The 1111558-nt window shown below is 42.0% G+C and overlaps 3 protein-coding genes and 1 non-coding gene across 4 annotated transcripts; 1 reads left to right on the forward strand and 3 right to left on the reverse strand.

The window, feature by feature from the left end:
* Positions 1–94445: 94445 nt before the first annotated feature.
* Positions 94446–94981, forward strand: LOC130487664 (G-protein coupled receptor 39-like; the record flags this gene model as incomplete). Its single annotated transcript, XM_056861165.1, has 1 exon — positions 94446–94981. A coding segment is annotated over one exon (531 nt), but the record flags the coding sequence as incomplete, so codon positions are not given.
* Positions 94982–95310: 329 nt separating this feature from the next.
* On the reverse strand, positions 95311–125796 carry LYPD1 (LY6/PLAUR domain containing 1). The gene is made up of 3 exons (XM_056861542.1): positions 125734–125796; positions 122566–122703; positions 95311–95580 (listed from the first exon to the last, which is right to left on the reverse strand). The coding sequence occupies exons 1-3, from the start codon at positions 125783–125785 to the stop codon at positions 95342–95344; spliced, it is 429 nt and encodes a 142-aa protein (XP_056717520.1). The 5' UTR covers positions 125786–125796; the 3' UTR covers positions 95311–95341.
* An 8052-nt stretch (positions 125797–133848) lies between these two features.
* On the reverse strand, positions 133849–783756 carry NCKAP5 (NCK associated protein 5). Its single transcript, XM_056861323.1, has 19 exons — positions 783652–783756; positions 617272–617345; positions 532463–532526; positions 492804–492937; positions 396526–396616; positions 377623–377772; positions 327655–327723; positions 321278–321316; positions 303519–303638; positions 259253–259357; positions 253042–253233; positions 244765–248549; positions 243324–243501; positions 235550–235628; positions 207019–207336; positions 200536–200678; positions 197724–197856; positions 188629–188816; positions 133849–134173 (listed from the first exon to the last, which is right to left on the reverse strand). Exons 1-19 carry the CDS (start codon positions 783718–783720, stop codon positions 133892–133894), a joined length of 6213 nt encoding a protein of 2070 aa, XP_056717301.1. The 5' UTR covers positions 783721–783756; the 3' UTR covers positions 133849–133891.
* On the reverse strand, positions 431704–431775 carry TRNAA-AGC (transfer RNA alanine (anticodon AGC)). The gene has a single exon. It is a non-coding gene; the product is annotated as a tRNA-Ala (tRNA).
* Positions 783757–1111558: the final 327802 nt, after the last annotated feature.

Here is a 1111558-nt window from a genome sequence, read left to right on the forward strand (position 1 = left end):
AAGCGCGAGAGGTTGCGGTGGGGGGGTGCGAGCGCCGTATGACCGCCTGGCAGGGCAAAGTGGAGAGGAGATGGGGGCGCCTGCGGAGCAGGGCTGTGTAGTGTAATGAGGCCGAGACGGGCATCACGGAGTGCAAATGAGCCAGCCAGCAGTAGCTGTCCCCCCCGCCGCCGCCGCAGTTGAGTCAAGCCGTCCGCCATCGCACACGCTTGCTCCCCTTCACAGGCCCCCCTGAGCACGACACGCTTGAGTCCCCCTTGCAAGCCTTCATTACCTCCCCCTAGTCATTTACCATGCTTTTTGTTTTTTAAAAAAATGAACTAGGACACTACCAAAGGAACGTTGCTGGATGAGCTTGTTGGGGGGAGGGAAAGTGTTTGCCGTGCGGCAGCCAATCACACAAATTTATAATGCTGTCTCCTCAAGGAGAAGAGGTTGCAGCATGGGGCATGAGCGCCGTGTGATCTCCCGACAGGGCAAAGGGAAGAGGAGGCAGGGGGGGGCGCCTGCGGAGCAGGGCTGTGCATTGCAAAAAGGCCGAGACGGGTGGCAGGGAGTGCAAATGAGCCAGCCAGCAGTAGCTGTCACCTCCGCTGCCGCCGTTGTTGAGTCGAGCCATCCGCCATTGCACCCGCTCACTCCTTTTCACAGGGCCCCTAAGCACAATGCCCTTTAGTCAACTTTTGCACACATTTGTGCTGTTTTCAAAAATAAGATCCCCTGTTTTAGCAGTTAAACGTGACAGTTGTTTCAAGGTGTTGTCTGTCCCTTTAAGATTTGTCTCTTCTTGCAGCAGGGCAGCTATAACACACTTTGGAGCTTCACTTGACTCCCCCTCACAGCATCGCTGGTGCTCATGCACCAAAAAAGGGGGGGAAGACGGGGGAGCGTCCACCACATTTGTGACGCAAACGATGCAACGCTCTTCCAGGGGGACATATCATGTTTTTCGGGGAAGGTGCAGACAGGGTGAAAAGGAAAGAATAAAATGGCGAAAGAAGCTCCATACGGGCAAAAACATTGTATTCGATGCCAAATCTATAAGATCGAACATAAGGATACTCTGCAGTAAGTTAATGGTGCGTTGGCGGCCCTAAACAAAAGATTCCATGGAAGCTTTACTGTTAAGGGAGGTTTGGCAGTAGCACAAGGAAAGGAAAATTAGAGAGTCAAAAAGAAAAATCCATGTTCAGCACTAACGCGGGGGAAAAACCATCAAGAGGCAGCAGTAGTTAGAGATTAAAGGGGGGTGCTGATCAAGAAAACATTCAACATTTAGGTCTTGAAACCTGATTGAACATTGCTGAAAGAACTCATTGCCTTCTGAGAGATTTCAATCAGCAAGGTTTGTTTCTGTTTAGACTGATTAGCAGTAACTAATTATTCACTGATAAGGGTGAAATATTGATTCTTCATGTTTTGTAGGCTGATGTTTCTAATTCTTTGTTGCACAGGTTTAATCCAAAGGATATTATGAGAGAGGTTTAAAAAAAAAAATCTAACTTATTCAGCTCTCTTTGATTTATGCAAGCATGGGGAAAACACACTTTCCCCGCATCTTTAGAGTGAAAAATTTGCACCCTCATAAGTCAGAGCTGGCTGAAGCAGGTAATGTCAAATTAGCTTATTTATAGGCCTCGCTGGGGAGTTCCAGGTTGGGGGGGAGGAATCAGTTCACTGGTTTTTAAAAAGTTCTAACTGTTTATAAAGTCAGCATTTTCATGCACACTGGTGTTTGTTTTTTTTTAAGTGCTTTTAACCTAGTTCAGCTGAGAAGGTTTAAGGAGGTCTTGGTTAAGAATTTATTTGGTTGAGACTTCGGTTTTTGAAACGCATTCAAAACAGCACTAAACAAACTGTTCTAGGAATATTTAATAAACTCAGTGTGAGGCTTCATCGCTTAGGTTATTTTTTTATACAGAAACTAAGCAACATGCTCATTGCTGTAAGAGGCACCTACAAAAGGCAAGTAGACCCCATGCTGCAGTTCTACAGGTCTGTGAAGGATGTGGTTTCCTGCAAAATAGTTTGCAAAATATTAGTCCCTAAACATAGGAAGAGGAATGCCTTATTGTCTCCATGTGGCCTGTGGAGGTATCCTGAGAATAAAAAGGATGGCAAGTTGTGCTGTGATCCAGCACAAAGAACAGCTGATTGAGCGGTTCATGGAAAGATGTGTCATACACCCAATGATCAGAAAAGGAACTGCTGCTACCCCATGACCCCCTACATGGCATAAAATAGCTGCTGACTTTTTCACCTTGGGCAGGCACCTGCTTTTAGCTTAGGGTTGCCAGGCTGGTGGGATTGGCGGGCAATTGCCCACCAATCTACCCAGCCGAGCTGTGGCTGTGCGCACACACGTGTGCATGCAATGACAGCACTTCCGGTTTTACTTCCAGAAGCATCGCATCGACGCGGCTGCGTTTGCACTCAGACCCCCCAAATTTGGGGGTGGGGGTTTGAGTGTTAAATCAGCCACGGCGATGCGGCGCTTCCAGAAGTAAAACCGGAAGGGCCGTCATTGCACACGCCCGTACGCAGCCGCAGCCGCTTTTGCCCTGCCCCCTAAAACCTCCCGCCAATCAGTAGGGGGGACCTGACAACCCTAATTTAGCTAACCGTTTCTAAAATTTCCTGCTGGATTTGAGTCCAGTAGTGCCTTGGAGACCAACAAGCCTTTTGGGGCATAAGCTTCTAAGAATCAGAGCTCCCTTTTTTCAGATAAAAATGTCTTGAAGTGTCACGCTTACTACATAGGGTCTAATCCCTAGCATCAAGAAACAAGTCAAGTCTTTCCCTCATTTAGCTGGGTATTACAGCCTAGAGAAGCTTTTGTTTAAAATCAAGAATTGTAAGAATGACACTGGCAGTTTGCTGAGCCTTGATGCAGTCAAAATTGCACTGAAAAGGTTTTGTGCAGGCTTTTGAGATAAGCTGCTGTGTCACCGAACTTGGCCAGAAGCCTGTATTCAATCTCGCCCGCAGGATCGTGACTGCATCAGGGCCAAGCTAACTTCCCGACCCGTGTCCTCCTTAGAGAGCTTGATTTTAACAAAGTATTTTTGTGGTCAACACAGAGGCTTTGTTCAGTATTGCTTATGTGCATGCGAGGATACTGTTGCGCAGTTCAGTCACTGGGTGGCATTTCTAGCTGGCAGTGCAATAAATTATATTTGGGATGAAACTGGGAGTTTCCTAGTTGCCATTTTATTGCTGTTTTCTCTAAGGTTCATGTTCAGCATATTGAACCGTGTTCCTCATCTTTCTTAAGGCAGTGCTGGTCCAGATGGTAAGACACTGGTTAATATAATATTATTAAGGAACAACCCAGTCAAAACACAGTTTCCTTTCCTGCCAAATTTGCACTTGGTAATTAAGAACATAATAAGAAGGAAGTACTAAAGTTGTTGTTGTTTTAAAACCATGCTGGTGCCCAGGACTGAAATCTTTGATCTATTAAAGATTAAATGTCTTACTACCTGTAGGCCATGGGTAAACGGTTATGTGTAGAAAGCAATATTCTGTCTATAGGGAGGCTACTCATCCTTGTGTTGGTTATATCTACAGAAGCTTACAACAGAAAGTTAGTCTGGTGGAGAATTTGCCCGACGTTACCTTGATATCAAATGGAAGGCTTACCAGTGCCTTCCATGGGGAGTATCCTGAGAAGGTACACATCATATATTCTTTATGTCTTGGAAAAAACATAATTGACTGAAAGTGGGAAAGGAAGGAAGAAGAAAATATCTTTTTGTATGAGTGTAAGTCCCTTTGATAGGTCTTATGGTCAACGTGGAATAAAATTTCAAACTCAAGTCTTCACCCACTCATGGAAGATGAAAACAGAAAGGGACAGGCTGTGGAGAGAGTTCCAACGTTTTGGTGCTGCTACTGAGAAGACCCTCTCCTCGGCGGCCGTTCACCTAATCTCAGAAAGTGAAGCAAGGTCTTGAAAGTTGACTGTAGTGGTCAGTAAGGTTCATTAGGGAGTAGGTGGTCCTTTAGGTATGTTGGTCCCAAACCATCTAGGGCTTTAAAAGCCAGTACCAATACCTTGTATAGTGGCCAGAAACAAACTAGGAGCCAGACTGGAATGGTATGGTCCCTATGACCCACTTCAGTCAATATCCTGGCTGCAGCATTCTGCATCAACTGAAGTTTCTGAACATTTCTCATGGGCAGCCCCATGTAGGGTGCATTGCAATTAGGGTTGCCAGGTCTCTCTTGGCAATCAGCAGGGGGTGGGGGAACTTACCAGCAGTAAATTTAGACCAAGGCCTCTGGCATCCACTACGCAGCAGCGTCATTTCCGGCACGCACCAGAAGTGTCCTAACCACATCACTGATGACTGTGGGTGCTCTCTGCTATTTGGGCAAAACTCTATGGTAGAAGCCGTTCTTACTATTTTAAAGGTTTGTGTATATGTGCATGTAAAGGAGGAAGAGGCAGTGCAGAGTTTGAGAAAGCGAGGGAGCTTAGCAGGGATGGGATGCTGTAAAGTCCACCCTGTGAAGCTGCCACATTCCTCCAGTGATCTCTGTAATCGGGTTCAGCTGTAATTCCAGGAGAATCTCACAATCCACCTGGAGGTTGGCAGCCCTGTGTAGGCTGCCCACCAGTGCCTAAAGTCCTGGCTGGAGGAGATGCAGGGGGAAAATGGGGGTGCATGCTAGCATTGTGCCAGGGCACTGACATCATGGGACGCTCTGGGATTTGCAAAAACCTAGACCATCCCATTACGTCACTTTTGCCTTTCACCAGAAGGTAACGTCAGCGCCCTGGCATGATTCCAGCCCCCATCCCTACGCAAGAGTCAAGTAGCATCTTAAATTTATTTCAACATAAGCTGAAAGTGAGCCAGAGCTCACTCAAGAAAGCTTATCCTGCAATAAAATATTATTAAATTTTAAGGCACTCTTGTACTTTTCTGTAATTTTGACAGAGTAGACTAAAATAAAGTCCTGTTGTTTGTGTTCTCTTTCTCTGACCTCCTCCTCTTTACAACACTTAACAGAGAGAGTCTGAATCCAGGCTAGATGTTTTAAAAACTGCAGGAATAACTGGATTTTGAGGACAATTCAATACTCCTCTCTCTCTGAATGAGGCATTGACTCAAATCAGATGTCACAAGCAACTCTCTGTTCATGACGGGTGCAAACCTGGCCAGGGGCCACGTCTTCTCACTGCTGGTCTCCTCTCACGCGGTACGCTGAGGTTCAATTTGAGTCCAGTTTTTGTCGGAATGTGGGCACCTGCACTAGTTGAGGGCTGTTTTTATCCCAGTAACTTGGATTCTGAAATCTGGTCTACGAAATGGCTCACAATTGGCTTGCAGTAGCTTGGATGGCTCACAATGGGTCAACCTCTAATACAGCGTTAATCAGTAACTGTCTACAGTCAATCCAAATGAACAGGACAAGACTGGGCGTCTGGTGCCTTAAACTTTAAAAGGTTTGAAAACTTTAAAATGGCACACACACACACACCCCATATTGAACTGGATACAAGCAGCTGTGTCTGCAAAGTGGCTGGAATCTTATCACAGCATGTGCAATTGAAACATATCGTGCTTCTTAAGAAGTGGGCTCTGGCGCATGAAAACATATGATACAATAGATGTATTAGTCTCTGAACGTGCCACAAGATACTCCTTTGTTTTGACAGCATGAATGAGATTACTCAGTTTCTAAGTTGAGACCCTTTTTTATAAAACCTCTGCACAAAGCCCATCCACAATACATAGCTTAGTTTTAGATTTCCCCCCTCCCCCACTTACAAGGAAGCAAAAGCGCTTCTGGAGATCACCTGTTTCTATGCAAATGAATTTATGACCCCCTTTGTTCAAGCATTAATCATCGTTAACTAAATTACTTACATTTAATCATCTTAACCTTGATGTTACCCTAGACAACAGACCCAGGAGATATTTGCAAAGAAAAAGAGATCATTTGATGATAGCATGGAAGGGGGGAAATAGGTTAATGTCACTGTAATTTACCACTATTATTCTGTGGTACGGGGCTCTCTCTATGCATCTTGTATCTATGTCAGTTCTATATTTTGATAGAAATAATAATTTTATACCCTTCCTATCTAGTCTGCACTGAAACCCTGGGCACCTTTTGAAGGATCAAGATGAACAACAGCAACAGTCCTACAGAATCCAGTACTGGTGTATTAAATAGAAAATGCTTCATTACTGGTGAATCGTCATAAAACAAGAACTGCCATGGATATTTATCGTGACGTGGCTATCTTGTCCTTTTTTCCTTTAAAAGTAATGTAAGAGCTTCATGTTCTGTACAGCCTCCCTGAGCCAGCTATCATTCACCTTGTGAAGGTGTTTAGCTGTGATTATGACATAATCAATTTGGGTAAATGAATTATATGGCAAGAGACTTTTTAGAATGCCAGATGTCTTACATCTCAAAAAGCCCTATTAAAAAATTTTATGTACTACTTTCTAAATGATGAAGCATAAGCTCGCCTGCTCAGCTGGAATATCTACTCAGTTTGTATAACCTTAGAATCATGGGAAAGTAGAGATAAACATTCCCAGTTAGCAGTTTCCCCTGCTTTGTAAAACACTATACAGGTATAGTTTATTGGAACAGTCCATGACCAGTAAAATATCCATCACATAAACAGAATAAAAGGTATTATTTTTAAAAAAGGAAATCAAAATGATCCGAAACATGTAACGTATAAAACAAGTAAAACACTATAGGAAACTAGAAGGGCAAACAGTTTCTGTTCTGTGTACCACTTAAACTACATGCGTGGACTGTTGTTCAGGACTTGTTCACACACCTTTGGCCACGTGAATGCTCTTACAAATATAAGTGTTGGAGTTAATAATTGTGCGCACACACCCCTTCCTTTTGAGGGGGAAGGTTTATACAAATTAGGCCAATGGATGCACTTTTGCTGCTACTGCCGCCACATATCTCATATTGCATCTGCTGTGTGGGGGGGGGGGATTCTGTTTTTGAAAACCAGCAAGAAAGCCTGCTGGGTGACCTTGGGCTAGTCCCAGTTCTGTTACGAACTCTCTCAGCCCTATCTACCTCACAGGGTGTCTGTTGTGGGAAGGGCCGGCGTGCCTGCCTTCCCCCGTTTGGGGACCCCCTTAAGGGGTCTTTGGATGGAGTACATCATTGATGCCCAGCTCGGGGGCTGTTCATAGCTCCACTCCCAGGTGGCATAGGTTCCACCCAGAGATTTACGTCCTGTGGCGCCACTTATATGCCACTCCAGTTGCTACCCTAACAGGCGGGTTGGGGTCGGTTTATCGATCTATCAGTCTGTCAATCTATCGGATGAAAGGGTGGTCAGCTGATGTTGTGGATCCGCTCCCTATGCCTCGCCAATGCTCCATCTGTTGTAATCAATAAAGCGGTGTCATTGTCTGTGTATTTATTGACCTCCTTTCTGACAGGGCTGCTTTGCCCATGGGGCCACAAGGGAAGGGATCGTAAGCCGGTTTGATTCTGCCTTAAGTGGTAGAGAAAGTTGGCATATAAAAGCCAACTCTTCTTCTTCTTCTGCCTTGGGACCAGGGCAAAACATAGGCTTTGGCCCCTTCTTCTATAATCTCCCATGCTCCTAGTAGATAATATACCATATTTGAGTACATAGATATACCCATAATATGTTATACTCTGTGTGTGTTTGTGTGCCATCAAGTCACAGCTGACTTAAGGTGACCCCATAGGGTTTTCATGGCAAGAGGCATTCAGAGGTGGTTTGCCATTGCGTGCCTCTGCATGTTATACTATCTAGTATTTAATAATAATAATAAATTCATTAAAGCCATGAGTGCTCATTCACTAGATAGGAAATTAGCCTGTTTGCTGCTGTAAACCTAAAGGTCAAGGATACAACACTGGAAAGGAGCAACCTTGTCTACCAATTGTAGACTGCGTGAAAACTGACAACTATTCATCAGACATTGTAAGCACTGCTTTGGATCTTTTTGCTTTGTGCTAATGAAAAACAGACATGCTGTAACCTGCATGGGCATTGTTTCCCTACCGCAAGATATGCAGGGGTAGTTGTAGTTGCTCCTTGGTGAGCAAGAGACACACAGTCTTTGTGTTCCCAGAAGCACCTGCGACATTTTTCATCCAAGTAGGGTTGTCAGCTAATGGGTTGGGAAATACCTGGAGATTTTGCATGTGGAGTATGAGGAGGGTGGGGTTTGGAGAGGGGCGGGACTTCAGTGCCATAGAGCCCAATTGCCAAAGCTGCCATTTTCTCCAGGGAGACTGATTTCTATTTTCTATTGCCTGAAGATCAGTTGTAATAGTGGGAGATCTCCAGCCACCACCTGGAGGTTGGCAACCCTACCTCCAAACGATCAATGGCTTTCTGGAACAATCACCAGATTAGACACTCCTGACTTCTCTTGTGTTCCTTGACTGCATGATTCTTTTAATATCTCTGTTTGGAAAATCTCTTTTTTGGAATCATGTTTAGATACTCAGTGATGTTGGACTTTGGAATATCCTGGTTGTGTTACATCAAAAAGATAAAAGCATGGTAGATGTGTTTCTTTCCTTTTCAGATCTGTGGGTGATAACATAGTTCATGGGGTTAGTCTCTTACAGTGGATTTAACTTCATAGATTACATCTTGTTTTTCAAATATTGCAATGCTTCTTATGAAGTAAATCTACATAAAACACAGATAGAAGGGATTCTGTTGGTTAGAGCTGACTATGTTTTTTTTCTCCTTTCATCTACTGGAAATAATGAGTTTGTATGTTTCTGGGAGGGAGGAGGGGAAAGAACATCTTCACTGAAGAGCAGAGGTGGATGATCGGATAAACATAAAGCCTAATAACGCTTCCCTTCGAGAAAAAGAGATGATTGACAGAAACTTGCTAGTTGCCAGTAAGGTGCCAACTGACAGCAATTAATTCTCTTTGAATAAAGAGGCTAGTAAATTTACAGTCCTTAAGAAGTAGTTTAAAGATTTTGAAATGGGCTAAGACTGAATTAGTGGTTTTTTTTTTTTACTCAAACAAGATCAAAAGCCAGTAGTACAATTGTATGTATTTGGTTTTGCTTTGTTATATTAGAACCTCAGAGGACTACACAGATTTAGATTTTCTTTTAATGAGAACGAGTATGGTACTGGGAGCAGGGAGCTGACTGTCTTACCTGAAAGATAGGTATCGATTATCTTCACTGTAATGTGATATGTGCTGTGCTGTTGGCCATACAGGTTCTGCACCTGTGGGAGTCTCCTTACATGTCCTGAGGAGAAAGTTAGTACATATATTGGTACAACAAGAGAGTCTGCCTACCTTCCAAGAACATACGATTTTACAGTGTTCGTTATACTTTATTAATACTCCCATCATAAAGCATATCATGTTATGTCTTTTTCTTTCAAATTGCATTTAGTGTAACTGTATGAAGCTTGCACAAGATAGATGAAACCTGTGAATTCATGTCTGTATCCATATTCTTTCCATAGATAAACAGTTTGGAATACTTTTTAATGATGGGAACTCCCCGCCCCCCCCCCCCCGCAATTAATGATGGTGTCACAATGAATCCAGAAAGCTTTAGTTCAGGGGTCTCAAAACTGCGGCTCCAGAGCCGCATGCGAACCGCTTGGTTCGGAGCCCCTGCTCTTGTGCCTGCTCGCGCCTGCAGCCGGGCTGCGGAGCCGGCGCGCCTGAGAGAGAGAGAGAGCGGGCGAGTGGGCGCGCTGTCTCTCCCCCCGCCCCCGCCGTGGAGAATGGCCGGGTCCCCCTTTCCCTTGCCCTCAATGGTTGGGAGGCTAAAGCCTCCCCTCTAGCCACGTGATTGCTGGGCGGGCGGCTCGGCAGTTCCTGCCCCCCCCCACCTATCAGCTGTTGGGCGGGGCGGGCTTCCTTTGGTAGACCTGGCCTCCGGCTGAGTCCCATTGGGAGGCCATGTCTACCCACTGGCTTTCTTGGCGGTAGACCTGGACTCCGAGGAGGGGGAAAAGTCCCCCTTCAGAGGCCAGGTCTACCAATTGGCTTCTATGGGCCTCCGGAGGCCAGGTCTACTGCCAAGAAAGCCAATGGGTAGACCTGGCCTCCCAATGGGACTCAGCCGGAGGCCAGGTCTACCAATAGGCTTTTATGGCGGTAGACCAGGCCTCCAGACGAGGACTCCGGACGGGGAGGGGGAAATGGCAGGGACTTACAATTTAATTTTTATCAATAAATAAGATCACTATTAAGTATGATATCGAGTTTTATTCAGTGTACCTATAGTTTAATTAAGACTTAAAACTTTAATTAAAGTTTATTAAGTTAATAAACAGTGTACCTACCTATATAGTTTAAGTTTAAGAAATTTGGCTCTCAAAAGAAATCTCAATCGTTGTACTGTTGATATTTGGCTCTTTTGACTAATGAGTTTGCCGACCCCTGCTTTAGTTAATCACACACAATTCTTTGTAATATGGGTCCTTTGGATGGCTGGTTTCATATGACACTTTACTGACCATCGAGCCATTTCTTGCTGATGCTAGCTGTACGAAGCAATGTGGATCTTTAATGGACTTTTTTTGCCAGGATGGAGATATGGGCTTGGATCCAATAGAGCATTTTTATGGGTGGAAAGATTTTCACCCATGGAGTGTAAATGTGTTGCTTGCTGCAGCTTGCTGTAGCCCACAATGCCCTGCTGTTGGGATGGAACAGCATTTGAAGGGCATTGCAAGCTTGTCCCAGGAGGCAGAAAGTCACACTCCATTCTTCTGCCTGTAGAAATGCTCCATTGGATCCAAGCCATACATAGATAAATAATTTGTCCCTCAGTTTTTTCAGTGAGAATGGCATGCAAAAAGCCTTCTGAATCATGTATCTATGCTTGCAGGCTGCTTCCTTGGAGGATGAGCCCTAAGAAAATTTGGTTGGGAGCTTCTAGCTTTAGCTGAAGGATGACCAATGCCCTTCTAATCTCTGGTCATCTTTACCAGAATGATGCCTCATTTTTTTCCATTGTCCAAACTGCATATTCTTTTGCAGCCAGTATGAGCAAAAACAAATGGAAACACTAGCTCCTCCTGTTAAAATTCACAGTAGTTCATGAAGGGGCCTAAAAAATAATCTTCACATTTACTGATAGCTATGGCTGATGAAGTTCATTATTATGCTCAACTTTCAAATGAAGCAAAGGGACAGATTTGCCACAGGCACTGACCTGTGTGTTGGTGATAATTGAGTCCATTAGCCTTAATTTTATAATTTCTAAATTAACTTTGCTCACTTACAAATAGCTTTAATTGCTTGATGGGGAAGGGTTTAGAGAAAGAAAGAGGGCCATGTGCCGCATCCTATTTTTGTCAGTGTTGGTGGGTTCATTTGAATATAATGTAGCTCAAGTTTGATCTGGCAGTATCCATGTAGAATGCTCCTCTTTCATCATGGACATCAGATGTAGTTAGGCTCATGAATGTGCTTTTGTCTGTGTGCCATATAGACTTATGAGCTTCCCCCGCACACACATCTCTGATTCTTCCTGATTTTAAACCTCTGTTCAAGCCAGATGCTTTGCTGGGTGGGGTAAAGAGAAAAACGTCCTGAAGTTAGCAAGTTACCAAATTGGCTTCCCTTCAGTGCTCTTTCTGTTGCTTTGTAGTAAAGTCAGTAGAGTCCAGAAAACCCCAAGTGGCAAAGGTAGCAGTCTACAAATATGTTAGGTAAAGGTTCCCTATGCAAGCTCCGGGTCATTCCTGACCCGTGGGGTGACATCACATCCCGACATTTACTAGGCAGACTTTCTTTTTACTGGGTGGTTTGCCAGTGCCTTCCCCAGTCATCTTCCCTTTAACCCCAGCAAGCTGGGTACTCATTTGACTGACCTCGGAAGGATGGAAGGCTGAGTCAACCTTGAGCTGGCTACCTGAAACCAACTTCCGTTGGGATCGAACTCAGGTCATGAGCAGAGCTTGGATTGCAGTACTGCAGCTTACCACTCTGCGGCTCGGGGCTCCTACAGATATGTTAGCTGTCTAATATTCAGTCATTATTATAATTTCTGACCCTGTCATGGGACATTGTTTCTTAAAAGGGGTTACAGTGGGGGAAAAACAAAAAAATGAAAAACAAAAACAAAAAAATGATTGATTGATTGATTGATTGATTGGTTGAAAAAAGGGGGTTACAGTGATAAAAGACACCAGGTTACTAGTGCTACCAATGAATAACACTTGGTTATATTACCAATTTGAACCAGGTGGGCCAGGATCTTTTCAAGCAGGGTATACCAACAATGAATCCAATTGAAATTCAGCAGCTGCTTTGGGCTCCTCTAGAGGACTGAACAATAGGTTCTCTCAGTATAACATTGATGTAATATTACAACGGATTTAACAAATGAATAAGGGTACAGCCCTGATCTTTGTGAGGTCAACGGCAAAGCTTCATATGATTAAAGGAGCAGGATTGCAGCCTGAATGTTTGCAAGGAAGTTACCTTGGAATTAATCCTATTGAAGTAGACTTGAAGAGCATTCAGAAACTATGCAAGAAGCCTTTAGAAGCTTTCTTGTTTAGTTGCCTTTGTATTCAGCAATTGCTTCTATGTTCCCGTAGGCGCGTTTCATTTATTTTGCATTCCACAATATTTTAGTTTGTTTAATTAGCTAGCTATACTTCTTATAAAGACACAATAGGCTATGGTTTTAATCCTTGAGGGTGCACATTTGAAAGTTAAACATAAAATACCCTGTGCATACGTATACAGCAATAAGTCTTATTGAATGTGATACTTTTGAGTATACATACATAGAGTCAGCCTATAAGTTGAACTGTTTGCATAATACTGAGGAGGAAAGATTGCAAACAGACTGACCAAAAGAAGCAATAGATTTACTGCCTGGAACACTACTAAATTCCTGTTTGCATTTCTTGTTGTGGCATAAGAATCAATGGGTAAGGCTTGGGTTAAGGGAACATCAGAAGAGCCGAGCCGGAACAGACAAGCGGTCCAGTCTAGTCCAGAATCCTGTCTCAAACAGTGGCCAACCAATTACTCTGGAAGACCAACAACAGGGCATAGAGCAGTGGTTCCCAACGTGGGGCACATGCCCCACAGGGGGGCAATTTGATTTTTAAGGGGGGCAATTCGAGAATGAGTTTTTTTGCATTTCTTATGGTTCTAGGGGCCTCATATACAGTATATAAATATATATTGTGACATACACATTTTTAAAATTAAAATCACAATGTACATGGCTGTCAGCTGGTGACAATGTCACAGGGGAGGGGCATCAGGATTTTAGAGATTCTTAGGTGAGGCGTGGCCAAAAAAAGGTTGGGACCCACTGGCATAGAGGCTGAGGCCTTCCTCTGATGCTGCCTCCTGAAACTGGTATTCAGATGTTTACTGCCTCTGAATGTGGAGATTCTCTTTAGTCACCATGGCTAATAGCCACCGGTAGGCTTGTCCATCTGTCTAATTCCCTTTTAAAGTTGTCAAGGCCTGTGGCCATCGCTGCATGCTCCGGCAGCGAAGGGACTAATGAAGTCATTTACACTAGAATATTGGATACCTTCTCGGACAGGCCATCATGGGTTTTTCTGTTGTTGTCTTGGCACCTTGGAGCTTGGTAAAGTTATGACAGTCCACCCAGATGCACTTCAGCTGGTACATCCCAGCATGCACAGCTGACTTCTTGAACCGTAAAAGTACCAGTTAGTGTTCAGTGCTGCTGCATTCATTGGAGTTTCTGGTGCTGAGAACCAGTGCTTGGGCTTGTCTTTCTTTTCTTTTTCTTCCACTGTAGCAGCTAAGCTAGTAGTTTCCGAAGGAGGACAAGACCGGAACTAAACAGTGTGTTATCCTGTGTCTTGATCAGTATCTCTGACTCAGGCCCTGCTTGGCTGCTTCAAGAACATAAAGGCTGAAGGGTTAGGAAAAAGGTAAACTGACAGGATGCCTGGGGTTTTTGTTAAAGAGCTTTGCTGTGCAGAAGGGCAAATGTCTTCCTGTTTTATCTCTGCTATGAAGGAAATGGGCAATAAAGGGGGAAAGAACTCAGCTTCTTATAGTTGTGTTATCATTGCCATCTTAATGGTAGTGGTATAAGGCTTACATCTGTGCAAGGAGAACGAAACCTTTCTCATAGTGTGACTGTCTCTTCCTTAAGCAGAGCCTTTTCATGAAGTGTATTTCCCTCTGGTCACTTGGTACATGAACTCTTTCGGGAAGCCTTATGCAGACTTCGGTTTGGCTCTGTTGCTGGCTAACTATTTCAGGTCATAAGAACATAAGAAGACCAAGGCCCATCAAGCCCAGCAGTCTGTTCACACAGTGGCCAACCAGGTGCTTCTAAGAAGCCCACAAACAAGACAACTGCAGCAGCATTATCCTGCCTGTGTTTCAACAGCACCTAATATACTAGGCTTGCTCCTCTGATACTGTAGAGAATAGGTATGCATCTTGACTAGTATTCATTTTGACTAGTAGCCTAGTAGCCATGGATTGCCCTATTCTCCATGAACATGTCCACTCCCCTCTTAAAGCATTCCAAGTTGGCAGTCATCACCACATCCTGGGGCAGGGAGTTCCACAATTTAACCATGTTAAACCATGTGTTGTGTAACAAAATACTTCCTGTTATCTGTTTCGATTCTCTCACCCTCCAGCTTCAGCAGATGGCCATGTGTTCTGGTATTATGAGAAAAAGAGAAAAGCTTCTCCCTATCCACTATCTCCATACCATGCATAATTTTATAGGCTTCTATCGTATCCCCCCCTTAACCACCTTCTTTCTAAGCTAAACAGCCCTAAGCGTTTTAACTGCTCCTCATAGGGCAGTTGCTCTAGTCCCCTGATTATTTTGGTTGCTCTTTTCTGCAATATTTTTTTTTTAGGTGTGAGGTGTGGTGACCAGAATTATACACAGTATTCCAAGCATGGTCTCACCATAGATTTGTACAAGGGCAGTATGATAGCAGCAGTTATATTCTCTATTGTCTAATTATGGCCAGCATGGAATTTGCCTTTTTCATATGAGCCACACATTGGGTTGACATTTTCATTGAGTTATCACTACCACCCCAAGGTCCCTTCCTTGGTCTGTTGCTGCCAGCACAGATCTCATCAGTGTATATGTGAAGCTGGGATTTTTTGCCCCATTATGCATCACTTTACACTTGCTCATATTGAATCTCATTTGCCATTTTAATGCCCACGCCTCCAGTCTGGAAAGAACCTTTTGGAGCTCTTCACAGTCCATTTTTGTTTTAACCACCTTAAATAATTTGGTATTATCTGTAAACTTGGCCATCTCGCTGTTCACCCCCAGCTCTAGGTCATTTATGAACAGATTGAAAAGCACCGGTCCCAACACAGATCCCTGAGGGACCCTACTGCTCACATCCCTCAACTGTGAGAACTGACCATTGATTCCTACTCTCTGCTTCCTATTTTTCAGCCAGCTTTCAATCCATAAGAGGACTTGTCCTCTTATCTCATGACTATGATGTTTGCTTAGAAGTCGTTGCTGGGGGCTTTGTCAAAAGCTTTTTGGAAATCCAAATACACAATGTCCACAGGCTCATTCTTGGCCACATGCTTATTGCCACTTAAAAAAAAAAACTCTAAAAGTTAGTGAGACAGGATCTACCTTTGCAGAACCCATGTTGGTTTTTGCTCAGCAGGGCTTGCCCTTCTATATGCTTGACAATTCTATCTTTAATAATGTTTTCCAACTATTTACCTGGAACAGACATTAAGCTAACTGGCCTGTAATTTCCTGGGTCCCCCATGGAACCCTTTTTATAAATGGGTGTTACATTAGCCATTCTCTGGTACTCTGGTATAGAGGCTGATCTATGGTACATGTAACATGTCATCGTTAGATGTTCAGCAGTTTCCCATTTGAGTTCTTGAATAACTATAGGATGAATACCATCTGGTCCCAGTGACATGTTAGTTTTCAGTTTGTCTATAGGTTCTAGAATTTCCTGCCTTGTTACCACTATTTGCCCTAGCTGCCCATTCTACTCACCTCAAAAAATCTGTTCAGGAGAAGGAATCTGTTCTATATCTTCAATAGTGAAGACAGATGAGAAGAATTCATTTAGTTTCTCAGCAATCGCTTCATCCTCCCTTAGTGTTCCTTTACTCCCATTGTTATCCAATGCTTTCCTAGCTGATTTCCTCTTCCTAATGTACTTAAGGAATTTCTTATTGTTGGTCTTGATGTGTTTAGCGATATGTCCCTCAAAATCGTTTTTTGCATCTCTAATTGTTTGCTTTCATTTCCTTCATGCAAGTTTGTGTGTGCTTTTGTTTGCCTTGTCTGGGCAAGCCTTCCAGTTTCTGAAGGAAGCCCCCTTTTTTTCTCTCTACTAGCTTCCTTCACCTTACCCATTAGCCATGGTGTTACCTCTTGGACTTTATACTACCTTTCCTGGCCTGCGGTCTACAATCTATCTGAGCCTCTAGTTTTGAGGAGTTGAGTAACCCTCAAGCCTTTTCAGAGATTTAACCCTCCTAACTGCTCCATTCAAGTTCCTTTTTACCAGGTTCCTCATTTTAGAGAAGTTCCCTCTTTTAAAGTAAAATGTAATTGTGTGAGATTTCCCAGGGACTTTCCCACATACATAGAAATTAAATTTGATGCCATTGTGGTCACTGTTGCCAATTGACTCAACCACATCTACATCCCGCATGAAGTTGCTGGCAGCACCACTGAGTATTAAATCCAGGATCACCTCCCCTCTGGTTGAGTCCATGATCAACTGTTTGAGGACACAGTAATTGAGGATGTCTAGAAATATTATCTTTTTGGCTTGATTGGAACATGCATTTATACAATCAATATGAAGGTGGTTAAAATCTCCCATTATTACTACTTCATCACCTCTGTATGCTTCCCTGATTTCATTCTACATCTCTAGATCATCTGAGCCTTTTGGGCAGGGGGCCAATTGAACATCCCCAGTACTACAATACCTTTGGGGGCCAGTATTGTCACCCACAAGGATTCTTTGGATGAGTCAGCCCTTTTTATGGTTTCTAGTTTATTATTGCTAAGGCAAGTCTCCCCGATCCTATAATTATGCATTTGATTTTTCCTACCTAAATGCAGAACTTTATATTTATCGCTGTTGAAATGCAGTTTATTTGTTTTAGCCTAATTCTCCAGCCTATCAAGATCATTCTGTATCCTGGCTTTGTCTTCTACCATATTTGCTACCCCTCCCAATTTAGTATCATCTGCAAATTTGATAAGCACCCCCTCTATTCCTTCATCCAAATCATTTATAAATATGTTGAACAATACAGGGCCCAGGACAGATGCCTGAGGCACTCCACTAGTCACTCCTCTCCAAGTGGATGAAGAACCATTAACAAGCACTCTTTGGGTGCGATCTGTAAACTAGTTACAGATCCACCTAACAGTAATAGGATCTAAATAACATTTTCCCAATTAGTCAACAAGAATATTATGGTGATCCTTATCAAAAACCTTACTGAAATCAAGATAAATTATGTCTACTGCGTTCCCCTGATCCAGCAAGGTAGTAACTTTCTCAAAAAAAGGAGATAAGATTAGTCTGACATGACTTGTTCTTGAGAAACCTGTGCTGGCTCTTACTAATCACAGCCATCCTTTCTAAATGCTCAAGGACTAACTTATGATTTGTTCATAAACTTTTCCTGGTATAGATGTCAGTAGTTACCTGGGTCCTCCTTTTTTCCCTTCTTGAAGATGGGGACAACATTTGTCTGCCTCCAGTCTTCTGGCACCTCACCTGTTCTCCAGGAATTCTCAAAAATAATGGACAGAGGCTCAGAAATAATATCTGCAAGTTCTTTAAGTACCCTTGGATGCAATTCATGTGGCCCTGAGAACTTTGTTTCATTTAAAGAAACTAGGTGTTTGTGCACTACCCCAATGCCAATCCTAGGCTGCAACTCCCTTCCCTCATCATGTGTTCTGTTTATGCCATTTTGAGCACCATTTCCTTCACAAGCAAAGACTGAGGAAAAGTAGGAATTGAGCAGTTCTGCCCTCTCTTCATCTCACCTCTACATTGTCTCTCTCTTTCGGCTTGTCTAGCATGTGCCCTTGGGCATACTTATGTGGCTATTCCACTTTATCATCCCTTTCATATCTACTCCATCCCCATGTGGACAATCAGAAGCATTTTCCCTTTGTCCATTTGCAATGAGTGTGCACAAATGGGATGCTTCTCAGCTCCTGTTGGCTTTCCTCCCATATGTACATTATTTGGAAAGTCAGCATTCCTTGGTAATAGTTTTTTTAAAACCACATGTTTGCAACCACCATTGTGACTACTTTAACACAATTTGTGTGTTTATACAGCTGAAACCTTGATATCTATATATAAAGTGGATATTGTATGTGGTTGTAGGCTGCTTCTCATTTAGAAATTGAAAACAAAGTTCTTTTTCACTAGACTAAGTAAATCAAAGCAAGACATGGTCCTAAGTTTCAGAGCCTGCTTTGTGCTCAGTAGGGTTTCATCCAGTGCTGTTGGAAGAGTTGGGGTGATTTGTGTATGAAATGTTCAAGGAAGCAATAGACTCAAAACTGGGGAGTTGCATCCAGTGAATGTGATGGATAATGCATGCCCACCTTCTAAGTGACAAGGAGCCAATCAGGAGCGCTTGCCATTTCCCATAGTGGGAGACTCTTGAAGCAACTGAGAAAGCAATTTCTTTACCTATAAATTGTTTTTCTCCTTTTCTTTGAGCATGGAGATATAAGATCCCTCCCTTCTACTGGGTGATTGACATTTTCAATGGAAAAAGTAGTTGACCGCTTCAGAAATGCTCTGTTTTATATATCTGGAGGTGTAAGCTTTGTAAAAGGAATCCTGTGAGGCTAATTGAATAAGATTGGCATCTGCCACTGATACAGTGACCGAAGGAAAAGCATACATTTTGAACTGGTGAATGCCAGGTGCTAAGTAAAGGAGGAAAAAAGAATAAGTAGCAAGCAGCTAACCCTCTCTTTCATTCTTCATTGTTTGTTGTTCATGGTGATAGAAGGCAAAGGAGAATCAGAACTTACAGCTTGCTATCTGAAATTTAAGAAATACACAGAAATTATTTTCCAGGACAAGAGGTCCGAAGGCAACTGTTTAGTTCAATTTATATATCCTATAAACCTGCTATAACCCAGAATTCTTTGCAGCCCTCATTTTGTAGGCCTGTGAACCAATTTTATTGTTCATTTGCACTCGTTATTCAGTTTTTAAATTGAATGAGATTTCTAGCTGTATCGAAGGGACAGGTTTATGAAATCTATTTGGTTAAACTATAAATACAAAATCAGACTCTGCAGTATGTAGGTGAGGAAGGTTGAAAACTAATATCCTGGAAAAGTCTTCAGCATAAATAAAGCATACTACTACGCAGCTCGGATTACAGATTTATATTTAAAACTGCATTTGCTTTTAAGATTACAATTGTCTTTTTGTTTTCTAAATCAAAGGCACAATTTTTAATATTTCCCCCCTATAAATAGGAGGCTTGTGTAGAATCGTACAAGAACCATCAATGGAAGGGGCTGTGGCTTAGTAGCAGGGTGTTTGCTTTGCATTTAGAAGGTCCCAGGCTCAAGCCCTGAGATCACTTGTTGAAAGGATTAGGTAATAGTTGAAAGACCTCTGCCTGAAATTTGGAGAGGCGCTGCCAGTCATAGTAGACAACACTAATCTTTACAGACCAATGGTCTAACTTTATAATGGCAGCTTCATGTGTTCAGTATTGTAGTATAAAGACAACGAACTCGTTGAGCTCTGAAATACTGGGAACACTCAAGATTCACTGGAAATGTTTAATTTTCAGATTGCAGCATGCACAGTATGACGACATGGAACATGGTGATTTCGGGCCCTGCCTGTTTCTGGGTGCTTTCTTCCAATTAACTATGACAGTAGGGAGGATTGGTACCGTCTGTCTGCCACAAGGCTACCTTATGAGACTTTAGCCACCTCATAAGAGAGGAGCTGTCTTTGTGTTTTTCTTTTGCCATGCATGAGTATGGGCATCATGGCCTGCCTGCCATAAAGCAATAATTGACATGGGAGGAGGCTTGTGTTGTGTGTACTGGTAGATACTGCTACATGATGGTGGGCAGGGTGTTCCAAGTAGCAAAGATGCTCCATGGTCTGACCCTCCATCACAGGTGCGAACCGATTATCAGTTTGTGTTCAGGCTCTTAATTCAGAGCAACTGCAAAGGCCATCTGACACAGCCTGAATGTCTACTGTCACCGCAGCTGTCTTGCTGGATCCAACAGTTCAAAAAGTACAAATGTATACAATTTTGTATATGTTGGGTTTTAGCTTTGAAAGGTTGTATTTACTGAACAGGACAAAAGAAAGAAAAGATGGGAACAATACAATGAAGAACTCTACAGAAGAGATGAAAGGGTAACATATGCCTTTCAAGAAGAATCTTTTGAGGGAGAACCTACACTTTTAGAAAGTGAAGGGATAAGCTGAATTGAGAGCAACTGGGAGAACCAAATCACAAGGAGTAGACGGGATATCAGTAGTGCTATTCCAAGCCACAGAAACAGAGTCCAGAAACAAGAATATGCCAACAAATAAGGAAACCAAAACAATGGCCCACAGACTGGAACTGTCAATTTATATTCCAATTCCAAAAAAGGCGACATCAAAAATGCAGCAACTATTGGACCATCGCATTAATTTTTCACGCAAGTAAAGTGATGCTCAAAATCTTACAACAAAGACCGTTCCCATGTATGGAACAAGAAATGCCAAATGTACAAGCTAGATACAGAAAAGGAATAGGCAGTAGACATTATATTGCAGATTTACGATGGTTATTACTGGAGCATACGAGAGAATTTCAGCAGCTTGTGTTTCACAGATTACAGCAAAGCTTTTGACTGCTTGGATAATGAAAATCTATGTGTGTGTGTAAAGTGCCTTCAAGTCGCAGCTGACTTATGGCGACCCCTTTTTTGGGGTTTTCATGGCAAGAGACTAACAGAGGTGGTTTGCCATTGCCTTCCTCTGCACAGCAAGCCTGGTATTCCTTGGTGGTCTCCCATCCAAATACTAACCAGGGCTTACCCTGCTTAACTTCTGAGATCTGACGAGATCAGGCTAGCCTGGGCCATCCTATGGCTGGTTTTAAAAGAAATGGGTGTGCCACAGCTTCTGATTTTTTTGATGAGCAACCTGTACTCTGGACAAGAAGCTGCTGTTAGGACAGAATATGGAGAAACAGAATAGTTTCCAACTGGCAAAGGTGTTAGACAGGGATGTATTTTATCTCCCTTTCTATTCAATCTATATGCAGAACATATAAAGAAAACTGGATTAGATTTAGATGAAGGAGGAGAGAAAATTAGTGGAAGGAACATTAACAATTTAAGATATGCAGATGACACCACATTACTGGCAGAAAATAGTGAAGACTTGAAACAACTACTAATGAAGGTTATAACAGAAAGTGCCAAAACAGGATCACAGCTGAACATCAAGAAGACAAAAGTAATATCTACAGGAAAATTACTCAACTTTAAGGATGGGGATGAAGAAATTGACATTGTTCAAGATATTCTGTTCCTTGGCTCCATCATCAACCAAAAGGGAGACTGCAACCAAGAAATCAGAAGGAGACTGAGACTGAGAAGGGCAGCCATGAAGGAGCTGGAAAAGATTCTTAAGTGTAAGGATGTGTCACTGGCAACCAAGATCGAGTTCTATCATGCCATAGTTTCCCCATTACTATGTAGGGGTATGAAAGGTGGACAATGAAGAAAGCTGACAGGAAGCAAGTAGATTGCAGGGCTAGTGCCAATTGTGTGGCGTGTTCTGGCGAGACCTGGCCCATTAAGAGTGAGGACCTATGTATACCCCAGACCTGTGACCCAGTGACGACATACAACAAGTTTGGAGAAATGGCACGACTTTATTATTTGCAGCAACAAGGCATTGGCATGGCATGGGAGCGGTATCCTTCCATCGACCTGCCACCCTTGCAGGCCGATGCGAAACCCAGCCATGCTGGGCCACGTTAGAGATGGCAGTTCATGGGACCCACGAGGGTGGCGGCCTGCTGTGTGGTCCCCTGCCACTTGGGAGGAGGCCAATTTGACAGCACATGGCAAGGCCTGCCCCCTGACAACCCCCCGCCGGGGTTGTTCCTGGCAGCCTGCCACCTTGGCATGTCCCCTTCTGGCCTACCCAAAAATCCCTTATTGGGATCCTCCCTGTTGGGGAAAGGGGCACGCAGGCCAGTTTTCACCCGAATTGGAGGACTGCCCAGAGCGTGGCCTCTTTTATACTGAGGAGCCGGACCAGAGTGAAAACCTCTGGTCCAGCTGCTCGGCGGCCCACACCCCCCGGGGGGCTGAGCCTAATTGGCCTGTTTAAACTGGCCCCTGGCCAATAGGAAAGCGGCACGCGGCTGTGCACGCAGCATCGAGCAGACGCTGCATTTTCCCTGCCGCCGCTGCCCAGGAGAGCTGCGGAGGAGCCCGGTTCCAGCCAGAAGCCCCGGGCTCCTCGCGTATCGCGTATCGTGGGGGTGTGTGTGTTCCGGCTCGCCCCATGCTCGCCACAGCCCAGCCCAGCAACCTTGGGCTCTTCGGGGTAAGTCGGTGCCCCGTTTCTTTTGAAATGTGGTATTGGAGGAGAGTTTTACTTGATACCATGGACTGCCGAAAAGACAAATAAGTGGGTTTTAGATCAAACCAAGCCTGAACTATCCCAAGAAGCTAAAATGACTGAACTGAGGCTATCGTACCCTCGTCACATTATGAGAAGACAAGAGTCACTGGAAAAGACAATAATGCTCAGAAAAGCTGAAGGCAGCAGGAAAAGGAAGATCCAACATAAGATGGATTGACTCTATAAAGGAAGCTACAGCCTTCAGTCTGCAAGAGCTGAGCAAGGCTGTTAACGATAGGATGTTTTGGAAGCCATTGATTCATAGGGTCACCATAAGCCAGAAGTGACATGACGGCACTTAACACACACAAGGTTGGATGGTCAGAAATGAGCAGAGTGTTTCCTCAGATTTTGCAGAAAAGAAGAAGCAGTGGAATTGTAAATGACTTTTCATACATACTTGTGCTTCTTTCACCCTTCTACAGTAAGACACATTAATGATGTGCCTGCATATGGTGCTCATTTGCCTCTCTGTGGGGAAGAAGGTTGAGTTCTTGTGTTTTAATGTTGCCCTCAAAGCTTGAAAATCACATGTGTAGGTCACATGTGCTGCTTAAAGCATTGTTCAGCCCCTGTCCTCCTGCTATTGTTGCGCATATGTGAAAAACAAACCATTTAAAAGGCTGTTTGGCTGGCTACCTGATGAGTGAAAAACAGGCCATGTTAAATATGTGTATACCGTGTCTCTGGGTCATTTGATAGCTGTGTGATGGCAGATCTTTGGCAAAGAATTGGGGCACTAGAAGTAAGGGAAGGGGTGAACTAAGCAGGAGATATATTAGAGCAGGGGTGGGGATCCTTTTTTCCGCCAAGGGCCACTTGGATATTTATAACATCATTCGCGGGCCATACAAAATTATAAACTTAAAAATTAGCCGACCAAGCCCCAAGCAGGCAGCTGCCCCAGATGACACCCCACCCGGCGCGGATAAGCAGGCAGGCATCCAACCGGTGGTACACTCGCCCACCTGGTGGCACAGGATGGTCTGTTGCACCAGCTGGGCACCCCCCCCTCACATTCTCCCCCTCCCCTGCGCATTCTGGCCCTTCCCCCTTTAACTCCTCCATTGTCGCCACTTCCACCCCCAGCTCTCTTGTAGTACAGACGGAATACATTTCTCCACGGCCTGGGTGGGAAAGGGATAACACCGTTTCTTGGGCGGTCCTAGCAGCTCCATAGCTAATGACTCTTCTGCTTTTCTTGGCAAAACAAACTCACATCCGCCTTGAATAGAGGCTATTCCTGTCCATGGGAGGGGGCGGCTCGCCAGTCTTAGATCCTTCTGAGCTAGAGATCTGCCAGGACCCACGAAGGGCCAGACCAAATGATTTCATAGGCCTTAAACGGCCCCCGGGCCTGACGTTCCCCACCCCTGTATTAGAGGGTAGAGCATCAAAAGAGTAGAACACAGAAAGAGAAGCTTAGCTTATTGCAAGCAGTCCAGCAGCTAAGTGGAAGAATATATATATTGTGGCGAGTCAGGGAACCAGGAAATCTGTGTAGTTCATCTAGAGTTAAGAGAGAATGGGTGTGGAGGGACAGAATGGTTGGATTACCTCTGTGAGGTATCAGAAGCGGAGCGGTGGCTTTACAGACCCATGGGAAACTAAGATGAACTCTTGCGTATTCCATCGCCTGGTGCTGATTTGGAAAGCGTGCCTCTCATCTGGTTTGAAGCTGCAGTGCCACAAACCTGCACTAATAAAGCAGCGCCTGACTGCCATTTGACAATCAAAGCCAAATATGAACATGCTTTTCCCTTTATTTCAGTGTGTGTGTTTGTAACTGACCCCACAAGCTTCAGCGCTGACTGTGTTCTCTTTGAAGCTCGATTCTGTAATGATGGCAAATTGGACTGGTTGGAGAATCTAACATTAGAATTCCAGTGGTGTGCCTTCCCGAGAAATACTGAACTATTTCATCTTGGAGTTTGTGTTTCATTTCAGAAAATGGGTGGCGGGTTTGCAGTAGGATTGGAGAGAGACCAAAAAAGCAGCAGAACAGAATTTTATGAAATTACTTTGGGCTGTAATGCAGCTTGCACAGCTCACTGAAAGAAGCTATGTGCCTTTTAGGAACAGCCATAGGTGGGAAAGGGTGCTTTTGTTTCTATTTTGGGTTTCTATTTGGGGTACTATTTTCAGCTACTCTTGACAAAGTTGCAAAATTCTGTCCTTGTGGTAAGCCCTTTTCCCACCCCAGTTTCCTGGAATTTTGAGTAGCTGGTATGATAAAAATGAGCTTACTTTCGTGCCCAGAGGCTACAATGACTAATTTTTAAATGGGTTAAAATTTAGTATTGGGTCTTACTGACACAGAAGCTGAATATGATTTAAATATGATTTAGCTAAAATGGGCCTTACTGTTGTGTAAATGTTCACAGGTGAGCTGATTTACATGGGACTAACTAACTGCTTTAAGCCAGGGCTTGCTCCAAAGTAACTACAAAATCAGTGCAAATTCCAGGGAAGTTGTGGTGCAGCCATTTTATTGTATCATGAGGTTTGCAAAGTAAATGATCCAAAAGCTCAGAGAAGTGGCGTGAGAGCTGGTAAATGGACAACACTAGATAGTTAAGGCCAGACAGAATTAAAAGTAATAAACATTCTGCAGAGTCTTGTATCACATGGGACCAGCTTTGAATAAAAACAATACTGCATTCATTCAAAGTTTGTCCCATTCCCAGACACATACCTATGTCAATGCTCAAGAAAAACTCTGGAGATGCTGGCAGAGCCAGAGGTCATCTTTCTCCAGACTGGCTTCAGTATGGGAGGATGTGACAGCTGTAGGTTATAGACATTGATGATACTCCCAGATCAGTATCATCACTCCCAGGTCCAAAGATGAACACCAAAGCTTCTGCAGTGCTGATGGACCTAGTCCAGATTGGTACAGAGGAAGCAATGGACATCACCCCCCAGACGTAATTGCTGGAGCTCAGATGTGCCAGTCTTACAGGGACTCATCTTGCTCCTAGCTGCTGAAGGCAACAGGCATGGCTTGTGTCCATCATAACCTCCCAGACCAGCACTGTTTGAGGTAGCAAAATACCTTGATCAGGCCCTGCCGGCATCTTGCCTCAAATCATTGACACATTCTGCTATGTAAACATATACTGAAATTCCAGGGGGTATTTTTTAAAATGTGAAAATGCCCCAGTCGAATAGCATTAATATAAAAGTACATCGTAAGGAACTTTGAAAGAACACAGGCCAAGCAGCTAGTCAAATAGAAATATGAGTGTGTACATTTAATTCACTTTAAAAATTAATGGAAGTAATGTTGTGTGGTTACTCTGTCTTTAAATTCCCTTGCGGTTATCTTTTTTCACCACAACAAATGCTGATCTGAAATTAAAACCAGTTTTGAAATTAATAAATCTTTTTGGTTAGAAAGCTGGCTTTGTTTATTTGTAGTCTAGAGGTATATAATTGCTGTGTAAGTACTGAGGATGAGGGGTTGGGTTTTTCCCTTGGGAAGAAATTACTTTCAATAAAATAGTGTGTTTTTTACCTAGATGCCCTCATGCAAATCATATTGTTGGAGGAAATCAACAGGAAATGAAACATACACTGACTTTTCTCCCTACTGACCCTAGACTTCTATTCTAGTGAGATAATTTGGATGGGCTGCAAAGATTGCTGTTGACTTCAAGCATGTGCTGCCCCCTTCCTCAATAATATCATCACAGAATAGCTAACTGCATATACTTGTGGTCTGTGGGTTGCCACTGTTAAATGGACGCAGCTCTGTTTTTCTTCATGGATAGAGAAGAAATAGCTGAAAAGATCAATGCCTTCCCTGCTGGAGGTACGGTGTGTTGGGAAGAAGGAAATAACTGTCTATTGCCTGATTGCTGTTGAAAGGTTATGAGGCTTTTTAAAGTAGAGTTTCTTCAGTGAGTGTCGTTAGTTGTCATCTTTACGTGTGTTACTACAACTGATTCCTGATGTTGCTTATTTCATATTTTCCCCTTAAGCTACAACATGTTTGATTTTTGAAGGCTCCCTCTTGGTTTCTAGTAGCTGCAGCCGTGCGGAGAAGAAACAACACTTATAATAACCATCAGGATTTCAAATTTACTCAGCGGTGTTTCTTTATTCAGTGTGCCAAACATACTGAACCACTATCTTAAGGGCACCCCTGCCCCAAATCAATGAAGCTCCATGCATGTGTGTGTGTGTGTGTGTGTGTGTAGATATATATAAACTAAGTTTCCACCCACACTTAAGATGGGGCTCAGGAGTCTAGAGACTCTGCATCAGCACACAGATTTGATCAATATAGTTACTCCCTCCCATATGACATCAAAGCAGCACAAAGATGCCTCCACTATTCTTTGGGGACAAAGACTATGGATGGAGGCAGATTGACGCCTTGGCAGAGGAGGCCACTGATTGGAAAGGAGCTGCCCACCTACTATGGAAACTGTATATACCTTGCTTTGTGCAATTTTTATTTGTATGCTGTACAGACTAGAGGTCTTACTCAGTGGCTGTGGCAGTGTCTGGGATTCACCTGGATCTCTTTTCGGTGTTGTATGAGAGCTCATTTGCAGTCCCATGCTCAAGACTGAAGGGGAACTGTTTTAAGTGAGTGAAGATATATTTGTTTTTCTTTGGGAAAATGAATATTGTGGGGTATGCTATGAGTTCTTATGAGGGAAGAAAAGGAAACAAATCTGTAGAGGAAGTTTCTTTTGTACACATGGGGAACAGGAGTGGTAATTGGTTTAATTATTACTTACTAAATTATTTTGTATCAAGTCTTTCGAAAATGTACAATGTAGCTCACAACAATTTCATATATATAGCATTTGATCAAAAGTTGAATATAAATGATAAAGCACAGTTTAAAACAGAAGCTGGCCATGGGTTGACCATGTGTTGTTCACATCCGGGTTAAATTACTGTAAAGTGCTTTGGGGGTTAGGAAACTCAGTGTGGGTGGCTTGGTAGCATGGATGTGATTTGTGGCACTTTTTGGAGGAGCCCTTGAACATCTGCATCATTTTTCTCATTTCTTTTAGCAGCTCGAGAGAACATTGAACAAAAAAAGAAAGAAATGCTGTCTGATTTATGAAGGGCTTTGATTAATTAAAATGCAGAAACAGGATCTAGGCCACACTAATAACCAGGAGTCGATCCATTAATAAGGTAATAAAAGTGAGGGAGACAATTTGAGGGCAAACTAAAGGAAAACAGGATTAGAAGAGTTGTTGATGAAAGGCAAGCCAAGGTTTGGCAGCTTGATCCAGGCCAGACTGGAGCTGGCTGGGATCCACTTGGAATAGGTTTCCTAATTAACTCTAATTCTCAGCTCGCTTATGCATTTTTGGAATGGGTATCACTGCCTCTTTTCTCCTTCACCCACAGTCAGAGCCCTTTTGTTCACTGAGAATCTAACTCCAGAACTGGTAGAAAAACCAGGAAGCAAAGAAAGTAAATGAAGACCATTCTGAATTTTCAAGGGTATTGGATATACTTTCAATATCCCTTTCTGAACCACACATTCCACTGCAGGAACTTCATTAACTCACTCATTAGTGTTATCTGATTCACTGCTGCAACCTCTCATTGGAACGTGGAGCGGCAGCTGGAGAAGGAAATCAGCTTTAGCTAATGTATATGTTAATAACACTAATGTTTGTAGCATTTGGTGTTAGTAAGAGAGTAGCAGTAAAATTTCTACAGTATATCCTTCTGACGCATGGGGGAAAAAACAGAAAAAGAGATCATTGTAACATAAAAGTTATCAGCTCGGAACATTTATAGTTGGTATTTATAGATTAGCGGAGTATGCTAGAGAGTCCATCGGTAGAAAAACCAGATGAAGACCCATGCCATGAATAATTCAGCTAGATAGATTGTAATCCAGTCTGATGACAAACAAAACCAAACCGATGTTTTTCAAAGAGGAAATGATCCTGTCCCTATGACCCTGCCAATCCTGTATAGTCAATATACTTCTGCCAGCATAAAGTTACTACTCCCATCTGCTTTATGGTCCAGTGATCTGGTCTTTTAGTGGCTACCAGAATCCTTTGCTCTTTATATTGAAATCTCAGTGGAAGCCAAGGTGGAATCAAATAAATCAGCAGCTCTGCTTTTTTAAGGGCCAATATTACGGTAGTATATTTGTGTTAACTTAACAGCAGTGTTAACTGATTTGAGCACCACATATATTCAGGTGTAATTATTGTGGTTGCTGTTAATTTATGATAACCACTTTGAGCCTTCTGGGAGTGTGGGATAGAAAGGTTTTAAATAAATAAAAAATATGTGTCTCAGATGCACATTTAATGTTGAACTGTGCTCGAGCCCAGCTCCTGCCACCAGCTAATTAATTTCACAAAACTCCAAAGTGACTTAGCCACCTAACCATTAAATTTCTCACTCTGTTATGAACTACACTGACTAAATATTTGTGACAAAAATCTGTTCTTAAAAACCTCCAGGGAAGGAGAGCTTACCACCTCCCAAGGAAGCCTGTTCCACTGAGGAACCCCTCTAACTGTTAGAAAATTCTTCCTAATGTCTAGATGGAAACTCTTTTGATTTAATTTCAACCCATTGGTTCTGGTCCGACCTGGAGCAACAGAAAACAACTCGGCACCATCCTGTATATGACAGCCTTTCAAGTACTTGAAGATGGTTATCATATCATAGGTCAGGGCCTACGACATTACACCTTGCCAATAAAAAAGCTACTCTAAATTTATGGGTTTCTGTCCAGTGGAAATAGTCTGGCAAGGAAAAAGTAACATTAAAGGGTCTCTGAAAGAAGAGAGGCGAACATTTACGATTTGCATCCTTAAACACTAAGAGGATGACACATGTTATGCTGCTCCGCTGCACTGATTATGCATCTTCCCCAAAACAATAGCTATAAAAAGGATGTGTTGCTTTTGATGTAAAAAGCAGGCCTTCTTTCCTGTTCTAGATGCAAAACAGGTAAGCACAAGTGGCTGCCTTTGTCATGTCTAACCTGACCTTTAGACGCTTTTCCTCCAGTGAAATCTGACCCACATGCAAAAATGTCTTGGGGAAAGCGCACAATAGTTTCTCCTCCCAAGACTTAAAAGTTGAGTTTGTCATGAAGCATAATATTCATAAGAGAAGGTGGTGGAATTTAGCTCTCACTAATAGGACTGTGTGTGTGTGTGTGTCACACAAACACACGTCCATAGTGTCTGCTAAGCACCAGCACAGTTTCAATTAAATTTTGTATCTGATAAAAAGCCTTCAGCTAATTTCATGTGAATTAATAAGCCATTCTTTTTTCCCAAACTGTATTTTCACATGTCTTATCTGGAATTCTGATCTCTAGGAGAGACACTCTGCAGTCTGAACATCATTCCGAGTTCTGTGCATTGAACTGTTGCAGAGTATTATTGTATAGCAAGTCCTATTTGGAGATGTACAAAGAATGCTAGTCTGAGTCCTTTTTCTCCCTGCATTTCTGTGTGGTGGTGCCTTTAATTTTTCAGATGCTGTTGCCAAATGTACATATGTTTTCTCTCATAAACATAAATCATAAAAACATAGGACAAGGAAGTGAAGTATGAACAACATTTAGACAGGTTTTGTTAGAGTTGATTGGATACAGGATACAGGCAAAAAGAGCATAGCCCATAAATAAAAATGTACGGCATTTGCTGTAGCGGCAGTAGTCCTGAGCTCCATTGTGAACCGGAATGACTCATTAAAATATTTCTTGCAGGCGTCTTTAGTGCATCCTTGGTTACTCTGTATTTCTTGGTATCTTGGCCTTATTAATTTTATAACTTTTCTCCACATTCTGAATAATAAAAACCCATTTTGAAATTCATTCCAGTATTTGCACAAGCATCAAAACTTGGCTTTGAAACTAGGGTTGTCGTAAATCTTTGGCTAATACTTAAGTGGAGATATTAATAAATCAGCCAATTTAAATTTGCATACATTTGACTGCGTTTAACATAAATAGAATAGCAAGGTGTTTTTTAATTAACTGGAGCGATGACAACACAGATTCTTTAACAATGTCGTGACCTCCCAATCCTGTGCAAGCTTAGTAGGAAGCAAGACCGTCTATATTCAGTGGGACGTTCCCCAAGTGGGACACAGTGGGAAATCATTAAGGTAAAGGTCCCCTGTGCAAGCACCGGGTCATTCCTGACCCATGGGGTGATGTCACATCCCGACGTTTCCTAGGCAGACTTTGTTTGCGGGGTGGTTTGCCAGTGCCTTCCCCGGTCATCTTCCCTTTACCCCCAGCAAGCTGGTATTTGACCGACCTCGGAAGGATGGAAGGCTGAGTCAACCTTGAGCCGGCTACCTGAAACCGACTTCCGACAGGATCGAACTCAGGTCGGGACATAATTACTCTAGTCTTAATGAGATGCACTGAAATGTTAGTTTCTGTTGTACCTAATATTCATAATTATTAAGCACAGAAAGCAAATCTTCCCTTTAATCACCTGTCATGTTATGATTGCTGGCATTAAGGCTGCTCAAGTCCCTTTAACCCATAGAATGAATTTCCTGACCATTGTCTTCTCACGCCCACCTCCGTAACTCACATTTCCTTGCTGTTATTCTAAGTAAGAAAAAAAATCCCGAGGTTAAAAGCTGTGCAGTGAATGTAGCTGTACAGTGAATGGTGTTGTTGTTTAAATAATTGCTGCTAAGTATATACCTGCTCATCCAGGAAATCATATACTTCTCTGTGGTTTGATTCCCTTTCCTCTGTGAATGTTAATCTGGTTTCAAGGGTTTTTGTTATTATCACTTTGGTCTTGATGCGTTTCTGGCAAGCATCCTAACATATTTAATCTGAGGTTATGTGATCTAGTGTGAGATCATGGAGTGATTTCATGCCTATAAAGGACAGAGAACAAATAAGGCTGATCCAGGCTGCAACCCTGTACACACAATGGTCGCTTACAGACTGCAGTTCTGCTGTTTTCCTTGGTGCTGAAGCAACTCCCAAGATAGCATATTGGGAACAGAGGATCCTGCCCTAGACACTAGGTGTGTGTGGGGAGGGGGGAGGGGGGAGTCCCAATAACTACAGGGCCTGACAGCAGGGGTTTTCAGGTCACAGTCCAGGGGCCAATAGCACAATCCAAAGGCAAAGTCAGAAGGCAGTCCAAGATCTCAGTCCAGGGTTGTCAAGTATTCCAAAGGAAGAGTTCAAAAGCAGTCCAAGGATGGATACAAGGCAGGTCAAGCAACTGGTGGGGTAGTTAGCCAAACTGTAGACAAGGTGAGCCCATACTTGCTGCAGGTTCTCTCCATCCTTCTGTAGGGAAATTCCCTACAGGCTCCACTGGATCCCACATTAGGCTCTTCCTAACAAACTTTCAGCACCTCTACTCATGAGGAGTTCTGGGGCCCAAATCCTGTAATGACTTATTGGTCTCTCCTAGCATTTCCTTAACAGAGGGGAGGCCTCAGACTGCCAGGTATGCACTCCTGCACCTGGTCCATGCCTAAGCCCTAGGCCTTCACCTCCTCTGCTCCTGGGGTGATTCAGGAGACCTTGGTGGGTCTATGCTGGGCCCGCCAGGCCTGACACCCTGCTGGCTGAGGGGGTGGTGCTGGTGCTGGCTTAGGGTCTCATTGGGGAGGCCCTGAGACAGTGGCTTTACAGGAAGGGTCTGCTGAGGTGGGGCTTGGTGACCAGCTGACCTTCTCTCCCTTCAATGAGGATACATCCTCCCATGCTACAGTGGGGGTGGTCCATGACAGAGCCTGATCTTGCATATATTTTTCTGGATTTGCTGTCCGGTAGCAATTTTCCTGTATGTAGTGGTTCAGTGGTTAAGGGCAGTGGTTTGGAGCAGTGGACTCTAATCTGGAGAACCAGGTTTGATTCCCCGCTCCTCCACATGAGTGGCGGATGCTTATCTGGTGAACTGGACTGAAGGCTTTTTGTCCATGGAGATTACCTCCCCACTCTTGCTGTAGCTTGAAATGCCCTCCTGTAATGCTTCCTCCCAGCTCTGCAATACCCATTTTTAGGTGTGGTGACCAGAACTGGGCACCACAATTTAAGAAAGATGTAGACAAGCGGAACATGTCCAGAGAAGGGCAACAAAGGTGGTGAGGGGTCTGGAGACCAAGTCCTATGAGGAAAGGTTGAAGGAGCTGGGTATTTTTAGCCTGAAGAGGAAAAGATTGAGAGGGGATATGATAACCATGTTCAAGTGCTTGAAGAGCTGTCATATAGAGGAGGGTGCCGAGTTGTTTTCTGTTGCTCAAGAAGGTCGGACCAGAACCAGCGGGTTGAAATTAAATCAAAAGAGTTTCCATCTAGACATTAGGAAGAATTTTCTAACAGAGCGGTTCCTCAGTGGAACAGGCTTCCTTGGGAGGTGGTAAGCTCTCCTTCCCTGGAGGTTTTTAAGAAGAGGTTAGATGGCCATCTGTCAGCAATGCTGATTCTGTGACCTTAGGCAGATGATGAGAGGGAGGGCATCTTGGCCATCTTCTGGTCACTAGGGGTGTGGAGGGGGGAGGTAGTTGTGAATTTCCTGCATTGTGCAGAGGTTGGACTTGATGGCCCTGGTGGTCCCTTCCAACTCTATGATTCTATGATTCTAACTATACGCAGGATTCCAAGTATAGTCTCACCATAGATTTGTACAAGGGCAGTATGAGATCAGCAGTTTTATTCTCTATTCCTTGTCTAATTATGGCCAGCATGGAATTTGCCTTTTTCACAGCAGCCGCACACTGGGTTGTCATCTTCATTGAGTTATCCACTACCACCCCAAGATCCCTTCCTTGGTCTGTTGCTGCCAGCACAGATCCCATCAGTGTATAGGTGAAGTTGGGATTTTTTGCCCCAGTATTGCAACCAAACTGCCAGGCTACAGTAAACACAATGAGAAATGTGAAGTTGCTGTCAGAGAAGGAACAGGAGGGTGTGAGAGCCCACTGGACAATGAGATATACATTTTTACTTGCATACATCTAATATACGTTAGCCTTTAATAAAGACCCTAAGCCAGGGGTCTCCAACCTTTCTGGGCACATTTGGAATTCTGACACAGCATGGTGGGCGCAACAACATAATGGCTGCCACAAAATGGCTGCTGCAGGAGGCAGAGCCAGCCACAAAATTATTACTCACACTCCTCCAGTTTGGAGAGATCCTTTTGGAGCTCTTCACAGTCCATTTTTGTTTTAACCACCCTAAATAATTTGGGAACGAAATAATCAGGGGACTAAAGCAATGGCCCTATGAGGAGCGGTTAAAACTCTTAGGGTGTTTTGCTTGGAAAGAAGGATGTAGTGATGGCCACCAACTTGGAAGGCTTTAAGAGGGGAGTGGACATGTTCATGGAGGGGAGGGCTATTTGTGGCTATTAGTCAAAATGGATACTAGTCATGATGCATACCTATTTTCTCCAGGGTCAGAAGAGCATGCCCATTATATTAGGTGCTCTGAAACGCAGGCAGGACAATGCTGCTGCAGTCGTCTTGTTTGTGGGCTTCCCAGTGGTTGGCCACTGTTTGAACAGACTGCTAGACTTGATGGGCCTTGGTCTGATCCAGCATGGCCTTTCTTATGTATTTTCCTGCGGTCCATAATAAAACTAGCACAATTTCACAGGAAGTGTGAAAAGTATAAAATAAAGATTCCTTGTTTATCCTTGCTGAACAACACAAGAGAAAAATTATGCTTTTGATAGAAACACTTTTAGCCACTGAGATGGTTCAATCTGGTCACACTTTGCCAAACACTTCCATTGTTGCTAATTTGATTGGAATGTAGCTGGGTAAAATTATAAGTGCATATAGTACAGACTCAAATGCAAGCACTAAATTGTATTGGATTATGATGACTAGAGCCAAAGCTGTATCCTATGCATAGACAGTCCAAGGAAAGATAACCCTAGGTAATAAAATTATTCCCAATAGACAGTATTATGTGGATTTTGCTAGTACTTAAAGCCAAAAATACTTTTATTGCACCAATGCTGAAATGTTCAAGCTAGTAGGTTTCCTAGCTTGAAAGTTGTTGCAAATGCTAATTTGGAAGCTTATGATTATTTAAATGATTGAGTGAATGCACATGCTGCTATTTTAATAGTAACTCACAGTTTGAAGAATAGAAAAGTGCTGCCCTATATGTTGTTGCTTGTTATGTTCCTTTATTTAATTGCCTTTCTGCTATTGCGTGCTAAATAGGAGTTATGGTGACTGTTTAAAAGCGCCGATTGTGCAGATTCATTTTGCCCATTTTAGAAAAGGCTACGCAGTAAGACTCATGAGATGGGCAGCTGGAACACTTCTCCGAGTTCCCCTAGAAATGTTTCATGAGCTGCTGGAGGGCTACAGTTGGTCTGTGTATTCCAGTCGCATGCAATTAACATAGTTTACTTATCATTCTCTCAAATGTGGCAGGTTTCTAACCGTGCTTGGTAGAGGGGTTGCATTTGTTTTTTTGTCCTACTTAAAGGTCCATGAAATTTCATGGGCATAGCAGCTTAAGAGTGTGAACAAAGCAACAAATAGTGGCAAACTAGTTATTTTATGCTAACTAAACACCATCATTTAGGAGAGGGTTAGAAAGATCCCCCTATTTTCCTCCTCTTTTTACTTCCCTTCCACCTCTGACGTTTATTGCTGTGGGCAAAGAAAAAGATGGGGTTAGGCCTGCTTTTCCAAACCTGCCACAGCCAATGGCCTTTCATGCACATGGCACCTCTGAGCGTTAAAGGCAGTGAATTCTGAGAATCAGTTAGTCGGTATTACCTAAATGCCATAATTTGTGTGAGATCGAGGACCAGTAGGAGGCAATATGGTCCAGGATTTGTTTTGGTGGCATCATAGAGTAGGGTGGAGAGAAGTGTTGGAAAAGCTACTTGGGATCCAAATGGATATACGCAGTGTTACTCACACTCACACTGTAGCATTTGAGCCTCCATCTTGGTAGCTGAGACTCTTGTGCCCACAAAAGCCACCCGGGAAGGTCTGGAGGAGCATTCTTTGTGGTACCTGGGTTAGCATCTGGTGACGCTTACCTTGCACCCCCATGAGGTCCCCACTGCTTGTGGCTGAGCCAAGGAAGGAATGGTGCACATTTTCTTGCTCTGCAAAAGTCCTGACCACATCGGCATTATTTTCCCACCATCAGCCCCCTCTGCTGTGGTGACTTGTCATCTTTTTTGTGTCCTTCAAGCATGCATTATAGCAAGCTTGTGCTATACTAATAGTGTTCCATCACCTAAAGTGCTATTCGTTTCATTTTATTTACCTGGTATGCATGGAAATCACTCTGCGGTGGAGTTTCAATGGATTGGTTGCAGAGTGAGCTCCCACTCCCTCATTTTTGTGGTACATGCACTACAGTGCTGTAATGGCCATTGAGAACAGGGCCAGCCTATATCTATATGATATAGATACCACACCTTCACCTGCTCATTGCTGGATTTTTTTTTTTAAATGATGATGCTAGTTAATTCTTACTCAAATGTGAAAACGATATTTCACCCTTGGAAGAACAGATGCATTTGGAAAATGAAAAGTGGAAAGACAGCAAATCTGGCCGCCTTTTGTATTTTATCCCCTGTCAATCATTTTTGCTACTTTCTCAGCTCTTATCTTTGTAATTTTCAAGGCTTAGAAACCTTTCTCCCTTTCAAAAGAAAGTTGCTATTTACAAGATTATACCAGGATTCTACGCACAATATAGAAGTTGCTCACCCATGGTGTAAACAGCCTACTCAGGACATAATAATTACTATTGTTTCTGCAATACAAGGTGCTATCTAGTAATATCAAATTTTACAAAAATCTAGTTTTTGTTTCTGTTTTTGTTTGGTGTACATTTAGAAATATGAGCTGACAACAGGGTCACACAAATTCACAGCTGTCCTGAAGGGCATCTCTGGCAAGTGGGATGTTTGGTAAGACTGGGATGGGAGCCCTTGGCTTGCATCCCATCTACAGTTTCTGCAGATGGCAGGATTTCCATTTGCAGAAATGAGACTCCCCTACCCCACTTCGACTTGAAATGTCCTCCTGAAAGGCTGCTCCTGCGGCAAGGAGGAACCCCAGGACAGGGCCGTAACTGGTTGGGGGGGCAGCAGCCTCCACCCCTGTGGCATGCAGAGAGGGGGCGGCAGAACTGCTTGGAGGTGGCAGAACTGCCAGGAGGAGCGGGCACCTCTGTGCTGGGTAGTTCTGCCTCCCTCTCTGCATGATGCTCTCCTCCCCCCCCCCCAGTTACAGCCCTGCTCCAGGAATAGCTTGAGGAGAACAGAGGTCCTGCCACAGGACCTCAGAACCCCTCCCCTTTGTACAGGCACAAAGTTTAGGTGAGATTCAAACCCTTGCCTTCTCCAGAGCTCAGGGGAAGCCCTCTTTATGGTTTCTTTCTCAAGGCCATCCAAAGCTTACGGACCCTGATCCTAAAATATCATCTGATATCTAATTGAATCTTGATAGGGTGTGCCATCTTTATGTGCCTGTATCTAAGAGCCAGTTCACACGTTTGAACTCTGATACAAAAAATGTAAACTTCAGAATAACGGACTGAATTACCAGTGTCTGAGTGGTGTATATATGGTTTTACAATGGGTTACTTTACATTAAGCACCATTTCCATTTATTTACTAGCTCCTTTGACCAAAGGTCTTGAGCTTAACCATAACAATAATACATAATACAACAACACATAATCAATTTACAACACCCAACGTATACTTAAGGTTAAAACACAGTAGAAACAATTACTAAACATAGCATCACTAATACCATAACAATATATTCCCCCTGAACCAGTCTCATTGAAATCACAAAATCTGTTTCAACATTCAACTCGTAGTTTACGTGCTTGTTTTGTTTTGACGTTTGAGCGACATCACCTCCGCCAAAAATCTTGCAACAGAACTAGTGATATCAGGATGAATATCTCCCATTATGTGGGATATCACCCAGGACTCCAAGGGAAGTTTGTATTTAGACAATATTGGGGTTATCCAACGCAACCGAGGAGCTGACCAGTGCTGACAAAACAATAAGAGATGGTGTAAAGTACCAATATCTCCAGATTTACATTCACAAACTCGATCTGAGTATGGAGTTTTCACAAAATGACCTGACATCTCTGCAGTTGGGTAAGCATTTAATCTGGCAAGCATAAAGGCACGTCTATGGCTTGGGATTGTCAGCAAGCTCACATAAGAGGGCACAAACTCAGGAGGGGGAATCCCCAGTGCAAGGGTAGAACATACGCGCCTAGCGCGGAATGTAGTGCTAACACACTCAAGATTTCTCACCCTTGACCTTACTAATTTAAGTGCTTCAGAAAAGTTTAAGTTGTTAAGAACTAATGGTGGAAGGTCAAGCAGTACGAAGCAGCAGTTGGGAAAGAATCTTTGTTGCAGAGAATCCTTGTTATTTAATTTGGTGTGCTCCATTCACAACTGATGGTGTCATTTGTATGTGTTGCCGTACAACCTAGGTACCTTTTTGTACCTATGCTTTAAAAGTAAGTTTTTTTTGTGGGCTAGTCAGCTGTGTCAGCTAGTCAGAGTGTTACAGATTCTGTGGACTGCCAAAAAACCAAATCAGTGGGTTATAGATCAAATCAAGCCTGAACTGACCCTAGAAGCTAAAATGATTAAGCTGAGGCTATCGTATTTTGGTCACGTCATGAGACAACAAAAGTCACTGGAAAAGACAGTCATGATAGGAAAAGTTGAGGGCAGCAGGAAAAGAGGAAGAGATGGACTGACTCAATAAAGGAAGCCACAGCCTTCAATTTGCAAGATCTGAGCAAGGCTATCAAAGATAGGACGTTTTGGAAGAATTTCATTCATAGGGTCGCTATGAGTCGGAAGCGACTTGATGGCACTTAACACACACACACAGTCAGCTGTGTTTAACCAAGCGATTTTTATCTCTTGGTGAAAGATAGCAGGAGCTCAGGCTAAAAGCCCTGATTGCACTACACTTCAAGCAAACTGTTGCCTAGTGCAAAGGGTTTAAAATCAAAGCCGATTTTGACACCTACATACATCCCAAATGCTCAGTATTGGCACAAAAGGCTTTTTTTTTAACTGTTAGTGTTAAGCCCTCTCAGAAACTAGCTCTATAATGGAACTGATAATGAAAGTTTAATTACAACTGTTCTTGCAGACTCCCTTGGCAAGAGCATCCCATTAGACTGTTTCTGCCAGGTTGGTGCTGCCTTTCAACTTCGTTTCCAGGAAGTATTTGGTTTTACCTGAGACTAGCATTCACAGTTTATGGAGCTGGGGGAGGGGGGCAATTTTAAACAGAGAGTCGTTCAATTAAAAAAAAAAATCTGAAGCCTGACATGTAATCTCCCAAATGAACTACTACAGAATTTAGCGGATTGGTGGGCTCATCCTCTTGAGAACGTTTTCTCGATACTAAATCACTACGGAGTTTTGCCCGAGGCGTGGCTTAACTCAATAATCGTTCCCATATTCAAAAAAGGTGCACCAGACTTACCGGAAAACTTTTACCCGATCAGTTTATTATCAGTTATTGGGACGCTATATGGCAAACACCTTGAGAAGAAACTGAATCACTGGATAACTTCCCAAGCCGCCATCCTGGGCTGTGAGAAAATTGGCTTCAGACCTGGAAAAACTACTCTGGACCATTGTCTCATTCTAATGTCACTAGCTGAAAAATACATGAGAGCAGGAAGGGGGAAGCTTTTTGTGGCCTCTATTGACCTAAAAGGAGCCTTTGACACAATTCCCAAAGACTTCCTATGGCAGAAATTGGAAAAACTGAAAATAGACCAGCGACTCCTTGCACTAATACGCTGCCTGTACACCGAGACAACCTGTCAGGTTAAATTCAACAATAATGGTGACCTAACAACAAAAATTCCAGTCAAAAAAGGCATGAGGCAAGGGTGTGTCTTGGCCCCTCATCTCTTTAATTTGTTCATCGATGACCTAGCTGGCCTTCATTGCCTATTGTCAACAAAATGGGCTCACCATCAATGCAGAAAAATAAAAGATTATGGTCTTTGCCAAAACCTGGAGACGTGTAATCTAAGTGGAACATTTATTTGTATGAAAAACAAGCTAATACTTTAAAAAATGCCAAGAAGACAGCAAAGAACCATCCTCCTTAGCTCAGGAAGTAGCTATCTTTACACGATGCTCGCATTAAAGGCCGAGAAATAATCTTGTGTGTGCTGAGTGTATAATAAAGCAGCAATTTTCTTGTATCCCCAGATGACTTTTAAGAAGAGTCCTGCTGTATCAAACCAAAGGCCTATCAAGTTTAGCATTATGCTTCCCCAGGTAACCAACCAGATGCCCCTCCAAGGAAGTCATAAGCAGGATATGAAGGCCTTTATCCACATCTCTTTCCCTTCGGCAGATATTTAAAGCAAGTCTTATCCAGAATTATTTGGGCTTTGGGAACAGTTTGTATTTTCAGGTTGATCTCACTGCTATAGATAGCCATACAGTTCCATAACGTGCCATAATCACAGCTGATTTAGAACAATTCTCCCTCAACTCCTATGCCCAAACACATCTCCTCTGTTTGAGATCCCTCGATGTTTTCATCATCCGCCCCCGGTAAATGGAGCCACTTGAAAAATTCCATTGGAATTATAACAATATTGGAAGCCCACCAATTATTACTCATAGTGAAATTCATACAAGGTACAACACATAAGAAATTTGTACATAGACAACTTATAAGAACAGCAGATCCACGGATGTGGATCCCTGAAGAAGACTTACCGGCATTAGACGAAACAGAGTGACAACTGGATCTCTGTAAAGAAGAATCATACTTCACTACAATAAGTGAAGACTGGAACCACACAATTATATACGCTTAGCAGTAATATAGCTGTTTTTTGCATCATTGTAATACTGCACTCATATGCACAAAACGTCCATTTGTGGATCTGCTGTTCTTATAAGTTGTCTATGTACTAAAAGTTGCGTGTATGTATATATATATGTGTGTGTGTGTGTGATATGATAATATAATATCACTAATATTTCATTTTACAAAATTGTTATAGTAGAATTTTTCTTGGCAATTACTGCTGATTCTATTGCATAACTACCTGGAGGTTGGCAACCCTATTACTATAAGAAAGTCTAGAAGTCAGATTACTGCTTGTAGCCAACTGTAGTACTTAACTAAAACTACTCCAAACTAATAATCTGCAGCCCATTGCAGGCAATGGCACTTTTCTCTCATAAACCTTGGTGGTAGGCCTTACCTTGCCTCTAGATAGCCACCTAATCTAAAAGGAGCAGTAACGCACCACCTAACAGAGACATATGCCCAGGGATCAGGCCCTGCTAGGCTTACCAACTGCCCATCCCCAGTGGGCATTTGCCTGTGGCCATGCTCTCCTGCTGTCACTGATGGTTGCGGCAGGAGAAAAGGGGGCAGAAAAGGGTGTCCTTCACCTTTGGGCAATGCTGTAGGAATCCCCTGACATCTTTCTACCATACAGGTTTTTTTGGGGGGAGTTCCTAGAGTGTTGACCAGAAGTGACATCACTTCTAGGGGTGGCTGTAATCCCACTCCACAGATCTCCTGGGGGTTGTATGCACAGACCTGGCAACCCTACATTAAACCCAGATGTATCAATTCCCTATGTATCCTATTACTGAATTGAATATCATCACCTGTAACAGCAGGGGCTCATTTACCTACTCATCTTAGAATGTAATTTATGTGAACACATGGTAGTAATGCCTTTCTGCTCTGCAGTCTGTATAGGAAAAATAGGTCAATCTCTACATAAAAGAATAAAAGATACAAATCTGACTTTATTTTAATCGCAACACTCAGAAACAGCAGGAGATCATTTGTCCCTGCTTGCTGACCTGAAAGTTATCAGTATTCAACAAAAGAACATCAAAGGTAGACTCCAGTTTGAAATTGCTGAATGGGAGTTTATCAGGAAACCTGATACTGGCCAATTAGTCCTCAATTATGATTGTAGGTTCCTCTCACACAGTGGGTGTTAAATTAGTAGAGCAAGTCCGGCAAGATTGTAGTGTCAGCTATTACTGCTTTGGTGAGTGGTTGCTGATGCTGTGCTTGTCCTGTATGCTTTATAATTTTGATTAGAAATGTCACAGACATGCATTTCGTTACCTTTTTATCCTACTGTTTACAGTACATGCTTGTGTGTGTGCATGCGCTCAAGCATATCTCCCGCTAATGTAAGTGACAACCAAGAATATGTTTCATGTGTCTTGTTTTTTAAATGATACAAAACTCAGTTTGTTTAGACTAGTAAAGACATCAGATTATTCCATCGCAGATTTCGTACTGGACCTGTAGACAGGACACCTCTGGAGAAGAGCTGACAGTTAATACCAAAGTATTTTAATGTCTCTCTTTTCAGAGGTTTCATTTGATGCTTATATGCATCAGATGTATTTCTATTTTACTGCATGGTCAAAAAAAAGACCCCCACCCATATTATTTTTACTTAACACTCTACTTGTTTCAGCAGCATTCCTGCACCAGTGATATCCTGCCAATATGTAAAGGATGCTACCATTTGCAGCTCTTAAAAATACTTGTACCTGCTCAAGGAGCTCTTCTTTAGATGTATCTTCGGGTCTTAGAGAGATTTTTTTTTTAATCTGCATATACTCTGTACAAAAGAAGAGGTATTAAGAGCTTCCCAATCTCCTGAGAGTTAGAGGGATAAATCATGGAGCTACTCTAGTGCTGAGATTCTTCTGTGTGTAAATGTGGAAGCTGTACACAATCTAGCTTGTTGATAGCCTTCGCTAGCGGTGAGGTGAGAGAAACCTTTCTGCTAATGTAGCCAAAAGAGTCGGCAAACGTTCTTCAAGGCTGATTTAAAAATAACCCTGCTAGTGGGAGATTGTATAAAGACTTTGGCTCTTCTTTTAAAATAACCTCCAAATGTGTTTCTCAAGGGAAGTTCTGAATTCCTAAATGTTACTTAAACCTACCCAGTGGGAATAAAAGGGATAATGTCCTTTCCAAAACTAAACCTAAACCCCTACAGGGAGGATTGCACCTCTTCTCCTTCTTTTTTTTTCATTGGGCTTTATTGCATTAGCACCCTTTTGCCTCTGGGTAAAACTTTGAAGGCAAGAAAGTTGACTTGAAATGTCTTGTCTGATACTTCTGTCTATTTGGTGCTGAGAGGCATTTTTTATCTAGTAGTACCTTAGCCAAACTGTTTTGTGCAGTCTTGATACTTCTAATTCTGGAAATTTGCAGCCTGCTATGTTGCATTTTTATTAAAATAACCCAATAGGTGTTTAAAGTGAGGTTGCTGTATTTCATGCCTTTGATCATTTGCCGTATACTCCCCTTAACACAAGTCTAAGAATATATCCTGGATATACCTTCATGTAGTAACCCGATTAATTCATTTCCTTTAAATCCTTTCCTGGCAAGAAACCAGAAGAAGGAAATTCTATATAAGCCTGTAAACGTCTGATCATTTGGCAATCTTAGAAGATATTAATGTTCTGGGATTACTGGGCCTAATGACTTTTTTAAAAAATTAAGAGATAGCCTTCAACCTTTAAAATTATGACATAGGAATTTTTGGTCGCTAGGTTTATGATGCCTCTATGCTTGGGGCAGCAAATAAGTATTAACTGAGTTTGCATTCTGGCCTTTGACTCTGAGAATCAGCTTTTGAAAGGTAGTTATCACATTTTTATCCCTTCGTGGAAGTCCGGACAACATACACGGCTCTACACCACCATTTTAAACATTCAGAAACCCTGTGAGGTAGGTTAGATTGAGAGATAAGGATTTTACTGAGGATTTCCCATGACCTTCACAGATCAATTGGAATTTGAGAAGAGGTCAAAATATGTCACATATCTGCTATACCACATTGGGCTTTCTAGGGATGACTGAAGCAGGAATCACTCTTCAGATATACCTAAATGCTATAGCCACTTCTAGCCCTTTCTCCCTTCAATGAACAAAAGCATATAACTCTGTAGGCATTTTTAACAATCTGGGTTAATTTGCAGTGGATGCTGTCAAGAGGAGAGGATGAAGTGACACATAATTAACCGCAGCACAAAGTTTTGCATATTCCCCTAAAAAGTCAACCAACAACAGCCCCGTGCCCTTTTGAGGACAGGGGCAAAAATGAAAATCTATGAGAAACCAAAAATAAAATACTGGTTTATCTTTGCTTTCTGCCTGCAAAAATTACAGCTATATATTTGGCATTTGGAGGTAAATTCCATTGAGAAAAGTAAGATTATGCATTGGATTGAGGTATACTGTTGTTGTACACAAAGACCAGGACTTTGTATAAGACACCATTCCTCAGGAGTGTTTAAAAAACAAACAACCCTGTGGGATGTGATTTTTGGTACATAATTCATCATTGTGAGAATCATGCCTTTCATTTTTTAAAAAAGTTTCTGGTCTTTACTGGTATTCAAATATTTATTTATTTATTTCCCAGATATTAATTTGTCCTTCTGCAATTTATGTGGCACTTGCTTAAATATTTGCGGACAATGCTGACTGAAGGATTTTCAGAAGTCAAGGAGCTGAGCTTTAGTTCCTTGCACAAGTCCTGCCTCTATTCATAACTAACAGATGACTGCATAAACTATTCAGATTTGCATGTCCTTTGCATTATTTAGGCACATCACAGAATTTAGTTTATTCCCAGCACAGAATTTGAACTACCTTGGCACAAAATATCAGGGTTTTGTTCAGTGGCCTTCCATCCTCCCAAACTGGCTCACCAAAGTATTCCGATCCTCCTCTGTGCGGATGATATAGTGATTTTGTCGAGGACACCGGTTGGTATGAAAAGAGCATTGGCCAGCTTAGCTGATTACTGTGCCAAGAAATCGCTTACGATAAATGATAGAAAAACCAAGGTGGTGGCTTTTGGCAGACACAGAAGGAGCCTGGTTTATAGATGGCAGAAGAATTGAGCAAGTAAAGACCATCAGATACCTAGGGGTAACTTTTCAGGCGAACAGTTTACGATCGGCATACCATAAACAGGTGGCAAACCTTGCGGAAAGATCATCATACAATATATGAAACTTTTTTCGCACAAGGGGAGCCTGCTTTGTTCCCGCAGTCTTAGGACTGTTCCAGGCCAAGTCAGTGGTGCAGATGTTATTTTGGGGGGTTCACCTTCACCTAGTTATACATCGCTGGAGTGAGTTCAATGTAAGTTTCTTAGGGCAGTACTAAGAAGGAAGGGAGAACTAAGAGTCTCCTTTGGAAGGAAATGCTCAGATGGTAAAACAGGTAGCCAAATCCTGTACAGTCGCCGCTTAAAGTTGGGTCATGGCAACTAGATTAATTTTTTCAATATTTAGCGAATGTTAGTTTATTAAATATTAGTCAAGAATTTTAACCTGGTATTGTCTTTTTAAAATCTATGTAATCTTTTATCTCATGTATAGATGATACAAATATTTTACTGGTGTATGCCATTCTAATAAATCAGATTCTGATTCTATCAGGATTTGTTTTTTTTTAACTCTCTTGCTAAGAGAAGCCACAAATATATATTGCTGTGACACACCATACTGGTGCTGTCTAATTACACATAAGGAAAGTTCAGGATAAAGTTTCTCACCAGCGTAACAACAATGACCACATCAGAAACTGAACCCAGCAGATTACTTCCATTATCTTTAGCTGTGTGTATAAAGTGCTGCCAAGTCACAAGCAACTTCTGGTGACCCCGTAGGGTTTTCAAGGCAAGAGATGCTCAGAGGTGGCATTGCCTGCCTCCGGGTGGGCTGAGAGAGTTTGGACAGAACTGTGACTGGCCCAAGGTCACCTAGCAGGATTCATGTGGAGGAGTAGGGAACCCTGTTCTCCAGATTAGAGTCTGCCACTCTTAACCACTATACCACGCTGGCTCTCAATCCTTAGCTGCAGCTTCCAAAATATGAAATGACTAGTAAGTCTCTTGTAAGACTCCCCTGCCATTCCTGGCATGTTTCCAACCTGTGACAAAATCAAGCACAGGAAGAGGAAATTTCTGACTGTTATAGCAACAGCCCTAAGAAGGGTCTTTAAAGGAACTCAAATGGTCTGTTGGGTTGCAGCTTTAATATACATTGTACATCTTAATAAACTCTGCCCGGATGCCAAACAGTGTGGTTTATATAGAATAGGTTGTTCAATTGTTGTCAGTGCTTGGGGAATGTTTTAGTAGCAGCTTTTAAATTGATATTGTACACAGCTGCATTCATAATAAATGTAAAAGCTCTTTTCAGACCTTACCTGATTTGTGTGAGAGTACCGCTCATTTATACTTTGCCATGGGCAGTGAACTTATTTGGCTTGATTCATGGCACACTTAGAGATGATGGCTGAAAATTCTGCAAGAATTTCTATCCCTAACAGACCTTTCTACCTCTCTATTTCATGACAATGTAAAACCCCGCTTTTCTTTCTCTCTCTTTTGCTTCTTTCTTTTTTCCTCTTCTTTTTCAATGTATCATACTTAAGATAACCTCTTTCCTTTCATTGAACTGGGACTTAGTAAAAAAGTAAGGTATGGCAGTCTGAATATCCCTGGCTTGCCTGAGCTTTGTTAGAGCTCAGAAGCCAAGTAGGTTGTCCATGATTTGTACTTGCATGGGAGATCACCAAAGAAAGCTAGGGTTGAGAGCCAGCATGGTGTAGTGGTTAAGAGTGGTGGTCTAGAGAACCGGGTTTGATTCCCCACTCCTCCACATGAGCGGCGGAGGGTAATCTGGTGAACTGGATTTGTTTCCCCACTCCTACACATGAAGCCAGCTGGGTGACTTTGGGCTCGTCACGTTCTCTCAGTCCCACCTACCTCACAGGGTGTCTGTTGTGGGGAGGGGAAGGGGATTGTAAGACGGTTTGATTCTTCCTTGAGTGGTAGAGAAAATCGGCATATAAAAACCAACTCCTCCTCCTCCTGTTCATCCTCCTCCTGTTCCTCTTCTTCCTCTTCTTTGCAGAGGAAGGCAATGGCAATGCTCATCTTCTGCCTTAGAAACCCCATGATGGGCTGCCATGAAATCGGTTGTGACTTGATGGCACTTCATTATTATATTAAGACAAGTTGGAGGCCCATGAGACTAGTGTGTGTGTGGGGGGAAATCCCATTTCCCCCAATCGCAGCTTCAAGCCTCCATCACCTACCTTAAGCCCGCTGCCACAGCAACCAAGCCTGGAGCCTCTCTTGGCATTCACCACCATGACAGCTGAGCCCAGAGCTACTCCAGGTGTCTGCTGCCAGGCCTGGAGATGCTCCAGGCATCTGCTGCCATGGCAGCTGGGCCTGGATCCACTCCAGGCATCTGTTGCCACAGTAGCCAGGCCTGGAACAGACACCTGCGGCTGCAGCCACCACTATTTCAAAAGGTACGTGCGTTTTTTTTATTTGGGGGGAAATTCAACCCCCCCCCCAATGTTTTTTTTTAATGTCAGATTTTTCTGCAGACCTAGGGTGTTCCTCAAGTCTGCAGAAACATCTGTTTGGGATAAGTGTGGCCCCGATCCATGGATTTAGGTATCCACAGATGAGGGCCACACCTGGGAATTGGTTATATAGATATGGCAGTGGTGTCAGTTGGTACCAGTTTTAATAGCTAAATGTTTTTTTGTTGTTAAAGCTACCAAGAATTTGCATACATAAAATAAATAAAATATGAAATAAAATGTCTGTGACAAAATAATGTAAGGCCTTATAATTATTTCCTTCCATTTTTTAAAATAAAAAAATAATAAAGGAGGAAAGGACTAATCTCCCAAATGAATGATATATCCAATAATGATCAGAGATCTCAGTGTTTTGTATACCTCTAAAACTGAGATCAAACTTTTCCGAAGAATTCTTATTAAAATCGAGGCCAGATATAATATGTCTTTAAATCCCCTGTTATGCATACAGAAGTTAAGCATTTTTAATAGCTCACTTGATTATTTCTAATGACAGAGGTCTCCCCAGTTGCTTATAACATTATTTATGGAATCATCCACTTGGAGCTGGTAATTATTTTTTCACCTTTGCAGATGGCAATTTGGCTGTGAAGGATAGTGGCAGTCATCACTGGTCTGTGATTTAAATGTGGGTCTCTCTGTGGTCTGAGTCAAATGCTTTCACCAGTGACCCACAACAGAAGGGCTTTTTAAGTATAGCCTTGGCATCTATAAAGGCCATCTGTATCAAAATATTTAAATTACATGGGGTGGGAAATAAAAACTCTTGACTTCTAATTTTTAGATGACTAGAACGGATGGAGATGCTCAGGTCAGCTGCCCATACAGCATATATCAATGATTCATAATTGGGTCATACCCCCCCCCCCGCCCCGGAGTGACTGAAAAATCTTTGAAAATCTTTCTGAACTTTGGGAGTAAATGGGAGACATCTGGGATTATAGACAGTCCCCACACCATCACTTGCAATGTATCCCAGGTGCCAGCTGAGCAGAGGGTGTGTTTTTTGGTACTCAGCTCCACCCAAATGATAAAATCCCCAATTCTTGAAAAAGTGAAACAGCAAATAAAAATCAAACCTAACACAGCAAGTTGGATAGTGGCCATGATGCATAAGGGTCTCATTGAATATATGTTTGAGTGCGTGTGTGTATATATTGGATCCAGTCGCCTCTTTTTCTTCCCCAACCATGATCTATCATTCTTCCCTAACTCTTCCTCCTCCCTTCACCTCTTCTATGTCAGTTTTCCCTCTCTCTCCCACACCCCCTTTGCTAGCAATCTTCTCTTACCCTCCCTTCTCCCCTCATTCCTTTTATGTCAATCTCTCCCCTCTCTTACACCCAGCCCTTCTCAGACAATGTCTCCCCTCTTTCTCAACCTTTCTCAATCTGCTCCTCTCTTTCTCTCCCCTCTATTTCTTTGAGTCTGGCAGCAGTTGTTCCTGAGCATCTCCCAGCGGTGGCCTGGCTTGGAGCCTTTCTTGATGTCTACTGTGGTCCCTGGGCCCAGAGTGGTTCCTGGAGCCTACTGCCATTTCAGCTGGGCCTGAAGTGGCTACCTGAATCTGGTCCCAGAGTGGCTCCTTGCCAAAGCCGTGAACAGCTCTACAGCTGTCTGTGCATGTGCAGACAGTGCTGTGTTTTTTTTTTGGGGGGGATGCCTAGCAACAGTCATTGAGGGATTCAGTTGCTTAAAGTTACAGGTGCTCCTTTTATCATTTTTTGGTTTTTTAAATCCCCCCCTCTTTTTTTTTTTTTAGATTTCCCATTTTACTGCAAACCTGGGGCCTTATCAGGTTTTGTAGAAAGATCTGTCTTTCCCATTCACAGCTCCAGTCACCAGATTTAAGTATGCTCAGATTTGGCTGACTTTGCTATTAGTATATAGATAATTATTGATGCTTTGGGGAGGTATTCAATGATAACGTTGTAAAATTGGTGGGAGGTAGGATATTAAAAGTTAAGAATCACTGATCTATATGAAGAAGAAGAGTTGGTTTTTATATGCCGACTTTCTCTACCACTTAAGGAAGAATCAAAACGTCTTACATTCGCCTTCCCCTCCCCACAACAGACACTCTGTGATGTAGGTGGGGCTGACAGAGTGTGACTAACCCAAGGTCACCCAGCTGGCTTCATGTGGAGGAGTGGGGAATCAAACCCAGTTCTCCAGATTAGAGCCCACTGCTCCAAACCACCGCTCTTAACCACTACACCATGCTGGCTCTCTTGATATGATACTGCATATCATCATGCAGTAACCATTTTCATGCTGATGAAGCTTCTATGTACCGTGATATTTCAGGTAAAAGGAACTGACTACTGCTCTGTTCCTGATAGCAGCATGGACCTAGGGGGAAAGCGGGTAGAAGAAGCAAGGACACAAGAAACTAAAAGTTATGATTCTGTGTAGAGTAGCAAACAGGGTTGCCAGACACTCCCCATTTCCCCACTGGTGTTCTGTGGGGGGAGTATTTCATGATGCCAAAATGTCACTTCTTGCTAGGAACCCAGAAGGGATGTTGCCACATTGCACAATGCTCTAGGAACTTCATTGATCTCTATGGTTTTTACCACAGAGTTTTGGGGAAACCCTAGAGCATAGCACAATGCAGTGCCAACACTTCCAGTTACACTGCTGAATGTGGTGTTGTGCAATGCCATTCCCACCTGTCTCTGCCCTCACAAGCTTCCTGCTGAGAGTAGCAGGCCAAAGGAGGTTTGTGTGAGGGAACTGGGGTGCCAGAACCTGGGAATGGAAGTAGACCAAAGTAATAGGGAAGGGAGCAGCACATGGGGTTGGATCCAGTCATCTTTTCCTCTGGTGACAAAGGGGAATCAACTTGGACCACGCAAAAAGCATGAGATCATGGGTTCTGCATGGACATAAGCTATCAGGAATGGGGGCTACAATTAGGAGGGGAACTGGGCAAAGTTGAGCAGAAAAGGTGTGTACAATTGAGGAATCAAAATTTGCAGTCCCATCTTCACCACAGTCCTCTAGTTATAAAGAGAGAGACAAAGAGAAAGGAAAGGAAAGAGAGAAAGAATGCCTCAAATGTCAACTTTGTTTTTAACATCAAAAATTCAAGTATTTTTTCTCTCATGTCTTGCTTGATGTTTTTTTTTATTAAAGATCAATAGATGCGGTGTGATAATACCATGGTTATATGTACTATAAACTGTCCTGCACTTCGAGAAAATTTGCCCTTATGTAACAACTTGAAAATGGTATGAAAATCTTGCAACAACTGTTCATTGTTTACAAAAATTAGGCTGCTCATCTCTGTTCCTCTTGACCTAGAACTTTCAGGACTTTTATAGCCTTTGCCCCCAGGCTGGGGTGGGGGAGAGATTTGTGCTGCACAGACAGAACTACATTAAGTAGTGATTTCAGGAGGATGAAAAAATGCCCTAAATAGATGCATATATATTGCATATATTTTTATCCAGTTCATACCAAATTGGTTTTTACTGGCTGGGTGCAGTGGTTTTACTGCACAATATGTGCTGCCATCTGGCACCTTGCAGACTTTCCATTCTGTTGTTTGGCCATAACTGAGCCGCTGGATCCAGAGCCTGGCATTTGAGCCCCTCCTTGTTATTGGAAAATAACCGTTGTGCACAGATATAGAATTCCTGCCTGTCAACTTGTACTTTAGCCAGTCATCCCTTTGGGTGCATACAAAGGCACTTTTAAAAATAAGAGTGAGATCGGGGCAGCCTTTTTCACCCTGGTGTAACCTTAGTTTGGCCCAATGCCTGCGCCCCAACGTGAGTTCTATCTGCTGCTTCAGTCCCATTTGTGGGTTGAAAGCTGGAGCTGCATGCTTCTCCCACGCCAGAGAGCTGTTTTTCACAGGACCAGAGGAGTGTTTTACCTAGCAACTGATTGATATTGAATCCTTGAATTTCTATGGTGAGTGTGTCAGCCTGCTCATTTCCTACCTTTCATTGTTCAATGGGAGGTTTGTTCTTTTGAAAGCTCACATAATGCATGTTAATCTGCACCTGCATCCCTAATCTGTATGTTTACTTATTCATGCTTCAATATGCTCATCCATTATTCTTTGTGACTAGCAACTACACTGCCCTTCAATACTGGGAAAATGCTTTGGCAGATTACACACACACACACACACTTCACTTAGGAGAATCCATGACCACGAGAAGGGTGTACAATCTCTTTTAACGCCACAGGTGGAAAGTGAAAATATATTCTGGTCAATATGTTGTGCCATCGGTTCTGAACACCGTTACATCCCATGGATCAAGGGTCAGGGTATCATCAAGTTTTCATGTTACTCCATGCTTGCCAGTGTCCATTCAGAAAAGATGACGAGGGTACTGGCAAAGAAACAAACGGAACATAGATTTAAACATTGTTTTTGGGAGGGAAAAAACACCAAAAACAGTGTAGGTTCTGAGCTCCAACAAAAATATTGATTACAGGTGTAATGGAAAGTGGGATTTAGAGGAAGTGAAAGAACATGGAATGAACTGAGGAGGAACCTATGGAGAAAAGAAATGCTTTTTGGTAGTGTGGAAGAGGAAGCAGAGGAATTATAGCTTGGAGGCAACCCCTCAGTGCATAATGTCTATTATGACTCCATTTCAGATGAAACTGTTTTCTGTGGACTGTTACCCGGAGTCTTCTGTTGATGATATGGCACATCTATATGCATCCTTTGAAAACTACTGTTGTTTCTCTTTGAGTCCCAGAGAACAGGAGACAAGACTATCACTAGGGGTAATACAAAACTCAACTTTAAAACTCGCCTCAGGTGATAAATGCTTCTGTGAGTCCCAGAAGCGCTGTGTGAACTGAAGCAGACGTCTCTGTGAATCAGAATTTTGCAGTGCTTTCTGTATTGTATTGTGCTTGTGGCTGCAAAGCTTGACCGTGAACAGTGCGTACAAGGCGGGGGGACTGAAGAGACCTGGCACCCTCTCTTACATGAGGGTAAAAGTGTATGTGTGAGCAGTTCCACTTCTAAATCTTCCTCCTCTTATAAATCAGGAGCTGTTGCCATTGGCAATCTTCACTCAGGGAAGCAAAGTTTCTACTGAGCCAATCCTGGCCTTTGTCAGATGTCTTTGTTAGTTTGAGGAAGAATAAGGCTGTCGGTGGGAAAGGTGGGGAATGTGGGGTAAAGCTTTTCATTGAACAAAAATGATTGTGTTCTCTGGTATGGCTCTGTATTGAAAACAGCATCACGAGTTACATCCTGGTTGTGGGCAGAGACAGTAGAGCCTTCCTGGTGCATAAAAAGAAGAATGCATTGACAAAAAAGTGCAGCTATGCGAAGAGTTACCACAACATGGATGGGGGAAACAGTACAAAGGAAGAAGGGGAAGTGCTCACATTCTCAAAGGAGAGCTGCTGACTCTCAGGCCTATTTGACAACTATATGTCATGTAAATCTAGATCTGTCATTCTTAACATGAGGGGGGGAGGTAGATAAGCTCTAGTGGTCCAGTAGTGAGGAGAAGGCAGTTTGTCAATGATCATGTGAGTCTCTTTTTCAAATATTTCAGGACTAGACCATAGTATTGAAATGAGATGATAGGGTTACCTCTGTTGGTCCTTTTGCCACACATGGTCCTACATTGGACACAGTTTTCTTCCGGCCACGGGCTTTTAAACAAATCACTTCTTACATGCGAGATGTTAGTCGGCCCACATTGCGTCAATTTTCTCAGCAGCTGGAGTCAAGGCAAGCATACCACTTGAGGAAAAAAGGGTCATGCACATGTTATGTATGTCAGGAGGGTACTGTGCCTTGTAGCTGGGGTTGTTCAGACCTCCTCAACCCCTGTAGTTTTGGTGAGTGGCTGAAGTGGGTGGAGTTTCTGGATTTTTGGTGTTGGTTGTGTTCTGAAACAATAAACCAGTTATGTGTAAGGCCTTAGAGCCTTATTCTTACCACTGCCAGATATAGTGCTTTTTATGGCAATGAGAATGGGATTGATTGCTGAGTACTTAATACAACAGCAGTAAGTGTGGTTCAGTTCTGAAGTCCTACTGCTAGCAGGTTGAACAAGGCCAGTGCAGGAGCCAGAGTATATTTTGTGCTCAGAATGGCCACTCTCAGAAATATTGAAGAGTTCGATGTTAGCAAATATGCTTCATGGGTTTCATGCTCAGAAACCTATCTTGAAGCAAATCAGATAGACAACACGGATCAGAAGCGAGGTGTTCTCCTGACTGTCTGAGAGGCTCCGATAGTGCTGAAATAAGATCACTCACTGCACCTTTTTCTCCTAAGATGAAGGCATTTGATGAACCTGTGGAGTTACTGAAGGCCTATTTCTCACCAACGTCATCAGTAATTGTGCAGAAATTTAAATTTCACTCTCTCTACACTGTGACTTTGGGAAATTCTTAGAGGACATGTTGAGAGATCATCTGGTGTGTTGGTTTTATAATGAAGGGCTCCAATGATGCCTCTTGTCTGAGCCAAAGTTGACATTTGCAGTGGCACAGGAAAAAGCATTGGCTAGGTAGACTCTAACATAAATGCTAGAGGGGAAGACTGTAACGTAAATGCTACCCGTAGCAAGCAGGTAGAGGATTTTTGGCAATAGGATCAGCAGAGCTCAGGAAATGCACCTTCCATAATATGTACAAAAAATTTAAGCAAACCAATCCTTGTTCAGGGTGCAGAGGACTGCATCATCAATCCATTTCCAGGTTCAGAAATGCAGATTCTGCAAAAAATCTGAAGCCAAGGAAGCATAATAAAGAATTGCATCACTTGGCATCACACAATCTCTCCAGTGAACTCCAGGAGCTGTGTCACATTCAGAAGATAAATGGCAAGGAACCAGTATAAACTGCAGTGTTCGCAATGGTACTCATCAATGGTAATGAATGTGAGATGGCGCTCAACTCAAGATCAGGCTTTTCCCACAGGAAGTTTCTCCAAAGTTGTCATGGTCATCATGTATTCTTCATGATTACACTGAACAGAAAGTTGACCTGCTGGGGAGCAGCAATGTGGATGTACAGTACAGTACAGTTCCTTCTAAAAGAAGCTTCCACTCATTATTGTAAGAAGGCTGCAAAAGCCTGTTAAGAAGAAATTGGTACTTACCACTAGGAATCAGTATCTAAGAACTCCACCCCCAGCACAAGCCAGCTTCAGGAGGTTGTCAATAAATTCCCCAAGGTGGGTTCTGAAGTTTTGGGTGCTTGTGATGGGAACTCTCTGTCATTCCATCTGGATCCAGCTGTCACCCCAAATCTCATGAAAGCTACAAATGTGCGTTTTGCACTCCATAAAAAATTGGGGAAGAGCTTGAGCATCTCAGCTTGAACCATTTGCACCGATCGTAGTGCTACTGAATCCTAATGGCAAGGTGAGAAGTCGTGGTGGTCACAAGTCTGGTGTAAATAAGGCATGAAAACAGTATCCCTATCCAGTGGCTGCAGTAAATCAGCTGCTTGCTGTCCTTGCTGGTGGAAACCCTTTGCGAAACTTGATCTTGCCCAAGCGTATCAGCAGCTGATTGTTGATGATGCAGCAGGTGCCCAAACAGTCATCACACATCGAATTGGAGGTGTTCTGAGTGAAGAGCCTCCAATTTGGAATGTCTGTTGCTCCTGGAATTTTCCAACAATATATGGAAAGCCTTCTGTCTGGAGTTCCAGGGGTTATTCCATACTTTGATGATGTTCTGATTATAGGTTCAACAGTGGGGGGACTTGTTGAAGACTTCATGAAGTCCTACATTGTTTTGAAAAAGCAGTCTCTATATTAAAAAGAAAAATGTGAAATTGGAACTTCTAGTGTTACATTCTTGGGCTATTGCTTTCGGTATCCACCCCACTGAAGATAAGAGCCATGCAGTCCAGGATGCACTACCTCCAAAAACAAAGCCGGAACAAAAGCCTTCCTAGGGCTCCTCAATTTTTACCTTGTCTTCCTTCCACAAAAGGCAACCATTGCTGAGCCCTTGCAACTTGGATTTGGACTAGCCAGCACGAAAATGCATTCTAGAATGTTAAGGCATTGAATTCTGATACTGTGTTTATACATTGAAATCACTGATCCTCACCACTGATGCTTCGTCTTATAGTTTTGGAGCTGTGCCTTAGCCACAAACTGGCACCAATTGCTTACTATTCAAGAACTATGTCATCCCCTGAAAGGACGTATGCTCAGATTGATTGGGAAGACCTTGCTGTTATTGCAGGGGTCAAGAAATCCCACAACTACCTCTGTGGCCGTGCTTTTAGCATTCATGAAGGTCACAACCTTCTGTTAGGACTCTTCTCAGTTGACAAGCCTACACCCTTAATTCTCTCACCACGTATGCAGTGCTGGAGTATTTAGCTTAGCACTTAAGAGTACACCCTTTGTGCTTGGTAAAGTACAGGTACAAGGGTAAAACGAAATAGACTTCTTACTGATTTACTTATGAAAGATTTTTTGTGACATGAAAGTTTTGTGAACTAGAGCCTACTTCATCAGAAGTAGGAAGAAGTGTATCCTATATTGTTGTACATATAAGTGTATGTCCAAATATAAAATTACAAAGTTAGACACATGGTATGGATCAGGTTTATTGTGGGGGCGAGGTGGAATCAGAAATGTCTATCAGTTGTTTAAAGCTGCTTTTGCTCTGGGCTCTGAGAAGCTTTCTCATCCTATCATTCTTTTGACAACACTAAGACACATTGGCCATTTATACAGGGTCAATTTTGATGCTCACTCAAAGCTGGGTGTTTTTTTTTTTAATGCGGCCTTTAAAATGCTTATTCCCTGTCCTGATGCAAAAAAAAAAGAAATTCCACCCCTCCACACTCGCCTGCTTCTTTGTTCCCTCCATTAGCAACCTCCGTTTGCATAGCTAAGGCGCAGCTGTGAATTTTGCATGCTTCTTTGAGGGGATTCTTCACGGCGAGGGCGGAGCAAACACAAAAGGTCGCGTTAAAGGGGCTCTTAAGAAATGCGAAGTAGGTATGCGCTGGCTTCGCAGTCACTTCCTGAATGACGGTTCAGCGTGCAAAACTCAAAGAAAAGCTGCAGGGCGCTTCAGCCTGGAATGTGCTGCTAATTACCAAGCATAAATGGCCATTGTTTAAAAATCCAGGACACAGACCTAAAAAGTGAACACAAGCAGACTCTTATAGGAGAGGTTATATCACACCTTACCATCTGAAATATGTACATAGCAATATAGGCTGTGGCATCTGGATTCCTCTTTCCACGCTCATAGGACGGGTGAAAAAACAAGCAGCGGTCACTTTAGTTATTAGTATATCTCATTTTACAGATTGTGGGAGGTGCTGATCTAAATTCTGATGTCAGCCATCCAAAGCTGCCCAGGCAGTTGCCAGTGTCTGTGCTTGCTGAGAGAAAAACATCTGCTGGTGACAGAATTAAACATAACAGAAGCACTGGATGTGATGCTGTCTTACAGCTAGTTCCCTTTAAGTTTTGGCAGACATTGATAACAAAAACCTTCAACCTCCAGAGCTATCTCATTGATTGCATTGCAGAGACCCTTCCGGAATAACTGTCAAAGATCTTTCTCTGGTATCATTGTAAGTGCCTGCATTGTAGACCTCATAACTACTATTAGAGGAATCGTGAAATTGTGTGTGACTTTCTCTGAACTTACAATGGGCAATTTTTCATGAAATACCAGAGGAATACTAAAGGATTGATATAATTGCATGTACCATGAAAGAACTATTAAGGTATCTGAAAGGCACAAGAACGGCTGATGTCAACATTATTAGAGATGCTATGAGAAAATTCCTGGTAAAGTTTTCTAAATTTCGTAGCAATGGTGTCAATAAGCAATGGATGATTTTTATCAGAGTCAGTGTCTGGTTATACAAAGCTTCAACTATTCTGAAACTCTTATCTTCAACTGATGGTGTAACAACCTTATTTGAACCCTTTTGGGCAAACGAAAATAAGACGATTCAAAGATAATTTTGCATACTTCATCACTAGATATTCATCACACAGCCGGTTGTGTTGGCTTTAGTGACTTTTTACAAGTGCAAAACGTATCATTGGCCCTCCTAAATATACTGGAAAGAATGAGGATGTACAACCATCAGTACCAGTTTAGGAAATCCAAAGAAGGGGAAGCTAGAAATGCAGGAGAGTGAAACAGCCCTGACTGGTTCCCTGCCAATTCATCCACATTAGGCTGATGTGGTTGGTAGATTTGGAGCAGGAGCTATTCCCTAAACAAAACAGGGAAGTAAATTAATAGGATTAAGGGAAGCTGGATGAGCCCATATAGAAATGGAAAGGGGGGAAGTCTGAGGTCTTTTATTTCTGGCATAGCCTGTTGCCATATTTCAGGGAATATTGGGTGGAAATTCCAGCTGTGAGTCTTTTGTTTACAGTGGGCAAGTTGTAATGTAGCTCAGAACAAGACAATAAAAAAGGGAAATTAGAATGAAAATGTATTCATAGCAATCAATATTCTGCTTGAACCGACTTTTTATATGCCTGCTTCCCTCTCTTACCCCTGCCTTCACTTGCTGCTTCTTTGCATAGTTTGAGTGCTGCTTCTTTGCATAGTTTGAATGAAAGGGTCAGCCAAATTGTCACCTGTCCGACGGAAATCAAAGATTGAAGCTGGGAAAGCACGGAGGACGCATGCAGCATTTTTGACATACATGGAGTATAAATCAGAGTGTTAAACAAGAACTCTGCTCCCATCTGGGTCTGATTTCAAAGGAAAGCATTTCAAAACACTGGGGGGAGATTGTGCTGTTAAGCTGGTGATGCAATTACGAGGCTGTAAACTGGAGCAACGTTTTTCAATGTGGCTCATATTAAACCTTTCCGAGGTAGTGCTTTGATTTTTAATTTTACGCTCTTGGCAGGCAGTCAGGGTCTTTAATAGTATGAAGGCCAGAGGGGAAAATGTTTCCAAACAGTGAGGATCTTATCATAGTGTGCAATTAACGAATATTTATTAAAAAACTGAAGTAACTGGAAAAGCAACCAGGAGCTGCTAGTGCAATGCTCTGGTTTCCGGCCTATAATGAAACCTCAAGAGAATTACGATATGCTCTTTTATTCAATTAATTTTTCTCTCTTACTGAAGTTGAAAGATCAGTGATCTTAGTAAAATATACATCTGTCACTTCGGTTTGGCTTTCTTCTGTTTTACTGTCATATGGGAGATATTTTATATATTCGAATAGTTAAGAGATAGTCTACCATATTTCTTTAATTTTTTTTATTCTGAGGAAGCAGAAGAGAGGAGTCTAAATTGAGAAGGCATCCATTTTGGCAGGTCTATTTTGCAAGATTTAAACTTTTGATCAGATTCGTAAGTGTAACAAATTAAACCAATTAGCATGTCTCGACATCCTTGAAACAGTTCTTTCCCCTGTACTTGAATTGTATCTTGTGATGTGTGTAGCATAGGGCTATTGCTGAACAAGTGCCTAGAGCAGGGGTCGGCAAACTCATTAGTCAAAAGAGCCAAATATCAACAGTACAACGATTGAGATTTCTTTTGAGAGCCAAATTTCTTAAACTTAAACTATATAGGTAGGTACACTGTTTATTAACTTAATAAACTTTAATTAAAGTTTTAAGTCTTAATTAAATTATAGGTACACTGAATAAAACTCGATATCATACTTAATAGTGATCTTATTTATTGATAAAAATTAAATTGTAAGTCCCTGCCATTTCCCCCTCCCCGTCCGGAGTCCTCGTCTGGAGGCCTGGTCTACCGCCATAAAAGCCTATTGGTAGACCTGGCCTCCGGCTGAGTCCCATTGGGAGGCCAGGTCTACCCATTGGCTTTCTTGGCAGTAGACCTGGCCTCCGGAGGCCCATAGAAGCCAATTGGTAGACCTGGCCTCTGAAGGGGGACTTTTTCCCCTCCTCGGAGTCCAGGTCTACCGCCAAGAAAGCCAGTGGGTAGACATGGCCTCCCAATGGGACTCAGCTGGAGGCCAGGTCTACCAAAGGAAGCCCGCCCCGCCTAACAGCTGATAGGCAGGCAGGGGGGCCAGGAACTGCCGAGCCGCCCGCCCAGCAATCGCGCGGCTAGAGGGGAGGGCAGGCTTTAGCCTCCCAACCATTGAGGGCAAGAGAAAGGTGGACCGGCCATTCTCCACGGCGGGGGGGGGGAGAGACAGCATGCCCGCTCTCTCAGGCGCGCCGGCTCCGCAGCCCGGCGGCAGGCGCGAGCAGGCACAAGAGCAGGGGCTCCGAACCAAGTTTGGAGAGCCGCACTCAACGGGCCAAAGAGCCGCATGCGGCTCTGAAGCCGCAGTTTTGAGACCCCTGGCCTAGAGGGTTGGATTTCCCATAATGTCTAGTTCTAGCATCTAAAGCCGGTTCTAGACACAATGGAAAATGCAGTGGCTACTACTGAAAACAGCTGTCTTGTATCATAACCACATCTCTCGTAGGGCTATTCAAAGCATGTGACATGACATCACAGTCTGCATTTAGTCAGCAGCCAGTGAAGTGCAGTAGGAATGGAGCAGTTCTGTGCATCATGACATGTCACATACTTTATATTGTTAGGTGTTGTTACCAAGAAGAGAAGAGTGGATACAGTCCCCTAACTCCTGTAACATTTAAGTCTGCCCTGATAGACCTAGGTAAGTCCTGCCTCATTCATGGCCATGGCCTTGGGCAAATCATTATCTGTCATGGTCAATGCTCTATCTGTAAAAAAATCCCTCTAATTTTGTAACTAGGGTTGTCAGGTCCTTCTTTGCAATCGGCGGGAGGTTTTGGGGTGGAACCTGAGGAGGGGAGGGACTTCAATGCCATAGAGTCCAATTGCCAAAGCAGCCATTTTCTCCAGGTGAACTGATCTGTATCGGCTGGAGATCAGTTATAATAGCAGGAGATCTCCAGCTAGTATCTGGAGGTTGGCAACCCTATTTGTAACTGAATTAGGTAATTTTCAGCCCAGTTTATACATGTCGTTCAGAAGCAAGTCCCACTGAATGCACTGGTATTGTGGGGCAGCTCCACACTTTGTGGCAAATGTAATGGCTCCATGTGCATGGATACATGTGGCTGCCATCACAAATTCAAAATTTATCTAAATCTAATCTAGTTTTCCTAATTATATGTTCTGCATACAGATTGACGAGATAGGGACATAAAATACATCATTAATACATCATTGTCTAACACCTTTGCCAATTGGAAACCATTCTGTTTCTCCATATTCTGTCCTAATTGTGGCCTCTTGTCCAGAGTACAGGTTGCACATCAAAACAATCAGATGTTGTGGCACACCGATTTCCTTTAAAACCACCCATTGCTTTTCATGGTCTACACAGTCAAAAGCTTTGCTGTAATCTATGAAACACATGCAGATTTTCTTCTGAAATTCTCTCATATGCTCCAGTAAACAAAGTAAGTTTTCAATATGATCTCTAGTGCCTCTTACTTTTCTGAATCCAACTTGAATATCAGACATTTCTCGTTCTATATATGGTAACAGTCTTCGTTGTAAGATTTTGAGCATCACTTTACTTGCGTGAGAAATTAATGTGATGGTTTGACAGTTGCTGCAATCTTTGACAACTCCTTTCTTGGGAATTGGGATGTAAAATGATCATTTCCAGTTTGTGGGCCATTGTTTCGTTTTCCATATTTGTTGGCATATTCTTGTCCAGATTTTGATGGACACTGTTTCTGTGGCTTGGAATAGTTCTATTGATATCCCATCTGCTCCTGGTGTTTCTCCCAATTGCTCTCAGTGCCGCTTTCACTTCACTTTCTAAAACTGTAGGTTCTTCGTCAAAAGATTCTTCTTGGAAGGAATCTGTCAACCTTTCATCTCTTCTGTATAGTTCTTCAGTGTATTGTTCCCACCTATTCTTTATTTTGTCCTGTTCAGTTAATGTATTTCCATGTTAATCATTCAGCATGCCTAACTGTGCTTTAAATTTCTCTTTGATTTCTTGGATCTTGTGGAACAGATCTCTTGTTCTTGCTTTTTTGTTGTTCTCTTCTATTTCTTTACACTGATTATTATAATAGTTCTCTTTGTCTCTACATGTGAGTCACTGCAACGCTGCACTTAGACTTTTGATTCTGTTTCTGGCACTTTTCAATTTTGTTTCTTGTTTATCTTTAGCCATTTTAAGAGTTTCCTCAGTTATCCATCGAGGCTTTTCATTTCTTTTGGCTACAGGAATAGTTTTTGCACATTCTTCCTTGATAATATCTCTAGTTTACACCCATAGTTCTTCTGGTTTACATTCATTTGAACTTAGTAATGCAAATCTGTTCTTTACATGGTCTTTAAGCTCTTCAGGAATGTTGCTTAGATTGTATTTTGGCATTATGAATGTTCTGGTGTTTTTTCCCAGCTTTATCTTCATTTTTTATATTAACAATTCATGATCTGTACTACAGTCAGCTCCTGGTCTTGTTTTAGCAGAGAGAACTATCTTTTGACATGTAGGTTGTGTACATCTATCATGGCAAATAGACCTATTTTGTCTGTTTTTAAAGTCATCTAGACTAGTAGCCATTACCACACCTTGTAGTGGTGTATTCCATCAGTTTAGGCCTTGTGTATTTCTTTCTGTCTGTTGTGAACTTGGATGGCATGAATCCCACTGTACAAGAAAAAACGTTCTCTGTTAACCTCTAAGTTTCAGATGGCTTTCTCTCAGTGATTACTCCTTCTTCCCAAATGAGTTGTTTTTATGTCTTTGTATATATCTTAGCTCTGTTTTTAGTTGTTTTAATAATGCATATTTTTTGTGGGGGGTTGGTTTTAAATGATTTTAAGGTGATTTTATTTTGTATGTTTGCATTTATTAGCTACCTTGGTAGCCCTTGGGGGGGGAAATGCGGGGTATAAATGTTATAAATAAATAAGCATCAGAATATCTTTTTTTTTCTTCCTAAATTAAAGAGCCCCAAACTGCTTTGGGCGCATGTTCGTGTGTATTTTAAAAAAATAAACACCCATTTATATGGCTGAATAATGAGAAGGGAAAGCAGCTTCTTAGATACTTCTTTGTGCTGGAAAGGGAGTATGTGTATACGCACAAATCCTTACTTCTCTTACACACTGTGATTGCTATAAAGCATAGCAATTCTGAAAACCACTGCAAGCTGGAAAGCTGTTAAAGAAACAATTAGCTTTTCCAGTTTCATTGCTTTGGGGTGTGGGGAAGAAACACAATGCCACACAGTCAAAACACTTGGAAAGATTGACTGTAGGGAAATAGCTGACAGAATCGACTTACGCTCTATGTGGCATTTTCCCAGAACAGTTACTAGGAGTCAGTGTTCAATTTTCTCTGTTTTTGCGATCGCTTTCTCTTTTGGTTGGGTTTGTGTCTATGTGCATAGACATTTTTAACTATCTCATGGCCTAGCTGGTTCTCCAATACGCTCTTTTATTTAAAGTGGAAACAAGAGCAGCATATAAGCCATGACAAACAGCGTATAGAATGTACTTTCTTTTTGAACAATTTTTCTCTCCATCAACAATAATTATTTGGATATGAGAAAGAATGAGGTACTAACATGAACCTGGCCTTCTGTGTTGCCTGTTTCTTTTGAGATGGATTGTTAAGAGAGAACAAACGGAGAAATATAGCTTCCTAGATCCTACAATATAGTGAGAGGATATCTATATGGAGTTATCACTATATGTAATGACAAACTGGCTAGGATTTGTGTGGGCAACAAAATGAGTGCTGTAGCTAATTGGGGGGCTTTTCAGGAATGTAAAAAATATGGACTTTGTAAATTAATTGAACAGTAAAGAAAACCCCAAACATCGTCTGATGAGGATAATGCTCCAGAAGGGATAGCATTGGTATGAGAGCAATTGAAAGTAATTTAAGGAGGAAAATAGGGGAAATTTACCCTGGCCAAGCCCCAAGAAAGAATCTTAGAGAGGGAGAGCGGGAGGTGTTTTCCACATGGGGAAAGGGTTTTGTGGTTTCTCAATTGCTGGTTTGCTAGGCTGCAGCCGGCATCCCCAGAAAGAAATGAAGGGTGGATCACTTTTGGTGAAAAAACTATACCATAAATTTTCTGCAATGTGCTATAGTGTCTGCCATGCCCCTTCCAGTTCTCACCAGAAGTGATGTAATCGCATCGGTGCACATTCCTCTCCCACTTTCCTCCCACTGGAACCCATTTTTAAAAAAAAGAAAGCTGGGAATTCAGCAGTAACGGGGCTTCCACATGGCAGGTTTCCTCACAGTTTCCCTGCCCCAGTCCCCCATAAGTGGCCACTCCTTCCCCAAGGTCACCAGGGCTTTTGCATTGTTCAGAGATAAGGGTTGGGGTCAGGGAGACAACACACAAACCCCCTCCTCCAGACTCCTGCAGGCCTCATGAATGCCTCGCCGATGATTCACGGCAGGGAGAGACCACGGGAGACACTTACCAGGCAGGGAGAGAGGGGACTGAGTCAGCTGGACCAGGAGGAGCAGATGGATGGACGGAGCTACAACCCACAGAGGGAAGGCAGGTGATGTCATCAGTAGGGTTGCCAGGTCCCTCTTTGCCACTGGTGGGAGGTTTTTGGGGCGGCGCCTGAGGAGGGCAAGGTTTGGGGAGGGGAGGGACTTCATTGTCATAGAGTCCAATTGCCAAAGCGGCCATTTTCTCCAGGTGAACTGATCTCTATTAGCTGGAGATCAGCTGTGATAGCAGGAGATCTCTAGCTAGTACCTGGAGGCAACCCTAGTCAACAGCCTGCGCCCAGGTCCCAGTTGGCCGGTCAGGAATGCAGGGCAGCCCTGATGGATTCAGGGAAGGTGGGCCTGCCAGCAGCCACAAGAGCCCCGAGAGCAGCCCAGGCAGCATGGGCAGCCTGCCAGGCAGGATGTGACCCTCCCAGCAGCAAAGCAGATGGTGGGGACAGATCTAGGGGGCCAGACCAGAACAGGCTCCAGCCGCAGGTATGGGCCAATCAGGAAATGCCAGGAGGGTGAGTGGCAAAGCTGGTCACCAGGGGGTAAGTGGGGGGCGGGGGGCACTGGGTGTGTGATTGGGAGGGAGGCAGGGTAAGCAGCAGGAAAGACAGTATAAAAACCAACAAATAAGAGGCCAATGAGGAGGGTGTCAGCAGGACTAGGGTGGCGTCATCCTGGGTGGCTGGAGAAGAAAAGGGAACCTGGTGGTGCCACCCTCCTTTTTTCTCCCATTCTGAGGCCTCTTGGGCAAGGCTGCACGGTGGGCACCGTGACAGGCATCCCATGGCACGGGGGAACATAGCAGAGCCTCCCATGCATTATGAACAGTGGCACTAGAATATTGTTACAATGATATACTGTTGTAACTATAGGTCTAGCAGGTTCTCTGTATTCCCAGCTTTCCTTAAAAAAAAAAAAAGTCTCTAACCTCTTTGGTTGCAATTTGCAAATATATGCCTTTTTCCTTGTATCTCCATAAGGGAAGAGACTAGACATTTACTTTTTAAAAATATGAAACCTGAGAATTCAGAGAATCTGCTACACCTATTGTTACAACAGTATACTGATATAACACAATATTCTAGCTGTATGCCTCTACATACCGAGGGGGGGGGGAATCCTAGTTTCACTTGGCCTGGTAGCCACTTTGCTGGCCAGGTAACCACTTTGCTGTATCTTGTCTGGGTAAAGGAATATATGCCTCTGAGAGTGTTCACAATGCCTTTTACCTACCAAAGAATAACCGCTGTCATGGTCCTGCCTTCCCCTCTCCACCTTCCCAACCTGGGATTAGGAGTAAAGGGCTGAAGAGACCTAATGGTTAGGCTTGTTTAAACGCCAGAATTATTGCCCCACAACCCTAGGAAAAAAACTGGATTGGCTTTCCAGTATCACTAAACTCCTGTCCAGCCCATTCAGAGGCTATAGGTCATGGATTTGGGGGGGGGGATGGAATGAGGCAACCTACATGCCATTCTTCCTTCTCAACGTAAATCAAAGGATGGATTGGAATTCTGGAATATCCAAGCCGCAATCTAGCTATGTAGAAGCTTTGTAGCAGTTGCCCCATAATTAGGGTTGCCAGGCGGGAGGTTTTTGGGGCGGAGCCTGAGGAGAGTGTGGTTTGGGGATGCCATAGAGTCCAATTGCCAAAGCGGCCATTTTCTCCAGGGGAACTGATCTATATTGGCCGGAGATCAGTTGCAATAGCGGGAGATCTCCAGCTCGTACCTGGAGGTTGGCAACCCTACCCATAACACTGTAGTTGGTGGAAGGAAGATAAGAAATCTTCTTTTCCTCTTCCAAGTCTGCCACAGACAGTATGGGGCTATTGCCCTTGAGCACTGCAAAAGAAACAATCAGGGCTCTGAAGCTTCCAAGCCCCAATCCACAAGGGGTATAGTAGAACTGCTCTGTATCAGAATTCTTCCAAGTTGGTGGGAAGAAATATGAAATATTCCTAGACTCAGTTTAATGCAACAGTATAAACACTGCAACATTTTGTAGAGGCTTCTGAGTTATACATATAGCTTCCAGGCGGTGTCCAACTGGTTTTAACTCTAGTTCTGTGTGTGCTGAGGCAACATTATGGGCATTAGGAGAACAAAGCATGGCCTATGTCCACGGTGGTTGGGTGTTAACTGAGCAACCAGAAGTGTGGGATATCTTTTTTTAGGACACGTTTTGATAACCATTGAGAACTAACTATTGTACAGCCCAAATTTGTTCTGCACTCTTCCCTATCAGTTATTTTAGATGGACATTGTTTCACTACAGGCTGAAGCTACCCAAACTAGAATCTTGGACCAGCGTTGTATAAAAACATCCCTAATTCCTCAAATCAGTGCCATTCAGTACAAGCACTTTTAGATCCTATGAAACTGAAATGAGTTTATCTTCAGCAGTAACCCAAGTTCTCATTTAGCCTTTTGTATGTGCCCTTTTTCAACCCAACTCAGCTCTTTTCCTTGAGAGAATGGGAAGATGAAGCAGAGGCATACAGCTGTCCCATGGCTTTGCTGACACATGCAAAAACAGCTCACTTGGAAGCTGGAAGGAGATGGTGCCTTCAGTAGAACAATAAGGGGTTTATTTTGTTTAGATGTTCATTTTCAGCTCTTTGTAACTAAGATGTGGTGAGGCTTAATATTGCAGTTGTTCATCTTTGGCACAAAGGCTGCCATTTCTCTTTATTTTCTCCATCAGGGCAGTAAAATCATACAGACCTGCATTGATATTTGCACTTTTAAATGTTAACATTTTGTACTCTTAAAATTATTATATCCACCATTGTCTAGTGTGAGGAATGTGACAGCCATTGGCAGAGGAACCCAAAGCAGTGCTGAGAAATGGTAAACTATGGTAATTGTGTTGAAGACTGAGTCCAAGAAGAATTTAACCTGTGCCAGGTTTGCTAGTGCTCAATCCTAGAACAGTTGAAATGAAAATTCATTGAAAGGCTCTTCTGCATTTCCCTCTCCACTAAGTGACTCCAGAGAGGCCTATACATCAGTAGTCTCATAAAGGGATTCTCTTAAGGCAGATGTTTTTGGAGAGAGTTGAGCCTGGTCTCTTTTTTTCTTGACTTTCGTTTCATTTATCGGATTTCTAGATTTGGATTTATTGGACTTTCTAGAAGTGAAGCACTAAGTCCACTCCACTTGGCACCATCTGCCCATCCCTGTTAATACAAAGCTGAAGTTAGAACAGTATGTCAAGTAATAAGTACTAATGGGGGATATTTGTGTTGCATTTTCATGGTGCCACCTGCTCTGATCCTGCTAACTCTAGTCTACCATTTAGACTAGCAGCAATTAGTGTAGGCTTTGGCGTGCTGATTCAGCATTTCTGGCAGTTGCAAAATGCTTTGGCATACAGAAGTGCCCTAATAGCACATTTCTTAGAGCTTATGTTTATTCATGAAACCAAGAATGCATCATTCAAACAGCCATGTGTCTAGGTACTATCATTAAATAAAAACAGAGGTTTCCCATACCGCATGCCATTCCTAACCCAAAAAGGGGTATTGGAACTAAAAATGAAAAGGCGTTCCATTGTCCATCCTTTATTCTCTTGTATTCAAAACAGCGCTATCTGCTGCCATCCTTTCCACACAAAATGACTTGTGACATATATACATCCTTACAAAGCATAATACCTTTATTTGGTTATTGCTGTAACATATGCCAAACCAATAGGTTTGTGGGTGTCTCTTCTCCAAAAAGTGTAAGAGCAAATTGCTGCTGAGATTTGCATAGTTGTCTTGCCTGGCCTTCTTCTGTTGTCATTAATTCATAATCTTGCCAGATATGTTTTAATGTAGTGCTAACTCAGCAAGTAACTCATGGGTAAAAGTGCTTTACGTGTCAAGCCCACCGGTGGCAGTTCATCACTTGATTTACCTCTTATTTCTATGTGGAGCTAAATGTAAACTGCCACCATAAATCATTCATCTGAGTAGTGCCCTATTTGCATATTTCAGGTGTGTGGGATTTTTAAAAAAATGTGAATAGTTTCCTACTCTTTTCCTGTTTTAGCTATTTTAGATTTAGCTTTCGTTGGATATATCATTTTCATTTCACTTCAAAATCTAGAAATTGGGAATTAATTTTTATTTTGTGCTACTTGTTACTCAAAAAGTTGCTCTTGTAAGTAGGTTGCTACTTATAGAGGTCCAACTGAAGCATATGTTGTTTTCAGTTCCTGTTTATCACATTGGTCCAAGCTAATACGTACTACATAATGGTCCAGAGCTTTCTGGTACTTATTCCTTGTAAATTACTGTAAAGGGATATTTTGTTCTTTCTAGAGATTTGGGGGGATGATCTTTCTAGAGATTTGGAGGATGGTGGTTACAGCGTGCATGTGCATGCATGCACACACACATCCCTAGAATTCTTCAGGTTTCAGACTAGGGTTACCATCCTTGGATTATGAGAAAAAAGTTCACAAGCACAGTCTTTAGAAGAAGAAGATGATGGTCCAGGGGCCAGAGGGGCATAATGTTTTTTATGTGCATAAAATGTAGTAGGTACTCAATAAATTTAAAAAATCTAGAACATAATTTTTAATGACAATTTTAATTGACTGACAAGAACCTTCAATTAGTATCATCAGAAAAATCAAATTAAATCACAAATTAAAGTAGGCAACCATGTATATTGCATGTACTTTTGTAATAAACATACATTAAATAAATAAATAGAGCTTTAACAAAACCTATAATATAAATATAAAATATTAATGGAATGAATATTTTGCCCTACTTCAAACTTCAGCTAACAAAGAGATTAGCAGTTCCCTCAGTCATGTTCTGGGCCTTCTCTCTTCTGCTGCACGCCAGACTGACTCCCAGGTAGGGTTGCCAGCTTCAGACTTGGAAATACCTGGGGGTGGAGCCTGAGAAGGGCGGGGTTTGGGGAGAGGAAGGACTTCAATGGTGTACAATGCCATAGAGTCCACCTTCCAAATCAGCTGTTTTATCCAGGTAAACTGTTCTCTGTCGCCTGGAGATCAGTTGTAATAGTGGGAGATCTCTAGCCACCATCTGGAGGTTTTTTACAAAAAAGGTAGCGCTGATGGCTAAACCAAGGTTGTCAGTTACCAAAGTGGTATAAAAATCTGAATATTAAGTTCTATGGATATAGTTTTTATAATTTATGGATATAGCTTTTATAATTTAATGTAACAATTATCACAACACCTTGTCCAAAGAACACAAGAATACAAAAGGTCATACCGTTTCCAAACAGTTCAGAAATTGTGTGAAGGATACACAATGACAGTACAAGGGTATAGTATCAAAAAGTTCTTGCAGTCAGTATCACAGGCTTCCGGTATTCTACCCATTTCACCAAGGTCGGTTTCTTCAATCAAAAGGAAATCCTTGCATGGCTGCCAGGCAAATTGCCTTTCAAGACCTGAGAAGTGTGCCTCTCTTTTTCAAATGGATGGCATGATGAGTCAAAATACTCTACATCATTGGGTTGCATTTGGTTGATGGAAGAGAAAGGTAAGGTGATTTCACCCTCACTACATCTCCTGGATTCACATGACTGTTAGTGCACACAGGTCTTGCAGTCCTCAGAATCATTTTGGTGGGATCAAAAGAGGCTGTGAGGGGCAAGAGGAGAAGAACAAGGGGGAAAGTCTGCATTTTTACATTTTCTTTCCATTGCACACTATCATGGTCTACCCAAATAGTAAATGTTTCTGCATCTGGTTGCAGCAGCCATTGGATCAGATTGTGCATTATATTGCATATTCTTCAGGTGTTTTTAAATAAAACAAAACTGTTGCCAGTTTATTAACACAGCTTGCTTTGAGAGCCATTGGTAAACAAGGTATTACACAGAAAGTGAACAGAGCTGCAAGCAAAGAGTCTGCATCAGTAATGTGTAGAAACCTAGAGATTGCAGTTTTCTGTCTCCACTTAGTCATGAAGCTCACTGCGTGACCTTGGGCAAGTTCCTTTATCTCATCCTAGCTGAATTTATGGTGTTATGGTGAGAATAAAATGGGGATGATAGGGCTGCCAACCTCCAGATGAGGCCTGGAGATCTCACAGCATTACAGTTGATCTCCAGACTACAGCTATCAGTTCCCTAGAAGAAAATGGCTGCTTTGGAGGGTGGACTCTATGGCATTATACCCCACAGAGGTTCCTCCCCTATCCAAAACCCACCCTCCCCAGGCTTCACTGGAATGTTTTAATCTGGAGTTGGCAGCCCTAAAAAGGGAGAACAGTGTATCCTAAATTCTTGAGTAGGGGATTAAAAGTATAATAAATAAAGTAAGTGAATTACTACTTCGATTTTTACACATAACAGTTTCAAAATGGTAGTCTGGTATTAGTGGTTTTTCACACTTGCAACCTAAACAAACAATATAGAAATAGTTTTCCAGTTCCATATTATTGAAACTGTTATTTAAGTATATGAAACTCTTAATCAACCATCTGCTTTTCCATCAGATGAGGGAAGCTCTATGTGTTGTTTTAAACTAACTCTGTCTTTATGCCAAAGGGGAAAAAAGAGAGAATTGTGTTTGCTTAGTGTGTTATTAAACACCAGAGGTAAATCCCATTTCCATACAGTGCTGTTACATCCTGGATTCTAATGTCAGCTTTTTGACATGTTTGCCTTCTTAGGGCTTGTTTTGTGGGCTGACCCCCTAAAACGCTAGGATAGAAAAATGGTAAGCAAACACTGTGCTCTAAAAGTCGTATTGAGCAGTGTGTCAATTTCCGAACCAGCTAAACTAAAGTAATTCTGAACGTATGGCCTTTAGGATATTCTTGAGCTGGGCTTGCCAATCAACATCTTAAAACAAGTCAAGCTTGGGGACTATGGAGTCTGAACTATTATGTATTTCGTTAGTTCGTTCGTTTTGTATCCCACCCTCAATCCCCGGCCAAAGTCGGGCTCAGGGTGGCTCACAACATGATAATGGTATAAATACAATGTAATAAACTATAGGATATACATTATTTTGTATGGCAATGTGAAGTGTTCTGGTGCTTTGTATGGCCAAGATATATCACTCAAAATAAAGACTGCTTTGTGACTCGCTCTTGAACCCCACCAGAGTGAACAGTACACACTGCAGTGCCATAGGTTTGCAGGCTTATGTTGGCTGCTCCTGTTCCCCCTCCCCGTTGCTTCCTGAACCAAATGCCTGAAAATTGTCAATAAATACTGATAAATCTGTATGAAATCTGCCTTTTAGCAATCCCTTGTGTCAATGGCAGACCAAGGTGGGGGTTGGCATTTATTTTTATGGCTTTGAGCAAAACAATAAAAGTATTGTAATATTTGAGACAAATGTGTATATTGTGATACTTGATTTGTTACCAGTAATGCTTCAGTGGCTAGCTACAGGTAATAACTTTTCCCTTTATGGCTAGTAGATTGTATTGTTGTCCCTAAAATTTTCATGTTTGGACCAATTTACTAGACTTTCATTTCATTCTGAGGTGGTTCAATCTATGTCTGAAGGCCTATTTTGTTCAGTCTCATAACTCAAAGAGGCATCCTGTAGCTAAAAGAGATTGCTTTTGAAATTGTTATGTTGTTTAATCATAAATGGTTGTTTTGGTGTGTCTGAGTAAGTACAGGCATTTTGCTGATGATAAAACATGAGTTTTGAGCACAGTAGAACTGCTACCTTGACCAAATATAAAAGGGAGGGGGATTAAGTGTATAGCTTTCATAATCTAATCCAATGTTTCTGCATTGCTGAATGTGTAGAAGATTGCACTTTTGGAGACAGGGCCTCCCATAGTGCTTAGTAATAGGATTTGCTGTGGATAGAATGATGCAGTGTGCTGTTGCAAACTTGGACTGACATGGATAAAAAAGTTCATACTGCTTGCTTCTGTACATGACAATTCTGATCGTTGACCATCCCCATAAAATTATAATCTGTCCTTTGTTCAAATAAACATAGGATGTGACCCTAACATTCTGATCTTAATTAATATAATTAGCTTACTTTATTCATGGTACAAATGATATAAGAACCTGAATACAGCGCAAAGTATATTTTTATACTACAGAAGTCAGCAGTATATCACGTAGAACTTCCAATTTGCTAGCATTACTGATCATTGTGGAAAATGCTTTCTCGCTCTACTCTTTGCCCTCTGTTCCACTTTTAAATCTTCTGGAATATGAATTACATTTATCCAAATTAAAGGGCTTTCTATGAATGTGTTGTAATGCTTTTTGTCTGTGAAATTGGGGAATTTACTACAGCTGAATGAAACCAAGTGAAGATTTTTGACGTAAGTCAGAATTGAACAAACGGAACCTATGATTCTGTATAACAGAATATAAAGGTGAATTTGTAACACCCCAAAAAGCTATTTATTTGTTGTTTGCATTTACTTAGCACTACAGAAATAACAATGAGTTGCCTGCTGGGCACTGCTTAGTAGTTATAGCAATATATAAGGTTGCCAACCTCCTGGTACTATCTGGAGATCTCCTGCTATTACAACTGATCTCCAGCAGATATGGTGAGTAATGGTCTGCTCAGAGTGTTGATTAAATCATGTTAAGGTGACCCAATGAGGTATAGCTAGCCCCACTGTCAAGCCAGGCACACCTTTAGGCCAGGGGGAAAAGGCAGCTGCCAACCCCTTCCTGCCCAGGCTTGAAAATGACAAGATGGATCCCAAAAGTGTGAGGAGAATCCAGTTTGGGAGAGCAGTGCCCTGCTCTGGTCTTAAAGGCCCATTTGCCTCCACGAACCCTTTAAAGGGAAGAGGGGACCGACTGCTAATTCATGCTGGAATTGATGTTGCCGCATTACCAGTGGCGATGCTGAGGGCTTTCCCACTGTTGGTAAGTGCCGCCATGCCCCATTGGTTGTCAGAGTTTCCTGGCAACCCTACGTGTGGCTTGAAATCCTACTTGAGGGATTCAGAGGCCCTAACAAACAGCATGTGGGCAAAGTGCAGGGAGATAATCTGCAAAGCTGCCCTTCCATCCTTGTAACTGTTTTAAACTCATCATGAAACTTTTCAAGCCCTTTTTCAGTTTAATGCAAAATTAATGAAGTGATATTTTTATAGCCCCAGGTTTTCATTCATGTTTATGGTTGGCATGCCCTGAATGCTACAGCAAAACCCCACTTACCAAGGGCGGACCTACATTTTTGGAACCCTGAAGCTTGAACTGTTATGGGGGGCCCCTTTGCAACCAGCAACAATAGGGCAACATCCAACAAGGTCCTCGAGGCCCAAAGGGCGGAGAACAGGGTGGTGGAGTGGGGGCCTTGAACATGGGCCATACAGTGAGTCCCTTCCCACCAGCAACGAGGTCTGGGTAACAGCGGTTATCTTCTTCAGTTGGGTTGTTCTATGGCAGATGTATTGGTTCATTCTCTAATAGAGAGGCAGAAGGTCATCAGAGGGATAAAGTTAGGATAAAGAGGTGAGAATCTGATTTTTGGTGTTAAAATGCACAAACGAGATGAGTGCAGCCTGAATTGAGAATTCAGATGTATTTTTATGGTTCCGATTGGCTCTAGCCTAAGGGCTGAGCTATAGAACTACTAAGCAGTGCATCAATGAAGGATTCAAGGATCCAGCTGCCAAAATGTAGGCCATGAATAGATTCTGGTGAGCTCAGCGAGCCCATACAGCTGGAAGTTCACACGCTGCAAGCCCCTGAGGAAATTTTGAAATTTGACCAATTACAGGGACCTTTTGAGGCCATATGAAATGGGAATTAGAGCATATTCTAAGGTCAATATTAAGTACTTCAACCCATTGGCTTATGATTTTATCACTAAAATAGCCTTATTTTAATAACAAACACTCCATCGATTTAATAACAAACACATCCATCCAAAAAAACTCCATCGATTTTGATGAAAAATTCATTCATTCAAAAAATTTTTTTGCTTCAGGGCCCCTTTGGGATTAGGGGCCCTGAAGCTTAAACTTCATTTGTTTCATAGTAGATCAGACACTGCCACTTAACACCTGTTTTGTTATGCTACTGCTAAAGTTCCTGCATCTTGTTTTGGAAATTTCTGCCCTGTATCTATAATATACATTGTATCCATCTCAAGATGTTCTTTTTGACCATTTTCCTTACAATTGCATTGATCTCTTTAGATTGCAGTAATTTGTATGATCATGGCCAAGTTCTGCCCTATTGCTACTGAACTGAAAAAATTACCCCATTGTACCTGGCCTGTTTGTAGCGCACAAGTGGTGTGAATTAAGTGTAGATTGTGTCTTTTATATGAGTGAAAGACGATGCAAGGTCTTTTGCAGCAAGCAACTGCAGGGGATGGTAGAAACAGCAAAACTGCCAGGTCATATCCTCCTGTATGCTTTCCTCTTGTCTGTTCTGCTGCTTCCCCTTTATTGTCTACTAGTTCGCTAATCTCAGGGACTTCATTCCTGTCAGCCATTTTTCAAGTGGGCTTGGGCTGTCTGTCTCTTTTACGAGGAAAGGCTGAAGGACTTGGGAATGTTTCGTCTGGTGAAAAAGAGGTTGAGGGGGGACATGACTGCTCTCATTAAGTATTTAAAGGGTTGTGACTTAGAGGAGGTCAGGGAGCTGTTCCTCTTGGCAGCAGAGGATAGGACTTGCAATAATGAGTATAAATTACGGGATGAAAGGTACCAGCTGAATATTAGGGGAAATCTTTTTTACAGTAACAGTAGTTCAGCAGTGGAATTGGCTGCCTAGGGAGATGGTGAGCTCCCCCTCTCTGGCTGTCTTCAAGCAGCAGCTGGACGAACACTTGTCAAGGATGCTTTATGCTCATCCTGTATTGAGTAGAGGGTTAGACTAGATGGCCTGTATGGCCCAACTCTATGGTTCTGTGATTCCTCATCAGAAAACTAGTTAGAATGTCTGTCTTTCCTATCACATAATGGATTTATCAATAGAGAATATCTTTTTCTTTCGTACAGCCACAAGCCTTAGGTGGCCTTTATCTTGAGCCAGCCTCCCCTCCCCTTGTGTGTAGCCAGCTCAAACAAAGAAGACACAGGTTAGATGTGATCCAAAATGTCACAGTTTTATTTGTTTTTAGGTGACATCCTACTATTGCTCTTATGCCATATATACTCGGGTATAAGCCGACCCGAGTATAAGCCGACCCCCCCCCAAACTTGAGGCCAGAAAAGGGAATTTCTTATTGACCCGCGTATAAGCCGAGGGTCAATAAGAAATTCCCTTTTCTGGTAAAGCTGCGCTCTAAAATGGCGGCCGCCATTTTAGAGCGCAGGGAAGATCTTGCCCCTGCCCCAGGTCGCCCACCCACCGGCCTCCCGGGACCTCCCAACCCACCCCAACCCACTCCGACCCCAGTGCCATTCAAGGGCGGGAGGGGGAAGAGCCCCTGAACCCCCTACTCACCAGGAGAGTCGGCGGCGGCAGCAGCGGCACAGCCTTCCCGGCCCTGCAGGAGGCCGCTGCCAGCCGGAAGAACCCTCGCGGGGCCGGCGGCAGCGGCGGGGCGGCCTTGCTGGCCCTGCAGAGGCCCCTGCCGGCCAGAGGAACCCTCGCGGGGCCGCCGGCGGCGGCGGGGCGGCCTTGCCGGCTCTGCAGAAGGCCCCTGCCGACCAGAGGAACCCTTGCGGGGCCGGCGGCGGGGCAGCCTTGCCGGCCCTGCAGAAGGCCCCTGCCGGCCGCGGCCGGCCAGAGGAACCCTCGCGGGCCCAGCGGGGGCGGCGGCGGTGAGAATGGTAAGTTCCCCCCTCCCTCCTCTCCCTCCTCCCCCCTCCCCCCTCTCCTACCCTACCGTATTGACCCGCGTATAAGACGAGTTCGGCTTTTTCAGCCCTTTTTTTGGGCTGAAAAACTCGGCTTATACGCGAGTATATACGGTATATTACATTTCTGTCACTTCCAGCATGGACACTCCAGGAAAGGTCTTTATTGGGAGTGTTCAGTTTTTAAAAAAGTTGATCAGAAACCTGTTGAAGAACCTTTGTGTATCGGGCACATGTAAGCTAGGATGGATGATATAATTGAGCTCCTTCTGAATTTGAAACTGTGAAGGGACTTTATAGAAAGGATGCCTGATCTCATTTAGATAGCAGAAGTTCATGCTGTATAGCCGTGCTAATGCCAGGTTCCGCCATTTCAATTTGAAAACTGTAATGGGTTTATTTAATTAGAGTAGCTTTGCTGTTCTAATAGAATCTCTCTCTGGCTCTTAAATTTTACAGGTATAATTTGCCCAGAATTTTTTTCCTGTATAGTTCAGTCTTTTTCTGCACAAGGAATTGTGTAGTATCAATGCAAAGAAAGATAGTAGTGAAGTCCATGCTCTAATTACTTTTATCAGGTCTTCATTAATGTCACCCTGCATACAGTATTCATCATGGAAGTGTGACCAAAGCAAGGGGCCTCTGCAGGGGAACAGTTAAGTTGCATACCATAGCCGCCTCAATTGTACAACTGAGTAGAGCTAGAAATTTTTCACAGAGATGTCTGAACCTAGCAAGACTAATAATGAGGGCTATTGTAGATGCGACCACCTTACACTATCCTTCCAGTGTGAGAAAGAGATGACAAGAAAACATAATTATCACTCTAAGTTTGCAGCATATAGCTACCTTTGTGTTAGATCCAGGAGTCATTCATAAACTGTCTAAAACCTTTACCTTTGGATGAATGCAGCTATTACCAGAGAGCCAAATAACCTCTAGGACAAGTGTCATTTCTTAGATTTTATTTTATGCATTTATTTAATGAATGACTCACAGGAATGCTGAACAATGCTGTGCTGCGGCTCGTTGAAACAATTGACAGCATTACCTCCCCTGGGAATCCATTAAAAAAAAAACTACCCACTCTCTCTCCCCCTCCAAGTAGCATTTACTGGATTATGTCTGCTGGCACTGTGGTGGTAACAGCTGACCAAGCGGACAGATGGCTGCCAAGGCAGCCAACAAAGATATAAGAAGAGAATTTCTCTTCCATTGCCCTGAACACAGCATCAGAGGTACTATACCTCAGTGCAGTTTAAGAAGTATAATCCTTAAGGTGTCTTATATGAATGGACTACATTTCCTGAGACACTCTGAGGCATACCCCTAAATATACTAATGCTAGCTTTTGGAGATGGGGTGAAAAATCTCAGTAGTTTCTGCTTACTCAGTTGTAGCTTCCTACAACTGAATGCATATTTGGCATAACAGAAATAACTGTGGAAATCAATGTTCTTTCAACTCTTTATCATTCAAGAATGAGCTCCAGTTGCCTGATTTCATTTGATAGTCCAATGCACTGTAAAATATTAAATTCATTGTCTGTCTCTGTACTAACTTCAACTGATTTGCTCCGAAGCAGTATCTTCTTCTTTTGTTTCCATTGCTTCATCTGATGGTTGTCAACACAAGTCCATCTTTTCTATCCCCACAGCTTTTGAAAGAGTTTTTCTTAATTGATTTCCATGTGAAAATTAGTTTGGTATTAAAGGGAAATACTGCAAGCCTCTCTTTCTTGAAGGGTTCTTTATGAAAATTCATATTATGTTTTGTCTCATTGTGTATTTGTATTGAGCAATTGATTATTCATGGAGTTCTACAGCAGTTTCATGTGTCTTATGCTGTGTTGGCTAAAGTTTGTCTTTTAAGCATTTGCAGTTATGAGCATAGATTTATAGGAAAACCATGTGTTAATTAAGAGGAAAAAACAAGATAGTAATTGTAAAAATTAAAGGTAACATTTCAAAGAAGTTAATTTTCTTGAATCTTCTGGGTTTTCCTTATATTTTATGGCTTCATTCTTTTTTCTTTCATTTGTTAGGATGATAAAATATTTTTATTTGTATGGTACCATACTGTTATACAGGGAGTTTTAATTTTTGTTGGGCTGATGAGTGTTAAGAGCGTGGGGAAGAGGCTGGCTTTCCAAGTGTCTGAGTAAAAGAAAATAAAGTGTTAATAACTATTAAAAGAGCCCCATGGTGCAGAGTGGTAAGCTGCAGTACTGCAGTCAAAAGCTCTGCTCACGACCTGAGTTCGATCCCGACGGGAGTCAGTTTCAGGTAGCCAGCTCAAGGTTGACTCCGCCTTCCATCCTTCCGAAGTAGGTAAAATGAGTACCCAGCTTGCTGGGGGTAAAGTATAGATGACTGGGGAAGGCACTGGCAAACCACTCCGTAAACATAGTCTGTGATGTCACCCGATGGGTCAGGAATGACCTGGTGCTTGCACAGGGGTCTACCTTTACCTAACTATTAAAATCACTGTTCATTGATTTAAAAAACTGTAGATGTTAAATCTACTACTAAAATATCAATGATACAAGGAGTTCTAGAAGAATTCAAATTCTGAATGCTCCCATTTAAATGTTTTTTAAATTATAATAAAGACTGTGTGGGCAAGGAAGGTGACATGTGATAGTGAGGTTGCCTTTGCTATGCAAGATAAAACCAAACTTGGCAGAATCGTGGCAAAAATTGATTGTTACCAAGTTGATAACATGACATTATACCACACAGTTACTCTTACACATGGCAGGCTTTGAGACTGACTTCTTGTAGGCTTGTTTGGACCAATGAAGGATAGATACTAAAACTAAAACAAAAACTAGATACACAAGGAACAGACATATAGCAAGACCCATTCAGATCTTGTATGTTTTCTGACATTCTGTAATAATAATACACATAAGAATGACAACTATTTTCTTGAGTAAACTTGAGTGAACTTATTCAGTCAAACTGGCACAGTGTGAACAGAAAGGGTTTTGATGCTCCAAAAGTATTGCTAGCCAGTATGGTGTAGTGGTTAAGAGCAGTGGACACTAATCTGGAGAACTGGGTTTGATTCCCCACTCCTCCAAATGAGCGGCAGATGCTAACCTGGTTGAACCAGGTTGATTTCCCCACTCCTCCACATAAAGCCAGCTGGGTGACCTTGGGCAAGTCACAGCTCTCTTAGATCTCTCTCAGCCCCATTTACCTCATAGGCTGTCTGTTGTGGGGAGGGGAAGGTGATTGTAAGCCAGTTTGATTCTGCCTTAAGTGGTAGAGAAAGTGGGCATATAAAACCCAACTCCTCCTCCTCCTCTTCTTCCTCTTCTTCTTCTATATAAGCTGTTCTGCACTTCTATATAAGCTGTTCTGCAAACCTAAGAAAAAGCAATGAAAAATACCTGTTCCAGCTTAGGTTTGTGGATTCCTATTGACTTGATTGAGCACATCTTTGTAAAAGATGCAATGGAGTAGTGTTGCTAGGAAGCTAAATAACACTCTGTTCAATATCCGAAGGTTAAATATGTGACTCTGAAAAGATGTGTTCTAATCAAGAGTAGCCTTAAGCATAAAATAATGGTGATATACAAAACAGTGTTACAACTGAAGGAATCAATGTGGATGCCTGCTGGGAAGACATTCTGGAGAACTTGAGCAAAGAATTGAAACCTAAGGCAGGAATATCTGTAAAAGTTTTACAGAGTTGAGTACAGTTTGTCCATTTCACTTTTTTTTTTTTTTTTTTTTTTTTTTGCATTTGCAAGTTTGAAATAGCAAAAATTACACTTACTGTGAAGTTACTACAATATGCCATTTTCCTGCCTGGTTTTTAATCTTGGAAGGGTGGGGTATAAATCTAATAAGCTAAACTTTTGTCGTGTTAGTGGACTCTTCGGTTCGTTTGTGTCTTTGTAATGTGTTGCATTGTTAGCCATCTTGAGTCTGTAGAGATAAAGTGGGATATAAGTATTTAAATATTTAAGCAGGGATATAAGCACAGTCATTCGAGGAGGAATGGTCACAGCTGAGACACTAGACTAAGATGTGTCCACCCCCTTCAGGAATCAATGACCACATCAGCAGAAGAAAACGGACAGTTCCAACAGTGATGGGGGTGCAGGTATCCTTGAACAGTAGCTACTGGGCAGTACATTTAGTGGAAGGTGACACTGGTGGAGGATTTTTCATAGACAATGGATGTTACTGCACTTTGTATTCCCAGCGATATATTAAGAGTTTGAAAATGTTATAAAAAACATCACTTTAAAAGCGTTTTTGGATACAACGGCTAATAAATGGTTGGAAGACGTCTTCACAGCTAAAGGGGCCAAACAAAGTGCGAAAAGTATTTTTTATAACGTTTTCAAACTCTTAATACATCGATGGGAATACAAGTGTGGTAACCCCCATTGGCAGTGCAGCTTTAACTAACTCTGATTAATACTATGCAGAAGAAAGCAACGGTAAACCATTTCTGATCATCTCTTACCTTGAAAACCCTATGATGAGACAATCCAAAGCAACAAAAAGAAAGAAAGATATCGTGGTGGAAGACAGGACTCCCAAGTCAGATGGCACTGAATCAGCTACTGGGGAAGAACTGAGGACAAGTGCTAAGGACAAGTACAAGTAGTGCTATTCTTAATGATGCAACTGGACTAAAGTGGAAAGGATGTTTAGTTGTTGACATGAAAGAATGCAAAAAGAAAGTCCAAAGCTGTTTGACACGTATAATAATAGGAACATGGAATGCGAGAAGTATGAATCAAGGTAGAATCAAAATGGTAAAATGAGATATAGCATGTTTAAACATTGCAATCCTGGGAAGAGTGAGAGAAGTAAAGTGGACTGGATTAGGGCATTTTCAGTCAGAAAATTACCAAGTGTTTTACTCTGGAAATGACAAGCACAGAAAAAATGGGGTTGCTCTAATAGTGGGGAGAGATGTAGCACAAGCAATCAGGGGCCATAATGCGAAATCCTGACTGGATAATATCAATCAGACTTCATGGAAAGCCTATCAACATAACCATCATTCAAGTTTATGCCCCAACTACAGGTGCTGAAGAAGAAGAAATTGAAAGCTTTTATGCAAATGTCCAGGAAGAAATTGATCATACACCTGAACAAGATGTGTGGATAATCATGTGTGACTGGAACACAAAAGTAGGGGGGAAAGTAGAATCAAATATTGTTGGAAGAGTTGGACTAGGAACACGAAATGAAGTGGAAGAATGACTTATACAGTTCTGTGAAGACAACAGTACTCTAATGGTAGTACTTGGTGGGTAGCAGATGGTGCCGGAGTTTCAAATTGCCACCCTGAAAATGCAATTCTAAGCAGACTTACACCCTATTAAGCCCATTGAAGTTAAAAGACTTAGAAAGCTGTAAATCTGCTTAACGTTGTGTTGTGAGGCACTGAGAATGCCTCCTGAAAAACTGAGTCTCAGGTCCAAAGCCTGAGACCTGAGACCCCTACATGGCACCAGGCTTGCACAATGTGCATAGGCTTCCTGGAATGGAACCATAGGAGCGCATGTGCATGGTATTCAGAGGAGTGCAGATATGGTTACAATAATGGCAAAGGCTAGCAATTCTGGCATGAGAATTCTAAACAAAGAATTACGTAATTCAAATAAAATATCCAATAGTCATACAGGTAAAGGTAGTCCCCTGTGCAAGCACAGGGTCATTACTGGCCCATGGGGTGATTTACTAGGCAGACTATACTTATAGGGTGGTTTGTCATTGCCTTCCCCAGTCGTGCACACTTTACCCCCAGCAAGCTGAGTACTCGTTTTACCGACCTCGGAAGGATGGAAGGCTGAGTCAACCTTGAGCCGGCTACCTGAAACCGACTTCTGTTGGGACTGAACTCAGGTCATGAGCAGAGCTTTGGCCGCAGTACTGCAGCTTACCAGTCTGTGTCACGGGGCTCTTATCCAATTGTCATTTTTTCCATTTAATGGTTAATTTTTCACAAGTTTTGGCATACCTTTATGCTGAAGAAGCCACATCTGAGTCTGGCTGCCATGATTAAGTTTGCAAGTTGATGATATGGGCTTAAAGCATACACTTAACAGAGTACTCGCAAGCAGGCAATACAGAGCTGAAGGGAATATGAAGTGCAAATTTAAAATGTGGCTGATTTCATGGTAATTGTGCAGCATGTCATCAAATCCATTACTTTGAAACTCACTGCATTGTTCTAGCTCTAGGCTTGCTGGCAATCTGCCCCCCCCCCTCAAACCTCAAAGGCTGATGGGAAAAAATGGCAGCAAATGGGGGGGTGCACTGACATTGCAATGGTGTACAACATCACTTCCAGCAAAAAACAGAAGTGATGTCGTGATGGTGGGGTGGGGTTTGGCAAACCTTGACAGTAGTTCTTCTTATGCAGACAGCACATACATACTGGGAAAATCAGTTTCCTCCTCCTCCTGTTTACAGATTCCTTGACAGAATGTAATGTATGGAATGTTATTGAGAAATTGCTATCAGAATAAATTCGACCAAGTCTGTGACATCACACTTACACAATTCTTCAATCACACGAGTGCTTGTGTATCTCTTTCAGAAAGGGATAAACACCAACAAAGCTACCTTTTTCTCTCCCACCCCCCCAACTTATCATTTTGTCAACTTTTTTCTTTTCTTCGCCCCCAAAATTTAATTTTTAGACGCCTCTGAAAATGGCTGTATTTAAAAAGTATAAGGTTGTGATGAATGAATCCTGGCACAAGCTAAATTTATATAAAACAATTGGTTAGCTCAGTAACACGAACGACTTGGACTTTTATTTGGGCTACAGTCTTTGGACAGACTGAATGTATCTCAGTAATGTGCAATAATGTGTGCTAGGAACCATTGGCTAGTCAAGACTCCATACAAAACGCTGTTGCTTTATAGCCTATTTTGACTATCTTGTAAACATTGGTGTTAAATGGGCAATTTCTTAGTGAAAACATCTGTGCTTTATATACATTAAGTTAATTTACTATTAAGGAATTGACTCTGTATCTTTGCTGCTTATGCCCATAGGGTATCCAACCCCAGAGAGCAGGATCTTCATTTTGTTGTCACTTGCTTATCATCTACAGAGCAGTTAGTGATGGTGCAATAGCAGTTTCCTTCAGATTCATCTGTTCAGGCCTGTACATTGGCAACAGAATTGTTCTAACATGAAGGCAGTTGAGCTGCAGAGGTAAGCAGAATTTGCCTGCAATGGAAGTGAACAAAAATGGATACTATACCCTGCTTGCTTCTCAAAATCTTTGGTGAGTCTAAGGAATTGAAAGGCTTAAATGGAATTAATGTAATGAGGAAAAGGCTAGGGCTAATAATGTCACCAAGCAAGCATACACAACAGTGTGGGGATTTGAACCTGGGTCTCCCAGTTTCTAATCAGAAACTCTAACCATTACACCACATAATTTTTGTGGGTGGCTACTGTTGAACAGTAGCAATCAGCTGGCCCTGGGTGCATCATGCAAGTTGCATTGTATTGAGTCGCCTGGTAGTTGCTGGCAAGCCTAGCCCCGATGCATCAACCATCAAAGGCCAAAATAGCCCTTGAAAGGGCTCTGCCCCCTGCCTTTTCCTGACAGAAACCAAGTCACAATACTGTTGTCGTTGCCTAGTAAAGGTCACTGAGGACACTCATTTCTTTAAGCTATAGACAAAGCTTCTATCACTTTGCACGTTTTTAACCCAATGTGGTTGTTTTTAAGATTTTAGAATTTACTGCGAACCTGAAGCTTTTCTCAAGTTTGTAGAAAGATCTGTCTTGTCTGTCCAGGGCCCCAGTCTCTGGATTTAAGTATCCACTGTTGGGGCCATCTTGAGAATTAGATATAATTGAATGTGCTGCAGCAAAGTATTCTGTTTAAACACCACTGCAAAGCACTACAATGTGGTTTGCAGTGACATACAAAATGTATGACCAGTGCATTTCAAGGGAAATCTGTGTGAGTTCAACACTGATGATACTTTCTTGGCTGCCAGACTTCCTATGTATTCTGGAGAAACTGGGAGAACTAGCAGTGGAATACTTATCCCGCAAAGCCGTTAACTAGTGTTTTGGGCTTTTAAAATATAAAATCTAGATCGTCTCTTTCTCTTTAATGTCCTAATTTATTTTTATTTGTAAATATTAACAAAAGCAAAGCAGAGTCAATAATTATCTTTTTGATTAATAAATTGTGGATTTTACTTCACCATTAATACTATTTGTTTCTAACTAGTTATTACAAATGTGTGTTCTTTAGTAAATGAAACATAATCTATGGAATGAAAAAGGGAATGAAAATAGCCAACTCTCTTTTTATTACGTTCTTTGTTGCCACTAGGTGCTGCATAATGTAAATACAGGATGGTGACTATAGTCAACAAAAAAATATAACAATGTTTTTGATCTTTAGATTAACTTTATACTATCTTAAAACGTTCAAGACTGAATGAAAACTGAACGCACCAGAGTACACACACTAGAGTGGTGGTTCTCAAACTTTTTGAATTATACCCATGTAAATCTACTATACCTTTTACAAGGCACTTCTAAACTTACAGTAGTTTTGGGATCCACTTGCAAAGTAACTCCAACTTACCTACCTGATGTAAAATGTAGGACTCTCATATCAGTGAATGTTGAACAAGTTTACTTTTTTTTCATATTTACTATTTATAAATAAAATAGTATTGCTGAACCACAGACTGAGTTTCAAGGTCATTTTGCACTTTATTTATTTGGGTGCTGTTAAACTACTTCTTCAGTTTGGACTCAAAGCTGTGTGTGTGTGTGTGTGTGTGTAAAGTGCCGTCTAGTTGTAGTCAACCTACAGTGACCCGAGGTGGGGTTTTCAAGGCAAATTATTAAGTAGAGGTGGTTTGCCATTGCCTTCCTCTGCAGTCTTCCTTGGAGTAAGTACTGACCCTGCTTAGCTTCCGAGATCTGACAGGATTGGGCTATACCATGCTGCCTTCCCTCTCTTAAAGCTGCTTACAATGCCGAAAATAACACCAGAACACCATCAGATATCACAAATATTTAAACTCAGATTGCTTAACTACAGCAACTATATGCCATCAATAGACTAATCTACAGGGAGTTGATGGGGGCAGAGCAGGTGGTAACAGCTTGTGGTGCTGTTACTACCTGCGCTGCTCTTGATAGAAACAGGCACTTCCTTCCTTTCAACAGGCAGCTCCCTTTTAAGTCTCCTGTGGTGTTATACAGAGGGAAACATAAATTTGTCATCAATCCTTCTAGAGCTTTCTTTTCCAGCTCACCTTGTTCACCCTGCCCCCCTGACTTACCTGGAAAAGAATCACAACCCACTTTTGCGTCCCAACCCACAGTCTGGTAACCACTCCATTTAGAGAATAACTTTTGTAAGGCAGTCCCATATAGGCGGTATACTTCCAAGGTGACATACCTGTTGGGAACATAACATTTATGTGACTATATGAGGTTACCTTTGTGAGCTAGGAAAGAATGCTCTGGAAGGCCTGATGACAAATGTAGGCCTGCTACCTGAGGTTCTTTTCACTGAAGGTGTTAGGGACTGAACGTAGGACTTTTATGAACCGCATTCTTAACACTGGGCTATCCTTCGCGATACTAGACAATTGTTCAGTAGTACCTCCTAGAATGCCATTTCTTTCGGCGCTGTTTTATTATAGTGTACTTTCTGGGACACTGATGGTGTCCGGGACCACCACCCATCTGCACAGAGAAGAGAGATGTGGCTGCTTTTGCTGCACTCCTCCCAACTGCCCCTAAAGCACAGGGCTTTGTAACCAGTGTGAAAGGAGGTTTTACTGTATAGTATGCTTCTCAAGCAACACAACGGAACAGAAATGTAATTGTACTCAGGTAATCTTTTTATACCGTCTGGTGTCAAACAAATTTGACCCTTTGTCTGAATGGTGTCTTCCATTCAAATGTGTCCTTTCTTTCCAGCCCTTTCCTCTCCAGTTTTTTTTCTTCAACTTCCCTCCTATCTGCCCCTGCCTATTTCTTCTCCTAAGAAGAATTAATAGCTGCAAATTAAAAGTGGCCACACAGTTGGGAGTTATATAGCATTTTATAAACAGGTTAATCACTGCAGGTTTTATGACACTGGTTTTATAAGTGACTAAAGGGAACCATGAACAGGGCAGTAACATCACATCATATACCCAAATATAAATCCAGGTCAAAGTAAAAAATATATATGGAGAACTACATTTTCCTGACTGAACCACATATAAATATGTGTGTGTGATTCTATCTTTGATTCAGAACTCAACTAGCCATATGCTTAAGTTCCACTGACAATTACTGTTTAAATGTCAGTGTATAAGCAGATGTTGAGAACCCTCTTTGTGCCATTAATTTAATGACAAAAAAAATCCCTCTTTGGTATTTAACACTGTTTGTGCCAGTAGTGTTTCTGTAAAGGAGCAAAATTCTGGACCGATAAATCTTTCTGAATCATAGACACAGTTGGTATGTCTGGAAACTAAGAAATCAGTATCTTTAGATAAAAGCAACAATGGAAATGCTTAAAATGGCACAGTGTCAGAATACAAAAATGGATTTTCTGGAGTACCCTAGCAACAATGGCTCAGCTGATTCATCTAGTAATCACAGTTTCTGTGGGATAGTCTGTCAGTAGTAAGTAAAGGGTTGCTTAGACCTCAGAACCTAGAGAAAAAATTAAAAAAAACCCTGTAAGACCCTGGCAATGCTGTTCAATTTTGGAATAAGCAAGAATTAGAGAGATCCCTGTGCTCTCCATTGGGTTTTGGGTGATGCTAGGAAGAATACGTGTGAAACTCCTCAATAAAGATGCAGATAATAATTAATTGAGTTTGGTACCCTGTTGCCTGCAGGAATGCTTTTGAGTCATAAATAGGACCGTGAACGCACTAGCAACTTACCTCGCAATTTAAACGTGTCCAGTATTCAAGCATCCAACACGACTTAAAATTTCTGTTCCCAACGCGACGCCTTCCTCCGCTGTATTAGATAAAATCCGTATGTTTTCACTTCGCGGCAGCATTCACGAGCCAGCTCGAAGGGGCATTGTGATTGGCTGAAGTGGTAGCCTGCTGCGCATGCCCACTCAGTGCTTGAAACAAGGACGGCGATTGGTCCAGCGTGGGCAGTGAGGCGGGGGGAGTGGGGGGAACAAGGACGGCGATTGGTCCAGCATGGGCAGTGAGGCGGGGGGATTGGATGGTGGGCTGGCAGCAGGAAGTGGATTGAAGACAGATTTTATGTTCGCACGTCAGGCTCCGGGTGAGGAAAACGTTTAATTTCTATTAATTCGCCGTATAAGTGAATGCTCCTAACTCGGAGAAATTGTGCTCTGGAGACGTCTCCGGAATCCTTCGGAAGACATGAAGTGCGAACATGCAAGGAAACCCCGTAGAAATCGGGGCTGCAAACGCGAAGTGCGGATATGGTCTAGGAAGTATTGTTAAGGGAGGAGCGACTGCCAAGTTTTCTCTCTTTGGTGACAATGCAGCAGAGTTATGTTGTTGGCTCTTAATACTCTAGTTCGTTTTTCTGTGAAGCCCAGCCACTGTTAGGAAAATGCAGTGGTACCTTAACAAACTGATACCTTAATAAACTTTATTCATCCTATGAACACCCATGGACTTCCACATAAACCTATGCAGACATATGTGTGTACTTTGAGGAGGGTAGGTGTATGCTTGCTGTTGTTGTGTACCACACAAAGTATTCAAGTAATCATTTTTTGGGGGGATAAATGGGTATCTCCTACTAACATTTGCATTGAGAAATGCTTTTAAATGCTTGTTCAATGTTGATAATTAGATTATCTGACTCTTCCTAGTTTTGTTTGAAGTAATTGTAAAGTTTTAGAAAACAACAATGCTACTCTGAGTATGTACAATCTCTCTTCTTTGTTCCTAGCAAAGGTGTGTCAGTTGTAAATCGTGATTCTGTATAGTATGGGTCTCAAAGCTTTCTATGAACTGTTATATTCAAGGGAGGGATTGAAGCAAGGGTTTTACTCTTCCATTGACACTATTGATACTCAAAAGTGCTGCCATTTAGCGAGATCATACTTGTTCTTTTAGACTGGAGAAGTAGCAGCATCAAGTAGGCAAAAAAAGCTGTCCAAACTTCCAACTGTACAACTTCAAGGTGAATGAAAGCTCATTTGCTTTCAGCTGTGTTAAAAGTTCAAGCTAGAGATAGATGGACACTGACTCCAATGCTTATGCTTCTCTGCAGAGAATAAATTGGTGTCATCTAACTGGTGTCATCCTAGTGTACCAACTGGGAGGGAAAATGAAACAACTGCTCTCCTTTCTTCCTGATTAAATTTGTAGGTTTATAAAGCACAGTAAGTACCTGACCACTAAGTATGTTCTAGGGACTGAACAAGTGCCAAGTCACATGTAAAATATTGCTCCCTGTATTACAAGAGCATTTGCTTCACTGGTCACCATAAAAATTCACACTGCATTACTTAAATGCATTCTTTTCGTTTTATAAAGTAGCCTATTTGTGCCTTCTAAGTTTTTCATACTCAAGTTTATATTGGTTGTACCAGACTGTAAAAAAGGGTGGAAGTGTTTTATACTATCCTATTATGGTTTGAATGAGAATACAAGGCCTTCCTTATGAAGTTCCTGATGCACTTGAGACTAAGGGCAAAAACGCACGGTCGCTTTAGCCTCCTTTATTCCCTGTTTCAGCCAGGATTCAGCCAGGATCAAACGCATGCGTTTTCACCAAATGTGCGTTCGATCCTGGCTGAAACAGGGAATAAAGGAGGCTAAAGCGACCATGCATTTTCACCCTATATGTACTTGTGTGGTTCTTTTTGCCACTAGGTGTATTCACAGGTCACATGTTTACAAAAACAAAGAATGTTTTTCTCCAGTAGAAAGATGAGCAATTACTTGTCCTTATAAAAATGACACAGTTTACCAACATAGTCTTCTGTCCGGCCCTGCAAAAGACTAACCTCTGTAATACTGTGCAGTCACTAGCTGCTCATTTTTCACATGCTGTATGTAAACTAAGCAGTTGGCCACTTCTGAAGACTCCAGCAAAGAATTTTACATGTATAGCAGTTTGGTTTCAATAAAGGTCAATGTCAAGAATATGGATCATAAAAAATAACCATCTAAGCCTCATGCAGAGTTTCTTAAAAGTGTTTTACACTCCTGCCATTTTGTTCTACTGGACCCAAATTTTCCTCCAATATAGGGCTCCTCCCACCACTGCAAGAAGCTCTCATGTCTGTGTAGGAGCCTTCCACTGGAGGAACACCTGGGCACCAATGGCAGAAGGCATCATACTGGAGGAATGTATCGGTGCCTATGGGACAATATGGCAAGAAGTAGTCTGCAGAGAACTGAATTGAGGCAGGAAAAAATAAAAGCATGCAGACCGAACAGTTATGCTAATCATTTGTTGTTGGGCTGTACCGTTTCAGACTGCAGACTAGAGGTGTGTGAGTGGAGCCTGTGATTTTAAAAAAACCAAAGAGGCAGCTACACTTTATGTCATTATTCTGGACATACTTATTTTCTACGTTCAGGGTTTTTCTTTTCAGTATGTGGAGCGTTCAAACATGTTGGTGAGTGGCTGGTCCAATTATGTATTCTTCCAAAAAGAGAAGTAATTAAACAGATTATGCTTTCTCTCAATCTGCTCTTGCATAAGTGAACATAAATATAAAAAGATTAATCAGATCAATACGTCATCTCAACCAGCATCTCGTTTCTTCACAGTGGCCAATAAGATGTCCTGGATAACTCACAAGTAGCCAAAGTCCATCCCTGTTGCACACAGCATTTGGAGGAAGCAACCTCTGAGCACTGAGGTTATATTTACCTATCATGGCAAATAGCCATGGATGGATGTAACCTTTCTTAAATTGGGTGATCCCATTTTAAAGCCATCTAAACTAGTGGCCATCACTATACCCTCTAGAAGCAAGTTCCATACCAGTTTTGAGAACTTCGTTCTTTTGTCTGTCCTTAATCTACTGAACATAAGCTTCATTGGGTGCTCCACAGTTCTAATATTTGGGGAGGCAATAAATGCTCTAAATCTACTTTTACCACATTTTATAATTTTATAAACTTTTGACAGGTCTTGCCTTAAATTATCTCTTTTCTAAACTAAAAAGCACCTCAAAATTCAACCTTTGTTCAAAAGAAATGTGCTCCAGAACATGGATCGTTTTAGTTGTCTTTTTCCAATTTTACAATATCCTGTTTGGGTAACTAGGCTGAACGCAGTATTCAAAATACATACACACCATCAGTCTCTATAAGGGCACTGGGCCTTGTCTAATAACCCCTGGTACAGAATTTGCCTTATCCCCCACACTGTGTCACACTGAGTAAATGTTCATTTAACTATGTACCATGACTTCAAAATCTTTCCTAGTCATTCATTCACCAATTCAAAGCTTATTGGCATATGTGTTAATTATCATTTTTTTGCTGTGGTGCATAATATTACATTTACTTCCAGCAACCCTCATTTGCCATTCCATTGCTCACTCACCCAGTATTGAATGATCCTCTTTGAGCTTTTTTCAATCTGTTTGGGTTCTCACCATCCTGAATATTTTGTAGTTATCTGCTCACTGCTCCTAGCCTTTGTCCACGTACTTGTTATAACACTCTCAAAGAATGGAAAAAGTTTAATGAGGCAAGACTTCCCTTTGCTGAAGCCATAGCAGCTTCTCTTCAGTAGGGCTTGTTCCTCTCTATATGGTCAATTCTTTATCAATGAATTCCACTAGTTTATTTAAAACAGATGTTAACTAGCCTTTAACTTCCTGAATTCCTTAAAAAACACAATGATTATATTTGTTATTTTCAGTCTCGAGTAGGGATGCTGATTTTAGTGACAAACTGAATATTATTACTAAACAAACAATTTCACATGAGTTCTTGATGACTCGTTAATTTCTCTTCATCATCTTTTGACACCTCTATTTGACTTGGTCTTTCAGACACTCTCCCTCCCTGTGGACAACTGCCCTATGTTCATCCTAAGAGTTCTTCAAGAACTCAAATGGGAAATTGCTGAACTTCTAACAAATATATGTAATATGTCCCTTCGATCAGCCTCTGAACCAGAGGACTGGAGAATGGCCAATGTAATACCCATTTATAAAAAAGGTTCCAGGGGGGACCCAAGAAATTACAGGCCAGTTAGCTTAATGTCTGTTCCGGGTAAATTGGTGGAAAGCATTATTAAAGATAAAATTGTCAAGCATATAGAAGGGCAAGGTCTGCTGGGCAAAACCCAACATGGCTTCTGTAAGGGTAGGTCCTGTCTCACTAACCTATTAAGAGTTTTTTGAAAGCATCAATAAGCATGTGGACAGGAATGAGCCTGTGGATATTGTGTATTTGGATTTCCAAAAAGCTTTTGACAAAGTCCCCCACCAAAGACTGCTAAGAAAACTTCATAGTCACGGGATAAGAGGACAAGTCCTCTTATGGATTGAGAGCTGGCTGAAAAATAGGAAGCAGAGAGTAGGAATCAATGGTCAGTTCTCACAATGGTGGGGTGTGAGCAGTGGGGTCCCTCAGGGATATGTGTTGGGACCGGTGCTTTTCAACCTGTTCATCAATGACCTGGAGTTGGGTTTAAACAGTAAAGTAGCCAGGTTTGCAGATGACACCAAATTATTTAGGGTGGTTAAAACAAAATCGGACTGTGAAGAGCTCCAGAAGGATCTCTACATACTGGAAGAATGGGCATTAAAATGTCAAATGAGTTTCAATGTAAGTGTAAAGTGATGCATATTAGGGCAAAAAATCCCAACTTCACATATACACTGATGGGATCTGTGCTGGAAGCAACAGACCAAGAAAGGGATCTTGGGGTGGTAGTGGATAGTTCAATGAAGATATCAACCCAGTGTGCGGCTGCCGTAAAAAAGGCAAATTCCATGCTGGCCATAATTAGACAAGGAATAGAGAATAAAACTGCTGATATCATACCGCCCTTGTACAAATCTATGGTGAGACCACACTTGGAAAACTGTGTACAGTTCTGGTCACCACACCTAAAAAAGGATATTACAGAGCTTGAGAAGGTGCAGAAAAGAGCAACCAAAATGATTAAGGGACTAGAGCAACTGTACTATGGGGAGCGGTTAGGATGGTTAGGGCTGTTTAGCTTGGAAAGGCGGTGGCTAAGGGGAGGCATGATAGAGGTCTATAAAATTATGCATGGTTTGGAGATAGTGGACAGGGAGAAGTTTTTCTCCCTCTCCCATAATACTAGAACATGGGGTCATCTGCTAAAGCTGGAGGGTGAGAAATTCAAAACAGATAAAAGGAAGTATTTTTTCACACAATGCAGAGTTAAATTGTGGAACTCCCTGCCCCAGGATGTGGTGATGGCTGCAGGCTTGGAGGGCTTTAAGAGGGGAGTGGACAAGTTCATGGAGGAAAGGGGTATTCATGGCTATTAGTTGGAATGGATGCTGGTCATGCTGCATACCTGTTCTCTCTAGTATCAGAGGAGCATGCCTATTATTTTGGGTGTGGTGGAACATGGGCAGGATGTTGCTGCTGCAGTCGTCTTGTTTGTGGCTTCCTAGAGGCACCTGGTTGGCCACTGTGTGAACAGACTGCTGGACTTGATGGGCCTTGGTCTGATCCAGCAGGGCCGTTCTTATGTTCTTAGGTCTTCCGCTGTGAAGGACTGTGAAGGATCTTCAAAATTCATTCCGCAGTCTCTCCGTCTTCCTTTAGCAATCCTTTAAACTTCTTTGTTGTCCAAAATCCAACCATCTCCTTGTTTTCTTCACTCAGGCAAGACTTCAGATTTTTGCATTTTATGGAAGCTGACTTGACCTGTATGACAAATACAAACTTTCAGCCATCTCTTTATGTCTTACACCCTCTGTACTCTAATGAGATATTTGAAGTGAGGCAGTGCTCCTATGATACCTTTTGTTTGTGGCACTGATAGTGGTTACTGTGAGGATTACAGAAAATTCTGGCTACACAATGGGTAAGAATATCATTTGACGTCCTAAGAGCTCTTAGGCAGTGAGAAAAAAGGACTGTAAGGGCTTCACGCAGTAGGAAAATGTCTGGCACTTACCTTATTCACACCAGCAGTTGCTTTTGTTACTGTGAAAGCAGAGGTGCTAAGATGTTCACTTTTATTACAAAACCATTTCCTAGGCATAAAAGTAACATGCATTAAGGTGATTGTTTATATATGGTCCATATAGCGTAATGATAGCAGTGATTCCAGAAACACTGACATAAGAAAACATCTTATTGTTATGAAAATTAATCTTTTATTAACCAAAATTAAACATTCAAAACAAAGTTTCACAAAACTACTATCACACACAGTTGATGTTCAGTCCTGGCTCTTCCAAAGAGCTTCTGCATACTTTCCTGTCCTCTCCCCCTTTATATCCGTGGTTTTTTTCCCCACCTAATCAAACCCCCTAACATGCTTTTTGAGAGATATTTTCTGTCATTTTGTACTTCTGAATCTCTTATTCTTATTGTATTTTGCTTTGCTGATTTTATATTTTAGTTTTATATGTAATTGTGTTCAGAAACAATTCCAGTTTAATTTTGGCAAGGGTAAAAATAAGCATAATGTTTGCTCTTTTGCCAAGGAAGCAGGCTGGGGTGTAGAAGTAGTTTTAAAGCCAGTAAGAGTGTTTATAAACAGCATGATGCAAAATGTACAAACCATGTGAAATATTTTAATGATTGGGTAATACCTCTAGCAGAAAGTGTGGGTTTGAGACATAAGGCACATTTGCTGCACAAGGGACACCACTGTAGGGTGAATTAGTTGAAAACTTTGGGACTGTGTTATACAGTTTTTAATTATTAAATGGATAATTTTAACCCTTTCCCCAAACTATTAAACACTGCCTTTTTAAAAAATGAGCTTGCAACCTCCAAATATATTCTTTGTTATACTCTACAGCTTGAGGGCACGGATTCCGGCTAAACTTGATCAGAGAAACATTGGTGTAGCCCTTAGCTTTGATCCAGAGCATTATGTATACATCCCATTGTAGTGAGCTGGTGTAGCATGCTGTCTATGAAACTGTGTTACAAATCAGGAAGTCTCTAGTCTGTTATCTCATCACTTTCATGAACTGATTAGGGGACCTTTGGCAAGTCATTCTCTTCCTTTCTTCTCCCCGCCCCTCCACCTGCAATGTGGTTAATACTGACGTACCTTCCAAAGTTGTAAAGAATACAAGATGTGCTATAAAATGCTACAGATTGTTACTGTTGTCAGCAATGGAAGATAGAGTTCTGCAAGACAATGGGAATCCTTTTGCCCTACCAGATCCAACAGTAATGAAGCCACAGATCTGTACATGTGTATGGATGGCTGTATATTGGATCAAGGAGTACTCTTCTGATAATTTTAAACTTTAATCCCAATGAGGTATAGAAGGTCACATTTAGAAGTATACACAAAATGCTTGGATACCAAATATTTGAACATATTTCATGTTATCTTGAAACCATTCACATTTCTGTGGCAGGCTTAGATCCTGTTTCTGTGCCATTTTACTTTGTATTTGAATTCAACCAGAATTTCTTTCCTGAAAGCCCATTATATACTCTTTATCATAAAAAGAGCCACTCACACGGTACCTAAAAATATCTTCTGTAAGAGAAAATTTACCAAAAATAATGCCAAATATACAACTGTATATGCATATTTGTTTTGTAAAATATAAACATAATTTGATCTTCTTTTGGGTATTGCCCGCTCTAATATGGCTGTCTTTTTAATAATGAAAAAGAGCAAAATTAGAGGGAAAGCAGGAACACAGCATTGCTTTGTAGAATGCAGCTATCACTAAAAGAACGTCTTCAAATTTAACCAGTGACAAGGAATTAAAAAAAAAACTATCTCAAATTTTATGCAATACTTATCAAAGCACAGATTGTGGTGACTTTGAGACTGTGGCTTGCCTTTATTCCTCCCCCCCCCCCCCGAACAAATTTTGCTACTGGCTGAAGAAGCTGTCAAGCAAAACACTGAAAAATTAAGTAGCATTTCCTACCAGTGAGTGCAGAACTGATACTAAATATTTTATGATTTGTTTTCACATGCTTTCTCTCTCTCTCTCTCTCTCTCTTTGCAGGGTTGATTGTTGCAACTTTAGCAATATGCTGGCTGCCAAATCAAGTTCGAAGAATCATGGCTGCTGCTAGACCTAAGCAGGACTGGACTGTCTCCTACTTCAGAGCGTATATCACCCTCCTCCCCATAGCCGATGTCTTCTTCTACCTCAGCTCGGTAGTGAACCCACTCCTGTACAACATCTCCTCCCAGCAGTTCCGGGATGTCTTTCTTCAGGTCCTCCGTTGTCGTCTGACATTAGAACATGCCAACAAACAGAAGTTTTTAAGAGCCAATTTGAATTCTGTAGCTGGAAGCAGCCGCTCTCGCCGCCCACTGATCCTCATGTCATCTAGACGCAAGTCTTCTACCAAGAGTGCTAACAAGGTTTTGTTAAGTACTTTTCAGAGTGAGACCAAGCCTGACTGCAGTTTGCAAAAACCGAATCTTGAATCATTGGAGCTGAATGTGAAAACAATGTCACTGGAGAACAGCAGAGACCACAATCCTACCAACCAGAATGGCCTCTGTGAACTTGAACTGTGAATCCGCATAAAGCAAAGTCAGCCGATGTACTGCTGAACACGTGGGAAGTAAGAATAACAGCAAGTTTACAGCCTGCAGGCTGTATTATCGTCTTTCACATTTAAGTGCTTGTTTCAATAGGCTTGTTTCCAATGACACAAATGGATATGGGTTCTGTATGGTTGGTTGTTGATTTGTTCTCGTTTTCAAAGTACTCACTGGAAAGTCAATCAGGTATCGAGAGCTATTCTGCTGTTAGCAAAGTGAGGATAACATTTAAACTAAACTCTTCTTTTAACAGTTGCAAGCAAAAAGCAATGCTGACTGGGTGTCTGGAAAAAAATGATACGGACAAGCAAAACCAGCAAAGAAGTCCTCCTCAAAGTTCAGCAGTATCCTGGAGATAAAAAGGCCAAGCTAGAGAGGAGTATGGTTGTTAATATACCAGCCCTGGGCATCCTGCCAGAATTTCCCCTCTTCTTTGGCCTTGGCCCATTGCAGAGTGGAGTATTGCAGCAACTTATACAAACTGAGTTTATTTTCCCTGGAGTACAGAAAGTCTGGTATCCAGCAGAAGTCAGGAGGCAAGCACCGGAGGATGCACAAGACTTGCGATACAGGATCCCTGTGACACAGAACAAAAGTTTGTTTAGCCTTATATGAACAAACCCTGTTTTTTTGTTTTATTTTATGTTAGGTCTTTGTACTTGAAGACACTGCCCATTCTTCTAGGAATACCAATTCTGATTCTTGGGGCATTTCAAGATTTAGCCCTTCATCACCTGTTTTGAGGTTAATAGGAAATTTAGGGCTCAATATTTACTTTTTGCTTAAATTTAGCTTTGATTTACATAAGGCTTGGAAATTGCAAAATCAATACAGCGTGGCTGTGAGCACTTGAAGTTTTAATTTTTTTTACAAACAAAATAGTACCTATTTAAGATGTGATCACTTGAAATTCGATCATGCTCAAAAGGTGCTGCATGGAGTTCAGAAAAATCCATGTCTGTTTTATGTTTTAGGGTTTCAGCATTTTAGGGAAATTTCCTTTGCACGGTACCTTTGAATAACCCAAACAATGAAAAGCTCATGGGGGGATTCGGAACGTCCAGAGCACTCTTCCATGCACACAGAGAAAAAGATTACAACATCTGTCTTTTCATTCTAGAAATCTTAAGGTTTTGTAATAAAGTGGGTAAACAGAAAAACGATATGCCTCATTAGAATTGCTTCAGAGGCTTGTCCATATCTTTTTTATTTTTTAATTGAATGCAATTCGGAACATGCTGTCAAGACATTAAAAATGTTTTAACGTGTTTTGTAGAGGTTATAAAATAAAAAGTCATACTTTTTTTTTCTAAAAAAAAGAGTGGACTGTTTTTGTGGTTCTGAAGCCAGCTGTCAATAATATGAGTCTCTTCTTTCAAGCATTCTAATAGAAATTTGGCTTTGGGGTTGATGCATAAACAATATGGCAATCAAACACTAAATTTTGCCACTTCTCTTTTTATGCTTTGGGCTTACCTGGGAGTCAGGGCGCAAGTTTCATGGTTAATTTAAAACACATTCCTTTTCTGTTCACAGCGTTTTCTATTTTGACCTTTCTACTAAGAACTTGAATTAAAGCTGTGCAGAATGACTTTTTAAAAAATCTACCTAACCTTGTCCATTAATATTTTCAGTGAAAACAGTGTCTGAAAAACAAAATATTTGTCTTAGAAAAATGTGCAGAAGTGAAACTTAGGAGCCGACCTCACCATTTCCCCCCCTGAAATAGCATTCCTACAGTGATTAAAAAATAATGCCATGGTATCTTGAATAATCCACGGAACACTTTGGTATCGGGAGAAACAGTATTTTACGGACTACACAATGGAAACATTAAAAAGCAAAAGAATTTTCATCAAGACGGGCATTGCTTGTGATTAGAAGCTGCTGCTGGGAATCCAGTTAAAGAAAATTGTTTGTGAGTATCCTTCAGCATCTTTCAGTGCACTCCTAAACAGAGTTTATACCCTTCTAAGTCCATTGATTTAGAAATGGGCTTAGAAAGGTGTAACTCTTCTTAGTATTGCATTGTTAATCACCCACTAGGATATCTTAACAGGACCATGATTGTTGGCCATTACATAATTTTGTAATCAACCTTCATTATTGACATAGCATGTGGGGGATGAACAACCTAATGGAACTTAGTAGAAATGTTTTTTTTTCATATATGATGGTGGTTAAGGCAGACCATTAGATATTTATACATATGATTAAGCTTTGAGGGGGTATGAAATGGGACAGTGGACTGGCCTCCTGTTGAGTCACCAGAATTAGGTATGCTGGTGTGATTATAGCCTGTGAACTTGCACAGCTTGACTCTATTTTATTAATTTAAATCTCAGCAGTTTGTTTCTTGTCATAACTGCATTTTTAAAATATACTTCAGTTTACATTCTAGATGGTGTGTGTTTGTAGATAGACAGACAGATATAGATATCCAGTCACAGCTTATGGTGACCCTAAAGGGTTTTCGAGTCAAGGCACATTCAGAGGTGGTTTGCCACTGCCTGCCTCTGTTTAGCAATCCTGGTATTCCTTGGTGATCTCCCATCCAAATACTGACCAGGGCCAACCCTGCTTAGCTTCCAAGATCTGACAAGATTGGGCTAGCCTGGGGTATCCAGGTCTGGGCAAAATCAATATATACATATACAATAATTTCCTGATTCCTTTCATCTGTTCTGTGTGCTTAGTACAGTGCTCCCCTCCTCCTTTTCCCCAATGAATTGGTTAAGTCTGAGATACCTTAAGATAGTCTCCTACTCAAAAGGTCCCAATAGCTCCTGTAATTACTCCCCTGCTGGTGACAAGTTGGCTACAGATATCTGCCCACTTGGTTTGCTGTTATAACATACAGTGACAACAATGGACTCTGCCCAAGGGTGGTTTTGCCAGCATAGTAACTGATCACTTTGTCATAGCAAATGCTATGAGCTTGAAGTCTTTCAATTGGCACAAGGATGAGAGCAACTAAAGGGCTCCCATCACGCTGATAAGTAGAAGGCTGCATTAAGATGTTACTTTGAGAGCCAGCACGGTGTAGTGGTTAAGAGCGGTGGACTCTAATCTGGAGAACCGGGTTCGATTCCCCACTCCTCCACATGAAGCCTGCTGGGTGACCTTAGGCTAGTCACAGTTCTCTATGAACTCTCTCAGCCCCACCTACCTCACAAGGTGTCTGTTGTGGGAAAGGGAAAGAAAGGTGATTGTAAACTGGTTTGAGCCTCCTTAAAAGGTAGAGAAAACCGGAGTATAAAAACCAACTCTTCTTCTTCTTAACCAACATTAAACAGACATGGTCACAAACCCAGCTTGTTGCTGTGATTGTGTACACCTCCTTCCTTTCTTTATCACACTGAAAAACCAATGTTAGCAAATAATTATGACTACCTATGACATACAAAAGCAGACATATAGGTTAACTAGTTAGTCTCCTTCCCCCAAACTAGCATTCTAATTAACTCTGGCATGTGGGGAGAAACTCGTTACCCAATGTACCTGTTTTTATTTGTTGTAGGCAGCTCAGTAAGTTTCTAAACAGAATTCTCTCATTGTGTTCCCTGTGAGAACAAAGAAACAAGGTATGTACATGAAACCAGCAACAAGTTCCCATGGTATTCAAAGATACCTGGTTTGTATCTTGGTTATGGAACTGAAACTGCCTTGGTTGCCATGCTTAATGACCTGGGCTGGGCATTCCCATTGCATTTTTGGGATCTCTTGGTAGTTTCTGACACGGTTAATCAATGGTAGTGTTGAGAGACTACTGCCCTGTTCTCACCTGCAGGGTTTTGTGCCCTTTTCTTGCATGTTTTTGAGCATCTACATGCAAGTGCTGTGTAAGGTCACATAGAGAGGCAGAGTAAAGTTCCATCCATACTTTGATGACTGACAACTCTGTCCAAAGCTAGAGGGGCAGTGGGTACCCTGAACAGATGTCGGGAGGCAGTGATAAGTTTATTGTGGATAAACAAACCGAGGCTTAATCCAGGCATGACAGAAGGAGAGTTGGTTAGTGGAAAACCCAACTAGTTGTAGGGCCACAAACTGTTCTGGATACGATAACTACCTTTGAAGAAAGCATGCAGTTTATGGATGTTCCTCAACCTTGCCCTGCTCCTTGAAATATAGTGAAAACAGCATGCTCTCACACAACGGTAACACTGGGACTGGAGGACTACTGTATCGCACTTTACATGGGACTGCAAACTGCAGGGATCATATCCCACCTGCATTATAACTGCACTGACTTAGTTTGTTTCTGGGCCCAATTTAAAGTGACGTGTTGACCTTTAGAGCCCTAAATGGCATTGGAAATGGGTACATACAGCACAGCCGGTGTCCATGTGCATCTACTCATAACCTGAAATTGTTTGAAGTTAGCCTTCTCTATACAATGTGCACACAGGACAGGACCTTTTCCACTGTTACCTATAGGCCCTAGGATGCCCTCCCACAGTGTTCATCCAGAAGATGGTCATTGGGAGTTGCTATCAGTTAAGACAATTCTATTCCAGAGAGCTTCTGAGCAGGACTAACCAAGCTCCCCAAAGACGACTGTCTTCCGATTTACATTTTTGAGAAGTTTGGGGTTCCTGATGATGATGGCTGTGGTGGTGGGTTTTACATTAGATCTGGATGCACCTCAGAAATGGTTTAATTGGTGCTCTTGGTTCTGTTTATCTTGTGATTTAACTGGCATATTTATTTTATGTTGTTGTGTTCTGTATTGCGAACATGAAATACATACTCTCTCCCAACCTGTATGTAAAGTTCATACAGTAAGGAACCACTGAAGTTTCTGACAAATGTCTCCCTCCTCAGCTGTAGTGAAACAGAATTCCTCTTAATGTTGGAAAAAGTCACCTACAAATAACAGTGTAAAAATGATGCCACTGAATATGGCTCTCTGAGTGCAGCAAGTAAGTAGTTACAATTTCAAAAGTGAAATGTATCTTGCATACACATTTTACAGCTCCAACAATTAAGGGAGATGAAAGAGAGCTCCTCAGTCATTGAAAGCTGAATTTAAAATGTGGGGAAAAAACAGGTAAAGACTCTCTCTATATGTTTCAATTGTACCAAGGACATCAATCCTGCCATTACTTAGAAACCCCAGTCACAAGAAAAAAGAAAGCAAGATAAAATGCTCATTAAAAGCAGGTCAGTGTCACCATTTCATTTGTTTGTTTAAAATATTTATTGGTCACCTCTCCACCAAAAATGCTCAAGGTGACTTGCGGCACTAAAAATAAAGTTAAAATATAGCATCTAAACAATGATAAAAACTGCTGAATAAAAGCAACATTTAACTTTAAAACAACAGTAAGCAATAAGAGCAGCAAAGGAAACAGGATAATACAAACAGATGCATTAACCAAACACCTAGGTCTATAATGAGACCACACAACCTATGTGGGCTTTGTGACACAACAACAGAGTGCCCATGTTTGTCCAGCTCGTTTTCCACAACTGTGTTGTGGTAGCTCTGCAGCAATTGCAACAATAAGTCAACAAACTATGGGAGACCAGGGGCCAGATGTGGGATGTGTTGGATGTCATTTTCAAAAGTCAGAATCTTTAATATTTGAAATAAAGCTAAGCGTATTGAGAAGTCAATCCAGTAGACATTTCCAATTATTTCAATGGGAAACATGGGTGCAAATGTCCCCCTCAAAAAAACAAAAAAACCTGAGATGAATTTTTCAGCAGTTATACTGAAATTAGCCTTCTCGTTGGAATGTGACCAATGGATCCCCATTCCCGTTCTTCAGACAATTTTTTTTCTTCCATAAATTGGTATGTGAGCATCCAGGATCCTCAGATGACAAATGAGCACAAAGTAACTTTTATTTACTCCCCTGGAAAGGAGTGAAAGCTTAGAAAGCACCAGTGCTTGAAAATATATAAAAACGTAGATCTTAGATCCTGCTCAACACAAGATATAAGGAACAGTTACTAATAAGAGCCATTGTGGTGTAGTGGTAGGCTCTGGGAGACCCAGGTGCAAACCACCACTCTGCCATGGAATCTGATTGCTGGGTGACCTTGGGCCAGTCCCACCCGCTTACCCTACCCTACCTCACAGGGTCATCGTGAGGATAAAATGGAGAAGAGGAGAATATTGTAAGCCATGTTTGTCCCCACTTAGGGAAAAGTGGGGTATAAATGAAGTAAATGAATAAAAAAAATGTTTTCTGAAGATAGTGACCAAATAACAGCCCATTTACACTTTGAGAGGAAATTATTAATGACTGGTCCCTCGGTTGTTGAATCCTCAATTAGAGCTACCAGATTTCTTTAAAATAAGACCATGATCTGCCCCTTTAGCTTCCTTCAACCTTGGATGGCTAGAAAGGGATAATTAAAATACTGAGTGTGAGTCACTGATGGACACCATACTTTACCATTTGGCTTCCCCGAAGTTAGACTCTGAAACAAACCCTGTCTCCTAAGACAATTCCCTACCCTGCCTCACTGGCAACTAAACCCTCTCTGTAGAGAAAATGATGGGTTATCCTGCTCTTTGCTTCAACTCCTCCTTCCCATCTGCTCTTATGGTTCCAAGGGCCCTGCTTGGTTGTGCTGACTCACTGCCCATTCCAGCCACATTCAGAGGGGATCGGCAGGGATAAGGAAATGGGCAGGATTTTGACGTGTCCATCACAACTGGCAAGGGAACTTAAACTGTGCAGACAAACTGCAGGAGGTGCCACCTGGCTGGTGCTAACTACCTGTTGTGCATGGAAAAGGGGGTAGTCTTTGTGCCTCTATCTCTTCCCCCAGTCTATTGACATGGAAGCAAGTGGTTTAGGAGTTCCTCCAGGACATAACCACCAGCAGTCTTGCTTTATAAGAAACAGTGTCTTTTATTTACAGTGCACAGATAAAACATACCATCACGTACACTTCTCCACTACTACTTCCAGGCTGTAATTGATTTGTATTTGAGTGAGTTACAGAAGCAGTTACACAGCCTTATATACACCCACTGCACCTGATCTGCATTAAGGCCACCTGTGGACCTTCCCAAGCATTGCATCAGCAAACTGCCCAGATCCAGATTCCTGCAGTTCCCTTTGGTACCAGCAAGGCTATTGCTTCTGCTGACATCATCTTTGGCCTCTCAGATCTCCAAGATTTGACAGATCTCACACAGCTGTTACTTGTCAGATTATTACAATCAACTTGATACTCTGACATCTATTACTAGATACAAGAAGAGTCCTTGACCTGCCAATGTGGAAAGTGGAAATGCTTCCATGTGTCCCTGTATTTGTTCTCTTTTGAATGACCAAACCCCTCCTGCTATCCAAGGAAACAAAACTAGATAGTAAGGCACCAGATAAATACGGAGATTGGAAGGTTTTGATGGTTTCCAGGTATTGGAAATAATTTTGTTTAAATCGGAGCATTTCCAATATATATGAACTGGCATTCTTAAGGCTGAGCCTTTTAGTAAATTGCATATTCTTAGAAGACTGCTTAGAGTTTCTACCAATTCGCTCAAATGATTTATATAAATTCTAGATTGGGCTAAACCCCAAGCCAATGTGTTTTCATTACACATTCTTTTTCCTGTATCTTGTAGATACAGTGCTGGTTAAGTACAGAAGGGTCTACTGTTGTATTGTACCCTTAATACAGAATCCACATCCCAGTAAACTATAGGAATCAATCTTTTCAATGGCAAAATTTGAAATTATCAAGGCAGCATGAAATCATTAACAATAAAATCCAAATTCTTTTCATCCCTTGAATCAGCTACCTCCTGTGATTATTTCCATATGTCTCAGAATTCTTGCCTATGACATGAAATTAACTCCTACTCTTGCGACCAAGAAACAAGTTAACTATGTGGTGGATAAATCACCAAACTGGTGCAGGCATGTTTGCATTCCATTTTCCCAAGTTAATTAATGTTACATGACACCATTCCCTTTAATTCTATCCTTCCTACTATGTAAGGCTGATTTAAGGGTGAACTTATTGAAGAATATTTCCTCATGATATTCTGTGTTAGGCAAATAAAATCGTTGGATCAGTTCAGACATAATAAAGAGAGCGTGGTATTTTAAATGTGGTTAGTTTGTTAAACCAGGCCTTGCAGACCATTATTCAAATTGTTGTTTGCTTCAACAAATACTGATTTTGTTGCCTTCACCTTCCCCCAGTCCCTCCTGTAAAGAGGCAGCTGATCTATAGGGGGGTGAGGATGATGCTAAGGAACAAGGTCCAATGTCTGCATTTGTTTGCCACTCATCTGAAGCTGGTTAATATGTCCTGGTTTGATATACCCTGCCTACCCATAGTTACAGAGTAGCACATGTTCAGGTAACACACTAACCATAATTGGTTTCAATAAACCATAGGTTTCTCTGTCTGAATCAAGCCTTTGTGTTACGAGAACCTAAGATCATATATTATGTTTCTGCCAGGGAATGTGTAGTTTTTCATCATTCCATAACAAAACCCAATGAACCTCAAAGGATCCCAGCATATAGAGATATAGCATGAAAAATATTACTAAATTTTATTCTTTGCCGTCACTGGTTTCTTGGGACCTCTAATAAAGTCTTGCTGCTATTCGTTTCTGGTGGAGCTTGCAACACAGGAGGTATTTCAAGTCTCCTGGTCAAGAAAACAAATATACAAATATTCATTGTACCGCATGCCTGGAGGCTAATGATAATAAAGTCTTCAGTATATAAAGGTGCACCATCTGATATTGCTAAAACAGCCTGGCTTTCTCCACATACAAATTTCAGAGGATATAGTGATATCCAAAAGGTGCGCACGCAGATACACAAAACTTATCAGTGACAGCTAAAATGGAAAGGACTGGGTGAAAAATGAAAACTTCCTTATATTTTTGTGTTCATGTACTGTAGACATTAAATGGTAATTTTATTTCTTGAAAAAGTATTAGTTCCACTGCATTTTTTAAGGTCTGAAAAGCCAAGTTCAGTCATATGCTGTCCTTGTCTCTTCCAGTCTTTGCTAATTTGCAGTCTGTTGTACTGCAAGTCAATCCATGCTGTATCCGTTGCATTTAATTTTTCAGAACGTCATATGGATAGTCTAGTAATTAATAATTATCTTTTTCTTAATGATATACTTTTGTGATTTATGAGCGTTTTCCCCTTCAGTGTTATTCCCATTTGTTTGTTCATACAGAGAAGATTGAATACTTTGTGCATAAACTGATAAAGGCTTCTCAGCTCAGTCCTGATAACAGCCTTGCAAATGGGCCCATTTATCTCTTCCTTCTCCAACTTTCTCTTTTTTTTAATTCCTACAAAAGTCTGCAAGTTCATTCTTTTGAAGCTCTCAGCTTTGATGAGGTGTCTGTCTGAACTTCCAAATCACCTACTCTGTCTGTTGCAGATGGTGATCCTTTAACTTGCTTATTATTTGGCTATTGAATTGTTGAACAATCCAAAATTTTGCTCTCAGGGACTGCAGAATTACATGGTGATTATAGTGGGAGTGCACACAAGTCAGGGAAGCCCATAATAATTATGAAGTGTGGTCCCTATGAAATGTAAGTCTTGTATATTGGCATGTTTGGATAGACAAATATCTCTTTTATCCCAAAGAGCGCACTCTGAAAATGGCATCCATATTGGATCAGCTCCAGTACGTTTTTCATCTGATAAATCTGTTACATATTCTCTCTGATTAAGAGCCTTATTTTCCATCTCTTCTCTTTTAACAAATGTTAACCATACTGAACCAGTCGAAAGAATACCAAACAGCAGACAAAAGAGTAAGATAGGGCTATAGTATGGACTATATGACCTATAGTATGGACTACAAGGGCCTTTTAAACATGCTTGAATGGCTCCGGTATTCAGCCTTCCCATCTACCTCTCCCCAGCTGAATAGTAGGCATAATTTCCACATCTTTCTCTATAATATTTGATGAACTAAGGATCAAGCTCCCTTCCATTCTCAACAGGCTGATGGAACATAGTGTTTACAAATACATTGTCCAATGGAAATCAAAGCAAAGTTTCCATGCCAAAAGGCAGATCCATGTCTGCTTCTAATTTGAATACTATGGCACTAAAACTATAAAATTATTCCCCTTATTTGTGAAATGTTTCTAGTCACTTTTCTCATCTGTTGCTTTCTTCATGTAAACAAATGAATTGTCAAACATTCTGTTCTGGCAAAAGAGTTGATTCAAATGTAATCAGGAAAGTGAACACTTTATGTGTACACTGATTTTTGCAGAACTGAACACCCCAAAATGTGAAGGAAACAGAAACCTACAAACTATCCGAGATAAGCATTAATGAAGTACCAGGAAGTTGTGAGTCAATTGCAATTTCCCTCATATCCTGGAGCACTTGGAGACATCTATCTTCCAGGGTTGTACATATTGATATACCCGAACTGAAAATAAACCTGAAAGCCATTTCGGCAATATTCGGTTTTCTAGTAGACAGAATACCAAAACCTGTGAATCTTCCCGAAGCCGAATAGGCGATTCCCCAAAAAGCCATCTTTTTTTAAAAGATGGGGGCACACCAAGTCCTGTCCGGAGGGATATACCCTCCAAGTAAAAACAACCGGCTTCAACAGCTGCTGACCATCAAGCTTCCGAAGGAGACCCCCTCACCCAATCTCCTTCAGACAGCCCCCATGATTGAGACTTCGGCTGGCTCTGATATCACCCCCCCACACACAAAAAAAAAGGTGCTCTGAAACAGAAGGTTGCCCTGAGTAGAGGCTTTGTTTCCCCATACCATGACCATCTTTTGAAATCAAATTTTTGATGACTATAATAATGGACTGTTCATAGGATGTCATTTGCCACCAAAGTCAATGTTTTCCGTGCCTTATTTTTCTTGCATTATTTTTCTTGCATTCTTGCACTTTTCCCTCAATTTGGAAGCTAATTTGCATGGATATCATGCTATGCGCCCCAGATATGAAGGGATCCCCCTGACTTTGAGGTGCCAGCCTCCTAATCAGTTCTTGCCGCTAACCCTCGGCAACACTGAATTTCTGAACCTGAAAACCGATGGACAGCTCAGCTCGTAAATTCCTGGAGAATGGGGGTGACCCGTTTGCTGGCCCATAAAATTGGACCCCTGTCCCAAAGTTCCCTAAACTTCAGTGACCATCTAAGGAAGGGTCCCTTGCAGCCACACTGCAAAGTTGGTGACTCTACCTCCAAAACTGTCCCCAAGGGATCTTCGAGAAAAATTCCTATAGACTATAATGGACCTGAATTTTTTCGGTAAACCTGGAAATAAAGCCGAAATACTCCATTACTGGTATGGGTATTCGGCTTATTCCAGATTTACTGGAAAAATATTGGGCCCAATAAACACAAACCCAAAATTTACCTAATTTCTTTTTTGGCATGACCCTAGTATCTTCCGTTTAGTTTGCAGTGTTTAGTACTGTAAACAACGGCATTCACATACAGTAAAGGTACTTGCTACATCAGTCGAAGTTATAATATGTAGCCTGTGCCCTTCTGTCAATTATTCAACTAAAGTCCATTCTAATTTTTTATGCACCAATATGCCCTCCACTTCTTCAGACCTCGTAGCAAACTAATTTATAATAATGATCTTTACTTCAAGTGAACAGTGAGGACAAACATGTTCAAGATTGGAGGTATATGGCTTGTACAATGCCAAAGATCATCAGCTAGCCTCAGGGAAGGATTTTCTCTAGTTTTCCCAGTACACTTTTAGGTTTTGATTCTCTTCTTATCCCTAGTAGGAACTGAGGTGGATAAGAGCAGGAAAAGCCATTTCATCTTAAGAATGGCTGACATTTACGGAAATGAAGATGAACCAGTGGGATGGAGACAGGTAGGCTGGGGAAATCTCATAACCCCCCCCCCATCAATATGTACTCACATCCTGTGATGAAAATATCTAATCACTCTGATATGAGTAGCATCAGCTGACTGGCTGCTATGTTCTGGTGGGCTCTTGTAACCTGGATTCCAGAGCCCAGACTGGCCCAGCACCTCCGACACACCTGGGTAGGGGAAATTGAAAAGGAGTGGTTCTCTGTCTGCTTCTGTGTGTGTGGGTGCATGACAGTTGGATAGCTTTCTTCATGCATACACACATTTGATGAGAGAAAGCAAATGCCAGGTAACTGTAGCTTTCAAGTTAGTTAGAAATTATTCTGTTTTACTTTATTTCCTAGAACTTGCAAACCAGTCATGTAGGTTGTACATCTTCAAGAGATGTGGATAGTGGAATAAAGCTTTCTGTTGTTTAAGGAATAAAAAGATTGCATTGGGTCCTATTCACAGGCCTTGTCCTGCCCATGTTACCAAACAGCCCTGTGGGATGTTCCTCATGACAGTAAACTGGTGAGAGGAGTGTGACTGAGGAGATGTTGCTGGCTACAGGAGAAGAAGGCCCCTCCAAAGCTCTGACACTTTTATTCTTTCCTGTGGATTCATCGAAGCACAGCTAGGAATGCATTCTGTTAACGGTTTGAACACTTGTATGGAAAGATAAAGTTAAAGATGCATTTTATGTATGCATTTTATTATGTTTATTGCGAAGCATACCTATATAGGAGAATGACCCAAAGCAGGAAGTGAAATGCATGCAAATGAGGACTGCAGGAAAATGCGGAAGATGAGAAGGACTCGATGAGTAGTATTTGGCCAATTTTGAGAGCTACTATTTTCAAGGGAATGCTGTGTTCATTTATTTAACATACTCACATGCCTGCCAGTGTGGTGACAATAATATAAAATACAATAAAACTGTATACAAGCAATTGAAAACAAGAAAACGTTCAAACTATATAAATACTAACACCACCAATTGAAAAGCACCTTATGCATAGCTAAAAAGATATTCCCTTTTTGCTCAAATGACAGGAGCACATTTGTTTTTAAATAATGGGTATATTCTCAAGAATTAGCTTCAGTGACCTGCTGCAGAGGTAACAGTCTTGGGCTTTTATCCAAATTCCCACCTGTGCAAACCAAGGCATTTCCATGTGCAAGGGGACAGTCATTGTCATAGGTGCAGAAGATTCTCCAGAGGGTATGGGCATATTTTGGAGTCCATGATATAACATGCGGAAACTGAAGTTACTGGCAACTCTTCCTCAAAGCAGAAGTTGTGTATGTTCTGGTCTCTTTTCTGAGATTAGGAGCATGCCACAGGCATGCATGTTCTAATCTAGCCTTTATGCCAAACAAGTGCTCCCCTCTTTTCTATGGAGATATATCACAATGGACAGCCATAGTAGTCTGTCTGTAGCAGTAGAAAAGAGCAAGAGTCCAGTAGCATCTTAAAGACTAACAACAGTTAGTCTTTCTGGCCGGGTATGAGCTTTCATGAGTCACAGCTCACTTCTTCAGATACAGCTATGATTATTTTTAACCATGGGATAGTATTTTACAGTGCTTTTGTTGTGCAAGTGCTCATATGTGGAAGAGCCCCGTGGCGCAGAGTGGTAAGCTGTAGTACTGCAGTCCAAACTCTGCTCATGACCTGAGTTCGATCCCAACGGAAGTTGGTTTTCTGGTAGCCAGCTCAAGGTTGACTCAGCCTTCCATCCTTCTGAGGTCGGTATAATGAGTACCCAGCTTGCTGGGGGTAAAGGGATGATGACTGGGGAAGGCACTGGCTGACCACCCTGTAAACAAAGTCTGCCTAGTAAATGTCAGGATGTGACATCACCCCATGGGTCAGGAATGACCCAGTGCTTGCACAGGGGACCTTTACCTTTAGTGCTCATATGTAGCATCAATTTCCACCAATCCCCCCGCCCCCGCTGCTTCCCACTAGGCTGTTCTGGAAGGTCCACACTGTCTGCTTCTAACTGAGTGTGGCAGACTAGTGCATGAGGATCGGGACTTAATAGGAGAGCCCTGAAGAAAGATGCTAGAAATCAGTACCAGTGAATACCATCACAAAAAAGCCCTGGTATTACCTATGCATCAGCACTAACAATGGTAAACAGCAGCTAGGACTGTTCTTGTTGAAACCAGCAATTGGAGTGGCTTTGTAAATACCGGTTAATGCAAAAACCCAGTGAGCATTATTCTGGCTAGCTCTGTTGCAAATGTAATGCTTCCCTGGTTAAAGCAAACTATATATGAGACTGGGAAAATTCATACAAGAGAAAAGGGGAAGGAATACACGAGGCCACGACAACCTCATGATCGCCAGTTAGTCGATCAGGAATGGTGCATCTGTAAAGGGCCAGTTATATTAATGGCATAGTTCCCTGACCTCAAAATGATCACCGCAAATAGCACCCTGCCACTGACTTTATAAAATGCTTTTAGGGTTTGTTTCTTTCTTTTTTTTAATATAGCAATAATAGCACTATAGAATTTCCAGTCCTCAGGTGTTTTCGGCCTTTGCAATAGACGAGCATACTCAGATGTTTGCCCACAGAGATCCATGCAATAAAATGGAAAGGATTGCTGTCATTAAATCCACTTGTTTATGATAATAAACTTTGGTGGGAGAGGAGAGGCCAGTGTGTGAAAGAGAGCTGGTCAGGTCACAGGAAATTGTTCTGGAATGTATCCATTTATATGTTAAATTTGAGTCACATTGCAGTAGCCTGGAGAGCTCAAACTGTGAACTGTAAGATAGTAGCCTGTGGGCAACATATCCCATCATTGTATATACCTTTTGATCAAGTCTCAGAAATAGAAATACATAAAAAGCTATTGTCCATATCCTTGTGAAAAATTAAACTAACTGGACCAGAAATCGCAATTTCTTCTAAAATAATACATTACTTTTTTTTGCATTTTTGTTCTTTTTAAGTCATAAACTACTTCCAGACAACTTCTAGGCCCATCAATGCCTTACTGTATTTAAAAGCACTAAAAAAGCAATTTATTATAAGCTTTCCATGGTTTCACCTTATCTAATGCACTTAATTTAGTTCATCTCCTGCTTCCTTTGTAGTGTTACAGGCAACTGTAAGATTGGAAGCAATTTATTAATAAGAGAACATGCCCTACAGCTTTAGCATTTGAAAACATTTTCTGAATAGTAATATATCCAGAGCTCTGAATTTATAGCATACAGTGAAAGTTAATAACATATACCGTAATTCTTTTATTCACATTTACTTGTTTAATGGCAACAGAAAAGAGCCGGGTGCTTCAGATATGGGAAACTATAAAGTTATCCCAGACAATCCTAGCAATGGCACCCTCTAGGTTTTTTGCTGCTGCAGGGAGGAGCGTCACCTCTGACAATCTACTATAAGAGATTGCTTATCCTCTTTCTCTTTGAGCCAGTCCAATGTTAGTTTCCTATTCGTTTTTTTTAAAAAAAATAAATAACAGCATTTCCAAAGGAAACTAAATTTGCTCACAGACATGTTCCCGATACAGAACAACCAAAATAAACTAGGCAATTTAAATATACAAAACAAATGCATCTGGGGTGACGGAGTGTGCTGATTGACTAGGCTAGTTAACACAGGCCTCAAGTTGCAAACCACAGACTAAGAGCCAAGGGCCAAGTTGATCCCTTTGGGTACTGCCTGTAGGGCTGTGCTGAAGTATGGGCACCTCTGACTGAATCCAGTCTAAGTAACTAGAAGAAGAAAAAGCAATCTCAGCCCAGATGGTAGTCACTTGCTGCTAGCAAGTTTTTCCCAACTTCTCTTTCCAGGCAAATTCATTTAAAATATTTACCTATAAGTAGAATGGCATGGGTACAATTTTTAAAATACTATAGATGACAGAGGAACTTGGTTTCAATATAGTAAATTGCAGTTACAGCAGAAACTCCTTTGATTACTGAGTAGGAAAGAATCCTTGGATCCAATATTAAAACAGGAAAAAGTGTTTTTTTAAAAAACCTCTACTGGAATACATGGGACTTACTGAAAAGAAAATATGTACAGCACGTGTGGGAAGTTGAGGATCACATTTTCTTCCACCTTTTCAGTTCATTTCATCAGCATTAACTAAGAGCCAGCGTGGTGTAGCAGTTAAGGTGCTGGACTAAGGTAAAGGCCCCCTGTGCAAGCACCGGGTCCCCCTGTGCAAGCACCCATGGGGTGACGTCACATCCCGACGTTAATTAGGCAGACTTTTGTTTATGGGGTGCCTTCCCCAGTGAACTTCCCTTGACCCCCAGCAAGCTGGGTACTCATTTGACCGAATCGAAAGGATGGAAGGCTGAGTCAACCTTGAGCCGTCTACCTGAAACCGACTTCCGTTGGGATCAAACTCAGGTCTTGAGCAGAGCTTTGACTGCAGTACTGCAGCTTACCACTCTGCACCACAGGGCTCCTAAGGTGTTGGACTAGGACCTGGGAAACCCAGTTCAAAAAACCCCTCGCACCATGGAAGCTTGGTGGGTGACCTTGGCCCAGACCAAGGAATTTCCAAGGAATACCAGGGTTGTGTCACTGAGGCAGGCAACGGCAAACCACCTCCGAATGTCTCTTGCCTTGAAAACACTACACGGTTGCCATAAGTCATCTGTGACTTGATGGCCAAAAAAAATGAGTTAGAGTTTTAATCAAACACAACAGAACTCTTTAAAAATAATAAAAATAAATGATAATAGTTATTAAAATAATAAAATAATAAAATAAATAATAAAATGAATATGAACAAAATACAGATTTCAACTTTAAATTGTTATACAGCACAAATGAAAAGAACAGGGTGATGCTTCAGTTTAAGCTTGGATGAAAGAAGGTTGCTGATTTTTTCTTCCAAACACACACTTAAGTATATGTATTATACCCATGGTGGGTAAAAGTTTTTCCATAAGATTTTCTGCATCTAAGGGAGATAGTCATAAAAAACAGAATGTGACAGCAAAAAACAATTTAAGGTCTTAAGGTAAATTTCTGAGATTAGTTTCCGTCTGATAGTTAACTCTTTTGATAATGACTCTGCAAAATAAATCTTTGTAGTCCTAGACAGCTCTCACCAGGATGGCCCAGGCTAGCCCGATCTCAGAAGCAGGGTCGGCCCTGATTAGTATTTGAGTGGGAGACTACCAGGGAACACCAGAGTCGTTATGTAGAGGAAGGCAATGGCAAACCACCTCTGTTAGTCTCTTGCCTTGAAAACCCTACAGGGTCACGGTAAGTCAACTGCAACTTGATGGTACTTACACACACACACTTAGAAAGGACATTTATTATTCTGCACCCTATTTTGTAATGTTACCAGTTACAATGATTACTTTAATTGCACTGCACATTCAACACAACCTTGACTGCATGAGAAAAACTACTGAAAACTAAATAGATTACTGTATTTATTCAAATGCAAGGCTAGTTAAAAAAACAGGTGTGTGCATTTTGCTATTAAGTCACAGCTGAATAACGGCGACCCACTAGGGTTTTCAAGAGGTGGTTTGCCATTGCTTGCCTCCACATCATGCCCCTGGTATTCCTTGGAGGTCACACATTCAAATACTTGCCAGTTGTGCATATCAATAAACCCAAACAAAAAATAAACCCGAAATTACCGTATTTTTCGCTCCATAACACGCACTTTTTTCCTCCTCAAAAGTGAGGGGAAATGTCTGTGCGAGTTATGGAGCGAATGTGTGCACAGAGCCGGCTGGCTTGCACTGGAACGACGCGAGACGGTTTTCCCCGCCCGCCTCCCAGCTGGGAGGTGGGCAGGGAGCACAGAGCCGGCTTGCATCGTTCCAGTGCGAGCCAGCTTTCCCCGCCCCGACGGCCAGCTGGGAGGCGGGCGGGTCGCACAGAGCCGGCTCGCATCGTTCCAGCGCGAGCCGGCTTTCCTCGCCCCGGCGGCCAGCTGGGGGGGGGGGCGTGTTATGGTCAGGTGCGTGCTATGGAGCGAAAAATACGGTAGCCATTTCGGTAATTTTCGGACTTCGGGTTTACCGAACACCAAAACCTGGGGGTCTGCCCAAAGCCAAATACGCGATTCCTGGAAAAGCCAAATAATGCCTTTGCTCAGAGGTATGGCTCTGTCCTTTCTCCCCGTTTTCTATTTTTGACTGGTTTTGTTAGGGCCCCATAGTTGGGGCCCTTTTGAGGTCGGGATTGTGTAACCGGAGCCAACTTGGTCTGACCAACCATTCAGTGGGTTGATCTGGATCAAGCATAAGGGTTTTTTAAAAGATGGGGCTCACCAAGTCCCATCCGGAGGGATATACCCTGCAACAAAAAAGAACCAGCTTTAACAGCTGCTGACCACCAGGCTTCCGAAGAAGACTCCCTCACCCACGCAGATGAGCAATTTCCTTCAGACAGCCCCTGTGGTTGAGATTTCGGCTGACTCCGATATCCCCCTGCCCAAAAAAAAACCTGCTCTGAAACTGAAGGTCACTGAGTAGAGGCTTCGTTTCCCCACACTGTGAAATCAGATTTTTGATGACCATAATAAAGGAATGCTCACAGGATGTATTTTCCACCAAAATAAATATTTTCTGTGCCTTATTTTTCTTGCATTTAAGCCTTTTTCCTCAGTTTGAAGCTAATTTGCATGGACATCACGCCATGCGCCCCAGATATGAAGGGAGCCCCCAGACTTTGAGGCGCCAACCTGTCAATCGGCTTTTTCTGCCAGTCCTTGGCAATGCTGAACTTCTTACCCTAAAAACCAATGGACAGCTCGGCTCGCAAATGGGAGGATGGGGGCAACCCCTTTGCGAGCCCATAAAATTGGACCTCTGTCCCAAAGTTCACCAAACTTTGATGACCATCCAAGGAGAATCCCTTGCAGCCATACTGCAAATTTTGGGACCCTATGTCCAAAAATGCCCCCCAGGAGCTTCAAAAAAATATCCCCATACACTATAATGGGCCCAAATGTTTCAGTAAACTGGTAATAAGCCGAAAATCGAAATTTACCAGTATGTGTATTTGGCTTATTCTTGGTTTACCGGAAAAAAATTGGGCCCAATAAACCCAAACTCTACCGATTTATTTATTAATTAATTTTTTGCACAACCCTACTTGCTGAGTGTGTGTGACCTGGTCCAAGGTCACCCAGCAAGTTTCTATGGTAGAGTGAGGATTCAAATCTCGGTTTCCCCTATCCTAGTCCAACACCTTAACCACTAAAGAGGGGGGTGGTATTAAATTTGCAAGCAAGTTACAGTTATGTCCAATAATAAAAATCTTTTTGGGTATAATGTGGGAGGTCATTTTACATTCTGGGTTATCTTTCTTTCATAAATACAGTAACTTAAAAAAAAGGATGGATAACTTTGGTCATACTGATAGATCTTTTGCCATAGTACGGTTTGTATATTTGCTCTTTTTGAAAGATATTTTAAAGTTCCTATTGCTGAACTGCTATCACTTTTAGGTCTTTCCAAATAGCATTTTTTAAAAGATATTAGAAACTAGAACAGAAACCACGGAAAGCATACATTTAAAAAGCTGGAGGGGGGGAGTTTGTAATTACTAGAAAACTTCATTTAAGAAACAATCTCTGAAGTTTGAATGTTCACTGAACATTTGTACTTTTTCTTTCTTCCTACACATGGTTTCTTTCTGTATGTTCGTATGTTTATATAGGTCAATATATCTTAATCCACTACTGCAGCAGCTAAGTTCCATGAATCTTTAGTGAAGTTTCCACTCCACACTGCATTGAAGCAAAATAATGTATATTAATATGGGGCCACAATTTTTTGCAAGGTTTGTAGCTGTTTTGGGTTGCTAATTGGAGACTTCTAAAATTCTTTAATGTAGGCTCCTTTATTTCTTTTTTAACTTGTGTGTAACATGTAACAGTATTGCCGTTTCTTTACTTTAATGGCACTTGTTGGAGCTTTCTTCTTAAAACGGTTTTGAAATACAACTTTCAAGACAACATTTCAATTCTAAGTAAGTTTTCATTATAAATATTCAAGATTTTCAATAGTAGAAAAGGACAAGAGTCCAGTAGCACCTTAAAGACTAACAAAAATATTTTCTGGTAGGGTATGAGCTTTCGTGAGCCACAGCTCACTTCTTCAGATACAGTGAGCTGTGGCTCACGAAAGCTCATACCCTACCAGAAAATATTTTTGTTAAGTCTTTAAGGTGCTACTGGACTCTTGCCCTTTTCTACTACTGCAGACAGACTAACACGGCTACCCACTGTGAATTATCTTCAAGATTTTCAAGTATCACTGAACATGTGCACACTAATTTGAACAATACCTGCATGGCTCGTCTTTCTATTCTAATGTTGTACATTTTGCCCAGCTAATCAGATGCTTGTTCTTGGGAGTGCCTTAGTGTGATAACAAATACTTCACTTGTGGGTGCTGTTGCTCTGTTCTCCCCATAGCTCTTGCCCTCTCCTGGTGGTCTGCCCACAGCACCTGATTAAAAAAATAATAACTTACAACAGAAGTGCTTCGTTGGCTTGATCCTTGTATTCTAGGGCAAGGTCAATCTGCATGGCTGGTCGTTCATGTGTTACAATCTTGCCCATTTTGCCTTGCTCCCAGATTAATGAAGCAGAGTGTGCTCGTTTATTCTGATTATTTTGATTGTATTCTTGCACTGCTGCCTAAGAATTGTAAATTGATTCGTTAGCTTCTGAGCATACATTCAGCACAGCGAATGCCACCAACTGTGCCCATGCCAAGGCCCGTGCATTCTCACACAGCTGATTTTCAATTATGCATATGACCTTTTCAGTTTTAACAGCAGGTCATACACAATCCAAACAAGCCACGTGCCATATTGAATGCCACTATTGTCCCCAAAGCTACTTGAACAGCTCCTTGCTTTGAACGGTGAACCAGTCATCATGATGCTTAGAGGTGATGTTCAGCTGGAGTGTAAGAAGGCATTGCGAACACCTGTTTTGCAAACAAAGAATTATCCAGAAAGCATTTCTTTGATGCATTTGCTAGTTTTTAACATGCCACAAGTGCCCCTTTCTGTGTTTTGCTACAAAACTATTACTTTGCTTAAATTTCTGATGCTCTTCTGGTTTATAGTATTAACTCTTCTTGCCTGAAGAGTCATTAGAACTTATAAAAGCTGATATGATTATTTCAGTCAATTGAGTCTCTCATACTTTATAATGTTGGGATGATGGGTTGTCATTCTTTCTACAATTGCAATTAGTTCAAGGACCAAAGAATCACAGAGTTTGAAGTGATCCCTTAGTCTGCAATACACTTCATTATCTCCTTTCTATATCCCATGACTGGATCTATATAAATTAATCCTCAAACTTAAGATGTTCAGAAGTTTGAGTCAGTTTAAAAATAATAAGTCAGAAACCTAATTAGGCATATTCATGTATTAGTGGTGAAAGTCATGTATTAGTTCTGGAAGCCAGTGTGGTGTAACAGCTGCAGCACTATGCCCACTCCCAGAAGAACACCTTCTGCAGATGCCAGCATCTTAAAAGAGCAAGGTGATTCTAGATCTCCAGAGGGAGGAAGCTTTATGTCATAAGAATCAAAGGACCAGGAACCTCCCATTCGACCCAATATGTCTCATGAGTCCAGATGATTCCCCTGAAGAACAGCACAGAGGGAAGCCAAGGGGGAAAGTCATATCCATGAACCCTCATGAAACAGAAGATTCCTTAATTCAATTTGTCTGCCTTCTAATATCCAGCAATTGCCCAGGGGTCAATGAACCATGTGACTGAGAACTTACTTTGCAGCTCAAGATGTCCCACCACCACCAGCCAACTATAGCAAGACAAAGGACAACAGGAAGGGTTCCAGGGCAACATTCCCCCAGGACCTACCAGACCTGCCTGGAACACTCTGTCCATGTAACAGGGCCTGATCATGGTCCAACTTATAGACACCTACATAAATCCATGTTTTGTCTTCCAGGGATTAACTGATTGAGTTAGACTGTGCCTGCCCAACAGGGAATCTGACAGGATAAATGTGCCTACCACCCATCACTATTCAAATTTGCACACTGTGTCATTTTTTTCTTAAGCCTTTTTCTGTTATGGATCCTACATCCCACAGGCTTCTTCCTGTCCCCATCTATGTCTGCAGAATTCAGGAACTCGTGACCCTGTTTCTCTTTTACAAGTAATCACAGTGAGCCTGTGACTCACAGATGAGGAAATTCTGAGATTTAGTGAAGTATGTGAAGTTGCTTGTGTCCAATAACCCTACAGGAACATTATCCAGACTGTCGAATAGATATACTAAAAAAGGACAGAGAAGAACACTAATGGGTGGTTCATGTGTGTATGTACATCACTTGATGATTCAACATTTAATGCTTCAGCTGAATATGTGAATTAATTCAATTTAAGAAAAGCTATGTTTTAATTTGCATGGTCGCTTTAGCCTCCTTTATTCCTTGTTTCAGCCAGGATTCAGCCAGGATCGAACACGTGTGTTTTGCCGAACATGCGCTCGATCCTAGTTGAATCCTGGCTGAAACAGGGAATAAAGGAGGCTAAAGCGACCATGCACTTTCGCCCTAAGAGAGCAATCCAAAGCAGGTCCGCTCAGAAGTCAGTCCCATTTTAGCCAATGCAGCTTACTTTCGGGAAGTGTTCTTAGGATTATAGCCTCATTGTGTTTGAGGATGCACGTCTACATTTCTCAAGGAAATGCAGCAAGTCTCACACTGTAATCCTAAAAACAGTAATACGTTTCAGAGTCCATTTAAATCAGTGGGTTCAGAAGAGGGTAACTCTGTTTTGGACTGCACTGTCAGTGTGTGTGTGTGCGCGCCATCAAGTCACAGCTGACTTAGAGTTTTCAAGGCAAGAAACGTTCAGAGGTGGTTGGCCATTACCTGCCTCTGTGTGGGCTGAGAGAGTTCTGAGAGAACTGTGACTGGCCCAAAGTCACCAAGCAGGCTTCATGTGGAGGAGCAGGGAATCGAACCCAATTCCCCAGATTAGAGTCTAACACTCTTAACCGCTGCACCATGCTGCAGTAACAGCTTTCACCTGTTGCTAAACAACTCCAACCTCAAATTGTAATTTCTTTCCAAAAAATGGGAAACTGGTCTCAGTACCATGAGTGCTTTAACCTCAAAGCTCCAAATGTAGATAAACAACTTTCCAAAGTTTTAATTCTTAAATCATAGGATCTTCCCGCTAGCGTGTTCAGTACAGCCAGACTACAGCAAGCAGGGATACTGTACATGACCGAATTGTCTACATATAAAATTCTCAACATTTTGCACGGCATCCCATAAGCACTTCATTTTTATTTAAGCAGGATATAAACCTAATTTGCATCACTTGAAGAAATTTCAAGCTCAGGAGGTTATTTTTATATTTGGTAGACCCCTGGATTTATGAGTTGCCAGCTTGGTTTCTTCTTGCTTTTAGGATGCCCACATGACCAGGGCAACACCCACTCTGAGTTTCCAAATGAAAAATTGAGGATGGATGTTTGTAAAAGGCATCACTTGTAAAAGCATTGTGCCCAAAACAAATACTAATAGTGGGTAATTCTAATATTAGACTTTTACCCACGTGACATCTACAAGTAAATAAGTGAAAAAGCAAACTCAGCATTGGTCCAGAAAAGATGACTGCAAGTATCTATTTATCTTGAGGATTTTTATTCCACCCTTCTTTCAAGAAGCTCAGAATGCCTTTGTAGTTCTAGAGGAGCACCTGTGTTAGTCTACTGTTGAAAAACAAAACAGGAGTCTAGTGGCACCTTAAAGACTAACATTCATTTCAATGGGCTTAGAATGGAGTAACTATCCTTAGGAATGCACTGTGATGATGTTAACTTCAAAGTGAACTTTTGGGCATCAGAGCCCACTTCCTCAGATACAAGCTGACAGCTCATAAAGGATGGATGTTTGTAAAAGGCATCACTTGTAAAAGCATTGTGCCCAAAACTAATACTAATATTGGGTAATTAGACTTTTACCCACGCTGACATAATACTCCAGTTTGGAATACCACAGATAGTTCTAGCATCCCAACTCAAGAAATATGTTATAGAACTGTGAAAAAAAGGCTAAAGTGAGGGGAGGAAGACAACTTGGCTGGGAAAGGGGGTTAAAAATGAAAAATTATGAATGGGGTAGAGACACTACATGAGTTCTGTCAGTACCACAACTTGGAATCACTCTTGACTTGGTAGGTTTACAACAGACAATATACGAAGTTTATTACATAAGTTAATTATTCATTTTATAATTATCAGATGATATGATGATGCTTACTAGGTTTGACAAGCAATTTTTTTAAAAGGTTTGGACCATTTCATAGAAGATATGGATGCCCATAAATGATAGCTAAGCAATTAGAAATATCAGACTGTGGGACAGATAGATGGGTGCCACCACCTCCATTCCACACTGTTGATCATCTAGAGGCATTTGACTGGCCACTGATGAAAACAGAAACTTGGACTTGAAGGAGTTCAACTCAGTAATTTCTAATACGTTCAAGGACCAGATACTCAGGGTCACCAGTAAGAAGGTGCAGCATTCACACACTCTACAGATGACTAAGTTCAGTGATGCACTGAATTCAAACGAGAGAGATTCTGGCATTTAGGTAAGCAGGGCATTGCTTTAAAGAATAAATTTAAAAGGGGGCTTACATGTCTCTAGCTGTTTTTCTCTGTGGAATGTTTTAAGCACAGAAGGCTACGAAGTGTTCATTATTCAACGTAGGTAACAGTGCAGACAATACATATCAGCATTGGAATGTAAGCGCTATACCACAGGAAATAAGTACATCTGATTTAAGAACATAAGAACATAAGAAAGGCCCTGCTGGATCAGACCAAGGCCCATCAAGTCCAGCAGTCTGTTTATTTTATTTCAAAACAGATTACCAAGCACCATCTGCAGTGTCAAGGACCATGAACTTTGTCTCAATATACTGCTTTAAACTTTTAAATAAGGTTTAAGGCAACCTTGAACACATTGATCCGTGATAGAATTACATCTTTTTATTAAGTATAGAAATGTAGTCTAAAAAATTAGTTTTAGACATCAAATTTTTAAAAAAAGATCACAAGATTATGCTATCAAATGCATATTCACATTATTTTATGCACTGGCTTAAATTCTGTTACAATGGAAATCAATATTTGAAAATTATTTAGTGTTATTCTAGATTATAGAATGGTCTAGTAAACAACTGTTGAACTGTTAAAAAAACGAGAATGTGAAATTTTGTACATTTAAGTATCAATTAGCAAAACAAAAAAATTGCCTGAAACACAGTAATCCACATTGTTTCCTAGTGGGACTACTCTAGAGTAAGTACCTTTAGTCTTACATTGTTTCACTTTACTCTGTGATCCAAATTAATGGATTTAGAAATTCACAAAGCAATCCTAAACATATATGCATCAAAGTATTATTGATGTCAGTTAACTTTTCTTCCATGAAGACTACTTACAACCCTTATCTATTCATTACAATGAGACTAAAGAGATGAAGTCAGAGTGGTTTGGACTGACTGTCGGGTAATTGCAGACTAAGTTGCCTTCAGTCTGGATAAAGATATATACTTCCAATGGAAATGTCACCAACCATGGAATAGCCATTACTAAAAGGAAGAATTTGTTCCCACAAGTTGAAAGCCCCTAATCTAAAATGACAAATGCTTACACTTATTTACTTACTGGACTAAAAGATACTAGCACTGCATGACAGGCATGGAGAAAGTTCTGATATTAGCTTAGATAATGCTGTTGTGATAACCGTGTACAGAATTCACAGGTCAAGAAACCTAAAGAAAAATATTGTTAACAACATTTCTCGTTTACTGAAGCCATTACAAATCAATTTCTCAGAACCAGGGAAGACACATTTATGTCCCTCTAAAAGTTTTTAAGATCCAATTAGAACAGTTCTTGCTTTGAACTTAACATGGCTATGGTAGCTGAATCAATCATTTAAAAAATCCAGCCATAAATCTGATTTTTTAAATTAAAAAAAAAACCCTGAAGAACTAATCATTTAACAATCTAAGCATCCAAAAGGTTTAAGGAAGCCATTCATAGATAAAGAAGTTCTGCAGCACACATTTTTCTGCTTCGCTAACCTTCAGCTGAAAAGATTACCGATATGGGTACTAGGAGGCTGCTCAAGTTTCAAATTATAAATTGGAATAAAAATGTTGTGGACAGAGGAAGGAATGCTTGAGAAAGTAGCACTAGGGAGGCATTTTAATACTTCCACTGGGAGCTATTTGCAAAGATTTTTAATAGCCTTTCGGATTTCTCCATTTCATCCATTAAAGCCATTAGTTTTTAAAAAATTACAGAATAATCTGTTTTGTGTGTCTGAGTGAACCTTTAAATTGCATTTCAAACACCTGCCTAGAAGGGCTTATAGATTTGTAAATGCAACAGAAGATGTAATTATCTTAAACTCAACACCCAGCAGCAGGCAGCTTTCTAGATAGTGTAAAGATTAAGAGAAAACATTTTTTGCTCTAAAACACTGTATATTAAATGGAAGGTTTATTTTACTTGCATATTTCCCTCTGCTCTCCTCCCTCCCCATTCAGGACTGTGCAATATAGAACTTTAGTCTTCCCCTTGAATTCCTGCAAAGACTCAACACATTTTTACCACCTAGCCGATCAGATAGCTTTCCTTCATTTTCATGGGTTTTAAAAGAGGAAACGCATTATAATGCAACAATTACACGGACTGGTGACTTGTTATTGTCACACATCACAAGAAAACTTCACAGATCCTACAGCCAGTCACATTTGCCACACTCGATGCTCTGAAACTGATCGAATCGAATAATCCCGTAACTATAAGTCTTCCATGATGGCATAAGCGCTGGTACCACTGCACGCATGCTGAAGCATTTCTACAGCAACAACCATGATAACTTGTTGCTGTATATTCTGTTGATGTTGTCGTTGTGTATTCTGCCCTTCCACAACAGGTATTTTTCTCCAAGGTCAATCATCACAGTATTCTCAATGTCTAGTATTGGTTTCGTCTGCTATTGGCTTGGTTTGATATCCTTCAGCCTCTGAGAGTTCAAAGGTCAGATATCATTTCAGGAACACGGTGGTTCCCGTTATTCAAGTGGCATTTACTGGCATGATCATGAATGTTATACTTAAAAGAAATACCTGGTTGCCAAGGACATTCATACACACACGCCAGCTGCTATGGATCTTGGTATCTACAGTTTTTACTTTTTTGCAATGTGTTGCAATAATAATTGGGAACTCATGGCTAATTCGTACTGCACCATTTAGAAATAAATAAATACATGAGTCTATCTGTTCTATAATCCTTTCGCGACTCATACATAATTCTTAAGACAGACCTTCCGACCTCCAGTATATTTGATGTGATTCTATCGCGTTTGTCTAGCTGCTTTTAAGGTCTTTGTGTCTATTCTCCCTTGAGGGCATATAAATTGAGAGGGTAAATAAAGGGATCTACTAATTCAACAACATTTCCATCAAAACTGGTGCATTTGTAGTTTTACCTTCTATGTTAACTTCAGCATCTTCAACTTAGAGTGAAGTTACCATTTCTATATGCAGCATAGATGAAATGTACTCGAATAAAATTAAGAAAATTATAATTATATGCTTGAATTATCAAATCAGCTAAATGAGAAGGAAAACAGGCAAACAAGCATGACAAGATAGAATTACTATAATTTCCCATACCTGAACTTTGTTCCATTACTTCCTTCTGACACACGTCTTGGACATTCACCGTACAATTTACTATGAACTCTGGGGCTGAGCAATCATTATTTAGCTGAAATTCCTCACACTGGTAACACTGTATTTGCAGAGCAAATCCTAGAATAGAAAAAAAAAGGCTATTGAGTGCATGTGCTACACAATCTTTTAAGGCTGAAACCCTAGACACCGTTCTGTGGCTATAAACCTCCTTCAGTTTATGTGCGTTTACTCAGAAGGGTAAAATCCTAAGCACCTTACTGGAAAAGAAGTAGCATAAAGTCAACAGAATTCACAAGTAAACATACATGCAGTATGGGTTTTTTTTCCTCCACGTTTCTGTTTTCGTCTCTTCTATTTGTAAACTCTGGTTTCTGTACTTGGCCCCAGCCCATTTCGATGAGGCTCGTACTTATAACCAGCAGCAAGATCAGAACTCTTAAGAAAGAAAATACAAGGGAAACTGTTTGCTGTGAAGTTTTCCAACCCTTCTGCCTGCATAAGCCAAAACTGCATCCAGCAGGGGGCATAATGTTGAATAACGGACAGTCACAAAACTGGTCTGTTTTGCTCACTGGCTGGTCCTCGCCACTTTCTGTCTCTGGAGTTCCTTAAAAGCTGCAGGCTGTTAAAAAAGCAAACAAAATGCTGTTCGGGTGGGAAAGCGCCCCCCTAATAGATGCGCTTCACAGCCTATCTGCGCCGAAGGGTTTACTTAACTACTAATTAATTGCAAATGATTTAATTACTATTTTGCCACGCACAATTACAACAGCGGAGCATCCTCGGCGTCCCTCTTTTATCATGTAAACGAGGTCCTCCTGGAAGCGAAAGGCGAAGGCCGAGGAGCGGCAACTCGTCGCCCAGACCATTGATGCGCGGGCGGTTTGGCTGCTCTCTAGATGCCCATTTCCCCACCCGAATCCTCAAAACTCTGCACGGGGCGCTTATCGTTGAGTCTTGAGAATCCGGATGGGGAAAGGGTGCCTTTAAAGAGCGGCAAATCCAAGGCAAACCCTCCCATGCAGAAATGACCCCAGCGTTTGCCAGGCTGCGGGGAGCGACTATTTCCCATTCATCCATATGGGGGTGTGGGGTGGGGAGTGTGTGTGCGTGTGTGTGTTAAGCGCTCTCAAGTCGCTTCTGACTCATGGCGACCCTATGAATGAAAGTCCTCCCAAAATGTCCTGTCTTTGACAGCCTTGCTCCGATCTTGCAAACTGAAGGCTGTGGCTTCCTTTATGGAGTCCATCCGTCTCTGGTTGGGTCTTCCTCTTTTCCTGCTGCCCTCAGTGCGGGGTGGGGTGAGGTCAAGGCTTTTCAGTCCCTCCAGAGAACAGATCGGTTTTCTGTAAGGGTGTTGGGAGAAGATCATTGCCTGGTGAGCCATACCAGGCACCGGCATCCCTGCCAAAGAGAAGTGTCAGACCTGGCTGGCTCCCCACCGAGGAGTTTCCGCCAGGTAGCCGAGCACCTCCTCCTTTCTGCTCAGGGCGTTGAAGAGCGCGTAGGCGATTGTAGTCAATGGGCTGTCTGCAAGGCAGCTGCTGGAAGCCAGGCAAGAAAACTCGCTGGGGCCGCTCCCTGGGCTAGTTTGCGAGGTCCCCGCAAACTCTCCCCCCTCCCTCGCTGAAGGGACTCGGTGGCGATCAGAACCGCCCCCCTCCCCAAATTATCTGGCTGGTGCAGGAAGGGGGGGGCTGTGCGCTGCAATCTGGCTGCTGGAGGTAGCGGCGTTCAGTGGGGCTTCCAAGGGAAAACGGGAGCAGCGGGGGTTCTGCTGGGGGGCGGACCATAGAATCAGAGTTGGAAGGGACCACCAGGGTCATCTAGCCCAACCCCCTGCACAATGCAGGAAATTCATAACTACCTCCCCCCCCACACCCCCTGTGACCCAGAAGATGGCCCAAGTGCCCTCTCTCTCGCGATCTGCCTAAGGTCACAGAATCAGCCTTGCTGACAGATGGCCATCTAGCCTCTGCTTCAAAACCTCCAGGGAAGGCGAGCCTGTTGCACCGAGGAACCGCTCTGACGGTTAGAAAATTCTTCTTGTTTTCTAGATGGAAACCTTTTGGCTTTAATTTCATCCGCTGCTTCTGGTCCGACCTTCCTGGGCGACAGACAACAACTCGGCACCCTCCTCTCCACGACAGCCCTTCGAGGACTTGGAAGACGGTGATCGCTATTCGCCAGTATCAACTACAACAGCACCCACGCAGGGGGGAGAAAGGCGGGTGCCGTGGGGGGGGGGCAACATACACGAACACACGAAGCTGCCTTAGACCCTTGGTCCATCCGAGTCAGTATTGTCTACTCTGACCGGCAGCGGCTCTCCGGGGTCTCAGGCAGGGGTCTTTCCCATCACCTGCTTGCCTAGTTAGTCCCTTGAGCTGGAGATGCCGGGGATCGAACCAGGGACCTTCCGCATGCCAAGCAGAGGCTCTACCACTGAGCCACGGCCCCTCTCCAAGGCTCCCCAGGGTCTCAGGCAGGGGTCCTTCCCATCACCTGCTTCCCTGGTTTCCCATCACCTGCTTGCCTGGTCCCTTGGACTGGAGATGCCGGGGATCGAACCGGGGACCTTCCGCAAGCCAAACAGATGCTCTGCCACTGAGCCACGGCCCCTCTCCACGGCTCTCCAGGGTCTTTCACCGGCTTGCCTGGTCCCTTGAACTGGAGATGCCGGGGATCGAACCGGGGAACCTCCGCCTGCCAAGCAGAGGCTCTGCCATTGACCCACGGCCCCTCCCCACGGCTCTCAAGCAGGGGTCCTTCCCATCACCTGCTTCCTTGGACTGGAGATGCCGGGGATCGAACCGGGGACCCTCCCCACGCCAAGCAGACGCCCTGCCCCTGAGCCACGGCCCCTCCGCACGGCCCTCCAGGGTCTCAGGCAGAGGTCTTTCCCATCGCCCGCTCGCCTCGCCCCCTTCACGGGCGACGCCGGGGGTCGAACCGGGGACCCTCCGGGCGCCGAGCGGATGCTGTGCCCCTGAGCCACGGGCCACCCCGCGTCCCTCCCCGCGCAAAACTCAGACTTGGAGCGGCGGCGGCTGCCCCCCCCCTCCCCGGACCCGCAGAGTCGGCGGCAGCTGTTGCGCGGCGGGGGGCGCGAAGTGGGGCGAGGGTCTCCCCGCCGCGGCTCCTTACCCGGCGCCAGCCGCAGTCCCCAGAAAGTTGTCGCCACGGCGAAGAGCCACATCCTCCTGGAGCCGTCGGGGGGGGGGGGGCTCAGGCGCTGCGGAGAGGAGCTCCGGGGGTGGGGGGCGGCGGCGACCCCCGCCCCAGCCCGGCCCGGCCGGCCCCCTGCCTCCCTCCCTCCCTGCTCCAGCGCGCGCCGGAGCGGACTGCAACTGCAGCGGAGGACGCCGGACCCAGAAAAAGGGAGCGGGGAGGGGGGGGAGAGCCCGGCCGGATCGCCCCCTCCCCTCGCCACGTGACCACCCTCCCCTCCTCTCCTCCCTTGCGCTGGGGAGGGAGAAAGTTTAGGAATCCGGAGGAGGAGGAGGAGGCGGGGAGAGGGAGCCCCGCCCGGACCCCCTGACTCACCCCCGGGGGGCCTCGCGCTGTTGCCGGGGCGGACGCTGCTGCTCGGGGGGCTTTCGGACCCCCCCCACGCGGTCGCTCCCGATTCCGGCGGGGGGGGGAATGGACTGCCGACGGAGCAAAGCGAGGCAGCAAGGTAGACTTCCCCTGACCGTGGAAGGTCCACTGATTTAGCAGTTTGTAGTAATCCCTTTTCCTTCCTGTAAATGTATTGAAATGTATTAGGACAGCAAGGTAGACTTCCCCTGACTATGGAAAGTCCATTGATTTAGCAGTTTGTGATAATCTATTTTCCTTCCTGTAAATGTATTGAAATGTATTAGGACAGCAAGGTAGACTTCCCCTGACTATGGAAGATCCACTGATTTAGCAGTTTGTGATAATCTCTTTTCCTTCCTGTAAATGTATTGAAATGTATTAGGACAGCAAGGTAGACTTCCCCTGACTATGGAAGATCCACTGATTTAGCAGTTTGTAACCATCTCTTTTCCTTCCTGGAAATGTATTCGGACAGCAAGGGGATAGCTTGTTGCTGGGCGGGGTGTCTCTGTGGGCCTGTCATTCACCGTGGGCAGCCGTGTTTGGCCCTTTTCTACTACTGCAGACAGACTGAGTCCGGCAGCACCGTAAAGACGAACAACAATATTTTCTGGTAGGGTATTAGCTGTCGTGAGCCACAGGCTGTATCTGAAGAAGTGAGCTGTGACTTACAAAAGCTCCTACCCTGCCAGAAAATATTGTTGTTAGTCTTTAAGGTGCTACTGGACTCTTGCTCTTTTCTACAAATATTGTCTGCTCAGACTGGCAGAGGCCCTTCGCGTCACCTCCCTGCCTAGTCCCTTTAACTGCAGATGACGGGGATTGAACCTGGGACCTCCTGCGTGCCAAGCAGATGCTCTGCCTGGGGCCATTTAGGCACGGGAGGTTTTGCCTTGGATTTGCCGCTCTGTAGATGCACATTTTCCCCATCCGAGTTCTCAGAACTCAACAGTAAGCCCCCCCCCCTGCAGAGTTTTGAGAATCCGGATGGGGAAAATGCGCACCTAGAGAGCGGCAAATCCAAGGCTAAACCTTCCATGCGTAAATGGCCATTGAGTCCTCCAAAGGTTTTGCCTTGGATTTGCCGCTCTCTAGGCGCGCATTTTCCCCATCCGGATTCTCAGAGCTCTGCATGCGGGGCTTATTGTTGAGCTCTGAGAATTTGGATGGGGGAAATGTCCTCCAGTGTGACTCCTCTGAAGATGCCTGCCACAGCTGCGGGCGAAACGTCAGGAAAGAAAATACCAAGACCACGGTCACGCAGCCCGGATAACCTACAAGAACCAAAAATGTTTAACGTTTAAGAAGACCCGGGACTGGTGCTGGTTACGGCTAGGAGACACAGAGCAGCCCCCCACCCCCCGTTCCGGGAAGATCTGCTCTCAAGCAGTCTCCTATCCCACCTGTAAAATGATGTGCGGGGCTTTAAGAAGAAAGCTCCCCTCTTTCAGACTGTTTCTTCAGTCTTACCTCCCCCCCCCCCATCTACAAATATACACAAACAGTCAATGGCCATTGATGCACAGGAGGTTTTGCCTTGGATTTGCTGCTTTCTAGATGCACATTTTCCCCATCCGAATTCTCAAAACTCAAAAATAATCCCCCCCCCCCCGTGCAGGGTTTTGAGAATTCGGATGGGGAAAATGTGCATCTAGAAAGCAGCAAATCCAAGGCAAAACCTCCCGTGCATCAATGGCCAATGTCACTTACTGTGGATTAGTTCGTTACTCTGTAGTCAATCATCACCAGGTACTTTGCAGCTCAGGCTGATCACTCGCGAACCTCCCCCCCCCCTTATTCATGGACAATGCACAGTGGCATGAGTGCACGAAGCGAGCAGGGAAGTTATCTACTCTGAGGGAAAGGGAAGTAGTGATTCAATCAAAAGTTGCTAGCCCCCCCCCAGTCAGATCTAGGTTGGGAAACCCCTGGAGACTTTGGGATGGAGCCTGAGGACAAGGACCTCAGTGGGGTATAATGCCATTCAGTCCACCCTCCAAAGCATACATTTTCTCCAAGGGAGCTGATCTCTGTTGCCTGGAGATGAGCTGTATTGCGAGGGATTCCCAGGTCCCACCTGGAGGCTGGCATCCCTGTCTGCATATTGTTGAACCTGTCCCTACCATCTTTCGGGGTAAGCAATTCTGGAGTCTAGCTCCAGGGTAGATGCGCTCCCTCTCTTTTTCTCCCCCCCTCCCACACCCCTCGGGGTTCGTGTGCTTGCACCTAAGGAAAGGCAGGCTGTTCTACCCTGTTCGGTCCACTCTGGATCACTGGCCTTTATCGTCTGTTATGGATGCCTGTGAGGCCAAGACCTTCTTGGCATCTTCCTCTGAATCCAGTCCTGGGCTCTGTTGGAAAGAGCCGGGAACATTTTGCTGTGCGAGTATTTTAAAGGGCTCACAACACGGGCGCCGTTCCTTCGTCTGTTGTCAATGGAATAGACCTTAGCATTGTGTTAGGAGCTGTGGGATGATTACAAAAGAGAGAATCTCTATTGGGAGCAGAGCACCCCCCCCCCAGATGCATTCTGGAGGGATTATTATAGAGACACCATAGGAGACCTTATTTTTCAGCATACCAACAGTTCAGCATGCTAACAGCACACTAGCAGCCTGGTTTTTAAAAAAACCTTCTTGCTCCCTTCATACTCGTTTGAGTGATGGGACGATGTTTCTGTCCCTAATCGTCACATCCCAAGAAAAGCGCAGTCATCCCTGGCCCTTAAATAGGCTAGCATGGCCGTTTAATAATAATAATTTTTTTAAAGCCCGGAGAGAACAGTAAAATCTAAGGGAGGGAACATTAATAGTTAGAGAATCATTTCTAAAGGGTGTGTTCGATGACCATGTGGCCAGAGACCGCTCCTTTGCATTGCAAAGATTCAGCCCAGACAAGAGAGAGGATCCAGTCTCCTGCGGTGCTGCTTTACCAGTTCCTGTCCTGGAGGCAGCTTTGCTGAACTAGAGCCTAGCAGAAGTGGCTATTTGACTTGGGGCAGAGGGAGGGGACCGGCTGTTAGCCAGGCAGGGTAGGTAGGACAACAATCCTGAACCCTTCTAACCCCATCAGCTTTCCATGGATTTAGAAAAGTGTGACTGTGTTGAGGACGCCACTGTTATTTATTTAGTTTATTTATTTATTTACTTTATTTATATCTCACCTTTCTCCCCAATGGGGACCCGAAGTGGCTTGCGCTGTTCTCCTCTCCTCCGTCTTATCCTCACAACAACCCTGCGAGGCAGGTTAGATTGAGAGCGTGTGGCTGGCCCAAAGTCACTCAGCAAGCTTCCCTGGCTGAGTGGGGATTTGCACCTGGGTTTCCCAGCTCCTAGTCTGACACTTTAACCACTACACCACGCTACACCTCCCCTGCATCTGACGAGGTGAGTTGTAACCTACCAAAGCTCCCAACGGGACACATTTTGTTTTTAAGGGGCTGTTTTCTTTCTGTGCTTTGAAGCTCCCATCCTTCTAACTTTTCTTCCCGAAGAGGGCAGGCTAGACAGCCATCTGGCTCCCGTCTGCCAAATTGCTAACCTTGCTTGGTCTGGCTGGGTGGTGGGATGATTGCCGGCACAGGTTGAGCCCTAGAATCAGAGAGTTGGGAGGGACCACCAGGGTCATCTAGTCCAACCCCCTGCACGATGCAGGAAATTCACAACTACCTACCCCCAACACCCCCAGTGACCCCCTATTCCATGCCCAGAAGATGACCAAGATGCCCTCCCTCTCATGAACTGCCTACGGTATAGAAGGGCTGGATCTGGCTTGTTCCTCAGCTGTGCTGTGCATGGTGACGCTGAACCTCCGTAAACCTTATTTGCCTGGGTAAACCTCTGGCCCTTAGTAGAGAGTCAGAGCAGGCCCTCCAGCTTTTAAGAGAAGAAGAAGAGTTGGTTTTTATATGCCAACTTTCTCTACCACTTAAGGCAGAATCAAACCGGCTTCCAATCACCTTCCCCTCCCCACAACAGACACCCTGTGAGGTAGGTGGGGCGGAGAGAACGTGACTAGCCCAAGGTCACCCAGCTGGTTTCGTGTGTAGGAGGAGCAGGGAAACAAATCCAGTTCCCCAGATTGGCCTCTGCCGTTCACATGGAGGAGAGGAGGATTGAACCCGGTTCTGCAGATCAGAGCCCACCGCTCCAAACCACCGCTCTCAACCACTACACCAGCCGGGTCTCCGAAGCGCACTGGCCCTGCGCTGGAGCGGGGCTTGGAAAAATGTCTGCTTTAAGCAGGCGTCCGTGTAACAAAGTGTAACACTACCAGAAAATATTTTTGTTAGCCTTTAAGGTGCTACTGGACTCTTTGCCCTTTTCTACTGAAGTGTAACACTGTAACCCTGATAATACAATATCATACCGACCAACAAACAAAAAAAATGTGCTACAGATATTGCGAAGGGGGCTAGAAGTATCCCAAATATAGCTAGCTTACAGATTGCTGTACTAAAGTTGACATAAATACTCCACACCTAGAAAAAATACACTCCGGAGCAGAGGGCGGCCCCACCGTCCTCGGGGTCCCTGCGGCGCGCCTCCCTCGCGCCAAGCCGGGCCTCTGCCAACAGGCAATGCCCGGGCATCGAGACGGAGAGCTTTATTGATTCCAGCAACGAACAGAACTGAACTGGAAACAGAACGACCTGGCCCTGCTTATATGTCCCCCTGGTCACCCGCGGCCACGCCCCCCGATCCATGATAGGGGGGGAACAACCCGGAGTACCAATGGTGTGTCCTGGCTTAGGGGCAATAGCATTCGCCCGCGATGGCCGGCGGTGGCCAATAGGGTATGCAGGCTTGGGAGCCTTCGTCAGGGACTCAAGCTCCTAAGGTTCCTCCTGCGGATCCACCCAACCATGTACATACATAACAGCGAGGCTGCTCGCGCTCTTGGGTCCGGGAGGGCGCTGCTGCGCGGCCAGGCGCGACTGCGGGGCTTTTGCTTCCCGGCCGGAGAGCCCCTTCCCGCCCGCTCTCGCTGGGGAAGCAGGAGGGGCCTCGTGTAGGGTTGCCAACCTCCAGGCACGCTCAATTAACAACCAACCTATGCTGAAAATAAGGTCGCCAAATCAAATTCATGATTGAGTCCTGCAGGGGACATAGGCCATTTACTCATGGAAGGTTTTGCATTGGATTTGTCACTCTCTAGATGCACATTTTTCCCATCTGAATTCTCAAAACTCTGCAGGGCGGCTTATTGTTGAGTTTTGAGAATACGGATGGGGGAAAAGTGCATCTAAAGAGTGGCAAACCCAATGCAAAACCTCCCATGAATAAATGGCCATAATTTTAAAAAGAAAAAATTAGTTTCATTTCCCGTCTGTGCAAAATTGTTGCGATGTCCTGTTGGTGAGTGAAGATTGCAGTATCTTATATCACTGTATTTGAGTTATTTGTAATTTCAGAGCCACGTGCTTCTGTTTATTGGTAGCCTCCAGGCACTAGCAGGAGCTCTCCTGCTATTGCAATCGACTCCCCACCCAGCCAATGAGAATTCAGTTCAGCGGGAGAAAAGGGCCGCTTGGGCCATTGGACTCCACGGCATCGAAGTCCCGCCCCGAACCCCGCCCTCCTCAGGCTCCGCCCCCCCAAAACCTAATTAATTAGGTTCCGAGACCCTGAAGATACCTGAAGAAGTGAGCTGTGGCTCACGAAAGCTCATACCCTACCAGAAAATATTTTTGTTAGTCTTTAAGGTGCTACTGGACTCTTGCCCTTTTCTACTAAAAATATTCTTGTTAGTCTTTAAGGTGCTACTGGACTCTTTCCCTTTTCTACTACTGCAGAGAATAAAGTAATACAAATGGAAGAAAGAGGATTCAGGGCAAGAGGCAATGTGATTTGAAGGTAGATCTGGGCGCCAGTCCTTTCTCGAGGACTCCTAGGGGTGAAAACGCACGGTCGCTTTAGCCTCCTTTATTCCCTCTTTCAGCCAGGATTCAGCCAGGATCGAACTCATGCGTTTCGCCGGACGTGCCTTCGATCCTGGCTGAAACCGGGAATAAAGGAGGCTAAGGCCACCGTGCGTTCTCACCCCCTACCAGAGGAGTGGGCCGGGCAGAAGGGGTTCTGCCCCCCCTCTCTGTATGCCATGGGGGGCTGCTCTCCCCCCCCCCCAGTTATGGCTCTGCTGGGGCTGTTCCATTACAACTCAGCCCCACCTCCTTGGCGACTTCCTTCAGCTTCCTCTCCCAAGAGCTTACACTCTTGGCTTTTCATCACTCTTCATCTTGTCTCGCAGAAAGAGTGAGAGCTTTGAATTAAGCTGGAATTACTTTTTAGTTGCCATGTAGCACATTCATTTGACAGATTTGTATCCTATCTGTCCACATATAATTCATGACCCGTACAAGGCTACTCTATTGGAGAAGGGGAACAGCTTGAGTATTAGCTCAGGTGTAAACATTTCCACGTTTCTGCTTCCCTTTCTATAGAAACATTGCTAGATTTATTTCCTGCTACCTTTGTATTTTATACAGACCCGTGCATATTTCCTTGTGTTTCGCACAAATGAACCTCTTCCCCCTTTACCATGTATCGATGTGTATATATTTCATTTTTCGATATCCAGATGTGATATGACTTTTATTCAGAAACAAATTCCAAAACAAAGTACATAAAAGTCAAGGACAATGAAATTCCACCTCAACAGCATTATTTAAAACAACATGAAATGTAACATTGCACGAAAGTATTAACAAAGTAACACTGATAATACAATATCATACAGACAAAAAAAAATGTGCTACAGATATTGCGAAGGGGGCTAGAAGTATCCCAAATATAGCTAGCTTACAGATTGCTGTACAAAAGTTGATATAAATACTCCACATCTAGAAAAAATACACTCCGTCTTTGAAATAGACTTTTCCCTTACATATAAACACTTTGTAGAAAAAAGCCCACAAATTTGTTTGCTAGCACCAACCTTTTCTTAATTTTTAAGTGTGAATTACAAATCTAAATTGCATCTTTTTTTATGTTTCCCAGATCAACAGAGTTCAAATGAAATCAGATCAAAAGAAAATTAACACAACACATATTCATGGTAGATAAATGGGAAGCAGGACGTAGCTTGGGAGTTTTGTCCAAGTTATATTATCAGAAATATATGGGTCCATAAAGAAACTTGCTTTCAAAACTGCACTTATATTTATATTTTTTTTAAAAAAACTGTATGTTGTACAACATAGTGCCAGGAGAGTCATTATAGACAAATTTGGCAAGCTCAAGTTTGTGTTAAAGCAGTTTTTCTGCATACAGTTGTAAGACTAGAATGTTTATAAATTTTTATTTTACAAAAAAAAAATCACTAACTTTGTTAATATTAACATCAATATTTAAAGTTAGTAACCTGTCATTTCAATAGCATGGCACCAATGTTGCATTTATTGCTGTCATGTTTTTCTACAAATATAATTTTCTCCACCACCGTGTACTTTTTACAACTTCTGTACAAAGTATTCATAAAAGTGCAAAGTTAAGACTGGGGTTTTTTTTAAATAAAAAGGTAACTGCATTGTCCATGCGGAACTTTCAGTCCTTCAATTATAACTCAGGACTCTCTTTTTGTTATTGCTCTATATGAATACATCCAGATATATCCTATTGTGAGTCTTTGCAATTAATTTTTGAATATTTTCAACCACTCTTCCTTAGTTAGTTAGTTCTTCCGTTGCTTAAGTGCTCAACTCAAAGCTCATCGTAGAGAGTCTTTATACATCATTCGAGCCTTGGCTTGCACAGGATGAGAAGCTATCATATAAAGAATCACTCAAAGATTCTAAGTGGTCTATTCCATGACGGTCGGAACTATTTAGAGAAATGTCTTCATTCATGCCATTTTCTTCTTTTTGTCCTTCAACCTCGCTCAGACCGTTCTTCTCTTTTTCCAATAAAAAGCTGCTGCTGCGGTTAAATTTATTGAGCGACTCTAGGGAAATTTTAGCGAGCCTCTTCTCTGGATCTTCCTTTGTTTCCTCAGGTTGCTTCAATTTCTGAAACAGTTTAAGAGGGAGGGGGAGGAGAATTAGAGACACACTACTTCAAGAAACAAAAATAGTTATCTATACTTTAACTAGTCAATTACTGCCTGTCCAAGGTTCAAACTAGTAAAACAGTATATTGTTAACTGCTTTTGAGCTTATTCCTCCATTATAATTAAATGCAATAATAAAGTCCATTTTAGGATAAATCATAGCTTTAATGATTCTTCTGCTCAGGCAAAGAGGACTCAATTTGCAAAACAGTTAAGTGCCATTTACATTTTAAGCAGCTGATTTTGAAATTTGTATGTACAAAATATCTCCAGGCTCTGCAGAGTAATTTTTATTATTCAGTAAGTATTATTTAAGGAGAACTGATAATGATCAAGGAGGCTGACCATTATTTACTTGACTTGGTCTGCACCTCACCCTATCTTCAAGGCTTAGGGTGGTCATAATTACAGGAGTGGTATTTGATGAAATAAGAATCAAGTGAGCTATGTGTTAGTAATAATAGAATCAGTAGGATTTAAAACACCGACAAGTCTCATAGATTTCAATAACTATGCCGAACTTTCTCTGAACTGTACCCATTCCAGTTTGGTAGGATCAGTATTTAGCCAGTGAATTGTGAAATACCTTCCCTTCCCTATTTCTTTGTTTGCTGCAGTTACATGCAAACTGAAGAGGAAAACATACTATTGCATAGAGAAGGAAAGTCTAATGCAATCCTTGCCAGAGTTACACCCTTCTAAACTAACTGTCTTCAATGTAATAAAAAGGTGCACTTCTGTTTAGCATTGTTTATACAGAAGAAGAAGAAGAGTAATATATATATCTACAGAATATCTATGGAAATAACTTCTGCTATCCAGTTAAATGTATGAATTAATATAACATCAGTATGAACTAATATACCATCAGTATTTATAAGCTATGTATTTACAATCTTAGTAGGACCTGGCATAAGGAAGGAACCCAAACCATAGTGCATGGATTTAATGCAAACAACATTTATTCTATACAATGCCAACAGTTAAAAAAAAAACCCACCACCCCTCTCATTTTGCATGTGTAAGTCTATTGATTTTCAAGAACTAAAGCCTCTCTAATAGAAATGAAAGCAACAAGAGAGGAAATTACAGTGAGCTAGTCCAATCCCACAGAACAGAATCAATCAGATATTGGCTAGGTCTACTCTTAGAAGTGTTATAATCTGTGGAAATTACACAAAATGAAGCACTGGAACAATGTATTGGCATATTATATAAAAATGCATAGTTGGATTGTACAAGACCAATTTAATGTCTTTGTTTGCAGAATACTTTTTATCAGTTGTTTTTAGGGAGGAGTTCAACTAAACTGACCTGGTTTTCTCTGAGCTTTCTATTCTTTTTGTCTTACGATTCCATCTCATGTTCCAGATAATATCATCAAAGAAATATTTGATAACATCGACCATATTAAGAGCTTGAGAGATATCCCAAGGTTTTTGCAACATCCATTGTTAAACGAGGTGTGCTATTCACATGGTAAAAGTACACTCATTCCTCATTTTCAGTATTAGTGCCAGGCAGAAATGAACAGATCAATAAACTATTGGCAGTCCAAGAACAAACACTGTTACTTTGTGTTTAGATGGCAAGTGAAATGGCTGATTTAGGATCATCCAGAGTATAGCACTGAGAATGTAATACATAGCATATCAAAGAAGAAAAGATATTGCAATAAAGGAATGCTTTGAAGATTAGGATGCTCAAATCTGGAAGCTTTACACGTCTGTTTGGATCCATTAGTAAATCCAGACTCAACATACTTTTCAGGGCTTGTGCTACTATGTGTGCTACTTTCACAAAATTTCAATTGTTAGACATATTGCAATACTCAGAAAAAAATGATGCTCTTCTGTTCACAACTCAATACAACTCACCTAGATTTAATAGATCTAAAGCACTTTTACCCCAGTGAAGTCAAACATTGGCCAGCTCTACACTAATTTTTGTAGCGTTTAATGAAACATTGTATTTTGTGTGTGTCCGCACAACATAGGAGCATCCCTCCATGTTGATCAGCAGGGGTCCTGATTGCTGTGTTTCCTGTGTGTGCAGGGAACAGCGGGCAGTGCTTTGTGAAAACTGGAAACAGGGACAGCCCCTAAGGAACCCACAAATAAGCAGGCAGGCGGTGGGGGAAATCTCCAGGCAATCTCCAGGGGAAGTGCAGTAAGGGGGGGAAATATCCATGTCAGAGTATTGTGTCAGTTGGCGCCGCCATTTCACTCACAGATACCGACACAACCCTCCTGCTGCTTCGCCATTGTGGCTCTTGGCCATGATCGGCCCTTCAGAGGCAGCAGTGGCTGCGGGAAATGGGAGGATGCCGACCCGGTGCCACCTCCGCCTGCTAGGAGCCGCCTCAGCTGATGCGACTGGGCCACTTCTGCCTCACTGCTTTGGACACCCCCGTTGGTTGGGCAGATTCTCAGACCGGCCCCCTCTGTCCCTCTTGCTTTTTTTTGAGGGGGGGGGGAGTGCGGACAGAGTGAAACAGAATCATATATCTAACACTCTGTAACTGCATTGCTATGTAGAGGCCCTGCCTAGTTGCTGCTCCACTCTTTTCTTACTTAGTTTGCAAGTGGACTGAGAGATCACACACTTTTCAACTGTCAATGAACTCTGTTGCTTAGAGCTACCTTCATTGGACAGTTAGTTGGAAAAGTTACAGAAAAAAGTTAGATTGATTGCTTTTTAATACAGGTTAAGAGTTGAGATTGTCCTTATCTTCCTATATCAGATGTATCTGATATGCACATGCTGATTGGCTTATTTGCACGTATGTTGATTATCTCATATTTAGTTATAACTAATCCAATATCTAGATATCATCACGTGATTATAATAGATCAGACTTAGAGACATATAAGATTGACATTTTTTCTATAAATATGCATACCTGTGACAAGCAAATCATATTTATCTGGCTGGAAGTCTCAGAAGAAGAATATATGAGATTTTGGGGTAATTTGGACTTTTTTATAATCCCTAAAAGTATTGAGACAAAAGCTGCAAACTGATTTGCTTTTTAAAACTATTACTTGCTATAATATGATTAAGCAATGCTAGGAACTTTGGTAATTTTAGCATTTATCTTCATACTAATGGTAGGGTTAACTTTTTCATGCCTATTTTTTCCCTGTCTTGCTCAATTTAAAAAAATATCTTTTTTCAATAAAAGACAAAAATGTCTAGAGGTCTTCTGTCTGGTTTGCTGGTTAATAGTTCAAAGAACCAAACTCTACCCCCCTACTCTTTTGTATTATCAGAGTTAAAGGTTGTAAATCACCTTTAATAACATAAATCCTGGAGAACTCTTGTTGCCAATCAGTTTTGCATAGGCAAAGTCTTAAAAATTGTTTAGTACAGATCCTCTAATAGGATGTGGGAGGGAATCTCTCATTACACTTCTATCACGCTTGTGAACAGGAGCTCTGTTGTGATTTTGCGATTCTGAGCTAGAGTGCTCCAGGACTCCTTTGCTGCCCTTCCCCCTTACTACTCTTTAGATAGCAAGGCTGAATAGTTGTGGCGAGTTTACAGAGATCAGACTCTTTTTTTTGATGTCAAGTCACAGCTGACTTGTGGTGACCCCATAGGGTTTTCAAGGCAAGAGACGTTGGAGGTGGTTTGCCATGACCCTGGTATTCATTGGAGGTCTCCCATCCAAATACTAGCCAGGGTCAGGGAGATCAGACTTAGGAAGTTCAAAATATAAGAAAGAATACATATGTTCTGTTCAAAGTTTTTGGGCTGAGCAAAGAAGTAAAGAAAAGGTGAAAATGCTCAGTCCTTCTCCCTTCTCTAGGCACTTCCTAATTGATGTTTTATTTAGGCTAGCTTGAAGTTCTAGTAAGTTAGAGTTCATAATTACTTTAAATCTCCAGGCTGGACTCCTCTCTGTTGTCCCCTGCCTTGTGGACAAAGTTTAGGCCAAAGTTGAGTCTATCATGGCTTGTGCCACTCCAAGGAGCTGATCAAATGGAAGAGAGATTCTTTCCTCTTGTCCTGGGAATTTTATAATCTACTTTGGGGGAATCCATACCACCTGAGGGTCAGTTGGATCTTCCTGTCCCAAAAGAAAGAGTTTAATTTCTAGCCATTTGGCTGTTAGCAGTCTCTTTCCCCTTTTCATAGAATCATAGAGTTGGAAGGGACCACCAGGGTCATCTAGTCCAACCCCCTGCACAATGCAGGAAACCCACAACCACCTCCCCCCTACACCCCCAGTGACCCCCACTCCATGTCCAGAAGATGGCCAAGATGCCCTCCCTTTCATCATCTGCGTAAGATCATAGAATCAGCATTGTTGACAGATGGCCATCCAACCTCTTCTTAAAAACCTCCAGAGAAGGAGCGCTCCCCACCTCCTGAGGAAGCCCTTTTGGTGTAACTTGGCAACAGGGTGTGAATTAGTAGCCATTGTCCTGCTTTGGTCAGTTCCCTTAGCATAGCTAAGAGCTAGTGTGCTCCATGCTGGGAGCTTGAAGTCTCCTTTCCCCAACTCCCTTGTCAGCTGAGTTTGCTGCTGGGCTTCTGAACCTGGACAGAATGTAGTCACAATGAATGTAATATTGGGGTGAATGCCTGGGTGGAAGGCATTTCTCCACAATGGGAATACTCTGATAAATAAAGGGGAGAGAATGCCTGAGTGAGTAGAAGGGAGGAAGAAGAGAGCAATTGTCTTTATGGAGAAAACCTCATAAGACAATGAATCATGCTCAAAGTGCATAGGATCAAAGCGTTATGGTTGTAATCAAATAAAAATATACAGTTGATCATCTAGTTTGCTTGGAAAAGGTCTTAGTTCTTCTTGCAACAGTAACCTGTTGTGTTGATGTGTTGAAACGGAGCTATTCTGAGAAAAAATGATTTGAGAACTGCAGCCTTTTGCAAGCTTTACACAGAAAAAGTCATCCCTCAATATCATCAAAACAAGAAGGTTTTTTCCCCCTGACAGACAACTTGGGGGGTGACTTTTGCACTCAGCCAAAAGTTTCAGATTATTCTTTTTATCTTTCAAAGCCTGGATCTAAAGAGCCCAATGAACAACTTGAAACCACTTTTGCGTGTACGCACTTTGGTCTGCTGAGTTCCTTTCCCCTCTGCAACCCATGGCATGTTGATCTGGAATGGCTATTAAGCCCCAAGAGCTGCTTTTGAGGGTGCAGAGTGACTGCAGCAGAAACAGTACCCGGAAAGCTTCTTGTGCACTTGTAGCTATCTCAGACCTGGCATTAAAAAAAAATAGTTCAGCTTGTGAATATGTCACTGGCAACCCAGTTGTACATATCTAGCTAGCTGTCATCTGAAAAAGCAATCATGGTGAATTCTGGGCCTGCAGAGGCCCTAGCTTTGGTTCTGTTCTGCTGCCCTCCACCCACCATTGCCTGTTAGTATTTTTGTATGGCAAATTACTGTGTTTTCCCCCCAGGAGAAACATTGGACGAAAACGCATGGTCGCTTTAGCCTCCTTTATTCCCTGATTCAGCCAGGATTGAACACATGCGTTTCGCCAAACGTGCGTTCGATCCTGGCTGAATCCTGGCTGAAACTGGGAATAAAGGAGGCTAAAGCGACTGTGCATTTTCGCCCATTGACACAGTTGCTCCTCTAAAAACTGTTGCTGCAATGGCAATAATGCTGGGCCTCAGCTCAGCTGCATGGCCATCACATCAGTTTTGTGTCTTAATCCATATCCTATGGCCTGGTAACAGAACGCGAAACCATTTGAACAAGCCCTAATGATTGTCAGTGGTACATTAGTATTTGAATACATGGCATAGACATGAAAGGGTATATTGATGTAGTTTTTAATGTTTCCTGGAAGCTTCTGAATACTTTTTACATTATGTATGGTTGGCTGTTAATTTTTATAGTCCACCTTGACTATGAGAAAAGTGGACAGCAAATGAAGTAAATAAATGAATAGAAAGAAATAATTTAAAAATTATTACAGTGATTAATCATTCATATAAGGTGGCTTAGCACTGGTCTACAGTCTTTTTTCATAAGTGGCATGCCACTATTAATCCTATACTATAGACTAAGTGAGAATGATTTATTTCAAGGCCATCTGATTAGTCTATACCAGATTTATTATTGGAGCCAATGTCTCCCAGGCAGAAATCTAGTAACCTGACCTAATATTTTAAAAAGTTTATAGTGTGTTTAAAAAACCAAAAGAAAAGAAAAATCTTTGGGAACATCAAAAGCTGTCTTTGGATATGGCATTTGCAGATATTCTACTCTGGCATGGAAACTTGCTGGGAGACCTTGGGCCAGTCACACACTCCAAGCTTAACCTACTTCACTGGGTTAGTGTGAGGATAAAACAGAGGAGAGGGAAACTGTATGTTGCTTTAGGTCCCCTTTAGAGAGAAAGTCAGGGTGTAAATGAGGTAAGCAAATAAAATACTCTGAAGTTAAAAGCATTGGGTCATTACTGACCCATGGGGTGACATTACATCACTACATTTACTAAGCAGACTGTGTATATGGGGTGGTTTACTCTGAAAGGATTTAATAAATAAGTGTATATATCAGTGGTTCCCAACCTTTCTTTGGCCATGCCTCCCCTAACCATCTCTAAAATCCGGTTGCCCCCCCCCCCCGTGACATTGTCACCAGGTGACCGCCGTACATTCTGATTTTAATTTTTAAAATGTGTATGTCACAATATATATTTATATACTGTATATGAGGCCCCTAGAACCATAAGAAATGAAAAAAATTCACTGTTAATAACTCATTCTCAAATTTCCCCCCTTAAAAATCAAATTGCCCCCCTGTGGGGCATGTGCCCCACGTTGGGAACCACTGGTATATAAATAAATAAATATATGGACTGCAATCTTGTACCTGCCCTGACCTGGATGGCCCAGGCTAGCCTGATCTCATCAGATCTCAGAAGGGTCGGTCCTGGCTAGTATTTGGATGGGAGACCACCAAGGACTACCAAGGTCACTATGTGGAGGAAGACAACGGCAAACCACCTCTTTTAGTCTCTTGCCTTGAAAACCCTATTGGGTTGCCATAAATCTGCTGAGCGTTGACGGCACTTTACACATAATCTTGTACTTGCTTTTTTATGCTTTCTCCCCCAGACTTTTTTATGCTTTCTCCAATGACTTGCCATAGGACTATGGCGTTTACATATGCATCAATGGTACATATTCCCAAATGGAGAGTCAAAGGAATCGTATCTGTGGGATCCCAAAAACCTGATGACAGATCTTTGGAAAACAGCTGCAAAAAAGGCAGCCATGGCGCTTTCACCTTTAGCCTGAACTGAGCGGCAGTCTCCAATACAAAGGAAAAAGCCTGTTGATTTAAACATTTGTATATATTTCTGTAGTGACAGTACAACATTTCAATTAGCAATTAAATATTAGCAAATAAAATATAAATATGAAAATTATAAATGAGGTGAAATGTACAGGTCAAATTCTATGATGCTAATTCAATGAACCAAATTAAGCCAAAATGTCCAGTAGTGAAAACAATTAGCAAAGGATTAAATGTTTAATCCAAAGTCAATGGGAGTTTACTTGCTGCCTGTAATGGGTTTTGGATTAAGTCATACTGCCATCAACATTATTCTTTCTGTTAATGACAATACTCTTCCTGGTTGTTATTGGGATAAAAGTACTAAAGAAGAAGATTCTGAAAGGCACAGAAGTGATTTATATGACTCTGTATCTCATTTCCATCTAACTGTAGGGAGGTAAGTGGACATTCTGAACCAGTATCTAGAATAAGTGGAAGACTGGATGGAAACAAAGAAGCTGAAAGAATCCCGAGAAGATGGTGATGGGTGATAGTGATCAGCAAAATGTCTGATTTATGATAGGTGGTGTATATTTATTGGGCAGGGTTGCACCATTCAGAGAATCTGAATTTTCTCATTGCTGCAACACAAATAATGTTGGAATGGAAAATGTAAATATTTTGCTGTTCCTATTTGAAATGTTGTCCATGTACTATTTTTATCTTAGATAATACCTAATTTTTCAGTTCGTGAATTCTTTGACCTTGGAAAAATTTCCAATGATCATATACACTGGAAGGATTAAAAACAGGACCATGAAATATTGCTGCTGATATATTCACCTGACAATGTAGGAAGACCTCCCTTTGGCTTAATCTTCAAGACAAATTTATTTGTGGAATAGATTAACACATGAATCTCACTACCACCAGGTTAAGGTGTTATGCAATACAATTCTTAATATACATGTGCAAAACTTAACAGATGGTTATTAAAAGGATATTAATTATAAGTCTAAACAAACTCAATTACATCTCTGCCTCCTTGTAAAGATATATTCTGAATAAAGGCTACTGATAGTGAACTGTCCATGTCTGACGTTAATGGAATGAAGCAACAATTGCATTTTTATGGACCTCACAAGCACATACTTGCATAAGAATTTATTTCAATTGTTGCCTTGTATACTTTCACTTTTTTCTTACGCTTCCATCACATTTTCTTTTCTATATATTTTGAATCCTTCAAAAAAGATTTTTTCTCGAATCTTGCAGTATTTTTGTTTAATTAACTGAAAGACAAAGATTAGGAGTGCCTAAAATAAATTTGCCCATTATCATTGTAAAAGCTATGATTACCTCTTACAACTTTGGTATTAGTGGGAAGATTTCTATTGTTCGTAAAAGAGCAGCTAGCTACATGTATGGGACTACCCTGAATATAGAAATGTTTTCATAGATGGTGGTAACGGTGGGGTCCCTATATGAAAATAAAATAAAATAACTGACACCAGCAGGATACCATTATAAATTAGATACATAAATGTTTCCAATTGTCATAATGCATCCATGTTCACCACTGAGATCAGCTCCAAGGAAGCAGAGTTTGGCTCAGAACTTGTGCTCATGTTTAAATCATTTTACTAATGCCCTTTTAGTGTGAATAAGTATCTTTTCTTGCTGATAAGGGCCATTCTGCAGGATATCAGATGTATATCGTATCCTGGGGAATTGGATGGCTCAGGGATTTGGTAATGTTATATGGAGCCTTTAACCACTAGGTCATCGGTTCAGATCAAATCTGGCCTACACAAGTGACTGAAAATCATTACTATCAAATCTTGCCTGATAACACTCTGCCTAACTCTGGTTGCTTAGTTTATTTGCCAAGTATTCATATCAGCGTTGGAAAGGAAAGGTGAGTACATGTGGAAAGACCCACTACTGCTATAATGTACCTTCTTGTTAGCAGAGTTGGGGTGGATTTACTGCTGTGTCACAGCACAAGGATACTCCCTGCCCCTTATTCTGGCTGTATCCTTAAAGATTTAATTAAAGCCTCATCAACAACACTATGCAATTACACACAATTATATGTATTATGTAAACAAACAAAAAAGGCTATTGTTGATGTGCAAAGGTGTGTGTGTGTGTGTGTGTGTGTGTGTGTTTAATGGCAACACTCCCTTTACTTGGATGGTCCACTGAAAGGGTTCTTGCTGTGGTGGTTCTTAGTGTTAAAATTATCTTGAAGCTCTAGATGCTTGGAGAGATGGATAAATCGCCATGATGGTGGTTGTGTACTGCTCTCTCATGGTTGGCATGCTTCAATCCATGCATGAAAGTTTGAGAGCTATGAACGGAGCTAAAAAGAGAAAGGGGAAAAAAAGGGCTCCACTATGGTGGATTCTCCTCCATGGATACAGCAGCACCATCACCCATAAAAATGGATCATTCTCAATATATCCAAGTTAAATCAGAATAAAAAATATATATACATCAGATCACAACCAACTTATGGTGACCCCAGCAAGGGGCTTTCAAGGCAAGAGAAGCAGAGGTGGTTCGCCATTGCCTTCCTCTGCAGAGCCTTCCTTGGTGGTCCCCCATCCAAGTATTGACCCTGCTTAGCTTCCAAGGTCTTGCGAGATCAGGCTATACCGTGCCACCTTCCTTCTCTGAATAAATAAATCATGTGCTTAAATATCACACCCAACAAAGGGGTTAACAGTGCCATCCTAGGCAGAGTTATGGTACAGTTCTAAGTACACTGAAGTCAGTCGAACGGTGTAACACTGCTTAGGATGACACTATGGGTTTGATTTCCCAATGAAGCCAACACAAATTGAAAATTCCTGTAATTCTTCCAAAGCATCTCTGGCTTGGATAAATGTTCAAGAGGAGGAAATTCCATACCTGCCTCAAGCAGTTACCTACCACCTTGATATGTGAACCTGATACAGTGGAATAGTTGGAGAGTGTTCTTTTTAAATCTGTGACAAGTGATCAGAAAGGTGGTCTGTGTCAGGGGTGGGGAACCTTTTTTCTGCCAAGGGCCATTTGGATATTTATAACTTCATTCGCGGGGCATACAAAATTATCAACTTAAAAATTAGCCATCCAAGCCCCAAGCAGGCAGCTGACCCAGATGAACCCCCTCGGCACGGGCAAGCAGGCAGGCATCCAACTGGTGGTGCACTTGCCCACCTGGTGGCCCAGGATGGTCTGTTGCACCAGCCGAGTGTAGTTGTCCAGCCACATGCCGGAGTTGCTCCTGCTCCGCATGGTCGGGGCCGGATTCTACAGCTGGCTCCTGCTAGCTCCACCTGCAGGGATGAAATGAGGACACACTGGCTAAGAACTCGCCCCCCCCCCATGCATTCTGGCCCCAGCCCTCTTGTAGTACAGCGGGAATACGTTTCTCCATGGCCCGGGGAGGAAAGGGTTAACACAGTTTCTTGGGCAGTCCTAGCCGCTCCATAGCTAACGACCCTTCTGCAAGGGGGGGGGGGAAGGTTCCTTTTCTCGGCAAAACAAACTCACATCCTCCTTGAATAGAGGCTATTCCTGTCCGTGGGAGGGGGGTGGATCGCCAGTCTTAGATCCTTCTGAGCTAGAGATCTGCCAGGACCCATGAAGGACGAGACCAAATTATTGTGCAGGCCTTAAATGGCCCCCGGGCCTGACGTTTCCCACCCGTGGTCTATGTGATCACCAAATGTCTGTGTGATGATAGTGGATGGTGCATGGGATGATAATGGCAGCAGAATATTATGGGAGCCCTTTCTGCTTAAATAAACAATACAGCATCATAATTTGTTTGCTCTTGTAGATGTTTTTACTTGCTTTATATCTCTGCATCACTGCTCTATACAAAGGGTCCATCTCAATTCAGAATGTGCAAGAACTGATAGCTCAGTTCTAGGGTCAAAATACATCTTAATGGTCACTTTAGTTAAGCAGCACTTTAAGATGAAAAAAAATTCACATTTGCCCACAAGAAATTAAGCCTTTTTTTGTCTCATATGCCCAGAGCAATTGTTTCTTAGATTAAAACAGAAAAATGAAATGAGCTCTGTTATTAGCAAAATATATCTGCAAAAAGATACTTCGTAAAAAAGAAAAAAAAGCCCAGCCAAATTGCTGTGGGAATTAAATATAGATCAACAAAATCAATACTTAATTGTATAAGTCAAGGTCTTTCATTTCATTACTAATCCCTAATCAAAAGTACCAAGTATTCTTTGCTTTTGATTACAAAAAATAAAAATAATATGTCACTAAGAAATGGAACAATTTTAAAGTTTTTTAAATGCTCCAAGTGGCAGTTTACCCTATTTTTGCTTATCCAAGGTCATATTGATTTCATAATATATACCGTTTATCATCTTAAATTTAATATTTCATCAGTGCTAGATGTCTCCTAGTCATTACTGAAGCTACTTAGCATTTATGACTCAAAGTATCTAATGGGGCACTGTGTAAATTACTGAACTGCCTTACAGTATGTGTTACTGGGTGCAGAATTGAATATCCTTCTATATATTTTCATTAAAAAATGCAAATTTCATATTATTTAAAAAGTGCCTTGAGGATACTGAAGTGCAATCAAACAATAACACAAATAAAAATTAGTTCTGATAATATAACTGGTGCTAAAATATGGAATCAGTTCTCTATGGGTGATCTCAGACCTTTTGCTTGTGGCAAAGGGATCTGTTATAAAAAGGTTCATTTGGGCTTTGAGCTGGGATCAGCAGTTTTCTAAGTGCTGAAAGCTAAAGATGCAACTAACCCAGCACTTTTTCGTGAAACGTGCTACCAAAAATAATCACACATGCCATTTGTACTGTACCCTATGACCCTTTGTTACTCTTTAGCATTACCTTTGCAGGTTATTTTTGTACTTTCATGTGAAAGGCTTTACTTTACTAAATAACTGGAAAAAATTCCACAATTGGTTTGTCCAGAAGCTGTGTGCTGCTTTTCTTCCTGGAGATTGTTCTGCTTCCCCTTTCTTCATTATTAGCAGACATCTTTCTAATTTGTCTGTTGATTTCTTTCAGGAATTGGCTACTTCTCAGTTCCAAATTCATGTTATTTCCCAATCCTTCCTCTCTCTGAGTGAGATCCTGTGAAGCTAACATCAGATCCTTCCTCTGCTACATGGAATGTTGCTCTGGTGGACTATGCCTACATCTTCTATCAAAGCAAGGCTCCCTATAGGGTTCCCTGTACTAGAGAATGTTTGAGCCACGACAAAGCTCTGCCATAAGTGGAATGGATCCATAGGATTCATTCCAGAGTCCCTTCCCCCACCTTTCCCCCTAGTACTGCATCTAATACACAGGAAGGTATATAATTGCATGTATGTAATTGCACAAATTAAAAGTTATTTTGAGAGAGAGAGAAATTTGAAACTCCAGCCTATGATTTCTAGGGAGGGAAGTGCATGCAAATAGGAGACACATGACGATAAATACTGGGACGTGGTTTGAATCCACATCAGCCATTTAGTCTGGAATTAACATTATTGGTTCACTCAGTTTTTACAGAGAATCCACACAACACTGTTACCAATGTATTGAATTCTGGTGTTTTCCATGTTGTTTTCCTGTCTTTTTCAGGTATAATTTGAGGTGATTAAAAAAAAAAACCAATACAGTTGCAGTGTGACCTTGCCTAGTCTGAGGGCCAAGTTCGTATGCGGTTTCTTAAGGACAGTATTCCTTTAAATTCTACTCTTTTGTTTTACATCTGCTTCCGTTTTTCTGCTTAATTAGTAACTTCCTACTAATGTGCAGTTGCCATGGCAGTCCTTAAACAAGAACTGATAATTAACTATTGGTTTACAGCTGTTTTCTTTGCAGTCAAAGCCGCTGTTTTTTTTTTTTTAATTGTAATTGTTTAAATTAGAAAAAAGAAAAAAGAAAAGAAAATGAATGATCACTTTGTCTGCAATGACAAAAAGCACTAATTAAAGCCCCCCCACCCCAAGCTAGGGAACATGAAGTGATAATTATGGTTTGATTAAAGAATGGCATGACAACTAAATGTGGGTAGGAAGAAACTAAGAAGAGAAGTGGCTGTTTAAAATAAGGACACCTTTTTTAAAAGGGACCTGTCAAGGACATCTTAGGCCGGTGAATTCGCTCACAGAGTTCCGCTGTGAATCTGGTATGAGAGGGGGAACTCACCCTGCAAAGTGCCATGGATCCTGCCTAATGGTTGGTTGAGGTCAGGAGATTGTGGCCAGTGTTTTTCTGTAAGTATAGTTACCGAAAAGAATATTTATCCCTTTACCTTTTCCTTCCTGCCTCTTCTTGCTGCCAAAAAGATATTTGCACAAAGCTCTGGAAACTCTTTGTCTTAAAAACCAATTGCACTAGATTAGGACGCCAGTAAATAATATAGCTAGTCAGCTTTGTTATTTTTGTGCATTTCACAGCCATTGCTTTAATATCCTTTATTACATTTCTTCAATAAAGCCGTCTTTTGCTTTCCGGTGTGAGTTGCTAGGAGTTACTGAACCCAAACCCAGATAAACTTGGTTACATTACTGCACCAAGGCAGGGAAGCACCATTTTGGGAAGAAACTGAGCTTTTGCTGAATGTTATTTACTTCTAGTAAAACATAGGACCTCACTTGTGAGGACAAGAACTGCTCAATTTTATGGGCTGTGCAAAATCATGGCTTTAATTCTACTTACAGCTAGTGAGGAAGTAACCATGATGAAATAGTGAGTGGAATAAGATAACTTAAATGCACAAGGAGCGCTTGTCAGGACACAACCAGCAAGACAGACTCTTGCGAGATGTGCAGATCCCCCCCTCCCCGGAAAAGTTTTGCTTGTCTTCCTGAAATTCTTTTTTACTTTCCTTAAAATTCAGATGTTTTGCTCATGCAGGAACCTAAAGTCCCTCAAAATCTCACTTCAGGCAAAATCATATGGCAACTCTAAGTGATAGTTTTTCAACAGTACAGTTTCCAGATCTCATTTAACCAAATGAAAGAAAATGTACGGTGGATAAGTAAAGCTCCACAGTGAAAATAGTTGTAAAATCACCTCCTGGAAACTACAAAGGTGAACACAGTAACTGCATGACCCCTGTTATATTACAGCGGAGCTAAAAATGTAATGTTTGAACTTTCCCCTCCTTTAAAGCATAAGCTTAAATAATAAGTAAAGCCTTTCTCCCCCTTATATATTGTTAGAAGCCTTCATCTATTTTCTGGACTGACAGTAAAATAATTTTTGAAATAATGAATCATTTTTCTCTTTCCTGCTTGAACAGAAATCCCATGATTATTTTGCTGAAGCAGACAATGACCTTCTCAAAGGAACCCCATCACATTCTCAAGATAAATAATGAGAGGCCCTCTCTTCCATGCCTCAAGGAAAAGTTGCATTGATATCAAGTGCTTGTGAAATTATCGATCTGTTCATCATTTTTATAAGAAAACAATATACACTTAGCAGAAAGTAATCTACGTAGGCTGTCACACTTAACAAAAGTCTGACACGAGAACAACTCTCCTTAATTGCAATTCTAGCTGTAGAGGGTTTTTTTTGTTTAAAAAAAAACATTTGGAAAGGGTAAAGGAACACTTGCGGAGAACATTTTTTGGGTAAGTAAACTGCATGAGAAAAAAGAACAGTTCATTAGCATGAGCAGCGATTGGATCCTACCTGCAGACCTGGACAAAATGGTTATTGATGAACATCTAGCTGTGAAGTCGAGAACAACAATAGTATTTTTGAACAATGTGAAATTGAGAAGGTACTGAGTGAATGAGTCTTACTTTTTTAAAAACAAAATTGCCAAGATAAGATTAGATGGCTGATAAGCTTTGGAGAGAAAATAAGTTCACCTAAGGTAATAGGCATGAAAATATAATGACCAGAAATCTTTAAAACCTGTATTTAATACTCATAAGATTCCAGTAGGTATGCATCAACTAAAGTTAAGTCCTTCATTCTGGGTGCAACCCTGTACCACTGTTTCTTATCAACAAAGATTTCTGTCTTGCTTTCTCATTTACTTATGGGGACACTCAAGGAAGCTAACAAGAAAACATTAAAATAACAGTGGCAAAAAATTAAAAAAACAAAACAAGGGTAAGTCATTCCATGGCCAGCCTTAAAAGTACCAAAGACAAGCAAAACAATGAAGTGGTGGAAGAAAGTGCTGTCAAGTCAAGGCCAGCTTTTGGCGACCCCATGGGATTTTCATAGCAAGACTAGTGGATTGCTGTTGCCTGGATCTGCATAGTTCCTTTGGTGGTCTCCCATTAAAGTACTAACCAGGGCTGACCCTGTTTAGATTCTGAGCAGTGATGAGATTGTGTTAGCTTGGGCCATCCAGGTCAGGGCAAAAAAAAATAAAAAATCAACAAAGTAATGGTCCATTAAAGTAAATGAAAATCAGCATAGCAGCAAAACTAGCCATGGCACAAAATCGGGTCCATTGTGTGCTGAAACGGACATGTCTTGCCTAAAGGTATGCAGGGAGGGTGCTCCGTGGGCCTCCAGTCAAGGAATTCTAGAACCAGAGCACTACAGCTGAAAAGGCATTCTCCCTCGTGCCCACCGACCTTTCTTCCAATGGCATTGGGGCACAGATCAGGGCTTCCACCAAAGAACTGAGCATGTGGGTAAGTTAATGAATAATTAGTCTGTAAGCTTACTGGTGGTAAAGTGTGGACGACTGGGGAAGACAATGGCAAACCACTACGCAAACATAGTTTGCCTAGTAAACGTCTGGATGCGACATCACCCCATGGGTCAGTTATGAACCGATGCTTGCACAGGGGACTGCCTTTACCTTTAAAGGTTCCCAAAGTGTTTAAAAAGGTAAAGGTCCCCTGGGCAAGCACCGGGTCATTCCTGACCCATGGAGTGACATCACATCCCGACGTTTCCAAGGCAGATTTTGTTTGCGGGGTGGTTTGCCAGTGCCTTCCCCAGTCATCTTCCCTTTACCGCCAGCAAGCTGGGTACTCATTTCACCGACCTCAGAAGGATGGAAGGCTGAGTCAACCTTGAGCCGGCTACCTGAAACCGACTTCCATCGGGATCGAATTCAGGTCGTGAGCAGAGCTTTTGACTGCAGTACTGCAGCTTAACACTCTGTTTTTACAGCTTTAACAACCAAATCTAGGTCTTTGGATTGGCACAAAGGGTCAAACTAGACATGACAGCATGCTTGTGTCTGCCATGGCGTCATTTGAAATGCCTACAATGGGTGATTTAAAAATGATGCGAAGCCCCAATCCTGATTGGGCCTGCAGGAAAGAGGGACTAGGTTCCCCCCCCACACACACGTTTTCAAAGGCCAAAATGGCCATGTGCCCCACTGAACAGACTGCCGGGTGCCTCCTCTGTTGACATTTAGTTCATTTCTTCTAATAGATATTATGATCTATAATCGGCCTCATTTATGATGTGTTTTACGTTGTTTTTGTCTTTTGTTGATAGTTCTGTAGCTAGGGTTGCCAGAACCCTCTTCGCCATCGACAAGAGGTTTTGGGGGCAGATCCTGAGGAGGGTGGGGTTTGGGGAGGGGAGGGACTTCAATGCAAAGAGTCCAGTTGCCAAAGCGGCCATTTTCTCCAGGTGAAATGATCTCTATCGGCTGGAGATCTGTTGTAATAGCAGGAAATCTCCAGCTAGTACCGGGAGGTTGGCAACCCTATCTGTAGCTGATTTGGTTTGTTTTGGTTTTGTTGTGGTAAGTTTAATTGTTTTTATTCTAGGGCCTCCTTGAACAGTTTTCTGGGGAGGCAACATATAAATTGAAATTGAAAGTTAAAACAGAAAGTGCCAAAGCAAGACTGCAACTGAACATCAAGAAGACAAAAGTAATGACTACAGGTGAATTACACAACTTTAAGGTTGACAATGAGGAAACTGAAATTGTTGAAGACTTTCTATTCCTTGGTTCCATCATCAACCAAAAGGGAGACTGCAGCCAAGAAATCAGAAGGAGATTGAGACTGGGAAGGGCAGCCATGAAGGAGACAGAAAAGATTCTTAAGTGTAAGGATGTGTCACTGGCAACCAAGATCAGGTTAATTCATGCCATTGTATTCCCTATTACTATGTATGGGTGAGAGCTGGACAATGAAGAAAGTTGATAGGAAAAAAAGTAGATTCCTTTGAAATGTGGTGTTGGAGGAGAGTGTAACGGATACCCTGGACCGCCAAAAAAACAAATCAGTGGGTTTTAGATCAAATTAAGCCTGAACTGACCCTAGAAGCTAAAATGACTAAACTGAGGCTGTCATACTTTGGACATATTATGAGAAGACAAGAGTCACTGGAAAAGACAATCATGCTAGGAAAAGTTGAAGGCAGCAGGAAAAGAGGAAGACCCAACAAGAGATGGATTGACTCTATAAAGGAAGCCACAGCCCTCAATTTGCAAGATCTGAGCAAGGCTGTTAAGGATAGGATACTTTGGAGGACATTGATTCATAGGGTCGCCATGAGTTGGAAACGACTTGACGGCACTTAACACACACACAAAATATAAATACTTGAAATAAATAAATTTTAAAAAGACATGTGTGACAGTAACCACCTTTCCCAGGAAGGAATGCCTTTCCTCAGCGAGACTATTTAATCCAACATAAGGGACTTTCATCCCCTTCCTAATTTCTCTCTTTATATAGTATCCTACTATTGGTAACCTGCTGCACTAGTGGAAAATCGGATCTCCTCGAGTTTCTGGAGTTTAGAGTCCCTGGTAGTGGGTAATCACTTTCTGTGCTGGTAACCCTGTCTTCTGGAGACTGAACTAGATTTTGTTAGGATGTGAACACCAAGTGTACATTATTTGACCCAGATTTGGGAGGAGTGAGGTGGGGGTGGGCTAGAGACAGAGGTAGCAGATGTGGAAACAGCACCGTTCCAAGTAGCCGTTACCAGAAGCAATCAACAGCCTGAGCAATCTGTGCAGAAACTGCTGTTTTGCTATGAAAAGCAAGCTAGTTTTTACTGCATGAAGGGAAATACCCTTTCTTAATGCTTAGTTCAAGTAGCAGGCTTGTCTGCTGGGAGATGTGCATAAAGAAAGAGAAGAGAAACCTCTTTAACAAGGCTGCAGAGCTTACCCTCAAGAGATGCTCTACCTAAATGGCTTGAAAGCATTTGTACACACTTTCCATCTCAATATCTGAAAAGGCTTTGCACGTTGCTTCAAAATGGTATGATGAAAAGAAGCAAGATCTGTCTAAATCTACTAAATCACCTCCCAGGTCACAAACTAGACAGGCATATAAGCCATATATATTCTAACAGCCAGAGTTGTACATAATCATCCATATATATTCTGTTGGGCAGTGGGGGGGGGGGGGAGGGTGCGGGAGGGTCTTCTCATCAGCTATCTCTAGAGAGTTTCCAATTTGCATCTGAAAATCCCCTGAGTATCAAAGCAGTTTGGAGGCTTGGTACAGAAATTACACTTGGGGAAAAACAGCGCATATATACTAGTGGCAGCTTCTTAGGTAGGTGCAGCCATACGTATTGTGGCTCCTGTTCATAACAGTCTTGCACACTAATTCATAACATGCCACACACTATACACACTGAATTAACAATGTCCTTTCACCGGGGGAAAGGAAGAGACAGAAATACTACATATTACTGTTTTGTGGCTTCTGGAAAATCTGGATGCTGGATAAGGCAGCAAAGGAACAAGGCCTTTGTACAATTCAAAAAAGTTCCAGACTCCTTGCCACCAATACTTCCCACATCCTCTTCTCAAATGGACACTAGTGCTCGTTTTTCAACTGTATACTATCTCACAAGTTCTACAAGTGACACGAACCAGCACTTTCCCCAGGATTCTTAAAAGCTATTCAGGTAGAAGCAGAGTTTGACTATATCCCCTTGCCAAACCTATAATCCCCCCTTTTTTATTGCTTCCAGAGCATTTGCAGATGCTAAAATTAAATTTAGTCATGTCCAATTTATGGCAATCAAGTTCCCATACCATCTAGTAGGTCAATACTGTCCTGATGGCTACCTCAAACCCTAAAATAACAGCAAACTGCTGTGAATGGGGCCAAAACCACTACATGTGTATTTTGTAGAGCGTGCTCCAATCAGCGCAGTCACTCTGGATAAAAACGAAGAGTGAGGGATGAAATGCCTGTGTTATAATATTAATTTCGAATCAATATAACACAGTGGGAGGTTGATAGTTCAAAGCAGTTGTTTATTGAGCTCAATATACATTCCGGATGAAACTGCCCTAATGCGCAGGACAGTTTTCACACACAAACAAAGGATTGCAACCCCAATTATAACTTCTGGTTAGGGATGTTCCAATTACGTTGACTCACGAGACATTGGCTGTCTACCTTACTTTAATTAACATAGTATATAGAGATTGGTTGAAGCTGTCTCTAAGCAAGCACTTGGTCCTGTGATTCACATTCCTAACAGTGTAGGTAAGACACTGTTTTTTCTCTACAGGGGAAAGCCTGTACCAGGCAATGTGTTCTGTTAGCCTCTTATAGTTATGGATGCCAACGTTCCCAAAGTTTCCATGTGTGGGCAGAATATATCTGCCTGATGCTATGCTCTATTCTTGAGCATAGCACCTCATGAACCTATGAATGTTTATACATATGAAAGAATATATGTTTTCCCATAAATGAGGTTTATAGGCACTTCAGGGACTGAGGCCTAACTGGTGACTATGGTTGAGCAGCTCTTCTTCCAGGAGTGTTCAGTCAGTATTTTGCTCTGAGTAACATTTTTTAGAAGACTGAAAAGGCTGAGCCACTATTAAAATCTACACCTGCTTAAGTTTGATCAGCTGTCAAATCCTGTCTGGTTATCACAGAGTGCCAAAACATCTGGGAACTAGTTAGGAAATCCACTGTTGTCCTTGCCTTTGTATATTTGCTTTGCAGACAACTAATGCTAACCTAGCAAATTTTTGCATGCTACCTAGTAAACAGTTTTTATTTGTTTGCAGAATTACAGGATACACCTTACCTATTAATTGCAATACCTACTAGCATGTTCTAATCTGATCTGAACCATTTCTGGGCTACATTTGGTATCCATTACATAAGCACTGACCTTACCAAGATGCTAATGGTATACCTGGACTGCCATACCATTTTGATATTCTGTTCCTATCAGAGGTTGTCTTGCCGTTCCTTTTAGCTGGTTTTTAGAAATGCCATGAACTTTAGGGCAAACAGGTTTGTCAGGCAAACATGCCATGACCAATAGCTAGTATCACTCATAAGCCAAGCCTTGGAGCTCATCTCACCGAGGTTTACCTTGTACATTTGCTGAACAGCTTGGAGATTGCACAGGCACTGTGGTGGTTCGGTTCTATTTCATTTGGCCTTGGCCTTGCAAGTTGCTTTGCATCTGCACAGTAGGTGAGATCAATTCTCACCCCAGGCCTGTCAGTTCAGAATCAAATGATGTTTGTTTATGTGTGGGCAATGTCTTATAACTTATATACAGCTGTGCAAAAATGTGCAAAACAATCTTGGCAATAACACAGACTTAACCATGTAAATATTGTTGACTGGACTGCTAGAATACACAAAAAATAGCCCTATGACAGTCAAACTGCTTAGTGAAAAACTACATTCCTGCTTCCCACTGTTGAGCAGACTATGAGCTAAATTAGAGGACGTTCAAGCATCTCTACAGGATTTTCAATAGTTTGTATTGATAATGTGCATTCTATGCCTGCCTACACAGTGATCTTCACTAACCACACCTTTACACAATCTTATTATATTTTTATAAGGAAGAATGTGCCCACCTAGTTTTCTAGCCCTGCAGTGCTTCTTCCTCTTTCCATTTTTATATTTGGAGTATATTGATCACCAGTAAAGGTAAAGGTAGTGCAAGCACCGGGTCATTACTGATCTATGGGATGATGTCACATCCCAATGTTTACTAGGCAGACTATGTTTACGGGGTGGTTTGCCATTGCCTTCCCCAGTCTTCTACACTTTACCCCCAAGCAAGCTGGGTACTCATTTTACCGACCTTGGAAGGATGGAGTAAACCTTGAGCCAGTTACCTGAAACCGACTTTTGTCGGGATTGAACTCAGGTCGTGAGCAGAACTTTGACTGCAGTACTGCAGCTTACCACTCTGCACCATGGGGCTCTTTGATCTATTGATCAAGGGAGTGTTTAAATTCTTTGCCAGACTGTGTTTTTTGATGCCCACAATGCAAAGAATAACTACTGCATGGAGAGAAAGTATATCTGTAAACAAGGTAATTGTGTCAGAAAACCAAGTATTAAGGAATGCAACGGAGATGGACTAATGTACACAAAATATAATAATGCTGTTGGTGAATACTTTAGGCTAACCATAGGTGAATCTCTGCTCATTGAGCAGATCTTTCCCACTCCACCTTTCCTATGGAAGCTCCCTTCTTTCCTCTCAAAACCACTACAGCTGGAGAACCCATGTGAACAATGTGAGACACAAGGGTGAGACAGTATTCCCTAACTATTGTTCTCATCAGCAATCATTTTTAAATGTAGACTACCATCCGTTCAGATAAGCCAGAGACAAAAGTTGGACTCTGTAAAACCTTAATAAACCTTCTCAACCTTTTGGGAAATATTTTATTTTAAAAGTTAAATGCTTCAGCTGCACTAAACAGGCAACAAAATTAGTAAAAGAAGTTGGAGACCCATCCCACCTTCTATGATAAGATGTATCCATCATATTGGAAGAGCTATGCGTGGAGGTTGGCTGCATCTGCTAAAATTAATGGCTAACCCCTGAATGTCTTGAAAATGTGCAGATATGAATACATGGGTATCTGGCGGTACAAGCCTAAACTGATTTATATCCAAGTCCAGTGAAGTCTGTTTAGGATTGCACTGTAAATGGGCAAAGAAGGCTGCAACTAGCATATGGGGGGAAATTGCTTGCTTGCCATATTTTGTTAAAAATACTTTATTTCAGCCCATCTAGTTGTGTCAATGAAGAACTCATAGTAATAGCAAACTAGAGAATAAATGCCATAAAGGATGTTCCATTTTATGGGGTTTGAATTTGATTACTGATTAGTCTTGGCAGTTGAAACCACATGGGAACAGTAATCAACATTTCTTCACCGCAGTTCTGCAACAATTGGAAAACACTCTCTTGGCTCCTGTCCCATACTATGATAGGATATTAACCTAAAATCTAATTAATCTATGAATGAATTATGGCTCCTGAAATATAGTGCATTATAATCAATTTTAAGTGAGTTCCTAACAGAAGATAAGATGAAGAAAAAGCTGTAAAATTAGCAGAGGTTGATACATTCTGTTTACTATGACTGATGATTTTTAGGGGGATAATTTTACAATCCATCAAACTTTTGTCAGCTCAAACATCACGCTGCCAAACATATGCAGTAAATTAATTTTTAAATTTACATATTTATTAAAAATCTTATTGAAAACAGCAAGAAGTAAGCTGTGTTTGAATAATAAAAGAACTTGTTATTCTACTGGAAACAAAAAACCTCCAACCCTACTCCTATTAAAAAGATTTTATAGTCATGCAATAATCATATAAATTGCTATGTGAATTAACTAAGTAAACAATTTATTAAGTTGCCCACTAAAAATTACATTAATAATTAAGAGACTGATAGAAAAACAGCCAAGTCAAGAAAATTGGTAAATTACGATGGAATTTACAACATGCCTGGAGTTTTTCAATACATCTGTTTTTCTAAAGTACAAAATTAATGGCAAAGGACCATTAATATCCTCAAAAATATAAATATGAGAAGAAGCACACAATGATTAAAGGAAACATCTGATAGTAGAAAGATCCATTGACTTTTAATGGGCTTACTCCAGATTAAGTGGGTCGTAGGAGTGTTGCATTTAGCTGTAATTAAGCAATTAAGTGCAAAGAACAGGCCCATTAAGTTCATTGGAACTCCCCATAGATGAAGAGCCTTAAGGATCTATAACCATAGGAACTGTCTCCTACATAAGTAATATAGCTTAATAATGGGGGCTGAAATGTGCACACAGACACACTTTGCAAAACATGGTGTGATACTTTGGTGTGGCGGGCTCTACAATGAATAGTGCCTGGCTGAAATGATTCCCCCCCTCCCTTTCAGAAACTTTTCTGCAATTAACATTATGTTGCACGCCATGATGTCCGCAATGTAAAGTATAGTTAGCTTCTGGTATGGCTTGATTCTAAATAGGAAATCAAAATATTGAGAAAAGGATCTGCTTTTTAATCTTGAGACACTGTTTCTGTGCCGTTGGCGAGCTGGTATTCCTGATTTATGTTTCCTCTTTATCTCTTCAATTTTGTGTGTGCCGTCAAGTCATAGCTGACTCATGGCAACCCAGTAGGGCTTTCAAGGCAAGAGACTAACAGAGGTGGTTTGCCATTGCCTGCTGTCACGGTCTCTGACATAATTATGGTATTTTGTGTACATGTGCAGAATTAATTCCATGTAGAGCTTGAACACAACATACAAACTGAACCACAAACTGCAGAGGTTTGTGTAATGAAAAGCCTGGCAACAGCTTGCAAAATGCAAATATTCTTAGAACAGGCTGACTGAATTCTCTCAAGGTCTGAATTCTTTCAAGAGCTAACTAACTTACCCTGGTCTTGACCTTGAAGGGAGAAGAACAGAGTCATTCTTCACTATCTGCCAGAAAGGTGTATCTGAAATCTTTTTGATTCAGCTGCCAGCTGTCAGCTGCTCATATCTCAAGAGCAGAAAAGTCCTGCTATCCTCAAACCTTGAGAAGGTCTACTCAAAGACCTCAAGGCTATAAGTGCAGTAAGCTTCTTGCTTTCTATAACCTTGCTGCAGGCTATGTTTCCTACTGACCAGATGGTTACATGTTACAATGTGAGCAATAATTGTGTTTTACGATTTATATAGTTATATATTGTATTGTAGATTTCTAAATAGTCTCATTTAATGAAGATGAGAATGGTATGAAAATTGAGTATATGGAGTGATCATGGAGCTCAGAAATGATTTCATATACTTTAAGCAAAATAGACTGAAAGGAAAGGAAGCCCATATTTGGTCATCGGGAGATACTAATAATCTGAACAGCTGCAACTAAGACATTATTGCACTGCTCATGTTATCTGAAAGTAGGGAGGAAGATATCCCTCCTGATGGTAAAATCAACACTCTTAATGAGTCTGTAACAGTATAAATACAGCCACAGTAAGCCCAGAGAATCAGAACCTTCCAAAAGTTCTCAAGAAAAGGCTGACTGGTATGTATGGCTTAAATACATTACTCTAGACTTTATGAATTAGATACTTTGAACTGAATCAGAATAATTTGACTGTTATATTTTAGAAGTTGGATTTTGAAACTGAATAGTATGTAAGACTTGCTTGCTTTTACTTCATACATTGTACTTTGACAAGAGTTTTTATAGAAGTGTTAAAGACTTGATAATCTGCATTTACACATATTTTACTAGAAGTATATCAATAAAAAGACTTACTTTTTAAAAATAGGTAAAGTTGTTGAGTCCTGCTTACTCGATGACTGGCTGAATAAGATAACTTCACTTCTCAGTAAGTGATACATTCTAAGAGCCTGTCATCTGAACAGCATGACCCACTTCACTGCCTCTGCATAGCAACCGGGGAATTCCATGGTTCTCTCTCATTCAGGTCTGACCCTGCTTAGCTTCTGAGATCTGATGGGATCAGGCTAGCCTGGGCCATCCAGATCAGGGCCTCTTCAACTTTAGAGAAGTCTTAGTAGGCAACATAAGCCTCTAAGTAATTTCTCATTCAATATTAAACTAAATGCTATAGTACTGCCACTAGTACTTCTTACAACGTGCAGCTCTATAAGGGGTATTACAAAAAAATTGCTTAGATTATGTGGTGATTTGGGATGGGGTTGGTATACTTTTAACTTTACTGTTTTATTTTGCCTGCCCCTCAGCCACACTATCACTTTGAGGAGAACAGGGTCTGATATATTTGTGTATTTGACCTTGTCTTATGCTGAGCTGACATCATTTATCCCTAAAGGTCAAAGATTCTTTTTATTTATACTGGTAGCTTGAAGAACCCAACGTAAGAAATAGAGGGGATGCTTATTAAATTTGCAGATGATACTAAATTGGAAGGGAAAGCAAATCATGGTAGAAGACAGAGTCAGGATACATGGTGATCTTGACAGGCTGGAAAACTGGGCTTAAACTAATAAAATGAATTTTAATGTAGATAAATGTAAATTTTTGCATTTAGGCAGGAAAAATCAAATGCATAATTATAGGCTGGGGGAGACTTGTCTTGACAGTATGTGCAAAAAGGATCTAGGGGTCTCAGTGGATCATACACTGAACATGAATCAGCAGTGTGATGCGGTAGCTAAAAAGACAAATGCGATTTTAGGCTTTATCAACCGAAGTATAGTGTCCAGATCACGCAAAGTGATGGTATTGCTTTACTCTGCTCTAGTTAGACCTCACCTAGAGTACTGTGTTCAGTTTTGGGCACCACAATTTAAAAAGGATGTGGACAAGCTGGAACGTGTCCAGAGGAGGGCAATGAAGATGGTGAGGAGAGTCCTATGAGGAAAGGTTGAAGGAGCTTGGTATGTTTAGCCTGGGGAGGAGACGACTGAGAGGTGGCAACGAAGATGGTGAGGTGTCTGGAGACCAAGTCCTATGAGGAAAGGTTGACGGAGCTTGGTATGTTTAGCCTGGAGAGGACTGAGAGGTGATATGATAACCAATTTCAAGTACTTGAAGGGCTGTCATATAAAGGATGGCACAGAGTTGTTTTCTGTTGCCCCAGAAGGTTGGGCCAGAACCAATGGGTTGAAATTAAATCAAAAGTTTCCGGCTAAACATCAGGAAGAACTTTCTGACAGAGCCGTTCCTCAGTGGAATGGGCTTCCTCGGGAAGTGGTGGGTCTCTTTGGAGGTTTTTAAGCGGAGGCTAGATGGCCATCTGTCAGCATTGCTAATTCTGTGAACTTAGGCAGATCATGAGAGGGAGGGCAGGAAGGGTTGTGTCAGTGTTTGGCTCTTGTGGCCCTTTCTTACATGCCCAGGGTAATGCTGATCGCCACTTTGGGGTCAGGAAGCAATTACCCTATAGGCCAGATTGGCCAGGGATCCTGGAGGGTTTTTGTTGCCATCTGCTGGGCATGGAGTAGGGTCACTGCAGGGTCACTGGGTGTGTGTGTGTGTGTGTGGGGTGGTAGTTGTGAATTTCCTGCATTATGCAGGGAGTTGGATTAGATGACCCTGGTGGTCTCTTCCAGCTCTGTGATTCTATAACAATGCATATTCAATAATTAAACATTTAAAAGGATAAGATGAATATTTTTAACTGGACATGTGTTATGGAGGTACCCCTTACTGTATTATTTAGTGTTCGTGTGACTAAAGGAGGTAGCAAGATTATGTGAGTTCTCCCCCCAATAAATGTAAAATAGCCAATTTCCCTTCTCTAGCCTCCACTGAAAGGTAGCACTTGTTTACCCTTCTTGGCAGGCTCTGACGTCAGGTTCTTCCTTGATTTGTTCTGTCTCTTGAAGACACTGGCACACATATGAAGCTAGTGATTTCCCTCTGCTTAGGTCTGCTCACTGAATAGTATAAGGATGGTGCCATTTGTAGACATCTTCCAGTAGTCATACTGAAGTTCTGTTCCAGGGCAGCAGGATCTATTCAGCAACTAAATACTATTTCAGGGGTAGGCAACTTGATTGCCAAGCACCAAAACCTCCCACAACAAGCCCTACCTATGAACTTCCTATAGTCACAGTGCAATCCTAAGCAGAGTGAAGATATTGGGGGAGGGAGAAGCAACCATGATTGTACTAGGCCAGACATACTGTGAACCACCTAAGCCTTAGCCGTGCTGTTAGTACCTCAGGGGTTTTGTGCAGAGACCCAACCCTGTATGCCATACAATATGGTCTGGTGTGCCACTGTGTGGCAAGCAAACACAGGGTTGTTGACCTGAAACACAGGGTTGTTGACCAGACAATACATCAATTATGTATTGCCATGGCTGCCATCAGCCCATACAAATGTCCTCAGGCAGTATACCTCTGGGTCCAAAGAGCAGGGAATGTCTGTTGAGTCTCTTTATGCCCTGCTTGTGAGCTTCTTAAAGTCACAGTGCAATCCTAAACAGAGTTATACTCTTTAAGTCCACTGGCTTTGATGGGCATAAAGGCTGTAACTTTGCTTAGGATCGCACTGTCATTTAGTTTAGGTGCCATTGCTGGGAGTCTGAACTAAAGGGAGTTATAACCTGATACAGCAGGACAATTCTTGTGTACTTGAGTTCACGGATGTTTCTGACAGCTGCTGAAGGGCATCGTATAACAGTGACAGCTACTTGTTGGGAGAAGGGAGGGATATGGTAGAGAGAGATTATAACATTGTGTTAGGAGAAAATTGAATAGTGGTGGGGATGGGCAGACACTGGAGACACAGAAGACAGCAAAACTGAATGAAGCAAGGGTTTGTTTGGGACTTTAAAATGATTGTAACTCTGTCTTTCATATGGCGATATGAAAGCAGATGGGGGCAGGGATTTGCGTCTATGGGGTCTATGGACTACCAAATGTAAAGTGCAGTCCCAACCAGAGTTACATCCTTCTAAGTCCACTGAAGACAGTGGTCTTAGAAGTATGTAAGTATGTAACTATATCTTGGACAGCATTACTAGGCCAATCTCAATTTATGGGACAGATTAGGATATGTGTGGGTGTAAAGTGTCGTCAAGTCGCAGCCAATTTATGGAGACCCCTTTTGGGGTTTTCATGGCAAAAGACTAACAGAGGTGGTTTGCCAGTGCCTTCCTCTGCACAGCAACCCTGGTATTCCTTGGTGGAATCCCATCCAAATACTAACCAGGGCTGACCCTGCTTAGCTTCTGAGATCTGACGAGATCAGGCTAGCCTGGGCCATCCAGGTCAGGAGATTAGGATATACACCGAAATAAATACACACCTTTGTACACAAGTCTATTATACAGACAAATCTGTGGTGGTTGATTTGGCATGGAGACTTGGGTTTTGTACAGTGATTTTGACCCATAAATAGAATCCACTTCAAATAAACTTGGCATATTTTAATACACGTTGGACAATTTATGAATCACAATAGCAGACTAGCACAGTTGCACACTAGGGGTTTAATAAACCTCCAGTATAGTAAGCCATGGGTCTGGCTTAACCACAGAAAGGAACTAGATTTTAGTGCAGCTGAGCTTCCGATCCCAATTAGAGGTCAGTGCTCAAGCATGAAATATGATAATAATAAAGAAGACACTGTTTTTGAGCATGTGCATCATTCTCATGAGTGAAAAATACCCTCTGTACCCACATACCTGGTATAAAAGAGCAGGGCTTCTAGTTTCTAAGCTTAGCCCCATCCCTTTTCATTGTAGAAATTAACCAGTGGAACAGGATATGTGTTTCTTGCAGCAATACAAAACTGCAATGATAAAAAGGTAAGAAGCATTTCTTGCTTATTTGTAATGCCCCCATAGCATCACAGAGTAAGATTCAACTGATTAAATGTAGTCTGTAGTCTAAAATATATCTGGGTGGACACCAATATAGATCACAAACTAATTTAATATTTGCCAGACAATTCAAGGATACAGTCTTGGGACGTGACCCACCTGGCTTAATCTAGAAGGAAATGAGAGACACAAGACAAGGTGTGCAGGGAAGAGATAAGTCACGGCACACAGAAAATCAGACTGCAGGAGACACCCACCCCCTTCTAGAGCACTGCAAAGAAAGCAGCAAGTGCAAGGGGTGGAACGTGATGGATGGTGCGAAAGAAAACAGAAACAACACAGTTGCAACCAGGAAAGTTGCCAAGGCATTTGTTAGGAACAGTTATTTAAGCATTTTAATCAGATGTAATTCTTTATCACTGAACACATTTCACTGGCTTCAGTGTTTTACAGTTATATTTAAACTCAACTGACACTTAATTAAACATATGGATCTGTGAAAAAAACTGTTTTTGCAACTGCTTACTTTTGCCCTAGACCTATAAAATTCCATTGAAAGGCGACATAATATACAGATCCTGTTTATTCATTCAATGAAATCAAGCGATCAAGCTTTTGGTAGTGTGTGGGTTATAGAGGGAGGGTGGAGGGAGTAATGGTAAGCACTTTGAGGTGAAGAGAAATATCCTAAACCAACCCCTAATGGCTGACCTGCCCAAAAGGACTGGAGAGGGGACTCCACTGGGGCAGGGCAGCATCACGGAGCTTTAAGGGAGATGGCATGCTACCAGTTTCCTCTCAGCACCTACCTTGATGTGCAGGTGGTAGAAAGTAGGGCATTAGCAGAGGATGTGCAGAGGTACGAGCCAGGGTAAGATTGCCTGGCATCTAAAGCCATGGGACAGTAATCTTCAGAAGGATTCTGCATTGATAACTGAGAAAGAAGTTATTAACTAGTTGTTGTTTTTTTGCAGCAGATCAGTTCTTAATAAGGGGGCCCCTAATTGAACCCAACTTGATGTCTTACAACTGTGGACACAGTTGTTTTTGCGAGAGCTTACTTTTGTCCTACTACTACTAAGGCATTTTGCAAGGCTGCAGATTCTTCTGAGAGTAGACGGCTAACACGTTCAAGAAAATCAAATTGTAAAACTTTTGCTTGATTGTACCAGTTCAAATTGAAGGTAGTGATGAAGTTGTGGACGGTGGAGTTAAAATTGGTGGAAGGAAATTTATTACAGTAGAATAAAGCCTTCCCTGCTGGAAGGCACATTAACAATTTGAGATACACAGGTAACACCACATTACTGACAGAAAATAGTGAAGACTTGAAACAACAACAGATGAAGGTTGAAGCAGAAAGTGCCAAAGTAGGATTTCAGCTGAACATCAAGAAGACAAAAGTAATGACTGCTGAAGAATTACGCAACTCTAAGGTTGACAATGAAGAAACTGAAATGGTTCAAGACTTCCCCTTCCTCAGCTACATCCTCAACCAAAAGTGCACCCAAGAAATCAGAAGAAGATTGAGACTGGGAAGGGCAGCCATGAAGGAGCTAGAAAAGATTCCTAAGTGTAAGGATGTGTCGTTGGCAACTGAGATCAAGATAATTCATACTGCAATTGCTATTACTATGTATGTGTGTGAAAGTTGGACAGTGAATAAAGCTGACAGGAAGAAAGCTGATTCCTTTGAAATGTGGTTTGGAGAAGAGTTTTATGGATACTGTGGACCGCTCAAAAAACCAGTGGGTTCTACATCAAATCAACACACACACACACACACACACACACACACTGGTGTGTGTTTGAATAACCTCCCTGCAGTTTAGGATGAAAGCTACAGTGAAGCCGTCCTTGACACATTAGTTTTGTAATTGAAAATTTATTTTTGCTTTAGATTGGAGATTATGCAACTTAAAGTAGTACTGTTCAACAACCGCTGATACCACCGAACATTCTGGACAGCTCATACCAGTCTTCTCCACGGGTACATTCCTGTAGTGAGGGGGATGTTTGACTGACACAAACCTCCACTGATAGCTGTCAAGCCTCTTGAGATATTGGAAAGCTATTTACACTAGTGGAATGTGCCGTCACTGATAAATGAAACTGGTGGGATCCAACCCTTTGATTCTGTGTTTTGACATGCTTTTCATCAGAGCGCTAACTGCTATTGCCTGAGAGGTATCAAGCCCCAAATTTTAGGCAACGTCTCTCTCACTTTCATCATTTTTCTTTCCTAAAGTATTTGTGAACCACAGTTCAGCTTTCTATCTTTTATGGAATTATTGTAATGGTTCTGATAGTCAGTGCTGAGAGAGTAGGGCCCAAACTTCTTTATATAAATGAAATATCCACCTGTGAACTAAGGTGTACACTCTACAGTCAAAGGTCATTTGGAGGACTAAAATACACCTGGCATACATGTATGCCTAATGGAATACAAATGCTACATGTATACAATATATTAAAATATATTAAAATTTTTAGTGCCAAGATGATGAGCCTAGCTGAACCCCTACATAAATAATGAATTAGCCACACGGCTGGCATTCAGACAATCAAACTAATCATAATTAGTTTAATTAAACCACAAGAGGCTTCCTCACACATAATAGTGAAGAATCTTTTACTTTTAATTGGAGAAAAGATGTACAGTGACTTTGCCACAATTTATTTATTTATTTTAATCTACACTACCTTTCCACCCAACCAAGTTTCCCCATTAAAACATTTTAAACATTAAGCAGTGTTTAAAATAAATATATAAAATCTAAAACAAATAAAACACAAACACATATAAACACACCAACAGAGAGGAGGGACAATAAGCGTTAGAGAGGGAATGACAAAAAAAAAAAAAAAAGTATTCACCTACTGGCAGAAGATGGTGATAGAGGGAAACAGATGAATCTTCCAGGGGAAGGAGTTCCAAAGTTTTCGCGCCATGACCAAGAAGGCCCTTTCTTGGGCTGCCACCTGTCTAGCCTTGGATGGCAGGAGCACCCAAAGCAGGGTTTCTCCAGATGACTAGACATGGTCTGAGAAAGGAATGTTGTGGTTTCTCCAGGTGCTGGCCTTGGCCAGCTCTGTGTCCGGTAAACAGTGTGTTTAGACTGTTCTCTGTGGGAAGTCTCCCAGCACCCTGACAGCTCCTGGGAGGGGGGTTGCCATGGTATCCAGATCTACCCCGATTTGCCCTTTGCTCTTCCATATATGCCCTGTACTGTTCCCATAGTTTTCATTAGTGACCATTTGACTCCTGGCTTCTGTTAACCTGTGGATTTTCCAATAAATCAACTCTCTTTGGACTGCCTGTCTGTTGGTGTCTGTTTATGGGATTATCACGGGACTAGAGTTTACAAGTAGGTTTATAGGGGCAAAGGTGGTCACTGCCCCCAAGGCTTATACAGCTTTAAAGGTCAACACCAGCATCTTGAATTGGGCCTGGAAGCAAATTTGGAGACACTGTCGATGGAATGAGATTGAACTGATACGATCCCTACAATCCACTCCAATCAATGTTCTGGCCACAGAATTCTGTACTAACTATAACATCATAGGCAGTCCCTGCATACAGTGCATTGCAATAATATTATCTACATGTTACCAAGGTATGCACCAGAATGGCCAGATCTTTCATGACAGTTTTAGTTTGTAAGAGAAAGTATCCTTATTTAACCTTTTCTACCACATTTAGTTCCAGTATTTCAGGAATGTGGGTGTTACAACGCAAACAAAAAGGTTTCGCGAACCACTGATGAAGTTCTGTGGCCCTTCCTCTGGGCCACAAAACTTAAAATGTAAATGTCATCTGAACAATGCTAATCATGTATTAAGCACCTCGTAAAAAAAAATGCTTTCTCATCACTGAAAACTCTTTTTATTAATACCATTAACATTCCTTCTAATAGTCCTTGATTTAGCACTGCATAAATGGAATTTGGTTACATGATGAGCACACAATTGTCACATAGAATAACCACTGGGCCAACAGAACTATTCTTTCTTCTCCCCCCCCCCGCCCCCCTTTGGTGCTATAGATTCTGGGCCATGCAGACAGCACTCTGTTTTAGCCAAGACATTTTCTGGACATTATTATTATTTTAAGATTAGTCTCTGCTAGATTATTTTCTACAACAGCATTAGAAAGCACATATGGGGATTGGCTTGATAGCTGTCAAAGTCAGAGAAATCTTTCCAATAACTTCAGTGAATTCTGACCAGGCAGTTTATGGGTTACACAAACAGCAATGTAACTCACCCCTTTTCCCTTGAAACAAAATACCAAGCTGCAAACAAGCTAGCAAACGCCAAATGGGATGCCATCTGGCGCAATGAACAGAACACAACCAGTTCTCCATATCTGAGATCCTTCCAACATAAAATCTGAAATGGACTTTTATTAGAGCCTTGAGTGCCTCGCAAAATTGGCTCAGCACGAGCCAGTACTTACTTTTCCCACTACTTGCCTTACGACAAGTTTAGCTATATTATTTAGAACTGGCCAAAGCTTTGATTCCATAAGCCTTCCCTTTGTAAATTTACACAAATCAGAGCATTGCATGGTTTCTATCCCTGGCCCCAAAGAAATGAATTAAAATGTTAATAGGATTCATTCATTGATCTATGTATTTGCTTGCTGAGCAGGGACTGAACCTTAGTCTATGGGCTTATGGAGCACATGAACACATGAAGCTGCCTTATACTGAATTAGACCCTTGGTCCATCCAAGTCAGTATTGTCTACTCAGACTGGCAGGGGCTCTCCAGGGTCTCAGGCAGGGGTCTTTCACATCACCTACCTGCTTTGTCCCTTTAACTGGAGATGGTGGGGATTGAACCTGGGATCTTCTGCATGCCAAGCAGATTCTCTACCACTGAGCATGGCCCCACTGAGCACATGAGGAAACAGTAACAGAAAGGACAGGCGTCACCTGTGACAGGCCAGTGTTGGAATGTTGCTAATTTTAAAAAACACACAACTATGCTGCACTTGTGATATGAGTAACTCTACTTTGCTACTGCCGTTGAGTGCATCTAGGCAATCTGATGCTAGCTGTAATACATTTACAAGGTACTTACAGGTACAACTGCTCTATTTAGTTTAGCTTATGGTAAATTTACTTGCTACAGTAGAAAGCAGGTTCACAAATCTATGGTATATTTCTGTAACATATATGATATACGGTACATTTTATGACCTGTAACAGATGAAGTATACCATGTACACTTCAGGGAACCAGCTGGGTTGCTACACATGTTTCCAAAGTGGACAGGTAGAAGCTGTACCCGGACCAAAATGTGGTCCTTTTGATAGGGATTGAGACACTGGCCTCATAATAGACCATTTTCACTGACATCCCCTAGGAATTCAACATGCTGGTCTGAGCATCTTTCAGAGGCATTATAAGAACCTTTTAGTTGGGTTGCACTTCTAAGTAAGGGACAGAGAACTGAAGGTGTTTTTTAAATGTACCACCCCAGTGCTGGAAATGGTCTCCCACTTCCCTGCCTAGCCGCTTAATATGCCCTAGCTCTGGCAGATCCACCAGCATGGTTTTGTTTGTTGCTTAATCAAGGCTAGTACCTTGCCAAGAAAGGGGAATTGTTTGCCACTCTCCATTAAACTAACAAAAGCTGCAGTAGTTTGCATTCCCTGAAAAATGATTAGTTTACAATATTTTTATGCAGTTGTTTGCCTAAGCTTACATACAACATTCTGCATCCCACCTCTACCTCTTTTTTGACCAGAGTTTATGAATAACTGTATTGTTAGTCTTTCAAGTACATTAATCCTTGCAACTGGGAGCACATTCCATTTACTTTCTGCTTGTCCAGTGTTCTACCAACCTCTCTCCAGAAATTCTAATAAACATAACTCTTGTGTTGCTAATTCTATTTTGCAGCTTGGTGTATGCTCGATCCCCAACATGGGAGATATATCATCTCAGTGAAGTTTAAAGCCCTTCGGCTATAAAAAATGTCATGTACTATTAATGCAAGGCTACCATTTTAATTTTAAACTTCCCTCTCATATAATTTATTCCTCTTTAATTTCCTCATTCCCACCCACTTGTGTTTTATTTGACATTTACTGAAATCCATTCGAGGTCTTGTTTTACTGTATTTTTAACTCTGCGGTTCGTTTTCACAAGCATGATGGGTGCATATTTTTAAAGGATATCTGTCAGAGAAATCACTTTTAAATGTTTGAATGGCAATTATTCAAATAATTCTTTAAGTAACCACCTGGGTCTTTTATTTACAAAGAATAATCTCAGTTCTGTTAGAAGAAACCCTTAAGTCTGCAGGCATCTGATGGACATTTCAGGGGTCTGCTGGTGATTAAGTAAAGAATGGAGTAATCCAAGGCAGCTACTTACTGGAAATACAGCAGTCTTAAATGATTAATGGGAAGCAGTTCCAGCTGGGCGGACTCTGATATATGCCACCAAAGCTTACATCATTCTTGTGAACCTTTGTAAAATGTTATTAAAAGATGACTGAATTATATAGCTGCAACTTACAGACATCTCAAATAATATTTGTCATTCATTGCTCAATGCTATTAAGTCTACAGCATCCCCCAGTTGGTTTATCACAGCAGATATAGATATTGCTTTTCAATCAAAACAGTATGTGAATATTGCAAAGGGCGCTGAGAGCCAAGTTTCAAGGGAAGGTGGAAACGTCTGATGCAGGGAAGGAAGGAAAAGTCATGACAAGTGTTATAGCATGGGTTCTTATTGAACTCCTTATTTTGGGTTCTTAAACAAAATTAATGCTTCAACACTTATTTAGTGTGACTTTTTTCACTAACCCGAATCAGTTTGTTATTAACAGATAACTCTGCATTAACACAGAATCTGAAGCACTTTGCAGAAATAAAAGGCATATGTCTAGAAAAGAAGAGAAAACAGTCTTCTAAAAAAAGGATGAGAGTTTAAAAAATGTACTTATCATTCCAGTTAAGAAACTATTGTAAGATACTTGCCCATTCCACAATAGCTCAAGGTAGGTAATTCACATCCTCCTATTATAAAATAATAGAATAAATGGTACCTTAAAATAATGTGTTATCTAAAAATGCTGCATATGGAAACAAGTCCAGTGAAGTCATTCACGTTACTTTCAAGTTTGGGTTTTCTCCCATTAAAAACAACAGCATCAGATTTCAGTCTCTACTAATTTAAGAATAACTTCTTCTGACTTCAGTGGAACATAATTTCAACTACTGTTTTCTGGATCATGCTCACATAACAATTTAATTTTTAAAATCCATCAGTAGCATCTTATCTACAGCCAGATATAAAAAGCCAGCTCAAACAAGGAAGTCTTCCATTACCTCTGGAAAACCCTTAAATTTAGACTTTGGTGAACCCTCCAGTTATCTGGCTCAAGAACACTGTGGGATTGTTTGAGTACATCTGGAAATGTACTACAAACCTAATGGAAAGATGGCATAACTAAGATAGCAATTCTTAGTTTCCTAATCACCAGGAATATCAGACTTTGGACATCTCCAGTCCAGTTTCTAAAATAGATTTGTTTCAAATCTACTTTCTTGACTTTTCATTTCTTAAGAATGGTTTTTACTATCTGATATCAGCAGCAACTAAGCGGTTTCTGGGTGTGTGAATACAGTCTGGAGTATAATACCACAATGCTCACAATCCATTATATCCAATCATAAACCAAGCAAAAAGGTACAGTAGGATGCCCATAGCCTTTTAAAAGACTCCTTTCATTTGTCATGTTGTCAGATTATATACTGCATGAAGATCAAACTTCTGAAAGACAGAATGGATTAGGGAAAGAATTGGGTAAGGGAAAGGAAGAAAAATGTGTACAGAGGGAAAAAATGGTAAAGAAATAAGGGGACTCAAGAGACTGAAAAATAAAAGGGGATGAAAGAAAAGGCATAGGAAAAGAGTAGATGAATGCTGATGCTAATCCAACATGCTTGACTTAGCTAACCTGTCTAGTTAATCAAATCCTACATTTCCATACACCATATACCCCACTCCCACCCCTCCTATACTAACAAGCCCCCCCACCCCCGCTGCCAATCTGCATGTCTGTCACCCTGTTGCAAAGCTATGTACCTTGCAGTAAGACTGTTTCTATTTTCTGGAAACTCAACAATGTACAATGACACTGGAAAAGGGGACCTGTGGAAGATTGTGTGTGTAAAGTGCTCTCAAGTTGCAGCCGACTTATGGCAACTCCTTTGGGGGTTTGCATGGCAAGAGACTAACAGAGGTGGTTCTGTGGAAGATCAAACAAGGCTAAAATGCAGTCAGAGGGGGGGGGGGGACAGCAGCCACATAAGAGAGGTGCAATTCTGACCTAAGGTATGTTCAGCTCTTGAAGAACAACTGCTCGTTTGTTCCGCAAAAGTACAGCCCTATGAGAAAATAAGTTATGCGGAACTCAAGGATTCTATAGGTTGAACACTTTAAATGCTTTAAAAATGAAGCCAATACATAATCTCAGTGGCGAATGGGAAAGGGAATGATATGATACAAGGAGAAATACAAAAGGTGCAGAAGTTCATTTTTGATGCAATACACAATTCTCATTAACGCAAGCTATGTAACTTATTCCCCACTCATCATGCTGAGAATGTATCTCTCATATTAGTAGATCAGTAATTTCCTATTCCTTTCTTCATTATATTTAACTACATAATGCAGAGCATATCAATGTTATAAACGAAGAAGGTGCATTTTAGCTATAAAGGGGGGGGAAGCCAATTCCCTGAAATACGTTAGCATTATTCATGTAATTTAACTCAACTGATCAGATTCGCCTTTTGGAATCAAAACAGTTTTTTTCCAGTTCTGCATTTAAAAAGAGGGGAGGAAGAGATATTTTTTTTATCCCGCACTCTTTCCTGGTTTCTTATCTTGATTGAGTCAATGCTGTGTTTATTGTCTTCAATTTACTCTTTTATTGCTTTCTTTTATTAGTAATAACATTTGTGCCGTTATAACAATTACACTATCTTGCAAACTTCCTAAGTAATATTTGTCATTTGTGGCTTCCAATGACTATTCAATCCCATGTTGTGCTTATTGTATTAGATTATTATAATCCACTTCTTGGCACCAATATCAATATAATGAAATGAAATACCCTCCCCCCACACACACACAGCTTTCATTTTTGCAGTTTCAAGATTGAAGAGGTCAAGATGACAAATGGTAGAAACTTTATTGCACTCTAGGCCATGCTGCAATGACCGCATCTGTTTTTTTTTTTTTTGACAAATGGCTACAAATACTACCCAATTAAATGAACAAGGAATCCAAGTTTACTTTTAAATGATCTGTACTGCTAAATTTAGGCGCCCCATGGCACAGAGTGGTAAGCTGCAGTTCTGCAGTCCAAGCTCTGCTCACGACCTGAGTTCGATCCCGACGGAAGTTGGTTTCAGGTAGCTGGCTCAAGGTTGACTCAGCCTTCCATCCTTCTGAGGTCGGTCAAATGAGTACCCAGCTTGCTGGGGGTAAAGGGAAGATGACTGGGGAAGGCACTGGTAAACCACCCCATAAACAAAGTCTGCCTAGTAAACGTCGGGATGTGACGTCACCCCATGGGTCAGGAATGACTCAGTGCTTACACAAGGGACCTTTACCTTTACTGCTAAATTTAAGCCACATACTCAAACTAGGTGCATAGCTTCAGTTGCAGAGCACCTACCAAATTATCTGATATTTATATTACAAGTGAAGGAGAGTTTAAAGCCACTTGCCTTCACAACTCAAAAGCATTATGGGACTCAACATGTTTTTTGAGTTGGCTGAACCATGAACCGGTAAAATGCTAATGCCTTCATAAGACACATGTGTTTGCCCTTTGGGTACATCCTTTATCCTCGCATTCGGCGATTTCAAAAAAGGCAATTTAAGGCAAAGGGAAGCATAAGCTGCTGCATAAATCCAATAGTGAACATTGATTGCTTTGAGTATGTTTCAGGGACAGTATTTCACAGACCAGTAGGGGTGGGAGAAGCAAAAGAGATTTCAGTGGAAAAGGTAACTCTCAGCGAAGTGTAAAGGATTTCTTGGGGCGGGGGTTAAATAGTTTGAATCTTATATTCGAAATCAAATAGGAAAAAAAAAGGCAGCATTTGAAACTATTTATTATAATGATTTAAAAATATCCCTCTTGATAACTCTATCCTGCATAATAATTCTTGCTCTTGGAAAAAGAGGTTGTGTGTATGTGAAGTGCTGTCAAGTCGCAGCTGACTCATGGCAACCCAGTAGGGTTTTCAAGGCAAGGGACTAACAGAGGTGGTTTGCCATTCCCTGCCTCGGCACCATGACCCTAGTATTCCTTGGTGGTCTCCCATCCAAATACTAACCAGGGTCAACCATGTTTAGCTTCTGAGATCTGACAAAATCAGACCAGCCTGGGCCATCCAGGTTAGGGCAAAAAGAGATTTGACAGTGTTTTTTTTAAGGGAGATTTGTTTCTCTGACATATGACATGGGAAACAGGTCTCCTCAATTGTATGCCGTAACATTTGCACAGCACATACTAACAGTAAGTAGAACACTGTGTTGGGTTTGTCTCCAAAGAACTGTGTATGGTACCCATGATGGTTAGCCATCATGTCCTCTTCAAAGCTACTCCTGACTATGGAGAACATGACCCTTTAAACAGGGTGCAATATGGCTTGGGGCCTGCAGTTAGGGAAGAAAGCACCAGAAACTGGTGACCTCCTTTTTGGATAAGAAGGAGTGTTCTTTGCTTGCTTATGCAACACTTTGGGTCCAAGCCAATGGTGCTGCTGAGAAATAAATACGTGTGACTTAAAGTAAAGATGTGCACAGTTTCTTTCTCATTTTAGCTTTCAGCTTGCTTTCAGTTTTAAAGAGCGTTATTAATTTTCATTACGTTTGTTATTAAAGCTATTTGTTTTCATTATTCCGTTGAATTTTCCTTTCCATGGGAAAACACAATACTGGCTGTAACTTTTGAAGTTTTCTATCTAATCAGAATGAAATGCTCAGGGAATGTACCCTCCCCCATGAATGCAATCCTCCTGGCCAAATCTGAGGCATGCAGGGTACAACACCCAAGCTCTATAGGTAATTAAAGAAAGAAAAATCATATTTTCATAACGGGCAGAAGCCCAACAATATAACTGTCTGAATTCTTGACTTCTGTACTTCCTCTGTGAAAATAATTCTGTGTTAGCCATTTGTGGTTTCTGGGCCCTTTCTTTTTGGACCACTAAGCAATCCAACATACCCCAGTCTTAAAGCTGCTATTGCAGCAAACCACAAAGATTTACCATTGACTTTTCCTATCCTACAGGAGCAATGGATAGATAGCCCAACTTAGCCCAGTCTTGTTAGATCTTGGAAGCTGAACAAGGTCAGCCCTCATTAGTACTCAGAAGGGAGACCACCAAGTAAGTCTAGGGCTGCTACACACAGGCAGGCAATGGGAAACCACCACTGAGTGTCTTTTGCCTTACGGGATTGCCATAAGTCAGCTAAGACTTGACAGCATTTAAAAAAATAAGCAAACCCCTTCCACTAAGGAGAAAGATCCCTTTCCAGCTAATCAATTATAGCAACTGGTGACTCTGGATGTAAAGCTCCCATTTGCAGCAAGAGACACATCCAGACATTCAATGGGACTGAAAAATCACCATGAGGCAGTCAGTGATATTCATCCCAGTGCAGCTGCTCAACAGAAATGTGTATCTCTCATCCTGGACTGATTACTGACTAGATTTTAAAGAGTGGTCAGAAATGGAAGCTGAGGCTTCAGATCTGCACTCTCTCCCTCCCTAGTTTTGCTGACCTTACAATACGGTGTCAAAACTACTCTTCCCCTTTTGTGTGCGCAGACAGAAATAGACCAGGGCTGCTGCAGAATCTTGTATCACTCTTGGGGAAAAAGCATGTGAATGTCTCTTATCTCCTTTCTACACTTGTTATGATTGATTATTCTTATTCATCAAGAACTAGTGCCCTATGGATCCAAGAACAACCTCAACAGGTAATTAATATAGTGATTCAATGTAATCTCTTTCAATAATGTTGTGTTTGGGGTGGGGTGAGGGACATCAACAGCTTTTTCTTGATTTACTTTGATTTTTGCTACATTTGCACAACTGGTACAAAATCTGATTCTAGACAGGTAGACATGAGGGAGAAGCCAATCTGTGGTATTTCCAACTTTAAACTTTATTTTGGATCTTTCAGCCATTCATGCACTCTATCGATCTTTCTAACTGATTAAGCAATATTTTCTCTAAGTACTGTGTTTGTATTAGACTTTTTCCTCAGGATACCACACAACTTCTTTATTTTCTGTTCCAGTTTTATTCTGATTCTCTCCTTTTTAGCGATGTTAATCATGAAATATAATATGTGATTATTTGATTTCTTTATCAAAATGACCCTAATGTTATAGGAGGGGAGCAACCTGCAGAAATTGTGGCCCTCCTCTTTGCATGCATGGTATTTGTACAAAGGAACTTTAGGATTCTGCCAAGTTATTTTTTTACATCAACTCTCACTACAGCAGTGGCCCTAATCCTTTTGAGCTTGTGGGCACATTTGGAATACTGACACGGCATGGTGGGAGCAGCAACAAAATGGCTGTTACAAAATGGCTGCCGCAGGAGGTGGAGCCAGCCACAAAATGACTGCCACAGCTTAACTTTGGTATAAATTCCACGGTCTGGTAGCAGCTGCTGCCAAAGTAACATTAAAGAAATCTGCACAGTCAATCAAATCTCCAATAATCAATCAGAAGCCTTGTTGGGCCCCATCCATTGTCTAAAGACACTTGGTGGGTGCCATAAAAGGTGTTGGTGGGCGCCATGGCACCCATGGGCACCACATTGAGGACTCCTGCACTACAGCCTCCTATAACATTTCAAAAAAGCATTACGCCTGCCAACCAGGTTCAAGAACTGCATTGGTGGCTCATCATCGCTTGGTTGTTGTTCCTCTGTCCTTTTCAATAGATGAGTCAGTTCCCAACAGAAAATGTTTGTTATTGAACTACAAATTCAGAATTTAATTTTCCTTCCTTCACGAGGACATATGGTTTATTTACTCTAACTTTTCAATGTTTCTCTGTGTTAGCACCACTACCCAAAGCTGTATAATATGTAGATTTCATTAACATGCTTCTATAGATTCCATGTCTGATACTCGAGGCACTCCATTAGACAACTGATGTGGTGTGGCTGCTAAGGCTGTCAAAATTCCTATTTCAACATGGCCACGAATGAATTTAGTAGGCAGCCTTAGGCAATCGACTCTTCATTCTGTTGTGCCCTGCCCCTTCTGCAAGCAACAACAATAATACTGGCTTATTGTAGAACAATGTTGTAGGGATTACTGAGGCAACAGAAAGCTTTGTGAGTTCATGTTTGAGGTAAGATCTGAACCAGGGAATTTCTGGCTCACAGCACACATAGTTAGTCAGAATCCTATACCAACTCTTTAAAAAATGCTGTTTCATTACAAAGTAAACCAAAGAGAATAGTTTATTGATCTACACATCAGATATGAAACACCTTGGTTCATTAAACCAACACATTCTTTTAACAATTAATTCTTTATTGAACATTTTACTCTTTTTAATGGAGGCGGTGGGGGGGTCTGTATGGAACCTCGCTGGGTAGAGATGGAAGAATGAGTAGCTGAGTAATGGGCAGGGCTGACCAACATTTTCTTACAATATCATCCTCACTTCATCCCCTCAATGCTCTGAGGTTTACGGGCATGTCTCCCCAAGTCCTCCCAATATTACCACTCAACACAATCCTAAGAATTACATCCTTCTAAATCAATGGGCTTAGAACATTTAGGCCAAGAACAGATTAACAGAAAGAAAAGGTTCTGGAAGGCCTGATAACAGCTTTGGGTTTGCCTTTGCATAATGAGCAAAATGGCCATGGAATACAGCCTATTATTTAGAAATTCTATATATCTATAAATGTGTTCAGTGTTAACTAATGTGAGATTATTGCATTTTACATTGGGGTGGGAGAAAGTAGTATGGTGTAACATTGCAAGTAGTTCCCCAAAAGTATAGTAAGTTAAGAAGTTGGTCCCCTTTCAAAAAATTTCATCACCACTGTTTAAATTGTTATCCCAAAGGATGCTATGTGAGCCAGAACTGTAATTTTCTACACAAACGTGACTTAATTCCTAATTCTAAGATAAATGATTGCATAAGCAGCTTACATTGCAGCAAGGGATCACCGCAGCAGACTAACTGGAAATTATCCCTTTACACACTTTTGTTCACACCAACAGTTATTAGGAATTTGTTAAAAATCCCATCTTCCTTGGGTTATCGTATCTTATGCATTCACTTCAACTATACTGTGCAAGCTATGACCTGTGCTGTGGTCCAACTGTCAGAAAATCCTAGCATCCATGATTCCTATAGAAATGACAAAGAATCCCAGAATACAAGTGGAAGACTCTACCACAGTACTGCAGTTTCCCTTGCATAATGGCATTGTTTTAATGTAGCCAAACTACTGTCTTGTCACATCAGCAAGAAGCTGTTCTCAGTAGGCAAAATGCTGGCACATAAAATAGGGCCTTAAGCAGGGCCACTGAGAAGGGGGACTGGGGGGACAAAATTCCTGGGGCCCAAGTAAGCTGGAGGGCCCCTGAAGCCCAAGTCAATTAATTTTACTTCTACTGTAGTTCTGCACTGCAGCCACTAGGGGCAAAGGGAAGGTAGATCACAGAATACTGCAGTAGCTCACTTTCTGCTATCCGTGACTTTCTGCTAAGTTTACTACAAGAAGGCAAACACTTGTCTATCCTGCTAAACCCACCAACCAAGCCAGCACTAGAGCAAGGGAAGTAGGGATGTGCAAAAAAAAAAAAAAATGCGGCAAATTTCGGGTTCGGGTTTATTGGGCCCGATTTTTTTTGGGGGGGAAACCCAAAATAAGCCGAATTCTCATACCGGTAAATATGGGAATTTGGCTTTTTTCGGGTTTCCTGAAAAAAACAACACAGCTTATTAAAGCCTATGGGGACTTTTTGCAGCTTTTTGTGGCTCCTGGGGGGCATTTGTGCAGGTAGAGGTCCCAGTTTGAAGGGACTCCTTGCAAGAACCCCCAAGTTTGGTGTAGATTGGGTCAGGGGTTCCGAAGTTATGGGTTCTGGAAGGGGTTGCCCCCATCCTCCTCCATAGAGAAGAAAGTGGCCACAGTCAGATTCTCTATTGCGAACTTCGCGATGCTTCTCTATGGAGGAGCCCGGCAAAGTTTCCCTCCCATTACTTTCAAGGAGGGAAACTTAAAAACGGTACTAAATAGTAGTATAGCAGCAAACCCTTGTTGATATTATGAATAGAAGTGTGTGTGTGTGTGTGTGTGTATCAAAGTAGTAAAAGAATGCCTCCCCCCATATGCATAGTAATGGAATTTAAATCTATCTTACCGGTTACACATGTGGAACAGAAGTTAGAACTCCTTCCTACCTTCATTAGATTATATTACATTGTAAGCACTATTCGGGCTGTTGTTGTATTGGTGGGACATCTAATATCTAGCAAAATTAATCCCATTGATCCCAGTACTTCTCAACCAGCACCGCTGCATAATCAATTTGCCCCTGCATTTGTGCTATGTAAAGGTACAAGGGTAAATTGTGATACAAAGTTTTTGTGAACTACAGCTCATTTCATCACATGTAAGAAGTGTGTCATATGTTGATATGCATATGTATGTGTGTATAAATATAAAATTAGAAAATTGGACAAGAATCGTGGGGGAGGGGAGGTGAAATCTTTGCCTGGGGGCTCATGGTGGCTCTCAGCAGCTCTGGCCTGGAGTCCCATTTCCTTGGGAAGCACAGCTGTAGCTTCTGTCTTTCTAAATAGAAAGAGGTCAACATGATCAAAGCAACCTAACCCATGAACAGCAGCAAGGCTAAAGCAAATGGAAGGGTACTTCACCAAGCTGCAACTGTGTGGGAGAACTGCTCCTGAGTAAGATAAACAGTCCAAATGGAACAAGCCTCTTAGGACAGATCTCAAAAATTGCAACAACTTAGTCTCCATTCTAAACACCTCCAGTCAGATGTAAGCACTATTGAGCGTGTTCAGGATTACTGCCCAAGTTTGGTACTCCTTAGTTAAAATAGAGCTCTTTGAGATTGATGACCATGTTTGAAAGCTGCTGAATAAACATGAGTGGGAGGAGAGTCTTTCTCTAGCCTCGTTCCATAATACCCATATATTGGCTAAGATCTAAACATTCCCATAAATTATAGGGGTGAAGGTGTCATTGATGTTCCCCAGCACTTAGTGTCTCAAAAAACCCTGTGTCTTCAGAAGATCAGAGGACCCTCAGAGCAGTGTGTGATATGGTATGGGTATGGAAATCAGTCCTTGTTTGTTTGTAAAGTGCTTGGAATTTTTCAAGGTGGCAAACAATATAAGTTGTACCAAACATAATGATCATTTTGATAGGCCTAATGTGGACAACATTCTGTGATAATATGATACATCTAAAGGATCACAAGCCCAGTGAGACCAGTTTATGCCATTAATTCCAAATCAATTCGCTCACTTGAAAAAAAAATCCCTGAGTTTATCTGGGAATGAAGCCATTTTCATTCCATTCAAAAACGCAGCCAAATCAGCAGCATTTCCTATGTAAATATAGTATTTTTTTTAAAAAAAGTGTTCCTCTTTGCCAGCTATCTTTAAAACCCACTTGAATTGCAAGGCATGGTAACAGGAACATCAAATGTGTTTATTGAATCATCTGTACAATTTACACAGCTATTCTGCTAAACAAGGGGAAAATACACATACACACAAAAATTGAAGATGCATTTATGTAAGTCTCTTTAGCTAATTGGGCCTTGTATTGGATTTACTGACATAGTAAGTACTGTATCGTTAGTTGAGAAGTTACTAGGCATGTGTGTAGGGCTTTAAAAGGCAAAGTACACAGTTAAGGGGCAATACCTGCGAGGCAACCCCTCACTGGCACAGCCAGACAACTGGAACATCGTTATCTATTATTTTTTTGTATATTGAGTAGAGAAGAAATTGTTGCATGTTTTGCTGATTACCGTGAATGGCTCTGTGGTTTGGCCCGGAGCAATTCATTTGACTGCCTATGACAAAAGAAAGTTAATGTTCATTAACCGTAGATTATGCTTCAGTGGAAGTTGGCAGGAGACCTCTTAACAACAATCTTGTTTGAAGGCCCACTTGGAAAAGAAATGTCACTCCTCCAGTTGAGGGAACGGGGTGACATTTTGTGTAATTTGTGTGGAAACTCAGCAGTTTGAGTTTGGAAGGGAGAGAGAGAAAGAGAGAGAGAGAGTAAGAATTTAGGGTGCAGGGTCTCCCTCTTTTTGCCTTCACCTGTGCTCTACTGGTATACAGGGGTGTAAATTCGGAGACCGGATCATTATAGTCGGAGCCAAGCATACCCTTGTCACCCTTATTGCGATAACAAATCCAAATGAAATTTCCTCGGACTCTGGAACAAAATGGAGTAAGCCAGATATGGCCGTTTTCCTTACGGCACTGTAATGTCGGTGACTGCTTTCAAGTTCCATTTTCCTTAAGTTTCCGTTTCCCTGGGGTGGTGACTGGTAAAGGAGCAGCAGGAAGAGGGCCGAGTGGCTCAGCACTCCAGCCAGCCGGAACATTAAGCTCCTCTTTGTTCCGCATACCACTGTTTCTTGGTTTCTGTGAATGTTGTTTTCTCCAGTCGCCCATGTTGGCTCACTGGCTTTCATTCTATTTACTTAATTTGGACTTTCTCCAAAGACCTCAGGTTGTCGTACACACTTCTGCATCCCTTTATTCTATCTCACAGTAAGCTTGTGAGGCAGGTTAAGCAGAGAGAGTGCAGCTAGCTTAAGCTCACCAGTGAGCTTCGTGGCATTTAGAGTTGCCAGGTCCCTCTTCACCACCGGTGGAAGGTTTCTGGGGCAGAGCCTGAGGCGAGCGGGGTTTGGGGAGGGACTTCAATGCTATAGAGTCCAATTGCCAAAGCGGCCATTTTCTCCAGGTGAACTGATCTCTATCGGCTGGAGATCAGTTGTAATAGCAGATCTCCAGCTAGTATCTGGAGGTTGGCAACCCTAGTGCATTTGAGCTCTGGTCTCTGCTGGTTCGTTTATATTTCCAGAGCCCTTCAAGCTACAGTGTAAACCTGATGGTTGGAATGAGAAATGCCTTGCTTACAGCCAAGAGGAGTGAGGCAGAAAGCAGAATGGTGATGGTGGGGATACAGGCCGATGATTTGGGGTCTAAGCCTTATCTCAAGAATCTAACTGCTTGCCTGTCTTCTTTGTGAAAGGACGCAAATGCTTTGTCTCCCCTGTAAGGTAGAAAAGGCTGTTGTGTCCTGGTTTGTGTGAACCAAAGAATGAGAGGCTGGTTTTAGTGCTCTTCGTTCTCCCTCATCATGGCAGGGCAGATGTTTTTAGGTTCCCACCCTCTAACAAGAAAAAAAGAGACAGAGAAGCATACTCAAGGCCTGAGTCCCACATTACAAAGGTGTGTCACGTGTTACAAAGCTGTTTTGTGAACTTCTGTGCTTTCGAGAATGAGTAAATATTCTTCTATCTGGCCAAAATTTGGTTGAGAGAGGGAAACAAATTGCTAAGGATTTGGGTCAGGGGAAATTACAGATGGGAATCCGTTTTCCATTGAAACTATTGGAAAGGACTACCAAATCGATTTATGATTCTGCAGATGTGGCACAATTAACGAGATTAAAGAAGGAATGCTGTTTTTAAACAAAGAGAATGAGCTGAAGCTAAACCCAAACTAAGGTGCTTGTGCATACTGCTACTTGTCTATTTGTAAATCAAGCAAATATTATAAAGCCACTGCAACTGGAGGGCGAGATATAAATTGAATATACTAAACAAACAAACAAACAAACAAGTCTCCAGTGCTCTAGCATCCAAAAGAAACCAAACCCGGTAGTGCTATCCCTAGAATTTTTCACCACTCAGAAAAGAGGGATGTATGCAACAATAGACTTTAGACTGAACAGCAAATGCAAATATAAGCTCTACTTTGGGTTGCTCAATGTTCGTCATTATTATCAATTAATTGTAAAAGGCTTCATCAATGTCTCTATGAGTTCTATGCATTTCAAGCTTATTAAAACTAACACAAGTATTTTGGGGCTGAAGGTGCTTCTGGTCAAGCCCCATAAAAGCTGTTTAGTTCATACAGGAACTGACCAAATGCTGACTCAGCACTAGCCCAATGGAACATATTGATATCAGATAAGAATTGCTTATTACAGCATTTCTATTTTATGTGTGTACATGCATGCAATAAAGTAACAATTGTTGCTGGAAATACAGATGTCTTTTTTTTTCAAGGAAATGACTTTGCTAAACAGGAAAAAAAAAACCCTGTATTCCCCAACAATGACTATGCAACATGTTGTTTTTGAATAAATTAGAGTTACAAATTTTGGATCCTGTAGTTGTATATGCACCATTGCCAATTCACACGTTACAAAGTCCTTAATAGTCCTCACATGTTCCATTGACAGATGTGCTTTTGGAGTTGCATAATTGGAACTTAATTCCCAGGCAGTTGTGGGCCTCATTCGCACTGGGACCGCAGTGCAAAGAGAGAGGGGGCTTAAATCCCTCCCCCCACTTCACTTGACTAATCTTTAGGAATATGATTAGTCAGTTTCAATTTCAGTCACCTTTATTGGCATGATAAATACGATTAGTCAAATTACTTCTTTCTCCAAAAAAGGATATAAATATTAAGGTTATCTCAGCAAAGGGAAGACACATGCATCCTTCAATTAACATTAAAAGTCTTTTGTTTGAATTATGATTGTATTTTTAAAACCAATCATAGTATTTTAAACATTCTTGGAATATTTTAATTACTGCTCAACATACACAATGTCTCTGAAAGATTAACATTCTGTCTTTGAGAGACACCAAATAAAACTTCCCTCTTCTGAGAAAATACTGCACTAAAAAAGATAGTTTTTCTTCTTAACAGTACAGCTTTCAGGAATAATAAGTGAATTTGCAAACTACCTTGATAATTAATGTCAGTTTTAAATTTTAGAGCCCTTTAGTGCAAAAAACTAACTACTGATGATGTATCACTGCAGGAGAAGATATGGAACAGAGATATGGCTGATTAATGTACGAAACGGAAAAAGGCAGACTCAAGATGGAACAATTCAAGCCATAACAGATAACTCCAGAAAGTGAGCAAAGCCACAAACCATTTGTCAAATCATACATATTACAGCAGTCAGGGAACAAAGCATGTAGTATTCTAGGAAACATTTGCCCATTTTACAGATGGGGAACAATGAGGCTAAGGTAGTTGGTGAATTCATGGCCAACAATTCAAATACAAACACATTTCTGCCCATCCTTTTGTTCAGTAGATGGCATAATACAGATGTCCTCTATCTTCTTTCTATAAATAACACATACATACACCACAAAAAAGCAACATCACCGACACACAACTACCATTCTTGTAAACTCACATTCATACATTAACCTGATGTCAGGATGACTGAGTTGGGCATAGAATCATAGAGTTGGAAGGTACCACCAGGGTAATCTAGTCCAACCCCCTGCACAATGCAGGAGACTCACAACTACCTCCCGCCCCCACACCCCCAGTGACCAGAAGATGGCCAAGATGCCTTCCCTCTCATCATCTGCCTAAGGTCACAGAATCAGCATTGCTGACAGATGGCCATCTAACCTCCTCTTAAAAACCTCCAGGGAAGGAGAGCTCACCACCTCCTGAGGTAGCCTGTTCCACTGAGGAACTATTCTAACTGTTAGAAAATTCTTCCTAATGTCTAGATGGAAACTCTATTGATTTAATTTCAACCCGTTGGTTCTGGTCCGACCCTCTGGGGCAACAGAAAACAACTCGGCACCATCCTCTATGTGACAGCCCTTCAAGTACTTGAAGACGGTTATCATATCCCCTCTCAGTCTTCTCCTCTTCAGGCTAAACATACCCAGCTCCTTCAACCTTTCCTCATAGGACTTGGTCTCCAGATCCCTCACAGTTCATGACCTCCAACAACTAATCTCAGCTGGAGCAAAGGGAATTCTTTGTCCTACCTCTACTACTCCCTTGCTTTGGTGGGAGCTCTAGACACTCTCTTTCCTTCTGTAATGTGGAATCAGCTGGCTACTGCCATAGCAACAGATACAAGTGCCAGTCAACTTGAAGCTGTGAAAGAATGATCTTTCTTCATGGCTGATATCAAGCTACCCGTGGTTTATCCCATTTTCATATATCCTGCACTCCCAACCCATATGTGACCCCAATGAATTCAGCTGTACTTCCCTATCCATGGAATGGACTTCCCATTTCTCACTGACAATGGGGAAGATGGGTAATTCACTGCTGCTCTTTCTTCCAGGCCTGCGTTATTTCATCATCAGGGCAACAAAAGAGCTCACACCACTTGGGCTGCCCTGCCCATCCCACCATGGGGTACACGGATTATCTGCAGGGCAAAGGCAGACAAGCATTCTTAGGTGAGAAATCAAGGTGGGATATCTCTGGATCATGGGGTGACCCTAGTCTACACTGACACAACTCCACAGATTACTTCTGAGCAAGGAGGTGGTGGTGATTGTACTCTCTCTTCACCGCTGCCAGCTTGCTCTTCTCCTGGAGCTGCCCAGATGTAGGGATGAAAGTGCAGAGGCTGTGGGGTAAGTGGGGGGCATTGTTGGAGAGAAGGGGCCCTTGACTTCCATCTTTGGCATGACCCCTGCGGCTCACCTGTCCTGCAGTCCCTGTGGTGGCGGCTGTTTCATGGTGAGAACCAATTGGCAACCACAAGCTTTGCTCACTTTCTTGGGACACAGGGTGGCTGCCACATGGGGGAGCAGGGGTCAGAAGAGCCACAGGTGGCATGCCAAAGAGCCACGTGCATCTCCTGAGCCATTGAGTATCACTGCTCTGAGTCCTACGAGGCACAGACTGGCAAACTCAAAGTACACAGGGCCACCCCTATACAGTAGCTGCCTCCCCATCGGAGAACCACCTGGACATGTACAGGGACTTGCGTGATCCATGTACTGCCTGCCTTTTCAATAAATAATACTTTATATATAATCTTGACTCCAGTACATCAGTGTTAAGTCTTGTATATAATTCATTCTATATTCTAATATATTTTGTCACAGTACATTATTTGACAATCTTTCTTCTGTGGCAGGGATCTGGTGTTTTTAATAGCTGCATGGCAGGCAGCACTTCCATCAGCCACAGTGTTCCTTGACATAGATACGCACTGACAGACCGAACGACATCTGCTCTGCAGCGGTGCAGGAATCCTGCCCAAAGCGAAAAAATGGCCACCCTGACATAAGGGTCCTGTAAAGACATCTTATTAGAGTGCCTGTTTGGTAATCACTGTATTATCGGTGACTTAAAAGTCCAATTTAATTGAGCTACCCAGTGCCACGGCACACTGCTCTTTCGACAACTAGGATAAACTCATTCTGTCTATCACAACACTTGGGGTTTTCCTGAACCTTCACATGCTAGTTAGTGGTGGCACTCTAGTCACCCTGTGTTTTTTTGTGGGGTTTTTTTGGCTTTGTTTAAAACAGACCTCCTTATGGATCTAAACCATGACTTTTTGCCAACAGATTTACTCTTGACCGACAGTTTTCTAAGTTTTGTTTTGTTAAGCTGTATTACTTTGGGGCCATTAAAAAAAAAAAAGAGGACACAATGGATTTTAATTCTGCAATGGACAAATTGCAGCAGAGAATAAATTTGCTTCTGGTGCTTTAAACAAGAATTTCAGGGGCAACCTGCTTTTCACGGTCACTGCTTCTCATTTGTCATTCTGAAAAGTTTAATACTAATAGGCAAATCCTGTGTGTGTTATTGAACTCTCACTGTGTAACAAGAGGCCACAGTGCTTTCTGAGCATAGAGTAAAGCCTAGAAGTGGTAAATCTTTTAGGCATCCAATCCCCCATGCAAATATATAACAAAAATGCTAGTGTGGAAACAAAAGTCACCACAAGCAAATGATGGAAGTATTACTTGCTTTCTTCCCCAAACATGGCTCTTCTTACCATTTCATTCTGTCCAATGCTGGTTCTGCATATTCCAGAAATTTGCCTCTTTAACTACTGTGCCATTAAAAACCTTCAGCCGATCTGATCTAGTGAAACCCAATCAGATTAATCTATTTGTTTCTTCTGACCTTGGATTTAGGAATGTAGGACAGCCTATATTTGAAGTAAATTATTATGCTTGGGTAATTATATTACAGATTGCTAAACATTTGCACAGTGGAGTTCGGTGGAAAGTCTAGTCATTCCTTTTCTCATTTATCCTTATTTAATTTAGCTGTACGGACATTATTTTCTTTGTCTTTTGTACAATTGTGAAGACTTTCTAAAAAGACGTTTTTCCTGCATTTTTGTCTGTCTCAGCAAAACTGCCTTCAAAACTGTCAGTCCCTCCCTTGCTTATCCCTTGCCTTCTGACCAGTCTGATTACATGTGGCTATCTGAGTGATAAGTTGCTGTTTTACTTTGAGATTTGTTAGGCAGGCTACCCATGATCCCACATACATTAAAACATTGATGCACTTTTGTGACTTTGTACTTTAGCGTCTGCTTCATTTTATATCAGAACAATCAACCCTCTGTTTCACCTAGAAGAGTTCCTTCTCCAGCCTGCCCTCTCTCTACATATTACCATGACTACAAAACTAAATTTGCCAGATGTCAGTACAGCCAAGGTCTGACAGACAGTTCCAAATCAAAATGATCAGAGTTAAAAGAAAGGAACAGATCTGAACCATCTAGATTAAATCTTGATGTCTAGCGATCTGGTATGTACAGACAACCCAAGCAAGTGTACAATAAAAACATAGCGGTATAGGAACGACAGTAAGTATGCAAACTGCCTAATATTTCAATGATCATAAGATTTTAATTCAGTTTAATTAAAAACACAATTTATGATGAAAACAGTTAGTTTTGATCTATCATTATTTTCACATGGATGCGGAATTGAAGTCAGAAAGAGAAAAAACGAAAGGAAAAAAAGCAGCTGAGGGTCTTTGTTCAAACATTGTATTAAGGAGATTTATGGGATACTCTGTTCTATCAGTTAACAAGCGGATGTTCAGAGGATGTAGTTTATTTGCAGGTATTCTTGTAATGGAAAGACTGTGCCTTCTTGGAGTTTGTATTTTCAGTGAGCGCCTAATGGCAGCTGTGCCTAATTAACTGTGTGCTGGACAATCCTCTGAACGGAAGCAAGGACTTCTATAATGAACATCAACACATTGACTAATTAGCTAATCCAGATTACAGATTATGTGCAATGACCATAGTTGATAACAGCTTTCTTAGACAAGGCTAGAGATACTTAGTATCTGTGAGGCTTCGTCTGTCGCTGTTTTTCAAACAAGAACCTGCTATTTAGATTCATGGTTTACTGCAAAAATGGCTCAGAGCAGCAATAAGCAAAGTTAATTATTTTCCCTTGTAAGAGGACTCCAGTCTGTTGCTCAAATGTATCACCCAAACTACTGTTTTGTGCCGTGTGAATGAGCCTTGTGCTCCTGTGCTTCCCTCCTCTTTTTCCTCCTCCTCTCCTTGCATGCTCAGAGACTTGCTTCTACTTTAGGCAACCCTTGGCTGGCCATTACTGCCAAATCAACAAAAAAGATTTATGTTTCCCCTTCAACCCAGGATTGCAAACCCTGTTTGGAGGAGAAGGGTAAACCATAGATGGCTGGTTTAAATGTAATGGCAAACTATGATATGCACCAAATCAGAAGTCACGCCCAAAGGACAAGCAGATGGCTGTTATTTTCCCTTCCCAATGCAATTGCTGAAACACAGCTCCCAGGAATCAGGGATCATTGAGAATGGTGTGGTGTGTGACATAGGATTCTGCCATGGGAGGAGGTAAATAGTCAAACACTTCCCACTTTTCTTCAGGGAATGAAGGCTTTGGCTCCTAGGGTTGCCAACCTCCAGGTACTAGCTGGAGATCTATTGATATTACAACTGATCTCAAGCCAATAGAGATCAGTTCACCTGGAGAAAATGGCCGCTTTGGCAATTGGACTCTATGGCATTGAAGTCCCCCCCCTCCCCAAACCCTGCCCTTCTCAGGCTCCACCCTAAAAACCTCCCGCTGGTGGCAAAGAGGGACCTGGAAACCTTATTGGTTCCACACGTCTAAAAGTGCAAGGGAGGGGAGTAGTTGTAACGGGGAAGGAAGCAGAGTTTGAGACAGGGTTCATTCTTATGGTGCCAAACCAAAGTTTGGTGTTACATCTGAACCAACTCAATGAGTTCCAGCCCTTCTTTTATATTTGATAAACATGACTCCAAAAGTCAGTGCTTGTGTATCACTTGCCTTGAGGCAAAACAAAGCTACTTAAATGTTTCCTTTGTTCTTCCCTGCAGTCCATGTGACATTTTCAAGCTGGATATCAATAAACAGTAATGATGCGTGCAGAAAAAAAGAAAGCAAAGAAGACACGTCCCTAAAGGTAAAAAATAAGAGGTAATAGCATCCCCCCTCCCCCCAAAAAGCGAGAGAACTCACACTAGGGATCTTTTTGCTCTTGCCATCTTTAGTGGAAGCTCCATTCAGTTGCTCAATAAAACTGTAATGTGCTAATTGTTCAGGTTCATCCTCTCCGTAATGGCCACAGAGGCTGTGCTGGTATAAATCCAAGATTGACATAGGCCTTCCCATAAAGGACTTCCTCACACTATTTTCTTCTTGCTCAGCTAAGGACACATTTAAAAGAAAAGAAAAGCACACACACGTTGTATATTTATTCAAGAGAAAGCCCGTACACAGTTTAAGCATGCTGTGTAACCAGAAAAAAAAAATTATTCCAGACATTGGGAAGCATCAAGGGATGAGACCGTGACCTCTACTAAAAGACACCCTCCTATGATATGAAAGTTATGGTGAGTGACAGAAGCGCCATGCTAAGCACACCTTTCTAAGCACACGGACTTCAATGTACTCAGAAGGGTGAAACTCTGCTCAGGATTGCACTGTTAAACTCACACAGCAAGGAGATTCTGGGTTAGAATGCACGTGGATACTGCATGCTTTTAAAAAAGAAAGAAAAGGAAATTATATGAGATAAGCATTCCCATTTTTAGCAGTAGGTAATTTCCTTGCTTGAAATGAAATTGCTAATTTTACTTTAATATAGAGTTTTGAACATCAGTTTAGCTTAAATGTACATCTTAATCACAGTCGCTCATCTGCCCTACATACCTTGAGCACATGCCTAACTTCTAGTTTTAAACAGTCTTTCATTTCTGCTAATTACATTTTGAGCTTGTCATCTTGCAGACCTTAAATCCTTATGTAAGAGGCAGACTGATTGCTGAGGTGATGCTTTTTCACGGCCATCCTGGATTTCACAATGCCTTTCTTACCCGTTAGTGTGCTACAAAAATCCTCATTTGCTGAAAATAATTAAATCAGTCATGTTTAACACTTAGAAATCTAATGCAAACAGGTGATACAATTTGTATAATTTAAGCTGTGGTTATTTATCTGAATTTGAGTTTTCCTAATGGGCCAAGTTACATTTTTATAGTAATTAGTAGGCTTAATTTTGAAATCCTGTTTTTGTCAATGGTAAAAGTTAAGTACATTTGCAGATTACCTCTAACAATGCTTTATTTAGAAGTTGGTCCTGTAAAAATCAATGAAACATACAGTACAATCCTATGACTAGAGTGTAACTCTGATGAGGACTGTACTGTTAAGAAGCAATCCTGAGCAGCTCTACTCAGAAATAAGTCTCATTTTATTAAATGGGTTTTACTCCTAGAAGCCCCGTGGCTCAGAGTGGTAAGCTGCAGTACGGCAGTCTAAGCTCTGCTCACAACCTGAGTTCCATCCCAACAGAAGTTGGTTTCAGGTAGCCGGCTCAAGGTTGACTCAGCCTTCCATCCTTCCGAGATCGGTAAAATGAGTACCCAGCTTGCTGGGGGTAAAGGGAAGATGACAAAGTCTGCCTAGTAAACGTCGAGATGTGACGTCACCCCAAGGGGACGGGAATGACCTGGTGCTTGCACAGGGGACCTTTAACTTTACACTCCTAGGAAAGTATTCTTAGGATTGCAGCATTACTGGTAAGTACGGGCCTCCTGCTGCTTTATCATGCACTGTATCTCTCATAAAAATATGAGATATTAAGAAAGAACAGGATATCTTGTGCATTAATTAAAATGATGCGGTAGACTTGGGTCAGTCAGGCTCTATAATCTGATCCAACACAGAAGCCTTTAAGTGAGCCACCACATGTCCTGAAGCATCTGTGCACCTGTTGCAGCTATCAGTCTTGACAGCTGTTCCCTACACGCCTCATGTTCCCGACAAGGAGAAAACTGTGGCCACCGCTGCTCCTTCATCCTCTCCGTGGCTCACCACATTAACTTCAGCAGCTGGAGAAGGAAAAACAAGAAAGTGAGGCCACTGGGTTGTTCTCCTTCCATTTCCTCTCTGCCTCGGCTTCTTTTCCTTTGCTATTAATTGCAGAGACAAGCTGCTGGGCTAGAGGAGAAAAAAGAAACAGAACAGCACAGCAGCCTAATTTCCTTCTTCTGCTCTGGTTGATGGAACAGAAGTGAGGGGCTGCCAGGAGGCTAAGTGAGGGCCGGCATCAGTCGCTCTTTCCTTAAAGGGAGCCTGCTGCAAAGAACTATTACATTTGACTGGGAGCTATGAGGGCTATTGCCGAAAGACTAAAAGGTAGTTGGCGTGAGAGATGCCTACAAATATCCTCCCAGACTCTGGGTTTCTGAATTACACACTCTTGTTTCCAGACCAGCACAGAGGAGCTAGCTGTTCATCACCAGACTGATTAAAAAAAAAAATCCCGGACTACGCTCCAACTTTTGTACACGCTCAAGTTTGCTGCCATTTTCAGTTCACGATGTTCCTTTTCTTTGTTTTCTCATTACAGGTTACCAATTCACAAGCACCCCATGAGCATTGGTTAAACAACGGTACAAAAAGCAATATTTTTTGCACAGTGCTTCAGTCAATTCCTGTATGATAAGACCTGTATGGAGAACAAACAAAAAAAGGAGAAAATATTGTGAACGGTGTCCAACTGAATCTGAAGACAGGCAGAGTAGAACATAGGGGTAGAGATCCAGCCCCTAAATAATAATGGAATTGAAGGAGAGAAATTACTCATCCTTAGCTTGTGCTTGCTTTCACTTCAAAAAATCTGATCTGATACATACACACACAGGCTATGACTATTTGTGGAATAACAAAAATATTCAACCTGTTAAATTAAAAAAACGTTTCTGAATTGGTTTGAGAGAAGATGATGTGTAAGGGACTATGTGTAAGGTCAGTATTGTCTATCCTGATTGGCAGTGGTTCTCCACGGGATATATTGGACTGCCAGAAAAACAAATCAGTGGGTTATAGATCAAATCAAGCCTGAACTGACCCTAGAAGCTAAAATGACTAAGCTGAGGTTATCGTGTTTTGGTCACATTATGAGAAGACAAGGGTCATTAGAAAAGACAGTCATGCTAGGAAAAGTTGAGGGCAGCAGGAAAAGAGGAAGAGATGGATTGACTCAATAAAGGAAGCCACAGCCCACAATTTGCAATATCTGAGCAAGGCTGTCAAAGATAGGACATTTTGGAGGACACTGAATCATAGGGTCGCCATGAGTCAGAAGCGACTTAATGGCACTTAACACACACACACAAGGGACTAAAAAACTCATCTACCAACTAGGAAGTCCATGGTTCAAATACTGTCTCTACAATAAACTCTTTAAGGGTCCTTTAAAAAGCCACTGGCCTTGACCTGGATGGCCCAGGCTAGCCTGATCTCGTCAGATCTCAGAAGCTAAGCAGGGTCAGCCCTGGTTAGTATTTGGATGGGAGACCACCAAGGAATACCAGGGTTGCTGTGCAGAGGAAGGCAATGGCAAACCACCTCTGTTAGTCTCTTGCCATGAAAACCCCCATAAGGGGTCGCCATAAGTCGGCTGCGACTTGATGGCACTCTACACACACACACACACACACACACACACACACACACACACAAAGCCACTGATTCAACCTCAACACCCCACCCCATCTGTAAAATGGGTGCAATAATGCAGTGCCACCTGGAATTTTTTTTTGAAAGATTGTTAATGGTATTATATGCAACATACACCTGGAAAGCTCAAATAAATGTTGCCCTGACCTGGATGGGCCAAGCTAACGTGATCTCATCAGATCTCAGAAGCTAAGCAGAGTCGGCCCTGGCTAGTACTTGGGTGGGGGACCACCAAAGAATACTAGGGTCGCTATGCAGAGGAAGGCAATGGCAAACCACCTCTGTTAGTCTCTTGCCTTGAAAACCCTACTGGGTTGCCTTAAGTTGGCTGTAACTTAATGACACGTTACACACACACACATGATTATTATTATTTGTTACTATGATGAACCCTTGAAGCTGCTTTATATTGAGTCAGATAATTAGTCTATCAAGGTCAGTATTATCCATCCTGATTGGCAGTGGTTCTCCATGGGCTCAGCAAAAGGTTTTTCACATCACCTACTACCCAATCCTTTCTAACTGGAAAAGCCAGGGACGGAACCTGAGACCTTCTGCATACAAAGCAGATGATCTGACAATGAGCCCAGCTCCATTCCTAAGCTCCATGCGCACGCCAAGCATTTTTCTGAACCAAACACAAAGCAAACAGGATGCTATGGGAGAAATAAAACTGCATCCTGGGGAAAGGATTGGAAAACGCCAAAGAACAGTGTTTGCCTTGTTGAACAGACATCAAATATCACCTGTCTGAAGGGGTGGGGAGAATTAAAACAGGAACTGGCCTGTTACCACAGCAGATCAGCAGCTGCATCTACTGTGCATGAGAATATCAGGGTCTGGCAAATGAGTTTTGCTGTTCTCCAAATAATAAAGCTTTCCCATATCAGAACATTGATTTTGGAAACGTTCCAGGAGTCATCACTGAAGAATCTTTAAAAGGGGTTTCTATTTGATTGTGTTGGCTGCTGATTTTTTTCTCTCTCCTGAAGTTCAAACCCATTCCCTGCAGGCTAGTCAGCAATTGGTACATCTCTGAATTTCAAGCTATCTCCTTGGACTTGTCAAAGACCTTCTTAATCCAGGTACCTGCACGCATTAGAAAAGACATCACCCTCTCTTCTGCCCAGTCAAAGAGATCTGAGGACTGACTCGAGAACTTGTAAAAGCACTAAATGTACTGCAAGATGATGACTGGAAGAAAACACCCTGTGCTACCTGCTGTCAATACGCTGGTGTCCAGCTGGATCTCAAAAGCCTACTGTGATGGTATCTCCTTGCAAAGTAACAGAGCACCACGTTTTGTAAGGGGGCATTTAATAATGTTCTGTGTTACAGCCTCGGATGATTTTAATCCGTTGTTCCCTCCAGCAGCTTCCAGAATTAAGGTTACATTTTCACAGCTCTTGTAGCAACCAGCACTGATTTCCAACTGCCATGTGTGCTATGTCAATGTGCACATGATTCATGGTGCACTGTTCACTTGTGCAAACCACATCTGTACAGGGTACTGGTGTCTGGAAATTTGTATGATATCAGCTGCCACACTGGGGGGACAATGTATGCTTTAGGAGAAAGGTCACATTAATCTCTTGGAGTGTCTCTTCCAGAAACATCCCCAAAGCATGTTTACAGATTAACTGCAAAGCCGTTTCACGGCTGCCTCCAAAGCCGTTTCACAGCACCTCCAAAGCTATTTCATGGTCACCGAAAGATTAAAAAAAGCCTTTTACAGGCTTTTGTTGTTGTTGTAAAAATTGGGCTTTTTGCCCCATAAAGAATAGCAATGCTGCACGTGCTAAAAGCAGTCACAGCAACGCCATTCTTGATGCCAGCATTCTCCAGGCAGCTCCGCCCCCCTGGCATGCCCCAGAAATCCCCCCCTGGGATGCTGGCACACTCCTGGAATGCCAGCACGGGGATATGTGCCGGTGGGATGTTGGTGGAAGGCCCAGCTGGTATCCCTGGGCGGCGCTGCCATGGTAGCGCTGGGAGACCGGCGTCCAGGCCTCCCTGCTGGCGTTGGGGCCACTCATGGTGGCGTAGGTAGCCCGGGCCCTGGCACGGGGGGCCCCAACGCTGGGGCAGACCCTTCCTGGCCTCCTGAGGACTTTCATCCTCGGAGTTCAGGAATGGGCTGTGAGTCAACCTTGAGCTGGCTACCTGAAACTGACTTCCATCAGGATCGTACTCAGGTCATGAGCAGAGCTTGGACTGAAGTACTGCAGCTTACAGGGGACTCACAGATCTCTTCAGTCCTTATGGACTGGAGATTTTCACTGATGACCTGAACAGGTAAAGTATGTCAACTTACTTACTCTTATGATATTCTAGATATTTTTAACTAAGTCGGATTATTCATTGAACAAGGTATTTCTTTTCTTTTTTTATAATAATTTTATTGGTTTTTATAATACAAATTTTCCATGATAGTAAACAACAATAAAGGCAATATGAAATTCAAAATTCTAACTCTATGTTGTTATGGTTTCTTAAATTCATAACAAAAAAAAAACAATTAAAGGAAAATGTATGACTTCCCCATCGCCTCTCTCCGCCTCTTAATAAAGTATTCATCCCATCGTAATTGGTCTGATCTTAACTATCATAAATTCATTTAACTTTCATAAAACATCTTCTATTAATATAAATGATTATAACTCTTAATATTAATTGTGTCCTCTAGATCAGATTAATAAGTATTCTTCCATTTCCCCCAGTTTTAATTCATATTCACAATATTTCATCCAATCCTCCCATTCCCCTAAAAATCGAACATTGTCTTTTTCATTTAAAATGGCTGTAAGTTTTGCCATTTCCACCAATTCAAACATTTTCCCAATCCAGTCTTTTTTCTCGGGAATTTCTGCCCCTTTCCATTTTGCATTCATTGAACAAGGTATTTCTAACAATTTTTCAGATTTCTGTAACTATTGTGTTTTCTAAATGAAAGATTTTTATTGTTTCATTCTAAGGTTTGAAACTCTAATATAGAAACTTTAATATAGAGATTGCTTGTAACTTGAAATATGTTTAAGACTTATTATGTCTGAACGTGTGTAATATTCTTTGTACAGCTACATGCATATATACTTTATATGTTAAAAACTATACAAACATTTAAATAGATATTTTAATTGAAGCACCTCAATAAAAAGACTTACTTTCGTTAAGAAAATAAAGTTGTGTCCTGTGTATTAGGTGACTAACTGAATAAGATAACATACTTCTTCTCAGGAAGGGGTCAATTCTAAGAGCATAGTCACTGAAAGGCACTGACCCACTTCAGTGTGGTGGCTAGAATCTCAGAGTAGGACTGGGGACTCCTGGGTTCAGGTCAACACTGGGCACCCACTGAGTTTTTTGATCTATTGCAGCCTAGCCTACCTCGCAGGATTCTTGTGAGAACACAATGAAGAAAGAGCAAAACCATGTATGTCACTCTGAGCACTTTAGAGAAAAGTGAGATTAAAATATAACCGATTATAATATATAACCGATTGTGATATATTATTTTTAAAACAGAATACACAGATCAAGGAGCAAAACCTTTCTGCCTCTTCTCCCTTATTTTGTTATGCCTGATCATGTTTTTTTTGGCCCAGGCTGACTTTTGGTATTGGAACTGGGCTGGAAGAAAAAATAGTGGTCAGTCAATAGGGTTGCCAACTTCCAGGTTCTAGCTGGAGATCTCCTGCTATTATAACGGATCTCCAGTCGATAGAGATCTGTTCACCTGGAGAAAATGGCCGCTTTGGCAATTGGACTCTATGGCATTGAAGTATCTCCCCTCTCAAAACCTCGCCCTCCTCAGGCTCCACCCCAAAAACCTCTCACCGGTGGCAAAGAGGGACCTGGCAACCCTATCAGTCAAGCAAATTCAGACGGGTAAAGCACATCAAGACACATAATTTATTTTCCTTATCTTTATTTAAAAATAGACCCCTTTATTTAAAAACAGACTTGTAAACACGAAAATCACTTTATTTGGCCCTGCAATAAAAAATGTGCTTGTTTTCATTCCCCCAAACCCAGTACAGTGGAATGATAGAGTGTTGCTAATATAATTACAATGCTGAGAAGTCTCACAAATGTCATTCTAATCTCTGACCCCTCGCATAGAGAGGGTTCGAGTGCTTCATCGCTATCCCTCTTGTTTCATTTGATTCAGCTTTGTCATTTATAGAGGTAGTGAATTTGCCACTACTCCCCACAGACTGCAGCAGCGTCCCTGTCCTCCAGTGGATACAAACAACATGTCTGTCTCTTTCCCCTGCAGGGGAAAAATGGTGTCTCTGTGAGCTGCAGCACTTGACCCCTCCTGTGGTCTGCACCACCTGAAACCCAAATGATACATACAAAATGTTTGCATCTTCTGTCCTACAGCAGTGGATAGGATGCAGTCTCTCCTACTAGCTCTGCACCTATCCCCAGTCTGCAAAATCTGCATTCAGACAGTACAAGAAAAAAGCTTGCCCTAAGCAGGGAAGTAAATGTAATCCACAGCCCAAAAAATTAAATAAAAAAAGAAAAGCAAGAAATGAGGACCACTTCTGTTTAAATAGAATCAAGAAAGCTTTCCATAACCCAGTGGGGTCAGTGCAATGATCAGCAGAAAGTGGAAACAATGCACGCAGAAACATGTATTGGAGAAATTACTTTTAGCAGGAAGATCTGCTAACTTTTCTGGCTGGAAGACACTCATGTCAGCTTGATTATCTGCTGATTCACCTTCTGCCCTTGTGGCCGTTGTCTTGTAAAATTGTTATTTGTAGTGATCAGATTCAGTACATTAAATGTATTAAAGAACAGACTATTCAGTTTGGATTTTCTTAGAATCATAGAGTTGGAAGGGACCACCAGGGTCATCTAGTCCAACCCCCTGCACCATGCAGGAATTTCACAATTTTGAGCAACTAACTTCCAAATGCCCATTTCTAATGATTAGCCCTATGCTGGAATTGGATTAAAGGCTGTTCATGTTTTAAAATAGGTTGTATAGAGAAGCGGTACGGTCTACATTGGATAAAAAGTTTGTACCAAAAGAAACGACCTATCGGTCTCTGAAAATGCTGCTTCCTCATTCATGCTAGCACAGTTTTGGGGGCAGAAATCACCAAAATATTACATTTCTGCTCTTAATTTCATTTGCAACCAGCATGCGTGAACAATCTACAGACATGTAGGGAAGTGGCTGTGAAAACCTATCAAAGCTTAACTGTAGCAGTGCCATGGTAATATGGGCTTAGGAAACTGTATTCATGGCTCATTGGGTTATTTTGAACTACTAAAGCATGCAATTATATATAAAAAGTTATACATATATTTCTCCACTTTACTGATGCAATAATCCAATTGAAGAGTTCTTTAGGGATTTATGAGTAAAAGAAATGTTACATGTAGGGTTCTAGTGACGAGCTTGATGTAAGAGACAAAAATTGATGTACAGATACAATAACAAGCCCATAATGGAAAATGAGATTTGAAAAGTAATGAGAAAACAAGACAGACATAATCATAAGGACACAAAAGCAGCCGCCATAACAGAGGCACGAGTTATAAATTCCTGTACACAAATTCCGAATTACCTTGTTTGTTGTTCTTCATTAACTCGACCAACTTTTCCCCTCTGTTTCTAAAACTGTCTGTTTCATATTCCAGCTCCGTTTCCGTATCGCTGCTGCTGCTAGCGGAGTAAGTGCAGACTCTCAGTGCCCTGTCCTGTGAAAAACAACAAGTGCAACAACAAACCCAAAGCCATCACTCCAACGAGAAAACACTTCATTGAACACAATGGAGTTTAACACAAACATTAAGCCATTTTGCCTGTCCCTCTTTCTCCCCTAGGCAGCATCCAGACACCACAACAAGCTGTAATTAAACTGAGATTTGCCACAATGGGAACAAACACAGTTTGTTTGTTGTGTGCCCACGTGTTCAACCCTCTCTTCACCCCCGCATGTTTAAAAAGCATTAAATAAAGTTCCGGTTTGTTGTTATAAATACAAGCACCGGGTATCTGCCCCACACAAACTGGGTTTGTAAAACTGTAGTTTAATCCTAGTTCAGAATTTGGTTTTGAGGTAGGTAAATGAGGTCCAACTCACTCAGTCTCTTGCGTTCTGATGTCATGGGGAACTGGCATTTATCTCAAGGCTTGTCAAGTCCCAAAGCTTGAATTGTGATCCTTCTGCAAGGTGTGGTGGGTCAAGGAAGCAATAAGGGCACTGTAAGGAAACTGCATTTGTGCCCATGATGGCAAAGCTCAGTTTGATTGAATCTAACTGTGATGCCTGAATGCAGATTCCATTTGAACTAAGTGTTTAGCAGCCTCAATTTACTATTGATCATGTCATTAAATATCACAAATCTCTGAAAAATAGATTCATCCTCAAGCTAGTGTTGTTCAGGCATTGTCTATCAACTAGTTCCTATTCTGAAGAAATCCAGCCTGAGCACATGTAAATTCGAGACCATACCATAATTACAACACAGTATTTGAGTAGCTTTGTAATATCCTGAATACCTTTACTGGCATGTGTGATAGGGGGTCTTTGTGAAAAGTGTTACGCTTCAAACGGTGTTCATCCTGAATTTATATACTGTTCATCCTGTTGAACAGTAGCAAACAGCCAGGCCTAATTAAGTCACACAAGTAGGTGCTATCAAATCACCCAGAGGTTGCTTGCAGGCCTATGGTTGCCAACCTCCAGGTGGGACCTGGAGATCCCACAGAATTACCATTGAACTCCAGACAAAATAGATCCGACCACCTGGAGAAAATGGCTGCCTGTCCTCAGACTCCACCACAAAATCTCCAGGAATTCCCCAACCTGGAGCTGCAACCCTAGTCAAGCCTAGCCCCAGTGACTCAAAGGCCAAAACAGGCCTGGAAAGGGCCCTGCCCCCTTCCCCACCTTTTATTCACAGAAAATGAAGCCTGAAATGCTGTGGTTGCCTAGCAACAGCCACTGAGGTAATCTGTTGCTTAAGGCTACAGGTGCTCCTTTTATCGTTTTTGGGTGTTTTAATCCCTCAATGTATTTTTTTTTTAGATTTCACATTTTTCTGCAACATGGGGCCCTTTTCAGATGTGTAGAAAGATCTGTCTTGCCTGTTCACAGCTCCAGTCACTGGATTTAAGTACCCAAAGATTCGACTGACTTCCCTATTAGAATATAAGATGATAGTCATGCCTGGGTAGGAGCTACAGTTTTACTCTGTTCCTTTACAATTACAGCATATCTGATTTTAACCAGTTTATTTCACCTCAAATTGTAAGACTATGACCACTTTAAGATAAACACATCAGGCAGGTTCCCTGAAGAGACATTATAGACATTTTACCTAGAATGAATGAATGAATGAATGAATGAATGAAATTGAAGATATATGACATGTCTCTTAGGCTGCAATCCTAAAAGCACTTTCCTGGGAGTAAGCCCCACTGAATTATGAGCAGACCTGCTTAAGATTGCTTCTTTGACATTTTTTGGGTTTTATTTTTTTTAGGATAGTTTTTTATGATTGGAAATAATTACTGCTGAGCCCAAGATGAAATGGGGATCACTTTTGTAATCTTACCATTTGGCTGCCTTTAAAAATCTGTAATCTACAAACTTCCTGCCCCTTTTTACAAAGAATATTCCATTCCATATTCCTCTAAGCCTTTGATTGCAAAAAACACACTATAGCTGCATTCAAATAAAATATTGAGATGTTCCACATCCTTTCTCTGTTACTTTTAGCCCTGAGACTCGCTGGCATTCAGGTCAGTTTTCTTCAAAGTTACAGCATAAGGAAAGGTTTCAAAAGCAACGGACAAAAAAGAAAACAGGAAACAAATCTAGATCCCACAAAAGAAAATGTGGGTGGGAGAGTGGAAGAGAAAAGACTTCATATCTTAAAGAGACAGATCACATCATACTGTACTCACAAAATAATTGTGGGACTAATAACAATCATAATAAAAAATCAATTATTTGTAAAGCCTGAAAATTAAAGGGCAAAGTACATATAATTTTTTTATTAATAATGAACAGACATGACACATTTATTTGATGGAAAATGTTAACTGACTGCAAAGATTACTATCCAGTAATTAATTTGTCTCATGTAGTCTGGTTACTTTGCCACTCCCCAGTAGAACGTACAGTTTACTAATTGATTCAGTGTAGTATAGTGAAGAATTGGGCTCTAATCCTTATGTACTATGAAGATCACTTAGTGACCTTGGGCTAATCACACTCGCTCAGTCTAACCTACTTCACAGGGTTATATTGAGGATAAAATGGAAAACGGGAGATACAGGTACCCCAGTGTGACCTCCTTGATGGAAGGGGGGGTGTAACTATGGGAATTAAACAAATGCTACTGCCTGAAACACCTTTTCATTTATACCTTGGTCTTAATAGCTTTTTTGCTGGCCCAGTCTGGAAATATCTTCTTGTTGTTGCCAGCTTTTTCTTTTTCTGAATGCATTAATGGTGAAGAAGTCAGAGAGCTCTCCTCTTGTCTACCTTTTTTCACAGGATTCATTATTCCTGGATTTAAGAAAAAGGAAAATCTTTAGATTGAAAAAATACAGTGTTTCATTCCATTTCCATGTAGAGGTTTACACGCTGACTAAACTGGCTTGGATCCCATGGAGGATTTGCTTGGGAGGAAGGTGGCTCAATTTTCACTGATTCCCCTTCCCTCCACACACACTTCAAATCCTACCCCCCAGAGCAGCATTTGGAGGGGCATTCCACCCATTGTCTTCCTATAAGGGGTTAGCTTTACTCAATCGCTCGTAATATAATATTTAAATTGTTGCATGATGAATTGGGGGGAAGAAATCAGCTGAGGAGAGAATAGGCAGAAGAGGAAAAGTCAAAAGTGACCTAAAAAGATCAGAGAGGAACATTGAGCCATATCACTGGATATACTAGAAAAGGTTTCTAATGGTCAAACTCCATCTTGCGTAGAAGATCCATTATTCCTCCAACATTAAAAAGCAGCTGCCAGGAGAGGGGCTTTGGATCAAGGACATCCTTCTCTGTACCATGCTATGCAGAAATTGCCCTTCCTTGGAGCTGCTATTAGCTGTGATAGGGAAACAAAGGAAGGTACAATTCCAATTGCAGCAAACACCTCCAGGATGAGGGGGGAGATTTCTGTCATGGAAACTTCACGATGAGAGGGCTAAATCACTTCCTCGGCCAGCAGCTCAGTCCTCGTTCAACTCCCTCCACCTCTCCCCATACACCTGGTTTTTAATGTTAGAACAGAGTTGCGAAAGCCAATTACAAAGCTCACACATAATGGTTTAGACCCCATGGTTCTGGAGATAGAAGGGATTTCCATATGCTGACTCTACCTTCCTCTCTTTCCCCCACCCGCTGCAGCCCAAGTGTTCCCAGAAGCACTGCTTATGTGGAATAAGATGAACAGGGAATTGAGCATCTTCTGGGGGGGGGGGGTGATGGTGAAAATCACTTCTTCCATCCCTGGAAATTCTCTAAGGGATACAACTCAACATGTTGTTTGGGCCCTGAGCCTCCACCAATTTTTTTTAAATCACAGAGGCCAAACGCTGAATCATTTTACACTATATGGCAACACATAGGCCATTTATGCAGGGGAAATTTTCAGTTGGTTTGCCACTCTCTTGGTGCACAGTTTTCTAATGCAAGGTTTCAAATCCCTATGCATGGGGGCATTTTGCCCTGCAAAACTTCCTGGCATTCAGGAGTAATTTGCTGCAATGAAGAAATCATGGCAAAATGCAGATCGTCAGAGACCTTCCCCCCAAGAGACTCTCTTTCATTGGCGGTTTCCCCCCATGGAAAATAACGTCACCAGTCCTGCTAAGCTCTGCTAAGTGGCCAAATCAGCGTTTGGGGGTGTTTGGGAGTGGGGGGAGGGAAGCTGCTCTGTGCCCAGAGATATACAAAAGCTTCTTAAAGTGGGCAGATGGGTGTTTGGGGGGTGAGGGGAGACAGCTCCATGCCCAGACATATGCATACGTGTTTAAGCTGGGCAAGTACATTTACCTATACAACTCCAGCATTCTCTCCTTCCTGCACTCCACTCATGAAACAAAATGGCTTCCAGGGAGAGGGACTGCATGAATGAGGGACAAGCAAAATAGGGGTAGGGAGAGAAACCTGAAGCTTAAACCTATGCATGGAAATGGTGACGATTTGCCTTGCTTTGGGATCAAAGCAAACTTAAAATTTGTGCTAAAACATGTTCCTTAAAACACGAGTCAAGTGCGAGGTGGGGGCAAAGTTACTTCTGAAGGTAGGAAAAATCGTTAATAACTCCAACAAAGCCCTGAAGCAGTCCAGTGGGGATTCTGAGGCAAGTACCCAAGCATAAATGGCCCTCCAGGTTCAGTGTGCTGGTATTGTACAGCTTTACAGAATTTGTTGCACAGCAGTGTTGTCGACATGATCCTTCATGCCTGCAGGCAAAATGTCAGCCCAGGGCTATGCCACCCTTTGTTTTTAAGGCAGGAAGTCTTCTGGAGACCTTTGTCCGAGCTCTTCCCGCTAGTTCCAGATGTGTTGGGTTGGCAGGAACAGGAGTTACAGCTCGGCCTAGGTCTTCTGATTGAGAAGAAAAGGGCAAACGCTTAAAAATGGCAGTCAAGAAGAACAATATCTACCATAACTGTTCCTGACCAAATGATTTCTTTGTTTTCTGTGTGTGCAACAGAAGACAAGGAAATGCACAGTGTTTTGGAGGATTCAGTGAAAACTACAGGAGTGTATGTGTGTGTGAGGAAGAGATGGGTCAGATGATAAAACTGGAGAATGAGGAAGTTGACCTCCCAATCTGCTGTATACTACTTTTTTACAACCCTTCAAGACAATTTAATTAAGAAACAAACCCTTGAAGGCTGGTGCAGTGAATATTAGCATTAAGATCGGGACAATCTTACTGCTCCCGACTTCTTATGAAGCAATTCAGTGCTTGCAGTTTCTATTCAATTTGTTATAATGACAGTGTTTAATCATGGAGTCTACTCTATAGCACACTGCTGAATTGAGGTCACACATGTGGTTATCCAAGCATGTAGCATATAATCTATAACTAAGATTTCTCTTCTGAATCTCCCTTAGTTGTGCCATTAATTAACAATATACTTATTTCAAAATAATGTGAATTAAAAAAAAATCTTTTCTTTAGCTTTGATTTGAAATGAGCAGGGGAGTTTCCAATGAAGCGTACAATGAGTGTTTGCATTCCATTATAACAACTGCACAACTACACTGGGAATATTGCTAGATCAACTAAATTTCCAACAAGTTTAATTAGAAGACTTCTCATAAACTCTCAAGAATCTTTAATGCAGCCTATTTATTCCTGTACTCAATTTAAATATTGACACATTAGTAAAACATTATTTGTTAGCCTTGCAGTAGGCTTTAACTGAATATCTCACATGAATGTGGGAGGTGGGAGAGGATGGTGATTTTGCCATATAATTAGGCAGCCTTGACACATTTGTTCCCTTCTACAACACTTCTCCCTCCACCCCCCGCAGAACTTAAGAGGCCTGATTCACAACTCAGTTCCACTGAAGTAGCATCACATATGCAAATTACTTCCATCTTCACGATCTCCATCTCATTTTAGGAGCAGCCAAGTTTGTAGGCTAGAGAAACAGTTGACTGGCTTCCCAACTGGTGGATCAGATGATCTCAGCGATTTACGTGGCCAGTGGGAATGAGCTGAGTGGACAAAATCTTCAACTGCTTTTCAGGCTGTTCTCTGGACAAATGAGTTCAAGGTTTAACTACTTCACTGGGTGTGGGGGGGTGACTGTCAACCACGACAGTAAGTCTTCATGCTGTGGCACAACACATGGTAGAGAGAAGGGTGGAATGGTTACATTCAGGGACTGGGGTTTTTATTTTAATTGATTTATTACAGTATCCTACTTTTAATAAAGTTGTGGTCTCAAATACTGCACTGACATTTTCCGTTCAGATTGCCATAGATAGATTAAATTAGTTTAATTTGGAAGCCCTTCACCTTTAGGAATGGATAAAGGGAGTGCTGACCTTATCTTATTCATTTCCAGAGACAACTATTTCCATTAAATTGACAGGAAAATAAAGCATAAAATTGTGATCTGCTGGTGCAAGTCATGCCAATTGTTATTGGACAATGGAATTTTTACACATGACTCTCTATGCAAAGCCCAATCCTCTATCTATCAAACAACAACAACAACAACAACAAAAATGGGCTCTTAGGAGAGAGGTTAATAGATTAATAAATTAATTCTACAGAATAAAGCTGAGTGCTAGTAATCGTCGTTAATTTTTGGATGACTGAAGAGGAACATAATTAAGAGAGCTTGGAGTTATTCTCTGTGCTTTTTCTCCAACCAAATTCAGGATAAACATTTTCTGCTTTTTATGTAGAAAATATTAAGTTCCTTTTTGCCTACTCCTGCCTACCTGTTTTCTTCTGACCTGTTTCAGTTGTGACCTCTTTATGGATCTGGGTAAACTCCAACTATCATTAGTTGTCCCTCAGGATAGGGTGAAATCATTTTTTATCTATCTCTTTACCTAGCTAAGTGTCCACCCATCTTTCAAAAAGCTAATTTGGCACGATTGTCTCTTGAATATGCTAATATCTGGTGTAGCTAGGTACACCTTGATTGGTTAGAATGGAAGATTCATGCCAACAGCCACCTAGATCTGCCACTGTTTTGAGGAAGATAATGTGCAGTGTCGGACTCTAATCTGGAGAACTAGGTTTGATTCCCAGCTCCTCCACATGAAGCCTGCTGGGTGACATTGGGCCAGTCACAGTTCTTTCCAAACTCTCTTAGCCCACACGGAGGCAGGCAATGGCAAACCACCTCCGAACGTCTCTTGCCTTGAAAACCCTATGGGGGGCACCACAAGTCAGCTGTAACTTGAGAGTACTTTCCACCACCAAAAAGGATAGCCTTGATTTCACCCTTAAGCTCTTCAACCCATAAGCAGCACCTCCAGGCACTGGCTGAATGGGTTTGGCTTTCTACAACAGAAAACACTTTGACTCCTAGAAGAAATGAGATCAGCAGTGTGAAAAAAGTCCACAGAATGGTCTTGAGGCATATAATGCAGTTCTATACTGCTAAAGACTGAGTGTCTGGCCCTGAGCACAAGCCTTGGATAAAGCCCATGAACCACATGCATGCAAGTTTAGAGGAAGAACAGGGCAGAATAAACAAGCTGGAAAGCAACTCAATAAATGTATCTCTCCATCTCCCTAGCCCTCAGATTTTCACCCAAATTTTGCTACAATTTTTCTGCCAGTGATTTTGGCAAAGGGATTAAGGCTTGGGGAAAGATCTTTCCCCCTATCACATGAACACATGAAGCTGCCTTATACTGAATCAGACCCTTGGTCCATCAAAGTCAGTATTGTCTACTCAGACAAGCAGTGGCTCCCCAGGGTCTCAGGCTGAGGTCTTTCACATCACCTACTTGCCTAGTCCCTTTAACTGGAGATGCCAGGGATTGAACCTGGGACCTTCTGCATGCCAGGCAGATGGTCTACATCTGAGCCATGGATGCTCTATCTCTCAGCCAACCCACTGCTGTCTCTGAGGGAAGTGATGGATGACAAAGTGGGAGGGAGCTGCCAGGTTGGGCTGCACCCTCGCTGTTTAGCAGTCCCTCCATGGAAATGAGCATGGACAGAGCAAACAGGCAACAAGGCCACTCAAGTTACAATAAGCAACTGAACCCTATAATAATTCCCTATGGGAATAACTTGGTTCATTAGGATTTCTACAGAATTCACTTTTGCAAAAGTTTGCAAAACAGGAAGAACTGAGGCCTTTGTGCCCTACTTTTGTTTCAGGGTGACTTTTGATTGATATGTTTTATACATACTCTCCGGTTACTTGGAGCATTTTATGCTGCTGGGAACAGCGATGCTTTTCTTTGCAGTGCTCGTATTTATTAAAGTCTTACATTTATTGTTTGGTGTCTTTCAAGCTTTATGTTTTATTTCATAGTGTCAGCTATTGCTTCGAGTGGGAAAATATTGTTTGAATAGAGTAAGAACCATTCTGCTGTCATTGTATTTCACAGATACGCACTCTGGGTAAATGTCTAAATATTATACCGTACCTACTCTCAGCCCCAGTAGCAACCCGTACTGGTGGCCATCTATGTACACATGGTTTGCACTGCCTTTGCCATGCTGCTGGATTCTAGCCTTAATAAAATAAACGTATCCATGGCTGCCCTGACCTGGATGGCCCAGGCTAGCCTGATCTCGTCAGATCTCAGAAGCTAAGCAGGGTCAGCCCTGGTTAGTATTTGGATGGGAGATCACCAAGGAATACCAGGGTTGCTGTGCAGAGCAAGGCACTGGCAAACTACCTCTGTTACTCTCTTGCCATGAAAACCCCAAAAGGGGTCGCCATAAGTCGGCTGCGACTTGACAGCACTTTACACACACACATCCATGGCTGTAAAACATCCTAATTTTGCAATATCTTGAAATGCTATCCCTTAATCGTACTGAACAAGTGGTCCGTACTTTTGTCACAAGTGTGACCCATATCTACATATTTAAAGTTTATTCAAGATCCCAGTTATGAAATATCTGGACCCTCTTGTTTCGTGTTACAGAGTATACCCAGGCCTGTGCTGTTCTTTGTGGGCTGGGGCACATGTTGTATAGATTAGTATTTTATGTAACAAGATTTCAGTGCCAGTGTGATCATCAGCTTGTTAACCTTCTCCAGTGACATGAAGAATTTTTTTTTGGCTGTATGTTTCACATGCCTTTTATCCCGTGTCATTAGCTAATGGGAATGGACATCAGGCCACACACACAAAAAAAATCTAATTTCCAGCATAATTGTCATTTTACCTGCAGAAGATGGTTTTGGAAGGCGGCTCTGAAAAGGTCGTACACTTTTTGCAGTCATGGTAGGATCTGATGTTGAATGACTAATTATGCTTTCTGCAGATCCTTGGTTCTTATTAGCAGTTGAAGGCACTTCTCGCTCAAGGGTTTTGGCTTTCTCAGAAGGAGCCTGAGGAAAAGCTTGCTCAGGTGATATGAAAACTTCAGATTCTAAGTCCAGTTCTTGCTTTGAGACATGCCGTCCAGTTGAGCGGTTTCCTGAGTCTGGGAGAGGAAAGGTTCCTATTCCACTGTCGAGTGTCCTCATTTGGCAGCAGGATTCTAAGATACAGAAATACAGTGCATTTTAGTGAATTAAAGAAGTTCTAATACCTACCAATCAGTGGAAATCAAACATGGCGTCTTAAAGAAAGGGATTCAAGGAAAGAAAATGTTCATAGCTTAGTGACAGAGTACACAAAGAAGTTGTCAGGATCAATTTACTGTTGCATTCAGGAGACTGCTGGCATCTCTGTGATCTCGGGAAAAGGCAAGTGAACTGTTTTATTTATCAATTCAATTATACTCTCCTGTTTTCTCAAATGAAGACCAAAAGCAACTTACAAATAATTCTCCCCCTCCACTTTACCCTCACAACAAAATCCCTGGATTAAACTGAGAGTCTGTGACTCGCTCAAAATTATCTAAAAAGCTACCTTTCCAGAGTGGTATTCGAACCTGGGATTCCCAGATTCTGTTCTGACACACCACACCATACTGGCTATGTATAAACATATGGAGCTTCTATATTAACTTAGATCATTGGTCCATCTGGTTCAATATTTCCATTATGTCTACCAGAAACTTTCCAGGGTCTCAGGCAGAGAAAGGTCTTTCACAAACATGTTACCAGAGATCACTGGAAATAATTCAGCCAATGCTGAAAGTCATGAACTTGGATCCCACAGTAAATTTCCACTGATGTGGATTTCACATTTCCCCTTCTAATACTGACCCCCAGTTTGCCCCTCATGCTGTTCCTGAGAGTCCCATGTCACCCATGAGCATCATTTTGGGCTGCCGGGGGCGGGGAGGAAAGGAAATCCTTTTCTGATCATGGAAATGCCTTCAGTTAATAGCAATTTATTGAAGGATCCAAATCATTATGGCCTACATTGACACAAGGCAGTTTTATATTCTGAAAACAATTTGGAATTTGGAACTGTTTTTTATTCATAAGAAAAAAAACCTTGTTCAGCTAGAATTTATAGTCACCCCAGAATTAGAGCAATTAAAAGCAGTAGACTTAAATTCAATCTGTATGATTAAGTGTGTGTGTTAAGTGCCGTCAAGTCGCTTCTGACTCATGGTGACCCTATGAATGAAAGTCCTCCAAAATGTCCTATCTTTGACAGCCTTGCTCAGATCTTGCAAATTGAAGGCTGTGGCTTCCTTTATTGAGTCAATCCATCTCTTGTTGGGTCTTCCTCTTTTCCTGCTGCTCTCAACCTTTCCTAGCATGGCTGTCTTTTCCAGTGATTCTTGTCGCCTCATGGTGTGAGGATCCGTCCCGTGGGCCCGGCCTCTTCACCCCCGCGGCCTGGCCTGTTTGACTCTGGGGCGCTTCCCTGGCCTCAGGTTGGGTCAGATGAGGACTTCTCTCTCTCTCTCTCTCTCTCTCTCTCTCTCTCTCTCTCTCTCTCTCTCTCTCTCTCTCTCTCTCCTTCACACCCACGGCCAGTCCCTGCTCCACTGAGCCCAAAGCTCCACTGCCTCCTCTTCCTCCTCTTCCTCCACGTTCCTCCCCCGGTCATCTAGGCCAGGCCCCTCCCAGCTCTGCCCCTTCCTGAACCTCCCCACCTGCCCTGTTGAGGCTCCACCAATCGTCCCCAGCCCACCTCTCCGATCCGCCTTTGCTCTCAGAGGGGCCACAGCTCTGGCTCCGCTGTTCGGGGGCTCCTGCCCCACCTCTCTCGCTCCCGTCCGCCTGTCTCCCCGTCCCTTCCTCACCCGGCTCTTTCTCTACCGGGGAAGGCTGTCGCGGGGCAGGGGGTCCAGGCATGGCTTGTGGATGTGGCACCTCTGGGGACCTCCCGCTTCTGGGCCGCGTAGATGTCGCCCGGCTCTATCCCTCCCCACCAGGCCGTTTGTCCCTCCGTGGGCTTCGCGGTCGGCGGAACAGCCGGCTCCACCCCCCAACCACGGCCAGCTGGCCTTCCCGCCCGGTAAGTGCACCGCCAGGTAGTCCCGCTGCCGGGGCTTGCCCGGGCGCGGGACACATGGCGTGACCAAAATATGATAGCCGCAGTTTAGTCATTTTAGCTTCTAGGGTCAGTTCAGGCTTGATTTGATCTATAACCCACTGATTTGTTTTTTTGGCAGTCCACAGTATCCGTAACCCTCTCCTCCAACACCACATTTCAAAGGAATCTATTTTCTTCCTATTAGCTTTCTTCACTGTCCAGCTTTCACACCCATATGTAGTAATAGGGAATACAATGACATGAATTAATCTAGTCTTGGTGGCCAGTGACACATCCTTGCACTTCAGAATATTTTCTAGCTCCTTCATGGCTGCCCTTCCCAGTCTCAATCTCCTTCTGATTTCTTGGCTGCAGTCTCCCTTTTGGTTGATGGTGGAGCCAAGGAATAGAAAGTCTTGAACAATTTCAATTTCCTCATTGTCAACCTTAAAGTTGTGTAATTCTCCTGTAGTCATTACTTTTGTTTTCTTGATGTTCAGCTGTAGTCCTGCTTTGGCACCTTCTCTTTTTACTTTCAGCAGTAGTCGTTTCAAATCTTCACTATTTTCTGCCAATAATGTAGTGTCATCGGCATATCTCAAATTATTAATGCTCCTCCTCCAATTTTCACTCTATCTTCATCTAAATCTAATTCAGCTTTCCTAATTATATGTTCTGCATATAGATTGAAGAGATAGGTAGATAAAATACATCCTTGACTGACACCTTTTCCAATTGGAAACCATTCCGTTTCTCCATATTCTGTTCTAACTCTGGCCTCTTGTCCAGAGTACAGGTTGTGCATCAAAACGATCAGATGTAGTGGCACACCCATTTCCTTAAAAACCAGCCATAGCTTTTCATGATCCACACAGTCAAAAGCTTTGCTGTAATCTATGAAACACAAGCTGATTTTCTTCTGATTAAGACCATCACATTATAAAATGACCACATCATAATCCTCTTGAGAAAAATATTTAAGTATGTAGTAGATTTCAGTCTAATCTGGAATACCGTTGTTACAGAAGATCACAGAATGACACAGCTGATAAAATAATATCTTTTGTTACAGTCGTAGCCCTTTTATTTTTCTAAGGGGATGTCATAATAGCATTTTGCTGCTACAGTTGAGAGTCTACATACCGCCCTAGGGTGACTTTATCCACACCAGAATAGGATTAGGCTCATTGTCTTTATAGAAGACATCTCTATCCTAAAAGGGTTATATAGCTGCTACCAGTGATTGTTTCATTGTGCCCAGGCTGATAACTACCTGGGAATGTACCAATCTGGGATATTTGGGACTTTGGAAGAAAAGCTAGCCCTTGTTTAAAGGCTCAATGCTGGACATTCTAATTCACTTCAGCCCCACTAGCCTATAGCACAGAAACATATCTCAGGAGACTCTGAGGGGTGAAAGGTTATACAGAATAAATCCTAGAACAGAATGTGTATATTTTAAATCATACTACTACTTTATTTTGGGAGCCAGTGAAAGATATAGGAAAATAAAAAGCTATAATTGTATTATAGCTACTACACATACTTAAATTGAGTTGGAATTCTCTTAAGAAGGCACAGATTCTCTTGTGAAACTTGAGATTAACAATGTATGGTCTGTCAGGGAATAACAACTGCTCCTAGACAGTGTGTGAAAATGAATTTCAGCACCATGGACAGTTCACACCTCCTCCTACTCCTGCCTTGAAAACAGAGGATATGAGAGTTACTTTTATCAGTTCACTTCTATCCGGTATGTTAAAACTATTAGGATGTTCATGTTGTTTTACTGTATACTGCTTTATTGAAAACTGGCTCAAATAAATTTGAAGAGGCAGTATAGCAATATTTTAAATAATAAAAATGAAAAATCTTTCTCAGCTGCTTAGAAGACAGTTCTCCCCAACTGTTAAATATAGCAAAATCAAATGCAAAAGCAAGTTTGATCACCACTAGAGCTGATTTCCACTGAGAGTTTGGGAGTGAGAAGACAGAATCAAGTTTCACTTTTCATTGTTACTTTTTCATTCATTCATTCATTCATTCATTCGATTTCTATACTGCCCTTCCAAAGCTCAAGGCAGTTTACAGTACAATAAATATCACAACAATATTACAATTTTTTTTATTTTGACTTACTAATTATGTGTATGGGTGGTAATAGTAAGGTTCTTTAAAAATATTTTCTAAGATCTCCAGTATATAACCTTGCATCATTACAGTGTACTTCACATCACATGAAGCTGCCTTATACTGAATCAGACCCCTGGTCCATCAAAGTCAATATTGTCTACTCAGACCAGCAGCGGCTCTCCAGGGTTTCAGGCTGGGGTTGTTCACATCACCTACTCGCCTAGTCCCTTTAACTGGAGATGCTGGGGATTGAACCTGGAACCTTCTGCATGCCAAGCAGATGCTCCCCACTGAGCCACTACTTGTTTCAAGAGCTCAATATTATTAGTAATATTCATTATGATGTAGTTGATGACTTCCTCCTCTCAAATAACAAACATAATATGCATGGCAACCAACATTTTGGCTGAAGTTTGTCAGCTGATGAATCTTAGTATCTACCTCTTTCAACAGCCTGCGTGCAGTCTAGTAAAAACTATGCAATGGCCACCTTTGTCCTTCTCAAAGAGTCATCAGAGGATAAAACCTTTATCTTGGGCAGCCTGTTGCTGTAAAAAAACAAAATCTGTATTCTGAACACAGTCTCTTCTGGTATTAAATGTATACAGAGCTCCATAAAGCTAGTTTTAATATAATGCAGAATGTTTTTTCACTGGAATACAATGAAACAAAATTATGCTTGAAAGCACTGACAATAGAGAAGGTTTTGCAGAAGTGAATTGGAATGTTTAGTGGCAAAAGGGATTGATGTTCACAAAGGAATTGAGACTCCTGTAAAGAGTAACAAAGAAACAAAGCTCACTCTCCCCACAAACAACACTTGCCGTTCTTGAGAGATTATTCCAGAGCACAAGGAACAAAACACAATAGCCTTCTGGCTATTTCGCTGGATTCTTCTTTCTGAGCAAAGAGGTTGGTGCCAGAGAGTGCATGCAATCACCCGGAAACCAAGTATCCACTGAAATTTCTCTTCCGCCTCTCATTGTGAACAATCCCTACTCATGGCAAAGTGGCTATCTGGATGGTTTTCTGTGACTAGATCTTCAATTATGCACTGGATCAATGAAGCTACATTTAGGTGTTTGTAGTGGTATGGGAAATGGTGGCTTCTTCCTGTGGCAAATTATTCAGACAATCTGTACACAATGGGCTAGAAGCCACTATGTGCAGATGGCTGTTCAAAACTGTTTAGGACTTTGACAAAGGACTCATCAGGGCCAGGCCTAACTAGGGTTGCTAGTCCCAGGGTGGGAAATTCCTGGAGATTTTGGGGTCGAGTCTGGGGAGGGAAGAATTTGGGGAGGGGAGGGTCCTCAGCTGGATATAATGCCATGGTCCACCCTCCAAAGCAGCTCTTTTCTCCAGGGGGACAGATCTCTGTCAAGTGGAGATCAGTTGTAATTCCAGGAGGTCTCCAGGCTCCATTAGGAGGTTGGCACCCTAGGTCTGGCAACAACCATTCGGTGACTTGATACCACCTGGTTTGGATGAGTCATATAGGCCTAGCTGCTTACTACCGTTCAACAGCAGCCACCCTATGAAAGCCAGTGTGGAATAGCTAGCTGATACAGAGTAGGTTCTGAGAGAGCCAGGTTCGAATCCCCTCCTGGCTGTGGAAGCTCACTGGGTGATTTTGGACTAGTCACATACTTTCAGCCTAGCCTACCACACATGTTGTGAAGATAAAAAGGAGGAGAATAATGTAAACTGCTTTGGTCTCAAATGTGGAGAAGGTGGGGTATAAATGAAGTAAATAAATAATAAATATAGCTGAAGATGGGAGGCAGAAAAAAGGTAGGTTGGTAAATGGCTGAGAAGGAGAGAATGAGGCAGGGAAAGGGGATAGGATATTGGGGTGGCCAGGTGGAAGGAAAAAGGAAATACTGTGAGGAGGGAGATACAGGGGAAATGAGGTGCACCCCCACAAGTCCTTGATGGTTCCCTACCATGCAGTGTTCAGCACCACACAACTGGGCCTTAGTTTTTCTAGGTAGAGGCTTCTGGGCAAGATAAGGAAAGCTTAAGACAGAGGGGCAGATAAATGTAGGTTGGCTGTTGGGTGGGAATGATAGAACGAAGCAGGAAAAAGGGAAAGGCTATGGGGCTTTTCAGGGAAAGGAAAGATGATAGTGTGGGAGTGCGAAATGAGATGCAGGTTCCCACTCTACTACTGATTGTATTGATTATAGTCTTATAGTAGAATGCTATTGTTGGTATTTTATTCATCATATTGAATTAATTCTATCAGTTTATAGTTTTACTTTTGGGCAAGATTTTTTCATGGAGATAGGATAAAAACCATTTAAAATACATAAATACTAGTCCCATGCTTCCACTACAGTTTATAGGTTAGCAAGCTTATGACTAGGCTTTAAGTGTTCTGAATTATATACTTCAAAGCACTAGCAGTATGGATGGTAGATTTGTGCTCCACATTAAATAATGTCATAAATCACATTAAATAATGTCACAGATGATTCATAAATGCAATTCTTATGTCCCCAACTCTATGCTGAAAGGGCGTATACAAATCTTTGTTTCTATGATACTCCCCCAGGTGTGCTCAGAATCCAAAAACATTCAGTTTTTCCTGGAAGCACTCAACAAACCTTTTCCATGACATTTTATTTAGATACTAGAAATCTTCTGAGAACACTCCCATGATATAAACATAGCACAGGAAGATATCATAAGGACCATCATTTACGTGTTCTTTCCTTCAGATGTCTAGTTTGTCATTTTTCCAAGGAATCAAATAAAGAGATTTAGATTATAGCGTGCTATTGTAAGCGGCTAGTTGTAAAATCTGATTTGGAAATGCTTCTTAGCTTACCTGCAGCAGCTAAATGAAAAAAAGTGAAAACCACATTCTATAATGGATTGGTATCAGAAAACTTGGGAAACTGTGTTAATGACAAAACATTATGTGAGATCCAAGCACATGTTCTTTACTGTAGCTAATCAATGTGTAGAGAATGGGTCTAGGTTTATTACATTTAGAAATAGTAAACTCCAACATAGACTTCTGACTTATGTATCTTTTGATTGGATATAATCTTTAGGATTGCATGTTATAGTTTTTTATTCTATTAGTGTTTTGTATGAAAATAAAGAAGGGGTTTTCCTGAACGCACGCCTTACTGCATTGTTTTGATGACACACGTTCTCTGAAGAACACTATGATATGTTTTGGTGATACTCTCCTTTTTCTTCTTTCTTTTTTTGATGCATTAGAGAATGAAAAAAGAAGAAGTGAATATTACCCTTTGCCCACTACAGACCATCATGGGCCTGAGGAGAAAACATGGTTGAATTCAGCAGAGTATACCGCTTTGCTGCCCCAAAGCCAACAAAAAGAAAACGCCTGCTAACAGTGATCCAATTCTTGCACAAGGGGTTGTGTAAGAGTGTGCACAAGACTTCATGCACTGTTAGATAGACTATAGCAGTTCTTATGGCTTTCATTATGCAAGAAATTGCACAACCTTTTGCCCAAGCAGAAGACCATCTTTGGATGTAGTTTCAGAAGGTAGTCATGTTGGTCTGCAGTAGATCAGTGAGATTTGAGTCCAGTAGCCCTTAGATCTTAGGGATAAGTCCCCCCGCCCCCCAGATATCATACTCCCCTGCAGAACAGGCTATGGAGGGTATGAACTCCTGCTTCAAAATTACATCTGGCCACAGTTATAACTATTTTGGCTTTACAAACCTAAAAAAAAAAAAGTATTGGCTCCTACACTATTCTTGCTGATCGACAAAGTAAAGCAGATAGACAAAATAAAGAGAAAGCAGGAGGCATGCTCTCCCCTACCTCTGAATTGTTTGCTTATGCAAATGATGCCAGAATAGTGACTTTTCCAGCCTTTTCCAAGATGTATCTGTCCACTATAGAGACTATTTCTTTAATAATAGATAGAAACATCTTTGAAATGACATCAAGACATCAGAGTAGAAGAGAATCCTTGGGTATTATCACATAGCTTAAATGAATATCATTGTGTGGGGGAGGGAGGCTGAGAAGAAAAAAATATGTGTACACAAAGCATAAATGTTACAGAAGAAAGACACACACTTCAGAATAACATTGGCTTGATTAACATAATTCTGAGTGGAGAGGTGGATGTGAAATACCTGATGAAGAGCTAATGCTATTTGTCTTTGTTCCCATGAACACAGCCTCTGTCACATATATATTTCTCCTTGTGGCCTGGAGCTAGTCTCTCCATACGGTGGTTAAAGGATTGTAATGGGAATTTACATGTAGCTTGAAAAGTAAATACCCAAGAGACAGATTTAGGAGCGCTAGCTGAAATCTGAGCAAAATTTAGGCTAAATGTCTGATAACATCTCCTGACAGAAAGCTCTTTAAAGCTGTGGCAGATTCCCCCAAGGGAAAAAGGAAGAAGTTCCACGGCTTGGGCAATTTCCAATTAGACTAAATAAAGGACTTCAGAATATACTGCAGTGAGCTACCTTATATTGGCTGATAATACTTAATATGATCTACAAATCTTTTACTTTTCTATTTTATGTTTCTGTGTATTGACTTTTTTTTATAATAGTTCCCATTTATTATTTAATGCTGGCATAGCAAACAAGGATCTTTCAAGGTTCTCATCCCTTTCGTTCATATTATGAATTTTAGAGGCTTGTTAACATTTTAACCCCAAATCATTAGCTTATTTGCCTTTGAAATAATGTTAACACTGTGACATTACTTGTATTCACACACAACTGACTGGACTCTATAGACCTTTTCAGTCATTACAAGACTGTGTACTGGGAACCCAACAACTGTGTGCGCTATCCATGATCCTCCCAATATGCATGGCTGCCATGTGGTGTGGACAAGGACAACGTGCATATTTACTATGCACATGCCTTGGTAGATGTAAACTGACCGCTAGCTTTTTCAGGATTAATGTTTACGTGTACTGAAGCTGTATGTGCATAGTAGTATGTGAGAACTCCTGTTAACACAGCATGGGGACCACCCATATCACAAGGATTGGGGGTAGACTGTGCTCGTGATATGCATGGTTGGTGAGTTCTTGGTACAAGAGACTGTATGTCTGAGAAACCATGCATTGTTCGAATATTCAGACTTCACTGCAGTGTCATGGGATCTCTCATAGAGAAGCAATTCCCATGACATAAAACCCACTTATGCTTTCCAAGCTGAATCAGCACACTGCCAAAGATGGGATGGGGGACAGAGTAGGCTGATAGTTGTTCAGGATTTTAAAAAATGTCCCAGTTACCAAATATCAGGGTTTTGTTTTTTGTTTTTTTACACCATAGCCAACGTGAATAAGTCTTTTCCCTGCAGCTTTTTTTTTTTTTTTGCCTGTAATAAACATCTTTATGCTACATGTGTTGTTGGCAAGAAGCTCTTAAACTACAGATGGTGGAGCGGATCTCTTTATTTGTCTGTCCTTTCCTTTCTCAGAAATGCTAAAACAACTGAGCACATAAACAAATTAATATATTTCTGCCAAATCAAAGTCACTTTTAGAGTAGATGATATATGTTGGCCTGCACAATAATTTGATTTAATTAGTCACTGTTGATTGCACTAGTTGCTCCCCCCTTTTTTATTTGAAAGACGACGAAGAAGAAGAGTTGGTTTTTATATGCCGACTTTCCCTACCACTTAAGGAAGAATCAGACGGGCTTACAATCACCTTCCCTTCCCCTCCCCACAACAGACACCCTGTGAGGTAGGTGGGGCTGAGAGAGTGTGCCTAGCGCAAGGTCCCCCAGCTGGCTTCATGTGTAGGAGTGGGGAAACAAATCCAGTTCACCAGATTAGCCTCCGCTGCTCATGTGGAGGAGTGGGGAATCAAACTCGGTTCTCCAGACTCCACCGCTCTTCACCACTACACCACGCTGGCTCTCCAGACAGGAGAAACTACTTTCAGTGTGTGTGTGTGAGTGTGTGTGTGTGTGTGTGTGAATCACCAAAATCACAACAGCTGATTGTGAAGTGGGCCAACTCATGTTGATAATGAAAGCTGCAAAACCAGCTGGGGTATAAATACCTTAAATAGATAAACAAATACAATAATACCCTGTTCCCTTTATCAAAGGCCTGAATTCATGTAGGCTTGGACTTTCATTCCATTTGCACTGCATTGTCTTCCATGGCAGACAGCACTCTTCTGGTGATCACCCTTTTCTGCTCATGTGAAATGCAGGGTCTTGCGTGAGCAGAAAGCATCCACTGTTGGAGAACCACAGTCCACAGTACAGGATCGCAGTCTTCAGCAGAGAACCATATTACATAATTGGAAGGAAAGTATAGGATCCAAGACATAGCGGTTCATTCATTCCTTATGTCCATATCCCACCCTTCTCCTAAGGAACCTAAGGAGCCCAGGCTGGCATATACTCCAAAGAGCCCAGGGTTATCCATTGAGCGTTCTGGCCCCAAACAAGGATTCTCACCCACTGGCTCTCAATTCTCACATCATTAAACCCTTTCTAATTCCTTCTTTTACTGAATCCCACTGTAGCTTATTCACTACACAGTATCAAGAGACTACAGGCTCTTTAGATAACCGATTTATAACATATGTTGCTTAGCATCATGAAATATGGGTACTAGATAGTTTCACCTATTGCTTATATATTTCTTCTATTTTAAAATCTCTTACAGTGATTATTTAAACTGGGAACATAAAATCGAGGATCAAATAGGACACCCTTTAGCAAAGGTCAGCAACCTTTTCTAATTAAAGAGCTACTACGTCAAAATCCAGAGCAAGAGATCAACAAAGAGCTAGTATAAGAAACTTCATTTGCATAACATCAATTGCAAAACTTAATGTTGTTGATAATCGACCAAGTTTACCAAGTTCATCACCTCTTCATCACTAGCTAGCTCATCCGAGGGTAGCAACAACCCCCTCTTCAACCCTCTCCCTCCCTCTTGTAAGACTCCCTGCCCCTGCCTTGTTGGAACCTAGGGGAGGGGTTGTGGCTCAGTGGTAGAGCATCTGCTTGGCATGCAGAAGGTCCCAGGTTCAACCCTGGCATCTCCAGTTAAAGGGACTAGGCAAGTAGGTGATGTGAAAGACCTCTGCCTGAGACCCTGGAGAGCCGCTGCCGGTCTGAGTAGACAATACTGACTTTGATGAACCAAGGGTCTCCGTCAGTTCCAGCATCTTACTTATCCTGTCTTTTTTAGTCGGTATCTCATCTGTCTTCCATTTAGGGCCGAAATATATTTTTGAGGAAGACTTGAAAGACACAGACTAGGTTAAATATTTTGGTAAAATATTTTGATATCTCATTTTCACTTCACATAATGCTCCCATATTACATCATTATATGTTCAAATGAGCCCATTATTTAATGCTTAATTAGAATTTACCATTTGTTGACGTGTTATGACTAAGCTGCAGTTTTGATACAACTGAGAAATGAACAGAACCTCCAAGCACTATACATTACTCCTGTAATTTGTAAGTGGGAAAATAAGAATAGATTTGTTGGATGAACTGAAAGTAGTGGTGCTGAATCCATTGTACTTTGGCAGTGGCTTCAAATCCACAGGGTATTAGTCCTTTTTACCATGATGTGTGCACAAGCCTATGTGCATAAAATAGTTTCTAGTTAGGTTACCCTGAAGAAAGAAGGAAATGTACATGCCTTACAGCCCATTCCTGAAAGTTTTCGCCGAAAGTCTTCAGGAGGCAGCGTGACCTCGCTGCCAGCGTAAGTGCGTGCACTCGCACGATTACACGCACTTACACTGGTGGCAAGGCCAGTCCCACCGGTGGCCGAGCACCACAGGACTGCGCCTCGCCCCCCCTGTCGGCATGGCCTCTCCAGGGGCACAGGCCATGGTGTAAAGAGGCCGCGTTGGCGCAGGGGGGGGTCTTCCGGGGGGAGGAGCTGCCGGTTGGGCGGCTTCCTATCTCAGTTCGGCCCAGTATGCCGGTGCCGGGAATGGCAGTGCTGCGCCTGCTTTTTAGTAGGAACAGCCTCGCTGTTTCCTATGGGGCGAAAGGCCCCAGTAAAACAAAAACAAAACCCCCTGCGAAATGGCTTTTGTTTGTTTTACGGCATACAGGAATCGGCTTAGGAAGAGGCGCCACTGTGCCTCTTCCCCGCCGTCCCCGTACCCTGTCATTTCAGGAATGGGCTGTTAGTGCCTCTGAAATAAAATGCTAAGCATAATTTAATATACTTGCCCAAGAAGCTCGAGAACCATGCATTTTACCTATCCTGGCAATTAGAACATGGCCTCTTCTCTATCCTAATGACAACACTAGTGACAATACTGAGATACCATCTAAAATATAAAGAAGATAGAACTTTGCTGCACCGATTCAAGATGCTGGTGTTGCAGCCAGTTTACCTTAAGGACCACCTACTCCCATATGAACCTACCCAACCACTACAGTCATCTTATGAGGCCCTGATTGTGGGTGTCTCTGGCATGTGAAATCAGATGGGTAGCAACCCAAGAACATGCCTTCTCAGTCATGACACCAGAATTCTGGAACATTTGTCCACCACTATTGTCTTTGGTCAGTGGGTGAAGATTTTTGTTTACACTGGCATTTCCTCAGTGACCTTGCTTCCTGTATGTGTGTATGTTTATGTGTTTGTGTTTTGTTGGATTTTTTAAAAATATTATATTTCTAATCAGGAGATGGTGGTACATATGCATTTTAAAATTTGTTTTAATGTTATGACTGTTCACTGCCTTGGGGACTGTGAACTGGTTGGAAAGGCAGAACAAAAATGCTTTAAATAAATAAACCCTGTGGTAAGGTTGCCAGCACTCGGTCATACTGTGAAGCAGAATTTACTGTATTAGTGCGGGTTATTATCCAGGGAATTTTCAACAGCCTAATCCATGTCAATAACAGCTAAAGGTAGGAGATAGGGGAGTTCATTGAGGGATAATCTCAACTCGGTGTTGAGAGTCATGGTACAGTTCATGATACAAGATTTGCCATAGGTATGCCAATTCTATTGGCAATACTAACATCTAGACTGATTTAATTCTCACACATTTGTCATGTGATAGAGAAGCATGCTGGGCTATTAGCAGAAGCTCTCAGCTTGTGAATTCAGGGCTTGGAGGTGCTGAATATTCTAAAAAGAATGTTCTTCAGTGCAGAAACATCCTGAGATTGCACCAGCCCTTTGGAAACATAGAGCAATCTCATTTGCTCATAACTGTCTAATCTGCAGTGAGCTATTGGAATGGAGTGGACTCCATGGAATGATGCTTTTTGTAAATGCACTAATTAATTCATCCATCCATCCATCCATCCATCCAATTTCTAGCCTGCCCTTTCCTGACCAAGTCAGGCTCAGGGTGGCTTACAGCAGATTTCAGCAATTTAAAACATATCAATTACAGTTTAAAAATTCCACAGTATATATTAAAATTCTAATGTGGCCCTTAAAATCATATCACAATAGTAGGGAACCAGACAGAGAGGAAAACAGAGAAAAAGAAAGAGCAGGGTAAAAAGGTATGGGGGTTAGGAATAGGCAAAATATATATAAATAACAAATAAAAGGGAATGGAGGGAGTCCAGCTAAAATGGAAACCATTACCGTCTTCAACTCTAGGCCTGGTGGAACATCTCGGTCTTACAGGCCCTGGGGAATTGCATCAAGTCCCGCAGGGCCCAGGTCTCACTTGGTAGAGAGTTCCACCAGGCCAGGGCCAGACTAAAAAGGCTCTGGCTCTGGTTGAGGACAGCTAGATGTGCTCTGGGCCAGGGACCACCAGCATGTGGTGGTTGAACATAGCATTCTTTTGGAGGTGTATCAGGAGAGGTGGTCCTGCAGGTACAATTGTCCCAGACCGTTTAGGGCTTTGAATGTCAATAGCAGAACCTTGAACCTGATCCGGTACTTAACCTGGAGCTAGTGCAGCTGGCAGAGCACTGGTGATATATGCATTCTCCATGGGGTCCCTATAAGGACCCGCGCCACCACATTCTGGGCCAGGTAAGGTTTCCAGAGCAGCCTCAAGGGTAGCCCTGCATAGAGTGAGTTACAGTAGTCTAATCTAGAGATGACTGGTGCATGGATCACTGTGGCTAGGTCAGGGTGAGATAGGAAGGGCACCAGTTGCCTAACCTGGTGAAGATGGGAAAATGCCACTCTGGCAACATTTGTGACCTCTGCCTCCATTGAAAGATAGGCATCCAGAGTCACACCCAAACTTCTGACAGCTGATGCTGGTGTTAATGGCACACAGTCAAGAGTTGGGAGCTGGCATCCCAACCCTAGGTCTCCCTGGCCCAGCCACAGAACCTCCAACTTTGATGGATTTAGTTTCAGTCAACTCTCTTTCAGACACTTCACCACAGCCTCCAGACATCTGGCCAATACATCTGGGGTGGCATCCGGCTGGCCATCCACTACACACTCTGTCCCTGACTTTGGAGAAATGAAACTAGCCACTGCCCAGCTGTCTCACATATCCCAGTATTGGCAAAGTGGAGGGTCAGTAGATCGTGATCAACCTTGTCAAACGCTGCCGTCAGATCAAATAATAACAGCAACGCTGACCCACCTCGATTCAGCTGTCTCTAGAGATCATCCGTGAAGGTGACCAAAGCCATCTTTGTCCCATGGGCAGGTCGGAAGCCGGACTGAAATGGGTCCAGAGCCAATGTGTCCTCCAGAAAAGCTTGGACCTGTTCCACTGTCACACTCCCAACTACCTTACCCAGGAACAGAAGGTTTGACACTGGGAAGTAGTTGGCCAGATGAGTGGGATCCAGAGATGTTCTTTTAAAAAATGGCCTTCTGCCTCTTTCAATCCCACTGGGAAGTCCTCCGAACTCAGAGAGAGATTAATAATGTCCACCAGGAAATTACCACTGGCTTTCACCACCACAACATTGCTTTCACCAGTCATGATGGAAACAGGTCTAAGGGTCAAGTGGTAGGCTTCACAGCAACCAAGATCCTATCAACATCAGTCTGGGAGAGACAGCTGAATTGGTCCAGCACAGGACCAGAAGACAGCCAAGGGGCCTCCCGTTCACTCACTGTATCAAGATTGGTGGGGAGGTCCTGGCAGGGTGACAAAATTTTATCCACTTGCAAAAGCTTCACAGCTAATTGCCGAATCATTATCATTTTGGGAACCCTCCGAGAGGGAAGTTGAAGACTTAATTATTCTAAATGATTGTGCTGGGCGTGAGCTAGTAGATGCAATGGAGGCCGCATAATATTCCTTTTTAGTAGCCTTCACCATCTCATAGAATCTCATAAACATCCTATAAAATGCTCTTGTAGCTTTGTCATAAGTTTACCACCAAACCCACTCTTGTCATCTAAGCTCCCATTTCTTCCGCCAGAGCTCCATGGTATACCTTGGTGCTAATTTGGAAAGGGGACGAAGAAGATTTAGGGGAGCAATCTCATTGATGGCTTCAGAAAGAGGGCCATGCCAGTCACCTAACGAGTTGCCGGGAGGCATCAGATCCCACAGAGCATTCTGGAACCCAACTGGGTCCGTTAACATAAATCATCTGGCCGCCTATGTAAGGAGGGGCTGGGACACCCAAACGGGCTTTCAGGGCAAAGTGATCTGGCCACAGCACTCTATCAATAGAGATTAGGCCCACATCTACCCCCATGCCAAAAATCAAATCCACTGTGTGGCCTGCTTGATGCTGGAGACCTGATACAACCTGAAATAGTCCCAGTGTCATCATGGAAGACACTACGCCCATAGCTTGCCAAGAAGCAGCCACATCAGCATAGACATTGAAGTCCCCCAGAACTATCAGCCTAGGGAACTCCAAGGCCCAGCCGAAGGGTTGAGAGGGTATCTGCTGTTGAGCTACGCGGCCGGTACACCAGATAAATAGCCGAACTTTCTTCAGCATCCCACACAGCATCAACACCAGAGATCTTTGGGACGGGGAGTGTCCTGAAAGAGAAAGATTCCTGAATCAGTATTGCCACCCCCCTCCCTGGCCCTTTGTCAGGGACTGAAAAACCTGGGGGTGGGACAGTTCTTTTAAGGCAACTGTTTTGCCTTCCTTCAGTCAGGTCTTGGTCACACACACCAGGCCCGCTTCATGTGCTGCAAAATGATTTTGAAGCGGTCTTATTGTTAACGGACCTGGTGTTGTACAACATCAGTGTCGGAGAAGGATTTCTATTCCTAGCCCCACCACCATCATGTCTCAGGATGGGATGAAGGTTGGAAGGAGACTGAGCATATGCCTCTTTCCTTTATAATACCTTCTCCCACCACCATACCCCTTCCATACACCCCAATCACTGGCTTCTCCAACCCAGTGCTGGCCACCCCTATACAAATAATGTTCATTTCCAACCCTCTGTAACCCACTCACCCACATCAGTGCAGCATACAATAATATGACTTAGCCTATACCACAAAACAACACTTCCAAACAACAAGTCTATTCCACTCCCCCCCCATGAACTTTAACTAACACTAATACACTACTTTAAACCTTCCAGATGACAACTTAAAACTCTGGAAGGAGATAAATATCTTTCATAGAGTCTTCATGACCTTCTGAATGCCGATTTTAATTACCAGTTAATATTTTGAGGAGAAAATTAATTACGTCTCCTCATTTCCCTTTTCTAAAATTGAAAAGTTTCAGCTGAAACACAAGCTTGTTTTTTTTTTTTTTGTGCTTTTCAGGACACAAGTTCACCTCCTCCAAACCAGCTGATATACTAATCTCTGCAACTGAAGCTAAGTGTATCTAAGCAGGAGAAGCAGTTGGTAGCAAGTGGTAATGATTTAAAGCCAAAACGTGAATACGAATTTCCTTCAGGAAGTATGCCTTCCTTATAACAAATGCCTGCAGTATTGAAGCTACTTTGAGCTTTGGAAACAGAATTCTGCAACTTTATGCTGGCTAGAGACTGAATTTGGCATGCAATGAATATTAATGCACGCGATATGTCTTGCACTTGGCAGGGTTTTAAATTTTCTACCTCTTTTCAACATGTTATGGGTGATTAAAGGATATATTTCTATTGCTGTTATTCATTTCTATGAACCTGTCTTGCAAAGTGTATCAAATTTCTACACTCTCTCTCTCTGGATGAATGCTTATATTCTTAAGTTTATCAAAACTAAAACTGAGCTTCTGGTTTTTCTTCCTGCTTCTCAATGGTTTTCCCAGCACTATATTTTCTTCTTGATAATATTACTGTTTGTTCTTCTTTTGAAGTTGACAATCTTGGAGGACTTTTTAATCATTATTTTCTCTCTCTTGTTCTTTATGTCCAGGATCTTGCCGAGCCTAGTTATTTTCAGTTGATCAATATATCTAGGATTTGCTCTTTTTTGACAGTACCAAAATGTTGATTCATTTTCTTATTTTTGTAATATCCTTCTTGCAGGCCTCTGTGCTTATAATCTTAAACCACCATCTGTCTTAAATGTGCCACTGACTTGATATTTTCTGCTCATTGTTCTGATCATATTATATCTTTGTACTTTTCATTGACTTATTCCCATCTCCACTTTAAGCTTTTTGCACTTTCAATGTCTCCTTAGTCTTTTCTTTCTCTATATGTTCCTCCTTGTGCCCTTTGTTCTATATACAACCATGCATCTATTTTAAGTGGATATTTTATGAACCTGGTTTAAACATATCATACAAACAATGGATACAATATTATTATATGAAGAGAAATACATAGAGAAATAATAGGAGTTTTCTTACCGTAAATTCTGACTCTACAAGTAAGCTTGTTTAAAGATTGACTGACTGTTTAAAAGTATGGATGATGCAAGCAATATTTATTTATCAAAATGCTTATATCTTGCACTTTTCCACTTTTAATAGAAATTAATGAAAGCTACAATTCTAATTATACTTAGAAGGAAATAAGTTACACTGGATTTACACTGAACTTACTTCCACGACACCATGGTGCACTGAAAAAGCAGCTGGGTCTGCCCTGGCTAGTATTTGGATGGGAGACCTCCAAGGAATACCAGGGAGGCAGACAATGGCAAACCACCTCTGAACATCCCTTGCCTTGAAAACCCCACCAGGGGTCGCCATAAATCAGTTGTGATTTGATGGCAAAAGAAAGTGAGCTGCAGGCGCCATGGGAATACTGTGGGAGGCAGTATATGCATGGCAGTTGCAGCCAGAAGGGTTATTTAGCAGAAATCTTCCCCCTCTTGCATGAGCCCACTCTGTTCATGGACAAGGTTGCACAAGAGGGGAGGAGAAATTCCTGCCAATTTCCCCTTATTACAGCTCCCACGCAAGGTTGTGCACAGAAATCATTCAGGGAGGGGGACCCACAAGATCTATTAATTGTAACTGCAGATCACCTGATGCTGATCAGTAAATTCAGGATTCTGGGAGGGGAAGCACGCACCCCATAGACACCCATGGCCCTATGCCATTCCCAAGGGTCCTGTGGCCCCCAGAAGCAGCACAAGGGGCTGCAGCAAGAAGGGGAATGTGGCAAAGATCCTTTCTGTAAACATGCTCTATTCGCAGTGCTAAGGATGCAAGCCATTAGGAAAATATAGCATGCCACATGCTTACAACACTCGTCACAACTGCAGGAGCAGACTCTAGTTATCATAATAAAGCATTTGAATGGTACACAAATATAATGATTAAAAATAATAAAGAAAGTATTTTGTCTAACAATGAAGCTGACCTCTAAGCTTTTCTATTCTACAAAGAGAAGGGATCGCTAACTCTCTGCCTTACTAATGCTGCATAAGAATTGGCAATTAGACAAATGCTGTGAGCACTATCTTTTAGAAGCAGAAAGTAATTATTTGTCTTTGCCAGACTGTGACGACAGGTAACATGACATTATTTAGAAGATACTTATGCATGCTAGATATTTATTATTCAAGGAAGACAGAATTTTCTTTAATCCTCAAGTTACCTAATTATTACTGGGTGCATACCCCTCAAGTGCAGCTATTCCTACATACCATCATTTTTACCACCCCTGTTAACTATGTACACTCAAAGTATATTAGAGAATATCTAATCTCCACAAACCAAGATAATGACCAGACTGGACAACAGTTTGCCATGACCAAGGTTAATGTGGCTTTCCGATTAACAGCATTGAAGCTGTGTTCTAGTATCACTGGCAGAACCTGTCCCTGTACAAATGACCAACTCTCTACAGAGGATAAAAACAAAGGAGAATGTAGCAATAGGGCAATACAGCAGTAGGCAAATAATGAGCTGGTTGTAGTTGTGAAATGGTTAAAACAAGAAGTAGCTTCAAAACAGAGGAAAACAGCATTAGTGGCCGGGATGACGTGTCTTGCTACCTATGTATATAGTAGTGGTTTCTTAGGAATCCATGTATTTTATACTTTTTATACTTGTATTTAGGTATTTTATATTTTTATATTTGGAATTTCTGCTTTTAATATCGATAGGATTTTAATCAACTGTTGACGATTCTTTCTTCTGCATGTGTCAGGCTATGTGCCGTATTAATAAATGACTGACTAAGGCATTAGTGGTCTGTATTCCAATCAATGCTGGAGACAGATCTAAATTACTGCTAGATTTTAAATTTTCAAAGGAAAATACAATTTTTTCATCCTGGAAGCATTTGCTAAGATCTTTTTTGAACCTAGCACAATCTAATCTCATGTTTGCGTAACATCTACTCCACTCCATGTTTAAGACTAAAGAAAGCTGTGGATTTTGCATCATGTCCAAGAGCACCCCCTTCCTCTTTCTGCTTAACATTCCGCTTAGAGTTTGGGTGGACTCGAAAGCTTGCTCACTTACTTCTGGATGTGTTACTTTGGTTGCAAAAGTCTGACTCAGCTGCTCTTCTGGAATTCATCAAAAAGGCTTCAAAGTGAAGTACCAGCTGCATTCATTAGCAATTTTGAGATTGTCAAACCCAGGTTCCAAAGCACTTGGACCTCCCTACTACAGAGAGAAATCAACCATTTCAAGTATTTCTTGCTTGCTATTGGAAGTTCATCCCCAGTGATGCTTAGTTGGGAGTCACATATGCCCACTGACTAGATCTTGTACTCTGTGTAGTAGTTTACACACCAAATGTGTTCACTTGGCCACCTGGCTTATTTTTGTCTCTCTCATACATATAACAGGAAACCACTTAACCTAAAAACATGCATTTTAGTCCATGAAGTCTTAGGAATTAAATATATTTATTAGTCTATAATGTACCACAGGATTCCCTTTATGTATATATACACACACAGACACACACACAAACATTTTTTGAAACTTTAGGCTAGCTGGTTGAAGAAACAGCCTCACTAGCTAAAGACTAGTAGCTCAGTGAGCAAAAATTTACAAATCCATAAAATAACCAATTGTGGACCAACGTATTAAGCAAATGTTAGAAAAACCATGTTGAAAGTGGCAAAGGACAAGGTAATCCGCCCCAGTAATCCTGGCTCCATGAACATGTCATTTCTTAAATGCATCTTGTATTCAATTATTATTACCAAATATAGCTGAATACGAGTGGATACTACAGTGTCCCCCCACCAAATCTGACATTGCTATGTGGTGTTCCTCAGTGCTCTATGTTATTATGAACTATTCTTGCATTGCCTATAAAAGGACCATAAGGAGGGTTGATTCCTTAAAAGAACTGACATGCAGTAACATTTGTTCGAGTGTTCAGCTGCTTCCTTTGCAAAGAAAAGCAAGTTGTCGTCCCCCCCAATGTCAATGTGCCTGTTATATTTCAGATTTCCAGTCCTCTCTTTAAAAATCATAACGCTGCAACTACAAAGAAGGATGTCTGTGTATACACATTCTCTTGTTAGGTCTAATACATTTTCCCTACTTGCTTGTCCCTGGGGTGCCTTAGAAAACAAACCACCCTCTGGAAGTGCCAGAAAACGTGTGATTATACAGGTGGCATTGTGCTCACATAAACGATAGCTGAAAAACTTGATTCACTGCCATTCTTCTTATCAAACTGTAACACCTCAGAGTACAGATTTTTTTTAAAAAAACACCAGAAAGAAGTGGAAATTGATTCAATGCTGCTGGTTTTGTTCGCCGGTGTTTTCACAGCTGGCAACCTATGGTGTTTGCCTCCAAAGGCACTTAAGAATTCTATAGATTTCCTTGGTTGAGAAGTGAGGAGATAAAGAATATATAATTCCTTTATCTGATCATGTGTAAAATGAATGGCTCAAAACAGTGTCGATGATTGCTAAATGATTCTCTTTAATTTCTATCAATGGGCTGATTGAAGAAATTAAGACTGACATTGATAAACTGCATTCCAAGACCTGTAAGGCTGTATAATTTAAAAAGATTTAAAAAATTAAACACATTTATTCGTTGTAGTCAAAACTTGTCCCCAAAAAAGAATAATTTTGGGGATCATTCCCTTTTTCCTCTTCTTCGTCATACTGACAACCTTGCTGTTCTAAAAGCAAAGCTTGTAAGTGTGATCCATTTGTATTTCATCATTCCATTCATCATTTATTTTGTTGCATGATTCTTCTCTATCTCAATAATTCATTATAGCACTCACCTAGTCTGACACCAGTTTTGCAGCTTTCTAATGTAAATGTATTTACTCAAATATGTCAGGGCTTAATAGAGACATTACAGTGTGACACATGCCAGATTTAATGCACAGGCCTCATTAATCAACTCCCTCCGTTCTTCCCCCATGCAAGACATCTGACTATGTTTTTGAAGAGGATACTGCGAAGGGTATTTTGGTCCTTAAAAAGCTACGATCTGATTAAGAACAAAGTAGATTATAAAGTAACAAATGAACAAACATTAAATATTATACTGAAGTAAATGACTCTTCTCAAAACAAAGGCAAATTAATACACTTTTAGTACTGGGGGAAATTGATACCATTTTTAGGCGAAGGCTGAAGAATCTCCAATTGTCTATATTAGGTTTCATGGTTTCAGTGTCAGGAGAGACCTGGTGTAGAATAGTTAACAAGAATGTGATCTGTGAAGTCCCCAGTTCAAATCTCGCCCTGGCCACAAATTAACTCAAGAGCAAATATCTCTCAAAGTTATATGGAAACAACACTAATCTGCTTCAGAATATTCTTGTAAGGTTTAAGAGCACTGAATATTTCAAAAGGAATTATAAATGCTAACTATGATGATGATTAAAAGAAAGTTAGTTTCACTAAATTGTACTGGAATCAGCAGAACCAAAATTTATTGCACCTGACTTGTCCAAATCAGTTGGATCCAGTGAAAATGCTTGTGGAAGGAACTGGGGAGTAGACCTTCCTCTGCCTTCTCCTAGCAGCTTTCTCTTTGTCTTAAAAATCCTCTCTGAAAGTTGGGACAGCCTCACAAACAAATCTATGACAGTATCAGAAGTTCTACTGATGAGGGCGAATTGAGTCAGACCACTTTCCACTCTCTCCTCTGTTAACAGAAGCCATCAGCAGAAGAGGGAAAGGAGGCAATCTTACCCGATTCTCTCTCATCACTGCACTGTCTAGTATTGTGGTGAGGCTCCTCCAACTCCCAGAGAGGATTTCTGAGACAAACAGTGAACTGTTTGGGAAGGGAAAGGTGGGGAACTATCAGCTTCATCAATTTCTTCTGCAGGCTCTTTTGCTGGCTCCAAACCATTGATTTAAATAGGTCTCGGGCTTTAGCCTGGGTTATTCTGCGCTTTACCGTAATAATATAACTTCTGCTATGTAGAATTTCTGCCATTCATAGTATCACTAAGCTGGAATCAGAGGATCAGGGCAAAAGTTTTCAGTCAGCAACAGCTGGGATGGTATTATCCAAGATGATGCCAGTGGAGTAATAGACACAGAAACAGCTTTGGTTTCCCACTAGTCTTCCATTGCTTTTGTACTGGGCTGTTAATTTATTAGCAATGCCATCCTAAGGAGAGTCACATCCATGTAAGCCCACTGACTTCACTGAATGTCTTATCGCCACATCATACTTCTTTTCAGGTGACTGTAGCCCTTTTCATACATTACAGTCCACACATACCAGGAGGCCAGCAGCCGTACATAGACCCTCTTGAGGTGCAGAGTTGCCATGCTGTCTGAAAGGAGCAACAAATGGATTTTCAGCTTAGTACATGTGAACTAAGACTCTAAAAAACACACAGAGGCTGTGCATGCATGCAACATTCATGTGTTCCTCTTTCAGACAAAATGGCTACTGCACATATCAGGAGGACTGCGGATATAACAAACTCCTGATACATGGGGTTCTCAGGCACCTGGTATGTAGTTTTTATTTATTTTATATGTTTAAAACATTTCTGTGCTGCCTTTCCACCCACATAGTGTTCCCAAGGTGGCGAACATCAAACCACTAAAACATTTCAATAGCATTTGTAATATCTGAGAAGGGTAACTGGGTTTACAGAAACTTTCCAGGAAAATATGGACCCCATCAGAAGCACAGCCTCCTCAAAAATAAGCATCCTCTCATATACACTTAGAGTAGGATTATATCATAAAACATTTAAGCACACTAAGGTGTTTATTACTTAATAAACACCTGGGCGGGCAGATAAGGGCTGAAAAAGACTGCTACATTAATTTACAATACTACTCTTTCACCTTTAATGTTGCTGTTTAAATGAGAAAGCTAGGGAGGATTGAATCAGAGTAATGCTGTATTAATCAACAGTCCTGAATGAACTCTTTAAATGAGATTTTGATGCTGTAATCAAAGTACTTTAAATGTTAAAACTTCCTTCTAAAGTTACTGCTCACAGCTAACAACAATTTTTTTCTATTTCACATTCCATCAAGTTATATCTGAAACACTCTTACAGAGAAAATTTCAGTCCCTACTTGAAATATATTTTCCCATCACCTGTCTTGCTTTCTTTGTGTGAACCGAAATGTGTGGTCAGGAAAATACCATCACAAGTACACAATACCAACAACCCTCAATTTCAAGAACATTTGAAGAGCCACTGTATTCAGCTCAAAAGTTTTTACTAAATAAGGATGCCTACAATAAAAAGGCACATGAAAGACAGACCTTTCTTTTCTGATCAGATTGCTTTTAAATTAAACTGCAGAACCTTTTGAAGAGTTGTTCTTGGAAAGCGAAAAATAATGTTATAAGAAAGTGGTTGCTATAAGGTAGATGAGTATCAAGAACTTTAATGGACTCATGCACCCAGAGACACAAAGGCTATAAAAAAGAAAATCCTTCACCTGAGTGTATACTTTTTATTACAGCACAATGTTGATTTGGTTTGTTTGAAGCCTCTCTTGATTCAGTTTGGTTTCCTTTTATTTTTAGAGGAATATTAAAGTTCCCAAAGTCAATTAGCACTACTTAATCTGTGCTGAAAAAATCTCCCTATAATTATATTAAAGTTTCCGAATGGCTAGCTCTTCTAAAATCATACAATCATACATAGTACTAAACAGAGAATTTAATCTAACCTTCCCTATGGTTGGAACTTAAATAGTAAGCTCTTCAGTTAAAGGTTCCTTTATTTTTCTTATATATTATAGGTTGGATCCCACCAGTACATTCTGCTTGTGTGAGCATGCTCATGTGTCACTGTATTTTTATCCCGTGCCTTTCTCCAGGGACCAAATGGAAGCAGACATGATTCTTCCTTCCTCCAATCTGCCCTCACACCAACCCTGTGAGGAAGATCAAGCTGAAAGTGTGTCTGATCCAAGGTCTTCTAGTGAACTTCATGACTGAGTGAAGATCTGAACCTGGGCTCTCCCTGGTCCTGAGACTCTAAGGGCAGGAAGGCACTGCGTCGGCATTCGGGCCCCCTGCGCTGGCATCCGAGCAATTTATGCCAGCGTTAGTGGCCCGAACACCAGTGGGAAGGCCCAGATGCCGGTCACCAGTCACTGCCGTGGAAGCACCACCCTGGGACGCCGACAGGGCCTTCCACTGGTGTACCACTGTTATCAAAGCCAGCGCCAGCATCCCGGGAGGCATTCCTGGGACATTCCGGTGCTGGGCAGGAGGAGGAGCCACCTTTAGGTGGCCCCCAAAGCCCTTTTGGGCCATTAATGCCCCGTTTTTGGAGAGAGAGATACGCCACCTTTTTAGGTGGTGTATCTCCCATGCAACCCTATGAAGGGTTGCACAGATTTTTTACGCCGCAGGGAGGTTTCGGCGGGGCTGCTGCCTCCTATAACCGGCGCAGGCATTCCTCTCAGGAATGCGCTGTAAATCACTACCTCACACTGACTCTAGTCTAGAGTCACCCAACAATGCAAAAGGCTACTGCAGTGTGGTAGCAGGCTCTTGCATTGGCAGACTATTCATTGTATGGCGGAAACTTGCCTCGCTAATGGTACAGACTGGAAAGCGTCCGTTTTATATAACTGGATGCTTATCTATGTATGTTTACATATTGTAACCTACCATACAGTTTGGAAGATAGTCATTAATTGGATGCAGCAGAGGGAGGCCTTGATATTCGTCCATTGGCAATAAAGTGCAAGAAAACTGAAACCTGGATGGTTCCTTATGCTTTTATCACATATAAGACAGCATTCTTTGAATGTTCATGTTTGCATAGAGGTTTCAATATTGGAATCATGCATTTTGAGACAGAAAGAAAGAGGAGGGAGACTTTATGATGGGAAGCTTATGAGTTAACCAGTTCTGGGCTCATGCAATTTTTAGGTATGTAACTTCAGATGTGTTTCATGATAGCTATTCTATGACTCAAGGATCCCCTTGCCTTAAAGTCACCTTGTGAAGGTATGATGTATGGGAGAACAGTTCAGATCCATATTGGTATGTATTTTGCAACTCTTAAATAAAATTAAAAAGTGCCTGGGAAATGAATTTTTATGCATGCATTATTTTAAAGATAACCCTGTGCCTATCTGTTGAAGTGATGAAACTCCATTGTTTTGCAAATTTGTGCCATATTTGTGGGGTTTGGGACATTACTTTAACTTGCAAATTAGCTTAGTGTTTAGAAGAATTATCCATATGCAGAGTTTAAAATGACAATGTTAATAAGGAGAGTTATCCTCATACAGATAACTGTCTTTTCCCTCGCTATCTCAGCATATACATCCTCCACTTTGCATGGTTGAATCTTTAGTTTTTCTAGCTAAAAAGTAAAAAAAAAAAGTAGAATGTTTCATTAAAATGTGGCCACACGACAATTCATCACCATAATCTTTAAATTACAGTTTTGAAGCAGCTGCCATGATTGGGAAGAAGTCGGAAACAAAAGAACATAAAAAGCAGATTGTCTAGAGTGTGGCACCCTGGGAGCCTCAAGCTGTGAGCTGGCAGCAAAGACACCTTCAGCGGGATAGAAGCAGGATGAAGATGAATAATAGCCACAAAGCCCATCCCCAAATATTACAGCATTATTTAAACCTGGGCCCAGACTATGTTTGTAAGACTCAACCCCAGAATGCATAAGTGTATACATTAATAAATTTGAACTGACATGTCTTGATAACAAGAAATTCTACTAGAATTCTTTCCAGAATCTGCTACATTCATACTAGAGTATTATACACTGCATAATGATATACAGATATCCAAGAGTTATTCAAGAGTTATCCCCAGAACTGAAACATTTCATATGATCCAGTTATATTGATATGTCCAGGCTTCATTCATAGACCATAAAAAAGAGTTCTGCTGAATTAGATCAAAGCTGCATCTAGTCCAGCGCTGTTTTCTGCAGTGGTTAGACATAACCCCTTAGAAAGCCTATATGCAGGGTAGAGACTCCAAAGCTTCCCTCTGTTATCACTGTGCCAGCAATTCAGCGGAATACTTTCTTTAGACATGACAGTTTAATTTAGCCATCATGGCTAATATCCACTGATGGACCTGTCCTCCATAACTCTGAATAATCATCTTTCAAATTTATGCCAAAAGCCAATCTCTACATTTTAGGGTAGTGAATTCCATAAATATGTCTTGATTGTCCCACCCATCAGTTTAATTGGTGTCCCTGAGTTGCAGGAAACATAACTCGTAGCTCATCAGTACATGTACAGCCCCAAAAGATAGCAAGTAGCACCCCATCAGACCCATTTAAAGTCAGGAAAACAGTGCAAAGGGAAGGTCTAAGTTTCTTCTCTCTGTGTGCCACAGTCCCTGTTCGAGTTGGACCTGTACATGGGAAGTATACAACTTCAGAACATACCTCTCCAACCAAACCATGTCCCTGGGGAAAACATGGGCCTAGTTAAGTCACTGAAGAGTTGGGCCTAGTTAAGTCACTGAAGAGTAGGCTTCACACAAAAAGGTGCATTTTCCCTGTTACTCTCTTGGCGTGTTTTGCTTGTCCGTAGAGTATGGAAGAAATATAAAAAGAAGTAAGACTCTTGAAGCAAGCTGTCCTATCATCTGCACAACCTCTATATAATGCTCTGTAATTCAGATCACTTTGTCTTTTTGGAAATTACTTATTCTATAAACCTCACTGGAAACTGGATGTGATTGTGCCTAAGAACTGCAAAGATAGGCCTTACTATGCAAAACATTGCAGATCTCAAGTTTTTATTTGAAGAAGTGGGTCTATGCTTTAGCAAATTCAAGATAAATCACACAAAACTCTAAGTTAATGTGACTACTTGTGTTTCTAGTAACCAGCAGCCATGTATTTTCATCAAGTGTTAGGGTTGCCAAGTCTTGCCTAGCCTACCCACCAGTGGGAGACCTGGGGGAGAATGGGGGGACAGCCATCAGTGATGACATCCTATCACTTCTAAAGAAAACTCAGAAGTGACATCATGCCTCTCTAGAAATTGCTAGAAACTCTATGGTAAAACCACAGAGTTTGTGGTGATTCCTAGGGAGGACTGACATCACTTTCAGGTTCCCTGTCATAGGTCTGATGGCCAGTAAAAAAATTTTTTCCCACCACCACTCCAAGCAGCTGTGGGAAAGGGGAGCTGAGGTCAAAGGATTCCCTGTCCCCACCGGGGGGATGACATCCTCATCAAGTGTACAGAAACAAATCAGAATACCATCTCCCACAAACTGTGAGAATAAATACGAGTATATACATTTTTACATTTTTAAAAATCTAAAAATGAAAAATAAAACCTACTGAACAACCCAACAAGGAATTAAGCATGCTTTGTTCTCTGATTAAGCTGGGCTTAAGTATAATTAATTCTCTGTTGGACTGTTGCCTCTATAATGTAAAGAAAGAAAATGATCTGCATATTAATACTCAGTTTAATGCTGTTTTTACCTATTACGTGGCTTTGACATGTTGAATCAGTGATGGTGTGTTCATTATCTTCTTGGAAGCTTTCTGTTACCACGGTTGCCTGTATTGCGTACAAAAAAGTAATTAGAAACTTCCTCAAATATCTGTTCCAACAATATCATCAGAACGCCTGAGATCTTTTTTTTTTTTTAATTATTTTTATTATTTTCTACAATTCAACTAAAATAAACATATCTCAACAATATATTCAGTTGTAACTGCTTGTAACAAAAAAAGTTCATTGCTATTACTGAGAATATGTTATCTATAATATTCTATGCTATCTACTATATGTGACTTCCCCGCATCTTCTTCAGTCACTAATTCTACTGGTTAACACTTTTGCATTTCAAATTAATTTCTAATCCTTATTTTCTCTCATACAGACTTGCTTTAAGCTATCTATACTACTTCTATAAGCAATTTCAAGTCCTACCTAGTTATAATATTATCATCATTGTCTCTATATAACATTCTATTATTCTAAATTAAAGGGATTAGATCAATACATAAACAAATTTTCCCATTAAAAATTCATCAAAGTAAATCCACCGTGGCTCCCTTACACCCCAAAAATAAGCATCATTTTATCCATTATCTTGTTTTGGGAGGGGATCTGCCAGTCCTTCTTTATTTCCCAATCCCCACCCCCCGTTTTTCAATATAGTAGCTGCAATTCTGGCCTCTGAAGATGTAAAAGAAGATCCCGGTGATTGTATCCATTGGCTTCTTGTTAAAATTTCCAGCATCTTCTTGGTAAAATCCTTCATCATGTCTCCCTCCATCGCTGGCTGCCAGGAAGTGTTTTCTTGGGATAATAATGCTCCTCCTGTCAGCAGTGACTCAGACAAGTAAATTGTAGAGGTATTGAGTTCTCTCATGTTGCTCTCTCTCCTTGCCTGCTGGTCACTTGCAGCTACCTCTTTAAAATCTTGGGTCTTCATATTGTGGATCTCCTCAATAATTGTGTCCAGTTTTCCATTAATTGATTTAAATAGGATATTCATCACCTCAGCTAGTTGAAATGCTTGATGTGAGAGCACTTGTTGTTTTTCAAAGACTAAATCTTGTTGCACTGCAAACATGTCCATTTGTTTGAGTAACATCTCTTCCATCCTCTTGTTTGACATATCTGCTTGTATTCTTATATAGAAGCAGGCTTTGTAATTTTCAAGATATCCTCAATTATGCTTCAAAGCAGCACAGATAAAGAAAAGAAAGTAGACAGGAAACTGCAGTATCATAGACCCTGCGTCGTCTCCTCTCGGTGGTTAAGTAGTAGGAACGATTTGATGGTTACACCGGGGAGATTCACTTCAAGTCTTCCAATCTGCCCTGTCTTTTCGATGGTAACAAAGCCCTTCTTGTTATCTTCCGGTCTTAAGAGGCGACGTGGCTGGACATTGAATCAAAGAAGCCGGAAGTGGGGGGGGAAGGTTTTCGTCTCCCTCCCTCCCCTCAAAGCATTTAATTGGTAGTTGTAAAGTCATTCACAAGTCCCTTTTATTGTGTCTACTCACTGATCAAGTTGATAAGGTCTTAGTCAGTTCATTTAATGGCATTTGTTTATTTTAAAAGTCTCGTTACGCTGGGCAGGGAGTCGCCTGTTTTCGTAGGTGTTTTTATCGTCGTTCAGGTCTTCTCAATCAAGATAAAGGCAAAAAGTGTCTTTTTACTCACTCTGACTTCCAAAGGTGAGGCTTCTTGTTCTTTTCATAGATTATTTGATGTTAATGTATAGAGGAGGTCAAAGCCTATAATCCAAAGAGTCGTCCGTGGCAATGGTAGCCCCTATGCCGGCGGGGACAACTTCCAACTCTACGGGAGGCTTAAAAAAGCTCTCTCAGAGAATATGGGAGTCCAAACCGCTCTTGAAGGCTGCAGGGGAATTTCCTGCTTCCCGATCCACTATTTAGGACCGAGTTGGAGTGCTTTTTGCACTCCAAATCTAAACGACTCTTGGTGTTTCCTGGGAGCCCCCAGGAAACAATGGCGCTCGGACCAAACGCTCTACAGGAAGTCCAGAACGCCTGAGATCTTATAGTACCTCTCTTCTACATGTAGTTTCTATAGATAACCCTTAGGCAAATACCTTAACACAACATCCAAATTGTATATAATGGGTATTTTCTATGAATTACTTATAAATTGGTTCTAAACATTTTATTAAAAGCAAGAATATGCAACTGTCAAGAAAAAGTAAGTTTTGGAAAGGTACGATTCCTCAACAGGAAACATTTTATGCCATGATTTAATTTAATAAGAATTTAAAAACCACATGCAGGTCCCCTGTGCTTATCTCTCTACTAGAATATCATGTGTCATTCATTTCGCAGGAGGGAAACTGATTGTTTCATCCAGTGTTGCAGTCATTAATGATGGCATCTTCTTCATCTCTCTTAAAAGGCATTTCATTACCAAGATGGAAAGCACATCAAATTTAAAAATTCATGAAAGGCCAAAGGGCCAAAAAATACTTTACATACCGGCTACATGTTACTTTCATCTGTGCTCTATGTTAATCCAGAACCTACAAGGAAGGCTTTGAGTTGGGCAGTGCAATCCAAAGGGGGGGTAGTCTTGCCAGGGACGGAGCAGCCACGGTGCAGCCAGGCCACCTCCTGAGCAGTTTGCTGCGCCGAGGTGAGCAAGCCACACAGGCAAATTCCCCAAGCCCCCGTGGAACTGCGCAACACAGTTCCATGGGGCTACTCCACCATTTTGTTGAGTTCACGTCGGCAAAAAAAGGTGTTCCTGTGGTGAAAGGGCTTAGGCAGCTGACTCAAATCAGCCCCGCCCCTGGGAACGCCCCCTTTGGTGCCAGTGTGGGCCCCTGCACTTGAGGAACACTGCTGCCAAGGCTGCGCTGGTGCCTGTGCCTTTGCTGCTGCACCACTCCCCGGCGCCAGTGTAAGTTGCCCAGAGCCAGCGTTAATGCCCATTTGGATGGAGCAAGTGGTCATGCCACCTCTGAAGGACTTTTGGCCACCCCTCTCTTAGGACTGCACTGTGAGTGAAGTAATGTTTGGGGATTTCAGGTATTGATAAACCTGCAGCCCATTCCTGAGGTGGGGGGCTGAAAGTGCTCTGGAGACGGCGTGACCCCACCGCCAGGGTAAGTGGCCTCTTATCACGGAATAACAGGCACTTACGTTGGCGGCGGGGGCAGTTCCATTGGTGACTGGGTGCCATTCACCGCTCCTCCGATGCTGCAGCCTCTCCAGGACCTAAATCCCTGAAGAGAAATGCGGCGCCGGCATGGGACGGGTGTTCCCAGGGGCGGAGCTGATGGTAGTCAGCCTCCAAAGCCTTTCCAGCCCGGGTACGCCCCCTCTAGCAACAGCATTGCTGCGCCATGTTTTTCCTGGCGCAGCACCACTGTTTTCTATGGGGAAAAAACCTCATTTTCTTTTTTTAACTGTAAAAAAGGCTTTTTAATTCTTGCGGCAGCCGGGTAACCTCTTTGGAGGTGCCACGGCTGTGCCTCAGCGAAGCGTTCCTGGCCACCTGAAGGCTAAGGAAGGAGCTGTTTCTCTCCAATGTTTACAACAGAGGGTGGTAGGCCTGGCAACCAGGTCTGCCCCTGTTGATTCCAACAGGTAGCAGACCTCGTGTCTGACTCCAGAGGCCAGGTATATGTTTTCAATAGGACTTGGATGCCAGGTCTACTACTCATTAAAAACTGTGCTAAAATAACCTGAAAGAATCCCAAAATTTCAGGAGATAAATTTCAGAAATCCCAATATCTCAGCACTGCTTATGGAACAGGGAATTTCAGGCTCTGTTTTGTACTGGAAATATCCAAATACACACGCCTACTACTTGCCTCTGGCTTGACCATTTCTAGTTCCTGCCCAGGCATGTCAGTCTAGTTGAATTGGACCTGGCTGTCCCTGACATTAACATTCAGAAATAAATTCGGATTAGGAAAATTCGGACGCATACCCTAACTATATGGGTCAGAAAACAAGCTTATCATCCTAAGCAAATCCTTTGTGGTGACTTCTCAATGTAGATGCGTTCCATTGTTGCTAATGGAATGCGGGTTTAAAAAAATATGTGCAAGTGCCTGGTAATGGCACTCTCTTGTACAGACTACACACTACCAAGAGATAAGTGTTGTCTAAGTGATGGCATAATAGGCCCCTAAGCCTTTAATTAGTGCACTGAGAAAGAAAAGATTTAATTCTACAGCATATAAAAGAGACACTTTTGAAAATCCACTCTGAGGTGCATTAAAGTTAAAAAGCACATTTGATTTTGCCATTGAAATGAAATGAAATAGGTACATTCCATACCAAGTTTTGAAGTGCAAGTGTTAGTTACTGGTTTGACCCTCATCTCGAAATGTACTTCATATTGTTACAGAGGGGGAAGAAAAAAAGAAATCATCCCAGCACCGGGCTTTTGAAAAGGTTTATGCTGTTTTTCTCAAAAGACATTTTATTTCCCTTTTTAAGGAAAAAGAATGCACAATGGGAAATACTACCACATGCTAGTGTTTTCAATCACAGCTATCTCTCTTCTCTGAATTCTCTGCAATCTGATTCAAAGAAAGCAGCCCACAAAAAAAGAAGCAAAAAGAAGATTTTAACAGCACACTTCTAAACAGAGTTACACTTGCCAAATTCCATCTGAAGTCAATAAGCTTGGAAATTTATAGCTCTGCTTAGGACTGCACTGTAAGACAAGGAAATAACATGCAGGGGTTATGCATCCAAAGAGATTAAATTGCATGAATTTGGAGGACAGAGCTGAAATTCCCCACAATTTCTCGGTCTTAAAAAAAAGATTTAAGAACAAATTACAGGCATTCATCTTCTTTCATTCCAAATGGCCTCAATGTGTTAATGTTAGTTATTTCATTTCTAGAATAAAAGTCAAGAAAATCCATATTTCAAAAACCCACAAAGATGAAAAATATAATGTAATCCAATCTTCCAAAACAATGTCCTCATAACACTTTGATTTTCAGCTTAAGGAAGTACAGTTTTGAGAAGTAAAAGGTAATGCCTTCCAGCATGACTAATTTGCCCTTAGAAGATACAGAGAAAATTAGCATTTCTTCATTATTTATGTATATTCAGAACCATCTTTGTACTTTCCCCCGATAAAATGAAGTGTGTTCCTTGAAGATATACTTAAAGCCCTAAATGGCTATTATTGTTACATTTGCAAAGACTTCACAAAACGAGACAAAAAATTCTGCAAAGGACTGCACCATTAGATCACAATAAGAAAGTTAAAAAAGAAATTGTAAAAGCAGCATGTTTTTTATACTTCTGTACAGTGAAGATATACCCTAAGCTGTCAGCATCATATTAAATGGGGCATAGTTAAATTGAGTGGCTGTGATAAGGGGCTTCGCTTTGCTATCAAAGTTCTAGATCAGTTGGATTGAATTTCCTGCATATTGCACATTTCCAGACTTTCATTCTCTCTCATTCCTTTCAGTGACATTACAAGGGCAGACTTAGATATGCTTATAATTTGTGGTTTTATAATGCAGGGGACATCTACATTTTCAAAGAAAAGATGATACTATAGAAGCTACAGGCCCCCAAAAGGGGACTTTAAAAAATGAAAAAGTTTCCTAACGCATATACATTCAGAATACAGTTTTAAGTCATTTTTAAACAAACAACCTTGCATATCCTTTAGTGAAGAGTGTAAGACTTTATTTACCTATTTTTAAAAAAATCCCACACCTTTGCCTGAATTTTAAAGTAAGCCTATGATACTTTAACCTTAAACACCCAGACATCAATACTAAGCTAATAGGTTTTTCAGTTCTCATTATGAAGGCTTTTGAAATCTCGTTTTAGGTTTAGAATACGTCCCTGAAAATATTTAATTACTTTAAATTTCAAACCTTCGCACACGAAATAGTAGCAGGAATAGATGTTAGTCGAGAGTTCTTCATAACAAACATGTGTAACTATTTCCAGGGTAAACATTTCAGGCATTTGTATTTGTTGCTGCTGTCACTTCCTGCTCATTTTCAGATTGTTGTGTTCAATTATTTGTTTTACTGCTTTTTGTTTAGAATTGTTTTTAGGTATTGTGTTTTGGTGTATTTTCCCTGGAATTCTATATGCTGCCCTCAGTATAATTTTGATAGTTAGTATAGTGAGGGCAGCATATAGAAATTATACTGAGAGCAGCATATAGAAAGGTGGGATATTCTAAGTGCATTCCTGAGCGGAATGCCTGCGCCGGGCTTAGGAGGCAACCCAGTGGCGTTGCCTCCTAAGGAGGTTTCAGCACTGCCGAAACCTCCGCCCGGTGCAAAAAACCTGTGCAACCCACATAGGGTTGCATTGGAGATACACCAGCTAAAAGCTGGCGTATCTCGCAAAGAAAAGGGCGTTCCTGAGCCGAAATGGCTTAGGAGGTTGACTAGTGTCAGCTGCGCCCCCCAGCCAGTGCCGTTACGCCCCGGGAATGCCACTACGCCCCGGGAATGCCTCCTGGCTCACAGCTGTGGCCTGTGCCGGGGGTGGCCGGGAGACCGGCAGTTTGGGCTCCTGGCTGTCGGAGGCCTTAGTCGGCCTCCTATGGGCTTTCAGCCCAAATCTCAGGAATGGGCTGTTAATAAATAAAAAAATCCCAAATCCTGAAATGACTCAGATTACCGTACTAAAGTAGTTGTGCAGCCACAATTATTTTAAGAAAACTATGTTGTGACAAAGAGTTAATCTTTGAGAGAAGTTCAGATAAAAGAAACTAGCAGGAAGTGGGCAGAGCTCTTTTCTGAAAAAAGGGAGGGAGTCTGTTTTTGGCAACCTGCATGTTCAGTAGCTGTTTTTGACTCTGGGAACCTGAGGGTTCAGTTTCGCCTAAACGGTTGTGAAACAACTCCTGTGGAGTGACAGGCAGAGACTGGAAGGAAAGGGACCCTTTCTCAGGTCACTGAAAGGGAATAGGGCTCTGGGGAGGAGATATTTCAGATATGGCGTTTTGTTAAGGGATTATTGCTACATTATTGTTAAGGGATTATTGCCACAAAAGTGGGGTAGATCTACAGAAAGAACTGGAAGAGAGAACTGAGGAACAATCTCCATACTTCTTTGTTCTCTGGGGAGAGAGAGATTGTATAATCTCCATACTTTCCTGTTAGCTAGGTGGCGGAGTCTGCATAGGAACATCTATAGGAAGTTCTGTGAACTGAATCTGGGAACTTAATTTAAGAATTGTAATTCTGTACTAAGCCATCTAACATCTATGCCTTCTCTGTAGTAAAACTTATAAACTAGCTTTGGGTCTATGCCTTCCCTACCTACCGTTTTCCCTTCAAGTCCATCCCTTGTACAGTGTTTAACACAGGGGTGGGGAATCTTTTTCCTGCCAAGGGCCATTTGGATATTTTTAACATCATTCGCGGGCCATAAAAAATTATCAACTTAAAAATTAGCCGATTCCAGAGCACATCAGGTGTGTGGCGTAATATAAGGGCAGGTGGTGATCTAGAGACAGGCAAGTGGTGCAGTTGGTTAAAGAACAGCAGAATGTTTTCACATGCTGTGATTATAGGGATGATGGTGATGATGATTACTTTGATTTTCAGGATAACACACATTAACATAATTGGATAGCCAAACTAGATTCACCATCTCCTAACATTTATGCATCATCCCATAACTATAACAAATATGTTTCTACTATATGCAGGCATATGCCCAGTCATTGTACAATAAATGCATGGAATAACGTCAATGCCAAAGGCAATAATGCCTCAGCGCAGGGTAGAACTTACCAGTGTCTCATTTGGTATTTCCATATCGGCCTTTGTTTTGCTGTTTTTCTTCTGGTTTCCTTGAGTGCTGATAGAGTTGCTGGGGAGAGAAGAGACCTGGGAACTGCCCTTCGACACCCTCCTGTAGGAAACATTATTCGATCCACTTTCTGTCTGCTGGGCGGCTTTCTTATCAACTCTGCAGGTAGAAAGTGATTCCTCTGATAAATTACATTGCCCTCCTTCAATCACTCTCCTTCCCCCATTCCTTTAATGTTAAGCATAACCTCTTGGTATCTATCTCCCTGTAGACCTCTGAGTGATAAATGTTTCTAACTAGCCATGATCAAATCTGTCACTTGCAATTTCAGGTACTGTTTCAATTTAATCCTTCACACATAATGATTTGTTTTAATTTTTCAATGATTATGGGGGGAAATTGGAAAACACTGTCAAGCTGTTGCCAAGTGTCTTCATGGCTTAGGTTAAAGTAGCCATAAATGTAATTAATTCAGGCTAGTTATACAGTACGTATTTACTAACCCCGCCAATGGTACTGGGGTACATAAAAACCGAACACTGCATATTCTCTATTGCATTCTATTTGCCTACCACTTTTTAAAAAATCTGGTGTGGTTTAAAACATATAATAATATTTAATAATCTTTAATGTCAGGTATCTGACAAAGGAAGCGTTACCTCTTGAAAGCTTATACCCTGAAAATCTTGTGGGTCTCTTAGGTGCTACTGGACTCGAATCCAAATGTCAGGAGCAGGAACAGTTGACCAAAACACTCTTTTTGCGGGTGTATCATTTCTGACTGTGGGTAGTGCATTTCCGAATGCATTCCCATATTAAATATAACCAAAATAACGACTTCCTATCCGTACAAAATTAATATGCTAGAAAAAGGCCTATGATGTACTTAAAAAAAAAAAAATACCGGTGAGTATTGAAACACAATCCCCTTCCTGCAGTCAGAAATTGAACAGCCCTGGAAAATCTGCACAGTATGATTGCTCTGATTGCTTCTGCTCAAAGTAATATAAACCATATTATGGCTATTGTTTTCCCAGTTATCTCGATAATGAATAATGCTGCCAAGACTTTCTACTCTGGGGCCATAATCCATCGAAGTACAAGTGAGCTGGTCATGGAGAAGGCTGTGGCAAGAAAGCAAAGTGCGTCCATTTTTCCTGGAATAGCTGGCTCCCTATTGCTCATTTGTTGCAAATGGGTTTTTTTAACAAAGGGAAGCCACAGAGCTATGACAAAAGGTGTATGAAGAGATGCTGTCTAGACAGACAGAGAAAATCCCTGGTCCTATTGTCAACATGCAAGGAACCTGCTTGGTCAAAGCGTATAATGTAAATATATTATCAACTAAAACTGCAGTTAGACAGGAATGAAATCTTCTTAATATCTGTAATAGTCTGAATCTATACACCCAGAATGCCTTACCTGTGTAAAAGCTCTTTCATAAAATTGTCTTTTCCTGAGGTAGCTGAGCCATTCTTCTGTTCACAGCTAGACTGGCTGAAACTATTTTGTGAGGGTTTGGCCATTTTCTTCCCCTTTGGAATACTATCTAAAATACTGGTATTCAGGCTTTTCTTATTGAGCTCATTTTCTGCTTCACAGTGCAAGTCGGTTTTCTTTTTATCTTTTCTTTTTTCTGATTTTGTTTGCTTACTTCCAAACCCAGAACTTTTTGCTTCTTTCTTCTCTATCTTTACTTTGGAAATATCTGTTTTCCTACCACTCAGGGCTGGGAGTTTACTTTTACGAAAACCAAACCAGTTAGCGATAGAAGGTCCTCCACTCTTTTGCTTTGTCTCGGCGGTAAGAGATTTACTTTGTCCTTGCCCCTTTTGCATATTTTCTTGGATGCACAGCATAACTTTCTCTTCTATTGTAGGCTGTGAAACAGGTGATGTCAAAACCTTCTCAGAAGCCTCAGGCCCCTTTAAGCAGGCCTCTTGCAAAACCATCTTGCTTCCTTCACGTTTACGAGGACTTGAAATGCTGTTGAGATTTTTCTCAAGTGGCAGTATTTGTTCTGATGAAATACTGGTTGATGACTCCGGTGCCATTTCTGCTTGTGTGACACATTTTTTGCTTACTGGTTGACATTTAGAAATCTCACCCCCCTTTTCATCATCAGCACATCTATTCTGGACATTCCTCTGAGATGGTGATTTGTTGCCTTCGTTTGTTGAAATGCTGCAAAATAAATCCCCCTTTGGAGATGTCTGAAATGGTTGTTTGTTTGGGCTACCCACCAGGCTACTGCAACTACTCGTGCTTCCATAAGAACCCTGTCTAGAGTAGGTGGCGTGAGGGACTTTTGTTGTGTTTGAAACTGTATCTGACGCCACTGCTGATCCAGAAACAGCCTTCACTTGAAACCCCTCCACGCTAGAGGTCTGCCTGGTTAAAGAATTTCCTCGTTCAGATGTATTGGTAATAATTTGTGTCCGTACTTTTCCGAGCCCTTCTGCTGAAGGCATAGGCGATTTTTCTCCCGTGTGATTACTGAAACTTTGACTACGGGCCTTTGCTCCATTCATTCCAAGAGCCGGCTTCAGGTATGTTTTATTACTAGCAGAAACAGATTTTTTAACTGATTTGTTCTCCAGGCCATCTACTCTGTCCATTAAGTTGAAGGTCTCAGGTGAAACAAAAGAAACGATATCTGTACCAGGTTCTCTATCAGAACTTTCTTTTGTTTCACTCTCTATACAAGGACTCCTTAAGTTAGTATCTGCTGCGTCTAAGGTGGCTTGTGACACAGATTTACCCTGCCTGCATATACTAGAACTTACACAGCTTTTGGAGGCTGCATTCATACTATCTTTTTCCTGCTTCCCTGGTATGGTACAGCTCTTTCTGAGGAGATGAGGTGATTTTATGAGTAATTTAAGTCCAACAGGCAGATGGGGTTTCAGATCTTTGTCTGGCATGGTTCCAGCGTCACTGCCCTGAGACAACAATGATAATGGGGAGTGACTAATCTGAGGAAGAGAAGGCTCACCAATCATTACTGTGTGACAATCTGATGATACGGGGAAACTGCTTGCAATCTTATGTTTCTGAGGTGTTCCAACGTCCTTAGACAATGACCCATTTTTCAGTGGATTTATATCTTGTGACGTGCATGCTGAGAGGACATCCTTGGAATGATAAAGTTCTTGGTTACTGCAAGGTGCAGTCTGGTTTGACATTTTTGGAGAAATTTTCTTTGAGAAAACTTTCGGCGTGCCTTGGCTTATTCCAGGGGAGTGCTCAGCCAGGCCTTTGCTTTGTGTAATTATTTCCCCCCTCGCATAAAAGTGGTTTACTTCAGCACTGGCTGTTGCAGGGAGATTGCTGGTTTGCATTTCACGTGCAGTGATACTGTGAAATACACACTTTGACATTCCTTTCAGTGGTGACGACTTAACAATGTTTTTTGCAGTTCCGATAGGAGAATGTAGCCCTTTCTGTCTAGGTTTAGGTGGTGAATGTTCACAGTTTAGTCTTATCAGTAGTGACGCTGACCTGCCAGGAGGGTGAGGGGGAGATGTAGTTTCTGCAGGAGGCAAATCACAATTAACATCTCTAGTTGGAGGCTCTCCACAATCAATGGCCTCTATAAAATGCTGAGGCAACGTAGATTCTGGGAGCTGACTCTTGGGCAAATGTGTCCTGCTAAGGACTTTAGAATTTTCTGGCGGGTGGTTTAAGAGCTTTGGGATGTCCAAATCTCCTCGCGAATCAGAATTCTGAATTGGGCTTTGTGTCTTTCTAAATGTCAAAGATTTTACAGGGGACAGTGGAGATTTTTCCAGGTTTCCAGGGCAATGTGAAGGGTTTCCAGAAACGTCTTCACTCACGGTTCCTTTCATTTTATGTGGTGAAAACTTACTTCGGCTGGGTATTTTAGTCAACTTTGGTTTTTGATTAATACCTGCCTGTATACAAGAAGGCGAGCTGGCCTTGGAAGAAACACTGCAAACCGGAATCGCCAGCTTTCGCTGTGGAATATTCTGAAACATGGGTCTTTCAAAATGTACAAGAGATTCATTGCTGCAGGTGGTGGGAACCACAGCATGTTCACTTTGTATGTTACACCGGTGAATCTCTCTCTCAGTTTTATTGTCAGGTATTTGCAAAAGGCTGCAGTTCTGAGTGTCAGTTCTTTTCTGCAAATCTGCTGTTCCCTGAGGTAAACGTTCAGAGTATTCTCTGTTGGGCCCAGTGTATGGGTGGTTTATTGACAGTTCGTTTCTAGTTACAGTGACAACTCCAGTTTGATGCGAGCTGAATTCAATCGGTTTTCCATCTTCAGCATCAAAAATTACAGTAATGCATTCTTCCGAGGAAGTCTTCTTTATAACTTTTTGTCGCTTAATGAAACTGCATGCCTTGGGCCTAATGACTGAGGGAGGGAGGACCTGTTTTTCTTCCTTTTCAGAAGATACTAGCTGACAATTTTCTGTCTTTACCAGCCCATCAGGGTGTGCTGCATGCTTGACAACAAAGGGAATTAATGACAAATCTGATGGGCTTTTCTCATCACTACTTTCTATATGCAATTCATCCAGGATTTCATTGTCATCCGTATCTGAGAGGTGTAAATTAAGGTCCCTCCAGCCCACATTAGCAAGACTTTTATCTATCTCTAACACAGGCAGCTCCACATTTGTGCATGATTTTGCCTCTGACTGAAATTCATTGACAAAACTAGTCAGTTTTTCAGGCCTTTCCTTTGAATTAAAACAAGAGCCTCTTTCTGGTAAATGTCTTCTATCAGGCTCCCAACTAAATAGGCTGTCAGAAACACTGTGAGTTAATTTATTACAGTAGTGCCTACAGTCTTTGCTTGGTACTTCATACAGCTGTACTAAAGAGGGAGACTCGTCGTCAGCATCCTCATGTGAATCTGAATCATATGTGAAGGTTTTCTGGTGCTCCATGCAAATGGCGTCCATTTCATCTGGTGTGCAATCTGCCTCTTCTTTATGACTGCTGCGCTTAATTCCAGGGGAATAGATTCCTTCATTCGAATCCATGCAGTCTTTATATCCCCATTTGGATACGACAGAAGGTGGCTCAAGAAGTATTTTTCGCTTTTGTAGCTTTTTCAGCCCTTCCAAAATGTGGTTTTCCTTGATTCGGGTTGGAGGTAGATCTTCAGCGGGACTAGAAAGGTTTCTGGGGAGCGAGGAACCAATGCTTATCCTTTTATCCCAATTGACTGATGACTAATTTTAAGAAAAGAGACAGAAATTGTGATTATTACTGCATAATTAATAAACATGTATGAGAAAAAAATAACATTTTAGTAGATACAAAATAACTTAGTAGATACAAAAATGCCCTGACATGGATGGGCCAGACTAGTCTGATCTCCTCAAATCTCAGAAGCTAAGCAGGGTCAGCCCTGGTTAGTACTTGGATGGGAGACTACAAAGAAATATCAGGGTAACTATGCAGAGGAAGGCAATGGCAAACCACCTCGCTTAGGCTCTTGTCTTGAAAATCCTACTGAGTTGCCATATGTCGGCTGCGACTTGATGGCACTTTACACACACAGTACCAAAATATCCATGAATTTCTATCTCTCCCACCCTCCACTGGACAACATATTGACCACCAATCACCACCCACCCAATGCTACAGGAAAAAGGACTCTACATAGACACACACCCCGATGGTCGTAATGCCACACTAGATCTCTACATAGAATGTTTCGTCGCTGAGCCCAAACTGGCATGATCAAGAAATATATCTCACAGCACAACCTCACCCACACTGAAAGAAATGCAATGAACAGCCTCAGAAACAATCTAGACACCATTATTAAAGAAGCTGACAAAGGAGGAGCAGTTGTCATCATGGACAAATCCAACTACATTCAGGAAGATGAAGGACAACTCTCCAATATCATCTTCTACAAATGACTATCCTCAAACTCCACTCAAGAATACCAAGAAGAACTAAACAGGATTATGAAGGAATTGTGCACATATAGGAACAGGTCTATATGAGCACACCAGAAGTACTTGACTATGTATTCTTTATCTTCTGCCCAAAACACACAAGCCCAGCAACCCAGGATGTCCTATTGTCTCATTCATAGTCACCATCACTGTAGGGGTGTTTGGATACATAGACAGTATTCTCAGACCCTATGCCCTCAAAGCCACTAGTTGGTGCAAGACACCACAACCTTCCTGAGGAAAGTACAATCTGTTAACAACTTTCAGGATACACTGTTTTGGCCATCATGGATGTTGAGACTCTATACACCAACATCTGCCACAAAGATGGACTACAAGCTGTTAGGAACACCATCTCTGACAACACCACGGCTAACCATGCTACCAAGCTCTGCCAGTTTGTCCTCACCAGCAACTACTTCAGATTTGATGAAGATCTATTCCTTCAGATCAATGGCACAGCAATGAGCACCCCCAAGGCACCACAATATGCCAACATTTTCATGGCTAGCCTGGAGCAGCGCTTCCTCAGCTCCCATCCATTAACACCCCTCTTGTACCTGATATTTATTGATGACATTTTCAGCATTTGGACACATGGGAAAGCACACTGAGGCAATTTCACCAGGCCTTCATCAACTTCTATTCCACTATCAATCTGACCATGAATCACTAAAAACCACCTTATACTGGAAACCTACTGATTGCCAAACATATCTACATGACTCCAGTCACCATCCTGGAGTCACCAACACACCAAATGATCCACTGTTTACAGCCAAGCTCTATGCTACAGCTGCCTTTGTTCCGATTCCTCAAACAGAGATTCTCACCTGCAGGATCTACAACAGACATTCTTGGAATTAAAATACTCACCTGATGTAGTAAAGCCAGAATGAAATGAAGCCTGAATGAAATCCAAAGGATAATCAGCTACAAGATAGGCCCAAACAAAACAACAACAGAACACCACTGGTGGTCACATGCAGCTCTCAGCTCAAACCGGCTCAACGTACCATTAACGACCTACAACTTATGCTGGACAATGATACTCCTCTATCACAGGTGTTTGAAGGCAAACATTTTCTTCCACAAAAAAAGCCTCCTAAGCTTAAACAAGTCCTCACCCATAACAATAGCCTTCCAAACATGGACACAGACTCTGGGACCAGGGCCTGTAACAAACCATGATGCCAACTTTGTCTCCATATCCACTCTGACAAAACAATAATCGGCCCTAATAACACCTCCGATACCATCTCAGGTTCATTCACTTGTTCATCTTCCACTGTTATATATGCCAACAAATGTCAGAAATGCCCTTCCACTCTCAGCATCGGACAAACAGGTTAGTCTCCATGCATAAGAATAAATGGACATAAATCTGACATTAAAAACCACAACACTCAAAAAACAGTGGGATAATATTTTACTCTTCCAGGTCATTCCATTGCTGACCTAATAGTGGCAGTCCTCAAACAAAGAAATTGCAAGGCGAAATTACAACACAAGATTGCTGAATGTGAGTTAATTCTCGGATTCAGAACAATGGACGGCCCAGGACTGAATAGGAACACAGGATTCTTATCTCACTACAGATGCTAGTTTTCTGCCCACAAGCATTTCCCCTCTGCCCTAATCAAGCTGATTATAATATGCATGGTATCTTTGCATCCTTTATAAGCATTCTTTACAACATCTCTCCCACCTTCTGACTAGATTAAAAGGACTCAGAGAGATCTCCACTTCTACTTGTATCTGACGAAGGGAACTTTGACTATCAAACGCTTATATTCCAAAACTCTTGCTGGTGCTACTGGACTCGTATGTTTTATTGCAGATCAACACAGCTACCCTCTAAAAATATACACAATATTAAAGAAAGGTCATTTTTATCCTTTTCTCCCATGTTTGTCAAACAGCCTGTGGTGGTGGAAATTGCCATCAAGTCACAGCTGACTTATGGTGACCTTGTAGGGTTTTCAAGGCAAAAGACATTAGGAGGTGGTTTGCCATTGCCTGCCTCCGCGTGCGCTGAGAGAGTTCTGAGAGAACTGTGACTGGCCCAAGGGCACCCAGCAGGCTTCATGTGGAGGAGTGGGGAATCGAACCCAGTTCTCCAGATTAGAGTCCGCTGTTCTTAACCACTACACCATGCTGGCTTTGTACCTGTACCAGCTTTATATCCCCTTCACAAAATGTTTTTGGGTTGTTTTCTTCATTCCAATGTAGAATTATGACCCACCCTAAACAGACAGTTTTTGATATTTTAGAGCCCAAGAAGCCGAATCCCCACATTGCTATCCAAATTAATCAAAGAAATATGTCCTTTTATGTTTTATGGTGTGCCAGGATAATACTTCATCCTCACTGCTTGATTAGAACACTTTAATTCTGTTTGCATGATTTGCTACTGAGCATATCATGTAAAAAGAAGAAACACATTGGAAGAACTGTTTACCTTTGCTAATTGCATAAATCCAGAACTTCATACGTAATATAGGTAAACCACAAAGGTGTACACAGCAGAAATATCAAAGAAAGATAATAGAAAAGCATTTAATTTGAGCAAAAGAAATAGAAAACAATCCTGATGGCATTGCTGAGGTAGAGGGAATGAAGTATGCTTCTTTCATTATACTTCTGGCCATAAAGCTCCATAAAAATGGCCGCTTATACTGAAATCTGAGAAGGCCTATGGTTAGACTCATATTTTTTCTTTAGGTATATCCTAAAATAAATACAGGACTTTACTTACTTATATAAAATTCAACTACCACTGTCGTAAGAATGTAACTCTCTCACCTTGCAGCAACGCTGTCCCTTGCCCAGCTAACGCAACAGCTGCCACCAGAGGTGCTGTTATGATATTTCCCTGAGGAGCACAGCTGTACTGCCATTGCAGAATTCTGCTACTGGTGGAGAAGGCGTTAGGGGCAGAAAGGTAGCAATGCAGTGCAATACCAGCAGGTAATCAGCCAATTATTTTCTCTCCATGCCAAACTTTTATTATGCATGCAGGTCTGAAGAAGGTCATGAATTTGCGAATAAAGTCATCTGACACATGCTTTTCTTGCTTGAGGTGAACTGCTTATAGTAAATATAGTTGGCATAAGAACATATCACGTCTTGCCCTCCACTTCATCTATGAGGTCTCGAGGTCAGACATGTTGGTATGAATGACAAGTTTCACAGTATAGCATGTTCTTGTATGAGATGCTTCCATGCAAATCTAAGCTGTGGTCAGTATACAGCAATAGCCATCCACACTGGAGCTTAGAGGCTGGATCCAAAGGACTAAGAGCTGTATTCACTTATGGGGTTTCCATTTGCAGGAATGATCCTTTCCGCTTGCTCCTTCTACACCCCTCCCATGCCACTTTAAAAGCTGCTCCTGAGATTTGGGGGACCTTCAGAAACAGCCCTGGAGAGGAGCTGCTGCTGGAGTCCATATAAATTCCAGTTCTGGCCATGCACTCTAGGACAAGCTCTCCGCTTGCACAAGGATATCTCTGGATTAAACCCTAAATTGGGAAACAGTTTTTTCTTTACTTTGAGCATCTGTCAAGTGGAAAGCACTGAACCGCTTCACTGGTAGGATCCCAGTACAAAATGTTCCAGACCTTATCTTTCTTTTTCTCTCTCTCCACAGGTTCCACGGTCAACTTATTAAGCAATACATGCAGAAGAGAAATAGTTCAGAAACTGCAACCTACTCAACTAATCATCTTCCCAGCAAAAGACTGGCCCATACCCTTTTACTGCACGTCCTTCCATCGTTCCAAGTGCAGGAGGAGCCGCTGGAATATTCACTGCAGGCACTTGACAGAGAGAGTTCGCTGCTGCTGCAGCTGCTTCGAGGATAAACTCGGTTGGGCCCTGTCAGATTTAACGGACTCTGGCATTTCAGGGCAGGTACTCCAGATTTCATATTCTGCTGGCCTTCCTAAAACATGAGAAGCGAGGAAACTGTTTTAAGGGGTTAAGAAATAAAAGGACTGAAACCATCTTCATATGCAGCCAAACAAACAGAACCCACCTTCGTTGCTCATGCAGATACAAATCCAGTGTAATTGACGACTTAATATTAAAACCACGATGCTCATATTTCTCCCTCATTATAAGATTAAAACATCTAACTACCTTCCAGTTATTATCTTCTCTCTCTCTCTTTTTAAATTATGCACACCAAGCTGGCCTTTCAGTGACAGCCTGTGTGAAATATGTTGTGTTTATTAGCAATGTGCTCCAGAAAGATACTGAAAACAAAGTTAAACCAGTACAAGAACATCTTGACAACTGCATTATACCCCCACAATGTAACAGATGAGGCCCTACAAAGTGGACAAGGTAAATTAATTTAGTGTCCCAACCAGAATGTCTGTGGAGAATGGAATCTCTCCATTACAGTCTAATTTTGGTTTCCTATCTAGTACAAAGCTTTGTCTAAGAAACTCTCTGATGCAGGGCCATCCATCTTGGTGTCACCGTCCGACAGCTGAAGCCTCCCGCTTATGCTATTTATTGACACTTTATGGCTGCCTTTAGTACTTGTGGAGTTATCGGGCTTCTCCAAATGCAATCTCAGCTACTGTGACTAAATGCCAGCTTTGAGGAAAAGAATATTGGAGAACAGAGTGGTGCTTTAGTTAAAATATTAAACCTTTGCAGGAGGTGCAGGAGGGCTTAATTTCTTTCCAGATTAATACTTTATTTTAGCTAGACCAGACATTCCTGAAACGTTCAGAGTCGGCATGAATATGATGTTTCTATGAAACACTTTTGTCTAACAAACAGAAACCGACACAAATTGTCAATAACATTATATTTTGCTTTCATTGTTCCAGTGCATTTTATTTATCTCAAAACTAGTGTTCATAAACAGTAAACAAGCATTGCAGAGTTCTGATACAGTTTAATGTAGGTGGGTGTTTATACTTTTCTATCCCATTAAGATTCTACCAGCTCTTATTCGGAGCCTTGAACACAATCAAATGAATACATGCAGCTCTCCTGAAAGCAAGTTTCCCTATTCACTACCGTATAAAAGCTCCCAAGGCAGAATGTTCTCTTCCCCATAAAAGGAATGAGAAAGTCCTTATAAGTAGCAATGCTCCAGAAAGCCACCAAAGGGCCCCAGGCAAACATTTCCTCTGCCCCCTCCATATCAACCAGATACTATCCAGTTATTGTCTGAAAATGAATCACATGACTTGCATAACTCTGTGGAGTCCCAGGATGACCGGGGCCAGTGGAATGTGATCTTGCTAGTCCTACCTCCTGGTAAGCAGAGGATGTTCTGTGCACATTATCGGTGCTGCAAACATAAGGGACTAAGTAGATGGGATGAGCCCTGACCCAGATGGTCCAGACTAGCCTGATCTCAGCAGATCTCAGAAGCTATGCAGGGTCAGTCCTGGCTAGGACTTGGATGAGAGACCACCACCAAGGAATACTAGGGTCACTATGCAGAGGAAAAGGTAAAGGTCCCCTGTGCAAGCACCGGGTCATTCCTGACCCATGGGGTGACGTCACATCCCAAAGTTTACTAGGCAGACTTTGTTTACGGGGTGGTTTGCCAGTGCCTTCCCCAGTCTTTCAATGTATCTTCCCCTTTACCCCCAGCAAGCTGGGTCCTCATTTTACCGACCTCGGAAGGATGGAAGGCTGAGTCAACCTTGAGCCAGCTACCTGAAACCGACTTCTGTTGGGATTGAACTCCGGTCATGAGCAAAGCTAGGACTACAGTACTGCTGCTTAACACTCTGCGCCATGGGGCTCCTGCAGAGGAAGGCAATGACAAACCATCTCTGCTAGTCTCTTGCTTTGAAAACTGTACTACAGGGGTCCCCAAACTTTTTGGGCCTGTGAGCACCTTTGGAATCCTGACAAAGGGTGGTGAGCACAATCCCAAAATGGCTGCTGCAGGAGGTGGGGCCAACCACAAAATGTCAGGGATCAAGGTTATATACAACTGTAATAGTAACTCTTCAACATTTCAGGCAGAAGCTCTGCTTCACAGGATACCTTTAAATCTGCACAGCCAATCAGAAGCTCCACATTCTAAAACCACTTGGCGGGCACCTGGAAAGATGGTGATGGGTGTCACGGTGCCCATGGGCACCATGTTGGGAACCTCTGTCCTACTGGGTTGCCATAAGTCGGCTGCGACTTAATGGCATTTTATACACACAGATGGGATGAACAAATGCCCACAACCTCAAAGACCAGGCTTTGCATTATTGCATATAGGAAGGGAACACTCAGACTGTCCTTTGAATTTCCATTCTCAAAGGTAACCGTGGAGAAATTGTGCAGATATGAGCCTCTAGATTGCAGGTACCAGACTAGTATGTATAAATACACATCTGATCCAAGTAGGAGAGATGGCTGACAGACTGAAACCAGGCTACAATGATTGCCCCAGGAACTTGTTTCAAGTCAGTGGGATAATACAGAAGTCAAGGGATTAATAGATATATTGAAAGAGCCCCTGCACCCCGGATTGAAGGCATGTGACTAAACAGAACTACAACATTTTTGAATCGCTGAACTGGCACTAGTTATACACCCAACCTAAGTGCTATCACTCGGTGAGTCAGTACAGACATGGTCTGCCATTAACTCCTGTGTTTACCTTGGCTGGAATGTGTTGAGCAGTAAAAATACCATGATTAGCAGGCATAACTAAAGATGGGCTTTTTTTGGTCCTGACTCGGAATTGGGTTGGGTAAACCAATCTGGACTGGCCTGAATAGCCCAGGCTAGCTCAATCTCATCAAATCTCAGAAGCTAAGCAGAGTTGGTCTTGGTTAGTATTTGGATGGGAGACCACCTAGAAAGTCCAGGGTTGAAGGCAATGGCAAACCACCTCTGAACATCTCTTGCCTTGAAAACCCTATGGGGTTGACATACATTGGCTGTGACTTGAGGGCACTTTACACACACACACACACACACACACACACACCAATTTATGATACAAAAAAAGACAAACAGCTTCTTTTTCTTGGAGCCTAATTCCAGATCTTGCCCTGACCTGGATGGCCCAGGATAATTTCATCTTGGATGGGAGATAATGGAAGAGGAAGATAATGGCAAACCTCTCTGGATGGGAGAGGAAGATAATGGCAAACCTCACTTCGTCTCTTGGCTTGAAAACCCTGCAGGGTTGACATAAGTCAGCTGCAACTTGATGACACTTTACACACAGTACAAAAATATCCATGAGATTCTATCTCTCCCACCCACCACTGGACAACATATTGACAAATACACACAATTCCAGATCTTAGAATAGCTTCACACACAACTCTGCCCCAATACCTCCCTCAAAACACCTTCTCCCTTCCCACTCTCAATGTGAGTGACAGGCAGCATCTCTTTCCTGGACTCCATCCTGGCACCTAGGGTGATGTTTTGGCAGTGTCCCAATGTGCTAGGTAAGCCAGGCTGTAAGAAACGTTTCCTGGGATGTACCTCTTGCCTTGAACACTGTACCAAGGGGAGAAGAAAAAGGGAATAGAGGCAGAAAGAGAGCAAGAGAATTTCTGTCCACCCATCCATCAACTATCTGTTTGGCTAGCCAGATAGCACCGTTAGCATCAGCCCACCGAGAGGCAACCACCACTGATAGACAGGAAAGTTGGATTTGGGGAGAATTGGAGGAGGGAAAAGAAAAAGGAGTAAATGATGGGACAAATGGAACTTGGGACTGTATTAGAAGCCATTCAAACTTGTATTCTGATTCAAGCCAGTACAAACATACATAGACTCTCCAGTCAATGCACTTGCACCATAAAGGAGTTCCAAAGAAAGCATGCCAGCATCAGCAACACCTGAGCTGATGAACCCAGTGGTGCTGATTCTGCTGCCCCTATTGTTTCCCTTTAGATTCGCAACCTGTGAACATCTGGTTCTGGAAATGCATCCCCATCCCACGAATGCCTCTGTGTATTTTCTCTGTACTGGGCCTATCAGTTGTGAAATGAAATAACATAATCAAGCAGATTTAGAAACAAGGGACTGCCTACACGTTAAGTCTCTCCTGCAAAGTCCAAAGGCACGGGCAGTGTGGAATACCCATTTTAAAAGGGTGGGGTAAAAGTGGGATAAATAATAACATGCCTAGACTTTGGACTGTACCCTTACAGTTTCAGGTTGCCTGTTCTGGTCTGGAGTCATGCATAAACCATAGTTTGCTGGTTCAGATGAAAGAAAGGCCATGAAAGGAAAGGGGGGGGTCAAGGCACACAATGAGAGGAGAAAGCATCCAAGGTTTTCCAAATAATGTCAACCCATGGTTTGGTGTTACATCTGAAGTAGCCCCCATGCTGGCACTGAAAGCCTACTTCTTCACCTTTACTAAAGTCAGGCTGCACATTGAACTCAGTGAGATTTGCTTCTAAGCAAGTATGCCTAGGATGCATGCTTCTTTAAAATGAGGTTTAGATTCTCAAGAAGCCATACTCAGAACATCCCAAGTTCAAGCCTTTGAGTGACAAAACACATGTGTGTATATAAAGTGCTGTCAAGTCACAGCTGACTTATGGCGACCCCAGCTTTCAAGGTAAGTGAGAAGCAGAGTTGGTTTGCCATTGCCTTCATCAGCAGAGTCATCCTTGGAGGTCTTCCTTACAAGTACTGATTCTGTTTAGCTTCCAAGATCTGATGGGACTGGGCTATAGCATGCTGCCTTCCTTCCCGACATAACACATACATGCCTACAATGTGCATGGTCCTGAATAGAACCCCAGCTCCTGTAAATCCCGTTGTATGCATTTGGTCAGCAGAGTATATTTTGGTCCTTTAAACAGAGCATCTATATGAACAACTAAACAATAGAAGGTAATATGCAAATGTTAGGGACCAGTGAGGAAGGCCGCATCTATGTTCCATGCATCAGTGAACTTCTTCCTGAATTGTGGATTTTAAATGGCCTTAGTAGTTCTTCTGTTGTGGCTGATTTTTTCCCCTAACAGCATGGTTTCTTCAAATTTCCTTAAAAAGCTATCCAAGATTACCTTTGTGGTGCATTAATTACATACATTTAACTTGTTCATTGGCTTATTAATTTGCATTTCATGACTGGAATTTTTTTTCCTAATCACGGGTTTTAAACCATCAGCTTTAATAAAATCAGAGTGCAAAAGCTGGCTTGAAGATTATAATTTAAACACATAATTGTTAGTAGGGAGGGAAGACAATTGTCTGAATCAAACTATTGCCATGCTAAAAACTGCACAGTTACAATAATCTAACCTGAAGGCTAAATTACAGATTGCATGGTAGGACATTAACATCCTTTTGAACCTCTGAAACAATGGCTGTTTTTCACTTAGATATGTATTATCATACCATAGCAAATTACATTTTTGTTGACTCTCTTACAGCTTAACACAAAAGGTACAGAAGGGCTTCTAGGGTGTGTTTTTTGTTTCCGTTTGCTTTATTTCTATCTTTATACAACCTCTTTGTTTTTCAGAGCCACATTTTGCTTTTTCAATGAAACATGAAAGCCATACTAGTTAAAAGTTCTGCCAAATAAGCACAAAGCTAAGCCCATCTGAAAAGAAAAAAAAATTTTTTTTTGCAGAGCCCATGAATTTTTAAAAGTTCATACATAATATATCATAAAACTAGGATGAATAATACGGTGCACCGGCTTTAATAAAAAGCTCCTTGACCATTTCTCAGAAAGTTTGAGATGTAATCAATACCTAAAAAAGGTATCTTGGGGACACTGCCAAGATTTATGCCTTTTTGCAAAGAGTGGCACTTTTTTTACTTCCTATACCAGCCAGGGACATGATACTGAACTTCATGAAAGAGAAGAAGATGTTGTTATCTCTCCTTCCACTACCTTTCAGTTCAAGGGTGAGCTTTATTGGTCCTCCCATTAAATCATACTTCATGGAGAGATAACACTGCACTAAATGAAGAAATCAAGTACAAGGAAAACTCACATGAAGCTGAACATCAGCACTTCGCGATGGTATCAAATCTCTGTTCGTTTCTACCTCGGAAAGGAAATCCCCAGACGACCGATCTAAGATGCGTGAATGAAGTTTCTGGGGGGGAAATAATAGAATGACCAAAGCATAAACATTTGACAAGTACGCAGAAGATCAGCAAGTTTGAAAAAACCCAACCACTGCAGATAAATTGCAAGGGAGAAAAAGGACCCCTAAGGCAAAAGAATTTTTGCCCTAATTTCTCTGTTTATTGAGTCCAGGGCTTGCAGCTGATCATTTATGAAAGAGCAAGGGCAGGTTTTCTAGTTTATGCTAGTTTGTCACTGATCACTGCTCTAGATACAACGAGCACAAATTAATCCAAGTATGAATGCATTTGTCTACAGAGATTGGCACTTAGCTTTTAAAAAAGATATTAATGCTTAGTAAACTATCAACAGGTTGACTTTATTTTTATTTAGCACTTACTACAGCCTTTGTAAATGATGATAAAAAACAAGTCTGAGCAGCATTGATCTTGCAAAGTCCTCCACTGCACACATTTTAACTCAAAGTCATTAATGTCATCTGTTAGGAACAATTAATGTGAATAGAAAATAATTGCATCAGGGAGATAGGGACTCGGAGGATTTTATGCATTAATATTCACATGCTGTTCGATTACATACTCAATTCTTTCAGTTTTGCTTGGAAGGAGTGCTAAACTGGCGCTGTTTTCCCCCATATTAATCTGTATACTAATTATCAAGACTTTATGTGAGCGTTAAGCCTGGTCTATTTTAATTGTAAATACGATAACTTTCACAATTTATGTAAACATAGCTCTTTGATGGATAACTTCAAAAGATCCTAAACCACAGAATATATTCTGTCTACCGGGTCATTTAACTAGGGCTGTGTATAATCTATCCTTAGTAATTGAGTAAACATTCTGTGTGAAGAAAATCTCAATTGTGCAGTCTGAATAAATCATGCAAACTAAACACATTTGCATACCTGGCTCATTTTGTATAATTTATTCTGCTTATCCTGGTCATGAGACATAGGCAAAGAGATAAGTGAGGCAATGAAGCACCACTCCAGTAACAGGGCATCTTTCACAAGGCAAATTCCATATACCTTGAAGCCTACCCTTGCCACCCTAAGGGCTAAAAATTTGCTTTTTAAAACAAGAGTCTTGGGAAACTGGTACCATGTTCTATGGCTTTTCTGCACATAAGTATAATTAGCAAAATCCCATAGCCCTGCATGCAATCCACCTTTTCCTCAATATTCTCAATGTCTTAAAAACACAACTACGGTAGTTAAAAACCCAATAAAATTTAACTATCTAGGATGTGATCCATTGTGATAATTTCCTTGTGCAGTCACTAGCTGACGCTGAATCACAATGTCAGTCACAATGGCAGCCAAGACAGCCTCATCCCCAAACCACCTATCACTCCAAAACTATGTGCCAGGAACCTCAGTGAACACAGTCTTAAAGAATCATAGCCAAGGTTTTCATTGTGACAGGAAGGAAGACAAGGACTGTCACCATGCTGTAATGCACATCTGGACTCCTCAAGTACAGCACTACCTGAAGATGCCCGAGTAGGGCAGTTTTATTACCCACAGCAAAGGCAAACAAAGTGGATTGTACAAGATAGCCACTGAATCCATTGTTCAGCCACACACTCACAGTTATAGAATATGTTGCTCTGCATGCAGTTCTTTAGTATTCATATTCCAAGTTCCTAATTGCTAACTGGCTTCAGTTCAAGACCAATTAAAGATTTAAATACCACCAGTTATTAATTTGGAAGATTATTTCACAGGAGTTCACATTAATCCAGTTTCTATTAGGTGCTCTTTCAACTGCCACCACCCTGCTTCAGCAAAACTCTAAGAAGGTCTAATCATATTTTCCCTAGCATACTATTGAGTAACTATGAATGTCGTGGGAATTTTTCATTCAATATGTTTTTCACTGCACAACTATATCTATTCTCTAGTTATTTGGTAGACACTAAAGTCATACACTCAACCTTTCTGGCACACATTCAACCACAGATCATATTCCATATATGCTTTTGATGGACTGGTTAACCCCCCTTTTGCTTAACCTAAGACCAGGTTAAGAAAAACTTGCGTTTTTCTAAATAGGACGTTTTGGAGGAAATTGATTCATAGGCTTGCCATGAGTCGGAAGCGACTTGACGGCACTTCACACACACACTATGCATGGGGCTTCCTGTGGTAAGGCCCTTCCGTTCTTTTTTTTTTTTTTTTTTAACAGAACACAAGCATCAGAGAACTGGTTTTCTTACGAACACAGGCGTTCCTGCTGCTTCTAATTTATCTGCTGTCTCTGTCTACACAAATGTCCATTTTCCCCATAAGACACACCTACATATGCACTCTCTTCCCACCTTGCTTTGCCCCATTTTTGGAAGCTTCTGCAGTTGGGTCGGAGGGGAATGCAAGCGAATATCCTTCCATGCTTTGCCTCCAAAACTCAGAGAAGAATGTTCCCTTTAGTCAGAGGCTCTTGAATCTGAACAAAATTTTCACCAGGTTTCTCCATCCTGCTTTTTAAAAATCAAAGATCTATTGTATGATGTAACCACGTATGGCCTAGTTCCTTAATTTTGCAAATCCACAGAAAGGTCACAGTGAGAAATAGAACTGGACCTTTTATTTTTAAAAACACACCACTATTCATACTAAATCCATACAGAAAATGGATAAAGAAATTAAAGATAGACTATTATTTTCCATTTGTTGAATTTGGGTCCACTCGTGCTTAAGAGTTTATTCCAGCCTTCTGAAGGACCTTCTTTGAAGAAAAAAAAATAACTGGCAAACCTAAGATCATAACAATGCTGCTACTGGTCCCTTCTTGCCTACAGTTTAAATAAGCTGGGCAGAACAAAAAGTCAGTGGACATGACCTGAGGTAACAAGAATGAATAAGGTGGAACAATGAGAACAGAAGAGGTGAAGTGTTCTTTGAGGAGAGGAGGTTTGAAAATAGGAGATGATGTTGAGGTGTTCTAATCACGGGAACAGCCAGACAGAAAGACAGAAATTTAAGCAGAAGAAAAGATTACGAGGTTCAAGAGCAGGGGTATTGAGAGAGGTTGTATTTTCACACAGCAAAAAATATTTTAATTTACGCTTTCTTCATTTTTTTCCAAGCTATATATACTTTCCCGCCCCCGCCCCCCATTATAGAAATATAACCATCAACCACCAAGGTTTTAGAAGAAGGAAACAAGCCAAGTGGCATGCACCAAGTACACAGTTTGTTTTACTAATACAGGGCATCTTCTGATATACTTTTTAGCATTTAGGCCAGGGGTGGGGAACCTTTTTTCCGCCAAGGGCCATTTGGATATTTGTAACATTATTCGCGGGCCATTCGCCACTTCCGCCCCCAGCCCTCTTGTAGTACAGAGGGAATACGTTTCTCCATGGCCCGGGTGGGAAAAGGTTAACAGTTTCTTGGGCGGCCTTAGCAGCTCCATAGCTAACAACTATGCAAGGGGGGGGGGAAAAGGTTCCTTTTCTTGCCAAAACAAACTCACATCTGCCTTGAATAGAGGCTATTCCTGTCTGTGGGAGGGGGCGGATCGCCAGTCTTAAATCCTTCTGAGCTAGAGATCTGCCAGGACCCATGAAGGGCCAGACCAAATGACTTTGCGGGCCTTATACGGCCCCCGGGCCTGACGTTCCCCACCCCTGATTTAGGCGGTGACTTTTACAGCTCATTCCTGAGAGCTGCAGCAGACAGGGGCGGCATAGCCGTGGTGGCACCACGCCACCTCCAAAGAGGTGTGGCCACTATAGCAGGGAGAAAAAAGGCCATTTTAAAAAGAAAATTGAGAAAAGGGGGGAAAGCCACATTGAAAACTGCAATGCTGAGCCAACAAAAAGCTGGCACAACACTGCTGTTGCTAAAGGGGGCATTTCCAGGCTGAAAGGAGTTAAGAAGAAATGCCCCAGGAATGCCTCCAGGGACGCCGGCATGAGGACTTGTGCTGGCAGGATGCTGGCGGAAGGCTGAGCTGGTGTTCGAGGGCCATTCTGCAGCGGCAGTCCTGGGGTGCTGGCACAAGCGGCTCTATGCCGGTGTCCATGCCAGTTTGCACAGCGCAAGTGGCATGGACGCCGGCATAGGGATCACGGCGCCTCCTAAACCCATTCAGCCCCAAGCTCAGGAATGGGCTGTTAGAACGGATAATGTGATGGCATCGATGTGCAAATTAATGGTGTAGTTGGTCACCCACATAACATTTGCAAGGATGAATTTATGTGCAGGACCTGATATTGTGCTAGCTAGGTCAGTTCAAAGGTTTACTCACGTGTGTCAAATGTTACATCAGCAGCACAGAGTTGCATCTTTCTATGACGTTTCATTGAACTCTGATTAGGATTGCTCTGCAGAACAGTGACCAAAGTTCAGAAAGATCTCCAATACTTACCTATCCCACCCACCAAAGAACTCATGATGGTGTACATGGCCCAGATCCCTTCTTAAGCTCACAACGCAATCAACGTGTGAGGTGGATTATTGCTGCTGGTTACTGCACCAAGATTATCCATTGAGCTTTATGGCTCAGTGGGCATTTGAAAGCATGTCTTCATGGTTTAAGTCTAACACTCACCTATTATATCATAAACTTGTGCTTTAATGTAATTCTGTTTTCAAAATATCCCCTATGTATTTAATTCATTAAAAAAACACCTTGAATAGCTTTTTTAACTGATACTCTTCCTTTTTCTATCCTACAGGATCAACATTCATAAGTAATGTATGCCAGACGAAGGCTGCAGTCCTAAGAACACCTACCTGGGAGCAAGCCCAACTGAATAAAATGGGACTTACTTCTGAGTCAACATGCACATCCTTCTAAGTCAGTGGTCTTAGAAGGGTGCAGCTTTGTTTAGGATTGTACTATATTATATATATATATATATATATATATATATATATATATATATATATATATATATATATATATATATATATATATATATATATATATATATTAGTGTATTAGTATGGACTGTGAAAGTTTGTTTACCACAATCCTATGATTCTCAAGCATGGAGTCAGAAATGTGATTAATTAGTAATGGAAAAGATTACATATCTAGCACCTTCCATGCTAATATGTGTTTTTGACTTCATCGGACCATAAACATGGCACTTTTGTTCAGCATTAATAAGATGACAAAAAACTATTCATTTTTTACTTTGAGCGATAACAGGAAGAAATCTGCCTAGTTACTGTGAGGTATCTGGCCTATGGGAAATCACTCCTTCACAAACTTCTTTTCAAATGGCTAACAGGCTTAACAACTGGCAGCAGTGTCCAACTATTTATATATGCCAACTACACACACCTTTCCAATACTGATTGCATTAAGTGCAATTATATTAATTGGCTAGTCACTTCTTAAAAAAAAAACTGGCACAATTTAATTTACAGGGAAGGGAAATGCTATACCTGACATATTCAGAAGTAAAATGACTTCATGTCATGTAGGCGAGCAACTGGACATCTATCATGTCCTTTGGTATAGGAATTACCCAAACACATAATTTCAATCTGGACAACAGATAAGGAAAGCACAATGTATCAGCAGGGGTCTTTCCTATCCTCTTTGCTCTGAGCTTTTGAATAGTTTTCTTGTCTATCTGTTATATTTTTTCTCTTCTTAGCAATTCTTTAAAAAGGAACAGTGGTGGAACACTATGAAAAACAGGAACATATATTCCCATTGTTCTGCACCCAAACCCAAGGGAGAGGCCTAGGGGCAATAGGGGAAGGAAGACATGTATTTGTAGATAAACTGGAAGTCTCAAAGTGACCACTAGTGTCCTTTAAAAATTTGACTAATTTTAAGATAGAAGAAGAAGAGTTGGTTTTTATATGCCGACTTTCTCTACCACTTAAGGAAGAATCAGACAGGCTTACAATCACCTTCCCTTCCCCTCCCCAAAACAGACACCCTGTGAGGTAGGTGAGGCTGAGAGAGTGTGACCAGCCCAAGGTCACCAAGCTGGCTTCACATGTAGGAGTGGAGAAACAAATCCAGTTCACCAGATTAGCCTCCGCCGCTCATGTGGAGGAGTGGGGAATCAAACCCGGTTCTCCAGATCGGAGTCCACCGCTTCAAACCACCGCTCTTAACCACTACCATGCTGGCAATAACTAATTTAGCAATAACTAATTTTAAGATAACAATAACTATTACCCCGTATGATATACTAAATAAGCACTGTATGATCAGGAACATTTTTTTTAATGCAGTACAGTATGTATCTACAACACACCTTGAAATTTATGTATGGTATGCAATATAAATCTAAGACAATACAGACAGCCTGTTTTGTGGAATGGAGGATGGTTCTTGAGGCAGCTGATGCAGTTCTGCTTGTTATATTTGATCTACATGCCATGTTAATTTTCACAATACGTAAGCATGATTAGAGATTGCTCCCAGAGTTTGGTTCACCTCGAAATGTTTTCAACCTTTATATCGAGCTGTTCGCAGTTTCAGATTTTAGTGTCATGAAGATCTCAACATGTAGAGGTGGAAGTGCTGGGCAGCATGTGATGTGCCACATCAACTCAGATGAGGAGGAAACAAGCCTCAGCAGGACTGGGAGGTTTAGATTTCACGGCACAGTAGTGCCTGGTTTAAAGCACAGTTTGATCTGAGAATCCCAGTTGCTTACTGCCTACATTCTTCCTCTCTTTCACATGCATTGTTTACTGATGGAACACAATTCACATGTCTACAGGACAAAGTAAAAAGGTTTAGCATTTTAGAATGCTTTGTGAATCACTCCAAAAGGAACATGTGTCTCATCTGTTGCTCACATCAAACTTTCTTTGTAGAAATCCTTTGCACCTTGTCATGATGGGCTATGCTTGGTGGATGCAAAGAGTCTTCCTTTGCCCTTTTGGAGTTAGTCAACCTAAGGTACGTTCTCGCTATTTTAGTGCACTGCACCTTTATTGTTCTTTGCGATGGACTCCCTTCTGGGGGAGTCTCTATTAATATGCAGCCGGCTGCCGGCTGTACACTGGAGACTGGACCTTGTGGTTTTGCTCCCCAGCAACCGAGGAGCTCACCTGCTGGCAGCTTTGCCGCCAAAGATGGCCACCTCCCAACAGCTCCCTCCACAGATCATCTGAGGACACGGCCAGCATTCTTGCATGGACCGGAGCAGTGGGAAGTCTCTATTTACATCAAGCTGGAGTTACATTGCAATTTTGTAGGCTGTGTCCTCAGTCTTCACTGGTATTCCAACTGACTCTGCTCCAGATCAGACTGCCATTGATCTTCATCAAATCTGAACCAATTAAGGTCATGTACTACATCCTACTGAAGCTAAGTCATCTAGCTCTTAAAGCTTTCTGGATAAGAAATCTTCTAGGAAATATATGTTAATTAATATATGAGCTCATTAGATTAAGAAAAAATGGTAACAGTTAAGTAATAAGCAAAAAGCGTAACACCATACAACCAAGGACATAACCCCCCCCCCACACACACACACACACACTCACAAATCAAGAGCAGGAACTTAAGCTAATGGTCACATGCAATATGTTATTTTTACTTTCCAACACAACAGGTTCACCTCCTCTTGTCTTATTGAAACTGATAACATTTGCCTAGTCATACTAACAGAGGAGAGAGGCACAGAGATTAAGCCAACTCTTCAGCTCTACAAAACAGAAGTGGCCCTTTAAATGTACAGCATATATGAATTCCAGAAATTTCAGAAATAGGGTAAAACTTAACAAGAAAGTATTAGACTGGAGATGCCTAGGTGAAAACCTCAACGAGCCAAGAACATTTACTGGGTGACACTTTCTCGTAACCTAATGTATGCCATAGTACTGTGCAGATAGAGTGGAGAACCACGTATGTAACACGGAGCTCCTTAGAGGAAAGGTGGGATAAAAATGGTATACAGTAAACAGTAAAACTGATCTGAAGAAATGGAATTCCCTTCCAAAAACCTCCCTCACAATTAATGTTATATCACACCTCATTTATGTTCTCAGGGATCTTTATATACATATCACAGAGTTATCTCAACAAAAAATATACCTAGAGTAAAAGGTAAAGGTAAAGGTCCCCTGTGCAAGCACCAGGTCATTCCTGACCCATGGGGTGATGTCACATCCCCACGTTTCCTAGGCAGACTTTGTTTGTGGGGTGGTTTGCCAGTGCCTTCCCCAGTCATCTTCCCTTTACCCCCAACAAGCTGGGTACTCACTTGACCGACCTCGGAAGGATGGAAGGCTGAGTCAGCCTTGAGCTGGCTACCTGAAACCAACTTCCATAGGGATCGAACTCAGGTCGTGAGCAGAGTTTGGGCTGCAGTACTGCAGCTTACCACTCTGCGCCATGGGGCTATACCTACAGTAAAAAACCTAGAGCAAAAAACTTCTCACGAAGGGAGCCTTCCAGTTTCGATAGATTATCCCCTCCAGGAGCCATTTTCTCCAGGGGACCTGATCTCTGTTGCCTGGAGATCAGTTGTAATCCCAGGAGATCACTAACCACCACCTGGAGGTTGGCAATCCTAAATCCTAAGTAGGTCTGTTCAGTCAAAGTTAAAGAGATTTACTTCCAGGAAAAGATTCTAAGGATTGCAGCCTGTAGCAAGAAGGAGGAGATAGGGGTGTTTAGAAATTTTCTTTAGGAATCAAAAGTCACACCCTGAACACCTTATAAAAACCATGGTACTTTACTTAAAATGGAAACTTCCATTTACCTACTATCAACAAGGTCAATCCTGCAAAGTTTTCTTGACATTTTGTTCTGTGTACAGATCCCTGAGGCAACCAACCTTTAGCCCTAACTTAACTACAATCAGACCATAGAAGGGATTAGGTGCACATCTATTCTTTGCCATACTTTTCTATGTAGAGTTGATTCTGAGGAAGGACCTCACAAAATTAGTGGCAAAGTGATCCTACAAAAGATATGGGGAAATATATGAGTACATCACAGGAAATCTTCAACTAAGCTTAATATAGGGGGAAATATTCAGATTGCAGCAGCCAGTCAAAGCTTTCAAATGTGGAATCTCTGACAGGGATTTATCTGGGATATGCATTCTATCCGGTCTTCTTTTTTTCAATTGTTAATTGGGTACAGGGTCATGGTCGGCTTGGAATGGAGTGGATAATCAATGGAAAAGATAAGATGGATTGGATCTGAGTATTTAAGAGTTTACAATTGTGGTTTTTTCTAATTCCCATTTTGAAAACCAATACAAGCAGAAAAACAAAACAACACACAAAAATAGCAGGGTCAGACTTTGATGACTGAAAAGTCTACAGATGTGCTTAGTCAATAGCCTGCCCTGAACATTAATCACTCAAATAACCTTGCTCTGAAAGAAACTACATAGGAAATAAAAATGGTATTTGCAATAAAGATTTCAATCACTGAGAGTTACTCACAGACAGACCATTACAGATATTGGACTTCTGCCGTCACAAATACATTTGGCATAGGAAGAAGTTTTCCTTTTTGATTTTTGCTTACAATGCACTGAAAGTGACGGTGTGTAGATCCGCTTGTTTCCCTGACTTTTCCTTTCCCCCTCCCTTTCCCCTCACCCCTCCCTTCTATTCCCTTGTCCTACTCCTTCCTGTTTCTTCTCTATCCCTGTTACCTGGAGGTTACTGGGCCCACTGATTCCCATCTTTGCCAATCTCCCCAGTGAACACTTTTATAGGAGCTATCGAATTAGGGTGCCACCTACGTTTAAACTGAGTTTAGTTTTATAGTTTTAAGTGAATGTTTTAATATTGATATATTTATATCTTTGTATATATTTTGTTGGAAGTTGCCCTGAGCCTGGTGTGGTATGAATTAAATAAACAAATAAATAAAACACATGCACTATGGATAAGACTGTATAAAGATGTTTTAAATGAATTACTTAAATTCTCCTTTTGAGAACTTGTTTAACTGGCCTGTAACTCCCACTCCCAAACCCAATTCAAGGTGTTGGTTTTGACCCTTAAAGCCTTGCATGGCTTGGGACTGGGATATCTGAAGGACCATCTTCTCCGATATGATTCTGTACCACCAATTTAACTATGTGACTTGGAGGCAGCTATACTTTCGAAAGAGAACACCTCTTCTCTAGGCATATCTTCCCCGCAACCTCTCTTCACATCTGTGCAATGCTGACACTGTGTTATGCCGCACATGATGATAGCAGATGTCCTTGGTATGGCAACACCATCTGATATTGCTAGGCCACAGCATGATGATGACTTGCATGAAGTCATGACAGAATCCAACCCTATGCGTCATGGTGTTTTGCTGCTTCAGCAGCCATTACATTTCACACCATTCTAAACACTTGTTTACTGCACAGCGGATCACTGTAATTGGGCTGTTAGCCTTCCAGCATGATAGTTTTGATGCAATTAATTTACCTGATACACGGCCACAGCATTCTTCCATATCGCTTTTTATACCCATAAGGTGCTTTAAAAAATATCTATTGCAAGAGACTCTAAGGATATGAAATGCCTCTTGGAAGTAAAAAAAAAAAATCAGCAGGAAACTTATTTATTAGTGCTTCCTAAAGCTGCTTTAACTTTGGGGAGAGAAATTGAAAACATAGTGTTTCCTAGTGTTAACAGTAGGAGCATACATAAAACAAATGTTTAAGGATTAACTATACAAATATATTCAAGTAGGTTTCATTATTCCATAACAAAAAGACAAGCTTGCAGTTTTTATGCAGTATTTTAAGTCAACTCGATTCCTCCCCCCCCCCTTTATCACTACAGCAAAAATACTTTGAATAGCAAATTTTACTTTGACTATTTTCAGGCTTTTTTTCCCTTCCTCTTCTTTTGCCAGGGTAAACATTTTGTTTCAAAGGCCCAAACATGTGAGCTCCCTCTACCTCATGAGAAAAACAGAAAACCCCCAATTCAACCAACATTCCAGGATTCAAATGAAAAGCCCGCATTAAGAGAGGCTTGCCAGTTTTGCCGGCAAATCCTTCAGGCGGGTTTACTGAGACTTAACAGACAACATCCAAGACAAAGAACAAGGAGATGATATTACAAACATTTGTATGGAAGATTAGGGAGTTACAAGTACATCAGAAAATCCTGTTAACAAGGCAAATCCACCACCAAATATTAAACAATGACTTAGAGAGCTTGCTTCCGCTTCCACAGACTTGTTATATTTGGTATAATCAAGGCACTACTACATATGAACAAGCTGCGAATGAGAATTCAAAATACTTGGAGGGCTGCAATACGCAAATTCATAAATGTCCTAGGGTGCAAATTGTGCGGTTTTAAGCAGATATTCAATGCAGACCCATAAGGGCATAATCTCCCTCCATTCTTCAGATATTTGCCTGTGTACATTATAAGCCTAAAATTGTTCCTTTCCCCCATCTCTATTCCTCTCCAAAGTTTTATTAATGCTTATAAACTGCTTTAAATAAAAGACACACTGAAAGAGCAAAGTAATCCTCGCTGATCCTTGGATTTCATTTTATAACTCTATCAGTGGTTTTTAAGAAATGCAAAATGTTGGTTCTTATTTTAACAGTAGTAAATTTGGGACTGCTGTAAACCTGCCATCCAGATAAAACTTGCTTGTACAAATAAAATTTCCAAATAACATATACAAAATCATGAAGTTAAGAAGCTGGGACTGTGGGTAGCCATACCAGAGACTGATGCTCTTGGTAGAGGACCTCAGGATCAGAGCTCTGACCTAGAATGTAAAAGTATATGAGTGAACATACTGCTCTGTTGACCAGGCAAAGGCAGAAGACCAGGTTCACTTATCAGACTTGACAAATATAGAAGCTTTCTACCCCTAGCTAACTGCAGGGGCATATCCTAATTCACTTCTGCAATCTGCACCTCATGAATAGGGTTGCCAGGTCCCTCTTCGCAACCGGCGGGTGGTTTTTGGGGCAGAGCTTGAGGAGGGCGGGGTTTGGGGAGGAGAGGGACTTAAATACCATAGAGTCCAAAGCAGCCATTTTCTCCAGGGGAACAGATCTTTATCGGCTGGAGATCAGTTGTAATAGCAGATCTCCAGCTAGTACCTGGAGGTTGGCAACCCTACTCATGAAGGATGTAATGACTGAGCACACAGTCTGTGGTATCTCACCAGTTTCAGTCCTGGTCTCAGATCCAGAGGTTGTCAACTATCCAGAGCAAGATGTACATATCCCCATATGTGTACTCACTACGGTTGCCAGGTCCCTCTTTGCCACAGGAGGGAGGTTTTGGGGGCAGCGCCTGAGGAGGGCAGGGTTTGGGGAGGAGAGGGACTTAAATGCCATAGAGTCCAATGGCCAAAGCAGCCATTTTCTCCAGGTGAACTAATCTCTATTGGCTGGAGAACAGTTGTAATAGCAGGAGATCTCCAGCTAGTACCTGGAGGTTGGCAATCCTAGTACTCACTGACTGAAGTGGCCTATGTACACATTACATGCAAAATGCATGTGTCTTTGCCTGTTTTTTTTTTTTTTTTTAGCAACAGCAGAAAATTGGTGGTTCTATATTCTGCTGTTGCTAAAAAAAAGGTTACTTTTTTAGAAAAATTCTTGGTCTCCCTCGCTGTGTCTCTTATTATGCTATTACCTCTGAACTTGGTCAAAGCTTGTGTGAAACCAAGGCATGGCTGCTAACCATTCGTTATTGGCTTGAACAGTTTTTTAGAACAGAGCGTGGTTCTCTGATGTCTCTGCTGCTAAAAGAACTCCATAATACATCCTGGGATCGTCTAATTCTGTCTAAAATAAGATCATCTGGCGTCTCTGTGGAAGACCTGGCTTTAACTACTGAGGTCCATATTTTTAAAATTGTTAAACAGCGTTTCTTGGATATGGAGCGTCAGACGTTACTCCCCACTCAACCCCTGGTCTGCTCCCCAGCAATGTTGGGTCTCAAGAATTTAACCAACAATATTCCCCATTATTTTCACACTCTGGACATCCCACCCCTCTGCAGAGTCTTCTCTCTCACTAGGGTTAATGCCTTTCCTTCAAGGATGCTATATGGAAGGTATCAACAAATACCAATCCAGGAAAGGACTTGTCCCTGTGATACCTATTCTCTGGACTCAAATTGACCATATTATGTTGGTCTACCCTCTATATGAAACACCCCGTGGGAAATGGTTAAAAAATTGGCTTCTTTCCTAGGAGGGCTGGCAATGCCCAACTTCAAATTATACTACCATGCAGCCTGCCTATCTTGGATAACTGAATGGATAAAACAACCCAAAAGCCGGCATGTTATTTTAGAACGAGCGGACTTGGGACAGGGTTTTCATAAAGTTCTGTGGGACTCTAAATCAAAAATTCAAAAAGACAAAGCACAAGAAGATTGTGATGTTAAATTAGCGTTATTGAAAGTCTGGAAAAGATACAAAAAGAGAATAAGTCCCTCTCCACCTTCTATAATGTCACCAACTGAAGCTTACCACGACAATATAAAATTAAAACCGGGTGTTCATTTTACCTATAGAGATATGATTGAGCCTACGGGAGAAATCAAGGATATGAATAAACTTCAAGAAAAATTTCAAAAGTTGAATTGGTTAACTTTTTTACAACTGAGATCTAACTTGCAAAAAGACTGCTTATATCCACAACCATTTCGCGAACTGACTGAATTTGAGCAGCTAATATCCAAAAATGACTCACACATACTAGGAAAAATATACAAGCTTCTTCTGAAATACGACACAGAAGAAGAACAAGTGAAAACAAATATGATAAAATGGATGCAAAATTTCGGAGAAATGATCAATATGGACTTATGGGAGAAACTTTGCTCCTCTGAATTGAAATATACAGTCTCTCAGGAAGTGAAAGAAAACTGGTATAAGACCTTCTACAGATGGTACCTGACCCCAAACATGCTCTCTCAGATGACAACTCCAGGGAAAAAAGGTGCATGTTGGAAATGTCAAGAATCAGACTGTTCCTATTTCCATGTTTGGTGGACCTGTCCAAAGTTACAACTATACTGGAAAAGAGTTCATCGAGAACTACAATCGATGTTATATACGAAATTTACACTTGATCCAAAATTTTATCTACTCAGTATAGTACCGTCAAGTCTACCTCAAAAACTGCATGACGTTTTTAAATACACCACAACAGCTGCTAGAATAATCCTAGCAAGGACATGGAAACAAACCCGTATACCTGAAATCGACGACTGGAAAGAAAAACTTTTAGAATATGCAGCAATGGCAAAAATGACTGATGAACTAAATCCTAAATCTAGTGAATCCACCGAGCAATTTCAGGAAAAATGGACATCTTTTTATACATATATGAAGTCCAATTATCACGAATAATGGACGCCAAAATATTATAATTAATCCTGTTTTAAACTTTTTTATTTTAATTAACTGTTAAAAAAGAACAAGAATTTTTAAAATACTAGAGATTATTTAGATGCAAGAATAACAAACCAAAGTTATTTTGTAACTACACTTTATTCAGAAATTATTTTACAATATTGTTTTGTTTTTACAATGTTAACATTTATCCCCTTCCCTTTTTCCTTTCCTGTACCCTTAATGATAAAAAGAAAAAGAAAAAAATTGGCTTCTTTCCAAATATCACCTATCTACCCAAGCAAAACGTCAATTTTTATTAAATGATTCCGATCCGGAGGTTACTGTAGATGTTGCCAATTTTCTAGTGGATGTGATGAAAGTTCAAAAAGCCCAAAGTTTGTAATTTCTATTTTTTGAATTTACTGGCCTATGTTTTTATCTTAATGACTGCATATTTTATGTACCTTCTGTAACAATTGTAATATTACTTATGCCATTAAAGGTTTCATTCATTCATTCATTCATTCATTCATTCATTCATTCACCAGAAACATGCCTGCTTTAGCAACTGTCCTATTTAGGGTGTCTGCCAGGTCTCTCGCTATTGCAGGAGACTTATAGCTGGCAATCTGTTTTTCCTGCCCTAACTCCTTTGATTGGCGGAAGATTTTTAAAAAAATCACCACCATCACATGGGACATGACATTACTCCCACTCTAGGAAGTGGGACCACCTCTCCTACTATGCTATGCCACAGCAGCCTCAGCCATCTGAACAGAAGTTTTTGAAGATTCTTCCATGGAAACTGGTAAGATCAGCCTGCTCACGTGCATTCACTGCAGCGGCTCCTGCTTTGTGGAACGGCATGCCTGAGCAGGTCAGGAAGGCTTCCACAGTAGCTCCACACAATGTGGAAAACTGGCACGTTCAGGAGGGCATTCTTCAGTGGGGCAAAACGGACCAGAAAGCGCCTTTACATGGGATATTGCATTGCACTGTACCTCCGTAATCCTATATTCTGCACGGCTTGCACTATGCCAACCTGGGCAGTTTGCTGTTCACACTGTCATTTAATTTGGTTCTTTTGCATAATTCATATGCATTGTTCATTGTACATCTTATACTGCATGTTCTCTTTGTCACTTGCATTGTCATTCAATGTTGTTCTCCTAGTCCTATTGCATTGTTCATTCTATGTCTGATACTGTATGTTGACCTTTTTAATCTCTCTGTACTGTGTAATCTATAAGAGCCCCGTGGCGCAGAGTGGTAAACTGCAGTACTGCAGTCCAAGCTCTGCTCATGACCTGAGTTCGATCCCGACGGAAGTTGGTTTCAGGTAGCCAGCTCAAGGTTGACTCAGCCTTCCATCCTTCCAAGGTCGGTCAAATGAGTACCCAGCTTGCTGGGGGTAAAGGGAAGATGACCGGGGAAGGCACTGGCAAACCACCCCGTAAACAAAGTCTGCCCAGGAAATGTCGGGATGTGACATCACCCCATGGGTCAGTAATGACCCGGTGCTTGCACAGGGGACCTTTACCTTTTACTCTGTAATTTGCCTTGAGAACCTGTGAGAAAGGTGGGCTATAATAAGCTAAATCTATCAATCAGTTGTGAAAGGGAGGTTGCATGGCTGAGTGAGAGGACACCAGCTTTATATGCAGAAGGCTCCACATTTAAACCCCAGCATCTCCAGTTAAAAGGCCCAGGTAGTAGGTGACATGAAAGACTTGGCTGCTGCTCAGAACAGACAATACTGACCTTGCTAGGCCAATGGTCTGACTTTCTATAAGGCAGGCTTGTGCGTTCCTGTATGTTCATTGATTCTTGACATGTAGACCATTGCATAGCAGCACCTTACCACAGGCAGTTTTGTCTACTCTGGGGTGGTAAGAATTTACTGCTTTTCATTGCAGAAGCTTCCGTCCTTTGTAGACAGTGTCCTTTCTCAAAATAGCATTTAGATTCAAATTCAAAGTTCTTATTAAATACAAATATTTACCTGTGCTTGCTTTTTTCATACCAAGAGCAGGACCAGCATCCCAGTTTTATTGATCCAGAGATGGATGAAATAAAATCCCCCCTCTCCCTGAATTTCTGTGGAGGAGAGCCAGCACCATCTTAACTGAAGTGAACAGAATAGAGCTAGAAAGTAAAACTCAGATTCTACACATTATGGCACCTTATCTTTTCAGATTACTCACATGGTTTCACAGCCCTCACCTTTATATTTCAGAGTGGTCAGAATCATTCCAAAACACTATTTTATACTTCAAACTTTTGTGACAAAAAAGAGCTACATCATTAATCTTTTATGACCTGTCTCACACAAAATATTTGCACTTTAACACCATAAGGCATGGCTATCTTTTCTAATTCTGATGTGCCAACGGATGTAACCTCAAGGCTTCTGAAGGAATGCCATACTAATGTTTTGAGTGCCACCAGCAAAACCTGCTGCTCATTCTTTCTTTGATTATACACAATTTATGACAGACATAAAGCTGTGTGCTTAGTGTTGATACCAAGAAATGTATCACTCAGTATATACTACAACTTTGGTTTTCTTTGTGTATATTATAGTTTCAGACTTTTCACATCTGCTTTTTGAGGCTGTCACTACAACCCAGAATCATCTAAAGGCATTTGGTAGACCCCAGTACGATCCTGTTATTGACATTTATGTTGATCAATGTTGGCTCTTACAGAATTGGAATCTGCAGATCAATTCCCTTATTAGATTCTTTCTCACTGCTGCCATGATCATTTTATCACACAAGCTGTTGCTATCAAATGCTGCTTTATCACTTTATAGTGGGAGAAGTGAAAGGTTTCCACTAGCATCAAGACAGAAATGAAAATGGGCACAGATCAAAGAGAATTTCTTCAAATCCTGAAAAATAAACTAGTAATTATATATAATTGAAAAAAAGCCCATACTGCATAAATACTTTACAACTTTAACTGGTATTCTCTTAAATAAAACTATGACTTTTTCTGCCCGTATCAGACACAGTTCTTCTGTGAAGGGTAACATTCTTTTCATGACATCTTCAACAGGATACTATAGATCTCCAGAGCACAGTAAGTAGTTTTGGCTCAATTGAAGTTGTGCAAATACCCACATATACAATGATAACACTTGTATAATATGCATATGCATATATACACATACGTTTTGTGTATGTGCACAGGTTTCAACCATTTATCTTTCACTATATTATCACACCCATACAAGATGGCATATGAGGCTATCCTATTTTAGCCTTACAACAATCCTATAAAATGAGTTCAGTTGAGAGCCTATAATCCACTGTGGATGATTGCGGACCCAAGCTTGCCAAGCAGGGTCATGGCTAATATGAATCCAAATGTTCTAACCTTTCCATTTTCCTCTGTGGCTTTGGTATAATTTCTGCTCTACATCCTTCTGGTCTTTTTTCTCCTTCCTGCAACGTAGGGCAATAAATTACTTTTAACCCAGTCTGTGGGTAAATGTGTCACAGTGGTTTGAAAAGATCAACCACGCCAGGTCAAAAGGACAACAGAAGGCATACAACTGCTGAGAAGCAATGAAAGCCCTGCATTCTCCCCTCATGAAGATTCGGTAACCTTCTAGATAGGGCTGTTGAAAAAAAAATTCGGTAAAGTTCAGCTTTGGCAAAATTCGGCCCTTTTTAATTCGGGACATGCCGAAGTCCGAACTCCCCCGCTTTGGATCCGCAAAATTTGGCATGAGATCCGGAGTTCAGGGGAAAATTCGGTGGGGTCTTTGAAGTGCTGGGCGCCACCTGCACAGGCGGCGCCCACCACTTCAAACCGAGAGTCGGGAAGGGGGCGGGGGTCTTTAAAGAACCTCACTGCTGACCTTCACGGGGCTTCCTTGAAGGCGCATGGGGGGCTCTTTAAACAGATCTGTGCCTTCCAGCTGGAAGGCGCAGATCTGTTTAAAGCGCCCCTTGCACGCCTTCAGGGAAGCCCCGTGAAGGCGCGTGGGGGGGGAACAGATCTGTGCCTCCCAGCTGGAAGGCGCAGATATGTTTAAAGTGCCCCCCGCACACCTTCAGGGAAGCCCCGTGAAGGCGCGCGGGGGGGGCAGATCTGCGCCTCCCAGCTGGAAGGCGCAGATATGTTTAAAGCGCCCCCACGCGTGCCTTCAGGGAAGCCCCGTGAAGGTGCGGGGGGGGGAAACAGATCTGCGCCTCCCAGCTGGAAGGCGCAGATCTATTTAAAGAGCCCCCCCCCCGCGCCTTCAGGGAAGCCCCATGAAGGCGCGCGGGGGGGGGGGAACAGATCTGCGCCTCCCAGCTGGAAGGTGCAGATCTGTTTAAAGAGCCCCCCGCACGCCTTTAGGGAAACCCTGTGAAGGCACGCGGGGGGGGGACTGATAAAAGGCGGGAACGCTGAACCTGCCGAATTTATTCGGCGATCGCCCCGAATTTGCTGAATTCGAAGCGTCGTTTTCTTTCTTGAAGTACTATGAGACTTTTATTTGGACTAACTTTCAACCCTAGTGTATAGGGCTTTATTGTGTTAACACATATTTTATTTACACATTTTTATTTGTTTTAATATTGTTACCTTTCAGAAGGAGAAGGTGTTGGGATTCTTGCAATTAAAATTAACACAAACAAACCTTTATGCACACGCAGAGAGGTAATTTGAGTTGTGTTGCAGTTTTTATGTCTTACATAAGGAGAATATTGCATACGCTTATGCGATTTACTTTTGTGAGAATGGTACACAGGTTTCGGTTGAGAGAGAAGTTCATCACATTAATTTAAGCCTCCAATAAAATAAATTAGTTTTTTATTGCCAGGATGAACTATGTGGCTATGATTGTAATGTATTGCTACAGCCCAGGCCTTAACAGCATTTTAGCCCTGTGGTGGTCAAACAGAAACCATTTCAAGCCTTCTAAAGGCTATTAAAACATGTGCAGATGTCTGGAAAATTAATACTATTATCTGACTTTAACCTCTTGCCTGTAGGAGAGTCAGGGCTAGGAGAAGATGGATCAATATGTTACAATAGAAGAAAGTAACAAAGCACTCCCAGCAAGTTCGGTAGCAATAAACTAGTGTCCAAAGAACATGCTTTACTCAGTATTCTAAAGAGATTGCTTTTGCTTTTCTTTCGTGAAATCATTCATTTACTCTATTAAAAATCAAGGTAGATAAGCTCCTTTTTCTACAATCTTTGCTTATTGCTGTTTCTCAAGGTCCAGAATGCCAGACACTGGAAAGCTTCATTCATTTACATGACAAGAACATGAATTTGTCAAGGTTAATGTTGAACAAGCCATATTTCCTTTTTTCTCCTCTGATCTTCTGCATTTTGAAAGCCACTTTTTGTAGATCACTGAAATATCAGGTACGGGAAAAAGGAGAGGCACAGTAAGAGCAAGATTACAACAAAATGGCCTTATTACTAGTTTCAAAGCCAGCATAACTTTTTAATATATATGCCTTCTCAAAAAATGTAATGATTTCTGCACTAGTAAAACCGTGTTTACAATATTCGCTTTTTTTGTAAAGATTCTACAGCAAATCAGAATAGCAAATTGCTTTATTGAAAACAGATTCAAAACAACGCCTTTAGGAGAAAATAAAATCTTCCTAACTTAATCGGGGTTCTACAGAACTGGAGAAATTAGGCCTAATTTTTAAATAAATAATGAAAATGAAACGGATGTTATATTCAGCCTAACGTCTCAGGGCTTTTGCATTGAACAGTAAAAACAATACAAATGCCAGTAATGAGGCAGCACCATGTAAACATGCCAAATTTTCTTTAAAAGATTTCCAAACAGCCGGAGGGTTTACATGGCATGATAAACATATAAAGCTGCCGAATACTGAGTCAAACCACTGTCCTGTCGAGGTCACCACTGCATACTCCAGCAAACAGCAGTTCTCCAGGGGTCTCAGGCAGACGTTTGCTACCTGAGCAAATTTAAATGGAGATGCCAGGGACTGAAGCTGGAGATACCTTCATGAAATGCAGATGTTCTGCATTAAGCCATTCAGTCAGAACAGCAACATCCAATGGCCCTATTCATAAATTCATGGGCTAGTGTGGTTGCTTTATTCAATACTATTTAACTTTGATGATTATTTATACAGGGAAGGGAAAAGAAAAGGAAACTTTAGTGTCAGGCAAAACTAAGATGGAAGGGGAATAAAAAAACAGGAAAGGGCGATAGCCCAAGAATATGTCTGAAAGCAGTTCCATGTTACTTAAGCTTGGTTTTTGTAGAGGGTGTAGATGGGCAGCGCAATCCTAAGGGGGGGGTAGTTGCACCATGGCCAGGGATGGCATAGCCACGGCACAGCTGAGCTACCTTTTGAGCAGCTTGCTGAACCGGTTACAAGGTGAAAATAAAATCTCCCCCAAGCCCCATGAAACTGCTCTATGCAGTTCCACGGGGCTGCACCACCATTTGAGCAGGCACAATTCATGCTGGCAAAAGGGGGTGTTCCCGGGGCAAAAGAGCTAAAGTCAGCCCTGTCCCTGGTAATGCCCCCTTTGGTGCTGGTGTGAGCCCCTGTGCCAGAGGAATGCTGCCATTGGAGCTGCACCGGCGCCCGTGCATGCTCCGCAGCACCAGCATAAGTGGCCCTGTGCTGGTGTAAATGTCCATTTAGCTGGCAGAAGTGGCATTTGCGCCAAGGTCACACCGCCTCCTAAGGGCTTTCACACACACACACACACACACCCCTTAGGATTGCACTGTAAAGGATAAAACCAAATAATTGGTAGAAAACTTACTTGCACATATTGTATTCTGGGATATATTCATACCCCAAGCCAAATTCCAGTTCATCTTGGGGTACAAAAGTTTCCACAAAAACAAAAATGTTTATGATGCCAGAAGTCATTATGTTGCACAGTACCCAAACACACAGAGCCTGAAAACACATTTACACGGGACGCGGCCCCTCCCCTGGCCCTGCGCCGGAACGCCCTGGGAACGCAGAGTAGTATAAGAACAGACATTGATATTTTATCCCATACTATGAAACATCAAATAAATATAGAAAATGGTGACCCAATGGAATCTGAAGTGTACAGTTCTTATATTACACTGCTTGGAGCAGAGGTGGGAGAAAAATAAACCAAAAATTGCTGTTGGATCAACAGAATGATGTTAATCGCCAGAAACGCTGGCAATTCCTATACAGATGTGACATTACTTCCAGGTTTCCCCTGAAAGTGACATCACACCATCGCCAACAGCCCCCGACCCCATGTCCTTGCCCCCGACTCTCACCGGTTGTGTCGCAATCCTACTGCTACAGCAAACACAAAAATGCACTTTAAAAATAATGGAAGCACATTGTAATACTATGAGTTCTCACTGGCTACTGATGGCTGCAAGGAACTAGATGTAATAGTTATGGTTGCTATAGAGCCATAAACCAATCCTCCCTCCACCACAGATGTTAAATAATGTGGTAGCTCCAGTGGAATTCAGTTTTGATGGTGAAACAACAAACTTGCCCGTCAAAGAGAATATCTGTTTTCCTCTGCTTATGAAGTTTTGACAAAAAATCCAAATGCTTTAGAAACTCAGTTCTTGGAATCTGGAAGCAAAGTAAATTATGCAAACTGAAAACATGCAGATTGGAGGGGAGGATTCCTAGGATACAGAACATGGTCCCCCCTGCAGCTGCAATACAGTCACATCCATCATCATACTGCTTCGGTACATAGGGACTAAAAATTAAGCGGCTAAATATTAAGTTTACTTCAAAGGATACGTTTCTATATTAGTACATTATTCACAGACGCTTGAGAAGCAAGCAGCTTGATCTTAAACACGTTTACTTGAAAGTAAATCCCATTGTGTTCAAAGCATCCTACTCCCAAGTAAAGCTGGGATTCAATGCACACACATTTGGAAGTCAGTTGTACTGTAATCAGTGGAACTTATTTCTCAATAAACCTTCTGTGGATCAGGTTGTACTTGTGCATAGAACTTCAGCCTAACTTCATTTTTTGTTTTAAAGATTTAATTCAATATAATGCACTAAAAGATCAGAACTGAAGTAACCTTATAATAAAGGAAGGGCAAAGGAATGTGGAAATGTGTTTGTGACTCATTAAGTTCAATTGCTATTAATTTCAGACATTATTGTCCTGGCCCTCTGGTATCCTTAGTTCAAAATCTAGGGATGTGTAGTTTAATTCATAATGTTCACAATGCCCTTGTACTACCGTGCAAGACATAGACAAATCACCAGTTCTCCTTATGTCCTGACATAGGTGAGTGACTAATGAAACATGGCTCGCTCAAGTTCAGAGACAGAAATGAATATGAATGCCTAAACACTGCCCTGCTAAAAATACTCTCAGTTAAGCCTTTCAATATCATGTTGCCAAGGTTTAACAATGAAGGTTAATGTTGCCTTCCAGCTTGTTCTTATCAAGGCCCAATAGAAATTTGGTAGTTAAGGCTCTGATGGACTCTGGTTACATAGCACATTTACGTGTTGATTTTATCTTGCAGTACAGTATTTCACATCCTCAGCAAAGTCAGCAGAGATTTCAGTCTACAGTGTCAGAGCTTTTGGCTTAGGACCCAAACTCTATCCATTAACAAAACATAATCACAGATAAGTTCACATGGGAGTAAAGAAGCCCATTTGTAGAATTCAATACGAAAAGGCTAGTTTGGCTGAAACAAGATTTTAACGGTTCGCTATGGATCCCAGTGCTTTTGTACTGCTAGACATCTCCTATGGTTCAATACAGGTAATAATCATCATCATCCTAATGATAAGTGTGCAGTACACATGCCAAGAAAGTGATGGCCTTGGACCAGACACCAACTCAAAAATCCTCCCCAAAATCCTGCATATTAGAGCACTTAATGTAATTCATCTGCCAAAGGTGTACAAGAAGTTTAATTTATAACCCCAAGCAAATTACACAGAGTTGATAAAATCTAAATGCCTTAAAATGCCATCCACTACAGTCTTTATGGGCGTATTTAGATAATAGAGCCATAGTTTAACGCTGCTTTATGTTCCAAAATTCTATCACTGGCAGCCCATTCCTGGGGGGTAGGGTGGAGGTATTTCCAGAAAAAGGGAAAAGATGCCCCATTGAGAACAGCAAGGCTACGGCACCAAACAAGGTATGCAGCAATGTCGCTGTGCGAGGGGACATTCCCAGGGTGAGAAGAGTTAGGAGGCTGACTAGTGTCAGCTCCGCCCCTGGGAACTTCCCAGGAATGCCTCCCCCACACCGGCGCGGGTGTTCTCTTCCAGAATTTAGTTTCTGGAGTGGCTCCATTGGTGGTGGGTGGCGGCGGAGCTCCGTGGCTCCTGGCCGACAGCGTGTTTGCCCCCGCACTGGCATAGGTGCCACTTTATTCTGTGAAAAAGTGGCACCTACACCAGCACGGGTCACGCCAGCTCCAAAAGAGCTCCGTCCCTCCCCTTCAGGAATGGGCTCTTAGTGATATAAAAAGGTGCCCACAAGAGGAAGCTATGCTTAATTATAATCAAACTGTTCAGTGATTACCTTGTCTCATTTTCTGTAGTAATGCAACAAGCAATTTAATCTGCTACCACCATATACATACACATGTACAACAGAAATGCAAGATGGTCAGGTAGTATTTTGTTTAGTAAGTCCAACGTGTGGCCATGGATGAGATAGGATTGAAGAAAAGCTTGAAAACTTGTCTCATCTACCAACAGATGCTAGGCTCCATAAAACACATTACCTGACCCACCTTGTCTCTCTCTCATATCTCTGAACCAAGACAGCTGCAACTCCATGCAAATACAGTGGTCTCTAATTATATGAGCTGTCATCCAATATTTAAATTTTAAGCTCAATCAAGACAGTCAGGAAAAAATGCTTACATATCAGGCGATTTTAATAGCAATGGTGGCACTTTCCAGCCTGTCTCAGATTTCAGCTTTATCATAAAGTGCAGAAAACCTCTACATCTCTGAATCATTTAATTTTATGCATTCTTTTTGGTATTTCATTTGGGAGATATGGAGTGTGAAATATGCACCATGATGAGAAAACAATTATCTCGCACACCTGTTGTTTATGCGCATTGTATTTAAGAGAAGTCCTGCTGTGGCTATTACTTTACCTGCGGCATAATTTCAACTAAAGGGTTCTAAAAAGTCAATCCAAAGAGACAGAATTGCACAATTACATGTTACTCATAGCCAGCACTTCATCTACCATTATTATGGCAAAATGATACCTGTTTTCCAAACCAAATTCATTTTTTAATCTGCACCTGACAAAATAAGATTGCTCAATTTTATATAAAAATGGAATAAATCTACACCTAAATATAGAATACAGATGTTGCATGATAGAAAAAGGAATAATTATACTCAGACCAAGAAAAAAACATCAACAGCAATATATTTACTACTTCTATAAATTCTTTGATCCTGTCCTTGTCACAGAAACAATGATGATAAATCAAAGCACTTTCTACATTGCATTTATGAAACAGACAGATCATTCTTTGGACTTTACATAAACTTGAACAAAGCAAAAAAAGAGAGATAAAACCACAGACCACAAGTAAACCCATTTTCATTTTATTAAAAGCCTTTCTGCCTAGCTATGAAGAGCAAAATCAGCAGTATTTTCCCAAGAGTTGAAGGAATGGTTTGGAGATGGCTGTAGAAAGAAAAGGAAAACAAACAGAGCTCAAAGAATTTTTATGAAATTTAGAGCTGTAAATACAGGCTTCCTTTAAAAAAAACTTTAGCGTACTTTTTGACCATTTACGCAGGGATATACATGAGAAGATGACATCTTACTCGTGCGTTCTGCAAATACAATAGGGTGAAATGCCAACACCCCCATGCTCTTTAAATAAAAAGTAATATGAGAAGTCAATCACAGCATTCAAAAATAGCTTGCATATATCTCTTTTTCATGCTCCACTAAAAGTTGAAATGACATGACATCTGGAAAATGATTATTTTAAACAGTACTATGTGGAGTCTTTTGCCATAACTAATGAAATCTGCATGTATGTTAGCCTCTTTAAATATATGCCATTGCATAGCCAATTTCATCTGTTTACATTGTTTTCACTGAAATTCTTATTTACTGGAATTCTTATTCCAACCACTCAGACTACATTCTGCAACAACTCAAATGTAAATACTCATTAAAAGCACAGCTAGTACTGACTGAAGCATTTGGTTTTATCATCTTGCTAATGAGAGAGAGAGAGATGGCTATTTGGGACTCATGGGCATATCAGAACTGTTAAGAGTAATCCAACACAACCTACAGATCTGAAATTTGGTATGCTCATCATCTGGCTCAGATTAGAGTCCATGCAGTATTGTTAGTTTTTCCTGTTTCAGCTGCACAGGGTGCCAGTGGAGGTGATTGGATTTTGACTGGTCTAATTGTTAGAGTGTCTGATCATGATCTGGTCCACTGTATGATTGTGATCTGGTTGGGATCAGTAGTCACTAGTGGTTCTGTGGTTTCAGGGGGGGATACGCAATCATGGGATTTTTTTTAAAGTTTTTATTATATTTTAGGGAATACAGAAGGGAAAGAAGGGGAAAGGGGAAAGATTTGCATCCGTTTGCAGCAAACGATATTGTCTCAATCATTAATATACACACATAGTACCAAGATTATACTTATTACTGCTGATTCAGAATATTAGTTTCTATTCAATTTTTGCTCGATAAAAAAGTAGTCAGGTATAGTTTTATGCATATTAAACAGCCGGTCTAAATAAGATAGTATTAAAGATAAACCGTGGTCAATTTCTCTAAAGATAATCGTCGTTAAGGTATTTAAACATAAAGAGAACTTTTGCTCACATAAAAAGGAGAAAGATTAAGCTAGAGTTAAATATTTGAAGACATATAGATGTACCATGGTAACCATTTCTCATTAAATTGCTCAACATTTTGCGTGTCATCTAAGTTCATCAAGTAAGTCAACTTAGCCATATTTGCATATTCCAGCATCTTTCCTTTCCATTCATCTATTTCTGGTAGAGCCATTTGTTTCCATCTCCTTGCAAGAACTACTCTCGCAACCGTTGTGGCATATTTAACAAGTCTTTATATTTTGCTGGTAAATCTGATGGTACTATGCTCAATAGAAAAAATTTTGGGTCCAGGCTGAGTTTTAAATTGAGCATTGCCCACCATACATGGAAGAAGGAGCCATCTGTATCTCGAGATTTCCAACATGCCCCCTCTTTCTTATTCACTTGTTGCGTATGAGAGATCATGTTGGGGGTGATATACCATCTGTAATACATCTTGTACCAATTTTCTTTTACTTCTTGACTTGCAGTGTATTTTAGTTCTTGCATACATTGTTTTTCCCATGTTTCCATGGTTATCATTTCTCCAAAATTGTGCATCCATTTTATCATGTTAACTTTGACCTGTTCAGTTTCTGAATCATATTTCAGTAACAGCTTGTAAATTTTCCCCAAAAGATGTCGATCGTTCTTAGTTATGATTGTTTCAAACTCTGTTAAGTCTCTCATAACTCCAGTTTTTGAACTGTCCTGTTTAAGGCAATCATGGGATTGTGTTGTAACTAAACTGATGTTCAACTTCTTTCTGCAGGATGAGTCCTAAGAAAGCTCCGCAGAAACGGTGCTGCTTGGTGAAAAGATAGCCTATGAAGAAAATACCTGTGGGTGTGTCCTCTGATGAAGATGATGAAGTGAATGCAAGACTGTTGACGAGTATTGAGGAGTTGGAATGGGCAGTCTGGCAGCCCCAGCTTTCAACTGGGCAAGTGCCAAGTGGGGTGCCTTGACCCAAGATGCAGCCTAGGAAGGCAGCTAATTGATCACCTATTTCTTTGGCAGCTAGGGTAGAAGCATTGGAGGCAAGCATATTAGGTAGGGCACCTGGAACCATGGAGGCTGGGGTATTGGATTTTCCAGGACCAGTTGAGATCGAGGAGTTGGCATCCTCATTATCCACAGTGAGAGAGCCAGCTACACCTGGCATACAAGGAGGGCAGCGAGTCAAGGCGAGATTGCAGCCACTGCTGGACTTACTCGGACTGCGTGCCATGATGTTGCAATGCACACACATGCCACCTCCACAAAGGAAGGTACAGAGGAAGAGGTACAGTTGGTATGTGGCCCATGGGGGGTGAAAGACCCCTTCCTGGACCAAGCATATCCCCCTCAAACTAAGTTGGTAGAACAGGGAGGTGTCAGCGCAGAGCTGGTGAATGCCATCATTTGGGCTCTTGTGTCTAGTGCTCAAGGGCAATCTGAAAGGAAATTCTGTTTTGATAAAGCAAGGTCCATGGGATGTTCCATTTTGTGCTTGGGTTTTGAGAGCTTTAGTAGAATGTGCCAGGTTTCCTAAAGGGTCTCCTTTCCAAGTTAGGTCAACAGCAGGTACTGTCCAAACATTATCCACATGCTGAGCAGTTGTTGTCACCTCTTGCCAGCCACCTGGTTGGCCACTGTGTGAACAGACTGCTGCACTTGACGGGCCTTGATCTGATCCAGCATGGCTTTTCTTATGTTCTTACTAAGCTAAAGATATGGCAGCATGAATACATAGATGTGTTCTTGTTACTTTTCTGGGATCCTGAGGTGATGGAGGAAAGTAAGGATGGGATAAAGACAGAGAGTGTATGTATTAAGAAACATCTGGGTGAGAGGACATGGGGCAACTGGTTGAGGGACTAGAATATCTACATGGCAGTTGCCATCCAAGTTCAGACTGGCATTAAGTACTTAAGACATTATCCATAGGTGTATGCTGAACATGTGGGGCCAACTTGGTTGAAGTTCGATGGGAATTTTAGGATGCGGGCTGCTTTGGAGCTGGCTTGGGAAAAGGAGAACTAGCAACTTTGGTCACAGCATGTGGGCCAGGCATGGGCTGTGTCTGGGAGAGCCTCTGACAGTGGGCATCTGATTTTTAAAATGTAAGGTAATGCACCACAGGCAGGGGGCGGCAGACAGTCAATTCAATCCCGGCTGCAGTCGGTTCAACCCCACCTGCTCTGCTGGGACTTTAATAGCCCAGGCAAATGAACTGAAAAGCCACTCCTGCCTGTCCCGTGCTGACCTGGCCACAGTGATTCATGCAACCGTCACCTCTAGGTTGGACTACTGTAACTCGCTCTATGCAGGGTTGCCTTTAAATTGCTCTGGATACTATAAGGAGGAAATAATAAGTTCCTTTGGTTAGGCTGAAATCCTGAAGTGCCATTTAACAAAATTATTTCTAGGATACTACATTTAATAAGCTTATTGTATGAAATATGCTTATAAGACCTTTTTGCTTTACAGTTAATTTTCTGTATGAATATCCAATTGTGTACATATCCAAGATCTCTGCCCAATAGCAGAGCATACAAATAGGAACATACATTAAAGAGTTTCAATAAAATTCCAGGTACCTATATTGCCTCTCCAATCAATTATAATTCTACAATGCGCAGTTCATTAACAATTTTTGAAATGTATAAGCAAACTTCTGTCAGACTGGATGTAAATATGTGTTTCTGCTGATTAAAAAATACCAATGGATTCTACAGTTTACTTCAGTTTTAAGAGTATAAATTGTCTCTGCAAAAATGCAATCATGCTTCTGTCACTAAGGGCCTGGGACACATGCAGCTGTTCAGTTTCCCAGAATTTACTCTGAGCTACATCGATCTTCATTCTGAAGACAAAACTCATGTGCTTCTTTCTTCCAGCTGTCACAATAGATGGCTATTCCTATTTCAAAATTATTCATAAATGTTCCACTAAAGACCATTTACAGTTTGCCTCGAGACAATTTCTTTCTCTGATTGATCACTATTGGCCTTTTCCCCAGCTCATTATTGTCATGTGGATAGCAAACTAGAAGCATGTGGAAAAGTGACACCCTTAAAATATCACAGACTCATGGCAGTCTTGAGGAACAACTGTACCCCCTACTTCATTTTAGTGTAAAGGGGGCTCCTCTTTCCCTAGCACTGGGAACTAGCCCTTCTCTACTATAGAAGAACAGAAGCAATTGGCAGTAACTAATGACTCCAAGACCCTATTCTAAATTATTCTGCAAATTCTTGGATCAGTCCTTGAGATTTCAGTGCCAGTGCGGGCTGCTATCTGCTGGAAGTTTTAGAAAGGATAATGTTTTCTTTCCTTAATTTTATTTATTTATTCTAAAAATTATAGCAAGCCTATCTCCTCAATTGGTAATATGGCTAAAGGAGGATCCATGGCCCAGTGGTAGACATCTTGCATGCAGAAGGTTCTAGGTTCATGCCTAATTTAAAGAGGATGTGTATAAGGGGAGGGCGGCAAATCAGTCCGGCTCTGTTGCATCTGGCTGAAGTCTGAAACTGAGCAACACTGGCTGTGAAACTGACCAAATAAGCAGCCACATAGGTTGTTTGTAATTATTTAAGCATTCTCTCATTAGTCCTGCACTCTCAAACAAAAGAAACTGTTCGATCTGGCTGAGGTATGAAACTGACTAACACTCGTTTGAAACTGACAAAATAAGCAGCCTCATAGTATTTCAGCATTCTCTCGCTAGTCTTGCAGGCGCAAACAAACAAAAAGATGGGTTTGAGGGGAGGGGTTGGATGAGGGGGAAAGACAAGTGGGGAGGAAGAAGCAAGAATGGGCATGGGGAGAAAAACCCGAACTGACAAGTTTGCACAGGACCAGCTTTTGATTTGGGATCGAGGCAGACTTTAAACTCCAGCTAAAAAAGCATTCAGAAAACCTAGGGAAAACTTGAGGGGAGAGTGAGGTGACTTCTAAAGGTAAGAGAAAATGTGCAAAATGAAAACATGCATAATGAAAACAAAGCCCCGAAGTAGTCAGGTGATGGAAACAACCAAACAGCATAAAAGGCCAAACTCTGCTAAGCATCCAAAGTCACACAACTTCCTGATCTGCCCGGATGATAACTTCCTTTTTTAAACGGGTAAGGAAGCTATGAGGGGCTTGACCATACTTGACTTAATATTAACCAACAGGCAAGACTTGCTAGATGGAGCAAAGGTGGTGTGGACCACAGGGGGAAGTGACCATGTCCTCCTAGAATTCCTTTTGCTGTGGGGGGCGAAGGAAGTTTGTAGGCAGACGTGCATGTGTGATTTTAGTAGGGCTGACTTCAATGAACTCGGAGACACAATGAGAGTCATTCCATGGGCAAGAGTGCTGAAAGGGAAAGAAGCAAATGAAGGGTGGGCTCTCCTAAAACAAGAGCTCTTGCAATCCCAAGCAATCACTATTTCAGCAAGACAGAGGCATGACTGAGATCCAAGAAGGCAGTGTGGATCAACAGAGAACTCCATAATGAACTAAGGAAGAAAAAGGGCATGTTCAAGAAACGAAGGGAAAGATATGCCTCTAAAGAAATTATCTGCAGGTTGCTAGGTACTGTAAGTCAGCCATCATTGAGGCCAGTGCTGAAGGTGAGGCTGACCATGGAGGCTCGCTACAAGAAAAGCTTCTTCAGGTATGTGAGGAGCACACGCAAGGTAAAAGAGGCAATTTACTGTAAAAAAGGAGAAATTCTGACAGAGGACAGAGAGAAAGCAGAAAAGTTTAAGGCCTATTTTACCACCTTTCTTTCCCTGTAGAAGAGGACATACTCATCTAGAAATAGTAGCAGGCAAGACATGGTGTCTGGCTGCTGGTTGACATGGGCAAAGAGGTTGTTGAGAGGCACCTGGTTGTAGTGGATGAGGAGAAATCCCCTGGGCCAGATGGTGTGCACCTGAGAGTGCTCAAAGAATTTTCTTGAGAGCTTGCAGAGCCCTTGTCCATCATCTTCAGGGCCTCTTGAAGGACAGGAGATGTACCACAAGACTGGTGGAGGGCAAATGTTATCCTAACCTTCAAAAAAGGTAGGAAGAATGACCAAGGAAACTACAGGCCAGTCAGATTTTAAAGAGGTCGGAGCAGATTTTAAAGAGGTCAATCTGCGAGCATCTGAAGGATAACAGGTCCCCAACAGGTCATGCCAAACCAATCTCGTTCCATTCTTTGATCGAATGACAGACTTAGTGGATCGTGGGAACACTGTCAATGTTGTTTACCTGGATTTCAGTAAAGTGTTTGACAAGGTTCCTCATGATGCTCTGGTGGGTAAACTGGAGGACTGTGGATGGGATTCTAGGATAGTTAAGTGGATAGGGAACTGGTTGGAGAACCACACTGAAAAGTAGTTGTCTATGGCATCTGATTGGAGGGAGGTGACAAGTGGGGTTCTACAGGGCTTGGTTCTTCAAGCAGTGGCTGGGCGAACACTTATCAGGGATGCTTAAGGCTGATCCTGCATTGAGCAGGGAGTTGGATTAGATGGACTATATGGCCCCTTCCAACTCTATGATTCTATGATGAAATACTTTTTATTAAGACCAACCAAAATCCTTCCTCTTTTTTGTAAGATCCAGCCTGATGAAGAGTTTTGATGAATCTGGAAGCACATTTTTGTGCCATATACAGCCCATTCCTGAGCCGCACCGGTGGCCGTGCCCAAAGGCCTTTGGAGGTCGGCGAAGGCCAACGCCAACGCAAGGGCCCCCAGTGCCAGTGTCTGGGAAGCACATGCCAGCGTTTGTGGCCCCAGACACCGGCAACGGCCATGGCGGTGACCCAGGAGGTGTTCCCGGGGCATTACGGTGTCCTGGGAGGCATTCCCGGGGCCTTACGGCGCTGGCTAGGTGGCAGGGCCACCATTACGTGGCCTCCTGAGCTGTTTCGGCCCCTTCCCCCCCGGGATACACCACCTTTTTGTGCCGGGCGGAGGTTTCGGCTGGGTCGAGGCCTCCTAAGCCTGGCCCAGGCATTACAGTCAGGAATGGGCTGTTAATTTGGTCCTAGTAAAATGTGTTAGTGGATATGCTTTGTGCTCATGAAAATGCATGGAGAATAGCTGCCCTCCCCCACGAGTGACCCAGAAAACCTGTGAGGGAAGCCTCTTCTTATCTGATTACTGCTTCTTATCTGATTACTTCTGTGTAAAGTTTAGAGAGAGAGAGTGTGTATGTGGTTGGAACAGCTAAAGCAGAAAACTGACTGGTGAACTGACAGATATAAAGGATTTTAAAGACAAGCAAACATGGACAAAAAAACCCAGATAAAAAGACAAACAGTACAAGATTTAAAGTCTTATAGTTCAAGGGACTATAACAGTCATCATCTTCCTAAGGCTGCATAAAAAACCACACAGCAACTGCAAGACTGATCAGTCTGCAAGAGCTGATTCCTAGACTTTATCTGGTCAAAGTTATTAAAAATTGTTGCTTCTATATTAGAAAATGTAGCCATTTAATTCAATTGTACTAATTAAAGATTCCTAAAATTCCACTTTGTCCAGAATGTGAAAGACCTGTGTTAGTTGAAAGGGCCCATTCCATAATTCACTTTGAACCTACCATCCTTTCAGTTCTCTAGATTTTTGAAGTTTGAGGAAAGCAAAATAGCTGTGGAGCCCACTGAGTGATGGGACTTTTTCAGTGACATAATTTGTGAGGATGATATGACACACAAACCAGGGAAACCCACTGTGTACTGAGAAAAAACTAGGGCATAGGATTGTATCCTTAACTTTTCTTAAGTCCGTTGTAATTTGCTTTCTGCTACTGTAATGATTTATTTGTTTTACAGGTTAGGACATGGTTTGGTTCTTGCTTTCCCTCCTCCTTCTTGGGGCAGGCTACAGATGTTGGGAGACAGTTTCCATCATAATTAGTAACTATCTGCTAGCGGCTACAATCATGGAAATTGCTATTAAATACATCCATATCACATGCTGTGTTGTGTGGTGAAGGATGGCACTACTTGGGTTGGTTAAAATGTATTGTGAAAAGTGTGTGTATACCAATCTTTCAACTTGCGGTACAAGGACACTCTTAGCCTCTTGAATATTTAATTTCTCTGCAAAAACAAAATTGTTTGATTTTGATATATTTAAGCTGATGGAAGCCAGCATAATTCTTTATCTTCCAACTTTCTCGAATGTTTAATGACATCTGAAACTGAGGTCAGACTCTAGGGCCTCTTACTCCATCTTATTTTGTCATGTGTCGAACAATTAATTGTCCTAGCTGTGTTGCCATATATAATAATGTCATAGAAGTAATTTACCCCATCCTGCTAGGTTTGTTAACTGCTTCCATCCAAACACAGTTCTGTAGCACATGTCTCACAGTGCTACAAAAGATAATATAGAAGTACAAAACATTGATATTCATGCTATCTTTTTTTTAAAAAGCAATATGGCAGTAAAGAAGGAGAAGAAGAAGAAGAAGAGTTGGTCTTTATATGCCGACTTTCTCTACCACTTAAGGGAGACTCAAACCGGCTTACAATCACCTTCCCTTTCCCTCCTCACAACAGACACCCTGGTGAGGTGGGGCTGAGAGAGCTCTAACAGAGCTGTAACTTGTCCAAGGTCACCCAACTGGCTTCGTGTGTAGGAGTGAGGAAACAAATCCAGTTCACCAGACTAGCCTCTGCCGCTCACGTGGAGGAGACGGGAATCAAACCCGGTTCTCCAAACTACTGCTCCTAAGCACTACACCACGGCATATAAAAAAAATTATGTAGGAGTACAATTAGATATTCATACAGTACATTCCTAATAAGGTCTACTCAAAGTCCTACTGGAGTCACCTCAATGCAGCTTACTCCCAAGAAAGTGCAATCTCAGGATTGCACTGATAATTAATTAACTGAACTGCCTGGAAATATATAGCTGGAATAGCGCCTAGCTGGAATAGTGTCTTTAAAAATGTTTACAGATTTTATTGTGGAATCAAGTTATATGTTTCTATGGCAGAAATAAAATAGAAGATGATATTCACTAGGATCCGAAGAGTGGCTTTGGCTGATATCAGGAGCTCTGCTGGCTCCAAAGACATACTCTGAATAGCTAACCTTTATGCCACATCACAAACTGATTTTGCAACTTGCCTTAGTTTCAAAAGAAGCTCAGTATGTGGAGAGTTGGCTGCTGCTCGAAAAAAAGAGCAGTTCTAAGTAGGCTCACAGAACAAGTTCCAATGCACTTTGGATCCTGGCTACTATGTACCACACATTTCAGATGGGTCTCTGTGTTAGTTTGTAGTAGTAGAACAAAATGATAAAGACCAACAAAATTTCCCAAGTGTGTCAACTTTTTTGTGAATCAGATACAATTCATCAGATGCGTATCAAATGGAAAGCCAATTTCAATACTCTTACAGGCACAATGAACCCTCAGGCTACCCTGCAACTTCTCACATCCAAATACTGCAAAAGGTCTTTCAAATGTCAGTATTTGTGTGGGGAAAAGTACAAGGCCCTTTGGAAGCAATTCTGCTAAGAAATATATGCAGACAATCTGGTGAAGTTGTTCCTTTATACCTAATGGATTTTCATATCAGCAAGGAAAAGTTTAGGACAATAAATATTCTTGTCACTGGCAGAACTCACTTGGTGTTTGATTCATGCAACAGGCCCTATATGTGGGCCTACCTGAAAAATAAACATGTCTCATGATTCTTTGTTAACAAAGACAAAATGAGACCCCTGCTGTAGCTTTACAATATTGGATGATCCCACTATGGAGAGTAAGCTTCTCTTTGCTTCATCATAGTACAGAAACTTTTACCACTTAAGTAGCTAATACATTTCTTGACTTGTCAACTATATATGTCAACTATAACTATATCTTATGAGATTTTTGCATAATAATGCATTTAAAGACTAGGATATCTGCCTCTATTCATACCTGTATAAGACTTACATATAGAGATTAGGTTTTTATAGCTGGCATGAACTGTGTACAAACTCTGATCATCCAAGCAATTCATCCTGTCCATCCTCCTTGCTAATGGGCTTTTCTGGGGTGGTTCCTGTTCCTGTTCTGGGGTGGTTCCTGTTCTATGGAACAGTATTCTTAAGGTTGTTACGAAGATTCCCACCCTGTCAGCTATTAAGAAACACTGTAAAACTGAGTTGAACTTGAACTTGAAAAACCTTTAATGGCATAAGTAATATTACAATTGTTACAAAGGTACATAAAATATGCAGTCATTAAGATAAAAACATAGGCCAGTAAATTCCAAAAGTAGAAATTACAAACTTTGGGCTTTTTGAACTTTCATCACATCCACTAGAAAATTGGCAACATCTAAGGTAACCTCCGGATCGGAATCATTTAATAAAAATTGACGTTTTGCTTGGGTAGATAGGTGATATTTGGAAAGAAGCCAATTTTTTAACCATTTCCCACGGGGTGTTTCATATAAGGGGCAGACCAACAGAATATGATCAATTGAGTCCAGGGAATAGGTATCACAGGGACAAGTCCTATCCTGGATTGGTATTTGTTGATACCTTCCATATAACATCCTTGAAGGAAAGGCATTAACCCTAGCAAGAGAGAAGGCTCTGCGGAGGGGTGGGATGTCCAGCGTATGAAAATAATGGGGAATATTGTTGGTTAAATTCTTGAGGCCCAACATTGCTGGAGAGCAGACCAAGGGTTGAGTGGGGAGTAACGTCTGACGCTCCATATCCAAGAAACGCTGTTTAACAATTTTAAAAATGTGGGCCTCACTAGTTAAAGCCAGGTCTTCCACAGAGATTCCAGATGATCTTATTTTAGACAGAATTAAACAATCCCAGGAGGTATTATGAAGTTCTTTTAGCAGCAGAGACATCAGAGAACCACGCTCTGTTCTAAAAAACAGTTTAAGCCAATAACGAATGGTTAGCAGCCATGCCTTGGTTTCACACAAGCTTTGACCAAGTTCAGAGATAATAGCATAATAAGAGACACAGCGAGGGAGACCAAGCATTTTTCTAAAAAGGTTAGCTTGAATGGATTCTAAGTCCCAATTGAACGCATTTGCCCAGATAGGTACACCGTACAGGATCTGGGGTAAGATTTTGGAGTTGAATACCTTAACTGCGACGGGGACATACTGGTTACCCTTATAAAGAAAGAAGGACATCAGTTGGTTTGAAGAGATTCTCCCAAGTTTGGTAATCCTGGATCTATGAACAGCCCATTTAAGGTTATAATTAAAAGTAATGCCGAGATATTTAAAACTCTTCACCTGTTGGATTTTGGCCTGACCAATACGCCAGCTGGTGGGCGACCATTTTTTTGAAAAAACCACGACATTGGTCTTAGAGTAATTAATTTTAAGAAGATTTAGATGACAGTATTCCTCAAACGCACTTAAGTAGCGTTTGAGTCCGATTTTAGAGTAGGATAAAATAGCGGTGTCATCGGCATATAAAAGAATAGGAACGGCTTTGCCTCCCAATTTAGGAGGGTGTCCATTAATAGGCTCTAAAGAACAAGCCAGGTCTGACAGAAACAGATTAAAAAGAAGGGGAGCAAGTATACAACCTTGTTTCACACCCTTATTAAATGGGATCTTATCAGTAAGGCCACCATTTGAAGAATATTTTACTTGGCATGTTGTGGATGAGTGAAGTTTTTTTAAAAGGAATAAAAGGCGAGGGTCAATTCCTATACTAGACAGCTTAGACCAGAGTTTATCTCTGATAATGGAGTCGAAGGCAGATTTTAGGTCAATAAAAGCGACAAAGAGTTTCTTGCAACCCATTTTCATGTACTTTTCTGCAATTGTGGCCAGAACCAGGCAGTGGTCCAAGGTTGATTTGTTTTTGGAGAAGCCAATTTGCTCTGGGCCTATTATTGCGTTTTCCTTTACCCAGCTAAGGAGTCGCTGTTCTAGATGTTTCGCGTACAGTTTACCCAAGACTGGAAGAAGACTGATGGGACGAAAGTTATCAGGCAGAGTTGGATCACCCTTTTTAAAAATAGGAATTATTATTGAATTTAGCCAGGAGTTTGGCAATATGCCATACAGGTCAATAGATGTGAATAGTTTGGCAAGGAGTGGAGCCCACCAATCAGGAGATGCCTTAAACAATTCGGCCGGGAGACCATCAGGACCTGGGGCTTTGCCTGGCTTCAAATTACCTATTAATTCAAGAATTTCCTCAACATCTACAGCTGGCCATCTAGGGTAAGTTAAAGGCATAGATTCATCAGAACTAAACACATGGTTAGTGTGAGAATTGAAAAACTTGGAAAAATGTTCTACCCAAACATGGGGAGGGATACTGACATCGGGAAGAGAGTTGTAGGAAGCTGGGGTTGCAATAGCCTTCCAGAAGGTTTTACTGTTTCTAGACTTAAGAGATGAAAGCAAATGTGACCATCTATGTTGAAAGAAGAATTTCTTCTTTTTAGTAACTAGGTTTAAGTACAACCTTTTGTATGTAAAGCAATCTTCGTAGCTGACACAGGGATTCTTCATACTAGTTTCCTAAACAGGGTTCTTAGGGATCTTTTATGTGCTAGGCATTCTTTGTCGAACCATGATGCAGACTTGATAGAATTAGTCTGAAGTGGTTCGGCCAATGCAAAGCAGTGCTTTTCAATTTGGGAGAAAGCTGATAATATCTCCGTATGCGAGTCAGAGTTCAAGATTGATGATTTCTGGGCCAACAATTCTTTAGAATGGAGAAGAGTGGAAGAGGAAATTCTCATAGAGTCAGACCATTTAATTCTTTTCAAGTTCGTAATGGCCTGCAGTGCAGATAGAGGTTCTTGTGGGGAAGAATTTTCAGACGGGCATCGCCAGGAGAATAAGACCGGGAGGTGATCGCTTTCAGTACGGAAGTCTATGTAGACATTGTTGACTAAGGATAAATATCTAGAGGAAGTAAAACTGAGTTGTTCAGGAAAGTTTCGAAGGATGGACAGTAATGGTTTGTTATTGATCGGACTCTTATTTTGTTCTACTTTTGTATCGTTCATTGTTCTACTTTTTGGTTTTAATGTGCATGTTGCTTTGTGTTCCATTTGTGGGACAAAAATTGTATTGTATACTTATTTGAAATACATTTAATCCTAACTGATACTGTAGCTGTTGTGGAGCTGCTTTTCTGTTTTTTCGGTTACTGAATATCTGAAATATAAAGATTCAGACACATGGTAGGAAACGTTACCCTCTCTAGGAGAAAAAAGGCGACAATTCCATGAGAATAACCTACCTCATAAAAGTTAGCCTAACTGTGTAGGAGCTAGGGGTACACATAACAAAATTCTTGAACCAAAGATATAGCCAGAAATTGCTGGTTTGGCCATTTACCATGATTTTCTGAAACGGTAACACAAAAAAACCCTCCCGAAACAATTCATTCTGTTTTTCATCTTCAGGTGCTGCTAACTCGCTACGGCGTGTGCTCATGTTTTTTTTTGATACTACTGATTTTCTGAGCAATGGCTTTTCTCCCTTCCAATCAGATTCTTGCAAGGGAGGAGCACAGAGCACTTCCAGCCATTCATATTTGGAAACATCAGAGAGAGCCACAGTTCTCTTTACCTCCCTCCTTCATGTGGGCAGAGCCCTTTTTTTTTCTTTGCAAGTCCTATGTCTAGGGAAACAGAGAGCTGGGGATACTGTCCAGGGGCTCAAGAATTTGTCCCCTAGGCCCAATTTGCTTGAAACATGAAGGTTCTTTACAGGATAGGCCAGGGGTGTTGAACTCAATTGTTATGAGAGCTAGATAAGACATAAATGTCACTTGGTCGGGCCAGGCCAGGCCATGCCTCACCAACCCAGATCAAGATTGTGTGTGTGTGTGTGGCTGCCTTGGCTGGCTCACGGGCTACATAAGAGCTCTCAAGGGGCCAGATCCGGCCCACAGGCCTTATGTTTGACACCCTAGGATAGGCAGCACTCATTTCACTGCAATTTTGGTGTCATTTGGTTGATAAACAGCCACTCTAACCTCATAAAAAGTCCCCCATAGGAAATAATGGATGGATGGATGGATGGATGGATGGGGATGGGATAGAAAGGGATGGGGAGGGTCTCCAAAGGAATTCACTTCCCCTTTGTGAAAAGAAACAAACAGCTCATAACAAGGAAGGATGGCAAATGCAGATTTTTCATTCGAAAAGCAAGTAATTTTTATTGTCAGTCCATCACTGTTAGAGTAGGGTGCTTTTTAAAAACTCCATGGCCTGCCAGACCTCTCCTGCTAGGCTGCTGCTTGACCACCATCTTAGGAATCAATAGAGAGAAGTGAGGCTGCACAGATTCATCTACTTTGGGGGGGGGTCTGTACAAATCAAACACCTTTGTTCAATCTGCTTCAAAATTAGGAGATCTTTAAATTACAGAGACTGTGTTCTGTACAAGTTTGGTGCCATAATCTTTATAAACAGTTGCCACAGACCCCACTGAAAATAATGGTCCTGGACTCTGGAACACATAGAATCTGCACAGAATGCTGTGTCTTGAAGTCTCTTAAGGCCTATCCTCATGATCCCTTCCCTGCCTCCTAATTCTCACCAGTCTGAAGACTGAGGCCCACAAACCTGTGAGGGTCCTGTCTCTTCAGCCCTTCTGGATGAAAATGCATCAGCTTGCTTGCTAGGGAACTGAGCTATATCTAGATGGGCAAGAGGGTGGTCAAGAACCTGTAGGAACAGAGGGCTCCTGCTTAAGGGGACCAAATTAACAAAGGCAGTCTCAGTGGGGTATCTCTGAGTGCTAACAGCAACTTTCAATGTCCTTGACAGATAACTCAACTGAAGGAACTGAAATAAAAATGCATTCTACTGTGGACATATATATTCGGGTGGTGGCTTTTCATGGACTAAAGTACTCTTCTTTCAGAAAGCTTGGATCTTTTGGGTCAGGGTTTAGCTTACTTAATCTTCTCACGATGGGAATGAGATTTCCCTTGTGTGACATCTGTGCCAGAAATGGATGCATCACATTTTCTAGTGCCAAGGAATTAATGTACCAATCTGCATAATCAAATCCCCAAAACAAACATGAGCATTTATTTTTTCAATAACATCAAGCTCTAGGATATTGCAACCATATATATAGTTTGTCCAAAATTCATGAAACAGTAACTTTTAATAATGGTTTTATCACAAAACCTTTTGCACGTAGTTACAGAAAACATCCCCTGCATAAAGCTGAATAAATCTAGTGTAATCACTTTTCCTTTTGATCTGTATGTGTAACATGGGGGAAGCAAAGTATCTCTTTATAATACAAAAAGTAAGCTCTGCAATTAAATTGTTTGTGTCATGCTTAACCCCCCCACCAACAATGGAAATTATATTTTTGACTGCTTTAAAGTAGGATAACTAAGTGGTTAGGAAGTTTTGCTTTGAAGCTGAATGTGCCAAAAATGTGATGCATGAATGAATAATTCTGAAAGACTGCTTCTGTTCATAGACATGAGATTTCCCTTTTCTATACCACTGAAAACCAGAGTAAATCCATGCTTCAGTTCAAGTACATTGTCATGCCAAAATATTCTGTTAGTTTTAAAAGAAGGGATGGGACAAAGTGTCTAAAACTCTATAATCCATAATAACCACATACTCTTCTCCTTGGGGGTAGGGGAAAATAGCAGGGAAACAGGGAAGTGACCTAAGATATATTCGACCCAAACCCACCAATTAAAGAATTCACAATAAAATGGTTTAACATACAATTCCTCCTTTCTGGGCCATTTCATCAATACATTTGCATAAGGAAGGGTTGAATATGAGAGCATGAGGAAGCCTGCTCATAGTTACAAGAGCATTTTTCCCCAAGCAAATAAAACTTAAACCAACAGATGGTTACTGGCTACATGCAGTCTGAGAAATGACTTCATTTGGCCCACAAACCAAAAAGCTTAACAGTTATTCCAGCAAAGCAAAATATACAGCAAATGGTACAGAACAGAAACAGGCAATAAAGATTGGAGAGACGAGTGACAGAGCCGCAAGATGTCCTTACCACAGCCATCAGTGGAAAACCCTGACACTTCCCCCCACCATTACATCATCAATTTTAAAGGTCTGAATTTATGTTATCAAATAAAGAATCTATTAATTATCCAAGTTTTAATCAATGAATCAATTTAATCTGCACTGAGATTAAAGATCTGCACAAATTAAGATATGGAAAAAACAATAATTCCAAAAGAAAATTAAAAAATAGGTTTTAGATAATAACTGCAGATGACATCTGCAAAGAGCTATTCCATCCTCTGCTTGAGAGAAGAGGAAATCCTTCTGCGTTGACACAATTTATACTTCTTGTAAGTAACTGTATTTAAAATGATTTCATTTTTAAATAAAACCATTCAAATCAATTCACATTTTATCAGTTTTATTGAGTAATCTGCTAAACTTGTAATCCTAAGAACACTTTCCTGGGAGCAGAACCATTGGATAAAATGGGTCTTAGAGGCCCTGAAGATTCCAGGGGGTGGGGTTGCCAACCCTGGGTTGGGAAATTCCTGGAGATTTGAAGGCACAGCTTGGGAAAGGCATGGGTCCTTTTCTGAAGGGGCTGTCAAAGTGGAAAGAAATGCTGGAAAAAATGGTGCTCTTTCCATGCATGAATGGTAGAACACAGGCCAATCTATTCAGTTTATTGAATATTCTGAACTGGATCCAATCAGCTTTTCCACTGGTATAAAAGTGAGGAGAGAGTACCCTTTGATCACCAAAAATACTATGGTGGGAATCCTAGGACCTCCATAGAAAAAAGCCATTTGGGATAAGGCTGTAATAAGGAAGAGATTGGGTGAGCTCCTGTGAAAAAAGCGGCATTATGCAATGATACGTGCTTGGAATCAGGAGTGCACGACTGATCACTTTCCTGATCCAAATGTCATCAAGTTTCATACATTTAATTATTTTGGTCTTCCTCCCTCTATACTATTACTGATCCAAATGCATTACTGTCTCACACAGTTGAATTTTTTAATTAACAAAATGGCAGATAAATCTTGTTATTTGCTTTGCTTAACTATGACACAAAACAGACATATTTTACAGCAGGGGTGGGGAACCTCCAGCCCGCAGGCTGCATCCGGCCCCCGAGGCCATTTTGTCCGGCCCCCGGCCCGCCTGCCAAGGCCTGGAGCTCCATGGCCCACCTGCTGAGACCGGGAGCTAGCTATTGCTAGCCAGGCCCTTCTCCCGGCGCTTCGGGCTTTGCAGGGAGGCAGGAGAGCATGCTAACAAAACTAAAAGCTGATTAGGTGACTGTGGGGGTATTTCCCCCAAGTCTCCCTGCTTCCTGTTCCTGGAGAGAAAGTTGTTGGGGGCACCCGAATCTCCTGCTGCTCTCCCCGGCCTGCGCCCTGGCGGCGACGGTGCATTTTAAAGTTGTTGGGGGCATCCAAATCTCCTGCCCCTCTCCCCCACTCTCATTGCCCTGCCGATGGCCGCGCTGCACCCTCTGCTGCCTCGGTGGGCTCCTACGCAGCCTTCCCCTCACTCTCCCCCGAGGCCAAAATACATGTGTGTGCGTGTGCGCAAAGGCAGGAGAAGCCGCGGAGGTTTCTCCCCCATCGCTCCCAGCCACCCATGGAGCTGGGGGCTGGCTAGCTGGCTGGCTTTTGTGTGTGTGCGTGCACGCGCGCACACGAAGCAAGGGGAAGCCGCGGAGGCTTCTCTCTGATCTCTCCCGGCTGCTCACGCGGCTGGGGGCTGGTTGGCTTGCTTGCTTGTGTGTGCGTGTGTGCGTGCGCACAAAGACAGGGGAAGCCGTGGAGGTTTCTCCCCCTTCGCTCCCGGCCACCTGTGCAGCTGGGGGCTGGCTGGCTGGCTTTTGTGTGTATGTGTGTGCGCGCGAAGCAGGGGGAAGCCATAGAGGCTTCTCTCTGATAGCTCCCAGCCGCTCATGCGGTTGGGGGCTGGCTGGCTGGCTTGCATGTGTGTGTGTGCGCCTGCGAAGGCGGGGGAAGCCGCGGAGGCTTCTCCTCGATCGCTTCCGGCTGCTCGTGCCTGGGGGCGGGCAGGCTTGTGTGTGTATGCGCGTGCACGCACAAAGGCGAGAGAAGCCGCAGAGGAATCTTCCTGATGGCTCCTGGCCGCTTGCGCAGCCGGGGGCGTGCCTGTGTGTGTGTGAGGGGGGGAAGCTGGGAACCCCTCCCTTTCTCTCTCTTTCTCTCCCTCTTTTCTTCCTTTCCTTCCTTCTTTCCCTCCTTCCCCTTCCTTCTCTGCATAGTTTCTCCAGGTGGTGGCTGGAGACTTGGCAACCCTAGCCTCTCTCCCCCTCCCCCCGGATACCTACAACTGGTATGGCCCTCGAATGATGTTATAAATATGGAAATGGCCCTTGGCATGAAAAAGGTTCCCCACCCCTGTTTTACAGGGAGGGAATTTCACATGCCACACACAGTTTTCTTTCTCTTACCACCTCCATCTCTCTCTTTCATTGTAACTTAGTTTATGTCTCCAGAGTTTGTATATTTTTCAATTTCAACTCTATCAGATTTGAGATAATGGATAACTCAGAATACTGTATTTTCTGGCGTATAAGACTACTTTTTAACCCAGGAAAATCTTCTCAAAAGTCGGGGGTCGTCTTATACGCCGGGTGTCGTCTTATACGCCGGATGCTGAATTCCGAGCCGGACTGGAGAATCTCCCTGGGGAGCCGCCTCCGCTCTGTCCATGTCCCCGGGGGTTGAGCCGCCCCAGGAGGACCGGTGGTGGCCGCGGGGTTGGGGCGCAGTCCCGAGGGCTGGCCCCAGGCCGCGGACTCGGGTTGGGCCACTCCAGGAGGTCTGGGGGCGGCCGCGGGGTTGGGGCGCAGTCCTGAGGGCCGACCCTAGGCCGCGGACTCGGGACAATCCCAAACTCTAAATTTTAACTGTAAAAATGGGGGGTCGTCTTATACGCCCAGTCGTCTTGTACGCCGGAAAATACGGTATATCAAATGCCATTGTTTGCTTGTTGTCATTGCTGTAAGCCATATGATGTTATATAATTCTTACTCTGTGTGTAAAAATTAACATATTTTAATGGCAATAATGTATTCTTGTATGTGCGAGTCTACCTGAAGCAGTAAGCCAGATGCTGGTTTCACTCTTTGTTGGAATAGCACGCTGAGTGTTCGGTTCTGTTGTTCCAGGTCACAGACTCTTGTTTTTAACTTTAAGCATTCCTCCCTCAGATCCTAGATAAAGAAGTAAAAATTGAAAGATTAACAAAAACAAAATCTGGACTGAAAAGAAAGGCACATGAATATTACAGTATGTTTGACAGAACATCTATCTTTTAAAGTGAAGCAAGGTTTTTTTTTAAAAAATTCAGCTTCACTAATCTTTCCAATCATTTTTTAAAAGATAGCATTTTATATATGACATATATTTGTTTAGGCTAATGGATCATTTTAAAGAGTGTTTTATTAACTTAAGAAATATTTTTAACGACTTTCATTGCACAAAGCATGAAAATGATTACATATTTAGAAAACTGAATTATGACTTCCGCAGATCTGGAGGCAAAACCAACATAATTCTGGAAGTGCTCTTATGTTTTGCTGCGTGCAGGAGAAAGAGGAGTCAAGCCAGTTCATATTTCGTCGTGGTAACAAACAAATGTGGGAAAGGCAAACTAACCCAATGGTCGGTGGGGGGAAAAAGACAGAAGCCATACATACAGACAAGGACAGCTATATTTGACATTAGTAAAAAACATACACCTGTATACACAATCATACATCCTCCCAAGCTCTGCATTATAAATGAACTGGCATTGACAGCAGATACATCCCCATCCACTGATGTGCTCCTTTGAAACTTCAAGGCTGCAGTTGGGTGTGTTGATTCTGCTGATATTCCAATGAAAGTTGTGTGTGTGTATGTGTGTGTGAGGGGGGAATTACAGCACACAAAATTATATCTCATGCACCATCTGGATGCACAAATATACCAAGACACTAATCAGCTCACAAATATTTATGAGATACACAAGTAAGATATTGAGCCTGTTTTTTATAGCCGTTCTCTGTCTCCCTCCCTCTCTTGTCTGCAGTAGACAGGATTGATTTTGTGCACGTTGTACTAAGGCAGACAGAGTAAGCCAGGGATGGCTAACTTCTGCATTCTCAGGAGCCACCCTATACTCGAAACACTTGGGGCGAAAACGCATGGTCGCTTTAGCCTCCTTTATTCCCTGTTTCAGCCAGGATTCAGCCAGGATCCAATGCATGCGTTTCGCCAAACGTGTGTTCGATCCTGGCTGAATCCTGGCTGAAACAGAGAATAAAGGAGGCTAAAGCGACCAGGCATTTTGGCCCTTGGTCCAAGGGCAAGAACAACTGAATTCACTCATGGATAGTAAAAAGTTAGCATCTAATAGCAAGAGCTTCATTGATGCAAGCACAAGAGCAAGTGGTGTATTGGAAGGGGGTGGGGAGGAGATTAGAGGGGAAAATTAATTTCTTGAAAGGTCCCTTATGATGTAAATTAGCAGTAGCTCTTTGCCTTTCCTCTTATGAATGCAAGGTAAAGAAATAAAATATGTTTAAAAAGCTCATATAGGCACACATACACACAAAGGTATTTAATTCAGACATCTGTCCAAATCACAGTTTGGAGGATCATGAGTGAGCTGTGGACTCACATATTCTCTCCCTTCTCATACACAGTTTCTTTCTGGGTTCCCTGTTTAGCTAGAGGCAAAGACAGAGCGAGAGGAAGGAATGTGTGAGTCTGTAGTTCATTCATGACCCTCCAAACTATGTCTGGGCTAAGTAAGGGATTCATTGCTCCTCCTGCCAGTTCAATTGTAAGCAAGTGGTATTCTATGACCAAAATTAGGTAGAACCACTTATGGCCACTAGATAAAATTCATTTAGGGTCCAGATGTGGCCTGTAGGCCACCTGTTGGCCAACTGATACTGGGGTAGAAACATAATACAGCCATACATATGATTATGGGTCAATACCTGCACAAGTGGCTGTGCTGTCATATTTAACTGCATGGAAACCACACTGACATAGGTGCTTGATACACTATTCACACATGCTGATGTGTACAAGTGTCCACATATATTGTCCCTATGTAGGATTGTGGGTGGGGAAATGGTGTGTGTGTGTGATGCTGGCTGCAGTTTTACATCACTTCCAGTAAAAACCTAGAAGTAAGATAGGGTAGCTCTAACAATCACCAGACACTCTATGGTAATTCTTAATTCAGGAGTGACTCGGAGTATTTTATGCAGAGTCTTCTTTTGTCATTCTGCAAACTATGTAAAACAGAATTGTTAATTTTTATAAAAGTGTTTGGGCTATGTTACAAGGAGATATTTCAAGGAAGGGAACCAGTCTATGTATGTTATATGTTGCCCTGGCCAGGATAACCAGGCTAGCCCAATATTGTCAGATCTTAGAAGCTAAGCAGGGTTGGTCATGATCTGTATTTGGATGGGCGACCACCAAGGAATACCAGGGCGATGACACAGAGGCAGGCAATGGCAAACCACTCTGAACGACTCTTGCCTTGAAAACCCTTTGAGGTCGCCATAAATTGATCATGACTGGATGGCAAAAAAGTGTTATCTGTAGCTGTATGTATTTTCTTGTTCTTGGTGCATTGTATTTCTACTTATGTAATGCCATTTTCTGTTTGCTTAACATGTCATGTTTAATACTTATGCTTTGTGCAGATTTTTGCTTTGTTTCATATTTCTGCAATTCCAGTCCTGTTACATTGCATATTATATGTCTCATTCTATTGATTACATTGTATAATTTGCCTTGAGTCTCAGTGAGAAAGGTAGACAAAAAAATAACAGAAATAAATACACAAGTATATGCCTCAATTGTTAGTTTTGTTAGAGGATGTTAGTGGAGGCAAATGTTAGTGGATGCACAACTCAGATCTGCAATGTTCCTGCATTGTAATTGCAAAACTACCCACAGCCGCTATCATTTTGGGAAGCAGGTTCTTCCTGAAGCTTTGTTTAAAATAATAAACTATTCATAATTAGTGTGTAGAAAGAAGATTTGTGTAGGCAGATAATTCTGTGTTGTTGGAGAAAGAACTCTAAATATAAGCATATGAATTATCTGTGATGACATTTTAAAACATCAGAGATAGTGCACATAATGTAGTCAGAAGACGAATAGAGGTTATAATACTAAACACTTAAGAATACAGTAGATCAGGACAAAACATACAGCAATCTTGTGAAACGTTCCTGATCTGTGCAAAATCACTGTGCCTTGCAGGAAATGTAATCTATGTACTATAACTGGGATAACCCAGCAAAATGAGCAAGCACGGCAAGTGCAGCAAAATTTCTATAGAGAAATAAAATTATGGGACATTTATTCCTATGAAATGTGAGTGCTGGGAAGATTCAATTTGTTTCCCTTGAAATCTGTTATGGTGGCTATGGTCTCCCTGTACTTAAGCATGTTCAATGCAGAAGAATACTTTCTCTAGCTTCCCACATGTTTGTTCATTACCAGCACTGACAATACATCGAGGTGTTTGGGTCTGAAGAAGCAGTAGGTCAGAATGTGAAATTGTGGTCTCCAATAACCCAAATGCTGTTGTCTGCTTATAGTGCTGCTGTGAAGCCAGCATGGAGAATTCAGAAGTAGTAGTAACACAATAAGACACTTTTATCATGAGTTTCACTTACCTGTAACTGTTGCTCATCTGGTGGATCTTCTATGCAGTAACAGATTGGGGACTGTGCAGGCGCAGGCCAGCCACGGATAAGATTTGTCAGCTTCTAGCAAAATCTAAAAAAGAGAGTGCTCCCCCTCCCCTTGGGGCATGCAGCCTTCCCGCCCAGCGGTCACATGACCCAGGGGGAGGGAGCACTCCTCCAACCTGCCGCCACGGAACCAACAACCCCATGAATTGCGGAGAGGTCCCACAGCGGGGAAGGAGGGAGGGATGTGTTACTGCATAGAAGATCCACCAGATGAACAACAGTTACAGGTAAGTGAAACTCTGTTTTCATCTGCGTGGCTTCTATGCATTCCCACATTGGGAGAGTAGCAAGCTCGGTTGCCCAGATGGTGGGTGTGGGACAGTCACCGAAACAATGACTGCAAGACGGCACGTCCCACTGCTGCCTCTCTAGATGAATCCACGTCGACCGCATAGTACTTCATGAAAGTAGAAGGGGTCAACGACGACGCCTCTCGACAGATGTCTCGGAGGTCCATTTTAGACGAAAAGGCGACGGAGGCAGCGTAAGCTCTTGTGGAGTGCGCCTTGATCATGTCTGGGCAATCCACATGTGCTCTCTCATAAGACAGTCTAATGGCTGAGGTAATCCACCTGGACAGGGTCTGCTGGGAGGCTCGGTGACCCTTACGGTGGTCGCTACAGCAATAACATATTACTGTTTTCCCTGCACGCAAGGTTCTTTGTAATAAGAAGGGAGGGCCCTCCGTACATTTAAAAGTATAGAGCCCTCCCCGCATCGGAAGAAGGGGTCTGCAATAACACGGGTAAGACGATACCTTGTGTAGAAAGAAAGCTCGGGTTTCAACACCACTTAATCAGCGTGAAACTTAGTAAATGGTGAGGAATGACAAGAGCCATTAAATCTCTGACATGATTGGCCATGGTGATTGTGACCAGACAGGCAGTCTCATAGGTATAGCAAAGAGAGGCCCCCGGTGGCCAAAGGCTCAAATGGTGTTTCATGAGTTGGGACAACATGAAGGGAAAGCTCCACTGAGGAACAGGTGGAGATACCCTGGGATAGAGGTTGATATGTCCCCGTAAAAAAACTTCTGTGAGTCTGGGTGTGAAAAAAACACAGAAAAGAGAGTCCAACGCAGTGTGAAGGGCCGAGCAGTAGTCGAGGGATTGAACAGTCCAGCATCATTAAACATACGAGGTAGTCAAAAATTGACAACAGGAGAGAAGCAGCCCCGGACAAACCATTGTCAGCAGCTCACAGGGAAAAACGTTTCCACTTGGCATCAAGAAAAATGTCTCGTGGACAACTTAATGGGGTGCAGCAGCACCTGAGCCACCCAATCTGACCATAGATTACATAGAATTCTCCATGCTGCCAGCTTGATTCTGGAAGGAATGTGAGAAATATCTTGAGGAGGAATAGTACTACCTTGAGTCAGGGCATTAGAATCGTGAACTGAGATCTCCTGGGCTGGATGGTGCCACCAGGATGCCACTTGTCCTGTCTGTCCAGATCTTGGCCAGAACCTTGCCCAGCAAGGGGAAGGGGGGGATCAACCAAGTCATTTGGAATGCGTCCCCCATGGAGCCTGGGATCTCCCCCACTACGGAGCACAATTGAGGACACGCTGAATTGTGCTGAGTCACAAGAGATACATTTGCGGGGTGCCCCAGATGAGGAAGAGATAACAGAGACAACAAGAGTCTACAGTGAGTTTGTGACAATCGTCAGGATGATAACTTACGAAGTCTACAAGAATGTTACTCGTGCGATGTGAATGGCAGTGACAGTGGAGCCATGTGTTATGGCCAGTCCCAGACTGCATGGCTTCTGTGCACAGCAAATGGACCTTGTGCCACCCGGTTTGTGCTGGGCGGTGCTGTCCGTTGTGACCTGAACATGTCGATCCTCGAGGACCCCTGCAAAGGAACAGAGAGCAAGCCTAATAGAATGAAGCTCAAGAAAGTTAATGTGCAGGGTAGACTCTTGAGCAGGCCATACACCATGGGCCTTAAGAGCCGTAGAATGAGCTCCCCATCCTGATAAGGAGGTGTCAGGAACAAATGAGCCTGTGGAGCAGGTGTTTGAAAAGGCAACACCAGCCAAGAGGACCATCAGTCCAAAGAGGCAATAACCGATGTAGGGATAGACAGCTTTTTGTATTAAGGGTCAATGTTCAGCTGGAATGCTGTCAGAAAACCGAGTGTGCAAGGGGAACATCCGCAGACGAGCAAAGGCAACAACTGCAGTGGAGAAAGCCATAAGTCTCAAGTAGTGAATTTTAGGGGTCGTTTGGAACCTTGTCTAGAACAGGTTAACTAACTTTCAAATGGAGTGTATTCCCTGTATTAGAAGGTAAGCTCTAGCTGTGGCCAAATGCAAGTGGGTACCATGAATCTATGGCCTTAGAAGAGGTCAATGGAGACTTTTATAGTTGTCCAGGAGACCCAGATCAGTTAGGACGGAAAATAAAAAATTCTGCCTGACTAGCAAAGGCAAGCTCTGAGTAACTGACTATCGGCCAGTCGTCTAAGTATGGAAAATGACACATCCCTGCAGGGCCAGGTGTGTAACTCCCACAGATAAACACTTCATGAAGGTGCGAGGTGCCGTAGCACAACCAAGGGCGAACTGCATATCCATAGGGCTTGCCCTTGCAGAGAAAACGCAACAGAGTCCGCAGTCTTTGTGGATTGCAATGTGCAATATGCATCACGCAAGCCCAATGGCAAACCACATCTGCTCATCTGGGAGTGGCAGGACCTTGGGTATTTAACATATGATCAACATATGCATTTGTGGATCTTGACAGCGTCGTCAATTCCCCAGGTCTAGAGAGGGGCGCTCCCCCTCTTTTTGTCAACTAGGTAGAAACGGGAATAGTACCCGTAGTCCCAATTTTCAGAGGGGACCTCCCGGATGGCCCCTTTCCGTAGAAGTTCCCGAACCTCCTGTAGGAGTTGGGCGGGAGCCAGCGACATAGTGCAAGCCGGAAAGAGGAAGGGAAGCAGCGTCTCGAGCTCAATAAAGCATCCATGCTTTATCATTTTGAGAACCCAATTATCACCAGTGATGGATATCATATACTGTAACAACCAGACAACCGGTCTGTGAAACGCACTTGAGCGTCTAGCCACGCCTGCTTAGGTTTGTAGGGCGGTTGAGAGATTTGCTAGGACCCTTCCTGGGTCTAGGTGTGCCCAAAAACTCCCTATCCTGCTGGGCAGAAATGAGATAGGAGGTGGAAGGTACCTTGGTACCTATATAGGCGGGATGGTTGAGACTGGCTGCCAAAGTATCTTGGCTATAAGCTGGCACAGTGGAGGCGATGCCTAAGGACTTAGCGGTTATCATTCTTGAGACGATCAAGAAAGGCACCGTTTAATCACTGAAAAGCGAGGCGCCCTCAAAGGGTGGGTTCCCAATACGCGATGGAGGTGCCCTCAAGGGCAAGGTGCTAGATACACAACTGAGTGTCGTATGGAAGGTTGGACTGGTGAAGTCATGCATGCCTCCGAAGGACTATGGACGAGGCCATGACCTTGCTGGAAGGGTCTGCAACGTGACGCACCACAATAAACTGCTGTCTGTTGAGGGTCATGTTTATGCTCCAAGCAGTTTAGTCTGATGGGCGTTGATCCTCTGGTAGGATACTAATTTGGGATGAAATTCCATCCCAGAGGGCATATTAGAATCTGGCCATGATTGCCATGAAACAGAAATGTGAAAACCAGTGGCACTGGGAGTATAAACTTTCCTGGGTAAAGCATCCAGCCTGCGTCCCTCCCGGTTTAGGGGCAAGGAATGTGAACACGATCCATATTTGCCCGACAGGGCTTCGACCACCATAGAATTTGGGACAGGCTACTGGTATGGAAAATCACCGTCTTCATGGCGGATCTTATAAGGTTCTCAACTCTTCTGGTGAAGAGGGAGCCAAAAATTAGCTTGGTCCGATTAGAATCGACGACCTCCAAATGCTTGCAAGCACTGGAAGGGCCACCAGACCTGCCTCTGAGGAATGCAATATACCCATGATGGTCGTCACCCGAGGCGTCAGGGAGGGAATATATTTTAGAACCTTAGCCAGACGGATCAATTCTACATATAACCTCACATCCCCCAGAGGGGATGTGATTTAGTATCCCCCGCAATGTCCCCAGGTGAGGGTTGTGAGGTGCGGAATTCCAAGTCCGAGACCTGAGTAGCCATCGCATCGGACTCAGAATAGACCATATCCTTTAATGTAGAAGGAGACCTTGGTTGGGAGAGTCTCTAGGGGAGTCTTGCCTTGGCAATGCACAGTTCCGAGAAGGCTCTCGGCGACGAGAGTCATCGCGGTGTCGCTGGCAATGCCGATGCCAAGGATGATGGTGAGAGTCATCACAGTGCCTATGTCAGAGGCAGCAAGGCGACCGAGTTTGACGACTGTGGGATCGTGTAGAGGACGAGCTGCTATGACGGGTCACTCTACATTGCCTGGACCCAGAGTAAGTGGTCGACAAGTGACAACTGCATTAGTGGGAGCGTAGGCACCGAGAGGGTAGGCGCCGAGAGCATAGGCGCCGAGAACATAGTCGCCAAGAGCGTAGGCGCCGAGAGCATAGGCGCCGAGAATGTAGGCGTCGAGAGCTTAGGCGCTGAGAAAGTAGGCGTCGAGAGCTTAGGCGTCGAGAGCTTAGACGCCGAGAGCTTAGGCGTCGAGAGCTTAGGCGTCAAGAAACAGATCAGCTCCAGGATGCGGAGCAATTTCCAAGGGACTTTGACCAGTGCCAGCCCCGAGAAACAGATCCGCTCCGAGATGTGGAGCAACTTCCAAGGGATCTCGATCAGTGCTGAGGAATTGCTCAGTGCCGAGAGTGTGAACAGCTCTGGGCGTAATGGAGACAGCCCCATACCTAGACTCCACGCCGACTTTGACATTCGGAAGAGGCTTGTCCGGAGTCGGAATAGCAACACCCTTATGCGACTGCAAAAGGAATTGAGTGCGGAGCTGTTGCTCATCCTGGGACCCGCTCTGAACAGGAGCAGAGGGGCTAACCAGGGCATCCTGGGACCCGCTCTGAACATGCAGAGGGGTTAACCAGGGAATGATGAGAGGTATCCTCAAGATGCGTAGAAGTCGTTGTTTGGCGCCAAGAGACATTGACAACGATAGATGACAGATGCCGGGTTGAGTTAGATGCCAATCGGTACCGAGGCGGTGTTGGTGCGGCGTGGCGCTGAGGCGACTCCGCGTTCTCCAATGTCTTGCCGAGTGTCCCAACGGGGAATTTTCTTCAAGGTGGAAGCTTTTGAGGTAACCTCGCCGATGGCTCATGTAAAGGCGATCAGTCCGAGTCTTCAATGCCCTCTGAGTGATCTAGCACAGGTCTTATATGAGGAAGGCAGTTTTGTGACAATTGGACTTAGTTATTTCTGAAGAGAGGAGCCTTCATAGACTCCATAATGAAGAGAAGCTAAAGACATGTTCTCTCTCCGTGGCAGCAGAAAGAGAACTGGAGGGAAGAGTGCTCCCTCCCCCTGGGTCATGTGACTTCTGGGTGGGAAGGCTGCATGCCCCGAGGGGAGGGGGAGCACTCTCTTTTTTAGATTTTGCTAGAAGCTGACAAATCTTATCCGTGGCAGGCCTGCGCCTGCGCAGTCCCCAATGTGGGACTGCATAGAAGCCACGCAGATGAACTGGTAACTCAGATTAACTGTGGACCAAGCAATGCCTCCTTCTGCAACGTTCCTTTAAAAAGATAAACCTTGAACATTTCCGAACCCTTTTTTACTTTAAATAAAGGGGGAAAACATAAGTTGCTCTATTTCCTAATCGTTCAACGAAGTGCTTCAACACTAGAGTAGTTCACAGAAAGGTCAAGAAAAGCACGCCTGCAGGAGATTTGCTTAAAAATAGATATAAAATGGTGTTCTAAAATGGTTGGGCTTGTTCACAAATAGAAGAATGAGACTCACCATGAAAATTAATAGAAAATGTTGTCTATTGGGAAAAGACATCAAAAGAATCATGGTGACATTACATGATATACAGTACTGAACAACCGGGGACAGCCATTCTTAAATTCTTGTCAATTCCTGACTCTTCCCAGAAATATACTACCTTTCAAGACCACATAATCACTGGCTGTAGATGTTACCATTATAGTGTTGAGTCCTAATCATGCATAAATGGCAATCGTATGACAATGAGTGACATATGAATTGAGACTCTGGTTTAATTTGGTTGAAATTAGGGACTCCATATGAAGAAATACTTATCCTTCCTCCCATTTACTCTTGGCTAAGAAAACTTTTAAAATTTTCTCCTCTCCCCTTTGCCTCTACCTCTGAGAAAGACTTGATTCTTGTAATGAATCAATCATGAGTAAAAATACAGGAATAAAATATTGAGACAAAGGGAGTGTCTATTCATCACTTCCTTTGTCTCAGTACTTTATGCCTGCTTAGGGTTGCCAACTTCTAGGTAGTAGCTGGAGATCTCCTGCTATTACAACTGATCTCCAGCCGACAGAGATCAGTTAAACTGGAGAAAATGGCCGCTTCGACAATTGGACTCTGTGGCACTGAAGTCCCTCCCCTTCCCAAACCCCGCCCTCCTCAGGCTCCTCCCCAAAACCTCCTGCCAGTGGCGAAGAGGGACCAGGCAACCCGATGCCTGCTTCATTTGCATAACACATTAGCCCTTGGCACATGACCTTTCCATGAAATGACGGAACATACAGGGAGAGACAGCGGGCACAAACATGGTGGCCCTGCCCCCCCCCCTCCATGCAATTACCAGGTTGTCTACAGAGAGCAAACACACAGAGGCAGTGATTGCATGTACGCTCCCTCCCCATGACAAGGAACACTGCTTTTTGCATACTGCTGATAACAGGGAGAGAGCGTGTGAACAGCCATTGCTTCCTCACAAAGATGCTCACAAGCTGGGACTCGCATGGAGGCAGGGGCCTGGGACAGCATGCTTATGTCTGCTCTGCTCTCTGCATGTTCAGTCAATACACGGAGGGGTCATGTGTAGAAGGCTATTAACTCTTCTTTAGAAAAAAAAATCAGTGTGAAAACAACCTGACGTTATTTTTGTACAATTTAATATAGACTGATTAATTGTACTGCTTTATCCTTTGTTGATTCTGATCATTTTCATGTGGCTATTTTGATTTTACTTGAAAACTGCTTCAGGCACAAAAGAAGTATAGAAATGTTGTAAATAAATAAATATGCAATGTGGATCAGAGTTTTTACATCCCTACTAAAAATGAGGGACTTAGATTAATGAAAACAAGACTGTAGACTAGAGATCATAGAACAGAAATAATTTATTGCGGTAACTATGGGGGGCCAAAAACACAGATATTGCCCAGGTGTCACCTGCTAATTGCCCATGTGACTGACAGGGAGGGACAGTGTGGTGTAGTGTTGGAATAGGACCTGGGACAACCCATTTCGAACCTCCCCTCTACCATGGATGACTAGGATGACCTTGGGCCCATCTCATTCTCTCAGCCTAACCTACCTCGCAGGCCTATGGTTGAGATGATAAAGTAAAGGTATGAAGAGAAATGTGATAAGCTACTGGGAAGAAAAAACAGTATGCGCATGTGTGTGTGTGTGTGTGTATTCAGGGACAATTATGGGGTTAAAACTTGGGGATGAGGTTAAAATAGGCAGATATGAGGCTAGATCTATCAGCTAATTGGCCCTTCGATACGTAAGAGGCAGCCTCACCCTCCTGCAATAGCCAGTAAGCTGTGAAAGGACCTCCATCCTCTTCAAGCTGGCCGTTAAAATGAAGAGGGAGGCTGATGAGGACTGACTGGGCTGGACTCCAGGTAGTGAAAGAGGCAGCCAAGGGAAAGGACAGTACTGGCCATTCACCCCCGTTGACCGTTCACCCCCGTTCACCCTTGACCGTTCACCCCCGTTCAAAGGTGTGCGCAAGCAGCCTGTTAGAAAGAGAATCAGACTTGGGGAGGGGAGCCAGCCTACAGAATGTGACACAGTGGTGTTCACTTGCCACAGGATCCAACCGATCCATTTGGCTGCCAATGGTAGCAGCTGTTACTAAGGCATGAAGCACAAACAATATTCCATGAGAGCACCACACCTGAATCAAGCCTCAGAGGTCACCTGCTAGAATTAGATTTTGTTTAGCAGAAAGGTCATTACTGTTAAGCTTTAAACCTGACAAATGAAACTTCTGAATAAACTACCCAGCCTGCATGTGAGGAAACTGCGGCAAACAAATAGTAGAAATTCCTCTCACTTTCACAAACACACTGACATGTCAACAGCAAGGAGGCTGCAGCCATAGAGACTCCTGCGTTGTCCCAGTTATGATAGGAATGATCTATGTTACAGGTTAGCCTGTATTAAAACCTACCTACCGACACACAAAATACATTTTCTGGATATGTTTATGGTTGTCTGCTGGACTGTTATTCCCTGTCAGTTTTAGATGCCTCTTAAGTAAAACTTGTAACTTGTGGAAAGGAAGGGAAAAAAACAACAACAAAAAATGTTGTGCTTTGAGGCAAAGTTCCCAATTTAATATATTTTCCTTGTACAATTCCACCTAAAAGCTGGGGTCACTGGAGGAATTCCCTATGTATTATATGGATTGATATACTCCAAAAGAGCCCATTTCAAACTATAAATTTGATCTCAAGGATGCGGTGACATGGATAAATCACTCAAGGTTTGCTCTGTTGGTCGATGTTGCCGCAATCTCTTGGCAGAGATGCAGCCATGTCCTAGACTTGTGGGGTGTGCAGTACTTCATTCCTTTCATTATTATATGATGTACTTAATCTAAACAAGAAAATTACTCCTCGCGGGGCAATTCTGAATTTGCAGTATAATACATGCAGCTGATGTTACAGCACAGTATTACTCTTCAGCAGTCTTTTCAGAGCTCTTCAGATTCTCTCCGTATCTCATTATGCCCCTGAGGTGTGTTATCTCTTGGTGGCATTACTTGTTCTGTCTTAATGCAATGTGGTGGAAGACTTATCTGTTTACCAGTTATTACTTGGATTTGTATAGCAGTCGTTGGTGATTGACCCGAAGAGCCTAATTTCCCATTTACTGTACAGTATTGTCTTCCTGTCCTCTCTTATAAATGGTCTTGGTCCAAACAACATTAGGAGGGCTGTAACAGTTAACATTCATTAACATTTAGAGTGATGCCTCATGTCTCCCCTTCAAGATATTAAAATAGCTGATGGTACTCAGCATTTGTTAAATTCCTACAATACTAAGGCAATCACACAAATAAATATATTTTAATATATATTTTAGTCTGTTCATAGCACCTTTAGTCCCTGTGGGTCTCTGATATTGACAAATGTGTTGTCATGGAAAATATTAATCCCAAAGGATTTAGAAATAATCCACAAAAACGCTCTATTCTCAGTTGGTCTTTTTTTAAAAAAAGGCAAACCCAATGTTTTCTAAATAAGGTAATAATATATTGAAACCAATGCACCAGAAAATATGCTCTCATATATGGGCTTTTATATTGCAGAATGTTAATCTGGTTTATGTAGGCACTTGTATCCCATTGCCAGTTAAGCTGCATAACAACAGAAACTGAATATGTTTCTGCTTTGATCCTGGCATTGGATAGTTTGTTTTAATCCTTAGCTGAGAATTCAGAAAAGTAGCAATCCCAGCAAGAGAAGTAATTTGTTTAAACATATTGTGTAATACAGAGCAAAAGTTTCCTTTTGTATATGGCATGGACTTCCTGTTGAGCTAAATGTAGTCGTTCCAAGGCTGTTTGGGATTGCTCATCATACCTTATTAAGAAGAAGAGTTGGTTTTTATATGCTGACTTTCTCTCCCACTTAAGGAAGAATAAAACCGGCTTACAATCATCTTTCCTTCCTCCTCCCCCGACAACAGACACCCTGTGAGGTAGGTGCGGCTGAGAGAGCTCTAAGAGAGCTGTGACTAGCCCACGGTCAATCCAGCTGGCTGTGTAGGAGTGGGGAAACCAACCCAGTTCACCACATTAGTGTCTGCTGCTCATGTGGAGGAGTGGGGAAACAAACCCAGTTCTCCAGATCAGAGTTCACTGCTCCAAACCACCACTCTTAATCACTACACCACGCTGGCTCTCCAACATTAAGAAAAATGTATGAATATGGAAATGAATCAGCTACTAAGTTGTCACAGTTTGGGCCCTTCTGATGACTGAATACAATGCATATATCCCAGCAAATTAATATATGATATTCTACAGAAGTCTCTAAAGGGTCTCAAATGTTGCATGTAAAGAAGATAAAACAGCAAGGGATAGGCAACTTCTTCATAATCACCACTCAAGAGACATACAATAGATGGAATTACTCATGATCCAAATAACTATGAGTATCAATAGAAGGCCATGCATTTACCCATGCACTCTGCAATGAATTCACGAGATTCCACTGTTGGCATAACTAAGGGAAAGTGTTCTGTCAAGTAGCAAGCTACTCATGGTGACCCCATGAAGTTCCACCTTGTGGAGTTTCCACGGCAAGCGAGCAGAGGTGGTTTGCCATTGCCTTCCTCTGCATAGCATAACTTTTTTTGCCATGAAGTCACATCTGACTTATGGCGACCTCTGGTGGGCTTTTCAGGGCAAGAGACATTCAGAGGTGGTTTGCCATTTCCTGCCTTCGCATCACGCCCCTGGTATTCCTTAGAGGTCTCCCATCCAAATACTTGCAGGGTTGACCCTGCTTAGCTTCTGAGATCTGATGAGATCAGGCTAGCCTGTGGCTATCCAGGTCAGGGCTATAGCATAACTAGGATACACTTTATTCACTGCTGATCAAAACCTAATTAATAACTTGAATCCTTGTTCTCTTACAGTTTACAACTAATGTTGTGTGGATTAAACATCCTATAGGTTTGAGCAATCCGCAGTTCCATCTTGGCGAGACTCGGCATGCATTAAGTCAATGCTATGTATATAAATCACAACGGGTAGCGGTGTTAGTCTGTCTGTAGCAGTAGAAAAGAGCAAGAGTCCAATAGCAGCATCTTAAAGACTAACAAAATTTCTGGCAGGGTATGAGCTTTCGTGAGTCATGGCTCACTTTTTCAGATTCTCAATGCTATGCAGTTCACCATCTGTAGAACAATCTGACAAGTACTGCCCTCCTCTTAAAATGGGCAGTCTTAGGGCACTTTCACACATGCCGAATAATGCACTTTCAATATACTTTCAATGCATTTTAACGATCATTTGCAAGTGGATTTTTCCATTTTACACAGTAAAATCCAGTGGATTGAAAGTGAATTGAAAGTGCATTATTCAGCATGTGTGAAAGTGCCCTTAGAGTTCAGTGGTGCCGCACTGCCCCCAAGACAGTCCCCTGGGGTCTGTCAGCCATTAGAGGCTGATGAAAACAAACTGCCTGCCAGGTATGTCAAGGTGGTAACCTATGAAACTCAATGCTCTCCCTATAACCCATGCTTGCCCTGCTAACTATGACCTCTAGTCAGAGCCTTTACCAATCAAATTAATGATTAAATCAACTACATCCTCCCCAAAGGCAGTGTACAGCAAACAAAAAGAATTTCACCTAAAGCTAATCATAGTGGTCTTCTGAAAAATTCCTGCTTGGCCATTAACACCATACTATCTAATCTCATACTGCTGTATACCACAGGTGTGTGTGTGTGTTGCTGTGACAGTGGCTCTGAGCTGGGGCTCTCTTTCAAAGCCACTAGACTCCTTACATCATTGTCTGGCCACCCAAGGCAAGCCTCTGATGCCAGCTGTTGCTGGGATTGTGTTTCTTTCTTTTCAAAGGGCCTGTGCAAAACTCATCTGCACCATAGGCATGGGCAAGGAGTGCAATTTGCTACTGCACTTGCATTCTCCAGAACGATTGGAACTATGGAGAAAAATAATCAACACCACCTTCATCAACTGATAGGCAGAGAGCAGGCAGTGCCTTGAGAGGCTTTGGAGATTCCTTTGCTCATGCATGGCCCACTCAGAACCATCCCAAGTGCATCGATTTGTGACTGGGGAGAGCCTACAAAATGCATGTCTTAACTAAAGTGACAGGCACACAGGCTAGATTAATTCTCCCCTTCATAGCACCTGGGAAACTCAGTTGTAGCTAGCTGGAAGTGAATAAATATGTAAACACAACCCAAACATTAAGAAAATAACTGTGTCTAAAGAGAATAGGTTGGCATAAAAATATAGATATTTACAAATGAGCTTGTACTCATATAGGAAACATAGATATCCTTCACAAATGAGATTGGACTAGCCCCTCTCTCCTAGGGCACCCTACCTACAGAGTTCATGTGATGTTAAAATAAGGCCACCCTGAGGCCTTTGGAATAAGGGCAAAGATGATAAATTCATTTTTAAAAATATAAAAATAAGCACACATACTTAGAAAAGAGTATGGGCATTGAAATGATCCCGTGTTGAGGGCTACAATTTTTGTAACTTTGTTCAAGCTCACTAAAATACTCTTCATGATCCCCTCCCTACTGTCCAGGCCCATCATACAGCTTGTGTGGCTCAGTGTGATAGAATCTTGGCAGAAGGACATGGGCAGATGAATAAGTACACACAACAGACACACAATAAGACAGCCACAAAAGTCAGGGGGGAAGTAGAAGAATCACTGGCCAGACGACGAGTCTGAGAAACTCCTTTCCTCTGCTGCATCAATAATGAGAACTGGTGTGCTAGACAACTCCCTTAAGCACCCCAAGCAAATATGACTGACTGTAAAACCACATCAGTAGCCTGAAGCATTGGGGACCCACATTCCAAGTTAGGGTACTTAGAATAAGATCTTCTGGAGACATTTCACAAGTTCCAATTGCACTGAATAAACTCTCCTATAATTCATATGACTGTCGTGGAAGCTAACCATACCAAGTGAAAATTTTGAAGGCACAATGGAGCTAATGTCAGCTATGAAATGCTTCATGTCATCCCATGAGGGAGATGTTTCCTGTTTTGAAACTATAAGAAAGGGAAAAGATAGTAGTAAAACAATTTCTCAAGTCTAAAGCTGGCTCAGGCCTGAACTACACTGCATTTAGGAGATCCACAAATTGTCTTCCAACTTATTTTTATTACTGCATGAATATTCAGAAGGGGTTAACCTTTTCCACTGTGCTATTTTCCTGATTAACACTCACCCCTCACAAGAAGAAGAGTTGGTTTTTATATGCCGACTTTCTCTACCACTTAAGGGAGAATCAAACCAGCTTACAATCACTTTCCATTCTCCCCCCCACAACAGATGCCCTGTGTGGTAGGTGGGGTAGAGAGAGTGTGACTAGCCCAAGGTCACCCAGCTGGTGTTGTGTGTAGGAGTGGGGAAACAAATCCAGTTCACCAGATTAGCCTCTGCCACTCATGTGGAGGAGTGGGGAATCAAACAAGCTGCCCCACAGGAGGAAAAAGAAGCAAATGTTTTTCTTCTGTCAGGGTCACACCAACTGGGGAGGGTAGGAGGGAAACAACTCAAAATAGAAACTATGTTAGAGGAAAGGATCATCACATCCCTTTAATCTCAACTGACCTCCTTTCATGGCTGCATTTCAGTAAAAACTGAGTGGGAAAGCAATCATAGATGTCTTACGCAGTGTTCAGTTTGGCTATCATTGGCCATCAAATCAAAGATGGAAATTTGTCTTGACTCTGCAACGTGTTAGTTATTTGAGAACTATAATTATTGAGCCTGCACAACATGAGAAATAAGAATGATTGATCTGTGGATTCAGCAATTACAAATAAAAGTGGGATTTCATATCCCAGTTCTATGCATCTTCACAGAGAAGTCCTTCTAAAACATTCAGCGTATGCTACAGGAAATATTATTCTTTAGGTTGTATAGCAGTGCAGTGTTAACCAAATTTTAAGTCAGAGCAGCCTGTTGCTAAATGTGTCAATTGCTGATGGCACTGTGCTTATCTGGCTGTGCATTTAAGTTGATTTTATCAAAAAGAAGTTATGTCGTGTCTTAACTAAATTCCCATTGTTAATCATTATCAGATGTCCTCAAATATGCCTTTCCTATTATTTCTTGCATAGCTATATTGTAATAAGCGCATTTTAAATCCTTTAAGAGTATGCCACAAAAGAAGACCTGGCTTACCTTCTGAGTAAGCAGAGCTTGTACAACCTGGTTAGCCACCTGCAAGAAGAAATAAAGAATATTTGAGAAGTGTATTGTATTGATTTTGTTTGTGTGTATTGTAGATAATTTCTTCTCTCAAAGCGTTTTTTTTAATAATTCTCTTACCATCCATGGAACGTCAAATGCTACGACATTACAACTTTCCCTGGCAATGTCACTCTGCATTTTTTATCCCCTTTGGGTTAAGGCATAACAAATTTGAATCCAGGAACCAAACCCTGTGGAGGTGTAAATAACAGCACTGAAAATCAGTACCACTCAGCTGATTTTGAAGACGATATTGTCAATTTTGTACAAGCAGAAGAGTTGGCCCTGAATGTTTTCAAGAGGCTTAATTGTTTCTTGATTCAATATTGACAACACTGAACATCTATCATGACAGCTAGATACCATAAAGTGCCACAGAAATTAAAATACCTACAGCCATCAAAATGTCACTGGAAGGCATTCATCCCTCTTTGTAATTCACTTATATCAGATTACAAAACATTGATTACTAGAACTGTATATAAAACTAGTTTTTAAAAAAATGTACAGGTATTTGTTTCAGTATTTGCATTTGAAACAAAGATACAGGAACTATCTTTACTTTTTAAATTATATCATACACGTTGAGACATTTTTACAAAGTATATATTTTAAATCAGTATTTTGCTATGATACGTGATACATATTGATGAACCAATGAACCTTATTTCCTAAAGCGTACCACATCTATAGATGTAATGTCCATTAATACAAGCCCAAACGCAAAAATGTTCTTTGAAAATGCAAATTTTAAGTATTTCTCTATTACTCAACTTTTTAAAAAGTAATCCAGTCATGCAAAGTATGACATGAGTGAACAAAGCTCACTCTAATTCATTTCAGTTAATATTTCCATTCTTCTATGATCTAAGTTTTGATTTGATTCATATCCCCCATAAAATAGCACAATATTATTTTATCCCTCTTCAAAACTGGTATCTGACCCAAGGCAGCCAGGGAAGCGACATTCACATAAAACAGCTCTGTACATGATTTAACAGAAGACACAGAGACTAATAACACAGCCATAATAACCCACAGGAGTAAATACGTTATATCTCTGAAATCCACGTGTGTTGGCCTGCAGGCTTTTAGAATGTACATCCAACAGTGTTTCTTCAGGCATGTACTTTTAGTTTTAATGTCAGTTTGCTCTACCTGAAAATTGAACAAACTCCATCTAATACATTATTTCTTTACTCACTGACATGAGGTTACTTATTACAAATAAAAAAGTTAAGCACCAAAATGCTAAAGGGTTATCTAGATAATACCCTAGTCACTTGCAACAACGCTGCATTCATAGTCACCATGGGAATGCCTGTATTAACTATTCAAAAGAGCAACCCAACATGTTGATGTTGTTAATATACTTACTATAATAAAACCTTTTAAAAATTAATGACAATAACAGTCACTAATATTCACAATTCCCAAACTAAATGTGGCGGCGAACTCATGGCAGCTGTGAGTTCTCCATCACATTTAGTTTGGCCCTTCAAGGATATCAGAGAGGGGGCAGAGGAGATCATTTTCCAACATGCAAGTTTACTTGCTTTGCCTACTAGGGTGGGTGCCGCCCTGGGGAGGAGTGGTGGCTCAGTGGTAGATCATCTGCTTGTCAGGCAGAAGGTCCCAGGTTCAATCCCCGGCATCTCCAGTTAAAGGGACTAGGCAGGTAGGTGATGTAAAAGACCCCTGCCTTGAGACCCTGGAGAGCAGCTGCTGGTCTGAGGAGACAATACTGACTTTGAAGGACCGAGGGTCTGATTCAGTGTAAGGCAGCTTCATGTGTGTTCTTGTGACCCAACACACTGCTGTCAGGCAGGAGGCTAGTGTGGTAGGAGGTGGAGAATTTCTTCCCTCTACTTTCCTGACACCTTGAAAGTTCTTTCCAGCACATTTAAGATGCTAAACCATGGTAACCTTGGGAAATATAGTCTCAAATGCCTGATATTAATAATGTAATAATAAAATAATAACATCAGATATCGTGGAATTACATTTCCCAGGAGTCAGAGGGACAAATCATCTTGGATGCACAAGAAAGAGTATCCAACACACTGAGTGAGACAGGTGGAGGAGTCTTGGCTACTGTGGGCCTCTGCCTGGCTTGGCCAGGCTTATCTTAGTCAGTAGTAATAGCATTCCACAAAACTTTATAGAATGGGGTAGACTGGCACACTAAAGTATTAAGAAGGACCTTGTGAGATGCAACTGCTACTCTGTTGTGCCCCACTGTGGCTTCTTGACATCTGTATTTGAACTGTTTTTTAAATATTCAAGATCTCTGCTTCATGAGGCCATTTACTCTTCAAGGTATAGCATATCAGAACCTGCTACGCCATGGTGGGAATTCAAAAGCACAGTTCAGTTAGCTATATACCTATATTCAGTTCAAGGTTCCTTCTTTTCCTTATATCAGCAGCAAAATGGACAGGTAAAAAAGCAATGTTTACTCACCAGTTCTTAAAATGTAATTCACTTGCCTGTCCAATTATGTTAATGGGTCAAAAACACAAGCCACAGTTTGTGACTATAAATGTCTATTAGGATTGCAGGATACAGTGAATATAAACCAATCAGTCTTTTGGTATCTGCTCCCCTCTCCTCCCTGGTGTTAATTTCCTGAACCAGAGGTCTCTTTTCTGCCCTACAGAATCCATGCTCTTAACAAGGGTCAGGATTTCCCCTAGTCGAAGTACACTCTGAACATAAATTTCAAACATCAAGAGATTTGCAAAATTAAGATGTACAAGGTCCTAAATCTGACTTCATGTAAAAGCTTCAAATGAAATCTATTCAGCCCTTCTCTTAAATTAGGAGCTGCTGCTTTTCTGGTCATGACCGGAATCCAAAGCATTTTGCATGCTGTAAATACTGAACCATGGAAACCAGGGCTCCCTGGCCATGTCTATGGGGAGGAAAGTCAAAAAGTGAAGGCATAGGGAATGAAATTAATGAAGAAGGAAGGACAAGCAGCATTAACGTTTAGGCCAGGAATAACAAGCATATGAATAGCAAAAACCGAATCAAAGACTCTAGGTCTCAACCTTGGCTTTCGTTATTCTAAATGCAATAGAATATAGATGCTCAGCATATAGTTAGCAATCTAATCTTGGAAGGACACACATACCTGTAATGTCATACACAATTATATGCAGTTTATTCACAGCTTAAAAATGCAATTGGCTTTCTCTTGCTTTCCCAGTTCACTAGCAGTTATCACAGAATGGATACAGATGGGCAGCAAAATGGCTTATCAAAAACACCTAATCATTCATCATTACATATAAATTCACTGCATATGGTAAAACACACTGTCAATAGTATTTGAGCTGGCAGATATTTACTATCTTGCTCACTACTCCCCACACGCAGTCTGAATATAGTAAATGACTTGATAGACTGAACTACTGGGCCTGCAATAAAAGAGAGTCCTTAGTGTAAACAGGGTGGAACTCCAGGGCAAAATATTCCAGTCCTGGTAGTTTAGGGTTGCCAAGTGCCAGGTGGTGGCGGGTAAACTACCGCCAATCCACCGGGCTGCCCGTCAACCAGCTGAGGGCCGGTGGGCACCCCGTGCACGTGTGATGCGCCTACATCAATATAGGGTTTACCCTGAAGCGACATGGACGCTCTAGCAAATTCAGCCAAATTCAGCCAAGATTGAGAGAGCGTCCCCATCACTTACGAGTAAACCAGAAGTGATGTAGGCACGTCGAGCCAGGTGCGTGCCCGCACCGTGCGCCCCAGAAAACCTCCTGCCGATCGACGGGACCTGGTAATCCTATGGTAGTTGCTCAGCAGAACCCTTGCTTCCAAATCCAGAACTGGTTCACTTGAGAAGTCCAAAGCATAGTTCTCCTTCACCTACCACCAGAGCACAAATTCTGAAAGTACATTATGACAAAATGAGGCATTATGGCCCATCTAGTAACAGCATTTCTACAGAAAGGAATTACTTCTGGTGAGTTGATCATATTTTTGAAAACTGAGAATGGCAACAATGCTTCTATTTTCTGATTTGCATGAAATGTTAATGAGATCTTTTTGTTACTTTAGAAGACTAGCTGAACATTTCAGGCACCCTTCTATTTTGTGTGGATAATTGCAAAAGTCGACATGGTAATTATTAAAATGCTGTAGTGTAACGCATCACATTACCCTGAAAGAGTAAGGCTAAAACCTGACATAAATCCTTGCTGGCATAATAACATGAATAAATGTTACACCACCTCTTGACAATAAACTGACAGTCAAATTCTAGAACAGGAAACTAGGCTTAAGAATGTAAACGTCCAGCCCCTGAGGTACAAGAATGTAATCCTGTTTCTTGCATTAGTTTGCTAGAAACAAGGAGCTGGTTTTAGTTTTTTTTTTAAATTTAAATAAATAAAGCTCTTTTGTATATAAGTCTAGACCATTTCAGTGCTATTTACTTTCAAGTTTAATCTACTTCAAAGAAAACAGCAGAGACGGACAACTAATTTCAAAACAGTTTGTTTGGATTACTATTAGAACTGGATTACTATTAGAATTCCTAAATACATTTTCTCACATTTCATTTCCTTTTCTGTACACATTTTTACAATGTCTGAATTTCACTAGTAGAAATGTTCACAGATTGTCAATTTTATGTTACAGGGTAAACATGCCATATTAAAACATAGGCTCAGAATAAATGGAGAGAAGACTGCAGGTATATAAAGGAATAAGGAATGCTTTAGGAATACACAGGAGCTGTATTGAGCGTTCTGTACCTCAGCACAGCCCATCAAATGAACTGAAGAAGATCTGTGTCTGTAGGTAAGGTCCGTCAACTGTACAAGATGGATTATTACCTTTATGGTGTGCAATCCTGTGCCCTTACAATCAGTGAGAGCTTTATAATTGAGTTCACTGAGATGAGGTCTGCACTTTTAGTGATTACCTAAAATCGTGCAACTTCCCAATTGTCATTCGCATTTTCTGCACAGCAGCAAAAACTCATACTATAAATCTGTCTCAGAACTGGCATCTATTCAGAAAAATCAGTAGTCCTAAGGATTTTACTAGAGCAAAGGTGTGTGTAGGTGTATTGTAGTTAAGTTTTCACCTATATCTGATAGATCCTGGAATCCACAAAATAAGGAGGAGGAGTTCACTAAATAGGATTATAATCAAGCTCTCTGCGCCCCCTGCCTTCAGAGGTGAGATTGGTGCCGACTAGAGACAGGGCATTTTGTGGTGGCACCTTGCCATTGAGCACGGAGGGTCCATTTCTGTTGACCATCGGTTAGCCTCCAAGAGGCAGGCAGATAATTTAAAAGTACATAAGCATCCTCAAAAACAATGAATATTCTAATACAAAATTGATATGAGTAATAACTTTCTCCCAGAAAAACCGTGACTGGACTTGCTGAGGCATATGTTTAAGGGACGCATCCTGTGAGTTACAATGCCAACCATCAGGACTTCAATCCATCCTTTGTTAAAGAGTTGTTCTTTCATTTTTCGCTGAATGTCACAACTTAAGATCCATAGAGAGAGCAGGTATAAACGTTAAGGCCTTATCCCATTGCTCTGGCAAAACAGGGTAGTCTAGCTCCTTATTACATCTATTTTTGAGACTCTGCATATCACATTTATTAAGTGACATCAAACATTTATAAACAGTTAGCTCAAGAGCAGAATCCCACAAATGATGTTGTTTTTGGTGGTTCATATCAATGTTAACTCTACTAAGATTTTATTTTCATGTACATGTCTCTTTTTTAACACTGTGCTACTCTGTGGATGATGTTTTGTGAAGGCCTATGGCCACATACAAATAAAGTCTACTACTACATTTATAAACAAATATTGTACCAGCACTTTGAGTTGAGCCCGGTAACCAGTGCAGATCTTTCAACCCAGGAGTGATACAATCCCCATAACCAATCCATGCCAATAGCCTGGCTGCTGCATTTTGGATCGACTGAAACTTCCAAAGAAGGAACTTAGGACCACTGACGCATGCTGAGGGAATCAAGTACGGCTGTACCAAAGGATTTGGTGAGTGAAGGAAAATACAACACAATTTTCAGATGTGGGCATTTTCTTTCTTATGTCTTACTAAAGGGACCTATTTCACCATGAACAATACACGTCTGGAAATGTCCAATGGAATCATTAGAACTCTACGTTAAACAACATGAATTAGTTCACGACTGGCATATCTGGGCTAATATCTGAAGGCCGATAAATGAAAATGTAACTGCCTCAGGCTCTGCATGTGTGTTTATTTTCAAAGTACTCTGAGACAAACACTGTTGCATTTACCTTACCTCGTCAAGGCACCTTTCATACTGCTCCCTCTGATTTTCGTTTTCCATGGCCAGCGCAGAATTCTCTGCCTGCAAGGCACCAAAATAAATGCAAATTAATTATCAGGTTTAGGGTGAGCCGTGACAATCCAATCAAAGTATTTACCCATCTACCTGTTCAGAATCCAAAATAATTTTATAGAAAATAAAACAAAATAAAAATAAACCAACTGAATGTACTCTCATTTGATGTTATAAATAACACAGAGATTCCATTAGCATTATGAAATTACCCACAAAACGCATTACAATTTAGAGAAGGATTAGTGTTGCTATTCTATACATCTTTGCAATCTATTCTTGGCAGATTCAGAAAACAGCCTTTAGTAAAAACACTGCAGTGGATATTTTGCACATCAATTTTCTTTTATCCAAGCCTGTCAAACCTGAATGCTTGAAAATCATGAGTCAGGGACATTCTCCTCTCTAAAAAAGTCAGAAAGCTTAGCTTAATATTAAGAGATTTACAGATACAATAATAAAATGTGATTCATTTTTATCATTTGAACTTCACTGCCTTGATGGATAGCACAACTCTGTTTTCAAGACTTTTTCGACACTGTAAAATCTAGAAATTCAGTAAATTCATCCTACATGAAGTTCAAGGGCACAAACATATTTTGTTCAGTGTACACAGTAGCGGTCTCAGGATGAGGATCAAAACATCCACACAATGGGGTCATGATTTTTTGTTTTGTTTTTACAGCAGATGAAAAATTCAACTGTTGAAAGCACAATCACAACTTGCAAGGGGGGGGGGGAAGGAGATATATCATAATGCCACATTGTGAGACCTTTGTTGCAGCTGCCATTTTGGGGTTGCTAGCAACTCCAAAAACATTCCTGTGGCAGAGAAGAAGAGGCACCCAGTAGTGGAGATAATGTCAGCAGCGGCAGTTTGAGGAGCGATTGCAGTAGGGTCTGGGAGAATACAGCAGCAGGTGCGGGGGAGGCAGCTGTGGCAAATGGGTTTGGAAAAAATTAAGCACACAGAGAAGTTGGTAGGAGGCAAGGAAGGAGGAGGCAGTTGAAGGAAGGAAGAAGAACGAGGTGGAAGAAACCAAGGAGGCAGGAGAAAGGACACTGCTGAAAGTTGGGGAAGAAACCTGAAGGTGGGGCCAGTAGAAGCATGGGATTTACCCTCCCCCAATTCCTTGTTATTGTTATTTATAACAATACATTTGAGAGCGGAATCCATATCTGTGCAGCTTCCAGATGTCAGAACAGTCCTGTAGTGGCTGTCCATCAGTGTAACTGAGGAGTACACTCTGTGTTGGCTTTAGGACTGTGCATGCCAATATGCCAATTTTTTAAAACCCTTGAAAAATACCTTTTCAGTATTTGGGGGTGGGGGTGGGGGGTTACCAGCAAAAATAGCGGCAAAAAAATGGGGATGAAAAAATCAGACCCAAATAATGTTGAATTTGTTCTGCATTATTTGGGACATCTTGGCCCTGTAACCATTCCACCCTCCCTGCCTTTTCCCCCCTTCCCTCCACATGGAAGCCCGATCAAGCATTCAGCTTGGAGAGGGAGGCAGCAGCGTTCCTACTAGACCCCTGCCTGCTGGCTTTGACTCCATGGAACTGACAGACAGCAGGGCTAGGAATTCCCCCCCCCCCACGTTGAATTTTTTTCAGCATTTTTCAGATTTGGGTTTATTAAACCGCCAAAATACCAAAAGAAATTGGTGCACGCCCCTAATTGGCATAGCTGTGGGCAGTTCTGGGTGTGTGGCTGGAGTTAGTCTATAGACATCCATAGACACCAATTGTACTCAAAAATAAATTGCTCCCCCACTGCCATGGCCATGCCCATGAGGCTTGAAGCAGCTCATGATGCCGACTATGGGTGAGACCAATCATCTATTTCCCTTGCGGCAGCCAAGCCCCCTCTCCAACACTCAACAGTTGAGTATTGGAGAGTGTTCCAGACGCCAGAACAGTCATGTAGTGGCTGCCCGTCAGTGTGACTGAGGAGTACCCTCTGTATTGGCATTAGGACTGTACATATCAATATGCCAAATTTTAAAAAAAACACCCTCAAAAAATACACAACCTCCCCAGTCTTTCAAAAGCCCCCAGCTAGGACATCACACAAATCACGAGGTAAGATGCAGAGCACAGGATTCTGCCTGACAGTTCCTTGCCGTGCTGACTTAGAGCAAGCGGAAAGGCACTTTGGTGGTGGGAACAGCACAGAAAGGGCACTTAGTACTACTTGGTGAGCACTCACCTTGGGGTTATTTGTGTATGTAACTCGGGCGGGGGGACGAGAAAAAGCCACAATTTGGGCTAAAAAGAAAAACAAGATGAATTTTGCCGTGGCTATTAGGCTTCCTGCCGCAGCCCCAACATAAATGACGACCATAACGAAAAACATGGCTGCTGTAGGTGGATTACCAGGTTCTAGGCAGGTGCTGTTTAACCCAGGATCCCCTCACTGTTGTAAATTACAACTTCAGATAAGACCTACTTTCAGTTAGAGAGGAGTTATAAACAAGTGAAAAACTAGCATTCAACCAGTTATCAAAACAATTTAAGCCTCTATGTCTGCAGTGCTGGAGTCATAAATGTGCCCTCAACTTTTGCTTCTTCTTTAATTTAGCCATCTGTACAAACAGACAGGGTACTTTAATACCACAGATGGTGGCCGTTCCCTGATCTAGGGAATGTCATTATTTCCTATTATAAATGGATTATTTCCTGTTACTGTTATTTTAATCTGCTACACTGAAATAAATGTCACAGCGCACCAACTCCACAGCCCAAAGTATTCTAGATGCGCTGCTTAAATGAAATTTTGAATCCAAGCAATACACTTACAGCTATGTTTTATTTCTGCACGATTGTTCTTACATATTAGACAGCTCTTTGGAGAAGGGGAATATCTCAAATACAGATGGACAAAAAATCTCCAAATTTCCACCAAAAAAAAAAAAAAAGAGGAAGTCTAAATATCCATACTTCTTGAGGTGGAAACCAAATTAAAGAAATGTTAGCAAAAACAAAACAAAACATAACTTATCTTGGGAATTCAGATGGAAAACCCCGTCTCTGCTTATAACCTTCCTATTACATAAGCATAACAATCTACATTTTTAGATAATGATAGCATGACTACACAGTTTACATTGCTTGCCGCTCTTTTAATGCTCTGACAATCTATGAACATATAATGAATCAAGTTAATTCTTTGTCACCAAGGGTTTTTATTCATAGTGAATGAAAGTTACAATAGGATTGTGGTTAGAAATTTGAGCTGTCATCCAAAGAACTAATTTACTTGCAGTTAGGGGAACCCAGCTAGCTTTCAAGTTTCTTCTGTAACACCCCCCAAAAGTAAATTGATGTTTGTTACATTACATCATTTTTTTTGGAACACGTAACTGCTGACAAATAAAGGGTTAAGAAATATAGGATATGCTTTTCCAGAAACAAAATGTAATTGATGCAATTGTGCAGAATTTCTAAGGGCTGATTCTCATGATCAAAAAAATCAATCCTGGATGCCCAGCAAGTTAAATTCACATCAGCTGGCTATTTGATGAAGCAGTCATTTGACCCTTTTGCTGAGAAGCCAGATAGATTTTCAGCATGAGATAAGATGAGCTAGGGGTGGGGGAGATCTTTATCACATACTGAAAGTCACTCTGGAAAAAGCAGATGACGCCTTCAACATGAAGTCAATATGCACTGAAATTAGCCAGAGCCGGGGCTGAAACAAAGAGGCAAATAACGTAATTGAATTTAAAAAACAAACTTGAAGCACAGACATAGTTTGTAAAGTACCGAAAGTAAAGAACTGACAGACATTTGTAAACAATTGGTGTGTAATCACTGAATCGGGCTAGCTTCCTGAACTGGAGTTTTGAAGAAGAAGAAGAGTTGGTTTTTATATGCTGACTTTCTCTACCACTTAAGGGAGACTCAAACCAGCTTACAATCACCTTCCCTTCCCCTCCCCACAACAGACACCCTGTGAGGTAGGTGAGGCTGAGAGAGCTGTGACTAGCCCAAGGTCACCCAGCTGGCTTCGTGTGGAGGAGTGGGGAAACAAATCCAGTTCACCAGATTAGCCTCCACCGCTCATGTGGAGGAGCGGGGAATCAAACCCAGTTCTCCATATCAGAGTCCACAGCCCCAACCTACCGCTTTCAACCACTACACCACGCTGGCTCTTTGCATAGAGATGGGCCTTGGAGGAGCAAGCTGCTTAGGCAATGGTATGCAGGGTGGGGCTTGTTTGTTGTCATCATAGCCCCAGACTTCCTTGGTTGTCTCCTATCCAAATAGTAACCAGGGCCGACCCTGCTAAGCTTCTGATTTCTGATATCAGGCTACCCTGGGCTATCCATGTCAAGGCTATGCAGGTTATATAGCGAAAAATGTGTCATGAATGGGAGGATGTGTGGTGCAATCCTCATGCTGTTCATATACAGTGTATCTGACTCTCCCCATTCCATCAATTTTAGTCCAATGGTCATCTTACCTATTTTCATTTCAGCATTCAATAGATATTTATATATGGCTGGACTCACAATCAGGATGGTTTCACAAAAGTTTCTCAATGTATACTTAAAGATCAAATAGGATTCAAAGCTGCATTAGACTTGGTTCCAAGAAATATAGGCTTTGGTTAAACACAATAGTGTGATCATTCAATTATTACAATTAAAAGTAAAATAAAATTGGTATCCAGGTAACCTCTTACAGAGCAATCTTAAAACACAGTCACACCCTTTAAAGCCCAATGACTTCAACTGACATCAAAGGGTACAACTCTGTTTAGGATTGCACTGCAGATATTCTTCTCAGTAGTTAACAAAGTTTTAAATTGGTTTTATGATCATTTTATAATGTTCTTCTTTCAATTGCTAGCCACCTGATCAGGCAGAAAGGCGGAATGTAATTCTGTAAATCAATAAATAACGAGACACCAGTGGAGAGAGGGCAAAGGGTAGAATCAATGGCTGGCTACCTCTTTTGAGTAAAACAGCAGCAAAACAAAAACAATTCCAATTCAGAAGCTAAATGACATTAATGTAATTCAGCCACACCAACTTGCATTATTCAGTGCTTTGACAGGAAGCTGAAAGAGGAAATGACAATCTAAAGGTGTTTTTTTTTTCATTTTCAGATCAATAAGGGACACTAGACAATTCAGAGTACTTCATAAGCTATCGTGCAGCCGTCACCTTCATGTCATGGTTTCTCCATCAGGCTGTGCTGAAGCCTGTAAATGCTGCCATAGGATCATGAACAGTGAGACAGCAAAAAAACCTTTAAGAGCAACGGCTTGACTGCCTATATACAGTTTCAGACTCTGAAAGGACTCTTTGGTACAAGTTCTTAAATCAACTGTGAACTTTATATTTTACAAAAAGATTCTGAACATGACAGAAGCTCTAACTGGTGCCCAAGCTCAGTCTTGTTGCTTGAAAGGGATGCCAGTTTTTGTATTAAAACAAATTGCATTTTGCTGCTACAAATCCCAGATTTCTTTCTTCAGAATTTTAACAGACGTTGCTTCCTACATTAACCTTTTCCCCAAAGGAAAGCGAGATTCTGTGTGTGTCACCAGCATTTGCTCTACACGATGACATTCCATGCTTCATGGTACAGCTGCAATGAACATGAATGTCTAGATTCCTACTTTCACTATGCAAAATGTGAAGGAGCAAAGCTGATCTATCTGAATTTGGGGCTTTTAAGTCTGAAAATGGATTCTAAATTACACAGCTGGGGAACTTTTCTCCATTGTGCTACTGCAGTAATTTAGATCTTTACACGTTTCAGCTGATTTGAACTCCCCCATTAGAGCGACAATGCAAGCAGGGCTTCCTTGCATATTTGTGTGAAATTTGATATGCTCCCAAAATACAAAATTAGGAAATAAGCAAATGAGAGTCTGACAACTAATAGTACCATTATTTGCCTCTGCTAGTTATAGCAGAAACATACATTTGCATTCTTCTCCTTAAGGCTTTAAAATATCTCCTAAATGGATATCATCCCCATGTATGCTAGTTTGGCTCCTATGCTTCTCTTGATTGCTGAGCAAATCATATCCATTTATTTGACATTTTGTAATAGGGGTTGAAATAGGAAGGCAACGCTCCGGTGACTTCATTTAAGACCCTCCTGCTAGCCCCATAAGGATGAAAAAGCAACGTTAAATATATTTAGTTGGCCTATAACGTAATGGAGCATTGCAGAGAACAAAACAAAACAAAAATGTAAAAGGCAAAAAAGGTATATTTTCTGTTCTGCAAATTGAGGTAAATAATAGGATCGTCTGTCATTCTTAGCACTTGTGCTTCATTATGATTTTCTCTGCCTCTTCTGGATAGCTCTGCTTCTATTATGTGGGAAAGATTTACGAGGCTCCTCTAAGAACCAATATGTAAACGCTGCTAGTAAACAAAATCAGGCACTTTTCCTATACCTTCTCATGTACGATTGCATGTGCCAATGAGTCTTAAAAAAAGAGAGATCCAGAGAGAATGTGTACCAAGATTGTCCAGAGAACAAAATGTTAGATGGAACAGAATTCTTACTGCACATGCTCTTTCCTAAATTAGGCTATATTCATGTGCTGTCATGTGCCCAAGACTATGAACATGTCATAAAGTAGCATCTTAAGATGAATACATTGATCTATACTATGAGGAAACAGGTCCCCACGATTATATAGAAAAACAAATATTTGAAATCTCCATGTCATAGATATTGTGCAGCTACTGTCTAGATTGACAATATGTGTATCAAAAACTGCATTGTGAAAATGGAAGAATCTTTTTTGTGGAAGAGATATACAAATTACACGCACACATAGACATTCACATAAGAATTATTTTGGACATTAAGAGCTACAATTTTCTGGACTCAGTTCTTGTGCTAAGGCCACAAAAAGTAGAAACAATAACATGGAAGTTATGCAGCATACAGCTGAGAAATGAAATGAAGGACAGTTAAATAAATCTCCTATTGAATATAAAAACTGAAGCTATACCAAATGAAGCCACTGGTCCATCTAGCTTACCATTTTCTATTTTGACTGGTAAAACCTTTTAAGGGCCTCAGGTACTACTAAAAGTAGCAGTACGCTAACAAAATCATAGGATAAAAACAGTTGTACCTCATCTTCTTTATGTCAGATTTTTTGTGTGTGTTAAGTGCCATCAAGTCGCTTCCGACTCATGGCGACCCTATGAATGAAAGTCCTCCAAAATGTCCTGTCTTTGACAGCCTTGCTCAGATCTTGCAAATTGAAGGCTGTGGCTTCCTTTATTGAGTCAATCCATCTCTTGTTGGGTCTTCCTCTTTTCCTGCTGCCCTCAACTTTTCCTAGCATGACTGTCTTTTCCAGTGACTCTTGTCGTCTCATGACGTGACCAAAATACGATAGCCTCAGTGTAGTCATTTTAGCTCTCTAAAAATTATCATGACCACCCTCTACGCTTCTTCACTTGGTTAAACAGACGCAGTTTCTTGATGCTCCTTTACCATATATTACATTGTAAAAAAACAAGGAAGCTATCACAGAGAGCCAGACTCAAGTCCAGTAGCACCTTAGAGACCAACAAGATTTTCAGGGTATAAGCTTTTGAGGGTCAAAGCTCCCTTCATCAAATACAAGTAGGAATAGAGATCCCTGAGTCCTTATATCCCAGTCAGAAGATGGGAGGGGTGTTGCAAAGAAAGGAGCCAGGATGCAAGGGTACAATGCAGAATTAATCATCTTGATTAGAGCAGGGGAGAAATGGTTAGGGGCAGAAAATTAGCAACTGACATGAGATAAGAATCCTATGTCCCTATACAGCCCTGGTGGGGGGGGGGGGGGTCCATTGTTCTGAATTTGTGAATTAACTCAAGTTCAGCCATCTTACATTGTTATCTACCCTTGAAGCTTCTCTGTTTGAGGACTGCCACTCTTTGGGCAGCAATGGAATGTCCTAGAAGATTAAAATGTTCTCCCACTGATTTTTGAGTGTTGTGATTTTTGATGTAAGATTTATGCCCATTTATTCTCTGACACAGAGATTTCTCTCCTCTTCGGACATGAAATATGGTTGGGATGTGGGTGTCCATAAATAAAAGGACAGGAAGACAGAAAAGTTTCTACAAACACAAAGTAACAAAAATAACAACAACAAAAACACGAACTAGCTAGAGCATACAACACTTTCAGTTGCAGAAAATCAATTACAAAATGAAAACATGCAGATTATTTTGAATGAAATAGAGGTTGCCACTGGTAGGAAACAGTAATTGATTAAGGACCTGATTAAGGACTTGAACTGTTTCATTCAAAGCATTGGTGGTGCAGTGGAAATATGGCCACTTATCCATCCCTGCTCACTTGACTTCATGCTAACTTCCACTCAGCCTGGTCGTTCCTTGCTTATTGCCGGGTTGGGCATGATGAGTCATCCTTGGAAGATGAGGAGGTTGTGGCAGCAAGAAGCAAGAATCCAGAAGACCCAGCATTTGGGGCTCTCAGACAGCCGGGACTCAGACATGCCACCCACTGAGACCACAAGGCCAGAAAACCAAAGGGCTCATGAATAGGAGGGAGACATAGGGGCCACCGAAGAGCCCATCAGTGAAACCCATCCTTCACCAGCGATCCCACAGGCTCCCAAAGCCCCTGGCATTGAGGAGATGGAGAGCCCAAGCAGAGACTCAGCCCTGGAGATGGGGTGCCTGGTTGGCTGCTTGGAGTTCAACTTCACCCAAGAGTCTTGTGGCCATCAAGATCCGTCATGAGGTTTTGTGGGATTCTGGCCCTGGTGACTAACAACTTCATAAATATCCTCAGTCCTGCCTGGGCTATTGTGTAGTCAACAGCTCTACTAAAATTGCAATTGCAGTTGTTGTTCTATTAATGCTGTAGCTGTCCTTTGATGCAAGGAGCCTTCCTTACGTACAAGAAGCCCTGCTGCAGTGGAAAAGCATGTCCCAAGAGCTGAGGGTGCTTTAAACCATGAGCAAGTTCCTTGCATTGGTGGAAGCTCCAGCCCTGTTCACATGTTACAGTGAACACACATATATCCTGCATTTTCTTGCATGCATCTGTTTGTAAGAAAAAGGGAATGCATGCCCACTTTACAAATGAAACTGGGTATCAGTAGCTAGATAAATGTGGAGTTTAAATCACACATTCAGCTATACATGTATTGAATGTAACATGAAAATTTCTCAATGCACATATAAAGAAAAAGCAAATGTACATTTTATATGAATTGCATATGGGTTCACTGAACCTTGTGAACAGGGCTACCATCATTTGTGAAATGGAACCGTTCAATTCAGCCCTTATGACATTTCTCCTCGGTGACCTGTATTCATACATCACTTGGTACTGCGCTGTCATTATGCTATAGCAATCATTTGCAACTGGATTGTCTTGTCCACACAGGACAATCCAGATGTGAATGACTGCTATGGTGTAATGCTAGTGCAATATCCAATGACGTGTAAATGCAGACCTGATTGTGTGGATAATAATTACAGTTTAAAGGAGCTAGGCGTGATGTGCAAATAATGCTATGAATAATTTTGCAGGTAAGCCAGGTTTCTCAGCAGAAGTATGTCATGTTCCAGGTTCGGTCAGCCCAATGCATTACCACTGTAGTACGGTATGAAATGTATGATAATATATAAAGGACTTTAGAAGTGGACTTCCAGGTTCAAAGAAATGGAAAAAGGAAATGGGTAGGAAACAGTGCAGTCCTTTCCTGGGAGTAAAACCCATTTTGTAGACTTGATTCTGAGTAGATGGGCTAAGGATTGCACTGTGACTTTCCTACTTGCAGCTGTTTTCAATGTATGAATTAGCTTTACTTGCCCTGAACTCCTCAGTTACAACAATGCATTCCTAAGGAGAGTTACTCCAATCTAAGCCCATTCATTTCAATGGGCTTAGACTGGAGTAACTCTCCTTAGGAATGCACTGTTAGGCTACAAAAAGAAGCCTACAATCTGTTGCAAGTTGTCTTGAGTAAACTCAGTTAAGATTTTTTTTTTAAGATGCATGGTAAAAATTCTTGATCATTGAAAGCTTCCACTTCCAGTAAAAACAAAAATAAAAAAACCTTTGTTGAGCCCTCTTTTAAAATCTTGGCTTGGATGACTTTTGCCAAATGATTTTTTTTAATGTTCTTTCTGATAATAACACGACATAATTATAAGCCACATTTTGGTTCTCAGTCAACAGGAATATTGTCATGGTGAGAGAAGATTCATATACCAGATTCAAAGGGCACAGCAGACATAACACTGGGAAAGATAATTAATTAACACATGCTAAATGCTCTGAATCCTTCCGATGGAAGGCTCCAATATTTTCATAAACTTGCAGAGAGCAAAAACCTTGGATTGCTCCCATGAGGATAGGGAAAGGAAGCATGCAGAGCAAAACTCCACTTTGCACACTAATAACTGCAGAGGAAGGAAATGTAACAAGAAAGTGGGAGTGGGAGAGAAGGTGGGGGCAATATGGTAGATAGTGGTTCAGCACCAAGGGAAAAGGAAATGAGGGTTTAAAGGTCTTGTGTCAAGTTTCAACCTCAACTAGCAACTCAAAAATCTTTGAAGGTATCATTGATAAAGGTCAAGGGGAACAGAGTTATGACAGTGAACTTTAAAAACACTGACAGAATTCTAGAACACTAGTTACCATGTACATTTCCTTGTTATTCATACTAAACCATTAGCCTCTTTATAGAGAGCATTATTGATTTACACCGACACTCATTTATCATGCCCCATCCAATACATTAAAAGATGTCCACATTCTTCCATCGCATTGAGCATTTCCCTCCATCTTTTCCATTTGCAATTTCATATGTTCTGTGCTCAGAGATATAGATTCTCCACTATTGTAATCCTTTCCTTAACAGAATAGCAGGTTTCATTAAGCTGAAGGGATCCAGTTTCTCTGTAACTTGTTGAGTCCCTTAGGGGCTTCACTGCATCCTTTATACTAATTCTGTATACAGAGACAGCAGCCTTGTCCTCCTGTTTACTTTAAGACTGGGCAAACACTTGGCCTTCATTTTCCTCTGCCTGGATTGATGCATCAGTGACAAGGTGTACTCTGAGATGTCACCTTTTACTGCTTCTGATTTCAGCAGATAGAACTCAACCACCCATCCACATCTGATTGAGCTGCCCTCCTATCTTTATCTCAGGACAGCTGTTTATAGACACTACAAATCAGCCCAGATCACCCTCGGGCTGGAATATTAAACCAGTAAAGTACCCAGTACTTCTGGTACATGCAGCAAGTGGGGACACATAAGTTAAATGTGACACCTATTAGCAACTGCACAGAAAATAACACAACGTTCATTGAACAATATTTACCCTGCTATTACTGAAGGGCCTCCTGGATATTGTGTATAAGATTTTTTTTCTTTATGGGAAGGGAGATTAGTCTGTCCCCCGCTATCACAGACTTCCACCAGCAGGCGAAGACTGATCTATTTCGTTTGGAGTTGCCTCACTGACCCTGTTTCCTGTTTTTCAGTGTTTTATTTAATTGTTGTTTTTAACTTTTTTATCTATATTTGCGTGCATGTGTGTATTCTGAAATTTTTTAATGTACTTGATCATATGCTACCTTAGGAACCCTAAGTCAGGAGGAAAGATGACATACAAATGTTCTAAATTTAAAAAAAATGCACAGCTGATAATAGCTCCACAGACTTTTGTGACTAACCAAAAGATTGGATACTATGAACAGTAAATGCAAGGGTAAATGCCCTGTAACAGTAAATGTATTATTCTCCCAACAGCTTCTGTAACGCGCCCCCCCACAAAGGCACTGCCAGGGATCAGAGTCTCTGCTGGACAAAACCCCACATGGTGTGATGGGCTGAAGAAAAGAGAGAGAACTGGGCAAAATCTGTCTTCCTTTCCCCGCCCCTCTTCTGACAGTAGAACCTATTGTGCTACTAGAAGCACCAATGGTAGAGTAGGAAGGAGAAGTGACTTCACCCAGTTTCTCCTCTTCACCTACAAACCCTAATGTCACCTGGATTTTATTAGGAGGTTGCAAACCCTGGTGTCGGCTTTTTTGGGTGGTCACAGCAGATTACTGGGAGAATGGGAAGACATAGAAAATTTGTTTCCACAAATGAAGGAGGAGATCCAGCTTTAAGATTAGATGGACCACTTTCCCAGGCACACTACATGATCAGTGCTTTTCTGGAACAAATCGATGTGAGGAAAAAAATGCCTTGGAATTTCAGGAGCCATTTAAGGTCCCAAAATGAAGATAAAGTATGTTGACAGGCAGGATTCATGCAGTTGTTTGGATCCAGTGCTCAAGCAAAGCAGTTTAGTCATAAATATTCTTTACATTTTTACTCTGCTTCCTCAGAGCAGAGTGATGCACCACACCTTTTCAGTATCCTAACAACCTGTGAGTAAGTTACGCTGAAAGAACGTGGCTGGTAAGATGCACCATAATGATTTTCATAGCAAGGCAAAGATTCTGTCACTGAGCTATATCCAGCATACTAGTCACTGTGACACACTGACTTTGTAAGGAAAACAACATACAATTTGTCCATATTTTGCAAGGATAAAAGACAGCGATAACTTAAGAGGCAAAAAATAGGTGATTCTGGATGACTGGATCTTCCTTGCATGTTTGAAATGGTAGCTGTGTGGGGTCCGGATTCAGGACCATAGTGCTGAGGAATAGGAGGTTTAACCCTTCTCACACCACTTGAAACCAATCTGTCCTTCCAGGCTCTTATTCAGCTTCATGTCTAATTTGACCCAAAGGACAACACCCATAACTACATAGTCTTGTGCCTGCCAGATGGTAACCTCACAATAACACTGAAGCATATCCCAATCAAATACCAAATATTCATTATGCCATATAGGATTATGGATGCCATCCTCCTGGTGGGACCTTGAGATCGCCCAGAATTGCTTCTCATCTCCAGACTGCAGAGGTCAGTTCTCCTGGTTGCTTTGGAGGGTGGACTCTGTGGCATTGTACCCCACTGAGATCCCTGTCCTCCTCAGGCTCCATTTCCAAATCTCCAAGAGTTTCCCACCCTGGAGCTAGCAATCTTACCCCACACTGCCACCCCCTGCCAGGGCCAGGGTGGACCTGGCAACCCTACACAGGATTATATCAAGAAATAAAACTCTTCCTAACTATCAAATAAACACATAATTTGTAAATACAATTTAAAGCTAACTTGAAGTGAGGGCAAAAGACACGATGGCACTTAAACTGCCAAAAAAAGGCTCACAGGGATTATGTCTGTTTAGGCTAATACAAATTTTTGTATTAGCCTAAGCAGACATAATGTTTTTATATGATTTTTGTATGATTTTAAGGGGGTATGAATAAATGCAGGATCTATAGTCGGAAGCAGCCCTGGATATGCAAAGAATTATTCCTACAAATCCCATAGCAAATTTCCAAAGGAAATAAAGCACACAAGACCAATAAAAACAGAATGGGATTTCATTATATTATGTGTGTGCGTGCGTGTGTGCTGTCAAGTGACAGCTGACTTATGGTGACCCAGTAGGGTTTACTAGGAAAGAGACATTCAGAGGTGGTCTGCCATTGCTTGCCTCCTTGTCATGACCCTGGTATTTCTTAAGAGGTTGCCCATTCAAATACTAACCAGGGCTAAACCCTGCTTAGCTTCTGGCATATGATTTTTTTTGTATATTACTTTATTCCTGTACTTGAAAGTACTGTCTAATAGAAAACAGACATGGAAGATATACTTTAAAATGGGATTAAAAAATTCACACCTTTTCATTTTGCTTAGCAAATCCTGCTACAAAAACTTCCAAGCAATAAAACCATAGTGAATTATGTTTGATTTAAATTAGGAAATTGGAATAATCCATTGGTCACCAATTGCGAGTAAGAAATTAAAAGTAAATTACAATCGAAATGAAGCATGACTGTGCTAACTATAATCATGAGTCTTAAAATGCTCTGAGAAAAGTTGGGGACAATTTGCATGTTTTTGTTTTTTAGTATGTTTTCTTCATTTTGCTCCTTGGTGGTGAACAAATGCGATGACTTCTAAAAAATTTAAATACACATGTAATTACTATACACAAAGAAGACTGAAGATTGATATGATTGAAGTGAATGAAGATACAATGGCTAGAAGATCACACATAACTGATATAATGGGAAACGTTAAGTCTCAATTTTGCAAAAACACTGGAAGACATTTGTGCTATGCTTTTACAACAGAAAATCTGGCATGATTTTTTTTAACTGGTTCAAGAATCATGACGTCTTTTGTTGTCCTTCTGTTGACTGTCAGGTGGTTAAGACTGACAAGCCTTTAAAACCTTCAACATTTTCCTTCCTGGAATCGTTGAAATGTCTGGAACTGACATTTTGAGAGAAGGTTAGGAACAATCTCTAGCAAAATAGAATGTACCACACAATTAGATTCTCCTGCCAGAAAATAAGTGATCTTGGCTTCAATTTTTAAGCTGTTTTGCCAATGGGCTATTCAAATGTTGCTACCTGGTAGAATTGAACTGCTAGAGTAGCAACACATGTGCCATTTGAGAGCCCTTGGTTCAATTTTTTTCAAAGCTTTTAAGAAGTTTGCAAGTGGAAAATGTCAGCATTCATTTAAATTGTATAAAATAAATCACATAAAACCCCAACATGATGAGAATATACTACAAATAAACCTGCAATAACAAGGAACTTCATATGTATAACCAATTAATGGTGAACAAGCAGTGTGCTTGGAGAAAGGAAATGGGAAAGACTAAGGCAGTACACAATGATAAAGCTAAATGTATATATTGCATTGCTAGAATTGAAAGGCTATGCTGAAGTATTCTAGCTTACAAAGGCAATTCATTGGTTCTTGTATGGATGGGATTTCAAGTGCTTTCTCAACCACAGAATTCTCAGAAGGTCTTGGAGTCATTCTTAGCTTCTAGTCCTTTTATATAAAGCTAGAATAAATAGACCATGAAACAGGAATATAGTGAAGAAAAATGAGATAAGATTTTTAAGTCAGCATCTTGAACTAGACCCAGAATTGGACTGAAAACATAAAGCAACCTTCTACTGAGTCAGACCATTGGTCTCTCAAGATCAGTATTATCTACTCTGACAGCACCTTGCAAGTATATCACATAGAGGTCTTTTTCATCATCTACTACCTGTCCCCCTGACCTAGATGGCCCAGGCAAGCCTGATCCCGTCAGATCTCAGAAGCTAAGCAGGGTCAGTCCTGGTTAGTATTTGGATGGGAGACCACCAAGGAATACCAGGGTTGCTGTGCAGAGGAAGGCACTGGCAAACCACCTCTGTTAGTCTCTTGCCATGAAAACCCCAAAAGGGGTCGCCAAAAGTCGGCTGCGACTTGACGGTACTTTACACACACACACACACACACACACACACACACACACACTACCTGTCCTGTTAACTGGAGATGTTGGCAATTGAACCTGGGACCTTCTGCATGCAAAGCAGATGCTCTTCCATCAAGGCACAACCCACAATCTTGTTTTCAATTTGATTGCCAGCACAATTGTACCAGTACAGGAATAATACAGGGTTGTCTATCGAAGATAAATCTGGCAACAGCGATTTGTATTGTAGAGTTCCTAACAACTCGTTCCTGAAACCTGCAGTGGCCAGAGCACCAGGTCACCCAACAAGTTTCCATGGCACAGTAGGGATTCAAACCTGGTTCCCCAGATCCTAGTTCGACACGTTAACCACTATATCACACTGGCTTTCCAGAATACTTAATGAAAGCTTTATCTTAATTATTTCATTGGGTCCAATTGTGAGTAGGACTGCCAACCCTGGGTTAGGAAATTCCTGGTGATTTAGGGATACAGCCTGAAGAGGGCAGGGTTTTGAGTAAGGAGGGATCTCAGCCGGTTATAATGCCATACAGTCCACCCTCTGAAGCAGCCACTTTATTGAGGAGAAGTGGAGAACTGATCTCTACAGTCTGGAGATCAGTTGTAATTCTGGGAGATCTCCAGGCCCATAGGGTTGCCAGGTCCCTCTTCGCTATGAGCGGGAGATTTTTGGGGCAGAGCCTGAGGAGGGCAGGGAGTTAAATGCCATAGAGTTCAATTGCCGAAGTGGCCATTTTCTCCAGGTGAACTGATCTCTATCGGCTGGAGATCAGTTGTAATAGCAGAACATCTCAAGCCACCACCTGGAGGTTAGCAACGCTAAGGCCCCACCTGGAGGTTGGCAACCCTGTGAGTTGAAAGCATAAGACTAAAAATGAGCACTGTGCTGAGGGAGAACTTGGACATGGAGTCACATATCACATAATTATCATATTGTTTTATTCAAATCCTGATTTCCTTATCTATCCATTCCCTATTAGCATACTCATCTTGTTCTTAAATCTGCTGTTAAGTTTGAAGAGGATAAAGCTATTCTGATTTATTTATGGAAATTAATCTGTCACCAGCTTCACTCAGATAGGATCTTTTTTTTATATTTCACAGCTGGTCTTTTTGAGATTTTCAGAGTAAACATGCAGTTAATAATCTCTCCCATTTTATGGCACCCAGGAAGAATAGGGATGAGAAATATAATACCAATTTTTGAGGCACACATCGATTTCTGTAAATAGAACTAAAGTACTGTATAACAGCAGTAAGCCTAATTGCTTCCAAATAACATAGTTGAATGAAATATATCCGTCCTATCAGGGCAATTTAAGTTAGTCCCTGAAAGTTTGGGAAGCTGACTCAGACTTCAGACAATGCACTTCCTCTTCATTTAGAAACAAGAAATATCTTATACTGAAATAAGGGGATTTTTTAATATCATAAAATTATTTAATTAATGGGCTTTCTTATGATCCACCTGACAATATAGAAAGCAAAAATGTTCTGACATGTGTTTCAACAAGATATGGATCATATCCTTGGTCTTAAAAAAAACATGTATCTCTTTTTGGACAAAGTTGTCTCCTAGTAGGAGAAAAAGCAAAACAACCTACTCAATAAGTTAAATTCCACCATTTTCTCAGGGGGGGAAAATACCCCATAAATAAAAAAGATCTGGAACTTGAAAGGCTATGAGTTAGTTTTAGGAACTGACAACAACCTTGTGTAGTACATTGGGCCAATCACCTGTGTCAATGAGGTGTGGAAATGATAATAGAGACAGTCAGTCATTTTGAAACGATAGCTAACTCCCAACTGTGCCATGTAAAAGGGAACAAAATGCAGCCCCACTCTGCCTTTCAGCAATAAACTTCCCCATGTGTTTAGGGCAGAAAACAAGAAATTATACTCAAGAAATAACTTTTTGCTTAATGAGGAAGTGGCAAGTGATGCCCAGAAAACACTTCCAAGTTTCAAGTCAAGTTGTGGAAGTTATAAGGCAACAAGTGGGAACCCACAAACACTTGCAGAGAAATCTCATTTTCCCCCTCCCTCACTATTTCCTCTTTCCCTTTCCTGAAAGCCCCCAAATCCTCTCCCCTTTTCCTCCTTCCTTCTCTCCATATAGGGTTGCCAACCTCCAGGTGGGACTTGGAGATCTTCTGGAATGGCAACAGATCTCCCAACTACAGAGATCACTTTCCTTTACCAGCTTCAGGGTGGACAATTCCTGGAGATTTGGGAGGGTGAAGTTTGGAGAGGGAAATGACATCAGCTATAGAGTCTTCCCTCCAAAACAGCCATTTTCTCCAGGGAAACTGATCTCTCTCCTCTGGAGACCATTTGTTAAACCTATAGGTGCTCCTATTATCATGTTGGGGTGGAGGTTAACCCCTCCAAATGTTTTTTTTTTTTTAAGATTTCAGATTTTTGTGCAAACCTAGGGCCCTTTTCAGGTTTGTAGAAAGATCTGCCTTGTCTGTTCACAGCTGCAATCACCAGATCTAAGAATCCTCAGGTTTGGCCGACTTGGCTATTAGTATATAGACAAGTGGGGACCTGCAAGAGACTTGCAGGAGCAGCTATCCCATTCCCCCACCTTTGCTCCCTCCCCTCTCCCCCCCACCCCGATTCTCTCAGCCTCTCACTTTTTCTCCATCCTGCCACCCCTTTTCTTACTCTTGCTCTCCTCAATGCCTGTCACTTTTTCTCTCTTTCTGCCGCCCACTCCATCACTTTCACTCTTTTTTACCATCACGCCCCATTACTCTCGTTCTGCCCCATCACCCTCCTAACCTCTCACCTGCTCCCCCCCACCAGCAACAGAGGCTGCAGCTGCTGTCCTGGAATTACAACAGATCTCCCAACTACAGAGATTAGTTCCCCTGAGGGTTCCAACTCCAGGTTGGGACATTCCTGAAGACTTGGAGGTAGAGCCTTGAAAAGGAAAGTTTAGGGAGGGAAGCAACCTCAGCAGGGTATAATGCCATAAACGCCACCCTCCAAAGTAGTTATTTTCTCCAGGGGAACTGATCTCTGTCATTTGGAGATTAGTTTTGATTCTCTTTTCTACTCTGTATCTTGGTAGGGTCAATAAAAGTTATGTTCTGGATAAGCTCCTATTCTCTTCTTCTTTCTTACTTTCCTGGGAACTGTGTGTACACTGGAATCAAATAATCTCTACCCCAGAATCCATGTTCTAGACTTACACATCTAGAAGACACTCTTCACATGCCTGCCTTGACGTGGGAACCGATTTCAGTAACTCTCCCTCCCTGTACTTTAACTAGGGGCCTGATGGAGACTGATATTTGGAGAACTTTAGCACATGGGGAGGGAAGGAAGGAGGCATGGTATAGCCGGATCACGTCATATCTTGGTAACTAAGCAAGGTGAGTAGTTGGATGGCAATGGCAAACTGCCTCTGGTTCTCATTTGCCTTGAAAGCCCCTTGCTGGGGTCACCATAAGTCAGTTGCGAATTGACGGCACTTACATACGTAGTGTATAGGGATACACTAACAGAATTTGAAAATGGCATCTACAACATTTCCTCTAAATGCAAAACTAAGAAAAACAGGAACATCTATATGGTAGCAGAAAATAGGAACTGTCCCTGCTAAACAGGGATAACTGGACTCTTATGTATCCAGTGGAATTTAACCACAGCCCTCAATTTGCAAGATCTGAGTGAGGATGTTAAGAATAGGACACTTTGGAGGACATTGATTCATAGGGTCGCCATGTGTCGGAAACGACTTGATGGCACTTCACACACACACACACACACAAATTAGGACAAATTAAGCCTAAAAAACCCCAAACCTTATAGGAATGAACACTGGTTTTTGCCACAAGGAAATTATGCAAATACATTATTCCCCACAGCTTCTCTCAGGTGGTATTAGTGAGTAATTTATTGGCCGGAGGGAGAAACGTACACATGGGATGAAGGATAAATCAATGTGTGGAATGCTATGCAATGTAATATATACCTGGGATCGATCATATTACAGTTCATAGAGATAAGCTGGCAATTGGGAAATAACCCTGTTTACAAGAGGTCAGCATCAGGGCAAATAGGCTTCTTAATAACATACATTTCCAGAGCTTTATTTATACCCTTTATGTCAGGGGAAAGAACATTACGTACTAGGGCTAACAATTTCTAAAGGGACATAAATTGGTATGTTTGCTTTTCTCCTTCTAATTGGAAAATATTCACTCTTGAACAACTATTCCCTGAGCAAGGTAACAGGACAGAAACAACAACACTGAGAGAGAACTAGTTGGCTTGAAATACTGATGTCAGAGGAAAGCTTGAACTAACAGAGAACTATTATTTTGTCACAATACCTATCAAGTATTTGTTTTACAAAGACTAAAGCACATTTGACAGAAAACAACTTTCCAGGAGACGGCTTGGGTGAACAGTAAGATATCAAGGAAAGCCAATAAATAGTAATTTAAATACAATATGAAAAGAGAAAAATGGGGAATTCGTGAAACTTGTAAACCACAACAGAGGTAGAGACTATGAATCTGGCTAAATTGTTTTAGCATCTTCAGCTGGGAATGAAGTACAATCCTGTTCCAGAAAACAGAACCACACCAGTTTGGTTCTGCTCATCTGGAAAGCTTTTATCTCTCAGCCTTATCATATATTGCTATGATGGGAACAGTACTGTACTTAGGGTTGCCATGTTCCTGGGGATGCCGGGTCCTCCAGGATTCAAATAGTGGGGGGAAATGGCAGTGATACTCTATGATTCCTCTCCCCTAGTCACTATGATAAAACACCATAGAAATTAGAAGCAGTGAAAAGTGTCACCTGCATGCTGCAGCCATGTGGAATGCATGCAGAGGAGAGAGGTGGATTCCTTCCCTCATCTACTGTAGGGTCCAGCTCAGGCCAGACCTTGAGCTTGCTCTCGGCCAGTGTATGTAACATTTAACAAACAAGTTTTGTTTGGGTTGTGCAGAGGTGGACTCTTTGGGGTGAACGCTGAAGAACATAGAGTGAACCAATATCTCATCATGGCAGGCCAGCTGTGGTGTGGTAACGTAACCAACTTGGGTCCGGGTGTATATAAGTAGCAAATATAAATTTGAATTTTGAAAGGAGGCAGTAACTTCACTGAAAAAGAGTGTTTTGAGGACTCACCCTTTGACCTGCAAGTGACATTACAGGAAGGGGTGGGTTTGGGGAAGTGGCATCACAATGTGCCACCATTTGACCTTTGACCCAGAAGTGACATCACACACTTGCAATTGAGCATCAGCCTCAAAATCGCCAGATATTTCCCAAGCTGGACATGGGAACCCTACTTATACTATTTTGCTAATGTATAGTTACTGTTCGAGAGGGAAGGCAGCATGTTATAGCCCGATCTCATCAGATCTCAGAAGCTAAGTAGGATCAGTACTTGGAATAGAGACCTCCAAGGAAGACTCTGTAGAGGAAGGCTATGGCAAACCACCTCTGCTTGATCACTTGCCTTAAAAACTGCTTGCTGGGGTCACCATAAGTTAGCTGTGACTTGATGGCACTTTACACATACAGTTACCTTTTAGTATATTACCATCTTTTTGTCAGAGGATGTAGAAGTTCAACCATGTTTTAGTATATATGTTCTCAGGGTCACTAGCAATTTAACAAAGCATATATTTTTAAGAAAGTATTATAATACACTTGCGTTGTTTTCAACAGTTTTTATAGTCATCATAACCTATTAAATGATGTATAACAGAAAATCGAGACCTCAGTAATGTACAATTCTAGCATGACAACACTAAAGGTAGCTGCTGCTAGGGGTATGCATTTGGCTAAAGCCAAACCGAAACCCCCCGAAAAATACCTTATCTTCCAAAGTCTATGTGGACCTGGGAGGCGGCAGCAGCAAATTGTATGCTGGGCCCAACATTCAGTTCTGCGCTGCCTGCCCCCTCCAAAGTCCTCTCCATGTGGACTTTGGAGGTGGGAGGCAGCGCAGAACTGAACACTGGGCTCGGGATTGGGTTTAATAAACCTAAATATTTTTGATTATCCGAGGAAGTCGATATAAGGATTCCACTTTTTTGGGGGGATTTTTCTAAAATTTCTGGGTTTATGAAACCCAAACCCCCAAAATACTGAAAAAATGGGGCACAGCCCTAGCTGCTAAACTGGCAGAATGGTTGAAAGGGTTAAAAGAGAAATATTTGAAAACACCCATCAATTCTTTCACTTTGAGAAATAAAAGATGGCTGTAAGGTGAGGTTTCCTCTGTTTGGAAATAATCCAAAGCTTTCACTTTTGTCAGGGTTTCTTGTACATTATAATATATGGGGATATTTGACCGACAGTTGAACTGAGCACGCTGGATCAAAGCAAAGCAAACTGAGCTCAGTTTCCCTGCAAATGCCATAAAGTTTGCCGCTTATCTGCAAGTCAATAAAGATAAATTTACTAAGCCTGATTTGCTAGATAGCTATTGCAAAGTTCTCAGTAATATTTAGTAACAGTTATTAGCTTCTAATTTGATCCTTCACAAGGAAGTAAAGTAACACCATGACTAGAACAGCTTTTGTCAAGAGAAAGTTGCAAGGTGTAGAATCATTTTCAGCATTAAGGCTTCAAAGCATGAAGGATCTTGAATATTTTTCCCTTTAGAATATATTCATGAACCTGGTCTAAAATCACAACAACCAGATTTTCTTGCCTTGTTAAGATTAGTACTAATGTAGGAATAACAAGGTGGGAACTATATGGACAAGAGAAAGAACCTCAGGCTGCTATCCCGAGGACATTTTCATTAAATAACATGAGACTTTCTTCCAAATAGTCCTATTTAGGATTGCTCCTAAATCTCTTTCTTGGATCTTGCAAATTTGACAGCAAGTATAATTTGAGTAACATGTATTTCAGGGAAATAATCTTTGAACATTCTCATAATGCTTTTGCACTCTCCTATGTCTGCTTCCCCCTTTGCTTTCAGGTTGTTAACTGAATTGATGCCAAATGGTTGTTTCATATCTGAACTTGTATGTGTATTTTTCTTGCAGATTTCAATAAAACCTACAAAATGGGGGTGGGGTGGGAGGTGAAGAAATGCTATTGTGTATTTTAAATAGAAATTATCTATATTAACTGTCAAACCACATTACAGTTCTAGAAAGACAAGGGACTCCTTTTTGGTGGAGAATAATTTTGAGTAGCAACCTTCCAGTTCGACTCTCAGTAAAAGCCCAACATGGAAGATTAATAGTGTTGGTGATGCCAAGTGGGCTTGTCAGGAAAAGACCAGCATCTAACATATATCTCAGTAATGAATTCATTGAGAGGTCACAGACTTTTAGCCAACATTCACTAATAGTCAAATAAAAATAATGGGTTGGATCCAGTTCTGCCACAAACAGTACGAGTTCAAGGACATTGTTTTTATCTGCCTCTCCTTCCTGCAGTAGGCCCAGTCAGTGGCAGATCTACATTTTTGGGACCCTGAAGCCTGAACTGTTACGGGGCCCCCTTCACAACCAGCAACAATAGGGCAACTATCAACAAGGTCTAAAGAGCCTTGCTGCCCTTGCAAGGACCTCGAGGCCTTAATGGCAGAGAACAGGGTGGTGGGGTGGAGTCTTTGAAAATGGGCCAAAGTGAGCCCCTTCCCACCAGCAACGAGGTCTGGGTAACTGCTGTTACCTTCTTCAGTGGGATTGTTCTATGGCAGATGTATTGATTCATTCTCTAATAGCATTTTTTGCTGAAAAATCCACTTATATTTTTTAACAAAATTGCTTCAGTGCCCCTCCAGGATTAGGGGCCCTGAAGCTTAAGCTTCATTAGTTTCATAGTAGATCCGCCACTGGGCCTAGGTGCCACCCTTAGGGTCCATGGACACACTCCAGAAGAGGATATTATGCAGCACAGGAGGTGCAATGCGAAGAAGGAATTGGCAAGAATTCTTGTGCAAGATAAAGTGACCACAGTTTCAGCCCATTTCTCTTTCTTATCACAGCCCTCATACCGCTATTCTGCAGGGTGTTCTACCTTCAAGCAGCAGCTTTTCAGGAGTGCAGGAGGTAGCTTTAGGATGGGAAAGGCACTAAAAATTATTTCCCTGAATTGTTTCCATTCACAGAAGCAATAGAGCCAATGCCATGTTTTTTATTATATATACCAAATATACATTTTTCTCCAACCATGTCTGCAAAGAGAGTACACCAACTGCTTTTCATTTTATCTTCAGAACAATCCTCTGAAACACATTACACTGAGAGACAGCAAAAGGTGTCACATCTCCCAGTAAATTACACGTCTGAGATGGAATTTTAATCTGGGTCTCCCAATTTTAAATCTAACACTTTAGCCACAATACCTCACCAGACTGTTGTTGGGAATGAGATAATTGTAAAGTTTTGTAACATAAGTTTCTTTTAGCAAAAGTACATTTTAAAAAGACTGGATCCTTTAAGTCCTAATTCTAAAGAGTAGGTGAGAGTAATTAGGATTTACAGGGAACATCCTCAGAGATTTAAATTATACTTGAAGATGACTCCGCTGGCATAAGGATTAAGTTTATTTTGACAGTATGCAAGATATCAAAGCAGATGGTGCCTGAGAGAAACCATGGCGTTCCCGTCACTGAAAAATAGGCCATGGCAAAACTCAGAATATATTCCAAAATACTACACTTCAATTTTTGATTCAGATCTAATAAATCCATTTTCCTGTTAACGCCACAATGATATTTGAATTATTCTTTATCTTAAAACTCTGACAAAAAGAATGCCTTCACCAAAACAGCACTAGATTTTTTTCAAGTAAAAAAAAAGAGGAAGAAACAAAAGTAAGAGTTAAGCAAGTTTTAGATTGCATCCAGTTTAAGGACAAGGTTTGTGTATGATACACTAATTCAAATAATTTCAGAAATACAATTTTCTCTTTTGTCTTTCTTTCCTTTAATGTATGTTCAAATTAATATGAATTTAGTAAAAATTGGGAATGTTTTAAAGACATTTTAATATACATATTTGGTGAAGGTGTATCTAGTCAGTGTTTTATTATTTGTATAAAATAAGAAATAGCAAGATATTAGTAATATTTCAGGCTGCAAAATTAAAATGCAAACGCAAACACAATAATTTTAGATTAATGGGAGATTTGATCATTAGTAGATACACCAGTCATTAAACTGATAAAAAATCATGTTCATATTTGAGTTTAGCCAATATCTCTCCATTAAAAAGGTTATCTAATGTGCGCTTACACATCCATAAATGCAGATCTCTGATCAGTACAAATATGCAAACTCTATCTTGCTCAACAGGGGAATGTTAAAATTATCAGATGGCAACTGTTTGGGGAGTGCATATTCCATCATAAATCCCTCTAGGTGGCATGATACACTTGTGTATGTCAGATGTTCATAAGGGCTGACATCCAAGAAAATATGGGAAATGTATGCACCTAAGTCACAAAGATCAGATGGCAATTATTAGCCTCCAAGGGGGTAACAGGTGCACAGTTCCAGAATACAAAATGGGTACTGTACATAGACAGATACTCCTCTGTGAGTATCTGACCATTATTCAGCTTTTATACTCCAGGTGCGGTGGTGGAAGAAAACTTCAGAATGCAATACACAGCAGTGATTGCATGAGATACCATAAAGCTCTGTGTTTCAAAGGCAGAAAGCCAATCTCAGCTAAGGAATTTACATGAAAATGCACAATTTCACTCATTCTTTTAAAAAATGTTCACCAGCAAACTGATGTCAAAATCAAGCCTTATACAGAATATCGTTTCACTAATGCCTAATATTAAGGGATATTAAATAGAGGTGAGTGTGTGTGCAGTGGGGGGGTCAGTTCTCTTGAAATTTATGGTGCATTTCTAGGCAGGTATTTTCAGAAGTTCATTTTATTCATTAGGGCTTACTCCCAGGAAAATGTTCTTAGAATTGCAGCCCCTTTATAGCCAAACTCATAGCTACTTTTAGAAAAGTCGAAATCACACATAATCATTAGAGATTATTATTTCTATTGCTTTCTAATGTCATAATGATTTGTACTGACTCAGCTACTATACATTTGAGCAAGTTCTGTCTTTTTTGGTTTCGTATGAAAAGTTATATTGCAAGTAATTTAAAAACCTGTTCATATTGAATTATACTTTAAACCATTGAAAGTACTACTGCTTGCTAAATCATTTGGAGTCAACCAGCATTCTGCATACAGATAAGCTGGAATCCACAAGCAAAATAAGTTTGGTCACTATTTTTTTTTAATAAATCCATGCATAGGTCATGAAGCTTCCATGAATCTATTATCTATGCCAAAGTGATGCTATATTTGTCAAATGCATATTCTCTTATTCACATTCTAAAATGGACTAGAAAGAGAATTTGCATCAAAGGAACATTAGTGCGTCAACCATCTTCCAAAACCCATATGTGAGAGATGCAAGGTACATGATTCTAAGAACTCAAGTAAATTAAATGAGACTCCCTGGGCAGCTAGCAAAGCATTTAGAATAATAAAGCGCAATTTGAATTCTAACTACAGTATCTATTGGAGTCTCTGAACTATTTGTTATTTCTTCATCGGGTTATAAAGCTTACTTTTAATACAGAACATGGGTTTTATCCTGCAAAGCCTTTTATTAGTGAGTTTACTCTGAAGTAATACGACTGCTCATTGATGACTAGAGTTTGAAGGCTCAAATCTAGACTAATGAATACATCTAATATTTTCCCTATTTTAAAAGCAGAACAATGGAGTAAAATGCATTATGGCAATATATTAAGTGGGCAGCACAACCCAAAGTCATCTATAATAATAAAAGGATGTGGGGAGCAGGCACAACTGATCAGAAAATAAAGCTAGAAGCTTCAAAGTTGGCCACCCCTTTCAGGATCTATATGACAGTGTGGTGCCAAAAATAAAGAGAGTCTGAATATCCTGGCCCAGATTGTCTCTAGAACCTTCCTGGGCTATCAGCAATGGAAGAAACAGCTTACTTGCTAGATGCCAGGAAGGTGGAAGAAACACAGGAAGAGTGGAATACATCCCCTCTATTATAAAACAAAGGAGATTTAATAAACTCTCTGAGTTATGCTTCAAAAACCATTCCTTTCTCTGTGACTGTGGACTTCCTTAATCAATAGTTGTCATAGCAACCACTGAAGCTCTTTTAGGTGTCTGTTTTAGAGACATCAGCCAAAATCAAAGTCTTCCTTCAAGTCGAAGCGAAGCCTCAGCCACATCTACGCAGATGGAACAGGCAGGCTTTTTGAAAGGTTTGGAAAGGAAAGGAAAGAAGTACCGAATGCACACATATTTTCCTACAGCTGCAACTACTCTTAAACATGTCAACTGCTGATCAATCAGCTTGTAATATTGGTACTGCAAAAGCTAAACATTTACAAGAACGTAAACACATGTTATGGCATGAGTGTATGGCATGCCTCATAAGACAGCACTGCATTCCTAAAAAGAATTACACCAGCCTAAACCCATTGAAATGAATGGGCTTAGACTGGAATAACTCTCCTTAAGATTGCACTGATAGACTGTGCACTGCAGGACAATATGGCTACAAAAGGGGACATTTTAGCACCAAGGAATGATGCTGTACATGTGATTAATAGAGAACTCCTATTAAAATACAAAGAAACCAAGTTGGGAGGTAAAATGACGGATATAAATTATCCAGTTGAATTTTTGAACTCTTTGGAAGCATTACCACAACATATACTGAAGCTAAAAATTGGGCCACCAATTATGTTTGCAAAACCTGAATCCACCAAGAATATGCAATGAAGCTAGACAGGTGGTAAAGCAGCTTTTCAACTGTGTTATTGAAGCAACAATAATTAGCCATGGAGCACACCAGGATGAATTTATTCCAAGAATCCCTGTAACACCCAGGTAAAGTTGCCCATATGAAGTTTTACATTATCTCCCTCCATTGCTACTTCTGACGAGCTGACAGATAGGGAGGAATATCAGCTGAATATCAGCCAGCTCAGTATTTCCCTGTTTCTCCGTTTGTCAACTAAGCAGTAGGGTGGAGCTCTAAGGGCCAGCTCTCTAGCCCTACAGTGATTATGGCAGTTTCCAGCAACATTAGATAGCTGGTTCCTGGAGTTTCTGGTATTCTTTTTATTTAGCTAAAGTGTATTACAGATTTTTTAAAACAAGTTGCCAACCACAAAATACACAACCCCCATCCCAGTCCCCAACCATCCAACCTTTCACCTACTAACCACATACCGAGAGAAAATATGTTGGCTATCCCACCACTTAGGGTGGCCTGTCTGGCATGGACCAGAGCCTGTGCCTTTTCCATCATGGCACCAGCTCTGTGGAACGGGCTCCCTGAAGGAAGCCCCCTCCTTGGAGATCATCAGGAAGTGCTGCAAGACCTAATCGTTTGCTTTTGAGAAGCCTGAATGGCAGGCATCTTTTAAGGAAGGGAGGGAAGGAGAGATTTGGGGTTTGCTACTTTATTCTGGTTTTAACTGGAAATGTTTTCCCAGTATTATTGTTAGCTGTGTTGAATTACAAGGAAAGGTGTAGTATAAGGATTTTAATAAACAAACAAATAAATATAAAAAGAAGAAGAAAATGAGTCAAGCCATAAATGCAGAAGTAAATTATTGTATCAACTACATGGAGCATACGAGAGAATTTCAGAAGAAAATCAGCTTGTGTTCCATAGATTACAGCAAAGCTTTTGACTGTGTGGATCAAGAAAAACTATGTCTGGTTTTAAAGGAATTGGGTGCACCACAGCATCTGTTTTGATGCGCAACCTGTACTATGGATAAGAGGCTACTGTTAGGACAAAATACGGAGAAACAGAATGGTTTCCAATTGGCAAAGGATTAGACAAGGATGAATTTTATCTCCCCCTCTCTTCAATCTATATGCAGTACATATAATAAGGAAAACTGGATTAGATTTAGATGAAGGTGGAGTGAAAATTGGGGAGAGTAACATTAACAATTTGAGATATGCTAATACCACATTAGTAGTAAAAAAACAGCAAAGACTTGAAACGATTACTGATGAAAGTTAAAGCAGAAAGTGCCAAAGCAGGATGAACGTCAAGAAGACAAATGACTACTGGGGAATGACTCAACTTTAAGGTTGACAATGAGGAAATGGACATTGTTCAAGACTTTTCTATTCCTTGGCTCCATCATCAACCAAAAGGGAGACTGAAACAAAAAAATCAATAGGACACTGAGACTGGGGCAGCCAGGAAGGAGCTAGAAAGGTTTCTTAAGTGTAAGGATGTGTCACTGGCAATCAAGATCAAGTTAATTCATGCCATAGTATTCCCTATTACTATGAGCGGGAGTGCAAGGCTGTTAACGATAGGATGCTTTGGAGGACACTGATTCATAAGATCGCCATGAGTCAGAAGCAACTTGATGGCACTTAACACACACTCACAGTCAATATTAAGTTGGGTACATTTTAAAATACTTTGTACTCATCTCACATCTGTTAAAAACTATTGTTTCTTTCACTGTTAAATTCAGTATGCCTCTATGGGTGTGGGATATTATTCCATATTTGAACATGCCCAGTAATAATGCGTTCCCAGCTAGAAGTGTATCAACTTTACTTTGTCAAAAATTATTACCGATGGGGGGTATACCAAAACTTCTTAATCACTTTAAAATGTATTTTAAAACCAAAATGTATCCCCTTTTCAATGCTATAACTCAAAAAGAGCTCACTGGAAAATGTGCCAAGCTTTTGATGCGGCAGACAGCTCAAATATCTGAAAAGCTAAAGGTAATTTCCTGTGACTCCCTGTGGTCTGACCTTATCTTGTGTCCACTGACTAAACTATTAGCCAAGAACCCCTGACACCAAGCCATTATGATTGAAGCTTCTATACCCCGTACAAACTTAGTTCAGTGGAATTCAAAAGCTTTGGTTACCTGAACTAAGGAAAAAAGCAAATAAAAGAAGTCCTAGGAGTTGGTATATTGTTTTGCCTGCAAGGATATGAAAATACTGCCGAGGAAGGTCAGGGGATCTCAGGAAAAAAGGAGAGTCTTTGCACAGTTATGTTAAGTGTTTCTGAGAAACTGTCCATTTCAGTTCTTTGTGCTTTCCAATTGACTGGCTTTTCTATTGTTGAGAATGCATTCAGGTTCAAAAAATAGTTGATGCTGTTTGTATTTTTAATGTCTTTTTATGCACAATAATAGCAATGAAAATTCAGGTTCTACAACAAATCATTGAATGGATACAAGTAAGAAATAGTCACGGTATCTTACACCAATGTGCCCTGACTACAAACAAGAGACACTAGATGCGGTACGAATATGGAAGCAAAGAAAATATTTTAAATAAAGGTCCTCAGATTTTTTTGATCAACATGAAAGAAGAAAGATTTAACATACATTGTGTGAGAACTGTATAACAACAAGCAAGTGACCCACAAGGAGTTGTGAGAGGCCTCTCATTTCCTCCATCACCACTATTTTTTCTTTCCCTTCCCTGAAAGCCCCCATAGCCTATCCCCCTTTCCTGCTTCCTTCTCACCTTCCTACTTACCAGCCAACCTAACTTTATCTTCCCCGCTGACTTCAACTTTGCCTCCTCCTGGCAGCTTCCAGGAAAAACTCTGGCCCAGTTGCACGTTGCCATCTACAGACACTGCTTCCATTATTATGGGAGGGGTTTACCCCCATTTTATTTATTTTTTATTTAAGATTTCAGATTTTATTGCAAACCTGGGGTGTTTTTCAGTTTCACAGAAACATCTGTCTTGTCTGTTCATGGCTCCAGTCTCTGGATTTAAGTATCCACAAATTTGGCCATGTTGAGAACTGGATATATGGACTGGTATATGAAAAAAATAGAAAGTAAAAATATAGATTGTAAATACCTTAGGACAAGAGAGGCATTTTTATTTTATTTTGCTACCAAATGTTATGTGGAACTATATCATTTATATGTGTGTGTAAAGTGCCGTCAAGTCGCAGCCGACTTATGGCGACCCCTTTTTTGGGGTTTTCATGGCAAGAGACTACCAAATATGTCTGGACACAACCCAAAACAGAATCAGGCTCTTTTAAAGCCCATGAGTTCAGTGGAATTAAGGGATGGATTGTGTATGGAATTGTGATTTTTATCATATTTTTCTGAAGCTCATTAATTCGTCAACATTTATCTCATGTCCCCACAATGGATCAACTTTAATATAAAATCGACCTTAGGCAATATATTCTCCTGTCTACTATAAACTGGTAGATATTGATGTTTTAAGAAGTGAAGCACCTAATTACAATATTAAGCTTCTGTTTATTAATTTCCCTCCATACTGATTTTTGTAGATGTGAAGAACCCGTTCCTTTATTTCCCTAGAATTTTCTGAAGTTGCACCCCAGAGTGTAAGATATTCATGAAAGCTCCACAATGCTGGATCCGTACGTTATTGAACATTACATTATTGCAATCATTTACTTTCTGTAGTCAAAAAGGGTAAGAGTCCAGTAGCACCTTAAAGACTAACAAAAATATTTTCTGGTAGGGTATGAGCTTTCGTGAGCCACAGCTCACTTCTTCAGAAAGCTCATACCCTACCAGAAAATATTTTTGTTAGTCTTTAAGGTGCTACTGGACTCTTGCCCTTTTTGACTACTGCAAACACACTAACACGGATACCCACTGTGAATTTACTTTCTGGATCAGCACAATATCCATCCATGTGTATGGATGCAGCTAGTAGCTCAGATACCTGACGAGTTTCAAAGCAACTGCTGAAAATGCGTATATTTTACCCATGAAAAAGCTGTTTCCCCCCCACACACTCCTTGCTTGTTTGTGTAAACACTTTCATATCCAGCCAACAGTGTTGGAAATGGCAATGCTAATCACAAATTACTGTATTTACCCTAAAGGAAGAGGACTCCAAATGTAAGACGATCCCACTAAAAAAAGTCATACACAGGGGTTTTTAATGCAAATTTACAGTGACCCCCTCTTTCTCTTGATGGCACTTGCAGAAAAAATACCATGTCTTTCTTTCAAGTAAATAGGATATGTAGTCCTTATACAAAGAATGAAAAGATCAATGGTGTAAAAGCTCCTTCCACACTCTAAAGCCAGCCAGAAGTCTTTTCATTGTAGAAGTTAAATTGACAAGGGGTGTGAAATGAGATAATAATCTTGCAAAGAGAAGCAGTGAAACTGGAAACCTTGAGTTGGAATAAGACAGCCTCCTTGCCAATTTCACCTCTACTGTAAAGGGACTTCAGTCCTCTTTTTAGGGGAAATGACTGGTAATTTAATTGCAGCTTTTGCAAACAGTTCTTAGTAGCATATGAAACCATTTCTGCCTGTGAGTAGCCTGCAGAGGAATTTACAGATTAACTTGATGATATTTCTCATGATGGAAATTACATTGGATATAAAAATTTCTCTCTTTTCTGTATGCCCAATTAATAAATAAGATTTTATTCAGACCTTTCAGATACATGAGGCTGCATTCCAGTTATCTAGGGCATGACCAGGTAGCTATACTCTTCAGATGCTTCTAGAAATGTATAGGAGCATCTAGAAAGCTTTGTTCCTGGAGGCGCTTCAACAAGTACTGTCCACAACAATTTTACAAAATCTAGATTCAGTACTTTAAAATGGTTTCATGGTTCTATTCCTGTGCAGTCCAAAACTAATTTGCCTCTGTTTTGTTGTTTTGGTTTTATTTTAGACTATGCACATGCAAGGCTGTTGATTCCTACAAAAATATGTTTAAACTGTTCCAAGGAAAGAGAATTTAAGGATTTTTTTCCAGTAAAATAATGCGCTCTCCTTTTTAGGCAGAGGCTGAGAATTATTCTCTCTGTTATGCAATGGACTGCTGCTAATTATTGGGATTTGGACAGCAGTGGAATTGGAAGCTATGCTCTCATTATTGAAAGGCGAATTCCTCCAAACAGGTCAGAATCCCATAGATAAAATCTCCCTGGGAGTAGAAGAATTAAGAGCAAAGGGTTCAGATAATTAGGATTAAATATGTTGACCTAGGGCGGCTCAGCAGTATAATAAATCTAATCATGTGAGTAGTCCATAGACTAGGGTGACATAGATGAATCAGATTAATTGGTGTGGGTAGAGAAGTGCTGTAGATTCATGTGAGAAAATAGAATGGTTCAGCTGCAACTTGGCATAATTTTAGTCCAACCTTCTACTGGATGCAGTCCTTATTGCAAGTACTTCTGTCTCCATTCCTGAAACTATTCTTGGTGAATTCAGGAATTCACACTGCAAGGAATTATATTTTCTCCGCAAAAGAAAAAAAAACCTTACTGCAAACACTCAGAGAGACAAGTACTTCTGTCTCCATTCCTGAAACTATTCTTGGTGAATTCAGGAATTCACACTGCAAGGAATTATATTTTCTCCGCAAAAGAAAAAAAAACCTTACTGCAAACACTCAGAGAGACAAATAACTACCTGCTTCAATTTGCATAGTAATGTACTGGATAAAATATTTTAAAAAATAAAACCCATATTCCATAAATGACATTGCAAGGATTAAAATGAAAGTAATCTCTCTTTAACATTTTGGTTCATCCTTTGGAAGTAATCATCATTATGAATAGTTTTCTTCAAACTGATGCAGGTCAACAAATACATTTTTTCTAAAAGTGAAGCAACAGGACAATTTTACTTGCTGCTTGCTGGAGCTTATAGAAGATTTCAGAAACATTCTTTCTTAAACAGCTGGCATAGTATAGTGGACCAGAGAATGAGCTGAAACTTGGGAAATTCTCAGTTCAAAATGTTATCCATTGATCAGTGTAGGTATCCCCACAGGAACAAATTCAGTCCTAGACTTTGGAACATTCGGTCTTTGTTTACACAGATATGGATTGGAATTATATTCCACCAAGAAAGGAAAGTAGCCCTTGTACATAACTAAAAGGTAAAGGTCCCCAGTGCAAGCACTGGGTCATTCCTGACCCATGGGGTGACGTCACATCCCGACGTTTCCAAGGCAGACTTTGTTTGCAGGGTGGTTTGCCAGTGCCTTCCCCAGTCATCTTCCCTTTACCCCCAGCAAGCTGGGTACTCATTTCACCGACCTCTGAAGGATGGAAGGCTGAGTCAACCTTGAGCCAGCTACCTGAAACCAACTTCCATTGGGATCGAACTCAGGTCTTGAGCAGAGCTTTTGACTGCAGTACTGCAGCTTAACACTCTGCACCACAGGGCTCCTAGATACATAACTAGACTGACTTTATTTACCACAAAGCGATACATACCAGAAGAAAAGGCAATTTAAATGATAACTGACAGTAAAATACTTCAGCAAATTTGAACAATAACTGGCTGCAAAGTTCTTTGTGCTTCAAATCAAATGATCAAACAATTCCCAGAGTCTTGAGAAACTGTGATAGCCAATTAATGTGTTGCCCACAGCTAGCACGTGGGGAAACTTACCCAGACAGGAATAGCGAGACAACCCATAAAGTTGCTAAATACGCAAGGCTAAGTATTAAGCTCAGAAGTACTTGGCCTAACTCTCTGATAAGGGAAACGGAATGTGTAACTGAATTGGTACTATTAATGTAAATATTTAATTTTACTATCAACATTTTATTCTAACTGATATTTTTGTTTACAGATATTGTTATATTTTTATACCTTTTAATCAAATCTTAACTCTTTTGAATATCTAGATTTTACTTTTTTAATCAATGTTCATTTCTTGAACATTTGTTTTGCTGGTCAATCACCGTAATAAATTGAAATTGAATTGGGAAACTTACCAAAGGATAGGGATCCAAATGGGTTTATGTATTCAAGGAGACAGAAAGGGAGAAGACAGCACAATGGGGGAAGGCTGGAGGTCAGGAGAGCAGTTCCATCGGAACAAAAGCAGAAAGTGGAGGCTTCGAAAGGGGACAGGAGAAACTGGAGGACACAGAAAGAATGGGCTGAGGCTTAGAGAAGAAGACACTGGAGTGTTGAAGGAATGGGGAAGCAGCAGGAAGTTCCACAGGGGAGCTAGGCATTAGACTGGCCATCCAGCAGAGTATGGAACAAGCACAAGAGGGACAAAGAGTCAGATGAGGGAAGATCAAATAAGGGATCAAACCATACTCTGCCTCTTCCTGCATGAACATAGTCTCCATAGTGCTGGAGACAGTCCTGCAGCCTAGATGGACCTTGGGATTATTATCCCTTATTTCCACCTTTTTGGGGAGAGGGTCTCATGGGATAATACTAGGGGCTCCAAATACTGTTTTGAGGTAATGTTAATGTTAGTAGGAGATAGGTTTACCATTGTGATTGAATCAGAAAAGTGGCAACATTGCCCTATCTGATATGATAGGTATTATTTTGGAAATCCATTGAATTTCTCTGGGATGTTTGCTAAATTTCTCACAAGCATTGACCATTCTTATGTGGCCAGAATTTCAAATGATCTCACAGAGTCAGGAAATATGCCCTCAGGCCATATTGCATACTTCTACTAGGGCACCTGATTGCCTCACCTTGAGAAGGCATTTTTATTTGTGTCTAAGGAGATAAGGCAGGATATGAATGTCTTAAATAATTTATAGAAATCATGTATTTCTGCATAGAAGCAGACAAGCTGTGGGTTTGAATTTTGCTGCCCTCTGAGGCTGTGGATTTGACAGGAAAGTGGGGATGGAGGGTCCCCAGCGCTATTTTCTCATGTGTCCTATGGCTCAGGAGTTCTGGGGTTCTGCGATGCCAAGACCTTGCTTCTGCCACAAACTCAACAGATGGTATTAAGCATGCCTCTCTCTTGCAGCCTCAGCTTTCCTCTGCAATACTGGGGAAATTATACTGGCCTATTTTACAGGGCTGTTGTAAGAATATTGTCCATTAAAACAAAGTGCATAAAGTACCTGGAGCACAAAAAAAATGCTATATAAATGCTGAGTATTGTTATACTTAAAACCTTCAATGTGTGGCTTTACGAAAGTTGTTTTTATGATAGCAAACATGAAAATGATCTGCAACAGTGACAAAAGGCTGTTATGGTAGAATATCAGGAATGTTTTGAGATCATTGAGGGGGGAAAAGTAGTTCAACAAACTTTTGCTGTCTCCAAGTAAGCCACAAGTAATCCTTTCAATGAGAGGGAGGGCATCTTGGCCATCTTCTGGTCACTACGTGTGGGGGGGAGGTAGTTGTGAATTTCCTGCATTGTGCAGGGGGTTGGACTTGATGACCCTGGTGGTCCCTTCCAACTCTATGATTCTATGATTCTAATCGTCATTGTGAAAAAGCCAAGCCTTGCAAAGACAGTCTTTAGTCACTTCAGTATGAATACTTTTTCCTGTCATCCTTTACAATCATAGCATGTATATGTGTAAAATTGCCTTTCCAGTCCCTTATACAGTCTACTGCCTCAGCATGCCTTAATCCAGCAAATCTCGCTATAAAGTGGTGCAAGATATCATTTCAATTCTGAATGAGTTAACGGATGTAACAGTAGTAGAGATTTACATTGAACCAAGCAATGAAAAGCACATTTTATGTTACCCCATTCCTTCTGCTCTGGGAGCATGTACAGCTCAAGAATGATGCCGGGTTCATTGGACCAGGCTGAGTGTAAAAAGCTATTCCTGGATACTTAGTAAATAATTCTCTAGCACATAAAATCTTATTTTTTATTAAGAATAAATGACAAGACAAAAGAAGATTCATAGTAGTGTCATTTAACCATGGAATACAATACAAAAGTAGTTGCTTTATGAAGAACACCTATGTGAAATCCTTTTTACTGATTAACCATAGATTTCGCTGCTTCTCTATGTCAAACATGGCCAAGGCTCAAAAGTGAAGTTCATTAGGCATGTAGAGGAAAGGATTTTGGGATAATGGTCAAAACCTTTCCAAGGCCAAAGCAGGGTTACTTATGTCAGCAGCTGGACCCCACCCACTAAAGGGTGCCATGAAGGCACAGGGCCAAAGGCTGGCAAAGAGCAGAACACTGCTCCCCACAGGACGATGATGATGGTGGTGGTGATGGTGATGATGATGCAGTCAAATCAGACCAGTAAACAATTTTTTACAGCAATAAACCTCAGCAAAAACAATATAAAAGCGGCTTTAAAATATGGAACATATCTATATATAAATTTTAAGAACAGTTTACATAAAAAACTAGGTGGAGTGAGAAAAGGGCACAAGAGGTGCAAATAACTTCATTTAAGCAGATATTTATGAAGCTTCATAATAACAGCACAATATTTGGCAACCTTGACTGTGACCTGAGTCTCCACACAGGATGGAAATCTCTCAGAGAAGCTTGGGATCCATCTTGTGTGTCTAAATTGGGCAGGAAGATGGTTGGTAGCTGTGCATTTCTCCATAGCCCAAGGTGTGCCTGGCTAGACAATGCAGCTGGCTAATCGGCCATTGCTTCACCATAAGGTGATTTAATTAGCACTCTTGGCCGACCATTAATTCTCTTAACTACACCTATGCTGGGCAATTAATCAGTATTCAGGAGGATTGCACAAACATTCTTCTGCTTCCAGACAACTCATCAAGTCTCTCTTCGTTCAGACCCTGGAGAAGCAATCAATTTCTTTGTCTCTGGTGGGTTTCCACCACCAGTTACCTCATCATGCTTCAGGGCTCATTTTGGGGTGCAAATATTAGTCCTTTGGCATTCATAGTGTGTGTGTCTTGAATCAGAACATATGCCCCCACTTGCCTGTGGGCGTTCTTTTTTTTCACTCCCGGAAAAACTGGCCGTTTCCCACCTTAGCACTATTTTCCCTGGATGTCCTCTCTTCTTTAAAGGTAAATATCACCCATCCCTAATGCTATCCAACCTTCCACCTTTACTTTCTTAGTTCTTGACTGATTCGTGTGTGCATGCTTACTACTTGAAAGTATAATTTTTATCTTTTTAAAAAAATAAATACCTTTCAATGTACAACTGCCTGTTTATTTAACAGTTTTCCCCAGGATCAATCCTGATATATGCAGGTTACAGATCCCAGTTACCCACCTCTCACTCGGTCTCCTCAGCTAATTCCCCCAACTGGAGACTGCCTAATTTGGGTAATACTAAGAGGAACCATAGGTTCCAAGACAAAGATTCCTTCTGTCCCCCACCCATCACATCCAAATCCAACCTAAGCATTACATGAAGAAGGTAAATCAAAGGACTTGGATGAGCTCTCGAGGGGGATCAGGGCCACTGGAATTTTGCCCACCATGTCTCAGAAACTCTGGTCCAACTACACCCAAAAGCATTTTAATGCCATGTTATAGTGAAAACTCTATCATGGGAAAAGTACAAAGATCATAAGTAGATTTATGTAAGTTATTTTTAAAAGCACAAATTGTCTTTTAGTCAATGTACCACAGTGTAACATTTTATCTGCGTTGTCAACTGTTGCCAGAAACACCATAAGGTAAGAGTCAGAACATGGTCCCTTAAGAAGAAGGGGTTAAGCATATAGAAGGCAGAATGACTGAAAGAAAGGGAAGAGTGAATGAGAAGAGAAGCAATAGTGAAGGAAGAAATAGTGTATAAAGCTGAGAAGTAAGCAGATGGTACAGTAAGGCCAACACAAGATTGACCTTACAGAGGAAAAACTGCAGGGCTGCGAGGGAAATTCACAGCGATTTTTTGGATGGTGTACTAATGGAGGGAGATGAAGATGAAGATGTAAACAATTATATTTGTGAAAAGAACTGTGGAAGTTTCACCAGATCTAAACTTTACTTTTATTGCACTTTTTAGGAGATGCTTCAGAGATTTATATCTTTGCTGATAATGTAATTTGTTTGGTATTCTTATGGTATGTTTGCTATCACATAATTTGTTCCAGTAATTTTGGCATTTATGCCTAGCTTGAGCATGAATGAACACGACCTGCAATGACAGCCTAGCAGAAAACAAGGGTAGACGCATTCCTCTGTGCCTTCCTGTTTATACTTAGTAAACATGTACTGAATCAGCATTGACCAGGATGCATATAAAATGGAAGACACGATGGCCGGCAAGAAAAGCCGCTAGTACAAGACATTTTCTATACTTCCCCCACTATCCTCCAAGACTCCAGTGCTTTTTTGTTAAAATATGAAGAGAGAGAGAGAGAGAGAGAGGGCTCTACCAGTCGGTTACTTCATAAAAGTTTTATCATCTTCTAAAGGCCACATACACAGAGGAATTATTTTGAAGGAATTATAAGATTTGATCATAACTAGAGTGAAGTAAATTAAATGAGATTTCTTAAGCAATGGCACAAGGGAACTGTGTTATCCACAAGATCATAATTTGACACAAGTGAATGTGAACAATTTGTTAATTATCATCTGTTTCTTTTGATTACGATTGTGCAGTATTTATCAGTCACTACACTGGAAACAAAATTGGACAGGGACAGATAAAGACCAGAAAAAAAGGTGACTGACTAAATTGCTAAAAGGGGCTAAATGAGCAAACTCTAACCTTTGTGATATTTCACTTTTATGCCAATTCTCAGAAACCGGGGGGGGGGGGGGGGAAGAATGGCCATTTTTGAGTTGGCTATTAAAAGACATAAATGTTCACCTTTGAATGTTTAAAATGCTCATTTCTAGGCATCATCCTTCCTTTGGATAACAAAAGGAACAGTATCATGTAGATAGCTGTGGCCCTAAAGTGCAATAACCTAAAAGCAACAGATTTCTCCATGCCCAGGAAAAGCCTCAGCTGGAAAAAAAGGGGGAACCTGAGAAAATACAGAAAGAGCTAGGCATGCTCACTGCCCTCAGGCTGCCATGCTGTGGAATCCTGATACTATGAGGACAAGCAAGTCTTTCGCTTGCCTGTGGCTCAGAGCCAAATAGTCCTGGCGGCTGACGGAGGATTCCCCCAGGGATTGAGGCCCCAGAGTCTTGAGGGACTGATCGTAGTCCTTTACTGATAATAGGTCGTCCTCTCTAGGGACGTCCTTCGCCGCGTCCGGCATCTTGGATCGGGTCGGGCGATTTCTAACTAACTTTTTTTTTTTTTTTTGAGACAGACAAAAACTGAGACGGAGGAAGGAAGGAAGGAGCACAGCGGGAACGAAGAACAGACATGACTAACACGAATAAGACGAACCAAAAAGAAGAGGCATCAGAGCTCTGCGAGTTGCTTGCTCTCCCCGCAAAGGCAGGACGAAAAGTGGGAGCTAGAGGCTTTCCCGCCCAGGAGACAGGAAATGAGAAGATTTGGTCCTGCCTCCCTGAGCAAAGGGCGGGAAAACCCAAGCTTCAAGATGCCCCTTTTGCCTGGAGCGGGAAAGGGAGAAATAACCTCTTTGGTGCTGTTTCAGGTCAGGAAAACTGTTCATGTATTAAAATGGCCTTTTGGAATGATTAATTAGGGCCAGAAGAAACTTTCCTGCAGTCTTTTTAAAATATCTTCCAAACAGCTATTTAAGCTGTGCAGAATGTACCTACCCTCCAAACACTTCATACATGAAAACAGGGGTAAGCTAGTTCTATCCCTAAGTTCTACCCCAGTTCTATTCTTAAGGATACACTGGTTGAGAATCTATTTCCCCTTCTCAATATACTACTCCACATTGTTCTTACATGGCTTATGTTGTTCTTCTCTTCTCCATTTTATCTTCACCAAGACCTTGTGAGGTAAGTCAGGTGAGAGTATGTGACTGGCAGAAAATAGAGAAGACTTGAAACGACTACGGATGAAGGTTAAAATAGAAAGTGCCAAAGCAGGATTACAGCTGAACATCAATATGACAAAAGTAATGACTACTGGGGCATTACGCAACTGCAAGGTTGGCAATGAGGAAATTGAAATTGTTCAAGATTTTCTATTCCTTGGCTCCATCATCAACCAAAAGGGAGGCTGCAACCAAGAAATCAGAAGGAGATTGAGGCTGGGAAGGGCAGTCATGAAGGAGCTAGAAAAGTTTCTTATGCTTATGGATGTGACACTGGCAATCAAGATCAAGATAATTCATACTGTAGTATTCCCCATTACTGTAGTATTCCCCATTACTATGTATGAGTGTGAAAGTTGGACAATGAAGAAAGCTGACAAGAAGATTACTTTGAAATGTGGTATTGGAGGGGAGTTTTACAGATACCATGGACTATCAAAAAGACAGATCAGTGGGCTCTAGATGAAATCAAATTTCCCTAGAAGCTAGATGACTATACTGAGGCTATCATACTTTTGGTCATATTATGAGAAGACAAGAATCACTGGGAAAGACAATAATGCTAGGAAAAGTTGAAGGCAGCAGGAAAAGAGGAAGACTCAACATGAGATAGATTGACTCTATAAAGGAAGCCACGGACTTCAGTCTGCAAGGAGTGAGCAAGGCTGTTAGCGACAGGACATTTTGGAGGACATTAATTCATAGAGTCACCGTAAGTCGGAAGTGACTTCACGGCACTTAACACACACAACACATGTGACTGGGTCATTCTGCAAGCTTCCATGATAGTGTAGGGATTAGAGCAGGGATCCCCAACCTTTTTCAGCCTAAGAGCACCATTGAAATTCTGACACATTATGGTGGGCACAGCCACAGAAATGATGCCACAAAATGGTTGTTGCAGGAGGTGGAGGCAGCTCGCCTTCAGTCACACAGTGAAGATCCTTGTGCAGTGATGGCAGTTGTTGCCTAAGCAACATTTTAAAAATACGGCACATCTGTTTCTGCCAGGAAAGATGTTAGTGGATGCCATGGGATCCCTGGATTAGAGTCTCCCAGATCCTAGGCCGATGCTCTAACTTTTATACACACTGGCTCTCTTTTGCTGAAAAGTGTAGTCTGCTTCCGTACAAATTATCTCTGAAAGCCTGTCTTTCATCAGTTTAAAAACCAGGACAATATTTGTTCTTTTAGCTAAAGATCTACTAGAAAAACATAATTAGCCTACCATATGTTATCAACAGCCCATAATATCCTTCAACAGCTGCAGCATGGGAAAAGGCAGGCTGTTTGTGACTTAGTGTTCATGTGTATGCAATGACTCTAGAGAGAGTACATCTGCTTCTCACTCAGAGATTTAATTTCTAGAGACCCTTGGAAGAGAGGTGGACCCTGAAAATGACAATTCTAACATACACTAACATTAAAATAAACAAAACCAAGGCATTCCCAAAAGACAAAAGAGGGACAAAACAGAGAAAATGATTCACATTTGAGAACTGGATGTCCAGCGGTGCTCAGATTTAGAAATTAAACATCAATATACATCCTAACACTCTGTGCTGCAAAGTTTAAAGCCTTCTTCCAGCCTAAGGAGTCTCCCTCCCACATAACTGGTTCTAAGAGTGGCATGATGCATGCCAATAAGAGTTTATTATGCTTTTGCTAAAGTAACGTATGTGCTGCCAGAAACAGGAATTTAGCCTTCCTTGCAATTTCTCTGGAGACTGTAGGAAGATCTGCTCCTGCTGGCTATAGACAGTCCTTGTACAAATAAGGCCTGTTCTGCACATGCAATATGATGAAGTGATACAGGTGAGAGACATAAAAGGGCTGAGAGACACCTAGAATGGCACTGGCGGAAAAATCAAACGGAATCTGACAGAATGTGCTACAGAGCTCATTGTAAAAGCTATAAGGTGGCGGTGGTGACGACGAAGCAATTCTACTTTGCTGCTAACTACAGCATGAACTACTTCATACCCAGATCACTTGTTTGAAGTATTATGGCACTTATTGGCCTTTAAATTTCAACGCACTGATGATCACTTGTGATGCCTTTGCAAAGGTTTTAACTGAGAAAAATCTCTAAAGTAAACTCTAAAGAAGCTGGCTATAATATAGCTGCGACCCTAGCAATCTCTAGTACACTGTCTGTTTACGTATCATTTTGATCCAGTTGCTGCAATGGATGCTGACAGGATCATGGGATTTGTGAAGGACACCCCCTTGTACTTTGAATCCTTGTCTGTCCTGGTTATTGAACACATGCAAGGATCACATTAATGAGTTCCTAATGTATACGATAAATCAGTCAGTGACTCAGGGCACCCTCCCTCTAGGATCTAAAGCAGGCGATTATCTGCCTGCTACTTTAAAAAAAATTGCTAGAGAAGAACTATATGGACAATTACAGCCCTGTGTCTATTTGCCTTTCCTCAACAAGGTGATAGAAACAGTGGTGGTCAAGTAATTCCAAATCTTTCAGGAAAGCTCATCTGCCCTAGAGCCCTTTCAGCATGGTTTCAAGCTGGGCTATGGAACTGAGTTTATTATTATTTATTATATTTCTAGCCGGACCTCCACGGCCAAATCCAGACTCAGTTGATGTTGGTGGCCTTAGTCGATCAACTCTATCTGAATGCAGACAAGGGCTATGCCTAGGCTTGCCAGCTCTGGGATGGGAAATACCTGGAGATTGTGGGGGTGGAGCCTTAAGAGGGAGGGGTTTGAGGAGGGGAGGAGCTTTGATGGGGTATAATGCCATAGAGTCCACCTTCCAAAGTGGCCATTTTCTCCAGGTGAACTGATCTTTGTTGCCTGGAGATCAGTTGTAATAGCAGGAGATCTCCAACTAGCTATGCCTCTCAATTGCTCTAACTTGATTTAAAAGACCTTCGGGAGTAAAAGCAGGGATTAAGGAATGTGCTTTGGATTGGTTTACATCGGGGTCCCTAATGTGGTGCCTGTGAGCACAATGGTGCCTGGTGACAGCTTTTCTGGTGGCTGTCAAGTGTTTTTAGGAAGTGGGTGGGGCCAGGTAGGGCTTTTGCCCAGCAAGGCTTCTGATCGACTACTGGAGATTTGATTGGCTGTGCAGATTTTTTAAATATTGCTGTGGCAGCAGCTGCCACTACAGCACAATGAACTACACTGTGTTACTGAAGTTAAGCTGTGGCAATCTTTTTGTGGCCGGCTCCAGCAGCAGCCATTTTGTGGCAGCCACTTTGTAGCTGCACCCACCATGCCGTGTCAGAATTCGAAATGCTCAAAAGGCTTGGGATGCCTGGTTTACATCATTCCTTAAGTTAGGGGCATTACTCAGGTGGTTGCTGTTGGAGACTAGTCATCATTGGCGTGGGAACTGCCTTGTGAGGTTCCACAAGGCTCAGACCTGTCCCTCATGTCATTCAATCTTTTAGGGGAAACTATTTGTGGGCTTGGAGTAGGCTGCCATCAATATACTGGTGACACCCAGTTCTTTATCCAAATTGCCTGGTGATACTGTAGAAGTTCTTAACTGGCTGACTCAGTTAAGAGCCTAGAAGTTATCCTGGATCCAGCATTGTGTCTGGAGAAACAAGTTAAAGCAGATTTTTTAAATTTTATTTTTAAAGGGAATTTTTTTAGCTTTACTTAGCTTGGAAGATGGCCCTGTATCTTGATTCGACTTAGCTGACCATGTGGATCCACAGTATATGATTACCATAAGGCTAGACAATTATAATGAATTCTGCATGGATCTAGTCTGAAAGACTACCCAGAAACTCTTACTTGTTTTAGAACACCACAGCCCAGCTACGATTGGGTACAAAGCAGCATGTGCATGCTATACCCATTCTGTAAACACACCATTGGTTACTGATCAGTTATTGGGTTCAAGTCAAGTTTCTGGTTATCACCTTTAAATTTCTTTATGCCCTTAGACTCACATACATGCAGGACTGCCTCTCCTACTATGCCCTAGTGCAACAGTTTTGTTCATGTGAACAAAGCCTTCTTAAGATGCCACCTGAAAATGGGTAACATCAGTAACTGTCTGTTCATGCATAATCTTTGTGGTGCCACCATCTTGAGAAATAGCCTACCAAAGGTGGTTAGGAAGGATTAGGATATTCAGGTAGGCCCCATACACCATCATTTCACATAATGTGCAAAAGAACTATTCAGGAGGGCATTTTTACAAAGGGATTATAATGATAGTAAAATGGAACACCTCAGGAGATCACTTCTATAAGAAATAATACTGTAGTCTACTGCAACGTTTATTGTACATATTGACTCCCTTTCTTTTCTGCAGTGTCCTCTGCCTTTGTAAACTCTTTCTTCATTTTGGTATGTCGTGTATTAGACAGTTTTTGTTGCCTTCAGCACCTTTAATTTACATTTTCCCCAGTATCTGTAATCCTAGTCCTACTGCATTGTTCAATGGAGGTGTTTTCTGTCTGATTTTATTTATTTTTATATTTTGTAATCTGCCTTTAGTCTCAGTGAAAAAGGCAGACTATATATATATGATGATGATGATGATAATTATCTACTTTGAACAACAGAAGAGATGGCATTTTTCTTCTAACACACACACACACACACACACACACACACACACACACATACACACAGACACACCTTCCCTTCCAATAGAAAATGTTCTGGAAACCTAATCAGATACCTAGACAAGAGCATGTACCCGTCCCCTGGCCCACTGCTACCAGGCATTAGTTGTGATTCGAAGATGCAAGGTGCTTTGAAGTGCACCACGGAGTTCCTGGGATCCTGACAGCTATTTGTGTTCCCAGGGAAGAGAGCCATAAAATGCACCAAGAGGTCAGAAGAGCAGAGATGAGTTTCTGCAGAGATATAACCATTTGCTCTACCTGCCAGAAAAACAAGATGGATAGCTGTTGTAAAATATAATCTGGGTATTGGGATGTGTGGGAGGTGCACCCTAGGTTGGTTGGGAGATCAGGGTTCACCTTCCTATATGAGAGTTTCCTAAATCTGGACTAAGTGGTTTCCTGCCAGCAAAGGCAAAAAGGATTAAAAGGGTGGTGAGATCTGTTAGTCTTTGTGTAAATGCTGGGAGTCAGAATGTGCATTTGTTCCCCAGACATCTGGGGAATAGGGGTGCTGAAGGGCTGTCATATAGAGAATGGTGCTGAGTTGTTTTCTGTTGCCTCAGAAGGTTGAAATTAAATCAAAAGAGTTTCCGTCTAGACGTTAGCAACAATTTTCGAACAGAGCAGTTCCTCAGTGGAACAGGCTTCCTCGGGAGGTGGTAAGTGCTCCTTCCCTGGAGGTTTTTAAGCAGAGGCTAGATGGCCATCTGTCAGCTATGCTGATTCTATGACCTTAGGCAGATGATGAGAGGGAGGGCATCTTGGCCATCTTCTGGGCATGGAGTAGGGGTCACTGGGGGTATGTGGGGGAGGTAGCTGTGAATTTCCTGCATTGTGCAGGGGGTTGGATTAGATGACCCTGGTGGTCCCTTCCAACTCTATGATTATATGGAGATAACTCCATTGTTAAGTTTAATTTAATGTTATATTTTCCTGTTCTTTTCATTAGATCTGTAACCCAGTAGGCACGGTAGATTATTTTCACTGTCATGGGCTCTAGCTTAATCGGTAACAATAAAGTCTTTATAAGAGAGCAGACTGTGATTCAAATCCTCTTCATTCACCTGAACCACTTGCTCATGATCATACGCATGCACAATAGAGGGGCTGAAGTAACTGGGAAACTCTGCCCTTTGTACTTGTTTAGAGGCAGCCTTTACTAGTGTTCCCCAAGTCACTGGAAGCATGGGAGGCTGGAATTCTAACTTGGGGGGGGGGGATGGCATGAAGAAGAGGGATGCTTTACATGCACACACACAATATGCATGTAAACACAAACAGGCCCAGGGCAGCTTTATGACATTATTCATACCTGCTACACAGGCAATTCAATTATCTCAGTCAGGCACATCTTCCTTTCCCATTATATCACCTTCGGTATTAGTGTCTCCCACAAAGAAAAATACAATCTTCCAACCACAGGTCAGATCCTAGAATTTAGCCTAATGGCAGTGCAAATCCCACAAAAGACTCCAACTTAAACATGCACAAAAGGGATCCTTCAATCCCCATCATTTTGTCATTGGTTCTGTTCCCAAACCTTCTCCCACTGCTGACACAGGATCACAGGATTCCATCTTCAAAACAAGCAGAGCATGATCTCATTTCTTCTTTAGACCTTCCCTCCTGAAACCTGTTCTCCACATCCTTCTTCCCATCCCTGCTCCTTAGCTTTGTCCTCCCCAACTTCCAGCCAGTCAACTGCCATAGCTCCCCATACCTAGAAGGAATCATTCCTTCTGATCCCAAAAATCCCTTAATTTTTTCTGGTCCCTTTTAAGGTAACTCTACATCTATCTCTGCTACTTGGATTACCTGTTCTCTGGATTATCCATGTGGAGGAAATTCTGCTATTCCACTAACAAATACTGTAGCAATTTGTACTTGACAAGCCAATAAACTATTTACATTGAAATACTAGAACCTGAAATGAAAATAGTTTATTGGCTTACCAGTGCAAATTGCTACTATATTTATTAGTAGAACAGCACACTTTTCACTGCTTGATACTGCCGCCATTTTACTTTGCTTTGCTACCTTGTATAATGAAGTTATTTTCTAGTGAAGCACCTATCTCCTTTCTTCCTCATCTTCCCCTACAGGCTTATTTCCAGAAGAAGACTTACAGCTGTTCTGCATTCTCATGTTTCTTTGGGGAGGGGTTTTCAGTTCTGCATGTGTTTTTCTCCCTCTAGTGGCTGATTCAACATCACTCAGCTTTAAATAGAGTATTGAAAACTTCTGTTTAAATCTGCAGGGAGATATGCTTCATTTAAAGCTGTGTAATGTCAAATTGACTACTAGAGGGACCCCCCCCCCTGAAAAAACAGGAAGTTAGATGTAAGGAACATGAGAATGTGGAAAAGCCGTTAATTAGAGGTAGGCAATTGCCTTAAGCCCTAAGGCCACTAGGGGAGAACAAAGAGAAAGAAAGCACAGACCTTCTACACAGCAGTTCCATATTTGGAGAATTAAATGTATCTGTTATCATATTACACAGGCTAGCTTCTTTCTTTTGTGGCAGTACTTTACTAATCTTTTGATCAATGAATCTTCAGAGCTGTGCAGATGTTGAACAACCCATTCATGCATTTGTGCTAGAATATAATTATTTAACAAAACATGTCCGAGGAATCCAGTGCAATTTCCTGTTCTTCTATAATTCTTGATAGGCTTGTGCAGAAAACAAGCCCCCTTTCCCCTTAGGGTCAAGCCGTGAAATTGTATGGCCATTTATGCAGGGTCAATTTTGATGCTGGCTCAAAGCTCTTTTTAAAAATAAAACCTTTAAAATGCTTATTCACGGTCCAGACGTAAAAGGGGAAATTCCACACACACCCACTCGCCTGCTCCTTCATTCCTTCCATTAGCAACCTCCATCTGCATAGCTAACGTGCGGCTGTGAATTCTGCATGCTTCCTTGAGGGGATTCTTTGTGGCGGGGGCAGAGCAAACACAAAAGGTTGCGTTAAAGGGGCTTTTAAGAAATGCGAAGCAGGTACGCGCCAGCTTCGCAGTCACTTCCTAAATGATGGTTCAGCGTGAAAAATTCAAAAAAGCTGTGGGGCACTTCAGCTTGGAACGCGCTGCTAATTACCAAGCATAAATGGCCTATGACTTGGGTATATATGACCTCAAATACTGCACACACTGAGCGGAGTATACAAGGAGCTAAAAAAAAAAAAGCCAGCCAAAATATACAGTTGCATAAAACTTGATGGGCTTAGCACGTCATACCTGTAAACTTTTTAAAAAATGATACTGAGAATAAATGTGATCAAGGACTCTGGCATCTATACTAGAAGAATTAATGAATAACTATTTTTGTTCGTTTTGTTCATACACTAATGAAATACAAAGATTAATTATCCTCCGAATACCAAAGGATTAAAACCTCTAATTGCACAACTAAGAAAGTGTATGCCTCATGATTAATAAACCTTGGAACTTTCAGCACTTGACATAAAAATTTATATCTCCCAAGCACAAATACACAAGGGTATGGATATATAACATTAAACCAACATACAATTAGCAACACTTTATTTTAATTATCTTTGGGCACTATTAATGTTGGCCCTGTAGTTCATTTTTCTTCTCGGATTGCTCCTTAGACTGCCTGTGTAGATTAATTATAAAAGTATTGGCACACTCCCTTTTTTCTTTTTTTAGAACAAAACAACAAGCTACAGCACAAAACGAGAATCAATAGAGAAATCCTATTTGGTGACCTTCCTCAGCCAAGTCTGCCTATCCATAACGCAGTGTGGGGCTTTCCTGCTTCTTCCTTCAGGCAATTTACCATAATTGATAAAAAAAAGCTATGACTTCATTAAACAACTTTCTATCATCAGAAAGAAAACGAACAACGAAAAGAACTCTGCAGACCCAATACTGAAAACTAAGCTAATAGAGCTCACTGGAAATATATTTAAAAGTATATTGGAAACAATTATCTGCATGGAACATTAACCCTCACAACGACAATTGATTAAAGAAGAGAAAAAAAGGCAAATAAGAAAATTTATCCACATGTGGTGAACTTAGGTTAACTATCGATGCTATGAAATGATATATACACAACCCTGAAAATGCCTCCGTAACATAAACATGTGTAGCCCACTCAAAGAAAGAAAGATCTTTAAAAGTCTCCAAAAGGCGAAGGACACTGAGACCTGAAACCTGCCTGGTTTGTCAGAGGCTGTCACTCTAAGCCACAGACCCACTGGGATTCAGCCCACTACCTTGTCTGACAAACCACCCTCAGATATCGCGCAATGGCGACTGAGGGGAGACATGATAGAGATCTATAAAATTATGCATGGTTTGGAGAGATTGGACAGGGAGAAGCTTTTCTCCCTCTCTTATGATACTAGGACGCGGGGTCATCTGCGGAAGCTGGAGGGAGAGAGATTCAAAGCTGATAAAAGGAAGTCTTTCTTCACGCAACGCATAGTTAAATTGTGGAACTCCCCAGGATGTGGTGATGACTACCAACTCGGAAGGCTTTAAGAGGGGAGTGGGCATGTTCATGGAGGATAGGGCTAGCTATGGCTACTAGTTAAAATGGATACTAGTCATGATGCATACCTATTCTCTCCAGGATCAGAGGAGCATGCTGAATATATTAGGTGCTGTGGAACACAGGCAGGATGGTGCTGCTGCAGTCGTTTTGTTTGGGGGCTTCCTGGAGGCACCTGATTGGCCACTGTGTGAACAGACTGCTGGACTTGATGGGCCTGGGTCTGATCCAGCACAGCTTTTCTTATGTTCTTTTGTTCTAAAGGCCACCTGGGGACCTTCTAGTGTTACTCTGTGAAGCACCCCATACATTAAGGGCAAGCCCCAACCCAAGCTCAGCAGCACTATGTGGGCCTGGGAGGCACTGCTCTAACACTTCTTCTGGGCTCCTTCAGCCTCAGGGGATCCCAAATACAATGATAAGTTGTGTGTATTGAAATCTTGGCGGGTATGAGCCAAGCCTTCAGCTTGCAGTAAGTTAAATTTATTTATGAAGTTTCTTTTAAAGGATATATGATCCTTGACATTAGAGAAAGATCGTTTCAGTGGTTCTAAGACAGAGCGTTTCACTCATCCTGGTTAAATGAATCATGATAAAAAAAATACTTTGTAACAGGAGCCTAGGTGAACTGAGAACAATATGATTTATATACTGCACCACCATTCATTACCAGTAAAAGTGGAGATTCCTTATGTGCAAAGTTCCTTTTTATCTTACCTCAAGAGCCTTGAGCCGTTCTAGCAGTAATTTTGTCTTTTCTTTCTCTTCTTCAGTACTGCTGTTCTTGCTCCCTGAATCCTTATCTACTGCCATGCAAGTGTCTTCCATAGCTTTCTTGCATCTTTTGCCCTCCTGTGTCAATGTGTCCTGAAAAGATTAATGTATTTCCCATCAATCAGCAGTAACAACAGTGGGTAGAAAATGTGTAGGAAGTCTGTTCACATACCCATACATGAGCTTAAGGTATGTGGAAGTGTAACTTTTAGTTACTTCTCGCATTCTTCTCCCATCCTTCTTTCAAGGAGCTCGGCAGCATATTCTCCTCCCTCCTTTTATCCTCACAACCACCCGGGCTGGTGCAGTAAGCTTTGTGGAAGAATAGGGATTTGAATCCAGACCTAGTTCAACATGAAACGCTATAGTACATGGGCACTCTCAGGAATGAAGATTATGTACCTGCAATGGGGGGGGGGGTGAGTGCAGTGACTTATGGTGACCCTATAGGTTTTCAAGGCAAGAGAAATTCAAAGGTGGTTTGCCACTGCCTTCCTCTGCATAGCGACCCTGGCATTCCTTGGAGGTCTCCCAAGTACTAACCAGGGCTTACCCTGTTTAGCTTTCTAGATCTGACAGGATTGGCTGTTAACGCATGGCTGTATTCCAATTTATTTGTCCCTGTCCTATCTCACGCCTTCCAATCCCGCGTTCAAAAGATTGAATGCACAGGGAGAGGGGACAGGGAAAAACAAATGAGAAGGGGCAGCAGCAGTGGCTCCTTCCCCCCCCATCTGTGTCTCTCTCCCCCTCTCCCCCAGCACCTGCATGCAGCCTGGATCACAACAGTCAAGAGGTGAAGCGGCGGCAAAGCGGTGGCGAAGCGGTGGCGGCTCCTTCCAGTGCCAACGCCAGCTGGAAGTGCATGGCGTTGGCGCCGGAAGGAACCGCCACTTCACCACTTCGTCTCTTGACTGTGGGGCTTCGGGCTGCATGCAGCAGGCTGTGAGGTGGGCTAAAACCCCGGCTGGTGCTTGGGGAAGGCTGAGGAGGGTGCGGGGGACAGGGGGAGAGAGAGGTGTGGCGGGGGAAGGAGCCATTGCTGCTGCTGGGGCTACAGCAGGGAGCTGACCCGGGTGCTGAAACGCACCATTCAAACTCCCGCAGCTGTGGGGAATTGGCCATTGTAATCATGACAACACAGCATTTCATTAACCTGGGGAAGGTGCGGAATCGAGAGGGTTCATCCTGTGGGCAGGCAACGGCCATGTGTGTGGCCTTGTGGGATTTGCTGCAAGCGGGAGATACAGGGGACAAAATGGCCATGTGTTCTTGGCCCTAGTCTAGCTCAGGCACAATAAGGTGGACTTTGCATATTTATAAATTCTTATTAGGAATTACAGAATTTACTGTTAGCTGGTTGTTCTTTGCTAGGGGCAAGTACAACTGATTTGTTGGGGCGGGGGGTTTGCCTTTTTAGATTAAGGACTGAGGTATATGCCCCAATTATCACGTGCCTGATGCTAAAAGCAGCGTCCCTACTTTTGCAGCCATGCTACATAAATAATAAATAATTCTAACATAAACAAACCTCTTCCATGTTATATGGCAGACTAGTTTCCAAAGTCCACCTTTGCTCCAGTTTCTTCTTTTAAAAAACCAACTTGCCTTGCAGTGAAAAAATAAATGAAAAGTCCCTCCGGGCATGCAATACGAGTCAGACAATGTGTACAAACAGGTTCTGACCCCCCAACCAGGTTTTAACTGAGAAATGCAAATTCATTATCTCAGCTATCTATCAAAAAACAAAAAGAGAGAGTGACAAACAGCAATTTATCATGGGCTATTCAAACACGGCCTGTAGGTTTTCGTTCCAAAATAAGAGCCAAAGGAATGAATCTTAGTGGTGAGCAACAGTTTTCCTCTCCTATACAAAAGCATTTTAAAACCATATTCATATAGTTTTCAAATGACAGCAGGTGGCATGACCCCCGGATCTTTCAATGGATTTGGGATAAAAGCAGCCTCTTTTCAAAGTGCATTGCAAATATCTATGTCTTGTGGTTTTATGTATAGCCCTTTGCAATCCTCTTTTTTTAAAAAAGCATCCAGCTCCAAGTTAGCAGAGTCAAAAATTCACACTGTACGTCAACTAAACAAGAAACACATCGAGGGCGCTGATGGCAGCCAAGTAATGCTACAGCAACTTGATGCCCAGCAATGTCACTCTGGAACAACATGTGCAAGCTAAACAGAAGAGAACAGAATCCCATTATATCAGATGCCATTCTCAAAAGATACAGGCTTCAATCCAGACATCGGTTTCTGTTGGCAGCAGGGCACGACCAGTGGGGGAGGAGCAGGGAGTTTTTTGCTGACTCCCCCATTACACAGCAGCAACCCACTGCACCTCCTGAAGTTCTCAAGAGTGTCCTGACCCCTGGGAGCAGCATTTGGGGAAGGGCAACGGGCTGTAGCAGGGCGCTGGAGGCAGGAAAGTCTTGTTTCTGGAGCTCAGCTCCACTTGTGCTGCTTGGGATCCAAGCCAATCCCATTCCTCTGGTGAAATTAGAGCCATGCCACTTAGGCAACTGGATTCAACATGTAGCTAGATTCAAGTTCAGTAGCACCTTAGAACCCAAGCAGATTTTTTTGTGGGGAGGGGGAATGAGCTTTCGAGAGCCGCGGCTCCCTTTGTTAAGCATCTGACGAAGGGAGCTTTGACTCTCGGAAGCTCATACCCTGAAAATCCTGTTGGTCTCTAAGGCACCACTGGAGGTGAAACTAGCAGTTCTGCTGCAAAACGACACGGCTACCTTCTGGATCCAATCTATCTGTAGGGTAGCAGGGGATTGGGTGTACTGTGCCTCAGTCCCAGGCCCATCATTACTATAAACACCTTCAGTGATACTAAAAAGTACATGCAATTTACAAATTAGCCGTAAGTTCCACTGACTTTGGTGGGACTTATTTCAAGGGAATGTACACAGTGGTGGTCTTTTTAAAAATGACAAACCCTATGACTCAGGGCTGCCGAGAGGAGTGATCTTGCAGGACAAAATTCCAGTAGTTTGATTGCCGTGGGGGCCCATTAAGCTAGGCAAGTAACCTATATACCTAATAGTGATGTGGGTCCCTGTCTACAAATACCTAAATCTGCAGATGGGGATCACACTGAAGCGATGCAGATTTTTCTGCAAACTTGGGGTACTTTCCAGATTTGCAAAAAATAAATAAAAAAATTCTGAATTTAAAAAAAATGGGGGGGGGGATTATCCAGATTTTAAAAATAGCGTTGTCTGGGCAGTCACAGATAACACCTTTTGAACGGCTTGCAGCGGCCGCCACAGAGATTCTCTCTGGTCTCGGCTGCAATGTCACTGGATGGCAGGAGTGGCTCCGGGCCAGGCCACTGTGGCCGCCAGGAGCCACTCTGGGCTCAGAGTGGCTCTTAGACACTGACACTGTTGCGGAGCTCGAAGGAGAGTGCTGGAGCCTGGACTTCCGCTGGCACAGCAATGAGGGGGCTGTGAGTTATGTGGGGCCCCATTGTGTCATCTATTTCCAAATGTTAGTCTGGGTGGTGTCCACGGGACCGTAATCCAGAAACTTGTTGCACTCAGCAGCCCAGTGGGTACTTGCTACCAACTTCTACTGCACCCATCAAAACATCTTGCAAGACTGATCCAGCCTTGCATTTTGCATGGCTGAAATTATGTTATTAAATATGTAGACACACATACTTTATAATAATTCTGAATAAACTTCCATATGGAGCAATGTTTGCTCCAATGCACTTTATTATGTACTCAGCCAGCCAGCCGAAAGCCTGTAACATTCCTAGATAACAGCAGAACATGCCATGGACCTGTTTCATTTGTATCCCAACCCATCTTTCTTATACCATGAAATTCAAGAGGGTGGAACATAGGGCTCCAGAGGTACTTCGGCCTCCCATATAGACAATGGCTAAACCCAGACCTGTTTAGCTTCATTAGAGTTGCTGTATCATGTCTTGTGGCATAAAATCTGATGTCTTGAGGCTTTTTATACATTGTATTTCTGCCTGCTCCCCTGGATCTGTAATCTAAAAGAAAAATCATACCAAGGCATGGAGGGGATACGCAATATGCTGTAATGCTCTGCAGGGTGATATCTCTTACTTTGGACTCAACTTATGGCACACTCAGCCCACATCTAAACTATTCTAATTGTTAGCCTTTAGTCATCATCATACAAAAGACACTAATCTAAGCCCTATAGCATAAGCACAAACAGCTTTTTAGGCCGCTAATGTGGCTCTATTCAAGATCATATACTTGACAAGGCCACTAAATCACGCTCATTTAAAGTATTTTCTCTTCAAAAGGCTTGGCAAGACAGTTATGTCTAGTTCAAACTCCACTGTACTTATGTTCCTAATAACTCATATTGTTTTGGAACTCCATGCCATCAGGCTAAGCAATCTACCAGTCTGGCACAAACACATCTTACAATGTGTGGAGCTACAAATTATTGTAAATCAAGCCATAAATCCCAAATAATCTCTGAAGTGCCACCATGTTAGGCCTTGACTGAAATCTGTCAGCGAGCTGGGCTGATTGTGAAACAAGTGCTGCATCCCATAAATATTCATCCTCCTACTTAGTAAAAATGTGACTATGATTTTTATTATTTTTAATTACAGTCAATTGTTCGGGTAGTCAGAATGATAGGTCCTTTTAATGCATATCATCATTCTGATCTTCCAGCTCTCTAAACAAAAGGAAAGACTTAACACTTAAGGAACAATAAGCCCAAGTAAGGATATGTATATGTTACACAGTTTCACTGCAGCAAAGAATAATTTATATGTACACCCCAACTGCATGAATATTTTAATTTATGTGATTTTGTCAGGCTGCAGCACTTCGTTATGTTTCTTTCATAAGGAACTTCACGCCAGACGTACCGGTAGTCGCGAGTTTAAAAGTTTTATTAAGAAAGCCAGCGAGTTCAGTCAGTCCATAGAAACATAAGGCTAGAATACAGGCAACTGATTACTGAACGAAGCTGGAGAAAGAAATAAGAACTTTAGAAAGAAACTAGATTCGGAGTGGGAGTTTGTTATTTGTCGACGTAGCTTTTGAGCACCTGTAAAGGGCAACCCATGTCAGACAGACAACTGTGCTGTACAAACTCAGCAATCCTATTTTCTACTCTGCACAGATTTGCATATTTTAGAAGCTTGCCCTTCTTTATTAACTTGTAGCATTTCATTATTCAGCACCAGATGGCTATAATCTGAATCTTCCCTTTAGAACCACAGTGGAGTGACAACCAGTTGCTATGTACGATCAAAAAGGGTTTTAGGGGGAATGAAAAGAACAAGCATATCTGCTTTTGAATGGAATAGCTCAAAATTATGTTAGAAATATACTAGGGTGTTTGTAAGGTCTGGTCACCTCCTCCACTTACTGATGCAGACAGTACTTTATTTCCTAGTCCCATTAGCTTTTTAGCCACACTACACTTCCATGCAACATGGCTTAGAGTGTCTTTCAACTGTCTTTCGGTGACTGATAGAAGGGTCTGTCCACTGTTTCCATTCCTAATCTATAGTGTAGCCAACCTCCAGGTACTAGTTGGAGATCTCCTGCTATTACAACTGATCTCGGGCCGATAGAGATAAGTTCACCTGGAGAAAATGGCCACTTTGTCCATTGGACTCTATGGCATTGAAGTCCCTCCCCTCCCAAACCCCACCCCCCTCAGTCTCTACTCCAAAAACCTCCTGTCGATGGCAAAGAGGGACCTGGCAACCCTACTAATCTAGCCAGATCCTAGTAGGTGGCTTCTGTGAAAAGCTAAGGGGCTAGGCCATTGAAAGGGCTTGATGAGGACAACGGCTTGAGACATAACAAGAAACCAGGGTTTGGCTTGCAGGTATTCAATCTGCCTCAAAAAGTGCCTGTTTTATTGCCTTTATTCTTTCCAGCTCCTTTGCAAAGGCCCTGCTGGTATCCCAGCCTGCTCTGCAATGAAGGTGGTGCTGAGGACGAAGCCAGAATGTCCACATTCACACATTATGCGAAACCGTACTTAAGATTAACAGTTTAGATGTTGGACAAATACTAGTTTCAAAAATTAACCATAGACTCATTGAACCATGTATTTGTGTGATGTCTGAACTAAGCCTTACTGAGGTTACTAAATCAGCTTTAATCTCTAGATTCAGATTTTGGTTTGACATATACTTACTAGGGGCGCACACTTCAAAAAATGTTGTATTAAGTTCAGACCCAGATTTTGGGAAGGGCATGTTTTTCCTTATTCCAAATTTTCAGGATTCTCCTTAGCATTGCAGGATTTGGGCAGGGTTGCGGGGTGGTTCCTGAAAATTCAGGATCATTTTAAAAATCACCCCATACCCTCCTAGAAGCAGTAGGAGCAGGCACTGGGGTGCGGAGAGAAAGAAGAAGCTGGCATCACCATACAGCTGTTTGGATGCATCTCCTTCTCTTTAAATCTCAAAGGGCCACTATTTTCTATGGGAAATCTATGGCCTCTGAGATCTGAAGGCCAGGTCTACTCCTGTAGAAAATAATGGCTCTTTATATCTACAGTGACTAGAGATGCCGACTAACAACTAAATGCACAGACTTAATCTCAGAGCAAGTAAAGTCTACTGCCCATAGGAAATAATAGGGCCATTATTACCTATGGGTAGACTTGGCTTCTCTATTACCAGCTCTCTTCTTAAACCTAGATCACTCCCAAAAATTCAGGATTCAGTTTTTGTTACTCCTGGAATTTCAGGAGTGTTTGGGACATTTCAGATATCTCTGAGCCCCCCCGCCCCACACAACTAAAATTGGATTTATTTCTGGCTAGAGTACATTCAAATGTACCCCCAACTCTTATTAACCAAACAACCGATCATTAACCAAATACTAACCAATCACATGAACCATAGTTAGTTTAATTAAACCTTAGTCTTGCATCATGTCTCAACTGAGCAGGATCTGAGGTGATCCAGGAATTACTTCGCCCTAGGTTAATTTATAGTTAGGTTGGACATCATTTTGAATGGGCTAAGATGGGAGAGAGAATACGGAATGAAAAAGAGAAGGAGAAAGAATTGGTCTGGGCTTATAAAAAAAGTAAAGTGGAAGAGAAAAGGACAACGAGGAGAAAAAGGATGCCAAGACTTGAAGTGCTGGCACAATAACTGAATGAGATAAAAGGGGAAGATGAGGAATGTGTGATGCAAAGAAAGCATAATGAATGGATGGAGCAGAGAAAAATCAAAAAGGGAAGAGAAGAAAACTATAGGGAAGGGCACACTTTTAATAGCTTCTCTATGTCAGCCCTGGGGGATTGGTTGGCTGGCCGTTTTAACCCCCTCAAAATTGCTTTTGAAATTCTCATTATTATCTTGTTAAAAAATTCACATGTTCACTAAGCAGAAATCCTAGCAAATTATACAAAATTGCTTTATGGCAGCCAAACCTTGAGTATTGTGCCAAGTCTGGTATCCCTGTGAATTGCAAGTATACTATTTGGCTTTCAGTGCATGATATTTAGCATTATTCTTCACAGGGCACAAACAATGATTTATTCAGTGGACAGATGAAGATAAAGAACATGTGAGGTGAGGAGCCAGTGTATATGAAGCAAGGAGTTGGCTTATGTATGGTAACTAACAACTTTAATGTGAGGAATCTTTATGCTGCTAGCTTAAAAGGGGGAAGGGAATGAAAACCATGCTATGCACAAATGGCTTTAGCAATTTGCTGCTAATTCTTAAGTCTTCCCATATTCTCAGAGTCATCTATTTTGTTCCCAAGGTCTTATTGTCCTTAGACATTGTTTAGATTAGTTTGTTGTGGCCCAATTCAGAATTTTCAAGCTCAGCCACACTTTAACGTGCCCCCTGAATTTAGCATAGACCTTTAATCTCCTTTCTTACCTATTCCAACTCCGGGGCACTTGAAGTACAAAAAGGCATTTTATTTATTCAAATCCAAGCTATATGTCAGACTCTCAGGTGAATTTCAAGCTTGCCTTTCGTTCTATGTGGAGTGTATGATGATGAGGCTTCTAAAATCTCAGTGTTTCTGAGCGGATTTTAAAATATGCATCTTTCCCCCTTTACTAATGGAAAACCTCTCAGCCTATTAAGGCTATGACTAAATTGCTTGCTGTTACTAAAATCCTAAGCAAGCCACCTACGAAGAATGAAAGCTGGGACTGCATAAAATTATTTTTTGGATTTGAACCTTACATATTGAGGCTCCAGCCTTTTTATTGCCTTTGCATTCTGATGGCAACAGAGCAGAACAGAACATGCCTTTGGTTTAGACCTGCCATCAGCAAATGCAAGGATATTTTTTTATATAGCTAACAGTTTTTGATCATTGCAATCTGGCCAAATTTGAAGCAAAAGAAAAGAATTCAAATACACTGGAAAGTTTCAGAGAAACCCCCCTAAATTGTTCACAGTTTAATATTATGACTGTCAGGCCAAAACGTACTCTTGACTCAGCATTCGACTTACAAAATGAACACAAAGTAAGCAGTATAATTCTCTAGATTAAACGTCTGTGGTAGATAAGAGAACAAAGTGTTTTCTTTATGTCTCTAAAATGAACCCATGACCACTAGCATATCAATCTAAATCCACTTCACATTAGTCTTCACTCAAATCACTTCTAAATATTGCAGGCTATCATCCTTATTGAACAGCTCTGCAAAGCCACATTAATAAATTTTCTGATGATGCTTTTATTGCCTCTTCCATCTATCAGCAACATTTATTTCTGTTGAAAAACATTCAATTCTAAGAGGTATTCTGAGCAGAAGGAAGCTGCAGAGTAAAATGAAGAATCGAGAAAAGTTCAATACTAATGTTAATTAAATGTGTTAAACAGGGAGACGCTATTATTAAAGCTGCTAGTGAAAAAATACCCTTTTTATCTGTAGACTACCCTCTTCAAATGTAGTCTAATGAGAGTCTGGACGGCTACAAGAAGTGTCTGATAAAAACCTCTGTGAGTGTGGGAGACAACTATCCACATCTGACTAAGTGCTGTTGTCATATTTTATGCCTTTGAAACTAGTAAAGAAATATCAGAACACCCTTAAAATAAAAAAGGAACAAATACTGTAGTCTTCAAACATGGGCTCAGGCAATGCGGCAGGATTTGTGAACCAAACATGGTATGGCCTGTTGTATATAAGGGGGCCTCCTTTCAATGGAGTCAAAACCTTAATTAGCCATAAAGGACTCCAGCATTAAGAAATTGTCATGAGTCAGCCTGCTGAGACCTCCTAAGACCAAGAGGAAATAGAAGGAAGTAGTTCAAGAGCAGAGGAACAGCCAAAGGCAGAAGTCAGAACAGAGAGACAGCTGCAGCCAGAATACTGCTCACCTTCCAGCTCAAAGACTCCAGCTGGGCCTGAGACCTCCCAACAAGCAATGTCCCCAGAGGCCTCGCCAAAGCCACCGGATCAGAGGTGGAGACAAGTTTGACAGGAAATGCAACAGTGATGTCAGAGTGCGAGGTTGCAAGCCCAGCACAGAGCCCTTCCTGCCAGCGATGAGGCAGAGCAGGGCTGAAGCACATCACCTGACTGAGAATGTCAGAGCAGCCAAATTAGCAACAGCTGGCTCTGCTACAGCAGTGAGATAAGGGCCTATTTAAGCCATCAGTTAGCCTTGGCTGTTGTGGAAACAGCTTGTTACCACTCTCTTGTGTATCAGCCTTGTCTCAGATTCCTGGCATCCTGACTGACTTTGACTCACGACCATGGACTGCTCTCCAGGCTATACTTTGTGCCTCTGGCCATCGCTATCTGCCTGCTGGAGGACAGAACTATATCCCCCAATAACCTCTACTGACATTCTACCTTTACTCACCCATCAGAACCTAGTTAGATATACACTGTGCTTAATAAGCCTCTTGTTCCTTCATCCAGACCTTACCTATGCAATGTACAGTGCTTACTTCTACCAGCCACTTCTTCCTCACTTCTGCTTATTATTAAGAGCCACTTTCATTTCTACCTACATCCAGTTCACACCTGTAATGGCATTCTCATTTTGAATCCTAGCTCAGAGTTTGAACACTATGAAGTGCCCAACTCAACAGGTGAATGGTCTCTGCTTTCTTTGTTACCCAGTTTTAACTCCTAGCCTATTCTCACCTAGTTCCAGTTTCATGCCAGTGGCATTGTTTGTTACTTGCCTACTTGGAACAGGCTTTCAGTTATACAAAAACAGGACTGCACACAGACATACAGATTCTGTTGGACAATGATCAGCATAACCTTGGCATAATATAGGGCCAATGGGAGGCTGACAGACCCTTTCTGCCCTGATGCCAATAAACAAGTTGACATTCTGCATTTCATTTACCATCTTGGAAACCAATCTCCTTACTGCAAACTTTGAAAAATTTACATTATATTACAAAATTTAAGGTTAGTTATTGAAATCTCACTGTACCCCAGTCCAGCTTACACCCAGGTGTCAACCTTACACCTACTGAAGGCCGTACTGAAAACAATCTTCTCTCTCCTTCAAACATGTAACGTCTATACTGATAACACAAATTAGTGTATTAAATTGATTCCTTGAGACAATGTAGTTGCTATCAGTTAGTATCAGTTGAATTATTATGGACATCAGAATTACTTAGGAATAGCATTATTGCTCCTAATTCTTCTTTACCCAATTCTCCCTGAAATCCACCAATCCATTTCTTTCCCTCTCTTTAGGAATTTGGAGTCAGTTTCTAATCAATTCTGGTTTTTTGTTTTTGGGGTTTTCAAGAATTTTATCCAATTTATTATTAACAAAATTACAGAAAAGCGATAAACAAGGTAAAAAAAGAGAAGAAAAAGAATATAAAACTATAAACAGACAAAGGGATACTTCCGTTTTTGTTTGTATCAAATATAAATCCAATGAAAGAGTTGCTACCTGTTCTCTAGCTACAAATATAGAATTATTTTTAATTATTCTTACAACTAAACATCAACCTTTTCTCTATCATAAAGTCAGTAAAGGGTTTCAAATTTTCTGCAAACTTAGATAAGTTATTTTCTCTAATCAAAGCAGTCAATTTGGCAATTTCTGCTAATTCCAACATCTTGACAAGCCATTTTTCTATTGCAGGTATAGATGGATTTTTCCATTTTTGTGCATATAATATTCTTGCTGCTGAAATCATATATAAAAACAAACATCCATATTTTTTTTCTAAACTGGCTATCCATAAAAACCAAAAGATAAATTTCTGGTTTCATTTGTGTATTAACCTTTAAAATCTTCCGTATTATAGAATGTAATTGTGACCAACGTTTTTTAGCTTTTTTACAAGTCTGCCATAAGTGAAAGAAGGTCCCTTCATGCTAATCAATTCTGTTTTGATCAAAGAGAGGAAGGGAATTTCTGCAAAACTGCAGAATATCCCTCTGTAGATGTTCAGTGGCAGGCAATGTCTCCCCAAACCTTCCTACCCTTCTGCAAAAGCGCCACCCTCTTAAAGAGAAATCAATGGCTATATTTTAAAAAGTGAATTTCAGGGGAAAATTCCCCTCCCCACAACATTATGGGCAGTGCAATCCAAAGGGGGTAGGAGTTTGCTGAACTCAGGACAGCAGGTCGCCCAGGGAAATTCCTTGAAAGCCCATGAAACTGCTGTATCCAGTTTCACGGGCCGTGCCCCATTTTTGCTGGCATAAGTTCACACTGGCAAAAGGGGACGTTCCCAGGGCAAAAGGGCTCAGGGAGCTGACTATTGTCAGCCCAGCCCCCAGGAATGCCCCCTTTGGCACCGATGCGAACCCCTGCGCTGCAGGAGCACAGCCGCTGTGGCTGCACCAGTGTCCATTTGTGGCGCTACCGCACTGCTCCCCAGCACCAGCGCAAATGGCCCAGCACTGGCACAAGTGGCACTTACACTGGCGCAGGGATCACACTGCCTCCAAAGCCCTTTTGGACCCCCTCCTTAGGATTGCACTGATAGGAAGCAGTGTTTTTAATATTACAGATCAAATAATGCTTTTAAATATGTACCCACACCTAAGTGGAAGTATACTGAAATAGGCTGTAGCCTCCCAACTCTCTCTACAAACATATATTAGCTTGTGTAAAAATTTGTATTCCTTTCTGAACGTATACATCATAACTGCTAAGATAAAGCAATTATATTTTCCTGCATAGAAACTTACATTACAGATGAAATGCATCACAGGCTTTGAGTCTTCTGTAGGCATTTGGGAGTATTAAAATGTCTACACTTCAGCGAAGCTTTATGACCCAAATTGCATTCTCAATTACACCGAGAGAAATTCAGAATAATTCCAGTGAAATCAACAGAATTATTCCAGATTTATCTTGCTTTAGCTAACCAAAACTGGTTCCAGGTTAACATGGACATTATCCACACATATCTAAATACTTTGGGCTCCATTCATTACTCTGTGGGAGGAGTCATCATGCATGAAAGCATCCCAGTTCTCTTCCTCTTGATGGAGGATTCACACAGACACATGCACAGGCAACACCGCTCACAGAGCTACCTAATTATTTCAGAATATTATGGGAAAGTGTATTTATTTATTTAAATGTATTATCCCAACATTCCCTAAGGGCCCAAGGCAATTTACAGACTCTGAATATTCAATATCTCTACACAAATTTAAAAAAAACCCTATAAAACAATAAATACCATAAGCTACTAACAAACAGGAACCAGAGAAAGAATTTCTTAAAAAGACCCAATCCCTTCAATTGGAAACCACAAAACAGATCTTATCTTCCTCTCAGTGGCTACTGAATGCCAGTCAATTGAGATAAAACTGACCAAAAATAGCTCATTTGGGCTGGATGTCACCAAGGAAACAGATAGATGTTAGAAATTGCCCCTTCCCAGGGGCTGCTAATGCTCTGATTGCTCTAAACAAGCTGGAAATATAGCTGTATCTACCCCCAAGACATGCTAAGTCCCCTCGTCTACTCTATTTTCAGCCCACCACCCAGTGAGACCATGGTATTTAACACGAGCCTAAAAAATACTGGGTTGGATATACAACCCATGAGCAGAAGGTACTCTAGTCTCTTTCTGACCTCTTCCTTCTCAAACTGGCTTCCTGAGATGCTTGAAGTCATGGGAGACCTTTGAACAAAATGCCATGGGGCACAGAAAGCTGCTGTGGACAAGGAGAACCAAGTAACAATTCCCCACTTAGCCAAAAGGGGCTCTCATTTCAGCCAAAACTGCTGACAGAAAAGCAAGGAGGGCCTGTAAAACTGAGCTGTTCCACCAGGCATATGGTAGAGGACAGCAACGGTATTCCACTGGTATTCCATCTAGCAGGCCTCTTCTCCTCAGCTATGCGCCACAAAGGATGTAGTTTGTTATGCTACTATAGTATTGGTGTTTAGTGACATACTAAGGCGCCGGGTTTTATTGATAAATTTCTTATGTAATTGCATGAAATGTTTTAAACTGTTTTAGATGTCATTAGCCGCTCTGAGCCTGGCATCAGCTAGAAAAGGGCAGCCTATAAATCAAATAAATAATGATGATGATCTCATACCCATCATTACCCATGCACAATCATCTTTGTAAGGGGTATTTTTTCTTATTTTCTAGCTTTGTACATTTTTCATGTAATTTTCTGGGCAAAGATAAAACTATTGTTTTATCTTTCAAACAAAACTATTATTTTATCTTTGCACACACACACACACCGTCACCCTCAAGTGCTGCTGATGCATAGCACAAGCTGTAAATACAAGGAAAGGAGATGCCAAATGAACAGCTTTTTCTTTCTCTGTGTTTTGCCTTCTGAATGTTCATATTGATTTAATTCAGAACTGAAAGCAAGTTCGTTTACCTTTTTCATTTTCACTTGAAACTAGTTCATTTTTAATAAAAAAAATGTCCATGCCACATCAAACCTTCATAAAAACAAGCCTCTTTTCAAGTTTATAATGGAACATCAAAGCCCTTGAACTGAATATATTTTTGCAGACACCAAAAAAAGTACCTTGTTCTACTTCTCTGGAGAGGTGTAAAATAGTATTTCATTTTTCAGGTAGGAAAATGTGTTACAAAGAAAGAGATTGTATGGCTTGCTCAAGATCACAGAGAATACACATTGGAATCAAAAACCATTTCCAGGAAGAGCTTCCAAATTGAAGTCTCATGCTATAGCTATCAAATTATTCACGGAGGGGAACCGTGTGCTTGGGGAGACTAAAATTCAGCTGCTGCCTCCCCTGCAGCTTTAGCTGTCCTTGAGAAGAGCATTTGGGCACAAAATCTAATATGACTGCAAGTATATTACTAAAAAGTAATGGGCAATCTGGCATTCCTGCTTTTCCAAACTTGATCCATTAGCTTATCAGCAATGGCAGCTACAATAACAGACTGTACAGGACAGCACACTACTAGGATAATCCAAATACAAATGCGCCACCACTATGCAGATGGCATCATTGGTTATGTACTAATGCTGACCACTAGAGGCAAAGTAAGACCACCTCACCTCCTCTTCATTTGCCTGGTGATGTTGGATCCAAAGATGGGGTGACATCACATGCCGATGTTTACTAGGCAAACTTTTCTTTTACGAGGTGGTTTGCCAGTGCCTTCCCCAGTCATCTTCCCTTTACCCCCAGCAAGCTGGGTACTCATTTTACCAACCTCGGAAGGATGGAAAGCTGAGTCAACCTTGAGCCGGCTACCTGAAACCAATTTCCTATGTAGAAAATAAAATAAACCTTAATGGGGGGGGGACTAATGAAGGTGTTGTGAAAGGCATGACCCATACTTAAGGGACCATACAATAAGGTTTCAGTGTGTGTGTGTGTGTGTGTGTGTGTGTGTGTGTGTTAAGTGCCGTCAAGTCGCTTCCGACTCATGGCGACCCTAGGTTTCAATACAGGTACAAAATATTTAACTTTTTCTTTATGTTTACATTACGTTTGAAACGTCCCTCTTGGCTACAGAGCTATACAAAGTCGATTCACAAGGAACTAAGCAGAGTTCTATTTGTATCCCCTATCACAACAAAATCATTGACATAACAGAAATAGTGTCATCCTTCTCAAAATTCAGTTTACAACCTACCTTACACAATTACCGCTACTAAAAGGCCACAGAACTTCCCATTTTAAGAAGAAAGCCTGGTGAGACCTAACGGAATTTAATGAAAACGATGCATGCATGCTCTGGTGTTTATCTGATTACTATTCCAGTGACATGACTACTGTGCAACATTTAAAGTTCATTAGCAGCAATATTTATTCTGGAGTCAGGCGTATTGATATTGTAATAAGAACTCACTTTTATATATCCCTGAACAATAATTAGGTTTGGTGGGGGGGGGGAACAAATATGCAGCTAGTGGTCAGTAGATCAAAAGTGTTTATTGTAAAGAAGTACCTTTTATGAATACTCAAATATTAATTTGAACAGGCTACACACAGCAAAAATAACTTATCATGGTTCCAGAGAATATAGGGCATCAGCAGCCCTTGCTAAGAGGCATACTGGAAATATCATAATATTTTTTAAATTATTCTTATAATATTTGATAAAAATTCTGTTTTGTTTTTGAATGTCATCATTTAACTTGCTGGCAAGCTATAGTTTAAGATGCCCTCATCCTGGCAGTGACAAACAAACAAACTAAAGGTCTGTTACCCAATTAAAGACATTTTAGCTGATTTATACTGCAATATTATGCAGAGTTCCTCCAGTCTATGTCCATTGAAATCAGTGGACTTAAATTAAGGTAAGTTTACATACAATTGCACTGTAAATAGTTTTAACTGATTAATCACTCGATAAAAACTGCATATATTTGTATATGACATAAACAATAGTTCAGGAAGAAATTAAAAAGCAAACACATACTGGATAGGATTCAAAGTGTCATGAGTGGAATTGAGCTTGCAGAGTTGGACTTTTCTGCCTTCTCACCTTGCTGCAGCCCCACTGAGTCTCCTTAAATTCTGCTCCTGGGACCCATGGGATCCTCAGGACCATCATAGGAGTGACTTGTGGGGTGTGCCATCGAAGAGCGGATGGGCAAAAATACTTTCCTCCTCCAACGGAAGCCTCATTATGCTGGTGGAACAGCAAATTTGAACCCAACACAATTCGTGGTTACAAAATTTGCAACATGCAGTTTGGCCCAGAGGCACCCAATTAACAGAGCTATTATAAATGGAGTTGTGCCTTTCTAAATCCAAGGGTGTAACTCTGCTTAGAATTGCAATGCAATTGACTAAACACTGACTAAAAAGTAATAAGCAGGCACATGTACAAAGGGGCATACATATGAAGCTAACTTTTTTCTTGTATTTTTAGAAGTTTCCTCCCAATCCTAAAAAAACAGCAGGGTGGTTAGATTTATAAAAGTCAGCCATATATCCCTGAGGGTATCTAAATTTGAATGTAGCCAAATGTTTTTATAGGAGTTTGCTACTTTGGGCAATCACAGCCCAAGTAATTTATAAAAAGAGGAAATTTGGTTCACTTGCATTCATTAATCCTTCAATTAATGGATTCTGAATGTTGTAAATAAAAATAAAAAAATCCAGGGCATATTCTGCTTGTGTAAGAGTAAGCAGGGCAATTATGGCTAGTTCCCATTTTCTTGCTGCAGCCCAGGTTTGTGGCATACCATTCTGATACCCCCCCCCCCATTATCAGCTGCCACTTTCCAGTTGATGGAAGATGCTGTGGTGGAAGGTAAAGGCACTAAAGCCCACTGCTGCCTGCAGAAGCCTTGGATCCAAACCAACGACAGTGGAAACACAAGAGTTTGGTTCCCAAAATAATGTCCCCCCTTTTTCAAATGGCATTTTGCTGGTGTGCACGTTTCCTGCATTTAAAACAGCAGATTTCCCAAAAGCACACAGGGAACTTCTGCCAGGGTCCATCTGGGAATACAGAGGTTGCTTTCAGTGGTTTTTGTTAGAAAAATGTACACAATTCCTGGAAGCCTAAACCATTCTGACTGACATGGTTGAGTTTCAGTACAATCAAAGGATCCAGACTGCTGTAAGCAGAAAAAAGCATGCTGAAGGGACCTTTCTGCCTTCCCTTCTTTCCACAGTCCCCCTGTGAAGCTACTCTGACGATCAAGGGATCCTTGAGAACAGTGTGAGAAGTGGTATGAATGGATATATTGGGAAGGGGGAAATACACCTCCAGTATTACACAAACACATGCAAAACTGGAACTATAGTCTGCATTTGACACACATGACATTCACACACTTTTTGCACATGTACACATACCTCATTTCATCATACAAGGGTAGGCTTTGCACACACATGTGCATCACTTGTACATATGCTAGCACAAACATATTCTTTCTGAACACATGGTGAAAAAGTGCACGCCATTCCCTAGCTTACTCCACACATGCACATACAGTAAATGTATGCAAACCTTCAAAGAAAGCATGCACATGGAAATGTGCACCTCCTGTATACATGTGAACTGTACTCCTCATGTATGCTCATGCACGCATGTCCACACACACTCTTGAGTATATGCACACAAACAATGAGCATGGACACCTTCCCTATATGCATGCTTATACATAGATCCTGCACATAGGCATGATTCCCACATACGCTTGCATAAAATGAATGGAAGAAAACTGAATGAACGTTGTTACAGATGCTTTTACTCTTCATCTAGTTCCCTTCATCTAGTTCCTCTCCATGTTCTCTCTCTTTCTCTCTCCCCTCTCCCCTCTCCTCATGTCCCTAACCCATCTCCCCTTTTTACCATCTTTCAGATATGTAGGCTCAAAAAAGAATAAAAGTCTGGTAGGTCTGAGAGAGCCATTCAGGAACTTGAAGCCCTTAATGTCATTTTAACCACTACTTCCTGGCTGTTCTTGTAGTTGGCTACTTCCTTGACAGGGCTGGCACAGGTATTTTAGGTGCCCTGGTTGTGGGCACCCAAAGTGCCCCCTCTGCAGGCAGGGAGACAGCACCTGCCCTCCTTGCCCCCCGTATTGTGGGGAAAGGTAGGAGAATGGCATCTGTCCTCCTTGCGCTGCATGAAGGCTCTCCCATGGAGAGGAGAAAGAATCTGCTACCCTCCTCAACCCCGGCACCACACAGAAATGAGAAGCCTCCGCCTGCCTTCCCCCACCCAATACAAGGAGGCAGGGACAAGGGAAGGAATCCACCTGCCCTCCTCCTCTTCCCTAAACTGCATGGAGGCCATCCTCCCCCTTCCAACACTGTGTGGAGTTGGGAAGGAATTTTCCACACACACCCCCTCATGCTCCTGTCTGTACTGAATGAGGCAAGAAGCCTCTGCTCGCCACCCTTCTCCTCCACTGCTGCCCGTCCCTGTGCTCTGCCAAAGGGCCCTGCCTCCTGCCTCCATGCCTCTCTGACAGAGGGAGGCATAGAGAGGAGCAAGCTCCTCACAAGTTGCCAACTGGAGCCAGGGGCACCACACGGGGCTGCCTCTTGCTATGACAGATGACCCTGATTCAGTGGGTGAGGCGATGGCAGGCCCTATCGGCATGCCTTCACTGCTAGTGTCCTAAATGCGCCAGCCACCTGAGCTTTCCTAACAAGGCCACCCTAAACAGAGTTATGCCCTTCTAAGTCCATTGACGTCAATGGGCTTAGTAGGGTGTACCTTTGCTTAGGATGGCACTAACAGTTAGCGGTTAGACAGCTCTCTTTATCTCTCCCATTTTGGCGACTCTGTTTGGCTGTTGTGTCCGGAGCTATTGTTTACAAAAGTGTACTTTTGCTGGCAAGTCTCTGGTGCTGAAATCTTGTATTAAACCTTGAACCATCTGCCATCAGCAGGAAATATATAATCCAATTACCCCACCATTCCCTGGCTGATATTCTATTACCTGATATGCCTTTATTATGTTAACAGGTTCCTCTTCATTTGGCTCTGGTGATCCTTGGTTTTGTAGTAGATTCCTCACTGTCTCTTCCATTCTGAAAAACAACAAGGAAAGGAGTATTAAAAGAAAGATTTTTTTAACATGCTCCAAATATCATTATACTAAGATCATTTAAATCCCAACGAATAATGGAGCTGCTTCATATCAGTCCCAAATACAAGAAAAACATTAATGTATTTATCCTTTTTTTTTTTGCAGTGTAATGCTATGTTCATTAGCATTCAATGCTCATTAATCATACAAGAGCTGTTAGGTTATTGCATCCCATTTTTATTCCAAATGATTTTTTTAAAGAATTCAAACAAGAACATATGTTTCTTTGGCATCTTGTCCTTCCTCCAAGGAGTTTAAGACAGCATACCTGGATCCTTTTTCATTTTTACCACTACAATAAATCCATGAGCAAAGGTAGGTTGTGATTAGCTGAAGGTCATCCAATGAGCTTCAGTAATCTGAGCAGAGATTTGGGTTTCGTGATCCTAATCTGACCCACAATCCATTACACTAGATATATAGATGCAAAAAGAGACAGGAAGGATTTCAAGAGGTAGGAATGTATTGGAAGAAGATCCAACATGAACTTCAGAACGTAATTAAAATGAAAATAAGACTGGACCCCAAATACTTCTGACTAAGCATAATACCACCCGACTTGCCCATGAGATTTAGAGATATGTTTAAATATGCCATAACAGCTGCAAGAACCGTACTGGCAAGAACCTGGAAGCAAACGTCTATACCTGACACAGAAGAATGGAAAGACAAAATACTTGAATACGCAAACATGGCCAAAATGACTTTTATGATGAACCCTGTTATAAACGAGTCATTAGAACAGTTCAATGAGAAATGGCAACCATTTTATACCTATATGTTAGCGGATAAGTAGCTAATTATACCATAAGATTTTATATTTAGATAAAGGTAGTTAAATCAACTTCATGAAAATGTTTGATAACTAAAGGATGAATATGTTACTTGTTTTTGATTTTTTGAGAACTAAACCCTGCTGTTTATACCAGAAGGATTTCTTTCTATCCCTTTCCCTCGTTCCTTTCTGTATCCCCTATTTGACAAAAAAAAATTTTTTTTTAAAAAGGTAGGAATGTATGACTAGCCTGGCTGGATCAGCCCATAGTCCATCTACTCTGTCATTCTGTACCCTACAGTGGCCAGCCAGATGTCCCGGAAATTCACAATCACGGCAAAAGGGTGAAGACTTTCCCCTGCACGTGAAATTTTACTCACCGGTCTCGTCTATCAAACCATTTTACTTCTCTGATGACAACTTCCTGTCTCCTTAGTCTTGTAATGTTAAAAGTCATCATACATCCTGTTCCCAAGGAAAAGTCATTTGAAAAAGATGCATTTTTATCTATTAAGATGTCCAGTGATAGTTCAGTTATTTTTAGTATATTATTGATATGCATGAATTTACTTTGCCAGAACGCACCTAGTAAAATTACACCATCTGTTGACCAAATGTGAGCAAAAAATAAACTAAATGTAATCTTAAATTCAGACAGGGCCATCTTGTTTCTTAGTAACAGATGGGAACCACTTGCGCTCGCATCCTGACCTTAATCAGCACCCTTTCCTCCTCCCAATGCTCCCCCTCCTAGTATAACTCCACAAAGGAAAAATATAATATAAGATGCAAGAAGAGTTGGTTTTTAGACACTGCTTTTTAAGGAATCTCAAAGCGGCTTCCAATCGCTTTCCTTTCCTCGCCCAACAGACACCCTGTGAGGAGGCAGGTGGGGCTGAGAGAGTTCAGAGAGAACTATAACTAGCCCAAGGTCATCCAGCAGGCTGCATGTGGAGGAGTGGGGAAACAAACCCAGCTCACCAGCTTAGAGTCCGCTGCTCTTAACCACAACTCCACGCTGGCTCTCCCCCACCTAATTGTTTTAAAAAGTAACATCTGTCTTTTGTCTGCTGATTAGATGTTGCTTTCCACAAAAGCACAGTGAAAGCACTGTATAATTAAAAACCTGGAGGTTTTTAAGAAGAGGCTAGATGGCCACCTGTCAGCAATGCTGGTCCTATGACCTTAGGCAGATCATGAGAGGGAGGGCACCTTGGCCATCTTCTGGGCATGAAGTATGGGTCACTGGGGGGCGTGCAGGGGAGGTAGTTCGGAATTGCCTGCATTGTGAAGGGTTATATCTAGTTCATACAAACAACACCTTCATCTGAGCTCAGTTTGGCTGTTGATCCAGTCGTGGCCCCACAGAGTCACAAGGTAATTATTTGAGGACCCCAATCATATGAGAACAGCACTCCAAGAAAGCTGGATCTAATTCTTCCACATGTTCCTTTATTTCAATGCAACACTGACAGTATCTAAGAGGCTGCAGAGGCTTAGATCCATGGGCAAAGAATACATACACTTTTGAATGAACTCTCTAGACTGAAGCACTTACACCATTAGCTCCCAGAATAATCGCTCCCATTTTTTTCTGAACACAGAAAATGGTAAGGATTGTAAGCATCAAAAAATACCAGAAGTCTATTTTCTCTAATGCGTTTGTAGAAATTGATTGTAGACTCAGACTACACAGTTCCTTGTTAAATGTACAGGTCAGAGCCACCTTATAGCAAAACAACAATTTCAAGCGACAGACCAAAATACACAGCGTGACAAACTAATCCTGAAAACAGACAGAGTTGTTAGAATGGAAAACTAAATGTAGTCTTTGCTGCTATTATTTTTATTAAAGAAATTTGTAAAGGTTGGGTTATCTATAATGCTGATTCAGCCCTAACAGAAGGTTTTACTTTAGAAATTACAAGATGCTTTGCTTATTTAAGGCAGATACATATAGTGGAAAACTACAAAAATAGAATAAAAAGATTAGTATTTGCCAATATATTTAATTTTTTTAAATTGAAGAGCTACAGTGGAAATAAGCCATGGTATTCACCCAGTAGAGATATTCATTGCAGCAACAGAGCTGCTACTGGAGATAATATTTATGACATATGACTTGCTGTTCCTCTGAAGAACTTAAATATGTTTCCCATCTACCATCACATGCTGTCAGATTTTTCTCTAACCATCTTTGTTTAGAGATGCCCCAGACTATGAAGAGGTCAATGTTGGGCATGTGTGTGTGTGTGTGCATGGAGGGCAGGAATCTGTCCCCACCTGAAGGTTTTCACAAACGGCACTAAGGAAACCTGAGTATCCTGGTGAAACACGGATGATCGCCAAATCAGCACAAATACCACCACTGGAAAAAACAGCACACAAATAACAATGCAATATAAATATAAGTGCAATAGTGAAAAGTGAATAAATAAGGAACAAACAATACACACAAATATACAACAAAGTACAGACTAAGAAGAAGGACCTTTCAACTAAGGTAGGTAATATGTTAAACAGTCTTATAATGCATAAATATTTTTCGTTTCAGAGTATATGTTTCAAGGTAAGTAATATTTATAAAAATCAATAAAGACAGACTGGGAACAAAGTCCACAGCAAGAACAGCTGGAGAAGAATGGACGTGTTGTCTAGATTGGTGTCCACGTTTCGCCAGAGGCATCATCAGCTGATCATATTCTCAAAGGAAATAATAATGCACACAAGCCATAACCATATTAGGCACGGGTTTCCAGCAGCCTGACAGGCTCTTCAGTAAGACCAATGTCAAGATGTATTGACCAAGAAGGTTAAAATTATCAAGCTAATCACGACTGGGATTCTGTGTACGGGGTGGGTGGGGGGTTAATTCTAGGTCCAACTTCTGCTGTTCCCTCGATGTGCTAGCAAATGCCATGATGTGCTGCTTGCTTAGGTCAAGGTCTTCTGTATTTAATCAGAAGTCAATTTGGGGAAAGGCATCAGCGTAGGTTTTCCAATTAATTCCAATTATGCCCTGCCTCAGAAATTTACAGTTTAAGCATGGAAACACCTTAAAAAGGCTGGCAGCATACAGCGGTTGTCAGCCACCTCTCCGTGAGGAAGGTATGCTGATGGATAAATGATAATCAAAACTGTGACTTCCTCAGGGATAATCACATAGCAATGTTTGCCACACGGTATTACTAACTAGAGCCAGGTTCTTCCTCCCATGCCTGGGCCAGCAGAACACAATGATCACCAGTCATCAAGTCTTCAGTATCATTAGCAGACCGGTGGCAGGAGATTTGCCATTGTATAGTATCCAGGGAAAAATAATAATGCAGATAGAACCTTAAAACCAACTCAGACCGGTTACAGTGTTGCAAAAGAAAACATGATAAAGGAAAACAGCCAGTACAGAAGACACTAAGAAAACTAAATTGAGTGTGGGAGGGGGGGGGGAGTAGTAGCCAGGTGTGCAGCCTTACCCTCTGCCATGCTAGAGGGGAAATTTAAGAAGATACCCAGGGAGGAGAGATTCTGCCCCTGTAAATCAGGGGACTTAGAAACTATTGAGCACGCCCTCCTGAACTGTAATTTTTACACATTGCCCCGCTCTAAGCTTATTGAGCCCCTCTTATTGAGAATGGGACCTGACAAGGAGGAGAAAAGATTGAGTTGCTCCTACAAGGAGATAATCCTTCAATCACTTTACAGGTTGCAAAATTTTGCTCGGCAGCAATGAAAATTCAACGCCATAGAACAGTCTCTTAGCCCAATTGGCAGAAGTGTCTCGGCTGTTATTTCTCTTTTTAAGTGTTATAAGATTCGGATTGTAATTCTTTATTTGTAAGAATATTTTAGTCCATGTTTCTGGTTTTATCTGGCTAAGGGCCATAAATAAACAATCTAAGCAGTAGCGGAATGCAATTAGCACTCTTTAAAATGTGACATAAACATAATTGACATGATAGTTAAAAGAACACATACGACTCATTGAATTTCAGCGGGAACAGTATTTTCTTAGATCCACCCCCCACACACAATTCTATATAATGAGAGAGACCGAGCGGGAAAGAGAGAGAGAGTGAGTGAGTATAGGAGGTATTCATATCAATCCATTACACATCAAAACAGAGCAACCAAAAATACTGTGATCTTGCTCATATGCACATAATACTTTTTGTTTGTTTAATGTCGTACTCATATGTAAGGTTGCACTGATTTCCATCAATTCCCACATCAGGACTTGGGAGAGCCCCCCTTCTAAAGGTGCCAGTACTCAAGAGTGGTGAGTACCACCATAAAAAGAGCCCTGTATGTACAAACAGGCGAACCTAACTCTTTTTTTTAAAGATATTTTATTAACATTTTCAAGAAAAAACAAACAAATTATATACACATACATTCACACAGTTTGCACTCCTCCGGGGAGTCTATTTCATCTTACATTTCAAACATCTTATACATTGTTCTTATATTCTACATTTTAGATAATAAATTCCTTCTATACTATATAGTAAATTTTATAAGCGGATCCTTATATCTAACAATTTATCCTTTCCATTTAACATAATCAAAATAACATTCCCATTTCTTTTGGGATTCTTCAGTCGTCTTCTCTTTCATCAAGCTGGTCAGTCTGGCCATCACCGCAAATTCGTCCATCTTTTGTTGCCACTTTTCCAAATCTGGAATATCCTCCTGTTTCCAAGGTGCTGCCGGTACTAGTCTAGCTGCTGTTGTCAGATAGCCAAATATTTCTCTATGGTTTCTGCCCAAGTTATCTGGCTCAGTTCCTAGCAAGATAGTTTCTGGGTTCAAAGGAAATTTGATTCTTAAAACTTTCTGCATTTCTTGATGAATTTGTATCCGAAATTTCTTAACCTTCTTGCATGTCCACCACAAATGAAAATATGTTCCATCTTTGTCTTTACAATTCCAGCACCGGCAGTCATATGATTCATTCTTTTTTTAATGTCCATTGGTGTGATGTACCATCTAAAAAATTGTTTGTACCAGTTCTCACGTAGATTATTACTGACCATGAATTTAATTGACTTGGTCCAAAGTCTTTCCCATTGCTGCAATATTATCTCCTTTTTAAAATTTCCCATCCATTTTATCATACATGTCTTGACTTGTTTTGGTTCTGTTTCAAATTTAAGTAAAAGTTTATAAATTTCCCCCAAAATATGACCTGTATCTTTACTAATTAAATCTTCAAACTCAGTGTTCTTTCTTATCTTCCCCTGTTGGAAACAATCTTGTCGCATTTTCATAATCATTTGATTATAGGTCAGCCAGCCAATATTTCTATTCTTAATCTCATTCCACGGTTTTATTTCTTCTTGCTCATTTAACATATCTTGATATCTTACCATATCTACATTTTTCTTCTCTCCCTTGGTTAGATATGTATCTGTAGGGGACATTATCCGTGGAGGTACCGGGCTTAATCTGTTTTTGTTTCTAAGCCATGTCTTCATCAGTCCATCTTTAATGGCATGTTTCTTTCCAAAAATTTCTGAATTCTTTGCTTTCCATAAATAATAGTGAAATCCCTTATTCCATGTGCCCTTTTCAATATTCAAGTTTGTTTGATCTGGGTTCTTTATCCACTCCTCAATCCATGATAATCCTGCCTCTTGGTAATAAAGCATGATATTTGGTAGGGCAAGTCCGCCTCTTTTCTTTTCGTCTTGCATAAGGCGAACCTTACTCTTAAGGTACGCAAGGTTTTGTCTAAGATAAACAGATGGCCAGATCTTTCCCCCCAATTGCTACCACAACCCAAAGCCTGTTTCTTAAGTATTGCACTATTTCATCTAGAAGAAGAGTTGGTTTTTATATGCTGACTTTCTCTACCACTTAAGGGAGACTCCAACCGGCTTAAAATCAATTTCCCTTCCCCTCCCTACAACAGACACCCTGTGAGGTAGGTGAAGCTGAGAGAATGTGACTTGCCCAAGGTCACCCAGCTGGCTTCATGTGTAGGAGTGGGGAAACAAATCCAGTTCACCAGATTAGCGTCCGCCACTCATGTGGAGGGTGGGGAATCAAACCCGGTTCTCCAGATCAGACTCCAGCGCTCCAAACCACAGCTCTTAACCTCTACACCACACTGATATCTAAAAGATATCAAAGAGTTTGAGAAGGGAAGATTTTTCTTTGGTGACATTCAGACAACCAAATCCAACAGGACTAGTATGTGCAGCTGATGACAGATTTGCCCTCAATTAATCTCCTTGACACCCCTACGAATATTAGTACAGCAGAACCTCTTTAATTCACACAAATGACAGAGAAGTCTATTGTGAATTACTGAGTTTTGCAAATTAGTAAAGTGAACAAACACAATAAAAGAGGCAAGGATGATCCATCACAAATTGGGCTTTGTTCATTTATTTGACAAATGCAATTTGGCTGTAGTTAATTGCCATTTTGTTTTGGATACTAGGAAATGGAGTGCAGAATAGTCTGGAGAAACAATGGAATAATACAAGAACTCAAAGACTACAGGATCAGTTATTGAGTCTTGGAAGTGAAATGGTCAATCGTACAGTTTACAACTAGGGAAAGCAACTATTATAATATCTCTGTCAAATGAAGAAACCACAGCTCTAATAAATGTTAAGCAACTTCACAAAACCTGTGTGACAACAGTTTAGAAGAGGCAGATCGCTATTGTGCCTCATGGTTATCCAGTTGCAGAAAAATGTTCTGATCTTATGAGTGAAACAAGTGTCCATGGAACAAAATAAGCCCCTGGGTCACTATCACATGTGTTTGTTAACATGTTATTTTCCTGCCTGCAAGTACTTTCCATTCTTTTTCTATAACAAGGGCCTGAGAGGATTGACAGTGATAGCCTAACCAGAGTTTCACCCTTGAGCCCATTGATTTCAATACATTTAGAAATTTGCAACTCTGCTTAGGATCACTCTGTAAATTTTGAGACTGCAGTCTTAATAATGTCTAGAGTTAAACATGACACACAAATAATGATAGAAATTGGGCCAAGATCTCCCCTGTAGGACTAGAACAGTACTATAGAAAATATGCTTAATTTAATATTGTGCATGCAAAGAAGAAGAAATTTTTAATTTAGTTATGCTAACCTAACCTTTAGCAATTACATCAGGGGTCCCCAACATGGTGCCCATGGGTGCCAAGGCACCCGCTGACACTTTATCTGGCACCCACCAAGTGTTTTTAGAAAGTGGGTGGAGCCAGGTATGGCTTTTGCCCAGCAAGGCTTCTGATTGACTACTGGAGGTTTGATTGGCTGTGCATATTTTTTAAAAATGTTGCTTTGGCAGCAGCTGCCACCACAACACAAGGATCTACATTGCGTTACTGAAGTTAAGCTGTGGCAATCATTTTGTGGCTGGCTCCACCTCCTGCAGCAGCCATTTTGCTGCTGTGCCCACCATGCCATGTCAGAATACCAAATGTGCCCACAGGCTCAAAAAGGTTAGGGACCCCTGAACTAGATTTTGCTGAAGATACTCATAGAGAATGGAACAAACAAAGAAAGGCTTGGCAGAAAATTGCCTGTAAATATCTACGGAGATCTCTTCTTCTTGGGCCTCAGCAACAACCACCTGTTTTTTAAGGTCATGGCCCATTTATGCCTTGACAGATAACTTGTGTTGCAACTTGTGGCTGCTTTTGCGCTTACAGGTCCTCAAACAAAATCTTCTCGAGCACCAGAGAGTAACACATGAATCCTCCAGGGTCGTGGTTAGATCATTAAAGCATCATACAGGTAAAGTATAGGATCATTTGCAGTTTCTGTCCTGGTGCTTGGAATAGTTAGATGTACCCTTTCAATGACTTGAATACTTTGCTTGCTTTTTTTTTACAGCTGCACAGCAGCATCTATTGTGTTGTTATACTATGTGTAGAACTACTGTAAATCAGAACTCACTTGTACATGTTTTCGGTAGCTTAGGAGGAGGGATGTCGCACTCCTCCTGCCCAGTCCCGCCCAGCTGCCACTCTGCCTTCATGACACAGGCTGCGTGTCCTCCCTAGGACTCAGAACTGGAAGCAGAGGGGGTTGCTTCACCTTGTTCCTCCCTTCCCCAGGAAGCCGCTCTCACCACATCAAGCTGAGCCTGCTTCTCCTTGCAACCAGGCAGGATAGCCAGTGAGAAGGACCTACTAGGTCTCTGGGCCCTTCCTGCCCTGCAGCGGGACCATCCTCCCACTGCTTCCAGGAAGCTCGGCCTCCGAGCTGGCCTATCCCCCACTGGAGCCTGCCCCTGGACGTCATTCCTGCCCCTGCCAAACTGGAGCCTGCTATATCAGCCTCAGCCTCGCTGCTGGCCTTGTGGGGTGAGGCTGCTCTCGACAGCGTCAGCCTCTACCCCACTAGGGGCACTGGGAATAGGGTTGCCAGGTCCCACTTCGGCACTGGTGGGAGATTTTTGGGGCGGAGCCTGAAGAGGATGGGGTTTGGGGAGGGGAGGGGCTTCAATGCCATAGACTTCAACTGCCAAAGCGGCCATTTTTCTCCAAGTGATCTGATCTCTATCGGCTGGAGATCAGTTGAATTAGCAGGAGATCTCCTGCTACTACCTGGCAGTTGGCAACCCTAACTGGGAAGGACGTGGCCAGGTAAGGCTTAGTGGTGCGAGTGGGGGAGGCAGGCCTAGGGTGGCCAACCTCCAGGTACTAGCTGGAGATCTCCTGCTATGAAAACTGATCTCCAGCCGATAAAGACCAGTTCACTTGGAGAAAATGGCCACCTGGAGAAAATGGCCACTATGGCAGTAAAGTCCCTCCCTTCCCCAGACCCCACTCTCCTCAGGCTCTGCCCCAAAAACCTCTCGCCGGTAGTGAAGAGGGACCTGGCAACCCTAGGCAGTCCCCAGTCTGGAGCTATCTCCGGATAGGGGAGAAACCAGAATTCCCATGAAATGATATAAAGTGTGTGTGTGTGTGTGTGTGTGTGTGTGTGCTGATACCGATCCAGACAACTCACCAGCTATTGACAAACACTGATGATGCTTCTATAAGGCACACAGACTGGAGGTAGAAGCAGGACAGCTGCAGTAAAGCAGTATGTGATTTCACATGTACAATCTTTTTTTCTACAATTCAAAATGTTTGAGGTGGTTAATCGCAGATAAACAGGGTATCTAACATCTGGCACCAATGATCACTACCTCCAAGCATGACATGAGCCAAACCAGTAGGTGATCGCGCAGCCCTTCTTAAGAACAGTTTCTCGGTGCACAAGGACTGGAGAGGTGGCATAGATATGTTCTGCCAGCAAAGCTTCATTGACTCCAATCAGCAAAGAGCGAGAGAGAGCAGGCAAACAAGGGCTCATTAATGACCATGGCCTTTTACATTGTAGCAATAAAAGTACAGATCTCATAATGTCGTCTTCAACTCTTGAAAAGCAATAGACGGAAGAGACGAACATGGAGGCAATGGGAAATGGAAAATAAAATTAAGTTCCAACTTGCTCGTGGGCAGTGACACTGCTAATAGGTAAGGAAGGCATGTGAGAAGATGAAGGTTTGGGAAGATGTACTGGACATTTAGCCTTGGACATATTGAATTTAAGATGGTGATAAAAACTTCCAAGTACAAATATCAGACAGGAAGTTGATGTGCTATTTGTTGAGGAGGAGAGTTCTGAGGCTGAGAGGGAGATCTTGGAGTCACTAGAAGTGAGGTAGTCCCCAAAATCATAGGAGTCGGTAAGATCACCTGCAAACAGTGTGCAAACACAGGAGACCAGAACACATCGATTAACTTCTGATTTGCGCCAAATCTAACCATGTAGCAAAATGGGACAGATAGTAGTAATCATTCACAGCAATGGTCTCCAAGGGCTTAATTATCAGTGTCAAGTTAGGCAGTAATTCAAAGTGGTATTGACAGCTCTTCTACCATGCAGCAATTGAGAGTAAGACAATAAAAGTATGGTCACAATTAATTCAGCTATCATGACTGAATGTTTTCAGACTCCTCTCAAACAGGGATATACAGACTGTATAAGCCTGAAGGTCAAAGTACAGGAAATGATGTGATCAATACTTTTTGCTGTGCTCATTCACAGCAACATGTGAAGCAGAAGAAACATCTAAATGCAGTTTTGTATCCAACCACACAATTCTGAAAACCTAAGGAATGCAGAATGATGTTACATGGAGGGGAGATGCTGCAGCTGGAGGGAAAATGAGCAGAACTGGTTCAAGCATTCACATGTGTGCACAAATAGAGATGTATTCTATTTGCATAAGTAACTCTTTGGATTCAGTCCAATGACACCACTGATTAAACAGGATCCTAGCAACCTTTATTAGAAAAGTATCCTCGGAAGAATATAGATCCGTATCGCAATTTTCAGTTCTGTAAATCTATACATCTGTAATAAAGTAAAAAGCAAAAAAAGGGGGGGCACAAGCCAACTTTACTTAGCACAGTGCAATTCTTACTACAAGCATACTCAAATAGCTGCTGGCGTTTCCCAGAACAGCTTCATTCCATGCAATTATTATTTCATTTTGCTTTCTCCTATATTACATCATAAAATATTACTTTCTATGTCTAAGTGGTTACTTTATTACTATACAGCCATGGACATCTCAATAGCCGTTCCTAATTTCTGCAAGGCTTTGTTTTTAAACTTTGTAAGGCAGTCTTGGGGTTTTTTTGTTTGTTTGTTTTATTCCAAAAGTTAGACCTCTGACATATCTTCAATTTAGCATACATTCTTCTACAATGGGCAACTGAAAATATTTTCTTAGAGTTGTTTTCTTCATATTTCTTGGGCCTGAATGTATTTGGATTCCACTTACTCAAACGTACCCACCACCAAGGGTTGCTACATTCTGAATTGGCTGGAGAAAGGAAGTTTCCAAGACTAACAGCATCTAACTTGCATTTACCGCAAAATTTTTGGAAGTTCAAAGAGAATCCCACCAACATGAGTTTCTTTTCATGCCTCATTAACTTATACCTGCTTGTCTTTTCTTATCTTTTTTATGGTGAATCCCTCTGATAAGCTTTTGATGACCCTAGGATTCTTAGCAATGCATTTTGAAAACTACTGCCACAGCGTGAAAGACAGATGCATTCACAGTGATAAAATAAAAAAGTTAATAAGATAGAGGGAAGGTAAGATACAGGAACAAGGGATGACAATAGGGTTGAAGGAAAATAAAACATTTTTAAAAAATATGGTGTAAAAAAGGGCACAACTGCATAGTGGGACAGAATGAAATAAGACATTCATCGCTTATGCACCAAAACATGTTATTTATTCACAGCATGTTTCAGTGCATTTCCTCTTCAGAAAAGGTGAGAACAAAGGGCAGAGAATCCAACAGAGAGTGATTTGAAAGGCGAGTCAAGTTTAGGGAGGGGGCTAGTCTTAATGATAGCCCCATTGAAGGAGCCGCACTGTCCTTTATTTACCCATGCCTCAAGCACTTGAACTCCGTGTCTATCTTCAGCACAGTCAGGAGTCCTTTTTCAAACCGCTGTGTGGGTTTTTAGCTATGAAGCTCCTATTGAGCTTAATGGGAGTCTTGTGGCTAAAACCCCATGTAAACTTTTGAAAATGTATTCCAAAGTGTCTAAATAATGTACAATTTGAGCATTATCCTGTTAACGTGTTACATGATGTGATTGAAGTAAAAAGGTTTTTTTAAAAAACCATATTGTTCTACTAACTTGTACCTAGCAGGGGTCTTTAAAATGTTTAGCTGAATTATGACTTTCTTTCTGTATGCAAATATTTTGTACCCTACCAACAGCAAAAAGGGTTGATTTTTTGCCGGCATAGTTTTTAAATTTTTAAACATGTTGTTATATATAACCTATGCCACAAAGTTGCAGTCAGAAATCCTCTTTCGAGGCGGTTTTGTGTCCAAGGAACAGAGGGGCTACATGTGTATTGTCTTTGCACCTCCTGACCCCAAAGCAAGGGATCCTAGTCTGTATGTACACAGGCACAATTCCTGGGGACAACAGTTCAGGTGGAATTGTGAAAGGAACAGAGAGAAGACAACAGTCTTGAATTTAACTAGATTGGATCTTTGTTGAATGAACACAAGCAACATGAAAGAGGAAAAAGTGTAGCTGTAAAGGCACTATAGCAAAATCCGCTTAAGGTTGAGGAATATACTAGCGACAATCAGTCACTATATGCAAATTATGTATACTGTAGAATAAACAACAGCAAGCAATTTCAAGTTGGAGGAAAGACAACATGGTACTGCCTGATCATGTTAGATATCCGAAGCTAAGCAGGGTCAGTACTTGGAAGGAAGATTACCAAGGAAGACTCTGCAGAAGAAGGCAATGGCAAACCACATCTGCTTCTCAGTTGACTTGAAATCCCCTTGCTGGGGTCGCCATAAGTCAGCTGTGACTTGGGGGCACCTTACGCTCACACAAGCAATTTCAACAATTCCTAGTGGAAGCCATCAAGTTAAGTTAAATATATTCTCCCCACAGCTAGTCCAAACACTAGATCCCATTCATGACAGTATGCCTGTGTGGTGTCCCCAAAAGCTTCGGAATACATGGCCCTTGGCAACAAGGTCTGTGGGTAACAGTAAGCATTATTTGATAATCGCAACTGATTCACATGTGAAATAATCCAGTGAAGTAGGAATGAGCACTGTTCTTAAATAGCTGTAATTTTCCATGATCTTACACAATGACACATTTTATGGGCCTGTATTGTTCAGTGTGTGTAATATAGGTCTTCACTGGTAAGTCATGGACTACGTTGTAATTCTGCTTTCTTAATGGATATACACACTTGTGAAGAAATAATAACATGCCATGAGTGGGGGTGGAGGACTTTGACTGGCATCAGGGATGGGTGAGGGAGACAATCAGAGGGGTCAGCTCACTCTTTCTCCTTGGCTGTACTTATCCTAGTGGCAAGATTTTCACTACCTAGGGTGCACTGCTCTTCAGGAAGCTGCAAGCCTACCAACCATACAAGGTTTTTTAGCTCCTTAGTAAGCACAGATTGAATGGATAAGATGCCCTGCAACTCAATAGTGATTTCACAACTTTTGTACGGTGCCCCTATATGGATTTCTGCTGTAGACAATTTCATAAATAGAGTGCAGTCCTCATTCTTTCGAGCAATTGGAGGGCTCCCAGGTACCTTTCATCATCATCCTTTCATTATGAGTTTGGTCTTAGCTCAACAGAAACTTGTGCCTAGGTACGTGCCTTTAATTTTTGGTTTCATCTATTTTTTGAGGCCCCAGAGGGTAGCTTGGTAAGCTTATAAGGCTCTCTTGCTCCAGCATTTTGAACAGAAGCTATCAGTTGTAAATTTGAAGGTGGAAGACTTTTTCTTCTGTAGATCAATGTAAAAACCATGAGGCAAAATTGATCTATGCTAGAGATAAGAGTTATAGTCATTTTGATGCTCAGAGGACATGTTGTCCACATGTCCTGGGCCTGTTATCTAAGGGTAATCGTCTTTCCTATCTGGATTCTTTGGTTAGTCCAAAGTTATGTAGAATCTTTATTCCCCCTTTTCAATGGATAGATGCCCTGCAGACTAGAGTGGTGGATATCAGGTTGCTATGGGTTGGTGCCTCTAGGTCCCTAGTCAATGCACTCTTACAATGCAATCCTATACCTGTTAATATGTTTCAACTTTATGAATTATGTAAGTGTCAACCACATGTTACATCCTGAGTTTTGTTTACAGATGGCTCATATAATAACAAACCTTTGCTTTTCCACCTGTAACATATGACTATTAAGGAGATTTTCCCAATATACGACTATTAAGGAGATTTTCCCCATAGGGTTGTTTTGAGGATTAGTAAAGATTAGAAAATAACTTTGCATATGAAAGCCACTGATTAACAAGACATCATAATGTACAATCAGTTCAGAGAATTAGAATTTTTTTAAAGATTCAGAATTAATTCAGATGCTTTTATTACATGGAATAGTGCACCACTTTCATGTAAGTAGGTATTTTGTTTCTCTTATTTTAATGATTGAGATAATTCACAGTGAGATAATTGAGATAATTGAGATAATTCACCACCCCAACCATATCAGACAATCAATTGTCTATAGCCAAGCCCTACGCTATAGTCGCATCTGCTCCAATCCTTCAGACAGAGATACACACTTGAGAGACCTACAGCAAACATTTTTGCAACTACAATATCCTGCAGATATGGTGCGAAAGATGATTGAGAAGGCCAGAATGATACCCAGGCACAACTTACTACAAGATAAGCCCAGAGAGAATGACAACAGAACACCTCTGGTTGTCACTTATAGCTCCCAACTAAAACCAGTCCAACGTATTATTAAGGACCTACAACCAATGCTGGATTGTGACACTTCCCTCGCTGAAGCACTGGGGGGATGTCCCTTTCTTGCTTACAGACAGCCAGCTAACCTAAAACAACTTCTCACCCAAGATGATAAACTACTTAACAAGAACATGGACTCTGGCACCAAGGCCTGCAACAAACCAAGGTGCCAACTTTGCCCTCATATAGATTCTAGGAACACCATCTCTGGACCCACCAATGTCAGCCATTCTATCTCAGGTTCATATTCCTGCTCATCTTCTAATGTGATTTATGCCATCACATGCCAGCAATGCCCTTCCACAATCTACATTGGACAAACAGGTCAGTCTCTTAGACAAAGATTAAATGGACATAAGTCTGACATCAGAAACCACAATATTCAAAAACCAGTGGGTGAACATTTCAACCTTCCAGGACATTCTGTTGCAGATTTAAGAGTAGCAGTTCTCTTACAAAGGAATTTTAAAGGGAGATTGGAAAGAGAAACTGCTGAATTACAGTTGATATTCAAACTAAAGTCAATGCATTTACCTGGGCTGAATAAAGACCTTGCATTCATGGCCCATTACCAATGCTGATTTCTCCACACCCATCTCTCCCCTGGACATCACAGACTCTTTTGCATATCACACCTAATCCAATCAAGCCTGCTATTCACATTTACATTCTGTTCCTCTACTTCAAGACCGATGGATTCACATTCTAGCTGTATCTGAAGAAGTGAGCTGTGGCTCACAAAAGCTCATACCCTACCAGAAAATATTTTTGTTAGTCTTTAAGGTGCTACTGGACTCTTGCCCTTTTTAATGATTGAGAGTCACACAAAATCCCCCATGAAAATGTACAGACTCGAATCCAAATAACAATAATATGTAATATTCGTAAAGTGCTTTAGATCAGTGATTGTCAATCATTCCACACCCAGGACCCACTGAGATGCAAGACATTCAAAGAAGTCATATAAGGTCAAGGTCATGTGACAGGAAAAAGGGGGACTAGATTTATGATCTCACGTGTCAAGACCAGGACCATGGGCTGAGGAGAGGTAACACAAGCCAAGCAGCAGGAGGTATCTCATAGAGAGGAACAAGCCAAACTTTAGAACCAAGGAATCCTACTGACTCAGGGCCATCCCAAAGATTTTGGGTGCTCTAGGCTAGGGCACGCCGAGGCAAGAAGATGGTGGCCACTCTCCTTCTCCACCCCCCCTCAAGGCCATGGGATGACTGTGCTCAACTAGGTGGGCTTTTTGTCAAATCCAGCAACAGGATTTTGTTATTAATACTCTAAAGAATGCAAACATTATTCATTTGAGCTTTGATTATGTTTGTGGGATTTTCCAGCTCTCCCATTTTCTGATTCCAAGAAAAAGCTTGTCATGATTGATTTGTGAAATTCTGATGACTTGACTAGTTTAAAAGAAACCAGTCCCACACTACCTTTGTCTCTTAATGCTAAATAGTAATATGCCCAACGTTCATTTTATTTGAGAAAGAATCAAACTGTTGTAGCAGAATTTGAGCGCATATCTAAAGATTGGTTTAAAATGCATTTTCCTATACAACCTGGGAGCAGTACTTCAGTTTACTGCTTATGAAACTAATGCTCTTGGGGAAGCCATTAAACTAAGTATATAATGTAGACAGATGTTACAAACCTCCTACTCAGGTCTATTTAGTGGACAGGAAAGTGTTCTTAGAACTGTGCTGCAACTATCTAATTGCAAACGGAGCATACCGCACACATACATCCAACGTGTTACTATGTATGTAAAGTTCAATATTCTAAGAGCGCAGTGAGGTATTAAAAACAGGCTTATTTTAAAATTGTTCTTATTCATTCCACATTAGCATTCCCATTTTCTTTCCCCTGCCTTCTCTAAAGTTAAAATTAGCATTAGTAAAAAATAATAATGAGAAAAACAGTATATTATAATGTCAGGACTAGCAGGAAATAAAGGAGATACCTGTGGTTGCACAAATAGTGTGTGGGTGATATATATTAAGAACCTGTCTACCAGCAACTCGCTGCAAACCAAATATTCTTCCTTTCAGTTTAGCAACTGTCATAAATTTCCCTAATCCTAGCAACCTTAATTCTTAAAAAAAAAAAAAATACCGAATTCGTTCTACACTCCTCTAACATAGGATGCACTTCAAGTAATTCCTTGATATGTGGATTCCATATCTACCATTCTACATCTAAACACATGAGCTAAAATCTGTTCATGCCACATCCATATCTGCACCCAGATTATGCCCTTAATGCTTGCCACAGTACTTTGCACATCCAAAAGACATTTCCAGTGCAATCCTAAAGAGAGTTTACACCCTTCTAGACCATTGACCACAACTCTGAATTGATAATTATTTGGGGTTTGGTAATTTACAGACAAAGCTGCTCACCTTAAAACTAAAGTGGACATCCTGAATTGGTGCCTGGAGAAGGTAATGAGATAGATGAGGGTCTATAAATTGAAGCTCAGTCCAGAGAAGACTGTGGCGCTGTTGGTCAATAGAAAAGCTGCTCAGGGACTGCGGAGCCAGCCTGTCCCGGAGGGAGTTGCACTCCTTCTAAAGAAGCAGGTGGGGGGTGCTGCTGGATCCTGGCCTCCAATTGTAGGCTCTGGTCTTCCCCATGGCATATAGCACCTTTTGCCAGCTCCAGCTGGTTTGCCAGCTATGACTGTTCCTCAGAAAGCATGACCTCGCTACTGTGATCCATGCTTTGATCACATCCAAGCTGATTACCGTAATGTGCTCTACATGGGGCAGCCTTTGAAAACAATTCAAAAACTTCAATTGGTCCAAAATGAATGGCCAGGCTACTGTCAGAGATCCTATCATCCCTGTGCTGAAAGATCTGCACTCATTACCATCTGTTTTTGGGCACAATTCAAAGTGCTGGTTCTTACTTCTAAGGTCCTAAATGCCTTGGGGCCAGAATACCTAAGGAGTGTCTCCTCCCATAGCATCCAGTCTACCAGTTAAGATCAGCCTCTCAAGCCCTGCTCTCTGGGCCCCCAACTTCAGAGGGAGGTACAGATAAGGAATTGTCTGGGGTAGCAGAAAATGCCCTCCCCCTAGCGGCTCACTTTACTTTCTTTTAGGCACTAGGTTAAAAGACATCTTTTTACGCAGGCTCTTAATTAGGGGGGTTATTTTATCAGCCTTTTAATGGTCTGTATTTATGCTGCTTATTTCCAATGGCTCGTGTTTTTAATGGCTTGTATTTTAAAACTGTGTTTTTTAAATGTAAGCCACATCAGACAGGACACTGAAGAAGTGGCATAGAAATATTCCAAATTAATTAATTAATATTAAAGGGAAAGTGCAGAGGGCACACACATACACACATGGGGTGAATTGGCCATTAAGGCCAATATTCCCAGTCAGGGACAGACTGGGAATAAAAAATGCCCCTGGAAAAACCCTCAACAATGGCCCAAGGTCAAGAGGCAAAGCCTAGCAGGTCACAGGTCAAACAGTGCAGAACTCAACATGCCACTGTTGGCAGGAATTGGATAGAGCTGCATGTCCTTCTGTGTAGGATCCATGGTAGGACTTTATCTCACACTGTCTCCAAGGACTTCAGGACAGCATATGTGGTTCTCACTTCCCTTACTTTATTCTACAACAACCTTGTGAGCTACATTAGTTATACATGCAGCTGGCTTGATGTCACTCTGTAAACCATGCCTGTGTGGTGATTTCTTCCAGATCTCTTATATCCTAGCCCAACACTGTGAAAAATTTTAGATGGGGACAGAGAGAGAATGGTTTACCTAAGTCCACCCACTGTAAGTATGGGAAGATGGAAGGAGGCTGCCTTGCAAAACATGATGAGGTTCAAGAACAGGCGGTGGCATTTCTGTATAAAACTAAAATGCACCAACATAAGCACAGCAACCAATCACAACAGAAATGATCAGTAATAATATTTGAGTTTTGCATAGAAATGGTAGAGAGCCAGCACGGTGTAGTGGTTAAGAGCAGCAGTAATATGAAGAAAAACAGTGTTGCTTACCCATGACTGTTGTTCATCTAGTGGTCTTCTGTGCAGGCACACATGGGTACTGCGCACGCGCAGGCCAACCACGGAGAACTTTAGCTGGAAATCTCTAGAATATTCGGTCAACTCTTCCCCCTCCCCCGTCGGAGGATCTTCCCGCCCAAGTGGTCATGTGGCGGGGAGGGGCGAGCGGACTGAATATTCTAGAGCTTTCCAGCTAAAGTTCTCCGCGGTTGGCCTGTGCGTGCGCGTTACCCATGTGGGACTGCACAGAAGCCACGCCAATGAACTGGGTTTGATTCCCCACTCCTCCACATGAAGCCTGCTGGGTGACCTTGAGCCAGTTACAGTTCTCTCAGAATTCTCTCAGCCCACCCAGAGGAAGGCAATGGCAAACCACCTCTGAACCACCTCTCTTACCTTGAAAAGCCTACAGGGTTGCCATAAGTCAGCTGTGACTTTACGGTGCACACACATACAGAAATGGGTCACAGACTATACTACTTGCATTTCTTTTAACCCAGCTGCTTCCACTTGTTTAGTTTATTTAAACATTTGTTTTCTGGTTTTCTCCTCCAAGGAGCCCAAAAGGGTTCTCACCAGCAAGGAACTTAACATATGAAAGCAACGTTCTTTTTATATAGTATTATATTAGAGTTCCACCCATTAAAGAATATCATTTTTATTGAGTTGGATCCAAACAGCTTTTGCACTGGTGAAAAAGGGAGGGAGGGATCCACTTTGACCACCCAAAAGGCAATGCTGGGGAGCATGGAACCTGCATGGAATGTGGTATGTTGTGAATCCTGTCGGTAAATCCTTCATTTGTGATTCTCTGAAGCAAGGGACTGAACATAATGTATGATGAGAGAGGTCAGAGGTTCCAGCCTCCCTCTTACACAAACAAAAGTGTAATTTAGTAGCATAAACAACAACTGATTGAGGAAGAAGCAGTCTGAAGCATAAAGAAAATTAACAGACATCAATGAAGGACATAGTGTATACTACAGACAGGACTAAACCTTGCTTAGCAAGACAAGTATTTGCTATGAACCTTCCCAGAAATGAAACCAGAAGCTCTGCAATGTACATTAACTCCTGTTTCTCTGCTCTCCTAGCAGTTGTAATATAGAAGTGCACCAATCCTGCCCTTTCTGAGACAGGCATCTGAGACAAGGAAGCCTCCCCCTCCACTAGCCATCAAAGTCAGTTGCTCCCCAGGAGATTTCCTGGTGAGGTCAATGGCCAGTCCTGGGGGAAGGGTGTGTGTCTAGGAATCCATCCTGTCATATGTATGTAGACTCAGTTCCATGTTGATTCTACCTGCAGTGTCATTTCATCTTGTGAGGGCAGAGAGATGCTTTATAAAGGGCACTTGTGAAAGTTAACTATCTTGTTGACCACCCAGAGGCTACGCAAGGGCTAATTATTCTGTAGCTACACGTATTTGTGCAGGAGATTCTATTTTGGAGGTTAATTAATTCCTGCTCAAGCACATAAGGACACCACACACACCATCAGGTTATCACTCAACATATGTTAATTAATCTCCAGGTAGGGATGTTTTCATAATAAGCCAGAAATAGGGTTAAAAACTTTGAAGATGATCCACTGAATGCTAAGCATCTCATTTCAACGGGATATAGTTAAGAATCTGTTAATACAAAAACTTTAAACGTTGAGCTGCTTTACCACAGTATGGTTTTTTTCTTGACTCCTGTTTGACTGGTTAATGGCATGTGGCATATAAACATTTATTAATCCACAAAGTACTTGATGCTGTCAGTCCAAGCAGAGTGCTTTGAATAAATATAACTATTTGTAAAGAGTATATTAGCTATGGGTTCGACCCAAAGGATCTACTCCTCTAATGGTGGGAACTCCCTTAGATATAAGGATCATTTCCTGTTTCAAGAGCCTTACTTTGATGGGAAAGGTACGTTTTTCCAGTAAAAGGCTCCTTGTATCACCATTAGCAGAGCAGAACCTTTGGATCTAACTCCTTGCAACTACATGCATGGTTTTGTGTATTCACAAATACAGTTGCCATAACAACTATATGTGGATGTGGGACTCAATGTTTGTTCCATTGCTTTCACACATATGGAAAAGTCATAATTTATGCACGCATGGGATTGTCATAACTGCATGTTGTACATATTGCACATCCATTTTGTAATTGTAAATAAAAATCTGAGCATAAGAAACAGTCCAGACTTTCAAAGTCATTTCCAAGAATAGCAACCCTATCATAACTCAGTCTTGCGACAAAATCTTAACATCCATGTGGATAAGTTCATAAAAACGAGATGGAGATTCAAAAAGTCTTAGACAGTAGCTGAAAGTGTTCTCTGTGGAGAACATCTAATTTTGTAAGAACCTCACACTTGCCCTGATTTTAAGCCATTAATATCTCAAGCATTAGGAAGAGGTAAACAAAATGCTTAACCTGATTTAATGCACATTAATAATTTCATAACATCTAGCTAGTTTGAAATCTATAACTAGGCATATTTATCTGCTTTGTACCTGCACATACAAGATAATCCATTTTGTCTCATATTTCTTTTATTTATTCTTTTCCATTGTGAACTTCAAATATACCAGTGTTGATTATTTATTAACATAATATTTCAAGATCATTTCCCCAAAGTTTTCTGCTTTTATTCCACTATTGCCTCAGAGTCCAGACAGATGTTTTGTAGCTGCTCATAAAAAGGCACATCATAATACATGACAGATCAAGTGTACATCTTCCTGAAATGATATTATTTGACTACACTTCGCATAAAAATGATTGCAGGTAAGAAAAATAGCCACTTCTTGTTTTATTCTGACTTCTTTTTTGAGTAGGTTTCAGATTCTATATTATCATTATGATAAATTCTTTCAACAGGACATTCCTTTTGGATTAAAAAGGTTTTCAATATTACTTGATATTTTTGTCCCTATGTGACCTTTGATAAAGAAAAGTATGTTATGTTAGAGTGTCAGTTGGACTCTGCATTTGTTATCTTGTTTTTCATCCCCATTTTATACTTGGAAAAGCCCACATATTTAGGATTTTAGCTGTAATTTGTTAAGAGCAGTTAAATAAATCATGTCTCAATTTGGAGGCAACAGACACTGTGCCATATGTATAAGCAATGTGATCAGTTAATCTTTTTAAAAATGTTGTTCAATGTTAATGAAGAGCATGAGACAGGCTGGCCTGCAGAACCCCAAACCAGGTTCTTCTAGACTCACTCAGCCAGTTTAAGGAAGCTGCAAAATACCCCCAGGAGTGCACTGGATTAGTGTGTGTGTGTGTTCATGCGTGTGTAAAGCTTTTTCCGTCAAGTTGCATCTGATGGGGTTTTCAAGGAAAGGGATTAAGCAGAGGTGGTTTTCCATTGCCTTCCTCCGCAGAGTCTTCCTTAGAGGTCTCCTTCCAAGTACCAACCCTGTTTAGCTTCCGAGATCTGATGAGATCAGGCTATACTATTCTGCCTTCCCTCCCTCCATGGCTCTTAGGATCTCACAAAATAAACCTATTGGGTCAAATAATTTCCCATTAGGAAAGACTGAGTTAATCCATCCTTGTTGCCAGCTGAAAGCAGCACCCCAGCCCTACAGTCCTGTGAGACTAGCTATCAGGCTAGTGTTCTCCTCCTGTTGTTTTTCTTGCTTTGTACTTGCCTTTGACATTGACAATATTCCTGGGTTTAAACCCAACCCCCTGTGAAAACCCTTAGGCCATTTATGGAGGGTCAGTTTTGATGCTCGCTCAAAGCTCTTTTTTAAAATGCAACTTTTAAAATGCTTACTCATGATCCCGACACAAAAGGAGAAATTCCACACACACACCCACTTGCCTGCTCCTTCATTTCTTCCATTAGCCAACCGCCGTTTGCATAACTAATGCAGCTTTCATTTTGCATGGTTCCTTCAGCGGATTCTTTGGTGTGGGGGCAGAGCAAACATAAAAGGTCACGTTAAAGGGGCTCTTAAGAAATGCGAAGTAGGTACGTACCGGCTTCCCAGTCACTTCCTGAATGATGGTTCAGCGTGCAAAACTTAAAAAAATAAGCAGGGCACTTCAGCCTGGAACGCGCTGCTAATTACCAAGCATAAATGGCCTTAGAGATTGTCTTACTCCCTAAAATGGATGCTAACAGCTAATTTCATTCTGCTGCCAGCCTTAGAACCAAGACCAGATACATTACAGTCAGAAAATAATAAGCTTGTGCCCTACTGGGAAAAAAAACAGTGTTCCTTGTCTTTCTGCAGCTGCAACCACTTGCTTTCTCCTTTTTACATCCCTCAGTGGTACGACCACATCTGATTGTTCACAGTAAGGATGTTAGAAAACTCAGTGCTTCTGAATTTGCTGGTGAGATTTTGTTCTGGGATTTCTGACCCATTTCAGACAGTCAACAGAAATCACTGGGACTCTGAGATATGGCTGGGAAAAGTCTGCAACCAGCAGGTATGCCAAAAGAACACCCAGCTGATGATCCTGTGTCAGTTCCCAGAAGCCATTGTCTGTCATGCATGGATTTTGCAGTCTACTTCCAAAGAAAACTCCAACAGTAAAGTTTCAGTCCCTACTGGGAAAGTCTTTATGCTCTGATGCCTATGAAAATAGATCCTTACAGTGCAATACTAAACAAAGTTGTGTGTGTGTAAAGCGCCGTCAAGTCGCAGCCAACTTATGGTGACCCCTTTTTTGGGGGGTTTTCATGGCAAGAGACTAACTGAGGTGGTTTGCCAGTGCCTTCCTCTGCACAGCAACCCTGGACTTCCTTGGTGGTCTTCCATCCAAATACTAACCAGGGCTGACCCTGATTAGCTTCTGAGATCTGCCGAGATCAGGCTAGCCTGGGCCATCCAGGTCTGGGCAAACAAAGTTACCCCCTTCCAAATCTATTAGAATCAACCAGCTTAGAAAGGTGTGATTCTGTTTAGGAGAGCACTGTTAGTCTGAGACATCTTGTTTGATTTCTGAGCTGCAAAGAACATCCTGGTAATTAATCTTAATGATTGGACTGTAGAGTTTTTCTATATGCTAATCAGCAGGCAATATTTGCTATGGGGGGGGGGGAACCTGACCCCAAGCAATTTTCCCATTTTGACCAAGTATCCTGAACCAAGAGTGAAATGTCTGTTGTCTTACGCTGACTTAAGCCTTGCAATGGAGCCTACAACCCACCAAGGAGTTTGCAAAGGTGGAACTTTCTGCTTTCCCCTGCCCTTATTAAACCCCCAATCTCTCTCAACAGTTGATGCTAAGAGGCAGAACGCTCCCAGAGATAAAATCCCTTGTGAGCTTAAATTTTACATTCTTTCCCATCCAGTCCTCCATAGGTCATATGATATTTTCTCTCAAGCTTAAACACTTGTTTGTTTGTTTTTGAGGACTAATGGGGAGCTAGAGTAAGAGAGATCCATCTCAGTAAACTTCATATGCTGGGTATTTTATAGGATCCAGCCACTTCAGACTCAATCACAAAATTCAGGACCAATTCATATGAAGACATGGAGCTGCTCCATACTGAGTCAAACCACTGATCTATCAAGCTCAGTATTGTCTGTGCTAATTAGCGGCAGCTGCCCAGGGTATCAAGCAAAGGTCTTTCACATCCCCCTGCAACTTGGGCCCTTTTAACTGAAGAAGCCAGGGATTGAACCAGTACATTCCTACATGCAATGTGGATGGCTCTACCACTGAGCCACAGGCCCATTCTAAATTTGAATGGTTATAAAACCTAATCATACTTTAATAAAAAATAAACACTAGTTCTGATGGCCACAAAAGAAAAAAAAACAGCAACAAAACGCTGCATCAATACTTCATGCTTCAGTCGTAAGATTCCAAACTATGACATTCAGAACCACAATCAAAACTGCCTAAAGGCCTTTCCATGTGTCAAATAGCTACCTAAAGAAATTGTCAAACTAGTAATTGTATGAAACTTCTGCTCAATGATCCATCAGATGAGAAAATAAAAGATCAAGAATAAATGCTTTCTAGAACTATAAAGATTACCTGCAGCAGAAAGGCACAACTTGTTGCTAGTGATTTATGAGCTTAAAGATGATTTTGAGCAGGTGTCTTTTTGTTAAGGCCATGTTACTCTTCCCAAGGTACACAGCAACTATTCCTGCTTAAAACAGATTCACCCATTAAGATAAACAGACCAATGGACTGAATGCCAAATCGTAGCTGCATATTAGGATAAATCTGCACAAAAGTCAAAATATCTAAGGCATATTTCATTCATTAAATAATTCTTTAAATGTGATGGAAATATGTATAACCTGTAAATACAGTTCAATGTGAAATAGCCACTTATCCTTCTTATTAAAAGGATGCACTAAAGGTGCTATGGGAAACAGTCAATAGTGTTCTAATTAAAAGGATTACAGAGCTTTGTGGGTGGCCCCATAAATTATGCAAAGTTGGTTAAACAGTGGACTACCAATTTAATGCCTAAAAATTCTATTCCTCGGGAGGATTTGTCCCACCAGTCTGAAATATGACACAGAGAATCTATCCGGTGACAGATGTCTGAATTACAGAAGTTTTAAAAATTGCCGTTATCTTCAAACTGAAAGCCACTTTCCACAACACAAATTCCCACATGGTGGACACATGGCCACCACAAGGATTTGGAGTCAGAGGTGCACTTGCAGTTCCATGCTGGGGACCTGATTCAGGTTCATTCCTAGGTGTGCAGGGATCTGATTCAGTTCATGCAAGAAGGGACTTCAGCCTCTTCTCTAGTGCCACTTAACTGACATACCATGGTCCTGGGGAGCCACTGTGTTCCCCCACTGTGGATTTCCACAAAATGCAAATAGCAGCTCCCTAGGGCCAGGGGCAGGCAGGTAAGGCCAAAACCCTTCTCATTGCATGCCACAGTCCTGATGTGAATCAAGCCCATGCACACCTGGGAATTCCTAGAACACAACTGCCAGAAGTCCATATGGGGGACACGAGGACTTTGTATACTGTGGTAGGCTCTGAGAAAGTGTGCTACAGGCTTTTAAAATGCTTGCAAAACATTTGATATACAGAAGGTACAGAAAAGCATGCCCAAACTATTTCCCCTTCTCCAAGGATTATGAATGAAGACCTTTCCCAAAACACTCTACTTTCTTCTTGACAAAGGTTTATAAAGCAGTTTGTTGTAGTAGGCTGGGGGGCTTTTCTACATTATTGTTTTCCTCACTTGTTATTTCCCGTCTCTTGAGTGGGGGTCTTTTGCTCCCTCTAGTGCTCAAGTTGATATCACAAAGGTTTATGTCTTGGCATATAACCCTTCAGTTTAAATCTGCAGGGAGATATGCCCAACATAAACCTGTGTGATATCGGAACGAGAACTAGAGGAAGCAAACATGTACAGAATCCTTCTCCAGTAATGGATGGTCGCTAAAAGAAGCTTCCTTACTCTAATAATTATGTTTATGTCAGTTGGGGCAAACTGATTAATTGGAGCATTATCTTTTTGAATGTGTGTTTCACTCTGATATAACAGAATTCTGAATTTTGCCAATTGTTCAAGGGAGGGAAAATATACCTACTGGAGAGAAATTGAGAGTACTCTTAGCAAGCATGGAACTCAAGGCATTTTGCCTGTTGGGAAGTTTGTTTCCCAAGTTATAGTAAAATATAATAATCTGAATAAATAAACGAGTCTGAATTTGGAGACAGGCTACTAGGATTGTTTTAGCTTTATCAGTGTGATTCTGCTGAAGGCTATTGGGCCAAATGAGTACTTTCATTTAAGTAACATATACGGAAGTGCCCCCCATCCCGCCCTGAAAAAACAGGAACTTTCAAACAAGGAAAATGAGAATGTGGAAAAGCCCAGTGTTGGACGGAGCAAGCCAGACCTGGCCCAAATGCAAACTTAACTTAACTTAACTTAAATTAGAAAAAAAAAACAACCACCTAATAAGCAGTTTAGGCAAGCCACTATCTGGCAGTTTAGGCTACCTTAAAAGGTTGTTGTATGACACTTGAAGCTCCTTGGAAGAAGCAAAGTTTAACATGTGATAAGTAAATAAAACAAAAGCTCCTCTCTGCCCATGAGTAGTAAAGTGGTTTTCTTCACTCCTGATGTAGTGACCAATTCATCATGCCACACTCTTCTGCATACCAAGTGGGAATTTCTCCTCCATAAAGTCTTAGGTAAAGTAAACCTTTTGATAAATAGCAAGCATATATATATATAATTGCTTTTATATCTCTAGAATGCTATCACACATAGCCTGCATGAGCAGCACCTCTCTGACCTAGGCTGCCACGGACAAAAACACTAGGAGAGGAGCTGGTCTGTCAAAAGAAATCCTTTTCCAGTATCCAGTGCATTTGTATTAGTTCTGAGGCTAATTATTTTGGAATCTAATACAACAGAGCCCCAAACTGTAATTGGCTTGATAGATTATTTAACTAAAGTTTTAGCTGATTAATTGTCAGTAGCCAAATTTTGATCGATAAGGCTGCAGTGAGAGTCAAGGTCACGCTGATTTTTAAGCCTATTTTCTTACCTGGGCTGTACATTGATAGGAAAAGGAAAAGAAAGTGCTCTTTCCTTTAACTTTTGCTAATATGTTTCTACGTATCTCTCAGAATTGCAAAAAGATTTTGGTAACATGCAAATGTATTCAAATTTAATCATTTAATGAACTGTTTGCTCAGTTAAAAAGGCAAATTGATTCATCAACTAAAATGCCAGGAAGCAGCATTCTGCAAAAAGCAGCATGCCTGGCCTGCAAAGATTTCAAGGATTTTCAAGGTAAAACGGTGAGGAGAAGACCACGTATGCTGCCCTGAGGTTCTCGGAGGAAGGGCAGGAGGATATGCAGATTAAGTACTTTCATTGTGTTGTCACCTGGCCTATACATGATAAGTGTCAAGTATCATGGTCCTAACAAGGATTGCGCATTAAACGACTGTGATATACTTCCACAGCACACATTAAACTGTTTTCCCGGAAAGTGTCAATGCAAGCCAAAAACAAAAATACAGACTCATCTGCCCTTCGGGGTTATAAGAGCTGGAAGGATCCAACCACCCTGAAACAGATTACGTATATTAAAAGCAGCCCCGAAGTATACTGTGCAACCTCTTTTCTTGAAAACATCAGGGCTTTCACAACCACCCGAGTAATGTTTTTTAATTGCCAGACTGCTCTTTTAATTACAAATAAAAATATTACCAAACGAGTTGACAGAGGATTCTTTTAATGACATTAAAACCCAAATAAAACTATACCATAATTATACTGTGCACCTGACCCATCTCATGATAGTTCCAGTGGTAAACTTGCTTGCTGTGCAATCTAAACGGCAAGCAGGTGTTTAACAAGTCTATTATATGCTAAGGGATTCCCCACTGGTCAACTGCTCTGTAATAGAGAGATATTAACTATACAACAAGGCTGCATGAATCAATTTTACTTTACTATTGAGTCTGTTAAGTATACTGAAGTACATTACAGAATATATGTTATATTTTAAAGTTTTAAATATTTTTCTCCCACTTTCTTCCACTGCAACACACTTGTATTGTAACATGCACGCTGTAATAAACTCTGGTAGGCCAATTTGTGCACATTCCCAACTTTTTTAGGCAGAAGGAACTCTAAAGAAGTATTTTGACCAAAAAATATTTGTTTTAAAGAATGTCATTTGAATATCCACTGAAGGACTGTCTCTTCCTATACAAAACCACACCCATCTCTTTTCCATCTCTAGCTGCAAGGCCATGTTATTTGCCATGATTTTTAATGGAATATAAGTTCAGGTACATCTTAGGGGAAGGAGGGTTATTTGCAGGGATAGTCTGTTCCTTTTAAATTGTTACTTATGATTTGTAAGCCACTTTGAGCCACAAGGAAAGATGGTATATAAACATTTCAACAGACAAACGAACAACCCAGTCTGAGTTACTGCTTTGTCTTCCAGTTATTGGCCTGGTTACAGGAAAATTAATTTCTCCTTTGCTCAGGATGTATTTTATTTGCTGGCTGGAGAAAGCAGGACTAAAGATGTAAATTCTGTGGGATACCCACGTCCTTGTTTCAAATTGAAAACATAATGGGAAGGATCCCAGACACTCTTATGAAACCAGAAGTAACTTCTGCTTGTGCGAACCAACTCCCCTTGAGCAATATCCTACACCATTCTGGAGGGTGACTCGAAAGCAGCTTTTCAATTGGCACAGGCGGTTGGATAAGAGGTATGAGGCAGGAAGGATTTGTTCTGCAAGCAAAGTTCCACTTGTGGCTCTTTGGATCCAACATAATGTTGGGCACAGAGTTACCATACTCCAGTTGGGGCTTGGATGATTCCAACTGATCTCCAGACTACAGAGATGAGTTCCCTTGGAAGAAATGGCAGCTTTGGAGGGTGACTGTAGCAGTTGGGTAGCTTCATAATGGAATAGCAGTCCTTCAGGTATGCTATTCCCAAGCCACATAGGGCTTTAAATGTCAACAGCAGCATTTTGAATTGTGCCCAGAAACAGATTGGGAGCCACTGGATATTTGCAAAGAATGGAGTGATATGGTCCCAACGACCCACTCCAGTCAACATCCTGGCTAGATCATTTTAAACCAACTGAAGTTTCCAATCACTTTTCAAGGACAGCCCCATGTAGAGTTTATGGCAGTAATCTAATCTTGATGTAACCAGGGCACGCACCACAGCAGCCAGATCTTTTTGCACAGGAAAGGACACAGATGGCTAACCAGTCAATAAAAGGCACTCCTGGCTACAGCTACCACCTGCATATCCAGCAGTATGTCTGAATCCAAGAGCATTCACAAACCAAGGACTTGTTCCTTCAAGTAGTATCCTAAACCCATCTAGAATGGGTCCAAGGTCAGACTTTCTGCTCTCCATTAGCACTTTCACCTTGTTGGGATTAAGCTTCCGTTTATTAGCCCGCTTCCATCCCAACATTGCCTCTGGGCACTAGTTCAGGATTTCTACTGCCTCCCTGTGATGAGCAAGAAGTGTGAGATAAAGCTGAGTGTTATCCACATAGCCCAAATCTCTGGACGGCCTCCAGAGATTACCTGTTTGAATCTCAATGTAGCCACACAAACTCACTAGGTGGCCTTGGGCAAAGTAGTGCATCACACATCCTTAGGCACCATCTGTAATATAGGGATAATAATATTGTTCTACTCTCAGGGCTGTTGTAAGGATTATTTTGATCATATATGTGATGTCCTGAAAATGCGCTAGAGATGCTAAGCTTCCTTATTAATTATAAACTACATATGAAAGTTTACCCAATTATGTACAGTGAAAGACACATGGAAAGCTATAATTTGTCCTTTGGCCTAACATAGATTTAGCATAAGTTCCTCATGGGCAGAACTCTTTGGTGTTTCTCAAGGTTTATCTGAAACAGATTCTGCGTGTTTATATAAGTATGCTCAACAAATATTCAAACATTTATACTGAAAACCCCACAAACCAACCGGGCAAATGTTAATCAAATCTAAAGGATAAGGCAAAAAATGGCACAAAAGGTAATACGATGCAGGCAGGAAAAACAGTTGATGTAAGTTCAATACGCCATAATGGGCAAAAGGAAATTAAAATCTGTTCAGAGATACTGTTGATCATGAATTGAATGGAAAAGCATGGCTCTCTGTAAATGCATTATTTACAATTGGGACAGTCATAGGAGAAATAACATATTGAGGATACATTATAGGAAAATACAAAGTTCACAACATTCTGTAACACTCTAACAATAAGAAAAATAAACCCAGGAACATGGTAGTATAGGTAGATGTTTGCATGACTGTGTTCGTTTTTGCAACACCAACCCAGCTTATTCCAAACAGCTGAAATCAGTGTAATCACTCAGTTATACATGCATAAATAATTATTTGAAATTTAGCACTCTTACAGCACATTCCTGAAGAGGGAATAGATCCACGGTGGCCGGGAGTGGTGCAGCCACGCTGCCTCCCCAGAGGCTTCCTGGCCGCCGAAAAAACATTTTAAAAGTTAAAAAACAGAATTAAAGAAAATGGTCCCATTGAAAACAGCAAGGCTGCACCACCAAAAAAGGGGGCATTCCCTGGGGCAAAAGGAGTTAGGAAGCTGCATTCCCTGCTGCCAGAGGGGGCATTCCCAGGGCAAAAGGGGTTAGGAAGCTGCCTTTTGGGAAATCCCTGCCGGCATGGCTGCACTGGCAGCAGGGGCTGGCGTAACTCCACCGCTCCCTGATGCCAGTGTGTTTGTTCCCCCGCCAGCATAGATGCCACTTTATTCTGTGATAAGGTGGCACCTACGCCAACACAGGGTCACGCCGGCTCCGAAGGAGCTTCACCCCTCCTCCCCTTCAGGAATGCAGCCTTAAAGTCTGAAATCAATATGTCTCAAAATAAGTACAACTTATTTGCCAAAGTGTGACTTAAAAGATTTTCCGGGTACTAAATATAATCTTTTGCTAAAAAATGCAGGATTTCTGCTTGACCCTGTTATTAAATAATGTATAGGCCTGTATTCAAAGTAAACAGTATTAAAGATTTCCTAAGTGAATACTCAGTTAACAAAGCTGATTTCTCTTACTAATATTATGCTCCCAAGCCAGACATACATGCACCCAGCAATGGAATGGCCATGAGATGCACAGCTAGCTGCCAAAAGGATAAGTGGTGTCGGCGGTTTTGATGGGGGCTAATCACCTCTGGGAAGAAACGCTGAAAAAATCCACACACCCTTTCTCCGCTTTTACTTCCTCTGATGCAAATCCCCACTGCAAACAGGTGATCAGCATAGTTAAAAGTGACAGTACCAGTTATCTGCAAATATTCCCATGGTTCCTGTTGTCGGATTCCATGCACAGACCCACGTACTGGATGCCAACAGCACAGCAATCTGTTTGAAATATTGTTCCTCAATCCAAGAGGGATGTGTACTCAGAAAACCTTTTCTGTAAACAGCCTCCTAACACTAACTCTCAGGGTTGTGAAGAACAAAGCTAACCATTTTTTCAGATCAGGTTATTAAATGTGATAGGGGAACTTTAGCTCACTCCATCCTGCTTCTTGAGATATGTAAGATGAAATCATGGCGTAGCAAAACAGTTAGGCCATTTTTGCAAGGTAATTAGCAGCGCGTTCAAGGCTGAATTGCCCCACATATTTTTTTGAATTTTTCACACTGAACCATCATTCTGGAAGTGACTGCAAAGCCGGCGCACACCTGCTTTGCATTACTAAACAACCCACTTAATGCAACCTTTGGTGTTTGCCACGAAGAATCCCCCTCAAGGAAGCATGCAAAACAATAGCGGTGCATTAGTTATGCACATGCTAATGGCTATGCAAACAGGAACGAATGAGCAGGCAAGTGGGGGGTGGAATTTCTCCTGTTGTGCCAGGACTGTGAATAGGCATTTTTAAAGTCACATTTTTAAAAAGAGCTGTGAGCGAGCATCAAAACTGACCATGCAAAAACGGCCAAAATGTTATCCTACAACAGTTCTTGCTCCTATTGAAATCAATGGAACTCAAGTATTCAGGTATGCACTTTACTTCCATTGTTTCAGTGTGATTTAGGCATGTGTTCTGTCTCATCCTTACTGGGTTGTTCGTATTTTTTCCTAAATCAGGACTCTATTCCCGTGATATCAACAGACACAGTGTAAGCACAGCGATTTCAACAGCACTTTAAGTGCGCTTAAGTGTGTACAGTTTCTACCCTATTATGACATCCAGCTCAGAATGGATTTGTAGGCTGCTGCTAAATGTGGAAAGCAAAGGAAGCCCTAAACCAAGCCTGAACTGACCCTAGAAGATAAAGTGACTCAACGGAGGCTATCGTATTTTGGTCACATTATGAGAAGGCAGGAGTCACTAGAAAAGACAGTCATGCTAGGAAAAGTTGAGGGCAGGAGGAAAAGAGGAAGACCCAACAAGAGATGGATTGACTCAATAAAGGAAGCCACAGCCCTCAATTTGCAAGACCTGAGCAAGGCTGTCAAAGATAGGACGTTTTGGAGGACTTTGATTCATAGGGTCGCCATGAGTCAGGAGCGACTTGGCGACAGTTAACACACACAAACCAACTTCACTGGGTAGCCTGAAGGCCCAGTGCTTTCTAAAGGCCTGCTTTTTTTCCCCTCGGCTCCCTGTGTCGTCCTCAATGCCTATCTACTGCTGAAGGGTTTTTTAAAAAGCCTAGACAAGATTCTTGTTGGTTGTGTTTTCACTTACAGTTTCTTATTTCCTGTATCTAAATAGGTTTACCGGTCGCCATAAGTCGGCTGCGACTTGAAGGCACTTTACACACATACACATAAAAGAATGTAACTGTTAAAAGAGTAATCTTTTGTTTTGCATCTTGTGTATAAGTGTACGTGTTATATGTTCATACTCAATTTAAAAATCGAAACATATATTTCAGCAAAGTTAGGAATGAATAAATAATGTGTAAATATTTTGAAACATGAAAAACTCCTAAGGAATTGTATTAGGTTTCAGTCTGTTAAAGCACCTTTTAATCTGTAATCTATAACAGATACATTTTACCACATTCCTTATTTTTATCATATTCCAATATTTAAAGATCATTCTCAACATACTCTCTCTGCATATATATGTCTGTATATTTTTCATATTATAATATTAAGGCCTATAGAATTACTTTGGAAGAAAACTGTTACCATGACCTTAAAAAAAAACTAATAAAAATGTTAAGGAGATTGGTCACATTTCTAATTTAATTGGAATCTCAAATAAACTAGCTTTGAATCCAAATTCAGAAGAATAATGTCATTACTACACATGCTATAATTCATAGGGATGACTTATAACCAAAATTTTGATTGGCAGCTTGGGTACCCTTAAACATTAACATTCATCAACATTTATTGGCACTCTGCCAAATACTGCCCCCTGGGCACATGTCATTCATTGCAATGCAATTGAGTAATTATCAATAGAAATTAGAGGGTTTCTACTGTTTCATTCCTTCACTGGTTCAATCACTGCATACTGAGTTCCATGCCTCCTAAATTCTATTTCAGTTCGGAGATCTGCCAAAATTAATTCCAGGAATGCATCTTATACAATTTTCCACAGCTTTTAATATCTGTAGGTCATATCCATTTTCTTTTTATACACATACATGCATTGATGAAACACTGCAAGAAAGCAATTGTGATGTCATTATATGTATGATTGCATAAAGATTCACTTCTACAATTAGAAAAACATTACACAAAGAGAAACTTGGTACAATCATACACAGATTGCCTTTTTGTATCATTTTAACCATGTACACAAGTGCACATATGCTGAGGATTATGGGACCCTCATGGGGAAAAGGCCACACTGCATGGGGCACTGCAGGACTGAAAAGGCACTGAGTGAGATCATCCATCCTCCCTCTTGTAGTAGATGGCAGGATCCAATCCAATATGTGGACTCATGAATTATACATAAATATGTGTCGTGTTTCCAAGCTACAGCAAACAAAGCAGGGAATAACACAGGGCACAGTAACTGTGCCCATCCAGAAGGTTCTAGAAGAATAGTCCAATTACATTATAAATCAGCTGCAACTTGATGGCACTTTACACACACACACACACACACACACACACACTGTGCTAACTATGTAAGTGGACCAGGATACTGGGGATATTTGGTGCACACATTGTCAACAGTAACACAAAGTGGTACCTAGTAAATACAGGTGCATTCAACAGCAGCTAAGAAATACATCTCATCATAGCCTATATGGGTTGCCACGTAACACATGAACACATGATGCTGCCTTATACTGAGTCAGACCCTTGGTCCATAAAAGTCAGTATTGTCTACTCAGACCGGCAGCGGCTCTCCAGGGTCTCAGGCGGAGGTCTTTCACATCACCTAGTTGCCTAGTCCCTTTAGCTGGAGATGCCGGGGATTGAACCTGGGACCTTCTGCATGCTAAGCAGATGCTCTACCACTGAGCCACAGCCCCTCCCAACAGCCAAACTTCTGCCTGAAGCCTTTAAGTTTCACTAAGCTCCAAGGAAGAATAGTGCCAGACTGGGAGATCTTGTTTGTACAAGATGAGATACTTACATTGGTCATAGAGCTCAAAAGCATCGGATACAACAACCTTGCTAAAGCTAAGCAGATATTGGTTTGGCAAGTGCCTGGGTGGGAAAGCACCTGTGAAACCCTATACATGGCACTCAGTTTCAGAATGGAAGAAAGCCAACAAATGAGTAACTGTTTGTTAATGTACATGCTGCTAGAGAACAGTCTGAAATATGATTCATCCAATGTATCAAAAGCAATCACATTTATCTAACAACATCATCAAAGACATTATGTCTTCAACAGACATATATTTCGAATCCTTCTATCATTTCAGTATCAGTGAACTGAGTTGCCAAACATAATCTCTTATCTATCTACTGTATTATCCTGTTGATCCAAATGTATGCATGTAAATATTCAGTATCTTCTACTTTCAGACCAAATTTTTAGGGTGGGCAGGGAGTGGAGGGACAAAGGAAAGTACACTGTGAATAGGCTTTCCATAAAACTTGATTTTATATGCTAAGAACAAAACCTCAACATTTTAATCACATTTAAGGCTCAAGGTATTGTAAATGTAATACAGAAAAAGAGTGTTTGGTCTATAGTAATAAAATGGGATCAAAAAAACACATTATGCCCTCCAGCTAAGGTATTACTTGCAAATAAGTTAAAGAAATCCTTGGGCTGCATTTTTTCTAATGTTTCTGGCCAATAAGATCCAATGGTCAAACTACTGTAATCATTTATCTGCCGCCCAAATCATCACACATTATTCTCCACATAATTATTTAGCCTCAGGTTTCAAAAATTAGTTTTCCACAGAGAAATATTGCAACCTTGAAGGCACTTGATATAAGCCTGACAAAAGGTTAATTGTGCACTCTCGTGGGATCACTGGCATCATTTGTGAATGCTGTATGACTGGCAAATATCATCTTGGTTTTCTTTTCCATTTCAATCCTCCTTGGCTGAGCTGTTTTATTGTGGTTTTCACGGTGTATGCTGCCTGCAGGGTAAGATTTCAAAGCAAACTTCCTATTTCAGGTTATGCTTTGGTTTCAATTACAAAGAAAGCTTACTTGCTCAATATAATCTTTTAATTCTACATTCTCCTAATTCTAAATAAACCACACTTCTATTTAAACCACAAAAGCAAATAATGAGATGTTCTCTAAGAACCCAGAATGAATGAAGAACCGGTCTACTAGAAACTTAGCCACTGGTCCATAAAGAGTTCCATAAAAATTAAGAGACACTAAGAAAAGATAAATCTTGTAAAATATTTATGCTACATATAACTTTTGACAGACATCAGTTCATCATTCAAAAAGTTCTACTGACTTCAGTGGAATTGACCCATCACCATTATGGAATGACACAAGAACACCATAGAGAAAAGTAACATAAGATTACAGATTGAGACTATTTGTCCAAGTTGCAGTATGTGTGTGGCTTTGAGAATGCAAGTTTAATCTTGAAGTCAACACCCCACCCAGAGTTTGCACACCGATTTTAAGGAATTGAACTGGAGCATTAACTACATTGGCATTGGTGGTTGTATTGCCTAGTACTGTGGTTTTGGTGCAGATTTTTCTTGGAGCATTTTCCAATTTTGAATTTTAGTTCTTATTACATTTTACATATTTTGCTTATGTCATATATGTATTGCTGTATATTTCTTTTTGTTTAATAAAATTAGAAGAAGAAAAAACAATGTTTTTTGTGTTGGAACTGCTGCTGGAAGAGGAGGAGGCTCTTAGCTCTGCGTGGAGGTAAAAGAAGTCGTTGGATCCAACCTATTCTTACTTTCATGAAGTTGACATTTGTCCAGCCTTAACTTTTGTGTCATTAATGATTGAAGATCCAAAACTCAAATTAGGTTTCCCAAGGGAAGTATGGTAAAAGCAAAGTGGGAGCAAAGATCTTGGCAAATGATTCTGGAGTAGAACTGCTGGAGTAGAATTGGAACAGAACTACCTTCTCTGAAAAAGCATACCACTTGGTAACATTAATTAATTAATTAATTCAGTCATTAATTCATTCATTTATTCATTCATTCATTGATTTCTATCCCGCCCTGTATCCTCTGCTAGGCTGGGCTCAGGGCAGCTCATAACATTATATACAGTCAGATATTAATACAATAAAAGCATAAAATATAACTACCTAAGATCATTAAAATCATTTCATTTTTTATACCTTTTCAAAGGCAGCATCTATCTTTCTCAACCAATACAGAGACTAAAAAGCTGTTTTTCTCATACTGAGGGCAAAACAAAGATGACCAAAACTAGACTCTGTTTGTATGCAATACCAAACCACGGTATGACGTTCTATGACCAAGAGTGAACCTGAAGCTAGGGATACCAGCCTCCAGGTGGGGCCTGGGGATCCCCTGGAATTACACCTCATCTCCAGACTACAGAGATCAGTTTCCCTGGAGAAAATGGCTGCTGTGGAGGGTGGACTCTATGGCATTGTACCCCTCTGAGGATCTTGTGCTCCCCAGGATCCATCCCCAAATTGCCAGGGATTTCCCAACCTGGATCTGGCAACCCAACCAACCCATCCACCGCTCGTGGCCAGGGGGGACCTAGCGTCCCTACCTGAGGCTCATGTGCCCCTTCCTGTTTCTCCTTTATGCTGAAATTCCTTCCTTCCCTTCCTGAATGAAGGCAAAACCCTGGGTTGCTGTTATAGCTGAAGTGACAAACTGTAATTTGTGCTTGCCCTCCAAATTGGAGCTGAAAATCAGGGCTCTTTCATAGTTATAATTCTGATTTTGGGCACATGCACAAACCATAGGATTATCAGTTAAGATGCAAGAGCAAATGATAATTTACTTCCATAGCAGGGAGGGAGGGAGGGAGGCAATGATAACATGAGAAGAGAAAACATGAGCCCAAGGTTCTCTCATGCACATCTGAACCTCCAGTTCAATTAAGCTGCCATGTTTCAAGCTTGAATGCGCCTTTGGATTCCTTTATACAACAGGAGACACTGCAACCGTGACTCTTCCATTCCTTACCTGTTCCCATTACTTGTACATATCCCCACCTGCTGTCCATGACAGGAAAGGCAGGGACAGGAACAAAGAACAGGACTAAGGAGAGAATGGGCAGAGGAAGCCACAGTTGCCTTGTCTAGCCATACATCAGGGGATATGTCAATGTTGTTTAGCTTGTAACTCTGTCAACAACTACTTCCCAGTTGAGGCTGATACAGAATTAAACTCTTGCTGGCTGAAAAAGCACAGGGAATCATGGGCAATTCAAACGGCAGTTAGAGACATGATGAATTGCTATTGTGAATTATCACTACAGGTGGTTAGTGAAAGGCACAGAGGCGAGAAACTGGTTACTCTCAAACAGATGTCAGAGCACCAACTTTGTGAACATTACATAATAAAATCTGTAACATCTGTAGAAGTCTATAACATGGTATTAGATGGATTTCAATGAATGACAAATACTTGACTGAGTGAGACTGAATAAAACCGGAGTCCAGTGACACCTTGAAGACCATTTGAAGACCATTTATTCCAGATGAGCTTTCATGAGTCAGAGACCACTTCCTCTGATACGGTGGGAAGAAAGAAAATTATTCACCTAATTTTTAGGAAGTTGCAGAAGGGAGAGGAAAGGGTAAGAAACTGAGCAATGAGAAGCCTGCTGTCTAGAGTATAGCACCTGATTTGCTCCACTCCTTCCCCACTCCCCATCCCCTTCTGCAACTTTCTTAAAATGAGGTAAATTATTTTTTTCCCTTACCATTCTGTCTGGAGAGGTGAGCTCTGACTCACAAAAGCTCATACTAGAACAAATGTTAGTCTTTAAGGGGCCACTGAACTTCTGTTTTATTTTGCTACAATAAATTAAGATGGCTATCCCTTTGGAATTATCATGAATAAGACTGGATGTTCATTTTCTTCTCCTCCTGCTCTCATGGTCCAATTAATTCCGGAGGCAAATTTTCTACAGCAAATTGAGAGAGAGCAACGACAAGCAGATTGCTGCCCATGTGCCATGGCTGACACTAAGGGGCAGAGGAAACAAGCAACACAGAAAGGGGGAAAGATGAGGGAGAAATGGTGCAGCAAAGGGCATCCCGCTAGGTGATGTCCTGCCTGAGAAAAGGGATGACCTCAGTCAAAGAGTTTACTGACTCAGAACCTGAGCCACCTCCTGTCTTGCCATTTCCATTCCATTTAAAGTAAAGTTATCAAGCAGGGTAGAGGCATTGGCTTCATCCAGCAAGGCACAAGAATCATAAATTGACTTAGCACAGCTATGCAAGATCTTGTGCAGTACTTTGTGCTTTCCACCCTATATATTATATTTCATGATTGCACAAAAGCTTATTTAAGTGGAAACGTGGGGATGCAGTAAATCTAACTTATCACAAGCACAGACTTTTTCTTGCATTTCCACTAGCGCAAGAGATCTAGCACCAGTGAAAAGTTTGCACTGGATCCACACAGAGCATAATAGGCTATTTGTCAGTAATTACCACTACTTGTCAAATGGGCTGTGTAGATTTTTGCCAATGGAAAAGGAAAAATGGATGGCAGGAATTCTCAGGTTGGTAGGTTTGGTCGTTGGCAGCTGTTTGGGATTTAAAGATTCAGTAGTAGCCCAAGCCAAAGAGGCTTAGAGAGCAATTATGAGCAGGTCTATTTGATGGGGTTTACTCTCAGGAGAGTATTCTTAGGATTGCACTGCTAGAAAGTGAGCTACAGTAGATACCAAACCGGGATATAGAGTTAACAACTGTGGGCAATGCTGATGCTAATAAAGGGATTTCATCAGGCAATGTGTAGAAGAGTGGCATACTGCTAACTTCTACAGCTGACTCCATCCTCTGTCCAACCCAGTGGGGTAGTCAGAACACACACACACACCCCAATTATGGATTTGATCTCTGGACATTGGCTTAGTGGGAAGGACTAGACCTCAAGTTAATTTTAGTTTGTCATCCCCAGTCCCAATAATAAACAGAAATACTTTCCAAATATTGTTCAAAATAAATAGCTGAATATATTCATACCATACTTAACATTATCCTGTTTATTCTGCAACAGCCTGTCAAGAATAATAGCACTCTGAAATGCCTTCTTTTAATAGATGGTAATTATTCGATCACTTCTGATAAGCCCGAAAATGCATTCAATTCCCTGTTAACGTTTCTTTTTTTCTAGGTGAAGTATCAGTGGGAAAGAAACAAATAAGCGACAGGACTTCTGCAGCACAGCAACAGCGTATCAAGACAAGACATCCCTTCATACTCTACACAGAGTTGATATGGAGTACATAATAAGTCACCATTCGTTAAATGTGTGAGACATTTCTAATAAGCTTTTGGAAAGCGTGCAGCTCAATGAACCATTTCAAGTCTCATCACAACACATTAGGAATGCCAATTACTGTATTACACATATTAATGCAAGTACTTGTTACTCATCTTGAGGAAGCGCTTTATAAACGGGAAGAGAAAGCTTGCACTGGATTTCAATTTTTTATCTTAAACACCGGGAAGAATTAACCATCGTGCTCTGTATAACATGGCATCAGTCAAGGGGACTACTACTATGGCGGAAGCAAGTCAATCTACAGAAACATCCGCGCACACAGATGAACACGCTCCAGTCGAGTGAGCTTCCCCTGACATCACTGATCCCACCCCATTTGCCCACGCTCTTACCTAGCCCATGTGGCACAGCCCTTTGATATCAGTAGCAGAGTCCTGAGCTACCAAGAACCCAAGATAGCAACTGTAAGGGGAGAAAAGCATTGCCTGGCCCATCTCAGGAGGCAGGTCCTAAGAACAACCTCAAGAGACAATGCTTCCTCTGTTCCTTGCTTGTAAGAATGTTTCCCCCAGATTTCCTCAGCTCCAGGCAGCAGGACTCTGGAGCAACTGGAAACATGTTAGGTTTACAGGTTCACACGCAGCAGAGGCAGAGCACTGCTCCCCCCTCCCCCCCAATAAGTGACGACCGATCTATTCCAAGGAAGTAGGGTCTAGAACATGTAGCTCCTCCAGAAACGTGTTTCATTTCTCACAGGGCTTCAGACCAAAGCCGCAACACTCCAGCTTACATGTGCTCTGGCTGAGTTGTGACATGTAATTTTAGAATTGCCTCTCCTTGCCTGTAACTGTGGACTGTCAGTGTGCGCTCTTCACTTTCATCTGTTTACCAAGCCCTGCAAGCCACTCAGGGCTCAGACCACAAGTACTATGCCGTGTCACTCCATGTGCCCCTTCACTACTAGGCAGTAGATTCTCCACAGGAATAAGCCATGAACTAGAAACCACTAAACTCTTCCCACTGTTCATGTACACAAGCCCCTTTTTTCCTATCTGAGTTCATGCACTCAAACAGATGGCCTTATTCACCTATACAAACCCACACACATGAAGCCCATCACAAACTAACCCCTTTCCCTGTCCCATATACCCCTTGTTCCCTAGCGCAATGCATTCCTGAGCTGCATTTCATAGATTCATAGAGTTGGAAGGGACCACCAGGGTCATCTAGTCCAACCCCCTGCAGAATGCAGGACATTCCAAACTACCTCCCCCACCCACCCCGCCCATTCCACAGCTTCTCAACGGATGCATCATAGTGGCACAGCAGCTTTACTTCAACAACAACAAAAAGACAACCATGAGGAAAAATAATTGTAATCCAGTTTTCCTTCCATATTTCCTCTGTGTAACTGATGGGATCCATTTTGAATATTCCAAAAAGGGGAATCACCAACCTAACCCAAAATCTTGCTCAGTCCCTTGGATGTCCTCTTCTCTACCCCCTGACCTATTCCAGGCCTTGCTTCCAGCCCCAGTTTGCTCCACCCCAGCCTTTCTCATGTGCCCATTTTTGTTTAAAAGATTTATGAAATATCCCGTGGAATATTTAAAGCCAGACTCATCTGCTAAGAACACTCCATGCAGAAGAACACTCCATGCAGCCTGATCCAGCAGCGTTTCTCTTTAGTGTAGAACAAAGTGAAGGGCAGTTAATGTAGTCAATGCGAGAACATTAAACTGTTGCTGAACTGCTTAAATTGATCAATGATTTCAGGACTACTCCAAAACTCCCCCCCCCCATTTAAGTAATTGTATGCCTGCAAATGTGAAGCTGGGAACTATGTTAAATTCATGAATTATGTTCATGAATTTCAATCCTTTTTTTAATGAAAAAGTTAAGTGGCCATAATCTTAGCCAGTAGACTAACAAAAAGAAAATTTAGCAAATCCACATTTATATTCCTAATGATTTTTATCTATTTTTATCAGCCTTTGTGATGTCTAAGGCACAGGATGTTACCCAGACTTTTGATGTCTGGGGCACAGGATGCTTTTGGGATTAAAAGAGGAAAGAGAACTTCCCTTTTACGGTAAAAAGACATGAACAGGGCTCTATTTTATTTTATTTACAAAATTTATATCCCGCCTTTCTGCCCTAACAAGGGATGCTAAGGCAGCTAACCATTTAAAACATGCATACCTTATAAAACCGTGCCAATAAACCCCTCTCCCAAACATACCTCAATTAAAAACAACTTTAAAAAGAGTCAGAATACATATAAAGCATTAAAATACATACAAAACATACAACATAAAATGGTTAGGAAGGCAGAATCATTGAGGGAATGCCAAACCAAATCAAAATGTTTTCACCTGCTGGAAGAAGCCAGCAACAGAACGGGACAGATGAATCTCCCTGGGGAGAGAGTTCCAGAGCTTAGCTGCCACGACCAAGAAGGCACTCTCCCAAGTTAACACCTGCCTGATCTCAGAAGGCAGGGGCACCCAAAGCAGGGCCTCTGAAGAGGACTGTAATGGCTGGGCAAGTCCATAAGAGATTAGGCGGTCCTTCAGGTATGTTGGCCCTATACCATATAAGTTGTTGAAGGTCAAAAGTAGCACCTTGAATTGTGCCCAGAAACAAATTAGAAGCCAGTGTAGGTGGACAAAGACTGGAGTGATATGGTCCCTATGACCCACTCCGGTCAACATCCTGGCTGCAGTGTTCTGCGCCAACTGAAGTTTCTGAACACTTCTCAAGGGCAGCCCCACACAGAGTGCATTGAAGTAATCTAATCTAGATGTAATTGTGGCATGCACTACAGTGGCCATGTCTTTTCTGTCCAGGAAAGGCCACAGTCAAAGTAGGTAAAAGGTACCCTTGGCCACAGCTGCCACCTGTTAATGCAGCAGTAAGCCTGGGTCCAAGAGCACCCCCAGACTATGGACCTGTTCCTTCAAAGGGAATGCAGCCCCACTCAGAACAGGGGACACCTTAAATCCCAGGTCAGAGCTTCTGCCCACCAGTAAAACTTCCATCTTGTCGGAATTAATGTGCCATACGCCAGCAATCAGCACTGCTTCTCTGAGTGAGCTCTCTCAATTTTGCCTCCTATAGGAGGCAGGATAGAGCACCGACTGTCACCTTCTCCTACAGACTTAAAGGCTGGTGTCTTTCCTGCCCAGGCTGTGGAGCATTGCAGTTGGAGCTACAGAAAGCAAGTAGATGCCTCCCTCCTCATCCCCCCAAGACTCTAGTTGGGGGTGGTGGTGAAGAAAAAGCATGGCAATTCTGTACAGACATGTGATGGGCTGCCCTCCCACTGTGCTCGTTTGCCCCTCATAATAATAAAAAAAAAAATTCTGGCTACAGGCCTACAAACACCCAAATTTCAGTCAGGTCCCAAAACATCCTCTTTACTACTGCAGGATAAGAAGACAGTTGAAGAAGAGTTGGTTTTTTTTATATACCAACTTTCTCTACCACTTAAGGAAGAAACCAGCTTCCCTTCCCCACAACAGACACTCTGTGTGGTAGGTGAGGCTGAGAGAGCTCTAAGAGAACTGTGACTAGCCCAAGGTCACCCAGCTGCCTTCATGTGTAGGAGTGGGGAAACCAACCCAGTTCACCAGATTAGAGTCCGCTGTAGTTCAGCCAACAACGGGGATTCTCAGTGTCCTTATGCTATTCTTGGCAATGGTGTCTCTGTCCATATGTTGGCATAAGAAGGGTTTTTCAGTGCTTCATGGGACTGTTAGAATGGCCGTGAAGTGATAGATCACTGTTTAAAGGTAAACTTCACAGTAAACTGTTACGACTCAACATACTGCCTAGGAATAATTTATGTAGAGAATTTGGAAATGGATCAACATACCAATAACCACATTACATAGAAATTGCTGGGCCGCACTAACAAAACCAGACGCTAGCACGGTTAACAGAACCTCTAGAAGATTATTTACAGCAACATTATGTGATGGGATTACCTGAAGCATGATGAAAGTCTGCCTGGCTATTTTTCTGCTACACTGTTTGGTATGCAAAAAGCTCTCACACATCTTTCCAGCTTGACACTCTCTGGTGTAGTTATGGTTCCAAACTACAGACTCTGATGTATGACATCATTGAACAAGGGTAGCAAAAAAAAAAAAAAAAGCATCTGCTTCACATAGAAAACACCTCAGAAATCCTCAATGGTTCATTAGATCAATGAGGTGTTGAAAAATGTTTATACTAACAATAAAATAAAGGCAGTTCAGATAAAATATGTCTAAGCGAGTCTAGCTGTGGCATTATAAACGGCACTTGCAAAACAGGTAAGCGAAACCTAGAGTAATAACTTCTTGTTAAAGCCAATAGAAAGTGTTTCTAAAGAGAACAACAATTCAGAATAATTTAAGAAAGGAATGTAATAATGTCCAGAATATAGCTTGACATTTGCTTCTCCTGAAGTGAAGGCAGAAAATTTGACTTGTCCTGCGAAAGAAGGAAAAGGACATTTGGGCAAGGAAAAATAGGAACTAGATCTAATCCACAGGTGCCTTCACACACATTTTTTGTGTGTCTTTTTTAATTTCCTTGGGGTGAAAATAGCCAGCGTTGCTGATGGCAGGCGGTGTGAAAATGTCCATTGCTACATTTGACTAAATTAGAAGTTTGATTTTAACTTTGGTTAAAAGTTCTAACTTTTATTGACGTCATACATTTAAACTGACAACTTTCCACACATTTCAAGAAACGAGCCACATAGTGAGGACCAGGCAGGCTAAGAGAATCTGAAAGGACTATCATAAAGAGAACCCTATCCTATGTTCTACACAGCATCTTACATTCTAATAGCGAAGTCAGCCAATACTTAAATCCGGGGACTACAGCTGTGAACGGGCAAGACAGATCTTTCTACAAATCTGAAAAGGGCCCCAGGTTTGCAGAAAAATGTGAAATCTGAAAAAAAAATACATTGGAGATTTTGAAAAACCAAAAATTATAAAAGGGGCAATTGTAGCTTTAAGCAATGGATTCCCTAAGTGGCTGTTGCTAGGCAAGCAAGCCTTCCAGGCTTCAGTTTCTGTGAGTAAAAGGCAAAGGAGGGGGCAGGGCTCTTTCCAGGCCTACTTTGGCCTTTGAGGGAGGACTTGGCCAGGCCTGACTAGGGTTGCCAGCTGCAGGTTGGGAAACTCCTGGAGATTTTGTGGTGAAGTCTGAGAAGGGAAAGATTTGGGGAGTGAAGAGGCCTCCGCAGGGAATAATGTTAGAGTCCAACCTCCAAAGTAGTCATTTTCTCTAGGGGGACATATCTCTGCTTTCTAGAGTTCAGTAGTAATTCTGGGGGACCTGGAGGTTGGCAACCCTAGACCTGGCAGCAACCTCTGGGTGACTTGAGATCACTCATCTTGCATGACTCAACTAGGCCTGGCTGCTTGCTACTGTTCAACCCCAGCCATCCTATGAAAGTCAGTGTGGTGTAGCAGTTAGAGCTTCAGAGAAGGGTCTGCAAGACCCCAGGTTCAAATCCCCATCTTTCTGTAGAAGCTTACTGGGTGATTTTGGTTCAGTCACATACTTTAAGCCTAACCTACCTCACAGGGTTGTTCTGCAGATAAAAAGGAGAGGAGACTAACGTAAGCCGCTTTGGTCCCCATTGTGAAGAAAGTCCAGACATAAATGAAGCAAATAAATAATGAATATAGCTGAAGATGGAAGGCAGTTAAAAGGTAGGTTGGTGAATGTCTGAGGAGGTGAGAATGAGGCAGGGAAAGGAAAAAGGATATGGGGGTTGCCAGGGGAAGAGAAAGAGGTAATAGTGTTGGGACCCCCTCCAGGGAAAAATGAGGTGCTATCCCACAAGTCCTTGAGGGTTCCCTTCCATGAAAGTAGGCCTGCATCACACAACTGGGCCAGAGTTTTCTAACATGCTGGATGCCCGGGGGGGGGGCGTTTAAGACAAAGGAGCAGATAAAGGTAGGTGGCTGTTGGGTGAGAAGAAGACAGGGTTGCCAGCTGCAGGTTAGGAAATTCCTAGAGCTTTGAGGGTTGGAGTCTGGGGAGGGTAGCGTTTAAGGAGAAAAGGGATGTCCACCCTCCAAAGCAGCAATTTCCTCCAAGGAAATTAGCATTGCTAACCTCCATATGGGGGCTGGAGATCACCTGGAATTACAACTGCTATGCAGATTGCAGAGATCAGTTCCCCTGGAGAAAATGGCTGCTTTGGAGGGTTGACTCCATAGCATTATACCCTGCTGAGACTGCTTTGTTCCCCAACCTTGACCCTCCCAAGCCTCCACCCCCCAAATCTCCAGGAATTTTCCTATGTGCAGCTGGCAACCCTAAGGGGGAGCTGATCTCTGTAGTTGGGAGACCTGTTGTGATTGCAGGAGATCTCCAGGCCCCACCTGGAGGTTGGCAACTCTAGAGGGAGGCAAGGAAGCTGGACAAAGGGAGAGACTATAGGGGCTTTCAGGAAAGGGAAAGATGAACTAGTGGGGAAGGGGTAAATGAGATGCCTCCTGCAAATCCTTGCGGGTTCCCACTTGTTTATTTCTCTTTACAGATAGTGGCTGTCCCCCCTGCATCACTACTAGCCAAACTACTCATCCTAATTATGTAAAGAGAAGCTATGTTGTCATGCCTTTCTTATCTACAAGTTACAAAATTAACCTATTTGGCTTGGGTTTGCCAGTCACAGGTGCTGCCTAGGCAGATTTCCCTATTTTTTTTTATTTATTCAATATGTCACTTCCTCTTTTTATACAAGACTGTCTACTTTAAATGCCACTGGCACTTAATGATCTACTTTAAATGCCACTGGCATGTTCATATATTGCTTCATTTTTGCAAGTGACTCTGTGCAGCTATAACTATTTTGTTAAACAGAGCAAGTATTAAAAGGGTTAACTCACAGAGTTCAAAGACAAAATTTTCCAGATTTCTAAACGTTGTGATTTATAACTTAACTATATCAAATTGCAACATATTTAGTTTAACAGGAGTTTTAAATTGATACTTACATTATGATTCAGTAAACAACTAAAAGCTAAGAATAGAAATTTATATATAGCACCTTAGACTGGCAGTATGAGAGAAGTATATTATGAGCTACTTTCTATAGACCCTTCTTACATAACCCTTTACAGGAATGTTCATATTTTAGGGATAAAAAGACTTCATAGAAAATGCCAGATAGTGTTACATTAACGCACTCCTATTGAGAATTACTCCAGTCTAAGCCCACTACTTTTAGTGGGTTTAGTTTGGAAGTGCACATAGGATTGCACCAAAAACCCTCTATCCACTTCAGAGCTGTTTGTCATACTTACTAGAGAACAGAATCATTCCTACAGAGAGGAATGATATTTAGTAAATGCTGTCGTTCAAGATGGACCTGTGTAGAATCTACATGTTACGAAGGCTTACAGATCTAACTTTTAAAAATTAGAAAAACCAAACTCACCAGATTTAATTAGTTGGTTTGATAAAGCGAAGGTGACTGTCTTAATTAAATTGACTTACTACCAAAATGACAAAAACTCAGAGGATTTAGAGAAAGTATGGAGCCCTACAATTTCCAGAATGGAAAATATACTTTAAAGTCTAGAATCAGATGGCTGTGATTCATAAAGGGATTGCTTGTTCAGAAAAAAAATTATATGTTTTATGTGTTTTATACTTCTATAGGTTTTGGTTGATGTTTGGATTGGATTGTTCTCTTTTTAATTCTGTAATAAATTTTATTTTAAAAAAATAGAAAAACCATGGGAACTTCCCGACACAGTTCACAGTTATGAACACAACTCAAAATAATGATGTGTGTTAAATTGTATAGAACTTACAGTGCCATCCTAAGTAGAGTTACACTCTTCTAAGCCCATAGTCTGCAGGGACTTAGAAAGATGTAATGTTCCTTAGGGTGGCACTGTCAATAACCGCAGTGGGTTATGTAAAAATATACACTGGACTAAATGGAATTGAAATTCTGAATTGATTAGATGTCCTCATTGTTCTGAAATCTTTAAACATAGATTGTTCTGAAAACAGTTGCTCTTTTAAATTTAAAATGTGATAACATATACCGCATTACTGGACATTAACTTTGAGTCTTTTCCCCTTTCTTTCTGTTTTTTCTTTGTTTTTTTTAATAGTGTAAACCCACAGGCAGTATTTGTTCTTTTTATATTGATCGTTGTACGTAGTGCCTATTTCTTGAGGCACTTTATGAATAATAAATCTTGTTATCATATTGTCGAAGGCTTTCACGGTCAGAGTTCATTGGTTCTTGTAGGTTATCCGGGCTGTGTAACCGTGGTCTTGGAATTTTCTTTCCTGACGTTTCGCCAGCAACTGTGGCAGGCATCTTCAGAGTAGTAACACTGAAGGACAGTGTCTCTCAGTGTCAAGGGTGTAGGAAGAGTAATATATAGTCAGAAAGGGGTTGGGTTTGAGCTGAGTATTGTCCTGCAAAAGTATTGTCCTGTAAGTATCAAGATAATGTGCTAATGAGGGTATGGTATGTTAATATGGAACCATTGTATCCTGAAGTGATCTGTTAATGTGTGTAATCCAAAACTAATCTGTATGGCTATTGTTGAATGTTGTCTTTGTCTGGAGGTTTTTCAGGGCAGGAAGCCAAGCCTTATTCATTCTTAAACTCTCCTCTTTTCTGTTAAAGTTGTGCTGATGTTTATGAATTTCAATGGCTTCTCTGTGCAATCTGACAAAATAGTTGGTAGAATTGTCCAGTCTTTCAGTGTCTTGGAATAAGACCCTGTGTGTCCTGTTTGTGTCAGTCCATGTTCAGCCACTGCTGATTTCTCAGGTTGGCCAAGTCTGCAGTATCTTTCATGTTCTTTTATCCTTGTTTGTATGCTGTGTTTTGTGGTCCCGATGTAAACTTCTCCACAGCTGCAAGGTATACGATATACTCCTGCAGAGGTGAGGGGGTCTCTTTTGTCTTTTGCTGATCGTAGCATTTGTTGTATTTTCTTGGTGGGTTTAAACACTGTTTGTAGGTTATGTTTTTTCAAAAGTTTCTCCATCCTATCAGTGACTCCTTTAATAAATGGCAAGAATACCTTTCCTATGGGAGACTGTTTTTCTTGAGTTTTCTGATTTTTGTTTGGTTCAATGGCCCTTCTGATTTCATTCTTGGAGTAGCCATTTGCTAGCAGTGCGTGATTTAGATGGTTAGTTTCTTCCTTGTTATCATTATTAACTTTTCAATAGGCTGTACAACTGCTTCTTAATCAGCACACTTAGAAGTATACAGTTACGGCAGGGGTACCATCTGAAGAAAAAAGAAGAGTCTACAAAGGTCTTTGCCAGATTTGTTTTTATATTAAATTTTGGAGTGAGGTTTCTGCTCACAGCTCCCTATCACTACCTCATATACCACAACAGGATATCCAATACTCAAAAGATAAACTTGTATGTGGGTGCCCCTGAGGTTAATGGGACAGAATCTCAGGTACCCAGCGGCAGAATTTGAAATTAAGTATGCCACTATAATCAGTAAAATCTAAGCAAGCCACGCTAATACTCGAAACACCACGAAATATTAGATTTGCTTCAAAATTAATTACACTCAGCAGGATGACTTAATTTATCCAGATTAGTTGTGAAGATTCCTAGGGGAAAGAATCTAATCATACTATTTTCCTCAGGAATGGAATGAAGATGTAATTCTAAATGTCATGTCTTGGGCCTGCACGATCTACATTTTTATTAACAGCAACTTAAAGAGTATAAATGGGATCCAAATATTTTTATAAGTTTGTGTGTGTGTGTGTGTGAAGGCATTACAAATAAGATGATTTTATGTTTATATATATATATATATATAAACATAAAATATATAAACATTTTATATATATACACATACATACATACATACATATATATATACATACATATATACATACATACATATATATATATATATATATATATATATATATATATATATATATATATATATATATATGAGAACATGTAGGATTTCAATATATTTGTACAGAATCTGGCCTTTTCCAGTGCTGCACAAAAAAAGGCTTATACGATCCCAGCACTGCTTCTTTAGCTGTGTTCCTTTCAAGGGTGTTAGAACCTCAAAGGGAAAGAATGATATGGGGGGGGGGGAAATACTTCATTTTCTCCACACACACAGACACACTGCCATCAACTACATTCTGTTGAATTCTTATCTGCAAGTATATTCAAGATTATGGGTACATAAAAGTGCCCCCCCACACACACACACACAGATGAAACCTTTCACTCATGGAAGGATTCTTTCTGGTTCTGGAAGGACAAAGTCTGAAAATGAAAGACTCCATCCGTGAGCAGGATAGCAGTTTTTGACCGAATCCCATGTCTGGATCAAATCTGGTATTCTTCGATACCACCAAAGTTCTGAAAAGACATAGGAGGTGTAAAGACCAGGGCTGGGGGGGTGGGGAGGATGTATTCCCATGGGGAGACAGAAGAAGAGTTGGTTTTTATACCCCACTTTTCTCAAAGGATTCTCAAAGTGCTTACAATCACCTTCCCTTCCCCTTCCCACATCAGACACCTTGTGAGGTAGGTGGGGCTGAGAGAGTTCTGAGAGAACTGTGTCACCCAGCAGGCTTCATGTAGAGGAGTGGGGAACAAACACGGTTCACTAGATTAGAGTCTGCCACTCATGTGGAGGAGTGGGGAATCAAACCCAGTTCTCCAGATTAGAGTTCACCACTCTCAGCCACTACACCACACTGGCTCTCCAGGACATGAGAAAGAAGCTGTCTCTTATCTTATCTTATTCCAACCAGAGAGGCCCAAGACATGCAGGATTAATTTTTTACCTGAAAACTCCATCTTTCCCACATGGCAATGGAAAATGGGGGAAGTCTCAACTCTGAGAACTCAGGTAATGATAGACTGTTAACTACTGCGACTTCAAGAAATACTTGTCCTAATTAAATATCATTTAGTATAAGTACTGCGTGTAGCAAGACAGGATTGCAAACTTTCAGATTTCCTTTGTCAGATGCTTCGACACACCATGTGTACTTTTTGTTCATTAAAAAAAGGTAAAGGTCCCCTGTACAAGCACCGGGTCATTCCTGACCCATGGGGTGATGTCACATCCCGACGTTTCCAAGGCAGACTTTGTTTGCGGGGTGGTTTGCCAGTGCCTTCCCCAGTCATCTTCCCTTTACCCCCAGCAAGCCAGGTCCTCATTTTACCGACCTTGGAAGGATGGAAGGCTGAGTCAACCTTGAGCCGGCTACCTGAAACCGACTTCCGTCATGATCGAACTCAGGTGAATGCTCGAAGCCTGATCTTTGTCAGCACGCCACACCTTTTCATTCTGGCTATTTAAACTGTGTTAGCAGAGGGGGCAGTAGATAAGCACGATATTATTGCAAGCCATCTTGAGCCATGAGGAAAGGTGGAGTATAAATGTTTTAATAAATACATACATTGCCATTCTTTGAGCCTGATAGCTTAAAACTGTGCAAGTGCAACCAGCCATTCCCCATGATATCTTGTAGGAGTGAAGCAGAAAATGCAGCAACCTGATGGAGTGGGTGTAGGGTACAGGATGTGCAGATTCATCCAGTGGGAGTTGCTCTCTGATTTGCTGATGGCAATAGTTTGGTTTTGGCACTCCCTGGGCATGAGAGAAAGAGCATCACTAAGTGGAAACTTGGGGTGGCCATGGGGTTTGGCATCTCCAGGGACCCTGAAAGAAGTCCCAGTCCCTTCCTTCACACCATTTCAAAGCAACATTTAATCTTAGATTTGGTTTATAGGTTTTAAAAAAAACCTTAAGATGTTAATTTTTCAAAATATTTAATATTTGTATGGAGTTCATAATACATAGGAAGTGAAATAATCTGCAAGATTTGCTGTCTCTGATTTCTAGTAACCCTTTTACAGACTTGCAGTTTTCCTGCTTGTAAAAGATGCATGCTATGCTCAAATATTCTGCATTTCAGTAAAACCTTAGGGAAGCTAAAGAAAAACCTTTACAAAGACTACTCTTAGACATCAAGGCCCTTTGTAGAAATCAAAGCTAAATTCTACAGCAACTTGACAGAAAATGATTAATCCTCACTTTTCCTGTACACTTTCGATAAAACAAGTAACTGAGCCATTTAAAAGTATGTAAGGTATGCCTACTACGTCTAACCGCTCATTCCTCTTTCAACCACAGGCAGTGGTGGATGGCACCCACTGGGACTGGTGGAATGGAAGGCAAGGCGATGAATGGTAGGTGGAGCCAGAATCAATAGTAGGTAAATTAATCATTTTCCTCCCTTGCCAACAGTGCAGAAGGCAGTGGCATTCAGATGTTATTTTTCCAGTTGTATAAAAAGTGACCATTGATTCTTATGCCTGCCTAATGCAACCTCTCGTTTTGTTACTGTGTTTACAACAACAGTAGGCATGCAGGGGGGTGGGGAACCCTGCAGGGGGGTGGGGAACCCTGACACATGCCCACCCCAAACCTACCACTTACAAAGCTAGTTAGAAGTCACTACATTATGCAACAACATAGTACATGAGCATTACAGGTTTCAATTTGTTCCACTCTCCAAATCCTTCGCTCAAGAACTCATTTTCCAGACACAGAAATTAAAGGCATTACTCATTGCTGGTTAAGTAACTGCATACAACCAGCCCAAGACAGATTAAAGGTTGCTGTTTTTAGAAAAAGAATTTCAAGGGTCCCAACACCTTTCCTTTCAGGATGTAACATTTTTCAGAAGTTCTGATAATGAAGGGATTGACTGCATCCATAGAGTGCCTTTAATTTACTTCTAATGATGCAATCCTATGCATGTTTGGAGGTTCTAGCAGGGGAGCGCAGCTATCATATACCCTTAACCAAAGAATGATACACTCCTATCTGGGATGGTCGTCCTCTTCCATTGAGCACGCAGCTTCGGGAGGGACGCACATGGAGCGGTGAAGGAGGTAGGGGACACCCGCCTAGCTAGCCAGATCAGCCGAATCAACCCTGGCAATCAATGGGGTGACAGCTGTCGCAGCCAGATCGCCCTCATGTCCTTCCTATGCATGTCTAATCAGAAATAACTCCTTATATATGCAGTGAAATTCACTTTCAAAAAGTGTGTACAGGATTACAGCCTGGAAAAGGGTTGGTTTTCCTTGAGCAAGGAAGTTTACATTGGGAAGAGCCTTTTTCCTAAAGTACATCTTATGTTCAACAACTGAGTAACTGGAGAAGTTACCTTCCATCACCCTTCTTCAACTTGTCCGAGCCCTGTAAAAGGTTGAAGGACAATATTTCTTTCTCTCACATTGAGAGTGAAAGTTCTCTCTTAAGTTTTGCCTCAGGAAATTTTCACTGTGACCCTCCTCTTCAGGTTTTCACTTCTACCAAAAGAAAATGGCTTCCTTCTGCATTTGAAAGGGAGGGGGATAAATGTCCTGAGTGCAATGGGCATGTGTAAAAAACAAAACTGGAGTCATTCTATTGGCTAGAGCTGATTTAGATGGGGGGGGGGCTTTAAAGAGAAAATGAACTACTTCATTGGGGCCTTGGTAATCATAAAATTACACCACCTAAGAGAATCCCTGATTGGTTAATGTTTCCTCCCCTTCTTCCTCCCAGGGAAGATCAACATCAAGAACTCATAGGGAGCCATAAGGATGGCTGGCTACCTGCCCAATGAACTATTGTACTGATGTGGATGGTCCTGGCTTAAAGAAAGTAAAGCCCTAGAGAGGGACTTGCTTACTTATAATGCTGAGGTAAACAAAGGTAATTTACGCATGGTCGCTTTAGCCTCCTTTATTCCCCATTTCAGCAAGGATCAAAGGGGAAACTGTATGCATTGGCTGGAATGATCAGGGACGAAACTGTGTGCTAATGGAAACATGAATACAGAAAAGCAGTCTCCCAAGTTCAAATCAAGTCCCACCCCTTTAAATGCTGCTCTGTAATTGGCTTACCTCACGAGAGAAGATTTTCTTCCCCCCAAACCCAGCTGCCACATAAAAAAGCATTTTAAGAACAAAAAACAAAAAACGGAGCAATCCAAAAGAAGGGGGGGGAGAAATCCAAGCCGCGTTTTAAAAAAGCCTTTATTTTACTCAGAAAGAGCTCTGAGGTAGCAGGAAGCATTTGAATCCCTGCCTCTTTACACACTGCTTCGTGACTGGCTGTAAGAGAAGCCAATCTTCTGCGCTTCCCCTGTTTGGCTATCTGGATGCTGCCTTGAAGAGGGGTTTGGAAAAGGGTGGGGCGAAGCTCAACCCGAGAAAGTTGTGCGCTCGCTCAGTGATTCTGGAATGAGCCGAGAAGAACGGTTTAATTCGGGCCACAAGAGGAATGAGAAAAGCCGGGTTCATTTTGCATTCAGACAGGGTTGAGCCAACAAGGAATGAGGTAACGTGCGTTCACAAAAATCTGATCCTGGCTGGAACAGGGAATAAAGGAGGCTACAGCGACCATGCGTTAATGACCAAAGAGAAGACAAACACTGACTTAGCTGTCAGCTTGCCATTCCCTGAACTGTCTGCTGTGGATAGTAAGAGTGCTGGGGGCAGCCTGAGTTGGTTCAGCCTAATATACCAATCTCCAACGGCCACAGATTTAGCACACACAAAAACTGGTCAGTAAGGAACAATGCGAAAAGAAGATAGGTCAACTCAGGAACATAATGCTAGAGCTTTATGAATTCATTCATTGCCATTGCAATGACAATATTCCTAGTTTTTTTAATACCTAGAGAAATAAAAAGTCACATTCAAAAGAGCATTTATGAAATGCAAAAACAGGATTGCGCTTACCTTTAACTGATGTTCACTGTGTGTCTTCTGTGCAGGCACACATTGGGCCTGTACATGTGCAGGCCCAATGTGGGGCTACACAGAAGACAGAAGATGAACTTCTATTCCAGTTGGTCACATGCAATAATAGTTATGGAAACAGGAAGTGCTGTCAAAGAATTATGACATAGCAACAACTAAAATGATAAAGATGCTATGGAGGATCAAAAAAAACCCTTTCTGAAAGGATAATGATATTTCCACATAGTTGTGCAACTGGAAAAGTGGATTAAGAAAGGCTGTTAAGCGTTTTTGTTACAGCAGATCCAGCACAAATACCTGATAAAGGCATAAAACTATTATAATAAAAGCCTCTAAAACTGTGAAGTAATGATACTTAAACTGCTCCCGACGTAGGCTGCACCAGGTACTTCTGTATCAGGATTATGCCACACAAGAAAATTTTATTCCACATAAAATTCTTGAAGATGACATATGATTATACACACCAAATAGCGTTGTAAATTGCACTGCACCTCGTCTTCAAACTGATTGTTTACAAGGTATCCCTTTAAAATCTATAATCAATGTTATCCTTGTCTTCCATTTTTTTATCTTCAAATTCTTCCCAATTCAGCTGAGATAGGGCAGAACTTCTCTTCAAACAGCATCCTTTAAAACCTGTTTTTAAAGCATAAATCCTGCTAAACAGATTCTCCGAATGGTGCTCTTCTTGCAGTGATCTGGGATGTATTAGTTACCATTCCTCTTTCTGACTGGGATAAATGACTTCTCAAAAAGGATGCTCAAGAGCACAGCTGCTTGTTTAAAAAGCATTAGCTTGGCCCCACACTGTGCATCTAGAGGCTCTTCTGCATGAAGTCTTCATTACTTATATGTTTCTGTTGCACAGTGCATAATGCATCAAATTTTAACATTTCCCCTAGCCATATATCTATAACTTTCTTACTCGCTAGCCGAAAGAAAACGCTCTTGCTAATCACAAGTTTATGTCTGATTAAGAATGGACCGAAATCATGATCCAACCCTTATTAGTCAATCTTAGCCCTTAAAACCCCACAGAATTGTCATGTGACTACTGGATTTTTCTTATTTGTAGCTGGTAAGTCTGCTATGAATATTTCACCATAGCACATTTTCTCCCAAAAGGAAGGAAACTTAAAAGGAATACAATCTGAAAATTTAAAACACCTTTAGTTTCAGAGTGTTGAGGTACGTAATACTCATCTCACTAATTAATCTGAAGTCTTTTAAAACTGACACTGATAAGCCACTTTTTTAAAAAAAAAATTCTGTTAACAGGAAAATGAGGCAAAAAAGGGAGGGGAGAATCACTGATTAAAAAGTTTAAAAAAACACAAAAAGAGAAAAACCAGCATTCCACAACATAAACAAAGCATATCTTTCCATAAACTTATCAGCCCATATCTTCTCAATTTGTGATTATTGTTTGATGTCATTTTTGATATGAGACCAGTTTTTCATACTCTCATAACCCAGCCATTAATATTGGGGCCCACACAGGATTTCCAGCAGGACATTACACATTGCCTCGTAGCCATTAACAAGCGCATTATAAACTCTGAGGCAAGTATACAACATTTAAGTCCCTATTTAATACTGCCTTATCTGATTATGACACTCTACATTATAGCAGTTTATACCACAAGTCATAAAATACACAAACATAAGATTCAACTGAAGGTATTTCCCCTTTTGATTTCTAAACCAACAACACTTTTTTTAAAAAAAATGCCAAATCACAAGCAACATGAACCTAAGAAGACTTGTCTTAAGGTTTTGTTATAAATAACTGCAAAAAAACTTTCAGAATTTTTTTTTGTCTCTGTGAGGTAAAACATCTTTTATCAATACTATCAGATCCATACTTGCCTCCCATCGTTTATAAAAAGCTCTTTTCTTCTTTTTTCATTTTGTGTTTACATACTATTTTTACATCTCTATTTTGTGTTTACATCTCTATTTTTTTTTCATTTGAAATATGTTATATAATCTTCTTTAAAATGTTGGTTTGGAGCCTGCCGAGCATTTCCATTGACAGGAGATTTCGGTCAGTGTAGCATGACTTCCCCCCTCCCCACGGAAGCCCAAAATGTGTCCCAAATTTATGCTGCTTGCATATAAAGGACCCCCCAGGAATATTATGAAGGGTGAGTTGAAGATCTGCAGTGGGAAGGGGAAAAACTGATCTCTTTCACCAGCAGAAGTCATTTACAGGATCAAATCCAATCCAATATTATTATTGTAGAGTCCATAGTATTCACTTTGATTCTTGGTTCAATAAATCAAATTTAATAGGGAAAGGCCCAAAAACAAAATAACAGAAGTAGTTAAATTATATAACTTTAAGTACAAAAAGAAAGATTCCCCCATGGCAATACACTTCCTTGCACAAATCCCTCTTTTCAGACAGGACTGTGAGCACTTGTGTGTGCTGTGCACAGTAATAAAAAAATCAATATAACTTTTTGGGGAACACAAAACAGATCCAAGTATAATCACTAATTCATATTCCTATAGCTTAAAGAAAATGGAATAGACATAAGTCTTAATCAGAACACCAATTCATTCAGAATGTCTTTTGAGGATCATATAGCACTTTTGCCAGGAGGGATGTATAAATTTAAAGGAAACAGCACTTTAGGGCTAATTAAGAAGCAATCTTGTCAAAATCATTTGCCAGAAGACGCTTTAAGGTTACCAAGAAAGTGATCTTGAAGACAATTACCTACCACTTTGCCTTCCTGTCATATGAATGCAGGTGTTGTGCAATTGGACATCAAGTGTAACAACCATTTTTTTTAAAAAAAACACCTGTTGACATGCTTGAAAGAACACCTTGGTCCTTTCTCCTCGCTTCATTCTCATGCCAAGAAATGGGGTTTAAACATTTACTCTGGTTGTCTGTGATGTATGAATGTAGACTTGCAAGTTAACCAGATTTAGCTTCCCAGGGTTTACTCCATGTTTCAAATCACAGTTAGTGGAAGGAAAACTAAGTCAGGTTATTCATATGGTCTATTCATATGTCACAGGAACCAGAGTTAATATTTAACTGTTATTCTTGATGACAGAAGTGAGGTGGAGGAGCAAGGTGAGTGTGCAAGCTTGGCAATAACCCAGGTTCATACACAATTTTTGCTTAACCATGGTTGCATCAGAATGAAACCAAACTGGCAAATGCAACAATAAATATATAGGAAAATTAGAGACTTTTCCATTGCTGCTACAAAATGGTATAACATTCCATACAACTCTGGGAAAATAAGGAAAAATGAAATGTCCATACAACTACATTATGCGGGTTGAGTATCTGAAATGCTTGGGACAAGAAGCGTTTTGGATTTGGGATTTTTTTTTAAAAAAAAGTTGGAATATTTGCATATATATAATGAGATATCTTGGGGGTGGAACCCTATTTTCTTACACTTATTCACATATAAAAGTACTTGTGCAACGCATGAGCTTGTGCAACTCAAGAGGTAATTGTAGGGCTGTAAAGTGAGTAACTTTTAATGTATTTAAACCTGTTTTAGTGTCAATTTTATGGAGATGATTCTAAATTGTTTTTACCATGTTTATATAGACGTTGTATAATTAATGCCAATAAAGGCTTCGTATTCAATATAAAAGTACTTAACAGTATAAAATATGACATACCATTAATATGTGGAGCATCTTGAGGAACCTGCCGTTGGCATGACTGCCTTTTGTGGGAGTGCCTGCATAGGGGAATCTGGGCATGCATGGAAATATATATATTACAGCTGAAGGGGGCTGGGAGGGTCTTTTTTCCCTTAAAAGGTAAAGGTCACATGTACAAGCACAGGGTCATTCCTGACCCATGGGGTGACGTCACATCCCGATGTTTACTAGGCAGACTTTGTTTACGGAGTGGTTTCACAGTGCCTTCCCCGGTCATCTTCCCTTTACCCCCAGCAAGCTGGGTACTCATTTTACCAACCTCGGAAGGATGGAAGGCTGAGTCAACCTTGAGCCAGCTACCTGAAACCAACTTCCATTGGGATCGAACTCAGGTTGTGAGCTTGGACTTTTTCCCCTTGGGGACACTGAATAAACTGTTTGTTGTGCGCCTGTGTTTTGACTGCGACCTGTTACGTGAGGTCAGGTGTGGAATTTTCCACTTGTGGCTTCATATCAGCACTCAAAAGTTTCAGATTTTGGAGCTTTTTGGATTAGGGATGCTCAATTTGCATTAAAGAATGATTGGCAAATGCAGCAGTAGCAGCTATCATTTTCGTAACTGAATCTCTCTCTGAGCTGGCTCTGTGAATATATGTTTGTGGAGGGGGGCAAGGGACAGACTTTCATAAATGAGTGTACTTTTCAATACAAGTTGAATAAATATTAAATTGGGTGGTGTATGAATGTAAAATCTTCTACAAAACACTCAAACGATCTCACATTTATGGAACATAACTGTGTAAATGTAATCTAAAATACATAATGATAGTTTTATTTCTTGTACTTATTAGATCAAATCTATCCTACCTCTTCCTCCATAAAATGGTCCCCTAAAACAGATTACAACACAAAAATTACAATAAAAGTTCAAAAAGACAGCACAATAAAAAGAACAACATTAAAATCAACATTAATTTAAAATCTTCCTTTAAAACATTGCCAATTCAACAGCATAAATTATAAACAAGCAACAAGTGAACTTGGCATCAAAACAAGAAATATTTCAGATTGTACTCCAGTTCTGTCTTCCTTTTGATAACAACAATAACAACAAACCACCAATGATGTCTGCAAGGATGAAAAATTCAGCCTGTCCTAAAAATTATTTAATTAATACAAAAAGAGATTTAAAGGAACAAATTAATTATCTTTTCACATTTATATCTGCTACTTCCATTTTCTCTAACTCTGCACTTCCTTATCTTATAACAAACACATGCATCCCACTTCTACACTAATTCATTCATTCCCATCCACTACCACAGGACTTATTCCCAACTACCATATATAAGTCTGAACTGTCTGGGGGTGGGGGGAGATTAATGGATTTAATTTGTTAATTTGCTTGCTATTATTTTTTCCCCACTGAAAGTTTATTTTAACTCCCAAAATGAACTGCCTATAGAATGAGGAAAACGAAGGATACATATATTCATCTCCCTACCCCCACCCATATACAGTGAGGGGAAAAAGTATTTGATCACCTGCTGAATTTGCCTGTTTGCCCTCTGACGAAGAAATGACCAGTCCATAAATTTAATGGTAGGTTTATTGTAGCTGTGAGAGACAGAATAACAACAGGAAAACCCCTAGAAACCCAGAAGACAAAAGTCAGAGATTGATGTGCATTATAATGAGTGAAATAAGTATTTGATCCCTTTGCAAATGATGACTTAGTACTTGGTGGCAAAACCCTTGTTGGCAATTACAGAGGTCAGACGTTTCTTGTAGGTCGTCACCAGGTTTGCACACATCTCAGGAGGTATTTTGTCCCACTCCTCTTTGCAGATCCTCTCCAAGTCAGTAAGATTTCGAGGCTGATGTGTAGCTACTCGAACCTTCAGCTCCCTCCACAGATTTTCGATGGGATTAAGGTCTGGAGACTGGCTAGGCCACTCCAGGACCTTAATGTGCTTCTTCTTGAGCCACTCCTTTGTTGCCTTGGCTGTGTGTTTTGGGTCATTGTCATGCTGGAATACCCATCCTCGACCCATTTTCAATGCCCTGGCTGAGGGAAGGAGGTGCTCACCCAAGATTTGATGATACATGGTCCCGTCCATCGTCCCTTTGATGCGGTGAAGGTGTCCTGTCCCCTTAGCAGAAAAACACCCCCAAAGCATAATATGTCCCCTCCATGTTTGACAGTGGGGATGGTGTTCTTGGGGTCGTAGGCAGCATTCCTCCTCCTCCAAACACGGCGAGTTGAGTTGATGCCAAAGAGCTCGATTTTGGCCTTATCTGACCACAACACTTTCACCCAGTTCTCCTCTGGGTCATTCAGATGTGCATTGGCAAATTGCAGACGGGCCTGTACATGTGCTGTCTTGAGCAAGGGGACCTTGCGGACTCTGCAAGATCTCAGTCCTTCACGGCGTAGTGTGTTACCAACTGTTTTCATAGTGGCTATGGTCCCAGCTGCCCTGAGATCATTGAAAAGTTCCCCCCGTGTAGTTCTGGGCTGCTTCATCGCCGTTCTCATGATCATTGCAACTCCACGAGATGAGATCTTGCATGGAGCCCCAGACCGAGGGAGGCTGACAGTTAGGGTTAGGGTTGTCACCTTCTCACCAAGCTGCTTGGCAATAGTCTTGTAGCCCAGTCCAGCCTTGTGCAGGTCTACAATCTTGTCCCTGACATAGGGCTGTTGAATTAAAAAAAATTCGGTATAGTTCGGATTCGGCTGAATTCGGCCCGTTTAGATTCGGGATATGCCGAAGTCCGAACTCCCCCGCTTTGGGTCCATGCAATTCAGCCATTAAAAACACAACAGCGCCTTTCCGCGGCTCTGGGGGGGCATATTTGGGGGTAGAGGTCCCAAACTTTCAGCAGAGCTTCAAAGGACGTTTCTTGAAAGACCCCCCACGTTTTGTAAAGATTGGGTCAGGGGGGGCTGAGATATGGGCCCCGAAAGGGGTCCCCCACCCTTAATGTGCATCTTTGAGCAGAGCTTGCCACCCACGCACAAAGCTCTCAGCCCCGACAAACAGCTGAGAAGTTTGCAAAGCATTGCAACACAACTGCAAAGCAACACAACAGCAACACCTTTGCAACTGTGCAAAGCAACACCTGACACCTGGGAGTTTGCAAACCATGGAAAGGGACAGAGGTAGCTAGCTATGCATAATGAGCAGGAGGGGTGGAATTTCCCCTTTTGCATGGGACTCCAAATGCATTCTTTAAGTCACCATTTGAAAACCAGTTTTGAGCAAGCATCCAAATAGACCTAACCGCTCTTATGAATGAGGGAAAACCTGAAGACACACAACTGAAACCCCCCCTCAAACCAGGGAGAGAGAGACTCGAGGGGGAACTCACACCCCAGGCAGAAAAGCCCCCTTTGGCTTCCCCCCCACCCACAGAAACTGCTCCCTCCCCACACACACACAGACTCTGCTTCCCCTCACACACACACACACACAGGAGAAAAATTATAGATTAAAGCCCCCAAAGGAGTCTTACTGTGGCTGTCTTCTGTTCCATTAGGAAGGGCTGGGAGGAGGACTGGGTAATCCAACACGATTCCATTTAGGCATGGGACGTTTTGCTCTGGAGATGCATACAGGATCCCATTCATCCCAATAGGGAAAAGGGGAAAGGGGAAAGCCCATATCTCGGGGGGCCCTGACCCAATGTTTACAAAACTTGGGTGGTCTCTTAAGAAGGATTGTTTGAAGCTCCGCTCAAAGTTTGGGATCTGCACCCCCCAAAAATGCGCCCCCTGCAGCCACGGAAAGAGAAAAGGGGGGAGCCGATATTTCTGCCCCCACTGAACCCATCTTTACAAAACTTGGGTGGTCTCTTAAGAAGGATTGTCTGAAGTTATGCTGAAAGTTTGGGGGCTGTATCCCCAAAAAAGCGCCCCTTGCAGCCACAGAAATGGAAAAGGGGGGAGGGAAAAGGGGTGGAGCCCATATCTTGAGACCCCCTGACCCAATGTTTACAAACCTTGGGGGTATCTTAAGAAGGCTCATCTGAAGCTCCACTGAAAGTTTGGGGTCTGTACCCCCAAAAATGCGCCCCCTGCAGCCATGGAAAGAAAAAAGGGGGGAGCCCATATCTCGGGACCCCCTGACCCAATGTTTACAAAACTTGGGGGGTCTCTTAAGAAGGCTTGTCTGAATCTCTGCTGAAAGTTTGGGGTCTGTACCCCAAAAAATACGCCCCCTGCAGCCACAGAAAAGAGCGAATGTGCAGAAGCACCCCCCACACACACACACAAGGATTTCCCTCTCTCTCCCTCTCTCCCCGGCCGGGCCGCACATCAGCTGATTCCTCCAGTACTCAATCCTGACTGATTGGCCAGAAGAAGACCCAGCTTGGCCACCGATTGGCCGGGGAAGGAGAATGCTGCTTACTGACACCCCGAATTGGCCGGATTTATTTGTGAACTCCCGAACTCGCTGAATTCGGCCCCCCCTTTTCCTGCCATTTTGAGTTCGGTTCCTCCCGAACTAAAAACCACCGAATCAGGGGAAATTTGGCTGTTTTTCAGTTCGGGCCGAACCGAATCAACAGCCCTACCCTGACATCCTTGGACAGCTCTTTGGTCTTGGTCATGGTGGCTAGTTTGGAATCTGATGGATTGATTGCTTCTGTCGACAGCAGAAACCTAACCCTAACCCTAATCTGGCTGGTTGATAGGGGATCAAATACTTATTTCACTCATTATAATGCACATCAATCTCTGACTTTTGTCTTCTGGGTTTCTGGGGGTTTTCCTGTTGTTATTCTGTCTCTCACAGCTACAATAAACATACCATTAAAATTATGGACTGGTCATTTCTTCATCAGAGGGCAAACGGGCAAATTTAGCAGGGGATCAAATACTTTTCCCCCTCACTGTATGCCACAAGTGCACAGGTGTAGATCATCCTCTAGATTTACAACTTGCACATGCTGAAACCATGAAAGAAGATACAATATTCACAAACAAATGAGATTCTTAGATTTATTTATATACTTACTTTATATCCCACCTTTCACTCTAATGAGGACTCAAAGCAGCTTATATCATTAAATATTCAAATGAAGTTCACACAGACCAAGGATATGAACATTTGCATCCCAAATTAAATTTTTAAAAGTGGCTAGTGGATAACGTAAATATTTACCTGTATTTAACATGATGCTACTTGGATTTACTGTAAACCTGAAATTAATTATGAGGTCTGAATCAACATTCTGACACAGTGTCTATTTCTTAGCTTTATTCAGCTTGGCCTAGCCTATCACAGAAGGTGCAAGAAGCCTGCCACTTTTGTTCTTATCTCTACTTTGCTCAACAGAAAAGCCGCCTCATAAATATTTGTTATTATTATTACTCTCCACCTATCAGTATAACATGATTAGCCCTTGTATATTCTGCAATTACAAGGCAACAGAATACTAAACAGTTTGTAAATTAGGTTACTTACATCCTAAGCAGACTTCCATCCTGCTAAGTCTATTGAAGTCAACAGGCAATAAACTTAAAGCCACACACAGTGGAACCTATAACCAAAATCAGTCAGTTCACAAAAACAAGATAAAACCAATTAATAAAAGCATAAAATTAACCCTTTTCAAGTGTAAGATTAAGAAACTGGACCTACTATAGTAATTCGGTTAACAGACTCCACTGTATGCAAAGTAATGTCCATAAAATGGGCTAAATTTTAATGATCTAATCTGTATTCTTACTAAGGCTAGATAAAACAACACATTTTTCTTGTATTTTCCACATAGTTACACTGCAGTGCTTCAACTCCAATACTGACGGGGAAATAAACATATATGCACTGAAATGCACCACTTATTTATTTAAGCAGTTCCATAAATATGTATGGTGATTTACAGGAAGTGTATAATCTAACAATTCAAAGTGTGGAGAGAATGGAGGGTGGCAAGGATAACAAGAGATACGTTTGATCAAACACACCTGAGTATTCTCTTCCCATCCTTTCATTCCCTTTCCATAGTCAAATGCTACACTGTACATTTACTGTATTTATGTTGCTGTAAAGCTATGAAGATGTTTCCATTATGACAGTGCATGGTTGCCAGGAGAAACGTTTTAAAAAATTGCTGTTGAGCCAACAGCATGTCAGTCCTCTCTAGGAACAGTAGGAAACTCTGTGGTTTTACTATAGAATTTCTGCCAATTCCTTGAAAAGTGTGATGTCACTTCCAGGTTTCCCCAGAAGTGATGTCACACCATCACCAACAGTACCTCCGTCACCATCCCCCTGGCCTCCTGTTGGTTCCTGGCTGTGCCTGGCAACCCTTTGTCAGTGTGGAGTAGTGACAAAGGGACTAGGACTGGAAAGGCCAGCATCCCACATTTAACCCCTGCCATTCTCAGCTTGTAAAATCTTGCTGGAAAAAAAAGAGAGATTCCACTTATAGTAAATTCATCCTTTACAGACGGTATTTTTCTTTGTGCATTAGAGAATGCTGTTATTAAACTTCTGCTGGAAAAAAACTACCTTGCCTAATAGTTACAGGAAATATCTAATTTATTGTTATCAGATGACCACATGGGTGGTAGGAGAATAATTCCAAGTTTTGCATTTACCTGGGCTGAATATGTATTTACCTGGGCTGAATAAAGACCTTGCATTCATGGCCCATTACCAATGCTGATTTCTCCACACCCATCTCTCCCCTGGACATCACAGACTCTTCTGCATATCACACCTAATCCCATCAAGCCTGCTATTCACATTTACATACTGTTCCTCTACTTAAAGACCGATGGATTCACATTCTAGCTGTATCTGAAGAAGTGAGCTGTGGCTCACGAAAGCTCATACCCTACCAGAAAATATTTTTGTTAGTCTTTAAGGTGCTACTGGACTCTTGCTCTTTTTGACTACTCCAAGTTTTGTGTATGACACATCTTTCCTTTAAAATTTGGTGGTTTAAAAAGAAGATTAGATGGGATCATAGGTCCATCAGTGACTACTAGCCATCTACGTTCATGGCAATTCCCATGTGCATGGGCAATGAATCTATGGGGAGATTTTTCCCCACCCCGTGCATAATTTCATAAAGATTGAGATGTAAAGGAAACTGTAATACACAAGGCATTAGATGATCAGTGCATCAACTGAATTTTGGGCAAGGGAGAAAAAGTTAGGGATGGATTTCAGCAATGTTGTACATGGAGAACTGACATGACTTGATGTCAGACTGAATGTAGAGAAAACAGTATAGTAAAGAAAATGAAAGAAAAGGTTTCATTGTCTAAGAACTGAGCCTTTTACTGATTAGCCAAACAATTACTTAACCTGAAATAAGTTTATATACTGAAAAACATCAATGAAGATTCCTTTTAAAGACTCCCAAAAAAGGTAACTGTTTTTCTTTAGGGTAAAAATTTAAAATTCAATAAACAAATGGTACTACATTGTTACAAGAGAAAGCAATCTTTTCAACAAACTTGGAAATACTGAAGGCACAACTGAATTTCTTTCAAAAATATAGAAGCCTAGACAATAATACACCGAAACCATATAGCAATATTGATTTCAACTGAGAAATTCCAGCTTTAACTACTTATAATCCTCACTATTATAAGGAAATCTGCCGTGGTTACACTGAATTCATTCACATAGTTAAATATGGAAATCAATCCCTTTTTAAAAGCATTCTTTTCTCTTTTCACACAATGGCTATATGGATGTCAGGTGCGCATCTTAGATCAACCTCTTGCAAAGCTCTACTAGTCTCCGGCTAATCCCCCCCCCCCCAATAACAGGAGACCCCTCTGCTTGGTGTAACAGCCTCAGTAAACTCATTCTAGAGATAAACCAGGGCATTGACAAGAGCACTATCAACAGGAAAATCCTTTAGGACCATCAGAAAATCATTTGGATCCATATGGCTCTGGGAGACAGATCATTTTAATAGAGTCCTGAATAGTCTTGGTACCCCTGTAAGGCTAAACCTGAACAAACATTGATCGGTTTATGACAAATGAATCATCATTGATTCCTCCACCCTCAGGTCACATTCCTCCCACCCAGAACAAAATACCAGATCAAAAGTGTGACCTACACAATGAGTAGAACCAGTTTTTAACTCAGACAAGCCCATGGCTGGCATGGAGGCCATGAAATCCAGAGCCACTCCTGACAAGACAGCCTCAGTATGAACGGTTGAAATCTTCCAGGGCAACCAGCCTAATGGTCCTCAACACCACCCCCAAGACCACCTCTATCAGCTTAGGCAGGGAGACTGTTAGGCAGCAGGGTGGGTGGTACACCAGCAGAATCCCCATCCTGTCTCTCAGTCTCAACATTAGGCACACAGCTTCTAAACCAGAAGTGTCACTGTGCTAGGTGGACAGAGTCCTTATAGACTACATCAATGATAATGACAAGCAACAGCTAACTGATAAATAATGAGCCTAAAAAGTCTTCCAGCTCACACTTTAATCTTAGTTTGTAACTAAAATGGCTTCTTGTTTAGATATAATAAAAACTAAAAAACTATAGTTTGCTGCTGTTTTGGTAGTCTTCGAATTTCAAGTAATATGTGAAGTGAGGAAAAAGTATCAGGAAGCACATCAGTCCAACGGATTCCAACTAATTCTTATAACAAGCCCTTGCTTTTTTTTACTGCCTATGAATACAGCCACAGGCATCCTAAAATAAAAACAGAAGTATAAAGCTGCAAAGGGATCTCTCCTCATATATATTTTGCTACATTTCCCATGAAGAATTCAGAAACCAGCAAAACAAAATTTAGGAATCCCTGTTAGATGGACAATTGTAGCATTATTTATGTTTTTAAAATTAGGGCAAATGGATTAGAAGATGAACATCCCAATATTTACTGATGTACACAGACTGATCCCCAGTTTTAACATTAATACAATAAAGCTCCTTCAAGGATAATGTTTATCATATAAACTGCACACAAGAAACTGCTGGATAATATTTGTTCTGGAGCATATATATGACCTAATAGATGTTTTCCCAGGCAACCTGGATACTCTGTGCTATTCATGAGTCATGCTGAAAGAAACAGGCAGTTTCTATTTGTATCCTAACGATACCTCTCTGACTCCTACAGGGAAAAAAACACCATTGCTTTGGGCAATGTTACATACTGCTGGCATCCTTCAGGCAGTCTTTCCAGCCTAACCTATCAACAGTTATTATTATGCAGCATGATTGGTGGGGAACATCAGTTTCTCTAAATAATTAAATGTTTAATTAATGACATTGTTACCGGCAGGACTGCAGCACAGTATAAACTTTGGGATTGAATGGGGGGGGGGGGGAGAAATAGATAGAAAACCACAAATGGTACAAATTGAAATTATTTCCATTATAATATGGTTTTAATCACAAGCATCTATCTGCATTTTTGCAGCATCTGTAAATGGAAGTAACACTGCACACTATGACCAAAATTAATAACATTAGAGGGGCTTTTTCTGGCTACACATTATAATAAGTAGACAGTAATTGTAGCTAAATTGCAACAGAATCTCCATGGAATTAGATATTACATCCACATTAGGATCAAGTGACTTCAGCTTGATTAATAACTCTGCAAAACACTGCCAGGAGAATGTAAATGATTAGCTACTTAAGGACAGATTTGTATGTCTTACTGCAGCTACAGCTCTATGAAAAAGCTTGTCAACTCCTGACCCAAGAGTGTGTCTAGTCCTGTAATTGGTTTTAATTGCCAAGGAGAAGTTTTCTAGGTGTACCTTCCAGGATCAAAGCGACAAGAAAAGTCACAATTTTACAACACTTCCGTGCTTTGAAGTTGTTAAAGTTACAGCAGTGCTCTCCAAGTATGGGCACTCCTGCCATTCATACAACAATCGATATCTAAGGGGTTCTCTTAAAGCTGACTACATGTTACACTCACTGTATAAGAGCAGTTCCACTAAGTGAGAGCTCTGTCTAAGAAAGCTGAAGGTGATAGATTAACTGCTCAGTTGTACGGAAATGAAAATCAACACCCATGTGCTTTGAAGAGATTTCAATACTTGTAATTTAACTAATTCAATTCTGAGTTCAACTTAAGGTGCTGGTTATGATCTTTAAAGACCTAGGATCCAAATGTCTAAAGGACTATCACTTCCCATATGTCCCCATGAGCCAGCTGCAGTTAGGTAATTCTCTTCTAGTTGCCCCCCTGCTTAAGATAGCCTGCCTGGCATCAGCTAGAGCCTATGCCCTTTCTCCTGTAGCTCCCATTCTGTGTAACAGGCTCCCTGAGGAGGTGAGAGAGGTCTGTCTCTACAAATTTGTAGGAGGCACTGCATGGCCATTTTATTTGCCAGGGCTTTGAATAGGGAATCTTGGATGTTTTAAAATGTGATTTGCAAGCCAACTTTAGCTATGAGGAAAGGCAGGATATAAATATTTTAATTAATGAATAAATAACAAACAATAAGGAAAGACCAACTTTTGAAGGATAGCCATCAGCTACTTTTCTCCATTTGTTCTTTATCAGCCCTTTCCTGACCTCCGAGGACAGAAGTCCTCAGGAGGCCACAAAGGAGCTGTGCCAGCATTGCCCCCCCACCAGCGCCTTATGCCACTGTTAGTGGCCCCATTGCCAGTGTGGAGCCCAGACGCCGGTCTCTCAGTGCTGCTGTGGCAGCGCCGCCCAAGGACGCCAGGTGGGCTTTCCGCTGGTGTTTCACTGGCACAAATCCTTGTGGCAGCGTTCCAGGGGGCCTTCCCGAGGTGTGCCAGGGTGGAGGTGCCTGTAGGCAGCTTCCTGCCCCCATTTGGCCCAGAATGCCTGTGTCAAGAAGGGCATTGCTGTGACTGCTTGTTAGCAGCCGCAGCATCGTTGTTTTCGGTGGCCATGAAACATCTTGGGGGGTCCAAAGTAGAACTCTTGGGGTGGTAGTGACTAGCTCAATGAAGATGTCTACCCAGTGTGCGGATGCTGTGAAAAAGGCAAATTCCATGCTGGCCATAATTAGACACGGAATTGAGAATAAAACTCCTGCTGTCATACTGCCCTTGTACAAATCTATGATGAGATCACACTTGGAATACTGTGTACAGTTCTGGTCACCACACTTAAAATGATGTTGCAGAGATGGGGAAGATACAGAAAATAGCAACCAAAATGATCATTGGGCTACAGCAACTGCCCTATGAGGAGTGGTTAAAATGCTTAGGGCTGTTTAGCTTGGAAAGAAGGCGATTAAAAGGGAGACATGATAGAGGTCTATAACTATGCATACTATGGAGAGACTGGAGAGGAAGAAACTTTTCTCCTTCTCTCATAATACTAAAATGTGGGGTCCAATTTTATGGGCACGCAAAGGGGTCACCCCAACCCCCAGGCATTTGCGAGCTGAGCTATCCATCAGGTTCAAAAGTTCAACATTGCCGAGGACTGGTGGAAAGAGGCGATTCCAGGCTGGTACCTCAAAGTCTGGGCTCTGTTTCTGGGTCACTTTGAATGATGTCCATGCAAATGAGCTTCCAAACGGAGGAAAAAAGGCTTACATGCAAGAGAAATTAGGCACGGAAAATATTTCTTTTGGTGGCAAATGACATCCTGTGAGCAGTCCTTTATTGTGGTCATGAAAAATCAGATTCCAAGAGATAGTCACAGTATGGTGAAACGATATCCGAGCCAGCCGAAGTCATGACCAAGGCATCTCATGTTAAGGGTGAGGGAGTCTTCTTCAGAAGGGCCATGAGTAGCTGATGGAAACTAACATTCTCCGGACTGGGTGAGCCCTGTCTTTTAAAGGGCAGATCAGCTAGTTGTCAGTTGGTCAGACCAAGTTGGCTCCAATTACACGACCCCTACCTTAAAAGGGCCCCAACTATGGTGCCCTAACAAAACCAGTCAAAAAAGAAAGAAAGAAAAAGGGGAGGACACAGAGCTGTGCCTCTGAGCAAAGGCAAATAGTCGAACCTGCAAAAGCTGAATATCTATTCGGCTTTTTTGGGAATCGCCTATTCGGCTTTGGCTTTACCCCAGGTTTTGATGTTCAGTAAACCCAAATCCTGAAATTTACCGAAACGGCTAATTTTGGGTTTATTTTCGGTTCAGGTTTATCGATATGCACAACCCTACTCCTCTCTGATTCCACTTCAGTACACATAACTAATTGTGCTTTAAGTAACATTTGTTAGATATGACTGCATTAATATTAAGTATCTTTCAATGTATTTGAAGGCCTGGACAAATTTTAGACATGTTCTATAGATATTCTGTGAGTGAATCAAGAATTCAGGTTTCCATTATATTAGACAGCTCTCACAAAAAAGGAAAATTTAAATGTTTTCATACTGTAGCTTTGCTGCCTGCTGCAAATATTTCATTAAAATCTTTTAAATTATTTCTGACTTTACAAAAATATTATATTAAGGAAAAAGAAAAGGTTAACTACATTTTGTAAGTAGTACTGCCCAATTCTAAGTGCCAAGAAATGAGCTACTGTAAAGTCAGATACTATCTAGTACTAAAACAATACTATAAACTAATTACATGTTTCTCAGCAAAAAAAAATTAAATTACCATCATCATTCTTGTGTAAAACAATACAACATACAGAACCAGGAGAAACTGCTATTAGTTTGGGAAAAATGCATACAAAATTTGTTCTCAAGGCAAGCATTATAAATTATGCCATCTTTTATTAGTTATTGTAGCTTCTTAAAAGATTGCACAAAGCAAAATGATAAAGTGATCATTTTTTGTTGTTGAAATTATGAATTGGTTATATTTAGTGAGAACGGGGGGAAACTCAGGAAGAAATACAATTCTAAGGGGAAGTATTATAATGGGTACTAGGAACTGTCTCACAACTTACAGTACTCAAAGGCATTCTTAAACATATAAAAACTCCTATGAAAACGACAATACTTTTACATCCTTTAGCACACACTACTCAATACAATGAACAAACAATTCCTATTTAATTTTTAACACAGCACAGAATGACACCATGCATGGAGTCCCCATATAGTAAAATACTCTATGGTAATTCATCCTTTTTCCTTGGTTCTCTTCTGATTGCTTTTCTTTCTAAATATATATATATCCTTTTCTTTCTTATATATATATATATATATATATATATATATATATATATATATATATATATATATATATATATATATATATATATATATATTGTTATTTCATATTCCATGGAAGTACCACTTTATGACACTCCCATATATATATATATATAATATAGGAGTGTCATAAAGTGGTACTTCCATGGAATATGGAATAACAATAGCACTTATACAATTACAGAGCTGTTTTCCAAGCTTTAATTACATGAGCTGCAGAACAAAGACTGTATCAATTGGTTCAATATGCCATGCATTAGCCATGATATTTTCTGTGTACAACAGTTATAGATACCACATGGTTACTGATTCCATCTATTAAAAAGTTAATACTGAAGGAAAACAAGCAACAATAGGGCCATGTTTCATAACCTCCCTTGTCAAAGCTGGATACACCCAAGCTTTGAAGGAATTATAGCCAGCACCACTATGTCACCATTACAGAGTAGTAGATGAAAGGGATGCAGAAGAACGGGCAATCTTACATTGCCCTTATTCATGGGACCAGTGCAAGTTGAAACAGATGATACCATCAGTCTGTGCTGTTACCCAGATGACTCTCAGCAAATGTAACATTCCCACTCTTACTTGGCTTACTGTGTCTTCCTTTCTTCGGCCTGGCAATACAGACTCCTCCCATACAGACACCTCCAAACTAACACAGGCCCTCTCCTTATCACCCTGGCCAGTAACACAAACCCCGGACATATGAAATTATACCACTTCCAACAGCACAGAGGGTGAGGGGGGTGGCTAGCTTTGTAGATGGCTGAAAGGGATAGGGCAAAGGGCATTGGTACAGTGGAATCTACCTGGGTTTTTTTTTTAAGACAATCAGGCACTGCATATGAATTCATGGAGCTGATACTGAGCCAGACCATTGGTCTATCAAGGTTAGTATTGTCTACTCTGACTGGCAGCATTATTTTGATTGAGGTCTCCTACATCACTGCTATACAATCCTTTTTCATTGAAGATACCAGGGAGTCAACCTGAGACCATTTGCATGCATGGCAGATGCTCTACCACTAAGCCACAGTCCCTCCTCTAAAAACATGTACTCTAGGTTATCATAAAACCTCATTCATAAAATGCATGTCTACTTATCACAGTGACACACTCAATTTTTTTCAGACTCAACATTTCCGAGGCTGATAGCAGACAATTGTTTGACAGAGCTACAATGTCATAAGGCATTTTACCCCAACATGCAAAAGAATAATACTTTAAGTTAAATTGATGAGTAATTTTGGGGGGGAAAGTTTACAAACTTTATCGCATCACATAAGCTATTTAAATCTCATCTGTTCCTCCTTCCACATCTTTTCCTCTACTCTTTATCACTATTCTAATAAATTTAGCATGACATAATTTTTAATACAAAGGGCTTTGTGTTAAGAATTGAATGGATTCAAAGATGTAAATGACTTGTAGTCTCAGAGGTGACTGCCTGGAATGTGTTTCATTGGGGAAAGCTCAAGATCTTTATCACCACATTACCTTTATCTCTTAGGTATTCCTTCCAGATTTTTATAGCTCATTGTCACATGAATGTTATAAAACAAATGATAATGTTTTGGAAGTCCAAGGTGCTTGTTCCATTCCAAATTAGTAACTTGTTGCAGAAAAAAGTTATATTGTATCTATAAATTAATGGCTTTTGCAAATCATAAATGTTCACCTCGCTTCTTCCAGATACCCTTTAATAGAACTTTTTCCTTCCTAGACTATTTCCGCTGGTTAGAAATCCACAAATTTAGACAAGCTTTCTTATTGGTAAGGTGTAATGCTTTAGACTCAGCCAAGACGCAAGGGAGATACAATAACATTATTGCAGAAGAATGCAAATGCCCATTTTGTCCAGATCAAGTAGACTCCCTAGGCCACATTGTTTTAGCATGTTCACAAAACAATACTGCATGAAATAAATATATTACTCCTGAAGAAACTGTGTTATCTGAAGAAACTGTGTTATCTGATGTCAAGTAGATCAGTGAACTGCGCGAGAGACATGGCAACTTTTCTCTCTATAGTGTCAAGAAAAAATAATTTTCACCCCCGTCTATTTTAGTGTGAAATGGCAGCTGAACAGCCAATGGCTGTTAAATCTAGGGAAAGGAATGGGGGAAAAGAGATTGATGGCTTAAATATACTAAAATGGATATTCACATCCATGTGCATTGAAGGCATGCGAGAGCCCTTTTGGATTTTTTAACAACTAGCAAGTTCATAATCCAGGAGCCGTGACCGTTATTCATGTTCATTTCAGTTCAGAGGTGTTATTTATTTATATTAATAATTTGTATTCTACACCAGATTTGCTCAAAGTGGTATACACACTTTTAAAAACCTAAGCGGTAACCATGAATTAAATCACATTTTAAAACGATTAACAGAAAGCCTAGGTATCTGATACGTCTCTAGCTCTATTATGCATGGCCACATAGGTTCTGTCAGATAATCCTGGCACACAGACTTTAAATAATGCCTGCAGTAAACAGTGAGGTTCGTAAAAGACTAGGTTGTTCTTCAAATACCCTGGGGTCCCACATAGGGATTTATCAGCCTGATTTGATGCATGTCTACTCAGAACTAAGTCCCACTATGTTAAATGGGGCTTACTCCAATGACTGCAAGAATGACATCCTTCTAAGATTACTGATATTTTTTCCCTTACGATCATCATGCAAATTTCATAACTAGCACTTTGAATTGAACCTGGAAGCAAATTAGTAGCCAATGTAAATCCTTTAGTACAGGTAGCATTGCCAATCTTCAGGTGGGGCCCGAAGGTTTCCCAGAATTACAACTGATCTCCAGATTACAGAGATCAGTTCCCCTTAAGAAAATGGCAGCTTCAGAGGGTGGACTGTATAGCATTACACCCCTCTGAGGTTCCTCTTCTCCCCAAACACCATGCTCCCAAGTCTGTACCCCCAATCTCCAAGAATTTCCAAACCTGGAGTAAAAACAGTTGAAATTTGTGCTCTTTAATTAATAACAGCTAGTAACCTGTTACAGCATCGAAATCACTCTTTCTCAAGGAAGGGCCACAGCCTAAGAACAAACCAAAGGTGATCAAAAATCAACAGCATCTCTTGAAGAAGACCTGTTCTCTCAATCAGTGATATATTTATATGAACTGCTGAAGTACCACTTGAGGTATTTCTTCAGTAAAACAGAAACCGAAGAATTGTTAATAAGTACAGGAAAACATTGCTATAGTAATTTAGCAAACTTAAGTAGCCTTTCAGTTCAGTTGCTTTGATTATGACCAGAAAGGGCAGATACCCCTGATAGTAACCAAGCTGTGGCATTCTCTACCTACTGGAGTTCCTAAGGAGCTTATAATTGGCCATTCTTCTGCAGTGATTCTCTTAAAAACTAATGAATGGATAACCACCTCTTTAAGTAGCTAAGGAAAGGTGCCCTGCTTTAGTGATCAATTTCTGATGGACATTGATGTGATCCTTACATGATTTCAGCTACCAGGTTGGACAAGGGTCTAGAATGTGTCACATCTTTCACAGATTCCAAGATCCTGTCTACATCCATCATGAGAAATGGGTCAAAATGATCCATAAACAGATTCTAGCATTCTAGAATTTCCTGAATTAATCCTTTCACTGTCTTTTGAAAGACAGCAGACACAAATGATACTACAAAAGGTGCACAATGCTATTTAAAGGGTAATTTCTGTGTACTGATGGCAACATATTTCTTGGATTCCTCATCCAATGTGAGCTGTTGATAATCATGAGTCACCATCCAACTTTGTGAAGAGCTAATGGTACAAAAGAGAGAGCCAGCATGGTGTAGTAATTCTATGTCAGAGAACTGGGTTCAATTCCCCACTCCTCCACCTGAGGCCTGCTGGGTGACCTTGGGCCAGTCACAATTCTTTCAGAATGCTCTCAGCCCCTGCAGAGGAAGGCAATGGCAAACCACCTCTAAATGTTTTCTGTCTTGAAAACCCTATGGGGTTGCCATAAATCAGCTGTGACTTAATGGTGCGCTCACATGCGCGCAACGCACACACAATGACACAAAATGATCCTTATTTTGAAGATACAATTGATCCAACTACAGTACCCCCTTGCAAATAATTTATAATAACCACACATGTCCACAGAATCAGCGGATGTTAACATAGGTATGATTGTGGTGGCCCATTTCGCAAAATTCACAAGTTCAGTGATACTTGGTTCTACCATTTTTTTATTTCCCCCAACTCTTCTTAAATATTGCAAAAGATTCAGATGTGGGGTACACAAACACATCCATATTTTGCAGTAGTACCCTACTACTGTATTTTTTTTAATTATATGCTCTAAGTTTACAAAATCAGCATCATAAAAATATCAGTAATAAACAAGCCATAAAAACAGGATGGCATAAAAACATTCAGCACCATAAAATTATATTCCTAAAGTACTCTTCAAGCTAAAGCAGGCCTCCTTAAAAAGAAACAAGCTACATTTACTGTTTCAAGCTAAAGCAGGCCCCCTTAAAAAGAAACAAGCTAATTTTACTATTTTTTCCACCAAGCCTCATAGGAGCCATGACTGATAAGAGACAGCTTATATCCTGTGCCAATTCAAAGGTTACATTCTTAATGTTCACAATACAATGTTCTAGTACAATATAAACAGGATCATCTTTGGGATTTTTGTTTTATTCATATTGTAGATAGTAAAAGGCCACTTTATCATCTGTACTTTCTCTGACACACAAGTTCTATGATCATTAAATTGCTTTGTATAGTGGCACCCTTTCCTTTAACTCTACATATTCTTTTAATGTGAACTGTCACACCACAATTGTGGTATTTTTCATTTTTAAATCTGCAGTCCTTTTGGGGTGTGCTTTCTTCCACAAATGCAAAAACTTCCCTAAGGTACAGCCATTTCTTTTTAGTTACTTCAGTAAATTTAAATACATTTCTTCATGTCAGCTTTGTACAATTTTTCTCCTCCCCGTTTCCCAGGAGCAGTGCCTGTAAATCTGATATGAAGTGCCAGCTTTAAAAGTGTTGTCAAAGGTTAACTGTTATTCAGAAAGCAGTCTTCTGTAGATTTTTTTCATCCTTAATGCTATGTGCTTGCCTGTCCCTTAACATCTGTGTCAGAATTGCACCACAACTGTAATCTGAGAAACGTTCCTCTGTTCTGTCATAAACCCTCCTTACTGTCTCCCCAGACTGTTTTGATCATGAGATAAATTTAAATTGCTCAACTATTTTTGTGAGGCATTGGACTGAAATTATTCTTCAACAGATTATTCAACTCCTCAAAAATTCTCCTCCTGGCTTTTCAGGGGTTAAGAGATTTTTCATTAAAATGTTGAAGCAAGGGTGAGTTAGAATTTCACTGTACTGTATGACACCCCAATGTGATAGCCACTATCACTCAGCAACTATACGTAATGACAAAATAAAATTGCACCCCTTCTGTGTTCCCTTCTCTGAACAGGCCTGTAGGTTTAGGTCAGCTTCATCATGATACGGACCATATATCATATCACAGATGCAGGACACCTTGGTCTTCAACAAGTATGCTTTTCTAAGCCTAAGTCACAAGTAAACAACACTGCAGTATTTTGAGTTGTTTAATAAGGACTCAAAAGGTACACATGATGACATACAAACCAAAACCTACATGGCAAAAAACGCACCAGTACAGGCAGTTGTTGGAGGGTGGAACTTGTAGAAGGCCCTGTTCAGATAAGGTGTCATGGCAGGGGATAGGAGAGGAGGTCCTGGAGATATATGGGCTCAAAGCCATGACACACTTTATATGTGATGGCCTGTACCATGAACTAAACCCAGTAATTAATGGGCAACCTATGGAGTGACTGCAGAATGGGTCTGCACTGACTGCAGTTTCTGAGTTGGTTTTGAGGGAAGACCTATACAGAGTGCATTACAGTCGCAGTGTTAGTGTGGATCCAGGCGGCCACATCAGCCAAGCTAAGGTACGGGTCCATCTTCCATGCTAAACTAGGGGGAGGGGCTGTGGCTCAGTGGTACAGCATCTGCTTGGCATGCAGAATCCCTGGCATCTCTAGTTAAAGGGACTAGGCAAATAGGTGATGTGAAAGGCCTCTGCCTGAGACCCTGGAGAGCCACTGCCAGTCTGAGCAGACAATACTGACATGATAGACCAAGGGTCTGATTCACTATAAGGCAGCTTCATGTGTTCATGTGGAATAAACTGTTGTGGTGGTGGCTACATTAATTTGCTTCTCCAGTAGCAACACTGGGTGCAGTATATCCCCTAGGCTCTTGACCAAGGGTCAGCTGAGCTTCATAAAAAGTGGGAAGCATGATGTACTTCAAGACCTCAGTCTTCCCAATCAACATTACTTCCACCTTGTTAGGTTCAATTTCAATTTATTCTCTCTTAGCCATTTAACTACAACAGTCAGCCAGTGGCTCAAGTACCACATCCCCAGTAGCTTTGGCTAGAGAAATATAGAGCTGGGTTCATCAGCATAGTGATGGCATCCAATTGCAAAACTATGGATTATGTCTTTTAAGGCCTTTACATAGAGACTGAACAGCACTGGGAATAAGGCTGCATCCCGAGGAACCCCCACAGGACAAATCCCACACTGATGATAATTGGTCTTCTGTGGTAACTGTTAAATCAGTCCAAAGCACATCCCCTGATACCTGCTTCTGCGTCTAAATGTTTCAACAAGATTGCATAAACTACCGTATCAAAAAGGGCAAGAATCCAGTAGCACCTTAAAGACTAACAAAAATATTTTCTGGTAGGGTATGAGCTTTCGTGAGCCACAGCTCACTTCTTCAGATACCTGAAGATATCTGAAGAAGTGAGCTGTGGCTCACGAAAGCTCATACCCTACCAGAAAATATTTTTGTTAGTCTTTAAGGTGCTACTGGACTCTTGCCCTTTTTGACTACTACAAACAGACTAACATGGCTACCCACTTTGAATTACCATATCAAAAGGCAGCAGAAAAATCCAGTAGGAGCAACAAAGAGACTTGGCCTTTTTTGTGAAGATAAGGACTTTAATTTTTGGAATTTTCTTGTACGTTTTTCTTCTTTGCAGTATGAGGCGAAGGCACAAAGGGCTTTTCTAAGGCCCACTTGTGAGTGGGACAAGATGACTGTGTCATCCGTATACAATAAGGCAGGAATTGTTTTGTTAGCAAGCTTTTCTGGATGGAAGCTTGGGTTCCTTAGTTGTTGCGCCAAGTTGAAGAGTAAGGGAGCTAAAATACAGCCCTGCTTTATCAAGTGGGATCCTGTTAGAGAGATGACTTTGAGAGGTATATCTTACTTTTAGATAATTCCTTTCATGCAACAAACAAGTAAGAAGGTAAAGTATTGGGTCTACTGAAGAGTTCTCAAGTTTTGACCATAACCTGGTCCTAGAGATGCTGTCAAATGCTGCTTTAAAGTCCACAAAAGCTGCATAAAGGGCATAAAGGGTCTGGTTTGGAGCTATATTTCTCTGCGAGGTGGTAAAGTATTAAGCACTGAACTATTGTAGAATGTCTAGTTCTAAAGCCTGTTTGCTCATCAGTCAGTATGTTTTCTCTATCAAACCAGTTGAGATACCAGTATAGGTATCTTGAGTAGAGTTTGCTAACAATGCTGAGGAGACTGATTGGACGATAACTGGCGGGGTCTGATTTTTCTCCTTTTTGTATATTGGGACAATAATTGAAACTCCCCAATCTGGAGGGATGAGGGCTGACTGGTCAATGCGGGTAAAGAGGCCTGCAAGTATTTGGGCCCACCAATCTATATTGTACTTAATAATCTCTGGGTTATCATATCACTTCCAGGGGCTTTACCAGGTCTTAGTTGGTTTATTAGCTTTCTAACTTCTTTAGCCATTACCGGAGGCCATTCTGGAAGGCTTTGTAAGTGGGACTTCGGGTAAGTATGACAGTCTGTTTTGGATGGAAAAAATGCACAGAAATGAGATTCCCAGAGGCAAGGGGAGATGTAGCAGCCTAACTTTGGGGGCTGTATATGGAGGTCAGCCTTAATTAGGTGCTAAAAGGTCCTTTGATTTGGAAGCTTGGATCAACTGAGGGCAGCCAAAGAAATTATAAAACACTGGGCTAGTCCTGGCATGGTATCCTCAGAATGAATGTTGAAATCCCACAGAACGATTGGTCTAGGTGTTTCCAGTACCATGCCCAAGAGCACCTCTGCCAACTCAGACAAAGTGAGCACTAAAGAATTAGGTGGGATCCAATGAAGGCTTGATGACAGACTGCCCAACTAGGTGGAGTTTACTTTCAACCAGGTTTCAGTTAAACAAACCAGATCAATCTTCTCTTTCTCCATCAATCTAGACAGGACAGGAGGTTCAGTTTTGCCCTTCACCAATCTGGAATTGTACAATAATAAACAGGAGGTGGAAATAATAGGGACCCTTGTATCAGCATCTCTTGGGAGGCTATGGAGATTGGATAAGCAGCAAACACTCTTGTCTAGAGATGGCCATCTTTGAAAATTCCCAGTCCTGTATCTACCAGATCCCATCTGCACTGAAATAGCACATACATCAACCATCCTGACCCAGGTACAAATTGCTATCAGAACCACTAAGAAATCCCCCAAACTTGGCTTGGCGTTATATCGGAATCTACTCTAGGTTCAATAATAACAATACCAGTTTACCTGGGACGGAAATGAGATTTCATTACACTAGGCATAGGTTAACATTCTTTGTAGATTCCCTTTTAGAGATAATTCCTTTCTCAAAGATGCTACTTTGTATAACTGACTAACTGTAGTAAGAAATCAATACATTCTGTCATTGGTAGTAGAACTGTGATAATCTCATTTACAGCCTATTCCTGAAACAACAGCGTGCGAAGTTGGCGGGGAAGAGGCACAGCAGCACCTCCTCCTAAGCCGATTCGCGCACGCCATAGAACAACAACAACAAAAAAGCCATTTTGTGGCTTTTTTTGTTTTACCGGAGCTAAAAGCCCCATTGAAAACAGTGAGGCTGCGCCTGCTCAAAAGCAAGCGCAGCACCGCTGTTCCCAGCGCCGGTGTATCCGGCCGAACCGGAATAGGAAGCCGCCTAGCTGGCGGCTCCTCCTCCTGCCCCCAGCCTGGCCCCCTGCGCTGGCATAGCCTCTCTATGCCATGGCCGGAGCCATGGAGAGGCTGCGCTGGCAGAGGGGGGAGGCGCGGTCCCGCGGTGCTCTGCCGCCGACGGGCCTGGCCTCGCCACCAGCGTAAGTGCATGTAATCACGCGATTACATGCTCTTATGCTGGCAGCGAGGTCACGCCGCCTCCTATGGACTTTCAGCCCATTGTTTAGGAATGGGCTGTAAGGCTACAACTTGGAACCCCATTAGCAACCACTAAATGTTCTACCACCTTCAAATGAGATTCACAGTGCATTCCTAAGGAGAGTTACTCCAGTCTAAGCTCATTCATTTCAATGGGCTTAGACTGGAGTAACTCTCCTTAGGAATGCATTGTTAAGCAGCATGGGTTTGGTGCTGTCTTCAAATTACTGCTTGAAATGTCATCTTTTCAAAATAGGTTGCATTTAGGCCTTGTTAATGTTGCATTTGTACTCATTTTGCCTAATTTTTGTGTGATACTTTGGCTCCCAAGTGAATGGGAACATATTTTATTACAATTCTTCTATTGATAGTTACATAATTCCCTCTATATTTTCTTTCAACTGCTAATTTTCTTATAAAACTCTTTTTTATATTTAGGCCTAAATTATCCCCAATGCCCTTTTATGTACATGACTTATTCTTAATTAGCAATTACAGAGTCTTAGATTAATCTCACTGGCTTGGATAATGACTCTTGCTTTTTTTGCATTGTAAGTAGAGAAAATCTCCTGCTTCCTTTGAATATTCTTTACATTACTCACTGGCCTCTAATTATGATTCTGTTCAGTCATCTTGAATACAGACTAAACGTACCCAGTTGACTTATAATTTTTTTGCCTAAACTGTACTTTATTGTTCCTCAAATCAACAATTTGAAAGAGGAGAAATATAGTTTACTCCATACTATTCTCTGTAAGGTTCAATATGGTTGTTAAGAGAGCTGAACCTTTGGGTTGATTGTAATGGTTGCTAGGTCCCATTGGCCAATCTGGACACCACCACAATTTTTAGTTATTATTTCTCTGAACACATCGATTCTAGCATAGTTTTATTATGTATATTTTAGCATAGTTTTATTATATTTATTATCAATCCAGAATTTTATTAACCTTAGATTTCTTTTACTATGTATTCTTTTACTATGTGGTATCCTTGACATGTTTGTAATGGCCTATGGCTAAATACAAATAAAACCATTCATTCATTCCATACTATTCTCTGAGAACATTTAAAAAATACACAGAGGGTTACAACAACTACTTCGTTCAAGTTGTTTCAACTTGTATCTAATGGCCTGCTCAAGTTGGACCAGGCCTGCACATAGGGTTGCCAACCTCCAGGTGGTGGCTGGAGATCTCCTGGGATTGCAACTGATCTCCAGGCGACAGAGATCATTTCATCTGGAGAAAATGGCTGCTTTGGAAGGTGGACTCTATGACATTATACCCCTCTGAAGTCCCTCCCCTTCCCAAACCCTGCCCTCCTCAGGCTACACCCCCAAAATCTCCAGGTACTCCCCAACCTAAAGCTGGCAGCCCTACCTGCACACCAAGGCTGCAATCCGAATAACACTTGTCCTGGGTGTAAGCCAGGAATGGGAATAATTTCTTAGTACACGTTTAGGATTGCTCCTTCTGATTACCTACCCATCTGAATGCTTTTGTAATCATCAGGATATAATTTATTAATAAATAGCCAGTCATACACAACAACCTACCAAGAGCCAAATAAACCACATGGTTCTTCTGCAACTAAAAACACAAGTGGGGTTGTCAAGCACCTGGCAAGCTACAGTATATTACTGTCAGGATGTGTTTGGCTTTGTGGTTTCACAGGCTGCCTAGGCCTCTATGAAAATAATCTGGAATATGCAGTGTGCCTCTCCTCTACACTGGGAGGAGGAGACTCAATACAGCAGAAACCTCCTCCAGTGCTATTACTGTACATCATGCTCTTTGTCCCCTACAAGAACACATCCCCATCTATGGTTTAGCCTAAAACATAATACAACCTCAAAACCTAGTATATCAATGAAACACATTGAATGTGATATTTAAAACTAAAGATTTTACAAGGTATGGTGTGGTGCAGTGATTACAGTATTGGACTATGATCCTGGAGACCCAGGTTTAAATCCCCGCTCTGCCATGCATGGATGACTCAAGGCCAGTCTTTCCTCTCAGCATCACAGGGTTGGTTTGAAGATAAAATGGAGAAAAGAGAATCATGTGTACCATGTAGAATTATCTGGAGGAACTGTAGGGGATATGCACTAGATAGATGATAGGTGGGTCAAACTGGGTTTTAAGAACTTTCTGGGAAAAGAATATTCCACATTTTAAGGCCTGCACGAAGAACAACATCAACTAATTAAATATTTATATTTAATTCATTTATACCCTGCATTTCTTCCCTATGTTTACCCAAAGCCTCTTACAGCATTCTGCTCTCCTCCGTTTTATCCTCACACCAACCCTGTGAGGTGGGTTAGGCTGAGAGTGTGACTGGCCCAAGGTCTCCCAGGGAGCTTCCATGGCATGAGTGGGGATTTGAACCTGGATCTTCCAGAGACTAGCCAGATACTCAACCACTACATCACACTGGCGTGAAGACAATTTGAATTTGAGTGGGTTCTCTGAGTTCATCTTAAGGATCATTACAATGTGAAAAAAGGAAACCATGTGTCTTCAAGCCAATTAAGTGTTCTGTAGGTGATACCATGGAATTATGGACTGAGCCTAGGCCACAGGAAAGCAGCGCAGATAACAGATCTCTAGTAAACTGGGCAAATTGCCTTTCTAGAAATAGAACAAAATGTAACAATACTTATTCAAGCTTCTCCAAACTGATAGCAGTCTATTTGCCTTCTCATGAACACTGCTTCTTACTGAAAATGCTGAAAGTGAAGAATTTTATGCCAGGTTTGCAAAACCAATGAACAGAATGACCCATCTACCTTTCATACTGCCTTCATTAATTGCAACAATTTTTTGTTTTTAGTGATTCAAATCAAACCGAATCACAATCCAAACCAAAACCAGCTAGACTAGTGGATTCTAACAGGAACAATAGCCTCACAGTGTTATGCCTGCGGGCATTTGATTTGTACCTGTGTTTGCAGTAGATGAGAAAGCGAGAGAAATGAGATACTGGCCCGTGAGCATCCAGCACACAGTCATATCAGATTCCTACATAAAGTCAAGCTGTACTACGAATATTACATTTCCTTTATTCAGTAAACTCATTATAGAGTCAAAGAAAATAGATTAAGTTGGCTTGGCATGGCTTGTTGGAGACAAGTCCACATCTCCAGCTGCCATTCACCTTAATTTTCCTCTAGGAAATTGTAACAACCGCTGCTTTCACAATTTTGGCAACAATTTGCCAATTTGGATCCACATCCCTATACTTGGCAACTTCCCCAAACAGCTACAAGAGCTCCTGTTCTTCTGTTTTGAAATCTCTTTGGATGTCATTAATCTTTTACAAAGCTTTCAATTAGGAATGCCACAGTGAGCTACCAAGTTTGATTCTGGATAGAAATACTGCTATTCTGTTGGTGTGGACAATAATTCTGAACGTTCCTTATCAAATTTCTATCCGATTTACATTCTATTAGGGCGGGGGGGGGGGAACCCTTGCAACTAGATGAGCAAATTCTTGTGCTGACTGGGAGAGGAGGAAAACTGAGGCTTGAACGTGCACAGAATGCAAACAGCTGTTAGCTCTTCATTACCACTGATGGGGGTTGCATCACATTATGATGAACATCTCTATCTACAACTACCACAGCTAGTCAACACACATGTGCCAGCCCTCTGCTACAATGTGCTTCAATTTGCACAGCTGCTTTCAGAACCTAAATGAAAAAAGATACCCAAAGATACTCTGGAAGGCTTAGTGAACATCTGAGATCACAGAGAACCAAAACACAAAACTACATGGAAGTAAAAGAACAGGTTACACATACCCCACACTTGCAGCCTTTAACTCTGCTTCCTTGGTTACTTCAGGTATACCTTCCCAGCTTCAGAGGTGAATGGCTTATTGGATTTGAGTGCAGCAAAGCTGCAAACGCTGTATATGGCATTGCTTCCAGAAGGATCAGCCAAAGTTAAGCATATGTTTAACTCTCTCATGGAAGTCAAGGTATTTAACCTTAGCTGGATTATTCCCCCTCGTGAATTATTTCAACAATACATGTTATCATTATTTAGGAAAGAATGAAGCAAAGTAGAAATTAAGTGGTTGCAGCCTCCTTATCGAGGCTCTTTCACTCCGTTAACAGCAACCATGCATGGTTCTTTGTTCATCCTCTTTCATGGTTTCATGCATTTAAGTCTTTCTATACTAAAGTTTTGGATGTTGGACCATGCCTTACATTGCACTGTTAGAATACCATTACATTGTTCCAAGGTTTGTTCCCCCCCACCCCCCAATAATTTCAGATCACAAAAATGCACCCAACACTAAGCAGCATACAGATTAACAGTGCAATCCTAAGGGGGGGGGGTGAAATGGCTTTGAAGACGGCATGACCCCAGTACCAGTATAGATGCCACTTGTGCCATCCAAATGGACATTTACGCCAGAGCGTGGTGCATCAGTGCCATGAAGGGGTGCCTGCACAGCCACCATGGCAGTGTATCTCCGGTGGAGGGGCTTGCGCTGGCACCAAAGGGGCCGTTCTTGGGGGCAGAGCTGACATTAGTCCCTTCTGTCCCAGGGACACCCCCTTTTGCGGGAGCGAACTCTACGCCAGCAAAAATGGTGGCGCAGGCTTCAGAGATTTTTCCTGTGCGGTATTGCTGGCCGCGGCAACTTTAACTTACTTATAATAAATATAGAGTTAACAACTATGTCATTCCAGTCCCCCACAAGGAGATACAGATTGCTACCAATTTGGTTTCAGGCTACCCCAATCTTGTCAGATCTCAAATGCTAAGCAGGGTCAGCCCTAGTTAGTACTTGGATGGGAGACCACCAAGTAAGTCCAGGGATGCTACACAAAGGCAGGCAATGGGAAACCACCACTGAATGTCTTTTGCCTTGAAAAACCTATGGGGTTGCTATAAGACAGCTGTGGCTTGATGGCATTTTCAACCAATAACAACTTGCTTTCAGTTTGATCCACATAGAGATTGCCCAGGGGTCAGAAAACATTATACAACATAAAATGAACAATGTAAGAGCTACACATCTTACTGCTATGATTCCCAGGTGTCCCATCTCCCTACCACAATAGTTTTCTAAGTGAACATAAGAATAAAAAGTAGAAATAAATGGGAAAGAGTGAACACTTGAACTGTTATCCATCGTAAGTGTTTGTATTCATTTAAGTGGGGAGAAGGGATTTCTACATATGCAGAAGAAAGCCTCCCAAACTGGTACATCAATGCTGGGCACCCCCATGTTGAATAAGCACACTACCCACAGCCATAAGGCTGATTCTAACATCCAATTGCCTGTTAACTGACTATATGGGAAGGGCATGAGGGTGAGCCTCAGGATTGGGGTGGGGCTGTGGCTCAGTGGTACAGCATCTGCGTGGCATACAGAAGGTCCCAGGTTCAATCCCCGGTATCTCCAGCTAAAGGGGCTAGGCAAGTAGGTGATGTGAAAGACCTCGACCTGAGACCCTGGAGAGCTGCTGCCGGTCTGAGTAGACAATACTGACTTTGATGGACCAAAGGTCTGATTCAGTATAAGGTAGCTTCATGTGACTGTGCATGCATGTAACTGTTGGCAGAAGTCAAATATGACTTAGGGATTCTTGCATAGCAAAATGCATTATTACTTTTTTAGCAACATGCATTTTTGACAGGTGGAAGGCTTGCCGGAATAGGATAAGTCCCAGGTCACACACAACTTCCTATGCATAATGCAGGTCCAAATAATCCCAGTAGCCTGTTACCGGTTGAGTGTGTAAATGTGCACACAAACACAAAGATGTTACCTAGTCATTGCCATTTACCGTTACCAGTTTCTGAACAGTTCAAAGTTCACAGCTTCAAAAGAGGGGAAAAAACACTTGTTTTTTCAGTCAGTGTAAATACTGACATGATGCAGAGGCCGTGCCTACAGTTCTGAGGGTGACTTAGGAATCGGAAATGACAGGGGAAAGACTAGAAGATTTCCATGCCCGCAAAGGAAATCAATGCTAGACAGTACTTAATGAATACGAAGGAAATCTGGATTTGAAAAGCTATGGGAAACATGTCATTGTGTGTTTGTCTTATTGGTGTCTTGTGACTAAACTATCCATCAGTCTGGCGAAAGCATTTTTTTAAAAGTCATGTGACAACTTTGGAAACAAGCTGGACCATAATGCTGCAGGAATAAATGACAAAGGAACACATTTTGCACAAGATGCCCCTATTCCTGCACTGAAGCGATTATACAATTGTACAGAATGTTAAAGTACATTTTAGAACTAGGTCCACTGTATATCATGGAAATCCATTGGTTAAAGTAATTTTAAAAGCACTAGAGGGTGTTTCAGAAATAAACCACAAACACTTTATTACGGCCTTGCCAGAAAAATACATATGGTTAGTTCAACATTTCAGAAATAAAGAATACAATGTTTGCCAAAGCTGTACACAGGTATCAAAAATTCTGTCACTACAGGCTTGTATGAAACCACAGGCTTGGGCTTTATGCATACACTTACACACACACTTTTGTGCGTGTCTGTATGTGTGTATGAATAAAACCCAACCCTCTAGTTTCACAAAGCAACATATGTTTTAAGATACATCTATATGCGCCCTCCCGCCCAGCTTGTCAGGAGCTTCGGGCTGGATTGTCATCAGTATGCTGATAACACCCAGCTTTACCTGTTGATGGACGACCACCCGGACTCCAAGCTAGGTGCTTGGATGCCGTGACTGAATGGTTCAGAAAAAGCCGGTTGAAACCAAATTCATCGAAGCTGGAGGTCCTCTGGCTCAGCCGGGGCAGCTCTGGGGTGGGGTGCTGGCTCCCGGCTCTTGACAGTGTGCAACTAACATCTGCACCTGCTGTCAAGAGTCTGGGTGAGATCCTTGTTGCCTCCTTATCAATGGAAGCTTAGGTCACAGACGTGGCCAAGGTGGCCTTTTACCATCTCCCCTGGGTCAGGCAGCTACTGCCTTACTTCTCCCACCCCGACCTAGTCACAGTGATCCATGCAATGGTCACATCTAGGCTGGATTACTGCAACTTGCTCTACGTAGCTCTGGAAACACCAGCTGGTGCAGAATGCTGCAGTGAGGCTCCTCACAGGGTCCTTGCTGTGAGAACATATAACACCAGTGCTGAAACAGCTGCACTGGCTCCAGCTGGAGTATCGGATCAGGTTCAAGGTGCTGGTTTTGACCTTTAAAGCTTTACATGGTCTGGTACCATCGTAGCTACGGGACCGCCTCTCCTGGCATAACCCCCAGAGAGCCTTACGCTCTATGAATAACAATTTACTGATGGTCTCTGGCCCGAAGAATGTGCGGCTGTCCTTGATGAGGGCCAGGGCTTCCTGGCTTGAATAGAGGCTATTCCTGTCCACGGGAGGGGGTGGATCACCAGTCTTAGATCCTTCTGAGCAAGAGATCTGCCAGGACCAACAAAGGGCCAGACCAAATGATTTCGCGGGCCTTAAACAGCCCCCGGGCCTGATGTTCCCCACCCCTGCTTTATAGAGTCAATCCATCTCTTGTTGGGTCTTCCTCTTTTCCTGCTCCCTTCTTTTCCTAGCATGATTGTCTTTTCCAGTGACTCTTGTCTTCTCATAGTGTGACCAAAGTACGATAGCCTCTGTTTAGTCATTTTCACTTCTAGGGTCAGTTCAGGCTTGATTTGATCTATAACCCATTGATTTGTTTGTTTGTTTTTGGCAGTCCACATTATCCGTAACACTCTCCTCCAACCCAGCATTTCAGAGGAATCTATTTTCTTCCTATTGGCTTTCTTCTTTCTTGTGTAGAAGGGCATCTACACAGAATATATTGTACCCTTTCCAGTTGTCATCTGAACAAGCATATATGAGTAATGCTAAAGAAAGTTAACTGACGATATACGGGCAATCGGACCAATACTGAATTTCATGGACACTTCCAAAGGCTGAACTTGAAAGAAAATAAAGAGATGCAGAAGTCAAGCAAGTAAATTATTATCTGTTTGCCTATGGCAGACAAAAGTTTGTTTCCCGTCATCTCTTCAAAGCAGCTTTGACATGAAAATGGAATTTCAGCAGACTAGCAATGCATATTATTCTCTGTGTGAGAAAACTATTACTGCAACTGTATTTGCCTAAACGGCCTGGGGAAAGTATTCATGGCATGCATGCCCTATTATGTGACTCCTAAAGAATACTTGGTGAATAGGAACTATTCAGTGCTTCCTGAAAGCAATACATAAATCACAAAATGTCTTTTTAATTGGTCTTCTGATTTCTCATATATCGGAGCGCATAAGGTTTCTATGATCACTTCAGAACAGACCGAAGAAATGAGTGATGGGGCTGGTTTGTGAAGAAAAGTAGATATATATGTAAAATCTGAACCATCATATCAGTGGAGATAAAATACAAAGAAATTAATAATTCCTCAGAGCACAGAAGCAAGCATGCTGCTAGCAAAACTGGAACTCTTAAGGATGTTTCTTAAAGAACACTAAATCTTAAATTCTGTAAAAAAAAAATTCTAATTTAGGCTGGTTTGTAAGGCCTGGCCTGGCAAGCAATTATCCCAAGACAAAAGGTGAAGCTAAAACGTTGCCATGTGCTTGAGTAATACTGAATCACTGTCATTTACATCCTGGCTACTGCTAGTTGGATTCTACTGGGATGTACTGATGTACAACTGGTCTGGGGATGCCATGGGGACATGACATATCTTCAAGCTAGGGCAAATATCTTTGAAGATAAAAGAATGGAAGAATAAACAGAGCCTTGACTACTTACTGTGAGGGCTTCTTCTCTTCTGAGGTGAAGGGCACCTTGAGCTGTGGGTGGTTATACTGCTTACTATGGTCAAGTAAGCTATGTTGGACCCATAGTCTACAACCAGTAATCTCTCTAAATTTTCATATAATCCATTATTAACAGGTGCTCCCTTCACAAGCATATGAACGGTACAATTACACATTGCATTACTCATGGCTTGTCAAAATCAGCCTTCAGTACTTCTCTGGCCAGCAACAGAGTTTGAATAAGTGAAATGAGTACAGCAGTGCCTCAAAGTACATGCAGCCCTATAGTCCTGGCCCTCCTACCCAGTGCAGACATAACTAAACCTCTGGTTCTGTATGATTATGGAAGTGAGAAGTGACCTTTTTTTCCAAGCCACTTTCTAGACAATCATGTTACACATGCTGAGTTTCGTATTTAGAGCTGCTATAGGAATGAGATGGAAAGAGAGTAGAAGGACCCCTATAACACAGCCTCATCTTATTAAAACACCAGTAGGAATTCAAACCATTACTTTATCACTTCAGGCAATTAGTTCTCAATTCTGCATTGTTAAGCTGACTGGATGTCATCACCATCACCAAACCAAACTCAGCAGGGTGGGTCAAAATTACAAAGCAGGGGATTTGAAGAGGTCATGTTTGCATCCAGGAAGTGACACAAAGTGTCACATTACGTTATTGAATTTGCAGTGGTCAAGTTCACACCTGTTGGAAACGAAAGGCTTTAATATTTAGTGTGAGCAAGGAAAAGCTGGAGTATACTGCAGTTGGATTTATAATACATCATGTCTGACAGATTCTCTGTAGTCTCAACATAGGTAATAACTTATATTTCACTCAATATGCATTATTTTTTTAAAAAAAGCACAATTCTTTGAATGTTTATTTAGAAGCAACTCTGTCGCTATTTTCAGTGATGCTTGCTCCCAAGCAGTCTTAGGGCCAAACTAGACGTTATGGTGTCCAGAGGTCCAACCTGTGGATGCCACTGCCATTTTAGAACTGAACTTGGACCATTTAAAAATGTCACAAGGGTCTGATTCTGATTGGAACTTTAGAGCGGCGGGACCAGGAGCTCTGGTTTCTTCCCTGCTTTTTCAAGCACCAAAACAGGGGCAGTTCCGGCAACTGAAAAGGCACTGAGGGTCTGATCAGGCCCTTATAGCATTTTTAAATGGCCTGAGTTCAGCACTAAAATTGGCGGCAGAATCCATGGGACAGTCCTATAGCTGCCATAATGTCAAGTTTAGCCCTTAGGCTGCAATCATATGACCACTTACGTGGGAGTAAGCTCTACTGACCACAATGTGTATTACTTATAAGTATAGATAGGGTTTTATTTACCATAGAAGCAGCTGCAGATATTTATAAGCGAGACTATGTTCACTGAAGTGCTTTCTGAAGTTTGCACAAAAAAAGAAAAGTTTAAAGCACCATTACAAAAATCTTCAATAACTGTTTGCAGATGGACTATTAACCAATAATGTGTTTTACTGCTTCCCCTGGCCTAAAATAGTAAGTGAAATAATAAAAGCCAAAGTTAGTGCTGTAACATCTGATCATTAGCCTGGATCTTATTCAGTGTCTGTTCACTCAACAAGCACATGGTGCATTACGGCTGTACAGAAAACGGAGAGATGTAATCAATTTATATCCTCTGTACAACTTCATGTTCTCACTGGAATGACACTATAAATCACCCAGACGGTTTCTGATTCTTCTTTGGCAGTACTGTTCATATCACTCGACAGCAGGGTTGAAACAACACACAAAACAAAAACCCAGACAAGAATGGCTACACAAGACCTGACTGCTGAGTCCAAGAGTTGGTTTTCATTGTTCCGTTCTTTATAGGAAAACACAAACACAGGGAAGGAAGTCCTTGACCCACCCACCCTACTGAGGGTGAGATTAGGAAGTTAAAATACCCAATGAAGACAATGAACCATTTCATACAAAACAGAAAGAAATGGCAAAGGTAGGGGAAAAAAAGTTTTCTACACTCTATTCAGTGGGGATAGAAAGTACAGCTGACACATTTGCAAATAAAATGCGGAGAAAATAAGGCCGCACCAGTAGGCAGGAAGGACAAAAAGAACAAGGTGCAAGGTAAGAGAGTTTATTTATCCCTTCTTGCTGGAAAGCAAAAGTTCTACCAGGATGACACACATCTCAACTTCGTACCTTGCTGATGACAGGTATTGCAGGCATTTAAACTAGAGTCTTAAAATTATTTCCCTTAGGCCTCATACCTTATATTATATACAGACAAAATCTACTATTGTAATGTAAGTATGGTAATTAGAGTGTTTTAGCCCTTTAAAAGTACATTCTGAGAATGCAACGCATGTCATATCCATGGTAGCAGAACAGTGTAGAGTGTGTATGTGTGTAGTGCCATCAAGTCACTTCCATCAAGTCACTTCCCACGTATAGTGACCCTATAAATTAATGACCTTCAAAATGTCCTATCTTTGACCGCCTTGCTCAGGTCTTGCAAACTGAAGGCCATGGCTTCCTTTATTGAGTCAATCCATCTCATGTTGAGTCATTCTCTTTTCCTGCTGCCTTCAGCTTCTAGCATTATTGTATTTTCCAGTGATTTGTCTTTTTATCAGTTCACGGTATCCATAAAACTCTCCTCCAGGACATGGTTGCCAACCTTCAGGTGTTGGCTGGAGATCTCCTGGAAATATGACAGAGATCAGTTCCCCTGGAGGAAACAGCAGCTTTGGAAGGTGGAATTATATCCCCCTTGAGCTCCATTCGCTCCCCAAATTCTGCCTTTCCCCAAATTCTGCCTTCCAAATCTCCACAAATTTCACAAGCCAGGGCTGACAACCTTACTCCAGTGTGATGATATTTCGAATGAATCAACTTTCTTCCTGTCAGCTTTCTGCAGCTTTCACACCCAGACATAGTAATGAGGAATACCACAGTATGAAGTATCTTGTTCTTGAGCAATACCCTTAAGGATTCTTCATGGCCGCCCTTCCCAGTCTCAATCTCCTCCTGATTTTTGGTTGAAGTCTCCCTTTTGGTTGATGATTGAGCCAACAAATAGAAAATCTTTAATAATTTCAAATTTTTCATTGTCAACCTTTGTCTTATGCATGGGGATTTCACCTGGGCTGAGCTGAGAGGAGATGAAAGAATTGGGTTAACAGAGGAACGAGAAGTCCCAGGATTTATAAGGGCTGGCAGCGAGGTCATTTCTAATGGGTGGAAAACTCATGCATAACTCCAGGGAACAACCAAGACAGACTGGGAGCAAACATGAATGAAAGTACCCAAGCATAAACAACCACAGACAAACAGAAACACAGGAGGGAGAGTAGCATGGTACAGCCCGATCTCATCAGATCTCAGAAGCTAAGCAGGGTCAGTACTTGAAAGGGAGACCTTCAAGGAAGACTCTGCAGAGGAAAGCAATGGCAAACCACCTCTGCTTTTCACTTGCTTTGAAAGCCCATTACTGGGGTCACCATAAGTTGGCTGCGACTTGATGGCACTTTACACATACACACACATGTAGAAATAGACAATGACAACATCAGTTTTGAACTGATGTGTAAAGGTTCTACAGTGCCAAGAATAATGATGTAACACATATTATAATAGGGTAAGAAAACTTACCCGCCAAGAACAGCATAAATTCAGACAATGTGAGATTGTTTCACATTTTACATCTAAATTGTCAGGCATAAGATCGTAATCATTATGTCATTTTATGTAATTGGTAGATTTACATTTTTTAAAGGGCTATTGCAATTGATTTGAAATCTCAGCTAAAGATTTACTGACTTAGTAGAAGCTGGAACAATCAATCAATAAAAGAAAGGATAAAATCAATCAATAAAAGAAAGAATTTTAAAAAGCCGACTTTGACTTCAAGATTCATACCCTGGACCTATACATTCAAAGTGATAGTTTGTATGATAGGCTAACATTTTCTCACAATAAGCAATGAAAAGTCAGCTTTGTGCTGTCATTAACTAAACAACAAAGGCCAATTGACTGATTTTCATATGCTGTCATGTTTCATTGCTATTAACATGGAATCATTGGATTCTGATGGTGAAGGGAGGGGTCAATGTGCCCTAGGCCTCTATATCTAACTGTGTGTAATGGCTATGTAAAAATAAATACATCTTCAAAATGAAAATATACAAGGTCTGCAAAAATAAATGGGTTTGCATCTTTCTCTTTTCTTTTTACATTAGGTGTAGGGTACAGAAGGCTTCAGCTCCTGGGGCAGGTGGGAGGCGTTCCAAATGTCGATTTATTTCGGCTGCATAAATAAGTATGTACATCCAACCCTAACTAGGCTCACCTCTTGCTATCCTTTTCCTGCATATTAATTATCTGCTGGATTTAAATAGCTTTATAAATTCTCTGGGCTTTATAAATTTCCCAGCAAGATAAGAAGTGTCGTAGATAAGTGCTGCAAATATCATTTTTAAAAAAGAATAAAGACTACTGAAATTCCTGGAGGAAATGATTAGATTCTTGATTTCAAAAGCAGTTATATACATTGTTGACAAATAAAGCTGTAGTAAACTAATCACTCAAAGATTGAAATGCTAATAACAATATCCCCTAGATCAACTAGACTGAAGTAAATTTATTCTGCAGTTGAAACAGCCGAAGACTTTTCGCTTTCTCAACTTCGAGGTACGGATGTGCATTTTTTTTTTTTTTTAAATGTATTAAATTTGAATCCAGATTTCAGGTAGGGCAGTTTTTGTTATCCCAAGTTTTAAGGAGTGCTGTTACCAGTTCAGGATTTTTTCCAGGAATTTTTTTGGGGGCAGGGGGAGTTATTTTTGTAGCTCCTTCCCATTTCCCTCCTCCCAGGGGCAGCAGGAACAGAAAAGTAGGGAGGGAAAGACAGGCAGCTGGCCCAGAACTTACAATTCTGGTGGAGCTTCTTCCTGCCACCAGCATCACAGGAAGCACAGCCTACCCTACAGCTGGAAATTGGTAGGTGGGCAGGCTCTTGGACTACCACAAGGCTTGGGTGGTCCAGCACCTATTGACTACCCCTGCTACCAAATGGTGTTTTCACTTTTGTTTTAATCAGTAATCAATATGTGTATTAGATTCTCTGAATTTTGTTTCAAATGCACACCTCTACTGGAGGATAAAATTTACAGTTGTTCATAGGAAACATGGGAAGATTCCAGGGTTTTAGCACACCATCAACTGGGAAGAAGCATGCTCTCCCACAGGGAGAACCTACCAATGGGGACCTGTACAGTGCATAGTTTCCCATCAGGAGCCTGCTCTCGCAGCCTGAGACTACAAACACAAAAGAGAGTCAGGTAGGCCATAATACATGGCTGTTCAGCAGCATTCAGATTGGGGTAGTAACTGAAGGTTGCATCTCACATTACACGTTCATACTTGTTTCTGTTGTATGAGAAAGTCCACACTAGAATATTTACTTATTTGTTTACCTAATACATCTACCTGAAAGAGGAAGCAGAGGTCAGTTTCCAAATGCTAAGAGAAAAAGACAGTGGAAAGCCTGTTGTGAAAACTAATATATGGGAATCTTCATAAAGAAGTGTAAACCTGCACATATGGAATTTGCAATATGGGAAGTTGTCCTAGCACACGAATATCAACTAGCACAAAAATGCAAACATGTTAATTCACAATAGTTTAATTTATTTATCAATCAAGAACACAAGTTGGATTCTGCAATACTGAATTCCCCTTGTTGTTGTTCTTCCTTTATGATGCTACAACTGTTAATTTAGGCTGCAGTTCAAAATCCAATTAGACTGCTTCCAGTCCATTGACTTCTGTTGAGTTTAACTATGGATATATTGCACCATCAGTCTATTACTTGGAATTAAGTCTCACATTGTTCAATAGAACTTACTTTTAAGCAAGCAAGCATACCATTGCAGCCCTAGTGTTCTTGTTTGTAAATATACTTTCTTGAGTATTATGAAGAATTTGCATCTCACCTTAAAAACTGCTGTTGCAACCTGCGCAACTGAGCTCTGTTGCGCTCAGACTCCCGTGTTACCTCTCGTAATTTTTTTTCACTTTCAAGTCTCAAATGCTGCTCTTCCTCCAACTCATGTGTCAGCTTCTCAAGCTTAAACAAACAAACAAAAAACCAAAATAAAATATCACTCCATTTGAAATAATTGTATGTGTGAAACCTTTAAGGGTGATGTGGATTTTTTGTTAAAAGATAGAATAGTTCTTATTTTATTAATCAAAATACAAATGCAAAGGAAAAAAGCAAATTAGATCAGCCAACTATTTGAGTAATGTATTCCATAACATAGAACTTTAAAAATATTATTAGCATAAGTTAACCGCATGATTAACATAAAAGAGATTTGATTGAAGGAAATGAAAACTCCCAGACATTTTCATTGTTAATTAATAAGCATCATTAGTCATCACTAAATAAAGAAGTTCCAAATGCAATATGTGATATAAACATTACAAGAGGGCTAATGATAAATACTTCTAATATATATGTATAGTCTTTAAACCATGATCCCAGCAATGATCCCACTTGCTTCCTCCTTTTAACACCTCTCCCTCAAACAAAGAGCAATCCTGGTTATCCTCTACAGGAAGTGCTTCAGAAGAACCCAGGAGATATCACCTTTGGGTTGGCAAATTGTCCATTGAGATAGCTGCCCCCATCATAGGATGCCAGGCTTGGAAACTCCCAACATTTTGCAATTGCCCCAATGGCAGCCATTTTCCTGTGGTACACACTAACATTTCTTAAAACTCCAAAAGTGCCCACAGGCTCAACAACATTGAGAACCCCTGTCCTATAATGTAATTTTCACAAGAATACCTGGTGTGGGATCCAAAGAACGTTTTCAACTTTAGTTGAAATTCCACAGTGGAACAGAAATTTCCTGACAACCCACATCTACTACCTCAAGAACAGTGTTGGGGTGAATTAGGACTCTACAAAGGAAAAAGTATTGGTGAAAATTGCCCCTTTCCTGCTGCTGAAAATCTACCTTCGGACTCAATTCTTGCTCTTTCCATTTATGGACCTCAATATAAAAAGATTATCTATTTATCTAATTATGAAGTGTGCCCTCTGCCTGTGAATATTTAAATCTGCAGATAGGGGGGCATATTTCCCCCCACAGATTTTTCTGCAAACTCAGGGGACCCCCTGGGTCTGTAGAAAAATCCAAAATGTTTTTAAAAAACTAAATAAGGTGTTCTCTGAGCATACGCAGAGAATGCACCTACCATTAGCAGCCGCCTTCGACCCCTGCCAGCCCAGAGGGACTCTCCCACCACCGCCAGGATCGGGACTGGGGTGGCGGCCTCAGCGGTCTCAGCAATGAGGGGTGGCATTCCCCCCTATGAGTTTTGCAGTCTTCCCCTTGTTATATACAAAATATATAGGGGGAAAAAGAGAAATCAAAATTGCAGTTACTAGTAATATCAATGCATTTTCCAATTCCTGCTTCTTTTTTGCCTATCATATTACCGACCAAGAAGCAGACTGGGATAAAAAAAATGACAACTGGCAAAAAATACCACTGCATGCAGCAATATTCCCAATATTCCCATTGATCTCTGGATTATACATAATTGGATAGGAATAATGCAGGTCACTGAAGTAAAGTAATGAATGAAGCTTCTTCATGAAAATGTGATCAGGATGAATGTCAGTTCCTTAATCTGATGGGGCGTCTTCTGTAGCTGCCAGTATTACAAGGTAGTAAATATGCCTAGCCCAAGCATGAAGGGTTGTCAGCCTCCAAGTGGGGCCAGGAAATCCCCCCATATTACAACTGATCTCTAGATGACAGATATTAGCTGTCCTGGAGAAAACAGCTGCTTTGGAGGGTGGACTCTTTAGCTTTATACCCTACTGAGGTTCCTCCCCCTCCCCAAGCCTTTTCCGTCCCAGACCCCAGGCCCAAAGTTCCAGGAAATTCCCAACCCAGAGCTGGCAACCCTACTAACATATATTGTATATGTGGTGACTCTGCCTCTGTTTGTATAGAAATTCCATCTGACTAAGATTCAGAGAGGTGATCAGTCCTGACATTACCCTTTGGTAGACTTCATAAATACTATATATAGGCTCCTATCCTACGAGATCCGTGACAGGAGCAAAACTTATACAGTGGGACTTTCCTGCCACCCCTCCTGCCACAGTCAACTGACTCCCTCAAATGTTTGTTCCTAGCAGACCATTACGGATTACATGACCATTATGGATTGCAGACCATGGAATGTAAGTCAAACTTATTATGTTCAGTCAATGTTTTTATACTGACTAGGGTACTCTCATCTCATGGCTTCTGATTATTTTAAGGGTATCCGTCTCCCATTTTTGCCAGTCTACAACTAAATATAGCCAGTACAGACATGGGATTCTTCCATACCTTATTCCTTTTATTTATATTATTATTACTGTTATACTAATAAAGTAGTAATGATAGGGTGCCCCTGAACATACAAGCCCTCTGCAGCTGTGCCCTTAGCATCTCTTTATCAAGGAGCTCAGACATAAAGTGATCAGGAAAAGATTATAGCTTCAGAAAAATCACAGTAGGCATACCATTTATGTTTTTAAAAAACTTCTGTAAACACAGCATTGTGAGATTTGTAGCCTGTCAACTGTTTTGATGTATGTCTAGTGCTGACCTAAATTTTATGACATACCTGCAAAAATGTATCAGGAAATTATGCATATGGTTTCATTACAAAATAACAAAGCTTTCTTGGCCATTATTTGTACAAGTCTCAGAGCTATAAATCTTATTGGATAATAAATTTATAATAGTGGTAACCAAGAGACCAAAAATATTAGTATTACCAGGCTGAAAAGGGATCTTAAAGACAGTGATAAATAAGCAGATGACACACATGGAAGTTGTAAAGGATTAAATGAAATATCTACACACTTGTGATAAAATATGGGAAATTATGCAGAGAATACAGAACTTTGGTCTAGCTAGCTATACATAAAAGCTTGGAAGTGGGTTTTTCCAAAATGGGAAATAAATTTCCATAAAAGAAATTTAGTGTTCTAATTAAATTACCCAATTAATTCTTACTGCTGCATAACACAATTCTGTAAGATGCTGAAAACATTACTTACAGAGCGCTTTGAATAAGAACTGAGAATGTTCAGCATCTCAACACTAATTTAGTCCTACAACCTCTTGTGCATAGAAAGAGAATTCTCCTCGCAGATATTATAGTATGCCAGCCATAGCTTCATCTGAACTACTCTGTTAAACTAGTAAACACATGTTTCCTAAATATGTGACCGCTGATTAACACGAATGCAGAACAGATAGGGGGCATTTCTAAGAAAGAGTTGAAATATGGGGCACTTAAACCCTCTTGTATCCACCATTCCTTCCCTAAAAATTCCACACCATGCATTTTTTCCTGCACTCATTTTTTTTTTAAGTTTCAGAGCCAGCTTTGGAAAAATCAGTAATGGTCTGAGTCATGCACACACACACACACATGTACATATGAAGATGCCTTATACTGTTTGTGTATCTTGCTATTTAGAGTGGATGTCCAATGGCGAGGAGGTTCTTATCAAAGACCCAGTTTCCTGAATCATTTCTTGCCCCACCCCATGACCAGCAAAGCAGAATCAATGATGTGAAACTGTAATGCTGGAGATATGTATTTAGATTTGATTTATTTAACTATTTAAACCCCGGAAGGGACACGAAGTGGCTTGGCTTACAACATTGTTCTCTGTTCCTCCATTTTATCCGCAGTTGAGGTAAATCGTAAGCAGGTAAGGGGTTAGCTAAGCAACCCTTCTTGGGTTCCCAACTTCCATAGACATCCTTACTTTCTCCATCCTATCTTTCAAGGTAAACACAGGACTGGGAATTCATTCATACCACAACTAAAACTACCCAGTCTTGGGGAATTATGATACCATAATAATAAGTACAACCTGGATCACACTACTTTTCTCCTACAGTGTCGGAGCAGGAGAGGCTGAGATTTGTTTCTGGTAATTAGCTTCTCAGTAGGCCTTCTGTTCTCATGAGCCATATTCAATGATATTCGTGCATATATCGTTTTATTTAGAGCTCGCTTTTTTGGTTCAGGTTTTATAAACACATTCTTTGTTTTACGGCTGAATAGCCACATTTGCAAGTGCAGTTTTACAAATTCTGTGCCGCCGGTAAAATATAGGAAAGAAAAACACAAAATAGGTGGAAGGAGGCCAGCCTCACAAAATAGAAAAGGTGGGCTTGCCTCTTCAGCTTATTTGATGATATGCAATAAGAAGAAACAACTCACCTCAATGCACTGTAGCCTCTCCCTTTCCATTGGACTTTCACTATGTGGCAGGAGCCTGTGAGAAACCCAGTACCAATGACCCTTACTGCTCTGGTGTAAGACAGGCAGACAGTTCTATTTTTAATCTATATCAAGCTTTGGGGCTGCCCTATGAAAATATAGTTATAGACTGTACGATTTCATTTTGAAGACATTCCAGATATGCAAGATCTTTCACTGAAAAGTAGCCTTGAATTACTATATCACACAGTAGACACATTATGCATTGGATGAAATGTTGCACATGGGCATGAAGACAATTGCTTCCATTCTACATAAAGGCTATGTAATAATATGTGCCCACATAATAACACGTCTTTGCCTAACATGAGCACAAGATATTTGGGGGCTGTGCCTTTCAGCATACATTTTGAGCAACTCAAAACTTCAGTCAGCCCTTTGTCTGCTCCTCATTGACTGCTGTTAAACTAAATGTTTCTCATCCTCCAATCGATGCTTCTTTGCAAAAATAAACTCAAGCATTGACAAACAACTCTGCAGCATATTGCAGCTTTCCATGTAGTAGGCTTTCGACAGCATGAAAAACTATTACCCCGAAGTATGACTAGAGGGAAGGGGAAAATGTGCATGGGGTTTTGTGCTTATAACAATAGGCTGCTTACAGTTGAATTGTTCAGCCATAGCAAGATTGTATTACATGAGGCAACTACAGACCTCAGCTTTCTCAGATTAGTTAGTTAATACGCTTCTATCTCTCATTAATACTTCGAAGTAGATTGCAGATGCTGATGGTTATCTTTTTAAGTTTTTCTAGTGGTGATTGTTATAGATTAAACAGTGAAAAGCAAATGAATATAAATAATAATAGCTTGTCAGGAAAATGAACTTAGAAGCCACACCTTTAGTGCATGTTATGGTATATACAGGTAATGAGAGAAAAATGAGAATTTAAAAATTATTGTTATTAATATTATTATTGTTGTTATTGTTATTGTTATTATTGCTTGTATGCCACCTATTCCCGACTTTCATACATACTTACATCTTTGTACATAAAAAATACATGCTTCATTTAATATTGGCAAGTGAAAGGACACAAGACTTATTTCTCCTGTCTAGCTAGTCTTAGCTTTTTTATTCTAAACTCTCTCTCTCAAAAAGCTTTTTAAAAAATCAACTATAAACATAGTTTAAGCAGCACTGTCTTGATTGCAAACAGGATTTCTAAGGAGAGATTTTTAAGTGTATGCTAAATCCCTTCTTTCAAAAGATCTTACATAATAACTAGAAACTTGTAGCAAAAAAAGGGCTCTCCAATTCAAAAGTTCAGTTTAATGATTAATTTAGCCCGACCACCACTGCTTCTTGGCTTCTTGGCCACCGTAACCCCTTTAGGATAGTGTTGGCAGTAGAAGCCAAACTGGCCTAATTCCCATATCAGGGATTAAACTCTGCCCCTGGCACTTCTCTTATCTCTTTCATGATTGCTCTCTTCCATCTAGGGATACTCAAACACACGCTGGATATGTTCATGCCCTGTTCGTTGGTCACAGCCAGGAAGCTAATTTGCCCACACTGTTCATTGGCCCATTTGCATGTTTGGCCGGTTGCTTCAACATATGCCTTCCCAACACTACACTATAGCACACTTTTCATTTTTGGTTATTTATTTGTTTATTTTGTACACATGCATTCTCACACAGCCCAATGAAGGCCTAGTTCCTCCCTGTTGCAGCTATGCTCTACTGGCAATTGTTTACATACAGTTAAATCAGTTACAAATCAGTCGTAAAGAAATACTGTGCTTTTAAAAATTGATTGATTGATTGATTGATTGACTGATTGCATTTCTACCCGCTCTCCCCAACCTGAAGGTCCGGCTCAGAGTGGCTTACACAATCTAAAACATAATAAACACAATAACACATTAAAAATATATTTTGAAATACAATTTAAAATAGCCCAATAATGTCCCTCAATGGTGCTAAAAAAAAACCAAAAAACTATCTGCAGGCAGCAGATGAATCTAACCACCCCCCAAGGTTACCACCTTGTGGTGCTCAGCAGCGGGGAAGAGGGGGGGAAGACTAGGGAGGCCAGTAATTATAACGAGAACCGTCGCTGGCCTCAACCATAAGCCCAGCGGAATAGCTCCGTCTTGCGGGGGGTGGGGATTGCACCTTAGTGGCGTTAATGGCTGCCAATTTGCTTGAATCAGCAATATTTTGACATGTGCAGTTTTGCAAAAGCCCAATGCAATGCTATTCACCAAGCATTCAAGTTGTTCAGTGACAAACAGATGACTGGGCCCTGACTGATTGCCATAGCAGAACACAATATGTTTGACAGTCAATCACGTCTGTCGCAAAATTTGCAGCATCCCTACTTCCATTGTGCCAATTATGCACCACCTATCCTGACTAGGCCCTATGTGAAGGTTACTCTAATTCCACTTGTCCTTAGCTCTTTCTTCATTTTTCTACCCCCATTATTTCTCATATGCCTTATCTTCAGGGTACTGAATACGTCTTCTACCTCTTTTAGCTATCTTTACCAGCCTTTCCTTCTTCTAACATACCCCTATATCCCTCTAGTCTTAAGTGTTTTGAAGTTTCGCCACAGCACTTTCTCATACCGCTGCTTACTTTGCAACTTTCATTCATCCTTCATGCCTCTAAGCTTCCCTTACCTCTCCCTAGGGTTGTAAGCAAACAGGTTGCCAATCTCCCAGACTGGTCATGGCAACCCCAACAGATGCGTGCCACTACCATTGCAGACGTGTACAAAGCCCCAAACGCAATGGGGAAGGCTCTCGTACCATACAGTGAAACTGACAAGGAGAGATCACGGGCAAAGAAGCCTCTCAGGGAGAACCAGAGGGAATCCATTTTCTCTGACCCAGTCTCCAGCAAGCTGTCATTTTGCAAGAGCTGCCCAGGCACGCACGCAGTCCTTTCCCCCCCTCCCCACATCATCTGTATGATTGATGGCCTATTGGAAAGCATCGAGATAGCAGTAACGAAGGATCGCTCCTCCGGCTATGCAAGGCGACGCGCCCTAGATCCAGCTATACGCGTCTTTGTTCCAGCTCGTTAATCCCATCTACGAACGACTCCCGGTCCTCCCGGAATTGCACAAATCAATAGGAATAGAATAGTTTGTTTCAATTGCCCTGTTGCCTCACCCCGGCAGCCAACCATTAGTCTTTTTGTCACCTTTTGTTTCACACGGGAACCACGAAGGGGTAATCCAATCCAAGCCCCCGAAGAGAGATATAACTGGGGTCTCCTTTAATCCATACCTTACCTTAGGTCTTCCCCTTGCATACTTGCTGTCACTCTGTCAGTCTGGGTAGCAATGCCAGACCACCCAGCTCTCCAGCCTCACTGGGTAAGCCACGGGAATCCATACCCCTTCTGCCTCATTTTCTGGTTATGGTATGGACTCTGATATACAAAGGTTGCATCCCTGCTTAAGTTATGTTCAGTGCTGGTTACTGAATGCTAATTCCCCCATATAATAATTCGTAACCGGGCGTTTTGGCTAACAGGGTTGCCAACCTTCAGAAGTTTAGATATTTATTGCACAATATTGTAAGATATATTTATTGGTACAGGAACGGGACTGATGAAGAACTGTGAAACGATCGTCTCCCTAGGCATCGTCACTGTGCACCATCCTTCAAAGAAGATTGTATTTTTGGAATGAATGTGACTGTACTTTTCGTACTTTTTGTAGTACCAGTGTAATTTTCATGTAACATTGGCCTTGTAGCCTTTGTGGATCATTCAAATACACTTAACATAGAGTTATATATAGCCATAGTCTGTGCTTAGTTACTAACCTTAGGTATTGGTACAGAGGTGTCCTTTTGGATTGCTAACCTTCAGGTGGTGGCTGGAGATCTCCAGCTATTACAACAGATCTCCAGGCCACAGACAACAGTTCACCTGGAGAAAATGGCTACTTTGGAAGGTGGACTCTATGGCATATGCCACTGAAGTCCCTCCCCTCCCCAAACCCCGTCCCCCTCAGGCGCCACCCACAAAATCTCCAGGTATTTCCCAACCAAGATCTCTTCCACCTACCAGGGCCTTTTTTCAGGCCTCCTCCATTTCCTGAGTACAAGGTTCCAATCCCAGTTAAATTAACAGTAACAACTTTCTCTCAAAATGTGCAAATTGTTCTGTTTCCTGAAGAAATGAACATTACAGTCACTGTACCAGCTCATCCAGTAAGAGATTTCCACACTACTGGTGCAACCGGTAACATATTTTCTTTTAATCCTCCCCTCCACTAGTTCAAGCCACTTCCTAGTTGTATAATCAGTAAAACTTATTTTACCTTTTCAGTTTCAATTCAGAACACTTTCCAAATTATCCCAGCTGTTCTTATCAAATTTGCTAACAGACAGCATTTACAAATGCAGTATGTTATTTGCATTTGTCTTATAAATGTCATGATGTGACATCACACATGGGTTAGTAGTGACCCGGTGCTCGCACAGGGGACTACTTTTACCTTTACCTTTTATGACTGAGGCAAAAAGAAAACATTAACAATTTCAGTGTTCTTGGCTGATGCTTTTGAGACAGTGAACAGTCAGTCTTATTGTTTATATTTTTAGTTAAGGGTATTCTTTTTCACTGTTATGGTCCCAACCAATTTATCTAAATGAAAAAGGTTCTCTTGGAACTGTTACTCACTTTGTCAGAAAAGAGGATGCCAGCTCTCACTATGCAGTAGCTCAAAATTGCCACCAAGTGGCAGGACAGCAATTTAATTCAACTCCAGTTTGGCTACATAATTATCCAGCTCTAATTGCATCTATACAAGAGTATCGCCTGCCGCTAAAAAGTTCCTCTTCTATTGCAAGTGTAGGATTAATCTGTATTTTTAATAAAAACTAGAAGGTTATCATATGTCAAGTTACTGGAAATGCACTTTGTGCTTCCAGGGCCATTTATTCCAAAGTAATAAAGTATTTCAAATAACAGGGAGGTGGTAGACATTTAGCTTTGCTCTCACTCTCCTCCGTTTTACTACACTGCCAGCACTTGGAAAAAGAAAAGGTATCATTGCCAAAAAGCTGTTTAATTATGTGAAACAGGCAACCCAAGCCAATAAAACTGGAATCACTACTAAAAGCTCTCGTCATCTTCTAGAGACTAATAAACTCGAGGCTACTAGGTAGATGGACTTTTACAGTCATACTTGGAGATTCAGGGTCTCTAGACATCAAAAACACTAATAGGTATATAATCCACTACAGCGCTATAAACCACTCTGAGCTATGCCATATGAAGAAATGCCACCTGCATCAGTAGTACTCACATTCTCATTTCTACTTGCTGAACTTTCTGATCAACCTATTTATGGTACTTTCGACAGCAAATGAAGGGATGCAGTAAATATATTTGATAGCCTTTCTCCTATAATGAAACGTTTACTGTTTATTCAAATCTGAACCTCTGAGACCAGTTTTAAGGCTTGGAATTGATCTTTAGTTTCTATCCTAATTAATTTTTTACTCAAAGCAGTATTTCTTTTCTTTGATGCACGTGAACCAAGTGAAAAGCAAGAAAGGAGTACGTCACTCCAGTGAAACAAGGAAGCTTACGTACTCAGATCATGGAATTTTTTATCTTAAAACCATAAAGCTGCTCAAAAATGAATTTGCAAATGTAATTGAGCTTTTAATAGCTTCTGGAGGCAGTAATTAAAGAAATCTCATTTCCCTAAATTAAACATAATGAAATGTTTTTCAAGATCAAATAAAACCTGAAAATTATATTAGGCAAGAGATAATTTATATGAAAATCTAATACTCACAAGTGTGCAGGATAAACTTAAATCAATAGCAAAATAAATAACAGTTATAGTATGTTTTACCAGTCATGATCCAGGCTGCATTGGATGCCAGTGACTTGTCATTTCATCTAACAAAATATGTTTACTCCATGACTTGTCTCGTATTGATTTATTCAGACTCAAGACCAAGGGTCTTTTGTAAAAAATAAAATTTCAATATAAACAAAATGAAACAGATTTGAGGCAAATGACTCTTACAGTCTGGAATGGGCTTTCAGATGTCTGCCCCAGAAACAACTGAGAAAACATATTCTGGCTACCTGTCTCCATCTAAAATCATCTTCTGTAAGCTCTATATTGCTCTCACTCACTCCAGTATTGGCCCCTTAACAGCAGCCATTCTGCTTACACGTATTCATTTAGAGAATTTACAAGCGGGAACTCGCAAGGACTTGTGGGAGGCATTTCATTTCCCCCTCCCCTATTGTTTCCTCTTTCCCTTTCCTGAAAGCCCACATAGCCTCTCCCCTTTTCCTGATTCCTTCTCTCCTGCTATGGTCTTAGTTCTGCCTCGCTTTTCCACCAACTTGACAGGATCTGACCCACAGGCAGGGTGAGTAACGAATATACTCCATCTCCTCTAAAAAGGCATTGAGGAAACTGCAGTGTCTCAAACACAAATATACAGCATCTTAGTATCTGCAGGTATGAAAAACCTAACCCCTAATCCTCAAAAGACACGAAAATTCCTATTTCATTCTAATTCTTACCATTCCAGCTGAAACCTTTCTTCTATCCTTTTCCAGGGAAAGAAATTTGCATCCTTATTCCAAACTCCTTAATGACTTCTCCTTCCCTCTCCTCCTTTGTTACTCTACTAATCGTTTTGTTCATGGCACCTCCGTTTTGATGCCAAAACCTGCTGGCTGAACTGGGAGTAGGAGGCACTGTGCTTTGGAGGTTCTGCTCTTATTTAACTAACCAATTCCAGAAGGTAGTGTTAGGGGACTGCTTCTCAGCCCTATGCCATTTAAGCTGTGGGATCCTGCAGGGTTCCCTCTTCTCCTCCATGCTTTTTAACATCTAGATGAAAACACTGGGAGAAGTCGGTTCCGAGGCCTGAAATGAGGTGCCACCAGTATGTGGATGACACTGGGTTCTATTTTTCCCTAAGAGCTAAGACAAATGGGTCTTTGGAAGACCTGAACAGGAGCCTAGAAAAGGTAATGGCCAATAAACTGAAGCTCAGTCCAGACAAGAGTGAGATGCTGTTGGCTAATGGAGAAGCTGCTCAGGGACTGTGGAGCCAGCCTGTCCAGGAGGGGATTGTGCGCCCCCTGAAGGAGGAATTTTGTAGCTCGGTGGTGCTAATAAATCATGGTCTATAGTTGGAGGCTCAGTTCTCTTCTGTGGCATTTAACACCTTTTGTCAGCTCTGGCTGGTTTGCCAACTATTACTGTTCCTTGAAAAGTGTGATCTGGCTACAGTGACCCATGCGCTGATTGTTTCCAAGATACATTACTGTAATGTGCTCTATAAAGGACTGCTTTTGAAAATGATTCAGAAACTTCAATTGGTCCAAAATATGGCAGCCAGGATACCATCAGGGGTTGGTTACGAGGATTGAATCACCCCTGTGCTGAAAGATCTGCACTGATTGCCCATCTGTTTCTGGCACAATTAAAAGTTCTGGTTCTTATAAGGCTTGGGACCAGGGTATCTGAAGAACTGTCTCCTCCCATACTATCCAGCCCACCATTTAAGACCTGTCCTTCAAGCCCTGCTCTCTATTCCCCGCCTTCAGAGGTGAGGTGGGCGGTTACTAGAGACAGGGCATTTTCTGTGCATTTGGCTTGCCCTTCTCCTTGAGGCTCACCTTGTGCCTTTTCTACTTGCTTTCAGACACCAAGGCTAAACCATATTTGTATGTTTACCCAGGCTTGTAATTAGGGGGTTATTTTTAATGGTCTGCTCTATTTTCCAGACGTTTTTATGCTGCTTATGTCTAATAACTTGTTTTTAATAGTTTGTTTTTATACTGTGTTTTTTATTGTAAGCTGCCTCGTGCAAGACTCCGAAGAGGCAGCATAGAAATAGTATAAACAAATAGTACTGGAAGCCATCAAGGAAGGACTCTTCCAAACTAACCCTAGTTTTAGATCATATATTATGGATTGTATTTCTGAAGTGATCTTTCTTTCTTTCTTTCTTTCTTTCTTTCTTTCTTTCTTTCTTTCTTTCTTTCTTTCTTTCTTTCTTTCTTTCTTTCTTTCTTTCTTTCTTTCTAGGAGAAACTTTACAGAGTTTCTTTCTGCTAAAGTTCTTGTACTCCTCAAAATCACAGAAAAATGACTTAAACAGTAGTAATTTATAGCCACGAAAATTGGCAGCCCAAATGGTATTATAAGGCATTTCTTGGGCAATCCCTTTGGAATCCAGCTCTGGACTCTGGAGGTGAGGCATTTCATTTCAGGATGTCTTAAAGTATTTTAATTCCCTCTGTCCTGGTTCTCAGAAATTCAGAATTTCTTATTTAAATTAAAGTAACATCTGGGGACACGAATTACAAGAACAGCATTAAATGCAGCCCCTCTATTATACAGCACTCACATTCTAAATGTGAGTTATTCGTTGTTCTCTTTGAACCCTCTGTGCCATCTATGCCACATACAAGAAAGCTTTACTATTAGTAGTGATTAAATTAGATGAATACTTGCCTGTTCTGCTAAGAACAAAAAGTGTCCCTAATGCTAACTGACAAGCCCTTTTATTTAATACACAATGAATAAACATTAAATCCAGTCTTGTTTATGTTCATGCTGCTTGGGTAAACTAAGCCTGTAAGATTCAGCTCAGCAAGCCCATCTGGTGTGGCAACATTACTGGAAGATATATATGTATGTGAAATACTTCCATAAGCTACATGTGAATGACTGCTTACCATAGCCCATATTCTCTCACAATGCAAGGGTAGAGTATCACGTGGTGATTTGTAGGGTTGCCAGGTCCCTCTTCACCACCGGTGGGAGGTTTTGGGGTGGAGCCTGAGGAGGGCGGGGTTTGGGGAGGGGAGAGACTCCAATGCCATAGAGTCCAATTGCTAAAGTGGCCATTTTCTCCAGGTGAACTGATCTCTTATCGGCTGGAGATCAGTTGTAATACTAGGAGATCTCCAGCTAGTACCTGGAGGTTGGCAGCCCTAGTGATTTGACACTTCGTTTCCAGAACTGACGATACCATTTTGGAGTGGCTAATGGTCCAGTGTGGATCGTGTAATGACTGAAGGCAGATATAACATAAAAAGAGGGCTCGCAGCATGTTTGTACTGCTTCAAGCCTGACTTCAAACAGAATTGTCAGTTAAGCAAGAGTCCATCTATTTTGCCCAGCCGCTGCTGCTGCTCTGTTGTCCTCTTCCAGCTAGGGAAAGCAGATGAAGTGGCCAGAGCCAGGTGCCTCAGACAAGAGGACAGTGCCTCATTTTCATTTTAGGCACCTGCCCATGGAGAATTGGTTAACTTTCCTCGATGGATTGCAGATGTGGAATCAGCAACAGATTGAGAAGCCACTCGGGTAAGGCAAGTCTGCCTGCTGAAATCCGTGTCTGATTGGCTAAAAAGCTTGTCACTCCATTCCATGGTGTTCTCACAGCAACTGAAGAATGTGCTTTTAATGTGCACTGATGACTGTGCATTAGTCTCTCTCATTCATGAGAATGAAGACAGATATGAACTCGTTGGCCACTGTGTGCGACAGGGTGCTGGACTAGATGGACCACTAGTCTGATCCAGCAGGGCTTTTCTTACAAGATACAAAAAAATGTTTCTATCACATCTGTCTTCAGCCTCAAGAGAGAGACAGAATAATGAACTGTGGAAGTAATGCAGTCCCAATGTTGTGTCTCTAGCTATGTGCCCGTGACTAGCTATATGCTAAGTAACTACCTCACTTTTGATCCAGGGTTTGATATTGATTTGGATATGTCAAAATACTAATTTTGACAAAATGGAATAATTCAGGGAAATAATTATTTAATGAGGAAAATGCCAAAGAATCTTTCCAGAATGACCCTTGAAAGAGGAAGCACTTTCGAGGTTTCTGCATGTCATGTGTCACTGAGACATTTAGCAGTCAAAGCACTATCAATCAGGACCAATTAACTCAGCCATGAATAGTAATGCCTCGTCAGCCAAACATCTCAGCATACAAAAATACAGCAACATCTACCCATTACCCAATGATGTTTTCCATCACTCCAAGCATTTTACGTAGTTGTTCCAGAGTGTACAAGAGTCAAATATTAATTTGGAAGCTTTTTCAAGCTCTGTTTCAAGCTTCTCACAGGGTAGCTATGATTGAAAAACACTTGATAGTAAAAAAAGAAAGTAAAAAAAAAGAAAGGATGAATTTTAAAATTTGTTGCATCACGAATCCCCCTGTACTGTGGTTAAGTGCTTTTTAAAAAATCTCTGGAGGTCCAATCACTCCTTTAGTCTGGCATCCAGTATTAAGAAAATTACCAATTTGAGTATTGTTTGGCAGTTAGCACATGCCAAGATTCCATACATCCCATAAAGATTCTTGGATATGTCATGTCTACAGAGAAAATACCAAGATTGCTTATGTGTCTTTCAGAGCATAGAAATGTTGGTCTAACTATTCATCATGGTTTTAGCAATCACATTTCCATTCGGGTTAGCTAAATGATACTTTTTGATATAGGTACTTATTATGTTAGGCGTGCATCATTCCAGCATCTTCATTTCTTAAACTGTCAGGGCTCACGAGAATGCTACCGTTTTTCTTATACTTACTTAAATTACCCATTTATGGGCAAAAGTAGTATTTTTTTAAAAGGGCAATTTTATCCACTTTCTATACTTTGTGTGGCTGAGAGTCCTATCTACCCAATTTTCTAGCAAAACCCTTTTCCTCTTCTTCAGGTAAGAGCTGGCATCCTTTATGAGAAAGCAAGGTGAATCATATTCCACCTCATGAATTTTCAACAGAATTTTTGAACATGCTTCTATTGTGAAAACTTTCCACTGCTCAGTGATACAAAAAAAACAGGAAGAAAAAGGATTGACTTTTATTTTCCAAGTTCGATTTTCAAGCATAGTAGAGGAGGGGAAAATACTTTCTTCCACAAAGAAAATTTTGCATTGAATAATTGACATGTAATAAGTGTGCAATAAGATAGTGTTATTACCAAGTCATTTATAAGAGAAGAAGTGTATCCCACCTGAAATAAGACCCTACCCCCTACCTAGGCAAATTCATTTTAGCTGCATTTCTGCCATCTCATTAGTCCACAAGACCTATTTCTCTCCAGCAGTATCTATGCCATCTCCTGCTTTCTGGACAGATGAAATAACAGTGGGGGTAAAACAATGAAATGAATTTTTGTTCAACCATCATTTCCCCCCATCAAAGCAGTCAACCTGAATACATCTAAATGAAAAGCATTGCTCCTGCCATTGAAGGGGTGGGGTTATTTGGTATGGAGTGGCAGGACGGGAGAGTTATCATAGTTAAATATTGCATGGCTAGCACAAAGAAGTGCAATAGCCTTGGGTCTGCCTCTGGGATTCATGCATCTAAAACACAAGAGAAAAGCCTTAAGAACCAGATTCATGGGAGGTCAGTTATGAGAGCAGCCAAAGCATATAATTTTGTCTTGTGCTATTCCATCTCAACTCAGTTTACAGCAACCAGACTGGATCCTAGACCATTTGAGTTGCTGCCATGCACTTAACACATTAACATGAAATCATCATAATGTCCCTGTCTATTTCCATCCCAGATCTTTGGTTCCCACTACCCAAAGTGGGAGGGCAGCAAAGATCTGGTCTGTCTCTTTAAACCTTGACCTCAGTGAGTGTTGGATTACTGAATTCAAGCAGTTTATACCAAGTGCACACTTGAATTCCTGTGACTCCAAAGGGTCACTGTATTAAACTCAACTCACACATGATCAACCATATAACAGGCAAATTCAAATGCACCGGCCTCCCAGCCAGCTTATCATATGTCCATTCAGTCTCTTCCTCAGTTCAGTCTCTGACAGTATAGGCTAACATAAAGATCTTCATTATAATAAAAGTAACACTGTGTTCCATTATTAACAAACTCTCTCATAAACAGCTTGGGGCCCCCTTTAGTAAAGTAAACTCAGACAGAAATTTGAGCTATTTGGAGAATTCAAGTACCAGTAATTTACCAATTTGTGAAGTTTGCTTTTATTAAACTATTTTCAGTGAATAAAGCAGATATCAGAAACTGGTCTTGGTGACTTCAGTGAAGTCAAGGTATTTAACTGAACTTAGAAATTCCCCTCTATGATTTAACTGTTTGAGGTAGAAGAAGAGTTGGTTTTTAGACTCCGCTTTTCTGTACTGTAAGAAGTCTCAAAGTGGCTTACAATCGCCTTCCTCTCCCCACAACAGGCACCTTGTGAGTGGGTGGGGCTGAGAGCGTCCGGAGAGAATTGGGACTAGCCCAAGGTCACCCAGCAGCCTTCATGTGTAGGAGTGGGGAAACAAACCGAATTAGAGTCCACCGCTCCTAATCACTACAACCACGCTGGCAGGTATACTGCTAAATTCTGTTAAAAGATCATACCTATTTCCCTTCTTAGCTCTTTGATTCAAGATCTCCTTTACGGGATTTGTGATATCCTTACCTGCTTGCTTTTTTTTGTGAACAATCCTATCAAACCTAACAGGATTAGACTATACGATGCACTCTAGTAGGGATGTGCACTGAGATATTAACTAATCAAAACACAAACAGTAAGCATCCCTTTCTTCAATATCACTATTACTAATAAAACTTCAAAAAATAATGATCTTCAGAAACAATCGGAACAGTTGTTACTTCTCAGTGTATCACCTTGCTGATACTGTTGTCACAGTCCAGTATCAGGTAAACGGGGAGAAAGTCAGTCGGGAGAGAATAAATGACAGGAATACTGTCCAGCCAGCAAAGTGTATCAGTGTTACGACCAAAGAGAACTGTGCTGTAAGTGAACACAATTTCCTCAAATCACTATTACGGTCCAAGTAACCAGGGACAGGATTTTGGGGGGAGGGGGCAGGGGAGATTCTGGGAAACAGGAGCCGCTTTCCTCTGCTCATGTCATGGATTTGCTGAGAGACTGTATTTATCAGTTCTTCTGTAGCTTGCTTTGCTGCTGTTACCCTGTGACTGAGCTAAATGTGAAAAACAGTGTGATCTGCTGCAGAGAGAGGGTGTTGCTGTTTAGATAGACTGCGAAGTTTCCCCTTATCCTTTTACTAACATATTCTGTCTCTACGACAGAGGAAATGCTGAAAAAAAAATGCTCTGCACCAGTCAGTGTCTCTGCGTGTTGCTGTGATATTATTTTCAGTGCGCACAAACCAAACAGTAGTCAGTTTTTTGTGGTACTCAGGGAGCATGTGACTTATTGCACTGCATCTTAAATCTCTTTTCCACCAAGTAGTACATTGTTCCAGTGTTTCCTTTACATTAAGCGCTTACAGCTACAAACTGGACAATGCAAGCTGCTGAGCCCACTCTGCCAGGCTATCTGCCTTCACTGAGATGTCAGATGTTTCCTGGTGCTAACTCTGCCCTTCTGACTGCTGGGGTTAGAATCATAGAGTTGGAAGGGACCACCAGGGTCATCTAGTCCAACCCCCTGCACAATGCAGGAAATTCACAACTACCTTCCCCCACACCCCCAGTGACCCCCACTACATGCCCAGAAGATGACCAAGATGCGTTCCCTCTCATCATCTGCCCAAGGTTATAGAATCAGCATTGCTGACAGATGGCCATCTAACCTCTTCTTAAAAACCTCCAGGGAAACAGCGCTTACCACCTCCCGAGGAAGCCTGCTCCACTGAGGAACCGCTCTGTTAGAAAATTCTTCCTAATGTCTAGACGGAAACTCTTTTGATTTAATTTCAACCCGTTGATTCTGGTCCGACCTTCTGGGGCAACAGAAAACAACTCGGCGCCCTCCTCTATGTGACAGCCCTTCAAGTACTTGAAGATGGTTATCATATCCCCTCTCAGTCTTCTCCTCTTCAGGCTAAACATACCCAGCTCCTTCAGCTTTCCTGCGGCCGACAAATCAGGTCAGTGGCAGGCTTGGCTTGCAATTATTTCTGCAACAATGCAAAAATAATGATAGTAATAATAATCCCAAAATTGCATCCTTTGTATTGCATCCGTTGGGTTGCGTGGATGGGCGCATTGCTCTGCAAAGCAAGAGAATAAAGGGGGGGGTAATCCTGGCGTGCACGTGCAAGATCCAGCTGCAGTCCCGGGTGGGGCTGCGAGAGGAGGTGGGGAGGGGGCTTGCTCGCGCGCAGCATGCTGGTTGACGCCTGTTCCATGCGGTGGGCTCCATCTACTGTAGCGTGGAGGAGGTGGGGGGAAGCAGGGCGGGGAGGGGAGCCTGCAGAGAATCGCACAACTCTTCCCCCCCCAGCCCCCGCACGGGGACAGGCTGTGGCTCAATGGTAGAGCATCTGCTTGACATGCAGAAGGTCCCAGGATCAATACCCAGTATCTCCAATTAAAGGGACTGGGCAAGTAGGTGATGCAAAAGACATGAGACCCTGGAGAGCTGCTGCCAGTCTGAGCAGACGATACTGACTTTGATGGACCCATGGTCTGATTCAGTATAAGGCAGCTTCATGTGTTCATGTGTTCAACCTTTCCTCATATGATTTGGTCTCCAGACCCCTCATCATCTTTGTTGCCCTCCTCTGGACACGTTCCAGCTTGTCTACATCTTTCTTAAATTGTGGTGCCCAAAACTGAACACAGTACGCTAGGTGAGGTCTAACCAGAGCAGAGTAAAGCAATACCAGCACTTCGCATGATCTGGACACTATACTTCTGTTGATACAGCCCAAGATCACATTTGCCTTTATAGCTACCACATCACACTGCTGACTCATGTTCAGTGTTTGGTCTGCTAAGTCCCCAAGATCCTTTTTGCACACACTACTGCTCAGACAAGTCTCCCCCATTCTATAATTATGCATTTAATTTTTCCTACCTAAATGTAGAACTTTACATTTATCTGTGCTGAAGTGCATTTGCCTGTAAAAGTAGAGACAGTTGATTATCCCTGAGAAGTGTAAATGAACATAAGTAATGATGAAACAAACACGTTTACAGGAGAAAGCTAACTGACAGTGAACTGAAAAACAAAATGTTTGAGTATACCCGAAATCCTAATACATATGGGTGACAATGAAGCTGAATTTAGCCACAACTATGGTCACCCCATGAGTCAGGAATGACCCGGTGCTTGCACAGGGGACCTTTACCGTTACCTTTTAAAAGCATGTAGTTGAGCTCCAATGTTATTTTAAAAAAGGAAACCAGCTTCAAAAGAAGGGAATTTAGACTAGAATAACCCCTCCCCCAAACTGCTGGTTTACACTGCAGTATTCTGAAGCTGCTGTCCCCTTTTAAAATGACACTAAGGCTTTCAGCTAAGTGCTTTAGACAGACCCTTAATGGTAGAATGAAAGACCCTAACGACAGAATTAAAAACACAGGGCACCTTATAACATTAAACAAGATAAGTCAAAGATATTTGCAGTAGAATTGGCAGGTGCTAACCTTTTACCAGCCATCAGTTTTCCTTAAAAATGTATCTTCATGGTTGCTTTAAACCACCACCACCCCAAAAAAGGCCTGAGATCTGAGACTAGAAAATAAACCAACAGAAGGAAAACTTTTAGTCAGGGAAAGGATTAAATATCCCCCAATGTCCTTCAGTTCTCTCTTACAAATGCCCATCCCCCCCATTCCTATGTCCTCATTCTCTCCAAGCACAGTTTAGGAACGTGTGTTGGTCAAAGAAACGTGCTGTTATGCTCAAGTACCCTTGAAAGTAATTAGATTTCAGCTACTTGAAACCTGCTTGTTCCGCCAGTTTCAACAGGACTTAGTCATGACTAACTTTAGCTGGGCCAGATCCATTATTAGTAACTGAACAACAGCAGGGGGAAAAACAAGCTAACAAGAACATCTGATCTTCTTGTTCCACATGTCGAAATGAATCCTGGCCCATTTATTATCACTTTCATAAAATGGAAACTTACTTGAGTTAGTAAGGAAAATGTTGGTCAGAAGAAACTTATAGGATATGTTATTTTAACTACTACCACCATCTCAGCTTCCTATCAAGTAGCATAGATGAGAAATGCATATAATATGGTGGTGTATATATTTATTCAATTATTGAAAAATGCTACTTACAGAGATACAGGGAGATTTAGAGAGCAAGTGTGGTGTAGTGGCTAGGGTGTCAGACGATGATCTGAGAGACCCAGGTTCAAATCCCCACTTTTGCCATGGATGCCTGCTGGGCCAATCACACACTCTCAACCTAACCTACTTTACACTGTTGTTGGGAGGACAAAACGGAGGAGGGGAGAACGATGAAGGCCACTCTGGGACCCCATTGAGGAGAAAGGCACAATATAAATAAAGTAAATAAAATAAATAAATAATGGGTATGGCATTGGAGAGTCACACTTCGGAAGGAGGCATAAAGCTGTGTTGATCCTGGCTATCAATTGAAAATGTGACATTGAACACTGAATGTATAAGAAGGCTGAAGATCAAGCAACTACGGTAGCAGTGGAACGTATGAAGTTCATTTGCAACTAAGCAAAGAAGACATCAGAAAGGTCGACAAATCCTGTCTTTAAGATGCACATTTATCAAATGATTCGTATATAGCTTCTAAGTAATATAACCAAGTGTTGCGTTGTGTGTGTAAAGTGCGGTCAAGTCGCAGCCAGTAGGATTTTCAAGGCAAGAGACTAACAGAGGTGGTTTGCCATTGCCTGCCTCTGCATAGCGACCGTGGTACTTCTGGGTGGCCTCCCCTCCAAGTACAAACCAGGGCTGACCAAGTGATGCCTTCATTTGTAAAAAAATATAGTTCTGTTTTACCCATCTAGTTAATGTATTCTACCAATTAAACAAGTTTTCAAAAAGCTAATTATTTTGAATATCTGTAATAAGATGACCTTTACTATGATCATCATAACTTTGGCCAAAAAGCATTTGTTTCTCAGTGTACAATACAACAATTTTGCTCCTAATTATAAATATAAATTTTTCCACAACTCACTTTCATTGACAGATCTCTTTCTATGAATCCTATTGAAGTAGATGTTCTCATTTAGTTTTCTCTCTCAGGATTAACACACGCAAACAGCATTTCATTTCAGCCCAGCCCTTTAAAAATATTAACCTAGTAATGTAGATGTACCCTACCTCCCACACATATTACCGGCCTTGGGCGGGTGGGGAGAGCTTTGGATTGCTGAGCTTAACCTTTTAAAATTAAAGTAGTCACAATCCAGTATTATTAGTGTCTGTGTGCTTCATATCTATTAGCTACTGAGGTATTGCCTCAGGCCGTATAATCTGTTCCTAGCCATAAAATGGGATTTGTTCCACACTAGAGGGAACTGCTACTCTGATATTAAATATACCCAATGGATAGCATGGAACTCCCTTCAACTTTCCCTTGATAATCTTCTGCATGGGTTATCTAATGGATAAATGTCAAGTTTTACCTCCGGGCTATTTTTACTGTCTGTGCTGTACTTCATGAAAGTTATCTGTGTTGTACTTTGAGACCTGACAAATTTCATGTGATCTACGCATACTGATTCCGCCAATGGTGAGATGCGTACCATTTCGGCTTCATTTGTGCTGACTCAATATTTCCAAGAGAGTACAGCAAAAGGCAAGCTCCAATTTAGTAAATTTAAGCGCCTGAATCAAAACTGAATTCCTTTCCACAAACTTTTCCAAACAGTATTTGCTGCTAGCAAAAAAGACTTGTACGAGATGCCTTACAGCTCTTTATCCAACTAATCCCCCAGTTCAGCACCTCTAGGAAAATTAAGACTGGTTAACTTATTGCTATAGCCAAATTCTCCACGCCCAATCTTCCACACCTTTGAACTAAACTGGGTTGAAATTTCTTTCAGGGGATTTAAGCATGATAGCCACCAAAGCAGTTAGAAAGAAGTACATTCGGTACTTCAGCCTCAGTATCAAACTGTAAAGAGTTTTTTGTTTGTTTGTTTGTTTGGTATGGTGGAAATCAACACCTGTTAATGCTGCTAAACTGCTATAGAAAGTGAAAGTGGGCCTATCCTTTTTAAAAAATCAAATATATGTTTTGCTTATTTGCTCGAGAGACTCAAAAGAAAAATTTCAAAAAGTATTCTACACAACACTTGGAATGAAAATGCAAGTAATGTGCTGTACGAGATTCTTCTTGAACTGAGTTTAGAGTTATGAGAGCTGTTTTAAATGTATACAGCTCCCTCTTCTGGAAGAAAAGGAGTATCAGTTCATTAAGAACCAGCAGAGTTCTTATTACTTCCTAAATAGTGAGGCTTGGTAATTATACGATAACATACATGAATAGTAGGAAATTGACACATCTTTCATGAAGGTATTATGATTTATCTAAAATTCATTACCTTGGAATGAATACTGTGTGTGTGTGTGGGGGGGGGGGGAAATCCAGAGGCAACTGCAGATTAATGTGATTTCAGAAGTTGCAAAGGATTCCCTCTCACTCCCTTAAAAGCAATAAATTTTGGGCAACACCAAGAGAACTGACCTTCCTAAAACAAAACTGTTTACTGCGTTTTAGGACTAACAATTACAGTGACAAACTCAAACTGAAATTAAGGTAGCCGTCAAACAAGAGAGCATTGGACTAAGAAAGCAATCCTAAGCAGTCTACCCAGAATCCAGCTCCACAGGACTTACTCCCAGGAAAGTGTTCTTAGGATGGCACTATTATAGGACATGCCCAAAGAGCAAAGCTCTCCTAACGAATACATTATAGGACTAAAATGTGCAATTCCAATATTTAATAATTTAAAAAATCATACCTTCAAAACTGCCACTACATTGTTACTTAAATCAAAGACATTTATTTACTTACAATCACACCATGGGTTCATTTCTGATTTAAACATGTACAAGTGGGGGCCCTGAAAGACTCATGGGGGGGATCCCATCTTGCCTCCATCGCCAAGCCCGGTACAGCTCCAGGCCTTAGAGCCCTTATCACCTTAGAGCCCAGCTGCAGTGCCTGGGAGCCGCACCAAGTCCAGGGTGGCTCCTGATGTCCACTGCAGCCGTGGCCAGGCCCGAAGAAGCTCCCTGCATCTGCTGCCAGCTCTCCAGGATTGAGGTAAGTGTGTTATCTGCATGTGCATTGACAACCCTTTTTTGGGGGGGAAGGAGGGAATTTAAACCTCCCAATTTATATTTTTTAAAGATTTCAGATTCCCCCCCCCCGCAAACCTGGGGGGGTGTCCCCCCAAGTTTGCAGGAAAATCTGTTTAGTGTCCATGTGGCCCGTCCATGGATTTTTATATCCGCAGAGGGGCCCCACAATGCTGAGTCTATGACCTTAGGCAGTTCATGAGAGGGAAGGCATCTTGGCCATCTTCTGGGCATGGAGCAGGGGTCGCTGGGTGTGTGTGGGGGGCGGTAGTTGTGAATTTTCTGCATTGTGCAGGGGGTTGGACTAGATGACCCTGGTGGTCCCTTCCAACTCTATTATTCTAAGTCACTATTACATATACAGACTTACACTCTTTCCTCTCTCAAGAGATGCTGCAGGGCATGTAACTCTGTGGCCAGATTCAAAACTATCTCAGAAAAACATGGGGGTGGGTTGATTCCTTGGGGGTACATGGAGGATACTAAGGCACACCTGCCTGAAAATCACTTCTTCTACTCTAAAAATTATCCTGTCAGTTAGATATGTGTGTGTGGATAAGGGAAAAGCACTCTGCACAAATGCAGAGTATTTGCAGTCACAGCATTAAGAGGTCTGACTATTCTTGGCAGAGATTTATTTAGATTTTCTCAAGGACTTTAATTTTCGGAAGCAAGAGGTGAAGGGACTTCAGACAGCTTTGATATTATGCTCCCTCAATCCGTTGACTTTCTGTAGCAAGGTACTTCTTTTTCTGTTGTGAAAGTTTCTGGAGTTTAAATCTGCCAAAGCATTATCCTCTTCAGTCCTTTAGCCCCAATTCCAGTGTTTTTTTTTTTGGGGGGGGGGTGACTACAAGAGCTTGGCAATGGTTATTCCTTGATGAATAAAAGTCATTTCCCCCATGCTCAGAGACATGCATCCTTTTACACAGGCAAGTTACAACAAGGTGTTTCACAATTTACGATTAAAAGCAGATACCAGGCTGAGTGAACATGGGTATTCATTTTCTGCTTCTCTCCACCCCCTCCCATGACCTGAGGCAAATTTCCTGCTGCAAACAGCAGAGGCAAATCCCAAATAGTCTGCATCTCACTTCTAAATTCTTGTTCCTTTTGTGGGGGGAGGTCTGCTCAGCACGTTTTGCTCCCTCCAGTGGTCAATTTGATTTTACACTGGTTTGTGTCCAGCATATTTCCCTGCAGGTTTTTTATGCTGGTCATAAACCGGTATAATATCCAATCAACCACTAGAGGGAGGAAAACACATGATGAACAGGGGGAAAACCCCAAAGAAACAGGAACTTACAAGTGAAGAAAATGAGAATGTGGAAAAGCCCACAGTCTCAGAAGCCTGCCATCAAGTCCAGCTTTGGGGCTGGCAGTGCACTGAACCAGATGAGGGCCATTAAGATCTGCCTCACAAGCCCTGCTCTCTGAGCCCTCCTTTTCAGAGTTGAGTCAGGTGGCAATGAGAGACAGGAAATTGGTTGTTTAAACACTAACTGTAGCCTGGAAACTGTTGTTTTAAACTGCCTGTGATGTGTTTTTATTGTAAAGGTTTTTTACTAGGCTTGTGCATATTGATAAACCTGAACCAAAAATAAACCCGAAAAAAGCCATTTTGGTAAAATTCAGGTTTGGGTTTACTGAATGCCAAAACCTAGGGAGAAAGCCAAAGTTGAATTGGCAATTCCTGAAAAAAATGGGTAATTATTTTTTGGGTTCGGCTTTCCCAAGGCTTTGCAATGCTCCTGGGGGGGCATTTTTGAGGTAGAGCCCCCAAATTTGCCATGTGGCTGCACGGGACTCTCCTTGCATGAACCCCCATGTTTGGTGAAGATTGGTTCTGGGGGTCTGGTTTTATGGGGTATGTAAGGGGTCACCCCCATCTTCCTCCAGAGAGAAAAATAGTGAAAAATAGTGAAATGGTGTGGTCAGATTCTTTCAATGGCCCTTTGCTTTCAATGGTGGGAAAGTTTGCCAGGCTCCTCCATAGAGAAGCATAGTGAAGTTTGCAATAGGGTATCTGACTGCTACAACCAGGAGTTCAAGTACAACTGTGGTGATCTGGAGGGGCTGTGGCTCAGTGGTAGAGCATCTGCTTGGCATGCAGAAGGTCCCAGGTTCAGTCTCCGGCATCTCCAGTTAAAGTGACTAGGAAGTACGTGATGTGAAAGACCTCTGCCTGAGACCCCGGAGAGCCACTGCTGGTCTGAGTAGACAATACTGACTTTGATGAACCAAGGGTCTGATTCAGTATAAGGCAGCTTCATCTGTTCAAGATTAAAGGTGACTTGTAAAAAGAGCCAAAGAGTTGTAGTGGTTAGAGTGTCAGACTAGGATCTGGGAGACCCAGGGTTAAATCCCCACTCTTCCATGGAAGCTTGCTGGGTGACCTTGGGCTAATCTTAGCCTAACCTACCTCAGGGATTGTTGTGATGATAAAATGGAGAAGATAAATGTATGCTGCTTCAGGTCCCTATTGAGGAGAAAGGTGGGGTATAAATGAATAAAATAACATCATATCACATAAATTAAATTAAATTGCAGTAGACAGGAAAAAGCCAGTGTTCTAGCCACCAAAACGAAACTCAGCATGTCTCCTCAAATGCACTTCCCTCCTTTTGTGTGTTTTGTTAAAGACGAATTATTTGCTAATTTTAATTAAAAATAGCAATTAGTAGTGTTTATATGCCTGGAAAGAGGAAACAATTAATTAAAGGGTGAGTGGGAGCAAACAGGACATGACAAATGAAGATTTCAGTAGTGCTGGTAGCCAGGACAAGCAGAATCCATTTTACACCACACCAAACAGGAAGACATTTGCTGATTTGGAACTAATTGGGTTTACTTCTGAGTAAACAATTCATAGGCTCTTGCCAGTGGAGCAGACATTGCAGGACTCACATGGGGGAAACAGCGCTGCTATAGCCGTATGGACCACATCCAGCCAATAGCAGAATAGCTGTGCCTCAGCTCTGGCTAAAACACCTTGTTGGGAGAGTACCCAGTATGCACAGGTCCGTCTGATACAACCTCCTCCTCCTCCTCCCTCCAGAAATATTATCTAAAACTACAAAAAGAAATCTAAAGTTAGTTATACTATTGGAATGCAGATCTAAAACCCTTGTTTATCTTTTTGCAAAGTTTACCAGTTACTTTACTTTTTACCAGTTTTCCGTAGGGAACACATCAGCTGAAGCAAATGAATGCCAAATTAAAGTAGTGTGAAGGTAAGAATGTTTTGCATTGAAAAAAGAAAAGGGGTTGCTCAGAGAACATGCTAATACTGCAAACGATACCCTGCCTCAAAAAGGACAGAGATGTTCAGCAGAAGGCAGAAACACAGTATTAAACAAAGAAGGGCAAAGCAATAATGTAAGTAGCAGGTCAGAGGCTGGAATATTTTTTACACTCTATAATGGATTACATTCCAGATGCCCAATTAGCTGTAGGTATTTCTTCAAACTGGATTGCATGACCTGAAAATTTACAGCACCTTAGAAAACAGGATAACATAGCGTTGTTTTACCAAAAAACCTACGGAACAGTTCCTCTTTGAAAACGATGAGGTTGCTGGCCAGGGAGATTGAATATACAGCCCCGCAATTCAAGCTCACACACAGCGAAAGTTGCGCTTTCTAAGCAATAGCAGCTAGGCATAAAACACAATGATTTCTGCTTTGCTCAATGATAGCCGCACAGATCATATCTACTGGCTTATCCTGAACTTCCTTGTTTTTTATGAGCTTGGGTTTTGAAAGTAATCTGTATAGTAACCTAAACAAAACTGGGTTACATATACTTACACACCTAGACTCGCAGAAAGACACAGAGACAAGGGTTGTTGTGGTTAAGTTCGCAGAAATACAAGACCTTTGTGTTACAGCTTTTTTTAAAAAAGGCACAGAATCTAAAAATTAATTGTACATTAAATTTTGAATTCTCTTTCTCAAATAAGGATAATGTAGCCTTTTCTGTTTCATCTTTTAACACTTCATTTACTGCTAAACAACATCTATTTCCGAATGACCCCAACGCTTCTGCATCAACAGACTTTCCAGATGCCCTAGGCAATTGCACAGATTTATCACTTCTGTGATAGAAAAGCACTTCCAATCTGGAGGAGGGACATTGCGCTTCCATGTGTAAGGCAGCTATTTCAGAAGCAGGCTTGCGACTCCCTCTCCTGCAGTAAAGACCCAGCATGCCGCAGATAGGATGTGCTAGGTCTCTCATGGAGCCAACTGTGCAGAGTTCAGAGGCACTCCCTGCCAGCTGATTAATGGAGCAGTATTAATGCTTGAAGAGCTGGAAGTCACACAGGCAAGATGGAAAGAAAGCGCCACAATGGCAATGTGAAATCAGAAGATATAGATGCTTTGGGGGGGGTTAACAAACAATGCCCCTCCATTAACGTGTTGAGTGCTTTGCCCATGTTGCACCTCACCAGAATACGGAAGATCTAAATATGCAGGACCTTCTGCAAATACAACCATACTCAAGCTCCCTTCTGCAAATGAGCTTTTGATACATACCTCAGCGGCTTCTTTCTCCCCAAAGATCCACTAGAATCAGGCTTGCCAACCTCCAGGCGGTGGCTGGCTGGAGATCTCCAGGGATTACAACTCATATCCAGGCAACCCAGATCAGTTCCCCTAGCGAAAATGGCTGCTGTAGAAGGTGGACTCTATGGCATTATACCCCACTGAAATCTCTATGCCATTATACCCTTCCTAAACGCCGCCCTTCTCAGGCTCCACTCCTCAAATATCCACCTATTTCCCAACCCAGAGCTGGCAACCCTAACTAGAATCAGTATGGTCAACCAGATATCTCAAAAAAAGTTGTAATATATGCAATGTGGCTGGTCCCAGGTAGTTAGCTAGCTGCTACATTTTGTACCAGCTGAAGTTTTTAAATTGTCTTTTAGGACAGTCCACATGACAAGTGAAATCAACAGCTGTCCATACTCGAGCATTCTCTGTTGTGGATCCTCACATGGTGATAAGGTTGCTAGCTCTGGGTTGGGAAATTTCTGGAGATTACTGAATAAGGCGGGAGGAAAGGGACCTCATAGAGTCCACTCTCCACAACAGCCATTTTCTCAAGGGGAACTGAATGCTGTCATCTGGAGATCAGGTGTAATTCCTGGATATATCCAGCTCCCATCTAGAGGTTGGCAGCCCAACCTGTGTGAAACAACAGAAGGCTACTATCATTCCTGAAAATATGTAAAATGGATTGGGGGCATTTTGTATAGGGAATACTGTTGTGGTTTTAATGCCTGTGGAAAGTTAATAATTTAATTTTACTGTTTTGATTGCATTGCAATTTAATTTTTTTCTCTAACCCACCTTAAGTCTCTATGAAAAGGGAAAGAAAAAAATAAGAAACAAAATAATGATCAACCCTCAAGGTTACGGTTACATGAGTGAGCATGGCCACACAAAAGAAAGAAATAAGTGCAAAAACGAAAGAAATCCCAACTCCTCGTACAACACTGTACAGTATGAAGCTCATCTCTATTCTTTGACCCACTAGAGTTGCTTTGCTAAACTATTTTCTTACACTACAGGCATTTCTGATTAGTAGGGTTGCCAACCTCCAGGTGGTGGCTGGAGATCTGCTATTACAACTGATCTTCAGCCGATAGAGATCAGTTCACCTGGAGAAAATGGCCGCTTCGGTAACTGGATTCTATGGCATTGAAGTCCCTCCCCTCTCCAAACCCTGCCCTCCTCAGGTTCCGCCTCCAAAATCTCCAGGTATTTCCCAACCCGGAGCTGGCAACCCTACTGATTACTACATGTTGCTTCCACTAGCTGAAGGTTGGGTGATATGGCTGAACCTGTTAAAGATATTTTCATATAGGAAGAATCTTACCACAATGCAAAATGTTGAACTATCGAAACCAGTCTATGACGGTCTTCTTGCACTAAAAATCTAACATTTTTACAACTCCATGTTCCACCATTCTTTCCATAGTGTAAATTTCATCTTTTGCTCCACAGAATGCTTGAGCTGGAGTTTTGATTCCTTGGGAACAAGCTTTCAAAATGCGTGCTGCAACCCTGTTCACAGTTTTTTCAAGTTTTCCTTGAATCCTCTGCAATGTTAGAGGATTTGAACCTGATATAAATGTTATTGAAGCAAATCAAATGTGCACAGCATTCAGCCAGGACTCTTGTGTGAGTTAAGGAAGATAATTCAGATGTACTTCTCTACCAAGATACTGTTGTGAAAGAACCCCAAATCGAGATGATTGGCTGCTAGTCTGCATAATCCTTTTAGTAAGAGTAACCTCCAGTGTAATCCTAAATACAGTTTCCTGAGACTAAGCCTCATTGAATAAACCTGAATAGATTGGCTTAGGGTTGCTCCTTGGAAAGCCTTGCAATTGCAATACAATTAAATAATATAAAATAAAATAGTTTTAAAAATTCTGCCCAGCAGTTCAGTGTGGTTAGTTCACAGCCTATTGGCTAAGAGATGTACCATTCAAGGAAGGAAGGAAAGTCTTGCCGCTGCACAACACTGTGTGATATCTTCCTACATGAGCATACAGTGTGTTTTAGATTGGACATCAATGCATGGTGTTCCTGAATGTTTTTGTCAAAACTGAACAGGCTTTGCCAGAAATCTATGGCATTTTATGAATTGAATTAGTTAGAATTGACCCTTGTTTAATACTTCTTTGAATTGATATGCTTATTAGTTATGTATTTTATGTACTGTATAAATTATTAAATAGCAAATGGCATCTTGCTTTAGTCTTTTCATATTGGGCTTTTTCTTTGCCTTATTGGCACTAGTCTTTTTGTTTGGTTGTTTCGTTTTAGTTCTCCATCCATCTCAGGGTGGTGTAGTGGTTAAGAGCAGCGGACTCTAATCTGGAGAAGTGAGTTTGATTCCTTGCTCCTCCACATGAGTAGAGGACTCTTAACAGCTCATTCCTGAGCCTTGCAGCGGCCAGGGACAGCATGGCCATGGCGCTGCCGTGGCGCTTCCAAATAGGTTTCCCGGGCACTGCAAGCTAAAAAATGCCTTTTAAAAAAGAAAAATTAGAAAATGGGGGAAACAGACCCGTAGAAAACAGCGATGCTGCACCAACAAAAAGCTAGTGTGGCACTGCTGTTTCTGCAGGGGACAACCCTGAGCTAGAAGGGGTAAGGAAGCTGACTAAAGTCAGCTCCGCCCCTGGGAATGCCCCGGGAACGCCCCCCCCCCCACGCCGGCACCACAGTTCTCTTTCAGGATTTAGGTCCCTGAGAGCCTGCAGTGGCGGCGGAGCTCAGTGCAGCTCTGCAGCACCCTGGCACCAACGGAAATGCCCCCTGTGCCAGCGTAAGTGCCCCTTATTCCATGATAAGAGGGCGCTTATGCTGGCACAGGGTTCACGCCGCCTCCACACCACTTTCAGCCCCAAGCTCAGGAAAGGGCTGTAAACTGGAGAACCAGATTAGATTCCCCACTCCTCTACATGCAGCCTGCTGGGTGACCTTGGGCTAGTCACAGTTCTCTCAGAACTCTGCCCCACCTACCACTCACCCTCCCTGTTGTGGGGGGGGGGAGGGAAGTTGATTGTAAGCGGCTTTGGGAGTCCTTTTGGTAGAGAAAAATGTGGTATAAAAACCAACTCTTATTCTTCATCTGAAATCTGACATCAAATGTAGTAACTCGTTAAAGCAGGTTCACTCATGCAGATTTCTTGGTTGTCCCAGATCCCAGTCAACTTTGAATCCAAGTTTCCAATTAAAATGTTGCTTGGGGGTCTTTATAAAGTATAATGATAAAGAAGACTATGCTTGCACATATTTAATTAAGTTCAAGCATCTTTTTAATAAAGTCAGTAAGGCTAATAAGGAGCTCCAAAATAAGCACACATTACTTTCAGAACTGATACAAGACTAAATGTCTACTAAATATACTTTTATCAGCGCTGGTACAGGAACATGGACATTTTCCATAGATCAGGAAGGGGACACATAATCATAGTATCTCTCAGAAAGAGAATGGTAAAAGTTAACACTGAAAGGGGGAATCATTAATTTTTTTACCATCTATTTCATTTTGATCACTAAATTATTAGTTTCACTTTCAATAGTATGTTCTGGTTATTTCATTATGCCTCTTAAAACCTCAAGAAAATAGCATCCCAAATGGCAAAGCACAATGTGTTTTAGAGCTCCTCCTCCCTTTGCTCAATCCTTTTCTTTCTTTTTTATGAATCTCCAGATAGAAGGCTTCTTCTCAAAAATTATAGTACAGCAGTGATAGGGATGGTCATACTGAAACTCATTAATATAACTTGTTTTCCTATTATTAGCACCATCTGAGCCTGTTAAAAATCTTAACCAGGGCTTTAATTTTTCCCAGGAGAGCTTTAAATTAATTAGTGGTTTACATGCTAACAAAGAATCTGATACATTCATAAATCAATCTAACACCAGAGGATTACAAAAAGGGAGGGGATATATTCATCTGGGACCTCATATTCGGTTAACGTGGTGTGTTCCTACAAAAGGGTGCAGGTGTGAAATGGATACAGAGAGGAAGGCATGATAATCACTTTGTATCACTTAAAGCCACAGCAGGGAACCCAGCAAATAAGGGCCTCTGGCCCACCCTGAATGAAATCTATGCCAACATGAAAGACAATGTTACACAACTGATTCCACTTTAACCATCATAAATAAATAGCTTGAACACCATGAATTATGCTACAGGCCATGGAATACAAAGAACACACCAAAGTTACAAAAGTTAAAATTTTTATAGTATAGATTTTTTTATAGTGTGGTGTATCACTCTATAGGCTTCAAATCAGTAATGTAACAAGAACACTGAAAATCCGCTTTGTGCTTGAATGTGAATCATTACAAGTTCACGTTGCTGTTTCTATCTTTTAGATACATTCAAGGTTTTGTCTGTTTGTTTTAGTGAAACTTACTCTATCATGGTCAGCAATTCAGTGGTAAATTACAGTGTTTAAAAACACTATCAAAACCCCAACACATTCTTAAATGAATTAAATTCCTTTCAACAGAAATATAGTACATGTTACTGTCTGCTAAACTGTGGCCACTGAACTGGGCAAATCTAAGAATATATCCACAAGGCAGACAAAGTGGTCTAAAAGTTACTCCCTCTCCCAGAAAAAGAAGCCTTGAAACTGCAGTTATGTGAAAGTAGCAACTACTAAACTCTAATTCTGAGCGCTCAGCCAAATTAAAGTTTTCAAGATGTTTTGGGAGATGGAAGCTGTGACAGATAAAGCCCATTCCTGAAGGGAGGGGTGGCTCCATGGCAGCCGGGAGCAGAGCAGCCACGCCACCTCCTCAAAGTCTTCTCGACTGCCACAGGGACAAAAAAAGAATTTTAAAAAATTAAAAAATTAAAAGAGAGGAAAATGCCCCATTGCACAAAGTGGCTGTGCCACCAAAAAAGGTGGTGCAGCCACGCCGCAGCTCAGTGGGGCATTCCTGGGGCGAACGGGGTTAGGAAGCTGCCCAAAGGCAGCTCCACTACCGGGAAATCCCTGCCGGTATGGTGTAGTGGTTAAGAGCGGTGGTTTGGAGTGGTGGAGTCTGATCTGGAGAACCGGGTTTGATTCCCCACTCCTCCACATGAGCGGTGGAGGCTAATCTGGCGAACTGGATTTGTCTCCCCACTTCTACACACGAAGCCAGCTCTTCCTTAAGTAGTAGAGAAAGTCGGTATATAAAAACCAACTCTTCTTCTTCTACCTACACCAGTGTGGAGTCATGGCAGCTCCTAAGGAGCTTCACCACCCCCTTCAGGAATGAGCTGCCCAAGGTAGGCAACACCCGTCCCAATGCAGGCCCAGTCCCACACAAGCAACCCTGAAATATTAAGGTTGCGTCCGCTGGCCATCTCTGAAAAATTACAACTGATTTCTCTCTGTGTATTTGTATGTGTCTCTCTGTCTCTGACCAAGTTTAAACTACTTTTTTTTTTAGTTCTCTTGCACATACACTAATGTTGAAAGCTGGTTTCAGAGTACCTTCTGAAAGTGACATGTGAATTTCATTTCAATATACCTTGTAGGCAAAGATTTTAATTTCTGAGAAGCTGTATATTGCTGTTTCAACTGAGATAGTTTCATTATAAAAGAGGAGTGGTAAGGCCACTCCTAAGAAAACCTTCACTTGATCCATCTGATCTGGGCACTGATTTTGCCTGGATTTCTATAATGCACTCTTCATGACACAAGTCACACAAACCATGCTTTAGCATTCATTATTGTCAATTCTCAGGCTTGGGTGATCTTACTCCTTTGTTTCCCAGCTTGAAAATCAATCACTACGGCTTTTGCAGTTCACACTTGTTTGGCATGATACACAAGTCTCAAATTATGGTCTATACTCTTCTTTTCAAACCAGGATTCCCAACCACTGTGTGATCCTGGTTAGGAGGTTAAAAAATGTGGTTTTGATGTAAAACCAACTCATAATTTGTCACAAAAGCAGAAGTGACTGATCTCCAAGCTGCAGAGTGAGATTCCCCCCCACACACACACATACACACACATAGGAAGGAGAGAGACTATATGATCTGGAGGAGGAGGAGGAAGAAGAAGAAGCTTACAATTGCCTTCCCTTCCTCTCCCAACAACAGACATCTTGTGAGGTAGGTGGGGCTGAGAGAGTTCTGCGAGAACTGTGACTAGCCCAAGGTCACCCAGCAGGCTGCATGTGGAGGAGTGGGGAATCAAACCCAGTTCTCCATATTAGAATCCTCCCCTCTTAACCACTATACCATGCTGGCTCTCAATTGTGCCTATGGATTTACCTTTAAATATTGTTCAGAAATTACAGCTGGTCCAGAATAGAAATATAAAGGGCCAGGATAAAAAAAATTTTAAAAAAAAATAACGAAACAGGGTCGGAATTTTAATTTTAGGCATTTATTGTATGTATTATATGGTTCTACTGCATTTAAAAAAAATAGTAATCAATCTTCAGCCTCAGTGAAAAATGCTTTTTTAAAAATTACTCAAAATGCATAGCATCAAGACTGTACAACAGTCTATGACAGGAGTCCTCAACCTTTTTCAGGCTGCAGCACATTTAAATTGTGACACAAGGTGGTGGCTGCAACCACCAAAGGATTGCCACAGGAGGCACAGCCAACCACAAAATGGCTGCTGCAGGAGGAGGAGCCAACTAAAATATAGCCAGGAAGGAATGTTAAATATAACTCTAATATAACAGTAAGTTCTGTTAAACGGGATGCCTTTGTAAATAAACATATTGTTTTAAAATATTTTCTTGCATACACACAGCTTACCTTCAGCCACACAGTGGAGATCCTTGTGCTGCGGTAGCAGCTATTGTCAAATAAACATTTTTAAAGATCTGCAAAGCCGATCAGATCTTCAATAGCCCATCAGAAGGCCTGCTGGGTAAATGCACAGGCCATCCCAGCCTACTTCCTAAAAATACTTGGCAGGCACCTATGGGTGCCCATGGGCTCTATGTTTAGGGCTCTCGTCTATGGCATTAGATGATGATAACTCCCATGTATACTGTAGATATAAATGTGGTGTAGTGTTGGGCTAGAATCTAGGAAATCCAGTTTCGAATCCCCTCTCGCGCCATGGAAGCTTGCTGGATGACCTTGGCCCAGTCACACGCCTAACCCACCTCACAGGGTTGTTGTGAGGATAAAACGGAGGAGAAGAGAATGATGTAAGCTGCTTTGGGTTCTCACCGGGGTGAAAGGCAGGATATAAAGTAAATAAATTGTGTATGATAACACATTTTAATAGTCCACCGTTTTCCGTTGTTTTTTTAAATTCAGTTTCATGATGTGTTGCTTGTTCTGTTGCAACAGTAAAAGTGTTTCTATCAAAATATACACTGTTTGGTATTTACTACAAACGTTTTCTATTTTCAAACTTTTCAATAGTGCTCTTTTACTAGCAGTCTAGGGAGGTCCATCTGGCCACTTCATTGCTTTTTTTGGGGGGGGGGCATTAGTTTAAAACTATATTGTTAGAGGATTTTTTCCCTCAAGTGAAAATGCCTGGAACAGGAAATTACGCACTACCAATCATTATGATTCCATTGTTTTTTTACAATGTATTCAGATTGCTTTCTTTAAAAGAATTACTGATGGAATATTACGTATTTTGTGATTGCGTTTCATGATTAGTAGTTTCTGATCATAGGTTTTACAGATATGCAGTACCAGATACATCAAGTATTCCTGTCTTCAGTTAAAGTACAAACATCTACTTTTCAGCCCTTACTTTTCTCTCTTTGTTGTTAACCATTGCATTACTGCTTCCTGCGGCAGTGACTCCCGTACTACCTGGAATGGACAAGAGATTCCACCACCATCCCATCTTTCTTGCAAGTTCTGTTGCTGTAGACAAAATACAACAGCTGGGTGCAGTTAGAACAGAGATTAGCGGGGAACCCTTTGTGCAAAGAAACAAATCCAAAACAGTTTATTCTGAACACAACTCATGCTGAGAAGGTAGCCGTGTAAACTGGCCCTTGTTTTTGAAGAGGGAAGCCAAATGACAGGCAACTGGAAAGTGGGAGAAGTAGAGGTCAAAAAGTTCTCCTGCCATATGCTCTTGCTGCAGGGCCCATATGTGATACAACATTGCAGGTGGCAGATATTACCCTTAAATGTTGCTGGCACTGCTCTCAACATGTCCCCCTGCTACTTCTTCAATTTGGCTTAATGAGCAATACTAACCAGGAAATGATGTTAATGGGAAAGTTTCCACTTCCCATGTAAACTATAGCTTAAATTCCTACTACAGAATGACTACTGGAAATATATGGCACATGGTGGTAAGAATTATCAGGAGAAAACTTTATCGCAGCATAAATATTACAGTTACACCCAATTAGTTTTGAATAAGCCAGTGGAATTCTCTTTGGCATTCAAGAACTCTTCTGAGGCTAGCAGTACAAATCCAAAGCACAGCTGCACCATTCTAAACCCATTGATTTCAGTGGACCTAGAAGGGTGTAACTGTGTTCAGGATTGTACCATAAGCTCTTCCACCACTGCTGGTATTCATACAATGTTTTTGTTTTGTTTTTTAAATACAGAACAGTGGCCCAGAGCAGAGAAGACAAATCTACAATCATGTATCTGCACATGTAAGATGTCTTTGGAATTCAACTCATAACATTTACGTATTCACTGGTTGCACCATCAGTGGGCTAAGACTTACCACTGAGCATCAAGAAACAACAGGGTAAAGGGACAGGCAACAGCCTTCTAGGGTCTAGCCCTGATGCTGCTGAGGCAGGCCACACAAGCGGTGAGACCGTGAAAGATGCTGGTTGCAATTAGCATCCTGCTGCTGCTGCAGCTGCTGCTTACCCAGCCACTGGTAGAATCGTGGAAGTTGCCTACAGCACTGCCGCTATATCTGCACTGACCACATGTAAGCACAGTTAACAGAAGCATCTGCCCCAGAAAGTGGTGAATCCTTACAGCTGCCCCAGAAAGTGGTGAATCCTTACAGCTGCACCTAGCAGGTACTCTTGTAACCTCTGAGACAGACATATGGTACCGATTCTGTACTTTGGGGTTATGCTCGTAAACCCATTTCATACATACTAAGAGAAGTGTGCAGGAGAGAAGAAGCATTCACATATCCCCAGCATGAAAAGCAACATCCACTCTGAGCCAACTGGCAAGAGGGGAATAAAAACTTGGCACAGACATACCATTTTCTTTAACAACGCTGCAACAAACTTAATATGGGCTACTAATAGCACATTATGAATCACATGGCATTATTTCTGAATAATCTTTAAGCATTGTTCATTTGTTGCTGACTCCAACGTCTTACACGATGAACTCTGATGTCACCAATATTCAATATTCTGTAGCAGGTCCTCTACCAAAGATTGTGCTTTTTCATTAGATGGTGGGACAAGTATACCTCTCCATGAATATCTGTGGATAGTTTTTCACTACAACACACATCTTCTTTTGATTGCTTTCATCCACAATTAAGGATATGAAAGTATAAATGATTCATCAAATAGAGTAATTTGATAACATTTGCTCTAATCGTCACTTTTTAGAAGACTACAGTCACATTTACAGTGTGGCAGAGATGTGAGTTCTGAAAGTTAGATGACAACCAGGCAAGATCCACACTTCAATTTCCTTTTAAAAATAGGGAATTAGAAGTGTGAGTTGCTCACATGTCTGAAAGTTGCATAAATAGAACAACCTATGAACTAAAGTTAATGTTTGGCCACCTTATGTGCATCACTCTGTTTGTGTGAGGGGTGAAAGAAGTCTGAGACATAAAAAGATCTCTTATTTGCTCAAACTAAAAAGAAAATCTAACCTAGAAAGTTGCGTAAATGCTAAGCATCACCTGACCTGTTCTGGTATATTGCTATGTGGTATTGGGACACTATCTCCAGAAGTTTTTAGCAGGCACTGCAAGACCAGTTTTTTTATTAGTAGTTTTAATGGGGTGTAAAGGTAAAGGTTCCCTGTGCAAGCACCGGGTCATTCCTGACCCATGGGGTGACGTCACATCCAGATGTTTACTAGGCAGACTTTGTTTATGGGGTGGTTTGCCAGTGCCTTCCCCAGTCATCTTCCCTTTACCCCCAGCAAGCTAAATACTCATTTTACCAACCTCGGAAGGATGGACGGCTGAAACAACCTTAAGCCGGCTACCTGAAACCCACTCCCGTCGGGATCGGACTCAGGTCATGAGCAGAGCTTGGACTGCAGTACTGCAGCTTACCACTCTGTGCCACGGGGCTCAATGGGGTGTAGGCTGCAGGAAAACCACTTCTGCTTCTCACTTCTGCTTCTGCTTCTGTGAGGGCCTCCTGCGGCCTCTGGAAGGCTGTGTGGCCGCTGCCGCCGAGCGTGCCGCGCTCCCCCCGCCCTGGAAGGGTCGGGGGAAGCCTGCTGCGGCCCCCAGAAGTCCGCGCGGCCGGGGCCGCCCGGCGCGCCGCGCTCCCCCCGCCATGGAAGGGCCGGGGGAAGCCTGCTGCGGTCCTCAGAAGGCCGCGCAGTTGCGGCTGCCGGGCGCGCCGTGCTCCCCCCGCCCTGGAAAGGCCGGGGGAAGCCTGCTGCGGCCCCCAGAAGGCCCCGCGGCTGCGGGGCGCGCCGCGCTCCCCCCGCCCTGGAAGGGCCGGGGGAAGCCTGCTGCGGCCCTCAGAAGGCCGCGTGGCCGCAGCCGCCGATCGCATCGCGCTCCCCCCGCCCTGGAAGGGCCGGGGGAAGCCTGCTGCGGCCCCCATAAGGCCGCGCGGCTGGGGCCGCCGGGCGCGCCGCGCTCCCCCCACCCTGGAAGGGCCGGGGGAAGCCTGCTGCGGCCCCCAGAAGGCCCCGCGGCCGCCGGGCGCACCGCGCTCCAGCCGCCCTGGAAGGGCCGGGGGAAGCCTGCTGCGGCCCCCAGAAGGCCGCGCAGCCGCGGCTGCCGGGCGCGCCGCGCTCCCCCCGCCTTGGAAGCCTCCTGCGGGGGGCCCACCGCCGCCACAGCCGGGCCTGAAGGTAACCTGCGGGGGGGGAGGGGTTATAAACCGACCCCCGGCTTATACGCGGGTGCCTAATTTTTCCCCATTTTGGGGAGTAATTAGGCACCTCGGCTTATACGCGGGTCGGCTTATACATGGGTATATACGGTATCTAAAAATCTCAGCATCACACAGAAAGATCTCATAAGACACAAAGTTGGCGTACAAAAAATAGCTGGTCAAGTACAATAGGATTACTTTAAAACACTGTTACATGAAGACGGTAAATGCTAACTTGACACTGCAGCAGTGAAATCACTAATTTCAAAAATAAGTGAAAAAAGCTGATTAGAGAAAATAGTTAAGAATCACCACAATCAATCTTTCAAACATTTCAATGGTTTTCTTTGTCCAGTTTCCATAGACAGAAATGGGTGATTAATTACTAATCAAGTGTATCTAATCTCAATCTCAAATTGCCTATTTATGTGCCTAGTTAGCATGATTTTTCACATGGTCAACTGCAGTCCACGGGAGCCAGTATTATGACTGATAACATTTTCCCAGGGTTCTCCTACATCCCTCAGAAGAAGATATGCTATTCCTTCTATCTAATATTAGAATGGCATCATTGGTGAAATAGTCCATTTTATTATTTTGCTTATAGTCTTTAAAAAGGCATTCAGATTTGAAGCCTGCATGCAGACAGGGCAACTGGAAATACAAAAGAGATTATTGCCCAAACTTACCATTGTTCCGTCACTCTTACTTTGCGCAACTTCCTGCTGTAGCCGAGCCACAGACAGCTTCCCCCTGTGGAAAGAAAAGGACATGAATAGCAGCTCATTTTTCACTCACAGGGAAAATGCAACGCTTATGTGTCACTGTGGCATTCCTGCACATCACTGCAGTAACCCCCTTGACAGGCTTCAATTTTTCAGGCAAATTTTCTAATATATATTTTAAAGGCCTCGTATGCTATTATTGGGCTTCCTGACAGGGAATCTGTTTAATCTAAGCAACATTTATTCATGTAAAATACAAAAGAAAGTGGCCTGTGATAATGGCTGCTTGTGAATAGCTTGCTACTGTTCCATTATTGCATATACTGCCTAGTTCATTGTCTATAATCTCATGTAACAGTTTCATTGTACTCTGAGACAACCAGTTTCTCTCCCTTCATTGAATTAGAATAAGTGAGTTTACCAGGGGACTTTTATAAAGAAAATATTTTTTTCTTTTATAAAGACAAGTCAGCTCTTATCAAATAAATATTTCAATATTGATAATACAAATTTAAAAAGTCAAAGATTTAGTACTCATTCCAAAAGACAACCCAAATAATTATTTCCCATCCATTATCCCTTAAGAGAAAAGAACTATATCTAAGTACATCATGGACACTCAAATAAAATAGGATAGGTACATCATGAATAGGATAGGTACATCAAATAAAATAGGATAGTGTCCCCCCCCCAGCAAGAGATAAAATCTCTGTTTCATCTTAGTTTGATAAGTCCCAGCATCAATAAGGCTGCCGGCACAGGAGGCTGAGGTCAGGCATTTGCCAAGGCTCCAAAACTGGTCCCATGGCCCACTACCCAATTGCACCACCATTCTCACTTCGCACAGAACAATCCAGACGAAGAACTACCATTGGCATGCCCTGCCCCTTGCCATAAAACACGCCTCGTCCAAGAGCCCTCAAAATCCAGGCATCAGCACATGACTTTGAGTGTTTTTTTTCAAATGGATGCAGAGCCAATAGACACAATAATGAGCAAGGAAGTTCTCGGAAAGGTTCAGCAACACAGACAAAATGAATCCCCTAGATGTTATATTCTTTGCCAACAAGCCCTACTGAGAAAGGCTACATCAAGTACAAGTAAGAAGACTGTGCCAGCACTGTTCTTTTGTGAATCATTCTGTCAGGAGGGGTGGTATGCAAAAGCCTGTAGAGAGGGGCATAGAAAAGCCTGCTGTATAGAGATTTATGAGGATCCACAGGATGTCTTAAGATTGATAGCCATTGTGCTTAGAAAATTGTGTTTTCAGATGGCAAACTGGTCTCCTTCTCTTTTCCCATAATAGCTAGAAACTGGATGTATAAATTTTCTCCTACTTCCTTCCCTGACCATAACGTGATTGCCAACTTTCACTGAATACTAAAGGAAATTACCAATAAATTATGAAACAGTAAGCATTGCATTTCATTCTCTTCTACACGCACCACAGATCTTACTGTGATATTTGTGTCCTGATTTTTCCCCCCAGTTTTATTTCTTGCTTTGGGTATACAGTTCTCTCAAGTTGGATTACTCTTAACCTGAGCACTTCATACAGGTAAAGGCTATGAACCAACAGATGAGATGCTGAGTTGGTCTGGAAAACTTACGTTTCTTTCTTATGTACACTACTTGGAAATATATCCATCTATAAGAAGTTTTCAACTTTCTACAGCACCGTCTGTCGAAAGAAGACCTATGATGAGGCAAGTATTTAATTCACTTTGCAAGTTAACTTGCTTGTTAATATCCCGCCATATTTTGCTTTCTGAAATAAAAACTTCCATTGTTTCTCCAATTTTATTTCCGTACATTTATCAGTTCACTAGCAAAAATGCCTAATGAAGTATTGTTTAAAATCTCAAATGTCAAATACATTTCCTGTTCCAGCTACTAAAAGGTTAAAAACCTCTATTTGTTCAACTGAGTCCAATTTTTGATTCTTTTTAGATTTTTTAAATTCATCCCCTACATTTTGCCAGTTCAAAGAATTGATCTATATGGCGCATTGAAAACCGCACATTCAGCACTTTTATTTGGCTTTTTTAATGGCACTTTGTTTAAGATGCGAGCAAAAGGCAAAACTACTTAATCCTGTTTCACAGACGGAGTCCTATCAAATGGCCAAGTTGTGCTTTGAAACAACGACCACAAAAACTATTTAACTGAGAAATGTTTTCTGAACCAAACAGAAAGCAGTTGTTTATCCAAGAAGAAAATTGCAGGGGGCGGGGGAGCGTCAACATTATAGTTGGTAGGACAATATGGAACCCTACAGTTCCTTTCCTTTAACTTAGTTGTCTGTAAACAGAAGTCTATGCTTTCAAAAGTAATTCCTAGAACTACCTATGTCACTTCCATTTTTTCACCAGAAGTGACGTGCCACAACCAGCATTGCAGCCCACCCACAACCTGGCAGCCCTACCCTGGGATCATATTTTCTGGGTGTTTCACTCATATTTCATTGCCAGGCACTGCCTGACGACCTATGCCACTTTGGGTTTTTTACCGGAAGTAGCATGGCCCCACAATCAGCATTGCCCCCACCCCCAATATCCCTGGCCACAACCCTCCTGCCAGCTGCCAAGCACAGCCTGGTGGTAATCCTTTCCCTGGAATCATATTTCAAAAGGAACGGCTATGGGAGAGAAACATGAGGAAAATCCACATCTGCCCGCACATTCTACTGATGGTTCTTGAGATCCAAGCTGTAGAATCATAGAGTTGGAAGGGACCACCAGGGCCATCAAGTCCAACCCCCTGCACAATGCAGGAAATTCACAACTACCTCCACACCCCTAGTGACCAGAAGATGGCCAAGATGCCCTCCTGTACTCTATGCAGAAGGGTACATGCTGCTTAAATAAATATCATTTTTAAAGGCCTTAGATTTGTTAAACTAAAAATGCAATTCCAAAAGGCGGGGAAGCATTAGACAATAATATGCACTATTTCCTTTAAATGAGCATAATTGTATTTAATAGTTTAGGCAAAGTGTACTCAGATAAATGAGAAGCAACTTACATTTTTACTTGTCAAAGGCCATGGTATTGCTTCCCAGAATGGTCTATCCATTGGCTCACAATGAAGCACACATTAATAAATTGCACCATAGTAGCATTTGCAAAATTATGAACAATTATATCTATTGGATATCTTTCATCTTCCTAACGCTGGCAGGTATACCAAAGCACTTTAAAAACAGAAGTAGTTTCTGATTTTTTTTTCTAATGGTTCTTCTCATTATAACTTTAAAATCACCTAATCAGGAAACAGAAAATTATACCTTCTAGATACCACTCAGTTCAGAAGCGTATCAAATACAAGGTGCTACCTGCCAGAACCAAGTTACAGTGAACAAAAGCCCCTCAAAAAAGTGAATGGAGACTATACAGGAGTCAATTTCACTTAAGAGATAAATAGCAATTCAAGGAGATAAATGGGATACAATAAAGCAATTCTGAAGAATAAATCAGGAATTCTATAGTATACAATGTGATCTGTCCCCTACACTGCCAATGTACATCACAGGACTACATTCAATTAGTAAATTACTTTCACATTAAGAACTGGGTTCTACTTCTCCAGGATCTGATTCAATCATTTAGCTCATACTTTATAACACAGCTGTCAACCATAAGGCCTGCAGGACTTAGCCTCTAGAAATTGCCCTTGTTCAGATTACAATTTATACACAAATTGCAAACGGGGCCATTGAACAATCAAAAAATGTTTTACCCAAAAAAGTACAAAAATAAATAGAAAATGCTCTTGCATGACTGCCTCGCACTGGTTCCTCCCATCCATCACTCATATTTCATGTTTGTGCTAAAAACAACAACAATGAAATTTAAAAATAAAATAAAATGGATGTTTAAATCTTACCCTGATTGTACAGATGTTTCTATGTTCCAGCAATACTATTTTTGCCTGACTGTTGCCTGTTCATTGGGTCCATACTAAAATATGGCCTGTTCATCAGGCCCATACTCCAAGTACTTTTCCATACATGTTCTCCTCTCCAATCCATTCACCCAACTGACCCAAAAGGAAAAATAGCAGATTATTAAAGAACCTGGTTGTCTTAAGCCATCTGAGGTGGAGGAGGGGCAGACCCTGACAAATGTTCTAGGATTGCCCATTTTGTCTCCTTTCCTTACTCACTGAACTTGTGCAGCATCTGTATTAATTACATTTACATGGTCTCACACTACCATTGGGGAACTGTAGTTCAATCAAGTCAATGAATGTTGATTACCGATGAATGCTACCAACTGACCAGGTGCAAACACAGCATGTACTCATGGTGGTGGAAAGTACCATCAAATAGCAGCCAACTTATGGAGACCCCTCATGGGGTTTTCAAGGAAAGAAGGAGTGCTTCACTCATCTGGTGTAAATCTCCTTGTGATCCCTGGCCCAAAAAGTATCTGGGTGTCCTCGACCAGGGCCAGGGTCTTCTCGGCTCTGGCCCCAGCCTGGTGGAATGCTATGCCCAGTGAGGTCCAGGCCCTGCAGGACGTAAAAGAGTTCCACAGGGCCTGTATAACTGAGTTGTTCCACCAGGCATACAGTTGAGGGCAGCAACGGTCTTCTATCTAGCTAGCCTTTCCTTCTCCTTCCCCTTTCCTCTTCTGCCTCTGCTACCTCCCGACAAATAGTAAAGTTAGGGGTATTCTTCACGGTGGATTTTGCTTCGGTTTCGAACCGGAGCAAATAATAAACTGATTTAAATAGCTTCTTCATGGCAGTGCAGATTCTCCCCCCATCCCAATTTTTCACGGGAGAAACAGCGCACTTCTCTGCGCTGCTTACGTCTGCTGCCGCTCATGACTCACCGCTCCAAATCCGCCTAATCCCGCCCACTCTTCCCATGATCCTGTGTGTGTGTGTTGGGCGGGGGGGCATCCCAAGAGCAGCAAATCCAAGCCAAAACTCCCGTCACCCTTCTGAAGAGAGGCAGCCAGTCTGCTTTGGGTCTCCCTCCAGCCGGTGTGATCCTATGTGTGTGTGTGTGGGGGGGACCATGAGAGCAGCAAATCCAAGCCAAAACTCCCGTCACCCTTCTGAAGAGAGGCAGCCAGTCTGCTTTGGGTCTCCCTCCTGCCGGTGTGATCCTATGTGTGTGTGTGGGGGGGGGACCATGAGAGCAGCAAATCCAAGCCAAAACTCCCGTCACCCTTCTGAAGAGAGGCAGCCAGTCTGCTCTGGGTCTCCCTCCAGCCGGTGTGATCCTATGTGTGTGTGTGGGGGGGGGGGGACCATGAGAGCAGCAAATCCAAGCCAAAACTCCCGTCACCCTTCTGAAGAGAGGCAGCCAGTCTGCTTTGGGTCTCCCTCCTGCCGGTGTGATCCTATGTGTGTGTGTGTGTTTGGGGGGGGGGGTCCATGAGAGCGGCAAACCCAAGCCAAAACTCCCGTCACCCTTCTGAAGAGGGGCAGCCAGTCTGCTTTGGGTCTCCCTCCTGCCGGTGCGATCCTATGTGTGTGTGTGTTGGGGAGGGGAATCCTGAGAGCGGCAAAACCCCCATCACCCTTCTGAAGAGGGGCAGCCAGTCTGCTCTGGGTCTCCCTCCTGCCGGTGCGATGCTGTTAGAGTGGCAACTCCCCCAGCCAATCACCGTTCTTGGGGGAGGAGAAAGGAGACGTCCCGGGGAGCGAAGCAAACATTTCTTCATGGGCATCCGAGCAAAAAAACGCTCTTTTACTGGAAAGTACGGCTCAGAAGTGGTTTGGATTGCCTCTCTTTTAAACCGGCTTATTTTGCTCAGTGAGTGAAAACACGGCTCTGCAGTGAATAACCAAAATTTGCCTCCGACGCAAAACAGCGTCGAAGCAGCAGCAAATATCCGTGAAGAATACCCCTTAGTGTTTTTGCTGCTTTGGGACTATTTATTGTGCTGCTGTGACAGAAATAGGCATCTGGGTTTTATAGGTTTTATTATTACTTGTATGAATTTGTAATGATTTTAGTGTGTTTTAACACATTGTGAGCCACTCTGAACCTGGCCTGGCCAGGAAAGAGCAGCCTAAAATTCAAATAAATACGAGATGTTCAGAGGCGGTTTACCATTGCCTGCCTTTGTGTAGCAACCCTGGATGTCCTTGGCCTCCCATCCAAGTACTAATCAGGGCCGACCCTGCTTAGCTTCCAAGACCTGACAAGATCAGGCCATGCACTTACCCATATATGTAGCTAATTTTAGGTGACACACGTCATGCTATGGTGACAGTCCTGGGTCATGTGTAATCCAAACAAGACAGTTATTGTGAGTGCTCATCAACAGTGGCTACCAGACCAGATGCTAAACTGAACTCTGTTACTTCACAGATGCACAACAACTTGAAATCCTGTTTGTTTTGAACTGCACACAAATCATAAGGGTCAAATGATCAAATGAAGTGTTTGATTCAGCATAAATTCGGCATTGCAAGCAAGGTATGTTCAAATGCTGATTACTGTTTTGCATAAATCAGTCTCCCGCTCTTCTACATTAATGGTTCAGGTACCAATAAGTGTGACAAGCATAAGGGAGTGGGGTACAGTGCCGTATGTTTTATAGTGCAGAATTTACAATTTGTACCCAAGACAGACTGCAGTTGAGTAGATTTACATGGTTTCATATCACCACCTGGGAACTGTAGCTCACTCCAGTCACGCTGAAGTCCTTTGGACAATGAAGGAGGACTTTGGTGACTAAGGAATTTAGACTGGTATCTGTTTTAACCAGAATGATAGGTTTTGTAGGGCAAACAATGGCAGGTGTGATGAAGCTGGTGAGCTCAGAGTTGCAGTGGTTGTTTAGGAGGTTAGCTAGTGATTGGAAATACTAGTGCCGCAACTGAAAGGATGCTAGCATGTAAGATTAGGATGGCACATTGAAATTGTCAGAGTGTTCAGGGTAACTTGTGGTAGGACTAGTGCTTAAGTTCAAAAAAGCAAAGTGTTGGAAAGTTATGAAAAGTTACAGGTATGTTCCCTGGATGTCATCCTGATAGGATGAAGAATTGGTCCTCTTTGAGTCTAATAACCTTGCTTAACATTATGCCTAGTCCTAACAATGTCCTTGGTGTCCAAAACATTTTAAGTTCATTCCTGCTAAGAACCTGGAATTTGCCTTAACCATTTTACAGATAAGAAGTTATTACAGATAGTTTGAGTTACCATATATACTCGGGTATAAGCCGACCCGAGTATAAGCAGACCCCCTCAAATTTGAGGCCAGAAAAGGGAATTTCTTATTGACCGCGTATAAGCCGAGGGTCAATAAGAAATTCCCTTTACTGGTAATGCTGCGCTCTAAAATGGCAGCCGCCATTTTAGAGCGCAGGGATGATCTCGCCCCTGCCCCAGGTCACCCTCCTGCCGGCCTCCCAGGCCCTCCCGACCCACCCTGACCCCAGTGCCATCCCAGGGGGGGAGGGGAAGAGCCCCTGAACCCCCTACTCACCAGGAGAGGCGACGAATCGGCGGCAGCGGCGCGGCCTTCCCAGCCCTTTTTTTGGGCTGAAAACCTCGGCTTATACACGAGTATATACGGTATACGTCCAACCTGTCTCTAACAGAAAGTCATTCTGTATTCAGACTGGGTTTTGACAGATGCTGTTATTAGAACACTACTTTGAATATATCTCTTGATAAATAAAAATGTTCAAAATGTTTTATGGTTAATGTCACTTGGTAATTCAGAGTTTTCAAATAATGGAAGATTATAAGCTTACTCTGTGCTAAATTGATATCTGCCCTGTCATTGTGTCTATGGGTAGCTCTGGGCATGCGCACTGAGGCAAAGAATGACCCCGAGGCAGCTTCTGCCTGTCACTCAGTCACAGTGGGCAACACAGCCTTTGCCTGAGAACTGCTCACCACTCAATTCCATAATAACTCTCCTTCTCACGGCTCTACAAAATACCGCACAATAGTTTTATCATCTGCAGTGTGTAACAAATTAGTCTCTCAAGGTGCCTTCCCACTTAGCATTTTGTACTCGGCAACACCAATTATGAAGACATACACAAGTATAAATAGCTATAGACAAAAGGAAGATGCCAAGCCTGTCTCAGCCACAGTCTTCTATGTCTTTTAACAATCAAAGAGGCTTATATCTATAACAAAGAAGAAGAAGGTGAGAAGCTGCGGTTAACTATTTGGATAAATAATGTTCACAAAGTTATGCATGGATTAGATAAGTACAAGGCATCCTTTAATGTTACAAAATGGCTGCATAAAATAAATGAGAATAGAATTTTGCCCTCTTTTCTGTCCTCCCCCATCCACACCAAATTTTCTTTAATGACTAAAATAATTTAGGATCTAGTTTTTTTCTGTATCAATTGACAGGCAGCACCTCTAAACCCAACAAATCAATGCATCTGCCTAGTGCTAATTCTAACCTAAATGACTATATATAAAAATAAGAAACACACAAGATGCTTGTGTGTGTGTATTTTGGTGTAGGTTTATCTAGCAAACAGTGATTAGCATTGCCCCCATTTCATTTACAAGATCTGGCCAGAATTTGCCCCTGGGAGATATAGTTTAATTCATTAATTCATCACAAGTTTAACTAGAATCGTAGTTAGCTGTCATTGTTGAATATGCACTTTCTTCTATATGAGGCTAACAAGGATTTAATGCCCTCCAAAAGGATTTTTAAACTTTTAGACTGAGCGTGGCAATGGAACTTGTCACTTGTATGCAAGCAATCATTGCTAATTCTTCAATAGGAAAGAATATCAGAGGTGTTAGGAAATCAGCAACATTTATCCATATAGAAGAAGTCGAACTAATACCCCACTGGCTAAATCCAGTTCACAGACAACCAACCACTGACCCACTGTTCAATTATACCCTCCACCCAAAAAGCCCTTTAAAGCTAGTATCCTCCTAAATAGCTTCATGAGAGATCAAAAACACGCAAAGATTTAATGTACTAGACTTATTTCTTGCCATCTAAAGACAGGCAGTCTACTGCTCTGACACTTTCAGCATTGCCCAGCCATGAATACACAGGGCATCTGAGAAGGATCTTCCCTCTGTGTTCTGCCCTATAATGTTCCTCTGGCCAGTCCATCTACTGATATACAGTGACCAGAGAATTGTAACTATTAATACAAACTCAGTATTGTGCCTACTGTATGAAGTCTCTGACATCTCAATGCCATCTAAGACCCAAGTAAGGCTGTGCGCCTCAGGAAAAAATCAGTATTTTTTGCATCCTGATATTAGGGAGCCAAAACGTATTGATATTCCCAGTTATCTGGATTCCAAATACTGACTTAGCATTCGGATCCAGGTTTTGTGAGGAGAACCAGATATTATTCGGTGCCATTATTCCCTATGAGGAATCTTTCCAGTGGGCTGAAGGAGCTGTTTGTTGAGCTAATGGCACCCAAATTGCAGTGGAGCTGCTAGTGCCGGTCCACTAAATAACCCCCATGTTTCAAGTGAATTAGACCAAGAGGGTATCCTATGAGGGTATCTCAAGCTTCCTCCAGGTCAAACAGTAACAAAACACTCAAGAGCAAGCAATGCAACCACTGGCCAAAGCCTCCCAATATTAACAGAACCAATAAGCCCAAAGAACCAACGTAGAAGCAGGGAATCCCAGCAGTAGCATGGTATAATGTACCAAGCCTACCACAACAAATGTCAAACCAGAGAATCCTCCAAACAAAACTAATCTAACAAGAAATGCTGTTGTAAACCCAATGAGTGTCAAATCAGAGAATCCACAACGCAGAACCCAAAAATCCAAGCCTATGCTGAACCAAAAAAGCCAACACAAACCCAACACAAACCAACTTGAACCAAGAACATAATGTTGCAAGACCAACAAAACCAATTTCAAAGGACAAAATCCAAGCCAAACCAAACTGGCAATTTGATACTAAGCCCTTGCAAGAAGACAGTGACACAGACACACAGTAAAATGAAGAAACACAGTCCTGGGAACCTTAAAATGCTGGATTGCAATACTCTTGGTTACCCCCAAATATTTCCAGGATTTTTCAGGGCCCATTTCCTGGTATCCCAGAAAATTCCAGATACCATCCAGACACCCAAATATATCCGGAAAATACTGATAAGATATTTTTCTGAGCAGAAAGATCTGATTGCACATCCCTAGACACAGCATCAGCTGTTTCCATTCCTGGGTCAGTCAGATCTAGCCACAGTGATCCATGCCTTTCTTGCATCTAGACTGTACTACTGCAATGCACTCTACATGGGGCTACCCTTTAAGAGTGCTTGGAAGCTGCAACTAGTGCAGAACACAGTGGCTAGACTGCTGGTCAGGGGAAACTATCAGCAGCATATGTCCCCCGATACTACAGCAATCACACTGGCTATCAATCCACTCCTGAGACCAATTCAAGATGCTTGTTTTCAGCTTTCAAGCCTTACATGGCTTTGCATCGGGGTATCTGAAGTACTATCTTCTCCGATACATTCCTTCTTGGGAATTAAGATCACAGGCAGATGCCCTACTGACTGTCCCATCAATTAAAGACATTCATTTGGTGGGTACATGAGAGAGGGCCTTTTCAGTGGCAGCCCCACAATTATGGTATAACCCTCCCAGGGAGTTGTGCCAGTCCCCCTCATTGGTGATCTTCAGGAGGCAGTTGAAGACAGTTTTATTTAGGACTGCATTTGATTGAAGCAGACCTAAATTGTGATTTTAAATTTTATTTTATTTTAATTTCACTTTATTCAATCTGTACCTTGCCCTTTCCCGACCCAAGTTGGGAAATACATAAAATTTTGGTTTTATGTAGTTTATGTACTCTATTTTATTTATATTGGAAGCTGCCTTGAGCTCTCTAAGGAAGACAACTAATAAATGTTTCAAATAAATAAAATAAATACACTCATTGCAGTAGTCCAGCCTTGGGGTAACCAGATCATAGATCCACATGGCCAGGTCAGCAGGGTCAAGACAGGGGGCCATCGTTGGTAGAATGCCTATTTTGCAGCTGCATTAGCTTGTTTATCCAGCAAGTATCCTTTCACTAAATCCATGAAACTGTAATCTCTGAAACAAAACTTTTACATCCCCCCCTTTTCTCTCTTGCACTTATTTCTAAAACTGCACTTGAAACAAAATGTATCTTTTACAGTCCTTTAAGCCTTTTCTCTCTAGCCATTTCACTGCCTTTTAAATCTCCCTTCTGGAAAGACCAGCATCTCGGAGGTAGATTCCTGCCTATTGAGTAATTGCTAGCTGGGAGGGAGTGTGAAGAGAGATCAAAGAGGAGAAGGCCAGGTGCATCTTTGGAAAGCACTATCAACAGATGAATGCAGATAGAACAGAAGGTTTACGCTGGTCTGTGCTTCCCTCTCTGTATGCAGGAAGCTAAGAGATGCCTTTTTGCATTCAGATATCAAAACAAATCACAGGTAATAACCCATAGGCAAACTATGGTTTAGAATTCTTGGATAAAGCCACTGTTTGTTATAACGAATTGGAGTTTAACCAAACATGATTTACGAACTGTGGTTTACAGTGATGTTTGAATGTATCCAGATATAACTCAAAGTTATTCCCTCCCTAGCCCTTCTAAAAACAGATTACAAAACTCATGGGCCTCTGTAGTCTACCCTAGACCAATCTGCATAAACTAAGAACAAGGGGAAGATAAGGGAACAGTAAAAGGGGAAACAATAAAGACAGAAGAAAAAGAAAAGGTTGAATTGTTGTCTCCCACTTTATAAATATAATCAAGTATATTCTTTTAAAAAACACATTTGATTTTAATCATTTTTAAACTTACATACATATCAGAATAGTTTTTAAAATACATTTTAGATCCCACTGTCCTTAAAATCCTATTAATTCACACCAATGCTAGTTTTAACAATAATATAGAACGATGCTGCTGATTTATTTAATCTACAAAAGGCAATGGGCTGAGCCCTCAATTATTTATTTATTATTTATTGGTTCATTTATGCCCTGCCTTTATTCCCAACGGGCACCCAACGAGGCTTACTGCATTCTCCTCCCCTCCATTTTATCATCTCAACAACCCTGTGAGGTAGGTTAGGCTGAGAGTGTGTGACTGGTCCAAGGACACCAGGACAGCTTCCCTGATATAGTGGGGATTCGAACTTGGGTCTCCCAGGACCTAATCCGACGCTCTAAACTCTACACTGCATATGACAGCCAATGCAGGAAACACACCAGAGTTGGCAGATAGAATCTGATGTTTTCCAAGTATTTGAAGTATTTACTTTTTTGTGATTCAACCTCATTAGTGAGCAGCATGGATTGAGAGCCTTATATGGTATACAGCAGGGGTTTCGAACTCAATTGTTACAAGGGCCAGAAATGATATGTCACCTGGTTGGGCTGGGCCATGCCTCGCCAGCCCAGATTGAGAGTGGGGGAGGGGGTGGCTGCCTCAACTGGGTTGTGGGCCAGGTAAGAGCTCTCAAGGGACCGGATCCAGCCTTCAGGCCTTATGTTTTACACCCCTGCTATAGAGAGCAAATCATTGCTCAGTTGTATTATTGCAAGATAAGAAATATTTACAGGTAAACAGGTGCAGAGAGCCAGTGTGGTATAGTGGTTAAGAGTGATGGACTCTAATCTGGAGAATCAGGTTGGATTTCCCACTCCCCCACATGGAGCCTGCTGGGTGACCTTGGGCCAGTCATAGTTCTCTCAGAACTCTCTCAGCCCACATGGAGGAAGGCAATGGCAAACCACCTCTGAAGTCTCTTGCCTTGAAAACCCTACTGGGTTGCCATAAAGCAGCTTGCTTAGCAGATGTCAAATTCCTCACATTTAATTAGTAGACTTCTTGCTTTTACGGAACACATACCTACTTCATGAACTTTCCCCACAAGATCAGTATTTTTTTTAATGTGCAAGGGAGGAAAGCTAAATGTTGTTAAGCTGAGAGTGACTATTACACTGTTATATTCAGTATTTAGGTAAGATTTTAGCTTCCCAAAAATCCAACTCAACCACTTTGTGTTAACTGTTACAAAGCAACTTGGAAACAGTTTTGCTTCATTTCAATATTAAAAACAACCTGAACTCTGGTAGCATTAAGGGACACTGAGAATAATTGCCTTGCTAATAAGGAAGAAGATGGCTGGCACAGCGGTTCATATAGAGTGGTGTAACCTATAATCCACACTTACAGGAGGGAAAGGGTGTGCCCTTTTCAGATCACTGCTTACATAGGCAAACCAGCAGGACCAGCATCAGGAACAGAGTTACTGGTATGCAGAGAGAGCAGTGAAAGCTCTAACCCCACATAACAGGAAAACCCTTTTCTAGAAGATATTAATTGGGATAGTGATTACTATCCCATTGGGATAGTGATTACTGAGAAAGTGGAAGTATCCCAAAAACTTTGTGAATGCACTCAGTCTTTCTCCCTTAGCAAGGAAACAATAATTTACAATCCAGTCATATGACCCTGTCACTCCATTACCACATAATCTGTGATAGGTTAGTGTGACATTGTAGGCTCCCTGTCCTGATAACATTTTTTTTAATTGTCCTCACACTCACCAACCCTCACTATCTCTGTTGAGACTTCTCACTTGTTATGACACAGGTGCCAGTAATCATGGCGGATCTCTTATTTTCTGCAGAAGGTCAGAAATATATGGCACTCGAGAGGCTTTTTTAAATAAAACTTTAAAATTGTTCTATTTGTCTCTTTTTAGGGATTTAAAAGTCAGGTTAGCAAAGCTTCATAACAGGAATGTGGTTTGTAACAGAATTATAGAATTGAAGAACTTGAGATGGTGACGTCCAAGTAATATGCTATAATTCCAAATGTGTCAGGGTGGTTCACATGCAACTTTTTAAACATTCTGGTTTCTCTTGGCAGCCACTGGTTTGTTTCTTAAACTTAGGCTTCTTTTAAGTAGTGGCTCGGGAGTTGGAGGTGTTAGGAACATTAATACATTACCCCATTTTCTCCGTGAAACGGCCTGGCAGCCTGGGATCACTTCTTTCACCAGAGTTATTTCCTGTTAAACTCTTAGGGATCACTCTATCTTAGAACTATTTCCCTAGATCACTGGTTATGGATCCTTCCTAATCCAAAACCCAGATGTGTTCCTTTTCACTCGAAAGGAAAATCCTCCACTAGACAGCATGCAGCTCACAACACTGTCTCCAAGCTGTTAACGTTTCTCCCAGCCAACTGTCAGAACTCTCCCAACTGTCATTCTCAAAATTCTATTAAAGAACCCTGTCATTCATGGGGTTCTGAGACCGGGACAACTCCTTACAATGCAGCTGTCCATCACAGGCCCTGTCATTCCATTGCCAAAGAATCTGTGCTATCTTAGTGTGACATTATAGACTCCCTGTCCTGATAACAATATTTAAATTGTTTGGCCATAGTTACCAAAATCAGTGTGCTAGGAGCCCCGTGGCGCAGAGTGGTAAGCTGCGGTACTGCAATCCAAGCTCTTATCATGACCTAAGTTCGCTCCCGGCGGAAGTCGGTTTCAGGTAGCCGGCTCAAGGTTGACTCCGCCTTCCATCCTTCCGAGGTCGGTAAAATGAGTACCCAGCTTGCTGGGGGTAAAGGGAAGACGACTGGGGAAGGCACTGGCAAACCACCCCGCAAACTAAGTCTGCCTAGTAAACGTGGGGATGTGACGTCACCCCATGGGTCAGGAATGACCCAGTGCTTGCACAGGGGACCTTTACCTTTTTAAAAACCATGTAGGTAGTTAGTACAAGTAAGCCAAGCAGCCATTGCTGTTTGTGCACTATTCTGTAAGTTATTTAACCAAGTTGACTCTGCAGAGCCAACCCTTTGCCAGAAAAATACCGGTAAGTTAGGATTGTTGTTTATAAATACAGGCTTCCCACTTTTGATTTTCCAATACAAACACCATTAAAAATTGCTTTTCGATTATAGTACTTATTTAAAGTTTCATAAGTAATAACAAGCTTCAAAGGTTCAATAAAGAAAAAGCTACACATATTGGAAGAAACTGATGTTAGAATTATAGTAAAAGAAAGTGCCCTACAAAACACAATCTTACAGTCCAGGGGGAAAAAATGGTGGTGACAATTGCCATCAAGTTGCAGCCAAACTATGGCGATGCTGTAGGGTTTTCAAGGCAAGAGACTAACAGAAATGGTTTGCCATTGCCTTCCTCTGCATAGTGACCCTGGAATTCCTGGGTGGTCTCCCATTCAAGTACTAACAAGGATCAACCCTGCTTAGCTTTCAAGATCTGACTATTGGGCTAGCCTAGGCCACCCCAGTCAGAGCATAAAAAACCCTACCCAGACTGAAAGAAAATCTATAATCATGCTTAACTTGCAAACTTTTATTCTATTATTTCCACTAATGGACAGAGGTCTCACAAAGATTCCAAGGCTTCACCAGCAGAAGATGGAGAAGGGAGAGATTTTACCAGGTTCTTCCTCACTTGGACCTCCTGACCTGCATGGCTGTTTGTCCACATAGGAGCAAAAGAAAATGCCAGCTTTAGCTTTTGCAGGGATGGGAAATGAAGAGAACATCTGCATCAAGAGAACATCTGTATCAACTAGTGCAATGTTTGGCAAGATACAACCTATAAACAGGCAATAGGTGACTTATGAAAACACAATACCATCACATCCTTCATCTCTATTTATTTTGAGAGGGAACTCTCGGCAACCAGACCCAGCACAGGAAGGTCTAAGAAGCAGGTCTCTGAATGTGTAAATGTATAATTTGATGTGCATCTTAATGCTCAGCTTTATTCACATCATAATGCTCATATTAGTCCCACTGAACTGTTGGGATGTATCCTTTGATGCATAAAGAGATGCATTCACAGCTGGGGCCATGAATTGTGTGTGACTAGCTGTACCTTACAAAGCTCGACTGAGGTGCAGAAGTTCAACTAGCTGCTTACCTAAACCTGTAATTTTATACTGTTACTGGGCACCATAGACTCCATACACAGAACTGACATAAACTAAATATAAAGCCAGCACAGAAGTTGACAGATAAATGTTGCAGCCATATATTCCCATCAATACTGTACATAAATGTGTCCTTGTTACGCTAAGATGTCTGTTTCTGTAAGTTAAATGTGTACAGTGAAATCTGCAGAAAAGGCAATTTTGCAGGCTTCAAACTTTCCACAAGAACCTGTAGAATTTTCTTGATTTAGCAAACACAAGATTGATATATCAATCCTAAAGCTGCTTTTAAATTAGTATTTGCATTCAGCAGTGTGCTGTACGTGCCAATAAAATGCAGCCCAAAAGGCATATGGAGGGAATATGTACAATTAGGCAAGCTGCCAAGTGCTTAGAGTACTACTTTATGATCATCAGCAGCATGGGACCCCTTGGCTTTTCAATTGGCTTGAATAGAAGGACTAATAGAAGTCATTCTGAAATGCCATGTGAGTCCAGGAATTTTCTAATTCCCACAATAGTTAGAGATAACTTTGTTATGCCAAAACCACAGATGCCAAGGAGGACAAAAATAATACCACATTACTCATTTGTGGAATTCTATTTTATCTTCCCTTTGCACCTCTCATCATCTATGATTTCAGTGGGGACTCTGTATTTCCTTTTACACGCGAATAAAGTTGCTACAGAATTTCATGTAACAAAATTCGATAAAATTAATTTGGAGAGTCCTGATCTAACTCAACATTTATATGAATTTTGAGGTAAGGTCAAATAATAATAAGGACAGCAAAACTTTGGAGGTTCTGACTTTGTTAAGTATAGATAAATACTCCCAGGAGCAAGCACAGAACTCCTTCCCCTGAAGCTTGCTCCAATGGAGTTGCTCCAATGGAGTACAGAGGTGCCTACCTTGGTACACACAGATTACTTATTTGGTATATTTTTATCCTGCTGTTCCTGCAAGGAGCTCAGCATACCCCAATTCTCCCTTCTCTGCTTTAACTTTATAATCACCTATGAAGTAGGCTAGGCTGAGAGTTAGTGACTGGCCCAAGGTCACCAAGCAAGTTGCATGGGTGAGGATTTGAACCTAGGTTTCCTAGATCCTAATCAGACACTCTAACCATTACACTACACTACATTTGCAGATCTGTTTCCCTACACACACTGAATGAGTACTCAGACCACATGCACAGAGTGCGCACCGAACTCTGCCATAGATTAATTGTTATTTCCTTAGGATTGGCACTTAGAAAACAGGCCACATACCTAACTGCAACTCTAGTCTTTCTTCAGTGGATCATAACTGCTGTTCAATTAATAGGTAGACCTTGCTATAAAAATCTAATCTTGGAAGTACACTTACTGACTCATTTATGTAACTGAGTTACATAAATAAGCTCCCAGCATCACAAGAAACAAAACATTCTTAACAAGCACTATAATACTATGTGGAATGGTGCAATCTGTGGAATACTATTTAATCTTCCCTATGCACCTCTCGCACTGACCTGGATGGCCCAGGATAGCCCGTTCTCATCAGATCTCAGAAGCTAAGCAGGGTCGGCCTTGGTAAGTATTTGGATGGGAGACCACCAAGGAATTCCAGGTACGCTACGCAGAGGAAAGCAATGGCAAACCACCTCTATAAGTCTCTTGCTGTGAAAACTCTACAGGGTCACCATAAGTCAGTTGTGACTTGATGACACTTTCCATCCCCACCATGTACCTCTCACCATCTGGGATTTCAGCAGGGACTTTGTATTTGTTTATGCTCCTAGAGTTGGTACTGAATATCACATTAACAAAATTCAAGATGCAAGCAAGCGGAGAATGGTGGGATAAGACCCTTCCTTGTTGAGAATAATATAATGAACACTTTGACCTTTTCTAAGACCACACAGTGCTATATACGCACACTTCTAACCCTCCTCAGCTTTCTATTATATGCTAAAAAGCACTTTATGGGCCTTTAGTTCTAGGTCTCCTAAAAATACATCTATTACACCAGAAGCAGTTTATGAATTCACAGCACAACTACTGTGTGGTGTAGTGGTTAAGAGCGGTGGTTTGGAACGGAGGACTCTGATCTGGAGAACCGGGTTTGATTCCCCACTCCTCCACATGAACAGTGGATGCTAATCTGGTGAACTGGATGTTTCCCCACTCCTACACATGAAGCCAGCTGAGTGACCTTGGGCTAGTCACACACTCTCAGCCCCGCCCCACTTACTTCACAGGGTGTCTGTGGTGGGGAGAGGAAGGGAAGGTGATTGTAAGCCGGTTTGAGTCTTCCTTAAGTGGTAGAGAAGGTTGGCATATAAAAACCAACTCTTCTTCTTCTTTTACACCCCCACCCAATGTTAATGTTAATATAAATAACATTTCATAAGTTTTTAATCGTATGGCACAGGATTCTCTATCCATATCCATATCAACCCATATCCATAGCAACACTACTGGATGTTTTTTATGTCCCCTAATATTCTTTTTCCTCAATGAAGAAAATGCATAGTGATAGGTCTGTATTTCAGATTGACTTGATTTGTAACTAACATGTAACTAATATGTCTATCACTTACTACAATTAGATTCTGATCCAATGCGCATTTATGTTTTATGGATCTCACATGTCCTTCAACAAGCTTTCCTATCTGCAAGACTTTGTATTCTCTTTCCTAGAAGGAACAGTAATCTGAGGTTAATGTCCTAAACTAAGCTTCTTTCTAGAATCATCTTACATAACAAGCTAAGAAATGGCTCAGGTAATGACATCGCCACCATACGGTTCCAGGAGAAGGATGAAGAGTTTGATCTTTCATAAATGACTGAGACAAACCAAATGTATCAACACAATATAAGAGAAACAATGAACCTGACCAAAGATCCTTAGTCTGAGCTCTCAGGAACTAAAGCTAATCCCAGTGATTGATGAACCACTAAGGCTGGTTTAAATCCATATGGGCACAGCAGTACCAGATGAGAGGTTTCACTCACCCATAGACACACCATAGAGGCGAGAGCAAAGTCCTGTAAAATCCCAAGGAAGCGTTATTTGGAGAACAAGAGCAAATGCCCCAACCCTTTCTGAACTAAATGAGGGAGAAAATGGGGTTACTGTTGCTAGCCATTCATTTTAACAGACATCCAAACCACACTTTTCTCATCAGTCCTTCCTCTGCAGCCAAATAGGAATTGGATTCTGGAGTGGTTTCATGCTACTGTCTGTATTTGCAATGCAATTGCTTATCAAAACTGAAAGGCAATTAATAATGTATTAGTTCTGTGCATAGCCAAGGCTGAAAATTATATTTTTCCCATAAACATATCAAAAAACAAGGCTTGCAAACAGAATATTGTCACTACCAAGGGCACTTGTAGGTGTTTTGCTTCATCTAGTAATGAGATTGCTTCTTCAGAATCTTTTATCTTTTGAACAGAACCTTCTGCTCGGTTATGCTTATGTGTGTGTTTGCTTTTAAATTCCATTTGCAGCTGTTTATAGCATCCTTTTTCATGATCCTGTGACAGTGGCACTTAAGTGGGGTTTGTTAGTGGCACTGAGGTTTATTGAAGGGGCTTTGGGTGGATCATTGTCGCTGTTGAGCAGCTGCTTCAGGTTGGGGGAGGGGACACTGGGAAGCAAGGACCAGCTCACATCAAGGACTGTGATAAGGAAGGGTCATCTTCCAGGAGTATTTTAAGATCCTCAATGGGTTGGTGGGGTTTTACCTAGAAGCTGTAGGTGTTTTGGTGTTCTACTTTTTCTCCAGCTAGGTACCGGTCTAGTCTTGTCAATGCCTTTCCCTATTAACTTAGTTGGCTACTTCACTTTTAATGACTGGTGTAAACCCCACAGGTGTTTGTCATGGGGAAAAGAACTGATCCAGCTCAATGCTCGGCTACAGACCATCAGTCATGAGGTATGTTCTGGATTCCAGAAAGAAGTGTGTAGGCAAATAAGCAGACTTCCAGTGCCAAGTGGTATTTAAATGTTCACCGTGTAGTTGTACAGTAGTGTCCAACACAAAATCTTCCCATGATTTTTGGGCAAAATTAGCTAGGCACCGAACTAATGTTTAGTCATATACACTTGCAAGCCATGCTGGAATTTTTTTTTAAGGTAGTGAACCTTCCTGAAGCATGGTGAGAGGTACAAGACGGAGGAGTCAATCAGCATTCAATTAGCTCGTAAGTATACCTTTCAAGATCATGATGAAGCCCGGAGGAGGAAACCTATAGTGAATCTCTGTATATCTGTACATTAGCTAAATTTAAATTTGTATCAGTAAACCCATAGCTATTTCTTACAATCACTCCCTTCTGCATGTATTATCATAATTGTAAAAACCACAGTTGCTAAGAAAACAGGTGAGCTGGACTTAAGCTACCGGTAATGGATTTTTTTTTGTCATTTTCTTTATGGAAGACAGAACGTTTCATATAAAAATATGTTACAATTTGGTTCTACTAAACTTTTTCCTCTGAATGGAGAGCTAGCTGGTGGCTCCTTCTGAACCGGGTGCTTTGGGAAATGAGATGACTGAGTATAGTCATCAAGTACAAAATCACTATGTCTCTAAGAAGATACAAAAAGGCAGAAATGAAACGGCTGTTATTTAAATGAGTCTACATGACCATAGGGTACTTGCCCACAAGCTACCAAGACAAGCTTCTTGAGAAAGAAAACCTTTGATTTCAAATTAGGCAGTGGCGGATATGCAAAAAGCCCCGTTTTCATATAAAAAACATGCTGTCACTCCTAATAAATGGCATGTGGAAATACCATATAAGAAAAGGGGTAAAACACTTTTGACCATATCTAGTTAAAACCAGGCAACACACCAAGGAATTCAACAGAAGCCTAGTTCACACAAGCAAAAGATTAGGTGACAAACTTGTATCTCAATTGAAAGACGTCAGACTGAAAGGGGGGAATGTTCTTTTATATATATATATATATATATATATATATATATATATATATATATATATATATATATATATATATATATATATAGCATATGTTACAAATCCCTAGCATTTATTCTTTGGGCAGCCCATTGCTGAAGGGGGGAACAGTTAGGCAGCGGACGGGAGTAGACCAGCCGTGCCACCTCCACAGAGGTTTCCCAGCCAGAAAAAATAAAAATAAACGAACTTTAAAAAGTTTACAAATGCCCCATAGACTTTAGGGAGGCTATGCCAGCTATTTTGCTGGTGTAGCCCCGCTGCAGAGTGAAGGGGCATTCCCAGGGAGAAAGGGGTTAGGAAGTTGCCTAAACGCAGCTCTGCCCCCAGGAACGCCACGGGAACGCATCCCAGGATACCAGCACGGGGAGTTACGCCAAAGAAATGCTAGCGAGAGGCCGCACCAGCGTCCAAGTGCTGGCATAAGTCATTCTAAGCCAGCGTCCATGCCAGTTTGCACAGCTCAAGTGGCACGAATGCCAGAGTAGGGGCCACGCTGGCTCCTACAGGCATTCACACCCCCATTCAGGATTGCACGGTAAGTGAGGAGTCTGGTTTCTTCATTTTGGTATGGAGGAATATGCAATCTGGCCTGCCATTTAATCAAATAAAAGTTTCCTTATCTGCCTTAAAAAATTAATTTAAAAAAATTAAAATTAATTTTAAAAAATTAAAAAAATAATTTAAAAAAATGAGGGATTTGTATTACAGAGGTATAGAGATAGAAGACAGGAGGAAAAAATGAACATGCAAAGATTCATAAAAAGGTGAGACTAATGAACTGCTTTCACCTCTAGTGTCCTGTTTGTTAACTGTTTACTTTTAATCGCCTTCTCATTTTGCACCTGCCCACATGGTTAGCGATTTCTAGATTTCAGTACATATTAGCCCACAATAGTATAGCCTCCAATTGTCCCATTTCAGCAGAGCAAGCTCTGACTTAGAGAAAGGGCATCTGCCAGCTCCCAAATGCCCCAATTTTGTAGCAACAGCTTCACTTATTTCTATTATTATGAATTTCCTATACATTCCTACAGCAGTCAAAGGTGAACCTTAGATTCTTTTCCAGACTTAGCACCCACTGAGCCTGGTACCAAACACATAGTAGGAGTAATGTGACAATGAGAAGAAATGAGAGTTAGGATCTCAGCAGAGGCAAATCTAGGACTGTGAGCAGCAGACTATGGGGATACAAAACACAAGGTTACCACAAACAGGTTTACCATAGTGAGGAACAAGCCAAATTTCACGGCCACGAAAGAATCCTCTCCACCATTAAGTGACCTCACCACCCTGCCCTGTTGGTCTTTTCACCATGCATGCAAAGAGGCAGGAAGCAAGGCATCTGACCAGGTATGCACACTAGAAGCAGGTCTAGGGTTGTCAAGTGGGGATGGGTGTTCTCCCAGAATTACAACTGATCTCCAGACTACAGAGATCAGTTCCTCTGCAGAAAAATGGCAGCTTCAGAGGGTGGACTATGTCATCACATCCCTGCTGAGGTCCCTCCCCTCCCTGAACTCTGTCCTCCCCAGGTTCTGCCCACAAATCTAGAGGAATTACCCAGCCTGGAGTTGGCAACCCTAAGTAGGCCCTTCCAAAAGGCAGCAAAAGAAATGGTGGTGCTATATGCAACTGGAACCCAGCAGAGGCACCTCTGTAGCCCAGCAAAGGGTACCACCATTGATTGAGATCCACTGAAATTAATTGAGAACCATTACAAGCAAACAGGGCTGAATTCTTCCTCGGCCCCATCCCCGGCTGCTGCTCCTCTTTACATATTGCCTTGTGATGTTAAACTGTAACTTTTTTAATGAGGGCGGCTTTGCAGGACAAAAATGGGATAAAAATAGTTAAATTAATAAATAAATAAAGCAGCCTTTCAAAACTGTGTATCTATATATATCTGCTTTTGATGCCACATAAATAATGGTGTATACCAACAAAACTATAACTGTTGCTCAAATAATATAACTATATTGATTTTTATTAAGGTAAACAAAGAGTTGTCCATATAATGTGTTTTAATGTATTTGCTGATCTGTTTCCCCTCTGAGCTTTCATAAGAACCATAAGAGCACATTATTTTCTAAGCCTCTCACTATTGTTGCCCCTTAGCAACAGGTGTCCAAGGTATACTGCCTCTGAAAATGGGGGATCCATTTATTGGCTATTATGCATTTTCCAGAGACCAGTGGTATGATATGGAAGACACTAACTCAGTGAAGAACCCAACAGTACATAGAAGAGAAGAAGAAGAGTTGGTTTTTATATGCCGACTTTCTCTACCACTTAAGGAAGAATCAAACCGGCTTACAATCGCCTTCCCTTTCCCTCCCCACAACAGACACCCTGGGAGGTAGGTGGGGCTAAGAGAGTGTGACTTGCCCAAGGCCACCCAGCTTCCTTCGTGTGTAGGAGTGGGGAAACAAATCTAGTTCACCAGATTAGCCTCCGCTGCTCATACGGAGGAGAGGGGAATCAAACCCGGTTCTTCAGATCAGACTCCACCGCTCCAAACCACCGCTCTTAACCACTACACCACGCTGGCTCTCATAGAGACACATACAGATTTAAAATAGATTCCCACATGTTTTTCTATTGCCGTTTTATTTGGGGCAGGCAGAATGCATACATTTCAAGGGAAGTGGGCAATTTGCTGCTTCATTCAAGAAGTACCCACTCACTCCAGCATTGATCAGAACGTATGAACATTCATAAATTATCAACCACACAGTCTATTACACCAATATATAACAATTTCTCAAAAGGACATGGAATAATTTACTCTTCATATAGAATTCATTACCAAGAAAGGCCACATCATTTGGTGGCATGCTATATTATAGGAATAGAGGAGGAGAAAACTATTAATTTCTAAAATGTATTCCAACGCTCTTTGAGTAACATATATTAGTACTGACTTTAAATGTCATGAGATTATACAGTATCCTGGCACTTTACCAAATTCAAACAGAAAAATACCTAAGGGATTTTCACTCTGAAGGCATTTTATTTAGCTTGCTTCCTGCACCCCAATTCTATCTAAATTGCAATAATATGCTTTATTTGAATATAAAGAAAATGTATTTTAATATCACAATATTCTCAGTAAATTTTTCATCTGATTTATCACTGCAACAGTAGACAACAAAGAATCAAAACATGACACTGAAATACAAACTGCTGTTTTAAGATTCATATTGCTTCTTTTACTGTGCAGAATAAAAAAAAAACAACCCAAACTTTCCAAAATCATGTTGAAAGCTATTACTATATAATTCCATGTGAAAATGAAATGATGGCATTGTATTCTACTTAAGATGCATCCACTCAGAAATACCACCTACATCTTTCATGAATATTATAGGTGAATACATGACTGGAATGCAAAAATATTTCATTTGCTATCTAGTACGAAAACTTGGGAATGCTTCGTCCATCTTCAACCACCTGCTTCCCTCATTGTGAAAGATGCATTAACTTAGCTAGTATAAACTGAAGAACATGTAGCTTGTTTTGTATTTAGTACTGTCATCCACTAAAAAGCACTCCAACTGTCCCACTTTCTGATATTTTTCCCTGGTACAAATGGCTGAGTTCTAGGGGTATGCATTTGGATACATCTGAGCCAAAAATACACCCAAAAATACCTTATTGTATTTTTTTAGTATATTCAGAGTCCCAACTTGGAGCTGGCAACTGTATTAAACACACATACATGCAAATCCCAATTCTGTTGGTCAGCTAGCTGTAATTTTAACATGAACAATTATGAAATACGATCCTAACGTTCCCTCCTAGTGTGGGAGGCACTACTGAAAAAGGTATTAAATAACTTCATTATCTGTCAGGGCCCCACACAGAGAAAATCTCCCAATTTACTTATAATGGGGGGAAATGTTAAACTGCTTGGGCTGGTTGACAGCAGCCCTTTACAAAAAGGAATTATGCACTTATTTACTTTTCGGGTACAAATTCATTCACAAACATACGTTTGTCAAAGGTGTGTCCTGCAGTAAGTAAAAGCATTCTAAAGAAAATACACTGATTTTAAAATGAGGTCTGAGTTGACATCTTATGGAGTTGTGCCATTCATACAGAGATCTTCACATAGTATAACAATGCTTTAAGAATATCTAGGTCAGGGGTGTCAAGCATAAGGCCCGAGGGCCAGATCCGGCCCCTTAAGAGCTCTTATCTGGCCGATGAGCCAGCCACACACACACATACCCTCGATCCGGGCTGGTGAGGCATGGCATTTATGTCACAAGTGGCATTTATGTCACATCCGGCCTTTGTAACAATTGAGTTCAACACTCCTGATCTAGGTCTTTTCTAATTTGGCATGATCCAATTGAAAGAAAGAAGAAAGCCCCAACAATGGAGATCAATAGTACTATGAAATAATATCATGCCAATAACTTAAACTGTTAATGTTCAAATAAATATGGCCCTATAGGTGACTGTGTGTTCTGCAGGTGTTTTTCATACCCAAACATTGGTTCTTCTCAACTTCAATGTCTAGCTTCAGTTGTTATGTCTGAATGACACATCAAGTCTTACATTGTGATAATCTTAGATGGTTTAATCCAAACAAAAAGCATTCAGAAATTAGGTCCATGAGTCTGCATGCAAAGCACATGTGCATATCATCAATTCTGGGGAGTATTAGCATATAGGATGATGTGCATCTCTTTTTCAAAAATCTCAGAAACAGCAGACTGATCTTTTCCTAGCCTCTGCAGAATAGATTTGTAAAAATGACACACATCTAATTCTATATACACACACACTGTACCTTGATCACATACTTACTTGTTAGGTTACAGGTGTAATGCAAACAAAAATATGTACCATGAATGCAGATGAATGCAATTCAGATACCAGAAATAGCACCAGCCATGACACAAAGCTCACCTAAATGGTGTGAAAAAGGCTTAACTATTTTAACTTAACTCTACCAAACATTTTTTTGGGGGGGAAACAAGTTTCCACAAGGAGAGAAGCCCTAAAGCTGATGGAAATCAATTGTCACGACAGCAGGATTAAAAAAATAATAATAATCCTGTAAGGTACGGGGAGAAATGCTGTGGCAGCATTTTCTTCCTGAGCAGGACAGTAGCTATGGAAACTTATCTTTAGAGGCCAACTGGCTTCCATCCCAGCACAACATATAAATTAAAAAAAAACTACAAATGCTTACCAAACCAACAGCACTGATATTAATTTTAAACTCATCCAACATTCTTGCTTTTAACTATCGCTGAAACTCACTTGATAAAATGAAATCACATATAAGGAAAAAATTAAACATTTGACTTTGTACTCGTTTACAGTGCAATTCCAAGGCGCCTTCCCTTGGAGTAATCCCCATTGAGTAGGATTCTGAGTACACCAGCTTAGGAAGGCACTGTTAATAATTTATGCACCAGTACTAGGCCTCTTTGGCCAAGGGCAGAGCACAGCAACCAGGGTCCTAAGAAGTAACTAGGGCTGCCAAGTCCTTCTTCGCCACTGGGTCGGGGCCTAAGAAGGGCAGGGTTTGGGGAGGGGTGGGATTTCATTGCCATAGAGTCCAATGGCCAAAGCAGCCCTTCGCTCCTGGGGAACTGATCTCTATCAGATGGAGATCAGTTGTAATAGTAGGAGATCTCTAAGTTAGCACTTGGAGGTTGGCAACTCTAGAAGTGACGCTGAACTAGACAGTCATTTTGTCTGATCCAATGAGGCTTAGCTGACCTTGTTCTTAACTGCTTCCTCAGCCTCTTATCATGAAACATGGACAGTACAGTGGTAATGCACATGTTGCAACAGCTAACAATGATTTAATTAGATCAGGGAGATGGGACGGGAGCAATATGAAAACAATAAGCAACAAATTTATGATTTGTGAGTTAAACTGCACAGAGAGCACCTACAAAATATTTCCCACATTTAAAATTTAGGAGACATGATCTCTATGAATTTTATTTCAGTTCTTAAATGTGTGTTCTTAAATTAATACATGTAATTAGATTTTTTCATGATGGTAACCAACAAATCTTTCTACTCCATTGCCACTGCATCTGTGAAATCATGTCCAGATGAGCTGCTTTGTGCCCAAGGGAAAATTTAAACAGTGAGGCATGTGTTGTCTCCTGTTTCAATTTTATTCATTTTTTTAGCTGATAAAGTCACTTAGATCTGCCTGATTTGTTCTCAGTAGGTTTAAGGATGTCAGAAGTAACTAGTTGTTGGAACAGCTTGGGTCTTTAAAGTCTTATTTCACTGAAGGACATTGATAGAAGGCCCGTGAAAGCTACCACATGTTGCTTCATCCATGCCTATCTTGGCTGGTCAAAGCTGGCTGGTTCGCTAGATAGAATTCTAAGACCTGCTAGCTGAAATAAAATAATATTTCAGGAAATAGGATTGCCATGCTCCGTGGGGGGGGGGGGAGGCTGGAGAATACCCAGAATTACAACTGATTTCCAGACTAAAGAGGCCAGTTCCCCTGGAGGAAATGGTAGCTTTGGAGGCCAGACTTTATGGCATTAAAGCCCAGGTCCCTCCCATCCCTTGTCCTCCCCAGGCAACACCCCAAATCACCAGGGATTTGCCAAAACAGAGTTGCCAACCCTATGACGAGAGGGACCCTTATTTATTAAGAGGGACAGCTAGCTACTTGACTTTTCTTGACCCTCTTTAGAGAGGGATGATTTAGTCAGCTTCAGACCATTTGTAAACTTTTTTAAAGGCAAGATAATATAGGGAGGCCAGAGAAACTGAAATGGGTTAGATAAATATACATCATCCAGTTACGCCTACAAACTGGGCTTCTCAATTATGGATGAAGACGTTTAGTGATCCCAGTTAATCTGTGTCTAGAACTGCAGGAGGGGGGATTCTTCCAATTTGCCCCTTTTGGGTCCCTCAATGGCAAAGTGGTTCTATTCGTTTCTATCATAGTGTACTCAATAGCTCAACTCTGGTGAGGCTAGCTTGTAGGATTTTACAAGGCTCTGTTTTAACATCTGTATGAAGATACAGGAAGAGATAATCAATTTTGGAATTGTTTATCATCAATATAATGGTAATGCCTAGCTACCGTATGTATTTCATTAACAAAAGAACTAGGATCAGCTGTCTTAGTTCTAAATGAGCACCTGGACACTAATATCAAATGAGTGATGATAGACTAAAACTGAATCCAGAGAAGACACATTGGAGGTATTCCAGTGCTCTGAAAGGGGAGGCACTTCCTATCTTACGAGGGTTGGTAATATCCAAGTGTTTTAGTGGACCCCACCACACTCCAAGATAGAAAAGTGCCAGCACTGGCCAGGAAGTCTCTCATCTCCATCTGCCTTTTCCTAGAGAAAGAATCTTAGCATACCAACTAGTACTTTTGAAACCTCTGGTATTGACTACTATGACGTGCTTTATGTGATGCTGACCTTGAAGACAATATAAAAATTCACTACCCATCATGCACTACTCCTGCTTGATGTGGGAAAGCAAGAACTATTCGACCTTTTTTGCAACCGTTATATTGTTCACTAGTTAGTCTCTCCTTTTAAATTCAGTGGGGGACTGAAATTGGCATGCCTCAGAGATAGTCATTCCCAATACGAATCCAACTATTGTTTACATTTTTTTCAGACAGGCCCTACTTCATGTGCTCATATCAGCTGTGAGGGTCCCTGACATAAGAATCAAGGCCTTTACTGTGACTGTTTTGGGTTTCAAGAACACCTTCTCCAAAGAGGTTGAGAGCCAGCATGGTATAGTAGTTAAGAGCAGGCATCGCTAACCTTATTGATCCTGTGCACAGTTCTGGAATTTTGATAACAGTGAGGCAGTTTGACCACAAAATAGGTGCCATGGAGTCTGGGGCGAATTACAACATTTTGGGAGATTACAAGCCAAGCATCTTCCTAGGATGCAATGTGAATGGATGCTCCCTATAGACGCAACAGTGATGCTTCCTGGGCTCTTCTGAAGAAACCCTGCTCCAGTGAGGTGGAGGAAAGACATGATTACATCTTTGCTTGGAGAAGAGATACTCTGGGGAAGAAGTGAGCACCAGGTAACACATTAATGGACATCATGGAGCCCAGTGGCACTGCATTGGGAATCACTGGATTAGACCTTTGGACTAGGATCTGGGAGAGCCAAGTTCAAACTAGGGTTGCCAGCCTCCTGGCAGAACCTGGGGATCCCCCAGAATTACAGCTCATCTCCAGACTACAGAGATCAGTTTCTCTGGAAAAAACGGATGCTTTGGAGGGTGGACTCTATGGCATTGTGCCCCACTGAGGTCCTTGTCCTCCCCAGGCTCCAGGAGTTTCCGAACCTGGATCAGGTAACCCTACTCCCCATCCCCTGCTGGTGGCAAGGGGGACCTGGCAGCCCTAGCTCATACCCTCACACTACCAGGAAGCTGACTGGGTAACCTTGGGCCAGTCACTCGCTCTCTCAACCTAAACTAATTTACAATATTGTTGGAAGAATATAATGAAGGAGAGGAGAATGAAATATGGTGCCCTGAACTCCCTAGAAGAAGGGCAGTATAAAAATGTACCAAATAAAGGTTAGAAGCGGCACTATTCTTGTAGCTTTTCAAAGATGATGTAAAACCTATCTATTCCGAAAGGCCTACAGCTATTTAAAGGATATGTGGGTCAGGATACAGTGAAAAAATTCAGGACAGCCCCCCGCCCAAAAAAAGTTGGCAATTCAATACAAAACTAATTCTGTTTTTTTAAAAAACTTGCTGAAATCATACCAGCTTTTCCACTTGCACACATGAGAAGATCTAATCTGATTCACCTCCTCACTGCAGGCATATCCTGGGCTTTGGGGTTTTGTTTGTTTGTCTGTTTTTAAGTAGGCCCCAAAATCTTGAGTGTTGTCCTTTAGGGAATAAAGGGCTTTCTGCTCCCTCTTGTGTAAGCAGAAAAAACGGTACAGTCCACCCCACTATGTTTATAAGTGTATGCATGGAGTGCCATCCTAAACACCTTTCTAAGCTTTCAATGAGTTACAAGACTGTATCTGTGCGTACAATTGCACTGTAAAAACCTCAAATCCACTCTCTCTGCACAAGGCACACTGCCAAACAGGCACAAAGGATGGCACAAAGACAGAGCAGATATGGTGCAGTACAGAGTCTGAAGAGAAAATAATGACAGATAACTCTGAGCCAAGCTATACATTACATGGTGTTCTACAGGCCACTAAGGATGACCAGAAATCACCATTAGGAAAATTCCAAAGAAAATGTTGAATATTAGATCATGTTTCCCCAGATTCTTCCTTTATCTCTAGATTTTCCAATGACCTTCTTGAAAGTAATTCATGTATTAGAAAGAATCTCATGTTGGTAAATAAGGAGAAAAGTCATCTCTGACTCCTATGATATATAACTGAAGAATATGAGAAGATAGATAGAAATATGGTAGATGCTATATGATTTATCTTTTCTTGAAACCAAATATTCTCTGCTTACATAGCTCCAACAGAAAACAAAATGAAATCCTGCATTCTAAAAATTCAAACTTATTTATTTATTAGGATATTTCTATGCCTACTCTTCAGAGTCCTGCTTTAGGCAGCTTACACTTAAAACCATGTCACAATATTCAGAACAAGTCAACAAGACTCTAAAAAACCAGCTATTGTACATAATTAGCATACATCTATCCATAAAAAAGAAGAAGACCATTAAAAAGTTGACATGATAAAACCCTAAAAGCCTGGGTAAAAAGATGTGTGTTTGCCTGGCACTTAAAAGACAATAAAATAGGTGCAAGGTAAGCCTGAAAAGGGAGGGCATTCCAAAGGCCAAGTGCCACCTTAGAAAATGCCCTGTTTCTAGTCACCTCCGTGGCAGCAGCACAAAGAACAAGCCTTGAAAAGGAGGCTTTAACTGCCAGGCTGCATACTATGGAAGGAGATGGCCCTTCAGATGATTTGGGTATGTATCCCAGTAGCTGATATAATATCATAGAAGTATGTTAAATTATTTATTTGTTTAATTTATACCCCGCACCCTCTCCCCAGAGCATAAAAATTAACTGCCACCTTGATGTAGAGTTGTTACAAATGTAGATGTCCTATACTTCAAACGAAACAGAACCGACAGAGGGAGGCGGCAGTACTTGCCTGTTGCAGCGAAGCCCAAAAAGGTTTGTGGCACCCTAAAAGACTAACATTTATTGAAGTTTAGTAGGTTAAAACAGTGGCTCGCAACCAGTGGAAAGCATATTGCTGGTGGGACGTGAGGTATGGTTGCCAACTGCTGGTTGGGAAATTCTTTGAGATCTGAGGGCGGAGCCTGTGGAGGGATCCCAGAGGGGCATCATGCCATACAGTCTACTCTACAAAGCATCTATTTTACCCAATGGAGCTGATTTCTGAAGTCTGGAAATGTAATTCCAGAGGATCACCAGGCCTCATCTGGAGGTTGGCAAATAGGGATGCCAGCTCCCAGTTAAGAAATACCTAAAGGTTTTGGGGGTGGAGCCTGGGGAGGGCGGGATTTAGGGAGGGACTTCAATGGGGTATCATGCCACGGAGTCCACCTTTCAAAGCGGCCGTTTTCTCCAGGTGAACTGATCTCTGTCGCCTGGGGATCAGCTGTAATAGCAGGATAACTCCAGCCACTACGTGGAGGTTGGCAACCCTACTGGTAACCCTACGGTGAGGTACAGGGTTTTTAATAAAAATTAGTAAGAATTTGTTCTTCCTCAATCCCCACGTCTACCTGGAATAGGGTTACCAAGTGCCCGGTGGTGGCGGGTAAAATCCCACCAATCCACCGGGCTGCCCGCCGACCAGCTGAGGGCCAGCAGGCACTGCTAGCACACGCATGCGCACACAGTGCGCGCACATCACTTTCGGGTTTACCCGGAAGCAACGCAGACGCTCTGGCAACCTCGGTTAAAACTATGGGAACTCTATGAAAACCACAGAGTTTCGGCCAAGATTGCTAGAGCGTCCACGTCACGTCCGGGTAAACCCGGAAGTGACGTAGGCGCATCGCGCACCTCGGCTGCAGCCCCACAAAGCTCCCGCCGGTGGAGCTATGGGGCCTGGCAAGCCTAACCTGGAAGTGTGACATGCCATCTCCTGCCAATTGTCCATCTGTGGCATGTCAGTAGTAATAACAGAATGCCTGTAAACATATAAATATTTTTTGTAAAACATGAACTTTTTGTTTCTATCAGGGTGGGACCCAGATTCTTTGACAGAGTGCCTGGTGAGACATCATCTACAAAAGGTTGAGAACGACTGGGCTAGAGTATGCTTCATCATGTTTACGAAGAGAAATCTCAGTCAGTAGAATTTAAATTTCTGAACTACCTGCTTCTGCAAAGATTTGTGAGGTTCCAAACCAGCTATACAAAATGGCTACTATGAGATAATAATTGTAAATGGTTAATGAACTACTTCACGTTTTGGAGAAAGTTGTTTTCCTTTGCAAAATGCTTTCCTGAAAGCAGTGAAAGATTTCATTCATTAAGAAGCCTAGAAACCTGGAAATTGGTAGGAAAGGAATATTTCCAATGCGCACACATTTCCTTCTTTGCATAGGTTAATATTTCACCATCATAATGCAGTCTTGTGACACTGTGGCATTTAAATGCTATTTTCCACTACAATCCCGCTGCAAACACTTGCTAAATGTTTATTTTTAATATTTTTATGTAAGCCTGCAAATCTTGCTCAGGTGACATCACTGGCACAGTTTATGTAAGGATTAATCCTGTAAGGAAGCAGGGTTTAATACACACAGTATTACTAGTCCAGTCTTGAGAGCCACTAATTGCTCTTCACTAGCTGTGGAGCCTACAAACCTCCTCCCGTCCCAAATCATTTGTCAGCTCAGTAACAGACAAACAAACTTGGACCTTAAATAAATAACGCTTTTAGTGAAATACAGCCTCAAGAGAAAGCTGATAAAGTTGCTACGTGCCAAAGAGGCGACTTGCCAATCGACTAATCATGCAACTGCAGAGGCATGCAAGAAGAGCTTCGGGTTTTAGATCCAAGGAAAACACATGGCTATTTGGCAGACCCTAATGGAAAAGCAAAATGTATACTTGTGTGGAGACTGCCACCATGGCTAACCCAAGCAGCTTAAAATGAAGGGCCTTCAGACAGGACGTGGTTTTCTAAAGATGAGCTTAAAAAAATGGATGCTTCTTCAATCTACTGTATTCCATTATATAATGGAATCTACTGTTATCATATTCCCAGAGTTCATTGCTTTAAATAGGTGAAAAAGAACACACACAAAAGAACAAAACCATTTTGAAAAGGCTTCTTTAGATCCTTTGCTACACAAGTGCACCTTTGCTATTACAACTGGTGATTGGGTATAAATATCAAACTGACCACACATACCTTCAAAGGAAGGTATAAAAAGCCATAATTGTTCCAATCTCAAATATTCTCCCCTTGCATAATGGCTGCTAGTCTGTATCATGAGCCAGGACACCTAACTGGAGGGGGGGGGGAAACCTTGATAGCTTTGAGTATCCTGAACAAAATCAGGTATACCTGATTGATTTACATGCAGAACAGACACAGGCAGCTGACCCACCCAGGCCTTGTGGAGATATCAGACCAAATGTAAATCGGCTTACTGCAAGTGAAGGCTGAAACGTGCCAACTGCTATGCCCTTAAATCTTCAGTACAGCCACAACAGCGTCATCAGAACTCTGGTTAACATTTTGTTACTGCCATAATAGCCTCAAGACCTTGAATTGTGTACTATCAGACTCAGTGGAAACTATTTCTGAGCAAACATGCTTAGGTTAGACTATTAGATGAAAATGGAGAGCAGTTTCCCTCGTTTAGCGTGGTCCTGCACAACTTGCTACTTACAGAGTCAAGTACAACCTACCAGCAATGCATGACAGCTCAACAAGGGCTCAAAATGCCTTAAGCTTGGACTGCTTCCCTGAGACCCAAAACAGGAGGATTGTCAAGCACCTGACAGGCAGTGATGATGGTAAGTGAGCTGCATTCAGTTTGATGGAGCATCCTGTGTGGGGCAAGGGTTGCCAACAGACCTGGAAGAAAATGTCCTGGCCCTTTACCAGAAGGCTTAACATGTGGAAAGGGGCAACTGAAGCTTTTCATGGCATAGGAATAAAATAAATAGTATCACCTGGTAAGTAACATTCCATTAAGCTGTTGGCAACCCTATGTAGGTTGCATTTAAAGCTTCCAGTGAGTTCACTTTCTATTAAAATTTAGCAGACTAATGTTTATGCTTCTACCAGCATGGACTGAGTGAAAATTTTGCAGAACCAGTTGTTTGACAATACATTTTCTTTTGCAGGAAAAAATAAGTCTAAATGACTAGTTTAAAATGCATCAATCCAGGGATTTCTGGCCATATATGAACAGCTGCTAGGAAACTGCTGATCTGAGAATGGGAAGTAACCTCTGTACTGATCCCTAGCTATTGCCAAGTACAACAAGTGAAATCATAATAAAAGTCAACAGTAGCCTTGTCTGGCCCCACCAGTCTGTTCAGTCACAGCATTATCTGAGTCCTTCAGTGAACCTCCGGATTGATTTCCTACACTGCATCATTATTTTATCCAAGCAGAGAGCATTCTGGGAGACATTTCCCTACAAGAAGTGTCACTTTGCCACAAACATACTAAAGTTGTTATATGACAAATTAAGTTTTCCACGCCTGTAACTGCAGTGTGGCTTCACACAACTGGGTAGAAGAACCTCCTGCACTGTAGCATTTGCCCACTGCTCTTTCTGAAATGGAAAAGGTATTGAGAATGAGGGCTCTTGACATTACTCAGTGGCACAGAAAGATGCCACACTACAATCAGCCCCACTCTGCTGGCTTAACAAATAAAGGAGCTAAACATTATGCTGGGATGGGAAGTTTTTTCCCAAGTTGGTTAGAAAAACCAAGAATCGATACAGCACAGAGAATAGAGAATAAAACTGCTGCTATCATACCGCCCTTGTACAAATCTATGGTGAGACCACATTTGGAATACTGTGTACAGTTCTGGTCACCTCACCTAAAAAAGGATATTACAGAGCTTGAGAAGGTGCAGAAAAGAGCAAAAAATAATGATTAGGGGACTAGAGCAACTGTCCTATGGGGAGCAGTTAAGAAGCATAGGGCTGTTTAGCTTGGAAAGAAGGCGGCTAAGGGGAGACATGATAGAGGTCTATAAAATTATGGTTTGGAGAGAGTGGACAGGGAGACGTTTTTCTCCCTCACCCATAATACTAGAACACAAGGTCATCTGTTGAAGCTGGAGGGTGATTCAAAACAGATAAAAGGAAGTATTTTTCACACAACGCATAGTTAAATTGTAGAACTCCCTGCCCCAGGATGTGGTGATGGCTGCCAACTTGGAAGGCTTTAAAAGAGGAGTGGACATGTTCATGGAGGAAAGGGGTATTCAAGGCTATTAGTTAAAATGGATACTAGTCATGCTGCATACCTATTCTCTCTAGTATCAGAGGAGCATGCCTATTATATTAGGTGCTGTGGAACACAGGAAGGATGGTGCTGCTGCAGTCGTCTTGTTTGGGGGCTTCCTAGAGGCAACTGGTTGGCCACTGTGTGAACAGACTGCTGGACTAGATGGACCTTGGTCTGATCCAGCAGGGCCTTTCTTATGTTCTTACAGCATTCTTGCTTCACAAGTATGGAAGCTTGCCTGAGCTATGCTTTATATACAGGACCAGCCCAAGTATTTTGGGTGCCCTAGGCTATGGAAGCCAAGCCACCCCCTCCACTTAGAGGAGAGGGGCACGTAGCACCCACCCTCATTGTCCCCCCTTGTTGGACACCAGAAAGAAGCCATTGCCTGCTCTCCTCGTCCCACAATGGAGCGAAGAGGCAAAGAGTGGGGCACAACCAATCCTACCCTCCTCGGCCCATGCAGAATGGCATAGCAGGAAGCTGCCACCTTCCTCATCACCCCTATACTATGGTTAAGGCAAGGCAGTAAGACATGGTGGAGGGAAGAAAAAAGAGGAAGGAGGGAGCAAGCTCCCTGCCAGCTACCTACTGGGGCCAGGCATGTCTCCCAGGGAAGACCCCAATGCCGCAGGAGGGCAGCCAAGCACAGTCAGTTGAGTGTGGAGTGTGGAGTCAGCTGAGTTTCACTTCCAAGTATTGTACTATTTGTTACAATTTTCTAAATATAAAAATACATCATACTATGGCATATATATACAGTGAGGGGAAAAAAGTATTTGATCCCCTGCTGAATTTGTCCGTTTGCCCTCTGACGAAGAAATGACCAGTCCATAATTTTAATGATAGGTTTATTGTAGCTGTGAGAGACAGAATAACAACAGGAAAACCGCCAGAAACCCAGAAAACAAAAGTCAGAGATTGATGTTCATTATAATGAGTGACATAAATATTTGATCCCTTTGCAAAAGATGACTTAGTACTTGGTGGCAAAACCCTTGTTGGCAATTACAGAGGTCAGACGTTTCTTGTAGGTGGCCACCAGGTTTGCACACATCTCAGGAGGTATTTTGTCCCACTCCTCTTTGCAGATGCTCTCCAAGTCAGTAAGATTTCGAGGCTGATGTGTAGCTACTCGAACCTTCAGCTCCCTCCACAGATTTTCGATGGGATCAAGGTCTGGAGACTGGCTAGGCCACTCTAGGACCTTAATGTGCTTCTTCTTGAGCCACTCCTTTGTTGCCTTGGCCGTGTGTTTTGGGTCATTGTCATGCTGGAATACCCATCCTCTACCCATTTTCAATGCCCTGGCTGAGGGAAGGAGGTGCTCACCCAAGATTTGACGATACATGGTCCCGTCCATCGTCCCTTCGATGTGGTGAAGGTGTCCTGTCCCCTTAGCAGAAAAACACCCCCAAAGCATAATATGTCCCCCTCCATGTTGGACGGTGGGGATGGTGTTCTTGGGGTCGTAGGCAGCATTCCTCCTCCTCCAAACACGGTGAGTTGAGTTGATGCCAAAGAGCTCGATTTTGGTCTCATCTGACCACAACACTTTCACCCAGTTCTCCTCTGGGTCATTCAGATGTGCATTGGCAAACTGCAGACAGGCCTGTACATGTGCTGTTTTGAGCAAGGGGACCTTGCGGGCTCTGCAAGATCTCAGTCCTTCACGGCGTAGTGTGTTACCAACTGTTTTCATAGTGACTATGGTCCCAGCTGCCCTGAGATCATTGAAAAGTTCCCCCCGTGTAGTTCTGGGCTGCTTCATCACCGTTCTCGTGATCATTGCAACTCCACGAGATGAGATCTTGCATGGAGCCCCAGACCGAGGGAGGTTGACGGTTAGGGTTAGGGTTGTCACCTCACCAAGCTGCTTGGCAATAGTCTTGTAGCCCAGTCCAGCCTTGTGCAGGTCTACAATCTTGTCCCTGACATCCTTGGACAGCTCTTTGGTCTTGGTCATAGTGGCTAGTTTGGAATCTGATGGATTGATTGCTTCTGTCGACAGCAGAACCCGAACCTGAACCCGAACCCTAAACTAGCTGGTTGATAAGGGATCAAATACTTATTTCATTCATTATAATGCACATCAATCTCTGACTTTTGTCTTCTGGGTTTCTGGGGGTTTTCCTGTTGTTATTCTGTCTCTCACAGCTACAATAAACCTACCATTAAATTTATGGACTGGTCATTTCTTGTCAGAGGGCAAACGGGCAAATTTAGCAGGGGATCAAATACTTTTTTCCCTCACTGTACAAATGTATTCCTATTTCCCTCACTTTGCAGATACGATAAAAATAATAATGCCATGTAATACTGGACATACTGAAATAAAATTAAGGATGGTATTCCATTTACGCAAACTACATGGTAGCACTAATTGTTCTTTGAGCTATCTGATTTGACGTTAAACCTAAGTCCTAACCCCAAACCTAACTAAAGACCATTTGTTCAGTTGTCCAGTCTGCCACTGGGAAAGCAGGTAAAGTCCACTTTGATTTTACTTGCTCATACACACACACACACACACAACACTTTGCACCAACAAGAGCTATATGACAATAAGAAACATAAGTTGTAAATGTATGTGCTATAAACTGCACCTGTGGAATTTCATGTCATACAGCTGTTAAAGGCATAAGACCCAGGGCTTTTTTGGTTGCTGTTATGGTACTCACTGGTACTGAATACTGGCACCTTTTTAGGGCGTTGTCCCAAGTCCTGAAGGAGGAATTGGTGGAAATTTGTGCAAGCGTATATATGAGTACCAGCACTTAAAAAAAAGGCTCTGACAGGAGTGATACCAGACAAAAAGCTGCAAGCTTAATTTTAGGTGGTCTTGTAATAAAATTAAGTAATCACAGATGTACAGAAGTAAGTCCCATCGAAACAATACTTGAGCTGTTTGGAATCTAAAGCCACTGGAGATACAGAAACAGTGTCCCTAAATTGCAATGCAATTTTTCAACTATATTTCAACTGAACTATATTTCAAATTTTCCTTAAATACTGGGGATAAAATTGCATTGCTTTCAGTGGCACTACATTTTCCTTCTGTTTGGAAATCATTTTAGAGTACTACTGAGAGATTGCTAGGATTCCCAACCACCAGGTGGGGTCTAGAGTTCTCTCTGAATTAAAACTGATTTTGAGACTACAGTGATCAGTTCAAATGGAGAAGATGGCATCTTCAGAGGGTGGATTCTAGGGCATCACATTGTGCTGAGCTCCCTCCCTTCCCCAAACTCCATTCTTCCTGTGCTGTACCCCAAATCTCCAGAAATGTCTAACCCAGAGTTGGCAACCGTACAGACTACTAGGGTAACCACTTACCCAGTAATGGCAGGAGACCTCCCAGCGATGCTCCCTGACCCCCACTCTTGCTTAATGGAGCAGCGTGGTGGGAATTTGGGGAAACAGCACGTGGAAGCAACCTCCTGTTTCATAACAGGAAGTGACATTATGTGCTCTAGGAATTTCAAAAATCACTCCAGTTTGACCAAAGACTGTCATGATGTCACTTCCTATTTCAAAATAGGAATGTACTTGCAAGAAGTATTCTCCCCACAATGCCTCTGGAGGATTGCCAGCCCAAAGCTAGCATCCTTAGAGACCACCTAAAAACAATGAAGATTTGGGGGACATTGTTCTACTATATACTGTATTTAATGTTTCAAAGTGAGGGAAACTGAGCCTCAAGCTTCAACATAGTTATGACTGTGAGGCCCTGGAGCCACCCAGTTCTAGAAGTTTGGGATCTAAGGCTTGTTACCCAGCATCTGCCCAGAGGGTTTTTGTTATTCCAGTCTGAGCCAAGGCATGGAAAACAATTATGAGAATAGGCTTAACTTTATGCAATGCAAATTACTTTTTAAAAATTCTTCGCCCTTTCCTCAAATAATTACTGAATATACAGTACAACAGAGCTACTGGTAGCTTCTTGGCTGCTGCACAATAGCTCATGCAGCCTCTAGAGAAGCCAGGAAAAGATCTTTTAAAAGATCTACAGCCCATTCGTGAGGCCACGGTGCCTCCTAAGAAGTTCCCCCCACGCCAAAAACACAAAAAAAGCCTTTAACCGGCTTTTTTTCATGTAAAATGGGGTAAAAAGCCCCATAGAGAATAGCGAAGGACAGTAGTTGGGAGTATTTTTCATTACTCAGAAACAGCTCTTAAAGCCAAGACTGACAACCTGTACATTAGAAAATACCAAAATACTCTCTTTTATATTGTAGAATCTTTTCAAAAACCTAAAACGGTGTGGGCTTTGTGCTCCAGTCTGACATATTTGAAGGCTAGCATGCTAATGTGACATACAAAGATGGGAAAACCCAGATTGCATGAGTAGCTGTTAATGTGCGCTGATATAGCCACAGGGTAATGTTAATATAGACATCTCAGTCTCTCACCCTTTGCAAAAGAGCTATTAATAGCAAATGAAGTAAAAAATCGACTTCACATTAGAGAAAGCTGCCTAGAAGAACATCTAATAGGTTGGGGTTTGAAGTTCTGGGTCCAGCAGCCGCTGACTCCTCAAAATATGTGGCCTGATGACTGACACCAGGCTTGGTCAACCATCAGGTACAGGTTTACTGTACACAGCCACAGGCCTTTACAATCTAAAACATTATTACAAAAAGTTAAACTTGGCCATATATTAGGAAATACATTTCTCCACCTTTCTGGCTCCTATAAAACAATGTTGCCTCCTAGGTTTTGTACACTCACACGCACAAAACATCTCTACAAGTAGAATTCCCAAATAACTTATCTGGTCAAGAAATTTTGTATATTTTCAGAGACAGCACTTTAAACTACTATAAACCACCAACTGACCCTTTTTTTTTTTTGTTAAACTTCAGCTCTGAAGAGGGACTCCAGCTACTTATTTCCCATTTTAAACCTTTTCAAGGGCAGAGATTCCTCTGACAGAGAAGGGAAAATATCAACCCTCCCCAGGGGTTTCTTCTACACTATGGGAGAATCAGGAACTACTGTGGGGAATAAATTAGGAGCAGAAATCTCATTAGCCTAGTTTTAGATCAGATGTGGAGAAAGATTAAATCAATTCTGAGACCTATTTCTCGAATTATTTTTAAGAGATTCAAGCACATCCCTAATATTGGTTAGATAACAGTGTGAGAGCTAATAGGGGACAGTAAATAGAAGATTCAAATCCCTGCTCATTGGGTGACCTTGGATCAGCCACTCTCTCTCAGTCTAAGGAATCTCCCAAGTGTTTTATCAAGGCAAAATATCCCATGAGCTCTCTGTAATAAATTGAAAATAATTCATAAAAATTATACTCATTAAATTCAAAGGAGAGACCACAAACAGGGCAATATTCAAGAAGCAGCTTAAAAGGTCAGATGCCATCTTGCAGGAGTTACTGTGCATGTTATTGTTCAGACAGTAATTTTCACATACATTTTAAGCTTGTAAAAAAGGATTGGGTTTTAAAAATAATGAATTTATCCCAGCGATTTCAGAGAATGAACTGACAATAGACCATAGCAACAAGCACAGACTCACCAGCTCCTCTTTTCACTTTCATACAGCATGTGTATTTTTTTCTGAATTAATCACCTTTGAAAATTAAAATAGTAGGATATTTAGAGGAAAGTTGATTGATGCCAATCTGCAACACTGCTTGGCCAGCCCATTTTTTCTACATTAATCACAAATTTATCTCCTCCCCTTGGGGAGAGCTGTTCAGAACACTGATGGATACAAGAGTGCAATGGTGGGAAGAATAACTTCCTTTTGGCAAAAACTGGCATCTGTTCCTGTTCTCAAGAACTTCTGTTTGAATCTGTACTGTGCTTTCTCATTTTACCTTCATGAGTTGGAGTTGTATGGTACTGCAATTCCATGAACTCTGCTCTCATGACAGGAACCCATAAAAGCAGCTTGTTCCCAGACAAGTGATACCCTATTGGAAAGTGGAATCAAGAGGTGCTGTAAAGTCCTTGGCCTGGAAAGGAATTATGCTGCAGCACTTCCCATGCTGTGAAGGTGCCTATGCAAGCTATTTTCATAAAATATCTATTGAGATCAGGCCCGTGAACGCACTAGCAACTTACCTCGCAATTTAAACGTGTCCAGTACACAAGCATCCAACACGACTTAAAATTTATGTTCTTACCGCGGCGCCTTCCTCCACTGTATTAGATACAATTCGTATGTTTTCCCCTTGCACTCCCCGATTTAGAAAGTATATTTTGGAAGAGAAACGGGGGCGGCGCTTCCGTCATCACAGTTATGACCGCCGTCAAATTCCCACGCATGCGCGGCAGCATTCACGCACCAGCTCGAAGGAGCATTGTGATTGGCTGTGGTAACCTGCCGCGCATGCCCACCTAGTGCTCAAAACAAGGACGGCGATTGGTCCAACGTCAGCGCCAGGGGAAATTAAGGAAAATTCATGGGGCACTTCATAATGATTGCGGGAAAGCCAGTTTAAAAAATGGCGGCGAAAAACAAAACCTGTGATTGTAATGCAGGGAAGGAGTTTTACTTTGTCAAAGAGAAAGTTGCCGCCATCCCACCCCTCACATCTGCCTTTGCCTAAGCCGTCAAAAATAAAGATATGTTGCACATCGCCTCCAACAAACCCTCCTGATCAAACGACATGATGTGGGCATAAGCGCAAACTGCAGACGTTCCATTTTATTTTTAAGCATTACGGACTTCCTTCTCATTAGATACTTGCAGAAGTCCAAACCTAGCACTTTCTAAAAAAAAACGATTTTTTTTTTTTACTTCTTGTTTTTGACTGATTTGTTTGGGCTCAATTTCAGGAATCAGAGGTATCCAGAGATATTGGGTTTTAATGCAACATGATTATTTTGTGGTCGGGGTTGTCGGGGTTATTTGTCTTTAGTTCTCAGCTCCACATTTTTGGGATAGGATGAATTATAAACTTAGTCTAACGAATGCCACCAATATTATCAAATAATACTCAACAGTTGGAAGACACTGCAGACTGTCCTTGACTTGTACTACTTCGTTTTGCTGATGCGGCTGTGCGCACAGAGAAGCAGCAATGATTTTGTGTCCAAATTCCTCAACAGGACTTCTGAGCAATTATCAATGTAGTCCTAAACAGAGTTACATCCCTCTCAGTCCATTGAAGTAAATGAGATTAGAAGAATGTTTAGCTTCTCTTCCTCAGGGGAAAATGAGTATAACTTATACTGGGGACTAGCAGTCTAATGGGCCCCATAAGTAGGTGTCTTATAAGTCCATTAACTAAAAACACTTTATTAATGCTTTATTTAATCAAGGTATGTACCACTTTCTTGACAAAGGTTCTGAGACATAATTCATTGATATAAAGATTTTGAAAAAAACTAAAAGGAAAAGTAATAAGGCCCATCTATATATCAATACAATTACTTTGCTACACATTCCATCACATTCCTGTGATTATGAATAATGCAAGGGAAAATATTCCTATCATTTTGAAGGACGATATAATAAAAAGTGCACTCTGGGATACTTCAGTCATAGATTTATATAAGTTAAAAAAAAAAAACCATGCTTTCTTCCATATCTTAGTGCAAGGGTCCTCAACGTGGTCCCATGAGTCCCATGGCACCCGCCAACACCTTTCCTGGTGCCCACCAAGTGTTTTTAGAAAGTGAAGCCAGGTGGGGCTTTTGCCATGCAAGACTTCTGATTGGCCATTAGAGAATTTTTTTGGGTTGTGCATTTTTTAAAAAATGTTGGTTTGGCAGCAGCTGCCACCATATCACAAGGATATGTACTGTGTGGCTGAAGGTAAGCTGCCGTGTTCTGGCTGGCTTCTCTTCCTGTGGCATCTATTTTGTGGCTGCACCCGCCACACTATATCAAACTTCTATTGGTGTCAGCATGCTGAAAATGGTTGAGGACCTCTGTCTTAGCATGTGACTGTATGAGAAGGCATGGAATGGTGAGAGTTTGTCCTCAGACTGAAGCATATTCCACCTAAACATCATTTCTACCCCATCTTTCCTTCAAAAAATTAGGCCACCAGACATGGGATTTCCACCCTTTTATTCGCCTAACCACTTATTTATACTAGACCATGGGTTCTCAACAAGAGGAGAATTCCCCCCTGGGGGGAATTTTAGGGTTCGGGGGGACCACTATTCAAATTGGGAGCAAATTGGAACCACTATTCAGCAAAGTGTGCTGTCCTGTAGATTATGGACATACTGTAAAATTGTAATTTGTTTTTAATAACCATGACTATCTTGGAAAGGTAGGAATTATATTCTGGTGAAGGGGGGGAATGGAGCAAAAAAGGTTGAGAACCACTGTACTAGACCAAACACAGAGGCTGGTCCAAGGTCATTCAACGACATTCAAGGAAGGATTTGAAACTAAGCCTTTTTTAGTTCAAACTCAGCACCCTACCCAGAAGGCAATTTGCTGTTACATGAAAAATAATAATGCCCTACCTCATAGAAATATTGTTAGGACAAACAAAAACTGAGAAAACTATTTTCACAGCTGTTGCCCTAACAATTATGAATAAATGAAACCAAAAGGTAAACATCTGAATATTTGGCCAGTCCAATTCTGCTCAAAGGCCAGTTATCAATTTAATTACATCACCACCACCATTACCGCCAAAACAGTTTAAACAACACTACCTGGACCTCTCATTTGAAGTGGCCAGTACTTACTTTCTCTTTTTTCAGGCAAGGCTGCCTTGAACATTTAAAGCTAAAATGATATTTGGAAAATCACCTGAAACATCTCTCCATACAAAGCTGCAGCAGCATCACAGAGGAAGAGAGGCAAGTGTAGCTAGTAAGCCTATTAAAATGTTCAAGATTGTTTTAGACAAAAAGCATACACTCATGCCTCCAGGGCATGGATTCTCAAACATGATCACAGCGAGCTTTCATAAATCAAGAAAATGATGGTCTGAGGCTTCCACCCCAAGCATCACTAAAAGATTATAAAGGCAAGTGGTTCATCCAGACTAAAGTTATCCTCATCTTCATCCAAAAACAAGCAGGTCAAAGGATGAAGTGGGATTATGCAGGAGCACAGCTTGCCTTAAGGTCCTTTCAGGAATGCAATCTTATGGAATAAAAGACTGTTTTATCGACTGACAAACAGCTCCAGGGTGAGCACTGAGGAACAAGGTTCCTATCTTGCACTACAATGTATTTATCTTGCATTTATCCCAGTGGGTATTTTGTACAGAGTGATGACCAACCGCCATGTCATAACTTGCCATGGTGATAACCAACTGTCTGTATCATCCTTCCCAGTGAGAAGAATGCCACAATTCCAAAATAAAAAGCACAGAAATAGAGAGAATGCTCTTCACCACTAGGCAATGCAATACAGATGGTCAGTTTACCAAGTAGGTACACGCACATTGGGATAACCTGTCCTTTGGAACAAGATTTCTTCTATTTACCCTCCGTTTGTTAATGTGAAGAGGCGGCTTGTTTTCATATATTCTTAGACTTCGCTCAAACATGTGAGATAAAGAAGTAGCAGAAACCTGAGGGAGGTAGGATGGACCACATCACATTAAATTGCAAGTGAAGGATCAAATTTTGGAGTGCTCCCCTATGTTAAAACTCTCCCCAAATAGAAAGTCCACCTAGCAAGTGAGGGGAAAAGATCAACCTTTCTCCCAGCAATGCTAATTTGCTGTTTATCAGGAAATTTTTTGCAACAACACTTTGCATGTATAATGTTATGACGTATTCAAAGCATATGTTCTCTCATATTCACTTCATTCCTGTGTTTAAAATTAAGCTGCAGCCAGTTAGAAATTGCTAGCCATTGGAACTCACAGGGAGTCTCATAACTGGAAGAGTAAAACTGTAGTTTTGTTTGGACACGATCCAGCACCCACCAGTTGTGCTCACATCTCACAACCATGGAGCTCAACCATGGACTGTTTGGCTTGCATGTGAAAAAGCTGAGTTATCCACCAGGGAACTGCAGTGTCCACAAGAGCCCACAAATGCAATAATTGCCCATCCACCCAAACCGCTATGCACATCTCCAACTGTTTCAATAAAGAATTGGAAAAATGACAATGAAAAGCATATATTTCATGGGGGGAAATGGCTTGTACCCTTATAGTGTGGGTGTGGGGTCCACCTGAGTCTTACAACTTGAATGTTAACGATGGCTTATTTGTCCAGGTCCTGTGCAGTTCATGCAGATGTCTACTCACATAGTACCATGGCAGTTATAGTTTATTTCCACCCACTCCTACATCAGTTTTTTAGGCTTTTAACACTTTTTAAACTGTCAAAATAATAAAGGGTTGCCTTGTACATGGAACCATATTGTACGCCACCTTGAGTTCCTCCAGGGAGAACAGTGACTACAAACGTTTTAAATAAATAAGCCATACTGTCAATTGTAGTAAAAGCACCCTAACTGCTCCTACTGGGTACATTCTTCTGCAACTACTACATCCTTGGAGTACTTTGCCCTAGTGTTCCCTGCCTTATTTGCTTAAGCAATTTTACAAAGCAAACTCACAGTCCTAATCACCAATACTTCAATTTGTTCTTATATTCAGGAAACACACCACCAACTGCACAGGTGGAAAAAGTAATCAGTGTGCCCATTTCAGACCATTAAAATGACAATGCATCCTACTGTATGAGAGCAAAGACAAGGCAAACTGAATTGCACTTCAAAAACTATGCTGCTTTTTATTATCCAGCCATGGACATGGGTGGCCATGACTTACTCAACTCAGTATTCAAGCTAGGGTTGCCAAGTGCCCAGTGGTGGTGGGTAAAATTCCGCCAATCCACCGGGCTGCCCACTGACCAGCTGAGGGCCAGCGGGCGCTGTGGAAGCAACGCGGACGCTCTGGCAACATCGGCTAAAACTCTATGGAAACCATAGAGTTTCGGCAGAGATCACTAGAGCGTCCGCATCGCTTCCGGGTAAACCCGGAAGCGATGTAGGCGCATCGCGCGAGGTGCATCCACGTGCTGCAACACGGCCGCGGCTCCACAAAGCTCCCGCCGGTGGAGCTATGGGGCCTGGCAAGCCTAGTTCAAGCCCACTGAATGACTTTGGGAATGAAGAGGAGCCAATGCAATGTAATCATTCGACAATCAGAGGACTGAACCCAGGTTCCAAATCACCACATAGTCAGAAAGATGACTTTGGGCCTGGAACTCTTGTTTAGCCCAGCTTACCCAACAGGATGCTGTGAAAATGATAAGGAGGGAAAACCATGTACACCACCGTAGGATTCCCTGGGGACAGGTGGGATGAAAATATAATAGATGAAGATGCCTAGTTTTTTACATACTAAATAGCCCAAGTTTGCACACTGGTTCCCCCCCCCCCAAAAAAAATCAGAATCACTTCAATGGCGCCTCCTGTAATGAACGATTATGACTGAAGCCTTCTGTAGCTGATGGGACTGCTTACTGAGCATAAGCCTACACATGTAGGCATTTTAAAATAAAGCTACAACTTTATACGGTAGTAACTGTGGTTTCCTGCATGGGAAGAATAATACTCTGTACTATGCATTCCTTCTGTTACTAAAGGCAAAACTATGAAGATTATTGGTTACCTGAACAAGTTAATTATGATTTGGGAAAACAACAGCTATAAATGCATTCTAAAGAGCATTGAGACAATATTGTGTAGTTTATTTATAACACAGAGAAAGGCCATTTTTCATGGAGCGAAAACACACAGTAAAAGCTTCAGTAAGGAGCTCTCTGCTTGCAAAGACATTTCTATATAATAGACTTTAACACTCATGTATTCCAGTACTGGGATCCAGTTTACAAGAAAGCCTAAAAGGAAGGCCTAATGCAGGCTATATGGGGACTGTCTGCTGTAAGAGTCAAATCAAACATGATGGCTGATCCATGTATATTTGTACTTGTTCACGCCTTAACATGGAATGAGGTGGAGGGTCTAGTTAACAAAACTAAGAATTCTTTAATCTGTTATGACCTCCCATGGCAAACCCACATGAGCAAAGAAATTAATCAGTTCCCATTCCACTCTCTCAGGGTACAATGTACAGAGAATGGCTTCCAGATAGTGGATGGCATAATCCATAATTACCAGAAGGTACAGTAAGCCCCTTGGTGTTCAAGGAAGGGGCCCTACAAAGTGCACAGTGATGTGCTCAAAGGACCTTTGTATTACAGGTAATGGGCTGAGGGGGGCCTGAGGGCCTGGGGAGCCAGAAGCCTTTTGACAAATGGGGCACGTCTGGCAAAAACGCTTGACATCCCTGGGCCAAAATAAATGATCTTGTAGGAAGGCCAGGATATTTTTGACCCCCCACCCCGATGCCATGCCTGTGATTATGGCTGTAAGTCAGAACTTTCCCCCTATACTGCCATGGTACCAACAACTGCCTCAAATCCGTCCCCTTCCCTAGGACCAGCCTGTAACAAAACCCCTTTCATAATACAATCTGAAGTATCCTGGCTGCCTGCCTTGCATCCTGAATGACCCGTCACTCGTCGCTAGCATCTTCCTCAGTGCCACCAGCATATCGTCCTGAGACTGAGCCTGCACTACCTCTCTGTCAGCAGAGTTGGGGCGGGTCCTTCCAGAGACTCTTCTTCATCCAGGCCAGGAGAGGTCGCCGAACTGGACCCCCTCTGGAGACTTCGTCAATTCCCAAACTCCTGGCTGGGTAGGAGATGGAGCAAACCAATTGCAGAAAATTGGGGGGTGTCTCATCCCAGCAACATGGGGTAAGGCAGGGTCCGCACCCTAGCCAATTCTAACTCCCATGTTTGTCCTTGTAAGGTCACTTTGATATGAACCACTGGACAGGCCTCCACATGGTGATGGAAATGTGCCGCCACCACAGTCCTCACCACCAGCATATGATAGGGCAAAAATGTGTCCTAATAATAGAAATAGCACTTCTGCTGTCATGAACAGCTGTTAATTTCTGTCCCAGCACCCGTACCGGAAGCAATAATGGTAAGAGGATGGAGTCCATGCCATCACTTGTATAGTCTCATCCCACCTTAAGTCGCACTCCATCAATGGGCACTCCCTTCTGAAGTGCCCACTTGCCTCAGGTATGACACAGACTGGGACCAAGTGGATCCTTCTTTTCTGTGGAATCCTGTTCTCTAAGAGCTTTGGAACTGGACCACAGGGTCTCTTGTCCAGCAGGGCCAGCACAAATTTGGGCCTCAAATGGAGGTATCTGGGGTTGGAACCAAGTCTGATCACCTATTTGCATCACCGCTCCACCTTGACTCTTCTCCTCAGCCTTCACCATTTCTCTGTTGCCCTCCCAAGCCTCTGCCTCCATGACATTATCCAGCAACTTGGGGGCTTCCTTCAAATTGGTTGACTTGCTACATAGAATCCAAGACCAGGCCATAAGCGTACAACTTGAAAAAAGTTGCTCGAGCACTACCTGCTCTACTATCTTCTTTTCCCCATCTATGGTGGGCTTGGGCCAGAGGAAAGCAGCATCCCTTAATGATGTCACAAAAGCATGAAGACAATATGTCTTCTTAAGGGAAAGTGCTCAAAATCACTATTGATAAGTCTCAGAGGATAGAGTCATTATGAACATGCTGCTGGATTTAATTCTTTATCCAAGGAGCATACATTACTGACAACACATTAACCTTTGCTTTGTTTTTAATGTCCCTGCAACCCAAAAAATAGCCTGAACATCATGGATGGGGTCAAAAGAAGAACTAACTCTGTTAAGATCACCCATGTCATAAGTCCTATTTTAAAACCAGTTCAAATTGTTGTCATATAAGTGCTTTATAAATAAATCTAGTCTGGCACATCTGAAGTCACACAGTAGTTTCTGATGACCTGCTAACCTATAACTCTGGGAAGCCTGGATCTAAAAATGCAATAATGATTGGCAAATATCAGTCCCCAAACAAAGGGCAATAATCTTAAGTAAACTACTGTCGAGCAAATGTCCCACAGATCAAACAGTTCCCACGATGCTTTGTGCTATTAGCTAGTGAAACGAGTCCCATGACAATTATATAACCATGCACTGCTCTTCTGTTTACTTTCACAGGTTATCTTTAGTCCAGTGATATGTACAGCCAAATCTTTTGGATGTAAATCATTTGTGTATGCAATGCAATCTTGATAGTTATAGTTCAGCAAATTGGACAATATTAAACGAGACAATTATCTCCTAATTCAGATTTTTACCATACCATTTCAACAATTAGCTTGTAAACTGCAAATACATGCGGGGGGGGGGGGGACAATCATACAAAACACATACAGAAATAAGGCTAAAACTTGGCTATATATTGTTTCTAATAGATGTACCTTTAAGGAGGACATAGAGCCCAAAGACATATCTTATTTAGATATATGTAGATCTGCCATTGGAGTGATGCTTTTTCTTATTATTTTTAAGCAGTTGTTACATACACATGTATATATATAAAGGGAAGATGACTGGGGAAGGCACTGGCAAACCACCCCATGAACCAAGTCTGCCTCGTAAACGTCGAGATGTGACATCACCCCATGGGTCAGGAATGACCCAGTGCTTGCACCAGGGACCTTTACTTCTTTTTTTTTTACATACACATACAACATAAACCCTTCCTTATTCGTATTTTATACAAGTTACTATAATAAAACCATAAATACACATCCATATCTTTCCAAATTCAGAAATTCCTTGAAGCTGAGCATGGATATCCATTTCTTCTCGCGTAGCACTTCACTTCTAACTTCTTATTTAATGCTAACCATAGCTTCCCATCACTTTTGAATCAGCAAACAATTGTTAGTGCTTTCACTCTAAGGCAGGAGTCCCCAACCTTTTTCAGCCTGCAGCCACCTTTAAAATTCTAACATAGGGAGGTGGGTGCAATCACAAAATGAATGCCATGGATGGAGGATCCAACCACATAATGTCAGGGATGGAGGTTATGCTTAACTCTGATAGTAGGTCTTCAACGTATCAGGCAGAAGCTCAGTTTAACAAGATGCCTTTTAAAATTAAAATATAGTTAGAAATATTCTTGCATACACACAAAATGAGTATACTTATTGAGCTAGCTAAGGCATCCTCATCTGGCAGTATCCATCTTCATTTTGGTTCCATGTAACCGGCTCAAGGTTGACTCAGCCATCCATCCTTCCGAGGTCGGTAAAATGAGTACCCAGCTTGCTGGGGGTAAAGGGAAGATGACTGGGGAAGGCACTGGCAAACCACCCCGTAAACAAAGTCTGCCTAGTAAATGTCAGGATGTCACATCACCCCATGGGTCAGGAATGACCCAGTGCTTGCACAGGGGACCTTTACCTTTATAACACAATTGTGCAAAAGAAAAGGGAAAAATCAAAAGCCTTCGACAATATTTTGGAAAAATCATTATTTACATAACATACTTTATATAAAGCCACTTTCTCTGTAATACCATAAACATCAAAAACTCAAAAAGTCCCATGTAGTCCACTTTCTAAAAACACTTGGTGGGCACTAGAAAAGGTGCCAGTAGACGCCAGGGAGCCCATGGGCACTACACTGGGGAACCTTGCTCTAAGGAAACAATCCTAAGCAAGACTACTCATAAACGTTCTTAGGTCTATTCACTGGGGCTTATTCACAGGAAAGTATTCTTTGCACCATAAAGGTCCTATTTTTGACTGAGAAGTGCTAATATGATACAATTTGGACAAATCAGAAAATTGTACAAAAACTGAAGTTTAAAAGGAAGCTATTTACAAGAGTGGAATAAGAGAACGAGGCAACATGAAAGCCTGTTGCCCATGTCTAATAATCCAAAACCATGATCTGCAGGAGCACCTGGAAGAGAAGATGTCCCTTCCAATATTTACAGTGCAACCCCAGGCACAGTTACACCCCTCCAAACCCACAAGTCAGTGGGCTTAGAAGGGTATAACTCTCTTTAGGATTTTACTGCTAAGCCTCATTTGTGGGGGAGTGAGCAGAATATTTTATTCAGCAAATCAAAATTTTACAACATATTCTTCTTAGAAACTTCAGCTTTATAAGCTGCAGAAAAAGAACCAGTTGCTAATATTGTTCCCCAAACTAACTCTTAGAAATGGAAAAATACTGAAAACTTCACCAATAAAGTTCAAACCCAAAAGGAGATACCATTGTACACATCCTACATGTGAGCAAAGTCAGCTTCCTGACAGCCTCATAGGGATGCCAGCCTCCAGGTAGGACCTGGGGATCCCCCAGAATTCCACCTCATCTCCAGAGTACACAGATCCCTAACCCTCGAGAAAAAGAATGCTTTGGAGGGTAAACTCTATGGCATTGTATCCCCACTGAGGTCCCTCTCCTCCCCAGGCTCCATGCCCAAATCTTCAGGAGTTTCCCAACCTGGATCTGACAACCCTACCACCCCATCCCCCACTAGTGGCCAGGGGGGATCTGGCAACCCTACAACCTCAGCAAACCCAAGAGGCCAAGAGAACTTGAACAACAACAACAAAAATTAAGTATTTATAATGCCTTTGGTAGGCCCTATAAAGAGTTTGATTAATCAACTATCCAACATTACAGGTGGAAAATGAATGCCAAAATCAAGTTCTGTCATTCAGTGTTCAAATAAATACATATTTCGCTATTCAAAGAAACCCATACATAATATGAGAAAGTGGAACACATGTTAAGAATTTAATACAGTTGTTGAACAGGTTGAAATGAGGTATCACGCATCTCCAAAACAATCTTAGGCAGCGCTGAAATGGTCAGGACCAAATAATAAGCCAAATTAATACATGGAAAAATTGCATATATTGCCAGTTTTCTTATGGAGGAAGTAGCATCATGCACACATTGAAATGGAAGGAGCAGAACTGGGTCTTGTCGATGAAGACACAGAGTTGCTGCCACTCTGCATTTCTCAGCCTTCTTTTCAACTAGCATGTTCTATTTCACATGTGGTGTGATATCACTGCACTGCAAATCTTCCCAATCCAGCCCGGGGCAGTCATACAACCAAAACATTTAGTTATTTGGATTTTGTGATTAATGTATTCCATATTCTCTCTTCTTCAATACAGTTAAAACAACAATGACATGATGCTTTGCCATAATCATGCTTAAAAAAACAATAATCTTTTGCAGTAATGCTGAAGTTTTAATCTAGAAGACGTACAAAGCAAGGAATACGTCATGACGCTTATCACATTGCATCTCCCCAAACAAGAACTATCCTGTTTCAAAAACAAAGTTTACATCTTGTATGAATACATTACTGCTTATGGCTGTAGTAATAAATCTGAAACGAACCAGCGAAACCTTTTTTATTTTAATCAGACAACTAAGGTTTCAGATTCTAAGGACCTCATGATAGTGGCCTGAAGAAATGAGATCACTAGATGCCCCCCACTCCCTCATAAAACTGTTCCGTTCATTAAGATTCACCTGTCCATCCAAGAGCTGAACGTACAAAGAGCACAGGGGGAAAATCTACCCTTATGGGGTGAAACCAGGTGTGACTCTGGGACTTGAATGAGGTGTACTTTTTTCCCTTTTAAAAACCAGTACGCAGGGTCCCAATTCAGATCAGAACCATGGCATAAGGAGAGTGCAGGATTAACCCTTCCCCTCCACACCAATTTTCTGACCAGAAACAGCCCCGCAAAGCTGATATTTGCTCCAGTGGATCAAAATGTCCTCCCGTGATGCTTTTGGTCAGGGTGTGTGTGGATGGGACGACATTCATAATGTGCCAATAATTTCCCCTACTGGGACTAAAACCACCTCATGGGTGTTGTTTTCAATCAAGGAAACAGCAGGAGGAGGAAAGTTCATGCCTCCCCTTCTTAGTGTCACATATGGTCCCCCAGATGCTTTCCAAAAACACTTTAGAAGATCCAGTCACAGAAGCACTATGTCAAATGCAGTCTGGCTCTCAGAAACTGGTGAAAAAGAAGAGCTTAGTAGATCTTAGGGTATGTCATGGCACATTTTAACTTAAATTGGGGGTTGGGAAGACTAGGAAAATGTCCAAATTCAAAATTAACAAACTTTACTTTCCTATATAAGACAAGAGCTGCTTTACACAATATGTGTATTTGGTGTACCCTCAAGACATGTTTAAATGTTAAGGTTAAAACGTAACCATAATGTGACACACATACATCTTCTCCCCATTTGTCATTTATTTGTCAGGGACCTGTGACCAGCTGTGGATCTCTGCTGCGCTCAGTAGCACTCGGTGTGGTGGACTTCATGACCCTAGGAAAGGATCTAAAGTTGGAGTCTGTGAAACGTTGATTCTGCATCATTCTAAATCTTTGGAAATCTCAAAGAACAAGCGGAGGATTGTGGAAAACAGGCAGAAAACAATAACCATTCCACTTTCACTATCCAGCCAATAATGACAAGTGTTATAAAAAAAATAAGCTACACAATGGGGTGTGTGTGTGTGTGTGGGGTCAATAACCAATTCAGTTAAATAAACAGGGGTTCTAAAAAGTGTGCTGTAGCAGGACCCTTCAGGACAGTTTCCTTTCTACCGTTCTACACATCTTCCGTCTCTTATTAGTTTTACCTCTCCGAGGTTACAATACAACAGTGGTTCCCAAAGTGGGCGGTACCACCCCCTGAGGGGTGGTGGGATTACCTAAGGGGCCGCTAAGAGGCAAGGGGGCAGCAGGGGGCACTGGAGGTGGGCTCCTTCAACCACGCTGTTCAATTATTTACAGTTGTCCAGGCTATGGCACCATGCTGGCAAATGGCACTCCATGTTTCTGCCTCTGCATAGGGCTGAAATGTGGTGGAAACCATGGGAATGTTTAGTAAATAGGTCACCAGCGTTCTTGGCAGACCAGTATACTGCATTTTGAGGAACTATCATCACCATGTGTGTTTTTTGTCATTTTTCAATTTTTTTGTCATTTTTAAAGTAATTTGCTGGAAAGTCCTTAACATACTAGTACTGAGTATGGTGTTTATTTTCCTGTGTTCTCTGTTACTGAACCTCTTGATTATGAAGTTTGGTTTTTAGCTATATGTTATTTATGACTCAGCTCATCCAATATTAATATTTCTAGGTTATATAAGGATTTAAAAATTTCTCACTGCTTATTTATCAGAACTATTTGCAAAGCTCAATGAAACTGAATTTGCAGTTGCAAGGAAATGAGATTGATGGAAATTCCAGATTGGATGATAAACCCATTTTCATATATAGAAGAAGTTGGGGTAGTGAAAGAAGACTAAAACTGAACCACCAAATGACACTGAGCTGAAGCCAAATTTAAGAAATTGCACCAAGAGTTTTGGTTACTCCTCTCGGGAGATAACCATTCAAGTAGCCAAATTCTGCCTCCAGTCTAGTAGGATTTGTAAACGGCTAACTGAAAACCTTTCCCAGTAGATTATTCCTCCTCTTCTTCAAATCATCCTTCCAGAATCATCAACTTTTATTATATTATTTTAACCTAACTTTGACTTTTACCTAGAGCTGATATTGTATCGAAATAAAACTTGACTTGGTTATAGAAGGAAATTTCTGATTGCTATCCTGAACTATGGACAGTGGTTAAAAAGCTCCTTGTTCCATTTCCAACGTCATATTTGATGGAATGGAATTTTAGTCAATTTCAATACCTTAATTGGCATACCATCAAGCAGTCGGGAACGGAGTTTCAGTGTGGTCACTGAACTTCTCTCCAAACAAAGAAATCGATCACTAAACGTGGTGATTAAAGACTCTAAGTGACTCCTGCTAAGTGACTTTAAACCAGACACTGGGAAATGGGAATAACTTTATCAGGCCCATCCATCGCATTAAGAATTTACTGAACAGTGAAGTAGTAACTAACTGTGCAATCCCGGGGGGGGGGGGGCGAAGCTCCATAGGAGCCTGTGTGACCCCTACTCTGGCGTCTGTACCACTTGCACCATACAAACTGGCATGGATGCCGGTGTAGGGCAACTTATGCCAGCAATGGGAGGACGCCGGCACAGCCTCCCTGCCGCCGTATCTCCCCACACCGGCATCCTGGGAGGCATTCCCAGGGCATTCCTGGGGGCGGAACCTCCTTTAGGCAGCTTCCTAACTCCTTTTGCCCTGGGAACATCCCTTTACGCTGCAGCTGGACTCCAACAGCAAAATAGCTGGTATAGCCTTGCTATTCTCTATGGGCCATTTTTCAATTTTCTAATTTTTTCAATTTTCCTTTTTTCTGGTTGGGAAGCCTGTGCTTCGGCAACTTGGCTGCGCAGCTCCCAGCCACCATCTATCTACCCTCCCCCTTTGGACTGGGCTGCCCACATGGTATCTAAGATGCTGGCTAAATCACTGTGAGACTTTGAAAAGCTGGTATACCTGGATCAAATTAATCAATTTTGTTGAATAAATTAAACCAAAAGGTTTAATTGAATTTTGAATAACTGTGTAATTACTGTTTTGAGTTTGATTGTTATCCCCTTTACTAGGTTGTACAAACCACTATTCAGACTAATGCTTTTTAAAGGGTAGGGTAGGGGGCACTGGGGATGAGTTTATGGAACCAAGTGGGTGATGGCCTGAGAAAGTTTGGGAACCACTGCAATACACTAAGAACCAAGAATGAGTTGAGGACACTTAGCTCCATCTCAATAGATGGTGCTAGCAAATGGATGAAGCAAGGATGGAAACAGTGCAGGTACATAGAGTAGGAAGGCCAGCACCAGCATGGCCAAGATGTTACCTGCTTGCTTCTCTGACAGAAAGGAAGGAAATTATTTCAAGACAGGCACTCTAACCGTGCATTCCTGAGCGGAATGCCTGCGCCACTGTTTGGAGGCAATGCAGTGCCAAAAATCCATGCAACCCGCATAGGGCCGGGAAAAAAAGGGCGTTCCCAAGTCGTAATGGCTTAGGAGGCTGCCTAACAGCAGCCCCGCCCCCCCGGCCAGTGCTGGGACACCCTGGGAACGCCTCCCGGGACGCCGCTGTGGCCTTTGCCGGCGTCCGAACGCCAATGGAAGACTCCGTCGGCAGCAAGGCCTGCACACCAGCGCTGGGGCCACAAAAGTCGGCGTACGCTGCCCGGACGCCGGTGCTGTGGGCCCTTACACCAGCGCAGGCCTTCACCAGCCTCCTGAAGGCTTTTGTCCTGGCCGCCAGCACAGCTCAGGAATACGCTGTAAACAACTTTTCATTCATGGAATACTGTTGTCTTCAACTTCACTATTTGAAAGGTATCCATAAAAAGTTGGGGTTAGGTTAGGAAAGGATTTTTTTAAAGTCAAAACACTGTGCGATTAATATGGATTATACAACATTATATTGATTATAATCATGGAAGAACCAACCACCCAACTGAAACTTTCTATCTCTAGCGTGTTTGCTATCAGTAAAATGCTGCATCTACTATTAAACAATTTGTTTTCTTGTCTTTTTTCATTTACGTCAATGTTTCTTCCATAGGAAACGCACAGCAGCTCCAAAGTACAGAACAGTGAAATGTTAAGCTGTTGTGCCACTAACAAAAGTTGCCTGTCAGAAAGCTTACGCGTGTAGGCTTGCAATGCAACATCATGCAAAGTTACAGTTGCGCCTTCAGCTCTCCAGCCAATAGAATCACCCATACAACAAGTGATGCTTGTAAGGCATGATGATTATTGTGCAATCAAAGAGCATTTGTTTGCTTGGTTTTGACTTGCCTTCCCTAGCTGTTGTGAATTTGCGTTTGGAAAATCAATCTGTACAGCAATAACAAGACACTGAAGTCTTTGTTATTTCTAAAATACTAAGTCTCTGTACATGGCCAGAAATAACTGTTAAGCCAAAAATAAAAATGTAGGGATGCAACAGACCAGTTCATTGTCCTATCAACCACAACAGCTTGGGGATGGGGGGAATTCTTCTTTTCCAGTTTTATCCATATCATTTCCTGTATATGGGAAGAACTTGAAAGTCACCACTTTCAAAAGAAAGGTGCACAGAGTTGGGGGGGGGGAAACAGAGGAACTGAAAGAAAAGGGAATATTTCTATTATTGGCAGTGAACAGGTTTCTTTACAAATTGCTTCCGGGGAGCTTCCAAGAATCCTTCTGGGTCAGTAGGACAGGTCAGTTTCAATGCTCAAGCACAGAAGTAAATTTACTTGAATAGCTTTATTTATCTGAACCAACAGAAGCATAGATAATGAAGGGCAGAAAGAACGGTCTGCTGCAACCACACCAAAAGCTTAAATAAACCAGCCAGATCACAAGGAGGAAGCCTCTGGGATTAACCCCCCCCCAGATTAAAAATCTAAATCACTGGAAACTGTACACAAATGCGCACACAGAGAATGGGCTGCAGACAGCCTTTATTTCCACTCTCTCTGTGTCGCTGGTCATCGTAAAAAGATCATATTTCTCTGCCATCAATCAGAATTAAGCTGCTTATGGATGCGTAGCAATTCGGTGCATGCAGTTGCCAGTAGCAACAGGGCATACAATTGTACAGCCTTCCCCTCTTCAGCAACAGCAGCAAAAGGAGGAGGGGGAGTGACCAAAGAGGGGCAGCAGCAGATGGGACAGGCAGAGCAGGGACAGCAGAAGGAAGAGGGAAATGAGCGGAGGCAAGGGAAAAGGGCACGGGGAGCAGCAGGAAGCGATGGAAACAGTAACAGGCACAGAAGGGGCAGGAAGGGTGGGCCGGGAGGAGCAAGACTCCCACTGCCAGGCAGGGCAGGAGCTTAAAAGGGAAAAGAAAAGGCAAAAGAAAAGACTAACAGGCGCTGCACAAAGCCAGAGAGCCGTGACAGCAGCAGGAAGTTCAAGCAACAGGATCAACAGAAGCCAGGCTGACAGTTGAAAAGTGTCTATTTGCAGGCTTAGGGCGCTTTCACACATGCCGAATAATGCACTTGCAATCCACTTTCCATGCCCTTTGCAGCTGGATTTTACTGTGTGAAATGGCAAAATCCACTTGCAAACGACAATTAAAGTGCACTGAAAGTGCACTGTGCAGCATGTGCGAAAGCACTTTGATGCCATTTACGCACGGGAGCTTTTGGCCCGGATTTGCTGCTTTGTAGATACACATTTTCCCCAGTCGAATTCTCAAAACTCTGCATGGGGGCTTTTGTTGTTGTTGTTGAGAACTCAGATGGGGGAAATGTGCACCTACAGAGCAGCCAACCCAGGGCAAAACCTCCCGGGCATCAATGGCCTTGGGCTGCAAGCCCCGAAAGCACTTTCCTGGGGGAAAGCCCCAAATCCACAGACCTGAACAGGCGTCAAAGCAGACCATAGGTAGAACTCAGGGTTGCCTCTGGAACAGCCTCAGACCCAAGGAGGCCACAGCGCTCAATCCTGAGCCCCCAAAGCGCAGCGCAGCAGCTGCCTGCCGGCCCTTCCCTGCACGCCAGTCTGGCTAATGACAAGCAAGGCCGGCGCAGGCGGAGAACTTGGCAGCCGCCGCCGCTCAGACCCGTGCGCCCTAGCAAGAGCAGGGGAGCTGAGCAGTGGTCCGGCCCCCGGTGGCTGCAGGGGCACGGGGGATCCAACAAGTCCATAGGCGCACGCATCTTGGCCCCCGCAGCCCCCCACCGGGAGGGGCGTCTCAGCCACGCCACCTCCCAGCCGGCCCGGGGCTCCACCCGGGCACAGGTGCAGGGAGGCCGGCAAGTTCGCCAGCGAGCATCCCTTGGAGTTGCTGCTCTGCGGACGCACCTTCCCCCCATCCGAATCCTCAAAGCGCAACAAGAAGCCCCCCCCTCCCCCCATGCAAAGTTTTGAGCATTGGACGGGGGGGAAATGTGCATCTACAGAGCAGCAACTCCAAAGGAAAACCTCCCGGGCAGAAATGGCCTTTGCCTTGGAGTTGCTGCTCTGCAGATGCCCCTTCCCCCCCCCTCCGAATCCTAAAACGCAACAAGAAGCCCCCATGCAAAGTTTTGAGAATTGGATGGGGGGAAAGGGGGCATCGAGAGAGCGACAAATCCATTGACGCCCGGGAGGTTTTGCTGCTCTGCAGATGCACAGTTTCCCATCCGAATTCGCAAAACTCTGCTTGGGGTGTGTGTGTGTGTGTTGTGTTTGAATTCTGAGGATTGGGATGGGGGGGGGGGAACGTGCATCTGGAAAACTGCAAACCCAGGCCGAAAACCCCCGTGCGTACAATAACCCCCCCCCCGGGGCAGAGTTTTGAGAATCCGGATGGGGGAAGACGCGACTCCAAGCCCCCCCCGAAAACAAAACCCCCGTGCGTAAAGGGCCGTGCGTAAAGGCGGCGCGCACCCCCGCGCGGGAGGCGCCCCACGAGCCGGCCGCCGACCCCCCCCTCCCCTCCCCGGCGAGCGCCCTCGCGCCGAGGGGGAGGAGACGGGGGCCGCGAGCCGGAGGGCGGGGTCCCCGCCTGGGCGAGGCCGGCGGGCAGGTGAAGGGCGCGCGGGCCCGGCCAGGTTCGGCCCCTCTCGGGATGCGCTCCCTCCCCCCCCCCCCATCCCGACGCTCAAAACGCAACGACAAGCCTCCAGTGCAGAGTTTGGAGAATGCAGATTGGGGGGGGGGGGGAGAAATGCATTTGGAGAGCGGCGAGCCCTGGAGGGAGGGAGGGAGGGCCGCGCGCGCCCCCCTTCCCCCGGCCCAGCGCCTTACCTGGTGCGCGGAGGGGCATGCTGCGGCGGGCGCGCGGCCGGGGCGGGGCCTGGCTAACCCCGGGGTGGCGGCGGGCGGCCCCCGTGTTGCAAAACTTCCCCCGGCCGGCGCGCGGGGGCCGCCCCGGCCATCGGCGGCCGCCTCTCCCCGGCCGCGCGGTCGCCTCTGCTGCTTGGCCGCCGCCGCCGCCGCCGCTCCCTGCCGGGCTTCTGCGTGGGCTCGGGGAGGGCCGGGGGGGTGGCCCGCTTTGCGGGAGGGGGGCTGCTGCTGCGGCTCGTCCGCGGCCTGGGGAGCCGCTCAGGATCGGGGCTGCCCGATCCAGCCCATCTGCTGCGATCATAATCAGTCTCGGCTGAGCGGCTCTGACAAATCTTGTGCCTGCGGTGGGGGGGTTAGGGGAGGGAGGGCGGGCGATGCGGGGAGGGAGCCAAAGGCGGGGGGGGGGGAGAGAGGGAGAGGAGCCGAAGGGGGGCTGCGAAAGGCGGCTATTGTGTGCCTCCGAAGCGGGATCCTGGAGAGAGCGGCAACATCGTGGAAAGAGTGGGGTTTTTTTTTAGGGGGGGGGGTTAGAAAGCTGAATTTCTCCTCTCCCCCCCCCACCCTTCACTTTCATGGGGAAACCTCTTTCTGCTCCCAGGTCCCTTTTGGCCTGCGAATGAACTCCGCCTGTCCCTTCTGCAAGATTGCACTACGTTCTCCCCATGTTGGCATCCCTTCCTAGGAGATCGGAAGAAGCTAAAGTTCCCCTTAGCGGACTCGTCTTGGGAGATGACCATTCAAGTGGCCGCATTTTTTGCCTCCGGTCTAGTGGGATCCTTTCCTTTTATCCCTTAAAAGCTCCTTGATCAATTGATCTTGAGCAGCATATATCTAGTATATCTAAACAGCTGACTGAAAACCTTCCCCCATAGAAGATCTTTCCTCCTCTTCTTCAAATCGTCCCTCCCAGAATCCTCAACTTTTATTATTTTATTATTTTAACCTAACTACGTTCTCCCCATGTTGGCATCCCTTCCTAGGAGATCGGAAGAAGCTAAAGTTCCCCTTAGCGGACTCGTCTTGGGAGATGACCATTCAAGTGGCCACATTTTTTGCCTCCGGTCTAGTGGGATCCTTTCCTTTCCTTTTATCCCTTAGAAGCTCCTTGATCAATTGATCTTGAGCAGCATATATCTAGTATATCTAAACGGCTGACTGAAAACCTTCCCCCATAGAAGATCTTTCCTCCTCTTCTTCAAATCGTCCCTCCCAGAATCCTCCACTTTTATTATTTTATTATTTTAACCTAACTTTGGTTTTTATTCGGAGCTGATGTTGTGTTGAAATAAACTCGATGGCTTGATTGAACTAATTCACAGTGGTTGATTGAACTAATTCACAGTTCTGAAGAAGTGAGCTGTGGCTCACAAAAGCTCCTACCCTACCAGAAAATATTTTTGTTAGTCTTTAAGGTGCTACTGGACTCTGGCCCTTTTTGATTGAACTAAACCAACAATTGCAGTGCCTTAATCTGATTATCAGTTTGTCCTGAACAACCCAGCTGTTATGAAAGAGGCCGGCTCCTTTTTTCTCTCTCTTCCCCCTCTCCCCCCCCCCCCAAAAAAAGATAAAATCGGGGAGAGAAGAAACCCCAGACCACAAAGCATTCTGAAAGCTGGCGTGGGTTATAAGTTAATGTTGCAAGTTTGGCTCGGAAATAGCCTGACAAGTATGCCTAGCATGTGTGCAGTTTGAAGAAGCAAACTTTTTGGTTGTTGTAAAGAGTTATTTTTAATTAGGATGGGGAAATAGGCAATCCTTTTACTTCTGTACATTCAGTAAAGTTTGGAAATGTTAAGGCAATTAAAACAAGTTTGGCCTTTTGTGAGAAAATCAGACTGTGTTCCAGTTATATTGGGCAAAAAATAAGTTCCACTGAAATAAATATCCCTTTCATCCAATCAATGCACCAATATATGTTCCTGGCATAAATTGCATTTTATGAAGTTAATATGAAACAATAACTGTTTCTCTTATATCTAACAATCCATTAAGTTTCTTTAAAATATTTTGTCCTGCCTTTCTCCCTTTAAAAGGGTCCATGGCAACTTTCAGCATGTACATGCTGCATGTCAATAAAACTCACAAGCGCTTGCAGAGGTAAGCAGTTGATGCTGTGTTTCCCATCCTGTTTTCTGTGTAGCAGTCACAAGTGAGTGACAGGTTTTCCTCTGTTCCCCCATGTAGGGTATCTGCTTTGGATCATGACTGCGGCATGCATGGAAAAGGGGCTGCAGCCTACTCCCTACACCACTTTCCTTACTGAAATGGCCCAAGGAGGTGCTGTTTGTTCCACTGGGTAAACTCATAAGTGAACATCTGGATTTCCCCAACAGGCCAAATACCACACCCACATTGGGGGGAGGGGGGGTTGAGGAGAACCTGCAACTTACATGTGACCATTACACAGGATGGGGACCCCAGGCCAACCCTGTGTTTTCCACAATGTAAGAACTGTCAATTTAGATGGGAAGCACATGTTTCAGTTGGCATGTAGAGGCAACCCCAAATCATTCCCCATGACAGGTCATCTGTGTAGAGAGAATAAGATCATGTTCTCTATGCTACCCACCCTTTGCTTTGGCTGTTTTAGGTTTTTTACCATGCAAAAACCTGGGTAGTCTGTATGGTGATCACACTTGCCCTTATAAACCTTTGGATGCTGCAAAGTCTTGATGAAAAGTGAGTTCCACCATTTAGGGAAATCTCAGGACTGTCACATTACAAGGTTTTGCTTTTTAAATTACGGTGCAGAGGCAGTATTTTGTAGGGGCTATCCCAATAATTGAAGCTTTATAACTAAAAAGTAAGCTCCTGTGGGTTGCCTGGGAGCCTCAGAAGAAAATGAGGCGCTTTGGTTTAGTGCATACACAGCCACAATATCCTAAATGAGCTACAGTTTTGGAATAATGACTGTCCTAAACAGAAGAGATTTTATTAGCCAGCATTGCACTGGTAAACCACCTCTGTTAGTCTCTTGCCATGAAAACCCCAAAAGGGGTCGCCATAAGTTGGCTGCGACTTGACGGCACTTTACACACACACAAGATTACAAAGTCATAAAGTGTGTGTTCCAATACCATGTAAGATAGCAGTGTTCATCAAGCGGAGCCAAGCTCAAGAATGTATGTGTGGTGTCTGAATAACATGTTAGATCTGGATCAAAAGAAAAAGAATAATTATAGCAGGTACCATCAACATATTAGTGAACTATATTCCCCACTTCTGCACAATCTGGCCTATTTCCTGAGGTACCCACTGAAAAGGAGGAGAGTTAAGAGGGAAATCCGGGATACCCTTAGAGGAAGTGGGGGGAAGATAAACAGTTGCTGATCATTCTCTATGACCTTCTTAGAGAAACACCTCATGATCCAAATCTGAATGGATAAACATATATGAATTCTGTGCACAACTTCGTACAAGCTTTGTATGCATTTCCACAAGCAGTTGTGAATATTCTGGCAGGAAGGAATTGGGGAAGAACCTGCTAATTAGCATTAGTTAAACAGTATCTCACTAACTTTGTTCTCTGCACACAGGTATATATAAGGCCTGGGTACACCCAGAGGAGTGAGACAAAAGGCGCTTGTCCTTTGCTGACTAGCCATAGGGTTGGGCCCAAGGCTGGGCAGAAGATCAGCCAGGGGAGAAAGAAGACCTGCTTGATCATTAGCAACCTCCCCTCCCTTCCCTTCCTTTTTTTGTTTAGTTTGGGTTGTTGTTTTTTCCTCTCTGTATTGTTAGCCGCAATGGGTCTCTCCAGGGAGAAAAGTGGAATATAAATATGCTAAATAAATAAGTAAAATATGAATATAGCAGTGTTTTACTGTTAAGAAATTCCAAGGGCCTATAGCAGTGTTTTACTGTTAAGAAATTCCAAGGGCCTATGGGCTTGTAAACACATAGCATATTATATTTTCTTATACAGCAGATGTGGAAGAGGCCTCCTAGAGTTTCGCAAGCTCTACCCCACAAATGTGTGTGTGTGCACAGGCACAACAGTCTGTTGTTCATGTTAAGAGTACCCAAATTCATTTTCCTAAAGCCTTCAGGTCTGAGTAATTTTAAAGACCTTTACTCTTTAAAGGGGAAGGAGAGGCAGCACGATATAGCCTGATCTTATCAGATCTCAGAAGCTAAGCATGGTACTTGGAAGGGAAACCACCAAGGAAGACTGCAGAGAAAGGCAATGGCAAACCCCCCTCTGCTTCACCATAAGTTGTGTGCACTTGCCTTGAAAGCCCCTTACTGGGGTCACCATAAGTTGTGTGCAACTTGATGGCGCTTTACACACACACTCACACTTTGAACGCCATTCAGCACACAGATATTTTCCCAAAAACAAATGAAGCACTCAACTTTCATACAGAAAGGAGGGTAGTTTCAGGTGATATTACAGGTGGTTTGGTGGTTTCCTATTCCTCTCAATGATTTGTTGTAGAATGAGAAAAACAGCATCCATGGGAGTTCTATGGAACTCAATGCATGGTCACTATGCCTGAACAAGGGTGGTTCACAATCATATTATTTAATACTGTCTACCAATAGCTTCTTTGCTTACATATGGATAGCTGCAAGTTATTAGGAATTAATTACCAGTAATTGAAAAACTTTTAGGAAATAGCTATGGCTGATTACAATGTTGGTACAATGCAATATGTGCAAAAAAATCCCAAGAAAACTGGAAAATATTTTGCATCTATTCATTGTATAGAGATTGGAAGCTGCCTGGAAGTAAGATAGGACTTCTCTCCAGGTTCATATATATACATGATGAAGGAACTTGGCAGTTATAGCATTTTGGTAAGAGACTTCTTATTCTTGCCAATTAAGAGAATCCTTCCTACTGGAGAAATATGTGTTGCAGGTAAGAATAATGAACTGCAAGTAGCAAAGGAATATGAGATAAGGAAACTAATCCAAATTAGCTTGCAGAAAAAGGTTTTCTGAACCGCCAGAAAGTAGCATAATTCAGGCCCCAGTTCAACAAAGCACTTAAGCCTGCATCTACATTTCAACATATATAGAGTCCCCCCTTGTAAAGATTCTGCATATACACAGGGAAATCACACACATTTGTGTGACCTGGCTCATTACTACAGTGTACAGTTTCCCATAAACATTAATGTTTGCAATTGAATTCACAGTTCATTAAACTTCAACATAAAAAATGATACCAACACCATTACAATAAAGTGTTATCATAGCATCAACAGCCCTTCCTTCAAAAGTGACCCTGCTAATTACCACCCAGTTACTCTAACACTGGGGTGCAATACTGGAAAATCTGATGTTGGACTCAGTATCAGTTTATGTTATAAGAGAAAAATGCAGTCACATCCCAGGCAGTGATGGTTTATGAAAACAGATTTTGCCTACTTCCCCCTTCCAAATGCCAATACTTTTATCCAACCAGCAAAGGAAATGCCAGCCATAACAATTGTCAAAGAGGATACACTTGCAGTGACATCCTAAACAGAGCTACACCCTTAAAAAGTCCACTGAGGTCTAGGAAACCAGACACAGGGCATTTTCTCCAGTGGCAGCTTGCCTTTGGAATTCCCTCCCCCTTGAGGCTGGCCTGGTGCTGATTTTACTGTCTTTCAGGCACCAAGCAAAAGCATATCTTTTTAACCTTGGATTTTAATTGGAGTTTTTTTATCCTTCTAAGTTTTTTAATGGTCTCTTTCTGGCCTGAGGTCTCTTCCATAGATAGTTTCATGCTGTTTATGTCTCTGGCCTTGTTTTGCTGGCTTGTGGTTTGGCAATGATAACTTATAACTATCATTGTAAGCCACCTCAAGCTGGACTCTGATGAAGTGTAATACAAATTTCTAAAATAACCAACTCTTCTTAGGATGGAGAGGGTTTTTTTTGGGGGGGGGGTTTGGTGTGTTTTTTTTTTGGCCAGCTTCATTATTCCTCAGGGAAGGGAAAGGTGAAGTTAGTGTAGAAAAGGACCAGATATTTGCTTATCCGTGCAGTGCTTTATAATTGATGTTGTCCATCCAGAGGGAATCCATCCAGTGGGAAACATCCCTATTCTTTAACACATGTATTGGACTCAAATTAGAAAACTTCCATTTCTTTTAATCTAATTGAAAATGATAGAATGGTAAATATGTCTTCATGCAAGCTAGATGTCGAACAGGGAATATCCCTGGATCCTTAGGCACATCACTTTGGGGCAATGGTAGATGTAGGCTACCATCCTAAAGACATTTACCAGTACATAGAATCCAGTTCCTTTTATATCAGTGGAGCATGCTACTAAGCAAATAATTTAGAATTGCTGGAGCCAAGCAATGATTTCATAATAAGCCACTGACATCCATCTGATAAGGTTTTCTGAAACCTTTGCACGATAAACACCTCTTTCAACATTTGAACATTTTACACTAATCGTAACCACTAAGATTACTCCTGTCCAATAACCTGAGATTATAGAAAGGACTGGAAATTTGGGAACATCTGTAAAATCTAGATATATTGTGATCTGTATGGAGGACCTGGCAAGCCATATGTCATTAGACTCAGATACCTTAAGACTAAGACCCTAATACCTTCTAAACAGATTTATATTGACTCATTAGTGAGACAATCACAAATTGTCTATAAATCTATAGACCTAAGGACAGGAGTACAAACTGATTAAGCTTAGCCAGGGCCATGGTTTCCCCATAAAGAGATGCAGTCAGTTACTAGGTTTGATGTTCCACAACACCTTCTCTTATTCACCCACTTTAGTCCAGGTATATTTATGTTATCATAGATACTGTTGCAAACTTCAAATTTTATTATATTTAGGGCCCATCCATCTATGTGCCCTCTCCAAGTCAGTGTGGTAGATCCAATCTCACATCCATTCAGTAGGGATCATAGCAATAGTGTAATCTGTTCATGGTCACAGTGCAACAAAATAATTTTCTGTTAATAGTGGTTCACAAAATATGGTGGTTTTAGATGCCCTACTTCAAGACCAGGCATTTCTTCATTTAATCCATACTCTGAGATAAAACATGCAACAAAACTCCAATTTGGCGGGGTGGGGGGAGTATAGGGATGTGCACCTGAAAAAATGGAATTTGATTTTGGTAAGGGTATTAATACTAGTATTCTTGATTATTAGAACCCCAGGACCATTTTGGAATTTGGATTTGAGGCTTGCTTGTTGGTTTTGAGAATTCTGAAAAAAAAGTCCATTATTCCCTATGGTGGACTCTTTGTAGGGGGCTGGAGTGATTATTTTTCAAGTAAATTACACCAACATTGCAGGGACCCTTATACTACATATCCACTAAACACACACCAAGTTTCAAGAGCACTTGATCAAAAGGTCAAGTTCTATTGGCCCCAGAACAAGGTGTCCCGGCCATCCTACTTGTCTCAATTGTTTCCTAAGAGGGGAAAAAACTCCATGCTTTCTTCAAGGCAAAGAAGCCAATAGCCAAACAAAAACGCCTCCACATGAAAACAGAACCAACAAGCCTAACAGAACCAATGTCAAGCCAGAGAATCCCAGCAAAAACAGCCATCTGGCAAGCCTAACACAAGCAATGTCAAATCTGAGAATCCAACAGTCATGATTGGACAGACAGTTCTAGTGCTTGCTCTAACATCTGATCCCATTACTTGGGAGAGCTACTTTCTTCCTTTCCCCCCACCCCCAATTGATTGCTAATCCTATAAAAGTGGTGAAGCAAGCCTGGGACCCTTAAAATGCCAACCCGATTATTCCTGAATAGTTTTGGAATATTTTGGTACCCAATTACCAGTATTCCAGAAACCCTGAGTATTGCTCCAGATATCCAAATATATCCCAAAATACCAATATCTGTTCAGGGTGGAAATATCTGAATGTACACTCCTAGGGTTTTGCATTTAACATATTTTTTAAAACTCTTTTTTGTTCAACCTGTGCACAAGATCTAACACTACACAGAGAGAGAGAGATTCCATGTGAAATATTCTCCTTAGCAAGGAAAACATGAAATCACAAAATTATAAATATACTTCCTTAGCAGAGATCTTCCTTGGATAAAAAGTGTATTGGTGGTTTTAACTTGTAATACAGCCTAATTTTTTTTTCCGGTTAGCCAAGGAAACATGCAGCATTACTGAATGCAAATTAAAATAAATAAGCTGGCCATCTATGCCCCAACACAAACAGTGCTATCCTAAGCAGAGTTACACCCTTCTCTGTCCATTGAAGTCAATGGGCTTGGAACGGTACACCTCTGCTTAGCATGGCACTGTGAATTGCACCCAAATATAGTGGATTTTGGAATTTGTTCAGTTGGATCCCATCAAAAAGATCCATGCACACAAGGGGGGGCAACTTTTGCCAACTGCCCCTTGCCATGGCAGCCTTACAGCTCTCCTCTCATGTACCTCCTCAGTGTTCTCCATTCCCCCACAGAAGCATTGCAGGGGATATTTCAGGCTACAGCAGGAGGAGGAGGAGGGAAATTACATTTCTACGCACAAAAGCCCTTCTGTGCAAGGAAATTTTTGATGGGATTCAACCCAATTATGCCAAATAAACAAGATTGAATAAGATATCAACAGTACTGAATTAGGCCAAATGAATTACTGTGCATTAGTAATGAGTTCCAGTATGGTATAAACTTGGTAGAGAGAAGTGTGGGGGAAAATGTAATTCAATCAAGAGATAATATTGTGCTTTAAAAAAAAGGATAGGAAGTTTCCCTGAAGAACTCGTTTTGAAAAGGCTTATTTTTAGCATACCACAGCCCCATTGTGCCATTTCTTTCCTTCTCTCTCTCACAATCTTGGCTCAGTCTTCAAACCATTACTCTTATAGAAACTAACAGTGAAATTTTAAACAAAGTTACCCCCTCCTGTTGGAATCAATGGACTTAGAAGAGTGTGACTATGTTTAGGATTGCACTGAATTTCAAATTTCAAAAGGATTTGTAATTTTATCTACCTATATTTTACACTGTCACTCATGGCTTTAGCTTTTCATCTTCCCCTCCCCCTCCCCTTTCTTTTACTACTTTGTCAATATTTGAATTTTGAATTCAGTATTCAAATTTTGATCAGGGAACGGTCTATTTACTTATTCCTTAAAGTGCCATGTATGTTGTCGATGCATACAAATTGACAGTATTAATTACACTTATGGGTCTGTTTTTGAATGTGTGGCATGTATCAATTAGTTGATTTGCCTTAACCTAGTGCCAGGTAGCTGTCTGTATTTTAAATATGTTGTTGGCTCTGTGGATGTCAGAAAACAGACTGCACATTAATCCATTATAGAACTGCAGTGAGCCAAACTGTAATGAAATTAGAAAAAGCTGTCAGAACCTACTAGCTTCTAGAATGAACACAAGTAATAACATAACCAGTGTTTTTAAATGCGCTCTGGCCCAGCTAAAGTCAGTTGCAACTAAGACCTACCAAAAAAATGAATCTTATGTTAGTTGCTGCTATATTTTCCCACTAGTTTCCGTCAGTCTTAATCACTCATCACTTTAGCTGGATCAGTTCAATATCTTAATTGATGCAATGATGCTGAGAAGGGGTCCATTTGCACATCTGGATTTTTAAAAAATCAGCACTAAATTTCAAACAATTAATCTTTAGCATGGTGAAAAAGTGTTGATTCTGCTTGAGTGCCATGTTAAAATGTTGCTTTCAAACATAATGATGTACTTTCTGCCAAATGAATCAGCTGGCAAGAACGCTCTTATTCATCTTGAAAATCCTTGATGAAACAATTTACATGACTGAAGAGTCTGCAGGACAAGAATCAAATGGAACATTATAGACAAAACAAAAATTCAGTTTTTAAAATGGTTTTTAAACACAGTATTTTCTAAAACAGAATCAGCTCTAAAGAAATCTCTTTCAATAATGTTTACATAGTCCTCCAGTGTAAATGCATGGAGTACTCCCCTTGAGCAAGGATTTTCAAATGTATTCCTGATTTCATTTTCAGATGTTCAAGGAATAAATCATCTCTAAGGGTTGCAACACAAATATTTACACAATGTTAATATCAACATGCATTTTTAATTAGAGCGGGAGTCATGAAGCCAAAACAAAACACACTAAATCTAACACAATTGCCTAAAAGCCCTCTTTCATTTTACTTCCTGCTTACCAATTTATGAAATTTCCACTGAAGTTTCTATGTTATAATGTGCATCTGTCTTATATATCTATTGCAGTAAAATAGACTTTGTGTAGAGTTCCAAGTGGTAATGTTTTGGGTGCTCCCACCATCTGAGACTAGATGGGTGTCAACCTGAGAAAGGGTCTTGTCAGTCATGGAACCAATACTTTAGAATTCCTTCCCCAGGGAGATTCATCTCTCTCCCTCTATCATTTACCTGCCAGTGGGTGAAGACTTTGGGGGGGTATCCCCTCACTACAGCGCATTCCTGAGCTTGGGGTCCGAATCGCCTTAGGAGGCACAGTGACCCCTACACTGGCATCCATGCCACTTGTGCCATGCAAACTGGTACAGACGCCGAAGCAGTGCCACTTGCGTTGCCCTCCTGGACGGCCATGGCAGAGAGGCTCTAGGATGCTGGTGTGGCTTCCCGCTGGTGTCATCTTGGTGCCAGCATCCCAGGAGGTGTTCTCGCACTGGCATCCCGGGAGGCGTTCCTGGGGCGTTCTGGGGGTCGGAGCTGCTATTAGGCAGCTTCCTAACCCCTTTCAGGCCAGGAATGCCCCCTTACGCTGCAGCATTGCTGCACCACCTTTTCGGTGGCACAGCCTCGCTGTTTCTTAAGGGGCATTTTTCACCATTTTCGGTTTTACACTGGAAAAAAAACCCTTTTTTAGGCTAGTTGTGTATGCAAAACCTCCTTGGAGGCGCCGCGGCAGCACCATGGCCATGTCTTCCCTGGTCACTGCAGGGCTCAGGAATGAGCTGTAACTCTCTTATTAATCCTCCTCCATGCTTGTGTGTGTATATGCATTGATAATTTTTATTGACTTGTTTTAAATATTATACATATGTATATATGAGTGTGTGTGTATGTGTGTGTGTGTGTGTGTTAAGTGCCGTCAAGTCGCTTCCGACTCATGGTGATCCTATGTATCAATGTCCTCCAAAATGTCCTGTCTTTGACACCCTTGCTCAGATCTTGCAAATTGAGTGCTGTGGCTTCCTTTATTGAGTCAATCCATCTCTTGTTGGGTCTTCCTCTTTTCCTGCTGCCCTCAACTTTTCCTAGCATGACTGTCTTTTCTAGTGACTCTTGCCTTCTCATAATGTGACCAAAATACGATAGCCTCAGTTGAGTAATTTTAGCTTCTAGGGTCAGTTCAGGCTTGATTTGATCTATAGCCCACTAATTTGTTTTTTTGGGGGGGGCTGTCCATGGTATCCGTAACACTCTCCTCCAACACCACATTTCAAAGGAGTCTACTTTCTTCCTGTCAGCATGTGTGTGAGTGTGTGTGTGTGTGTGTGTGTATAGAGAGAGAGAGGGAGAGAGAGAGGGAGAATGCATATATATACATTATGCATAAAATGTATGTATGCATTTTAAACACGATTTTAATGTTTGCCACCCTGGGGACTCTAAATTGGGTGGGAAAGCAGCATAGACATTTTTTACATAAATTAAATAAATAACATTTAAGTCAATGGAATGAAAACTTGTATCCAAAGAAGGGACTGCCATCTTTAAATGCTCCTTAGCCAATGCTACCAACTCTGGCCTTGGACCCAACAATTCCCTTCCACTAAGTAAAGAGTCTTCCCCTGTCAGCAGAAGCCTCCTTCTAGCAGAGCAGCTTTCTCATAGGCAGTGCAATCCTATGCATGTTTACACAGAGGTAAGTCTCACTAAGTGAGATTTACTCTGCAGTAAAAGTCGGGATGTGACATCACCCCATTGGTCAGGAATGACCCGGTGTTTGCACAGGGGACCTTTACCTTTTACCTTTAAGAATGTTTAGGATTACAGCTTTAGTGGAAGAGAATCAGTACATCCAATGCATGGCTACTGCATTCGAAGTCAATATGATCTCATCATATAATTTCCTTTTTGTTTTGGTTTAGGTTTTTAAGCTCCACTGCAAGGTTTTCTCCAAAAATTATAAAAAATGTGTTAATTTCAGATAAATTTTTCCTGCCTCTGCATCATGATTTTGTTGCCTATACACATGCAGTGTGACAAAGAAATGCCCATTTTGAAACATGCAACAGGAGCAAATGACAAATCTGTGACTGACTGCAGCCCTCAGCATATGTCCACTATATATTCTGGAGTGTCTGGTGATGGATCTCTTCCTTCACAGTCTACATCCGGTGTGGTGTATTGGCTAGAGTGCTGGTCTATGTAGGAATGGAAGAATCACAATTAAATCCACACATTGCCACCAAGCTTACGGGGAGACATTATACCTGTCACCATCAGCCTAACCTACCTCATAGGGTAATTGTGAAGATAAAAGGCAGAAGACAGAATCATGTAAACCTCTCGGGAGGAATAACAGGATGAAAATATAGGAGGTAAATAGAAAAAGGCAGAACAATTGTATAGCTGAACACAACTACAGCACAGATTCTGAATCAATGCTTAGATCTTTTTTATGTTTGGGGCATGTGCAAATCTTATAAGTTGTATTTAACCATAACAACTATGGATGATGCATCTATTTTCCAAAGAAAATGTGCTCTCTAACACTCTAGAAAGTGGTTTAGAATACAGGTGTGAATGAGTGTCATGTGTATGTAAGAAAGGCACAAAACACATGCATGCCTACTAAGGTGTCTTTTAAAAAACTTCCACACACAGGATTTTTAAAGTTATTTCAGCTACTACAGATTCTGAAATTTCCCTCCCTTGTTTCCTATGCACTTAATATTGAGACTGGAAGCCACTTTTAATAAACTGATTGCAAATTATAGTAACCAAAGAGAAAGAAACCTGGTAGATATTAACAGCATTAGCCATATTGTGCATGATCTTATAGTGCTATGCATATTTGCTCCAGTCTACGCTCACTGATTAGACAGAAGTAAGTCTGCACAGGAAAGCACTATGTATCACACTAAAATCCTAAGCAAGTTACCCCCTTCTAAGTCAGTTTAGGTCAATGGTCTTAGAGGGTTTAGGATTGTGAACCCAGGAACATAGATAGCTGAAAACAGTATAGACACATTACTTTAATCTGCTTGCTTTAACTTTCAAAAGTACTTAGCAATGCAGCCTTAAACATTTTCATTGACATTACATTGGGCTACCAACATAATGCTCCTGTACATCATGAGAGCTAGTGTGGTTAAAGTGTGATGTAGTTGTTAAAGCAAGGGTGTCAAAGATAAGGCCTGTGTGCCGGATCTGGCCCTTTGAGCGCTGTTCTCTGGCTTGCAAGATGAGGCAGCCATCCCCTGCTCCCAGCCAGTGTGGTGTAGTGGTTAAGAGCGGAGGTTTGGAGCAGTGGACTCTAATCTGGAGAGCTGGGTTTGATTCCCCTCTCTTCCACATGAGTGGCGGATGCTAATCTGGTGAACTGGGTTGGTTTCCCCACTCCTACGCATGAAGCCAGCTGGGTGACCTTGGGCTAGTCACAGCTCTCTTAGAGCTCTCTCAGCCCCACCTACCTCACAGGGTGTCTGTTGTGGGGAGGGGAAGGGAAGGTGATTGTAAGCCAGTTTGATTCTTCCTTAAGTGGTAGAGTAAGTCAGCATATAAAAACCAACTCTTCTTCTTCTTCTGGCAGTGGGGATCAGAAAGCGGGGGCTCCAGCCCAATGCATAGATCGCCCTTCCTCACCACCCCCAAAGTCAGGGGCTGCAGGAGGGGTGATGTACACGCTGGGCTCGCCAGCTGAGGCAGCCACCCCCTGCTCCCAATCTGGGCTGGTACACATGGCCCGGCCTTACCAGATGGCATTTATTTCATTTCTGGCCCTCATAACAAATAACCCCCCTGGGTTAAAGTGTTGAACTAGGATCTGGGAGACCAAAGTTCAAATCCACACTCTGCCATGGAAGCTCACTGGGTGACCTTGGGGCAGTCACATACCTAACCTACCTCAAAGGGTTGTTGTGAGGATAAAATGGAGCAGAGAATGATATGTGCCTCTCCATTCCACATACCTCACCTCTCCTCTATCAAAGATCCTAGGAAAGTCTGGACAATTCTACACATATCTCCTCTTTCTAGACCGCTCCAATGAGACCACTTCTAAAGTGGCCAAATTCTGGGCTGAGACTATGTCCATAAGAAAGCAGATTTTCCAGATGTTTTAATAACTTTATGTATAATTAATTACAGCAGAATAAAGTTACGAATTTTAATCTCTATATTAATTTTATATTTGTATGTAAAGTGTGCTGTTAAACTGATGTTGACTGATCTTTCCATCGTAATAAATGCTGGTTGGTTGGATATGTGACTTTTTGGGTTCCCACTGAGGAGCAAAGTGAGGTATAAATAAAGTAAATAAAAATAAATATTGTTATGCGACATAGGCAACAGTCCTAATTAGGTTTACACAGAAGTAAATCCCATTGAGTTAATACGGATTTGCTCCCAGGTAAGAGCCCTGTGGTTCAGAGTGGTAAGCTGCAGTACAGCAGTCAAAGCGCTGCTCACTACCAGAGTTCGGTCCTGACAGAAGTCAGTTTCAGGTAGCCAACTCAAAGTTGACTCAGCCTTCCATCCTTCCAAGGTTGGTAAAATGAGTGCCCAGCTTGCTGGGGATAAAGTGTCAATGAATGGGGAAGGCAATGGCAAAACATCTCGTAAATGTAATCTGCCTAGTAAACGTTGTGATGTGACATCACCCCATGGGTCAGTAACGACCTGGTGCTTCCACAGGGGTCTACCTTTACCTTTAAGTGTACTTAGAATTGTTGCCACTGGGTTGAATCCAAAGGTGTCTCTCCCCTAGTGTGACCGCAGTTACTTCCACATAATGGCACTTCTGTTGGCAGCGAGGAGGCAAGTTATGCTGATGCTAACTTCCTAGAACAGACTCCAACACTGTCTCCCATACTGTTCTTGAGAGATCCCTGGCCCCCAGGAGTAGAATTTTAGGGGACTTCAGTGGCCTATAGCAGGGGGCAGAGGGAACCCCCATTCTACCATCTTTATCATGTTGTGGAGGGCCTTGGGATCCAACCTATTATGTTTTCTTATGATACACAATGCAGAGTTTATGTGCTCACCCTAAACTCATCTTTACTGTCTTCAGCAGAAAGCCTTAGGATCAAGACATTTTTTTTTGCATACTTCAGAAGGAGCTTCAATAAATTCAGTAAGAAGTAACATCTTAAGATGGCATGGCAAAAACAGATTCTGAAGAAGGGGGAAATATTTTTCTGTTAAATTTTCAAGACCTGACTTTTTTTTGAAAATCTAATTCCTTTTTTTAAACTTAATCGCAGCTAATGGTTTCAGGGTTCAGCAAAGCAAACATGTATTACAAACCTATTTGCATATTTGTTTGATATTTTGATTAGTAACGAATCCTTAAACTAGATTTCATTTTTTAATTTGCACTTAATCCAATATTCCCGACCCCAACCGATGGTCTTTTCTGTAGGCCTGTGTTTCACTCATGCAATGATGCAGTCATGTATACGTGGGGGGCCTTCTGCCCTCCAACTGAACCATAGTTCAAGAGATACAGACAATAACCATCTGCCTTACACAGATGGGATCAGGTAAAATCAAATCCTGACATTTGTCTAACCCTTAATTTTTTTTCCAAGTTAGAATCACTTCTGAGAACAAAACGATTCATTTTTAAGAATTAGTACAGAAGAAAATCTTTCCAATACTTTTTTTCTAACTATACTAATGGAGTACTAATTTACTCCAGTCCATTCATGCATCTTAGTTTGAACAAACATCCATATGTCTAGTAGATTATAGGCCCTCTTCCCTGCTGAAATTTGCACCTTTCAACATAGTAGGGGACATTTATGATCTTTATTCCATGAAACAAATCTAAAGAATATACTTTTGCTCAAGGCCCCTAATTTGGAGAAAAAAAATCTGAGAAATAAATCAATTGTATTTCAGCGCTTTTGTTATTAAGTCTGCCATGCATCTGCTCAGTAAGGCCACTAATTTATTATACCACTGTAATGAAACATTTGTAGTTTAAACATTTGAGAAACTGAATTTTCCAGATTTATAAGCATGAATATAATAGATTTTTCCTTGTGATCTTTTTAATGAAAAAGAGGTTTTAAAGAAGATTTAAAATGTGATATACATTTTACTATCATCTGATGCTGGAAATAAATTTATGAAATTATCAAAAAATAGTTCATGTTAAGACTTCAGATTCTGAAATTTCCCTCCCTTGCTCCCAGCAGTCTTAAATTAGTAACAGTAATGGGAATTGCAATGGCAAGAAGAGTGCACAGTAAAGTCCCAGTATTTAATAACCTCCTGGTTGTTTCCCATATTGTCAGAAACTTGAAATAAAATCAAGTTGAGCTTTATGAAAATAGTTGGAACACATTACTACTGTAATGCTATGGGTACTTACTGTGGGATTACCCCAGGGCAATCACTTCTGAGTACTTATATCTGACCATATATGCAATGAAACTTGTTGCATGTTGGGAATGGATTCATATGGATTGCATGAATCAATTTATTGGAATGTAAGAACCAGTTTATTGGTTCAAGGGTTGTATTTTTTTTTTCACAGCAGCCTTGCTAAGTGTGACTCCACCTTTGGAGTTGACCAGAAGCAAGGGGTTGCATCTCAAGGTGTTCTTGCAAAGTTCTACCACCTTTCAACGGCAGGTTTTTAGTGATGCAATAGGCTGCTAATGTCAGGTGAAGGTAGGCAAGATCTATGCTGAACATGGTCCTTTGGATCCAACTTTGTCAAGGTTGCGTGCTCTTTGACTTTCAATGTCCTTCCCCACTCTGGTTTTTCTGACATCAGGATTATTAACCTTCACGTGCCAGATGAAATCCTGCTATTTTTCCAAGCATTTGGTTGTCTTGTTTCCTTCTTCCTCCTAACTGCTGACTTTTAAAATGTATTTTCCTTTATTAGATCTGTGGATATCATCATTTATTGTGGTCAAAAGACCAATTCAGCACAGACTTTAAAACTCTACAACATTCGGTTTCCCCACCCCCACATAAAATGTACAAATCCAGCAATGTTTAAAATTCACACACTACGTAACAAACAAGCAGATATGAGTCCTAAAAGTAAAGTAACTAATAATCTCATATGTCCCCATCCTGCTTCGGGGTAAACGTATGGCTCAGTTTGGCCTTCCTAGTGATACACACCAGTCTGCAAAACCTGGCCACCTGCTTTGTTATCTCTGGTGAAGCATCATTGAGAAAAAAAATTTACTCTATCTACTTCATTAAAACCTGTGCTTTTCTCTAGAAGAGGGCCTAATATCTTTCCAAGCACCACTGTGGATGAATACAGGGTGACATTTACCAAGTAATACCCTACCCTGATATGCACATTAGATACTTGGTACGCCAGGCATCTGTATCTTTCTAAACAGTGTTAAGAGGCATTGTTACCACTAACTACATCCAGAGAAACAAGAAGAAGCAAAATCTTCCTTATCACTTGGCAGGATAATACGAATGACCACCTGATCAAACAGTTACATGACCACCAAAGGTAGGTGCCCCTTGGGGCCTCCATATTCAGCCTATATCTATCTTGACGGTTCTATTTTTATTATATATTCCTTCACAGGGGAATAAATGATTTACCTGAAATCAGTGTAGTGCACGCACTTACAGTTATATTCAGAATAGCTTTTCCCCACCCCCCAGAGGACGCATAGCTCGAATGGCAAAAAGTATGTAGGTTTCACCATTTGTTTGCTATGCTTCGTACTCCCAGGAGATTAGTCCTTTACTCAGCAAGCAGTTTGAAACTAATCACCGTTGTTATTTTAATCTCTTTCTACCATGAAGTATTCTTACAAAGTAATTTTGCTTGTGACCAATTAAGTTCTCCCAGTGGAAGTTAACAATTACAGGACAAAGCAACCTGTTTAAAGCTTGACAATCCTTTCTTTGCAAGCTGTAAACTCTGGGGGATAGAGACATGCTAATAATTTCAACAGATACATATCTCATTTTATTTTAGAAACTTGAGTCGATGGCGCTGTTTTTTTAAAAAATGCCTTAGTTTATTCCCCTTCCACATTGATTTATTGAGATATTTATCCACTGGTTTTCTTCCCAATGGGGACCCAAAGTGGCTTGCAACATCATTCTGCCCCTCCTTCTATTTTTAACATCACAACAAACTTGTGAAGAAAGGTTGAGTTTATATGACTGGCTCAATGTCACCCAGTGATAGGGTTGCCAGGTCCCTCTTTGCCACCGGCGGGAGGTTTTTGGAGAGGAGCCTGGGGAGGGCGGGGTTCAGGGAGGGACTTCAATGCCGCAAAGTCCAATTGCCAAGGCGGCCATTTTCTCCAGGTGAATTGATCTCTATCGGCTGGAGATCAGTTGTAAAAGCAGGAGATCTCCAGCTAGTACTTGGAGGTTGGCAACCCTACCCAGTGAGCTCCCAGGGTAGAGTGGGGATTTGAAACTGAGTTATCAAGATCATAGTCCAGTCTACTACATGAGTAGGGTTGCCAGGTCCCCCTGGCCACTGGCGGAGGATGGGGGGGGGCATGTCTTACCTTATATATTTAACTTTCATATAATATTCTGAAGTCTGCCCTGACCTGGATGGCCCAGGCTAGCCTGATCTCGTCAGATCTCAGAAGCTAAGCAGGGTCAGCCCTGGTTAGTATTTGGATGGGAGGCCACGAATACCAGGATTGCTGTACAGAGGAAGGCACTGGCAAACCACCTCTGTTAAGTCTCTTGCCAGCCATGAAAACCCCAAAAGGGGTCGCCATAAGTCGGCTGCAACTTGACGACACTTTACACACACACACATTCTGAAGTCTAGAATAGATGTGATGGTGGCTGGCAGAGAGGCCTCTACAATCTAAACCCTTACAATCTAAACCCCATGGTAAGGCTGATGATATGCATTTCTGTATTTTTATAATGCTGGTCAAATGACCGTAATAAATTGAATTGTCAATTGTGGCCACTCTCCACGTCTTTATCAAGAATTCATGTCTTGCTGCTCTTGTGAACATTGTTCTCTCTTCAGTTACTTGCAGTCATCTCCTTTATCACCAGGAAGTTTTCTACTATGCCTAAGTTAAACTTTACTTTTGGTCCTTCTTAGTGCTGGACGCCCCCCCCCCTTAACTTCCTGATCCTTACTTCCTTGACTGGTTTCATCTGTAGCCTTCAGGTATTTCATTTCATTCATTCATTCATTCATTCATTCATTTTCCGATTTCTATCTCACTCCTCCCTGGAAACAACTTTTCTTGTTCAACAACATTATCCAAATGTTTTTATTGGATGTTACTGTAAGAATGAACAATAACGGAAATTTACTGTTGTCTGGAGAAACATTTACTGTTGTCAGAAGAAAGATCAGGTTTACTATAGGGATTGGTGCTACGCTTGAACAGAAAATTACAAGTTTACAATTAATGTGGAGGCAAAATAATAACCTGCCCATGGACATACAAGAATTAAAATATGGTAATATCTGAATTATTTCTACCTCAAGAATCAACTAGATTTGACAAAAGATTCCTCCAGAGAAAAGTAATATTTTATATCCAATATTTGTTGTGTGTGTGTGTTAAGTGCTGTCAAGTCGCTTCCGACTCGTGGCGACCCTATGAATGAAAGTCCTCCAAAATGTCCTATCTTTGACAGCCTTGCTCAGATCTTGCAAATTGAGGGCTGTGGCTTCCTTTATTGATACTTGTTGTAGCTGCAGTATATACCAACCCTGTCATATGCAGCCGCAGCTCAGCTGAGAGGGAGGGGCTTGCCCCGGGTGCAAGGAGAGGGAGGGCGCCAGCGCAGGCTTGGGGAGAAGGAGCACCGCCCTCAGTGCCCTCACCACGGCAACACGGCACAGCCCTAGGCAGATGCGACAGGTCCACGCATGCCTACAGAGAGGGCTCCGTGTGCCGGCTGCCGCACACGTGCCATAGGTTCGCCAACACGGTTTTATGATGATACCACTGACCATGCTGTTTGGGAGAATAGCTCTTAAAGAGTACCTGCAAAGAGTACCTGCATCTCCCCCCACCCCCAACTTTTGAATACTGTCATTCTGAAATCATGTTTGTTCTTCCAAACAGTCCTTACGGTGGGCGGGGGGGGGGGACAAATCAACCTCAAATAAGGGTCTTTTGGAATTGTAGATGATGGGAATGGATCCATCACAAAAATGACAGGATTTTCCCATGCATAATATTTACTATTCAAAGAAGCTGAGCTTGCAGAAATTCCCATGCTGATAAAACTCAAGTCGTACCACAACAGAAAATAGATGCTGAGGATGTGGTATAGACAATGAACATCAGTGTAACCTCCAGAATCCAGTTTGTCTGACTTTGCAGAGACATTGGTCAGTTGCCAAAGGTAAATACATTGTCAAAATATGTAAGCCTTTGCCATATGTAGAACTTTTTGGGTGAAAACGCATGGTCGCTTTAGCCTCCTTTATTCCCTGTTTCAGCCAGGATTCAGCCAGGATCAAATGCATGCGTTTAGCTGAACGTGCGTTCGATCCTGGCTGAATCCTGGCTGAAACAGGGAATAAAGGAGGCTAAAGTAACCATGCGTTTTGACCCTTTGTCTAGACCTTGCCTGGTATTAGAACTACTTACACCACATGTACAGTCCCTAAGTCCCCCCCCCAAAAAAGGATGCCATTAGGCAGAAAGCTCAAATAATCCTGTCTCATTGTCTCTCATTATAGAGACAGAAAGATGGAGATGCCTGTTCCTATAATATCAATTATGTATAGTGGAGCTAAACCAGGATTAAACTGACGTCTGTCTGATTGCAAGAATGTTTTCCAAGTTGCCAAGCAGAGAGAATCAAAATATCCAATGCATGATGTATTAAAAACAAAAATCATCAAATCGAGAATAGATCTTGTATCAAAATCATCCAGACTTGAGGATTACAAACTCCTATTTTAATGCTAGCCTCATGCATTCCATAGTCCGTATCCTGATAAAGTATCATGGAAAATAGAGAAGAATTGGCAGTAGTTGGATTTGTACAGATTGCTGAGAGATGGCTCTGCTCTGCCTTTATGAAATCTTGGGAGGTGGGCTTGAAGTACAGTCTCTTTACTTCCTTATTTTTATTTTTTTGCAAAATGTTATGAAACATGAGCGAACCATAACCAGTCCTCCAGGGAGCATGATGGTAGCAATAAATTTTCATGTTCCAGAACAGATGGCTCTGCCACATGAAGAAAGCAAAATCTATCAAACTCTGTAAAACGAGAAGGGGGGGGGGAGAGAAGTTTCCTTCTCCCACGTCTAACTAAGCCCCTTCTAGCATGCTGTTCTACATGTGGTAACATAGACATTCTGCATGAGCACCATGACATCGCTTTTAGTCTTCTCAGTCTCAGCCTGGTTGTTATAAATCAGTCCAGGCTGTGAGTAATGCTGAAGGAGCTAAATGTTCAGAATTTGTGTCTGTCTGTTTTATTAGCTGGCCTAGAGTAAAGTGGGGGGCTATCGTTCAATGTCAGGTTCAATACCCAATGACCCAATAGGTTAAAATTGTGGCAGCCACAAATCATGGGTATAATGAAGTCTGAGAAGTGGTCCACGCTGATTTATTAGGACATCTGTCTGAGTGTAGACGATCTAGTGTTGCCCTTGGACAGCGCCAGCTATTCCCATGGTCCTCCACAGATCTCAGACCTCTCTAAAATCTCGATGCTGAAGGATTAACAAAAATAGATTCACAACATTTTCCTCAAAAATCTGGATAGAGCTATTTGAAATAAACCTTATGAGTCAGTATGGAGGTTATGTACTGAGATAAAAAACGAAGCAAGAAAATGGTGTGAACACATTCCTCCAAAACTGAAGGGATAACTAAGACTGGCTGACAAAACTGACTGAATGTGTGTGTTTAAATGATGGAAAACAATAAACAAATAAATTGGAAATATATACCCCCTGTACAGATTTAATGAACACAAGGTATAATCTAGATCTTACACATATATTTTTTTCTGTTTTATAATTTGTATGTTTTTCTCTTTCTTTCTGTAAAGTTCAGAATTACAAATGATAAAACTGAAATTCAAATATTTAATATAGTCACAAGCAATAAAAAAATGAGAATTTTTGCCCTTTTTAGCTGCTGTTTCATCAAAATGTATTTGATTTTATTCTTTTACAGATTTTAATTAAATTGTAAACTCAAAGAGACACACACACATAACGTAAGGAAAAGCTGCTAAGAAATAAATACATCATCCTGCAAGTGTGTACATTCAGCCAAGTATTATCATAGAAGTTAATAAAATATATCAGTTTTAACTACTCTGTCATTCTCACTGAGTCACACTGAGTTAAGTGAATTACAAGTATATTGTAAACCAACTTAGACTTCTCTGAACAATCCAACTATGAAATATTTACATTTATGTTTTTGAGCAGTATGCATTTTAAAATAGAAACAATCTCCCACAGCAAATCTAAATTATTTAGTCACCTTAGTGGCCCTTGTGTGGGCAGAAAGGCAAGATATACATTTGTAAATTAAAAAAATAAATATAAAATAAATTATGGACTGTGATGCTCCACTGGATTTTTTAGTCCTGATGTAAATTGCTGGCCTCAGATAAAGTTACTTGAGGTTTTTTTTGTTTTGCTTTTATAGCTACAGCAAATTAGATAGCAGGTGCCCTAGACATATGAAAAACTGAACTTTCTGGCAGCAAATTATGAGAAACCAAAGAGTTTAATGTAAACTAGATCAGTCCTCATTTAAATTAATGGAACAAGTAATCTTAAATCTAAAGCAGAATAATTTCGTTAATGGATTGCAGCATCAGCTGTTACCATGTGTGCATGGTATTTCATGAGAACAGTTTTTGTGCCCCTAAAAATATAATTGATTTCATACACTGTTTAAGGCTGCTGTCGCCAACTCACCTTTGATAGTAAGCATCACAAGTTAATGTGCAAATTAGATGCTCAATGCAGGGGGGGGGAATATTTTCGGAATCTTCCCACAAATGTACAGCAACTGGACACTTCGCAAATCCGGCCAAACTGGGAGAACTGTCACATTTTCTTGTTGGTTTATAGTGTAATTTACACAAGGGAATTAGCAGGAGATAGATGCAGAAGCTGTTTGATATCTGAACCTTGGGTCTCTTTGAGCCCAAAAGTTCTATTCTCTCTCTCTCTCTCACACACACACACACACACACACGGGGGTGGGGGGGAGGCAGGAGGAAGAATCAGTTTTCTGCTGCCAATAAGGTGGCAAGTCATTTATACTTGCTTTTATTCTGCTTCATTGTTATGTATGAATCTACCAATTTTTATCTATTTATGGATGACAGCTGAATAACAGGCAGAGGATGCAAAATTATTTACACAACAGAGATAGAATGTGTGTAGTAACTCCTTATATAACATGGCATAAAGTAGATTTACCCTATTTATTCTCCTACTATGTAATGCTTACACATATGCATAAGGATCTCTGGCATTAAATGTCTGCTATCTGGAAAAGACACAAGCAAACTAGCTATATGTTTTCACAGAACACCATCCTAGCAAATAAAAGTGCCATCCTAAGCCAATGAAGTCAAAGGGTTTAGAAGGGTGTAACTTCGCTTGGGATGCCACTATGTTTTAAGAGATCACCTATCACAATTGAATCCAAATGATAATGTGAACTTTGTTTTTTGTGAAACCACAAGATTCGGTTTGGATCCTGAACAAAGACTAGATGCTATCGGTGCATTATTATATTAAAAGCTTTGGAAATGCTGACATATATATTACATATATGGCTTCAAACATGCACACATTAAATGCCAGATTCAGTACTGTGAAAGATGCAACACATTCATAGTACACAGAAGTGTAATTCTCAAGCTCTGAAAACCTAAGGATCCCCACTTTGATAAAAACACTTTGATAAAAACATTTTCAAGGATCCCCCAAGCCCTTTCCTTCTCAGAGGCACACTGGCACATACCACTGGCAGCCGTCCTTTTATAGCCTGCAAGCCATAAAATGCTTATTATTCATGTCTTGAAAGCAAATTTAAGAAAAATGTTTTTATTGTTTTTTATTGTTAATAATCAGTTGTGATAGCAGGAGATCTCCAGCTAGTACCTGGAGGTTGGCAACCCTAGCAAAGGATACTCTCTTAACTGAATGCCAGGACTACACACATGTACACATGGAAAGTGTTTTTCCCTCACTACACAGCAACCACTCACAACTGCCTACCTGGTATATTAGGGTATGCATTTCTAGGTTGGAGGGAGTTATTTGCAGGCAGGTGTAATTCAGGAATCTTCCCTCTTAATACTGAAATCACTAATTAATTCCCATCTCCTACAGCTCAATCTTTCCCAGCACAGACCCTGCAGTCATGTGCTCCACAACATCTCTTGAGAGAGGACTGTAGGTACATTAATTAAATCAACAAACGACTCATCATATGATTATAAGCAAATTGCTTTTCCCTGGATAGTATGCCATATTAGCTTTGTACTCTCTCTGACTTCACAGTTCTACGTTTTCAGTTGTAAGCTTTTATCTGAGACTTAAATGTTAAAATATATAAAGTACTCTGTAAGGCCTACACAGATATGCATTAGGTGGCATTTCAATACTTGCCATATATCTGAGCTAAGAAGAAATTATATTAGTGTATATTAGTTTTCATATAATACTGTATATTAGTTTTCATATACAGTATATATGACACTTACTTCCATATATTCCAGCGTTGTTCTTCCAGCTGAATCAGCAAATGGTCAATGTATTTATTTAAGTCCATATATTCCTGTGAACCAAAAGAATAGATCCATAAACACCTGTGAATGTTAACTGACACAACAAGCTTATAGTGTGTGTGTGTGTGTATACACATTTCCTATTTGTAGAAATTTAGTTGATAATCTGAAGACCCAGAGAATGATCTGAAAGAAATATTTTGCAGAAGCTATGCAAATTAAACTGCCATGAAAGAAAACCTGGGAACCATTTCTAAGTCACTCTGAGCATCTTAGAAAAGGAATGGGATACAAATATAAATGATTAATAAATTGTAGACACACAAGTCCTAAGTGATAATCGAATGGTTATGATAGAAGAGAAGTTTTTACAATGGCAACCATACCAGAATGGACAACTTAACAAATTCAGCTTACCGAATATCAGAGCTGGACTTTGATAACCCTAACTAGAGATGTAAAATTCTCCAGAAATTTTGAAACCATGGAGGGAATCTCCCTTTTTGGCAAGAAAATGAAAATTTATAGGAAAACTAAATCTATACAATACATACTTTGGCCATGAAAAGCATAATTGAAATCAAAACATCATATAATTGCTTTTAAAGAGAACAAGAGCTTACTAAAGTCTGTCTGACCAAATCATAACTTCTACTAATAACTCAAAAACTTCTTGCGTGTCATTTTTGAAGTTACATTTAAAACACATATAAAATGTCAGTCATAAATAAATGACAAATTCATTATTATTATTAATTTAAAGTTTGAAGAATAGCTAAGGGAGAACAATGCTATAAAATAAAGTTCCTTTTAGTCAATGGTTGTCAATGGTTCTTCTGTGTTGTCACTGGTTCTTCTGTTTATCCCTTAGATTATCCCTCTTTATCCATTGATCTTGAGCAGCATAGTTTTCAATCTAATGTTTGGGGGATATAAGGACTGAAACAAATTTTGTCACTGACCATGTAGCCTTGGGATCCCTGTCACTTAGTAAAAAAAGGCATTACGTCAGACACAGAGGCATTAGATTTATATGTTAAAAGGGGAGAGATATAATGTGATCGAAGTTCCTCATAAAAGCGGCATTCCAAGAGGGCATGAGCTAATGAATCGATAGAGCCAGAAGAGCAAGGACAGGTCCTGTCTGGGTGTGGTATGTTCAAAATTCTTCCCTGCATAATCATAGAGGGGTTAGCATTCAGTCTAGCTAAACAGAAGGCTCTAGAAAGACAGGGGGTTGTCAAATAATAAGTATAAGCGGGCAAACCACGTGGTGGTGGTATTCCGAAGAACTGGTATGTGAGTTTTGTCAATGGTTCTGTGATGTGTCATGTGCTCACCAAAAGACAAAAGACGCACACCCTTGACAGCAATATCTTCTTGCACACACTGGGCGTTTGTCACGTTTTTATTATTGATACAAAGAGTGTGGTGAATGTAATTGAACAGTACAAGGTGAAAGTGTATGAATGATGCAGTAATACCACATTCTTTTTAACATGAAGGTATATATTACAAGAGCACAGTTATCATATTTCATCAACTGTGGGGGCCTTTTATTTTCCCAGCAGCAATTTTCAAGGGTTCTTTGGTGAAATCTCAACTTAAAGCAGATTCTGAAATGAGCTACAAAAGTAGAGACAACAATCAAAAGTGACTGCAGAGAAGTAAGTCTATGAATGCCCAGCAATTCTTGTTTAGATGTGCAAACCCAAAAACACTTCCCTGGAAGTATAATTCATTGAGTATACTGAGTAGGATTTGGGGTAGACCTACTTAGGACTGATCTCTGAGTACTGCAATAATAATCGATTGAGTTATGAATCAGCCTGTGCTACCTTTACATTCTGTCATTGCTCATTTGGGTGATAACATGGCATAGGTTGAACCAGATATTCCAAGTCAAATGGAATAGTATGATGATGAAGTTTTCTGTCATTTGAAAAATAAGGAATTGCAGCACATGCTTAACCCTCGAGAGCCAGCGTGGTATAGTGGTTAAGAGTGGTGGACTCTAATCTGGAGAACTGGGTTTGATTCACAACTTCTCCACATGAGCAGCGGACTCCAATCCGGGTTGGCTTCCCCACCCCTACAGATGAAGCCGGCTGGGTGACCTTAGGCTAGTCACAATTCTCTCCAAGGTGTCAGACTAGGATGTGGGAAATCCAGGTTTAAATAGCCACTTGTGCCATGGATGCTTGCTGGGAGGACCTTGGGCCAGTCACACACTCTCAGCTTAGTCACCCTCACAGGATTTTCATGAGGATAAAATGGAGGAACGAAGAATGATGTAAGCTGCTTTGGGTCCCCAATGGGGTGAAAGGTGGGATATAAATAAAGTAAATATATAAATAAATGTTAACTGTCCTACTGAAATTGGTACAGTGAGTTCTACGACGTATGAATATGGCAATTAAAAGTTTTTCAATAAATTTAATTCTATCATTATATTTATGGGGGGAAACATTATCATGTATACCAGGCTTATAAAACTCATTGAAAATTATAATGGTTTTAATATGATTCTGCTTCCATTAGGAAATACTAACAGAAATCTTTGTTGAAAGAATGGCTAGATGCCAAACTGAGGTAACTGCAATTTTATAGACACTATTGCTAATGTAAACACTGATCCAGGAAAGAAACCCAGGTATTCAAACCCATTAAGCTCCACAATGAGATGCAACTATGACTGATAATATAACTTCGTCTTCAAGAAAAAAGATGAGATGAATAAGAAAAAATAATAAAATAAGAATAACTAGTGACTGAGTTTAGTGTTATCTAAAAGGTTATCAGAATTTATATTTTATATGTTATAACTTACAATTTTTGCAAAGGGTATCTCAAAATGGAATGCCCCCCCCATTCTTTTTAAAAGTATTAACAATCACACAAACGCAGGGATCAGATCCTGCAACAAACCAGATAGGCTCAGGCCATACTATCATAGGAACTAATAACATTAGCTCACATTAGTTCATCCACTTGCTTAACAGCCCATTCCTTACCTTTTGGCGGCCAGGGGCGGTGTGGCCGAGGCAGTGTGGCCCCCAAACCAGTTTCCAGGCCACCGAAAGGCTTTAAAAAGCCTTTCACCGGCTTTTAAAATTTTAAATGGGACATTTTGCCCCATTGAGAATGGCGAGGCTGCGCCTGCAAAAAAGCAGTCACAGCAATGCCATTCTCCCTGCCAGCATGCAGGGCCGAAAGGGAACAGGAAGCTGCCTACTGGCAGCTCCGCCCCTGGCACACACAGGAAAGGCCCCTCGGGATGCCAGCGCAGGCTTTTGCGCCGGTGGGATGCCAGCTGAAGGCCCAGCCAGCATCCCTGGGTAGCGCTGCTGCGGCAGTGCCAGGAGACTGGCGTCCGGGCTTCCCCACTGGCTTCCAGCCCACCCTGGGTGGTGTAAATAATGCAGGCACCGGTGCACGGGCCCGAACACCGGTGCAACCCCTTCCTGGCCTCCAAAGGACTTTTGTCCTTTAGGCTCAGGAATAGGCTGCAATAGGCCAACAGGTGTCAACAATGATCTTCTGTTCTTTATACAGGATGAAAAGGTCAATCCCTATATCAAAGGTTAAATGGACACAAATCTGACATTAAAACTGCAATATTCAGAAACCAGCTGGAGAACATCTCCATCTACCAGGATACTTAATGACAGAAAACAGCATGCCACAACCCCAGTCTAAAACAAAGGGCACAGCTTCTATTTATCAATAAAAAATTCTTAGAAGATTTAGTTCATTTATACCCCACTTTTCTCCCCAATGGTAAACCAAAACCGCTGACATTTCTCCTCCATTTTTCTTCACAACCACCCAGTGAGGTAGATTGGGCGGAGAATGTACAACTGGCCCAAGGCCACCCATAGGGTTGGCAGGTCCCCACCCCCAGCAACTAGCAGGGGGTGGAAGGGACTTACCAGCAGTAAATATTGGCCTAGTTCTCTGTCATCAGCAATTCGGCAACATCACTTCCAGTGTCCATCAGAAGTGATGTCATCACATCGCCGATGCTCAGGGACGCTCAGATATTTGGGCAAAACTCTATGGTAGAAGCTGTTTTTACCATAGAGGTTTGCCCAAATACCAGAGCATCCACACAGTCTTCAGCGATGTGATGACATCACTTCTGGTACATGCCGAAAGACACATCACCATCTTTCTGACGACAGAGAGATAGGTCTAAGTTTACTGCCCCTGACAGCTGGCTGAATGGTGCTGGGGGGAGGGGCTGCAAAGCAGGGGATCCCCCACTCCCGGCAGGAGATTGGGAACCATAGACACCCAGCAAGCATCCATGGCAGAGTGGGGGTTCAAATCTGAGTGTCCCAGATCCTAGTCCAACACTCTGGATGCCACTGGATCCATTAATAAATCCCCCAATGTCTAGTTTAGCTATGGGTTCTAGGTAGTGCTGTGCTGATTGTTGCTCATCTGTGTAGGTTAGGGTAGCGAGGTCCCTCTTCACCACCAGCGGGAGATTTTTGGGGTGGAGCCTGAGGAGAGCGGGGTTTGGGGAGGGGAGGGACTTCAATGGCATAGAGTCCCAATTGCCAACGCGGCCATTTTCTCCAGGTGAACTGACCTCTATTGGCTGGAGATCAGGTGTAATAGCAGGAGATCTCCAGCTAGTACCTGGAGGTTTGCAACCCTAGTGTAGGTCCGCATTCATTCCCACAGTCTTATGGTTGGCTACCACTGCTTCTAACTCAGGATCCTTCCAAGAATGGATTCCCTGTCTCTTATCCCTATTAACAATTATTTATTACCTTTGCTACCATTACAACTGTGACCCCGTAGTAGGCAGTGGATGTAAAGTTTGAGAGCGGAACACTTTGTAAGGGATGTATGACTCCTGTACGCCGCTCCCTTTTGTGTTAAAGCGCTGACTTCATTCTGGTTTACTTTCTAAGGAAGAGGTGCAGGATCAAATACTGCCTTGGAAGCCTGTAGGTCGAACAGCAAGGTATACATTTTTTAAAGAAAGAAAACAAGTAAATACATGTGGCCCATTGTTGTGATCTAATAAGAATGCTCTTGTGATGCAGTCAGTATGGCTCCATATTTTCATGAAGTTATGGGAAATGATTTGTGATAGAAAGAAGAAACACCATCAGAGAGAAACAAAGTATGATCTCATGTGTGGAATGAGTTATACCTTTGTGAAGGCCTTGGAGAGTCTGACCCGAGGTAAAGTTTTAGATTAAGAAAACTTTGCTCCCCCCACCCCCTGCCCAAATTCTTTTAAAATACTGCCATTTATTTCATCATCGTGCTGTTGGATAACCTCTCAAGGCTTTTCAACAACCTCAAAGGGTATTTTTAAAATATATATATATACCCCTGACTGGAATGTATATTTTTCATGTCTTAAGGGAAAAGGAGCATTAGGGACTTGAATGAACTGTCAAATACACAACATTGCTCAGCCATGAACTATAAATAAATCACAAGGAAGGGGATGCATACGAACTCATATTCAAAATTTCCTCTCTGCCTTCAATGCTGCACTTACGGCCTCATATTTGGTCGACAAAAGTTTCAGATAATCATGAACAACAAATTATCGTGAGAAAGCTATGCGTCCGACTTAAATTAGAGGCTCACCGTATAACTGTCTATGACATCCACAGTAAAAAGCCAGGCTGATCTCTTGACTTGTTAATTATTCCTCTCCTTCTCTTCCTTTTTGGAGTTTTGTCAGCGATTATATGAACAGCCAAAAACTAATGACAGATTCTGAACCAAATCCCGGAAGAGAATGGCCTTGATGGCATGGGGGAGGTGTTCCCGGGAGTGGAGCAGCTTCCACGGCCCTTTTGGCCCGGGAACACCCCCTAGAGTGGCAGCAGAGCTGTGCCACCTTTTTTGGTGGGGCAGCCTCGTTTTTTTTTCAATGGGGACTTTCCCCCCTTTTTCTTTATTTTTATTTTTAAATCCCCTTTTTTTCCTTTGTGGCAGCCAGGAAGCTTCAGAGAAGGTGGTGCGGCTCCACTGCTCCTGGCCACCATGGATCTACCCCCTCCCATTAGGAATGGGCGGTAAGTAACTTTTACATGAGCTAGGTACCGCTGGCTACAATGCAAGTGTGGTATTCTCAACTAATGTGGCAACTACAAAGATCTTTGGGTTTCATACATGGGACTGGATCCTGCAGAAAATTTCCACTAATGAAAGGGAGGGTGATTTTTTCAGACCGATAGGTCTCCCTCATACTATTCCTGAGAGTCCCCTAATCCCAAGGGCAACCTTTCAGCCACAGCCCGCACCCCAGCGTAACTCTCCCCATGTGACTCACGGATTTGATAGATCAAATGAATCAGGACATATAATAGAGAAGAATGTATGTTCTTGGCTGTTGGATATTATGAGTTGGGCTGACTTTAGCTGTAACCCACAAAGTACAACCCCACATACAGTTGTGCATATGCATCTTATTAAAGTCAGCTGGACTTAACCATATTTAATTTATGTTAGAACTACACTTCATAGTTGCTTGAATAATAGTCGCTTCCCATCAATACAGATGGATACAAGAAGCATCTCTGGTTTGTTAGCTTCCTGATCACACTGTAAAACATGGTTTTCCCCACAGTTCTGGCAGTTCAAACTATGGTTTCCACCATTTTAACGAACACAATGGCCATTCCTGGGGGAAACACACAGACACTCATCTCATTCCTGTAGTGAGACACACATATTCCAAATAGTAAATGTAATTCACGCATATCACCATTGCAGAAATGGGCACGTTCCCATATTGTACCAGAAAGGTGAAGAGAAAATTATTCATGCATATTTTCTCCTTTTACACATAATCTATAATACTGCCCAAAGATTTAGGGAATGGGTTACTAAAACAGGATCTTGCTGCATGTGTGGAAAACAAATGTATTTTAGAAAAAAGATATATTTAATAAGGTTTAACAGGGTTGTCAACTGTCACTGGCAACCTAGTGGGAGAATTTGGGGTACAGGAACAATCTCTTTGGAATTGTGCTTACATACACAATTCATAAAACCAGAAGAGGTGCCATCACATCTAAGCAATGCTGTAAGGTTCACCCAGAACTCTATGGTTAATGTGATGTCACTTCCTTTCCTTTATCCCTTAGAAGCGCCTTGATCCATTGATCTTGAGGAGCATATATCTAGTGTTTGAGGGATATAAGGACTGAAACAAATCTTGCCACTGACAATGTAGCCTTGGGATCCCTATCACTTAGTAGAAAAGTCAGACACAGAGTCATTAGATTTGTAAGTTAAAAGGGGGGAGATATAATGTGATCGAAGTTCCTCGTAAAAGCGGCATTCCAAAAGGGCATGAGCTAGTGAATCGATAGAGCCAGAAGAGCAAGAACAGGTCCTGTCTGGATACGGTATATTCAAAATTCTACCCTGCATAACCATAGAGGGGTTAGCATTCAATCGAGCTAAACAGAAGGCTCTAGAAAGACAAAGAGTTGTCAAATAATATGTATAAGCAGGCAAAGATGTCACTTCTAGTTTTGCACTAGAGTCAATTTTTTCATATCTGTGATACTTGCACAATATATTCTGATTGGGGACTGGAAGGCCCAGATTCATCCCTTGGTATTGCCAATGAAATGTTCTCAAGTAGCCAGACCTTTCTCTACTTGACACCTTGGAGAATCAATGCCAGTCACAGGAGATAGTACTGAGTCTGATGGACCAACAGTCTGACTTTGTTCTTATGAGAATGTTGATTCTCTGGCTCCAATCTGCAGCTTAACCATTAGCTAAGTAAGAAGTTCTTAACACAAGCTGGTAAAAATAATACCACTGCTGGATCCCTGTTACAAGAATACAAATCAAACAAAATACTTTGAATCTAAGTGATGGTTGGAAGTAAAGTATCCTCTGCAGCATATGGTACTTGCATGTGACTCATGAATCTGATTGATCAAATAAGACAGGAGAAGTTAAGGGGAATTATTTATGTGAAGTGCTAGATAAAACTAGTGTATGGCTTTTTTGATGCTTTTCATGTTGGCATTTAGACAACAGAGGACATTTTACCCCCGTTTTTGTAAAATACTCCTTATCCCAACAATTTGTGCCCCCTCCATATCGGGGAAAGGGGCTTGCGAAAGTTTAGTTGAAATTAATTATTGTATTATGCTAGGCTAGAATATAGACCAGGGTCATCCCAAACTGTTTCAATCAGGTGGCAAAGACTCCTTCAGCCTGAAGTAGGCTCTTTTCTTTTCTGAAAGATCATGCCAGAGCAGGAGTCTGCAGCCTACGGCTCCAGAGCCAAATGTGTCTCAGTATGGAACCATATATGGTTCTCCAAAAACAAAATCAGACGTTAAGTTAAATTATATTAGAGAGGTAGGTGGGATGCTAGAATAGCTTGCAGGTGAAGGGGATGCCATGCAAATAATTTGATGGGACTGAAGTGCTGCATAGAGATGCTTTTCAGATAGGGAAATGATAGAGGTGATTAGTTGCCAGTAATCCAAGCGTGAACCCAGGCATGGATTTATGCCAGTGCCCTATACAACCAGGCAGGGTGTTCCTGTGTATATTTATTACTTACTTCAGACTGCTTATGTACTACTTCATAATAAAGGACTCACAACCATCAGGGTCTAAGCTGTGGAACCATTATGTATTGCATCAACATGTAAATTATCCATGGAATCATAGAGTTGGAAGGGACCACCAGGGTCATCTAGTTCAATCCCCTGCACAATGCAGGAAATTCACAACTACCTCCCCCACCCCACCCCACACACCCAGTAACCCCTATTCCATGCCCAGAAGATGGCCAAGATGCCCTCCCTCTCATGATCTGCCTAAGATCATGACATTAAGTTGTGTAGTTTCAGGTAGGCCAATGGGCTCTTTGTTGATCTCTTGCTCTTTAGTTGTAAAAGACTGCAGACTCCTGTGTCACAGTCAATACATTCACCTTTAAGATCTTTGTTGTCTAAAATCTTTTTTCTTTGTTTCCCAGGACAGATTCTAGGTTCATAATCAGCTGTTATTGCACAATGGTATATTGGGATAAAGGAGAAACAAAAGAAAGACAGATATTTTAGACCATGCTGCTTCTCCTCTACATCTCCACCATCGTTCTCAGGCACATGTGGGTACTTTTTATTATATAAAAAGTAACATGGGGAGCTATCAGAGCCCGCAAGTCCCTAGTGCAGATGGACATTAAATCATCATGAAGATGGTGGCCATCAGTGCAGGTCCCCATTTCAATAACAAGTTGTTTACTCTTCTTATAAATATTAGGTAGAACATTCCAACTCTAAACACCATCCAGTGGCTGGGCTAGCGCGGAGGAAAAACCCATAAAAATTCCTCACTCCCAGGTCTCCTGTTCAGTTGCCTAGACTCTCTTTATAAAAACATTGCTGACTTAGAAAATCATTCCCCAGAGCTACACACAGTAGCTCCTGTACGTTGTGACCTGTCATAAAGACACAGACGTGAAAGATTAGCAACGAGAGGCCAACAGGAGAACAGGGGCTGGGGCGTCCTTGTCTGCAGACATGACAACACATTCTTCATCCCTTGAGTGAGACAGCTGAAAGGCATCTTGCTTTCATTGTTTCCTGCCATCACTTTGTCTTTCTTTCCCTTGCCTGACAGTACACCCCACTCAAGCCACAAACATTTTCTGCTGGAGAACGGGACTTGTTAAGGCAGGTTTCAAAGTAACATCTGCATTGCAGTAGCAAGCAGAGCTTGTCAATGCACATTTATTTTCTAAACGCCAGTGCTGCACAATTTCGGTTAGATTGGGAGAGTACACACGTGTGTTTAGATATGCGGTAAGCATGCACGCATGGAGAAACAAAGATAACTCTAAATCATATATGAGTTTATCCGCAGTGTACGCTAGCACTAAATGCTTTTTATACATGTTTTGGGTGAACTTGCACTAAATCTGGGAGAACAAGCAATGTCAATCTTCTAGACCAGATTTATGATAGCATGCTGCAAATCTGTTTCAAGATATGAGTGTGAATCTCAGTGTTGAAGAAAGTAAAAAGCTGGCAAAAATATGAATTTATTTCTATACTGTGTTATATAGATCTAATACACACTGAGTAATGGGATGGGAAACATGTAGTATGGTACAAGGGTGGTGCCCCGTAATCACTGCCATCCCTCCACCAGGGCCAAGCAAGGGGTGTCCCTCATCCTGTGCAAGGAGGGAGCCAGAATTGCCACAGGATGCCAGCTGCTCAAGCCCCAGATGGGGCTGGTATAACCAACACCAGGAGCCTGGTCTTCTTCCCCCCTCTTTTGGGGATATGAGCTGTGGGTGGTTCCTCCCCCCCCCCCCAAGTACGGGAGCTAGAGCAACTGCCCCATTGCCTGTTGGCTAAGACCACCACTGGTATGGTACTGCAACGAATGGACTGGCACTGGCTGTTAGAAGACACTACTGAGAAGATATTAGATGGAGAACATGTTTCCACCACAGATTTAAGCTGGTTTTGCAGTGATTTTCTCTCCATTGGGACTTGCACATCCTTAAGCATAGGCCCCCAAATTAAGTCCCTGGCAATTTCTGACTCCCCCATCATATGCTGCCTGCTCGTCTATCTGTTGTGCTCTCGCTTTCTCTCTCCCACAGACTCACATCTTGGAAGCTCCTTTCTCTTGATTCCTAGCAGGACCCAGCATACACAGAACCTCCACCTCCACCCCCCAGCTGTGTTCCTCCAAAAAAGGGAATCAGAAAAGGGTGGAACTCTACTGTAAAATAGAGGAATAATCACACAAGGATTGAGATTGTCATTACTGCATTTATGAACTGCCACTGATTAATTGATGTCTTTACTTTCCTTCTTTGATCTGTCCACTTTTTAGGTAAAAAGGTTAGCTTTGCTTATGAGAGGTTTCTCTTTCCAGCTCATCTGGGGAAGAGGCACACCAGAGCAAGCCAGTGTATACACAGTCCTAAAGCATTCCCTGGGAGGCAAGGCAGCATGGTATAGACTGCTGTTGTCAGATCTTGGAAGCTATGTAGGGTCAGTACTTGGATGGGAGATCACCAAGGAAGACTGCAGAGGAAGGCAATGGCAAACCACCTCTGCTTCTCTCTTGCCTTGAAAACCCGCTGCTGTGGTTGCGATGAGTTGGTTGCGACTTGGCAGTACTTTTGTATGTAAAGGGATCCCACTACTGTTGGGGTACACATTTGTGGGGCCTCCTACGTGTGTCAACCTTAGGTAGGGCTGCCAGGTCCCCCCTCTCCTCCAGCGGGAGGCTTTTGGGCCAGAGCTCGGGTGATTGTGTGTGCGCGTCACTTCCAGTTTGCAACCAGAAGTGCCACCTCCCAAGGGGCCTTATACTACTCAGACTCTTAGTTTGAGTGATAAAGGGCAGTTTGCTATGCGGCACTTCTGGGTGTAAATGCATTGCAAGTGGCTGCGTTGTGCACGCATGCGTGCACGTTTGCCTGCCGACCCTCAGCTAGTCGACTGGCAGAGGGGTGAATTGCCGGGGTTTGCCCGCCACCACCGGGCACCTGGCAACCCTAACCTTAGGTTTTGCATAGCATAACAGTGTTTCAAACTGCCACTTACTACTACAGAGAACTACTGAAATGAAGTAGGAATAAACAGCAAAAACATGCCCCATTTTTACCAATCCTGCTCTTGGTTTGATTACAGGCCTGTGTGCTGGTATGTGCCTTTGTCATTCCCTTCCTTTATCAAGACAGTAACAGCTGCATTGCATGTTAAAGCCATCTGTGTGTCTGACATTTCATTTCCCGGCATTCCCTGATCAAAGAGTCTTATGTGGCCAAGGTGCTGAGCGCATGCAAATCTCATTGAGCTCTCAGGCTTATACTTGCAGGGAAGGGAATTAAGAAGAAAACATTAGCTGAACTATTTAATCATTTCTTTTTAAAGGCATTTGCTTAACAGTATCAGCTTAACAGTAGTTAAATGAAAGGATTCTGAAAAATCAACAATTATTCTCAGATCCAGGAAATCACTTTCCAAAGGGTGCCATTTAACATTGCATGTGGTAAAATGTACAGTAATCATATCCTCCTGATGACAATGCTAAGGAGGATTTCTCTCTAACCAGTGTGATCTAATTTATTTCTGCTATAATAATATCCATTCCAGGGGTTATTGTGAACATTTCATTATCATAGAAATTAAAGACAACACAAAGAAATTAATGTTTTAAGAGAAACTACCACGGTCCATTAAACTCTCCCTTTTATTGTCTGTGTAATTTAACAAGATACTGTTCTTCCTTTGTATGTATATTCCTGAATGATAAGAATAATGCTTTTCATAAATTATATACATAAGCATTGAGGGCAATCCACTAGCTCGGTACATCCCTCTTCATATTTCCATATAAACCTGCACTATATATTTTTCTCCCTATTGGAACACACCCCATAAAACACTACAATTTATACCAGTAGCTCTTAACTCTTGCTAACATAGAATGATCACAAATCATGGCTGAGTTGAATTAAGCGGAAATTTCTGCCACTAATTTCAGCAAAGGACAGTAGGATTCAGCCCTTAAAAAGGGACAGCTGTCGCACATGAAAAATCATCAACTTTATTATTACTGACATTTTTATCCTACCCTTTCTTTGCGAAGCATACACAAGTTGTAGTTTAATAAACCACCACCTTCGGAATTCTGCACTTTGGAGAAAAAGTTTGAAATGCTATCTTTTTATCTATTCTTGTTGGCTCAAGTCTGTCTTGTAAGAATCAAATCTGCGAATCTTTACTTTCCTGCCATTTTCTGTTTCCTTGCGCCAGCCCCCCATGTGTACATTTTCCACTGTTATGTATGTACTAATTGCATATAAATGACATGTATCATGTAAGTAGTGTACAAATGACATAAAAGAACCAAACTCATTAGGAATTTGAGCAACGACAGTAGCTGGATTGAAAGAAGTTCACAATTACAACATATGAAAAGCAATAGGGTATCTCCTATAGGACATCTCCTATTTCCCTAGTGGGGGGAAATGGCTGGAAAAATTCCAATTCCTCTTTTTGCTGTCAAAATCAGACCCCACATACATCGCCCATGTTGATGTGATCAGACTAAATCCAGATGATCACCTCTTGATATCTTGATTGGACAGGGAGAAGCTTTTCTCCCTCTCTCATAATACTAGAACACGGACGGGGTCATCTGCTGAAGTTGGAGGGTGAGAGATTCAAACCAGATAAAAGGAAGTATTTCTTCACACAACGCATATTGTGGAACTCCCTGCCCCAGGATGTGTTGATGGCTGACAAATTGGAAGGCTTTAAGAGGGGAGTGGACATGTTCATGGAGGAGAGGGGTATTCATGGCTACTAGTAAAAATGGATACTAGTCATGATGGATACCTATTCTCTCCAGGATCAGAGGAGCATGCCTATTATATTAGGTGCTTTGGAACACAGGTAAGTCAATGCTGCTGCAGTTGTCTTGTTTGTGGGCTTCCTAGAGGCACCTGGTTGGCAACTGTGTGAACAGACTGTGTGAACAGACTGAATGGACTTGGGTCTGATCCAGCACAGCCTTTCTTATATTCTTATGTTCTTAAAACTTAGTGAGCAAAGTGCCCAGGAGAAGCTGCAAGGCAACAATTCATGGGCATGGTGGTGGTGGGGTTATCATGCATCAACTATGAACCAGATCCCACCTCCTCTCTTTCTACATCACTGAGAAAGCTGTGTTTAGACACACTAGAACTGCCATCTAATTTAGCTCTAAATACTAGTTATGCTGGAGCTGTTGATAGTGTAACATTCTTGAGGATCTGCATGAGGATGCAGTTCACATTGTACTATGCTGCATGACTGAAGCATATGAAAAGCAAGAGGTCAAAAGGAAAAACAAGTCAGATAAGAGCATTCTTGTCCATTTGTGTTTTCAACACACTAGATATGTAGATAATTTAAGAAAGAAAGATAATAGTAAGGGTACCACAACACAACAAAGGTGAATTATAGCAGCCACTGAGGCTGGAATCCTGTGCTCAGTTACCTCGGGGTAAACTTAATTGAATATAGTTGGTCCTATTTCAAAGTAAACCCTCAAAAGACTTAACTGCTGCACGTGTGTGTGTGTGTGTGTGTGTGTGTGTGTGTGTGTGTGTGTGTGTTAAGGCCCGTCACGTCGTTTCCAACTAGGGTTGCCAGCCTCCAGGTGGTGGCTGGAAATTTCCTGGAATTACAAGTGAACTCCGGGTGATAGAGATCAGTTCACCTGGAGAAAATGGCTACATTGGAAGGTGGACCCTATGGCATTATGCTCCACTGAAGTCCCTCCTCTCCCCAAACTCTGCCCTCCTCATGCTCCAATCCCAAAATCTCCATGTATTTCCCAACCCGGAGCTGGCAACCCTACTTCCGACTCATGGTGACCCTATGAATTAATGTCCTCCATAGCGTCCAATCGTTAACAGGCTTGCTTCCTTCTTCCAGCAGCAAAGTGGCCTGATAAACTTAGTAACTATTATCATTATTGTTTCATTGATGCAAGGCCTTAGGCCGAGACAGGAAAATTTGCCCAAGGTTACCTCAAGTGCACATGGCATGCCTACATTTGAACCTTGGGATTCCAAAGTCCAACATCCACAGGCTAATTCTGCAACAAAAAAGTTATGCTTTAAAGGGTACAACAAAATGAGTTCAACAAAATGAGCAACAACAGAGAAGAGAAAATTTCTTATTACCAATGACTGCGCAAACATTGGGAAGCTGAACAAATGTAATGACTCAGCGAGCAACTCCTAGACAACAAATTATAACTCAACTTGTCAATTAAGAGTTCTTTCCTCTATATTGATATGTCTAAATAATGTCCATTGGTAAATGGAATTTTCAGTCCACTGCACTGTGACATTTCCCATTTTCTCACACATTTTGCTCTTGTTGTTCTTGATATGACAGAAAGCAGCAAGACGATATTCTCCTCAGTGGGAAGTGAAACACCTACTGTGGAGAGGCATGACTGCATCCACTAAATCTTGGATGTACTCATGCTCATTGGACCACTGAGGTGCATTAACAGTGAACTCCGTGCCAGGTTAAGTAGTTAAATACTCAGCTGGGATACTGGTAGATGTCACACCGTCAGTGCCTGTTAGGGGCAAAAGAGGTGGAACTACCAGACTGCCCTTTCTAGTCCCTATGACAAACCATGCTCAAAAGAAAATCATGCCCTTTCAGTCACAGTGTTTTGTGCTCTCCTGGATCATAAAAAGGAAATAGAGTATAAACTTTAATGAAACATTGCTGATTTCTACAGGGGGCAAAAAGAACTTTCTCACAACTTTTTAATAAATTTGATGAGCTAACTTTTAAAGCAACCCTCCCATATTTATCCAACCATTATTAATAATTTCCTTGGTCATAATTGTTAAGAACTGGCTTTCTTAGACATTCGAACTCTCTTAGAACTGGCTCTCTTAACATTAGATCTAATGTTATTGGTGCTTTACTTGCTGTATATATAACATTAGGGCTTTGAGCAATCAAGTCTGAGAAAATGGTTAATAATAGTTTATATAGTCTTTTCCTCATTCATATTGTTTTGCATGTTTGACAACTTGCTACACAGAATGAAAATTCATCATCAATGCATTTACAACATATAACATTGCTCCCCTTCTCTTCAAATGATTTTTTTTTAAATTCTCTGTCATAAGATCTGCAGTGCTTGGATTTTAAGGTTCCTCCAACTGAAAGCTTTCTGACTAAAGGACAGGTATTCCATTTATTGCTGTCAGGAGATATTAACTCTTAATGTGGCCTGCTGTTGCCAAAGAGAACAATTCTTATAATCAGCAGGCAAATGAAAGAAACATGAAAAGCTGGTTGTGACAAGTTCCCTCAAGCTGAAGCAATAAACCAGTTGTGTGTTCGGTAATGCATCATAAGCATGAAAACATACATACCTATGTGCTATACACAAGTATGAAACATGCCTGAATACTGCAAGTCCCTTAATTTCATTAGTCTGATTTTGCTTATTGCCTACTTTCACTGTATAGGCATGTCAGTGTAACCTTATGTAAATAGCAGTCTTGTGTAGTCGAGCTTTCATCTATTAGAGGATTTAACATGACCCCTGCAATGTGGATCATGAGGCTTAATTGTACATAAATACATTTTTCTGGTGTTAGTCATAGCCACACACACTGAGATAGTTTGCAATGCCCATAATGCCCCATTTTCTCATCCCCTGCTGAGTTCTTAGTGTGTTTGATGCAATGGTCCCATGTTAGTTTAGGGTCCGATAAGATTGTGAAGCAATGGCACACCACTAGAAGCTCTGATGTGCTTTTAAAGCATGTTTGTGTCAGACTAATGTCATAATTAGGGCTGTACATATGCCGAATTTTTTTTTTAAAACCCCAAAATACCTTTTCTGTATTTTTCAGATTTTTTTTTTTTTTACTGGCAAAAATGGGGGCAAAAAAAATGGGGGCCGAGAAAAGCGGATCCAAATAATGCCGAATTTATTATAAATTATTGGCACCACTTCGGCCCCGCTGTCATTCCCCCCCTCCCTTCCCTTCCCTGCCCCCTTCCCTGCCATTTTCCCCCTGACTTACCTGTTTGTAGACTCAGATCCATGCCTCCCGCCTTCTCTGGACTCTGGAGAAGGCGGGCAGCATGGATAGGAATGCTCCGCCTCCCTCTCTAAGCTGCACGCCAGATCGGGCTTCCACGTGGGAGCCTGATCTGGCATGCAACTTAGAGAGGGAGGCAGGAGCATTCCTACTAGCCCCACACTGCCGGCACACTCTGACTTCACCGACTGTGCAGACAGTGGGGCTAGGAACACTCTCTCTTCAAGCTGCATGCCAGACCAGGCTTCCACGTGGAAGCAGTTTGGAGAGGGAGGCAGGAGTGTTCCTAGCCCTGCAGTCTTTGGGCTCCATGGAGTCAGAGCGCTCAGGCAGTGGGGCTAGGAACACCACCATTTGCAGATTTTTTTTGGTTTGGGTTTATTACAATTTTCAGGTTTAATAAACTCAAGCCTGAAAAACACCCCCCAAAAAATCAGTTCACAACCATAGGCATAATAATTATTATTACTAGCTTTGGGATGCCTCCAGCCTTTTTTGTTCCTACGTTCAAGTTGACACTCAATTTGCCCTCTAATGCTGTGTTGTGTTTCCAACTAGTAAGTGAACTGGAGGCCCCTTGGCCATCTTCTGGTGTTGGACCAATTTAGTCTCCCAAACTGATGTTGACAGAATCCTAGCTGCTGTGAAGCCAACTACATGCCTCTTAGATCTGTGCCTGTCATGGTTGGTTAAGGCCAGTGGTGATCGGTTGCAGGCTCCCCTGGTAGACATGATAAATCTGTCCCTGAGTTCAGGGGTCTTTCTAGGGAAGCTGAAAGAGGCAGTCGTAAGACTGCTCTTGAAGAAACCATCTTTGGATCCTTTGGATCCATCCAACTACTGCCCAGTATTGAACCTTCCATTCCTGGGTAAGGTAGTTGAGACAGTGGCAGCAGAACAACTTTAGGCCTTTCTGGAGGAGACATTAGTTCTAGATCTGTTTCAGTCTGGCTTCTGGCCTGGCCATGAGATGGAGACTGAACTGGTCACCCTCACAGATGATCTCCATAGACAGCTGGATCATGGTGGGTCAGCGCTACTGTTATTACCGGTTACGTGGGATACAGGTAGTGTTGCCAACTGCCAGGTAGTGACTGGAGAAAATAAGCACCGATGCTGTAAGATAAGTAGTCATAAGAAAAAACAACAAGGAGCTCAAAATATGAGTGCAAGAATTGTATTAAGCTAATAAAAATGACAAAACATTTATCACAGTGTATAAGTGAAAAACACCACCAAAGTGCACAAACACAATACATACGATAGACTCATACAATCTAACACAATAAATTTATACAAAAGGTTCTGTGTAAATCATCCTTCTTTCATGCGCATGGCATTGCTAAAGTTCATGCACGATACAAACAACACAGATAGTTATTGCCTGGTAGGCTAATGATAGAAGCATTGGCTTATGAGGAAATCTTCAACGCCAGAAAGGGAAATGGAATGCCTTCCGGATTGTTTTAGCACGTTTTCACCTGTAGGGGGCTTTGTCAAAATAAACAAGGCTGTCATATTAGTGGTCAGTGGTCAGACTGACAGCAGCCAAGATGAGAAGCATCTAGCTGATGCAAGGGGTTTGGAAAGTCCCTGGGAGCTAGCATGAACTAGCACAAACCAATTGGGGCCAGAAACTGATGCAATGTCTTGCAACAGGTGGAGTGACCTGGCATGTGATCTCATTGGTCCCTAGTGGTAACAATATGTATAAATGTTCCCAGCTGTGTAACATCAGTGTGGGATGCTATCGTGGAGTGTGTGTGTGTATCTATGCACTGTAAATAAATAAATCACTGCTTTTCTAGTAGCGAGTATCTCTGGTGGTTTGTTCTGGATCATCTGCCCAATCCACAGGCTCCCGCAATAGGCTTCTGTAGTTGAGTCTGGAGTTGGCAACCCTATAAACAGCAGGGAGAGGAAGTAAAGAGAAAGGCAATATGACAAGGCAAGTAGAGTCATGACCTGTAGTTATACAGAGAGGCAAGATAGTTCCTTCTTGGAAAATGTTTCTACTGCAAGGCTGAAGAAGCCCCCTATGGGCGAAAACGTGCTAAAACTATCTGGAAGGCGTTCCATTTCCCTTTCTGGCGTTGAAGATTTCCTCACAAGCCATTGCTTCTATCATTAGCCTACCAGGCAATAATTATCCATGTCGTTTGTATCGTGCATGAAATTTAGCAATGCCATGTGAATGAAAGAAGAATGATTTACACAGAACCTTTTGTATATATTTATTGTGTTACATTGTATGAGTCTATCATTGTATGTATTGTGTTTGTGCTCTTTGGTGGTGTTTTTCACTTATACACTGTGATTAATGTTTTGTCATTTTTATTAGCTTAATACAATTCTTGCACTCATGTTTTGAGCTCCTTGCTGTTTTTTCCTACAACTGCCAGGTAGTAGCAGGAGATCTCCTGCTAATTCAACTGATCTCCAGCCGATAGAGATCAGATCACCTGGAGAAAAACGGCCGCTTTGGCAATTGAACTCTATGGCATTGAAGTCCCTCCCCTCCCCAAACTCCGCCCTCTTCAGGCTCTGCCCCCAAAATCTTCCGCTGGTTGCGAAGAGGGACCTGGCAACCCTAGATACAGGTGATGCATATGGGTGGGGAGTTACAAAAATAAAAGACATGGAATGAGTTTTCCAAGGAGATAAGTGGGTCAATGTCAAAATGGAAAGAGAGAAAGTAAGACCTTACAAAGTCAGGTAGAATAAATGGCTTTTACGTATTTTTATTGTTTAATAAATTCAAGCCCGTGCATTTTGACATAAAATCACAGTTCTGCAGCTTACTGCATAAAACGTTTATTAACTATGACTTGAAAAATAAATAGAGCATATGGTGTTTGTGGAAACATACCCAGAGCTTTATCAGCAATGTAAGCATGATTACTCTGGACATGTCTACCATTTTTACATAACAACAGTTGACTAGGGCTGGAATCCTGTGCATGCTTTCTTGGGAGTAAGCCCTAGTGACCTCAAAAGGACTTACGTCTGAATAAACATGTATTAGATTGTTTTCTGCAGTGCATTAGTTATGCTATTCCTATCTTTTAGCAGAAAACAGAATACTCCGTCTCTCACTTTGTATTGCTATTTCACTTCCCCTGGAATTGGTATTGTAAGCACTGTGACAAAAGGAAATGTTAGCTTAATGAGTTCCTTGCTAATAAAAGGCATTCAGATCCACTCAAGCTTTAAATCCAATTTTATTACAGCATCTATGCTGAGTATACTTGGATGATTGCTATGTGGAGATGTCAACATGCTGCTACGAAGGCCACTGCAAGCTGGACCGTTGGTGGTGGTTGATGTCTTAGGGTTTTTGGTTTGTTTGTTAAAGATTTTAGTTCATTATGCATTTCTGGTTTATTATTCTTGTTTTTATTTCACTGGTTGTACTGCAAGGTGTTAACTGATTTTTGTTTGGTTTGTATTTTATTGGGCATGTGTAAAAATTTAAGCATGTTCCTGAAATGCAGGGTATATTTAAAAAACAACAACAAAGAAATAAATGAAATAATTTTAGACTGGGTTGAGCCATCTGCTAGTGAAAATCAGTGCCTGCATTTTTGGGACTGTCATGCTGATGGCAGGATAGGGTTGCCAGATCCCTCTTCACCTCAGGCAGGAGGTTTTGGGGGCAGAGCCTGAGGAGGGTGGGGTTTGGGGAAGGAAGGGACCTCAATGCCATAGAGTCCAATGGCCAACGTGGCCATTTTCTCCAGGTGAACTGATTTCTATTGGCTGGAGATCAGTTGTAATAGCACGAGATCTCCAGCTAGTACCTGGGGGTTGGCACCCCTGTGGAAGGAGTGGCAGTCTCTTTCCTGAATCAACACCTAGAAATGAGAAGGATGAAAGGTAACAAATGGAGGCTGAACCAGATACGTTGAAAATGAGGTTGGATGGAAGACTGGAAACCTAGGAGTGGGATATTTTTCATTTGTGTTTACTTTTTAAAAACTACATATCTTTATTGTTCCTTTCTGGATCAGTGTTCCAGCACTCTAGCTGCTGCCCATTGTTGCCACTCACCTGCCCACACAATAAGTGGTAGAGGAGATATGAATGAATGGCACCTGACAACCAGTGGGAGACAGGAGGAGGCAGGTACTTACTACAGGGGAGCAGCGATCTTCATCCCTGCACGATGACACCACTGGGCCAGCATCACACTGCGGGAGCTCTCTAGCACTCAATAGAGTTTCTGGATGAGTGCTAGAGCATCACCTGGGTTGTGCCGGAAATGATGTCATCACACAGTGATGAAGATCACCACCACCCCCGTTTTGCCAGCCTGCTTCCTCCCACTGACTGGATGAGCAATAGTTGGTATCAGCAACAATTACCAGGAGTCAAGTCAAGTCAAGTTTATTAATATCATCGACTGACCAATCACGTGCCAACACATCAAAATTTCCAGACACAATTGTTTTGCACAGCAGAATCACCGACCGCCCATACATATAAAGGTGTAAGGTCAATAAAAGCAAGTGTAGTATCAATTACCAGGAGTTTGCCCGCCATTAGGGGGCACCTGGTAAGCTAGCCTCACTTAATTGCCTGCCTGAGAAAATGGGGAAATAATAAAATTGCCAACTTCCCGTTGGGGCCTGGAGATCTCTCAGAATCACAATTGATCTCTAGACTCCACCGATCAGTTCCCCTGGAGAAAATGGCTGCTTTGGAGGGTGGAAGCTATGCCATTATATCCAACTAAGGTTTCTCCTCTTCCGAACCCCCCTCCCCCAGCCTCCACCCCCCAAATCTCTAGGACTTTCCCAACCTGGAGTTGCCAACTCTAGGAAACAATGACAGCAGCAAGGGGCAAAATGGCCTACTGCCATACAGGCTGTGTGCCTCTAAAAAATCTAATCTGTGATTACATTAGAGAGCCAGGATGGGCAGACACTCCTTTCAAGATGCCAAGATGCGTAGCATTTTTAAATGGCCACATTCTTCTCTAAAATGTCATTGGCAGCAATGAGACAGATCTATTGCCGCTACGATGTCTAGTTTGGCCCTAAGAAAGAGCAGAGTACACTGCAGTATGGACTTCTAAACATTAAAGGAAGAGAACTGGGGAAACCCACTCATCCCTAAATCCCAGTTTGTTTGAACATGCCACTGAATTGCAATTTAATAAACATGCTCTACAGGGTTGCCAGCTCCAGGTTGAGGAATTCCTGGAGATTTTGGAGGTAGAGTCACGGAAGGACAGGGTTTGGGGAAAGGGGGACTTTAATGGTGTATAATGGTCTACCTTCCAAAGCAGCCATTTTCTCCAAGGGAACTGATCTCTGTCACCTGGAGATAGGGTTGCCAGGTCCCTCTTTGCCGGGAGGTTTCTGGGGCGGAGCCTGAGGAGGGCGGGGTTTGGAGAGGGGAGGGACTTCAATGTCATAGAGCTGCTGCCTGTTACAGGAGACAGTGCTGATGACCTCGATAAGCCAATAACGTACTCCGTATAAGGCAGCTTCATAGGTTCAATTTATCATTTTCATGGGATCTCCAAAGGGGTAAAAATTACTCTCAGAGCCTCCCAACACACTGATTCAGCCACTTCCCCAGCAACAGCAGTTCCCCCCCCCCAAGAAAAATAGTCTCTTTCCACTAGCATTTTGGCAGGAGTGGTGATGGAATGATCCAGGATTCCCAGGTGGTGGTGGTATCCTCAAAATGTTGCTTAGCAGCAGTGATCAGATGCTTCATTGGTGCCATCCCCCCGATCTCTTTCTAGATGTTCTCAGCTCAAGAATACCATTAAAAATGGCTGTAATGTCACTGGGGGCAAACCAAGGTAATTCAAAATGAAGACAACGCTGTTTCTGTTTCTCTAAATTAGTTTCATCTGTCCTCAGTAGCAGGCTTGCCAGCTTCCAGGTAGAGGTTGGAGTTCTCCAGGATTTACTACTTATCTCCAGACTACAGAGATCAGTTCCCCCGGAGAAAATGGCATCTTCCAAGGATGCATTCTATGGTATTACATCCCTGCTGAGCTCCTTCCTTCCCCTCCTCAACTCTACCGTCCCCAGGATCTGCCCCCAAATCTCTAGGAATTTCCCAACTTGGAGTTAACAACCCTATGTGGCCTGACTATGTGACAATGTCACAATTTATGAAAATGATAATTATAATGCAGCATCTGTGAACATCAGCAAACAGGTACAAATAGGTAAGCATTGCTATAGAGGGGGGATTCAGGGGTGTGTGCCCAAATTCTTTTATGCCAAAGAAGACCATCCATTAAACTCAGCCCTTAATCCACTCCATATTTCTGCCACACACACCTCGAATTCTGAAGCTTGTATAGATTATGATTATAATTTATGAATTTGCCTATTTTGCATAACTTTTTTCTGGTTTTGCCACTCATAGGAAGAGGCAAGTAACACTGAATCCCCATGCACTTAAAATTCTTCTTGATCTCCCTGGAGTATCGGAGATTTATCTTCTAATCACATATGGAAACTTCTAATCTTAGGAAGACCACTCCTCCAAAACATAAATGAAGTTACATCGCTGAGTACAAGTATGAGTACAAACCTTTTCTGGGAATGAAGCACAACCCTATGGATGAAAGAACAGGCATAGTAGCAAAAATCAGGTTATATATTTGCACAATCAATAGCTCAAAATCCTAATGCACACGCAGATACCAGCTCTTCATGAGATGTTTTAAAAGTAACCTAATATTGCAGTTTATCATTATAATGGTGATAGAACTTGCATTAGATTATTATTGACAGGAGTAAGGATAAAAGTCATTAAACAGATTTACCTTAACATCATTAGTATCTAACAACCACAGTGCAACATACTAACTAGCATTCACTTCTACTGCTTAATAGTCAAATCATTTATTGATGCTTTGCCATTACAGCAGAACACAATCAAGATTTTAAAACTCCTGCATCTGTTTCATAAACTTATGTTTCAGAACTGCTCCCATGAGCCTCCTGCTAATAAAAATTAAAATGTTGCTCTACTTGTGAATCATAAATAATACTGGACCATAACTGTAGGGACTCTGGGAACTGGAATTCTGAGGCCAACATGAAAACTATCCGTAACATTTGACATTTGTGAATTTCTGTGTGTGACTGTGTGGTAAGCAGCTGAACAAATTTCATTGTGAGCCTTCAGAACCACACAAGAAGGTAATAAAGAACGAGTTCTGTGATACAGAGCTAGAGGGAAAATAATTTAAATTTCAGGGAGAGCTTTTCATTATTTCAAGGGTCAAGGAAACGGAAGCAAATTCCACCCTACCTTTTCTCTTGTGGGCCCATTCAACTTGTTGCTAAATTTTATATTTTGCAGTTTCTTAACCGGAAAACTAATCCACTTTTTAGCTCCACAGGAATGGTCTTTGTTTCTCCTTTTTATTTGGGAGAGGAGAAATTGAGGTTTGCTGAAGGCCTCCAGCCACCATGAATGAGTGCAACAACAAACGGAAGTTCTGCTGACAGTAATATTAAAGGAGTACCAAAAGGACAGCTTGAGGAACATGAATTTGCTTTGGTAGGTTGCAGCAAAATTAGACATATCAAACCTATTTCAAGAGGCAAGCAAAAGCTAAGCCATCTTGATATTTCATTTCAAGCTAATGGGTTTGTACTCAGAGCAGGATGCTCCCAGTAATATTCAAACTAGCTGGCAGTTTTTTTTAAAAGGCCTGTTTAGCATTGATCCCTTTTTAGAGAGCGCATTCCATCATTACAGTGCACTGACAAAGAGACTCTAGAGATTCAGGTAGATCACTAAATCTACAGAAGTTACACGGGAGATAAGGTTTCTTGACTTAAAAAAAAATAAAAATCAGCAATACCCATAGTGTAATCAACCTCCAGGTACTAGCTGGAGATCTCCTGTTATTACGACTGATCTCCAGCCAATAGAGATCAGTTCCCCTAGAGAAAATGGCCGCTTTGGGAATTGGACTCTATGGCATTGAATTCCCCCCCTCCCCAAACCCTGCCCTCCTCAGGCTCCTCCCACAAAACCTTCGCTGGTGGCAAAGAGGGACATGGCAACCCTATATACCTATGAGATAATTTTATTTATTTATTTATTTATTTGCTTCATTTATACCCTTCCTTTCTTCCCAATGAAGACCCAGGGAGATAACTTTGTTCAACTTTTATATTAAAAAATAACAAGCAACTGGAGGCTGACAGTTTGAGCAGAAGAATGGTGAAAGGGATCGGGTTTTTAACCCTTCCAGATAGGGTTGCCAACCTCCAGGTTCTAGCTGGAGATCTCCTGCTATTACAACTGATCTCCACCCGATAGAGATCAGTTCACCTGGAGAAAAAGGCTGCTTTGGGAATTCGACTCTATGAATTCCCTCACCTCCCCAAACCCTGCCCTCCTCAGGTGCCGCCCCCCAAAACCTCCCACCGGTGGCAAAGAGGGACCTGGCAACTCTACTTCCAGAAGTTTTTAGTGTTCCATGTTAGAGCTCCAAACAAGTTTTTCTATTCATGGGGGCAAAGGTAATTGGTAAAGGCATTTCCAGCCTAGCCCACCATGGTTCCTTATTCAGAACACTTCCAATTTTTTTCCCGTACTCTGACAGTTCCTGTTAAACTGGTATATCCAAACCATCATATAAAAAGGTATTCAAGAATGCATCTGACTGAACTGGGGAATAACTAGGGTTGCCAGGTCTTCTGCTTCGGTGGGGGACCTCCCACCAGCAACCTTTGTGGCCTGCTGCTGTGGCAGAGGGAGAAATATTAAAAAACAGCAACGTTGGTGGTGTGTACAGCATGATCTCACTTCTGGGAACCCAGAAGTGATACAACTAGGCTTACCAATTACCTGGTGGGGGCGGGCAAAAGCCTGCCAATCCACTGGGCTGCCCGCCAACCAGCTGAGAGTCAGTGGGCAAAAGAGGGGGAGGCGACCCATGTACAGGAGGGGGATGTGCGACCCATGTACAGCCCTGACCCGGAAGCGATGCAGATGCTCTATCAGCCTCTGGCAAAACTCTATGAAAACCATAGAGTTTCGGTGAAGATTGCTAAAGTGTCCGCATCACTTCTGGATAAACCCAGAAGTGACATCGGTGTGTCGTGCAGGACATGCTTGCGGGTTGTGCAGGGTGCTTGTGCGTATCATGAGCCCCCAGCCACGCCTCCGCAAAGCTCCCGCCAGTGTAGCAAAGGGACCTGGCAACCCTAGATACAACATCTAGGAATTGACAGAAACTATATGGATTGACCAGAGAGTTTCAGATGATTCCTAGAGCTATGTGGAGTCTCTTATGGTTTCCTCCAGAAGAGACATCATAGTGCATGCAACGCTGCTGCATCCTCCATGTCCCCTCCTCCCATATTCCCACCAGTTGCCAGGCATGGCTTGGCCTGGCCTGGCAACCCTAGGAATAACTCATAGAAAGTGCCAAGGAAGTTTCATAGTATGCCACAAGACAATTTCAACATGTTGAACTGTCTAGAGAACCTGAAGGCAAAGTAGGCATTTACAGTCTCTCTTAAAGTGTCAGGCACATATATGGCAATATGTTACATTAAGGGCCTAGTCACTTTATCAGCTTGTGACTTGCTAGATAAGAATAATTTTATCTTTCACAAATCCTACCACAAAAATTAATTTTACGAAGATTTTGATTCTTTCAAAATTATTTGCTAAGTATTTGGGCAGTGGCTAGTAACAAACTTCATTATTACTCCGATAATACAATCCTGGGAGACAGTTTTCTGAGGCGTGAATGCAACTGCTCTGATTATCTGACTGGGATATCGATAAGTTTGCACTTAACAAAAGCACCTTGGTGATCGCAATCGCCAAGCCATTGATTTTTCCTTACTGTTCCTGCATTACTTTTGCTGCCTTTCCTTGATAAATAGAAAGTCCCGCAGTGAAAGAGCATTAGAGGAGCAGGGACGATAGATGCCATTGTTGATGAAACTCTCCATTTGAAAGTTTCCACTGGGATGGAGATGGCACTTACTCATTGCTCTGTACACCTCTAATAATCTTACCCATTGAATACCATCTATTTCCCTGCACAGGAAGATCCAGGACTTGATCCAAACAAAGGTAAAATGCTATTCCAGCCAACTTGGGACACAAAAGAGGCTGTAATTGCAAGAGCTTTAACATTCAGGCTCCAAGACTTAATCTACAGTATTGTGGCTGTGTCCATTGTTCAGCAATACACATTGAATATTTATCACTCAGGGATTTTACCAGGGAGTCTTTAAAAACTCAGAGGAATAAGATCATACTGGAAAACTAAACGTCAAATGTTTTGTTTCAGTTTGAGCACATTCAGTTTCAACACATTCAAACTAAAATATATATTATCAAACACCTTACATCTTTCAAATAATGTTTTTAAAGTAAAAGGATAAAATGACAGCAGAAAGCTTTCCCTCTATAATTTTAAGAAATATAGTGTCATTACATTCTTTTGCATAGTCTAGAGATTTACTCAGTCAAGATTCAGAGAGTTATTTTAGTATCGTTAACTCTGAGGTGATTAATTCCTTCCTTTCCTTTCCTTTTATCCCTTAGAAGCTCCTTGATCCATTGATCTTGAGCAGCATATATCTAGTGTTTGAGGGATATAAGGACTGAAACAAATCTTGCCACTGACAATGTAGCCTTGGGATCCCTATCGCTTAGTAGAAAAGGTATTAAGTCAGACACAGAGGCATTAGATTTGTTTGTTAAAAGGGGGAGAGATATAATGTGATCGAAGTTCCTCATAAAAACGGCATTCCAAAAGGGCATGAGCTAGTGAATCGATAGAGCCAGAAGAGCAAGGACTGGTCCTATCTGAAAATGGCATATTAAAAATTCTGCCCTGCATAACCATAGAGGGGTTAGCATTCAATCTAGGTAAATGGAAGGCTCTAGAAAGATGAAGAGTTGGCAGATAATAAGTATAAGCAGGCAAACCACGTGGTGGTGGTATTCCAAAGAAGTGGGATGAACAAACGGGGCGAGCACGAAAAGTAGTGCTGTTATAATCAAGCTCTTTAATGAGCTTTTTAATTTTGGTGAAAGCTTCAGTTTTCCCAAGATCTAATAACATATCCTGCGAGAAGCCAAACAATGACAGTTTCTCATGTAAGATTTTTTGCCATGAGGATTTAAATGGGTCGTGCTTCAGAGAAGCTAGGAACCCCTCAGTGCTAAAGCACAGTTTAAGGTGTAATTTAAAGGCGGCCAACCATGCCCTAGCTTTGAGTGCCATTTGGCCAAACTCAGAATGAAAAGTAACACCAGCAACCCATCAATGGGCATTTAGGAGTTTTCGTAAGAACTGAAGCAATGGACGATCTATAGATTCATTGACAACTGTTATCCAGATGGCAACACCAAAAAGAATAATTGGGGTGATTTATAGATTAAAAACCTGAATAGCCCCTGGAATATAATTGCCACCTTTGGTGTGGAAAAAGTTGACAATAGCACCAACCCCAGGTTTAATTTTGTTGGACACTGCTTTTTGTTGGGCATTCCAATTTAGGTTATAGGAAAAAAAGAATGCCAAGGTAAACAAACTCCTTGACTTGGTCAACCTTAAAGCCATCTAATACCCAGCGAAAAAGAGGCATTTTTCTCCTCTTAGTGAAGATCATAATCTTAGATTTATGATGGTTTATTTTAAGATCTTCCCTAGAGCAGTACTCAGAGGGTGATTAATTCCAGGCTTGCAGAAAACTGCAAGATGAAGTGACAATATGCATATGTGAATTGTCCATCAGAGAACAAGTACTATAGGCAGAACATCCAAGTTAGCTTAGCTGCAATTAGAGATGCAGTGGTGTAAAACATCATAGTTGCCAATAGTCATTCTTGAATTTGCTTTAGAAAAATGCTTTCTGGTGGAGGCTGGCCACACACTCAGTTGTGAAATAGGTGTATAATAAGCAAGTGAAATGATTAAAATGTATATGCGGATCAGTCTGCTAAAAAGAAGGAATTTCAGAGTGTTTCAGCCACACACTCTTCTGGGCTATCCAGAGGCATAGATTCTCTAATTGAAAAGAGAACAATCATGTGGTAGCAACATCAATGATAGCCAAACAGTGGAACACTAGCACCTTCCAGCCCTCTCCAGACTTTGACACAGTGCCTCCTTCTTGCCATCATATTTTACTTTATTTATTTTAGAATATTTATACCCAACGTTCAGTACTTTTGCCCTACTCAGCAGCCAAAATATAATTTACAACAATAAACATTACATTAAAATCCAGTTAAAAATTAAACAAAATAATTAAAATACAGCAGGCATACATTTAAGTGTCCATCTCTCAATTTAGCTCAAAGGACTTCAGGAAAAAAACAACACATTCAACTTTCCTTTGAAAGCTTGTAGAGAGCTCCAAAGATTGGGGACAGCAGTTGAAAAAGCCTCCTCTGGGCCTCAGTTAACCTTCTTCCAATAAGGTCAGTTCCCACAGAAAGCCCCCATTCATTGACCTCAACATCGGGGAAGAGTAGTACAGATTCAGGTGGTCCTTCAGATACTCTAAGCCCATGTAGGATTTTAAAAGTCAGTATCGCACTTTCAACTAAGACAATAAACAATTTGGTAGCCAAATGTAGTTGGGATAATTGCTGCCACATTCAGTAGTTTCCAAATCACCTTCAGAGACATCCCCGTGTAGAACATATTACATATACTACACGTTATGTAGAACATAATCTACAGTGCCACCCTAAGTATCCTTCTAAGTGAAAGATCCTAAGCAGGTCTACTCAGAAGTCTCATTTTATTCTGTGGGGTTCACTTACAGGAAACTGCTTTTAGGATTGCAACGAGGGCTGCTAGTTAGCTGCAACTGGCAGGAGTCTTGGGGAGTTGTCAACCGATGGCTCTATGTCACTTCTGTGTAAAACCTGTATGGTTACCTCTATGGTTTTACCACAGAATTGCTGGCAATTCCTGGAGTGGACTGGTGTTCACCAGAGCAGCAGCAGGAATTGGGATCTGGGGATCCCGCATCCCCTGTGGGAACCTGACAGTCCTAATTGCATCATAAGTCACTTGAGGTCAATGAGCTTAGAAGAGTGTAACTTTGCTTGAGATAGCACAAGTCTACTTTCTGTAGGAACTGTTTCAGCAGTTGTACCAGCCTAAATTAGTAAATGGAGCTCCTGGCAGCCTTAGTACTGGTTTATCCAAGGACAAAGAGGGATCCAGACAAACCTTTAGACTGTATTTTTTTGCCATCAAGTCACAGCTGATTTATGGCAATCCCATAAAGCAAGAGATGTTCAGAGGTGGTATGCCATTGCCTGCCTCTGAGCAGCAACCCTGGACTTCCTTGGTGGTCTCCCATCCAATTACTAACCAGGGTCGACCCTGCTTATCTTCTGAGATCTGTTGAGATTGGGCTAGCCCAGGGGTCTCAAAACTGCGGCTCCAGAGCCGCATGCGGCTCTTTGGCCCATTGAGTGCGGCTCTCCTGCTCTTGTGCCTGCTCGTGCCTGCAGCCGGGCTGCAGAGCCGGTGCGCCTGAGAGAGAGAGCGGGCATGCTGTCTCTCCCCCCCCCCCCCGCCGTGGAGAATGGCCGGTCCCCCTTTCCCTTGACCTCAATGGTTGGGAGGCTAAAGCCTGCCCTCCCCTCTAGCCACGCGATTGCTGGGCGGGCGGCTCGGCAGTTCCTGGCCCCCCTGCCCGCCTATCAGCTGTTAGGCGGGGCGGGCTTCCTTTGGTAGACCTGGCCTCTGGCTGAGTCCCATTGGGAGGCCATGTCTACCCACTGGCTTTCTTGGCGGTAGACCTGGACTCCGAGGAGGGGAAAGTCCCCCTTCAGAGGCCAGGTCTACCAATTGGCTTCTAAGGGCCTCCGGAGGCCAGGTCTACTGCCAAGAAAGCCAATGGGTAGACCTGGCCTCCCAATGGGACTCAGCCGGAGGCCAGGTCTACCAATAGGCTTTTATGGCGGTAGACCAGGCCTCCAGACGAGGACTCCGGACGGGGAGGGGGAAATGGCAGGGACTTACAATTTAATTTTTATCAATAAATAAGATCACTATTAAGTATGATATCAAGTTTTATTCAGTGTACCTATAGTTTAATTAAGACTTAAAACTTTAATTAAAGTTTATTAAGTTAATAAACAGTGTACCTACCTATATAGTTTAAGTTTAAGAAATTTGGCTCTCAAAAGAAATCTCAATCGTTGTACTGTTGATATTTGGCTCTTTTGACTAATGAGTTTGCCGACCCCTGGGCTAGCCTGAGCTATACAGGTCAGGGCATATCTCATTCTTTCGGAGGAGCATGACTCTGACCATCTATTACTGGATCAGTTTTACTTCCAACTTGTTTAGGATTGCATTGTTGATTGTTTAAAGCCATTCTTTCTTGCAGGGCATCTTACAGTCCAATCTGAGTATAATAGGTTTAGGCTGGAGTCACTCTGCATAGGATTGCATTGTTATTCTGGCATATTCTGACATTGTTATTCTGGAATATCATATTAAATATCAAGTCATCTTTAGAGACTGTAGTTTCATTACACACACACAATACTCTTTTCAGAAGTACCAATTAGCTCTTCCTCTCTTCTTTTCAGATACTCAAGCTTCAACTTAACCCAGCTTCTTGAAAGCCAAGTACGTAGATAATAGTAGCATGACAAATTGATCTTCTTCTGCAGGAACTCTATTGGCTTCCCTACACACAGCCATTTCAATTTACTGGGGGAGTGAGATTAAACGAAATCCACAAGTGTAAAGATCAAAGTTTGCATCTGTGACAAGTGGCTTGTTGCAACTGAAAGCCTGAGAATAATTCTCATTTTTCATGGGAAAAAGCATACAACAGCTCTAAAGTATGCTTCGTTTCCTTCAAGTACTTATTTTTAAAAGCACTCTAAACACTTCTCTAATGTTCCTGTAAAAATACACTGCAGTTCTGGAGTCTATAGACAACACGGGGAAAGGTTACAGCCAAGGGACTCATATGAGACACACAATGTGGAGAAAATCCAAGGGCCCCAAAAGTTCTCTTGAAATCACTGAAGCAATATTGTGCAGAACAATGTCCAAATCCCTTGGCTGCTAACTCGGCCTGATCTGTATCACAGGGTCCTTGGGAGGATAAAGAAGCAGTTCCCTAAAAAACTTCCATGAAAATGTTCCACTTGTTTCTGTGAAACTTGCAACCAAGGACTAGGAGCATAGTCTAAATAAGATAAAAACTATAAAGCATTTTGCACAATGAAAAGTGCTGCAGAAAACATTAATAATGAGGCTACTTCAGTGTTGTCCTGCATGCTTACATTTCAATGATAATGGAAGTGGATTACGCATTTCTATTGACCTTGTATTCCCATAATGCTTTGTTAGTACTCAGAGAGAAAAATATAGGTAGAATGTTCTGCAGGTACTCCAGATGTTTTCATTTTAACCCACACAATTGCATCTAAGGGGGAAAACACATGGTCGCTTTAGCCTCCTTTATTCCCTGTTTCAGCCAGGATTCAGCCAGGATCGAACGCACATTTAGCAAAAATGCATGTGTTTGATCCTGGCTGAATCCTGGCTGAAACAGGGAATAAAGGAGGCTAAAGCGACCATGCATTTTCGCCCTAAGTGTGCTTATCTTGTGATTGTGCTGATTGGTAATGTCTTCAAACACTTTGTCATCTTTTTGACAGAGACTATTGATAATTAAAAAGTCTATGTGTGCTAGGAAAGTGCAGGCAAGAGATCAAATGCATTGAAGTTGCAATCCTAAGAAGACGTTCCCGAGAGTAAGCCCCATTGAATATAACCAGATTTGGCTTAGATTGGTATAGGATTGTCCTCTGCATCTATTCAGAAACGAAATTACAAATAAAAGCATAAGATCAAGTATGAACACAAATTTAATACAAGTCTTCCATATATCTTGTATTTATATGGTACACTTGGAGCTGGTTCTCACATGGCCCCAACACATAGGATATAACTCAGTGAAGCACCTGAGTGGGACTTAATATGCAGTCAATTGATTTAGGCTGGAGTAATTCTGTATAGCCCTGACCTGGATGGCCCAGGCTAGCCTGATCTCAGAAGCTAAGCAGGATCAGCCCTGGTTAGTACTTGGATGGGAGACCACCAAGGAACACCAGGGTCGCTATGCAGAGGGAGGCAGTGGCAAACCACCTCTGTTAATCTCCTGTCTTGAAAACCCTTCTGGGTCACCATAAATTGGCTGCAATCTGAGGCACTTCACATACAGAGAGACACACATAACTCTGTATAAGATTGCACTGGAGTTCTCATGGTTCTTCCCTACTAACAGTTCGATCCTGTGCAGGTTTACACAAAAGTAAGTAACAATGTATACCGTGGGACTTAATCCCAGGTAACTGCATATGTTTTCATTGATACTTTAATTCTTTCTATGTTTACCAAAGCATGGACTAGCATAATATCTTCTTATATGAGTTATCTTTTAAGACAATATGTTCAAGGTATAGGTCAGTGAAAGTTAGTCATGATTTATCCTTGATTCAGTCCCACAGATATTTATTAAACAAAAACTATGACATGTCATTCACTTTTTTTTAGTGGGATTTGGACTTTGTAGGATAGGTAGGGGAGTTACCAAACATAGTAATATCTTGTGGTAACATATTACATGATGTGGTAACACAGGACATGATGCCATAAAACTAAACATGTGATATGATAACATTTACCAGTTCCCCCTCCCTTGAAAGCAGAAGCAAATGATTTGGAATTGGAGAAAATGTGATGGACAACGGTAGTGATTTTTGCCAATTTCCCCACCACTGCCCCTATAGTAAATCTCTCCTTCCTCATGCTGTTCTTGGGGCTCTGCTATTCAACTATGTATTTAGTATGATAAGTTTCTGTGCATATAACACCTTCCTAAAATAAAATTCACTCTTGGGAACAATTTCATAAATAAGTAATGCAATATGGCACTTGGAGTTCCAGGTGAGTTGGCTGAAATACAGTTAATAGCACTTTTAGTAAGCAGAATTATTTGAAATAATCAGGTCACTCAAAGAGGCAATACAATAACATCACCACTCAGAATTTCTTTTAAAAACCTATTGATATCCACAGACCTTGAGTAGGCCTTTCTGCATCTAATTCTGTAGGATATATACATAAATTCCAGAACATTTGAGTCAAGTAGCACCTTAAAGACATACCAATTTTTCCAGTGTATAAGTGTAGAAGCTTTCATGAGTCAAAGCTCACTTCCTCAGATACCTATTTACCTTTGATTGTGCTGGGAAGTCCAAAGTTGCTATACAGGAACATGCAGGGAGAACCTGTCCTTCATGTTATCGAAGGCTTTCATGGTCAGAGTTCATTGGTTCTTGTAGGTTATCCAGGCTGTGTGACCATGGTCTTGGTATTTTCTTTCCTGATGTTTCGCCAGCAGCTATGGCAGGCAACTTCAGAGGAGTAACACTGAAGAACAGTGTCTCTCAGTGTCAAATGTGTAGGAAGAGTAATATATAGTCAGAAAGGGGTTGGGTTTGAGCTGAGTCATTGTCCTGCAAAAAGTATCAAAGGTAATGTGCTAATCATTGTCCTGTAAGTATCAAGATAATGTGCTAATGAGGGTGTGGTATGTTAATATGGAACCATGGTATCCTGAAGTGATCTGTTAACATGTGGAATCCAAAGCTAATCTGCATGGCTATTGTGGACTGTAGTCTTTGTTAGTCTGGAGGTTTTCAGGACAGGAAGCCAAGCCTTATTCATTCTATAATAATTTATTATTAGGTCTATGACCGCAGTCTTAGACCAAGGGAGGAGGAAAGGAAGGGAAGGGAAGATGAGGGAGGGTAGGAAGCATAATACATAGTAAACATAATAAGGATAATACAATCTTAAATTCACAGTGCTAAAAATTAGGCGTCAGCCCAATAAGTAAAATTCCTAGCTAAAATAAACTGGGGGTGGAGCGAACTGATTACAAGTTGCCAGAGGAAGGCTTTGGAAGTTCTTTCTTCTTAAGAGCAGCCACTCTGGCCAAAAAGCGGGCAACATTCAATGTGGCTGCACCATTGGTTGAGTTGCCAAGCAAAAAAGGCAACACCCAGGCATGTGAAGGGAGGTTCAAGCTGGTGAGGATAGGAGCAATAAGAGCATCTCTATCTTGAGACCAGCGAGGACAGCGGAGCATCAGATGGTCCATCATTTCAATTTCGCCCGTGTTACATGGGCAGAGATGGTCCGGAAAAGGTATCCAGGGGGCCAAATCTTTGGTATGATGCTGATTGCCATTTGGCCAAGAGATCCATCCAAGCTAAACTACGGTGCTACAGGTGCCTGGGGAAGCGAGAAGACCTGATGGAATTCTTCCACCGTAAAAAAGCCTACAAAGACCTAATTAAGAGGAAAAAGGAGGTTGAGATCACCCAGAACTGGGAAAAGCTTGCGGCCATTGTGAAGGCTGGAGACGTGAACGCCTTTTGGAAACTTGTTAGACCAGTTCGCCAATTTGATTTATCTATGGCTATCCCCCCAATGAGATGGATGGAACATTTTTCAGCCCTGTACTGGACCTCTGAGTGCCCAGCGGAGGAGAAGGAAACTAAGGAATTGTTGGCCTTAACACCAGACTGGCCACGCGTCTCCCCAAAGACCGTGTTGGAGCAACTTAACCGAATAAAGTGAGGAAAAGCAGCGGGCCCAGATCTGATTTCCTTGGAGCTTTTTCTAGTAAACCCTGAATGGTGGGCTGCTCGTTTGGCCTCCTTCTTCTCGGATATTAACCAAACAGCTATCATTCCGGAGATTTGGAGGACAGCTACAATCGTGCCAATACACAAAAGTGGTGATGCCAGCAACCGTGGGAATTATAGGCCGATTAGTCTTATTGCCATCCCGTGTAAGATCTATTCTGCACTCCTCTTGGAGAGGCTACAGGATTGGCTTGACGAAGAGGCCTATCTCCACCCTGAACAGTGTGGTTTTCGTCGAGGTACCTCTACCACAGACCATTGTCTGACCCTCCTTCAGTTGGCCTCCAAGTATTTGAGTTGCCCGAGGGGATGTTTATATGCGGCCTTTATGGACCTAAGGGCTGAATTTGATTCTGTCTCCCAACATAGACTTTGGAAAAAACTGATGAACACCAGTATAGACCGCAGACTCCTGGTTTTGATTAAGGCCTTTTACTCTAGAACAACTGCCTCAGTGCGGGTCGATCCCAGTGGTACACTGACATATTCTTTCCCAGTTCAAAAGGGGGTAAGACAGGGATGCCTGCTTGCTCCCTCTCTGTTTAACATCTTTATCAACGATTTGGTGCCGCATATCAAAGAGGGAGAAAAACATCCCCCGTATCTGCCTGGTCAGCCCATACCACTTTTATTATATGCGGACGATGCGGTTTTGTTGGCGACATCAGAAGTGAGGCTGAGGTCCACTATAAATCTCTTCTTGGAATATTGTGACCAAGAAGCACTCACTGTGAATTACGCCAAATCAAAGGTGCTTCGCTTTTCTGCCACCAAGAGAAGAGGCTCCCAGTTTTTCAAGGTCAAAAACGGACAACTCGAATGGGTTTTCACCTTCTGCTACTTGGGTATTGTCTTCAGTTACAACCTATCTTGGTCTGCCCATCTGGACCATGTGAAGAAGACAGCAAGATCCACCACTGTAATGGTAGAGAGGTTTTTTCGAACCAAGGGGGCCAAGCACATCCCATCTGCCATTGATGTCTTCAACGCGAAGGTGGTTTCCCAGATTCTGTATGGAGCAGACATTTGGATTTCCGGCGTGGATGAGAAGCTAGATTGCCTTTTGAACAATTTTCTCAGGAGAATTACTAGAACTCCAAGGTGTGTTGCTGGGCCTGCCCTCCATATGGAATTGGCCCAACCCTCGCTTGAGGCACGTGTGTGGAGGAGAGCAATTAAGCTTAGGTTTAAGTTGCCTGATGACAATCTCCCGTCCCAGGCAGGGTTTCTCCATCTTACTCTTAAGGACCCGCCCCCCAACTCCTTATTCATTCTTAAACTCTCTTCTTTTCTGTTAAAGTTGTGCTGATGTTTATGAATTTCAATGGCTTCTCTGTGCAATCTGACAAAATAGTTGGTAGAATTGTCCAGTAATTCAGTGTCTTGGAATAAGACCCTGTGTCCTGTTTGGGTCAGTCCATGTTCAGCCACTGCTGATTTCTCAGGTTGGCCAAGTCTGCAGTATCTTTCATGTTCTCTTATCCTTGTTTGTATGCTGCGTTGTGTGGTCCCGATGTAAACTTGTCGAAAACACAAGTTAATCCATGCAATGCAACAAGAAAACCTTAGGGGATAATGGTAATTCTTCCCTTACACCTTGAGAGATCACCGTAGCAATCATATTTCAGTATTCTACTGCTTGCTGCATTCCCACCATAAATCTATAAAATTTGCATTAGCTGCTCCACATATCCAACAATCCCTTTTAGCCCCTTGATAAATTTTTGCCAATTTAGAGGGTGACGTTATTCAGGTAGGGTTGCCACTCTCCAGGTGGTGGCTGGAGATCTCCTGTTATTACAATTGAGTGTATTTTATTCCCCTCAATGAAAACTCTCTGTTTTCAGTATATCCAGGTCTCAGTGTTATTTTCAAACCTGTCTGGAAGTCTCATTGCTTTGCCAAATAATCCCTTAGTTGTTTGCGTAGGTGTGCCATTCCCTCAAGCCAGGCACTAGAATAGGAGTAAGAGGTGGAAGAAGAAAAAGTACTTCTTAATGCTTAGGCCAGGGGTGTTGAACTCAATTGTTACAAGGGCCAGATATGACATAAATGCCACTTGGTCGGACCAGGTTATGCCTTGCCAGCCCAGATCAAGAGTGGTGTGTGTGTGTGGCTGCCTTAGCTGGCTCGCGGGTCGGATAAGAGCTCTCAAGGGGCCGGATTCCAGCCCATGGGCCGTATGTTTGACACCCCTGGCTTAGGCTTTCCTAGAGTGCATTTGGACCAGTCTAGAAAATTGTCCTTGTTCACAAAGATACATGAATGAGTGCATATGCGTCTTCTGGCATCTGGTTTAGCAATACCTTAGGCTATTGTCTATAACCGAAGAAGAGAGAATATTGTTAGACAGTTGTCAGAACTCTGACATTTTCCAAACTGTACCAATACAACTCTTGATTCCAATGTGATTCACTGTCATGTTTCCACTAAGGTTGCAAGCTATTTTTTAAAATTTTATTCCTGTCACCGCTATGACCAGTGGGAGGAAACAAGAGGCAGGGCCAAGGGATCCCCCACGGAGGACTGGAAACCCTAGCTTCTTCTCTGCCTCTCTCACCTCCTGCTACTCACTTCAGTTAATTTGGTGCCACTACTAGACAGTAGATTCTGGGAAAATATCTCTATAATAAATTTTTGACATAAAATCATGCCACAATGTCATAACAAAATAAGTAACTGCCACAAAAGCATGCTAGTCTATTCAGGCAGTTTTGCAAAGACCTTTAGAAAACATTAGAAGCATGATTAGGTTCCTTACAAGCCATTTTTTAATGTAGCAGAATCATAATATTTATTTTAAAACATAGCAATTCCTGCTTGGTACATACATTACAGCTACCTCAGATATAATACATGTGAGTTGCAAAGTCATCTCACACAATGGAAGCTTAAAGGATTGTAAGACACTTAAGGTAGAGAGCTTGTTGACCTTTATGAGTATAGCTGCTAAGCAGTTGAGAAGAAAAAGATAAATGTTTCATTAAAACTGAATTGTGGCAAAAAAATTGAGCTTAAATCTTTACTAGTTCCATTTTGTAATATTCAAGTCATTTACATGAATGATTATGTCTTGTCCTTAAATGGTTGCTCATTGCCCTAAAGAAAATGTTTATGACCTGAGCAGAATAATTATGTTCTCTTATTAAATATCACTCCTTCAGGCCTAGTTATTGTTGAGTATAAATGTGCCACTTTATATGCAAATAAAATGCACTGAGAGTCAAATAAAAAGTTCGGCATACATCTACTGACAGATCATCTTATTACATTTTACATTAACTGACAGAACATCTTGTGGGATGAAATGTTAATAGAGTTCAACGGGATATTCCGTATTGCTTTGCACACACAAAACTGTGGTGTCTGTTTTTATTGTAGTGCTGGATGGGGAAAAATGCAGTTCTCTGGGGTCTCAAAATCACCAGCCTCTATTGCTCCATAATGATGCCTGTAGGCTTATTGATTATTTATTTAAAACATTTGCACTCATTCTGTCCATAGACCATGCTCGAGGAAGCCTACAAAAGATGCATTAGAATACCCAAAACATGCAATAGCAAAGATAAACCGGACAAATTGTTTAAAATTAGTAAAACCAGATGGAAGCAGCTGGAAGATACAACTATAAAGGCAAACAGACAGATATAAAAGCAAGAGCAGTTAGCTGATTTTGTTTTGCTTTGTTTGGAGCAATAATAAAATAGTACCTGGCACCGAAAAGAGGGTAAATTTGGTGCTAGGAAAGCCTGTGTGGCGATCGAGTTCCAAAATTTCAGTGCCATGACAATGGAATGTCTCTGGTGCACACCCACCTTGCCTCTGATTGATGCTCAGGCTAACCTTCCTCACAAGGTTGTTGTTGTGAAGGTGGAGGAGGGGTGAATGATGTCATAAGTGGCCTTGGACTCCCATTGGGGAGAAAAGCAGAGTATGTCTAAATAAATAAATAAATAAGCAGATTTAAGAAAACAAAGCAAAATACCACTACTTTTTCTTCTTCTCTGCAATTGCTAAAAAAGGACCAGATTTTCACAAAATTTTGGAACATCCAAGGAAAATTCCATGCCTTCAGAATACTGTGAAAATGGGCTGCAGAACACGAGTGATGCTGATGTGCTTCTTTTTAGTGTGGTGCTTGCAAGATTACTATTTTTCAATCCCCGATTTTCTGATAATGTGTAGACTTAATCACCTCTTTCCAAAACACAAAGCCTGCCATGGATTGTCCCTCTTCTTTTGTTCATTTTTTCTCATTTTAGAAGAGTCGCTTTTCATTCAATCTATCAGCTCACCATCTTCCGCCCACATCTGTCTCGCTCTAGATGGCTATTCTTCCCCATTCTTGCCAAGCTTAGTTTTGCTACTACACTGAAATCTTATGCATAATGATGGAAGGTTGCTATGGAGATTATGTGTGATTTGTCATGAGGAAAATTCATTGTGTTTGAAATCATTCTCCACATTAATGACCTGAGAATCTCCCCACCCTTTGGCATTCTTCCTTAAGAGATTAGAAGAAAACTACCTGGCTAAATATATACGCACACCAACAACACCGGATTTATAAAACAGCAAAGTAGATTTTGATTGGATTTCCACACAGACGCCATCAATGAACCTTCTGCTTATGTATGTAGGATATAAACATAAATGAGATCATTAAGTGCAGCCAAGATTCCAAGTTCTCATGGATGCCGTATGAGAAAATTTTAGAAGTACCTGCACAGCTAATTCTCCCACCACTGAAATGTCCTGGAACATTTTTGTTATTGCAGCTACTTAAGAATTATAACCAAAGCTTATCTCAGTTTACACATGTTCGAGAACCACAAAGAAAAAGTTAGAAAGCTCTCTGATTTGTAGCTTTCCAAACTAATCATGTACTATTTTGTGCTGTTGAATTTACCCCCCCCCCTTTTAAAAAAGAACTGGCCAAGCTTAGAAGTTGATTGATTACCGCATGCCACTCAGTACCCATTCAGGCCATCCATTTTGGGCCAAACAATAGCCAAGAGCTTAGCTTCCGATCCCAACAAGGTCATGGCTTCATCCCTCCTTCATCCCACCTAGCAACCTCTGCCTGGACTGAAGGAAGTCAGAGGAAAGGCACATTAGGTGTCTAGCAGCACAACAGAATAGGGAGCAAGCTCTAATATTTTGGACGAAAGCAAAAAGCACGAGGGATTTGTGGTTCCCGACCGAAACGGGGAGCAGAGACTCTTGACATGTAAAATTAAATCATAAGGGAAGCTTACAGACACTTCTCACAAGTTAGTTAAGAACTCCAGAGTCTAGGGTCCATCTTATGTTTAGCAACACAATTAATGAATCTAGCCATACAAAAGCAATGTACAAGTCAAAACAGATAATATTTTCCCAATTATTGTGGCATTTTAAAGCTAAACCAGTGCATTGTCATATATATTTCATAATCTTCTTGGTCAGATAAACAAATACATTGAGTTTGTATGTGTATTTTTGTATAAGGGATATCCTATGTCCATTCCATAAGACAATAAAAACACCAGAAGTGTAGCTGTTTTAGCCCTTTGCAGCTTGGTTGCTTTTTAATCTTTGTTCAACTGTCCTCTTGATTTTTTTAAATACATTTTGCATTAAGCAATTAAATAATTTGTATAATACAGATTCTTATCATGGGGAACTCAGCCCTTATAATAGTGCCTTGTATATTGCAGATATTGCAGTATATTGAGTTTGTATGTGTATTTTTGTATAAGGGATATCTCTATGTCCATTCCATAAGACAATAAAAACACCAGAAGTGTAGCTGAGGAAGCTTTCTGTGAAACACATAGAATTTTTTTTTACTTGTATGATAAAAGATCCTTTGTTTGGTCCACCAGCTCTTTTGCCTGTTTTCCATCAGTATCAGGCATATGCCGAGGCCAGCCAAGCACTGGCAACCAGTGGTAGACTCTGGGGAACGTAAGCCAATGAAATCAGAATTGTGCCAACATCACCATGTCACCTTTGGTGCAAACTGAGCCATGATGTGGTGCTATATGGGGTGGTGCTATAGGATACCATAGAGTTTCAGGTAAATCCTATAATATTGCCCCAACATGATGACATCACTTCCAGAAGTAGGATTGCCAACCTCCAGGTAGTAGCTGGAGATCTCCTGCTATTACAACTGATATAGATCAGTTCACCTGGAGAAAATTGCCGCTTTGGCAACTGGACTCTATGGCATGGAAGTTCCTCCCCTCCCCAAACCCCTCCTCGTGCTCTGCCCCTAAAACCTCCCGCCAGTTGCCTAGAGGGACCTGGCAACCCTATCCAGAAGTGACAATGCAGCTTGTTGCAATGCTAATTTCCCCCACCCCATTCAGCTTCCACTGCTCCACAGAGCAGCATCAGGAACCTGAGGGTGTTGACTGAGATTCTGTTGGCTTCCTAAGCTCTAGGGCTGTTAAAAAAAAAATTCGATAAAGTTCGGCTTCGGCAAAATTCGGCCCTTTTAAATTCGGGCCGTGCCGAAGTCCAAACTCCCCCCGTTTCGGATCCCCGAAATTTGGCGGGATATCCGGAGTTCGGGGAAAAATTCGGCCGGGTCTTTGAAGTGCTGGGAGCCGCCTGGGCAGGCAGCGCCCACCACTTCAAAGAGTCGGGAAGGGGGCGGGGGTCCTTAAAGAGCCCCCCCACGGGCCTTCACGGAGCTTCCCTGAAGGTGCGCGGGGGGCTGTTTAAACAGATCTGCGCCTTCCAGCTGGAAGGTGCGGATCTGTTTAAAGGGCCCCCCCCACGCCTTCAGGGAAGCTCTGTGAAGGCGCGCGGGGGGGCAGAGGGGTTTAAAGACCCCCACGCCCCTCTTCCCAGGACTCCCGGGAAGAGGGGGGGTGGGTTGTCAAGCCCCTCTGCGCTGTCTGCACAGGCAGGGCAGAGGGGTTTAAAGACCCCCCGCCCCTCTTCCCAGGACTCCCAGGAAGAGGGGCGGTGGGTTGTCAAGCCCCTCTGCGCTGTCTGCGCAGGCAGGGCAGAGGGGTTTAAAGACCCCCCACCCCTCTTCCCGGGACAGCCCTACTAAGCTCCTCTTCCTCCAAAATTAGTGTTGAGATAGGATTGTTGGGGGATCCCTATTGCTCTGTGGCATGTGTTCAGGTGAGTGAGGGGTTAGATGATCAGATGGCCTTGGCAGTAATCTGGCTTTTGCTTCCTGTTTTGCTGCTGCTAGCCTGTTGCCAGGCAAAAAGTGAGCTTTGCTTTCTGACCATCAGCCCCTTTCTTGGAAATGGGCCCCTTACTTCGTTCTCTGTAACATCTTCAGTGACAACTTTGAGCAAAAAAATGGAGGAGATTTATACCATTTGGGTGTGGTGCTTCTCTTGGGGACCCCAGCCCTGGTGGCGGGTCCATCCTTCCCTTGTAATTCCTTCTGTTCCCTTGAGAAGGTGAGTCTCGGGGGCTGTAGAATTGCAGCATGGGTCTGTCGGGGCTGGTGCTGTAGGCTGGTGGAAGGCCTGAGGTGGCGGGAGCCTCCTGGGTCTTGGGACATTGGGGTTTGCCTCCTCTGTTTGTACTTTGCAGTGGGAAATTTTCTTCAGGAGAAGGTGTGGCTATGGAATGGGAAGAGGGCTGGGGCAGAAATCAGCCTGGTTCCTGATTTTTAATCAATAATTGAAAGCCACTTTCCTGTAGAAAAAGAATGAATGCATCTGTGTGACAAATGCCTTTTACTTACCAATGTGAAACCACTGTCAAACTGTTATTATCCCCCTCCCCAGGCAATCTGGGGATAAGGACTAAAAAACTGAAGAGGCGTAATGCTCAGTCAGGTTTAAACTCCAGAACATCTAAAGGTAGAAAAAGAAGTACTTTGGCTGAAGGCCACAGGGTTGATGAGGCCCAAAAACTGAGCAGTTTAAGGACCATCACCTCTCAGAACCCCCAAAGATACTGGAAAATATCTAAATAAATTTGAGTCAAGGGTTTCCAGATTTGGGTTGAGAGGTTCCTAGATATAGGGTTGCCAATCTCCAGGTACTAGCTGGAGATCTCCTGCTATTACAACTGATCTCCAGCCGATAGAGATCTGTTCACCTGGAGAAAATGGCCGCTTTGGCAATTGGACTCTATAGCATTGAAGTCCCTCCCCTCCCCAAACCCCGCCCTCTACAGGCTCCACCCCAAAAATCTCCAGGTATTTCTGAACCTGGAGCTGGCAACCCTGCCTGGATATCTGGGGGCAAAGCCTGGGAAGGGCAGAGTTTGAGGAGGGGAGGGAGCTCAGGAAGGATGTGTTGCCATAGAGTCTACCCCCCCCCAAAGCAGCCATTTTCTCCAGGGGAACTGATCGCTGTAGTCTGGAGATATGCTGTAATTCTGGGAGATCTCCAAGCCCCACCTGGGGGTTGGCCACCATAACCAAGAATAATGTCCTGGAACTATGAAAATAATGCACACGTGGAAGGCTCTTTTCCCTCACTGCACAATAACCAAACACATCTACCTGCCTGGTATTAGGGGATAATTTCTAGGTTACACAAAGTAATTTGCAGGCAGCTATAATTTAAGAATACCCCACATTAGTAATTAAAGAACTGATTAATTGCTCTCTCCCTCTCACCCATCAGCTTTCTCTTCCCAGTTTTGAATCAACTCCCACACTCCCCCACATTATGGTCTGCAAAATCTTTTGAGAAAAGAAAATAGAGGTATATGGCATCTTCTAAGACTTCTATGTATGCTTGCTTGTGGTAATTACTGCACATGTAAATTGGAGATGGGAGGCAATAATCTGGCACTAACAGCTCAACTACAGTTTACATTTAACACAGTTAATTTCATTTTTTTTTTAGTTTGCTAAATAGCCCATCTTTTTAAAACCTCACAATTTGGCTACACACAGATATGATGGAGTACACCATCACTGTGGAAGTATTACTATTAATAATCAGTGTGGCATCACCACATGTCATCCAATAACATCGCTGTACCCTACCCGTGACATCACCAGGCCCTACCTAACGAATCTCAAGGCATGCCTACTCGCCCTCAGCATACTCACGCCTCCTCATCATAAAATTTCTGGCTAGGAACCCTGGTCAATTGGAAGCCAGCTGCCATCAAAGCCCTTACACTGTAGCTACTATTCCACACTGGATCACACATAATAAGAAATACAGACATTACAGGAAGCTAGTAAAATGTGCATTCCACTTGCTATGCTATATTAAGCTGCACATTCCTATTAAGCATCTTATTAATTAGGGTTGCCAGGCAACTAGAGGGAGATGGAGGAGGCAGGGACTTACAGTTGGGGGGAGTGACTGGCATCCCCAGTGCAAAGATGTCACTTCTGGTTGAGAGCTGGAGGTTATCACGCTGGGGGTGACATTCTAGCATTCACTCCAAACACTGTGGTTGATCCATAGGGTTAGGGACAAATGCTAGAGCATCACTCTATGTGATGATGTCACTTATGAGTCCTACCAGAAGTGGCATCATTGTCCTAGGGATGTCAGTCAGGCACCCAGTTTTGCCAGATAAATTTCCTCTTGCTGCCCAGCTATGTAGTCGCAAGGAACTGTAGTGGGTGGGCCGTTGGAAGGTCTCCTGCTTGCCTTGCAACCCTATCAAAGATGCACTCCTAACAGCTGATAATTCTGAATATAAGATAAAAATTAAGGACCAGTAAACTGATGTGAAAATAAGCAACTTCAAATCCAGAATTCTGTGCTGATACAAACTCACTCAAGTGCAAGGGAGTGTCATGGGCACAATACTTGTGTCCATAATTAAGGCCATAAGCCACAAAGACTCCAGTATATTTCTTGTCTCCATCTAATCATCTGTCTTGGTCCTTAAGAGCATGCCTCATTATTTCAGAGCACTTCTTAATTTTACCCTTTATAGATTTTTTTTTGCCTGTGTTGCTGCTTGTTTGAATATCCTTCAAAGCACCATGAATTGTGAAAGATTCATTAAAATATACAGTGGAACAGATGGACAAGTGTAGCTGGGGGTGAATAATGAATTTCACATTCAGAGCAGACATCATAACAACGTTCACAAACATATGTTCACCTACGGTATAATGCTCATCTTTTGGACCTGTAACCTTTAAATAGCACATTTAAGGGTAGTAAATTTTAGAGAATGCTTCTAAAGGAAAAGCTTACTTGCCTCTTTCACCACCGTATCCCAGTGGATCTAACTTACACACTTCATTCTCAATGTGTTATCTGTGATGTCGTAAAGAATAGCTCAGGCCCACATATCTACAGAAGCACTGTGTGTGCCATGAGCAGTTATGCCTGTCAGGGTATGCCACACTTGAGTTAAAATCCCATTATAATATGTTACAACTACACACCAGAACTGCAGAGTTATGCTGACATTATCAACTGCAGGCAACCAAAGTTCATTTAGGCTAACATGAAGTAGAACTTCCCTTGTTCTCCACACACATACAACAGAGACTTCTTTTTTACATCATTTACAGTGCAATCCTATACAGGGTTACCCCATAAACCAATAGCCTTGGACTGGAGTAACGCCGCAAAGGATAGCACTGTTAGAGCACAATGGATACTCCAAATTCACTGTGTGTGTAAAACAGGGGTGGGGAACCTTTTTTTCTGCCAAGGGCCATTTTGATATTTATAACATCATTTGCAGGCCATACAAAATTATCAGCTTAAAAATTAGCCTGCTATATTTGGTTAAACATTTAGCCAAGAGGCAAGACTAGAGATAGCTCTGAGGGTCTGCCACGTAGAGCAACTTGCTTTTGAGCTCTGCCATCCCCAGCTGGGCCCAAGAGATTCAGGCAGGGCAGCAAACACAAGACAGAGTGAGCGACAAGCCACTCGGGGCTTGTAGGCGAAGGAGCCTGGTCCAGTAAAGCCCCGATCCGGCACTTTCCCGCCCTACGCATCATTTGCAGGACTTAGAGGGGGGGAAACCAGAAGGGAGAGGGGGTACTAACCAAGCCCCAAGCAGGCAGCTGCCCCAGATAACCCCATCCCCACGCAGGCAAGCAGGCAGGCATCCAACCAGTTGCGCACTCGCCCACCTGGTGGCACAGGATGGTCTGTTGCACCATCCGGGTGTAGCAGTCCAGTTGCACGCTGGAGTTGCTCCTGCTCCGCATGGTTGGGGCCGGATTCTACAGCCGGCTCCTACCTCCGCCTGCAGTGATGAAATGAGGACACACTGGCTAAGAACTTGCCCCTGCGCATTCTGGCCCTGCCCCCTTTAACCCCTCCATTGTCACCACTTATGGGGTTTTCAAGGCAAGAGACTAATAGAGGTGGTTTACCAGTGCTTTCCTCTGCATAGCAACCCTGGTATTCCTTGGTGGTCTCCCATCCAAATACTAACCAGGGCTGACCCTGCTTAGCTTCCAAGATCTGACGAGCTTGGGCTATACTATGCTGCCTTCCCCCTCCCAGCTTACTGCAGCTCCCCAATTGCATTGTGCTTGTCATCTGTTTTGTTCCATATGCCTAGAGGCCCATAGCAAAAGCAGAAGGTTATTGAGAACCTGGTAAGCAACCATAACTAGCTGGTGGGATGCATTCATCTGAGTAGGTCAGAGGTTGTGCCGACTTGTTGCCAACACACTCCCATTCATCTTGGGGCAGGACTAGTATCTGCCCTCTCTGTCTTTGCACCAGTTTATCTGAAGAAACAAAAGACAAGAACACTGGCATAGTGGGCCATCAGATCACTAGCCATAATTATCTAATTCTTTTATCCCAAGCTTTAGTTACAAAAATAACAAAAGAAAACAATATGTGCAAATATATTATAAAAAATGGATACAAAGTGTCTCTATACACATAAGAGTAACAAAACAAATCAGAAATGCACAACAAAAAGGATACAAATTATCTCTGTATAAGACAAACCGAAATAACATAACCAGATAAGTTTTGACCATGCCTTCTTTAGTGGTAATCAAATATAAACAATATACCCCATTAAAACATTGCTAGAATACAGAAAACATATACTAAATAAAGAGCCAAGGCTGCTCTGTATAGCAATAGGAAAACCTAGGGTTGTGCATATCAATAAACCCAAACCAAAAATAAACCCTAAATTAGCTGTTTCGGTAATTTTCAGGCTTTAGGTTTACTGAACATCAAAACCTGGGGGTCTCCCCGAACCCAATAAGCTATTACCAAAAAAGCTGAATAATTCTTCGGCTTTTTCGGGTTTGGCTATTCACCTGTGCTCAGAAGCAGGGCTCTGTGCTCCCCCCCCCCCATTTTCTTCCTTTTTTGACTGGTTTTGTTAGGGCCCCAACTCTTTTGAGGTCAGGGTTGTGTATTCGGAGCCAACTTTGTCTGACCAACATCCAACCACATAGTCCATCACAATTCAGTGGGTTAAAATAGATAAAGCACAAGGATGTTTTTAAAAAACAGGGCTCACCCAGTCCCATCCGGAGGGATATACCATCCAACTAAAAAGTGCCAGCTTCAACTGCTGCTACCACCAGGCTTTCGAAGGAGACTTCTCAGCCACACAGATGAGCATTCTCCTTCAGACAGCCCCCTTGGTCAAGACTTTGGCTGGCTCCAATATCACCCTAGAGCATCACCCTAATGCAATAGCGCCACTTTTGGCTTTGTGCCGAAAGTGATGTTGTGCATTGGCACAACACTGAAGAAATTGTCCCTGCACATCTCCCCATAAATTCTGGCAAGCCAGGAAACTGGAGAGTCTCCTGCATCAGTGGAAAGCTCCTTGCTCAGAGGAAAGGGCTGTCATTAGCAGAATGGATCAATAGGATCCAAACCTCTGTGTGACAATCATGTTTTTTTGCTTTATACCTAATAAAACATATTTGTCAGTTCTTGTTTCTTTATGAAATACCACACAGGAGACATCCCACCACCCACTGTCCATTCCCTCCACCATTCAGCTGGGCAGCAGGAGAAAAATTAGAGGACGGTGTCCATCACTGAGGATGTGATAACATCACTTACAAGGTGACTAGAAGTGACATCACCACATCATCTGGGGTACTATAGCACACTGTGGTTACCATAGAGTTTTGGCTGAACATGGCAACAGGGTGGTGTCAGTTACAGAAGTGACATCATCATGTTGCTGGTGACATCACCATGTCACGTATGACCTCCCCCCCCCCATGAATTTGGCAAGTCTTCCACTGGTTGCCAACCTCATGCTCGCAACCCTACATGCACATGTTGTTCTGGAATAATGCTACATACAATGTCATAGTGCTAACATAGTCTCTGTTTGGGATGCTACATTTTTATTCAAGAGTTTTGATGATACCAGTAAGAAAAGTCTAACTTTTGTTCGCCTTCAGATTCAGGACAGTTGAAAGAACTTAACGTTTCTTACAGCGTAGGGAATTCAATGTTCTTTGCACAGCTAATATTAAATTTACAGTGACAAAAGTACATTTAGAGTTCATAAAGTGTCTGTCTAGCACTTGTGCATATGGCTGATTAAAAAAAGTATCAGTAAAGCCAGTTAGTACCCTCATCAGTACTATTATCTTACATTACACCTTTTATAAATATCTTTTCACTGTAAGAATTAAGTCCCCTCAGAGGCCTTACAAATCTCACTTCAGCAGAAATGAATAAATTATTGTTAAATAGCTAAGGCATGTGAGGGCAGCTGTATAAGTTTTGCATAGTGCTTTCAGTACCTTCTCAAAGGCTCCAAGAATTATCTGTTGCTTTTAAACTGCCCAATACACATTCACCCCTACTCCAAACATACAATCTCCTTAGTCATTAATGAAAAAATATCTCTCACTTGACATAAATACAATCTACTTTGAAGTTCATAACCCCCTCCTATTCCCCCTGGCCCTGGAAATGTATGTGGTATAGAAAAGTATAGAAAAGCATTTTCCCCCAATTCATGCCTGGGCCCTTACCTGTTCACACTACATTTTATTCTCAGGTACCAAAGTGCTCAGTAATACATGCCACAACAATTATGACGAGCACATTAGTATATAATTATGAAGAGTTTATCAGTATATAAATCACCATTTTAAAAAAAAAGACTTAGAAATGAGTACCAAATCATTTCCCTTTACCCTGACACCATCATCCTGTATTTTGCCCTGTGATGAAAGCTGAATCCAAATGCAAAAGACAATACAAGCTTTGTACAAGCTTTGTTAACAAGTTACACCCAGCACACTTTTCAAATGAAATTGGGGACCAGTACCTAGATAAGTGCGGGATTTAAGAAGAAGAGTTGGTTTTTATATGCTGACTTTCTCTACCACTTAAGGGAGACTCAAACTGGCTTACAATCACCTTCCCCTCCGTACAACAGAGGTAGTAGGTGAGGTAGGTGAGGCTGAGAGAGCTGTGACTAGCCCAAGGTCACCCAGCTGACTTCGTGTGTAGGAGTGGGGAAACAAATCCAATTCACCAGATTAGCCTCCGCTGCTCATGTGGAGGAGCGGGGAATCGAACCTGGCTCTCCAGATCAGACTCCACCGCTCCAAACCACCGCTCTTAACCACTACACCACATAAGACTCATGTTCAGCTGTATACACCTTGAATGTAACCAGAGAATTATCGAGCACATGTATAAAGAAAAATCAAGCGTATCCTGTACAAAGACTGTAGGTGCCTTCACTGTAATTTGTGAACTGGGCTGTGAGATTTATGGTGCAATCCTAAACAGAGTTGGTGGTGGGAAGTGCTGTCAAGTCGCAACCGACTTATGGAGACGTCATAGAGTTTTCAAGGCAAGCAACGTCAGAGGTGATTTGCTATTACCTGCCTCTGTGTAGTGACCCTGGACTTCCTTGGTGGTTCCCCACCATCCAAATATTAACCAGGGCCGACCCTGTTAGCTTCCAAGATCTGATGAGATCAGGCTAGTCTGGGCCACCCAGGTCAAGGCTAAACAGAGTTACAGCCTTCTAAATTCACTGGAGTCAAGGGGCTCAGAAGGGTTTCACTCTGTTTAGGAATATACAGTTGGCCTTGAGCTATGGCTTTGTAGAGAGAGCATAGAATCACGCTCCTGCCCTTGATTTATTTCAACAATATTCTCGAAACACAAATACGGTAAGTGGAAGGGTGTTTTCAATCTGTGAAAAGTGCTTTTAATCTGTGTGATAAACTGCTAGACTCCATTAGGTTTAATGAGTCTCATCAATGCATTCCTAGAATAGTTTTTAAAATCCTATCAAAGACCAATATAAACAAATTAAGCAAATTAATAATAAGGCTCCTATCCTTTACATAATGTAAGGGATATAATATAATAAAAGTCACTGTGGAAATTCTATTAATATACATTTGGGGGTTTCTTAAAAAAAACTTTTCATATATTCTAAATGGATATTTTAAATTTCTAGCATACCTGTGCAAAGAATTAAACTTTATAGCATAGCCCCTTAACATCAAGATAGTCATGTTTTCCCCAACTATAGCTTTCATCTTTAAATCATTTTAAGTATCCTGTAAGTTGTGACAGGCAGGTGTCAGGCAGGGTGAGGTTGGCACCATCTCTTTGCCAGCTGAATGAGAACAGGGTCAAGCTTCTGTTTAGGGTTGCCAGGTGGGTGGTATTGGTGGGCAATTGCCCGCCAATCCATCCAGCTTCTCTGGAGCAGCAGATGCGTGAGCACTTACACGAAGACAGCACTTTCAGTTTTACTTCAGCATCATTTTGGCGTTTGAGTGTTAAATCGGCCATGGCAATGCGGCGCTTCCAGAAGTACACATTGAACAGATGAAACTGCCTCATACTGAATCAGACCTTCGGTCCATCAAAATCAGTATTGTCTACTCAGACAGGCAGTGGCTCTCAAGGGTCTCAGGCAGAGAGATTTTTTACATCACTTGCCTGGTCCCTTTAACTGGAGATGCCGGGGATTGAACCTGGGACCTCCTGCATGCCAAGCAGATGCTCTACCACTGAGCCACAGCCTGCGCACACACGCAGCTGCCCCAGCCATGCCCCCTAAAACCTCCCACTGATCAGGAGGGGGGACCTGGCAACCCTATTTCTGTTCCTCCTCCGTGGCAGATATTTAGCGTGAGCCCAGCCAGAGGCACACCCCAAAGAATAAAAGTCAAAAGGCTCTTAGATAGGGTTGCCAGGTCCCTCTTCACCATTGGCAGGAGGTTTTTGGGGCGGAGCTTGAGGAGGGCAGGATTTGGGGGAGGGGAGGGACTTCAATGCCATTGAGTCCAATTGCCCAAGTGGCCATTTTATCCAGGTGAACTGATCTCTATTGGCTGGAGAACAGTTGTAATAGCAGGAGATCTTCAGCTAGTACCTGGAGGTTGGCAACCCTACTCTTAAGACTGTCTTGTTGCTGATGGTCCCAAGTGAGCTGGGTCAGTGGATCACAGACTCGCCCAGATTGTAGGTACTATACTCTTTGTTGGCTTTCCCCCCTCTTTGTGTATTTGCTTAAATTGTATTGTTGTGTTATTTATTTATTTACTTCATTTATACCCCACCTTCCTCCTCAATGGAGACCCAAGATGGCTTACATAATTCTCTTCTCCTCCATTTTGTCCTCACAACAACCTTGTGAGGTAGGACAGGCTGAGAGTGTGTGACTGGCCCAAGGTCACCCAGCAAGCTTTCCTTAGCATTGTGGGGAATCTAACCTGGCTCTCCCAAATCCCAGTCTGACACTCTAACCGCTACACCATGCTGGCTCCCTATGTATTATGTAAGCTACTTTAGGTTTAGTGAAAATACTTACATATATAAACAAATCTACAGTTCAGTAGGCTAGAATCAGAACTCATCAATGGATCAGTACTTTTTCCAGTTTCATTCCAAAAGGAAAGAGGACCCTGTGCAACGTATAACAACACCACTTTCAGTGGGTAAGTATTCTGATAAGGCATCTTAGCATATGAGAAAGTTACAGGATGAAATCAACTGTGTTTTAAGTCCTAGAACAATCCCACTGCCCTATTTCACCTCCTGAATTTCAGCACTTGTACTCAGTCCTTTAGTACGCATTTCAAATCATTGTAGACATGTATTTTTCTTTGGTGAACTGGGATTTTCAAAATATTGTTGAAGGCTTTCACGGTCAGAGTTCATTGGTTCTTGTAGGTTATCCGGGCTGTGTGACCGTGGTCTTGGTATTTTGTTTCCTGACGTTTCGCCAGCAGCTGTGGCAGGCATCTTCAGAGGAGTAACAAACTTGTCCTTTCCCCCGTCTGCTGCTTTTCAATAGCACCACTTTGAAGTAACTTCTAAAAATAAGACATGGTTACTTTCATGTAAGGAAGCTCTTGTCTGTGACATGGGCCATCCTTTTCTTTGCAGATTGTTCCAAAAGGACAGCATCATTCGAATAGGAAAAGCAGAACTTTCCAATATTTGCAACCTTTCCTCAGAGGGAGGGTAGTGATGAATGAAAAACTCAGCATGCTGCTTGCAAGTTGCCAAGCTCAAGGAGATGACTAAACAGGATGTACATGGCATTTAAAGACTACTAGTGAAGTTTGTTTACTTCACAAGTTACAGTGTAATTGGAAAAGATGTCAACAGCTGGCATCAGTCACAAATCTCAACCAAAATGCCAAGGATCTCCAGAGCTCCTCTTGAGAGCGGAAACTGCTACATATGTGAACCCAACAACCTTTGAGTGGTGGTATTAACCTGTATTTGAAACAGCCACCCTCACTTGTCATAACTCTTCTTTCCGGTGGGGCAGCCTTATCGTTATCATTGAGTCTAACAATTTGACTAAATGCCCACTGTTGAGCTGCTGAATATTCCTTTTCATGTCATTCTAGTAGCATTGTGTATAATTCTCAAAAGCACAAGAAGTCAGAGCACAGGCTAAACTGGGTTTGCCCAAGCTAAATAGTTTTTGCTCACGTATGAATTGGCTAAATGGCATAAATTTCCCTCTACTGACACATTTAATCCAGAAATATAAATATGCCATCATTCAGGCACCCACCTAAGGCCTTAATCTGAGCTTTTCCCCGTCAGCGGCATCTGGAAGCTGCAGTAGTTAAGCTTATTACACACTGTCCAATCCTCATCGGAAGATTATCGTGTATTAAATATAAAAAGCCCTTATATTGCATTTCTTCTTCCTGATGAAGTTTTTAGAGCCTGAATGACTGTAGAGTGGCAATTTGTAAAGGAGATTATTCTGGCACAGTGAATCTGAGTAAATGGCCTCTAATTATTTCAGTAAATGAGCTTTACGGGAAACTCAGCAATCAAGAAATGTCCACCAAACGATAACTGGTGTTCTCAAGATACATGATTGGTAATCAAGCTCTTAGGACTTATGATACTTTGTGCATAAGGCCCATGCTACATCATAGACTGTCTGGATGACTTGATTTGGTTGTAAAGCATATGACTTATTGAAGCACACATACACTACGATATGGTGGTACTGTTTTGTTCCATTCCAAATGCAATGGGTTGCATCCAACCAGCTTTTCTGATGGTGAAAAAGGAGAGGGTCCCCTTTGACAACAACAAAAAGGCTCTGCCAGGGATCGTGGGACCTGAATGGATAAAAGCTATGTAGTAGGGAAGGGAACTGTGCATAAGAGAATGAAAAAGCTGTCTGCATCCAACCCTTTTACTGCATTAGGTTGAACTCTTTTTCTGCATCTTTCATTTTTAAATGCTTCTTATATATCATCTTAAACCATCAAACCATACTAAAAGTAAAGGTAGTCCCCTGTGCACGCATCGGGTCATTATTGACCCATGGGGTGACGTCACATCATGATGTTTACTAGGCAGTAAAAGAGGTGAAGAAAGAGCAGGGAAGGGCCAGAGGCACTGTGACATCACCAGCCCTGCAAAAGAGAGGATCCAGCCATGGCGTTCTACTTTCCATCATCAGTGGATTTCTCCTGGTGAGTGGCAACTAGGTCTGGATAGCCTAACTTTGGGTGAGTGTGAAATATGAATGTTGTTAGCTTCTTCCTTTTTTTGCCATCAAGTCACAGCTGATTTATGGCGACTCCATAGGGTTTTCAAGGCAAGAGACATTCAGAGGTGGTTTGCCATTGCCTGCCTCTGCATCATGCCCCTGGTATTCCTTGGAGGGTCGAGGTTGAGTGTGTGTGACTTGCCAAATACCACCCAGCAAGGTTCCATGGCAGATTGGGGATTCAAACCTGAGTTTCCCAGATCCTATTCCAACACCATAACCACTACACCACACTGGCTTTTAATGTTAGCTTAGGATGCATAAATGTTTTCAATAAAATCTTATTTCATTTAAATGATCTTTCTCTGGGACACTCTGTTCACTGCTGGATACAAAGCCCCCAGGGCCATATCCCTGCCCTAGGGCAGTGATGGTGAACCTTTTAGAGACCGAGTGCCCAAACTGCAACCCAAAACCTACTTATTTATCGCCAAGTGCCAACACAGCAATTTAACCTGAATACTGAGGTTTTAGTTTAGAAAAAACAACTCATAACACCTGGTCTCCCGAAGCAGGGATCACTTGCTTCTCTCTCTCTCTCTCTCTCTCTCTCTCTCTCTCTCCTGGGGGCCAGGTCTACCAGCTCGGATGACCTGGCCTCCAGCGGATGGCTTTTCCCAGGGGCCAGATCTACCAGCTCGGATGACCTGGCCTCCCAGAGCAGGACGGGGGGGGGGGGGCTTTGAACAGAGCAGTTTAGGGAAGGGGGAAGCGGTTCAAAGCCCCCGCTGCCCAGCTGGGCGGCGGGGAGTCCAGGGAAGGGGAGGGCTTTGAACCACTCCGGTTCAGGGAAGGGGGGGAGCTGGGCGTTGGGGAATCCAGGGAAGGGGAGGGCTTTGAACCACTCTGGTTCAGGGAAGGGGGGAAGCTGGGCGGCGGGGAATCCAGGGAAGGGGAGGGCTTTGAACTGCTCCAGTTCGGGGAAGGGGGGAGCTGGGTGGCGGGGAGTCCAGGGAAGGGGAGGGCAGGCAGCGCGGAGCGGTTCAAAGCCCCCGCCACCCAGCTGTTCAACTTACCCACACGTGCCGGCAGAGAGGGCTCGGCGTGCTGGAAGTGGCACGTGTGCCATGGGTTCGCCAACACGGCCCTAGGGTCTGATCAGCTCCTGAGGTACAAGGTCAAGGGGCTAGAGGTACAATGTTGTACCTGACACATGCTCTTTGGAATAGATATGGGGAGGGGAATGATAGGGAAATATGGTGATAGATCATGATGGGTAGCCATGTTAGTCTGTCTGTAGCAGTGGAAAAGAGCAAATATCCAGTAGCACCTTAAAGACTAATAACATTTCTGGCAGGGTATGAGCTTTCATGAGTCACAACTCACTTCTTCAGATATCGTTAGAATGTGAGTCCATCTGTCCTTAAGCAGAGAAGAGTGAATTCAGACACCCAATGGCAATAGCATGTAAATGTCAATAGCTGGTAAATGACAATAGCAGGTGTGATTGGATTAGGTATGATATGCCGTGGGGTAGTTAGTGTAGGGAAATCAGCATTGGTAACAAGACAGGAATCCTAGGTCTCTATTCAGTCCAGGAGAATGCATTATCTTGAGCTTCATTATTAGTTGTAATTCAGCAGTCTCTTTTTCTAATCTCCCTTTGAAATCCCTTTGTAAGAGAAATGCTATGGTATTCATGGCCCATTACTCCTATTATTTTTATTTGCTTCATTTATTCTGCACTTTTATCTCCAATGGGGTCCCAATGTGGCATCCTGCCCTTCTCCATTTTATCACCTCAACAGCCCTGTGAAGTAGATTAGGCTATGAATGAGTGACTGACCAAAGTCACCCAGCAAGTTTCCATAGTAGAGTGGGTATTCAAGCCTGGGTCTCCTGGTCTCTGACCCAGTGATCCCCAGCTGGGCTTGCCAAGGTGTTTCCTGGCACTCACTTCCTTCTTTCCCAAAGTAAAGAGCTAATTCTGGCTTTCCTCCACCTCTTTGGAGCAGTAGGTGCTTCAGAAGATTCCAGGTGGCATCACTTTTTTGGTCTGCTTGGAGGACCCATGGGGAAACAGCTATTTTCATCTCAGGAAGACACTTGGCTGAGATTCTCCAAATATTTGGTGATTGGACCCAGACTTCATGGCAGCCCTCATGGCAGACTTCATGGCAGACTTCATGGCAGCCCTCTAATCCCTTCTGCTGCACAGATGTAAGGGAAAAGGCATATCTCCACAATGGATGGGGCAAGAGAATGTCAAGTGTACCATGTTAAATATAGCATGTCTCTGGGGTGAGCCTAGACAGATGCTCAAGCATGGATTCAAATCATCGTTTTTAAATTTTATACAACAACTTTCAATAGTGCCATCATGGAGCAGATCCACCTAGCATGTAACCTCAAAGATTTGGTTATCCTGGCATCATGTTGTATAGCATAGACTGAAAACATTAGGTTCTTGCCACTGGAAGTAAGAAAAAATAAACACTTCCATAAAACTCCATAATTTTCCTCACAATATTTAATGCTAATATGCCAGGTATTCATATACTTCCCAAAATACAGTGGCTAAATCAGCTCCTGGTACATAAAAGCTAGAGGCATCATTTTACCTAAGCATCTCCAGAAGATGTCTGTTCATTAAGCACTGTAAGCTTAATGCCATCAGAAAGGAAAATATTGCCATCTTTTAGTGAAAGCACTAACACCACAGGGTAATTTCCATTACAGAAAGCCCCTGTTCATTTTTCATATTAAGTATTTCTCTGTATCTATTAACTAATGCATTACAAGACCAGTAAACGATTAAAGAAATTGAACTGCATTGTTAAACATTATCGAAATATCCATAACTTAACTTTTCCTCCAAGAGTAAAAGGCTTGGCTGCTTTTTTCAAGTTAATATCATTCAGCCCTAACACCCACAACCTAGCTTGCTCTATATCTCAAGTTATGTGTGTTAAGTGCCATCAAGTCGCTTCCGACTCATGGCGACCCTATGAATCAATGTCCTTTAAAATGTCCTATCATTGACAGCCTTGCTCAGATCTTTCAAACTGAGGATTGTGGCTTCCTTTATAGAGTCAATCCATCTCATATTGGGTCTTCCTATTTTCCTGTGGCCTTCAACTTTTCTTGACATTATTGTCCTTTCCAGTGAATCCAGTCTTCTCATAATGTGACCAATGATAGCCCCAGTTTAGTCATTTAAGCTTCTAGGGACAGTTCAGGCTTGATGTGATCCAGCACCCACTTATTTGTTTTTTTGGCAGACCATGGTATCCGTAAAACTCTTCTCCAACACAACATTTCAAACGAATGCTTTCTTCCCGTCAGTTTCCTATATTTTTTTCCAGAATGGATGTCACCCTTCTGTGAATCCAGCCTATCCTTTCTTTCTCTGACTCTGACTTCTAATGATTGACTTTGGCCTTACAGATTGCCAGAAATCAATGAGGAAGGAAAAAGCACTGCCTGTTTAGTCAGCTTTCTAGATGGTCTCTGTTCTTAGTGAAACAATGCCATTGCCATAGGCAAGAAATGCAATTCATTTTATTTAATACTCTTTATATATATTTTTACATATCTGATTCCAGCACAGCCCTGTGTCTCAAACACAGTGCATGAAACTATAATGGAGATGGCTAAGGACTTAGGGAGCTATTCATATCACAACTGATTTAGACTACACAAGGTTAGCTTCACTTCAGCAATTCATTTACAGAGCAGACTAATCTAATTTGTTGGCTCCAGAGATAATCTGCACTGACTGACCCAATAACCCAAAACTACACGCTATTCAAGAATGTTTTGAGAAATGTACATAAAGTAAAATAGGCCAGAATGTTGTTGTCTCCAGCTATTAATTATGGCAAATGGCACAGTTTCTAAAAGCACGAATAATTACTCTTCACTACTTTGATCAGGCTAAGAAGATTCTCAGTTTCTTCTCCTTGTCTTTAAAGATGAGCCTAACATGCATTGTAAAGTGCAGGATGGTTGGAATGGGTTATAAATCCACTTCCTTGTATGGACATCAAATGCTTCTTAAATGCACGTACATTTAAAACGTTGTGTTTTTCATACATGTGCACCAACATGGATTGAGGAGGAGGAGGAGGAGAAGAAGAAGAATTGGTTTTTATATGCTGACTTTCTCTGCCACTTAAGGGAGAATCAAGCCGGCTTACAATCACTTTCCCTTCCCCTCCCCACAACAGACACCCTGTGAGGTAGGTGAGGCTGACAGAGTGTGACTTGCCCAAGGCCACCCAGCTGGCTTTGAGTGTAGGAGTGGGGAAACAAATCCAGTTCACCAGATTAGCCTCCGCCACTCATGTAGAGGAGTGGGGAATCAAACCCGGTTCTCCAGACCACAGACCACCACTCCAAACCACTGCTCTTAATCACTACACCACGCTGGCTCTCCAGCACTTTAAGAGCACATCTGAATTCAGGCTGCAATCCAAACACTGTTACTAGGAAGTAAACTACATAAATTCAAAGGGATTTGGTTCCAAGTGGAATTTGAATCCAAGTATAGGACTGGACAGTTATTCTACGCACATAAGTGGAAGCCAATTTTACAGAACAAAGTGAGACATATGTCTCAGTAAACATATTTGGGATCATGATGAAAATATCTACAAATATCATTCCTTTTGCAGCAGCATCCATTTGTTATGCTGTTGACTAACTGAAAAAAGACTTACACATGGGGTTCCCAGGTCCCCCCTGGCCACTTGTGGGGGGTGGGGGCATAGAGTTGCCAGCTCCAGTTTGGGAAACTCCTGGAGATTTGGGGATGGAGCCTGAGGAGGATGGGGACTTCAGTGGGGTACAATGCCATAGAGTCCACCTTCCAAAAGCATTTATTTTATCCAAGGGAACTGATCTCTGCAGTCTGGAGATGAACTGTAATTCCAGGAGATTCCCAGGCTCCACCTAATGGCTGACATCCCTAACACTGAATAATTCTATTGAGTTCAACAGGATTCTTATTAATCTAAACTTTTTAACTATCATATTGGTTAGCTAGTTTTCTGAGGGATTTGTTTAGTTTCATCTTTGGATTCTGAGATTACACTAGTCATCCATTATGCTGAGCAAGCGTGTTGGCCAGAGATATGGATGTTGCTGAAGAATAAGAAGTTTCAAAAGAAAAATCAAGCAAGAACAGCCCCCAGTTTCTTTGCTAACTACTACCAGGCACACTCCCTACTTTCCCACCAAAGTGAGCTTACAGTATTGCTACCAGTATCGCTTAAGCTGGTAGGGGAAAGGCCATTGCACAATATTTGCTCCAGGAGAAGCACACAGGACTAATGTCTAGGGCTGCCAGGTCCCCCCTCTCCTCCAGCAGGAGGCTTTTGGGGCAGAGCTGAGTGGATTGTGCGTGCGCACTGACGCGCGTGCGCGTCACTTCCGGTTTACAACCAGAAGTGCCGCCTCGCGATGGGACTTCTACCACTCAAACTCCCATTTGAGTGGTAAAAGGCCCCTTGCAATGTGTTTACACCTGGAAGTGCCGCATCGCAAGCGGGAGTTTGAGTGGGAGTTTGAGTGATAAAGGGCCGCTTGTGATGCGGCACTTCTGGGTGTAAATGCCTTGCAAGGGGCCTTTTACCACTCAAATGGGAGTTTGAGTGGTATAAGGCCCATCCCGAGGTGGCACTTCCAGTTGTAAACCGGAAGTGATGTGCCACAATGTGCATGCGCGTACACGTTTGCCCGCCAATCCTTAGCTGGTCGGCGGGCAGAGGGGTGAATTGCCGGGGGTTTGCCCACCACCACCGGGCACCTGGCAACCCTACTAATGTCACATGTGCCAACCAAAAGACTGGCCTTTTCCAGAGTCTAGTCATTGTGTCTTCTTCAGTGGGTGCCCTCCATGATTATAACTGCAGTTTGAAACATCAATAGCTGTCCAAACATTATCGATTTCTCTGTTTAAATATTGCTTGTTTTATGATTTCTTGCTGTGGTATTTCTTTCTCCATATTCTTCTTGTTTAAGCTCCCACATTATTGCCACCTATTGCAGGTTTTATTGAGATAGTTTTGCTGTCAGATTTTATGAGGTTATAATGTTGACTTTATATTAGCTATCTTACTTTCTGTATAGTAGAAAATTTTACTATAATTGCAAAGCATACAAATAAATTAATAAAAACACTAGACACCTTCAGTTTCTACTGAATAGTTTGCTCCATACACATGAAAGAACGGCAGGCTGCTATTTACATGTGAGACAAACATTCATGGCTGCTATCTTCATGATACAAATTTCCAATATGCCTTTCTGTCAAGCATATTTACCTATTCCACTGAATTTAAAATGTTACTGCATTCAAGTGTCACAATAAATTGTGGTTTATAAACCATGATTAGATCAGACCCCAGTTAGTTGTGAATCAGAGAACCCAATGCTGCTGGCACTTTTATATCATGAAAAACAGACTGAGGCAATGATTCAGCATACTTAATGCAACCCAATATTAAGAACAAAGGTGAGAAAATCCCAACTACAATAGACTGCATTTGTTCTTTTTAAAAATTATTTTACCTCCAATTATCTTAAAAAGTTCAGACCCATAAAAATTAATGAGTCAATGAATAATGAACATTATCTTTATACTATGGAGAAAGCCCCCTTTGCTTTTACCCAAATTCTGTTGCTACTAAATCTTTTCATAGTACAAAGCAATTGGGTAACAGCTCTCTCTCTCTTTATGTGTGTGTGAAAAGTGCTGTCAAGAGGCAGCCAACTTAAAGCAACCCTAAAGGGTTTTCAAGGCAAGTGATCAAGCAGAGGTGGCTTGCCATTGCCTTCCTCTGCAAATTCTTCCTTGGGGCGTCTCCCATCCAACTACCGACTTTTATTCCTTTATTCCATTCTTTATGCTCATGGACCAACAGGTCATGAGCAAAACAAGTTCAATACATTCCATAATACATAAATAACCAAACATACAAAAATATATCTAAACAGTACAGTTAAAAGCAGGTATAATTAAAAAACATAGATAATTTTTTTGCCGCGGCAAGAGTTACATTTGGATCGGTATCAGCCAATAACTTTGCAACTATATCTTGCTTTAGGGCAGGTCTGAACTAAGTACCAACTCTGCTTAGCTTCTGAGATCTGATGAGATCGGGCTATACTATATCATTCCACATCCTGAGTAAGATCTACCAAGGCACAAATCTGACAAAAGGAACGATTTTTCCCACCTATAATCTACAGTTATATCTGTCCTATAAAAGCAAGAACACATAATAAATGGTTCAATATTAGCTGCACCTCAATGCACCCAATAGAGGTCCACCTGCTCTTCTCTACCTCTGCTAACCCAATTCCATTTTTCTCTTTCTTAAAGTAATCTATTTTTATTAGAAGGGTTTTCGCACCAAAGCCATTACTCATATTTCTCTTCCACTGAACGGAATTAGACAATTCACTAGAGCAATAAAGTACAAGGATAAACCCAGCAGACATTCGAAGTGGTATCCAGTTGAGAGCTCTGTATCAGAAGTTTCCCCAACACAAATATAAAGGATATTCCCTCCATTCATAGAAAGTATGTGGAACTTGCTAATAGTCTGAGTTATTGAAAGTTAATTTCTACTAAAATGAGAGCGGTTTTGTTCAATTTTATTTTACCATGTTCCTAAATTATTCTTGTTGAAAAAGAATACAAATCTTCAAGGCCATAGAAAGAAGAAAGAGGAGGAAAAACAAAACTCCAAACTTATTCAGCATAGACTTACATTATAAGTTACTTTTAAACAAGTGTTACTTTTAAATACTTTGTAAACCAGTGGGAGTCAGTTTCAGGTAGCCGGCTCAAGGTTGACTCAGCCTTCCATCCTTCCGAGGTCGGTAAAATGAGTACCCAGCTTGCTGGGGGTATAGGGAAGATGACTGGGGAAGGCACTGGCAAAGCACCCCGTAAACATAGTCTGCCTAGTAAACGTTGGGATGTAACGTCACCCCATGGATCAGGAATGACCCGGTGCTTGCACAGGGGACCTTTACCTTTTTTTAAACCAGCATGGTGTAATGGTTCAAGTGTCCAACTAAGAGCTGGGAGACCCAAGTTTGAATCCTCCCTCTGCCATGGAAGTTTGCTGGGTGACCTTGGGTCGGTCACATAATCTCAGCCTAGCCTATGTAACAGGGTTGTTGTGTGGATAAAATGGTTAAGAGGAGAATGATGTAAGCGGCTTTGGACTTCCCGCTGGGGAGAAAGGTGGGGTATACATGAAGTAAACAAATAAATAAACCAAATTGTTCCAAAACATATGGCTACTCTGAAAGCTCACATAAAGGGGGAAGACGTTTTTTAAAAGTTACAATGAGTTCCATGTGCAAACTCCTTTTTCGGTGAACCTCTTCTACTGATTTCAGACCTAATCCACGCATGCATTTCTTTGCATGTAAGAAGTAAGCACCTCCATGGAAATGACAAAGGGGAGGGCAGCAATCATTTGAGTGTGCATCCATAAAAATATTCCCTGCTCAGAATGGCTGACTTTGACAAGGATGAGATTTGCTGGTCAATGACAGTAATAAATTGAATTGAATTGATGAGGATGAGAGTTATGGGTAACCAGTGTTCAGGTTATACCAGGGCTGTTGTTATATCAAAACAGCCAGGGAGAAAGAGTCTTCAGCATCACAGGAAAGATCTGTGGTCTTTGGTCAGAAAAAGCCATAACGTGCTGTTACACCACTGGAACCATCATGAACCATTTCCATTATACATATGTTTCTGAGGGACTGATGTCCCTTTGCAGTGCAGTTAGTGCAGTAACTTCTGAATGTCACTGCTACTACAAGGTGAGCATCAATGAATGATAGTTTTATGAAAGCTCCCTCAATTCTTTGACCTTATCTGTTTTAATTACATAATATTGTAATTGGTCATCACAGTAACAGTCAAAACCAACTTCCTTTCTGTCATTGTACAAATCCCACTGAAAAGGCAGAATGATTTGTGAATAATTGAGCTGATGTGTGATTAACAAATGTTATTGCCACACAAAAGTGTATGGAACAGAAGTATTGTACAAGTGCTGGAAGAAATTATCACTCATGGGGCATACCTGAATAAATATGCAAATTGGGTTTTGGAGGACTAAGTTAAGTACAATTACTGAGCCTGAACAGGAAAGAGAAAAAATGCTGATAAAAAAGTTCCTAATCAAGTTGAGTTTAACTACATCTGAGCACCAAAGTATTCTAGCACATGGAAAACTCGGATTCAGTTCCATTATTTCATTAGGAACTTGCTGGGATGTACTCTAAACTTCATTCTCCTTGGAGCAGGGGTTTGGTACAGGGAGCTGCTGTAGAGATGAGGAAAATTAAAGTGTGAGAATATATGGGATCTTGTAGACTGCAGCAGTGGTAAGACCAGCAATTGTATCTTGTTCAGTCTTGCACCCTGAAGGCATCAGGGGGATCAACGCAGCCAGGCTTACCTCTTACATCACTGGTATTTTCATGGTATAAGCCTGGAAGACTGAGGGCCAAAATACACAATATGAAATCCATGTGTCGGGACGGGATTCAAGACCCGACTCATGATTATATGTTCAAGTGGGAACTCACCTTTAAAAAGCTCTCCATTTGTTTGGCTGCAAGCAGGGGAGGGAGGGGCTTTTGGCTTCCCTCCCATGGCATTTTTGCCACTGGAAACATCACCACATCGGCTTTGTTTGCCCCTTCCTCTGGCTTTGTGTGCCCTGGGATGGAGACATGGTGCCAGAGGAAAGGGCAAACAGCCCCCCAGTGCTATTTCCACTGGTGAAACTGCCACAGGAAAGAAGCTTGACACCCATTCTTCCCCTGTGACATGTCTGCAGCTGAACAGAGAAGTGTAGAGCTTTTTAAAGGTGATTCGCTGGTTGAATTTATAATGTATGTGAGTTGTGTCAGGACGCCATGTCCTGAAACATGGATTTTGTATCATGTATTTTGGCCCTGAGATACAAGCTTGAAGGGCATTGTCTATAAAGATGAATTCCAGCACCTTTGAAGCTGTTGGGAACAAAAACAAGGTTCCCCACCCGCTACCCCAAAAGCAAGTAGGAATTCTGGGGGAAACTGAAATATATCCAGAACTGACTTATCAAATCTAAACTTATATTACCACACTGAAGAGCATAAGATTCATAACTCTGTAAGCATTTAACACTGTGCTATTTGTCTTTATTTATGATATTTAAAATAATTTTGGTTTTGTTCAAACAAAACTGCAAATACAACCAATTTTCTAGAAAGGGGGAGAGAAAAGTGCTGAGTAAAATGTTGTCATTAAAAATTAACTCATTCCAAATGAGACAGTATTTCCTCAATGCTCAACAAATTTCTGATTTTTCCACTGTAGGAATTGAAAAGGTCCTCTGAACCCCTTCCAAAAATGTCCTTTGACCCCTCCCCCCAATTTCTGGTATTTCTCTACCATGTTTTTCACATCTCTGTGCAATCGAGTACCAACTCTGCCTATATAGCCAGCCAGCTGACATCCCAATGTCTAGGCTTAGTGCTTGCTCCTTGGTCTAAGCCTTCTGGTTCTCCTGCTCAGAGACTTGTTTGGATCTGACCTGCCTTTGGCTCAACTGTGCTTGTACATCATGTCCTTTGCATTGTGCTTCTTGATTTAGACTTGACCACTGCCTGGTCTCAATGATACCTCTGATTTATCTAGGTCTTCAATATTGCATTCAATTGTGCATCTGTTCTTGATAGGGTTGCTAGCTCCGGGTCGGGAAATACCTGGAGATTTTTGGGGTGGAAGCTGAGGAGGGTGGGCCTTGAGGAGGGGAGGGACTTCAATGCCATAGAGTCCAATTGCCATTTTCTCCAGTTGAACTAATCTCTATTGGCTGGAGATCAGTTGTAATAGTGGGAGATCTCCAGCTACTACCTGGCAGTTGGCAACCCTAGTTCTTGTGTTGATGAGTTGTTAGCCCTTGATTTTGTAATCTGGCCACCTAAAGCCTGACCTTCACTGAGGCCTAACTCATCAACTCTTTTCAGTTCCTTTTTCTTTGTTTTAACCAATGGCAGATTGAGCCAGAGAAATAAAAGGATTGCCTCAGATCTCCCTGCACCAATTATTTCATAGCTAATCTGGGATTTGAATTTAGGCCCAAATCCAGCATCCTTTCTATTAGCCACAGTTCCCAACCCAACATCATCCAGGACTAAAGAAATTCCTACCTAGGAAAGTTGTCCTGTCCAATATTATGTATATGAACAAAATCCTGCCAGCATTAGATTAAATACTGAGACTCTATTGTGTGAATGTGTTTGTATAATAATTCCTGGCAGCATCTGGCAGAGACACCATAAGTGAAGCTTGCCCTAAGGTAAAAAAATCAAATAGTGGCCATAAATATTTCATGGATTCCCATGCCACAACTAGATCATCAGGAAATGTAATAAATCAATTATTATGCATGAAAGGGAAAAAAGTATAACCCCTCCCTCCAAATCTTTGATTCTGGAGGATGCTCTAGCTTTGGCTGCTGCCTCTTTATTTTACTCTGGAGAACATGTTTGTACCTTAGCGGTTTTTTGCTTTGAATTATTTCATTTAAAAAACCAAAACAAGGTGTTTCAATCCATATGCATTCACCATGCAAGTAGAAAGGCATCTCTACTTGCACAATTTCAATTCTACTTACACATTTCTACTTGCACAGTGGTGGGCTGATATTTTCCAAATCCCTCTTACCCACAGCAGTCCTCATGCCATATCCCATGTTGTTTTAAGTGTTTTAAAAACACTTAGATGCATCTAAACTAAACAAAAAAAATAGTGACGTTTTGTTCTGACCTAACACATCCGAGCACGAAACAAAGAAGAGTGACCCAGCTTTCTGCCCTTGCGAACCCAACTGGACACAACTGCTAATGCATCTGGTGACTCTAGTGGGGCTGCCATTGTGAGCCTGCTTCCACGTCAGTCTCTTCCATATGTCTGGCAGCCAGCTGGTAGTCCAGATGGAGTCACAGCTAAGGATGATAGCCAGATGACCATTACTACCTTGGATGATGCATTGAAAAGGTCAAAAGGGCTTTAGCTGCCATTTATAACAAGAGAAGTTTATCTACAGGGGGTCCATTGGCTGCTTGCAATAAAACATGCAAATAATTTACAAACCTATTGTCTACCTTTTTGTGCAACATCAAGAACAGAACCTCAAAAGCATACATTTGATTTATTCACTGCCAAAATCATTTGTTCAAATCTTCTATTCATTGTATTGTTGGATGGTAAATTACCAGAGGTAGCCCTGATGTCACAACCTAAAGCCTAATTTTTGTTCTTTCAAAGGGGTTATTATGGGATTTCCGCCCCCCCCCCCCATAATCTTTTTCTCTCTTAAACCTTTCAGAGATACCGGGTTCACCAAAGCATATGTAGGAAGTCCTTTTTTTCACAGTTTCAGGGTTTGAATTGTAACATTTTATTTAATTTAAAATATTTGATACTATATTTTAAAAGGGGGTGGTCTTCATTTTAAAATTAAAATAATCACCCTGGATGTTTGGTTCAAAACGTGGAATCTATTATTTCTTTTCATTCCACAAAAGAGCTAAGGTACAAGTATTGATGTATTTTGTTATTGTTTTTGTATGTTTTTAATTAAAGGAGGGAGAATAGAATTTGGCAATTCGTAATAGACCAAGGTTGTTAAACTCACACGTTTGATTAAGTATATATCACATTGCATATACTTTTCGGGTATTCATATTAATGTGGCTCAGAACTACCATATAAATGGTATAAAAGAACAATCAGTGATAGCAACAAACATTTAAGTGGATCAAGACTGAATGCAATGACAATACTCGGATTTAAAAAGACATGGAAACAACAGTGTTGGTGCATATCAAATGAAAAAGAAGAAAGTGATGAAGATTTATATCAGCTCCCCATACTCACTACTTCATTTGGGCTTTTCAACCCCTTTACCTCCTGTCCAGGAACAATATTTTAACTTTATCTTACAGTCCCAATATATCGTAAGCCTGGATAAATGCACAATCTTTGGCAGAAACAGTGGGCTGTTGTTCTGGAGTCCTTCTAGCACAGAGTTCCTGTCCATGTGGAAGAACAGACATTGAATCATTAACTCATTTTCTCTTTAATTAAAGTTTATATTCCACTTAGGGTTGTGCAAAAAAAAAAAAAAAGGTAAATTTCGGGTTTGGGTTTATTGGGCCCGGATTTTTTTCCAATAAACCTGAAAATAAGCTGAACACCCATACCGGTAAAGGGGTATTTAGATTATTTCTGGGTTTACAAAAAAAAATTGGGCCCATTTTTGACTATGGGGATTTTTTTCGAAGCTCCTGTGGGGGCATTTTTGGAGGTACAGTAGAGTTCCCTAATTTTCAGGGTAGCTTCAAGGGACTCACTTTGCATGAACCCCGGAGTTTGGTGAAGATTGGGACAGGGGGTCCAATTTCATGGGGCCCCTAAGGGGTCGCCCCCCTCCTCCGTAAAGAAGCTTTGTAACAACTTTAAACTAAGATAATCCACCAATGCAATTGTGGCAATTGGTTCCAAATCCAGACCTGAAGCCAGATTGAAATGGCTCAGGGGCAAATGTGTCATCCAGGAACCCCTGGAGCTGCTATGCCACCACACCCTCTGTCACCTTATCCAGAAAAGGTAAATTGTAGATGGTTCTATAATTGGCCACCTCATCTCTAGCCAATGAAGGTTTTTAAAGTAAAGGTCAAATACCTGCTTCCTTCAAAGATCTAGGGAGAGCCCCCTCAGTTAATGTGGTGTTAATGATTTTCACCAACATCTTCAATACTTTCTAGTTATGAAATGTGCTCCACCACAGGGTATTTTCCTGCCAAAAATAAACAAAGCCATGCTTTGACATGACCATCTTTTCAACTTTGAGAAGCCTGTTGTCCCCTACCACATTTGCTTACATTTGCTGCTGAAATTAGCTCACAAACTTTGCCTGTGTTAAGAAAAAGGAATGCTATATCTGATGACAAGTGATGGAGAGGTGTGTGTGTGTGTGTATAAAGAATTACTTTCAAAACTTATTTTCCACTCTGAGTCATTAACATGTGCTTCTTGGAAAAAACTGTATTCAATACAACCCTTCACTTACTCAGATTATTTAATGCAGCTGAACAAGTAAATATTTGATGTGACTAGAGTGGTGCAAACAGAAGGATCAAATCAATTTGATTTGATTTTTTTTTTGTTTTATACTGTATGAGCCAGATTCAATAAAACTCTCTCCAATTCTTTTCCACAGTAGCTAGTTCAAGGTCACACAGGACATAAAGGGTTTATTTAATTTAGTTCCAGATGACTTGTGAAAAGGAAATGCTAATTTTTCTTTAACTCTTGCTTTCCACAGTCTTATACTGTTGGTATCATACACCAAATAGGTTTGAACATGAACAGTGTCTCTCCTTATTCAATGACAATCAGGTGAGAATTCAAATAGAATAGACTAGATTTAGATTTTGGAATTCTTGCCAAATATTCATGCTTAAACTCATTTCATCAGTTTTAGCTGATTAATATATCCTACTATGGATAAAATCTTCTCTGATGCTGCATATTGAAAATTAACTATTTGCTTACTGTTTGCAGAGTTCCTGATCATATGTAAAAAGACTTAATGTGTAAAGTTTGTACACATCTTGGTCTTTTATGCATGAGTACTTTGACTCACATTCACCTCGGTTGTTCCTTGGAGTTATGCATAAGTTTTCCGTCCCTCCAAGTTGACCTTGTACCCACCCCACACTCTCTCTGAGTCTTCCTAATGCTGTTTTCATGCAATTCTTAGTTCTTCTCTCTCATCAACCCACGTCAAATTGTCGCCATTAATGTGCATAAGCCAAAGTGCGGGTCTCTCTACCCATGCGCCCACATGCCCACGTTCTTGTGTTTCCTCCTCCACTCCTCCTCCAGCCAGTTTTCAGCCATCCCACCCACAAAGCCTTAGGAAGCCATTAATACTGAAGAAGGAAGCAGCCACATGGCTGTTTACCTCTCCAGTCCCTGTTGATTGTAGGTGATGGGTAGCTGAGCCCAGCACTTCCCCATGATCTCCAATCAAGGAGGAGGGGAAGCCAACTGCCGAGCTGCCGTCCAGGGCTTAGCTTAGCTTCCTCTCCTCTGCGTGCTCCGTGATCACAGGGGATGGGTAGCTGAGCCCCTGGATAGGTAGTGAGCCCCTGGATTGGTGGCTTTTGTTGTTGTTGTTGATTTCTCGTGGCACTTGGTTTGTAAAATGGCCACTTGCTGAGCAGGGTGGTCATGGTGGTGAAGTTTTTCTAGCAATAAATACTACTGCCAATTAGAAAGCAGGATTTTCAAGGGGAAGGGACAGAGACGCTCCGGATTTCTGCTGGTGATTCTGCAGTACTCCTGATACTCCAGGAATTTCTTCGGGGCAAACAACCACCAAGCATAGGATTTTGAGAATTCGGAACAGAAATGTGTGGGTCAAGAGAATGTTGAGCCCAAGGTTAAATTCCCATGCATTAAAGACCCTTGTCTTTTCTCACAGCAGACAGAATACATGAAGTTACTCCAATTCTGCTTTAACTTTGTGTGTGTACATCCAGATGTGGATGCAGACTAGCATTTGCACGAGCACAAGGTTTTCTGCTTACAGGTTGTGGATTTCCCACCTTGCCTACAGCAAGGTTTTGGGAGGGCATTTCAGGCTGCCACAAGGGGGCACTCTTCACAGGTGGAAATCCTTGCACCCGTAGAAGTGCTAGTCTGGAACCAAGCCATAGCCTGAAAAAGGCTGAAATGTGATGGCAAACATGTTTATTAATGGGTATAAACACTGTGAGAAGCTTCAACCACTCCTGGCTCCTTGAAGTATATACATGTCACATATAATGCTTACATGTTTACAGGAATTTAGTATATGTGCATGCACACGGGTTAAAAATCCATAAATGTAAAGCACCTCTGAAGACTCTACGTGGAATGAAATGCTGATTTGAAACTCAAGTAGACCTTGCGTTTTCCCCATGGTTTAAACTGCTAAAACAGGATCACACCAGAGCTTCTTATTTGTCCAGCGTCACCTTCCACAAACTTAGAGAAGCCTTTACAGCCCTCAGATTTCAAACTATGACAACTGCCATGTTAGTGGGCATTTGTCAGCATATGCCAGTTGATCGACCAGTATGTATCTGTGGAGCCCTGGAATTGGAGGGCCTTCCTCATTATGACCTGTCCTGTGACCTTTACTTCCCAGGGACAAGTTTCTTGCAGCCATTTTAGCAAGGCTATCTCTTCCTTCAGCGGCAGACAAAGTCATTTATCTTTTATCTGATGAGGATCATTATGTCATGGTATGCATTAGCAGCGAAAAAAATTCATGCCAAACTCTCATCCTGTTGTTTAATGTGCTGCAATCTACGTTATGCCCTGGTCCCGACAATTTTAAAACTGTTTTTTAACCTTGCTGTGTTTTAGTGTTATTTTTATTATTGCTTGGCCAGTCACTTTTGTTATATTGTTATGGCCTTTGGCCTTACACAATACATTTTACCTACCTACCTAAAATAGACTTTTGGAAGCTATTTAAAATAATGATTATGTTGAGCATCCTTTGTCATGCTATTCCACATGAAACTGTAAGTAGGGGGGAAAACAACTAGAAAGAAAGTTCCTCTGTAAAGTTAAAAAGACTCATGCCAGTCTACTTTCCAAGAGGGATTCGATTACTCTTTCACTTTCTGCCATTGATTTATGGTAAGGAGAAGCACATGGGCCATTATAGTCATGATCTCTCTCAATAGGGCAGATGTGATCCAATGCTGGATATCTGCCCCAAAGGGATAAGATTAAATCTAATATATTTGACATTCAATTAGCATAACACTGTCATCAGCTCCCCCTAGACAAATAGTAGTTAAGACTTCAGGCTGTTTCACGGTGAAGCATATTTTATAATCTGGATAGTATTTTCATAGAGGAAATGCATGTTAATCACCATATATATACACACACAGTGAAGCAAAGGTGTACAAAATTATGCTAACTAATCCTCAGCTTTTTCTATATGGAATTTCTCTCCTAATAGGAAATGTTTCCATGTTTGAAGTGGTCCAGAGACTCACTCCTGTCAGCAGAAAAATAATCTACTTGTATTCTTAAATACAAAGTAAAAAATTCAAAGTCTTTCCCCCCTAATTCCTCCATTTTTAGAGAAAACAGGTTTACCAAACTTCCTGTCTGTATATAACTTGTCTTACTTTTTCTGTATAATGATGGTGGGTGTAGGATATGGTAAACAAGAAACTGTGACAGAAATCATGGATAAGCTGTGAAATGTTGAAAAGTTTGTCTTTCAGCCTCTTGTGCCTTTTGTTCTACATGTGTATTAAAATGCCTTTTTGCAGTTCTCGCTTATTCTAATTCAACTAAAGCTGAATCTCTATCAATAAATCTGAGACAATATCCACGGCTATTTTTGCTAACAAAACCCACAGCTTATCTAGTGCAGTCCTAAGCATGTTTACTCAGAAGTAAGTCCCATTGAGTTCACTAGAACTTAAAGGTAAAGGTCCCCTGTGCAAGCACCAGGTCATTCCTGACCCATGGGGTGACGTCACATCCCGACGTTTACTGGGCAGACCTTTGTTTATGGGGTGGTTTGCCAGTGCCTTTCCCAGTCATCTTCCCTTTACCCCCAGCAAGCTGGGTACTCATTTTACCCACCTCAGAAGGATGGAAGGCTGAGTCAACCTTGAGCCGGCTACCTGAAACCAACTTCTGTTGGGATCGAACTCAGGTCATGAGCAGAGCTTGGACTACAGTACTGCAGATTACCACTCTGTGCCACGGGGCTCCTTTACTAGAACTTACACCCTAGTAAACTTGTTTCAGAATGCAGCCATCATTTCCTTTTCCAGCATGGTGTAGAAGTTGGACAAGGATCTGGGACACCCAGATTCAAATCTCCACACGCAGTCTCAGACTAAGCTACCGCACAGGGTTGTTGTGATGATAAAATGGAGGAAAGGAGAACAATGTAAGCTGCTTGGGGTCCCCGTTGGGGAGAAAGGTAGAGTATAAATGAAGTAAATTATTTTTAAAAAAATGTTGAACTTGAAAGGCCAATGTGGGAGCGATATACTAATGTTTCAACCCCAAAAGGGGTCGCCATAAGTCGGCTGCAACTTGATGGCACTTTACACACACACACAATATTATTGTAGAGCTACTGACCCCAAATGAATAACATTCCCTATTAAAGAGAAGAAAAATTAGTTCTGCCTGAAGAAAGAAGTCATGAGTGGATCCAATAAATAATTAGCAGTGTTTTCCTATTAGTCATTAACTAATACTGGCTTCAGAAAAATGCCGGACACCAACACAGGCCTCTGCAGTGCCTCTCTGGGCATTCCCAGGACCCAAAAAACCAATCAAAAGAGCAAAGTTATCAAATAAGCCTACAGCAAAACAAATGACAATTGAGCACATAGCTTGCTTCATGCTAATGACAAATAAGAATGTTCAGTCAGAATTATACAGAGTCAAGAAGCTTAACAAAGGTCTGCTTTGTTCTGCTAGCTGGCTCCTTTGCTCCCACATTGACTGCTACACAATGAAGACTGTACATTTACCTCAAACAATGCCACATTGGATATTCATTATCCACATCAGATGAATGCACAGTATACATCCGTTACAAGCAGAAGTCTCTCCGTGTATGTTTGACTGGTTCATACATATACAGGACTTGTGACAGATACCACCCATGCTTGAAGAAGTCTGTAAATCAAATCCTGAGATTTTGGGTCTCCACATCTGGATATTATTCATGTGGCAATGACCCGTTTGTGGGTGTCTCAATACTGACAACCAGATCAGGGCTTTAAAGGTCAATACCAAAACCTTAAACTCCCCACCCCCCCTCAAGCAGAGGACAAACCAACATGGCTGATAAAAAAAAAAAGCAGAGATTAGCCAACAGAGGAAACAAAGTGAAGTGGGGGGAACCCAACCATTGGGTAGGTTGTAGAGGTGGGATGAAATCCAGTGATGCGAAAGGTTGGCCGGGGAGAAACTAGTAAATTGGTCAGGTGGGCAATGGAGGAGAATAACTACCATCCAGCTACTGCCAGTGTCAAATCTTCCTTTCCTGGGTAAGGTAGTTGAGGGGGCGGCAGCAGAGCAGCTCCAGGTTTTCCTGGAGGACACGCCGGCTCTGGAACCATTCCAGTTCGGCTTCCAGCCCGGCTACGGGATGGAGAGAGCACTGGCCACCCTCACAGACGATCTCTGGAGACAGCTGGATCAAGGCGGCTCAGGGATGAATTTGATGTGGTCAGCCATGATCTACTGACCCACTGCCTCATCAATATTGATATATGTGGGACTGCCTTGAAGTAGCTGATCTCATTTCTCCAAGATAGGGGACAGAGGGTGGCACAGGGGGAGAGGGTGTCACTACAGTACCCCTTAGTATGTGGGGTTCCTCAGAGGGCAATCCTCTCCTCAATGTTATTTAACATCTATATGCGTCCCTTTGCCCAACTGGTCCGCAGCTTCAGTCTGGGCTGTCACCATTATACTGATGACATCCATCCAGCTATATCTGTTGATGGGGGGGCCATCCTGACTCCGCCCTGGAGGTATTGGCCAGGTGTCTGGAGGCAGTGGTGGGATGGCTAAAACAGAGCTGGCTGAAATTGAATCCACTGACGACAGAGGTCCTGTGGCTGGGCTGGGGCGGGGGAGGATGCCAGCTCCCAGCTCTTGACGGTGTGCAGTTAACACCGGTGGCATCCATCAAGAGCTTAGGTGTGATTCTAGATGCCTCCCTTTCAGTGGAGGTGCAGGTCACTAACGTAGCCAGAGTGGCATGTTACCATCTTTGCCAGATTAGGCTACTGGTGCCCTACCTCTCTCAGCCACAGTGATCCATGCAATGGTCACCTCCAGGTTAGACTACTGTAACTTGCTCTACACAGGGCTTCCCTTAAGGCTACTCTGGAAACTTCCACTGGTCTAGAACATGGCGGAGTAGGTCCTTATGGGGACCCATGAAGGTCACATGTACAACCGGTGCTCCGCCAGTTGCACTGGCTCCAGATTGAGTACTGGAACAGATTTAAGGTTTTGGTATTGACCTTTAAGCCCTAAACAGTCTGGGACCATCGTACCTGCGGGACCACCTCTCCCAATATTCCCTCAAAGAGCATTCGCTTAGCAAGAGGGAACTTACTGGTGATCATTGGTTCTTGTAGGTTATCTGGGCTGTGTTACTGTGGTCTTGGTATTTTCTTTCCTGGCGTTTCGCCAGCAGCTGTGGCAGGCATCTTCAGAGGAGTAACACTGAAGGACAGTGTCTCTCAGTGTCAAGTGTGTAGGAAGAGTAATATATAGTCAGAAAGGGGTTGGGTTTGAGCTGAATCATTGTCCTGCAAAAGGTAACAAAGGTAATGTGCTAACCATTGTCCTGTAAGTATCAAGATAATGTGCTAATGAGGGTGTGGTATGTTAATATGGAACCATTGTATCCTGAAGTGATCTGTTAATGTGTGAAATCCAAAGCTAATCTGCATGGCTATTGTTGACTGTAGTCTTTGTTAGTCTGGAGGTTTTCTCTTTGCACTACTAGCAAACGACTATTCCAAGAATGAAATCAGAAGGGCCATTAAACCAAACAAAAATCAGAAAACTCAGGAAAAACAGTCTCCCATAGGAAAGATATTCTTGCCATTTATTAAAGGAGTCACTGATAGGATGGAGAAACTTTTGAAAAAACATAACTTACAAACAGTGTTTAAACCCACCAAGAAAATACAACAAATGCTACGATCAGCCAAAGACAAAAGAGACCCCCTCACCTCTGCAGGAGTATATCATATACCTTGCAGCTGTGGACAACTTTACATCGGGACCACAAAATGCAGCATACAAACAAGGATAAAAGAACATGAAAGATATACTGCAGACTGGGCCAACCTGAGAAATCAGCAGTGGCTGAACATGGACTGACACAAACAGGACACAGGGTCTTATTCCAAGACACTGAAAGACTGGACAATTCTACCAACTATTTTGTCAGATTGCACAGAGAAGCCATTGAAATTCATAAACAGCAGCACAACTTTAACAGAAAAGAAGAGAGTTTAAGAATGAATAAGGCTTGGCTTCCTGTCCTAAAAACCTCCAGACTAACAAAGACTACAGTCAACAATAGCCATGCAGATTAGCTTTGGATTTCACACATTAACAGATCACTTCAGGATACAATGGTTCCATATTAACATACCACACCCTCATTAGCACATTATCTTGATACTTACAGGACAATGGTTAGCATATTACCTTTGTTACTTTTTGAAGGACAATGATTCAGCTCAAACCCAACCCCTTTCTGACTATATATTACTCTTCCTACACACTTGACACTGAGAGACACTGTCCTTCAGTGTTACTCCTCTGAAGATGCCTGCCACAGCTGCTGGCGAAACGTCAGGAAAGAAAATACCAAGACCATGGTAACACAGCCCAGATAACCTACAAGAACCAATGAACTCTGACCGTGAAAGCCTTCGACAATATTACTGGTGATCCCTGGCTCGAAAAGTATCCGTCTGTCCTCAACCAGAGCCAGGGCCTTTTCAGCTCTGGCTTTGGCCTGGTGGAACACCATGCCAAGCGAGATCAGGGCCCTGTGGGACTTGAAACAGTGCTGCAGGGCCAGGAAAACTGAGCTGTTCTGCCAGGCATACGGTTAAGGACAGTGATGGTTTTCATCTTGCTGGCCTCCCTTCCCCTTCCCTGCTCTTTCCTTTTTGCTGGTTATTTATTCTGCTGGATTATATTACTCCCTTTCTCTCTGTATGCTTTTCCGTTGAGTTTTTATGCTGCTTATAGTTGAGGGTGCCTGGTTTTAAGTCTTAAATTATGGAATTAGTTTTAATGGTAAATTATGATTATTTTAATTGCATCTGAAGTGTTGTGAGCTGCTCAAAACCTGACCTAGTTGGGAATGGGTGGCATAAAAATCTAACAAACAAATATATAAACAGAGGCAGAAAAAGGCAGAGTAAGTATGGGCCAATGATAAGAAAATGGTCTTCCTTCCCTTGCACGGATGAAATGTTTTTTATATGCCCAGTTTTTTAAAAGCCCATTCTTATACTGCACTGCAGCAGTGCAATGTCAGTAGGACTTAGGGTGGCCAGGTTGCCCATTATAGAGGGCAGTCCTCCCTCCAGCTCCTACTGTCGCTCAATGGAGGAGTGGGAGCAAAAACAAAGCTGGGAAAATTGCCACCTTGCAGTGTTGATTTCTGCAGTAAAAGTTTCAGCAGAATGTTTCTAAGAATTATTATTCATGTATCAATATCTTTAAGCACACAGTGCAAAATTTAAGGTCCCCCACCTTAAAGGTCCCCCACCCCAGTATGGATCAGAATTTCCTTAAAATAAACATAATTAAAGCAAAAGCAGAAGACTGGCCTATTTTACTCTTATTCTCTGATGTTTCTCTCCAAGAGGCAGCACACGAGTTCCAAGCACTCATTCGTCTATGGATGTATGCATGTTAAAGAAGCCATGATGCTCTTCTGCCTGTTCCTAGGGCTTAACCCCTGTAACCAGTTAATTGGATAAATCGCCATTGATTCTAGGCATTACAGGATTATTATTATTAAATGGCTGTGACCAAGAGATGTACATGCAAGAGATAATGCACACTGCCAGACAGCCCCCCCCCCACTCCAACAGTCCATCAACAAGCAGTGCTTTAAATATCAGAATGTGGGCAGGCACAAAAGGTTGACTTTAAAACGTTGCAGCATTTTGTACTTTGTTGTCCTGCACAGCTAGTTGTGCAGAGATGAGAAAGGCTTCATTTGCCCAAATTCTCTTTTCAACACTATGATTAAAGAGACAGAAGCACTGCTCTCCTTGGCCTGAGGTCATCCTCATATGTAGAATCTAAGCCTTGGCCTCCTAGCATTTCAGATAAGTATTCCTTCCATCATCCTCCCTTCCAGTCTGTGGCAAAGAGGTTGATATGATACACATTTAAAAAAAAAAAAAACCAAAAGATCAATGGTAACCTCTATCTACACATTATTTGAAATGGAGCCATAATCTCATAATGCTCTTGATGTTGTGGGCTTTCCATTAGCAAATAGCCCATTCCAACAGCAATTTTGTTGGTTAAATAAATCTTTTTAAATGAACACAAACACATAATCATCCCTCCCAAAGGTCAGCTTGTGGGATATAAAATGCACAATAAAAAGGTTTGTGGATGTTTTACTAAAGGACCTGGCTTGTTTTCATTCATTAAAATTTCAACAGTAGAAACCTGTGTGCATTTGCGCACTTAAGAATACAAAAGCAAGCCAGCTTCAAGGCAACAGCATCATTCACACGTAATGTATTGTACTAACAAGAAAAATTTATGTGGCGGGGGCCAACCAACCATTAACAACTAAAGAAAAAAAGTCCATAAAGGACTATACCCAGGTGCATCGTTGGAACAACAGAACATTGATTTTGGTTTGGAAATATTCTGAACAACATCAAGTTTACTTTCCTTCTCTAGGCTGCAAGAGATAATGCACACAGCCAGATTGCTGCTTTTCTATTTTCTATTAGTATTTAACTATTTACTAAATTTCATTATAAGAAAAAGAGTTTGGTTTTATATGCTGACTTTCTCTACCTTTTAAGGAGAATCAAACCGGCTTACAATCGCCTTCCCTTCCTCTCCCCACAACAAACACCTTGTGAAGTAAGTGGGGCTGAGAGAGTTCTGAAAGAACTGTGACTAGCCCAAGGTCACCCAGCCGGCTTCATGTGTAGGAGTGAGGAAACCAACCCAGTTCAGCAGATTAGAGTCTGCTGCTCATGTGGAGGAGTGGGGAATCAAACTCAGTTCTCCAGATTAGAGGCCACCACTCCTAACCCCTACACCATGCTGGCTCGCTTATATCATGTGTTCCAAATATTTTGTTTCCAGCACACCTGAAGAAGTATTTTACTTGTATTGGTAACTATGTACACACAACATGCATGTGTAGGGGCAATGGGGGTAGTGGGGGAATCAAGACTTGACACACTGTGACCATCCTCCACATACCCAAGTTTTGTGGTACAATGCTGGTTGGTGTCATGAGTCAATGGGCACTTCGTATTTCTTACAGAGAACTTCAGAGTTCTCACCTATGTCCACCAACAGAAACTGAATGCATGTTTAAGTACATCAATCGTTATATAAAGACTGTAGTTAGTTATTGCTCACCATTTTGTTTTCATCTAAAGGACTCTCTCCCTGTGTCCTCATGTGCCGGATGCAGTGCCCAAACTGCTCATCTGCATCACTTAGGCATTGGTTAGAGCCTGTGCCTTCTCCGCTGTAGCTCCAACTCTGTGGAATAGGCTTCCTGAGGAGGTAGAGGGGTCACTCTAGACATTTTTAGGAGACGCTGAAATGCCTTTTTATTTGCCGAGGCTTTTAATGAGAAAGAGACTGTATGTATCTTTTGAGGGGAGGAGGAAATTTGGCGGGGGGGTTATTCTGTATACTTTAGATTGTGATTTGATAGCTGCTTCAAGCCATGAGGAATGGCAGGATACAAACATTTTAATGAATAAATTATGGCAAAAAAAAAAAAAACCCGCACAGAAAACAAAAGCATTACCCTATAGCAGTTTTTGAATACTTATATCAATAATCATCTAAATACCAAAGGGACCACCTTACTGTCGTGAAGAGGCACATTTCTAGTACCCTGTTTTTGGGGTCAGATTTATGATCTATGATGGATTCTTTGTTCCTGATACCATCTATCCATTAGGATTACAGACCACCACATGTCACTTTGTCTGGCAGGCATGTTTGAGTGAATTTCATTTCATATTTTCAAATGGCATTAATGAATATAAAACATCAGTGTTAACAATCCATGGTTTAATTCCTGTAAAATCCTCAAATAAGAACTTTAAACAATATTTTGCAATTAATCACAAAAGGGGATACTGCCAAATAGTAACATTAATATAAAGATGTGTACTTGTAAAGAATAAAATAACCCCTCTATACTCTGCCCCATCCACCCACATCAGGGAAAATAGCCCTGAGAACCAGAATGTTCTTTCTCTAATAGACATTTCACACAGCCCATAGATTATTTCATAAAGAATGAATTACATACCTTGTATTTCTAAATCTGCTTTTTAAAAAAAAGAACCAACAATCAGGAGGTGATATAGTATACATTTTTGCGACTAACATAAGCATGCTTTTCATGTTGCTTTTTTCTATGTTCCTACATATGTTCTCCTAAGTAACCTTGAAGAGGGCTGCCTCAAACAGCTAGAAGATTCATTTCATTGTTTATGGTTATGAATAGTTGTACTGATGTGAACACTCACGAGGGAAGTGTTTTGGAGCTCTGGGTGTTGGCAGTGGGCAACTGGGAAAATTGGCTTAGGACCAAAGTATAAGCAAAAGGATCAAATCTCCCAATATGTAATTTAGTTGCAAAAAGCTGCTATAGAAAAGAGGAGGCAGTATGGATTAGGGCATGGTGCTGACCCTTCCTCCCATTAGTTCCCCTGATTCATAATTTCCAAATTGCTTTAAGGCCAATCAGGGGAAACAAACAGATGCCCCTATTGTGCTTGTTTCCCCCAATAAGGCAGCCCAGGGAGGGGAGATTTTCAAACTGTGGAAGGTATAGTGGGACGAGTAAAAACGTGTACTTGTTTGCAGTTAAATTACTCATTGGGGAGCTCTGATTGTGAATCCCCATGTGGTGTGCAGTTTTTACTTCTAGATGGATAGGATGGCCTGAGTAGAGAAAAATTAAAGGCATCTGAGAGGGTGGAGGTTAGGGGAAACTGCTGTGGTACAACCCAGACCTCTTTGGATCTAGAAAAGATTCCACATTTTATCTGCCTGCTGCCGTGGCTGTGTGATCAGGGAGGTGCTCTTTTGAAGAAGAGATGTAGATATTATTCCTGATTCTTCATTCATTTATTTCCAGATTCACTGTTACATTTCATCTCCTGAGCCGACTAGTTTCTCCCCTGCTGCCTCTCCTTTTTTATATTTAAAATTATTGTATCTGGAAGACAAATAACCAGATTATAGTTTGACTTATATGGGACTCCATTCTGGTTAGATTGGAGCTGGGGTGGGGGAGCACTGTAAAACATCAGGATTTATACTCCTGCTCTCTATTCAACACATCATTTCTCTTGTACTAGTGACTAAGCCACCTTGTCCATGCTCCTCCATGGCTTTCAATTACAAAACAGTGTTTTCTCAGAGATAAATTGCCACATGTCAGATTTGCATAGTACTGGAATTATTGGTTATGGAGGGAGAGCAGAGGGGCTTGACTTTCACTTACAGAAGCAAGGCATAAATAAGATTTATGGCACCTCAGGAGCCTGATGTACACATGCAAAAAATGAGGTTTTAGATTTCTAAGTGGTCAAATGGGCTGTGAGAGCCAGCATGGTGTAGTGTTTAAGAGTGGTGGACTCTAATCTGGAAACCCGGGTTCAATTCCTCATTCCCCACATGAAGTCTGCTGGGTGACCTTGGGCTAGTCACAGTTCTCTCAGAGCTCTCTCAGCCCACAGGGAGGCAGGCAATGGCAAACCACCTCCGAATGTCTGTTGCCTTGAAAACCCTACAGGATTGCCATAAGTCAGCTGTGACTTGATGGCGCGCGCACACACACACACACACACACAATGGGCTGTACCACCTCACACTTAAGGGGGGGGGAGTCATATTTTAATGCTTCCTTGTGTAAGAATTCCGTGACAACAACAAAATTAGCATAGGGACAAATGTTCTAAATTAGAAGTTTGTATGGGTAATTCTTGATATAAGAGAACTTTAAAACAAAGCTATCTCTGGCTTGGGCCCCTACAATAGCTACAGATATCACTGGCACAAGCCATCCTTTGTGCCTACAAGAAGCTCCCATATTTCTCAGCTGATTCAGAGAGAGAAAAACTGTGCCTGACACAGATAGTCTTTCCATAACAGGGAGCCCACAAGGCAAATTATAAACATATAATTAGCAAAACATATAGCTTTTGCTTATTTTTGGAGTAAATGCCATAATTTGCATATCATTCACATGGGCGTGGTAGATTCCACACCGCTGGCAAATGTGTTCTCGTTCATTGACATTAAATGTGCAATCCATCAATTATGCAGAAATTATTACACCAGCTTAGAAATCATGAAATTAGAAGTGCACAATGAATTTGGACTTCTTTTTATATTATTCTTTGTTGTATTTAGCATTAAGGGTTATCTTTAGAATAATGAGGGATAGAGCCTTTCTTTCTTTGGGCTGGAAATACTAAGGCTTATGCTAGAACAAACCACTGGCCTAACTGACTTTTAATACTCTTGAGTAACATCATTCAAACTCATTGTGTTTTCGACCAAGTTCTATCATCATGAGAATAACTGAATTTAAATCTTCCATTTAGATACAGTTCCATGTTTTCACAACTAATACTTTTGAATCTTGATGTATAATGTTAAAAGGTCTTCTACAAATTTGATCATTACATACTTTTGGTCAGGCATTTATGATGGAGATGCTTAAATGTACTCTGGGGCTTTCTACATTATTATGAGTGAAGTATGCTTTTTTAAAAAACTATTAAACTCAGAATATTTTCCTTTGGCCTAAAGTGAGTTCATTAAACTTTGAAAACTGCACGTCACATAATATGCAGTATAATTGCAATACTAACCCTTTCTATGTATTCAATATCATGCAACAAACTGAACGTCATGTTTTTTTCATGAGAAAAGACTGAAAATCCTTATTAAATATTAAACCCACATTTTGCAGCACAGGACCAAAAAATGCAAAAAATGAAAGGAAATACCTCTTCTGTCCTACACCTCACCCACACATGCTAAATCATTCATTGTTTAACAACAGACAAAGTAAAACTACATAACCCTCAGATAGGTACTGGGCTTGCACCATTCATATTTGACTCACTAAGGAAAAACAACCAGTCAGCCACCAGCCATACATTGCCATTTATAGAATTTCACCTATTAAGGTTAAAAATGACAGTGTGCTCATTGCTGAAACCAATAAAATCATGGTGACTAGAAATAATAAGGATTTGCATAAATTTGTTTCATTTACAATAAATACTTGCTGATGTAAAGGTATCCTCTGAAGTTTTCATTTTTTTAAAAAAGGACCTGGACTATTTGGGGGCAGCCCAAATCATTAGGGATATTTAGTCAGATGTCAACCTCATTGAGTCCAGTGGGGTTTAATTTAAGGCAAAAGGGTTTAGGAATGCAACAAGAATGAAAAGGGTAATATCATGCAAGTGAACAAAAATATCAACTGTCCATCCTTAGTCAGCAACTAGTTCAACAGAAGAAGGAAATGGAGAGCAAAAGCTCTCCCAGTCACCCAAATGAACTAACAACAAATCTAATTGCAACAGCTACCACTCCCTTTACAGAGTCCTCTTGACTGTTGGTTGGTGACTGGGATTGCCCAAAGGAGTATACCCAGTATTTCTCAGAATTCCAGATTTCTAGAGGTGCCAACTCCAGGTTGGGAAAAACCCAGAGATTTGGGGGTGGGGCCAGGGGATGGCAGAGTTTGGGAAGGGGAGGGACTTCAGCAAGGTATAATGCCATACAGCCCACCTAACAAAGTGGTCATTGTCTCCAGGGGAACTGATCTCTGTAGTCTGGAGATCAGTTGTGATTCTAGGAGATCTCCAGGCCCTACTTGGAGGTTGAGAATCCTAGATTTGGCTACCTGAGTCCAATGTACTGTGTTTATGAAGAGTTCGCTGGATGTGGATGTCTTTTGGAACCTTCAGGTTAGTGATTTCATTTAATATTTTAGTGGTAAGAAACAACACGGTGAGGAGTGTTGCCCTCCCCCCTACAATTAAACAGCACTCTTGCTTCGGGCATGGAATATAAAGCAAACCATATGTGTATTGTATTTACAACACAGTGTTCAGTCTTCTGGAATGGCTTCCAAAAGAAATGAGATGGTGCTCCAATCTGGTGGGGACCGCATAAAGGGCTCTCTGGTAATACAATAATGTTTACAGCCTGTACTTTTGACATGCCCTCTAGCCTTGAAGTCAGTTGACCTGAAATCAGTGGTTAGCATCTGTAAAACTCTTTGAGGCTGACAATGTAAGCAAAGAAATGCCTAGCCTTAGGGAATGAATATGCATCCAGGAAAAAATCTGTTAAATCATGGATTCTCCTTGATGATATCAATTGGAATCATTGTATTACTAATATATACCATCCTACTCTTTTCAGAATTTTGAATCACAATGACCTCCCATCTGGCTCCTTCAGCCTCGTCATAAATTAATTAGGATCCCTGTGTATACCAGATGTACTGTTCCCTAGTGTCCTATTCTAAAGCCTGGACCAGGAGCAGAAATTGGTCAGAGAGCACAATATTTTTAATGTTTCTATTATTCCAATGCCTCATACCCATTTGAAGCTCCTTCACTGTGGCCCACTTGTGTGTGACTGAACACTGAATGTCTCAACCTTTTCTGAATATTAATTTGTACACCTAAATATTCTCTGTCTGCCTGTCTGCCTGTCTGCCTGTCTATATCTATCTATCTATCTATCTATCTATCTATCTATCTATCTATCTATCTATCTATCTATCTATCTATCTATCTACCTATCTCTGTGTGTCTTTGTCTCAGATAGAGAGGCTGGGATGTGAAGTCAAAACTCTGCTAATCAAGATCCAACCCAAAACATGTCCCTTTGTAAATACTCTAAATGTGGCCAGAATTGTTTTAGATATTTGGGAGCACTTGCAAACCCTCTGATCTTACAGCTATTCTGGCACCTTATATCTGGTATAATTCCCCTATACAGGTGGGTGTGGTAGTGAAGGCAAAAGGGGAGAATCAATCACACATGTGCCTGATAGGACTACCTTGAACCAGAACAGCAAGCTAATTTTCGAGCAGAACAGGATCATCTTGGACAGGGAATCTGTGTACAACATTTTCCACTTTCTACTTTTCTATTCATATTCTAATTTTAATAAAAATATAGACACCCAATATATACACTCCTATTTGAGGATCCCAGGAAGGGAAGTTTCCTTTCTCGCCAATTAACTCCTGCATGCAGGGCAAAAATTCCACCTGGAAATGTATATATTGTTGAAATCAAATAAAATGTTAATTCCACTTATATTACTAATTTCAGTTCTAATATTAAAGAACCTGAATACAGTTTTTGAAATTACAAAATAGCCTAAAATATGACTCTTTTTATAAACATCTCTAGAGGCTTAATCACACAGGCAACTTGCCAAAGTGATCAGGAGAAGCTTTATTTTATTTCCTAGACGGTCTTTCATACCATCTGCCCAGCAGATAAATAATCCCCTGTGAGCTTGATCATCCACTACAATCAAGTTATGCTGAGTAACTGGCTTCTTGAGGGCAGTGTCAATTACAACCTTGCTGTGCAATCTCCCCACACTACAAGTTCCTCCACAATAATGTCATATCTGGAACTAGTATTGCCAACTCTGTGTTGGGAAATTCCTGGAGATTTAGGGGTAGAGCCTGGGAAGAGCAAGGTTTGTGGAGGGGAGGGACCTCAGTGGGATGCAATGCTATAGAGTCCACCCTCCAAAGCAGCCTTTTTCTCCAAGAGAACTGATCTCTGGAGTCTAGAGATCAATTGTAAGTCTGGGAGATCTTCAAACCCTACCTGGAGGCTGGCAACACTATCTGAAACACAATTTTCACATGCCCCTTACTTAGTAAGCAAGTTTCCAACATAGACATAGCTTGGTCATCTCTTGTGTGGGAGATATGTGAAAGCTGTACGTGAAATATGGTGTTTTTTTTGTAAAATATCAGGAAGTGTGGGGAACTTGAACATCCTTCAACTACCCTGCAACTTAATGTCTGAATCTGCTCCAACTCAGCTGTTGCCCATTTCTTCATCGAGGATAATTTCAATCCCTTTCTAAGCAGAGTTACACCCTTCTAAATCCATTGACTTCAATGGATTTAGGAGGGTATAACTATGCATAGCATACTACTGTTTCGGGTAGGGGTGTGCAAAAACACACACACACACACGTAAATGTCAGGTTTGGGTTTATTGGGTCACATTATTTCACTAAACCCAAAATAAGCTGAATACCCATACTGGTATTTCGGCTTTATTTCCAGGTTTCCCGAAAAATTCAGGTCCATTATAGTCCATGGGGATTTTTTTCCCAAAGCTCCTGTGGGGACATTTTTGGAGGTAGAGTCACCAAATTAGCAACATAGCTGCAAGGGACTCTCCATACATGGAAAACAACGTTTGTTAAAGTTTGAGGCAGGGGGCCCAATTTTATGGGCCTGCAAAGGGGTCACCCCCATCCTCCAGGCATTTACAAGCCAAGATGTCAGTCAGTTTTAGGTTCAGAAGGTAAGCGTTGCCAAGGACTGGTGGCAAGAGCCAATTGGCAGGCTGGCGCCAAAGAGTCTGGGGGCTCCGTTCGTATTTGGGTTGCTTTTAACTTCCACGTTGAGGAAAATGGCTTAAATGCAAGAAAAATAAGGCACGGAAAAAAATCTTCTTGTTGGCAAATGTCTCCCCGTGAACTGTCCTTTAATATAGTAATCAAAAATCTGATTTCAAGAGATGGTCACGGTGCAGGGAAACAAAGCCACTACTCAGGGCAACCTTCAGTTTGAGAGCAAGTTTTCATGGGGGGGGGGGATGATATCAGAGCCAGCAAAAGTCATGACCAAGGTGGATCTTCTGAAGGAGATTGCTAATCCGTGTCATCTTCAGAAGTTGGATCAGCAGCTGTTGAAGCTGGTGCTTTTAGTTGAAGGGTACTGGGTGAGCCCCGTCTTTTAAAATCACCCTTCTGTCATCCAGATTAATCCACTGAAGGGTGACGGATAGTTTGGTCTGACCAAGTTGGCTCTGATTTCATGACCTCGACCTCAAAAGGGCCCCAACTATGAAGCCCTAACAAAACCAGTTATCATATCCCTCCCCTGTCCCATGGATACTGAGGGGGAGAGAGAGACTGCTTGTTTTCCAGAATGTTTATCTGGAGTTTTAATTTTTCTCCTTAGTCCCCTTTACTATTTTACCTCAGAAGAAATGGAACACCAGAGGCTTTTTTAAAAGTTAGCAACCAAATAACAGAGATTTATTAAACACTGTACAAGGGATGGATTTGGAGGGAAAACGGTGATTAAGAAAAGCACAGAAAAAGAACTATTTTATGTTTCACTTTACAGAAGGCATAGATTATAGATGGCTTAATTGGTACAGAATTGCAATTCTTAACTTCAGTTCTCAAATTCGGGTCAGTTCCCAGAACGTCTTATAGATGTTCCCATTTCAGACTCTGCTGCCCAACTATCAGGGAAGTTAGAGATTAGACAATCTCTCTCCCCAGAGAAACACAGAAGTATGGAGATTTCTCCTCAAATCTCTCTTCCAGTTCTTACTATAGATCTACCCCACTTTTGTGGCAGTGATCCCTTAACACAACCCTATATCTGGAATATCTCCTTCCCAGAGCCCATTCCCTTTTAGTGACCTGAGAAAGGGTCCCTTTTGTCCCACTCTCTGCCTGTCATTCCACAGGATTTGTTTCACAACAGTTTAGGCAAAACTGAACCCTCAGATTCCCAGAGTTGAACACAGCTACTGAACACACAGGTTACCAAAATCAGATTCAATTCCTTTCTTCAGAACAGAGAGAGTTCCTTAGCTCCGCCTACTCCCTTTCTCTGAGCTTCTCTCAAAGATTAACACTTTGTTCGTCACACCTGTCAATGATAGAAAAATGGGAGAAAGCACAGAGCCATGCATCTGGGCAAAGGCAAACAGCTAAAACCCAAAAAAGCCGAATATCTATTTGGCTTTTCAGGAATAATGTATTTGGCTTTGGGTAGATTCACAGGTTTGGGTACTCAGCTGAAACAAAACCTGAATATTGCCAAAACGCCTAATTTTGGGTTTATTTTTGGTTTATCGATAAGCAGAGACCTAGTTTCAGGTTTTCAAATATGGCATCAAAATCTGCTGACGTATTTCTGGGCACTGTGTGAACAAAAGCTAGTCCAAAATTAGGAACATGGGGAGTCAGTCTAGGGTTGGGTAAGAGAGACACAAGATATTGCACTTTAACTACATGGGCTTCACTTGCAGATTTCTGTACTAAAGCACAGACAAGGGCCAAGCCCTACTTATAAAAATAAAAGTGATTGTAGCCCAAGGCTTTATGGCTGCAAAGCAAAATATAAATATAAATATCTGTAGAAATTAGAAGTTACATCCATAACATTCAAACAACTCTATAGGTACAGTGAAAGGTCATCCACTGGATTTATTGGATCCATTATAATAAAAAATATTGTTCAGGTTAGGGATAGAAAGAATGTGATATTAGGAGAATATGAAAAGCAAAATAAACTGGATGTTGTTTATTGTAGTATTGGGGGATTTCTATTGAATCAGTGCCCAAAATGAGCTTTTGCCTGCCCAAGACTACTCCTGTCTTATGAGCTGCAGAGTGCCCATTCTGCACACACTAACCATATCTAACTTTTTCTTTAGATTATTTTGCTATTCAGATACTCTGACCCTTGCCTTGGAAATGGAATTTTTACCTGGACTGCACAGATAGATAGCTATAGCCATCTTTACTTTCTCTATTTCTTTACATCCATCATCTCTTGCATCTCCCTTCGCCCAGAGTTTGATTGAAGTATGTTGCACAATGGGTTAGGGGCCGGGGGGAAGCGTAGGGCTGTGTATGGGACCCCATAAGGGGAATGAGGGTGGAAGGGATTGGGAGCGTATGGGTTTACTCCTGTTTGGGGGATGTTGGGGGAATGTTGGGGGGACCAGGGGCGGGGAGGATTGGGGTTCTGTGGATGGATGGGTTAGAGGGCTGGGGAAGCATGGGGCTGTGTATGGGACCCCATAAGGGGAATGAGGGTGGAAGGGATTGGTAGCATATGGGTTTACTCCTGTTTGGGGGATGTTGGGGGAATGTTGAGGGGAATGTTGGAGGGACCAGGGGCAGGGAGGATTGGGGTTCTGGGGATGGATGGGTTAGGGGGCTGGGGAAGCGTGGGGCTGTGTATGGGACCCCATAAGGGGAATGAGGGTGGAAGAAGTTGGACATGTATGGGGTTACTCCTGTCTGGGGCTGAATGTTGGGAGAAGAAGGTGGGGAAGATTGTGGTTCTGGAGATGTGTGGGGTGGGTTATGGGGCTGGGGAAATGTGGGGCAGTATATGGGACCCCATAAGGGGAATGAGGGTGGCAGAGGTTGGGAGGGTATGGGGTTACTCCTGTTTGGGGCTGAATGTTGGGGGAAGCAGGGGCAGGAAAGATGGTAAAGCCCCCCTGCGGTTAAATGGGAGGCTGTTTCCAAGGCTGCATGTAGGGGGATGGGAGGCAAGAAAGAGAGGGTTTGTTTGGTGCTCTGGCGATAAGAAGGGCAGAAATGGGGGGGTGTCCCTCCCCACAAGGAGGCATGTGGGGTTATGGAAGGGAATTTGGGGAGGGTGTATAAGGAGAAGTGAAAGGGGTGTCTGGTAATGGGGTGGGAAGGCTTTGGGGTGCTGGAATGCAAATGTGGGTTGGGGGCTGCAAAGGAGAAGCTGGGTTTTCCTAGATCTTTGGAGGAATGTAAACATGGATCTCTGGGGGCAGGAAAGGTCAGTCAGAATTCAAGTTCAGGGAAAGGAATATGAAGATTCCCAGCAGAATAAAAAAAAATAGGGAAGGGTGAAGTATGTTGTGGCTACTCCTTGACTGGATTGCTGAACCGTTCCGTTTCTGTTCTCTAGCACTGATTTCAACTCTCGATCCAGCTCAAGGGCCTCAGGAAGCTGAGGGGCAAACCCTTTTCCGCCAGGCACCATGTCCACCTTCCGCCAGGAAAATGTGGAAGACCATTACGAGATGGGGGAAGAGCTGGGAAGGTGAGCCAACTTGGGCCCCTCTGTGGCCTTCATCTGCAAACACCAGTTAACCGTCAGTTCGTCTCTGGAGCTCAGGGCTTTCTCTTCCTTTGGTGTACCTGCAACAACCCTGTGAGGTAGTTTAGGCTGAGAAAGAGTGTGGCCCAAGGTTAGTGACTGAGTGGAGATTTGAATCTGAGTCTCCCTGTCGCCCCAGTTACCATGTAGGGGAGGGGCTGTGGCTCAGTGATAGAGCATCTGCTTGGCAGGCAGAAAGTCCCAGGTTCAATCCCCGGCATCTCCAGTTAAAGGGACTGGGCAAGTAGGTGATGGGAAAGACCGCTGCCTGAGACCCTGGAGAGCTGCTGCTGGTCTGAGTAGACAATACTGACTTTGATGGACCAAGGGTCTGATTCGGTATAAGGCAGCTTCATGTGTTCATGTGTTCATGAGTGTATGTGTGTTTGAAAAGTCTTGTTTTGTTTAGTGGGCTTTCTAGTATTTGGCATTGTATTGAATGCTCAGATTATTTTGACTGCTTGAGTTTGCAAATTCTCCTGCCCAGGTATTTGTATTATTCCCGTCAATAATACTGTATCTATATTCTCAGCTTTCCCACCCACCCCCCAGGCTTGGACAGGTGCCTTGCCCCTTTGTTAAGAGATTTTTTCATAGCCATTATTAAATCTCTGCCTAGATTGGGGGATGTTATTTGAAACTGGGTATAGAACCTAAACCAGTAATTCTTTTAGCCTTGGAGCGAGAAGTGGCTGGGGAAAGTTTTCTTCTTTACATTCAGGCTAGTTTAGTATGGTTTTGGGGTTCAAATTGGAAAGTGGGCCACATTCACAGTGACATGTGTAATATGCAGGTGTCTTTGGATCATACACACCAATGAAAGTGGTATATATTCATAAATGCTTTAGAAAACAGTTTTGTCCAATTTAAAGTCAATTTTGGTAGTAGTTATGATTGTGGAAAAATACTCCAAACCCATGAAAGAGGATGAAGCATTTAGCTGTGGCCATAGTTCCATATCTACTAGATCATTACTGCAAATTTTTGCTTTTCCAAATACTCAAATGTGGCTGTTTCAACTATACCATAAGATAGAACTTCCTTAAAGAGTAGGAGAGACCTTACATCATTAGGACTGCAAGCTGAAAGTAAATCCTATTGAGTCAAGTTGAGCTTAATTTTGAGTAAACATGTGTAGGATCAGGCTTTCATGGATTTTAGCATTACCCCTCTCATGTATCAATGTGCTGGGAAGTCCTAAAGATTTTTCTTGTTTCTGGTCTCCACAAAAGTGATCTCTGCTGAGCAGCAAACTGAATTATCTAGGATTATAAATCTCTCTAAACTAAATACCTTATCTTGCTTCTCTCTCTTTTATTTCATATACAGTGTGCGGTGGTAAAGCCAGGAAAGAATCATGGTGGTCATCTTGACTCACATTTTACAAGAAAGCAGATAAGCGGAGATCTATTAGACTACAAAGGAACCCGCAAGGACTTGTGGGGTAAATTTCCCTCCCCTACACTAGTTCCTTCTTTCCCTTCCATGAAAGCCCCCAAATCTCTCCCATTTTCCAGACTCCTCTCCTTCCCATCCACAACCCTACCTTTGTCTTCAATATTTCACTCTACCCAACTCCTGACACCCAGGAAAACTATGGTCCAGTTATGTATTGCTCATTGCCAGGGTGAGCCCAATTGCACAGTAGGGAACCTGCAAAGACCCATTTCCCCCTGTCTCAACTTCCCCGCACTTTCCCCCTCTTTCCCTTCACCCGATAACTCCCACATCCTCAACCTTTTCTACTTCCTTATCTCCTTTCCGCCCACCTTTTATCGGCCCCTCCATCTTCAGTTATATTTATTATTTATTTACTTCATTTATCGCTCACCTTTCTCCACAATGGGGACTCAAAGCAGATTACTTCACTCTCCTACTTTGTTTTATTATATTTTATTTTATTGACACAACAATCCTGTGTGCAGTTGTGAACTGGGAAAAGCCCCCAGCCCACCAAAGGAGGGAGGGAGACAGGAAGAAGTCTATCTGACCCTGACCCTCCCTTCCAAAGGGGGGAGCCTGCCTATCCAATTGCCTGGGTACTGCTTTCCTCGCCTCAAGCAGGCCTTGAGGACCAAGACACTACTTCCCTCATCTTGTGTAGGCTGGGCACTCCATCTAGGGTTGCCAGGTCCCTCTTCACCGCTGGTGGGAGGTTTTTGGGGTGGAGCCTGAGGAGGGGGCGGTTTGGGGAGGGGAGTTACTTCAATGCCATAGAGTCCAATTGCCAAAGCGGCCATTTTCTCCAGGTGATCAGTTGTAATAGCAGGAGATCTCCAGCTAGTACCTGGAGGTTGGCAACCATCCTTCAACTTGACTGAGCTGGGCGGGTGGCTACCTCACCAAACGTGGGGCTCAGCTTGGCTGGGCATCACCCTCTGCCTTCCCACCCATGGGCTCAGTTGGGTAATGCCCTATGCCCTGCCTTGCCGTGCCTAGCCTTGTGTGGGGCTTTGCCAGGTGCCACCCTCTGTCTTCAATTTTCTCACATGGGACTCAGCCTGGCATGCCTCACATAGAACTTGGTTGTGTTCATCAAGCCTACAGTGTGGTTCCTTCCTTCAAGCCTCTAATCTCTTCTTAACATGCCAAGTGAATACCAGGTGGCACCCTGAGTCCAGGCATTGCCTTCACGGAGGACCAGAAGACCAAATGCCTCCATTATAAAAAAAAAAATGCATTCGTTTGTAGGGTATGAGGTTTAAATCCCTAGTTTCTAGGTGTGGAGATGCAGTGTTGTGACATTTTATAGTTTTTAAACTGTTTTTGATGGGATGAAAGCAATTCTTGGGGGGATATTTCTTAAATGAAACACCCTCTTGTGGTGAGAATATTTGCCTTTTTCACTGGGTTGTTCATCCAACCTGCTGCAGGTTTTGTGCCATATTTTTCTTTTGTTTGTGTTTGTCTCTTCTTCATAGTGTGATTCCTGCCAATCAGAGTATATAGTGCATACAGTTATGTCACAGTGCTACTTAGCCGATCAGATCTGGGTATATACTAATATTACTAATAGGAGTGTTCAACATTTTTTCATGGTAATTTTCAGATTTGAGTATATTGGACCGGAATATTTTCTGAAAAGCTGAAAAAAGCCAAATGCCCATATTGGTAAATGTGGTGTTTTTTTTGTTTTGCTTTTTTTTAGATGTTTTAAAATTTTCAGCTCCATTAAAGTCTATGGGGAATATTTTCAGGGTTCTTGAGGGGCTGTTTTTCAAGGTAGATGCACCAAATTTGCAGCATAGCTGCAGGTGACTCTCCTTAGAAGAACCCCCAAGTTTGGTGAAGTTTGGGTCAGGGGATCCAATTCTATGGGCACCCAAAGGGCGTGCCCCCATGTATCCAAAGGAGTTTCCTGCCCTCACTCACATGCACACCGAGTTGATTCAGCCTTACTGAGATCTACTAGGCCACAGCATATGCTAGATGAGCTAAAAGGCTTCTTCATTTTTCATTCTAATGAATATTCACAGCAAAGTTTTCAGATGGGCCAGATTGGCACGGGTCCACCAAAAGTCATCTGTTCCACCATTTAAAAATTAGCCGCTGTCCCTTGAATAGTGCCTTCTGTCTTCAAGATGCAGTCTTGCATCTTGAATACCATCTGAGCCCAATGATCCAGGGTGCCTCATCCCATTATTTAGTAAGGTTTCAAAGGCCTGAAGTTTTCATCACAAATAACATAGCACTTGAAGAATGTAACTGAGAAGCAAGACAGGCAAGTTGTGTGCTCTAACAATATTCTTTTATATTAGAATAAAAAACAAGAACATTTTAAGCCCTACTTAGATCATTTACAGCGTAAAGACAGACAAAATAGTTCCTTTGTTCTGCAGATAATTTATAAAAAACATCCTTGGGGGATATTTATGTTAAATGCTGCATCTTCGATGTCACAGTGAACGTTTTCAAGTTTAATCATCTTCCTTCTCTTTTTTAAAAAAAATAGCTGTGCAGCAATTTTATTACATTTCTCTCCTTGATAAACAAAACGCAGGCTTGTTCTTTACTCTTAAAAGATCTCTACTTCCTAGCAATGGCAAATTGCAATCGCTTCAAATTATTCCAAGTTCAAGACTGTTCTCCTATGAGTCTCCTTTGGAAGGGTGCTGAATTCTGATCTGTAATAAAAGAGACCAAAAAAACCTCCACGGTGCTCTAAATCCTTTGCCATGAATGAAATTTTGTCCCTTGTTATCTGCTTTTACAGCAGTTGTGAATCTGGGTTCCAGCCTCTACAGTCTCCTTACGAAGGACCCCATTGTGAATTCTTTTCGCGGCAGCCGAAGTGGGAGTTTGGGGTGCAAATGAAATAAAGAATGGGATGACTAAAGGTCAAGCGTTGTAATGCTGCCGTGAGCTACAGTACTCATGTGATTACGTGCCCTTCTCAGATGCCATTTTGATTAGTTCTTGAGTAATATATAAACTGCTTTTCTGTGACAGGAGCCTGCTCTCGAAAAACGCTATCTCACTTCTCTGCTGGCAGCCTTTGGGGCTGAAGTGCACCATCCTAGTCTATATCTTAATGTCAGATATTTTCTTCTGATGACCAAGGCCTGCACAGTAGGGAATTGTATTGGAGAGACAGGGAGTGCGAGGATCTGTTCATTGCCCTGAAGGGCAGCTGAGAGGAAACTGGAGCTGACACATTAGCCAGTGATACAATTGTAAGGTTCGAGGAGTACTGAAATCCCTTCTGAAAATCCCCTATTGAAAAGTCCTTGGGGCTATATATCCACCTAAAGCCACAAATGCAGGCAAAGGACAGAACATTCTCAGGGCTCAGAAGAGGGAGCAAAGTCTTTTCATCTCTATCCCTTTGTTGTTGCTGTTTTTACCGACTGGCCTGACACAAATGGCTCTTATAAACCCAGCTTGGTTTCTTCATCCCCTCTGTGACATTTCCTTCGTGACAAAGGGCAGAAAGCTGCATTATCCTTTATGTTGTTTCAGAACCAGCCAACTGCATTGCTGTGCAGCTGGCAGCCATTAATTTCTCTCCAGCGGTGTGTGTAAAATTTATTTAATTATTTAGTGTGTAAAAAAGTGCACAGTGAAATTTATTTATTTATTTAGTACATCTTCTGCCCTTCCTCCAAGGAGTTCAGGATGGCAAGCACAGCTTTCCCCTCCTCCATTTCGTCAAACAACCCTGTGAGGTAGGCTAGGCTGAGAGACAGTAACTGGCCCAAGGTCACTTAGGAAGCTTCCATGGCAGAGTGGAGATTCAAATCTGGTCTCTCTGACCCTAGCTCAACACATCCTTTGCATATCAGATACTGACACTTGCCTGTAAGTGATAAATGAGTCCGTATCTGACAATAAAAATACTAATTTATTGGAATCAGGAAATGAGTTTAACCTAGTTGATATGGTATGAAGGAATTTTCCCCTAGGTATTGCATAAAGAGGACAAGCTAAAATATAATGGGATAAATCCTCTATAGCAGAACCACAAATGCAAATACATTGACCTAGTGGTACTTTAATATATCATCCATCCAATATTGCAGTTTGGTTGAAAGTGTAGAGATGTGAAAGCCATTCTGAGCTTTTGGACTGAGATGTTAACTAGATATTTGGTTCTAGCAGCTAGAAAGATAAGAGTCAAACTGGTGCCAAAGAATGTAACTAGCCAGAACTGATGGCCAGCTAGGATATATTTTAATTATATTGTATTTTATCATAATTTATATGGCATTTTGTATTTTATCTTTATTGTATACTTTTCTTGTTTTATGGTTTAATTTACCTTGTAATGGCCTTTGGCGATCTACAAATAAAAACATTTACTTACTTACTGAAGCTTGCCTTTCGCTAATGATGTTGCATGGCCGAGCTATGAAATGTTACACAACAACTATGAGCTCAGCTCATTTAAGGTACGAAAGACTCCTCTTGTCACAAAAATTTCATACATTATAATAAACAATCTTATTTTAGGCTTGTAACTTGGTGTCGGGCTCCAATTTGTGAGGAGTGGTGCCTGGGGCATGCCCTCCATCATCCTTTATCAACATATTGCAGACAAAGCTTCAGTTATTGCCTTTGTTATACCATGTTTTTTGTTTGTTTGTTTGTTTTACTTGTGTTTTGAAGAAGAAGAAGAAGAAGAAGAAGAGTTGGTTTTTATATGCTGACTTTCTCTACCATTTAAGGAAGATTCGAACCGGCTTACAATCACCTTCCCTTCCCCTTCCCACAACAGACACCCTGTGAGATAGGTGGGGCTGAGAGTGTGTGATTAGCCCAAGGTCACCCAGCTGGCTTCATGTGTAGGAGTGGGGAAACAAATCCAGTTCACCAGATTAGCATCCGCCAGACCGCCACTCATGTCGAGGAGTGGGGGAATCAAACCCAGTTCTCCAGATCAGAATCCACCTATCCAAACCACTGCTCTTAACCACTAAATCACATTGGCTCTCAATCAACTAGGCTTGCCAACTAGCTAAACAACTAGGTTTGCCAACTCCAGCCTGGGAAATTCCTGGAGATTGGGCAGTGGTGCCTGTGGAGGGGAGAATTTGGGGAGGGATTTCAACTAGAATTTCTTGGTATACCATAGAGTCTGCCCCCCGAAGCTGCCATTTTATCCAGAGAACTGATCTCTGTAGTCTGGAGATCAAATCTAATTCTGGGAGAACTCCAGGACCAGCTGGAGGTTGGCAAACCTTTTTAAAACAACTGAAATTTCATGAACAGGGTTGGGAGGTTTCTGTGCAGGGAGGAACTGAGGAGAGTACAACCCTCCACTACACAAGCTACTTAGCTGGAAAAGCACATGAGGAAGATAAGCTGAAGAGATGAGTGGAAGAGAAAATGGAAGATCCCTCTCTTCACATTCTCACCCAAACCAAGTGAACTCAATAGTGGCTCTATGGCCCCTCTCCCAGATGTTCATTCCTTCTCAGTCCTTTAACCAAGTATCAGTTACTTAGAAAGGGGACTATGAAAAATGCAAGTTTGAAAATATCTGACCTAGAACCCAATTCTATGCTACCATGGCAATCTGTGACCACTGGGGTCAGTTTAAGAGGCCTTGACACCAGTGCAGCTCCTGCAGCTGCCTCCTTTCCAGCTGCAGTTGCCAGGTCTGGGAAGGTAAGTTCCTTGAGATTTGGTGTGTGGAGCCTGAAGAGTTTGGGGAGGGGACCTTACAGGAGTATAATGCCATACGGTCCATCTTCCAAAGTAGCCAATTTCTCAAGGAGAATTGATCTCTGACAATCAGTTCCAATTCTGGGAGATCTCCACACCCCCATCTGGAGATAAACTACCATATTCCCTGCCCCTCCATGCTGTAATTATGCCATCTAAGAGGTAGGCAAGGTCACTGGCAACCTAACTGGCTATTCCTTAGCAATTTGCAGTACTAAAGAAACATATAGGGTCTGACATCCCATCTAGAGCTTCCTATGGCAGCCCAAAACACTGTGCAAAATGCTAATGCTGTGGGACAGGGAACTCCCAGGAATATTTTTGGGGCAATTACAGGCCTCCTGTTGGAGAACAAATCACCACCCTTGCACAGAAATTCTAGGCAGGATATAAACCTAGGCCTGGCCTGGAACCAGCAGAAGATAGGAGGTGGGTTGGTAGTGTTGCCATCTCTGGGTTGGGAAATACCTGAAGATTTTGGGGTGGAGCCTGAGGAAGGTGGGGTTTGGAGACAGGAGAGACTTCAATGGGGTATATTATAGAGTTCCAAAGCAGCCATTTTTTCCAGGTGAACTGATCGCTGTCTCCTGGAGATCATCTGTAACAGCAGGAGATCTCCAACTACCACCTGGAGGCTGGCAACCCTAGGGGGTGGAGACATGGGGGGAATTAGGTGATGGAGTGATTTCACTTCTGGAAAAACCTAGAAATGACATCCCACCCCTCTAGGAATTGGCCAAAACTCTACTGTTGTGGGTCAGCCTGCTGACACTTCCTCAGATGAAGAGGAATTAGGGGGAGACAGCGGGGTGAGAACTAGGGCTGTCGATTTGGTTTGTCCCAAACCGAAAAACAGCTGAATTTCCCCTGATTTGGCGGTTTTTAGTTCGGATGGAACCGAACTCAAAAAAGGCGGGAAAACGGGGAGCCGAATTCAGCGAGTTCGGGGTGTTCGGTGAATAAATTCGGCAAATTCGGGGTTCAGCGCAGCAGCATAACCGTCAGTTAGTAAGCAGCATTCTCCCCCGGCCAATAGGTGGCCAAGCTGGGTCTTCTTCTGGCCAATCAGTTGCGATTGAGTGCATGAGCCCAGCTGCTGCGCGGCCCAGCCGAGGAGAGAAAGAGAGAGTATCTGTTTGTGTGAGAGAGAAATCCCCGTGGAGGGGTGCTTGTGCACATTCGTTCCTTTCCGTGGCTGCAGGGGGCGCATTTTTGGGGGTACAGCCCCCAAACTTTCAGCGTAGCTTCAGAGGAGCCTTCTTACAAGAATCCCCAAGTTTTGTAAAGATTGGATCGGGGGGGCTGAGATATGGGCCCCGAAAAAGGTCCCCCCTTAATGTGAATTTTTATTCCATTTACAGCACACATTCGCTCCTTTCCGTGGCTGCAGGGGGCTCATTTTTTGGGGTACAGCCCCCAAACTTTCAGTGTAGCTTCAGAGGAGCCTTCTTGAAAGAATCCCCAAGTTTTGTAAAAATTGGATCAGCGGGGGCTGAGATATGCCCCCCCCTTTTCCCTATTGGGATGAATGGGATCAGCCGATCCTATGTGCATCTCGACAGCGGCAAATCCAAGGCAAAACCTCCCGTGCTTAAATGGAACCGTATTGGATTACCCAGTCCTCCAAGTCCCTCCTGATGGAACAGAAGACATCCACAGTAAGACCCCTTTTGGGGCTTTAATCTATAATTTTTCTCCTGTGTATTTGTGGGGGGGGGGGAAGCAGAGTCTGTGTGTGTGTGGGAAGGGAGCAGTTTCTGTGGGTGGGGGGAAGTCAAAGGGGGCTTTCGCCCGTTCTGTCTGAGGGGTGTGTGCCCCCTCGAGTCTCTCTCTCCCTGGTTTGAGGGGGGGCTTCAGTTGTGTGTCCTCAGGTTTTCCCTCATTCATAAGATCGGTTAGGTCTATTTTGATGCTTGCTCAAAACTGGTTTTCAAATTGTGACTTAAAGAATGCATTTGCCTGGTCCCGAGTCCGATGCAAAAGGGGAAATTCCACCCCCTCCTGCTCCTGACGCATAGCCAGCATGCCTCTGTCCCTTTCCATGGTTTGCAAACACCCAGGTGTCAGGTGTTGCTTTGCATGGTTGTGTTGCTTTGCATGGTTTGCAAACTTCTTCTGTACCTTTCCATGGTTTGCAAACTCCCAGGCGTCAGGTGTTGCTTTGCATGGTTGCAAACGTGATGGTTTGCATGGTTGTGTTGCTTTGCATGGTTTGCAAACTTCTTCACACCTGCCCCGCCCTTGCTCTCCACAGCTAAGCTGTTTGTTGGGGCTGGGAGCTTCGAGTGGGCGGCAAGCTCTGCTAATTGCAAATGCACATTAAGGAGGGGGACCCCTTTCGGGGCCCATATCTCAGCCCCCGCTGATCCAATCTTTACAAAACTTGGGGGTTATTGCAAGAAGGGTCCTTTGAAGCTATGCTGAAAGTTTGGGACCTCTACCCCCAAAAATGCCCCCCCCCGGAGCTGCGGAAAGGTGCAGTTGTGATTTTAATGGCTTTATTCAGCCGAATTTCCCCCCGAACTCTGGACGTCATGCCAAATTGCACGGACCCGAAGCGGGGGAGTTCGGACTTCGGCATTTCGGGCCAAATTTTGCTGAATCCGAATTTTACTGATTTTTTTTCCAACAGCCTTAGTGAGAACAGAGGAACAGCCCCAGCAGACAGAAGACAGTGAAAGGAGTGAAGACCAGGAAGTCTCACCGGTCTTCAGCCTGGCAGTTCCGGAGAACTGGCTGTGTCTGGGGTTTGGCCACAGGTGGCCTCATCTAGAGGGTCACCGAGACCACTCATGCAGAGATGCCGGAAGATCAGAGCCATGATAGAAAGCTGTTGAAAAAGTGCAAGGCTACAGTCTCTGCAAAGACCACTGATGATGAAACCGAGAATGCCTGAATGCCTAATGAGTGACAGCTGGTCTGCATTAAGATAAGGTCTATTTAGACAGGCAACGAGCTCAGCATTATGTGGAAGCAACTCGTTTGCTTGCAGCCACCTCATGTCTCTGATAATCTCTGGACTCCTGGACCTCTGTTACCCCGACCTTGGAACTGAACTTGATATTGAATTCAGATTGCCCCTCTGCTTAGAAGTTGGACTTGAACAACACGGTACCTGACCTCGGACTATTTTCATGATTATGCTACCTGCCTCTGGCCCTTGTCTATGCCAGCATTCCGAACATCTATGATAAAACCATAGAATTTCCAGTGAGTTCTAGAGAGGACAGAAATTGCTTCTAGCTTTCTCCCAGAAATGACACCAGTTCTCTTTAGGAATCATCAAAAGCTCTATGGTATCCCATAGACTTTCAACCAATTCCTAGACAGGCTGTCAGTCAACAGCCATTTTTTAAATTTTATTTTTCTTCCCCCACTGCTCAGAGCAACAGAGAGGTTACCACTGGGGGCAGGGGGATCCACCGAAGTCTGGCAACCCTATCCAAACCAGGTTATTCCACCACTGTAAATGAGAACCTCCACTCCCGCATTCCATCAGAATGTAGGGTACTCTTTCTATTTATATAAATTATCTCCTTTCTTGACTAACTTTGCACTGAGTTTGGTTCACCAATTTCAAAAGCATTTTTTTTTCATTCAAAGTCTAGGGTGCAAACAAAAAGATTAGTCTGAAAAATATGGAAAATGTGAATAAATAAAAAGGACAGATTTAAAACAAGAAGGTATGCAGCTTTTAAAGGAAAAGAAACTATTATTTTTAATGGGGACTTTTTGTTGTTGTTCTTTTAAAATTCAGAATCAGTTTAGCACCCGTGAAAGCAATTTGATTATCTTGGTGGTTTCAATAACTTATTATTTTAAAAAATGTTATTTCATTTTTTCAGAGAGAAATCTTTTCACTCCAGTGAAGCAAGAACGTTCAAGAATGAGCTTTAAAAATCTCAGGAGATGGGGGAAATATTGACTTTCATTCACTTTCAGTTCATTCCTTTGTCAGCTTTATGTGAAGACTGTATTCTAATTCCCAAGATGCTGCAAACCATTTATCTTAAATGACAGGCATCATATTGGATAGTATCATACATCATTGCATGTCAAGATAGTTGGCTAAAGGCATATATTTAGTAACTCTATAGACAATATTAATGTTTACAATTTACTAATTTAAATATAAATTTTAATTTTTATCTATTTTGGACATATTCTGTTAACTGGAATATCTGGGGTGTTTATAATCTCACTCACAGACTTTGAACAGCTTTCATTACATGTCTAAGAAGGAAAAAGTTGTACACACTAAAATGATTCAATATGATTAGTATGTTCTCTCGAATGATGGTTACTAGTTCATGGCTACTAGTTAAAATGGATACTACTCATGATGCATATGTATTCTCTCCAGGATCAGAGGAGCATGCCGAATATATTAGTGCTGTGGAACACAGGCAGGATGGTGCTGCTGCAGTCGTCTTGTTCATGGGCTTCCTGGAGGCACCTGGTTGGCCACTGTGTGAACAGACTTGATGGGTCTTGGTCTGATCCAGCATGGCTTTTCTTATGTTCTTAACGATACAGCTGTCCTTAAAACTCTTTTTTGGGGATCAAAGGTTCATGTAGCTATAAGAACATTTGAGCTTTCTTTCCTCATAGTTCTTATGTATTCTTATTCATAGTTCTTATGTATGCACCTATCAGTACTGTCATGGTTTTGTGCAAGCTGAGACAGTATAATGCCTTACAGTAGTATTCTAAGCAGAGTTACACTCTCTAAGCTCATTGATTTAAATAGAAGGGCATGTCTGCTTTAGATAGTATTGTGAAAATGTGAGCTGTGAACTGTCCCAGGTCAAAACTCATCTCTGCTATAAACAGCCAGGGCCATAGGGGGAGGGCTTGGGGGGGGGGAGAATTGCTGGGACCCAAGTCAGGTGGAGGGCCCCTGAAGCCAGCACTGGAGCAAGGCAAGACCAGCATGGACAAACTACCGTCATTGTCGGGATGCAGCCTCCTAACAAGGACATTATCTCCAGCATTCGATGGTTTCCCTCTTCCTTTAGTTCCACCCAGCTCTTACACAGTGTGCTGTCTTTCTGTCGGTTCCTCAGATTTCTTGCAACGTTCTGTCAGATGATGAGCTACAAGCAACTATAGACTGAATATGATCTGTAACTTTTTGTTCTAGTATACCATTCCCACATTCTGCCAATGGCTGTCTCAAAAGAGCATCAGCAACTGTTAGATCTTTCCCTGCTACATGAGTGATATCAAATCGATGACACATCATCCTCATTCAAAAGAGCTCCAGCTGAGGTGTGAGGTCATCCGGTCTTTGGGTCGTGAAAATAGGGACCAAGGGTTAATTGTCTGTTTCTATCATAAAATGTAAACCAGTAATAAAATCTTGGAGATTATAACTTGCACATTTGAAACAAAATATCCCCAAGGGAGTAATTAATGCTGTTGGCCTCATGGAGCTTTCTGTCAAAAGAATTTGCCAAAACTCGCTGTTAGCATCCAATCTGGAGAAGAATTTGGCTTTGCCCAGCTGCCCCAGTGTGTGTTTCACTACTAGCACTGTCTGTCATTTTCTTTCCACAGTTCTATTCAGCTGGGTCATATCAACACAGATCCTTATGTCTCCATTTGGCTTACTGGCTATAACCATAGGGGTACCAATTTGTGGGCTCACCAACTGGCTTAATTATCCCCATTTCAATAATTTCTTCCAGCTTTTTCTTGACTTTGCTTATGAGGGGGATAGGCACATATCTGGGAACACTGATGGAGAAAACCTGGTTTTAACATTCTCATAGGGAGTCTCCCGTCTGTTCTAAGCCATGGAAGAGAGTGGGGTATTCTGTCTGTGGATTATCTGTTGACTTGTTGACTAATGTCATTGTCCCAAGTATTTAATCAACTCCAGGTCTTCACATGCTCTGAGTCCCAACAGGGATCTTTCCAGTCCCTTTACCAGCATGGTGTAGTGGTTAAGAGCAGATGATTTAATCTGGTGAACTGGGTTTGTTTCCCCACACCTCCACATGAAGCCTGCTGGGTGACCTCAAGGCTAGTCACAGTTCTCTTGGAATTCTCTCAGACCCACCTACTTCACAAGGTGTCTGTTGTAGGGAGGGAAAGGCAAGGTGATTGTAAGCTGCTTGTAAGCCAGGATATAAAAACAAACTCTTCTTTCTCCTCCTCTTCTTCTTCCTCTTTTTCTTCTTCTAAACAGTTGTATTGTTTTCTTACCCATTACACTGCATGTTTGCATTGAACCTTCCAACTGTACATAAGTGTTCCTCTGAAGGTCCCTTAAGGTTTTTTGTCAGATTCTAGCAGGCACTGTTTTAGATACCTTTTTGATAACAGACAATGGAATAGCTGTAACATCTGCCCCAGGGTCCAGGTTGAATTCCACTGGTAGCCCATTCATCTTGATTTCTGCTGTACACACCCTTGTTTTACTTGATCAGACCTCTGTCATAAAGCCCAAGAAACTAGTTGGGTTAGTTGCAATTTGCCTTACTGCTACACCAACAAGCAAGCCTTTGCCAAGTGGCCTTTTCCCTTACAGTTATAGAATCCATATTCTTTTGCTGGGCATCTTTCCATTACACCACTGACATTTTTCCTCATTGTGCTACGTGTTCACATTCTGGGCTGCCTCTCTAGCTCTTATTTGCTGGGGCCTCACCCTCTCTATCTGAGCATGAACACTGTCCAATGGAGGGCTTCTGCCACTGCCATGGAGGTATAATTGTTGCTTCTTGATGCTCTCGTGCTGCCTCACTGTGGTGACTGCCTTTTCTAGGGTAAGCCCATCATCTAGCTGTAGTTTTTCAGATAAATGGAGGTCCCTGACTACCACTACAATTCTGTCTCCGGTCATTTCTTCATGTAGGGGCCAGTATTCATAATACTTAGCTAAGAAGTATAATGAAGTAATTCCCAGGCTCACTTTCTTTTTTGTACACATGAATTAAATTTTGCCCATTCAGAAATCATATTGCACCTCACAATAAAATGTTTTTCAAAGCTTTCCATCACCTTCAGACTCTACATATTCAGTTGACTGTTTTATAGCCCCTTCTTGTACACAGACTACATGTGTAGTCTTGTCCACATGATTTAGAGCTCTACAGATATACTTTTGTATGCATATAGAGTCAATGCAATGCAAACAGTCTTGTGAATGTCGGTTGGGATGGGAATGGGCCCTAAAATCCTCCATCCTCTCAGGCACATTCATGGTACCTACAGAAGTCATCTGAACAGAGATTTAGAGCTTGGGTTGCCAACACTGGACTGGGAAATTCTTGGAGGTTTGGGGGCACAGCCTGGGGAGGGCTGGTTTTGGGGAGGGAAGATATTGTGTCATAGAGTGCACCATCCCAAGCATCCATGTTCTCCAGAAGAACATATCTATGTTATCTGGAGATCAGTTGTAATTCCGGGAGATCTCTAGGCCCCAGGTGGAAGTTTGCAACTCTAGTCAGCAATTCTAAATAGGTCTCCTCAGAACTAAGTCCCAATTTATTTAATGTGGCTTACTCCCAGGAAAGTGTTCTTAAAATTGCAGCCTCAATCTAAACACAGTGAAAACATTTGACCTTTTGTACAGAAATGTATGTCAATTTAGAAGGCATACTGATTCTGACTCTAATACAATCGTTCTAGTTAGCAGATAGGAAGAAATGGTGCTTTAAGGACAGAATCACTATGTTTTTTTATAGCAGTCCTATAATCACTTAGACGTAGATGGCTCCCAGCTGCAAGAAAAACATCTTTTAGTCCTTTGGTGACAGACAGTTTGGCCCCTGGAGTTTCAGCTGTGTTGTCAACCCCCTCATCAGTACTGCAACAACATTCATTTGAAAAGCAAATATGCTCCTCAAAACCAGCAAAATTTTGGCACAAATGCTACAATATGTTAAGTACAAGGCAATCTTTTTGAAACACTTCCTGTATTCTAATTAACAAAAGTTGTTCTCATGTTACTAGAACAAACAAACAAACAGAAAACAACCGGCAAAACAAAGGTGTGAAATGCAGCCTAATCAAATAATCTGTAAGAATTTAAAGGGTTAAAAAGTCAGTCTTTTGAAGGTACCTAACAGATGAAAGGAAAGGCTGCATTTAGTGGAAAGGAAATAGTAATTTCCCAAAAGCTGAAAAGTATTCAGGGACTTACAAGAAAGGAAATCTCAAAACGCCATAGGTTGCTTGTTAGATTAGCATTCTTTTTGTCATATAAATCATATTTTGCAATCTGAACAGGTGCGCTAAGTCCTTCTGGGAAAGATTCCCATACACCATTGAACAAGTCTATGTGTTTGTCTTGCTACTTCTGAGCTTTTTAAAATGTTGTTTTTTATTTAGATACTAAATGCATCTTTGCATTTAAGGTAAAGTGATATATGGATTTTTAAGTACTGTGTAAACCCCTGGATTTTTAAAGAAAAGGCAGGTGACAACTTTTCAGTTAAATAACTACTGTCTGTCTGCTGCAAAAAGAAAAACAGCCCTGCATTTTAATAGTATTACAAAGATTTCTTTGGCAGACGCGGTAAAGTAAAAAGGGATGTATTCGGACAATGAGGAAACATTTTGAATTCTCAATGGAGTATCATGCTAGTTTAGTGATAACTTTTTAAAAAATCAGCATGTTGTTAAGTATTACACTCCAGGAAATATATTCCAAGCTGCTTACTATTTCAGTGCCCACCTCATCACACCTATCCTTTTCATCACGTAATTGCTAACTTGCTTAGTTGACCAAGTGCTCATTAGAAAACTGCTGGAGAAGCAAAATATGGTAATTACACTGCATAAGCCTAAAAGGAGAAAAAAAAGTTCGCATACCACATTCTTCCATGTTAAAGGTGGAATGCAACTGATGCTACTCTTTCATGAGAGTCCCTCCAAGGAGATCAGAGTGAAATGTTAGCCTCATAATAACTCTGAGTTTAAAACAGTGATTTGCCTAAGGCCACTCAGTAAACCTCAGGGCAGAACCGAAATGTGAACCTGGGTTTCCCATGTTCAAGCCCTCCATTCTGGCCACAGTCTCAGTGAGGACAGCTAACAGCAGGTCATAAAGAAGTTACATGGTGTTGCAGAATTAAATCTCCACATTTCCACTTGAGACCTTCTAAAATAAATTTTAAGATATGGAAAATCAGTGATTTCCTCACAACCAACAGAAACTTCTATTACTTTGTTGCTGGGGTTGCCAACTTCCAGGTAGTAGCTGGAGATCTCCTACTATTACAACTGATCTCCAGCCGATAGAGATCAGATCACCTGGAGAAAATGGCCGCTTTGGAAATTGAACTCTATGGCATTGAAGTCCAAACCCCGCCCTCCTCAGGCTCTGCCCCCAAAACCTCCCGCTGGTAGCGAAGAGGGACCTGGCAACCCTATCTGTTGCTAGGTCCAGGAATCCCTATCTGATGTTCTGAAGCTTTCGTTTACTTAAAATTAGTAGCAAGGGAACTCTGTGTTGTTTGGATTGCAACTGGATCATACCAGTTATGAGTGACACCTGCAAATGCCATGAAAGAGCATTGGTACAGAATATTTTTTGTGCTTGTGAGTTCCTGCACCACTACTTGGGAGTTGTACTTTAGTGAAAGCAGGGAGTTGGAGCATTCGGAATTTCTAAAAAAATGATTTCTCTCCCAAGGTTAGTTGTTGCCTTGGACAGCATGTTGGAATCTGAAAATGATTGCTTTATTTGGTAATATTTTGTTTGTTCAGGAGAAGAAAAGGTCCTCCTTTCCTTCAAACAGCCATTAGATTGCCAGGACTCTTCTGTCAAGGCAGCACAAGATTATTAGTATGGAATTTTTTTTATCAACTGCCAAGGTTGTCTGCAGGCAGAATTGGAAAACCGCAGCCTTAAAACAGGCAACAAATGGGTAATTAAAGTAGCAGAGTTTGCTGAGATGGTCAAACTTTCAGGTAAAATCCATTTTTTAAAAAGGATTTATACCTTTGACTTTCTCTTTAAAAAATAGGTTCCTTTGTTTTTACTGGAATTATAATCTCATAAATGTAGAAAACAATATTTTAATGTAACTGTATGAATTTTGTTTATTGTTGACTTCTGTCACATGGTTTTATTTATAAAATAACTAATAAACTAAAAATCTCCCTCCAAAAGAAATCTTACACATTTTCTGTTGTAATAGTTACATTTGCACAATGATATATGTCCTGCCACTGCCCATTGGGCATATATGATTTCCTGGCCCCGATGATGATGATGATTTGGTATCATCTCTGGTTTTGAGTTCCTGAAGCCCCATCCCAAATCCAATTTACATCCTGCTTTAAGGCGTCAGTAACAGCAGAGAGATGCCAAACCAGCCAGCTGTAAGCCACTTTGAAAACGTTACATTGATGGGGTGGGATATATTTTACATTTAAAAAATGAAATTCAGTTACCACTGATTGACATTGCCTATATGTCAACACTTCCCAAACTATATTGAATAGCCTTTGACTAAAGTATTCCTTATTAGGATTCTGTCCTTGTAGAAACCGATTATCAAACATTTTAAAATATCTGTAATATCTGTAATTTCCTGCTATTTTATCTTTTAAAATATAATATTGATTTTACACCCCATCAAGCAAACTATTACCATTATTGATGTATTTATCCTGCTTTTACTCCATGGAACTGAGGGCAGTGTTCATCGTTTCCCCTCCTTCATGCTGAGAACAACCCTGAGTAAGACAGGTTAGTAGGTTTCTCATTTGACTGCCAATTAACTGGGCTGGCCACCAACCCTCAGCTGGTTGGCGGGTGGAAGCAGGCCAGCTGACCGGGGGGGGGAAGCGATCTGTGCACATGGCATGATGACATCACTACTGGGTTTACCCCGGAAGCGCTAGCATCATGATGGGGATGCTCTAGCATTCTCCTCCCAAAACTCTATAGTTTCCATAGAATTCTTGAAGGACAGTGCTAGAGTGTTCTGCACGATGACGGTGCTTCCATGGTAAACCCAGAAGTGACATCATTGCACCACATGCAGGGATCACCACCCCCAACTCCGCCTCCATGAAGCTCCCGCCGATGGCTGGGGGTGGCTGGCAACCTTATCGGTCAGACTGAGACTGAGTGGCTGGTCCTGGTCATACAGCAAGCTTTATGGCAGAGTAAGGATTTGAACCTGGGTCTCCCAGATCATATTCTTACATCCAAGCACTATATCACACTAGCCAAATGCTAACATTCTTTCACATTACTCCTGGAAAACACAAGTCTCACAGATTTCCCTTCTATTGCTTTGCAACCACATTCACCACACTGCACATATTTGGTTCTAACAGACCAATAGTCATAACCTTTGTGTTGCCTTACATGAATACTCAGGTTGCTGAAATTTCACAGGAGTACATACTATGGTTTTGCCACAATATAAATCTGAAGGAAACTGCTGACGCTTAATCAACAGAGTTCCCTTGTACAAGCCTGTTTTTATGTTTGCCCATAGAAGATAGACCAGATCAGTTATTCAAGACAGGATATACCTTGTTTGTTCACTCAGTGTTGCTTCAGTTGCCTCTTGATTAACTTAAATGGGCCTGAAACCTCATTTGCTTTAAACTGTGTTCTTTACCTCCAAAAAATGGACATTTCAAAAGTGATAATCCAATCAGTGCATATCTAGTGTGAAACTCAGTTGTAAGAAAAAATAATTTCAAGGATTCCAGAACAATAATATTCTAATGCTGGTCAAATGACCGTAATAAATGAAATGAATGAATGAACAATAATATCCTGTAATCAGACCTTAGTTATAGGCTTCCCTGGATCACAAACAACAGTTCAGAAAGGAAAAGGCAAACAGCGACGATATTTACAAAGGAAAAAATTAGTAAAAACTAAAACATCTCCATTTATTATTTATGCTATATTTATGGAACAAATATTGTTTTACAATACATGCTTAACAGGTCATAAATTATCTTTCTGCAAACTCTTCTTGAGTTTAGTAGCAGACAATTTCTTTCCCGTCCCACACAATTTGATATCTGTATACACGCATTGTCATGAATGCAAATACAGTTCCGTATTTCATCACTGTCTTTTACTAACTTAATTGTTATTACTTGGTTCGTGCATGTGTGTATCAGAGGTAAAATACAAAACAAGCTGACCTCCCACTATGCTGGGCGACACACAAAAATACATTGGTATCTGGGAGATTCCTAATAAAATGTTTCGGCTGTGAATGCAATTATGTGCCCATCATTTAAAAACAATATAGGGACCCGTCTATTCATCGGACCTCACTGCAAAGAGCATATATTTTCCAAACTGTTTCATCCTTCCTTATTAGTTATGCAATAACCTGCCTGTTTGTCCCTCTTTAACTTTCTTAACTACAACTCTAAGAAAAAAGGGTGAAAGTTTGACAAATATTATGAGATCTTTTTCCTGATGAAGGGACACAGGAGACTCTGAACACATCTACTGTCAGAATCTTCCCCTATTCCTGCTCAAGGCCATTTTGCATTCTAAGGTAGACACCAAGTTTTTCCTCTAAATGACATCTACACTGTATTCCATGAACTTGAAAATTTTGCATCTCGTGTGTAGTACCTCCCTTAACCATTCACTAGAGGTCTATTGTATATAATACATACAATTCATTACTTTTGTTTTCAAATTTGCCTTTAAATTAGGGCTGCCAAATTAGGGTTGGGAAATACCTGGAGATTTTGGAAGTGGAGTGTGGGGAGGGGAGGGTTTGGAGAGAGGAAAGACCTTGGTGGCGTATAATGCCATACAGTCTACCGTCCAAAGCAGCCATTTTATCCAGGGAACTGATGTTGATCATCTGGAGGTCAATTGTAATAGCAGGAGAACTCCAGGTGCCACCTGGAGGTTGGCAACCCTACTTCAAATAGTCTTCTATATGCAGACAGGACTCAGTCCTGTATAGCACCATTTTTTAGTTTGAAGCCAGATTTTGGCTGCCTCTACCACTGCCAGTAGTGGGTGTAACCACAGTTATATTCTACCAATCATACCATTGCAATGTACAATATAAGAAAATCTCTATAGCAGAAATTTAGAGGATCTAGTCTTGTGTTTGAGACATTCCTCAGCAACCATATAAGTCCTGCCCCCCCAAAGATTGTGTATTACTATAAAGACTGTGTATAGTAATATTATATAGTGTCCTAGCCTGTATGGCCCAGGCTAGCCTGTTCTTGTCAAATCTTGGAAGCTAAGCAGCGCTGGCTATGGTTAGTATTTGGATGGGAGACCACCAAAGAATACCAGGGTTACTACGCAAAGGCTGGCAATGACATACCACCTCTGAACATCTCTTACCTTGAAAACCCTGTTTTGTCCTCACAAAATAGAAAATAAAGGACCCAAGATGATCCCGTTAACTTCACAGATACGCAGGAATTGAGCCAGGTTTCCTTGTTTTAGGCTAAGCATTAAACCATACTGTTAATATTTATGTTTTATGCAAAGCTCAATATCATTAATTTCCAGGATGTTGGCATCTTATTTTCCTTGCTTAAATATTAATTGTATTCATACTATAAATTGTTTTAAGAATAAACTTCTGTGCATACTTGACAAATCTTTTTGGGGGAGGCCAATAGCTCTGGATATGGGAACATGTTTTCTTATGCACAGTAGTGAGATTATGCCATAGCTAAACAGATTATCTTGCCTCACCCTCACTACCCCTTGATTAATTCTGTCACTTCCTCCCACCCCATCTTTGTCTACGACAGGTGATAAGCAATGAAAATGTGTCATCAGGTCTGTTTTGCACATTAAAAGTGTGCAACAATACAGGATGTGTGAGCAAAGCAAGCAACTCATGTTAATGTGTTAATTTATAATCTTCGTCTTGCATTTTCACATATTCCATAAAGGAGGTGTTCACTCAGTGGGACATGCATAACATGTTCCTGCAGTGGGAACACACAGCTCTCCTTTGGAAAGATATGTAGGGTGTGCCATTCTGCAAACTGTCTCTATAACTGTATCCTTATAACATGAAAATTAGTTCCCATGGTTCTGAACTATACTAGTATACATCCAACAATTAATAAATAATGCTGCAGCAATAGTAGCAATAGTAATTGTAGTTTACTGGAAGAACTAAGTGATAGCCAACAGCCAATCCCAATGAGTGAGTTTGGAAGATTCAGGCTCAGTGAAAACTTCAGTATTCTTTACGTCAGTATCAAGCTTGTCACTATGGCAGGCCCTCAAAGTGAATACTTTATTGGTATGAGCACCTTGAGTCAGTCTAGAGAGGTGTTATAGAAATTTTCTAAAGAAGTAAATATTCTATAGAAAGCTTTTTCCTTTGCTCCTTGAGAATTATGTTGAGAACTCCTAGGGGATTTCAACATACATGCTGAGGCTACCTTGTCAGGAGTGGCTCAAAATTTTAAGATTTCCATGACAACCATGGGCCGGTCTCAAGTAGGGTTGCCAACCTCCAGGTACTAGCTGGACATCTTCTGCTATGACAACTGATCCCCAGCTGATAGAAAACAGTTCACCTGGAGAAAATTGCCGCTTTGGCAATTAAACTCTATGGCATTGAAGTTACTCCCCTCCCCAAACACCGCCCTCCTCAGACTCCACCCCAAAAACCTCTGGCCGGTGGTGAAGAGGGAGCTGGCAACCCTAGTCTCAAGTAACAGCATGCCCAACACTGTGCAGGTTACACTCGTGATCTGACATTTTGTCCTGGCCAGGAGGAAGGTGATCTGAAGATGGAAGAAGTGAGGACAGTACATTTGTTATGGACAGATCCTTATTTATTGGGGTTTAGACTTACAGTGATGCCAAGAATCTGGGTGACAGATGAAGATGTTGGCTTTATGGGAATTTTTCCTGTTGATACAGTTAGAAGTTCTGTCTATGCTCTGGTTGACCTCTAGAATGAGGAAATGACCTGGGCTATTGACCTAAGCACTCTTGCATCCATACCAATTTGGACTCTACATTAGCAGTAATAGGGTCAGATGGTCCCAGGGTGCTGGCTTGTCCAGTTATGTGGGATACTTTCAAGTTTATTCAGTCTGAGGATGTGTATTCTTGGAAGTCTGGGAACTACCACCTGAGTATATGACCCTTGCCCCTCAAATTTGCTTAAATCTCCTGGGGAGGGGCTAGTTGACCAGGTCCAGGAGATAGTAAATGCCACCTGAGAAAGAGACTAGTCACTCCAGCCTTGAAACCTGCAGTAGTGTCCAGCCTTGAAAACTCCAGCCTTGAAACCTGCAACCTTGAAACCTGCTCCTAAAAAAATCTACTCTGGACCCAGGAGATTTGAATAACTATCATTCAGTTTCAAATGTAAAAATAAAATAAAATTCCCCAATAAGTAAAGAAAAGGAAAATGCAATAATATTCACAATAATTTAACGTTAGTAGGAAATTAGGGGAAGTGGGGGGGAAACCCTGAAAAACACTTTCCAAACTGACTGTCTTTCAAAATTAACAAAGAGCCGTGATTTTTTCAGTAAGCTGCTCAATGAAACAGGCTGCATCTTCATTTGGCCCCATAAATTATTTCGCAAGTCAATATCCTCCGTCGTGGTGCCTCTCTTCCATGTGCCTGCGACAAAACAGCAAGTGTCCATTTTCTGATAAACATATTGAATATGGTAATGCCCCTTTGACTGCTGTTAAGCATTGCATTCTTCTGTAAGTCACAGTGAGTGAGTTTAATTATGGTTCATTAACCCCAAGCTCCACTTCTCATCCACAGGCCCTGATGGTGCTCTATTAAGTCATGTGTCATAAGCCTCCCAGGAATTTCCTATATCACTGCAGATGTTTTGCGTGCATGCAGGAGTGCATATTCCATGACATTTGTAAATGGAAACAAATCACAATTAATCATCTCCAAACCTTTTTTATGTTATTTTTATTTTTTTGGAAGCAAACAAAACTGAGATCATCCAATCTTTCCCCCTTAGGATAAATAGTTTGTGACTCAGGCCTCAGCACAATTCTTTCCTTGATGTCTTATACAGAAACTACCCCCTGCTGGGTTTGCCCTCTGGTTATTGGTTTCACCTGTAAACAGTTCACTGCCACTGCTGACTCCACTACACATCTTTGTTCTTCAATCTGCATTTTATGTGAACTCTGGAGCTATTAGCCACTAATATCAACAGTGCTACACTGCCTAGGAACATTTATGGCTCCCCTGCTTCGTTTAATGTTCCTGCCTTAGTACCATAATATTATTAATAGTCACAAAGCACAATAAAAGAAAATTAAGTGTTTATTTGGTCTAAGGCTCTAGCCTCCATACCTGCAGCCTTTCCCCATTACATTTGCACATAAATGAACGTGTGCTACAGTTTTTGGATGCAACTCAGTTTTAAAACTTCTTCAGTCATATTTTTTTATTTCTCAGTCATATTCCAAAGCTTATTTTTTTTCTCTATAATTGCAAACTCTGGAATAATACAGTAAATTGAAAAAAAGGCAAGTGTTCACACTTATGACATTTCTTAAGCTCCATAATGATACATAGTGCCCCACAAAAAAAATATATCTCTGGCTCACAACCATCTATTTACTTCTTAAATGGTTCTGAATTTTGTAGCTGACAATACAAATTCTCATGCAAAAAAAAAAACAGGTTAATGTCTCTTTGTATCAAGGTGGGCAGGAACTCCTCTTTCAAGCCCATTGGAAATGAACCTGGAAAAAATATTTGCATCTGAATACATGTGGGCAATTTGAAAGGCTATTTACAAAAAGAGGAGAAATCCCCACCATGGACTTTCTTTTGTTAATGAACAGTCAAAATGCACCTTCCACAACATGGGAGGCAAATATGCTGTAAATGAGCACTGCTGAATGCCCACATTCTCAACAAAAAGCCAATAGCCTTTATGCCATTGTGCAGGGAAGGAAACAGAACTCTCCCATTTGGTCTTCTCATGTGATTGTATTGCTACTATTCTGAAAATGGTTGCTTCGTAAGTATTGGATTGTAGCTGGCTGAATGTCTTTCCTTTCCTTTGTAATGAAAGCGCAGGAGCTCTAACACGGCTACTAAAGACTGGCTCCAGCCCATCCACATGCAATATTTCTTCCTTGTGCCAGTCGTTCAGCCATCTGTGCAATCCATTTAGATCTCTTAACAGTCCCAGAATGAGCAATTTTGTTTTTCCTATGGGAATGGCGAAAACTCAGTAAAGATTTTGTTTTGAAGAAGCAAATCCAGTTGTCCATCTGGCCTCTCAAAACACAGACATTATTTTAAGTAATCATGTTTTGCATGCACTTTCATGGGACCTTCTGTTTGCATGTTCAAGTTAGAACAATTACCTGACTTGCATACAGAACTTGAGAGTTCCTATTTCCCTATATTTTGTTTTCCCCCCGCCCCCCCCACACCTCCCCAAGCACAATGTACAGACCCCAAAGCAAATTTCATTATTCAAGAAACAGAACTCCCAAGATTGGTCCTGCTCCAGCGATTCCTTGTGGTTTAGCAGCACTGAGGAGTATACCAAGCTCTTATTTCAGTGGAAGATAGCTCCATAGGTTCTTTATCATATCGCTTCACAATCCCTCTTTGCCAGAGACTGTCCAGCTTTATTGATATGTGTACACTGCCACTGGATGTGTAGTGGATTACACTACTCCAGCTATTTCAGTATCATGGGTCAGGCACAGCTGCACATCTTCCAAATGGTGAAATACACACACTCTTTTCCCATTTTCAACTCATTCGTTTTTTTACAACTTCAAAAGTGTATAAAAAGAAAGTATAATTCTTCCTCCGACCTCCCCTTTCCCGCCCTGCTTTCTGTACCATCACTTGTGTCTCAAGCATTCGTTCTGGCCCCACACATCTTAAGAGCAAAACAACCACTCATAAGATCAGTTTGTAACTACACACTAGTATATATACTGGCTGCTGGACTGAGGTTGATAACTCCAGGTTGAGAAATTCCTGGAGATTTGGTGGTTGGGGAAGGCAGGATTTGGGGAGGGGATGCACCTCAGCAGGGTATAAGACCATTCAGTCCACCCTATAAAGCAGCCATTTTCTCCAGGAGAACTGATCTCTGCCATCTGGAGGTCATTTGTAATTCCAAAATGGGTGTGGGGAGAGAAACCTGAAGTTAAGAGATATGCATGGAAATGAGGCCAATTTGTGGTGCTCTTGCCTCGAAGCAGTATTTAAATTCGTTCTAAAACAGGATCCTAGAATTGCATGGGAAGAACGAGGCCACAGTGAAGTCAGGTCTGAAGGTCAGTAAAATCATGAATAATGCAAAGGAAGCCTGGAAGAAGTCAGCAGGGACTGCGAAGTAAATGCCCCTGCATAAATGTCCAGGGTGCCGGTTGTGGGGAGGGGAAGGTAAGGTGATTGTAAGCCAGTTTGAGACTCCTTAAAGGCAGAGAAAATCAGGGTATATAAACCAACTCTTCCTCTTTTTTGTTGTGTAGTACTTTTGTTTTTATCTAATTACTAATGTTCATTATCTTTACACATCTTAGAAAGGCAGAGAAGGCAGAACGAATTAGAACAAGACACAGTAAGCATTCTCTTATCTTACATTACAGCCAATCTCTCATTCATTAAAGTCTCTGTAATTAATTAACATGTTTAATATTCAAAGATAATAATGCCCTGCCTGTGTCTGGATAAGAAAAAGGTGCAGGTAAGTTTTTAAAGCCACTTACATGCAAGCCATTTTGACTGTGGTGCTTACTGCTGAGTGAATGTATGGTTTCCTTACAGGAATAAGTGGAGTTGTGCCATTTATATGGGGTCATATTTCAACAGAATATTTCTAGAGGTGAAAACATAAACAGACGTTTTGCATCGGTTCAGTCAGAATAACAATCAAAGATCAAGGTTGGGTACATTCTGGAATGAGTTTCAGTGAAGCATTTGGTAAGCGCTGGCTTCAGTTTACTGAGGTACCACATGCAAGACAGAAGAGGTTCTCAGCCGTCTGAGTACACTCTGTTCTTTGCCTTTGCTTGCGCGCCCTGCCTTTCAAAGATAAGCAAATATAGGCAGCCACTGCTTCTATAGCTCCTATGGATCTTATATCTCCTATGGCTCACTAACCACCGGGTGTTAGGAGTGGGAGGCGTGGATTGTTTATTGCAAAAATGAACTTAATGTGCAAAATGTTAAAGGTTACAACTTAGACTAGGTTAATTTTCTTGTTTCTATTTTTCTTTCTTTTTTAATAACTGTAGAAGGTTTTACAAAAAATTTTTTTTATAAAGAATTAGAAAATAATTGCTAAGAGGATTACGAAGATAAGTTAGAGATAGAAGAAGGAAGAGGGGAAGTCAAAGCAGGGGAAGATAATTGTTATATATATGTCAGTTTTAATTGAAAATTAGAAAAGATTGAAAGGTAATGTAATTAACATTGTATTGTATTGAATGTATGAAAAAACATTGTATTGTATTGAATGTATGAAAAAACAATAAAAAAATTATATATATATATAAAAAAACTAACCACCGGGTGATAATGGTGGGGAAACCATCTAGGGATGCCACAGACTTCATGGTGATCTTGCTTAACAGGTCAATATGTCATGTTCATGCCATCGTATTCCCTATTACTATGTATGGGTGTGAAAGCTGGACAGTGAAGAAAGCTGATAGGAAGAAAATAGATTCCTTTGAAATGGGGTGTTGGAGGAGAGTGTTACGGATTCCGTGGACTGCCAAAAAAAAAATCAGTGGGTTATAGATCAAATCAAGCCTGAACTGACCCTAGAAGCTAAAATGACTAAACTGAGGCTATTGTATTTTGGTCACGTCATGAGATGACAAGAGTTACTGGAAAAGACAGTCATGCTAGGAAAAGTTGAGGGCAGCAGGAAAAGAGGAAGACCCAACAAGAGATGGATTGACTCAATGGACTTCCTGCTGGGGCAGCTGGGCTGAGCGCCATGTTTCCTGGACTCTCCAGGAAAAATCCCAGAAATGTTCAAATTGGGGTGCTAAACAGCACCTCAACCTGGTCCTAAACAGTGGACTTGGGAAGCAGGAATTCCCTGCAGCCACTTATGCGGTTTGACCTCCAGAACTCTCCGAGGGAGGCTTTCAAGCCCCTCTGAAGTTTTGATGCCGGTCCCGAGGGCAAGAGGGAAAGTCATCGCCGGAACATTTCATGGGTAATCAAGGTTCAGTCCTCCCCCTTCAATCACCATCTAAGAAAATTATCATCACCGTAACCTTATCATCCAACATCTGAGTAAGTTGCAAGAATTCTTTTGTCTTTACCTTGAAATTGAAGCTCTGGAAGATCGTAATCATCATCAATGGAATCTGCATCTCTCTGTCCAGAATATAAGTGACTTTGTTTGTTTAAAAAGAGTATAGTTGAATGGCAGGAGCCTTATCTACTCGATCTCCACTTTGGCATAACAAACGGGACGGTTGACAGACACTCTAGCTACCAATTAGAAGCCGAGGTGTTAAAAGGGGTGGGAGCGAATGGGCTAAATTCCTCTGGAGATGACGTCTTTCCGATTCATCATAGAAAACCACCGAGATTGAAAGGGAAAGATCACACAGGAAACTAAATCGCAGGGCTTGAAGTGCGCCTTTATTGTGCAACATGCAACATATTCCTACTACTGGAAAACAAGACGGCCGAAGGTCCGCTATTTAAATAATGCCCAGCCCACCCCCTTCTTTTACAATCAAGCAGAGTGTCAATAAAACTTGATGGCCTTTTACAACAGCACTAATTGTTTTACAGCGGAGAGAAGAATTTGCAGCCATTTAATCCCAGGACCTGTATAATTGATGAATAGAACCACTACAAGGTTTTGGACCCTGCCAACATATTTAAAACAGCATTTCTTGGTATTGGTGAATTGTCAGAACTATTTTCAGAAATAAACATGGGAAAGGCTGATGAGAAAATACAGGAAATGTTAACAAAACACATGAATGCCTTTACTAAACAATATGAGCAACAATCTCAACGTCTGGCTCAGTTAACCAACATATTGACTAGTCTAACTCAAACTACCAACCAGACTAGTCAGAAATGGGACATTTTGGCAAGCGAATTACAAATATGAAATCTCAAATATCTACAATGAAAACTGATATGGGAAAAATGGATACTTCAATTAAAAAGGCAATTGAAGAACAGAAAGATATTAAAAATAAACAGATACTTCAAGGTAATCAAATTCAAGCTATACATTTCCAACAACAAAATGTTATGGACCTACTGGCTATTATGGAGTTAAAATTAAGACAATCGAACGTACGTCTTCGCAATTTTCCAGAAGCAATGGGATGTACCAGAATAACTATCATAAAATCATTGGCTGACCTGATTCATATAAGTGAACAAGATCTGGATTATGCAATAAACAAAGTATATAGAATTCCTTTACCCACCAGTTTGGAGAAGACAAAGGCAAGAGATATTATGATTTCCTTTTATGATATAAGGATGAAAGATTATATTATGCAAACCCTCTATGATAATCCTTTGTCAGTGAATGGAAATCCTCTTATCATTCTTAAGGATATCCCACGACACTTGATGATGAAAAGAAATATGTACAAAGAATTTACTGGGACATTGAAGAAGAATGGAATAAGATTCTCCTGGATTTTCCCACAGGGACTCACTTTTACCTACAAAGAGGTCAGATTTACTATCTCTTCACAGGAGGAGGTAAAAAACTTTTTGAAGAATTATGAAAAAGATCTAGCTGGCCTTAACCAGGAGCCACAACATCAACAAGAAGAGGAGAAAAAGGAGTTGGCCTCGACATCTGGACAAAAAAGACAGGACATCAAAAATAACAGAAGTGTTGGAAAAACAAAAATTCACAGCAAGAACAAAACTAAAAGGAAACATGCAGTTTATGGGTGATAGAGAGAAACAGAGGGCTAAACAGGGATTTAAATGATGACTAGGGAATTTTGTATTTACTGATCTAATCCTTTTACCTTAAGAACGGTTTTGAAATAAAATCTGTTACTATATATGAAATCAATAATAAACACGTACTAATTGTAAATGAATAATTTAGAATTAACTTAGTAATCAAGCTTGATGTATTTTTCTGGATTAGAACTTCTTTGCAAAAGAATAGATAAATTTATAGCAAGATGGAGGAAGGTGAGGGGGAAGTCTCTTATTTGAATATCTTTTCATTAATAGATGAATATGCTTTTCGATGACGCTGTTAAAGTTTTTTATTGTATGATTTATGAAATGAATGTGTTGTTGAAAAGTACCAGACAGTAAAATATTTTAAAAATAATAAAAATTTTATGAAAAAAAAAAGAGATGGATTGACTCAATAAAGGAAGCCACAGCCTTCAATTTGCAAGATCTGAGCAAGGCTGTCAAAGATAGGACATTTTGGAGGACTTTCATTCATAGGGTCGCCATGAGTCGGAAGTGACTTGATGGCACTTAACACACACAAACACACACACACACACACACACGTCATGTTCAACAGCCACAATCACCCATGAGCCGAGCCTTCTATCTTTGTAGCTAAATGGCGGTAGCATTTCATTTCCTTGTGGTGATAAAGTTTTATTTCCTTGCCTGGGGAGGGGGGAAGCTTTTGCTTCTGCTCAATGGCTGAGATAATTCTACTTAAGAATATAGGTGGTTGGGTCAGGTAATTAAATGATGTTGGGGTGGGGGTTGGGTTGCCAAGTCCCCACTCACCTTCAGCAGGAGGTTTCTTCCCCAATCTTCTGTCCGCGCTTGTTCGTGCAAGTGCTCCGACACACCACTTCCAGTTTACTAAGAGTTTAAGTGATCTAAGGATCCTCACAAGGCAGCACTTCTGGAAGTTGTAAACCAGAAGTGCCGTGTTGGCGCGTGTGTGTACGATTGCCCACCGGCCCTCAGCTGGTTGGCAGGCAGAAGGGCACATTACTGGGGGTTTGCCGCCACCAGCGGGCACCTGGCAATCCTAGGTGGGGACAATGCCTCCAATAAGGCTGTGTGAAAATGCACATCCATGGAAGAACCTCAGTGTCTGGGGTTGGGGAGCCTACCCCCACACTTACCAAGACCAGGAAATGGGAGGAGCAACTACCTGCCACCGGGGGGGGGGGGTCCAGGGACATAGTTCCACCCCTGCAGGTCTCCAAGGAGAAGCTGGCAGGATCTGGAACAGCAACAGAGCTTCAAAGGCCAGCAGTGCTGATAGAGCTACACCTAGTAGCTCACGTTCAGCAGGCCCAAAAGATGACATGGGAAATTCCTCTGGGAGGTATGAAGCCACACCCCCATCTCAAATCTCACTCCCACAGGATTTTCTTGAGAATTCCTGGATGGCTGGGGCTCCAGTAACTCCTTTAAAAGTAGAGTGAGCTAAAGGCCAAGGAGGAAATGCTAGAGCTCTCTCTGCTATGCTGTGTAGAGGCCTGGCATGGGAGAGGAAGGATACAGGATATGTTTTTCCCCCTTGTCCCCAGTACTGAGGGCCACAAGGACCTCCTGCAAAGGGCACTGGAGGGTGCCTAAGTTCAGGTGTCCAACTAGAGTTGCCAACCTCCAGGTACTTAGTACAGGAGCGAAAAGATACTTGGAGTGCAAAATATATTTATAAGCTACTGTGTCTAAACAAATACGCACAGGCAATCATTCACAAATCTGAACAAAATTATCATACATCAACAGTACATACCATCTCAAGGACGGCAATAAACAAGGAAAGTATATCTATACAAGAGTGCAATGTCTCTCACTGTATGTACATCATTTTCTGTATAAGTATCATACAGGTAAGTAATCAGTTTTGTAAATGTTATTGTATAGTTCAAGAAGGATTTGCTTCAAGGAAGATTGCTTCAAGGAAGATACGGCCGTTTCAAATTCTTTAGATTCTTCATCAGTCTTTCCTATGCAATAATAAATTAATTTAAAATTCCAAAATCCCTTTATAAATATTTTAACAATAAATATAAGCATAAAAAATAAGAATTACTTACAAGCATATTCCTCTATATTGCACATCTCCAATAAGTTAATTTCAAAGTGCTGCATGCATTTCAAATCCCATAAAGGGTAATGTTGGTAAGTATAATCTTGTATGCAATGTGAAACTAATTTCCTAAATACCCTTCAGTAGGAGAGAGTCTCTGAGTTAATCGCGTACATCTGTGCTGTGCGCGAGAGCTGCAAGTTCAACCCCTCTTAAAGATACACAGACCTATTTTCTACAGAAAGCAAGACAAATCGTTCTCCAAATTTAAACCGTGCGGGGTTACAGTATTTAGAATATGAATGAAATATGATTCTTTCTGCCTAAGTAATCTTTCATTGTCATCTCTGTTGAATCTTTTGGGATTTAGTCGCCATAGTACAAAAAAACGGAGATCGTTTTCGCTATGGCGAAAACGGAGAAAGTGGTCTACAACTGGGGCTGTAACCACTTGTGCTCTAATCCTGGATCTGTGCTCAAGTACACGAGTCTTGACAGCTCGAATACTCGATCCAACGTAAATTTTGCCACACGGGCAAAGTAAACAATAGACACAATATTTAGTAAGACAATTGGTGAAGGATTGTAACCGGAAGGTGAAGCTGCAATCTGTTCTTTTAAATTCCTTCACTTCTAAGGCAAAGTTACACGTGAGGAATATAGAGGAATATGCTTGTAAGTAATTCTTATTTTTTATGCTTATATTTATTGTTAAAATATTTATAAAGGGATTTTGGAATTTTAAATTAATTTATTATTGCATAGGAAAGACTGATGAAGAATCTAAAGAATTTGAAACGGCCGTATCTTCCTTGAAGCAATCTTCCTTGAAGCAAATCCTTCTTGAACTATACAATAACATTTACAAAACTGATTACTTACCTGTATGATACTTATACAGAAAATGATGTACATACAGTGAGAGACATTGCACTCTTGTATAGATATACTTTCCTTGTTTATTGCCGTCCTTGAGATGGTATGTACTGTTGATGTATGATAATTTTGTTCAGATTTGTGTATGATTGCCTGTGCGTATTTGTTTAGACACAGTAGTTTATAAATATATTTTGCACTCCAAGTATCTTTTCGCTCCTGTACTAATTTCCTTATCTGTTGATACTAGTACAGTGGTGTCTAATTTCTCCCTCACTTCTGAGTGGCACGATGGCGAATATGACTAATACGTTTGCCTTCAGTGTAGCTGAACGTGATTTGATTTTGAAAGATTTACCTAGTGTATGTGATGTTGAGTTTGAGAAAGATGAAATTGATATGTCAGCATTGAGTTATCGTTTGAAAAAACTTACTCGTACTGAATTACATGCTACTGTGCTATCAGATTATGTAAGAACTAACATTATCCCGAGAGGCCTTAGAATAAACAAAATTCCCACCCTGTTTAGAGAAAATGTTGAATTTAAGGATAAATGGGTGGCCATTCTGAATCGTTGCTCAATTGACTTGATGTTGCTTATTATAGATCAGGCAAAAAAAGAAACAGTTACTATAAAAATGGATATACAGAAAACCCGGCAAACTTTAGAAGAAAATATGAGTGCTGATAATTTCAAAATACAAATTGATAAATTGAAGTCAGATATTAAGAAATTCTCTGATGACATCAGAGAATTCAAAGCAAAAAAATTCAAGAGGGACAAAGATGATTATTCTTTTAAAAAAGTGTATTTATGGTATTATTCCGAGGAGCATAGAAATGACAAATGATACCACCAGAACAAGATGAGGGACAACCAACCCAACAAACGTCAGGCCTTAGGAAGAACTATAATCAATTTAGTGATGTGGATTCATTTAGTGATTCCAATGCTAGCTCGAGCTCCAACCAGAGCTATGGACTCTGCCCTCGAGATGACAATGTGAATTTTTCCGACAAGCGCCCCTACAAGAAGAAGACAACCTGATTGTGAACTTGTCATCCAGGACTTTGACTCCTGTGGAAGAAAAAGTTTTGAATTATGGTTTGGGTTTTGTTCCGACTCCAACATACTCCTCTTTCCAGACCCGTGTCGATCTATTTAAGCTATTTAGTTTAATAAAATTAAAAGATCACTTTAAAACAGCATCCGGTCCATCTACTCCATTTCGACCGAAATCCAAATTTAATCCTAACAGCACGAACCCTATGATTAATGCATTTCAAACACCGTTATGAGAGATATATGTAAATTAGAAAGTACTAAGGTGCCTAAACATTACAATTTGACTATATTAGAAAAGACTGCTCTTGATAATTTAGCTTCAGATAAGAACATAGTTATTCACCCTGCTGACAAAGGCGGAGCTATAGTTTTACAGGATAAGCAGGACTACGTTGAAGAAATCATGCAACAATTAAGTCAAACTGATTACTATCAGAAAATTTCTAAGGACCCCACCATTACCATCTCATCCCTTATTAATAACATCCTACAGGAAGAGCTACAAAATGGGGAGATTGATAATTCAACTGCAGATTTTTTGTTTAACAAGCATCCTAGGATGCCTGTGCTTTATACTTTACCTAAGATCCACAAACCCGGAAGAATTCCTCCCGGACGTCCCATTGTGTCTGCATCACAGAGTATATTGGAGCCAATAGCACAATTTTTAGATTTCCATCTTAGACAGTTCGCTGTAGACACGGAATCATATCTGAAAGATACTGGCGATTTTATTCGCTATATTGAGAATATTAAGATACCACCTGGCTGCATTTTGGCCACTGTAGATGTAGTAGCATTATATACTAATGTCCCGTTAAATCATACCCGCAGAATTATAGAAAAGTTACTTTCATCCCGTGTTGATCCAGTTCCTACTTCCAAATTTTTGCTATGCCTTTTAGATGTTGTTTTCAAGCATAATTTTTTTCGTTTTGACAGTCAATTATATTTACAAGTTAGTGGCATTGCCATGGGTTCAGCTGTGGCCCCCACTATTGCCAACATATTTATGGCAGACTTTGAACGAAGATTTATTTACAGTGATAATCCTTTTAAGAACCATATATGGGGCTTCAGACGTTTCATTGATGACCTCATATTTTTGCTTTCTTCAGATACAAATTTTGATGAATTTTTGCAGTGGCTCAACAGTTGTGCTACTATTAAATTTACTGGGAAATACAGCACACAGCAAATAGCCTTTTTAGACACCATGGTCTATAAGAAAAATGACAATCAACTGGCTGTCACCCTCTTCAAAAAGAGGACTGATAGAAATGCACTGTTACACTTTAATTCACATCATCCAGCACATTTGAGACAAAATCTACCCTATGGGCAATTCATAAGAACAAAACGGAACAACACTACCCAAAGGGATTATGAACAAGCAGCTATGCATTTAACATCCGCTTTAGTGAATAGGGGATATCCTATCAATGTTGTTAATAAAGCCAGGCATAGAGCAGACAGTCAGGATAGATTACAGTTACTTTATAAATCTAGATCCATTGCACATAAAAACCAATCCCTTACTTTTTCTATACAGTATACTCATCTATCTCCTTTAATTACTCAAGCTATAAAAAGACACTGGCACTTATTGGCCGATATCCCGGGATGCAATAATCCACCCAAAATTGGGTATAGAAAAACTTCTTCCATCAAAGACAGATTGGTGCATTCTGATATCTATAATCATACACACACACCATCTTCAGTAGGACACTTCAAATGCAACGGATGCCTCGCGGGGGTGGATGGGAGACCACCAAGGAATACCAGGGTTGCTGTGCAGAGGAAGGCACTGGCAAACCATCTCTGTTAATCTCTTGCCATGAAAACCTCCCAAAAGGGGTCGCCATACATCGGCTGTGACTTGACGGCACTTCACATGCACACAGGAGGGGACATGTTCCCTGGAGAGGCATCATAGACATTTCCTAAAGAATAAGTAACATTTATTTAACTGATGGTGTGCTATGTGCAGCAAGTTTAAGTTTTTCTTATGAATGTCCCTACATCTGACCTTACCACCCAAAGTTCAGATGATATGCTGACAGCCAAACTGAGCAAAAATCCTGCTTTTTTGAAAAATCCTCTTTTTGGGAAATGGGAGATCACAACTTAGACAGACAGGAGATGGTATACAGTAGATTTTGTCTCTGGAGTAGAAATTTTGCTGGATTATACTCCTATCCAGATTTTGAAGAGCCTAAAATTCAAGAGGGTACATTTATTGCAAAGTACAAACTGATACCTGAATCAATAAAAATCTATTGTGCATTCTCCTGAATCCACTGCTGATATCTAAATAAGCTTTCTAATGGAATACATTAGAAAGTAAGATAAGATTTCCCTTTTATCTTTAGCTACTGACACGTATTCCCCCACACCCTCTTACTTCTTAAATAACCATATAAAACTTATGAGATAATTAAGATTCTCTTTAATTCTGTAGTACAACATTCTAACCTCCAAGTCTTTTTCATTAATCAAGGTTTGTCAGTTCTAATCAGGATGCACTCATAAGCTCACAATGGGCGTGCCAAAGTAATTAAAGCTGCCAATTTTGCTGACAGGATTCTTAAATTACAACAGCAGTTATCAAAGTTACATAAGTTATCTGAGTACCACATTGATTCCTCAGATCCAAGACAGTTGCATTAATAGGCTAATTGGCTTTAGCTGGAGAATTAATCTTCCGATGTTCACTCATTCTTTCAGGTTTTAGGATGGAATTAAAAAGCAGCAGCCAGTTCAAACCTCTTTATGTCTACCATCCCAGTAAAAAATATGGGCTGCAGTCCTTAAGCCACATATTCTGGTGTAGTCCCCACTGGATAATGGAACTACTTTGGAATAAGTAGCATGAAAATTTGAACTGCTATAATATAAAAGCCGTATAAGACTTTAACTACTTTAATTAAACTCTGTAGTAATTAAAGTTTAAATATTCCAAGGGTAATTTGTTTGACCTCCCCCACCCAAGTCATATTCTTATTTGCTAGGGTTCATGGTATAAATTGCTGTGAATGTAGGGAAGCTTCAGATAGAATAAGTTTATTGATTGATTCAGCACATCCTTTTGACCACATGAATTACCTTACACATGTCATGAAGCCAAAGCAATACATGATCTTGATTTGCTTTCATTGTACAAGAAAGACCAGAATATTATTTCAAAATATGTCCCATATTTTATTCACAAATAAAAACATATTTTCCTACTGGTATAAAATCCACTTGTTAGATCATTCAGTTCTTCTCATTTTCAACCAGATTGCAAAGGCTAATATGACCATCACCAACGACCATTTGGAATTCTATCATGAAAAGAACTACAAAAATGCATATCCATTTGTGGTAGCCAGAAAAAAACCGCACATAAAATTGTGCACAGAAAAAAACCCACTGTCATAAATGCCCCCATGGATAACTGCCCCCACAGATAACTGCCCACACAAAGATACTCACATATAGTAATTTTCATGTACAACTGAAGATATCTGCACAACTTCGATATTCATAATCGTAAATAACCAAAATTCTTCAAATACTAAATATTATTTATTTTGTTATTAAAAATTAAAACCATAAAAGTACTGTTAAACTATCAATGTTAAAAATTATGTAATAATAATATTTTTTTACCCATAATATGAGAGGAGCCTCACAGAGAGGAGAGCCAAATGAACTACACCAAACAACAACTGACAACGAATGTCTCTATCACATCTCTTCTTGATATTCTTCTCACTGGAAGACACCACAATATGTAGTTTCTTGTAACAGATGTAATTTTATTTAAAAAAAGATGTAAATGTTATATATGTGAGCATATATGTGGGCATTTGTACGTGTGGGCATTTTTCTTGTGCGCATTTATGATGGTGCGGTTTTTTTCTGTGCACAATTTTCATGTGGGCTTTTTATGTGCGTTTTTTTAATAGAACCTCTATTTGCATGTTATCTGATGTAATCTACATAAATATTGTATATTTCATACCACTGATTATAGGAAAGCCCTGTCTTGGCCACTGAATATTCCAGAACCATTGTATCACTAGCCTCAAAGGGAAAAGAAGCAAAAATGCACATGCTGTTCCCCCCTGCTCTCCATATTTTCAACTGTAAGTCAGAAAAGAGTATAAGCATGTTAGTCATTCACTATTATGTGGAGAGAGCATTATCCACATACTCAGTTTTATTCCTAAAGGCACTGCTCTGATTTTTAACATGTGGCAGTCAGAAGAGGTGACTGTCATGAAATCCTGCTCCCCAGTGCATGCAAAGAACATTTGGAACAGTCTGATAATTCATTCCCCTGAAAATCATGTGATGGGCTTAGAAATCATGAGATCTGAAACCATTATATGTGTAGGAGTAATTAAGGATGTTTAGCAAACATACTCTGTCTACCACACATTGAGTATACTGTTGCTGTGGGGGCAGGCTGTGATTATTTAAACCCAGTTTGTGAGATCTCACTTTTTTTACTACAATTTGTGCCTTGATCTTGCATTTTTGCTCCCATGAGGCTTTGCTGATTCCCCCCTCCCAATGCCAATAATCTGCAAGCATATGCCTGAGAGTACACTAGTCCCCTGGAGCAGGCTGCAGGCCTGCAGTGGGCCAGGGGACATAGGAAATTTCTGTTCCCACATATACATTTCACTTAATGAGTGTAAACATTACACTTTGAAAGAGCTGGATGAGAAAAATCACAACTCTGCCTGATAGACAGTAGGAAGATTAACTCAAGATAACAGATTAGCCTGGTATGATGGTGCTAGTTACTGAAGCTGCTCTCCTCTAAAGGGGTTAATAGAGGTGATATAATAGTGTTGTCGCTTTGTATATCTGATGTTTTTCCCTTATCAAGAAAGCATTAAAATTACTTTATGCATCCCAATATTTAATTCCATATGTTTTCACAAAGACATTGCTACTAAGAATTAATTCTGCTAGTAAAGTACTGATTACTGTTACATGGGTCAATTAAATCACTGGTTGGTTCAACATAGGAGGGTGCCTTTTCCTGGGGAAGCAGCAGCAACTGGGACAGAGGCATGCAGGGAAAGCACCTAAACGCCGCATCCTGCCACCCCTCCCCATGGCTCAGAAGTGCTGGCCTGACAAGGATCTTGTCCACACACCCCTCAGCCAAGCAATATTTCGCCCCCCAAAAAAACAGCTGACATGCAGCTTAATAGTTAACAGGCAAAAAAATGCCCGTTAAAGAGCTAAAATGAGCAGGGCAACGCCAGAGCATGTGCTCCAGCTTAAAAGTGAAATCTTTGTGTGGAAGCTCCCCAGAACAGCAGGGTCATGCTATGTTCTACCCAGGGAAAAAATCCCCATGGCGAAGTAGCCATGCATATATGGTAATAATGAACTTTTAAATGCTGCAGCTTCAAGAATTGCTAGCCTGTCCTAGCAACCATTAGGATAACAACTGAGTTTAGGATTTAGAGGACTGTGTGTTTTCACTGTTTCTTTTTATCCTTGCTCAGTCTGATGCATTACAGACTATGTGTACTCCTATTGTTTATTAAACTTTCTTGTATTTTGAATGCTCACAGCCTGATTTCTGTAAACGCACCACACCTATACAGTCCAGTTTTCCAAAGAGTGGTAAACAGGAGGGGTAGTGGGTGAGCTTTCCATCTCTAAAGTTCAAAAGTGCAATAGGTAATCCCTGCTCTAGCTAATACAAGCAAGGGGGAGATGTGACAACCAGCCGGAGCCTTTAAACAGTGACTACACCACACAAGCACTAATAGAGCTAAACTGCCTATTTACTAAAATGATCTACGACATCTATGAGGCATATCTGCCGTGTTAGATAACAAACCTGAGCTAGAGACCTTCCTGGTGATTATGAATATTGTTTGAGCATCCCAGATAGATTAAAATTGTGGTCTGGGTTAGGGCTCATCAAACCTGTCTTAAGTTTAGCTGTACTGGAGCTGATGGGAATTTGTTTTGCAATAAGATTAAGACTGTCAAGGTCTGGCCCAGAGACAGCTGGAAACTGGCCACATGCTGGATGCAATTCAGTCCCTCCAGCGACACTTTTAAGTTCCCTTAATGTAAGCACAGAATTTAGGTTTTAATTAGTCTTGCTCAACTTGATTTATACTAATTGCTGAAATCTATGATTTGGAATAGTTACATTTTTCAACATGATCACAGGGAGTTAGATACTTTTCTTAATGACTAGAGGGAGAGGGAAGCTGTAGTGATTCCAAGAAATATTTTATGCATCTTGATTACATTTGGTTTTCCTGAAGACAAAGTTCTGATCAGGAATTGTCTTAGGGCCACTACACAACACAAAATGCATATGCTTCATGTAAGTGTGAGAGATGTGTTTGTGCAGAAATGATTTATATGCTGAATATCACAATATATGTATTGAATATCACAAAAAGGCATGTCTGGGACCTTATTGGAATAGCTGGAACTACACCAAGCTGAGGCAGAGCAAATCAGTTTGGGGTTATAAAAATCTGCTCTAGGCTCTGTGCGTGCAACTCTGGCAGCTGGACTGAGGAGGGGAATGACATGCAACATTTGTTTGGGTGCATGCTTTTCCATGCAGGTGGGGTACTATGTGGAGGACTCCCTCTAAGTGCATCTAGCCCTCAGACAGAGAATGACCCAAAATGTACATATTCAGGTTTAACCTCATAATATAAATATAGTTCACAAGCCAGAAACTATGCACTACAAATGAATCCAGATTTTCATAATACCTCCCCAAATATCCATTTCTTTTTGCTGTTGACGTTGCACCTATATTACTACCCAGTATTAAAAAGTCAAAGCAATTTGCCTCAGGCCTTTCTTTTTGCATGTTATTTTTAAACCCTATAACAGTGACCACCCAGTCTATTCCCAACCGCTGCTTCCAAGTTTATGAAATAGAAATATGTATCTAATTTTACACATGTTTGATTTTCATATTTGATGGAGCGCATACAAGTTTTGTACTCTGGTGAATGTCTTGTACTCCATGCTCACTGGCCCTGGTCCCACATAATGTGTGGAGAGTATGTGGGTCTGTACTTAGAGCCTTTTAAAACAGATGCATCCCATTAATTAGCTGTTTGATCCAGTTTCTCTTTGCTTTGTCATGCCTTTAAACATGCTCAATAAAACCATCTTGACTACTGAACTTAAAAGAGCTGATTCATGGAATTTTAGAAATGTTAAATTGTGATGCATGAACATGTACTCTTCTGGTGCTTTCAGGGTATGCTAATGTTTCAAAAGGTCAAATTCCTCACACCAAATTATGTTTTTAAACATTCTGTATTCATTATGGCCTTTTAAAATATGTCACTTTTTACTGTCATTTTTAGCATTTAGCATACATGACATCATTGTTCCATTGCTAATCACCAAATCCTCAGGAAAATGCATGAGTGTACACCACTCAATTCTTAGACAAGCGGATGTAGTACATCGGCAACAGGGCAAACTGTCAAAACTACCCCAAAACTTTAGTAACATCACATTAACCTCCACTGAGGAAACATCAGGCAGCCATTCTGGATAAGAATTGCGATGTCAGATCAGACGGAGCGCTACCAACTCCACCTCTTGGTTTTCCAACTGGGGCTGGCCAGACGCCTTAGTACTTTGGCAGAGATACAAGCCTTGATGCTCCCAAGACAATAATTCTTTAAGAGGAGTTATGCACTGGTTGAGAAATATTCATGAGAGTAACAAGATGAAACGTTTAACCAGCAGTACACAAGCGGCTGTTCTGTTGAAGCCCAACATTCAACTGAGAAACTAGACTCCAAGCCCAGTCTTGGCACATACTTTCCAAACAAACAAGTCATATTGCATCAGCACCCACTGTAACTGACCTGACATCATCTGAAATGATGGCACCCCGCTGTGCATATTTACAAAAAGAACAGTGCATATAATTGCACTTGGGGTTTAAAATACAGAGCAGCTGAGCACATGCAGCTCTAAAAAACTGACTGAAAGGAAATTGTGGTGAAAATAGAAACAGATGCCGCAAGTCATTCAAGATCTTCAAATTATAAAAATACTTTATTCTGACTTGTAGAAAATGGGGTACCAGAAACCACACATTGTTGCTTTAGGACAAAGTGTGGGCTAAGAAGACATGCAAGGAACATGATACGTTCAGCTAAGAGGAAAGAATCTATATCCCCTCTTCAGAGAGGCATTAATGCTTTATATTTTGATTTTATGTACAAAGTGCTTTAGATTCTGGGATGAAGGGACTAACTTACAACAGAATGAGAAACACTACAATTTTTGTTTCCTTTCTTTCTCTGTCCACTTTTTGGTAATTTAATAAAAATCAAGTTTCTTTACTTGAAAAGATCTCCCTTACTTCATAAAAAAAAAACATAGCAGCAAGTGCACACACATTTAAAAGATCCCTCCAACAGAACTGGGGTGGGTTAGGTGCTAGAACGGGTACCTGTCACTTTTATCCCCTGGTTAACAGTACCATTCTGATGTTACTATTACACTCATATTTGTCTTGAAGCTTTCAGAGAGAGTCTGGTTAAATTTCTGTTGGAAGGCAATTCTGCATCAGAGGAGCACCTTGACCTCCATGGTCATCAAGTCCACTATTACACACTACAGAATAATTATACATTGACAGGCAAATGTAAGGGATAACACGGCCAAACTAGGTGTTATATTTTTAAAGAGGCCAGTGCAGGTTCCTCAGACTTGACCTTCTCTTTCTCCACAGCACTTCCACAGAATTATGTGGATTTACTTTTTAGTTGTGTTCTAGTTGATAAGGCTGTTCCACCCTCCCCTCCCACTTTCAAGTTTGTATTATCAATTTTACCTTAGCCAGTAGATTACTATAGCAGCACCCGAGACCTAGTCTGGATTGGTATATATTCAGAAGTCATACAACACTCCATGTTACTTGGATCTAGTCCATATATTTAAGGTCCTTCAATCTCTCAGTTGTGGACTGGAATTGCATGGAGGCATGGAATTGCATGGAGACTGGGTGAATCATTTCCTCCCAGTGGAGTCTTTCTATGCAATTTGTGTTATGGCAACTGCCTGAGAAAAAGGTCATTCTTGACGGTACAAATAGTTCATTTAAACTATTTATATGTCCACCTTTCTTCTGAGCATCTCAGGACCCCGCCTGTAAACAGAGTCAATGTGAAGGTGCTGGTTCATAAATCATCCTCATTCAATCACTACCTGGATGACTGATTACAGAGAAGCTTCAGAACATGCAAACGAGGGTGTGGTATTGTATCTCTGAGAGCAGGTACAGCTTACATTTCTTCCTGGAATCTTTTCCCCTAACAAAATACCTACCACTGTCTGTACAGTATAAGCAAAGATCAATATTGTCCAGTCAAATGCAGAACAGTTTTGATGGCACAGTAGGATCTCTTTCTAGTAAATGCACAGTGAAATTTGTCATAAGTGGCAGTTTGAAGAAAAACAAATAAATGAGTTCCTTGAAAAGGGGTCACTAAATAACCAATATTCCTTGTGTACAGCTGACTTTACTGTAAGTTTTTTCCCCAGCTGATATACAGTTTCTGAGGGGGTTAACAATCAATATTTATATATTTTCTGTCAAAAGGAAGTCTTGTGCTTTATACTTCAGGAGTCACTTAGAGTAAAAGAATTAATTTTTGTATGGATTGAATTCAAGAAAGAATCCATCTGGGGTCTTTCAATAAATATCTTCATACCAACTTTCATCAGTAAATCTTTCATCCAAAAGATAAATATCAGTTCTGAAAATAAAATCTTCTCCCTTCATGGCTCTGCTTATCAATGTGTGTTTGAAGAATCCATATATGGACTTATTCTAAACAAGTTTTTCCCCAATGAAGTCTGACTGCACATACAGTAAGGGCTTCAGTATTCAGGGCCTCAGTTTAAAAGTAGGTAAACTAGCCAAAGTGCCTTAAAGTGAGATTCTGAACAAACCAGATGGCTTTTTCCCCCCATTCTGCTCATTAAATTAGCAAAATGTGCTTTCTCCATGTGTTGACAAAGTAGTTAATTTACTGCACCTCACTTATGTAATAGCAATAGCATGAAAATGTTACTCCATATGGAGTATAGCTTTATTTATGTAAATAGCCTGAAGGACATCTAAAACAATCCTAACAGAAGTTCTTCTGTATAAACATAGGGGCACTAGTATTTACTTAAGATTCCCAGCATATTCACATTGAATATAGATAATTGGGATCAACATGTTATATATTCATAATAAAATACCTATGGATATATTTTATAAATGCATCTAGGTGGTGTTTTCATATATGTAAACTGTGTATTTTCTGATGTAACTAAATGCAAATGAAGCTAAGGTTCTCCTGCCTTCATTAGGAGAGTAAAAATTAGAATCTTCACAGTTTATGATGGATGCAAATCCCCTCTACTACACAATAACTATGGCATCATTCACAGCCCTCTCCCAGTGTTTGAACAACTCCTTTTGGAGAAGACCTTTAATAGTGTACAATTATGGGGTGGGGAGAATGTTAATGCAGTAGCGTGCTTTGTTCTGACTCATACATATTCAATTGCAGGTCACAAAGAGCTTACACATTCTTGTGGTCAGAAATTCTGGAAAGTAGGGTTGCCAGGTCCCTCTTCGCCACCGGAGGGAGATTTTTGGGACGGAGCCTGAGGAGGGCGGGGTTTGGGGAGGGGAGGGACTTCAATGCCATAGAGTCAAAGCAGCCATTTTTCTCCAGGTGATCTGATCTCTATCGGCTGGAGATCAGCTGAATTAGCAGATCTCCTGCTACTACCTGGCAGTTGGCAACCCTACTGGAAAGCCAGGGTTCTTGATGACAGGAAGAGAACCCCATGCATATGCTCCATTCCAGTTCTTAGCTGACCATATCTAGATTGGGGGTAGACAGTATGTATACTCCTGCCTTCCTCTGCCATACATTGTATGTAGGGTTGTGAGGTCTCTCTTCGTCTCCGGCGGGAGATTTTTAGGGTGGAGCCTGAGGAGGGCGGGGTTTGGGGAGGGGAGGGACTTCAATGCTATAGAGTTCAATTGCCAAAGCGGCCATTTTTCTCCAGGTGATCTGATCTCTATCGGCTGGAGATCAGTTGAATTAGCAGGAGATCTGCTACTACCTCGCAGTTGGCAACCTTAATTGTATGCAAGAATGACAGTCTGAAAAAGGTCTGTTACGGTACAAATAGCAAAATGGGGGTCTTCCAAAGATCCCACTTGTTCCCATAGAATTCTCTAAAAACTCAGTCTGAATTCAAAACAGCAGGCTTGCAATGTTATTCACTTTTAGGCATGCAGAAACTGGTGGTCATATAAGCACTTAGCTCTATATAGGATCAGACTGAACCAATTTTTCTAGGCCTCATGATGATCTGGAGAAAACCCTTGGCTAAAATGAGAATGAATCCAACAGCAATCTAAATTGGGACTCCAGTTGTCTGGAGAGAATTAAACATAGTCATATCTCCCTTCTTCTTTCTCCTCTCCTTCCTGTACAATCCTTTGCCTGTTCACTCAAAACAAACTTTTGTTTTATTCAGTGGGGCTTACTCACAAACAAGTGTGAAAAGGATTGCAGCCTTAGTTCTTAACTTTGGCTGGATTGTGCTCAACATTTTAACAAATTCACTTCAGCCACTAAACTGTTCCTGCAGAACTTGGATAGGTTTCTTGTTATTCATTACTGTAAGGAACCATATGGCTAGGGGAAACGAAATCCTAGGGTTCCTGGGGTTTCTTGGAGGTTTCTTTTTCATTGTAGTCCAGTTTAAAACAGTGAAATTATGCAACCGTTGAATGAGCACTGTGATACTAAAAAAAAAAAATTCAATATATCTCCTGGGCAATAGTTTCATTTTTAAAAGGCCAGAAGCACAGCATGTAAATAAAATAAAATGTCAAGCCTCAAACTCACCAAAGCTTTACTATTAAATGTGTAACAATCTGTGGAGACATCTCCTCAGAAGCTCTCTCCTAGCGCTGCAGTTTCTGACCCAGATTTAAGCTCCGAGGGAGTTTGCAGTATGTAGCAGGCAGTTGACATCTGAACAGCCCCAGGAGTGGGTTTAAACTCTGGCGCTTCTTTTGAGAGCTCTCAGAGACCTTTTATTTTTCATGTGTTTAGTGCCAATTCCCCAAGCAGTGGAAGAATCAGCCTATTTCTGTGCTCATTTGCCCCACATGGATTAACAGCAGAAGCTTCTCCTCAAGTTGTGCAGGCTAAAAACAGATGGGATTGCAACAAAATCCTCTCTGCTGCTGTGATTTCAAGTTTCAGGCATAATTCTGCCATTTCAGCTCTCTCTCTCTCTCTCTCTCTGTGTGTGTGTGTCTGTTAAGTGCCGTCAAGTCATTTCTGACTCATGGAGACCCTATGAATCAATGTCCTCCAAAATGTCCTATCTGTGACAGCCTTGCTCAGATCTTGCAAATTGAGGGCCATGGCTTCCTTTATAGAGTCAATCCATCTCTTGTTGGGTCTTCTTCTTTTCTTGTTGCCTTCAACTTTTCCTATCATTATTGTCTTTTCCAGTGACTCTTGTCTTCTCCTAATATGTCCAAAGTACGACAGCCTCAGTTTAGTCATTTTAGCTTCTAGGGTCAGTTCAGGCTTGATTTGTTCTAAAACCCACTGATTTGTTTTTTTGGCGGTCCAGGGTATCTGTAACATTCTCCTCCAACACCACATTTCAAACAAATCTACTTTCTTCCTATCAGCTTTCTTTATTGTCCAGCTCTCACACCCATACATAGTAATAGGGAATACGATGGCATGAATTAACCCGATCTTGGTTGCCAGTGACACATCCTTACACTTAAGAATCTTTTCTAGCTCCTTCATGGCTGCCCTTCCCAGTCTCAATCTCCTTCTGATTTCTTGGCTGCAGTCTCCCTTTTGGTTGATGATGGAACCAAGAAACAGAAAGTCTTCAACAATTTCAATTTCCTCATTGTCAACCTTAAAGTTGTGTAATTATCTTGTTGTCATTACTTTTGTCTTCCTGATGTTCAGCTGCAGTCCTGCTTTGGCACTTTCTCTTTTAACTTTCATCAGTAGTCGTTTCAAGTCTTCGCTATTTTCTGCCAGTAATGTAGTATCATCGGCATATCTCAAATTGTTAATGTTCCTCCCCACAATTTTCACTCCACCTTCCTCTAAATCTAATCCAGCTTTCCTAATGATAGGTTCTGCATACAGATTGAAGATGCCAGCATAATTGATAGATCTTTGTAACTACAATGGAGAAATAAAGGGACAGAAGACAACAATGTAGTCAGACACCTAATCTCCCACCCCCACCCCACTCTCCAGGACTGGATCCTGGTGTAAAATTCTGGCCTCCTTTCCCCTTTAACTGTCACCTGCTCTGAACATTGTCCCTTTGGTGTCATATTTAGTGACTAGCTCTTTGGGAGCAGTATTGTTTGAGCCAAGAGGAAAGGCAGGATATAAATATTTTAATAATTTTCTTTTAGTTAATTGCCTTTTTTTTTTTTTTTTTTTTTTTTTGCTTATTGGGTAATCCTTTTAGTAGGCAGAGAATTCTATCTTGTTGATGGCTGGTCTGGTTTTGTTGCTGTCATTAACAGCAAAGGGACCAGCCTGTCTACTATTAGATATAGGCATGATGCTAAGAAAGGATAGACAAACAGTTAAGCACTTGCTCTTCGAAACTGTAGAGCGTGACTGTATCCTACTTCTGTAACCTCCCAATCCCATTCACTATTTTGAATCTTGTTAGCATCTGAACTCTAAATTACATTTTTTTTCTAGTTCAGCCAGAGGATTTGTTTTACATACATAAATGTCAACAACCGCCTCTGAAATAAAATATAAAGGAGAAAGTCAAGATCTCCTGATCAGAAAATAGACTGAGGAACTGATTATCTTGAGGGTTTCTTCCTTAAGGGAGATTTGAATAGGGGGGAAAACAAAAAATAATAACCCAAGATACTTGTTAATCTTCCACAGATGTGATTTACTGCTATTGAACTGTATCTGGACATGAACAGACAATATAACAATTTGATTATTATGGAAGTTAGAGAGACAGAGAGTGCACATGGCTCCCATGTTAAAATCAGCACTTTGGGACAACCATTAAAAGTAGGAAAATGCATTTGGAACTGATTTTAATTAATTAAAATCTGAGTAAATCATGTCTTATTCATTAACTTTGGAAGGATATCTAGTCTGAATGAAATTTCTTTTAAGTTGTAAACCAAAACTCAGTCTCTGGCAGAATGAGTAACAATGTGAAGAGGGCTCATAGCACATTCACAATGCTCTGAGCATGCCCTTCATAACTGAACTGACAAGTGAATGTAGAAACAATGAAAGAGGGTTTGTAGCCCAGCAATCCCTTTGTCCTGTTTGCTCCCTTGCTGCTACATCTGCATGTTCCTCTGATCACTCCTGGGGAAATATAACAATGCTTGCCTGTCGGTTCAGTGTTAAAGATGGACCACTTAGAAGACCAGAATGGGAAATGAATAAATAGAAGCAACTGGTTATCATTAGGTCCCAGAGGGTAAGACAAAATATGATAAGGATGCACAGATAATGCCCTGAAATACACAGAGCAATGCAACTTGTTACCACAATGGGGAAAAATGTTCTATAGATGGTGGAGTTACTGCACAGGAAACACCATGTCCAAAACTGATCTGAGAGTGACAGAGATAATTCAGCTATAAGCCTGAGGCCCCCGAGACCCGGTTTGTGGGCCAACAGGGGTGGGGTGGGGAGGTGACACTTTGGCGCAGCTAGTCAATGGCTGGGGAGGCTTCTGCTTGAGTGCGGGTGTTCCAGCCTTCTTGGCTTCTAGGGTTGCCAGGTCCCCCTCTCCTCTGGCAGGAGGTTTAGGGCACGGATCGTGTGCCCCACCGACGCGATTGTGTCACTTCCAGTTCATACCTGGAAGTGCCACACTGCTAGGGGGCCTTTTACCAGTCAAACTGGGAGACTGAGTGGTAAAAGAACCGTTGCGATGTGTAAACGCATCGCAAGGGGCCTTTTACCACTCAAACTCCCAGACAAGTAGGTCTATAGGTCGCACGTTGTACATTTCAGAGGTTTCAGGAATCACAAGCAATTTTTCCTCCATTATACATTATGCTCCCCAAATCTCCAAATATGGATATGTAGATTCTTTTTACAGGCTATGTTCAATGAGTTATTGACATGAGAAATCTGCATCATTCCATTTCTGAATACTGATCAGAAAGAAACGTTACAAATATACTAATAATAAATATTTAAAATACTTATAAGATCAATTAGTTTAAAATACAGTTCTGTTGCTACAAGGATAGCACAGGAGAACTCATAGCATGTTGCATTATTTAGTTTAAGCTGAGACTCCTAATGCAGACACCGTTATAAAGCATGATGTGTCAACCAAGGAAGAATCAAAATAGACATAGTCAAATGCAAAGTGGTCCAGCTAGGATTAATGAAGCAGATTTTTTTTTCTTCTGTTGGGGAGTAAGACTGACTAACTAGGTGCTATTTTTACGTCCCCAGATAACTCTTGGTTTTAAATTAGTTTTAAAAGCTGAGCTCTTTTTCTCCTTCTAGCCATTAGGTCAGAGATTCTATATCTGGCATATTTCTATTTAAAGCTGTTGTGTGCGCTCACGTTCTGCCTCCCTCTTTTCCTTTCTCAGATGTTGCTTCCAGAATGTCAGTGGCAGAACAAAAGCTCAGGGCAATTGGTCTGCTGCAAATTCTGAGCATTAGGAAGAAGGGTTTTTAAAAAGAAAGTCCCAGGCCACAGCTGCAACCATAACTCTCCAGTGGCAACCCTCACGGTGGAGGTGATGAGAGGCTGTCCATTTTCTAAGTCCCTGGATGTTAATTTCTTCCCATGTAGAATTGAGATAACATAACAATAATGCTATGCATAGAAATGTCCTAGCAGAAAGCTAATTAATTAGTATTACTTTAATGCAGCAAGTGGCACATCCAAACCGGTCCACAAAGAAATTCATGTCACACTCCCACCCACCCACCCCCCGATATCATTAGGGGCTAGCATGCACATTAACAGCCCATTCCTGAGAATTGAGCCGAAAGTTCTTTGGAGGCGGCGTGACCTCGCCACCAGTGTAAGTGCGTGTAATCGCACGATTACATGCACTTACGCTGACGGCAAGGCCAGTCCCGAGTGCCACAGGACCATGCCTCGCCCCTCTGCCAGCACGGCCTCTCCACGGCGCAGACCACAGCATAGAGAGGCTGTGCCGGTGCAGGGGGGCATTCCAGGGGTGGGGCAGGGGGAGGAGCTTCCTATCCCAGTTTGCCGCAGTACGCGGGTGCCAGGAACGGCGATGCTGCGCCTGCTTTTTAGCAGGCACAGCCTCGCTGTTTTCAATGGGGCTTTTTTCGTTCCCCTGGCGTGCGCGAATCGGCCGACGCCGACGCCGCACGCCGTTGTTTCAGGAATGGGCTGTTAGTTTCCCCAGTTGAAGAAGCCATATGTATGAAGTCCTGGAACCACCTCCGTATCTAGGAATTTCCAAGATTACAGCTGCTGCTTCAGTATATACTGAGAAGAGAGGTTACACTGATCTATTTATGTTTATCCTGCCTATTCCAAAATGCTCAAGACGATTTCTGTTAAAAGTATCAACACCAAACAGCAAAGTTAAATTTTTGAGTTGGTCCTGCAATCTCTCAACGGAAGGTGATGATGGTCACAGATCTTCATGGGTTTCCCTTTCCTGCAGAAATCCTTATTAATCTGGAAAGTTATTCCTGGACTCATGTGGAGGAATAGCCATGTAGGTCAGGAAGCGACAATGGAGAAGAGGGGGTGGCAAAACATCTCTCTCCTGCCTCTCCTGTGAATGGACCTTTGCTGACAGAAGGGGAAGAAGGAATAGATTTGGTCCTCTCTCCCACTGCAGCCTAACAACCCATTTGGCCATTACTCCCTGTGGGTCTCCGCAATCCCAAAAATAAACTTCCATGGTGTTTTAAAGGCCTACTAGGTTGAGGGAAAAACAGGGAAGACTGGCAGTGCTTATGTTGAATCCAGTCTATCCTATTTAGAATGTAAGCTTTTGGAGGGCAAGAACCTGTCTCTTGCTTATGCTGCTCAAAAGTATTATGGTTTGTATTGTATAAATAATCAACAGCAACAAAAAATATGTAGATATAAAGTAACATATAAAATAATAGATGTAAGAAAAAGACAAAGGGCACAATGGCCATAAAGAATTCATTTCTAAAACTGCCAACGCCAACCAACCATAATAGTCCATTAAAACCCTGTTGAAAAAGTTCAGCCAGGCACTGTATGTAAAACACCATTCCAGATGTTCTTGCAAAACTACCTCTGGGTGTTGTGCATTCCATAACAGAAACAACTATTCTGAAGGCCCACTCCATGCTGTATTAGTTTTGATTTAATACTGTGATTGGGTCAGGGGCCTGCCCAGTTGTTCTTAAAATGTGGGTGAAGGGATTGTTAAGGGAGAAGGGTTCCAAGATGTGCAGGTCACCTTAAATTGAGACCAGAAACTGAAATAGGGCCGAACTAGGCATGACTGCATCCGTGTGGCTGCCATGAGGATGTTATTGCCATTTTAAAGTGATTTTAAAATGCAAGGGCCCAGTCCTGATCAGGCCCTCAGTGGGGGAACTCTTGTTCCCTCCATGCCATTTCCAGTGCTGAAACAGCCTGGAGGTAGGGCATGAAGCCATTTTGACACTTGATGAGGCAGGAAGGGAACAAGAGGCCCTCATGTGGGGACTCATGTGTTTCACTACAATCCTGTTAAAATGTTCTACCACCGTTTTCTGAATATTCCCACTTTTTTATCAAACGTGAATCTGTGGTGAAACGATGCCTCTCCATTCATTAGATTTGAAAGGGAAATGTGTAATCTGTACTCTGCTATCAGAGTGGAATACCCAGACCCAAAGGGACTAGAGGCACACTGAATATGGCCATTGTCTGGGAGGGGTGCACAAATTTTTAAAGCAAATTTTCAGTCTACCAGAGTGGGAAGGACACCAGTAGAGATGCTACAGAAAAGTAACTAACAAGAAAGCAAGGCTCTTCTTATTACAGGCAATAATAAAAGTCATAATCAGGAGACCACAAACTTCCACTAGGTAGGAGGTAAATTCTGATAGGAAGAAGTCTTTCATACAGGGTGCTTAGCTTGGGATTCAAATAACTCCTGGATAGCATTCTCCAAATTTTAGAGAAGGATTTCTGGGGAAAGGACTGACTGAAGGAAAGCTGGCTTTAAGAATGTGACCTAGACAAAACAAGTGACACAAAAAACAGTCCTGATGAAATTTCTTAAGGGTTTCCCTTCCATGTTATTAATGTAATGTCACTAGAGGAGAAGAACTTGAGATCGCGAGCTGCGGATAGGGTTGCCAGCTCCAGGTTGGAAAATACCTGGAGATTTTGGGGATGGAGTCTGAGGAGGGCTGGGTTTTGAGAAGGGAGGGCCTTCAATGCCATTGAGTCCGATTGTCAAAGCAGCCATTTTCTCCAGGGGAACTGATTTCTATCCCCTGGAGATCAGTTGTAATAGTGGGAGATCTCCAGCCATCAACCCTAGCTGGGGACCTGCTGCTCTGAGTCAACTATGAACCTGTTGGCATATTATGGAGCCATGCAGGTACCCACTGTAGTGTCCTTAACCTGAAGATACATGTTGTTTGCAAATCTGTAATACATATGGGGGAGTACAAAGTGGCAAAGCTTGGTGGATGGGTGTGCTGTAATATCACAGGGAATGAAGTAATATTCCTGTGCCACTATAGCGGATATTGGACTATATATGGTAGCCAGGATGGTGTTCTTTGGAATGCAGGCAATAGATAGTTATTCCTTCATGAAGTCTCTAGTGTCCTGCAAGTAACTTAAGTCCGTGTTCCCTGGCATTCCTACTTTGATATTTGCCAATGCCCATGTGTCACTAAAGATTGCTTAGTGTGTGAATTTTGGGAAGTGGATTGAAGGTGCCTACATACTCAAGGCTCCTGATGTGCATCAGTGAAAATTTGGTATTATTAAATCATATTTCACAATTTAGTATAAGTCTTTTTACCCATTCTTTTAACAAAGGTATTTGTTTTTAAACTGTTTTTATGACCTGCTACTAGCCCAGGGAATATTCCATGAATATCCTTTTTAAGCTGTTGCTTTATTCTATTTTATGATCTGGCTAGTTTTTATGGCAACCACTGATAATGTTAATGCTATTTTTATGAATGTATTATATTGTTTTACTTTGTAAGCCTTCTCAAGCAAGTCTGATCCGTTTATGACTGATCCGTTTTCACCATGGATAGAGTATTGCTTTGAAGAACAGAAATAAAAAGATCCATTCTACAAAACATGGTGTAGAAGACAGTGTCATAGGTAGCAACTGAAAGGGAACCAAAACATAAATTTCAAAACAGTATTTACATGGAATGTTGGAACTCCCTGCCCCAGGATGTGGTGATGGCTGCCAAATTTTAAGAGGGAAGTGGGTGTGTTCATGGAGGATAGGGCTATCCATGGCTACTAGTCAAAATGAATACTAGTCATGATGCATACCTATTCTCTCTAGTATCAAAGAAGCATGCCTATTATATGAGGTGCTGTAGAACACAGGCAGGATGCTGCCGCAGTCGTCTTGTTTGGTGGCTTCCTAGAGGCACCTGGTTGGCCATTGTGTGAACAGACTGCTGGACTTGATGGGTCTTGGTCTTATCCAGCGTGGCCTTTCTTATGTTCTCATATAGCAATAGCATCCAAATTGCGATGTCAGGGCTCCCTAAAAGAATGCTAGCAAATGCATAGTTGACTTCTCCGGTAGTACTGCTGTTGATTAATGAAAGAACTGAGTTTTCTTGACATTGTCTTTTTATCCAGCACTCACTGTGCTGAATAATCCTTGGCACTTTGATATTCCATGTGTTTATTTGAGAGTTTTTGGAAGCAAAGACAGGGCTGTAACTCTGACTATACCAAAGAGTATTAGAAATGTATTCACCAATGCATGCTCTTGAAGATAAGGGAACAAGGTGAAACTGCTGACATTATTTATAGTCAAGTCACTCTGATTACATCGAGAGAAAGAGAGAGAGACTGACTTACCCACAACCACTATTCAGGTATGAGGGAAGCAGATGGTGAAAAAATAAGAGTGGTCCCAGAAGGAGAAAGGAATGAAATGTAAAATTATGAGCAGTGAATGGCAAGATCACAGCCTGAAGACATCTGCACATGGATGACTGCTGCTCTTTTGCCTGACTACAGAACAAAAATAGCTGCTCTACGAAGTCTCTATTTAGTAGTAATAAGCACCAGCGAATGCCCCAAATGCCCGTGGGAATTCCACCAGTCTTATCAAAACATCTTGGATACTTCATTTAGGTAAGAACCTCCAAACTCTCCTTTACTTTAGACAAACTGGCTGGCAGTTAGAGGAATGATGAAATACAGTTTTCACTCCAACTCCTGGGGGTTGGAGATAGGGTTGCCAGCTCCAAATTGGGAAATACCTGAAGATTTTGGGGGTGGGGCCTGTGGAAGGCGGGGTTTTGGGAAGGGACTTCAGAGGGGTATAATGCCTTCCAAAGTGGCCATTTTCACCAGGTGAACTGATCTCTGTCTCTTGTAATAGCAGAAGATCTCCAGCCACCACCTGGAGGTTGACAACCCTAGTTGGATACCAGGGTTGTCACAGCCTCCAGGGCCCTTTTGGGGGCAGGAACTGCAGTTCAGATTGCAGGAACTTCATCAGTCATTGGGAGGAGGGAGTAGTAGTAGTAGTTTTATTGTTACGGTCATAGACCAGCACATATATAAAACACAATCTTAAGCCGACGCTTGTATGAAATACAATCAACAATGCACATTTTAAAAATTACATAAACCATCATAAAATTAAAAATTGTGTACATCCATAGCCAGACATGTATCTGGTTAAATATAAAAAAACCTCTGCAGCAAACCTGCTATAAATAAATTATGTAAACCATCACTTCGGCACATGGTTTTACTACGTATTAAAAGTTATTAGCCGTCCTTCTTTCTTACTATGTTATTTCTTTTCTTGATGGCCAGGTGACAGAATTTTGCCACAGAGTGAGACACATGAGCCACCTTATCTTCCAGTAGGTATCTAATTTTATCTAGCTCTGTTAACCTCGAGTAGGGCTGTCAATTCGGTTCGGTCCAGCGGAGCCCGCTGAAGGGGGGCGGGCTGCCCTTTAAACTGATCTGTGCCTCCCGGCCAGGAGGCACAGATCAGTTTAAAGGACAGCCCGAGCCTCTCCAGCGGAGCCCGCTGAAGGGGGGCGGGCTGCCCTTTAAACTGATTTGTGCCTCCCGGCCGGGAGGCGCAGATCAGTTTAAATGACAGCCCGAGCCTCTCCAGCGGAGCCCGCTGAAGGGGGGCGGGCTGCCCTTTAAACTGATCTGCGCCTCCCAGCTGGGAGGCTCAGATCAGTTTAAAGGGCCCCCGCGCGCCTTCAGGGAATCCCTCTGAAGGCGTGCTGGGGCCAAATTTCCCCCCGAACTCCAGATCCCCCCGAATTACCGGGGATCCGAAGCGGGGGAGTTCGGACTTCGGCACGTACCGAACCCACAAGGGTCAAATTCGGCCAAATCCGAACTGTACCGAATTTTTTTTTTTTTGACAGCCCTAACCTCGAGTAATAACTTGATTGCTCAAGACGGGCTAACAGTGGGGAAATTATATTAGTTCTAGCATCAGTGTAAAATTCACACTGCAAAATTGTATGTGATATTGTTTTGACCACGTTGGCTTGAACATGGGCAACGCCGTTGCTCCAGAGATATATGTCGGAACCTTCCTTCAAATACGGCAGACAGCATAGCATCAAAACGTGCTCTCGAAAAAGCACATCTATATTTAAAATAGGAGATAGTTGACAGGTATGGGGCCGCTGTGGATCTAACACAGGGTTTCAATTAAGATTTTGGCAATAGTGGAAAATCGGATTGACTTCCACAAGGCGTTGATGGACCAATGATTTTGCTTGCCTCAAGCCTAACTCCAGGAGATGTTCAGGATCTAACCCAATCATGTGTAGCTTATTGATTATTCTGGATGACCATCTTGGATATGGTATCACTGCTAGAAGGAGAGGGAGTAATCCATTGTGATTTAAATGGACTCTCAGCCAGTAATAGATGGAGATTTGCCAAATCTTTGTTTCGACCTTAAGCAAACCAGGCTTCTGTCTTAGTACCACATTAGACGTACATTTGGGTACTTTAAATAGTGCTCTGAGGAAGTCTGATTGGACCCTTTCCAATGCCACATAGTTGGTAGCAAATCCTAGTTGAAACCCATAACTGAGCTGAGCTAAGGATTTGGCTGAGTAAAGTTTTAAAGCTGAGGGAATGTGCCCTGCCCCTTTGGTCCTAAAGAATCTGAGGATAGCGTTGACACTTCTCTGAGCATTAAGAGTGTTAGATCGAATATGTGCAGTAGCTTTTCCATTGTATTGGAAAAACACTCCCAAATACTTAAAAGTTTTTAACCTGTTCAATATGATTCCTGCCAATTTTCCAGATAAATTATTTGTATTTATTACTGAAACACATTATTTTTGTTTTTGCATAACTGATTACCAGGTGTTCATCATGACATTGTTGGTTCAATACATCCACAGCCCAAATTAGACCCACTCTGGTCTGTGACAAGAGGACTGCATCATCGGCATACATTAGGATTGGGATTTTTTTTCCCTCGGCCAATTTTGGGGCGTGTACATCTACCTTTTGCAGACATTTTGTAAGGGAATTTATATAGATGTTAAAAAGGAAAGGGGCAAGGAGACAACCCTGTCTGACGCCTTTATGAGATGGAATAGAGTCAGACACCTTTCTTTCATGGCTGAATCTTATTTGGAGCTTTGTATTTTCATGCAATTTGATAGTCAGATGCAAAAGCTGCTTATCTATTGTTGAGCTCACCGATTTCGCCCACAGACGATCTCTAGGGACCGAATCAAAAGCGGACTTTAAGTCTATGAATTCTGTGTAAAGCGAGCCTTTTGTTGAACGAACGTGCTTTTCAATAAAGAAGTCCAAAATTAGGTAATGATCGATTGTTGAACAACCTTGTCTGAAACCTGCTTGTTTCTCTTCGAGATAGCCCTCTTGGTCAAGCCATTTACATAGTTTCAGACAGAGATGTTTTGTATAGATCTTACTGATTGCATTAAGCAAACTAATCGGTCTGTAATTATTTGGATCGGCTTTGCATCCTTTCTTGTATAAAGGGATTATGATCGCTAGGCCCCAGTCTCTTGGAATATGTGCTGTTTGATCTATATGTGTGAATAGGTTAGCCAAGATTGGTGCCCACCATTCTATATTAGTTTTTAACATCTCTGCAGGAATAAAATTGCTACCTGGGGCTTTCCCGTTTATTTGCTGAAGGATCAGTTCTTTAACTTTCCCTGTTGTTACTGGTTTCCCTTGCATTGACCTGTCCAGGTCAATTTTTGGGTAACTCAAGGGGTGATGATTGCTATATGAGAAAGCAAAATGCTGCTCCCACATCTCTACAGAGATAGTATTAGCCATCGGTTTGTTTACCTGCTCCATTGTAGCCATGATTAAGTTCCAAAATCCTACACTATCATTAGTTTCTACCGCTTTTAAGATTGCCTGCCAGTTCTCTAGGACCTCTTCTCTTTTTTGGGTCCTCAATAGAGCTTTATATTCTCTTTTACAGGCCATTACATTTGTCTTTGTGATTGAGTTTGGGTTATTTTGGAAATTCCTATAAATATCAATGAGTTTTTTCTTAGCTTTTACACAATCTTGATCAAACCACTTTTTAGATTGGGGCCCTGAGATAACAGGGTCCATGCTGGGTCTTGAGGGTTTAAGGCTTTGGTTTAAGTTCATCATAAAGGTTTAGATATGTCACCTCCTCGTCAGGCTTATTTAAAAATTTAAGGTGAATTGCCCTTCCATGGTCTGAGTCTGCCCATAAGGCAAACCTATTGTTAAGTTGACATCCCCATTTAACTTCCCTTCTTCCCCCTTCTATAGCGTCATTTAGGTGTTTCTGGTGATATCTTAATTGAGCGGCTGCGATGTCATACTGAAGAATGAGGGGTAGGTGGTCGCTCTCTGGTCTCACCTCAACTGATAGGTTCGATATATTTGGAAGTAACTCCTGAGACACTAAAATGTAATCAATTGTCGAGAGTTTTAAACCAGACCAAAAAGTGAACTGTCCAGGTCGATCCCCTGTCACAGACCCGTTTAATATAGATAAGTCTAGTTTGTATGCTGCTAGTGCTAGGCATGCTCCAGCGTAATTCGCCACTGAATCTAGTGAGATGCGGATGTTGGTATGCAGATCCCTTTCTCCCTCAGCAAGGCAAATTCCAAATTTGTTAGAATATCATCATTATGACCCACTCTGGCATTTAAATCCCCACCCACAATCATTAGGGAGGTGGGGTATTTTTGTGTTAAATATAATATGCTGGTTTCTACCTCTTCCCAGATTGCTCTTGATTGCGCTTGGGAACACTGGGGAGGTAGGTAGAGGTTAATGCATATTACTGAAAGTTGTTTGAACGCCAGCAATATAGCAGTGTCCCAATGTTTCCCAAGATTCAAATTCTTAACAGATGCCCTTAGGCTAGTGGAGACGAAAATCCCCAGCCCTCCTGAGGGTCTCCCCCCCCCACATCACTTGACTGGGAGGAGGGAGGTTGTCACTCACCCATGCCCCTCTCTCCCTCACCACCTGCCTCTCCCTCAGTGGTGTGAGAGAGGCCTAGCCCGTTCCTCCCCAGGTACCTGAGGCTATGCCTCTTAAAGGAGCCCTTGGCGGTAGGTCCTCCCCAGACTCTGCAAAAGACAAGAAAGGACCCGCTCTGGTGGCTCTCGCAGCTGTGGTAAGTTCAGGGCTAGGGTCTCCAACACCAGACAACACTTTAAAAAAATTACAGTTTCTTTAAAGCCACCTTGATGCAGTGGTTAGAGTGTGAGACTAGGTTCTGGGGGACCCAGATTTGAATCCCCACTCTGCTATGGAAGCTTGATGGGTGACACTGGACCAGTCATACACTCTTAGCCTAACTTTCTTCACAGGGTTGTTGTGAGAATAAAATGGAGGAGAGGAGAATGATGTAAGCTGCTTTGGGTCCCCACTGGAGAAAAACGTGGTGTTCAAATGAAGCAAGCAAGCAAATAAATAAATAGTACAGCAACAGTGGTTTCAGAAACAATTTCTAATATTTGGGAGGGAAGAGAGGTTGAGATATGTTATTTAATTCAATAAATGCTCTTCGGCATGAATTCCTTGTTTAATAATTGATTAAAGCCCCTTTTTACTTATATGTTCAAAAACACATTTTCATTTAACAGGTTTCCAGTAGCACTTATTTTTATGGGTTCACTTTTCAAATGAATCACACTGAGAAGTCTCTTTGATGACAGTAAACCTACCTGGTCTATATTTGGCTTGAAGATTGTTAGTAACTACATGCATAATTGAAATTGCAAACTTTGCTCCTAGGGATGCCAGCCTCCAGGTGGGACCTGGGAATCCCCCAGAATTACACTTCATCTTCAGACTACAGAGATCAGTTCCCCTGGAGAACATGGAGGGTGGACTCTATGGCATTGTATCCCACTGAGGTCCCTGTCCTCCCCAGGCTCCACTCCCAAATCTCCAGGAGTTTCCCCGCTTGGAGTTGGCAACCCTCCCCTCCCCCACAACCAGTGGCCAGAGAGGATCTGGCAACCCTAGCAGTAATTCCAGGGTGAATGAGGCAATAGCATACCTAATAAAATACTAAACACTTTATTCAGTAAGCTGGTTCTCTCATTCTTCTACCCTGACTTCCTTTACCTTGAACCTCCACATGGGAATATATCTCAGAGCCAAAAATACCGCACAGCTGGGAGATCCATGAACAGATCTTGTTATCACAGGGTGTTTAACCTTTCTGTCTTCATACATTAATTAAAAGCCACATTCATGGCAGTTGTTACTTCTGGAAGAGAAAAACAAAAAACACCTTTGCTTTGGCTGTCCTTCCCCCCCTTTCCAGGGCTAACGTGTGTGTGGGTCATTTTCATTCATTAAAACTTCTCAGAAGGAGAAGGATTAAACTTCCTTTTCTCTCACACTGCTGACCCATCTGAACATAAGACCTTGCTGGATTATACCCAGGGCACCTTGTTAAGCATCATCTCAATAATACAAAGCCGTCATCCAGATGCCTCTGAAAAGGCAAGAGAACGTGGAGACCAAAGCCCCCCATTACTGTTGCCCCCCTCAGCACTGATATTCGAAGGGTTACTGCTCTGAACGTGATGGTTCCATTTAACCATCAGGGATGACACCTATTAATGGACCGTCCTACACCATCCCCTGCTAAAAGCCAACTGAACTAGTGGGCACCACTATATTTTGTGGCAGCAAACCCCACAAGTTAATTACTTTGAGTAAATGAGTATTTTCTGTTGTCTGTCCTGAATCTACAGCTTATCGACTTCATTGAGCAAGTTCTGATATTACAGGAGAGGAGAAAATATTCTCTCTAACTACCTTCTCTACTGCTGCATAACTTTACAAGCCTCTATCATGTTTCAACGGTAGTAAGCTTTTATTTAAACCAAGGAGACCCAAATTAGTCTTTCCTCATGTGGAAGAGATCTATGCATTGACCACTTTGGTTGCTCTTTTTGGTATCCTTCCAGTGATACAATACCCCTTTTGAGATATGGTGACCAAAACTGAATGCAAATGCAGCCACAACTTATAGACTTATACAGGGACATTCCAATGTTGGCTGTTTTGTTTCCTAGTAACCTTCATCATATATTTGCCTTTTACACAACTACTACACCTTGAGGAATCATTTTCTCTTACCTATTCATTCAAATAGCATGGCTTTCTCTCTCTTTTTTTCCATCATGTCACAGCTGACTTATGGTGACCCTGTAGGGTTTTCAAGGCAAGAGGCTTTTGAGGGTGGTTTGCCTGCCTCCGCGTCAGTACCCTGGTATTCCTTGGAGATCTCCCATCCAAATACTAGTCAGGGTTGAGAGTGTGACTGTTCCAAGGTCACTCAGCAGGCTTCCATGGCACGAGTGGGGATTTGAACCTGGGTTTCCCAGGCCCTACAGTTACCTTAACCACAAAACCACACTGGCTCTATCTTGGCTATTATTATCCTTTTAAAAACAGTGATAAGACCTGTTCACAGATCTCCAAGTATTATGCCTTTAGTTTACTCTGTTATTTATTACTAGACACATTCCTACTTCCTATAACTATGCCTATAACCTAATCCTTGATCCCAGCAACACTGCTTAGAAATATTCCTGTTGTGAAGCACTTCAGAGATGGAAGCTTAATTTGTTATTGAACATGAAAAAGTTACCGCTTTGAATTCAACACCTAGCTGTAGCAAATCCATATGAGGACAGAGCCAATACACAGATTTATGGGTAAAAAGGACTCAGAAGGGGACAATTAATGCGCTTTCTTCAAAGTCACATAAAATAAAGACTGTAATAGTATCTACTTGTAAGGGTTGCCTGTCAGAAGTGTTTGGGGAGAGGTTGTGGCTCAGTAGAGGAGCATCTGCTTGGCTTATAGAAAGTCCCCAGTCCAATCCCTTATGCTGGCACCAGGGAACAGCACGGCAGCACCACGTATGGGTGCTGGTGCAGCTGCAGCAGCAGTATACTTCAGGACACCTCCAGCACAGGGGTTTGCGCCAGCACCGAATGAGGCATGTCCAGGGGTGCTGCTGATATTAGTCAGCTCCCTGAGCCCTGCTGGGGTCCAGGAACATCCATATTTGCCGGCACTAACTTACACTGGCACAAACGTCGGCGCAGCCTATGGAGCTGCATACAGCAGTTCCATTGGTTTGGGGGAGCATCTGTCAGGTTGCTAGCCGCGGTGCAGCAAGCTGCTTGGGATGCGGCTCAGATGCCCCTTGGCTGTGCCTTCTCCAGCTGCAGCACAGCTATCCCCCACCTGGATTGTGCTGTAAGATTATGAAACAAGCCTATTCCAACTGGGAATTTCAGTTTAGCCTTTATCATCCTTACGAATCCAATCTGGGTGTACATTTTGGCAACAACAGTAGAAGCTAAAGCTAGAGGCACTTGTTATTTTCTCAGCAGAAGTAAAAATATTTCTGCCACCCACATCTCTTCTGATTCTTTAGGCAAGTTTCAGGTTCCCACCTTTTCCACAAAACAGAGAGATTTCCAGTTTCACCACTAATTTGCTTCATCTCTCCTGTTTTTTAATTTTTTGTTGTTGTTGTTGTTTTACATTTCTGCATACTTCCCCAGGGGTTATGATCATAATGAAGCACAATTTTCATGTTATAAAGTACACTGTCCAAGTATAAGAACAGCCCAGAAGGCTATGTTCATGGTGGGGGAGGGGACTGGAACCAGACTTCCCCATTTAATTATACTATATCACGAGAGAAGGAATACTCCACGCATACAAGTTTTAATTCATTTCGGAAAAGCGAAACAGTGACATTGTAGGAACCTGGGGCTGTTGTGAAAGATGACTAATGAGACAAAAATGAGACTACCGTGAGCTGAAATCTCTGACTCCCGGCAAAGGATATTTGAGAGTTCTTTGAAAAAAGATACTAACTTCATTGAAACTTTTCTTTTAGCTTCCCTCAAAATTCCTATTTTTGTCCCCAAGCAATAATTTCTAACTTCACAACAAATTCCTCTTATGCATCTGATGAAGCTTCCTCTGTAATAAATTTTCTTGGGCTCTAAGGTGCTACTGGACTTCTGGTTTAGTTTGCTGCAACCAGCTAACATGGCTACCCCTCCAGAATGCTTTTGGGTGGTGTCTTTCTTCATGTTCATAGGTAAAAGCAAACAAATAAGATATTTATCACCTAAACTGTATGAGATTGTGCACTAACTGGATTGGGAATAATCTCTGACCCTGTTGGAAACTATCCATTAAAAGGCTGGGCTTGAAATACTATTAGTGATATCTGTCCACTGTGATGGTCTATGCTGAGTGCAGAAGGATATCAGCACAGTCTGCCTTTGTTCTCTCCTTTGGCTTAGATCCTAAATCGAGGAAGGGGAGTCATGCTAGATGAAAGCAATGTTCTTGCCTCCTCTGGGCTACATGGTGGCAGATATGTTATTTATTTTATTTATTAAGCAAAACACAAGTCAGCACATGCTCAGAATACTCCATGTGCAGCTCCAAAGTTATGCAAATAATTCCCTGCCAGGGCTGTTTTGGCTCAGGAAAATAGCACAGAGGGGAAGGCAAGAGCTCCCCCACCATGCTGCAATTCCAAGCAGAATCAGGCTCCTGGGAATTTTGGAAATGCCTTCCCCCACAGCTGCTACGTGATTGTAGGGAAAGCAAATCAGGTTAGAGGAACTCAAACCCAACTCACCAAACATCATAACATATATTTATTTATTATCTTTGTTGTTTATAGTCCACCTTTCTAACTGAGACTCAGGGTGAGTTATACAATGTAAGTTAGTGCAATCAATAGGATGAGATACCTAATAAGCAATGTAATGGCACTGGGCTTACAGAAAACTGAAACAAAGCAGAAATCTGAACATGCATAAGGGAGGGGCTGTGACTCGGTGGAAGAGCCTCTGCTTTGCATGCATAAGGTCCCATATTCAATCCCAAACATCTCTAGTTAAGGACCAGCATCTCCAGTTAAGGACCAGGCAGTAGGTGATGTGAAAGACCTCTGCCTGAGACCCTGCAGTGCTGTTCCCAGTCTGAGTACATATACTGATATTGATGGATCTGATACAGTCTAAGGCAGCTTCATGTGTGTTCAACATGACATTTTAAACAAAGGGTAAATGAAATCGAAGCCCCAAAGTAGTCGGGGGGGAGGGGTGATCTCCATGGAAACAACCCATGCATAGAAGACCTAAGTTGGAATAAAGCATTTTTTGTGACTGCAACAACTTGCTTCTCCAGCAGTAATACTGGGTACACTATAACCCCTAGATTCTTAACTGAGACAGTTGAAAGTGAGAAGCATGATGTCCTTCATTATCTTGGGCAGCCCAGCCAGCATTACCTCCCTCTTGTCAGGGATCAGTTTCAACTTATTCACTTTTAGCCATTATGACTGACAGGCAGGAAGATTATAAACGTGACCACCTATTTTAATATATTTTTAATGATTTTAGTGCCCCCGCCCCCAGTCATGTTTTTGAATTCAGCGCTGAGTTCCAAACCAGTTTGACATCTGCATTGGTAGTGGTGATCTGGCTTGTTAGCACCTTTACAGCAAGCATGAGTTACATAGCAAAGAGTGTGACGTAAGCAACAACAAAAAGGTTACTTTTGCCAACGTGAAGCTATGGCCAGAGTTCTGAAGAGAGTTAGGCATCCTCACAGTATTGGATTGGGGCCTGATTCTTGGATCTCCTCCTGCTGCTTGGAAGCCGCAGGATGGAAAATGTGGGAAGATGAACCCTTTTGCTCTCACTTTATAATATGGAAAGGTCCCATGACCCTGCTGGTTTGGATTGTGCAGATTTCATGCAGCAATCACGCTGATTGCAGTTAGGATCCCTTCCACAGCCGCTCGCTGGCTCACTGTCAAGGCTTCCATGACCTATGCACAGCCAGTTCAGCACCAGACACAGTACAGGCAAGTCCTTAAATGGGATCAGCAATCGCTGCTCAGTCTCTGTTTGCCTTGATCGAATGTATCATAGAAAACAACCACCTTAAACAAACAAGAACTGGTTCAGACAGCATCGTTTCTCTTACAACTGCTTCTGGGTGTTCAAATCCCATATTATAGGGATTTAAAGTTTGTTGTTCATAGTCTTGCCTCTGGGCACCTTTACTCTGTGAAGATATTCTTTTCTTTTTTTTACTTTATTGTGTATAAATTAAAATCAGAAGTGGAAGTTCAAAGCTGTAGGACTTAAAATATAAAAGAACATGTCAGGCAGCTTATCAGCTTGCAAACCTGGCTGAAAAAGGAAAATGAAATTAAAAACCAAAGTATCTCTCATGGTACAGATTCAATTTAATTTTTCCTTCTCTCCCTCAACTTGAGTTTCATTTCCTATGTCATATTCATATTTATAGCATACAACATATTATTTATATGGCCCACAGATTAATCTTGAGACTTCTGACAATTATGTAAGGATATTTTTAGCTTTATAGCTATTTAGGATGAAATAAAAGAGCATAGGATTGCCAGGTCCCCCTTCCTCCTCATCGGCGGGATGTTTTAGGGGGTGGAGCTGAAGCGCACGTGATGACGGCACTTCCGCTGCTTATTTAACATTCAAACCCCCACATTTTTTGGGTTTGAGCGCAAAAGCAGCTGCAGCGATGTGGTGCTTCCAGAAGTAAAACTGGAAGTGCTGTCATTGCATGTGTGTGCACCTGCGCGCACACAAAGCCACAGCCCAGGAGCAGCTAGGGTGGTATTTGCAGGAATACCACTTACCTGGCAACCCTATCTATATATGGGGGGGGGGTTTAGAAGTATAACTCATCATGGGCTCACATGGCACTAGGCTTGCTAGTTCTTGGAGGTTGGCAACCCTATACTCTGAAGAGATCATTCTTACCTCCTTACTCCCTCAAGCCTCTTTAAATTTAGCACAGCAACTTCACATGCCAGTTCTTGAAGCTCTTGTGAGCATTTGGCCAGTGTTTCTGGCTGCCTGTTGCCTGGGAAACCAAAACACTGGCCAATAGTTGCAAGAGAAATAATCTTGCAAGAGTTCATGAAGCCATATTGGTCATGTGCTTCTTGTAGGCTTACCAATTGCCTGGCAATTGACTGGGCTGCCCACTGACCCTCAGATGGTCAGGAGGTGGAAGAGGGCCAGTGGAGGTCTGTGTGATCCGCGTGTGCATGATGTGTGTGACACACTGACGTCACTTCTGTGTTTAGCCAAAAGTGATGCGGCCACTCCAGCGCTCTGCCCCAAAACTCTATGGAAACCATAGTTTTTGTAGGAGATTGCTAGAGTGTCCGTGTCACTTTCATGTGAACGTGGAAGTGACATCGGACATCAGCCTGTCAATGTGCGTGCTGTGCGTACGCCGATCACTACCTCCAGCCATGCTCCTGCAAAGCTCCCACCAATGGTGATGGTCGACCTGGCAACCCTAGCTACTTGATGCACTATTTTGAAAGAGGGCTGAGGCAGTAAAAAGGTAAGATTAACTCCTCCAAAAATAGCAACAACAGTGGTAAGGTAGATGAACACACCGGAGTTAGCAACCTCTAAGAGGGGCCTGGAGATTGCCCAGAATTACAACTGATCTCCAGATGACAGAGATCAGTTCCCCTGGAGAAATGGTGGATTTGGAGGGTGGACTCCCTCCAATCCCCAAATCCTGCCCTCCCCAAGCTCCACCCCCAGAAATTTCCCAATCCAAAATTGCAACCCTAGGAAAGACACATTGGCTACTGCAGCAGTGGTCAAGTGGTCCATTAATGATCGTAGCTACTGACACTGCTGCTTCAGATGATGGAAGCTCTTCAGCTGTCCCTAGCAACTGTTGGAAAAGAACGTATTATTTCCCATCTTTATGATGGAAAACAGAATCAAATTTCATCATTACCTCAGTTTGCAGAGCTATAAGCATGGTTTGTAAAACGGAGTCATAAAATGTCTCTGAAAAATGCAAGCAATGTAATACAAGTCTAAAGGATTTTTCACAATTCTAAATACCATGGCTGTCTTTTACAGTGCCTCTCATGACTCAAAAGAAATTTACAGACATTGGAAGCAATGTTTTACTTCCTCTCATCATTAGGTTCAGGCCCTGATCCAGCAAGCCTCTTTGTGTATGTATGCCAGAACTCGTACACATGTGCATAGTTTTCTCAACAGCAGTTTCCCCATGCTACGTGAGAAGCTTCTCGGATGTGCTCATAGCAGAGTGGCTCTTTCCAAAATGTTCTGTAGCTCAATGCTCTTTCAGCAGGTCCACTAGTCCTCTACAGACAGAATCGTGCACCTTGAAATCAACATGTGCAGAGGGGGAAGTGCTGGAGTGGGCAAAAGTGTGTTGGCCCTGCCCCATCTATGGAATCACCAGCATGTGAGCATTGAGGGAATGTACATAATCTCCCTCCCAAGATCAAAAGTGCTGCTTCTTCAAACATTTGCAATCATGGGCAGGGATCCTAAACGTTTACAATCGGTAATCATGAGCTGTAGGGTTACCAACCTCCAGGTACCAACTGGAGATCTCCTGCTATTACAACTGATCTCCAGCCGATAGAGATCAGTTCACCTGGAGAAAATGGCTGCTTTGGCAATTGGACTCGATGGCATTGAAGTTCTTCCCCTCCCCAAACCCAGCCCTCCTCAGGCTCTGCCCCAAACCCTCCCCCCCCCCCGGTGGCAAAGAGGGACCTGGCAACAGGGACGTCTTAACAGCATTATAGACCCCCGGGCCCCTAGGCAAAGCAGTGCACTGAGGCCCCTACCTACACAACCACTCACAGGAATAAAAATGTAAATGATTGTTAAAATTAAAGATATTTTTATTGATGCTTCCATGGATGACTTTGCAGAGGAAGGCAATGGCAAACCACCAGCATTGTGCAGTGGTTAAGAACGGTGGTTTGGAGCAGCAGACTCTGATCTGGAGAACCGGGTTTGATTCCCCACTCCTCCGCATGTGCGGCGGAGGCTAATCTGGTGAACCGGGTTGGTTTCCCCATTCCTACACATGAAGCCAGCTGGGTGACCTTGGGCTAGTCACAGCTCTCTCAGTCCCACCTACCTCACAGGGTATCTGTTGTGGGGAGGAGAAGGGAAGGTGATTGTAAACCGGTTTGATTCTCCCTTAAATGGTAGAGAAAGTCGGCATATAAAAACCAACTCTGCTTCTTATTCTTCTTCATAATGAATAAGCCCTTTCTTACATTAATATTGTTCATTATCTTTAGTGAAACACATGCTAAATATGCATTTTCCAATGACAAATATTTATAGTTGAGTATAGTTATTTACTTATTTATTTATTTATTCATAAATAAACATACATAGATTATCACGGGGGCCCTATGCTTGTGAGGCCCCTGGGCAACTGCCCAGCGTGCCCATGCATTAAGATGGCCCTGCCTGGCAACCCTAATGAGCCAGCAATCATATATAGGGGTAGGGTGAGGTCAGCATATTCGTACCTATTCCCCTTCCATGGGCATTGGTTTCAGTGCACGTCATGTTATGTGCACGGGTTTGTGAGGCAGTCTTCAAACAGACTCCTGACAACCTAGATAAACATACTCATACTGGCAGATTCTAACAATAATCTTAACAACAAACTCAAACAATGAAGAATTGTAAGACGATGGCTGCCACCCTTTTCTATTTATAAACGATAACTTTGCTTCTTCAATTGTTCCTTTCAACGTTCTTACTTAAAGCATGGGCACAGCCAGAGGTGTGAGCTGAAGGGCAAGAGTCAAAAAGAGCTCTTGGCCCCTAGCTCACAGCCTGTGGCCTTGATGGACCACCCCAGGATGTTCAGTGTGCCTTTTGTTCTCTTTCCCATTTGTTTAAATATGCATTGGTATTTTTGCTACAGGCTTGCATTGGAAAGAAAAGTGGGATAAGCAATGTCCACATAAATTAACTTCAGACTTCAAAATTATCCTGCAGATAAATAGGTTACCAATTGGTTAAAACGCTGTGTACCTTACAGTGACTTTGGTCTCATCCTCAAAGTGGTATTATGGCAACAGTGCTACCATTTTGGATACCTGTGTCCTTCTTGGGTAAATATTTGAAACAATTTCTACATCCCCTGTTCAGATTCTAATACTGTTGACTACTGTGAAAATTGTATAGTTTTAACCACTCTCATTTCAAGAAATCATAGAACCAGAGTAGAGACATTCTATAAGCTTATTTGTCAAGAAAAGTACACCTTATTTTCTCTATCACTTTCCTTCTACCATTGCTAACATCCAGATGGGAGCTGGAGATCTCCCAGAATTACACTTGATCCTCAGACTAAACGGGTTGCTTATTCATTTATTATTTATTTATCTAAAATATTTATCCCACTTCTCCTGGAGAAAATGGCTGCTTTGGAAAGTGGACGATATGGCCATTATACCCTATCGAGGTCCCTCCCCTCCTTAAACCCCACCCTCTCACTTTCCACCCTCAAATCTCCAGGTATTTCCAAATCCGGAGTTGGCAACTCCACTTCTGACATAATATATTCTTCATGCTATGACATGAAGGAACAAATAAAAAAATATATTTCAGAGCATGACCAGACATTATTCGTGAAAAAGAGCATGTAAGTGATGTGCATTCTCTGCTTCCATTTCAGGTGTAAGATAAAAGGGACAAACTTTGCAAAGCTTTGTGAAGCTCACACAGAGCGGGGGGAGGAGGAATGCCTGTGACTTCTCTCCCAAAGCAGCTGCTGGTGCTATTTATTATTATTAGTTTATTTTAAGCAACATACAAAGAAATAAATGTTTTACTCTGAATTCTAAAAAGGCATGCCCTGCCACAAAGGCTCACAAAGAATACAAGAGACACACTAGGAAGGGTGGGGGGGGAGTCATGGAGAACAGAAAGGAACAACTGAAGAAGCAAACTGAACATTTATAAACCACACCACCTCCATAAAGTCTGTAGTCCTTGCAAGTTAATGAACACTTCTGGCTTTTTGCAGGAGGGAGGTTAAAGTTGCACATGGACTAAGGTTCTGGTGGACAACAGTAGTGCAGGCAGAGGACATGTGGGTCACTGATGGACCTTCTTGTGGCACATGTGAGGAATCAAACAAATGCAATCCACTGCATCAAGTTATAAAGCTTTGCTTTATACGTGGAAGGAGATTTTCTGGCAGGCGAATCAGAAATACGCAAACATGGATTCCTCTCCCAACCTTAGGGTTGCCAGGTCCCTCTTCGCCACTGGCAGGAGGTTTTTGGGGTGGAACCTGAGGAGGGCGGGGTTTGGGAGGGAAGGGACTTCAACGCCATAGAGTCCAATCGACAAAGTGGCCATTTTCCCCAGGTGAATGGATCTCTATCGGTTGGAGATCAGTCGTAATAGCAGGAGATCTCCAGCTAGTACATGGAAATTGGCAACCCTACCCAACCTGTAGTCCAGGGAAAACTTTAATAGTTTGATTCACTTGATTGGATAAAGTTCCCAAGAGAAGCTGCTACAACAGCCACACTTCAGGAACTCTTAAAAATCTCAAGTGTAAAAGGCAGTGGGGAAATTTGACATAAAAGCTGTGCAAAAGAGAAAATAATGGCTAAACACTGGCACTACCTTGACCTTAAATAAATCTTGCACGATGTGACCAACCTCTAAAGTTACTTAAGACTCATTTACTAAGTGGTAACTCCAGCATGCATCTAATCATATAGCAAGCCAGGCATCTGTATGGTTTTAAGAGGTGCTGAGGAGACTGTTACCTCCTGGATGCAGGGATCAAGAGTGTGGGAAGAAGTGTAAGAACTATATGCACACTACAGGAGGCCACCGCTTGGTAAATGGTCATCTGTATTTACTTTCAGAATCGAGCTGATATGGGGTCGAGACAGACTGAATAAAGGCAATGGCAGAAAGCGACAGAGGAGGCCCTTTTGCTAGACACACAGGGCCTCTGACTGTGACTATGAAATTTCACAGGTACATTGCTTGTTCAGACTAATCCAATTGCAAATCACAGTGGTATTGGACTAATCTTTTGGAAGGTGAGAACACAGGCAATCTGCCACCTAAGAAATCATTCCCTGCACTCTTGAAAATTGAAAACTTTCCCTTTGAAAAAAAAATACTGTTAAAACTTTTAGCTACTTGTAAAAAGATGTAATGTTCTCAAGAAGGGCTGTTCCACTAAATGCCATCACAGCTCCAAGTGTCAATCCAGCACAATTCCCCAGCCTGGGAATTATTCTTGTAAATATAGAGCACAGCTTGAAGCACCGACTTTTTCTGATCAAAAAGAGTCCTGGAGTCAGCCGAATAGGTTTAGGTCAGGCAGTCTTTCTTTTCGGGTGGGCCTTTTATTTTCATAGAGAGCCAAGCACTTAAGGGTGTGCACAGACCAAAGTTCCCTCATGGTGTTCACGATTCCTCCTAATGGCTTTTCTTCTTTGTCCATGGTTACAGAAGGATTTACAGAGTACTGGAAATACTTTTTGGTTGCAGTTTTAATACCACAATGGAAGCCCAATTTCCCACACGAACACATTAAATAAAGAAACTGTAATTGCTATTTAAGTAGATGACAGCCTTTAAAAAAGAAAAAAAGAAGGAGCCAAACTCTGTACATGATGCCAAATTATACCAGGCAACTAAAAAATAGAAACATATTAAAATTAATGTTTATGACATTATACATTAAACTTTATAAAAGAGTAAACCTTAGCTATGATTAATATAAAGCACATAGAGATATACATTGCCTTTCATACAAACAAGATTAATTTTCAAGTACTAATTCAGGCAGTAAAAAAGAAACCCCATGCAAGCAAGTAAGCTATTTTTACCAAACTGCATTCTGGTTTGGGGTCTAGACTCCTATTCTAAAATAATATATGGAGCCAGACTTCCAAGTTGTAGCAAAAGGGATAACATCATACAGCCAGAAATACACCCCTGTGCATTCTGCATACCCATTTTGTTGTCCTTATTTTAAAGTACAGTGTGTGCCTTATAACACAGACATCCTAGCAAAAGCGTTATGTTCAATATAGAAGGTTGATGACATAAAAAGTAGCTGGGCCAAGAACTGAGTTGAATTGCACAAGAATATCAGGGCAATTAACATTGAAAACATAATGGGAGTGGGCAGGCAGCCAGAACAGGAATGGCAGCAGGTTAAGGAGTAATAGGCAGTTTCTTGCCAACAGAAATCCTTCTCCTAAACTTTGGTCTTGAGGGACTTGGGGGGGGGGAGATATTTGCTTCTATGCACAGCCTTAGTAGCCTTTTGACCCCCAACTTGTTCCCTTCTTTCTGACTCAGGGATTATTCTCCAGACAAGCACAACTAAGTCTAAACAGAAAGTACAAGCCACATAGAAATAAATATGCATTCATCCTCTACATCAGCAGTCCCCAACATGGTGCCTGTGGCCGCCACGGCACCCGTCGTCACCTTTTCTGGTGCCTACCAAGTGTTTTTAGGAAGTGGGTGGGGCAGGGTTGGCAACTTCCAGGTACCAGCTGGAGATCTCCTGCTATTACAACTGATCTCCAGCTGATAGAGGTCAGTTCACCTGGAGAAAATGGCCGCTTTGGCAATTGGACTCTATGGCAATGAAGTAGGGTTGCCAACTGCCAGGTAGCGGCAGGAGATCTCCTGCTAATTCAACTGATCTCCAGCCGATAGAGATCAGATCACCTGGAGAAAAATGGCTGCTTTGGCAATTGAGCTCTATGGCATTGAAGTCCCTCCCCTCCCCAAATCTCGCCCTCCTCAGGCCCCGCCCCCCAAAATCTCCCACCAGTTGCGAAGAGGGACCTGGCAACCCTACAATGAAGGCCCTCCTCTCCCCAAACCCCGCCGTCCGCAGGCTCTGCCCCAAAGAGGGACCTGGCAACCCTAGGGTGGGGCCAGGTAGGGCTTTTGCCTATCAAGGTTTCTGATTGAATACTGCAGATTTTTTTAAATGATGCTTTGGCAGCAGCGGCCACCTAGCGCAAGGATCTGTACAGTGTTACTGAAGTTAAGCTGTGGGAATCATTTTGTGGCTGGCTCTGCATACTGAGGCAGCCATTTTGTGGCAGGCATTTTGTTGCTGCGCCCACTATGCCATGTCAGAATTCCAAATGTGCCCGCAGGCTCAAAAAGGTTGGGGACCCCTGCTCTACATACCCAAAATGATACCTATGGCTGTTGCGATAACACCTTTTTCTTAGAAATATTTCCATAATTTCCCTCCAAATTTCCCCATATTATATTATACACTTTTGTTTCTCAAGTGGAACTGATTTAATGGGAGTGCTCTTAGGTTTCTTTTTATATTTCCAAATGTTGTATAGAAAATTGTGCTTGCATGGTTTGTGGCAGCTTTCTTTTGCCTTAGTGTTGATGTATGCATGTTCATTGATTAGACCGTGCCAAAAAACAACAACAAAAAACCCAGGGTAATTGTCCATGCGATTGTGTCAAGATGTTTTTGGTGCAGGGTGTTACTGTTTTGCACGTGCACTGATGAAACACTACAAACAGCAATCTCAGTATGATTGTAAATAAGGTTAGGATACTTTAGTGTAGTGTTTTACCAATGCACAATAAAACAGCACAAAATAGAAGCTCATATATGATCAGGTAAGAGTGCTTTTTAAACTGTTTGCAGAGTTTACGCATGATACTAGTAACATTGGGCAGACCAAAATCACAGGAATAGAAACTTTAGCAAACTGTGCATCATCTAGTCCTGGAATTAATTTTACAAAATTTTCTATTTAAACTAAAACTCAGGAATGAAATGCAGTTTAGAGCATCATTTTAGTACAAAACTGGGAATGCATACTAGTCATGACTTTGCCTGTCCTGTGTCTTTCAAAGAGCTGTATGATAAGTGGGACTGCCAATCTCCAGATGGGTCCTGGAGATCTCCCAAAGTTACAGCTGGTCTCCAGAGTATACAAACCAGTTCCCTTGGAGAAAATGGCTGCTTTGGATAGTACCCTCAATGGCAGGGGTGGGGAACCATTTTTCTGCCAAGGGCCATTTGGATATTTATAACAATTTGTGGGCCATACAAAATTATCAAAAATTAGCCGACCAAGCCCCAAGCAGGCAGCTACCCCAGATGACCACCCCCCCTGCAAAGGCAAGCAGACAGGCATCAACCGGTGGCACACTCGCCCACCTGGTGGCACAGGATGGTCTGTTGCACCAGCCGGGTGTAGCCAGCCGCACGCCGGAGTTGCTCCTGCACTGCATGGTCGGGGCTCTGCATGGTCGGGGCCGGAGGAAATGAGGACACACTGGCTAAGAACTTGCTCCCCCTGCCCCCTTTAACCCCTCCATTTTCGACCCCAGCCCTTTTGTATTACAGAGGGAATACATTTCTCCATGGCCCGGGTGGGAAAGAGTTAACACAGTTTCTTGGGCGGTCCTAGCAGCTCCATGGCTAACAACTCTTCTGCAAGGGGGGAAAAGGTTCCTTTTCTCAGCAAAACAAACTCACATCCACCTTGAATAGAGGCTATTCCTGTCCGTGGGAGGGGGCGGATCACCAATCTTAGATCCTTCTGAGCTAGAGATCTGCCAGGACCCACAAAGGGCCAGACCAAATGATTTCGCAGGCCTTAAACAGCTCCCGGGCCTGACCTTCCCCACCCCTGCTCTATGGAATAATACCCCACTGAGGTCTCTCCCCTCTGCAAATCCTGTCCTCCCCAAGCCCCACCCCCAGTCTCCAGGAATTTCCCAACCCAGAGTTGGCAAACCTAATTGATAGGCAAAAATTCAGAGAGTCTTATTTCTCGCATGGGAAAATATGGCTGAATGTCACCCATGAATTTCTACCTGTCACGCACCTATTCTGCTTTAACAAAAGATGGCAACAGCCCTATGAATCTCCCACATTGTCTATGTTTTTGAGACTCTCATAACTTGCTATGCTGGTGCCAATAAATTCTGTAGCTGGAGCCAAAACGAAGCTGTTGGAGAGGGAAAGGAAGATGGGAGTGCTCCTTGATTTATTTTATAAGGCAGAAGGTTCTGCTTTCATCTCTCTTACAAACTCCTTTATTATTGACCCAGAAAGGGGAGGCAACTTTGATTTCCATATCTACTTTCCATTCTTTCCTAGGTCAGTTGATTTGATAGAAATCGCATACCAGCCTTCCTACATGTGGCCTCTGAAACTTGGTACCCACTAAGCATGTCAGCAGCCTCCTGAATCCTCAAGCCTGGGAGCCTCATTTCTTTGAAAAAAGAGCTGCTCTTCTGTCATTGCTTGGGAGAAAACACATTCCTCATGCTGAAAGCAAAGCCAGCAGCAGCAACTCAGATGTGAATTTGACCTGACTGAGGCTACTCGGGCTTCTTTAAACTTTTCCCCTTCCCCCGCACACACACAATTAGCTTCCTTGCAAGTACAGCCCAGTGACTTCAGCGGAGGTTCACTCCACTGAGTAAATGTTGTTTAAAGTCATGCAAAAGCACATGTTCTGGCCACTGGATGTATCAGCAAGGAGAGTTTTAGAGCATGCCGTAATTCTCAAGAGCACGGATGTGATTATTCAGCCACACCTCTCCTCTCTGTGAAACCTCTTCCAAAGAACACTGCCATGACATGACTGAAAAAGAATTTCATATTTCTCTCAACCATTTGTTTTAAGATACATCCATAAATTTAAACGACGTGTTGCAAGGAACTGGGTGGGTCTTGACATTCTCCCACCAACCCAAAAAGGAGGAAGAGTTTACAGAAACTCCTTTAAAACTGAATGCAACTCTTGCCCCCGTTCACTTCAGTGTTTGATGGGGTGGGGTAATATTAGTGGAAGATTTTGTGCAAGTTGATGCTTTTGAGGTGATGTTATAGGAACATGTCTACACTTGTCAAGGCATACCTTTAAAATTTTCACTTTAGATAATGAAACAAGGACAGTTCAGTGTTTCAGAATCATTGTCATAGTAATGGAATCGGCTTGTCATGCAATCCTTAGTCAAATTACACCTTTCTAAGCCCACTGAAGTCATTGGGCTTAAAAGGGTGTGACTCTGTTTAGCACTTCACTGTAGGAGGCCATCAAGTCCAGCATTCCAACAGAACCTGAGAAGCCTTTCACATATCAGGAGGGTTGATGACCAGGTAGATATTGAACCAAGAAGTTGTATCCAGCCATGGCACCCCACACCTTGTATTCAAATTCATATTTAGAATCATAGAGTTGGAAGGGACCACCAGGGTCATCTAGTCCAACCCCCTGCACAATGCAGGAAATTCACAACTACCTCCCTAACACACCCCCAGCAACAGCTACTCCATGCCCAGAAGATGCCCAAGATGCCCTCCCTCTCATGAACTGCCTAGAATCAGCATTGATGACAGATGGCCATCTAGCCTCTGCTTAAAAACCTCCAGGGATGGAGCACTTACCACCTCCCAAGCAAGCCTGTCCCACTAAGCACATCATTCCAATTTAGCACATCACTCCAATCTGCTTTTAAATCTTCTGGTGAAAATGGCCAGTGGAGGTACAAGCAACTTGGGAGTTTCTCTCTCTTTTTTTTAAGTGAAAAGGTCAAGGGAAAAAAGGGTTAAAAGTTTCCCTCTCCCCATTCTGTTCTCTTTGAAAATAAAAGTCCTGGCAGTGCGTATGAAGAAGGGGAAGAGAGTCTTTTCAAATGCAGTGCAGAAGAAATGCAGTGTACAATTTGACCTGCTGGCTTGATTCAGGCATAATGCAAAACGATGGTTTGATTCAACTGGCTATGGTTAGCGGGATTCTCTGAATGCAGGTCAATCCACTAACTAACCACTAATAGTTAGTTTGCATCCAACATGCCAGAATCTGAATTTAGGTTATTAACCACAGTTTGTCTTAATTATGGTTCTGTGTGATTTGAATACAGTCATCCTGGCCTGATGCTAGTTTGATCCCAGCTTGTTGTTGGGTGATGCCCTTTCAGGCTAGAGAGAGGAGGCAGTGAATTCAGCATTGCAGTGAATGGATAGACACAACATGAAACTATGGCTTATTTTAGCAGTGGTTTAGCTAGTCAAATTGGAATTGGGTCCACAGACAATCAGTGTATCCTGGTTTGTTTGAGGAAATCCTGGCTTCAGCATTGCCACTCTTTCCCCCTCCACCCCAAAAGAACGTTGGTTGCTTCATCAACCTGCCTCCCAGCACCCAACTGATGGCCACTAACCATTCTCTGATAGCAATAGGAGGCTAGGAAAGTTCTCTTGGAAAGTTTTGGTTGTTGTCAGAATGAAAATTGTTTGGTGAGACACAAATACATCCTCCTGCGCAGAAGCTAGCAACTTTCACATGAACCCTTTCTTCACAGGAACCTCAAGAACACAACTTTCTGGCACCAGTTTCAGTGCACATACCCTCAACCAAATGCAAGCATGACACTTGCATAATCCAGGGGTGGATCCCGCTCCTATTCTACCACTCTACTGCTCAAGGTTTGAAGCTTTCCTCTGTTGGAGTAAGAGCCACTTGAAGGAAGGCTTCAAACTTTGCTGAGTGGAGTGGTAGGACCACTGCACTGTAGCCTTCTCCCACCACCTTTGACTCATACACACCAGCAGGTTTTTGACTTCCCACAAACATTACCTGCCAATCTGATATGTAGAGACCAAAACCCCAACAAAGCCCTTGAAAGATCCTTCTTACTCCTCACCATTGAGGAATAGAACTCCCAGACCATAGTCCAACACTCTAACCACTGTACCAAACTTACTCACATTTTCTATAAGGTGAATCTTGATTTCATTAAACTAACCATAGTTTAAATAAACTAGTCTATGAAGTGCCCAGAAGAGCACAGCCATAGATTTGTCAGCAACATGATTTAAAACAACAGCCAATAAAGCAGTGTTCCAGAGAAACACAACACACCTTCCCAATAGACACCCCAAATTTCAGAGTAGCTCCAGCCCATAAACTCCCTTGGACAAGACATTCAGCCGGCACTCTGAACCAAATGTGTCATGTAGCTGCTGTAACATTCGGTTGAGCATTTATTTACATTTAGACAATGATAAAGTCTCTTGCAATTTTGCCAATGAGATGTCTTCAGTGTATTCTTAAATATGTACACATTATAGGGCACAACAATAAGCACCAAGGGCAGCAACCAAAACCAGGTATGTGAAAGGTATAGAAACACTTTTGTACTCACCATGAGTCTACTATCCAAAGAGAATCTTTTTCCAAACGGTTTTTTCACCAGTCTCTGCTTTCGATCCATCACTGTGAGGGTCCTTGTTTATGGTATGTACTTATTAGAAATGTTCAGCATTTGCTGTTTCACTGGGAAAAAATTAAATGCACATTTTCAAAACATACTTCCTAATTGATTTAATAAAATATGCAGAGCCATGCCAATTGAACTAAAGATGTTAGTAAGACATTTGTCTCCCAGCCAACTTGAGTTTCTTGTGTTTGTCTTTCTTGAAAATATGATAGCATATATCCAGATTGCAGGATGGCCTAATCAAGCATGTATATCCTCCTCCACAAGTAAGAAACAAAAGAGAGAATTTGCAAGTCCTCAGGGAGAAACAGCTGCTGAATCCCAGTTATTTCAGTCATCCTCCTAAGACCTGATTTGGTAGACAGAAGATGCAGTGGGGTTCCTGTTTGTCCCCTTGTTTACTGGGCTGTATTAGTTCCTCAGTCAACTTACAGTGTCTCATATTTCTTTCAGAGCCAGTTCATACATAGGGTTGCCAACTTCCAGGTAGTAGCAGGAGATGTCCTGCTATTGTAACTGATCTCCAGCTGATAGAGATCAGTTCACCTGGAGAAAATGGCCGCTTTAGCAATTGGACTCTATGGCATAGAGGTCCCTCCCCAAACCCCGCCCTCCTCAGGCTCCACCCCAAAAACCTCCCACCGGTTGTGAAGAGGGACCTGACAATCCTATTCATACATAACCTGCACCAGCTACTATGTGTACCTGAGTACTTGTATGGCCTACCTACTTGACTCAGGGTTGCTAACTCCAGGTTGGAAACTCCTGGAGATTTGGGGTTGGAGCCTGGGGAGGACAGGGTTAGAGGAGAGGTGAAAGCTCAGAGGATATGTGATGCCATAGAGTCTGCCCTCTGAAGCTGCCATTTTCTTCAGGGGAACTGATTTCTGTAGTCTGGAGAAAGAGTGTCCAGACCCCTGCAGGGGGGCAGGGGATCCCCCACTTTGGGAGTCCCTGGCATTGTTCAGATGGCCACCGGGGGTCTTACCAGGCACAAATTGAGGCTTAGGCCTCGCCGCCATTGGAGCACTGATGTCATCACATCGCTGAAGATGTGGGAGAAGTTCCGGTATTTGGGCAAAAACTCTATGGTAGAAGCTGTTTTTGCCCAAATACCTGATCTGCGACTCAGTAGTGAGAGGCTGTAGCTCAGCGGCAGAGCACATACTTTGCACAAGAAGGTCTTTGGGTGGGTTCAGTCCCTATCATCTCCATCAATGTATTCCAGGTGTTGAGAAAGACCTGGCTCTTCCTGAAACCTTGAAGAACTGCTGCCAGTTTTTGCAGACAAAACTGAGTTAGATGAACTAATGGTCTGACTTTGTATAAGGCATATATTCATAACAAGTATGATTAAAAAGAAATGGATTTCAGTTCCTAAATGCTATTTCTAAACTCCTTCAGCTATTCATTTCTTTGGAATCCAGTGTCGAGGATAACATACATATTGGTGTGTATTTTTATAAGGTAACACTGTTTATAAAGGTAATACTTTTATGGGGAAATAGTGACGATCACTTGACATTTTAGTGTGACTACTTCCAAAAAGTTAAAAAAGCCAAACTCAATATTCCACAAAGGTTATTATAACTGTGAAAAGCATCTTAGCAAGACTCACATTCTGTTCCACTAACTGGTATTGGCTTGCTAGAAATTATCATTGTGACATACTTAGTGCTCTTGGACAACAAAAGAGGAAGTATGACCTTCTAACAGCATTGACAGATTATTGCATTTTTACAGTGCAATCCTAAACAAAAATACATGCTTCTAAGCCCACTGTGTAACTGTGCTCAGGATTACACTGTAAAACAGCTCTATTAGCCATTGTCTTCTCATGTCCACTCGTATACAATCTAACACACATTTATCTAACCCATCAAACCATCTGTATACCACAGTAACTATTATGTTGTGGTAAGAACCTGACAAAAAGGACATATTATTGCTTAACAGAGAGCTATTTATTTACAAAACCATCTGGAAGACCTGCAAGCTAATTACAAAACCTCTCTTATATTTCCAATGTGTTGCCTTCAAATAAAGGACTGAAGAGGAACTTGGCCTGAGGTGAACAATCTGTCTCTTGCAATCATAGTGCAATCCCAAGCAAAGTTACAACTTTCACTGACTTCAATGGACTTAGAAGGGTGTGGCTCTGTTTAGGACTACACTGTCAGAGCACTGCAAAACTTGGGTGAAGCTTCCCTAACTATCCTCAATCCAGCTGTTTATGGAAGAGCTATGTGGCAGGATCAGCCTTAGATATGGTGTGTTTCCATATTGCGGTGAATGATTCTGGGGATGGCTTATTTTTTGGCCTACCACCACTGACAGGGCAGGGTAAAAAGGTCCTGTGGAATTGTCCTCTGGCCTGGCCATCAGGTGTAGGGCAAAAAAGTCATTGGGTTGGTTCTAGGGTAGAAGACTACATATAGAAGCGCATCCCCACTTAGACTGAAATGTTTATTTAAAAGATTTATAGGCCATTTTTAGGTCTTCAAGTTTGCTTACATATATATTTGAACAAAATACACTGCTGGTAAATGAAGTAAAACACAACATTATATGTCTGTATAAATGAAACTTCTGTGTTCAGAGGCAATATCAGATGCCGGGTATTCAAGTGTGGAAATGCTGTACTTGGAGCATCCACAAATATAATTCTGAATGATGGGCCTCACAAGACAAGTCTGATTTTTTCAAAATATGGTTCCAGTATAGATTTCACTATGCTCATTATGATATATATATTGCTATTTCTGCCATACTACAAGTGAAGACATGACAGTTTTTATCATTCAGAAACACAAATATGGCAAAATTATCCACCAGTTGATGGGTTAACTCAACTGAGTTGAGCACTAAGCAATGGTAGATGATGGTGGTGTGTCTCTTAAGGCTTTTTTTAAAGGAAAGAGATAAAAAATTAAATATCAATTTGTATGGTTAAAACATTTAAAAGCAGGTTCCATGTAGCAGTTGGGGTTAAAGGCTTGCTTTGTGTCTCTGGAGATTGCAACTACTAGTTTAGTTTATCTGAACTTTATGTGGATATTACATTGTGTATATTAGGCTTGGATCACACATAGAATTTTCACAGACACAAGGGAGGCACAATTTTCAATTATTTCAGAAACCTCTTATTTCCTCCTTCCTCCCCCCTCCCCGGTTCCCTAGGAATAGCATTTGGGGGCATTTTGAGAAGCTGCAGGAGGGGTGATCAGTAGGGTTGCCGACCTCCAAGTACTAGCTGGAGATCTCCTGCTATTAGAACTGATCTCCAGCCGATAGAGATTAATTCACCTGGAAAAAATGGACGCTTTGGCAATTGGAATCTATGGCATTGATGTGTCCCTCCCCTCCCCAAACCCCACCCAACTCAAGCTCCACCCCCAAAACCTCCCACCGGTGGTGAAGATGCACCTGGCAACCCTTGCAATCAGCAAAAATTGGCCTCCTTTCTTGCACCCATGGAATTCTAGGTGGCGTCCAAGCTTTAACTTTGAATGTTTATCCATGCAAAGAGACTTCTGTGCATGGCCAGTCATCTCAGGGTGCAATGAAGTAAGGGATAAGCACGTCAGCTGAGATTAGGCGTTATGAGAAAATGATGCAATTTCTGTAAAACTTCCCTTTGCAATTGATGCATGAATGGTATTTGTGTCTGCCTCTGTTTCGGTGGTGCAGCATTCTGCTGTCAACATTTCTTTCTCGTTGTATAATGTATTGTGTAGTAAACCACTTCGTTGCGCAACAAAATATTACTGTGTAGCATCGCAGTATATACAGGACCACAGAGGGATGTGCAATGTAAATTAACAGTGCTCAAAGATCTCCCCAACTTTTCATAAGCCAAAACATATTTCTACCCACAAACTATTCCAAAAAGTCAAATGTTCAAAACAGTATTATAACATGGAAACACTCTACCACCACAGACACATGGGAACACTCTACAAGAGGACTAAAATCAGGACATTAAAATGTTATATTAGATACCTTCTATTTACCCTTTACTGGTATTCAGCAAGCTGATGTTGATTATTGAGTGTTAAACAAGGACAAAATAAGTTCTCCTAAGCATATTGGGCATCTTGTAAAGCCAAATGAAGAGAGAGAAACTCCATTATGCAAAGCCAAAAATTCAGTACATTCCCAAAGCGGCATTGTTTCAGTGTAGTTCTACAGCTCATATGAAGCTTCCTAATGCTGAATCATAAAATGTATCCCTTTAGCTAGCTGCCCAGCATTGGCTCTACAAAGACTTTCCCTGCTGTTCTACTCAAGACCATGTCAGCTGAAGATGCCAAGGCATGGTGTCAAGACTGAGGCCCCTGCCAAGCTCCAGCCTTGCTTGTAGAGAAACCGAGCCAGGTCAGTAAACTCAAACCACTTCAAAAGCTAAAGGCTTTATTGAAAATTTAAAAGGTTCAAAATGGTTACAATACCGTTACACAGTTTTAAGGCACACTGGCATAGAAAAGAACAAAAGTAATTGCTGACTAAATATACCCACTACACCAGTGATGGCGAACCTTTTAGAGACGGAGTGCCCAAACTGCAACCCAAAACCCACTTATTTATCGCCAAGTGCCAACACGGAAATTTAACCTGAATACTGAGGCTTTAATTAGCTTAAATGATTAACAATTTCCTGGTTGTTCTCCAGCATGATATAGTGGTTAAGGTGTCAGACTAGGATCTGAGAAACCCAGGTTCAAATCCCTACTCTACCATGGAAACCACACTTACACACACACACACACACACACACACGGTGTCTCTTGCTATCTCTGAGGAGTGCTGTAAGGATAAAACTAAGGCTAAATAAATGAGCCACCCTTAGCTTCATGGAGAAAGAGTAGCAAAAACAATGTGGAATGGATTTTCCAGTAAGGTTTCTGAGCCTAGCTACATTATTCTGGGACTGGAATGACAGCCCCCAGAGTGCAATGACAGCCTCTGGGACTACCAGAAGTGTTCTGGGACTGGAATGACCGGGCTGTCGTTCCACTCTGGGGGCTGTCATTCCAGTCCCAGAACACTTCTGCTAGTCCCAGGGGCTGTCATTCCACTCCTGGGGCTGTCACTGCAGTTGCAGAATCATTCTCCTAATCTCAGGGGCTGTCATTCCACTCCAAGGCTAGTCATTCCAGTCACAGAACACTTCTACTAGTCCTGGCAGCTGTCATTCCAGTCGCAGAGTAATGTAGCTAGGCCCAGAGACCTTAATGGAATATCCATGCCACATTTTCTTTGCAATTTTTTGTGCTGTAAACTATTTCAAAGGAGCGCATGCAAGTCAATGGGCAATCCTGGCCCCCATTATCTTCAGTGGGCTGTGCAGCCTCTTCCACTGTTTCAAATGGGCAATCCTCTCATTCATTTTAATACATCGCTTTTCCCAAGCCAGCCAAGGCCAGTGCCTGCCTCTCCTGCGGGTGAGTAAAGGGCAGCTCCTGCCTCTTGCCCAGCCCAGGCTGGGTGGAAAGAAAAGGGAGAACTCTCCTCTCCTTCCCCCCTGCCGCCAGACTGGAGGGTGAGAGACTCAAAACGGATAAAAGGAAGTATTTCTTTATACAACACATAGTTAAATTGTGGAACTCCCTTCCCCAGGGTGTGGTGATGGCTGCCAACTTGGAAGGCTTTAAGAGGGGAGTGGACATGTTCATGGAGGAGAAGGGTATTCATGACTACTAGTCAAAATGGATACTAGTCATGATGCATCCCTATTCTCTCCAGGATCAGAGGAGAGAATTCCAGCCCAGGCTGGGAGGAAAGAAAATCGGGGGTGGGGGAGAGAAGAGATGCACTTGGAAACACAGCAGGCTCCAGGTCGGGAAAACTACCCTCTCCCTCCAACTAAGGAAAGTAGCTTCTTCTTTCCAGCCCAGGCTGGGAGGAAAGAAACGGGGGGGGGGAGGAAAGAAACGGGGGGGAGAAGAGATGCACTTGGACATACCGCAGGCTCCAGGTCGGGAGAAAAACCCTCCCCCTCCAACTAAGGAAAGTTGCTGCTTCATTTCCAGCCCAGGCTGGGAGGAAAGGAAACTGGGGCGGGGGAAGAGATGCACTTGGAAACCCAGCAGGCTCCAGTCCAGGTTGGGAGAACTACTCCGGGGACTCGGGGAGGGAGGCGGACTCGGGTTAGGAGGAGCGATTTACCAACCTACCATCTCCTCTAGCGACTAGCAAGCCAACAGTGGAGGCCAGCCATGTGCTTTTAAGGAGGCGCTGCCGCTCTGTGTTGGCCTCCTTAGTCTGCAAAGGGATTTTTGGCCGGGGAGGGGGGGGAGGGAGAAGGGGGCTGGAGGGTGGCGGCTGCCTCGTGCGCCCGCAAAGGGATTTTTGGCCAGGGGGGGGGAGAGAGAGGGAGGGAGAGGGAGAAAGGGGCTGGAGGGCGGCAGCCGCCTCGTGCGCCCTGCAAAGGGTTTTTTGGCCGGGGAGGGGGGGAGAGGGGAAAGGCTTGGTGGCGGAGAGTCCAGGGAAGGGGGCGGGGCCTTTGAACTGCTCCGCGCTGCCTGCAGGCAGCTGAGCCGTGCGTGCCAGCAGAGAGGGCGACGCGTGCCGGAGTCGGCACGCGTGCCATAGGTTCGCCAACACGGCACTACACTGTTACATAGCTGCTGATATTGCTATAGATACTTATGCTGGTTCAGGCCCCTCTACAACTTGCTGGCATTGAGATATTGTGAGGAAAGTTACATAGATGTTGAAGGTAAGGCAGAGTAAACAAGAATAAAATGAGAAGGTATCCACTATGAGGCATAGCTTAACTTATGGCAAAGTGAGCTCAGATCAGATGACCCATGACTCCCAATCAGAGTTATTACCAGTTAGAAGTCTCTGGATGGTTCAAACTGGTTTGGGCCGAGACAATGTTCCCAAGAAAAAGAGTGATCTCATTCCCCCTTTCATCTTCCCACAGATGAGTTGAACCACCCCGTGTTATCTGCTGGGGTAACAAGCTGCAGGTTTTGCCTGTTAGCCGAGGATACCGCTAGGCCTCTGGGAACTGCAAAAGCAAAACTTAACACACAAAAAGGAGACTAAACTGATGTCAAGAACAAAATGGCTCTTCTGTCTCCACAACTGGAAACTTGGACATTATGCATACAAAGCATGTGCTTTGTGACGTAGAGCCCTCCCCCAAACTAAAGCTCTTTCTACAGTCTGTCATATTTTTGGCATTTCTGGTCAGCAATATTCTAAACTTATGCGCAAGCAATGCTACTGGAAGAATGCTGAGATAAGCAAGAGTTTTCTCTTGCAATAAACCCACAAAAATCACCAATTTGAGATTTTGTATGATACAAATATTAATGATTTAAGCTACCCTATACCATTGAGTAAAATGTTGAAGAAAGGATGCCAATACAGAGTAAAAGTTCTAGCATTCTGGCTACATAGTTTTTGAATTCAATAGTCAAAATTAATTTGAACATTATTTATTAATAAATAGTTTCTTCTAAAAACTAAGGGTAAAATCTTGCACATGGCTAGTTGCCTTAACTTTGAACCAGAGAAGACTTTAAACAATCTAGTTGGCTAAAGATTGAAGCCTTGATGGACAAAGTACCTTTGCAGTGTGATTATCACTTTCTAAAATTCGTGCTACAGTACCACTCAGGTATAATTTGAAACCAATCTTCAATGTACTACAGAGTTATCTTTGCATGTATTCAATTAACATTTGCACCTTACCGACAAAGTGCTCAAGTAGCTGCAAATCAATCCAGTTATCTTCACAACAGCCCTAGGAAGTAGATTACTTTATCATTGTCCAGACAACGGCCTCAGTCATATAATGAAAAGATGTGATCTCCTCAATAGAGACTGAACAGTGCACCAGAAACGGTATCTAGCTATGGGGCATCAGCAAGGTAAGATCATATCAATTTAGGGAAATAGCTGCAGTAAACAGACACTACTTTGCACATGTCATCATACCTATTTAATTCCTATAACAAAAAAAAACTTTTAAAACCTCCCAGATTAGGACACTGGGTATGAAAATTGCCAATATGGGGTAGTGGCTAAGAGTGCCTGACTAGGATCTGCGAGACCTAGTTTCAAATCCCCACTCTGCCATAGAAGCTCACTGGGTCAGCTTTGGTCAGTCACACACTCTTAGACTAAACTACCTCACAGGGTTGTTGTTGTGAGGATAAAATGGAGGCAAGGAAAAATGAGGTTGTAAGCTGTTTTGGAGAAAATAAGAACAAGCGGAGAAAACTAAGAACACTGTGAAGAAAATAAGAACAAGAAGTGAGTTGGGTTTTTATACCCTGCTTTTCTCTACCTTAAAGAGTCTCAAAGTGGCTAACAATTGCCTTCCCCTCCCCACAACAGACACCCTATGAGGTTGGTGGGGCTGAGAGAGTTCTGAGAAAACTGTGACTGACCCAAGGTCACCCAGCAGGCTTCATGTGGAGGAGTAAAGAAACAAACCCAGTTCACCAGATTAGAGTCTGCTGCTATTAACCACTATACCACTCTGGTATTAAAAAACGGGATAAAAACTTTTATTTAGATGGTTATTCCAAAAGTATGAATGACTAATTTCTGTTGTTGGGAGAAGATTAATCCCTCAAGGGTAACAACTATTCCTCCGCACCCCTCATTAACTGTAAAAGTAGTATCTGAGGCCAGCATTTTTACCATTTTTTAATGAACATGCCATTGGAGTCAAGGAATATGATACTTGGCTAGCAAAGATGACATCTGGAGAACCCACCCACTGCACTGTCTCAAATCTTAATACGCTTTCTTAACAAAACTAGCTTATTTATTTATTTATCACATTGGATCACCACTGTGCAACTGAAAATTAAACTGCACGGATGCAATCTCATTCACCAACTAACTGGTAGGCTGAGACTGTGATATGTCTTAGGTGATGCAGGTTTATGGCTGAACAGGAGACTTGAGCAGAGGTCCCTGACTACCAGATTGGCCCCAGAACCTTCAAAGACCAGTTCCCAACCACTAAGACCAGCACCATACCTGGAATTTTTGATCTCTAAATGAGAACCATCGTTTTTTTCAGGACTTTCATAGAATACTTGACTCACTTTGGGTTGCTTAAAGCCTAGGTTTTCAAGTGGGTGGGAGGTTTACAAGTTACACATGATTCTAATTCATTGTTATTCATTGCAGGTGTCAGTAAACTTTTCATTTGGGTTTCCCCCACTTTTAATTAGCCTGATGGGCAACCAGGCATCTCCCCACCAACCTGCTATGTAGCACATTTGTTAGGGCTTTGGTGCTTTCTGTTGTACGGCTATTCAAAATCTAGCAGGGAAATGAAATTTAGGAGCCAGTAGAATGCATTAAGCAGACCAGATTCCTTCTTTGTTGCAATAAGTACATAAGAAAAGCCACGCTGGATCAGACCAAGGCCCATCAAGTCCAGCAGTCAGTTCACACAGTGGCCAACCAGGTGCCTCTAGGAAGCCCCCACAAGATGACTGCAGCAGCATCCTGCTTGTGTTCCGCAGCACATAATATAATAGGCATGCTCCTCTGATACTGGAGAGAATATGCATCATGACTAGCATTCATTTTGACTAGTAGCCATGGAAGATAGCCCTATTCCCCATGAACATATCCACTCCCCTCTTTAAAAGCCTTCCAAGTTGGCAGTCATCACCATATCCTGGGGCAAGGAGTTCCACAATTTAACTATGCATTGTGTGAAAAAACAATTATTTATCTGTTTTGAATCTCTTACCCTCCAGCTTCAACAGATGACCCCGCATTCTAGTATCATGAAGGAGAAAAGCTTGTCCCTGTCCACTCTCTCCATACCATGCATAATTTTATAGACCTCTATTATGTCTCCCCTTAACCGCCTTCTTTCCAAGCTAAACAGCCCTAAGCATTTTAACCGCTCCTCATTTTGGTTGCTCTTTCCTGCACCTTCTCAAGCTCTGCAATATCCTTTTTTGTGTGTGGTGAACAGAACTGTACACAGTATTCCAAGTGTGGTCTCACCGATAGATTTGTATAAGGGCAGTATGATAGCAGCAGATTTATTCTCTATTCCTTGTCTAATTATGGCCAGAATGGAATTTGCCTTTTTCACAGGAGCCGCATGCTGGGTTGACATCTTGATTGAGCTATCCACTACCACTCCAAGATCCCTTTATTGGTCTGTCGCTGCCAGCACAGATCCCATCAGTGTATGTGTGAAGTTGTTCTTATGTTCTTAAGTTCTAACTGGGGGTAGGAGTATTGGGAACTGGACAGAAGGAAGAAACTGCCATTACTACAGGTAACCAGATGTAACAGTAATGTTTTCAGGAAAGGAACAGTCACGCAATGATTCTTTTTTGCAATAGGGCTTCAAAAGCATCATTGGCTAGTCCATTTGTAAACCTCAGTGTGTTCTTTACAATGAACTCCTTAATACAGAGAGCATAAAACTCCACAAGGATCACTTAAAGTGAAGTCACGTAGAGTTTGCAGGAAAATACTGAATTATTTAAAAAGAAGGTGCACATTCTGAAAACTTCCTATGTGGGTTCGACTGGACGCTTTGCTCAGACAAAGGAAGCTGCTCTTGAATTCTCCTAATTCTTTCCATAGTGTGGAAAGTAACAAGTTCTGTGTTGGAGAGGATCTTGGCAAGCCATATCTAGTAGAAGCAATGAGGCTTGCCTTTGAGGAGCATCAAGCAAGAAAGATTAATCTGATCTCATTTTCAAATGACCCATTGAGAATCCAATTCCTTGAGATGAGCAAAGATGTCATGGATCAAGTAGTTTCATAAATGAAAGCAAGTTTCTACTTTGCACTTCAGTTGGATGAAGCAATGGAAACTGCCTCTTGTTGATAATTGGGTATGCTCAGTACCTGAAAGGCAAAGATGATTCTTTGTTCTTTGAACTGTTGAACAACTACCCATGGAGAAGACAGCAGAGAATTGTATTATCCACAAGGAGATGGAGTGGGTGAAGTTATATTGAATGGAGTGGGTGAAGTAAACAGCACCTGGAGATCTCCCACTGTTACAGTTGCTCCAGATGACCAAGATTAATTCCCCTGGCGAAAATGGCTGCTTTGGAGGGTGGACTCTAAGGCATTATACCCTGCTGAGGTCCCTCGCCTCCCCAACCTCTTCCTTTCCCAGGATCCACCCCCAAGGTCTCCAGGTGTTTTCCAACCCAGAGCTGGCAACACTAGGCATAGTTGAAGGCATTTGTTCTGAGTTCAGAGTATTTATGATGCAGGTGGTGTTTTATGCCATGCTCAACTACTGTATGATTTGGCCAAGAAATCACTTCTCCCTGGTTTGGATGATGTCTGCCCTGAAGTTGTTAAAAGTCTGGGTTATATTCAAGGCAGTACAACAAGCTCCACAATTTCCAAAAGAGTGTGTGAAGAGGTTGGAGCCAAATTCAGTGTACATCTATTTCTGGTTATTGGGATAAAGGTGAGTCTTAAACCATGTATTGACATGTGACGCAAATGGACTATACATTTATTCTAAAGCTGTTCTGTCTCATGGAGATCCATCTCAACATCTCACTGCAAGGGAATATCTCATAACTCAAGACTAGGTTGCAATAATCCTTTGTAATTCCAGCTTTACTAACAGAGATGAAGCTAATGATGCCTCCTCCACCTAAGAAAACCCAGGAGTGGTATTTTGCGACTATAGCAATCAGAGTTTACTTTCCATGACACAGTTCATCAATAGATACGCCCCTGATATGGAAAACTATGAGGCTGAATAAATGGACCGTGAGGCCTTTTTCAGCTGCCCAAGAAGTCATCAAAGATGAGGATGTTAAGTCAAAATGAGAGTTCTTTGGTTTGCAAGAAGATTGGCAAATATACAAGATAATGTATGGAATAAAAAACAGGTTATCTGTCCCTCTACAGAAAGAGAAGATACCCAATTCAATCAACATAGAACAAAATGAAAATTAAAAGAAACCCCTTTAGCTATGCAGTGCCCAATTAATATGCACAGCTCTCTCAGAGCCATTGTAAGAACACTTTCCTGGGAGTAAGCTCCATTGAATAAACATGAGTAGGATTCTTTGTAGCCCAGCTTAAGATTGCTCTCTCTCTGCCAGCAGAAACTGTGGTGTCAAGTGGTTTAATGGAGTTCTAGAAAAATAATGAGTATATTAGTACCACTATATCTGGGCACTGGCAAGAAAGTGTCACATCAAATAGCAGACAAACAATTTTATACAAGCGTCAGAACACAAGCAAGGAAATGTAAACATTAAAATCTAGCAAATATGTTCAATAAAATCATGTTAAGAAATATAAAATATTATAAGTACCTAGCAAATAATTGTTGGCAAATTAAAATACATGAGAGGAACTGAGAAGATTTGCAGCTCATGACCTTAATGAGGACTCTGAAAGGCCCACACTATTCACTTAAAAGAAAACAGAATGGAATGACACAAAAGAACAGGACACATAGATCTGAACTGGCAATGAAATTGGCTTACATTGATATCATTTCTGAATTCTGCAAGAAATGGGATTTGTCTAATGGCATTTTCTGCTCTTGTTATATTTCTCAGTAACAAAGCCCTGAACATTGAACAGACATAGCAAAACTAAAGAAGGTAACCTTTACAACATTCCATATTTTCATTGGTTGTCCATTTTTATCATGAGGTTTTTTGCAGGGGGGTGGGTGGGATGCTCTAGGTGAAGGGCAAAGAGCCTGTAAATTATACCAAGGAAGACTGAAAAGGTCAATGGAGTATTTTGCTATTCATTTGTATGAAAGAGATGAGGCATTCAGGTTGTGAAACCAAACTCTTGGGACAGAGATCGTAACTGATATGATCTGATAAAGAGGGTATCTCGTCCTGGGGCAGCACAGAGGGGATTCACATCAAGGCAATGTCAGGTGAAGTTAGAAACTGAGATGCATTGTCTTTAAGCTGCTGATGATGTGTCAAATGCTGGAGGAGTGCCCTCCGCTCCCCAGAGCAAGGTCACTGGGGTTTGATTCAGGGACTGCAAACCAGAAAACTAACTGTGGAGATTTTGCACTAGGACAGAAGGTGCCACGGTGAATTCGTATAGCAATTGCATAGCCATGCTACCTGCTATGTTCACCTCCTGAACAGGCAAATGCTTTGGGTTCCAAGTAATCTTTACCTGCTTGAGTATTTATAAGAGTTGTGTAGACTCTGGTTAAAATTTTTGATTAGCCTAGCCTCACTTGCAAGGTTTCCCCAGATAGTTTTTCGTATGACGACCATGTCAGGTTTCCCAAGTATTCTCAGTATCGATGACAGATGTTGCAAAGGAAACTTATTTTCCATTGCAAATGCAGGCACAAAGTTGTAAGCGGTTTTTTAAAGGTTAAACTATGTCTATTGGTAAAGATGCTTCCATATCTCATGAAACGAACCCCAGATCAGCCCAATGTAGGTGTGGATTGAGGGGGGGGGAAGCTTTTTGCAAATGAGAAAATGTGGCTGCAAAAGGTTACTGGGTGAAAGAATTGTTCATGGATTTGATCACTGCCATTTGTTTCTGACAGAAGAGAAAAAGGATGCTGACCATGGGACTTTCAGTAAAATCTTATCCACAGTTACTCCAATCTAAGTCCATTTATTTCAATGAGCAACTGGAGCAATTATACATTGTGCTTTACTCTGCTCTGGTTAGACCTCACCTAGAGTATTGTGTTCAGTTTCGGGCACCACAATTTAAGAAAGATGTAGACAAGCTGGAACGTGTCCAGAGGAGGGCAACAAAGATGGTGAGGGGTCTGGAGACCAAGTCCTATGAGGAAAGGCTGAAGGAGCTGGGTATGTTTAGCCTGAAAAGGAGAAGACTAAGAGGGGATATGATAACCATGTTCAAGTATTTGAGGAGCTGTCATATAGAGGATGGTGCCGAGTTGTTTTCTGTTGCCCAAGGTCGGACCAGAAACAACTGGTTGAAATTAAATCAAAAGAGTTTCCATCTAGACATTAGGAAGGATTTTCTAACACTCAGAGCGGTTCCTCAGTGGAACAGGCTTCCTCAGGAGAAGATAAGCTCTCCTTCCATGGAGGTTTTTAAGAAGAGGTTAGATGACCATCTGACAGCAATGCTGATTCTGTGACCTTAGGCAGATGATGAGAGGGAGGGCATCTTGACCATCTTCTGGTCACTAGGGATGTGGAGGGGAAGGTAGTTGTGAATTTCCTGCATTGTGCAGGGGGTTGGACTTGATGTCCCTGGTGGTTCCTTCCAACTCTATGATTCTACATAAATTTTAACTGTCTCCCTTAAATATGTTAAGATTATCAGCAAGACTCTGTCTATTTCTTTTCCCCCTCAGAACTAACGTAACCACCTGCAGGCCAAATCTTTTAAATCTGGTTGCTCTCCACTGAATTCTTTCCATTCTGTCCATGTAATAGGTTTAAGCCACAATTCTAAATTAATTTTATTCACCTAAATCTCAAAACACATTCCAGAGGGTGAGGTCTCAACTTAGCTGGATAGACGCCGGAGGAATGAATAGGAAGGGTTCAGTAGTTCATACATTTACTTTTTGTCTACTGTTCACATTTTTCATTTTCAAATAGGCACCAGGATACTTCCTTCCCAGCATGTAGGTATTCTTACAAAACGGGTTAATTGCATTTATTTCAGGTATCATGTCTAAAAGGCCAAGACAAGCCTGACAAAGATGCCAGCCTGCAAATTGTTACACATCACAATTAGGAGTGAAAGGATTTAACCCTTCAAACTTACTGACAGTGGTGACCCTGCACTTTTATTATTATTTTAAAGGATACATTTTTAAAAGTCGTGTCTTTTTCTTTTTTTCTGAGGATCCCAATTTCAGTCATCTAAACAAGAGTGGGAGTTGAGGGTTAAACCTCCTCTGTTGTCTCTATGTGATCCCAATCTACAATGAGGCTACACACAGTGCAATCCTCAGGAGAGTTACTCCAGTCTAAGCCCACTGAAATGAATGGGCTCAGACTGGAGTAACTCTCCTGAGGATTACACTGACACATACTTCACCTTTCAGAGAGATAGAGATTTGCGACTTACATCGTGACTGTTTGGTCCATAATATATATATCACCTACATCCCAAAAACTTTCTGCAGGTTGCTTCCTGCATGGTTTTTACTGTTATGTATACAACAAAAAGAAGTTTCCAGCTAGCTGCATACATTTAAAGCGTGCCTCAGAGCTGAACTTGTTGGCTAGGCATGGCTACATTCAATGGACATGTCTTAAGAACACCTCCAGTCATCTTAAAGACTCTGTAACAATAACAGCTATTCCAGAAGTATTAGACGACAGCAATAACACTAGCCTTGTGAGCAAACTCTGACAAAGTTTTATGTAATCATTTTAAACAATGAAGAGTGCCCCTCAGGAGAAGAGGATAATCAATTTATACATTTTTGAAGGATGTAAACCGTTACCAAAAAGCTTTAAGAGTTTATTGCAATGATGTGAAGGGGAGACTGATTAGGAGAAGCTCTCTGCGATGAAATTTAATATAAACTGTGGTACCATTTTCCCAGGTGGGAGAGTTGTGATATTAAAGACTACAGTGGCTAAAGCACTATAAAATATACCACAGGGAACAATGTTTCAAAGGCACCGATGGAATAATAGGTTTCCTTTCTCTTTAATCTCTTCAAGGTTCTTTTCTCCTCCTACACTGAAGTGCCTGGTCCAAATTATACAGATATTGGGTTGAGAGATTTGCTTTAGAAAAATATAAACAGCAATGGCTTCTTTCCCATGATACAGTCGGTTGCTAATAGAAAGGCGTTTACTTTCTCTGACGAGATAGTGGTATTTGCAGATGGATTCTCACCATTTGCCCGAATGTGAATAAAAATGCAAATTTTAAAAAGTGTTCATGAACTACCACTTACAGTCCATAACTCTTCTGAATTTGTGCCATTTAACTCATTTCTTTTGCCTCATCTGCATTCAGTTATTTCAAGTGAAACAGAATAGAAATAGGTATATGTGAGAAGAACATTAACAATAACATTAGGATTATGGGTGGTAAATGTTATCAGAGAAGAAGGGAGTAAGGGAGGATGCATTATTTATATTTTTCTCCTAGAAAGATTCTTATTTTAGTTTGGCTACAAAATCAGCATATTATGAAGACAGCAGAGCAGCCACTATCTGGACACTATGTTTTGAAAAATTATAGAAGTCGCTTGCTAACGAAAACTTGGTTACTTTTTCCGTTTTGCAGGAGGGCTACTCTACACAGGTAGAATCATGTCCTTTGTTATGGAAGTCAATGCTGAATAATAGCAAGACAGCAAATAGCACTAAGGGAAGTCCGTGAAGTAAGTACTGAAATCCAAGAATATTTTTACAGTTGGGAGGATTGCATCGGTGTAACATTTATGTTCTCACATTACCCTGATGAACCCTGTCTCATCTGCACCAGAACGTTCCGTTCATCTGCGCAAAGGGATGGTCAAGACACCCACACATATAATGCATGTGGTAGCTTATCACATCTTTTTTTTAATCTTTCATGATTCTGCTCGAATGACCAACAGGTCTTAACCAGGACGACACTAAAGCACAATGGCCAAAATATTTAATATATTCCCCTTATCCTTTAAAACAGGCAGCCAATATACATCTATATACATTTTGCAATCTTTACCATCTCCGATTTGTTCGTTATTTTAAAAAATTCAGGAAGGGTGAGTGCCTTCTTTCCATTATCAAATGACTTAACCGGTCTCTGTATCAACCTCAAATAACGGACAATGAATAAACAAATGACTTGATGTACCTATACTGCCAGACACACAAGGGCAGATCCTATTGGAAAACTGAAATTTATAAAGCTGCCCTTCAACTCAGGTGATGGCAGAGCATTCAATCCGGCCATCACATAGGCTCTCCTTTACCTGGGAAAGGTTGACAGATTTAAGAACTCCAGCATACTTTGTGGGAAAATACCCCAAAAGAGGGTGGAGCAAACTCTCCGTGCTCTATTGTGCGCGCTATTGCGATATAATAAAATCAAGCTTTTAAAAATCTGAGTCACTGCCCTCCTTTCCCCAAGTTGTTTTATAGTATCCATCGAGAATCCTAGCTGATTAGCCTTTTTATCTACCATTTGTTTCCAGGGTGACTTGTAATTATCATTCCCAAGACATTGCACATAGAAGCTGGGCTTGTATTTAGCACCAACCTTACCCAACAGTTAAAAGTAGAGTGCCAGGCTCTCATTTCGAGAGAATTCATTGCCAATTTAGCTTGTATGGCTATATTGGCAACACATTTGGGTAAACCCGTGACCCGTCTTAAGAACTTATACAGAGGAGTTGTAGCTTATCATATGGGGGAGGAGGAAACTGGGAGCCCAGGCAGATGTTAAACATAGCCTCTTCATTCAGTTGGTGGTAGAAGTAGCTTTTCCAGAGAAAAGGCAAGTGATGATGCCCCTCACCATGTCAGGTATGAAAATAACTGGGTAAATTGACCAGATGGACCAAATGGTATTTTGACCACCTCTAATATTGATTGTTCCCTCCATCTTCCTCCACCACCACCACCAGCACCATCCATAACTAAATGGCACGTGATTGCCACATTCTAGGGGGTGGCGTTTGTATGGGGATGAGCCAACCAAAACAGACAAGACCAAGACAAGCCACTGCTTTCGTCAGCACCCCCAGGCTGGAATGGGCTTTGGCTTAAAAGCCATTCACTTGCAAGGTTTCAGTGAGACATAGCTGAGCTTTTCCTCTCAGTAGAGAGGCTGCATGCATGTAGCTCCTTCCTACAGTTGTGAAAGCTTCAGTAGAAGAACTTCTAGCCCATGAAGTCTTGTGCTGGGATAAAATCTTGCTAGTCTTTTGAGCATGACAAGACTTCTGTCTATTTTTGCTGCAACAGACTAACACGGTTCGTCCTCTGAAGTAGAACTATTTTTGATAGAAAGCCAACCAAATATGTATTGGAGTACAGATGTGAGTGAGTGTCATTTTTAGGATTTTCTTCTTGCTTTCTCACATCTGCAGTATCAGAATTTGTGGGTGAGCCACTTTATTTTCTTACTCCTATTCTTAGCGGGCTCCTGCTTTTCTTCTCTTTATGCACAGCTAGTTATTTATTTATGTATTCCCCATATTTATAGCCCACCCTCATTCCCAGCAAGCTAGACTCAGAGTGGGCTACAAAATGCATAATAAAACATCAATTAAAACATATCTTAAAACCTCATAAAAATCCTGTACTCTGTATAATTAAGAAACAAGATGGCATCCAATACTAATAAATAGCGACCACTAGAAAAACCTGGCCAAGGAGTTAGCTGCCATAAGCCAGTTGGGGGAAGGATGGGGAGGCCAGCAACAATGACAAGGGGCGGGGGGGATAAACCTGCGGCTGCCCTCAGTTATAAGCCTGGCAGTTATGTGCTGTGTGCTCTTCCTCATACATTCAGGCTTCAAAGAGGGTGGCTTCCCCTGCCCACGCACTTGGAATCAGCCCTGCCTTTACTTGCTCAGGGGGGTTGTAAAATGTAGTTAAGCAATTAGTTAATCCTTTATTGCTCTTTTGTAACTGCTTTCTTTCCCTACGTCAGTTACATTCATACATGCGCACACACACACATACTATCTTCTCTCACCCCACCTCAAGTAAACTCACACGGTTTCACACAACCCAAGTATCCTGTACAATCAACAAGAGAATAGGAAACATGGACTTTCATAGGTGTACAAACCAACCGCTGAAGCCATTCGCACAGCTGACCAACATACTTTTACGTTATTCACTTTTCCAAGAGAACACGAAAAGAAATATGTAGTGACTAGAAATGACAGAACTTCCTACAGAAATCCCAAAGCCTAGGAAACTGCTGGAATTGTAACAGAATGTCTGGCTCTTGGGAAAAGCAGGATTTATTGTTTTTACTCAGTCTAATGTACAGACATTTTGTGAAAGGCTTCCTGTGTTCTGTTGCTCTAGTGTTTTTCACTTCATCTTCACCTGCGCAACGATACTAAGGGGCTTTCTCAGATCCCTCCAAGCCTCAGCACTGCAACATGAACAAGAAACATATCAGGAGACGGTGCTGTATCAGACTTTCTTTTGCTATTACTTATTAAGTGATACTAAAGGATTTAACTAATATTTTAATAAGTCACAATTTATACATGATCCTGTGCACCTGAAAACATAGAGAGTGCTCGGGCTTGCTTTAGCAGTGTGGTAATGCAAGAAATTGGATAGCTCGTACTTCTGGTAATTGGAATTTTAGCCTTTCAACCTGAGAATGGCATTTCAAATTCAGACCAGGTTGCCACTGGGTGAAAGCCATTACTATGAGAGGGCTGCACAGTGACCTACGTGAAATACTATAAGTTGGTGGGGAACAGGTGTCTCCATAATTAAAATGCCCTGCATATCACAGTCACTATGCCAGAATTTCATTCTTAGCTGCTCCTAGCCTTCCAGCTCATACATTTTGAACATCTCAATTTCAGGTTTTAACACACAGAAAAGCAGCTACATAACATTTTAGATGCTGTCAATCTAAAAGAAAGCCACCATCGAATGGCACATATTTTTTAACCCTGTTGATACATGTGATATACACACAATAGTGGTTTGCCAAAACACAGATCTGTATTAGTAAAAAGCCAGCAGGGTTGAACACAGTGGCTGCTTAAAAAATGAAGACACATGGATTGCTCAGTACTGAAATTGTTTCCAGAATCTTACACTAAAATTTCGTCATTGCTATACAATGTCAGGCAACAACACATATCTTCAGAGGCACTGTTGTGCATTCTGTGAACTCATTTTTTTTTGGGAGGGGGGGTTACCATCAAGTCGCAGCCAACTGATGGCAATCCCATAGGGTTTTCAAGGCAAGAGACATTCAGATGTGGTGTGCCATTGGGCTGCCTCTGTACGGTGACAGAAGCCTTGATTTTTAGGACTCGTGGTTTAGAAATAGGCTATGGTTTGTTTGTTTGTTTGTTTGTTTATTCGCTTTATTTTATAGACTACCTTTCTCGTTGAGACTCAAGGTGGATGACACAGTTAAAGCCAAATACAAGCAACAGGATGGAACATCTAATAAACAAAGCAAAGGTTTGAATTGCAGAAATCTGAAAATGTAGCTGAAACAAATGGCATATTAAACTATACAGAAATTACACCGTAGGATCAGACATACAGCGACAGTACGTACTATGTACTGTAGTATAGTCCACAGTCCTTTTCCCTTTACCAAAGCATCTTACGCAAACATTTTGTTATAGTACAGCCCTAAATATCTATGTGGAAAGGCCCTCTAGAATAATAGTTTTTCATAGTTTGCAGAAAGCTAGGAGGGTGAGAAATCAGAAGGAGATTTAGACTGGGAAGGGCAGCCATGAAGGAGGTAGAAAAGATTCTTAAATGTAAAGATGTGACACTGGCCACCAAGATCAAGTTAATTCATGCCATCATATTCCCTATTACTATGTATGGGTGTGAAAGCTGGACAATGAAGAAAGCTGATAGGAAGAAAATCAATTCCTTTGAAATGTGGTGTTGGAGGAGAGTGTTACAGACCGTGGACTGCCCAAAAAAACTAATCAGTGGGTTATAGTTCAAAGGAACTGAACTGACCCTAGAAGCTAAAATGACGAAACTGAGGCTATCATATTTTGATCACATTATGAGAAGACAAGGGTCACTGGAAAAGACAATCATGCTAGGAAAAGTTGAGGGCAGCAGAAAAAGAGGAAGACCCAACAAGAGCTGGACTGATTCAATAAAGGAATCCACAGCCCTCAATTTGCAAGATCTGAGCAAGGTTGTTAAAGATAGGACGTTTTGGAGGACATTGATTCATAGGGTCGCCATGAGTTGGAAGCCATGAGACGGCACTTAACAAACACACAGGAGGGTGAGAGCCTTCCTTGCCTCTTCAGGCAGGCTATTCCATAAGGTGGCCACAACAGAGAATGTACAAGTATCGGCAGGTGTTGATTTTCCAAATTCCAGTATGGCACCTGCAGAAGGCCCAGCTCAGATTAGTTAAACTGTCATGGCAGAGCATAAGCCTGCAAATATGAGGGACCAGGGCCCTGAAGACCTTAATATGTGATAGTCACTACCTTGAACTATGAATATACAGAAGAGAACACCTGTTACAGTCAGACTTTTGCTTTTTGTTTTATACGTATACTTATAGATTCATTTATTTTAAGACATCCAGGTAGCTTCTTTGGTATAGAGAAGTTGGGTTTTTTAAAACAGGGGGATGTACTGCAAAAGTCAGCAGCAGGACTGCATGTATGATCATCTCATGTGGGTAATAAATCCCAGGCAATAATCTCCTCTGTACCTTCTCTCCTCACTATGTAAGGCATGAAACTAGATCTCAGGGAGAGTTTTCCTGCCAGCAACGAAGGCTTCATGAAATATCACAGGGAGGGTTGATGTGGCATGCCAAATCAGTTATTACAGTCATGCAAGGTTTCACCAGGTAGAAACGGCTTGCTATGCAATAAGGTAATGTGTAAACTGGCTGTAAATTGCTGAAACATGCAGCAAAGCTTCATTGCAAAATGAGAAATGAAAGAGAAGATAGAATTATTACAGTTCCAAGCCCAAAATAAATCCTAGTTGTTGCTGCTGTTTTTTTGAATAGTGGAGATGAAAGAAAAAAGTGGTTACATATAGGGCTGTCAAAAAAAAAAATTCGGTACAGTTCGGATTCGGCCGAATTTGACCCTTGTGGGTTCGGTACGTGCCGAAGTCCGAACACCCCCGCTTCGGATCCCCAGTAATTCGGGGGGATCCGGAGTTCGGGGGAAAATTCGGCCCCAGCGCGCCTTCAGAGGGATTCCCTGAAGGCGCACGGGGGCCCTTTAAACTGATCTGCGCCTCCCAGCTGGGAGGCGCAGATCAGTTTAAAGGGCAGCCCGCCCCCCTTCAGCGGGCTCCGCTGGAGAGGCGCGGGCTGTCCTTTAAAGTCATCTGTGCCTCCCGGCCGGGAGGCACAGATGAGTTTAAAGGGCAGCCCACCCCCCTTCAGCGGGCTCCGCTGGAGAGGCGCGGGCTGTCATTTAAACTCATCTGCGCCTCCCAGCTGGGAGGCTCAGATGAGTTTAAAGGGCAGCCTGCCCCCCTTCAGCGGGCTCCGCTGGAGAGGCTCGGGCTGCCCTTTAAACTCATCTGCGCCTCCCAGCCGGGAGGCACAGATGAGTTTAAAGGGCAGCCCGCCCCCCTTCAGCAGGCTCCGCTGGAGAGGCTCGGGCTGCCCTTTAAACTCATCTGTGCCTCCCGGCCGGGAGGCGCAGATGAGTTTAAAGGGCAGCCCGCCCCCCTTCAGCGGGCTCCGCTGGAGAGGCGCGGGCTGTCATTTAAACTGACCTGCACCTCCCAGCTGGGAGGCTCAGATGAGTTTAAAGGGCAGCCCGCCCCCCTTCAGCGGGCTCCGCTGGAGAGGCTCGGGCTGCCCTTTAAACTGATCTGAGCCTCCCAGCTGGGAGGCGCAGGTCAGTTTAAAGGGCAGCCCGCGCCTTTCAGCGGGCTCCCCTGAAGGGAGGCCGAATTTGCCGAATTTATTCGCGAGCTCACGAACTCGCTGAATTCGGGCCCCCCGGTTGCCCTCCAGTTTTGAGTTCGGATCCGTCCGAACAGAAAATCACCGAATCAGGGGAAATTCGGTTGATTTTCAGTTCAGACCGAACCGAATTGACAGCCCTAGTTACATACGTTAGATAGGTCTGCAGCCTGAGCTGCTGCATTATTTACTCAGAAGTACGCCCATTGAGTACAGTGCAAACTTACACCCAGCTAAGTAATCATTGGGTTGTATTCTAACAATATAATCCTAAACAGAATTAAAACCTTCTTCACCTATGGATTTGGAAGGCTGTAATTCTGTTTAGGATTGCATTGTTAATCATCACATGCAGATTCCACATGGTCAAGATACACCAGCTGATTTCATAAATTGAAACAATTCCAGAATGTTTTAATCAAGACAGCCTTGGGAAATTGAAACACATTTCAATACTCATTTGGTCCAGGAAATTTCTAACAGTTTGGGCTAATATTAATAAGTGAACTAGCATTAAGGAACATGATCCACTACCAACTGTGCCCCTCCAGGAGTTCACAATCTTTGGATGGGCAGAGGACAGAGTGGGTTCTGCAAAATCATGAAGAGTTTCATGAAACACTCTGATCCCAATACCAAAAATTACACCAAAAGAGACAGATGATGAAAATACAAGCCCATCCTTTGTTTTATCCTTGATTCTTTTCTTTTCACTCCCATTTCAAAGTAAGTAATATAATTAGTGTGCAAAGGAACTGAAGTCCTGTTCTGGATGGCCCAGATTAGCCTGATCTCGTCAGATCTTGGCAGCTTCACAGGGTCAGCCCTGGTTAGTACATGGATGACAGACAACGAAGGATGTCCAGGGTTGCAACACAGAGGCAGACAAAGGAAAGCAACCACTGTTCCTCTCTTTCCTTGAAAAACCTATGGGGTCACTATATGTTGGCTGTGACCTGACAGCACTTTCTACCACCACAAAGAAACTATATATCATGTCTCATGAGCCAGCGTGGTGTAGTGGTTAAGAGCGGCGGACTCTAATTCTGGGGGACTCTAATTCTGGAGTTCTGGAGAACTGGGTTCGATTCCCCACTCCTCCACATAAAGCCTGCTGGGTGACCTTGGACCAATCAGTTCTCTCAGAACTCTCCCAGCCCACACAAAGACAGGCAATAGCAAACCACCTCTGAATGTCTCTTGCCTTAAAAACCATAAGTCAGCTGTGACTTGACGGCACACACACACATGTGATAATGTGTCCCAGAAGCCATCAGCTCTTTAAGTGCAGGAAGGAGAAAATTCAGAAAAAACTACCAGACATATGCTTTATAATTGTGATGTGTTCTCTGCCTGACCAGAGCTGCCAAGAAGGGGGGACTTGGGGGAGAAAATTTGGGGGCCAAGTCCGGCGCAGGGCCCCTGAAGCCATGCTGTATTCACAGAACACCTGTTACAGTCAGACTTGGAAAGTCTGTAGTAGCAGACTACAGTCAGCTACTAGAGGCACAGGGAAGGCAGAGCATTGCAAAGAGCTGTATCTGACACTGCTGTCTGGGCCTTTCTGCAGTTTACTAGGGTCTTTTATGCATAGGTGTTTCACTCGTAGGGTTGCCAAGTCCCTTTTCACCATCAGCGGGAGGTTTTTGGGACAGAGCCTGAGGAGAGCAGGGTTTGCGGAGGAGAGGGACTTCAATGACATAGAGTCCAATTGCCAAAGCAGCCATTTTCTCCAGGTGAACTGATCTCTATTGGCTGGAGATCAGTTGTAATAGCAGGAGATCTCCAGCTAGTACCTGGAAGATGGTAACCCTATTCACTCGCTGTCACCCCTGACAACTTTGGGTCTTTGTGTTGATTATGCATGCCATTTCCAACCATCAGAGGTCACCTTGCTCTCCCCCTGCACTTTGCTCGTGTTTTCAGAGACCTGTTTTATCTCAAATTTGAAAAAGACCTAGGAGGCTGGGGAAAATGCTTGCTTCTCAGATCCAGCTAAACCTATCAGCAAAGTGATCACTGGAACAAGGCAAAACCAGCCATTACAAGCGACAGTCGTTGCCAGGATGCAGCCTTTTAGCAAGGTCATTCATTATCTATGGCTTCCCTCTTCCTTTAGATCCACCCAGCTCCTGCACAGCCAGATCTTGCAAAGGGGCAGCCCGGTTAGTATTTAATGCATTTGCATTTTCACAGCACCTGATGGCTGCTTCCTGCCTTGCCCCCAGACTTGTTGCTGCATGCTGCTCAACAACCAGTGATATTAAAAACAAAAAAACAAAAACAGGGAGCAAATCAGTCAACCAGCCAGCCATTATAAAACACTTGTTTTTTTAAGAGTCTTTATCATTTGGTGCTTTATGCTAGTTGTTTTGACTGTTGTTCACTGAGAAATGTACAACATCTAAAGTTACAATCCCTACTCTGGACTGAGATGTGCACAAACCTGGCTTGTCACTGAACTTCCATGCATCTCTCAATACTCCCCTCCCTTCTCACATAGAGAATCACTGTGAAAAATTACCTGCGATCTATGAATGCAGGCAAGTGGGTTAACTGGATTTAGTCCCCCACCTCCGGGAATTCTAAACCTGGATTAAATTCTAGTTTAGAACCCCTGCTTGTGGAGAGTAAGAACTGAAACCAGTTAATGCATGTGCCTGCGTTCATATATCACGGATTGCAAGAGTTAATTTCTGAGTTAGAAAGTAGGAAGAAGCGAAATGTGCATATACATGTTGTTCTAATGTAGTGCTTAATGTAACTTCTGCTTGCAGCCAAAGTAAAGTGTAAATCTGTAAAATAGGCAGTATAATCAAACTGTCCATGCAAGCTTAAAAACCAATACAGGTTGAGTATCCCTTATCTAAAATGCTTGAAACCAGAAGTGTTTTGGATTTCAGATTATTTCAGATTTTGGAATATTTGCATATACATAATGCGATATCTTGGGGATGGGACCCGAGTCTGAACATGAAATTCATTTATTTTATATACACCTTATACACATAGCCTGAAGGTAATTTTATACAATATTTTAAATAATTTTGTGCATGAAACAAAGTTTTCATACATGGAACTATCAGAAAGCAAAGGTGTTACTATTTTACCAGAAGTTTTGGATTTTGGAGCATTTTGGATATCAGATTTTGGATAAGTGATACTCAACCTGTAATAACATTATGAGATTAGAGAAAGGGAAGCGAATAAGGAAGAAAATCATATGAGAGTGTAAAGATATAACATCTGTTAACCTTCTCTGCCAGTTATAATTAGATGCTATGGAGGAGTAATTTTTAAAGGGTCAGTTCAAAGATGGCCGAAGTAAATGACCCTCCAAACACAACCATAAAATGTGAGAAGCACAACGTTTGTAGCTCCTTTATTCATATTATAGAGTTTTGGAAGGTGTAGTTTTTGTGAAGAATTAATTTTCACTTAGAAACACTGGAATTTGGGTTCAACACTTTGGCTGTCCACGATGGCCTCTGATCAACCCTCAGGAAAGTATCCTTTATCTTTTTATTTGTACATTCTGACTATTTTACCATATCCTATTGTTACCTGCTATCTATTTTATTATGTCTTAACTGATGATTGAAGCTGTTATTTACGACTGGATTACATTTGAAAAATTCCTTTGTTGCATACTTGTTTAAAAATTACAAATTTCAGTCTAATTAATTCAGTCCATTAAAAATCTATACATCCATGCATTGTACTTTCAATAGCATTAATATTCTTTTGAAAAATTAACACATTCAAAAACACCAGGTTACAAATTTTCTATTTTAAAATATTCATGAGGAATAGTTTCATGAAAAAGTCCATTCCAGATGATAGCTTATTCAGTTTAACATGGCCCTCTACTGGCAAAACTCACCCCCAAATCACATCAGCATAAGCCATCTGTTCATAAATTTTACAACTGTGCTTACAGAGAGGATTATGACTTATATCAAAATTTGTTCATTGAGTATGTCTTGGCACCTCCAGGATTTTAGCAAAAGTGGTAAACACACAAAGAAGAGGATCTAAAAGTTTTTTAAGAACAAGATTCACTTCGATGTGATTTTGCGAGGTGCACCTCTGAAATCATGTTTGATGCACTTGAACTGTTCTATGATGCCCAACCCATGGATGCCTTTAACGATACATAGAGGAACACCATTGGTTTCACCACTGTTTCACATTTTGCACAACAATCATGTTTGCTTCTCCTGTACCAGTGCTATCCCACAGGAAACAACTGCAGTAGACAGACTCATGTTGAAATATTCTGGGATCCAGCTCTCTTGGTACATGTCCCCCACTGGTTGTTTAAGAATGTCCACCTGCCCCTTTATACCTGGGGTGCCAATGAGTCAAGGAAATGCACTTATCTAACACCCCAAGCAACTCTTGTTGTAAATAATTTGGTCCTTATACATAATGCACATAAATACATAAAAGTAACCATACTGCTTGTTTTTGCAACTCGTTTTTGAATACATCCCAGAGCAATCACTTAAACAACAATGAAAATCACTGTGTCTTACACACAAACATATTTGTGCGTGTACATACTGCAATGGCATCCCTACTTTACACCTGATGGGCTGGATCCAGTAAGGAATAGGGGAAAATTTTTTCACCGATCTCCTCTCTTACTATACTCACTCCTCATGCTGTTCTGGGGAGGGGGGGCTGTCTCCAAAGAGCAGCATTTCAGGGGGCATTTTGGGCTGCAGCAGGAGTAGAGAAGTGAGAAAATCATGCTTTGGGAATGGAAATCCCTTCTGTCTGCAGAAGTCACCACTGGATGCAAGCTAACATGCTTGCTGTGGGACAACAAATTTAGCCATAGCGAACAGAACTGCTGTTCAATGCATAAAGCAAATTGCAGAATGACAAACATATATATCTCTTTTGGTGTCATAAAGTAGTTTTTGTGGGATACCAATACCAGATACGCACTTACCCATTATTAAAAGATACAACATACTATTAATTTCTCAGAAAAATAATCAGTTATTCAGAATTTTCTGGCTTCCCATCTCTGTTCTCATTGCCAATGCTAACATTGCCACAGCTTCAATTTACAGCCCTACGTATAATTTCTTCTCAAGGCAGACAATGAAACTTCCCTCTGTTGCTTCATGTAGTAATTAACTCTTATTTTGTATTTTGTCTGTGCGACAAAAAAGCATAGAAACTGTTGAATTTAGCAATTTAGATAAGGATGAAACCTTGTAATCAATTAGCACTGTCAAAGAAAATAATTTGCGACGCAGATTTCCAGCTGCACAGTCCTATTATGTCTCAGTGCTATCCAGGCCTTGTTTGACTCTGGGAAAACAAACAGGATCTTTCTGTGAAGAGCTTATCAAATGAGGGACTCAACAGAAGCATTTGTTCTGCAAATGTCTCACTACAAACGCCCATCTTTGAGCAACATTATGTATATCCACTGTTTATTATCCAAGCTGCTTGGTCACAGAATTCACATCTTTCATAGTTCACAGACAATTTCCATGACAATTTTCAGCAACTTCTGCCATGATACACACTATATTGGATCTGTACATCTGACTGGCAATCAAAAGAAACCATCCCAGCAAGATATTTTAAATAACAACCCTCAAACATCCCACTGCCGAAAGCATGTTGATGAATTTATGTTACTGCCAGAAAGCAGCAAAAGTAATTTAGGTTTCCGAAGACTATATGAAACACCATTGCTAGGCAAGGAGAGGCCAGTGCTAAGGAAATGTTCTAAAATTTTATGTTCATCCATCACATAGACTAAGATTAGGGTTACTAACTTCTAGGTGGGGACTGGAGATCTCCCATGATTACAACTGATTCTATGGTCTAACAAAATTACAATACAGAGGGGCTGGGAATAGTGTTGCCAACCTCCAATTGGGGCCTGGCAATCTCCCAGAATTACAATTGATTGCCAGACTACAAAGATCATCTCCCCTGGAGAAAATGTCTTTCTTTGGAGGGTTGAATCTATGGTATTACATCCTTGCAGAAGTCTCTCCACTCCTTCCCCAGGCTCCACCCCTAAATCTCCAGGAATTTTTCAACCCAGAGTTGGCAACCCTAACTAAGAAACTAAGCTTGAGGCTTTTCATTTCAAATTAGTATTTTCCAAAGATTTTGCACTAAAAAATTTTCAAAACTAAAATTAGTTCAGATTACAGGTCTGGAATTGGAGGCTGGCATTTGCCCAGAATCAACATCTAACAAGCAGTATTTGGAACCAGGAAGTAGTTTCTACCAAGTCCAATCTACAGATTTCCCAAGGGTAGTATTCTTGTTCTCCTGCAGCAGTGGATTTCAAACTTCCTATCTTCAGGGAAAGAATCACTCATCGACTTGCTCAGTGTAGAACCCTTGAACACTGAAGATGATTTTGAGGCATGTTCTAGAGCACACAGGCCTCTAGAGCACACACTTCATTCACGGTGGGCACTTCATTTAAGCTGGTAGGCATTAGAGTTCTTACTGTTGTCAACCCAACTGAGTGTGCTTTGGAACATACTCCTAATGCTCCTTATCTAAATGTTGCAGGAAAAGATTGATAGTGAATGTGAAGTATCATCAGGACACTTATCCGCTGTGACTGATATTCTCAATGACAAACCTCTGGCAAGGCTCCAATGAACCTGGGGTTTCTTGGAACATTCTTCGAAACCCACTGTTCTATGACTTAGCTTGTTTCATTGCATGGCATAAAACTCTGCAGACAGTTTACAGGGCTAATTGGTTCTATGCTTGTGGCAAGGTAACTAATGTTAAGAATTTTGTTGCTTTGCCTGGAGAATGGATAGATAGTCCTGCCTGGCAGCAGCAGACTGAACTGCATCAACTAGGGGTTTTGTCTCTCACAATAAATGCACACTTACATACCAACCAGTCAAGATGCAGTAACAGAGTACTGAGGAAGGATTATTTCATTTCCATATACAAGACAGAAGTTCTAATTCATAATCAATTTCAATTTCTTTAATGGCATAAAAACAAATTCATAATCTCACATCAATCCATGTCGAAACTTCATGTAAAAACACTGTGCAACTATATGATTTCCCTACACAATCTCTACCCCACCAACTCATATTAGTCCCAGTAAGTGAGAAAACCCAGTTTCTCATATCATGCAGTTATATGTTCCTGCATTGAGCAGGGGATTGGACTGGATGACTTCAAAGGTCATTTTCGCTTTGCAATTTTATATGACTTTGAAAGGAAACTAGAAGAGTTCACGAGAGACAAGTCCTTCAGTGTTTATTAGCCCTGTTGGCTAATTATAATCTCCATGTTCAGAGGGAGGATACCATTGCTGGGGGGAAGGGAATGGAAAGCATCTGCATCCCTGCATTACAGGCTTCTGCAATATCTACTGGGCTACCTGGATAGCCCAGGCTAGCCTGATCTCGTCAGATCCCAGAAGCTAAGCAGGGTTGACCCTGGCAAGTATTTGGATGGGAGACCTCCAAGGAATACCAGGGTTGCGACATGGAAGCAGGCAGTGGCAAACCACCTCTGAACATCTCTTACCTTGAAAACCACACCAGAGTTTGCCATAAATCAGATGTGCCTTGACAGCAAAAATAAAAATAGAAATGGAAATATCAAGTATTTTTCAGTTGAGTGTTTTTTGAGAGACTAATATCTCACATCTTTCAATGGGGCTTCTTCCAAGGTAATTTGTGTCTCACCTGTATTTAATTTATAGTACATGTCAATATTCGGGTTAGGTTCCTTAGCTGGGGAGTCTTTCTGATTCTATATGCCATTGGTTTTGGGACTTTTTTGCACCACATCCTAGTGCAATCTGCACAGTGTAAATCATAAGGTAAGAGACATTCAGTGGTGGTTTGCCGATTGCCTGCCTCTGCCTCATAACCCTGGTTTTCTTTGGAGGTCTCCCATCCAAATACTTGCCAGGGTCAACCTTGCTTAACTTCTGAGATCTGATTAGTTCAGGCTAGCCTAGACTATCCAAGTCAGGGTGAAATTTCTACTTACTAGAAACAAAAACGCAAGCTTACAACAATGTACAGTCAGCTGTATCCTCCACAGGAAGGAGGCCCATTAGCAGAGTCCCATGGATTTTACCCGAGAGTGTCCCCACAGCAGCCATTTCCTCCCTCCACCATAGGAGTCTTTAATTTTGTTTTTCATTGGCACTAGAATATCATTATATTGGTATAATGCTATAACAAATTTACGTACCAGGTTCTCTTAATTCCCGACATTCATTAAAAAAATAAGTCTCTGTTCCCTTCGGTTGCAGAGAAATAATGGGGAAAGCATATTTACGAAACAGAAAGGGCTGGAGACTTACTTTAAAAAAAAGAACGCTGGAAATTCAGAGAACCTGATAAACATGGGCACCTGGAATTTTGTCTCCCTGTCCCCCTTTCTTGGTAGCCCTGGCTGTGGGGCATTCCCAGCCAGTGATAGCAGTCATCTGCTGCACTGCTGGTACATGGGAGTCAGCAAAGTCAGCAAAGCCCTGGTGGTTCATCAGCCCCGTCTTTATTGTGCCCCATCTAAGTGCCCCCCCACCTTTCAAGTAGTTGCTTGGGAACTGGCCTTGTTCAGAATTCAGTAGAGACAGGAATGTAAAACCTTTCAGGGAGAGGGAGGCAAAGAGCAGCAAAGTTTAGGGTTTTTGATGGGTGGGGGATTCTTTTTGTGCAGGTAACTGGAATATACAGAATTGATCTTCCAAGTGCATCCTACAATTACATTCATCAAAGAAGATACAACTGGTGGTTCAAGAGCTATTCATCCATTATTATATCCCACTTTTTGATTACAAGGTCCTTTGATCATCTACCACAGGACATTTAGGGGAAAGGATGGTGAGAATCTGTCATTCATTATTTTAAAGGACACTTCTAGTATGTAAAGTAATCAGACTCATAGAAGTTTATTACAAGTGACAATAATAATAATAATAATACATACCCCGCCACACACACACATGCCTTCCTTCTCACTGTACAGAATTTGCTGCTCTGATACAACTTCAGGTACTGAAATCAGAAGAGATAAGCTTTCCTGCAGAGGCTTATGCAATGAAACACAGATATCTCAACCTTCATGTTTCTAACTTTTCCAAAATTTGTGCAGTACCAGGACTGGTTCATGCAATCTTTGTCATTTATAAGCCTCATTATAAATTATAATATGATCTGGGCTTTAACACAGAAACCACAAGGACAGGAATGGTAAAGTTCTTCACATGGTTGTCAAAATACTCAGAATGATATTAAAGACTGTACACAGACCAAACTATTACGCTGAAAAAGGAAAGAGCTTAACATCACCGTAAAAACACAAGCAGAAAAGTCAGAATCTTCAGCATTCCTATTTTATGAGAAAAGGCATAAAGCATATTGAAATGTCTGGCTATAATTCTGCCTAATGGCAGCACACTTGCCGCTGCTGTAATTAAAAGCAAACCCCAACTTGTGATGCTGAAACAGAAATAAATACAGAAGTATTAAAAGAAAGAAAGCTGTGCAAATCTGATTGTAGTGTTAGTAGAGGGGGAAAAGCAAGCATAATAGCCCCTTACTTGTCGTTGCTCTGTGTGTGTTTTTTTTAAAAAATGCTCCAGTACTAGACAAATCCAAACCATAAGAAAGTTTGCTGCAGTCCAGAAGTCTCTCGAGTGTATGCTGTTTATTTACCAAGCCTTTAAAAAGCTGTGCCGAGGAGTACAGAGTTAGCTTTCAAGTTCATCAAGAGCACTGCTGAAAGTCCTACTGTAACTGCAGACATGAAGTTTGCTGCCAGTTCCCTTTTCTCCTGCTCTCTACTTGTAAATACAAGCTCTGTGGACAAAGTCCCAAATGACATCACAAGCAGCTGCTTATTGTTGAGTCTTTATTAACTGGCTGTCAAAAAAAGGGGGGGAGAGGGACTGCCGAGGGGTGGGGAGGCACAACTGTCTCCCCCCAAGCACAATCAGCAAGCTAAGTAGGAATTTCGCTTATACATATGTAAATACTTGTGATTATCTAAACTATGCTTTCCTTTTGGACCAATAAGCCAAGTTTCCATGAGAAGTAGAATCCTTGCCAGTTTGCAAAACGAGAGGAATAAAGGATCCTAGCAAAATATATTATATATTTTTAAAGAATTTGAAATGCAGCATTTACCACTGCATGCTTTGAGTATGACTATGTGTATATAAATATTATATAGATGCTTATGTGAACTTAGAGCAGATGTCAGTATTGGTCTGAAATTTAATATAGCCCTCGATCCTGCTGTGGAAGGAGAGAAAAAAAGCTTTCAGGATTTTGTAGGTATCATGTACACAGCAGAACTTTTTAAGTGGCTCAAACAAACACTTGCAGGCTAAATGTCTAATAGCCAGGGTTATTGTTTTTAATAAAATAATTTGACGCCTCTTTAAGAAGATGACTATAAAGAAAAACAAATTTATACAGCAAGACTAAGCACACCAACATGGAAGGGAGACCTGTTGAAAACCAATGAGACAACTTCTTAGTGAAAAGGATAAAGTAAAAAGGATCTGGCCCCAAGTGATAAAGATGGCATTCAGCTTGCAGTAGCCCACAGAACAAGGGAAGTACTGACCTTTCACTCAGGGCTGTGACGGGAGACTAAATAGCTACATAAATGTGAAACAAGTAAGACAGTTTCAACTGAGTCTTCAAGGAAACTGCAGCGTGTGTTGGGAAATGAGCATTGTCCCATGTGTGCCCTCTGCTCCCTTGACTTTGGGACCTTCACCTGATGAAGAGGTCTTGGACTGATGTCACATGAAGTCTGCAGTTATCTCATCAGGAGCTGATCCTTTCAATAAAAGTTCTCAGATCAATGCAAGGGGGGAAGTGAAGAAACCACTGCTGTGTAATATCACCATTGTTGATATCATAACATGGAGGAACTCCAGTACTGAGAAACTCCAACCAGATATTCTCCAAACAAAACATTCAGGCTCCACCAGGATAGAAAAACAAGAGGATGACATTTCAAATTCAACTTCTGAAATGATTTTAGAAGTTGACACTTCTGTGGTTCTGCTTGAAATACTGGAAAGCTTTTAATTTAGCCAATGGACCTAAACCAGGGAAACATTATGAGTACCCTCAAAACGTGTGCTGCTGTCCTGATATTTATAGTAGTGAAAGCTGTTTCATAGTCTGTTAATAGGGTGAAAAGCAATAGCCATATATTTCTGTCACATTTTGAAGTGTATGCACAGTGGGGAGAGAAAATTTCTGATCATAATAGATACTTCAGCTGGGCAAAAAAGTTGAGGTGCTAGTTGGTATAGCTTTTTAACAGCGGGGTGCACCTGTCTACTGGAGGCAGGGTTATCCCACTCCTCTTGTACTGCCCTTAGGAAAAACTCGGGAAATGGCACTAAATTATTATGTGGTTGTTTTCTGGGGAAGCATTCAGCAACCCCTTCTTTCAATTTGAGTTGGGGAACCTCCGTGGAGGCTACTTTCTCGTTTAAATCTAAAGCCAGAATGGCTTTGGCCAGCAACTCGCCTTCCTCTCTTTCCTCGCCTGAATCGAGGGAGGAGGTATGGGAACCCACAGTAGATGCCTGTTGTGTCTCAACATTGGCTTTTAGGGCCACCTTGGTAGGCCATTGGGTGCTGGTAGAGGGCCCTTGATCTGATGGCAGACCCTCTCCCATCCGGTTATTATTGGAAAGGGTCGATGAGGATGTTGACTCACAAGGACCCGGCCAGGGAAAAGGGGGGAGTCTCATTTGAAAGGTCTGAAAGGCCTGCCATTGCCTTTGGAGGGCAAGGTTTGCCCATGCATCTGCCTCCTCCTGGGTTAGAATGTTCCCGCTCACCGCTGTGGATGCAGAGGGAAGGGGGAAATTACCACCCCCCGCCGCCAATGGAGGGGGGGAAATGACCGTCTCCCGACTGGAGGAGTGATCCTGCCACCAAGGGGATAGCCGAGGGGGCCATGGATGCCGCGGCGTGTGATTGAGGCGAGGAGGCAGGTGTCCTTTTCCCAGCTCTCATCCTGGCTCCGCTCCTACTGCCGCGTTTTCTCTTTTTAACTCGTAGCAGCGGCGCTGCTTGCAGCAGCGGTGCTGCTTTTCGCGCCTTTTTCACTTTCGCTGCTGTGGTCAGGACACTGCTCTGACCGCCACTCTGCTTGGTACCCTCCTGAGCCATGCACCCTAAGGGATCCTCCTTTTGGGAGGATTGGACCAGCCCCACCTGGTAATCGGATACCGACAGCAGATCATCTTCCCTAACTAAAATGGTGTCCGCCATTTTGGATCCCCCAGAGAAAAAACCCCGGGGAGACAGACACACCAGACAAGTGGAGGGAAGGAGGGAAAAGAAGCAAATTACAAAGGAAGGTGGACTTACTGTACGAAACAGATTTGTAAGCAAACGGAAGGTATGAACACGAAAAACTATCTAATGCCTAGGCAGTCACAAGCACGGAGCTGTTTCTGCGACCTGCTACCCTTTCTGAGGCAGGACGGAACTGGGGTCTGCAGGTTATTTCCCACCAAAGGGGAGACAGGAAGTTCAAAATTGGTCCTGCCTACCCTGATGATGCAAGGAAATAACCCACAGCTCAAGGCGCCTGAGTCTCAACGGAGAATAACTTAGTGTTGTAACTTCCCCATCTTCCTCCACCAAAACTGCTCTAAGCTCATGCGAGAACAACTGTTTACATGCACTGCACTGTCTTGTGATACTAGCAGCTCTTAGGAGGCAGTTGTACCATCTACTTACAACATTACATTGGCCAAAGAGTCCTTGAACTGATCTTCTCCACTTTTTTGCTTGGCATGGTGTATCATATGATTGGACTGGTGGTTTGTTTTTTTAATCTAGCCAATATTTAAAACGTTAAAGCATCTTAAAATATCTATAAACTACTCTGGGGAAAAGCAGACATGTTTCAGTAAGTCGATATTGTGTTCCTTATTTCCAGGAATCATCATTGTATCCCTGTAACTGTGCTACTGTTGTACATTTGTCCTTGTGTAACTGAAGTTCACTCAGTATGTGATGAAGAAGTCTAGTGTTGGTTCTTAATAATGTTCATGGAACACTTTCAAGATGAAGTGTGCCATAAAGGTGATAAGTTATCTTACAGGTATAAATGGATTTCCAATTATACCACTACTTTAGTTCCCAATCCGGCCATCAGAACTGTGAGCTTCACTGAACTGAAACATTATTGCTCTGCCTGGTCTTAGGTTTCTTTGCTTGAAAAGTAAGACGTTATATGATACTAACAAGACCTCATCTATAATCACAGTTAGTTGTTTTCAGGCAGTTTGGAAAGAGTAGCAAAGCCATCCCAACCTACAACCTAGTTGTAGTAAACCTGAAGCTGATCTAGTATTGAACTTTGCATTTTCTGAAATCTACTGACAACGTAATTCAATGCAAGGCTGTGCCCAAAGAAAATATTTCCCTAGTCATTTTGCCATTAAATTGGAAGCAAGGGAAAAGATACCTCTGGGAAGAGTTACTCCAGTTTAAGCCCATTGAAGTCAATGGGCTTAAACTGGAGTAATTCACCATAGGATTGCACTGTTAGACTGGTCCATCTCTGATAATGCTGCTGGCATATTTCATCCAGCATCAAGCAGTACAATGGGATCCACATGCCTGGTGCCCAGACGACGTAGAGTCTGGATTTAACCCTCCTACCTCTAGCCTTCTTGTGTAATGCTACCTTGCTACGCCAACTGGTTTTTATGGCCCACACCACATTCTTCTTTCTGAGGGAGAAGGATGACAACACAAATGCAATGAACAAGAATATTTTCCCCACACTGAGTATTGTAACATAGATTCTATGAGCCTTCAGATTCGTCCGAGATTATTCTGTCCTGTTTAACTGCTAGCACTTTCGATCTTGTAGACCTCCAAATGTTATATAATCTCTCAGGAATGCAGAATGCTGGTGATAGTTTTTCACTATCTGGAAATCTCCTCCTGAGGAGGGGAGGAGCCTGATCCTCTGTCAAAGGCATCTCATGTGTTTTATTATTCATAATCTGTGTTGCCAAGCATGTTGACGAGGAGGTGGGAGACTCCCCTGTCTCTATGAGGTGTGCTCATGAAACCAAGCAGAACCCTTGCCTCATAAATCCCTCTCCTAAATTTTTCCAAGTGGGGAATTGGGGAAGGTTCAAGCGAAGAAACAACTGTGTCCCTTGTGACTTGTCAGGCAACAATTAAATTGCTTCAAGGAAAGAAAAATATCCAAGAGAGTGTATTTTTTCCAAAGTAACACAGTTTATCATAAATTTGATATATAATAGTTAACAACCACATGCATATTTGAGACACCCAATATACTTGGTGACCTTCAGCACTCTTCAGAAAGACTAAAGGCAAATCCTAACTGGTTCTGCCTCATAAAGCAAAGAAAACAGAGTCCAAAGTGTTCACTTAAGGACATGCAGAACCTCTTCTTACCATTTATGTTATTCAGGGACCCCTGCGTCTGCTCACTAAGCATTCAGTGCTTTCTCTTTGACTTGGGCTACAAAGACATTAGTAGCTCCCTCAAATCAAGCGCAAGGCTCTCTTATGAAAGGGAAAATTCTTGCTGAAAGGGAAAATTCTAATTTGCAACATCTTTCTATTTGGGGCCCTCCATATACCTGCAAAGAAATTAGCAGTTCCCTTGAATTAAGCTCCTTCAAAGCAAGGCCTTCTCTCTCTCCTGCTGCTGGTCAGATTGACTGAGGGGTGTGTCCATATAGTAAGGTTGCCAGATCCCTCTTTGCCAATGGTGGGAGGTTTTTGGAGTGGAGCCTGAGGAGGGCGGGGTTTGGGGAGGGGAGGGACTTCAGTGCCATAACATCCGATTGACAAAGCAGCCATTTTCTCCAGGTGAACTGATCTATATTGGCAGTTGTAATAGCAGGAGATCTCCAGATAGTACCTGGAGGTTGGCAACTCTACCATATAGCCATTGAAACATCTTTATTAACTGCTTTTGTTCCATGAACTTTTTCTTCCTGAGTGGAGACTGAATGAAGGGACTTCCCAATTTCAGCTTCTTAAAACAGAAATAAAACATCTGGAAGGGAAGGTTGGGCTACTTTTCATTGTGACTGATAGGACTGAGGGCCGAGGGGTAAAGATGGTGTCCTTCCACCATCCCCCTTTCACCCAAATATTTTACCCAGATAAGATCACTCAGTTTCAGCATAAAAATTAGGCTCTATGAAATGTATCAGAGATTTCCTTTTGGATAGCCCAGGCTAGCATGATCTTGTCAGATCTCAAAAGCTAAGCAGGGGCAACCCTGGCTGGTATTTGGATGGGCAACCTCCAAGGAATATCAGGGTCACGAGGCAGAGGCAGGCAATTGACAAACCACCTCTGAATGTCTCTTACCTTAGGATTTACACTGTGCAGATTGCACTAGGAGGTGGTGCAAAAAAGTCCCAAAACCAATGGCATATAGAATCAGAAAGACTCCCCAGCTAAGGAACCTAACCCGAACATTGAAGTGCATTATAAATTAAATACAGGTGAGACACAAATTACCTTGGAAGAAGCCCTGGCTAGTATTTGGATGGGCAACCTCCAAGGAATATCAGGGTTTTGACCCAGAGGCAGGCAATGGCATACCACCTCCGAAAGTCTCTTCCCTTGAAAACCCTACAGGGTTACCTCAAGTCAGCTGTGACTTGATGGCAAAAAACCCAAACTAATATGAAATATTCCATTATCACTATGGGAATTAGGCAACAACTGGGAAGTAGGGCTGTTGAAAAAAATTTTTTTTGTATAGTTCGGATTCGGCCGAATTCAGCCCATCTGGATTCGGGATATGCCGAAGTCCGAACTCCCCACTTCGGCGCGAATTCAAAGTTCGGGGAAAAAATTCGGCCGAATAAAGCCATTAAAAACACAACCGCGCCTTTCCGCGGCTTCGGGGGGGGCATTTTTGGGGGTAGAGGTCCCAAACTTTCAGCGGAGCTTCAAAGGACCCTTCTTGCAAGACCCCCCAAGTTTTGTAAAGATTGGGTCAGGGGGGGCTGAGATATGGATCCCGAAAGGGGTCCCCCACCCTTAATGTGCATCTCTGAGCAGAGCTTGCCGCCCCGCACAAAGCTCCCAGCCCCGACAAACAGCTGAGCTGTGGGAAGCAAGGGCGGGGCAGGTGCAAAGAAGTTTGCAAAGCAACAGAACTGCAAAGCACAGGAACTGCAAAGCAACACACCCATGCAAAGCAACACCTGACACCTGGGAGTTTGCAAACCATGGAAAGGGACAGAGGCAGCTAGCTATGCATAATGAGCAGGAGGGGATGGAATTTCCCCTTTTGCATCGGACTCAGGACCAGACAAATACTTTCTTTAAGTCACCATTTGAAAACCAGTTTTGAGCAAGCATCCAAATAGACCTAACCGATCTTATGAATGAGGGAAAACCTGAGGACACACAACTGAAGCCCCCCCTCAAACCAGGGAGAGAGAGACTCGAGGGGGCACACACACCGCAGGCAGAACGGGCGAAAGCCCCCCTTTGGCTTCCCCCACCCACCCACAGAAACTGCTCCCTCCCCACACACACACACAGGAGAAAAATTATAGATTAAAGCTCCCAAAGGGGTCTTACTGTGGCTGTCTTCTGTTCCATCAGGAGGGGCTGGGAGGACTGGGTAATCCAATACGATTCTATTTAAGCACGGGAGGTTTTGCCTTGGATTTGCCGCTCTGGAGATGCATACAGTATCGGGTGATCCATTCATCCCAATAGGGAAAAGGGGAAAGCCCATATCTCGGGACCCCCTGACCCAATGTTTACAAAACTTGGGGGGTCTCTTAAGAAGGCTCGTCTGAAGCTATGCTGAATGTTTGGGGGCTGCACCCCAAAAAATGCGCCCCCTGCAGCCACGGAAAGAGAAAAGGGGGGAGCCCATATTTCTGCCCCCACTGAACCCATCTTTACAAAACTTGGGGGGTCTCTATTTTATGATTTATATTTAAAGAGGACTTCAGGGCTGTTTTAAATCTGCTTTAAATTTGGTTGTTATTGGACTGTGATATGTTTTGTTTTAACTGTTTTTATGTGTATTTATGTTATTGAATGATTTTGAGACAGGCCTTGCTGGGAAGGATGGATTATAAACATGATTAAATAAATAAATATTGTACTGGACAGCTCAGCTACTTCAATACATGTTGAAAAAGAAATCACATTTCATCCAGGTCCAACATTTTTCCAAGGTCAGTTTAGAACAAAAGAGGGCATAAGTGGCTCTGGTGGTTTTATTTGAATATTGGGACAGATATCACATTGTCTGACTAACTGGTGGAGCTGTTTGCTCGGTCTTGGCCATCACAGAATATTTTGCATGCTCTGTGTCCCTCCCTCTGCATTTTGTGATGCCTTGATGTCCTTCATTTAATTTTTCAAGTATGTCATGCTGTAATGAAGCAGGGATAACCAGTCCAGGCCTGTTCAGTGGCAGGACTATTCAGTGTAGCAATGACTATTTGACTATTTCTTTGATGTGAGATCCCCAGAAAGAGTCCATTGTGGGAGTTATGATGTGTCTGGTTTTAGCTATAATGTCCAACCTTCCTTGCAGTAGAGCATGATAAGCTCTCGTTTGCCTCTTGCATCGGTTTTAATCTCAGCAGGCTGTTGTCTATAGTTAGGGTTAAATCTAGAAATGCTTTTATCAAAAACTCATCCTGTGCACAGTTATCCATGGTAGGGTGTCTGGGATTGGGGCCGTGGAAAGTGTATCTATTATAGCAAGAATATTCCCTGCTACACCAGGCCAATCAGAGGGAGGGCCAGGAAGACAATTTGGGCCTAGGCCTCAAGCTCAAAGGTAGACTCAATCTTAGACACTTGTTGAGTTTTGGGCATTTTATAAGTTTCACCACTTGTTTTTAAGCGATTCTACTGGCTCCCTTCTGATTATAATAAGTGAATTCCCCACATTTATCTCCCTCTATGGAACCATTTAATATTACAAAGTTGAGCTGGTTGATCAATTGGTTGAAAATTACCCCACGTTTATAACCTTTAGCCTTTTGACTAAGATCAAGCATGTATTTTTAAGCAGATCCCTGTTGGACCTAAATTTGACACACCCTCCTGGAGCTGCAAAACCGAGCAAAGAAGAAATCCGATGTGATGAAACATATTTGTTGACTGATATAGATTTGGTCTCTCTCCCTCTTTGTGCCTTACTTTGTTTTCATGTGCCATCATTTTTTATTCTTGTTATGGCTAGCTAGGGACCTGCTGGTACATTTGAGACTGTGAAGTGAAACCTTATTAGTTTCATCCAGAATTGCATTCTTCGAGGTAGTTCATCCAGAGTCTTGGGATGCAGCCAAGCAAGTAAGGATTGGTGGTCAGTTTTTACGTGGAATGTCTTTCATGAAAGAAAATCACTGAAATGCTCACAAGCCACCAGGGTGTTGTTGTTTTTCTATTTTGTCATATAGCTGTTCAGTAGGACTCAGTGTCTATAAGAGATAAGCTATAGTGTGCCAGCATGATGGAGATTATACCTGGATAATGGCTGTCCCTATTCCATATGATGAAACATTTGCTGGAACTCTTGATAGTTTTATTTAGGTTATACAGAGCTAAAAGTGGATCTATGCTTAGGTCTCTTTTTATGTGACTGAAAGCTTCTTTTGGTTCGTCTCCTGTGGATTTAAAGATCTCTTAGTGGTTTTGACTCTTCTGACTAATAGGGTAGGAAATTTCCTAGGTGTGTTATCATGCCTACATTGCTGACAGTGTGAACCATCTGAGAGATGTCTTCCACTTTCCCTGGATATGATCTGACCCCCGACTCATCAATAATTTGGCCAAGAACATTTATTTCCTTTTTAGAAAATGAACATTTATCATTTTATGTGATGCCAGACTTTCATTCCTACAGGTGTTGCCCCGGTTGGTTTCTGAGTTTGTTTACTGGAGCCCAGGAATGTAGCATCTTTGTCATTCTTAGGACGTCATTCTCCCACATTCAATAGCTTCAGATGAGAAAGAATGAGAACTTGATGTTGCAGTAGATAGCTTGATCAAAATGTCAACTAGGTGTGCGGAAGTGGTGAAAAAGGAAATTGCCAAGCTAGGAATTGTTAGGAAAGGGACTGAAAATAAAGGTGAATATTGTAATGCCCTTCTTTATAGCTATGGTGCAGAGTAATTTGGAATAATGCATACAATTCTGGTTGTTGTGTCTCAAAAAAAAAAAAAGAGCTAGAAGAAGAGCAGAAGACATCAACCAAGGAGTTGGAGCACCTATCCTCTGAGGAAAAGCTAAAGTCTCTGGGGCTTTTCAGTTTTGAAAAAGATGACTGTGGAGACATGATAAAATTATGCATGGCATAGAGGAAATACAGAGAACTTTGTCTCTCACTACCATAATAGTATAAATTGCAGCACTCAATTAAGTGGATGGGCAATAGATTCTGAACAGACAGAAGGAATTCTTTGTTCAATGAGTAATTAAATTTACTGGCTAAAACTCATATTTGACCCCATGAGCCTAGCTCCTTTAATCCTTGTTGACAGCCACCGTTCAACTTGGCAAAGTGAAATTGAGAGGAAACTCCAGAAACCCAGTCTCTCCCCCCCAAGCCTTATTGCCCTATAGTGTCTTCAGATAGGTTTCACTTATAGGGCTGTTTAATATACTCTAGTACAGGAGTGGGGAACCTTTTTTCCGCCAAGGGCCATTTGGATATTTATAACACCATTCGCTGGCCATACAAAATAATCAACTTAAAAATTAGCCGACCAATATGTTTCTCCACGGCCCGGGTGGGAAAGGATTAACACAGTTTCTTGGGTGGTCCTAGCAGCTCCATAGCTCATGACTCTTCTGCAAGGGGGGGGGGAAAGGTTCCTTTTCTTGGCAAAACAAACACACATCTGCCTTGAATAGAGGCTATTCCTGTCCATTGGTGTGGATCACCAGTCTTAGATCCTTATGAGCTAGAGATCTGCCAGGACCCACGAAGGGCCAGACCAAATGATTTTGCGGGCCTTAAATGGCCCCTGGGCCTGACATTCCCCACCCCTGCTCTAGTACTACCTTCCAGCACTAAACTAGTCTTTACGATTGAAAGAACCTTTTAAATGGCTCGATGCAAATCAAGACTACGTTATTTTAACTGAAATGTGTTTCAAATTGATTAAACTCAGATCTGTTGTACTAAATACACAAAAATCGACTGTGCCATCCAATAGTATTCTGGATGGCAGCCTGTTTCCTTTGTTAGGTAGTCAGGACTAGCCTATCAATAGAAGCTCTTATAGCCTAAAACCACCAGAAGGTGTGATATCCAAAGCACGTGAATGTGAGGATCTGCAAACTAAGTTTGGTTTTGCGCCTTCAGCCCCCTAAACAATGTTGTTAGTTTGGTTTTGAACCAATTCACACAGCCCAGAACACATTTCCTCAGGAGGTACCTTTTATTCCATTCATTCAGAGGGGCTGTCAGTGAGGACTGCATTGCAGTAGCCATGAATATCATTGCCTATATTACAGCACTGTTTTTACAGAACAATGCCACCAAGCAACAGCTATATTTTGGAAGCATTACACATAGTTCCTATACAGAGGTGTTGGTTCTCACAACTACACTCTCCCCATGCATATTAATGGGGTTGATTTTGCTTCACAAAAGAAAACGAGAACTTTAAACTTTCAGGCATCAAGGCACTGCCTTACATAGGCAGGCAGCCAGTCAATCAGGGAAGAATAAGCAAAGCCTATGAGCTCCATCAAGCTGCAGGCAAACCCCTCCCTTTTATAAGACAGTGCTGGTCATCTATGGTGCTGAACTGAAGTTTTTGAGAGGTCATTAATAGGTAATGGCATAACATCTTTTACCTGCTTTGCATCAGCTTAGACAAAGGCAGTTGATGGACAGGTCATTAATTTGGCTGATAAGACCCTAGCTAGACTTCAGGGTTGGCAGGGCCAGTATGAGCTGTGGACAAAGCAAGCTAAGGCTTCTGGGGTTGAAGATTTGCTCAAACCAAACCCTGACAGCTCACCTGCCCAAGAGGATCAGTGGGGGAGGGGGGTTGCATGCTGCCAGGTCCCTCATACACCATCTGCTCATGTGCAGATGGCAAAAGGTAAGGCATTGAGATAGGATGTGCTCAGCTTTAAGCCAGGATGGAATTGCCTGACACTCAAGCCATGGAAGAGTAAATTCCAGAACAACAGATGAGGATGCCCACAATGAGAATTAGGGTAGAAATTAATTCACGTTATTTGCTGCATATCAGCTCGTAATAGAGTTAACTTAGTTTAATTCAGTATGATACCTCATGATCTCATTCTGGGATATGTGGATCAACACATAAGTTCTGGCTACCTACTGACAGTCTCCAGTCATGACACCTGATAAAATCTGCTTGAGGCAAGTTAGATGTAAAACACCAATAGATAACATTAGTTAAAAATAACAATTAACACATCATTAAAATCAGCATTAATAAATAAGACAGACAGTAAGAGCAACATGAAATGTCTAGTAGCTTAAAATGAGTCCCATAAAACAGGCTAGGGAAGATCGTATAACCATTTGAAAGGTCAGCCCCTAATTATAAAGGCAAGTTTTAGCCTGGCACCTAAGAGATAACACTGTTGGCATCAGACAAGCCTCAAAGTGAAAAGCATTTCACAGATAAGATGCCACCACTAAAAAAGAACCATCTCTAGTTGCCCCACCCCACCTCACCTCTGCAGGCAGGGTCAGAGAACAGAGCTTGTGAGGAGGATCTGCAAGACAGTACAAGAGGAGGTAGCCCTTCAGCTTCCCTGGTTCCAAGTCATTTAGGGCCTCCTGGGTAACAGAAAATGCCTGGAAACAAATGGGCAGCCAGTGCAGATTTTTCAGCAAATTGATAAATTGATCCCCATCCCCCACCCAACAGTAGTTTGGCTGCTGCATTTTGGACCTGCTGAATTTTCTGAATGATTTTCAAAGGCAGCCCCATGTAGAGTTCATTATAGTAATCTAAGCTAGATGTGATCAGAGCATGGATCACTTATAGCCCTTCTCAAGGAAGGACCACAGATGGAACATCAGCTGAAGCTGACAAAAGGAGCTATGTGCCATAAAGGACATCTGCACCTCCAACTGCAAGTCAGATCCAGCAGCACTCCCAAGCTATGAATTGGCTCCTTCAAAGGGAGCACAACCCCTCCGAGAAAGACTGACTCCTTATTCCTTGAGCAGCTTGGTTATTGACCAACAGGTCCTTAGTGTTGTCTGGAATGAGCTTCAGCTTATTGGCCTCATCCATTCCATTACCTTCTCCTTGTATCTGTTCAGGACTTCCACATGCCCTCCTGACTCAGATGTTAAGGAGACATAGAGCTGGGTGTCGTCTACATATTAGTGGCACCTTACTCCAAATCCTATGATCATCTCTCCCAGAAGTTTCATGAAGATGTTGCCCAGCATGGTGACAAACAGGAGCCCAGAGCATAAATGCCACGGAGCTTAACAACAGTCTCCCAGCACCACCTTCTGAAACTGGCTGTTCAACTACAAGTGGAACTACTGAAGCATGGTGCCCCCTACTTCTAACCCAGCCAGCTTTTCCAGAAGGATACCATGGTCCATGGTATCAAAAGCTGCTGAGAAGTCCAGGAAAATCAACAGGGATGCACTCCCCCTGTTATCTCTCCACAAAGATCACCAGTCCAGTGATCAAAGCCACTCGGTTACAAGCCCAGGCCTGAATCCAAATAGAAACATCAATCTCTTGACTGTATCAAGGCTGATCTACTGGAGATGTACTTGTGAAACCAAATCAATAAGAAGTGACCCCGCATATGCTGGGTGTGATTGTTGTACCTGTCCATGTACATGAGAAACAATCCAGCAAGGATATCACTTGCCATTTTCTATTGTTTTAAAAGCATTTCCCCCAAACGAGACATTATTTTAGTGTTTTTTGTCCATCACATGCACATTTTTGTCATTGTCATTGTCAGTTGTCTAACAGTAGCTTTGCTACTGGATTCTATTTAGGACATATGGACCATCTGAAAGCACTCTGGTGGTCTGCAGAGTATAACGTAAGTATTACTGCTCTATAAAATTTAGCTCAGGAGCTCTCATATAGGGAGAAGAAAACTGGGTCCATGTTAATAGATACATTTATTGTGGTTAGCATAGAAAAAGGGAAAGCATATTCATTATCTTTTCTCAAAGGCACAAGATAGCTTTCCTTTTTGCCTACGGATGTCAAAAAGAAAAAGCAGGTTCTTTTTTTTCTGTTCTTTTGTCCAGATTGTTTTCTCTGTTGCAGACCTTGAACATTTTTCCATGAACTTTAAGAGGGAGGCATTCTTTGCGGTCTGATATAAATAAAATACATAGCAGAGACTAGAGTACTAGTTATCTCTCAAACGCTATTGCAACTTTCCTTGATAATCGGAGCCCAGAGGTACAGTTTCATACCATTTGATAAAGTCTTTAGTGAGATTAGAAGCTTCAAAAGAAAGCTCCAATTCAAAACAAGCAAACACAGACTTTGTTGCATGTGTCACAATAAATTTTCTAAATTGGCAGATTTCTTACTCAGGCTGTTGTCAAGCTACTTCTGCAGGTGAAGTGAGCAAAGAAAATGGAGGGGACAGTCTGCCAACCTTAAATAAGACATAGACTGAAAGCAAAAAAATAGTCCCAAGAGATGATCAACAGGGGTCTATTTAAAGTTTCAGAACTGGTGGTGAGCACAAAACCCTATTTAAGTTGGGGCGAACGTAACATTATCAGCAACAATTAAAAACCGATTCCTGAAAGCATTAATGATTAACGTGCACAAAGCACTAAATTAGTTAAGAGCTCTAGTAATAATTCATAATAACTAAAGCAGGGTTATCAACATATGTCAAACAAACCATCCTTTCATAAGGTGAATGACTGCTTTCGAGAAATAATGATCTGAAACACTGGGGGAGAAAGGGAGGAGGGAAAGATCCCCTTGGTCTTACCCTAAATGGCCCTAAAGGAGGAACAATTACATTGCAACAATGTTAAAGGCTGCAACTTGACAGCACTTTACACACACACATGTACCTCTATATACCAGATACTAGGAAAAAGAAGAACTGTAGTTTTCGTGTTATATTTTGGGGATTCCAGAAACCCCAGGCTAGCCACTCATACAAACAGGAAGCTGGTCTAGACAGGGACTTGCCATGCAATCTTAAGCAGAATTCAGTGACTATAGTGGGCTTGCATCCAGGGTTTTTACCTGCCCAGTGCCCAAAGACTTGCCCAGAATACTTGGGCCATAACAATTAGAAGACTTCCCTTAGAAATCACCAATATCTGGATTATGCCCTGCAGGCTTTTTGATTTGTGTTCCCCTGAAAAATACCCACCCACAATTTCACATCTTACAGTGATTTTAAACTTCCTTGACAAGCAAGGCTACAGTCCTCATAACAGTTCCCAGGGGGTAAGCCCCACTGGGCAACATTGTTCCCCAAATGTGATTTGTCATGAGGGTTCAATTAAGGCCCACAACCAAACAAACAAACAAAAAAAGCTATTGTGGGCAGACACCATTCCTATTGCATTGCTGGTTTTCATTATGCTGAAAATCACTTTTTGAAGTAAGATAGTCTTGTGGCATAAAATCCAAACAAAATTTTCATCTGGAAAACCTGAAGTAAAATAAACATGAACAGACTTGGATAGATGCCCGTACACCCATATGCCCACACCCCACTGTTAAAAGCCAATGCCAGGGAAGGGCCAGTTATCTTCAATAATGAGGACACGTCCTGTGGAATGCATCCCCAAAGCCAGAAAACCATATCTAACCTTAATGCCAGACCTATATGCCCAAATGCCACAAAGGAAGGCTGGACAGATTTAGAAGATTTATACCCTGCCTTTCTTTACATGTATATACAGACTGAACAATTGGTGATGATTGACAAGCAGTATTCAATCCTGTGAAAACAGATATAAGACGAGTACGGTCTTGGCAAGTGTTAGTAACTTTAGCCTCATTCAATTTGTGTGCTGGCGTAGGCCAAGGGCTGGGCGGTGCCCGCAGTCCTCAGACGTGCGGGTGGTATCTAGCCCCTTTCGGAGCAGGCAACAAAGATTATGCTATCTACCAAGGTCAGAAGTCAGAGGCGTCGTCAAAGCAGGCAGGAGTCCACAGCCGGAAAGATCAATCATGAGCGGTAGCAGGAACACAGAGAAACTGCACGGTTGCTTCTGCAAAGTGAAAGCATGCCTGCACTGCCTTTATCAGTCAGTGCACTTCCAAGCTAGGCTTCATCCTGAAACGACTCAGCCCAGTTCTCTGTCTGCTTAGCCTCTCCAAGCGAGCACTTCTCCTTTTACCCTGCAAAATCACACGCTGCCGAGTCCTGATATGCGTATCAGGTCCAGGTGAGCTTGGAGGGCTGCCATTCTCAGCTTCCGCTGCAGGGGTTGGGGGAAGAGTAGCGTCTGTCTGCCCTTGTTCCATCTCTCTGCCTAGCTGTGGTTCCTGCTGAGTTGTTTCAGGCTCCTGTGCTACTGGCTGCAATGGAGGTACTGAAGGCCCAGAGGCAACCTGTTCCTCCACTTCAGCTTCAGAGTCCTCCGAGTCCTCAGCTCCCAAGGCAGGGCCCATGACAATTTGAGACCTGTTAATGAAACTTCTAATCATTACGCCGTCACTTCATTAGATCTTTGACCATGATACATTCAGCAATAATGGCAGAGCTTGCCAGGGAACAGAAGGTGCCTTCTCTTTGAAGTATTTCAGAATACCTGTATGAATGATTAATTTCTAGTATATGTCTGAATTGCTATAGGTGAATTAGCTGCTTCTAGGTACAATAGGAGCCCTGTGGTGCAGTGGTAAGCTGCAGTACTACAGTCAAAAGCTCTGCTCACGACCTGAGTTCGATCCCAAAGGAAGTTGGTCTCAGGTAGCCAGCTCAAGGTTGACTCAGCCTTCCATCTTTCCGAGGTTGGTAAAATGAGTACCTACCCAGCTTGCTGGGGGTAAAGGGAAGGCGACTGGGGAAGGCACTGGCAAACCACCCCGTAAACAAAGTCTGTCTAGTAAATGTCAGGATGTGAAGTCACCCCATGGGTCAGGAATGACCCGGTGCTTGCCCAGGGGACCTTTACCTTTAGGTACAATAGACCCACAGCTTTTGTTTGTATGCTACCGGTATATTTTATGGATCTAGTCTTTCGGAGACATGGTTTTATGTAACTGGCATATAACTATACAAATAAACTTTGATAATTTCATTATGCAGGATATATAAATTCAGGACTATTTCTCTCTTCTTGGAAAAGGATAAAGACTACCACTCTTCAGATTTCAGAAAAAAACAGGACTGAAGCCAGAAAATGCAATGGTAATTAGTTCCTTTATTGACCTAATCGGAATATAACTGTCATGTACAGATGTAACACACACTAAGCAAAATTTAGAGCAGCTGAGTTGTTCCCATGTCTTAAGCAGGAGTTTCTATTTTGGGTAGCATAACATAACATTTTGTACATTAGCATAATCTCGATTTGCCCTTTGGGTGAATAGCACCTACACAGTTATGCATTCTTGAAGTGATATAACAGTGACACTGCAGGAAATGTTACAGGTGCTCAGCATTGTTATAAAAACAAACATATTTTAAGCAAGTTTAAAAACTCATTTTGGAGTGTGAGCTTCAGCACCGATTCTTTGTTCTTGTTTGGTACTTCAGTGCACCCAAGAAAACACATAGAGGACAGCATGCAAAACAATCTGAGAACCATTCTATATGTGAAGCTCCCCCCCACAAGACATCTACTGACCCACCACCAAAGAGGGCAACTGGCCCACTGGCTTCAGAATTGGGAAGAAGAGGGGGTTCTAGCACCTGGGGCCTCTTTCTTCTCCCAGATTGGCTCTGTCCAAGCAGCCCTCAGGGCTTGGAATTTGTGTCTTTCTATGCATAAAAGCAGCAGTTTTATATTCTTGAAGAGTGAGGAGAGGGAGAGTGCTGTGAGTAGACTGAAACACTTGGGTGTGTGTGACCTTTTATAGGATTCCCTGGCCCCACTTGGCCTGTCTTCAATCTCCTTCCACCTAGGACAGTGGTCGGCAAACAACTGCTCGCGAGCCGCATGCGGCTCTTTGGGCCCTTGAGTGCGGCTCTGGAAACCCAAATGTTTCTGAGGAGGCAGAAGAGGCGTGCACCCCCCCCAAAAGTCGACCACGAAACCTCTCCTCACTGCCCCATTTCGGGTTTCCCCCCCCCCCACGAGAGGGGTGGTGTGTGAGGTAAAGCACCCTCCTCCCCCTCCCCCCTTTCCCTCCCCTCACAGTGCGGCCGGGTTTTGCACGCGGCGCTCGAGGGCTGGCGGCGCCAAATCAGCGGGCAGGATTTTTCATGCTGGTTTTGGCTGGCAGAGGAGGCCGAGGCCGAGGCGCTGAGGAGGAGCGGATGGGCGGACGGCAGGCCGGACGGCCAGGGAGGGAAGGAAGGAGCCCAGGCGGTGGCAAGGAGGAGGAGGAGGTCGGGGCCTGGGGGGGGAAGCCATGTTTGATTCATGCACATTTTCCCCATCCAGATTCTCAAAACTCTGCATGGGGGGTTATTGGCTATTTATGAATGGGAGGTTTTGCCTTGGATTGGCCACTCAGATGCACATTTCCCCCATCCAGATTCTCAAAACTCTGCATGGGGGGTTATTGGCTATTTATGAATGGGAGGTTTTGCCTTGGATTTGCCACTCAGATGCACATTTTCCCCATCCAGATTCTCAAAACTCAACAATAAGCCCCCCTGCAGAGTTTTGAGAATGCAATGGGGAAAATGTACAGTGTTTGTCAGTCATTGTCATGATTTAATTTTATGGATACCTTACTTACAATTTAATTTTTATCAATAAATAAGATCGCTATTAAGTATGATATCAAGTTTTATTCAGTGTACCTATAGTTTAATTAAGACTTAAAACTTTAATTAAAGTTTATTAAGTTAATAAACAGTGTACCTACCTATATAGTTTAAGAAATTTGGCTCTCAAAAGAAATCTCAATCGTTGTACTGTTGATATTTGGCTCTGTTGACTAATGAGTTTGCCGACCACTGACCTAGGAGACTATAAAAGGAAAGGGAAGCCTTTTCTGCTTCTTCTCCCTGCTGCCTGTCTCCCTGCCCTGCTCTTTCTTCTTGCTACTCAGGGCTGCCTCTTAAGTCTCTCCCATTCTGGCCTTCCCCAAGTCTGAGCTTGGCCTTGCTTTCTGACCCCCCCCCCCCACCCCCACTTCTGCCTGGCTCCCTGCCTTGTTGTCCACTGTGTCAGAGAGATCTATCTGGGTCTCAGCCACCTCCATCTCCCAGCCTTCCTCGCATGGGTGAGTCCGGGCCCTGGTTGTCATCAGCTCAGGCAGCCATGGTGGGGTCAAGTTGGGACTGGGCATTGGCTCCCAACAGTATAGAAGATCATATTGCATATAGACAGCATCAGCCATCTGTTGATTTTAACTGAAAACTTCCAAAACTGATTTGTATCAGCAATGTGTCATTCAAAAGCCCATGGGGTATACATATTTCATTTTGCAACAGTTGCTCATGGGCCTTAGAATTCAAGTACTTTGCTAGTACTGTGTGATCTACTCTTATATCTCAGTGAGACCAGACTTCTTCAGCACTCATCTTCTAGAGCCAGGGTTGTCTAGACTTTTTTTTTTTACAGTATTTATAGTCTGCCTTTCTCACTTGGACTCAAGGTGGATTACATAGACCAATGGCTTGTCAAAGAGCCATGATACTTCTAGATGCAAAGACCCAGAAATGAGCAGAGGTTGAGGAACAAAGGACATATCAATGGAAGAAATAAAATGCATCCTATAGTATTAGTAAAATGTGTGTGCGTGTTAAGTAACGTCAAGTCGCTTTTGCCTTATGGTGACCCTATGAATTAATGACCTCCAAAATGTCCTATTGTTAACAGTTTTGCTCAAATCTTGCAAACTGAGGGCCGTGGCTTCCTTTATAGAGTCAATCCATCTCATGTTGGGTCTTCCTCTTTTCCTGCTGCCTTCAACTTTTCCTAACATTATTGTGTTTTCCAGTCAGTCTTGTCTTTTCATAATGTGACCAAAGTACAATAGCTTAAAAGCCTCCTGCTCTCTGACCTTCACGTTCAACCTTTCTATAAGATTTGCTTTTGAAATGATAAATTATATGCTGCTTTGGAGGTTGACATTGTCAATACAAAGGTGAATTATAAATGTTCTGTAATAGGAGGGAGCTCTATACTTGAAATGTGTAGATGGCAACAGGGATGCCAGCTCAATGCTGTCAATTAGTGAGAAGCTTTGGTCAGCAGGAAGCAAAGTTGCATGATTTTATTTATTTAATTCATTTATACCTGGCTTTCTCCCAATGGGCTTACATCATTCTCCTCTCTTCCATTTTTTCCTCACAACAACCCTGTGAAGTAGGTTAGGTTGAGAGAGTATGACTGGCCCATGCTCACCCAGTGAGCTTCGATGGCACATGTGGGGATTCGAACCTGAATCTCCCAGATACTAGTCCGACACTCTTAACCACAACATCACACTGGCTCCTAGAGAGGACTGACATCACTGGCAGGGTCTCCCTAGAAGTGACATCATGCCATTGGCCCAATGATGTTGTGACATCACTTCCAGTTTGTCGTGATGCCATTTCTGGGTAAAAATCTAAAATGATGTCATGGCATCACACACCATCGCTCCCTGGCCTGACTCCTCATTACAAATGTTGATTACAGTAGTGCAAAGTTAGAGGAAGTTGTAGAAAATGGCATTCAAAACGATGAGAACTAGTCTACACATGATGCTGATATAGGGTTACCACATCCGGCTTAGGAAATTCCTGGATATTTGAGGTAGTGCCTGAGTAAGGCGAATCTGGGGAAGGGCTCAGTGGGGATGAAATTCCATAAAGTCCACCCTCCGAAGCTGCCACTTCCTCTAGGGAAACATCTCTGTAGCCTGGAGATCAGTTATAATTGTAGAAGAACTCCAGGCCCCATCTGGAGTTTGGCAATCCTAATGCCAAATGAGGTGGCAGCCTGAATTGAAGAGACTCTGGACTCCCCCATGATAGCAGCACTGTCTTTTGTTAATGTTCCCACATTACAAAAAGTCTGGTTTTAGGATTAAGCTAGTCTAGCCTCACGGAAGCCATCACTGATTTTATACCTATAACTACCTTAACTGTGTTCCTAATCCTGCTTCACTCCTCACTTCCAGATAGTGCTTTGATCGACTGCCCAGACAATAACAACGGATTCTGAAGAAGAATATTCTGTCAGTAGCTACTGAAGTATACTAAAGACAGCACTGCCTAAGGTACTTACCCTTTCTTTGAGAAGATTTGGTGAATCACAGTAGATTGCAAGATGAACAGTAAATATAAGTGTAATTTGAACTGTAATTATTAAGTGCTGTTTATCATGCCAGAAACTGGGTTATGTTTAAGAGGCACTTTTAAGACAGTGAACTTAATACTAATTAAATGAAAGGCAATTTGGATTTCTTTTGAACGATGGATGACTGCAAAGACATATTTGGTTACTTGGAACTGTATTAAGTTGTTTCCTTCCATCTCAGCACGTATCACACATCATAAAAGAGTCTTGTAGCAATATATTTAGGAGGAGACTATAGATGCTATAGACAGGGAATGCTAAAATCAAAGCCTGATGTAATCATATGGCAGGTACATGCATGTGCCGTAAGCAGCCTGTAACTTTTCCCTGCCAAAATCGAGGTGGGGGGGAGAAAGAGGACTCTGGTCTAAAATTAGCAAAAATGTTCTCATGGCTGCATTATTTTCCCCAAGGCAACGAACAACCTGATTTTAGGTGTAGACGTCCCTGTTCATCTTTTATCTGTCAAGAAGGATAAACTTACTTGGACAGGAAAGTTGGTGGGGTTCTTTTTTAACTTAAACCTAATAAATTTGTGTGAGGATGTAGCAAGAGAACCTGACTGAGCTAGTAATATGAACTCTTATCAGATGAACCAGGCCTTGGAGAGCTGATGCTGTCACTCATGTCCTTTAACCTGCCCAATTGTCAAGGGTTAGAAGAAGCTGAAAAGTGATTTGTAGCATTAGGCTTAAGTGACAGGTTTTTGTTTTCATGTTAGAAAGGTATAAAGTTCAGGTCTAGATGTGGGCTGGGCTGATGGTAGAACAGTAATTCTAAAACTTTAGCGAGCTGAGGACCTCATTTTTTATTTGTTCATTTACAGACACCTCCCCTCCAAGCCCCCCGAAGGTATCTACAGGTTAGAAACTTTCTGCAGATTTGGGGTAGAGTCTGGGGAGGGTGTGGTTTGGTGAGGGGAGGAACCTCAGCAAGTATAATATCATAGAGTCCACCCTTCAAATCAGCCATTTTCTCCAGGGAAACTGTCTTCTGTAGTTTGGAGATCAGTTGTAATTCTGGGAGATTACCGGGTCCCACCTGGAGGTTGGCAAGCCTACCCCTCATTCTTCACTTACTACAGCCTGCCACAGAGGCCTCCATCCTCTAGTGTCTTCAGTGCAATACAGTGACAACCAAATCAGCTACAGTTTAAAAGCAAGTTGAAGTAAAAAAAAAATATTGTCTGTACCATGGCCTACACAGCCAAGTTTCAGAGGGCAACAGATTCTATCAGGCCACAACTCAAAAAGCCCTGATCCAATCTCAACTAGAAGGGACAACCAGAAAGCTCCTTATTGGTCACAGGAACAGGGATAGAAAGGGGCAAAAGAACATTTAGAGCTGCTAATAGAAAAAGATCACCATCACACAAAACCTGAACCTGGCTATTATTTTCTACAGAAGTTAGGGATGCCAGCCTCCAGGTGGGACCTGGGAATCCCCCGGAATTACAACTCATCTCCAAACTACGGAGATCAGTTCCCCTGGAGAAAATGGATGGTTGGGAGGTTGACTCCATGGCATTGTACCCCACTGAGGTCCCTGTCCTCCCCAGACTCCATCCCCAAATCTCCAGGCGTTTCCCAGCCTGGATCTGGCAATCCTACCTTCATCCCTTGCTGGTGGCCAGGGTGGGCCTGGCACCCCTAACAAGTGATATCTTCCTATCTTTATGGGTTGGAGCACATGATTCATCAGTGGAAAATGCTGATCGCTGCTGGTCTTCCTGGCTCTCTCCTGCCCCCAGTAGTCATTCTCCAATCTCAGGTAAGCATATTCCTGGAGTCACAGAACCCATGTGAAGTAGTAGCTATGCAGGTTAGGACACTGAAGTGGGGAGGGGGAATCTGAGAAATTTATCCCTTCTGTCTCTTGCACAAATAGAGCTCTGATGTCAGAAGAGACAGAAGGCAGCAGTTTCACCCCTTGCCCCTCCCCACCCCTTGCTCCTCTGCAAGGGCTGCAGCAAGAAGTCTCGCTCTTATGCAAGTAGGAGTCAGCCGTGTCAGATGCCAAGTCAGAAAAACCAAGCATGGTACTTCTTATGCAGTTCAGCAGCCTAACATGGCCTGCAATATCCTTTGGCAGCACTGCATGACCACTGCTTGATATTGTTAGAAGAAGAAGAGTTGGCTTTTATATGCCGACTTTCTCTACTACTTAAGGGAGACTCAAACCGGCTTACAATCACCTTCCCTTCCCCTCCCCACAACAGACACCCTGTGAGGTAGATGAAGCTGAGAGAGCTCTAACAGAGCTGTAACTTGCCCAAGGTCACCCAGCTGGCTTCGTGTGTAGGAGTGGGGAAACAAATCCAGTTCCAAGTACCAAGTTGCAAGGAGATGACATCTACAAGGATGACTGTAGGTCACAGTGGTTACAATTTTGTCTTCGAAAAATTGTGACTTCTTGTGCCTTCCATAGTGTGTCTGGTTTTCCAGGAGGCAGAGAGCTTTTCTGTCTGAGGCACAGCTGCATGACATGGATTAGCCTTAAGCAGGACCCAACATGTGCTTGTGGTCTCTGATCTTGTTTTTGGAACACTTGATGTTTAAGCACTCTTCTGAAAATATTTGACACATGGACCCCCTCTCACTACACTGGATGTGGATTCCCTGCACAAAATAAACCCCACTGTTTCCTACTAATTATATTGCATGCTCCTATAAGCAAGGGTTGGTGTCAGTGCTTAAAATCGGCTGTGAAATCTGCAGTAAGAACCTACAATATAAGTGGGTGTTAAAAAGGAAGAATCTTGAAATAACTTTAATGAATTATTTATGCAAGTATACATTGTGTTATGAACACATTCTTCAGTTTGATAGGAACTATACAAATCTTATCATTTTTGTTCTGCAACAGGTGTTGACAACTGTTACTATGAAAACCCAAGACATTCTGCTCAAGTGCTTTTATCAGCCAGCCAGACAAGAGCTATGTAGAAAATGAAGTTACATGGGGGTACCAATCAGAAGTATTTTTAAAAAACATGGCTTCTAAACAGAAACCAAGACAAAAGTGGAATTCTGCTTCCTAGGCACTACTCACTAGGAACATTTTCAAACATTTTCATAATACTTCAAACTTCAAATATTTCATAATAATTTTAATAACTGCTTTAGTGATCCTTTTGGGGCGTTATTATTAGTTTGGGTATTTCCCCATGCCCATGTACTTTTTGGTTCCCAAAATTTTAGGGCCATTATTTTTGTCATTCTTCCTTTCCTTTCCCTTTCCTCCCCACCCCCACCCCCTAGGCAGCAGGAGCCACACCTGCCTCACAGCTGGGAAATGCCAGGCAAGCTGGTGGGTTCCCAGACTCGAGCAAAGCTTGGCTGTTGCAGCAGCTGTTTCCTGCCCACCATTGGGCCTTTTTCTGTTTTTAAAAATTGGCAACAGAATAGCATTAGATCGATATAATAGTATAGCAATATGTGCACCTGGCTTTCTGATAGGGTTGCCAAGTGCCTCTTCACCACTGGCAGGAGGTTTTAGGGGTGGAGCCTGAGAAGGGTGGGGTTTGGGGAGGGGAGGGACTTCAATGCCATAGAGTCCAACTGCCAAAGAGGCCATTTTCTCCAGGTGAACTGATCTCTATTGGCTAGAGATCAGTTGTAATAGCGGGAAATCTCCAGCTAGTACTTGGCAACTCTGATCTTCCAGTCAAGTCTCTAGCTCCATCTGTTGTAGAGATAAATGGCATATCTCCACAATGGAAGTAACTAGAAACTTACTTTGAAAATGAAAGTTGGGGATTCAGATCATCTGGTAAATATATTGCTCTTCTGTTATACTGAGTTGCAGATGAAAAAAAGAATAGTGTCCCCCACGGCATGGAAGAAAATGGCTGCAGCAACAGCCAAGCCTCACAGAAGTCCAGGATCCCACTAGCCCGCCCACCATTTTCCAGCTGAGGGGGTGGGTTCTGTTGCCTCCAATGCCAGCAGTAGGGAGAAGCCTCCAGCAGTGACAATGCTGGCATGGTAAGCATGGACTAGTTTGGTCCTTTTGTTTTTTAAAATGTAAAGGGCCCTGGGTGGAGACCAAAGGAAGAGAGATGCCAACTAACAACTGTTTCCTAGCCTAGCTTCCTCTCTTCCCTCCCTAGTCCTGCACCTCCATAAAACACTCCCAGAATTCTGGGAGATAATTTTCATCACTCCTGGAATTTCAGGAGTGTTTTGTGTCATTCTGGATATCCTCAAGCCAACCCAAAACAGTTATGGCTGGGCATAATTTCAGTTTGGGTATATTCAAATGCACACCCAGGAACAGATGACACATCAGCTGTCTTTGTCCCTAACGTTTGCATGATTCCCCTCCTTCTCCACATATTCATTGTACATAGTTGGAATATGGGGTGAAAAAAGCCCAAGTCTGCAAAAGACAAGACAAAAACAACAACCACTGTGTAAAAAGAAAGATGTATGTACATTAGTGGGCTACAGCACATGTTCCCATGACAGGCTGGTTTAAAATGATTCTTATTCAGGAACAAAACAATTAGGTTTAACAGGAAATAAATAATATTCAAAGAATCATAAAAGGGTCTGTTTTCATGATGTACACTAGTGAATGCAAAATGCCTTGAGGGACTAAAGAGTTAATAAGGATATAGAAAATGTACTATTCTATAAAACACAACCTGTCAATTAGGTATTGGTAATGGTATTGGAAGTAGCCAGCCTAAGTGCAGGCACTTTTATCTTAAGACCACTGGAGAGTGCTTAGAAAAGACAAACATGATTTATACAGTACTGGTCTCACTGCACATCCTCATTTCAGATGTTCAAAAGCTGGAATGGGCTGCCATTTAAACAAATTCCTGATTATTTGCTATTTTGGAGATCTGTAAATCACATAAATGCTCATATTACTGCTATGTGCTCTGGTGGTGTGCATCAACAGGTCATCTCAAAAGAACTCAGGTGGTGAATTATTGATACTGCTGTTCATAGCCAGCAAACATTAATTTGAAAAAAATAATCAGAGCCTCCTGTGATATGGGGCATGTTTCTTTCCAACCATCAGATTCAATCTAATGTAATGTACAGTATGATAAAGATTATATATATATATATATATATACACACACACACACACACACACACACACATTACAGTCCTTGAATCATGTTTTTAGTTTTTATTACCTAAGGATTCCCATGGATTATTTGTTATGTATGTTGACAGTGAAATATACAAAAGATGTTAACGTACATCTTTTAAAATAAGACAGCTTGCCTCAGTTGGCTTCTCTTCCATGAACATTTTTTTAATTCAGTACACAAAACAACCCTATTCTGTGATAGCAATCTCAGCAAAGGGGTTACCTGTCTTGTTTTGACAGATGTTGTGGGAAAGTTATAAAATCTTGAATACCTAAAGTTTGATGGTGGGAAAGATGACAAAAGGGATTGGCAGAGGGAGAAGGGGAGGGTACAGGTAACAAATGTGATGAACCACTGTTATTAGAGGTGGGCATACATGAGCGTGCACATGACATGTACTTGGGGCACAGAGGCAGCTTGCTTGGAGCATTAAGCTAATTAGTATAAAATATTCCTTATTGTAATTAAAGTAGCTCATGGAGGATCAAATTCTCAGTTTGCTTAGGCTTAAGTACTAGAGGACAGTTTTTTAAAAAACAAACATTCAGATTCCAGCACTGAAACCAAGGTCCTCAGATGCAAGTCCCCAAAAGATTAGACCACATTATTCAACTGATTATCAGGAAGGGCCTGGCAGCACAGCACACTGCTAGAGATGCCTGTGATGAAGCAAAATGCATGGATGAAGCAAGATGCACTTTAATTGTAAAGTGCATGGAGGGATGCCAACTCAGGGTTGGGAAATTCCTGGAGATTGGAGGATGGTGGAGTCTGGGGAGGGTGGGGTTTGGGGAGGGGAAGGATCGCAGCAGGGTATAATGTCATAGAATCCACCCTTCAAAGCAGCTGTCTTTTCCAGGGGGATGGATCTCTATCATCTGAAGATACATTGTAATTCTGGGTGATCTCCAGGTCCCACCTGGAGGATGGCAACCCTAAGTGCATGCTTTACATGTTTGAGGCACCCGATGCAATTCTCAGCATTGCTGCTCATAATGAACTGGGAAAGCACTCTTACTGAAACCAGCTCAATTGTTGTAACATTTACAATCGACAGTATTGAGCTAAATAGGCTTTTGGTCTCAGTCTAAGGCATTAACATGACAATCCCAGAGGATCATTGGCTAGTCTGACCTACACAGAGACTGCTTTTCAAACCTCCTCCCAAAGCAATTGATTTGACCTTGGCATACAAGTCGAGTAGATCTACTAAGCTGTCCAACAGAAAAATGTTTTTTGACTTCCTAGCACAAATCTAACCTGCACAATAGATACATCTTGCTTTTAGCTATGTTCACAACTGTTGGGTCAGAAGAAACTGAGGGGTTCCAGGTTATGAAAGGAATAAAGTCAATTCTTCTCAATTCTAGGGTTGTCAGATCCATCGTCAATGCCGGCGGAGGCAGAGCCTGATGGGGGTGGGGTTTGGGGAGTGGAGGGACTTCAATGCCATGAGTCCAATTGCCAAAGCGGCCTTTTTCTCCAGGTGAACTGATCTCTGCTAAGAATTTGAAACGGCCGTATCCTCCACAAATTGATGATCTCATGCTTTTCACCTGATTTTTATCGTCAACAAAGATTTTGTACTCACAATTGAGACAATTATGTTAGACAATTTCTGTACATATGTATATATGGAATTTTTTGTGGGGTTTGATGTATAATTTGTCATGTATTGTCTTGAACTATATGCGGTAGCTTATAAAGTACCTGGAGGTTGGCAACCTTACTGATTGCTAAAACAAGTTTTTAAACTCATCCTAATAATCTCAATTCTATATGGCTAATTTCTGCATTTAACGTTCTCACTATGGTCCTAGAAATAGGAATGGTCAGTCTAAAGCACACATTGCATGGACTTGCTAAGAAACAGCAGTTGCCATTTTGCCAAAATAGTCACAGGCACTCAAGGAAGGGCAAAAACAGTAAAGTATGCATGAGATCTCATTTGTAAACTTATGCTGACAGCTGGGTTGCTACTAATGTCACACAAACCTGAAGGCAGAGTTGAAAAGTGAGGGAAGAAAATTGAGGACTGGGTTGGGAAGGGCCTGAAAGTGGATTATGGAAAATGAGGATGGTGTCATTTAGAATAAACTACACTTTTTAAAATGTTGAAGTGTAAGCACCTTAAGTTTATGCTCAAAACGATCTTGTTCACTATCAAAACTGTGCATTTATGTAGATTACTTTCTGACAGACTGATCTGGGAATCAGCAAAAAATGAGATATTTATCAGCCAAGGGAGACATCAGTTACTGTGTCAAGATGAGACTGGTATGGTAGGAACATATCCCAGTGACATTCACTTTATCTTTGAATGCAATATTGAATCAGAAATATCAATGCTGTCAGTTTTGAAAATACACAAAGCCATTTCAAGAAGCCAATTTCTAATTATTAATAGTCTCAAAGAAAACAGTTTTACAAGTAGCACACAATGCTGTCTGAAATACATCATTTTAGAAGAAATATGTTAAGATTCTTAAAGAGATTCATGGATAGAACCATTTAAACTTTGATTGGAGTATTTGACAAGTTGCCGTGGCTCAAGTGGGTACTAATAAAAGCCTTCAAACAATACAGTGCCACTGTCCTCTTGATGGTAGCTTATATAATTGTTAGGAATACTTGAGAACACCAACCACTGCATACAGAGAGGCCAGAGAAATATTTATGTATTAGCTAGTGCTTGGCAATCAATCTTTACCAATTACTAGTAACCACTCCAGAGGTAAGTTGTGACTGAACTTTTGAGATGCTCACTCTACACTTCCTTTGGTTAACTTATCCACCATAGATCTACTAAGAAGGAAAACCGAATTTAAAAAACAACAACAAACAGGTTTCTTTTATTGGAAGGAAAAGTAAACTATGGATGGTTAAGATCAACTTTATATAACTGCAATGCTATGAGAAAATGAGATATGGAGATACAGTTTCTTTACAGATTATGTATATTGTTTCAGAATTGAAAGAACACCAGTTTCCTAATCTTTTAGAATCACACTATAGTATTTTAAGTGTAGACCCATAGCTTTCAAATATACCAGAATGACTACACAGGAGAATCTTAAACCAGTGTGGGCTACTGCACTAAACACTCATCTTCCCCTGGAAGAGACTAGAGTTAAAAGCAAGATCCCTTTAAACCCTATCTGAACAAAAATCAGTCAAGCAGCTCTTTTTTCCTCCACCCTCTTTTTTCCTCCTCCTCCCATTTCTCATTTCCCTCTGAATGTTTCAATTGCCCCCACTGGCTCTTGCTGGCTTTCTCTACAAGACAAGAGCACAAAGGTTATTGGCAGATATGAAAAAAGGATGGACTTAACTTTATCCATCACAGATTACTTCAAAAGTAATGAGCTTCATTATATGCCTTGCCAGCAGAAAGCACTGGGAGTGATAGCTTTTTTCTGCTTTACCCAGAAGCCACTTGTGAGCCTCAAAAAGGTGATACCAAAGGTGTGTGTTTGGGGGGGGGGCATGAATTAAAAGCAACACAACATGGGCAGGTACATTTGGTGGCACCAAGACTTTGGAGGTTCATCTGTCTCCCTCTTATCATGGGCTTTTGTCAGCAGGTGAAGCCTCTTTTGTTTTGTTTGGCATTTCCTCACTTGCTCTTATTAGCCTTCCTCCTGTTTGTGTGTATTTTATGTATTTTGTTTATTTAAAATTATACACACACACACTGCTGCTGCTTTTAATGTTTGATGTTTAAATATTTGCTGCCTTTGGATCTCCCAGGTGGGTCAATAGATAGCATCAAAACCCTTTAAATTTACAAAAAAAAAATGTGCAAACAGAACTTGTAATGTGCTATTAAATGTACAACTTGGAGATCAATTTTTCAAAAGCTGTTATGCTTCTATTTAAATACTCCTATTTCAACTGAGTTTCTCCTTTGTGAGAAACAAACCTGCAGGTGTGGGAAGAATTTTAATGATAGAAAACTAAAGCAAAAATGAACAAAATTTCAATTGTTGTTCATCAGGTTTTGGTGCCTCCCCAGTCTTGGCTTGTGAAGTTTGAATTTTAGAGTGGAAGGACAAATCTTGATTCTCACATTTCTCACTGTGTAGCAGGTACAGTTTATTTTGACAGGCTATCGATGATAACAGACTATAGCTGTTTATATCTTTCTGGTGCATGTGCAGCTGAAGAAAAGCATCCTTTTTGCTTTTGAACTGTATGACACAGCTACACTAATTCTTCCTTGGCTGACTAAGTAAAAATGCCTGGGCATTACTTCCCTTCTGAAGGCTACCCCCCCCCCCCCCGCAATACACACACACAATTGTCTAAATGGATGGTAGATGTTGCTGGGTATGCTTGAATTGCAGCTAAAAAGTCCATTGTGAGGTTGCAGTTTTATTCTACCCCGCCCTGCCCAACACGAGATTCTACACCTGAGAACTGTACTGGCCAGTTTACTCATGTATACTGCTTCAGAGGCTAAGGGCACAACTAGTTGTTATGGCATCCTAAAACATCACCACCATTTTAGAAATGAATGTGGGCCATTAAAAATGCCATGAGGGCCTGTTCCTACTGAGGCCCACAGCATGGTGGGACCAAGAACTCTTATTTCCCCCTCCCCATAACTGATTGGGCACTTGAAAAGCCATAGGAGTGCCTAGTCCAGTGGCATTTTTAAATGGCTCATATTCAGCTCTAAAATGGAATTGTTGTCCCTGGGAATGTGGGAATGTCTAGTTGTGCCCTATGAAAGGCAATTGCAAAGCAAGTGATTACAACAAATACAGCATGTTCAACTGTGAAGTAATGAGAGGTGGGGGCTTAGCCAGTGACCCTTAGTTGTAAGAACTAGAAATTACATGGGGTTGGATCCAGACTAAATTTTCTGCTCACGCTGGGCTCTTCTGTCAGTGGAACAGACTATCCCTCCCCTGTTGAAGCCTGCTGATCTTCTCAAAATGCTATTCCTGGGTGGCAGGAATGGTATGGTAGGTAAATAAGGGGTCTGCATCAGGAAAAGGGAACTGGTAGAATTGCCCCATCCCTTCCTTCCATTAGTGAAAACTTAGTCTGGATCCAACCCATGGATATTACAGAGTTTCTGTTCCATTTGTGAAATGTTACAAGGGGTAGCACTACTGAGGGAGTCCACTGGAGCCTGAAGGAAGGAGCCGTTACGGCCCTATACATGCAGGCAAACACTTCCTACGGATTCCTGTCCGATGCTAATTTTGCCGAACGGCTTGGTACAGACTTGAGGGCAAACCCCGGTTGGTGGCTTCAGGAATGAACCAGGGAGAAGAAACTGGGGTTGGACTGAGAAGTTAAAATGGCCTGAGTCTATAGCAAACCCAAACCAGCACTACAAGGTCCCCTCAGTTCAGACTTGGCTCAGGAGGAGCTAACAGATAAACTGACACTATTGTCGTTGCAGCTGAAGGGTCCGAGCAAGGCACCCGCTGTAGTGCTGGCAGAGCTTCTTGGTTGTGCTTGCTCCTGGTCATCAGCCGTCTTCCAGGACAACTGCCTTTCAAGAGCTTTCTCAGTAAATTTAATAACTAGTCTGCCCCCAGGAGGAATCCTTGAGTTGCCTTGTCTCTGCCCTCTACCTCTCTCCTCCATTCATTCACAGCCAGATCATTAACATTAGCCATTATGTCATAACTGGCAAACTGTGGTTTAAGCCTTCCCTGCAAAGTTTGGGATCCTCACTTGCAGGGCAAGTGCAAGCCATAACTTGCTGGTTTCGGTACGACTGCAGCCTATGTCCTGCCACAATCCTCGCAATAAATAATTAGATGGCCACCCAGGATAGGAAAACAGGCAGCATCCTTGCTCAAGTAAATCATATTTTGCCATCAGTTAAGAAGCCAGGATCTTTACAAGGACTTTGTGTTCTGCAGCTTATGTGCAATAGAAAGAAAACAGGATCAAGTTTGTGTTTTCTTTTCTTTAAAAAAAAGGGCAGTTCCATATCATTCCAAAAATAACCTGACTTGAAAAAAAGATAAAACTGTGAGTCACACGATGTATAGAACAATAATCAAAAGAAAAGTTTGTTTCAGTAGCAAAAGAACTCACTAGGAGAGGAACTCAAATTCTTTCAACAAAATAAATTCTGTTCTCAAAGAATATGAAAGCTGATGTCACTTCTAATTCTCCTGTGGTGGGAGGGGGATGGCTACAATTTGCAGTACATCAATGCACCCATTTATTGCTCAGTCCAGTCTATAAAAAGACATTGTGTACAAGTTTTTGCTTTCTGTGCCAGAAATGCATTCCTGGAACCTAACAGCAGCTTCCCCCCCCCCCGAATGTAGTAATTTAGATAATAGTTTCTCCATGAACTTTCATAACATTTTATTTACTACCCTAAATTATTAGAATGAGTGCTTTTGGAATCCTTCAGCAGTTAGTTTTTCATTACGTTATTGGACTGTGTAAACATTATGTGGAAAATAATGGTAGTAAGCAGGTTTTCAGGATTCCCTGGCAAACACTGAGGAGATGAGGGCGAACTAGGGATGCTAACAAGGGGAAACTTACTGGCCATCTACAGATGTCAGCCTCCAGGTGGGACCTGGGGATCCCCAGAATTACAGTGTGGTGTAGTGGTTAAGAGCGGCGGTTTGGAGTGGTGGACTGATCTGAAGAACCAGGTTTGATTCCCCACTCCTCCACATGAGCGGTGGAGGCTAATCTGGTGAACTGGATTTGTTTCCCTACTCACACAAAGCCAGTTGAGTGACCTTGGCCAAGTTACAGCTCTGTTAGAGCTCTCTCAGCCCCACCTACCTCACAGGGTGTCTGTTGTGGGGAGGGGAAGGGAAGGTGATTGTAAGCCGGTTTGAGTCTCCCTTAAGTGGTAGAGAAAGTCGGCATATAAAAACCAACTCTTCTTCTTCTTCTCATCTCCAGAGTACAGAGATCAGTTCCCCTGGAGAAAATGGATGCTTTGGAGGGTGGAATCTGTGGCATTGTACCCCACTGAGGTCCCTGCCTCCCCAGACTCCATCCCCAAATCTCCAGGAGTTTCCCAACCTGGTCCTAGCAACCCTACCCCCCCATCCCCTGTAGGTGGCCAGGGGGACCTGGCAACCCTATGGCCATCACATTGCTGGGAATGCAGGGATGGTGAAGGATACTAACAAGTAATGGTAAATTACTGGATCAGGCAGGAATCTAAGGCTGCACTCCTAAGAACACTTTCCCTGGAGCAAACCTCATTGAATAAAATTGGGGTTACTTCTGAGTAGAGCTGCATAGGGTTGCTTGCTAAGTACTCCTAAGCGGGTCTACTTAAAGGTAAGTACAATTTTATTCAGTGAGGCTTAGTCACAGGGAAGTGTCCTTAGTATTGCATTCCAATGTCCTGTTTAACAGGACAACCAGTCTATCAAAACTGTGAGCAGGAAAAAAGTGGTAAATGTAGCCTCTTGCTTGTTTTCTCATTCCTGCTCCATCTAAGGTCCGCCCCCCTTTTTTGCTTTTCATGTAGCATGTTCACAAGTACCTGAGAAAAACAATGAAAATGTTAGGATGTTTGCTCCACTCACCCCATTTAAGATGAGATGGCTAACAACCTTTATGGTTGTCAACAGCCTGGAAAAAGTTATGTTCTTTAAAACAGGCGTAATAGGATGCTATCTACCTGTAGGGTTGCTATCTACCTGTAGGGTTGCCAACCTCTAGGTGAGACCTGGAGCGCTCCTGCTATTACAGTTGATCTCCAGACGACCAAGATCAGTTCCTCTGGAGAAAATGGCTGCTTTGGAGGATGGATTCTATGGCATTATATCCTGCTGAGTTCCCTCCCCTTCCCAAACCCTCCCCTCCTCAGACTCCACCCTCCCCAAATCTCCAGGTATTTCCCAACCCAGAGCTGGCAACCCTATTTACCTCCCTGACATAAAAAGCTTAAACTGCCCATTTCCAGACATTAATCCTCCATTGAAGGGACAGGACATTTTTCTCCTCCAGATTGTTGGCAACCCTAGCAACTGTACATATCCACAAACCTTTCTCATTTGGAATTATGATTGCTCAGATGATTAAGTCTCCTGCCAACATTTAAAATGAAATTTCCAAGCTCTGTATGTAGCATATGAAGTGCTAAAATGTATACAATTTTCTTCTCAATGTTTTCAATTTACTCCCCCCCCACCGATGAACATAATTTCAGTATTTGTTGGGGATAAAAATCTGAATTAATTGGGATGGATCCAACCAGCTTTTCCACTGTTGGAAAAGGGAGGAGGGGGTCCTTCTTGACCTCCAAAAGAGCTATGCTGAGAATCATGGGACTTGCAAGGACAAAAGCAGTGTGAAAAGAAGGCTGACAGTAGCCATAAATTGGCTGTGACTCGATAGCGCTTCATAGACATACAGTAAAGAAAGGAATTAAATGAGCTGGAGTGGAAAAACTGTCTGGATCCAACCCACTGCGATAGTAATATTTTGAAACTAACTTTCTATAATTTCGCAATAACTTGCTTTATGCTGTTGTCATTCCAAAACAACATAAAATTGTATTCTCTCCCCCAGCCCCCAGCAGTGTTATTACTACTGTTGTTGTCATGAAAGGATATGGATAATCAGTTCATAACAGCATGTCATCAGCATAGAGGTCCCAGGGTATGGTTGTAGGGTGTATGGATCAACAATCTTGCTGATACCAATCACATCTATATCTGGTCAGTGCTAGGGATGAGAGATTCCTCAAGTTCCATGCAGGAAGAAACATGAAATATAAATATAATAAATTGGATTACTTAAGAACATTAGTAATAAAAATGGCAGCTGTTTAATATAAAGTAAGGATAAGCAGATGTAGTTTCAATTTGCCTCACTTCTTTTTTATGTTCAAGAGTTTTAATTCTGGTTTTAAAAGAGGACATTCATGTCCATGTGAACAGACTCCAGAATAAAACAATTTATTTTGGAGTCTGTTCATATGGACATGAATGTCGTATAGTTCCTTACTCAGCAGAAGGAGGAGATGGCACGCGGTCATCTTCATAATGTGGAACCGGATACATTAACAGCGGGAGTGGAAAGTGGTACGGCAGACCAGGAGCAAGTAGTGGGTAGGGAGGATGTAGTGGGGGCTGGTACAATGGGCAGGGGGAGCCGGATTGCAACTCAGAGTTTGGTAGAAAAGGTGGTGCAATTTGTCGAGGATACATGGAAAAGTCCTGGAAAAAGCTGGGTGGGGTCCTGGGACCATACGGCGAGAAGGGGACTGGAGGCAGGAAACTGCCACTGGTCTTGGAGCTCCTGCTTAAATTTCAACCTGCGGTTCTGGAACTTGCCTCACTTCTGTTGCAGATGGTTCGTGTTTCTTTTACTACATTGACACATACACACTATCTGTATGCAATTTTATACATTTGTGTTATATACCTCTTGTATACAAGAGACACAAAAATAATAGTGCAGAGCACACAAACCAACAAAACTGTAAAAGGAAAAAATAAGGAGTGTGAGTCAGCAAGGACAAGAACAAGATAAGTTAGGATTGTGCCTTCTATATAGGTTCATTGGACCATATGGAGCACTTAGATTTACATAATTCCATAGAGGGGAACCAGCCTTAGAGAAGGTAGAGCCATGCTATAGTGAAGCCACCTTGAACAGACTACACTACCATCTGGCATGGTAGTGGTATTTTGCTCTGAATAATTTTTTAAAACAACCCTGGACTGCCTCTCCCCCCTGGCACATTTAAGATGCAGGCAGGATATTTTAGTGGTAGTATCATGTACCTTATTAAAAGAAAAATAAGGAGGAGGAGGAAGAGGAGCTCACAATAAAGACCACCTCCACAAAAGCATGCACTATCTAGAATCCTCTTCCAGTAGAGATTAGGAAGGCTAGTTCTCTTCTGCAAAGCTGGGGTGATAGCTGTTGTTTTGCCATCAAACTACAGCTGACGTATGGCAACCCCGTAAGGTTTTCAAGGCAAGAGATGTTCAGAGGTAGTTTGCCATTGCCTGCCTCTGCATAGCATGGATGTGAATGTGGGGTGGATACAGAAATCTTTTATTTAGATCAGCCAACAGTTACTGAGATGGCTGGAGGCTGTTTGTTGACCTTTGCTGTTGTTATTGTTTGTATTAGGGTGGTTGCAGTACATTTTTATATTTCGAAATCTGCAGGAGAATCTTTGGAGCATCACTGTAACCAACCTTGAGCGGCTGGAGGTGCTGTCTAGAAATGTTTAAGAACAAATGCATACAAAGCTAATATTGAGGTATCGTTGCCCTTTGCAGTTTGGTGTGGCCTACTGCTTGTTAACCTTTGGTCCGTCGGCCACACTACTTATTACTCTCACTACTGGTTCTTTATTTCAAGGAGTGGTTTCTCATTTTTACTTCAGAAATACTCATGGGAAAGAAAAGGAACACCATATTTACAAAAAGCATTTTTACGTTGAAGACTGTATTTTCTATATGGTGGTACATATTTTAGAGCTGTTCAGGTAGCAATCCTATTGCTCAATGCCCTTTCACCAGGTGTTACTAATGTGATTTTTGTCACATGAAAGAGAAGGCAACAGTGGGGTTGATGAAAGAGGAATAACAGTCCAAAAGTAGAAAATATTGGATGGGAGCCACAGAGCTTTTCTGTGGGCAGACGGATTTCCTACACAGCACAACTTTCTTGCCTTCCTGCTTCCCACTGCAGACCCAGATGCTACTTCTGGAGGTAGGGTACCCCTCTGGTATAGTACTTCAAGCATTTTTTTGAGCTGCAGCAATAGGGGGGGAGGTGAGAAAGTCGTGGTCCATGTGTGGACATTCTTCTGCCTATAGAAAAGCTCTGGTGGACCCAAACCACTGAAATGTCTGAATTCTTGAAAAAAAAATTAGAATAGCCTATTTGCCACAGCAGTGTAATGTTAGAGGATGTTATGTCTTTGTGTTGTAGTTTTTATAGCCATAGGGGGAAGTTATAATGTTATGCAAGTTTTTTCTCTGTGACGCCACCTAATTAGGGTTGCCAACCTCCTGGTACTAGCTGGAGATCTCCTGCTATTACAACTGCTCTCCAGCTGATAGAGATTAGTTCACCTGGAGAAAATGGCCACCTTGGCAATTGTACTCTATGACACTGAATCCCTCCCCTCCCCAAACCCCACCCTCCTCAGGCTCCACCCCCAAAACATCCCGCCAATGGCCAAGAGGGACCTGGCAACCCTACACATAATCATGAGACAGCCTGTATGAAAAGTGCCAAAGGAACCAGTGCGGTTCCCCATTTGCAACATGTGGAAACAAGTAAAACAATGGCCTTACTCACTAATTACTATGGGATTGCTTCAGCAATTCCTGTCTCACATTCACAGATTATCAGGGGACAGAAGGTGCTATCCCTCCTCTCCCCTACCACCCTTCACTGATTTTAATGGCTTCTGTTTTAATTCCAATGAATGTATGCATCTTCTCTCACTATCTCAATAAATGTGTTCAATAGCAATACAGCTCCTCCATGATTTTATCTTCTGCAAACGGTTAAGAGCACAGTGCTGGAATTAACAAATATTCAGAAAGTTTGCTAGCTTTCAGAGAACTATGATGCATATCAATGCAAAACACAGAAATGCCTGATGTTTAAGAGGCAGGGTGTTTGCTACATGATGAATATTTCACAAGGTATTTTTGTTACAGTCCCTTTTTAAAAAACAGAGTTAAATCAACAGAGCACATTACCAGCCCTGCTTGTTTCCCAATTCTGTAGGGATTTCATGATCCATCGTGTTCATCTTGATAGACTGAACTATGTGCAATCAGCATTCCTATGCTCGAATCCCTATTTTGCAAACCAAAGGTCATCATCTAAACACTCTTTAAAGATTCCGATCTGAACAGAGAGCAGCACAGGGCTAGGAGATTATACTACTTTCAAGAGCCAAAATCACACTCCTATTTCTTAAAAAGATGCAGAGCAATGTTTGTCCAACTTAATGCAAAAAATTAGTTGAAAAGCACTGCAAGCTTTGAGGTTAAAAAAAGAAAGATAACCATCTTAAAGGCATTAGAGTTTGATTGAGTTCCTGATACAGGCATTCTGTGTGATTTTGGGTGAGTCACTTATGGCCACCTAGCCAATTTCAGGATTATGTCTAAAGTACCATTTAAAGTCCTTCAGTCTTTTAAGTGAAGGGTGAGACATTATTTCAGGATCTCCTACCTTAATTCTATGGCTCAGGTTCTCAAGCAGTTATAAGAAGACTGGAAATTGGGGGTGGAGGGGCGAGCATGCCCAGAATGGGACTCACCCGTGGGCAATGATTTTAAAAAATCCTGTATTAAAACAAAAAAGATTGCCTTCAAGGCAAAGCACTGTCAGTGTTAAGCTGAAGCAACAACATGCTCCTTCCCAGCTGGCTTATCACAGGCCATGATAAATGTCGGTCTAGTCTTCAGCTGAGATACAGCAACTTCATCGCCGAAGCAAACAAGTGCTAATTCCCATTTCTAGCATTGCAACTAAGGGCAGGGCTTTTCCATATTTTCATTTTCCTCATTTGTAAGTTAATGTTTCTTTATGGGGGTGGGGGTTCTGTTCTGCATGTGTTTTGCTCCCTCTAGTGGTTGATTCAATATTGCACCGGTTTATGTACAATATATCTTCCTGCAGATTTAAATTGCAGGTTTTTATGGACATAAACTGGTGTAATATTGAATCGACCACTAGAGGGAGGATAACACAGGAGGAACAGAACCCCCTCCCCCAAGAAACAAGAACTTACAAGCAAGGAAAGTGAGAATGCAGAAAAAACCCAGTCTATGGAAAAAAGAGCAGTCACACTTGGGGAATATCATAAGACTTTACCCTCAAATTTAGGAAAGTTTCCCTTTCTGATCTCTGGAACTCTGCCCTAAGGTGGTAAGCACAAATCAATATATGCTCTGAAAACACATCAGGGAAAGCTTACAAGCCAAAACACTAAAAGATGGGGAAATGCTAAGACTGCTTTCAGAAAACGTTCCTCTTCTGCTTGTCAGAAGCTTAAGGAATGGAGAGACTAGGAATAAGAAGGAATCCATTGGTTGCATAAACACATGTCTGCTGCCAACCCTAATTTCTTAACGTTTCTCCCTTTAGAATCCTGAATCTATACATGGATTCCTTTGTACTAGAACTGCTTATATTTGGTTCATTTGATACTTTGCTGGGAGAGCTAAATGTGTCCAAGGGGACTGGCTAATATTTTTTATTCCCCCTGCCTTATGTCTTAGAATCTTATTTTTTAAAAGTACAATTATTAATACCAGTTTCTGGTGTTTATATTGTAGGTGCCATGCCCATGAATCACAAAGCATCTGTGCAATGTACGTTTTTAAAAAAACTGATATTGTTTATAGAAACAAAGCACTGATTTAACAGGACAAGAACATCCTCTTGAGACAGACAACACAAGATCCTGCGCTCCTAGGTGACCCTACCCATCTCTACCTCCCTCATGAAGTGAGATCAGATTAAAGCAAACACCAAATTAACATCATTGCAATAGACTTGGTGACAGGGCTGCCAGCCCTTAACTAGCAATCCCCAGGAGCATTGGTGGGGCAGAGACTGCTAAGATGTTACTTCCTGTTTTGGAACAGGAAGGGGCATCATGAAGCAGTAGGAATTTTCAAATCTCTATGGTAAAAACTATACAGATTAGGAAACTCCTAGAGTGCCTTGATGTCACTTTCTGTTTCAAAACATGAAATGACATATCAGTGCTGTCTCCCCCATTTCCCCTACCACTCCATTAAACAAGAGCAGGGGAGGGTCACCAGGAGGTCTCCTCCACAGCCTAATAAGTATCAGTCCTACTTGGTGAAGCCTTGGAAAAATACATTCAGAACTTCTGTTTACTTTACTACAAATATGCATTTTAGTTCTCAAGTAAATCAGGGTAAACCTACTCAGCCATGTTTTCCTCCTGCTGTTTCAGCAAACAGGATATGAAACAGAATCTTGCCAGGGTCTGATACAATGAGTAAGGGTATGCACCAGGAGAAATATCTATTTTTAATTTTGGATCGGGAGATAATTCTTTTCACTGTCCTGGATTTTTAAGTGTCTTGTAACCATTCTGGGATTTTTTTTTAAATTCTGGAATTTTAGGACCTCCCTCTAGCCCCCCCTCCCGAGTTTGAAGGTAATTGGACAAAGTAGACCAGTTTTATGAACATCCTAGTCTCCACTGTTTCTTATAGAAGATATCATGCTATGCTTCCTATGCTAATTTAAAGCTAAAAAGGTAAAGATGGACCCAGCTGGCCCCTAGTCTTACCTGACCAGCATTGGCTCCACTGGTGGCTCTAGGGCCACATTGCAGTCCTCCATCCCAGTTAACATCCCCACTGCCAGCATCAGAGGTAATAGAGCCTACAGCAAAAAATGGAGATCAGGATGGCATAGCAAGTGGGTTCTTGGGAATCCCATGAGAGTTGGTTGCCCAGACTAAATAACAGGATGCACTAAAACAAATGATTATGACAGCTCTCTGAGTGCCCATTGTGTATAATGGGAGTTATGAATACCTATCGACTTACGTAGGCTCCACTGAAATACTGCAAAGTTGCAAATAAAATGCTGATTAGAAAAAGATGAGAAACATGTTAAACACAGTTGCTGGAAGTAGAATGAGGTGAGAATACTCTTTCCTAGAAGTAAGCCTTATTGAATAAAATGTGACTTTTCTGAGTCGACTGGATTAGGATTTGCAGAGCCCCTCAACTCCAAGAATTTCCTTAGGTGAAGCCCCCTCCCATATCTTGGTACACCTGCACAGAATAATTGAAGCAATTCTCGTCCCCTCCATTTTATCCTAACAACCACCTTGTGAAGTAGGTTATGTGAAAGCATGTGACTGGCCCAAGGTTGCGCAGCAAGTTTCCATGGCGAATAAAATGGGTCTTACTTCTGAGTCAACTGGATTATGATTTGGAGAGCTCGTCAGCTCCAAGAATCTCCTTAGGTGAAGCCCCCTCCCATATCCTGGTGCACCTGTACAGAACAGTTGAAGCAATCCTCATCCTAACTACCACCTTGTGAGGTAGGTTGTGTGAAAGTATTTGACGGGCCCAAGGTCGCTCAGCAAGTTTCCATGGCAAAGTGAGGATTCGCACCTGGGTCTCTGGTTCCAAGTCTGAAACTCTACCCATTATACCATGCCTAGAATATCCTGGTTGGACATCAAGTATCTCTTGTGTATGTGTAATGTGCCATCAAATCACTTCTTACTTATGGCGACCCTATGAGTTAATGACCTCCAAAATGTCCTGTAGACAGCCTTGCTCAAGTCTTCCAAATTGAAGGCCATGGATTCCTTCATTGAGTCAATCTATCTCATGTTGGGTATCTTATCTGGTAGATTTAACTCTATTTAAAGAGAGTTAACCTTCCAGCTAAGGAGATTCAGGCATGTATTTCTCTTGATGGGAAATGCAGGGGAATGCACGTAGCTGAAGTTTACTCTTGATCTCTCCCCAGGAAAAAATCCTGGATGGAAAATACCAATGAAATTGATCCAGGGTTTCCCACATCCACCAGTACAGCACATGGACATTTACTTTAATATGAGCCTGCACCGACCATTTGGTTTATCACTATGGAGTAGAGAGAAGGTTTCTGTGGATGTTGAACCACTACTAACTCCGGCTGGTGAAATAGGAAATCTATGTAGCAGATCAGTTCTAAAAGAAAATCTCTAGCCAGTTATGTGGTATGAGCGCAAGATCTAATGTGATAGTGTGACAAAACATGGCATTCATGTGGTTTACCAAAGCAGTAGTAGTTCTAAAAGTTATTCTCTAATTTAGTGGTTTGCACCACACAGAAATGGGGAGGGGGAGCTCTTTGGCTTTGGAAGATGACTGTGGTTGTTTGGAAAAAGCAATCGTATTTTAAAAAGCAATAATTCCATCAAGGCAGCATGAGTAGCATTTAGCAAACCACAGCTATGTGCCTCACTTGCCAAGCCCTTTCAAAGATATGCCCTCTCGTTTATCAACGTTAATTACCACGTGTGTGAAAAGGAGTTAAATTCTAGCTTCTCAGACTGCACTGCTCAACCTCGTAATTGGGGGGGGGGAGTTCTCAGGAGAAACAGAATTGTAAAGACTAAGTAAATTGTACTCAAGATAAACAGGCTGTAGCTTAGATAGTGCAATTATGTGATTAAAACTCATTACTGAAAGGTAGGGTAGGAGGGCAGTATCCTGTAGAAGTGGACTGTTATATTGGCGCAATCCTAAACCTTCACACGCTTCCAAGTCTATTGAAATCACTGGGCTTAGAATAGTCCCCAATTTGTCCCCCATTCATGGTACCCAAGGCAGTGAACATTAAAATATTTTAGACATTAAAAAGCATTTAAAATACAAATGTATATCTATATATATAATATTTAACACAGTTACATAAAACATAATAAATACATAATATAAATATATAATAACAAGCAAACAGGGGGAACGCTAATAAAAAATTAGTGAGGGAATGCCAAACAAAACTTTTAGAAGTCGTTACCCACTGGCAGAAGACTACAACAGTGGGAGATACGAATCTCCCTGGGGAGGGAATTCCATCATTTCAGCACTATGAATATGAAGGCCCTTTCTTGGGTTGCTACCTGTCATTCATGAGATGGAAGGGGCACTCAAAGCAGGGCCTCTGAAGACCACCACAGTGGTTGGAAAGGTTGATATCTGAGTAGGTGGTCCTTCATGTATGCTGGCCCAAGCCGTATAAAGCTTTAAAGGTCAAAACTAGCACTTTGAATTGTGTCCAAAAAAAGATTTGGAGCCAGTATAGATAGAAGACTGGAGTGATATGGTCCCGACAACCTACTCCAGTCAGCATTCTGGCCACGGCATACTGTACCAACTGTAGTTTCCAGACAGTCTTCAAGGGCAGCCCCACATAGAGCACACTGTGGTAATCTAACCTAGATGTTTACCAGAGCATGCACCACAGTGGCAAGATCTTTCCTACTGAGGAAGGGTTGTAGTTGGCTCCCTGGGATCTGCTCAGTACTGCCCTGCCAGATGCTTTAATACTGGATGTAAAACTAGGTGTATCAGGTAGTCAATCCAAGTCATTTTCATAGGTGTCTATTAGAAACCCAATTAATCATGCAACTGCCCCTCCACTTGTGTGTGTAAGATGCTGTCAAGTTGCAGCCAACCTATGGCAACCCTAGCAAGGGGCTTTCAAGGCAAGTGACAAGCAGAGGTGGTTTGCCAATGCCTTCCTCTGCAGAGTTTTCTTGGGTGGTCTCCCAAGCAACAACTCTGCTTAGTTTCCAAGATCTGATGAGAGTGGGCTATACCATGGCTCTTTCCCTCCCTATGTCCCTCCACTCACCTGTGATAAAATACTCAGAAATTGCATAGCTCAGCCAAGGGATGCTGCAGGATAACTTTGCTTCTTTTTGGTGTATTTCAACCCTACTTTGTTTGGAGGTGCCTCCAAAGCAGCAATTCATGTTGGCAAATGTTTGGTGTATAACAAAGGCACTCTTCCATTCATTGTTCATTGATAAACTTTAACTTTCTCCTTGATAAGGTACATTTCAGATCTCACAGCTGAAGGGGAGGGGGGTCACACATTCAAAAGAGAATGTTCATCCTGCTGACAACATTATATGAAAAACTAAGGTGAGAACCTGTCTTCAGTCTCCACTTACTTCAATGGTGGACATGCAAAAAAAGTCAACAATTTTGGAGGACAATACATAAAGAAATCCAAGATATGTTACAGGTGAACTTTGAGCTACATCCCAAATACATGTTATTGGGAATAATATCCCTCCACCCCCAAGTGCATTCAACTCACAGAGAACTTTTTCAATATGTGACGATTGCCGCCAGAATTTTATTTGCAACTTATTGGAAAACCAGCACAATTCCAGACAAGGCTGAATGGATAAATAAATTATTTTATTTTGCTTTGATGTCAAAATTAACACATCTGCTGAAAAAGAATTCAATAGATGATTTTAAATTAAAGTGGCAGCCATTATATGACCAGTACTCCTCTGCTACAAGCTCTTCTGCTTTTTAGTTTGCAAAGAGAAAGGATGTCAAATTAGTTTTTAGCATTTGAAGCTTGTAGTCTTAGGGCGAAAACGCATGGTCGCTTTAGCCTCCTTTATTCGGTTTCAGCCGGGATTCAGCCAGGATCCAACGAATGCGTTTCGCCGAACATGTGTTCGATCCTGGCTGAATCCTGGCTGAAACGGAATAAAGGAGGCTAAAGCGACAATGCGTTTTTGCCCTTAGTAGTAGTAGTACATTTATTGCGGCATTGCGCCAATAAAGATTAAGAACATAGCAGCAATGTTACCACGGTTTTGCCCTTAGTATAATTGATATAGAATAGTATTGATTTATTTTGAAACAGGCATGATATTGAAACAGTCATTAATTGATTATCAATTAAGTGTTTTAAACCTTTTTGTTTTTTTAGTGTGATATTAAGAAGATTGTTAAATTACTACGTTTAATGCGGATGAAAGGTTCACATATGAATCATTATATTGAAGCTCGGACACAGATATATTTTTCTTTTGATTTCCCACCCCCTTTGTTTTTTCCCCTTTTTCTTCTTTCTGTACCCTTTTACATAAAAATAAAATATATTTAAAAAATGAACTTAGAAGTGTGTAACTCTGATTAGTATTGCACTGTTAGTGGACTCATTTAGCAAATATACTCATTTCCATCCCATTATTTATTGTCCAATCCACTGACTTCAGCTGCATCCAATTCCACACTCATTAGACAGTGTGAGGTAACAGTCATTTAGAACTGGATCCTCATGTGCAGACAACCCGATCCAATTGGCAAATTACTGCTGCAGTGCAAAATCCAATGATGTGAGGATGCAGCCTTGCTCTTCAACGGGCCCTTCAGACCCTTTCTTCTACTGATTCTCTCTTCTCAACCCTTTGCACTTCAGAGCATGCAAAGGGGAAACACTTGATTTGTTTCATCGTAATTTATTATTTATATGAGAACCCACTATATTTTAAGTGCAGTAAAAAGAATGAACTGGTCTCCTCTGTTCATGAAGATAGAAGGAAGACAAAAGAAAAGACACTGGGCTGGAAAAATGCATTAAAATATGCATCCGCTGGTAAAACTTTAAAAGGGGACATTAAAAAGTTGAAGTAAAACCCATACAATTATTAAATTACAAGAAGGAACATAATCAAAATGGTTAAACAGAACATCAAGAAGGAAATGTAAGAGAGAAAATGTTCATTTAATAATAACATAGAGGAAGCTAGCTGAATAAGTAAAGGACAGAGGGCCACAGCTAAGGGGCTATGAGATAGAAAACACAGCTATGAGAAATAGCACATGGGAGTGAAGGCATAATGAGAAAATCAGTGTTTGATGAGCAGAGGGACTGAGGAGGAGGTGAAAGAGGAAACAATGAAGATAGATGCAAGGGGGCAAGACCATGCAGAGACTAAAAGGTTAAAAGAAATTTAAGCATAATATAAAACAATAGTGGAAACTAGTGAAGAGAAACAGATAAAAGATACTTAGAGTGCAAATCAAGATAAACTATGGAAGCAGAAGAGCTGAGAACAGAGATAACAGGTTTAAGCTGAGAGCAAATCTGAGACACTATGAATCCCTACAGCATAAGGAACATTACTTTTACAAAAGACAGCTTCAAATTTCCCTTGCACTCTTTTATGTAAGCACATACAATATAGGGACGGCCCAATGATTTGGGGCACATCAGGCTGGGATGCCCAAGCCACCCCCTGGCAAGAAGCTGCCCATTCTCCCCCCACCCGGGGTCATGGGAAGACAGTGCCTACACTTGTTGTCCCCCACTGGCAAGACAAGCTGGGGTGCAGCATCTTCCCACCAGGCCACAGGGAGGCAGGAAAATGGTACCTACCCTCCTTGTCTCCCAGCATCTGTGCATGGCATCTTACCACCCTCCTCGCCCTACCAGGCCTCAAGGTGGCAGGAAAACGGTACCCACCTTCCTTGTCCACCAGCAGCTGGGCAAGGTAGGGCATCATGTCTTTCCACCTTCCTCTTTCTCTCACCATGGTAATAAGTCACTGCCAGGCCGGTCCTCCTCACCCCCATCAGGTGAGGTAAGGATGAAGAGGGCTAGGCTTGCCCTATTCCCAAAAGAGGAAGGAAAGGAGGGAGAAGCCTGCCAACTTGGGCCTGATGCCTTCCAGGGCAGACCCAGATGCTAGGGTTGCCAAGCCTGGCAACCAAGGAAAAAACCCAGAAGTGATACTACGCCTCTCTAGGAATCACCAGAAGTTATATAGTAAGCCCACTCTCACCAGGAGACTGGTAATCCTACCTGGTGCAGCAGGCAGCTGGGGAGGATGGATACAGAGCTGGCAGGAACCCCTCCATCACTGGTGCCCTCAGCAATCACCAAGGGGCACTTAATGATAGGCCCTTCTTGACACAACATGCCAGCATTGTTCATCAAACACATCCACAAACCTTTATGCTGCTTAAAGTGCTTTGCAGTGGGCTGGATAGCCTAGGCTAGCCCAAACATGTCAGATCTCAGCAGCTAAGCAGGGGTGTCCCTTGTTAGTCCTTGGATGGGAGACCACCAAGGAAGTCTAGGGTTGCTATGCAAAGGAAAGCAACCACTTCTGTTCATTTTTTGCCTTGAAAAGTCAGCTGTGACTTGACAGCACTTTCTACCACCAAAGTGCTTTAGGCTTCTCATTCCACATTTCTCAGCAGTCTGATGAGGCATGTATGTTATGCAGAGACATAGGTTCAACGGAAAGATCATTTTCTGCAAACAGAAGGGGCAACTGACAAAAGTTTCCCTTCCCATGGTAAATCCCCACTTCATTCTTCAGACTGTCCCTCAGGCACACCATTTGGGGGGCCTCAGTTGACTTCAGATGGAGGAAGAGAGGAGAACTTCTCATTCTGCTGGCATTCCATTCGTGAAAAACTACCTTTAGATGCAACCCATGCACTTAGGTCCAGTGCAGTGTCTCTGTGGGTGGACGGATTCCTGCCTACGCAGAATGACTTCCTCCCCTCCCCCTCCCACAGCCGCCCCAAATGCCCTCCAAAATTCTGTTCTTGGAGGTCCCTCTTTCTTCAGAAGCAGCATTTTGAAGGGAATTTCAGGGTGCAGCATCAGGGGGAAGGTGAGAAACTTGTGTTCCGCAGGCAGAAATCGTTCCAGTCCACAGAACCCTTGAGCTGGATCCAACCCATAGGTTTGAGAGTCTACATTTTATAATAACAGCAGGGAAAATTAATTTCTATCAATTCCCCATTCCTGCTGCAAACCCCCAATGGGTTCCCCATGCCATTCCTGAGGGTTCCCTGTCACCCAAGAGCAGCATTTCAAGGAGATCACTGGGCTGCTGTTATACTGACAGAAGTGCCTTCTGTTAGCAGAAAACTTAGTCTGGATCCAACCCTGTGTTGTCTTCCCAAAGATCACTTAGTGCAGTGATAGAACAGTTTAGAGACGTGCCTTTACATTTTACAGTGTTGAGGAATTATTCATCTTTAGGCTTGCCCTAAAAATCACTTTACCTTAGTTGGCTGTCCAACAAGGTTTAGAGACTACGACACAAGATGTTTTAGTTGCTGTTCACATTAAGGCTGTTTTAAATCATTCCTGCCTCTGATAGTCTTATCTGTGGACCCAGAAATATCACATCTAATGATGCTACAAGCTAAGAATGAGGGCTTAACTTGGAACTCCCACATCCAGTGTCATATTCTGTCCACTGGGTCTTTGGAACATTTGTTCTTTGAACAGAATGTTTCCCTAGCTTTTGACAAATGCATGGCTCGCTGTCAACCTTTGGCCTTCTGAAGAATTTACATATGCTCAGAACTGCCTGGTCATAAATAGGTATACCAGTTCAACAAGCTTTTCTATTGATTCCAGGAAAGCAAAACAAAGGTCATAGTCTCAGAGGAGCCTTCTCCAATCCCATTCAAAGAAAAGTGTGCAGTACAGCTTTACACATCTATACAAGCACTCCATTCATGCAGTACATGTGTCAAGTCGCAGCTGACGTATGGCGACCCCTTTTGGGGTGTTCATGGCAAGAGACTAACAGAGGTGGTTTTCCAGTGCCTTCCTCTGTATAGCAACCCTGGACTTCCTTGGTGGTCTCCCATCCAAATACCAACCAGGGCTCACCCTGCTTAGCTTCTGAGATCTGACAAGATCAGGCTAGCCTAGGCCATCCAGGTCAGGGCCATGCAGTACATAGATTTTGATAATCCATGCAATCACCTCATCTGCCAAATGTTTTCAAAAATTGGGTGAATAAATTCAGGCTCAAACTCATATTCAGAAACACTATGCAACATGTTATAGTTTCTCCATTCTGTTTAAAAGTACTTTTTTTCCCTTTCAGGAATATTATTCATACGGTTGCCAGGTCCCTCTTCGCTACCGGCAGGAGGTTTTTGGGGCAGAGCCTGAGGGGGGTTGGGGAGGGAAGGGACTTCAATGCCATAGAGTGCAAATGCCAAAGCGGCCATTTTCTCCAGGGGAAGTGATCTCTATTGGCTGGAGATCAGTTGTAAAGCAGGAGATCTCCAGCTAGTACCTGGAGGTTGGCAACCCTAATTATTCAAGAAGCTCCTCTCACAAGTTTCAAAATATTTATAGGGTAGGTAAGAAGTGTGCCCTGACCTGGATGGCCCAGGCTAGCCTGATCTCATCAGATCTCAGAAGCTAAGCAGGGTCAGCCCTGGATAGTATTTGGATGGGAGACCACCAAGGAAGTCCAGGGTTGCTGTGCAGAGGAAGGCACTGGCAAACCACCTCTGTTAGTCTCTTGCCATGAAAACCCCAAAAAGGGGTCGCCATAAGTCGGCTGCGACTTGACAGCACTTTACTCACACAGGTAAGAAGTGTACCTCATCATCAGTTGGTCCATAGAGTTCTAAAGGCCTTCCCCAGACCATTTTTGTAACAAGCATAAAGGTATTTTTAAAGTAACTAAATACTTTATGTTCAGGGTTTTGTCTACCTTTTGATTGGGAGTGTCCAAGTATAAAGCAACAGAAGACAGCTATTGCATATCTTGCCGATGATTATAAACTATTGGAAATAGAGACCTGAGTTCACCCCCCTCACACAATTATTATTTTCTTCAATTATTAATAATACGTGTGCAGACTCAATTTTAGCTCAGCTGTGAAAACAACATTGCTATGGAAATGCATGACTGTGTTACACTATGGCTAAAGACAACTTCTCTGTTGCTTACACAACATTGAAAACAGTGTTGTTTCTTGAGAAGCGCTGTAGAACATGCTGGAAGAAAAAATAGTATGCCTTCACAATGCATCATGAAATTTCCCAACTCCCATTTTTTTCAAGGCTGCTCACAGCCAATTCTGCTGATATTATGTGCCTTTTTAACAGGGCTTCTCAGGCCTTCACTACTGTATCTAACAAATTAGAACATAGTAAATGCGATATTGTCCTAGATCTATGGAGAGATTCACTTTACCCTCACGCTGAAGCCCTGATCAAGTTCTAGTCATGCCAGAATGCACATTTTATTTGCACCAGAATGCGCATTCAAGCACACATTCCAGGGGGGATGGTCCCATATGTAGATAAACCACATCTGCGGACCATCCAAACCCATTTCTTGGCCAACTCTTCTCATTCTGCCAAGCTTCACTACAGAGATTTCATTGCTATAGTGCTGCAAAATAGCAAAAATCCAGTTGCCAAGCCAATTCAGACACAGGTGCTCTCTGTCTCCCAAGACACTGTTGTACCATTCAGGCATCCCCCTCAAGTTGCTAAAAATTGGAAAGGGGCACTTGGAGGGGGGAAAATGTTTGCTAAACTTGGCCTCTTCAATCAGCACAATGCTAGCTGTTGCTGTACAGCAGTTTAAAACAAAATAAAAATATGATACCACTGCCAGTGTGGAAGTGTTTGTAAAGGAATGTTTTACAAACACTTAACAAGGCCACTTGGAAACATAGCTTGTATGTTTTTTGTCTGCCAAAGTCTTGAAGGGAGAGTGGCTGTACTGAGGGGCCCAAGAAGAAAAGAGCAAGAGTCCAGTAGCACCTTAAAGACTAACAAAATTTCTAGAAAAGGGCAAGAGTCCAGTAGCACCTTAAAGACTAACAAAAATATTTTCTGGTAGGTTATGAGCTTTCGTGAGCCACAGCTCACTTCTTCAGATACAGCTAGAATGTGAATCCATCTGTGTTTAAGTAGAAGAGAGTGAATTCAGACAAGCATTAGTATGTAAATGTTAACAGTATGTAAATGTGAATAGTAGGCGTGATGGAATTAGGTGTGGTATGCAGAAGAGTCTGTGATGTCCAGGGGAGAGATGGGTGTGGAGAAATCAGCATTGGTAATGAGCCATGAATGCAAGGTCTTTATTCAGCCCAGGTAAATGCATTGACTTTAGTTTGAATATCAACTGGGTTATGAGCTTTTGTGAGCCACAGCTCACTTTTTCAGATGGGGACCCCAAATAAATGAAACAGTACACAGGGGGGGGGGAGGAAAAAATTAAGAAAGGTAGAGAATGGGCTCCAAACGTGCAAGTAAACATCTGTTTGTTGTTACAAATAACAGATCCTGTAGTCCCACCTCAGGTGAAATTCCCATTAAAGTCTACCCTGGATCTCAGATCAATATAAAAAATGCCAAATATTACAGTTGTTTGTGTTCATTTTGATAATCAGAGTAATGTGCTGTATTTAGCTTTCTTCTTAACACTGAAAGGCTGACGAGTATATAACAAGAATATCAAGAATATTTGCTATATGGGTAGAATATGGTCTTGTGTTAGTATTATATTAGTGATGTATTAAGTATGTGTGTTGTGTATTTTGTTATGTGCAGTGCTGAAAATAAAAATATTATTATTTAAAAAAAAGAATATTTGCCATCTGATACCAAACCCAACTGGTGTGTTTTGGTGAAAAGTATCCAGCTTCCATATCACAATCTTGCATCTGAATAGTTTACAGGTAATATTAAACAACTCATAATATAGAACAAGAAAAAGTTGAGTAGAATAGGCTGCGGAGACAAGGGGTCAGTAATAATGTACCCGCGGCATAGTTGTCCCACTTCCCAGACTATTGAAAATCTAGTTCAGGCAAGTTTTAGCTACTATATCCTTTGCAGACATTTCCTGCATGTTATGTAAGCCCCATGCTTGAGACTACAAGGACCAGATCTTTTTGAAAGGGCTGGTTCACACATTACGAAGATGCGTTTTGGAGTTCTGTGATTCAGAGATGTACATGGGCCCAATTCAGACTGGGACCCCAGCACATGGAGGGAGGGTGCTTCATTCTTCCCTTTTGTACCATTTTCCTGACCTGAAATAGCCCCAGAAAGTTCATATTGGTCTACCTAGCATAACTTACATATAGTTATGACTACACATACGTTTTCCATGTGGGGCGAACCTATCCATTTGTGCACTCATTGTTATTTGGTCTTCAGTCTCATAAAGAATGGTCAAGATGATATCAACATCAGTCAGACATCTAATGCTGCTATGTATAAAGAGGACTTGACTCAAGAATTATGGGTGATAGCCTTATCAACGTTCTAAGGTTCTTGCTTCAGGTAAAGACCATACAGCCATGATGGATAGTACTATAAACTGAGAAAGCCATTATTTTGAGAGGGTTTTGCTACAGTCTCCCTCACGTCAGGACTAAAAAGAGGACTAAATTTGAGAGCTAACTGTAGCTACTGTTATTGGCTTGTCCCAAGGAGACCTGTAGCTAGTATAACTGTCCACCAGAAACATATTGTGGGGCCAGACACCTCCACCACTATCTCACAAGGTTATTTGCGAGAATAGAGTGGGGATGATCTATAGACTTGTGATCTTACCGTACACTCATTCTCTCTGGAGTAGGTTCCATACTGCCTTTCCTTCAGGGCACTAAACAAAATAGTCTTCCATGGTTAACAGAGAGAGTTTCTTCCACACAGCAATATGTTAATAATCAAACATATACACATCATGTGCCCATAAACATATACTATGGGCCTAATTCTATTTAAACTCTAATGATGCGTGGTACTGATTCAAACAAGCTGTTCTATTGAGTTCAGCTGAATAAGAGCCATTCAATGGGAGGGAAGCTTGCAAAATTCCAGCCCCCAACTGTAGGATTTTAATAGGTATTTCTTAGCATTTGCATGTTTTTCATGATGCATCAAAGGAACATGGAATGTTTGAACTCACATGTTGAAGTTTGTTGCAAAATTCTTTTAATAATATTATTTTGAAGGCTGCCAGCATTTATTTTGGCAATGGATATGTGGGGCGTTTCTTAAAATGTTTCCATTTTGGCATATGCTCAGTGCTACTTACACATTAACGATTAACAAGGCACATTTAACCAAATCCCTCCTACTGCAACATGAGATCCCATAGCATGAAAGATTCTTTGCTTGCTTACCAGTAACAAAGGTAAAGCCCAAGGACTGATAAGTGTTTTAACGTGGAAAAGAATCATCACTTTTCTGCAGATGCTGAATGCCAAAGAGGGAGCAGATGAAAGAAACGTTACTTGCCAGGCTTCTGTGGATAATCAGATCTGAAGCCTATTCTAAATTGGGGGGATACTGTGTGTCCCCTACAAAAGGCCAGTTATGGGATCATAGTAACTCTACAGAAAGCTGGAGTCACTCAGACTGAAACGAAACCATAGGTCAAACACAGTTTTCAGGACCCTTTAGTTTCCACTAGAAAACAAGCATGGCAGTGATTAACTACCTGGAAGAGACAATCACTTTCACACAGCCCAAATAATACCCTTTCAATCCACTTTCAGTGCACCTTAACAATGGTTTGCAAGTAGATTTTGCCAGTTCACACAAGAGAATCCACCTTCAAAGTGCTCTGAAAGTGGACTGAAAGTGGATTATTTGGGCTGTGCGAAAGTGCAGAATGACATTTGGTAGGTACAACCCAGGCAGGCAGCTTCAAACTCTCAGATGAGCGCCAGCAGGTGGCATTCCAAAGTGAATCTCACAGATCCCCCCAAATCCCACCGCCAGGCCGTTTATTCATGGAAGGTTTTGCATTGGATTGGTCACTCTGTGTGTGTGTGTGTGTGTGTGTGTGTGTGTGTGTGTGTGTGTGTGTGTGTTAAGTGCCTTCAAGTCGCTTCCGACTCATGGCGACCCTATGAATGAACGTCCTCCGAAATGCCCTATCTTTTACAGCCTTGCTCAGATCTTGCAAATTGAGGGCTGTGGCTTCCTTTATAGAGTCCATCCATTTCTTGTCGGGTCTTCCTCTTTTCCTGCTGCCCACAACTTTTCCTAGCATGACTGTCTTTTCCAGTGACTCTTGCCTTCTCATAATATGACCAAAATACGATAGCCTCAGTTTAGTCATTTTAGCTTCTAGGGTCAGTTCAGGCTTGATTTGATCTATAACCCACTGATTTGTTTTCTTTTGGCAGTCCACGGTATCCGTAACACTCTCCTCCAACACATTTCAAAGGAATCTATTTTCTTCCTACCAGCTTTCTTCACCGTCCAGCTTTCACGCCCATACTTAGGTGCATATACATACATATGTGTGTGTGTTAAGTGCCGTCAAGTCACTTCCGACTCATGGCGACCCTATAAATGAAAGTCCTCCAAAATGTCCTATCTTTGACAGCCTTGCTCAGACCTTGCAAATTGAAGGCTGTGGCTTCCTTTATTGAGTTAATAAATACATACCTATAGGTGATTCACAGTGGGTAGCCGTGTTAGTCTGTCTGCAGTAGTAGAAAAGAGCAAGAGTCCAGTAGCACCTTGTGTGTGTGTTAAGTGCCGTCAAGTCGCTTCCGACTCATGGCGACCCTATGAATGCAAGTCCTCCAAAATGTCCTATCTTTGACAGCCTTGTTCAGATCTTGCAAATTGAAGGCTGTGGCTTCCTTTATTGAGTCAATCCATCTCTTGTTGGGTCTTCCTCTTTTCCTACTAAGTAGCACCTTAAAGACTAACAAAAATATTTTCTGGCAGGGTATGAGCTTTTGTGAGCCACAGCTCACTTCTTCAGATACAGCTAGAATGTGAATCCATCTGTCTTTAAGTAGAGGAGAGTGAATTCAGACAAGCATTAGTATGTAAATGTGAACAGTATGTAGATGTGAATAGCAGGCATGATGGGATTAGGTGTGGTATGCAGAAGAGTCTGTGATGTCCAGGGGAGAGATGGGTGTGGAGAAATCAGCATTGGTAAGGAGCCATGCTCGGAATGAGCCATACCTAGAGGTGCACATTTTCCCCAACCGAATTCTCAAAACTCTGCATGGGGGGCTTACTGTTGAGCTTTGAGAATATGAATGGGGGGGGGAAGCGTATCTAAGGTAAAGGTAAATGACCTGTGCAAGCACCGGGTCATTCCGGACCCATGGGGTGACGTCACATCCCGACGTTTCCTAGGCAGACTGTGTTTTACGGGGTAGTTTGCCAGTGCCTTCCCCAGTCATCTTCCCTTTACCCCCAGCGAGCTGGGTCCTCATTTGACCGACCTCGGAAGGATGGAAGGCTGAGTCAACCTTGAGCCGGCTACCTGAAACCGACTTCCGTCGGGATCGAACTCAGGTCGTGAGCAGAGCTTGGGACTGCAGTACTGCAGCTTGCCACTCTGCGCCACGGGGCTCCTGGCAGCGCATCGAAAGAGAGGCAAACCGGAGGCAAAGCCTCCCGTGCCTAAACGGCCAGCGCGTCTTCAAAGCGTCCGCGCAGGTTCACGCGCCCATTCGACCTGGCAATGGAAACCGTGAGAAAGGCCGCATTCCACACCGGCGGCCTCATCACCTGTACACATTTAAGGTGGGTAGTTGGGCACTGTTTATTCTATAATATTATAACAGATGATGTAAAACTATAGTATAAGTGCTCTTTTTGTATTTTTTTTATGTGATTATAATTGGTTATGGGTTTTTTTTAAAATTAAAAAATAATAAAAATTTATAAAATAAATAAATAAAAATAAAATAAACCTTCCACCCAACTCGCAGGCTTAAAAAAATAATCAGGGAAAGGGGCATCCCGCCTCGCCTTCAGAGCCGCACAGCGCACCGCGAGCCCCTCCGCGAGAGAAAAGAGGACCGGAAACGAGCGGCGGAAGAAGAAGGAGGAGGTGAAAAGGCGGCGGCGGGGGGGTCGCTCCTTACCTGAGGCAGCGCGGAGGGAGAAGTAGGGCGGCGCTCTCGTCTCGCCCAGCTCAGCGTTTTCACTTTCGCTCTGGGAAGGCTGAGGGGATAACTGACGGGGAGGGGGAGGGGACGGGCGGGAGACGAGGCGAGGGGCCGAACTTCCCGCCTCTTCCCCTCAGGAGTTTTGAATCCCCCCCCTTCCCAAGAGGCAGCGCCGCAAACGCCGGCGGGTGGGGGGGTGGGGAGTGGCCAAGCGCACGCGCGGCGGGGGGAGGGGGCACGAGGCGGGAAAAAGTCACACTAGAACGCGGGGTCACGTGCTGAAGCTGGAGGGCGGGAGATTCAAAACAGATCGAAGGAAGTGTTTCCCCCCCCACACACACAACAGCGTCGTTCAACGGTGGAACTCCCTGCCCCAGGATGTGGGGGATGGCTGCCCACTTGGAAGGCTTGAAGAGGAGTGGGCATATTCATGGAGGAGAGGGGTATTCATGGAATGGATACTGGTCATGCTGCACACCTATTCTCTCTAGTATCAGAGGAGCATGCCTATTATGTTGGGTAATTCACAGTGGGTAGCCGTGTTAGTCTGTCTGCAGTAGTAGAAAACGGCAAGAGTCCAGTAGCACCTTAAAGACTAGCAAAAATATTTTCTGGTAGGGTATGAGCTTTCGGAAGCCACAGCTCACTTCTTCAGATACCTGGTATCTGAAGAAGTGAGCTGTGGCTCACGAAAGCTCATACCCTACCAGAAAATATTTTTGTTAGTCTTTAAGGTGCTACTGGACTCTTGCCCTTTTCTACTATTAGCTGATAAGGATCCTGAGATAACCAAAAATGTTGCAAAACCTTTGACGACAGTAGTCAACCGGCGGGAATCTAGTCGGCAGTCGAATCACAACATTAAGGAAGGGTTTCCTTTAATTTTATTTTACTCTTAACTTTTATCCTTTTTTATATACTGCAGATTGCACTGTGCCAATAAAGAATTCACAGTGGGTAGGCGTGTTAGTCTGTCTGCAGTAGTAGAAAACGGCAAGAGTCCAGTAGCACCTTCAAGACTAACAAAAATATTTTCTGGTAGGGTATGAGCTTTCGTGAGCCCCAGGCTGTATCTGAAGAAGTGTGCTGTGGCTCACGAAAGCTCATACCCTACCAGAAAATATTTTTGTTAGTCTTTAAGGTGCTACTGGACTCTTGCCCTTTTCTACGATTATTTTGGGTGCGGTGGAACCAGGGCCGGATTTAGGTCTGATGAAGCCCTAAGCTATTGAAGGTAATGGGGCCCTTTATATGTCCAGCTGTCCTTTGTCAACAACAAATTGTCGCTGTTTTTTGTGTTGAATATATGCTATATGGTAATTTACGGACCTAATAGGTATCTAAAGTCATTTGCACATAACAAAATATGTATTTTATCAAAGTAATTGTTGATTTTGGAAATGTACATCCAGTTTTTTTTCCTTTTTATTTTTTGGGGGGGCCCCAAGAGAGTGGGGCCCTAAGCTATAGCTTGTTTAGCTTATATCCGGCACTGGGTGGAACACCGGCAGGATGGTGCTGCTGCAGTCGTCTTGTTTGTGGGCTTCCTAGAGGCACCTGGTTGGCCACCGTGTGAACAGACTGCTGGACTTGATGGGCCTTGGTCTGATCCAGCAGGGCCTTTCTTATGTTCTAAAGCGGCAACCCGAACACGACCCTCTCAGCTTTGTCACTTTCAAGGGGGTCATTGCGGCGGCCCCAAAGAGAAGGAGCCGCAGAGTTGGTTTTTCTCTGCCACTTAAGGGAGACTCAAGCCAGCTTACAACCACCGTCCCCCCTCCACGCAACAGACACCCTGACCATTTTTGCGTGGTGATGAGCCGCGTGTGCCAGGCTGAAGTGCCCCGCATATTTTAAATTTTGCACACTGAACCGTCCTTCTGGAAGTGACCGCAAAGCCGCCGCAGACCTGCTCTGCATTGCTAAAGAGGCCATGGCCATTTAAAAAGGTCAAGGTCCCCTGTGCAAGCACCGGGTCATTCCTGGCCCATGGGGTGACGTCACATCCCGACGTTTCCTAGGCAGACTTTTGTTTACGGGGTGGTTTGCAAGTGCCTTTCCCAGTTGTCTTCCCTTTACCCCCAGCAAGCCATTTATGCATGGTCAATTTTGATGCTTGCTCAAAGCTCTTCTTTAAAATGCAACTTTAAAAATGCCTATTCATGGTCTCGACGCAAAAGGAGAAATTCCACTCACCCCCCACTCACCTGCTCCTTCGTTCGTTTGCATCGCCATTAGCATGTGCATAGCTAACGCGCTGCTGTTGTTTTCCATGGTTCCCTCTGGTTATTCTTCGCAGCAGCGGTGGAGCAAAGACAAAAGGTCTTTTTTAATGTGAAGCACGTCTGCTTCGCAGTCACTTCCGGATTGACGGTTCAGTGTGCAAAATTCAAAAAAATCTGCGGGGCAATTCAGCCTGGAACGTGCTGCTAATTACCATGCAAAAATGGTCTTGGTTTTTATATGCTGACTTTCTCTGCCACTTAAGGGAGACTCAAACCGGCTTACAATCACCTTCCCCTCCACACAATAGACACCCTGGCCATTTATGCTTGGTAATTAGCAGCATGTTGCAGGTGGAATTGCCGCGCAGATTTTTTTTGAATTTTGCACGCTGAACCATCGTTCCGGAAGTGACTGTAAAGCCGGCACATACCTGCTTTGCATTACTAAAGAGGCCATTTAATGCGCCCTTTGGTGTTTGCCGCGAAGAATCTTCCTCAAGGAATAATGCAAAACAACAGAGGCGCGTTAGATATGCATATGCTAATGGCTATGCAAAAAGTAACAAAGGAGCAGGAGAGTGGGTGGAGTGGAAAGGCATTTTTAAAGTCACATTTTAAAAAGCTTTGAGCGAGCATCAAAATTGACCATGCAAAAATGGCCCTTGTGAGGTAGATGAGGCTGAGAGAGCTCTAAGAGAGCTGTGACTAGTCCCAAGATCACCCACCTGGCTTCATGGGGAGGAGTGCGGAAACCAACCCAGTTCACCAGATTAGCCTCCACCGCTCATGTGGGAGGAGTGGGGAATCAAACCCGGTTCTCCACATCAGACTCCACCGCTCCAAATCACCGCTCTTAACCACCACACCATGCCGTCCGCAGGTCCTGCCAGTTTCACAACAGCCATGCCTCCAGGGAGTGAGTTTATTTGACGCACTTGGAGACTTCTGGCCTCGTGCTTAGAGGAAAGTTTCGCAGGCAGTTGGAGAGGGGTGGTGGTGTTGGGTGATTCGGGTCTGATGTTTTTGTTTTGCTTTTTCTCCCCCCGCCCACCCCTTCAAGCAGCTGCCCTTTAAATGTATTTTAATTGGCTGGAATGTTGAAAGAATCTCATTTTGGCAGTCATTTGCATTTGAAGCACGCCCCTCGGCAGCTGAATTGGGCCCCAGAAGCATCCCGATCACTTCATCAAAAGAGGTTGCTGAATGGTGGACGCTCAAATATGGAGGCAAAATGATGCCTTTGACAATTGTTGCACCCTAGCTATGTACAAGAGTGCGGCGGTACAATTAACTTTTTTTTAAACTCCCCAAACAGATCTATTTTTCCTTGGGTCCAGAAATTAATCTTTCCCCATTTCTCCTCTGAAAGTACTGATTTATGATAAACTTTTTCAAAAATGAACAAAATGTCCTTTGAAGCATTATAAGATTATAAACAAACCAATTATTTTACTTTTAAAGTCACTACAGCTTCTATAAATCAGAAGAAGGTTTTTATACCTTGCTTTTCTCTACCTTTAGGAGTCTTAAAGCAGCTTACAATCACCTCAACTGAAGTATAGTGTCCAGATCACGTGAAGTAATGGGATCGCTTTACTCTGCTCTGGTTAGACATCACCTAGAGAATTTGTTCAGTTTTGGGCACCACAATTTAAGAAGGATGTAGACAAGCTGGAACGTGTTCAGAGGAGGGCAACAAAGGTGGTGAGGGGTCCGGAGACCAAGTCCTATGAGGAAAGGTTGAAGGAGCTGGGTATGTTTAGCCTGAAGAGGAGAAGACTGAGAGGTGATACAATAATCGTCTTCAAGTACTTGAAGGGCTGTCATATAGGGGAGGGTGCCGAGTTGTTTTCTGTTGCCCCAGAAAGTCAGACCAGAACCAACAGGTTGAAATTAAATCAAAAGAGTATCTGTCTTCACATTAGAAAGAAATTTCTAACAGAGCGGAACAGACTTCCTCGAGAGGTGGTAAGCTCTCCTTCCCTGGAGGTTTTAAAGCAGAGGCTAGATGGCCATCTGTCAGCAATGCTGATTCTATGACCTTGGGCAGTTCATGGGAGGGAGGGCATCTTGGCCATCTTATAGGCATGGAGTAGGGGTCACTGGGGGTGTGTGGGGGAGGTACTTGTGAGTTTCCTGCATTATGCAGGGGGTTGGACTAGATGACCCTGGTGGTCCCTTCCAACTCTATAATTCTATGACCTTCCCTTCCCTTCCCTACAACAGACACCTTGTGAGGTAGGTGGGGTTGAGAGAGTTGAGATAGAACTGTGATTAGCCCAAGGTCACCCAGCAGGATTTAATACTTTTTCATAGGTGTGACTATCATGTTTCTTGTTGCTTTGTAAGGCTACAATCATAGCATGTTTACAGTCGGATTTACTTCTGAATATATTTGCATAAACTGCACAACACTTTTGTGAAGCAAGTAGTTTACCTCCCGTTATAACAACTATGTAATAAATATTGAAAATGTATACTAAATGCAAGAAATTGAGAAAACATATACCAGATTACATTTTGAAGAAAATAATATAATCCTGAAATAAATATTTTGAGTAGTATCTAGTCAAGGTTAAACTCTTTTAAAGTCCTGCTAGATTTTGTGCAATTTATAGCACAATCCTAAACAGAATTATTCCTTTCTAAGCCCATTGACTTCAGTTGACTTAGAAGGGTGTAACTCTTCTTAGGATGGGACCTGTCAATCCTAAAAACACTCCCATGAGTAAATCCTGTTGAATAAAATGGGATTTACTTCTGAGTAGATCTGTTTAGTTTTGCATTCTGGAATTTAGTGAAATTAACATTTAAAACAATACATTATAAAAGTGCCTCTGATTAAAGTCATAACATCCTGAGCGAAACAACATCCTATGGAACTGCAATGGCTTAAAAGGTCGCTTGTCGTCATCATTTCACTAACAAGAATGAAGGGACTTTTAAAAAGGGAGATTGTTCCCAGGCTGGAGTACAAAGAACACTGTTTTCTACAAATATATGGTGCAGGCCTCATGCAGAAATTCTAACAACACTTGCCAGATACAGAAGAATGCACCTCTTAAGGGTTTGTTGTGTTAAAAGAGAAACACTAACATGATATAGCCTCAACCCCTACTTGCATTATTGCAGAGTTGCATAATTTAACAAGTTTGCTGTATAAACTGTGTAAAATGCAGGCTCTAGAGTCTCGAAAGCATTTGTTACATAACACCTCTTTGTGCCGACCACCTAGAAAAGGGGTCCCGAACCTTTTGGAGCATGAGAGCACCTTTAGAATTCTGATACAGGGTTGTAGATGCAACCACAAATTGGCTGCAGTAGAAATTGTAGTCAACCACAAAATATCAGGGAGTGAGTCTAATAATAATTCTTCAACATTTCAGACCAAAAACTGAGTGACACAATGCCTTTTAAAATGAACACATTGTTTAAAAATATTTTCTTGCATACTCTGCGATGGAAGCTTGCTGGGTGACCTTGGGCCAGTCACACGGTCTCAGCCTAACCCACCTCACAGGGTTGTTGTGAGGATAAAATGGAGGAAAGGAAAATGATGTAAGCCTCTTTGGGTCCCCACTGGGGAGAGAGGTAGGGGATAAATGAAGAGCCAGAGTAGTATAGTGGTTAAGAGTGGCTGACTCTAATTTGGTGAACCAGGTTTGTTTCCCACCTCCACCACATAAAGCCTGCTGGGTTTCCTTGAGCCAGTCACAGTTCTCTCAGACGTCTATCAGCCCCCCCCCCACCTCACAAAGCATCTGTTGTGGAGAGGGGAAGGGAAGGCAATAGTAAGCCGCTTTGAGAATCCTTAAAAAGGTAGAGAAAAAGCGGGTATATAAACCAACTCTTCTTCAAATAAATAAATAAATAAATAAATACAATCCGGGTAGCCACAAATGTAAGAAGTTTAAACAAAGGGGATTCCAAGGGCTAAATGACACCAGTCACCTCTTCAGTTTTTCAAAATGGGTTTGATCCAGTGAAAAAGTTAATGGAAGGAGTTGATGAAGAGGACTGATCTTTGCTTTCCTCTAGTTCAAGTAGCCTGCTTGGGGAAGGTTAGAAAAGATCCATTCCACCACCTTCTGTGAACTTTCCCACAGGATCCAACCCAAGGGTTTACTGTAGTCTGGCTCATGCAATACTCTCAACAGGGAAGAAAATGAACAAACCAAGATGAAAATGAAAAGAAAAATAGAGATGGGGTCTGAGGTAATTAATGATGAAGAAAGTCTGCCAAATTCATCTTGCAACTCCAGTCCAATGGTTTCAAAAGATAATCTGGTTGATAGCCAGGAGTTTCAAGTATCTCCCACTTATTTATTAAATGAGATTTACAAACAACAACTGCAACTAATTTTCAGTGAAGTGTTCATAGCCATATGGACTTTAGCACACTACTAGAGGCTGGAAGAAGTTCCAACAAGTTAGTACTAATCAAAAACTGCAGGGATTCTGTTATTGAACAGGAACAGTTATGCCATCAAGCTGTTTTGTCTATCAAGTGTAAACTTTGGGGAGATAATTCATGACTATGCAGTGAAAAGAGGCTGGCAAATTTGGTGGAAACTATCAGAATTTTCTCCCAGACTTTGAAGAGCTGGTACCATTAAAAAGTTTTAATTTGATTCTGAATAGATGTGCAATTAATTGTTACGGTTTTGAAATGTTATTGATATTATCTTCTTTAGTGAATCATGCAAACCCTATTTTGAATAATGCTTTTTATAGGATAGAGTAGGGGGGCGCTGGGGTTGAGTTTGTGGAACCAAGGGGCCATGGCCTGAAAGGTTTGGGAACCACTGCTTTAGAGTAAAGAAAGTCAAACACACCAAACTTAAGAGCAATCAAAAAGTTACAAAATTATCAGCAAGCTTTGTAGGTCTCTTCTTCAGCCTGGAGCACTGGATGTTATGCTAAACAAAAATAGCAAAAGGAAAGGGGTGTGGTAGGAAAGCCCCAGTGTAAGCTACAGTGTAATTTCAGAAATTTAGAAGATATAATTCATGATATTATATTACAGATGGGATCAAATTAGTGTTGCCAACAACTTGAAGAATGTCCTGCCCACTTAATAGGGGCTTAATGTAGGGTTGCCAACCTCCAAGTACTAGCTGGAGATCTCGTGCTATTACAATTGATCTCCACCCGATAGAGATCAGTTCACCTGGAGAAAATGGACACTTTGGCTATTGGACTCTATGGCATTGAAGTTCCTCCCCTCCCCAAACCTTGCCCTCCTCAGGCACCGCCCAAAAAATCTCCTGGTATTTCCCAACCCAGAGCTGGCAACCCTAGTTAATGGGATGTTATTGAACTAATGATGCCATTTATCTGGATGCTACACAAAATTCTACCTGCCTATTTCCTTTATTAAAGGGGCTAGACATTTTTCTTCAGGTTGCTGGCAACCCTAGATGGGACTGTACTTTGTTTAGGGGAAGGGTCCATGTTACATGTTCCTCTTGGCCTCCTGAAACAGATGCTTGTGCTTTCAAATTTTTGTCTCTAATGCTACGAATGTATAAATAACAACTGTCAAGATGATGCAGTATATGATCTTCTAGAATGATCAACAATAAACTATAGGGTTGCCTACAACCTGGATAAAAAAACGGCCTGCTCCTTCAACAGAGGCTTAATGTATGGAAATAGATTAAGTTTTTCATAGCATAGAGCCTAGGGCCCAGCATACAGACATTTACCAGCCCCCATGTATTAATTTTACACTGAGTGGCTTTGGGATGTCAGACAACCACCTGGTCCTCACCTCTCACAGCCTATCAAACCTTGTCATATAATTAATCTTTAAAGCCCTACATGGCTTGGGACCACAGTATCTGAAAGACCGTCTTCTCCAATAAATTCCTGCCTGCGAACTAAGATCACAAAGAGAGGCCCTCATGACTGTCCCATCAACCATAGATAATCGTCAGGTGAGTACAAGAGAGAGGGCCTTTTCAGTGGTAGCCCTAGGGTAGTTGTGAATTTCCTGCATTGTGCAGGGGGTTTGACTAGATGACCCTGGTGGCCCCTTCCAACTCTACGATTCTGGTTACGGAAAAACCTCCCTTGGGAGGTGCACCTGGCCAGCCTCACTCTTGATCATTAGGAGGCAGCTGAAAACACCAGCGTGGTGTAGTGGTTAAGAGAGGTGGACTCTTAATCTGGTGAACCAGGTTTGTTTCCCCATTCCGCCACATGAAGCCTGCTGGGTGACCTTGGGCTAGTCACAGTTCTCCTAGGGCTCTCTCAGCCTTACCTACCCCACAAGCTGTCTGTTGTGGGGAGAGGAAGGGAAGTAGATTGTAAACCATTTTGATACTCCTTAAAAGGTAGAGAAAATCGGCATATAAAAATCAACTCTTCTTCAAAACATTTGATTCGTTCTTCCGCTTATCGGCAGTTTTAAATTATTAAATTATTATCGGCAGTTTTAAATTATTTAGCTAGTGGGGTTTTTTAGTGTGCCTATATTTTATTATTTACACTGTAAGCCACCTTGCTGTAAGGTAGAAAGGTGGCTAATAAATGTTTTAAATACCCACCCAAGGGAGTTTGGGGTACTCTCCATCCTGAGATGACACTATTTTATAAGCTGTTCCAGCATGGGAAGGGTACCACCGAAATACTAATATACACTGCCTTCGACAATATTTTTTACAAATATACACTGTTTGTCTCACACACACATACAAGGACTGATATGGCTCCAGTCAAATAGCATTTTTAAATAGAAATTGCAATTGTCAGAATATCTGTCTTTTGGTTGTCCCACTGGACCACTCAGAGGAATACGTTTGCATGTACATGATCACAACTGTAACTCCCCAGCAACTGGCTCATAAGAATCTTAGGGCACTTTCACACAGTCCAAATAATGCACTTTCAATCCACTTTCACTGCACCTTAACGATCGTTTGCAAGTGGATTTTGCCAGTTCACACAGTAAAATCCACCTTCAAAGTGCATTGAAAGTGGATTGAAAGTGCATTATTTGGGCTGTGTGAAAGTGCCCTAAACGTTAGAGACATATGTCTAAAAGCTTGCCAAACCAGGGCTTTAATCTAATGATAGTAAAGCCATGTTTTTTCCATACACAATTTAACATTTTTTCCACTATTTTATGGAAGCTAAGGCCTTTTGAGAGTTATGTATTTTATTAGGTATTATCATGAACTACAACATCTGAAAGTGATTCCAGATATGAATTCGATTTAAAGTTGGGTGTATAGGGAAAGACAGATCCTGCATGTCATCGATATTTTAAGTCTGACACTTCAAAGTTTAACCCATAAATTAATTCTGGAACCCTAGAATTGCTACGCACTTACGAGTCATCCAGTTCATCTACTTTTAGAATTGTCTTCTGGCTGATTTAGTTCACTTACCGTTATGGTTCATCCCAGTCACACTGGGGCAGACTCTGCAGAGTCCCTTTCAGGCCCTGATATCTCCAAGGCACAGGCCCTTCTGAGTGATGTTTAGGAACCAGGTGTGGGACCCCCCAGTGAGGAAAGAGACTGGGAACCACCTGGAAGCCCTACACCCCATCGACACCTTCTGAGCACATGGATCCACTGCAGGATCCCCTACCAAAGTCCTGCACCCACAAAGGTTTCCCCAGAACATTGGGTTCAGAGCAAAGGAGGACCAGGGCAGAGACAGGGGCCCAACAAATGAGTACGCCAGGGTCTGTCTGAGAAAGGAGATGAGGTGAAGTAGTTCTTGACAGCAGCTGGGACTTTAACCAGGTCATTAGAAAGGGTGGGGTTCCCAGCTTCTATAAGCCTGGAGAAGTTTGGAAGCTTTGTTGGTTCAACAGCTCCCAAGATGAAAAAGTACAACTTTGGTTTACTGAAGTGGACTTCCTAAGCCATTGCATCAGACCCCAGGGAATCCTCATGGATCTGCACACAGTTGATGTAATTTTGTCTTGGCAGGCCCTAAAGGTAAGGTTCCCAACCTCCAGTCATCAGGGTCTCCTCCACCACCTTGGCCAAATGTATAAAACCCCAGGAGTGGGGGGCCTGCCTGCAGAACTAATGCATTTATGCCATGACCCCAAACTAGCAGGTCATTTGGGGCATTAAAGATGCTGCATCGGCTCATCCACAGATTCTGGTGGCCTCAAATTCAGACTGACACCTTCTGTTGTGTAGATGCACGTGAAGAACATTGGCATGCAAAGGATCTGCCAGGGAAACCCTCAGATCTGCTAATGCCCCTCTCTAGTGCAGCAGGTCTCTGGAAGATCATATCCCTGGACTTTATTAATGAACTTCCTGCCTCTGGGGGTACCATCATCATATTGGTGGTGGGAGACATATTTACCAACATGTCTCTTTTCGTTCCTTGTGCCAGATTTCCATATGCCAAAGAAACAGCCTGGCTGTTCATGCAGCATATATTCCAACTATACAAGTTGCCAGAACCCTTGATTTTGGATCAGGGCCTCCAATTCACTCTCGTTTTTGGCATGTTCTGCAAAAATTCATGGGAATGCAAGTTTACCTTTCTTATTCCCAGACCACATGTACTAATGCCTTCCTGGAACAGTACCTTCCACAGTTGCATGAATTACTAAGAGGATGAATGTGTGATCTTGCTTCCTCTAGCAGAGTTTGGTACAATAACACCCTCCACACCTTGGACCAGCAGACCCCATTTCAAGCCAGTTTTGTCTATCACCCATGGTGGCAGTTTCCTCATTGTTCCCCGCAGTGCAGGAAATACTCCAAGAACTATAAGCCAAACACTCACAGAACAGCTAGACCAAGCCAAATGGGCAGAGGCAGATAGTCAGAAGAAGCAATCAGGTGGGATATCAGGCATGGCTTTCCACCAGGTACATATGGAGGCCATTTCTGTAATCAGTGTGAACTATTGCTGATTATACAGTTTGCAGGGTATCAAACGGAAGAAATAAGAAAATGTGGAGAAATGGAAGGGGGCATAAAGAAAAAGAAGATGGCCCAAAGAGGGAAAACCCATCTAGAGCCTTAGTCCAATATTTTATTCCCCACTCAGCTAGAAGCTTATGTTCCAAAAAAAATCCTGCATATTTGTCACAATGAATTGCCATTCTGCAATAGCAACCAATGTTGCCTTACTATTATATGCTATTAACGCCATAAAGACTTCTAATATGGTGCAGTGATTCACATGGTGGAGTATGCTCAGGAAATACCAGTTCCCACTCAGCCATGAAGTTTACTGTAGGTGTTCTTGGCCCAAACTTCTCGCTGTACCTAACCTACTCAGGGTTGTGGTGAGGAGAAAATGGAGGATAAGAAAACCATTTACATCAACATGAGCTCCTTGGAGGAATGACAGGATAAATAGTTTATAGGTGGAGTACCTGAAAACAGAAGTGAGAGAAAGTGTGGTGTAGTGGTTAAGAGTGGCAGACTCTAATCTGGAGAACTGGGTTCAATTCCCCACTCCTCCACATGAAGCCTGCTGGGTGACCTTGGGCCAGTCACGGTTCTCTCAGAACTCTCTCAGCCCACCTATGAATGTCTCTTGCCTTGAAAACCCACCGGGGTCGCAATAAATCAGCTGTGACTTGACTGCACTATACACACACGCAATTGATTAGTGATTGGTTAGTTATTCTGCTTCATGGATCTGTGATTCTGATATCCCAGTAGCAAAATCAAGCAGGGATTTAAGACAAGGGGTTTCCCTTTACTTGCCCGTGCAAATAGGTGCAGATTACCTTTCGCAACAGATGGATATCCACAATCTTTTCCACAACTTTTGGTGAAGTTTGAAATAGAAACTTATGAAACTGCTTTACAATGAGTCACATCAATGGTCTATCATGGTCAGTATTGTCTACTCTGATTGACAGCAGCTTTGTGGGGGTCTCGGGCAGAGTGGTTTTGCATCACCTACTACCTGATTCTTTTAACTGGAGATTCCAGTGATTGAACCTGGGATTTTCTACATATGAAGCAGATGTTGTGCCACTGAGCCACAGCTCCACCCTAACAGCATCCCTAAACAGTATACTGAGAATTGCTCTTGCTGGTAAAATGGCCGTCAGCAAGGTGGGGCCAGCAATGTGCAGGCTGCAATGAGTTTTTAAAGGGGTGAGTCACAGCTTGCAAGATTTCTGACCTTTCAGCCTAGTGTACATTTGATATCCACGTTTAAAACTGGGTTAATGCATGGATGGCCACATTCAGTAGTTTCTCAAGGACGACAACAACAACAAGAAGCCAAAAAATTTACAAGGAGAATGTTAAATGAAGTTTATTTCTGACCCTCTTGCAAGATTTATACCTCCAACAAGTTCAGCAAAGCTGTAATCCAACAGCGTTTCTTGTGGCTGTTACACAAAACCCCAAAAACCTTTTGCAACTGAAAAAACACTAACTATATGAAACATTTATTATTGAGCCATTTAGTAGCCCCCAGGAGAATGAAAGGGTGAAGGTGCTGCTTTGAAATTTTAAACATTCTCTTTCTCTATATGCTTAAAAGTGCAGCTATCACAGGAAAGATAATCATTTCTTAAAAGCAAAGACATAAACAAGCACGGACGGTTTTCACCGTTTCAAATGGCAATTCTCCACTGTCTTCCTTTCCTTCCTGAGGCTGCCAATGCGCTGTTAGTTAAGGGAAGGAAAAGAGTTATACAGTATTTGGGAAAGAGGCAGAAGAAGTTATAGCAAAAGGAGGAACCCCACAGAGAATGGGAAGCTAATTTATGGCAAGCAGTAACCCCACAGAGAATGGAAAGCTAATTTTCTGCTACACAAATTCTATGCATTTATGAATCATAGTCACAGGCCTCTCATTTTGATATAGAAGGTTGTGAGAATAATTGCATGCTTGATAGAAGCTCTCCTAAGGTAGTGATCGTGCTACTAAACTCTTTACCAAGTTGAGGTATGATACCTCTGCTCTTCAATGAAGAGAGGCAATTTTGAGCAGCTATGCTACACTGCCTAGCATCTGTTTCAGGACTTGCAAAGAGCATGTTTCCAAATTCACATCAGCACTGGAGGAGTATTTTGGGGATTTGTTCTGCCTCATCTCTACTAGGACCAGTTCAGCGGTTTCCTGTATTCCTGTGAGACCAACAGTACACAAGACCATAGTCTACTGGGTCAGACAAATAGTCCATCTAGTCCAGCATCCCATTTCACTCTGTGTCCAGTCAGTTGCCCCTGAAGGTCAACAGAGCATCGAGACCAAGGGCTTCCCCTTGGAAGCCTTCTCGCACTGGTATTTCAAAATTTTCCGCCTTTGTATTTGGAGTTTCCTTTTATTCACTGTGGCTAGTGGACATTGACGGACCTATCCTCCATGAATATTTCTAACTCCTTTTTAAAGCCATCTGTGCTCAATGTCATCACTCCTGTGGTCATTGGGCAACACTTATTGACAGGTAAACTGTCATCACAATTCTTTGTGTGTGCGCAAGGGAGCACATGCACTGATACACAACATGGGACTTTCAGTCCTGCTGTGTTTACTTGTAGTTGCAATAGGGATAATGTAATATGCAGACTGGTTCAGGCCACCATGTCTCATTGCAATAATAAGTATTATTATGACCTCAATACTGATCCTTCAGCCAGAACCATCCACCTTTTATCTGTCCTTTTCTGGGAAAGACTACTGAATGCATAATTCTTCTACAGGTTAATCATACACTTAGCACCATCCATTTTCTGTACTTTTGCCAACCTTACTTTCTAGTGACTGAATTTATTGCCCTGTTTAATTACCTTTGGCCATAGATTGATAAGTGAAATTGTAATCCTTTTAATCTTATTGATCTTAAGCTTTGGTGACATAGATGCAGGATTTACAAAGCATTTTAAAGATTGCTCTGAAACTTTTTTTTGCCATAAGGATTGGGGTGGGTAGACTACTCATCATATTCCCAGCATACCTTGTGAGATTTCACAGGGTTCAGTTCAATATGCGTTCCTGACACTATTGGGCAAGATCGCACAAAGACTGGGGGCATGGCTGGTGTAAATCCAATTACAAATAAAGTTTTAGAGTTACACGTCCTAATACTTCACAGTTAGCACTAAAATAATTATTGACATTTTCCTCTAATGATCTGTGGTAACTAGATTCTCTATCTCTGCATAACCCAGAAGAGATTTGAGCTGGATGGTTGGTGGCTAAAGATCTTATACCTCCTGAAGACGCCATCATTACTTCCATCTTCACAGACTTAGGGCTCCATTTTCCCCTCACCTTGTCCAACGCTACAGTAAGGACATGTCTGCTATCACTCACCCTCAGCAGGACTAGCCAAGAACAAATACAGCTGAAGTGGAGAATTGCTAGCTGTTTCTGTCAAGGGTGAGTGAGGAGTGGTGGTTCTCTCCTTGCTGAGGTGTCAGAGAAACTGAAGTGAGAGTGGCAAGTGAGTGCTTAAGAGGCCTCCCCATCTGGTTCTGCCAGTGATTTCTGCTGGGATACAGGCGGCTGCAGTTAGAGGCCGGCTGGATTAGAGGAAAGATGGGGCTAGATGTCTTTTCTTACCTCACCTAGAAAATAATATATGAATCAGCTCTAACTGATCCCCATAATGGAAGTGCATAATGGGAGGACATTTCCTCATATCAGATCTGCTAAGGAATTTTGCACCTTCTTTACTGTGTGTGTGTTGTCGTCAAGTTGCTTCCGACTCATGGCAACCCTATGAATGAAAGTCCTCCAAAATGTCCTATCTGTGACAGCCTTGTTCAGATCTTGCAAATTGAGTGCTGTGGCTTCCTTTATTGAGTCAGTCCACCTCTTGTTGGGTCTTCCTCTTTTCCTGCTGCCCTCAACTTTTCCTAGCATGACTGTCTTTTCCAGTGACTCTTGTCGTCTCATGATGTGACCAAAATACGATAGCCTCAGTTTAGTCATTTTAGCTTCTAGGGTCAGTTCAGGCTTGATTTGATCTATAACCCACTGATTTGTTTTCTTTTGGAAGTCCACGATATCCATAACACTCTCCTCCTTCTCTTCTGGTTTATAATTTATGGCTCCACCTCTGTGCTATTAGTCAATGCTAGTTCCTCCTGCTGGCAATTTGTGGCACTATAACAGAATGATCCTAATTTTCATTCAGCAAATGTTAATATTTGTATTTTTATCAGTCGTTTCATCATACCTCATGGCTATTTCATATTAATACAAAAATGATTGTGTTAATGTTTATTTTATCGAGTGTTGTATCATTTCCACACTTTTCTCTGTTATTTCCTGCTGCGCAAATACTGACGTGTAGATTTGTGTTTTTCAGAGATAACTAAAAAGGGTGGGAATCTATATAAACAAGAGGAGGACTTTCCAAAGCAGATCATGAAGGCTGCTTACGGTGGGATGAAAGCCAAACTGTCTAAGGTACAGGTTCAGACAACCAAAGAGCTGAAGTGCAAAAAGAAAGGAAGGGTGGAACCAAATTAATCCAAATTATCCTCCCACACAAAAAAGCCCATGAGTCCTGAGGTAACTTAGGTTTTGCTGCCCTAAGGTGATTATGTCAGCTTCAAATGAATAATGTTTATTTTGGTGCTCTTTGTAAAAAATGTCATTTTTGGTTTGTAGAATACGTTCTTTCATTATGTAAAAGGAAGACCATCAGAACTAGATGGAACATGATTCACATGTAAATAGCTCTAAAGTAATTTTTCTTTTAAAGACTTTGGCAAAAAGCAGCTAGCAGACCTAAGGCCTGTCATCTAATGAAAGAAGTACTCAAACATTTCATAATATCCTTGTACCATTCATAAAATCTTTCCTACAATGGAAAAAACAGGAGTGAGTAGCTAGAATTTTAATGAAAAGTAAGATTGCATTCATTCAGCAGATTATAAAATCTGTATTTTCCTTGTCACAAACTGTGTACAGGGGGAAATGAAAAAGGGATAGGAAATAAACCCACAAAGTGCAATAAATCCAAATGTTTACAAACAAAAAGTAGACATGGAGCCATTTAGTGTATTTTGTTAACTTTTGCTATTGTAATTGACCCATCATTCTACAGTCTTATGTGGTCACATCCCCACGGATGTCAGTGAGTTCAGACATGGGTAATTGGTTGCAGGTTAAGCATTTAAGAAAGCCATCTAGGAAAATGTCATGTTCAAGAACAGTATTAAAAAAAAGAGAGAGAGAGATGATATAGTCTCCAGAGCCACTGGTACAATTAATCTAGAATAAGAAAGAAGCTGTGGTTCACTGTTAGGATACATCCTTTGTGTGCACAGAGTTACCCTGGCATCTCCTGTTGAAAAGGTTTCAGGTATCAGATATTGGGAAAGACTTTTCACTGCCTGACATGCTAGAAAGTCAAAATAGCCAATGCTGAACTGGATGGAACAATAGCTGGACTCTGGTATAAATCAGTTTCCTGTGTTAATCTTCATGTTTCCTGGGCCTGAGATGTATAATGGATTCTCTACTTGCACTGTTACCCTGAAATGTTCCAAGCTCTTCAGTTACATTGTTTTGAGATCTCACTACCAGTAGCATTGTGGTAGGGGACAACAGCATTGCCCTGCCCAACTGGTGGGTACTATGGCAGGGAGCAACAGACACCCAAGAGTGTCCCTTGCAAGGTGGGTGGGACTTTTAAGAGCAGAGAAGCCCAGGTAGAGTCAGGCCCTGGGGCAAGACTACTAGTGAAAGATGTGAGGCCAGTCCCAAGGTCTCATAGGAAGGCTAGTGGAAGGATGGACCTGCACTGAGTGCCAGGTCAGGTTTAAAAGACTTGGGGGAGAAGGCCAGTGAAGAGGTCTTGGCCTTTGTCTCCTGAGCACAATGAGCAAGGCTGAGTAGGGAAGAGAAATGTTTGAGTACTGCCAAACCTACTCCCTCCCCATTCTGAGGCCCACAGAGGATGGACAAGGGACATTAACCTACAGAAAGAAATGGAGCAGCCCCACCCTCTCACACCCATTCCCTCTCGTATCTATAACCTACCGCCAGGTCCCAATCATAACTGGAAACCAAGCAACCATCTACTTTTAGAGAATTCTTTACATCATTGTTTCCTAGGCAGGGTTCCCATCCCTGTCCCTTGAAAGATACAGGATAGCAACAGAGGGGGAATGTTACAAGAAGTGATTGTGATCCCACAAAGCATACTAAAACGGAAGGAATAAATCATTTTGGCTATTGAGTGAGAAAATGGGATGGTGGAGAAAGGGTGCAGGATAATGTAAGAGCTCTACCACGGGTGAAGTAGCACAGAAGGGAGAAAAAGGGGTACAGATCTGGCAGCTGTGCCCAATCATGTTTCTAACTGGGCAGAGAGATGGATAATTTCATGTATTCTGAGGGGGGGGGACTGTCATGGAAGCCAAATGCTTGACTGCTATTCTTCCCCCATCCACTATTCACTGGAATTATTACATAGAATATATGCATAACGTTGTCCACATATTGTTTTAATACCAGTTCTCAAGAATCTTCTACAGACATCAGCATATTTAGCCTCTAACCACTCCAATGAAGCTGCTATTATGATAATTAGGAAATGGCATCATGTCATCAATATGCATTTTAGGTAGCGTGTGGGTAAGACATAATTAACTGGAAATTTAATTAAAGCTTCTTTCCCTGCTAAGAAGACAGGTAAATATAATCACAACTGGGGCATAAATTAATAAAACAACTGTCTTTTGCTCAAGATTACTCAACTGTGGACATGCGCCCAAAGCACAGCATAGGAAAGGATCGGAGTGGGGGGGATCTAATAGAGTCTTCTGAAAGAACGGCGTATGTGAATCTATGTTTTTGTACATTTATATTAATTCAGGCGCTAAAGATTGCTGTCACCTGAATCCATGTTAATTGACAATAATTTATTTAACTCGTTTAAATAAATAAGTATTTGGTGTGGTCTGATCAGGTCTATTGTGGGTGTGCATGATATGGGGAAATGAGGTACTGAAGCCTGGAACATTGTTTTAGAATTCAGAACTGAAACTGAAGAGTGTTGTGCTGTGCTACCTTCACTTTCGCCCCATGACACATTTACAAGATACTCTGCTCACTGAACATTCCTTTAATTGATATCCCGTGGCTTTAGGAGTACTCTCTCAGCACATTTGTGTTCTCTCGCCATTAGCAGTATTTATTTCTTAAAGAATAAGAATGATATAAAGAATAAGAATGATATAACATGAATAAGGTACAAGATTGTAAATGAGGATTCATTGGCATTGTTTCTATACCCATGTTTGGTGTGCAGAAAAGTGCTTTAAAAAGTCCATTTTATTATTGTAATGGAGTAGGGATTTGTAGCTTGCTTTACCATAACAAGTACCAAAAACCACTTCATAGCCAACACACCACAGTTACCGATGATTCTATGGACTTGCTCACTGAAACGCCTTTGCATACTTTTAAAGAACCATCACTGCGTCTTGCTGTGTCACTCCAATTTTTTTAATTCCTCTGAACATATTTGAACCCCTTTGATGTCAAAACAATGTATTGCCGTATGGAATATTTTTATTCTTTGGATGTTTGGAACAGTTCCATCACCAAAAAATCATAATACATGCTGTAACGGCTGGGTCAGTGTTTGGGTCTGTAAGCTGTAAACAGCCAAATTGGTCCATGTAAAATCCAGAAACAACAAAATCCATGTAATACCATTACTGGGACTAACAAATTCGACAAAAAATTGTGGGAAGTAATGCTTACCAAAAAACAGTATAAAGAATAGTGGCAAATCTGCATTTGTTGGAATTAAACTGAATTTCTGAGAAAAGTGATACTCATGCAAATAACCATAGGCAGGTATTTTTTTAAGTGCACACAATATTTTAACAGGATTTTCTTTTTGGTAATATACCTGCAGGAATACCTGGCGAAGGCCACTTTCCAACTGTTAAAGTAAGTTGCTTTAAGGTAATGAAGTAAATTAGGCCACAGTTAGACATTTGCAGAAGGTGTGGAAACTGGTAAATTTCAAGCAGATTGAAGAGAGCTGCATGGTCAATTAGAATTCAATTCAGTGCATGAGCCATTCGTGTGTCTGAATGTTTAAACAAGCTACCAACATAGTTTGGATACAGTGGGAAGACCAGGAAAAAGCACAGCACAGGTATAAACTGTTTTAATAGTCATTCCCCTTTCCCAAGCGATTCATAATGAGTACATGTTTATCTGTCTTCACAGTTGAGAAAAGTAGAGTGGAACATCCAAAATTAAAGAATTGGGCAGTTTGGGTCAGCTCAAGAAACAAGCCAGTGCCAAACAGCTGCCATCTTCCCAGTACAGCAACAACCAGTTTCCATAATCCCAACGCTACAGAAAGAAGAACTCAATTTTAAGCCCTCCTGGTGCTGCACTGGGTTGTTGTTTTTAATATAGATTTTAAAATTTTATTTATTTTATTCACAGCCCGCCTTCCTCACTGACGATTCAAGGTGGATTATAGAACATCAAACATTGCAATCAGATACCATAAAATAAACAATGAACGATGCAATAAATCTAGGATTAAAAAACAATGCAAATAACAAAATGTGTAAGGCAAGGTTATACTATAAACAGCGTAGCAAGTGGAATTGAAAAGTTGGAATGCTATAAAAGCAAGATGATACCTACAATATGAGACTACAAACCTATTCCATTTAAAGGCACCCTTCTGACCTGTTCCATCAAACTACAGTTCTAATCCCTTTATGAAAGTGCCCTCCTAAACGTTTCAGTTTTGCACATCCAGTGGAATGATAGAAGAATGCACAGGAATGGACAGTTGCTAATCTTGCCTATTTACAAGATGGCACCTTCAGAAAGTTTTGCTTGGATGAGCAAAGCTGTCACAGTGGAGCAGAGCACAAGAGGCTTTGTAGGCAATAACCATTACCTTGGAGTGAATGCTTTCATTACTGTGCCCAGGCTGAAGAACAGCCTTAAAAACAATTCTGACAATCAAAGAGTGAAAAAGAAGGGTCTATTGATATTATGAATGAGCCTGACTACACATAGGAGACTGGGAGAAAGCTCTGCAACACCACACTTTACAGGCCATGATCTTCAGACTTCACTTAGGAATATTAAGGGCACTTTCACACAGTCCAAATAATGCACTTTGATTCACTTTCATTTCACCTTAACGATAGTTTGCAAGTCGATTTACCAGTTCACACAATAAAATCCACCTTCAAAGTGCATTGAAAGTGGATTGAAAGTGCATTATTTGGGCTGTGTGAAAGTGCCCCATGAAACAAATTTATGTAGATATACACCAGAAGCTTCAACTAGGACTACCTGCAATACACAAACATAAAAACATGCAAGCTTCAGGTCTAGTAGCAATTTAAAGACCAACACAATGTCTAGGGTATATGCTTTCAAGAGTCAAAGCCTTCTTCATCAGATACTGATGGAAAGAACTTTTACTCTCGAAAGCTTATTCCCTGGGCATCTTGTTGATCTTTAAGGTGCTAATGGTCTTGAATCTTGTTGTTGGACTGCAGACCAACACGGCCACCCAGCTGAAACTATAAAAACCTGGAGCACCCCATTGTTGTAGCCATCAGCACAATCATGGTAGGAATTTCTGCAGACATGTATATTTTAGGCCCTAGTATTCATAGCAGCATGCAAAACACTATAGGTTTCCTGAGGAAAATACACTGTCAACCAGCTTCCAGAAGTACCATCCTGGCCACAATGGATGTTGAGGCACTGTATACCGACATCCCTCACAAAGACAGATCACAAGCCATCAGGGTCCCTGTCCCTGTTAAAGCTACAACGCTCCTTGGCCCTTTCTCTGCACCCATAATTAATTCACATTTGGACGCAGCTTGCCAATATCCATGACTCACTTGGAGCAGCACTTCTTCAACTCTGACCTCAAACACCTTTACTGTATTTGAGATTCATCATAAGAAAAAGTCAATGGAAACCTTAAAAGGATGATTGGAAGGCAATAAAAGCATGATGAAAGCTAAGGACAGTTTGACAATGGCAAGACATTTTACCTGGCCCATTCATAGGGGAACTATGTCCTCTGCTTAAGGCTTTAAGAATGCAAACGTAAGACACTGTTTTTTTATGATAATGTCACAGCAGGCACACCAACACTGTGTGTGGTTAATAAATGCAAATAGATTCTAGACTTACCACTGCAGGCTGTACATTTATCCTATGTCTCAGGCCAAGTTGAGTCATCTTTTTTGCTTCAACAAATCCACCCACGCCACAAGCAACAAAGAGAAGACATACATAGTCAAGAATGAACTTGTATCATTGGATGGGAAGGAAATGCACCGTGTTTTTAAAGACTGGCCTATGAAAGATTTCATTAAACAGTTCACACACCCACACACTACCACCTTCGCTCTCGGCCTTTAAAGAAGGAATATGTAAGCAAGCAGGAGGAATAGTTTACTTTTGCTAAACAATAGCCTTTTTATTAATAAATGTCATAAGATTATTTTATTTTATTTTTAATATCCTACTTTATTTCATAAGAACATAAGAAAGGCCCTGCTAGATCAGACCAAGGCCCATCAAGTCCAGCAGTCTGTTCACACAGTGGCCAACCAGGTGCCTCCAGGAAGCCACAAACAAGACGACTGCAGCAGCACCATCCTGCCTGTGTTCCACTGCACCCAAAATAATAGGCATGCTCCTCTGATACTAGAGAGAATAGGTATGCAGCATGACTAGTATCCATTCTAACTAATAATCCATTCTAATTTCCTTAAACTCAAGGCAGCTAAGAAAGCAAAAAAAGTTGCCAGGGCACAAAGATATAAGCATTCCTACTAATTAAAATAAATAAAAACACACAGATTAAAAAGTAGCGAAATCTGCCCTAATGGTTTACCTACCACCACCACATGCCCTTGAAATAGAACTGCCTTGCAAGCCTACATACAGTAAATGCAGCCAGTGAAGGCACCTTGTGCACCCACTCTGGTAGGTCATTCCTGAGGGCTAAACCTACCATAGAGGAAGCTAGCTGTTGCCCAGGGTTGCCAGCTGACAACCTTGAGGGAGATGCTGGGTGGCAAGGACAGTCACACCAGCGTCGGCATAGTATGTGATGTCCCTTCTGGTGCAAAAATGGTACTGATGTCATAGCAACACTCCGATATTCTAGGATTCACCCAAAACTGTATGGTAAAACCATAGTATTTGGGGAGAGTGTTGGCCTGACACAATGATGTTACATCCAGTTTTGTGTCAGAAGTTACATTGCATGTTGGGCCAATGCTGGAGAGCCCCCTGTTTTCCCCCTGCCCACTTATTAAGCAGTGGGGAACAGGATGGTGGTGATGCTGGGAGGTCTCCTGCTATAGCCATAAGAACATAAGAAAGGCCCTGCTGGATAAGACCAAAGCCCATCAAGTCCAGCAGTCTGTTCACACAGTGGCCAGCCAGGTGCCTTTAGGAAGCCACAAACAAGACGACTGCAGCAGCACCATCCTGCCTGTGTTCCACCGCACCCAAAATAATAGGCATGCTCCTCTGATACTAGAGAGAATAGGTATGCAGCATGACCAGTATCCATTCTAGCTAATAGCCATGAATAGCCAGACAATCCTAAGAGAGAGCACCACATGGAGAAAGCTGTCTGAGAAACTTAACTGCTACATTGGAGTAATCCAAGACATGCAGTTTGATAAGCTTCCCAAGGTTTCATCAGCACTTAAAAATCATTTTGAAATATTTGTCTTCAGAAACTTTTTGAAGTAGTCCCATTGATTTCAATGGTCTGTATTTTGGTGTTTCTGTGCTTAGGATCACAGCAGTCTCACAACTTGGAAATCCTTTGTGAAATCCTAGACTCTTGTGCTTATTTATTTGTTTATTTAAAACATTTAAATGCTTGTGTGAAACCTGAGGGACTGGGCCCCATTCTGCAGGGATGGGCCATGTTCTTCTCTCAGTGACACCAGAAATGGAACTGTTGCAGTTAAATTGCTTGGCTCCTTTGTAGTGCAAGTTCCAGTGGTTAACCACCTTCTCATCATCTTCACCTGTTCACACCTAGGTGTTAGGGCTGCTTTCGCAGACTAAGTCCTTTTCCCAGCGGACCAGGAATGTTGCCTTCCGAGTCTCCAGGAGACTTGGTATTCGCTAGCCTGCAAAGACTCCAAGCCTGACTGCCCCCAGCTCTTTCCCAGCTGTCCCCTTCCCTCCTTCACCTGGGGCCCTTTGTCCCTCTTTCCTGGTCACTCCCAATTCCAGCTTCCCTCCTCCTCCTACTGAGCAGGTACTTTCCTTCAAGGAGTCCTTTACCCTAGATGAGAACTTTACTCCACAGGGAGTTACTACTGGTTGACCTTCCTCCAGTCTGCTACTCCCTGGCTCTTGTTGGCCCAAATGGCTCTTCCCTTGTCTCTGCAACCCAGCTGTTACCCTCTTGCGAACTGTGGTCTGACCCCATCACTTCTCCCCACAAGTTCCAGTGTCCAGAAGTGTGACAGCCTGCCTTTCTCCTGAGCAACTCATGCACAGAAGCATTAGCAGCTCTTCTTCTTTCCTACCTCTCTGCCATCCGCTCTGTTTTTCTGATTCACTGATCAGCTTCCTCACTTAGAAGCCTCTTCATTTTTTTCAGTAAACACTAACCTTTTCATGAAATTATTATCTGAAGTCTATATTACACTGTGTTCCAAATTCAGACTTTTTAATGTTTGCAGAGTATTACCTGTAAACTTGAATGGGCAGAGAGAAAAGGTGCTCATGAGGAGCTGCAGAGTGAATTATTTATAATAATTTAAAATAATCACGCAGAGTATACACTCTTGGGCTATATGAACCAATAGTCTGACTCATTATAAAACAGCTTCATGTCCCACATTTGGATCAAGCAGATTTATCATTTGGAGAATTGCAAACTCCCATTCAAACCCGCTGACATTTGCTAACTTGTAGGGAAGCTAAACACGTATTATGGTCATTTCCACATTCATATATAGTTGAAAAAATCAAGTAGCAAGTTCTATATTGAAATGAAATATACAGCACTGCCCTGAAGGAAATATACAGCACTGCCCTGAAGGGAATCAGGAGTGCCCCATGAATCCGTAACTTGCTCAGAGATTTGCAGAACATGCACCGCCTCTTATTGGCTACAATATGCATTTTTTTGTGATGTGCATGGCAGCCAAGCTATGCTGCAGATCCAGCTCCATTTTTTGCCAGATCTGATCCAGAATTCCAGTGATTTGTTATATCTTTCAGTCCCCCTCCTCTTAGCACAAGGGTGTAGCCACAAAGCAGGAAAAGCTTTAGGCTGCTTCTGATCAAGCCTTGTTTATTTCTCTAGCTATTATCTCAGCTAGAGCATTCCAGCCTATTAGTAATCAGACTGATTAAAACAACATTTTTTCAACGGCACTCTTATTTAGATTTGAAGGGCCCAGAGCATTCAAGTGCCTTCTATTATATTCACCACCAAGAAAAATGAAACAAAATTCCATTTTTAAAAGTTTAATCCTTTTTTTTTTAATTTTACTGCCTTTGGTCTTTTGGTAAGAGTAAAAGCAGAGCAAAGAGAATGGAGTGTCAGAATGTGGTTGGACGCAAAGAGATGCAGTTATACAAATGGAATCTTTCTTTAAATGCTTAGAAACCCCTGATATAAATCTAAGTATATGGCATGGTCTCTTTTCACAAGCTGTGTGGCAGCTTTGGAGTGAAGTTTGTGCTTGGAACCATCACAATGCTCTAGGGTTGCCAACCTTCAGGTACTAGCTGGAAATCACCTACTATTACAACTGATCTCCAGCCAATAGAGATCCGATCCGAAGCCTTTATTGGCATTAAAAAATAGAGCATACAAAAGCAAATACATAGGACCAGACTATACAAGGTACCTCAGATCTCCATGGTTTTTACAGTAAAATCGATTTAAGTGGATTACTTAGTTTCACAGTTCTTAGCCAGCCTTATCTGATACACAATAGCTCACATTCTTGGATTGCACACTGTAGAAACCTTGCCACCAGTTCAATTTTTATTGGGTCCTGAGTGGTCAGCCAATAGAGACCAGTTAACCTGGAGAAAATGGCTGCTTTGGCAACTGGACTCTATGGCATTGAAGTCCCTCCCCTCCCCAAACCCCACCCTCTTCAGGCTCCACCCCAAAAACCTCCCGCCGGTAGCGAAGAGGGACCCGGCAACCCTACGATGCTCCCTGGACTATTTATTTATTAATTTAAATATGTATATTCTGTCTTTCCCTTTGGTTCAAGGAGACTTAAAATTCCAAAATGTACAACATACAATAAAATCCTATTAATTCCTATCCCGAAGAAAAAGCCTACAGTGCAAATCACATACTAATGATGTCTTCCCAGGTACCAGAGTGCCCCTGACAGGCTGCACAGTTGTTGTTCCTTGTCTTAGTTTGGCCATAAAAGGTTGTAGGTCAGACATGTGACTTTTGCCTGGCTTATATACCTATCAATTATATGAGGATTTGCATCATTTTCTGCCGGCCCACCTTCCCTCTTGTTGGATTCTCCTCAAGTCCCAGTCCTTTAGACTCATTCCTTCTATGGTCCAGAACAGAGTTATGCAAGAAATACATCTGGCTTTGCCTAGTGTTCTGTCTATATCAGGCAAGATCCAAAATTCTGCACCATGGATTATCACTTTGTGATGAGGATTATTTAAGCGAACTAGTCTAGAGGAAGATGCCTTACAAGTGCTCCCTTGCCAATGCTGACCTAAGCAGAGTTACACCATTCTAAGTCATAAGAATATAAGAACATAAAGGCCATGCTGGATCAGACCAAGGTCCATCAAGTCCAATAGTCTGTTCACACAGCGGCCAACCAGGTGCCTCTAGGCAAGACGACTGCAGCAGCACCATCCTGCCTGTGTTCCAAAGCACCTAAATCCATGGAAGTTAATGGTCTTAGAAGGGTATAACTCTTTTTAGGAATTCACTACACTCAACTTCGCTTATTTTTTATAATTAATATCTTGCTTTTCTCCCTGACTGGGACCCAAAGCACATTTTCACATCATTCTCCCCTCCTCTACTCTAGCTTCTCAACAACAATCTTGTGAGGTAGGTTAGGCATAGAGATTGTGATAGGCCCATGGTCATTCAATGGGGTTCCATGGCAGAGTGAGGATTCAAGCCTGGTGGTCCCAGGTCCTAGTCTAACTACTATGCCATGTCACTGTGCCACTAGGTGCTAGACTTTATCAATGTTGTCCAGCTCTTCTTACTACCGGATGGGCCTGGAGCTTCAGACAAGCAAAGTATTCACTTAAGCCTTGGCATACATGCAGTGACTCCTTTTGATCCACACTGAGCTCATCGTTTGCTATACCGCTGTCCAATCTATTGAAAAAACAGCTAAAAGAAAAAGTTATGCTGCAACTTTAAAAACATAATTGAGACTGAAAATAGGCATGAGATTGATAGTTGCAACAATGTCATCTAAGACAATGTTTTCAAACTTTTTTACTAAATAAGATGCACTAAAAAAGGTAAAGGTCCCCTGTGGAAGCACTGGGTCATTCCTGACCCATGGGGTGATGTCACATCCCTACATTTTCTAGGCAGACTTTGTTTATGGGGTGGTTTGCCAGTGCTTTCCCCAGTCATCTTCCCTTTACCCCCAGCAAGCTGGGTACTCATTTGACTGACCTCGGAAGGATGGAAGGCTGAGTCAACCTTGAGCCGGCTACCTGAAACCAACTTTCGTTGGGATCGAACTCAGGTTGTGAGCAGAGCTTTTGACTGCAGTACTGCAGCTTACCACTCTGAGCCACGGGGCTCCCTAAGATGCACTAAGTACCCTCTTTATCCTCAATACCATAAGCACCAGTACACATAACCTGTATTTCAGGAACTCATCCACAATAACTCATAATGAATGGGACAGTTCTGACTACATTTGGATACTACTACCAATGAACACAGTTGCAAAAGAAGGGACAATCTTCATTAAAATTAAATAACAACTCTCTGTCCTCTGGATGTATTGCCTGAAATTGAAATAGACTCTATATCTAGCATTTATGGTAAGCAAATCGTTTGCTTGGCTACATGTAATGATATTTATGTTTTCTCTGTTGATTGCAAATAAAAATGCTCCTTGAAGCTCAAAGGAAATAAAGGCAAGTCTGTTTTAGCAATAAACACTGTAAATCAAGAAGAACAAGAAGAAGCAGAGCATTGTTCTTGAAGAGCAGGTGTGTGTATGCGTGTATGTACCTACTTGTATGTAAGCCCCTCTGATTACCAAAAAGAGTGCATGTGAAAGGAAACGGAATTGACTTTCTTTCCTTATAGGAATGGGATGTGTTATGAATTCATCTCTGCTGTGCATATATTAACATAGCCCATTTTGATCAATGCTTCAAGACCAATGAGAGCTTTACAAGATATAACTGTTGGTCTAAGAGTTCGCAGCTGTGTATTGCCTAGTGGAAGCAAAGACTCAGAGCTTGATCCACCAGTGTGTTTCCATGGATGGATTTCCATCTGTAGAGCATGGCTTTTTTTATCTCCCTTTTCCCACTATAGCCTAAATGCCCTGTGAAATGCTGTTTCTGGGGTCCCAGGGGATCCAGGACAGACAACCTCTGTAGTGATTTCCTTTTCCCATGATGTACCAAAAGTGATTAGAAAGTGAGACAGTCAACACTGAAAGTTGAAAAATTGCATGCCATACATAGTTGGACTCTGTCACTAGAGTAGAGTAGATATTTGTGTGCTGGGAGGGGGGAGAGGATGTAACAAATGTATGCTTTGGGAATCTCAATTCAGCAGGGCTGTAGCTGAAATATTCTACATTTCCCCCCAAATTTGCAGTTTCCGTGGTCTATGTATCATCTCCAGATAACGTTTAAAACTGGAGGATCATTCTCGAACAACCTGCTTCTGTTAAGCTTAAGTCTGTAAAGATTTTCAAAGACTCTTAAAAATGACAGCCAGGAGACTAATGAAATCGCTATATGTTGCCTTTGGACATCGCAGCAGCAGTAATCCTTAAGAACAAACTATTAAGGATGCTGCATTTCACACTTTAATATCTATTGCTTTTAAAGCACAACAATCCTGCCCCTGCCATTTTCTAGAAGCCCAGTGATCTCCCGTCCTTCAGAATGAAAAGACCATCTGTGCGCTTTATGTGCTGAACTCTCCCAGTTGCTAATTGCGTAGCCTGGCATGTGGCATTGCACCCACATCCACTGAGCTGGGTCATTGCAATTAATTGCCTTCGCAAAGTTGTTTCCAGAATGCTGTTATAAATAATGAATGTGTAAAACTGGAGTAGGTTAGCAAACTCTGGGGATGCCGGTGTTGTTACCTTCCAACAGCTGTGCTAAATCTTCCAGATTGTGTAGCAGAAATGAGGCCATTTCTATACAGTACCTAATGCACTGTTGGCAACAAATTGCTAAGTAGTAGTCACAGGCGCTGTTGTATTAATTGATATTCGCTGGATGCTCTTAAAAACATACATGGTGGCTCACTTGGTTCTGCCTATATGCAATCATTTTTATGACTTGTCAAAGTCCATTGTAGCTTACAGTTCGGATGTCTTCTGTACCATATTTCTACAACTACTGTTAAGCATTCACAATTAACCAACCCATGATCTTCACATCAGAAAACAGAAACAGCAGTGCCATCCTACACAGAGTTATACCCTTCTAAACTGATTGACTTAAATGGACTTAAAGGCTGCTTAGGATGGCACTGTTCATGACTTCCGGGTCGGAGCGGATCCATCACGGGAAATGCGACGCGTCGCACACCGGCTTGAAGCTGCCGGGGGGCAAGAAATTTGCCCCCTACCACCTGGCAAGCAGCACTCCTCGGCGTAAGAGGAGATGCTGAATCGGGCACGGGCAGGCGGCTCATCATTGCAGCGATAGCCGCCGAGAAATCGGCGGCGGTCGCTCTGACGGGCTCAGCCACTGAGCGGGCGCCATCTTTAAAACGGCAGCCGGGAGACGCAGTGGAGAGACTCCGATTATAAAACAGCAAGTTTTACTTTACATTTGTTTCTACCTTCACTAAAGCCAAAACTGAGGTGTTTGACAGTCTTATTTTCATAGAAGAAAGCACTCGAGCTGACTATAATTTCATTACGTGACTCTGAAACGAAACCTGGCTTTTCGCCAGCCTTCTGTGACGCAGTTTAAAAATCTTTCTGTCAGTTGCTGAAGATCAGTTTAAAATCTAAGACGGAAAAACTACTGGCATGAAATATTAACAGTAATGAAGCTGATGTGAGAGTCTTCTCTCTAAGCTCAGACTTTAAACTGAATTGTTTTCTATCTTCTATTCTATCTTCTAATATTCCCAAGCTGATGGTTTAAGCAAAAAATGTTACCCCCCCTCTCTGTGGATTACAAATTTGTTGTTATTCAGCCTCCTAGGATCAATGGGAGAGAAAAACGAGAAACATTCCAGGGAATTCCTCAAAGACTCAAACCAGCTCCAGGTACAGCAAATCTCTCAGCAATGCCTCTAACATAACGATAGCACCAGCCATTTCACCCTCTTCAGGCATACCTGTTGCTGCAAAGATGACTCCTAAACCAAAGCCAGAAGTGACACTCAATTCCTTGCATGAACTCTTAACTAAAACATACCAGGAGGTCACAGAAATGAAGCAAGAATTGAGTCAAAACACTGCTGCCATCTCTCAAAACTCAATGACTATCTCACAAAATACAGCTGCAATATCAGCCTTGCAAGATTCAATCATGTCCTTGACTGTGCGACAGGGTAAGGTGGAGACCAAGCTTTTAAACAATGCACAGGAGAATAAGGATATTAAAAAGAGGGTGGACACCTCGGAAATGTCACTGGAAGCATCCCAGGAGAGAGATGAAAAACGAGATGACCAAATGGCAATGATTGAACTGAAGATCAAGGAAAATTCCATTCGCATTCGTGGTTTTAAGGAAAAATTAGAAGGAAGAGATTTAAAAGGATATCTAAAAGTACTTTTAGCAGATTTTTTGCAAGAAGAGGAAGAAGTTGTTGAAGGGATGATTATAATGGCCTACAGCAGTGGTCGGCAAACTCATTAGTCAACAGAGCCAAATATCAACAGTACAATGATTGAGATTTCTTTTGAGAGCCAAATTTATTAAACTTAAACTATATAGGTAGGTACGCTGTTTATTAACTTAATAAACTTTAATTAAAGTTTTAAGTCTTAATTAAACTATAGGTACACTGAATAAAACTTGATATCATACTTAATAATGATCTTATTTATTGATAAAAATTAAATTGTAAGTAAGGTATCCATAAAATTAAATCATGACAATGACTGACAAACACTTAATGTGAACAATGGCCTTTCATCTCCCCGACCCCCACTGACCTCTCAGCGGCCGCTCTGGTGCATCCCGGCCGCCTCGGCCTCCTGCGCTCGCCTCTCAGCCTCCTCCTCCTCCTCCTCGCCGCCGCCGCCTGGGCTCTTTCCTTCCTTCCCTCCCCGGCCGGCCTGCCATCCGCCCACCCACCCGGCGCCCCTCTTCAGCGCCTCGGCCTCTGAGGAGGAGGAGGAAGAAGAGGAGGAGGAAGGCAGAGGGGTGTCCTCCCCCCTCCCCTCTCGCTGGCATTCTCCAGCGGCAAAAGAGAAGGGCAGGCCACAAGGGTGACGCGCTGGAGCTTGCAGGTGAGGAAGGTGGGGGAGGGTGTGTGTGTGCTGGATTGGGGCCTCCCTCCCTCTCCCCAGTGCTTGGGCCAGCACGTTGCAAAGATCCGCCCCCCCCAGGTGTGGCTGCAGCGGTGGCTCTGGTCTGGCGGAAAGGCGGAGAACTTTTGCGGGACTTCTGCGTGTGCGCAGAGCCCGGCCGGGGCAGGGAACGGATGCCAGGCTCTCCTCCGCTGCGACGTGCAGCCCCGATCCTCCGCTGAAAGAAGCCAGCCCCCCCGCACCCTCCGCACCCGGGGAAGGTGGCTTCTCTCGGGTGGGCGGCTGCAATCCTGCAGCCCAGAGCCACACTCAAAGGGCCAAAGAGCCGCATGCAGCTCTCAAGCCACAGTTTGCCTACCCCTGGCCTACAGGATTAATTCTTCTTTTGCAACCAAAAATAAAGTACCAAGAGACTGTCTAGTTCAGCTTTTTTCCAGGAGTCATCGTGACCTTATTCTCAGTAACCACTACAAAACTCCACTCACAATAGAGGGTACCCCTCTGAGATTGATGAAGGAAGTTCCAGAAAGATTGCTTAGAAAAAGAAAAGATTTCTCAGAGATTGTAAAGCGACTGAAGTTCAACGGGATTCAATTCAGATGGGAATTCCCACAAGGCATCTCTTTTCTTTTCAAGGCTAAAAGATTTAAAATTACAGATACCAGCAAGGCTGAACAATTCTTAAGAAGATATGAGTCAGAGCTTTTTAAACCAGCTAAACAGTCTCCTGCCAAAGAACTTACTGAAGAGAAAAAGGCCTCAGAAGCAAGCGGTGGGGTTCTGCCAACTGAGGCAGCAGAGGATTCCCTGTCAGATGATAAGGATGGCTGAGCAGATATGAACTGAACTTAATGGGAACAGGGGGGGAGGGAGGGGGTATGGGATAGAAGATGAATAAATAAATAAATAAATATGGATAACATCTTTGTGATTAAAAAATGTAAAATTTAAAATGGGTCTAATTGAATTTCAATAAGTTACAGGTATTGTCATGGAACATCAATGGTTTGAATTCTCCTAGTAAGAGGAAGAAAGTATTTTATCACCTACAAAAATCTAAAGCTAACATTGTTTGTTTACAGGAAATGCACATCTCACAGAAGGATATTTTTAGATTGGAAAAACCAAGGTTAGGTAAACTCTTCACATCTTGTAACAAGAAGAAAAAAACTAATGGTATAGCTATGTATCTACCTGTGATATTAGAACCTAAAATTATTTTTCAAGCTAAAGAAGGAAGAATTTTGATGGTAGAAATAACTTGTGGTTTTCAAAAGATTCTGTTGGTGGGAATTTACGCACCTAATACAAATCAAAAAATGTTTTATAATACAATTTTGGCTGAACATGCTTTAGAAAAAATGATTTGGATGGGGGACTTTAATGGGGTAATAGAACCCAAGATAGATAGGTCTGCAAAGAAAAAAAAAGGGAAAATGTGAGGGTAAGCTACCGGGTATTTTTAATGCTCTTACAGATCGATGGGATATGTTTGATGTTTGGAGATTGGTTTATGGCAACAAAAAGGGATATACATTTTTTTCATCTAGACATCTTACATATTCTAGAATAGATATGTTATGGCTCTCTAAAGGGTTGATAAATGTCTCAGAGAAACCAGAGATTTTACCCAGGGAATTGTCAGACCATAATGCTGTATCAATAAGTGTTAAAATAGGAGACAGGAGAAACAAGCCTTGGGTATTAAATGAATTTTTATTAAAAAAATAAAAAGATAGTGGATAAATTAAAGGTAGATATACAAAATTATTTTGCTGAAAACACAGATAAGGGTACTCGGGAAGATGTAGTATGGGATGCCGGTAAAGCAGTAATTAGAGGATTGCTAATACAACAAAATACAAGATGGTTCAAAGAGAGAGAGGCACAGAAGAAAAATATTTTAGAGGAAATTAGACAAGGAGAAAGACAGCTTAGAACATTACAAGATAAATCACTGAAACAGGAACAGCTTAACAATGTGAAAACATGTCAACATCAATATGAATTAATATCTGATTAAATTGAAAAGAAAATTATTTTTAATAGACAAAGATTCTTTCAACACGCCAATAAACCAGGCAAAATGTTAGCATGGCAGCTTAAATTTAAAGAGAAAAAATTACCAATATTAAAAATTAAAAGGAAGGGTAAGATAACAAGTGATAAACAAAAAATTATGGAAACATTTGTTGAATATTATACAAATGTATACAGGAAGAATTTAGTATCAGAGAAAGAAATGGATGTATATCTCAGTCAATTTGACTGGGAAAATTGTCACAAGAAAATAGGGATTCATTGTATTCTCTAATAACTAGGGAAGAACTAAAGGAGGCTAAAGGGAAAAGTAAATTAAACAAATCACCTGGGGCGGATGGGCTCCCAGCATTTTATTATAAAACATTTCAAGAACAATTAGCCCCTTATATTGTCGAAGGCTTTCACGGTCAGAGTTCATTGGTTCTTGTAGGTTATCCGGGCTGTGTAACCGTGGTCTTGGAATTTTCTTTCCTGACGTTTCGCCAGCAACTGTGGCAGGCATCTTCAGAGGATTAACACTGAAGGACAGTGTCTCTCAGTGTCAAGGGTGTAGGAAGAGTAATATATAGTCAGAAAGGGGTTGGGTTTGAGCTGAGTATTGTCCTGCAAAAGTAATGTGCTAATCATTGTCCTGTAAGTATCAAGATAATGTGCTAATGATGGTATGGTATGTTAATATGGAACCATTATATCTTGAAGTGATCTGTTAAAGTGTGTAATCCAAAACTAATCTGCATGGCTATTGTTGAATGTTGTCTTTGTTAGTCTGGAGGTTTTTTAGAACAGGAAGCCAAGCCTTATTCATTCTTAAACTCTCCTCTTTTAAAAGAACATGAAAGATACTGCAGACTTGGCCAACCTGAGAAATCAGCAGTGGCTGAACATGGACTGACACAAACAGGACACAGGGTCTTATTCCAAGACACTGAAAGACTGGACAATTCTACCAACTATTTTGTCAGATTGCACAGAGAAGCCATTGAAATTCATAAACATAAGCACAACTTTAACAGAAAAGAGGAGAGTTTAAGAATGAATAAGGCTTGGCTTCCTGTTCTAAAAAACCTCCAGACTAACAAAGACAACATTCAACAATAGCCATGCAGATTAGCTTTGGATTACACACATTAACAGATCACTTCAAGATACAATGGTTCCATATTAACATACAATACCATCATTAGCACATTATCTTGATACTTACAGGACAATGATTAGCACATTACTTTTGCAGGACAATACTCAGCTCAAACCCAACCCCTTTCTGACTATATATTACTCTTCCTACACCCTTGACACTGAGAGACACTGTCCTTCAGTGTTAATCCTCTGAAGATGCCTGCCACAGTTGCTGGCGAAACGTCAGGAAAGAAAATTCCAAGACCACAGTTACACAGCCCGGATAACCTACAAGAACCAATTAGCCCCTTATTTATTAGGTGTGATAAATTCCTGTTTGCAAAATGGACCTATCCCTCAAACCTGGAAACAAGCGAATATAGTATTAATACCAAAAGCGAATTCAGATTTATTGGAAGTAAAAAACTTTAGACCTATTTCATTATTGAATAATGATTATAAATTATTTATTGCAATCTTAGCAACTAGATTAAAAAGGGTATTAAACCAAACTATACATAAAGATCAAGTAGGATTTCTACCAGGAAGATTGATTAGCCAAAATGTAAGAGTGGTAATAGATCTTTTAGAATATGCTGAACAGACTACAACCCCGGTAGCATTTGACAATGTGAATTCGAAGTTTATGAAAAAAATATTAGAATGTATGGGTTTTGGAGTGAATTTTAAGACAGCTAGAGAAAATGTATATACTTATCAGACGGCTAGTTTGTTGATAAATGGAATATTATCATCACAATTTGAAATTCAAAAGGGAACGAGACAAGGTTGTCCTCTTTCCCCTTTGTTGTTTATTTTAGTATTAGAAGTGCTATTAAAAAAGATTAGACAATCTACTGAATTAATTGGATTTCGAATTGGCTGAAATCACTATAAAATTAAAGCATATGCAGATGACCTTGTATGTTTTTTGACGGATCCTACTGAGCAAATTGATAATTGGAATAGAATTTTGGAGGTTTATGGAAAGCTTGCAGGCTTTAAAATAAATAAAAATAAAACTAAGCTATTGGTTAAAAATATGACTCTCTCACAACAAGTATTAACCAAAAAGACAGGGTTTAATATTGAACATAAAGTAAAATATTTGGGTATATGGTTATCACCGAATAATCTTAATTTATTTCAGAATAATTATATTAAACAATGGCAACAGATAGTAATAGATCTCAAAAACTGGGGAAAAATACCATTATCACTATGGGGTAGAATTTCAGTTATTAAAATGATGGTATTGCCTAAGATGCTTTTTTTTTATTTCAGAGCCTTATTTCAGAACCTACCAATTTTGAAAGGAGCACAGATATTTAAAAGTTGGAAGAAAGATATTTTAATTTTTTTATGGGGTAAGGAAAGACACAGGATAGCATATAATAACTTAGTTGAATTAAAAGAAACAGGAGGCCTGGGATTACCAGATTTGAGAATGTATTATCAAGCAGCTTGTTTTACCTGGCTAAAAAATTGGATTCTATTAGAGAATCCTAAAATATTAGAATTAGAGGGGTTTAATTTACGCTTCGGGTGGCATGCATATTTATGGTATGAAAAGGAGAAAGTAAACAAATAATTTAATTCCCATATTATTAGAGTTGGTCTACTTCAAACTTGGAAGAAATATAAAGGATTTTTGGAATGTAAAACCCCTGGCTGGATTAACCCTGTAGAAGCTTTTATGAAGAGAGGTGTACAACTAAATCTGGATATTGATATTTATAGAGAAATTACGGAATGTAAAGAAGGGGTTTGGATGTTGAAGAGTAGAGAAGAGCTTAAAATTAAAGACTGGTTTATGTATTATAAATTAAAGGATATATTTAATAAAGATAAGTTGAGAGGATTTAATCAAAATAAATCTAAACTAGAAATTATATTAACTAAGGGAAATAAAGGACTGATAGGAAGAATTTATAAGTTATTAATTGAAGTGAATTTAGAACAAGAAAGGATTAAACCAGTGATGGTGAAATGGATGAAGGAGTTAGGCTATAATATTGATTTGGAAATATGGGAAAACTTGTGGAAGAGGGAATACAAATTTACAATCACTAATGAAATAAGAGAAAACTTATATAAGATGTTTTATAGATGGTACATAACCCCGGCACTGCTAAGTAAAATGAAGAAAGACGATATGGGTTTATGTTGGAAGTGTGGAACTGAAAAAGGCACGTTTATGCATGTATGGTGGTTTTGTAAAAAAAAAATTAAGAGATTTTGGAGACTAATATTAAAGGAAAGTAATAATTTTATTAATATAAAAGTAAAAAAAGATCCTGCTTTTTGTTTATTGGGAATCCCTAAAGACAATATGGATAGATGTGACAGAGTTATATGTCAATACAGTTTTGCGGCAGCAAGAATTATAATAGCAAAAAACTGGAAGCAAGTAAATAAATCTTCAATTAAGGACTGGAGAGAGAAATTGTGGATGTATATGCGGATGACCAAACTTACAGATTCTTTACACGGTAAAGATATGGAAGAGTTTAAAAAAACATGGTTAAAGGCCGTCGCATTTTGGGATAAACTGGCGAAAATGAATTTTACAATATAGTTAATGAATTATAGATAAAATGTAATGTTTTTAAAATAATAGTAGTATAAGGTAATTTTAAATACTGTCAAAACACTTGTCCGGAAGTCTATTGGTGATGGGACACACTGTTAAGGTGGGTGGTGGGTATTAGAGCACCGTGTATTTTACAATTTATATTATATGGTGTAATTTTGACTGTTGTATAAGTGCTCTTTTTGTATTTTTGTATCTTTTATGTTTTTTTCTGTTTTCTTTTTTATGATTTTTATAATTTGTTTTGTTTTGTTTTTCTTATTATAAAAATAATAAAAAATTCTCTCTCTCTCTCTCTCTCTCTCTCTCTCTCTCTCTCTCTCTCTCTCTCTCTCTCTATATATATATATATATATATATATATATATATATATATATATATAAAGGATGGCACTGTTCACCAGCCTCCTTAACAACAACAACAACAAAACCTGGCCACAATGTTTATCTTTCTAATCCACCATTACCATCAATTCAGGTCTACGCAATGTTTTCAAAATATATGATACACTTTAAAAAACTGTATCTGCAAGAAAAATGCATATAAGAATTTCAGCTTAAAAATAAATTCCCATGCTTATCTCTGACCATGAAATGGCTACTTACATTTTGGAAAATAGTCTTACACCCCATCCACAAAATGCTGAGATTCTGAAAATCTTTCCAGACACTTAAGCTCAAGAACTGGGGAGTGCCAGTTCATGTTTCTCCACAGTTCTTATCTGAAGTATAGAATGTTCTATACATTCTCAGCTAAATGCAGTGTGTACACATATATATGACTCAAGCTATTTAGAGCTTCATACCTCAAAAGGCACAATCTTGAATTGTTCCCAAAGACAATAGAGAGCCAATGCGGACTCTGGAACAAAGTCCACGCAGTGAGTACTTTTGTAATTAAAGCTTATTGCTTTACCACTGCAATGAGTTCAAAACGCATGACTTAAGATACGTATGGAGCACATCTCTCTAGTATCATGACACGAGAGGTGGGGAGCCTCAAATTTCATTGTGGAAACACAAATACTGTTTTTCACATATAGTCGCCTAAGCAATTAAACAAAGCCCAAGGGCTCTATGATTCGGCTTGTGCAGGACATTAGTCAGGTGTATATGTGTATGTTCATGTACCCAAAAGCTGTGTTACAAGTTTCATTGAAGGGCCTATAAGCAAATAATCATGTTTGGGGAGTCTTCAAAGGACATGACCTACAAATATCACAGAGGTAGAGGAAAGTGTTGCTGGGTTCCTGGACTTCCACAGAGAGACACAGTACATTTAGATTGAAATAGTGGCCTTCGTAATGTTTGAGAAATAGCACCTTAGGCAACAGGACAAAAAAAAGTTCAGATTTCGAAATCAGGTTCACGTTTATTGCATATGACCAAAGGCCATTACAAGAACGCGTGTGTACATGCACTTAACGCTGGCGGCCGGTCCCACTGGCCGCAGAGTGCCACAGGACCGCACCTCCCCCCTCCGCCGGCGTGGCCTCTCCGTGGCGCTGGCAACGGCGTGGAGAGGCCACGCTGGCGCAGGGGGGCGTTCCAGGGGTGGGGCAGGGGAGGAGTAGCCGGCTCCCTATCCCCTTTTGGCCACTTCCACTGGCGCCGGGAATGGCGGTGCTGCACCTGCTTTTTAGCAGGCGCACCCTCACTATTCCCTATGGGGCGAAAGGCCCTGGTTAAACAAAAAAGCCGCGAAAGGGCTTTTTTTTTTTTGTTTAACGGCGTACGGGGATCTGCTTAGGAAGAGGTGCCGCTGCGCCTCTGATATTCTTCCTCACTCTAGGATTCCGAATGCGCTGGCATTTACAAAGGACAATCATGCAACGTAAAGTGAACATGAAATGCTAGTAAACCTGCCAGGAATATAATGCAAAGTAAGGCATTAGCATAAACACTCTTTAAAAATGTGATAGTTGTATCATGACTTCAGAGTGTGTACAGTCGAATGAGAATTGATTTTCCATTTACAATGTTTTATAGTACAATAAACAAAATGCAGCCAGAATGTGTTTTGTTAACCTTACTTTGACTAGTATATTAAAAACAATTTCTGAGTGCTTTAAAATGAGCTCACTCAAGAAGAAATAGTATCTACTTTATAGATGTCCATTGACAGAGGTGCAGAAATTCTGTATGGACTGGCATTTCAACTGCCCAATAAACATGATAAATGAGACCAGATCCAAGGAGCAACTGGGGGTAAACTAGCATGAAAAATTGCAGTCCACCAGTGGAATCTACCCTCTTTGTATATTGTTCTTATGCACAGTTGCAGACATTTAAGATTCTGAACTTCAATATATACAAACATGACGAAGAGTTTTAAAATGTATACTAAAATATTTCTAGGCCTGAATCACCATGTCCTATAATTCTAGAATGACACTGCTTAAACCCAGTTATATTTAGCACCAATCCAGGGTCCTTAAGATTAGTTGCAATGAAAGTACTGACAGTAGGCTGTAGTTTTCTGTATAATTAGTAAACCCTGTGGCGTAGAGTGGTAAGCTGCAGTACTGCTGTCAAAGCTCTACTCCCAACCTGAGTTCCATCCTGATGGAAGTCGGTTTCAGGTAGCCGGCTCAAGGTTGACTCATCCTTCCAAGGTCAGTAAAATGAGTACCCAGATTGCTGGGGGTAAAGTGTAGACAACTGGGGAACGCAATGGCAAACCACCCCATAAAGATAGGCCATTTATGCAGGACTGTTTCCCCGCGGCCACCTTGCTAAATGCTTTGGGGCTTCCTTTTTATTATACATGCTTTTCCCGACTATCGGAGTTCACCCCGCACTCCCTGCACATTTCCATGAGTTTTGCCTGCATTTTCTGGATTCTGATTAAAACAGCATCCAGAAAACACGGGCAAAACCCATGGAAATGCACGGGGAGAGCGAGGTGACCTCTGACAGTCGGGAAAGGCATGCTTAATCACAAGGAAGCCCCAAAGCATTTGGCAGGGTAACTGCAAGGGGGAAAGCCCGGCATAAATGGTCTTCCTAGTAAACGTTGTGATGGGATGTCACCCTATGGGTCAGTAATTGGGTTGCCAGCTCTGGGTAGGGAAATACCTGGATATTTTTAGGGCGGAGCCTGAGAAGAGCGGGGTTTTGGGAGGGGACTTCAGTGCCATAGAGTCCAATTGCCAAAGTGGCCATTTTCTCAAGGTGAATTGATCTCTATCGGCTGGGGATCAGTTTCTTCCCTGTGGGCACGTGCTCAAGCAGAGTGGGTCAGAGTGGGGGATTCCCTGCCCCTTGCCGCTCATAGCAATGCTAACTGCAAGACTGAGCAAAAAGCTGAAGCAACCTTCCTTCCATTATATCTAGGAGAGGCAGTGGCTTTCTTTCTCTTTGCCCTTCCTGACCAATTACAGTCAGGCCCATCTTTGCCGTTTCTACGTGTGCCTGTAGCCCCAGCTCTAATGAGGTTTGGACCCAATGGCCCTCATCACACAGTCCCATCAAGAATTTTTCATACATGGGGCACAGAACCAAGAAAGGACAAATCAATAAAAATTGTCCCCTCCCACCAGTGGTGAAGAGGGACCTGGCAACCCTAAAAATAACTAGGGTTACAAACCTCAAGGTGGGGCCAGGAGTTTTCCTAGAATTCCAACTGATCTCCAGACTACAGAGATCAGTTCCCTGGAGGAAATGGCAGCTGTGGAGAGCCAGTCTCACAGACATACGGCATCACACCCCTGCTGAGCTCTCTCTTCCAGACACTCTTCTATCCCCAGGTACTTCTCTCCCCAAGCCAGCGTTGGCAACCATACACGTGACATATTGTTCTGGAAGTTCCTGCAGACCTCAGCAACACGTTTGTGAAGGAAGGTGTAGGAAATTTCTGGAATGAAGAGATGGTACAAAAGAAGAGAAGGTACAAAAGGTACCAAAACTGTGAAAACAATTCTGTGTAATAGTAATATGCTGTGTAATATGCTGCCAGCAAAAGACTCACAGGATGACAGATGATAAATACATTTACTTGAAGTCTTTTTTAAAAAAAATTTGCCTGAACAGCACATGTGCATATTGCTTCTTTCATGTTACTGGCTATAAAGTAATTTAAATTTTTTAACAATATAAATAATTCGCATTTTTGTGGCACCAGGCATCCAAACGTATGCATGTCACACCGCCTCCACAAAACTTTTGGCCCAATTCTCAGGAATGGGCTTTCAGTATACCAAAGTTTGCCTTTCTGGAATAACAGCGTAAAAAGCTATATCACCAAATCTTCCAGCTCCATGGTTTTTTCCTAGATTTTTATGTGGCAGGACTTGAAGATCAAAACAAAGATGGAGTTACTATGCCAATGCCACTGGATACCAAAATAACTGCATAATAGAAGTTGAGGGACAATTAAAAAAAAACCTTGGTTTTTAACATACATATCGTTGCTTATGCATAAATATTATGAATATGATCCAAATTAAAGTTAGGAAGGCCTTAATGTTAGATATATCCACAAGAGAATGTTCATTTAAATGAAATCTAGAATTCTACCCTTCAGAGACAGAACTTTTCTATCATTGTACATCACCTCATATTCAATGCTTTTCAACAGAATGAGTTCACATTCATTTGCCTGCCTTGAAGTGTTCAGCAACCAAATGAGAAGCAGGAGCATGTGATCTTGAGTCTAGTATTTTACTATTAATTTGCAAGAATAGAAGGTGTTATTGGGTGCAGTCTCCTTATCCACCAACATTACTCATCTTAAATCCAGGCCTATTGTTGAAAAAGGCCTCTTCAATGAACTTGGACTTGAAGATCATGTTGAACAGCTCCCCAAACAAGTTAGAGATGGTTACACTGTAGGTGTAACTGTCAAATGCCATTGGAAAGAGGTTACGATGAACATTCCTGGTGGTGGGCGATACAAAAATGGTTTGTGCAGCCTAGATAGGGTTGCCAAGTCCCTCATCTCAACCAGCGGGAGATTTTGGGGTGGAGCCTGAAGAGGGCGGGGTTTAGGGAGGGGAGGGACTTCAATGCCATAGAGTTGAATTGCCAAAATGGCCATTTTTCTCCAGGTGATCTGATCTCTATCGGCTGGAGATCAGTTGAATTAGCAGGAGATCTCCTGCTACTACCTGGCAGTTGGCAACCCTAAGCATAGAAGAAATGCATTTGGACCTGTGCTATGCACTACAGTAACAATGTACAGCAGACTTCATTAAGAGGTCATTTTAAGAAGCCCCCAAGTTTGCAGTATACACATTCAACAAACCAACTCTCAATGGAGTAAGCCAAGTAATCCGTCCTGCAGCCTACTGGAAATTAAAAAACTCATAGCATTAGCAACCAATCGGTATATTTGTCTGCCTTATGCTGAGTCAGACCATTGGTCCATCTACTCTGGAAAGCTCCATTCCCATTGATGGCTCTATGATGATAATGATCCAGTGGGGTTTGGTTCAAACAAAAGCAGCTGTGTTCGGTCTCTCTGACAGAAGTCTTTTTTCGCAGTTCTGATACCTGAACTCCTTTTGTCTGGAGCTGCAGGACTGAGCTTGAGATGTCCTGCAAGCAAAGCAGATTTACTAGAAGTGAGTTCTGTGATCTGAGCAGGAAATCTTTCCTGACTGAACTGTAACAATCACTTGGCCTCTGAGTATGAAACCAAATCCTCCTATGCACACAAGTCTAGACCCAAGGCTGGTAACAAAGATAAAAAATACTATAGCATTATACATTTTTAAAAAGAGCAAAAAATCTAAACAAATTCAGCAAATCAGTGAATAAAGTAATCATCACTTTAATCACTTAAAACAAAGCAAACGTTTTAATCATAAACGGGTCTAATATAAAAGTGAGAACCAAATTCCAGACCTTTTGAGGGAACTGACGTTTGGTTTGGGGTTCATCTAAAAACATGGCAAAGCTGCCTAGTGTAATAAAGGTCACGCACTTTGGAGCTGCCTCTAAAATAGTTCCTTCTTAAGACCTAACATGCAGTATCACCCTTAGGAATGCATTTGGTTCATTTCACACAGTTAGCCTTAGTTGTGATTTCCCATATGAATGTGAATATTATGGTTTGATCCCAACTTGGTCTCTGACAGACCTCTTGTTGCAATGCAGGCTGGGGTATCAGCTGTGTCTCTTCTGGAGAGATGGAGGAAAGAGTAATGCTGATGAAACTAGCATTTGTCCAAGAAAATCAGGATTTGAATGCTTGACTGTGAGTTGAATCTTGGCTTCACATTCAAGCCACACAAATGATATATCTGAACTGAGAAACTCTGACTCCAGAAGTCTTCCTCTAAGGCTTTTATAAGTCCCGAGCAGTGGAGTAGAACAAACGACCAACGTATGCAAAGTATGCAACCCTAGAGCAGATGCTGGAGCTGAAATGACTGACTGGCACACCCATGCAACACAAGTTCTATAATGAGGCTATCTGAGGCAGCAGATTTTGGGTGGTGGCATCCCGCCTACTGTCAGTCAGCCATCAGCCCTCTTGCCAGTGCCACCCCTGCCCTGGTGCCAGGAGGAGGGCTGGGGTGGGGACATGAGGGCTGGGCATGATGCCGCTAACCCGGAAGTGACAAAGGGTAGATTCCAGGACATCGCTATGTCCCTTCCAGATGCAGCCCAGAAGTGACAAAGGGTAGCTTCCAGGGCGTTGCTATATCCCTTCTGGGTACAACCCGGAAATGACAAAGGGTAGCACTAGAAATCTCCTGAAACTGTATGGTTGTACCTGGAAGTGATGTAGTGATGTCAGTTATGTCTGTTTTTTTTTTTTTCCCCGCTGATCTGAGCAGTGGTGGGAGGACTAGCCAGAGGTGATAACCCTCCTCATCTCCTTATATACCCAGTCTTCTTTAAAAGCAGCATAACAAAATGTCCACCCCAGTTCCCAAACTTGTGTGCCTTCCTTCTTCTCATGAGAGTTCAGCCAAGTTTCTGGTTGTTTATTTCCAGGGCAGCCAATGAGGTGGTCAGACTCTGATGAGAGGTAGTGATCTTGAGATAATTCAGAAGGCTGTGTGGTATGCTCACTTCCTTAACTATTTTTAAAGAGACCTGAGACAATGAAGAGGTAAGGAACGTTATCTCCTCTAACTCCTAAGAAGGCAATGGCAGAAGTGGTAAAACACAGGGAGGAGTGGGTGGCTACTGCTTCAGCTACCACTTCAGGTGGCAAAACACCTTGAGCCACAACAGCATTACCTGTTGACAATTCATTTACATGGAAACAGTTCACACATTATGCACCTGTAAGTGATCCATTTCTTTGGAGAGACCTGTACATGTCTCAGAGAGTACTGCTTATGCAGTCACCCTAATTGTGCCAGCACTATTCTTAAGAACATAAGAACATAGAAAAGTCCATGCTGGATCAGACCAAGGCCCATCAAGTCCAGCAGTCTGTTCACACAGCGGCCAACCAAGTGCCTCTAGGAAGCCCACAAACAAGATGATGGCAGCAGCATTATCCTGCCTGTGTTCCACAGCACCCAAGATAATAGGAATGCATGCTCCTTTGGTACTGGAGAGAATAGGTATGCATTCTTGACTGGGCATTGTAGGTTTTAATCACCACCTATAAAAATAGTGCTTTCCAGCACAATGCCTCATCAGTATTGATGTGATACTAATTTGCTACCGAAGGGCGAACAAAAAAAGATAGCGAGCTCTGGTTAAGATCCATGATAATTATACTAAAATCATTGCAGTAATGCTTAGGTGAGTTCTTGTGCCTGGAAGGGAACAATTAATTTAGTAAAACATTCAATTTCCCAGTGATTGTGAGACAGGCTTGGCTAGATTATATGGGTGGCAACCCTAATAGCGTTACAGAGCTTTTTACACCATCGGTCTTCCTAAGTAAGCAATTCTTTGGTGTATTTCAGTGCATAATTCAAGACTATCAGTCACCACAGCCAGGGGTTATTTGGCGTTGAAAGCAAGAGAAGGGATTTAAGGCTCACATGTGTTTTATCTCCAGAGAAAAAATGGCAATGGCTATAAAATTACTAATATGGTTGATGTAGAGTGAAGTTCATGGACAACTACTTCCCTCCCATATTACCAAGGCAGGATCAGTCCCTTACCTTTATACAGTATTAAATGTACAGCTGCCACCCAACAGAAATCTTAATTCTTACAAATAAATATTAGAATCATAGAGTTGGAAGGGACCACCAGGGCCATCAAGTCCAACCCCCTGCACAATGCAGGAAATTCACAACTACCTCCCCCCCACACCCCCAGTGACCAGAAGATGGCCAAGATGCCCTCCATCTCATCATCTGCCTAAGGTCACAGAATCAGCATTGCTGACAGATGGTCGTCTAACCTCTTCTTAAAAACCTCCAGGGAAGGAGAGCTTACCACCTCCCGAGGAAGCTTGTTCCACTGAGGAACCGCTCTAACTGTTAGAAAATTCTTCCTAATGTCTAGACGGAAACTCTTTTGATTTAATTTCAACCCGTTGGTTCTGGTCCGGCCTTCTTGGGCAACAGAAAACAACTCAGCACCATCCTCTACATGACAGCCCTTCCAGTTCTTGAAGATGGTTATCATATCCCCTCTCAGTCTTCTCCTCTTCAGGCTAAACATACCCAGCTCCTTCAACCTTTCCTCATAGGACTTGGTCTCCAGACCCCTCACCATCTTAGTTGATTAATCATATTAGTTGATTAATCAAATACATTTTAATCAACCATCAAATGAATGTATATAAAATTGTATATGAATAAAAGTAGTGTTTCAGAAAACACTCATACAGTAACCTCTCACCATTCTCAGGGGATGCATTCTTAGGATAACCATGAATGGCAAAATCCATTAATACTGGGAAGAAGAGGTCAGCTGCCTCCAAGTAGCAACACTACCAAATTTCCTGCATTTTGTTTCCTTTTTACAATTATTTAAATAATTACAAAAATCAAGAAATGCCACCAATTAAGTCCTTGTTTCCTGCAAAATTTAACGATGTAATGATGATGATGATGATGATGGCATGATGGAAGTAAAAACAAGCTGGAGACCTCAGCACAGTGAATGGCAAATTTTTGAAAGAGAGAGTCAGGAATCCACAAATGGTAAAGGTCTACTGGACATTCTTCGCTTTTAAGTATATATATGTGTGTGTTAAGGATCAACTGAGAAAAGGCTTTTCATTTGTGACAGCAGAAAATGCCTCTTCTAAGATGTCCATATGTATTTGTATTAAGATAAATTTTAATGTATTGCTTGTTGGAATGTTTTGATAGTTTTGGCAGGCATTAAATATACACTTGATGTCAAATGATAAATATAATATGTGTTGCCTACTAGATAGTGTTACGTACAAATTCCTCATAATTGTTATACTAAATACCACTGTGTATCAGCTACTAAAATATTACTTATAATTGCCTCAGTAAAAAAAGAACTGTAAAAAAAGAAATTAGCATTACAAGTCAGTTTTTCAATACTTCAACTTTAAAAATGTGAAAATGAAATGTCAAAAATAAAAATGTTAAAGGTTCCATTTTGAAAATATTCAGATTTCCTGAAAATATTGGGCAAATATTTGACATTAAAACTCACAAAGGGAGATTTTGAATAAAATTGCAGGGAATAAATTCATTTGTGCTCTAGAAAATCCTGGCCCAGAGAACAGGTGGGCTCTTAAAAACCGAAGAGGTACAGAATATTGGCCAGTGTTGGGTATATGTGCATAGGGTGTAAATTGTTTCACAAAACCTTGAAGATTGGCTTGCAGTAGCTCTACTGTATTCTTCAGAGACCATATCGAGGTGGCCTGAAGCAACCAAAATGATCAGAGGACTAGAGCAACTGCCCTGTGAGGAGCGGTTAAAATGCTCAGGGCTGTTTAGCTTGGAAAGAAGGTAGTTAAGGGGAGACATGATAGAGGCCTAGATAGAGAGAAGCTTTTCTCTCTATCTCAGAATACTAAAATGCGGGGTCATCTGCTGAAGCTGGAGGGTGAGCAATTCAAAAAGATAAAAGGAACACGATGCATAGTTAAATTATGGAATTCCCTGCTCCGGGATGTGGTGATGGCTACATATACAAAATTATTTTTCCAATTATTCTTTCAACTAAAAACATCAAACGTTTCTCCACCATGCCTTCATTCTTATTCTTCTACCCTTCAAACCCACAAATCATTAATTCATTTTTTCTGTATTACGCAAAAAATCAATAAATGGTTTCAATTTTTTTTACAAACTTAGATAAGTTATTTTCTCTAATCAGAGCAGTCAGTTTGGCCATTTCTGCTAATTCCTACATCTTGACAAGCCATTCTTCTATATTTTTTCCTAGTTAGTTCAGAAGGGTGTGGCATGCATACTTTTGGGGACTGATCTCTGTAGTTTGGAGATCAGTTGGAATTCTAGGAAAACTCCTGGCCCCACCTTGAGGTTTGTAACCCTAGTTATTTTTAGGGTTGCCAGGTCCCTCTTCACCACTGGCGGGAGGTTTTGGGGTGGAGCCTGAGGAGTGCGGGGGTTGGGGAGGGGAGGGACTTCAACGCCATAGAGTCCAATTGCCAAAACAGCCATCAGGTGAACTGATCTCTATCTGCTGGAGATCAGTTGTAATGGCAGCTCTCCCGCTAGTACCTGGAGGTTGGCAACCCTAGTTATGTTGCATGGGGGCTGCAGCAAGAGCAGCCAACATTGTATATAGGAATGAGGGGACAATTTTTATTGATTTGTCCTTTCTTGGTTCTGTGCCCCATGTATGAAAAATTCTTGATGGGACTGTGTGATGAGGGCCGTTGGGTCCAAACCTCATTAGAGCTGGGGCTACAGGCACACGTAGAAACGGCAAAGATGGGCCTGACTGTAATTGGTCAGGAAGGGCAAAGAGAAAGAAAGCCACTGCCTCTCCTAGTTATAATGGAAGGAAGGTTGCTTCAGCTTTTTGCTCAGTCTTGCAGTTAGCATTGCTATGAGCGGCAAGGGGCAGGGAATCCCCCACTCTGACACACACACCCCACTCTGACCGGGGGCTTGGACAGCCCTACATGTGAACTATTGCGTACATCAACTCACCAAACAGATTGAACCTCTCCCCATGGCGAGTGTCCACACGGTCACAACACTTTTATGGGGGTAGCTGGCAGGGGCATGGAGACGAGGGGTTGGCAATAAGCAGCCTAGTGAAATGTTAATCATAAAATAGCTACGAGCTATTTTATTTTATGTGAGGCAGCCACATTTTGCAAAGGAGGCAATTCCAAGCAACTTTCAGTTACTGACTTTGCCATGACATGAAATCTTAAAATGATGCTTGGGGGAAGGGGAATGCAAGAAAGTACAATCACCAGGGAAATTTCCTTTCCACTAAATCCAGAGCTCGCTGTCTTCACTCCATTTCTAATTGTATATTTTCACTTCTATGAGTCCCTTAGGAAGTTATCATCAGACTGGGCCTTTATATTTCACTGGGGCGAATCATAATACAGTAGCCAACTTGAAATATTGCACATTAATAGGAGAATAATAATTTCTAGTGCCAGTATTTGAGTGATATTATTTAATCATCCTTTTTTTTTTTTGCAATCTGTTCTCTAACCTTAAGCACAAGGATCAAATAGTGTTCTGAATTATCAATAGCTAGGACCGCTGCTTCGTTACTTTCCTCTTTCCTTTCTGCATTACCTTTTCCTACAAAATACTACTTGGGTTTGTCAAACAAGATTTACTCTTCGTACAGCCATGATGACTAGGCTTCTGTCAGCTCATATTTCTCCAGATGTTTCGTGATCTCATGCCTTATTAATGTCTCAGGGAACTTGCCTACCACTAAGGCCAAGGCTAACTGGCCTATAATTTGTTGTCTCTTGCCACTCTAAATGGCTCCCTGGCTGACAAGCTGGCCCCAGCAGCAAGTTCAGCTAGAGTGAACTATTCATATATAAGTAAATATTCCAATAGCTGCTCACAAGTTGCATTCAGGGGGATCTGTTTTCCTGCAACAGCCGAAACGGTCTATGTGGTCCAATGGTCCTGTGCAAACTGCACCCAAGCATCAGCTCTGAAGAACTGGCATAAATACTCAAACTCTGGTGCAAGGAAACCTCCTTTCTCGGGCACTGGGCCTCAACTCTGTGTGTGCGGGTAACGTGCCGTCAAGTCGCAGCCGACTTATGGCGACCCCTTTTGGGGGGGTTTCATGGCAAGAGACTAACAGAGAGGTGGTTTGCCAGTGCCTTCCACTGCACAGCAACCCTGGTATTCCTTGGTGGTCTTCCATCCAAATACTAACCAGGGCTGACCCTGCTTAGCTTCTGAGATCTGACGACGAGATCAGGCTAGCCTGGGCAATCCAGGTCAGGGCGGGCCTCAACTCTACAGCTGGCATAAGAGCTGATCCTTGCAGAGCTCAACTGAACGTTTGCCTTGGCTAGTCAATCTCTGTTGTACCATGACAACAGGGACCAAGACAGGACAAGCATCCCGTGGGTTTGACTGGCACATGTCCATAATAAAGGCTGAAGAAAAAGGAGGGGGCACACCAATGCAAGACGAAGGCGAAGAACCCATTGGTGCAAGGGAAATGATTCTTTAATGTTTTATAATCACAACGTGTTTCGCATAAAGCTTCTTCAGGGGGAACCTTTTAGATTCTACTTCAAATCGTCCTGTGCAAGCAGTAAAACAAATAAAGCATAATAAAGGCTGGCCAGTAAACGTATAGTCTGGTGCAGGGGTGGGGAACGTCAGGCCCGGGAGCCGTTTAAGGCCCGCAAAATCATTTGGTCTGGCCCTTCATGGGTCCTGGCAGATCTCTAGCTCAGAAGGATCAAAGACTGGTGATCTGCCCCTTCTCGCAGATAGAAATAGCCTCTATTCAAGGTGGTTGTGAGTTTGTTTTACCAAGAAAGGAACCTTTCCCCCCCCTTGCAGAAGAGTCGTTAGCTATGGAGCTGCTAGGACTGCCCAAGAAACTGTATTAACCCTTTCCCACCCAGGCCTGCACCGGGGGGGGAGGTCATCTGGGGCAGCTGTCTGCTTGGGGCTTGTTCAGCTAATTTTTAAGTTGATAATTTTGTATGGCCCGTGAATGATGTTATAAATATCCAAATGGCCCTGGCAGAAAAAAGGTTCCCCACCCCTGGTCTAGTGAGTATAGAGTCACAATGCAGGCACAGTGGCACATGCTTGCTGGTGCTTCTTCCTTTTATATTGCCACATAGGATCTGTGGCTAAGCACACCGCCCTGAAGTACATTCCATTGAAACAAATGGAGCTTGTGCGTATGTATGTATGTAAAGTGCCATCAAATCACAGCTGACTTATGGCGACCCAGTAGGGTTTTCAAGGCAAGAGACTAGAGGCCTTTTGCCATTGCCTTTCTCTGCATAGCAGCCCTGGTATTCCTTGGAGGTCCCCCATCGAAACACTAATCAGGGCTGACCCTGCTTAGCTTCCAAGATCTGACCAGATCAGGCTATACCATGTTGCCTTCTGTCCCCAAACGGAGCTTACTTGTACAATAATCTGTTTAGTCAGACAGGACAGTGCTGCATTAAGTACAAAGCCCACGTCAGAGGAATAAACAATAATTGTCCTGCAGCAATAATTTTTATCCTAAATTTTAATAATATTGAAAAAAATGCTTTTCAAAATCTATTTAACATTTCTAAATGGGTATTTAGTATATTTGCTAATGTTTGCTTTTATAAAGTAAGTTCAGCAAGTCCGAGTCTTGCTACATCTTAGCTGCAGGCTAAGCAAGCCTGCAATTTATATATGCAGAAGCAGAGATCTATGTATCCAGCTTTCAATCTTGTATTCAGTTTTAAACCATGAAGTATGAAGTGTGTTAATATGTTTGCTTTTAACTTTCACTTAGTAATATTTGCACAATGAATGAAATAATCAAAACAACAAAAGTAATTGTATTCGGCTTTTAACCCATAAGCTGTCTTTTTAAAGTCACTTGGAAGATATCTGCACAAATCTCTGGCAAGTTCTACTGACGTGAATGGAAACCATGCAAAGATACAGTTGCATTCTTCCAGTTTCCCTTCTTTTTGTTAGGCCTACGCATGAGAAGTTAACAAAAGATCCATCCAGACAATTTATTTAATTTATTTAAAATATTAATTTTTCCCATTGATTTACATGCCCTGACCTGGATGGCCCAGGCTAGCCTGATTTCAGCAAATCTTAGAAACTGAGCAGGGTTGGCCCTGGTTAGTACTTGGATGGAAGACCACCAAGGTTGCTCCGTAGAGGCAGACAATGGCAAACCACATCTGTAAATCTCTTGCCTTGAAAACCCTATGGGGTAGCCATAAGTCGGCTGCAGCTTGACATCTCCTCCATTTTATCCTCCCAACAACCCTGTGATGTGGGTCAGGCTGAGAGAGTGTGACTAGCCATGTGCCTCTAAAGGTGAAGAAGGGAGTGCACGAGGATAGTGCTGGAGAATAAACCAGGATTCAGCCAGGATGTCTGCATTTGTAGTTCCAACAACATCGTACTTATGGTTAATAAACCAAGTTCAACGCAGCTTCTTATTCTGGTTTGGTGGACCCTACCTAATCATAGTTAGTGCAAGGGGCTGTGTTTAGATAATCATGCTAAGCATATGACATGACCCCCACTGACCAGCTCAGTGACTCAGACTTGAAGTTCTCAGAGGAAGAGCTAGAGGAGCCAAGGCCACCAGTCAAGGAGGATCAGCAAGACTAGAGGGAGCCTAACATGGCTGAGGCACCTGCTGACAGGGGTCGAGCAGCACCAGAAGCCATCCTGGGCTGACCTGCAGAGCACAGGACAGCAGAGTTAGTTTAATTAAACTATGGTTTTGCATTATGTTGAAATGAAGTTTCCATGTTGGAATCTTGGGAGAAACAATATTATAACATTTACATAGCATTTGGAAATCCATAATGAAATACATAAGACTTTGCTCCCAGACCACAGAAACTAACTATGCCTGTTAATAATTTTGCCTATCATCATATAAAATCTCGACCCTTGCCCCTACAGATGCACGTAATAATGCCAATATCTACTGCTCACTAAAAAAAATCATATCAAATCTGGCCTTTATTAGCTAACAAATATGCTGTCTGGAAAAATGCACTGTCAAATATTTCACTTGGATGAACAATGGGTGATTTTAAAAAAGATTTTTGTGTCACCCAAAAGAAATATTAATTTAGGACCTACATTTTATAAAGCTGCTATTCTGAACTCTGGACTTTGAGACGAAAGGTCACCACTAGTTCAGAATATCTTATGGAATGAGGAATCTGTTTTCTGACCAGCTCTGCACTATATTCTTTGGAATGAGCTGCAATTTGAACACAACAAAATTAATATAAAATCACAGGTATCCAGAAAGTAAGTGGGAAACCAATCCTTCTTGTAACAGTGATCAGTAAAACCAGATGTAGCATTATTGAAAGCTCAGAGTTGGCAACACTGTTAGAAAATTAAGCCACATCTTTTCCTCCAATCTTGTATTAATCAGTGGACGCAATCCAGTTCCCACTTAAGTAATGCAAGAGAGCTGTCTACAATAAGCCTGGAGAATCGCTATGGCTGGCCTGCAGTTCTCAGGCTAACTTGGAAATGCATCTCATTGAATTTGGTGGAATTTAATAGAGTAATTATACATAGAATCAGTCTTAAAGTCTACTGTACTCTTTTAAATATGCAGCAACCATCCAAACATATAATGGGGCAATCAGAAAACTTCTTGTTCATTCCACTGCCAGTAATAAACTCTTTGAATGTCCGTAAAACTGCTTGGAGAGATAATCTAGAGATTTGAGGAGAGCTGTCATCAATATACTGGTTAACACTAATTTTGTCACGTCTCTCCATCTAATTCCAGGAAAACAATGGAAGTGCTAAACCAGTGACTAGCACTGGTTAAAAAAATGGATGAAAGTGAGCAAACTGAAACTTAACCAAGGCAAAATGGAAGCACTGTGGATTAGGAGTAAAGTTTACACAACATGTAACACTACTTCTAGGGGACGGCCTGTGGCTCCGTGCTAGAGCATCTGCTTGGCATGCAGAAGGTCCCAGGTTCAATCCCTGGCATCTCCAGTTAAAGAGACTAGGCAGGTAGGTGATGTGAAAGACCCCTGCCTGAGACCCTGGAGAGCTGCTGCTGGTCTGAGTAGACAATACTGACTTTGATGGACCAAGGGTCTGATTCAGTATAAGGCAGCTTCATGCGTACCTCTGAAAGAGGAAGTTTTACAGTTTGAGGGTACTTTGATTCATTTCTGTCCCTAGCTAACAGGTGATGGATATAACTAGTAAGGATTTTCACCATCCTAGGCTGGCTTATCAGATGCAGCCATTCCTGGAAAAATCAGACCTGGCCCCCAAACTGTGGCACTCCCTCACTTGCAAGTAGGGATGCCAGCCTCCAGGTGAGACCTGGGGATCCCCCCCCCCCAAATTACAGCTCATCTCCAAACTACAGAGACCAGTTCCCCTGGAGAAAATCGATGCTTTGGAGGGTGGACTCTATGGCATTGTGCCCCACTGAGGTCTTTGTCCTCCCCGGCACCACCCCAAATCTTACCCCTTTCCCCCTACTACACCTAATCAAATCCAACCATATTAATATAAACTTAGACACCAAGAATGAATAGAAGTTGGTGCACATCCCTGTGTTAGATCGGCTTTCTGTACACAAATATAAATTTTTGATAGCTTATACTGTTAAAGAACAAACATTATGGAAATATTTTCTAAGTATAGAAATGTTATTTAAGTAACTGTTCCTGAATGTATCGTATCACCTGCATGTATTTTAATGTTTTGTAGCTTATAGAGATATTTACCTGCCTCCAGTTCATACAGTTTTCAGGAGAGTAATAAGAGCCAGCATGAAAACAGCGCTGCTGTTTTGCACATGCCTTCATGCGCTGGTTGCATTTTTAATTTAACACAACGCACTGCTCTCCTTTTGATAATCCATTACCACTATGTTATCTATTCCTTACACAGAGTAAGAGTTTAATAGATTTGTTTTTGTTATTCTGCTTATACTTTGAATTTTTATTAGTAATACAGAGCGCATAAAATGTGCTATAGGAAGCAGTCTGAGACATTGGATGTCCTTGATACAAAGCGTATCAGTACTCACAGCTTTAAAAATGTTTCCTATCCACAAGGCCAGATGAATTGAAAGTGAGTGGCTGCAATAACTTAATTTAAATTATTTACTTCTTATGCCCTTTAACCAGACCATTATACTCAAAAACCAACGATCAACACATGCTTAAAGTCTAGATTCTACTCAACTTTAGTACTGAATATAGAGCCAAGGGGTAGTAATTATTTCAGATATTTTTCATGATTATTCTATATAAAGCAAATGTAAACAACTGTTGCAAACAATAATAATAACAGGATTAATTCCATGACTTCTACCTATCATTAACACAGTGACCCTTTCTTAAAGATGAAAATCAATTCTCATTGGGTCAGATGCTATAAAACTAGTAATGGAGTAAGAAGAGATTTTTGCTGCCTTCCCATATTGTTGAAGTCCTTTATGCTACCTAAAAGTTTACTGCAGAGAGTTCGCAGACACTCAACAATTAACACACATTCTAGGATACCTTATGGAGGGCTCTAGTTGGAAGGGGGAAATTGTTAGAAACTTCTTATTTATTTATTTTCTAACCCGCCTTTCTCCCCAGTGGGGACCTGAAGCGGCTATACATTGTTCCCCTAGTCTCCATTTTATTCTCCCAACAACCCTGCGATGTGGGGCAGGCTGACTGGCCCAAGGTCACCCAGCAAGCTTGATCTGTTCTGCCATGGGCATATATACCCATGGGGGTGTGGAGGGGGGAGGTAGTTGTGAATTCCCTGCATTGTGCAGGGGGTTGGACTTGATGGCCCTGGTGGTCCCTTCCAACTCTATGATTCTATGATTCTATATATACCATTTATACATGATTTTTGAGAATAGGAGCTCTTGGTTCTTGACAGAAAAGAAAGTTGTAAGGTTAGGTTACACGTAAACCCTGTTTAAATCAGTTGATAATTTCGTAGCAGCAGAAAACTGCACAATAGGTATGCTGCATACCCTCTTTTTAAAAATACCCGAAAGTTCAGCAACGTAAATGATAGGTGAAAGTTTTTTAATTAACCTAATACTATTATTGGGAGGGAAGGCAGCATGGTATAGCCCGATCTCATCACATCTTGGAAGCTAAGAATGGTTGGTACTTGGATGGGAGACCACCAAGGAAGACTCTGCAGAGAAAGGCAATGGCAAACCCCCCCTGCTTCTTACTTGCCTTGAAAGCCCCTTGCTGGGGGCACCATAAGATGGTTGTGAGTTCGCAGCACTGACTTACATAATATTGTTATTGTTAAATATTTTCTTATTACCAATCACAATAGTTATTTCAAGTTACTTTTTAAGGGATATTCACTAAAATGTATTTTTAAATAATCACAGTCAAGGACAGATCACAGTCTTATGTCCAATAAATCGCAAAAAAAGATTTTGATCAGGAAGACCTGCTCAAAATGTAGAATCCAGTGATAAGCAAATATGAGGAACGATGCACTCGCCTACTGCCCTTAAGTAATCAGAGGATCCTCTCACTAAACCATCCACTACCAGTACATTCATCTATGTTCAAGTGGTTGGTAGACTGTGGAAAGGAAGTCTGGATGCCGACTCACTAAAAGCCCATCTGGGGGCCTGAGGGTATGAGGCATAAGGGCCCATTCAAGTCCACCTGCGTCTTGGGGGATAACCACCCCCCCAAGAGTCATTTGCCCAGGGAACTGAGGGAGCAGATTTGAGACGATTATTATATAGACATCTTTTCCCTCATAAAACCGGAAGCTTCAGAAGGTAGACGGGCTAAGTCTAGTAAGCAGGAACCCAAGAAAGCTAGATCGGATCCCAGAGACAGGACTTTTGACAACTGGATGCTGGGGTATGATGTGTATGTGGGGGGGGGGGTGGCATCAGCATATCCCAAGCGAGCCTGGCACGTACTTAATTATCACAGTTGCATGCTTCAGGCTTGGGCCTTAGTGGGGGACGCGACAGCCCTAGAATATGATTAAGAATTTTGCAAGTGGGTGTCCCATAACTTACGGTGGCGTTGGGATCTAATCGATAACCACTTATGGTCGATGCTAGTAAACCCGCATGTTAAAGGGCAGGCCCAACCTTAACAAGTCAGGCAAGTGGGGGCACCACCGTGACCCTTTATGGAGAGTATGCTGGGAATTTGGGCAGGGACAATGTAATCACTCGCAGTGCAAGTTCGAGCATATATGCGAAATTTGTTCCAGGGGTCACCCCAAATCTAATTGCAATGAGAACGTCAATACTCAGTAGGCCTTTTGGCAGCAAGGATGGAGGTGCCGGGAGCACAACAACAAGCAGCAAACGATGCATGGTTTGTCTGGGTCCAGGATCAGGGCTATTGGGCAGTGGCGGTCAAGCTTATAAAACTTACATCAGGCCATGGGATGCCCCCCAGTAACTGTTATTTAAGTTACAGCATGGCGGAAATCTCTCGTCTGGATTCGCGGGCACAGCATCGTGCATTGAGCTGGGGTTTACGCAGTGAGTTCCGGTTGGGGGAAGAACCTGGGGTTGGACGACTGGATGCTGATCTCCTGGTTTGGCATACGTGGTGTAGCACAGAGTGCCTTGGTGGCACAGCTGGGTGAGAACGACCTGGGCGTAATGAAGGACTGCAAATTGCAGGCAGCGGTGGCAGACCTGGGGGGCTTTGGCGGAGGGTTCCTGGCTGTCTCTTATGGCAGTTTTTGGCATGGGGCCTGATCCAGTTCAGGGAAAAGGCTGGCCTATGCACCCCCTTTCCCCCACACTGGGGACCCTAATAAGGGGTTTGGGGGGAAGCCTTGTCTGGTGCAAGCCCAGCTCAGGGGCTGCGGGGGGTTGGCCTCCTCCCAAAGTGGCAACGAACCACACAGTAGGCTTCTGTCCAAGTGAGTCCCTCACACTGTGATCCCAGGCTATACCCAGCAGGCAGGCTGGGTTGTAGGAGGTCTTCAGTTGACAGGCGGATCAGCTGATGCCTGGATCCTTCCCCATGTTATGCCAATGCCTAATGATGTAATCAATAAAGCTATGGCCAGTTTTCCTCCAACAAGAGACTCTGTGTTTTTTGCTTTGCTGCTGACAGACCATGGACTTGGAGGGAGGGGAGGGAGGCAAGCAGGAGCATTTTTAGGGGTGGGGTCAACTTTTGCTGAACCCAGCTACCTATTTAGCACTGGTCCCTCAATAACCATATGTCAGAGGAATAGCCTGTCCATTACTTGTAAAGTCAGAACTTTCTGCACATTAAACATTTCACCAGCAAATTCTAACATTCTTCACCTTGATTTATAACTGACAGACTCAGCTGGTAATCTTGGCTAATTCAAACCATTCTGCAATCAGAAGCTCAGTGTAAATAATGGCTTTACAATTGTTTAAACTAATAATTTCAAAGCATGAAAAATAGTTTCTGGTCTTGCTTCACCAATATAACTTTTTAAGCAGAGCAGAGCAGGGTCAGCCGCCACAAGTATGTTTGCTTTAAAGGAGGAAATTCCAGATTAGAGCTACATAACTCACAGGACCATATTTCATGTGATAGGATTCATCAATTAGCACATTCCCGTATGCGCAAATACATTAGTTGGCTAATATAATAGTATGCACATTTTGTAAAATATGATCGACAATTCAAACATGTGGTTTCATAATTGTTGCTGCATGGAAATAAAGGTAGCATTTTAACTAATAAGCAAAGCTGCTGGTGGTATTCAGTTTGCATCTAGGGAGTGGAAGCTATTGCAAAGCCCTAGTTCTTATGTAACATAGAGCCTTCTTGTGATCATGGAAAAGTGCACCCTCTCTCCTCTGTCATGAACAGCAGTTATGATCCAGGTGTTTCTTGAGATCCAGGGCCCAGGCACAACTTCTTGATAACTGAAGGAGCAGGAAGATGCAACAACAGGGCATTATGTGATTGGTTATTAACATGGAGGCTCCAATTAGATGTTATGCTATCTTCATGGGTAAGGCAAGAGCCATACCACTTCCCCACCTGGGAATGCCTCAGGTGATGAATAAACTAGTGTTAAAACAGTAATTTAGGAATGGGCTGGATTCACACAAGAATCACATTTCCATGAAAAATACTGTAATTTCAAACCTTCCCAACCAGGGCTAAATTAAAGGACAAAGCGTTCTTACGCTGGGCTAAATTCCTACAATTCTCTAACTTATAAATTATGCCTTTCCCTTTGCAGTATTCATACATAAAGGCATATCTTCTGTTAAACTTATTCTCCTAATCCTCTCCTGTCTCTTAAATCCTCTTCTCAACAACATTCTGTTCCGCCTGCTAGTCAGGGTACAGTTATTCTTATTTTCTCACCAGCTCTCTTCTCTCTAGCATAAGCATAGATTCTTCCCATAGTCTCAAGTGGAGATGACCTACTAAAGGCCAAGATGCAGGATGGGTAGAATCTTCATTCTGTGAGGAATACTTACACCGTGGCAATTGCCCTTTTTCCTATGTATGCAATACTCTGAAGCTTATTCTATAGGATTTATCTGGGATCACAAAGGTTTTCCTGTCATGGTATGAGACATTGCCAGATCCAAACAAGAAGGCCTTGGCCACCACCGGCTACCATTACTAATTAGATACCCTGCCTTTATTGCAACGTCTATGAGCATGCATAGCCATTTTCCTGTGGGTCTCTCTGTGTGTAAATTGGGTTGTTCCAACCAGCTTTTCTACTCAGTCTTACCCAGTTCCCCTCCTTACTGCAGCCCCTGCACCTCACGACGTTTTCCCGATGCAGGTCCCATGATCCCCAGCATCGTCTCTTTTTTTTCTTTTTTCTTTTTCCTCCTTTTTTTCTTTTTTTCCTGATCAAAGGAGACCCTTTTTTCCTATTTCGGCAGTAGAAAAGCTCTTTGGAGTCAACTCATTATGAAAGAAGAATGTGACAATAAATTCAGTTATGTGTCAATAAGGAAACAAATATTACTTAACCCCAATATTAGTATTCTTAGGAGGCTAAATCCCACAATAACAGCAGACTACAAGTATTTGCAAGTCTTAACTTGTTAAAGGTTCTTTATAAATATCCACTTGTCTGACCAGCATGGTGTAGTGGGTATGATTGGCGGACTCTAATGTGGAGAACTGGGTTTGATTCCCCACTCCTTCACATGAAGCCTGCTGGGTGACCTTGAGCCAGTCACAGTTCTCTCAGAACTCTCTCAGCCTCACCTACCTAACAAGGTGTCTGTTGTGGAGAGGAGAAGGGAAGGTGATTATAAGCCACTTTGAGACTCCTTAAAGGTAGAGAAGAGTGGGGTGTAAAAACCAACTCTTCTTCTGATCACCTATGGTATATATGTTTTACCTCTAGTCAACCAGGCAGGATAACTTTCTAGATTGGGGGGGGGGGCTTTTAGATCACAAATGACTGACAAGACATGTGTGGCATGCAAACTAGGGACAACACTGGTGTCCTAGTGAGCCTTGTAGCGTAATGGACAAAAGCTTTGATTTTATGACCCTGACAATGCAGTCCAGTGTCTAGCAGCATTGCCGGGAAGTGATGTAACCCATTCTGTTACTAAATGTGAATCCAAAGTTGATGATTGCGCCTATATTAATCTGTTGCTCTAAGAGAAAATTAGCTACCATCACATATTCTGCAATTCCATTTAGATGATTTATGTGGCTAATGTCCTGGCATCCACCCCAAGCATAAATCAGCCAATGTATAAAAATCCTTGGCAAGAGGAAATGTAAGATTTATGTACAGCTCTGCTCACTAGTCACACAGCCTTTTAACAGTAGAAGATGTTCTCTAATCCATTTCAGAGACATCAGCTTTCTCCTTTCGGGGTTTTAAAAATATAGCTCCATATATTAAAACTCTATTCTCATTAATCTTCTAAGTGTGCCTCAGAAATGCTCCACAACGTACGCGTTGCCAAACAATGCTAAAACAACAGCACCATTCAAATACAGCCAAACATAAATGTGGTTTTCAAAGCATAAAAAGTAGTTAACACATATTTGTTTGATGATATCTGCTTCAGGCCAGTAACGAATTCTGAAAAGAGAATATGGATCAATTGCACAAGGATAACTGTTGCTAATTTTATATCTGTGTTTATATACTGGGGCCATTAACGCATGGCTGTGTGCGAATTTATTTATACCTGTAATGTTGCACAATTTCCCCCAAAATCTGAACGCATGGGGAAAAGGAGCACCTGGCAAGAGCTGCCGTAGCTCCGCTGTCCTCCACCCCTCCATCCCATCAGAGGTGAGGGGGAGCTGGTGGCAGGGAGGCGGGTGGGGGCGGCAGCATGGCTCCGCGTGCCTCCAATGCGCCATCCCACCATCGGGCAGCAGGACTGTAAAGCAACAGTGGCTCCTTCCTGGGAGAGGTGGGGGAAGCCGGCGCCGGTTGGAGGGGGGGAGTCGGGGCGTTGACCCGTAAGCTTACGCTCCGGCAAGCTCTCATGTTTGAGCAAGACTTGCCTTAAAGTCGGAATAACAGAGCAACTTGCAAACTCGGGGAAGCTTCGGGATGGGCCGGGCTGAACACGCAGGCCATGCGTGTTTACAGGGTTAATTCGCACCATGCCTGGGAGATTTCCGGACTAAATGGCCATGCGTTAATGGCCATTGTCTTCTTGTGAATGGTGAGGATAAAGACCTACTGCTGCAGTCCTGAGCACTCTTACTTGAGAGTAACTCTGAAGCCTCAAAATTGGGAGCAAACATTCACAGGACCAATTTGTAAGACATGTCATAAAGCTATGCAACGTGGGCATTGGACTACTTGTTTTGTGGTGTTTCCTGCTTTTGAACAAGATGTACTGTTTTGATTTTATACTTTGCTCTCTTCTGTCAGTTTGAAAGCACAAAATCCCTGCCTGGTGATAGAAAGGGCAGGTCTCATGAACGTGGATTATGCATTGGATTTCCGCTCACAGGGGATGTGGCAGGAACTGGAGTTATTTGAAATTGGGTACTGTCGTGTGAAATGGCCCGCCATTTTGCCCCCAGGGTACAGGATAATGTGCTCCTTGCTCTTGTGTTCAAGAGTTGCAGGATTAACTTCAGCCCACTTGTATGCTTGTCTTAATGTAGATCAAAAACCCACACAGAGTTGCGCATATATATTTTTTCTTAGGTGGATTCTGCTAGTCTCACTGTGTGTAAATGTCATTGTGCTTTTTATAATAAGAGACGGTTTCATGGCCCTAGCTGGTGGTTTTATCTTTCACAAGGGAAATAACACAAGAATGATGATAAATTGTGTAATAATTGCTCTTGTAGAAGTTCACAAGCTGAGCAGAATGGACATTTTTAAATTGGAAAATGGAGTTGGGGATTAATGGGCAGAGGGGCTGTATTTTTGGAAGAGACTGTCTGGAATGTTAATACTAGTTTCCTCCTTTCAAGCAAGTTACCAAATGGTGAGAATATTTACAGTGTAACCATATTGCACTGTGAAGACTTTTGCTGCAGCTAAGATCTGCAATTACTTTTGTTATAATATAGGGTAGTGCTAAGCTCTCTGTAGATGCTACGCTCATGCAAAGTGAGAGCTTGCCAACAATGCATATCACGAGCACACAGTCCTCATGATGCACCTGATACATGCAATAGGTATATCGTGTGTATTGGGCAATGCATGGATTTTCCATTCAGGTACTGCCTGCATTCACACAAACCAGTACCCTAGAAAATCAGTGCAATCCTCTACAGTGGAACCAGCAATCTAAGCCTACTGAAGTCAATGTTAAAAAGTTAGCCGTTCAAAAATGTTCTTTGCATTCCAGTCTTCCTTTGCTACTGGATACAGTTGCTAGGACTGAGAAGCTGAGCAGAAAAGGAGCTGTCGTCATGAACCAGAACACAGACTTGTTCTCATCAGACAAAGAGATGAGATGAGGTGGTGACAGAGAACCTGACACCACCACAGAACCACAAAAGGAGACAGCAGAGACATCTCCAGAAACTCTTTCTGATTTGCAAGTGGAGCTCCAGGAGGCTGAGTCAACTCTCTCACCATGGGATACAGCCCTGCCTTTTGACTCAGACTAGGACCCTGAACCCTATACCCCAGAGCTGACTCCAGCACCTGAACTGTCTCCCCAGTAGACCCCTCAGGCCTCAGAAAGCCAAGAACCATCCCTACCCTGTCAGAGTACTCACTGCTGTAACCAGAATTGCACCACTTACGAAATACTAGCCTATTCCTTTCATCTCCACCTCCTTGCAGGAGTATTTAAGGCCCAAGTTCACAGTCAACCTTTGCTTGAAGAACATTTAAGCAATAGTACCCTGGGTTCCAGCGCCTCGACCAGGACAGATGTGTGAAAAGGAGATGTTTCTCTAAAATTGGAAGAACAAGAATACATCCATGAAAACTCACTATCTTAAAGCAGTAGTCAGTCATCTCGTCCTTTAAGGGCATAAAATCACTGTACATATGGTAGCATGTAAAAATATAAATATTTGAGATATAACCTTACAAAATGGTTAAAAGGCACTTGCATAAGATAGTGTTGTGAGCTAACTCATCCATGTATTTAAATAATTTGCGGCATTCTATAGCAATCTTTAAAAGTTGTGCTACCTTCTTCAGAACATAGGGTGAACAATTATTCAATAGAAAGGGAGCATCACAGGAATCGGAGGCATTCAGTCTACATGTCTGCAAAGGGCTTAGTAGTTCATTACGAATTTCTGAATAGAAACTACAATAAAATAAAACATGGACAACTGTTTCAACACACTGACTGCCACAGGGACAAATTCTGTCTGACTGAGCTGCTTACAGTAATCAGAAGACCAAGGGAACACACAGAAACCCAAAATGGAGCCCGCATACTGTTTCAGCCTTGCATTCAGCAAACGCACATGACCTGCATATAAACACTTGAAAGATTTGGAAGAATGTGAAAGCACTGTGGTGTCCCCTGGCTGGTATTATTTTGTAATTAAAACATTTTATTAAATTTGTAGAGGACTCCATTTGTAGAGAGCCTTTCTGCTTGCTCTCCTCAAGCTCCTCTGCCTGATAACCACAAACCTCCCCTTTGTCTCTGTTTGGTCATTCCTTCTCTCCCATCTCTTAGGAACCTTATCCTCACATCTTCCCTGTTTCCCACCATACCTAACAATAACAAATCATGGGAAGAAAATGATGTACAAATTAAGCATGATTTTTTTTAAAGGTATTTCAACAGTGTTTTATCACTGCCTTGTTGATCTTCTTTGGACTTGTTCACTCCATGAGTGACTTTTAAGCTTTTGCTTACAGGAGCATCTTGTTCCACTTGTGGAGCCCGTGCATTTTGAACAAGTTGGTGTGGCCTAGCATCACATTCTTCCTTGTTTCTTTGGGAAGAATTGCAGGTGCTATCCATTCCTTCTGTACAGTTGCCTTTCCAATGTTGCTACAAGGTATGATCTTGGAGATTCTTCCTTAACAACTGTTGCTGCCTTTGTCTGTGCTACAACATCATGAATGAACACTAAGTCATCTGGCTGTAAGTCCTTTGAACTCTTTTCATAATAGTATTTTTGCTTCCTTTTCCTCTGTTCTTTCCATTTATGTATTTCTGAGTGTCCGGCGTCTTCAGTTTATAGTAAACAGGGTGTTCTTGTTCAAAATGCCCTTCCAAATAACAGCTCAGCTGGAGCTTTTCCATGCACCAATGGAGATGCCCTATAATTTAACAAAGCCAAATGTGGATCAGTACCAGTATCCTGTGCTTTATTGAGTAATGTCTTAACAATTTATACTCCATTTTCAAATATACTTTGGATATCTGAGGCTTGAGGTGATGTGTTGAAACTCATACATTCTGCAAAGTTCTTGAAGTCATGACATGCACATTGGGGGGCATGATCAGTCCTAACAATATTAGGTATGCCATATAAGGCAAACATGGACTTCACTATTCCCAGTGACATGGGAGGCTGTGGTATCTGTATCAGGAGTCCCCAACTTTTTTGAGCCTGTGGGCACCTTTGGAACACTGACATAGTGTAGTGGGCGCAACCACAAAATGGCCACTTTGGTACTGAATGGAGTACATTCTTTTGATTAGACCCAATGCTTCATATGTTTTAAGACCTAATATAGGTCTTTATTATCAGGTACAATAGCAAACTAAACATTTTCAATCTTTTCCCATTTGACCTGCAATTCATAAGTTCCCTAGTTGGAATTGTGTGTCATTGTGTCCCCCCCCCCCCACAATATGTTCTCGGTTTTGCTTTCCTTTCATCTCTATAACTAGGTTAACTTATTGAAATGGGAGAATACCGGATCCCTGTCCCAGTGAAGGGTTCACAGGAACCACGTTAGTCCATCAGAAGTTCTTTTGAGTCCAGTGACAAGAGACACAGCTCTGGGGAGATCGGGACAAACGATTTCTACTGATCTCGATGAGTTATTTATTGTGCTACCTGGACTCTATTTTGGACACTTTTGGAAGCACTGTTGGCTCATTGCATATAACGTATGCTGTATGCTATGTATTTACACTTATGTAATAGAATATTTTGAAACGTATGTACAGTGACTTTTTTGTAATTACCTTAGTATTTACTGTGAGCCCTTTAGTCAAAACTGCTGCTCCTTGGTGTGCCTGTAATACAGCCACCACACTTTCAATAATAATATTTGTTTGTGCTCCAGAGGCCAATTTAAAATTCACTGCACTGCTATTTGTTTCTAATGTTATATTACAGTCCTTTGATGTGACTGATTGCTGAAGTGTATTGATGTAGAATTCGCCTTCACTGGAAGTAGAGATGACTAATCCCTGTAACACAGCATGCACATTGCATAGCTTTCTCTTTGCACTCTGCTTCTGTCTGCAAACTCTAGCAAAGTAGCCCATCTTTCGACATTTGTTTTTCTAAACGGCCTATATTGCTGTGGTGCATGCACACACCCACACTTCCTGCAGATTTTTTTTCTTGCAGATTTTTGTTTTCAGAGCAAAGTTGGATTTTGACAGGGTTCCCCCTTGCATTTTGCTATGGCTTACTGAAGACACAGTTCCGTCTATAGACTCAGCAGACCTTTTTTTCCTTCTGGCAAATCTACTCTTTTCTGAGTGACTTCTGCAGCTAGGCATGCTTCAATTGCCTTTGCTAATGTAAGACCTTTCATTTCTCGAAATATTTCTCTCCTTTTTAGAGTTGTGCATATCAATATACCCAAACCAAAAATAAACCCAAAATTTGCTGTTTCAGTAATTTTCGGGTTTTGGGTTTACCCAACGGCAAAACCTGGGGGGGGGGGGTGTCTGCCTGAAGCCAAATAGGCGATTCCCAAAAAAGCTGAATAAATATTTTTTCTGATTTGGCTATTCACCTTTGCTCGGATGAACAGCTCTGTGCTTTCTCCCATTTTTCTATCTCTTTTTTTTTTACTGGTATTGTTAGGGGCCCATAGTTGGAGCCCTTTTGAGGTAGGGGTCGTGTAATTGGTGCCAACTTGGTCTGACCAACCATCCAACCACACAACTATCCATCCATCACCATTCAGTGGGTTAATTTGGATAAAGCATAAGGGTTATTTAAAAGACAGTGCTCACCAGTCCCAGCTTCAACCAGTCCCAGCTTCACCAAATGCCAACTTCAACAGCTGCTCATACCACCAGGCTTCTGAAGAAGACTTCCTCATCCACGTGGATGAGCAATCTTCTTCAGACAGCCCCCGTGGTTGAGACTTTGGCTGGCACCACCATCCCATGAAAACCTGCTGTCAAACTGAAGGTCGCACCGAGTAGAGGCTTCATTTCTCTACACCATGACCATCTCTTAAAATCAGATTTTTCATTACCATAATAAAGGATTATTCACAGGATGCCATTTGCCACCAAAAGAAATGTTGTCTATGCCTTATTTTTCTTGCATTTAAGCTTTTTTCTTCAGTTTGGAAGCTAATTTGCATGGATATCATGCTATGTGCCCCAGATACGAAGGGAGCCCCCAGACTTTGAGGCACCAGCCTGCCAATTGCAAATGCCTAGAGGATGAGGCAACCTCTTTGTGGGCCCATTAAAATGGATCCCCTGTCCCAAAGTTCACCAAACTTTGGAGACTGTCTAAGGAGAGTCCCTTGCAGCCTACTTTTAAAAATGCTTTTAAAAATGCCCCCACAGGAGCTTCGACTATAGACTATAATGGACCCAAATAATGGACTATTATGGACTATAGACTTTAATGGACCCAATTTTTTCAGTAAATAAGCCAAATACTGATATTTACCGGTATGGGTATTTGGCTTATTCCGTGTTTACAAAGAAAATTGGGGCCCATAAACCCAAAATTTACCAAAAAAATTTTTTGCGCAACCCTACTCCTTTTGCAAACAAGTACACTTACAACAATTTGATCCCTTATCAATGAGTCAGCAAGCTCTCCAAAGTTACATGTTGGACTACATTTTCTCAAATTAACCACAAAGCTCTGAAAGGTCTATGCCATGCTTTGCTTTCTTGTATAAAAAATCTCCCTCTCAAAAGCCTCGTTAGTTGGCATCCGATTCTCCTCCAATTTATTTATCACAGTATCATGTTTACACTTCTCATGTGCAGTTAGTGAAAAGGTATTAAACAAGTCAACAACTTGTGGCCCAGCAAAGTTCAGAAATAGGGCTCCCTTCCTCTTATCTGGCTTCTCTAGAGCGCTGCCGGCTTCCATGAACAAGTCAAACTGCTGGTTGAATCTTCTACAGTTGTCTGGCACCATGACTTAGAGATCCAGCATATCTGGAACTCAGCTCTATCCTGATTTTAGTTCACTCTTTCCAACTTCACAACCATTTTGTAAATATGCGCCCCACTCCTCGTGCCATGCGGTGTTTTCCAGCGGGTAAACGATGCAGGATTCTTTATTCTCTGATTAACAATTCTTTATTAACATTACCGAGAGGACTCGATTTGGGGAAAGCCTTTCCGCTTGCTCTTCCGACCATCTCTTAAAGGAACCTTATCCTCATAAGCACCAGTGTAGTTTATTGAAATATTAACCCACAGACAAAGCAGGAGGAAAACTGTAAACCCAGATTGTCACAGATGACTGAAATGATTGATATTCTAGAGGCCAATCCACGAAGATGAATTACAATAAACAGTGACGAATCAAGGAATCCATTTAGAATGGGTAAAAAAGCTCCAAAATGCATCTGCAGAGCTGAAGATTACTTCTTTCCTCTTTCATACTTTGCCGCTTTAACCAGCCTTTGTCATCTAGCTAATTATAAGACAGACTTTTTTAAAAAAAATTAAAGCTGAAATTTCTCCGTTTGTAATCAGGATGGAATGCCAGGTGTTCAGAATGGCGAGATTTACTACAGAAAAGGGAGAAGAATGGACAGCGATGATTTAGTTTACTTTAACACCTTTGTGCTGCCCAGGAATATATTTCCTCTCACGTACTTTTACGAGTAGAAGGAAGGAGCCCCCAACACCCCCCTGCTCTTTCCCACCACTCTCATCTTCCGTTGCCTAAAAATCAGAGCCACAGTAATGGTTCACACAGGTGGCAAGATTGTATTTCAAGATTTTTTAAATAAGGAGAGAATAGGCATCACCACACAGAATTTCCATTTGTGCTATAGAAGACTTGATTTATTTTTATTTATTTTTTTGAAAAAAAAAGTATTCGGTTTTGGGGGTACAGAATAAAACAGGAAGAGGGAAGGGAGGGGAAAGTAAAAATGAACATGTATTTCTGTGACATACCACCACATCTAATACCTGACGCATTAATACATTGTGTTTCTAAATCTAAACTATAATTAGAATGTTCATTACAATTCTGTTCTAAAATCAGTATTCTTATTAACTTCCACAATTTCTGTTTATCTCTATTAATCTTTGTGTTGATCCTTATCTCTATTACAAAATTTTATGATACTATGTTTTATACTATATTCAGATTTCATTAAATTTCATTATTAACCATTAGATATCTTATTCATTCAGTATAGTTAACTCATTTTTTTAAAAAAAGCTCTATGTTATATCACAAAGTATGATGTTAAATTGACTACAGATTGTTTCTCTATCCGGGTTTATCATAAAAGGGTTGCCACTTGTTCCAAAAATCTTCCAAGGGTCGTTTTTTAATTAAACAAGTTAGTTTTGACATTGTAGCAAAAGTTTCTGAATAGCAGACTTGATTTATCACTGAAAAGTATGTAGGCCTCTACTGCACTCCCATATATTGTACAGTAACCCCTAGTGCATTTGCATCTAGAAATATTTTTACCGTATTTCCATTTTTAATTTCCCATGAAAAACATGCTGTGTGCCATGGGGCAGTCCCTGGGGAATGGGTCCTCCTCAGAGGAGGAACTCTACCAGGAAGGTTCAGCCTCACTGGAGCTGCCTCTGACCTCGCAGCCTGAAGCGGGGTCTGACTCAGCGGCACAGCCTTGCGAGAAGGTTGACAGCCCTGAAGCTGGTGGCTCTCCAGAGCAGGCACAGGACTTGCAGTCAGAAGTTGTGGCAGAATCACCCCCGCCATGCTCAGAGCCTGGAGCCAGTGGTCCAGCTGTGAGCCCTCAAGCTACTGAGGCAGCATCAAGAGCTGACAGGTGGAGGCAACAGCAGAGAAAGGCACTGGTGGCTAAAAGACATAGTGCCCGGCTGCAAGCCGGCAGGTGTTGGCTGGAACAGCAGCAGAACAGTGAGTTCTCGCAGGAGGAGGATTGACATGGAATCAGTATGCCAGAAAAGCAGCAGCTGAACAACCCAGAGACAAGGAAGCAACGCGTACCTGAACAACTCTCCATGCCTTTAGACCTTGGACTGGCTGTTTGGACCTCTGACTCTCTGTGACCCTTGACTGGCTACCTGGACTATGAACTGTAACTCTGATTTGGCAAGTACTGGACTCTGATTTCTGGCTTTGAGAAATGAACTTGTTCTTTGGATGCTGCTTTACCCTCTTCCTGCTGTTGCCAACTACCTGGAGCAGTATCTCAGAGACACTGTAAGCGGAGACTTGAACATTGGCAGCTAGCCAGCACACTGTGTTTACCTCAGTGTACAGCCATGGGTGGGATTGTGCCTCTCACCTAGGGTTGCCAGGTCCCTCTTTGCCACCAGTGGGAGGTTTTTGGGGTGGAGCCTGAGGAGGGCGGGGTTTGGGGAGGGGAGACTTCAGTGTCATAGAGTCCAATTACCGAAGTGGCCATTTTCTCCAGGTGAACTGATCTCTATCGGCTGGAGATCCATTGTAATAGCAGGAGATCTCCCGCTAGTACCTGGAGGTTGGCAACCCTACTCATACCCTAAATGGCAGGGCTGTAACTGGGGAGGAAGGAGGGTAGTTACCCTCCGTGTGGCATGCAGAGAGGGCGGCAGAACTGCCTCTCCCGTAAGCACCTCTGTGCCGGGTAGGAGAGGTGGTTCTGCTACCCTCTCTGCATGCCATAGGGGCAGCGGCAGCAGCTCCCCCCCCCCCATTTATGGCCCTGCTAAATGGCTCAGGGCATGTCACTTAAGGAACTGCCTGTTCCCCTATGCCTGTCCTGCCAACTGAGATAATCTATTAGGTTCCTGTTCAAAATGCTGCTGCTATCAAAAGTTAAATAGATTTTTATAAAAAAGTAACAATTTTTGCTGTTGTGCTGCTCTGGCTCTAGAAAGCTCTCCTCCCAGCTATCTGCCTGGGGATGAATCTGGTAAGCTGAGTCACCCGGGAAATAGAAACACTTTTTTCATTCTTTAATGATGGGACTCTTGCTCTGTCCTGTTGTAATGTACTGATCCTTTATTAATGTTTTAGATAATCTATTTACTTGTTTTAATTACCTTGCTGCAAAGTAGTGATTTTACTGATTTGTGCTGCTCTAGGGCTTTTAAAAATTGGTTTTAGGTAAATATTGTTAATTGGCTTTTGAGATCAGCTTGCTTGCTTTGTTATTTCTGTATTGATGAAGTAGGGTAGAACCTGGAGAGCTCCTGAAATTACAACTGATCTCCAGACAACAGAGATCAGTTCCCTTGGAGAAAATGGCTAGTTGGGAGGGTGGATTCTATGACATGATACCCCACTGAGGTCCCTTCCCTCTCTAAACCCCACCCTCACAAGGCTCTGCCCAGATTTCTAGGAATTTCCTTACCTGGGCCTAGCAACCCTATGTTTAATAAATTCTGTTAGCCACCTCATGAATTGACAAGACTGAGTACAAGGGGGAAAACTTTGAAACAAAGAAAGTTGTGACTGAGTCCAGGAATGTAGACAAGGTGGGGTGGGGGCTAGCCGCCAAGACAGGGAACAGGAATTTGTAGCATGTCACAATTTCAGGAAAAGAATCATAGAGGGGCATAGCGAAAAAACAGCAAAGTCCCATGGACAAGGTCTAGGGCTGTCAACTTTTAGGTACTAGCTGGAGATCTCCTGCTATTATATCTGATCTCCAGCAGATAGAGATCAGTTCCCCTGGAGAAAATGGCCGCTTTGGCAATTGGACACTATGGCATCGAAGGGCGAAAACGCACGGTCGCTTCAGCCTCCTTTATTCCCTGTTTCAGCCAGGATTTAGCCAGGATCGAATGCAGTTCAGCGAAAACGCATGCGTTCGATCCTGGCTGAATCCTGGCTGAAACCGGGAGTAAAGGAGGTTAAAGTGACCGTGCATTTTCGCCCGAAGTCTCTCCCTTCCCCAAACCCTGCCCTCCTCAGGCTCCGCAACAAAACCTCCCGCTGGTGGCGAAGAGGGACCTGGCAACCCTAACAAGGCCAGGTGCAGAGAGACTGGGCTCTGTGTATTGTTCTGAGGCCAGGTTGCCCCAAAGCCTACCAGCAGTCTGTTGAAGCTACCTTTTGCGAGGAGGATATGTGTCCCCCAGGAGGAAAAAGTAACTTTAGTTGCTTCCACCTTTACTTTGCTGGAAGATCAGCACTGTGGGGGCTACAGTCATAAGCAGGCTTACTAGAGTGCACTGAACTCAATAAGATTTGCTTTTGAATATACATGTCTTATCTTCTAGTCCCATTGCTTTATTTGTACAATTAGGGTTGCAAATGTCTATGGAACAGATACCAGGTGCCTTAAACAGCTGCACAGCAATCAGAAACCAAGTGTTTCCTTGCACAGAAATACAATACATTGATTTATGCCCTAATGAGGGTATTAAAGAAACAAAGCATTTGTCCACCCTAGAGGTTGTACCCCTTTATCCAGACTATAATTCTTTTCTTTGCTTTTGTAAAATTGGCTATTTTGTTGGAAGGTAGTGATGGACCTTAGTCACAACTGACAGTGGTGAAAATCTGTGCTTCGTGCTGCTATTAAATTATAACTGTCAGAAATATCATGCTACGCACAGGTGCTAGACATTGCAACTCTATTACCGGATAATGTTTCCATGGTATGTGCTGATAGCCATTTGCACTGAAAAAGCTTTATACTGAGATTCTGAAACAAAGAAGAATTCAGAAGCTGTAAATGTTCTTCAAACTCTGGGAAATGTGGGGCCAAGTTCATTGTGAACAAATGGGTATTGTTGTGGTAATTGTAACTCACTGACTGACACAACTTGGCAAGGGTCACAGCAAGGGAAACAGAAGAAAACTCTTCGCCTGTCTTATGATGGACCAATAAAATATTGATTCATACTCATTCATAATCTTTGAAATCACTTTAAATGAATAGGCCTACTCATTTCTTAGAAAGTAATTTGCTGGTTTAAAAAATGTGCTAATTTTTTAAGTTGCTATTTTTCTTAGTATGTTATAAGTAAACATGTTTCCATATCATTATGAAAAGAGTAATTACATTTGGATGTTTGTGTATGATATAGGAAAGGTTTCTTCGCTGATGACATTCCTTGTGGTATCTGCATAAAGTGGTCTCTAAGGATTAGGAGCCCCGTGGGGCAGAGTGGTAAACTGCAGTACTGCAGTCCAAGCTCTGCTCACAACCTGAGTTCGAGCCTAACGGAAGTTGGTTTCAGGTAGCCAGCTCAAGGTTGACTCAGCCTTCCATCCTTCCGGGGAAGGCACTGGCAAACCAACCCATAAACAAAGTCTGCCTAGTAAACGTTGGGATGTGACATCACCCCATTGGTCAGGAATGACCCGGTGTTTGTACAGGGTTTACCTTTTTAAGGATTATCATGCATTGAGATTTCTGACCATCATCTCTTATCTCAGCTTTTGGAGCCATTTAACACCTGTTCCTCCCCATACATAAACTCACAATACGAGGCAGTTTAGGAGATGTCGACAGAAGATACTATGACACGCTTGAATGGACTTCTCCAGTGTAAATTATAATCTGGATTAAAATTTAGCCATGAAAAAACACACATAGGTAGCACTTTTTAATTTAGAGTGTTATTTGAAGATTGTTGTTAAAGTGCAACAATTGAACTTTAAGGCTGCTCAATACAACCAGTGCTATCTGGTCAGTAACTATGAAGGATATTTATCGTCAGTGTGACATTGAAAATATATTTATGGCATCCATTCCCTGTTTTGTTGACATTACTACACTGGTTTATGTCAAATCCCCATCACAGACGTGGAAGTTTTTCTAGCACACATACACTTCCAGTAATTTCATTGAGTTTCTATTCCCTTCATACATCAATGAATGTTTTCTTGCAAGTGAACCCAACCTTGGATACTTTTTCATTTTCTTTCCAATTTCTAACCTGCTTCCTCAATGAAATCTGAGGTATAATGATAGAAGTTCACTTCCCTCTTCTCTAAGAAGTTCTGTACAGTATTGCTTTGATGTCTTCCAATTACAAATGCTTCTCGGTTTCTTTCCACACACTGATCTTCAAACTACTCTGATACGAAAGAGTGAACATGTGCATGCAGGTAAAATAATTACTGTAGAGGCTGACATCAATAATACCTGTAATTGGTCTCTTTTTTTTTTTAAGTCTTCTGGAATTGACATAATTAAATTCGTAACCTGGAATTAATAATAAGGGAAATGATATCTCAAATGGAACCCCTCGTATCTGATAATTGACAAGATGCAAGTGGACTTCTGGACTTTTTCCCTTGCTTCCCAGATGTATAACTTTCGAACTGGGGGGAAAAAATCAACCATTTTAAAAAGAAAGAAAACATAAAATTCAGGGATGCATACTCTCTGATAAACTTTCAGCACAGTGTCTCTAGTTTAGCGATTGGTCCTCTCTAGTCTTTTAATTGAGAACTTCTATTTCACAATGTCAAAATTTTAAAGAGATACATGATGTCTGTAAGAATCTATGGCCGAAGGTCAGTGTAAAACTGTTTCCATGGCAATGGTTCAGATAACAGTAATAGTCTATCTAGCCTGGGGCAGAGGTGAATGAAACTAAGATGTGTGTGTACAAAATAAATGCCTTTACAGACTTTTTTTAAAAAAAAGTTGGGGTATGCACATATAAATTTAGGTGCTGCCTCAATATTGCAGATATTATAAATTATAATACTCAGTGGGGAATAGCATTCAACAGTGTAGAAGGGAAATTAGGAGTGGGGAAACAGTTAACAGAACAAACCTTGGATAATGGTTTGTTGGGAGGTCACACGTTTCAAGCAAGAAAGCTTCTTCAGCTGTTCAAGTAAATTCATCCATGGAAGCAGTCATTCGGAGCAAATAATCTGTTGTACTCTTTGTTCAGAATCCCATTTTACAGATGAAACAAATAACATATTTATATTTCGTAAAGATTACGCATTTGAAAAATTGCTAGAAAAAGCCACAACCGCCCCCCCCTATGATGATAGGGGGGCTTCAAAGGCATGGAAATGTTTCCTTTGAAATGCTACGAGGGAAAAAATTTCATTGACCACCTTCAGTGTTGTCAACTCCAGTTTGGGGTGAAGATTAGGGATTGGTGCCTGGGGTAAAATTCACCATATAGCTAACTAAAGCCAGCACATGATAATACATAATTTTCTGTCTCATGAGTGGTGTGTATCCAACCATCCTCAGAGTTTGCAGAATGGGACTTTCCCACTCCCCTCTGCTGCTGCAGCCCATTGAGCTTTCCAAAATGTTGTTCTGGTGGGTCAATGGACTCTCAGAAACAACGTGGAGCTCTAACATGGAAGGGGGGGGGGATGAGTGGCAATTGCCCTCCATTATTCCCCGAATGGAAATACTGTCCTGTCAGATGAAATGTGAGTTGGACACATACCAGTGTCTAGAACAGGCATTGAGCTGCAGCCTGCATCAGCATGGATTGAGGTGGAGCAGTTGCTGGGGCCTGGGCTTCTGGCAGGGCCTACTGTCACTGATTCCTCAATCATGCACCTCCCTGTCACCTGTCCACGTACCCTTCCCTATCTATTCACTTGCAAGTGCCCATGGTCCCAGATTCCCATTGATGACTCCTGGTAGCCACAGCAGCAGCACTACCTGATGCTCTCCCCTGCCAGTGCTCTCAGGGAAAAGGCATGAATGTGGTACAGGCAACTGTGAGCACAGGCAATGGGAGGGCTTGTGAGAGAGGGAAGGATGCTAAGTCGTGGGGGGGGGCACATGAGTGGGTAGAAAGGGAGGCATGAGGGACACCTGGTGGTCAGCAAAAGGGGCCCCCTAGGTACTGTGTGCCCAGGACCCTCCAAAACCTGGAACCAGCACTCCAGGAAACGTATCAGTGGGGGAACCATTGTGCCCGTGAGCTCCACAATGGGTGTAATGGGTCGAGTACACTGTAAGCAGTCAATATAATTATTATTAAAAGAGGTTAGATATTTATTTGCGAAATCTAATCTAATGTATCTTGAGAAACTTGAAAAGTAGAAGCCAGACAAACATGAGTATAAAATGCTCTATTTATGAAGCCATTGTAAATTATCTGTCTTTGGCCTTAAGCTTTTAGCCCTCCTACCTGCCTCCTGCCCAGGATATTCACCCGCCCTCAGGCCTGAGTTCCTGATACATCCAAGCATGAGAACAAAGTCTGTAAAATGTTTAGTAGTATTGCATAGGAAAAATTCAAGGCGTTGGCAGAGACTAAATAATTATAAAAGTTTGTGTTGTGAGTTATTCTTCTTATGTGCATACCTAAACATTTTGTATTCTTTTCACCACCTCCTGTCACTGACTTCTTGTTATGATACCGAAGGAATGGCCACCAGCCGCACTTTCCTCTACAGGCATCTCAGAAAAATGCTTTGAGGCAGTCATCATATACTTCTGGGACATCTGACAGAGCAGTAGCACAACAAAATAATGTAGCAAAAGGCAAACTAGCTGAAATTGTAATGAAATAAAACCAGAAAGGAACAGAAAAGGGTCACGGTAATAATGTGGAAACAATAGACCAGGCTCATTTTGGCCTAGTCTAAAGATGGTAGGATTCCCCCCCCCCCCCGAACTGTGCCACTTTAGGCTACAAGTGGAGAATTGCATAATGAAATCCTTTCCATGGGAAAAAATACTGAATGTACAAAACTAACACATCAGTGAGAAACCCAGCTTTTCTCTTATCAGTATATCTAATTCTTAACATGGCCCCATCTGTAGGGTTGCCAACCTCCAGGTACTAACTGGAGATCTCCTGCTATTACAACTGATCTCTAGCCGATAAGAGATCAGTCCACCTGGAGAAAATGGCCTCTTTGGCAATTGGACTTTATGGCATTGAAGTCCCTCCCCTCCCCAAACCCCGGCCTCCTCAGGCTCTGCCCCCAAAACCTCCCGCCGGTAGTGAAGAGGGACCTGGCAACCCTATCCATCTGTGGATACTTAAATCCAGAGACTGGGGCCATGTACAGTCAAGACAGATCTTTCTACAAACCTCAGAAAAACTCCAGATTTGCAGAAAAATCTGAAATCTAAAAATTTAAAAAAACAGAGATAAAAACTGAATGAAAGACAAAGACGTTGGTTTTCTGCCAATTTCACTGACTAGAGATATCCATTTGGTATATATTTGCATAGTAAGGCAAGTACAGTTTGAGGAGTAACAAGGCAGTGAGCTGGTGGCCAGAACAAAGAACAAAAACCACCTCAGTGGCCTTTTCTGGGCAGTGGAGAAAAGCTGCCTATTATGGACTGAAGTGGAGGAAGAGTAGAGTGGAATACAGGAAAGTGGACTATGTGGTTCAGACCTGTCCTTCGCAGCACCTGTATAAGGGGGGTGAAGTGTGCTGAGAGAGAGAGAGAGTTTTGTGTGTATATGCATTAGAGAACATACGGATGCCTCTACATTAGGGCTGTCCAGCCCACAGTGGTGGAAGAGGTTCCTCCATCCCCAGTTGCTGTTGCCTGCCGCTGCTGGCAGGATAATTTTTTTTTTTAATGGCAGCATTGCATATGTCACTGGAGGTCTCCTTTTGTTGGGGGAAATAGAGAGGTCTCCTTTTGTTGGGGGAAATTAGCTAGGAGACCGGTAGAGCTTTGAGAGAGGGTTAGCATCAGGAATCTTTCAGACCTATTTTTACAGGGATGAGCACATCAGTGGAAATGTTCCCAATAACAAAGCTTTTATTAATTTTAAGGGTTTTATTGAAAATAATCAAATTTGTATACACACTCACAGGAAAAACACAAATCCCGATACATTCAAGAACTAGGATATAAAAGGCAAGAGAGGGTAGATACAAGGATGAGAGGTTCCCAGGGGAAATTATAGTTACCAATCAGAGGTGCGACTTCCAGAGAGGAAGCTGCGGGAAACAAGGAAAGGCCAGAGTTTCTCGTAAGGAAAGCGATAGGAATTGTACATGCAAGTACAGGGTGCACATGTTTTGGATCCAAGAAAATGGTCACAATTTGCCATGGCAAAAGGGAAGATATTTATACCTGAAATGTATCCTGGGTCAGTATGAAGTCACCAGTACCCAAGCATTACTGCTGGACAAAGGCTTGATTGCTCTTTTATTAGCTTAGGAGTTTTCGTGAGAAAAGACAGATGGGAACAATACCTAGGTTCTTCTTGATTAAGTTCTGCTATAGATGATGTGTTGGAGATGTGCTATAGATGGTGTTGGAGGAGAGTGTTACGGATACCCTGGACTGCCAAAAAAACAAATCAGTGGGTTATAGATCAAATCAAGCCTGAACTGACCCTAGAAGCTAAAATGACTAAACTGAGGCTATCGTATTTTGGTCACGTCATGAGACGACAAGAGTCACTGGAAAAGACAGTCATGCTAGGAAAAGTTGAGGGCAGCAAGAAAAGAGGAAGACCCAACAAGAGATGGATTGACTCAATAAAGGAAGCCACAGCCTTCAATTTGCAAGATCTGAGCAAGGCTGTCAAAGATAGGACATTTTGGAGGACTTTCATTCATAGGGTCGCCATGAGTCGGAAGCGACTTGACGGCACTTAACACACACACACATAGATGATTCAGAGGGGTTTGGTTCCTGGCTATTTGGCAACTTGATGGGTTTATTTTGGACATCTGGTTATGCTGAGTAAGGAATCTAGGTTCCCTGAATGGGGTTTAATTATTGAGGAGATTACTGGGGGTTTCCTTATCGGCTGCAGGAGAAAGCTAAACATATGCTGAAGAAGGTGTGTTTCTGTCTTATTGGTCCACGTTGCACCTGGTTTAAGCCTGAGGGGAGGCAGACAGAAAAGCCTGGGATTGGCCAGTTGGCTCTGGAGTCTGTCACAAAGATGGACGCCCAAAAAGTTCCATTTTGTCTCTGGCTACACAGCAGTGCCCTCTCCTTGTGTGTTCACTCCAGTCCTGTACACCTCACTGGGCATACCTGGTAGCCTAGGACGCCTTGGTAGGGTAACAACGTAACACCACAGCCAGCATCACATATGCCTGTTTCCATGCCCACAACCTCCCACTGGTTGCCTGACCACCCTACTGTGCATGGCAAAGGAGACAATATGGTAGCTTCTGCCACTAGCTACAGCCCAATGGGGATAGCCAGGCAGAGGGTTGAGTGGGCAAACGCTGGAGTCTGAGTTTCACTCTGGCAGCCTGCTCTGCCTAAATAAAGGGGCTTACCTGATGGGAGATTCAGTTGTCTCCAGCTTTGTTCAGTTGTCTCCCTCCCTTTTCTTGGGTTTGTTCATCATTTTTTGTCATGATTTAGGCAGCGTAAGCATGAGGCTGGATTGGTTTTGGGGGAAAGCGGCCTGTGTCCCCCTTTCCCTCCCATGGTGGACCCCACTCAAATATTATGGGAGAGGCTTTGGGATGGCCATTCCTAGCTCGGGGGGATGTCCAGGCAGCCTCCTCTCAAGTGGTGGAGGAACACGAAGTGGCTCATGCCGAGGAGAATTCCCAGTACTGCCATTCCTGCTACTCACAGCGGGCTCACTGAGGGTACGATGTGCACATCGGCCGCATGGGATCGGGCGATGTTCCTGATCCAGCCCGCATGCTGCGCCAATGCAATTTCAGCAATTGCCAATTTAAGTTGTGGCCATTTAATTCCAATAAAATGTTTTATCTTATTATGTTGGCAAGTAGCATGGCTATTGTTGAGTTCTCTGCCTCATCCTACAATTTAGCCCTGGGTCAGCAATCCTATACACGTTTCTTGGGAATAAGCACTAATAAACACAATGGGATTTACTCATGAGGCATTATAGACAGGATCAGATTACACCATATTTCTTTTTCTATGTTGTAAAATGGGAAAAGATAGTCGAATGTTAATTCTATGGCAAACGATGGAGGTTACTGAAGTAATGGAAGAAGCTGTTAAGTCATTAAGTTCAGAGTCTAAAATTACCTAACTGGACTACTAGTTTATGTCCTCACAGGAGAGCCATGATTGAATCTGGTTAGCTTTATGCTTGACCATAGGAAGATCTTTATGCAGTAAAGGACACAAGAATCAACCCTCTGATGTACAAGATGAAACAGGTATAGTAAGGCCTAATCAGCTTTGCCAGTTCTTACAGTAGCTGCCTTAGATGTTTATTTTTTCCCCTTTTTTCCCCAATCGAAAGATCAACCAGATCCTGAATCAGGAAAACTTTAGTTTTCTGTTCTCTTGCAAAAACCACAGGGGGTTGAAAAAACATCACCTGGCACAATTTGTTCACTGTAATCCCAAGCCAGGAGGAAGCAGAGCCTACATAAGCATCATGTAAGGACATTGCTGATGCTGCTTAATAACTGCAAAGGGAATCTGGTGGCAGGGGTCTTGCGCTCCGCCATGCTACTAAAGTTATACCCATGCTTAGAGAAACAAAGTCTTTTTTTCTTTTTGGTCTTTTTCTTTGTCTGGCCACAACTGAAGTTACAACTCAGAAAAGCAGATTTTATTCAAATAAATGCAGACGTCTTTGGTGCCCTACTCCACTGGAAGTTTTATTCACTTTAATGACAAAAGTATATATTCATCCATTGCTTCCTTTTCCAAATTAATTTCTTTATAGTCATGACTTCAGATTCAGGCTGAAATGTCCTCAGGGTAAGGAATGTCTGTCATTCTCCCTCCCTTTCCTTGAACTGTGCTGGACACATTGTTCTGTCCGCACCTTGCAGCAATTACTGTATTGCTAATAAAGGAATGTTCTATGACAGAAATATAATATTACATTAAAGCTCACTTCTATCTATCATTCCCAGTAGCTAACTGAAATGAGCAAAGAAAGACATAATGTTAAATGTATGTCAGAAAACAGCATCTACCTGTTAACAATTCTAATAGCCTGGAGTGCTCTTTTAATGGACAAGGTGTGCCAGCAAACCATTTAGGCAACAATCCTGCCAAGAGTTACATTGCTTCAATTCCACTGAAGTCAACAGGAGTCTGTGCATTGCAGCAGTCTTTATATAACTTCCTTGTGGTGTTTCCAGGTCTTTCTTAAGGACCCAATTAAGGAGATTTTGCTATTATATCCATCTTAGAGTTGCCAACTTGTTGCCACCAAAATTTAAGTGAAAAATATAAAGATTTGAGCTATATGAGTGATGGAGGTGGATGAAGGAACGGATATTGAGTTATGCAGCTTGAATTTTCACTGCGGTAATCAACAACGGAAATTGAGGGAAGAATTACAATAGAATGGGAGGGAGGCAAAGGACTCTTCGGTCTTTTATGCACGGCCACTTTGACTTGCTTTCTCCGCTGGTGTGACTTGGATTTTCGTTGGGGTTATGCATGAGTTTTCCGTCCTTAGAGATGACCTCGCAATGTCTGGGTCTTCCCAATCCTGTTGTAATGCAATTCTTCAGTCACCCCTGAGATCGGCCCCGGTCAAATCATCCTGATTTCCATGCATAAGCCAAGACCTATATTGCTTTGGCATTCTTCCTTCCCTGACAAATTCTCACTTTTGTCTGCCCGTTTTTTATTGGCAAGGGACATTCCCCTTCATTGTGGAAAGGTTCCTTGGAGAGGACTGGGACCACAGTACACATGTCTTTAGATCTGTCAAGGAGTGTCAAGATCCCAGTTTCACCTCCCCTCAGAGGGTGACCTTTTTTGGGTGCTAATCTTAGATTAAAAGCAAACAAACAATGGCTTTATCTTGCAATTTTATTTGCACTGAGCACATGATATTGACCTGTGTGTGGGTAAAGTGCCGTCAAGTCGCAGCTGACTTATGGCGACCCCTTTTTGGGGTTTTCATGGCAAGAGACTAACAGAGGTGGTTTGCCAGTGCCTTTCTCTGCACAACAACCCTGGTATTCCTTGGTGGTCTCCCATCCAAATACTAACCAGGGCTGACACTGCTTAGCTTCTGAGATCTGACGAGATCAGGCTAGCCTGGGCCAACCAGGTCAGGGCTGATATTGACCTAGGATGAGCCAAATATAGGGGTCAATAAAATGACAATGGCACAATTGGATAATCCATTGATAATTAATCCAGAAAAATAAACCAGTCTAAGAACAGTAATTGCCACTGTGGTGTAGAAGTTAAGGGCAGCGGACTCTAATCTGGAGAACCAGGTTTGTTTCCCCACATGAAGCCTGCTGGGTGACCTTGGGCCAGTCACAGTTCTCTCTGAACTCTCTCAGCCCCACCTACCTCACAAGGTGCCTGTTGTCAGGAGAAGAAGGGATTGTGATCGTAAACTGCTTTGAGACTCCTTAAAAGTAGAGAAAAGCGGGGTAAAAGACCCTACTCTTCTTCTTTCATTTTAAGTTTTTTAAATTATATTTATTTTGAGATTTGCTTAATCAACCCTTTTTGGCAATTTGAATTGTTTTCAGGGTTGAGTTCCCACCACCACCACTACCACCCTTTTCTTTTTGATCCTATTTCATTGTCTGGCTTTCCCAATCTCTTACCTTGAGCAGAACTAATGATGCCATATTATACTTCCAATGTGTTTGCTGCATATATTTCAGTACAGTGGTGAAGCTGAGCTCATACACAGAATGCTGTTCATGCAAATTCTCTCTTTCTCTCTTCTTATCACACCCCATGATACAGGGCCATGCATTAAAAAGTGAAGGGCTCCTATGGAGGGGGGATGGATTCCCCTCGACTCTGCCATGTAATTAAATCATAAATGGGATTAAATGAAATTCCATGGGAAACTCACACACTCTCTGTGGGAGCATTTCGTTTTCTTGCAGCCCGCACTGTATGCATGTCGCTCTTTATTAGTAAATGCTGCTCCATTCCAGACACCATGCATACATATCCCTTGTCACTGTTTTTATGTGTCACTTTTCTAATCTGGTGCCATGCTTTTATGCATTCAGACTTCACAGTGCATTTATTTTGGACAAATTGTTGCCAGATGCCTATGCAAATGAAACTGCAAAGTACAACGTTTGTGTGTGTTTGAAATAGGTTTTAAGAAAACAATTGATAGGCATTAACATTAACGTACCTTTTTATAAACAGGATGACACTTAAGACTCAGCGTGCCATGGCTTCCTGCGGTTATCAGACTGGATGTTATGAAGTTATATTGGCTGCCAACAAGAACTGTGATCTTGGCCAATTTAGTACATGTTCTCTCTCTCCCTCTCTCTTAGGGTTGCCAACCTCCAGGTATTAGCTGGAGATCTCCTGCTATTACAACTGATCTCCAGCCAATAGAGATCAGTTCACCTGGAGAAAATGGCCTCTTTGGCAATTGGACTCTATGGCCTTGAAGTCCCTCCCCTCCCCAAAATCTGCCCTCCTCAGGCTCCGCCCCTAAAACCTCCCGCCGGTGACCAAGAGGGACCTGGCAACGCATCTCTCTCTGTCTCTCTTCTCTCTCTCTCTCTTCTCTCTCATTACACAAGGAATGTAGTAGTAGGATGTGTGTGTGTTTTCTTCTGAGGGTCAGATATCATTGCACCATTTGTGTGTGCGTTTTGTATCAGGGAAGTTGCACAGGGGAAAGGATTAAATTATCCTCCCTTCCATGTCACAACCTCAATAAAAACTGGGGTAACCCGTAGCTGCTGGTAACGAACAAGCACCCTGTGTGACATAATTTGACCTTCAGAAGAACCATTATTACTATTTATACAGTGCTCTTAATATATATAAGAGCCCCGTGGCGCAGAGTGGTAAGCTGCAGGACTGCAGTCCAAGTTCTGCTCACGACCTGAGTTCGATCCCGACAGAAGACGGTTTCAGGTAGCCGGCTCAAGGTTGACTCAGCCTTCCATCCTTCCGAGGTCGGTCAAATGAGTACCCAGCTTGCTGGGGGTAAAGGGAAGACGACTGGGGAAGGCACTGGCAAACCACCTTGTAAACGAAGTCTGCCTAGTAAATGTTGAGGTGTGACGTCACCCCATGGGTCAGGAATGACCCGGTGCTTGCACAGGGGACCTTTACCTTTACCTTAAATAAGGTGCTTTACTGTGTCATAGACAGAAAAGATAGATAAAATATGCAATAAATGTGTTCTAGTCATGTCATTCCATGCGGATTGGAAGGCTTCAGTGCATACATTAAGCTCCCCCCATTTGCAAGGGGTTTCCCACTCGCTATAGCAGAGGTAGCAACTCCTGATGAAAAAATGGATAGAACTGTGATAATTTTCCTATTCTGTAGTGATCAAAAAACCCTGCGGATGCAGAAACCCCATATGATCCTCACAGCACACAGGGATCTCTTGAATGGGGAGGGAGATATTTTATTTGTCCCTGAGGCTGGAAATATGGTAAACCTAGATCTTCTGTTGGGCTGGTATCCTGATATTAGAAAGTCTTCCTAAATGTTGTAAAGGCGAAGAACTCAACATGGGGCTTCCATTCAGTTTCTTGTAATATATGTACGGTAAGTCCGCCATCATAAGCAATTAAACTATATGTATCTATAGATTCAGATTCATTTATTAATACGGCAAATGCCATTAAAATTCATATCAGTTACAGAATTAAAACTAGAGAATATACAGTAACTAAAACTATAGGGTAAACAATTCATAGTCGGTTTATATATCTATATACCTCTTTGGGACTGATTAGGATTTATGTTTGTTTTTGTAAAGGAGAGACTTGTGGCTATTTGAAGTAACTGTTGGGAAAGACAGTGGCACTGTCATTCAAAAGTCTTTGAGCTTTCCATATTTAGGACAGTCTGTACACTCTGTTCCAACACACATTATTGGGGGCAGTGGAAGCATTTCAAAGAGATTTAGGGCTATATAATGTTCTTTGATTTTGGTCTGCAGCCCATGATCTAGAACAATTAAAACTTTTTATTTCAGTAGGCTTTGACTGCCCACATGCCTGTGCACCAACAAACAATGTGTTTGCTCAGGTACAAATAAAATATCATGGCAAGTGCTAGGCTTTTGAGTAGTTGTTTCAATTCTGAATCCATACTTTGAATGTATATTCTTTAACCCAGGGTTCTAGAGGTCAGTTGTTAGACTTGGCATTTGGTTAAGTATTAAAGCTTGGGAGTTTGTGCAGAAACAAAGGTAAAGCTTGAGCCTGACTTTACTTGCACAAGCTAATGTACCATTGGCCAGAGAAGGCCAAGCTCCAAGCCTACTATGGAAGGGTCATAGTGACCTAGGGTTGCCAACCTCCAGGTAATAGCTGGAGATCGCATGCTATTACAACTGATCCCCAGCCAATAAAAATCAGATCGCCTGGAGAAAATGGCCGCTTTGGCAATTCGACTTTATGGCATTGAAGTCCCTCCCCTCCCCAAACCCTGTCCTCCTCAGGCTCCACCCCAAAAACCTCCCTTTGATGGCAAAGAGGGAACTGGCAACCCTATAGTGACTGTCACCTTTGTTCCCCTCTGTTCCTAGACTGAGGCCCAGCGTACACCATCTCAAGTAGTTTTCAGGCCGTCAGAATCCTATAGTTTCTTTCAAAGACTGTATCTCCCATTGCCTACTTGATATCTAGAATGGACCATCTATTATTTATATTGTAATATAACTGACAGAGCTGACATCCTGGCAACTCTTCAGTGCTAGGACATCAACGTAAGGGTATAGAAAGAAAGCTTTCTTAAGGGAGAAGCTGAATGATCCAGTTAATATAATACTGAAGGCAATGGATGGAAAGGATACACAGGAATATATTTTTCTGGATGATACTGAAGAATTGATAGACTGGGGAAGGGTTTGCAGAGGCAACAGAGGATAGGAGGCAAAGATGAGTATGAGGCTGTCATGTTTGAGAGTAAAGAAACATGGAAGCTTATCTTCTGAGAAGATGGTAGTAATGTCTAACTTCCTGCAAAAGGAATATCAGAGACTCCCTTCTAATAAGTGTATCCATTTCATTTTTCCGCAGCTTCTACATGCAGACAATGAAGCCACAAAAGTGAAGGAGAGGTCTCTGTGTACTCACAGGGGAAAACTGAAATAACCTCCCACCTTCAACATTTCCCTCATACCACCAGAGAAGGCAGTGTGCAGTCATTGTACTCTCAGCCTACCAAGAAAGAGAGTTGGGCTTGGACAAAGCAAACCCATTACCACCCTTGGTTGAAAACATATTCGTTCTCCCTCTGCCTTTAAACGCCTTGAGGATAGAGGGGACTGAGCAAGATAAGCCTTCCTCTGCCACCAAAACAATAGTGGATGGAAAAAGATTTGGCCTGGATAAAGTACACAGTTTGTCCAAGCCAAATCATTTCCCTCCTCTCAACTTGGATGTTTTGGAGGCTCAGCAGAATTAGCCTCCCTCCACTATCAAAAACAATCACAGAAATATTTTCCCTCTTTCTTCTGCCCGCGATTTTTGGGTACAGATTTCACTTATTACTTTGAATTGGTAACAGGTGTAGGTATAAGCCAGCTGCTATTAGTCATCCTTTGTGACCCACATTCAGGTGAACTGGTTCACAGTAAAATAGATAGTGCCTATCAACCAATCATCCTCATTAACTTTGATAGGCTCTAAATAGCCTACCGTAATCCATTTCCAGGTCAGCTGAATGCAATGCTGTTCTCTCTGAGCCAACCTGGGTGAGTTCTGGGTGAAAAAAGCAATAAACCATTCTGGTTTCACTACCTGTGACCTTGTGAAAACACACTAGGAGACAATCCGTATTCCAGGACAAGTTGGTATAAGAAGTATATATTGCTTGAGATGCACTTGCCAATAACATAGTAGTGAAAAATGTTAGCTGCATGCACGGAAAGCTCTTTTTCACATCTTACCTAAGGCACAAGCTTGGTAGGTGGCCTAAGGTAAGTCACTAACTTGTCTACCTGAAATCCTCTAATCAACAGTGCAGAGAAAATTAGGCAACCTTACAGTACAGTTGTAAACATCCCTGTAATATTGAGATTACTGTCAGCAGGAGACATAACTGACTGACTATTAGTTGATCTTCTGACATTGGCCAGTATTACAGTGTCCCTCAAGATGCAGATTCAACGTTTATGAGTGATCTTGGATTTGGAGCTGTATTCAGATATCCGATAGAAGTTAGCAGGAGTACTGTTAACAAGCTGTGAAAGATATACCAGCTGCACCTTTTCCTTAACAAGCTCGATCTAGCCATAGTTATTCATGCTGTGGTGACATCAGTTTGGACAGCTGCATGCAATTTATGTAGGGTTACCTTTTAAAAAGTGTTTGGAAATGATAGTTGGTCCAAATGTAGCTGCCAAGTTGGCAACAGATTTCAGCCTTGTATTACACCAGTTCCTAAACATCTATGTTAACTCCAAGTTGCTTTCCTGGCCCACTTCTAAGAAATAGGGCTGACCTTTAGTCCTACATTTCATGAGCATGGCTTATCTCAAGGACTCTCTCTTCCCATATGAGGGACCCTGTTCCTGGATCATATTCAGGTCCTTTGCTACATGCAATTCCACTATATGAGTGCGTCAATGTGGTTCTGGTCAAATAGACACTCTTCAACATTCTCTATTCAATTGTGGCCTGCTGATTGTGGCAAGAGATAGATGGATAAAACCTTTTATTCAGGACTCTAGGTGTGAATTGAATCTGAGGTTTCTGAAATCGTAGGTTTCTTTTAGCAGGGGTGGATTTTAATATTACTCTGGCAGTTGCCCAGTTGATTAAGATTAAAAAGTATTAATTTGGGATTGTTAATACTGAGATATATGTATATAAATATTTCCTTTTTCTTTTAGTCATGCAGCCCATTCCTGAAGAGGGGGCCAAATGCCCATAGGAGCCAGCGTGACCCCTACACCGGCGCCCACGCCACTTGCACCGTGCAAACTGGCATGGACGCTGGCATAGGGCAACTGACACCTGCCCCCGGACCCCAGCGGCAGTTCCTGGGGCAGAAATGCCTGTAGGCAGCTTCCTAAGCCCTTCCAGGCTGGGAGTGAACCATGATTTTTGCAGGCATAAATGAATGCCTGCAACTGTATGCCTGCAAAAATCATGACATAGCCCCATGGAACTCTATGGGGAGTTCCATGGGGCTTTTAAAAAAAACATATTTTTAAAAACCTTTTTCAGCTTGCTGATCTAGCAGCAAACCACTCTGGAGGCAGTGTAGCTGTCCCGTCTCTGGCTGTCGCGGAACCCACCTACCCCACTCAGGATTGCACGGTTAGTCTTCGGCCATTTTTGCATGGTCAATTTTGATGCTCGCTTTTTAAAAATGCAACTTTAAAAATGCCTATTCACGGTCCCGACGCAAAAGGAGAAATTCCACCACCCTCCTCGCCTGCTCCTTTGTTCCTGTTTGCATAGCCATTAGCATGTGCATAGCTAAAGCACCTCTGTTGTTTTGCATAGTTCCTTGAGGGGGATTCTTTGTGGCAAACATCAAAGGTCTTAAATAGGCTCTTTACTAATGCAAAGCAGATACGCACTGGCTTCGCAGTCACTTCCAGAATGACGGTTCGGTGTGCAAAATTAAAAAAAAATTGTGGCGCCATTCCACCTGGAATGTGCTGCTAATTACCATGCAAAAATGGCCTTAGTGTGACACTGATCAGAGCCGAATTGGCTGCATGAACAGAATCATTACAGTGAGACTGATAGCCACCTTGAAATATCAATAAGATGGGTGAGTGGGGGATATTTTAATAAATAATGTATGCAAAGTGCTTAAAAATACTAAGATTATGGTTATATTGAACCTTAATATTAAAATTTGATAAGCAGGATTTCTATAGACATCAGTAGTAGTTTGGTTCTTTTATCAAATGGCTTGAATTTGTTCTTCGGCTGTTGATTCATGTGAGCAGTGTCAAATAGGAACAGAGTACTCCTGGAGGATACAATGTCAGTAATTTCCATGTACATGTCAGTACTTGGGATGTAGAAATCCCTGATGACAAATGTTTTTTGCTACTGCTTACATGACTACTCCACTACCAAATTGTACTGCTCATACTAACACAAGCAGATGGCAGAACAGTGTTCTAAGCTGTATTCAAACAAATCTGGATAATTTCATATAGTTGGAATGTGCCTTATTCTCACTAAAGACAGAGAAGTTAACACAGGCTTCTGAAGGTACTTAATCATGTTTCAAGGTTGTTTGTATCTTTTGGGATGAGTATCAACTCTTCCATCAGCAGAAGAGTCTGGAAGGAGTAACTGCTGATATATCTTGCTGATTTAGCCAACGTTCTCAATCATTCAAAATTACGAGCATATTAAAAGTAGTATGGGAAGAAGGCCAGATGCAAACTTACTGATCCCCTCAGATCCTATCAGCAAGTACCCCCAGGCCCTTGCAGATGGTCTAGCTCTTTGCAATAGTTGCCTGCATCTGAATATTATAACACTTCTTGCTAAGCTGTAGTTCAGAGGCAAAACAATTTTTATAACTTCATCAGCTCACTTTTAAGGATATTCATTAGAGACCCATTCCCATCCTTCTAGTTTTAGTTACTCTGCAGGTTCCATACAGCACAGCATATGAAGCCCTTCCAAGTCCCGGGGGGTTTCAAATGCCACCGTGTGTTGTTCTTTTCCATGTCATTGTGGAAACAATGAAGGCCTGCCCAAGTCCATTGAAGTAAAGAGTGTGAGGATGCCTACATCCTGAGAGCCAGCATCGTGTAGTGGTTAAGAGCGGTGGTTTGGAGCAGTGGAGTCTGATCTGGAGACCCGGTTCGATTCCCCACTCCTGCACACAAGCAGCGGAGGCTAATCTGGTCAACTGGATTTGTTTCCCCCACTACTACACATGAAGCCTGTGGGTGACCTTGGGCAAGTCACAGCTCTGTTAGAGCTCTCTTGGCTCTACCTACTTCACAGGGTGTCTGTTGTGGGGAGGGGAAGGGAAGGTGATTGTAAGGCGGTTGAGTCTCCCTTAAGTGGGAGAGAAAGTCGGCATATAAAAACCAACTCTTCTTCTTTTCGTCGTTGTCGTCGTCTTCTTCATATCTGCTTTGATTTCCCTTCATGAAGAAGTTCATGGTAGAAATGGTGCCAGTCTTTTCTGCCAACCAGCCATGCCAACCGTCACACCTCTAACTGAGAATCCTTTACCAGTATGAATTGCTGGAAAAATGAAAGGTTGTATGTGGTTGCTACTAAATCCCATGGGGAACAGTAGGAAAAAAGGCAGTTGAGGCAAATAAAGTGAAGCTACAGAAAGGAATTAAAAAAAGGAGAACTGGGGCATGGAGGTAGCTGAGTGGCCTATGATGATAAAGAGAAAAGATTAAATGAAGAGAGAAAAGAGGAGATGCAGACACGTGGGCTAAGCAAACAGAAAATGGGGGCATAATTAAAAAATTGTGGCATGAAGAAAGAGAACAGGGGGGATTAACTGAGTTTTTAGAAGTTTAGAAAGACCTGTGAAGGTTCAAAGAATGCACATGCTATGGGTTTCAGACACTGCAGCAAGTGAGGCTGGGCACTCAGTGGTTCCCCAGCTAAGTAGTGGGGGGGGGCAGGGCAAAGCCCTGCACTCCCCAACCACTTGGCCCTCTGCCTGCCATCAGCCCACACTCAAGGCAAGCACCGGCCTGGCCCTTGCGTGCTGAGCCTACCCCTCATACACACACACCAGCTGGACCTCACCACCGACACCCTCCATCCAGAACAGCTTCCTCCCACTCACCCCTGGCACTGTGCCACAACGGCAGCTCCAAGTAAGGCTGGGAGGCAGGGGCTCACTATGGGTTTCAGAGACAAAGTATAATGAGGAGCCCCGTGGCGCAGAGTGGTAAGTTGCAGTACAGCAGTCAAAAGCTCTGCACACGACCTGAGTTCAATTCTGACAGAAGTCAAGTTTCAGATAGCTGGCTTAAGGTTGACTCAGCCTTCCATCCTTCCGAGGTCGGTAAAATGAGTACCCAGCTTCCTGGGGGTAAAAGGAAGATGACTGGGGAAGGCAATGGCAAGCCACCCATAAACATAGTCTACCTAGTAAATGTCAGGATGTGATGTCACCCTATGGGTCAGGAATGACCCGGTGCTTGCACAGGGGACTACCTTTGCCTTTAAAAAGAAAGCAAAAAATTGAAACAAAAATGCTTTTATATAGTCCATATGGTGATCTGGTTTTCCTCAGTTAATAAAAATGTAGAACTAGCCCTCAGAGCGACTTGAATGATGAACACCTATTGTAGACTGGAGAGTAGCACTGTTTAAGACGGCATACTTGCCAGCAGGTTGTTGCCATCACACCTCCATTTCTCTTGAACTTTCTCTCTACCCCTTCATCTGAGTGCTGACCAGGTTTCCTTGACCAGCCATATGAGTTCCCCAGGATGAGTTTCAGTCAATTTCCAAGACAAGGCCATGTAGCCTTTCTGATGTTGAGGGAGCAGCTACAACACAGGACCTTCCCATAATCAAAAGTCTTAGAGTCATATGGGAAGAACCCATGCTGTTGTGACTCCAACCCATATTGGAATTACCCCACCCAGAATCTGGAACAACGCGAGCAGGAAGAGAAGTCATAACGTAGTTTCACACCCATGGACTGGGGCTTCTGGTATTATCTTCATGGCACCAGGGCTTCATTTGTGCCAAAGTTTATCAAGGTTCACAGGGCTCCTCTCTAGAGCATATGAATTAAGAAAAGATTAAGTAAATACTGAGCAGTTGTAGTGTGCATGTCTTTCACCTGCTAAGTGCATATACATATGACTTTAGAGGAAAGTGCCTCCAGACCAGATGATTAGGGTTGCCAGGTCCCTCTTCGCCACCGGCAGGAGGTTTTAGGGGCGGAGCCTGAGGAGGGCGGGGTTTGGGGAGCAGCTTCAATGCCATAGAGTCCAATTGCCAAAGTGGCCATTTTCTCCAGGTGAACTGATCTCTACCTGCTGGAGATCAGTTGTAGTAGCAGAAGATCTCCAGCTAGTACCTGGAGTTTGGCAACCCTACAGATGATGTTTTCAGCCAATCTTCAAGCTTGGTATATCTTTCCCTGCAAACTGAGCGAGGAAAGCCGTGGCATGGCAGCTGCTTCTAAGCTACAAAAGTGGCATGAGAAAGAACAGTTTAGCTTCATCCTTATAGAAACCAGGGCTCTGCTATATATTCAGGCCTCAAATTTTACTACTTCTTACAGCTGTACGGAGATATCTAACTGCTGCTTTGCCGGAGCCCATTTTGCCTGTAATACACTTCTATCCATTTTAATGCATTAGTGACTCGCAGCTGAAGTTAGAGAGCTCTGCAGTAAGTGATAAAGAGTACAGAATAAAATATTCCTAGACAAATCCCCTGCAATTTCCCACAAAAGCCATCAGTATTTGGCACCAATGTAGCAATTTTACAGGAATTTCATCCTCACTCACACCCCTCTGTGCCTCTGTGAAATTGGGATAATGATACTTATCTTTCTTATCAGAGATCGGGGGTAACATTATGAACATTATTGGAAAGTTTTACACTGCAGGGGGAGGAGAAACTCATTAAAACTTTTCAGCATGTAACAAGGGCAGAAAGAGACACAAGTCCAGACCTCGCACTAGATTTATGCTCTTAACTCCAGATAAAGAGTATGATGTTCCTACATTTCTCCAGTGTCAGATAATATAGGGCGAAAACGCATGGTTGCTTTAGCCTCCTTTATTCCCTGATTCAGCCAGGATCGAACGCATGCGTTTCGCCGAACGTGCGTTGGATCCTGTCTGAATCCTGCCATCAGCCCACACTCAAGTCAAGCACTGGCCTGGCCCTTGCATGCTGAGCCCACCCCCCATACACACACCTGGTCGAGGAAACCTGATCGGCACTCAGATGAAGGGGTAGAGAGAAAGTTCAAGAGAAATGGAGGTGTGATGGCAACAACCTGCTGGCAAGTGTGCCGTCTTAAACAGTGCTACTCTCCAGTCTACAATAGGGGTCATCATTCAAGTCACTCTGAGGGCTAGTTTTACATTTTTATTAACTGAAGAAGAAGCATTAAGCTGATCTGCCCCCTGTGGCGGGAGCAGTGCGGGAAAAGGTGGTTTCATGATTATGGTACAACTCTGGTGAGCACCCTGAGGCATCAGTTTGGAAGATGAAGGAGTAACCCTCAGACCAGGACTGGGGCCTCGATGCCTGGCAGGGACCTGGGACAGGAACTCCTTGAGGGGTGCCACTGCCACTATCCTTTACCTATAGACCATGCGGCTAGGGTGGATTGGACGTGGCACACCTCACTCGAGCACTAAAAAGGCTTGGCAAGGAAGAGCAGGAGCCGTACCACACGTGACGGCTCAGAGCCAGGGTGGGTCTCGCCCTAAGAAAGGGGATGCAAAAAACAAGAGAAGGCCTGACTCTTCAGCATCCCCGCAGTGGCCCGCACTGCAGTCAGTTATTGGGGATGTTTTGGTTGTGTGCGCTGCAGATCCCTCTTGAACAATAAAAATAAAGTTGGCCCTTTTGATTATCCTAGCTCTGGTGTCAGCTCTCTTTATTACGCATCCGCGGACAAAATATTGGGCGAAAACGCATGGTCACTTTAGCCTCCTTTATTCTCTGATTCAGCCAGGATCGAACGCATGCGTTTTGCCGAACGTGCATTGGATCCTGTCTGAATCCTGCCATCAGCCCACACTCAAGGCAAGCACCGGCCTGGCCCTTGTATGCTGAGCCCACCCCCCATATACACACCTGGTCGAGGAAACCTGGTCGGCACTCAGATGAAGGGGTAGAGAGAAAGTTCAAGAGAAATGGAGGTGTGATGGCAACCATTTGCTGGCAAGTGTGCCGTCTTAAACAGTGCTACTCTCCAGTCTACAATAGGGGTTTATCATTCAAGTAGTGCAGTGCAGTGCAGTCCATCTCTTCAACAGTTCACTGCCAGTGTGGTGCAGTGGTTAAGAGCGGTGGTTTGGAGCGGTGGACTCTGATCTGGAGAACCGGGTTTTATTCCCCACTCCTCCATGTGAGCAGCGGAGGCCAATCTGGTGAACTGGATTTGTTTCCCCACTCCTAGGCATGAACCCAGCTGGGTGACCTTGGGCTAGTCATAGTTCTCTTAGAGCTCTCTCAGCCCCACCTACCTCACAGGGTGTCTGTTGTGGGGAGGGGAAGGGAAGGTGATTGTAAGCCGGTTTGATTCTTCCTTAAGTGGTAGAGAAAGTCGGCATATAAAAGCCAACTCTTCTTCTTCTTCCTCTTCTTCTTCTCTTAGAGTTTATGTAACGTGTCCAGGAATGACTTGAAACGTCCTTATCAAATGGAGTGAACTTTTTAAAAAAATTGTGCCCATTGACATATTCAAGGCCAACAAAAACAAAATACTGCTTCACAAAGGCAACGTTTTGTAGAAGAAGCATATTTCAAAATATTAACGAATACAGATTCATTGTCTGTGCTGAGCTGGAACATATTTGCAGGGGATGAAAGTAGAAACAAGCTCAGGAGGGCTCCTCCGGGGGATGGAATCAGACTTTGAAATAGATACAAACTCTCCTATAAGCCAAAATGATAGTTATCTTTTTAAAAGATGAATTCAATCTGCCTTTACATGCATAGAACTGCCTGGGAACAATGGGAAGTAAGCAAAACTGTTTCAGTGGGTACATTATAAGCAATTTATAATATCCCGTGAAAGGATTTCCTCTTCAAGGTGGAAAGTAAATATATAAGCAAACCCATATGTAAACTTTGCACCATTAAAGTTTGGCTGTAATTTGACAATTGTCAAGAAATCCATGGTTATAATAAACACATGCTGCAGTCCTCCTTGCCATTAGAATTGTGTTTTTTTAACAACTGAATGAGAATTTGAGAACTCATCTGCTTGTTACCCTGCAACTGTGGGTAATGAAGGCCCATGAGAGCACCGGCATGGTGTAGTGGTCATGAAAGCTTGCTGGGTGACCTTGGGCTAGGGTTGCCAGACCCCCGCCAGGGGCAGGGAACCCCCCACTTTGGGCCCCCTCTCCCCACGCCATCCAGCTGGCTGGCAGGGGTCTTACCAGGTCTAAAGGAGGCCTAGGCCTGGATGTTGCTGCTATGATGACATCATGTCAAAATGTGACATAATCACACAGGAGTCGACAGGGGAGATGTTTTGGTATCTGGGCAAAACTCTATAGTAAAAACAGCTTCTACCATAGAGTTTTGCAGAGTGTCTCCTTCATTGTTGGCAATGTGATGATGTCATTTCTGGAAGTGATGTCATCACACAGACGACTTCAAGATAGGGTTGCCAACTGCCAAGTACTAGCTGGAGATCTCCTGCTATTACAACTGTTCTCCAGCCGACAGAGATCAGTTCACCTGGAGAAAATGGGGGGGACCGGGCAACCTTCTTTGGGCCAGTCATGTGCTCTCAGCGTAACCTAATTTACATGGTAGTTTTTGAGGACAAAATGGAGGAGAGGAGAACGAGTGTAAGCCACTTTGGCTCCCCATTGTGGAGAAAGGTGGTATATAAATGAAGTAAATAAAAAAAAAATTTTTAATCAGCCTTCTTTTTTAATGAAGTATCTGCATGAATGGATGCTTTGAAGTTTCCTGTCTGTTTTCCTTTGAAATCCCTTCTACTCTAGCAGCATTTACAGCTGCATTGTTCCAAACTCTGTTTTGTGAAGTAAATCTGGATCCAGAACACTGACGGGGGTTTGAAAGGAGGCAAATGGCTAAATACATCCTTCCTTCCCATACCTTCCCCCTGGGGCATTTAGAAAGGGGGCTGTGTGAGGGCTTCTTTATACGTCTTGTTTGCTGTTCCCTTGTGCCAAAGCCTTTCCAGTCTCCTACACTAATGAGTGTTCTTCTGTGATAGCCTTATACTTGAACCTGCAGCAGAAAAAGTAGAGGCAAACTGGACAATCCATGAATTTCCACCCTGGGTGAAAGAACTAATTGGACCCTGCTGTGGAACCATCCATATTAGCTCCCCAATGCTGAAGTCCTCTAGAGAGGGGGAGCAAGAGCATCGTTGAGCTCTAGATCTGGCAGCACGGTCTTAGAGCGCTCTTCTGTTTTCATTTTAAGTTTGGACACAGGCAAACACATAAGTATCTTTCACACTCCTGGGCAGCGGGTGTGTTTTCAGGCATTGTTACACTAGACCATCATGAATCTGCCACCATTTTTTTCTTCTAAAGTAGCCATTATATGAGAGTGTGCAGACTATATAGCCTGCATATTGCATACCTTGCCAAGAAAAGTTAGGATAAGGAAAGGGGTCTGTATGCTGTGTGCCATGCCACCCAGAACATATGATGAAAATCTGCTCTTGGTTGACACTTACAGAACTTGAGAAAGAGGATTGATTGGTCACTTGGAATTATACACAGTGTCAATCATAAGGAAACTAGTGCAAATACTCTTTCTCTTATCAAGGGTTATAAGAATTGGGAGGGATGAACTGAGATTATAGATTCATCACTGAAAACTCTTGAGGGTCAAGAGAATACTATCCAGAGATAGTTATCATATCTAACCAATTTTACTCAGGCCCTGGAAGATGCAATTAGTTCTAAAACAATATTTCGGTGAAGCTACCCTTGGCAAATTGATTGAGTAACCCGAGCTTCACATTTAACATTACTTACAGCATTCATTGTTGCTTACTGCTTCTCCCCCTTCATCCAGAGCATGATACATGTCTGAAGGTTGAAACATACCATTATAAATACAGAGACAGAGACATATAGATTCCCTCTATATGTTCACTGCCTGTTTACAGGTGCACATACTCTTAAAACATGATAATAAATGGTGTTGCTACATAGTATGTACACAGTACATAGAATGTCATAAATCAGGTAACGTGTGAGCCCTAAACCAGATTAGATGCTCTGTAAAAATTAATGGCAGATCCCCTGTATCTACAACTCTGCTTTGTATGTTTGAGGGTTATAACTTTTATTTCCTACTTACTTTCCAAAACACAGGAAGATAGGGCTGCATTTTATTAAAGATGATAGCCAAAAGGGGAAATGTTAAACAGTCACCCTGTGACCTTTTAAGAGCTTCCCATATCTGATACGGGATTAGGAAAATACTTGGCAGGTTTTAGAGATCACTGTATTGCTTCTCTTTTTATGACTGGGACAAGGGAGTAATGAAGTCATGGTGAAGTCATTCGGCAGGTTTAACTCCGCACAGCTGCATCTGTAGGCTATTAACTGGACTTCACTCCATATCATTTTCTCAGCATACCATTTGGTGAGTCTTCCTTGAGCACAAAGAGCCAGGTTTAGATTAGTTTGGAATGCTTCCTGTTTAGACTATAGCACATTAAAAAGGCACTAGAGTCCTGTTTCATAGATCCTTTTCTTTTGATGGACACCAGCTTTGTTCCTAGGACTCATCTCCTGTTACCTCACCATAGCAGATTCCAAACGGTATACGTAGACTATTGAGAAGAAAGGGAGGACTGTCATTTATTGTGTACGGAAATGTGTGAATTTATATTGTCATTTTGAAAATTCTTTCCATAGACTCTTTAGATTTAAGGTTGGTAGGCATTTGTTTGGATTTTTTTTAATCTGAAGCTTCGAGCCTATACAATAAAATTGATCTATACAATAAAATACTGATAAACTGTTTTCAGTGTCAATTTTCTTCAGAGATAACTGTATTCTAAAGGGACATATGCTCTGACCTGGATGGCCCAGGCTAGCCTGATCTCATCAGATCTCAGAAGCTAAGCAGGGTTGGTCCTGGCTAGTACTTGGATGGGAAACCCTCAAGGAATACCAGGGTCATTATGCAGAGGAAGGCAATAGCAAACCACCCCTGTTAGTCTCTTGCCTTGAAAATCCTTCTGGGTTGCTATAAATTAGCTGTGACTTGACAGCACTTTACACATAAAAAGGGACACATACCAAAATTTACAAGCATGTGCATGTTATACTTCTTGTATTTGGTACCCTGGAGTGATTAAAAAAGGTAAAGGTCCCCTTTGCAAGCACCGGGTCATTCCTGACCCATGGGGTGACGTCACATCCCGATGTTTCCAAGGCAGACTTTGTTTGCGGGTTGGTTTGCCAGTGCCTTCCTGTCAGCTAAGGCTCTCTGGCTTTCTGCCTCTGCCCTTCCCACCCACCCCCCGGCATCTGCACCACAATGGAGACCCACCCAAGTAATTGCTAGTATGATTCCCGGTCCTGCAGAACAATGCCTGGGAGCCCTGGAGATCGTCTAGCTATTGCACACGTTAAATTCTTGTATGCGTTTTCTTAAGTAGTTACTGGCAGTTTACTTCTGTATTGTCTCCTTGTATCTGAACTATCAAGACAACTCTGCCGTTACTTGTCCTTTTGTATTGTACCCTGAACATAATCAACCCCATTGTATGTACTCTATAAATGTACCAGTATTTCCCCATGTCTGTATTCTAGCCTTAAGTTTCTATGACTTGCTGAACTCGCTGGCTTTCTTAATAAAACTTTAAACTTGCGACTACGTCTGGAGTGAAGTTCCCTATGCAAGAAACGCGACTAGGTGCTGAGGTCTGACAGCTGAGGTCTGACACTTCCCCAGTCATCTTCCCTTTACCCCCAGCAAGCTGGGTACTCATTTCACCGACCTTGGAAGGATGGAAGGCTGAGTCAACCTTGAGTCAACCTTGAGCCGGCTACCTGAAACCGACTTCCGTCGGGATCGAACTCAGGTCGTGAGCAGAGCTTTCGATTGCAGTACTACAGCTTAACACTCTGCGCCACGGGGCTCCTACCCATGTACAAACTGTACTGTGTGAAGCTGCAATTAGTTAGCGGACAAGGAGAGGATCTGATCGTGAGGTTTGCTTCAAATAGAAGAGGAACTGATAATTCATCTTCTATTGTATTTGAAAGGCAATGGGAGATATACATCTTTGTTACTGGTTTGTTTCCTGATGCTTATTTTGCCATTTAAGCCCTCGGTAGTCTGGCACCAGGGATCTCAAGGACCACTTGCTTCCATATGAGGCTGCCTGGGTTTTAAAATAATCTGTTTTGGGTTATCACTGTATGCCCATATTCTGAAGTGATGTGGATCACCTTCAGGGACAGGGCCTTCTAAAGTTGTGGTGTTCAGACTGTGGAACCCCATCCCCAGGATATCTGTTTGGCACTTACTTTATCGGTGTTTTGGTTTCAAGTAAAGCCTTTTTAATTGATTCAAGCTTTTGGTAGTTTGTAACTCCCTTCAGTTCTCTGTTGCCTATATTTGGATTTCCCCCCTGTTGTTTCCTTTTTTAAAAACGTTGGTTTCCCCCCCTGTTTTTTATTATGGTTGTTTTAATCATGATTGCAATATACCTTGAGGGCTTGAAATAATAAGAAGGAGGGTTAAATATGTTCTACGTTATTAGCATTGCAATTCTATGCAGAATTACTCCAGGGCTTAGAGCGGAAAGCATCGCAAGCTCAGACCATCATGGATGGGGAATGTCTCCCACTGGAAAATCTTCTATGTATAATGTGGCACAACAAGATGACCGAGGTGTGGGAAGACAGCTAAATGTGGAAAGATGAAGAATAATGAAAGCTATTCCATCTGCTACCTATAGGCTTGCCAACCTCCAGGTACTAGCTGGAGATCTCCTGCTATTACGTCTGATCTCCAGCCATTAGAGATCCGTTCTCCTGGAGAAAATGGCCACTTGGGCACTTGGACTCTATGGCATTGAAGTCCCTCCCCTTTCCAAACCCCATCCTGCTCAGGCTCTGGCCCCAAAACCTCCCACCAGTGGCAAAGAGGGACCTGGCAACCCTAGCTACCTATCATGCCAGAACACCAAATGCAGTTCTTTCATGTCTCTTGAAACTAAGGCGGACACCCATTGGTTGGCTCAGTTTGAGACAAACATTATGACATTACAATTCAGTCAAGCAAGTGCCAGGAAGGTGACAGCTCCCCCAACTGCAAGGGTGTATTGATGTCAGCGGGATCCATTTTTCTCAGCAAAAGTATAGAGTTGCAGCTAGCATGCATGGAGCATATCTAGGACACTACTCTCATAGGGTAGCCCCGTGGCGCAGAGTGGTAAAGCTGCAGTACTGCAGTCCAATCTCTGCTCACGACCTGAGTTCGATCCCAACGGAAGTTGGTTTCAGGTAGCCAGCTCAAGGTTGACTCAGCCTTCCATCCTTCGAGGTCAGTAAAATGAGGACCCAGTTTGCTGGGGGTAAAGGGAAGATGACTGGGGAAGGCACTGGCAAACCACCCTATCAACACAGTCTGCCTAGTAAACGTCGGGATGTGACGTCACCCCATGGGTCAGTAATGTTCCAGTGCTTGCACAGGGGACTACCTTTACCTTTTTTTACTCTCATAGGTATTTCAGCAAAGAGTTCAACAACTAACAAAAAGAGAGCTGTTTGATAGATTGCTGTCATCTACTTTTCCCATGTTGTGTTATAGTCAGGGCTTAGATGCAGTACCTGCTTGGGTGAAAGTAGGTATAGCACTAGATGCTGTTCAAACTGGAAATTTACTGCCATCTGGTGGCACTTCATAATCAGCATGTCTGACCTGAATTTCCCTCTATAAATTTTTAAAAGTCTTGTTCTCTTCTAAAATATGTATGTCTCAGTATTTTACAGCATTAAATTAATTCTGTTGAATCTGCAAAATAATGCAGTTATAATTCACTACTTGGAATAATCCACTAATAGGGCACAACTCTGCAGTAAATTTTCAACAAGGCTTTAAAAGTTACCATACATGCACAATTTTGGCTAGCAAGGTTAGCATTTCATTTTTAAAAGTGCTGCAGTATTTGAGAAAAATCTCATATTTCACAATATAGACAAATAACTAGCACACAGATACAGACACACATGCAACCCAATTCACACCGAAAACATAATGTGTAGTTTGGCCTTTTAGCATGATCAATTTGTATTGCGATTGGCAGAGTGTTGATGTGGTAGAATGGACTGTCCCACTTGACACCACAGGTAAACAATTTCATTTTTTGAAATCTTCCTGTATTAATAATTCCCAGTAAGTGGAAAACATGTGCAGACGGCTTAAAGCAACCATTTCCAGGCTAAAATAGTGTTTAAAAATCAAGCCTTTAATGAAAAGCCTGGGTGATCAGAAATGTTTTTGTGTGGCACCTAAAAGAAAGCAATGTAGGAACCAGACAAGCTTCAAGAGGAACAGCATTCCACAAGCAAGGTGCCACTACGGAAAAAGCCATGTTTCTGGTTGCAACCCATCTCATTCTCTGAAGGTGAGGGCACAGACAGCAGGGCTTTTGAGGCCGACCTTCACTAGTAGGCTGGCCAATATGGAAAGAGACGGTCTTTCAGGTACTCTGGCCCTAAGCCATTTAGGGCTTTAAAGATAAGAACCAGCACTTTGAACTCTGCCAAGAAACAAATGGGTAGCCAGTGCAGATTACTGGGGTAATACTATCCCTGTATCCCACCCCAGACAAGAGCCTTGCTGTTGCATTTTGGACAAGCTGAAGTTTCCAGATTATTTTCAAAGGCAGTCCCACATAAATGACTTTACTGTAATATAAAAGTTAAAGGTAGTTCCTTGTGCAAGCACCGGGTCATTACTGACCCATAGGGTGATGTCACATCATGACGTTTACTAGGCTGACTATGCTTATGGGGTAGTTTGCCATTGCCTTCCCCCGTCATCTGCACTTTACCCCCACCAAGCTGGGTACTCATTTTACTGACTTCAGAAGGATGGAAGGCTAACGTAGATGTAATTAGAGCATGAGTCACTGTGGCCAGATCACACTTTTCGAGGAACAGCCATAGCTGGCATATTAGCCAAAGCTGATAAAAGGCCATGGAGAAGACAAGAGCCTCCAACTGTTGGCCAGGATCCACCAGTACCCCCAAGCTATGAACCTGTTCCTTCAGGGGGAGTACAATCCCCTCCAGGACAGGATGACTCATCAGTCCTAAGCAGCTTTGTCATTTACCAGCAGCACCTCAGTCTTGTCTGGATTGAGCTTCAGTTTGTTGGCCCTCATCCATCCTGTAACCTTCTCCAGGCACCTGTTCAGGACTTCCACAGACCCATCTGACTCATCTGTTAAGGAGAGGAAGAGCTGGATGTCACCCACATATCTACATGTCAACAATTAATCATCTTTGTCAAGTCTTCATTTAGATTAGAAACTACATTGGCCATTATATTACATTAGCAGATACTGTGTTCTGCCCCGGCTTTTATGTAGATGATGGACTGAAGTCAGTACCTACCCCAGAGGAGGCCATAGATTTACTGAAGAGGACTCAGATGATGCTGGCTGTAACCAACCTTAAGCTGCATAAAATTGCATCCAATAATAAGCAGGTATTGGGTGCGTTCAATCCAGAAGAACATGCAATCGGCCTGAAAGATCTAGAATTAGGCAGTGACAAACCATTTATTCAGCGTAGCCTTGGTTTGAGTTGGGATCTAAAAGGAGATACCTTTACCTTCCGAACACCAGCACCAGAAAGAGAGTTCACGAAATGAGGTGTCTTGGTGACAGTAAATAGCCTGTTCGATCCTTTGGGGTTTGCGGCGCCAGTCACTATCCAAGGGAAATATCTTCTGCGCAATCTCACCTCATACACCAAGGATTGGGATGAACCTCTCCCCCTTGATCGGAAACAGGAATGGGAAGCGCGGAGGAATTCTCTTAACAGCCTGTTTTTAACTTTGTTTTTAACTTGAGGATAAGAGATATGAAACTAGTGTCTTTTTACCACAACCTCTCTAAGAATACTCATGAATAAACAGATACCTTTTTTCATTGGACGTCTGAGCTGTGAGTGTTTTCAATTATCCCATGGGAAGATAGCCTTCTTGTGGGTGTTACTGGAGAGGGGCGCGTTAGAGCTGCCGTCAAGAGATTAAACTCTCAGGATTCTCAAGATGTGATATACTGATTTATAACTGCATAGCAAAAAGAGGAGATATGTAAGCAGGGATGCTGGTAATCTGGACTGTGGTCCTCTTTGAGGCTTTATTTCTGAGCAAAACACGGTGTCCTGACTTCCTGAGATGCCAAGAGAGGCTCCTTCACAGAATAGTTTTAGTTATTGTAACATTTTGTTTAGTGTTTATCTTGCTTTTTCATTGTGTTAGTTTTTTATCGCCATCACTAGACGTTTTGTGTATTTGCAAGGTCATTGAAGAATAGAGTTGCCAACCTCCAAATACTAGCTGGAGATTTCCCACTATTACAACTGATCTCCAGCCAATCAGTTCTCTCGGAGAAAATGGCCACTCTGGCAATTGGACTCTATGGCATTGAAGTCCTTCCCCTCCCCAAACCTCACCTTCCTCAGGCTCTGCCCCAAAAATCTCCAGCCACTTCCCAACCTGGAGCTGGCAATCCTATTGAAGAAGCTGCTGAATTGGAATTCAGATGCAGATTTGATACTATCAGACATGAACTCAATCGAGACTTGAGACGGTTAGTTCCTACAAAAAAGTTGTTCCTTCTTAAAGGTATATGGACACTGTTCAGATGCATCCTATTTGCCAGTTCATCAACACAAGGAAGTGGTCCACCCATGCTCTGAGTGAATACATTATTTTGGCGACATAACAGGTATCTTATATTCCAATAGCAAAGTAGACCAAATCTTTGGATACTTAACTCCAGTGACTGGAGCTGTGAGCAGGCAAGACAGATCTTTCTACAAACCTAAGAAATGCCCTGGTTTGAAAAAAAAAAGTGAAATCTAAATATATATATATAGAGAGAGAGTGTTTAAACAGCCCTAAAATGATAAAAGCAGTGCCTGTAGCTTTAAGTAATGAATTCCCTTAGTGGCTGTTGCTAGGCAACCACAGCATTCCAGGCTTCCATTTCTGTGAGGAAACTGCAGGGGGAGGGTCCTTTCCAAGCCTATGTTGGCCTTTGGGGGAGGACTCATTAGGACCAGGCCTGACTAGGGTTACGAGATCCAGGTTGGGAAATTCCTGGACATTTTGTCGTGTGGTCGAGCTGGGTTTGGGGAGGGAAGAGGCCTCACCAGGGTATAATGCCATAGAGTCCACCCTCCAAAGCAGCCATTTTCTCCAGGGGGACAGATCTCTGTTGTCTGGAATTCAGTTGTAATTCCAGGGGATCTCCAGGTCCCACCTGGAGGTTGATAACCCTAGGCCTGGAAGCAACTTCTGCGTTACTGGATATCACCTGACTTGCATGACTCAACTAGACCTGGCTGCTTGCTACTGTTAAACAACAGCCACCCTATGAAAGCCAGTGTGGTGTCATTGTTAGAGCTTCAGAGTAGGGTCTGACCCAGGTGCCAATCCCCATCTTGCAGAGGAAGCTCATTGGGTGATTTTGGACCAGTCATATACTTTCAGCCTAACATAGCTCACAGGGTTGTGTGGATAAAAAGGAGGAGAGGAGACTACTGAAAGCTGCTTTGGTCCCCAGTGTAAAAACTGTAGTTTTTCAAGGTAGAGCCTGTTGGGTGGGAAGGAAATAGGGTTGTCAGCTCCAGGTTGGGGAATTCCTGGAGAAGTAAAGAGCGGAGCCTGGGGAGGGTGGGGTTTGAGGAGGGAAGCAACCTCAGAAGATGCCATAGATTCCACCCTCCAAAGCAGCTAATTCCTCCAGGGGAGCTAGGATTGCCAACCTCCAGGTGAGGGCTGGCGATCACCTGGAATTACAACTGATCCAGATGACAGAGATCAGTTCCCCTGTAGAAAATGGCCGCTTTGGGAGGTGGAGTCTATGGCAATATACCCTGCTGAGGTCACTACCCTCCCAAGGGCCCCCCCCCCAAAGCTCCAGCATCCTGGAGCTGGCAACACTAGGTAATTTATCTCTGTAGTTAGGAGATCCATTGTGATTGTGGGGGAGCCCCTGCCGCCACTGCTGTTGAGGGAGAGGAGGCAGGTGGGAGACTGGGAGGGTGATGGAGGGCAGAAAGAGAGGTGGGGTGGGGGCAGAAGGAGAAGGAAAGTGGCAGGCATGGAGGAGAGAGAGAGTAAGAAAAGGGGTAGCAGGAGGGAGAAAGAGTAAGAGACTGACAGAAGTAGGGGAAGAGGGGAGGAAGCAAAGGTGGGGGGAAGGGTCCCCACTTTTTATCCTGTTGTGAATTTTCCCCCTTTTGAAGTTTATTGAGCCCCTCTTATCTAGAATGGGACCTGACAGGGCAGGAGAAAAAATTGAGACGCTCCTACAAGGGGATAATCCCTCAGTCACTTTTCAGGTTGCGAAATTTTGCATGGCAGCAATGAAAATTCGACGCCATAGAACAGCCTCTTAGCTCAATTGACAGATGTGTCTCGGTTGTAATTTTCTTTTTAAGTGTTATAAGACTCAGACTGTAATTCTTTGCTTGTAAGAAGTTATTAGTCCATGTTTCCTCTTTCCTGTTTTATCTTGTTTTATCTGGCTAAGGGCCGTAAATAAATTATCTATCAGTCTATTGATCTATCTATCCATCCGTTCTGTTGTGAATTTGCATGATATGCCCCAGGTTTTCCAAAACTGTATAACTTTTACTTCAGTTGGTTTAATTATTCTAGAGCTGAATCTGTATCCTATCATGTACTGAATGTGTTTTGACCAAAGGGCCCTGAAACAACCCTAGCATTTTATTAAATTTGTTTTATTTCCCTTCCAATAATTTGGTGACTTGCTTTGGTGGCTTTAATGGAACTCTGATTCAATAAAACACTGAAGGTGACAGGAGGGTTATACTGCTGTCCATTATCTGAAGTCTTGGGGTCCTTGCTACCTATGAACAAGATCATCAAGTGTATAGGCTCAAGTTAATTCGTACTACAGAGGAAGCCTAGCAAAGGGACTCTGTTTAGAGTAGCACCAGCTGTATCCCACAGTTATTCTAACTCAGCCCATTACTTGGTGGCATTACAGATTTTGGGGAATTGTTCAGCTTGCTTGAAAGCTGTCACCATGACATCTTACATGACAAGCATGACTGGTCGTAAGCAAAATGATATAACTAGGATTCGTCTGCCGTTTCCAGACCAAAAGCCCAAGCAGCTGTCTTAGTGTCTATTGTGGTATTAAACTTGAAAAGGGCATGTGAGGGGTGGAAAGGGAGACTGTGGTTACAAAGCTGGCATTTGTTTTTGCTCATCTCACAAAAGGAGCCAAAGCCTCTTGAGACCCAGCTGATTGCTCCTCCTCCCTTTTTCTCTAGCTCAACTGTGGGAGGAATTTGCCATAATAGCAATAGATTACAGTGCCTTTTGTAATAGTCTCTTGAATTTTGTAAACATAAAAGAGTCTTAAATATAAATCCATAAGGAAATAAGACCATTAACTATTAGAAGACAAGGCAAGTTGGGGCTCTGAGAATCATATGGGGAGAATAATTCGGAAATCCCACTCCCAAGTATTGCCCTCCAAGATTCTATCAACTCTCCAAGGATTGACAAGGCTGATTTCCCTTCTCTCTTTTTTTTTATTTAACCAATTCTGAATAGACAATGTTTCCTGAAGCATATTCATTCCCATTAGGGCCTGTGGGGTTTTTATCCTGTTGTTTGATTAATTTACAAAGTGGTATTGTTTCCCATAACCTGGGAATACCTCAAACTCTACCTTGTCCGTGGCTGACTTTGTTTTCTTGCTTTCATGATGGGTATGATGGTCATCTATTGTTGGATGCAATGTTTGTCATTGTTCTCTATTTTTCTGAAGACTTTGTCTGCTGGCTGACCTCAGCTTTCATGCCTTTTGACCTGCTTTATTTAAATATTAAAAACAAACTGTCTAAAATTTTCTGCATTTTTTTCCATTGTATAGTTCTGTAGCTTAAAAAACAATAATAAATGAAAGATCTCCCCCAATCTTAAACTGAGGGGAATGTGAACTTGGGTGTTGCTATTTCCAGTCCAATATTGTTCTTTCTTTGGTATTTCCAGTTCTATGGGCTTGGATTGCGATTACTCTGGATGTGGCTTTCCAACATGACAAACCATGTGCATGTGTCTTAGGTCAATCCCACACAAGATGGTTTTTCCATGGTGGTCAGGTTACTGGAGCAATTGTTGGTCAATTTGCACTTGCAACAGAGATTCCACATGGCACAGGGTAATCTGGTTTCCCCTTCATTAGCCATAGTTTCCCTTTCACACCAGGTGTAAATTGCATCACCCCCTGCTGTTGTCATGTCTCTAGTAACTCTTTTTGTAAAAAAAACAACGACATATGTGTAGTGCTCCTTAAGAACAATGCAATACTTGGTAATGCTAATTGCTAGAAGAGAGTGAGTGTTCCAATGCAGTCAACTATACTGAAAAGACTAGTTGGCCTCCTACTACTTAGAGGAACAGGAGAAAGCACTTCAAAAACTTTTTAAATTGCTTGTTCAAATGTTAATGGAGAAAGAAGACAAAAATACTTACTCCTTTCCACCATCCATCCCTTTAGTGAAAACCGCTTACTTTCCTGAAGTGTTATTCCCGTTACCTAAATTTTGCCCCACAGCTAAAGGGCAGCAGGACAGGAATCTCACTTTGGTGGGCAGAAGGAGCAGTTTAATGAATTTATTCATCCCTATGTTTTGGTTGCCCTGACCTGGATGGCCCAGGCTAGCCTGATCTCGTCAGATCTCAGAAGCTAAGCAGGGTCAGCCCTGGTTAGTATTTGGACGGGAGACCACCAAGGAATACCAGGGTTGCTGTGCAGAAGAAGGCACTGGCAAACCACCTCTGTTAGTCTCCTGCCGTGTAAACCCCAAAAAGGGGTCGCCATAAGTCGGCTGCGACTTGAAGGCACTTTACACACACACACGTTTTGGTTCCATTTCAGTGCTGAGAAAGACACTGATGCTGATTCCTTCCAGTCCTCCCCACCCCTGAATCTCCCCGGGTAATGGATTTGTTCCATTCTATACAGCCCCTACCTTGCCCTGAATAGCCCAGGCTAGCCTGATCTCATCAGATCTCAGAAGCTAATCAGAAGTTTAAGTATTTGGACGGGAGACCTCCAAGGAATACCAGGGGCATGATGCAGAGGCAGGCAATGGCAAACCACCTCTGAACATCTCTTGCCTTGAAAACCCCACCTGCAGTTGCCAGAGGTCAGGTGTGACTTAACAGTTAAAAAAAATACAGTCCTCTTCTCCTGCAGCTGCAAGTGAAAAAATCCCCAACATTGAATGAACACATTGATACAATGAACACATTGATAAATATATGGCAAAATATGCATTAAAGCCTGGTGAGAGGCATACCCACAAAAATCCAGACAGGGTTGCAATGCTTGTTTATCTAAAAAGTGTGTGTGTGTGTGTGTTTTTTGTTTTTTGTTTTGAGGTGTTATAATCTAGTAACAGCATTACAATGTTGTGCTGACCAAGTTTTTCCCCCAAATCTCAATTTTGTTGCAGTGACTAGAGTTGCTGGGGGGAAATCTTGGGGCAGAATCAGCCATAATGTAGCCACTTTGGTGGCCCCAATGAGGGCAGAAAGAAATGTTGTAAAATATGTGTTGTAAAATAAAAAAATACATGCTGTAAAATTAAAATAAATGATGTACATATCTCCATAGTATGATAAGTGATAGGTAATAGCTCTGGCCAAGTGTTAATCCGGGCTTAGAAGAGGGAGGGGACAGGTGTGTGTCTGTATGGAAAGAAAGTGTAGTTCAGTTGCTGGAAGAAACAAAGAAAAGTGGACAGCCATGTCCTAGCCAAACTGGATCTCCCATATACTCCCTGTGACAGTTATGTTGCTCAGAAGCCTACTCCTTGGTGTCTTCTTTTATTACTGTCTGTACAATAGGGTTCCCAAGTGCCTGGTGAGAGCAGGCAATTGCCCGCCAACTCTCTGGGCTGCTTGCTGCCCCTCAGATGGCCTGTGGGTGCAAGTAGGCCAACTGGGGGCGGGATCCGTGTGAGCTGTGTGGGCGCTGCACCACCGGCACTTCCAGGTTACCCTGGAAGTGCCCGCAACGCTCTAGCAATCTCCCCCAAAACTCTATGATTTCCATACAGTTTTTAGAGGGGAATTGCTAGAGCTTTGCACTGTTGCACATGCAGCCCTTTTGGAGTAAAGCTGGAAGTGAGGGAATTGCATCGCATGCATGAATCTCTGCCCCTCGTTGACATAGAGGCTAGGTAGGACCTGCCAACCGTACTATACAACTGCTAACAGGTAGGCGGTAGGCTTTCATTGTGGTTGGTCCAGTCCTCTGGAATGGCCTTTCAGAGTGGGTCACAATGTGTAAGACAGTTCTAGTGCAGAGGGCATTTGGAGGAGAGTTGCCTGTTCTAGCAGATTTAATTCTGTGTTTTACAGCCAGTGTGGCGTTGTGGTTAAATCCAAGGAAATAAGGTAGTATACAAATGTTTTAAACTAATTAATTTGTAGAAGTTATCTAAACACTATGATAGGGTGGCCATCTTGTAAGTAACTTGTGTGAATGTCTGTTTGCCTCCCGCTTTTTGTAAATAAAGCAAGCACTGCAAAATGCCATTAGTCTCCAGTGTCCAATGAACAGAACCAACCCACGTAAGTGCTACTGCTGTAACTTCACACTGTTTGTGGGAGTGGTGCTTATCTTTGCTTCAGAATAAACATCCAAAATGGAAAAGTGAAAATTAAATATTGTGTACAGGTTTTGCTACGTTGGCAATAGGGGCGAGCGTCCTTTGATGAGACAGCCTGATTGGAACCCACGTGCTCCTCATCAACGGAGGAATTATATGAACCAGGAGACAATTTCAGCTCTGTTGCACTGTGCGACATTGCTACTGGCAGTCACCATGTGGTGAATCGCCACGGATGACTGCCTCTTTATGTACTCCGGTCAGGCTTCCATTTGGCAATCTATTTCTGAAAGAAAAAAAAAGATAAGAGGCAATAATCTATGGTTACTAAATGTCAGCTAGGCTCTCTGTCGACCCCGGATAAAAACAAGATGGTTCCCCGCACAAACAAAATGGAGTTTTTTGTGCACTCCGTCCCTCCCCGTTTGCACCCGGTCCCCCGCCCGGCATCTGCACCTCAATGGGGACCCGCCCGAGTAATCACTGATCTGATACCAGGTCCCGCGGAACAATGCCGGGAAGATCAGCCAGTAATTACACGCGTTAAATTTCTTTTTGTGTTGTCTTAAGTCTTTACCGGTAGTTAACTTCTGTATTGTCTCTTTGTTTCTAAAACCTAATCAATCCCATTGTGTTTACCGTATATATGTACCGACATTTCCCCATTCCTGTATTCTAGCCTTAAGTTTCTATGACCTGCTGAACTCGCTGTCTTTCTGAATAAAACTTTTTAACTCGCTGCAACGTCTGGAGTGAAGACCCTTTGCAAGAAACGCAACGTGTTGCTGAGGCCTGACACTAAACTTGTGGGTAACTTTGGCCGAAGCAATCAGCGTTGCCTCCCGGTGATGTTGTCAAGTGACGATTGCAGTGACCATAAAACCAACAGGTCTTGCGAATTCAGCCTGAGAAGCCCATAACAATCCCTGTGCTTTTTTTTTTTTTTTGTCCATTTCAGGAACTTTGCTTTTAGCCGCCTCATAAGCATGTACTCACATGGGGAGCAAGTAATAAAGTAGTCCCATGTGGAAAATGCATTTCAAAAAGTCATCTAGTAGAGCTGGCAGGTGACTGAGTGATTGTGTCCTCTGCCACATCCTAATGCACAAACACCTCACTGGACTTAGACACAGGAGTAGACAGGTAATTAAATAGACTGATCGTTTCTCAGAGAACAAAGGTATTCGCCAAGACATTAACTCAGAGAAATTGGATTCCATTCCCACATCCCGGCAATAAGAACACTGAGGCGCAGAGGCCTCTGGATGAAATTTTATTTGTGAAGCTTTGGCATGAAAAGCAACTCCTTTTAAACCAGGTGTCAGCAAGCTGAAATCAATGGGTATCTAGATAAAAAGTACCATCAGGATAAACTTCACAGTGAAGTAATTTCAGGTTCTTGATCCCCAGCAATTTTGGATGCTGCCAAGGAAAATCGGCGAAAACAGAACTCAAGAAGTCACTAAGGGTTTTACTTGGAGCAAAGCTAGTGGGAGTGGGGGGGGGGGAAGCTGCAGCATGTATCCCTAACACTATGCACTGAATACAGAGTTTTCCTGCATCCCTCTCTGTTCCTGCAGCCCCTTTCAACAGCCGGAATGATCATTCCTAGAGTCTCAGGACCCACATTGAGGAGCAGCCACATGGGTTGCAGGGGCTGGAGTGAGGAAGGATGAAACTGCTTCTCTTTTCTCTTCCACAAGTGTAGCTTCACTGAGGGAAGGAGTCACTTCCATCTCCTTTTCCCTCCTCACTAGGGTTGCCAACCTCCAGGTACTGCTGAGATAAAGATGCACGGGTACTAAAGTAGTCGTGAACCTGTACTATCAATTTCTCAACCTCCAGGTACTAGCTGGAGATCTCTTGCTATTACAACTCATCTCCAGCCGATAAAGATCAGTTCACCTGAAGAAAATGGCCACTTTGGCAATTGGACTCTATGGCATTGAAGTCCCTCCCCTACCCAAACCCCTCCCTCCTCAGGCTCCACCCCAAAAGCCTCCCACCGGTGGCGAAGAGGGACCTGGCAACCCTACTCCTTGCTCCCACCAACTGACCTGTATGACTGTTCCTGCACATTGAAGGTATGAAAATGTCAGAGTAACTGGTTGTCCACTGTGTGAGACAGGATGCTGGAGCAGATGGGTCTGATCCAGCAGGGCTCTTCTTATGTTCTTGTGTGTGTGTGTGTTCGCAGCCGACTTACGGCGACCCCTTTTGGGGTTTTCATGGCAAGAGACTAACAGAGGTGGTTTGCCAGTGCCTTCCTCTGCACAGCAACCCTGGTATTCCTTGATGGTCTCCCATCCAAATACTAACCAGGGCTGACCCTGCTTAGCCTCCGAGAGGTGACGAGATCGGGCTAACCTACAGGGTTCAAAGGGCTGTACAAGGGGGGGGGGTTCCCTCCTGTAGTGTAACTTCATCCTATGCTCACATAGGCATATAATTTATCTGTCACAACAAAAAGCTAATTTATCATAATTTGCCAGGTGATGAGTATGTCTACCTTGCTGGGTTTTACCTTAGAAGTTTAAAGACATTCTGTAAAGCAATCAGCAGATGGAAGCACTTCCCAGTTAGAATATTCCAAAGCTTGCAGGTAATATATTATAAATGGTATATACAGAGATAATGGCTATATCAAAATCAAAACTTTTATTGGCATAAAAGAAATGAATACATATTAGGATAAAAGGAGGTTTTAAAACTTGAGTAAGACTCTTCCTTAGAATCAAACACGTGGTTTAGAGTAGTTTAAAAATATGTCCCAGGAAGTTGGCAACTCCTGCAGTAACCTGAGAGTGACTATCACTTAGGAGAAATCTGACTAGCTCCTTCTCGGTGCCGCCAAGGCAATCTTTCAGGAGGGGTTCGATGGTCTGTTCTCGAAAGGGTGAGCCGTGCTCACAGTGTAGCAAAACGTGGGCCACTGTTTCGGCTTGGCCGGTGGCACAAGAGCATAGCCTTTTAACATAAGGGACCTTGGCATATCTGCCCTGGTCCAGGCTGTGGGAAGGATATTTAGGCGGGCTTGCATGAAAAGGTGTCTGAGGGAAGGGGAGATCAGAGTGCAGAAGTAACATAATAATAATGGTTATATATGAGTTAGAGTAAAGGGCATGGGAGGGGGAGTGAGAGAGCGTGGGACTTTGCACTGAATTAACAATTGTTCAAAACACTGAAATATCTAAAGAAGGTGACTATACTGCATAAGCGTACATGATCAAGTAAACATTATAGAATTACCGCAAGTGCCAGTCAGATTTATTAATACGGCAAAGCCATTAAAATAGTCACATCAATTACAGGATAGAATTAAAAGATACAGTATCTAAAACTATAGGATGTATAGTTCTTAAATAAATAAATAAATTAGCTAAAAACCTCAGATTAATATAACATTTTCCATTTTAGGTTAGATTGCCAAGCCCCCGCTTTGTCTGATGAATCTTGTATATCGCAGCACAGAATTTAGCTCCGTGTTTCATCGTCTGGGGCTGGGCTGACCCTTCCCATAGGAGATTCCTCAAGCTCCCTCCCTCAGAGCTGTTACAGCAAGTAATTTACATCAGTAAATTTAACAGTAAAGACAGTAAACATAATGTGCATCATGACAATTTCAAAGAACTGCTCATGACAATTGCAATTCATCATCATTACGTAAGTAAGAGCAATGCTTTATGACAATTTTTCTATGCAACAAAAGGGAGAGGTTAAAACTCTGGTTTTGATGAGTTACTGAAGTCTGTCATCACAACATTTACTCTTACTGTGCATATGAAATGTTTAACAAAAAATGATGGCTCAGGAGTGTCTGAAGAACACACATACACTGGAATCCCCCCCTCCCCGGGTTGCAAATCCTTGATAGTGTATGAAAACTAAACCAACTTTCAAGTGTACAAATATTCATTTGGGCAAGGTGTGCCCCCAGCATGGCTAAGAGTTTCAGCAGTGGACGAAAAGGAGACAGATGTTGAAAAGCAAGAAGTACTGAGTGATTATTTGCATATTGGTGGAAACGGAAAGAGACCACATGCATGAGATCAGAACATTGTGTTTATGGGGGAGTTAAACAACAGATGGAGAGAGGGGGATAGGGTTGCCAGCTCTGGGTTGGGAAATACCTGGAGATTTTTGGGGCAGAGCCCAAAGAGGGTGGGGTTTGGGGAGGGGAGGGACTTGAATGCCATAGAGTCCTATTGCCAAAGCGGCCATTTTCTCCAGGTGAACTGATCTCTGCCGGCTGGAGATCAGTTGTAATAGCGGGAGATCTCTAGCTAGTACCTGGAGGTTGGCAACCCTAGCGGGGGAAGGACCCAGGACGTCAGGGTATCAGGCCTAAGCTGGGAGCCAAAGGTGAGGTAAAAACAGGTAGTGGTCTGGTTTTCTGATGAGTAAGTCTGATGAGTAAGAGGCAAGAAGTATGATCATGGGCAGGCCGGATACAATATGCAAGGGAGAAATAGACAGTACAGGCAGAGGCAGGCTTCTTAAGCTCAGCTTGACAAGTTGTTTAGACTGAAGAGGTAGTGTGTAAGCCAGGGCTTTATCAACCCAGAAGTATCCCAGTTAGTCCCAGATGTTATGAGCTGGGTAGGGGGTAAAAAGAAGGTATACTGGGTAGGTAGGGTTGCCAAACTCCAGGTACTAGCTGGAGATCTCCTGCTATTACAACTGATCTCCAGCCGGCAGAGATCAGTTCACCTGGAGAAAATGGCCGCTTTGGCAATCTTCTCCCCTTGATGGGTAACTATCTGGTAGTTTTCTTCTCTCCTCTATGGCACTGAAGTCACTCCATGGCATTGAAGTCACTCCCCTCCCCAAACACCACCCTCCTCAGGCTCCATTCTGAAAACCTCCTACTGGTGGCAAAGAGGGACCTGGCAACCCTATGGGTAGGAAGGTATAACCTGACTGGGATAGCCTTAGGCTACCCTGACCTCATCAGATCTCAGAAGTTAAGCAAGGTTGGCTTTGGTTAGTATTTGGATGGGCAACCTCCAGAGAATACCAGGGTTGTGACACAGAGGCAGGCAATGGCAAACCACCTCCGAAAGTCTCTTGCCTTGAAAACCCTATGGGGTTGCTATAAGTCAGCTGTGACTTGACATCACACACACACACAATACTGGGTAGGAGAGAAGATCCCAAGGTAGATTATTCACCTCCTGATGATGTAGCATAGAAAAAGCATATGATCAGTTGCTTCCATTCTTAAAGATAAAGGATCTTCAATCATGATTGAAATAAACATCAAGGCACCTTTGTTTACACTAGGAGTGGAATTTTTCAGCAAAAGGAACCCCAGATATGAGCTGCAATCGATCAGTCCCAAGTAACTATCTGGTAGTTTTCTTCTCCCCTTGATTTATTGTAGGTAGGTATTCTAGTGTTTGGCTGTGTACACGGATTCCTTTGTTTGCATAGTAATGTGGTGCTAGGCTGGACCACACCCTTGTGAAGAGCCTCAAATCAGGAGGTTAAAAACAGGATACAGCAAAGTTTTAAAATCTTTTTTATTTGCCTCCACTGTCTCTCAGGAGGCAACACCTCACGTACCATAGAAAATCAGGGATGCCACAGTTTAACCAATGCTGGCATTGCTTCTTTTCTGGTTTTCGTTCTTTCTTTTGCTTATGGACAGGGTTCCCATTTGCCTGCTTATGGCAGGAGACTTGCCAGTAATTGGGGCCCCGGCCTATTGATGCTCACTTGATTGGCAGGTGGAAACTAGAGCCCAGGATGGGGAGGAGAGAAAATTATCCTGGGGAGAAAAAATTAAAAAGAAAAATAAGTCCTTGTGACTATAGAGTCCTTGGTGAGTCTTAGAACTACCCTTGACATTTCCAGGTAGCTCTAGGAATCCCCAGGAATTGTAAGGTCAGAGCTTCCTGTAAGTAAATGCCTTATTTTAATTATTAATATTTCTCCTGAAACACTGCCCCCCCACACCCCTACTGCCAGTTGCCAGGCACTGTCTGGCAACTCTAGTTTATGGAACTTGGCAATGGCACCCTAAACAGAGTTGCATCTTTCTAAGCTCATTGATTTCAGCGGACCTAGAAGGGCGTAACTCTGTTTCAGAAGACAGTGTTACGCTATTACATTTAAGCACTGATCCATTTAACTATTTGAGAAATGAGAGGATCAGAGACTCCCTGTTTGTCTGTTTGGGTCATGAGCTACACTCTTTCTGCAGCATCAAAATTCTTGCTTCCAATGGGATCCTAAGGAAACAGGGTGGTCCAGAAGGCATGCAAGCGATACCCCCCAACCCTCAGATTCCAGAGCAGTGGCTAACTGGGAGTTGCTTCCTCTGTCACTATGCCTTGTATTCTATGCACAGACATGCAGGGACTGGCTGTAGTTACTGAGTGGTAAGGGGAAAGCATCATACAGAGCCTCAGGGTCATTTCCCTCTTTCGCAGTCTAATTTAAATTAAACTGAACTCACAGAATGAGCATAAAACGCTATGCTACACGTCCCAGCAAATGAGAGAGGTCACTGAGCCTTTTACCTCACCGTTTTTATACATTGTGGAGCTTCCAAACAATATTTTTTTTAAAACCCTCTGAAGCAATGTGAACTTAATGCTCCATTAACAACAGAGAACTTGTATTTAAGAGACAAACGTATGTGTATTTTCTCTCTTTAAACCTGGCAGCCAGAGACTTAAAATCCATGGATGTATTCATTTTCCATTGCTTATGAATGAAGGGACCTAGGTTGACAATATTTTATATTACATAGCTAGCCACTAGAGGTCAGCACAAGCATGCCTCTATATCACTTTAGCATTTTTAAGGAAGCAAACATACACTGCCAATATTTTAGAAGCTAATTGGCCTAATAAAGTAAAAGTGTGTGTCATAGGACTTCCAAGTTTATTCAGATGATCAGACAAAGCTTACCTCATCAACATCCTGTGTTCTTTCTTTCTTATTGTTATGGTCTTTAACCAATAAAATTCATATTCACATATATAAAACATTCAAGTGAGGGGGGGGGAAACCATTTTCGATAGGGCAACACCAGAAGACTAATTCGTGATAATAGTAAGACCGTTTTACCAATTGTATAATTCCAATGACAATGGAGTCATTTTAAATTCCAAGGCTCCTGCTCGCCAGAGGCTGCATTTTGATTCAGCTGAGCTGAGCTGGGGACTGCAGGCAGGGGTGAGTTTAAACTTTGCCTTTCTTAAAACACTGGGAAGCCTAACTAAACGGAGAATGTAATTGAGGTTTGCTGGGAGAGGGCTGTGATTGTTGTGCCAGTGGGTGATTAAGGTTGATTGCTGCCTGAAAGCTTGATTGTTATCTTGTTAAGTGGGGTGGTTGTGATTGGAGCTTGTGTGTGAAAGGTGGGGGCTGTGAGCATTTAAATCCCAAGGCTCTTGCCCTGCGGCTCTTAGCCTGTGGATCGTGACTGGGGATCTGCAGGGTGAGTATAAAATATTGCTATCTTGGCAGAGTAATTCTCTCCATCCAGTTGGAGTGTCGAACAACTTGCATATGTATGTGAATGAGCAGCAGATAGCTGTAGGGCAAGGAACTTCGGCACTCGGTTCTTATTTGGTACAGGAAGAGTGCAAGAGAATAAAGGGCAGGGTTACAACACCAAAGAATAATGTAATAATTAAATAAATAAATAAATAAATACCAGTTATGAAGGTAGAAAGCCAGCAGGGGTTGGGGGGGTTATCCAGTGTGCTGCATGGAGTGTCACATGTATGATTATCTGCCTGCTGGACAGAAGTCGTGGGTGTGTGCTCGGTGCAGGGAGCTCCTGGCTCTCAGGAAGCGAGTTCACTTCCTTGAGGCCAAGGTAGTTCAACTGGATGAGCTGAGGCAGGCAGAGAGAGAGGACTAAGGATTCCGGGGATGAAATAGTCACATCCCAGTCCCAAGGTGATGGCAACATGCCAGTCACAGATGATGGCGCCCTTGGGGAAGGAGGCCATCTCACTGAGGTAGGGGGATGTGGTACCTTAGACGGGACCTCTTCCTTGGTGGATGAACAGATATCCTCTCGTACCGAGGATATGCCTCAGAGGGGAGGGGGGCTTCTTGTAGTGGGGGATTCAATCCTTAGGAATGTAGATAGCTGGGTTTCTGGCGGGTGCATGGACCGCATGGTGACTTGCCTGCCTGGTGCGAAGGTTGCGGACATTACCTGTCATATAGGTAGCCTGGTAGATAGTGCTGAGGAGGAGCCAGTGGTTGTGGTGCATGTTGGCACCAACGACGTGGGGAAATGTAGTCCGGAGGTCTTGGAATCCAAATTTAGGTTGCTAGGCAGGAAACTAAAAGCCAGGACCTCCAAGGTAGCTTTCTCAGAAATGCTACCTGTTTCACATGCAGGACCAGCTAGGCAGGCATAGTTGGTAAGTCTCAATGCGTGGATGAGACGGTGGTGCAGGGAAGAGGGCTTTAGATTTGTAAGGAACTGGGCAACATTATGGGACAAGCCGGGCCTATACAAAAGGGATGGGCTCCACTTGAACCAGGATGGAACCAGACTGCTGGCGCGTAACATAAAAAAGGTGGCAGAGCAGCTTTTAAACTGAACCTGGGGGGAAAGCCGACAGGAGCTGAGAAGCATCTTGTTCGGGCAAACTCAGTGCACACGGACAAAGGGAAAATTGCTTTAGATTGCCCATATAGGAATTACTTGGACATGAAAGGGAATGGGGAAAAAATGATGGATAGCCACTTAAAGATGCCCAAAGGCACATGCCAGGCAAGTCGAAAGAGAGAAACAGTGTGGAGGTGTTTCTATGCTAATTCTAGAAGCCTCCAAGCAAAAATGGGGGAATTAGAGTGCATGGTTTTAAGAGAAAACATAGATATAGTGAGCATTACAGAAATCTGGTGGAGGGGAGAGAACCAGGGGGATACAGTCATCCCTGGTTACAAACTGTATAGAAATGACAGGGAAGGGCATATTGGAGGGGGTGTTGCTATGTATATCAAGGAAGGCATAGTGTCTAATAAGCTAGAGACCATAAAAAGGGCAGACTCGCCAAAGAATCCTTATGGGTGACAATTCCAGGCCCCAAAGGAGATTTAGTACTGGGGACGTTTTATTCTTTAAATATATTAGGGGTAGGAAACCAGCTAGGGAAGCGGTTGGACCATTGGATGACAATGGGAGTAAAGAAACTCTAAGGGAGGATAAAGCGATTGCTGAAAAACTGAATGAATTCTTCTCATCTGTGTTCACTGTTGAAGATACAGGACAGATTCCTTCTCCTGAACAGAGATTTTGGAGAGGGGAAAATGAGGAACTGAGGCAAATAGTGGTAACAAGGCAGGAGGTCCTAGAACGTCTAGACAAACTGCAAACTAACAAGTCACAGGGACCAGACAGTATTCATCCTAGAGTTCTTCAAGAACTCAAATGGGAATTGCTGAACTTCTAACAAAGATATGTAATATGTCCCTTCGATCAGCCTCTATACCAGAGGACTGGAGAATGGCCAATGTAACACCCATTTATAAAAAAAGGTTCCAGGGGGGACCCAGGAAATTACAGGCTAGTTAGCTTAACGTCTGTTCCGGGCAAATTAGTGGAAAGCATTATTAAAAATAGAATTGTCAAGCTTATAGAAGGGCAAGGTCTGCTGGGCAAAACCCAATATGGCTTCTGTAAGGGTAGGTCCTGCCTCACTAACCTATTAGAGTGTTTTGAAAGCGTCAATAAGCATGTGGACAGGAATGAGCCTGTGGATATTGTGTATTTGGATTTCCAAAAAGCTTTAGACAAAGTCCCCCACCAAAGACTTCTAAGCAAACTTCATAGTCATGGGATAAGAGGACAAGTCCTCTTGTGGATTGAGAGCTGGTTGAAAAATAGGAAGCAGAGAGTAGGAATCAATGGTCAGTTCTCACAATGGCGGGATGTGAGCAGTGGGGTGCCTCAGGGATATGTGTTGGGACCGTTGCTTTTCAACCTGTTCATCAGTGACCTGGAGTTGGGGTTAAACAGTGAAGTAGCCAAGTTTGCAGATGACACCAAATTATTTAGGATCTCTACATACTGGAAGAATAGGCATTAAAATGGCAAATGAGATTCAATGTGAGTAAGTTTAAAGCGATGCATATTGGGACAAAAAATCCCAACTTCACATATACACTGATGGGATCTGTGCTGGCAGCGACAGACCAAGAAAGGGATCTTGGGGTGGTAGTGGATAGCTCAATGAGGATTTCAACCCAGTGTGCAGCTGCTGTAAAAAAGGCAAATTCCATGCTAGCCATAATTAGACGAGGAATAGAGAATAAAATGCTGATATCATACTGCCCTTGTACAAATCTATGGTGAGACCACACTTGGAATACTGTGTACAGTTCTGGTCACCACACCTAAAAAAGGATATTACAGAGCTTGAGAAGGTGCAGAAAAGAGCAACCAAAATGATTAGGGGACTAGAGCAACTGTCCTATGGGGAGCGGTTAAGACGCTTAGGGCTGTTTAGCTTGGAAAGAAGGCGGCTGAGGGGAGACATGATAGAGGTCTATAAAATTATGCATGGTTTGGAGAGAGTGGACAGGGAGACGTTTTTCTCCCTCTCCCATAATACTAGAACGCAGGGTCATCTGCTAAAGCTGGAGGGTGAGAGATTCAAAACAAATAAAAGGAAGTATTTTTTCACACAACGCATAGTTAAATTGTGGAACTCCCTGCCCCAGGATGTGGTGATGACTGCCAGCTTGGAGGGCTTTAAGAGGGGAGTGGACATATTCATGGAGGAGAGGGGTATTCATGGCTATTAGTTAGAATGGATACTAGTCATGCTGCATACCTATTCTCTCTAGTATCAGAGGAACATGCCTATTATTTTGGGTGCTGTGGAACATAGGCAGGATGGTGTTGCTGCAGTTGTCTTGTTTGTGGCTTCCCAGAGGCATCTGGTTGGCCACTGTGTGAACAGACTGCTGGACTTGATGGGCCTTGGTCTGATCCAGCAGGGCCGTTCTTATGAGTTTATAAATAAATCTTTGAAAGCTAAAATAAAAATAAATAAAAATTAAATGCAGTAAAAATATGAATATCAAATTTGAGATTTAAATTCAGTTAACATTTTTTCCATTGTACTTGTAGTGAATATCCTGTGGTTGAATCAGTCCTGATTCAAAAGGTAATGTAATAATGACCATTCCTTGAAGACCCTGATCAGGTGGAAAGCGGCATTAAAATGTTTTAAATAAAATAAAATAAATTCCATAGTTAACACCTGAGCATGAAGCTTTACTGCAGGGGGTAGCCTTACTATGGGGGAAACTGTACTTACTGTTGTTTCTTAAGTATTTATTAATGCTCAATTTAATCGTACTTATTGAAGGGAGCTATACTGAGCCTTGAAATGGAGCTGTAGCCCATCTTCCTCACTAGATGGCGCTAGTACATTAGCAGGCTGGTCTTCAGACAGACCAATGGGAAATCAATTATTTCATGATAACCATCATAAACTTTTAAAAATTCAGTTGCCACATTTTATGAATATGACACTAATAAAAAACTAACCAACAAAATTGGTTCTTGTAGGTTATCCGGGCTGTGTAACCGTGGTCTTGGAATTTTCTTTCCTGACGTTTCGCCAGCAACTGTGGCCGGCATCTTCAGAGGAGTAACACTGAAGGACAGGGTCTCTCAGTGTCAAGGGTGTAGGAATCACTCTTCCTACACCCTTGACACTGAGAGACACTGTCCTTCAGTGTTACTCCTCTGAAGATGCCGGCCACAGTTGCTGGCGAAACGTCAGGAAAGAAAATTCCAAGACCACGGTTACACAGCCCGGATAACCTACAAGAACCAATGAACTCTGACAGTGAAAGCCTTCGACAATATTTTTAACCAACAAAATGTTTGAAATAACATAAAAGAAAGGCATGATCAAAAGCTGCTCAGATATAATAATAATAAGATAGGCAATGGTGCAATACCCCTGACAATCTCCAGATGAAGGTCATTCACCATGGCAACCAAGGCCATTTCCATGCCATGTCCAGGCCAGAAGGTAATGCACCATCCAGGAATGCCTAGACATATGCTGCCTCCCCCCAGAAAAGAAGTTTGAGTGCTTGTCTAAAACTGGCCATATTTTCTTTGTATAAAAAATTATTTACTAACAAGAGGGTGGATCACTGTCTCCTTGACTGAGCACCAAACGGTCCACATTTTCTAGTGAAGTGTATATTATTTTGTCCAGAAACCCTCCAAGTTGATTGGTGACATGAGGGACTGAAGGTCTGAAACGGCAAGTGGTGAGCTTCAAGCAGTCTGTCAACATTCTCATGGAAGACAAAAATAAAATGAAGCAATCATGGCAAGTCTGTAGGTGACACGCTTTCCCTGCATACTCAGTTCAAACTAGAACTTCCAAGTTGGAGCAGAGTGGATGATTTTAATGAGCAAAGAAGTGAGCAAAAGTGACATAGTGCACAGAGGGTTCTTCTGGGAGCACAGATTTAGGTCCTTCACCACCCAGAAGAGCCAGATGCAATCCAGCTGATCGGTGGTGACGAGAAGAAAGACTTCTTACAGCCATTTTCACACACACACATCCCCACAGTCTTGCAAATGGGCTCAATCAGATGTGGCCTTCCACCACCATTCAAACCATCTCTCAACCCATTTAATTTAAATTAGGTCGTATGCATGATTTCCAACATTGTTTGAGAATGCTTGTCCTTGTCCTGGGATTCCATTGCACTTAAAAAAAAAAACCCTAAAGGTTGATTTGATCCATGTGGGATTGAAGCAGACGTTCCAAGCCATGGCTGTCATCTTTGTTACTATGTTGAAAGGCATCTTTTAAAGAGTGAAGAGGTGGTGCAAGCAAACCATGTTCTAAATAGTATTCTTTAAAGATCCCCACTTATAATAATAATACAGCTTTTTCGGATTCATCTGCCTCGCCATGCTGCAATGCAGGTCAAAACAATCCAATATTTTAGAGGGTGGGTAGAGGTAGCCAGCTTGCTCAAACACAGTATTCTCACTTCAAAGGAGAGCATCCATTACATACCCACATTAGTCCTAAAGCATATCCCACAGCTGGATTCTGGTTTGACCTATTTTACTGCTATAGATATTTTAAAAACATGAAGACATCATTTTAGCATTAGAGACTGACAGCAAACATGAAGGTTATTTTAAGAACCATTTCTAAACCATTTAAAATGTTTTGGCTGCAATCTAACGGGGCAAACATACCATTCCTCTACATTTTCATTTTCTTCTAATGTTTCTGCCAGTAGTTGTTCAAGATATTGATCATAGGTACACTGCCAAAAGCATAGCATGCTTTTTTTCCTCCAGTGAATGTTATCTAATGCTGAACATCATAAAAAGCTTTTCATTAAAACTGATAATTCTTAAATATTTTTGTTGGCCTCCTACTAGGACCATGTATTTATTTAAAACAGTTCTAGCCTATTTTATCTCCTTGGACTCAAGGGGCTAATAATGCAGCAATCAGAAGAATAAGAATAGAATTGTTTTTTATATGCCGACTTTCTCTACCACTTAAGGAAGAATCAAACCGCTTACAATCACCTTTCCTTCCCCTCCCCACAACAGACACCCTGTGAGGTTGGTGGGGCTGAGAGAGCTGTGACTAGCCCAAGGTCACCCAGCTGGCTTCATGTGTAAAAGTGGGGAAACCAACCTAGTTCACCAGATTAGAGTCAGCCGCTCATGTGGAGGAGTGGGGAATCAAACCCAGTTCTCCAGATTAGAGTCTACCACTCCTAACCACCGCTCTTAGCCACTACACCATGCTGGCTCTCAGGTCACAAGGACACAAATTAGAAATAAACCAATTTGCATTATTAAAACACTGATTGAAAAACACAAATTAAAAATTAAAAGCACAAACAAATTAAAACAACTCAATTAAAAATACACAGGATTAGAACTAGCACAGCCAAATCTGCTGAAATAATTTACCTTCTGCCAAATATGACTGTTTTCCATGCCTTCCTAAATGTGGCTAGTGAAGTTGCCTGGTGTACCCACTCTGGGTCCAGTTCCAAAGGACCGTGCCTCCCTTTAAAGGCTGTAACCATATGGACAACCGTACAGGAGGGGACTTTAAGGAAAAGTGTGTTTGAAGATCTTAACTGTCTTAGGGGAATATACTGGGATATATGGTTCAGTAGGTATAAGGGGCCTAGGCCACGAAGGGCTTTACAGGTAATAATTAGTATTTTTAACATGAAGCCAGAGCTATTGTCCCAGCACTAGAGTTATATGGCCTGACTAACTGACCCCAGAAAGGATCCTTGCTGCTGCATTTTGTACCAATTGGAGCTTGCAAATGCTCTTCAAAGGCAGCCCTACAGAGAAAACATTTAATAGTCCAATGTGGAGGTCACAGTAGCACGGATCACCATAGCTTAGGAAGTTCTCCTGCTCTCATAGTGGGAGAAAATGGCGGGGGGGGGGGAGAGAAAATGTCATGGAACTTCCTCCATTTCTTTGGTGTTTAACATAAAGACTGGGGAATTTTTTTCAGTGTCACACAACTCAATGATGTCACGTCTGGTTCTTCCTCTGGAAATGACATCACCACTTCGCATGATGCTCCTTTCCCCCATGCCCTACTTCCAAAAGCTCCCAGGAATGGCCTGAACAATCCTGGCAACCCTGGCAAAGCTTGGTCATCGAAGTCTAACTAGAGGGCCAGCTTACAGGCTAGATGCAGTGTAAGGAAGATGTTCCTAACAACATCAATAACTTGTTCACCCATTAACAAGACTGGGTCCAGGTTTACTATGGAATGATAAAACCAATCTGAGCCTGGGAGATCAATACCAGCCAAAAATGTTGCCACCAGCATCTCCATCTTCTCTAAATAAAGTTTTTTGTATTTATTTACAACACTTATTAGCCGCCTTTCTACCTAGTGGCACTCAAGGCAGCTTACAATATATATTTAAAAAGTTCTAAAAGTCAAAAGTTTAAAATCTCAATTAGGACTGCCAATAAATAAAAACTACATTAGTCAAATGCAGTCCTAAGTAAAATTGTCTTCAGCTCCCTCCTGAAGGTTGAAAGTGAGGGGCCCAGGTGCACCTCCCTGGTGAGGTTGTTGTATAACTGTGGGGCTGCCACTGAGAAGGCCCTCTCTCATGTGCCCACCAAATGAGCTTCTGTGATTGGTGGGATGGACAGAAGGGCCTCTGCCTGTGATCTTAATTCCCAGGCAGGAATACATGAGAAAAGACAGTCCTTCAGATATCCAGGTCCCAAGCTATGTAGGGCAAACCAACACTTTGAATTGGGCTGGGAGCAGATCAGTAGCCAGTGTAATTGCTGTAGTAATAGGATCACATGTTCCCAATAGTTAGCCCCGACCAGCAGTCTAGCCACAGCATTCTGCACTAGCTGCAGCTTCCAAACACTCTTCAAGGGTAGTCTCAAGCAGAGCACATTACAATAGTCCAGTCTAGATGTAACTAAAGCATGGATTACTGTGGCTAGATCTGACTGACCCAGGAACAGATGTAGCTGACACACTCGCCACCTGGTTTTCTAAGGTGACCACTGCAAGCTAGCACAGCCACCTGGTTTTCTAAAGTGATTGCTGGGTCAAGCAGGAATCCCAAGCTGCGAACCTGGCTTTTCAAGGGAAGTATGACCTCATCCAAGACAGGAGAGAACTTAAGTCCCAGGTCTGCCTTTCTTCTAACCCAGAGAACCTCTGTCTTGTCAGGACTAAGTTTCAGCTTGTTCACCCTCATCCAGCCCATTACTTGACTCCAAGCACTGGTTCAGATCATCAATAGCATCCCCAGAATTAGGTGGAAAAGAAAGGTAGAGCTGGGTCTCATCCACATATTGGTGACACCACAGCCAATACCTCCTGACAACCTCTCCCAGTGGCTTCCTATAGATATTAAATAGCATGGAGGATAAGATGGAAACCTGTGGAATTCCACAGATCAATGACCATGAGGCAGACCAGGAATCCCACAACACCACCTTCTGAGAGAAACCCAGTGCCCCTTAGGTCCAGTGCTGAGAGACGGCTCAGTAGGATACGATGATCAGTAGTATCAGAGAAATCCAGCATAACTAGCGAGGTCACATTCCCCCTGTCTAGTTCTCGATTAAGGTCATCAGCTAAGGTGACCAAAGAAGTCTCTGTTCCAAATCCCAGCCAGAAGCCAGTTTGTTTACCCTCCACCTCCAGACATTGTCCCAGGACCTTCCTAGCTGCCTCCAGAGGCTTGGATAATGAGATATAAGACTGGTTGTCTAATTTTGCTGGCCTTTGACCATAATAAATTATTCTGTTCTGCTCTGATACAAGGCTGGTGACAACCCACTCCAAAGCTTTTGATCTCAGCTAAAGGTTTTTAATAGAGATTAAAGGGCATTGGGATTAAATGGACCCATGGGGCATCCCGCAGATCAGATGCCAACTAGTTGACTCTGCACCGTCTGTAGTATATGAAGTGTAATTAATGCCATATGCAGTACAGGTAGAGCTCCTAAAGTATTTTTATTTTGTTTGACTTGAATTTTACTATAGAAGAAAAAAAATTATGACGGTGTACAGAGACGGAAAGAGAGTCATATAACACTGGTATTTGTGTTATGTTATTCATGGTTCTCAATCTAGAGACCCTCAAATGCAACAACGGACTGCTGAATGCAGGGATCTTTGCCCAAACAAATGGTTCACATTGGCCCCTTTGACAGTGCTAATCATCTGTCAAGGAGAAAAGGATAAGTTCTGGGAGTACTTCAAGAACAGCGGATCAATGGTGTCATAGGTGACGCCACCAATCATCTGCTCGACAATGCAGGCACACTTTGTGCACTCACAGGTCTCTCTGTGTCTCTCTCTCTCACACACACACAGAGAGAAAGAGGGAAAGAGAGAAAGAGAAAGAGAGGAGCATATTTTTCTATGCAAAGGAAAGCCAAGAGAGTTAGCACCCCAAATTGAAGGCATAGCTCTCTAATCTAGTATAATGATACAACTATTCCCAGTTGGTAGTCTTGGAATCCTGTTGCTCTGAGTTAAAGAAGTAATTTAGCAAGGAATGGCAAATTCTGATCCAATGTATGTCTTGGGACAAGTAGTAAAGCTGAAATAAGTATTCAGTTTTCATCTGAAGTCCCACTCATACCTTGTGGAGCCAGGATATAAAAATCTCTCACGGCACCATCCAGATCAACAACAGAATGTGGCAGTGCAGGCTGATCTTAACTATTACATTTTAAGAAGGGTAAATATTATTATTTCTTCCTCCAAGTAGGATTTAGCTAGTAGCAACGTCTCTGCACAGATGACATGTCTAGGCAGAAGCCAGTGCATGCAAGGGGAGATCAGGAATGAGTGCTCTGGCTACACCCACTGCTTATGTTTGATCACCAGAACACAGGTATGGCACCTATGCGTGGGCAGTCTGTAGGCACATAGGTGCCATGCCCACATTCCAGCTGTGTGGGTTGAGGCCAGCATGTTCAGTCATGAGAATTTCCCCTATTCACAGACTGATTTATCCCTGGCATATGGCATCTGTACAGTGTGTGGCAATATTGAAGATTCAATGGATAGTTCATATACAAGATTAGCATATGAAAATATCATGCCATCTTTATGTGCCACTATTGTTGCTTGCCATAAGGCAAAACCAGCTTCCAACAGCTGAAGGTGGAACCAAAACTGGTTCAGGTTTTTTTTAGAAATCATTTCCCATATGATAAATACAGAATGGTAATTAACTGAGATAGGTAAAGTAAGTCCCCTATGCAAGCACCGGGTCATTCCTGACCCATGGGGTGACATCACATCCCGACGTTTACTAGGCAGACTTTGTTTACGGGGTGGTTTGCCAATGCCTTCCCCAGTCATCTTCCCTTTACCCCCAGCAAGCTGGGTACTCATTTTACCGACCTTGGAAGGATGGAAGGCTGAGTCAACCTTGAGCCAGCTACCTGAAACCAACTTCCACTGGGATTGAACTCAGGTCGTGAGCAGAGCTTGGACTGCAGTACTGCAGTTTACCACTCTGCGCCACGGGGCTCCCTAATTAACTGAATACTGAAGTCTTTTTATGTTTCAGCACATTATGTATAGTACAAAAGCTGTAAATCCAGCATAGTTAAACACAGAGTAGTACATCATTGTTCACAGGACTAGCAAGTGCCTTAGCACAAACTCTACTGACTCGTCTTTTTATCCCCCGTTTGTCTGCAGCATTACTGTGTGCAATAGCTAGCAGGGTGGGAGTACATGCACGAGAAAGACAGTGGCCTGTCATATACTCCAACTCCCCTCTAGAGCTGCTTCCGTACTAGAAGCAAAGGAACCTCTAAGGACGTACGGCTCATACAGATAACAGCCATGTGAATCAGTGGGCTGCAGTGAAGAAGGAGAAAGGGGCAAAACTACCCTTCTTGTCACTTTTGTTGACAGAGTTCCTCTGAGGGAAGAGAGAAGAGGAAGAGATTTTGCACCTTCTCCCACCTCACTGCAGCCCACCAACTTGCATAGCTATTGCCACACATGGGTCCCATCTCCCTTGAATCAACTTTCCAGGGTTGGTAGGAACTGCTGGGTGAAGGAAAAACAAAGATACGTGATCCTGGGATTAAGATCTGTGATCCGTACATGGGAGATTGGTGGATCCAACTGTTCAAATGCGCTCCACGTGTGGGGGAAAGAGAAGGGAATGTGCAAGCATGGCAACAAGCCGTGTTCATCCCCAACACAGATAAACCTCTGTTGCTTCCAGCAAATTCAGTCTTTCTTAGGGGCATCAATCTGCTCTAAGAGACATTTCTTAAGAAGTTTCATTTTCCAGAGCAGCAATTTAACAATTTAACCATTAAAGTGTATAATTTATAGCTAGTACTGCTGTCTTGCAATGAACCGAAGGCATCTTAGCCTCCATCCTAATGGTGCATAAGGATGTTCCATAAGATTACTGTGGGCTAATTCTACAGAATCGACTTCCCCAAAATTCTGCACAATTTAACATTTGGGGTTATACCTTCTCTGAAAATTATCCACAGAGGTAGCAGGATTCCATGTCTCCCTAAATATGTATAGTATCCTTTTATCGAGATCCACTGAAAACCCAACAATATGATTTTTAAAAAAATCTTTCCTTTAAAAAAAACCCCTTCAAAAAAGAACAAGGGGAAATACTTAAAATCCAGCAACTAAATAAGATTTTTTTTAAAGAAAGAAAGAAAAGATATACATGAAGTACAGACACAAATATAACAACAGTGTTTGTGGATCTACACATAAGTTTCTATAAATAGTTTCTAAATACCTAAAAATAAGTCCATACGTAATTGCTGTCTACATGCCATGCATTCAAATATTTGTCAGTTCTAAGGTCTTCAATCCATTGATTCACCAGAGGTAGACTTTTATCTGTCCAGTGTTGCAATACAGGTAGTAGTAGTAACTGTAGTAAGGGCACACACAGTCCATTTTCGTTGACCATTGGTTAGTCTCCAACAGATGGGCAGGTAGTTTTAAAATACATAAGCATCCTGAAAAATCAATGAACATTCTAATACAAAAATGATATAACTTCTTCCCGGAAAAACCAAATAACTGGATATTCCCAAAGCATATGTTTAAGGAACGCATCCTGTGAGTGACAATGGCAACAATTAGACATTTCACTTAATCCTTTGCTAAAAAGTCACTGTGGTGTCCAGTGTATCCTAAACATATTTTTTTGCTGAATGTCTCAACTTAAGCTCCATGGAGAGAGCAGGTATAAACTTTAAGGCCATATCCCATTGTTTGGCAAAATAGGGTGATCTAGCTCCTTATTCCATTCATTCCTGAGACTCTGCATATAATATTAGTCAACATCAAATATTTATAAACAAATATTGTAGGTTTCATTTTATGCCTTGTTTCAATTAGAGTTTTCAGGAGCTAATGGGACTCTGAGACACTTAATGCCACAGGGCCATATTTAGATTCCAACAAATGTTGTAATTGTAAATATTGCAATTCTACAGAACATGACAAATCATATCTAGACCTCAGTTGAGAAAATGAAAAAAACTCATCATGATAATCTATCAATTGGTCCAATGTAAAAATCCCCCTGTTGGTCTAAGCCTTTCAATGTGATATGTAGGAGATCTGTGAACAGGCTATCCCATTGGTTTATTAAAAGTTAAAATAATCTGTAAGGCAAAGCTACAAATTGGATTAGGGTCCCTGTTTGGGGGGGGGAGTTCAACTCTCTCCCTGAACAATTTTCCTGATTTAAATTCCCTCTCTCCAAAGCTGCAATTTAATTTGCATTATCTAGATCAGCAGTTCCAAAACTGTGCTCCACAAAACATCTCCTAGTGCTCCGTGAAGAGATTGGGGGGAAAAATACTATTGTCATTTGGTTGAGTATATAGGTGCTAGGTGAAAATTAGTGTTCTGTGACAAATTTCTTACCTGAAAAGTGCTCCTTGACTCAAAATGTTTGGGAACCACTGATCTAGGGCAGTGGTGGCGAACCTGTGGCATGCGTGCCAGAGGGGGCACACAGAGTCCTCTCTGTGGGCACGCATGCCGTCGCCCCAGCACATCTAGAGAGTTGCAAATCCAAGGCAAAACCACCCGTGCGTTTTGGCAATTTGGTCCCTCCCCTCACCCGCTGGCCACGCTAAGACCCTGCAGGATCCGCCCGGGTCTGCCTCCCACCTTCCTTTCCCCCCTGCTTCCCGGAGCCTCCCGATGGGCCTCCGAGCGGCTGAGCGGCTCCAGAACAGCAGCAGGCGGCGGCGGGGCGGGCATAGAGTGGCAAAGCCAGGGGCTGCTGCTGCCGCTGCTGCTGGCTGCCTTGGCCGGCATGCAGTACGAGAAGTACAGCTTCCATGGCTTCCCGGCGGCCGAGCTGCTGCTGCTGCAGCACGCCTATGCGCTGGAGCAGTACAAGGGCAAGGGCTGGAAGGAGAGCATCTGCACCCTGGAGGCCAGCCTGCACCTCCATCGCCTGCTGCACGACAGCGAGGAGCACTGCCACCAGGAGTGCGGCGGCAAGGCACCGGGAAAGCCCTGGCGCCACACCAGACGAGGGGCTGGCTGAGCTGGAGCTCTTCGGGCTCGTCCCGTGGCGCGCCTCCTACCTGAGGCGCTGCAAGCGTGGCCTGCCCATCTTCCAGCTCCGCTTCCTGCCGGCCGAGACCCTGTGCGACTTCCAGCTACGCACCCCTTACCTGTACCTGCACTACCCGCTCTATAAGGTGAGAGGCACACCCCCTGGAGATCGTCCGGCCGCGCGATCCTGTGCAGAGCGACTTCACTAGCATGGGATGAAGAGGGGATGTTAATGTATGAGTTGTTTTTTCTAAACTAAAACCTCAGTATTCAGGTTAAATTGCCGTGTTGGCACTTTGCAATAAATAAGTGGGTTTTGGGTTGCAGTTTGGGCACTCGGTCTCTAAAAGGTTTGCCATCACTGATCTAGGGTCTTTTATGCATGGGTTGGATCTCCCTGCTTGGACTTGGGTTAATCGCACGTTAAAGTAACCCGGGTTGGGGAAAACTGTATGCATTGGGGCTTGAATGATCAGGGATGAAATTGTGTGCTAATCGAACCATGAATACAGAAAAACAGTTTCCCAAGCTCAAATCAAGTCCCACCCCTTTAAATGCTGCTCTGTAATTGGCTTACCGTGAGAGATTTCCTTCCCCCCAAACCCAACTGCCGCATAAAAAAGCATTTTAAGAACAAAAAATAAAAAACAGAGCAATCTAAAAGAAGGGGGGGGAGAGAAAGCCAAGCCTCGTTTTAAAAAAAACCTTTCTTTTGCTCAGAAAGAGTTCCAAGGTAGCAGGAAGCAGGAAGCACTTGAATCCTCGCCTCTTTACACACTGCTTTGTAATTGGCTGTGAGAGAAGCCAGTCTTCTGTTTTCCCCTGCATGCTGCTTTGAGGAGGGGGTTGGAAAAGGGTGCGGCATGATGGTGTGGGGAAGCTCAACCCAAGAACGGAGTATGCATTATTTTGACTCCAGAATAAGCCAGGATGAACGGTTTAATTCGGGCCAGAAGAGGAATGGGAAAAGCCGGGATTGTTTCGCATCGAAACAGCGTTGAGATTCCAAGGAATGAGATATCGTGCATACTGAAAAATTTGATCCTGGCTGAAACGGGGAATAAAGGAGGTTAAAGCGACCATGCATAAAACACCTAGATGTCTTTGAGAACAGCATTCAGAATACAAAATAAGAAGTAATAAGGTGACCCATGATCTGGTCCACAGCCTCTTGAGTAGACTTGCACTGATAACCTTTGGTAAAATTTCTTCCAGGGAAAAAGGAGTCTGTTTTGATACATAAAAGTTTAACAACAAATGACTGAAAAATTGCCACCATGAGAAAATTCCTTCCGCAAATTAATTAATAATGGCAGCAGCTAACAGTGAAGCCTTTGTGCAGACCAATTTCCCATTGCGGATCAATGGGTGTCAGCCATGAGACTACAGAAGAATGAACAATACGTTTTTAAAAGGCAGTTAATTATGAAATAATTGCAACCTCGTCGCATTTTTCAGTCTAGACAAAACAGCGACAACAGAAAAGACAAGAAGCAGTAGGGAGGCTTGTGCTAGTCAAAGATAATAGTTTAATTATATAAGATAGCTGCTGTTTATCTCATTTGGAATGTATAGCAAAAACCAAAAAAATAAATAAATGCTGCCTTGATCCCAAGCGGACATACTTTGAAACTAGTTCTATTGAAGTAAAATGGTGCTTATTTTAAATTAAATGTATCTAGATTCAAGCTAGAAGAATAAAAGCTATAAATTATCCCCTTCAAAGCGGAGCAGGTGTATTTTAGGAGTACAGGCTTAAGTCAGTAATTTTTCATCTGCTTTCAAGTACAAGGCTTGTTTTAGTTTGTTGTATTAGTCTCATTTTGAATTTGAATCTAAAAAGGTAAATTTGCCAGCTGGCCTGGGGGAGAAAAATCAACCTGGCTTGATCTCATGTCCTCAGCAGAAGTTTGATCTTCTGGCATAAGCAAGTGAAGCTTTTCACAGCATGGAGATAAATTCTATCACTTGCTAAATGTCAACAGCCAATAGCAAAGGTTGGTCACCAAAAAGCAAAGCTACAGTGTGGTTTGATTCAACCACTGAATCTTGACCACAAAAATGCTTCAAATGACCATTAGGGTTACCAACTTTGGCTTTCTAAGAAATTCCTGGTGATTTGGAGACAGAACCTGGGGAGGATGAAGGTTGGGAAGGGGATGTAATTCCATAAAGTCTACCCTCAGAATCTGCCATTTCCTCCAGAGGTACTGATTTCTGTAGTCTGGAGATCACCTGTAATTCCAGGAGAACTCCAGGCACGACCTGAAGGACGACAACCCTAATGGTCATTGTAATTCTTGTTGCCATAAGATTAAGGTCCAATGATACCTTCTTAGATGTTTGATTGCCAAGCTAGAGATCTAAACTTCAGATGTGTGAAACTGCGACATTTTAGAGGAATATCTTGCAGGTCATCTTTCTGCTTTGTCAGCTCATGGATATTTTGAAAAATAAATTGTTTGGTAGCTTATTGCTCAGCATCTGCAAGGACTCTGGGACTTTTGACTGTGATTGAAAAAGCCCTTTCTCCAGCCATTCCTCTAGCAGGTGTCAGTAATAAAACAATATCTACAGGCGTTCACAGACTTCACTCATGTAAAAGATGAGGTTGTTTTTAAAAGCATTTCCTGTCAGAGGTCTGGCCAGAGTCTTTTAACTCAGCATTCAAACACAGATGACAAGCTCTAATATATCATTTAGAAGGCACCCAAAGTATATTCATGGAATGACCAACACCATCGGAAAAAGCAGCCTTTAAAAAAAAATAAGTCCAAACATTTTTAAAAATGTACCCTTTTGGAAAATCTGAATGTCAAACTGAAATAACACAGCTCAAAGGAAAGAGCAAGAGTCCAGTAGCACCTTAAAGACTAACAAAAATATTTTCTGGCAGGGCATGAGCTTTCGTGAGCTGCAGCTCACTTCTTCAGATACAGCTAGAATGTGAATCCATCTGTCTTTAAGTACAATATCAGCAGGATATTGTAGTTGCAAAAATGTTTGCTGTAGGTCTCTCAAGTGTGCATCTCTGTCTGAAGGATTGGAGCAGATGCGACTATAGAGTAGGGCTTGGCTATAGACAATGGATTGTCTGATATGGTTGGGGTGGTGGCTGGATGCATGTAGATACGTTTGCCGATCCGTCGGTTTCCGGTACAATGTGGTGCTTGTATGTCCCCCATGGATCCGTACTGTGGTGTCTAGGAAGCTGATTTCTTGTTCGGAGTAATTCATAGTTAGATTGATGGTGGGGAGGAAGTCGTTGAAAGCCTGGTGAAATCTTTCAAGGGCTTCTTTGCCATGAGTCCAGACAAAGAAAATGTCATCAATGAATCTCAAGTAAAGGAGAGGTGCCAGTGGGTATGAGTTCAGAAAACGTTCTAAATCTGCCATGAAAATGTTGGCATATTGTGGAGCCATGCAAGTGCCCATGGCAGTGCCATTGATTTGAAGGTATAAGTCCTTACCAAACCGGAAGTAGTTGTGAGTGAGAACAAACCTGCAGAGTTGTGTAGCCAGATCTGCTGTGTTGTTGTCAGGGATGGTATTTCTAATGGCTTGTAGCCCGTCGTCATGGGGGATATTGGTGTATAGAGACTCCACATCCATGGTGACTAGAATGCTGTTTTCTGGGAGACGGTTGATGGACTGTAGTTTCCTTAGGAAGTCTGTGGTGTCTCGGACATAGCTGGGGGTATTAATGACATATGGTCTCAGAAGGGAGTCCATATATCCTGATACTCCTACAGTGATGGTTCCAATAGGGCTGTCGATTCGGTTCGGCGCGAACCGAAAAACAGCCGAATTTCCCCTGATTCGGCGGTTTTTAGTTCAGGACAAACCGAACTCAAAAATGGTGGGAAAACGGGGGAGCCGAATTCAGCGAGTTCGGGAGTTCATGAATAAATTTGGCAAATTCAGGGCGCAGCAGCATAACTATCAGTAAGCAGCATTCTCCCCCGGCCAATCGGTGGCCAAGCTGGGTCGTCTTCTGGCCAATCAGTCAGGATTGAGTACTGGAGGAATCAGCTGCTGCGCGGCCCGGCCGGGGAGAGAAAGAGAGAGAAATCCTCGTTGGGGGGGGGGTGCTTGTGCACATTTTCTCCTTTCCGTGGATGCAGGGGGCACATTTTTGGGGGTAGAGACCCCAAACTTTCAGCGGAGCTTCAGACAAGCCTTCTTAAGAGACCCCCAAGTTTTGTAAACATTGGGTCAGGGGGTCCCAAGATATGGGCTCCACCCCTTTTTCCTCCCCCCTTTTCCATTTCCATGGCTGCAGGGGGTGCTTTTTGGGGGGTGCAGCCCCCAAACTTTTAGCATAGCTTCAGACGAGCCTTCTTAAGAGACCCCCCAAGTTTTGTAAATATGGGTTCAGTGGGGGCAGAAATATGGGCTCCCCCCTTTTCTCTTTCCGTGGCTGCAGGGGGTGCATTTTTGGGGGTGCAGCCCTCAAACATTCAGCATAGCTTCAGACGAGCCTTCTTAAGACACCCCCCAAGTTTTGTAAACATTGGGTCAGGGGGTCCCGAGATATGGGCTTTCCCCTTTTCCCTATTGGGATGAATGGATCACCTGATCCTGTATGCATCTCCAGAGCGGCAAATCCAAGGCAAAACCTCCCGTGCTTAAATAGAATCGTATTGGATTACCCAGTCCTCCCAGCCCCTCCTGATGGAACAGAAGACAGCCACAGTAAGACCCCTTTGGGGGCTTTAATCTATAATTTTTCTCCTGTGTGTGTGTGTGTGTGGGGGAAGCAGAGTCTGTGTGTGGGGGGGGAGGGAGCAGTTTCTGTGGGGGGGGGAAGCCAAAGGGGGCTTTCGCCCATTCTGCCTGGGGTGTGTGTGCCCCCTCGAGTCTCTCTCTCCCTGGTTTGAGGGAGGGCTTCAGTTGTGTGTCCTCAGGTTTTCCCTCATTGATAAGATCGGTTAGGTCTATTTTGATGCTTGCTCAAAACTGGTTTTCAAATGGTGACTTAAAGAATTCATTTGCCTGGTCCCAGTCAGATGCAGAAGGGGAAATGCCACCCCCTCCTGCTCATTATGCATAGCTAGCTGCCTCTGTCCCTTTCCATGGTTTGCAAACTCCCAGGTGTCAGGTGTTGCTTTGCATGGTTGTGTTGCTTTGCAGTTGTGTTGCTTTGCAAACTTCTTCACACCTGCCCCGCCCTTGCTCCCCGCAGCTCAGCTATTTGTTGGGGCTGGGAGCTTTGTGCGTGGGCGGCAAGCTCTGCTCAGAGATGCACATTAAGGGTGGGGGGACCCTTTTGGGGCCCATATCTCAGCCCCCCTGACCCAATCTTTACAAAACTTGGGGGGTCTTGCAAAAAGGGTCCTTTGAAGCTCCGCTGAAAGTTTGGGACCTCTACCCCCAAAAATGCCCCCCCCCCGAGCCGTGGAAAGGCGCGGTTGTGTTTTTAATGGCTTTATTCGGCCAAATTTTTCCCCGAACTTTGAATTCGCGCCAAATTGCATGGACCTGAAGTGGGGGAGTTCGGACTTCGGCATATCCCGAATCCAGATGGGCTGAATTCGTCCAAATCCAAACTATACCGAATTTTTTTTTCCAACAGCCCTAGGTTCCAATGCTCGAAACAATGGGGCGTCCAGGGTTGCCACGTTTATGTATCTTAGGCAGGTGGTAGAAAGTGCCTGGTCGAAGTTCTTGAGGTGAATCCATATCAATTAGTTCCTGTATGTGTTTTGGTAATTTCTTCATGATTTTGTTGAGTTCTCGCTGGTATTCCTGAGTGGGGTCTGTGGAAAGCAGCCTGTAGAAACTGGTGTTTGAGAGCTGTCATTCAGCTTCTTGTATATATTTAGTCTTGTCCATTATGACAATGGCTCCTCCCTTGTCAGCTTGTTTTATTATAATATTTGGATTGTTTCTCAGCCTGCTTATGGCATTCTTCTCTGTACAGCTGAGATTGGATCTTGAGTGGTGTTTTCTGTTGAAACAGCTCAAAGGAGTTCCTGTTTTAATTTGGACAGGAACCTAGTTCATTGAAGGTTCATTCCTACACGTTGCTAACAACCTTCAGACGCCAAGCGAATAACCCTCAGAATGCCGATACACTGGAATAAAGAGATGTGTAAGAATTTTAATCAGATCTGACTTTTCAGTTCTTGTTCAGTGGCTGCAGACCCAGTAAAAATCCACTGAAGTACACTGGCTGCAATTGAGGTTTTATCATAAAAGCCGCTTCATACAATGTGAACTTCCCACATCAATAAAGTATTTGACAATTGTCTAAAGTACCTTGCCCTTTCCTGAAGCCTGTTTGGTGGGGATGTAAACTCTGATTTTCAGTAACCTAGTCCTCTAGCTTCCATGAAAGTTATTTTCCGTATATTTTTGATGCTGTGTCTAAAAGACTAATTGGGCGATAGTTATTGGGATCTGCTTTGTCACCTTTTTTATGAATTGGGACTACTATACGGGTCTTCCATCCATCTGGGAATGCACCCAGATTGTTTATCTGAGTGAACAGTTTGGCTAGAATTGGGACCCACCACCTTGGAAAAGCTTTATACATATCTATAGGGATCAAATCCTCCCCAGGTGCTTTGCCTGAGGCTAATGATGATATAAGATTTTGAATCTCAGTTTCTGTTACTGGGGGCCATTCAAGTAACATTTTGAGATTAGCAGCAAAATTCTGTTTCCTTATTCCCATAGTTATCAATGAGGATGGGGTAGACTCATAGAGTCTTGACTGGAGTGAATGGGTAGATTCTTATGGAACAGGTCCTTAAGGTATGTTGGTCTCAGGCCATACAGGGCTTTAAAAGTCAATACCAGCACCTTGAATTGAGCCCAGAAGCATATTGGAAGCCACCGTAGATAGAACATGACTGGAGTGATATGGTCCCTCAGTCCTGAAAGGAAGAGTGGTGCAGGAAGTTAAATACACCCAAAGTCCAGAACTGAGCCCTACCACATTCATATTGAGGAATGTGTGCTGATAAAGCAATTCACAGGGTTACTCACCTGTGTAAGGTTTAGCAATATGAGGACTTTCCCCTACAATATCAGTAGTATCCATACATTTCATGTAGTTTTTAATGATCACATGCCACAATAATTGCATGTATTTATTTTCAGTGTTCAAAATTCCACACACTATTGCATTGTGATCCTTACCCTGTAAGGAAGGCTAGCGTTGTTATCCTAAGAGGCAGAATTCATTTGCCTATAGTCACCTTGTGAGATCATGTCAGAGGTGAGATTCAGACCAAAAGGTACCTGATTTCTGTCTCTTGCGATGCAACCCTGGGAGTAAGAGAACCATTGAATAAAATGGGACTTACTTACAAGTAGAAATGCTTAGGATTAGTGTTTGAACCAATATGTGATACCAGAATAAACACATATGTGTTCAGGGAGGGGGAGACCCTTTTGCATACTTGAGTCACTCTCCCATTACAAACATATCTAATCCTCAGCCAGGCCCCATCTCCAGACACTTAAATCCATGGATTGGTGGAGAGAAGGGAGACTTTCGTGCAAACTTGGGTGAACCCAGGTTTGCAAAAAAACTAAAATTTACCCAAATTGGATGGGAAGGAACTAATCCCCAGAACAAACCTCTCAGGATTTGCACGGAAGCACTACTGCCAGCCTCACGTCTCCTCACCATCCTGTCAGGTGGTTGTGCTGTGGGTGGGGGAGGAAGAAGTCCCACAGTGAACCCCACCAACCATCGCTGCCTTTCCTCAGCAGCCCCTGAAGCAGTGAGGTGGCACTGCTGTTGGTGGGGTGCTCAGAAGGGGGAGGAAGAACTGCTGCTGTAAGCCCTGCCGCTGCAAGCTCTGCTTCTCCCACCATACCCCTTTTGCCATATCCCTTCTCCTGCAGCTGCGTAGTGTAATGAAGCATAGGTAAATGATGGGAGGGGAGAGAGAGAAAGAAAGAGAGACTAATGGGATAGGGGAGGGGGAGAGGGAGAAAGACAGAGGGAGAGTGATAGTAGGCATGGGGAAAGGGAGAAATAAAGAGATAGACAGGAGTAAGTATGGGGAGAGAGAAGGACTGACGGTATGCATGCGGAAAGGGCGGGAGAAGGAGTGACAGTAGGTGTAGGGGAAGAGAAAGTCAGAGAGAGAATGTAAGAGGAGGGATGGGGAGGTAGAAAGTGAGCCAGAGATTGAGAGAAGGGGTGGGGGAGAGGGGAGGAAGCAAAGGTGTACTGAATGAGATGACCACTCTGACAATTTCCTTGAGGATCCCCACTTGTTTATTCTCTCAACCCAGCCAAATCTGAGAATACTGAAATCTGGAGATTGGAGTCATGGACAAGACAGCTCTTCCTACAAACCTGAAAAATGTCCCACATCTGCAGAAAATTCTGAAACAAACAAAAACTTTAAAAAATACATTAGGGGGTTTAAAAACTCCCCAAAAGGACTGTCCGTAGCTTTAAGAAAAATGCTCTCAGTGGTCATTGGTAGGCAACCACAACCGTTTTGCCAGCATTCCAGGCTTGGTTTCTGTCAGTAAAAGGCAGGGGAAGGGGGCAGGGCCCTTTCCAGTCTGTATTGGCCCTTGAGGGGAAGACTTACCATGCCCAGGCTGGCAGCAACCACCAAACAACTTGCTACCATCTGACTTGCTAGGCCTGGCTGCTTGCTGTTGTTCAACAGCAACTACCCTATGAAAGCCAATGTATAGGTATAGAGATTACAGCTTCAGACCATGGCCTGGAAAACCCAGGTTCAGTCAGTCATTTATTAATACGGCACATAGCCAGTCATATACAGAAGAAGAGAATAGTCAACAGTTGTCTAAAATCCCATCGATATTAAAACCAGAAAGTCCAAATATACAAGTATAAAACACATAAAATCTTAAGAGGACGCTACTATGTACATAGATTGTAAGACAGGTCATCCCAACAATTTGCACCTAATTTTGGATGCAGCAGTACAAAATTTAGCAGTGTCAACAATAACCCTTGTATTTTCATCCAAGAGCAGCTTCTTTGCCCTCTCCACCTCTGATTTATCAGAGAGCCTGTTAGTCCAAGGCCGGAAAAATTTGCCGCAGATCTCTGCATAGTGAAACCCAGGTTCAAATCAACAGTCTGTCTTGAAAACTCACTAGGTGATCTTGGGCCAGTCAAATACTTTCAGCCTAAGGGATCTCACAGGGTTCTTGCGAGGATATAAAGGAGGAAAGTAGAATAATGAAAATTGCTTTGGTTCCCATTGTGGAGAGAAGCAGGGTATAAATCAGGGGTGGAGAACGTCAGGCCCGGGGGCTGTATAAGGCCCGCGAAATCATTTGGTCTGGCCCTTCATGGGTCCTGGTAGATTCCTAGCTCAGAAGGATGCTGCCCTGCCTGAATCTCTTGGGCCCAGCTGGGGACAGCAGAGCTCAAAAACCAGTCGCTCTATGTGGCAGACACTCGGAGCCGTCTCCGGTCGTGCCTCTTGGCTAAATGTTTGACCAAATATAGCAGGCTAATTTTTAAGTTGATAATTTTGTATGGCCCCCAAATAATGTTATAAATATCCAAATGGCCCTTGGCAGAAAAAAGGTTCCCCATTCCTGGTATAAATGAAGTAAATAAATAATAAATGTAGCTGAAGATGGGAGGCAGAGAAATTAGTAGGATGGTGAACAGCCAAGAAGGAGAGAATGAGGCAGGAAAAGGGAGGAAGGATATGGAGGTTGCCAGGAGAAGGGAAAGAGGAAATAGACCAGGGGGGAGGGAGGTGCCCCTCGAAGTCCTTGCTTGCTACTTACCACGCAAGTGAGTCTGGCCCAGCAGCCGCCACCATACAAGTGAGCAATAGTTTTCAAAGGCTGCTGGTGGGGGGGAGCAGAAGATGGGGGCAGATAAAGGTAGGTTGGCTGTTGGGTAGGAAAGAGAAAGAAGCAGGAAAAGGGGAGAAGCTATGGGGGCTTTTGGGGAAGGGAAAGAGAAAATAGTGTAGGAGGGGCAAGTGAGATACTCCCACACACACACACACACAAACACAAGTCCTTGTGGGTCCCCTTCTTGTAAAGTTATTTTTATATTTGTAAGTGCAAACATTTAGACTAGGGCTGTTTGTGTCACTTAATAGCTTTTAAGAGTAGCTTTCTTTCAAGTAATAATTTTTTTGCAAAAATAGTGTACATGCCACTGTAGAGAGCAGATGGTGCTACATGACAGGCTTGCCTATTTATGTTTTTTTTTTTTTACTAAGGATAATAGCCACATCACCCACACGCCTGATGAAAATGGCTTGAAGCTGCAATGCAATTGATCAAAAGCAAAGAAAAGCAAAATGCATGCCTCTATTTTCCTCTCCTTCAACTTTCTCTGAGGTTAAGTGGAAATTGCAAGACTGGGTCATTCAATCAATCCAGCAGTCAATCACATTGTGGAATAGCATGCAGAGAACGGCTTCCCACGGATCTGATAGATGCAATATATTCCTGACTCAGCAGCTAAGACTTCAGCAGATCACTGTAATTTGAAACCAGACACACACAGATACACACACAATTCATGTTGTAGTTTGAGGGAAAGGGACAGCTCATCAGCTTCTGTAGCTGCATCTCAGTTAACAGATTTCAGCAGTCTCAGGGAAGGAGTCAGGGCAAAAACGCATGGTCGCTTTAGCCTCCTTTATTCCCTGTTACAGCCAGGATTTAGCATGCGTTCGATCCTAGCTGAATCCTGACTGAAACAGGGAATAAAGGAGGCTAAAGCGACCATGCGTTTTCGCCCTAGTCTCACTTTATTAATTACTGCTGGTTCAGGTGACTGTTTCACAGAGCTTAGCCTTGTGATCGTTACCTGGAGAAGTAGCTTAGTTACTTAGGAGCTTTCAATGGGATCAAGGATACAAATTTCCATTCCCTTTTATGAAATTACCAAGTTTCTCAATTTTGCCGGCATGCCCTGTCATTATTCTCATGGGTGAAGGTTCAGATTTCCCATAGATTTGTATGGCACACATTAGCACATTTCTCAAGGCAACTAACATGCCATAGGATTCCTCTTGGGGTTGATTCCAGATTAAATGGGAGAAAGAAATGAACCCCTTCTTGTTCTCACCTGCCCTTGATGCAGGAAAAAAGCATTAATAATTTGAAAGGAGCATTGGTTCTTTATTGATACAGATGTAGCCCCATTAAAGTTCATGTGGGCTACAGCAGTGTAAATTGGCAGTGAATCACCGTGTTAATTTTATTTAACAAAAATAAGAGAAGGGTTCATTTTTCACTTCACACCTAATGCTTTTCTGTTCTTGGGTTTAATGCTGGCAAAGCACTTTGAGATCGTGGGCCAAAAAAGAGTGCCATTTTAAGCAAAATTTATGAATCCTAGTAATTCTAATATATTTCAAAGCACAGTCCAAATAGAAAGGTGCTTTCACGTAGTGAGTTATTAATGATCTTGAACAAAGGATCCAGCACTTCCTTGTTTGATCTTTATTAGCCAATAACTGTCTGGAAAGATTCTACTAATAATAGTAATAGTAGATCTGGTTCATACTACCTAGAACTAGAATTTTATTAACATATTTATAGTCTGCCTTTCCCCTCACAGTGGTGCTTTACAGAAGTAAGCTTACACACACGGCAATTAAAACCATAAAGCTGTAGAGCCTACATCACCATCAATAAAGTAGCTTCCCGGGACTTCCGGTGGTGCTGCTGGGGAGAGCACTCCATTTCCCCAGGCTGTCCTGGGAGAAATCCAAGTTTGCGTTATTTCTGGGGTACATAGATACCCCAATCCGACCCTTGCAAGTGGGTTGGAAAGCAGGAATTCCCTGCAGCCCGCAAACGCGGTTTGACCTCCTAGGTACTCTGAGGGGGCTTTTTAAGCCCCTCGGAGTCCTGGACGCCGGTCCTGCGAGGGCACTAGGGAAGGACATCGCCAAAATGCAACTTAGGCATCAAGCTCCACCCTCCACCACCTTAATACCAACATAAGGACTACATAAAGAAAAGAACCTCACCTCTTGACACCCAAGTGAGTACAAAAGAACTCTTCGTCTACTTACTGGAAACTTGAACAGACGGGGGGCTGATAAGAATATTTCTGGGACCCCCATTCCTCCTTAATCTGAACTGAAAAAGTTTGATCTGAGTTAGCCATCGGGATTAGCGACAGGAGCCTTATCAATCCGATCAGCCTAAACCATAATAAAGAGTCGGAAGGATACCTTTTGATTGACAAGAACTATCACCAATGGGTCCAAGGGAAGGGGAGGGTGATTTTTCTTCCTGATTTTCCGGCGAAGAATATCCTGCCACGTTTGCAGTAAGGGAGCGCCTGGAACGGAAGACCCTCTATAACAACCTATCTATCATCGGAACTAAAATAACAGGAAGTAGTTGTAGGACCGATTACGCGTCGCACTCGAGTTACTTGGAAATCATTCCTGAAGGAACAACCATCGAGAAGAGGCGGTAGAAGGTCCACGGCACTAGCAACTTCCTGTATACTTCCTGATCAGCCCGACCTAGAGCGACCGAAAAAAACTCACTGGTATTTCAAAACTTTAAAACGCAATTCTAGAGCCAATTTCGACTCTTTTCAACCCGAAAAAATTATAAGGCTGATGTTTGAATTATTATCTTTTAATTAGAACTTTAAAGGCCCTGTCTGTGCACATGTATTTTACCAGCTTCTTTTGGCTTAATACATAGCCCTGCTCCTATGAAATCAAAGGGAATTTTACAGAATTCAAACATGGAAAAAAAAATACAGGACATGCTTGCTAAACATTCTGAGGCGACAATTAAACAATTAAAACAGATTTCAACACAGATGGCTCAACTGATTTCAATGATGACGACTCTTGACCAATCATCACAGGTAGGCAATCAGAAGTTGGATCTGGTTATAGAAGACATAAAAGTCTTGAAAATTCAAACGATGACCACAAATACAGACATACAAGCAATGGACTCTTCTGCCCAAAAAGTCATGGAAGAATACAAGGATACAAAGAAGAAGACAGATGTTCAAGAAAGCAACCAGCCGGCGATAAAGAGATCAGACATACAAGAAATAGACTTTTCATTTAAAAAAGTCATGGAACGACGTCTGGATATAAGGAAGAAGAGAGCAGGTCAAGGAATACAGATTGAAGCCACGATGGAGATGAAGCCCAGAAAGAGTTATTTTTGGATACGTATCCTGTCTGAGGAAATGAGAGAGAACAAAGAAATCCTGTTCCCATACCTGACTGGCCTATTTCAGTTACAGAAGGAAGTATTAGACCATGGTTAAAGGATTGATTTAAACAAGATTGCTGGATCCAAAGGCTTTGATAGTGTGGACGGGTGGCATGGCTATTAATGATGTAGTGGAATTAAGATTAAGACATTATTTTGGGAATAAAGGGCTAGAAATTCTTGAGAAAAAAGACTGGATTGTTAAAATGTTTGAAGTGGCAGAAATGGCAAAACTCACAGCTATTCTAAATGAAGAAAATGACGTTCGGTTTCTGGGGGAATGGGAGGTGTGGATGCATTATTGTGAATATGAGTTAAAATTGGGAAGAATGGAAGAATACTTTCTAATCTGATCCAGAGGATTATTTTTGGGTTTTTTTATAATGAATAAGCATAATTATATTTACTAACAGATTATGGTTTTTTTTATACAGGATATTGATAGTTTATTAAGATTAGATTAACTACGACGAGATGAACTTTTTATTAAGAGGAAGATAGAGGTGAAGGGGAAGTCAAAATTTTTCATTTCTTTTTTTTTCTTTTTTTTCTTTATTATATGTTATGGAACTATAACAACTTTAGGTTAGAATTGAAATTTTATATTGTCATAGATGTTGTTTAATGCAATGGAAATTTTTAGTATAAAATCCAATAAAATCTATATATATAAAATAAAGTAGCTTCCCATATCTACATTTATATTCTGTACAAATGGCAATAAAATCAACACCTCAGTCAGCACAAAGCCCTTCAAAATAAAACAGTCCATTTATACCCCCACCTTTTCCCCAATGGGGGTCCATTGCTCTCTTCTCCTGTATTTTACCCTCACAACAACCCTGCAAGGTAAGTTAGGCTGAGAGTATGTTATTGGCCCAGGGTCACTCAAGCTTCCGTGGCAGAGCAGGCAAAACCTAAATCTCCCCAAACCTAGTCCAACCAAAAGGAACCTGCAAGGATTTGTGGGAGGCATCTCATTTCCCATTCCCATCCCATTTCCTCTTTTATTTTCCTGAAAGCTCCCATAGGCAGAGAGCAACTATCCACCAAGCTTATATATTTTTGCCGTAACCCTTAAATTATAAGTTCTCCTGGTTCTATGTTCAGGAGACACACTCCATTGTTCCATATAGTTCCTCCAAAGTTCCATGTGGGCTGACTGGCTGTTACCTCTTCCTCACATACGCCAACCAGGCATAAAGGATACGGTTGCATATAGAAAGGGGCAAGACATCTGCCATTCGTCACAACTTTGTGTGTACATTCTCCCGTACAGCCCTTTGGTTTTTTCAAATGGCTATCATTTGCTGGCACATGCTCATTATCAACTGTCCCTATTTACCAGTCATCCCAATCTAACTTATAATTGAATCCTCCTGATCCAGACGATAGGCATCCTGCAGAGGTTCATAGCAGTCCTTTTAAAAAGTCAATTGCTCTTTTAGTTTTAAGGCCGCCTTGCAAAACAGAAGATGTGGGAAATTTGGGTTATATATGTCATGCATTCTTTCTTTTTTTGCTCCCATCTACCCCCCGCGGCCATCTCCCCACCTCTCAGGCAGGCTTGGCGGGCCCTGTCAGGCTGTCACAGGGTCTGTCCGGGGAAAGACGGCCTGTGTGCCCTACTTCCCGCTCTGGGGACCCTAATAAGGGGTTTTGGGGGGAGGCCAGGATTTGTTAAGCCTGTCTCGGGGGCTGCGGTTTGGCAGTGGACCACACAGTTGGCTTTCGTCCACGTGGGACCAGGCATATTGCCATCTCAGGCTGCGCCCAGCAGGCAGGTTGGGCGCAGGGTGCTATCAGCCGACAGACGGGTCGGCTGATCCCTGGATCCTGCCCTTCATGCTTGCCAATGCCTAACGCTGTAATCAATAAAGTTGTGGCCTTTTTCACTCCAGCTCAATGTACTAGTCGTTCTTGGATAGGACCATGCAGGTCATTCACCGGAGTATGGGTTTTCCCCTTAGGGTGGCAGGCGCCCCCCCCCCCGTAGGGCTGGGGCCACAAGCATCGGATCCAGCTGGAGATTTGGGTTTGTGGACCCGCAAGGGGGGAACGGGGAGGGGGGGCAGGAGACTGGGGGTCCCGGCTTAGCGGCTGCCTTGGCGGTTCTGGGAGCAGTGGGGCGGTGGCTCGGGCGGCCCCGGGTCCTGGCCGGCCCCCTCGGGGGAGCGGGCCAGGGCCCTACGTGTAGCAGCAAGAAAGAGCGATGGCGGTCGCCTGCTCCCATCCACCCCCTGCAGCCGTCTCCCCGCCCCCCAGGCGGGCTTGGCGGGCCCTGTCGGGCTGTCACGGGGTCTGCCTGGCGCCAATGGGATCGGTGCCACTCCAGCTTGGTGTACTAGTCGTTCTTGGATAGGACCATGCAGGTCATTCACCGGAGTATGGGTTTTCCCCTTAAGGTGGCAGGCGACCCCCTCCCCCCTGTAGGGCTGGGGCCACAATACAGAAGCCATGCCATTGACTATTTTTAACAATAGCACTCCCTTTACAGAGTACTGATTTACCTCTTCGGCTTTCACCTGTTTTCTCAATCATCTTGATTTGAGGACTGGTAGAAAATCAATAAGAAGTGCTGCTAAGTCTTATTGAATGTAATCACTTTCATATAAAGTATAAATATTGATTCTGAGCTTTTCAGCTTCTTTGAAAAGAGAAGAATCTTTAGCTGTTCTGAATGACTACAGAAATTCTGATAACCTATGGCTATAGCAGTTACGGAGAAGCATCCTGTGCTGGAAGAATGCCAGGCCTTCATCTCCTAATTCTGATTATTGATCTTCTTGTTTCCCCATTCAAACCTGCAGTCAGGAGGACTCTGAACAATGGAAGAAGTAACTTAGCAATCATAGGATACTTGGTTGCTGAAACATCAGAGATGTATTTTGTCAGAAACGCCAATCACAATTGCCAAACACTCTTATCCAATTTATGTACAGAGATAGAGAAAACTGGACTCAGAGACAACTGTTCTTAAAAAAGTATTTATTTGCTAATAAAGGAGTTAGCTTCAACAGCCAAGCCAACTCAACTCATTCAGTGGCCAGTCCACTCTTTTATACCCTTAGCCACGCCCACAATTCCCTCACCCCATTTGATAGGGGGAGGAATTCACAGTCTTTCCCGACCATCCTATTGGATAAAACATACAATTTACATCATTTTACACCATTCCCAACCCACACCCCTTAGTTTTTATTGGTTACATTAGATTACGATTCATAAGTTCTTTGCACATGCGTCATTTAGGTTGTTTATTGGCTACCCTCTCCTCGAACTTCCAGCCAGGTGCTTTCATGTACTGTCTTGTCTGCATATAGTCAGCATTTGCTGGATTTGCCACATTCCTTTGTAGATTAGGAATTTCCTGCTTGTCCTTGACTGTCTGCCTGCATGTAGTCAGGATGTACTAAACTTGCCAGTTTCTAAACTAAGAACTTTAACTAACCTTCTCTTGAACTGTCTCTGTTTGATCACAGAATACTTTACTAATGGTCTTTTTGTGCCAAGTGTGCTAGAATGGAGACAAAGGATTCCAAGGGGACCCTGGAGATTATTGTACCAGAGTTTGTCTCTTTTGGGAATGGTTGTTGCTTTAAACCTGAGGGCTTCTTTCACCTTGGTCTCAGACCTGGTGATGCTATATAGGTGCTGGATAGCATGTTTCCTCTTGCATGTGGCTAACAACATCTGGAAGAGCCCCTTCACTTTGAGAGAGCCAGGAGATTCCTCCAGTAGCCAAGGAGCTAAGTTGATATGTTTCTGTAACCTTCAGCAGATGTCTTATCTATGTCTTAATTACTTTTGGCTATCCTTGACTGCACATCTGTTTGGCTGAGTTCAAGGTAATGTTTGGCAGACAGTTCGTTTGATCAAAAAAAGTACATTTAATTTACCCTACAATACATATATTAGTGAATGTTATACCCCCCTTCATTTTACTTTTGTTTTGTGCTGGCCTCAGCCCTGACATTTTCCTTATGTTTTAATGTGTACCTTTCCTTTCCTTTCCTTTTATCCCTTTGAAGCTCCTTGATCAATTGATCTTGAGAAGCATATATCTAGTGTTGGAGGGATATAAGGACTGAAACAAATCTTGCCACTGACAATGTAGCCTTGGGGTCCCTATCACTTAGTAAAAAAGGCATTATGTCAGTCACAGAGGCATTGGATTTGTATATTAAAAAGGGGGAAATATAGTGCGATCGAAGTTCCTTGTAAAAGCGGCATTCCAAAAGGGCATGGGCTAATGAGTCAATAGAGCCAGAAGTTTAATGTGTACCAGTAAACTCTAATAAATTAGAGAATTCGGCAGATTTGGTCCCCCCCCCCCGCGCCTTCACAGGGCTTCCATGAAGGCGCGGGGGGGCTTTAAACAGGTCTGCGCCTCCCGGCTCGACAACCCATCCCCCCTTTTCCCGGGACTCCCGGAAAGAGGGGCGGGGCGTCTTTAAACCCCTCTGCTCTGCCTGCACAGGCAGAGCAGAGGGGCTTGTCAACCCATCCCCCCTCTTCCCAGGACTCCCGGGAAGAGGGGCGGGGGTCTTTAAACCCCTCTGCTCTGCCTGCGCAGACAGCGCAGAGGGGCTTGACAACCCATCCCCCCTCTTCCCAGGAGTCCAGGGAAGAGGGTTTTTTTTTTAAACCCTCTGCTCTGCCTGTGCAGGAATAGATTTGTGCCTCCCGGCCAGGGGGCGCAAATCTATTTAAAGCCCCCCCCCCCGCGCCTTCAGGGAAGCCCCCTGAAGGCGCGCGGGGGGCATGGAATAGATCTGTTTAAAGGGCCCCCCGCGTGCCTTTAGGGGGCTGGCGAAACGTCAGGAAAGAAAATACCAAGACCACGGTCACACAGCCCGGACAACCTACAAGAACCAATGAACTCTGACCATGAAAGCCTTCGACAAAAGAGTTCTTGTTACTTACTCAGATTTTAGAAGAGTAGGTATTCTTGCTTATGTATCGTTGCTTAGATGGTAATAGGTAGGGGAGAATTGAGCCTAATTCCAGAGAGACGTTCGCGGCAATGGTTTCCCCTCAGGCCAGACAGGACCTCATCCAGGATTCCGAGAGTCGCCCGATGGCTCTCTCAGCAAAACTGGGGGTCAAACCGCACTTCGTGGGCAGCAGGAGAGATCCTTTTTCCCAATCCACTATTTAGGATCGGGTAGGGGTGCAGGATTACACCCCAGATTCAAACGAATCTTGGTTCCCTTGGGAGCCCCCAAGAGACGTGGTGCTCAGCTCAGCTCCCTAGCGGAAGTCCCAATTTTGTTTGGATTCTGTCCTTATTGTTTAGAATGTCTCCTCTTCCTATACAATAAAATCTAGATTGGAAAATTGTCCTTTTGCTATTGCCTTTTCTGCTGCTTGTTTAGTATGCCCCATCAACCTATACCCTTGAGTTGAGTATTCCGGAAATGAAGGTCTTCCATGAAGGCCTTAAAATTAAGGGTGATCAATGTGAGAAGCCTACTAAAAATGCAGTTCACTGTGTATTCATCTCTTCAATAAGCTGAGCGATCTGGCATGAATTTTTCAAGAGTAAATCTTCATTAAATGGCCACTGAAGATCAGAACTGAACACACATCTATTGGCAGTGATGCAGTCTGGACAGACCATTTGATGAATTATAAAAGCAAACAATGGATTTCTGTAGCAGGATGCTATTTCCTCCTGATAATTGCTCTTTGGAATAGGTTAGGCTAAGAGATAATAATATGCCCAAAGTCTCTCAGTGAGCTTCATGGCTGAATTACATAAATATATTTTATTCAAGCTGTTCTTCCAGGCATCAGATATTATTCTACCATCTTTCTTTGTTGTACTTCACAAGGTTATTGTGAGTTGTTAGCCTCACAACTTTATGATTGACGCAGAATCTGAAACTTTGCCTCTCCACCCCTTGTATAGTTCTCTAACTACTACACTCTGATGTTGTCTGATACACTCTGACTACTGATGTTGTCATTGTATGAAAAAAGCATTTAGCCCCTGGGCCAATATGACAAGCTCATGGGAGGCCCATGGGAGAAGTGCACTTAAGCTTGTTTGAGATACACAGCCTACCAACCAAGTGTGATTTTCTGGAAGCAGTCATGCTGAAAATTTGCTTTTGGCAAAAATTATGTCCTGTTACATGGTAACCTTTCCCACTCTAAAGTTCTGAACCCATAAAAACAAACCTTTTTTTATTCAAAATATTGTGCAATACAGTATTTAAGTACTTCACGACACTGGTGATTTTTTGTTGCCATTTATATTTTGAATAGTATTGTGAATATTTGCTTCTTAGGATTGTCAACTTTTAAACCAGTTCCTCTAACTATCCCTTTAATAACAGTTTGATCTGGAGGCAATATCAGGCCATGCCATGAAAAGTTTAAACTGTCAATTTTCACCCTGTTAAAGGGACAGGGCATTTTTCTCCTGGCCAGTTGGCAACCTTACGGCTGACTAATTCTTATGTGATGCATAGACCACATTTATGACATTATCTTTGTTTTCCCCCTTAATACTTTTTTCCTAAAGCTTTTTTTCATGTTCTACTCAACCAACTATCACCCTTTGTTTTGCGGAGGACTGCGAGTAAGGTTGCCAACTAGCCAAGAGAAAAATGTTCTGTGCCTTTAATAGAAGCTTAATGTGGAAATGTGTACTTAAAGCTTTTCATGGTGTTTGCTGCAAGTCAAACTGATATGAAAAGGACAGCTAGAGGGACCGTTTAAAAGTTGGCAACCCTCAGAAGATGATTCAGAGCTTTCTGTTCAAAATCTTGCATATTTCATATTTTACTCGGCCCTGCACCGTGCAGCCTTCACCAGAGGGATGACTGCAGCAAATAAAGCAGAAAGGACCAGGAGTCTGTGGAGCCCAACTGCCACGTGGGCTGCAATCTCCACTCCAGCTTCAGGAATTGCTACACATGGCAGCTGGGGACAATTAGGAAATCCCTGGTTCTAGAAAGCCCTGGGCTTAAGGCCGCTTCATTCTGGACAACTTGTCTGCTGAGGGCAAAGCTCGGTTAAACTTGCCCCTCCTAAGTTGCTGGACGCAATTTTGGAGTCCTTGGACCGTCTTTTGAGTCATTAGAAACCCGGACCAAGCTTGCTTTTGACCTTGTCTCTGGCTCCTTTAACCCTGGCCTGGACTTCGCCCAGACACCCTGGCAGGAAGTCACTGTAGGCGTGCCCTGATCTGTCCCACAAGGCAAACTGTTCATCTAAAGCACTGGTTCCCAACCAGGGGTCCATGGACCCCCAGGGGTCCGCGAGAACTAAATTAAGGTCCGCGAAACAAAGTTATAAAGCCAAATTAAATTAATATTTTCAATTAAAAGTTCTCTATTATAAAAATATATATTCAAATATTATCCTAAGTTTAATGTTTAACTAACAGTTATGATTAAAGTTTATTTTCAAATTCTCAGAATTTTTATTTTGAACCTTGGGGTCCCTGCACCGAACAAAAAAGTCCTAGTGGTCCCTGGTCAAAAAAAGGTTGGGAACCACTGATCTAAAGCTAGACAAAGATCTACCATTATTTGTCCTGAATCCTAAGAAAAGCGTGAGAAGAAAATTGAAAGGAATTTTGAGAATTAATACATGGGACTTCTATTCAAAGCTTTATTTTTTCACAGTCTCTCCTTGCACATATTTCACAGTGGTTCATTCACCATTGACCTGCTTGTAGCATATTATTGCTTTTCTTTAAATAAACTTTGCTTTGGGTTAAATTATGATGCTTCTTGGTGACAGGTGCCACTTTCAAGTTCAAGGCTGATTTGATGTCCCATCGTAAAAATAAATACTGACACACAAAATACTATCTCACTTTCTGAAGAAGGACAGAAGGCTTCAGAATATGATCAGGAGATCAGGAAGGTGGTATTTCTTCAGTGACATGGTATAAGAATTATTTGGCACATTCAAGGGTTTACCTTTTTTTTCATCTTCTGGGCATATTAATGGCTGTATTATGATTTCACATAAACCATTAGCTTTTTTGGCCTCTTTCCAATAAAGCCTTGCATAATAATTTCTAATCATGTACTCATGGTAACCAAGAAAATGTTTATATTTCTCACTTAACCTGTGTTCTTCCTTATATGCTTCCAGTATCTTGGAGATCTGCACAACTCTGGTAACATTTTAACAATTATTCTTTCATGTAGTTTTTATCTATCACTGATAACGAACTGAACCACCAAAGATTGTCTTACTTCCTCTTCATTTCTTTGCCCCATTTGCAGATAAATGTAGAACCACCTGAAACAGTCATTCAATCCCCTGGAGGGGATTTTCCTTTTATGCCTGCATTTCTAAACTGCAGTATTTTCTAGTCAAATACCCAAGTAGAACATTAAGTGCAGTAATAATCATAGGAGGGCATTGTTTTCCTGTACAGAAAAACCTATGTATTCTCTAATATGAACAAGCAGGTAAAGCAATTAAGTGCAGAAACATGTCTTTCACAAAAGAAAGATATATTTCTGCACTTAATTGCTTTACCTGCTTGGATATATCCTATTCATCTAAAATTACAACAATCCTCAGTTTATTCTTCCCTCCTGAATTGTTTGTGCTGATTTTGTCTGCAGATGGTGATAGCATTGTTTGGATGGGATATTGTAAATTATTGTTAAATAACAGCATAAATTTGTCAAGGGCCTAGAAAGACATAAGTGCAGTGCTAATCATTTTGCTTTCTGTTGATTGAGAAAAGGGGCATAAAAACAGACAAAGAAATATACACAAGACATTAGATTCTGAGTTTGATCTATTCCCCCTTGTTTTCAGTTTTTGGTTGTTTCATTATTCTCTCTCTCTCTCTCTCTCTCTCTCTCTTTCACTCTCTCAAAAAATTGATTTCTACATTCTACAATAGAAACCCAGCTAATTTAAAGCAAATATGATTTTCATGTATTGGTTTTTAAACCCTTTACATTCAAATTAAATTATTTATTTATTAATTTCTATCCTTTTCCCTCTCCCGAACGAGACCCAAAAAGGCAATGGCACATTAAAAAATACAACAGAAACAAACAGGAAAGGGAGCAGCATTCTGAGGGCAGGGAGTGCACTCAGGGTAGGGTTGCGAGGTCCCTCTTCACCACTGGCAGGAGATTTTTATGGTGGAGCCCGAGGAGGGCAGGGTTTGGGGAGGGGAGGGACTTCAATGCCATAGAGTTCAATTGCCAAAGCGGCCATTTTTCTCCAGGTGATCTGATCTCTATCGGCTGGAGATCAGTTGAATTAGCAGGAGATCTCCTGCTACTACCTGGCAGTTGGCAACCCTAACTCAGGCCTTTGAGGTCACCAGGAAAAATCTGGGTTGGCTGATGGCCTGGGGGTAGGGTTGCCAACTTCCAGGTAGTAGCTGGAGATCTCCTGCTATTACAACTTATCTCCAGCTGATAGAGACCAGTTCACCTGGAGAAAATGGCTGCTTTGCCAATTGGACTCTATGACATTGAAGTCCCTCCCTCTCCAAACCCCGTCCTCCTCAGGCTCCAACCTCAAAACCTCCTGCTGGTGGTGAAGAGGGACCTGGCAACCCTACCTGGGGGACTGCCACCTCACCAGGGCCACCCCAGCCTCAAGCGACCCGGCTTATGCAGGGTAACACCATGTGAGGAATGTGAGAGCCACCACAAGCTAGTAGGTGCGAGCTGTTGCTGTCACAAGCCAGGGGCTGTGCCCTACATAAAGAAGGCACAAACCACCATCATCACAAGCAGAGGGCCCCCACTCTGCACTCCTGCAGCTATGAGCTGGCAGCCCCTGCCCTGCAGAAGGTAGGCATGAGCTTGCAGTGGTCCCTGCCCCATGTGAGGCAGGCAGGTGCAAGCCAATGGCCCTTTCTTTCCAACTGCTCTTCTTCCCTCCTTAACCCCCTTTGTTGGGGGGCAGGTCCAGAGGTGGGGTCCTATTCTAGGGCCATTTTGGCCTCCCAGTCTGCCCCTATTTGAGAGCCAAGCAGGTCTTCTATCTCTCTGCTCACTAGTCTTCCACCCAACTCCAGGCTATGACCTCTGGGAACACCCAGGCCTTAAGTACCAACAAACAGAGAGGAGGATAACCTCAGTAAGAAGAAGAAGAGTTGGTTTTTATACACCGACTTTCTCTACCACTTAAGGCAGAATCAAACCGGCTTACAATCGCCTTCTCTTCCCCTCCCCACAACAGACACCCTGTGAGGTGGGTGAAGCTGAGAGTGTGTGACTGGCCCAAGGTCACCCAGTTGGCTTCGTGTGGAGGAGTGGGGAAACAAATCCAGTTCACCAGAATAGCCTCGCCGCTCATGTGGAGGAGTGGGGAATCAAACCCGGTTCTCCAGATCAGACTCCACCGCTCCAAACCACCGCTCTTAACCACTATACCCCTACACCAATAAGACGTTAGTCCACTGCTATTAGCCAACTAACTAGCCGGCTCTTTCCCAGTTCCTCTCCTGTTAATTCTCCCTCCATTAGGAATGATTTATTTCAGTGAACCCATATTCAAACTAGTATCTGCTAATGATAATGAAATCTCCAGAACAAAAGATTATGGGAACCAGATGTTCTGGGAAACACCTACAGGTTCATTGCAGGTTGGGCTACCATGATTTCTCAGGAAACAGGTTTCTGTGGCAGTTTTTTCCATTGTCAGATGACAAATACAAGTAGTAAATATATGTGATAAACATGGACAGGGGCCAACAGCAATCTTGTGCCTCTAGTCTTGTAGGAAAATTTCACTGATTACTGTGGAGTCTGTTTCTTAGTAATATGCATGGGATTATACTGGATGTAATATAAAACCAGGTTGAGGTTTCTACAACCCCATGCTAAGACAAAGCAAAATTCCTTCTGTGGCCTTTTATGCATGGCTGTTTCCCTCGCAATCACCCTTCTGACGACTTGGGGTCTTTGCTTTGATTGTGCATGCTGTTTCTGACCACCAGAGGTCGCCTCTTCCCCCCCCCCCCCGCGTTTCTGTGCGTTTTGCCTGCATTTTCAAATTTGTGATAAAACAGATCCCTGAAAACACGGGCAAAATGCGTGGAAACGCAGGGAGAGAGCAAGGCATCCTCAGAAATGGCAATGATAATCAAAACAAAGACCTGAAGTCATCGGAGGGGTGAATGCAAGAGAAACAGCCGTGCATAAAAGGCCTATACCTATGGCTATGGTCAGTGTAACTAGTGGAAAAATAAGGGTTGCTGGGGAAAATATAGGCAAGAGTCCTACTCCACCAAAATCAAAAGAATCACAAGGTGAAAGCGTTAAGTGACAGCGTTAAATACATCCTTAGCTCTATCTCAGTGATATCAATCATGCCCTAACCACAGTTTCATCTGCCCTACAGCTGAGGAGGGATTACAGCCCAAACCACCCAGGGCCAAATATAATAATATTCTCTGAACTAGGGTATCTATACTGTAAAATAAATTCCAGTTATCATACTGTGTCTGGAGTGTCTCAATTTGATAAGCATAAGTTCGGGAAGAAGTGAATACTTCAATGTATTGAGTAGGAACCATTTATTATATGTGTAACTGTGGAACTATTTCCTGTTCAAGCACAGTATACAACCAGTTTTTGCCATTCTTACTTAGGTTTACCAGGGGTGGGACAGCCTTCTGCAGCAGCTCGATCTGCAGAAATCAATAGATAAAAGTTTCCACAGGATGGGGATAAGTACTATCCCGAGCTAATACCTGCAGATGAAGCTGGTAGCCCTATCTTATTCGGTTGCCACATCCAAAGGAAGGTCTGAAATCAATAGAAGTGGCTCAGAAAGAAAATAGCTTTCACCTGCAAACAATGTTAGATCTTCTTTCTCTCTATTCCTGTTTTCTTATTTTTACAAACTGATGTTTGAGCTTTGCTTTGAAGGATCGTGGGATGCAACTGTTTTTCCATGGCTGATCTTACAGCTACCCATCTCTCTTGCTTGCAATGTAATTCATAGGGGTGTGCTTGGGAAAAAAATTTTGTTTCAGTTGCCTTCTGTAATTTAAGAACGGGAAGGTGTATTAATTTTAAGAATGCTCAGAAATGCTGTTGTCATATCTTGAAGTCTCATCAGGTTCTATTTTCATTAAGATCAGATTGGATGTCTGCCCATTGTTTTCCATGGTAGATTTTCCTGAGCAGATGTATTTTCACCATATGCTATCAAAGTATCAGTGAATCTAGTCCGCCTTCTCTTTTAAAGAATCCCCAGGTTTCAAGTGAATCAGATGTACAGGTCCAATTTTACAGCCCCTTCAATAAGATACCCTAGCCATCTTCTCTGCATGAAAAAAGCATGAAAATGGCCAGTGGGTTTCTGCTGTTGTGTTTTGTTTTTACCAAACTTAGTAACTGTGAGTAAAAGTAGTCTTTCCAGAGAGTCTGTCTAGGGAGGTGCCCTCCTGCCATGCTGAAAGGGAGGAAAGGGAGCATACCTATCCAAACCTAAGCAATGAAAAATGAGACATTACTCCAAATAATTCATTAGTCTGCAGAAAGGTGGAAAACAGGTAACCCACTAACTGAAGCAACCAGAGAAGTCAATAAACCCCCCAAAAAGCCCAATGAAAAATTGAAAACTAACTCCTCAGAAGCACAAAAGGAGAAGCAGTAGATCAAAACAAACCAAATATTAAATCTTCCAGAAACCAAAACAACAAAAAAGATACCTCCCCACCCAGTGACCAAATGTGGTCTCTCCTTAATAAGCCTGCTCACAGGCAGGAAGATAGAGGAAAGACTAGCTAGTAGAAATAATACATTAATCAGACCAGTCTGTCAAGAAGTGTCATCCAGGCAGAATCCATCTGGCCAGGGTTTAGTGTAATCCAAGCAAGATGTCTCTCCCAAGCGCAAGGAGCAGCATCCATGTGCTATAAAATGGCCAACCTAAGACAGATACTGTTTAGAATGTCCCTTCTTTCCAAGAAAGGCTATGTGATTGGACTAAGGAACTATCCTGATTGTCATAATAATAGAGAGAGACGGGTTCATCAGAGGCAATGGTGGGATTTCTCCAGGTTTCCTTAACGGTGTTGCCAATGTACAACTGGCAGTCTCTCCTGAGATCCACTTTCCATCTGATTGTGCTTTCAAAACATTCAACAAAGTTTCATGGGCAGTTTTGTAATGCATTCAAGAGATGGTGTGTAAAAATAGCTAACCCTGAAGTCACAGATACCATTGTCCCTTCTAACATGAACTCACTAAATGGACTCAAGCAAAATTATTAGATTCACCCCTCCCATCTGATAACAAGATGGCCTATCTGGCAAGGATATTGCAGCACTAAGGTTATGGATGTTAACTGCTTAAACATAAAATATGTAAAAAGAGCTAATTATTATTAAATATACCCTTAATTGCCAATCATGCTATTGTGCAGAACTGGTTGGTTATTGCCACAGGGTTCCCCTGCCCCTGGTTCTAGATTCTCACTGCTGGTCCAGTAGTTAGCAGAAGGAAAAAATAAAAATCGCCATTGGTCAACAGTGTGACATCACTTCCACAGAAATTCCAGAAGTGACATTAGTCTGTTCTAGGAATTGTCAGAAAATCATAGAACGTCTGGTAGTTCCTAGAAAGGACTGACATCACTTCTGGATTTTCCCTGGCATGCCGCGAATCAATGTCAATGTCCCAAAGCCATGGAAAGACAAAGACTGAAGAGTAAGTCAACATAAAAACCTTGCATTAGAAGCCTAAATTCTCTCAAATAGTTTTTGAAGAATATCTTAATTATAAAGGATGTACTTTTACCAGAGCCACCAATGGTGATGAATGCTCTTTTGTTGAGAATGTATCGTGAATCTGGGAGAGCAAAAATGTGTAGTTTTATCAACATATGGCTTTTTTTTTTTTTTTTTGAAGACAAGACTGGTGTAGTGCATATTAATTATGGAATGTTCTTTTCCAGGAACTTGATCCATAGTAAGTATAAACCTATTCAACATTCTTTTGAAATGGTAGTGATTGAAACTTGACCAGGCACTTAAGCAAATATGGACAAATTATGCCCATAATAAGTCTAACCTGTTTAATGGATAACATGTTCTCATACTTCATTATGTGCCTGAATAGATTTTGATCAATGACTTCAAATTTTGGGTTGGTTGATACTGGTTGAAATACTACCTCTCCATACTGAAGTTCCTACTGTGGCCATGGATCAAAGAAACATGTAACAACCACCAAGTAATACTAAATTGTACTATAACACATTGTCCTGTATATTCTTTTAGTATCAACATATTTCAGTAAAGGTTTCTTATCACCAGACATTACCATAGAGTGCAATATATATCTGTCAGTAAAAAACAGAATGGCAGGAATACAGATTATGGAGACACTAGTTCTGCTAAGAACTTTGCCTCAAGATTTATGTGTTTTATTGTGAGTTAAAAGCAGCATAATGAAGTTTTGATTTGTGCCATGTGATATCAAATTACAAATTATTTATTAGGTCTATGACCGCAGTCTTGGACCAAGAAAGGAGGGAGGGATAGGGAAACAGAGAAGGGATAAGAAACATAAGGAACATAAAAACATAAAAACAATGCTAGATTAACAATGCTAAAAACCAGGAATCAGCCCGGGGAATAAAATTTCCTAACTAAGCTAGACTGGGGGCGGAGCAAACTGCCTAAAGGTTACCAAAGGTAGGCGTTGAGAATTCTTTCTTCTTAAAAGCAGCAACCTTGGCCAGAAAGCGTGCCACATTCGATGTTACCAGACCATTGTTTGAATCGCCAAGCAAAAATGATAACACCCAGGAATGTGAAGGAAGGTTCAAGTTGGTAAGAATTGGATCAATAAAGGCCTCTCTGTCCTGAGACCAGCGAGGACAACGAAGCATCAAATGGTCCAAGGTTTCAATTTCACCCATATTACATGGGCAGAGACGATCTGAATAGGGTATCCCATTAAACCTACCCAACATAACCATAGAAGGGAAGGCATTCAGGTGGGCCAAGAGAAACACGCAACTGTGTGAAGAAATTGGGATCGTAGTATGAAAGTCTGGAAGCTTCTCTGGTGGAGGTAGCCCCAGCACCAAACCGGAACAAGTACGTCTAGCCCTCGAAACCGTGCTGGCCCAATCTAGTTCCTTCAGTTTCTTCAAAATTACCACTAATTGAGATGACACAAGATTATCAGTGGGAGCGGAAATTGGGAGTCCCAGTGCTTTTAATTTTTGCGCTAGAAGAGTCAGCCAAGGGTTGGGGGCAGGATCCTTGAGAATAAGATGGAGAAACCCCGCTTGGGACGGAAGACTGGCGTCGGACAGCTTAAACCTTAGCTTAATTGCCCTCCTCCACGCACGTGCCTCAAGCGAGGGTTGGACCAATTCCATGCGGAGGGCAGTCCCAGCAACACACCTGGGAGTTCCGGTAATTCTCCTAAGGAAATTATTCAAATAAGAATCCAATTTTTCACCAACACCGGAGATCCAAATGTCTGCTCCGTACAAAATTTGGGAAACCACCTTCACGTTATACACTTCAATGGCGGATGGAATACGCTTGGCCCCCTTAGTTCGAAAAAACTTCACCACCATTGCAGTAGTGGATCTTGATGTCTTCTTCACGTCATGTGATATCATGAGATACCTTCTTCCTTCATGATGAGTCCTTAGAACAGAAACTATTCACTTTTGGAAACAGGATGTATGACTAGAAGGACTTGTTGCCTGATCCAACATCACTACTCTTCCGTTCTTAACCAAGTTTTTATCTGTTCCACCTGACAACAACATTCATCCTTGACAAACTTTCAAAAACTCAGTAATTATGAGGTCCTCAAATTAGTATATCAGTAATGGCAAATTGCCCTGACTTGGGCAAATAGCCCTGCACCTGAAAGCCAGGCTTGTCCAATCTCATCAGATCTTGGAAATTAAGCAGTGTCAGCCATGGTTAGTATTTGGATGGGAGACCACCAAGAAAGTCCATGGTTGCTATGCAGAGGCAGGCAATGGCAAACTACCTCTGTTCATCTCTTACTGTGAAAGCCCTACATGGTCTGAAAGACAAGTTGACCCAACTACAGATCCTTCCCTGCAACGTACAGTTGAGAGCTGATGTGTTCTCTCAGATGTATTCTCATGACACATGGGAACAAGACACTTGGCCTGGGTCCCATGGGAATCTGACTAAATGCTCTAGAAGATGCCTCCAAGAAGATGCCTCTACTATGCGCTAGAGGTGAATATCAAACATTCACTCAGTCCTCAGCAGATAACCTTATCTGGAAAGATTTCCTTGGAGATTGAAAGTCTGAAAACCACTCATGTGCTGCCATCAATCTAGGGTAGGGGGCCCACTCTGAGATTAGCGCTTTTTCTCATTCCTTCTCCACCTGTAAGTTCAATGTACCTATTTATACAGATACATCAAAAGGTTGGAATGCTTTTTCCTCCAAAGAACATAAACTGGGAAGAGACTGCTTTAAACTTTCCACTGATGAGAAAAATGAAGGGAGGGGAGAGGTACAAACACAAGCTTTGTCAAGGGAAGTAATGCAACAGTTCTTACTCTGACACGTGTAGACTGCAGCAACTTTGATATAGGGAAGAGGAAAAGAGAGAAAACATAAGTCCTGGTTATTGTGATTAAATTTCCAAAAACATTAATTTTGAATATTTCTTCAGTGTTTATTTTGTTTACCAGCTTTTTTAAAAAAAGAATAATAGTTTATCCCTTGCATATCAAATGAATAATACTTCAACAATAAAACATGTTAAAGAATCCCTTGCCCTAACCACCTCAAAAGTTACAAACTTTGTGTGAGTGAAAACCAGGTAGAGAAGGTAATCATACATGACAGCTATACACATCAGTTTTACTACATGAACATATGCTATAAAATGAACTGGTAAGTCATTACCATTGATGGCCTTAAACACAGGCAGTCTCCTCATAATGAATATGTGTTTCGGACACTGCTATTCTGTAAACATTCTCCTAGTGGTTTCATTTAAGTATTGAACAGAATTGATGGAAGAATAATGCTATGGTACTCTGCATGTCAGATCTCACATAGATGAGCAGTTGTTAACCAAAGGCAGAGTATAGATAATCCTATTTCAGTTACCACTATTTCACATACTATGCTGAGCTTTCACAAACATTTCTGTTGGTTGGTAATTACAGCCTAAGGTAAATTGAATAACGGAGTGACAGGATAACAGAAAATAACCCGCCCTGTACTCGACTAACACATAATTAGACATCACCAATGAGGGGGTGTAGAATTACAAGTCATGAACATAAGAGTGGCCACCCATCAGTGCAGTCCTAAAGAGTCCTAAATCAATGGATTTAGAAAGGTGTAACTTGTTTTAGAATTGTATTATAAGTTTACAAAAATGGAATGTACATCAAAAAATGTAACTCAGATGAGCACTTTGACATGTGGAAACGTTATTGTGTATTTATACCTTCTGGCATGAGTGAGTATTCTGCAGATACTGAGATACTGGTTATTACTTCACATGTTCTGGGGCTGAGCCCTACTGAACTTTGGCTCACCTAAAACTCCGAGAAGGATCTTTTTCATTTTTTCAAAACATCATTACATTTCTGTGGAAGAGTCAGTTGTCCGAAGCACATGAATCATAGGGGAATTCTTCCGCAGTTGCATATCCTTTGCAGAGAAAGAGATCTGAGGTTTTGGAACAGTAAGAATCCCAAAACGTTTCATCAAGTGATGAGTCTTTCTAAATTACAGTGAGATGCCCACAGAATAATAAAATACCCTGTAATTTACAACTGCAAATTACATACAGCATTATTGGAAATCCATGCATTTAACCAAATGTTCTGTAGCAACCTTTATGTATCTAGCTAATGTGTATCTACTCCGAAAAACAAGTAAATATGTAACTATAGATTCCATTAATGCCTTTATGCACAGCAATGTATCTCCTTTCAATTTGATTTTCTTCTATTTCTTTGGATAGCTACCAAGTATGTTAACATTGTACATTGAGTCCTGCAAATCATGTAATATACACAAATGTATCAGTCTGAGGAGGTTCTGTTATAGATCTATAGTAAAAAAAAAAAAAAACATTTACTTTTGCAATACTCACATCAGGTACGGGATGCAAATCCTGTTGATTTGAATGAAAGTCCTTCACAGTAAATTTGAGGCCATAATGTACTAATTTATTAAAAGCACATTAAGGACAAGAATTACACTGACCACCAGATGTCACCCATCTTCCACTGGTTGACACTATTATGTGTCTTTCTTTTAAAACTGCCCCCAGTGTTCATAACACTGTACCTTTCAAACACACAATATGTTATACTTCAACATTGCATAGCTCAAGCTCTGTAAGTTCCTGTAACTGCCATGTTAAATTATGAATTTCCTAGTTTGGGGCATTTAAATGATTATTATATAATTCTGCCTAATTTTATGGAGTTGTACACCACAGAATTTCTCAGTAATTTGGAAGTCCTTGGATACCGATAGCAAATGTACACATTTTTCTTTTTGTTCCATATTTTATTCATTGTTAACTGTGTTAGTGAGGAGGGAAGAGTATACATAGGAATCAAAAAGGTAGGGTAAATTTTTTATAAAGCTTCCAGATAATGAAAATGAATTAAGAAGTGTTATCCTTCCCTTGAACAGTCCAGGAAAATTAGGCTGCGCAGTGCTATAAAAGGCTCCTTTCATTTCCTCTATGGAATGTTCTTCTAGCCCCAACATCATGTACCTTCCTCGTACTTCTACTCTGCCCTAATAGCTTCTGGTCAAAGTAACTTCAGTCTGACTTTAATGGCATTGGTTCCTGAAATACTGAGGAGAGAGACATGCTGTGTAATGCTTTTTCAAACTGAGTGACATGATTTGCATAAAGTTCAAGTTTGATCATAGAAAACCTTGAGTGTAGCTTAACGTGGTGTATATGTATCTTCTGAGAAAGGGTATGCTAGAGAGTTCAGTTTCTTTCCAGATAATAAAAATAGAGATGCATATGTAGAGATATGTTTTTCTTCTGGGCTTTTGCAAACTAGAATTGAAGCGTGTAATGCTTTTTTAAAAAAAATCTGGTTTAGCAGTTTACTGTTTTATGGTTTTATACAGTCACATACTGAGGTAAAGGAAGACATACATTTACACTGTTCTAAATATGCTGAACTGAATTGCAAAAGAACTGCTGCGGACAAAGATGCATACTGAAACAGTTCCAGCATGTTTGTTTATGTGTTTGTTTTTACAGCTATACTAATTAAATCTATTGATCAAGAACATTTGATTTTATTAATGACATTATGACATAATTATGAGTAATTAATTGTTGTTTACATGTGCAATGCAAGTCTAAGAATACCTCCTTGGGAGTAAGTCCCATTTAGCAGACCTCAGTAGGATTCTGAGTAGACCTGCTTAGGGTTGCTGTTTTAGATATTGACTCTAGCTGTTATTTTGCAATCTGAGTTTATGGTTAGGTTGGGTGTTACAAGGGTTATGGTTTTAAAGAACAAGTGTTGGGTTAGAATCATAGGCCATTGATGCATGGAACGTTTGCGCTGGGTTTGCCACTCTGCAGATGCACTGTTTTCTGATCCAAATTCTCAAAACTCTATGCATGGGGGCTTTTTGCCCTGAAGAAATTCCAGGAGTACCTTGTGATCAGTTATGTATTCCCAGAGAAAATGAGGAGCTTCCGAGTCCCTCCCCTTGAAAACACTGCTTTGTAATTGGCGGTAGTGTATGGTTTTGAAATACGTCACCAGCCCCGCAGCGGGATTCTTCTGAGTTGCCATTTTACAGCCAAAGCAGAGAAAGATTTGGACAACCCGCCCCCCACCAACCAATTTGTTTCTGGCTATCTCATTGCAGGGATCATAAGAAAACTGCTGCTGTGAAACTGAAGGGGGAGGGGGAAATCAGCCCAAGAGAGTAGGAAATCTTGTCCCAGTCAGCCAACACCCCCCTTTTTGTTTTTTTAGTACAATTTTATTGAAAAAATGTAGAAATTGTAAATATAAATAAAGAGCAGCTGAGGGAAAGATGCTATGTTCCCTCGCCCCTCCCTTTGGGCAACTCAGTGGTAAATTGCCCAAATTGGGGGAGGGGGAGGGAACACAGGGTTTTTCTCTTGGCTACTCTTCATTTATATTTTCATTTTTAATGTTTTTTTTACTAATTGCACTAAAAAACAAATGGGGGGAGGGAGCCCTCGGTCACCAGCCCTGCAGTGAGATTCTTTCATTTGATTTGAACCAAGTAACTATTTTATAGCCAAAGTATAGAAGGAACCCCCAAATGTACCAATTTGTTTCTGGCTATCTCAAAGCAGGGTTTGTTCCAAGTGTCCTCTAGATAAACCTGGCCTGACAAACAAACAAATAATCCTGCTGCTGAAAAAGACAAGAGAGAACATGTATAAGGTGAAGGGAGGGGAAACAGCCAGCTCCATTCCCCAGATCTTAAAACACTCGCTGCTGAAATTCAGCAAAATGATTTCTAGGGGAGGGGGTGAATGAGGGAGGGACAAGCAAAAATGGGCATGGGGAGAGAAACCTAAAGTTAAAGCTGTGCACAGAAGTGGCATTGATTTGCAGCAATTTGGACTCAGACTTTAAATTTGTGGCAAAACAGCATCCTGAAACCCCGGAGAAAGTGCGAGGTGGGAGCAAAGTGACTTCTGATGGTCAGAAAAATCATGCATAACTCCAATGAAGCCCCGAAGTAGTCTGGCGGAGAACATGAGGCAAAGTACCCATGCATAAATGGTCATAGAATCATAGAGTTGGAAGGGGCCATACAATGCTGGATCATCCTAGAGCAGGGGTGGGGAACTTCAGGCCCAGGGGCCATTTAAGGCCCACAGAATCATTTGGTCTGGCCCTTTGTGGATCCTGGCAGATCTCTGGCTCAGAAGGATCTAAGACTGGTGATCCGTCCCCTCCTGCGAACAGGAATAGCCTCTATTCAAGGCAGATGTGAGTTTGTTTTGCCGAGAAAAGGAACCTTCTTTTCCCCTTGCAGAAGAGTCATTAGCTATGGAGCTGCTAGGGCCGCCCAAGAAACGGTGTTAACGCTTTCCCACCCAGGCCGTGGAGAAACGTATTCCCTCTGTACTACAAGAGGGCTGGGGGTGGAAGTGGTGACAATGGAGGGGTTAAAGGGGGCAGGGCCAAATGTGCGGGGGGACGATGACGACGTTCTTAGCCAGTGTGTCTTCATTTCACCCCTGCAGACGGAGGTAGCAGGAGCCGGCTGTAGAATCCAGCCCTGACAGTGTGGAGCAGGAGCAACTCCGGCGTGCAGCTGGACAGCTACACCCAGCTGGTGCAACAGACCATCCTGTTCCACCAGGTGGGAAAGTGCGTCACCAGTTGGATGCCTGCCTGCCGCGCCGGGGGGGTCATCTGGGGCAGCTGCCTGCTTGGGGCTTGGTCAGCTAATTTTAAGCTGATAATTTTGTATGGCCCCCGAATGATGTTATAAATATCCAAATGGCCCTTGGCGGAAAAAAGGTTCCCCACCCCTGTCCTAGAGCATTCCTGACTTGTTCATCCAGCCGCTGCTTGAAGACTGCCAGAAAGGGGGAGCTCACCACCTCCCTAGGCAGCCAATTCCACTGCTGAACTACTCTGTTATACATTAAGGGGAGGGTAATCTTGCTTTTTTCAGAGAAATTCCAGGTGGGCACAATCTTGTTCAGTGCACTGGAGTCTATTGATTTAACAACATCTAAGAATTTCACTGTTAGGGCCTGTCATATTCAGGTATTCATATTGCAAATATTGTTTTATGTATGATGTTTTCCTCTTATACCAATATGCTAAGTTTTCCTAGTTGCTTGATTTATTCACATTCATGGTTTAGGGGAATAGATTTACATTGCTTCTGTGCATGTGGTTGACATCTTTGAAAACAAAAAACAATGTGAAAATGGGTAATTAGCAAAGTCTGAGTAGATTACATTCCATTGTCTCCATTCTCCTCTTCAATAATGACTAGAAACTCAATCTCATTCCAGTAGCTGCCAATAAATGCAGCCACAGGTCATCTCCGCTTTCTCTCAGGCAGACTGTTTTTACTTTTATCCATGATACCACAATATAATGAACTCTTGGAAGAACAGCTTAAAAGTCCCACAGGACTTGCACACTCTGAACAAAGCCCTCCTACAGTGACACAATCTAGGTAAAGGGGTCTTAAAAGTAATGTTTCTAATGCTGAAATTTTTACAAAGCACACTAAACCAATGTATTACAGTATCATCATACTCTTTACATAGGCGAAGTAGAAAAATCTCTAACAGAAAGATGCTGAAATGGCTATTTTACATTTTAATAAGTCTGAAATCAGGAGGTATTACTTTGAGACTGGAGACTGCAAAATATAGTGATGTTTTTAGTGTCCTGTCCTTCTCTTCCAGCTGCTGCAATGATAATATTAAGCACAATCCTGCACAATCTTGTTCAGCGCACTGGAGCTTATTGATCTAAACCGATTTAGGCATGTGGAACTCTGCATAAGATTGGGCTACAATAACTATAGTTGTCTTGAAGGAAGGTATTTGTTGAAATGGATCAGTCTTCACTGTAAAGCTGTTCAGCACTTGTGAGCACCGTTATGACAACTTTATGTACTGAATTGTTGCACTCTGGTGTGATGTGACAGTTGGCACACTGAAATTGCTATATACCAAACACTTTCTGCAATTTCTTGTTTAGAGTGCATTATTTTATGCAGCATAAATAAAGCAATGGTAAACTGTATCTTGCCCTGACCTGGATGGCCCAGGCTAGCCTGATCTCGTCAGATCTCAGAAGCTAAGCAGGGTCAGCCCTGGTTAGTATGTGGATGGGAGACCATCAAGGAATACCAGGGTTGCTGTGCAGAGGAAGGCACTGGCAAACCACCTCTGTTAGTCTCTTGCCATGAAAACCCCAAAAAGGGGTCGCCATAAGTCGGCTGCGACTTGACAGCACTTTACACACACACAGGTCAATATCATGTGCTCAGTGCAAATAAAATTGCAAGATAAAGCCATGAAACCCCAAAAAGGGGTCGCCTTAGGTCGGCTGCGACTTGAAGGCACTTTACACACACACAAACTACATCTTGCTTTAGTCCTTTGTACTTTAACGTGCTTTGCTTGTTTAGCTCTCTGAGGTAGTAGTTTTGTTCCCTACAGTAACTATCATTCCTGTCAACCTTTCTAAGAGAAATGAGATTATAAATCCTGAAAAGGAAAGGTAAAATGAATATAAAAGTTAATGTGTGCCCCATAAATGAAACTTTGGAACTCAGCTTATCTCGACTTAATATTGTTTTATGACCTCTTCTACTTCTGACAAGGTAGAGGACATTATGGTTAATGTAATGACCTTAGACAATACCCTTCTCTCTGTAACAGTGTTCCCAAGGACACATACATTTACATATTCACATATGAACAAGGCAATCCTACTGCTGCAGCCCAGAATGGTGCTATCACTATTACAGGAATTACTCCGGGTCATAGTCATGATTGCCTGGTCTCCCCATTAAATTTATGCACAGGGTGCACAAATCCAGATATTTGGTAGCTACTGGTCCTTCAGAAATAGGGCTGGGTGATTGACACACACGTTACTGAAGTGGGTTTCTCCTTGTTTTTTTGCTGCTGCTGTTCATAGGCCCTGGCAGCTGCCTCCTCTTACTTCTTTTGTTGCTAGCTCATTCCTGTAAGAGTGGCAGCAGGAAGATATGCAACACAGCTCTTAGAACACATGCCAGTTATCACAGTACCAGTCTTTATAGAACTCTGATATGGTAGGTCTTGTAAAGCTGTGGAACCAAGGACAGGCTTCAGACGTTAAGACAAATCAAAAGGACAACAATCACAACTAAACATTTCCCCCCTTATACTGAGTTTATGTCATAGAACCCAAAGGTTTGGGTATGGGGTTTTTTACCCTGCTTTTCTCTACCTTAAAGGAGTCTCAAACCGGCTTACAATCACCTTCCCTTCCCCTCCCCACAACAGACACCTTGTGAGGTAGGATGGAGCGGAGAGAGTTCTGAGAGAACTGTGACTATCCCAAGGTCACCCAGCTGGCTTCATGTGGAGGAGTGGGGAAACCAACCTGGTTCATCAGATTAGAGTCCGACGCTCATGTGGAGGAGAGGGGGATCAAACCCGGTTCTCCAGATTACAGTCCGCCACTCTTAACCACTACACCATTCTGGGTGAGAAGCTAGGGTTGCCAGGTCCCTCTTCACCACCGGCGGGAGGTTTTTGGGGTGGAGCCTGAGGAGGGCGGGGTTTGGGGAGGGGAGAGACTTCAATGCCATAAAAAATCCAATTGCCAAAGCAGTCATTTTCTCCAGGTGAACTAATCTCTATCTGCTGGAGATCAGTTGTAATAGATCTCCAGCTAGTACCTGGAGGTTGGCAACCCTATGAGAAGCTCATTGCTTGGGTTAAGAAACTGTTCATGTGTCTCAGTCGTATATGACCCTTAGACCATTAGTTATAAAAAAAGGTAAAGGTCCCCTGTGCAAGCACTGGGTCAGGAATGACCCATGGGGTGATGTTACATTCCAACGTTTACTAGGCAGACTTTGTTTATGGGGTGGTTTGCCAGTGCCTTCCCCAGTCATCTTCCCTTTACCCCCAGCAAGCTGGGAACTCATTTTACCAACCTCGGAAGGCTGGAAGGCTGAGTCAACCTTGAGCCGGCTACCTGAAACTTCTGCCGGGATCGAACTCAGGTCGTGAGCAGAGCTTTTGACTGCAGTACTGCAGTTTACCACTCTACACCACGGGGCTTATTAGCTATAGGGGATAAGTTTTCTAATTTGCAGCTTTTGTTTAAAAAACTCTCAAGGGAGATACAAATGAAAAGGTGCAAGCAGTTATTCATCTGATTGCTTCCCAAGTCAGAACCTTAACACCTCTCAGTTAAGCACCACTTGAAAACAAGGCAGGTGGTCGGGTGGCAAATGTAGATCAGGTTACACCACTGAGAACAGAACTCTTCTTGTCATTAGCATGTACAGGTCTCAACAGCCTCTACAAATTTGGCTCCTAGAAAGTTTTACTAGTTCCTAACTTTTGCACGTGTGCATGCACACACACACACACACAAATCTCCACATACTCATACAACCAGGGAATTTAGAAATACAAGAATGCCTAAACTTGGCTAAGGGATTAAAAACTCAGACGTTACATCTGAGATGGAGAGTTTCTAGCTGCCAGAGGAGGTGCTAAGAAAAGAAGCACTATCTCAGAGCAAGAGGTAATCAATCTAGCCAAAGTGACCAAAACTAGCCAAAGTGTATATGCCAATTTCTCATGGATTGTCCAGGTAGTAAAGTAAAATGTGTGTAGATTAAAATTATTAGAACAGAATGTATAAAAGGAACTGATTGCTTAAAGCAGTGTGCAAGATAATCAGGAGAATTATGGGATGAGAATCATTAGGAGTTGCTAAATCTGGCTTAAGCCCTTTCTTCATGAAAAGGAGCTTGCTTTGAACAGATGTAGCCACACTGAAAGGAGTTGGGCCTATTTCAAGAAGACTGTCAATGGACTATTTGATGATTTAATGAAAGCAATACAAACCATTGCCTTTAAATTTGGACCACTTACCTATGGAAGCACAGAGACCCCAGAGGTGAGAGAAATCACACCTGTCCCAAGAAATCAGGTGTCATTTGTGGACGCTTGTTTCTATGTTCTCTGATGCGGCAGAAGCAAAGCTAGGCTTGATCACGGGTGCTTGCTTCTCTGAGAAAACCCAAACTAATCTTGCCGTCTGTCACTGAAATTAAATGGCTGGCAGGGATGCTTGAACACCTGCCAGTTATTTAATAAAAAATATATATCCTGCCTTTCTACCCTCATCAGGGCCACCAAGGCAGCTAGCAAATTAAAACATACATAATAAAAACATGTCTGAAAAAAATTTAAACTGACAAAAAGCACACCATTAAAACAATTAAAACGAGAGCAAAACTACATACAAAGACACAAAAACAACAATTAAAAATATTGGCCAGGAAGGACGGATCACTGAGGGAATACCAAATTTAAATCTGCTGGCAGAAGGAGACAGACAACTTTCCGGGGGGGGGGTAGTTTCAAAGTTTAGGATCCACAACTAAGAAGGACCCTTTAATCTCAGAAGGCTGGGACACCCACAGTAGGGCCGAGGAAGGCAACCACACTCATCAGGTAGGTTCATAAGGGAGTAGGTGGCCCTTCTGGTATGTTGGTCCCATACCCTGTAGGGCTTTAAAGGCTTGAATTGTGCCCAGAATTTGGGAGCTAATGTTGATGGGCAAAGCCTGGAGTGATATGGTCCCTATGGCCCATTCCAGTCAACATCGTAGCTGCGGTATTCTGCACCAATTAAACTGTCCAAACATTTTAAAAGGGCAGCCTCTCGTAGATCATATTGCAATAATCTAATGTAGATGATAATGAACCACAGTGGCCAGATATTTTCTGTCCAGGAAAGCCTCCGTTAACCAGTCAAAGCTGGTAAAATGCCCTCCTGGCCACAGCTGTCACCTGCTTATCCAGTAGTCGCTCTGGGTTCCAGAGTACCCCCAAACTACGGACCTGTCCTTTAAGGGGAGTGCAACCCCATCCAGAACAGGTGACATCTTAAATCCTTGTTTAGACCTTCTGCTCACCAGTAGCACTTCCATCCTGTCAGGATTAGGCTTCAGTTTATTAGCCCACATCCGCTCCAAAACTGTCTCCAGGCACCAGTTTGGGGTTTCGACAACCTCCCCAGGATCAGCCAGAAGCAGGAGACAGAGCGGAGAGTCATCTGTGTATTGGTGACAACTCCGCCAAAATCTCCCGATGAGATTTGTGACCCAGATGTTAACGAGAACAAGGGACAAGATGGAACCTTGCAGGAACCCACAGGCCAAAGGCCAAGGGGACAATTTGCCTCATCCAGGAAAGCTTGCAGTAATTGTCCAACCACCACCCATGTTAGTGTGTGCTGGGTTAAACACACACACGAATGAACACACATGAAGCTGCCTTATACTGAATCAGACCCTTGGTCCATCGAAGTCAGTATTGTCTACTCAGACCGGCAGCAGCTCCCCAGGGTCTCAGGGTCTTTCACATCACATACTTGCCGAGTCCCTTGAAGTGGAGATGCCGGGGATTGAACCTGGGACCTTCTGCATGCCAAGCAGATTCTCTACCCCGGAGCCACAGCCCCTCCCCTGATCATACCGTGATATGATCTATGAATGGCATTCAGAAATAAAATAGAAAATATTATTTCAGGACTTATAAGGTTGCATTTATGGAATAGGTTTAGGGACTGGATGTGTGACACATGTATCAGGCTCAGAAAAAAAAATTATGTTTGGGCTGTGGTCTGAACTTTGTGGCATTGCTTGTTTGATCTGGTGTATTACTGGCTTGGTTTGGTGTTTCCGGGAGCAGCTCTAAGCAAGCCTACTCATAAGTCGGACCCGTCTCATTCAGGTGGGCCGCACTTACTCTTAGAGAAGCGTTATGAGGATTGCAGCATCTGTCTAATTATCTGCCAAGGTAAGGAAGCCTGCACTGCAGGAACGTTGATTAGATTGAAATATTGTCGAAGGCTTTCATGGTCAGAGATCATTGGTTCTTGCAGGTTATCCGGGCTGTGTAACCGTGGTCTTGGAATTAGATTGGTTTGTGACACTTCTGGCAATGGTGAAATCCTAGGAGAGAGGGGACGGGGAGACGTAAATATGCCGTTGAAAATGGAAAGCCGCCTTGGTTCTAAAATTAGACGATCCCCGGGCGACTCAGTGGGCGAGACTGGGCATTTGCAAACCCCTTTAAAATTTAATGGTGCGACAGGACTCCGGAGCAACCAGACACGAGATCTGCAGCAGATGCTTCCTGCTCCTGCAGTGTTGTTTTACACACAGAGAAAGAGGCTGGGGACGGTGGTTAAAATTTAACCCTCTCCTGCCTCCCCTCCCTTGGGGGGGGGGAAACCTGGCTCCCCGAGACGCACCAATACGGCCGCGATCCAGCAGACGCCCCGCCTCCGCCCGGCCCTCCCCTCCCCTCGGCCGGAGAAAGGGCCGCCACTTTGCAGACGCTCCCTCGCGGCGGCGGCGTGTTTCCGCGCGCTCCTCGCCGGGGCGGGGAGTTTGCAGACGCCCCCCCACCCCACCCTCCCTCCCTCCCTCCCTCCCCCGGCCGTGACGAGGCGAGGCGGCTCCGCACGCTCCCGGCCGGGCTCGTCGGCCAGCACCCCTCCTCCGCACGCAGGGGAAGGCGCCGCGCAGGGCTCGCCCGCCCGCCGCCGCCGCCACGGTCCGGGCTCCGGCCTCCCGCCTCCGCTCGGGGGGCAGGATGGGCGAGGAGGGGGCGGCTCGCCGGCGGCGCGGGAGGAGCTGGTAAGGGGTCCCCCCCTCCCTACAGAAACCAGCATCAGGGCGCCTTGCTGGAAACGCTTGCTGGAAACGCTTGCTGGAAAGGGCCGGGGGAGGGAGGGAGGGAGGGAGGGAGGCGGGGGGGGGCCTGCCGCGGTGTTGCTGGGCGGCAGTGAGTGAGTGAGTGAGGAGGGGGCCGCCGCCCGCCTCCTCCTCCTCCTCTCCTGGACTCGGCGTCCCAGTTAGGCGCTGCTGCTGCTGCTGCTGCTGCTTCCCCTCCTTGCTCCCAGGGCTGCGCGCGCGTAGAGGGAGGGAGGGAGTGTGGGGGGGGGACGAGTGCGGCTCCCTGCCCGCACATGCGCCTCGGGGGTTGCGGGGGGGGGCGCCCGCTCGCGTTCGCCCCTCTCTCGATTTTATAACATTTTTTTTAATTGCTTTTCCTATTCCAGTCGTTTGCATCGCGCGTTAAGGGAAGGGCGCCAGTATTTCTCTCTTCTATATAACTGGTTCATATACTTACGTTGACTTCCCCTCTCTCCCCCTCCTGTCCTTTTGGTAACTTTATTGTCATTTAATTTCTGGTTCGGTACAAAACTTCATCTGGAAACCAGGCTGCAATTCTTAAAAATCTAAATCGTTGATCTTAATAATGTTTCTGCCTTAATGGGTTGGGTTGGAACCAGACGTAGCCTTCAGTACTTCCCAATTTAAATTCATTTTTGGTAATATATTGCCCATGCCTGCCGTTCTCCCACAAATTCTGTATTCTCCTTTTGATTTACTAATGCCGTAAGTTTAGCCATACGTTCGCCCCTCTCTCGAGGCGCATTTCCCCCCCCCTCCGGATGCTCAGGACTCAACGATCACCCCCCCCCCCCACGGGCCGTTTATGCACGGGAGGTGTGGCCTTGGATTTGCCCTTCTTTCGATGCGCGTTTTCCCCATCTCCATCTCGGGGTCAAAACTCAACAACCCCCCCCCCCCCATGCAGAGTTCTGAGACTACGGATGGGGAAAAGGTGCATCTAGAGGGGCAAATTCAAGGCAAAACCTCCCGTGCAGAAATTACAGGCATGGGTTACCGCACTTTGTATTCCCGGCGATGCATTAAGAGTTTGAAAATGTTATTTAAAAACATCGCTTTAAAAGGGGGTTTTGGATACCACGGCTTATAAATGGTTGGAAGACGTCTTCGCAGCTCAAGGGGCCAAACAGTGCGAACAGGATTTTTTTATAACGTTTTCAAACTCTTAATACATCGCTGGGAATACATCGAAAGTGCGAACAGGATTTTTTATAACATTTTCAAACTCTTACTACATCGCTGGGAATGCAAGTGCGGTAACCCCCGGTCGACTGTCCCTTACTGCGCCTTTTGGGTGGGGAGCCTGTTTACGTTTCTCTTCCGTTGCCCGTTTGGGTTCAGGGGGAAGAGCCGAGCTGGTGGGTCTCTGGGTGTAGTGGTTCGGAGCGGTGGTTTGGAGCGGTGGACTCTGATCTGGAGAGCTGGGTTCGCCTCCCCGTGAGCGGCAGAGGCTAATCTGGCGAGCTGCTTTGGTTTCCCCACTCTTACACACGAAGCCAGCTGGGTGACCTTGGGCTAGTCACACTCTCTCAGCCTCACCTACCTCCCAGGGTGTCTGATGTGGGGAGGGGACGGAAAGGGGATTGTGAGCCGGTTTGAGTCTCCCTTAAGCGGGAGAGAAAGTCAGCATATAAAAACCAACTCTTCTTCTTCTTCAATGCATCTTCCACTTTTCTGCCCTCGCCGCCTCTACTCATGTGGGTGGGTGGAGAGACACTTCCCCCCCCCATGTCCCGTACTCTCACCTCCCTTTTATCTTTCTTTCCCGGCCAAGCGTGAATCTTCTGGTTTTCCTACCTACCGCCTTCCTTATCTGCTTCTGTTGGGAGGGGAAGGCGGCTGCGTGCTCCCTTCTCTCGCGTCCCCCTCTTAGATATGCAGTTAAGGTCACGGCTGCTCCATCTCTGCCCTGCTTGGCCAAGGCACACGGGACAGGTTGTCCTGCTTTTTTTTAAATTCTTTCCCCCCTGCTGAGTTTTTGACAAAAAGTGCTTCTTCCCCTCCCCCCAGGGGTCATCTGCTGAAGCTGGAGGGTGAGAGATTCAAAACTAATAAAAGGAAGGATTTCTTCACTCAACAGCATAGTTAAATTGTGGCACTCCCTGCCCAGGGTGAGGTGATGGCTGCCCACTTGGAAGGCTTTAAGAGGGGAGTGGACATGTTCATGGAGGAGAGGGATATTCATGGCTATTAGTTAGAATGGATACTGGTCATGCTGCATACCTATTCTCTCCAGGATCAGAGGAGCATGCCTATAATTTTGGGTGCGGTGGAACACAGGCAGGATGGTGCTGCTGCAGTCGTCTTGTTTGGGGGCTTCCTAGAGGCACCTGGTTGGCCGCTGTGTGAACAGACTGCTGGACTTGATGGGCCTTGGTCTGATCCAGCAGGGCTTTTCTTATGTTCTTAGGGTCCGAGCACTGTTATCCTGATAATTTGCTGCGGGATAACCTTTAGTTTATCTCTTCCGCCTCTGTTGTCACAGTATCATTTCCCTCCCTTTACCTTTCCCTGCCTTGCTTGAGAGGATATAATAATCGAGCATTTATGGAATGCATTGAAAGGATGGGGTGAAGGAGGGAGCAGCAGATCTCCCCTCCCTCTGCTTAGTGCCTATTCTTTTCAGGGCATGGTTTATAATGTGTTTTCCCACAGCCTTTGTCTTTGTAAACAGCTGGTATCTGTTCTCCATGAAGAAGAAACGGTCTCTCTATCTCTCCCCCCCACCCCATGAAGGCTAATTGTTGTTCAGCTTCAGCCCTGTTTCTGTTGGGGAACGGTTATAACCTTTTCCATGCCACTGAACACTTGTTGGCCTTGATTCACCCCCTACTGATTCACACACACACACACACCCCGCACTGAGCTGGCTGCATTTTGCTGCCCTGGCATGGTTGTAGCTCTGCCCACCAGCCTTCTCCCCCCTTCCTGACAGTTGCTGGGGACTGTTTGAAGGTGCCTGCAAAAAGCAAAGCAGCACAATAGTAGCATTTTTGCCTTAGCAGAAGGCATTTCCTTGAGGCTTGACAATGGGATTTATTTTATTTTTTAAAATTGTGTTGCCTTCTTGTTGCTCTAGATGCTTTGCAGTTCAGCTTTTTAAAAATACAATAAAGCCTCATTAATCCCCCCAGCCCATCCCCAGGAAATGCCTGCAGTTTTAACCCAGTTAAAAGCCCTCACAAATCGGTCTTACGGCCCCTCTTAAGATGAAGCTTCCTCCCGCCCTGAGCATATGCCACAAGGTGGGAGCTACTGTAGGAAAGGAACAGGCTGTAGTAGATGATGTAGAGGGCCTCCTTAAGTGGGAGAACTGTTGGAAGGTAGCAACCAGAAGACTGTAGTTGCTGTTATCCTTCATAAATATACACACGTGTCAGGGAATGTTTTATGGCAGGGGTGGGGAATGTCAGGCCCAGGGGCCGTTTAAGGCCCGCAAAATCATTTGGTGTGGTCCTTTGTGGGTCCTGGCAGATCTCCAGCTCAGAAGGATGTAAGACTGGCGATCCGCCCCCTCCCGCAGAAAGGAATAGCCTCTATTCAAGGCGGATGTGAGTTTGTTTTGCCTGCTTGGGGCTTGGTCGGCTAATTTTTAAGTTGATCATTTTGTATGGCCCACGAATGATGTTATAAATATCCAAATGGCTCTTGGCGAAAAAAAGGTTCCCCACCCCTGTTTTTTGGTAACATCCATAGAAATACAAAATCACAAAAGAGCAGCTGTTCCTTATATACCAGACTTCCACAGAAGTTAGAGAGCATCATGATAGTGCATCATGTTTCTGTATTCAGATTAAACAACAGTGCTGCTTTGGGTATTATGTACATACAGACCTGTATATGTGGTGGTGAATAACGTACTAGAAAAAAATCAGCAGAACCTTCAGATTTGACATATAATTATTGCATTGTCCTTCCATTTCACTCTCAAATTCACTTTTTTTTTTGACTGGTTAATATGACAGTAGGCTAATATCTTTGGCATGCTTTTTGGATGTAGAGGCATTTCACGCTAAGTTAGCAGGCAGAGAATATGAAATCTGGGCACTAAAAATCCCAAGCGTTGTATAGCATGCTGTCAGTCTATTTTTTGCCAGAATATATGATAATTTTATACAGAACTGAGAAAAGGAGGAAGATGGGCCCTTCCACAGGCATAACACCTCAACTAGCAGATAATATGTATATATATTTATTTATTGCATTTATCCTATTCTTTTGCCAAGGGCATTGGGGCTCCATACATTTTCCCCCCTGCTCCATTTTTTCTTTGCAGCAACCTTGTTAGGCTACATACCTGGTCACTCAGTAAGCTTAATGGGAAGTAGAAATGTCAACCCAGGTCTCCAGAGTCCACGGCTAACCACTTATACCACATAGCTCTTGTGTATAATGGGAAACTTAATGTTTTATGTGTAATGTGAAACTTAATCGTATTTCAAGAAAATACATGTTAAAAATTAGTTGTGTAGTAATGCATGTTTAGAAGACTAGTGTTACTTGTAACGTTTAGATGTTGTCCTTGAGTACTCAACGCAAAATTGTTTGCAGGCAGAATAGTTTTATTAGACCATACAGCCCATCTATCCCACAATGCCTACATGCGAGACATCACAGACAAAGCCCATGAATTCTGCACTACTCTAGTTCTAGAGCATACTCTGCTTTCAAACCCCATAAAATTTATTCTCTGTTGCCCATAATATGATGATGATTCAAAGAGTAATCCTAAGCATGTCTACTCAGAATCCGACTTCAATGGGGCTTACTCCCAGTAAAGTGTTATTAGGACTGGACTGTTTTGTTTGTTTCTTCCTTTATCAATTTTTAGGAATTTGAAATAATTTTCTAGCTCTGGCTTCTAAGTTTCTACCAGCTTGGATAAATTTAGATGGTTTCTGTTCTTTGGAAATTCAGATTCTGCATGGTGAATGAGTTATATACACATATATTTTTGCTGATTATACATATTCATCTTCCAAAGTGCACTTGGATTCTTTCTTTCTTTGGGTTGGAGTGGTGGAAAAACTTTCATGAGAGAAGGGTTTAGGTCTAGAAGAAATACCAATTAACCTGAAATTATTTCCACAAAAATAAGTTCAGTTGTTCTTTAAAGGGGAATCTTCCCACAAATGTTACCCCAAATGTTACAATAAATTATTGTGAATGGACGACACAAAACTCTGCAAGTTTTTTTCTTACACTGGTCTAGTACAGCTGGCTGAAGCACGGTTTCAGGTCACAGTGGATTGTTGCCTTCATCTTTTGTTGGATTGGTGCAGCCATGCCTGCAGAAATGCCTACAAAGGTGTGGTATATTCAGTATTGTCCACTAAAAATACAAACAACATCAACAATAAAAGCAAACTGAAAGGGGAAGAAGTACATCTGTGTGTTTTTTATACAAAACCAGACCTGTTCATCCAATGAAGTGTCATGACGTAGAGGCCATCAGTTTTTAGACAAAGTTTATTCTGTGGTAGGCTACACTAAAGCCTTTCTCTCTAGGCAACAGAGTTAAATTTGTAGCCTGGCACTGTATTTGTGGCCCCCTGGCAATTGGAAGCAATGGTCATTCTCTCAATCTTTTTGTAAACCCTTCTCTTACAAAACCTGTTTTCCTTACAACATGTATTCCAGAAATCTGCTTTAAAAAGTGAGCCAGCATGGTGTAGTGGTTAAGAGCCGCAGACTCTAATCTGGAGAACCAGGTTTGATTCCCTTGCTCCTCCCCATGAAGCCTGCTGGGTGACCTTGGGCTAGTCACAGTTCTCTCAGAACTCTCTCAGCACCACCTACCGCACAAGTGTCTGATGTGGGGAGGGGAAGGTGATTGTCAGCTGCTTTGAGACTGCTTTGAGTAGAGAAAAGCAGGGTATAAAATCAACTTCTTCATATTCCAAAACTAGTAAGAGACCAGACATGTCGATGTGTGAAATATACAGTTCTAAATTCAACCTTTTAGGCCTATTTTCCTTGTGACGGCAGGTATTCCTTGTTAACTACATTGTTCTACAGTTGCTGCGATTTAGGGGAAGTGTCTTGAGGGCGCAGAATGCAATCATGTCCTCAAGATATTTTATGAAGTCATGAATGCCTGAAGTATATTCTGAAGCCTGAAAGTTTAGATTCTTGGGATTTGTACTTAGCTGTCAAAGTTGTATGGTGTGGTGCAGTGGTTAAGAGGGCGAGTTACAAATCAGGAAGTTCCTGGTACAGATTTTCCCTGTCATGTTCTTAGGCCTTTCTTTTAATCCTCTGACTCTCCTTCTGTAATATGAGTTTAACGATAGTGTGTGAAGTTTCTATAACACTTGAAAATTATATACAGACGCCGAGCAATATTTTTATTTCAGTGAAAACCATTCCGTTGCCCAGGCTGCAAGGTACCTAGTTTGTGATATGTCTGTTTTAACAATCTGTTTTAGAATATTGTCAGTATTCTTGTCAAGATTACATTAAGTTTGATACATTTTTTGAAGAGAAATTAGGAAAGGAGATGTGAGCTGCTTTAGGTCCCCACAGAGGAGAAAACAGCATATAAGTAAAGAAAATAAACCTGTCACCCTCATTTTCAAAACAGCTAATTTTTTTAAAGTAAAATAGAAGTCGATTTATTAAATAATCTATGTATCTAAGAGCGAACATGTGGCCTCATCTCTGGTTATCTAAATCTGTGCAATGGGCCCACAGTGGCAGTAAACAGATGTTTCTGCAAACAGGGACCGCCCCGGTTAAAATAAAAATGATATTGGGGGGGTTAAATCCCCCCAACAACAAAAGCATTGTCTGCGCATGGGCAAAGATGGTGGAAACACTTGTCATAATTGTTTGCTTAAAGCATGGATTTCCTTATCACTGGCAGTGAGAAACCATCACAATGTTCTCTTATAACCATAGTAGGCTCTTTATTCTGCATATCAGGTCATTTTAATAGCTATACATAAAGTCTATGAGGGCAGAATCCTACCTTTCCATACCAAAAAACACCCTGGTTATTACAAAATGAGTTTATTTCTCAAGGAAGCATTGAGGGGATTTAAGGAAAGGTGCATTTAGCAACTATGAAGTATGTTGCTGCCAGCAGTAGCTCTACTTTAGATAACTTGTGTACATTTGTATCCCAATTACGTAGTTAATTCTCCTCTTACCCCCTAACATTTGTGCTACTGTAGCAAGGGGGATGCTATTGGGGGGGAGAATTTTGTCAGCACACACGAACAACAAGCATAACATATGTAACCGATACAGGATGGCAATTCTTTGTGGAGCAGCCCTAAACATCACTATGTGCCAATTCTCTACAGTGCAACAGTGTAACGATGCAAATAAAAGTATATCAAGCCCTAGCTCAGACAGTGTTAAAGCACAACCCTTTGTTTTCTCATGACTATTTCAACACCTACTTAATTATACCCACCATTTCCAATTTTATTGATTTCCAATTTTTTTTTTCATGACCAGAATTTCTGGGAAGTTTACATATATGCCCAAGATATATAATATGGCTTTAATGGATTTGTTAAAAGTAGAGAGTCAAACCGGGTCTGGAAATCACTCCACAAAATTGGTTCAATCCCCTAAACATTTATTATTTGTATAATTCAAGTTCAAAACAGCCAGGAAATTTTAGGCACGGGAAAGTGAAATATCCAGTTCCTTAGCAAAAATCTCCAGTTCTAGTTCATTAACAAAAATCTCAAAGAGCGGAGAGCCAGTTTTCAGGCTAGAGTTCAGGTTTGTTTTGACTCCTCTGTTTCAAGTCAAACTCTTGCTCTTAGCCGTTGTTACCCTTTGGACTCCTGTGGTTAATTGGTTATAATAGAGATTTCAGTGATGTGAAGGCCCATTCTGGCTTTTCTTCCTTTTCTGTTGGCTGTTTTGTTACGCTTTAATGCAGTAGGCTCATTTCTTCTATGCCATATGTGTTACATCTATGCCTACGGACTATGAAAGTCAGATGAAACTAGCCATAATATTCCCTGGGAAGCTTGTTGTGGTATATTAACTTTTTTTTTTTTAAAGCAAACCATCTTCCTCCTTATATGGATGCTCATGGAAGGTTATAAATAGATAGAGCATTTAAGGTATGTCTGGTAAAAGGAGCACTTTTCTGTTTATGGAAAGAGAGAGGAAGGCGTAAATGACTGTGATTTCACACCTAGCAACAGCTAGCGACAAATCTTTATCTGTATAGAGTTTTTGTAGCCCTTGCTTAGAAGATGATTGGTATAGGTTTTGCTAAATTTTTAATACCAGAAATAAGGGAGTGGCCTGAGTACGTGTTCTGATTTTTTACAGATTAGTCTCTGGCTGAACTTACTCCCCTTAGTGAAGGGTTCACGCTAGTGGTATTATTTTCCTTCTGATTTATCTTTCCTCTATTTATCATTCTGTACGTGTTCCCATAAATCCAAAGATTTTAATGTAGGTGGGTTATACAGAAGAGGTGTTGTAGTATTATATCTGTAGCGTGGAAGACTTGGGTTTGGTGAAGGCAGGCTATTTAATTTTGTTCAGCTAAGTAGTGTCTCAGAAGGCACTGCTACCCTTTCATCTCTTAATAAGAGACATATTTTGTTAAAGTAAAGGCTGAGAGTTCAGTGTTCTTTTGAAAGAGAAAGGTGCATGATTCTTGTCCTAGTTTGTTCATAAGAAATTACCAGTATACTGTGCACTCCACTGTAAATAACTGCAGATGTGTCTAGCACCCCCCCCCCAATATTCTAGCTGTGGTTAATTGTACCTATGGTATGTCCACATTTACAGGCTGAAAAAAATGTTTTCAAAAATCTCTCTAGAGGCAGTTTTTATTTGCCACAAGCAGCTGGGCTAGACCCATCTTATGGTCCACTGTGGAGGGGAATGCCTGTTTTACAGCAGAGATTAATTCTGAACATATGAAATTGCTCTATAGTGAGTCAGACCCTTGGTCTTTCAACCTCAGCATTGTCTACTCTGACTGGCAGCGGCTCTCCATTGTCTCAGGCAGAGTTTATTCATATCACTTACTACCTAATACTTTTAAATGGAGTTGCTGGATGTGGGACCTTCTGTATGCAAAGTGGATGCTCTTATCACTCCGCCTGTATGGGTAATGCGGGCTATGGAAAACTTGGGAGTATGGTCTTGGAGGAATAGCTACAATAGAGAGGAATTACCTGCTTCTGAATAGCTCTGAAAAAACAATCCCCTTCAGAGAAAACAGATATTCCCATCCAGCCGCTAACACTGCTATCTTAGTACAGGCCTCACGGATTCATAGACACATGAGGTGGATTAAATAGGCGAGCAAAGAACACTGAGCAGGTGGCAGTTGCTTAGACTTTAACCCAGGGGTGGGGAACCTCTGGCCCACGGGCCGGAAATGGCCCGCGAGCTCATTTTATCCGGCCCGCCTGCTGAGGCCAGGAGTTTCACGGCCCGCCTACCGAGGCCGGGAGCTCTATGGAGCTAGCTGTCGCTAGCCAGGGCCTCCTCTTGGCACTTCGAGCTTTCCTGGGAGGCAGGAGCGCATGCCTGCCCTGAACCTTCTTCCCCCTCCCAGCTTGCCTGTGTCTGTGTGGTGGGGCGATCCCCCGACTGCACCCCTTTGCCACGGACTAATGCTGCTGGGGCCGCCGAGGCTCGTTCCACCAGGGCCTTGCGCTGCCGGCTCGGTGGGCCCCTGTGTGTGTGTGTGTGGGGGGAGAAGCTGGGAAGGTATCCTTTCTGGGAACCTCTGAAATGGACTGAATATACTAGCCTGGTTAGGCAGAAGGATCAGTCTTCTACCCATGGGGAGTTTAAACTTGTGCTTATAAGATAAAAAAAAATACATACCAAGTGAAAAGATTAATGTTGAGGAACTGATGAAGCATGAAACAGCCGTCTTCCTCACCTGTCTGACTTCTGATGATTATATTATTGCTAAAGAAGAAGAAAAAATATTGTTAGAATTATTATATACATGGTGATGTGTTTACTTACCTATATTTATAACCAGGACTATACACTTACCTGTTTGTATGCACCTACTTGTGAACAATACATGTGACTTTGTAATTTATGACCTGTGCTTTGATATGACTTTTGAATTATGGTGGTAATATTGGAATTATATTGAAATTGCTTGGAATATTTGTTTTCTGTGTGAATTTTGGTTTAACTATTATATACATAGAAGTGTCTATTTTTGTACTAACCTCCAGGTGGTGGCTGGAGACCTGGCAACCCTAGCCCCCCCTCCACCGCCGGGAGATTTACGCCTGGTATGGCCCCCAAATGATGTTATAAATATACAAATGGCCCTTGGCAGGAAAAAGGTTCCCCACCCCTGCTTTGACCGATGGCAACATAGATTGCTTTCGAGAGAGTGGGTTTTGACTCTGGAAGCTGCTAGTTCAGACCCTTTGTTAGCAGAACTGATCAGCCTTACCTCATTCTTCACTGGTGGCCATCAGTATTGTGATCAGAGTGTTTGAGACTATTCAAGTTCTGTTGAGAATCAATCTTGGTGTTGGCAGCTGAGACAACCTTGCCCCTTTTACTGGCTGAATAATCAGTGTGATTCTGAAGGAGGACAGGGTACTTGAAAGCCATATATCTGCAATCCGTTGGTACTTACTCAAATAACAGAACCTTGATGCTGATTCTTCAATCAGCTGTGGCTGGCTTCCAATTTTCCTTTTTCTGAAGAAGGTTACTGAACCAGTAAGAACTCTTCACCTTCAATGTTCTTCTTGAACAAACACGGGATTTCTGTGCCCTTGCCAGTCTGAATTTTTGAAGACCAGAGGCAGTGGAAAAAATAAATATAATCACTAAATAAACTGAATTAAAAATGCTTATTCATAAATGGAAAAAACCACACAAATAAATGGTTTTGAGAATCAATTATATAAGTGAAGTATTGCTGTGTATTAGTTGAAAATGGAACACTAAGGTACAGTGTGTTAGCCAAACCTCTTTCAACAATTCAAACAATTTGTTAATAGGGACATGGTATAATACTGAATGGGAACCCCCAGGAGTAGCATGGGGGATTGGAAGTCTCCTTCAAAAAGGGGGAATCTATAGAGAACTCTTGGTATTTTTAAAGAATGCAATCCATCCTCATTTCAATTAATGCATCTCAGCTACAACCACATTGTGGAACTTAAAAATAATTTTTAAGATAACGACACCCTGTGAGGTAGGTGAGGCTGAGAGAGTGTGACTTGCCCAAGGTCACCCAGATGGCTTCATGTGGAGGAGTGGGGAAACGAATCCAGTTTACCAGATTAGCCACCGCTCATGTGGAGGAGTGGGGAATCAAACCCGGTTCTCCAGATCAGACTCCACTGCTCTTAACCACTACACTATGCTGGCTCTTAGATAAGATAAGATCCCGTGAAGGATAAGATAAGATCCTGTAAAGGATCAGGGGGTAGGGAAATAAAGCAACTTGGAAATTTCTAATCTTCTCCATGTTTCTGTTGGCTCTTAGATGCTTGTGTGTGTGTGTGTGTGTGTGTGTAAAGTGCCGTCAAGTCGCAGCCGACTTATGGCGACCCCTTTTTGGGGTTTTCATGGCAAGAGACTAACAGGTGGTTTACCATTGCCTTCCTCTGCACAGCAACCCTGGACTTCCTTGGTGGTCTCCCATCAAAATACTAACCAGGGCTGACCCTGCTTAGCTTCTGAGATCTGACGAGATCAGGCTAGCCTGGGCTATCCAGGTCAGGGCACCTTAGATGCTTAAGTATGTCCATTCACCTCTTCATTGCTTTTATACCTTTTGAATGGATATTCAGTTTTCTGTTTCCCTAGAAGGTTATGAGCATGCTCAGTCTTGTCAGGCTTGGATGGGTGTGTTAAATTTACAAACTAATTTTTCCCCTGGGAATATTCCTAAGAATGCAGAAAAACCATACATTGTTTATGAGTGACCCCATTTTCTGCTGTGCTGATAGGCACTCAGCCATGAACTTTGATATGAAGGAAAACAATATGGCTACAATGGCCTATGAGATGTGTGTGTACACATTTCCTTGTATAGATTTTCTGGGAAGAGGTTTGATTTGTGTAGATTTGAAGAATAGATTGGTGCAAATTTGGGCATATAAGAGAGGGCCTTTTCAGTGGCAGCCCCATGATTGTGGAAAAACCTCCCCAGGGAGGTGTGCATTACTTTTACACTTCAGGAGGAAGTTGAAGACAGATGCAGTCCTAAACAAAACTATTTTTTTATTTATTAATTGAGATTTTAAATTGTGGTATTTTAATCTGTTTTTATTATCATTGTTTTATTTACACTGTAAGCTGCCTTGAGTTCTACAAGGTAGACAGGTGGCTAATTAATTTTAATTAAATAAGTAAATCATGATTATTCAAAAGTTGCCAGTTCTCCAATTCCATATAATTAGGAAAGACTTTAAATAATTTGTCTCATGCTAAGGCAATATGAATATTGTTCATAGAGATCTGCTAACATAATAGAAAATCAGCCAAGTCAGTAAATCAACCAAGTCAGTAAGGTCATTGCAGTGAAAATGATCTAGGTTAGGGTTATGGTTAGGTATTTTATCTTAAGTTCATATTTAATGTAGGAAATGTGAACATGATTTTTTGTAGGGCTAGCTGGTAACAAAGTGGTGAAAACATGTTTTGATGTTGCACAAGTACACTTCTGATGGATTCATGCCCAAACCTCTCATAGTAGAATATAACATTCATACAGTGGTTTCTCACCTTCTGTGTGTGTGTGTTTTTTTTAAAAAAAAAACTCAGAGCAATGCAATTTCTGTATGCCACAAGAGACACAGTTACAGATACACTATAACAAGGGGTTTGCTTTTTAGAAAGTTTACGGTTCTATCACACTGTGACAAGAAGGATTTTGCTTTTTGGAAAGTAGTTGGTGATGCAAGATTTCTAATGGACAATCAGCACCTGTAATTTAGATCTGTATCTAATGTGCCACATTGTTTCAGTGGAGAAAACCCGAGCTTGTTGGTACAGCCCTGAGTAAAGAGAGCTTGTGGGCTCAAAGAACAGTTGCCCTGTATTTGACATCTTAAAAACAATTCTTTTGAACAACCCTCTGCAAAGGTAAGTGGAAGGTCAATTGAAGTATTGAATGTCATTGAAATTAATATGGGAAACACCAAGTGAAGGAACAGGCAAATAAGAGCCATTACAGGTTTGGGGATTGTGGACCTAGTTTGCAACTGCTGTTGGAAAAGCATCTTCAGAATTCTCTCCACTATTTTTACAAAATGCTGTTAGTAGAGTGATTTATAGGGGGGGGGAAAACCCATTTTCATTTTATATTTTCTGATTTCAGGCTGGACAGTGAAATTAATGAATATGTTCAAGCACAATCTGGTCAGTGTCTGTGTTCTTGAAAGTTTCTGATAGGTCATCTCAACTGTGATACTTAAAAAAAAATTCTATCCCGTCTTCCCATGTGAATGGGCTCAAGGAGGCTTACAATCAGTCTAATACAAACAGAATAAAACACACAGTGATGTTTCAAAAATAATCCGCTCAAGCCCTGTTAAAAGGCCTGGTGTATGACACTGCCTTGCATCCCTTTCTAAACATTTGAAGAGAAGGCATCCTTCTCACCTCCCTTCCATAAGGTGGATGCATCAACTGATCTACATGAAAAACAGCACCAAGTAAAGGATTGTCCATGAAAAGAACTGTATGTGTCAGCAGTAATATTAGATTTGAGTCCAGTAGCACCTTAGAGACCCACAAGAGTTTCAGGGTATAGTCAAAGCTCCCTTCCTCAGACCCAGTAGAATAGGAGTGGAGATCTAAGTCTTTTTATCCCAGTCAGAAGGCAGGAGGGAAGTAGTAAAGAATGCTTGTAAAGGATGCAAAGGTACAATCAGGGCTGGTGCCAGTGATTTTTGTGCTCTAGGCAAGGCTAACTACTTGTGCCCCCCTTTGCTAACCAATTTTCAAAAAGAGATGACTTGTAGAAAAATAAAAGCACAAAAACTTTTATAATTAATTATATTCCATAGCATTGTTGTGGTGTGTGTGTATGTTAAATGCCATCAAGTCGCTTCCGACTCATGGCAACCCTATGAATGAAAGTCCTCCAAAATGTCCTATCTTTGACAGCCTTGCTCAGATCTTGCAAATTGAAGGCTGTGGCTTCCTTTATTGAGTCAATCCATCTCTTGTTGGGTCTTCCTCTTTTCCTGCTGCCCTCAAGTTTTCCTAGCATGACTGTATTTTCCAGTGACTCTAGTCTTCTCATAATATGTCCAAAGTACGACAGCCTCAGTTTACTCATTTTAGCTTCTAGGGTCTGTTCAGGCTTGATTTGATCTATTACCCACTGATTTTTTTTTGACAGATTGTTAAGTACCAGATTGTTGTGGTACTTATCTTAAAATAAAAATATAAATTGTCAGTTTCAATTTTTTCAAGAAACGAATTGTTTAAAACTGTGCCCCTCAAGCCAGTTCTGTGCCCCTCTGAGGACTGTGCCCTAGGCGACCGCCTAGTTTCCCTAATGGTAGCACCGGCCCTGGGTACAATGTATATTGTAATCAGCTTGATTAGAGCAGAGGGGAAATGCTTGGGGGAAGAAAATTAGCATGTGTAATGAGATAAAAATCCCATGTCCCTATTCAGCTTTGGGGGGGGGGGAGGTCCATTGTTCTGAACTTGTGAATTAACTCGAGTTGATTCATCCCACCTTCTGACTAGGATAAAAGGACTCAGATCTCCACTTCTATTCTGCTGTGTCTAATTAAAGTTTATACCTTAAACTCTTTTTTGGTCTCGAATGTGCTACTGGACTCAAATCTAACTGACTTCCTGCTGACCATGTAGTGAAAGGAAGTAATTGGATCCAGCTTGTTACGTATTTTTAAATTCTTACTAGAAGAATTTTATATATGGATATGAATTTAGTAATTACATTGCTTGGAATGATTAGCTTCTCAGACTTTCTTAAGCCAAAATAAAGCAGTAAAGAAATTTGGGCAAAGTACTCAGAATCAAAAGTGGATGTCTGTTCTTAGATACAGTGCCAAGTACACTGCTACAGTGAGTTTTCCATTGTGAAAATATAGCAGACTACCACCCTTAGATACCCCTAAGCTAGCCTAAACTTGACAGATCTCAGAAGCAACGCAGGGTCAGCCCTGGTTAGAATTGGATGGGAGACCTCCAAAGAATACCAGGGTCATGACGTGGAGGCAGGCAATGGCAAATCACCTCTGAAGTCTCTTGCCTTGAAAACCCTACGGGGTCGCCATAAGTCAGTTGTGACTTGGCGGCACACACACACAGCAGGTTTCCAAAGATTCAGTGGGCTGCAGTTTTGGCTGTGAGGGTAAAATGTTGCATAGCATAACAACTTTGTTCTAGTTCATTCATTACATGGGATTGGGATTGTTCTTAAATGAAGCTGGAGTGAGATTTCCCACCTGCCCGTACACCACCCTGGTCACCTGTAATGTGAATCTGGCACTGTAAACATTCATTCACATTCATATTGAATCACATGGAGGCCCAGTTTGCATGCCAGGTGAGAGATAAATCAGTAATCCAGTGGAAGATAATGCTGCTCCAGCAGATGCATTAACTAATAACTCTCTTTCATCAAAATAGACGTTTTGTATGGTCGTTCTTTTATCACCCTCACCCCTGCCTAATGCCATCAGTGAAGATATGTAAACTACTAACACAAGGCAATTCCTGCTCCTTCTTCACTTCTTTGTCCCTTCAGAAGCTACTCTGACTGGATTGAGAGGAACATCTTGTTGATCCATTAAATAAGCTACTTTTGCAACCATTGTCATGGCTGAAGGTCTTAATTACACCAAAAACCTGACTACAAAGTGGAAAAATAGTGTAATGTTTTTTTAACAGTTACAAATCTTGGTTAAAGCTTGTATTGTCATTAGCTGAAAACTTTTGAGATGTATTTTTTGTATGTTTCTGTAAATTGTAGAGCATGGCCTTACCGATGAGTTACCGAGGAGAGTGAGTGACTATAAACTGGATAAGGCTGCTTATATGATTTGACTTCCTGAAGTTGTAGATGGTTTTCTCAGCCAGCTGGTTGGAGGTAGTGTCATGTTACAGGTGAATGCTAGGATTGATTGAACTGCTACGGTAGTATCAAAGGATATGTTCTTATGTACCAAGATGTTGGCATGCATGTGGTAGATGGCTAGAGCCATAAAAACAGCCTTTTATTAGGATAAGACAAACAGTGATTGCCTTTTTATAAAAAGGGAACTTGAAAAATATTGCTTTCCTTTAACCTATTTAGTGCTTTTAGAGTCTTTTTTTTAGCTTTGCACCATACCTCAAAGGAAAGACTGTCTTAATTTTACTCCCTAGCCAAGAGGTGAAGTATTTTTCTATCACATTCTCAGAGCTGTAGTTACAACATTTCTTCTTCGGGATAGTCTTGAAACTTTTGTTGTTTAAACACATTCTGTTGAACATTTTGTTGGCTTCAGTCTCATGTTCTATAGGAAAGGGTTCAGATTTTTAGAGCTCCAGCTGGAAACAAGTTATGTGGTATGGGAACAGAAATATATCTGAAAGGCCCTAAGATAGGAAAAATAATAGTGTTATCCTATAGACTGTAGGCAGTCATGTAGAGAAGATAATGGTCATTTCTAGGCAGTCATATAGAGAAGATAAGGGTCATTTCTAGGCAAACTTCATTCTAGGGTGCAAAATATCCTTTGTAGCTAATAAATGTAACATTTCTATATTTCCAGTATACAAAGGAATTCACATACATTCTCTGATAACATGGGTTGCAATAACTGAGTCTCAGTGAGAAAGGTGGACTATAAACAAACAAACAAACAAACAAATCACCATGATTTTCCACTCCTATTTGATGTTTTCCAACTCCTGAGATCTACAGAAGCCATAGTTTTCAAAACATGGATATTGATTGCTCTACCAGTCAGACAGTGTGGACACTCTCTTTCTTAAAGAGAAACTATACTATCAGAGGTTTGGGCAGACCATTCCTGAAGGGAAGGCCCCTTTTAGAAATGTTTTTAAAACTTTAAAAATTTAAAAAAGGGGGAAATGCCCCATAGCAAGCAGCGAGGCTGCACCCCCCAAAAATGGGGGTGCAGCCCCGCTGCTGCTCAAGGGGAAGTTCCTGGGATGAAAGGGCTGTGGAGGCGGCCTAAAGGCAAGCTCCACCCCCAGGAACACCCCCTCCATGCCGGTGCAGCCTTTCCCTTCTGGGAAAGCCGTGCCAGCAAGGCTGCACTGTCAACAGGGGCCGGTGGGGCCAGAAGCTGGCATGTTTGCCCCCCACCAGCGTAGGTGCCACCTTATTCCATGATAAGGTGGCACCTACGCTAGCGTGGGGTCACTCCTGCTCATAAGGAGCTTGCCCCCCTTCAGGAATGGGCTCAAAGTTGTACATTAATATATTTTTAATTGCAACCTGTTAATGTTTACAGACATGCTAGGAAAAGCTGAGGGCAGCAGGAAAAGAGGAAGACACAACAAGAGATGGACTGACTCAATAAAGGAAGCCACAGCCCTCAATTTGCAAGATCTGAGCAAGGCTGTCAAAGATAGGACATTTTGGAGGATTTTCATTCATAGGGTCGCCATGCGTCGGAAGCGACTTGGCAGCACTTAACACACACACACACACACAATATGTTTACAAGAAGTACATGTATTTTAAAAATGGGAATGTTAATTAAATCAGTGCTTTAATTCCTATTATTTAAATTCTGTTGTTTTTTGACAATTTCAATCATATCCTATCATATGGTAGAAAGTTCAATCCTTAAACTGTTATGTCACCATGAATTTTAAATTGGTTTTCCCACATTTATATTTGCTGTGTTTGCACTTAGATTCTGTTCTGTAATGATCATTCATGTACTGAGTGACTCCTATATAAATATTCTTTTGTTTTCTTTGTTGTTGGGATATAAAGGCTTTGTTTTAATAAGAGTAGAATGCTACAGAATGGATCTGTTACCTATTTTTCTGTCCGTGGCCAACTATACATAGGTTAATATTTTAAAGCTGTTGAATCGTTTCACTAGTACTGCATTACCCTATTTGATGTTAATCATTCATGTTAGTGAAAAGAGCTGCAAGAGGTGGATCTTCCTTTAAATAGACTGCCAAGTATTTTTAACTAACATCAAGTTTGAAAGTTATTTAGAGAATGTAGTGGGTGGCAAAGTTTGGTAGTGCAAATGAGCTCATCTCTGAAATGAGAAAACGTTGGTGTTATAAAAGTTTTTGACTTTCCGAAACTAACAATGTGTAGAAACTGAAAATTTTCTAACATAATTTTAGATTGAGCATGTCATTTTCTCGTCAGTATGGAGAACTATCCTGCAGTTTAATTTTAGCCAGAATATATTATAGGATTATAAACTTTCCTCCCCTCCTCAGCAATAGTACTGTTTCTCTGATCCTGTATAGTCAGCTCTATAGTCAGTAGGTGGGGCACCCTATACCGTAATCTAGGCCATAAGATTACGTGATTCCTCCATTTGCATTCAATAAGTGATCTCTGTTACTCTAGATATTCTGATTTGACTCTAAAATGGATCGGTGGCTTGTAGTTGAGCAGTATTGGGTCTAATGATTGGACTCCAGATTTTAAGGGTATTTCAACTAGTTTCAGCTCGTCAGAGCTCAAAAACTAAGCAGGGTCGGCCATGGTTACTGTTTGCATGGTAGACTGCCAAGGAAGACAAGGCTTGCTATGCAGAAGAAGGCAGTAGCAAAGCACCTCTGCTCATCTCTTGCCTTGAAAACCCCATGAGTGGTCACCATGAGTCATTCGCAAGTTGACAGCACTTTATTATTGAACCAGCACGGTGTAGTGGTTAAGAGCGGTGGACTCTGATCTGGAGAACCGGGTTTGATTCCCCACTCCTCCACATGAGCGGCGGACTCTAATCTGGCGAACCCGGTTGGTTTCCCCACTCCTACACATGAAGTCTGCTGGTTAACCTTGGGCCTAGCCACAGTTCTCTCAGAACTCTCTCAGCCCCACCTACCTCACAAGGTGCCTGTTGTGGGGAGAGGAAGGGAAGGTGATTGTAAGCTGGTTTGAGACTCCTTAAAGGTAGAGAAAATCGTGGTATAAAAGCCAACTCTTCTATCATTGCTACCACTGTTTCAAAATTAAGTCTTGTGAACTACTCTGGATGGCTTGGGAATGATGGGTTGTCTTACGCTGTATTGCAGTATATTACAGAATTATGTCTTGCTCCCTCCTGGCAGTATAATTTTTTTCACTAATATGGTAAGCTTCAATAATTATTTGTATCAAACATTTATAAGCATGATCAAATCCACTGAAAATAGCTTTGCCATGGTTTTAACTACAGTGTTTTTCAAAGGTGAATATGCCTTTAGTATTAATCTTTTTACTACTGTTTTGTCTCCTCTGCATTTTAGCTGTGGCCCCAAACAGTTAAAAGGCAAGCAAAATAATCAGTACTGTTTTCCTTGAATGAATGAAGGATTGGGTCGTCCCCCCCCCCCGTCCAATTAAATTTTTCCTGCTAGGACTAAGAAAAAATGTTAACATGTTTTGAAGGGTGTTTGTCCATCTGGAATTCCTTGTGTGCGGTCTTTTTAATCAGATCAGGTGGTTTTCAAGTCTCTATTTAGAATAATTTCCTTCAAACCTTTCTAAACGTTCAAATAATACAATCCGTTGATTCTCTGCCCTTGCCTTTCAGGAAACTGGAGCGTGTGTTGCATGCTTTGAATGAAATGTGAAATGGAAATGTTTATTCAACACTCTAAAGTTTTAAGTTAACTCTTAAGTTCCATTTTGCTAAGTTTTGTATGTGCAGAGCTGTTGTGTTTGAAAATTCTACCACCACACCTAGCTCCACCTGTCATATGTCTTTGCCCTTATCTTTTGTTTTCATGTCTTTCTACCTGTAATAACAGCAATTTAACTTCCTTAAAAAAAAAAATTCATTAATTTCTTAAGTGTTGGAAAACATTTCTGTTATACAGGGTGAGCATGTTTAAGTTTAGAAAACCATTAGTGGAAGAGCATTCCAATCTCTAAAGTCTTCCCTTTTTGAAAAAAGAAATTAATGATGGCGTGGAAGGGTTTTTCTGTGGTAGAATGCCTTCTCAATCTTGTAATTCTGAGATGAGATGGCCATCTCAATTTGAATACTTACTGAGAGATTCTTGTAAATCAAAGCTTCCAGTACCTTCATAAAATGGAGCAGCAGATAGCTGCTTGCTTATTCACTTCAGGCAATTTATGGTGGCCTTCAGTTGAGTGGGTGGGTAGGGAAGTTTCTCCCTTCTTTCCGGAATGTTTGTGCCTCAAGTGGCAATGGGAGCGAATGACTTGGGATACTCTTCATAATGCTGAATAGAATAGAATATTTTATTACTGTCAAAGACCAGCAAAATTAGATATGCTAACAAACAATTCTAAAAGTATATATGTAAGGTACCATTAGGGTTGCCAACTGCCAGGTAGTAGCAGGAGATCCCCTGCTAATTCAACTGATCTCCAGCCGATAGAGATCAGTTCACCTGGAGAAAAATGGCCGCTTTGACAATTGAACTCTATGGCATCGAAGTCCCTCCCTTACCCAAACCCCGTCCTCTTCAGGCTCCACCCCCAAAATCTACCGCCGGTTGCGAAGAGGGACCTGGCAACCCTAGGTACCATGAAAAATACAATAAAAGTATAAAACTAGAGGATGTATACACTAGGGCTGCAATCCTGAAGGGGGGGGGAATGCCTTAGGAGCTGGCACTTATGCCATCCTAGAGGTAAACATCCCAATGCCAGGGAATTCCCAGAAGGGAAAGCCCATACCGATGGGGGAGGGGGTTCCTGGGGCATTCCTGTGGGTAGAGCTTCCTTTTAGGCAGCTTCCTAACCTCTTTGGACACAGGAACACCCCCTCGAGCTGCAGCATGGCTATGCCACCTTTTTTTGGTGGTGTAGCCTCGCTCTTTTCAATGGGGGCTGCCTAACTGCCCCCCCTTCAGGAATGGGCTACCTGACAGCACTGCACCTGGGTATACTCTGGCAGCTGCGTAGAATCTTGCAAATGTGTTCAAGGGATGTTCATTATACTTGTGGATGTGGTATAAGATCTGCCTATGTGTAAAACAGATGAGAGAGACCAAGAGAGAGAAAAGGAAGCATTGTTTTTTCTGAATTTAAAAACAAGGAGAACTGAAAATGCAGTTGGTTGAAACTTAAATACCGCTGTTGCTATTTGCTGTTCTGATGCAAAATCTGTGGTTGGCAGTCTGCTTTCGGAGTCTGCTTGCTTCTAAAGTCCTTCCCTTGTATGTTTTTCAAGTAGTTGTTATGAATAAGACCCCTACAAGTCTCTAGGGCTTTCTTCTTTCCAAAGGAACTGAAATCCCCTTCCTTGGATTTCTGTCTACTGAGGGGCGCATAAAAATATTGATCTGATGTTGCAGTCCTGTTAAAGACTCCAGAGTTACTTTATTATAAGCTGCAGTGAGGTTAGTAGCACATCCAAGTAAACATGGGAAGGGCTGGACCTGGGCTATAAAAGTGAAATTAGGGAGTATTTTTGCACTTAATAAGGAAGAACTAAGCTTTTGCCTTTGCAGCTGGTGTGTGTGTGTGTATGTAGTACAAATCCCATCTCACAGACTGTTGTAAAGGTGAAATGGATTGTGTAAATGTCCTGATCTGCTTTCACAAGGGTGAGATACATATCTATTACCTTATGTGGGAAAATAACAAAAATCTTAATGATAAATAAGAAAAATGCAATGCAAAATTTGCACATAGAGAGAACCAATTGTGCTGACAGCAACCCATGTATGTAATGTTTGGGCTAGGTCTGGGTGGTATGAGTGGTGGCTTTGGGGCTGTGGTGGCTTCTAGCAGTCCTGCTTGCCTTACAGAAACAGAAAATATGAAACCAAACTGCCTATTGATGAGAGCAAGTAAAAGGCTGGATTGATATATTTGATAATAGAACATGTCTGTAGTGGGTATTGGGAACTGTGAAAGATGGCAGATTGGCTGTATGTTGTGTAAGCTGTTTAGGGCTTTATAGATTAAACTAGTATGTCCAGTTGGGCTTGGAAAGTGGTAGTTGGGTACCAGCATTGACTGTATGCCTTTATGGTTATGCTCTTCCCTTCCCATCCAATTGCAGGAAGTGGTGCTGGGGAAGTGTTGCTTGGCTCTGTGGCAATCATGCTGTGGGATTCTGTAGCAGCCACCTTGTCCCCTATGCTATTTAACATCTATTGTGAAACTACTGGGGGAGATCATCTGGGGGTTTGAAACAAGGTGCCTGCAAAAAGCAGATGACACCTAGCTCTACCTCACTCCAACTCCTGAACTGAATGTGCATGTTCTGAGGAGGTAATGAGGTAGATCAGAACCAATAAACTGAAGTTAAATCCAGACAGTAATAAAATGTTGCTAATCAATGCAGATTTTTTTAAATCTTGATTTGGCCACGGTGATCCATACACTGATCTCATCCAGGTTAGATTACTGTAACACACACACTGTGTATGGTACTGCCTTTAAAAACAACCCAGAAACTTCAGCAAATACAATACCTGGTGACCAAGCTATCATGGGGGCTGGAAACAGAGGATGTGTCGTTCTGTGATGAAAAATCTGCATTACTGCCAGTTTATTTCCAGGTGCAAATCACAGTTCTGGTTCTTACCATTTCAGGCTTTAAGTGGCTTGTGCCAAACAATTTGAAGGGCCACCTTTCAAGCCTGCCAGTTAAGAGCCTTCTGTCAAGCCTTGCTTTCTGTACACTCCCCACCCTGCCACTGCAGAGATGAAACAGGCGATGAATAGATACAGGACTTTCTTAGTAGTGGCACCTCACAGTTACAATCTGTTCTCCTGGGGTTCACTTGGTGTGTCCCATACTGTTGTTTAGTTGCCAGGTTAAAACATTTGTCTTTATCCTGGGTTTAATTGACGTTTTCCTATCCTTTTTTGTTTTTATGGCCTGACTTATTGTTTTAAGCTGTTGGTATCTTTGCTATTGATGATGTTTGTTTGTTTATTTATTTGCTTTGTTTATTGTCTGGAACCACCGGAAAGCAATGAAGCATAGCATAAGTATTAACATGACGCATTAAGCGGTACAGAAATTACATAATACAATCCTTTGTACAGTTTTACCTGAGCAGAAAAGCTCTCTTGAATAATTCAGTTTTGCATAGTTTTATGATTTTTATCTTTTTGCTTTTACTTTGAGCTTCTTTCAGCAGGTATCTAGAGAGGTACTCTACAGTATAATTTTATAGATCATGATGGGTAGCCATGTCAGTCTGTCTGTAGCAGTAGAAAAATTATAATTATTATAATTTTATAATAATAACAAATGCAGTATATATAACAATATTGCCTTCTTAATTGAAATACTTGTATGCCCACACTTTAAAATCCTTATTTTTGATTTATTGTCTTTGCACCAATATAGGAGATGTTAGGAGATGTTAAAACTGCATCGTATGAAAACTGCAGAGAGCAAGAAGAAATATATAATGGACAGCCGTCATTAAAAATCTGTTTTAATTTAACAAAGGATCCTGTTTGCAAATCCTTGTCAGTTTCCTTGCAGCTATTTAGCTTTTGTATGATCTTAGCATATCTGCCCAATTGAAAGGTCCCTTTTTTAAGCTTATGAAAAATGGTTTCACTAGTAATAAGCTAAGGTTTCTGAATGTTTCTGCATATTCAAGTACTTTCAGGTTCATGTTTGGGTTATGTTTCGGGCTTATGTGGTACAGCATGATTTTCTATTATGTCACCAGTAGTGGAATTGCTGAATGCTTTGGAGAGCTCTCTTCAGTAGTAAGTAGATTTAAAATAAGGTCAGTTCCCATACTTACTGAGCTCTTGTGTAACCATAGTATATCCTCCCCGATTGAAGGGTTGTAATAAAAGGTTTGGGTTTTTTTCCCTTCATCATCCTGATGTTTTTATTCCTTTGAAGCTACCCATTTTACATGTTATATCAAGGCAATTTAATAGTAGGAGCCAAGTTAGAATTGTGGAGAACTGTAAATACAAATCTCAACTGTTTAAGTGAGAATGAGAACTTAGAAGGGAAAGAAATGTGCATCCACCATCTGGCTCATAATAATTATATAAATTAAAGCTGTGTTTCTATGGTCTGCTTTCAGGCAATTTTTACTAACATAATGCGTACTTGATCCTTCCAGGGAACGTAATCTGGCCTTATTCTGTGGGATGATAACATCACCATATACTGTGCAACATAAGCCATTTGTTAAACAAGAACCACAGGAAACTGTTCTGTTCCCCTGTAGTAAATATTATATAACAGTGTGCCATGCTGAAAAAGTGGGAGTCTCTAGAGCAATGGTTCCTAACCTTTTTTTTAGGCCATGCGCCACCTAAGCATCTCTAAAATCCTGATGCCCCCCGTGACATTGTCACCAGCTGACCTCCGTGCACATTCTGATTTTAATTTTAAAAATGTGTATGTCACAATATATATATACACACACACACATGCAGGATGGTACTGCTGCAGTTTTCTTGTTTGTGGGCTTCCTAAAAGCACCTGGTTGGCCACTGTGTGAACAGACTGCTGGACTGGATGGGCCTTGGTCTGATCCAGCAGGGCCTTTCTTATGTTCTTATGTTTTTATATACTGTATATGAGGCCCCTAGAACCATAAGAAATGCAAAAACTTCACTGTTAATAACTCATTCTCAAATTTCCCCCCTTAAAAATCAAATTGCCCCATGTTGGGAACCACTGCTCTAGAGTTTGTTACATATATTGGCTTCTCTTTGTGGCTATTAGTGGAACAACTTTCTAATTTTCCTTCTGGTTTGTCAGGATCACGCTTTTACTCATCCAGTTCTTCTAAAAGTTAAATTGACTCTCCCCTTGTCTCTGGGTAAGTGGTGTTTGATTATATGAATGTCACTGGTTGTGATTATCCAGAAGGATAATCTTGTAACGAATGCTGTGCAGCAAGTTTTTCTTTGAATCTTTTCCCTGCAACTCACTTATTGCACTGTATCTTTTTATCACATGATTAAAAATAGATTGGGTGAGGAGTGGATGAGAAGGTGAGCAGACTGCTTTCCCCTGGAGAAGGCAGTGTTACTCTCTGCTGTAAGTGATGAAGCGACATCAGCAGGGCTGCTCTTGTGTTCGCCTCTACAGAAAGTGCAGTTGAAGTCCCAAAGTGGAGTGTGGAGACATTCTTTATCAGGCCTAGGTCAGAATCTAAAGAGAGAGAGGTGCATCTTGGTCTTCTCCTTTAGTCCTCTCTTCAGATTGAAACTTGATTCGTGGGAGGTCCAATAAGCTCTCCAAGAAGGGTTCCTGCTTTTGGTTTTTCTCTTCCCACGTCTGTTTTTCCTGGTATTCCCTGGAGACAGTAAGCATGGGTAAATGTTGAAGTCCCACTATCAGTACTTTTGTGAGCCTGGAATTCAGGGATCCTAGGAAAAACAAGAACACCTGTCCTTGTGCTCTACCGAAACCTTTGGCATACAAAGGCTTAGTTCTGAAGGAGGAGTTTTAATTTTTGCTTTTGCAATTCCACTGCCGTGTCGCATGGGAACATAAAAGAGGAATAGAAATCAGTTGGAGGAGGTTTGCTGCCTCAGTGCTCATCCGCCTGGCTGCTTCCCCCAGGAGGAGCCGCTGCCATCAAGACAGTGAAATGGTGGGACAGGCAGCTGGGGGGAGCTGCCGGGCGGGTGAGCACTGAGGCAACAAACCTGCCACTGGCGGGATGCATGGGTGAGTGGCTGGGTTTCCAAGGGAGCCACTGCCATGGTGGCATACCAGCAGGACGGGTGGCTGGTCTGGCAGCCAGGTTGGCAGGGGAGCTGCTGCCATTGAGGCAGCAAAGTGGCCAGGCAGGTCATGGAGCTACTGCGGCCACCACTGTTGACATGGCAAACCAGCGAGGCGGGTGGCTGGCTGAGGCCACCACAGTAACTGAGTAAGAGAAAGGGTGAGAGCAGGGTGGTCATACAGTGAGGGGGGATAGAGGAGCGATGTGGTAGATAGGTGGAGTAGCAATGTTGACCTGAGCAGTGAGGGTGGGGATTAGTAGAGTGCTGGGGATGGGGGGGTAGGTAGACAGAGCAGCAAGGTGACAGTGAGAGGGAAAGGTTGAGACAGGTGGTGGGGAGGGTGGTAGAAGCCAGAGGACTAAGAAGGGACCAGTGTGGGACTTTTCCCATGAGCCTTTTAAGGGTCCCTGCTTGTCATTGTCTAATGGTATAGACTGTCTTACGTAAAATTTTCATGTTGACTTTTCATGTCATTTTGAGTGTGAAAAATCTTGCCTTGAGAAACATTTCACTCGTTTTTTTTTAAGTTTTTTTTTAAAGAAACTATTTAATAGGAGGGTTGGGGTTTTTTTACCCCAGTGGTCCCTAAAACATCTAGATTTCTCCACTGGAAAAACTGAACAAAAGTCCTTGGGGTGGATTCTTTTCTGATTTTTCCTATACTTCACACCTTTATGTGTGTGTGTTTGGGGGGGTCATTAGTAGGTGGAGAAAGTGGAGGCCTCTTTTGTCTTCTACCAACATATAATAAAGTTTGAATCTGGAATGTTGTATTGACACCTGCATAGTTCAAAGTAAAACTGAGCTTGTATAGGTTTTCTGTGACAGAAATTGTCAACAGTTTGGAAACTTCCCACTAAGAGACCAATTATTATACTGATACAATGACACTTGTGCTTAAACATTTGGAAATGCTTGGATTTTCCTATATCTTGTGGAAAATCAGATTATGGAATTGTATGAAGATTTGATTAGTTTAATTATGTTGACCACAGTGCATTCACAAGGAGCAAAATCTACCTGTTGGCACTTCTGTGCTGGACTCCCAGGACCTAGCAATCATTTGTTGCATGACATAAGGGTTAATTTGTTAGCGATATGACATGTTTATAACCCTGAAATCCAGATTGCTAACTTCAAATAGTGATTATGGTGTGTATGCATGTGCGAGTAAATTAAAGGCTTTTCCCTAGGTGCACATGCATGACTTTTCTAGTTGTAAGCCAAAACCTCTGTGTCTATATTAAGTCCCAGGAAGGAGGAGGAAGAGGAGTTGGTTTTTATATGCTGCCTTTTCTACCGCTTAAGGGAGACTCAAACTGGCTTATAATCACCTTCCCTTCCCTTCCCCACAACAGACACCCTGTGAGGGAGGTGGGTCTGAGAGAGCGTGACTACCCCAAGGTCACCCAGCTGGTTTCATGTTTAGGAGTGGGGAAACAACTCCAATTCACTATATTAGCCTCTCCTGCTCATGTGGAGGAGTGGGGAATCAATTACCTGGTTCTCCGGATCAGACTCCACCGCTCCAAACCACTGCTCTTAACCATTTTAAGAGAATTTTGTCACCGACTTAGTGTTAATGGAGGTGCTGTCTTTCGGGCTGTCTCTTTAATGCATAGTATCTTTCAATATTTTTTTGTGAGAAAGTATTTGAAAATAGATCAGACTTGGTACTGGGGGCGGGAACTTTCTGAAATAGCCAGACTACAGAAGGAAGTGTGAATTGGTTCGAAAATATGTTTTCACTTAGCGGAACTGTGGAGTTTTACAGAAGAGTGACCTGAATCCCAGATTTTTGAACTAGAGGACTCTTGTGACTTATTTTTGACTTATAACCTTTTATTACTAATTGAATTGGCATGCTTTCCCCTCCTTCCCCAGCTCCCTCCAGAGGTGGTGCATCTTTTTGTTTTTTTGTTTTGAATAGGAAGACTGATACCAGTGGGAAAAGCTACATTGTGTTTCTACCTTACTTAGCCGCTCTCCAGTGCTTTGAGATCGCCAAACCTCTCTCCCCCGCCCCAGCTGACTTGAATAATTGGAGCCAGGCTTGGACACAAAATCCAGACCACTAGAGTAAGACACAGAAGAGAACAGGGTTTAGGAACCTTTTTTCTGCCAAATGCCATTTGGATATTTATAACATCGTTCGTGGGCCATACACAATTATCAACTTAAAAATTAGCCGACCAAGCCCCAAGCAGGCAGCTGCCCCAGATGATTCCCCTCCCCGCGCGGGCAAGCAGGCATCCAATTGGTGGCGCATTCGCCCACCTAGTGGCACAGGATGGTCTGTTGCACCAGCTGGGCGTAGCTGTCCATCTGCACGCCAGAGTTGCTCCTTCTCCGCATGGTCGGGGCTGGATTCTACAGCAGGCTCCTGCTACTTCCTGCAGGGATGAAATGAGGACACACTGGCTAAGAACTCCCCCCTCCACATGCATTCTGGCCCTGCCCCCTTTAACCCCTCCATTGTTGCCACTTCCGCCCCCAGCCCTCTTGTAGTACAGAGGGAATACATTTCTCCATGGCCCAGGTGGGAAAGGGTTAACACAGTTTCTTGGGCGGTCCTAGCAGCTCCATAGCTAACGACTCTTCTGCAAGAGGGAAAAAGGTTCCTTTTCTCGGCAAAACAAACTCACATCTGCCTTGAATAGAGGCTATTCCTGTTCAAGGGAGGGGGCGGATCACCAGTCTTAGATCCTTCTGAGCTAGAGATCTGCCAGGACCCATGAAGGACGAGACCAAATGATTTCGCGGGCCTTAAACAGCCCCCAGGCCTGATGTTCCCCATCCCTGGTTTAGACATTCTTAATATGTGTACTACAGTTTTGTTTAAAGTAGAACTCCCAGATGCATTTTTTAAATATGTGATCAAGCAGGATTGCTGTCTCTTTGCCACTGCTGGGGCTAATAGCAGCTGCAGCAAGAGTGCAGTGTTATTGGGATGAGGTGAAGCTGATTCATGATTTTTACATGTAATCACGGAAGTTCAGAGAGATCAGGTCCTGTATCAACAGTTCTGAGAGATGATCTGATCCTTCCTCATTACTGTTCTCTTGCATCACATGTTTGTGCTTGCAGGGTTTCAACCTTAGCCTCTTCTTCTTAGCCCCCCCTCCTCTAGCCAGTTAAAACAAAGCATTTCCTGTATTCCCTGCAGAGCATATTGGACAGGTTAGCATTTACTATCTGTCAGGGAGGCAACCCCATAGCCTCTTTGCTTTTATTCTCTTCTACCTGGTTGCCTGTTAGTACAAGCATTTCCTTTGGTCCCTTGTAGGGCATATGGATGGTTAGGCTGAAACTTCATATCGGTAACAGGGAGAGGAGTTGTAGCCGCTGCCTCTTCTGTTTCTCCCTCCCTGCCTTTTTCCTGTATGACTGGCACATGTGCAGCTGCAATTAGCGAAAAACTTGTGCATCAGGGCTCACATGTGTGACTCAGAAACCTTTCCCAAAACCAGTGAGATGGTGCGGTAATTTTCAGGAAATGGAAATGCTGATCATTAAAAAAAACACCAGCAGGGCAGATCCTGTTCCCAGTATCCCTTGTCATATGTGTATCTGTTGTTGCTAAGTCATTCTTGCCCTTTGGCTTTCTTATGTCCATGAAATCAAAATCTGAGAGAGAAGTAATGGGATAGCTGAGAGCAGAGGCGGATCTACTGTGAAACTAATGAAGCTTAAGCTTCAGGGCCCCTAATCCTGGAGGGGGGCCCTGAAGCAACTTTTTTTTAAATGAGTGAATTTCTCAACAAAATCGATGGAGCTTTTTAGTGATAGCCAATCATAAGCCAATAAGCCAAAGTACTTAATATTAACCTTAAAATATGCTCTAATACCCATTTCATATGGCCTCAAAATGTCCCTGTAATTGGTAAAATTTCAAAATTTTCTCGGGGGCTTGCAGTGCCCAAACCCCCAGCTGTAAGGCCTCTCTGAGCTCACCAGAATCTATTCATAGCCTACATTTTGGCAGCTGGATCCTCAAATCCTTTGCTGGTGCATGGCTTAATAGTTCTATAGTTTTATTTCATCATTGTATGGCCCGTTTTCAAGGACTCCACCCCACCACCCTGTTCTCCGCCATTTGGGCCTCAAGGTCCTTACAAGGGCAGCAAAGCCCTTTGGACCTTGTTGGATGTTGCCCTGTTGTTGCTGGTTGTGAAGGGGGCCCCATAACAGTTCAAGCTTCAGGGCCCCAAAATGTAGGTCCGCCACTGGCTGAGAGACCAGAAGGCTGCCACCTGCTCCCTCCCAAATATTAGAAGTAACTTTGTTCAGACTGGAACATCTTCAGTATTTACAAATGGCCATGGTTCAGGTCGAATCTTGATGAGAACATTTCTGGTTGCACACTGCTACTAGGTGCGGTTTGGAATGTGTGGGTTGGCAAAGTCTAAGCAGTGATTAGCAGCAGAATTTGAGAGCTGTGGTTAAGGTTCTCGGCATTCTCTGATGCTCTGTACATCAGATATACCAGAGACCCTTTTCATTATGCAGAATGACGCACTGAATTCTACACGGGGACAGCATTCGAATCTAGATGAAGGTATATGGCTTAATTTTGAATATTTCTGAAAGCAAAAAAATATCCATGCATGTCAGTAAGGCCATGGGAAGGTGTCGTGCAAAATATTTCTCCCTGATGTGCCATTTTAGTATTTTTATTTTTTAAAAAATTGCAAAATGTTCTCAATGTGTTGGCAATCAGGGTAGTGCTCCCTATTATCAGTTCTTTGGCAGTAAAACCACTGCTGCATGGCATAACAAGAGCCCTTGGCCTGGATGTGTATTGGAATGGGTGTCAGAATGCAAATTCAAGCATGTGTTTAAAATCTCCCTGTCTTGCTGCATTGCAAAAGTAGGTAATGAAACTGGTCTTGCAGCAGCAGGAAAAGAGGAGAGCATTGCCAAGTTGCTTCGACAATGTAAGAAATCTCCACCCCACCACGGTGAGAGCAGGGCTCATTTATGGTGTTATATTATTTCACTTATGCGATCCCTCCTTAGCTGGTTGTGCAGTGAAAGAAAATGGTGGTGGAGAAGCAATGAAGTGGGGGAACCAAGTTATTACGACCAGTTATAAAATGAGACATGCCCTTGGAGGCTACTCCAGTAGAGTATTTTGTGTTCTCTGACAAAAAACCTTTTGCCCTGAAGACTTTGCAAATGAAAATTCAGCATGATTTGTACAAATCTGATTTATGTAATAAATTTATGGGCTACTGAGCATGTAATTGTGTTTGCACAGATATTTTCTGTCTTACATAACGTGTGTCGAGATAAAATGATGCAATGATATTATTTTAAAAATACTGCTTTAAAATAGCTTGAATTGGTATATTTTCTTGACTAATTGTTTAGGACTTTTATGGGGTATATGAGATCTTAGAGTTCACTGACTGGTGTTTTTAAACTATAGTTTGATCAGTTTAGTATTGGGGTCTTTTACTACAAAATTCCTGAAGGGCCAGGTGTTTGTTTTGTTTTTTAAATTATAGTGAGGTACAAATACAGATATTTTATCTTAGTCCTGGTTTAATCATGGCTTTTTTACCCCTGGCAGCACCCTCCTGGGCTGCAGGAAGAATTTGTCAAAGTGAACCAGGATTTGAGTGATCCTCTGAAAGACGAATCCTGGTTTCACAAATTAACCACAATTATCTTTTTAAAAGAACATGGTCTATGTATAATGATGTCTGAACTGAGCCTTTAGTGAAAAGGTAAAGGTCCCCTGTGCAAGCACCGGGTCATTCCTGAGCCATGGGGTGACGTCACATCCCGACGTTTCCAAGGCAGACTTAGTTTGCGGGGTGGTTTGCCAGTGCCTTCCCCAGTCATCTTCCCTTTACCCCCAGCAAGCTGGGTCCTCATTTTACCGGCCTCGGAAGGATGGAAGGCTGAGTCAACCTTGAGCCGGCTACCTGAAACCGACTTCCATCGGGATCGAACTCAGGTCATGAGCAGAGCTTTTGACTGCAGTACTGCAGCTTAACACTCTACGCCGAGCCTTTAATAGATTTTTAAAAGATGCACATAGATTTTTGCTTTACATAATTTCACTTTAAGTTATTCAGGTAAGCAAAAGAGGGGACCTCTTTTGTTACTCTGAGGGGATTTCTTCCCGTTAGTGGTTTTGCCTCTTCACAACAACCTAATTTGTGAGGTGGAATCCTATGTGTAATTAATTTGACAAGCTAACAGAACTTACAGGAATAATTAAGCTGGTTATGTTACAAAGGATTTTTGCGTACCCATAATGGGAGAACATCAGACAGGAAATTGGGTGTTGCCATGCCTAGTACTGTAGTCCAGCCTCGACATTAGGTGGAAAATCTGTGGGAGTTAGGTATCTCCTTGGTTTCTGTGGTTGCCAAAAATAATGAACTGAAACGTGAAATGATAGATTACCTGAAGATAATTTCCAACTACAGTTGCTCGCCTGTAAGTTTAGAAAGTATCATACTAGCGTATACATATATTTAAAACTATAACTGCTTGACTTTTTTTTTAACAATGGGTTAGATTCTAATGGTTTTCTGCTGTTGCAGTAGGAAGGAGCCTCTTAAAATCCCTCCTGAAATGGAGATTGTGGGATCTGGTGTGGCCAAAAAGCAATTCAGAACAGGAGCAGCATGGAAGAGTGATATAATGCCCGTTTCCTTTTGTACCAGTGGGAAAGGATTACACCCAGTCTCTGTTTTTTGGATTATGAGAGAGGCTGGTTCTCGACTGGGGTAGAATTGGGTTTACAGAAGGAGGTTCCAAGTAAGCAATAAAAGCAATTACTAAATTGGGGTTCACGAGCAAGTATTTACTACTTTTTTGCTGGGAGACCTGTGAATTTTTATTCTTACTATACTATGCTTGCAAAACATGCTAATGTTGTCTTAACATTGCCATCGCATCTGAACAATTCATACTAGTGCTATATAAATAATTTTTAAAGAGGGGCTGCTTCCTACAGATGGTTGTTAAATAATCAGAGGCTTGTTGGATGGGTTCTCCTATTTCCAGCTGGAATGCTGCTGTTGATGTCGCCATTATGGTCCGGCACTGTAACCTAGGGAGGCTTGTCCATTTGGAAACAATGTTGTCAAAATTAGGAAAAGTTGAAGCATTTTTCAAAAGTGTATAATGAGAAATGGTGTGAGGGTAATTCCTTGCCTTTCCTTTGTCCCTTAGAAGCTCCTTGATCCATTGATCTTGAGCAGTGTAATTTTAAATCTAATGTTTGAGGGTTATAAGGACTGAAATAAATCTTGCTACTGACAATGTGCCCTGACCTGGATGGCCCAGGCTAGCCTGATCTCGTCAGATCTCAGAAGCTAAGCAGGGTCAGCCCTGGTTAGTATTTGGATGGGAGACCACCAAGGAATACCAGGGTTGCTTTGCAGAGGAAGGCACTGGAAAACCACCTCTGTTAGTCTCTTGCCATGAAAACCCCAAAAAGGGGTCGCCATTAGTCGGCTGCGACTTGACTGCACTTTACACACACACTGACAATGAAGCCTTGGGATCCCTGTCACTTAATAAAAAGGCATTATGTACCTCATATATATGTTCCTCTTAAAAGTGGCATTCCAAAAGGGCATGAGCTAATGAATCAGTAGAGCTAGAAGAGCAAGGACAGGTCCTTTCTGGGTGTGGTATGTTCAAAATTCTGCCTTGCATAACCAGAGGGGTTAGCATTCAGTCTAGCTAAACAGAAGGCTCTAGAAAGACGAGGGGTTGTCAAATAATAAGTGGGCAAACCGCGTGGTGGTGGTATTGTGAGGGTAATTCATGGATCACATATTGGTGAGACTTCTGTATTGCTTTCTCTCAAGTACATAATAATTTTAACAGGACAGTGTTCAGTAGTATTTCACCAATGTGCATTCTAAAATAGTCTGTGAAAATGTCTCTCAAACACGACTTAAATGCTTTATCTTACAGGAGGTCATGGAGGGCCAGATACGGATGGGAGAGTTGGCAGTGTGAGCTTGTTAGGCTGTAGAAACTACCCAACAATGTAGATAGCTGGTGATTGAGTCTTCCATTTTAGCATTAGCAAGAGAATGTGTCCCTATAAAATTTCCTTTGGCAAGCTGTACAGTAATGCAATATTTCCCCTATTTGAATTAGAGAAACCAGCGATCATCTGGCTCTCGTTACCTTTGCTCTTAGCATACTGGTTAATTACTCATACACACTATTTATAGAGTGTATTCTGTGCATCTTTAAAGATGAAACAAATGAAACTCCTTCAATTTGGGCTATGTGATCCTTTTTTTCTGTTTAAAAGCTTGGGACGGTCACTAATCTTGTCCCATCAGAGCTATCCCTAATGCTTAAATGCATATACAAACTCATTAACTCACTAAACTCAGCTACCTCGGGGCAGCTAGCTGTTTTAAGTTAGTGTGTATAAAATAGTATCCTTTTGATAACCCCTGCCTGTGTATAAAATAGTATCCTGTGCCTGTGGACAACAGATCGCCGGGGCATTTCAGACCCCACAGATCATTGTGGTACAATTGGTGTCACTCTCAGTTGAAATTCTCTCTTCCCTTACTGTAAATCAATGCTGTTGAGCCATTCAGTCCAGTAGGCATACATCAATTGCTGTATAATTCATCTCAAGATGGAAGCTTGATTAAGATGCTGAATGTCTTTGTAAACACCTGCTGTGTAGCTGAATAAAAATTCCCTAAAAACCTTGAATCATCCTTGAAAAACTTTTGACTCATCTTGTTGCATAAACATGTTTTCTAAAATGTGAAATTTTCTACTGGGGATACTTGTTTGTATTCTTGTTGGTTTACTGTGTGTGTGTGTGTGTGTAAGAGCTAGGAAACCGTTTCTGCACTCGTTGCCCTTCTCCCCTTTCTGGAACTTATCAGACCAGAAAGGCAGCAAACAGGTTTCAGTAACCTTGCTAATTCTTATACCAACATTAATAGATATACAAACATTTTTAGGCCATTCTGCTGTCCTGACACTCATCAGAAAACATATTTATTCAAAATAAGGCAGTATTCAGCTTTGGCAACTTGTTGAAGTTTATTTTCAAATTAAAATGATTCTAACAAAACTACATTGTTTCGAAGTTTACTTTTTGTTGTTGTTTTTAGACTACTTTTTCTGTTGACGTTGTTTTTCTTACGCAAGCAGCTATTATTCGAAAACATATGTTCAATGCACCACAGTTCCATTTTGGGAAGAGAGTCTAAACAATGAGGAAAAGGTTAAACCCATAGCATAATTTTGGCTGTAAGTGGTAGGAGGATGAAGGAACATGTATTCAGTCCAGACTTAGAGAGCAGTTATTCCTTTTCTGAGATGGTCCAGCCCAGGCTAGGCTGATCTTATCAACTCTCAGAAGCTTGGATGGGAGACCACCGAGGAATACCAGCGTCGCTATGCAGAGGAAGGCAATGGCAAACCACCTCTTGCCTTGAAACCCCTACTGGGTTGCCATATGTCAGCTGCGACTTGACTGCACTTTACACACACAATGCTTAAGTAAGGGGTAACTAGGGTGAGACTGGTGCTTATAAAGGAGGAAGGAGTAGGGTGGACAATGCCTAATTAGGATCCTGCTGGGGAGTGGTGAGAGGGAAGAAGATGGCAAGCCCATCTCATTAGCTCCAACTATTGAGCTATGAATACCGCCATTATTTACACATTGTTGCTAGTGATACAGGGTTGGTTAGATGAGAGTAAACCAAAGTGTAAAGCCAAGGGAACACCTCATATGTCGCATAAAGTGAATAGGAGGAAGGAACTTTTGGCGTTTTTGTAGTCTGTATGTCCCCAGTACTTGCTTCTTCTTACCTAGAGGCCACTTCTGACTGCTGTCAGATCACAGCCCACTCTCCCTCCCCTAGCACGGTGACTCAGTACAAAAAATTAAATAGGGAGAAATTTGAAGGGGCTTTATTTGGGCATCTCTTGCTCCCTGACTACTGTTGTCTGTATCTTTCCTGTACTGTTCTCTTGGTTGTATCAGATAGAGAAAACGTTTAGATTGTTGCTTAATAAATTTCCCAGAGAAAATGACATGGGCTTTCCAGTGTTGCTGCTTTATTTCTGTAGTTGGACAGGGTGGAGAGGAGAAGCAGCCTAATATGTTCGTAGTTTCCACAAAGCTGTTTGTTTTGGTGAAGGAGCTTGTCAGTGAAGGAGAACTTGGCTAGCTTTGCTGCTGTGGGCAAATTTGCTGCAGGATGCAGAGAGAGGAAATATATTTTTCCCCTTTAGATTTGTCTTCTAATCTTTTACTTCTTACCTTTGCTGTAACCTGTATTTGTCAGATCCCCTGAGGCTAGCATTGTTAGGGAGTGTGGCGACAGCTGTGCCATGTTAATGAGTCAGGAAAATGGGGCAGTTGTCTGGCTGTTGCAACTCCTGCAGAATATTTATCAGCCTTGTCATATATTTTTAAGGCCACATTTCCTGATGCAGGAGTGCTGGTTTTATTTATTTTTTTGAAGAGAGAGAAGCAAGTGCACAGACTGCAGAAGGAAATTGATTCATTAGCATATTGGATTTTGAGACCTCATCAGTATGTTTGATAAGTTAAGGTGGCATTAGCATGCAATATTATGCTTTTGGCAAGGCACTGTGAGCCCCAGTGGATTCGTTACTGTGGATTTTCTTATGTAGTCCATCTTATTAGTTTTCAAGCACTTTCAGTATGAACCTCAAGATGTCACATGTAATTGGTGCATTCTTATTACTGGTGGTATTTTTTAAAATTTGTTGGGCGTCTACAACACTGCAGGACTCCTAAATGGAGAGTGACCTAAATTACTGATGCATAGCAGTGAGAATATAAATGATGTAATAAAACACTGAAACAGATAATTTATTTAAATATTATTGTCCCAAAGTAAAATCTGTATAAACGTTGTACATTTAAAGAAAAAAATATATGCAACCCAGTGAGTACCCAGCCCAAACTTTAAAACAGATGATGTGGGCTGCTGCTGGTTCTACTGATGTGGCTTTCAGAGGACTACAGGCCAAGAGCCAGCATGGTGTAGTGGTTAGGAGCGGTGGACTGTACTCTGGTGAACAGGGTTTGATTCCCCATTCCTCCACATGAGCGGCAGACTCTAATCTAGTGAACTGGGTTTGTTTCCCCACTCCTCTACAAGAAGCCTGCTGGATGACCTCGGGCGAGTCACCGTTCTCTCCGAACTCTCTCAGCCCCACCTACCTCACAAGGTGCCTGTTGTGGGGAGGGGAAGGGAAGGTGATTGTAAGCTGCTTTGAGACTCCTCAAAGGTAGAGAAAAGTGGGGTATAAAAACCAACTCTTCTTCTTTGTCTTCTTCTCTTGTCCTGTGACATATCTCTGGCTTCAAGTTACGAGCAAAAAGGGGAGGGACAGATGCTCAACCCAGGTCCTTTTCTGCTGTCAATGTTCTCAGTTCATGCTCTCCTTATGTATGCTTAGCCAAACAGATAATGAAGGCGGTGTTGTTGAACTGTGGAATTCCTTTCTGATTGGTGGTGGCTGTTAAGGATTTGGGCCACCGTCTCTCCCATGGGCCACAGCAGTGCTGCGAGGGACAGTGTTAAGTGCAGATTTCTGTAGTCCTTTTGTCATTTTCTAACAAGAGTTATCATCAGTAATCAAGATTTTTACCACAGCAACCGGACATTAACAAAATGCTCAAAGTAACACAGGAGTCTTGATTATTTAGGGACCATATTTAGCTCAGTTGACTTGAGAATTATGGAAATTTAAGTTTAACTTTAAGTCAAGTGAAATTGCCAAGAGACAGAGTTAAGGGACTTGAATGCTACGAGCCCTGTTACATTGGCTAAAGCCTACATTGTTCCTTCTAGTTGTTTGGTAGGTGGATCTCATAGTTGCTAGGCAAAAACAAGCACTACTTTGCATCACTTTCTAAGCCAGGGGTGTGGAACCTTTTTCCTGCCAAGGGCCATTTGCACATTTGTAACATCATTCAGGGGCCATACCAGGTGTAAATCCTGGTGGGGGTGGGGGGGAGAGGCTAGGGTTGCCAGGTCTCCAGCCACCACCTGGAGGTTGGCAACCCCAGGGGAGGCCACACAGAGAAGGCCTGCAGGGCGCCCCCGCTCCCCCTCCAGGCGGGAGGGCAGCCGAGCAAATGAGGCACCAGGGGGGTGCAGACCACAGTCGATTGGCAAGGGAGGAAGGAAAACAGAAAAAGAGGAAAAGGGAAGGAGGGAGAAAGAGAAAGGGAGAAAGAAATGGAGGGGGAGAAAGAAAGAAAGAAAAGGATGGAGGGAAAGAAGGAAAAGGGCAGAGGGAGACAAAGAGACAGAAAAAGAGGGAGAAAGAGGGAGAGAAAGGAGAGTGACAGAAAAAGAGGAAGAAAAGAGAGAAAGCCTTCCCCACACACACACACACACGCCGGCTCTGCGCCACTGGGCCCCAGTCTCCCCACTTCCCCCGCCCACACACACACACACACACATGGCGGCGCACAGAGCCCCACGCGACCAGACCCCAGTCTCCATGCTCTCCCCCCCACAGAGTCCACAAAAGCCCCCCTCTTGAAGCCTAATCGGCTCCCACATGCATGCTCTGCCGCCGGGAGCCGCCGGCCTCTTTCCCCGCCTCTCTCTCGCTGCTCAACAGCCGACAGGCAGCGAGAGGGGCTTACAATGTGCCACGGCATTCCTGCATGCCGCGGCTGTAGGGGGCAGCCTTGGGGGAAGCATCCCTCTCCTCTCACCGACCAACAGCCGACAGTTGGTAAGAGGAGGTCCAAAGGGCACCGCAGCGCCCCTGTAAGCCGCGGCCCCAGGAACACCCTCGGGGAGGGCCGCCGTGTGCCCCGCCTCTGCAGCAGGGCCCCAGAGCTCCCGAGGGCCACAAAAAATGTCCCCCGGGCCTGAGGTTCCCCATCCCTGTTCTAACCTTTCCAGGGAGTCTTGCAAGCTACATGGAGTTTAATGAGCCTAGGGTGTGTTTAGGTCATCCCATTCCCAGAATTTCAGGCTCCTATTAAGATGAAGGAGCCTGAAGTGCCATTCGTCCGCATCATCCACACCTTGTTAGCACTATCTACAGTTGTTTTGAGCTGCAGATTGCCAATTAATTGGACTTGTGTCACTTGAATGTCACTTCTATGGTCTTGTCTTCCATGTTATGAGGCTAAGTGTCTAGAAATGGACAACAGGGGCCCTTTTTCTCCCCATCCTTGAAGGTTGTTCTGCACTCTGCCTCTCATCCCCACTCCCCTGAAGCTGCCCATCATTGGATGTCTGGTGGGTGGCCATCCAAAACAAGTCACTCAGTATTCACGGTGGAACTTTCCATGCTTGGTTCCACTATGTGTGTTAAAAACTGATATGAAGTTTTTATCAAACAGTAATATGAATTTTATCAATCATTTGCTTTTAAGAAGAAGCTTCTTTGAACTTTATTGTTCAGCACTTTATATAAATCTACAGTGATTATTTAGCTGGTTTATATAACCCCTGTTAAGTGCATTAATTTTGCAGCCTCATGCAACCTGGTATGTTTGTTGTTAGGATAAAGATGTGTATCAAGAAGATTTTAAGGATAATGCTTTTTGAAATGGTTGGTGGCAACTGTCCAAAGGAAGTGTTTGCACATTTATATGGGACCTAGACACAGAGCCAGGACATTTTCTTTAGCTTTGTCTTTGCAGTTGAATATGTAATGAGGCAAGCCACTTCTAAAGCTGAACAGCAGATTACCTTATTGGCTGTAAGAGCTGCTGAAGCAGCAACAAGGTGAGATAGATCCCAGAGCACCTGGTCCCTTATGTATATAAATTGCTCCTTTGCATAGTGGATGATAAGTGCTAATTTCAAAACTTGGCTTATGACCAAGGGTATATGAGAAACGATGAACAGACATTGCCCTTCTGAATTTTCCTGAGAAAACATGTAGGCAAGCATACAGAAATTCACCAAAAGTGTTTCCACAAACAGATTTTTGAATAATATTTGTATTTTTAACTCAATGAGAGTACCCAATGAGGTATATGCAAAAAACATATATCTGCTTTGCATGTAAGGAAATCCTGTAACATCACTGTGGAAGATATTGAGCAGATACTCGCTTTTCAAAATGTTTTTGAGTGGAGAATTTAGAGGGAATGAGATAACATTATAGGGTTAATTGAGAAGTTACAAATCAACTTCATTGAGCCCAGATGGTACACACCTAAGAGTTCTTCAAGAACGTGAATGGGAAACTGCAGATTTCCTGATAAGATTAGGCAACTTGTCACTGAACTCAGCATCCTTATTAGAAGATTATAAGGTAGCCATCATGATTGACTTTTTGAAAAGGGACCCAGGATGGAGCCATAGAATTACAGGCTCATTAGCCTGTCCTGGAATTAGTGGGAAGTATTGCTAAAGCTAGAATTATAGGTTATAGAAGAACCTGCCTTACTGAGGAAGGTCTGCCTGTCCAACTTTTTAGAGCTCTTTGACAGTATCAGCAAATATGTAGGATCCAGTAGACATTATATACTTGGACTGCCAAAAGCTCTTTGCCAAGTCCTTTGCAAGAGACTTCTGAGTAAATGGTCCTCTTGTGGACTGTTAATTGCTTAACTAACAGAAAGCAGAAAATAGGAGTAAATGAGCAGTCCTCAGAATGGAGCAATACAAGCAGTTTGGCCCCCTAAGGAACTGTGTGAGTTACCGCACTTGTATTCCCAGCGATGTATTAAGAGTTTGAAAATGTTATAAAAAATACTGTTCACACTTTCTATGTATTCCCAGCGATGTATTAAGAGTTTGAAAATGTTATAAAAAATACTGTTCGCACTTTGTTTGGCCCCTTGAGCTGTGAAGACGTCTTCCAACCATTTATAAGCCATGGTATCCAAAAAACCTTTTAAAACGATGTTTTTTACAACATTTCCAAACTCTTGATACATCGCTGGGAATTCAAAGTGCGGTAACCCCCTGTATTGGGACTGGTGCTACTTGGGCTGTTACCGCACTAGGTATTCCCAGCGATGTATCAAGAGTTTGGAAATGTTATAAAAAATATCGCTTTAAAAGGGTTTTTGAATAAAAAAAATTATTTTTTCCAAATACATCTTGTTACAATAAAATCATCCTTCTATTAATTGTAAATAACATTTTTAGACTCCCCCTCCACCCTCCTCCAACCAGTATTAAAAATCGTTTCTCTCTTTTGTATTACAGTTTCTAATCCAACCTTTTATATTTTTAGATTACTATATTTTAACCTTCCTTACTTCCATTACTTTCATTTATACAATATTTATTGTTACAGTAATCGAAATAAACTTTCATCTAATTTAAAAAATAAAAATTCCATTATAATACAATTCGCTTCAGCTGCTGGATTAAATCAATGTATAACCTTTACATTCCCCTGTATTTATTTCATTTTCACAATATAATTTCCATGCCTCCCATTCTCCCACAAACTCCTCATTCTCCTTTTGATTTATCAACGCAGTAAGTTTAGCCATTTCAACCAATTCTAACATTTTAAAAATCCAGTCATTTTTATCTGGAACCTCTGTATTTTCAATTTTGCTGCACATACCAATCGTGCTGCTGTGGTGGCATATATCAAAAAAGATCTCTGAGTCAAAATAGATTCTGGTATCATACTTAACAACATCATTTCTGGTGTCTTAAGTATATTTCATTCCAAGATCAATCTCAGTTCATTGTAAATCATATCCCAAAAGTCCTTTGCCTTTTCACATGTCCACCGCTTTAAAAGGCTTTTGGATGCCACGGCTAAAAAATGGTTGGAAGACATCTTCACAGCTAAAGGGGCCAAACAAAGTGCGAACAGTATTTTTTATAACAGTTTCAAACTCTTAATACATCGGTGGGAATACATAGAAAGTGCGAACAGTATTTTTTATAACATTTCCAAACTCTTAATACATCCCTGGGAATACCTAGTGCGGTAACAGCCTTAATTTATTCCTAAATTATCAGGGATGAGAAGTGAGAGACCTACAATTGTTACAGCACCAAATTATTTAGTTTGATGAGAAGCTCCAGCAGAATGATTCCAAACTGTGTGAATGAGCGGTAAGTGTAGGACTTAAACAGAGATGCATATTAAGCTGGCAAAGGTATGAAAAAACTAACAACCAAAATTATCAAGGAGTTGCAGCACTTTCTCTATGAGGAAAAGCTACAATTGGAAGACATGACAAAAGTTTATATACATGATAGTTATATGCATAATGTGGAGAAAGTGGATAGAATTTTTTTCTCTCTGTCTCATATGACAACTAGAACTGGGGCTCTTATAATCACATTTTTTGGTAGTAGACTCAAGACAGATGGGGGGAGTATTTCTTCACACAGTGCATAATTCACTTACATTTGCTGACCCAAGGCGTGGTGATCATCCAGTTAGATCAGGGGTGGGGAACCTTTTTTCCGCTAAGGGCCATTTGGATATTTATAATATCATTCGCGGGCCATACAAAATTATCAACTTTGAAATTAGCCAACCAAGCTCCAAGCAGGCAGCTGCCCCAGATCACCCTCCCCCTGGCGCGGGCAAGCAGGCAGGCATCTAACTGGTGGGAAAGGGTTAATACAGTTTCTTGGGTGGTCCTAGCAGTTCCATAACTAGCGACTCTTCTGCAATGTGGGAAAAGGTTCCTTTTCTCGGCAAAACAAACATCCGCCTTTAATAGAGGCCATTCCTTTCCGTGGGAGGGGGCAGATCGCCAGTCTTAGATCCTTCTGAGCTAGAGATCTGCCAGGACCCACGAAGGGCCAGACCAAATGATTTCGCGGGCCTTATACGGCCCCCGGGCCTGACGTTCCCCACCCCTGGCTTAGATGGTTTTAAAACTGTCTTGGACAAATTGTAGTGCTACATGAGGCTATTAGCCTGAATGACTAAATGGAAACTCCACATTTAGAGCCGGTATTCCTTTTTACTGGGGCTGCAGTCTCTGCTTGTGGGCTTTCTGAAAGCATCTTACTGCTCATTTATGTATATGAAATGCTGTTATTCATTAGGCATTTGTACTTCTACTTCAAAGAGTGCTGTTATTTGTTTGATTAGAAGATACCTTCAACTTTGTAAGGCTGGGGTAAATGCTTTCTGAAGTTCTGAAGAGTCCTTTCAAGTGTACGTTTGGACACTGTGAGGCTGTTGGCAGTCCTTATCTGTTTAGCTCTGTTTCTATGAAACCAATACCAGATAAAAACCTTCATGTTAGATTAGGCCGCTGGTCTAATTATAGTCTAAACTAAGTCAGTTGTGACAGATAATAGGCAAAAATGTCGGTCTACCTTGGTTATGGTCAGCATTATTAAACACCTTGGGTAGTTTATTGCTATAAGGTAATCAAACATTCCATCATATAAGTTGTATAACTTGCTCGTCTGTCCTTTCTTTCATCGGTGTACAACTCAACCTGACCTATGATCAAGGTGCAAATTATGGTTCATCTCCATGTTATTTCTTCAGGTTCCTTAAAGAATGTTTCTAGAAATTTTGACAAAGCTTACCTTTTCTTTAATTAGGCCACTAAATCACAGTATACATCTTTCCAGTTCTTGGGTATTCATGATGCAACTGGAGCAATTGCTGACTAGGTAAGGATACAATGCATTTGTATTGGAATATGAACACTCAAATGTGTTTCTAAATTTTAAATTTTGAGCACTATTAGTAAATTAGGGTAGACAGGTAGACACATAAATAAATAGGGTTTTTTGGCACCATAAAGACTAACCAAGATGATTTTTCCCAGTATAAGCTTTCATGGACTAGAATGCCCATATTCAGATATAGTAGATGGATCCTCACTATGCAGAAGTTATTTTTGTTGGCAGTATGAAAAAAAGCATAGAGAGGCTGTGAAATGCAGGAAGTATAGGTTGAAATGTCATTATGTTAAATGCAGTGCTAATAAAAAGTTGTATTTTTCTTGATTTTATATTTGAATTTTTCAGTTATATTTCACCCCATATTTCATGACCCTACTGTTTTATTTTTATACATCCTAGATGAAATGTCTGCATGGTAACGAACCAGTGATTGCATCTGAATGAGTAGGTTCTAGGTTTATGCTGAAATAAAATTTTGTTTGTGAGCTGCCACAAGATCCTGTTTGTTTTTGCTGCCTCTCTGGAACTAGAAGCATGGTTGGCTTTCTGTCAAAGGATAATGTTTTTTTCCTTAAAAATATTCAGGTATACTTCATCATCCTTGCTGTCAAAATCTCTGACGGAGTGAGAGCTCTGTTTTATGAGAAAGGGTTATCAAAATAATATTTCATTTAGGAAGAACTGTGAGCAGAGTCCTGGGTGGGCTTGCTCATAAATTGCTTGCATATTTAAAAACTGTTTTTATGGTAAGCTTTGGCTTGGGGACTGTTTTAAGAATAAATTGGGCGGGGCTGTTTCATGCCCTGGCGTGTTTTTATGCTGCTGTTTTTACTATTTTATTGTTTTACTTTGTGAGCCATCTCAAGCAGGACACTGGGAAGGGAGGGTGTATATTTTCTTACTGCTAATTGTGATAAAGTACAGGATTGTGTTAAAGTACAGTTTTGTCCCAGTGGTCCCTGTACATTATTGGCAATCCTTGTACAACTCTCTAGGGCCATGTTCGCGAACCTATGGCACGCGGAGCCCTCTCTGCCGGCACACGCGGGTGGGCTCCAAAAGGCGTCCCGGGTCGTCTGAGCCCCTCCCTCTCTCAGCTGAGCTACCCCCACCGTGCGTGCATCAGCGCGTCAGCTTCCTGCCTCGCACGCATGCGGCTGGCTTCTTCCTCTTCCCCCCCTCTTGCCATGCAACAGCTGACAGGCGGCGGGGAGGCCAGCCGCAATGAGGCGGGGCCTCCTCCTCCAGGCTCCAGCAGCAGCTCCTCCTCGCCGCCTTCCTCCTCCTCGTCCCCCTCAGGTGGCTCCCAAAAGTCCAGCTCCAGGCTGCCGCCAGAGAAAGGCCTGCCGTCTCCCGCCATCCTCCCCCTCTCCCCCGCTTGCGCTCATCCCTGACTCCTGCAGTAAGCTTGTGAGGTAGCCTGAGCCACCCTCTGCCTTCTCCCTCCCCGCCCCCTAAGGTCGCCCGCAGGCTGGCAGGGTCGCGAGTATGGCGCGCTCGCCCTCGCTCTCACCGCCCCCTCCTCCCCTGCCCCCGACAGCCAGCTGGGAGGTGCCCGATGCCGCTGCGCCAGGGCTGCCGCGCCCGACGGCCAGCACCGTCACCTCGCCCCCTCCCCAGAGCTCGGTAAGGGGGGGGAGAACTTTCGTTGTGCGCCCTGGAGCAAGTCCTGGGTGGAGCTTGAGGCCCGACCCAGGACACTTTCTTTCTTCCTTCCTTCCTTCCTTCCTTCCATCCTTCCTTCCTCCCTCCCTTTCATCCTTTCTTCCCCAGTTCCTTCCTTCTCTTTCCTTTACCAGTTCCTTCCTTCCCCTCTTTCTTTCTTTCTTTCTTTCTTTCTTTCTTTCTTTCTTTCTTTCTTTCTTTCTTTCTTTCTTTCTTTCTTTCTTTCTTTCTTTCTTTCTTTCTTTCTTTCTTTCTCCATCCCTCCCCCTTTCTTTCTTTCTCTCTTCCTTCCCCAGTTCCTTCATTCTCTTTCCTTTCCCAGTTCCTTCCTTTCTCCATCCCTCCCCCTTCCCTTCCTCTACTAGGGCTGCCAACCTCCAGGTGGTGGCTGGAGACCTGGCAACCCTAGCAATAATGTCCGGTGGCTGAGCAGAGGACGAGTCCTGGAGAGATTCATGCCAAATACAAACAACTTTTTATTGAAAGGTAAAAGTGTGCATCACTGAAAGCTCTGTTATTGTGTTTTTCTTTTAACGCAAAATATGCGAATGTATGAGTTGTTTTTTCTAAGCTAAAACCTGAGTATTCAGGTTAAATTGCCGTATTAGCACTTGGCGATAAATAAGTGGGTTTTGGGTTGCAGTTTGGGCACTCGGTCTCTAAAAGGTTCGCCATCACTGCTCTAGGGCAAGCCAGTGTTTCCCCCTTATCAGTGGGCAGGGAGGGTTAAGGCTGAGAAACACTCCTGCTGGCGGCTAAGCTGAGATAAGGTTTTTGTAGAGATGCCTAACCACAGTGCTACTTTCTGTTCCTGCAATGCTAGCTATTCCATTTCTGTGTCATGTTTGTGAGCTTTCTGATTTCTTGGAATTCCATGTCGTTGAGGTAGGCAAGTTCTGCTTTGCTTTTCTACAGAAAAGTCTTGTTTTGCAATACTTAAAATCCTTTGCAATTGAAATAGCTTTGTCTACAGGGAACAACCAAATGGAACTTCTGAAAAGATGTGAGGCTGGTATTCGTAACGCAGAGTTAATAACTTTGTCATCATAAATTGGGAAATATATAATGAAGGGTTTTGTAAGAACGAATCCTCATACCATAGCTGCTGTATGGCATGGGGGGATGTTGCTGGGGCCCAGCACCTGTTGGTACAATTCTGTGCAGTAAATAAATTAGTTGCCAAAAATGTTCTTATTCTCATTCTCCTGTTGCTGCTCCATACCCACTGTCATGTCCTACCAGACATCCATTAAAAATGTCCTAGGGCGTTGTATATGTGCCATCCTTTGCCTCAGCCAAGGATGTTTGGGGGATTGGAAGAAGGCAGAGTGTCATTCCAACCACAGTATATATTGTCCTGCAATATATTCTACAGGGAAACCTAAGCGGTTTCTAGCACCCACTTATGCCCTTGCGTATCTTCACATAAAGAAAATAAATAAAAGGAAAAAGAAGAACAAATCGTCTTGTTGTGCACAAGAGCATGTGAGTAGAGCTCTCTTCTATATTTGTTCTTGGTAAGAGTAGAAGTTGCAACATTTATTTATTTTCAGCTGTAATCTTCCATTCTTATTACCTAATGTCGCCTTGGTTGAAAACCTTGTGAGCACAGTCAGTTGGAATGTTTGTGTGTGGTCCACCCTCCTCAACTATTGTACAGGAGAAGCCTTTTCACCCATTTGAAATGGCAGCTATTTCAAAAGTTTGGCCAAAAGTTGTAATTTTTTCTGATATATGTAATGTGAACGCAACATTTCTTATATGTATGTCACTGTGTTTCTACATTGCCTTTAAGGTTTTTACTAAGAATAGATTAAAGGATTAAGTCATACAAGCTGTAAAGCACTTCTTAAAAGAAATGTAAAAATACTAGCAAAATTGCAATATGAACAGCTCATCCTAAGATCAGAAAACATCCACTGAAGGCTTAAAGATCTGAACTTGCTTGTGTAGTATGTGAAGTCAAAAGGTGATACTTTTTCCAAAACGATCTGATTTTACCCGAACTTGCTTATAATATGACTGGGGTAAATATTTTCTAGAAAAATCTGAAAGTATGCTTTCAACCTGGGAGAGCCATAAAGAATAATTTCCCCGCTGTGTAAAAAAGGTTCTAATGGTTCTAATGAAGGATAACTACTGATATGCAGGTATTGTATGTTATTTGATCTCAGACATTTGTCTCTAAAAAGAGAAAATCTGATAAAGTTCATTGCGTGCAAGCGCATTTATATAATTTTTTGCCTGCTTCATGGAAAGTACGGATTTTTTTGGTGATTACTTAGTTGAAAGCTTTACATAGATAAGATCATTCTGCCTGGATAAGATCATTCTGCCTTGTCAGTAACTTCCTCCATGCTATCTGTAGGTTGCTACTGCAATCAGATTTCTGTACCCTTAAAGTAATCTCTGTAGAGATTTTAGGTGCATGATTGCAGTGAGTCCTAAGCACTGGGACTGGATACATATCAGCTAAGCATTCAGCCTGTGCACATAGCTCTAGCCCAGGAACCAAACTACAAAGGTTTGGAAACTTCATAACAGAAGAAGACTCAGAAGATTCTCATTAAGCCCATTAAAAACTTCCAGATCACATTTGCTCATTGATCAACTATGAGATTGTGTTCCATTGCCTCCAGTCTGACTGGAACTGCATCTTGGTAGCAAGCCGTGTGTGTTTGTAACAAAAATTCTTGGTTTTGCTTGACCAGTCCCACCTGCCAAGCTTCTAGTTAATGTCCCTTCTGTAATGAATGGCAGTCAGAAATGTTGACATATCCCATATCCCAAGGACGGAGGCACTGGTATCTAACTGCTCAGTTCTTCTCTTCAGTTTTGATACTAGTGCTCATTTACTAAGTACTAAAGCTTCCCTTTATTCTTTTTAAACCTGTGTTAGCTCTTTTAAGAATTGTCAGGATATCGGGGTTGGTTAACGTAGTTCGGCCGTAGGCGCTTGCTTCCCAAGTAAAAGAACAACTCTTTTCTCTTCAGATCCAGACAGCAGAATTATTTAATATATAACACCTACTTGATAACAATAGAAAAATGCAGAACTGAGCACAGGAAAATGCAGAACTGAGCACAGGACAACTGTCCTTGTTCTTATTCTATATATTCAAATTTACAATTTTCTGAGGCTTTTCTGCCAGCATTCTCAGGGAATGGGAATCTCCTCTTCCCTGGACTTCAATGTCGCAGTTCCTTTGTTGACTCCCTTGAGACTGGCTATAGTCAGGCTGCTGGGGCCGAGCTCTCTCCGCAGCTATTCCGCCCTCCCTGGTCTACAGCTTCCTCAGCTCTCAGGCTCTTTCTACCTCCGGAGGGAATTCTCTGCTGCAGATATCTAGACTTCAGCTCCGTCCCTGTCTTCTGACATCCTTCAGAATCCTCCCTATGTTTGTTTTGCTAGTCCTACTTATAGTTCGAAAGGGAAAACTCTAACTTGTGATTGGCTGTTATCACGGTTTGCTAAAAGAGCCAATAGGATTGCTGCATTCTCCCTGCGGCCTGATTGGACCAATACAACAGCTGTATTCTCCCTCCTCCTCCTCGAATAGCTTTACATGTACAGACCTTAAATCCATCCTAATACATATACTTTTCGGATTATAATTATAAATACAAAAATATATACGTGGAGGGTTTTTTTCTATTTCCTCACAAGACATTTTAGCTACAAATCCTTTGGGACAGGAGCTCATAGCCTCTGCTTACATCAGTGGTTCCCAACCTTTTTTTGACCAGGGACCACTAGGACTTTTTTGTTCGGTGCAGGGACCCCAAGGTTCAAAATAAAAATTCCGAGAATTTGAAAATAAACTTTAATCATAACTGTTAGTTAAACATTAAACTTAGAATAATATTTGAATATATATTTTTATAATAGAGAATTTTTAATTGAAAATATTAATTTATTATGGGTTTATAACTTTGTTTCATGGACCCCTGGTTTAGTTCTTGTGGACCCCTGGGGGTCCATGGACCCCTGGTTGGGACCCAGTGGCTTACATGATAGTGAAACTCTGTATTTAATAAAATAACCACAGACTTGTAGGTATGGGAGAGTTTAAAAGCATGTCAGGGGGTAAAGTACATGAATGTGTACAAGTACACTTGCAACAACAAATACAGGGACTGTTCGTTTAAAAAACACTGTCTTCCCCAAGAAGAAATCTGGTTTCGCATATTAAAAATGTTTTGATGTTCCTTTGAAAAAGTCTTGTTTCCCCCCGCCCCCAACCTTCAGTGCTGTTATTTCACTGTTTGCTTGCAAACTATGAAACTAAAGACATGAGTGCTTTGAGAGCTGAGCTACAGGTCTCTCTGGACTTAATTGAGGGGTGTGGAGGAAGTGTTGGTTTTTTGAAAGAGCTTCTTAATATCTATTCTTATGCCTAGAGTTTCAGTCTTTGCCATGTAATGAATAGCCAGGGTTGGATATCTTCCTCACCCACTTTGACACAAATTGTAGGGATTGGAAGCTGCAAACTTGACTATTACATGATTGAACTAGTTTACCAGGACTCTGGTCGGTATAGAGCCGTGTTGGCGAACCTATGGCACGCGTGCCACTTCCGGCACGCGTAGCCCTCTCTGCCGGCACGCGCGGTTCCTCCAAGCCACTGGCCTTTCTGGCTCTGCCCCGCCCCGGATGGGGGAGGCTGTAGCCCAGGGGTGGGGAACCTCCGACATCATTGGCGGTGGCCCCCAGACTCTCCCACAGAAGCTGCCACCATTGCCGCCGCTGGGGCTTGAGCGGGGAACAGAAGCCGAGCGCCCACACTCGGCAGGGCCGGCGGCTTCTCCGGTGCCCTCTGGGCCTGTGCGGGCGGAGGGGCGTGGCTGGCCGGTGGGTGCGAAGGAGGCGCCCTCTGCCCCAAACCCAGCCCTCCTCAGGCGCCACCCCCAAAACCTCCCACTCATGGCAAAGAGGAACTTGGCAACCCTAGCCTCTCCCTCTGGGCCCCCTCTGGGGGTGGTATTCAGGTTAAATTGCCTCATTGGCACTTGGCGATAAATAAGTGGGTTTTTGGTTGCAGTTTGGGCACTCGGTCTCTAAAAGGTTCGCCATCACTGGTATAGAGAGTTCCAGGTTTAAGACATTGAAATGGCAGCCAAATCCTCCTCCTGGATCAATGACAGAACTCTTCCCAGGGTCAAGCAAACCCTCTTTCAACATAGAAAGTTAGCACCTTGGGTTCAATTCTGATACCGCCATGTATTGCTACAAGCTTTGGAAATGCATCTGAGTTGATAAACTATGACTTGCAATGTATTTGCATACCAGCAACACAAATAGTGGATTGAAGCAGGTTTGCAAACCATATGGCTCATATGTGGTTTCCCGCAGTATCTGAATGGCTAAACTTATACGAGGAGGGTATGTACGGAAACCACTTCTGTTTTCTGTCAGCTTGGTATTCTTGTCTCTTTGGTGAAGCAACCACCAGAGCTGCAGCCAGTTATGTCAGTTGTAACTGTAAGGCCTATGTGTTTCAGACACTTGTATATCACATTGTCATTTTAGGTGTACACTTAAATTTTAAGATGCCTAAAAACTATAATATATGAAAAGTTTGACTCTAGTCTTGAGTCCAGTGGTTTTCAAGTTAAGGAAGTCCTAGGTTTCACAGAACACAGTTGGGAGATTAGCATTGGTGGACAAACTTTACAGAAAGACCCACCACTGGAGATAGTTGCCTTACAACACATAGACATAGAAGGGTGTATTCTGGGTTCACCTAGCTGGTGTCTTATGGGTACACACCCTAAAATATGGCCCACAATTCTCACTATTTATATGGGTTTTCATAATAGACGTGAATGGGGATGTGCAAAAATTTTTTAGTAAAATTCGGATCCAGGCCTAATACATCTGAATTTTGTTTTGTAAACCCAGATATTTCTGAAACTCCATATGGGGATTATGTGGATCCCCGAAAAAAATGCTTGCCTATTAGACCCGTATCCGAACTTTACTGCCCCCCCCCAAATTTTCTCCTCCTCCCCACTTACCTTAACTCCAGGGTTGCGGCTCTGCACCACCCACCGCCTCCAAGCGCCACATGGAACCTGGAGGCGACAGCAGCTCTGTGCCACCCACCACCTCTGAACCCCATGTGGATCCTGGAGGCGGTGGTGGCCTGCACAGAGCAGCAGAGCGGGTTTGGCCCAGGTGAGCCAAGTATGCAGCCCTGTGCCATCTGCCTCCTCCGGCTTCCACATGGAGCCTGGAAGCAGCGAGGGAATTCTGCACTGGACAGGCTGGCTAGCAGGTAAGTGGGGAAGAGGGGAGGGAATCTTTTTTTTTTTTTTTTAATGGCAGCAAGGCCGAAATGGCCTGAATGAGGCTGAAAGAAATTCAGCATGATTCGGGGATCCCTTAAATTGCCGCCATTTTTTTCAGGAGGAACCCCCCCGAAAAATACCGATAGGGTATTGGGGGGGGGGGGTTCAGTCCAACTTTGCTGAATGCACACCCCTAAATGTTAAATGATCCTTTAGCGGAGAAGTTAATGTGGAAACAGTTCTCTCAAGGTAAAAAGTCTGAAAAACCCTGCTGTGATCACTAAACAGCACTGGCTCTCAATGTCCTAAGATTTATAAACTTTTGTTAGGTTTTTAAGAGACAAATTACATTATGTGCAATTACATATAGTTTGTTTATGCCAATAAATGAATGATGATGATTATACATACAGTTTGGTGTTCATTTTTCCTGATGATTTCCCCCCTCACAAAGCAGCTTTAGGGACTGTGATTAGCAGAGATAAACTTGTGCAGGTAAGAAGAGCTATTTAATTCTTTCTTCATATTGTTTTCCTGCTGTAAATCATCCCTCCCAGCTACTTCATCCGTGTGTGTGTGTGTGGGGGGAAATGAGTACTGATGTATTCACCTCATGGAGGTGATAGTTTTCAGTGGGGCAAAGAGTTAAATAGCTCTTCTCTTACTCTTGCTTTAAATCTCAGCCCTTGCAGCTGCTTTTTATTTAAACAGATCATACAGAAAATAATTTCATAAAGAGCACTTCCACCCTCATTTCAGCTCTCAGTATTAGCATGAAAGAACCCAGAAGTTTTTACATCCACCAAATTTTGTATTATTTAATAATGGCTGGAGAGGCCAATAATTTCACTTTCCTGGAATTGCTTGTACTAGGGAAGTACATGTAGGAAGGCACGTTGCTTTCTTAGAGTACCTTGGATGCCTCTTGTGACATTACCTTAGTGTAGTAGATACTGCGGCCTCTACAGCAACTCTCACTCCAGTAAGATACATCACAAGCTATTCATGAGAAAAGCCTGCAATGCAACTCTTTTTCTTCTCTCCCCCCACCCCCATGACAGCATTGTCCCAGTCCTGGGAAGAAATATGCTGATGCGGGCAGACTGCACTCCTGGTTTGTGTAATCTGGCAGTTTTGCTGCCTGAGTGGTTTGGATAGGACCTTCTTTACACTGGCTTCCTCACCACTAAAGTAGTGTTAGAGGGAGGCTTCTGAATCTTAGCATGGTAGGAAATGTACACAGAATATTAAATAACAGTTAACTCAATTGATGTGAAAGTTTTTTTAAAATTATATAGCTGTTCTAATTCCTGTGATTGAGACCAGTATAAACTCATATAGCCATCCAGAATTGTTAATCCATAATATCTCTATCTGTAGAAAATTTTACAGTGTTAAAAGCACTTCATGCACATTATCTTTTACTTATTATCCCTTTATGGGAGAGGAGAGCATTGACCTGGATATCCCCAGGTTAGCCTGAACTCATCAGATCTCAGAAGTTAAGCAGGTTTGGCCTTGGTTAGTAGTTGGATGGGAGACCTCCAAGGAATACCAGGGTTGTGATGAAGAGGAAGGCAATGGAAAACCACCTTTGACTGTCTCTTGCCTTGAAAACCCTACGAAGTCACCTAAGTCAGCTGTGACTTGAGGGGGGGAAAAGGAGAGAGGAGGGGAGAAGCCGAAACTGGGGGAAATGCTTGTTTAAGGCCACCTAGTGAGTTGATGGGAAAAATTATATTCAAACTCAAGTCATTCTGAGTGCAGTTTAGTCTTTTCCTGTACTGTATTAAGCAGAGTTATAGTCTTCTAAGTTTATTGAAATAAAGGAGTTTAGAAGGATGTTTAGAATGGCACTGTTGCTTTTCTCATAAGCTGTTGGGTTATTTTTAAAAAATAGATATATTTGATGTTTCTGTAATATGCAGTGGATCACTTTTAGTTGATGTTATGCAGATGACCTTTGAAAATGTATCATTGAGGCACTGTGACTTTCTTTATAAAGGAAGTGTATAATGATTTTGCCTGTAGATGCTGACAGGTAAGCATGCTTGAACACCTGTCAGTTGGGCTCCCTTTCTATTTTCCTGTGGTGATCAGGCAGCCAATTAATTGGCAGGCAGTTTGAAACCTGTTCATATTTATTCACAGAAACAAGCTCCTTACAGCCATCAAATGCTGGCATCCATCTAATGCAGGATCAGCTGGAAGTTGTCTTCTGATCTCCTGCTGTCGCAGTTATCCTGTGTACCCAGCAAAGATTTTTAGGGGGTGGAAAGAAGGAGTCAACTCCCAGCTGATCAGCTGGAAGCCAAGTTCTTCCAGTCTCCTTTCCTGGAAACTTTGCTGCCTGCCTCACTTGCTGAGATGCAGCAAATTTAAGGGAAGTACTCAGAAGTTCAACTGATTTTCATTTGCTTCTTCCCACCCGAAATTGTCAGCTTGGGCTCCAGACAAAATGAGATAACCATACTCATCTCTCCTTTTTGCAGTGCAAAGATTAAAGCATTGCATCTGCCTTCGTGTAGCTTGGAGAGGGGAAGAGAAGCATGCTTTTTCTACCCTGCCTTTTGCAGTGTTGATATCAAACATTGCTTCTATGCTTTCCCAGTTTGGGAGGGGGAGAAAGAAGAGGTCCCTTTTGCAATATCACTGTGTAGCTAAGAATCCAACTCCTAGCTGATTTCCCAATCAGATGTGATTCAACTTCGGACCAACAGGCAGCTGTAAACCTCTTCAACAGCTGTTCAGGATGTTTGATGCAATCTAAACATATCCCTGATACAGTTTGATTTGATCTTCAGTCCAAACATATCCTTGATCAGCTTGGTCTGAGCTTGAGTATGAAGCAAGATCATCCACTGAACAGGTTTTCTGAGAAGTTTGTGTCCCTACTAATGGGGTCCTTGGCAGTTAAACAGCCACCACTTGTGCAATTGATCCATACCCATCCTGACTTTTAAATTCATGCTGGGAAAAGGTATTGGAGTTGCTCGTGAAAATCATTAATTCCTTGTTGACTGGGGTGGCTCCATAGAAGGATGTAGTTTGGCCTTTGCTTAAAAGATCTTCCCTGGCTATGGATGAGGTGGTCAATTATAGACCATTTTCCAGTGTACCTTTTCTGGGGAAGGTGGTGGCAAAGGTGGATGACATGTCCCGGATAACATCCATTCCAATCCAGGCCTGGGTCTGGAACTGAGATGGCTTTAGTTACACTGGTGAAGGATGTGTATTTGAAGCGGACAGGGGACAGTCATTCCTGTGTATACTGTTAGATCTTTTCATATGGTTGACTGCTCCATCCTTATCCACTGGTTGGATTATGGAGTTGGTATTAAGGAGGTAGCGATCTTTTCTGTCTGATCAGATTCAAAGAGTTTCTGAGGGAGAAGTGGAATCAACAGGGTTTGATTTGCCTGTGGATCATCAGGAGCTTTGGGGTTGATTTAATCAATCTATAAATGAGAGCCAGCTTTATTTCACTATTCAGATCTCCAGGTGCATCCTTTTTGGTTCTGTACCAGAGCTTTGTGGTCATGGTCAGGCAGCAAAGGCAAAAAAAAAAAAAAATGCTGTGAATCCAGACATGACATGCGTAATGCTGGTCAGGAAGGTTGACGTTTTAGAGAGAATGGATTCACTTGTCCTGGATGGAGTGGAGTTGGTTTTCCAGAGTTTGGAGGTGCTCATGGACCCCACAGCCTTGCTATTTGAAAGGTAAGTTGTGAAGGCCAACGGCACCTTCTATCAACTGCATCTGGTTTGCCATCTCTCCACTTTCTTAGGCTCAGCTGATCTGCCCACACAGATCCATGCTTTTTGGAATCTCGTGGCTGGATTAATATAACACCCTCTGCATTGGACTGCTCGTGAAGACAACATGGAAATTGCAGCTGGTTCAGAATGCAGCAGCCCAGTTATTATCAGAGGCTCGCTGAAGAAAACATACCTTGCTCGGTTTGAATCAGCTGCATTGGTTACTGTTTTTTCGGAGTTCAGTTCAAGGTACTGGTTGTGACATTTAAAGCCCTCCATGATTTGGATCCCGCATACCTAAAGGATTATGTCCTCCCACCTGCCCGGTGTTCCCCTGCTTAGGGTGGCCTGCCTGACATTGACCAGAGCCTGGGCCTTTTGCATCATGACCTTGCTCTGTGGAAAGGGCTCCCTGAAGAGGTAAGGGAATCCCTTCACTGGAGATCTTCAGGAGGCATTATGACTTTTGTTTGTTTGCCAGCGCTTTTGATGGGTACAAACAGCAGGCATCTTTTAGGGGGGGTGGGAGAGGTATTTGGGTTTTAAATTTGTAATGTTTTAATTGCTTGTAAACCTCCTCATGCCAAGATAAACGTTGGGGTATAAACATATAAATAAATATCAGTTTTTTATGTTGAGGGAACATCTTCTTCAGTTTTGTTAGATTAGAAAGGAGTGTTTTTTAGAATAATGCAATGCAAAGTTTAGATTTGACCAAAAACAATTTGTACCAATCCTGGTTTGTTATGAAAAGACACAACCTGCTTTCTCCTAATATACCAGTGTGCGTTTAATAAAATAATCCATACTGGAAGCAACTGAGTACGTGGTAAAGAATTCTCAGATTAATGTAAACTTCATTCCACAGTGTGTGGTCTCTGTGCTGGGGAAAAGCTCTGTTTGAGAGAAGGGTAGAATTTCGTACAGCTAGTCATTTAAATCAATTTTCTTTCTGACTTGATTTAATTTTTTTCTGCTAAGGCAATAAAAGATTTCTGCTATTCCCTAAGCTGTCTGGCAGTCTGGGGAGAGTGCCAGCATAGGGGAAATGAGGAGCCATGTTTATAGCTAATGATATCAGCTAGAAAAATCAGAGAGTCTGTCAAAGTGGTAAGCTGTTGCCAGAGTAGGTAATTCTTGTAAACTTCATGTAATGAAAGTTGCAAGAACCAGCGGCGCGGGGGGGTGGGGGAGGAAGTAACTTCCAATTTTAATAGTGTCATTTTTCTTTATTTTGAGGAAATGACTAGCTTCTGAGAGCAGACAAGAAGCCAAAATAGAGTCCAGGTATTTCTGTACTATTTGTAATTCGCCAGCGTTGGTTATTTGTATGATGCAGCAGCTCAAACAAAGTCTGTATCATCATGTAAACTGTAGGGAGCTGTGTGAGTGCTTCAGAACACTAAGCCTGTGAAAACATCCCTGTACAATTCCAAGGTACTTATGTGTGCCTGCCATTGTCCTGCCTTTTTAAATGCAAACATTTGTATATTTACATAACATTTCAACAAGATAGATGTTGGCAAGTTGTACTTAAGAGATTCTAGTTCACTGGATTTATGGAGCATGTGCAGCTTTATTTGCTAAGAAATAAATAATAATTGCATTGTTGTTAAAATTGGCATATATACTACATTTCATAATAATTAGCAACCTTGGAAAAGAAGTTTTTTGTTTTTGTTTTTTTTGGACAGATGTCAGATTCATTTTCCTGACATTAGATTTTAGGTTTAGAATGAGCTTGATGTGTACAACTGTAAAATGAGGCCCTAAAAACATGCATCAAGTAATGTTCAACAAATTTATAACATACAGTATATTCAATAACCTCATTTTTCATAGCCCTCTGAGTTCTGATAGCAATGAAGAACATATTAGGTCGTCTGTTGATGTGTCCTTTTGAAAACAGTTACATCAACATTTTGGGGAGATAGAATGGTTTACAGTACTTAACAAACGCGGTTATGTTACTTTGAATTGTTAATCTTTAAAAATAATACCCCCAAATAATAAGGCTGTTACCGCATTTGTATTCCCAGCGATGTATTAAGAGTTGAAAATGTTATAAAAAATACTGTTCACACTTTCTATGTATTCCCACCGATGTATTAAGAATCTGAAAATGTTATAAAAATACTGTTCGCACTTTGTTTGGCCCCTTTAGCTGTGAAGACATCTGCCAACCATTTATAAGCCGTGGTATCCAAAAACCCTTTTAAAGCGATGTTTTTTACAACATTTTCAAACTCTTAATACATCGCTGGGAATACAAAGTGTGGTAACCCCCTAAGATTGCATTATATAGATTTACTCTGAATTTCCAGTGCCTCTTCTCATAAAGCTTGTTTGTACTTGTTTTGTAAAGTTTGGTAGTTTTTTAAAAAAAATCATATAAAACACAGTCCTAACAGAAGCACTTTTGCTTAGGATGATAATAGTTTTCCATGTTTGTAGATCTACAGAGGTTAGATTTTTTACATCTAGCTTTCTGAGTAGTTTTCTAAGACCCAGGACCTGTTTAACCTGATGGGCTTTTTAGAAAGTTATTTTCTGATAGCAAAATAAAGCACTCTCTCTCCCTCTGCAAGGTGGATAAATGCTTATATTGAAATCAATGAGAGATGGCGGCATATGTAATTTTTCCGCCAAGTTACACCCCGATTTTCTAATTCACATTATTAGATGTAGGGATAAGGGCTATATGTCTGTCTTTGCAAGAGCCATTTTTATTGCCCTGTTGTTCTGTATGGAGAGTCACTTCAGAGTCTTAACTTGAGAGTCAATTTAATCAGATTTGCAGCAGAAGGCTGTGGCATTTCATTTGAAAGATCAGCAGGAAACCTTCATAATCGCAGATTTTTATTCTGCGAACATACTCTAGACTTGGCACTAAAGCTGTGCATTATCTGTAACAATGACATTAATGTGCCCCGCACTGGTTTTCAAACTCTGGCATATTTTTGTATTATTCTTTACACAGAGCTGACCAGTCTTCTGTGTCTTTAATCTTATTGCCATTTTTCTTCAGCTTTGAAACTGTTCCCTTTTACAGTCTGTCTTGGTATTGCTATAGTGCCTGGGGCTTTTCTTTGATCGTCATACTTAGAAATTAGTATACCTTGCAGTGATCTTTTTCAAGGCTACTCTGCAGAGGTATGCTCTGTGCCTCTAAAATGACTGATTAAAAGTAGTTAATCGGGGCCAGACTATTCCTTGTACTCCAACATCACGTTTGTGGTGTGCTGTCCAAGTCTTTGCTATATGGGTATGTAGTCTTGACCAATGACATTACTCGTATCAGAATTCAGGTTTAATATTGAGGTTCTTCATCTTCTAAAGTCTGATTTCAAAATATTTTGAAGGTGCAGAAATGTATCGCTGTTTTGTTTACTTACAAGTCATGTTTACCTGAAGAATGCTTGGCATGTTGATATTCCTCTGAAATAGCAGTTCTCTGTAACGGCACATATGTGAGTCTGGTTCCACATAATCTTATCTGAATTTTTTCAACATTTGAAGCATACATTCATGCAATTGAAAGATCTTGTGCAAGAGCCAAAACCATTTGTGTTCCTCCAGTATCTTACCTTTTCCTGCTCATATGTCTTCATTCCCCCTTTTTCTGTTTTAAATTTTATTACCATCCTCTTCTTTTGGGTGTCATTTGTCTATAAGATCTGTTCATGCAAGTATTGCAGATGAGCCTCAAGCAAGATGCTCATGCAAAAATACCTGAAGGTTTTATTTTAGGCAACCAACTGAAACTATTTACAGGATGACATCACAAACCGTCCAAGCTAGGAAAACACAACCAGTTTTGATTAGGACCACTGTAACCATCTCAGAGGTTAACATGAGAAGTTTGTCTTCCACATCCTTGCTTGACAGATGTAACATCTCTCCCAGAGTCCATTTTCAGTGTGGTAATTTAGGGACTGTATATTCCAAACTGTTCATCAGAATAATGCTACATTTGGATTCTACGCCGATTATATAAAACAAAACAGTTCTCAGGGTATGTGTTGTAGTACATGACAATCATGGACGTCTTTTATTTCACAACTAAAACATCACAAAATTCTTGTCAGTTGTTTTCAGATTTTTAAGTTTCATGGAATCCTTTCCACATTAACATGCTGACTGAAGAACCCTTCTGTGGTGCAGAGAATTCTGGATAATGTTCTGTATGTTGCAAGGAAATATAAGTAGTGTAGAAAGTTAGCTAACTTTTGAAGACATTTGTCTGCCCTTAGTGTTGTTCCCATTAAGCTATTGCCGATAAAAGAACCAAAGCAGGGCTCGCCAGCAGACAACTAAAAACCATTGAGTTACAAGTTACACAATTTTGCTTGGGCTAGATTAATAAAGTATTTGTTCCCAGTGGTCCACAAGGTGAAATTTCATCCTGCTCTGCAAATGTAAAGGAATTGCCTTTTTACCATCTTTTTGGCTGGGAAGGGGAGGAAGGCACAAGATACAATGAACATGGTTTATGATCAAATGTGTTGTGATTTAATTCTTCATTTGAGCATGAATTAAGCCCCTTGTCTTAATGTTGTTGTTTGATTGCATGCCATGTTGAACAGCTGTGCATGTGTTCAGTAGCCACTTTTATGGGCTTTCTTGAGTAAGGCTGTTACCGCACTAGGTATTCCCAGCAATGTATCAAGAGTTTGGAAATGTTATAAAAAACATCGCCACGGCTAAAAAATGGTTGGAAGACGTCTTCACAGCTAAAGGGGCCAAACAAAGTGCGAACAGTATTTTTTATAACATTTTCAAACTCTTAATACATCGTTGGGAATACCTAGTGCGGTAACAGCCTAAGGGGATACTTTGCAACTGGGAGTCACTGTGAGAATGCTGCTTTGTATTGTTTCACTTAAATAATGTGTCAAACTCTTAACTGGCCACCAGGTGGAAACATGTGCGAAAGTTGTATGAGATTTCATATGCACAACTGATTTTTTTTAAATCACAACTAAACTGAATTTGACGTATTCAGATATTAATGAGCAGTTTGTCAAATGCAGTTGCAATAACCACACTGGAATGAGCAGGATGTAAGCTAAACCGACAGTTTACTGAGGATACCTGGCTCAACTACAAGCTGCTGCTGTTTTCTTGTTTTGCTAGAGTGTTTTTTCATCCAAAGTTATACCCTTGGAAAAGTATACTATTTATTTATTTATTAAACTTATTTGATTTATATCCCACCCTTTCCTGGTCTAGGCCAGACTCGGGGCAACTTACAGCAATCAATAATACAATAATTATAAGATAAAAACGAATAAAACCATATACCTTCTGGGTACCAAAATAAAATTTATAGTGATTACTATTGCCTGTATTACTTCAACATGCAGAGCCAGTATCTCTTCCATGGCACAGTTCAGAAATAGATACGATTGACAGGGTCATAAAATGGAACTAGGGACAGACTGGGGGGGCGGGATTTCTCTGCAAGCCTGACAGAATTCCCAGAGTTGGGGGAAAAATCTGAAATCTAAAAAAAAGTACATTGTAAGATTAAAACTCCCCAAAATAGCAAACAGTGTCCATAGAACTCTCAATATCTGTTGGGGGTTCCCAGAAAACCACAACAATATTGGCAAGCTTACCAAGCCTTGGTTTCCATAAAGCAAAACGGGGAAGGAGAAGTTGACTGGGAGGCTGACCCAGAAACGCCCACCCCTCCACTTTCATGCCCCATGATGGAGGACAGGCCCAGCTCTGACTACCAAACTGACTACCCACACATCTTGGCATGGCCAGCAATGGCAGCCACTGTGTAACTCAGCCTATCCTAACCTGAGTGTGAGGCAGACCCTGTGCCGCTGGGTTCAGCTTTTCCCAGGGAGGGGCAGCCCCCACACCATGTGGCCTGTTGCAGGGTGCACTAAGAGGTGGCACAGAAAACAAATGCAGTTGGGAAGAATGTGGACCTCGCAGTATGAAGGGGTTTTAAAGGTAACCATGATTGCCACATATTGGACATGGGAAAAGGCAAGCAGCCAGTGAAAGGATTTCAGGTCAGAAGTATTTTGGTCCCAGTGGCTGGCCCCTGATATCAGGCAGGCTGCTGCATTTTGCACCATTTGGATGGAGCTTCCAGTCACCTTTCTGACCAGCATCACCTCCATCTGATCTGGATTGAGTTTTAGTTAATGTTCCATCAGCCGCTTGACCGCTATATTTAAGCATTGGTCCAGGGCAGAGCCCCGTGGCGCAGTGTTAACCTGCAGTACTGCAGTCAAAAGCTCTGCTCATGACCTGAATTCAATCCCGACGGAAGTCGGTTTCAGGTAGCTGGCTCAAGGTTGACTCAGCCTTCCATCCTTCCGAGGTCGGTAAAACGAGTACTCAGCTTGCTGGGGGTAAAGGGAAGATGACTGGGGAAGGCACTGGCAAACCCCCCCGTAAACAAAGTCTGCCTAGAAAACGTCAGGATGTGACATCACCCCATGGGTCAGGAATGACCTGGGGACCTTTACCTTTTTTTTAACCAGGGCAGAGATGGAGTAACTGGAGTCTTGTGACTCAAACTGGACCCAGATAAGGGAAAATTAGCTTTAAAAGGGTTCCAGAAATGAATTTCTTGAACCAAACTGCATGGGCACAATGAACCTGGGTAAGGGAGCATGATTAACATATTTTAATTAGGTTGAGGCGAGCTAGATCTGCATGGACACAGGAGTTTGGGTGAGGCAACATGACTCCTGAAAAAGGAAGGAGAGCAAATTAATGACTAGAGTGACCTTCTTCATTGAGTAAAAAAAGGGAGAAAAGAAAATGAAAGCTGTTTAATGATATGGCAACTTCCTTGGGCTGGGCAGACACCTCTGGGGTGTGTCAGGGTCTTGGGTGAGGTCTCCAGTGTTGAAAAGTCTTTTGTTATTGAGAATGAAATGCCACTGAGCTGGGGGGATTGCAGTTGTTCTACTTTCCTTGCAGCAATACCCTTCCTCTTCATTCCTGGGAATTTCCAATGTCACGCTCAACCCAAGTGCCTTATGAGACTCCCCAAGTTTCAGATTCCCTGGCACTTAGGTTGCAAAAGGGGTTTCTATTAAAACAACCAATTCAAAAACTTGAGGGGAACAATATCTAAGGCATGGGTGTAAAACTCAATTGTTACAAAGGCCGGAATGTCACTTGGTCAGGCTGTGCCATTCCTCACCAGCCCTGATCACAAATGGGGGTGGGGGGCCTCTCAAGAGGCCGGATCCAGCCCCCAGACCTTATGTTTGACACCCCTGATTTAAGGGGTCTCAGCTGGAGGAGGGGGTGGGGTCTTCATATCTTAGCATATAATTGAGTGTTGTCAACATATCGATACCACCCCATTCAAAAGGTTAGGTCAGTCTTATTAAGGGGTATCACTATTAAATTACATGGGAGATAGCGCAGAACTTTATTGTATCCCCCAAAGGTTTTCAAACGGTCTAATTCTTTGTCTTCTACTGTAACCTTTTTTATTATGATGGGAAAGACCAAAACCCTCTCAGCACTGCCCTGGGTAGACCACTTTAAATATCCAGTTGTGTCCGTCAGCCTGGAATATACTAATTCAGACAGTGGTGCTTTGCATCCAGTCATCCTTGGTGGTGAGCCCCACTGTTAGCCCTTCAGATCTTGAAATGGAAGGAGAGCATGTAGGGTTGGGCACCACCTTAAGAAATATCCTGCTGGGTGCCACAATAAATTTTAAAGACTTTTCTTTTTGTAATAGCAGAGTTAGTAAACGAAAAGCTGTTTTAAGACACTGTGAAAGAGTGATAGCTTTTTTTTTTTTTTTTAAGAAAAGCCTCTGTGCACACACAAATTCAGTTCAAGGACAAGCAACAATAGGTTGCAGGCACAATGAGAGAGGCAGTCTGCTGATGGATTAATTTCTATGGGACTAAGCTATATAAGGTAGCATGCGTGACAGAAAATTGGAAAGATTTCAAAATGCATAGTTCAGTCAAGGACTCGTGTGTCTGCAAGAACTATTGGATAGGTTGCCACAGGCCTACTCAACAGCACTTGAAGCACAGACGAGATTGCCTTTCCTGAAAGTGGAATTGTATTGCTTGTTTGAGATTAAAAGTGATTTCATGTCACATTTTCTCATGTCTCTTCTTGTCAGGGCTCACACATGTCTTTGCAGGGAGGGGAAAGGTGTATGTGTGCCTGTGTCCTTGTGCGCAGGAGACAGAACCTAGCATTTATCTTTCAGCTGCTTTTCCTCCTTTGTCTTGCATAGTGTATTCTTTAATCACCAGCAGATAATCTAGTTGCAGGCGTACATGGTGGTAAATGCTCCGCAATAGAGGAAAGGTAACTACCTCGAATCTAGAAGAAAAGAATACTTCAAAAAGGAACAGGTTTCAGGTTGCTTGTTTTCATTCTGAGGCAACTGGAAATGGAGGTTCTGTTTTGTTCAGCGATTAGAAACTGCACACAGCTTTGGGGCGTTTCTGTCAGATGTGCATTGTGCAACCACCCTCTTGCCTTTAGCTCTGGTGAATTTTGGCATTTTTCTTAAGTCAGTTTATTTTTCAGGCACTGCGCATAGGCCACAAGCAGCAAGCGTGAAGGACAATATACAAGGACAGCCTGGGAAGGAGGGCGTGTGGGCATAGAAATGGAGATCCATGAGGAAAGATTAGAACAAGTATAAGAAGCATATACAGTTTAGCAGCAATAAAGACCTAAGCAATTGAAGAAGCAAAACCAGCCCCACCTGACATGGACACACCTCATAAGGTACTGACCAAAAGCCCAGAACAATTACAGAAGTTTTACTGGTGAACTAATGTTTTAACAGAAATAACATCAGACATCTGATGGGAAGAGAGCTTCACATTCTAAATGCATGGTACCACCACAGAAAAGACCTTGTCCCTCAAGGTGGCTGTTAGCATAGCTTCTTCAAGACTGGCATGATGTGTGGTTGTGTAGATGTATTAGATAGCCAGAGAGAGCAAGAGCCCACTTCTGCATGCTGTAAACTCTCATTTGAACACAGATTGTATAGAACCTCCTTTAAATCTTAAAGACTTATGAAAATTTTTATATTTCAAAGACCTATCACACTGATTTTAATGATTACTCAGAACAATCCAGCACATGCCAATTCTGACTTCATTTGAACTAATTTATTCAAGGAACAGCTAAGGCAGTTTTACATACTCTCTGACAAAGTATCATTTAAAAAGGAGCTAGAGTAAATTTACATAATCTTAGAAGGAGAGCCACGTGGCTTATAATTACAAAATAAGGGGGTGAGAAAATAAAGGTGGCATTCTTAAAGAAAAATGTGACTAGCTCATTTTTAGCTTGCCTTCCTTCAAGGAGCTCAGAGTAGCATGCAGGGTTTCTTCTTCTTTTCCATTTTGTCCATAATAAACAGTTTCCACTTCCTGATACTGTGTTTTCCTTAGCTAGGATATTACCAGTGCATCCCTAAGCAGAATTACATTGTTCTAAATCCATTGAAGTCTGTGTTCTTAGAAGGGTGTAGCTCTGATTAGGATTGCATTGTATATGACCAGAACCAGTTCCGAAGGAAGGGATAGATGGAATAGAAATATATTTGCTAGAATGTGGAAACAGGAACAAGTTGGCTTTCAGTTCTCTTAAACTAACATTGCCTACTCTGCTTCCTTTCCTTCCTTTCCTTTATCCCTTAGAAGCTCCTTGATCCATTGATCTTGAACAGCATATATCTAATGTTTGAGGGCTATAAGGACTGAAACAAATCTTGCCACTGACAATGCCCTACTCTGCTTCTTGCAAATTATTTCCTCTTATTTCTGACTTATGAAAGGAATAATCTAAAGTGAACACTATATCTAACTTAATTTTGAAGTAGTGTAAATTATACTGACATCTAAGATCTCAAGAAAACTAACCGTCTGAAAATTCATGGGGACAATCCAGAATAAGGCTAGTCCCTGATAATGTGTGTTTAAAAAAAATTTAGTCAGTGCAAGAACATATTGCAAGCAAGTTCCATCAGCCCAATGTTTATTGTTGCCCAATGCCAGCAGCTGTAAACTTGTACCAAAATCTACCTAATACCTTTCCATCTGAGTCTGTCTCAGAGTACAATTTTATTTGGTACATGACCAGCAGAATTACAGTCTAATACACATTTGTATCTAACCCACCATCCAAATGCAATGGATGGGATACAACACCCCACAATAAAATTTGAAGCTGACTATAAATATAAAATACATATAAAGCCCAGCAAATCGCCTAAATAAAGTTATCTTTACTAGGTAGTCCCTTATTTAATCACCACTTTATCTTCGCGAATTTTAAGGGCTATAGCTAAAACATCTGAGTCTGTCAAAATGAAGGGAATAAAAATCCTGATGCCCCAGTGTAAAACAAAATTTCCATCTCCCAAAAATTATATGGAGGGGACCTGACTAAAGTTGATTCTGTTTCCGAGGTATGGCATCAAATATTAAATGTATTTCAGACTCTTCAAAAGTCACCAATCTGAACTAACATGCGAACTTTATGAAATTTCATAGCAGAGATACAGCCTGTTTTGCACAAATCTTGCCAACTGTCAAAGACTTTGATATAAAGACCCCATTGGTATATGAATGCTATTTCTAATTTGAGGAGAAAATATATAGGGTTGTCCATATAGCTAAGATTATGGTCAGGGGGTAGACAATAAACTAATGGTGGATGGAGATGTGGTCAGCTAAGAGAGCACTGTGTCATCACAACTGCAAATCCTGCACGACATCAAGATTTTAATCTAAAGCCCTTCAGAGACTTGACAAAAGCTTGTCAATTTTTGATACGTCAGGCAAGTCTGAGAATTTAGATTTTTTTAAAAATCAATACTTTTCATGAAATAAGCATCTCCCTTTTTTCACCCTTGTATCGATTGCTACACAATCAATTACATCAGATGTACAGTCCAGGACTCAGATATTATCATTCCTTTTCAGCAGTATCCTGTAGAGTATGATTATTCCATACTGTACAGTTACATCTCAGAATAGTTTGTATAGGGCACACTTCTTTATTTAGATTGAACATAAAACCCACAATGATCTCAAATTATATATCCATAAAAATCAGATTGGTACTAAAAGAGACTTTCCCCCTTAATTCAAAACTGCATAATAGGTCTTCATGCTATTACAAATGTGCTTGAGTGGTCTCACATTTTTAAAAAGACACCCTGTCCATAGAAAATAGCACACCAGTGAGAAAATTAGTCTGGGACTCATGCCCCTCGTATACAGAAAGATTTTCTTCCCCATTTCAAGCGACTAAATATGCTGCACTTCGTAATTCAGGAAGAATTGCACCATCCAATTTAGTCACACATGTAGGTCAGCTGGAAGAAATTACCCATCAGGTTTCCAATTCCCTAGTACTTGCTTTTATTCCATTTAATTATAACGTCTTTCAAAATCTGTGTTGTCCTACCTTCAGATTCCTGTGTATGAGAGATGACAATATTACAATGCATAATGGTGTGTTCATCTCTAACATCTAGACTTTGCCTAATGTTAACCAGTCATCTTGCAGAAGATATAAGATGCAATTTACCTAGATGAATACAGTTATCAAGGGCCATCTTTTGCACAGGAACTGTGTACAGCACTGTAGTGTAATAAAATATACTATTGGAATGTTTAAAATGATGACATCCAAATATGCCATGTAGGAGCCCCGTGGCGCAGAGTGGTAAGCTGCAGTACTGCAGTCCAAGCTCTGCTCACGACCTGAGTTCGATCCCAACGGAAGTTGGTTTCAGGTAGCCGGCTCAAGGTTGACATCCTTCTGAGGTTGGTAAAACGAGTTCCCAGCTTGCTGGGGGTAAAGGGAAGATGACTGGGGAAGGCACTGGCAAGCCACCCCGTAAACAAAGTCTGCCTAGTAAACGTCGGGATAAGATGTCACCCCATGGGCCAGGAATAACCCGGTGCTTACACAGGGGACCTTTACCTTTTTATATATATGCCATGTACATATGATGACAGTAATTTGGCCCCTGCATGCTTTAGTCCAGCAGTCTTCAACCTTTTCAAATTCAGAATCTACCATTAATCCCAATTTCCAACATTTGAACCCACTTCTATTTTATTTCTCTGGTGTTTTTGTGTCTCCTTTTTTTCTGCTGTATTCTGACTTCTTGAAAAACCTCTGCCTGTGACAGGCCTTAACACAGCTTGTTTTCTGAAGTGTTCCTCCCTTCCTCCTCTTACATATAGAACAAGATTTGGAACTTCCTTTGTTGGGAAGCCTCCGATCAAACTCCAGTTTGCTATGACTTCCAACTCCATATATCTGGTCAAACTGGTGGTCCAAACTTGGAGCTATCATTCAGAGTCCCAGTTTGTCTAGGCTTGTACCTGAAAAAGCAGGATAGTTGGGAGGGTTTCTGGATCCTAGATAGGGTTGCCAACCTCCAGGAAATAACTGGAGATCTGCTATTACAACTGATTTCCAGCCGATAGAGATCAGATCACCTGGAGAAAATGGCTGCTTTGGCAATTGAACTCTATGGCATTGAAGTCCCTTCCCCTCTCCTGCCCTCCTCAGGTTTCACCCCCAAAACCTCCCACCAGTGGCAAAGAGGGACCTGGCAACCCTAGGCAGGAATGGCTTGTCATGCAGAGGAAGAAGGATCATGGCAGCTCACCCACTCTCCCTACAGTTCAGAGATGAAGAGAATGTCATGTATGTCATGAGCCCTCCTCAGGTTCCGCCCTAAAAACCTCCCACCGATGACGAAGAGGGACCTGGCAACCCTAGTCCTAGATAGCAAGAGGCCCCTACCTGTTCCTGGGCTTCATTTGGATAGGGCTTGATTGAGCCTTGAAAGCACTGTATGTATTCAGGCAGTGACCTGGCTCAGTAGCTGGAACACAGACTGCCAGCCTGGTGCTTCATCATTGCTAAGCAGCCTCCTCATGAGCCTCCTGTGTCTGCCACTCCTGCCAAGTGGGGAGAGAACCCGGGGAACTATTGGTCTGGGATTTGGCCCTATGAGGCAGGGGGCTTCGTGCCCTGGAGTCTGTTATGTTTAAATCATGTATTGAGTAGGAGTGGTAACAATAGTGAAACATGGTGTATAATAGCTAAGTATTGAGAACCATGATCTGAGAAGTTCCGTATTCAAGTATCACTGAAGTTACAGACAGGAATAACATAAAGCTGTTTGCTGCTGGTTCCTATCCCATCTGACAGAAACCACCCATGAGGCTATTCATACTTGAAATAGATAAAACTACAATATTGTTTAAAAAATCAAAAGCTAGTATAATGTGGGCTATTGATACTGAATGTGTCTTTTGCATTAGCTAATATTGAATTAATATTTGCAGCACACATTGATGAAAGAGGCTGGTAGTGATAAGTCTGCACAAACTTCTCCCTGGCAAGAACTGCATTCTCTTTATTACAAACGAAGCAATTTTTTTAAATGCTAGATTATCTGTTGCAAAAGTAACATTCCCAAGTAATCTGTAAAGTCATCCGTGGCCTTCGTTAAGTCTGGTTGCTGAAGTTTTCCTTACGGTGTAATAAGACAACCAAAAATATCCATAGAAAGGCAGTTTATGAGAGCCACTGCTTCAGGTTTAGGCTGGGGCTTTATACATTGCAGCTCTTGCTTACCTCAAATGGATGCAGTAAACATTTATGAACATTCACATAATTAGCACATTAAATAGAAACATCTATATTGTTTATTCAGGAAGAAAGTGGAAAGGAGAACACGTTGTTCTGTGAGCCTCTACAGGGGAAAATGTAGTTGAAAGGGTATTGTAATAAATAATTCCTTAAAAAAAAAATCCATATGCTTCATTAAATTTTGTAGATCCCAGTCAATGTGAACATCTAACTCTATCCATTTGGAGATACATTCCCCCTCTTATGGGAAGAAACTAAAAAGGGGGGTGCACTTTATTTGCCTACTTCCTGAACATTTTACTTGTTATTCAGAAGAATAATTGTGGTCTTGCATGATGTGAGTTGTTGTCCCTCAAAGCAACCCAGTCGCTACATTTGGTGAAAAGGCATCTGTCTGATTCTCAGCATGAATCGCACTCCTTTACCAGGCTGGGGGGCAGGGGGGACGACAATGTACCTTTCTTGTTGCAAAGTCTGTGTAGGTTAGGAGAATGTAGGGTTTAATGGTAAGCATCCTGAAATACCTGACAGGTGAAGAGAGGCTTACAATAATCAGCCCCTGTCGCTGACTGGCTCCAGAGGATTACTGAGGGGACTTCTTTGGGACGGGACAGCATCACTGAACTCTAAAGCCTTATGGGGAGAACATGTGTTCAGTTGTTCTTGGCAGAAAGGTTAATGCGCAGACAATGAAAGGCTTAGACTGTGCCGAGCCTGGAGTAAGGGTGGAGTTGCCCAGCGTTCAGAGCCATTGGAGATTTAAGCTATAGGATCGAACTATTAATTTGGGTTGTTGTTACAGATCAGCTGCCTATAAAAGTCCACTCTGCTTTTAATCCGTGATCTGGGTCTTGTGTTTTCATTCTGAAGTACTCCTATTCAACTAATTTCTAAATGGTTCCAGTGGCATCCATATGGCTTCTAGCTTTAAAGCAAGGTTCTAGTTCTTGACTTTGGACCAACATACTTTTCACATTAGGAGCCTACATACCAACTTTGGCCTGTGCCGCTCAATTTGGCATATTCATAGAGCTTGTCAGGGCTAGTACCTTCTCTGGTCGTGGCCTCTATCTTGCAGAATGCTTTACCAGGGAAAATATGCAAAGCACCCTCATGGTTGTCTTTTTGTCAGGTTTG

The sequence above is a fragment of the Euleptes europaea genome, chromosome 15 (genome assembly GCF_029931775.1).
Source record: "Euleptes europaea isolate rEulEur1 chromosome 15, rEulEur1.hap1, whole genome shotgun sequence".
Lineage (NCBI taxonomy): Eukaryota > Metazoa > Chordata > Lepidosauria > Squamata > Sphaerodactylidae > Euleptes > Euleptes europaea.

What these genes read in the sequence shown, in the direction of transcription:
- NCKAP5 (XM_056861323.1), bottom strand. Translation starts at nt 783,720, where the DNA reads ATGGATCGAAAGCAGAGACTGGTGAAAAAACCGTTTGGAAAAAGATTC. An exon ending in TTGCAACAGCAGTTTTTAAG is followed by an intron (nt 396,617 to 492,803) that starts GTGAGATGCAAA and finishes GTTGTTTTTCAG; the next exon opens with AATGGAAGAGACAGTGAGGA. An exon ending in AACGGCTCAAGGCTCTTGAG is followed by an intron (nt 327,724 to 377,622) that starts GTAAGATAAAAA and finishes GGTGCCTTGCAG; the next exon opens with GCAGAGAATTCTGCGCTGGC.
- LYPD1 (XM_056861542.1), bottom strand. Translation starts at nt 125,785, where the DNA reads ATGTGGCTCTTCGCCGTGGCGACAACTTTCTGGGGACTGCGGCTGGCG. An exon ending in GGGACTGCGGCTGGCGCCGG is followed by an intron (nt 122,704 to 125,733) that starts GTAAGGAGCCGC and finishes TTTCTATTCTAG; the next exon opens with GATTTGCTCTGCAAATACAG. An exon ending in AGTAATGGAACAAAGTTCAG is followed by an intron (nt 95,581 to 122,565) that starts GTATGGGAAATT and finishes TCTGTGTCACAG; the next exon opens with GGATCCTGTATCGCAAGTCT.